Source organism: Ornithorhynchus anatinus, chromosome 1, assembly GCF_004115215.2.
Source record: "Ornithorhynchus anatinus isolate Pmale09 chromosome 1, mOrnAna1.pri.v4, whole genome shotgun sequence".
NCBI lineage: Eukaryota > Metazoa > Chordata > Mammalia > Monotremata > Ornithorhynchidae > Ornithorhynchus > Ornithorhynchus anatinus.
In genome coordinates this window covers 140438654-141592086 of record NC_041728.1, presented here as the reverse complement: position 1 = coordinate 141592086, position 1153433 = coordinate 140438654, and the positions used below count along the sequence as shown (strand labels likewise).

The 1153433-nt window shown below is 40.3% G+C and overlaps 1 protein-coding gene, 1 non-coding gene and 1 pseudogene across 4 annotated transcripts; 1 reads left to right on the top strand and 2 right to left on the bottom strand.

The window, feature by feature from the left end:
* Nucleotides 1-182622: 182622 nt before the first annotated feature.
* On the bottom strand, nucleotides 182623-1149307 carry NAALADL2 (N-acetylated alpha-linked acidic dipeptidase like 2). Of its 3 annotated transcripts, none has more exons than XM_029067290.2 (15): nucleotides 1149225-1149307; nucleotides 1103037-1103115; nucleotides 833267-833768; nucleotides 719516-719789; nucleotides 691138-691257; nucleotides 632096-632246; nucleotides 500830-500973; nucleotides 486845-486937; nucleotides 485324-485529; nucleotides 481899-482018; nucleotides 379061-379207; nucleotides 330036-330131; nucleotides 246999-247092; nucleotides 218622-218820; nucleotides 182623-183699 (listed from the first exon to the last, which is right to left on the bottom strand). In XM_029067290.2, exons 3-15 carry the CDS (start codon nucleotides 833758-833760, stop codon nucleotides 183501-183503), a joined length of 2337 nt encoding a protein of 778 aa, XP_028923123.1. In that variant the 5' UTR covers nucleotides 833761-833768; nucleotides 1103037-1103115; nucleotides 1149225-1149307; the 3' UTR covers nucleotides 182623-183500. The 3 variants fall into 3 exon arrangements, with proteins under 3 accessions (XP_028923123.1, XP_039769061.1, XP_039769062.1); XM_039913128.1 differs by lacking the exon at nucleotides 182623-183699 and adding an exon at nucleotides 213368-214011; XM_039913127.1 differs by lacking the exons at nucleotides 1103037-1103115; nucleotides 1149225-1149307 and adding an exon at nucleotides 882096-882221.
* LOC114816964 lies at nucleotides 295474-295592 on the top strand (annotated as a pseudogene).
* Nucleotides 588757-588894, bottom strand: LOC114816974. The gene has a single exon (XR_003764791.1). It is a non-coding gene; the product is annotated as a small nucleolar RNA SNORA7 (small nucleolar RNA).
* Nucleotides 1149308-1153433: the final 4126 nt, after the last annotated feature.

Genomic DNA, 1153433 nt, shown 5'->3' with positions numbered 1-1153433 from the left:
GCATTACTAAGGAGGTTTTTGAAGGTGGGGAGAGTGGTCATTTGTTAGATAGGGAGAGGAAGAGTGTTCCAGGCCAGAGGCAGGAAGTGGACGAGATAGCGGCAGTAACATAGATGAGGTTGAGGTATAGTGAGCAGGTTGGCATTAGAGGAACAGAATGTGAAAACTGAGTTTTAGTTGGAAAGGAGCAAGGTAAGGTTGGAGTTGGCTAGGTAATTGATATCGTTAGTCTAGAATATCTACTCATTTTGGTATTAGTATAGGGAAATAAATCAATCAGTGTGACTGAGTGCTTACTGTGCACAGAGTACTGTACTAAGTGCTATGTACTAAGTACTAAGAAAATACAATAGAGTTAGTAAACATAAGGATGTCCCTCAGGGTTATGTTCTGGGCCCCCTTCTATTCTCCATTTACACCTACTTCCTTGGAGAACTCATTAGCTCACATGCCTTCAGCTACCAACTCTATGTGGATGATATCCAAGTCTATATCTTCAGCCCTGATCTCACTCCCTCTCTGCAGTTTCTCCTTTCCTCCTGCCTTCAAGACATCTCTATTTGGTTGTCCTCCCATTACCTCAAACTTAATATGTCTAAAACAGAATTCTTTATCTTTCCACTCAATCCTTGCTCTTTCCCTGAGTTTCCCATCACTGTAGTTGGCACCACCAACCTTCCTATCTCAAAAGCCCATAACCTTGTCATTATCCTTGACTCCTCTCTCTCATTCAACACATATATTCAATCCATCATTAATTCTGTCAGCAACATCGCTAACATCCACCTTTTCTTCTCCATCCAAACAACTACAACATTAATCCAATTCCTTATCCTCTCCCACCTTAATTACTGTACCAGACCCCTTGCTGACTTCCCAGCCTCCTATCTCTCTCCACTCTAGTCCATACATCACTTTGCTGCCCAGATCATTTTTGTTCAGAAATGTTCAGACCATGTTTCCCTTCTCCTCAAGGAACTTTAGTGGTTGCCCATTCTCCTCGGCATAAAACAAAAGCTCCTCACCATTGCCTTTAAAGCCTCAATCACCCTGCCCCCTCCTACCTCGCCTCACTACTTTCTTACTACAAACAAGCTCACTCATTTTGTTCCTCTAATGCTAACCTTTTCACTATACCTCTATCTCGTCTATTTCGCTGCTGACCTCCCGCCCACTTCCTGTCTCTGGCCTAGAATGCTTTCCCTCCTCATATCCATCAGACAATTACTCTTTCTGCCTTCAAAGCTTTATTAAAGGCACATTTCCTCCAAGAGGCCTTTCCTGACCAAGCCTTTCCTTTTCTCTTATTCCCTTCTGTGTCACCCTGACTTGCTCCTTTTACACATCCCTCGTCCCAGCCCCACAGCACTTATGTACATACCTGTAATTTACTTGTTTATATCAATGTCTGTCTCTGTCTCTGAACTGTAAGCTTGCTATAGGCAGGGAATGTGTTCATTGTTATACTGTACTCTCCCAAGTGCTGAGTACAGTGCTCTGTACACAGTAAGTGCACAATAAATACAATTGAATGAATGAATGAATAATCTCTGCCTTCATCCTCTTCAGAAATACTCTGGACCAATTGTTGCCCAAGGTTTCTTAAGATGTAACTCACTTTGCACACCTTTCCAGAGACAGGGTAGAGTGGGCTTGGGGAATCACTAAACTAGATGATTTTGAGGTTGTACTAACCTTTTGTTATAGAATCCACACCACAACTACGCCACACCAGTTTCCTCGTGAATTGCTCTAATAAGGCCAGGTTGGGAATGTCAGGTCAAATAGACTCCCTTGCAAGCTCTATTTTTTCCTCTAGAAATGCATGATAATATTCTTACGAAGCAGAATAGAATTAATCCCTAAAATGGGACCGAGGCAACATAAGAAAAAGAAAGTGTCTATTTCATACTCAGAGTTATTTCAACCTCTCATCAGCAAAAGAGACTACATTTTCTTGATTTAACAGTTAATTACATTCAAGATAATTATTAAACCTTGTGAAAAATGATGCAGCATAAAATACTGTATGTACCCTCTCAAAATTCAGATAAGCAGTAAACAGTTTCCTCTAATTTACTTCTATTTTTAATTTCCAGATGAGGGCATGATTGTCTATTCTCTCTCCATTATCCATATTTACATTTTTCCAAACTTCAATTAGAACTGAAGTCTGTTTTGATTTGCTGATTAACCATCATGAGTAGCCTAAAAAGAAATGTTCATCTTATTAAGTATGATGGAAACCAGGCTGAACTGTTCCTATCACGGTATAAAATCCAATCCATTTTCTTAAATAGGGTTCTGATCCTTTCCAAGTATATATTAATTCTCTACATTGCTGGTGAAATTTTGAGATGTTCTTGAAAAACAAATCCAGGGAAAATAGAGGGTGATTTAATTTGCAGTCAAAACTGATCACACCCTCATGTGCTCAAGTCAGTGCATAATAGATTAAATAACAATTTGCTCTAGTAAATGAGTTGGGGCCATGTCTTAGTTACTAAAATCTTGACTCCTAGTGGCTATTATATTCTTGTCTGCTTACAAATTTCATTATTGCTTTTAGTAAATGTTCCACTTTCTCTGTTTAATATTAAAGAACAGGACTGTTGTCAAAATCATTTTTTCCAAGATGTGCTGTATATAACACAATTCAAGTATTATAAGCATTTATGCATTTAATTCAGTTGTATTTATTGAGCATTTATTGTGTGCAGAACACTGTACTAAGAGCTTGGGAGAGTACAATACAACAATAAACTGACCCATTCCCTGCCCCCATCAAGTAGTCTTGAAAGCGTAAGAACTTCATAAGTGGTGAAGTACTTACGAACTTGAATGAGTGAGTCCAGCTGTAGAAAAGCCATTCTCAAGCAACTTTTTCAAGGTTAAGAACCCAACTGGAGTCTTATCGAAAACACTGTTTCTCTGAGCGCATTTTTAAAAATTCTGAAATTTCTTCCCACAAGAAGCAGTAAGACAGTTTGGGGGCAGTTTTTATAACTTATTAATGATAGTCTTCCCAGACCCAAATGGGGTCAAGATGAGGACCTGACTTCTAATCCTGGTTCTGCCACTTACCTGCTCTGTAACGTTGGGCAAGCTTCCCTGCCTCGGATTCCTCATCTATAAAATGGCCATTGAAGTTGTGAGCCCCATGTGGGTCATGAACTGTCTACATCCTAATTAACTTTTATCTACTCCAGTGCTTAGTATAGCTCCAGGCACATAGTAAGCATTTAATAAATACCTTTGAAACAACAACAACAACAAAAAAAAATCTGTCCCCAGTTTGGAGGACAACTTGTCCTTTCTGCTGAGTCAAAGGGTGGGAGAAAAAGGTGAGCCTGCACACTGCCACAGGCAAGGGCTTCTTAGACAGAAACTGCCACAGCCAACTCCAACCTAGATCCACCACTTGTCTGCTGTGTGACCTTGGGCAAGTTACTTAACTTCTCTGTGCTTGGTACCTCATCTGTAAAATGAGAATTAAAACTGTAGGAAAAAAAATCCTTTTTTTTTCTTTTTTTACCCAAAATAAGGTCTTCAGAATTTTTGGTACAAGGCTAGTTTTGGAATGTATTGCTTACTATGTGTTAAGCACTAGGATAGATACCAGATACCCACATGGAGCTCTGAATTGAAGAAGTAGGGAGATTAGCCTGTGGCTATTATGAGAAGCAGTGTGGCTCAGTGGAAAGAGCCCAGGCTTGGGGGTCAGAGGTCATGGGTTCTAATCCCAGCTCTGCCACTTATCAGCTGTGTGACTTTGGGCAAGTCACTTAACTTCTCTGTGTCTCAGTTACCTCATCTGGAAAATGGGGATTAAGTTTGGGACCCCCACGTGAAACAACCTGATCACCTTGTTTCCTGGCACCCCAGTGCTTAGAACAGTGTTTTGCACATAGCAAGTGCTTAACAAATGCCATCATTATTACATCAGAACATTTGCCCTCAAACTTCTTCACTCCCTGAACACCATCTTCAGCAGTTCACTATCCAATGGCTTCCTCCCCACTGCTTTCAAATATGTGCATATATCCTTTATCATAAAAAAAACACCTTCACTTGACCTCACAATTCCTTCCAGTTATTGCTCATCTCCCTCTTACCATCCCTCTCCAAATGTTGTCTACAACAGCTGGTACCAGGTATTTCTTTGGCCCCTCCAGTCTGGCCTCCACCCACTTCATTCAATGGAAACTGCCTTGTCACCAGTGATTTCCTTCTTTCCAAATGCAAAAACCTCCACTCTATCTTAATCCTCCTTGACAAATCAGATGCCTTTGACACTGTGGACCAACTCCTTCTCCTGGAAATATTATCTAACCTTGGCAGATTCATTGACATTGCCTTCTCCTGGTCTCTTCCTCTCTCTTCCAATCTGGCTTCACTCCACAGGAACCACCCTCTCAGAGCTCACTAATCATCTCCCTCTTGCCAAATCCATCAACTTCTACTTCAACCTAATTCTTCTTGACCTCTCAGCTTACTTACTCACTGTTGACCATCCCCTTCTCCTGGAAATTTTATCCAACCTTGGCTTCACTGATACTATCCTCTCTTGGTTCTCCTCTTATCTCTCTGACCACTCATTTTCAGTTTCTTTTGCTAATTTCTTCTCTGTCTCCCACCTTCTGACAGTTGGCGGCGGGGGGGGGGGCGGTCCCTGATTGTTGAGTTTTGTGTCCCTCTCTATTCTTCGTTTACTCCCACAGCTTCGACTACCACTTCTATGCAGATAATTCCCAAATCTACATCTCCAGCCCTGATCTCTCACCCTCTCTGGTGAAATTTCCTTCAAGACATTTCTACTGGGATGTTCTGCCATCACCTCAAACCTAACATGTCCAAAACAGAACTCCTTACCTTCCCACCCAAACACTGTCTTCTCCATGACTTTCCCATCACTGTAGACAACACCACCATCCTTCCTGTCTCATAAGCCTCTAACCTTGCTGTTATCCTGACTCATCCCTGACATTCAACCCACATTTTCAGTCTAGCCTGTCAGTTCATACTTCACAGCATTGCTAAAATCAGCCCTTTCCTTTCTGTCCAAACTGTTACCATGTTAATCTAAGCACTTACCTTATCCTGCCTTGATTACTGTATTGGCCTCTTTGGTGACCTCCCTACATCCTGTTTCTTCCCACTCCAGTTTATATTTTACTCGGCTGCAAAAACATCCGGTTCAGTTTTCCCTATTCCTCAAGAACTTCGAGTGGTTGCTCATTCAGCTTCCCATTAATCACAAACTCCACACCATCAGCTTTAAAGCACTCAATCACCTTGCCTCCTCCTACCTCACCTCACTACTCTCCTACTACAACCCAGCCCTCAACTTCACTCTGTTTCCAACCTACTCACTGTACCTCAATATCTTCTATCTCTCTCTTGACCTCTTGCCCACATCCTGCCACTGGCCTGGAATCCTCTCTTTTTTCCTAACCAACAGACTATTACTCTCCCCTCCTTCAAAGCCTTATCGAAGGCACATCTCCTCCAGGAGACTTTTCCTAAGTAAGCCCTCATTTCCTTTTCTCCCACTTCCTTCTGCATCACCCTGCTTTGCTTCCTTTATTCCCCCTCACCCCACCCCTGGACCTACAGCATTTATGTACAAACCTGAAATTCATTCTTATATGTGTTTCTCTAGGTCTATTTTCATGAAAGGACAAAGATCCATTTAAGGATTCATAAAGGAAACACTTTACCTTCGGTAGGTGCCACAGTTTTGATAAGTATTAGAGCGACAAAATTTAGAAACACGTTCACTTCCCAAAAGTACCTTATATTCTAATGGGGGAAAAGGCATAAATATTTACAGATAGAATCATCAGAAGTAATGATTGAACTTACATGGGAAAAAACAAATGGACCAATGATGTGGGTGGGTATAAAAAGTGTTTAAACGCTAGAAAAGTTTGATACCTCATTGCGGATATGCCTTGCTTAGGACAAAGACTTCATTCTTCTGTTACACTCTTCTAAACACTTAGGATAGTACCTCACAGTCAGTAAGCACTTAATACATACCACTGATGGTTGATGATGTCCATCCTGATTATCTTATTTCTAACCAGTAGTTAATAATGCCACAATAGAGATTCTGGAAATGGTAGGCAAATTTTATTTTTCTTTTTTATGTTGTTGCTTTCTCTCTCAAGGCCCATGGAATGAAAACCCATCAGAAAGTCTCAAAAAACATTGACTGTAGCCCAACAGCACTCTTCAAGCACCACAGAACTTTTGTGCATAGCCTTAAACTCTGTCACTTCACCTTTCAGCAATATATCTCAATGTCTGCCTCTCCCACTCTAAGCTTCTTGAGGGCAGGGATCTTGTCTACCAACTCCATTTTTACTTCTCTAAGTGCTTAGTTCAATGGTCTGTGCACAGTACAGAGAGGCAATATGGCCTAGTGGAAAGAGTATGGGCCTGGGAGTCAGAGACCATGAGTTCTAATTTAGCTCTGTCATGTACGTGCTATGTGCCCTTGGGCAAGTCACTTCTCCGTATCTCAGTTTGCTCATCTGCAAAAAGGGATTCAATTCCTTTTCTCCCTCCTACTTATAACATGAGCCCTAAGTAGGACTTGATTATATTGCATCTACCCCAGCACTTAATACAGTGCTTGACACATAATGAGTGCTTAACAAATACTACAAATTTTTATTATTATTACAGTATGTACTCAATAAATACTATTGATTAATTAAATGATTGCTTAAATCAATCTCCTTAAATCAATTGATTAAATTAATCATTTGTTGTTACACTGTACTCTCCCAAGAGCTTAGAACAGTACTCTGAACACAGAAAGTACTCGATAAATATGATTGAATGAACAAACCACCTTAGATTACTATCAAATCAGGTGACAAGAAAGCATCTTTTTGTACCATCTCTACAACATGTCTATAATGAATTTCTCTCTTATGAGAGTGGGTCAGTATTATTATTTTCATTTGAACTGAAAGTATATGGAAATAGATTCATAAAAATGAATAGAATAAATGAAACAATATTGTAATTTATTCTTCTGAATTTATATGGAAGCTGAAATTTCTGATTTTCACAAAACTAGAAAAAACTATATTTTTTGAAATCCAGAAATCACTGATTTTAACAAAAAGCAGGAATTGTGCATGATTTCCTGCTTATCCACAAATAATTATGTATTTAAGGATCAAAAAATATTTTACATGCATTTTTAAATTCCATATCAATTCTGTTGTGAGAATTCCCCTTAAAGTAAAAATATTCAACAGATCCTAAGGCTTCAAAAAAAGGAAAATTGGGAAGTGTGTTAAGTATCATTTGACTACTGAAGGTAATGAATCTTACTTTGTCGCTTAATTTATTAGAATTCTTTCCTTCCATTCAGCAATTGCCCTTACTTTCAGAGTTCAAATATACTGGTAATCTATCTCTAGTAGAGTGCAATATGCTTTCTGGCATTTTTAACCTCTTTGCTCTATCTTGACAGTAAAGAACCATTAACATTATTGGTTAGTAATTACTGAAGAGCTCCCGGTTGCATTACACTATTTTGGACATTTTGTGGAACACAGAGAAAATGCAAAAAAACCAACAAATTTATACCAGATATAAAATGTCAGATAGTCCCACCTTCCCCGGCCCCCACCCACAGCAGTTATGTGTAAATATATATATATATATATATATATATATATATATAATTAGAAAATCTGTCTCCCCATCTACCGATCAATCAATCCATTGTATTTATCGAGCACTTACTATGGGTAGAGCACTGTTCTCAGCACTTGGGAGAGTACAACTGAACTAGCAGATTCCTTTCTTAATCATATTGAAACTCTACGTTCCCTGAGGGCAGGGAACAGATCTACCAATTCAGTTGTATTGTTCTCTCCCAAATATACTGTACAGTGATTTGCACAGAGTAAGTGCTCAGTAAATACAGTTGAATGAATGAATGCTCCAAGCACAGTAACTGGACAATAGATATCAATGACAGACTGAGAAGGCTATACCTGTAAATACATCTAAACTCTTGTTCTTTTTTTGCATTTTGGTAGTAAGGGTGAGAGTTGTAAACAGTATTGCACTTGCTGAGTGTTCTTTTACTAATAGATACTTTTCCTTCCATCTGTGAACTAGGAATAATAATTTAACAGATGTAGAGTAGGAATTTTTGTCTAAGTTAAGGGAATGGAGGGTTAGATAATTCTGAATCACAAGAGGAAGTTCATAACAGGGATTTGGATAAGGCTTACTTAGCTGATATATTTACAGCCCAATTTCTTCAGTAGGGAATTTATCATATTTCAAAATCTTCTTCATTCATCAGCTAGGCATTCAAATGTTTAGATAGCTATTTGAGCAAAACCCCTCAGCCTTCGAGGACATTTCCATCACAAGTGCCTAATCCTCACAGATCATCCCAAAATATGAACTTTAATTTTATATCTGCATAAAATAAAGATGTTATTAGATTAGCAAAGCTCAAAGAAGATGGCCACAATCATATTTAAGCTGTTTGAAAGGAGGTTTACAGTCCCTGATAGAATCACTTAATTACAACACATCATTTTCTTTTGATCTGCATATAAGAGTTAGTTTGCTTAAGTATGCACTGGGGAGACTAAAGGATAAAGGTTTTTATTAAAGATATGCTGAATAGTACCTTAAAAATCTGAACACTTTTGAGACCATTTGTATATATGTATATATATTTTTTACGAGATATCTTCCCCTTGACTCTATTTATTGCCATTGTTCTTGTCTGTCTGTCTCCCCCGATTAGACTGTAAGCCCATCAAACGGCAGGGACTGTCTCTATCTGTTGCCGACTTGTTCATTCCAAGCGCTTAGTACAGTGCTCTGCACATAGTAAGCGCTCAATAAATACTACTGAATGAATGAATGAATATATCACTGTTGCTCACAATATTCAATTAATGCATTTATTTTCTTCTTGAATATTCACTGAAAATTTCTAGGCTATTCAAATGCTATCCTTCAGTAGCTCTCTGGAGTCAGATATCAGGTGTATCTTATTGCATACATTAGGTTTTTCTCTATATGGAACATTTTATCCAGGAAGGGTATGACTTTGGAAAACACTACATCACTAATCATTCACAATGTGGCAGTTATTATTTTCCTTATTAGCTAAAAATGGACTGTACTATAAAGTGATTTACCAAAGGTCATCTAAAAACCCCTTTCTCCTCATCTGCCCTTCCCTTCCGCGTCACTTCCACTCATGACCATTGCTTTTCACCATACCCCCTGCCTCAAGCACTTAGTTATACATGTATATATCTATAATTATATTTACTTATATATGCCTGCTAACCTGTTTTGATGTCTGTCTCCCCACCCCACCCCACCCCAGACTGTAAACCCATGGGCAGGGATTGTCTTTATTGCTGAACTGTACTGTCAACAATTCTGCAACAAAGACAATCCCTGACCAACAGCAGGCTCTCAGTCTAAAAGGGGGAGACAGCAAAACAAAACAAGTAGTCAGTCATCAATACCATCAAAATAAATGAACAGAATCATATATATTTGCACATCATTAATAAATGGAAAAATAAATAGCATATATAAATATACACAAGTGCTGTGGGGAGGGGGTAGAGAAACAGTTTTGCCTAGTGGAAAAAGCATGGGCCTGGAAATCAGAGGATGTAGGTTCTAATCCCACTTCCACAACATGTCTCCTGTGTGACCTTGGGCAAGTCACTTCAGTTCTCTGTGCCTCAGTTACTTCACTGTAAATTGAGAATTAAGAATGTGAGCCCAATGTGGGATGGAGAGTCTGTCTGACTTGATTACCTTTTATCTACCCCAGTGCTTGGAATAGTGCTTGACACATAGTAAGCACTTAAGAAATATCACAATTATTATTATTATTATGTTCCAGTTATTCATGTTCTAATATACCTCCTGAATGCCCCAGTGCTCCTACATCCTCCCTCTCTTTCTCCAAATGACTAAACCAACTACTTTAATCACACATTTAAAACAAGCTCCTCCAGATCTCTCCCACATTTCTGGAATTCCCTAAACAATTCATCAGTGGTATTTAGTGAGCATTTACTGTGTGCAAAGGACGGTACTAAGCACTTGGATGAATACAACAGAATTGGTAGACACGTTCCCTGACCATCAAGAACTTAAAGACTAAAGGGACTGTATTCAAGTATCCATATCCACTCTCTCACCTGACTCAGCTATCTCTCAAGAGGCGCTCTCCCAGCCACTTTGAAAATATTTCCCTTCTACTGGGTCTCCAACCTTATCCCTTCTCACCATCTAAAGCCCTTGATCTTGTGCTTCATTTCTCCCTTGCTGCCTTCTTGGACCACTTAATGATGTCTCTGTCCCCTGTTCTTTCACACATGTATCCCTACCCATAAACTCCTCCTTGTCCAGTCTAATCGACTCTACCTTACTTAAGTACTTGGGGATGGCTTTAACACTGTGGGCCAATCCCTTCCCCTGAAAACAGAGTGTATCTTTCATTTCACTGACAGCCCTTCTCACCTAGGGTGTTTTTATGATATTTATTAAATGCTTACTATGTGCCAGACACTGTACTAAGTGCTAGGATAGATACAAGCTAGTTGGGTTGGACACAGTCTATATCCCAAATGGGGCTCACAATATCGCTCTCTATTTTACAGATGAGGAAACAGGCACAGAGAAGTGAAGTGATTTGCCTAAGGTCATACAACAGACAAGTGATGGACCTGGGATTAGAACCCAGGCTCTCTGGCTCGCAGGTCCTACTCTATCCATTGGACCACACTATTTTTCCTCTTAGTTTTCTTCTCACCTCTCTGGCTAATTCTTCTCAAGCTTTATGGCTGGCTTCTCGTCTGTCTATGAATCCCTAATTGTGGGTGGCCCTCAACACCCTGCTTTAGGTTTCATTCTCTTCTCAATCTGCATTCACTCCCTTGGTGACCTCAACTACTCATGTGGTTTCATCTATGGGTTCTAGGATGGATTGGTGGATTTTACTAAATGAAGGTTTTCAGCACTGAAATAAGGGCTTGGGAGAATACAACAATTGGCAGATAGAGTCCCTGCTCATTTTGAGTTTACAGTCTAGAGGTCAAGACATACATTCATGAATGTACTGAATGAATGTATTAATAAATGTATTAATAAATGAATAAGTAATTCAAAATATGTAATTTAAAGATATATACTTGTGATATAAAGCATCCTCAGCATCTCTCTTCAAACACTGAATTACAAAGCAGAGAAGCGGCATGGCCTAGTGGAAAGAGCACATAACTGAAAGTCAGAAGACTTGGGTTCTAATACTGGCTCCATCATTTTCCTACTGTTTGATCTTGGGCAAGTCACTTAACTTCTCCGTACTTCAGTTACCTCATCTGTAAAATGAGGAATCAATGCTGTTTTCCCTCCTACTTAGATTGTGAAAACTGTGTGGAACAGGGACTGTGTCTGATATGATTATTTTGTATCTTCCCCAGTACTTAGAATAGTGCTAGATATGTAGTAAACAATAAATACCTCAATCATTATCATCATTATTATCATTATTATTGTCTGCTGTGTGACTTTAAGCAAGTCACTTCAAATCTCTATGCCTCAGTTAACTTATCTATAAAATGGGCATTAAAACTGTGACCCCAGTGAGGAATATGGACTGTCTAACCCAGTTATCTTCTATCTGTCCCAATGCTTTTTTGGTCCCTGGAGCAGAGTAAGTGCTGAACAAATACCATTAAAAAAACCACCCACCTCTCTAACACCAATCTCTTGACCTGCCTTCTCTCCCACACATCTTCCTTCACAGATTGGATTTATTTCCCCATAGAGATCTCTGATCTTTTGTTCCCCTCCAATTTTTCAAAGCTATCTTGCTCTATTTGGGCTCCTTGCCCAAACTACGTTCTCTTGAACCACTCCAAACATTACCCTCTCCACTAAACTCAACTCTCTTGCTTCCCTGTCCTTCTGCTTATCTCTTACCATCAGCCCACAGCCCTTAATCATCACCTCAGCACACTTCCTCTGCCCTTGTGCATAAATTGCAGAACACGGTTGGTGGAAATTCAGACACCAGGTAAACCTTATCTATCTCAAACTCATCTTTTCATGCTTTAATTCTGTCTTTGCCTCCACCTGGCAACAATTTTTCCTAATAACAATGATAATAATAACAATGATGGCATTTACTATGTGCAAAGCACTGTTCTAAGCACTGGGGAGGATACAAGTTAATCAGGTTGTCCTACGCGGGGCTCACATTCTTAATCTCCATTTTACAAATGAGGTAACTGAGGTACAGAGAAGTTAAGTGACTCGCCTAAAGTCACACAGCAGACAAGCAGCAGAGCTGGGATTAGAACCCATGACCTCTGACTCCCAAGCCCATGTTCTTTCCACTGAGCACTCTGCTTCCCTTACCTTATCTTTATAGACTCCCATGGCCATTATTCATACCGTTTCAGATTTTAATTCCCTATTCAAAGTCCCTGTGCTGTCCCTATTGTTTTTCCCTAGTGACCTTGCCACACACTTCATTAATAAAATTGAAGCAATCAAGGATGATCACCCTAAAATATCCCCCCTTCCTCTTCAGTCCCTCCCTCTTTTGTCTACTCTTTGACTCTCCCGTCCTTCCCAGCGATCAATTAATTAATAAATCACTGAGCACTTGCTTTGTGTAGACCATTTTACTAAATCTATAAGAAGAGACAGATATTGATGTAAGTGAATTATTTACAGATATGTGCATAAGTCCTGTGGATCTGAGGGTGGAATGAATGCCAAATGCCAAAAGGTACAGATCCAAGTGCATAGATGATATAGAAGGGAGAAAGAGTCTGGAAAAAGAGGGCTTACTCAGGGAAGGGTTCTTGGAGGTGATTTGACTTTACTAAGCCTTTGAAGGTGGGGTGAGTGATGGACTGGCTTATATGGAGGGAGAGAGTGTTACATACCAGAGGCAGGATGGGGGAAAGGGGTCAACACTGAAATAGATGTGATAGAGGCATAACAATTAAGCTGGCACAAATTAGTGAGATAATGAAGGAGAGAGAGAGATGACTGTGTGCTTAAAAGTCACTGGTAAGGAGGTTCTGTTTTATTTTGAAGTGGATAGGCCACCACTGGAGTTTTTTGAGGAGTGAGGAGACATGGGGAGGAGATGTATCTAATCAAGTCTCCCTGCAGTAAAATCTGACAGCTTTTCATTTATAATTTCTCTCCTTCTGTTTTGCAATCATTAAGTTGACTTTTATTTCCAACTCAAGCCAAAATGCAGAACATTGTTCTGGCAACAAATTCCAACACTTTTGAATGTCTAAGGAAGATAAATGGGTTTCCTTCTCCATCTGGCCCCACCCTCATTATCTCTCATAAAGCAGTGGGAGATATCTTTATTTGTTTCTTGATGCAGTTTGTGAGGTTTGGAAAATTACTCTGTTGGGAATAGCAATATATTTTGATTTGAATAAAAAGCTATTGACAAACTATTAGTGAAAATAGCTGAGGCACTTCTAGAGAAAGAATAATCCAGCTTGTTCATGAAAGGTCTTCTAGGAAGAGTCTCTGAACAGGGATAGAATAATTTAAGGATTGTCGTTATTTTCTTGTCTAAAGGTTTGAAGATCGATCCTTCAACCCAAGAATGAAATACAAACAACAGGAGAGTAATTGCCAAAAAAAAGAGCATATCAAATATAAAACTCATCAAGGTAAAACACTATCATAAGTTGGATGCCTGACACCTCCAAAATTGAAGTATCAGTAATTTCTGGAGATCAGTCACTCAATCTATCAATGGAACACCAGAGTGAAATAGGGGCAGAACTTTCTTAGGTGACCAAAGACTCCTAAATAGCCTCTCCTTTGTCCTATCCTACTTAACCCCTCATTGCCTTTGACACTGTTGACCACTCCCTCTTCTTTAAAATGCTGTCGATCCTCAATATTACACACATTCTCTTCTTACCTTTTCTATTAGTCCTTCTCAGTTTCACTTCTAGATCATTTCCTTCCTTTTATTTATTATCTCTCATTTTATCCTTTATGCAGGTGATTCCCAAATCTACCTTTTCATTCTGGATAAATCTGCTCTGCAATAATGTGAGGCTCTCCACCAAACTCCCCATTTTACCCAGTACTGCACAGTTTATGCTCTTTGTTCTTATCAAACCAACCTTCTAGCTGTACCTCTTTCTTAACTCGTGCCTCCTCTACCCATCCTGTTGCACCAGCCTGGACTGCTCCTCCTTTCCCAACCCAAAGTAACAAACTGCAGGTCTCCCCAACTACAAACCCCTTTCAAAATCTCATCTCATTGTGGCTTAGTGGAAAGAGCACAGAGCTGGGCATCAAGGATGTAATTTCTAAATCCACCTCTGTCATTTGTCTTCAATATTGCTACATATAAATTTTCCCATTCTGAAGTGACCTAAAAAAAATATATATTTAAGCATTTTTTTTTGTTCCAGGTTTTTGTGTAACATTTCTCTTTTCTGTTCAGTCCATTTACATTTAGTTTTCTTCCTCTGCTTTCTTCCAACAGGATTCCACATTTTCTCATCTATTTAATAATATTCTCTTCCCAGCTTCCACTCAAATAGTCCATTTCCTTTCTTCATTGATACCAGCACTTGACACTAAACACATTTTACTTTGATGGAGGCTCTTTTGCATTACCCTTGTTGAACCTTGCAAATTTCCAAGTTCCTGCTATACATTATGAAGTCATGATTTCTCCCTGCCCCTAAAAAAAGAGCATCATTAACAAAACGAGATCAACTGTTTCCTATTTCTGATATACATTTGTTAAGCATCTCTTTAGTCTTCCTCCACTCCTAGCTCTGAGAAGAGAACTTAATGTTTCATGTGTTTAATTTTAATTGAATGTCCTACTAGAACAAAATACCTTTCTGTTTAGATTGGGTAAGAATTGATGTCCCAGTTCCAAGCCAAGGCATGGTAATAAAATAGCTCTTCTCAGCTGAGATTTATTGCATTTGTATCTCCATTTGGAGGAATATTGCAGTCATTGCTTCTTGGAAAATTTAGCCAGTGAACTCTTTTACTGTCTGTTGCTTTGTTCATTAGGCTCCTGAGAAAATTAAACTGATTCTATCAGTCTCTCTCCTAATACACTAGTGACACATTATGCACTTTTGGCCGAGGGTGAAGAAATTTAACTGTGACTCTTGTCCACACTCTTCCCATTAGGATAACACAACATTATATCTTCCTACTACAGTTGATGTAGTGGTCTTAGTCAGAAGCCTCTTCTGCAATTTTCCGAGTGCCTGGGAAATAAACTCACATTGCCACATGTGGTTAGCTTCTAAAATTAAAAAAAAAACAAAACACTAAACTAAAAACCAGGCATTCAAAAATTCAAGATTAATTTGAGGAAATCATTTCTCTTTAAATTGAATTCATGAATTGGATTAGCAGGTTCATCTTGAGCCCGAGGATTTGCATATATTCAATGAACACCTATGCATATGCAAATTATCACTTTCAAGGCACTCTAACCTGTGCTCAAACTGATGCCCTTGCACATTTCATCTGCTCATTTGCTGATATGAGAAACTCTGACCCTTTGATTTAATTTGACCTACTAAGAATTGCGAGATTATAATACATTTAATATGATGCATCCATGTGTCATTCTTTTTACCAATGTTGTGATTTCTTTTATTGTTAATATTGACCAGGAGTAACTTGAAATTAAGTTATCTGGAAGGATGCTTTAGTGCTTCTATAATAGTTTAAGAAATAATGTTATGCATGAAATGGCGTGGTGAAGCATCATTGACTTATAATATGTTCTCTTCACTGTGTACATTTTTCTTCCCTTAAAATTTGGAAACTCTGAGGAATAGATAAGAACCCTTAAATGATCCTCTTCAAATCTTGTCTTGTTTCCCACTGGATTTTGTTAACTAAAATTTTCCAAAGCAAATCTCAGAAGGAATCATTTGCAAAGATAGAAGCCCAAAATAATGAATGCTCATTCAACAAAAAAGGTGTAACTGACTTCTCACTCTTCCCCTACTCAACCTCTGCTTGGATTAAGCCATATATGATCCATGCATTTCCAAGGTTGTGGGAAAAAGAGAAAATGGTGAAACCCAAAAGAGAGCTTCTCATAAATGAAATGGGTCACTTTATCAACCTAACATTTTCCAATGTTACTGTTTGTAAAAGAAACACAATCAGCAAATATCACTACTGACCTGAGAAGAAGCATTGGCGTACTGGATAGAGCATGGCTCTGGGACTCAAAAGGTCATGGTTCTAATGCTTGCTCTACTAAGTATCTGCTATGTGACCCTGGGCAAGTCACTTCACTTCTCTGTGCCTCAGTTACCTCATCTGTAAAATGGGGATTAAGACTGTGAGCCCCAAGTGGGACAATCTGATTACCTTGTATCTACCCCAGCATTTAGAACACTGCTTGATACATAGTAAGGGCTTAACAAATACCATAATCTTCCTAGACTGCGAGCCCGTCACTCGGTAAGGATTGTCTCTGTTGTTGAATTGTACTTTCCAAGCACTTAGTACATTAAAATAAATGACAGCTATGTACGTAAGTGCTACAGGACTGAGGGTGAGGTGAATGCCATGTGCTTAAAGAATCGGAGTCCAAATGCAAGTCTTAGGATCAATATGCTGTCCAAGTCTCATTACCTTGAATTTACCCCAGCAAAAGGCACAAATTAAGCAGCTAACAAGTACCATTATTATGATTATTATCATAATTATTATGAATACTGAAGTCACTTGTAACATCAAAATCAGGAGTTAATGTGAGTCCGAAAAGAAGGAGACATGGCTTTTTCTAAAATGGGACATGCTTGGTCAAATAGCATTCAAAATTTCTACTTCTACTCACTTAGCTACTTTTTTGCCACCAATATTCATTGATTGTCTTGGGCTCTACTTTGTGCATATGTTTAGCCAAGATAGCATTTTTTCAATGATTCCCAGACAGTACAAGCATAATCATTCATATCTAATAACCAATGAATGAAAATTATGCTACTTTAAAAAAAATGCTCTTATTTCAGTGGGTTCCAGGATTCTTCAAAATCTTAACTTTCAACTCAAAACTTTCCATGTTTTCCAAATGTGTGTACCAAGCTCTCCTTACTACATGCTTAATCACTTTCCAACATCTGCACTCAGACATACATGATTTTTCTGAAGTAAATCTCTATTCCATTTTAAAATGTGCCTATGTTTTCTGAGCCTTATAGCTGATGGGAAACTCAGCAAAACTAATGTCAATTTTAGTGGCAATTGCTGTTGAATACAGAAATAATTTTAAAAAAGGGATTTTCATAGAAAGTTAATCATTTTTCTCAAGGTGACCCTGAGCTTAAGTTAGAGACAGGAGATGGGTAGGATTTGGCTCCAGCAGTAAAGGAAGGCCATGATAATGGGTAGAGCTGCACTTTTCCCAAGTCTCCCTGGATTTGGGAAAGAACTAATGAATCTAGAAACAATTTATATCAGTTTAGATAGGGAAAAGAGGTTGATAACTCTGTAATGAATGTAATTTTCCACATTTGTTCTATACCTGGCACAGAACTCTTGCATTTATATGAATTCATATGAGTGGAGTGGCAAATGAAAAGGGAAATTTCAAATATAAATGAAAGCACTGAGTTCTTAATCTTATAAAATATAAAATGTATGCTTGTTTCAATTTGGAAAATTCTATTCTACCTACCTAAACATTTTCCTATTCACTTTGAGTTGGATCTTGCAATAATCTGCATTTCCTACCTCAATTTACTGAACCATTTTCACATCTTTATAGAAAAACTGAAGCTGTTAGACCTAGAAAGAAAATGGTTGAGTAAGCAAATTAAAAAAAAAACATAAGATAAACATAACCACTCTAAGGATAAAAAAATACAATGTCTCAGAAGAGTGCATGGCACCATGTACCCAGTGGAAATGTCATAACTTCAATGACATGTAAATATAAGGGGAATAAATTTCAACTGTGGTTCTTCAGTGGCATGGGCAGAGAATGTCGCAGAATAATCTCCAATGCCTAAAAACTAATATTCTTCTTGAGTGAATACATTTTAAAACCCTAATGATTAAAGGTTTCAAATCTGAAATTCTGTTACGGTTTTATCAATCCATTAATCAAGCTTATTGAGCACTTACTCTGTTCATTCATACATTCAGTAGTATTTATTGAGAGCTTACTATGTGCAGAGCACTGTACTAAGTGCTTGGAATGTACATTTCGGCAATAGAGGCAATCCCTGCCCAATGACTAGCTCACAGTCACTGACAGGCTACAGTTTTCAGAGCAGTATACCAAGCATTTGGACAGTACAGCTTAACAGAATTGGTAGACAGGCTCCCTGACCACAGATAGCTTACAGTCTATATGGGGAGACAGACATTAAAATAAATAACAGCTATGTACATGAGTGCTATAAGACTGAGTGTGAGGTGAATGTCATGTTCTTAAAGAGTACAAGTCCAAGTGCAAGTCATGATAAATAAGCTGTCAAAGTCTCATTGTCTTCCGACACGTCCTCCTAGGAAAGAAAAACGTGTATCCCCTACGTCTTGTCATTATATTTTTTTTCTGGAATACAGCCTCAAATGACTGAAGCCAGTGTAGCATTATTTGCCAAGTTCCATACCATATTACAACTTCCGGATTATTCATTCATTCAATCACATTTATTAAGGGCTTACTATGTGCCAAGAATATAAAATACAAAATGCATTCCTACAGTTTGCCCAGGGTTCTGCTTAAGGGCACTAGAGAGGAGAGGTCTTTTAATTTCACTTCTGCATTTATATTTTTTGTCTTTGTTTTGTGATATTCCTCAAGGCATTTCATTTTCATCAAACAATTTACTTGTACTTATAAAATAGGAATTAGGTAGGAGCAATCATTCCGGAACAATCATAGTAACATTAAAACCTATCATTATAACTTCAAGGCATCTTAATAGAATGTCATCAACTCAAAAGGAGGTTCAAAAATGTGTCTGCTTCTTGTCAATGTCTTATGAGTTTGGATTAATCTCATTTCTCAACTCCCTGATTTTTTTCTGCCTCATCTTCTGTCTCCAGAGGTTGTGAAACTTTACAAAAGATTTAAAATAATGTCTCAAATGAAAGTGACAGGCCATATAAAAATAAACTATTATGTACAAATAAAATGCTATACCAGCTAAGTAGCTGAAATTAATTCATTAGCTAATTAATTCATTAGAGAAGCAGCATGGCTCAGTGGAAAGAGCCCAGGCTTTGGAGTCAGAGGTCATGGGTTCGAATTCTGGCTCCGCCACTTGTCAGCTGTGTGACTGTGGGCAAGTCACTTCACTTCTCTGGGCCTCAGTTCCCTCATCTGTCAAATGGGGATGAAGACTGTGAGCCCCACGTGGGACAACCTGATTCTTTTGGGTCTACCCCAGTGCTTAGAACAGTGCTCTGCACGTAGTAAGCGCTTAACAAATACCAACATTATTAGCTATGCAATCTATGGGAAAAACAATGAATGAGGTTATATGGCAGATAATTGTCCGATTTTGCCCAAAGAGGATCAAATAAGAAAACTTGGCAGCAAAGTGAGAATACAAACGTTAAAAAAAAAAGATATAAATCATGAACCATGATGTAATCCATCATTTAGGAAACCTGTTATGCTGCTTGAATAGGGTCATTTTAGCTTAGTATTATGACAAAAGGTAAACAGGAAAATAATAGCAACACACTGAACCAATTCAGAGTGTTCTAGGAAGGAGTCAGAGATAATTTTTTAAAAACAGACTTGATAACAGGAAAGATGAAAGCAACTGGAAACCTTCATTCATTCATTCATTCAATTGTATTTATTAAGCGCTTACTGTGTGCAGAGCATTGTACTAAGGACTTGGAAAGTACAATTAGGCAACAGAGACAATCCCTACCCAACAGTGTGCTCACAGTCTAGAAGGGGGAGAGAGACAACAAAACAAGTAGATAGGCATCAAAAACATGAAAATAGATAAATAGAACTATATATACCCATCGTTAATAAAATAAATAGAATGATAAATATGTGCAAATGTACACAGGTGTTATGGGGCAGGGGGAGGGGAAAGGAGGAGGAGCAGAGGAACAGGAGGGCTCAGTCTGGGAAGGTTTCCTAGAGGAGGTGAGCTCTCAGTAGGGCTTTGAAGAGGGGAAGAGAGGCGGATGTGAGGAGGAAGGGCATTTCAGGACAGCGATAGGACATGGGCCAGGGGTCGATGGCGGGAGGCACAGGGAAGTTAGCTGCAGAGGAGCAGAGTGTACAGGCTGGGCTGTAGGAGGAGAGAAGGGAGGTGAGGTAGGAGGAGGCAAGGTGATGGAGAAGCTTTGAAGTATGAAAATAAGAGTAAATAACAAGGTTGCAGTAGAATTTTCTCTAGTCATTGGTGAGAATGACTGAAGAGTTGTGGTCTGAAGACTTCAGGACTGAGAATCTGAGCAGATCCATTGATTAATAATAATGTTGGTATTTGTTAAGTGTTTACTATGTGCAGAGCACTGTTCTAAGAACTGGGTAGATACAGGGTAATCAGGTTGTCCTACGTGAGGCTCACAGTCTTAATCCCCATTTTACAGATGAGGGAACTGAGGCACAGAGAAGTTAAGTGACTTGCCCACAGTCACACAGCAGACAAGTGGCAGAGTGGGGATTTGAACCCATGATCTCTGACTCCCAAGCCCGGAATCTTTCCACTGAGCCATGCTGCTCTCTGATTAGAAGCCTACTCCATACCAGCAAAAATGAGGATTGTTGTATATAACTATCACTGAGTAATCACTTTTTTCCATAGATCTACTTACCATTTGATAGGTTCCATTATAGAAGAAGCCCTGACATGATGTCCAGGCCATATAGGCAATTAAACATTAATGACAAATCCTACCTGACACTCTTCTATCCCTCACTTATTTCCCTCCTTTTTTCCTGGAGATATTTTTCTGCTCCTCTCTACCCCCCATCTGGCTCTTTCCTCCCTGTATTCCTATACTTATCCTCCTGTACTTGTCAGCTGGTTGGACATAGTCCAGGTTCCAAATTGTGTTCATAACTTAATCCTTGATTTACAGTTGAGGTAACTGAGGCAAAGAGAAATAAAGTGACTTATCCAAGATCACATTCATTCATCCATTCATTCAATCATATTTATTGAGCACACACTGTGTGCAGAATACTGTACTATGTGCTTGGGAAGTACAATTCAGCAACAAAGAGAGACAATACCTGCCCACAACGGGCTCACAGTCTAGAAGGGGGTACACAGACATTAAAAATGTAAACCGGAATCAATAGTATCATTATAAATAATTAGAATCATAAATATATGCACATCATTAATTAAAATGAATAGAGTTTTAATTATGTACATATAAACAAATGTTGTGGGGCAGGGAGGAGGTAGAACAAGGGAAGAGAGTTCAGGGCAATGGGGAGGGGAGGGGGAGCAGAGGAAAAGGGGGGCTTAATATCAGAAGACTTCCTGGAGGAGGTGAACTTTCAGTAGGGCTTTGAAGGGGGGCAGTGTGATTGTTTGGTAGATTTGAGGAGGGAAGATATTCCAGGCCAGAGATAGGACGTGGGCCAGGAGTTGACAGTGTGACAGGAAAGAACAAAGGACAATGAGAAGGTTAGTAGCCGAGTAGTGGAGTGTGTGGGCTGGGATGTAGAAGAAAAAAAGGGAGGTGAAGTAAGAGGGGGAAAGGACATGGAGAGCTACATTAGGCAAGATTGGAACCCAGCTCTTTCTGGTTCCCAGGCCTGTGCTCTATTCACTACGCTATGTTGCTTCTTGCCAGCAGTGTTCAGGTTGACTAACAAGGTAGAATGAGTGAGTAGAGGGCGTGAGTGCAAATTATCGCAAAGTGCATGCAAAGGATTTTTATATTCATGCTTCATTTAGGCCACATCCTAGTGTTCATGCTGTGCAATAACAACAAGACCCAACAGCCACTTTCCTTAGTTGTCATGTCTTTCTTCATTGTAACTCTACTTTGCTGAAGCTCTTCACTTCATGGAAAGTCCTGGATGGTTCATTCATTCAATAGTATTTAAAGAAGCAGTATGACAGTGCAAAGAGAACAGGATTGGGGTCAGAGGAGGTGGTTTCTAATCCCGGCTCTGCCACTTGTCTGCTCTGTGACCTTGGACAAGACACTTAACTTCTCTGTGCCTCAATTACCTCATCTATAAAATGGGAATTAAGACTGTGAGCCCCACGTGGGTCAACCTGACTACCTTGTTTCTACCCCTGTTCTTAGAACAATGCTTGGCATGTAGTAAGCACTTAACAAATATCATAATAATAATAATTATTTTTATTACTGAGTGCTTAGTGTGTGCAGAGCACTGTACTAAGCACTTGGGAGAGTACAATACTACAATAAACAGACACATTCCCTGTCCGCAACAAGCTGGTTCTTTGATCAGACATCGTCATCTCCAATGGCATAGCCTCAACTGACAAAATCAGGACTTGAACTCAGGATTGCTGATTCACAAAGCAGTGTTCTTTCCTCTAGACTAACAACAGATGGTATCCAGGAAAAAATTGAACCAGAACTCTAAGGATTTTTTTTCCCATCATTGGAGAAAACATCATCATCCTTTCTGTCTCAAGAGCCCATAACCTTGGCATTGTCCTCAGTCAATCAATCAATGGCATTTATTGAGTGCTTGCTATATTCAGACCACTGTCCTAAGCACTTAGGAGAGAATACTACAACAGAATTAGCGGACATGTTCCAAGCCCATAATGAGCTTAAAATCTAGACCCATCTCTCTCATTCAACAAACACATTCTGTCACAAAATCTTGTTGGTTCAATCTTAAAAACATCACTAAAACCTGCCCTTTTCTCTCCATCCAAACTGCTACCATATTAATCCAAGCATTTATCTTATCCTGCCTTGATCATTTGCTCCTCCTCCCTTCCCCATCACCCCAACTCCCTCCCTCTGCTCTACTCCCCTCCCCACCCCACAGCACTTGTGTATATATATGTACATATTTATTATTCCATTTATTTTATTAATGAAGTGTATATATCTATAATTCTATTTCTATTGATGCTATTGATGTCTGTTTTCTCATTTTGTTTTGTTGTCTGTCTCCCCCATTCTAAACTCTGAGCCTGTTGTTGGGAAGGGATTGTCTTTATTTGTTCGTGAATTATATTTTCCAAGCACTTAGTAGGGTGCTCTGCACACAGTAAGTGCTCAGTAAGTATGATTGAATGTATTAACGAATGAATTACTGTATAAGGCTTCTTGTTGAACTCTTTGCCTCCTGTCTCTCATTCATCCAGTCATTCTTTGCTCTGCTGCCTGGGTCATTTTTCTACAAAAACGTTCAGGCCATGTATCTCCACTCCTCAGGAACCTTCAGTGGTTGCCCATATACATTGTCATCAAACAGAAACTCCTTACCATTAGTTTTAAAGCACAGTCACCTAGCTCCCTCCTACCTTACCTTGTTGCTCTCCTACAATGACCCATCCTGAAGATTTCACTCCTCTAATGCTAACTACTCACTGTACTTCTCATCTGGTGTATCTCACTGCCGACCTCTTGCACATATCCTGTCTCTGGCCTGGAACACCTTTCATTCATTCATTCATTCAATAGTATTTATTGAGCGCTTACTATGTGCAGAGCACTGTACTAAGCGCTTGGGATGAACAAGTCGGCAACAGATAGAGACAGTCCCTGCCGTTTGACGGGCTTACAGTCTAATCGGGGGAGACAGACAGACAAGAACAATGGCAATAAATAGAGTCAAGGGGAAGAACATCTCGTAAAAACAATGGCAACTAAATAGAATCAAGGCGATGTACAATTCATTAACAAAATAAATAGGGTAACGCAAATATATACAGTTGAGCAGACGAGTACAGTGCTGTGGGGATGGGAAGGGAGAGATGAAGGAGCAGAGGGAAAAGGGGAAAAAGAGGGTTAAGCTGCAGAGAGGTAAAGGGGGGATGGCAGAGGGAGTAGAGGGAGAAGAGGAGCTCAGTCTGGGAACGCCTCTTGGAGGAGGTGAGTTTTAAGTAGGATTTTGAAGAGGGAAAGAGAATCAGTTTGGCGGAGGTGAGGAGGGAGGGCGTTCCAGGACCGTGGGAGGACGTGACCCAGGGGTCGACAGTGGGATAGGCGAGACCGAGGGACGGTGAGGAGGTGGGCGGCAGAGGAGCGGAGCGTGCGGGGTGGGCGGTAGAAAGAGAGAAGGGAGGAGAGGTAGGAAGGGGCAAGGTGATGGAGAGCCTCGAAGCCTAGAGTGAGGAGTTTTTGTTTGGAGCGGAGGTTGATAGGCAACCACTGGAGTTGTTTAAGAAGGGGAGTGACATGCCCAGATCGTTTCTGCAGGAAGATGAGCCGGGCAGCGGAGTGAAGAATAGACTGGAGCGGGGCGAGAGAGGAGGAAGGGAGGTCAGAGAGAAGGCTGACACAGTAGTCTAGCCGGGATATAACGAGAGCCCGTAACAGTAAGGTAGCCGTTTGGGTGGAGAGGAAAGGGCGGATCTTGGCGATATTGTAGAGGTGAAACCGACAGGTCTTGGTAACGGATAGGATGTGTGGGGTGAACGAGAGAGACGAGTCAAGGATGACACCGAGATTGCGGGCCTGAGAGACGGGAAGGATGGTCGTGCCATCCATGGTGATAGAGAAGTCTGGGAGAGGACCGGGTTTGGGAGGGAAGATGAGGAGCTCAGTCTTGCTCATGTTGAGTTTTAGGTGGCGGGCCGACATCCAGGTGGAGACGTCCCAGAGGCAGGAGGAGATGCGAGCCTGAAGGGAGGGGGAGAGGACGGGGCGGAGATGTAGATCTGCGTGTCATCTGCGTAGAGATGGTAGTCAAAGCCGTGAGAGCGAATGAGGTCACCGAGGGAGTGAGTGTAAATGGAGAACAGAAGAGGGCCAAGAACTGACCCTTGAGGAACTCCGACAGTTAAAGGATGGGAGGGGGAGGAGGCTCCAGCGAAGGAAACCGAGAATGACCGGCCAGAGAGGTAAGAGGAGAACCAGGAGAGGACAGAGTCCGTGAAGCCAAGGTGAGATAAGGTATGGAGGAGGAGGGGATGGTCGACAGTGTCAAAGGCAGCAGAGAGGTCAAGGAGGATTAGAATGGAGTAGGAGCCATTGGATTTGGCAAGAAGGAGGTCACGGGTGACCTTAGAGAGAGCAGTCTCGGTAGAGTGGAGGGGACGGAAGCCAGATTGGAGGGGGTCTAGGAGAGAATGGGAGTTAAGGAATTCTAAGCATCGATTGTAGACGACTCGTTCTAGGATTTTGGAAAGGAAGGGTAGTAGGGAGATAGGGCGATAACTGGAGGGGGAAGTGGGGTCAAGAGCGGGTTTTTTTAGGATGGGGGAGACGTGGGCATGTTTGAAGGCAGAGGGGAAGGAGCCCTTGGAGATTGAGTGGTTAAAAATAGAAGTTAAGGAAGGTAGGAGGGCAGGGGCGATGGTTTCACCTTCCCTCTTCCTATCTAACAGACAATTACTGTCCCCACATTTAAAGCCCTATTGCAGACACATCTCCTCCCAGAAGCTTTTCCTGAATAGACCCTCGTTTTCTCTTTTCCCACTCCCTTTGGGTGAGAGTGAGAGTATTTGGGTTTGCTCCCTTTATTCACCCATCCCTGAGCCCCACAGCACCTATTTACATAGCTGTAATTTATTTGTACATACTTATGACTGTCTCTTGGATTATCTTGCTATAGAAACATTCGGGGCATGTCAATCCCCTCCTCAGAAATTTCCAGTGGTTGCCTATCCACCTCTATAAAAAAAAACACAATTCCTTACTACTGGCATTAAAGCTCTCCACCATCTTGCCCCTTCCTACCTCATCTCCCTTCTCTCCTTCCACATCCCAACCCACACACTTCACTCCTCTTCTGCTAAGCTTTCACTTTTCCTTGACCTTGCCTGTCTCTCTGCGCACCCTTGGCCCACATCTTACCTCTGGCCTGGAATACCCAACCTCTTCAAATCCACCAATCATTCTCCCCTGCTTCAAAGCCCTACTATAGCCTCACCTCCTCTAGGAGTCCTTCCCAGACTTAGCCCCTCTTTTCCTCATCTCTCACTCCCTTCCACATCACCCTGACTTGCTCCCATTGCTCTTCCCCCTGCAGTGCCCCATAACACTTATGTATATATCTATAATCCTATTTATTCATATTGATGCCTGTTTACTTGCATTGATGTCTGTCTCCCTACCCTAGACTGAGAGCCCTGGGTGGGCAGGGATTGTCTCTCTTTATTTGCTGTATTGTACTTACCAAGAGATTAGTACAGTGCTCTCCATACAGTAAGTGCCCAATAAATACTAATGAATGAATGAATGAATGAATGAATGAACTCTAGACTCTTAAATTGTGCACAGGGAAACATATCTACCAGCTCTGATATAATGAATTGTCCCAAGCACTTAGTAAAGTGCTCTGCACTCAGTAAGCACTTAATAAATAAAATTGATTGAATGATTGATGAATGAACAAATCCATTACCTTGCCCCCTCCTACCTCACCTCCCTTCTCTCCTTCTACATCCCAGCCCTCACACTCTGCTCCTCTCCTGCTAATCTCCTCACTGTGCCTCGTTCTCACCTGTCCCTCCGTTGACCCCTGGTTAACATCCTACCTCTGGCCCGGAATGCCCACCCTCCTCACATCTGCAAAATAATCACTCTTTGCCCCTTCAAAGCCATACTGAAGGCTCACCTCCTCCAAGAGGCCTTCCTAGACTAAACCCCAATTTTCCTCAGCTCCCTGTCCCCTCCACATCATTTCAACTCACTCCCTTTGCTCTACCCCCTTCTCCCTGCCCACAGCACTTGTGCATGTATGTACATATGTATAATTCTATTTATTTATATTGATGCTTGTTTGTTTTGATGTGCATATATCTATATTTCCATTTATTTACATTTATCCCTCTTTACTTGTTTTGATGTCTGTCTCCCTCCTTTTAGACTGTAAGCCCGGTGCAGGCAGGGATTGTCTCTCTTTATTGCGGAATTGTACATTCCAAGCACTTAGTACAGGACTCTATATACAGTAAGTGCTCAATAAATATGAATGAATTGCATCTGTGGTTTCCTCAGGTATCACTGATCTTCAGTCAGAAGGAGGAAATTATGTAATTCATTGTTTTAAAGAGAATACTATGGCTACTTTAGTTTTACAAATGTGGTTAACATTAGAGTTGAAGTACACTATAATCCGCAGGTATAATAACGTATTAATGGTAGCAATCAAGAGGTATTTGAAGGCACAGAAAAGTTATAAGCTTAAATCATTGCATTCTGATGATGGACACTAAAGTAAAAACTAAAGGAGAAACTTAATAAATTAAGAATCCAAGGACTATTACCTCAGGCAACCTAAAAACTGAATAGATTCATCAGTGATACTGAAAGAGATCTATCTCGAGGATTGTTTTCAGAATCCCAGGCACATTTTTTTACTGCAAGAAAAGAAAATATTTTTGGTCAAGTGGCAGCTATACTTTGCCTCCACCTCCAGGCTTACAGCTTACCCCATTAGGAAAATCTAATAATAGTAATAATAAAGATTATGGCATTTGTTAAATGCTTACTATGGGTCTAGCACCGTACTAAGCACTAGGGTAGATTCAAGATAATCAGGTTCCACACAGGGCTTACATGGAGGAGGAAGAACTGGTATTGAATCTTCATTTGCATTTGAGGGAAATGAGGCCTAGAGAAGTCAAATGATTTGCCCAAGTTTACACAGCAGAAAAATGGCAGAGCTGATATTAGAGCCCAGATCCTCTGACCCCCAGGCCCATACTCTTTCCACTTAAGCCATGTTATTTTTCAGCAGAGCAATTTTGTGCATCACTTTTGGAAGATACTATTTTACTACCATGTTCATTCAATAGTATTTATTGAGCGCTTACTATGTGCAGAGCACTGTACTAAGTGCTTGGAATGTACTATTCGGCAACAGATAGAGACAATCCCTGCCCAATGACGGGCTCACAGTCTAATCGGGGGAGAGAGACAAAAACAAGACAACATAATCACGATAAATAGAATCAAGGGGATGTATACCTCATTAACAAAATAAATAGGGTAATAAAAATATAAACAAATGAGCCATGTGAGTTGCTTCCAATTGTTTTCCAATGAAACATTGGAAAATAAGAAGTTACAAGATTGTCCATTGTTCATATCTGAATATGGAGAAATTCTGAATATTTGGAGAAAAAGTCTCTAGGAAAATTGAAAAGAAACATCCCCTTCATATGTGACAGACATCACTCTCCCTATCTTCCAAATCCTACTAAAGTCATATCTCATTCATGAAGCCTAGCTTGAGTTCTTCCCCCCAACTAATTTTCCCACACACTTAGTGCCACCCTCACCTAGTGTACTTTCCAAGTGCTTAGTACAATGCTCTGCACGCAGTAAGCGCTTAATAAATACAATTGAATGAATGACACCCCTTCCAATGGTGCACTCTCACAACACTTATGTCCATTTTCTTGCACTCTAGTTGCTTCCTCCACCTGTAATTTATTTTAGTGTCTGTCTACCTTCTAAACTGTAAACTCTTTGAGAGCCAGAATTAAGTCTATTTACCTTATATATTATCTCAGGATTTAGTAACATGCCCTGTGCAGAATAAGCACAAAATAAATGCCATTGATTGATAATGAAAATGTATGTAGTGGGAACAAAACCGAATAAAAATAAATGTAAGATTAAATTTAAAGAAATTTCATAAAGGGAAAACTGTTAACAGTAGATTAAGAAATTGATAAAAACACAATGCAGGCAATTATAAAGATGATGTTTTCTAAATGAACAAGAATGATGACAAAATGCACTGGGTATATTTCACTTTGTTGGAATAGAGCATAAACAAGAAGACATTTGAGGCCTTTACTGCAGTAACAAGAAGGGTAAGGAAGACTAGAGTCAGAAAGTTTTTGGGTTTTTTGATATTGTTTTATTATTTATTAAAAGTGACGAGGTGTTCTGTACACTGCAGGTGTACAGTAGTACTCATGTAGAAAAATGGTTCATAAGAGACTCTAATAGTAAGTACATTCTCAGGATCTGGGACTGGGGTGTGTTTTAATAGGCATTTGGTTTACTTAAAAATTTTCTTGGGATCTTATCAGTTCTACCAGTCCTGAGGTGCAAGGATTAAATTACAACCCAAAATGGCACCACCTCCCATCTACCAGTCTTATGACACGCTCTGGGGCCATCCTGGGGCACACCTCCAGGGTGCATGCCTGGTAGTGGTGGAGACAGGAAGAAGCAGAGGAAATATCAAAGTGGCTCTGTCATGGCTCTCTCTGCTGGGAGAACGGCAACTGCCACTGCCACTATCTCCATCACAGTGGCAACTCTCTTCACGTTCATTTATTCATTCATTCAATTGTATTTATTGAGTGCCACTATGTGCAGAGCACTGTACTATGCACTTGGAAAGTACAGTTCAGCAATAGATACAATCCCTGTCCACACCGGGTTTATAGTCTAGAAGTGGGGAGACTGACATCAAAATGAGTAAACAGGGATAAATATAAATAAATGGAATTATAGACATATACACTTTAGAACAAGTAAAAACACATCAATATAAATAAATAGAATTATAGATATGTACATATACACACAAATGCTCTGAGCTGTGAGGGGGGTTAGAGGAAAGGGAGCAGGTCGAGGAGATGTAGAGGGAAAGGGGGGGCCCTGTGGAAAAGATGGGCTTAAAAGAGGTCTGGGAAGGCCTCTTGGAGGAGGTGAGCCTTCCGTAGGGCTTTTAAGGCGGGGGAAGAGTGATTGGCAGATTTGAAGAAGGAGGGCATTCCAGGCCAGATATAAGACATGGGCCAGGGGTTGAAGATGAGAAAGCAGTCTAAATTGAAGTTGAAGGCAAGAAAGAGGCATAGTCAAAAGGTTAGCACCAGTGGAGCTGAGTGTGCAGGCTGGGATGTAGGAAAGAAGGGAGGTGAGGTAAGAAGGATCAAGGTGATGGAGAGCTTTGAAGCAAGTAATGAGAAGTTTTTGCTTGATAGGGACATTGATACGCAACTACTGGAGATTTTTGAAGAAGGATGTGGTACACCCAGAACATTTCTTTTGAAAGATAATCCAGGCAGTAGAGTCCAGTATGAACTGAAGCAGGGAGAGACAAGAGGTTGGGAGGTCAGAAAGGAGGATGATGTAGTAATCCAACTGGTATAGGATGAGTGATTGTGATAACATGGTAGTGGTTTGGATGAAGAGGAAAGGGCAGATTTTAGCGATGTCGTGAAGGTGAGACCACCAGGTTTTGATGACAGATTGGATACGTGGAGTCAGTAAGAGAGTGGAATCAAGGATGACACCAAGGTTGCGGGCTTGTGAAATGGGAAGGATGTTTGTGCTGTCCACAGTGACGAGAGAGCTGTCATAAGCTGGTTATGAGCTGGTGCATGCACTTTAGTTTTTCCTCTGCTTCATTTGTGTTTGGAGTGGCTACAGAAGCCCAGACAGGGGACTATAAGTAGGGCACATGCCCCCAGCCCACTCCCTGCCCCTGCAATACACTCAACATCCCCAGAAAGACTTTGTCTTCCCTTCCTCTGCCATGGGGATCAGCTGCAGAGGAAAGTCCCGCTCCCCAGTGCTGCTCCCTCTCAGATGAATCTGTAATTTAAAGTATGCAGACACCAAAGCAGTAGGTGTTATAAACTACTACTTTCTGGGAATCATCTTGAAGGAGTACACCTGATTAGGTTTCATAGCTCAAAATGCACCAAACCATCATGGAACTCATTCTGGTATAAAAATTAATAATAACAATTATGGATCTTGTTAAGCACTTACCATGTGTTAAGCGCTCTACTAAGTTGTTGGAGTAGATATAATAATAATAATAATAATAATGTTGGTATTTGTTAAGCGCTTACTATGTGCCGAGCACTGTTCTAAGCGCTGGGGTAGACATAGGGGAATCAGGTTGTCCCACGTGGGGCTCACAGTCTTGATCCCCATTTTACAGATGAGGGAACTGAGGCACAGAGAAGTTAAGTGACTTGCCCACAGTCACACAGCTGACAAGTGGCAGAGCTGGGATTCGAACTCATGAGCCCTGACTCCAAAGCCCATGCTCTTTCCACTGAGCCACGCTGCTTCTCCTCGTGCTGGGACGAACAAGTCAATCAGGTTGGACACAATCCTTGTCTCACATGGGGCTCACACTCTTATGTCCTATTTTTACAGATGAGGGAAGTGAGGCCTAGAGAAGTTAAGTGACTTGTCCAAGGTGACACAGCAGACATGTGGCAGTGTCAGGATTAGAACTGAGGTCCTTCTGACTCCTGAACCCTTGCTCTCCCCATCGAGCCAGGCTGCTTCTGGTCTACTGAGATTCATGCTATTCAGAAAGGGAGACTTTCATGCCAAGGAATAAGGGGGTAGGAGGGGGTGCAGTGACTTCTAAGAAAGAAATTCAAGCATAGGAAGAACAATTGTAAAATCGAAAGGTAAGCAGAAAATAAAAGCTCTGATAAATGAAGTAAAATATTTCACCTAATTAACGAATTTTACAACTAAGTTAAATATAGGGCAAAAAGTGGAACCTTAAAATTAGAAATTAGTGATATATGAAATACTACTTTCCTCCAAATTTAAGAATGCGCTGTTAGAATTTTCCCATAATAAATATATTCCGAGGGATAAACCCATGAGAACATCTTTCTTTCTGACCTCCCAAACTCTTCCCACTTCAGTCTATCCTTCACTCTGCTGCCTGGATTATTATTACAGAAATGTTCTGAGCATGTCACCCTCTTCCTCAAAAATCTCAAGTGGTTGCCCATCAACTGTCATATCAAACAAAAACTCCTTACAATTGGCTTCAAAGCTCTCCAACACCTTGCGCCCTCCTACCTCACCTCCCTTCTCTCCTTCTACAGCCCAACCCACACACTCCGCTCCTCTGCTGCCTCTAACCTCCTCACTGTGCCTCGTTCTCCTGTCCCGCTGTCAACCCCTGGCCTATGTCCTACCTCTGGCCTGGAATGCTCTCCTTAAATCCACCAATCACACTTTCTCCCTTTCAAGCCCTACTGAAGGCTCACCTCCTCCAAGAGGCCTTCCCAGATTAAACCCTCCATTTCTCACATCCCCTTACCCTCCCCATTGCCCAACTCTCTCCCTTTGCTCTACCCTCCTCTCCCTGCCACACAGCACTTGTGTATATATGTACATATCTATAATTCTATTCATTGATATTGATGCTTGTTTACTTGTTTTGATGTATATATATCCATAATTATATCCATTTATATTGATGCTACTGATGTCAGTTTACTCCATGATGTCTGTCTCCCTGCCTCTAGACTATAAGCCTGGTGTGGGCAGGGATTGTCTCTATTGCTGAACTGTACTTTCCAAGTGCTTCGTACTGTGCTCTACACACAGTAAGTGCTCAATAAATACTATCGAATGAATGATTGAACTAATTAATCTAAAAGGTTAAGAATTGCTGTTAGTTTTTTGATAAAGCAAAAAGAAGGAATTTATGTGGAAGGAAGGTAGGAATAGACATGTGAACATAGACTTGTAAAAAACAATATCACTTCGTCTTCCATAAAGTTTATGTGTTTCACCTCCTTAGAAGGACATTTCTCTCAATCCATCAACCAATCGTATTTACTGAGTGCTATTGAGCAGTATTAAATACTTTGGAGAGTAAAATACAATAGGGTTGGTAGACACATTCTCTGCCCAGAACAAGCTCACAATCCAGAATGTGTCTATTTCTAAGTCCAGTTGTCTATTTTTTATTCCAGAAGGATCAAATGTGACTGATAATATTTTAAAGGGACTTCCTTTCTGAAAATGAATTGTAGTACTGGGCGAACCTCCCTGTTATGAGAATTATTATTTCAGTCATTTTTCCAAAGAGGCTTAATACATTCGTCTTATAAGTTTCTAAACATACTTAAAAAATCAATCTTTCCCAAAGGGAAGAATTAGAGTGATGGACATTTTTTTTTCCAGAAGTCATATCATATCTGGAGGACAGTCTATGGACAGAGAAATAAAAATTGATCAAACTGCTGTTTCCAAGTGTTCAAGATTCATCAGATTCTTTTGTTAGTCTAGGTTCCTAAGAATGGAGATCCCTATTCCTAGTGAATGTTTGCAGGAAGGGTTGTTAGGACCAGAGTTCCCCTGGAGTCAAAAATCCAAAGGCTGTGCCTAGAGAAGAAAGGGAGCTGTGAGTTCTCCTCATATTTTTCCTAGAAGACCTGGATTTTTGAGCTATAACCCACTTCTGTGGAGGGCAGGGTGACCTGGGCTTTCTTTAGCCTGGGCCACCGGGTCCTTCTCCATTCAATTAATGAGATCGGCATGTGTTAGGTAATGAAATAGGTTTATAGGATCTTGTCCTAGTGTGTGATTTTGATACCACTTTATTGTTCTTTTCTAATATTGTAGCTACTGTCTCAATTTCTGCATCCTTACCCTGTTGCTGATAGATACTCAGTTGCCCAACACATGGCAGATCTCACTTGCATTATTTTTGTCAGCTAAATTATAATGAAAAGCAAGGCAGTGTAAGTAGGACTCATCCAGAAGACTGTGTTCCTGATACTTTTTTAACACAATTTAATATTGCGATTTAGGGCCAGACTGTAGGAGTCAATGCCTTCTGTTGTTTTGTGAATCTGTTGATTATTTCCTTAAGGATGCTGTGTCAAACATTTGCTTCTCAGTTGAAAGGACAGCAAGGTCTTTCAATCTGTTCTGGCTCATTGTGCTTCTTAGCCATACTTGCAAATGTTGAAGAACATTAAATAGAACAATAAATCTAACAACAACAATAAGACAGAATGCTGCTGGGGAGAGTCTTATTTGACACCAGAGATTATATTATTCACAAATGAAAAGTCCCCATTTAATTATGAATCTCAATTTAAATAGACTGATTATTTTTGGCTTTTTAGAATCTTTTATACAAAGCTAGTAAATATATGCTTTGTAGAACTTACCAGTAGTCTTCCACATAAATTTAAATTTCATTGCAGCCTTATGATTAACTTCAGTTTCCAAATGTGCAGAGACACAGACCTAAAGCTATTAGGCAAATCAGAAGTATAATGGGAATTAAAAAAAATAAACTTCCATAATGACAAATTCTACTTAAAGTCTCAACTAGTGTCAGAGTGGCTAAAGGAATATTTCATCACTAGAGAAAGCCATACACACTTTCCAAACCCATCATTTGTTTCATTTATTATACCGGTTTACTTAAACGGATGGATTTTTGTTTGGGGGCTTAAGGGAAGAACTTCTATTTCAGATTATGTCACCCCAGAATAAGAATCATGACAAAGAAATTCAGCATACTGAGCGATGATTATTTCATTTTCAGTAACAAATGTCTTCCATATTGAAATGCTGTAAGCAAAACTCCATATTCTGGAAGTAAATCCAAATAATTCAAATACCCTCCTTATGTGTGCCTCAGTATTTGGAATATTAAGACTGTAATTCATGGGAAGAAGATATACAGGATTTATGATAGCTTCTTGAAAGAAAAAAATTAAAATCTGATCTATAGTACAATTTTGTTCTTCACAGGGCAAATCTGATGGCAGGAAGAAAAATGTTCATGGATCTTGACAGTTTCTTACTGGTAGTATCATGATGTTACTACTAGAAGAGATCTGGACAACAATGACTTTTATTTCCAGTTCATTCATTCATTCATATTTATTGAGCACTTACTATGTGCAGAACACTGTACGAAGTGTTTAGAATGTACAATTTAGTTCTGTCATTCTGAGGAAGGATTAGCACTGCTTTATATTATATTGTACTCTCCCAGGTGCTTAATACAGTGCTCTGCACACAGGAAGCACTCAATAAATAGCATTAAGGGAGGCAAAACAGGATTCCTACAGCCTTATGTCTCACCTTACTTAGCATACCTATAATAATAATAATAATAATAATAATGAAAATAACAATAATGGTATTCATTTGGTGCTTATTTTGTGCCAGGCAGTATACTAAAAAGTAGAGTGGATTCAAGTAAATTGAGTTGGACATAGTCCCTGTCTCACATGGGACTCACAATATCAATTTCCATTTTACAGATGAGGTAACCGAGGCACAGAGAATTGAAGTGATTTAACCAAGGTCACACAGCGGAGAAGTGGTGGTACAGGGATTAGAACCCTTGCCCTTCTGACTCCCAGGCCTGTGCTCTATCCACTAAGTCATGCTGTTTCTTCCTGTTCTCCTTACACTGTCTTTGTACTTCCCAGGGTGATAATTTTGTGGAGCAACACCAAAGAAAGATGGAAAATTTAGAAAAGTCAAACCACTTGGGCAAGCATAATGATCTGATGATGTTCCCTATGGAAGACTCAGGGGCAGGAGAAAAAGTTAATGACTTTGCTAATGTTGGTTCAATTATCAATAATGTTAGGAAAGTGCTTACAGTGAATGAAGTTTGCCCAGTGGATAAACAAAACCAAGACATTTTCTTCTGGAAAGTTCTCTCCATGTCTTTCCAAAACACCTCCTGTTGGATATTTTTTTGGGTTATTTCTGAACTTCATATTTATCTTTGTAGCACATAAATTAAAAAGCCCTAGTGTCACATACTATCATCACCTCACTTATGTTCTTCCTAGTAACATATGAGAATGACAGAAAAGAAGCTTGGGACAAGAGTAGCTCACAATCTAAATAAGATTCAGAATTGCAGTTCAACTGCGGTAGAAAAAAGTATTATCCTGGGAACTGTGAATCAGTTAATTGTATGATTCTTGGTGTTGGGCATACTTGGAAAAGAATGCAGCTTAATTTGGGGGCACAGAAATGTCAGGATTGTTGAAATAGTTGGCATAGGAAACATTATTCATTTTAAATCAATCATATATTAAACGCTTACTCTGTACAGAGCACTCTACTAAGAGTTTAGAGCATACAATCTAAGAGCTGGTAGGCATGTTCCTTGCTCATAAGAACGTTGAAATTAGCAAAAGTTTAATTTCCTCTGGATGCCAACCCTGAAAATAGCATAATTTTCTGAATAGTCTTCTTTTTTTTTCCATTTAGCTTCTAATTCTCTGGGTTGAATAGATCATCATTTCTTACTCAAAGCAGGACTTTTTCAGCTGGCAGAAAAGTGGCCATGTGCAACGAAAGGGGTGATTCTTCTGTTTTTTGAGTAGCTATTTTTCCCTTCAAACATTATCATTTTGTGTCTACGCAGATCTTGATCCTTAAACTGCACATATACATAGGCAAATATTGATATATATGTTCACAAATGTACACTTTCATAGAGTCTCATATTTGTGTATGTTTTAGTTCACAAATCATGTTACTAACCAGACATAACACAAATGACGCAGCCATGACAAGAAAATGATATGTGACTGACAATCCTAACCAGAATGTACCGTGCCATTTGTATTCCCCGCCATGTTCCTGCAGCCATTTTTTGCTTCTTCCTCTTTGTTTCACAATCTTCTCAAAATAGCTGTTCACCACATTTCTAATTTCTGTCTCAAAAGACTTTCAATGATGCTAACAGTCTGCAGATGGAAAAGGTTTCTGGCCAGTGGGGAACATATTTTGACTCCAATTTTCAGGTGCTCTGTTGCATCCTGCAGCATGGCAGCATAAAACTGTTTATCAGAAGTGGATCAATCTCACAGCTCTGCTTCTCTACAACTGTAATTCTGAAAACCAAAAGCAAGGAGCGTAGAGGTAACAGCTTAAGGAACCGGAAAAACAAGAGTCTCTGACAATGATGTATCCCAGCTGAAAACTAAGTCAGCTCAGTCTGACATCCAGTCATATTTACTGAATGCTTACTGTGTGCAGAACACTGAACTAAGCACTTGGGAGCATATAATATAGCAATAAACAGATACATTCCCTTCCCACAAAGAGTTTACAGACTAGAGGGAGAGAGTTGCTGAGGATAAACCTCCATGGTGCCCTGTTGTCAAGAAAGAAGTGGCTTGTTTTTAGGCAAAGTTTTGTGAAGAATGAGAGATGAAGAGGAAACAGAATATAGCACGTTGTGTTGTAAACGTTAAACGTGACAGCACAAGACATAAAATTTTATATGCACAGTTTGACTGTGACAGTGGCCTTTTCAACCACACATATTCTTATAGATGAATTTTACTGTCAGTGGTACCGTCTTACAATAGGAAAGGCAATTGTTTATATGTAGCATATAGTGAAATAGTCATGCAGTGCACCTTAAACTATGCCTTGGTCAACCATAATATTGTGACATAGTCAGTATGTAGATGAACTACTATGGGCAACAAAATTGCCACCAAAGTACCCTATCAGTATTTATTGGAAGTAACAAGGCATAGTGGAAGGATCTAGGAATCAATAAATCAATCATATTTATTGAACACTTACTGTGTGTGAACTGTACTAAGCACTTGGGAGCGCACAGCACAACAATATACATGCACAGTCACTGACCACAAGGAATTTACAATCTAAAGGAATGTAAGGGATATAATAATATTTGTATAGGCATTAGAAAGTAACATTTATGCTTCCTTGCTTTTTTTCTTAGTTTATATGAATTAACTGAATTAATTGACTGAAGTCATAAATGTGAGATTTTTAGTTCCTATGACCTAGGAGATACCTAGATTTCAGGGGTAACAACTGACTGTCTTCCAGAAAGAGGCACATCCCTACATTTTATCATCATTTACTCTAAAAATATCAAATAGTTGTCAAGAAGAGAAGCAGCATGGCTTAGTGGAAAGAGTATGAGCTTGGGAGTTAGTGGTCATGGGTTCTAATCCTGACACATCAGCTGTGTGACTGGGCAAGTCACAACTTCTCTGTGCCTCATTTACCTCATCTGTAAAATGGCAATTAAGACTGTGACCCCCACATGGGGCAACCTGATTACCTTGTATTAGCCCAGTGCTAGGAACAGTGCTTGGCTCATAGTAAGCACTTAACAAATATGATTATTATGTGCCAAGCACCACACTAGGTTCTGGGGTAGTTACAAGATAAATGGTCCCACATGGGGCTCTCATTCAAAATAAGAGAGAGACCAGGTTTTGAATCCCTATTTTGCAGATGAGATAACTGAGGTACAGAGAAGTTAAATGACTTGCCCAAGATCACATACCACTGTATAGGAGAGCTGGATTTCAAATCCAGGTCCTCTGACTCCCCATCCTGGAATCTTCCCACTAGGCCACACTGCTCTGCTCATGGAAAGTTTAATGGCAAGAAATACAATTTTGCTTGGGCTGTGTGGGGATATAAGCTTCAGTTAAGCACCCCTCACACCACGGAACAGCCATGGAAATTGGCACCGGCTCGCCTTCTGCTTTCCACAACTCTACGGTGGAAGAGACCAGCACCCACAGCAGGAAGAATGTTGTTATGGTAGCTGGCCCTCTAGTTATGGGTGTGTCAGACTCAAACTTTAGGAGCCTGAAATTCTTCCCCTCTCTCTACCCACAACATCTTTGATTTTAAGTTTTGTTTTATGTAGCAGTAGAAATAACATTAAGTGTTTGCACTGTGCAGAGTACTGTACTGTGAGAGAACACACAGGTGGGAAGTCTTTGTCTTTTATTTTGTTTTAGTGTTTCATGGTTTCATTATCACTCCTTATGTGGCTGTCTCCAGTCTCTTTTTCCTCCTTATAGTCTTAAAATGCTAGCCTCCTGGGGACCCTGGACAATGTATGATTAAACATTTAATAAATACTATTACTACTTGAGGGGATCCTTTTCTGAATGGCTTCCCATTTAGTCAAAGAGTAATACTAGTTTTTATTTATTTTTAAGAAAAAGCTGGACAATAGTCCATGAACCTTACATTGTTTTAAGTTAAAATTGTTGTGATTAAGTCAGTTGTTCCAAAATAGATTAGTAACAATCTTTTTACTGTAATAATGATGTTCATATTATCAGTGGATTACAACTGTCAGTCATTTTGCCTTCCCTAAATTATCCAAGGAAGTGTATGTGATAAATCTAGACTAATCTGACATATATCTATATCTATATATATTCTATTATATAGTACATGTATTGTTCCAAGACTAGTTTGATTATATATAATATATGTTAAGATAAATACTAGTTACATTTCCTCTACTTGTCTTATAGTGTCTTTGGGGAAAATTGTGTGATTTTTGAGCATCCAGTCAAAAGTCCTGATGGAACCTGGTAAGCAAACTACAGAGACAGAATGGAGAAATTACATTTCTGGGAAGAAAAGTCTCAGGTTGTGAACTCTTTATGGTCAGGGAATGTGTCTGCTAATTCTGTTGTAATTGTACTCTCCCAAGCACTTAGTTCAGTGCTTTGCACATAGTAAGCACTCCATGAATACCACTGATTGATTCACTCATTCTTTGCCCCTTGCAGCAATGAAGGATGGTGCTGGACAGAACTAGCAAAGTAGCATCTTATTGATTGAAAAGAGGTGGAAGCAAAATATTTTTCCCTTTACTTGTGATGTGCCACTCTTAGAAGTGACTCTATCTCCTTCAGTCAAGCTATCTGTGGTATTTAGACCTCGAATGTTTACTATTTGCACAGCATTATACTAACTGTTTGGAAAGGTACTATAGCAGGGTTGGTAGATGCTATCTCTGCTCACAAGGACTTTACAGTCTACAGGGGAAACAGACATTAAAGTAAATTATTGATAGTATGGGAAATTAGGTTAGGGAAATGGGCATTGGTTACATATCTTCGAGTTCTTTGATTTAAATCTTAAGGTTGAAGAAGGTTGTGGTTTTAAATCACATTTAATATATTTATTGCATTCTTTGTATCTGATTAAAATATGACTTGTTGGTGACAGGTGTAATCAGATTTTTACAATCTTTCAGAGGACCCAAGATGAGTTCTATGCTTTGTATTTGAGTGTTTGTGTTTTGGGTTCTTTTTTTTTCTTTAATTCTGGCCAGATTTCACATCTCTTTCATTCCTTTGAGTGGTTAGATTGGTGAAGGCTCCTTTTGCTTCTCCTAGGTACTTAAGCAAGGTGGATGGACTCTGTCTCACAAAAATGAGTCAGTCTAAGAAAGAGGCAACTGGTGGACCCTAACATGCAGATGTTATTTGATTATAATAAAATTTCTAATACTACAATAATTTGTACATGCAAGCAATCAGTTAACATTCATATTCTCCTTATCACAACCAGAATTGCCAAGTGATCTATAAAATCTAAATTAAAGTAAAACAGAAATCAACACATAGCTTGTGGGTGATTGGAATCCAGTGATGAGACATATGATGGAAGTTAGAAATCATCTGTCATTGATGTATCTTTGCTGTATTGTACTTTCCAAGCACTTAATACAGTGTCCTCCACACAGTAAATGCTCAATAAATATAATTGAATGAATTAATGAATTAATCTGTCATTGTATGCCAAAAGATGATGTTTTAACAAAACGTTTAAATTCAGTTTTACAAATAATTGGAAAAAATTATGAGGAGTGGTGTTGCCTGAGGGAAAGAGCATGAGTCTGAGATCCAGGAGATGGGGGTTTAATACTGGCCCCACTGTAGGCAAGTCACTTAATTTATCTGTGACTCAATTTCCTTAAATCTAAAATGGAATAAAATACTATAATTCCTCCCTTATAAATTATGAGCCCCATATAGTACAGGGACATTGTCAGATCTGCTTATATTGTATCTAATCTAGCACTTAATACAGAACTTATCAGAAAGTATTTAATTATTATTATTACCATTATCATCATTAGCATCGTTATTAACAGAATTAATCCCACCAAACGTTCAGTGGGCCCCAAAACCTGCCTTATGACCCAACTTCTCATTTGCTTTTGTCATCTCATTATCATAGTTCACAGGTAACACACCACCTCCTCACACACTTCCTAAAAGGGAGTCTTCATTAAGGTATATAGGATAAGTTAAACTTTTAATTTCTTATGCTTTACTTCCTTAAATTATATTTTCCCCAAGGTCAATGTTCCTGTAACTGGAATGAAAAAAACATAACAAAAACAAAAACAAAAAACAGTTTGTTCCCAGATCTTCCAGTCATTAGCTTATGCTTATTTTAAAGACTGATCTTTTCCTAGTTAATTGGGTGTAAATACTTGGTTTACTAAGAATTTGAATTCATTTTGAGCAAGTCATAGTCATTTGTGATTTGACTAGTAAGTTTGTTAGATCAAGGTATGGAAAGTACATAAGCAATGACAGAGTAAAAATTAAAGGGATCAATGTGGTCCAATTAATAGTACTGGATACTAAAATCCTAAGTCTTATTTCCAGTTTTGCACTAATTTCCTACTGCCTTAGTGCAATCAGATTATCCCTTGTGGATCTCACCTTTCCTCTTGTGTAATAATGATTTGCAATCATTATTGAAGTTTTGAAAAAAATGACTCCAAGTACTATTTGATCTAAGGGAGATTGATAGGATCCTTCATCAGGTGTGCAAATCAGAGTTCAGAACCTGTATAACAAGTAGTGGCATATTGAAGTTGTAGTGATTTAAAACTATGGAGTCTATCACAAATTCAAAAATTACTAGATACTACTAAAGATGCTATCTGGACCTGTTTATGTCCTAGCACCACTAAAGCAGGAAAATGATTCCACCATCATAGAAGGGAAAGAAGGAACCAAAGAAACAGAATTGCCTAGTGGAATGAGCACAGGCCTGGGAGTCAATGGAGCTGGGATCTAATCCTGGCTCTGCCACTTGTGTTCTGTGTAACCTTGGGCAATTTACTTTAACTCTGTGCCTCAGTTACCTCATCTGCAAATGAGGATTAAGACTGTGAGCCCTGTGTGGGACAGGGACTGTGTACAACCAGATTATCTTGTATCTACCCCAGCACTTAGTAGAGTGCTTGGCAAATGTAAGCACTTAACTACTACAAAAAAATGAGAGCAATACATCAACATTCCCTTGAATATTATCTTCTTACATAGAAGACAAGGCTTTACAAGGAGAGTCTTGGAACATGGGAAGTATGGCAGTCATTTCAAACATAGTAATGATCCAGGTTACAGTCACCCAAAGATACATACAACTGGGAGACCTATCCATAATAGTTTAACACCTCAGCCCTGGTAACAGTCAACCCCATGATAAAAATGACCATTTTCATTTGATATCTTAACAATCCAATGAATCAATGCAAAATATCAAAATAAATGAAGTGGTTATGGTCTAATCTCTATATACTAAAGTTTTGAGATTAAGAAATTTTGCATCAATCTCAATAAAAGCAGATGGAAATTTTAAGAAGACCCTTATGATAAACGACTTAAAGGCATGCCTTTTCAGCCATGAATCCAACTATAGGTGAATATTATAGATAATGGTGTCTTCTTGGTGCATGAACAACAGTTACATACATCATGTATAGAAATGTACATATGCATATATACACACATTAATACATGTGTATTTATATCTATAGCAATCAACCCATGGAATTTAAATGCTTACTATGGGCAGAGAGTTGTACTAAGCAGTCGGTATCATATTAACATGTAGCATGATATATACCATGGTGTGCATATAGGGACAGGCAGTAAATCTAAAGAAAACTAATATTTGATTGCTGGCTGCAGGGGAACTCCATATCTAAAAATCTTCATTGTCAACACAGATTAATTGTTGTCTAGTAATGCAGTGATAGACAAGGAAGCAGAAAAAACAGTGCAACCTTTGGGAGCCCATCAGACCAAGCTTCTGCAGCTTGATTTCAGGTTTCAGACCCAATTGGTGTCCGCAGAGCTGTAGTGCAGTTTGACCTAGACCTCAGACAAATACCATTTCAAATGGTCTGAGTCTTCCAAAGTCCCAAGGAGAACACTTGATTTATTCCTTGGTTTTCTTATGAAACTGTTGACTGGAGATCTGTATTGTAACTTAACCCTTTGGCTAAGTTGATGCAAAGGCAGAGTAAGGCCAAACTCTCCCACGATTGAACTCTATTGTGGGGCTGAGGAATAGACTAGTTTTTATTTTAGACATAAAGACAATTAAAGTGAACTTGGGTGGGAGGGGAGGAGTGGCAGAAATATTTCAGATAAATGACAGAGTAGGGTTAGATTCACTTGACTCATATCGATCAAATTTCACAATGAGATAATGGGATAATTGGGAAAGTGATAGTCTCATGAAATGAAAAGCACCACCTAGCCAAAATAAATTGGCAAAACAAAATCAATTTGGTTTCAATCAGAAAGCTCTCATCAAAACTTAATAGGTATAAAGTGTTAAACATCTGATAGACATTTTCCTGGACCAAAATCAGATTTAGATATAAAATTCAAAAGTCAATAAGCATTAATGACTATATTGCTATAAAGATAATATGAGGTTGTCCTGTCTTATGCTGTGGAGTCATCTTTCACCCTTAGACTCCCTGGACACATCTCTCCCAAAACGCCCCACCTCCACCTGCAATTGTTCTGGTAGAGTATATGTAGAGTTTTCTTGGTAAAAATACAGAAGGGGTTTACCATTGCCTTCTTCCGTGAGGTAAACTTGAGTTTCCTCCCTTGGCTCTCACCCAAGTTGCTGCTGCTTCCCAGCTCAAGTTAGGTTTGACTTGTAGCAGATTGCCTTCCACTCACTAGATGCTGCTCAGCTAAGAATGGAATGGGCATGCCTCTGTTTGATTCTCCCTACCGTAGCCGAGACTGGTAGAGTACTGGAAACTCTCTGGGGTGATCCTGAGAGGGGAATATGAAGTTCCTGTTGTGAAATTCAGCAACTAAAATTTCAGTGCTAAGGAGGATGATAAAAATGTGAGGACTTGTACCTCTGAGTCAACAAGTCTTGTTGCAAACCAGTGCTGCTTCTTGGAGCATACAGATCCAATGCCCCACAGGTAGTGCTTCTCTCCTGCCAATTTCTGACCTGATAAATGCCTCAGCTGTACTTGACCTAGTTCAATAACATACGAGTAAGGAAAAAAAAAACCTCAAGAAGGTTCTGTGTGGAAAACATTGTTCTTATTATTGCTACATAAGCTTTGCTCTTGCCACAAATATTCCAATGATTTCATTTGGAATTCATTAGAGAGGATTGTTGAACTATAACATTTGGAAATGTCACTGGAAACAAAAGCAGGACTCTTCCAAAGGTAAATATACAACATAACAGAATGTCAGTCACTCTTAACATCTCAGTGTAGTTTAAGGATTCAACAGAATCATCACTGAAGATCTATTCAGTTCATAATATGAATAATCATTCTTCTGAGCCTTTATCTACAGAAGGTAATTACTGCTAAAACTGAATTTGCAGTCTTCTCACAACCTAAAATTCATTACACCCACCATAATCATATTTGATTAATACCTGAAACTAAGGAGAATACATTCCTAAATGATACCAAAAGTATTTTGGGAATTATATATTCTTCTTGACATTGACAATAATGTAAATAATCTGTCATTTAGATAATGTAGAAATTGTAACAAAAGTGTACTGACAATCTCAGGAAAGCACTGGTCAAGTTTGTAGAGGAACAGACTCATGTTATTTGGAATAAAGATGTCAATCTAAATTTTTCTCTAGGATCCTAATGTATTCTTCTTCACTGACCTGCATAACCCCGAATTCCTCCATGAAGTCTTTCCAACTGGTTCCATGTGGCTCCACTTATACATTACACTGTTATGAACTTACTGGGTTCAGAGTCCTATATGAAGCACTGGGGAAGTGAATCAGGATGATTTGGATATGGCCCTGTCCCTAAGGGGACTCACAGCCTAAGTGGAGGAAGAGAATTAAATAGCAAACAGAAATAGGTGAGAGCAACAAATGATAGATTTCCACCAGCAGTTCTCAAATGCTCACTTTGGGGAGCCGACAAATGTATGGTTGATCATGGTTGGGACTTGTTAGGGAGAGAGCGCATGGCAAGGGGGCAAAGAAGTCAAATGTCATAGAGAGGATGATGTTAAGTAATAACAATAATAATAATAATGGCATTTGTTAAGCACTTTCTATGTAAAAGGCACTGTATACAATGGGGCTATACAAGGTGATCAGGTTGTCCCACGTGGGCCTCACAGTCTTCATCCCCATTTTACAGATGAGGTAACAGGCACAGAGAAGTTAAGTGACTTGCCCAAAGTCACACAACTAACAAGCAGCAGAGCAGGGATTAGAGCCCATGACCTCTGACTCCCAAACCCAGGGTCTTTCCACTGAACCATGCTGCTTCTCTAAAATCATAGAGGTCTGCATCTGGGAAGAGGAATAATGATAGTAGTTGAAGAGAATCCTGATAGTTTAGCAAAAGTGGAAAGAGGCTCTTTTTCACCCATTTCCTCTGTTGACTAAACTCCCTATAGTCAGGAGATGTGTCTATCAACTCTTTTGCTCTATATTCTAGTAAGCACCCAATAAAGCATAACAGTAAAAATTCAGCAAATACCACTGATTGACTGGTATCCTCCTTTCACATTAATATTGCTGCTCCCATCCCCCAGCCCATTTTTACCCATCTGTTGATTGTGTCCCATCTTAGTTGGATCACAGGGATGGTGATAGAGATAGCAAATAGGGAGTGATGGGGAGAAGGTGTTGGTGATGACTGTTTTCCCAACCTATCCCTCTATTGTGGTCTATCCGTCTGGCGTTTGATAGGGTGGGGAAGTGGAACTACAAGTAAATTAGTAAGAGTGACAGTGGAGGTTGCCGTGGTACTGCTAAGGTACATTTAAAGTTAAAAGGAAAAAATAAAACCAACTTTGATTTATTCTGATTCTACACAGATCAGGAATGACTCTTCTGTCTTCCCCCCCATTTGAGTGCTAGCTTCTTGTGGGCAGGGAGAGCACCTTGCCCCTTGTAATTGATCTGTCCGGGCTATTAATTGAGCACTTACATTTTGCAGAACACTGTACTAAATGCTTGGGAGAGTACAAGATGGTTATTAGACAAGATAGAGAAGCAGCGTGGCTCAGTAGAAAGAGCACGGGCTTTGGAGTCAGAAGTCATGGGTTCGAATCCCAGCTCGGCCACTTGTCAGCTGTGTGGCTTTGGGCAAGTCACTTAACTTCTAGGTACCTCAGTTACCTCATCTGTAAAATGGGGATTACGACTGTGAGCCCCACGTGGGACAACCTGATTCCCCTGTGTCTACCCCAGCGCTTAGAACAGTGCTCGGCATATAGTAAGCGCTTAACAAATACCAACATTATTATTATTATTATCTTTCAGACTAGTCGGGGAGACAGACACTAAAATTAATTATAGGTAGCTCGGGAGAATCACAGTGTAAGGATAGGTGCGGTGGGGCAGTACTTCAGTGTTTAAGGAAGAGTGCTCTTCTAGGATTTGCATAAACTCTCAAGAGGGTCTAAATCACAGGCTGAAAAGTGTTGCCCCACCACCATCCAGATATTGAAGAGAATCTCTGGGAAAGATGGAGAGGGAGTGGAAGGATTTTTAAATCCTTCTTAAATCCTGTGAGGGTTTGAGTCTTGGTGGTAAGTGCTTGAAGCAGCATGGCTTAGTGGCAGGAGCCTGGGCTTGGGAGTCAGAGGTTGTGAGTTATAATGCCGACTCTGCCACTTATCAGCTATGTGATTTTGGGCAAGTCACTTAACTTCTCTATGCCTCAGTTACCTCATCTATAAAATGGGGATTAAGACTGTGACAACCTGATTATCTTACATCTACCCCAGTGCTTAGAAGAGTGCTTGGCACATAATAAGAGCTTAACAAATACCCTGCCCATTGTAGGTGCTCAATAAACATCATCTTCCACTACTACCATCTCTATCTCCACTCCTTGCCACGGTCTCTGGGTCATTTGCAGCCTTGAGTTCTCTCGCTGCTATGCCTCATTTCACCTGGCCTTTCCTCCGGTGCCTAGATTGATGAATTATATTGAGGAGTTGGAGTCTCAGTTCCTGCTGCAGAAAATTCAGGGAAGCTACTGATATGGCCAAGTTTCAGGGTCTGCAGTGTATTGCAGATGCATCAGTGGCCATTGCCAACTAGAGCTGACCCAATCCTCAGTGATAAAATGAAGTGAGAATTCTCCAATTCTCCAATCCAGGCCTTAATCTCCTCCCAAATGGCCCTAGAGGACAACTGATTACCCAGGACATCTCCATCACCCTTCTTCAAAGAAGGAAACTCACCCTTTCTACATTTCCTGGTTCTGATATGGGTGGATTTCATGGACCAGGAAAGAGGCAGGGGACCACCATTGGTGTGAGGACTAAACCACAGTAGGGACCAAGGTATGGGAGAAGATCAAGGGAAAACTTGAGGAAGGAGGAGGGAGGAAGAGGTGGTGGTGGGGACAGAGGAAGGCTGAGGAGAAGGAACCGGTGGAGGTACAGGAGGAGGGAAAGGAGGTGTGAGGATCAAGTGCTTAGTACATTGCTCTGTACTATGTACTAGCACATAGTAAGCACTCAAGAAATATGATTGAATAAATGAATGTAAGGAAGAAAGAGGGAAGGCAGGAGGAGAAGTACATGTAGGTGGGTTTCATGGCCCCATATCACAGTCCTTCTGGAGCAAAGCGACACAGACAGTTGTAGGGGGATGGGGAGAGAGAGGGGTTATATCCAATCTTTTCATTAGATATAAAGAGTTCAAGGAAATCTGGGAATGAGATCCAGTCCAAAAGAAATTATTCTTTTAGACTGTGAACCCAATTAGGCCATTGAACATGTTTAATTCCCAACTATGCATTTGCTCCCAGAGCTTACTTCAGTGCTCTGCACACGATAATTTCTTAATAAGTACTATTTCCAATACTTAACCACACAGAGTGCTTCAATGCAAAGTAGGGGTAGGGTTAGGAGGAGGAAAGGTTGAAAGTAGGTTGGAGGAAGTTAGTGATTATTGTCATTTTAGTTTGGGATATGGCATCTCTTGTTTTGTAAAATGCTTTGTTTTTTAATCTCCAAAATGGTAAGAGCCTTGTGCGCAGGGAACATATCTACAAATTCTATTGTATTGTACTTTCCATGTGCTTAGTAAAGTGTTCTGCACATGATGAAGACTCAACAAATACCACTGATTGATTAGTAATTTGAGTGGATTTCTTTTTAGGATTACTGATAAAACAATGTGATGGAATGTTTTGAATTACTTTTGCAAAGATTAAACAATAGTTTGAAAATATTTAATGTTATCTGAATATAACATAAAAAGGAATTTTATGTTATATTTTCAGAACTTCTGGAAGATATCTTAAATTATAATTTCAAAGTTTATGGAGCAATGTAACCCATAATTCAACTATTATAAAACTACATTTTCAAGGAGTGTAAAACCAACATAGTGTGGGCTTTACCTATAGTTTAATCTGATAGCATTAATTTTTACAAAGTATGTTAAATTTTACTCAGTTGTCTGTATTCAGAATACCATTCAAAAAAACATTGGCATCGGATAGATTAGTTAATCACCACCTGAAAGGCATGGACTAGACCAGATGATCTTTGTAATGGCCCCTGCAGGCTCTATTATTCCATGTAATTGTATATTGGTACAAAATTCAAGGCAAAACTTGATCAATATTTTTAAGCACAAATGTGAGAATATTTTGGAGTACCCAGAGATTGCTTCAAGTAGAACCTGAATTCCCATGAAACAGTTGAAATGTGTTACTTGTCTACTTGGGGTTCACTGTAAAGTAGTATCGAACACTGCTGATACTAGCCATCTGAGTAAATCTGATTAAGCATGACCTTGATTGAAATTGTCTGTGCAAGCAATTTTAGCTACTAGGAATGTAGCCAAACCAAGTCATCACAGGTATGAGGGTGAGACAGAGAAAAGTGAACTATCAGCATTCCTTCAAGTCTAGCTATTTAAGAAAGAGGTCAAATTTGTTTTCCCTTGGAGGGAAGAAACAAAATAATAAAATTCATTGTTTCTCCTTTTTTTTTGCTACTTTTAATTCCAGTAACTTTTTTCATGAGTTAAACTTACAAAACTGGAACAGTTTTACTGCATGCAAAGCACTGTACTAAGTGCTTGGAAGAGTATGAAACAACATCAAATACATTCCCTACCCACAACCAATTCACAGTCTACAATAAAGTTATCAGACCAAGAGCCAAAAGATTAATTCATCCAGTTTTTGATCTTGTTACTCTGAGTATGCAAACAAAAACAAAATTTCATTCCACTTTAGTGATTTACAAATTGCTATAATTTCAGGGATCCATTTTAAGCAGATACATACATATACATACACACACACATATATATATACATACACACACATGCATGCATATATATTTTCTTTAGGACAATGGTTTTGAATTGAAATACTACAAACATATGTAAGAAGTAATTATTTTCCCAAATTATTAATATTGCTGAATGGGGTACATCAATTACTGACTTAAGATTGCATTTTATCACATTTTGAGTAATAAACATGAAAAAGATATAAATACACTCCCTGTCTGCCCACTATCATACTCAACACATATAAAGTGCAAATGAGTGGGAAGGTAAGTGATAAAATCATCATTTGCTCAATCATATTTATCAACTGCTTACCTTGTTCAGAGCACTGACCAGAGTGACTCGAGACCTGCGGATGAACCCAGTGAAATCGTCGAGGACTACAATCCCTACTTTAGCTTTAACTGCTGCCCTAGTGGCTACTCAGGTAAGGTGACAGCCCTGACCTGCCCCATCCGTCACTTTGCCACCAACTACCACCTTTGTGAAGTTTCACATGGGAGGGTTTTTTTTAACTGTATTTGTTAGAGGCTTACTATGTGTCAAGCAGAGAATGTGTGTTGTATTGTATTTTCCCAAGTGTTTAGTACAGTGTGTTGCTCACAGTGCTCAATAAATACGATTGATTGACTGACAAGCACTCTTGAAGTGCTGGGGTAGATATGATGCCGGTCTCCCCCCCCAGACTTAAAGCTCATTGTGGAAAGAGAATGTCACTGTTTATTGTTGTACTTTTCCAAGCACTTAGTACAGCATTTTGCACACAATAAGCACTAATAAACACAACTGAATAAATAAGTGCTTGGGAGAGAACAACAATAAGCAGACATATTCCCTGTCCCCAACTAGCTTACAGTATAAAATGGACATTAATATAAATAGATAAATAAATCACAGATAAGTATATAAGTGCTGAGGGGCTGGGAGGGGGAGACGAATAAAGGGAGCATGTCAGTGGGAGGCAGAAGGGCTTAGGAAGAGGAGAAGAGGAAAGAAGGGCTTAGTCAAGGTAGGTCATAAATATTTTCCTGCCCTTGCCCAAGGTTTGGCCTGGAAGAGTGAGTCTGAACTGAGTCAAGCTCTCAGGATCCAAGACATTGTCCCATCTTGCTTCCTCTCCATGCCCTGCCCCCTCCTCACTAGAAATGCCAAAATGAAGCCTAATTAGAGCAGAGAAAGGGAATGACTGTTCTGTAAGGCAACTTCTAAAACAATGAATCTTGGGGAATTTCCCAAAACAAGGTATCTATACATAAATTCAGATCAGCTTCAAGACAACTCTTCACTTCTCAAAAATCTACAATTGTTGCCCATTTTTCTCAGCATCAAATAAACTGTTGACCATAGGTTTAAAGAACTAGTCATCATCTCTCTCCCTCATCTCCCACTGCATCCTACCTTGCATTCTTCACTTCTTTCAAGTCAACCTGCTAATTCTTGTCTCTGTCACCACTGACCGCTTGCTCACCATTTCCTTTCCACCTGAAACTCCCTCCCCCTTTACACTTTGCAGAACACTGTTCTCCCTATCTTTCTGAAAGTCTTTCTGAAATCACATCTCCTCCAGGGGACCTTACCAGATTAATCTTTAAATACCCCACATTTCCTCCAATAATGCCATTTCAGCACTTCCATTTCACTCAAGCACTTGGATAATAATCACATTTTATATAAATATCTAACTTTTTAGTATCTGTATCCCTCTGCTCAATTCTAAGGTCCTTGAGAACAGGCATCACGTCCATTAACTCTACTGAACAGTGCATTACTGTAGCATTAATTCTACTGTACAGGGTTTGCATGCAATAAATACTACTGATTGATAAAAACAAATACAAAAAAAACCCTTCTAATCTGGGCTAAATGGGGAATATATTAGCAATAATTTTGGATTGGATATAACCTATAAAATGGTGTTTCTTAAACTTTGTTTTTTCGCACAGTTTATGGTGTTGTAAATTGATTTTGATATGAAAGGAAATAAATTCAGTCAATCTAATATATATCGATATAGAATACTAAAGACCCGAGACTAGGAGCTTGATAAAAAATGATTTCTAGAAATGGTTTAACCACCGCCAGTTTGGTTTTAAAATATTCACTATATTAAATGTCTAGACATCCCATCTTGTAAACATTTTAAAACGGCTACATTTTTCAAAGGATTCCTCATACGTCTCTAATTTAACATGTCCCTCATTACAGAATATGAGTTTGCATGTGGTAAAGATTACTCTATAGTCTTAATTTTATTTAAAAAAAATTAGGTCAGATTGGTTAATGTTCCCACAATTTATAAGATCATATGTCAATAAGCAGTAAAGAAAAAACTTCTGTGACTATTCATTAATGAGTTTGAGCATTCATTTATTGTGGTGAATATGGAGCACTGTAACATACAGGAAATTTACCATTTTATACACTGTTTCCTGGAATTGATATTATAAAAATCACAAGACAAAACCATCATCCTTATTATTGTGAGGGAGTTTTCCCAAAGTTGACCACATTAGGATCAAGCCCTGCATATTTTCTGTCACAGTAATATGAAAATATGCTCATATTCATACCCATATAATAGTGCAATTTGAAAACGAACATGTATCCAACATGCATTTTTCAACCTGACAAGTGGCTGAGGGGGAAAAAAAATAAATGACCCAGATTTTTCACTGAAATTTTCTTCTCTCTAAACAAGTCAAACAGAACAAGGACATAGTAAAGATGAAATAAATACTACTAGTTAAAAATCCCAAGATTTTTTTAATGTCCCAGGTTAATTTTTTAGTTGCTGAGATGCAAAGTTTTCATAAATGTGAAGATGGGCCTGAAAAATTATTTCAGTTAAAATGTAGGTGGGAAGCTGTGTTTCAGATAAAGACATTTAATAATAATGTTGGTATTTGTTAAGCACTTACTATGTGCTGAGCACTGTTCTAAGCGCTGGGGGAGACACAGGGGAATCAGGTTGTCCCACGTGGGGCTCACAGTCTTAATCCCCATTTTACAGATGAGGTAACTGAGGCACTGAGAAGTTAAGTGACTTGCCCAAAGTCACACAGCTGGCAAGTGGCAGAGCTGGGGTTCGAACCCATGACCTCTGACTCCAAAGCCCTTGCTCTTTCCAGTGAGCCACGCTGCTTCTCCAAGCGTCCCATCTAACTTAAATAAATGCTTCAAGATATTTGCTTAATATTAATAATAATAATGATGTTAGTATTTGTTGAGCACTTACTATGTGCCAAGTACTGTTCTAAGTGCTGGGGTAGATACAAGGTCATCAGTTGCCCCCATGGGGCTCACAGTCTTCATCTCCATTTTACAGATGAGGTAACTGAGGCACAGGGAAGTGAAGTGACTTGCCTAAAGTCACTCAGCTGACAAGCGGCAGAGTCAGGATTAGAACACATGACCTCTGACTCCCAAGCCCAGACTCTTTCCACTGAGCCACGCTGCTTCTATTAATAAACACCTTTATAAAATGTAGCACATTCATGGACAGATTTGGGGTTATAGCTCAATCAGTGGTATTATTTGAGCACTTAATGTGTCCAGAGCACTACATTAAGCACTTGGGAGACTAGAATAGAGTTAGACACGCTCCCTGCCCACACAAGCTTACAGTCTAGCGGCGGGCACAGATATATGCATAAGTTAATAATAATAATAATGTTGGTATTTGTTAAGCGCTTACTATGTGCAGAGCACTGTTCTAAGCGCTGGGGTAAACACAGGGGAATCAGGTTGTCCCACGTGGGGCTCACAGTCTTAATCCCCATTTTACAGATGAGGGAACTGAGGCACAGAGAAGTTAAGTGACTTGCCCACAGTCACACAGCTGACAAGTGGCAGAGCTGGGATTCAAACTCATGAGCCCTGACTCCAAAGCCCGTGCTCTTTCCACTGCGCCACGAAGGGTTGAGTGAGGAGCACATTGTGGGAAAGGAACATGTCTTTTAACTCTGTTATTGTACTCTCCTGAGCACTTCCACTCAGTCTAGTACTCTGCACACAATAAGCACTCAATAAATTTGATTGATTAATTTACTGATGCAAATATCAAGTGCCCAAAGGTCACAAATCTAAGTGTGTAGATGATATCAGAAAGGGCAGGAAGCCAGGAAAAAGAGGGCTTAATGGGGGAAGGCCTATTGTACATGTGACATTAATGAAGCATTGAAGATGGGGAGAGTGATGGTCTGATGTAAATGGTTGGGGAGGGAGTTCCAGAATAGACCGATAAAGTAGAAAAGGGGTCGGCAGTAAGATAGATGAGATCCAGGCCCATTGAGTAAGCTGGAGTTAGAAGAGTGAAGTATGTGGACTGAGGTGTAGTAGGAGATAATGGAGAACATGTGATATGTGATAAGATCAAACCCTGATCAACATGATTAAGCTAAATTGACTTTAGGAAAGGGTGATTGGGTTCCCTTCTTGAAATCCAAATTGGAGACTAGTAATATAACTTACATATCCCTATCATTCCTAATGTAGACTGAGTTGTTACCTATCCATTTTATGAAGAGCTTCCTTTCAAGAGCTTTGAACTCCCCAATTTTTCAGGGGATGCCTCCTAATCCTGATGCTATGGATTTAGTGAATAACCCTTCCAATGTTCAGATTATCATCTTTCAGGATTATATAGAGTTCAATTGTATCCTATAACTGCATGTGTTTTAACAGATTGGATGGTCTGCCTTTGCTAGTGGAATCCAGGAGGACTTTGGGATGTTGGAGGTGGTAAAACGGGTTGTGGGGGATAGGGTCCTTTGCTCAATTCTGCTATGCAGGTCAGAGACTACTTGGATAGGAGGCCACTGTGGGATGACCCAAGATCACATCTCCTCCGAGAGGCCTTCCCAGACTAAGCTCTTTACTTCCATTAGGGCCATGCTGCTTTGGAGAACCAACATAGCCTAGTAGAAAGAACCTGTGCCTGAGAGTCAGAGGACCTTGGTTCTAAATCCTGGCTCCTCCCATTTTTTGTGGTTTTTTTTGGTAATGATACTTGTTAAGCACTTACTTTGTGCCAGGTGCTGCACTAAGCACTGGAGTAGATACAACCTAATCAGATTGGACACAGTTCCTGTCCTTGTCCTGTCTAGTAGTAACTTAATAGAAAAAGTTAAGTAACTTCCCTATGCCTCAGTTCACTCATCTGTAAAATGGTGATTCAATACCTCTTCTCCCTCCTACTTAGACTGAGTCCCATGTGGGGCCCTATTATCTTGTATCTACCCCAGCACTTTGTACCATGCTTGGCACAAAGTAAGAGCTTAATAAATATCATGATTACTATTACTGCTCTTTCCCTTATCTATCCTCCCCTCTGCACCAATTATGCACTGAAGCACTTTGATACTCACTCCAGCCCCTTCTCTCTTTTAATATCTATCTCCCCTAGTGGGGCCAAAAACTCCTTGTGGAAAAAGATGGCATATCCCAACTCTGTTGTATTGTACTTCTCAAGCTCTTTAGTACGATGCTCAGAACACACTCAGTCCTCAATAAATACCAATGATTGGTTGACTGATTGTCATGTAAGTCTGTGTCCAGTAAACTACATGGCTTTGGACTGCCTTCATATCTCTTGATTCATTGGCTTATTCTTTGGGTTACTATGCTGGGATTCTGGTGTCAAAGGATAATGGCTTTTGTAGGCTCTCTTGCAGGAAACTAGATAGGATGTCAGTGGTCTACAACACTGATTTCCTCAAAAGCTGTCAACCTTTTCTGTCCTTGCTTTCATTCATTTATTCAGTCATCTTTATTGAGTGCTTACTGTGTGCAGAGCACTGTACTAAGCACTTGGAAAGTAAAATTTAGCAGTAGAGACAATCCTTGCGCACAGTGGGCTCACAGACTAGAAGGGAGGAGACAGACATCAAAACAAGTAAACAGGCATCGGTAGGTAGCATTATTATAAATAATTGTAACACATCATTGAGAAGCAGCGTGGCTCAGTGGAAGAGTCCGGGCTTGGGAGTCAGAGGTCATGAGTTCAAATCCCGGCTCTGCCACATGTCAGCTGTGTGACTGTGGGCACATCACTTCACTTCTCTGTGCCTCAGTCACCTCATCTGTAAAATGGGGATTAACTGTGAGCCTCACGTGGGACAACCTGATCACCGTATCCACCCCAGCGCTTAGAACAGTGCTCTGCACATAGTAAGTGCTTAACAAATACCCAAATTATTAACAATAGAGTTATTATATGTACATATATATACACACACAAGTGCTGGGTGGCGAGGAGGAAGGTAGAGCAAAGGGAGCGAGTCGGGGCAATGGGTAAAGGAGAAGCAGAGGAAAAGGGGGTAGTCTAGGAAGACCTCCTGGTGGAAGAGAGCTTTCAGTAGGGTTTATCTTTGCTCTACCATGGTTCACAGATGACAGATCAAGTTCTTCACTAGCAGCCAAGTGTTTCAATTCACCCATGCATTGTTCAGTCAGTTTAAGAAACCATGATCAAAATTACCAGTTTCCATAGTGTCATCAATCAGAAACCCTAGAGTTCTCTTCTACATGGGGCAACTTCAGTGTTGTTGGACCACTAAACTTAAATGCTGACGAAGTAAAGAATGACATTCCTTCTGTCTTCCCCACTGCACAGCTTAGGCCCACCCTTCAGTCAATCAATTAATGGTATCAATAAATCAGTGCCTGCTGATTCCATAGTACTGTGATTGCCCTTTGCATGTTAGAACATAATAGAAGCAACACATTTCCTGTCTCAAAACTCTTACAAACTAATAGAATTGACAGACAGAAATTATTTAAGAATTCTGGGAGCAGAAAGACTAACACGGTTTTAACTATAGTGATACAAATACATCAGGATCAAATAACTGAATAATTGATCATATGCCCTAGTAGAAAGAACATGGGCCTGGGAGTCATAGGACCAGGGTTCTAATCCCCACTCTGCTTTTTGTCTGTTACGTGATCTTGGGAGTCACTTATCTGTGTCTCAGTTTCCTCAACTGTAAAATGTGGATTTATTCCTACTCCTTTCTACTAATATTGTTAACCTCAAATGGGACGAAGACTGTCTGACCAGATTATCTTTTACCTACCTCCCACTGCTTAGTACAGTGCTTGGCACAGAGTAAGAACTTAATTAGTATAATTAGCATTATTAATATCATCCATGTATACATAAGTGTTAGAGTAATTGTTGGGTTGACAAGTAGAATTTTGTAAATTAAGTGGGGAATGATTTTGGTGGAGGTAACATTTTAAGCTTTGAAGAAGTGAACAATTGTCGTCTGGTGGATTGAAGTGTGGGAAGGGAGTTATGGACCCAGGAAACTGGATGACAAAGACATCAGAGGCAGGAGAATTTGAGTGAGCTTGAGAGTTAGGAAAACATGGAAAATATAAGCTGTCAGGTGAAGAGAGTCAGTATTAGAAATGAAATACAAGCTGTCAGGTGAAGAGAGTCAGTATTAGAAAGGAAATACACTGGAGAACCTGGAAGCCACTTCTGAAAACTTTTTACTGGATGTGGAAGGAGATGGATGTGAAGAGTGGAAAGATGTCTCCTCAGTCACGTTTCAAGAATATGACCCAGGGGTCTGAGTGTAATATATATTAAAGCAAAGTGAGGCTGCATGCAGGAAGGCTGGTGAGAAATCTTATACAGAAGTCTAACCATTTTAAGATGAGCATTTGGATCAGAGTAGGAATTGCTTGGTTGGAGAGATATTGGCAGAACCTAGAAATCTTGTAGAGAAAGGCCCAATGGGAAGACTCATTGATCGAATATAAGAGCTGCAAGACTGTGAGGAATTGAGGGGGACATCTAGATTGTACTTATCTGGGACAGAGAAGATGGTTGTGCTATTGACAGTGATGAGAAAGTTAGGAGGAATGAATTTAGCAGGGAAGATGAGAAGTATAGTTTAAGGTATATTGACAAGCCATCAGAATGTCCAGCTTTTGTAATTTTCACCCACATAACTTGTAAATCATTTGTTTACATTCTTTGTGACCGACAATATGGGGAATAGAGAGTTGTTTTACAAGTCCAAACACTGTCTCTGAATAAGAAATGAGGATGCATGCATCTGAAATATGCATTACATGGAAATGTGTGTAAAGGCTTCACATTTCCCATAGTGCATGCTACATTTGACTATGCAGATAAGAATTTACATGTATACCAAAGCCTTCAAAAGTTTGATGAAAATTTTTAAACTGCAACCTTTTTTTTTTTTTTGCCTTTTAACAGAATATAAAATGAGGTATCTTTTCCTATCCAACAGAATGATATCAGCCAGAAAGGAATGATAAGCCTCAAGCAGGTTGCTAATCCATTAGTAAATCACTTTTCTACAAATCAGCGGCCAGAATTTGCCTTTTTCAGGAAGAATGTTCGCAGTTGAACAAACCACAAGGCAAAGGATTTCTTTTAACATCTCAAACACACCAAACATAAAACCCCAATCTAAAATGTGCTCATTTAGATAAATGGAAAGAGTTGTTCCAAGTTAATCCTCTCTGGAGAATTAGTTACCGAAACAATTCTTTAATACTATACTTGAAATTTTCAAAATGCTAACTTTTTAGGAAGTGCAAAAAATAAAAAACCCAATGAAAATGCTCAGTGAATGAAAATTCAGCACTTATACTAGAATAATCTGCAGGTAAATGGAAAGGGCCAAGTCACCAATCACCTAACTTAATTTGCAAGATTTTATTTTCTGGCAAGGAACCTTAACAAATTAAGCTAGTCATTGTGAAACCACAGATTAGCTTTCTCTCAACATCTTAGTGATTCTTTCATCAGGACAGGCATTTTTACTCGGGCCACCCAGGCTACTATTAGGCTTAGTCAAGGGAGCCTATTTAGAAGTGGCTTGCAAGATAAAAAGCTTGCCTCCACTAATGTCACAGGTAAGTAAAATGTCAAATATGGGTTTATCAAGCATTCTGCCCATTTGTTGAATGTTTGTTCCACAGAATATTTGCCCATTTCTTCAGTAGTCTGGTGACCGTGCTGCATGATTTGCACTTTTCCACAAAGAGAAAGACATAAATAGCCACTGTGCCCGCCATCCCCTGAGGGGAAAAGTCAGAATACAGGTCAAAGACATCAGAGGCAGGAGAATTTGAGTAAGCTTGAGAGTTAGGAAGACATGGAAATATAAACTGTCAGGTGAAGGGAGTCAATATTAAAAAGGAAATAAGCTGGAGAACCCAAAATCCACGTTTCTGAAAGCCTCATCCCATGGCCTGGCAAACAAACTTTGCTGACTCAACAGGAGGATGGCCTCACATTCATTGGGTAGCAGATATTTAAGTGTTGGAAGAACGCTAATTTAGATTTAAGAAAATAAAACCCACTTTAGAACCAGCTACACTAACAAAAACAAATAGGAGAAAAATGTAGCCACAGAAATATAATTTCTAAACCTTTACTAGCTTGGTAGCCCTATGTCCTATTAGATATCTCTGGAATTTCTATGTCTTTCCAAATCTGAAATTTAACATGACAAAGATTGAATGTATCAGCTACATTCTGAAGCCTTTTCAAAATGTCAACTTGTGTATCATTTCCTAATACACCATCATCTCCTCTAAATAACCATCTACCTCATTCTTAGGTTCATAGAGTCCAAGCTCTTGAATTAATTTTCAGTTATAGCTACTAGGTTGTAAACTAGGTTGAGGACAAGGATTGTATCCACCAATTCATATTGTATTCTCACAAGCACTTAATAAAGTGTTCTGCATTCAGTAAGCATTCAATGAATTCCATTAATTGATTTAGTTTTGTAATTATAGCCAATACAGCAGGTTCATAAGCAGATGAACTGTGGCTGGGAGAAATCCTTAGTTATACTCCCATTTGATCAAACAATACCATTAGAATGACAACCATTTAAAGGTTTCCCTTTTAGTTGGGATATGGAAAAAGCCCAGCTGGAATTTTTTGAGATAGTTCTCTAAATTTCCTGAGTAAAGGCTTAGGCTCGGCTCTGTTTCTCTGGGGTTTTCCCCAATATAGAGATCCTGGATTCAACTCTTTCTGGATGCAGTTTCTCATGTTTTCTTTACATCAGTGATTAGAGGCAGAATGCTACTTCTTAGCACTGAAATCTTCTTGAAGTCTCTGCTCTAAGACAGGTTCTTTAGCTCTAATAGCTGTGCCCCATGCTGATTTTTCTCCTATTGCAGTCCCCAGGCCCAACACTTAGAACTTGTTAATGAGGTGTACATCCCCTTAATTCTATTTATCGTGATTATGTTGTCTTGTTTTTGTCCATCTTCTCCGTTTAGACTGTAAGCCCGTCTTTGGGCAGGGATTGTCTATGTGTTGCTGAATTGTTTATTCCAAGCGCTTAGTACAACGCTCTGCACATAGTAAATGCGGAATAAATACTATTGAATGAATGAACAGTGCTTGGCACATAGTAAGCATTTAAATACCATCATTATTATTACTATTATGCCCATCATCTGAGAGTTTGCTTCAGTGGATCTTTCCAACTTCCATCCTCTTAACAGTTTCATTTCAGCTAACCACAGAATGACGTTTTGATATCCTACATCATCCAACCTCTTTCAACCAGGAAAATTGTGATGCTAAGAACAATGCTTCAATACTAATGAACCCCTGGCCTTTAAAATAAATAGTTTCAGACTGTGGCATTCTCATTACTGAAATCATATAGCAGTCTATAATGATATTTTCATATCTCCATGTAGATATAATACTATTATACATATATTGGAAACTTAGGAAACCTTGAAAACTGCAATATAGAAAAGTAATGTAGACAGCTTTATTAGTTAAAATTATTACACAACTTTAAGTAAATATTCCTGTTCTGATGGATACTTTTAATTTTTGCTTCAATGATTTGAAAAAAAACCAAACATACAGAGATTTGATGTGGACAGTTCCTCATGGACTTCTGAGATAGATAGAAACTTATTAAAAATTCATTCAGTCCAGAATACAAGGTCAGAAAACGCCTCTGAAATTCTGCCAGTGATCTTTTGGATTATTCATCCAGGTTTTAAATAGGAAATTTCTCATTAAAAAGAACCTAATGCTTTTTAATTTACAGTCCTAAAGTAGGTCTGAATATTAAGTAAAGGATTTTGTAAATCTATTTATTAAATATCAAAGACCATATGCTTTTGTCCTGTGTCCTTATAGATTATCTTCAACCAGTGCAATTGAAAGACAAAAAAATTTTATTCATCTTTAGTCCCATATAATATTTTCATATTGTTCCTGGCCAGATGAAAATTGATTCATCTTCTGATTCTAGTCTTGACACCAAGAAGCAGGTTTAAAAATAGTCAAGCCTAGCATAGGTAGTAATAGTCAATTTTTGCACTTAATAGTTAATATCTAATAGTTAAATAAGTACTAATAGTACTTATCTAATATCTAATAGTTAAATAAGTATGTAACCCTTAAAGCATGGGGTAGATATAAAGCAATGAGGTCAGAAACTGTAATTGTCCTACAGGGGGCTCACAGGCCAATTGAGGGAGAACAGGTACTGAATTCCCATTTTACAGATGAGGAAATTGAGGTGCAGATAAGTTAAGTGACTTGTCCAAGGTCACACAATAGGCAAGTAGAGACGATAGGATAAGAACTCAAGTCACCTGACTCTAAAGCCTATGCTCTTTCCACTAAACCTTGCTGCTTCTCAATGTGAGTAAACTCTTCTAGACTGTAGTAAGCTCAATGTGATTAGGGACTATGTCTACCATCTGTTATATTGTACTACCCAGTACTCTGCACACAGTAAGAGCTCAGTAAATGCAATAGATTGATTGTCATTCACCTCCCACACACGCTCACAACTCTGGACAGAATCTTACCTTCACCAGTGTCACCAATGTGTGTGTGTGTATGTCATTTAAAAATAGTGTTTATTTTTGAGTGCGTACATGTTTCAAAACAGAGAGTCTGGTATAAGAGCCATAAGTAGTAGCATGCCCTAGTAGACTCTGCCCTTGTCAGCTGTGTGACCGTGGGCAAGTCACTTAACTTCTCAGTGCCTCAGTTACCTCATCTGTAAAATGGGGATTAACTGTGAGCCTCACGTGGGACAACCTGATTACCCTGTATCTACCCCAGCACTTAGAACAGTGCTCTGCACATAGTAAGCAAATACCAACATTATGATTATCATTATATGGGCTGGAAGTCAGAGGACCTGGGTTTTAACCCTAGCTTTGCCACTTGTCTGTTGTGTGACTTTGGGCTAGTCACTTTACTTTTCTGTGCCTCAGGTCCCTCATCTGCAAAATGGGGTTGCAAAAATTGTTCACTCTCCTACTTAGACTGACGGTCAGATGTGAGACCCAATTATCTTGCATCTATCCCAGTGTTTAGTAAAGTGCTTAACACATAGTAAGCATTTACTATGGAGAAGCAGCGTGGCTCAGTGGAAAGAGCACGGGCTTTGGAGTCAGAGTTCATGGGTTCGAATCCCGGCTCGGCCACTTGTCAGCTGTGTGACTTTGGCAAGTCACTTAACTTCTCTGTGCCTCAGTTACCTCATCTGTAAAATGGGGATTAAGACTGTGAGCCCCACGTGGGACAACCTGATTCCCCTGTGTCTACCCCAGCGCTTAGAACAGTGCTCGGCACATAGTAAGTGCTTAACAAATACCAACATTATTATTATTATTATTATTTAACAAATACCACAATTATTTCCCAAAAATCCCATATTTAACTATTAGAGGAATTGCTCCAAAGCTGGAAAAGATAAAGAAAGGACTTGGTTAGAATGAAGTCAATGACCACAAGATCCTACTGTCTAAATACTTAGACTCTATAAAGGAAATTTTATCATTTGATCCACTTACCATGTCTTTTGGGCCAGATTTTTTGAGAGTTTTTTTCCATTTTAAAACATCTCATTAATGATAATTATTATGGTATTTGTTATGCACTTATGTACCAAGCACTGCTCTAAGCACTGGAGGTACACACAGGTTTAACAGGTTGGACACAGCCTGTCCCACATGGGATTGACAATCTTAATCCCCATTTTATGGATGAGGTAACTGAGGCCCAGAGAAGTTAAATGACTTGTCCAAGGTCACACAGCAGACATGTGGTGGAGTCAAAATTAGAATCCAGGTTCTTCTTACTGACAGGCTCATGCTCTTACAGAAGTCACATTTGGAACCTAGTGAAATCAACCCACTGTTTCTAGAGATGTCACTGAGCAGAAAGGTCAAAGGGAATCCATACCACCATTTCAAACTAATATCACTTCAGGAATTCCAACAAAGGTGTGTAAAACAATGAAATAAAAATGTTATGGCTAGGTAGTTCCCCCAACTCAGATTCCTGATGTATTAGGAAATAAATGAATGATTAGGCAAGGTGCTGAAAAGTGGAGATGTGTCTAACAGTGCTTTAGGATAATGACTGATTTTGCTAGTCTGTTAATCAGTGGTATTTATCAAGCACTTGTGTTCAGAACACTGTATAAAGTACTTGGTAGAATATAATACCTCATAGTTGATAGTCATACTTGTTGTCTACAAGAGATTGTAGTCTAAAGGGAGCTAAAGCATTAAAAAAAATTATGGATATGTACACAAGGGCTGTAGGGCTGATGGATGGTTGAATATCAAGTGTTTAAAGGGTCTAGATCCAAATGCATTTCTAATCAATAAATGAATCAGTCATAATTATTGAGCACTTAGTAAGTGTAGAGCACTGTACTAATCAATTAGGCAAATACAATTCAACAGAACTAGTGGACACATTTCCAAAATGAATTGCAGTCTAGAAGGGGAGATAGACATTGACATTAACAAAATAGACATTTTGTTAATGAGATGTACATCACCTTGATTCTATTTATTGCTATTGTTGTAATGAGATGTTCATCCCCTTGATTCTGTTTATTACTATTGTTTTTGTCTGTCTCCCCCAATTAGACTGTAAGCCTGTCAATGGGCAGGGACTGTCTCTATCTGTTGCCGATTTGTACATTCCAAGTGCTTAGTACAGTGCTCTGCACGTAGTAAGCGCTCAATAGATGCTATTGAATGAATGAATTGACAAATAATTTATAGCATAGTTTAAATATAGAAATCTATAAGTGTTGTGGGGTTTGGAGTCAGGTGAATATTAAAAGTCCAAAGGTCACAGATCCAAGTACATTGACATGACAGAAAGGAGAGCAAACCAGGGGAAAAAAAATGAAAGGCTTAATTAGGGAAGGCTTCTTAGAGGAGAGGTGTCCTTAACAAGGCTTTGAAGGTAGAGAAAGTGGTGGTCTGACATATATAGAGGAGGAAAGAGTTCCACGCTAGGGGGAGGACATGGGAAAACAGTCAGCTGAGTGATAATTGAGTTCAGGAATACCGTGAGTAAGCTAGAGCTAGAGGAGTGGAGTGTGTCTTAGGAAATTAGTGAGTAGGATAGGGTGAGCTGATTGAGTTCTGTAAAGCAAATAGTAAGGAATTTCTTTTTGATGTGGAGGTTGATGTGTAATTATTGGAGGTTCTTGAGGAGAGACATGGACTGAACATTTTTGTTGAAAAATGATCCTTGAAGCAGAGTGAACTATTGACTGGAGTGGGAAGAGACAGGAGGCCAACCAGGAGAAAGATGCAGTCAAGATGGGAGAGCATAAATGCTTGGATCAGCACAATAGCAGTTTGGATGGAGCGGGCAGGGAAGATTTTAGCAATTTTGTGAAGGTGGAACCTACAGAATCTGGTGACAGATTGAATATGTGGGTAGAATAAAAGAGATGAGTCAAGGAAAACACTAAGGTTATGGACTTGTGATAAAGGAAGGATAATGGTATTGTCTACAGTGATGGAAAAGATGGAGGGAGGACAGGTGTGGATGGGAAGATAAGGAGTTCAGTTTTGGACATGTTTAGTAAGAGGGGGTCAGCAAACAACAAGGTAGAGATTAGCTGAAGGCAGGTGGAAATGTAAGGTTGCATAGTGGATAGAGGATGGGCCTGGGAGTCAGAAGGTCATGTATTCTAATTCCAGCTCTGTCACATGTCTGCTGAGTCACCTTGGACAAATTACTTTACTTTTCTGTGACTTAGATACTTCATCTGTAAAATGGAGATTGAGACTGGGAGCATCATATTGGACAGAGACTGTGAACAATCCAATTTGCTTGTATCCACCCCAGCTCTTAGTGTGGTTCCTGGCACATGGTAAGTGTTTAACAAATACCATAATAATAATGATAATCATTATTATTAAGATTGCAGGGAAATCTTCAGGGTTGAAGATGAAGATTTCAGAATCATCTGCAGAGAGATGGGAGTAAATGAGTTCTCCAAAAGAGTAGGTATAGATGGACAATAGAAGGGGACCTGGAACTGAACCTTGAGAGAACATTACTGTCTGAGGATGGGAAGTACAGAAGAAGGAAATAAGCAAACAAATAAAAAAACCAGAATGAGCAGTCAGAGAGATGAGAGGAAAACTAAGGCAAGACAATCCCAGTGAAGGCAAGGCTGTAGAAGCAGTGTGGCTTAGTGGAAAGAGCTCAGGCTTGTGAGTCAGAGGGCATGGGTTCAAAACCCACTCTGCCACCTGTCAGCTGTTTGACTGTGGGCAAGTCACTTAACTTCTCTGTGCATCAGTTACCTCATCTGTAAAATGGGGATTAAGACTGTGAGCCTCACATGGGACAACCTGATTACCCTGTACCTACCCCAGCTCTGAGAAGCAGCGTGGCTCACTGGAAAGAGCACGGGCTTTGGAGTCAGAGGTCATGGGTTCGAACCCTGGCTCTGCCACTTGCCAGCTGTGTGACTTTGGGCAAGTCACTTAACTTCTCGGTGCCTCAGTTCCCTCATCTGTAAAATGGGGATTAAGACTGTGAGCCCCACGTGGGACAACCTGATTCCCCTATGTCTACCCCAGCGCTTAGAACAGTGCTCGGCACATAGTAAGCGCTTAACAAATACCAACATTATTATTATTATTAGAACAGTGCTCTACACATAGTAAGCACTTAACAAATACCAACATTATTATTATTATAAAGTTTCAAGGAGAAGGAGGTGGTCTGTGTTAAAGTCAGCTAAGAGGTCTAGGATAAAGTACAGGCCATCAGATTTGTCAAGAAAAAGGTCATTGGTTTCCTTAGTAAGGGCTGTTTCTGTGGAGTGAAGGGACAGAAACCAGAGAGTAGGGGATCTAAGAGAAATTTGGAAGAAAAGAAAGGGAGACAGTGGGGGGTAAAAAATTATCTCAAGAAGTTTGGACATAAATGATAGAAAAAGTGTCAGGAGGCCATGGTTCATACCAACCAGAATCTTCCTGGACTGAGGAAGCCTCAGCAACATGTAGGAGAAAACAAACCACACCTCCGATCACCAAAGTTACTCTGAAAAGTTTTTTACTTAGTTTTACCAAAGTGCAAGGAAGTGCCATATACTCACTCAATCAAGAGTCCAACACCAGTCTGTGGTCAAAATCCATTCTGCCAATGTTTCTTCATTCAAGTGTTGCTTTCAGGTGCTGCCCTCCTACTCCTTATACTTCTCCAATGTTTGCACCTAAATGCATCTTGCAATTCAAAATGAGGCCTTTTATGTGCCTTCGACATCAGAGCTGTGGTTATACGAGGCAGTCAATTGATTGGTTCAGACCCATTACTGGGTAGAACAGAGAGAGAAAGCTATGCCTCCCTCCCCCACAAGCCAGCAATCACCTGCCTCAGGTAAAACCAATCAATGGTTTGTAAAGTCTCTTCCTTGTTGTTCACAGGATCATAAATGGCCATTAATAAGGCAGCTTGTTGTAGGCTCATCACAGCAAGAAGATGGGGTGATAACTGGAGGGAGCTGTGGGGTCAAAGGAGGGTCGTTTTGATTTTTTTTTTAGATAGGGGTAACAGAAGGATGTCTGAAAGCAATTGGGAAGAGGCTGTTGTAAAGTGAATAGTTGAAGATGGAAGCCAAAGAGGGAAGAAAGGTAGGGGTGAGTGGGTGCTTTAAAAAGAGATATGAAGTGATGGAGTCAAAAGCACAGGTGGAGGAAGGTAGATTTACAGAGGAGGCAGTTCATTGCTGGCAGAAAATGTGACTGCTAACTGTTATATTGTATTCTCCAAAGTGCTTAGTAAAGTGATCTGCACATAGTAAACACTTAATAAATACCACTGAGTGATTGAGGTAAGTGATCTCATCTTGAGATACTGCAGAGAACACAGGGAGATTAAAAGAGGTGGAGGCCCCGGAGGGGAGTGGAGAGGAGTAGGATAGGTTTTTTTCAGGGATCATGCCTGAAGGTTTCAATTTTGTGGATGAAGTATATAGCCAACTGAATGGGGAAAGAGATGGTGGAGGCAGCGGAACAGGAGGTTTGAGGAGGGAGTTAAAGATCTAGAGCTGCTAGCTGGGGCAATTGTTGTGGCAGTGAATTAGAAAAGAAAAATATTGTTGTCAGACAGTAGAAAGAATAGATTTGAAGCAAGATAAGAATGAAGTTACTGTATGCAGAGCACTGTACTAAGCGCTTGGAAAGTACAATTCCACAACAGATAGAGAGAATCCCTACCCAACAACAGGCTCACAGTCAAGAAGCAGGAGACAGACACACAAAACAAAATAAGTAGGCATCAATAGCATCAATATAGATGAATAGAATTATAGATATATACACATAATAAAATAAATAGAATAACATGTATAAATATACACAAGTGATGTGGGGTGGGGTGGGGGATAGAGCAGAGAGAAGGAGTAGGGGTGGAGGGGAAGAATAGCAAAGGAAAAGAGGAGCTCAGTTTGGGAAGGTCTTTTAGGGGAGGTGAGCTTTCAGTAGGGCTTTGAAGTGGGAAAGTGGGCTAGTTTGGCAGATGTGAGGAGCAAGGGCATTCCAGCCCAGAGGTAGGATATGGGCCAGGGGCCGATGGTAGGACAGGAGAGAATGAGGCACAGTGAGGATGTTAGTGGCAGAGGAGCAGATAATGTGGGCTGGGCTGTAGAAGGAGGGAAGGGAGCTGAGGTAAGTGAGGACAAGGTGATGGAGAACTTTGAAGTCAATAGTGAGGAACTTTTCTTGATACAGAGGTTGATAGGCAACCACTGGAGGTTTTTGAGGAGGGGAGTGACATGCACAGAGTGTTTCTGTAGAAAGATAATATGTGTGGCAGAGTGAAGTATAGACTGAAGTGGGGAGAGACAGGAGGTTGAGAGACCAGAAAGGCGGCTGATGCAGTAATCCAGTCAGGATATGATAAGTGATTTACTAACAAGGTAGCAGTTTGGATTGAGAGGAAAGGGTGGATCTTGGTGATGTTGTGAAGGTGAGACTGGCATATTTTGGTGACGGATTGGATATGTTGAGGGTGAAAAAGAGATCAGATCAGATGATCGGATGTGGTGTCCTTGTTCAGAAGAATCTAGGAAAATAAAAGAATATCAAGCAAAACCTAAATTAAAGCCCATAAAGGGGCTAATGGAAGTGAATCTTAAAGTAATTCTCAAATATTCTAAGAACATATTTCTAAAGGAACTCTTTCAAATGGAAATGCTTGAAATTAATACTACCTTTTATGTGGGTGGCTTGACTACAAGGTTTCTTAGAATGAAATTCTAGCTGAGACAAAAAACATTAACTTTTTAAGAGTTAGTGAGTGTAATTTTCAGTATATACTTTGCATAGTGGATTTATCACCATTCATATCAATCACTGATAATAATTGAACATGTATGTGCACAGAGTGCTGCGCTACACACTTGGGAGAGTGCAGTGCAACAGAGTTGGTAAATATGTTTCCTGTTCACATGCAGCTTGCAAAGCTATATGAAAGAGACACTCCATTAAGGATTAAGATTAATTCATTTTCAATTTAAATCTCAATCTATCCAAGAGGGCATAAATAATAAGTATAATAATTATGGTATTTGTTAAGCACTTACGATTTGCAAATCAGGAATAGCATAGAGGTCTTTGGTGGATTCAATTTTAGAGTGGTCAGAAAATACTGAACTACTGAAGTTTGCCTCTATTTTCTGTACAGCTTATAAAGGGAACATATGTAGGTCCCCTCTTCAAAGCCCTACTGAAAGGTCACCTCCTCCAGGAGGCCTTTCCAGACTGAGTCTCCCTTTTCCTCTGCTCCTCCTCTCCTCCCCATCACTGACTCCCTCCCTCTGCTCTACTCCCCTCCCTTCCCCAAAGCACTTGTGTATATCTGTACATATTTATTGTTCTATTCATTTCATTAATGATATGTATATATCTAAAATTCTATTTATTCTTATTGATACTATTGATGCCTGGCTACTTGGTTTTTTTCTTTGGTTTGTTGTCTGTCCCCCCCTTCTAGACTGAGAACCCATTGTTGGGTAGGGATTGTCTGTATTTGTTGCCAAATTGTACTTTCCAAGCAGTTAGTACAGTGCTCTGGATTTAGGAGGCACTCAATAAATACGACTGAATGAATGAAATATCGTCTCTTTCAATAAATTCTTCAAATTATAGAAAGGACCAATTCTAATTTTTCTTTCTCACAGCATGTTTACAAGTTACTGAAATGTATGGCAGCATGCATAATAGAGCATGAGGCTGGGAGTCAGAAAATTGTAATCCCAGCTCTGTCACTGGTCTACTGTGTAAAGTTGGGCACTTTTCATTCAATAGTCTTTATTGAGCGCTTCCTATGTGCAGAGCACTGTACTAAGCGCTTGGAATGAACAAGTCAGCAACAGATAGAGACAGTCCCTGCCGTTTGATGGGCTTACAGTCTAATCGGGGGAGATGGACAGACAAGAACAATGGCAATAAATAGAGTCGAGGGGAAGAACACCTCGTAAAAACAATGGCAACTAAATAGAATCAAGGCAATGTACATTTCATTAACAAAATAAATAGGGTAATGAAAATATATACAGTTGAGCGGACGAGTACAGTGCTGTGGGGATGGGAAGGGAGAGGTGGAGGAGCAGAGGGAAAAGGGGAAAATGAGGCTTTAGCTGCGGAGAGGTAAAGGGGGGATGGCAGAGGGAGTGGAGGGGGAAGAGGAGCCCCTTCTAGGCACTGGGGAAGATACAAGGCAATTAAGTTGTCCCACATGGGGCTCACAGTCTTAATCCCCATTTTACAGATGAGGGAATTTAGGCACAGAGAAGTTAAGTGACTTGCCCAAGGTCACCCAGCAGACAAGTGGTGGAGTTGGGATTAGAACCCATGACCTCTGACTCCCAAGTCCATGCTCTTTCCACTGAGCCACGCTGCTTCTCTAAATAGGACCTGTCTGTCTAGATCCTTAAAGAAGTAAACATCTTTTTTCCCTTAAAATATAAAAATTTAGGTCCGGTTTGGGGAACAACAAACTTTTTTCTCAATATTCCTAAGTGGAGCACAAGCCCCTCCATGATTGTGCTATCAACATTTTGAAATGGTCCCTTGCTGTCTGTTTGCCTATTCTGCTAACAGTGCCACCCTCCAGAAGCATAAATGATTTAAAGCCCAGATGCTGAGTAATTTGAGATGCAGAAGCTCCCTATGGTGAAACAATTATTGCTTTGGAAGGACTTATTATCCTCATCATGTCATGAATTCATTGCAAAGTTAAATGGGCTTTTTACTGTGATGTATTTATTAAACTACAGCACCAAAAGTTAACAGATATAAATATAACAGTAAATATTGCATGCCTCTTATTTCAGATTTCAAATATTGGGTGTTTCCATCCCACAAAAGCACACAGGCTCCCAAAGTGTAGCGCTAGGAATTCTTAAGGTTGAAAAGTAAAGAACTGATTCACACCCACATGAACCTGCTTATCAGCCAAGACTCCATCTGCCAACCCTTCTTTCTCCCTTACCTATTTCTCCTCCCATCCCTTCTTTCTCTTCCATTGAAAAGGAACACTAGCAAATCTCCCCACAAATGGAATCACAGACAATTTAATCTCTCCTTTGCAATGTTTCTTGATCATAGTCATGGTGTCCAATGTAAGGAATTGAGAAACTGCCCCTTTAAGAGTAAAAGAGTAGTAATATGATTTTGTATTCAATTTTTTGGTTATAGAAGACATTGAAAAGATGTCAAGTGGAAAAATAATGCTTTCTACTGAAGGAGAAAAATGAAACAACAGAGAAAACTGGAAGTTTATATTGAAGTGTTACAACTGGTTTGGTCAGTACAGTAACATATTTGTGAATGCATTGCATTGGTTGTTTTTTTTTCATCTCTGTGATTTATTCATGCTGATTAGGAGAGTGGGAGCAGCTGCTGTTGAATGAGTGTGGTTTGTTTCCCAAAATTTATTTTTAAAAACAATAAAACCATGCCATAAATTCACATGCCTAGACCTTTCCTTTTTATGTAAACAGCAAAGCAAATAAATCTTCACATATAATCTTAAACTCAAATTAATAAAATTACAAGGATATGTTTTGATGTTAGAAATAGTTCAGAATCATGTGAAATGCAAAGTAGTATCAGCCATGTCAAATTTTCTTTGAATCATAAAAATGAATCAAGTCCCATATAAAACGAATGAGGCAAAGTTCTGTGTGATAATCATTCTTTGAAGGTGGGCAAGGGAAGTAAAATGAGTAGAGAAATGATAAGGAAAATATTTCCAACAATTTCTATTACCCAGCCATAAAACTTCCTGCTGATAAGCTGAACAATATAAATGCTTAATGAGAATAAAATGAGGCCTGAAATAATAGAGTTCTTTCGTTGTTGAGTTTCCTTTCTTCTTTCTGTCAGCATCAGGAACTCAAGAACAGAAGAGAATTCATTTTTAATGACTTATTTGCTTCATATAACAAGAATTAGCATCATAAAGCAGTAAAGAAGGGTGAGTCATATTGTGGGCGTGACTTAAAATTAAATTTGATCCAAGAGAAATAAGTAAAGACACTGACACTCCAATCAGGCTGCATCGATATTAATCTTTCTTCTTTGTGTATGGAATCTCTCCTAAGAGTGATAAAAAACTGGAAGTGTAACCAATTTCAGATGCCGACTGCATGATTCACAGTGGAGACAGAGAGTTGCAAATAATAAAAGGTCCTGCAAATAGTGGCTCCAGGAAAGCTGTAGTTCTTCTATGAAAAAAAAAAAGAGAGATTGTGGATCACTTTCTCTTTGTAGCCTCCTACACAAGGATAGTGACATATCATGGCAACATCATCTTTGTATTGTATATTTGCAGTATCTTCAGGAGAGCTGGCTTGATTTGATTCACAGATTATGGGAGGGAGAACACAATTCTTGGATTCCGTTTTATTGGCTCTGCTCAATAGGATGCTTTAATGAAGATCCTTGAAGGTAACAACTTTAATAGGCAAAATAAATGACCACCAGGGATAATTGAACACACTATCCATTGTTTAGTATCAAACTCAACTAGTCTCATTCCAAAAAGAATTCAGTACGAGAAACATCCCCATCCCAATATAAAAGAATGATTTTTAACAAAAGTTGTGTGCTAAGCACTAAACGCTGGGGTAGATTTAATCAGTTAATTAATCGGACACCCAGTCCCTATCCTAAATGGGACTCATAATCTCAATATGAGGGAGGACAGATCTTGATTCCCCATTTTGCAGGTGGGGAACTGAGGCCCAGAGAAGTTAAATGACTTGCTCAAGGTCACACATCCAAGGAAGTTCCAGAGCTGGGCTAACAACTCAGGTCTTCTGACTCCGAGGCACAGTTTCTTCCAACTGAGTCGTGCTGTTTACTGTACTTTTCATATATGGAGATAGTGTTATATTTCTCCTCTGTATTTTAAGAAGCTACTAATCATGAACTATATGATTGAAAATAACAAGGCATTACTAACAAACCCCTACCATACTGTGCACACACAGTAGTTCTTGCTGGGCTGTTGAATGGAGCAAACAAATATTGCACATAGCAAATACACTTTGAGGAATATTCTCTTGTTAGGTCACCAAAATGGCATTTTTATGCCCACAAAAAATGTGCCAAATGGAACATTGGTGACTGCCGTTCCTTCATTTACCTCTATCTTTACCAAGAACCCAGCTTTATCCTCAAAGTATGGCTATTATTTCCTTTAAATGCCTCTCAATTGTCCTGAATTCCTCATTCAGTCTGGCTCTAATTAAGCTCTGATCTCTTCAGCTCTGATATTTGCCCATGGATGTTTGTGGTTGACTTTCCCAAAGTGCATAATGTCAAGAACCATTGTCCACTTAACACCTCAAGCAGAACTATGAATGGCAAGAGCTGAAATTTAACTTGTCACCTGTGAACTTTCATTAAGGAAATCCTGAGATTAATGGAGTTTTTAAACAAATAATTTTTTGCTCAGCTATAAAATCAGGATTTTTCTTTAGTAAGGAAATAAAAAGAAGCATATTATTGCTAAAAATTCCCAGTTCTTCCTTTCTCCCATCCCTTCTTTGTCTTCCCATCATCAACAGCAGTATCTGGAGATACATCTGAGAAAAGATCTCCTCCCTCCACCTGTGCCTCCAACCCTAACCAATTGCACTTTCCTCCTTCCTTATTGCCCTCTGACCACTGTTAGAAAATATACCAAGTATTGAGTCAGATTAGGCCAGCCTTTTATTCATTTCGTGGCAACAAAAGGTCAATTGCCGTTTGGTGGCCAAAGACAAAGAACTGAATATGAGCCGAGCCTTATATTTCCCTCTCGTCCCGCTTCCCTGGGTGACTCAGCACCACTTCCCTCCCTCTAGTCTGACCCTTCCCCTAAAGTTCTATTGGTTCGTGTGCTGGACTGGTATATCATGTGCCTCTCTGTCCCTGTTTGTTGTCTTCATTATCTCCTCATTCATTATATGCCAAGCTCCTTTGTTACCGGCTCTGGATCATCCAGAGGACACTCTGGCTGGAGAAGTCTAGGCAAGTGCAGGTGTTGGGTTTCAATGCTACAGGTGGTGGTCAATGATTTGTTGCTGCAAAGGTTGCTGATAAGGTGGATCCTGGCCTTGCCAGTCGCAGTTTTACTGGGTGGGGACTCAATGCAAACTAATCAGTATACATATTCAGTAACAGTAATGCATATACACAAGCAAGGTTAAGGCTTGACCACACCACCATCTTCAACTGTTCACTTTCCAATGCCTTCTTCCCCATAGTTTTCAAACAGGTTAATGTACCCCCTATTCTAAAATATAAAAATACAATATCCGTGGAATCCAGGTCAACAATGACCTCCTTCTTGAAAAATCCAGCCACCTCTATTCCATCCTAATCCTGCTTGAACTTTCCACTGGCTTCAACACTAGAAACAGCATGGCCTAGTGAATAGAGCACGGTTCTGGGACTCAGAAGATCTAGGCTTGAGACTAGGCCCTCATTGTTAGAGCACAGACCTGGGAGTCAAAAGGACCTGAGTTCTAATCTCAGCTCTACCATGTGTCTTCTGTATGACCTTGGGCAAGTCACAACTTTTCTGTGCTTCACTTTCCCCATCTGCAAAATGGGGAATAAGACTGTGAGCCCCATGTGGGATAGAGACTGTGTCCAATCTGATTAGCTTGTATCCACCACAACACTTACTACCGTGGCTGGCATATAGTAAGTGCTTAACAAATACCACAGTTATTATTATTATTTTTATTAACATCACTGAAAATATTACCTAACCTTGGATTCACTGACATTGTTGTCTCTTGATTCTCCTCCTATTTCTATGGCTTTTCCTTCTAATCTCACCTATAGACTCCTCATCTTCCTCCCACCTCCTAACTGTTGGAGTCCCTCAAGGCTCAGTTCATTCATTCATTCATATTTATTGAGTGCTTACTGTGTGCAGAGCACTGTACCAAGTGCTTGGAAAGTACAATTCAGCCACAAATAGAGACAATTCCTTTCCACAATTGGCTCACAGTCTAGAAGGGGAGAGACAGACAATAAAACAAGTTAACAGGCATCAGTGGCATCAATATAAATAGAATTATGCATACATACACATCATTAATGAAATAAACAGAATTATAAATATGTACATATATACACACAGGTGTTGTGAGATGGGAATGGGGGTAGAGCAGAGAGAGGGAGTGGGGAGGTCAACTCTATTGGGGAGGGTTCTGGGTCCCACTTCTGGGTTCTCAGTCTCAGTTCTGGGTTTCCAGTGCCAGTTCTCAGTTCTGGGTCCCCTTCTATAACCATTCCCTTGGCAAATTCATTTGCTCCCATGGCTTCAGCTATCATCTCTAGACAGATAATTTCTAAATTTACCTATCTGTTTCTTCAGTTTTACATTTCCTCCTGCCTTGAGGTCAACTCTACTTGGATGTTCCACCAATATTTCAAATTTAATATATCCCAAACAGAACTTCTTACCTTCACACCCAGACCCAGATATGATCACCACAGATCATACACATCTTCTCACAATCCCATAACATAGATTTATCCTTCTTATTCAACCAACTTACCTATCCGTTACCAAATCCTGTTAGTTTTACGTTCACATTATCATGAAAATCCATCCCTTACTCTCCACCCAAACTGCTACTGTGCTTATCCAAGCCCTTATCCTACTCTGCCTTGACTTGAAATCAACCCTCTTGCTTACCTCCCTGCCTCCTTTCTCTCTCCACTTCAGACCACTCTGCTGCCTGGATCACTGGAAAAAAAACAAACCAAAAAAAAACCCCACAAAACATTCAGTTCATTTCTCCACAATCATCAAGGACCTCCAGAGGTTGCCCATTCACTTCTTCATTAAACAGAAAGTTCTTATCACAGGGTTAAAAGCACAAGATAAGATCACCCACTCCTATTTTACCAGTGATCAAGCTTGCTTTTGCCCTACTCCCTCTCGCTTCTCCATTACCTGTTCTTTTAATGCTTGTTCCACCCTTTAGACTATATTCTCTTGTGGAGAGCAAATATGACTGCCAATTCTGACATATTGTACTCGCCCAAGTGTTAATTACAGTGCTCTGCACTTAGTAAAAGCTCAGTGAATATGATCTTAAACTGAATGATTTTTTTCAAAAATAAAAATATGAGAGCATTAGTCGATTTTGTTGTTTTAATTCTACAAATTAATCAAGTGATTCTCTTTCCCACAGAGGACTCACAGTCAGAGAGATATCTCTTTTACTCATTTTTAACAGATGTGGAAACTGAGGCATAGATAAATTAAGTGACTTTTAGGCAAGTGGTGCAGCTGGGGTTAGAATAAATGCTTATTCTATTCTGGTGGAGAATTTCTCTTTCCTGTTAAAATGCATTTTTCAAAATGCTAACATTTTGTTCTGCACAGGGTTGAACTAGTGACATGGGAAACAGTCTTGCCTAATGTATAGAGCATGGTCCTGGGAGTCAGAGAACCTGGGTTCTAATACCAGATCTGCCACTTGTCTCCTGAATGACCTTGGACAAGTCACTTAGTTTCTCACCCATAAAATCAGCGTGGTGTGGTGGATAGAGATCATTATTCCCATTATCTCCTTTCCTCTCCATCTAAACTGGTACCATCCTAAGAAAATCACTCATCCTATCCCACCTTGATTACTGCATCAGTCTCTTTGCAATTCTTCTTGGCTCCTGTCTCTCCATACTCTGGTCCATACTCACCCTATTGCTAGGATGTTTTTTCTATAAAAATGTTCAGGGATTGTTCCCCACTCTTCAAGAAACTTCAGTGGTTGCCCATCCACCTCTGCATCAGACAAAAGTTCCTCACCATTGACTTTAAAACACTAAATCACCTTGCCCCCTCCTACCTCATCTTGCTACTCTCCTACTACAACCCAGCCTGTACACTTCACTCATCTAATGCCAACTTTCTCACTGTATCTCAATCTTGTCCATCTCGCCACCAACCCCTCACCCACCTGCCTCTGGGTTGAAATGCCCTCTTTCCTCAAATCCAAAGACTCTCCCCAACTTCAAAGCCTTTTTGAAAGCACATCTCCTCCAAGAGGCCTTCCCTGACTAAGTCTTTCTTTCCTCTTTGCTCACTCTCTTCTATATTGCCCTGACTTGCTCCCTTTATTCACCCACCTCCCAGCCCCACAGCACTTATGTAAATATCTGTAATTTATTTATGTTAATTTTCCACCTCCCCTCCTAGACTATTAGGTCTTTGTGGGCAGGGAATGTGTCAATTTACTGTTGTGTTGTACTCTCCCAAGTGGCTAGTACAGTGCTCTGCACACAGTAAGGACTCAAATACAACTGAGTGAATTGAATGAAAGGATGGATGAACAGAGCATGGGCCTGGGAGTCAGATGGACTTGTGTTCTCATCCCAGCTGTGACACTTGCCTGCAGTGACCTCAGGTAAGTCACTTAACTTCTCTGTACCTCAGTTACTTTATCAGTAAAATGGGGATTAAGACTGTTAGCCCCATGTGGGATGAAACCCTGTCCTCTTCTTGACTTCCTTGTCACTGTGGATGGTACGAGCATCCTTCCCATCTCACAAGCCCACAACCTTGGTGTTGTCCTTGACTCAGCTCTCTCATTCATCCCACATGTCCAATCCATCACCAACGCCTGCCAGTCTCACCTTTACCATATCGTCAAGATCCTCCCCCCCTTTCCTCTCCATCCAAATGGCTATTGTGGTGGTACAAGCTCTTATAATATCCCGACTGGATTATTGTGTCAGCCTTCTCTCGGATCTTAGAGAAGCAGCGTGGCGCAGTGGAAAGAGCACGGGCTTTGGAGTCAGGGCTCATGAGTTCGAATCCCGGCTCTGCCACGTGGCAGCTGTGTGACTGTGGGCAAGTCACTTAACTTCTCTGTGCCTCAGTTCCCTCATCTGTAAAATGGGGATTAAGACTGTGAACCCCACGTGGGACAACCTGATTCCCCTGTGTCTACCCCAGCGCTTAGAACAGTGCTCTGCACATAGTAAACGCTTAACAAAATACCAACATTATTATCTACCTTCCTCCTGTCTCTCCCTGCTTGAGTCTATTCTTCATTCCGCTGCCCAGATCGTGCTCTGGGCATGTCACCCCCCCTCCTCAAAAACCTCCAGTGGTCGCCTATCAACCTGCACATGAAACAAAAACTCCTCACTCTTGGCTTCAGAACTTTCCATCACCTTGCCCCCTTCTACCTCACCTCCCTTCTCTCTTTCTACGGCTCACCCTGCACACTCCTCTCCTCTGCTGCTCACCTCCTCACCATCCCCCATTCATGTCTATCCGCCGTTGACCTCTGGTGCATGTCCTGCCGCTGCCCTGGAATGCCCTCCCTCCTCACCTCTGTCAAACTAACTCTCTTCCCCTCTTAAAAGCCCATTGAGAGCTCACCTCCTCCAAGAGGCCTTCCCGGACTGAGCTTCCCCTTTTCCCTCTGCTCCCTCTCTGCTCCCCCTCCACCCTCTGCTCCCTCTCCCTTCCCCTCCCTTCAGCACTGTGTTCATTTATATATATTTATTACCCTACTTATTTTGTTAATGAGGTGTACATCCCCTTGATTCTATTTATCATGATTATGTAGTCTTGTTTTTGTCCATCTATCTCCCCTCAAGTAGACTGTAAGCCCATCATTGGGCAGAGATTGTCTCTATCTGTTCCCAAACTGCATATTTCAAGCACTTAGTACAGTGTTCTGCACATAGTAAGCACTCAATAAATACTATTGAATGAATGAATGAGGACTGTTTCCAATGTGATCAGTGCTTAGAGCATTGCTTGACACAAATTAAGCACTTAAATACCGAAATTGTTATTATTATTGTAAAATGGAGGTTAAAATGGTAAGTCCCATTTGGGACATACAAAATAATCAGGTTACACACAGTCTATCTACCCCAGAACTTAGTACAGGGCCTGGCAAATAGTATGTGTTTAATAAATGCCCTTTAAGAAATGGATTAAATCAGATTTTTTGTTGGGAGACTGTATCATTTTCAGGCTCATTTTTTTTCATTCCAGGAACAGAGTGTCTTTTAATCAACTTTAAAACCTAGCTCTCTGATCTCCTTCTTTGAAGCTAATATTATAGGTAGGCTTTCTGGTTCTGCATTTTAAAAAAGAAAACAAATCAACACATTACCAATCTAATATTAGGAAGTACAAAAAAACAAATTTTACCTCCCTTCTCTATCTCTTACTTCTCTTGTTCTATCTCCTTTTGTCCTTTTTCCCTTCATATCCTGATGAATATCTAATGATTCGGTCTACAACTTCGCCCCTCTAACGCCAACCTTCCCTCTCTACCTCAGTGTCATCTGTCTCACTGCTGGTACTTTTCTCATTGTCTCCTTCAGGCCTGCAATTCTGTTCGTCTTCATATCTTATAGAATACCACCCTCCCCTCTTCAAAGCCCTACTAAGATCACCTCTAATCCAAGAGGTCTTTCCTCACTTCTCCTGTTCACCTTCCCTTCTAAATCATGTAGGTACTTGAGTCCGTTCCCTTTAGACAAGTTGATTTTCTTCCCACCTCCATAGGACACTGTAAATACTCAGTAAATACCACTGACTGATTGATATAGATGCTGCCCCTCAATTTCTCTTTTAACCATTTCTTCCTGGTTCATTCATCCAACAAAGTTCAGTATCATGGTCAAAAGGATCAACTTAGTATATGAAAATGCAATTGTACAAATTGACACCTAAGAAATATAAAATCATTCTGAGGTTGTTCCTTTGCCTTTAAAACAATGCTACTAGAAATCTACTTATTCTAATTAAGTGAAAATCAGAAATTACTACAGGCATTCACTACTACATGTTGGAAAGATATTCAAATCCTTTCACTAGTGCCTCATGAAAATATCTTAAATCTCTTAGAGTTGAAGAACAGCATGACCTAGTGGAAAGAAGATAGGCCTGAGAGTCAGAGAAACTGGGTTCTAATCCCAGCTCTTCCAACTGCTTTCTATGTGGCCTTGGGCAAGTCATTTCACTTCCCTGTGCTTCAGTTTCTTCAAGTCTAAACTAGCTAGTAAATACCTGTTCTCCCTCCTACTGTGACTGTGAGCCTCTAGTAGAACACTGACTGTGTCCAACTTGATTAAGTCATGTCTACCCCCTGCACTTGGAACAGTGATTGACACATTGTATATACTTAATAAATAGCATGATAATAATAATGATAATAAAAATGATAATGACAATATTACAATTCAAAATGAAATGGCTAATGCTTTTATTTAAAAAGAAATGGTAAGCGTTTCCCTAATATTTGGTTAGAATTTCAAAGTACAGTGAAATGTATAGATTTGCATATGTTGCAAATAGGAAGAATGAAAATCATAGTATCAAAAGATATATTCAAAAATATTATAATGGCTTCAGAGGTAACTTTAAGTTAATAATGTTGGTATTTGTTAAGCGCTTACTATGTGCAGAGCACTGTTCTAAGTGCTGGGGTAGACACAAGGGAATCAGGTTGTCCCACGTGGGGCTCACAGTCTTAATCCCCATTTTACAGAGGAGGTAACTGAGGCACAGAGAAGTGAAGTGACTTGCCCACAGTCACACAGCTGACAAGTGGTAGATCTGGGATTCGAACCCATGACCTCTGACTCCAAAGCCCGTGCTCTTTCCACTGAGCCATGCTGCTTCTCTAAGTTCAATCATGCCCATACATATATGCTGAATACATTAATGTGCTTTTATGGAAGGGTATTTAATTATTATAGACTGTACTGGCTTCTCTGCATCAATAATCAAGTCAATAATCTGAGTTTTTTAAACTATCTAAATATTCATGTACATGATAAATGAAAACAGCTCAAAGTCCTTTTGGTCAATTTGATAAAGCCATTAAGTATGTATTTACATGATAGGCTGGAAAAGCTCTGCTGCAGATCAGTGATCTTATCTTCAGAATGCTTAAGCACACATTTACATGATAAACCATCTTTTGAATAGTCCTAAATGCCTATTTATGTAAGAGCAGTGATCTTTCAGATTTTTCTGTCAACGATGTGTGATACAGGAAATATTTTCCCAATAAACTGCAGTGGTTCCACAGGAGATATTACCCTCTTAGTGGGCTAATATGTCATCTTTAAACTCAATCAAATACATCTAATATTCATAAAGTTCATAATGGCTCTAAATTGGATCAGGAAAGCCATTTTTCATTTTCTTACAAATATTTTCATAACATAATCATTAATTTATGTTTTAAAATGTGATTATGTGAAAAAATACTTATATTTAGTGCATTTTCATTTTGTCTGTGAAGTATTATTTCCAAAGATTTACAACAGAAGGCCAAGATTTCTGAATTTTGCTTTTGTAATATGTTTTCTTTTGTTCTATCATTTTAATTGTTCAGGATGAAGTTCAACACAGAAGCAGATGATCACTAAAATTATAAAGCTTATATTATATTCATAATTTGCATTTTAATGTGAACAGATAAACACAACATTGAATTTAGATGGCATAATTTATTCCAGGTCACCAAAGGGCTTTCCTAATTAATATTAGCTAAATCACAGCCAGTTAATGTGAGATTTTAAAAAAAAATATGACATTCATTTTATGGATTGAAAAAAGAGCAGGTCGGAGAGGTTTAAGAGACTTCTAATATTGAGCTGATGTTGCAGCCCAGTTTCCTGACTTTGAATTCTAGAATATAATCCACTGCTTGAATCTCAGGAAAGTGTTGAAAACCAATTGCCATATCAAAGGTGAATGAGACTATTATTCACGCATCCTGTAGAATTGATTGAGCTCTCACTGTGTGCATAACACTGTACTAAACACTTGGGCAAATACAAAATGCAAAATTTATGGTTCATATTAAATATATAAATATAAAATATAAAGTATTCCAATCCATTAGATTCTTCTTTCTTTACTGTTGGCTTATTACATGATAAATTCAAGCATATTTTAAAGTGGGTTTTCACTGAGCAAGTATGTCAAGGATATTATAGTTATTTGGTCCCAAATAATAGTAATAATATTGATGGTATTTGTTAAGTGTTTACTATGTGCCAAGCACTGTTCTAAGCTCTGGGGTAGATACAGGGTAATCAGGTTGTTCCACTTGGGACTCACGTCTTAAACCCCATTTTTCAGATGAGGAAACTGAGGCACAGAGAAGTTGAGTGACTTGCCCAAAGTTACACAGCTGAAAAGTGGTGGAGCCGGGATTAGAACCCATAACTTCTGACTCCCAAGCCCATGCTCCTTCGACTAAGCCATGCTGCTTCTCTGCATATAATTGACATTTCTTGTGAAACTCTTTAAAGTGGAACAGGATAATGAGCAAACAAAGGAGGTGAATGATTTTGTAGGCATAAGCAGGGACTAATTGATTCATTTGAAATAAGGTGGGGCTAAACCTTTATTTATGATTCCCTTATGACCTTTACATTTCTACTCCACTGGGAAACTCTTCTAGATCAATAGGCTGTGACCATCATCAAAAGTTATTCATGTACCACCGTTTGCTAGTTAGTGTGGTCTTGACAGTATACTCATGAATAGCACAAATAATTAAGGATTATTTGTATGAATTTGTCACAGGGAGATGGACAGATAATAAATCTGTAGAAAATCAGTGTTACCCACAATCCTACATTCAGGGGTTGCTATCAGGATTAGAAAGGACCAAATCCCAAATGAACAGGGTGCATCTAGATAGTTTAACCTACTTCTTGGGAAGAATTATTAGATTTCATTTAGCTTTAAAATTTCTGAAATCCTATTTCACTAAACTGAATCCATAGAATTTTTAAATGCTCTGAATCATCTTGATGTAAGCTAAATTCTGCCCCATAATGATTTGGCAATATTCCATTAAATGCATTTTGGATAAGAAAAATATTGATTATTTTAGGATGATAGTAAAACCCATAACATTTGAGAAATATGTGGTTTTTATGCCTACTAGAGACCATATATAAAAATCTTAACAGAAGAGTAGATTGGGCCACTGTATTTGAAACTAAAATTATACTGAGCATCAAAATGGCTAGCACAAATCCTTTGAGTCTTCTGATTTGTTCCATTTTTAGTTTCTAGTTTTCAATTGTGTTGTTTTACTGGAATTACCAGGAAAATTAATCAAACCTAGAGGAGAATAAGTTGTGTCCCATCTGACCTTAGGCAAGTCCCCTAGCTTATCCAACCCTCAGTTTCCTTTTCTGTAACATGGGGAGTAAGATTGCAAGACCCATGTGGCACTTAACTAATCTATACTTACTCCCTTGGTGAACTCATTCACTCCCATGGCTTCAACTATCATCCCTATGCAGATGACACCCAAATCTACATCTCCTTCCCTGTTCTCCCTCCCTCCCTCCAGGCTCGTATCTCCTCCTGTCTCCAGGGTGTCTCCACCTGGATGTCTGCCGTCACCTAAAATTCAACATGTCCAAGATTGAGCTCCTTATCTTCCTTCCCAAACCTGTCCTTCCCATGACTTTCCCATCACTGTGGACCTCACTACCATCCTTTCTGTCTCACAGGCCTGCATCCTCGGTGTCATTCTTGACTCTGCTGCATTCACCCCACACATCCAATCCATCACCAAAACCTGCCGGTCTCACCTTCACAACATCGCTGTGATCCACCCTTTCCTCTCCACCCAAACTGCTACCTTGCTGGTAAAATCTCTCAGCATATCCCGACTGTATTATTGCATCAGCCACCTCTCTGATCTCCCATCCTACTGTCTCTCCCCACTCCAGTCTGTACTTCATTCCGTTGCCCAGATTATCTTTCTACAGAAATGCTCTGGGCATGTCACTGCCCTCCTCAAAAACCTCCAGTGGTTGCCTATCAACCTTTGCATGAAACAAAAACTCCTCACTCTTGGCTTCAAACCTCTCCATCACCTTGGCCCCTCCTACTTCACCTCCCTTCTCTCCTTCTACAATCCACCCCGTACACTGCGCTCCTCTGCCACTAACCTCCTCACGGTGCCTCATTCTCACCTGTCCCATCCTCGACCCCTGGCCCTTGTCCTACCACTGCCCTGGAATGGCCTCCCTCCCACACCCACCAAACTAACTCTCTTCCTCTCTTTAAAGCCCTACTGAGAGCTCAACTCCTCCAGGAGGCCTTACCAGATTGAGCCCTCCCTTCCCCTCTGCTCCTCCTCCCCTCCCCTTTCTCCCAACTCCCTCCCTCTGCTCCACCCCTTCCCCTCCCAAAAGGACTCATGTATATTTGTATATATTATTTATTACTCTTTTTTATTAATGATGTTTATATCTCTATGATTCTATTTATCTTGATGGTATTGATGCCTGACTACTTCTTTTGTTTTGTTGTCTGTCTCCCCCTTTTAGACTGTGAGCCCATTGTTGGGCAGCGATTGTCTCTCTCTTGCCGAATTGTACATTCCAAGCACTTAGTAGAGTGCTCTGCACACAGTAAGCGTTCAATAAATACAACTGAATGAATGAATTAAAAAGTAGCAACAACAACATCAACAAAAAAAACACTTTTGTCCCTGACAGCATTAAACTATGGCTTCTCAGTACTCAGCGTTCACTTCTCATGTATTAAATAAAATTTACAGTCCTGAGTTGATTAAGCATATGCCTACTTTGTCATTATCATGCTATAAGGGAAAACAAAAGTCACACGATATTGTGCACATCTGTATTTAGACAATACACAGTACACAAAGAAATATTCTGACGAATATTTGGGATGAGGCAAATTCCTTTGTTTTAGGATTTTTAAAAGTAATAATAGTAAAGCTTTTTGTTAAGTGCTTACTATGTGCTGGGGTAGTTGCAAGGTAATCATGTTGTACACAGTCCCTGTCCCAAATTTGACTCACACTCTTAATCCCCATTTTACAGATGAAGTAACTGAAGCACAGAGCAGTTAAGTGAATTGCCCAAGGTCAGACAGCAGGCAAGTGGCAGAGCTAGGATTAGAATCCATAACCTCTGATCCCGAAGCCCATGATAACCTTTCGCTAATAATCTGCTTCAGGAACTATTAATACTACCAAGAAAGAAGCAAGGCAATTTTGCCTTTTTGAATAATAATTTCCTTAGTTTCTCTTTTACTTAGAATGAAAGATATTTATAAAATAAAATGCACAATATAGAATATATTTTAATGACCTGAAACTAAATCTGGGCATGGAAATTCATGAATGCTTCTCAATCTTTTGACACAGATATTTTGAACTACTGAAATTTAGATTCTCATTGGATCTACAATAGCAAATTATATGGATTATTATGTTCACTTGGATAATCTAAATATTGAGGTCCCAGAATGCTTTTGGTTTAAAATTATATACCTATTTAACTTGTATCCATTAATCTTTTAGATATATAGCACTAATTCCACATAGAAAGACTGGGAAAATTAATACTTGCTCCTAGATAGTGTAGAAAAACTTATTTAATGATAGGCATTAATGCCTTAAGACTTTCAAATAAAAGGTGATTTTAAAAAGACATTTTACTTATGTAGTATATATATATATATATATATATATAAGTTATAATGTGTTCCCCAGATCATTGTTCTAAAAAAAGTTAATTCCATGTTTTCCCATTCCTCAAGAACCTCCATTTGTTTCCATCCAGCTATGGATCAAATGGAAAATTTCACCATTGGCTTTAAAGCACCTGATCACCTCTCTGACTCCTCTCCTACCTCACTGATTTCCTAGAGGAAGTAAAATCTAAGTCTCCTGACTCACAAGTTAAGGTTCTTTGAACTAGGCCATGCTGCTTCTCCACAATATAGGGTTGCATTTGAAATGGATTCATTTAAAGTTTAAAGATTCCAATCAACAAAATCATAGCGCTTTTTACTTCCTTTTCTAGTTTTAATTGCCAATGTTGTCCGTATCCTTTTCTTCCTTAGCAGCTCACCAAAACTGCAGAGAGAAAAGCCTCATCCTTTTCCTCGCCCATATTCACTGCTCTGAGTAAGAGAGATGAAATCCTCTCCAGGTGCTGTCAGGAAGGATGACCTATTGTTGAGGAGCCCATCTGGAGAAAGATTCTGGCCCTGATTAGGAGCAGAATTGAAGAAATAAGCAGGGCTTGCAGTGTGGGAGGTACCAGAGGCTGGAGGCTACATTTCCCAGAATGTGCTGGGAGTATAGTTATATAGGCAAGCAGGGGGAGAGAGCTAAGGACATTTTTCTGACTTCAAAGTGTAGGTGGAGAACCAGCTCTGTTTGGTGATTTGTAAGTATCAGAGAGTAGGTGCCCAAAGTACTTTATATAGATATGCTGGGGGGTTTGCACCTTTATGACCATCTGTGTATGTCTAGATGTTTGTAATTAGTGGTTTGCCTTTCCCATTTGAGTTTCCTCTTTTCCACTTAACTCAACTTTCCTTCCTTTACCCAAATTCCTGTAATTTCACATCTCACTGCTCCAATCAATTTTTCTGTCTTCTGATTTCTGCTTTAAAGCTATGCAGGAAAGGACTATTAAAAATATGTTAAAGTTTTCTTATTAATGTGGATATTGTGGGAAGTAAGGGGGATAGATAAGTGAAGTGATAGTGAAGGGGTGTGGCAAAGTGCATAGAGAACAGGCTTGGGAGTTACAAGGTCATGACTTCTAATCCTGGCTCTACCACTTGTCTGCTTTGTGACCATGGGCAAGTCACTTCAATTCTCTGGGCCTCAGTTACCTCATCTATAAGATGGGGATTGAGACTGTGAGACCCATGTAGGGCAAAGAGTGTGTCCAACTTGATTTGCTTGTATCCACCCCAGAACTTAGTACAGTGCCTGACAAGTAGTAAGTGCTTAACAAATACCTTTATTCTTACAGAGAAGGAATTTAATATGGAAGCATGAGATTGAAAAGGATTTCCAAGGAAAGCTGTAAAATGTTAAGAAATTAATGCTGTACATGTCCTAATAAAACCTGATTATTTTTGACTGACAGCATGTTGAACTGATTATTTTAATGCATTTGTATGATACAAATTAGGTACAGTAGGGGGTTGATGGTGCAATAGTATAATCTTCTGCTTCATTTCTATTAAAACTCTACAATTCAAAGCCCTGTCTGAATATTTTGGCATGAAGCATAATTTTTTTTGTTACAGGACACTCCTATCCACATATGCATCATTTACAATCTGAAATTAGAACAATGTGTCACTTCTGATTTATATCCTTTCACTTGCATATATTAGAATCTTCATGCATTATATGGGAAATATTTGCTTCAAAATAAAAATTTCCATCTTTCAATAGTGATAAAAGGTTAATTGGTAAAGTTTGATAATACCACAATGATTTTGAGGCTTCCAAGTGTAAATATCTAAAAATGATATAAGCAATTGAAGCATAAAGAAAGTCTCAGTTTAGTGTGTGAAGATGAGTAGTGAAGACTGAGAAGTTAAGTGAACTACAAAATATAAAGTTGCCATTTTAAATGAACTGATCAATACGATAACAGAAATGTCATAATTATAGAATGGTCGATTTTACTGAAGCTAGATGAAGATCCTTCAAAAAATAATGGTACTCTGTATGGAATGGCGGCACAAAAAATTGCTTCAGTTCCCATTCTCCCTGGGAGAAGTGAGATGCTTTCCTACTCCTCTCTTGCATCTGTATGAACCCTGGGAAAACTGGGGCAAGAGCCTCCTTTGTACCTTTAAAGAGTGACTTGGGATGCTTTGTTCCAGTTTTGAGAAAATGATAGAAGAGGATGCAACTTTATTTCCACTGTCCAGAATCACATGAATGTGTAAAGAGCTCCCTCCCTACAGGAGCCAATGCATATTGTAGTAACAGTATTAACTGGCTATCCACTAGGTGCTCTGTACATAGTAAGCACTTGGAAGTTAAAAAATCAATTAATTGTATTTACTGAGCACTTATTGCATGCAGAGCATTGCACTAAGCACTTAGTCCTCTAGACTATAACCTTGTAAGGAGGGAGTGTGTCTACAATGCTCTTGATTTTGTATACTCCCAAGTACGTAGTACCTTGTTCTGTACATAGTAAGGGCTCAAATGTCATTAATTGAATGGGAGAGTACAATATAATGCAGTTGGTAGACACTCTCCCTGACCACAAGGATCTTAAAGTCCAAGCAGGAAGCCAGACATTAAGGTAAATTAAAACTAGGAACATAAGTGTTGTTGGAGGAGCTGTGATTTTTTAATAAGATTTTAAAGGTGGGCTGAGTGATTGTGGGCTATGAAAGAAGAGGGAGTTTCAACACATAGGCAGTGAAGTAAAGGAAATGTAGGCACAGAGTAAGGTTGACATTAGCAAGTTAGCATATTGGTTGATAGGAAAACATTGAGTTCAAGTTCCCACAATTTATAATAGGAAGGCAAGCCATCAAAGCTAGCAAAAGATAGGTTACTTATGTCAGCAAAAATGTAGATGACAACCAGTAGTCATTGTAGAGGTGGATGATATAGTATTCAAAGCAAGAGAAGAAAAGTTTGGGGTAGAGTAAAAGAAACACTGGAAGGAGAGTAGTGGAACAATTTTTTCACCCGTTTCTTGATTTCTTCAGCCTCTCTAAAATCCACCCTTTTGCTATCCAACTACCACCACATTATTACAATTGCTCATCCTATACCACATGGATTATTGCATTAGTAATAATGATGGTATTTGTTAAATGCTTACTATATGTCAAGCACTGTTCTAAATCCTGGAAATATGAACATATGGGGCTAACAGTCATGATCCCCCTTTTACAGATGCGCTAACTGAGGCACAGTGAAGTGACTTGCTCAAGGTCATGTAGCAGACAAGTGGCAGAATCAGGATTAAAACCCATGACCTTCTGACTTCCAGGCCTGTGCTTTATCCACTACGCCACTCAACTTCTTATCTCTCCCTATTCCAGTCCATACTTCGCTCTTCTGCCTGGACCTACCTTAGGGTTTGGCACAGAGTAAATGCTTAACAGCTAGTACAATGCCTCCCTTTTTAGCCACTGAGTTTGGATGAATGAGTCCCCATTGGCCACAGCGGCAGTAGTATAATCAGTATAATCAGACATGGGCCAAATCTCAGCTGATGAAGGAGAGGTGTCTTGCCCATAATGGATAAGTGTTCTCACAGTTCATGGTCAAATTATGTAGTGGAAACCTTGAGTTGGGACAAATTGAATAGTGGGAGGCTTGGGTTGCGAGGAGGATTATAGGTGAGGAAGCAAAGGGATAAGGTGAGGTCCTGGAAGATGTAGAGAAGGGATGAGATCTTGGCAGGGCTATGGGTTACTGTAACAAGAATTGTCATATGGGATTAGTATGATTATTAGTAGTAGTAGTATTAGTAGTAGTACTAATAATCACTGTGATATTTAAGCACCTACTATGTGCCAGGTTCTGTACTAAATTCCTGTCCCACATGGGGCTCAAAGTCTTAATCCCCATTTTACAGAGAAGGTAACTGAGCCACAGAGATGTTGCCTCATCTGTAAAATGGGGTTGAAATACCTGTCCTCCCTTCTGCTTGGACTGTGAGTTCCTTATGGGACTTGAACTATGTCCCACCTGATTGATGTATATCCACCCTAGCACTTATAACAGTGTTTGGCACGTAGTAAGTGTTCAACAAGTATCATTTAAAATACCAGGGCAGTGTCAGAGAAGCAGCATGGTGAAGTGGATAAAGCATGGGCCTGGGAGTCAGAAAGTTATGGTTCTAATCCTAGCTCTACCACTTGTCTGCTGAGTGACCGATGATCTTGTTTCAGTGACTTCTCCGTGCCTCCAAAATGAGGACTGAAACTGTGAGCCCCAGATGGGACAAAGTCTGTGTCCAAGGTCATTTTCTTGTATCCACTCCAATGCTTGGTACAGTGACTGGCACACAGTAAGCACTAAACAAATACCACAATTATTATTAATATATAGAACTGGCCTGGATGACATCAACTTTGGAGATGTTCAGTCTACCTGGCAATTTCATTTTTTCCCTGCTGTGGAAAAACCACCACTAGACTGTAAAAAAAACCCAGGACAATGGAATAACTTCAATTACTGCCTAAAAAAGTGGAACATTAAGATCTTCTGTCTCCGAAAACCCAGTGCTTTATGTCTCTGTACAGTATGAACTGAGATGTTGTTCCAAGCTTTCTCGTGAATTGTGAATAACGTTCCAGCACACATTCACATGAGAAGCAGCATGGCCTAGTGGCAAGAGCATGGATTTAGGATTCAGAGGACATGTGTTCTAATTCTGCTCCGTGACTTGTCTGCTGTTTAACCTTGGGCAATTCACTTAACTTATCTGTGCCTCAGTTACCTCATCTGTAGAATGGGGATTAAGACTGTGGGCACTATGTGGGATAACCTGATTTGCTTGTATCTACCCCAGCACTTAGAACAGTGCTTGGCATATAGTAAGTACTTAATAAATATCATCATTATTATCATTATTATTTGATTCTCCTTCAGTCTACAAAAGAGAATCTATTGCTTTATCTGAACTGTCTGGCAGAAGTCTTCTATCTATACTTTTAAATTGATGTTATCATTGTATATTGGTTCTTTACAGGTAACAATTTTTGCTTAAATGTTTTCTTTCCAGTGTTTCCAATACTTCATATTTTATTCCATATGATAGCTGCTGCAGTTTGAACCAGTTTGTTCACTTCAGAGAACTTTCATTCATTCATTTACTAGTATTTATTGAGCGCTTACTATGTGCAGAGCACTGTACTTAAACACTTGGAATGAACAAGTCGGCAACAGATAGAGACAGTCCCTCCTGTTTGATGGGCTTACTGTCTAATCGGGGGAGACAGACAAGAACACTGGCAATAAATAGAGTCAAGGGGAAGAACATCTCATAAAAACAATGGCAACTAAATAGAATCAAGGCGATGTACATTTCATTAACAAAATAAATAGGGTAATGAAAATATATACAGTTGACCGGACGAGTACAGTGCTGAGGAGATGGGAAGGGAGAGGGAGAGGAGCAGAGGGAAATGGGGGGAAAAGAGGGTTAAGCTGCGGAGAGGTAAGGGGGGGGCGGTAGAGGGAGTAGAGGGAGAAGGGGAACTCAGTCTGGGAAGGTCTCTTGGAGGAGGTGAGTTTTAAGTAGGGTTTTGAAGAGGAGAAGAGAATTAGTTTGGCGGAGGTGAGGAGGGAGACCATTCCAGGACCGCGGGAGGACGTGTCCCAGGGGTCGACGGCGGGATAGGCGAGACTGAGGGACGGTGAGGAGGTGGGCGGCAGAGGAGCGGAGCGTGTGGGGTGGGTGGTAGAAAGAGAGAAGGGAGGAGAGGTAGGAAGGGGCAAGGTGATGTAGAGCCTTGAAGCCTAGAGTGAGGAGTTTTTGTTTGGAGCGGAGGTTGATAGGCAACCACTGGAGGTGTTTAAGAAGGGGAGTGACATGCCCAGATCATTTCTGCAGGAAGATGAGCTGGGCAGCGGAGTGAAGAATAGACTGGAGCAGGGCAAGAGAGAAGGAAGGGAGAGCAGAGAGAAGGCTGACAAAGTAGTCTAGCCAGGATATAACAAGAGCCCATAGCATTAAGGTAGCCATTTGGGTGGAGAGGAAAGGGCGGATCTTGGCGATATTGTAAAGGTGAAATCGGCAGGTCTTGATAACGGATAGGATGTGTGGGGTGAACGAGAGAGATGAGTCAAAGATGACACCGAGATTGCGGGCCTGAGAGACGGGAAGGATGGTCGTGCCATCCATGGTGATAGGGAAGTCTGGGAGAGGACCGGGCTTGGGAGGGAAGATGAGGAACTCAGTCTTGCTCATGTTGAGTTTTAGGTGGCGGGCCGACATCTAGGTGGAGACGTCCTGGAGGCAGGAGGAGATGTGAGCCTGAAGGGAGGGGGAGAGGACGGGGCAGAGATGTAGATCTGCATGTCATCTGCATAGAGATGGTAGTCAAAGCTGTGAGAGCGAATGAGTTCACCAAGGGAGTGAGTGTAAATGGAGAACAGAAGAGGGCCAAGAACTGACCCTTGAGGAATTCCAACAGTTAAAGGATGGGAGGGGGAGGAGGCGCCTGCGAAGGAGACCGAGAATGACCGGCCAGAGAGATAAGAGGAGAACCGGGAGAGGATGGAGTCCGTGAAGCCAAGGTGAGATAAGGTGTGGAGGAGGAGGGGATGGTCGACAGTGTCAAAGGCAGCAGAGAGGTCGAGGAGGATTAGAATGGAGTAGGAGCCATTGGATTTGGCAAGAAGGAGGTCATGGGTGACCTTAGAGAGAGCAGTCTCGGTAGAGTGGAGGGGACGGAAGCCAGATTGGAGGGGGTCCAGGAGAGAATGGGAGTTAAGGAATTCTAAGCAGCGATTGTAGACAACTCGTTCTAGGATTTTGGAAAGCAATGGTGGTAGGGAGATAGGGCGATAACTGAAAGGGGAAGTGGGGTCGAGAGCGGGTTTTTTTAGGATGGGGGAGACGTGGGCTTCTTTGAAGGCAGAGGGGAAGGAGCCAATGGAGTTCTCAGTTCTCAACCTAAAGTTCTCAGAAGTTATGTATCATGCCCTAGTGACTTTGCCACCGATTGATAAACAAATCAGAAGCCTCCAAGAAAAGAATCAGAATATGCTTTTTGTTAGTCTTTTGGCTTCACCTAAATACTTTCCTATACTGTACATTTTCTGGAAGAGATTTTCTCCCTTAGAATTTTAGTTTATGCAAAGGATAGGAGCAGCAGATGAACATCAAGAAACCTGTAGTTTATTTAATCCTATTAAGAAATGATTGGTGTGGATCGAATGGTTAACAAATGTTCTAAAATAGATTTCATTCAATCCCAAATGTGTATCTCTCAAAGGCAAGCAAAAATCAATTTGGATGTCTGACTCTTTAAGCTTGTGATTAAAAGTGTATAGTATAAAACAAAATTGAGAAGGGAAGATAATAGGGAATACACCTGAGGGTATAAAATATGCAGTGCTCTGCACACAGTAAGTGCTCAATAAATACGATTGAATTGAATTGAATAAATAATAAGCCACTGAAATATACAACTTAAGATGAACTAAGATCTGATTGATTCACTGACTACTCAAAAGGGAAATCTGACTTGCAAAGTTGTGGGGACTGCTGACAGATGAGTGAATTTTTTTTTTAATAACTAAAGAATGAAAGACTCTGGTTTGTATGTTAAGTAACTGAAGCCTAAATTGAAAACACTGAAACTTCGGTAAAGGATTTCTCACTATGGTAGATGCTATGTATAGCCATGACATGAGTAGGACAGAACGAATTCATGGTCTTATGGCTAATGTGAGAGAGATAAAATAAGTCATTGGTTAAGTTGTCTATTGTACCTTTCATTTATTTATTTAAATGACATGATGTGGAGGCATTTAAATGAATAATAATAATATTGGTATTTGTTAAGTGCTTACTATGTGCAGAGTACTGTTCTAAGTGCTGGGGTAGTTACAGGGTAATTAGGTTGTCCCACGTGGGATTCACAGTCTTCATCCCCATTTTACAGATAAGGTAACTGAGGCACAGAGAAGTGAAGTGACTTGCCTACAGTCACAGCTGACAAGTGGCAGAGCCAGAATTCGAACCATGACCTCTGACTCCCAAGCCTAGGCTCTTTCCACTGAGCCACGCTGCTTCTCTATAACCTTCCCTTGACCCCACTTCTCCCTCCACTTATTGTCCCATCTCCATCCTACCATTCCTTTCCAAACTCCTTGAGTGAGTTGTCTAATCCCGTAATCTCAAATCCTCTCCTCCAACTTTCTTCTTTATCCTTCTCCCACTCCCATCCCCTCCAATCTGGCTCTGTCCCTTTCAGTCCACAGAAATCACCCTCTCAAAGTCACTAATGATCTTTCTTGCCAAAGCCAAGGACCTCTACTCCATCCTAATCCTCCTCGACCTCTCACCTGCCTTTGATATTGTCGACCACTTTCTTCTCCTGGAAACATTATCCAACTTTGGCTTCACTGACTCTGTCCTCTCCTGGTTGTCCTCATCTCTCTGGTCATTCATTCTCAGTCTCTTCATGGGCTTCTTCTCTGCCTCCCACTCCCCAGCTGAAGGGATCCCTCAAGGTCAGTTCTGGGTCCCCTTCTGTTCTTCACTACACCCAACCCCTTGGAGAACTCATTCACTCCCATGGCTTCAAATACCACCTCTATGTGGATGATATCCAAATCTACATCTCCAGCCCTGATCTCTCTCCCTCTCACGTTTCCCTTTGCCAACAAGACATCTCTACTTGAATGTTCTCCTCTTACCACAAGCTTAACATGTCTGAAACAGAGCTCCTTTTCTTCCCACCTAAGGCCTGTCCTTACCTTTACCCTGAATCACTGTAGATGGCAACACCAACCTTTTTGTCTCACAAGTATTGGCGTTATCCTTGACTCCTCTCTCTGATTCAACCCACATACTCAATCATTAGATTCTGTTCATCCCACCTTCACAGTGTCTCTAAAATCCACCCTTTCCTCTCCATCCAAACTGCTGCAGTATTAATACAACCATTTATCTTAACCCACCTGGATTATTGCATTAACCTCCTTGCTGACCTCCCAGCCTCCTATTTATCCCCACTCCAGTCCATACTTTACTCTGCAGCCTGGATCATTTTCCTTCAAAAATGTTCAGGACATGTTTCCCCACTCCTCAAAAAATTTCAGTGGTTCCCGATTCACCTCCGCATCAAACAAAAATTGCTCACCATTGGCTTTAAAGCAATCAATCACCCTCCATCTCAACTTGCTACTTTCCTACTACAACCGAGGCTGCACACTTCATTCCTCTAAAGCTAACCTTTTTGTTGTGCTTTAATCTCGTCTATCTTACTGCCAACCCTTCACCTACATCCTGCTTCTGTCCTGGAACACCCTCCCTCCTCAAATCTGATACACTGTTATTCTCCCCTGCTTCAAAGCCTTAATGAAGACACATTTCCTCCAAGAGACCTTCTCTGACTAAGCCCCTCTTTCCTTTTCTCCTAGTCCCTTCTGCATTACCCTGACTTGCTCCCTTTGTTCATCCCCTCTCCCAGTCCCACAGCAAATTATATACATATCTGTAATTCAATTATGTTAATGTCTATCTCCCCTACTCTAGGCTATAAGCTCACTGCGGACTGAGAATATGTTTGTTTATTGTATCATACCCTCCGAAGTGCTTAGTAAAGTGGCTCTGCACACGATAAGTGCTCAATAAATACAATTGGATGAATGAAAGCTAAGGAATGTTGAGACTGTTGTATAATTCTTACTCAAATCAGAGTATTTACACAGTTGTAAAGGCAACAAAACCTTGAGGTTTTATTAGATTTGATTTTCCCAAAATTTGATTTAGGAAAAACATAGTAATAACCATCCTGATTCTCATGCTTACATTCAGGTGACACCAGCCATAACAGAGGCCATGTCCATAAAATCATGCTGTGAGAGAATGAGCATTCTGCCACTATCTCAAATTCTACCCCACTCTTCTGAGAAAACACTTTTGGACCCAATCAATTATATTTATTGAGTACTTACTCTGTACAAGGTATTGACTAAGTGCTTGGGGAAAACACTATCACAGAGTTGGTCCCACCCCACAACAAGTTTACAGTCTAGATAGTTACAGTCTAGATAGTATTCATTGTATGCACATGCAAAGTTACTGAGACTGGTTTTATGAATTTTTGCTGGTCTTCCTCAGGACTGTTAGGAAAGCAGAACAAATTCCACCCTTGCATTTGGATTTGCATCCTTCCTGCAACAACCCTCAGTCTCACAGTAGTTACTGATATTCATATCTGTTTTGCCCTCTAGACTTTAAGCTCCTTGTGGGCAGGAAACGTGTTTACCAATACCTTTATACTGCACTCTACCAAGTGCTTAGTACCATGTTTGGTTCACAGTAAGCAGTCTAAATATATGAATGATGCAAAATAAATGTGGCTATGTATACTGAGAAAATCACTGTTGTTGACAATTTTAAGTGGTGTTAATCATAGTAAGCATGTTGTAACTGAAGAGACCCATGAAGAACGGTTGATGAAATAAGAGCAAAATTGAAAACAATGCTAGGTGAGGGGTAGCTTTTTAATCACAGGTAAATGGGGAATACTAAATTTGAGGACAGGTGAAATGTTTAAAGAGATACAGGAGGAGAGGAAATGGTAGGGGAGCGTGGCAAAGAATGGGAAGAGGGAATTTTCACGCAGAATTGCTCTGGATCTGATTCTATTGCTTTCTCTCAGATCTTTGTCCATAGTAATTGTTTAATAAATACCAAGGTGGCAACAACAAAATTATTTTATTTTTCCTGAAGTAAAAGCCCTGCTTCTCACTGAAGCTGGAAAATTGGTTTTTCTATAAACGTGGTTAAGGGGTTGTCCTAATCCTCTAGACTTTGGGCCACGATCATATCTACCAACTATGTTTTGTACAGTGCTCTGCAAACAGTAAGCACACAGTCAATACCATTGATTTAAAGAATGCGAGATGATGAAAACGCATATGCATGTGGCTTCAGATTCTGGAGAGATAAACGGGTGGCTGCCAGTCTCCTGGGCTGTCTGTTGGCTTTGGGACTCTATAATTTTATGACAGTTGCATCCAAGAGGAAGATGAGGAATGAACATAATGGGTGAGTCAAGTATCTCTCATCTGCTCTAAGGATTTTCTAAAAATAAATCTATTAAAAGAAATGTATTGCAAACCTGCCCCTTCAGTTTCCATAACCATAATGAAACTCATTTAAATGAGTATTTGATAAATGCATCAATGAATAAATGAATGGGAAAGGAATATAAATACTAAACGATGACTGAAATGAGTAATCCTCTCAATTCATTTCAGTTAACATTGCACATGGTAGAAAAGTCATTTAAATGATAGTTTAGAATGAAATCTGGTCAAGAATGTACTCTACACTAAGAATATATACTATGGTTCTAATCCTTGTGATCTAAGTACAAATTAATCAGTTTTGCATCTTTTATAATAGTTTAAAGCAAACTGGGTTTCTCGAACAGGTGTCAAATATTTACATACTCTGTTCCAAGCCCTGTACTAAATGCTGATGTAGATACAAGGTAATCAGATCAGACATCGTTCCTATCCCTCAGGGGACTCATGGTCTAAGTAGCAGGGAGAACAGTTATTGAATCCCTATTTTACAAATGAGGGCACAGAGAAGTTAGGGAATTGCGGAAGCTCACACATGAGCAACAGGTTTAGAACCTGGGCCCCATGCTCCCACCAGACCTCTATGAAAACCCCTTTCATGGGTATTCATTCATTCAATAGTATTTATTGAGCGCTTACTATGTGTAGAGCACTGTACTAAGCGCTTGGAATGTACAAATCGGCAACCGATAGAGACAGTCCCTGCCCTTTGACGGGCTTACAGTCTAATCGGGGGAGACGGGCAGACAAGAACAATGGCAATAAATAGAGTCAAGGGGAAGAACATCTCATAAAGACAATGGCAAATAGAATCAGGGTGATGTACATCTCATTAAACAAAATAAAAAAAATAAATAGGGTAATGAAGTTGAGCAGACGAGTACAGTGCTGAGGGGGTGGAATGGGAGAGGGGGAGGAGGAGAGGGAAAGGGCGGAGAAGAGGGTTTAGCTGTGGAGAGATGAAGGGGGGGTAGAGGGAGCAGAGGGTAAAAGGAGGGAGCACAGTCTGGGAAGGCCTCTTGGAGGAGGTGAGCTTTAAGTAGGGTTATGAAGAGGGGAAGAGAATTAGATTGACAGAGGTGAGGAGGGGGGGCATTCCAGGACCGTGGGAGGACGTAGCCCAAGGGTCGACGGCGGCATAGACGAAACTGAGTCAACAATGCCAGTAGCTTTGCTCCTATATTTTATTGTAACATTACGTCCACCAGATCTAGGGCAATTGTGATTTGTGTGATTCTCAGAGGCGAGACCCGGACTTTGTTTTTTTCCTTCATTCTATGTCTGGGAGAACTGAAGCTCTGTTGCAAATCCAGTACTTTCAGGACAATGATAATAGATTGAAACTTCTCATTGCTAGTATGTCTTAAAAATGTGTCTAAGGTACCCTGATGCCAGCATATCAGCCTCAGTTACAAAATTAATTTCAGACTGTTCATTCAATCATATTTATTGAGTGCTTACTATGTGCAGAGCACTGTATTAAGCACTTGGAATGTACAATTTGGCAACAGATAGAGACAATCCCTGCCCAACAATGGGCTCACAGGCTGTTCTGCTCTTCCTCTTTTTCCTTCCAAGCCTCTCATTCCTCCTTCTACTACTTTAACACAACTCATAATGATCTTATCTGCTTGGCTTTGTAATCAGTGATATTTGAGAGTTTACTGGGTGCAGTACTTTTGTATTAAACACTTGGGGAATTACAAAACAATAGAGTTGGTAGACATGTTCCCTACCCATGAGACATTTACAGCCTGCAGTTCTCCTTATTTTCATTTCTTTACTCCATTGGATTTGTAATCTAGGCATTTTTTTCTAACTTGAAATAGGGCAGCTCAGGTTGAAATCTGACCCATTAACTTGTAAGTTATATCTTGAGGAAGTCATCAGTCCAGACTAGGGTAGAATGGAATATGGTCAGATCAGACAGTGTTTGGATGGTTTCTTGAGGATTTTAGGCTTATATAGAGGAAGAAGGGTTAGGTGCTACCTAGTGCTCATGCATGGCCCTCTACACAGCCACAGTTTTTACATATGGCCAACCAGAACAATGACACCATTGTCTTGTACCCCCTTTGGCCTGTGTGGAAATCTTATCACTGTGCCTCGACTTCGCCTGTCTCGCCATCGACCATGCCTCTGGCATGGAATGCCCTCCCTCCTCTAATCCTACTGATAACCACTTTCTCCCACTCTCTTCTATGTTGCCCAGACTTACTCCCTTTGCTCTTCCCCTTGTGCCAGCCCCAAAGCACTTACATACATATCTGTACTTCATTTGTATTGATGTCTGTCTACCCCACTCTAGACTGTGAGCTCATTGTGGGCAGAGAATGTCATTTTTTATTGTTGTATTGTACTTTCCCAAGCATATTTAGTACATGCTCTGCACACAGAAAGTGCTTATTAAATACTATTGAATGAATGAATGAATAGAAAATCCATTTAGGATTGGATAAGGTTCACTCAAGGTTCACATTCTAGAACTTGCAGACCAATAGAATAATGGGTTGAGGTTGGAGTGTACCAAGCAATCCAGATTCCCAGTCCATTCAATCTCCTTCAGGAGATTCTATTTCTCTTGGAAGTGTCTAGAGCAGTTTTCTTTACTGAGGAAGTATTCATGTCTGCCTGAGTCTCCCAGATAGCAACTCTAAGACAGGATATAGTATGGTCTAGTGGAAAGAACAAGGACTTGTGTTCTAATCCAGGTTCTACCACTATGTTATGTGACCGTGGGCAAGTTACAATTCCTCTGTGTCTCAGTTACCTAATCTGTAAAATAGGTATTAAGATTGCAAGCCCTATGTGGGACATTGACTGTGTCCAACCTGATTAACTTGTATCTATCCTAGCACTTAGAACACTGCCTGATAACTAGTAAGCACTTAACAAACACCATGGAAAAATAAAAAATCTTAGACAAATCAAGAATTACTTTCTTGGATAGAGATCCACAGGGGAAAACCTTGCTTAAACATAAACAAATAAGATTTCAGCTTATTCTGTATTAAGGAGCTACCTTATAAATTGTCCATTTGTTGCCATAAGACTGAGGTAGCTATTATGAACTAATACTGATTTTTTGTTGTTGATGTTCAGGCTTTATTTTTCCTCTAGGCAGCGTGGCCATAAAATATCTTATTGAAATTGTATAATATCACTTTCCCTCCCACTGCTTTCCACACTTACTGTGGATTCAAGTAGTAGAAATAGCACAATTGTGCATTACAGCGCTTTGATTTCCTTCAAAGTCATTTGACTATTTTTCCTTTTAAAGGGATACTTTAAAGAGATGTATCAGGTGAGCAGTGGAGCAAGGAGCTCAAACCTGGTAATAGGCCTTGGAAACAACACCACAAAAGTATTTGGAGTCAGGAGGGGGTGGAAGTGCCACACTAGAGAACAACTAGAAAGTTTGTTTTTAAAGCTTTCCACATTTTTTGTCCAGTTGGCAGGAAATGAGTACCACTTGGGTAGTATGGAAACTCTTGTGAGTATGCAGCAGAAGCACACAGCATATTAAATTAAGGTGAAAGAGAGCTACCTTGTGTCTCCTTAGAAGATATGGGTCCATCATATCCATCATAGGCAGACTGCATTATATTTGAGATATTAACAATATAGGAAAATGGCTCAATCAGTGGTATTCACTGAGCACTTATTGTGTGATATGCACTGTACTCAGCACTCAGTGGTATTCACTGACTTCTTGGGAGATCATTCATTCAAACATTTATTTAGCACTTACCGAATGCCAAACACTGTATTAAACTTTTCAGAGAGTACACTATAACAATAAACAGACACATTTTCTGCCCACAGTGAAGTTACAATCTAGAGGGATGATGGAAGTATGTCCTCCTTTATCCAAATGGAATGATGGGGCTAATATTAATTAAATTAAAAAATATTCCTCCTCTTTCTTGCTAAGTTGCTGGGGAACATAATTTCCAAAACTCTGCAGCATCTGATGGGCTCTGAGCCAGGACTTTTTCTTGGCAACAAAAGCTTGATTGCTCCAGAGACTAATGGACTACATTCTAATGTCAGTGGCCCAAGATGAGTGCCCAGAAGTCTTTCTTTAATTCAGTTTTTTTTTAATGGTATTTAAGTGCTTACTATGTGCCAGGCACTGTGCTAAGTGCTGGGGTAGATACAAGGTAATCATGTTGGACACAGTCCATGTCCCACTTCAGTTTTGAAAGCAGGTCTTACCCCTATCTAACCCCATCTAAGAATGCTACCAGATAGTCTCTTAACAGAATTAATCTTAAATTACTGAGAATTGGGAAAATTTCCTTTAGGAGTGCAGAGAGACTTATCCACGCTTAGTTGGGTGATTCCTCTATTTTTCTGTCACAAAATTACTGAATACTATGCACTTAGTACAATGCTCTGCACATAGTAAATACTCAATAAATACAATTGTACGAATGAATGAATGAATGAATGAAGTGATTCATTCCTTGACCTCTTTAATGCAAAAACTGGAACTAATGGCATAAGCAAAATATTTTTGCAACAATCTTACCTGATGCTCCTATGCCTTATTAGATTTTTTTTAATGCTATTTAACCACTGGGGCTGGTACAAATTAATTAGGTTGGACATATTCCCTATCCCTCATGGGTCTCAAAGTCCAAGTAGGAGGGGAAAACAGGTACCCTTACTGATCAATTAATGATATTTATTGAACACTGTACTACACATTTGGGAAAGAATAACAGAAATTGCTAGGCAAGATCCCTGCCCACAATAATTTTACAATCCAGAGAATAATAACAGTGGTATTTGTTATGTAGTTACATAAAGTGAGGAGAATTGGGTTGATATCCAAGGGGCTAAGTGTTTTGGAGGAGGGGGGATCATCTACTAATGGGTGCTCCAGGAAAGCCAGGATTCAACTCTTATCATGAGAAACATAAGGAGACATGGTGTAATGCCATTCTAATTGCATGTCTGGGTTTAACTTCCACTGCACATTACTAAGCAGGATTTCATTTAGAAAACTAGAATAAGCCATTCAAGTTTAATTAGGTAGGTATAAAACATGTACTTGTTTCAAAAATAGAAATCCTCATTTTTGAGTGTGTTTAAACATTTCTCAGGAGAATACTCACTAATCCTGCTGAGTGCTCTGCTAACAATGTTCTTGGAATAGGAGTGCTCCAGTAAAGTGTTTCAATATATAAGCATTACATACCTACTGCCTTCTTCAAAATAAGGTTCAAATTTCATCTCCTATAGTTAATGGGAGAAGGAAAGTCATTATGTTTCTAGTGGGCATGAGCTCAAGAGAAACACTTGGACCTGGATTGTCAGGCGATTCTCTAGTCTATACTTCTGTGCTCTCAACACAGCCTGGAATGCTCAGTGAATACTTGTTGACTAACCTGAATATTGCCTTATTTTTTCTTACACTATAGAACTGCTCTCAGTAAAGAGTTTTAGATAGACTAGGCCACTTCTAAAAGTAGATTCCAGTTTAATTTTCATTGGAAGAATACTTATAAACAAAATTCATTTCTAACTTGAATAAGTATAGATAATTTTCATCTATAACCATCTCCTGAAACTTAAAGGGTACTATTATTTTCACTGTGTTCTGAGTGGAGTTTACAAATGTCCCCATTTGGATGGAAAACAAAATCTTTCCAGTTTAATTAAAATATTCCTTACTAGTCCCTTAGCCGTAATTAGTTACATTAAATACAGCAAGAGAAAGACCTGGTCAAGGTGACTGTTTAAATCAAACTGTATGTTTGATTATACATAGCTTTTATTATTTACCAAGCCCTGAGGTAGATACAAGATAATCAGATTAGGCTGACACAACATAAGGGGAGGGAGAACAATGTTCTCTATTTTAAAGATGAGAAAACCGAGGTCCAGGGAAGTTAAGAGACTTGTCCAAGGTCACAAAGCAGGGAACTTGCAGAGTGGTCATGACAACCCAGGTCCTCTGACTCCAGAGCACACATCCTCTCTACTAGGCCATACTACTTCTCTGCTATGGTACCTTATTAAATAAAGCATGACTTGCAACATATGCAGCTTCATTTCCTGAAAAGAAAAATCAGTTACAAAAGAAAAAGCCGTGCCAATTTCTCATTTTGACTAATAATAATAATAACGTTGGTATTTGTTAAGCGCTTACTATGTGCCAAGCACTGTTCTAAGTGCTGGACTAGTGATGGTGAGGCTAGAGGGGGCAGGAAGGAGTGTAAGGAAAAAGGGAGACATAGGTAAGAAAAAGATGGTTTTCCTTCACCTCTTGGATCCTTGCTAGGGGTGGGCAGCTCCCCCAACCCTGGGCCCTGCTTGAATCCCAGTTATTTTGCCCAGATAGCTAGGGAGGTTGGCCTCTATTGGGACAGGACCCACATCTCTATGGCCACAGTTTATGTTTCTGTCTACTTATATCAGTTTCCCAGCATCTTGAATCATATTATCCCTTCAGCCAACTCTAGTGCTTATGAATTTTACCCTTTACTGAGTATGTGTAGTGTGTTTGTGTGTGTGTGTGTGTTACATGTATACTATTTTGACCTCTCAGTACTCTACCAGTTTTGACTATGGAAGGGAGAGAGTCAAGCAGAGGCATAGTCAAGCAGAGGCATACCCCATTCTATTCCTAGCTTGGGCAGTGGCTAGTGAGTGGAAGGCAATCTGCTATAAGTCAAAACTCAATCATGCTGGGCAGCAGCAGCTTGGGAGAGGGTTGAGGGTGGAGATTCGAATTTACTACGCAGAAGACGTCAATAGTAAACCACTTCTGCATTTTTACCAAGAAAATTCTATAGATACACTACCAGAATGATTGCAGATGGAGAGTGGTGCATTCTGGGAGAGATGTGTTCATAGTGTCGTTATGGGTAGGGAAACGCCTTGACAGCATGAGACAAGACAACCATAAATAGTTGTGTCTCCCATTAAAGTGTAAGCTTCTCATGGACATGGACTTTGTCATTATGATATTCTGTACTTTCCAAGACCCACTGTCTGATGCAGAAGGGAGTGGTAGAAGAGGGAATGAATGCTTAGTTGGGGAAGCTTCCTCCAGGAGATGTGATTTTTAATAAGACTTTTGAGGGGGGTAGAGTGACTGTCAGATATGAAGGGAAAATGTTCCAGGCCAGATGCAGTCATCTGAGGTGACATAGATGTCATGGATGAGGTAGAGTGAGTAGGTTGGCATTAGAGGAGCATAATGTGTGGGTTGGGTTGTAGCAATAAATTAGAGAGTGAAGTAGGAAGGGGAAAGGTGACTAAGGATTTTAAAGCCAAAAGTAAGGATTTCCTGTTATGGAGGTGGATGGGCAGCCACTGGAGGTTCTTGGGCAGTGGGGAAATATGGACTGAATGCTTATGTAGAAAAATGATCTGGGCGCTTTCAAAGTAAGGTTTGAAATTGGAAGAGACAGGAGGCAGGGAGGTCAGCAAGAAGACTGATGTCAGTAATCAAGGCAGATAGGGTAAGTGCTTTGCAGACAGGATAAATGATTGGATCAGTGTGGTAGCTGTGGGAAGCAGTGTGGCCTAGTGGAAAGACCGTGGGTCTGGGAATCAGAGGACCTGGGCTCTAATCCAGGCTCCATCACTTGTCTGCTGTGTGACCTTGGGCAAATTACTTCATTTCTTCGTTCCTCAGTTACCTCATCTGAAAAATGGGAATTAACTCCCTCGTACTTAAACTGTTAGCCCAATGTGATACAGGGACTGTATCCCACCTGATTAAGTTGTATCTATCCCAGTACATAGAACAGTGTTTGGCACCCAGTATGCACTGAACAAGCATCATAGAATTAGCAGTATGGATGGTGAGGAAATGGTGAATTTTAGAGACACTGGGATGGTTGAACTAACAGGTTTTGGTGACAAATTGAATATGGGGACTGAATGAGAGAGATGAGTTAATAATTGTGGTATTTGTTAAGCTCTTACTTTGTACCAGGCACTGTATTAAGCACTGGGTTAGATACAAGTTAATCACTTTGGACAAAGTCCCTGTCCCACATGGGGCTCACAGTCTCAATCCCCATTTTACAGATAAGGTAACTGAGACATAGAGAACTGAAGTGACTTGCCCAGCAGATAAGTGCTGGAGCCATAATTAGAACCCAAAACCTCTGACTCCCAGGTCCATACTCTATCCTCTATGCCATGCTGTGGATAATGCCAAGTTATATGCTTAGATTACAGGGAGGATGGTGGAACTGTCTACAGAGATGGGGAAGACAGGATTTGGGTGGGAAGATAAGAACTTCAGTTTTGGACATGTTTAGTCTGAGGTGTCAGTGGGAAATCTAAGGCAGGAGGTAATAGGAGACTGCAGAGAAGAAGAAAGGTTTTGGGAATCATTCACACTGAGATTCACCTGTGAATGCATATATTAACCTTTACTCCCTGCTCTGCCTCTTCAACCGGCGTGTCTCAAGAGTCACCTGTGGCTGGGATTTTCTGATATACTTGCGGGAAATGGGCAAGTTCTGACTTGTGGATCAAACTCTTTTGGTCAGTTAGGAATACCTCAAAGGACAGCACGATGTATTGTCCCACAGGTCATTAAGACTTTGAAGGAGAAGGTGATGAATGTTGCAGCTGGACTGAGGCAAGCGTTGGCCGCTACAAACAGGGGCTTGGTTTTGCAGTGGGATACTGACATGGCATCACAGGCAAAGCGAGCTTCTCCTAGCGCATCTATTCCCTCCATTTTTGATACCCAGAGAGCCTTGCAGAGTGACAGGTCTAGACAATACAAAAGTAATCAAGAGTTAATGCTGGTTCATGTCATTCTGTGGCCCTAACAGATATAGGAAAGTTCTATGTATGGGGTAGCAGCAAACATGGATGGTTAGTGAAAAAAGACACCTTTCTTCCTTCACCCAGAAAATGGAAGAGCATCAGTTTTTGAGAGAAAACATCGTCATGGTGTGGAGTGGATAGGCACATATGGTAGCACAAACAGATGAAGTAACTGAGGCAGAGAGAAAGTGTCTTGCCCAAGGTCACACAGCAGACAAGTGGAGGAGCTGGCTTTAGAACCCATGACCTTCTGACTCCCAGGCCCAGACTCTATCAGATTCTCTATGCTGCTTTCATGCTGCTTCTCTAGCGCCAGCTAACTCTCTGTGCCCTGATCTCGTCTACCTCACCGCCGACCCCTTTCCCATACCCTTCCCCTACCCTGCAACTCCCTCCCCCTCCATATACACGTTTTTCCCACCTTCAATTAAGTCCTCTTTTCCTCTGCTCCCTCTCCCTTCTGTGTCATCCATGCCCCTCTAATCTGTGACCTTTGGCCCCTTGATAGTCTTCCCACCCTCCACCCCACCCCACAGCACTTATGTAAACATCTTTAAATTATACATTCTAAATTATTAATTCATATTAATGTCCATCTCCCCCTCTAGACTGTGAGCTCAGTATGGGCAGGGAACGTGTCTGCTGATTCTCCTAAGTGCTTAGGACAGTGTGCTGCATCTAATAAGAGTTCAGTAAATGTGATTGATTGATTGACTGTTTGAGAGAAAGAGTGATGACTAGTGGATGGAGCCTGGGCCTGGGAGTTAGAAGGTCCTGGATTCTATTCTCAGCTCTCCCACTCGTCTGCTGTGTTACTGTGGCCAAGTCACTTCCCCTCCTACCTCACCTTCCTTCTCTCCTTCGACACTCAGTTCCTCTGCCGCTAACCTCCTCACTGTGACTCATTCTCGCCTGTCCCACCGTTGACTCCTGGCCCACGTCCTTCCACTGACCTGGACTACCCTCCCTCTTCACAACCATTATTGGAGAAGCAGCATGGCTCAGTGGAAAGAGCCCGGGCTTTGTAGTCAGAGGTCATTGGTTCGAACCCCGGCTCTGCCACTTGTCAGCTGTGTAACTGTGGGCAAGTCACTTCACTTCTCTGGGCCTCAGTTACCTCATCTGTAAAATGGGGATTAAGACTGTGAGCCCCATGTGGGACAACCTGATTCCCCTGTGTCTCCCCCAGCGCTTAGAACAGTGCTCTGCACATAGTAAGTGCTTAACAAATACCAACCAACAACTAGCTCTCTTACCCCCTTCAAACTCTTACTGAGAGGTCACCTCTTCCCGGAGGCCTTCTCAGACTGAGGCTCCATTTCCCTCTGCCCCTCCTCCCCTCCCCATTGTCCTTACTTCCTCCTTCTGCTCTATCCCCTTCCCCTCCCCACAGCATTTGTGCATATTTGTATATATTATTTATTACTCTAATGATGTGTATATATCTTTGATTCTATTTATCTATTTTGATGGTACTGATGCCTACTTGTTTTGTTTTGCTGTATCTACCTTTTAGACTGTGAGCCCGTTATTGGGCAAGGATTGTCTCTATCTTTTGCCGAATTGTACATTCCAAGCACGTAGTATAGTGCTCTGCACAGAGTAAGCGCTCAATAAATATGATTGAATGAATAAATGAGCATATTCAATACTGTTCTCTATTCTACTCACACTGTGAACCTCATTTGGGACCTGATTATCATTTATTCTATCATATTTATTGAGCGCTTACTCTGTGCAAAGCAGTATCTAGTATAGTGCTTGGAATGAGAGAAGTGCTTAACACACCACAGTTTATTAAAGAAGAGAAACCAAGAGAAGAGTGAAGAAGGTTCTTCTGTCCTCCATCCCACTGAATTGGGAAATCACCAGGGCAAAGAGAAGAACTGATCTAGACATAGGTAGAACTATACCTTTAGGTGGTAAGGCACATGATTGATACATTTTGTAAATGCACATGGCTTTTTGGCTGCTCTTAAAATACAAGAAGTCAGAATTTTATGAGCTTTTTTTTAATCATCTGTGAGTCTCATGGGAATCTTAACTCATCTCAAAGTGATGTTCTCTCCTTCTTTTTTTTAATGATATACCTGTGTTGGCTTCTTTTAAATTATGCATATTACATGAAAGAAAGTGAAGAGAATAGGAAAATTTTAAAAATATTAGTGTTTTGATCTTCAGTACTTGGTTAGAAAATGGAATCCTATGCAGCAGTGCTTTTTGGGACCTGTCATTTGGCAGCCTGACCTGCCAAAGGATAAGTAGAAAATAAAAATGCTTATAATGCAAATGAGCTTTAGGATGATATTTATCTTAACCACTGACTAGGTCTCATGGGGGTTATTTTTTTTCTGAAATGAGAAGAGATTTTGCTGCAAACAACATTATGATCATAATAGTAGTTGCAGGATTTGTTTATACATTTTGAGGGAAAGATTAAAATTGGAGCAGGGGCAAAATTGAATTAATCTTTACCTTTTACATCCTGGAAGTTTAAAACTTTAGATCAAGTTAAAATGACATAAATAGATCTACCCATCAGGATCTTTTTTAAAGAAATTAATTTACCAGAACACTACTCTTCAAGAATTCCCACCCTCTTAACAAATAGTCAAATGATCTGGGGACAGCCTGGGGAAAAAAACAAAAGCAAAAACATTTATTTCCCTCCAAATTCTCTTCAATTTCCTGAAAGGGTCCAGTAACAAAGTGTTCCCTTACAGCATGCAGGAGCTGGGGGTGATGCAAAAAGCTGGGAAGCAAGGTGGAATAATCAATAAATTGTATTTATTGAGCATTTACTGTGTGCACAGTACTGTACTAAGTGCTCAGGAAAGTACAATATAAAGACACATTCCCTGCCCAATGGCTTCTGCACAATGAACAAAAGAATCTACAGTCGCTTGTATACATTATCCCTGCCATGAATGCTCTGCAGAAAGGATGGCATATATTGACCTCTTTTGCTTTGTGCAGAGCATGATATTAAGTACTTTGGAGTGTATAATAGAATAGCTGGACATGATCCTTGCCCTCAAGGAGTTTGGAATCCAGTGGGGAAAACAAACGTTTAACTACATTCCAAATAGGGAAGCAACAGAGTCCAAGGTTATGTAAATTAATTTTGTGAGGGTGAGGTGAGAACAAAAATGCTTAAAGGGTACAGACTCAGGTGATAGATGATTCAGAAGGGAAGGAGAATAGGGTGGAGAGGTTAATTCTGATTCCTTGCTATTTGGCTGAGCATTGCTCAGGCACCCGTAGTTCAAAAGCAAGAGGTAAGTAAAGCATGGGCTTTGGAGTCACAAGACCTGGATATTCTGTCTCTACCACTTCTGTGTGACCTTGGACAAATCACTTAACTTCTCTGGGCCTCGGTTACCTCATCCGGAAAATGGAGATTACGGCTGTGATCCCATGTGGGACATGGACTGTGTCCAACCTTATTAGCTTAGATCTACCTCAGCACTTAGTACATTGTTTGGCACATAGCATTCAATAAATACCATTATTTTTTTTTTAAGTGCTCTTGAGTTGGCCAAGCCTGAGAGACCCCAGGACTGTTTTCATTAAGGCTAATTATTAAGTAACTACTCTAGACAGAGCATTGCTCTAAGCATCAGGAAATACATCTGAAGCAAAACATGTTTTGTGCCCTCCAGGATCCTATACTATCAGAGGCAGATAGATGTGAAATTATTTGTAAATAGTTATAGCAAGAGGAAAATGTAGTGTTGAGACCACATGGTACAATGGATTATACTAGGATCTTAACATATTGAATACTATAAAGGCAGTGCCCAAATAATAATAATAATGATGTTGGTATTTATTAAGCACTTACTATGTGTAGAGCACTGTTCTAAGCACTGGGGTAGATTTACAGGATAATCAGGTTGTCCCACGTGGGGCTCACAGTCTTCATCCCCATTTTACAGATGAGGTAACTGAGGCACAGAGAAGTTAAGAGACTTAGCCATAGTCACACAGCTGACCACCTAAAACTCAACATGAGCAAGACTGAGCTCCTCATCTTCCCTCCCAAACCCGGTCCTCTCCCAGTCTTCCCTATCACCATGGATGGCACGACCGTCCTTCCCGTCTCTCAGGCCCGCAATCTCGGTGTCATCTTTGACTCGTCTCTCTCGTTCACCCCACACATCCTATCCGTTTCCGAGACCTGCCGGTTTCACCTTTACAATATCGCCAAGATCCGCCCTTTCCTCTCCACCTAAACGGTCACCTTACTGCTACGGGCTCTCGTTATATCCCGGCTAGACTACTGTATCAGCCTTCTCTCTGATCTCCCTTCCTCCTCTCTCTCCCCGCTCCAGTCTATTCTTCACTCCGCTGCCCGGCTCATCTTCCTGCAGAAACGATCTGGGCATGTTACTCCCCTTTTTAAACACCTCCGGTGGTTGCCTATCAACCTCCGCTCCAAACAAAAACTCCTCACTCTAGGCTTCAAGGCTCTACATCACCTTGCCCCTATCTCTCCTCCCTTCTCTCTTTCTACCGCCCACCCCGCACGCTCCGCTCCTCGGCCGCCCACCTCCTCACCGTCCCTCGGTCTCGCCTATCCCGCCGTTGACCCCTGGGACACGTCCTCCCGCGGTCCTGAAACGCCCTCCCTCCTCACCTCCACCAAACTAATTTTCTTCCCCTCTTCAAAACCCTACTTAAAACTCACCTCCTCCAAGAGGCCTTCCCAGACTGAGCTCCTCTTCTCCCTCTACTCCCTATACCACCCCCCCTTCACCTCTCCACAGCTTAACCCTCTTTTCCCCCCATTTCCCTCTGCTCCACCCCCTCTCCCTTCCCATCCCCTCAGCACTGTACTTGTCTGCTCAACTGTATATATTTTCATTACCCTATTTATTTTGTTAATGAAATGTACATCGCCTTGATTCTATTTAGCTGCCATTGTTTTTATGAGATGTTCTTCCCCTTGACTCTATTTATTGCCATTGTTCTTGTCTGTCTGTCTCCCCCGATTAGACTGTAAGCCCGTCAACCGGGAGGGACTGTCTCTATCTGTTGCCAACTTGTTCATTCCAAGTGCTTAGTACAGTGCTCTGCACATAGTAAGTGCTCAATAAATACTATTGAATGACCACTGGCAGAGCTGGGATTAGAACCCATGACCTCTGACTCCCAAGCCCAGGCTCTTTCCACTGAGCCATGTTGCTGCTCTAAATCCACAAGAACCTTACACTCTAATTGAAGATAAAAGTATTTACAATTAGAGAGGTCAAAATAGTATGTGTCTGTTACACGTACTAAGGAAAGTGAAAAGTTCTTATATTAGACTTAAGCCCTATATGGGCAGAGAATGTATCTATCATCTTACCGCTTATCTCATATTCTCCTAAGAGAGTACATGGTAAGCTCTCAATATATATGATTTGCTAAGTGCTATATTTGGCAGATGGGATGATATAAAAATGTTGGTATTTGTTAAGAGCTTACTATGTGCAGAGCACTGTTCTAAGTGCTGGGGGGGTACAAGGGAATCAGGTTGTCCCACGTGAGGTTCACGGTCTTCATCCCCATTTTACAGATGAGGGAACTGAGGCACAGATAATTTAAGTGACTTGCCCACAGTCACAGACCTCACAAGTGGCAGGGCTGGATTCGAACCCATGACCTATGACTCCCAAGCCTGTGCTCTTTCCACTGAGCCATGCTGCTTATGGCTCAGGATACTGGGAAATCAATACAATTCAAGGTAACAAAAGCATGAAAAAGTACTATCCTTTAGTCCAAAGATCACACTGCCAACAGTGAGACTGCATCCACAATCACTAGCATTTGTGTGGGAGAGAAAATGTTGTATGTTTCATTGAAATATGGGTGTTTCTTTTCTTAGCCTTTGCTATTAGGCTGAGCATTTAAAAAAAAGGCAAGTCTTACCGATATTACAGGATAAGCAGTTAAGCTGTTGTCATAGCAATGGTGCCAGTTTACTATAAGTAGTCCATAAACTCCCACTTTGTCCCCATGAGTCCAGTGCAAACTGTGAGCTAGATGGAAGGTCAAAAAAGTTGCATCCTCTGGCCTCCACACAAAACATCTGAGACCTCAGCTGCAAACTCTACTGTGTCCTCACTGGAAATCTTACTTTAAGTGGCACAGTAAGGTAGGAGGGATGGCATGGAGGTCTTTTCACTTGCAACAGTGGAAAGATGAAATGGATGATTGAATTAATAATTATCTTATGCAGACTTACCACTAATCTATCTGTAAAGTGCTCAGAATGCATATATATATTAAGTAATAAGTGTGACTTGTAGGAGGAGATAACTGGGAACAGCTTCAAGGAAGAAATAGGATTTCAGGAAAGCTTTGGAGATGGAGAGACCTATAGTCTGGCAGACTTCAAAAGAGAAGGTGTCCAAAGCAGTGGAAATAACATGAGTAAATGGTCAAAAGCAAGAGTTGGGATTGCAGTAAAATTAAAACTAAGCTAGGGATAAGGGTAGAGGTTAATTTGGACAATGGTGGTTCAATAGAATAGAAGTTCAAGTGCATAGTATGGTGCTCTGCACATAGTAAGCACTGGATAAATACGATTGAATGAATGAATGAATGAATGAATGAATGAATGAATGAATGAATGAATGAATGAACAGAAGCAAGATGGAGAAGTTTAGTCAGCAGTAAGGAATGTTTTTATTGTGCAGGGAAATTGAAGATTTTAGCAGATTGGGAAAAGAAGTGTATCCATTATTTTAAGAAAATGATCCAGGATGTTTCATAGAAATATAGAGTGAAGGCCAGTGGCAAGAAGCTGATAGAATAGTTTAACCATGAGCTGGAAAGAGCTTGAACCAGAGTTTGGGTGGAGAGGAAGAAGTAGCAAGATGTAGTTACTTGAGTATAAGGATTTAAGACAAAAACATTGCCTACACACTTGTGAAGGAGAGGAATTATCTTCCCATGCATTTATCCTATTCTGCTTCTTTTTCCCACCTATTCTGCTGTGAGAATTATATTGTGTATTATTAATAAAAACACTCTAACCTGCAACTGGTTTCCAAAATTTTAATCTAGCCTGAATCTTCATTCTAAATACAATCTAAATGCTAGTTATATTTGACTAGACTTGCTTCCAGTTCAAACAATTTCAATTCAAACAATTTGTTACATAGTTTTATGCTATTTAGTGATGTTTAACTACAGGAGTTATAATTACACTGCCAGCACATTCATTACAATTTAAGTTCATTTTTGTTCCTGTAACTTATTCTGTAATTATTTCCAGATTAAAATATTCAGCAAGGAGCCAATGAACTGTTAGTGTCCAACAAATCATCAAATCATGAGTGATTGTGTACTTTAGGTTGATTCCTTCATGAAATTACTGGACTATCTCATGTGAACTCATTTATCAGTCAATCAACAGTATTTAGTGAACTAAGCACTTGGATGAGTACAATAGTTAGAAAACATATCTGGTCTCAGGTAGCTTACATCCTACTAGTTTTGGAGATGGAAAGACCTATAATCTGGCAGACATCAAGAGAGAAGGTATCCAAAGTAGTGGAAGTAACATGGGTAAATGGTCAAAAGAAAGAGTTGGGTCTGCACTAAAATTAAAATTTTAAGATTAGAGTTTCAGTACATTAAATGAAGCATCTTGGCATCAATTCAACCAATTTTCTTTTCCCATGATAGAAAATGGCTATACTAGCCCCACCGACCCTTACTATTATCTACTTTTCCCTAGCAGTATAACTTCCTCCTTACCACTAATTTATCATGGGCCTCTTTTTAAATTAGGCCCATTGAGTTCTTCCATAATATACAAAGGCCAGGGGCACTATGCTAACTTCAGATAATTTGTGATTTGTTTTCTTTATTTACAAAGACACTGGATAATCTCTTACTGACATTTATCCACCTAGGTATTGATATGTGTCAGATCTTAACTATTGTCACTTTAAACTAAGTTTCACAGGGGATGTATTTATTACTCTTTCTGTAAAACACTCAGCCCTCAGGAACCCATCAATAGTTTTCCTTTGTGCCTGACAAAAAAATTGACTAAGGAGGATGTGTGGTACAGAGGTCAAAGGCAGGTCACACTCCTGCACAGACACTGTCTCTAGTTATGTTCATTCCGTCCATTCATATATCTCTTGTCTCACAGCTCTGTGAAGGTGAGCAGTGCTCTGATTGAGCCTGGTTAGTACTTAGACTGTGAGCCCCATGTGAGACAGGAACCGTATCCAAACTGATTTCCTTGTATCTATCTCAGTGCTTAGCATGGTACCTGCAACATAGTAAGAGCTTAACAAATGCCACAATTATTATTATTATTTGTATGGGAGACTGGCTGGGCATACCAGTGCTGTTGGCTTCCCTCCAGACTGTAAGCTTGTTGTGGGCAGAATATGTCAATCAACTCTGTTATATTGTACTCTCCCAAGTGCTTAGTAGTAATAATAAGTGATAATAATAATGGTACTCAATTAGTGTTTACTAAGTGCCAAGCACTATTCTAAATGCTGGACACAGTCCCTGTCCCACATGAGGCTCATCCTCTTAATCTCCATTTTCCAGATGAGGTAACCGAGGTCCAGAGAAGTTGTGACTTGACCAAGGTTACACAGATCTCCCTTCCTCCTGTCTCTCCCCGCTCCAGTCTATTCTTTATTCCACTGCCCAGCTCATCTTCCTGCAGAAATGCTCTGGGCATGTCACTCCCCTTCTTAAAAACCTCCAGTGGTTGCCTATCAACCTCCGCACGAAATGAAAACTTCGCACTCTAGGCTTCAAGGCTCTCCATCATCATGCCCTCTCCTACCTCTCCTCCCTTCTCTCTTTCTACTGCCCACTTGTAGGCTCCGCTCCTCTGCCGCCCACCTCCTCACCGTCCCCCATTCTCGCCTATTCCGCCGTCGACCCCTGGCCCACATCCTCCCGCTGTCCTGGAATGCCCTCCCTCCTCACCTCTGCCAAACTAATTCTCTTCCCCTTTTCAAAGCCCTACTAAGAGCTCACCCTCCAAAAGGCCTTCCCAGACTGAGCTTCCCCTTTTCCCTCTGCTCTCTCTGCTGCCTCTCTACCTCCCCCTTCACCTCCTCTCAGCTAAGCCCCCTTTTCCACCCCTTTCCCTCTGCTCCTCCCCCTTTCCCTTCTCCTCCCCTCAGCACTGTGCTCGTCCGCTCATTTGTATATATATATATTTATTACCCCATTTATTTTATGAGAGGTGCATCCCCTTGATTCTATTTAATACTATTGTTTTTGCCCATCTGTCTCCCCCGATTAGACTGTAAGTCCGTCAATGGGCACGGATTGTCTCTATCTGTTGCCGAATCGTACAATTCCAAGCGCTTAGTACAGTGCTCTGCACATAGTAAGTGCTCAATAAACATTATTGAATGAATGAATGAATGTGGCAGATCCAGGATTAGAATCCAGGTCCTTCTGATTCCCAGGTGCGTGCTCTACCCACTATGGTATGCTGCAAAAGGTAAGCCCTCAATAAATTGTTGGAATGTTGGTTGCTTTTGGACTTCCCTATTTATTGAGCATAGCCCATAAATGACCATCAGAGGGAGTCAAGTACATCCAGATAGAGTAAGACATCATTACATTCTCAAGTCATAGTTTGGTTGGGGTCTTCCTGGTTACCTGCTTACCCTGTATCTACCCCAGCACTTAGAACAGTGCTATGCACATAGTAAGAACTTAGCAAATACCAACATTATTATTATTATTATTATTATTATTATTATTATTGATGATTCAGGCTATGCTACCTGAATCATGATCACAGGTACTGTCCACCAATAAATTCATGGTATCTATTGGCTAGTGTTTTAAGCACTTGGGAGAATAAAGTATAGTTGGTAAACTAGAACTCTGCCCAAAGGGAACTTATAGAGAATAGAAATACATTAAAATTACGGATAACACATAATTATGGTATTTATTAAATGCTTACTATGTGCCAGGCATTGTTCTAAGCTCTGGGCTGGATACAAGGAAATTGGACTGGATACAGTTTCTATCCCATTTGGGAATCACAGTCTCAATCCCCATTATACAGATGAGGTAACTGAGGCCTAGAGAAGTGGAGTGACTTGGCCAAGGTCACACAGCAGACAGGAGGTGGATCTAGGATTAGAACCCATGATCTTCTGATTCCCAGGCCTGTGCTCTATCCACTATGCCATGCTGCTTCTTATAAGTGCTGTGGAATTGGGGTGACTATCAAAATGCTTAAGTGGTACAGATCCAAGTAAGAGATGCAGAGGGAGGCTGAATAAGGTGGGGAAAATGAGGCTATTCAGGTTAGGCTCATTAGAGGAATTAGAGGAAATGTGGCTTTAAAAAGACTTTTAATATGGAAAGAGTGATCATTTGTCAGGAATGAAGGGGGAAGTATTCCAGGCCTTTGGGAGGATATAAGCAAGGAGTCAGTGGTGAGACAGATGGGATTGAGGTACACTGATTAGATTGACTTTAGCTGAGCAAATTGTATGGGCTGGGATAAGTGAGAGACCATATTGAGTACCTTTAAGCTGATAAGGTTTCTTACAGTGTTTTTTGGTTGGAGGTATGGGGTTTTTGTTGTTGTTGTTTGTGTTTTGATTTTCTTTAAAAATGATCTAGGCAGCGAAGTGATGTGGCAAGAAACAGGAGCAGGAAGGTCAGTGAGGAAACTGATGCAGTAGTAAAGGCAGGATATGATAAGTGTTTGCATGAGCATAATAACAGTTTGAATGATCTGAGAGTAAAACTGACAGGATGGGATGACAGATTATGTGGGTGAATGAGACAGTCAAAGATAATGCCAAAGTTATGGTTGCATTGTCAGTAGTGAGGGGAAGGACTCACTGGTAAGCAGTGTTCTTTCTGTCTTATATATGTTAAAGGTGTCAAGAGGAAATCCCAGTAGGGATGTCTTGAAGGCAGGAGGAAATGCAGTGCTGCAAAGAAGGAGAGAGATCTGGTCTGGAGAGGTAGATATGGGAGTCTCCAAATACAGATGGCAGTTGAACCTGTGGACATGAATAAATTCTCTGAGGGAGTGGGTGTAGATGAGAAGAGAGACACAAGACAGAGCCTTGAGACACCCCTGGTTAGAAAGGCAGAGGCAAAGAAGGGCTGGTTAAAGACTGAGCAGTACCAGATAGCAAAATTTAAGCATAGATAGAAGGGAGATAGTGTTTCCAGGAGGAAGAAGATGGGCCAATGTAGAGTGAGGATTAGGACTCCTCCTACTCCCTTCTATACTGTATGTGGATTTGCACCCATTTTTCAACCCACAGCACTGAATTATATACCCATAATTTAGTTATATGAATTTCCCTCACCATTTAGACTATAAGCTCACTGTGGGTAGGGATTGTCTCCATTAGTTGTTGAATTGTACTTTCCAAGTGCTTAGTACAGAGTTCTGCACAGAGTAAGTACTCAAAAAATTATTGATTAGGATGGACTAGACAATATTGGAAACCAGTTTGTAAGGTCAACAGTGCAATTCCAGAATTCAGGGAATGATGGAGAGAATTGGTGGCAAGAAACCTTTCTCAGGTTGCATGAAGGAGAGAAGTGTTCTAAACTTACTTGAGTCTTGCGGCCACAAAAATCGTTCTTCCCTGCCAGCACTTGTTACAACTGGCAGTGCTAGCTTCTGAAGGGGAAGAATCCAGGTTTTGGGGATTTAAAAAAAAAAAGTGGAGACTTTAAACATAGCACATATGCTAGTTGCAATACATTTTCCTCATTAGAAGTCTTTTATTATGGATCCTCCCACTGTAACTAGGTAATAACCATTCCAGCTAAGTGTAGAAGTGTCACATTATTTCTCTATTGTGAGGAGCTATGAGTAAGCTTTAGAGAAAAGTCCTGGCTCAGTTTCAAGCTGCCTATCCAATTTTCTTGAAACAAACACATTTTTCCTACCTAAGTATTACTGCCAAATCCAATTTAGAAGGTTCCAGTAAAGGCTTCCAGCCTGTGGAGGGGATTAACACCCATCTTCAGCTTCTTTGAGAAGACCAGTGAACACTCAGTATGATGCTTTCCTGGCTTAAAAGGCAGACTGCAGTGTGGGCAGTCATAGGGCTTCCTTCTACTCTAGAGTCTCATCCTTCTGCCTAGATCCCACCTTACTCCCACACAGTAAGTGTTCAATAAATATGATTGAATGAATAAATTAGAGTGCAATTACATTTCTGACTCTGCAGCAACTGAAAAATGGTTCTCTGCATGTTGGAAATCAGAAGGTTGGATCTAGGCCACCACAGGGATAAGAAAGCAGCATTTCATAATGGATAGAGCAGGGGCCTGGGACTCAGAAGGACCTGGATTCTAATCCCAGTTCTGCCAAGTGTCTGTTGTGTGTACTTGGGAAAGTCACCTAACTTCTTGGGCATTAGTTACCTCATCTGTAAAATGGGGATTAAGACTGTGAGCCCCTTGTGGAATAGGGATTGTGTCCAACCTGATTTACTTGTATCTACCCAAGGCCTTTGTGCTTAACAAGTGTTATAATTATTATTAAATCATGGGTATGCTAATGCCCCATCTTTGGTAGAAAACCAGTGCTTGTGGACTTCTCTCCATGTGTGACAACAAAAGGCACTTTCCAGGTATAGGAATGTCTGATCTTACTACAAGCAGGGGGAGAATCAGACACCCATGTAAACTGATTGGACAAGTTATATGAGAATGCAAATAACAATATATAAAATATATAAAAATTTGACAATAGGATTTGAGGAAACTTTTAAGAAAAATTAGAATATGTTATATTATTAGACTGCTATATTAAGTTAATATACAAGAGTTTATCTTCCACAGAACTCAATAGCACTGAGAGCTTACTCTCTGCAGAGAACTGTAGTAAGCACTCAGCAAAATAGAATAGAATTAACAGATCCAAGCTGTGTTCCCAAGGAACTTAGTTTAGCAGAAGAGGCAGGCTCATGAGTTCGAATCCCAGCTCTGCCACTTGTCGGCTGTGTGACTGTGGGCAAGTCACTTAACTTCTCTGTGCCTCATTTCCCTCATCTGTAAAATGGGGATTAAGACTGTGAGCCCCACGTGGGACAACCTGATTCTCCTGTGTCTACCCCAGCGCTTAGAACAGTGCTCGGCACATAGTAAGCGCTTAACAAATACCAACATTATTATTATTATTACATGCATGCCTTTATACTTCTTTGCTTCCACTACCTATTTATTTTTATAAATCCTCTAGGGGTGGGGTTAAATAATAAAGCCATTAGGAAGCAAGGACTGCATATCTCACTTAAAAGTTGCCTGATGGTCGGTGGCTTCCTGAGTGTGTGAAATCTTTATCCTACTCCCCCCCTCTTCTCCTCCCCTCCTCACCCTGTTGCTGGGCTTTCTGAAACTTTGAGGTCTCCATCCACCTAAACTTACCACATACACTGCTCTAGAAATAACGTTAATGTATAAAGAGGGCCTCCCTAGGAACCCACTCTGTTGTGCCTCTACTGGCTTATGACATAGCAATCGATCAGTGATATTTATTAAGTGCTTATTGTGTGCAGACTACTTGCAGAAAGCATGATACAACAAAGTTGGTAGATGTGATTCCTTCCCACAAGGAACATACAGTCTACAGGTGAAAACAGAAATTCAAATAGATTACATATTGGAGAAATAATGAGTATAACATTTACTTAAATATTGTGGGCCTAGGATGAGTATAAAAGGGCTTAAAAGGTGGTGCACAGCCAATTTTATTGTCAAAACAAGGAGGTGAGAGGATAGATTTTGTATGAGAAGGCTTTTTGGTGGAGGTGTGGGTTTTCGTTTGCTATTTTATTATTTTTGGGGGGTTTTCAAGGTGAGGAGAGTAGACTGTTGAATGTGAATAGCTAGAGAAAACATGGGTAAGGGGTCAGTGGCTGGATAAATGAGCTCAAGGTACAGAGTTGGTTGGTATAAGAAGAGAAGAGATGCAAGTTGGGCTGTAGTAGGAAACAGTAAGGTTTGTTGAGAGCTAATTGAATGCCTTAAAACCAATAGTGAGGAGTTTGTTTGTTTGAGGAGGTGGATGGGCAATGTTTGGAGGTTTTGAGAAGCAGGGAAATATGGACTGAATTTTTTTTCTTGTTTTTTTTTTAATTTCAGTAAAATGATCTAGGTGGCAGAATAAAATATGGACTGGAGAAGAAAGAGGCAAGAGGCAGGGAGGAAGCATGGAGTCAGGGTGGGAAATGAGTGCTTAGATCAACACAGTAATAGTTTGGATGGTGAAGAAGGGTGAAGTTTAGAGATGTTGTGAAGGTAGAATTGGCATCTCAGTAGAAAGAGCTTGGGCTTGGGAGTCAGAGGTCATGGGTTCGAATCCCGGCTCTGCCACTTGTCAGCTGTGTGACTGTGGGCAAGTCACTTCACTTCTCTGTGCCTCAGTTACCTCATCTGTAAAATGGGAATTAACTGTGAGCCTCACATGGGACAACCTGATGACCCTGAGTCTCCCCCAGCGCTTAGAACAGTGCTCTGCACTTAGTAAGTGCTTAACAAATACCAACATTATTATTATTATCTAAAAGAGGGTCATTTATGTAGAGTGAAGGTGACAGAAGACAGAGTCCATTAAAGGAAACTGTAGACAGCAAGTGCAGACCTCTCACTTAAGGAGTTGAGAGGAATGGTAGAAAAGAGATGAGGTGTTGTAGTCAGTCAGTTGTATTTACTGAGTGCTTACTGTACAGAGCACTGTCATGAGCACTTGGGAGAGTACAATATAACAGAAACATTCCCTGCACACGGTGAGCTTATAGTCTACAGAGGAAGACAAACATTAATATAAATGTTACTGATATGTACATAAGTGCTGTGGTTGGGGGTGAATAAAGGGAGTAAGTCAGTGAGACACAGAAGGGAGAGGGAGAAGAGGAAAGTAGGTAGGACTTGGTCAGGGAAGGCCTCTTGGAAGAGTTGTGCCTTCAATAAGACTTTGAAGCTGGATAGAGTAATGGTCTGTTGGATTTGAAGAAGGAGGGCATTCCAGGCTAGAGGCAGAATGTGGGTGAGACGGTAGCGGTGAGATAGATGAAATCAAAGTACATTGAGAAGGTTAGCATTAGAGGAGTGAAGTGTGCCAGCTGGGTTGCAGCAGGAGAGTAGTGAGGTGAGGTAGGAGGGGCAAGGTGATTGGATGTTTTAAACCAGTGGTGAGGAGTTTCTACTTGATGTGGAGGTGGATGGGTAACCACTGGAGGCTCTTGAGTGGGGAAACATGCCCTGAACGTTTTTGTAGAAAAATGGTCCAGTCAGCGGAGTGATATATGCCCTGGAGTGCGGCGAGACAGGAGGCTGGAAGGTCAGCAAGGAGTCTGTTACAGTAATGAAGTAGGGATAGGACAAATGAATGGATAAATGTGCTAGGAATTAGGAAAGGGCAGAATTTAGTGATGTTGTGAAGGTTGAACCAATAGGATTTAGTGATGGATTGAATGTGTGGGTTAAACGAGAAAGTTGAATTAAAGATAATGCCAAGGTTATGGGCTATGGGGTCAAGGGAGGTTTTTTTGGTTAAGGATAGGGGATATTGCTTGAAAGCCATGGTGGTGAATGAGTCATTTGAAAGTGAGCATTTGAACATGTTAATCGGGGAGGGGAGAAGGGATGAAGTTACACACGTTGTGCAGGGCAGGCAGAATCAGCGTGGTGCAGTGGAAAGAGCACGGGCTTTGGAGTCAGGGCTCATGAGTTCGAATCCCAGCTCTGCCACCTGTCAGCTGTGTGACTGTGGGCAAGTCACTTAACTTCTCTGTGCCTCAGTTCCCTCATCTGTAAAATGGGGATTAAGACTGTGAGCCCCACGTGGGACAACCTGCTTCCCTTGTGTCTACCCCAGCGCTTAGAACAGTGCTCGGCACATAGTAAGCGCTTAACAAATACCAACATTATAGAATTGCCATGTTATGAAGTTACCTTTGAATTGGCCTTGACTACCTTTGAGAAGCAGCATGGTTTAGTGGAAAGAGCACGGGTTTGGGAGTCAGAGAACATGGGTTCTAATCCTGGATCCACCACTTGCCTGCTGTGTGACCCTGAACAAGCCACTTAACTTCTCTGTGCTTCAGTAGCCTCATCTGTAAAATGGGGATTAAGACTGTGAGCCCCACGTGGGACACCCTGATTACCTTCTATCTACCTCAGTGCTTAGAACAGTGCTTGGCACATAGTAAGTGCTTAACAAATACCATTATTATTATTTAATGCAATCTGGCTGCCAATGCTTACTAGTGACTCTTGCAGTTGATTTAACCCTATGTCTACCACCTCTGAAGTCTTTTCTGGCCCAAGCTGAGCCCCTGCTTCTATTATCACCTTGTTCCATGGGTGCAAGAATCACCCGACTCTGAAATGAACACAGCATTCACCACAGCCACCCCCACATTCCTGCCTATTCTAGATATTTTCAAAGGCCAAAGTGAACTTCCAATTCAATTTTATTCTACTAACATTGATTTTTAAACATATTTTTTTTTTTTACACAAACACTCGCCATGTTGGCATGGACCAAATGACTGTGTTAAAGGATTTTTTGCCAGAAAGCTATTCTAAACTAGCATTCACGTTGAATTAAGCATACCATGTAGACACAAATTAAGTTCATGCAACCTCTTGGAAATAAATCTGATTCAGAGTTGACCTCAGGAACCCTGATGTTGGAATTCTTACCCTGGTGGGCAAGTCAACATTTTAGGCTCTTGCAGTCTATGGGGTCTGTCCCTACTATACCTTCACCATTCATTTAAATTAATGTCTGTCTCCCCTATAGACTGTAAACTTGTTGTGGGCAGGGGATGGATTTGTTATATTGTTATATCAAACTCTCTGAAGCACTTAGTGTTCTGCACACAGTAAGCGCTCAATAGACATTACTGACTTTCTGACAGACTTCACCTAACAGCAGTTTTCAGTTTGTCTATCCTCAGTCCTGTAGAATCTTATTACTGGATTTTTCTGCGACCTTATACGCCCATCCTCCTTTCGCACTTCAGCTTGGAAGTGAACTCTCTGGCTAGAGAAGCATGAGAGGGAAATTCTTAGGTTGTGGAGCAAGCCAGAAGAAGCTAAGGGTCAGGTAACTTATATTTTTCATCTAGCCTGGAAGCTTTTCCCCAGCCAAATATATCCAACTTCTCTTGAAAAGCCCATCCCATCACATCAACCAAAATATTTTGTTCCTGTCCTCAGCATTTATGTATATAATCAATTGTTCACCAATTTTCATCATAACAGAAATATATGATTTCTCACTAGAGCCTTGTTCTTCAATTTGTTGCCACACTGAGGCACAGGGAAATTAAGTGACTTGCTCAAGGTAACAGCAGGCAATTAGCAGAGCTGGGATTAGAATACAAGTTGTCTGATGCCCAAGCCTGTGCTCTTTCTTACAGAATATGCTGCTTCTATAAAATTGTCTGTTTTCAAATCTGATATACTGAGTTAGCCTTAAACAAAGCTTCCTAAATGGAATGCAAGTTAAGGGAAACAAGTTGGTGAATGCATGTCTTAAAAGAGCAGTCTTTAAGAAAAAAATTGACTTCCAATTTGGAATTAATAGATTCAATAATTAAACCATAGTTGTTTGATCTTTAGAGACTCTGGTTATAATTTTATTCCTCTACTCTCCTCTCTCCCTCACAGATTTTTTACTTAGACTTCTATACTTACTCATTGCAGACTTATCATCTGACTGGGTATAAAAGAGCCAAATTCATAACCTATAATCTCTTGGAAAATAGTCATCGCCCAGGCCACTGCCTCTTCATCCTATGCTCAAAAATGGTACCTCAAGCACTCACACTAACATTTTCTTAGATCTACCATGCTAGCCTTGATTGAAACTTTTTGGGGGTTCTATATGTGGAGGAGACCAGAGCCTCTAAAAATGTTCAAAACACTTTGTATTTTTTGTATATTTTAAATATATTACAAGCTGTTCAAGTTGCACTTAAAAAGAATCAAACAAAAAAAAATACCTTAGGTGGTTTCCCAAACAAAAATGTTCAAAGGAAATAATATATTTTGACAAAATCTGAACAATTATGAAGCAGGAAACATAATTTAGGAGCTCCCAGAAATTGGGAGCGGAGCATGAGTTCCTCTGGCACCTCTTCAATCCTCCTCTTTTGCAGAGAAGTATGCCTAATCTGGTTGAAAGAGATATGTTATCACACCTTTCATGAGGCAGAGATAATAGTGTGTACTTTATACCTTGGCCAGTAGCTGGACCTTAGAAATTCATTTGTATATAATGAAATTTAAGGATTTGCTTAGTATAGCGCTCTCTCTCTCTCTCTCTCTCTCTCTCTCTCTCTCTCTCTCTCTTTTTAATGTGTATTTTTAATTACTTGAAAAGTTACCTATACAAGCTCCTGTGTCTTTTTGTAGAGCTTATTAGTCATTATCAAACTCCAGTTGAGTAACAGAGTCTTCTTTTATTATTTTTAATAATAATAACAATTGTGGTATTTAAGTGCTCATTATGTGATAGGCACTGTACTAAGCACTGGGGTGGCAAAAGTAAGTTGGTTTAGACACCGGCCCTATCCCACATGGGGCTCACAGTCCTAAGCCTCATTTTACAGATGAGGAAACTGAGGCACAGAGAAGTGAAGTGATTTCCCCAAGGCCCCACAGTAGATAAGTGGCAGAGCCAGGATTAGAATACAGGTCCTTCTGACTTGCAGTCCCATACTGTATTCACAAGGCCATACTGTTCCTTTACCCATCGCCAATGGAATGCTGGTAAACTTCAGTGTGCACTCCTCTGTGCCGGCTACCTCACACTGCTGAGCTCCCTGGACACTGATTGGCCATTCTTTACATCCATTATTTCTCCTCATGTGTCTTGCTCATTTTTCTTTCCTGTTTAGTGACTCCCTCCTCATTGATATTACCCAAAACCCAGCTCCCCACCATCTTCAAACCCACCAACTCCAGGAAGTTTTTTCCTGTTCTCAGTACTTTTGCATCCCTTGCCATGCACTACTCCCAGTTGCTCTTTCATTCATAACATTTTTATATGCATACAATTTGGAATGCTTCTGTGTATACAATTTGGAATGCTTCTGACTCTTCATAAATTATTTTGCTTGCTTTCCTCACTAGACTGCAAGCTTCTTGTGTGAACAGAGCATGCCAACTAGTCTATTCCAATTGTTTAGTACAGTGCTCTGCAGACTATTGATTCACTGGTTTAGTTATGCACTTATTTCCCTATCCATTCAATTTTATTCCTTCAACTACTATTTGGTGGCCGTTTACTACCATTTGTCAAACCTCATGAGGGAAGTGATTGTCTTCTCTCTATTGCATTATCCCAGGTGTCTAGAATACAGTGTTCAGTGCACAGGAGGGGCTCGATAAATAGAATTGATTTCTTAAACAATTGGCTAAGAAAAATTAAAATTATGGAAGAGATTTAGTAGTGTCAATAGTTCTAACCAGTTAGAATTCCTACCAAAGTTTGTAAAATCACAAGATTTAAAACTTGGAGCAGTTTAGACAAATGGATTTCTACTGATCTGGGACTATCAGGCCAAAGAAGATTTAGATGCAAATTCCTTTTCTGTTTAATGACAAAAATCCTGTATAATTTTGAAATTGTCTTTCAAGGCACTGTTGGTTTCTGGAGCAAAATATTATCTTCACACTACCTGCGGTAATAATCTTCATGGGTTTTCCTTGCCCAGGTTTCCCTGAGGACAAGGAATTTTATTCAAGAATGGGCAGCACAGAATGCCTTGTTTGAAAGAAGGCTCTTTGCACTGGGATGGCTAAATTATGATATAGAATGTCACTCCATTTCTTCCTATCTTCAGAAAAATTATGAATTCTGTACTGAATTCAAGCTTGTAAAAAAATATTGCTGAGAATTAGAAAGCACCATCAATGAGCCCCACAGTCATAAGCTTCATTTTTTATTTACCAGTATTTAAGAAAACATGCAAAATGAATGAGGGATTTATAGTTGGGGAATAGTAAATCTTAATTTTTTTTCATAGAGAAATACATTTCATAGATAGAGAGGTTCCTAAAGTGCATCCAATATTGCCCCAAAGGTGGAAAGTCCATATTTACAACAATTGAGATAGTGACAATGAATTTGAACTTTCAGGGAATTTCTTTGATCCAGAATATCTTAAAAGAACAAGCTCATTGTTCTCACTAAATCATCTCCTTTCTGTTTTTCAAGCTAGGAATGATAAATACTAGACTTTATTCATGAGTCAAGCTAGATTACTTGAGATAAGGCTGGATGCATGAACTGGTTACCATGAAATGGAGCTCTGAAACTCAGATATGGTCTCAAAATTACCGTACAAATAAGACATTATGGTGGTGTCTCTCTTGGTGGGAATTTTCAGTTCATTAACAACCGGACACTTTTGCTTTGAGAAATATGGGTGTAAATTGCATTACGAATTTAAAAAATGTGATAGCACTCAGCACATGAATATTTTATCTAGCAGAGAGGAAGCATTATTAGATATTGAAAAAAATGTCAGCAGATAGTAAGAGTTTTCTTGCTTTGACATAGCTGCTTAAAGTTGTCAGAATCTTTATCTAAGGTTAGAATTGTTAACTTGAGATTTATAATAAAGTATTAATGGTCAAAGTCTGGCCAGAGAACCACTGGCATGAAAAAGGAATACAATAAAATGTTAAACAGAAAAAAGCATCCACATTTCTAGAAGTACTGAAGATCATCCCTCCCCATTCTTATGAAAGATGTTTGTAGATTAATGCTAGTACATAGAAGAAAAGAGCATTTCTGGGTCAGGATACCTTTCATTATTAATTACCATTTGTGACTCAGTGGATACAGCACACGCCTGGGAGTTAGGTCCTGAGTTCTAATCCCAGGTCTGCTATGTGACCTTGGGCAAGTCATTTAACTTCTCTGGGCTTCAGTTACCTTATCTGTAAAATGAGAATTAAGAGGTGAGGGACAAAGCACAATGTCCAACCTGATTAATTTGTGTCCACCCTAGCATTTAGAACAGTGCTTGGCAAATAGTAATTGCTTAACAAGTACTATCTCATTACTAAAACATGCGTTCCTGTATCATATTTTGTAAACAATGGGCCTGAGAGCAAACATAACTTCTTAGGTGGAGATAAGGGGCTATACGAAGGTTGTGGTAAGCTCATGTGAAGTGTTTCTGCAGTGGCAGATAGCCAGTATCACCTTCTATGTTATCCTTCACTTTTCCCAGACTCTCACAGGTGTAACCGCTCTATGTCTAGATGGTTTATCTTAGGAATTTTCAGGGCTAACAAATGAACGTATCCAGGTTAGCAAGTTGGGGAGCATAACCCCCTACCCTGAATGTCTGTTGACACTCCCCAAGAAAGATGGGATGTCATTGACCTCCTCAAATGTCCATCTGTATTCTTTCCAGTGCTTAGTACAGTGTTTTGCACACAAAGTCCTTAATACATATTTTACTACTGAGACTGAAGAAACATGAAATAAAATACTCTCAGACTTCCTTTGCTTTTGAGGCTATTACTGACAAAAATTCCTATCATGAGCAGTATGCAACCGAAAGTCCACATATTATTCCATGCTGCACTGATGATTTACACTATGGAAGCAGACAAAGTTAAGTATGATATTTAGTGTGGCTCAGTGGAAAGAGCATGGGCTTTGGAGCCAGGGCTCATGAGTTCGAATCCCAGCTCTACCACTTGTCAGCTGTGTGACTGTGGGCAAGTCACTTCACTTCTCTGGGCCTCAGTTCCCTCATCTGTAAAATGGGGATGAAGACTGTGAGCCCCACGTGGGACATCCTGATTCCCCTGTGTCTACCCCAGCGCTTAGAACAGTGCTCGGCACATAGTAAGCGCTTAACAAATACCAACATTATTTTTATTGTTATTATTACGAAGGTCCTAGTCCCCCATCAGTGGGCAGGAAACGTATCTCCCACTTCATTTACTGTACTCTCCCAAGCACTTAGTACAGCATTCTGCACATAGCGAGTGCATAATAAATGCCTTTACTATCCAATCTCTAACTAAATCCGGTGGGTTTTACCTTCACAACACCTCTAGAATTCACTGCTAATATATTCATCTAAGTCCTCATCTATCACAATCTGAAAACAAAATAGGAAGAGGGGAGTGGAGACTGATACATAGAGACAAAGACCGTAGGACACGGGCAAGAGGAATAGTATTTTAGACTTCTTGCCTAGCAAGCCTTGGCATCCTTGAGTCATCTTTCATTCACCCCAAATAAGCAGTCAGTCAACAAATTCTGACAGTTCTACCTTCACAGTACTTTTAGAATCTCTGTTTTGCTCCCCATCCAAATTGCCACCCTGCTGGTCCAAGCACTTACAAATCCTTAACTACTGCATCAACTTCCTCGTTAAACTTCATGTCTCCCTCTATACAGTCCACACTTCACTCTGCTACCCCTATCATTTTTCTAAAAAAAACCTGTTCAGTCCACATCTACCCCCTGCCTCCAATCTGTCTGTTCATGCCATGAGTTGACAAGAAAAATTAAAAGTGCAGATAAAGGACCCAGTCATATTTACTGAACGCTTACTGTCTACAGAGCGCAGAATAAAGTACTTGGGAGAGTACAATATAAGAGAATTGGTAAACATGTTCCTGGCCTATGAATTTACAATCTAGAGGATATCACAAGAACAAATAAGTCTCAAATATGATAATGATTTGAGGAAAAATTTACTTTGTTGTCTGTCTATCACTGCTCAAATTCCTTACCTTCAGCTTTCAAGAACTCAATCAGCTCTCCCCTCCTACGTTACCTCACTGACAATCCAATCCAAATACTTCACTCTTCTAACTCCAGCCGACTCACTGTACCTCCGTATCCTCGTTGTTACCAACAGACCATTGCCTACGTATTCCCTTGCTCTTTATATCCATCAGACCACCACTCTCCCATCTTCAAAGCCTGCTAAAATCATATGTCCTCCAGGAAATCTTCCCTTACTTCCCCTATTCTCTAACCCTTCTGCATCATCTATGCACTTGTTTGTAATCTCCAAGCACTTGTATTTTCACCACAGTACTCATGTACAAAGCCACTGGTAACTTTATTTTACTGTCTGTATTCCCCTCAGGTCTGTAAGCTCCTTGTGGTCAGAGATCATTTCTACCAAATCTATTGAACTCTCCCAAGTGCTTAGTACAGTGCTTTGCACATAGCCAATGCTCAATAAATACCATTGATTGAACTATGTCTTCTTTTCCACATCACTTATGTTTCCAAGCTCTGTTGTTTTTCATGTTTGTAACTGATTTTAATACCTGTGTCTCCAACCTTATTCTAAGCTCCTTGTCTTGCCTTATGATGTTGAGTCATCTCCAACTCAGAGCGACGCCATAGACACATCTCTCCCAGAACGCCCGGCTTCTATCTGCAATCGTTCTGGTAGGGTATAGATTTTCCTTAGTAAAAATATGTAAGTTTACCATTGCCTCCTTCTGTGCAGTGAATTTGAGCCTCCGCCTTTGACTTTATCCCACTGCCCAGCATGGGTGAGTTTTGACTTGTAGCAGATTGTGTTCCAGTCGTTAGCCACTGCCCAAGCTAGGAATGGAATGGACATGCCTCTACTTGACTCTCCCTCTCATATTTGAAACTGGTAGAGAGCAAATAAAATGTATACCAATTCTATTTCACTTATTCTCTACAGAGCACTGTACTAAATGCTTATGCTATTAGTAGCTTACAAGCAGCTCCTGAATCTAGCAATTAAATGATGCTGGATCCAATTTAAAAAATATACTACATATTTTTACTTTAGGATGGAAAGACTCTCAGGGAAAATCCAGTATTTCCAAGCAGGCCTAGCCAAAAATATTTGGGTTAAGGGTACAGCTAAGTACCCTGTCAATCCCAATTTTTTCTTACTGCCACTGAGTTGTTTGTTCTTTGCTCTTGCATATGCTGGCATTGCCTGCTAGCTTCAACCATGTGGTCAGATCTGTCTTTCTGGATATACTTGTTCCATGGTACGCTGTAATGCCATATGGTCTTATTACTACTGGAACATGTATTTGTACAGGGAGGCCCTGAGGTGAATTATGTGCACATTAGTACCCATTTGGGACCATGCCACTATCAGGGTAAATGGTTTGTGGAAAGGAGTGGGAAGGACAGAGAAGATTATGCTTTCTTTTGCCTGAATGAGTTGACAATTGCAGACTTTCAACATGAAATTTTAGCCCTACTGTCTTATACTTTCTATGTAGAAGATTGTCCTTTTACTTAACAGGTAACTTTAATTTTTGCTTAGCATATTCCTCTGAATGTGTGCTCTCCTTTTTAATTGGCACATGTTGATTTCAAAAAATATCCAACTTGGAAACACTTTGAATCTTGGGAATTCTCAGCTTTGGGTAAATTTGACACTTGCAACAGGTTTTTCAAGACTAAAACATACATCAAGAAATAGTAACTGCGTTCATTTAACAAGCATTTTGAAAGTTTGACAATTTATTACTTCAGTACTTGAGATAGAGACTCACGATGGAATTCAAGTTGCTAATGAATTTTCTTAATTTTGCCTATTGCATTTTCCAAAGTCAATAAAATGTTTCCTCAAATCATTAGCATATTTGAGATTTACTTGTTCCTGTGATATCCTTTAGATTATAAATTCCATGGTCTGGGAACATGTTTACCAATCCTCTTATACTGTACTCTCCCAAGTACATAATACAGAGCTCTGCAGACAGAAAACATTCAATAAATATGACTGTCTCTTTTGTCTGCACTTTAAAATTTTTCTTGCAAGAACTCATGACGTCTTCTTATGAGCATTTCCTCTTCTCCCACTCCCTTTTATATCTCCCTTGCATGTGGAATTACATCCTTTATTGACCCCTCTCAGCTCCACAGCACTCATGTATATACCTATTTTTTTATATATATTAATGTCTATTTCTCCCTTGGGTGGGAACGTATCTACCAACTCTATTATATTATATTCTCCCAAGTTCTTACTACAGAGCCCTGTACACAGTAAGAATTCAGTAAATTCCAATGAGTGATGGACTATGAAGGGTGTTTATCATTGTGTTCAGCATGCCCACCATTGTTGTAGTAGTGCACTATCCCTCGTCAGTTAGTCAGTGATGTTGGGGTTTAGGACTGACCAAATAATCTACTGCACTAGCCCAAATGGAGAGGTCTTCCATTAACCAGAGGGGAACCTAGGGGGATGAAAACCAAAGGAAGCATTTACAGAGAAAGGAAGCAAGAAAGAAAAAGGAACTAAGGTTGCCCAAACTAGCCTACCAACCAGTCCAATAGGCCAGAACAAGTTGTGATAATGAATGATCACAAAATGAGGAACTAAAGCAGAAATGGGATTCCACAGGAGGGGAGTAACCACAAGTGACTGAGGAGTGACTTACATGATTTTTTGTTATAAGATGAGAAGAAGCCGAAGAATAATGACACAAAAAAGAAGCACAATTCTCTCAAGTCATTATGGCTCATTAAGTCTTCAGGCCTGAACTACCTTCCCTGACGACAAAATCGACACCCTCTATTGAAATGACTGACCTCTTTCATGAGCCCCACTGGCGATCCACCTGCCCCTAATGTCAGGCACTCAATCTATGAGCTCACTGCTGGGGATTTGTCTCCTCCTCCTGTTGAATACTCACCTTTGAGAGTCCATCTTTGAGGATTACTCTCCCATGTCGGCCCCTACCATAGGGTCTAAGCCTGTCGGGGACTCAACGACAAGTTCAAAGTGAAACCAAACCACGACTGTATGGAGAAGAAAATTTTGTTCCATGCTTTGTCTCATTAAGAGGGATAAAGGCGGGCAAGTCACTTAACTTCTCTATGCCTCAGTTACCTCATCTGTAAAATGGGGATTAAGACTGTGAGCCCCACGTGGGACATCCTGATTCCCCTGTGTCTACCCCAGTGCTTAGAACAGTGCTCGGCACATAGTAAGCGCTTAACAAATACCAACATTATTATTATATACACTCATGCATGTGCACGTGCGCACACACACACACACACCCTCCTGTCTCTCCCCACTTTAGTCTATACTTCACTCTGCTGCCCCAATTATCTTTCTACAGAAACGCTCTGGGCATGTCACCCTCCTCCTCAAAAATGTCCAGTGGTTGCCTATCAACCTTCATATCAAGCAAAAGCTCCTCATCCTTGGCTTCAAAGCTCTCCATCACCTTGCCCCCTCCTACCTCACCTTCATTCTCTCCTTGTACAGCCCAGCCCTCTCACACTGCTCCTCTCTTTCCTGTCCCACTGTCAATCCTTGGCCTATGTCCTACCTCTGGCCTGGAATGCTCTCCCTCCTCACATCCACCAAGCACTACTGAAAGCCCACCTCCTCCAGGAGGCCTTCCCAGACAAGCCCTTCTTTTCCTCTGCTCCTTCTCTCCTCCCCATCGCCCCGACTCTCTCCCTCTGATCTACCCCCTTCCCTGCCCTATAGCACTTGTGTATATTTATACATATTTATTATTCTAATCATTTTATTAATGAGGTATATGTATCAATAATTCTATTTATTTGTATTGATGTTACTAATGCTCATCTACTTGTTTTGTTTAGCTGCCTGTCTCCCCTCTTCTAGATTGTGAGCCCATTGTTGGGCAGGGATTGTCTCTACTTGTTGCTGAATTGTACTTTTCAAGTACTTAGTACAGTGTTCTGTACATAGTAAGTGCTCAATAAATATTATTGAAGTAAGGGAATCAATTAGGAAGGAGATGTACTGTTTTCTATCAGAAGAGAGGGCAGAATTGAAGTAGTTGAGGATGAAATTAAGGTGGTGGTCATGTCTACAGTGAAGTAGAGGAGAGGTTTTATGTGGAGTGGTAAATTCTGAATTGGACATGTTAAGTTTGAAGTGCTAAGTATTAAGGTTGAAATGTCAGACATCCATGTAGAGATATCCTGAAGGCAGGAGGAAATGTAAGACTGCAGGGAAGTAGTAGTTGGGGTTGCAGAAGTACATTTGGAAGTTAAACTCAGTAGAAGAAAACTTCATGAACTCCATATTTGTGTCTAAGTGGATATGTCAGAGATAAGGTTATTTCTACTTCGGCAGTAGGGAGTGGTGGTTGACAGAAAGAGTTTCCTATACTAGTCAAGCCCAACTCAGTGCCAAGCAATATTGAGTTTCATAATATACAGTTGTTGAAGCATCTGAGTTTCTCATACATGAAATATACTTCAAGACAAGCTGCAGTAAATTCCAACTTGGGGTAAATGCTCACCTCTGCCTCATTCTCCTCATCATAGAGGTCAGATGGGCAAACAATACTCTCTCTTATATGGACAAACACTATGCTATTTTAGGCTAAGCCCTCCAGAAGTCCTGACCTTTCTAAGGAAGAAACAGCTCCATCCTGTTTCAAGACCTTGACATATCAAACTTCCCAATAAGATAGACATGTGGACAGGACAAACAAAGGACAAAGACTACATATTGTGTTCACTTTGAGTAAATGGTATCTTGGCCAGACAAAATGGAGTCCAGGCCTAAAAGCCAATCACATTTCACCCCTACGTATTCTACTACTCATAATAGCTCTAGTCATCAGAGTTACTCTTGTTCAGTTAAACAAAATGGTAAGAAAACAGTCAACTAGGCCTAGATGCAAAGCAGCTCTGAGGGGATGGGCTGTAGAAAAGAGACCAATGCAAAGCACAGACAACTGTACTTCCATACCTCTTAGAGATGGTAATCAAATTTATGGAAGCCAATGAGTTCTCCAGTGAGCGTAGATATAAGGTGATCCAAAATTGAGCCTTGAGGGAAGTCCACAAAGCATGAGAAGCAGAGCAGGAGCTAGTGAAAGACTAAGAAGGAATCAAGCGCTTGCACTTAGTCGAGTGCTCTGCACATAGTAAGTGCTCAATAAATACTATTGAATGAATGAATGAATGACTAGCAAAAGGGGAATCAGAGGACAGTGCCAGTGAAGCTAAAGTTTAGATAATGTTTCCAGGAAAAGGAAGTAGTTCAGCATATCAAAGTAATCAGAGATCTAGGGGTATTAGGATGGAATAGAGTACATCAGATTTAGCAGAGGACAATCCTGTTGAGATAGTTGATTTCATGGGGTCAAGGAGAGAAGTGGAGGAAGCTGGTGTGAACAGCTCACTCTAGATTTGGAAAGGAATGAAGGTAGGGAGATTGATAATTGGAGGATCTAGTGGGGTTCAAGGTTTTTCTTTTCTTTTCTTAAGAGCAATTACATGGTGAAGTCTAAAAGTAGTAGTCCAGGAAGGACCCATTCGTACAAGCCAGGGTGGGCTTCTCTCCCTTCTCTACCTGGTAATGGGCCTGAATTAGTCAACAATTGTCATATAGAGCCCCAGCTGTGATGCCTAAGGTAGATAAAAGGAGGTCATTTTGAATCATGAGGAGCTACACTGAGCAGCACAGAGGAAGACACCCGGAGTAGAAGCATGCAGAGAGAAGCAAGCATAGAAGCAGCAGGAGAGCAGCACTTGAAAGCAGCAGAAGGCAGCCACACTTGGAAGTAGAAAGAAGAAGCATCAGCAGAATAGACTCCTTTGACCTGAAGACTGGTATTGGACCCTTGGTGGAATGGGGTGAGTGAATGTGGTGTATATGTCATTCCTTTGCAGCTTGGTAAAACAAAGTAAAAAACTTTCCATAGTAACCTTGGTAGTTGGTGGTATGGTTTGACTCTACTACATGTCGTTGAGGCTCCTCTGATCCAGAAAGGTACCCTGGTTGGTATGAGCCAGTGGGGGGGAGGCTCGTGACACAAACCTGATTTCAATTTTATCAATGAAACGATGGTAATGTAAAGGGAAAACAAGTTTAAGAACAGAGTTAAAAGTCTAAAACAGCTTACTTGGGCACGGTAGTCAAGAATGGAGAAATATTGTTTCTGGACAGACTTCTAGAATTTGATTAGCTTGACAATGGGTAAGACTCGCCTTGGTAATGTCTGGATTTCCACCAGCAGAGCTCCTTGGTTGAGTGGAGGAAGAATACAGCGGAGGTGATCCAGGATTGTGGGTTGGTAGTGTGAGATGAGTAGAGCAAGAGTCCTTTCCTGGAACACAGGTTTTTTCTGGTCCGTGTTTGCTTTCTGTTTTCTGTCTCCTTACAACTGTAAAGGACTAAAAGAAGAGGGCAGGAGAGAGAAGATTATGGGATTAAGAAAGGGAGGTTTTTGAAGAGAACAAGTAACATGCCAGGCTTACTAAATAACCCTGGAGCAGCTCTTTTCTTGGCAAAATCAGTATATAAGTGGCAATTTTGAAAAGCTTGTCATCTCCTTTTGGAGCCCTTCTGTGCCTATCAGTCATTTGGCTAGGGAAAGAAGTGGATGATACTATCCTTTATTGAACAGCAGTACACATAACATTGCTATACAATTTACACAGTGCTATTGGGTTCATTCTGTGACCCTATAGTCAAAGTATAATTAAATGAATCTGAATTCTATTAACTTCGCTTGCTTATTCTGAAGGTTTGTGGACTGGCAATCGCCCCAGATAATTTGAATTTTGGCTAACTTTAACTATATGTGACTCATGCATAGTGCCACCTTGTATGGTGGCAGTGACATGAAGATGTCAAATTGTTTACATGACCCAAACATTCTTCCAACAACAGGAAAACTACATTCAATCACAGTTTCCACCATCCATGATCATTATTAAAGTACTGTTATTAGCTTCAGAGTGTGTTGTATTATGCACTTGGGAATGTACAACAAGCACAATGCATATCTTCTTCACAAGGAGTTGATCTAGTAGGAAATACAAATATTTACAAACAGTGGAATCCACATTAGGAGAATATGTAATCAAAATATACATATATTTACAGCAGGAGTCAGGTCTTGTTCTGGATTACTGGGGAAGACTTGGAGTGGAATATTAGGAATGGTTTGAAAGTGGGTAATGCTGAAATCTGATAGACTTGGTAGAGCCACAAATTTTTGGCTGTGGGGACAGTGCAAATGGTCCGAAGTGGACTAGATGAGAGCGGAGTAGTTAAATGGCAGAGGAATGTAGAAAGCTAAAGTATGAAATATGGGGCTCTTCTCTGGTAGTCAGAGGCATAGCTATGACCCTACTGGATCTTGATTCTACTGAGAGTTAGTGCCCCAGTTACTTTTCTCTCTACTTATTGAGACTGATCTTTTTGATATGAGTCCTTAAGTTTTCTGTAGCCTTTTGATTTAGAATTTCTGCTCCATTAGAGTTTGGAAAGATATAACTGGATTATTCTGTGATATTACAGTTGACCATGTCAAATTACTGGAGATGGTAGGTTCCCTTACCCATTAATCTACTTCTCCAGTCCCATACTTTCAAGCAACCCACAATCCCATATCTTCATGACTTGAGGACTCTCTGTCATTATTTCAGACTGGACATGCCAAAAAAGGATCCACCTATTTTATAAAAAGGGCATTTAAGAACTTGCTATGTGTTAAACACTGTTCTAAACTCTGGTGTAGATACTAATAAAGATGGCATTTGTTAAGCCCTTACTATGTGCCAAGCACTGTTTTAAGCACTGGGAGAAATACAAGGCTATTAGGTGTCCCAGGTGGGGCTCATGGTCTTAATCCCCATTTTACAGGTGAGGTAACTGAGGCAGAGAGAAGTTAATGACTTGCCTAGAGGCACACAGCTGACAAGTGGCAGAGCCGGGATTAGAACCCACAATTTCTGACTCCCAAGCCCATACTCTTTCCAACTAAGCCGCCCTGTTTCTCTAGTTAATCAAAATCCCTGTCCCATGTGGGGCTCACAGTCTAAAGTAGGAAGGAGAAAAGTTTAATCCCCAGTTTACAAGTGAGGCAACTGAGGTATACAGAAGTTTAGTGACTTGCCCAAGATCATATATCAGATAATGACCAGATCTGGGATTAGAAGCCAAGTCTTCTGAATCCTAGGCAAGTGCCTTTCCCACTAGGCCATGCTTCTTACTTCCTAAACCCCTCCTTCTTCTTAACTTTCTTCTCCTAACCTCAGTGTGAGCCTTGGATCTTTGCTTTCTTTGACTCAGATAAATTCTACTGATTAAAACTACCAGTTCTTTCTTACAGTATGACCAGCATCTCAAAGTTCCTCCCCAACTAAACTGCTACTTCCCTGATCCAAGCCTTTTTCATGTAAAAATTGGGTTATTGTTATCAATCTAATTTCTCTCCCTTTATCCAACACCCTCTGCTTCTCAGAGTATCTTCAAGTTCAAAATCCTACAAACCGCTTCCTCTCAACTTCTTTCTCTACAGATTTCGTTTCTGCTTTCAAAATTCATTCATTCAATAATATTTATTGAGCTCTTACTATGTTCAAAGCACTGTACTATGCACTTGAAGTGTACAGTTTGGCAACAGATAAAGACAATCCCTGCTCAATAATGGTCTCAAAGTCTAAATGGGGGCTCAAGTCTAAACACTCCATCACTTTCCACCATATTAAACTTGCAGCCACCCTTCTTCACTCCATATTCTGTTCACTTCCAGATAGTTCCTTTTTTTTTTTTTAAAAAAAAGTCCAAATATCATTAGTTGGATGATGCAGAATTTCATCAACCCATTTCTCACCTCTTATTTCTGTCCAAACTCCTTGAACATTCACTGTTTCCAAATCCTTCCTTGATGATACATTCCAGCTTTTGTCCACTACACTCAATCACTCTCTCTTTCCTAGGGGTGCACTTTACTAATCTACAACTCCCTAAACAATGAATGGCTTCTAGGAAGCATATTTTTTCAGATTTCTCCAATTCAAACATTGTTTTATGATCCACCCTTCTAATTGCTTCTCCAGGGTTGATATGAATGGTGAGCAAATATGTTGGAGTATTCTCCACAATGAGGCCAGATCTGATTAGTAGGAGAACCTGAGTTTGCTGAGCCAGAGACACAATCCACTCTGGCTAACTGGCACAGTAGGTCCTCTTGAACCTAGGAAGTGTTGAGGGTGAGGGGGTCAAAACCCCTGGAAACTCTTCTCATGTTTTTCACTCAGTATACTTGAAACCACTGGGCAAGCTTCCTTCCTCAAAATCACAGACCAGGACCTAATTTTTAGTCTGCCCTCCATAATATTTGGCACCTGTAGTTTCCAGCTTCCCATGGCTAGCAGGGGCTCTGTTTTCCAGATCTCTGCCTACAGGTTCCATGCCCTTAGTACTTCCACAAGTAAAATACTCTGGGTAAAGGGACTTCCAATTGTGGCAAGCAAGATAGAGGAACAATCTAGATGTGATTGCTAGAGACTGAGAAGAGTTGGCAGGGAATGGGCTAGGCAGGAAAGACTAAGTTTTAGGAAATACTTCTGGAGGCAAACAGGGGTGGAAGGGGAGAGAGGTGTTCCACTTAGAAGATAGTGCCAATACCTTTTGTAGAAGTGGGTAAGAGCAAAGCTCAAAATAAATTCCAAACAAATAGGAAGAAAAATGAGTATATACTCTTCAGCCAATGCCCAAGGATCAGAGCCTTTTGTTAGGTACCTATGACCAGAGAATGAGCTTCAGCCAAGTTCCACTTACTCAGAACCTAGGTCTCCAGTTTAAAGAGCAACAGGAGTAAATGGGTAGCCTCTGGGTAGGTGAATCTGCAGTAGAAAGAACAGAAACCTGTCCCACATTTCTAAGTATACTAAAATAGAGCCTTAGTTGAGAGGGAATAATTGCTTTGGCCATTTTAGAGGCAGCTTTACAATTTTAGTGGAACTGATCAAATATGAGGCTGTCTATGGTCAGATTAATTTCATAGTGCTTGTCCAAGGTCACCGATGATCTCCTTCTTGCAAAATCCAAAAGATACTACTGCATCTTAATCCTCTTCTATCTCTTGGGTGCCTTTGATTTCATGACCCACATCTTTCTCACAACCTTTCTCTGTCCTTATAATAGCACATTTCCACATGGGTAACCTACTGGAACCTAAAAAACAAATCAAAAGCTGAACACCTCATACTCCCTCCTAAATCCTCTCCTCCACCTATCTTTCCTGTCAACTTAAACATGACTGTCCTTTCCATCTCTCAAGCGTGTACTCTTGACATTATTCTTATTTCCTCTGTCTCTCAACCTTCACATTTATTCTGTCACTAAATGCTCTTTGTTCATCTTCTACCACATCCCCAGAATCTACCTACAATTCTCCATCAAAACTACCACTACGATGATACCGACATCTGTGATATCCCATCATAAGTGCTGTACTGTCCTGCTTGCATACCTAACCTTGTTTTTCTCCCATTATATCCTCGCTCACACTGCAGTTCCCCCAAGGCAGTCTACTAGCTGCCTCATTCTTGTCACTGACATTGGACCCCTATCTCATTCCATCTGCCTGGAACTTCCTGTTCCTACACATGCAGCAGATAACTTTTATTGCCATCTTCAAGTCCCTGAAATTTGAAATCACATCAGTAATCAATGGCTAATAATGATAAATAATCAATCAAAAGTTAAGGTATTGGAGGTCTTTCCATGGACCCTGCACTGAGCTCTTGGGGGAAATACAACAGAATAAATACATTTTATCATGTAGTGGGAGAGGCAGAGAAGCAGCATGGCTTAGTGTAAAGGGCATGGGCTTGGGAGTCAGAGGTCATGGGTTCGAAACCAGGCTCTGCCACTTAGCTGTGTGACTTTGGGCAAGTCACTTAACTTTTCCGTGTCTCAATTATCTCATCTGTAAAATGGGGATGAAGACTGTGAGCCCCACGTGGGACGAGCTAGTACTTTGTGTCTACCCCAGCACTTAGAACAGTGTTTGGCACATAATAAGCACTTAAGAAATACCATCATTATTATCATTATTATTATTATGGTAAAATTACAATTTGGGGAGATAGCATGACCTCCAGAAGACATTGCTTTATTTAACCCATTGCTTCAATCAATTCATTCAATTGTATTTATTAAGCACTTACTATGTGCAGAAAGAGAGACAATAAATAGAGACAATCCCTGCCCACAGGGGGGTCACAGTCTGGGGGTTAGGGAGGTGTGGCGGGGAGGAGAGAGACATCAATACAAGTAAACAGGCATCAATATAAATTGAATTATATATCTATATATATACACATAAGAGCTGTGAGGCGGGGAGAGGAGGGAAAAGAAAGGGAGAGAATCGTGGTGATGAAGAAGGGAGAGGGAGCTGAGGAAAAGTGTAGCTTAGCCTGGGAAGGCCTCTTGGAGGAGTTAGTTGTGCCTTCATTAGGACTTTGAAGGAAAGTGATTTTTTGATGGATTTAAGAAGGGAGGACGTTCTAGGCCAGGGGTAGGACATGATCCAGGGTTGGCGGTGAGACGGGAGAGATTGAGGTAAAGTGAGAAGGTTAGTACTAGAGGAGTAGAGTGTGCGGTCTGGGATATATTTACTGTATATATTTCCATTACCCTATTTATTTTGTTAATGAATTGTACATTGCCTTGATTCTATTTAGTTGCCATTGTTTTTACGAGATGTTCTTCCCCTCGACTCTATTGCTATTTATTGCCATTGTTCTTGTCTGTCCGTCTCCCCCGATTAGACTGTAAGCCCGTCAAACGGCAGGGACTGTCTCTATTTGTTGCCGACTTGTTCATTCCAAGCACTTAGTACAGTGCTCTGCACATAGTAAGCGCTCAAATACTATTGATGATGATGATGGATGCAGAAGGAGAATAGGGAGGTGAGGTAGGAGGGGGCAAGGTGATGGAGAGCTTTAAAGCCAATAGTGAAGAGGTTTTGTTTGATATGGATTCATTCATTCAATAGTATTTATTGAGCGCACATAGTAAGCGCTTAAATACCAACCTTATTATTACTAAGCTCTTGGAATGTACAATTCGGCAACAGATAGAGACAATGCCTCCCCATTGATGGGCTTACAATCTAATTGGGGGAGACAGACATAAACAATAGCAATAAATAGAATCAAGGGGATGTACACCTCTTTAACAAAATAAATAGGGTAATAAATATATACAAATGAGCAGATGAGCACAGTGCTGAGGGGAGGGGGAGGAGCACAGGGAAAGGGAGGAAAGGGGGCTTAGCTGAGGGGAGGTGAAGGAGGGGCAGAGAGGCAGCAGTGGGAGCAGAGGGAAAAGGAGAAGCTCAGTCTGGGAAAGCCTCGTGGAGGAGGTGAGCTCTCAGTAGGACTTTGAAGAGGGGAAGAGAGTTAGTTTGGCGGAGGTGAGGAGGGAGGGCATTCCAGGTCAGTGGTAGGATGTGGGCCAAGGCTCGACAGCAGGATAGGCGAGAATGAGGGACGGTGAGGAGGTGAGCAACAGAGGAGCGGAGTGTGCAGGATTGATGTGGATAGGCAACCACTGAAGATTTTTGAGGAGGTGGGTGACATGCTCTGAATGTTTCCATAGAAGGATAATAATGATGGTATTTGTTAAGCGCTTACTATGTGCCGAGCACTGTTCTAAGCACTGGGGTAGACACAGGGGAATCAGGTTGTCCCACGTGGGGCTCACAGTCTTAATCCCCATTTTACAGATGAGGGAACTGAGGCACCGAGAAGTGAAGTGACTTGCCCAAAGTCACACAGCTGGCAAGTGGCAGAGCCGGGGTTCGAACCCATGACCTCTGACTCCCAAACCCGTGCTCTTTCCAGTGAGCCACGCTGCTTCTTTATAAGCTGGGCAGAGGAGTGAAGTATAGACTGAACCTCCCAGGAGGTTGGGAGGTCAGAAGGGAGGCTGATGCAGTAATCCAGTCAGGATAGGATGAGTGATTGTACTAATGTGGGAGTGATTTGGATGGAGAGAATTCAACCTCTCATTTTCTCTCCCCTGAAACTGACACTTGGGGGATTTTGAATCTCCCTAAGCTCCCTAAATCTCCCTAAAACTCAACATGAGCAAGATTGAGCTCCTCATCTTCCCTCCCAAGCCCGGTCCTCTCCCAGACTTCCCTATCACCATGGATGGCACTACCATCCTTCCCGTCTCTCAGGCCCGCAATCTCGGTGTCATCTTTGACTCGTCTCTCTCATTCACCCCACACATCCTATCCGTTACTGAGACCTGCCGGTTTCACCTTTACAATATTGCCAAGATCCACCTTTTCCTCTCCACCCAAACGTCTCTCTTACTGCTACAGGCTCTCATAATATCCCGGCTAGACTACTGTGTCAGCCTTCTCTCTGATCTCCCTTCCTCCTCTCTCGCCCCGCTCCAGTCTATTCTTCACTCCGCTGCCCGGCTCATCTTCCTGCAGAAATGATCTGGGCATGTCACTCCCCTTCTTAAACACCTCCAGTGGTTGCCTATCAACCTCCGCTCCAAACAAAAACTCCTCACTCTAGGCTTCAAGGCTCTCCATCACCTTGCCCCTTCCTACCTCTCCTCCCTTCTCTTTTTCTACCACCCACCCCGCACGCTCCGCTCCTCTGCCGCCCAACTCCTCACCGTCCCTCAGTCTCACCTATCCCGCCGTCGACCCCTGGGACACGTCCTCCCGCGGTCCTGAAACGCCCTCCCTCCTCACCTCCACCAAACTAATTCTCTTCCCCTCTTCAAAACCCTATTTAAAACTCATCTCCTCCAAGAGGCCTTTCCAGACTGAACTCCCCTTCTCCCTCTACCACCCCCCCTTCACCTCTCCGCAGCTTAACCCTCTTTTCCCCCCATTTCCCTCTGCTCCACCCCCTCTCCCTTCCCATCCCCTCAGCACTGTACTCGTCTGTTCAACTGTATATATTTTCATTACCCTATTTATTTTGTTAATGAAATGTACATCGCCTTGATTTTATTTAGCTGCCATTGTTTTTATGAGATGTTCTTCCCCTTGACTCTATTTATTGCCATTGTTCTTGTCTGGATGTCTCCCCCGATTACACTGTGAGCCCGTCAAATGGCAGGGACTGTCTCTATCTGTTGCCAACTTGTTCATTCCAACTGCTTAGTACAGTGCTCTGCACATAGTAAGTGCTCAATAAATACTATTGAATGAATAAGCCCTTGTGTCTTTTCAAAGACTCAGATTCAATTGTTTTATTACATATCTCTATTGTCCCCTCCTACCTGTAATTTATTTTGGTGTCTGTTTCCCCCATTGCATTCTAAGTGGTTTTTGAAGCATGAGAAGGATTAGGGTGTGTAACATGCCCAGGTTTTTCCAGCCCCAAATCCCAGAGGAAATAGTCCCTGGGTTTACTATAGGAAGGCTTGGATCTGTTAGCTTCCACTGAGTCCTTAAGCACCCCAGTCTTTCCATATCTGGGACCAATGTACCCCTAATCCCTGCACACCTATCACTGACACTACCCACCTGTTTCAAACCCAGTGACCTCCCCAAAGGTGAGGGGGTTATCAGGGACTAACCTACTATCCTCCTCCTGTTGCTGGTTGCAGGAATCTCATGAAAAATGTTCCCTTATGCGTCTTCCCAGGTCTGTGTGTCTCTAACAACTGGATCTTCTCTTCCAGTCCCTACCATAGCTGGACATCAAGATCAGAGACTTCAATATCTTACGGTATTCTTGCATGCATCCTTAATCAGGTAGCAAACACAATGGTGTTTAAGTGCTTACTATGTGCCAGGCACTGTACTAAATGCTAGGGTAGATACAAGATAATCAGGTTGGACACAGTCCCTGTTCCACACAGGGCTCACAGTCTTAATCGCATCTTACAGATGAGGTAACTGAGGCACACAGAAGCTAAGTGACTTTCTCAAGGTCGCACCACAGATGAGTGGCAGGGTGAGGATTAAGACCTAGGTCCTTCTGACCCCTAGATCCATGCTTTATACACTAGACTGCGCTCAACTGCCTTTCCTTTGAGCTTATACTTGTACTCTACTCATCCCAGTCACTCCTCTCCACCTTGAACTCCATTGTCTTTCCTGTTCAGACTCATATTCCATTAGTGCTCCCCCATTTCATTCATTCAATCATATTTATTGAGCACTTGCTTGCAAAGCACTTTACTAAGCACTTGGAATGTACAATTTTGCAGCAGATAGAGAAAATTCCTGCCCAACAATGGGCACACAGTCTAAAAGACAGCAAAACAAAACAAGTAGTCAGGCATCAATACCATCAAAACAGATAAATAGAATCATATATACATCATTAATAAAATAGAGTGATAATATACAAATATACACAAGTTCTTTGGAGAGGGGAAGGGGGAAAAGCAGAGGGAGGTAGTTGGGGGAATGGGGAGGGGAGGAGGGGCAAAGGGAAAGGGAGAGCTCAGTCTGGGAAGGCCTCCTGGAGGAAGTGAGTTCTCAGTAGGGCTTCGAAGAGGGGAAGAGAGTTAGTTTGGCGGATGTGAGGAGGGAGAGCATTCCAGGTCAGTGGTAGGACGTGGGCAGGGGTCGACGGCGGGACAGGCGAGAAGGAGGCACCGTGAGGCAGTTAGCTGTGGTAACTGTGTGTGTGAGGACTTTTTGCTTCATGCAAACATTGATAGGCAACCACAGGAGGATTTTGAGGATGGAAGTGACATGGCCAGAGCATTTCTGTAGCATCTTTTTCAGGAGGAGTCCTTTAGATGATAAGGCAGCTCTGTTGTTTCTCCCTCTCAGGATCCTCACTCCTCCAGAGTCCCATCTCTGGACCCAATCTTTGGGTATATTCCAGCTCCCACCCTGAATCATTTTTGACCCTTTCCTGGCACCATCTCTAAGCGTTCTTTATGTCCTGCTCTCCCAGACACAGTGCTCTCAACCTCTTGCCTCAAAATGTCCAGGGTTTCTCCTGGCAACTAATGTTTTACATCCATTTCCAATATTCCCTTCTGTTTACAAGATAATGCCATAGAAGGCATTAATTAAACTAACCTTAAGGAACACTATGGAATGAGTCTCCTAGGTCCCTGGGTATGGGAGCTATCTGGAGTGACTATCAGAGGACAATTGAAATAATAACTTTAAAGACCCTGACAAACTCGTACAATCATTATCTCCCTCTTCCCCAACTACTTGTTCAAACCCGTCTAACTACTTGGTACTTCCTCCCCTTTCAAATCTTTCAGACCACACCTTCTCTCATCTTTAAAAATCTTTCGAAATGCACATGTTCTGGGTAGCTATCCATTTCATTTTGCTTCTCTCCGTGTGAGATCTCCCTAATGATAAACTCAGAAATTTTGTGGCTCTCTGTAACTTAACTCTTGTGTAGGTCCTCAATAACAAATGAAATAGTGCAACAATGCATAATCTTTATTCAATGAGGATTGTCTGTCATGTATTGGTTTTATCAGCAATACCAGCAACATTAACAAACCATTATATATGACCTCATGTAAGATTTGGCCATTAAACTATATATAAGTTGAAGGCACTGAAATGTGGAAAATAGGAGTCGGCTTCCTTCACTCTCCCAGTGATGCTTTCTCACCTCCTCACCTTCCCCATCCCTCTATTTCCCTCCCTTTGAAGCCCATATCATCCACCTTTACTGTCATTTACTGGCCCACCTCCAACTTTTTGAACCATTTTGATCCCTTTCTCACATTCCTTCTTTTAATCTCCATCCCTACATTTGTATTAGGGGACTTCAATGTCGAGGTGTACCCAATTATCCTTCCACTGTCCACCTCCTCTCACTCCTCTGCTCCAGGGACCACCTGCTTCACCCCACCTCATATCCTTACCAACCTGGGCACCCACTTCAGTAACAATCTCTATCCTCATCAATTCTGAAATTCCTCTGACTGTAACCTCCTCACCTGTTCTCTTTTCCCATAACCCCCGACAAATCTGTTCTCTCCCCCCACCCACCCCCCAAAAGAAGTGTGTACTTTTGATACCCTCCATTATTCTGAAGGCATCGTATCCCATTTGGTCTCCATACCAAACTACCTTCTCCTAGTGCACAGACTGACACACTCATCCCCACTCTGTCCGCTGAGCTGAACTCCCTTGATTCCCTGTCCAACAGTCTCATAGCACTAACCCATAACCTTGGATCACTTCCATAGTATGCTTCCTCTGTTTCTGTTCCTGAGTTGTGGAGCATTACTGGAGGAAATCCAGATATCCCTCTGACCTTGTCCACCTTAAATTCATTCTTAAACTTTGCCTTCTCCACTGCTTGACAACGTTATTTCTCCTTTCTAATTCATTACCATACCCTCTGTCCTTGCCAGCTGTTCTAGATATTAAAGTCCTTTCCCAAAATTCCTGTCCCCCCCACCCCCACCATGGTTTTTTTCCCTGATGCGGTCACATAATTCATCAACAAATTGCAACCATCAATTGTGATCTCCCCAAAATCTTCCCTGCTCCTCTTCAATACCTCTTTTCTCCTCCACCATCTTTGACTTTCCCCATATCCCCTGCAGTTACTCAAGATGAAACCTCTCACCTCCTCTGTAAATAATAATAATAATAATGATGTTGGTATTTGTTAAGCGCTTACTATGTGCAGAGCACTGTTCTAAGCGCTGGGGTAAACACAGGGGAATCAGGTTGTCCCACGTGGGGCTCACAGTCTTAATCCCCATTTTACAGATGAGGGAACTGAGGCACAGAGAAGTTAAGTGACTTGCCCACAGTCACACAGCTGACAAGTGGCAGAGCTGGGATTCGAACTCATGAGCCCTGACTCCAAAGGCCGTGCTCTGGAAGAGTACACTACAACAATAAACACATTCCTGCTCACAACAAGCTTACAGTCTAGAAGGGGGAAGACAGACATTAATAGAAATAAAGGAAATACAAATATGTACAGAAGTGCTGTAGGGCTGGGACTGGGCAAGAATAAAGGGAGCAAGTCAGGGAGATGCAAAAGGGAATGGGAAAAGAGGAAAGGGGGCTTAGAGAAGGCCTCTTGAAGGAGATGTGCCTTTGATGGGAGAGTAAATGTCTGTCGGTTTTGAGGAGGGAGGGTATTCCAGGCCAGAGGCAGAACTTGGGCAAGGAATTGGCAGAGAGAGAAATGAGATTGAGGAACAGTGAGAATGTTAGCATTAGAGGAGTGAAGTCTGTGGGTTGGGTTGTAGTAGGAGAGCAGAGAGGTGAGGGAGGGGGAAAGGTGACTGAGTGTTATAAAGCCAATGGTAAGGAGCTTTTGTTTGACTAAGAGGGAGAGTTTTCTGAAGAGTGGGAACATATGTCCTGAACATTTTTGTTGAAAAATGATCTGGGACAGCAGAGTGAACTATGAACTAAGGATGTATGAAGAGGGGAGAGACAGGAGGCTGGGGGGTCAGCAAGGAGGCTGATGCAGTAATCCAGGCAGGATAGGATATGTGACTGTATTAACATGGTAGCAGTTTGGATGGAGAAGAATGGGTGAATTTAGGCAATGTTGTGAAGGTGGGGCCAACAAGATTTAGTGACTGAATAAGAGAGAGGGGTTGAGGATAATGTCAAGGTTACTGTCTTTGAGAGTCAGGAAGGGTGGTGATGCTATGTACAGTGATGGGGAGGTCATGGTTTCTGGTGGGCAGCTAAGGAGTTCTGTTTTGGACATATTAAGCTTGAGGTGACATGATGACAACCAAGTCTCTTCCCTACTGGTTTCAAACATGCTTGTTTCCTCTATCCTAAAACAACAAAACCAAAAAAACCCAAAAACTTCCTTGGACCCAATGGCTCCCCCAGTTTTTGCCCCATTACCCTCCTACTATTTCTCTCCAAATTTCTTGAAAGTTGTTCACACCCTCTGTTTCCATTCCTCTTCTCCAATTATCTGCTATACACTCTCCAACCTTGTTCCCACCCCTTTTACTTCAGAGAAACAGCCCACTCTAAGGTAAACAATGACCTTCTTGCCAACTCAGATGCTTCTACTCCAACCTAATCATCCTAGACCTCTCACCCACATTTGTTACAGTAAGCCACCCACTTCTCCTTGAAATATTATCAAAATTTAGTTTTAATGACACTGTTCTCTCCTGGTTCTCTTCCTATCTGTTGTATCTTTTGTTGGTTCTTCTTCTGTCTCCTACCCTCTGTGAGTAGGGGTCCCTCAAGCCTGAGTTCTAGATCCCCTTCTTTTCTCTCTCAATACCCATTCCCTTGGAGAACTCATTCACTACCATGGCTTCAATTATAATGTCTATGCAGATGATTCCCAAATCTACATCTCCAGCCCTTACCTGTGTCCTTTCCTGCAATCTTGCATTTCTTCTTGCCTTCAAGACATATCTACCTGAATGTCCCACCGACACATCAATTTAAAACATGTCCCAAACTCAACTCCTCATCTTTTCATCACTGTAGACAACACCATCATCCTCCATATGTCAGGATTCCGTACCTTTGGCGTTGTCCTCGGCTCATATCTTTCATTCCAACCACATAGTCAAACTATCACCAAATCCTATTGGTTCTATATACACAACATTGCCAAAATCCACCCTTTCTTCTCCATCCAAACTGTATGCTACATGGTGATCCAAGCACTTGTGCTATCCCACCTTGACTACTGCATCTGCCTCCTAGCTGCCCTTTCATCTTCCTTTCTCTTCCCACTCCAATCCGTACTCCACTCTGTTACATGGATCATTTATCAACCAAAATGTTCAGTTCATGTCTCCCCACTCTTTAAGAAGCTCCAATGGCTGTCTACCTCAAAGCTTTATTAAGATCACATCTTCTCCAAGAGGCATTCCCTGATTAAACACTCTTTTTGTCAGCTTACTCTCCCTTTTGCGTCATCAATGCACTTGAATCTGTGACCAGTGGATGTAAAATATTCATCCCACCTCCAACCCCACAACACCTATGTACATATCTTTAAATTATATATTTGACATTTACTCATATTAATGCCTGTCTCCCCTTCTAGACTTTAAGCTTGTTAAGTGTAGGGAACACTTTACCTAGTTCTGTTGTATTGTATTCAGCCAAGCACTTAGAATCAGAGCTCTGTACATAGTAAGTATTCAATAATTACCTTTGATAAAAGGGTCTCTGTATTATGCTAAATCATTTAGGATATAGCTGAAAATTTTTATTTCAGGGTAATCTTAACCAAAGCCAAATAATTTTGTAACTGTAATTGCATACTTCTGTATCCTAAGTAAAAGGCCTTTCCACCTACATGCTGTCACTTAAATGAGTAAAAAAGTTGAAGTATGTTTTACTCATTGCAGAATGAATCATATGGATTATGCAAAACTTTGGAAACATTTCTATTTCCAAAAGCATTCCAAATATTTCTAAAGGTTTTGTATGTTTTTCAGTAGGAAAAAAATACTTCAATTCCCTCATTATAAATACAGATTGAAAAATATTGGCAACAATTTTTAGCCATCTAAGTGTTGTATGTCTTAATTTTTTTTATCCCAAAATGAAAAGCCTGAAAAATGTTCATATGAGGGAACAGTTTGTGTTTAAGGAAAAAAAAAACAGATGGTTGCTTTGTTAGCTTTATTGAACTTACCATAGGGAATGCAAACAGCAAGCAGAAAATACAAACTCCAAATTATGCATAGAAGACTTTGTTATTTTATTCAGGTATGAATATATCACAGTAATTGCAGTGTTTGGGAAAACCTGGGAAGCTGTTATATTACCTTCTAATGAAGACAAACCACACTGTCCACTTTGGGTACGTGGAAGCATCTTGTATTCATCAGAAGACTGCCTAATGGGTGTTAAAATAGAAATAGAGTGGAAAGATGACTATTTTGTTGAGCTTAAAAGTAAACACTACTGTACCACCCAGTATCTAAAAAACATTTGTTGAATCCAATAAAGATGAATACACACTGTCATCCTGAAGAACAGCAGTATGAATATGCAGTGGGCTCTGTACACTCTAAGCATTTGATAGTCATCCTGATCTCGACCCACTGCACTTATGTACATAGTGACTTATTTTAATATCTGTCTTCCCCTCATCATCATCATTGTCATCAATGATATTATTGAGAACTTGCTACTTATAGAACACTATACTAAGCACTTGGGAGAATACAACAGAGTTGGAAGTCATGTTATTTACCCACAAAAAACTCCCAGTGTTGAGGGATCATAAGCTCTTTGTGGGCAAGGAACCTGTCTACCAACTCTTTTGAACTCTCTCCAGTGCTTAGTCTAGCTATCAGCATTTATAAATGCCACTGATTTTAAATGAGTTGAAGAATGAATTGACCAATTCAGTGTTTGATAATCTATCAATGGTATTCGAGTGCTTACCCAAGGACTGTGCTAGGCATTCAGCAATGAATGATAGAGTAGAGTTGGTAAACATGTTCCCTGCCCTCAAGAAGCTCATAGTTTACAGGGGAAGGTTGACATTAAAATAAATTACTGATAGGGGAATAGAAGACTATAAGCATATGCTAATAAGTGCTATGGAATGAATATCAAGTGCTTAAGGGACACAGATCTAAGCAAAATGGTAATATAGAATAGACGGTGAATGGGAGAAAGGAGAATAAGTTAGGGATAGTCTCTTGGAAGAAGTGTGATTTTTGTAGTGTTTTAAGGGAACTGTCACATATGAAGGGAGAATGAGTTCCAGGCCAGCAGAAAGCTATGGGCAAAGTGTGTCCCCTGTGGTGAGACATAAGGACAAAGTGCAAGAAATAGGTAGGTGTTGGAGCAATATGTGTGGATTAGGCTGTAGCAGGAAATCAATGTGATAAGGTAGGAACGTTTTGGTTGATTTCAGGGTCTTAAAGGCAATGGTAAGGAGTTTGATGCTGAAGTAGATAGGCAACCATTGGAGGTCTTTGAGTCAGGAGATGAGGAATGAGAACTCTGCTGCATGAATTTTCCTAGAGAACTGGAGAGAGAGAGTTGGTGCCATAGTCAAGGGGACATTAGCATAGTTGCAGTGTGATTGGAGAAGAGGTAGATTCTAGAGATGTTATGATCATAGAACCAGTAGGATATTGTCACAGGTTGAATATGTAAGTAGAATGAGAGAAGTGTCTGAGGATAATGCCAAAGGCTGAGATGGGGAGGATGGTGGTACTGCCAATAGTGATAGGGAAAATCTTGGGCACTATAGGATTTGGGTAGAAAGATGAGGAGTTCTGTTTTGGACATATTACTTTTGAGATGATGGTGGGACTGCCAAATAGCAACGTCCTGAGGACAGGAAGAAATTCAATACTGCAGAGGAGAGGTCAGGGCTGGTGATCTACTTTGGGAATCCTCTACATGACAGTCATAGCTGAACCTGTGGGAGGGAATTAATTTTCTCAGTGGGTGTAGATGGAGAATAGAAGGGGGCCCAATGCAGATGACACACGGATCTAACATCTCTGCCCCTGTCTTCTCCCCCTCCCTTCAGGCTCGTATCTCCTCGTGCCTCTAAGACATCTCTACCTGGATGTCTGCCCGCCACCTAAAATTCAACATGTCCAAAACTGAGCTCCTTATCTTCCCTCCCAAGCCCTGTCCTCTTCCTGACTTCCCTATCACTGTGGATGGTATGACCATCCTTCCCATCTCTCAAGCCCCCAACCTCGGTGTCATCTTTGACTCAGCTCTCTCATTCACCCCACACATCCAATCTGTCACCAAGACCGGCCGGTCTCACCTTTACAATATCGCCGAGATCCACCCTTTCCTCTCCACCCAAATGGCTATCTTACTGGTACAGGCTCTCATAATATCCCAGCTGGATTACTGTGTCAGCCTTCTCTCTGATCTCCCTTCCTCCTGTCTCTCCCCGCTCCAGTCTATTCTTCATTCTGCTGCCCAGCTCATCTTCCTGCAGAAAGGCTCTGGGACTGTCACTCTCCTTCTTAAAAATCATCAGTGGTTGCCTATCAACCTCTGCACGAAACAAAAACTTCTCACTCTAGGCTTCAAGGCTCTCCATCACCTTGTCCCCTCCTACCTCTCCTCCCTTCTCTCTTTCTACTGCCCACCCCGCATGTTCTGCTCCTCTGCCACCCACCTCCTCAGCGTCCCTCGGTCTCGCCTATCCCACCGTCGTCCCTTGGGCCACGTCCTCCTGCTGTCCTGGAATGCCCTTCCTCCTCACCTCTGCCAAACTAATTCTCTTCCCCTCTTCAAAGACCTACTGAGAGCTCACCTCCTCCAAGAGGCCTTCCCAGACTGACCTTCCCCTTTTCCCTCTGCTCCCTCTGCTGCCCCTCTACCCCCACCCCAACTCACCTCACCTAAGCCCCCTTTTCTCCCGCTTTCCCTCTGCTCCTCCCCCTCTCCCTTCCCCTCCCCTCAGCACTGTGCTCATCCGCTCAATTGTATATATTTTTTATTACCCTATTTATTTTGTTAATGAGATGTACATCCCTTGATTCTATTTATTGCTATTGTTTTTGTCTGTTTGTCTCCCCTGATTAGACTGTAAGCCCGTCAGTGGGCAGGGACTGTCTCTATCTGTTGCCGATTTGCACATTCCAAGCACTTAGTACAGTGCTCTGCACATAGTAAGTGCTCAATAAATACTATTGAATGAATGAATGAATCCTTGAGGGGCTCCCACACTTAAAGGGTAGATGGTGAGGAGTTGCTGGCAAAAGTGTGAGAAGGAGTAGTCAGAGATATAGGAGGAGGAATCAGAAGACCATATCAATAAAGTCAAGGTTAGATAATATTTCCAGAAAAAGGGAGTGGTGCACAATGATGAAGGCAGCTGAGAAGTCAAGGAGATTAGGATGCAGTAAAGGCTACTGGATTTGGAAAGGAAGTCTTTGGTGACCTTAGAGGATTATTTCAATGAAAGGGGCAAAAGCCAGATTGCAGGTATTAAAGTAGAGAACTGAGGCAGCAAGTTTTAAGCAACTGACTTGAGGACTTTGGAAAAGAATGGTAGGAGGGAGGGACTGTCTAATCGATGGCTTCAATTATATCTTCAAAATAGATGATAAGGTAACCAAGGGAAAAGATGATCATGAGAGTGGGGCAGGTGGTTTGGGGAGAGCGTTAGAGTAACTGAAATACCTGGCATGGTTGTTAAAGATGGAGAAGTATCATTGCCAGGAGGAGGACAGTGCAGAGTGAGGACAGTGCAGAGTTAAAGTAGAAAAGCATGGGTTTGAGAGGAATGATGTTAGCCTGCTGTCAGACGTTTGGCCACCAGCACTCTGTAGCTCATGCAGAAGAATGGAGGAAGTGTACTGTGGAGGTGATTCAGGACTGTAGTTCAAATGATATGAGAATGGAGGTGCAGGGGAATGGCAGGGTTTAGAGAATAGAGCAGAGCTTAAGGCATGGGTTTATGCATCCAGTGAAGGAAGGGATGGTATGGAGTCCAAATGAGGCTTGATGGTCTGGAAAGAAGAGGAGAATGAGAAATTGGAAGTATCTGTTGAACAGGACAGATTTGAGGCAGGAGAGAAAACAGTGAGGAAGTGGTGGTCCAGATGGAATTTCAGAGTTCATTATTAATAATAATAATAATTGTGATACTTGTTAAGTACTTGTAATGTGCCAGGCAGTGTATTCAACTCTGGGACAGATACAAGAAAATCAGGTTGGGCATAGTCCCTGTTCCACTTAGGGACCCCAGTCTTAATCCCACTTTACAGATGAGGTAACTGAAGCACAGAAAAGTTAAGTGACTTGCCCAAGGCCACAAAACAGACAAGTGGCAGAGCCAGGATTAGAACCCATGACCTGCTGACTCCCAGGCCCATGACCCATCCATTACATCATGTTTGCTCAGTGACCAAAGATGAAGAGAGTGTTTCCAAATTGGTCAGTGGGTGAGGTAGAATGTAGCAGGAGTTGAGAAGTGAGAGGAATCAGGAAACAGGATGGTCATCTAATAACCATGTAGATACTCTGGTCCCCAGGAGTCTGTGTGGGGATGAGAAAGAAGGATTGTGTGAGAGAGATCAAAATGGTTTAGAAAGTTAGAGGTAGGGACTGGGGCTTGGGGTGTGTTGGGGGCAAGTAGATGACTGTGACAAGTAGTCTGAGAGCAGTACAAGCAGCTATGGGTGTTTGGGATGGTGCAAAGCCATACTGAAGGCACCCTTTTCCCAGTGAGCCTTAGGATAGGAGAAGATAAATCCTCCTTGGGAGAGAGTAGCAGGGTAGACAGTGTTATTTTGGGGGTGATGGATTTCAGAGGTGACAAGATAGCGATTGGATCAGGAACAGATCCAGGATGAAGAGAAGCTTTTATATAATGGAGCAGGTGTTCCACAGGCCACACTTGGCTGGGGCTGTGAGGCAGGGAGAGAGAAGAGAATAGTGTAAGATGTGGGGAGGAAATAGATCAATCGATCAATGCCATTTATTGAACATTTCATATAAGCATAGCACTGTGATAAGCATTTGGGAGAATACAACACAGTTGGTAGACATGCTCCCTTCCTACAAAGGGCTTACGGTCTAGAGGGGGAGACATTAATATAAATTATAGATATGCACATAAGTGCTGTGGAGAACAGGGTGACTAGTGCTTAAAGGATACAGACCTTAGTGCATAGGCAACACAGAAAGGAGAGGGAGTTATGGTAAAGAGGGCTTAATCAAGGAAGGCTTCTTAGAGGAGATGTGACTTTAATGAGACATTCATCTAGAACTCCTTCCCCCTTCATAGCACTAGACCTCAACTCCACCTACCTTCAGAGTGGAGATGTGGGAAAAGGATCTCTTGTGAACCAGAAGAGATCAAGGTACAGTTAATGAGCTGGCACTTGGAGGAGCAAAATATGCAGACTGTGTTAGGAAATCAGCAAGGGAGAATGAGGGGGTGAGCTGATTGAATATTTTAAAGCTGAGGTAAGGAGTTTGATGCCAGAGGTGGATGGGCAATCACTGAAGGTTCTTGAGGAGTGGAGAGATGTGACTGAAACTGTTTTTTTTTTTAAATGACCTGGGCAGTAGCATGAAGCATAGACTGAAGTGGGGAAAGACAAGAGGCAGGGATGTTATCAAGGAGGCTGGTGCATCCGTCAAGGCGGGATATAAGTGCTTGGATTAGTTTAATAGTTTAAATGGAGATGAAGTGGTCAAACATTTAGCAATGTGAAGGTTAAACTGACAGGATGTGATGGATCAATCAATTTTATTTATTGAGTACTTCCTGTGTGCAGAGCATTGTATTAAGTGCTTGGGAGAGTACAATTTAACAGTTGGTAGACACGTTCATATTAGACAATGAATTTACAATCTAGAGGTGGAAACAGAAATTAATATGAATTACAGATATGTACATAAATGCTATGGGGCTGAGGGAAATACATATGTAAGGAACAAATTCAAGTGTAAGGTTGACGCAGAAGGGAGGGCAGAAGAGGAAATGAGGGCTTCGTGAGGAAAGGCCTTTTGGAGATATGCCTTCAATAAGGCTTTGAAGGTGGAGAGTGATTGTCTGTCACATATTAAGTGGGAAGGTGTTCCAGGCCAGAAGCAGGGTGTGGGCAAGAGGTTAGCAGTAAGATAGTGAGTACGTTCACATTTGATGGCCTAAATGTACGGGCTGGCTTGGGGTATGAGAGAAGCTATCAAATAGGTGGGTTGAATGAAAGAGGAGTTGAGGACAATGCCAAGGTTTTGGGCTTGTGAGGTTATTTAGACTCTGAGCCTGTTATTGGGCAAGGATTGTCTATCTGTTGCCGAATTGTATATTCCAAATGTTTAGTAGAGTGCTCTGCACAAAGTAAGTACTCAATAAATACTGTTGAATGAAAGTAGGAAGGATAGTGGTATTGTCTACAGTGATGGGAGGGGGAACTAGGCTTAGGTGGGAAGATGCGTTCTCTTTTGGACATATTTAATTGAAATGATGGTGGGACATCCAGGTAGAAATGCAAGACGACAGAGAAGGAGAGGTCAGGGCTGGAGATGTAGATATAGGACTCAAACAGGCAAAGATAGTAGTGAAAGCAAATTATGGAAATGAGTGTAGATGGAGTATAGAAGGAGACCCAGAACTGAGCCTTGAAGGTCCCCCACTGTTGAAGGGAGGCAGGCAGAGAAGGAACCTCCAAAGCAGCCTGAGAATGAGCAGCCAGAGAGATAGGAGGTGAACTGGGAGAGGACAGTGTCAAGGAAGCCAAGGTTAGATGGTGTTTCAAGATGAAGGGCGTGGTCCATTGTGTTGAAAACAACTGAGAGGTTGAAGAGGATTAGAATGGATTAGAGACCATCAGATATGTCAAGAAGGAGATCATTAGCGACCTTCCGGAGGGCAGTTTCTGAGGAATGAAGGGAACAGAAACCAGATTGGAGTGAACTGAGAGGCAGTGGAGACAATGGGTGTAATAATAATAATGTTGGTATTTAAGTGCTCCCTCTGTGCCAAGCACTGTTCTAAGTGCTGGGGTAGATACAGGGTAATCAGGTTGTCCCATGTGAGGCTCACAGTCTTAATCCCCATTTTACAGATGAGGTAACTGAGGCACCAAGAAGTGAAGTGACTTGCCAAAGTCACATAGCTGACATGTGGTGGAGCCGCAATTAGAACTCATAACCTCTGACTCCTAAGCCCATGCTCTTTCCTCTGAGCTATGCTGCTTCTCTAATAATTAGATAATTAATAATAATTCATTAATAAAATAGAGTAATAAGGTATACAAATATACACAAGTGCTGTTGGGAGGGGAAGGGGGAAGAGCAGAGTGAGGGAGTAGGAGGAATGGGGAGGGGAGAAGGTGCAGCAGGAAAGGGAGGGCTCAGTCTGGGAAGGTCTCCTGGAGGAGGTGAGCTCTCAGTAGGACTTTGAAGAAGGGAAGAGAGTTAGTTTGGTAGATGTGAGGAGGTACAATATTCCAGGTTAGTGGTAGGATGTGCACCGGGGTTGACGGTGGGACAGGAGACAAGGAGGCATAGGGAGGAGGTTAGCGGCAGAGGAGCGGAGTGTTGTGCTTAATATATGCCAAGCACTGTTCTAAGCGCTGGGGTAAATACAAGGTAATCAGATTCTCCCGTGAGGAGCTCACAGGGAGGGTGATACCTATAATGGTGTATGAGATCTTCCAAGTAATAGGTAAGACCTGAGCATCTTGGAAGGCAGAAGGGAAGAGTCATTTGAAAAAAAGAGAGATTGAAGAGAGGATCCATTATAATTTAAGTTTACTCTTTTAATTCAACCATGAAACTGATTTTTCTCCCAGAAAAGTCATAGGAAAGAGTTTGGCATTTTGAGCTTAGCGTGCCCTCACATTTCCCCCTCCCAAATTAGATAATCATTTTGAATTTTGGACTTTGGACTTTCCTCTTAATGCAAACTGCAGACTTTAAATTTTTTTTCTCAAAGAGCAAATTTGTCTGATCTGCATCTCAAGTTGATTGTGTGCCATGCTGACCTTTATTACATATTCCTGGTGAGGTTATTTCATTGACATCAATAGCAACTTTTTATTGTAGAACAAGCTCAGAATGTACAATAAAGATTCTGCACTGTGGAATGAAGAAGCATTGCCTTTTCTGTTTTTGGCGTTCAAATAAAAAAATGTGGTATTTGTTAAGCGCTTACTATGTGCAAAGCACTGTTCTAAGCACTGGGAGATACAAGGTGATCAGGTTGTCCCACATGGGGCTCACAGCTTTTTAATCCCCATTTGACAGATGCAATAACTGAGGCACAGAGAAGTTGTGACTTGCCCAAGGTCACACAGTGACTAGCAGTGGAGCCGGGATTAGAACCCATGACATCTGACTCCCAAGCCCACGCTCTTTCCACTGAGCCACGCTACGGTGGCTACGTACTTATCACGCTACGCTCTGATAAGGCATTCCAAGTCGGGTAGGAAGAAGAGACCTCTCAAAGTATTTACAAAATTTAATAGCATCAGGAATTTTCATAGATAAAATGTTCTAGAGCACTGTTTTACTTACCATACCTAAGAACTATGATTGCCATTAATTTATCCCTGCTTAACATTTGTTACATTTTTATGGATTTCTCTGTTTCCATCTTAGGTCTGAAATATATTTTGTAGATTTGATTTGCCTGCTTATTGTCGCACTGATTTTAATATACGAAAAATGGTGTAGGCCACACTTCTCAACTTTTGGTAGTGCTCTGCACAAAGTAATTGCTTAATAAAAACCATTGATTGTATCATGGTCCAAGACTTCAGCAGTCATCAGAATTTGAGTGCTCACCCTGTGCAGACCACTGTACTAAGCACTTTCAATTGTGGTGACTGTAAACTGAAAGGCTCAGCTGATGATGATGATAATAATAATAATGTTGGTATTTGTTAAGCGCTTACTATGTGCCAAACACTGTTCTAAGCGCTGGGGTAGACATAGGGGAATCGGGTTGTCCCACGTGGGGCTCACAGTCTTAATCCCCATTTTACAGATGAGGGAACTGAGGCACAGAGAAGTTAAGTGACTTGCCCACAGTCACACAGCCAACAAGTGGCAGAGCTGGGATTTGAACTCATGAGCCCTGACTCCAAAGCCCGTGCTCTTTCCACTGAGCCACACTGATGAGAATGGAGTGGTTATTCTGACCACTGACAGAAGAGACTGACCTCATCCACTGACCTGACTTCAGTTACTATCTCTATGCAGATGATCCACAAATAAATTCAATAGTATTTATTGAGTGCTTACTATGTGCAGAGCACTGTACTAAGTGCTTGGAATGTACAGTTCAGCAACAGATAGAGATCATCCCTGCCCAATAATGGGCTCACACTGTAAAAGGGTGAGACAGACAGCAAAGCAAATCTACCTCTCCAACCTTGCTCGCTCTTGTGACTGGCTTCACTGTGTCTTTTGCAACACACCATGGTCTATTAAATTATCTGCATAAAATGCAAGTCAAAATTCAGTTTAACATCAAGTATCTGAATAGATTCAGTAAAGAAACATTTTGTTGGACTGAATTATGCCAACCTTTGGCAAGACATTACTGGACAAGGGGAAATTTCACAGCGGCTTACAGGACCTGACTTCATAATCACTGGGGAAAGGATATCAGGACTAGTCATGCATGGCAATGCCCCCTTTACAATCAGACTAACGTAATTATGTAACCCTCAGAGACAGGTTCATTGAGTCACTAAGCACTTGGGAGAGTCTAACTCAACAGAGTTGGTAGACACGTTCCCTGGCCACAAAAGCTTACCCTCTAGAAGGAGGAGACATCAGTGGAGTCATCTCCATCTAGATCATCCTAATTGCTACATCTGAAAACCAGAGAAACCTACCAAACTTTTTGATATAAAGGAATGCTCATACTAATTCCATACGTGTTCATAAACCAGTATACTCTATGGACTGGGAGTGGAGGGTAGGTGATGGCTTGGACTTCAAAAGGATGAAGACATGGTGATCACTGCTGTTCTGAGTTGTTTTGCTGAGTTTAACATAAATATCTAAAATGAAATAATTTCTATTTGGGTCATCTCATTTTCCTCCCTACTCCTGTAACTATGAGATTGGTGTAGTGGATAGAGCACGGGACTGGGAGTCAGAAGGCCATGGGTTCTAATCCCAGATTTGCCACTTGTCTGCTCTGTGACCTTGGGCAAGTAAATTCACTTTTCTGGGCCTCAGTTACCTCAGCTATAAAATGGGTTTCGAGATTGTAAGTCCCACGTGGGACAGGGACTGTGTCCAACCTGATTTGCTTATATCCACGGCAGCGCTTAGTACAGTGCCTGGCACAGAGTATGTGCTTAATAAATAGCATTATTATTATTATTGTTATTTTACTTGAACTGACTCATTTAATTTTGCTTTGCCTATTTCCAAGTACCCACTGCAGTTTTTTGTATACTTTTGCTCTCCATCTCTTTCCCATGGACTTAATATATTTATACCAAATATGTGCTCAAATAATTCTACCATTATTATTATTTTTGTAGTTAAGAGCTTGCTGTTCAAAGTGCTAGGGTAGATAGAAATTCATACCCCCGACCCTGGTCATCGCCCCCTTATTAACACTACTGTATTGTATCATACTGTATCATGTTGCTATATTACCAATTTCGTTTGTTACTGTTTATTGTTGTCAGTGCTGCCACTCACCTTTCTGGCCTCGCCATGTCCCTCCTCCCCCCCTCCCCCCTCCCGCCCCTTCCTAGCCTCCCGTTCCCCTTCCCCTCTCTCGCTCAGCTCTTTCCCGCTCTCTCCTCTGCCTCCTGCCCCCCTCCCCTCCCCCGCCCTAGAACCCCACTTTACCAGTGCTACCCCTCTTCCCCCTCCCCCCTTCTCTCTTCCCCACCCACGCTCCATCCCAATCCTCCTGTCCCACCGCTACCCCTCATCCCCCTCTCCCCGTCCAGGGCCCCGCCACCTCCTTCCCATCCCCTCCCCCCCTTGCACCCACAGCTACTTTCAAGTGTGGCCTCTGGAACCCCCGCTCTATTACAGGCAAGCTACCTTTCGTCCATGACCTTTTCCTCTCCCGCTCTCTCCTCCTCCTCGCCCTTTGGAAACGTGGCTCTCTCCCGAAGACACGGTCTCCGCCGCTGCTCTCTCCGGCGGAGGCCTCTCCTTCTCCCACTCCCCCAGACTCACCGTTAAGGGAGGAGGCGTCGGCTTCCTCCTCTCACCCCATTGCCGCATCCGCACTATCCCTCCTCCCCACTCCCTCTCCTTCCCCACCTTCGAAGCCCATATCATTCACCTCTACTACCCCCTCCAGATACTTGTGGCTGTCATCTACCGCCCTCCTGGTCCCAGCTCCGACTTCTTCAACCACCTAGACCCCTTTCTCACCTTCCTTCTCTCCTTCTCTCTGCCCACTCTGATCCTCGGAGACTTCAACATCCATATGGATGTACCCGATGACTCCTCTGCCGCCCGCCTGGTATCCCTCCTCGACTCTGCCGACCTCCTCCTCCACCATACCGCGCCCACTCAGCGACTCGGTCACACCCTCGATCTCGTCATCTCCTACCGCTGCACTATCTCCTCCCTCACCAACTCTGAAATCCCTCTCTCTGACCATAACCTTCTCACCTGCCTCATCTCTCACACTCCCTCCGCCTGCAAATCTTCTCTACTGCCCCACAGAGACCTCCGCTCTCTCGATCCCATCCGTCTTTCCAATAGCATCTCTCCTCACCTTGCCGCCCTGTCCTCACTTTCCACTCTCGGTGATCAGGTCTCCGCTCTCAACTCCACCCTCTCTACTCATCTCGAATCTCTCGCCCCCCTTTCCCTCCGCCACTCTCGCTCTACTAACCCACAGCCCTGGATCACCTCCTCTTTCCTCCTCCTACGCTCCTATGCTCGAGCTGCTGAGCGCTCCTGGCGAAAGTCCAAACACCAAGCCGACCTCACACACTTCAATTTTATCCTTTCCTGCCTTAACTCTGCCCTCTCCTCCGCCAGGCAAAACTTCTTCTCCTCCCTCATCGACACCCGTGCCCGTCACCCCCGCCAATTGTTCCGGAACTTTAACTCTCTCCTTAGGCCCCCTGTTCCTCCCCCTCCCCCATCTCTCACCCCCAATGATCTGGCCTCCTATTTCATCACAAAAATCAACACGATCAGGTCTGAGCTCCCCAAAGTCACCCCTCCGCCTCTCCTCTCCCCCCCACCGACCCCCTCCCCTACTTTTCCATCCTTCCCTGCAGTACCTCAGAGGAGATCTCCTCCCTCCTCGCAAGTGCCACCCCCTCCACCTGCGCCTCGGACCCCATTCCCTCTCACCTTCTTAAAACCATCGCCCCTGCCCTCCTCCCTTCCTTAACTTCTATTTTTAACCACTCAATCTCCAGTGGCTCCTTCCACTCTGCCTTCAAACATGCCCACATCTCCCCTATCCTAAAAAACCCACTCTTGACCCCACTTCCCCCTCCAGTTATCAACCTATCTCCCTACTACCCTTTCTTTCCAAAATCCTAGAACAAGTCGTCTACAATCGCTGCTTAGAATTCCTTAACTCCCATTCTCTCCTAGACCCCCTCCAATCTGGCTTCCGTCCCCTCCACTCTACCGAGACTGCTCTCTCTAAGGTCACCCATGACCTCCTTCTTGCCAAATCCAATGGCTCCTACTCCATTCTGATCCTCCTTGACCTCTCTGCTGCCTTTGACACTGTCGACCATTCCCTCCTCCTCCATACCTTATCTCACCTTGGCTTCACGGACTCCGTCCTCTCCTGGTTCTCCTCTTACCTCTCTGGCCGGTCATTCTCGGTCTCCTTCGCTGGTGCCTCCTCCCCCTCCCATCCTTTAACTGTTGGAGTTCCTCAAGGGTCAGTTCTTGGCCCTCTTCTGTTCTCCATTTACACTCACTCCCTCGGTGAACTCACTCGCGATCACGGCTTTGACTACCATCTCTACGCAGATGACACGCAGATCTATATCTCCGCCCCTGACCTCTCCCCCTCCCTTCAGGCTCGCATCTCCTCCTACCTCCAGGATGTCTCCACCTGGATGTCGGCCCGCCACCTAAAACTCAACATGAGCAAGACTGAGCTCCTCATCTTCCCTCCCAAGCCCGGTCCTCTCCCAGACTTCCCTATCACCGTGGATGGCACGACCATCCTTCCCGTCTCTCAGGCCCATAATCTCGGTGTCATCCTTGACTCGTCTCTCTCGTTCACCCCACACATCCTATCCATTACCAAGACCTGCCGGTTTCACCTTTACAATATTGCCAAGATCCGCCCTTTCCTCTCCACCCAAACGGCTACCTTAATGCTACGGGCTCTCGTTATATCCCGGCTAGACTACTTTGTCAGCCTTCTCTCTGACCTCCCTTCCTCCTCTCTCGCCCCGCTCCAGTCTATTCTTCACTACGCTGCCCGGCTCATCTTCCTGCAGAAACGATCTGGGCATGTCACTCCCCTTCTTAAACACCTCCAGTGGTTGCCTATCAACCTCCGCTCCAAACAAAAACTCCTCACTCTAGGCTTCAAGGCTCTCCATCACCTTGCCCCTTCCTACCTCTCCTCCCTTCTCTCTTTCTACCGCCCACCCCGCACGCTCCACTCCTCTGCCGCCCACCTCCTCACCATCCCTCGGTCTCGCCTATCCCGCCGTCGACCCCTGGGCCACGTCCTCCCGCGGTCCTGGAACGCCCTCCCTCCTCACCTCCGCCAAACTAATTCTCTTCCCCTCTTCAAAACACTACTTAAAACTCACCTCCTCCAAGAGGCCTTTCCAGAATGAGCTCCCCTTCTCCCTCTACTCCCTCTACCACCCCCCCTTCACCTCTCCGCAGCTAAACCCTCTTTTCCCCCCATTTCCCTCTGCTCCTCCCCCTCTCTCTTCCCATCCCCTCAGCACTGTACTCGTCTGCTCAACTGTATATATTTTCATTACCCTATTTATTTTGTTAACGAAATGTACATCACTTTGATTCTATTTAGTTGCCATTGTTTTTATGAGATGTTCTTCCCCTTAACTCTATTTATTGCCATTGTTCTTGTCTGTCTGTCTCCCCCGATTAGACTGTAAACCCGTCAACGGCAGGGGCTGTCTCTATCTGTTGCCGACTTGTTCATTCCAAGCGCTTAGTACAGTGCGCTGCACATAGTAAGCGCTCAGTAAAAATACTATTGAACCCAGCCTCTATTCTACATATATAGCTCACAGTCTAAGTTGGAGAGAACAGAAACTGAGATAGAGAGAAGTTAAGTGACTCACCCAAGCTCACACAGCAGAGCTCACACAGACAATTTAGGTGACTTGTCCAAGGTCAAAGCAGGCAACTGGAAGACCTGGGATTAGAACCCAGGTCTGACTCCTGGGCACCTGATATTCCCTCTAGGCCATACTGTCCCTTAATTACTACTGGTGATAGTGCAAATTCAAGTGCAAGAGCATCTCAGAATGGAGAGGAAGAAGAGGAAATGAGGGCTTACTTAATCAAGGTCTCCTGGAGATGTGATTTTTAATAAGGCTTTGAAGGTAGGGAGAGCAAAGGGGGAAGGAGTTGCAGGATGTGAGCAAGGGTTAGGGGCTGACAGACAAGGAACTGTGAGTAGGTTGGTGTTAGAGGAGTGAAGTACGTGGGTTTGGGTTGTAGTAGGAAATGTTCCTAAATGGTACAGATGAAATACTTTTGATTTTAAATGTCTAACTATGTCAAGTCTAGGTGTCAGATACATAAAACGTTAGACTTAGCGTTTACATTTCAGACTCTGGCCTCAATCTTGGCTCTGAGGCAGTATGTATCTACACATCATCATTCTAGAGAACACTCTAACCTTTTTGATTTGGAAGATTCACCGTGGCCTAGAGGAAAGAACACAGGACAGGAGGTCAGGCGACCTGTGTTCTGATTCCAAGTCTTCCAGTTGCCTGTTTTGACCCTGGGCAAGTCACTTAAATATTCTGTGTCTGTCACCTCATCTGTAAAATGGGGATTAATGCTGCGAGTTCCCATGTGGGACATCGACTGTTTCCAACCTAATTATCTTGTAACTATCCCAGGTATAATGCAGTGCCTGGCACATAGTGAGCACTTTAACAAATAAAGGAGTTCCAGGCCTGCAGCAGATATTGATGAGGGGTTGGCAGAGAGATAGATGAGAGTGAGGTACAGTGAGTAGGTGGGCATTAGAGAGACAAAATGCATGGGCTGGATTTCAGAGTAGGAAATAAAGGTTAGATAGAAGGGGTCAGGGGACTGCATGATTTAAAGCCAATGGTAAAGAGTTTCTGTTTGATACAGAGGTGGATGGGAAATCACTGGAGATTCTTGAGGAGTAGGAAATACAGACTGAATACTTCTGTAGAAAAATTATCTGTGCAGCAGAGTGAAATATGGAGTGAAGTGGGGAAAGACTGGAGATTGACACAGCAATCAAGGCAAGATAGGCTAAGTGTTCAGATTTGTTTGCTTAAGCAGAAAGATATGTTAATAGATGAAGAATATATCTTGTTTTGTAGGTATAGTAAACAAAGGATAGTGTTATGATGTTATGAGGCACTATAGAAAAGACAGCCAACTCTCCTTCCCTGGGGCTCAGAATGTCTGCAGGAATACAGGGGTTTTCCTACAATACCTTACTAAACTCCTTCTTGATCCAGAGACGGCAAGGCTCTAGCATCATTTCATCCATGACAGAGCTTTGCTCAGATTACTATGGTAGAGCCACAAACAGGTGGTGAATTTCAATTTTAGGCCAAACCAATTTTTTGTGCTATCCTCTTCCCTCCACCTATTGACTAGATCTGCTCAACTCTTTTACCACCACTCCACTTTGTCCGTGATGCTGACACTTCCATTCTCTCTGGTTCCCACCTGCACCGCTTGCACACGGGTCATGCCTCTCACTAGAACTGGCCACACAAATGAGCCACACTCCTGGCTCCCTCCTTTTCCTTCCTTACATTAATAATGATAATAATGATTGTGGTATTTGTTAAGCACTGATTATGTGTCTGGCATTGTTCTAAGCACTGGAGTAGATACAAGATAATTGGGTTGGGTTGGGCCCCCTCCAATCTGGTTTCTGCCTCCTTCAGTCCACTGAAACTGCCCTTTAAAAGTCTCCAATGAAGTGTCGTGACTTAGTGGATAACCACAGGTGTGGGAGTCAGAAGGACCTGGGTTCTAATTCTGTTCTGTCACTTGTCTGGGCGACCTTGGGCAAGTCACATCACTTCTCTGGGCCTCAGTTCCCTCATCTGCAAAATTTAGATTCAATATCTGTGCTCCTTCTACTTAGCATGTGAGACCCTATCTTGTATCCACCCCAGCTCTTACTATAGTACTTGGCATATAGTAGCACTTAACATACCATTATTGTTGTTGTGGTTGCTATGGTGGTGGTATTTTCTTGCACAGTCTAACAGCTTCTACTCCATCTAATCCTTATTGAGCTCTCAGCTGCCTTCAGCACTGTAGACCACTCATTTCTCCTGTAAACATTATCTAACCTCGGCTTCTTTGACACTGTATTCTCCCAGTTCTCCTATCTCTCTAGAGGCTCATTTTCAGTCTTTTGAAAGCTCCTCCTGCATCCCCCATCCCTTAACTGTGGAAGTTGCTCAAGGATCAGTTCTGAGCATCCCACCTTTTCTCCATCTACACCCACTTCCTTAGAGAACTCATTTTATTCCCATGGCTTCATCAGTCATCTCTATGAGGATAGCTCCCAAATCTACATCTCCAGCTCTGATCTCTCTTCTCCTCTGCAAACTCATATTTCCTCCTGCCTTCAGGATCTCTCTACTTGTATGTCTAGCCAACATCTCAAACTTAACATGTCCCACCCAAACCCTGTCTTTGCCATCACTGTAGACAGCACCACCATCCTCTCCATATCACAAACCTCTAACCATTCATTCAGTCATATTTATTTAGTGCTTACTGTGTACAGAGTACTTGGCATTGCCCTCCACTCATCTCTTGCATTCAACTCACATATTCAATCTGTCACCAAATCCTGTTGTTACTACCATCAGGACATCGCTACAGTTCACCCATCCCTCTCCATAAAACATCTACCATGTTGATCCAAGCACTTATCCCTCTTGCTTTAACTACTGCATCAGTCTCCTTCTGACCTCACTAGCTTCTGCCTCTCTTCATTCTGCTACCCAGATTATTTTTCTAAAAAAAATTAAAATCATGCCATGTTTCTCCACTTCTCTAGAAGCTCTACATCAAACAGAAATTCTTTAATGTTGATTTTTAAGCATTCAGTCATCTTGACCCCTCTTATCTGGCTGATTTTCTACTAAGCCTAGCACGCTCACTTTACTCCTCTAATGACTATTTGCTCATTGTATCTCGATTTCATCTATCTTACTGCCAACCTCTTACCCATGTCCTGTCTCCGGCATGGAACTCCATCATTATATCTGACAGATCATATGTATCTCCACTTTCAAGGCTTTATTAAAATCATATCTCCTCCATGGGGCCTTCCCTGACTAAGCCTTCATTGTTAACACTCTGTTTCCCTTATGTGTCATTCTTGTACTTGGATCTGCCTCCATTATTCACCCCATCCTCAGCCCCTCAGCATGTATGTACATATCTAACTTATTTCAATATTTGTCTCCGTTTCTAAACTGTAAACTCCTTGTGGGTAGGGAGCATATTTACCAACTCTACTATATTGTACCGCCCAAGTTTTTAGTACAATGTTCTGCATTCAATAAATACAACTGATGGTAGTTTTCAAGAGCTGTGCGGTGGGAAGAAGGGAAGAGGTTGGGGAAAATAAGGCCAATATGCAGAATATGAGCTGGACATCAGCCCAAATCTCTCAGGTACCCACACCTCCTGACTTCCCTGACTCAACCCTCTTTTCCTCTTCTCCCACTCCCTTCTACATCACCCTGACTTGCTCCATTTATTCATCCCCCCACTCCCAGCCCCATAGCATAGAGAAACAGAGTGGCTTAGTGGAAAGAGCACGAGCTTGGGAGTCAGAGGTCATGAGTTCTCATCCCGGCTCTGCCACTTCTCAGCTGTGTGACTTTGGGCAAGTCACTTAACTTCTCTGTGCTTGTTACCTCATCTGTAAAATGAGGATTATGACTAAGCCCCACGCAGGACACCCGGATTACCTTATATCTACCCGAGCGCTTAGAACAGTGCTTGGCACAGAGTAAGCACTTTACAAATATCACCATTATTATTATTACTATTAGCACTTATGAACGTATCTGTAATTTATTTGTTTTAATGTCTGTCTCCCATTCTAGACGATAAGCTTATTGTGGGAAGTTAATATGTCTGTTCATTGTTATATTGTACTCTCCCAAGCACTTAGTTCAGTTCTCTGCATATAGTAAGTGCTCAAATACACTTGACTGACTGACAGTGATGTGGGAGCAGTGTGCTGCTTTCCATGTAGTGTTCTCTGAGATTTTCACTTTTTGGCAGCATGAACTGGGAGTTGTATTGGGGTTCAGTGCCCAGAATCCTTTCTTGGGGAGGTCTAGAAGTCACTACAACCATCCTAGAGTTGGCAGATCTTATGGGAACGCAAATCGGGCCATGACTATAAAGCAAGAAAGAAATGGGTATCACTAGGTCTCTGGGGTGAAGCATGGAAGATCCCCTTTGGCCTCTCAGAATGTTCCAGGAAGCATTAGGTGCCTCTGTAGCATCCGAATTCTCCATCTCTATGTTTTTGCTCATTCCCATCAATCAGGCCACAAACCCTGAGAGCACTCGATAAACATTGATTGATGATGATGCTGCCATTGCTTTTTAAAGCATCCAGCCCCTGACATAGCCCTCTCAGGAGAGAGCATTATTCTTCATTTCCAACCTACCAGCAGGAGTCATCTTTCTTAGCTGCACACCGTAATGTTGAGTGACAGGCTGAATCACTGGCCTCTGAACATGTCAAACTGAACTCCTTGTCCTGCCCAAACCTTCCTCCACTTAACTGTCCCAAAACAGTGGACGACACCACCAACCTACCAGATTATAAAGACTGTAAATTTGGCATGATCCTAAAGTCTTGTCTTTAACTCTTATATTCAATCCATTACTAAATCTTGTCAGTCTTTCATTTGCATTGTTTCCCGCATATAGCATTTCCTCTCCATCCAGATAAGGATAGCCCAAATCAGGCTATTGATAAATCTAAACTAAACAGAATTTAGCAAACTCCTTGCCAATTTAACTGCCTTAAGTCTAATCTTATTGTTCTGCACACCTCTGTCTTTCCCCCTCACCAAACCTCCAACTGTTATTTATTATAATAATTCTAATAATTGTACTGCACTGTGCTAAGCACTAGGGTACATACAAGTAAATCAGGTTGAACATAGTCCCTGTCCCACAATAGGCTCACAGTCTTAATCTGCATTTTACAGATGAGGAACTGAGGCACAGAGAAGTGAAGTGACTTGCCAAGGTCACATAACAGACATGTGGCAGACACAGTAAGCTCTCAATAAATGCGACTGATTTCTGTAAAACAGCTAGACACATTGCTAAACCTCTTGAGCTTTTTCTTTCTCTTGCTTATACTTTACATATATAATACACACATACATCCATTCATATTTGTTGAGTCCTTAACTGTGGGCAGAGCACTGTACTAAGTGATTGGGAGAGTACAGTACAGCAATAAACAGACCCATTCCCTGTCCACAGGGATATATATTTGAGTGCTTATTTGCAGAGCACTGAACTAAACACTGGTCAGAGAAAATCTCTTAGAGATGTGGAGGAGACTTTGTAGGTGTGGAGAGGGATCCAGGCCAGAGGCAGGAAGTGGGCGACAGGTTGGTGGTGACATGAGTTTGAGATTATATTGTATTCTCCCAAGCACTTAGTATAATGTTTTGCACACACAGTAAACACTCAAATATGATTGAATGAATTAGAGGATAGGTTGACACTGGAGGAGTAAAGTATGTGGGTGGGGTTGTAGCAGGAGATCATGAAGGTAAGGTGTGAAGGGAGTTAAAGTGAGAGTGCTTTAAAGCCAAAATATTTTGTGCATTCTTCTGTATTAATGACCAATCTAATATCCCCATTCAAAAAATTGTTGTTATACTGGCAGGAAGCTCCTACTGCTTCTGAATTTAGGAATGGTCACAATCTATTTATATTCCCAGATGAGTTTATTCATTCATTCATTCATTCAATAGTATTTATTGAGTGCTTACTATGTGCAGAACACTGTACTCAGTGCTTGGAATGTACAAATCGGTAACAGATAGAGACAGTCCCTGCCCTTTGAGGGGCTTACAGTAGAAGCAGCGTGGCTCACTGGAAAGAGCACGGGCTTTGGAGTCAGAGGTCATGGGTTCGAACCCCGGCTCTGCCACTTGCCAGCTGTGTGACTTTGGGCAAGTCACTTAACTTCTCGGTGCCTCAGTTCCCTCATCTGTAAAATGGGGATTAAGACTGTGAGCCCCACGTGGGACAACCTGATTCCCCTATGTCTACCCCAGCGCTTAGAACAGTGCTCGGCACATAGTAAGCGCTTAACAAATACCAACATTATTAATCGGGGGAGACAGACAAAAACAATAGCAATAAATAGAATCAAGGGGATGAACATCTCATTAAAATGATAGCAAATAAATAGAATCAAGGTGATGTACATCTCATTAACAAAATAAATAGGGTAATGAAAATATATACAGTTGAGCGAACAAGTACAGTGTTGAGGGGAGGGGAAGATAGAGGAGGAGGAGCAGAGGGAAAGGGGGGAAAAGAGGGCTTAGCTGAGGAGAGGTGAAGGGGGGGTAGAGGCTGAGCAGAGGGAGCAGAAGGAAAAAGGGGAGGCCTCTTGGAGGAGGTGAGCTTTAAGTAGGGTTTTGAAGAGGGGAAGAGAATTAGTTTGGCAGAGGTGAGGAGGGAGGGGATTCCAGGACTGTGGGAGGATGTGGCCCAGGGGTCAATGGCGGGATAGGCGAGAACAGGGGATGGTGAGGTGGGCAGCAGAGGAGTGGAGTGTACGGGGTGGGCAGTAGAAAGAGAAAAGGGAGGAGAGGTGGGAGGGGGCAAGGTGATGGACAGCCTTGAAGCCTAGAGTGAGAAGTTTTTGTTTCATGTGGAGGTTGATAGGCAACCACTGGAGGTTTTTAAGAAGGGGAGTGACATGCCCAGAGTGTTTCTGCAGGAAGATGAGCCAGGCAGCGGAATGAAGAATAGACTGGAGTGGGGAGAGACAGGAGGAAGGGAGATCAGAGAGCAGGCTCACACAGTAATCTAGCCGGGATATTGTGAGAGCCTGTAACAGTAAGATAGCCGTTTGGGTGGAGAGGAAAGGGCGGATCTTGGTGATATTAAAAAGTTGAAACTGGCGGGATTTGGTGACAGATTGGATGTGTGGGGTGAATGAAAGAGCCGAGTCAAAGATGACACCAAGGTTGCAGGCCTGAGAGACGGGAAGGATGGTCGTACCATCCACAGTGCTGATGAAGGAAATCAATGGTACTGAGGGCTAACTTAGTGCAGAGCACTGTACTAAGTACTTGAAAATACAAGAAACAAAGTTGGTATACATGCTCCTTGCTCACAAAGAGCTTACTGTCTAGAGGTGAAAGAAAAAGCACTAGACAAAATTTAAGGAGAAGTTTTCAATGCTGGGTTGGGAAGGGGGCCAAAACTGATGTTTTCATAGGGTTATTGCTTTGTGGCAATAAGTTCTTAAAGCTGAGAAGGGGCTTTGCCTGGAAAAACACCCATGTGACTTCAGACTCGGAGAAATGTGTTGGTATTTTTGCCTTTTGGAAAATGCAATGAGGAGACTATGCATCAAGCTCCTTGCATTTCCTAAATACCCCAGGATCCTTGAAGGGGGTTTAGAGATATGTGTATTCCCATAATAGCTGGTATATAGTGGTAGGAAGGGAGAAAGTGTTTCAACTTTTGTGAGAAGTCCATGCCTAACTTGGGACTTTTATCGAAAGGGATAGTGAAAATTACTCGAGGTGCTTTTCTGGATGAAATATATCTGACTTAGGTATGTGTTTAGGTTTTTTTTTTACATTCTTTTGGAAATACATTTCAGAAGTTGAGACGTTCATTACCCATTCACAATTTAAAACAGAAATTTCCATTTGAAAGATATTCTGCATGGTCTATTTCTAGTCTCCCAATACCTTCTGTGTCGTTTCATGAGGTCAGATGTGAAGATGAATCTGTTGGCTAAGCTGCTCTCTCCTAAGGGCAAGGCACTTCATCATTTTTGGGGACTGACCTTGTCTTGTCTGGAGATGAATCAATGAATCAAGTTACGAATGGTAAATCATGAAGAAATGATTTATGCCTGTCTGACTCAGGTGTGATAGATTACTAGGCTCTTGACTAATACTGTATATAAAGATTTATATACTAAATGGAGCCAATGGTTTGGCGATGCCATTTCTGTTTTCTTTAGAGAAATATTTTCTTATCACAACAAGCTATTATCCCTGGGAAGCTCCTTCAAAGGGATGTCTGCATGTGCTTAACTCAACAGTAGTGAAAAAATAGATGACTCATTTTCTCTCTGAACCCAGCAGTGTGGCATAATGGATAGTCAGGGCCTGGGACTCAGAATGATCTGGGTTCTAATCCCAGATCCACCACTTGTCTCCTGAGTGACCTTGGGCAAGATGCTTTACTTCTCTGTGTATTAGTTATCTCATCTGTGAAAAGGGCATTGACTGAGACCCCCATGTGGGAAATGGATGATGTCAAATGAGATTATCTTTTATCTTCCCCAGTGTTTAATACAGTGCTGGGAACAGAGTAAGTGCTTAACAAACTCCATTAAAATAATAATTTTTTTTTAAATCCCTTTTTCTCCCCCCTGGGCAATTCTTAAAACTCTACTGAGCTTTTCTTTGTGCTAGAGGATCTGGCAAGTTGTCTTGAGCATGACCATCAGTGATCCAAGAATGTATGGTCTCTAATTGGAGATGCAAAATAACTTCAAAGGAATACAAACTGAATTTCTCCTAGAGCGGGACTTGTTTGTGCACAGGTCTTCAAGGCTGCATAGGGTGGGAAAGCCAGCTCTATGAAGTCAAGCTACTTATAAATTACAGAAAGTTCCTTTTCTAGTATTCCCACTAGACCTTAACATTCAGTAGAATTTTTCTAGGTGATAGTTTTTAAAGAGAATAAATTGTGAATAGAGGGATACAGACATTTTTAGAACTGGTAATATGCTACAGAAACACTGTTTACCAGAGCCTGAAGTTTCAGATGAAAATGCACTGTCACCTCTGGACAGTCAATGACTATAATATTACTCCAGAAATGTCACTCTAAATCAGTCACAGGTTGCTTTGATCAAGAAAGCAGGTGCTAAATTTTCGAGGGCCTTAGTGTGTGCAATTTTACCTCTAAAACCTTGTAAACAACCAGGTAGAAACTTAAAATGATATTTATATACATTTATGGATAGATTTTATTCTTTCATTTACTACTTTAATATACTAGAGCACAGTCAAATAAGGTGACAGTGACTGCAGATTGAGAATCAGCATGCTTTAGTGGAAAGAGCAGGGGTTTGGGAATCAGAGGTCGTGGGTTCTAATCCCAGCTCCGCCACTTATCAGCTGTGTAACGTTGGGCAAACTAACTCTCTTCCCTTCTTCAAAGCCCTATTGAGAGCTCACGTCCTCCAGGAGGCCTTCCCAAACTGAGCCCCCCTTTCCCTCTGCTCCACCTCTCCTCCCCCCACTTCCTGCCCTCTGCTCTTCCCCCTTACTCCCCTCAGCACTGTGCATATTTGTATATATCATTTATTACCCTATTTAATTTGTTAATGAGGTGTATATCTCCATGATTCTATTTATCTTGAGGATGTTTTGTTTGGTTTTTGTTCTGTTTTCTTCTGTTTTGCTTTGTCTGTCTCCCCCATTTAGACTGTGAGCCCGTAATTGGGCAGGGATTGTCTCTGTGTTGCCGAAATGTACATTCCAAGTGCTTAGTACAGAGCTCTGCACATAGTAAGCACTCAATAAATTCTATTGAATGAATGAATGAATGAACTCTAACTTATCTGTGCCTCCGTTACCTCATCTGTAAAATGGGGATGAAGACCGTCAGCCCCACGTTGTATTACCTGATACTTTTATCTACCCTAGCATTTAGAACAGTGCTTGGCACATAGTCAGCGCTTAACAAATGTCATCATTATTATTGTTGTTGTTAAAAGGATGGAGCACACAGTGCCCTGGCAATCAAGTCAGGTTATGTGGTAACCCCTTTCCATGAAATCCAAAAGAAGAAAGTAAATCACCCGATTTATATTGAGTTTATACTTCAATTGTCCTATTTTGTCAGTAACATTTGGGCAGAAAAATCTGCAGGGGGAGGATGAACCCAAAGCCCATATTCAGTATTACCAGTGATGACACCACATAAATAAGATTCATGATTTTGCAGATGTTTACTTCTAGTCCTGTCTCCAGATGCACTCCAAGAATCCTGGTGGTGCTCTCGATATCTGATCCAGAAGTAATAATCATAATGATTATGGTATTTGTCAAGCACTTCCTATGTGTCAGGCACCATAATAAGTTCTGGGGTGGATACAAGCAAATTAGGTTGACACCATCCCTTGTCCCTTGAGGATCTCACAGTCTCAATCCCCATTTTACAGATGAAGTGAGGCACAGAGAAGTGCTTGCCCAAAGTCACACAGCAGACAACTGGCAGAACTGGGACTAGAACTCATGGCCTTCTGACTCCCAGACCCATGCTCTATCCCCTATGCCAAACTCCTTCCAGTCTCTGAGTTTCCTGAGGGCACTGCCTAAAATGCAACAGGCTAGTGAGGTAGAAGGCTGCATGACATCACAAAAAGTAACTGTGAATTAGAGCGCATGTGAGACTTCAACCATTAGTCAGTCATTTTATTGGCAGAGGCCTAACCTATTTTGTCTTAGTGCTTTGGTACCAAATTGCAACTTTAAAAAACGTTTACATTGGGCCTTTAATTGTCAACAAAAGTATTTATTTAGCATATACTGGATATTGCACAGTATTATAGGCAATTTTAAGTGCATTCAGACATAGTCTTCTGAAAAGTGATTTCCCTCTGCCTCCCAAACTCCTCAAATTGCCTCCAGATTTGTTTCACCACTACTTTCTGCAATGGTTACCATGGTTACCACAAGGTTGCTCTTTTCTTTTATTTTTAATTTTTTTGCACTGCAGTGAGGTGGCACATGCCTGATGGAATTCGTACCCACTTGTTAAATCAGTGGCATTTATTTAGTGTTTACTATGCGCAGAGCACTGTACTGTGCTTGACAGCATGTTTTAGCTGAAGCTTGCTTAGAGGAAGAAAATGGACAGTATAGCATTGAAGAGTCACCCTATGCCTATCTTTCTACAGTTTTCTCTGTCTTAGTTGACACAACAGGTTATGTTTCACATTGGACTGTATTAAACTGCATAAGATTTGAAGAGACTCCTTTGTTGCATAGACATGGTGGGCTTGTGTGAGTGGGGAATATGTTTTTTGTTCTATTGTACTCTTCCAAGTGCTTAACACAGTTCTTTGCACACAATAACTGCTAAATATAGTTGAATGAATGACTGAATGAATTTGAGATATATAATCTAAACTTCCTCAGTAGTTCTTAAGACCATGAGGAGGAGTTGCAAATGGACTCTAAATATGTTCTGGGGTTAGTTAAAGAATCTCATGCCAAAGGCCAGTACATTACTACTTCAGCTAAAGGGATTTTGAGGGTAAAGAATGATTTGGAAAATTTATTGTGAAAATTTTGTCTATTTGAAAATCATACTTATATTATTTCCAAAGAGCAATTTGAAGTCACTCTAAAGCCTTAACATTTATTCATTCAATCATATTTAATGAACACTTACTGTGTGCAGAGCACTGTACTAAGTACTTGGGAGAGTACAATATGACTAACATATATTTGAGCTTCCAGAATGGTTCTCATTGGCTATTCCATTCTGCAATGCTTATTTATGGTTTTGGAAACAAATTTTTAAAAATAATCTATATAAATACTGGTCCCATAGCCCTCTAGCCTCAAGTGCCATTCAACATGGAACTGATAGGGGCTATTGGGATATCTGATGCTAGTCTCTAATGTTAAGCTTATATACATTCCACCAAACCAAATGCAAGTCCACATGTGTAAGGAGAAAATTTTCTTCCCTGAAAAATTGCAAATTAGTGTGCCCATATCTTCATAAGGAAACCTACTCTCCCTCACTTGTGGGAGAGGGGAAATAATTGTTTGGTTCTAAGATGACTTACAAAAACAATGAAGCCAATATGACTTCTCTGTGTAATCTATTGATTTGTATTTTTAACTTACAAAAGTGGAAGACCCACAAGGAAATAATACAACAAGCAGAGGGAGAGAAAATTATAATACAGAAGGAAAGAGAATAGGAGATTGAGGTGGTTTGAAAGGAAAGGCAGAAACTAACCAAAATGAAGTGGAAAAAACATCAGAGGCAGTACAAAATGGATACTTAACTAAAGATCACTGGGAAAGACCTTTGGGCCAAAAAACTAACTGAAAAATTCAGTTACATGTAGTCACAAAACTGGTAGAAAAGAGGCAGTCATACTTATTAAAGAAAGACGAGGAGTGGAGACAGAAGAACAAGACATGAAGGCTGAAATAGATCCAAGCAACAAAGCCTACGACCCACACATAAACATATACATGCACACATGCAATGGTAGAGAAAAACAGAGCTTGACATAGGCAATACTAAGTAGGAAAAAAGGAACAAAGTTTAGGGGAGAATAATAAGGAGAGAGAGAAGAGGATCAGTGGATAGTAGGCAAAAGGAGGCTGAAGAGCAGTGTAGGGGCATATGAGAAAATTTCAGTGGTACTTAAAGATGATGCTGCCAGTAGTGAAATTCACCTATGAACATGCAGGTCGCCAGAAAAGTCAATACAGGAATTAATTGTGGGAACACTATGCATATCTTCTTGAGAAAACTGTTCCTACATTGATCCCATCCCCCCTTAACTAGTGCATCAGCCTCCTTGCTGACCTCCCTGCTGCTTGTGTCTCCCTACCTCAGTTTTTACTTTGCTCTTCTGCCCAGACCACTCTTTTTTCCCTCAAAACTACTCAGTCCATGATTCTCTACTCTTAAATGGTTCTCCATCCACCACCACATCAAAGAGAAATTCCTGTCCTTTTGACTTTAAAGCACTCAGTCACTACACTACCTCTTATCTGATCTCAGTTGATTTCCTACTGCAACTCAGCATTCATTCATTCAATCATTTATTAAATGCTTACTGTGTGTACCAAGTGCTTGGGAAAGTTCAGTACAACAACAAACATTGACATTCCCTGCCTACACCAAGTTCAGAGTCTAGTGGGGGAGAAACATACATCAATACAAGCAAATAAAATCATATAAGTAAGTGCTGTGGGGTTGTGTTTGGGAGAGAGCAAAGGGAACAAGTCAGGGTGAACCAGAAGGGAGTGAGAAATGAGAAAATGTGGGTCTTAGTTTCTGAAGGTCTCTGGAGATGTGCCTTCAATAAGGCTTTGAAGTGGGGGGAGAGTAATTGTCAGATTTGAGGAGGGAGAGAGGGTGTTGTAGGATGTGGGCCAGGGGTGGGTGGCAAGACAGGTGAGATAGAGGCACAGTGAGATGGTTAGCACTAGAGGAGAAAGGTGTTCAGGCTGCGTTGTAGCAGGAGAAAAGAGAGCTGAGGTAGGAGGGGACAGTGTGAAGGAGAACTTAAAAGCCAATGGTGACGAATTTTTCTTCGCTATTTGGCTCCTCTAGCCAACTCATTCTCTATCTCAAACATGTCTATCTCACTGCTGATCCCTCAGGTTTCCTGCATCTGGCCTGGAAATCCCTCTCTCTTCATATCTGACACATCATCACTTGTCCAACATTCAAAGTCTTACTAAAATCACATCTTCTACAAGAGGCCTTCCCCAACTAAGCCCTCTTTTCTCTTCCTCCCTCTCTCTTTTGTGTCTGTATGTCCTTCAATCTTTATACTTTAGGCATGTGATATTCACCTCAGCCTCACAGCATTTATTATTAATATCTGTTTCTCCCTAAACCATATGCTGCCTGTGGGCTGTAATTGTGTCTACTGTGCTGTACTCTGTCCAGCACTTACTACAGTGTTGTGCATACTGTAAGTGTGCAATACCACAGATTCTCTTTTCTTTCATAGGTTTTTTGTTAATTCAGAGCCTCTCTTTTTTGATGATGCCATACATTTGTTGACTTAACTTTGGAAATTGACTTCCAGTTTTCTGCTAGGTTGGAGCATTGTATAAAACTCTGATTTCTAGGTACTAGTATCCCAGCATAGCCATGTTGAGGTGAACATAATTTAGGGCCTAAGACACTAATTACTTTACAGATTTTCATGGTTTGTGACCTTGTCAAGCCTTTAGATATTGAACATGGCCTGAAAATGACAACAGTGGAACTAAGTTGTCAGAGCCAGCAGTGCTCCCATGTCAGGTTCAGGTATCATGGCTATAGATAGGCCAGGTGGCATGGCCATTCTGCAGACCCTTAGTTTGGTCAGGGGCCCAAAACCAAGCTACCAACACTAACCTTGACAGACAATGAAGTAGAAAACTGAATCAAGAGGGCCAGCACAGCCTTTGGGAACTGTCATAATAATAATGATGGCATTTGGTAAGTGCTTACTACGTCAAGCATTTTTCTAAGTGCTGGGGGAGATGCAAGCTAATCAAGTTGGGCACAGTCCATGTTCCACATGGGACTCACAACATTAATCCCCACTGAGGTAATCGAGCCACAGAGAAGTTGTGACTTGCCCAAAGTCACATAGAAGACATGTGACAGAGCTGGGATTAGAACACAGGTCCTTTTGACTCCCAGGCCTGTGCTCTATTCACTACACCATGCTGCTTCTCACTGTGATGTTGGTCAATGTGCTTCCTATGTAACAGAACTTTCATACCTTCTAGCTCTGTAGTGCTAATATGAATTTTTGGCTGTTTATATCCTGGTCTAAACTGAAACATTACCTATTTTTTTTTTTTATCAACCCATATCACTTCTCTGGTTGGAAAGTGTAGAAGATCCCTTGAATAGTCATGCTTGAATGGGTGTTTCTAGGACTTTGATGCTTGCATCCTATTAATAATAATAATAACTGTGGTATTAAGGGCTTATTATATGGCAAGCACTGTACTAAACTCTGGGATGGATACAAGCATATGAGGTTAGACACAGTCTCCATTCTAGAGGGGGCTCATAGTCTCAATTCCCATTTTACAGATGAATTAACTCAGGCACTGAGAAGTGAAGTGACTTGCCCAAGGTCACACAGCAGACAAATGGTGGAGCTGGGATTAGAACCTGCTGACTCCCATGCCTGCGCTCTTTTGACTAATTTGGAAATGGTGCAGAAGGGTACTCTGACAGCAACTTCTGGGTCTCTCTTTGTATTTTCTAGAATGGCTGTACAGAATACATTGATCAGGAATGAGGAGTGAGATATGAAGGACTCTCCTTTTCAGAAACGGAATGACTTACAATCATACCAAAGTTTTTAATTATTCCAACTTTATTAACAAAAATAACATACAGAAATTTCACAGGTGAATATCATAAGCAGAAATAACCACAGTAGTTAATTTGTTGTTGATCATTTTTTTAATAGTGGAAATGATTATTTGGGTATAACTTATGTATTCTTAAGGAAATACACCAGCTTGGAGTTGGCATGCTTTCATTTTAGCTTTTGAGTTTCACACTTCTTGGAATGTTTAAAATATGGTACAAAATATGGTTAATCTGAATTCTTCAAGCAAAACAAATTGAGGGTTGCTTCTTAGATTTTTGGTATTCTGCTGAGATAAATGTTGTATGATTTCTGATTCTGATGATATTCAGTTCTCAAATGAATTTAGACACAAATTTCATAAAGTTAATAAGGATGGTGATTTAGATTAACATACACACATAGATATTCAGATTTTGCACAACAGTAATAGTCTTGGGTACATTTTATTCGCTACCTACCGAGCTCCTGCAAATATACCCACCCACAAACTAAAGGAGAAAGGAACTCCATTTGAATAGGATTATTTTCTACTGGGCAACCTATAAGAACATTATTCTTGACTTTGATTCCAGTTCACAATTTGGTGATATTGTGTATTCCAGAGATCAGGTTGTTGGTGATATTTGTATAGAAAATAATTCACATCTGGTAATAAAGAAAAATGCTTTCTAGAATTAGAATATGCAACTGATCCTTTCTAATGAAAGAATGAAAAGGTAAGCTACAGTTATGCCATGAGACTCATTAGAAATAAAACATTTAACTTCCCCACCAAACCTTTTTTTTTTTTTACCAAAGCTCCTAATGATAGTAATATAATATTTGGTGTGACTCCAACAGGAAAGCAATTTGTGGACCTCGATGCTTCCAATTAAATTAATGTGTGGTAGAATACATGAAGCCAACAAAATGCTAAGAGTGAAGACTTGGCTTTACTGCCCTATAAAACCCTACCTAGCTTTCCTTCACTGGAAATGCTGGAGACAATTCTGGTTATTGCACTTTCACCATAACTGAATAGAACCAGAGAAGGTACTAAAATGATCAATTAAGTTTAGTGCAATGAACTAGCTTCTTTTTCAGTAAACTTCAATCGCAGCACTCTTGAAGCTTGGATTGGTAAAGGTTGAGTGGAAAAATAATCAAACATGACATATTCACAAAGGGACCAGATGATGTAAACTCAGATTGTTAGTCATTCAATAGGAGACAGCAGAGGAAAACATACTGAGGCTTGTATGTTGTAATTTTCAAATTTAAGAAGTCTCTTTTTACCCATAAGTGAGGAGCACATATTTGGTAATAAAAGAAATTGCATAAGCTTGAGAAGATCAGCAGATTCAAATGGGACCTGGAAATTTTGTGAATAGGATGTCCTTAATGAGTTGCTAGCAAAAAAATAAATTAGGGATCCCTAAATATTGGATTGTTGCCCTCCTTGGCATCGAATCACACATCCTATTGTATCAAAGACAGCAGACTGTTCCCTGACTACTGGTTTATCTTTCTCTTTTCCTCTTCTCCTTCTGCCCACTCAGGTAGACAAACTAACGAATGGATAATAGGCCAAAGCAGGCAGCCAGAGAAAAAATAGAGACCTTGGATAATGCTCAAACTAAAACATCAGTTGACTGAGAAGCTCCTGTTTGTATTTAAAAAAATGCTTGTTAAATCCTTGAATCAATTTTCAGACTTGGTCAGTTACATAATATTGATCTCTACTGTCCCCCCTGCATTCTGGAGGCTGCAGCTCTTTCCCAGACAGAGAGGGCAGGTGATGGGTATCAGCTGACCTTAGCTGTTTGAGGGTAAATTTCTCTTCTAATTTCTGCTTCTGAATGACTGGGAGCAGAATGCTAGAGCACCTGGAGCTTTCACAGAGCAAGTGGTTCTAGTGGGAAATACAACTCTCTCACCTTGAAGTGAACATGCTAACTTTTTTCTCAGAGAAGCCAACTGAGGAATGAGTACAGAATGAGCAGGCTGGGTCATAAGGCTGAATTTCTCAAATTTGAGCACCGCTGAAGGCAGCATGTGTCCCCTTGATGAGGCCACCTGAGCCATCTGTCTACCCAGACCCAGGAGATTAATGATTCTCTCAAGCCCATCCTGGCATACATTCACTCTCAGGTCATCCCTGTACCCATCTGAGAGCCCAGGTGTGTGGAAAGACTTGGACTGATTAATTAAAGCTTGATCAATTAAATGATCATTAGGATGAAAAAGGCAGGCTGAAAGATGTGGAATTTCTATAACTTTACATTCAAATGATGCATCAATGATGGACTACTTTTCTTAACCTCCAGTGAATTCTTAGCATCATCACCTCTTGCTTAAAAATGGATACATTTTATACTTTATCCAAAATCAAACTCCTTCTTAAAAATTACCACTTTAATATCCAAAAAATGTATCATTGTAAAAGAATCCTTGGCAAAAATTATAATCATATGTTGGATAGATACTCTTCCATCAGGTGTATATATCTAAGTGATTGAAGCATGCAAGGGTCACTCTCTGGGCTAGCTGCTAATAAAAGCACTATGGCAAACTGGTCAGCTATCCTCCTACTGAAATGTAGAGTGCTCATTATGGCTTGAAAACACTTGTCCTATCTATATCATGTCGGTGTTTGCACATGCTGCAATTTCCAGTTTTGAAGGTGAATACTTCACAAACATGATGGCAATGTGTAATTTTCCCTCTAGATTCCAAATGCAACTATTCCCCAGAACACTTATCAAAATGACTTGCTGAGATGCTTCATTGTCTGTGCTACCTTTAAAATATTTGGATACTTCCTCCAAACTGTCACTGATTAAGAAATGAAAAGTTTTCAAACAGACCTGCAGTTCAACTCAACTGTAGCAGACTTGAAATCTTGATAAATTTCCCCAGATTTCAGTCTAAACAGATTAAAACTTGAAACATTTTTCTTATGCTTCTGAAAGAATGAGATGAGAAACACTTAACTATCCTCTATGAACCTTGAAATAGTAGTCTACAATACACTAAGGCACCCAAAGTTACTTGAGGTTATTTTTCCAAAACAGAGTGCTTTAACTTTATGATGTCTTGCTTTGGATTCCCACAGCTAAGTAATATGTTTGTAGGAATGTAAGCATTACAATTAGCAGGTACTTATTTTTAAACCAAACAGGTTACCTGTCAAAGCCCCAGTTGCCTTTTTTTAAAAAAAAAAGCAGAGAAGAATTTAGAAGTGATATTCCCAAATAGACAACACAATTAAATAATTACATTCTTCTAATTGAAAAATATGCAGTTCCTCAACTCTAGGACCACCTACATTATTCAAACTAAGGTTCCATCAATGTGCCAAGTCTGTACTTTAATTAGAATAAAAGACTTACATTAACACAATGCTGCAGAATAATTCATAATAATGACTACATTCATCTTCTGAGCTTGATGGAATAAAACACGTGGCAGATGGCAAGACACAGAGCACCTGCCTGGGCTTTTAGGCCTTCAGTTGATGCATCTCAATCAGCCCCAAGAAATACATTTTCTCCCCTCTTAGACATAGTAGTTTGACTTGTGTAAGTCACCGATGGCACTGGGCTTTTGTCCACAAGGAGCTCCTCCAGGAAAGACATCAACACAAGAGTAGATGTTCTGGAGTCTTTAGACAGAGTGAGACCCATGTAAGTAAAGCACCAGGAGTAACAACCGTGTCTTTTGTTTAGTGCTCACTTTGTGCCAAGCACCAAGGTGGATAAAAGATAATCAGGTTCACATAGACTGTTAGCCCTACGTGGGGCAAATGAAGTGGGAGGGAGGAGAACTATTTAATCTCCATTTGACAGATGATGAAACAAACACAAAAGACTTGTTTATGGTCCCAGAGTGGGTGGATAGCAAAGCAGGGATTAGAACACAGGTCCCCTGACTCTCAAGCCTGAGTTGTTCCTTCTAGGCCAAGATGCATCTCAATAGAAGAGGATTAAGAAAAAAATCCCTTACACTGGAGAACTGAGATAAAGATGTTAATATTGCTTCTCTCTCCCATAAGACTACTGAAATTTTGTGGCATTTTAAATGGGATAAACAGGAGTCTTACCTAGGGAAAAGGTGAGGATGGTTGGTTAGTGAAAATACAATTGTGGGGATGCTCTCATCCCATTTGAATTAATGTTAATTGTAACCATATTAATTTTTTTCAAAGTTAATTCAAAAACACTATTTAATGGACACATTAGGATCTTGTGACCAGGACAGTAGACTGAGCTGGACTTTTTGCAATTCAAATTTACACAAATGGGATCAATTCGCTATCCAACTGATCTCTGCCTCAGATTTTTCCTCTCTGTCCAAGGTTAAAAGTAATTACGATTTCTGCTGCCACACTTACTAAAATTTAGAGAGTTCAGCTGTCTTTATATAACTGTGGTCTTTCATGGGCATAATGGAGGTGAGAAAAGCAAGTTTCGTGGCTCAGTGGAAAGAGCCTGGGCTTGGGAGTCAGAGGTCATGGGTTCAACTCCCAGGCTCTGCTACTTGGCAGCTGCGTGACTGTGGGCAAGTCACTTAACTTCTCTGTGCCTCAGTTATCTCATCTGGAAAATGGGGATTAACTGTGAGCCTCATGTGGGACAATCTGATTACCCTGTATCTACCCCAGTGCTTAGAACAGTGCTCTGCACATAGTAAGCGCTTAACAAATACCAACATTATTATTAAGTTTAAAGAGTGGGGTCTATGGCGGATGTACTACATACGAGTGCATATTTGGAAGTTGTCTCCAGTCTGCATCTCATAGCAGGATAAAAGTTGCTCTTTCAGGGTGTTCACCTCAGGTACCCCCTAAGGAAGTCTCATCTTCAAAACTGAAGCTGCATATAGCTACCTATCCTGCAGGCTTAAGGATGGTTCCACTGATGAGAATTTACCATGTGTGGACATCTGTTTGATTCCTTAACCTCACTGTATAAGGTATGTGTGCATTTAGGCAAAAATTGAGTCTGTTACCATTAAGGAGAATACACACACTTCCCCACATGGAGTAGTCTAAAGATAAAGGACCTGGGAATCAGACAATCTGGGTTCCAATCCCAGCTCCACCACGTGCCTGCTGTGTGAGCTTGTGCCCACAGGCTAAGCCACTTATATCTATGCCTCAGTTCTCTCATCTGCAAAATGGGGTTTCAATACCTTTCTCGCTCCTACTTAGTCTGTGAGCCCTGTGTGGGACCTGATTATCTTGTTTCTACCCCATGCTTAGAACAGTGTTTGACACACAGGTAAGTGCTTAACAAATACCACAATATTATCATTATTTTGAAAATTAAAAAAAAAATCCCATCAACTTTAAGGTTTTACAAAATAGGGGTTTATTTTAGGTGAAGAAGCTGTGTTTTGAGATGGCCATTTTCAGGCTTGAATACTTTTTTTCTGCTAATTTAAAAGCCAAGGAGTATCCACCTCAGTTCTTCCTAAAGTGGATGTAAGGAAGACTAAGGATTCAAAACTACCAAACTTTAAACTTTTTCAGAGAACTCTGGTATGTGAATTGCTTGGGGCAGAAAGCTAAAATTTAATGATTCCTTGGAATGTTTCTCGATCTTAGTTGTAACATGTATAACTCTCATATCCTGTCGCGTTTAGTTTAGGAACTTGATTTAAAAACAATTCAAAACGTCTGTCAAAGGAGTACTTGTTTGAATGTTTATAATTGCTTTGTATAAACCATCTATCATCAAAGTTATACTCTAACACTGTTCATTCTCCGCTTCATTGTAGAAAAGGAGCTGATTAGTGTTGGTGTATAAGCAATGGTCCTACATGTATATCTGCAGGAGCAAAGATGGTCCAGAAATTGTAGGGATCTAACACTTCATTTCCACACCCATCCCAAACATGTTATTAGATATAAAAATACAGCAGATTTTATTATGAATGATTAAGTATTACTTCTCTATCTGCTTTTATATATTTAGAATCATAGACATTTGCAAAATATTGAATGTGCAAAAGACTCTTTTAAACATTTTAAACTCAACATGGTACCTTTTTAAGACACCAGTAGAAAGGCCATTGCAAAGTGGCTGTAACCTCACAAAAATTCTTGTCAGACTAGAGCATCCACTGGGTGCATTGTAAACAAACTTTAAAAATGCCAAGAGGTTTTATCAGTTCTTTCCAACTAAGACATTCTCAAATACTTCAAGTCCCACTCTGAAGTGAACCTGAGCTGAATTGATGCTGTTCAACACCTCTGTCAGGGCCTCTTGAAGGGTCTCGTTGAATGGATAGAACCTGTAGCGCTCCCAAGCTTCGGTGAGTATTGAAAATTGGTTTGTCTTCTCATCCAATCTGTACAAGATGTTTCTAAAGAGAAAAGGGGGGGGTGGAAAAAAAGTAAAGACCATTGCTTTCTGTAACCATAAATCAACAGAAATGTGAGTGAATCTGCTTACTAATCATGCATTTAAAAGGACAAGACAATGGCAAAACAATTATAGAAAAGCAATCTACTTCTATTTTGTTATGCTCGTAAATGTAAAACTGTCTGTGGAAAAGTAGAAAAAATGTAAAAATGCAGCCACGGTCCCCCAGGGAGCTTAGCATTTTACAAATGAAAGTCTGCCTGACATATTTCACATGGCACTGCCTGTAAATGGATTCTGTATGTTAGTAAAACAAAATAAACAACAAAAAATCACTTCTGTGGGTCCACTGTGGTGTACGGAATTCAGGTTGCACAATGTTATTCTAAGGGTTTCATTTAGGGAGAACTTATTGCGTGCAGAGCATTATAGAGGAGTTAGTCATGATCCCCGCCCTCAAGGAGCTTACAACCTAGCAGAATGCATTTCTGATTTCCTCAGCAGGTTATCAGCCTCATCAAAGATCCTAGAAACAATATGAGTCGCTCTTTGTGTAGGAGATGTCCAATATGAATGATTGCCGCAGAGGGACACAGGCATGACTAACATGGCTGAAAATCACATAGCATAGTCTACTCTGGACAGGGGATTGTGATAAACATGGAGAAAGTAGACTTCAAGGAGATGGGGGAATTCTATGCACACCCAATGTTCTTCATCACCTGCACTGAACTGAATGCTATCATATTGTCCAACAAGGTGCTGATAGAAAAGGATAGAATTTCCCTCTACAGAATGACAGAGGGTGATGTCCAAATAGAATCAGCAAGCTGACCAAAACCATTGTCTAAAGAGCTGTCATATTATTCAGTCATCTCATTGGTTCTGAGAACCAAGGTGCCACATGAAGCTTTCTTCAGTGGTTTCCAAACGAGCCTTCCTATTCCTTACAACAGCAAAGAATGGAAAGGTCACAAATAACATAGTGGCAGAGAAGTCAGTTTACTAGCACTGAAGTTATGCTTCCCTCAACATAATAAGCTCAGGGAGTCAGGTGTGCTCAGCATGGATTATGGGAGAAAACCAAAGAGGTGTGCTAGGGATCAGGGACTGGCATCAGGGAAGGATGGAGAAATGCTTTAAATGTAGCTTGGGTTAATTCTGCTCCACAGCCAAATACGAAGAAATTGCAGTAGGAATCCCAGCTTAGTGTATTGAAACCAGAAAAGGAATGAAAGCTTCCTGGGTTTTGGATGCCTCAAGAGGATTGTGCAAATAAGGCAAGATAGAAAACAGTGCAAGATTTTTCAAGGAAATGGTATGGCAAGAAAGAGACAAATGCCATTACTAGGATACAGGGTAAGACTACTAAACTCCCAGTTCTATATATTGTCTCTCATAGGGGTACAGGGTTCTTGGAGGAACAGAACAATGGTCACCTTCCTTAATGTGGAGCTAAGTGCTGGTTGCTTAACTTCACTTTCTATAGCCTTAATTTCACCTGCAGTAAACTGTTCTGGTCCACTCCATCACAACTGGAGGGATAGAAGCAGGCAGCCTAGGCTGAACCTACTTCTTCCTGACCTGCATCATTTCATTTCTGGTGGAAAACATCAAGGTCATAATGATTGGTTTACTGCACATTTATCAGTTTGGCTTAGAACATACAGTGTATTCACCATACTGTTATCCAGTTCTGTGAAACTGTTAACTGCAAAAAACACCTTGGGTGAAACGAGCTTTCTGGAGGAATAATTTTTATGTGTGTGTGATGTCCTAGGGGCGTCTGCATTTACTTATTTGGTCACATTTGCCGCTGTTGCTAAAATAAATGTCAATCAATCGCAGATTTATTGCATACTTACTGTCTGCTGAGCACTACACTAACCTCTTGGGAAAGTACAATACAAGAGTTGGTAGACACAATTCTTGCCCACAGTCTACAGTGGTAGACGGAGATTAAATACATTACAGATGGGGTTGTGGCAGAGTGTAAGGGCAATGTAAATGACAACTGTGGGCCTGGATGTGGGGTTAATAGTTTAAGGGGTGAATGCAGAGAGAACACCCAAGTGCATAGGGAATGCATATGGGAAGGCGAATAGGGCAAATGAGGATTTAGGTCTCTTGGAGGAGAAATGATTTTAGTATAATGGCATCATCCTTCAGTATACTACAACATGCAACTCTGTGCTCATGGGAAGACACATGTGGATATCACCACCCAGATAATCCCACCTATAAACAACCACACCCAACATATGCCTTATAATGAAAGAGACACTGGGATGAATTAAGAGATTAATTGAAATATTTTCCAAAGATAATATGCACACACACACAGAGGCTACTAAAAGAAAAGCAAAATTCATAATTGATGACACTAATTAAATTACAACATACATCATTCATTTTAATAGGCCTGTTTCAACAATACATCACAGTCATCTTAAAAGAGCAGCACCAAACCAGGAAATCTAATTAATAAATCCAGGCAGCAGCACATCTTTGTATAATGACCGATCTTTCTTACAGTGCTGAAGCAAAGGAAAGGGATAGAATGACTTTTAAAAGAAAAGGCATCTATAGGGTTTAAGATGTTGCCAGGTCTGTAAATGTATTGATTTAAATAATGACTTTCTTTGAAATGTTGCCTTTTATCATCATAGATGAGTATGAGATGCCACCTGTTCAAAATCTAAATTAATGGGATTTATACCTCATGCAGAGGAATTTCCAGATGAAATCACACCAAAAAATAACTCCTACCTTCAAGCAGAAACAGGATGTGCACCTTGAATTCTAATGGAAAAAGTTGTTTCTGACAATTATGACTATTTTAGAGCTTAGACTAACTGCATTATACACAGAATAGTACATTACTATGTTTACCCAGAAATCAATCAATTGTATTTATTGAGCTCTTACTATGTGCATAGCACTGTACTAACGGCTTGGGAGAGTACAATATAAGAGAATTATCAGATGTTCCCTGTCCATAACGAGCTTACAGAAATGATGAAATCTCTTGGCTTGGAAAACTAGCTTGAATGCAAGCACAAGAAGCAGACCTCTTCAGTTTACAGATGATCACTAAATAAGACTTTGGGGCAGGTTTCTGAATTTAAAAAAAAAACAAAAACAAACTAAACTTGAGCATTACTTAGCAAGTAACAGATCTAAATGTAAGGTGCCTTGATCAGGGTCTCTGTGAGAATGGGCAATTCAACACCATTCTCTAACGTAGATACAATCTAACGAGTTACAACCCCTGACCACAGATTCCAGCTGTTGCCACTGCCTCTCAGATGCTGAGGTTGGCATCTGGCTCAAACGTTTAAAGTGCTTGAAGTGCATGAAGTGCTCAACAAATATCAATGATTGATTGGTTCTAACCTGTACCATACCTGCCTCAAGCTTAGGCTATATGGTTTGGGGCCTTGGTAAGTGGGATCCATTAAAATCATTCTCAGTGTAGGCCAGGTGGGGACAGAAAGCATCCGGGTAGCCTGAATGATAAGCCTGCACTATGGACTCTTCCAGACCTCCTTTAAGAGCTCCCCCACCTGAAACACCTCCATGGTCAGAACTGTGGCCAAGGGGATCTAGATGGGGAGGGAGCTGCCTGCAAGACTCCACTCCATGCAAAATGGCTATCAGTTGATAGCGTGAATTCCTGGAAGGAGAGAGGGACTGGGACCCAGGATACCTAGATCTAGTCTCACTCTGCCACCACTGACTTATTGGAAAAACCTGGAAAGGTTTCTTAAAAGCAAAGGAAATAGTATCCACATAATCCTTCTGTGTGCAAGGCTGCTGTTCTAATTGTTAAGAAAAACTGGAGGGTGAGAATGAGACATGGTCCCTGGCCCTTAAGGGACCAGGGTCGGTTTCAGTTTCCACCTTTTTAAAATGGAAGTGAGATATCTGCATTCCCTATCTCTTAGATTGGACAGGGGCTCTTCCGATCTGATTTACGTATCTATACCAGTACTTAACATAGAAGCCTTCATGTTAAATGATGATTTATCACAATGGCAGTGGGGATAAAGTCCAGACTACTGCCATTCATTCACTGGTCAACAGAGTTGGATGTTGTGACATCTTAGCCACAGCCAATGCCGATTCAGTTCACAAAATACACTTTAGCTTAAGTCTAATTACTATATCACTTCTACCATTGAAAATAGTTTTTTCTAGATTTCCTGTATTTGTATGTTCATTAAAGATCAAAATCACTAGCATGCAAAGCACCTTCATGCCTCTTATCCCAATATGCCTCTGTAACTCACTGATGCTGTGCAAATGAGCTGGACAGAGATGGGATTTGGAAGGAGTCACAAGGAAAATGCTCAGATGAAAGCAAACTGGATGCACTCTGGAAATCCTAGAGTTTTACACAAGACAGGTTCTACCGTAAAGACCCTAAAGGTCTTGAACTCCCCATCCTAACCTGTCGTTGCCTACAGTGGCCATGGGAATCCTCATTTGGGAGGCCAATGGCCTCTCTCCATCCTTCTGTCAGCCAAAGGAATGGCTTTTCACTGTCAGCTGGGGTGACATCTGCACTTGACACCCTTCATGAAGCCATCTATCATTTATCATTCCTTTGCAGAGAGAGTTTGGTGCGTAGGAGCTACAATAGAAATCCTTGGATTCGAAAATTACATTCTACAAGGAAACCATTTCCTGGCAATTTTCTGTGTTGACAAGTTAGGGAATTTAGGGATGACTACCAAAGGCTATTTCCTGGGTGACTTGGAGTCATTAAGGCAGAGATGAGATGCAATCTGGGAAGATCCCTAGAAAAGGGCTCCAAGATGTGGAAGATGAGAATTCACACTTTTACTTTCCTTGTCCCCTGGATTAAACCATCCTGTGGCTCCCCACCAGCCACAGACTTATGGATCAAAAAGCATTTCCCTTTCATTCTTTTTGCTGATAGAGTTAGGCAATCCAAGCAGATGCAGGAGGTGACTTGAATCATGACATCTGAAAATGGGTGGCAGGGGGTGGCGGGGATCAGAAAAACATTGCAAATAAAGGCATGATTACAATATTTGGCTGCAGAATTGATTACTGGAAGATCATGGTGGCAGGCAGATCAGACCAGAGAGATGTTTTCATGAAGCAGAGACTTCAGAAAGATTGTGAAATTAGGAAGAAAAATTAAACACAACATCAAGTGCTTCAGAGAGCAAATACAACTCAGAACCCAGTTTTTACATACAAATTCAGTCTTTTCAGTGACAGTCTTTTCAGATAATCCAGTTACTTAGCTAAGCACCAGTAGCATGATCTTCAAATGCACAGGACAAATACATGTGTATCATGAGTCCTAATCAAAAAGAGATGCCTCATTAATTTTAAAATTTTTATTCCTGATCCCAAAAAGTGCACAATGCATTAGAGTATGAAGAATAAAAGTAATTTGTATATAGATACAGTGCATACCCCCATTCCATTAGAATTTGTGTGGAATGGAGCCTACCCAATTACAAACTGTAAGAACATTTTAGATAAGAATAAATCTACTTGTGAGCTTGTCTCCAAGTGGCCACAGAGGCTGGATATACATTTCAAGAGACCATTAATCTGCCACCTCAATCCCAGACCTTCTCTGGCCAAAAAGATTCCATCTTGCAGTAGTCTGGCTCGTTTTGCTATCATTTCAATTGTTGCCTGGCCCTCCTGGCCCCAAACTCAGTTTAGGGGGATGGGAAACTAAGTGCCCATGTTGCTGGGAGATCTAATCTCCAAGGTGACCCTAATGGTCTGGAAGTGGCAAATTTATAGTTCTGCTACCTTGTCCCATTTGAGCCCTTAAATGCAAATAAGTAGATAATTAAGGACCTTGAATTGCCACCTATTCTTATTTTCCAGATCCAGTTACTCCCATTGTTTCACCTGAGGCCTTTCTGACAAAGCAAAACCCTTTTTTCTGTCCCAGACTTGACAGAAATGGATGACCACTGCTCACGAGCACTGGTAATATATTTCTTTTTTCTTATGTATTTGTTAATTCCTTATTATGTGCCAGACACTGTACCAAGCACTGGGGTAATAGAGTTTCTGAAACTATAATGCTTTAAATTTTCTCTAGCCCTGTAAGAATAGGAAACTATTACTGCAACTTCTAAGATATACAACAAATAGTCATTTCTCTGGCACATGACTGGGCAGCCACTCAGATGTGGGAGAAATAAATTAAGACTGCTCTAATGCATGTGACTTGGATGCTAAGTCTACTTGCAACAAATTAATTACCGCGCAAAAACCCTTTAGTGCCGCTTGACTCAGACACAAGTGAGGCTTTCAGAAATGGGCTACTCCACATGCACATCCAGTTACAGACTGGATCTGATAGATGGTGGGATGCCTAAGCAGAAGAGCAGCTGTGCAGACCACTACAAAAGTAAGGACTTGTCCCCAGCACTAAAGACATCATAGGACCCTAAACCTGCTATCACAGCACCTCAGAAGACTGAAAATGGTTGTAGAGAAGCAGCGTGGCTAAGTAGAAAGAGCCCGGGCTTGGGAGTCAGAGGTCATGGTTTCGAATCCCGGGTCTGCCACTTGTCAGCTGTATGACTGTGAGCAAGTCACTTCACTTCTCGGTGCCTCAGTGACCTCACCTGTAAAATGGGGATTAAGACTGTGAGCCTCATGTGAGACAATCTCATTAACCTGTATCTAACCCAGCACTTAGAACAGTGCTCTGCACATAGTAAGTGCTTAACAAATACCAACATTATTATTATTATCATGGCAATACGGGAAGAGATACTAAAGTGCCATTATTTCACAGATCTCCTCAACTCTTCCCCTTTTAAAAGATCAGTTCCATGAGATTAGAGAAAAGTTACCACCTTGCAAAACATGGCACTTGCAACAACTAATCTGGAGATAACCAAAGCAAAGCACCTGAACCTAGTGCCCTGGTTGTTTAATCATATTTACTGAGAACTTACTGAGTACTGAGCACTTGGGAGAGTACAATATAACAATAAAGAGACATATGCCCTTCCTAAAACAAGCTTACATTTGTTGAGAACTACTGAAGTCTTGCAAGTGTTTCAAGTGCATCGATCTGCCCATAGAAGCTACCTAATAAAAATTACTCTTTGATAGATCTACAAGTAAGGAGAAAGTACTCTGCTTACATACTGAACATGCAATCATCCATGACACTTGGGCTACTAAAATACCAAAAACAATGTGGCCTAATGGTAAGATCATGGGCCTTGGAGTCACAGAACCTGACTTAGTCCTCAGCTCTGCCACTTGCCTGCCATGTGATCTTAGGCAGTTCACTTAACTCCTTTGGGTCTTACTTTCCTCATATTTATAATGAGGATTCAATACCTTTCTTCCTCCTACTTAGACCGTGAACCCCATATGGGACAGGAACTATGTCTGACCTAATTGTGTTATATATACCCCAGTGCTTAGTTCAGTGCTTGACATAAAGTAATCCCTTAACAAATACGACAATCATTACTTTTTATTATTACTGATGAGATGATGCAGAATCCCAAGGATTCTATCTTTGATACTGTCCTTAAGAGGAGAGATGAGGGACCAGGTCTTGTACTTAACAAGTCACCTCATCACTCACCACTCCTGGGAAGATCCTCGCCAGAGGACTCCTGGATCAGTAATAAATACTGGCGACCAAATGTTACCAAAATAATAGTGTGACTTCTGATCAAATCTTTGTGGCCCATCAGGCTCAGAGATCCCTGTGTGAGACAAGACCCGAATTGATTACTTTCATTCCAACCCTGAGTTAGCATGGTGTTTGGCACACAGTTAAGTGCTTAATAAACCCAATCATTACATCAGATGCATAGAAGGTTTAGGGAGTGGCCCAGAGACCTCTCTGGGGTTTTCCTATAAAACATGTGATACCACTGGTTGTACTGAACTCTGAAAATTATTCTGTAGATTTGACTGCCTTGAAAAATTCATTGAGACTCTGATATTACTTTAAGATGGCATGAATGATGAGGTCATCATGGTGAGGGATGTCCTGTCATCTATCGCCCATGGTCAGAGCAAGGATATTTGGTGGACCTGGAGCCAGTCTATTTATTTGATGAAATCATGCAAGTGGTTGAAACAAGAGAACTGGATATGGGCATTAGAATACACTTCTGAGCCTCTGGAAAATTCTTTCCATGCCTCAGATTTAAAGCACCTTCCTAGAAGCAGGATTGCTGCACACAGATGACTTTTCTCTAAAAGTACACATCCAAGAAGACATGTAACCATCGTAAACCACTTCATCAAATCAGCCTGGATTAACATCTGATAATAAATGTAAAGGAAATCTAAGTTGCTGTATCACCTTGGATCAGAGAAGCCAACCTCCTAGCAAAATCCTCAACAGATTGTAAGCTCTTTAGGGCAGGGACAGTGTCTACCAACTCTATTGCATTGCACTGTCCTAAACTCTTAGCACAGTGCTCTGAACACAGTAAGTGCTCAGCAATAATCATAATAGTAATGATATTTGTTAAGCATTTACCATTTGCCAGGTACTGTACTAAGTGCTGGGGGAAATTAAAATATATCAGATTGGACACAGTCCCTGTCCCACAGCAAGCTCACAGCTTTAACCCCCATTTTATAGATGAGGCAACTGAGGTAAAGAGATGTGAAGTGATTTGCCCCAGGCTACACAACAGAGAAGTGTTTACTGATTCTTCAAAAATTATATTGGCAAGAAATAAACACAGGCCATGAGCTGATTAATGATGCCACAATAGACAAGGAAGTGTAAAGTCAAATCAGGCAGAGTGGCACCTCCTCTGAGAGGGGGTAAAACAGAGTGTGGTGTTGGCATGGTGTCAGATTCCAGGCTAACAGAGCTGAAATTCTGCCCATTTTCTCCGCAGCTGTGAGATCTATAGTCCTGGCAGATGCTCTGACTTACTGCCAGGGCAGTTCTATCAGCATCACCTATGGGCTTTATGCAATATCAAATAGCAAGGCAGTATCGCAGACTACAAACAACTCAGTCTCCTAGCATTGGTGCTGTGTTCTTCTCAAATTGATGCCAATGTAAGTGACATTTAGGGTGAATGGATGACGGCTGCTATACATTGAGCTGAAATTGGGGAAGCTGAAACAGAGAGGATTGAGGAATTCGTTTAAGAATACAACAGAATAGTCAATCAGATAATGCTCCATCTCTGTTAAAAACCAGGAGTCAATGGTCATAATAATTGTGGTATTTTCTTAACGCTTATTGTATGTCAGTCACTTTAGTAAGTGCTGAAGTGGGTATAAGCAAATCAGGTTGGACACAGTCCCTTTCCCATGTGGAGCCCACAGTCTCACTTTCTATTTTACAGATGAGCTAATTGAGGCCCAGAGAGGTTAGGTGACTTGCCCAAGGCCACACAGCAGACAAGTGGCAGAGCCAGGATTAATAATGTTGGTATTTGTTAAGCGCTTACTATGTGCAGAGCACTGTTCTAAGCACTGGGGTAGATACAGGGTAATCAGGGTGTCCCACATGAGGCTCACAGCCTTAATCCCCATTTTACAGATGAGGGAACTGAGGCACAGAGACTTGCTCAAGCTCACACAGCTGACAAGTGGGGGAGCCGTGATTCGAACCCATGACCTCTGACTCCCAAGCCCGTGCTCTTTCCACTGAGCCACGCTGCTTCTCTAAGTAGGGGCAAAGGTTTGGCTGGGGGAAAGTTTAGGCCAGGGGAAAACATTAGGACAGGGGAAAACATTAGGCTAGGGACAAAGTTTACAGTAGGGGAAAAGGTTAGGCCAGGGGAAAAGGTCAGGCCAGGGGAAAAGGTTAGGCCAAGGGGAAATGTTACGTCAGGGAAAAGCTTTGGCCTGGGGAAAAGGTTAGACTGGTGGAAAAGGTTAGGCCAGGGAAAAAAGGCAGACGGGGAGAAAAGCTAAGTCTAGGGGAAAAGGTTTGGCCTGGGGAAAAAGGGATGCCAGGGAAAGAGGGTAGGATGAGGAAAAACCTAGGCCTGGGGAAAAGGCTAGGCCAGGGGAAAAGGTTAGCCTAGGGGAAAATGTTAGGCTAGGGGAAAGGTTAGGCCAAGGGAAAACATTAGGCTAGGGGAGAAGGTTATGGTAGGGGAAAAGGTTTGCCTAGGGGAAGAGTTTAGGCTATGGGAAAAGATTAGGCTGCCGGAAAAGGTTAGGTCAGGGAAAAATGTTAGGCTAGGGCAAAAGGTTAGACCGGGGAAAAGGTTAGACCAGAGGAAAAGGTTAGACCAGGGGAAAAGGTTAGGCCAGGGGAAAAGGTTAGGCCAAGGGGAAAAGGTTAGGCCAAGGGAAAAGGTTAGGCCAAGGGAAAAGGTTAGGCTAGTGGAAAACATTATGGTAGGGGAAAAGGTTACAGTAGGGGAAAAGGTTCACCTGGTGCACAGGTTTAGGCCATGGGAAAAGGTTAAGGCAGGGGAACAGGTTAGCCAGGGGAACAGGTTAGGCCAGGGGAACAGGTTAGGCCAGGGGAACAGGTTAGGCCAGGGGAACAGGTTAGGCCAAGGGAACAGGTTAGGCCAAGGGAAAATGGTAGGCCAAAGGAAACAGTTCGGCCTAGGGAAAAGGTTCGGCCAGGGGAAACGGTTAGGCCAGGGGAAAGGATTAGACCAAGGGAAAACATTAGGCCAGGGGAGAAGGTTACAGTAGGGGAAAAGGTTGGGCAAGGGGAAAAGCTTAGGCCAGGCGAAAAGGTTAGACTGGGAGAAGAGCTAAGGCTAGGGGAAAAGGTTTGGCTTGGTGAAAAGGGGAGGCCAGGGGAAGTAGGCATGACGAGGAAAAGCTTAGGCCAGGGAAAAGGCTAGGCCAGGGTTAAAGGTTAGCCTAGGGGAAAATGCTAGGCTAGGGGAAAGGTTAGGCTAAGGGAAAGGTTAGGCTAAGGGAAAGGTTAGGCTAAGGGAAAAGGTTAGGCTAGAGGAGACGGTTACAGTAGGGGAAAAGGTTTGCCTAAGGGAAAAGTTTAGACTATTGGAAAAGATTAGGCTGGGGTAAAGGTAAGGCTCAGGGGAAAGGTTAGGCCAGCGGAAAAGGTTAGGCAAGGGGAAATGTTTAGGCCAGGGGAAAAGGTTAGGTGAGGGGAAAGGTTAGGTGAGGGGAAAATACTAGGTAAGGGGAAAAGGTTAGACCAAGGGATAAGTTTAGACCTGAGAAAGGTTAGCCCAGGGGTAAAAGGTTAAACCAGGGGAAAAGGTTAGGCCAGGGGAGAAGTTTGGGCCAGGGGAAAAGGTTAGGCCAGGGGAAAAGGTTAGCCCAGGGGTAAAGGTTAGACCAGGGGAAATGGTTAGGTCAGGGGAAACAGTTAGGCCAGGGGAAACAGTTAGGCCAGGGGAAACGGTTTGGCTAGGGGAAATGGTTAGGTCAGGAGAAGATGTTAGGCCAGGGGAAAAGGTTAGGTCAGGGGAAAAGGTTAGGCCAAGGGTGAAGGTTACAGTAGGGGACAAGGTTTGGCTAGGGGAAAAATTTAGGCCAGGGGTTAAGCTTAGGCCAGGGGAAAAGCTTAGGCCAAGGGGAAACATTAGGCTAGGGGTGAAGGTTACAGTAGGGGACAAGGTTTGGCTAGGGGAAAAGGTTAGGCCAGGGGAAAAGGTTAAACTGGGAGAAAAGCTAAGGCTAGGGGAAAAGGTTTGGCCTGGGGAAAAGGCTACACCAAGGGAAAAGGTTAGGGAAAAATAGGGGAAAATTAGGGTGACCCCTCTTTCCTCTACTTAATGATAATGATCATAATCATAATAATGGTACTTGTTAAGGGAGGAGGAGGGCTTTTCCTCAAGGGACTGGAGGATGTCCAGCAGCTAGGGAAGGGAACATTCACTTTCTACTCCAAGGGCTACTCGGTCCTCCCCACACTCCCCCCTCATGACTCATGTGGAGTTGTGGATTAGAACCCACAAACTTCTGACTTACAGGCTCATGCTCTATCACTACACCACAGAGCCACAGAGACACCAGAATGGTGCATTGCAATCAAGAAAAGAGTGGCTCTTTTCAAGGAGAAACTTTGTCAGGAAAGGAGGTAAATCAATCCATCTTAGTATTTATTGAGTGCTTTCTGTATCCAGGGCACAGTACTAAGTGCTTGGAAAAGGGAAGCAGTGTGGCCTGGGAGAAAGAGAATGGGCCTGGGATACAGAGGACCTGGCTTCTAATCCTGGCTCTGCCATCTATCTACTGTGTGATCTTGGGTGACAACTTCTCAGTTAGCTCATCTGTCAAATGGAGATTCAATGTCTGGACTCCTCCATTTAGACTGTGAGCCCCATGTGGGACCTATCTTGCATCTAATCCAATGCTTAATAAAGTGCTGGGGATGTACAGCAGTGTGGCCTACTGGATAGAACATGCGGCTGGGACTCAGAAGGACCTGGGTTCTAATTCCTCTTCTGCCACTTGTCTGCTATATGATGTTGGGCAAGTCACTTCACTTCTGTGCCTCAGTTCTCTCATCTGTCAAATACGGATTAAGATTGTGAGCCCTCTGTGGAACAGGGACTGGGTCCAACCCGGTTATCTTGTATCTAACCCAGAACTTAGAACAGTGCTTGGCACATAGTAAATGCTTTACAAATTCATTTAATCATAATTATTGAGTGTTTTCTCTGTGCAAAGCACTGTATTAAGAGCTTGAGAGAGTACAATAAACAAAAAAGAGACATATTCCCTGCCAACAATGAGCTTACAGTCTATAGTTGGGGAGAGAGATATCAATATAAATGAATAAATTACAGATATGAACATAAGGGCTTGGAGGGGGGAAGAACAAAGGGAGCAAGTCAGGTTGAAACAGAAGGGAATGGGAGTAGAGGAATGGCGGACTTAGTCAGGGAAGGTCTCTTGGAGGTGCCTTCAATAAGGTTTTGAACGGGGGGAGAGTAATTGCCTATCAGATTTGAGGAAGGAGGGTATTCATTCATTCACTTATTCATTCAATCGTATTTATGGAGCACTTATTGTGTGCAGAGCACTGTACTAAGTACTTGGAAGGTACAATTCAGCTGTTCCAGGACTGAGCCAGAACATGTGTGAGGGATTGGCAGTGAGACAGATGAGATCAAAGCACAGTGAGAAGTCTAGCATCGGAGAAGCCAAGTGTGCAGGCTTGGTGGAAGTATAGAATAACAAGATGAGGTAGGAGGGGACAAGGTGATTGAGTGCTTTAAAGCCAATGGTGAGGAGCTTTTGTCTGATGCAGAGGAGGATGGACAACCACTGGAGTTTTTTGAGAAGAGGGAAGACAGGTCCTGAATGTTTTTGTAGAAAAATGAACCAAGCAGCAAAGTGAAGTATTGACTGGAGTGGGGAGAGGCAGGAGGCTGAGAGGTCAGCAAAGAGACTGATGCAGTAATCCAGGAGGGATAGGATAAGCAATTGTATTAATGTGGTATCAGTTGGGACGGAGAAGAAAGGGTGGATTTTAGTGCTCTAGTGAAGGTGGGACTGGCAGGATTTAGTGATGGACTGAATATGTGGCTTGAATCAAAGAGAGGATTCAAGGATAACGCCTTGGTTAAAGACTTGAGAGTCAGGAAGGATGGTGGTGCCATCTACAGTGATGGAAAAGTCAGGAGGAGGACAAGGTGTGAGTGGGAAGATAAGGAGCTCTGTTTTGGACATGTTAAGCTTGAGATAATGGGAGGACATCCAAGTAGAGACGTCTTGAAGACAAGAGAAATTGTGAGGCTGCTGAGAGGGAAAGAGATTAGGGCTGGAGATGTAGATTTAGGAATCATCCACATAGAGGTGATAGTTGAAGCCTGGGAGCAAATGAGTTCTCCAAGGGAGTGGGTGTGGATGGAGAATAGAAGGGGTCCCAGAACTGAACCTTGAGGAACCCCACAGTTAGGGGGTGGGAGGCAGAGGAGGAGCCTGCGAAGCAGACTGAGAATGAAGAAGTGCTACTTAATAAGTTGCTTAACAAATACAATTTATATGAAAATATATAGATGTGCCTAAATAACATGACAAGTACAGTCTTTGTGTGCAATACTACTACTATTAATAATAATAATGATAACAATGGCATTTGTTAAGCACTTACTTTGTGCCAGGCACTGTACTAAGCACTGGGGTTTAGAACAGTGCTTGGCACATAGTAAGTGCTTAACAAATACCATAATTACAATAATTATTGTTATTACAAGCAAACTGGGTTGGACACAGTCCCTTGTCCTACACGGGGCTCACTGTCTCAATCCCAATTTTACCGATGAGGTAACTTAGGCACAGACAAGTTAAATGACTTGCCCAGGTCACACAGCAGACAAGTAGCAGAGCTGGGATTCAAACCCATTACCTTCTGATTCCCAGGTCTGTGCTCTATTATGCCATACTGTTCATGTGGCTAGTATACTTTGGGTCCTGAAAGAGACCTTTTCAATCAACACATGGATCTGTAGATGCATTTCAACATAAATGGCTTCTTTGGGTAAAAAGAGACTCTATATCTCTTTTCCTCTATTTTTGAAAATTTCATTTAGAAAGAAATATTTTTGTAAGAATATTTTATGTTTGGCTGAAGATTTTGGAACTCAATTTGAGGTATTATTCTATAAAGAAATGGAGCATTTGGAAGGGAAAATTAGCTAATTATAGAGAAGAGAGTTAAACTAAAAGAGGTATTGGGGTACTGGAGAAATGCTTAAGGAAGTATGCAAAGTTCACATCCAACTTAGAGGAGAGAAAGTGAACATGATGATTAGAGTCAGCAGATGTCATCAGTGAATATATGCTTCTAGATCTAATGGGACACGTTCTGTTCTTTCAAAGGATACCACCACCTCTGATTGCCTTTTCTCACTGTCTCACTGGCAAATTGGAAACACAAAACTGAAATGGCTGTAAATTATTCTGAATCCCTTTTGGACTAATTGGGTAACTCAAATATTCAAGCTTTTTAATGGGACACTTTAACTAGCACTAAATTCTCATTTTCAAGGTGAAGTTGGCTAATCTTTCAAAAGATACCTTCATGCCTCTAAAACTGTAGTTTTCCAACTGATTAAATGAATGAGAGAGAATTCCCAACAGATACTGGAATAGAAAACATATTATAGGTACATAATAGGAGGGTTTTAAAAGTACTTTTCCAGCCCATTTTTGCCCTTGCAAAGCTAAGTTCAACCATATTAAACTCCCCTTAATTCTTACATTTAAAAATGAGAGAGTATTGTCAGTCATTTGCCACTGGAATTTGAATTTATCTAAGATGGGTACCATGGTGGAATGCAGACTACTGTTAAAATAATTGTGACTTTGTATTAAGTTCCAGCCTGTCCTTATATTGACCCTCCTTTCTTACTGTTAGATTTATCATCCTTTATAAACAAATCAAATTCAGAAGTGCAATATGCATTTGGAATAACTTTCATCCCATTGGCAAATGAAAATGTCATGGAAGATAGAAAGAATAGTAGGGGGGCGGGGGTGGACTTGAGCAAAATGGAGAAGTGTAGAATTGCATGTTTGAACTTGACAAGACTATGCTTTATTCAATTTGGACATGGGAAAATGATCTATAATTGCCATTTGGGGAAAGAATGAACAGATGATTTAGGCAGAGGCAGATGCTATTCTCTTTCTGAGAGGAGGATGCACTAGCTAGTAAAGGAAAGCGAACATTTTAGAAATAGACTCCTTTCCAGTTCCTAGTTACTACCCCTAGCTCTAACCCATGCTGGGACAAGGATGAACAAAGCACTGGGCCATGAAAGATGTAGCCAATGATATATTGATTCTTTTGTTCTTTGTTTATGTGATCTATTTTCTAATCTTCACTAGACTGTAAACTCCTGTGGGTAGGGATTGATTGATTACCACGCAGACATAAATAAGAGGGACTAAATGAAATGTTTAGAGCTAAATGGTATAGTGCATTAGGAAAGCCTCTGCTTTATGAAGACTTGGAAATACTATAGGTAGCGCTGGTTGCTTTGAGCAATTGAAGAAACCATAAAATAAGCATGATGAGCACAATGAAAACATTCACCACAAAACAAATTTTGTAAGTCCCTAGAAAATATCTGTGTTGGGCAAGTTTCTCATAGAAGACCAGGAAAACATAGCATTTAGAAACCACTACATTCAGATTTAAGAGCTGCAGATTTAAGGGCTCCCTGCTGAAGTTTTCTAGGAAACCATCCAAATTTAGATTTCATGATTTTGAATGAAAAACAACCGACATTTCTGGAAAAATTCAGCAATAATAATTAAAGTCTTGAAAATATGACCATAAAACGTAATTTTAAGGGGACCCCTCCTGAGGTCCATTTTTTCCAAGGCATATAATTCTGGCCCATTAAATTGATGCTGCATAACTAATTGCAACTATATTTGCCTGCAAAAAGTGGAAGAAATGCTGTGGTTGCTAAGTGTAGAAGTGATTGGCTGGACAACCAACTTTGTATTCAAAAATAGAACATCCTCACAACAACTAACATTTGTGTTGCTATTAATTATGTCAAGAGAGAACATGAGCTGGATGGTCAAAGTGTTGACAATTAATTTTAATCATTAGGACTAAAATATTTGGATTGCTCCTAATTGAATTTTGACATCAAATTGGTTACAGGGCTTTTGCTTTGTTTAAAAGTAAAATCTGGTTATGTGCAATTCACCAAAGTGGAAGTAACTCTTAAAAATGTTCTCAAAATTATAAGGGAAAATCTGGATGAGATTAACAAGGATATGATGTCAACTATTAGCCTGGGTCATTTCCACTGCCCAGTGAAAGGGCAGAAGCTTCATGGCCTAGGGGAAAAAGCATAGGCCTGGTGGGTGTTAAAAAGTCACAGATTCTAATCCCAGCTCCTCTACTTGTCTTTTGTGTGACCTTGGGCAAGTCAATTCACTTCTCTTTGTCTCAGTTGCCTTATCTGTAAAATGAGGATTGAGACTGTGAACCCCACGTGGGACAGGGACTGCATCCAACTCAATTTTCTTGTATCCACCCCAGTGTTTAATGCAGTGCCTGGCACATTGTAAGCACTTAACAAATGCCATCATTATTATTATTGTCTAAACAACTGTACTAAGTGCTTGGGAGAGTACAATACAACAGAGTTGGTAGGCACATTCACTTCCCACAACGAGCTTGCAGTCTAGATGGGGAGATGGACATTAATATAAGCAAAGTATGGATAAGTAAATCTGCGCTGTAGAGCTGAAGGAGAGGTCCAGGTAATGGATAGAACAGAAAGTATGACTGAATATAATAATAATATTAATAATAATGATAGTAATGATCACAGTGGTTTTTATTAGGTGTTTGACTATGAGGTAAGAACTATGAGGTATACACAGGATATCAGATCTAACATACTCCTCAATCTAAATGGAGCTCACAGCTTAGGGGAAGGAGAATAGATATTCAATCTCCATTCCACAACTGAGGAAACAGAGGCACAGATTAGTGAAGTGATCCATCCCAGATCAGAGAACAGACAAGTGATATAACTGGGATTAGAACTTGAATTTCCTGACTACTAGTCTGTATTCTTGCCACTTGGCTCTGTTGCTGAAGTCAGTGGTTATAGATCTCTCTTGGGCAGCCCTGGAGGGCTTAGATGGGCACAGGGAAGGAGGATTGGGAGAGAGGGTTCGTTATGGTCTCCTACCACTTGGGCATGCATCTCACGGAGCTGCATGCCACACCCCTCACTCCCTGCTTTAAAGCAAGTCTCTGACTAATCAATCAGGCCTATTGTTGAAATGAGCATCTTAGATCCAGGGTGATTATATTTTGCCTTTAATGCATCAGCATTTCCTTGGCATTTATTTAACTACATTGTTTAATGGAAAAATATTGGTCACTGAAACAGGATATTTACTGCAAACTAGTTTTTAAAAAATAATTGGCTTACATGAATATCACCTTTATCTTAGGATTTTGGTATAATTTATAGTATATCAATTTTCTCTCCAGTTACCTAAATTTTAATATCTGATCAAAACCAGGCATGCAGTTGAACTCCTACTCAATTAGACCTTTTGGAAATGCATTCCTAAATGGAAAGGAAGGACTGTAATGGATTCTTTGCATTGGACATCTGGATTCAAGTCACCTTGACATTTTGTTCCAGCCATAATGAATGCTCTGGCAGACACATTAATCCAATGTCCACAAAGTAACTTCCCTAAGTGGATTCTGAACCATAGAAAAGGCAGGAACTCAGCAAATTGAGTCTGCTTACAGTGTAAATCCCATAAGTGTTGAATAATTACTGTGAAATAATTTAAGTTGCAGAACCAATGACAATACAAACACAGTCTGAAATCTAAATGTTATTTAACCTGGGTTTATGTCTAACCATAAAATAAATCCTAACATAGAACTGTATACTCAATCTTTCCTTGAGGGTTTTAATACCTTTTACTTTAGTGGAATGAATTAAAAAAAATAAAAAGGAAATCTACACAGCCATAAGAGTACAGCATAAGCTAAAGTTACAAAGAAAATAACTCCTTCCCAAGAAGCTCATACAAATTGCAACAACAGCTGGAATTTGTAGATCTCATATTTTATAAAGACCATTGACATCAATGACCTCACTTGGTTTTCCAGACAGACTGTGTCAGGGCAAAGAAGTTCTTTCCAAATTTTACATATGAAAAAACTAAGGGCCAGAAAAACCTTTGAGACTTGGTGAATATCAGCCCATTGCAGAACGTCAGCGAGGTTCTCATTTTTTTTCAAGAGCAACACTTCCATCCTGGAGAATAGATATGATTTAATCAACCAGTTAATAGTGGGCAGGGGACATGTCTACCAACTTGGTTATATTGTACTCTCCCAAGCACTCAGTACAGTGCTCTGCACACAGTAAGTGCTCAATAAATGCCACTGATTAATATAATAGAGGAAGAATCAGTGGAGGTTGGAAATGAGAGAAGACTAGCTAGCTGTCAGAAAAGATTTGGTAAACCTGTGCCCAACAACTCTGAAAAGTAAAGCAGATAGGTGATCGACCATGAATTGTTATAATTACTCACCATTATTATTTCAAAGTATTAATTTATTATAATGTACTCCTGCTTAACTAACTATAATTATATCATGTAACTATATTGGATATGAATTATAAGTGATAATCAAAACAAAAATTAATATGGCAATATTAATAATAATGATTGTTTTTTTAACCACTTATGTACCAAACACTGTCCTAAGACACTGGAGTAAGCACAGTATATCCAGATTGGAGATACCCACTATCTTGAATTGGACTTGAAATCTAAATTGGATGGAGAACAGGAATTGAGTTCCCATTTTACAGATGAGGAAATTGAGGGACATGGAAGCTAAGTGATTTGCCCAAGGACACACAGCAGGCAGATGGAAGAACTGGGTTTAGAACCCAGCTCCTCTGACTCCCAGGTTCATGTTCTACAGTAAGCAGTTAACAAATACCATAATTATTATTTCAACTATGCCACACTGCTTTCACAAAGAACCAAACTGAAGTTGGAAATTCATTCCAAATAATTCTATAGAAAAGTTTCAGGTTTTTTTTGGGTTTCATTCAAAGATAATTTTATGCTGGGTAATTTTTCCTTTAAAAAAAATAGAAACCTATACAGACAAATTTGAAATTGATGACAGATTATATTTTACCAATCTTTACAAAGAAGTGGAAAAAAATAATGATAGTATTTACACAGAAACATGAAATCATGGCTCTAGGTATTTATTTCTTCTAAGAGTTTCTTATTTATAAAAACTGTCATTCACTGCAAGTTCTAGTGAATCATTTCGAACGTTCAAAAAAACAATCTAAAATTGTGAAAACTGATGAATGGGGCAGAGCTTTGAGGGGACAGAGAAATAAACAGCATATTAAACCATGGACAAATGGAAAGAGTACCAGTGGCAGTCAGCAGAGCAGGGTTCTCATCTTAGTTCCACAACTAACCTGCTGTGTGACCTTGGGCAAGTCATTTAACTTCTCTGTATTTCAGTTTATTAATAGGCAAAATAGGGATTAAATACCTGTTCTCCCTCTTTCTTAGACTCCAAACCCTGTGTAGGACAAAGACCATTCGTGGCTCAGTGGAAAAAGCCCAGGCTGGGGAGTCAGAGGTCATGGGTTCGAATCCTGGCTCTGCCACTTGGCAGCTGTGTGACTGTGGGCAAGACACTTCACTTCTCCGGGCCTCAGTTCCCTCATCTGTAAAATGGGGATGAAGACTGTGACCCTCATGTGGGAAAACCTGATTATCCTGCATCTACCCCAGTGCTTAGAACAGTGCTCTGCACATTGTAAGCACTTAACAAATACCAACATTATTATTATTATTATTATTACTCTCTGTCCCTCAGTCTCATCTATGGTGCTGCTGACCTCTTTTCCACATTCTCCCAGGGGTCTGGAACTACCTTCTACTTCATATCTGATAATCTACCACTTTCCAGACCTTCAAAACCCTCCTAAAATCACATTTCCCTGAGCAAGCCCTCAGTTCTCCTAACCACCCTTCCATCTGAATCGACTATTCACTTGCCTGTGTAACATCTGAAGCACTTTGAAACCACAACCCTACAGCACTTGTGCTCATATCCTTATCCTCTACTATTTCCCCTATCTGTGATTTATTTTATTGTGGTTTTTTCATGGTATTTGTTAAGAGCTTACTATGTGTCAAACACTGTTCTAAGCACAGAGGAAGGTACAGGTTAATTAGCTCAGACAGAGCCCCGGTCCCACTTGTGGCTCAGGCTCAGTAGGAGGGATTCCAGGTATTCCCATTTTACAGTTGAGAACACTGAGGCACAAAACAGTGAAGTGGCTTGCCCAAGGTCATACAGCAGACAAGTTGTAGAGGCAGGATTAGAACTCAGGTCTCTCCACTAGGCCACACTGCTTCTCAATGTCTCTATCTCATAAGTTGCAAGCTCCTCATTGGCAGGGATTGCCTCTAATAATAATAAGAAGAAGAACGATGATGGCATTTGTTAAGTGCTTACTTTGTGCCGAGCGCTGTTCTAAATGCTGGGGGCAGAGAGATACAAGGACATCAAGTTTTCCCACATGGGGCTCACATTCTTAATCCCCATTTTACAGATGAGATAGCTGAGGCACAGAAAAGTTAAGTGACTTGCCCAAAGTCACACAGCTGACAAGTGGTGGAGCCAGGATTAGAATCCATGACCTCTGACTCCCAAGCCCATTCTCTTTCCACTGAGCCACACTGCTCTATTATATTTTACTTTGAGAAGCAGCATTGCCTAGTGCCACTTGTCAGCTGTGTGACTGTGGGCAAGTCACTTAACTTCTCTGTGCCTCAGTTCCCTCATCTGTAAAATGGGGATTAAGACTGTGAGCCCCACGTGGGACAACCTGATTCCCCTGTGTTTACCCCAGCGCTTAGAACAGTGCTCTGCACATAGTAAGCGCTTAACAAATACCAACATTATTATTATTATTAGTGGATAGAGCACAAATCTGGGAGTCAAAAGGACCTGAGTTCTAATCCCAGTTTTGCCACTTGCCTGCTATGTGACGTTGGGAAATTCACTTAACATCTCTGCATCTCAGCTACCTCATCTGTAAAATGGGGATTGGGACTATGAGACTATGAGCCCTGTGTGGGACAGGGACTGTGTCCATTCCAATGACATCGACTCTACCCCAGCATTTAGTACAGTGTCTGGCACATAGTAGGCACTTTAACAAATATCACAAATATTATCATTATTACTACTTTTTCAATTGTTTAGTACAGTGCTCTTTAGAATGAAGAAGTAAGAAGAATGAATTTTTAAATTCAATAAATACCACTGATTTATTGATCTATTTTGTATTTATTCTAGCACTTGGTACAATAGTTGGCCCAGCAGAAGCACTTAAACACTAAAATTATCGTATTTGAACAAAAGAAAGAGGGAGATAGAAAAGTAGTGGGGCAAAGGAGGAGGGAAGTGGGGAATAAAAGGTGTTGAGAGGTAAAAGGAGGAAATGGATAGGAAGAAATAATAATAATAATGAAGGTATTTGTTAAGCTCTTACTATGTGCAAAGCACTGTTCTAATCACTGGGAGGGATATATGGTTATCAAGTTTTCCCACATGGGGCTCACAGTCTTAACCCCCATTTTACAGATGAGGTAACTGAGGCACAGAGAAGTTAAGTGACTTGCCCAAAGTCACCCAGCTGAGAAGTGGCAGAGCCAGGATTAGAACCAATGACCTCTGACTCCCAAGCCCATGCTCTTTCCACTGATCCATGCTGCTTCTCCATTATATCTCTATAAGAAAGAGAAAGAAAGGAGAGAGAAAGAAGAAGGAAGAAGTGCATGAGTCAGAGCATCTCCCAACTGAGCAGCCGAATGCGATACTAATGGCTTCCTTCACCACTCCTGCCTTGGAGTTCTCCTCCTACCGCCTCATCCCACGCAGTCAATCACATTATTGAGCGATTTCAGTTTGCAGTAAAAATATAAATATGAGAATAGAGAAATAGCACTGCTTAGTGAATATAGCAGGGGCCTGCAGTCAGAGAAGCAGTGTGGCTCAGTGGAAAGAGCACAGGCTTTGGAGTCAGAGGTCATGAGTTCAAATCCCAGCTCTGCCACTTGTCAGCTGTGTGACTGTGGGCAAGTCACTTCACTTCTCTATGTCTCAGTTACCTCATCTGTAAAATGGGGATTAAGACTGTGAGCCCCACGTGGGACAACCTGATTCCCCTGTGACTACGCCAGAGCTTAGAACAGTGCTCTGCACATAGTAAGCACTTAACAAATATCAACATTATTATTATTCCAATCTTGGATCTGCCGGTGTTCTGCTTTGTGACCTTGGGCAAAGTCACTTAACTTCTCCATGTCCCAGTTACCTCACCTCTAAAAGGACAATAAAGACTTTGAGCATCATGTGGGACATAGACTATGACCAATCTGATTAGTTTATATCTATGCCAGTGCCTGGCACATAGTAAGTCATGAAGAAATACCAAAAAAGAAAATATAGATCCTAAGTGATAGCAGGAAGGGATTCTGACTGATGCTTCTCAATATCTTTCACCAGCTCAACCCTGGCCTCCCATACCCTGAGAGACGGTGCCCCTAAAGACTCTGTTTAGCAGCTCTGACTCTTTTCAGTTTACACTCCCTCTCTTGGGGAGCTCATCTACTTGGACTGCTTCAGTTACTACCTCTAGATCTTATCTCCTATCTCACCAGCCCCATCCTTTCTGCTTCGCTGCTCTCTCACATTTCTTCAGTTTCCAGGATGTCTCTACATGGACGTCCCACTAACACCTCAAGCTCAATAAGTTCCACACTGTGTGCCTCATCTTCTCTCCCAAATCTTCTCCTCCCCCTATTATTCCCATTTCAGTCAACAAAACTGCTATCCTCCCCTTCTCTCAAGCCCATAACCTGGAAATTATTCCTGACTCCTTCTCTTTCATCCCCCATATTCAGTCTCACCCCAAATCCCACTGGCTCTTCCTCAATGTCTCTAGATTCTACCCTTTCCTCTCCATTCAAACTTAAATATCCCAGATTGACAACTGTCAGCTTCTCTGCTGACCTCCCTCTATCCAGGCTCTCTCCTCTCCAGTCCATACTTCACTCTGCTCACTCGATTAAACATTAAAACACAACACAAAGTCTCAACAGGGATCAAAGCATGAGGAACCAGCTTTTATCCCCATCCTAGAGTGCACAGAGCATGCCAGCAGCAGGGACACACTGTGGTGGGAGAGAAATGAAGTCAATCAGTATTTATTGAGCACTTACTCTATGCAGAATACTGTACTAAGCACTTGGGAGAGTACAATATAACAGATACAAGAACAGTGCTTGGCACATAGTGAGCCCTTAACAAATACCCTAATTATTAATTATTGTTATTACTCCCTGCCCCCAGTGAGTTTAGAGTGAGGGAGAGACAGAGACTGTGAGCCCACTGTTGATTAGGGATTGTCTCTAACTGTTGCTGAATTGTACTATCCAAGTGCTTAGTAAAGTGCTCTGCGCACAGTAAGCTCTCAATATATATGATTGAATGAATGAATATTGATATAAATAAGTCAAATAAAAGTGGCTGTTATCAGTGTTTTTCTTATTTATAGTAGTTTAAGTTCCCCTCTCAGGGTCATACCAGGAGAATTTCCAGAAATCTACCAGTCTTGGCTACGGGAGGGAGAGTCAAGCAGAGGCATACACACATTCCTAGCTTGGGCCATGGCTACCAAGTGGCAGGCAATCTGATACAAGTCTAAACTCACCCATGCTGGGCAGCAGCGGCAGGGGAGAGAGTCAAGGGTGGAGAGTCAGGTTTACTACATGGAAGGGGGCAATGGTAAACCACTTCCATATTTTTACAAAAAAAACGCTATGGATACACTCCCGGAACAATTGCAGATGGATAACGGGTGTTCTGGAAGAGATGTGTCTGTGGTGTCACTATGGGTTGGAAACGACTCGACGACATAAGACAAGTAATGTAAGTAGTGGCATATGGATAGAGCATGAGCTTGGAAGTCAGAATATCATGGGTTCTAAATCCGGCTCTGCCACTTGTCTGCTATTTGGCCTTGGGCAAGTCACTTGAATTCTCTGTGCCTCAGTTACCTCATCTGTAAAATGGGGATTAAGACTGTGAGCCCCATACGGGACAGGGACTGTGTCCAACTCAATTTGCTTGAATTCATTCACCTCAGGACTTAGCACAGTGCCTGGCACATAGTAAGTACTTAAATACCACAATTATTAGTAGGAGTAGTAGATGTAGTAATACACTATATTCCACTTCATAAACAATCCTTGTAAAGGTTTACTCACTACACATCTCTCTATTCTTCATACATCTCCTTTGACTACTTATCTCCTTTCCCATCAAGTAGAAACTTATCAGTGGCTTCACCTACTCACTGTGGCTCACTCTCATTTCTCTCACCATTTTTCCTTTGTTTACAGACTAATGCCATCTTGGAACTTCTTCCAGAACTTAGAACAGTGCTTGGCACATAGTAAGTGCTTAACAAATACCAAGATTATTATTATTATTCTTTCACATCCAATAGACATTACTATCCCCATCTTTAGAGTCCTACCAAAATTACATGTCCTCCAGGAAACCTACCCTGACTATTCTCTCATCTCCTCATCCTATTTTCCTTTCTTACTGCATCACTTATATGTTTGAGTTCACATCTCCTATGGCCCTAGCAGTTCTGTAAATATCTTAATATACAGTCACTTAAACTGCTTGTAATTTATTTCAATGTCTGACTCTCCAGCTAGATCCTACGCTTCTTGAGACCACGTCTAATACTCCATTGTCCTCTCCCCATCTCTTAGTATAGAACTCTGCAGAGTAAACTCTTAATAAGTACTAATGATCGACTGGTTCGTACCAGTTTGCTCTTTATGAAATATCAACTCACCTAAATTTTTACTCTCTGATCACTGTTCTTTGCAAACTCATCTATCAATGCACCAGGCTATCAACTCTCACAACTCCAACCTTTCCAGCAGCATGGCCTAGTGGATAGAGCAGGAGCCTGTGAGTTAGGAGGACTTGGGTTCTAATTCCAGCTTCACCACTTGTCTGCTGTGTGACCTAGAGCAAGTCATTTCACTTATTTGTGACACTGTTACCTTATATTTAAAATGGGGAATAAGACTGTGATTTCCAAGTGGAACAGCAACTCTGTCCAACCTGATTTACTTGTATCCACCATAGTGCTTGGCTGTGCACCTAACAAATACCACTATCATTATTATTATGGTTCTTCAGGCTCTTCCTTATGCACCAAAATTATGAGACAACAGTTTTCCACATCTTCAAAGCACTCCTAAATTCCATTTCCTCCAGGAAGGCTTATTTGTTTTATTCTAAACCTTCAATCCATTTAATTCAATACTAATGGTAAGACATATATTTCATTCTATTCAGAGTGTTTATAATACTAACAAGTGCTGGGGTCGTTACAAGGTAATCAGGTTGCTCCACGTGGTGTTTACAGTCTTAATCCCCATTTTACAGATGAGGTAACTGAAGCACAGAAAATTTAAGTGACTTACCCAAGATCACACAGCAAAGTGGAAGAGCCAGGATTAGAATCCACAACCTCTGACTCCCAAGCCAGCTATTAAGAATAGCTGTCAGCTATTAAGAATCCATGCATGTTTTTATTTGTATATTAAATTACTTATTTACCTATTTAAATCCTGATATTCATCCTACCTCCTGTTACATCTTTATTCAACTTTCCTTTTTTATTTTAGTTGCATCTTTGAGTTCATGATCTTAAATGCCAGACAAAGGCGAGCAAAAAATATACAGGGTATCAACTGCTATTTTCCTACTTTTGCTAAAGCTCCTTTTCAGCTTTTATTTATTCCTTGAAATCAGACTTGATTTAAATGCAAGAATGCCCCTCAATTTGCTTCCTAATAAATAATCTACAGATAAATTTGAGAACATCCTAAAATTATACAATCTCAAGTTTCTTAAAAAAGTCTTATTGGAATTTTAATGCATAAAAATGATCAGGTGATCATATCCCTAATATTAATAAAAAATAAAATTTGGGTCACAGTTTTCAAATAATAATGTTGGTATTTGTTAAGCGCTTACTATGTGCCAAGCACTGTTCTAAGTGCTAGGGTAGATACGGGGTAATCAGTTTGTCCCACCTGAGTCTCACAGACTTAATCCCCATTTTACAGAATGAGGTAACTGAGACACCGAGAAGTTAAGTGACTTGCCCAAAGTCACACAGCTGACATGTGGCGGAGCTGGGATTAGAACCCATGTTCTCTGACTCCTAAACCTGGGCTCTTTCCACTGAGCCACACTGCTTCTCTGAAAAATTTATTTATATTAATGTCTGTCTCCCCCCTCTAGACTGTAAGCTTATTTTGGGCAGGAATGTGTCTGTTCATTGTTATACTGTACCTAGTACACTATAGCCCTTTGTACAGTGCTTTGCACAAAGTAAGAACTCAATAAATACAATTGAAGTAAAATCTCAATTTTTTATTTTACCTATATATAATACAGAAAACTTAAAATGAAAGGATCAGCTTGATGTCACTTTTAGTTTTTCAAGAATTTCCAAAAGCAGTCTTCATGTATAGTCAGTCTGCTTACATAGTAGAATCTGCAAGTTTCTTTTAATAATAATAATTATGGTATTTATTAAGCACTTACTATGTGCCAAGCACTGTACTTAGTGCTGGGGTGGATACAAGCAATTCTGGTTGGACACATTGCCTGTCCCACGTGGGGCTCACAATCTCAACCCCCATTTTACAGATGGGGTAATTGAGGGTCAGAGAATTGAAGTGACTTGCCCAAGGTCACACAGCAGACAAGTGGCATAGTAGGGATTAGAACTCATGATCCTCTGACTTTCAGGCCCCTGCTCTATCCATTATGTCATACTTATGAGGGTGACATGCTCACAGATCAATAATCACCTACATTGAACAACTTAAACTGAATTACATGAAAATTTGGTTGGAAAACAAGATTAATTTCTACAGGTAAGAACTATATGACCCCAGCCTGATATATGTCCACAGTCAACTTGACTAGAGTGAACCAAACCAACTCCAGTTTGGGGAGGTCTGCCATCTTATGCTTTCCGGGAATTGTTATAAGCTCTTAGTTAAGTGTGGGGAAATGTTTTTACAACAAAGGACTTTTGTTGTCCCCAATAAAAGCCATGTGCAAGTGGGTAAGCTGCTGTTCCTTGCAACCCAAAGGGCAGGGTACGATAGCCCAGAGTGTGCTTGGGTTGCCCAAGGACGCCCCTTCTGATGCTCTGTGAAGGACCTGCCAAGTACTAGAGAGGAAAGAGATTCAAGAACCTGCCCATGCTCACCGCTCCACGGTTGGGCGAGACTTTGGGACCCTAATGGATGTAATAACTTCTTCTGTGGGACTCTAGGGGATACAATAACTTTTGTAGGAGTTTGTCAATATGTTGTGCATTGGAGCCATAGCTTTTGTAGGTTTATGCATTAAAGCCATAGCTTTCGTAGGAAGACTCGGCATGTCCGCTTGTTTCATTCTTCCATGCCTGGATCTAAGTGCCAATGGACAAACTCCCTCCTCCGTGGTATAGATCTTGCACGGGAAAATTCAGCCCTGAGTGACAGTAATCGTAATGATACTGGTTTTTGTTAAGCACTTACTGTGTGTCAATCACTGCACTATGTGCTGGAGTATCTGTACCAAATGGAGTTCATAGTCTAACTAGAAGAAAGCAAGATTAACACCTATTTTACAGATTAGGAAACTGAGGTACAGGTAAATTGAAAAGCCCAAGGTCACACAGCAGGCAAGTAGTGGAAACATGATCAGAATCCTTACTCTCAGGCCCATGTTCTTTCCAGGAGACCAATCATTTTTTTGCAGTCATTGGATTACTGGTTGCATTATGCAGCCTTGAATAGCAATTAATACTGGAAATAGCAAACCCAACCACACTAAATGTTTCAATATATTCCATACTTCATTATTAAACTGAAATTTGGGATGCAGTGTATAGCTCTGACCTTCACTCTTCAACTATGATTTGGTCAATAAAAGATGATAAATACTGTAGTTTACTATATGAGAAGGAAGACTGTGGGCACAATAATTTTCACATTATTCATATTTACTTTTATATTTTATTTCTTTGTTTGGCGGACATGTAATTCTTGGAACAAATCCTGATCCTATTTGTGTATTCGTCATGGAAAAAAATATTATTTCTTGCATATTCATGTGGCCTCATTTTTAAAAAAAACCAGCCATTCCAGTTGATAAAATTGATTAAATTTCAGACATTGCATGTTCTATCACTGCTAACAGACTAATGTTTATCTTCAATTCTTTTATTTATAGTTTTGAAAAATGGGACACTTAATAGGACATGAGCTACAACCTAGTAAGATGAAAATATTTAGGTACTTAAGGTAACCAACAACACATTTTTTCGCTGTCTACAGAAGCATGGAGAACCAAAAAACAGGTAGGTGGGAACAGCAATAAAGAGGGACACAGTCATTAACTTGAAGGAGTTTAAAATAGAATGGACTTTCTGAAATCAGATTTTTGCTCATCTTTTTAACACATATAATTATTATTAATAATACAAGTATTAACACTTACTAATGCTAAATACAGGAGTAGACACAAGGATTTTCAGACTGATCACTGCTCCAGGTCAATATAGGTCTCACAATCTATATTATCTCCATTTTACAAATGAGAACATTGAGGCCCAATGAGGACTAGTGACTTGTAGCCCAATGAGTGAGTGGCAGAGTGAGGACTTGAAACAACTTCCTATCTCTTAGTCCCATGCTGTTTCTACTAGGCCACTTTACCTCTTTATCCATGAGATCTTGCAGACTCCATTCAAGCATTAAAATGTGTTTTTATCTTTTGGGTATGAATTTTCAAAAATGAGCACAAATCCTAGAAGCATAATGTTTTCAATAGAATTCACTACTTCCTAGTTCCCAAAAGTACAGATGAAAAAGAAAATAACCAAGTAGATTATTTTATTTCTAGAAGCAGCAGTATGGTTTAGAGGAAAGAAGACAAGCCTGGAGTCAGAGGACTTGGATTTTAATTCCAGTTCCACCACTTGTCTGCCGTATAACTTCATTTCTTCATCTGTGAAATGGGGGTTCAATAACTGTTCTCCCTCCCCCTTAGACTGTAAGTTCCATGTGGGACAGGGAGTGTGTCCTACAGGATTACCTTTTATTCTCTTTAATGGAACATGTTAAACACTCATTATGTATCAGCCACTGGGGTTAATACAAGATAATCATGTTGGACTCTGTCCCTGTCCCACACCAGGCTCACTGTTTAACTTAGAAGGAATCGGATTTTATCTCTATTTTACAAGAGGCCACTGAGACACAGTGAAATGCCTTACCCAATATCACACGGCACAGAAGTGGCAGAGCCAGGAGTAAAACCCAGGTCCTCTAACTCCCAAGCCTGTGCTCTTTCCACTATCATGCTGCTTATCTTGTGCCTTGTGTCTACCCAATTGTTTAATATAATTCTTGGAATAGAGTTAGTGTTTAGTACAGTTCTTGGAATTGAGTTAGGACTTCACAAATTCCACAACTATTATTTTTAGAATGGAATAAAAGTGTGTTTCAATTGGTTGTGGTTGTCACTGTAATTCTTATTATCCTGAATGCTGTTTCAGTCAGTCTTTTTGTAATCTTCACTGAAGGATGCTGGCAGTGAATATTAGTTGTTGGCAGTTTTCCGCTAATTTTCCACATTCAGTTTCATAATTACTGTGGATGGCGAAGAGGGAAAGAGAAACTGGAAAGGAGAAAAGCAAAGGATAGGATGCAGACTAAATAATCATCTATGATGGAAACCTGATATGATATGTACATATAACTTTTTTTAACCTTGATACATAAGTATGAATTTTTATTTGTAATTGAAAGTGACGGTAAATAGTCATTTGGGGATAGCAAAAATGATGATCTCTCTAATAGACATACACATGAGTCAGTGTAGGCTTAGCTCTACAGAATTTGAGATGTTCTAAATGGCTCATTTGAAGGCAATCACCTTCAAATTATTTGGCTGTGTTCCCATCCACTTCAGATTATGGTGTAAAGGGGGTTACTAATCACATGAAATTCCTTATAGATTAGCCAATGGTGACATCTCTACTAGGCATACATCTATATTTGCATGAAGCCACTAAGATCGGGTAAATAGGATTAGGATTTGTTCCAAGAAATACTGGCCTACCCAAACTAAATATAAATTCCTCCTGGCTGAAACTAGAAGTCTCTTTTAAAGGAATGAAGAGGCTTACTCTGAGCACATTAACTCCAGTCTTTATGCTGAGTCACAGAAAGGTGGAAAGTGTAGATAAGTAGCCTGAAAATGGGGGTCCTCAGCTTCTACATTAGGCATTTTAAAAATATCAAAGCTCTCCATCAGCTCTCCATCACCTTGCCCCCTCCTACCTCACCTCCCTTCTCTCCTACTGCCCACCCCATACACTCCGCTCCTTTGCCGCTCACCTCCTCACTGACCCCAGTTCACGCCTATCCTGCCATCGACCTCTGGCCCACATCCTACCGCTGTCCTGGAATGCCCTTCCTCCTCACGTCCACCAAACTAACTCTCTTCCCCTCTTCAAAGCCCTACTGAGAGCTCACCTCCTCCAATAGGCCTTCTTGACTGAACTCCCCCCTTTTCCCTCTACTCCCCCTCCACTCTCGGCTCCTCTCCCTTTCCCCTTCACCTCCCCTCAGCTGAGCCCCCTTTCTCTTTGCTCCCTCCCCTCCCTGCTTCCTCTCCCCTCAGCACTGTGCTCATTTGTATATATTTTTATTACCCTATTTATTTTGTTAATGAGGTGTACATCCCCTTGATTCTATTTATCGTGATAATTCTGTCTTGTTTTTGTTTCATTCTGTTTTGCTCTGCCATCTGTCTCCCCCGATTAAACTTTGAGCCCATCAGTGGGCAGGATTGTCTCTATCTGTTGCCGAATTGTACATTCCAAGCGCTTAGTACAGTGCTCTGCACATAGTAAGTGCTCAATAAATACTATTGAATGAATGAATGAAGAGGATGCTGCAGTGCTGAAAATAGTCAAAGTGTCACCCTGGGACCAATACCCACGTATGCCAATACCCAATACCATGTATTACCACACACCCCAATAGTCCTCTTAAATATTTATGGAAATTGTAAAAAAACACACCTTTTGTTTCTTACAGAAGGTAAAATCTGACATGAGTTATTTTGTAGTTCCATCAAAAGTGATTATTATCAGTACAAATAACATTATTATCAGTTATGTACCAGTCTACATGCAAGAAACCCCCTCATCCAACCAATGCAGACTTTACTACAGTTACTGCACTCTGCTACGTCGGCAGTATACTATCTGACAATCCATAGACAGACAAGGAAACTGCCAAACTGCCATACAAGACAAGCATGGATTTTTGGGAATGTATTACCTACATGAGCCCTTATCCAGATATTAGAGTATGGTTGAACAAATATATGGCTGACAGTCTCTTCCATATTTTTCAATCAATCAATAAATCAATCAATAGCATTTATTGAGTACTACTGTGAGATTGGGAGCAGGCCAAAAAATGCCTTGCTTGCTTGTTCCATACAGAGCCAGAATTTGTTTTCAAACCTAACTCTTTGTATGCTGCTCTTCTCATATCCTTTGTTCAACGTTAGCCTTATTGAATTTCATCTGATTTTGGAAAATGACTTTCCCAGTTTTATTGTATTAAATTCCTTGTTATTCCTGTCTTCCAAAATGTTATCAAACCCACACAATTTAATTTTCTCAAAAATGAATGGCATACACCTGATTAGATTTCATTTGAATATCATCCTATATGAAGACATAGAACTGCTCCTTTGCTTATTATTAGGGAAATAAACACTTGAAAATTCAGATCTGAATTGTAGATTATTAGGTTGGTTACTGCTCTTGAAATTCCTGCATCACTTTTTTTCTCAGAACCAATAATTCATAATGCTAATGTGGGCTGTTCTTTTCAGGGAAAAAGTATGCCAAAATGAACAGGGTTTTCACTATTAAAATGAGTCTATTAGCTTTGACCTTTTCTTAGAAATTATGGGGTATAGGAATTCTAAAATGCCGAAATCATATAGTTTTTTTCAGTTATTTCTGTTAAATATTAAAAAAGCATTATGACATTCTTAATTACTAGTTTGTCTTTTCATAGCCTAAGGAAACAAAGTTTATGCAGATAGATTTAATAGTAAGTCAAAAAATTATGGGATTATTAGCTCTATTCAAACCACCCACATCTCATAAAAAAATAAAAATACAAGTAACACAAAGTAATCATTATCCCAATCAAATATTGAACATGAAGTTCTTTTAGAGTTTGGAGAACAAACTGCAAATGTAAGAAAATTGCAAAACTTATTTAAAACATTTTAATGTACAAAATCATATACTAAATGTTAATACAGTGCAAAAGTTATGTTTAGATGCATGAACCAGGATATATCCACAATATTGTCCTCATCAGTGCTGCCTGCAGGGTGAATGAGTGTATTATGGGGTATTTTTTGCAATTATTCATTCATTCATTCAATCGTATTTATTGAGTAGTTACTGTGTCCAGAGCACTGTACTAAGCACTTATTAAGTACAATTTGGCAACAAATAGAGACAATCCCTAGCCAACAACAAGTGCTCAGTCTAGAAGGGGCAGACAGACAACAGAACAAAACAAAACAAGTAGACAGGCATCAATAGCATCAATATGAATAAATAGAATTATAGATATATACACATCTGTTCCAGAACCAACCCTGGCAGGAAAAAGTAATAATGATAATGGTATTTGTTAAGCTCTTACTATGTGCCAAGCACTGTTCTAAGCGCTAGGGTAGATACAAGATTATCAGCTTGTCCCACGTGGTGCTCATAGTCTTAATTTCCATTTTACAGATGAGGTAACTGAGGCAGAGAGAAGTTAAGTGACTTGCCCAAAGTCACACAACTGGCAAGCAGCAGAGTTGGGATCAGAACCCATGACCTCTGACTCCCTAGCCCATGCTCTTTCCACTAAGACATGCTGCTTCTCATGGATTCATAAAGCATATAGGTAAGCAATAATTACATGGTAGTTTACCCAGTGCAGCTCTCTCCAACCTTGTCTCTTCCCCTCGACTATTCCTAGGTACATTCTTGACCCTTTTGCTCCCCAAGCAAAACACCCTCTTCCCTAGTTCCTCCAGTCCCTTTCCACTTAGTATTTTTGTTGTTGCTGTTGTTGCTATCTAGGAAGTTGTGTGATCCCTGTATAGGCCAAGAGCAGTCACTGCTACTGGTATATAGGGGAGGGTGTAGAATGATGTTCCAGCATCCCACCAAAGAGCCCAGTCAGTGAGATACATGACCCAAATGTTAGGGAGATCAATCAGTGTGACCTGGCTACCCATTTGGTCTATCCAGGTCAGGGCTCCAATCCCTCAGAAATTGCCCCCAATGCCCAACCCCCGCATCCCTCTCCCAGTGTCACCTGGAGAGTTTCCAGTACTCTACCACTCTTGGCTATGGGAGGGAGAGTCGCACAGAGGCATACTCATTCCATTCCTAGCTTGGCCAGTGGCTAGCGAGTGGAAGGCAATCTGCTATAAGTCAAAACACCCGTACTGGGCAGCAGCAGCATGGGAGATAGTCAATGGCGGAGACTCGAGTTTACTGTGTGGAAGGTGGCAATGTTAAACCACCTCCATATTTTTATCAAGGAAACTCAGTGTATACACTACCAGAATGATTGCAGATGGAGAGCCAGGCGTTCTGAGAGAGATGTGTCTGTGGTGTCCGTGGTGTCATTTTGAGTTGGAAACGACTCAATGGCAATAAGACGAGAACCCCCTATTCTGGCCTCTGAGACTGTTTCCAGATCCTTGGATCCCCAGGAACTCCAAACCCATGTAATTCTGATCAGAGTCTTCCTCCTAGGTCCTCTCTGCCATTATGAAGCTTGTTTTGACTTGTTTTCTCATCAGCTTCTGTAGAAAAGGGCCCAGCTTTTCTGAGAAAGGCTCAGCTGTCTTTCTGATCTCGCTCCAATGGAGCATTCAACTCTGTCATCACAGTCATTGTAAAGAGAGTCCATGGAGGGAGAGGATTAGGCAGTGGTGAGTGATGGCAGCCAGCTGCACTAGAAGCTGGGATTCCTGGAGGAACTGGGGATATGGGAGCAGCTGGCAAAGCCTAAGAAGTAGCTACTGAGAAGGTGGAAGTAGTGGGAGTCGGACCAGCTTCCAACTTATTCACTGCACCTCGATCTCATCTCTTTCATTGCTGTCCCCTTCCCCACATACTTCCTCTTTTTAATAATTATATCTTTCCCAACATAATTCAGAGAATGAAATCAACATCCTACCTGGAATAACCTGGGGGAGCTTTTCGCACCAAGAAGTTTTTCTCCAGATCTTGAAGAACGTCATTCAGCATTCTGACACGGATAGGGGCTCTCTCCTTGGGATCATTAGCTGGGCGCATCTCATCGGACTGAAACAGCTCTGCACTTTCCCTCAAACTTGAAGCCATAGCCATCAGCTTCGGATGATTGAGTAGATCACCTAATAAAACAAACAAGATAATTCACCACCAGTCTCACAACAGTAAAAAACAAATTTTCCAATTAACTTTCTTGTATTATTAATAAGTCCATTATGAATATACAGCCTATTATGATAGAAGGTGAATGAGAAGATAGTATGATGCTTATTTCTAAACATTTTCAGATGACTTATGAAATCAGAACCTAAAGACAACTCATACTCTATTCGTGCACCATCTTTGGACTGGTTGTTTTCACTTGTTTATACCATTCTCTCATCAGAAGTGACAGCACACACTTCTGGCTCTGCTCATTTGACTGCGGAGCCTTGTCAGTAACCTGAGTCTCCTCCACACTCTGTGTTTTCTTTTTTTCTTTTTTGATGGTATTTGTTTAGTTCTTACTATGTGTCAAACACTACTCTATGATCTGTAGATTTCTAGGCCTGTGCTCTTTCCACTAGGCCATGTTGGAGTGTAGCTGTGTCTGGAGGACTCTGAGCCATGAGGAAGCAGTACCCTACTTTTCTACCAGTAGCAGCCTCTGTGGATCATTTTGTTGTCATTTTTTTTTTTTACATTTCTATCTGAACTTGTCTTTTATGTGATTTATGTGTTAGTCTTTTATCTCTGCTTTTGGTCAGCTGTCCCTTCCCCTCACCTTTACTCTTAAATTGTGAGCCCCCTGAGGGCCAGAGAAAGCATCTAATTTTCACCAGTTTTTCTCAGTGCTTGGTATGGTGCTTTGCACACAATAGGAGCTTAATAAACAGTACTCAAAGTTATATTTTTTCTCCCTGCTGGCCAAATGGATACTCAACAACATATTAATTCTCAAAGGCAATATGTACTCACACTAGAGACATACATAATGAACAATTTGAACCCTGTTGAATATGGCATTGTAATGACATGACTGCAAAGGGTAAATCGATGTATGAGCATGTCTATATCAAAATTAACAGAAATTACACACATGCATGATTACTTCAAATGGGCATATGAATTGTAAAATGTTTAATTTACAATCTCTGACTACAGTGAAATCAATCAATCACATATACTGATCACTTACTATGTGCAGAACACTTTACTAAGCACTTGGGAGAGTGCAATGTAACAGAATTGGTGGATACATTTCCTGCCTACAATGAGCTTACAGTCTATAGAGGGAGACAGACATTAATGTAAATAAATTATGGCTATGGACATAAGTTCTGTCAAGTTGAGTAAAAGTGACTCAACAGGTATTTTGAGTATAACTATGTGGATCAGTTAATAATAATAATAATGATATTTGTTAAGTGCTTACTGTATACCAGACACTTTTCTAAGCACTGGACTGAATACTAGCAAATCGGGTGGACACAGTCCCTGTCCCACGTGGGGCTCACAGTCTCAATCCCCATTTTACAGATGAGGTAACTGAGGCAAAGAGTAGTGAAGAGTAGTGAAGTGATTTGCCCCAAGTCACACAGTTGACAAGTGGCAGAGCCAGGATTAGAATCCATGACCTTCTGACTCCCAGGTCTGTGCTCTATCCACTATGCCATGCTGCATCAGCTGTATTCAGTAGTCATGTTAGTTTCAATTTATACGGAGAAAGAGGAAAAGAAAATGAAAAGCAGAGAAGGTGAAGCGCCCAGACCAAACTATAGCAATAAACTAACCCTGGATACATATTCATGCTCAAATAGTAGTGCTTTGCTAAAAGTGGAGCTATAATTTTCCTATTGAAAAGGAAATATTCTCCTAAATTTTGTAGTTCTTTTTCATAAGTCCCTTTTCTAGGTTAACCTCATTCACTTTAACTGGGTTCTCGTCTCCTCTCCGAGTCTACAATACCTGGTCCCTACTTCCCACAAGACTTCTCTCTATTTTTCTTTCTCTTTTTCTCCTTGTTCACTCCCTGTCCAATAAATCAAGCAATCATATTTCTTGAATGCTTACTAGGTGCAGAGCACTATACTAAGTGCTGGGGAAAGTACAGTATAACAGAGTTGGTAGACACATTTCCTACCCTTAAAAAGTTGACAGACTAGAGGGGGACACAGATATCAATATATAAATGAATGAAACTATGGATATGTAAATGAGAGCTTCAGCTACGGGACTGAGAGGACTGAATACAGGGTGCAAATTCTAATGCAAGAACAAGGCAGAAAGGGCTGGGAGAAGAGGTAATTGAGGGTTTAATAAGAGAAGTCCGCTTGGAGGACAAGTGCTTTTCACAAGGATCTGAAGGAGGGAAAGTGAGGTCTGTTGAATATGAATTAGGAGGACATTACAGGTGAGAGACAGGAAGTGGGTGAAGCACTGATGGTGAGATTGATAAGACTGAAGTACAGCGAGTAGGTTGGCATTGGAGGAACAAAGTGTGCAGGCTGTTTTGTAGCAAAAAAACAGGGAGTTAAGGTACGAATGGGTGAGGTGATTGAGTGTTTTAAAGCCTATGGTAAGAAGTTTCTAGTTGACATAGGGATGGATGGGCAACCACAGGAGGTTCTTGAAGAGTGGGGAAACATGGACTGAACAGTTGTAAAAAAGTGATCAGGGCAGAAGAGTGAAGTATGGACTGGAGTGGGGAGAGACAAGAGGCAGACAGGACAGTGATTAGACTGGTGTAGTAAAAAAACAGGATAGGATGGATATGTCCTCAGAATAATGTGGTAGTTTGGATGGAGTGGAAAAGGAAGATTTTAGCAATGTTGTGAAGAGTGGTGTAGGTGTTGTGTATAGAAGCTGTATGGTCTAGTGGATAGAGCATGGGCATGGGAGTCCCTCCAGACTGTGCTCCCACTGTTGGGTAGGGATTGTCTCTACCTGTTGCCAAATTGTACTATCCAAGCACTTAGTACAGTGCTCTGCATATAGTAAGCACTCAATAAATATGATTGAATGGGAGTCAGAACCTGGGTTCTAATCCCAGCTCCACCATTTGTCTGCTGGGTGACCTTGGGGAAGTCACCTCACTGCTCTCTGCCTCAGTTCCCTCATCTGTAAAATGGGGGTTAAGACTGTAAGCCTTTTGTGTGACAGGGTGTGTCCAACCTGATTAGCTTGTATCTGTCCCAGTGCTTAGTACACTGCCTGGCAAATAGTAACTGCTTAAAAAAAGTTGAACAGGATTTGGTGACATACTGAATGTGTGTTGAATGAGAGAGATGAGTTGAAGGTAATGCCAAGATATACCTCTCCATCTCCTGATTCCCTTCACCTCTCAATTGTTCTATGCCTTACCTTCTTTTCTGTCTGTCCCCATCACCAACTTTTCTCCTCCTGAAACTCTTTAGGTCTCTCTCCTTGTGTTATTCTTCCATCCTCTCCTTCAAGTCTCATTCCCCGTAGACCACACTCTTTTTCTAGGCAGCATTTCCCCTTAGCTTACAGGATTTTATGTGTATAGATACAATGCTACTAATGGGTGTGAACAAACACATTATACATTTTTATTGAACTGTAGACAAGTAATTTGTGAATTACTTGAAATCAAGAATCCTTCATATATCCATGCTAGATTTATTAGATATGTGAGCTCATAATTTCAATGTAATTTAAATATAGAATTGAAAGAAAGAGAAACAATATTGTAATGTGGTTACCTACCAGGAATGGATCTAAATATTTTTTTCTCAAATTATCTTATTCCTAATTAGAATATTCTACCAGTGGGAATCATATGTTCAACTTTCTACTATGGCCCTGAAAACTAAAGAAAATATATGTCTGACACAGATCCCCATTACAACCACTTGCAGAAAACCATGTAAATCATTTGGTTTCTGGCCTTTAGATTTTTTTTCCGCAAATAGCCCACCAATAATTTTCATTGGAGAGCTGTAGAACTGAATTTTTCCTTCATAATGAATATAAATGCTGCATTCAGTGACCATACTTTGAAAGTAGCAGGCACCATCTATCATTAAGGGAAATTACAAAAATGTTGCCTTCCAGGAAAGGCTGGCCAAATGGTAATTGGACATTTGTTTCTCTTTTTTTGGACATTTTTGTTTACTCTGTGCCTCACACTGTACTAAGTGCTGCAGTAGATACAAGACAATCAGGTTGGACACAACGCATGACCTATGTAGAGCTCACAGTCCTAAACCCCCTTTCACAGATGAGGTAACTGTGGCACAAAGAAGTTAACTAACTTGCTCAAGGTCACACAGCAGACACATGGTGGAATTGAGATTAGAACCCAGGTTCTCTGACTTCCAGACCCATGCTCTTTCCACTAAGCCACACTTTCACACCGGGAGGTAACTGCCTCTATTAGGGTGACTGAACCACATAGTTTTCTGACTACAGAATCCTGAGAGGTTGAGTTGGCTTTAAAGTGGTTTCTGGGCTCTCTTCTTTCTCTGAGGGATTTTTCATATCAAGGGGTCCCAGACTCATCTAAGCAGAATATTATGCACTATGGCTATGGCCATGGCATGGTCTGATTAGGGGTGTGGGACAGTTATCCTGCTCCCGATTAGCCCCTCAAGGGCTATTTCCTATTTATATACTCTTTCCCAGGGCTTAGTACAGTGCTCTCTGTCTTGTAGGGCTTAATGAATACTATCGCTAATCCTTAAGGTGAATTCTCCACAGGGTATCAGTTGAGTGGCTGGTATCAAATCATTCCCCATAAAAATGGTTTACAAGGAATCCAGCCACTTTCTGTTACTTATGAACTCTGCAAACTTCTAGTTCCATCCATCATATCTCACACATCAGAATGGGCACCCTAGATCTAAACATCACAAAGTACTGCTCCATCTCAAACTTCACAAACTCCACTGCAACCTTTTAACTTGCCTCCTCAGCTGTGCCTCCTTTCCCATGAAATTGGTCTTCATCCCCCACTGTGATCACCATACTGGCCCCATGCCCCTCAACTGAGGCAATCACACACTTCCTGTGTTCTCCCCCAAATCCTGTCCTATCTTGATTGGTCCTAAATCAGCTACCTCTACCATATGAAAAACGTGCCAAGTTGGTTGAGGGTCTTAAAACTGAGTATTAGGAAGTTTCCTTTGATTTGGAGGGCTATGGGAAGCCAGTGGGTCATTCTGAGGAGTGGTGGGATTTATGAGGAAGTGGAAAGGGGGAGACCAGAAGGAAGGTTGATGCAACAGACTAGCAGTATTATAAAGAGTTTCGACCAGTCTGGCACCTGAATGAAGAAAGGCTGGATTTGGGAGACATGTAACAAAACATAGTAGATCAAAAGTCAGAATTTAAGGTCAGTGAGGAATCTGGGATGAAAGCGGTTTGGGGCTTTAGTGAGAGGGAAGATGGTGGTATTAATTCATTCAATAGTATTTGTTGAGCACTTACCATGTGCAGAGCACTGTACTGTTTGGAATGTACAATTCGGCAACAAATAGAGACAATCCCTGCCCAACAACGGGCTCAAAGTCTAAACCATCTAGAGAGGTAAGTTAGGTGGAGGAGTGGGGGTTTATGGGGAAGGATGAGTAGTTCCAATTTCTGCATACAGAATGTGAAGTGCTGTAGAACATCCAGGAATCAATTAATTCTGAGTGCTTAATTAATATTTACTGAGTGCTTATTGCATGCAGAGCACTGTACTGAGTTTAGAAAGTATAATATAACAGAGACTTGATAAATATGTTCCCTGCCCACAATCTTATAGTCTAGAGGGGGAGACAGACATCAATATAAATAAATTAATTCCAGATATGTACTTAAGTGCTGTGGGGATGAGGAAGGGGTGAATAAAAGTAGCAAATCCAACTGGAAGGGTGACATAGAAGGTAATGGGAAGAGAGGAAATGAGTTCTTAAATAGTGTGGATTTGTTGAAGGAAATGTGCCTTCAATAAGGATTTGAAGGTGGGAGAGTATGATAGATATGAAGACGGAGGGCATTCCAAGCTAGAGGCCAGACATGAATGGAAAGGCAGCAGTGAGATACATTCAGTAGGTTTGGTATAAAAGTAGTGAAGTTTGTGGGGTGCATGGCAGTAGGAGCACAACAAGGTCAGGTAGGAGGGGACAAGGAAATTGAAGCCTTTAAGTCAATGGTAAGAAGTTTCTGTTTCATGCAAAGGTGGATGGGCAACCACTGAGATTCTTGATGAAAGATGTCAAAGAGGCAGCAGGACATGAGAGATGTCTTCTTGAGGAAGAGATGTCAAAGAGGCAAGAGGGCATGTGGTGTTTTAGACTGGATGAGAGATAAGGCTAAAGAGGTAGATTTAGGATGCATCTTAAAAGATATGGTAGCTGAAACTACAGGTGTGAATAAACTCCATGAGGAAGTGAGTGTCCAGACAAATAAGTAGGAAATATAGAACAGAGCCTTTCAGAATAAGAGCATGAAAGGCAGAAGTGAAGCCAGTGGATGAAACTAAAAAAGTAGCAGAGAAGGAAAAGAACCAAGTTAGCAAAACCAACTCCTTAATTTTTAAGGAGGGAGTGGCCCATAGTGTCAAAAGTTGGACTTGGCTAAAGGCAGGTCAGGGTCATCTTAGTGCAGTCTCATTGGAAAGAAGGTGTCTGCTGTGGGTTGAGAAGAGAGTTGGTGCAGAGGAAATTAAGACAGGGGTGTATGAACTTCATTCCAAGATTTTGGATATTAATAAAAACAGGAAAATGGGCCAATAGCTGGACATATAATCAAGAGGGCTTTTAATCATCCGGATGTGCCAAGCATATATGAAGACATAGGTGAACAGGGCATCAGTGAGTGAGATGTCAGACTTGGAGGAGGAGAATGGGAGCCACTCAATTTAAGAGGTGGAAGGAAACAGACCACATTTGATCTGCTGATATGATATTAGCCCTGGTGTCGAGCACAATATTTGGGATATAGTAAGAATGTGACAACATTATTATTGTTACTATTATGATTATTATTATTATAGGCACATAAAGGGAATAGATATGGAGAGAAGGTGGAAGATGATTTCTTGAAAAAAAACTGGGAAACAGGAGAAAGATTTGGAAGTGGAGTTGTAATGGGGCACTTTGGGGAGTTTATGGGTTTTTTTTTAAATTTTATCAACAAAGTAGTTGGAAAGATCTTCCAGAATTAGGGAGGATAGGTGGGAGGGACTGAGGCCTAAGGAGGGAAATTATTCAGTCAATCAGTGGTATTCATAAACCACTGATTTGTGCAGGACACTGTACTAATTGCTTGGGTGAGTATAATACATCAGAATTAAAGAAAGTGCTTCCTATTCACAGTGAGCTTAAGTTTAATAGAAAGATAGACATTTATATAGACTGAAAATTTATAACATATAATTTAAAGATATGTACATAAGTTATGTGGGGTTGGGGTGGGGAATACCAAATACCCAAAGATCACAGATCCAAGTTCATAGGTGAAACAGATGGGAAAGAGAGCTGGTGAAAAGACATCTTAATTGGGGAAAGCCTCTTGGAGGTGATTTGACATCAATGTTTTGAGATGGAAATCAAGGTGATCTGGAGTATATGGAGCAGGGGGGAGTTCCAGGATAGAGAGAGGGCATGGGATAGCAGTACGCAGCAAGATAGATGAGATCAGGGCACAGTGAGTAAGCTGGCTTGAGGAGCAAAATGTGTGATATAACAGAGTTGTTAGACACATTCCCTGCCCACATTGAGGCTTAAAAGAGCTAAAGGGTGGTAGGCATGAGAATCGATGAGGCCGGCATGGTAGAGTTCTTGACTTGTAGAGATAACTCAGTTACAGAGTGAATTCACAGTGGCAGAAGTCAGTCCTAGAATGAGCTATGAGAGAAAGAAGAAGACTGTGGGAGTGAACCAGAGGTTTGTGATTGTTGGAGAGAAAAGAGCTGAGCATGTATGCTTACATATCCAGAGATAGAATAATAATAATAATTGTGGTATTTTTTAAGCGCTTACTATGTGCCAAGCACTGTACTAAGCGCTGGGGTGGATACAAGTAAGTTGGGCTGGACACAGTCCCTGTCCCTCTAGAGGCTTAGTCTTAATCCCCATTTTACAGATGGGTAACTGAGGCCCAGAGAAGCATCGTGGCTCTTTGGAAAGAGCCTGGGCTTCGGAAACAGTGGTCATGGGTTCGACTCCCAGCTCTGCCACTTGTCAGCTGTGTGACTGTGGGCAAGTCACTTAACTTCTCTGTGCCTCAGTTACCTCATCTGTAAAATGGGGATTAACTGTGAGCCTCAGGTGGGACAATCTGATTACCCTGTATCTACCCCAGCGCTTAGAACAGTGCTCTGCACATAGTAAGCACTTAATGAATACCAACATTATTAAGTGACTTCCCCAAGGCCAAACAGCAGACAAGTGGTGGAGCCGGGATTAGAATTCATGACCTTCTGTCTCCTGGACCTGTGTTCTAACCATATGGAAGTGCTGAAATAGTCCAGGGAAGTGAAAGGCCTGGGAAAGGTGGATTGAATATAGGGTACAGATGTCATAAGAATGAGTCTGTGTCAAATTCGCAGGAGATGGGGTGTGGATGAAAGGAGAGATTCTAAGGTTGTAGTCAGAAATTGTGAGTCAGAGCTGGTCAGGATAAAGAAGAGACATTGCTTCGAAATGACTGGGATGAAGCTGATAGTCAGCTTAGATAGGGTGAAGTAGGAGGTGAGTGGAATTGAACAGAGAAGGGAAAGAGATGGTTAGGGATTCAGCCGGATCATTGAAATAGAGGTTGAAAACCCATGGATCAGAGTACAAAGCATCAAAGTCAGCAAGAAATGTGGAGGAAATATCAGAAGTTGGTGAATGACAGCTATCAGTTGCTGTCGGGATGGCAGAGGCAAATGATGTTTGTGATTCAAATAAAAAAGAGAACATAGATGCAAGAGAGAGTGAAGGCTACTTTAGTAACAGGCTAACTCCTCTCTTTCCTTGGGAGTTCAGGGAAGTGAGAGAAGATGAAGCCCTCAGAGAGATGAGCGGGATAGACAGTGCCTTGGGTGAGAGTTGTGTCAATGAAGTTCATGGGCACGAGTGAGCCTGGATGAAGGAGAGCCTGTGATGAGTTCACAGGCCAGCATGGCATGATGTGAAGCAAGTGGAGCCAGGAAGAGTCAAAAAAGAGGGATACCAGAGGAAGGGATGGATGAGATAGTGGTGAGATTATGGAAGGTTTGTTTGGGGGCTAGGGACACAGAGAGGCAGAAGAGAAACAAAACATGAATGGGGAGGAAGGGTTTGAAGAAAAAAGGGAACACAGACGGTCAGACAACCTGAAGCAGGATCATCCCTGGAGGTATGAAGTGTTCAGCTATAGAAACCTTCCCAACATTTGTGAAGGATAGTTTCAGCAAATCGGACTCCATCTAAGCAACTGAAGTCAGCAAATTCTGATCTATGAATCGTACACAGTTCCTAGTCTTCCAGAGTTGGGGTGAAGGATGAAGTGTTGCTGGGAGTCCAGCTAAATAGGATGATGTAGTGGTCAAACAGTGTTTCTAGATGATTGAAATAAAAAGAATTAGGATTTTCAGGGGTCAGGACGAGTGAGTGAATAGGATATAATAGCATTTAGACTTTGGAGCAGACGTGCATTAATGTTTTGTGTAAAGGTTAGGACACTATGGGTTCCATTGCTATTAATCCCGCAAGGCAATCCCAGATCACATCTCTTTCAATAAAGTCAGCCTAGTCCATCCACATTTCTTTCCTCATAACTGAAGACATGATCACTGTTAATAACGGAGAGTAGAAAAATGAATCAAAGAAATAAATATATACACAAATGTTAAGGACATCTCAAGAGCTCATCAGGTCTTCTGGACCAGGGAGGTAGTGAGGAAATTTCTTTTTAGATGGGATTTGAGTGAAGGTGGGGAGGGAATTCTGACTAGGGGTAAGAGGTGTGAAAATAGGATTGGGAAGGGAGACTCAAGAAAAGTGAAGTATAGCAGCAGTTTAGCTTGGTAGGAGGTAAGCGTCTGAGCTGAGGTCTAGAGGGAAAAAAGAACATAAAGTTAAGAAGACAAAAGATGGTGGAAAAACTTAAAACCAATGAAGTGGAGTCCTAGAGACGGTGGAAGGTTTTGAGGAGGGAAGTGAACGTTCTGAGAAGCATTAGTTTTTAGACATGGAAAATAATGGCCTACTCTGGATCTTGCCATAAACTTTATTCATTCCTTCAGGTGTAAAGTTAAAAAAAAAGACTTTTTACCCACTGCCAGGTATGTAGTTCCATCCTTGCATTTCAAATTCAGTCACTGTTGCCATCTTTAGAGAGTGCAGAAGAAATTCCCAAATCCAGTCATAGAATTATGCCTACCAAGTAATTACCAATTGATGATTCTACTAGTAAGCATTTAATAATTGATCTCTCTATTCCAGTTCCTGTAACCTATTCACCTCAAGTATTTTTAAAAGCCCCTGCCAATATCCTGGGAATTTGAATGGCTAGGGTGATGAATGTGAAAAGCAGACAAGTTTTTCCAAAAGGCACATTTTTGTAGATTTTTCCCTTTTATTACTTTCACTTCATCTACTGACTTTGGGATACAGACCTAAGGTAATTACTTTACTATAAGACAGTGATATAAAAAATGCATTTTAATAGTAATTTTCATTCAAAACACTTTTAGAATGTAAGCCTTTGGCTTTCTGTAAACCAGAGGCCACAGTGTGTTAAACAGAAGGAAGGCTATTTTCCCTAGTGTCCCAACAAACTTCCTTTCTCAGATGAAATGCTATAAGACTATCCATGCTTAAATAGAATTGATGGGTTCTTCAAAAAGCTACTGAAAAGATTTGACAAAATGGTAATACATCACCAAGTTTATTCAAGGTGCAGCTGGAGAGCATAATATGATAGTTCTGAACATCTTTTTTCTTCCAGAATCTCTGAGACTTCTTGCATCTAACTCATACTATTTTTCTATAAAAAACAGTGAGGGAAGGCCCTCATAAGTCAGGAAAAATCTTTGAATGGAGTGTAATGGCAGAACTTATTTGTTCACTCAGGAGAAAAAAAAAATCACTGAGAAACATGAAGTGGCAGTCTCATTTCATGAATTGGGATGTATAAATATTGTTAATGAAAAGTAGCAGCTAAAAAGGGGAGAAAGGCTGAAAAAGAGGTCTTCCAATGCTGCAGCTAACACCACTATCAGTCATTTTGAGTTTTGCATCTCAAGCATCAGCAATATCCCTGTATTATCTATGAGGAACACTGGTTAGAGGGGTACTGAAGTAAGTTACGACATTTTAGTCCTGAGTCCATAATTCTCTCTACCTTTTGAAGATATATGCCAGTTACTCCATCTGGAGGTTAGAGGAAGCCAGCATGGTGTAGTGGATGGGGCACGGACCTGGAAGTCAGAAGGTCATGGGTTCTAATCCAGGCTGCTCCACTTGTCTGCTGTGTGGCCTTAGGAAAGTCATTTCACTTCTCTGGGCCTTAGCTACTCATCTTTAAAATGAGGATTGACACTGTGAGCCCCACGTGGGCAGGGACTGTCTCTCACCCTATTTGCTTGGATCCACCCCAGTGCTTAGTAGAGGGCCTGGCACAAACTCAGCAACTTAACAAATGCCACAATAATTAATTACTTTTATTAATTTCACCCTATAACATGGAAATAATTTTTTTTGTGTTTTTCCTACCTTCCAAGGATGAATATATGTTAATTGTTGGGAAAGACAGAATTCTTGGGAAGAAAGACCCTATACAAACAATGATGTATAGGATGCAATAATTTTAAAAACGTTACTCTAAATTACTATATGACATTAATTGATTCAAAATGTATCACTGAGGAGAGTTCACATCTAATAATTCCACTCCAATAATAAGAGTTGAAGATTGCAGTTAATTTGATAGAAAGAATAATTTCTAGTGCAAATAAAAGTTCCAGAGTCCAGATCCTAGAGAGTGAAGAAAATCTGTATAAAGTCTAGAACAATATTTATAGCAGCCACATTAAATTAAGGAATCCCTTGCAGAAGTCCAAACATATACAGCCAACAGATGCTCCTCTGTGATCCAGCGTACCAGACGACCATCAAGACAATTAGCAATTGCCTCCATGACAGCCCAATAGAACAGCCCAGAGTTTCAGATGCTTCAGATGCCAAATAATTGGCCCAGATTTCAGTCCTGAAGAGCAGACTGTGCACATGAAGATCTAAAACAATATTTGCAGCATCCCTTTCAAATTAAGAATCCCATTAGAAGTTCCACTGTAAACAGCCAAGGGATGCTTTTACATGACATGGTGTAATTAGCAATTGCCTCCCCGGCAGCCCAGTGAAGGAGTTCAGAAATGAAAGAACTACTTGTGATGTAAAAGTATTGCATTAACAGAGACCGGAAAACACTCACATTCATAACTATTTAAGGAACAACAACAGTCAGTGGAAAGAGGATTCTGTGACTCTAAAAGCTTAATTTCTAGAAGCTGCAACCAAACTAATTCATCATAAAGAAGGCTAAATGTCCCCACACACTACAGCACTGTTAAAAGAAGGCAGGACAGCTTCAGTACAGGCAGAAGTAGCGACACAATTTCAACAATCATTTGAACATACCTTCTTTTGAGGATGAACTCCTAAAGAGACTAGATAATCAGTCAACGTGTGAAGATCCAGCAGTCCCAATTCTCATGTTGTCAGGGAGGTGTCAGACAGCAAACAGGAGACTTTTCATAGAAAGATGAAGGGGTAGAAGAAAGAGAGAAGAAAAGGGAGAGGAGATCAGCAAGGAAAAGAACAACAGAGAAAAGGATGAGGAGGAAATGGAAGGAGAGGAAAAAGAGGAAGGGAGGGGCAAGGTGGATCACTGAGGACCCAAACTGGGCATTCCAAGACCTGGGAGATTCTCATTTTATTCCTGGGGACCAACATCTAGGAACCACCTTGAACTGAGAAGCCAGGAGTTAAATAACCTTGGTTGTTATTTAAAGGCAGCTGCCTGTGACCCTGCATAAGGGTAATTTCAGTTTTTATTAAGTAGTTTCTCTGGCCTATTCGTGCTTTGAGTCCAGTGAAAAGATGAGTACCAGTCCTAGCACTAAAATAGGGAAAAAAAGCATGGCCTGGTGGAAGAACATGGCTTGAGAGTCAGAGGACTCAAGTCCTAGTCATCACTCCATCTCTTCACTACCGTGTTGCCTTGGGAAAAATCACTCAACTTCTCTGGGCCTCAGTTTCTTCATCTGCACTTGTTCTTCCTACTTACACTGTGAGCTCTGTTGTGGACAGAGGGTGTTTCTGACATGATTATCTTGTATCTACCCTGGTGATTATTCTTATTATTACTATGCTTCCTGGGGCCCTATCAGTGATGAAAGTTTCTGACCAAAGAGAAATCTAGGGCATTTTTGTAAAGGGGACAGACCCAGCAGGAATCCTGGAAAATAGTGGGAGACAAAGACTGCTGAGGCTATCAAAGTGACCACCTGCTGGGTAATACTGGGTAACAGCACAGCTTAAGTTCTATACTGCCTTCACCTTTCTTGTACATAGGTCCTGCATGTAAAATAAAAAAATACCTGTTTTTCACCCTTTACAATGTGGTACTAAACCCACAAAACTCCTGCTAATTGCACTCTGGGCCCAAAGGAACATAGCTGTCAGGGGCAAGAGAATGGGAATAATGTAAATTACTTCACCACAATCAATTACTTCAGGCAGGTTTTTGTCCTGAAGCTTTAGGGCCAGAGTTCTTATATCAGCAAGGACAGGCGACTCTACAGTGTGTCTTGCAGTAGGTGGATATAAGTGAATCATCTAAAACATAGTTTCTGTCTGACACAGGACTCATAGTTCAAGAGGTAGGAAGACAGATGAGGAAACTGTGGCACAAAATAGGTAAAGGGACTGGTCCAAGATCCCAGCAGGACTGGAGGTGGGATCAGAACAGGTGTATTATGACATTATAGTCTCATGCTCTTTCTACCAGACCATGCTTTAAAAGGTAAAGCAATCGATGGTGTACAGTGAACAGGACTGTTTCCACACTAGTTGGCTGTGGAAGGTACTACCATTTATTTAGATTATTTATTTAAATTATTTTAAGCTATTTAGAAGGAAACTAATAATAATAATGATAATAATAATGTTGGTATTTGTTAAGCGCTTACTATGTGCCGAGCACCGTTCTAAGCGCTGGGGTAGACACAGGGGAATCAGGTTGTCCCACGTGGGGCTCACAGTCTTAATCCCCATTTTACAGATGAGGTAACTGAGGCACCGAGAAGTTAAGTGACTTGCCCAAAGTCACACAGCTGACAAGTGGTAGAGCCGGGGTTCGAACCCATGACCTCTGACTCCAAAGCCCGTGCTCTTTCCAGTGAGCCACGCTGCTTCTCACTAGACTGCAAACTAGATAGTTTAGATCAGTAAAGATCAGTTTAAATACAATGCTCTGCACTTAGTGAGTGCTAAATAAAATAGCATTGATAGTCAACTTGATACCTCAAAAGGGGACTAGGTAGGCAGATGATATGTGGGTCTTCTGAGTTAAATTTATAAGCTCCTTGAGGGCAGAGATTGGGTTTACTTTATTTTACCTTATACAATAAGTGCCCAATAAATACCAATGATTGACTTGATAAAACTTCTGAAATCTGAGAATATTAGCAGTATGGCTTAGTGGAAAGAGATCAGTATGAGCAGTATGGCTTGGGAGTCAGAGATCGTGAGTTCTAATCCCAGCTCTGCCACTTGTCAGCTGTGTGACTCTGTGCCTCAGTTACCTCATCTGCAAAATGGGGATTGAGACTGTGAGCCCCACTTGGGACAACCTGATTGCCTTGTATCTACCTTAGCACTTAGAACAGCACTTGGCATATAGTAAATGCTGAACAAGTACCATCATTACTATTAGTAGCAGTACTAAACAAACTGGAATTTGGAATAAAGGAAGAAGCAAAAATGTAGAGGTTCACTGAATAGGCTTTAAAAGACATTTTATAGCAGCCCTATCTATTCAATTACATTCCTCTGGGTGCCAGCTGGTAGAGAGACAGAAACCTCAAGACAGAAGCTTTTCCTACAATTTAGAAACAGAGTGCCTCCTTTCTTTGAGGTCACCAAACAATCAATCAATCAATGGTATTTATAGCGAAGATGAGGCTTCCCCCAGGTGGACAAGTAGCAGGGACCTCAGACAAGGGTTCAATCTGTAAACACACAGTGAACAACTCCCTGCTATCCTTTCTTGTCTTGAAACAGCCTGGTTCGGGTTGCTGCCTTTGATCCTTTTAGGCAAGTCACTATGAGGACATTTGGGGATGGAAGTAACTAGGCCAGTTGTGATGGTGGGCTCCACTTGCTGATATTAGAAAATATAAAAGTTTATAGAAAAACTAGTTTATAGAAAGACTAAAACTATAGCAAAACTAGAATGGGAAACCAGTGTGGTTATATGGTAGCTTGACTTCATTCCAGTTAGGGCAAAGGTAGCTGATATTGAGAGGAGGAAAAGAGCTAGCAGAGCACTCCAACCCTGAATACAAAGGAATCTAAGCAGTAATGCCACAAGCCATGCTCTTCACCATCCTCATTAACTGCAGCTGGTCAAAGGTTTAGTTAGGGTCAATCCATCACTAAATCCTGTCCATCTCACCTTCACAATATCGCCAAAATCCACACTTTCCTCTCCATCCAAACCGCTATCATGTCAATCCCATCATTTATCCTATCATGCCTTGATTACTGTATCAGTCTCCTTGCTGACCTTCCAGCCTACTGTCTCTCCACACTCCAACCCATACTTCACTCTGCTGCCCAGATTATTTTCTCCCAAAATGTTCAGGCCATGTTTTCCCACTCCTCAAGAACTTTCTGTGGTTGCCTATCCCTCTCCACATCACACAAAAACTCCTCACCATTGGATTTAAAGCAATCACCTTAGCCCTCCTACTTCACCTAGCAACTCTCCTACCACAACCCAGCATGTGCTCTTCGCTCCACTAATGCTAACTTTCTCACTGTACCTGGATCTCATCTACCTCACCGCTGATCTCTTCCCCACATCCTGCTTCTGGCTTGGAATTCCTTCCTTCCTCACATCAGAGAGAAAATACTTTCCTCCACAACGAAACCTTACTGAAGCTCTATAAACTTCATAACCTTATTGGTATATCTCCTCCAAGAGGCCTTTCCTGACTAAGCCTTCCTTTCCCCTTGTCCCACTCCCTTCTGCATCACTCTGACTTGCCCCCTTTATTCATCCCCCTTCTGAACCCCACCAAACCTATACACATTTCTGTAATTTATTTTCTATTGTATGTCTTCCCGTATAGACTGTAAGCTCATTGTGGACAGGGAATATGTCCGTTTGTTGCTGTAGAGTACTCTCCTAAGTGCTTAGTACAGTGCTCTGCACTCAGTAAGTGCTCATTCATTCATTCAATAGTATTTGTTGAGCATTTACTATGTGCAGAGCAATGTACTAAGTGCTTGGAATGTACAATTCAGCAACAGATAGAGACAATCCCTAACCAGTGACGGGCTCACAGTCTAAACAGGGGAGACAGACAGCAAAGCAAAACAGAACAAAACAAAACAACATCAACAAGATAAATAGAATCAAGGAGATATTACACCTCATTAACAAAATAAATAGGGTAATAAATAATACATACAAATGAGCAGAGTGCTGAGGGGAGGGGAAGGGGGAAGAACAGAGGGTGGGGGGGAAGGGGGAGGGAGGGGGAGCAGAGGGAAAGGGGGGCTCAGTCTGGGAAGGCCTCCTGGAGGAGGTGAGCTTTCAGGAGGGCTTTGAAGAGGGGAAAAGAGTTAGTTTGGCCGAAGTGAGGAGGGAGGGCATTCCTGGCCAGATCCCACTCCACCACTTGGCTGTTGTGTGACCTTAGGCAAGTCATTTAACATCTCCGTGCCTCAGTTCCCTCATCTGTAAAACGGGATTAAGACTGTGAGCCCTATGTGGGACAGGGCCTATGGCAAACCTGTTTATCTTGTATTTACCCCAGCATTTAGAACAGTGTCTGGCAAAGAATATGTGCTTAACAAATACCATTAGAGGTAGTAATAATGATAGGAGTAATAGTAATAATAATGAGTAGTAGTAGTAAAGTAGTAATAGTGAGAAGCTGCATGGCTCAGTGGAAAAAGCACGGGCTTAGGAGTCAGACGTCATGGGTTCTAATTCCGGCTCAGCCACCTGTCAGCTGTGTGACTTTGGGCAAGTCCTTGACTTCTCGGTACCTCAGCTACCTCATCTTCAAATTGGGATTAGGATTGTGAACCTCAAGTGGGACTACCTAATTACCCTGTATCTACACCAGTGCTTAGAACAGTGCTTGGGTCATAGTAATTACTTAACAAATACCAACATTATTATTATTGGTAGTAAACTCCTCCTCTAGAGTATAAACTCCCTGGGGTAAGGGAACATATTTACCAGATATGTTATATTGTACTTTCCCTAGAGTTTGGTAAAGTGCTCCACATATGGTCAGTGCTTAATAAGTATGATTGTCTGATTAGTAGTAGCATGACAGAAGTCAGAACTGGGAGTCAGGGGACCTTAGTTTTAATCCCACCTCCACCATTAGCTTACTGTGTGATCTGGAGAAAGCCACTTACCTTTCTGTGCCTCTGTTAACTTATCTGTTAAACGAGGATAAAACACCTGTTTTCCCTCTCTTTTAGGCTGTAAGCACAAGTCCAGGGGATGATGTGAAGGATGAACTGTCAGGATTTAACAGCAGCCTGAATGTCCTTGCTGGGAGAACTGACTAAGCAAAAAGACAGTTTCAGCCTTTTTTTTTGCCCATCTGCGAGGGCAGTGATTACACCTGATCTCTTAGGGATTAATAATAATTACAAAAATAATAATAATAACAACAATAATAATGGTATTTGTTAAGCACTTACTATGTGCCAAGAATATTATGTTCTAAACTCTGCCCCTTGTCTGCTGTGTGACCGTGATCAAGTCACTTCACTTCTCTGTTCCTCAGTTACCTCATCTGTAAAATGGGGATCTAGACTGTGAGCACCTTGTTAGACAGGAATTAAGTTCATTCATTCAATAGTATTTATTGAGTGCTTACTATGTGCAGAGCACTGTACTAAGCGCTTGGGATGAACAAGTCGGCAACAGATAGAGACAGTCCCTGCCGTTTGACGGGCTTACAGTCTAATCGGGGGAGACGGACAGACAAGAACAATGGCACTAAACAGCGTCAAGGGGAAGAACATCTCGTAAAAACAATGGCAACTAAATAGAATCAAGGCGATGTACAATTCATTAACAAAATAAATAGGGTAACGAAAATATATACAGTCGAGCGGACGGGTACAGTGCTGTGGGGATGGGAAGGGAGAGGTGGAGGAGCAGAGGGAAAAGGGGAAAATGAGGCTTTAGCTGCGGAGAGGTAAAGGGGGGATGGCAGAGGGAGTAGAGGGGGAAGAGGAGCTCAGTCTGGGAAGGCCTCTTGGAGGAGGTGATTTTTAAGTAAGGTTTTGAAGAGGGAAAGAGAATCAGTTTGGCGGAGGTGAGGAGGGAGGGCGTTCCAGGACCGCGGGAGGACGTGACCCAGGGGTCGACGGCGGGATAGGCGAGACCGAGGGACGGCGAGGAGGTGGGCGGCGGAGGAGCGGAGCGTGCGGGGTGGGCGGTAGAAAGAGAGAAGGGAGGAGAGGTAGGAAGGGGCAAGGTGATGGAGAGCCTTGAAGCCTAGAGTGAGGAGTTTTTGTTTGGAGCGGAGGTCAATAGGCAACCACTGGAGTTGTTTAAGAAGGGGAGTGACATGCCCAGATCGTTTCTGCAGGAAGATGAGCCGGGCAGCGGAGTGAAGAATAGACCGGAGCGGGGCGAGAGAGGAGGAAGGGAGGTCAGAGAGAAGGCTGACACAGTAGTCTAGCCGGGATATAACGAGAGGGATATAAGTTCAAAACGATTTGCTTATATCCATTCCAGCACTTAGCATAGTGCTGGCATATAGTAAGAACTTGACAAATATCATTATTACTATTATTATTATATAAATTAATCAGGTTAGACATAGTCCATCTCACAAGGGCCTCACAGTTTTAATTCCCATTTTAAAGAGTATGTAACTGAGGACCAGAAAAGTTAAGTGATTTATCCAAGGTCCCACAGCAACATGTGGTGGAGTTGGAATTAGAACCCATTATCTACTGACTCCCATGTTGTCTCTACTAGTCATGCTTCTTTCTAGCAAGAAGGCTTCAAACAGCACCTCTTCCTAGCAAGAAACCCCAAACCAAAATGGAGTTATTTTAACTCCATGTGGTACACATGTGGTACACATTTAGAATTAATTTCAGTGGACTACCTGTACAAATGCTGAAGGGTGACCTGAAACTGAACCCAATGCATCAGGGACAGAAGAACTGCTATAAGAATGCTGTAAAAATCAAAGCCAATGCAGCATCTTGACAAAATATAGGCAGACTACATCATTGTGCTACAATCATTAATAATGATGGTATTTAATGAACCCTTACTCTACGTCAGGCTGGACAATATACAAGGTAATCAGATTGGATGCCTCATTGGGCTCTTGGTCTACGAGATAGAAGAGGTGCTCTATCCCTATTTTACAGGTGAGAAAATTGAGGCACAATGGTCTAGTGAATTGCCCAGGGTCACACATCAGTCAAGTTGCAGAGGTTGGACTCAAACTCCAAGAAAGGAGTAGCTCTTTTTTAGCCAAATCATAGGGGATCATTAGAATAAAATAAAACACTAAAAGAACACCAGGCACTGAAAACTGCAAATAAGTTAAATAGCTGCAGTCACTGTGTGTATGTGGTGTATGTGTGCGCTTGCACATGCACACAAAAGGTAAAGCTCATGATAAGAGGCAATAACTTCAAATGCACACACAAATTATTTTGGGAAAAGATAGAATGTAAAAGCTATCCCTGGTTTCTGAAATCACTGCTTCTGATGTGAAATTTTTAGCAACATACATTATCAATCAATACGAGGAAGATTAAAAAAAATAGCCAGAGATGTCAAATTCTGAGACATGGGTAGATTTTTTTTCCTAAAATTGCCAGGCACTCTTTATGAAAATTCAAAAGTCCAGTCAAACCAGGACATATTGTTAGCTTAATCCTATAGGACTTGAAAGTTTGATTGGCATTTTACAGTCCAGCTCTTTATTCACCTTTATTCTGCACATTAGTTCTGATTAATGAAAGAAAATGTAATGAAAACAGCAGAAGTCAACATTTTTAAGTGATACTTTTAGATCTAGTGAAAAGTCATGAATTTGCAACTATTTACAGAATTGAAAGAACACATTTTTAAATACTGAAAACAACTCTTATAACAACATGATCATTGAGAATGCCAATGTGAAACATTTTGCCCAATCCACAGGCAACTGAATATATTTTCACACTGAAAAAGTGAGTTTCTATGTTTCTAAAAACCAGGGTGGGACTTCAAAAGTCATATAATCTGTCTTTTCCTCTCATAGGTAAATTACCACTAAACTAAACCTGCCTACACAGATAGATCAAGGCTACAAAAAGGATCACCAGATTTGAGATTTTCAACTCCGTCGGAAATCTCAAAATCTTTCCTTTATATTTAAATTATAACATCCTTGTGGGCAGGAAATCACTTTTACTCTGTTGCATTTTACTTTCCAAAGCACTTAGTGCAGCATTCATCCCACAGTAAACAATCAATAAATATAAATGACTGATTGATGGAGAATAAGCACTCAAAACATAACATTGATTGATTAAATCACTTTTATGACAATTTGTTCAATTTCTGTCATTTTTGTGCCTGTTGCTCACTATTAAGCATTTTCAGAGCTATTTAAATTTAATTTGAAAAGAGGATAGAAATAAACTGTCATATACAAAAGCACTTTTTATCAAATAAAAATATAGGTCTTTCTTTAATAGTATCCCATAGAACTCTATCCTCTAGATTGTAAGCTTGTTGTGGGCCAGGAATATGTCTAGCAACTCTGTTATATTGTACTCTGTCAAGAGCTTAGTATAATGCTCTGCACATAGAAGCGCTCAATAAATATAAGGATTAAATATTCATTCATTAAATCATGTTTACTGAGTACTTACTATATTCAGAGCACTGTACTAAGTGATTGGGAAGCACAATTCAGCAACATAGACAATCCCTGCCCACAATGGGTTTACAGTCTAGAAGCGGGGAGACAGACATCAAAACAAGTAAACAGCATCAGTAGCATCATTACAGAGCTCTGTCCTTGATATGATTGATTATAAATATCATATCCAGTCAGTAGCATTTGTATTACTGTGGCTTGGTTTTAACTGATTCATCTGACAAGTAAAGGCAGGACATAGGTGTTAGAAAAAATTCAGTGATTAAAATCAGTAGAACATTAGATTTTAAGAGCACAATATGCCATTTTAAAATCTCTTGGCTATCACTCAAGGGAGTGGAAAAGAACCAGCAAATGTATTTTCAATCAAAAGAAACAAAAGTGCTTTATGAGATTTTCTATTCTTCATGTTCATCCATCACAGTGGGATAAAAACAAACATGCAAATAGAAAAAGAAACAAGAGAGTGATCCTCCTGACACTAAACTCCTTGTGGGCAAGGGTCAAGTCTACCGTCTCTATTATGGGGTATTCTCTTAAGTAAACACTCAAGGATTTATTGATCCTTGAATGACATAGATAAGCAATATCAAGGACCCAGTATTCCACATGCACCTTCATTACTTGTACTATACCTATGCAGTTAGATGCTTTTCTTAATGATGTTCTTTATGGATTATTATTGGATGTTTATCACCTATAACACCTGTTTCTTCTCTTTCAACTGGGTAGCATAAGGGCAAATCAAGATCCCATTGGTCAAAGATGAGCCAACTGATCATATTAGAACTTTGAGTATGAGGCCTGTAAACAACATGCTAATCCCTCCTTTCTTCTTCTTAATAATTACAGTATTTGTTAAGCACTTACTATGTACCAAGCACTTTTCTGAGCACTGGGGTATATACAAGGTTATCAGGTTGTCCCACGTGGGGCTCACAGTCTTAATCCCCATTTTCAGATGAGGTAACTGAGGGCACAGAGAAGTGAAGTGACTTTCCCAAAGTCACACAGCTGAAAAGTGGTGGAGTCGGGATTAGAACCTACTATCTCTGACTCCCAAGCCTGTGCTCTTTCCACTAAGCCACACTGCTCCTCTTCTTCCACTCCCTTCTGTGTCACCCTGACTTGCTCCTTTTATTCATCCTCCCTCCCAGTCCTGAAGCACTTACACACATATCTGTAATTTATTTTTTTATTTACATTATTTACATTAATGTTTGTCTCCGTCTAGACTGTAAGCTCATTGTGGGCAGGGAATGTGTTCATTCATATTGTATTTATTGAGCACTTACTGTGTTTCCCAGAGCACAAACACTTGAGAAAATATAATATGGTTGTACTATATTCTGCCTAGCACTTAGTACAGTACTCTGCATACAGTAAGTGCTTTACAAATACAATTGACAGACTAACTAGATCCATCCATTTGGCAAGGGGACTGATGAGAACCTTGCCCACAAGGAGCTTATATTGAGAAATCTGGTTGCCCCACAGGGTTTACCCGCCTCAGGATCACACCTGGAGAGTTTCCAGGACTCTATGACTCTCGACTATGGGAGGGAGAGTTAAGCAGAGGCCTGTCCATTCCATTCCTAGCTTCGGCAGTGGAGAGTGAGTGGAAGGCAATCTGCTACAAGCCGAAAGTCACCTGTGCTGGGCAACAGCAGCATGAGAGAGAGTCGAGGGTGGAGACTCAAGTTTACAGCATGGAAGAAGGCAATGGCAAACCACTTCTGTATTTTTACCAACACTCTATGGATACACTACCAGAACGGTTGAAGGTGGGGCGGGGCCTCCTGGGAGAGATGTGTTCATGGAGGTGCTATGGGTCAGACAACATAAGACAAGACAGGGTTAAGACCCTGATTGCCCCAGATGCAAAGTAGATATAATGGAAGAGACAGAATCTGCATTGGATCATAGTTATTTGAATTTGTAGGAGAATTTGGAGGGAGTTTGCTTGGCTGGAAGCGATTTCTTGCAATTTTTTTATGGTCTTTGTTAAGCATTTACTGTGTACCGGACACTGCACTAAACTCTGGGTTATATACAAGATAATCAGGTTGGACATAGTCCATATCCCACATGGTGCTCACATTCTTAATCTTAATCCCCATTTTACAGATAAGCTAACTGAAGCACAGAAAAGTTATATGAGTTTTCCAAGATCACACAGTAGAAAGTGGCAGAGCTGGGATTACAACCCAGGTCCGCTGACTCCCAAGCCCATGCTCTATCCACTAGACCACACTGCTTCCAGATTTTATTGTGCTTGCGTACCGAGGTGTGATTGGGCCAGGGGGATGCTTCAATATTGGAACTGTGTGTGTGTAATGAAAAGATGCTTTATTGAACTAAATTCTCCTAATTTAGAAGGCAACATATATTTGCACTATGTAAAAAGTTAAGGGGTAGGTAGAAACTTCACCTTCACAACATTGTCAAGATCTGCCCTTTCCTCTCCATTCAAACCGCTACCTTGTTGATACAATCTCTCATCATATCCCGACTGGATTACTGCATCAGCCTACTTTCTGATCTTCCAACCTCTTGTCTCTCCCTGCTTCAGTCTATACTTGCCTCTGCTGCCCAGATTATCTTTCTACAGAAACACTCTGGGCATGTCAGTCCCCTTCTCAAACACTTCCAGTGGTTGCCTATTAACCTTTACATAAAACAAAAACTCCATCAAAGCTCTCCATCACCTTGCCCCCTCCTACCTCATCTCCTGATCTCCTTCTACAGCCCACCCCGCACACTCTGCCACCACAAACCTCCTCACTGTGCCTTGTTCTCACCTGTCCCACCATCAACCTCTGACCTGGAATGCCCTCCCTCCTCACAACTGCCAAACTAGCTCTCTTCCGGTCTTCAAAGCCCTACTGAGAGCTCACCTCCTCCAGGAGGCCTTCCCAGACTGAGCCCCCCTTTTCCTCTGCTCCTCCTCTCCCATTGCCCCTACTCCCTCCCTCTTCTCTAACATCTTCTCTGCCCCATATCACTTGTGTATAGTTTTACATATTTATTGCTTTATTCATTTTATTAATGATGTGTATATATCTATAATTCTATTTATCTATTTTGATACTATATATGCCTGTCTACTTGTTTTGTTTTGTTGTCTATCTCTCCCCTTTTAGACTGTGATCCCACTGTTGGGTAGGGATTGTCTCTATCTGTTGCCCGAATTGTACTTTCCAAGTGTTTAGTACAGTGCTATGCACACAGTAAGCACTCAATAAATACGATTGAATGAATGAATGAAACTTCAAAATCATAAATTTTCCCCTGGGCTTAGGCTGAACTAAACAAATTCATATACTGCTAGATCAGTACAGTGCCTTAGTACAGTATCTGGCACACAATAAGTGCTTAACAAATGTTATTATTATTATTTATCATCAAACCAAAATGACCTTTATTTTTCTTGTACATTCCAAAAGCAATATTAACTAGCTAATTTTTGCTACACTGAAAAAGGCAAATAATAGATATTGAACAAAAAGAACCATATTTATATGGTCAAACAATCTACCTAAAATGGTCTCTGTGCCTACCTGTCTCTACCCATTAGATTACTAGCTCCAAGATGGGGGGGACCCCTCTCAGAATCGTACCTGAAGAGTCTCCAGTCCGCTACTAGTCTAGGCTACAGGAGGGAGAGTCAAGCAGAGGAATACCCACTCCGTTCCTAGCTTGGGCATTCATTCATTCAATAGTATCTATTGAGCACTTACTATGTGCAGAGCACTGTACTAAGTGCTTGGAATGTACAATTAGGCAACAGATAGAGACAATCCCTACCCATTGACGGGCTTACAGTCTAATGCGGTGGCTAGCGAGTGGAAGGCAATATGCTACAAGTTAAAACTCATCTGTGCTGAGCAACAGCGGCATGGGAAAGAGTCAAGGGTGGAGTACTGAGTTTACTGCACTGTAGGAGGCAATGGTAAACCACCATCGGATTTTTATCAGGAAAACTCTATGGACACATTACCTGAACGATGGCCAATGGAGGTGGGGTATTCTGGGAGAGACATGTCCATGGCATCGCTATGAGTCAGAGCGACTCCAACAGCATAAGACTAGACTAGTTGGCAGGAAGCATGCCTTCTTTTATCATATGCTTCCAGGTGCCTAATACAGTGGTCTGCATGACTGATTGATTGATTGATTGATTTGATTTCTCTGCCTGCAATAGATGGCCAATACCAATGATTGCCTGAATAACAGTTTCAAATCTGGTGGTGAGGAAGGGTTGGGTTAGACTCTTTATTCATTCATTCGATAGTATTTGTTGAGTGGTAACTATGTGCACAGCACTGTACTAAGGGCTTGCACTATACAATTAGGCAACATAATAATAATGTTGGTATTTGTTAAGTGCTTACTATTTGCAGAGCACTGTTCTAAGCGCTGGGGTAGACACAGGGGAATCAGATTGTCCCACATGGGGCTCACAGTGTTAATCCCCATTTTACAGATGAGGTAACTGAGGCACAGAGAAGTTAAGTGACTTGCCCACAGTCACACAGCTGACAAGTGGTAAAGCCGAGATTCAAACCCATGACCTCTGACTCCAAAGCCCGTGCTCTTTCCACTGAGCCACGCTGCTTTTCTACATATAGACATATAGACTCAATCCCTGACCAGTAACGGGCTCACAGTCTAAATGGGGGAGACAGACAGCAAAGCAAAACAGAACAAATATTGGCCCTAGAGAATGGATCTCGAAGTTCCAGCAGCTGTGTAAACTGGTGTCCAGGGCATAGTTGTTTTTGAAATGATCTTTCCCTTCTAACTGTCCTTTTTCCTGATCCCCTCTTTGTTACTGACAGTTTATCCAGCACTTTCTGTAAACATGTAACCTTCACCATTAAGAGAGGTGCCAGTTTGGAGTCTCAGCACCTTCCTAAAGGACAGGAAAAGCGGCTATAAATAATGGAAAATTGCTTTTTCATATGTCAAAAGTTACTGAAACAAGAAGCTACATCTGAGAAAAAGAAAAATGTGTAAGCTCCTCATGCCCCTTTCCCTGTTCAATTCCATTCACTGTTTTTGTTCATATTGTGCAGGGACTTACTTCAACCTGTCCCGCAGGTAACAATGATTGATAAAGCCCTGGATTTGGCTGAAATTTCAAACATAGTTTTATTTAACAAAAATGGGACTTTTTTGTTGGTCATTTTGACTATCTTACACTGTATATACTAGGTTTAGTTTACAAAAAAGAAAATGACGTGCTCAGTTTTGACCAAACGTAAGCACCAAGGTCATTTAGTTTTCCAGCCGACTTTAAAGAACTGATCAATAAATCAACTCAAACAAATTATTCAAGAGTAAATTATTCTATTTTTTCCCCAGGGGGTTATTGAGAATGAAAGAAGGCTGGATTGATATGCTGCCAGAAAGCACTAGCGTAATAAACAAACAAAATGGTCATTGTCAAAGAGAAAATTAGAGCTAAAAGCACAACTGGGTTTCGGGGACCATACTTATATGAATAGCACTGTATAGATACACATTTTCACTGCTCAGTCAAGAAGTGTTTACCTTTGATTGTACACAAGAACCTGAGCCTAATTATTGCTTAACTGTCATAATAAACTCAGCAGAAGTATAAACAATGGCCTGCATGAATTAAACAGCTAAATATGTTTAACACTGTACAGGAACACTGTTTGACTAATAAAATCAATTGGCAATGAAACTGAAATATTTATCTTACTATTAATAATAGTCTGCTTTTGAATTCCATATTTTTAGAAAGGCAAAAACCTACAAAGCACTTTTACTGGGAGCAGGGTAGATAACCAAGGCAGTTATTGGGCTAAGTGTGCCTTGGGGCTATCATTTACTTGCAGAACAATTGAAAGAACACAAAAGAAAAGAAAGTCTCTCAAAAGTAATACAAATTGGACAAATATTTAGCAGAGTTGAACAATACTTTTGAGATTGAACCGTCTGAACCGTGTTGGATCAATATGGGTGAAAATCATCAATTTAGTTCTTTGAAAAAGAGAATCTCCACATTGATGTGGTCTATTTTTCAGGGTAAAAACTTGTATCCAATAATCAGGGAATAAAAAAGAAGAAAAAAATCACCATATGTAGAATCATAAAGCTGAAACATCCATTAACTATATATACATATCTATCTATATATACACACATATATCTACCCTCAAACCCTGAGAGGATACTTTTCTGACAATTGTGTTAGCCTAGAGTAATGGTCCTGCTCCAAATAAGTGCTCATTCTTCCCCCCGCCACACACACACACACACACACACTCCCTCTCTCTGTTTCTGTTTCTCTCTCTCTCTCTCTCTCTCTTTCTCTCTCTCTCTCTCTCACACACACACACACACACACATATTTGGGGAGATATGGTATACACAATTAATAGCCTGTGGAGTGGACTACCCCATAGAGAACAAAGCAAACTGTTCAAACTTTATTTATGAATCCATCAGAAAGCTACCTAAAAGAAAAGGTGAACCCCTTCTGCAATCGATAACTTCTTTCAGTGTACGTCAGCATCTCTTTATGTAATTACCCACTATGGGCGAATACCACTTAATTGTTTATATGATTCAATCTTAGAAAGCCAGAGAGACAGATGGCAGAGGCAGATACAGAATGATTGTGCATTTCAGAGGAGGCTCCCCACAGTTAAGCGATGAAAATTCAGAAGCCTGAATACATCGTAAACACATATTTCAAAATGTCTAATAGTGAGACTAGTGTTCAGCACTGCCCCGTTAAAAATTAGTTATCAGGATCCTTAAGGCAAGTTTTCCATCAAATGGAAAGACCCCAAAATCAACTCCATCATTGATTTAATGCAAATAAAATGAAAAAAAAAGATTTTTGATCCACTGTTAACCCATGGAAATATAGGAGCAGCCAAAATGAACAAAGATTACAAATTCCTTTGTTGAAAAAAGGGGTGGAGATGGAACTCCTTCAAAATTCACCTTCCTTGGCAAAAAAAAAAAAAAATCCAAAACGAAACCAAAAACTCCTGAATATGCTTACACTGGTCACATTCTGGAAGGTGTTAAAAGAACTGCATTGCTGGTATTAATACAATGAGAGATGAAGATCTGGAAGTCATTAGCAAAGAGATTAAATAGATAATGTTTGCTGAAATTACTGCAATTTTACAAAATTACCTTTAAGGTTGTTTTGAACTTCCAGTGCTATATCCAGAGCATTAAAGGGCAGAACTGGTTCACTGGCAATTTGCAAAATCATTTCTCCTGAGAGCTGAAAGAAAAAAATTGCAAGTATGTTTAATAATTAAGATATAAGTTGATATATCATATAATACCATATTTAAACTGCAGGGATAAAGCAAAAACTATGTGAAATAGCTGGTGTTGTCATTTTAGTTTAAAAAATCAGATTACTGCTTATTTATTTCATGCTTTATGGCAGAATTTTTTTAAAAAACCAATACATTTCTCATGCCTCAAGGAGTTAGAGATAGAATTTGCTTTCCTTAAGACAGTTTGTGTTCCTTAAGATACGGATTCATTCAGTCGTATTTATTGAGCACTTACTGTGTGCAGAATACTGTATTAGGAATTGTTTTCTTTATAAATGGGATTTGTAGCATTTAAACTTTTACTCTATCTGAAATCTCAAAATAGCACATGAATGAATACCATAAATCAATCAAATGTATTTACTGAGCTTATCATATACAGAGCACCATAATAGGCGCTTTAGAGGGTACTATAATTATAAATTAAACTGCTATACAACAGATAAAATCTCTTCTCTGAAAGAGCAACTCAAATTGCTTTAGAAATGACAATTTGTAATTATTATGAGGAAGATGAAGGTTTATGGTTCCCTTGCAAACTAAATACCAGTTTTATTCAGACCACAACTGAACCTGGAAAATTCACAGTAAGGCAAGTAAAAAATGTGTATGATCTTCTGAATATGTGATGTCATTATTGTCTCACTCTGCCCACTGATTTGATCCCTTAAATTTTAGTGCACCAATGAATTTGTTCATTCATTCACAAATGCAATTGCATTTATTGAGCGCTTACTCTATGCAGAACACTGTACTAAATGCTTGGAAAGTAGAATTCGTCAACAGAGACAATCCCTACCCAATGAATTATCTCATCTGCCTCACTCTTTTCCACTGACAGATGATCTTGAGATATGAATGTCTGCTCTCTTCTCCATTCACCCTCAAAGTACACCTTATTCCTAGAGGTGGGTCTCTCAAACATTTCTCAGAATTCCTCTACAAACTCTCCTTTTTCATTCAGTAATATTTGTCAAATGCAGGACTCAGTACTGTTTATGTTGAAAAATCAAAATTTTGGATACTATCCTAATTTATGTAATCATGAGTAGAGGGCACTCAATAAATGCCAATGAATAGATGAAGGAATTAGAATATGGAAATATTAGGGGTATAGTAAGGGATAGCTCTGAATGCTTTGGGACCTGATTGAATATGTGGATTGAATGATGGAAAAGATGGGCTCGTTGTGAGCAGGGAATGTGTCTGTTTGTTATACAATAGTCTTCTGAACCCTTAGTACAGTGCTTTGCACATAGCAAGTCCTCAATTGAATACAATTAAATGAATTAATGGATAAGGCCAAGTTTTGGGGCTTGTGAGACTTGGAGGATTGTGGTACTGACTACAGCAATGGGAAAGTCATAGGGAGAACAAGGTTTGGGTGGGAAGATAAAGAATTCTGCTTTGGGCAAATTAAGTTTGAGCTGACAGCAGAACTAAGTAGAGATGTACGGAAAGCAGGAAGAAATGCAAGACTGCAGAGAAGGAGAAAAATCAGGCCTGGAAATGGAGATTTTCTTGGATAGGCAGGGGTTAAATTCCCATTTCAATTCTTATCATTTAGCTTCATCTTCCACTTAATGTATGAGACAGCAGAATGTGAATTCACTCTGGTGCCACAGGTCTACGATCATACTTATATACTGCGCTGCAGGACCCATCCAGAGTCCCTAACAGATTTTCAGAATCATCCAAGAAACATTTGGAAATAGTTTGGGGTCAAGGATCTCTGATATCATGAATTTTTAGCTTCATGCTAGTTCAGGTACATTGAGGTCAGTTTATGAAAACACAGTCGTGAAGGAATCTTTTACTTCATCAACTCTGTCCTCTCCAAAGGGAGAACTAGCACAACCAATTACTACAGAAAAGAAGATTTCTAAGAAAAAGGAGCCCAGAAAGTGGTGGGAAATAGAATAAAGCACTTAAATTGTCAGTCCTGTGGTGAGCAGTAGTATCAAGCCTAACCGGTTGCATGATGTTGCTGAGAAAAAGACACACACACACACACACACACACACACACAGAGGTTTGTCTCTGTTGGAAAGAACAATGTGATCAGAATCAGACTTTAAAGGAAAAAACAAGGTGAGGTACAACTTAAATTTTATTCATTAAACTATAATTTTAACCATTCATTCCCTAGATTTAGCTCCATTTTGTCCAGGTAAAAGTTCTCTTGAATTTATAACGATTGTATCTTATGATAGAATTTCAACGTAATACCTCAAGACTTCATTCTACAGGGAATGAGGCTGGAGTGAGCCACCAACTCCATTATCCAGCCATCTTTTCCAGAGACAAAAAATAAAGCATAGGTTGAGTTATCACAGCCAATAGCATGGCTTAGGAAAAGTCTCCAGATGGCTGAGGTTCCTTCCCTTTCGTATCCAACAGCCTAACATTCTCCCTATTTTGAGAGCCTTACTAAAATCATATCTCTTCCAGGAAACCTCTCCTCTCTTAATAACAATGATTATAATTCTGGTATTTGTTAAGCACTTACTATATGCCAGGCAATATATTAAGCACAATGGTGGATACAACCAAATAGATATGGCCCCAGTCCTTGTCTCAAATGGGGTTCACAGTCTCAATCCCCACTGTACAGATGAGGTAACTGGGACACAGAGTAGTAAAGTGAGTTGTTCAAGGTCACACAGCAAGTATGTGGCAGAGATGGGATAAGAACCCATGATCTTCTGACTCCCAAGCCCATGCTCTATTACTCCATGCTGCTTCTCTTCATTTCTCCCATAATTTTCCCTCTTTTCTGCCTCTCCCATGCACATATTCCACTTCCTAAAGAACCCACACCCATGTCATTTATGTACATATTTATGATCTCAGTTTCTTTCCTTAACTGTAATTTATTTTAAAATTTGTCTCCTCCATTAGACTATACGTTCCTTGTGGGTAGGTACTGTGTCTACCAACTCTGTTAAATAATAATAATAATAATTATGGAATTTGTTAAGCACTTATTATATGTTGAGACTGTTCTAACTGCTGGGGTAGATACAGGGTAATCAATCTGTCCCATGTGGTACAATCTTAATCCCCATTTTACAGATGAGGTAACTAAGTGACTTGTCCAAGGTCACACAACAGACAAGTGGTGGAGCTGGGATTAGAACCCACATCCTCTGTCTCCCAAGATGGTACGATGCTCTGAACAAAGTGCTCAATAAATATCACCGATTGATTGCTAGTATATGGTACTGCAAAGAGTAACGCATTCAGTCTTGTCTTTTGCCATCGAGTTGTTTCCAACCCATAGCAACACCATGGACACATCTCTCCCAGAACACCCTGCTCTCCATCTGCAATCATTCATTTATTCTTTTATTCATTCAATCATATTTATTGAGCTCTTACTATGTGCAGAGCATGGTGCTAAGCCCTTGGAATGCACAATTCAGCAACAGAGACAATCCCTGCCCAACAACAGGCTCACAGTCTAAAAGGACAAGACAGACAACAAAACAAAACAAGTAGTCAGGCATCACTACCATCAAGATAAACAGAATCATAGATATATACACATCATTAATAAAATAGAGTAATAAATAATATATACAAATCATTCTGGTAGTGTATCCATAGAGTTTTCTTGGTAAAAATCCAGAAATGGTTTACCATGCATGCAGCAAATCTGAGTCTCTGCCCTCTACTCTCTCCCATGCCGCTGTCACCCAGCACAGGTGAATTTTCATTCACTCATTCAATCATATTTATTGAATGCTTACTGTGTGCAGAGCGCTATACTAATTGCTTGGAAAGTACAATTCAGTGACAAATAGAGACAATTCTTGCCCACAACGGGCTCACAGTCTAGAAGTGGGGGTGACAGACATTAAAACAAGTAAACAGGCAACAGAAGCATCAATATAAATAAGCCTTCCACTCGCTAGCCACTGCCCAAGCTAGGAATGGAATAGGTAGGCCTCCGCTTGACTCTCCCTCCCATAGCCAAGATGGGTAGAGGACTGGAAGTTCTCTAGGTGCAACCCTGAAAGGGGAGAGCATTCAGTAAATATCACTTATTTTTCAATTGATGTTTTTATAGTCTGATTCTTCTTCCACTCCCTGCTGCATCACTCTTACATTTGGATTTGCACCATTCACCCTCTATTTATCCTTCTTTTAACCATACAAAACTTATGTACAGATACATAATTTATTTATAGCAATGTCTGTCTCCCACTCTAGACTGTATGCTCATTGTGGGCAGGGAATGTGGAAACCAATTCTGTTTCACTGTATTCTCCCAAGTGCTTAGTGCAGTTTTTTCCTTAGCTATAATTTATTTGAAATAATGTTGGTATTTGTTAAGTGCTTACTATGTGCAGAGCACTGTTCTAAGCACTGGGGTAGGTACAGGGTAATCAGGTTGTCCCACGTGAGGCTCACAGTTAATCCCCATTTTACAGATGAGGGAACTGAGGCACAGAGAAGTTAAGTGACTTGCCCACAGTCACACAGCTGACAAGTGGCAGAACCGGGTGTCGAACCCATGACCTCTGACTCCAAAGCCCAGGCTCTTTCCACTGACCCACACTGCTTCAACACTTCAACATGCTGCTTTTAACATTTCACTCCCCCTTAGACTGTGAGTTCCTTGTGGGTAGGGATTGTGTCTACCAACTCTATTGTACTTTCCCAAGTGCACATAGTAAAGCATTACATAAATACAATTGACTGAGTATATAATCTGTGTCCCAGGCTTGAATAGAACACTTTTAGCAAATATGAAAATGACCTCTAACAGTTCGTTTTGGTTACTTGCTTCTTTATTTCTTCACTTCTATGAGGCGACCAGGGCAGGGAACATGTCTACCAACTCCATTATATTGTAGTCTCCCAAGCACTTAGTACAGTGATCTGCACATCATAAGTGCTCCATAAATATGATTGCTTGATTGATGCTAGTAAGGTCTCAAGATCCCAAACATCTGAACAGCTCTGTGTAGGCTGTGAAGGCAGACTTTAATTTTTGAGGGTATTCTACAATGTTTGGTCATATTTTCAATCAGGCTACTGCAGAGGCAGCATGCTTGAGTGTATTTATTTAAAAAAGGGTAACTGTAGTGTTTATTAAATCATGTGTTTGGAAAGTTAATCCAAAGAAATGAATCACAAAGAGGAAAGATTGGAGCATTGATTTGAGGAGAGAATAATAATGCTGAAGAAACATACATCAAGTTCACCTAATGCAGCAAGACATAAAAAGCCACTGATTTCTTATATGCACTCTTATTTTTGGATATTCCATCCCAGAGAACAATGCTGAATATACATGTTAAATAAAGAGGAATTATTCATAGATATGACTCCCTTATGAATTATTAAATGAAAGAACGCTCTTGGAGAGGATAAAGAAGGCATTTCTTCAAATTTGTTAAACATTAAATAAAAGAAAATAATTATTACAATAATCACAATTTAATTGTTACGCACAAACCCAAGTATCCAAGTGAAATAGAAAGACCTTAGTTGGGATACTGACTGATAATATGCTACTTTTTGTGATAATAATAATAATGTTAGTATTTGTTAAGCACTTACTATGTGCCAAGCACTGTTCTAAGCGCTGGGGTAGATACAGGGGAATCAGGTTGTCCCACATGGGGCTCACAGTCTTAATCCCCATTTTACAGATGAGGTAACTGAGGCACTGAGAAGTTAAGTGACTTGCCCAAAGTCATACAGCTGACAAGTGGCTGAGCTGGTATTTGAACCCATGATCTCTGACTCCAAAGCCCGTGCTCTTTCCACTGAGACACACTGCTTCTCTGTAATATAACTTAAAAGAAATAAAATCCACGTTAAAATGATCAATCACTCAATTGTATTTATTGAGCACTTACTGAGGGCAGAGCACTGTACTAAGTGTACTAAAGTAGGATATAACAATATAACAGAATATTCCTTCCCCTCAGTGGGTTTACAGTCTAGAGAGGGACACAGACATTAATATAAATAAATTACACATAGGCATAGAAATGCTGTGGAGCTAGGAGGGGAAGTGAATATATACAGAGCAAATTAGGGTAATGCAGAGGAAATGGAAGAAAGGAAAAGAGAGGGCTAGACAGGGAAGGCCTCTTGAGGTGTACCTTCAATAAGGCTTTGAAGGTGTGGAGAGTAATTGCTGTAAGCTCACTGTAGGCAGGGAAAAGTCTGTTTATTATTATACTGTACTCTCCCAAGCACTTGGTACAGTGTTCGGCACATAGTAAGCCCTCGATAAATACGATTGAATGAATGAATGAATACAAAGAGGGAGGGGCATACTAGGCCAGAGCAGGACATGGGCTAGTTGTGGGTGGTTAGATGGGTTTGAGATTCAGTGAGTTGGGTGGCATTAGAGAAGTGAAGTGTGTGGACTGGGTTGTAGTAGGAGAGTAGTGAGGTGAGAGAGGAGGGGGCAAGGTGACTGAGTGCTTTAAAGCCAATGGTGAGGAGATTCTGTTTGATGTAGAGGTGGATGGGCAACCACTGGAGGTTCTTGAGGAGTAGGGAGACATGGCCTGAATGCTTTTGTAGAAAATCGATGCAGGCAGCCAAGTATGGACTGGAGTGGGGAGAGAACCTGTCTAATGGATAAACTGTCATCCCAAACCAGTGAGTGTGGGTTCAGGCCCATCTGTGGTGATATCGATATGTTTTATCTGACAATTATTGTCCCCCGCTTCAAAGCTTTATTAAAGGCACATCTCTTCCAAGAGGACTACCCTGACTAAACCCTCCTTTCCTCTTCTCCGACTCCCTTCTGCGTAACCCTGACTTGCTCCTTCTGTTTCTCCCCCCTCCCAACCCCACAACACTTATGTACATATCTGTAATTTATTTACTCATATTAATGTCTATCACTCCCTCCAGACTGAAAGCTTATTGTGGGAAGGGAATGTGACTGTTTATTGTTATATTGTACTTTCCCAAGCATAGGATGCAGGGAGGTTAGCAAGAAGGCTGATACAGTAATCAGGGTGGAATAGGACAAGTGCCTGGATTATGTGGAAGCAGTTTGGTTGGAGAGAAAAGGGTGGACTTTAGCTATGTTGTGATGGTGCAACTGACAGGATTAAGTGATATATTGAATATTTGGGTTGAATGAGAGAGAGTCAAGGGTGATGCCTAGGTTACTAGCTTGTGAGATAGGAAGGATATTAGTGCTGTCTACAGTGATGGAAAAGTCAGGGGAAGGACAGAGTTTGAGTGGGAAGATGAGTTCTGTTTCTAACATCTTAAGTCTGAGAAGAAGGCAGAACATCCAAGTAACTTTGGATATGCCCTGAAATTGAATTTTCCTAAAAAAAAAATAACCTTTCACCACTTTTACAATTATTTTAAAGGGAAATACTAATATGAGATGATTATAACATGTTACAAAAGGATATTGCAAATGCAATGAAGAGGAAGCAAGGAAAGAAAGGTTGTTTGCTTTTTTTTCCCTTTAACCTGCTGCTTCTACCCTGGAATGTTATGAATAAAATTCTAAATACATTTGACACTTACTGCAGGCAATTAGATTTTTAATGCAGTTTCAACTTTAGGTTATAAATGTAATAATAGTTTTTGTAGACACTTTCATTTAGACCTAGTCATGCTATTTTTTTTAAAAAAGTATGATAAAAGAAGAAACTGACCTCTATGTCTTTGATGTATGATTATATTTATGACAAATATTTGGGAAGAATTTTTCAAAAATATATGCTGGTGTTAAGGTAATTTTTTCAGGTGTGCATATGCATAAATGCTTGCATGGCAAAGTATGGGGTTTAAAATCCCTTAGCCAATTACAATTAACTAATTTCCAGGAGGTTTATGAATAAAATGTAGAGTGAAGTATTTGGGATAATATAAAAATTCAGATAGAGTGAAATGCATCTTCTGGAAATTATTCTAGGCATTTTAAAGGAGAATATCTTTCTGTTCTTAAGACTCCCAACAGTCCCAGCTCCAGCTTGGCTCAGACTCACCCGTCAGCAGCATAAGACATCCTCAGCGTTTAGAACTGGGACTTCTGCGGCTGCTGGTCTGAGACTTGAGGAGTATGAAATCCCCTCGCTCCTTTTGTGTTGTCATACTTTTATTTTATCATCTTAACCATCTTTTTAATTGTGCCTTTTATTTCTCCATCTTATTCTTGGATTGTGAGTCCTTAGGGTGCCAGGCCCACATCTATATCTCATCGGTATACTTCTTCCCCAGTCTTAGTAGAGTGGAGCAGCATGGCCTAGTGGAAAGAGCATGGGGCCTGATAGTCCTTCTGACCTGGGTTCTAAACCCGGCTCTGTTACTTATTTGCTGTGTGACCTTGGGCAAGTCACTTCACTTCTCTGGGACTCTGTTCCTTCCTCTATAAAATAGAGATTAAGGTTTTGAGCCCTAAGTATCATGATAATCATGTATCATGTATCAAACAAATGTCTGTCACATAGTAAGCACTTAATAAATACCACAATGATTAGTAGTAGTATTTTACATATCATGTTTAATACTACTATTACACTGCCTCATTAGGCAGCTCCTTCTTTGCCTCCACACCCTGCTACTTTCCAGTTTACACTATTTGCTCTTCCATAGCTCACATTTTAATTCTTGATGGTCAAACCTCCAGCTCCATGTTCATTTCTACTCAACTGCTTCCCAATAAACCATAACTCGCTTCATATCCACACCACCCCTAAACCCTGCCACCTCCATGTTTTGGCTCTCCTGACCTCTCTAAGGAAAGCCTGACTTCTGGCCTACTCTCTGTGTCTGTGGTTTGGACAGAAGCATCTGCAGTATTGCAAAATGACGGAACTGTCCAAGGCAGCTGCTGTGGCTGTGACTATTGAACCCCAAGCCATGGAAAGTCTGAAACTCTGCTCCTCCAGGCAGTGTACCCTATTGCTTAATTTGGGGTTTTTGGGTTTTTTGGTTTTTTGGGGTTTTTTAGTATTTTTCTTTGTCCTTTCATTTTATGGGGTTTTATATATATATTTTTATTGTTTTATTTTTCCTTTTGTGTCTGTCGCCAACTCCCCCTGCTCCCATTATTTTTCGATTATGGGCCCTTTGTGGGCTGGGGATCCTGTCTACTTTTCACGGATGCATTTTATTCCAAGCCCATAGGACATTGCTTTGTATGTAATAATGAATTTGGCTGATCTGTGGATACACTCAAATCACCATCACCACAGTGCTGCCATCGCTAAGCTCAAAGTGTAATCATTATTAAAGAAAAGCAACATAATTTTGACAGTAAAGGTTCACCCCATTTCAATTTTAATTTCTGAAGCAGCAATGAAAATAGTATGACCACTCATGGCCTAATAGAGATTGCCAGAAGCTAGTAATTGCCAGATGCAAACATGCATTATGACCTAGAGGAAAGAGCAAGGGCCTGTAAGTAAGAGGACCTGGGCTTTAATCCTGGCTTTGCTACTTGCCTGCTGTGTGACCTTGGTCAAGTGGCTTAAATTCTCTGTGACTCAGTTTCCCCATCTAAAAAATGGGGATTCAATTCCAGTTCTTATTCCTACTTGGACTGTGAGCCCCACATGGAACCGGATCATTTTGTATCTGCTCAGAACTCAATACAATGCCTTGCACATAATAAGTGTTTAACAAGTATCATTATTATTATTAAATAAGATCTCCATATATATCTGTCATTCAATCATTTGTATTGATGTCTATCTCCACCCCCTAGACTGTAAGATCATTGTGGGTAGGGAATATGTCTGTTTATTGTTGCATTGTACTCGTCCAAGTGCTCTACATACAGTAAGTGCTCAATGAATATGACTGACTGAATGAATGAATCACAAACAGCACTGACTTTGGACACCATCAAAGAGTCACTATTGAATGGAACTGAAGGCTGTCAATTTTTTTGCAACACAATAATGTTTTGAGAATCAAGTTTCAAAGGGTGGAAAAAGATGGAATATCACTAGATAGGAAAATTCAAAGTAGTATGAATAGTATTTATTGATTGCTGTGTGCAGATTCCTGTACTAAGCATTGGGAAAGAATATACAGGTGGGAATTAGGTTTCCATCCTTTGGGGGCATACAATCTAAAATTATAATACCTGCATTACACAAGTACTCACTTTCTATTCATAATCTCACAGACTTTAGTTTTTAAAACTCTTGGGTATGAGGTTACTGGTTATTTCTAACACTACATCATTGTGTTGTCCTTACTGTTTGAAGTTGCAATTCTGTTACATTTACAAGTGGGTCTAAATAGATAGCTGCAGTCCCCTTCACAGTGAATAGATGGGTATTTTATTTTATTGTTATTCAACTTTTACTGTGCCACATCTTGCAAATGTGCATACAAATGAGATGCCATAATGTGTTTTATAGCAAGATATATATGATAAGATGAAACATCAGAGTGCATTCAATAGAGTTGGGAAAAAAATGCAATAACTATGTTCCAGAAGATCTTAGAGATTCAATTAAAGTTACTTTTTTTCCCCAACAAAAGCAAGCATTTTAAATGCAGGCATGCCCAGTGTTGCTGCTTCCCTACAAAAAAATTGCCATCCAGATATACAGCCTATACTATTTTCTGTTGGATCCCAAGGTCTGCAAGTCCCACCTATTTCTTTCAAACATTACAGGTAACAATTCATTCTATGTGTCACTCATTCCCTGATCCACTCCCTATCTACTCTCTCTGGCTCCAAGCTGACTTCTCTGTTTCCAGAAGTTGAATTTTTTTTATTGGTATTTGTTAAGTGCTTACTATGTGCCAAATATTGTTCTAATACTTGGGTAGAAACAAGTTAATGGGGTTGAATACAATCCCTATCCCACATGGGGCTTACAGCTTAGGTAGGAAGGAGTAGAATTTAATCCCTATTTTACAGATGAGGTAACTGAGGCACAGAGAAATGACTTATCCAAGGTGTCACAGCAGACATGTGGCAGAGCTAGGATCAGAATCCAGGTCCACTGACTCCTAGGTCATTCTCTTTCCACTAGGTGACATTACTTCTCATCCCCTTTCCCCACCCTGGATTCATCTCCACTTTATGTCTCTTTTCCTTTTCCTTTTTGGGAGTTAGTGACCCATATAGGAATGAGAGTATCTTGGGAGTCAGAGGACCAGGGTTCCAATCCCTGCTCTGCCACTTGCTTATTGTGTGACCTTGGGCAAATCACTTCACTTCTCTGTGCTTTGGTTTCATCTTCTGTAAAATGGGGATTTAATACTCATTCTCCCTCCTACCCAGACTTAAAGACTCATGCAGGGCAGGGACTGTGTCCAACAAGATTATATTGGATCTACGTGAGCTCTTGGTGAAATGCTTGGCACACAGTAGACACTTAACAAGTAGTAAGTAGTAAGAGTTTGAGAAATACCAAAATTATTAAATCAGTAATTATTCAATCAGTAATTATTAAATCAGTATTATGATGTCCCTGCTCCACCTATACATGAAGCAGGTGCTGCCAATTACACTCTGGGAACAGGAAGAGAAAGAAAGGGGTTTGTGTGGGGGTGTGTGCCATGAGACGGCAGGATGAGGGGAATGGGAAAATCCAATGAGCGTTTTTGAGGCCCAGGTGATAACCTCAAAGTCTGGATCAAGCCCTACCTCCTGGCCCTAAGTGGATGGGGGCCAGCTTGGTTTGTCATGATGTTCCCCCCTCACGGATCACTCTCTGGCTGGTTCTGACCTCCAATCTCCTGGTCTCAAGGCCAGATTCTGCAGGCTTTCACTCCCTCAATCTGAAGCCCCATTTAGCTTACTGTGGCTGCTCTCAGCCTCCAAGTTCCCCTGGACTGTGGCAGTGGTGGAGACATTCACGTGCTCTTCTGATCACCTCACCATATGCTTCCCATTGTTCTGAGTTTGGTGCCACATTAATGGGGTAAAAAAAAAAATGTGTTTTCAATTCAAATCGGATTAAAATCTGATTTATTCATCCAGTAGTATTTATTGAGTTCTTACTATTTGGAGAGTACTGTACTAATCACTTGGGGGAGCACAAGACAGCAATAGACACATTCTTTGCCCACAATGAGCTGACAGTCTAGAGGCAGGCAGGGAGACATATTAATATAAAGGAAATAAATTACGGATATGTACATAAGTTCTGTGGGGAGGGGAGCGGGGAAGGACAAAGAGTGCAAGTCAGGGTAACACAGAAGGAAGTGGCAGAAGAGGAAGGGGGGGGGCTTAGTCAGGGAAGGCCTCTTGGAGGAGATATGCCTTCATTACGGATTTGAAGGAGGGGTGAGTAATTATCTAAATTATCGAATTAAGAAAGTAGCTTTGTCCCGTGATTCCTAGCCCAGCAGTTCCTATTCTTGGAAGTCTTCTGGACTTTTCCCAGAAGTGGGGTTTTGGGAAGAAAAGAGCTCTTTGTCATGTTCCTTCTAAGCCACTTTCTGTCACTCTTTTCTGCTCCTGCCCAAAATCCTCTGTGAGCCAAGGTACGGAGGTTGCAGACAAAGCTACAGACCTTTTTAAACCAGCACAGTCTATCTTTTGACTTTAACCCTGGGCTTGTTAGCTTCTAGGAGCAGGAGCCACCAGTATTCCACGGTGATGGGGCCGGCCACTTTACAAGAGACAGAGATGTCAGGACCCAGTAAGCGAGGGAGAGGGGTGTGCATGGAAAGAGGGGAGAAGGTCAGAACCACTCGGAGAGCAGCTTGAGATAAACCCAGAACCATTTGCAGCAGCTGGACAGCACATGGGGGAGATCTAGGGGGTATTCAGAGGTGGTGATGGTGTCACATGGGAATTGGAAGGGCTGGATAATCTGGGGGCTGTGATCTGCTGCTAGAGCCCACTAGGGTTCTGGGGTCATGTTCAAAATAGGGGAGCATATAGGAAGAGCGAGGAGAGGAGGAGGAAAGTGGATAGAATTAGGGGACTGAAATGGATGAGGGGATGTCAAAAGCAATTTGTGCTAACTTGTAGCATTCAGCTATGTTGGTGCTGTTTCTGGTAATGGAATCTAATTCTGACCCTAAGATGCAACCACATTGTCAAGGAATATAAACCTGGCAATATTTTGTGGTTGCCTGAAAGGAAGGAAAATGGAGGTCATGGGAAAATGGAGTTGAAGAACCTCCCTCTGTGAAGTATAAAACTCTTGGTGGGGTGAAGTCTGTTCCCTGACTTAGGGAACTCAGGTCTTCACTCCTGCCAGCCCAGTCTGGGGTTCTGGAGTAAGAAAATACAATTCCTCTTTCACTGTTCAAAAGGACAAAAGTCAGTACTCACTCTTTTGGTTTACATTGCCTTGATAAACTACAATTTCCTTTTTCTTTTTAAATCATGAAACCTGAGGTAGATTAGGTATTTATTATTTCATAAAGCATGCTCCTTCTCAGTGAAGATGCAAATCATGAGGCCAGGAATGAATTCAATATAAATTAAGGATTGGAGAGTGAAAAAAGTATACCCACTCATATATGTAACCATTTAAAACACCTTGCAATTGAAAATTTACAGTGAATGGTGACACTTTTGCAATGGAACTTTCTGTTAGACCACTTATTTTAGCCCATAGTGTTTCATAATTCACACCCTTAGTTACCCAAACACATGGTTAAACAGATAAAACATTGAGAGCTTAAGACAGACATTTCCTGTTTGGTACTTTTTGCTTTTCTTGTTAACATAAGTGTCTATCAGTTAAAGTGCAGTGAGGGCCTAGAATTGCCCAACAACTTTTCCCCATGGATACAGTATGAGCCTGGGATTCAGAAGGTCAGAGATTCTAATTCCAGCTCCACCACTTGTCTACTGTGTGACTTTGGGCAAATTAATAATAATGATAATAATAATAATAATGTTGGTATTTGTTAAGTGCTTACTATGTGCCGAGCATTGTTCTAAGCGCTGGGGTACACACAAGGGAATCAGGTTGTCCCACGTGGGGCTCACAGTCTTAATCCCCATTTTACAGATGAGGTAACTGAGGCACCGGGAAGTTAAGTGACTTGCCCAAAGTCACACAGCTGACAAGTGGCCAAGCCGGGATTCGAACCCATGACCTCTGACTCCAAAGCCCGTGCTCTTTCCACTGAGCCACGCTGCTTCTCTATTACTATTCTGTGCCTCAGTTACCTCATTTGTAAAATAGGGGTTAAGACTGTGATCCCATATGGATCTCCGCTCCAAACAAAAACTCCTCCCTCTAGGCTTCAAGGCTCTCCATCACCTTGCCCCTTGCTACCTCTCCTCCCTTCTCTCTTCTACTCTTCTCTCTTTCTACTGCCCCCCCCCCTCCACGCGCCGCTCCTCTGCCGCCCACCTCCTCACCATCCCTCAGTCTCGCCTAGCCTGCCGTCGACCCCTGGGCACGTCCTCCCGCGGTCCTGGAATGCCCTCCCTCCTCACCTCACACAATCTAATTCTCTTCCCCTCTTCAAATCCCTACTTAAAACTCACCTCCTCCAAGAGGCCTTCCCAGACTGAGCTCCCCCCTTTTTCCCTCTACTCCCTCTTCCCCCCCTTCACCTCTCTGCAGCTAAACCCTCTTCTCCCTGCTTTCCCTCTCCTCCTCCCCCTCTCCTGACCCACCCCCTCAGTCCTGTACTCATCCACTCGACTGTATATATCTTTATCACCCTATTTATTTTGTTTAATGAGATGTACATCACCCTGATTCTATTTATTTGACATTGTTTTTATGAGATGTTCTTCCCCTTGACTCTATTTATTGCCATTGTTCTTGTCTGCCTGTCTCCCCTGATTAGAGTGTAAGCCTGTCAAATGGCAGGGACTCTATCTGTTGCCGACTTGTACATTCCAGGTGCTTAGTACAGTGCTCTGCACATAGTAAACGTTCAATAAATACTATTGAATGAATGAATATGGAATAGGGACTGTGTCCAACCTGATTTGCGTGTATTTACCCCCGAGCTTAGTATAGTGTCTTGCACATAGTAAGCACTTAAATACCATAATAATAATTGCTATTAATATTAACAGCTTTATGGGCCATATAGCATCCATGGCCCACTTACTCTGCCTTTGGGAGTCCTTTGGGCCTAGCCAGAAATGAAAGGTCCAAGGAGTGGCTTCTACTTCCTATATGGCCCTCTCAACATGTGCCTCACCCCACAGAAGCCTCTGTGTTCCAAGAAAAAATGTAAGCAATCACAATGCAGATAAGGGTAAAGAGCATCATTCTACATACACAGGGACAGGGAAAAAGCAGTGAAGGTCACTACCCCCTCCAGATTCCGGAATGCCTGAGTCCACTATCCTTGCCCAGTTCATCCCCAGTCCCAGAATAGAGGAAAGTTCCAGAAAATATCAAGAAAGAAAAGTAGAAGTAAACTAGCTCGCCTTGTAGCAAGAGCACGGGCCTGGAAGTCTGAGGTTGTGGGTTCTAATCCAGTCTCTGCATTTTTTCTACAGGGTGTCTTTGGGCAGTCAGCTAACTTCTCTGTGCCTCAGTTACCTCATCAGTAAAATGGGGATTGAGACTGTGAGCCCTATGTGGGACAGGGACTATGTCCAACCTGATCACCTGGTATCTACTTCAGCACTTAGAACAGGTCTTGGCACATAGTAAGTGCTTAACGAATACCATAATAATAATAATATTTTTTATTATTATGTGGACACAGCCTCAGCGGGGCAGGGGCAAGGATGGGCCCATGATCGGGGTCCATCTCCAAATGTTTGTCCTGAAAACCATGTCCCTGTGCTCTCACCTCACAGGTCCCTCCCAATCCCCTATTGAACATTTCATTCTCTCAGTCACTCTTCTGTGGCTGTGAGAGTGAGAAAGAGAGAGAGAGATATGCAGATAGTTTGGATTTCTCTCCAGATTGACCCTATTCCTTATCCATCCTGGAGAGTGGGCATTATCCAGGATCTCCTGGACCTCCCTCCCAACCCTCAACAAATTATCCCAGTAGCCTGGCTTCCAAAGACGTCCAGATTCCTTTGGTTCAAGCCAGACATGAGCCCCTTGAAGGGGAGGCACACCTCTAAGAGTCAGCCACAATGGGGCTTGAGAAGAGAGCTGACAGCTCAGCAGTGGGCCGACCAGCGGCCTATTCCTTGGGTCTGTGCTCAGCTCGGGACAGGAGCAGCACTTTCAGAAGAACCAAGAGAGTTCTGTGGCAGAACTAGATGGCCAAGCAGAGCAGTCCCTGGAGGCTGAAGCTGAGCAGGAGATATGAAACATGACTGCCATGACTGCACAGTGTTTGAAGGATTGAGAGAGGGAAGGCAGTTGGTGAGGGACTGCATGTCAGCTCCAGGGCTGCCCTATCCCATCTGACATGAGGCATGTCCATCAGCCATCTTAGCTTGGCTGCTCCATAAGAGAATCCCAAGTGGCAGCCATTATTTAGGGGCAAGAGGGGTTTGGTGTGATGGTGGCCCAAATTAGACCTCTGGGTTGCAGATGATAGCTCCCTTCCCAGATCCCCTGTGCTATTTCAGCCCTGTTCCTTCAGGCCTGTTCGCAGCCCTGGGAGTCAGAAGGTTCTAATCCCAGCTCTACCACTTGTCTGTTGTGTGACCTTGGGCAAGTTGCTTCACTTCTATGTTCCTCAGTTGCCTCATCTGTAAAATGGGAATCTTGACTGTGAGCCCCACGTGGGACAGGGACTGTATCCAAGCCAATTTCCTGGCATCCACCCCAGCACTTAGTACAGTGCCTGGTACATAGTAAGTGCTTGACAAATACCATCATTATCATTAAAGGAGGAAATTACATAGTCAAAGCAAGTTTATGGTAACTGAAAATATTCTTGTTGTTTACAATAGCATGAGAGCACAAAAAAAGGATATTTTTATGATTAGAACAACTCTATAGAATCCCAAACTTTCTATTTTTAATTTGGCTGGTAATTATGAAGCAGAAAAAAATTCTGTATATTTTCCCTATTCCCATTATTTTAATGTCTAACTCCCCGACTAGACACACCTTCAGGGCAGGAATTATGTCTCCCCAATCTATAGTATTTTATTCTCCCAAGTGCTTAGTACTCTGTTCTGCACAGAATAAACTCTCAATCAATATAGTTGATTAATTGATTGTCATTTGGACATTTGAATCTGTTTAAAACAAAAACTACCAGAGTATTTCAGGAGCTTCTTTATCAGTACTTAAATAGATCCATATGTACTCTATGTTCTGTCTATTTTCATCTTCTTCTCCAGAAGACCATATATTGGCAGGAAGGATAAGTACCAGACAGATTTGTATTATTTAGCAGCCAATTCAACAACATGCTATCTGACAGCTTGCATTTCAAGGGAGCAGAGGGCCCTCTGAGTGGAGTAAAATAATTTAAGGCCATACTAGATGAACTGGAGCATAATAATTTACAACAGATAGCTGTTTGTGAACAGAATAACATATTAATCATATCACAGAATGTCATGAGTGTTCTATTCATTTCGGAAAACAAAAACAATTCATGCATTTTCAATTGATTGAGTTCAAAATCATTTGAAGAACTCAGTATTCAGTGGACCAGCAAAACCTTGCAAGGCCAGCTATCAGTAAATAGCACTAATCACTATCAAGCAATACTATTTCAGTGGACATTACATTTTCCTTTTTTTAAAAAAAAATAGCATTAAGCAGCATGACCTAGTGGCAATGGCACAGGCTTGTGAGTCAGAGGACATGAGTTCTAATCCCATCTCTGCAACTTGTCTGCTGTGACTTGTGCACTTGTGCATATTTGTATATATTATTTCTCTATTTATTTTGTTAATGATGTGTATATATCTATGATTCTATTTGTCTTGATGGTATTGATGCCTGACTACTTGACTTGTTTTGTTGTTTGTCTCCCCGGTTTAGACTGTGAATCCGTTGTTGGGCAGGGATTGTCTCTGTTGATGAATTGTACATTCCAAGCACTTAGTACAGTGCTCTGCACATAGTAAGCGCTCAATAAATATGATTTAATTAATGAATGACCTTGGGCAAGTCACATAACTTCTCTGGGTCTCAGTTACCTCATGTGTAAAATGAGGATTAAGATTGTGAGCCACAAGTGGGATAACCTGATTGCCTTGTATCTACCCTGCAGCTTGGAACAGTGTTTGGCAATATGATAAGCACTTAAATACCAAAAATATTATTAAAATTACGTTTTCCTTTTATGTTTTTAAAAAAATTTCTTCATACAATCTCAGAAGATGTGCCCTATACTTTACCGTCATTCTTTCTCCAGATTTCATTATGTATTAATCATTTCTCTCTGTCTTTCCTATTGAACTGTAGGCTTCATATGGTCAGGGAATGTGGGCCTTGTTATTACCGTATCCCCTATGAGCCTATTGAAGTGTCTAGCAGTCGGTAAGTGCATCATTGATCATTTCATAGGTGAAATGTTTGCACATATAATAAAGAAAAGTCAAAGAGGGTGCATTTCTAATGATACTGTAGCAATGAGGAGATTTAAATATCTTTTAAAGTCCTTGCACGTTATTTTTGTACTGAGTGACGATCACTTGGTTTCTTTAATCAGCACATTAGCCAACAGCAATTAATGGGCAGTCATGATGGACAGAGCAACAAACAAGATGCTCAAAATATTACAGGTGCTGCTTTAACTTCTGTCTCCTTGTCCCTTGATCTTAATGAAGGTTCAGAGTAATAGCCGTAGAAGTAACAGTCATATTTATTTAGTGTCCACCTGGTACAGTGCATTGCATTCTATCTTGGGAGGAACCACTTTTTTCGTAATTGGAGTTCATTCATTCAATAGTATTTATTGAGCGCTTACTATGTGCAGAGCACTGTACTAAGCGCTTGGGATGAACAAGTCGGCAACAGATAGAGACAGTCCCTGCCGTTTGACGGGCTTACAGTCTAATCGGGGGAGACGGACAGACAAGAACAATGGCAGTAAACAGCGTCAAGGGGAAGAACATCTCGTAAAAACAATGGCAACTAAATAGAATCAAGGCGATGTACAATTCATTAAAATAAATAGGGTAACGAAAATATATACAGTTGAGCGGACGGGTACAGTGCTGTGGGGATGGGAAGGGAGAGGTGGAGGAGCAGAGGGAAAAGGGGAAAATGAGGCTTTAGCTGCGGAGAGGTAAAGGGGGGATGGCAGAGGGAGTAGAGGGGGAAGAGGAGCTCAGTCTGGGAAGGCCTCTTGGAGGAGGTGATTTTTAAGTAAGGTTTTGAAGAGGGAAAGAGAATCAGTTTGGCGGAGGTGAGGAGGGAGGGCGTTCCAGGACCGCGGGAGGACGTGACCCAGGGGTCGACGGCGGGATAGGCGAGACCGAGGGACGGCGAGGAGGTGGGCGGCAGAGGAGCGGAGCGTGCGGGGTGGGCGGTAGAAAGAGAGAAGGGAGGAGAGGTAGGAAGGGGCAAGGTGATGGAGAGCCTTGAAGCCTAGAGTGAGGAGTTTTTGTTTGGAGCGGAGGTCGATAGGCAACCACTGGAGTTGTTTAAGAAGGGGAGTGACATGCCCAGATCGTTTCTGCAGGAAGATGAGCCGGGCAGCGGAGTGAAGAATAGACCGGAGTGGGGCGAGAGAGGAGGAAGGGAGGTCAGAGAGAAGGCTGACACAGTAGTCTAGCCGGGATATGACGAGAGCCCGTAATAGTAAGGTAGCCGTTTGGGTGGAGAGGAAAGGGCGGATCTTGGCGATATTGTAGAGGTGAAACCGGCAGGTCTTGGTAACGGATAGGATGTGTGGGGTGAACGAGAGGGACGAGTCAAGGATGACACCGAGATTGCGGGCCTGCGGGACGGGAAGGATGGTCGTGCCATCCACGGTGATGGAGAAGTCTGGGAGCGGACCGGGCTTGGGAGGGAAGATGAGGAGCTCAGTCTTGCTCATGTTGAGTTTTAGGTGGCGGGCAGACATCCAGGTGGAGACGTCCCGGAGGCAGGAGGAGATGCGAGCCTGAAGGGAGGGGGAGAGGACAGGGGCGGAGATGTAGATCTGCGTGTCATCTGCGTAGAGATGGTAGTCAAAGCCGTGAGAGCGAATGAGTTCACCGAGGGAGTGAGTGTAAATGGAGAACAGAAGAGGGCCAAGAACTGACCCTTGAGGAACTCCAACAGTTAAAGGATGGGAGGGGGAGGAGGCTCCAGCGTAGGAGACCGAGAATGATCGGCCAGAGAGGTAAGAGGAGAACCAGGAGAGGACAGAGTCCGTGAAGCCAAGGTGAGATAAGGTATGGAGGAGGAGGGGATGGTCGACAGTGTCAAAGGCAGCAGAGAGGTCAAGGAGGATCAGAATGGAGTAGGAGCCATTGGATTTGGCAAGAAGGAGGTCATGGGTGACCTTAGAGAGAGCAGTCTCGGTAGAGTGGAGGGGACGGAAGCCAGATTGGAGGGGGTCTAGGAGAGAATGGGAGTTAAGGAATTCTAGGCATCGATTGTAGACGACTCGTTCTAAGATTTTGGAAAGGAAGGGTAGTAGGGAGATAGGACGATAACTGGAGGGGGAAGTGGGGTCAAGAGCGGGTTTTTTTAGGATGGGGGAGACGAGGGCGTGTTTGAAGGCAGAGGGGAAGGAGCCCTTGGAGATTGAGTGGTTAAAAATAGAAGTTAAGGAAGGGAGGAGGGCAGGGGCGATGGTTTTAAGAAGGTGAGAGGGAATGGGGTCCGAGGCGCAGGTGGAGGGGGTGGCACTTGCGAGGAGGGAGGAGATCTCCTCTGAGGATACTGCAGGGAAGGATGGGAAAGTAGGGGAGGGGGTTGTTGAGGGGGAGGGGAGAGGCGGAGGGGTGACTTTGGGGAGCTCAGACCTGATCGTGTTGATTTTCGTGAGGAAATAGGTGGCCAGATCATTAGGGGTGAGAGATGGGGGAGGGGGAGGAACAGGGGGCCTAAGGAGAGAGTTAAAGGTCCGGAACAATCGGCGGGGGTGACGGGCATGGGTGTCGATGAGGGAGGAGAAGAAGCTTTGCCTGGCGGAGGAGAGGGCAGAGTTAAGGCAGGAAAGGATAAATTTGAAGTGTGTGAGGTCGGCTTGGTGCTTGAACTTTCGCCAGCGGCGCTCAGCAGCTCGAGCATAGGAGCGTAGGAGGCGGACGGAGGAGGTGCTGTGCTGCTCTATCTCATAGATGCATTTGCATATGAGATTCAAAAAATTACATTTCATAGTTTTGTTTTACATTTTTCAGAGTGCCTACACATCAGAGCAAGTGTAATAGTCAATCAATCATATTTATCAAGGGCTTACTGTGTACAGAGCACTGTACCAAACCCTTGAGAGAGTACAATACAACAATAAACATTCACTTTCCCTGCCCACAACAAACTTACAGTCTAGAGGAAAAGCTTACGCATTCCTCCCCTTACTAAAATGATTTTGAAACAATTATTTCCTTGCCATTTCAATATACATGGAAGGAAATGATCAATTCAAATGGAAAATATTTTGAAAAGTTAGTACTTTCAGGGATTTGACACTGTATATATTGCTTTGATTATTTTGAAACTTGCATTGTTGCAGATTCAATGCATTTTCTGATATTATTTCTACCCAGCCATAAAATTTTATCTAAGGTTTCAACAGCTCTTATTTAACAGCAGACAATATGTTTTATCTTTCTCCTTGTTAAAAAAAAATGCACAGTATACATGATGCTCCTTAAAAGTAAATCTCTGGAAGTGTACTTTGAATGCATTATTTGTATGTAATGGAGTATACCTGAGGGAGGTTTAATATATAACTTAGCTGCCTTAAAATAAATGCAGTTTGAAATTGCTTTTGAAATTGATTTGACAAGAAATGCTGACCTGAGCTTTCTTCAAAACATGAAGCAAAGAGAAAGCCACATTTTTTGCTGATTAAAAAGACATAATGATATTCCCCATGATATCTGTATCTTGTAACTCACAAACCTTTGTCTAAAACAAGCACAAATAAAACCACATTAAAGGCAACATCTGGTTTAATGATTAAATTTTTAAAAATAATTTAAACTTCTAGCACCTATTTTTGAGGTATTTAGTTTTGAGTAATCATATTGCAGAGTGGAGAAAATAAATTATTTGAATTACCAAATAAATTCATAATCTGGTAACTTTTGCTTGATCACTCGTCATATAAACAAATAGAGTTAGTTTAAGTAAACCTGTAAAGAAACCTCATCTGTGCATATTTATCATTAATCAATGATATTTACTGAGCACTGACTGTGGGGACAGTACTGTTCTGAGACATGCAAAAATACAAGCCTGCTTAATTAAAAAGGTACCATAGTTGTCCTTAGTACCTAATTGTATCTTTCTCTGCCTTGATAATATTCTGGAGTAACTCTTTTCCTTCCATCACCTATGTTTTCGCTCTATTTGGTGATGCTTAACAGACTGCCCTCTTTTTACAACACTCATCATAAAATCTCTTAAAAAATATTTATATTCTGACCAGAAAGGAATTAAAGATTCCATTTCTGGCCCCGACATAGTAGTATTTCTCTCTAACCTTGAGGGAATCACTAAACATTTTTGTATCTCACTTCCTATATCTCTAAAGGGCAGAATAGATCACATTCCACACTCCTCCTTCATATCCAGCTGACCACTAGGTCTCCCTATTCTTAAGGCCCTCCCAAAATCACATCTCCTCCTCCTTCCCTAATTAATGCCTCATCTCTATACCCCATTTTACCCCAAACTGGCACTTCAGCATGTCCTAACCCCTTGGATAGTCAACTCTCACCCATTACAGTTATGCATAAAAATTAAATGTTTTTTTCCTCCTAATTTATTCAAGAATAATAATAATAATAATAATGATATTTGTTAAGTACTTACTATGTGCCAGGCTCTGTACTAAGCAGGTTCTCCTCTTATCTTTCTGGTCGCTCATTCTCGGTCTCATTCGCAGGCTCCTCCTCCCCCTCCCATCCTCTAACTGTAGGGGTTCCTCAAGGGTCAGTTCTTGGCCCTCTTCTGTTCTCCACCTACACTCACTCCCTTGGTGAACTCATTCGCTCCCATGGCTTCAACTATCATCTCTTTAAAGATGACATACAGATCTACATCTCCTCCCCTGTTCTCTCGCCCTCCCTTCAGGCTCGTATCTTCTCCTGCCTCCAGGACTTCTCCACCTGGATGTCTGCCCACCACCTAAAACTCAACATGTCCAAAATTGAGCTCCTTATCTTCCCTTCCAAGCCCTGTCCTCTTCCTGACTTCCTTGTCACTGTGGATGGTACGACCATCTTTCCCGTCTCTCAAGCCCGCAACCTTGGTGTCATCCTTGACTCAGCTCTCTCATTCACTCTACACATCCAATCCGTCACCAAGGCCTGCTGGTCTCACCTTTACAATATCGCCAAGATCCGTCCTTTCCTCTCCATCCAAACGGCTATCTTACTGGTACAAGCTCTCATAATATCCTGGCTGGATTATTCTGTCAGCCTTCTCTCTGATCTCCTTCCTCTTGTCTCTCCCCGCTCCAGTCTATTCTTCATTCTGCTGCCCAGATCATCTTCTGCAGAAACAGTCTGGGCATGTCACTCCCCTTCTTAAAAACCTCCAGTGGTTGCTTATCAACCTCCGCACGAAACAAAAACCCCTCACTCTTGGCTTCAATGTTCTCCATCACCTTGACCCCTCCTACCTCTCCTCCCTTCTCTCTTTCTACTGCCCACCCCGCACTCTCTGCTCCTCTGCCACTCACCTCCTCACCATCCCCCGTTCACACCTAACCTGCCATCGACCCCTGGCCCACGTCCTCCCGCTATCCTGGAATGCCCTCCCTCCTCACCTCTGCCAAAGTAACTCTCTTCCCCTCTTCAAAGCCCTACTGAGAGCTCACCTCCTCCAAGAGGCCTTCCCAGACTGAGCTTCCCTTTTTCCCTCTGCTCCCTCTGCTGCCTCTCTGCCTCCCCTTCACCTGCCCTCAGCTAAGCCCCCTTTTCCCCCCTTTCTTTCTGCTCCCCCCACCCTTCCCCTCCCCTCAGCACTATGCTCATTTGTATATATTTTTATTACCCTATTTATTTTGTTAATGAGGTGTACATCCCCTTGATTCTATTTATTGTGATTAATTTGTCTTGTTTTTGTCCGTCTGTCTCCCCTGATTAGACTGTAAGCCTGTAAATGGGCAGGGATTGTCTCTATCTGTTGCCAAATTGTACATTCCAGGTGCTTAATACAGTGCTCTGCACATAGTAAGCGCTACATAAATACTATTGAATGAATTAATTAATAAAAGCTAATCAGGTTGAACATAGTCTCTGTTCCATGTGGGGCTGACAGTCTTAATCCCCATTTTACAGATGAGGAAACTGAGGCCCAGAGAAGTGAAGTGACTTGCCCAAGGTCACACAACAAACAAGTGGCAGAGTATCTGTTACCCATAGTAGGTGGTAAACTCTTAGCAGGCTGGGATCATGCCCTAGAAGGCTGGGTTTAGTAGGTGGGAAATTCCTAGATATATTGTGCTCTCCAGAGCACTTAGAGCACTTGAAAAGCAGCATGGCTGATTGGATAGAACACGGGCCTGGGAATCGGAAGGTCATGGGTTCTAATCCTTGCTCTGCCACTTGTCCGCTGTGTGACCTTGGACAAGTCACTTTGCTTCTCTGGGCTTCCATTACCTCATCTGTAAAATTGGGATTGAGATTGTGAGGCCCATGTGGGACAGGGACTGTGTCCAACCCAACTCCATTTGCTTGTATCCCCCCTAGTGCTTGGTACAGTGTGTGGCACAAAGTAAGTGCTTAACAAATACCATAATAATAAGCATTTAGTACAGTGCTCTGCACATAGGAAGCTCTCAATTAATACGAGTGAATGAACTTAGTACAGTGCAATGTACAGTGCTCTTCACAGAGAAAGAATCAATAAATACCACTGATTTATTGAGTGAAAGTAGTCTATGACTTCTGCTACCGTGCTGCAGAAGGGCTCTCTATCCAGCTCCCTGTGGTAGCTGGGATTGGACTTTCTTTCGTTATGTCTCCCAATTATGTTATATTGTACTCTCCCAAGTGCTTAGTACAGTATTCCACAGACAGTACGCCCTAAATAAATAACATGGTTTGAGTGACTGATTCTATTCCCTTGGCTTTATCAGGAAACATGAATCCAAAGGTACAATCTGACTGGCCGTAGCAGAAAGGTAGGGGAAGTTTGGCAAGGAATAAATCTATGCACACATGTAATTTCTCAACACATAAACAGATCAGACTGACAAAAAATATTTGTTTTGAGCCTGCATCTATTCTCTCATAGGAAAATAACACAAATAATTTAGTAAATAATTGACAGTACAATGTATAGACCTAAGCTTTCTCCCATGCCTGATGTCTAACATGACTGACAGCTGTCAAATCTTAAGTTTCAGTAGTGAGGAATATGGTTGTGTGACTCCATTAATGAATCATATTTAATATGAATGAAGTGACAGACTTACCCTAAGCTTTTGTTACCAATGATAAACATTTTCCTACTATGAGTAAAACAAGCTATACAGATACACTGAAGTAGCAAATTATCACAGGAAAATCAAAACAAGTGTTGAATATATACCTTATTAATTTATTACTATTTATACTTAAGATAGATGTATTTAAGAGAAGTCCTTCTTGAACAACAATTTGATGACTGTCTCCTATACTACTGCATGCTATCTATCTATCTACATATGCAGCAAAACTGAATGAGGAAAGATATTTCCAATGTTCAGTTGACTAGACTTGCCTTACATAAACAAAGCCCCATCTAACAAACCCTAATTAATGTTGTTGTTAATGGCATTTGTTAAGCACTTATGTGCCAGGCACTATACTAAGTGATAGGGTAGATACATGTTAGTCAGGTTGGACAGAGTTCTTGTCCCACATGGGACTCATAGTCTTAATCCCCATTGTACAGATGAGGGAATTGAAGCAAAGAGAAGTTGAGGGATTAACCTAAGGTAACACAGCATACAAGGATTAGAACCCAGGTCTTTCTGACTTCCAGGTCAATGCTCTATCCATTAAACTACTTTAAAGTATCCTATTGGGGAAGGTAAATGAATGCAAAATATAATTAGAAGGCTGTGAGAATTATAGTTCGTGGAAGCTGTTCTAAATAAAATTTGTTTAGATCAGCAGAATTTAATTTGTGTTCAGTGGATATAGAACGAACCCATTTCAAGAATCAAGTTTGGATGCAAAATCACAATTTCTTGTTTCATGGGAGGAAGAATGGGAATTAATCAAGGTGACTTATTTTGGCACATGGAGTTGGGTTGAATGATACCTAAAGGAGGGTGGCTAAAGAAAACATTAAAGCTACATGTATTTGGACCTTGTCAGTCTTCTATATTTCTGACAAAAAATACCTGGAATGCTTTATGGAGCCCAAGGGAATCCCTAGTTAAGTTGATGGACTTTAAGTAGTAATTTATAATTACTTGGCTTCTTCTGAAGGTCCCATGATTTTTCTGCAAACTAAATCTCTCTCTTTTTCTGGGACATAAAAATTCAGACATTTTCCCATTTTGAAGAGTATAGAAAAGAACTGCATGAGAATCATTTGACTGAATCTGTGTTCCACATAGGCCAGGTGAACTAGAGATCTGAGGTAGTTAACTAGATCATTCAAGTGGCAAAACTTGCTAAAGATAGGGGTGAAAAGTTTATGGCCTGAATCAACCTGATTGCCCATATGGTATATATATGGTACTAGGTTATAATCAATATATCCAAATTGCTTAACTTTCCACTTCCACTGCCTGGTTAGAGCCACCCTGAACATTACACCAAAACACTCTATCACCAACTCTCCTTTTACTCAACCACACTCAGCTTTTTCATAGCATTCACTCTACTGAGACAGCCCTCCCTAAAATCACCAGTGAATCTCTTCATAACCAAATCTAATGGGCTCCAATGCATCCTAATCATCTCTGACTGCCTATGACATATCTGATGTGCCTTGAAATAGTATATTTTAAGTTTGCTGGCATGGAATATCCCTGGGTTTCTTCCTATACCTCTCTTCCTTCTTAGTCTTATTTTCTTTATTATCTACTTCTTATCCCATAACTCTGGGTTTCTCATAATGGTTGCATGTGTCTGTTCCAGGTCTTCCACCTCTCTCGCTTCCTACTCATTATTCCAGGAAGTTTATCCACTCACCCCATCTCGGTATAGATGACTCCCAAAATTACCTCTATGAAACTATGTAATCTCTCATCTCTACTAGCATATCCTCTTGGCATTTCAAACTCCAAAAAAGTCCACCTCTTCCCTCTTAAAATTTCAAGGTTTATGGATACTGATTATCTGATTTATGTCATTGGACATACATATTCACAGATATCTCACCATACAATATTCAAAACATTCAATATTCAAAATATTCAATATTCAAAGGAATCGGTATATATGATAGATTTCAGTGAGTGAATGCATGTGTGTGTATGGAGATTTATATATTCAATAGTATTTATTTATTGAGTGATTACTATGTGCAGAACACTGTACTAAGCGCTTGGGATGAACAAGTCGGCAACAGATAGAGACAGTCCCTGCCGTTTGACGGGCTTACAGTCTAATCGGGGGAGACAGACAGACAAGAGCAATGGCAATAAATTATATATATATATTATATATATATTCAATGAATACATTTATTATTTCTAAACATGACAGGCAACATGCTTACCAATTCTGTTCTACTTTACTCTCCCAAGTGTTTAGTACAGTGCTCTAAACACCATAAAAACTCAATTAACACCATTGATTGACTGATTCTGGATTGTGAAATTACCTTCAATTACCAAATGGAACTGCAAGGCTGCCTGAGCTTTTAAGCAATGATTCTTTGACACAAGTTCCCTAATGGAGCTGATTCATATCTCAAATGTAATACTGACTACCACCTAAGCCAGTACACAGTAGAGAAGCAGCGTGGCTTAATGGCAATAGCCCAGGCTTGGAAGTCAGAGGTCATGGGTTTGAATTCCGGCTCTGTCACTTGTCAGCTGTGTGACTGTGGCCAAGTCACGTTACTTCTCTGTGCCTCAGTTACCTCATCTGGAAAATGGGGATTAAGACTGTGAGCCTCACATGGGACAACCTGATGACCCTGTATCTACCCCAGTGCTTAGAACAGTGCTCTGCACATAGTAAGCACATAGCAAATACCAACATTATTATTATTACTAAATTTTTCCAAATAGTAATATTGGCATCCATCAACTTAAGATTTATCGGTCTGAGCTGTTCTTGAGATATGTGGTTTAATTTTAAATAAAAATATAATGTGAATATTTCAAGATTAAATGTAAACATTCATAATGGTAAAATACGTTGCTTAGGTGGTAGCTAATGTGATTCTCTGGGGCATGATAAATGCATAATAGATTTAAGGTAGGAAGAAAAATCTTGATTTTTTTCTGTCTTTACTAGGAGTCTTGGGTGATTTTTGAAAGTTTTTTAAAATTTATGATTAATGTGTTTTCATTAATTTTCTCAGGGGAAAAAGTTCAGTAAGAAATATAAACAATGTAGAATCAGAATTGGGTAAACTTGCTAAGGCAAGTAAATAGCCATTTATCACGGGAGTGTACTTACTTCTAATTTGCTATATTTAAGAACTGTGATTGATATCACTATTAGTACAAATTAGGGATAAATATACATATAAAATAAATTGAAAGTGGAGTAAAAAAGTACATACTTTGAGACAGAGGTAGAACAACCCAAATGTGTGGTTGTCATTACTCAAGTTGAGAAGTTTGTTTTAATATTATGGTGAGTATTATAACAGTCAGTGGAGAACTATTTAAGAACATCCTACCCTAGTTTGGAATCTCATGTTCTCTGGAATTGTAACCTTAACATTGCTCAAAATTAACCTTTTGATCTGAGTTTGAATGTCTTTGGTATCTATCAATTATTTTTTTAAAAAAACAACACCTTACGGCAATAATGGCCATGCTAGAAAAACGCCTGGAAACATAGGGTATAAGAGACATTAAATAATCTCTTTTAAATTGTCAGTTTCAATGACATTAAATATCTATCACTAAAAAGGGAGAACTTTCATTTTTATATTCTATGGTGTTCATGCTGAGTTCTATTTGACTAGTTAGTACTAAACACCCAAAGCAAAGATGAAGTCTGCATAAAATAAATTTGGAAATGATTTGTCAGACTAAAAGGTTCTGGAAAAAATAAAACTTTTGGCCTGAATGATCATTATAATTGCCCAGCCTTCTACTTTACTTCAAATGCAAAAGCCACAAAAATGTTGGTCTAAATTGTACTCAATTGGTGTGAAAACACAATATTTTAATCTGAAAATAATGATATAATGTTCCTTGGATCATAATCCAGCATCTTGAGACAATCATCCAAGAACTTCCATATGCCAATGCCTGTGCTGTAGAGGCAGATGCCTCAGAAGACGTATAAATGATTATAAAATACTTCACCGAATTAGCCAGCTGATCATAATTCTACAGAAAACTGAGGAGATGAATCAGCCTGCAACTAGGAAGTCATACATATAAACAACCATAAATTCATATTGGCAATGTAGAGTTAAGCGGATGCAGAATTTTGTTACTTAAGCAGCATACTTACGGATCAACAATTTAATCAAAGAAATAATAATGATAATAATAGCTGCTAAAAATTATGCTTCAATCACCATAATAATATTTGGAGAATATCTGATGGTGGACAAGGAAGAAGAAAACTAAATCAAGAAAGCCCCACATTTTTAGGTTTAAAAAGAAATCTATCTTGTCACCTTCCATCTTACCTCACTGATTTCCTACTACAACCCAGCCTGCACATTTTGCTCCTCTAAAGTCAACCTACTCACTGTACCTTGATCTCATCTATTTCATTGCCCACATCTTGCTTGTGACTCGAAATGCCCACCTTCTTTATATGCAAACGGTGACCACTCTCCCCACCTACAAAGACTTATTAAAACCAAATCCCCTCCAAGAGGCCTTCCCTATTATGCCCTCATTCCCTGTTCCCCAACTCCTTTCTGTGTCACCCACATACTTGGATTTGCACCCTTTATTCATCCCTCCATCTGCCCCACAGCACATTTGTACATAACTGCAATGTATTCATTTACATTAATGTCTGCCTCCCCTCTAGTGAGTAAGTTCACTATGGACTGGGAGCATGTCTACCAACTCTATCTTTTACTCTCCCAAACTCAATATAGTGCTCTGCACACAGTAAGTGCTCAATAAACGAGTGCTCAACAAATACAATTGAATAATTTAATAGACTCTCAGAGTGTGGCATCAGCATGGTATCAAACTCTCAACAGAGTCTACAGAAATGTATTGCTGCCTAACTTTCTTTACTACTTATAGACCTGGACCTCAAACAGGAATGATATCTGACTCTGGTTCCATTAGTGTCACGTAGGACCATCTTCAATTACAAGTGGCAAGAGAAAGTCAAAAGCATTCAGGTTCTCTAACATGGTTTACTTTGTACTGGAGCTATGCTGTCCAACATAGCTACACAGGAAAATACTCTAGCAGCTCTTGAAGGGAGAGTTGAAATTGGAAAACCAATATTGGTGGATACAGGAATCATCTTAAGAACACAGTAAAACAAAGACTCATATCATGGTTTACCTCAACTGAAAACTGGGAGTAGAAACCTTGGTAAGGAAAAGATCCAAGGAGACAAAAGATAAAACAATACCAGGGGTTGCAAACTTCATGGATGATAACACAGGAAAGAGCAACCTTTTTAGTTGCACAATATTGTTAAGTGACAAACTGGTGTTCTTAGTCCTACACTCACTCCAGTATGAATTTCACAGTCACTAGTGTGGTCTTTGAATTGGAACAATAACTATATCATTTAAAGGATTTGAATTTAACTGCATTGCACTGACAAATATCACCATATATTTGCCAAAGGAACTTGATATAAAAGTTACTGTCAAAATGCACTGAATTCCTTCCATTATACAGGGAACATTCAGCTACAAAGTGCACACTTATACATGGGAAAAGAAAATCTCCATTCAGTTTAGATGAGTTCAGTTCAGATCCAGTTCCGATACAGATCATGAGTTCAGATTCAGTAAGTTTTACTGGTGATGACTGGCATTGGAAAAAATGGAACATGCTAAAAAATCCAATGGATATTTTAGAGATTCCCATTCCAATTTAGAGTTAATAGATATCTGCCTTCAAAGTGGCAGCCACTACACATATATTGTAAACTGAACTTCTGGAACCTGGCTCTGAAAACAGCAATGTGGAGACTTCAATTTTCTCTGATATTTTCATAGGGAGATGGAATGGGAAAATGGGAAATCACTATTTAAAGCCTGGGGGGATCTTCTTGGAAACAGAAGTTAATGTATAATTGAAAAATCACTCCACACAAAATTGCAAGTGTATAACAGAAAATGCCCAATTATCCCAAGTATTGAATTTTTGGACATCTCCAAGGATCATTCACTCACCAACAGCATATCAAGTTAGGCAATGCAAAATGTCAAAAAAAAATCCAACCGAAAGATGAAGTTCATTTACTCATTAACAACATTGGACTTATTTGCTACTTGTATTCCTGAAAGTATAAAATGATTCTGAGCTCTCAAGAATATTTTGCCATTGGTTTGAAAGACTTGTCTTAATTGGCATTAAATAATGGAGCCTGTATTTGTTGAGTCCATGTTTTCTCACTCCTCAAGAACCTCCAGTGGTTGCTCATCTTCCTCCTCCTCAAACAGACACTCCCCAACATTGGCTTTAAAGCATTCAATCACCTTGCCCCCTCCTACCTTACCTTGCTACTCTCCTTCAACCCAGCCCACACATTTTGATCTTCTTACGCTAAGCTACTCAATGTACCTTGATCTTGTCTATCTTGCCACCAACCCCTCACCCACCTCCTGCCTCTGTCCTGGAATGCCCTCTCTTTTCAGACATTTTACTCTCTTCACATTCTAAGCCTTACTGAAGGAACATCTTTTCAAAGAGGCTCAGCCCTCAGTTCCTTTTTTCTCACTCACTTCTGCGTCACTCTGATTTGCTCCCTTCATTCACAACCCCCACTTCTGCCCCCGGCACTTAGGAACATACCCATAATTTATTTGTTTATATTAATGTCTGTTTCCTCCTCTAGACTCTGAGCTTGTTGTGGGCAGGAAATGAATCTACCAACTTTCCCAAGAGGTTAGTACAGTGCTCTGCATACTCTAAGTGCTCAATAAATACATTTGAATGATTGCCCACAGCAAGCTTCACCCACTCCTCCTACTCTTGTTTCCTGCCATCTTTCTCATAGAAACAAACCACACTTTTTTTTCCATAATGATACATTCAAGAAAGATCTTTCTCTCATTCAGGGTATAATGCATCAGTCTAGAATACCTGTGGCAAATGAACATGTTTTAGCTGATAGAAACATAGGCATTTAATAACAAAATATCCTTATTTTAAAAACTTGTAAATGTTAAAAAAAGAAAGCATCATTTTGCTTCCAAGGTAATTTTGTAACATTATAAAAAGCTAGGTGACATACAAGAAGTGGGTGTTTCAATAAAGATTTACAATTTATTTCTGTTTAAATCATTTTCTTTGAAATACAGATTTTTTTTTACCTCCCCCATACATAAAAGCTATTTAAGAGTTCTGTGTCTTTCCACCTCATGAAAAGGACAATAGAACTATTTGCTATTAGACTTACTTACATTTATTACTATTACTTCTACTAATGCAAATATCATGACTTTAATCACCCAATCAATTAATCACATTTAATGGGTGCTTACTGTATGCAGAGCACTTTAATAAGCACTTGGAGAGTACAATAGAACAGAATGAGCAGATTCATTTCCTGACCTTAACGAGCTTACAGATAAGAGATACTTAAGTGCTGTATATATATATATATATATATATATAAATATATGTCAGAAACATCACTGCTAGGATTATAACCTTTCACCTCTAGGCCTTACCTTTTCCTATTCAGAATTGGCATTGGGCAATTTTGCAAATAAATACAGTAGTACTGAAAGTAGGATATAGGAAAACTGCATCCAGTTTGACCCAGAAATGAGTGAAAAATGAGTGAGAAATGATTGAGAAAATGTTGGGGACTGAGGGTGTAGCGAGCCTTTTTCTTCTTCTGGTTGTTGGGTTGTTTTTTTTTCCCTTCCCCTCTAGACTCTAAGCTCACTGTGGGCAGGGAAAATGCCTACCAACTCTGTTACAGTGTACTTTCCCAAGCACTTCATATGATGCTCTGCACACAGTAAATGTTCAAAAAATACAATTGACTGAGCTTGGACGGAAGGAAGGTTTAGAGCCTAGATGAGATGCCCTCCCTCCCTGACTTAAGGCATGTGCCCTATCAGCCAGTTCTACCCTCAGGCAGAGTGGAGTAGGGGACTGGTGAAAGGCCTAATGATCTAGAATTTCAGTTTCCATGGAGCAGCATGGGACTTCCAAAACTTGTCCCTTGTGACCTATGGCACCCATCAAAGTTCTGTATGTGGAGTTCAGTTCCCCTGCATGTCTCCTTCTAGGATCAGGGAGAGGATGGGAAGAGAAACTGACAAATCTCTGGCATGCCCAATGTAAGTAACCAATCAGCTGAGGAAAATTTTTAGGCCTGAAAGCTTATTGTTCATTATGCTTGTTTTCCTAATGCTGGGCCAAATATAGAGACACCCTAAGGGTAATTCTTTCGACCTCAGAGGGTAAATATTCCTTAGACCCAATAGAGGATGTCACTACATTTCAAATACATGGCTTGTTTAGAACTCAGACCTTTGAATCACAGTTTTTGAAGTATTAAAATTTTTAAATTCATTGAACTCAATATATAATTCACAAAAAATTCACAAGCTTACACATCTTTGAAACAGTTTAACATATGTCCAATTAATGACTACAGCTAAGAGTTTCTCTTGCATTTAAAGCACACCTGTGGTGTCCTTTATAATAATTTCTGTTTGAAGTTCAAAATCAAAGGTGAGAAAAATAGGTGATAACAGGAAATAACATTTCCATATTACAAAACCTGACATCATTTGACATTCATATTTTTATCTTAGATTGGTTTGAGTCAGATGTTATTTTAGAACACATGTACTTCATTCGTGGATCTCACTGAATTCACTGATAAAAGACTTTCCCAGAGTTTGCTGTATTTTTTTTTTCCTGGTAAAGTCCTATCTACATAGAATAAGCCTGGGATCAGAAGAACAAGGTTCTAGGCCCAGGTTTGCTACTGGTCTCTTGTAGGGTTTTGAGAAAGTCACTTCACTTTTTTATGCCTCAATTTCCTCAGCCATAAAATGGGGATAGGATTCTTGCTCTCCCTTCTTAAACTGTGTGCTCTTGGTTGGATAATTGTTAGCATTATCATCTATCCAGCTCAGAATTTAGTTCACAATAAGTGCTTAATAAATTCTATGAATAATGCCCTAGAAAACAGCCTACCCCAAATAATCAGATATATATTTTTCTGGCTTCTTGAAGATGGAATGTGTCCCTGTTGTATATTTAAAAAACTCCAAATTTATGGAAATCAGTTCTGTACTTGTAAAGAGAATAATCAGTTTTCATTTAGTCATCATCAGCATGTCATTCAGTGAAGGACAACTTAAAAAAAAATCATCCGCAAGCATTTGAAAGCTAGAGTGAATCATTTTTCACCAGTACTACCCCTAAAAATAGAACTGTCAACAATGGGTTGTGCCAGGGGATATTTAGACAAAGAGGCAGTGTGGTCTAGACAGGTAGTATGGCCTGGAGCTCAGGCTTGGGAGTCAGAAGGACCTGAATTCTAATCCCTGCTTTGCCACTTCTCTGTTGTGTGGTTTTGGACAAGTCAATTCACTTCTCTTCATCTGTAAAATGGGGATTAAGGCTGTGAGCCCTATGTGGAACAGGATCTGTCTCTAATCCAATTATCCTGTATGTGCTGAGAACAGTGTTTGGCATATAGTAAGTGTTTAACAAATACCACAATTATTATCATTATTACTATTATTATTATTAGACATGAGCAATGGCCTGAGAGAATGATGCACCATTTCCTCCTCTAGCTATATTAAAAAGGTGTTTGCCACCACTCATGTTGAAAGCCACCATTTAGCCTGTTTCCCTGCAGGAAGTGATGAAGATGGAGAAAGTTTCACTACTGATGAGGAACTCTTCACCATCTCTCCCCTGACAACTCCACCCTTAAACAGGGATTAAAACTGTGAGTCATGTGGGACATGGACTATCTCCGGTCTGATTGGCTTGTATCTATACCAGTGCTTAGTATATTAAATGGCACACAGTAAGTGCTTAACAAATACCATACACAAAAATAGGTGCCATGCCTATCATTTTGGTGTTCCAATGGGTACTACATATTGTATTAAAGTTTTTGTCTGAAAATCTGATTAAGGTTTTATTTTTCCCATGTTAAGCATATCTTCTCAGGCAATCCCAAGTGCAGTGCCTGACTTCTCCTTTCTTTCCCTCCTAGGGAAGGGGTAAGTGTGTGTGTATAAGAGAGAGAGTACTGCACCTGAGCCTGTTAGCTCTTTTCTGGACTGCACTGGCAGCTACTGTGGAGTCAGACTACAGTATGGAATCCCCGGGCTTCTGTTTCAGTTGGGGAGTTGAGATGGAGCTCCCAGGACCCTCACCTGAAAGGAGAGTGGGGGTACTGTGGACATAGATCAGTCCTAGAGTATGATAAGCATTTACCAGTTTCTCTCTCCACTCTACCTAGTCTGGCTGGAAGAGTGTAGGGAAGAGCGATTTAGTAATTTCAGTTGTCTGGATAGGTGGGGAAGTCGTCTCAGATGGTATGCTTGCCTGTGGGCTTTTAAGGAAGGGCCTCCTTCAAAGGCATTAGGATGGGAGGTCGGGTCAATTTTTCCCCTTTCCCTGGCTGGAGGTAAAATGGGGGGGGGGGGGTGTCTGCGCACGCGTGTGTGTACATGAGAGAGAGAGAGAGAGAGATTTGTCCAGATAGCCCTGCTTTCCTAGGAGAGAAATCCAGCTCCAACTCCCAGACCTAGAAGAGAAATCTGGAAGATCTGGAAAAGTCATGACTATCTGGGAAGTAAGAAAGCAAAAAATCCAGGACCCAAGGAGGTGAGTCTGAAATAACAAATAGCTTGTAGTAATTTACTGATAATAATAATGTTGGTATTTGTTAAGCGCTTACTATGTGCAGAGCACTGTTCTAAGCGCTGGGGTAGACACAGGGGAATCAGGTCGTCCCACGTGGGGCTCACAGTCTTCATCCCCATTTTACAGATGAGGGAACTGAGGCACCGAGAAGTGAAGTGACTTGCCCACAATCACACAGCTGACCAGTGGCAGAGCTGGGATTCAAACTCATGACCTCTGACTCCAAAGCCCATGCTCTTTCCACTGAGCCACGCTGCTTACTGCTCTCTGGAAGGAGTTGGAGCAGAAAGGGCAAGAGGTACATGATCTCCCTTTGAGGGAGCAAAGAAAAAATGGGCAGGGGGGTTGGGTTTAGAGGAAATAGGTAAGGTGGGAGGAGGACAGGGGTGGAAGAAATCTTGCAGTCTTTCTAGAGATGCTCAGTCCTTTCTGGGCAGCCCTGTCCCCTGTTCACTAGTAGGGTGAAAATAATAATAATAATGACAATGGTATTTGTTAAGCACTTACTATGTGCCAAGCACTGTTCTAAGTACTGTGGGTAGATATAAGGTAATCAGGTTCTCCTGCGTGGGGCTCACAATCTTAGTCTCCATTTTACAGATGAGGTGACTGAGGCCCAGAGAAATTAAGTGACTCGCTCAAAGTCACCCAGCTGATAAGTAGCAGAGCCAGGAATATAACCCATGACCTCTGACTCCCAAGCCCATGCTCTTGTCACTAAGTCATGCTGCTTCTCATCAAATTAAATAAAATTTGATCAATCTCATCAAATTTCATAAAATCAAATCTCATCAAATCAAACTGATGCAGATTTGAAAAATGTAATAATCAGTTCTAAGGGCACTTGGAAGTCAGTCTAATTGTGAAAATAGCCCAACTTGGTGATCTCTTTTGAGAAAGTAGGATCAAAGGTGGTGGTACCTACAGGATCTGTTGAATGGCTTCAGAGCAGGGTCAGAAGAGGAACTAGGAATAGAATAGGAATATCCAACAATGAAAGGTTTTCTTATGATCTTGCTTTCTTGACATGACAACATTTCTAATCATAGCATGCTCCTTTAAGAATATAATTCAAAAATGTCATCACCTTATCGGTAGCATTTTTATGGAGTTATGGACATTAGCAAGTGGAGGATAAGATCGTGATATCACTGTGCCTATTTTACCCACAGATTGGATGCTCAATATAAACTTCTTGAAAACCAAATTACAGTGTTAGTCTTTCACCTATCTTTGAATAGTAAATTAAAACCTTATAGCATATTTCCATGATTAATGGGAATGGCAAAAAGAACTTCTTCCTAGCATGGCCTAGTGGATAGAGCACTGCCTAGAAGAAAGAGATCTGGGTTCTAATCCATTCTGTCCAAACTGATTACTTTGTATCTACCCCAGCACATGGTATAGTGTCTGGTACTTAGTAAGTGCTTAACACATACAGCGCTTAGAACAGTGCTCGGCACATAGTAAGCACTTAACAAATACCAACATTATTACATACAAAAAAAGGAACAAAAAAAACCCCAAAAACCCAAATTTGTACTTTCTATCATTTTGGTGTTTCAATGAGTGCTACAGAGTATATTCAGTTTATCATCTGAAAATCTCATAAGGCTTTGTTTTTTCCCATCTGTTAACTCCTCTACTCAGACAATCCCAGTAGGCTCTGAATTAAGGTCTATGTATGCAACATTTATGAATATACAACTGAAAACAAAGAACAGGGGAGACAGCATGGGAGATTTCTAGGAAAAAAAGGAGATCAGAAAAAATGAAGTCAGGGAAAGCAGGAAACAGCATAATTCAATAATATGCAATTGAAGTCATTAAAATTACTATATGATGGAATGTGAATAAAGACAAGGGATAGCATTTCCTCTGCTTCATCCCTGGGTGCTATTGATAATATTTACAGTATTGAGGATGGACCATATGACATGAAATACGATCATCTTAATTAGGGTCATCCCAGAGACTCAGTTTCATTTCTGTGAGTACTGGTGTAAGACAGAGAGAGGGCCAGATGACTGAAAGGGTCTCCTTCTATGCCAATCTCCATATATCTGTCTGTGGCCATTTCCCGGGCCCACTGAGGCAATGTCATTTCACTGGACTTCTGGTCAATCTGGCTATGTTCCACAAAAGCACACTATATTTTGATATCTATATCAAACCTTTGCAGCTTCAATTTCAACATTTAATTTCCCAAAAGTACTGCTCTAAACTGTAGATTTTAGCTCATTTGCTAATGACATGGAAAGGTCAAATAAATTATGCTATCTGCAGAGAGAAGGCGAAGGACATGATTATTGGAATATTGGTGAGAATTGAAATGACTGAAGAATATCAGCCTATGAATTATTAGTCACTATGTTTCATCTTAAGCTTTACACAATGATGAAACTAGTGGAATCAGAATTTCTAAACTGTCCTTGATAACTTGAATTCCAGTTTTTTGGATGGCATAACATGTTGGAAATGGAGTCAGTACAAAGGTTTCAACTAAATCTTTAGGAGATGAAGCAGTGTATAGGGTATTTGGGTACACCTAAACAGTAGACAGGTCTTAGTCCTCAAGGATTTATACTATAATAGATATTAGTAAGAAAACGCCAATAAAATATGTCCAAACCTAATCTCTTAATTTTCCCTCCCAAAACCTCTTCTCTCCCGTCACTGAACCAGGCAACCTTCACATTATTCTTGACTTACCTCCCTCTCTCCTTCAACCCACATATTTAGACAGTTACCAAGTCCTTTCATCTTTATCTTCTTAACATCCTCAGAATCAACCCTATCCTCTCCAGCCAAACTGCTACAGGATTGATTCAAGCATTTGTCATATCTTGCTGCATCAGCCTTCTTGCTATTCTCCTGCTTCCAGTCACCCTGATGCCTGGAATACTTTTCTAAAGCAGCATTACACTCACATCCTTCCAATCTCAAAAGCTTTAAATGATTATCCTTCTCCCCACTGAGGATGAAAAACTCCTCACCTTTGGTTTTAAGGCACTCCATCAGCATTTTCCATCATACTTATCCACTTTCTACTCCCATCACATCCCAGCTCTCATTCTTTGTTCTTCTCACTGTTGATTTTCTTGTCTCCTGCCAATGATCTCTCTATCACTCTCTCTCTCTCCTCCCTCAAAGACAAAAGACATCTCTCCCCATTTTCAAAGTTTTTTTTGTTTTTTTAGTGAATAGAGAATGGGCCTGGGAGTTATAAGGTCTTGGTTCTAATATCGGCTCTGCCACTTGTCTGTTGTGTAACCTTGGGCGAGACATTTCAATTCTCTATGCTTCAGTTAGCTCATCTGTAAAATGGGGATTGAGACTGTGAGTCCCACGTGGGATAGGGACTGTGTCCAACCTGATTTACTTGTATCTACCCTAGTTCTTCGTAAAGTGCCTAGGGCACAGTAAGCACTTAAAAAATACCATAATTATTATTTTTATGAAGAGGGAAGATGTTCCAGGCCAGAAACAGGAGTGTGATACACTAGAATGAGGTACAGTGAGTAGGTTAGCATTAGATGATAATGATCATCATCATCATCAATGGAAATTATTGAGTGCTTACTATGTGAAGAACAATGTACTAAGCACTTGGGAGAGTACAATACAGCAGTATTAGCAGACATGTTCCCTGCTCACAAAGAGCTACTGTGGGGAGTGAGGGGGACAGACACTAATATGAATAATTTAAGATACAGAATTTAAAGATATGCTCTTAAGTGCTGAGGGGTTGAGGTCGGTGCAAATAGCAAATGCAACTTGTTACAGATCCAGGTAAGGAGAGGAAAGGAGAGGGACCTTGGGAACAGCATCTGATAAAGAGGGGACATGTGAACTTAATATGATGCTGTGAAGATGGGGAGCCAAATCTGTAGACTGAGTTGCACTGGAAATCAGGGAGGTAAGGGAGGACAGAGCAAGGGGATTGAATTCTTTAAAGCCTATAGAAAGGAGTTTCTGTTTGATATGGCGGTGGATTGGCAACCACTGGAGGTTCTTGAGGAGTGGGGAAATAGATTGGTTTTGTAGAACAGTGAACCAGGCAGCAGAGTGAAATAAGAATTTTGGTATTTGTTACACACTTATGTGTGAGGCACTGTGACTGAAGTGGGGAGAGATGGGCAAGGAAGTCAGCGTAGAAGCTGATGTAGTAATCAAGGTGAGATTTGGATAATGCTTGGATAACATAGCAGCAGTTTGGATGAAGAGGGAAGGATAGATTTTATCAATCTTGTGAAGGTAGAACAGACAGATTTGGTGGTAGATTGAATAGGTGGTCTGAATGAGATATGAGTTGAGGTTAATAACAAGGCTTATGCAACAGAGAGAAGGGTGGTGCTGTCTACAGTGATGGGAAAGTCAGGGGAATGACAGGATTTGGATGGGAAGATGAAGAGTTCTGTTTTGTACTCAAGTTGGGGGTTTCACTGGGGCATCCAAGTAGAGATGTCCTCCAGGCAGGAGGAAATAGGAGACTACAGAGAAGGAGGAGGATCAGGGCTGCAGATGTAGATTTGGGAATCATCTGCATAGAGCTGGTAGTTGAGTCCATGGGAGGGAATGAGTTCTCCAAGGGAGTGGGTGTAGATGGAAAATAGAGGGGGATCCAGAACTAAGCCTTGAGGAACTTCTGATGTTAGGGGGTGAGACATGAAAGAGACAAATGAATAGGAGCGGAACCAGCGAGGGGAGGCAGTGTCAGTGAAGCCAAGGTTAGATAATGTTTTCCCAGAGAAAGGGGCATTTGACAGTGTTGAAGGCAGCTGATGATAGGTGAGGAGGATTAGGATGGATTTGGAAAGAATGAGATCATTGGTGACCTTTGAGAGGTTGGTTTGGGTGGAATGAAGGGGATAGTAGCCAGATTAGAAGGGATCAAGGAAAGAATTGGAGAAGAGGAGGTGGTGGGCACAGGTGTAGACAACTCACTTAAGGATTTGGAGAGGAATGGTGGGAAGGAGACGAAAGGTATCTGGAGGGAGTGTGGGGTCAAGGGAGGGTTTTTTTAGGATAAGGAAGAGAGAAACATGTTTGAAAACAGTGGCGAAGAAGTCATTGGAGAGTGAATGATTGAAGATAACAGTCAGGGAGGGATAAAGGGAGGAGCAATCATTTTGATAAGGTGTGAAAGGATGGGTTGGAGGTACAAGTAGAGGCTGCTGGATTTTGAGATGAAACAGAAGATTTTCTCTTTAGATTCTGTTGGGAAAGATGGGAGAGTTGCAGAAAGGGAATGAGGACTAGGATTGGAGAGGAGCAGGGGAAACTTTAGGGATATCACACCATTTGAATGGATCTTTTTTCATGAGGGTCCTGAAAGTGGGGGTAACAGAGAACTGTTGGATATGAAGGGAGACATAGTTCCAGGCCCGAGGGAAGATTGAGGCAAAGGACTGAAAGTGAGAAAAAGGAACTCAAGGTACAGAAAGTTGATTCATTTTAAGAGTTTGCAGGTTGGGTTGCAATGGAAGATGAGCAAGGTAAACTTGGAGGAAAAGAGCTGATTGAATGACAAAGCCACTGGTAAGCTGTTTCTGTCTGACGTGAAGGTGTATGGGCAACTAATGGGCTCCTCAAGACCAGGGACGATGTCTAACCAACTCTTTTACATTGCATTCAGTACGGTGCTTCACGCACAGTAAGTGTTCAATAAATACTGACTCTTCAATTGAACTCTCAGGCCTTAGAGCAGTACATAGAATTAAGGCAGCTAGACTGCAGCTAGGCAGCACAAGTATAGGACAATATAGAGACAACAATCTATCAATTAATCATATTTACTGAGCATTCATTTTGTAGAGAGCACTGTACTGAATACTTGGGAAAGTATAATATAACAGAGTAGGAAGCCATGTTCTCCAATAGCATTGCCTAACAGTAACTTCCAACTCAGGAGTATGACCTGTCGGAATGATGCAAATTAAATGGACATCAGGTGGTCCCCACAGTGATAAATGATTACACCATTAGGAAATATGTGGTTTCAGGAAATCTGAGAAAGTGTGCTTTTTCCAGACAAGATCCTCTTTAATAAGAGCAATATTATATGACCAATTAATGTAATGATTATTTTACATAAGGAAATCCACTTATTCTTGCTATTCCTCTTTTTAAAGCACAAGTCTCTGTAGAAATAAGAGTGCTCTGTACAGCTGCTAATAGTAGTGACCACTACTACTAGTAATAACAGTGAAAACTGTGGTTTTTATTAAGAGTTTCTAATGTGCCAAGACTGATCTAACCCCTGGAGAACAATACAATATAATTAAACACAGTCTCTATCTCACATGGAATTCACAGTCTAAGAAGGAGGAAGAGCAGGTATTGAATTCCCATTTTTCATATGAGGAAAGTAAAGACTAGAGAAGAGAACTGATGTGCCAACATCATAAAGCAGGCAAGAAACAGAAACAGAATCAAAATCCAGGTGTTGTATCTACCCCAGTGCTTACCACATGAAGTGCCAAACATATAATAGGCACTTAAATTTCATAAGAAAAAAACACCAAAATAAACAGTCTTCTGACTTCCATGCACAATCATTCTCCACCAACTCATGCTGCTTCCTACTGGAAAAAAAATCCAGAAATTTTGTAAGACAATTTTCTTTGGAATTATGTTATAAAATACTAAGAAAATATCAACCAGGTTGGGATTGTAGAGATGCACAGTGGCTTAGTGGAAAGACCATGGGTTTGGGAGTCAGAGGATGGGGGTTCTAATCCTGCCCCACCACTTGTCAGCTTGCAACCTTGGGCAAGTCATTCACTGCTCTGTGCCTCAGTTATCTCATCTGTAATATGGGTATTAAGAGTGTGAGCCCCACGAGGGACAACCTGATTAACCTGTAACTATCTCATTACTTACAACAGTGCTTGGCACATAATGTTTAACAAATACCATAATTATTATTATTATTATTAAATGCATCAGATTCAGATATTATATTCCTGAGCTAATGATCAGATCTAATCACCTAAAATAAGGTGAATCTTGGAACATTTTATTTGAAGCAACCATAATATTTTTTTAGAGAATAAATGACATTAATGGCAGGACCTACTCTAACAGGGCAAGTTGGGGAGTTATGTGAAATTATTTTCAATTTAAGTTTCTACAATTTCTATCAAGGAAATAAATAACTCCCAGATTTTCTGTCATTGAAAATGATCCAACCTTGCTTGCTCCAGTCAACATAAATTCATACTGAGAGGATGAAAAATCTTTGCTCCTTATCCTTCACTTTAGCCCTTTCAGACAAGTGAAAATCTGTGTGAAGATATCCCATTTCCTCACCTTTTCTCCCCCATTAACTTCAGGCTACAGTGGGCTGTCTTGAATTGTTCAGTCACAAGCTCCAAATTGTATTTCTACTTATTTGTTATATTCTTCACTGAAAAGGGTTTGTTTAAATTGAGTCTCTGAAATGCATGACACAGGTAATTCTCATGGTAAGAAAATCACTAGAGAATAGCCTTCCTTCAATTCTCAGGCAATAGTAGCTACTGATTTAAAAAGGACTAGCCATGTCCTTATTAGGATGGACTGGATTTCCTATTGATTGACTTGACTCAGGAATGATAGTCAAGACTCTTAATCAGTTAAGATTCCTAAAATGGATTAGTGAATTAAAACTTGATTTGACCTGATATGCAATGGAATTCAGAGGTCAACATTCTACTTGATGCTCCACATTAGATATTTCAATGTTAAGGCATCATGGCATTTGTTACGCAGGGTACTAACTGCTTGGACAGATACAAAATAATCATGTTGGACTCAGCCCTGTTGGACTCAGCCCTGACTCACATGGGGTTCACAGACCGATGAGAAGAGAGAATAGATACTAAATCTCCATTTTACAGCCAAAGGCACTGTGTCTACCCCTTTGCTAGTGACCTCTGTGTCATTAGATGCTTAGTAGCAGCACAAGGGACTATTGTGAAGCTATATCAATGTGGGGTATCTATTAAGAGTCTTAGCTACTACTTAGCATTTTTGTAGCAACAAAGAAGATGTTTTTGATTTCCAATTTTACAATTATAGTGATCTCTCAGTAAACAGGAAACTGAGTGTACTGTGAGATTTCTTTAGTGTTCCATATATTGATAAAGCTCCTATAGATGTTTGAACATTCAGTCTTCACCTTGCTTGTGGTTTTCTGGAAAGGTATCATCAGATACAGACACTGCACAAGCTTCCACAAAAGTTAGAACTAAGGCCATTCCCTCATGTGCTGACAAATTTCCCATGCTTCAAAGACTTTCATTACTGATGGAAGGCATTCTTCTCTACTGGCACAAGAGTTCTTCTTTATTTGTAAAGGACATGATTTACTTTGTATCCTTCAGTGGTACTACACTGACAGACATGAAGCCACTTAGCTAAAATATGGAGCAAACAAATCCTAACTTTTAGTAAGCAGCGTATCTCAAATACCACTGGTTTTGTTCATTTCTTCTCTTAATCCCCTTCTGACTGTTAATTCCTTGTAGGCAGGGAACATGCCTACCAAATTTGTTATATTATACACACACAAGAACTTGGGACAGTGCTCCATACACAGAAAACACTCAATAAGTGGGATTGATTGAATCTGCATGCCATGTCACAGGTTTTAGTCATCAGGAAATGCTTTAAGTTTCTTTTTCTTGCTTGGTAGAAGGTATAATTTAAATCTGAGTCATTTTCAACACACCAGTCTTGGTAATGTGTCATGGACATAACAGAGTCCTGCCTGTTAGCATTTTCAGAGAAGGGCCTATTTTCTCCTTCATGTTAGGACTTGTAGCTCACTGTTCCAATAGAGCTGCTGGGGTTTCGTGGCAGAATGCCTTGTGGTATTCTTTGTTCTACAGGAGCTTGATATTTAGCCAGATTTAGTAATGAGCTCCATAAAAGGTTATACAATATACTTTCTCTGCATTTCCTTCCATAGCTCAGTAAGACACTTTATAGGCTTTGTTTTGGTGCCAGTAGAAAGCATTCTTGTTCAGAGACATTTTTATTCAAAAGGCTCATCAGGATTACCTCTCTACAATGGATCAAAGGATACCAGGTATGATTTTGTTTGCCATGGATGAGACATCTCAGGAAAAACAGAAAAGTGATATGTAATTTGCATTTTATATGTACTTGATTACTTCTCTTTGATTTAGTTAGGTTAAATAGGAAGATTTTTACTAGAAATTTTGTGAAACACTGTACCATACTGCTACTCCTTGAAGTAAGAATTTTAAAATAAAATGGGAGACTACTCTTGTATTCTTGATTTCTGGTATCAGAAAGAGCAAAAAATAACTCAGAAGACTGTTTTGGGGTTAAATATGGATGGATGTAACTATGAACCCTAAATAAAGTGTAAACATTATAAGTATATTGAAAATGGATAGAGTTTTTCCTCAATCAGATACATTTATTACATTAAATCCAGCAGGCTAGCAGGAACATAGGGACAATGGACTAGCTTTAAAGAAAGAACAATATAAAACATCTCTTATTTTTAGTTTTTACAACTAGGGGTCACTCATTGCTCACAAGATCTTAACCAGTAGCATAAATATGAATTAGACACATTCAAAATAATATTATGATTATGCAAGACATCTCTGGTGGCCTGAAAATTGCTATTTGGCTTTTGATGCTATATATTTGAATCGAGGGACAAATATTTTTCCTATTGATTACATTCTTTCAAGTGTGATACACAGTGATGCTTCCAAATAACAAAGCAATAAGAAGATATGCCTTGTGAGCCAGTTCTGAGCAAAAGAAGAATGATTAATATATGTCTGCAAAGTTCAAAGGGCATCGTTTTGAGTATTTCCCTTTACCCTACATGAACCTAAAGTTTAAATGCATCTTAAAAGCCCCTTCAGCTATTTCTCTTAAGGGATAAAGTGATTACATGAATATAGATCACATCATTAGTACATTAAGCATTTTCTACTCTGATTTTGATTGAAAACTACCTCACAATCAATCAAAAAACCAGTCTAATGAAGATCATTAAATCATCTGATGGTTGCACTTCATACCACCAAAAAGCCTGCTGGCCTTTATTTTATCCTGAAACACAGCATTAGGTGATTCCTAAAAGGAATTTCTTCATTCTCTTGTCTAATTGTACATTCCAAGCACTTAGTACAGTGCTCTGTACATAGTAAGTGCTCAATAAATAGTGAATGAATCTTTAACATTGCCAGGGGTATAGTTTATTAATAAAATGAAAACTATCCCAAGCACCTCTGCTAAGTTTTACACACAATAGGTCCTCAGTAAATACGTCTGCAAACCCAAGTTCTACTTCCCCAACACATGTGCAACTATGAAGGAATAACAAAAGATTCAGGAGGCTTCTACAATCTTTGTTTATATGGGAGTATATTATGTCTTGGTGGTTTTAACTCTCACTCACTCTCCCAAATTGTTGTGGGCCTGGAGAAGAATGTCAGTTTCCACAGACCCTTCACTATTTTTCTGGTGTTTAAGGGATGGAGGCGAAGCGAGTTTCTGACAGTGGGGTAATGTACTTGGCTGTCTCCCCATAGAACGATGTCAGTAGGGATTCAGCTTGCCTTATAATAATGATGGCATTTGTTTAGCGCTTACTATGTGCGAAGCACTGTTATAAGTGCTAAGGGGGATACAAGGTAATCAGGTTGTCTCACATGGGGCTCACAGTCTTAATCCCCATTTTCCAGATGAGGTAACTAAGGCACAGAGAGGTTAAGTGACTTGACCAAAGTCACACAGCTAAGTGGTGGAGGCGGGATTAGAATCCATGACCTTTGACTCCCAAGCCTGTGCTCTTTCCACTGAGCCACGCTGCTTACATGTTTGTCATTAAAGTGTGAGTACCTTAATTAGCATTAGAGAGTGATGCATTGAAACTACTACGGACTGGCCTAGGGTTTTTTAATTCTTGGGAATTAACTTTCATAATCAGTCTTCTGGTCTTTGGCTGGGAGCAAGAACATTTAGAGACTTCACCCAATCCTGCTGTAGTCTCAAAGAGAATGTTAATGGTTTCCAAATAGGTGTAAATCTTACTGAGATTTCCCCCTGAAAACCCTGTTCACTAGAATTAGTTGTTGCTCCAGAAGAATGCAATGAAATTTATAACAATCTTATTATAGTTCTGATAAAGAAGCAAATATTGTGTAGTCAGAGCAAAGGATTATAAAAAACCAAACAAAACCAACCAAAAAAAACCAAAAAATTTCCCTTCCATTCATTGCTTGTTTTCCTCAAAGTATTACTGCTATTGAGTCTGTGATCATTTTAACCAGACAAAATACCTTTGAAGGTACAAATCTTGACAACTCTAGAAGTAAGAAGGATATATTGTATCACTTTATTTGTGAGTTTTAGCCTTCCAAATTTGGGAGACGGCCTGGTGTAATGGGGACTTTTTGTCAGCCCTCTTCACTGCTGGAAAAATGAAAATATCTGAAAAGGTAATGAAAGCAGCATGCTAGTTCAATCCCAGCACCATTTTTAAAGTTATCGCACAATAATAATGGGCCAAATGAAATACATCTGTAGTTTTATCACAATAAGCATTAGAACAGTTATGGCTCCCTTCCAATAACTACATAAACCATACTCAAGGAATACAATGACATTTTAGTGACTTTAACTTCCAGAAAAGCTCATTGCAGACAATGGAGTTTTGGAAGACAAAGCCACCTTTCTGTTCATGCTCTTTCTTAGGAACTTACTGTAGTGATAAATTATCTAATAAACTCCAACATCATATTTAAGAAAATAGCTCTTGAGAAAAGGAGGTTTTTTTCTGCTATTCAAAAAAAAGGTTTCAGTAATACAGATGGTGCATTTTCAGTGGCTGCAGCCCTTTAGCCCCAAATGATAAATATCCATCCCACAATTCCAACTGGATAGAATGAAAAGGTCATGATGGAGTGGATATCAAGAATTGAGATCTGAATTCACTTTGGACATGCCAGATAGGATATTTTTGTATTTTATTTGTTTTTCACCACTCTGTGAATACAAATAACTATCTCCCACTACACTTTCCTATCGGTATAGACAGCACCACCATCATCCCTGTCTCAAGGCAGTAACTTTGGCATCATCATCAACTCATCTCTCTGATTCAACCCACATATTCAGTCTGTCATCAAATCCTTCACATTATACCCAAAATTCATGCCTTCTTATCCAACTAGACTGTGACTATGCTTGTCTACGGCCTTATCACCCTGAACATGCCTGATCTCATCTGATCTAGGAAGTTTAGCAGGGTTGGGCCTGGTTAGTACTTGGATGGGAGACTGCCTGGGAATACCGGGTGCTGTAGGCTTTCCCCATTTAGACTGTGAGCCCATCATTGGCCAAGGATTGTCTCTAACTGTTGCCAAATTGTACATTCCAAGCGCTTAGTACAGTACTCTGTACATAGTAAGCACTCAATAAATACTATTGAATGAATATTCCAAGCCTTGACTACTTCTTTAGCTTCCTCACTGACCTCCCAATATGATGCCCATCTCTTCCTCCCCAGTCCATATTTCACTCTATTTGGATCATTTTTATAAAAATTAAAATTAAAAAAAGTCCACCCAAAATTTCCAGTGTTTGCCCATCTATTTCTATATCAAACAGAAATTCTTTAAAAACACTTTTGGCAATCAATTAGCTATCTCCCTCTACCTTATCATATTGATCTACTACAATCCAGCAAATTCATTTAACTCCTTCAGTGACAACCTACTCACTGTACCTTAATCTCATTTGTCTTGCAGCTAATCCCTTGCTTATTGTGAAGACCACTTCTACCAGTCCTTATATTTTCAATAGAGAGGAAGAAACCGGAGGATATAGCTGAACCAATCAGAACAAGGTATTGGGGAAGAAGTAATAATAATAATGGCATTTGTTAAGCACATACTATGTGTCAAACACTGTTCTAAGCGCTGGGGTAATACAGGGTAATCAGATTGTCCCACATGAGGCTCAGTGTCTTACTCCCCATTTTACAGATGAGGAAACTGAGGCACAGAGAAGTCTAGTGAGTTGCCCAAGGTCACACAACAGACAAGTGGCAAAGCAGGGATTATTCATTCATTCGTGTCATCTGACTTCCAAACCCGTGCTCTTTCCACTAAACCACACTGCTTCTCAGGAGACTCTCAGCCATCTTGAGTGAGAATAAGCATCCTGTGTGCCTGGGACAGTAGGACACAAGGGCAGCTCAAGGTGTGGAACCTTGAGGGCAGAGTGCACAGGGGGAGAGTTCAGCATCCAGAGCTCATTATCAGTGGTATTTATTGAACATTTATTGTTTGCAGAGCACTGTACTAAGTGCTTGGGAGAATAAAATATACCGAGTTGGTAGACACATTCCCTGCCCACAACAAGCTTAAAAGACTCCTGTCCCTCTTGGGGAGAAAAATGTGATGTCTGGAATTCCTAAAAAGAATTGTAGAGGGTTCAAGAGGAAGAACTAGTAAATCCAGGGGAAGACAGCTTGAACTGGATCTGCCTTTGTTTGTACCTGTTTAAGAACTTATTAAATATTGTTAAGATAAAAAAATCTTGGTGTCTTCCTGGTAAAGAGAAGCTCTAGGTGCTGCAAAGCCACATGGACTTGGAAGCCTAGGGTACAAGAAAGAAACCTTTGCCTGGGAGCTTCCCACAGACTGCCCTGGGAAGCAGGTGCTAGGCTAGCTGCTAATGACTTCTACAACTTCAGGAAGATGCCTGGGATACAGCAGTAGAGTTGGCAGCAACAGAGTTTCAGGGACTTGGTGGGTAGTGAGTAGAATGCTTCAAAACCTGCAATTGAAGAGTGGGAGAAATGGAGGGATTTTAGCACCTAGCAAAGGCTAAACCGGATCCAAGTGCTCCTAGAGTGACTCCAGGGACTTTTTCACTATGAATTTAAGGTTGAAAATATCACACATATCTTCCTTATGGTCTCAAAATTTGCTCCTTTCATAATCACAGACTATTAATTTCCCCAATTTCAAAGCACTATTAAAATCATTCCTCCTCTAAAAGGCCTTCCCTGACTAATAATAATGATGGTATTTGTTAAGCATTTCCTATGTGCCAAACACTGTTCTAAACTCTGGGGTAGATGCAAGTTAATCAGGTTGTAGCACATGGGCTCAGTCTTAAACCCAACTTTACTTACAGATGAGGTAACAGAAGCACAGAGAAGTTAAGTGACTTGTCCAAAGTCACACTGCTGACAAGTAGCAGAGCCAGGATTAGAACTCTCAACCTCTGACTCCCAAAGCCCTCGCTCTTTCCACTAAGCCATACTACTTCTCTGAATGACTAAGCCCTCATTTCCCTCATACACCTCTGCATTTTGATCGGTACCCCTTAAGCACTTGGTACTCAACCCACTCAAGCCCCAAGGCACTAAAATATAATATCCTTTTAGTCTACTGCTTCCCTATCTGTAATTTTTTTTGGATGTTTGTCCCTCTAAACTGTAAACTCCATGAGGGCATGGTGTCTACTAAGTCTACTGCAATACACTCTCACAAGAACCTAATAGAGTGCTAAGCAAAGAGTAAAGGCTTAATGAATATTGTTTTGATTCACTGAAATAATGGTATTTGCCAAATGTCTACTATGTGCCAAACACTGAACTAAACACTGGGTAAGATACAAATTGATAAGCTTGAATACATTCCCCCCTCCATGGGGACGCACAAAGAAGGAGGGATAAAGTGTATTAGATCCTTATTTGACAAATGGGGAAACTGAGGCACAAAAAAGATGAATGACTTGCCCAAGGTCACACAACAGGCAAGTGGTAGAGCTAGATTTAGAACCCAGTTCCTCTGATCCCTGGCCCACACGACTTGTATTAGGTCTCACTGCCTGGGAAGATTGAAGTTGCATGTTTCACTGAGCCCCTGTAAGGTAATCAGGGAATCGTCTTCCAACAATTCAACAATTTCATTCAGCTTGGAGCTTGGACTCAATGTTCACCATTATCAGATGAAAAGGTGGGCATGTCCAAGTGCATATGCATGAGCATTCATAGTTAAAGAATAGTGTTCGTTTTCCTTGAGGTTCCTTGCAAGAACACAACCCTAGAATTTCAGGATAAATATGCACAGCTAAGCCTGAGGAGTCAACCCATCTGAGATACGTTACCCCGGGGAAGAAAATTATATCAGGTACTATCAGGTATCTAGCTGGCAAATTGGTGCTTATTTCCCTTGCAGGTGAGAATTGCTAACAATGGGTACCTTCTGACTTTAGCCTCTTAACTCATCTTGACTCCTTTCTCTGCAAAGTAGGCACAATATCTTCTTTCTCTGAGGCTATGACCCCTAACTCTTGACCTCAGCATTTTAGGTGTGGAATATGCTGGGGTCATAATAATATTTTATTTTCAGGTCTATGTGCCAAGCACTGTACTGAACAATTGGGTCAAACAGTCCCTAACCCACATGGAGTTCACAGTCTAAGAGGGAAAAAAAAACAGGGATTATTTCCATTTTACTCATGAGGCAAGAGAAGTCAAGTGACTTGTTCAAGGTCAAAGAGCGGGCAAGTAGACAATCAACGGTTTTCTAAATGCCAGGCAGGTGCTCCTCTCACTAGGCCATGCTGCTTGTCATCTGCCAATTTCCTCCCTTCATGGCTGTCCGACTCACTTCTCCCTGTCTATTTTGACCCTAGTTACCCTTTGAAGGCTTCTGATGCTTCTGACCCAAGAAATCTTTATTCTAACAGAATCTTGAAGGATAAAGGGACTGATTTCAAGTGCTAGTAGCTGTCACCAGAGAACGTTACAGGCATCTTAAACAATCATTATGTCAACCTTTGGCAGTCTCTCCTCTGCAGGCCACCCCACATTGTATGTGCATGTATAGTTTATCCTGAAGGGAATAAGGACATAAGAACTTCATTTCAAATGAAAGCATGGTTCAATGGCCTTATTTAGAAATTCTTAGGTTTCTTCTGCTTAGAACAAAAGCAAAACAGAGAAAAATGAAGTTGAAGCCATCCCTAAATGTATCCTAGGAAAAGGGGCTGATGTGAATCCGGTATTTGGTTTTATGCCAGTGAGTTCTCATACATTAGGATGGCTACATTGATAGGCTCCAGTTATAGAAAGAAGTTTTTCTCTGACATCTTTTGCCAATAATGATAGAAATAATGAAATGATGATGATAATAATATTTATTAAACACTTATATGCCAAACACTGTACTGAGCACTGGGGCAAATATCTGATAATCAGGTGCCACATGGGGCTCACAGTCTAAGTAGAAGGGAAAACAGGTAATGTGTTCCCATTTTGCAGATGGGGGAATTGAGGCACAGAAAAGTTAGGTGAATTGGCCAAGGTCACCCAGCAGGGAAGTAATGAAACCTGGATTAGATCCCATGTCATCTGATTCCCAAGCCCATACTCTTTCCTCTAGGCCATGCAGCTTCAAAAATCCTATTGATGCCAATATTCTCAGTAGTCATCTTTGTAACAAAAGGAACAGCATGTGTATCCTTATGATATCTATTATATCTGGCCATACAGTTCTATCAAGTCATGTTGAAGGAAATGTCCTTTTAAGTTGCAAAGGAATCATATGAACATAAGTTTGCTTTAGGGAGGGAACCAATTTTGTTGTACTGTACTTTTCTATATTCTTAGTATAATGTTCCACACACTTTAAAGTGCTCAATAAATACCACTGATGATGATAATGAGAAAGTTATCGGGTCTGCTTTGCTTGAACCACACATTTCTGTTTTGTACTTAGAGTGAATTTCTGTCAGGGATAATGCAATAGAGAAGCCTTTATCAAGATCTTACAGGAGTTTTCAGAATCCAATTTCTGTGGTTTCTTCAAAAGTTTCAAGTTTTGAGATTTGCACTGGATTTGAAATCTCCGAAATTTCATTAATCTCCAAATCCAAAGGGAAGATGGGAAATTATTTCTGAGAAATTCTGATTAAACTCAGCTTTACTCTATGTCACCTAGCTTATCTTGATTACACACTCTCAGCTTTTTATTGTAGGTTTCAAAATTCTGCTGAGCTTAATTCATGAATTTTGATGGATGAACTAGGCTTCTCTGTATATTTGGGCAGGTGTGAAATAAATTGCTGGGCAGGCTATGATCTTTGAGTAAATTACTCTCCTTGACTACAATATATATTGATGAGATGTGTCAGTATTCATATTCATACTTGTCAATTGCATTACCCTGGTGATGAAAATACAAGTTAGGGGGCCAACAAAATGAAGAGGGAGAATTTTGTAATGTCATAGGAAATTAGATAAAGAACACTTACCAGAAGCTTATAAATCTTAAGAGACAAAATTTATTGGCAATTCAGAAATTCACTCTTAACTGAAACTAATCTGAAACTCAAACACAATTAGAGATGCAAAACTACTCTTTTTACTAAAAATTAAAGAGAACATAATTATAATAATTTAATTTTTTATCATGTGACCAAGTGCACATGATATCTATTAGATCAACTCAATGCTTCATTCTCAGTCTTTTAGACACTCTATTCTGGAAAGTAGTGCTATCTCCTGAAAAATGGCAACATTTCTATTTATTTGAAGGGAGGCATAAAACTTAAAATAGACCTGGGAAATTCTACATTAAAGGATAAACTTCTTTTAATATTTTGTTAAGTGACTACTATGTGCCCAGCACTTCATACAGTGCTGAGGTAGATATAAGCTAATCAGTCCCTATTCGTCATGGGACTCACAGTCTTAATCCCCATTTTACAGATGAGGTAACTGAAGCCCAGATAAATTAAATGACTTGCCCAAGTTCACACAGCAGACAAGTGGCAGAGCTGGGATTCAAAACCAGATCCTTCTGACAGAGCTATGCTCTGTTGAAAATATATTTGGATAAAATATCAGATAGAATACATCACTGGAACAAGGAGAAAAGCACCAAATGTAGAAGATTTCACATCACTTTCATAGATCTCAGACTTCCTGATTTGGCTACCAAGACTTCACAGACAAAATTACTGGGAGGAATTCACTTCAAGGATGGAGATTGCAAAGACACAGAAAAATAATGGAAAGTTTTAGAAATATCCCAAGCTATTTTCCAATTTCAGCATTGAAGGAGGAAGTAAGGAAAGAGACTTTCCAGTCTTCATACCTGTAGTGAACAGTCAACAAGCTGCCCTTTTAGTGACTGTTTGTGATCCTCTGAACAACAACAGCAAGAATGAGATTGATGAAGTCCTGACAGACTCTCTTTGAGGCAGGTGATTGCAAGCCTATGGGGGCAGAGCATGGAGAGAGGTGGGGCTTTCTCTCCCTGTTCTACCCAGTAATGGGCCTGGAACAATCAGTGGCTGCCACATAGGGCCCAGCTGCTATGCCTAAGGCAGATAAAAGACAGTTGCTTTGAATCATGTGGGGGAATGCAAATGTATGAGGAGAAACAAGCATGATGAGAGCAGCACTTGGAAGCAGAAAGATGAAGTACTGGCAGAACAGACTTCTTTGATCACAGACTGGTATTGGACCCTTCCTTGGTGGGGTGAAGTGAGTGAGTGTCAATGTATGTATGTGTGACTCCCTTGCATGCTGGTAGAACAAAGTAAAAAAATTTTTCACAGTAACCTTGGTGAACAGAGGTGTGGTTTGACCTCTACGTGTCACTGAGGCTCCCCTCGTCCAGGAAAGTTCCAGTTTGTACAAAGGAGAGGCTTATGATGCTACCTAAAGTTGTCTCTGCATGAATGCAGGTGCATAATTGTGGTAGGAATTGTAATCAAACAGTCTCATTTATTGAACACTTACTGTATGGCATTAGTGAATGCTTCTTATATTCTCTGCACTTCAATTTTCTAACTTGTGAAATAGGGATTAAATCTCTGACCCCCACACAAGACAGGAATTGCATTTAGCCTGATTTTTATTTTTCCCCAGTGGTATATGTTAAGAGTCTATTACATGCCAGGCACTATACTAAGAGCTGAGGTAGATACAAGGTAATTAGGTTGGACACAGTCTTAATTCCCATTTTCCAGACAAGATAATAGAGGGACAGAGAATTTAAGTGACTTGCCCAAGGTCACACAGGAAAAAAAGGAGCAGATCGAGGTTTAGAACTCTAACCCAGAATTTAATATAGGGCTTGGTACATAGCAAAGAACTTAAAATATAACACAATTACAAAAGTAAATATTCCACTAAGGGAACCTGTAGGTGCCTTCTAAAGATTTGTAGAAACTAACATACTGATGGTACAACCCTAGTAGCAGAAAGCAAAGAAGTCTTGAAGGGCTTATTAAAAGTTAAAGAACAGAGCAAAAAGATGGGCCTATATTTGAACATTAAGAAAAAGATCAAGACAACTGTAGGTTTTAACACATTTGTAGTGGATGGATAGACTGAAATAGTTGACAAATTTTCTCCCCTGGAATCGATAATCAATAATAAAGTTAATACTAGCCAAGAAATACACAGAAGATTAACGTTAGGAAGGCGAGTTATAAGACCCTGGAAGAAGTGATGAAATGTGCTGATGTAACATTTGCCACAAAAATACAAATCATCAACTCTGTGGTATTTCCAGTGACAATGTATGGTTCCCAAAAGCTGGACAGTGAAAAATCAGGATAGAAAAAGCATTGATTCTTTTGAAATGTGGTGTTGGAGAAGGCTTTTGAGAATACCATGGACTGTCCCAAAAATGAGCAAATAGATTTTAGAGAAAATTAAACCAAAGTGGTCTTTGGAGGGCCAAATGACAACTCTGATTAGCATATTTTGGATGTACAATCAGGAGGACTAATTCTCTGGAGAAGAGACTAATGCTAGGAAAAGTCCAGGGAAAACATGGAAGAGTCAAATCAGAAGCTAGATGAGACCATAACAATGATAATGGAAGAACCATTAGAAAAGATGCAAATTATGGCAGAGGACAGAATGTTCTGGAGAAAGTATATCCATGGAGTTGCTATGAATCAGAAATGACTCAACAGCACTTAATAATAATAATAAACCTCACCACTGCTTAAATGACATGTATTAGAATACTGCTATGCTTGTAATAAAGGATTATCACTGGAGGCATGATGGCAGAAGGTCTTCCTATCTGGATGCTTGGGCCATTTTATCTCTCCTACCTATGAGGGCTGTTCGAGCAGCACACAAAATGCATATAAAATTATCACAATTTGGTTCCTGCCACAAAGAGACAAAGTTCTATTCACTTTCAGGAGAGTAGGTTACTAGCAAGGTTTCAATGATTAGGGGTGGACTGTTGCCATTATTTTTTTATGAGATGCAAGAAGAATGTAAAATGAGATTCATTTCCTGTGTAAAGAAGTTACTTTTTCTATTAGGCCATGTAAGGTCCTGGAAGAAACCCAGTTCTGCCACTTGGCTGCTGTGTGACCTTGGGAAAGTCACTAAATTCTTTCTGTTTCCTCATCTGTAAAATTAGGATTTAATACCTGTTCTTCACCTCTAAATAATGAGCCCCATGTGGGACAGAGACTATATCCAACCTGATTAACTTGTAACTACCTCAGCACTGACTACAGGGCTTGTCACACAGTAAGTGCTTAGCAAATGCCATCATGATAATGATGATGATACATAATTTTTCATTTGTTCCAAAATGAAAAGGACACCAAGGCAACTCTCCAGAGTTGATCACAGGATAAGAGAGCTGGGAAAGGTCCTCAGGAGTCATCTAATCAAGCCATCCAGAAGATCTATGTCTATTTTCTATCTCAAAGCAAGCTAGAATTTGGACACCACAATTATGTTTGTTCACTTTTTCTAGTATTATATCATCCTGATAGAAAAGAATTTCACAAAATGTACTATGGGAGAATTTCTTCCCGGTTTTGAAAGTCATTCTCCTGGGTATATATCCTAAGACTATCATTGCTATTTCACCACTCTCCTGGCTCCTATTCAATTTGGGGGTCTTCTCTGATCCTCTGGCTCAATTTCTATTGTATTTGTACATATCTAGTCTATTTGTATTTTTGCTTTTGCTTGCCTATTTTTCCTAAGTGAAGTACCTTATCTTCCCCCAGTAAATTTTACATTGTGTAGGACTGCTTTCCAATTTGGCTAAGTGACTTTGAATTCTATTAATACCTCCTAGAGGGTTCTGATAAAGAATCATTTGCAAATTTAATGAGTGTGTTCTTGGCTGCTAGGCTGCTTTGCCTTGGTAATCAATAAAGAACTAGTCCTCGGACACCTTCTTGACCCATTTGACAACTCCCCAAAGTTGACAGCATACCATTAATGACTTCCATTTTGTAGGAGCCTCACAGTAATGTTGTAAACCAAAAATATGGTCACTTCACTATCTGCAAGCCAAGCAATGAATCAATAGTATTTATTGAACGATTGCTTCATGCAGAATGCTGAAATGTACCCCTTGCATTCTTTGATACTCCTGATATACCCTTCACATGGTATTGCATCAAAACTGTTGCATCTTCGAGGAATTTCCTGATTTAACTTCCATCCCCCCCCCAACTCATGACAATGCAACTGCCAGTCTTGGATGTATGTTCATAAACCAATCCATCAATGGTATAAATTGAGCTTTTATTATGCAATATGGCTTAGTGGATAGAGCACAGGCCTGGTAGTCAGGACTTGGTTTCTAATCGCGCATCCACCACTTGTCTGCTGCGTGACTTTGGGCAAATCACTTCACTTTTCTATGCCTCAGTTTCCTTATTTGTAAAAGGAGGATTGGGAGTGTGAGCCCCATGTGGAGCAGGGACTGTGTCCAACCTGAATAATTTGTATCTACCCCAGCACTTAGAACAGTGCTTGGTACCTAGTAAGCACTTAACAATACCATAATATGTGCAAAGCACTGTATTAAGTTCTGGGGAGAGTACAATACAACAGAACTAGCATTCACATTCCCTGCCCATAAAGAGTTTACAGTATAAAGGGAGAGGCAGGCATTATAAATTGATAATTTATAATATATAATTTAAAATATGCACATCAAGTACTGTAGGGTTGAAGGTGGGGCAAATACCAAATGCCCAAGAGTCAATTGGAAAGATGACACAGAAAGAAGAGCAAGCCAGGGAAAAGAGGGATTAACTGAGGAAAGACTCTTCTAAGAAATGTGACTTTAATAATGCTTTGAATATCACAATCCTTCATACTTATGCATAATATTGATTTGCTTAAACTATTACTTCTATGTTTTCTTATCTAAAGACTACTATATAATACTGTAATATACATATATATATGAATATAATTTTTCAACTTTTTCATCTACTCATTTTTCCATACACGTTTTCCCCAGTTAGTTTATCTCTCCTGATCTCAGTATTGGTAATTACTTTGTGTCATTCCCTTAACTAGTAAACACCTCTCTAGTTTTGTCCCATTTTTGTTTCCCTTTCCCAAGTGCTTAGTACAGCACTCTGTATAGGCATTTAATTAAAATAATTGATAGGTCAAGACCTTTCAATCAATAAGGATCCTTCTTTCCAAACTTTCTGTGAGAATGTCATGAAGGACAGATCAAATGATTTATAGGTTGGGTGCATTTCTGCTTCTTTGTCTACTCAGACTACCATTTGACTTTGGAGTAAAGCGCAGTAGGTATATGTTAGCAGTTCAGAAAACGATGGAGGTGTCTATTATAGTGTATCAAGCTGGTGAATAAGACAAACCAAATCATTTGACCAAATGGACATGATTTCTTTGCTATCTCACTTTTAGAATAATAGGTGACCAGCATTTATTCAGTGAAATTTTACAACTCCCTATCTCATTGTTCCATTTTAAAATTTCATATTGATATTGCCTATAGCCTAAAAATATTAAAAATCTCAACATAATAAAGTATCTTTAGTCTCTTTTCATAGGAGGAAAAGAAATCTCATGGAGGCATTAAGAGTTGGTGATTTGGGGGTCAAATCTAAGTTAACTTCATTGTCAATTTTCAGTCTGAAGTGGACCAAATATTCTGAAGCTTTTATCAGTCTCAGACTCTGGCAGCAGTCAGAAGATTTAGCTGACAAATCAAGATTACCAGTATTTCAAATGATATTATTTCAATGTAAATTGAAAAACAATTTATCACCAATGAACTGATTTTAATTTAATCAATATATTTGACCACCCTCGAGCTCACTGTGGGCAGAGAATGTGTCTAACAACTGTGTTGGATAGTACTCTTCCAAGTACTTAGTACGGTGCTCTGAACACAGTAAGCTTTCAATAAATATTATTGATTGACTGATTGGTCCCCTGGGTAACTACTCTTCTAAACAGATTTTGAGGTATTACCAAAGTTATTTAACCTAACATTCAGGAAATATATGCTAATTTTAATCAACCTCACAAGTTGCTATGCTACATCTTCACATATATATATAGCTAAAAATGCAGCTAAAAATCATTCAAAATAAAAGCAAAATTGTATATCATCTTGTAACAGATAAACCGTAGACATAAAATAAAATTTTCATTGGCAATAAAGGACTTGAGATCTGCCACTGAATCCTGTTACCTTGGTAACAGTCAAACACTGCATTAACTGGTGAACAACAAATATCTTTTGAAAAAATCAGCATATCCTTTGGTTTGCTGGTACACAAATCTGGTGTGAACATGTCCTGAAGCTCAAGTTCAAAATACAGCACTGATTCTAATTTTCCCTATGGGTACATGTCATTCCCCAAATACAGCTTCATTTTAAAAAAATCCATTAACCAGTGGCAAGTGTGTGTAAGATAAGAGCATTAGTTAAGTATCCATTTTATCTACAATAACTGGAGCCATTATTGTGGATTGTAAATTTCACTGATCTGAGCATACAGGAAAGGATAACTAGATGCTAACCTGATAAATATTTAAAGGGAAGCATTTATAAGTCAAGAATGCAGAAACAAATTATTAGGATTCTCTGAAATACAACTTGAAGAGCTATAGGACATGAATAAGTGTTGGCAAAAAAAAAAGCAGTAAATTGATTATTTGTAGCAAAATTATTCCATCCTATCATTCATTGCTCCCTAGAGGCATTTTCTAGTGTCATAATCAAATGTATACACCAGAAGTGGTCAACTTGATATCACTCCTCTTTTCCCAATCAAACAATTAATGTTATTTATTGAGTTCTTCCTGTAAGAAGGGCACAGTATTTAGCTCTTGAGAAAGTAAAATACAACAGAGTTCATAGACACATTTCCTGCCCACCACTACAAATTTTAAGCTTGCATAACTAATATGATACATATAGAATTAGACATTACAAACCATGTGAGCCCACTGTTGGGCAGGGATTGTCTATATCTGTTGCCTAATTGTACATTCCAAGCACTTAGTATGTTCTGCACATAGTAAGTGCTCAATAAATACAATTGAATGAATATAACTAGAGAGTTGGTTGCGGTGGAGCATAGACTCGCTGTTGAGTTGTAGTGAGACAAAACCTTAGTTTGGTTAAAGGGAAGTGGCTAGTTGATAGTTTGCATCCAATAATTAGGACTTCTGCCATTAAAGATAAGAATGGTGATGACGAAACAATGATAATTAAAATTATTAATTGAGCCCCTACAATGCACATGACATGGAACTAGAATTACAGTGCAGGATGAATATACAGACATTGCAATATTCTCAAAAAGCACCATTTTGTAATTATTCTCACAGTTCTCAACTTGCATTTGCTGTTTTGCAATTATTTATTTTCCATTTAACTGTATGAGTAAAGATTAAAATGTTTGCCATTGGTAGCCGGAGAGGGCATTTAGCAAAGCAGCATGTCTCAGTGGAAAGAGCATGGGCTTGGGAGTCAGAGGTCATGGGTTCGAATCCCAGCTCCGCTGCTTGTCAGCTGTGTGACTATGGGCAAGTCACTTAACTTCTCTGTGCCTCAGTTACCTCATCTGTACAATGGGGATGAAGACTGTGAGCCTCATGTGGGACAACCTGATTACTCTGTATCTACCACAGTGCTTAGAACAGTGTTCTACACATATTTAGCGCTTAACAAATACCAACATTATTATTAATTAATCTTTAATAATAATAATAATAATGTTGGTATTTGTTAAGCGCTTACTATGTGCCGAGCACTGTTCTAAGCGCTGGGGTAGACACAGGGGAATCAGGTTGTCCCACGTGGGGCTCACAGTCTTAATCCCCATTTTACAGATGGGGTAACTGAGGCACCGAGAAGTTAAGTGACTTGCCCAAAGTCACACAGCTGACAAGTGGTAGAGCCGGGGTTCGAACCCATGACCTCTGACTCCAAAGCCCGTGCTTTTTCCAGTGAGCCACGCTGCTTCTCGTAATGCATCTTTAAAGATGCATTAAAATTCAGTATGTATTACGTAAAATCTAGAGGTCACAAAAGTGTTCATTCTTTCATTCAGTGGTATTTCTTGAGCACTTACTATGTGCAAATCGCTGTTCTAAGTGTTTGGGAGAGAACAGTGCTATGCACACAGTAAGTACTTAACAAATACCAACATTATTATTATTCTCCAAAAGACAACCTGTAGCGGTTGTCAAGTAGGCATCAAAAGACATGATGCAAAATGTATCTTTTTTCATTTCCTTTTTATCTTTTAGTTTTCTTTCACAGAAAATATATGAATTAGAATATCTTCTCATCAATTCTTTGGACTGTTAGTGTACTTTGAGGAGGAAAAAGACTGTGGAGCATTTCTGGAAGCAGAAATTAAAGTTATTACTAATAAAATACATATACCTTTGGAGAGTCTGTAGATTTTAAACAATCTTGTTTTCACAGGCAACCACACTAATTTTGTAATAATAATGTTGGTATTTGTTAAGTGCTTACTATGTGCAGAGCACTGTTCTAAGCACTGGGGTAGATACAGGATAATCAGGTTGACCCATGTGAGGCTCACAGTTAATCCCCATTTTACAGATGAGGTAACTGAGGCACAGAGAAGTTAAGTGACTTGCCCACAGTCACACAGCTGACAGGTAGCAGAGCTGGGAGTTGAACTCATGACCTCTGACTCCGAAGCCCAGGCTCTTTCCCCTGAGCCACACTGCTTCCCCTTTGACTTATGCCAAAAGTCAAAATCAATTACTCGTCAAAAGAATAAATTCTGTAGCCAACAAAATATTTTGGCAAGATTGATGTTTTAAATAATTTATTCAGCAATATTAACCACACTTAGCTTCCCTAATTTTTGTTTCATTAATTAAATGTGTGACTAGTTTTCAGATGTGACAGCTGAAGATGTGAAGCAAGAGGATGACAAAGAACCCTAGGCAAATCATTTGATCCTTTCTGCTATAACAGCTAGTTGCAATCATGCCCTTTTAGGGATAGATTTCAGGCAGAAAATGGAAAAAAAAAATTGTACTATTTTGCTTTGTAAAAATGAACACAGCATGGCATGGGCTAGATTTGAAATCTCCCTGTGGATCTAAAGGAAGTTTTCTGTGGATGTGTTAGGAGGGATGAAGAGAGCAATCCAACATATTTCAAAGCAATAATGGAAGCTAACATTTCCAGAAAATATTTCCTATTATCACTCAATCAATCAATGATACTTACTGAGTGCTTACTATGTGCAGAGCATTATATTAAGAGTATACAAGAGTATAAATATGACAGAGTCTGTAGACACCTTATCTGTCCAAAGAAAGCTTTGAGTCTAGAGGAGAAGACAGATATTAATATAATGAAATTGCATCTATAAATATAGGTGCTGTGGGGCTGAGGGTAGGTTGAATACCAGATACTTAAAGGGTACAGAAATAAAAGCATAGGTGATGTAGAAAAAAGGCCTCTTGGAAAAGATATAATTTTAATAAGGTTTTGAAGGGTGGTAGAGTGTTGGTCTGTTGTAAATGAAGGAGAAATTAGTTCCAGGTCAAAGAGAGGATATGGGTAAGGGATCAGCTGCAAAAGAGATGAGAATGAGGTATAGTGAGTAAGTTGGAATTAGAGAAGCAAATTCTGTGGACTGAGTTAAAGTAGAAAAGCAGGAAGGTAAGGTAGGGGGGGAGAACTGATTGCTTTAAAGCAAATGATAGGGAGGTGATTAGGTAACCACTGGATTTCATGATGCATGGATTAGTGGCAAGAGCACGGTTTTGGGATTCAGAGGGCATAGATTCTAATCCCAGCTTTACCACTTGTCTGCTGTGTGACCTTGGGCAAGCCACTTAACTTCTCTGTGCCTGTTACCTCATCTGTAAAATGGGGATTAAGATTGTGAGCCCCACATGGGACAACCCGATTACCTTGTATCTACTCCAGTGCTAGAAACAGTGCTTGGCACATAATAAGCACTTAAATACCATAATCATTATCATTACTGATGGGTAGGGAGACATTGACTTTTTTTTTTTTTCAGAAAAATGGTCCAGACAGCAAAGTGATTTATGGATGGGAGTGGAGAGAGGCAGGAGGCCAGCAAAAAGACTGATACAGTAGTCAAGGTGACATTTGGTAAGTGCATAGATCAGCATAGTAGCGATTAGGATGGAGAAGGAAATAGTAGATTTACACATTGCTGTGAAGGTAAAAATAAAAGGATTTGGTGACATATTGACTATGTAGGTTGAATGAAAGAGTTGAGTCAAGGATGTTTGGGAACTTGTGCTTATGGGCTTGTGAGAGGAATAATGGTGTTTTTGTTTACAGTGATGGGAAAGGCAGGGGAAGGACAGGATTTTAGTAAAAAGATGAGTTCTGGTTTGGAGATGTTAAGTTTTATGTGTCAGTGAGGCATCCAAATAGAAATGTCCTGAAGGCAGAAGGAAATAAAAAAACTGAAGTGAAGGAGAGACGTCAGGACTGTTGGGAATAATCCTTGTAGAAATGGTAGTCATGGGAGTGAATGAGTGGGTGTAGATATAGAATAGAGGGGGACCAAGAATTTAGCCTGGAGGGACTTCCACAGTTAGAGGGTGGGAGGTAAAGAAGGAACCTGTGTAAAAGCTTAAGTAGGAGCAGCCAGAGAAGTAGAAGTAATAATCATGAGAGAACAGTATCACTGAAGCAACGGTTGGATAGGGTTTCAAGGAGAAGTTGGTGGTTTACAGTGTCAAAGGCAGCCGAGAGATTGAGAAAGAGTAGAGATCAGATAGGATTTGGCCAGAAGGTCATTTGTAAACTTGGAGAGGGCAGTTTCCATGGAGTGAATGGGGCAGGAACTAGATTGGAGTGGGTCAAGGAGAGAGTTGGAGGAGAGGAAGTGGATACAGCAGGTGTAGACAAATCACTGGAGTTTGGAAAGGAATGGAAGGAGGGAAATGGGCAGTAAAATGAGGGAACAATTATGGTAAAGGGAAGGTACTTCTAGCATAGGGTATACATGAGTATGTTTGAAAGCAGTGGGGAAGAAACATTTGGAAATGGGATAGTTGAAGATGGTGGTCAGAGAGGGAGGGAGAGGACAAGTATTTTGGATAAGATGCAAAGAGATGGAGCCAGAGGTGCAAGTAAATAGGATAGATTTTGACAGAGGGTGAGAAATTGCCTTGAGATGTTGTGGGGAAATATGGGAGACTTGAAGAGGGTGAAGGAGGAGATTTTAGGGAAAGGATTCCTGATGGCTAAAATTTTATTGACTAGATTATCAAAAAGAGATGAGGAAGGCAGTGGAACAGAATACTTGAGGAAGGGGTTAAACATCTGAGATAGCTGGCAAGGACAGTGGGTATAGGACTCAATAAGACTGGAGAAGCATTGTTGTTGGGTGGAGAAGGCCAAATTAAAGTACGTCAGGATGAATTTTAATTCTTAAAAAAATCATGGTTGATATTTTTCCATGTTTTTCAACAATTTAACAAGGTGGGATTTCAAACTTCCAACTTCTTAATTTTTGCTCAAATTTGGGAAAGGTGGAGGCAGCTATTTCATTAAAAAGTTTAGCTCTTCCTTCAGACTTTTCTTTCACCTCCTCTGTCTTCCACCTGAAAGGGACTTGGAGGATAGGAGAAAGGATTATATGAAACCAGATACTAGGCAGATTTAGAACATCTAAAAAATCAGTCAGTAGTATTTGATGATGGTATTTGTTAAATCCTTACTATGTGCCAAGCATTGTTCTAAGCTCTGGTGAGCTGTACTACATGCAGAAGACACAGTCCTTTCCTTCAGTGAATGTATAATATAGTGGAGAACACTGAAAACACAATTTATATATAAATGTTGTGGCACGTTTAAAGGAGAAAGACCTATAGGCAGGATGAATATCACGAGTGGATTTGGAGCAGGCATGAAGCCAACACTGTACATTTTGCATAAGAATAGTTACTAATATAATATTCATCAGCAATAATTTACTCAGAGGAGGATTGAAATTCATAGAGGAAAAAAAAATCACACAAAAAAATCCTTATTTTCCTGTCCTAAAATTTCCCACAAACCATTTAGCAAGCTAAGCTCATCATGCAGATGGGTTTATTGAGAGCTATTCCCCAAGACAATCAATAAATCAAGAGCACTTAACTAAGTGCTTGGGAGAGTATAGTAGGGTTGGTAGAGATTATTCCTGTCTTCTAGGAGCTTAAATGCCTTTTCATTTCCTCCAATCTTATCAGCCTATTGTAGTGTTGGTAGCTTTTAAAATTGAAGCTTGTATATGTACATAACAAAGGATGCATGCTCAATCAGGCCAGGTAACAAGCATCAGGCAGAAGAAGAAAAACATGGTTTCCTGTTCCCCAGTCTGTCCAGGTTGTCATTACAAAGTATGGCTTGACCAAGGGTACAGTAAACAAATCTAGATCAATTCAAAGCTGTGAAGTAATTGCTTTACCTCCAATTGTTCTAAGGGAAATACAGTGATAATAAATACAGGGTACTAACAAGCAGAAGAAATGAGAATTTTTGGCTAGAGACCTTGTTTTCAGTTGTGATTCCATAATAACTGTCAAAGTAGTTCTTTGCGAATGGTAATCTTAGTGATGGTCAGGCTTAGATTTCTCAGATAGATCTTACCTTTATCGTGCTAAAACCCACGTACTTAACAAACTTTATTGAGTATGATAAACACTAAAGTAATGTGGCTTACCAATAAAGTGTGACTTACTTGTGAAGCAAGATTTTAATACTGCAGAAACAAAATAAAATATCAGCTATCCTCTACTATCAGTCAATACTGTATTTCCCAGTTTCAACCTATTCATTTCCCAAAACCTAAAACCAAAGTATGTGACAAATGTGATACCTATCAGGGACCAAGGTAGTCCTATCATCCAGGAGGAGACTGGAGTCACCTCCATTGCTTTATCCTGACAAAAAATGTCAAGCTTTTATTACTTCCAATTGTTTGCTTGTTTTATGGCATTTATTAAATTCTGGAATCAATACATATCAAACGCTGTTCTATGTGCTGGGGTAGATATAAGTTAATTAGGTTGGACACAGCCTTTGTCCCACATGGGGCTCACAGTCTAAGTATCAAGGAGAACAGGAGAAATGAGGCACAGAGAAGATGTGACTTGCCCAAGGTCACACAGCAAACAATAGGGGGAGCTGGGATTAGAACTCAAGTCCTCTGACTCCCAGGTCCATTCTCTTTCCACTACACATGGTGCTTCTTTCCATCTGTTCTATGTTCTTGAAAGAAAAAGGAACCAGCAGGAAGTAGAAGAGGAGGAGGGAGAGTAAAGGGAAATGGAAGAAAGATGATATTGATTTTCCCTATGTCAAATTTCCCAGTGATTTTTAAATAAGCAGCATTGTTGAGAATCTGTAAGAATATTGTCAATTTGAGCCTTGAATAAAACCTGTTTTAGGATTCAATGTGACATTGGTCATTTTAAGCCATTTTTATTGGACTTCTTTCCTCAGAAATGCTACAAACTTATTGTTGTTGCTGAAAGTGATTTGCAGAGATTATACAATTCACAATCAGTACTTGAAGGACAGAAAAAAATGTTAGGGTATACTTATGTCATATATTTATGTCCAAATTTGAAATTACTACAATAAACTGATCGTAGAGAGCAGCTGAAGGCCAGGGAAATCTAGAGTTAATAATAACTGTCATCATTTATTAAGTGTTCACTATGCACTAAATGCTGGGGTAGACACAGGATAACCCAATCAGACAGAGTCTGTGATGGACCAGAATCTCCCAATCTAATAGGAAGGCAGAGCACATATTTCATCCCCATTTTACATGTGAGTGAACTGAGGCACACTGATATTGAGAGATTCATTTGAGATAACTCAGAACAAGAATGGCAAAGATGGGACTAGAACTCAGGACTCCTGACTCCCAGACTTTTGTTTTTTCCACTAGACTACCTTGCCTCTTATCCTCATGAAATAAGCAATTAGCCAAAATGATTCAACCAAGGTTTCCCAACCTCTTCCATCAAAGAGATTTCTGGATACAGGAGATCATTTGTGAGTACTAATGATTTCATATATACAAACTATACCTGAACCACTGGTTCAAAACTATTATGCAAAGACCCTATGCCCTGGGGCCCTATATTCAATAAAACATTTTAATGGCATAAATCACTCTCTAGATGCAGCACAGTGTTAAGGTTGGAATGTAGGTTTGCAGAAAATGGGGTGGCCTACATTTGGGAAACCTCGCTTGACCTGTTTCATTAGTGACAAAGAATTCAAAGCAGCCACCAAATTATGCTGTCTACACAGTATACTGTCTAAATATGACAAGATAAAGATAACTGGATAAAGATAAGAAAACAGTTGGGCAACTGTGGAGGTGGTTGGGCAACCACTGGAGATTCTTGAGAAGAGGGGAAATATGGACTGCACTTTAAAAAAAAAAAAAAAAGATTCAGGCAGTGAAGTATGGATTGGAGTGGGGAGAGAGGGAGGGAGGGAGGGAGGGAGGGAGGTCAGTATAGTAGCAGTTTGGATGGAGAAAAAAGGGTGGATTTTAGTGATGTGAGAAGGGTGGATTTTAGTGATATGTGAAGATAGAGCCTACACGATTTTTGACAGATTGAATTCATTCAATCATATTTATTGAGTGCTTACTGTGTGCAGAGCATTGTACTAAGCACTTGGAAAGTACAGTTCAGCAACAAATGTGTGAGTTGAATCAGAGAAATGAGTTAAGGATATGCCAAGATTATGGATTTATGAGAGAGGACAGTGGTGTTTTCTACAATGAATTCCAGGGCAAAGGAGTGGTCCACAATGTCATAGGCATTTGAGAGGTTGAGCAAATTAGGATGGAGTAGATGTCCCATTGGATTTGGCAAGAAGAAGTTCATTGGTGAACTTTGAGAGGGCACTTTCATGAATCTCCATTGTTTTTGAAACAGTTAAAATCCATCTCACTCAGTTTATCTTCTAAAAGGAGACTACTATCAGCTACGTCTGACTACTGAGGAGGTTTCTGGCCCTAGACTAGGTGACACTAGGGTGGGTGGAATGACTACTCTACCTTCTGGGAACAATCATGTACCTGGAAGCTTCGGTCAGGTTGACCTGCTTCAACATCTTTGTTACTACAGATCAATCAGAGTTTGAGAAAAGGAAGGCTGCTCAGATCTTCCTTCTCAGTTGTTCATTTAATGGGGATAAAAAGGTAGATAAAATAAGCCTTTAATTCAATTAAAATAATTGATGTGTGGAATTCAATCGAGGGTGATAATAGCCCAATGACTGCCAAAATACAGATTTAACTAAATTTAATGCTAACTGAATGCATACATTAATCAGTGGTACTTATTGATAGCTTTCTAAATGATGCTTTATCTTTAATGTGTCATAACATATTTAAACTTAGAATCCAGAAGATATAAAAATAATCTGCTTCAAACATGACCACTTTATCAACCATGACCAAACTATAAATGTCAATCACTGGTATTTAACATTTGTTGTACTAAGCTCTCAGGAGAGCACACTACAATGGAGTTGGTAAGCCTGACCCCCTAACCACAAAGAGCTTAAAATAGAGTGGGGTGACAAATTACTCCCTATCCTTTTTTAGTCTCACCAGAATAAAAGCGTGAAGCTATTTCCTAAATTAATCAGGGATTCACAAAGCATGGCTGTTACTAAACTGGAAACTTTCATTTTGACTGCAATTTCTTGGTTTAGTTTCCCCAAAACTGACACATAATTTTCAAAAAATCTCTGATTGGCCCATTAAACAAATACCTATGTAATCCACTGTACATGTACAGTTTTTCCTAGTTGATACATACCATGACTGACATCTTAGACCTTCGAGTCGTCTCCGACCCAAAGTGACACCATGTACACTTCTCGCCCAGAATGCCCCCAACTCCATCTGCAATCATTTTGGTCATGTATCCATAGAGTTTTCTTGGTAAAAATATGGAAGTGGTTTACCATTATCTCCTTCTGGCCAGTAAACCTGAGTCTCTGCTCTCGACTCTCTCCTATGCCGCTGCTGCCCAGCACAGGTGAGTTTTGACTTGTAGCAGATTGCCTTCCACTCTCTAGTCACTGCCCAAGCTGGGAATGGAATGGTAGGACTCTGCTTGAGTCTCCCTCCTGTAAGCCCCAACTGGTAGAGGACTGGAAACTCTCCAGTTGTGACTGAGTGGGGATATCAGGATTAGAGCTGTATTATTATCAAGCAACCTGATATGCTTGTGCCCACCCCAGTGCTTAGTACAGCTCCTGGCACATAGCAAGTGTTTAACAAATAAAAGTGCTATTTTTATCATGTATTATTATAAGTCCCCAGGACATATAGTTCACAATAACTGTGTTACTGATGGGAAGTTCAGCAAGGGAACAGGTTTATATGTCTCACATCAAAGCAGTGTGTCCTCAATAGCCTCTTTTCAAATAAAATTGATATGCATTCATTGGCTGGCATGGTTTGAATAATTAACTGGATTTCCCAAATCTTCAACTTAATACAGTGTTACATTATAGGTGCCAAGCATGTCTCAATGTGGGGTCATTTTCAGAATTGTAATCATCTGAAATAATCTTCAACATTGAAATACACTCGGAGAAGCAGCGTAGCTTAGTGGAAAGAACATGGGCTTGGGATTCAGAGAACATACGTTCTAATCCCAGCTCTGCAACTTGTCTGCTGTGTGATCTTGGGGAAACTATTCAACTTCTCTGTACCTCAGTTACCTCATCTGAAAAATGGAGACTAAAATTGTGAGCCCCACATGGAACAACCTGATTACCCTCTATTTACCCCAGTACTTAGAATAGTGTTCAGTACATAGTAAGAATTTAACAAATACTATCATAGTAATAATAATACTCTAGCTGGATTTCCTTTATCACTTCTTTGCTTGATCATAATTATCAACTTAAAGTATTTATAGGATGTCTACAGAGAACATAATGCTGAACTGGCACTTGTAGGTATTCAGAGAAAGCTGCATTAAATAGTCTCTGCCTATAAGGAGCTCACACTCTAGGGGAAAGACAAACATAGAAACAATTAGCTATTCAGCATTAAAGAGAACAAGTCTAAATTGAACAAGTGTTGCTTGTAAAGACTAGCCAGAGCACCATGGTAATTCCCCTTCTTCTTTCCTATCGTCACATCAGGAAACAGAAAAAAGCAGTAAAATCCTACCAAGCTTTTAAAATGTGAGTCATTCATTTTGGTAGATTTTCATATTATAAATGTTTTACTGAATAAAATTAAAAATAAATAAGACATGCTGGAATTGCAGGCCTGGCAGGGAGATGGAAGGATAGGTTAATATTTCCTCATTTTACATCTAGACCAACCACTCTGGTGGCCAGCTTTTGGTAGGATAGACATACAGCTTCTCCTCTTGCTCCCGTTTTTTCCAGATCTCCCTCCTCTTCACGTTCAACAGACCACCTACTTCCCTTACCTTCACAGCCCTACTGAAATGTGCATTCGCTTCTAAAGGAAAGAGCACAGCCCTGGGAGTCAGAGGCCCTGAGTTTTAATCCTAGCTCTGCCACTTTGCCTGCTGTGTGATGTTGGGTAGGTCCCTTAACTGTATGCCTCTGTTTCCTAATTCATCCATTTATTTAATTGTATTTATTAAGCACTTACTGTGTGAAGAGCTCTGTACTAAGTGCTTGGAAAGTACAATTCAGAAATAGAAACAATCCCTGCCCACACCAGGCTCACAGTCTAAAAGCGGGGAGACAGATATCAAAACAAGTAAACAGTCAATCTGTATAATGGGGATTAAATCCTACTTCCTTCTACTTAGACTGTGATCCCCATGTGTCTAAACTGCTATTCTTGTATCTATTCCAGCACTTAGTACAATGGTTGGCACATACTGAGCACTTTAAGTATCATTCTTATGATTCTTATTTCATCTCCTCCAAGACGTCTTCCCTAACTAATCTTTCAATGTCTTATCCAATGTTTCCCCACTTAAACACATGAATCCATACCCCCTAAACATTTGCATACTCCTCCCACTCTCTCTCTCATTCTCCCACAGCAATTATTTTTTATTTTTGCTTAATTTCTCTGCCTGTAATTTATTTTACTGCCTGTCTCCTCCCCCATTAAACTGTAAACACCTTGAAAGGAGGGATCAAGTTTACTAATTCTATTGTGCTCCCCCGTCTGGCGAGAAGCAGCGTGGCTCAGTGGAAAGAGCATGGGCTTTGGAGTCAGGGCTCATGAATTCGAATCCCAGCTCTGCCACTTGTCGGCTGTGTGACTGTGGGCAAGTCACTTAACTTCTCTGTGCCTCAGTTCCCTCATCTGTAAAATGGGGATTAAGACTGTGAGCCCCACGTGGGACAACCTGATTCCCCTATGTCTACCCCAGCGCTTAGAACAGTGCTCGGCACATAGTAAGCGTTTAACAAATACCAACATTATTATTATTATTCACCTATTCTAAAGGTAGGACCCAGTCACATTAGTAATGATGAAGGAAGAACAGGAGCATTTCTCCTTTTCCTGTCTATGACTATCAACACGACTGTGACTTGTTCCTACTTTTAGGTGGCCATTTCTCACTCCTCCTGCAAAGTCTTTTTAATATCACATCTTCCCCAAATGTCTTCCCTGACTAAGCCTTCATTTCCATGTTTCCATCTTCCTTCTGCATCACCCTTGAATTTGAATATGTACCCTTTATTCACCCCACCATATTTATGAAAATATCCTTTATTTATTTTAGTGTCTGCCCCCACCAGCTCCTTGTGAGTAAGGAATGTGTCTACCAATGCTGTTATATTGCACTCCCAAGGCACTTAGTCCAGTCCTCTGCATATATTAGTGTTCAATAAATATGACTGATAGATTGCATGATTGATTCATTCCTCCCTCTCCTCCTCCCAGGTAGCAACTGTAGAAGTGGTGCGATAACAGCTGTAACTTTGCTTATTCCCTATTCCTAATGTTGCTGCCACATTGACATGTTGTGTGTGTGTGTGGATGAGTAAATGGTGTGTGTCTATGTGAAGTTCAATCTATAGTAGGTCTAATCTAAGTCTCACTCTCACCATTTTCTCCATCCCTGCCTCAACCCATCTATTTTTTTTTTTAACTCTGGGATGAACATGAATAATTGAGCTGAGTTAAAAATAATGTTTTACAATGGAAAAGGAAGCACCAGATGGACAGAGAAGTCAGCAGAGCCAATGGAATATGTTAATCAGGAGAACAAAATTGGATTGAAGAAAGCAAGTAATGGATTGAGAAGTTTCCTTTGAACAATGACTAAAATATGCATGCATTACAAACAAAATTAAAAGCACAAATTTAAATGTTAATGAAAACCAAGGGCAGGAATTGAAACAAGAGAGAATTCAGTTTACTTTAGAAATTTTTTCAAGACAGCCATTTATTCATCCTAGAAGTAGCATGGCCTCAATGAAAGAGTGTGGGCAGTGAGAAGCCAGTGTACTAGCTCTAGCTTTGTCAATGACAGGGATTTGAAACTAGGCTTCAATTTCCCTATTTATTAAATGAGCATGACATGGACTGATCTGATAATTTTCTACCCTAGTGCACAGCACCAAATTATATGATCAACATCCCAGCATCCAATAATCAAAATGGAGAGACTTAAGATAGCTATGTAGAGAAACTATCATAATGAATGTTATTGTATCATGGAACTAATTTCCAGTTATTTTGATAGTTTTTTTTACAACAAATCAAAATGCATATAAAATTTTATTTCAAATATCCAGAGCTTGATTGGAATTTTCTCAGTAGCAGCAATAATATTTAAATAAATGATGAAAAAATAATATTAATGATGGTATATATTAAGCACTTACTATGTGCCAGGCACTGTTCTATGCTCTGGGGCAGATACAAGGTAATCAGGTTGTCCCATTTGGGGCTACAGCCTTAATGCCCATTTTACAGATGAGGTGACTGAGGAACAGAGAAATTAAGTGACTTGCCCAAGGTCACAGAGAAGACAAGTGGAGGAACCAACATTAGAAACCACATCCTTCCGACTCCCAAGCCCATCTATCCACTAAGCCATGCTGCTTAAGAAGACTGGCTAATGGACAGATATTCTTGGTACTGACATTTCTGGGGAGATTGCTTTGATATTTTGTACTTTTTAAACTCCCAGTCTATGCCTCCACACTGCTATTTCCTTTTTCTCTCTTAGGAACTTGAAGCTGCTTATGGGACTCACAGTCTAGCAAACCAAAACTTAGTGTGTATTGCCCAGAGGTGGTTTAGGGCAAATCTTGAATTGCTATTTCAGTAGCTACCCAGACTTCATTAAAATGTAAAGGATTTGCTTTGTTTTTTTCCTCAATTTAATACCCTTAGAATTTACTTTGTGCAAAGTTTTCAATCGTATACTATCTTCACAGCTGGAAATGAATAAATAAATCCTGGTTTAGGAAAAGTAAATATTGGTTTTATGATAATGAGTAACACACACAAGTGTGTCTTATGGTTGAAAATTGAACATTTTCTCAGTTCCTAAATCTCAATTTAATATGATAAAGCTACTTCAGTTTCAAGGAATATATTCATTCTATTTTAAAATACCAATTACTCTGAATCTTTCAAGAGAGACATTGCATAATTTAAATGTAGTCTAAGCTGTTAAAAGAAGCATGTTTGTAATTTAAAATGTATTTTCTAAGTCACAACAATAAAATATACTTGGTAATTTTTTTTTGTAAAACAGTATAGCAGTCAGGGTCAGTGTCTCTCTTGGAAGAATAATTGTGCTATTCTTTAAAAGAATGTCATTAAATATTTTATCAAGACAAAAACATGCAGGTCTTATGATACCTAGATAATACTGTTTCTTCCAGATCCATAGTACTCACTACACTCTAACCTGCATTTTTTGCTCTTTCCAACCTAGATACCAAACTGAACTTGGCTCACAACTCTGATACACTGTTTATATCTTCCCCTGCATAGATCTCCATCCTTCACAAATCCCCCAACCATATCCCTTCTAACATCAAAGCCCTGATATAAAAGCCACTTCCTTCAGGAGATGCTTTCTAAACTAATCCTTCAATCTCCCTGCATGTCACCCACATCTCCACAGTCCACCATTCTTTGGGGCTAGATTCCAAACTGTTGGTTAGATCAAAGTATACTTCTTCTTGATTTTATGGGTTGTGTTTTTATCTTTCGACTGCATTATGACACAAAGATCGAGTTATGTAAAAAGCACAGCCAATCAATGGTATTTATTGAACATTTATTGAGTATAGAGCACTGTGTTAAATGTTTATGAGATTACAATGTGATTGAGTTGATAGTCACATTGCCCTTCCCATAAGGATCCAATGTAAACCCAAGAAACAAACAATGAAAACCTCAGAGTTTTATCCTGATTGGTAGTAAATGAAGATTTGTACTCATCATTATACAGTATCACCATAGCAATGAAGACTACATATCCTACTACCAGCTACCAGAAAGGCATATCTGAAGACATGAATTATTTCATCTGGGTAGCTCACAAGTCATACTTACTATGTGCCAGGCCCTATACTAAGCACGGACTTCAAATGTCAGGTCAAGATCATCAGTAAGGAGTTCTTGAAACATAATCAATTCACCAAAACATAGCTTTACTGGACGGTCACAGCTCACTTCCCAATTAAACTGTGCCTATCAGTTCTGTTATGTTGCATTCTCCTAAGCACTAATTAAAGTGCTCCACACACAGTAAGTACTCAGTAAATTCCACTGACTGAATTATCATTTGATAAGAATAAATGGTAGCATACCTATTGAACTGTTGTTTGGTAAACTGAAGCAGCATTACCTAGTGGATAGAGCACAGGCCTGGGAATCAGTAAGACCAGGATTCTAATCTTGGGTCTGCCACTTGTTCATTGTGTGGCCTTCGGGCAAGTCACTTAATTTCTCTGTGCCTCAGTTAGTTACCTTGATTGTAAAATGGGGATTAAGACTTTGAGCCCAATGTGGGACATCGACTATGTCCAACCTGATTAGTTTTTCTACACCAGTGATTAATGCAGTGCCTGTCAGATAGTAACCACTTAACAAATAAATACCATAAAAAAGACATACTGAAGCTTGACCTCACACAGTATGGCGGAGTAGTAGAATTCTTGATGACAACAGTGGAAAGCAGAGCATCGAGGTTTTATTTGTTCTCCACGAACAGGTATGTTTGGAACACTGGTAGCATAAAATGAAATTTAATAAACTACTAAAGGTATAACACGGTGGAAGAGAAACATTTCTAGACACATAAGTGTAGCAATATTTATTATTATTATTTATCAAGCACTTACTAAGTGCCAAGTATACTTCTAAAAGCTGTGTAAATACAAAATAATCAAGTAGGTCAGAGTCCCTGTTCTACATGAGCTCACAGTCTAATTAGGAGGGAAAATTAATTGTCATTTTGAGTATACACACCCACATGCATGTAAAGGAAATCACAAGAGAACTTGACAGCCTATTATCTCTGTCTAAATATCAGATTCTAATTATTATCTTCTACCAGAACATTTATTATTTCAAATAGAAAATTTTAACTAGTATTTTAAAGGCAATGCCTTATTTTCACTCTCCTAATAAAACCTTTCTAGAAAGGGGGATGTTCCACCAGATTTCCATCTTTTTGGATTCACAAGCACAATTTCCTGCATCTTTACTAAAAGAAGTTACCATAGATTGAATGAAGTTTACTGAACTCAGAGGGAGACCTGATGCGTGGTAAAATGAATTTACAGGTACCTGTGCTTTCGGTTTGAAAGACTGTCATATTGAAGATCAAGATTTCTTGGTGAAGAATGGCCCAGTGGAAAAAAGTACGGGGCTGGGAGTCAGAGGAACCCAGCTCTGCTAAATTCCCTATACGTGACCTTGGGTAAGTCAAGTGACAAATGAAACTGTGTTTCAGTTTCCTAAATTGTAAAAGTAGGATTCAATTCCTGTTCTCCCTCATACTTAGGCTGTGAGTCCCACATAGGCAGGGACTGTGTTTGATCTTATTTTGTTGTACATATCCCAGTCCTTAATGTGGTGCTTGGCACAAAGCAAGCACTTAGCAACCTTTTTATCATTAGAAACCAAGTCATTGCCTTCCTGAATTTTTTGCTCTGTCAGTTATGCCTATGTTTTCATGTAAACACATTTGTGCAGGTGTTTATTCATATACATACATACTGTGATCACCCTAGTAATTTATAATTTTATAGTAAGTCATACTTTTGATACACATTTGTAGAATTTGGGAAAAATGGTTCACTAATCCATTTGAAGTAGAAACAATCTGTCTTAAAATCTGAAATAACACTGTATTAAGTAAAAAAAAAAAAAAAGAAAACTTTTTTGTGGTCCATAATGAAAAACAATGAACTAAATCCCTAAAGACAATGAAAAAAGACAATGGAAGTGAATTATCCATAGTTGGATGTTATTAATTATAAATTTTTGAAGGACACACAGGTCCATAAAATACCTTCCTCAAAAACAGAAAAAGGAGTTAATATTCTGTCAATTGCCTTGAGCAGATACAATCCAGAATTTCTTGTATTATAAAGAATCTCTGAATTTAAAAGTGCATTTTTCTGGCTTAGGTCTTGACAAGAGTATATAGTGCAGTGCTCTGTGGAGACATTTTGCATCTAGGAAAAGTAATGTGACAACAGAAAATAAATTGATCCTTGAATGTTTTCAATAATAAAAGTAAAAGCATGAGGATAATAGTGAGATAAGTATAACACATCTACTTAGGATGAAGCAACATTATCAAACAAATTCAAATAAACCAGTTTAGATAAAACCTGCTGAAATGGTATTATTTTACATAACCCTAATGGTGTATTCCCATTAGAATGTACTAGAGGGAACTCTGAACTAATCACTCAAATTTGCAAATCACACCCAAGCTTCCTTTGTGTTTATAGTGCTGCATCAGAAATTTTATTAGCATCACAAATACGACTTGCCTTTGAAACTCATAAGACTGAATATTGGCTTCTTTCTTTTTTTCTTACTTCATATAAAGGCTTTTGTAAAGGTTACAGGATGAATGACATCCCTGGGAGAGATCAAACTATTCCATATTCTGCCTGATTCCTCTGTTTCATTGTTTTTTTAAAGGAATTCAGAGTTTTCTTATTCTTGCTTAGTGTATTTGGAATAATGTTATCTTCCATGAAAGCTAGTAAACTCAGCCATACTTTTAAAGTGAGTTTAATAAAGTTAAATATTAGGTTCCTCAACCTCATATTTTATGCCTCATTTAAAATAGACTAGTCATTTTCAAACTGATTCTAGATAATCGATCAAACATATTAAGGGACATGCAGGAATAGTTAAAACAAAATCTGGTACAAAGTATATTATCTTATGGAGATATTCATATTTAATGAACTGAGTTTTTTTTAACAATGCTTATACATTTTCTTATTAAAAATTGTGTTGGCCAGTCAGTACATTTTATGGAACACTTTTGACTTCAATATACTGATGGATAGGAAAAAAGATGACTTCTCATACAAAGAGTACGGAAGGGATATTCTCACCATCTCTTTCACAGAGGGTGTAAGGGAGGATAGTGCATAGACAGAGAATTTGTAATAATGGTCCCGGCTTGAATGTGATCATCAAAAGCTTTTTTCTAAAGAAAGAGTTCAGTATGAATGAAAGGGCTTTTAATATTTTGGAGTAAATGCCAAAAGATCACTGTGACCTAAAGAAAAGAATGAGTAGGAGTTAAAGCCTGGATTCAACTCCTAGCTCTGCCACTGCTCTAATAATAATAGTAGTAGTAATAATTTTGGTATTGGTTAAGTGCTTTCTATATGCAAAGCTCTGTTCTAAGCCCTGATGTACATACAGGGTTGGGCACAGTTCCTATCCCACATGGGACTCAGTTTTAATCCCCATTTTACAGATGAGGTGATGGAGGAACAGAGAATAACAATAATAATAATAATGATAATGCTGTTTAAGTGCTTACTATGTGCCAAGCACTTTTCTAAGTGCTGGGATAGATATAAGGTAATCAGGTTGCCCCAGGTGGGGCTCACAGTCTTAATCCCCATTTTACAGATGAGGTGAGTGAGGCACAGAGAAGTGAAGTGACTTGCCCAAAGTCAGACAGTTGACTACAGCTCTCCATCACCTTGCCCCCTCCTACCTCACCTCCCTTCTCTCTTTCTACTTCCCACCCATACACTCTGCTCCTCTGTCGCTAACCTCCTCACCGCCCCCCGTTCATGCCTATCCCTCCGTCGACCCCTGGCCCACATCCTACCGCTGTCCTGGAATGCCCTCCCTCCTCACCTCTGCCAAACTAACTCTCTTCCCCTCTTCAAAACCCTATTGAGAGATCACCTCCTCCAAGAGGCCTTCCCAGACTGAGCTGTCCCCTCTTCCCTCTGTTTCCCCTCCACCTTCTGCTCCTCCTTCCCCCTTCACCTCCCCCCAACTGAGCCCTCTTGCCCTCTGCTCCTCCCCCCCTTCTCCTCCCTTCAGCACTGTGCTCATTTGTATATATTTAATACCCTATTTATTTTGTTAATGAGGTGTACATACCCTTGATTCTACTTATAATAATGTTGTATTGTTTTTGTTTCATTCTGTTTTGCTCTGTCATCTGTCTCCCCCGAAGTAGACTGTGAACCCATCATTGGGCAGGGATTGTCCCTATCTGTTGCTGAATTGTACATTCCAAGTGCTTAGTACAGTGCTCTGCACATAGTAAATGCTCAATAAATACTATTGAATGAATGAATGACTAGTGGCAGAGCTGGGATTAGAACCCATGACCTCTGACTCCCAAGCCCAAGCTCTATCCACTAGGCCATCTTGCTTCTCACCTCCCGTGACCTTCCATGTGACCTTGGACAAGTCACAAACCAATCTGGGCTTCTGTTTCTTCAGCTGTTACAAGGGGATAAAATAGAACTGGAACAGGGACTGGGTCCATTTTAATAGCTTGTATCTTTCTCAAACTCCAAACATATAAAAGCCATAATAATAATAATGATGGTGGTATTTGTTAAGCACTTACTATGTGCACAGCTCTGTTCTAAGCACTGGGATAGATACAGGGTAATCAGGTTGTCCCACGTTAGGCTCAGTATTAATCCTCATTTTACAGATGAGGTAACTGAGGCACAGAGAAGTTAAGTGACTTGCCCACAGTCACACAGCTGACAAGTGGCAGAGCTGGAATTCAAACCCATGACCTCTAACTCCCAAGCCCATGCTCTTTCCACTGAGCCACACTGCTTCAATAGCATATATTGCTTAGCAAATGCCATTATCAGTATGTTCAGTCTGTTCATGTTTTAGTGAAATATCACCGTATCTGCAACCAACTTAAGTAAACACTTAAAAATCTCATTTCGAACAAACAAAAAAACTGTTTTTGTTCTTCTTTCAGTCTCTTTCTTATCTGGATCATACCGGGACTAGCACATTTCTCTTTCTTCTCAATTCTATTTTTCTATTGTACCAAACCTTCCAGAATTCTACTTTGGCAGTTTTTCTTACATTTCTGTCTGCATTTCTCATTCTGTCTATCCTGATGCTTAAAACCTTCACCTAATTATCACCTTTAGAGAACATGTCTTATTTCTTCAAATTCTTCCTGCCCATAAAATGCGATATTGCTCTTTGCTGCACTTCATTTGTCATTCTGAATCTACAATCAATATGTAAGACAAGCAAAGATTTTATAGGAATTATGAAAAAAAGTTTTTTAAAAATAAGACTAAATGGTTAAATAATTAAGTAGTAAATAGTAACAATAATAATAACAACATTAGTAGTGGTAGTAATATTTATTAAACATTATGTGCTAAGCATTTTACTAAGTGCTGGTGTAGGTTCATGACAATTAGGACCCTATGCCACATGGGGCTCAAAGTCTAAAGAGGAGGGAAAATGGAATTTAATTCCCATTTTACAAATAGGAAACTGAGGCACGAAATCAAGTGACATGCCCAAGGTCATGCACCAGGTATGTGGTAGAGCCAAGTTTCTATCCAACCTAAGAAGCATGAAATAACAATGCATACACACACTCATACACACAAACTACATGTAACCTTATTTTGACCAGTTTCAAAAAGCCACTTCCTAGTGAGTCTAATTCTAAATCATTTCACGATATTGGAGTCAATAAGATGCTTATATGTGGGCTAGATTTTACTGCATTTTGCAAAACTCATGAATCTTTGATAATGACGTGCAAGATTAGCAGCTAATAAATGCTAATTCAAAAAAGTTAGTTGGGACATAATTATGGGGACTAGAAGATCAAGTGCAAGTGTTTCTAAACCACTCAATCAATCCTCACTGCTTTTTAATAATAATTATTATGGTATTTGTTAAGCACTTACTATGTGTGAAGCACTGTTTTAAGCGCTGGGGTAGATACAAGGTAGTCAGGTTGTCCCACATGGGACTCAGTCTTAATTCCCATTTTACAGATGAAGTAACTGGCACAGAGATGTTAAATGGCTTGCCCAAGTTCACACAGCAGACAAGTGGATGAGCCAGGATTAGAACCCACAACTTCGGACTCCCAAGCCTGTGACTTTCCACCAAGCTATGCTGCTTCTCTTTCACCTATTCACTTATTTATTCACCTATCTGAAATAGTGGGTTGGTAGTCTTACTGGTCTTTCATTTGTTCATCTTCCTTGATGGAACTGGGTTGCCAACATGTACAGAAGGGATGAGTGGAATTACTTTTTAAAAAAGGAAATGGACAGAGGAATAACAACTTCAGAATAAATGCAGTATGTGCTGTACTTCAGCAGCTTTTCAAAGTGCCTCCCAATTGTTATCAGAGTTATTATGAATTACACCTTTAGGCATCAATACTAAGATTCATTCATTACTTTTTGGGATTCCAATCACTGAATTACAAAGACAAATGCCAAGATAAATTTCAGCTTCAGAAGAAATGTCCTAAGAAAAAGAAGTGCAAGATAGCATTCAAGAGAAAAGAACAGGTTATTACAGTTTAAATTTAAGGGGCAAGTGAACATCCAAGCTCGTGGGTGGCAGGGAATGTGTCTGTTTATTGTTGTACTTTACTCTCCCAAGTGCTTAATACAATGATCTGAACACAGTAAGCAGCCAATAAATACTATTGAATGAACAAATCCTTAAAACAGCCACTTTCTTCTGGTCATTAAATTAGTGGACATTTGTAATAGATGAAAAAAATACACACAAAACTCTCAGCGTGTCTAACATGACAGATATAATTTTACATTTTTATGAGATTATATTTTTTGTGAAACCATCCCCATCTCTGGACCAAACCAAGCAGAATACCACAGGACCAAAAAAAAAAATCTGAGGAATAATTGAGGATTAAAGAGGAAGTAGCGGAGACTCATCAAAAGAGACTACTTGTTTTGTTTTGTTCTGTTTTGTTTCATTGTCTGTCTCTCCTGACTGTGAGCTGTTTGTTGGGCAGGAATTGTCCCTATCTGTTGCCTAATTGCACATTCCAAGCGCTTACAGTGTTCTGCCCATAGTAAGCACTCAATAAATTAAATTGAATGAGTGAATGAAATGAGAACCCACATGTACCAGAAACCAGGGGGAGGGGAAAAGCATGACAGGGTACATTCAAAAACTCCTAGTAATGTCTTGAAAACAGTGTCTGTTCCACCAGACCAATCTTTCAGGTTCTTAGGAAGTTTATGGTATTGGCTATTTCTACATATGACACAACTATTCACAATTACCTAGTCTTTAGCTCCCTGAATATCTTCCCTTCTTTTAACTCCTTTTTTAGGGCACATCTCTCTTTGCTCAAGGGCAGAAGAGGGATACCTCTTTTTCCGGCCCCAAAACCTTGGCCACTACAAAACTCACTGCAACAAGTATGAGTACCTTGAACTCTTACTCTATGCAGAACTCTTTACTAAACCTTTCAGAGAGTAAAGCACAATAGAATTCAAAGACAAAGCAAACTTATGGATCACTGAAGTGTGGGGAAGGATGAAGTCAGGAAAGTTACCTACTCTACGTCAATTTCACAATCAATTTTCAGTATATTGCTGTGCACAGAATACATCCTCCATAAATAATATTGATTGATTTTGTAATTGATTTAGGATAGGTAACATTCCTAATCTTCTGTCTCCAAACTTCAGAACAAGTATTTATTGGAATGAAAAGGATTTGCTTCAGAGATGCTAAGATTTAGAACGGGATTGTTTCTGTGATATATCCTGTTATCTGACTTCCAGAAATCCATCTGGGCCAATGCTCATCTACTCAGAAATGTACTCTGAGCTTGTCATTTCTCTTTAGAAATAGCATTCCCAATTCAAAAGAAACTAGTCAATAAATCTCCTTAAAAATCAAGCATGTATGAATTGATTAACTGACAGGCTTTTCTTTTCTTCCTTACCTTGGTAATGATCTCATGAAGAGTGAAGGAGGGATCCAATTCTTCAATTATTGGTGTTTCTGCAGGAAAAAGGGCCTCAGAGAGAAAGCTTGGACCCTGCAACAAATCAAGAAGAAAACCTTTAAGACTATTGATTTCTTCTTCAAATGCTTATTGAATTTTGTTTAAAGATTCAAAAGGATGATAAACAATTTTAAAGTTTTGTTCAATTACACACATTTTACTGATCAAATTAAATCATATTCAACTTCAATAAGGTGTGATTTTCAGGATCTAAATAATTATTACTATTTTTGAAATAGAACAGAATTAGAAGAAACATTCCCCTACCATAATAAGTTTACAGTCTGGCGATGCAGCTAAATTCCACTGTTGTGGCCCTCCATGAATAAGGATTAATTCATTCATTCATACATTCATTCAGTTGTATTTATTGAGCCCTTACCGTGTGCAGAACACTGTACTAAGCTCTTGGAAAGCCTTAGCCAGGAGAATCCCAGCTCTCACTTCTCTCCCCTCCCCCAGTGAGACCTCTCCAGCCATCCTACTCCTTGGCTCCGCTCCTGAAGAGCTGGGATGAAGCTATTGCAATTTTTTTCCTACCTCCTCCTGCTGCCATAAATGCTTACAGTGGGGTGGGTCCTAGGCCAGCATCAAATTTGATCATACGACAGGCACGTGGAAGGGAGCAATTCAAATCCTGGTCTAGGGATTTTTAGAACAGGTAGGATGTCCAGACAAATTTGAAGCTAACCTAATGTCCCTTATGCCAATCACACCCCAGTTGTGGACCCCAGCTAGGGAATGGTCATTTGAGGATAATTGTGGACCCCAGCTAGGGAATGGCCATTTGAGGATAATTATGCAGTTTGTAGAATAAGCCCTCATTTTCCGAATTTGTCCTCCCTTCTGCAATGCATAGGCATGTGGATCTGTGCTCCTTAATCACTTCATGCTCATTCATTTGTTCATTCAATCATTTATTGAGAGCTTACTGTGTGCAGAGCACTGTACTAAGGTCTTAGAAAGTAAAATTTGGCACAGAGACAATTCCTACTCCACAAAGGGCTCACAATCTAGAAGGTGGGAGACAGACAACAAAACAAATAGGCATCAATAGCATCAAAATAAATGGAATTATAAATATATACACAGCATTAGTAAAGTAAATAGAATAATATGTACATATATACACAAGTGCTGTGGGATGGGGAGGGGAGTAGACAAGAGGGAGGGAGTAGAGGCAATAGAGAGGCGAGGAGGAGCAGAGGAAAAGGGGGCTCAGTTTGGGAAGACTTCCTGGAGGAGGTGAGCTTTCTACCACCATCCCCAGAACATTTTATGTACATACACCTCTGCTCTTTTCCTTCCCCTATCTGTAGCTTATTTCAATCTCTGTCTTCCCTTCTAGACAGTAAGCTCCTTGTGGGATTGGGTCTACCAACTCCATTATAGTATGTTCTACCAAGTGCCTAGAACAGTGCTCTGCAAAACAGTAAGCACTCAATAATTAACATTAACTGACACTGAGCCAATTTTTCTCCTCCCTATTCAGACTGTCTTTTATTTCACCACATCTCAATAATGGGAAAGAAATTAAATGAGAAATTTCCACTCACTGAATTTTGCTATCTACGAGCAGACCTGGTTAAACAAGTCTAGAAGAGAAGGGTTAAACAGTTGACCATAACAGTATATTGAATAATTTATGGATTCCATGTATATATTATAGCTTTATTTCCTATTACCTTTAAATATTTTCCAATGGCATTTTCTGAAAAAAACCTGGGTTAAAGCCTCACTTTTCAAAATGCTTCTACAACTAGAGTGTCCAGGTCAGCGGGGTTTATACTTGGACAATCTGTGTTTTAGGTGGTCTGTCCCCTGCTGGAAACAGATTTAACACTGACCACCTTTATGACTGGTTTCGTATTTTCTGAGCTAAGCCTCCCTCCTCCATGGCTCCTGTCACTGAATGCTGTGGCCCAGAAGTGTAGGCTTTATTTCAGGGACCTGGAAGAACGCAATGGCTCTGAAGCAGTTCAGGTTGTCAGCTGCCCTGGAGAAAAGCCATTCATTTGGGTGGAATTTTTTTTTTCTAAATGGCATTTAGAAAAGAAAACACTATGTGTCAAGCAGTGTTCTAGATACAAGCTGATCAGGTTGGACACAATTCCTGTCCCACAACAAGCAAGAATCAGAGGCAGGATTAGAACCCAGGTCTTCTGACTTCAGGCCCACACTTCTTGATGTAGGCCATGCTGCTTTAACTATAATTGGAGGGTCTACATCAAAAATGACATCATCATATTATGCTATTTGCCAGTATATTACTTGTGACATCACAGGTGCCTCAGTATCCATTTTGAGTGTTACTTCTCAAAATTCTATTTATTAAGGTATTTTCCCATCTTAGATCTTTTAGCTGTGTCACTGTACTTTGAAATTACCTTTTCCCTAAGTCACAGGCCTACTCTGACTCAAATATTTTGTGATTGTGACCTTTCCCATAATTTTTCAGGTCAAATGCTCAGTTTTAGATGCCAGGATCCTAAGTTCCACACCTAATTACATTTGGGATATGGGCTTTTTCAGGATTTCACACAAGTGCACCCATAAATGCGTCAGTAGTTTTCTTTCACCATCCAATTACTCTTATATTGGAACACCCAGAAGGTGAGGTAAGTACCTGGCATTCATTCATTCAATAGTATTTATTGAGTGCTTACTATGTGCAGAGCACTGTACTAAGCGCTTGGAATGTACAATTCGGCAACAGATACTAGCTACCCCTGTAGTCAGCAGTCCTGCTACCAAGGTTTATAGGAATGCCAAATGTCCACTCTCCTCTGGGATTGGAGATCTCTGATTATTAAGGTTTCCAATCATGGCCTACACAAGCCCATTCTTTTTTCATATACAGATGACTTGTCAAGAATTTTCATGGTGGTTGTAGTACAAAATATTTTTAAACTGGATCTGGTAATAACTGCCTATCCCTAATTCCTAATTTAAAATAAGGGGAGAGATTCTTTCCCTAACTTACACTGCCCTATATTCACAGTGTAGCCAACTTTTCCCAGGTAAACCCACCTTCCCGAACACAGGTACACACTTCCTTGCATATTACAAGCGTGGAAGAAACTTCCTGTTCTTACTGGTGAAAGAGAAATTCCCCCTCAGACTTCTGGTATATCTCACATAACTAGCTCCAGCCTTCTTGCCCAAATGCTGTCCAACATTTGGTGGCGGTCCAGCTGATGTTATTAAGTGTGTGCTAAACAGAGCAAAACAGCTTTCCCTCTGGGAAAAGTCCTGAGGAGAGAGCAGTTCTATTCCTCTAGATGTTTCCTGGCTTTTCCTTTTTAAACTATTATAGCCTGCTTGATCCCCACTCAGGGATGCACCTGGAGAGTTGCACCAGTTACAACTACAGGAGGGAGAGTCAGGCAGAGGCATATCCATTCTATTCCTAGCTTGGGAAGTGGCTAGTGAGTGGAAGGCAATCTGCTACAAGTCAAAACTCACCTATGCTAGGAAGGAGGCAATGGTAAACCACTTCCGTATTTTTCCAAGAAAACTCTAAGGATACACTACCAGACAATTGCAGATGGAAGTGGGGCATTTTGGGAGAGATGTGTCTATGGCTTCGGTATAGTTGGACACGACTCAACAGCATAAGACCACAACAAGAAGCCCCTTTGGACCATCACAAGTAGGTTTCAAAGCCAAAGGTAGCCTGGCTCATTGCCTTCAATCGTATTCATTGAATAATTACTGGGCACAGAGCACTGTATTAAATGCTTGGAGAGAGTATAATATGACTGAGTTGAAAGACATACATTCCCTGCCCTCAAGGTACATACAGTCTAGAGGAAAGACATTCATGAAAATGCATTATGCATATTTTCATATGTGTTGTGGGACTGAGGGTGGGGTGACTATCAAATGCTTAAATGGTATAGATCCAAGCAGATAGGCAACACAGAAGGTAGAAGAAGCATATGTGTAGGATATGACTCCTTTGTATAGCAGATAGTTATTAAGACCTGAAGGAAAAGGTACAATACTAAATAAAGATCTCAGCACTTTGAGCAAACTCTTAGGGAATGTCATCATTAGAACATTTACTGTTTGAAGAATACTGTACAAAGCATTTGGAAGGATGCAATATAAGAGATGGGAGACATGTTTCCTGACCATAATTTCAAATGCATTGCCTGATTCCAGCTAAGGCCTAACTTATTCCTTAGCCCCTTCTTCAGTGGACACGTTAAGTGGTCATGATCTCTGGTGTTGGATAATGATGAAAGTTCAAAATGCCGACATTCTGTCCCCTTCTCCTGACTTTTCTCTGACTCAGCCCCATTTACAGCAGCAGGGTATGTGTAGACTTGTGTTTCATTATCAAACACAGTTTGTACAATTTACCCCCCCCGCACCTTTGGTTTTGAAGCTTAGGCAATTCAGTAAGGGTTATGGGTGTGGAAGTCAGGAGAGGTGCAAAAATTAGATCTAATTCTACCAGCTAAAAAAAAATAACAATTTGCTCAAAACCAGGGGCAAGTAGACTTAGCTCTACACTCTTTGTGTACAAGTCGTATTAATTCTCCTGCTGTTACCCAAACTTTTTCACTTGTGATGTTTCAACAATTTAATTGAATTATTAATAATAATAATTATTATGGCATTTGCTAAGTGTTTGCTATGTGTCAGGCACTGTACTAAGCGCTGGGGTGGACACAAGCAAATCAGGTTGGACACAGTCCCTGCCCCACATGGGGCTCACAGTCTCTAACTCCATTTTGCAGAAGAGGTAAATGAGGCACAGGGAAGTTAAATGACTTGCCCAATGGCACACAGCAGACAAGTGGCAGAGCTGACATTAGAACCCATGACCTTCTGACTCCTAGGCCTGTGCTTTATCCATGTCATCTGGCTGCTTCCCGGGGGAAGAGGGGAAGGTAGTTAGCCTAGTGGTTAAAGCATGAGTCTGAGGGTCAGAAGGACCTGGATTCTAATTCCTGTTCCACCATCTGTCTGTGTGAACTTGGGCAAGTCATTTCACTTCTCTGTGCCTCAGTCTTCTCAGCTGTTAAATGGGGAATAAGACTGTGAGCCTCTGTGGGACAGGGACTGTGTCCAACCTGATTTCCTTGTATCTCCCCAGCACTAAGAACAGTGCCTGGCATATACTAAGCACTTGAGAAATTACAATAAAAAACTTGAATGAATTTTCCAAATTTCCCTATATATGATTATGTGTTATGCTCTTCTTTCCTATATGTTCACATGCTTTATTACACACCTCTTCTAGACTGTAAGCCCATTGTTGGGTAGGGATTGTCTCTAGCTGTTGCCAAATTATACCTTCCAAGCTCTTTAGTACAGTGCTCTGCACACACTAAGCACTCAATAAATATGATTGAATAAATATGATTGAATGAATGTCTTTTGAATTACCCATTTCACTTATCCACGTTAGTGTACTGACCACAGATACAGACTTGGTCATGACATTTTAACAATAATAGATGATGTATGGAATTTCCTGTCACTAATAGTCTCATGAATACCAGGCCATCTTTACAGTATATTTCCTTTAGTATCTTATAAAATAACTCATATGGAGTCATTTCAAAAGAGATAGTAGAGATGGGAATTGATTCATAGCATCCATTCATCTTTGTTATTTCCTTATTTTTTCAAAAGACTTAACACAGTATCATTTATTGGAAGAAGAGGGCATTTTACTGATGCCATCCCTTGTCAGTGGAAACATCAGCAAAGTCATTTATCAATTTCTAAACAGTTATTAACTTGTGTTTCCTAGTTTAGGAAAAAAAACCACAACTCAATAAAAAAATTGAATGAATGAAAATCTATTACAGTGCCATTGAGCTCAATGATGCAATAAATCAACAGAGTAAATACTTCAGTGATTTTTTTTTAATGTTCTCTTTAGATTTTCCCTTTGGCATCATCTTAATAAAAGTTATCTATTAAGTATAAGTGCTGAGTAATATACCCTGGAAGTTAGTAGACACGATTTCTGGCCTCAAGTATTTTTCAGCCCAATAGGGAGTGGAAAAACATATAGAAAATATAACTTTCAGAGAAACAAAAAGAGTCAGGTAGAGTATCAGAGACATTCACAATAAATAAGAAACAGCATGACTTACTGGAAAGAGTCAGAGGGCCTGGTTTATAATCCCAGATCTTCCATTTGTCTGTTCTATGACTTTGGTCATATCACAACTTCTCTGTGCTTCACTTTCCTCATCTGTCAAATGGATCTCTCCATCCAAACTGTTGCCATGCTTATCCAACTATTTATTTTCCACCTTGACTACTGCCTCAACCTCCTTGCTCATCTTCCCTGCCTCATGTCTCGCCTCTCTCCACTCTATACTTTGATGTACACATCATTTTTCTGAGAAGACACTGAGTCCATATACCCCAACTCTTCAAAAAAAAATCCCAATGCTTGTCCATTCCTCTTCATCAGATAGAAACTCCATACTATCAACTTTACGGCACTTAGCTCTCCAATCTGCCTTTCTTCACCAGTCTCATACTACAACCAAATCAACACATTCCTCTCCTCTAATATCAATTTGCTCTCCATACCTTGATTTAATCTATCCCACAGCTGGCCCCTCACATGCATCCTCCCTCAGGCCAAGAACTCCCTCCCATCTGATATCTAAGAGTACACCACTCTCCTCACCTTCCAAACTTTCCTAAAATCATATCTCCTCTGAGAGGCTTTGTTTGACTGATCCCTCATTTCTCCTTCCCACTGTATCACCTATACACTCGGATCTGCACCCCTTAACAATTTTATTTTTACCCTATCTTCAGTCCACAACACTTCTGTTAATTGTCTTGCTTTATGTTGTCAAGTCATCTCTGACCAATCTCCGACCATCAACACATCTTTCCCAGAACGCCCATCTCCATCTGTAATTGTTCTGGTAGTGTATCCATATGGTTTTCTTGGTAAAAATATGGAAACAGTTTACTACCATCTCCTTCCACACAGTAAAACTAAGTCTCCACCCTAAACTGTCTCCAAAGTCACTGCTGCCCAGGACTGGTGAGCTTTACTTCTTGCAATGTATTTTAGTGTTTTTCTACCCTCTAGACTGTATTTTGTGTGGGCAGTGATGTGCTTACCAACTCTATTCTACTGCACCTTTCCACAAGTGCTTAATACTACTCAATAATAAGTCCTCAATAAATACTATTCACAATCAATACCATACTCAGTTCAGTATAGTGCTTGGCACATAGAAAGCACTTTACTAATGACATTATTCTAATAATAATGAGAAGAATGATGTTGATGAGGTGGTAGAAGGGTTGATGTCAGCTACAGTGACCGTTTTTTCAAGTTCTTGACATGCTGAAGTTGCCGCTGAGGGGGAACAGAAGGGTTAGAGGGCTGGCAAAGGGGACTAGATATATATGGCAGAGTGGCCATTCAATAATAATGGTATTTGTTAAGTACTTACTAATTGCTAAGATCTGGGACAGATTTAAGAGACCATACACATTGCTGGCCCACATGGAGCTCACAGTCACTTTTATTTACATTTTACAGCTGAGGAAACTAAGGCCAAGAATGTTAGTGTCTTGTTCAAGATCCTTCATAGGCGAGTAACAGAGCTGGGACTCAAATTTGGGCCTTCTTACTACCAGTGACTAAAACAACCACATGAAGGTAGACTTCTGGTTAGATGTACTTCCACAGTCCTGGGGAAATACTGTAGCAGCCGCTGAACACACACCCATTTTGTGTCAGTTAAAATTAATGATAATAATAATGACGATAATTATAACTAAGCATTGAGGTAAACAAAGATAATCTGATCAGACACAATCCATGCCCCATAATTACTGAATTCCTATTTTACAGATAGGGAAATTGAGGCATAGAAAAGTGACTTACCCAAGGTCACATAGCAGACAAGTGGCAGAGTTGGGATTACAACCCAAATCCTGCCTCCAAGAACTGTACTCATTCCATTAGGTCATGCTGCTTCCCAATGCAGTAAAAAAGGATGAAATAATTCATCTGTTCAAATACCCTTTCTTGGGTGAGTTGAACATGCTGTGATTTATTCCTTATTTCTTTGTTCAATATATTCTTTTTTCCACTCCAGATAATTCTTCAAAAGAATTCCCCATGAAGCCAGTCCTTTCAAAGACTACAACTACTTGTGCATGACTTAAAGATTATAATCAGTGACTCCTGGTTTGAACAAACTAGAATTGAATTTTAGATTATTTGATACTTTTCCCTTAGCAATGTTTTCCTTTCTGTCACTATTGGGGTAATTCTGTGCATAGGTACCAAATACTACATTAAATTAAAATGCTCACAATTTTCAATTTGCTTTTTTAAAGAGCATAATCCTGACAGGCTAATATGGCAATTGGAATCATTCTTTGAGAACATTATTTTCCTAACACTAACTCAAACTGAGGCCCATTATAAGCAATACGGTATGGGCACAGAAACACACATCAAAAAACAATAAAATAATATTGTGTTGAGTTATCATTTTCCCAATTCACAGCCTTTCTTTATATTTAAAATATATATGCTTGGCAAAGCTCAAAGTAAAGCTCATAAAGATGCATCTAAATCTAGCTGCTGAAAGGATCCACGATAAATAAACAATATTGCCAACATTTGCTCCAGTTATTTATAAATCCCTTAGATACAATTTTAAACATATAATTTGTTTGAATTGAAATGGTATTCTTGTTTCTTTTACTTATTTGATCATACATTTTACACAGTATACAAATTATTTCTTCTGTAGGAAAACAATTTGAAATAACATTCTTGTTTCTTTTATAAATATGATAATACATTTATATGAAAAAACAAAGAGATATACTGCAACTTTTGGACTTGGATTTTTTCATCCTCTTCCTCATTAACATGGTCTTAATCATTATGATGTTTGTTAAGTGTGGATAAGCTCTTTGCTCATCACTGGGATAGATACATAACATTGGCATTAGAAAACCTAAGTGACTGGGCTGGGTTGTAGTGGGAAATCACTGAGATAAAATAGCAGGGGACAAGGTGATTTAGTACTTGAAAGCCGATGACAAAGTGTCTCTGATGTTTCTGTTTGATGCAAGGTGGCTGGACAACCACAGAGAATTATTGAGCAGTAAGGAAATATGTACTTAATTTATTTTTATTTTTTTAGAAAAATGACTTGGACATAAGAGTGAAGTATGGATTGGAATGGGGAGAAACAGGAAACAGAATGTCAGCAAGGAGGCTGATGCTATAGTCAAGGTGGGATATAATAAGTGCTTGGATCAACATAGTAGCAGTTTAGAAGGAGAAGAAAGGGAGAAACTTAGCAATTTTGTGAAAGTAGAACCATTTCAAAGTAGAAGGATTTGGTGACCATCTAACTATATGGTTTGAAGGAGAGTTAAAGATGAGTCGAGGATAATGCTAGGGTTACAGGCTTGTTAGACAGAGAGGATGGTGGTGCTGTCTACAGTGGTGGGACTGTCAGGAAGAGGGCAGGATTTTGGTGCAAAGATGAAGAATTCTGTTTTGGACTTGTTAAGTGGGTGTGGGTGTGACATCCAAAGAGAAATGTCCTGAAAGTAGGAGGAAATGTGAGCCCGTGGAGGAGAGAATTTTGGGCTGGAGATGTAGATTTGGGAATTATGTTTATAGCGATGGTAGCTTTAGCCTTGGGAATAAACAAATTCTCCAAGGGAGTGAGTGTAGATGAAGAATAGGAGGAGAACCTTGAGTGGGTGAGAGGGAGAGCCTGCGAAAGAGACTAAGAATGAGTGGCAATGGAGATAGGAGAATAACCAGGAGAGGACGGTCTTAGTGAAACCAAGGTTAGATCATGTTTCCAGGAGAAGGGGATAGTTTGAAGGCAGGTCAGAAGTTAAGGTGGGTTAGGATGGAGTATAGGCCATCAGATGTGACATGAAAGAGCCCATTGGTGATTTTAGAGAAAGCCATTTCTATGGAGTGAAGGGGACCAGATTGGAGGGAGCCAAAGAAAGAATTGGAGGAGAGGACTTAGAGACAGCAAGTGTATACAACTCTCAACTAGTTTGGAATGTAGAGGGAGAAGGGAGCTAGTGTGATAACTGGAGGGAACCATGGGGTCCAAGAGTCCTTTTAAAGGCCAGTTGGAAGGTAGTAGGTAAGAAGCTATGGGAATGTGAACAGTTGAAGAAGGCTGTCAGGGAGGGAAAATGGGAAGGGGCAAGTATTTTGATAAGGTGAGAAGGGATGAGGTTGGAAGCGCAGGTGGAAGGAGATACTTCTGGGAAAGATGGGAGTGTCGAAGAGGGGGAAGGAAAAGGGAGGGCCTGGAGAGGAACAGAGGTGATTTTAAGGAGATGATGCCTTATGGCTTTGATTTTCTCAATAAAGTAAAAGTCATTAGAGGCAAGAAATGGGAAGGGATTGGAGACAGGGTGCTTGAGGAGGAAATTCAAATGTCTGGAACAGCTGGTGAGGGTAACAGTCATGGGAGTCATAAGATGGAGAAATAATGTTAAGCAGAGACTCTAAGCTCATTGGGGCAAGGAACATGTCTACCAATTCTATTATATTGTATTCTCCCAAGCACTTAGTATGGTGCTCTGCCCACATTAAGTGCTAAGTAAACAGGATTAATTGATTAAAAGGAGAGGGCAGAGTTAAAGTGAGGAATTTCCCTTTCTTCCCAAAGAAACAGGGCATTGAGAGGCAGGCAGCATCAGGAGAGGTCGGGTGTTTCTCCAGCTCCTCTACTGATCATTGTCCTCTCTGTGGGATGCACACTGCCTGGTCTCAACTGGTTTCAACTAGAGGCTTGTGATGCACACTTTTTCTGTACCTTCTGAGTCAATTCCTTGCTTTCTTCTGGTAGTCAGTATCCTTCTGTACCTTCTGAGTCAATTCCTTGCTTTCTTCTGGTAGTCAGTATCTTTTCCACAGCAGTTGGCCTTTTACCTGTTTTTGCAAGACTGGTTTTTCATCTTACACGTGGTCTGCCTTAAATCCTTAAGTAAGCCTGATATTCTGCCTTAAATTTTTTAAGACATTTTTTACCACTTACTCTTTGCCAGGCACTGTACTAAGCGGTGGGATAAAAGCTAATCACGTTGGACAGTGCCTGTTCTACAAGGGTCTCAGAGTCTTAATCCCCATTTTTCAGGATAAAGGAACTGAGAAATTAAGTGATTTGCCCAAGGTCACATAGCAGGTAAGTGGCAGAGCCAGAATTAGAACCCAGTTCCTTCTGACTCCCATGTCCACCATGTTGTATTCATTAAGCCATACTTCTTCTTACATCCCAAAGCCCTATTGGGGTCACACAGGACCTAGTTTCATGATTCCATCTTCCTTGGGGTCATTACGTATGGTGACACCAATATAAAACAAAAACTGAATGCATGGCCTAGTAGATAGAACACAGTCCTGAAAGTCAGAAGGACCTGGCTCCTAATGCTGGCTCCAACCCTTGTCTGTTGTGTGACCTTAGGCAAATCACTTTGGTTTTCTGTGTCTCAATTACCTCATCTGTAAAACAGGGATTAAAACTGTGAGCCGCGTATGGGATGGGGACTATGTCACACCTGACTAGCTTTTATCTACACCAGCACTTAGAACTGTGGCTGGCACATTTTAAGTGCTTAAAAATACCATTTAAAAAAGAAATTCTACTGGAGAGAAATTGTTATTCATAAAATTTCAGTGATAGAAAAAATAGAATCAGCAACAATGTCAGCATAAGTACAAAGAAAGAGATTTTGCCTTTTTTCATCTAGAGTCAGCTTTTCTTTGATTCATAAATCAATTAATTACTTTGAAGAGTCCTATTGGACAGCAGGAAATTGAGTCCAAATTAAAAAGAAAGAGGAGGCAATTTGTTTTTAAGGCTGAAAGTTATACATTCAATCAAAGTTTAATAAAAAGTGACCCATTGGCATAAAAATAGAACATCAATATCTTTCTAATTTTACTAAATAAAAAGTAGGGATGATGAGGAGAACTGAATAATTCTAAAGTTGAAATTGAATCAAATATGCTATAGGTATCCAAATTAAAATATATTTATGTTCATTTATTCTTTTATCAAGATACCTTTTTAAGGTAACAAGTATACACACATGATGGCTTGGAGATGCTCTTTGAAATTGAAATTAGCCTTGGCTCTAGAGGCTGCTAGGGAGAAGCAAAAAATATGAATTTCACTCTCCTAGGCTAACTTCATGGCTCTTTTCCCCTTCATTTATTTACTTAATTAAATGGCATTTTTGCCTAATGAAAGGCTATGTGGATTCAGCCTTTTAATTGCTTTCAAAATGAATAAAAATAGTGTTTCAGCCTCTCACTTGGCAGAAAATATTGTTCTGTAGAGAGGATGTTCTAGAAATAGTTCAAATCCATGTATGCTCCCTGGAATAAGCAGAGCACTCTAGAAGTTCATGGAACTTTCTGTAAGCAGTTGTGGGAATGGAAATGATTTGGTCAGGGACCCCAAACTCTATTAATATGAAAACATTCATTCATTCAATATTAAATGTTTTCCTTATTGGTTGGTCTGGGAGGTTCAGAACTGGGCCTCTGTGAATTTTATTCCACCATACATGATCAGTTAAAGGATAGCAATAAAATAAATGTTACTATTTCAGTCTAGCCAATGTACCACTTTCATTTTCTGCAGTGTTTCCAGGCAGTTTTCTGAGCTTTAGTTTCCGCATTTTCAGGAACACTTAAGTATAACAGAAAGCACTTCGTGGCTGAGAATGCCCATGCCAAGTAGATAGGGATATAGTTGAAGGATTTAGTCATCCCTGCCAGTATTTGAATAATAGATTTGTCTCTTCTTGACCTGGTGTCTTAACCTTAAAGATCCTGAAGTCCCTCATCATTTATTTCATGGTTGAAGTAAACCTTGAGGAGAAGACATATTGAAGGTCAATGCTTTGAGGTATTAGAGAAAAAAATTTGGAACCTAACATACTCTGACAAAAAACAAAAAACAAAACTGCTATCATTGAAGAATTTTCATTCAGTTTCAATTTGAGTAAAGGTCATAAATATGCAAAGTCATCCAATTTTTTAAAGGATTTTTTTTATGCTCAGTGTCCCTAAACAGTAACAAATGAAATAGAATTTTGGAGGGTTGGTTGGGATTGATGGAATATTTAACACTGACACTGCATATTTTATATTCAAACTTTTGTATGTTTTCTAGTGTCCAGGAGGAATAATGTAAATAATACAACAAATTTATTAAATTCTCAGGTGAGCAAATTAGGGACTTTTTAGTGCTTGTGGAAAAAGTTCTAATGGAGGCAGGATATGTTGACTATTGTCTTACAGCATCTTATGAATGATTGTTTTCTTTTGATCTGATTCTTGATTGCAGAGGAAAGAAGGAATTGAGAACTGACTCTTCCTTATGGTCTAGACATTGATTTCAATTCAGTTGTAACTAAACTTACTAAATTACTAATAATATTTCCCAGGAACAAGAGGTATCAAAGATGAGATCATGGACTCTTCTGGCTACAACTTTTAAGATGCTCTCTGTCTCTAGTGTAGCAGCACTGTCATTAAAATCAGAACACACCAGTGCTGATATATGCCACACAGACCAGAATTAATTCTCTTTTTTCATATAGTCATATGAAATCAGTACATCATCCACCATCTTACCTCTTTGCTTCCTCTCTTTCCATTCATCTGTCTCTACCACCCACTCCAGCTACTAGGCACGTCATTGAGCATCATAAGCCCTATCTCCAACTTTCTGAAACATTTTGATACCTTTCTCACAATCCTTCTCTCTTTCTATATCTCTATATTTATTCTTGTGAACTTCAGTTTCCACTTCCTATCACTTCTCAACTTCACTGATCTCCTGATCCTCCCCACTTCACCCACTCACCAACTTGGATACATGCTCTATCTCATTGTTTCAAGTCACTGTACAATCTCTATCCTCACCAACCCTCAAGTCCCTTTATCTGACCTTAGCCCCTTTACCTACATTCTCCCCTCCCCCCCACACACCCATTCCTGCAAACCTGTCCTTTTCCCAAATAGCCCCCTCCATTCTTTTGACCCACTCCAACTTTCTGAAGTCATAATACCCATTTGTCCTCCACTCCCAAAGTACCTTCTCTTGATGCACAAATGACAAACGACACCATCTCAAATGAACTCAACTTACTCTCTCCCGTATCTCTCTGCCAATCTTATACCACTAATTGACCCCTAGATTCCCTCCACAATATGCTCTACTCCTGGATTCCCTCTACTCCTGTGCACCAGATGTGGAGTGCTGCTGGTGGAAATCACTTAGAACAATGTCTTGCCCATCTTAATCATTTAAAATATACCATTAAAAGAAAAGATATCAGGCCAATTCATCCATCTCAACTTTGTTTTCAACAAATCCATGACACGCCACTCTGCCATGTAAGGGGTGGCCTGAGGGTTAGGAATGTTTTAAAAACTAAATCATTAAACCTGCATTGAGTCTTCTTACCTATGGGTCAAGTTGAGAGGCTCCTTTTGGAGGGTACCACAAGAAGGAGACTACAGAAATAAAACCTTTGCTCACTTAAACGGCATGACCTAGGTTCTTGTTTCTGCCACTGAGGTGCAGGAGGTATTACAGATGGGACATTATGGGAGCACGAGACCTTACCATCAAGAAAACTGTCATTTTCCTCACAACAGTTTGTACTTCCATTTTTGCAGGTAAAACTTTGCCCTTGAACAAGTACTTCAGTTTATTACCATGATGATTATGAATAATAATAACAATAAGTAGCTATGTTTTAAAACTGATTATGTGCTAAACAATTTCCTAAGTACTGGATAGGTTTAATGACAACAGATTAGACACAGTCCCTGTCCCACATGGTGCTAATAATTTAAAGGGGAGGAATAGGTATTTAATCCTAATTTCACAGATGAGGAAACTGAGGTACAGTGAAGTTAAGTGACTTATCCAAGGTCTCACAGCAGGCATGTGGCAAAGCCAAAATTAGAACCCAGGTCTTCTGACAAACTGGTCTAGGCTCTCTCCACTAGTGCATGGTACTTCTCTGCTTATATAATGCTGTCAGTTTATTTTTTAAATAATTTCCAAAAAGATAAAGAATTGTCACAACCATGTAGCTCTATCTCCCTGAACCGTTTAAGTTCAGGTTCTAGTTTGCAGTTGGTAAAGAGAGGTAATCAGAGGAAAAGACTGGAAGCAAAAGGCTAAACCAAGACAGACCCTGAGGGGTGGGTTATATGAGAAGGTAATGAGGAAAGATATTCTACAATACCTTTGAAAGGTTCAGCTAATTTATTCTTTCCTTATTCAAGGAGAATTTTATATTCTACATAGTCAAGGGATGTGCTATCAGTTTATGGCATACCTGGTTCCAACATGAATTTTGAGAAGATATGGTGGTGTGATCTACTGGAAAGAGCACAGGCCTGGGAGTGAGAGGGTTTGGGTTCTAATCGCAGCTCTGCCATTTGCCCGCTGTGTGACCTTCAGCAAGTCACATAACTTCTCTGTGTTTTACCTTTCTTACAGATATAAAATGTCAACAAAATAACTGTACTTTATCCCTCTTAGACTATGAGCTACTAGTGGGACAAGGACTGTTTCAAACCTGATTATCTTGTGCCTACCCAAATATCTAAAAGAGTATGTATCAAATATCCTCATACAGACTATAATTAGAGGGTAAACATGTATTGAAGGCAAATTGTTGAATTTATTGCCATTCACAACGAAGTCATTAAAAAAACACGTTATTTCTAATCATAAAACAGAGTCTAAAAATCTAGGTTAAGTTTATTGGAATGATAAAGATGAATTACAAGTGCTCATGAACTCTATCCCATAGAAACCAAAGAATATGAAACTAAGCCTGCTTATACCTAAAGGAGGCGTGCCAGACCATACATTTTATTATTTCAAATGACTGATTATCTATTATTGTCTCATCTGCATTCATCACAGGCATCCAAATCTGTCCTAGCATGGAGGAGACAGGACACTGGGAAGGAGATGAAGGGAATCATCAAACAGAAGAATACCTCTTATACCTGCACTTCCAACTCCCATCTTTCCTCTCTGTGAGACTTCTCTTCCAATTTACTTAAAATCAACCAGTGAATAGGTGACATTTTACTGATGATTTGTAGCAATGAATACACAACTGCCTAGATTCATTCAATCATATTTATTGAGCTCTTACTGTGTGCAGAGCACTGTACTAAGAACACTTGGGAAAGTACAATACAGCAATAAAGAGAGACAATCCCTGCCCACAACGAGCTCACAGTCTAGATAATAATAATAATGTTGGTATTTGTTAAGCGCTTACTATGTGCAGAGCACTGTTCTAAGCGCTGGGGTAGACACAGGGGAATCAGGTTGTCCCACGTAGGGCTCACAGTCTTCATCCCCATTTTACAGATGAGGTAACTGAGGCAAAGAGAAGTGAAGTGACTTGCCCAAGGTCACACAGCAGACAAGTGGCAGAGCTGGGATTCGAACTCTCTATTCTACATCTACATTAGAGCTGCAAAGGTTCATCTCAGCTATGAGACCACCTCTACCTTTTCCTATGGTACAAAGGAGGAGAAACATTTTCTAGAAAGATAAGTGCCACGGCCTAGTGAAAAGAATATAGGCCCTGTTAGTTGAAGGACCTAGGTTCTGATCCCTCTAGGCCGTGCTGCTTGATACAGGATACTATATCAACCTGCCTTTCCCTAGACTTAGTGACTCCAGTTTCTTCCACTTCTAGTTCATTTCTAGTCTTTGAAGCCTGGACAACTTTTCTCAGATATTCTGTGATGATTCTCCTACCTTCCAAAACCTCCAATTCCTCTCCACATTAAGCAGAAACTCTTGACCATCGACTTTAAGGCACTGAATGGAAGTTTCCATCCTACTTGTGCACTCTGTTCACCCAACACAGCCAAGATTGCATGCTTTCACTCTCAAGCCAACCCTCACTGGGTGTCTTGTTCTAGTCCTCACCACCAGTGATCATTTCCTCATAGCTTCTATCATCCTGAGACCCACTTCATCATCTCATCTATCAGAACAATTCCTTTCATGTCTTCAAACTTCTCTGAAACTCCCTGAAGATGTTTACCATGATTATGGTGTTTTTTTCTTCTTCCCAACCCATATTCTTTGCATTACCATTCTGGCCTTATACACTCAGAACTAGCCATTACTGTCTGGTAAACGTCTCTAGTCACATTCTATTTCTTAAGCATTTACTCATCCAGAGCCTTTCTATTCTCTTGTGATAAGCAATTATTAATATGTATACCAAACACTTGATACAGTACAATAATTGTCCCTGCTTTCAATCTAATGGGAGAGATGGAAAAACAATAATTTGTTGAATGGAGAAATAGTTGTTTAACGAGATGGATTTGGTGTAACCGTAACATTCTGGTCTCATCTGGGAGACAGAGGGTAGTGTTAGTGATGATAGGATTAGATTCCTTAGAGTGTAGCTCCATGTGGGAAAGAGACTGTGTCCAACAAAAATTAAAATATCTATTATCTACCTCACACTTAGTGCAGTGCTTAGCATATAAAAGGCACTTTAACAATCATTATTGTTATTGCTATTATTTTTATGTATTTTTAAAAAATTCATAAAAACAATCCTTCCCTTTAGCCACCTGTTTTATACTAATCTTTTAGTATACTGCAAAGTATCATCTGTGCAAATTATGATCATTAGAAAAATCTCATGGAATCTTAGGAAGGGAAAGAAGTTACACAATACCATTTGGACAAAATTCAAATTTTGGAGATGAAATAAGATACATTCACAGGTAAACTTAATGGAAAGCAATAGACTGGACTAAAGTGGAAATGGCCTGCAAAGATGACTTTTGGTAAGGACAAAAATTAATGGTGAAAGGACACTAATAAAAGATGTTTGGGAAAATAAATAAAGAATAACCACTTCTCCCCTACATGCACTCCTAGTTCTAAAATGATCATAATATGAAAAAAATTTAAGGATACATCATGTATTAAATGTTAAATGCTGAATCAGATCTGTAAGTGCCGCCATGTGTAAGTGTTGCCTCTGGCATAATGGGCAGGAAATCTGTACATTTATTTTTGTATTGTACTTTCCCAAGCGCTTAGTACAGTGTTCTGCATACAGAAAACACTCAGTAAATATGATTGACTAATGGACTAATATCCAGTTGCTACAGGGAATCCATTTATTCCCTGTATTACTTGCATCCAGTTTCTGCCATACTACTCCTGCCCTCTCAATGCCATCCAATCAGTGACCTGAAAGCTGAGTTCTCTCTGATTTGGGGTGTGTCTGAAAAGACCATTGGAGAGTATTGTTTGTTGTTTTTGAATCCACCTCTTAGTACCTCATCTTTCAGAGCTTCTGCTAAGAGCAAGTATCCTGTTGATATGTTCCCATATGTCTGATGACTGCTAGTGTTTCTCAGAAATTCCCAGCCAAAAAAGCATGATTGAGACTATTTCTTTACACCTTTAAAATATGTGTTCTTCCTTCACTGTTCACATGTATGACACATCGGTTCATTGTACAGCTGCTGCTTCAGAATCCTGCTCCCATCCCTGCTCCATATCCTGCCTAACAGGGTTGTGATGTTATGATGTTATTTTGATCACTGAAGCAGAACCTTAGTAGTAATACCTAAATGGAACCTGAATTTCAAGAATAGCTGTCCTGCAAATGAAGCTGTCTCAATGAAGTTTCTTCAATTGTTCCTCAAAAGATTTTTTCTTAGCATAGCTTTATGGTATCAAAGGACTGGCAACATCCAGTTGAACAGTAATTGTACAACTTTCTTAAAACATGGGAATTTATTTTTGGTATAAATTCACTTTAAATAAAGCATGCTTTGGAAAAATAATACATAGGGAAATACTTTACGTGATAGTAGTAGGGAAAATTAGAAATGATGGGCCATAATAAATTTCCAGGCTCCTTTTCCCAGCAAGCACGTAGAGCTCTATTTTATGCAAATAAACTAATAGTAATATAATCAATATTCTCAGAGTAAATACTACTATTCCCTGAATCAATCAGAAGTAACATCATCCTTATTACTTTTTCCCTGAGAGAATTGTAGTTTTTCTTTTCCCCATTTAAAATAAATCAGACTCAAGAGTACATTTTTATCTTAATGGACTTGGCTTAATATCACCAAAGATGTTACAATAGGAGAGAAATGTCTTTCTATTTCTATCATGTCAAAAGGTGAGGTCAGTTGAGTACATTTCCGTTCAGTTATATTTTAGTGGGAATTAAAAAGTCTATTGAAATGAATGTTGGCAGGTTCATTCAAACTGAATTTTTAAAATGTACATTTACTTTTAAAAGCTTTGCTCAAAAGTAAAAGAATTTATGGTATATTATTTTTACATTATACGACTAATACCAACCCTACTCTTCCCATTCTGTATTGTGTTCCTTTTATCTTCATTGTGAAGCAGAGGATATCTAGGTTAATATACGCAATATTAATTGGAGAGGAACATTTCAACTTGGAGTCTGGTAAATATTTGTTCTCTGGGTTGCTTGAAATGCAATGAAAGCATCATTTTTAACTACTTCTTTGTTGGGTTGATTAGAAAATTGGTTAGTTCACCTTTATAACTATAGAATTTGGTAATTCCCTTCAGTACAACAGCTTTTCTTAAAAAGTGAACATATATTGAAAATAAAGCAACATTGGAGATGTGTGTTGCAAAGAAATCAGCCAATCACATCAATACGCTATAGCCTTATTAATAAATTATTCTTGAGTCACAGTCCTCAAGGAGAGAGTGGCTTTACGCTCATGAAAAGTAGCAAATTTCCAATAAAATTACCACCTTGCTTTTCACATTTGATATCACTACATCATTTTAAAGAATATGCATTTAATTGGATTTCCCTGTAAACTGGTCAGTTAAAAAAAAAACAAAAAACTCAATGAATTGTTAAATTCTGTAGCAAAATTTGACTGTGGATGGACTCCACAGGTTCTTTCCTGATAGGGACCAAAAAAATCTTTATCCTGCCTTTCAATGCACACATACTTGTATTTTAAATGTTACCTAATATAAGGTTGGATCTATCATACACAATGTCCATACTGCAACTTTTTTCCCAGCTTATTGTTTTAGTAGTTGTGAATCAATTCAGATAAAATATCTACATAGAATAGTAATGTTCAGTCACTACTTCATTTGCTTCTGAATTCTGATTATTACTGTAAGCTCACTGTGGACAGGGAATGTTTCTGTTTATCGCTGCATTATACTCTCTCTCAAGTTCTTCATACAGTGCTCTAAACACAGTGAGTGCTCAATAAATTTGACTGAATGAATCAATCAGTGAATGAATTATACCGTGTTCTTGTCCATCTCATTGCCAACCTTTAGTCCACATCCTCTCTTTGGCCTGGAATGCCTTCCCTCTTCATATCCAATGGACAATTACTCTCCCTGCCTTCAAAGCCTTATTGAAGGCACATCTCCTCCAAGAGGCCTTCCCTGACTAAGCCCTCTTTTCCTTTTCTTCCTTGCCCTTCTGCATCATTCTGACTTGCTCCCTTTGCCCCCAGCATCCCCACTCCCATCCCCACAGCACTTACATACATACCTGTAATTTCACTTATTCATATTAATTTCCATCTCCCTTCTAGAGAGTGAGTTCATTGTGAGCAGGGAATGTGTTTGCTCTATTGGACTCTCCCAAGAACTTAGTTCAGTGCTCTATAGACAGTAAGCACTAAATATCAATGATCAATGATTTTTTGAGCATCTACTAAGTACAGAGTTCATATGGGAAAGTATGTCAGAAGTATAAGACACATACCCATAGGATATTACAGTGATGGAGAAAATGGATATAAACAATATTTACAAGTACAATAATCATGTCATTGACTGTACAATGCTACACAAGAGCTGAAGAAGAATATGGAAGTGCAGGAGGTGGTTGATATGACTCAGGAGGTTGGAAGTTAATTGGGCAAGTCTTGCTGGAAGTGGGAATTTAGGAGGACTTTTAACACAGTGAGACTTAGTATGTTGCCACTTAAAACACCATACTCAAAACTATCCACATTTGCCAATAAAACAATGCATACAATCAATTTAATCAAATGTATTTGTCCTTATAAAACATTGTGGATTTTTACAGTTTACTCTCACTACCAAATTCAACTAAATTATTGTCCAGGGGAATAGAAAAGAGTACAATTCATATGGGAAAGTGTCTTGATGCTTTATTTGCTTCTATTAACTTGAATGCACTAAAAAGGATTTAGGGATGTAAAGAGATGACAAAAAATGAGAAGTAAACAAATAAAAAGCTAGACAGAGTAAAGTAATCATGATGACTAAAAATAGAACGTTTGTATTTGGAAGCATGTCTAAAATATAAAGTACAAAGTGATGCCTAGGTTAGTTTAAAATTTTCAGACAATTCCCGATTTAAAATGCTCATAGTTATGAGAAATACAGTGAAGAAAAGTATTAGAAATCAACTACTATATCGTGTCCCCAAATGTTGGCTAACACTGTCAATAAAATGGAGGGCAAATTTTCTTGAGTAAAGCTAATGGACAAAATTTAGATAAAATAGCAAATCAAGTGGTCATTTTCAATTCCTGACAATTATTCAGAGGTAGGTCATGGATTTTATAGATTTTCCAGTACTACAGGTTGTCCAGACTATCATATTCTCGGCATCTCACTGTAAGTAGTTGTGAGACTCTACCCCCTGCTATAATAATAATAATAATGATTATGGTATTTGTTAAGCACTTACTATGTGCCAGGCACTGTACTTAGCACAGGGTAGATACAAGCACATCGAGTTGGACACAGTCCCTATCCCATGTGGGGTTCACAGTCTCAATCCCCATTTTACAGATGAGTGAACTGAGGCCCAGAGAAGGAAAGTGATTTGCCCAAGTTCACACAGCAGAAAAGCGGTGGAGTAGGAAATAGAACCCATGACCTTCTATCAGGCCCATGCTCTATCCACTATGCCATGCTGCTTCTTAAAGTCTCTCCTTTTCCTGTGTCTTCCCACTCACCCTACACAGATTGTGAGTTAGGTTGTGAGACTTCATATTGTCCCCCAAGGTACAGGGACCTTGGCTAATACCCACCTGTGTATTTTCTCCCAGAGCTTAGCAGTCAATCAGTCACATTTATTAAGCCCTTACTGTATGAAGCAGATTCAACTAAGTATTTGGGATAGTGTAATATAAAAGAATTGGTAGACACATTCCTTACCCACAACAAGCTTGCGGTCTAGGAAGGGAAACAGATGTTAATATGAATAAATTACAGATATACACATAAGTACCAAGGGGCTTAGGGAAGGGTAAAAAAAAGGGTTCAAATCCAATTGCAAAGGTAACACAGGAGGAAATGGGAGAAGAGGAAATGAGGGCTTAGTGGGTTAAGACCTCTTGGAGAAGGTGTGCTTTTAATAAGGTTCTATAGCTGGGAAGAGTGATTGTCAGATAATGACATAGCGATGGCATTTGTTAAGCGCTTACTATGTGCTGAGCACTGTTCTAAGCGCTGGGGTAGATATAAGGTAATCAGGTTGTCCCACGTGGGGCTCACAGTCTTTATCCCCATTTTATGGAGAAAGAAACTCAGGTTCAGAGAAGTGAAGTGACTTGACCAAGGTCACACAGTTTCTAAGTGGGGAGTTGGGATTACAACCCATGACCTCTGACTTCCAAGCCTGTGTTCTTTCCACTAAGCCAAGCTGCTTTTCAGATATGAAGAGGGAGAGTGATTCAGGCCAGAAGCAGAATAATACTAATGATGGTATTTGTTAAGAACTTACTATGTGCCAAGCACTGTTATAAGCACTGGGGGGAGATACAAGTTTATCAGGTTGTCCCGCATAGGGTTCCAGTCTTAATCTCCATTTTATATACAAGGTAACTGAGTCACAGAGAAGTTAAGTAACTTTCCCAAAGTCACTCAGCTGACAAGTGGCAGAGCAGGGATTAGAACCCACGACCTCTGACTCCCAAGCCCATGCCCTTTCCACTAAGCCACATTGCTTCTTAAAATGTTGGAGACAAGATAGGCGAGGTCAAGATATATTTGCGTAGGACGGCATTAGAGGGAGTGATATGTGTGAGCTGGGTTGCAGTAGGAAATCAAGGACATAAGGTAGGAAGGAGGGAGCAAGGTGATTGAGCAAAGCTGATGATAAGAAGTTTCTGTGATAGAAGGGCAACCACTGGAGGTTCTTGAGGAGTGGGCAAAAATGACTGATCTGAGTTCCAGAGTGAAGTAAGGACTGCAGTGGGGAGAGACAGGAGACAGGGATATCTGCAAGGGGGCTACTGTGGTAATCACAAAAACTCCTCACTACTGGCTTTAAACCTCTCCATCACCTTGCCCCTTCCTACCTCACCTCCCTTCTCTCCTTCTACATCCTGGCCTGCACTCTCGGCTCCTCTGCTGCTAACCTTCTCACTGTGCCTCAATCTCACCTCAATCTCAATCTCAATCTCATTTAGAATAATGCTTAGCACACAGTACATGATTAATAAATACTATTATTTTTATTCTTCATTATCATCATTATCATGATGAGGAAGTTCAGGGGCTGTTAGTGGGTTGTATCTATAGGTTCATATGTGGCCTAGTGGAAAGAGGACCTGGGTTTTTATCTTGCCTCTGCCACATATGACCCGGGGCAAATAATTTCTCTGCCCATAAATGGGGATTAAATACTCATCTCCTTTCCACTTAGACCGTGAACCCCAGGAGAAACAGGGGTTGTACCCAACCTTTTTACCTTGTCTCTACCTTAGAGCAGTTATGCTTGGCACATAGTACTTATCAAGTACTCCTATTATTATTATTAGACATCAATCATATCCTGTGCTTTCCTTCTCATGGTCTTTCTGTGGGTCTGCATACATTAATGAAAGCTAGGATATCTTTTGAAAGAGAATTTGGAATGAAGTCTAGTTTGAACAGAGAGTACAACTTTAGCCTGGTCCAGCATTAAGTATGATTAACCTAATTCATACAGTTAAAAAGCAGCAGTAAGAAATGCAGCAGAAATACAGAAAATTGAAGGGATAAAGAGAGCACGCTCCTCTTTATCTCTCTCAGATTATCACAATTTGAATTTCAGGAAACATTTAGTCACTGTCTTGAAGAAGCAGCATGGCCTAGTAGATAGAGCACAGGCACAGGAATCAGAAGATCATGGGTTCTAATCCCAGATCCAGTGTCTGTGTGTCCTGTGTGACTTTGGACAAGTCACTTCACTTCTCTGTGCCTTAGATACCTCATCTATAAAATGGGAATTGAAACTGTGAGCCCTCCGTGGCAAAGGGAATATGTCCAACCAAATTTGTATCAACCCCATGGCTTAGCACAGTGCCTGGCACATAGTAAGCACTTTAGCAATACTACAGTTATTATTACTGAAAAGAAGATTCTGAGAGGTTGAAGATGACTCAGAGATTCCTTGGCTGACACTCCATGAAATTAAGTGTTAGCTAAAGACCATTAAATGACAGCATTTACCAGAGGAAACAACACAAAGTGCATTTATCTGTTCCCAATAAACAAAAAGTGACCCAATTGATATAAATGTATCAAAAAACTTTTAAAATCTTAATGAATATATTTATATCAAATAGCAGTAACAATGTATACTGATGATAAATTGTCTTGAATTAAATGAGCTAATATATATACCTATCAATGTTTCATTTTGAAAGAGTTATCTTTCACAACCTATATAGTCAAAAGACACTTTGGCCTAATATACTAAATGTCTGTCATAAACTTAAGACTAAACAGACAAGAAATGATTGTTGAAATGGGCTTTTAATCTCATTATTTAAGTTAAAACTTGAAGGTTTCAAGAAGGAGACCAACATATGAAAGGAGGAAGATATTTGAACCAAAGTAAACTTTGCTCTAAAACCAGAGCATTACTGTGAAACGAGCAAGTGCTTCAAATGTAATAAATCTATTGCAAAAAAGTATTAACCAAAACGCATTAGAGCAGGAGGTCCCTGAACTGAGACCACTATGAGTGCAGTAAAACACAGTGCTAATCATAGGAAACATTTCTTCAATTAGCCAGTTGTAAGAATCTACAAGTCATTTCTGCAGGATAAAATTGATCCTATTGAGTGCTTTCAGTGTGCAGAGCATTGTACTAAGCACTTAGTAGAGTATAACATAAACAGAGTTGGTAGACGTGTTCCCTGTCCACAACAAAGTTACAGTCTAGAAGAGTAGACAGACATTAAAAGGAATTACAGATATATAAATAAATACTGTGGGTCTGAAGGTGAGGTTCAGGATAAAAAAATATGAGAGTTAATGAGGTGTTTGGACCATTTCATGGACAACATGCATGAGGGTGAGTTAGGTGTGCAGAAAAGAAACTTCAGGTTGTTTAGACAGCTCTTCCCCTAAAACTTGAAGAAGGAACTTTGGCAATTACCCTTCTTGATAGCCTCCCTAAAGCGTGGCAGTCTTGGCATTTCTATGTTTCTTGTAGTCCAATTTAGGAATATAATGTTTAGGAACGTAACATTTCATCCTACTCTACTCAATTCCCTGACTCTCATTGGAGTTCTCGTCTCCAAAGTCAAAAGGAAAGTGTTGGACTTGGAGATCCTTCATAAGTCAGAAAACAAACTCCAAACGGAAAACTACCAAAAACTGAGTAATGGTTATTTTATAAAAGAATTAAAGATTTAGAATAAAATAGCCTCTGGAAGAGAAGGTTGAGCAATCACTTACTAATGACCTTCAAATAGATGAATACTGATAAATCCTGAAAAATGTTTCTGGGTGTTTTCTATTTCTTCTGAGACTAAAGTAAGTGGAAAAAGATTTAGATTTCTGCAGGAAGGATTTAGTTAACAAAGACAAATATCAAGATTGCAAAGGTGCTAAGAATTGCAACTGGTTCATCGAGAGATGGGGGTATTCCATGAATCTAACACAAATTAACATAGTTCTGAATTCAAAACAAAAGAGAAAAGCAGTTGTGACTTCTCTGCTGTGCCGGACAAAGATATAAGAAATGTCATTCAAACTAATAGTTGACTCATTTCACTGTTCAGTTTGAGAGTGGTACTAAAGATATGTGGGACTAAGATATGTGCCTAACTGTGATAGGCAAATCACCATTTGGAACCACAACAAATCAAGATTCTGTTTTAAATTATGCTCAAATAGGCCCATCTTGTTGCCCTGCCTATGATTAGGGCTGCTCATTTTAAAATGCTTTTCATAGACTTCCTGCCTTCAGAGAATTTTAATGAAAGTTGAAAGTTACCTTCAAAGAGTTGTGCATATTTCCTGAGAAATAAAAATCATTATGTATTCTCTCTAAAGAGAATGCAATCTCAAAGTGTCAAAAGTTCTAAATTCCTCTACATATATAACTTATGAATGCCATTTCCTTAAAAAAAAACCTTCCTTTTTCCTTCTAAATTAGTTCAGTGGGCCACGGTATTGTAGGTATCTTGGTCTGGCTTGTGCATAATATGACAGGTAATTTTTATGCTTCTTTTTGCCTGTAGTTAAATTTGACTGAAGTTATGGAAAACAACTTTTATGGTTTAGGTGGTAAAATAAATGTTCTGTAAGACTTCAGAGCCAAGTTGAGACAGTTAGCATAAAATATTTCTTGCTAAATATATACATGCCAATAAATAATAAAACTAGGTAGATTTTCTAATGATATGTAGTACATCATTTTCTCAAAGCATACTGATATTACTAGTAATAATGGTGATGTTCTGCCATTTTATTGCAGGTAGTGTTGTTACAATGGAATAAGATTAGGATTCTATGCAATCTATTTCTTCCTCTTACTTGTAATGTCTTTTTTATCTGTCTCTTAAGCTGAAATGCAAAGTCCTTGAGAACAGGGATCATGTTTTCTTAATCTATTTTATTCTCCCAAATGCTTAATGCAGTACCCTTCATAGATTAAGTGTTTAATTATACTGCTAATGTTTGTTAAGCACTTACTATGTGCCAAGCACTGTACTAAAAACTGAGAGAAATACAAAATAATGAGTTACTATGCAGGGTCTGTTCTACAGGGAGCTCAATCAGGTGGCAGATGAGGAAACTGAGGGAAAAAGAAATTAAGTCATTTGCCCAAGGTCACATAGCAGGTTAGCAGAGAAACATCATCCTCTGACTTCCAGGCCTATGCTCCTTCACCTATTCATATTACCTATTTATACTATTCAAGATTGATATTTATAATAAATGTTCTAAGGGAATAACAAACAGCAAATAGATCACATTCAAACTGATTTTAGGGACTGTATTCTCCAGAAGAATGTTAAAATATAGTGAGTATCATAAAGGTAAATTGACAGGCCAATAGATGTAATGAATTAAGGCATTACTCTGGTATATATCTAAGGTCACAAATATTTAAAAAATAACAAAATTTTATTTGTTCTGTAATGATCATTAATCTAAACTGTGATAGGCAAATCACCATTTAGAACCACAACAAATCAAGATTCTGTTTTAAATTATGCTCAAATAATTAGCAGAGTTCTAATTTTCAATACTTGATAATAAATTTATTAAAAAATCCTGCAGTCCAATAGGCCTAGGTAGTGGGAACTAAAATCTTATGTAAAACTTTTTCCTGGTGAATAATGATCACTGGATAATTAAGTTTTGAAGTAGTGGGTTAGACGAACAATTGGTCTAGACCAATAAGGTGGAGCTTATCGTCTAAAGCTTCCTGATACAATCCAATCAACTCATTTCTAAAAGAACTGATCTAAAAATCACAATCACAGTTATTGATAAATGAGAAAAATGAAAATGAACCAACATGGGGAAAAAATCCAGGGAAAAATAGGAGAAGCAGCAAATACAAGAAGAAGGTATATAAGAGAAAGGGGGAAAAGAACAAATATGAGGAATGTGCTTTAGAAAAAAAGGAAATAGAAAAAAATAGGAAAATCAAAATATGAAACAAAGCATAATAGAATGAAAAATATGTACAAAGGTGAATAGGGGAACACAAGCATTTCCCAGTAGGATACACACTTGCTGTCTCCCATGAAAATAAAAAGAATAATAACTATAATAATAATAAGTTGTTAAGCATTTACTATGTGCTTAACACTGTACTATGTACTGGGGTAGATACAAGATAATCAGTTCAGAATCATTCCTGTACCACAGAAGGCTCAGAATCTAAGTAGGAGGGAATAATAATGCTGGTACTTGTTAAGCGCTACATGCCAAGCACTCTTCTAAGTGCTGGAGTAGATACAAGGTTCTCAGGTTGTCCCAGGTGGGGCTCACAGTTTTAATCCCCATTTTACAGATGAGGTAACTGAGGCAGAGCAAAGTTAAGTAACTTACCCAAAGTCACACAACTGACAAGTGGTGGAGTTGGGATTAGAATGCATGACCTCTGACTCCCAAGCCCGTGCTCTTTCCACTAAGCCACGCTGCTTCCTCCATGGAATGGGAAAACATGCAATGCCCATTTTACAGATGAGTAAACCAAGGCACAGAAAAGTTACATGACTTGACCAAGGGCATACAATAGGAAGGTGGTGGTGAAGTGCTTGGAATTCAGCTGCTTTGACTTCCAGCCTTGTGCTCTTTTCAGTTTCTTTATTTCAATTTCCCTGTCTCATGACTGTGGCTCAGTGGAGAGATCACAGGTTTGGGAGTCAGAGGTCATGGGTTCTAATCCCAGCTTTAATAATTATGATAATAATAATAATGTTGATATTTGTTAAGCACTTACTAGATACAGAGCACTGTTCTAAGAGCTGGGGGAGATACAGGGTAATCAGGTTGTCCCAAATGAGGTTCACATTTAATCCCCATTTTACATATGAGGTAATTGAGGCACAGAGAAGTTAAGTGACTTGCCCACAATCACACAGCTGACAAGTGGAAGAGTCAGAATTAGAACCCATGACCTCTGACTCCCAAGCCCGGGCTCTTTCCACTGAGCCATGCTGCTTCTCATAAAAAAATGTTGGTATTTGTTAAGCGCTTACTATGTGCAGAGCACTGTTCTAAGCGCTGGGGTAGATACGGGGTGATTAGGTTGTCCCACGCAAGGCTCACAGTCTTAATCCCCATTTTACAGATGAGGGAACTGAGAGAAGTTAACTTACTTGCCCACAGTCACACAGTTAAGTGGCAGAGCTCAGATTCGAACCCATTCCCTTTGACACTGTCGACCATCCCCTCCTCCTCCATACCTTATCTCACCTTGGCTTCACGGACACAGTCCTCTCCTGGTTCTCCTCTTATCTCTCTGGCCAGTCATTCTCGGTCTCCTTCGCTGGCACCTCCTCCCCCTCCCATCCTTTAACTGTTGGAGTTCCTCAAGGGTCAGTTCTTGGCCCTCTTCTGTTCTACATTTACACTCACTCCCTCGGTGACCTCATTCGCTCTCACGGCTTCGACTACCATCTCTACGCAGATGACACGCAGATCTACATCTCCGCCCCGTCCTCTCCCCCTCCCTTCAGGCTCGCATCTCCTCCTGCCTCCAGGATGTCTCCACCTGGATGTCAGCCCGCCACCTAAGATTGAGCTCCTCATCTTCCCTCCCAAACCCGGTCCTCTCCCAGACTTCCCTATCACCGTGGATGGCACGACCATCCTTCCCGTCTCTCAGGCCCGCAATCTCGGTGTCATCCTTGACTCGTCTCTCTCGTTCACCCCACACATCCTATCCGTTACCAAGACCTGCCGGTTTCACCTTTACAATATCGCCAAGATCCGCTCTTTCCTCTCCACCCAAACGGCTACCTTACTGCTACAGGCTCTCGTTATATCCCGGATAGACTACTGTGTCAGCCTTCTCTCTGACCTCCCTTCCTCCTCTCTCGCCCCGCTCCAGTCTATTCTTCACTCCGCTGCCCGGCTCATCTTCCTGCAGAAATGATCTCGGCATGTCACTCCCCTTCTTAAACAACTCCAGTGGTTGCCTATCAACCTCCACTCCAAACAAAAACTCCTCACTCTAGGCTTCAAGGCTCTCCATCACCTTGCCCCTTCCTACCTCTCCTCCCTTCTCTCTTTCTACCGCCCACCCCGCACGCTCCGCTCTTCTGCCGCCCACCTCCTCACTGTCCCTCGGTCTCGCCTATCCCGCCGTCGACCCCTGGGCCACGTCCTCCCGCGGTTCTGGAACGCCCTCCCTCTTCACCTCCGCCAAACTCATTCTCTTACCCTCTTCAAAACCCTACTTAAAACTCACCTCCTCCAAGACGCCTTCCCAGACTGAGCTCCCCTTCTCCCTCTACTCCCTCTACCACCCCCCCCCCACCTCTCCGCAGCTAAACCCTCTTTTCCCCCCATTTCCCTCTGCTCCTCCCCATTTCCCTTCCCATCCCCTCAGCACTGTACTTGTCTGCTCAACTGTATATATTTTCATTACCCTATTTATTCTGCTAATGAATTGTACATCGCCTTGATTCTATTTAGTTGCCATTGTTTTTACGAGATGTTCTTCCCCTTGACTCTATTTATTGCCATTGTTCTTGTCTGTCTGTTTCCCCTGATTAGACTGTAAGCCCGTCAAACGGCAGGGACTGTCTCTATCTGTTGTCAATTTGTTCATTCCAAGCTCTTAGTACAGTGCTCTGCACATAGTAAGCACTCAATAAATACTACTGAATGAATGAATGACTCCCAAGCCCGTGCTCTATTCCACTGAGCCACGCTGCTTCTTTGCCACTTGTCAGCTGTGTGACTTTGGGCAAGTTACTTCACTTCTCTGGGCCTCAGTTCCATCATCTGTAAAATGGAGATTAAGATAGTGAGCCTCACTTGGGATAACCTGATTACCTTGCATCGCCCCCAGTGCTTAGAATGGTGCTTGGCATATAGTAAGCATTAACAAATACCATCATTATCATGCACCTATACATGAGTTAAACATAAACCTGTAATATTAGACTGTAAGCCCATCAAAGGGCAGGGACTGTCCCTATCTGTTGCAGATTTGTACATACCAAGTGCTTAGTACAGTGCTCTGCACATAGTAAGCACTCAATAAATACTATTGAATAAACCTGTCTGCCTTTCCATATGAAAATATAGTAGGTAGGAGGGGACAACAGGAGGAAGCAGGGTGTGAGCCCTTTGTAGGGCAGGGATTGTCTCTTTCTGTTGCCCAATTGTACATTCCAAGCGCTTAGTCCAGTGCTCTGCACATAGTAAGCATCAATAAATAATATTGAATGAATGAATGAGTGAATCTAGGTGGTGTAGGGGTTGGTTACTGTAGCCAGGACTAAGTCTAACTCCTGACTCAAGCTTTTGGTCATGGAGGACATAAGAGTGGCTTGGGATAATAATAATGATGTGGGTATTTGCTAAGTGCTTACTATGTGCAGAGCACTGTTCTAAGCGCTGGGGTAGATAAAGGTTAATCAGGTTGTCCCACGTGAGGCTCACAGTTAATGCCCATTTTACAGATGAGGTAACTGAGGCACAGAGAAGTTAAGTGACTTGCCCACAGTCACACAGCTGACAAGTGGTGGAGCTGGGATTCGAACCCATGACCTCTGACTCCCAAGCCCGGGCTCTTTCCACTGAGCCACGCTGCTTCTCAAGTACACACCTGGGATGTGTACTCTGACCTGCTCCTGAATATAAGAAGCTACAAGAAAATTAGGAATATCATTACAGGTTTAGAATGATGGTCGATTCAGCCCACAGTTAGTTCTCCGATACATTTACATTCTTTACTTTTCCTAATTCATGAAGGATCTCTCCCTCGTTATTTGATCCAAAGCTTTATTCTATCTGTTTAGCACTCAGCTTTGATGAGGGCAAATGAGTGAGTGGGAGGTTCTGAGTGTATGAAGCCACATGGCATAGTGGACTGAGCACTGGCCTAGGAATTAGCTCTGCCGTGTGACCTTGGGCAAGTTACTTCACTTCTCTGGGCCTCAGTGACCTCATCTGTAAAATGGGGGATTGAGACTGTGAGTCCCACGTGGGACAGGGACTGTGTCCAACCCAATTAGACTGTAAGCCCATCGATGGGCACGGACTGTCTCTATCCATTGCCGATTTGTACATTCCAAGTGCTTAGTACAGTGCTCTGCCCATAGTAAGCGCTCAATAAATACTATTGAATGAATGAATGTATCCACCCCATTGCTTAGTACAGTGCCTGGCACATAGTTAAGCGCTTAACAAATATTATATTATTATTGTTATTAATACATAATACATAAGTACATATATTGATTTATTACACATATATATTTATTGAGAAGCTGCATGGCCTAGGGGAAAGAGCCCTTGCCTCTGCCTGGGAGATCCTGGGATCAGATTTTGTGGGTTCTAATCTAACTTTGTTAAGTGGTTGTTGTGTGACCTTGGGGCAGGCATTTAACTTCTCGGTGCCTAAGCTACCTCATCTATATAGTGGGATTTAAATCCTCTCCCTCCAATTTAGACTATGAGCCCCAAGTGGGCTTGTATCTACTCCAGTGCTTTAAACAGTGCTTAACAAATACTATAAAAAACTATGTATATGCAAATCTTTGAGTTATATATACAGTACAACAGAGGTTGACCTCTTTTGCCTATAACACTCATTCATATGGAACAAAACTAGGACACCAACAGCAATAGCCGTCATCTTTTTTGGATTTCACTTATTAATTTGGTAAATGCTATCAAATGCCCTTTCAGGGGATATTTAAGAAAAGGTTAGACATCATTCTTACTACTGCAGTCAAAGTTTATATCTACAGAGAGATGAATTACTTAACTCATAGTTTATTCCAAAGTTCTAATTCTAATATTACTATGTTTAGGTGCTCCTGGTACTTCATTTAAGCTACAGCTTCACTTGTCTAAGAATTTTCTCCATATTCCAGATATTGGCAGCTGTAACTCCAGACATGTCCTCTAAACATCTAAAATCAAAGGTAGATCCTTGATATCTCAAGTGAGCATTTATCTCTACAGAGAAGGGTTTTAAAGACAATTAATAAAGCAACTCTAAAGCACTTGACCAAAGTAATATAACATCAAGAATAATAAAAATAAAAAAAAAACACTTCTGGTATGTATTAAGTGCTTACTACATGCCAAATAATATGTTTGAGTAGATATGATACAATCAGATCAAAGTCCAGATATCATTTTACCAATGTATTTTTACAGAAACAAAAATATCTTTTCCTTTTTTGATCTGTTTCAAAATGGCTATACTTGCCAATTAGAAAATAGACCTTGATGAGGATCTAACGATGTACTGTACAAGTCAGCAAAGTCCCAGTGTCAGATTTATTTATTTTTGTCCTCTCAAGTTGAAAATATTTTTGTTTATCTCTCTGATATCCCTATAAGTAAGCACTTTGTGGGCAATGAAAGAGACTTCATTATCCTGACTCCATAAATTCCTAGTATAATGGACTTCATCAAGTGGAAACTCAAATGCTAATACCACTACTTGGTAAGGAGCTAAAGCACTTCACTCTGAGGGGTTATTATTTTCTCTGTGTCCTCAAATACAACAGGATGACAAGACTGAAAGCTCACAGTGTCTACACTTGCAAAATGATTGTACCTAGATAAATGTTCATTATCATAAACAGTTTTATTTACTTCCATTAGATCATTTCTCTTTCCCTTAACTCTGTGCTTCACTACTCTCTTATTTACTATAAATTGCTGTGACCTTGCTGAAGGGTGCCTACATATATTTTTTTCTGTGGTTTGAAACAATGTACAGAGACTTTCATAAGACAATCACTGACAACTGTCAACCTAGCTTTTTCACACTTTGCTATTTTCTAGCTTCATGAAATTCTAATAATACACAGTCCACAAAAGTAGATGCTTCAGCAGATATACATGTTGATTTGCAGAAAGATTTGAACTTTTAAACAAGGCCACATCTTCCTATCAGAACTTGATTCTTACTATTCATGATCTTCAAATGAGTTTTAAAGATATGACTTAACCAGGATCCAGCAGGGAAGGTGGATTTAAAGTTGGCATCTGTACAAGAGTACTACATTCAAAACTGGTAAAGCACAGAAATGTTTTTGGGGGTACAATGCTGAGATATCTAGGGGTATTATAAATATCATCTCCTCAATTTCCAAAACTCGGGCTTAAGGGAAAGGGGAAGGCATTTGGTTCTTTCCTGCTTCCCAGTACTATTCACTTCCACTCTAGCCCTCTCTTTTTCTTCCTTTGGGGTCTGTGGTAGAGGTGGATGGTTTGGGCTTCAATTACTCATCACCATCATATTCCATCACCCTTTTCCTATCTACTACTTTCTGAACCATTTCAATACCTCTCATGCTCCTCTTTCTCCATCCATACATCATTTTTAATGTATATATTAAGCACTTTATTATGTTCCATTCATGATAGTAAGTTCTGAGGTAGATACAAGATAATCAGGTTGAACACAGTCTCACGTGGCTCAGTTTCAGTTATGGATGAGCTATCTGAGGCACAGAGAAGTTAAGTGATACCCAAGATCACACAGCAGGCAAGTGGCGTAGCTGGGATTAGAACCCAGGCCGACCTTGTCCACTTCAAGTTTCTCCTTTTTGCCTTAACTCTGCCCTCTCCTCTGCCGGACAAGAATATTTTTCTTCCCTTATTGATACTCTTGCCCATCACCATCATCAGTTGTTCCAGACATTTAACTCCCAATTCAGGTCCCCTGTAACCCCCACCCCCGTCCCCCATCCCTTGCTCCCAAAGATCTGGACATCTACTTCATTAAGAAAATTAACACCATCAGTTATAAGCTCCCCCAAACCACCTCTCCCTCTCCATGCCCCCTCTTCTCAGTTCCCTTTTCACCTTTCTCATTTTTCTCAGCAGTATCTTCAGAGGAGATCTCCTGACTCCTCTCAAGAGCCACCCACTTCAAATGTGCATCAGACTCCATTCCTTCACACCTTACAAAAACTTTCTCCCTTTCCTCCTTATTTTATTACTTTATGATGGTATTCATTAAGCTCTTTCTATGTGCCAAGCACTGGAGCAGATAGAAGGCAATCAGATTGTCCCAGGTGGGGCTCACAGTCTTAATCCCCATTTTGCAAATAAGGTAACTCAGGCACAGAGAAGGTAAGTGACTTTCCCAAAGTCACAGAGTTGACAAGCGGTGGAGCCGGGATTAGAACCCATGACCTCTGACTCCCAAGCCTGTTCTCTTTCCATTAAGCCATTCTGCTTCCCTCCTTAACTACTATTTTCAACCTCTCACTCTCCAATGCCTTCTTCACCACTGCCTTAAAACATGCCCACATCTCCCCACAGCCCACAGCCCTTGACCCCACAGCCCCCTCCAGTTATTACCCCATATACTTCTTACCCTTTTTTTCCAAACTTCTTAAGCGCTGCCTCAAATTCCTCTGCTCCAAACTCTCTCCTGGACCCCCTCCAATCTGGCTACCTCCCCCTTCACTGAAACCATCCTCTCAAAGGTCACAAATGACTACTTCCTTGCCAAATCCAACGGCTCCTACTCCATCCTAATCCTCCTCGGCCACTCAGCTGTCTGACACTGTGGACTATTCTCCTCCTCAATACATTATCCAATCTTGGCTTCACTGACTCTGTCTTCTCCTGGTTCTCCTCTTATCTATCTGACCATTCATTCTTTGGCTCCTTTGCATGCTCCTCCCCCTCCCATCCCCTAACTGTAGGGGTTCCTTAAGATTCAGTTCTTGGTCTCCTTCTATTCTCCATCTAAACTCACTCCCTTGGAGAACTCATTCACTCCCATGGCTTCACTATCATATCTATGCAGATGTCACGCAAATCTTTATCTCTGCCTCTGTTCTCTCTCCCTCTCTCTAGAGTCACATCTCCTCCTGCCTTCAGGACATCTCTACTTGGATGTCCTCCTGCCACCTCAAACTCTACATGTCCTAAACAGAGCTCCTTATCTTCCCTCCCAAACTCTGTCCTCTCTTGAACTTTCTTATCACTGTGGATGGTACAACCATCCTTCTCATCTCACAACAGCTCCCTCATCTGTAAAATGAGGATTAAGAATCCCCCATGGGGATTAAGACTGTGAGCCCCACGTGGGATAACCTGATAACCTTGTATCTACCTCAGGGCTTAGAACAGTGCTTGGCACATAATAAGCACTTAACAAGTACCATCATCATCATCATCATCATCATTATTATTATTACAATCCTGCAACCTTGGTGTTATCCTTGATTCTGCTCTCTCATTCACCCCACATATCCAGTCTGTTACCAAATCCTCCTAGTCTCACCTTCACAACATCACCAAGATCCGCCCTTTTCTCTCCATCCAAATTGCTACCACATTAGTAAAATCACTTATCCTATCCCTAACTGGATTACTGAATCAGTCTTTCTGACCTCCCAACCTCCTGCCTCTCTCCACTTTATACTTCACTCTGCTGCCTGGATTATCTTTCTACAGAAATGTTCAGGGAATGTCACCCCCTTCCTCAAAATTATCCAGTAGTTGCCTATCAACCTCCATATCAAAAAAAAGTCCTCATTATTGGCTTCAAAGCTCTCCATCGCCTTGCCCCTTCTTACCTCACCTCCCTTCTCTTCTTCTACATCCCAGCCTGTGACACTCCATTCCTCCGATGCTAACCTTCTCACTGTGCCTCAATCTCAGCTGGTTTGCTCCTGACCCATGGCCCATATCCTACATCTGGCCTGAAATGCCCTCTCTCTTCAAATCTACCAAACAATCACTCTTCCCCACTTCAAAGCCCTACTGAAGTTGCACTTCCTTCAAGAGGCCTTCCCAGATTAAGCCCCCTTTTTCTCAGCTCCCCCTCCCTCCGCGTCACCTTAATTCCCTCCCTTTGCTCTTCCCCTCTTCTCCCTGCCCCACAGCACTTATATATACATGTATATATCTATAATTCTATTTATATAGATGCCTGTCTTCGTATTTTAATGTCTGTCTCTCCCCAAACCCTCCCAACTGTAAGATCATTATGGGCAGGGACTGTCTCTCTTTTTTGCTGTATTGTACTTTCCAAGAGCTTAGTAGAGTGGTCTGCACACAGTAAGTGCTCAATAAATAAACTGAATGAATTGAATGACTGAACCTGGGTCCTTCTGTATCCCAGGGCCATTGTCTATCCCTAGGCCATGGTGCTTCTCTGAGATACTGATGCTCAGGAATTTCAACATCCACATCAATACCTTCCCCCCCACGCATCCTTTCCTTTGACCACTTCCTCTCACTCAACACCTCCACTGACTTCTTGCTCTCTCCCATCTCATCCACTTGTCAATCTGAATCCACACTCAATCTCATCATTAATACTCACTGTACAATTTCCAAACTCACCACTCCCTTAAAAAGTAACAGAAATTCCACTCCCTAACCATGATCTCCTGACTTGCATTATCTCTTACATACCTCTTCTCCACAAATAAGAAGCATGAGCCTGAAAGTCAGAAGAGCAGGGTTCTGATTCTGCTCCTGACACTTGTCTGCTGTGTGGTCTTGGGCAAGTCACAACTCTTTGGGTCTCAGCTTCCCTATCTTTAAAATGGGGGTACTACACCTGCTCTCCCTCCTAGAGTGTAAGCCCCATGTGGGACCTGATGATTTGTATCTACCAAAAAACTTAGTACAGTGCTTGGCGCATAGCATTGCTTAAAAATACAATTATTATTATTATTAGCAATTAATAATATATATATGTACCATTCCCCCTCTCCAATTTTCTAAAATCATCATGCCCCATTTGGTCCCTATACCAAACCTGCCTGTCCAACTACCCTCACCACCACCCTTTCAACTGAACACAAGTCCCTTGCTTCCCTGTACCACAAGCGATCTTGTACCACTAACCCTCAGCCCTGGATTATTGACAGTATGCTCTCTCCACTCTGGGGTAGGAACTGGGAAGCACCGCTGGCAAAAATCTGCCTGACATCTCTACCACTGGTCCTGCTGGGCTCTGAACTTTGACTTTTACACTATTTTTGTATTTACATTATTTTGCCTTTCCTTTTGTGTTTTTCCCCACCTTATTTTTAGAATGTGAGTCACTGAATGGCTCTGCTGTCACAGTTGCTAACTTTTTATTGTAAGTGTGGGCAAGGATTGATTGATAGGTTAGGGCTGAGAAGGGACAGGTTTTAAAGAGCGAATAGGCTTCAAAGTTTCGATTTTAGGTCTTTTCTGCTCTGATTGTAAGCTCCCAGGTCTTGTCAAAGATCTATAAAGAGCTAATGAAAAGTTAGTCTTGTACTTAGCTGTCAGTCCCTAGACCAAAGCTCTAACTCCCCTGTGAGCCATAACCATTTACACACCCAGGCTAACCAATGCATCAAGTCCCAGAAGATATTAGATTAGACCTAAAGAGGATCTTCACTTAAGGAAGCTTGAACACTGCACAAAATTGATACAATTCCAGGCAAAAATTGTTTAATGAATCTCTGTTTTCATTTCAACTTACATCGTCTGCATAATCCATTTTCTGCATTATCAATTAGATAGTGAAAGCCCATAGAGGTCTCCCAGCAGGATCAAACACAGGTATGAATTGGCTAAGATACTTTCAATTGGAGTATGGAAGTCCTTGGGTGCTTATATCGACCGTCCTGCACATGGTTTTATTTATTGATTTATGACATGCCTTTGAGCTGTGTCCTGACTGGACAGGATATGATTCAGTGAAATACGTGCCAAATCTTCCAATGCAGTGGAATAAAGTGGAACTCAGAGACAGAAAGGGACAACAGAGGGAGATAATGTTTCTGAAAAAAAATCAAATCGTTAACTTTCCCCATGAGCTGCATAATACCACCTCAGCTCCAAGGGGTGAGTGTGAGCATTTGCTTCCACTGGCATTCCTCATGAGCCTCAGAATGCTGTATCCTTGATCCTCAAGCAGAGAGTGAATACTCAATGGTCTGTGTCCTGGGTCTTTAGAAGGAGTTATGCCTGTCTTGGGCATTCCTCTCCATAATCCCCAGTCCTTACTGCTGCCACTCAGTGGGACATTGAGGAAGCAGAATGGGGCTCCAGGAAGGGCTATATGAATTGGCCCAACTCCCTCTCCCCTGACTCTGACCCTTTGTAGCAGCATGGCCTAATGGATAGAGCATGAGCCTGAGAGTCAGAATAATAATAATATTAATAATAATGTTGGTATTTAAGCACTTACTATGCGCTGGGGTAGATTCAAGTTAATCAGGTTGTCCCACGTGGGGCTCACAGTCTTCATCCCCATTTTTCACATGAGGTAAATGAGGCCCAGAGAAGTGAAGTGACTTGCCCAAGGTCACAGAGCTGACAAGTGACAGAGTAGGGATTAGAAAATCATGGGTTCTAATCCCAGCTCTGCCAAACGTCTGCTGTGTGACCTTGGGGAAGTCACTTCATTTCTCTGGGCCTCAGTTACATCATCTGTAAAATGGGGATTGAGACTGAGTCTCCCATGGGACAGGGACTGTGTCCAACCTGATTTGCTTGTATCCATCCCAGTGCTTAGTACAGTGCCTGGCATGTAGTAAGCACTTAACAAATACCATAATTATTATTTGTAGCTAGACCATAAACTAATGTAATTCCAACCACTTAAACAATGGATAGGCCAAGGAGATTCCACAGCAATCTTTATGCTCATCTTCAAGGACTTTGAAAGACAAATGTGTTATATTTTAAAATGCTGATAATCCTTCAAGGAACTCTCCAAGCACTTTCATTCCCCTTCTTGCTTTTCATTTTTTCCAATCGTATTTATTGAGTACTTACTGTGTGCAGAGCACTGTAATAAGAGCTTGGAAAGTATAATTTGGCAACAGAGACAATCCCTACCCAGCAATGGGTTCACAGTCTAGAAGGGGGAGCTTGACAACAAAACAAGTAGACAGGCATCAATAGCATCAAAATAGATAAATAGAATTATAAATATATCAGTAGAATCATAAATAAGTACAAATGTTTACATATATCTTGCATACATACATCTTGCTTCTCACCCCCATCTTACTGCACACCACAAAATTTGCGATTTTCCAGGGACAGAGGAGTACAAGTTGCCCTTCTCTATATAATAAAATTCTAGGAGTCCCTCTTGCTTTTGCTGAATCTTCCTTTATCATTTGGGGAGTTCCAGGAGTACTTCTGGGAAACACTACACAAACCTATAAAACTATGAACAGTCACAAAAGAATAAAAATCACATAAAAACCCACCATTATCTTTTTTTGCATAATGAGGGATGCCAAAGTTAAATTTAAAAAGATATTTTACAACATTGCATTTTAATTAGAAAGTCTAGTAATTTAAGAAAAATAAAGTTCTGCGTCCTGATCTGACCTATAAGTAATCAATTTATCAACCAGATATAAAACATACAATTTATCCACATAGATTACTCACTTTCCCTATTCAGTATTTACTTTCTAATCATGTTTTCCTAAACTTCAAACTTTTTTTTTTAAGTAAAGTTGAACAACATGAGAATCTAAGTATTAATTTCGAAGGCTCATAATCAGTAATTAATGGAATTACCAAACTGCATTTGGATGATTACAAGTTGACAGGCAGTTCTTCAAAGCTACTTATGATTCTTACATTATATGATTTGTTAATCTGATAATTTCATCTGAATCTAACCAAATTAGGAATGTTTCTGGCAACAATAAAATTCAATTGAGGATGAACATGATTTTACATGGAGGCGTGCTGTTATCAACAGTTCCTTTGAGATAACAGAATTGCAATGGTAATAGAAATTAGGGTCTCCGACCAGAAAACCACACTGTCTCTCGGGTACTGCTCTGACCCTCCTCCACAGCACCCAGTGGTTTACATTCCAACCTGTGGTCCACGAGTCTGGCAGGACAAAGAAAAGCAGCTCCAGATTGATGCCACTTCCACAGACACTTGGGAGTATTGTGGGGACTGCCCCTTAGCAGTCACTCTGGCAAGGTTGTGACTGTGGACACTAAGACAAGGAACCTGAAATTCTGCTCCCCTAGCCACAGTACCTTTCTGATCTTTGTTTTTGTCTTCATGTTGTCTTAATGCTTTATTTCATCTCCCCTCTGGGTCTGTCACCAGTCCCATCTCCCATTTTGATTTTTAGGCGGTGACCTTCCCCTACCCACTCAGGGACAGGGACTACAATTCTCATCTGTATATACTCTTTCAGCACTTCTTAAAGTGGTCAACACATAGTAAACAGTTAATAAATATTACTACTACTACTGTTATTATGAATCAGATATTGATGGGGCCTTGCAGAAATGGGACTTTATGGAACACTAAAAATTTGAAGATTAAACCTTCACTCTAATGTTTTGAGGAAATCTCTATTGCTATCAAAACTGAGAAAAAATGGTAGAACCTCAGGATCTGACAGCATTTCAGAAGAAATACACTGCCCAGACCATTTTGAGATTTTTTTCACATATGGAACACTAAAAGGCTTAATTAATCACAGTATCAATCATTGATCAATAGTATTTATTAATATTTATTCTTTGCAGATCATTGAACTCAGCACTTCAGGGAGTATGCTAGAGTTAGTAGACACAATTTTTCCACAAGGCCACACAGCTTCTGGGATCAGAGCGAATATGTCCACCAACTCTGTGACTTTGCACTCTTCCAAGCACTTAGTACAGTGCTCTGCACACAGTAAGAGATCAGTACATAACTGATTGATTCTGATCACAGAGCTTTTATTTAGCACTTTTCCATTCCTGAGGATGCCTAAAACTACCAGTACTGAGATAAATCCAATGATCTACTTTGATCTTAATTTTTCCCCAATTCTTTGTTTTTCCTGTATTTTTCACTTTTTGTTTCCACTTAATTACTCCTTGAGTTACTGCACAAGATTTAGTGTGGCCCAGTGGAAAGGGAATGTGCCTGCATGTCAGAGAACCTGGATTGTGATCCCTGCTCTCCTACTTGCCTTCTGCTACTTGCCTGGGCAGGTCATTTTACTATGCTTTAGTTTCCTCATCTGTAAAAATGGGGATTAAATACCTATTCCCCCTCTGGCTCCATTTAGGACCATCGTAATTTTGAATTATTTTCTGTTTTTGTGACAAGTCCTCCAAAATGAATAGAAAAGCTTAGCAGTAATAATAATGTTGGTGTTTGTTAAGTGCTTACTATGTGCACTGTTCTAAGCGCTGGGGTAGACACAAGGTAATCAGGTTGTCCCACGTGGGACTCACAATCTTAATCCCCATTTTACAGATGAGGTAACTGAGGCACAGAGAAGTTAAGTGACTTGCCCACAGCCACACAGCTGACAAGCGGGGGAGCCAGAATTCGAACCCATGACCTCTGACTCCCAAGCCAGGACTCTTTCCACTGAGCCACGCTGCTTCTCGGGTCACTGCCTCATCCATTGTCCAAGTGGTTTAAACTAAAATAGTTGCCAGATTAGCAGCAGGGAACTGGAGTTGGGGAAGAGGAAGGTGGGACATTCAGCAATCCCTGTTCCCATTTACCTCTAGCATTTACCTCTCTATTCCCCTCCACTGACATGACACACCTGAGTCCCTCTGCCCCTCCACTGCATCCTCCAGATGAGCAGCAGCAGTGGCTTAACTCCCCCAAAGTCCCCTCTGCACCTCCTCTCCTTTCTGGCTATGAGGACATGTGTGGCATGGTGGTAAGAAAAGGAAGGATATTGATTTTGTTTTTTCAGAAACATTCTCTCTGTCTTGTGTATTCTGTGTCTCACTACAATTTCAATGCATCAGAAGACTGACAGACCTTCTGATAAATCAGATTCTGCCTAAAGAACCAAAGGAAGTTGCTCATGAACATGTCATAAATTAAACTCTTCACCTGTATGGAGATAGATCAAACAAGATACCTAAAAAATGACTGTAATCTAATCAAACTCAGTTTAGGCAATTCACACCCAAATTTTGTGTGGCCCTCCCTTCCACACCTACCCACTTTACTCAGACTGTGAATTCCTTGTGGGACAGGGACTGTGATCTGGTTTTTTTTTAACCTATCCCAGGGCTTAGTATAGTGCTTGACATATAGCAAGCTTAATAAATACCATAATTATTATTGTAAGTATTAGTAGTAGGAACATACAACACTTTACCAGTATCACATCTGAAGATAAGAGTTCCTACTTAATTGACCAAAGCTTTTCAATTCTAATCTCCAACTGTGGATTCATGTAACTGAGTCACATGTTACATGGGGTTATGGTTTCCACAGAATGCTATGGAACAGATGAAGGGTAAAAGTCTTATTTTAAGATGGGGGGAAAAACAGCCATGTTTATAAAACATGTCAGTTCCACTACTTTGTCATATGAAAAAAAAAAGAGAGAAAAGTGCAAGACCACATCAGATGTTGTAAAGTATGAAAATTGAATTGTTCACACAAGACTGTCTCCAAATAAAATAGCAGGAAGAAAAAAAGAAAAAGATCAGATTCTGTCCACAGGCCAAATAATGCTCTTCCAGCTATTTCCAAAGAAGAGGAATCAAAAAGACCTGGATGGATAATTGGTAAATGCATCAATTCCCAATTTTCTTCTCTTTGAACATTTTTGCCTCGAGATTTAAAGGGCTCACTCTAAAGTGATAAATTTGAAAGTTCCTTTTAACCCCTACTAGGAGCCATTAGTGGCTTAAAGATTTCATGTCTATGGATTTTTTTTTTCCTTGACAGAGAAAGACATTCAAACACAAGTTCAATTCAAAATTGTACTGAATTTAACTTCCTGCTTCTCCCATTAAAGCATTTGAAATTAACCATTCACATCTCATGAAATATTTTCAACTGAGCAGGTTTGGAGGAGAAACATGAATGGTTTGTGACATATACCAGTTGTCCTTTAAACGTGAACATTGCATTCTTGTGAGACCTGACAATAAAGAAAACTCAAGGTAGAGAACTAATCCCTTTCTACCCTGCTCACCTGCATGCAAGCAGTTTACTAGATGATGATGCACTGAAATCAAAAAGGTGTGCATTTTTGGAAGTTTGTTCTCTAAAGTCCTAATCACAGTCTATACAAAGCATTTATTGAAAACCCAACTTATGGCAGAATTAAGTGCATTTTTATTTCTTATAGAACAACTACTTTGAAGACCATTATGAATTTGCCAGGTACTGCTATTTATCACCTTCAACATCAGAGTTAATACTAAAGATATGTTATCCCACTAGATTCTAAGGTCCTTGTGAAAGGTATTGTAGTCTATTATGAGCAGGTATTGTACTCTTAAGTGCTCTGCACAAAACATGTACACTCAATGAATACCATTTATTGATTGATTCTATAAAAATGAAGATTAAGCAGCTAGTGTTTCTATGTCATTACATATTTAAATTATATGAGTAATACTAATGATTCAAACAGTGATGATGGAAAAGCAGTATGATCTAGTGGAAGGAGCACAGGCCTGGGAGTCTGAAGATCTGAGTTCTCATCCCAGCTCCACAACTTGTTCCCTCCTCTGCATAACAAGGTCCATAACAATGGAAATCACATTGCCCCTGGGGATCAGGGGGAGGGGATATGACATGGGGTGGACACTTCCCTTCACCTACCAAACAATGTTTTAGAAAGATGACCTGGACAGCAGAGTGGAGTGTGGACTGGAGGGCAAAAAGACTGGTGGCAATTACCATTGCAGAAACTGACTCCTTCCCTCTGCTCTCCCCGCATCCCCACCGTACCTGTGTATATATGTACATATTAACCATTACATTTATTTTATTAGCAATGTGTATATCTCTATAATTCTATTTATATTGACATTATTGATGCTTGTCTACTTGTTTTGCTTCATTTTCTCATTTGTCTCCCCCCTTCTAGACCGAGCCCATTGTGGGATAGGATTTTATCTCTATTTGTTGCTGAATTGTACTTTCCAAGTGCCTAGTACAGTGCTCTGCACACAATAAGTGCTCAATAAATATGATTGATTGAATGAATGAATGAATAACAGTTGCCAAGCCAGGATATAACAAGTGCATAGACCGAGATAGTGGTCGTAGGGATGAAAAAGAAGGGTGAATTCCAAGAAACGTTTTAGAGGAAAAAAAAACAACTTCATGTTTAAAAAGGTAATGAACAAGATATGGCTACTTTGATATACTTAAGGATGCAGATCCCCTGACACACTCTACAGATAGTGACTACACTTATCTGGAACAGACACTATCTGAAACAGCTGTTAAGTGACAGAAGAAATGTTCATTGGACCACAATCCAGTAATAAATATTGCACTTCTAGTCAGGGAGCATCTGCTTTTTCACTCCATTTACAGCAACCTCTGCATTGTATTTAATCTGAAGCAGGCTGCTTTCCTAACAGGTGCAATAGTGTTTACAAATTGAAAACCTTCTTATTAAAATGAAGCGTGTGACAAGAGATTTTCAATTAACAGTGCAATATCTTTTGAGGAGGAATCATTCTAACATTTGGCAAATACATAGATTGCTTTGCGTTTGTTAAACTTAATTATTGGAAAATTAGCAGTACAGATGCCAAAAACTAAAGAGGAAAATGGTTCCAAATTCTCTCACTCAGTTTCAGTAGAAGTGGAAGGGGATTGCAGGAAGGTGATTAGTAGCAAATATGCAGAGAAAGTAATCTATCAATAACATTCTCTAAATGCCTACTGTGTGTAGAACATAAAAGTTGGAAGAGTAAAATCTGCCCTTACAGATCTGGCAATCTCATTGGAGAAGACAAGCAATTAATAGAAAGAAATAGAGAATATATGATATGTACATAGGGCTACAGGGATTAAATAAACAAGGGTTATGTGAAAGGGCTATATATTCGACAGGATTTACACTGCGGAGGTTTTAAGATCAAATGGAGAGGTCTCCTTGAAGATACGTGATTTCAAAAAAGATTTGAAGATAGGAGGGAGTTCCAGGCAGGACTGAGGATATGAATAAGAGGTGGGAGGGACAAGAAATAATTTGGAGAAGTGAAGAGTGGGGACTGGGGAATAGTGGAAGAAGTGAGTAAAAAGGAGACAGTTGACTGATTGCCTTGAAGCCAATGATCAATCATATTTATTGAGCACTTATTATGTGCCGAACACTGTATAAAGTGCTTGGAAGAGTACAGTATAACACAATTAGCAGAGACGATCATTTTTACTTAATGCAGATATGAACAGGCAAACTTTAGCAATACAGTGAAATATGGAGTGGAAGGGGAGAGACTGAAGGCAAGAAGATTAGTGAAGTAATAATAATAATTACAGTATCTGTTAAGCATTTACTAGGTGCCAAGCACTGTTCTAAGTGCTGGGGCAGATACAAGGTAATTAGGTTATCCCACATAGGGCTTTTAATCCCCATTTTACAGATGAAGTAACTGAAGCACAGAGAAGTTAAGTGGCTTGCCCAAGGATACCCAGCAGACAAGTGGCAGAGACAGGATTAGAACCCACATCCTCCAACACCCAAACTCGGGCCTTTTCCACTAAACCAAGCTGCTTCTCCAGCAGGAAATGTCACCCAAGAGGTTGGCACATTTTGAGTTGTCCAGACATGGAATTTTCCATGAAGCGCAATAGGAAGAAGGGACTCATGTGGATTGTGGACCGCCCACTAGTGCCATATGAGTGTGGTTTCCTCCACAGACAAGACATGTGTGGGTGAAAAGGGATATTAATGCCAGGCTCTGGAGCACCATGCAATGTGGGGAAAGAAAAAAGCTCATTTTGCCAGCCCCCTTGTTTTTGTTCTCTATTTAAAGAAACAGTGAAAAATAAATCGAGGTTCAACATTTACATCTCCCAAACTCGTCCACCGCTATACTGGGCCTGCATGGAAGTGAGCACCAGGCCACTCTTAGATCACATTCCAAGGCAGGAGGAGGCAGTGCCATATTGGGTCATAATTCAAGTCCTTTGACTTTGAGTTGAAAGAACAATTAGGATTCCTAGCCAAATTTGTAAGCCAATCAAACACCTCTTATGCCTATCATACCTCTGCTGTGGACCTCTGAGGAAGCCTATGCAGTAGTCAAACTGCAGGTATTTCAATACTTCAAGTGATTGATCCAATGAGGGGGTCACTTGGGTGGTGAAAGAGAGCTGGATGTTGGAAATGTTCTGGAGGGAGAATTAACAGGACTTGATAACATATAATGTGAGGGTTGAAAGAGAGGGAGAAGAACAGTGTGGCCTACTAGATAGAACACAGGTCTGGGGTCTAAAGGTCCTGGGTTCTAATCTGGATCCCCCACTTATCTGTTGCGGGACCTTACAAAGTCACTTAACTTCTCTGTGTCTCAGGTTCCTCATCTGTAGAATGGGGATTAAGATGTGAGGCCCATTTGGGACATGGACCATGTCCAACATGATAAGCCTGTATCTACCCCAGTTCTTAGTACAATGCCTGGAACATAGTAAACACTTGAATACCATAATTATTATTAGCAGGAGATGAGAGATTAAGAGTGTGTGATAAATCAAGGCAAGTGAGATAAATTTGGGAGGCATGTGCAGAGAGATGTGTAGTTGAAATCATGGGAGGCAATGGGTTCCTCTAGGGACAACCTTGAGTACCAGCCCACATTTCACTGGTGGAAGTAAGAGGAAAAAAAGAAATTAGCAACTTCAAATCCACTGGCAAAGAAGTTTTTTTGTGTTGCTTCAAAAGAATCACCAGTTCTGTGCTGCTTTTGGTCCCAACTCAGCATGAGTCTTTGGGGTACAATTATTAGGGAAATGCACAGGAGGAGCAGTTCCCCTGTTGCTTCAAAAAGTCACCCTACTGGATGCACAAGAAACAGAGTGGAGTAAACCCTCTTTCAATTATGCAAGGACACAAATAGCTAAAAGATATAACAATATTATAAATATTAAAATAATCATTATGATTACTGTGATAGGTGTTAAGCCTTACTGTGGTATGTGTTAAGCCTTTAATATGTGCCAAACATTATACTAAAGGCTGGGGTATATGCAAGGTAACTATTTTTGACACACTTCCTACCCCACATGGGGATCACAGTCAGCATGGCCTATTTGATAGACTCAGCCCTGGGAGCTAGAAGGACCTGAGTTCTAATCCTGACTCTGCCACTTGTCTATGTGACCTTGGGCAAATCACTTGACTTCTCTGTGCCTCATCTCCAAAATGGGGACAGTGACTGTAACCCAATTACATTGTGTCTTCTCTGGTGTTTAATACAGTGCCTGGCACATAGTAAGCACTTAAATACCATAAATATATATTATTAAGGGAGAAGAGAGAACACCTGTACCTAATACCCATTTTGCAGAAGAATAAGTGAACAAGAGTTGTGGCCTGCTGTGTGACCTTGTTGTTTCACACAGCAGGCAAGTGATAGACCTGGGATTAGAACCCAGATCTCCTAACTCTCAGGCTTGTGCTATTTCTGTTAGGCCATGCAGTTTCTACACATTCATAACCTTGCTGGTTTAGGTGATACCAATGCATCATTGCAGAGGAGACAAATGAATTAGACATTCTGTCAGTTATAAGTCCAATCAGATAAAAGCACATTTCTGATCAGCTCTTTTAGAAAAGAATCTCTCTTTCATAAACAAAGATATCTTTTTAGCTGTAAGTCCTATACAATCTTTCTTGGGCAAAAGAATATGCTAGACATTTTCTCAGTTTCCGAGAATACTAAAGATTACTCTGATACTGTGATGTTAATACAATTACCCCCCCCCCCACAATTTTTTCAGAGCATTTCTATGAAAATGTGTTCCATCAGTGTAAAAGCTTTAAATTGCACATAACACCAGTGGAAAGAGCTTATACTTTCAAAAACAGTTAAAAGCAGTTGAATGACTGGATAATTCTCTAAATGAGGTCATTTTCTACAATGACTTATTTGGCAAGAAAGCAAGAATATTCAGGCAAAAATATTTTATGAATGCTTGCTATTTTGGCATTTGTGCATTTTCTGTAATAATTACCTCTAACGTTTTGATGTCCTCATAAACAAGCTGTGCAGCAGGGACTCCAAGGTGGCTGATGAAATAATCGGCATCACCTTGCATCTGAACAGAACTGACATTGGCTTTGGGACATTTTGCTCTTCCAGGGCAAGTGAAGTTATTTTTCTGGGGAAAGGAAAAAAAAAAGTCAAAATTATAGTTACACATGAATTGCTGACCCATAAAGTTTATATAGACCAATTATATTGACGAAGCATTTCCCAATGAAAAGTTTTTATAAACTTCATTTAATTTAATTGCTTCATTCAACAAGAAAGAATCATCTCTCAGAGTTGGGAAGCAGCGTACCCTAATGGTAAAAGCACAGACCTAGGTTCTAATTCTGAGTCTGTCAATTGCTTATTGTGTAACCTTGTGCAAGTCTCTTACCTTTCCTGTGCCTCAGTTCCTCAAATGTCAACTGAGGATTAAATACCACCTCTCCCTCCATAGTAAGTGCTTAAATACCATAAAAAAGCAACATACTAACAATTTCATTAGGCAGATCAATTATAGATTCAGAGTTGAATTTGAGCAAATCAGGATAGTCTACTGAAATAGTGTGATTTGAGTATTGAAGAATGAGATAAGTCATGATATAGGATTCTATTTAGAATCCTATTTGGACAGGACAAACAACCCAAGTGTTAGACTGTAAGTGATTTGAGAGTAGGAATCATGTCTACAAAATAGATTTTACTCTTCTAAGGAGTTAATACAGCATTCAACACAAAGTAAGTGCTCAATAAATATTACTGATTGACCTTAGGGGAACTGTTTGGGTAAATTTTTGAATGAACTAATTAGAACTTTATTTTTATCTGATCTGATCCTCAACCACAGACTCGAGACCTCTGAATCAGCATTTAGTTGCCCTAAATCAAAATCCATGATTACTTGGATTTGAGGTCACAACATAATAGGTTAGAAAAACTATTACTGAAACAAGAAAGAAAAATCACTGAAAATACAAAATAACTCCAATGATGATGATGATGATGGTATTTGTTAAGTGCTTACTATGTGCCAACCACTGTCTTAAGCTCTGGGGGGATACAAGATAAACAAGTTGCCCCAAATGGGACTCAGTCTTAATTCCCATTTTATAGATGAGGTCACAGGCACAGTGACCTGCCTAAAATCACACAGCTGACAAGTGGCAGAGCCAGGATTAGAACTCATGACTCTTAAGCCTATGCTCTTTCCCCTGAGAACACTGCTACTCTAATGCTAAAATTCTCCATTTTCCCATTGCTATGGAAGTGAAGATACATTCGTTTGGAAACAGTTAAGTAGATTTGACCTTGATCCTTCACCATTTCTAAGATGGAGTCCAAGAATTCTTTGAAGTAGCCCTTGATGTTGAAGCTTTGTTAGACTGACACCCTGTGTTCTCAATGCTATTTAGAAGGGAAATCATCTTTCCAAGTGAAGAGGCAGCTTGACCCTACAAAATCCCATTCCTCTCCATAATCTCCAGTCCTTACTGCTACCACTCAGTGGGACAGGGAGGAAGCAGAATGGGCCTCCAGGAAGGGCTATATGAAGTGTCCCAACTCACTCTTCCCTGACTCTGACCCTTTGTAGCAGCATGGCCTAATGGATGATAGAGCTAGGGATTTAAAGTCAGAATAATAATAATAATAGTGTTGGTATTTGTTAACCACTTACTATGTGCCAAGAACTGTTCTAAGTGCTGGGGTAGATACAAGGTAATCAGGTTGTCCCACGTGGGGCTCACAGTCTTCATCCCCATTTTACAGATGAGGCAACTGAGGCCCAGTGACATGAAGTGATTTGCCCAAGGTCATACAGCTGACATGTGACAGAGTCGGGATTAGAAAGTCATGGTCTGAATTGGTTAGAATTCAGACTCTTGGGCTTTCAAATTTTCAGTGCATCAGCTGAGTCACAGGGACAGCCAGCAGTGTGGCTAAACAGATAAACAACATATTAAAAATGTAGAGACTATGGATTCTCTCTTTGAAGCCTATGGAATGGCCTGGGGATTCCATGTGGTGGAAAATTCTATAAATAAAAGGAAAGTGGGGAATCTCCCACTACTTGCTATTCAGCTAGGGCCAATACTGTGGGGAGATTCCAAAGGGTGGAAGAAAAATGAATTATCCTGACTCAAACTGGGAGAAGAAACCATCAAGGAATGAGAAGAGTGACTAATGGATGTAGATTAAAATTCATATAATGTTAATTTAAGCACAGGACTTCACATTCAGAGTGGTACTATTGAATGATTGGTTAATTACTAGATCAGAGCATGAAGAAATATTAAGGAATGTGTGACATTTTTCTGACAGTGTGGCCTAGGAGAAAGAGTATGAAGGTGGGAGTTAGATAACCTGTTCTAAACCTGCCCCTGCCCCTTGCCTATTATGTGACCTTGGACAAGGCACTGAGCTCTTCTGTGCTCAGTTTCATCCTCTGTAAAATGGTGATTTCAATACCCACTTTGATGTTCCTGATGATCTCATGGCACCTACTTCCTCCACTGCACTGACCCTGTGACCCATCTCAGTCACTCAATAACTTGGATATAATTGATATCATCTATTCAGTACAGTACAGCAATAAAGATAGACAATCCCTGCCCACACCGGGAATATTTCCTCCTTCATATGTTACAGACCACCATGCTTCCATCTTCAAAGCACTACTAAAATCATATTTTCTCCAGGAAGGCTTCCCTGACTAATCATTCTCCTTATTCAGCTTCCCTTTTGCATCACCTGTACACTTGAGTAACTGAGCACTTTGGTACTCTCCCCACCCCTAAAGCACTTATACTTAGGTGTTCCTCTTATATTAATTTATTTTATATATCTGTCTCCAACAAGATTACAAGTTACTTGAGGGCAGGGATCATGTTTACCAACTTTACTATATTCTCCCAAGTACACTGTCCTACACAGTGTAAGCACTTAATTTTAATCCACTGACTTTACACAATGAATTGATTCAAGATATTTGATATAAAATATTCAAAGTATTGTTTCAAATGCCTGACTACAAGCATGGTTACTTCATCTTGTTGGAAAAGATTATCAAGACAAAGACACTAATAATGGGATTTGTCCCAATTCAGAGACAAAGTTGTAATCAATCATATTTATTGAGCTCATACTGTGTGCCGAGCACAACATTAAGTTTTGAGTGTGTACAAGATAAAGTTGGTAGACATTCTGTGCCTCCAACAAGCTTAGCAGCCTTCTAAATTGTAAACTCCCTGTGGCCAAGGAATATGTCTACCAAATCTGTTATATTGTACATTCCCAAGTTCTTAATACAGTCTTCTGTTCACAATAAGTGCTAAACAAATGATTGCTTCACTAGAAAATGAACCTCTGCTGACTCCTAAGAATATGCACACGTTCCTGATAAGCAAAAGCTCCAGAGAAAAGACCACCCCAACTACACAAGAAAATTATGAAATAGAGGTACCAAGTATGCATATCTGAATGTTTTCCCATCCTCTTTAAAAATGATTTTAAATGAATTTAAATAGTTTAATATAAGGGGTCATGCATATAAAATGGAGTCATTCCTTTGCCATGTATATATGTGCATGTCACAATGGTTTTTCATTATAGGAAAATTCATTTAAAAAAAACCCTTCCCTTCACCTCATCAGGTCAACTCAGTGAGATAGAAAACAAAGGAAGACACCCTCCAGCATCAGTGATCTCAAATTAAAATGAATACACATATATTATTTTCATTCTGAAAGAATCTAGTTAAGATAGTCCCCTCACAAGCTGTACAGAAGTAAAATAACACCAAAGCCATAAAAAGGAATTACAAAATATGCCTTCTGGTTTATGGACCCAGTAAGGCAGCTTGTATTTTATTCCAATCAATGAGAGATGATTTTATTCATCGTGTTATGATCTTAAATTCCAAAGTCTCAGCAATCTAAAGCCAGTGGCAGTGGGAAGGACAGAATAGAGAGACAAAGCATACAAATGATTTTACAGTATGAACAGAAATGAATGGCAACATCAGCAGAATTTCTAGAGTCCAGAATAAGCTACTTTCAGTTATAACACTGAAAATTCTTGCCAAATTCATACTTTCTTAAAAATAGTCTCCTTTTAGTTTTCTTCTATTTTTTATATAGCCTCTATTCTAATTTGTATTATTATAAAATGTCATGGAATATATCCTCAAAACTAATAAGGGAATAAAAGCAGGTGAAGTCATTTTTGATTAAAGAAATAAAAACCACTATCCTACTAGGGTATTAATGCTTATAAATCTACAGATCTGAAATAGTATTAGCAAACCCCATCTAAATATATATATGCATTATTAACTTCATGCTCAGGACCACAGTCTTCTCTTTCCCAAACATGAAAAATAAAATTACAAATCATAACCACTAATGTGACCTTGAGAGACTTTCAGTTAATTGAACTCTTTTCATCTACAAAATCTTTCATTTGAAAAGGAACCAAAGGGAGTGTATTGTACAGTGTGTATATGTACTGGGGTCAAAGAAAGAAGCTGACATATGGCTAGTACATTGCTCAAAATTTTAATAGTATATCATTACACCATAAATAATATTTTTATGTATTTTACCTTTTCTTAGCTTTCTGAAAAATTAAACTCAGACTCCACAAATTTTTGAGCACACATCTCAAATCTTTAGATCTTTGGTATAGCTATGTCAGTGGCTGTTGTGAAGACTTATAAATATCTAGTCAACCCACTAAGGATGCAGCATGGTGGAGGGGCCAGAAGGTGCCTGATAGGTTTGCATCTTCGATAATGTACAAGTGAATCTCAACTAATCTAAATCTTCTGGGAAGGCTTGACAGCTCTTCTCCCACTCGCCCACGAGCCCCTGCAAAAAATAGGGCATGAACCTGATCAGCCCTGCCTCTCCTCCCACACACCCCTGCTCTTCACTAGCAATGGTGAAACTCCTCTTTATAACCTTGAGAAAAAGGCCAGTCACTCTGTACAGCCAACTCCAAAATGCTCAGGGATTTTCCAAATATGAGGATCTCTGACCATAGTGGCAGCCATAAACACTGAAAATTTTGATCAAACTCACTTTTCTTAGAAAAAGTTAGCTCCTTTTGGTTTCTTCCATTTTGATCTAGCCTTAATTCTAATTTGTATTATTAGAAAGCTATAAAATACATCTTCAAAACTAATAACGGAATAAAAGCAGGTAAAGTCATTTTCGATTAAAGAAACGCAGCCTTCAGCCGTCACGTAATGTGCTATGACAATAATTTAACTGAACCATAATAACAGTCACAGGTTTTCAGGTTTGGAACCTTATTTAAGTAGACGGATGGAGATCAGTCTGAGAAATGCAAATCTAAGGGTAAGTAAGAAGGGAGATAATATGTATATTACATGTTACATTTATGAATGCTTCCCACTTTAGACTGTAAGCTCCTTTTGGACAGGGAATGTGCGTGCCTACCAACTCTGTTGCATTATACTCTTTCTATCACTTAGTACGGTGCTCTGCATATAGTAAGATTTCAATAAATATCACTGGTAGATTTATTGATAGATAAGTGACCATGGAAGACTCAGATTTCTGACCCTGGAAAAATTTAAAGGGGAAAAAAAAAATCCTAACTGATGGTTTTGGGCAATAAAGAACGTTTCTACTGGTCACATAGAATGATCACTGAATAATCCAGTATATTTTCTGAATCTCCCTATGCATAAGTGACCATAATGATTATGTTTATTAAATACTAGCTTCTGAATGAGTCATTTATTAAGCTTACTATATGCCAAAAATCTGTGTTAAGCACTAGAACATAAACAAGATGATCAGATCAGATCAGATCAGATCAAAAGTGCTTTTTCTCTGATTCATCATAACTGGGCTAACTCTTGGGCTATAACACATAGCCTTGTAATAATTTACTTTTAACTAGCCCTCCTTTCCTCTTTATCATCATTTGCTCTTCCTCAGCATGTATTTTTCAACCAGTCATCCAATTCAAACATCATTAATGTTGACACTGAGTAGAAAGGTTATCTTTTCTTCTTCAGGACCAGTTTATCAATCTTTTTTTTTTAAATGGTATTTGTTTTGTATTTTCTGTGTCAGGCACTGTACTAAGCACTGGGTAGGATAAAAGATTTGACACAGTCTATTTCCCACATGGGGCTCACGTTCTTAATCCCCATTATACAGATGAAGTAAATGATGCAGATAAGGGAAGTGACTTGTCCAAGATCACACAGCAGACAAGTGGGGAAGCTGTGATTAAAATCCAGGTCCTTCTGAGTCTCAAGCCATGCTCCAATTTTACTGAAACAGATACATTCTCCTTTCCTCTGCTCTGTTTTTGGTCAACATTTATCCTGGCATATTTCTTGCCCAAATTATTTGTAGCTTTTTGCTCCATGTATTTATTTAAAGGAATGTCTTTTTACAGGTATCATTCACTGTAGTCACTTGCTCTTTAAATATACTGCTAAATTTTATATACCCACACCTTAATTCTTGCATTTCCTTTCCAATCTTGTAGTATCCTTACAATATAAAACACAGTCTTTAAATGAAAGGAACTATGCCAATTATTTGCCATCAATACTATGTCTATCTAGCCAGCTGAATTTGCTAAATAGCAATATCAGTATGACAAATGGCTTTGGTAAGATTGTTTCCATATGCTCCTGTTGCGAGCCCCTCTGGTTCATACCAACCGGGACCCTCCTGGACCAGGGAAGCCTCAGTGACCTGTAGTAAAGTCAAACCATGCCCCTGATCACTAAGATTACTGTGGAAAGATTTTTACTTAGTCTTTATCAACGTGCAAGGGAGTGGCACATACATACTCTCTTACTCACTCCACCAAGGGTCTAAAACCAGTCTGTTTGCCAAAGGAGTCTGTTCTGCTGATCCTTCTTCTTTCTGCTTTCAAGTGCTGCTGCTTTCTGCTATTTTTGAGTTCCACTCTCCTGCTGCTTCTGTTGCTCTCAACCTGCTTACTTCTCCTCTGCATGATTCAGCGTACCTCCTCAGGATTTAAAACAATCCCCTTTTATCTGCCTTAGGCATCACAGCTGTGGCTCTACCTGGCAGACATTGATTGGTCCACGCCCATTACCAGGTAGAACAGGAGAGAAGGCCACAACTCCCTGCATGCTCCCCCACAACAGGCCCACAATCACCTGTCTCAGGTAGAGCCCATCAGTTCCTTTGTGAGTCACTTCCTTCTGGTTACTCACAGGATCACAAATGGTCACTAATAAGGCAGCTTGTTCTGGGCTTAACATAGTTCCTTCTCTATGAATGTTTATTTAGTATGGTCTAGTGACCACCATATTTCCTGATATGCGATTGTAAATTGTCTCTTCCAGTTCTAAACTGCAAAGTAGTTTACATTTACATTGAGTGTGCTTAAAATGGTTCTCTTTTAACATATGATCTATGTGGCCATAGTGAGACTCCATTTGGACTCTATTTCCAAAGACATCACAGTTCCTTTTGGTAGGTCATGTTTAAGAAGCACAGATTCAGTTCAATCATATTTAATCATATTTATCAACCACTTACTGTGTGCAGAGCAATATATTAAATGCTTGGAAGGTACAGTTCAGCAATACAATTTAGATGACCTCAGCAAAGTGACTATCAGGTTCCTTACTCACCCTTATGTCCATTTTCAAACCTATCAGGAAACATCCTTAGTTATTTCTTTCTCACAATGATATCATTTTCTCTTTCCCCATTTAATTCCTTAGTTTCCTTGCCTTTCAAGGGATTTTCTACCTCTTGTGGTATTTGTTATGCTCTTCCTACTGGTTGTATACCTGATATTTATGCATATGTTATGAGGCAGGATGCACTGCACACAAACTGTTCTTTTCACCTAGGCAAAAATAGTTTCCTTAATAAATTTTTCCAGTCCCTTTGTTCTCTTTCCTTAGTGTTATTCCTTAGTCATCCTCAACTCCTGTTTCTCCCCATATGATTATGACAAGAGAACACAACCATCAGCTGCACCAATTATTCTCAGAATTTACTCTTGCTCATTATAGATTTCCATCACAAAGAGAGCAGAAAGAAGAGGTGAGGTAAAATATATTACATTTTGGTGAAGCCCATTTGCTATATATTCCTGTTGTCTGATTTCTTTTAAACTTTAGTCAAATGGTTACATTCTTTTTCACTGTTCTGCTGGAGGCAGTGAGAATAAATGAATAAAAGCCTAGAGGAAATATTAATATATCCAGATATACTATTGACACTATTGTAATAAGAAAACATCTAGATGTAGGAATAACATTTTATATTTAGATGTGATTTCAGACAGCATCAATGCAAGTAGCAACAAATCAAAAGGTGGAATTTGAGGATCAAGTCTGAATCAGCTTAACATAAATATTCATAGTACCAAATTTTATTGAATAGATAAAAATTACTAAGAACCAATGTCAGTTTTCAAAATTCAAGACAAAACCTATCAATATAACCTGAGCTCCTTTTTGGCAAGGAGCATATTTATTGACTCATTTATTGCCCAAGCACTTAGTACAGTGTTCTGTACACAGTACACAAAAAATACCATTGGTTGATTTAGTGAGAATATTTTCATTTTCTTTTGAAACCATTCCTCTTTATTAATCCTCTATCCCTTTATTCTTTCTGTTGGGATTTCCAGAACTATGGGGCGCTGATTATTAAGTTAAAGGCTTTGAGACTTTTTCCAAAATAAAGGAACAAAACATCCTGAATGTAAGTAATCGTGATTAATCCAAAAATTAATAAGCATTAAACAGATTAGAGAAAACAATAAAGGTACTAGCATCCTCAAAATGTCATAATTTAAAGCATGTGCTTACACAAGTAAATCTACTTTCAAGCCCTCAATGACATTAAGGTTAATTAAATAATTTATGCATACATGTATGTAAGAATATATAATACATATGTTCATGTGTGATAATATGAACACTCAAACCACATTCCAGTGTCTTTTATTTGAACAATGGTCATACACTGGATTGGCCCTAGAACTCAGAAGCTCAATTAATTAGTCTAATAAGACTATTTCTCCTATACAGCCTACGGTGTAGATAACTCTGAGAAAGCCCACCAACATTCCAGTTGCCTTCAAGACCTTCGGCTGAGTGAACAAAGATGACCTAAAGCTTACAAAAACTGAGAGTCAGTTGTTTAGGTCCCTCTGTCTCTGGAGATTTCACTGAGTCCAAATCTCAGAATATTCAGGGAGAAAGGAAAAGGACGCTATTTTTATGCTTCCCACCATCCGGCTCCCTGGAACTAAGTATGTGTTCAAGTGGAAATAATAATAATGGAAACAGGAAAGAACAGAGTGTTCCCTAGAATAATAGAATAATTACTTTTAATATTTATTGACCCATCTTAAAAATCCATGCCTACTTATGGCCCATTATCCATTGGAGAAACTTGTCATGTGCTATTATTTTTATCACTATGCACCCAATACTGTAAGTACAGTTTTTATTTGGAAGAAAATGAATTTTCCAGAGGAATACACACATGATAGACTGTAAATTCATTCTGGGCAGGGAACGTGTTTACCTGCTCTCTCATACTGTACACTCCCAAATGCTTAGTTGAGGGTTCTGCACATAGTAAGTGCTTAATATGGATTGATTTATTGACATGATACACACACATAAACATATGCATATAGACTTTGTCAATTACATATTCAATTCCATTTTGATTATGTTGTGAATATTTTTATGTCTGTTCTCCCATTTAGGGCGTAATCATCTTGTGGACAGTGGATGTGTCATTTGCTTGGGTTATACTTCCCCAGGGCTCACTTCAGGACATTTAGCTCAGTGGGCATGCAATAAATGCTATCATACTACTACTAGCATGACATATTATCCAGATGATATGAGGAAGGGTAGTTTATTTCCTAGAAAGGTTTTGCAATAAAATATATTTGCTTGACTTTTTGGCTTATTCGTTCAGGACATACCTCGTGAAGCTACTAACATAATGATTTAGACATCAAAGCTCAGGGTATTCCTGCTTGTTTTCCAAGAGCAAGAGGGCCTAAATGAATATAAATGAATATATCACCATAAAAGCTAAGTACATTATTTAGTCTAAAGTGTGCATATTACATTTGAATGGTGAGGGACTCGTTTCCATATGAACATAGGTAATGGATTTAAAGGTTAAAAAGCATATTGTATCATTTTACACTCAACTTTGTGTAAATTCAGATTGTTCTATTTTGTATTCAGGAGACATTATTGGACTCTTGCTTTGTTTTGTGGCTGAAAGGGTGTGCAGTGTTAATATTGTAGGGTTAGTTTAAAGCAATTAAATTTAAAATCAAAATCATAGTGTTGTGAAGGGATAATTCAAGTCTGGATATTTCTACAAAGCAAATATGTGGCCACTTCTTCCTTTACCTATAGTAAATGTTGAAATGTATATGCTTCTAAATATGAGTTTATAAGCCAATTAAGCAAGGTAAAATGCAGCACATAGGGAGGGAATTGTTTTCAATAAACTTGAGACCAACATCATATTTCTGGTAATATTTGGAAAAAAGATTCAACTGCTTGTGTACTTATTGTTAGCCTTTGAAATAAGCAGCTAAATATTCCAGGTACATTCCTTCCAAAAGGCACAAACAAGACACAAAGATACTGACAAGAACATAATAACGTGATTCAGTAATTTGGGAGAATCTCTATTTCAGAATAAGATGGTTGTTCAATGGTTTAAAATACCAATAGTAGGGGATAAAATAATTTAATAGGCAGAATTGCCTCAAGTCACTTTCAAACTGCTGACAATTTGCATGTATAATTTACTAGTCTTTTTCATCTGCTAGAGGCATGAATACTGAAAAAGGAGATGATATGGGGCAGTCTAACACTAGTAAATTGTTCTTTTAGGCACTTTTTCTACTATCATTTATAGATTGACTTAAATATTTAGAAAAAAAGAGTAATCACCTTTTGTTACTCTACAGACGACTCTGAAAGTCTGCATTTAGGACATACTCAAATGACCAAAGGTCATGGAATGTTCTCTTCAAATTTTTACCGGAAAATTAGTTCCTTTCATTCATTAGGATGTTGGTTCATAATCTGATTTCCAGGCAGAGGTCATTAATACTTACCTGTCTTGCCTGGATATATCACCTAAATCAAGGAATTCATGAGCTATAATAGAAACTAAGAGGGAAAGCATGATGAAATTATGAAGGTAATCAAATATGACTTTCTATTTCTTGATGTGATAAACAGCATCATGCCGAAAATCTGATGAGAGGATTACTGCCCAGTCACCAATAATTTGGAAGACACTGGATAGTCCTCAAAAGGACATGGCAATTGGTGATGATAGTAATAATGGTAATAATGAGACAAGCACTGTACTAAACACTGGGGTAGATGTATAATAATCATGCCCGACCCAATTTCTGTCCCGCAGAGGGCTCACAGCCTTATTAGAAGGGAGTAGGATTTAATAATCATTTTTATAGACAAAGTAACTAAAGAACAGAGTGGTTAAATGGCTGGCCCAAAGTCACACAACTGGTAAAGTCAGGATTAGAACTCAGGTCCTCGGACTCTGTCCCAGGTGACCCTGGGGTACTGACCATCTCAAGGTCAAATGCTATCTCGAGACCTACTGAGCCAGCAGGCGGAACTCGGAAGTGAGGGTGGGGCTCCACCCCCACAACCCAAACTGCCAGATTGACAGCCCAAGCTGGGAATACAGAAGGTGCCCCTCACCCCCGTGCCAATCAGATTAGGAATGGAGGAGGGGGGAGGGCAAAGATTGGACAAACTGAGGCCGGAATCTGGAATGGCCTAAGGGCAAAGGTGATAAATACCTGCCGCCTCTAACCTTATGGGCAGAGGAATGGGACTTGCAGCAGCCGGCTGCAGGTCGCCTCTGTCCAGAGCGTGAGAAGGCCGCTCTGCCTGCACCATGAGAGGAGCTGTGGGATGGGTGAGTGTCCTGTCCTGCTGAGAGCTCGTGGGGTTGGAAGCTAGATGCTTCACATGGGTATGTAACGTTAAAAATGGATTTGATGTCTACGTGGGTGCCTCCCGAGTGGGATGTGAATATGGTGGGAGCTAGCCGCCTCACCAAGCGTGAGTAACCATAAGTGGGTAATGCATTACGGGGTTTAACGCATAAGTGTATGTAACACATAAGGTTATGTAACTCATAAGTGTATGTAACTCATAAGTGTATGTAACTCATTAATAATAATAATGTTGGTATTTAAGTGCTTACTATGTGCCGAGCACTGTTCTAAGCGCTGGGGTAGACACAGGGGAATCAGGATGTCCCACGTGGGGCTCACAGTCTTAATCCCCATTTTACAGATGAGGTAACTGAGGCACAGAGAAGTTAAGTGACTTGCCCACAGTCACACAGCTGACAAGTGGCAGAGCTGGGATTCAAACTCATGACCTCTGACTCCAAAGCCCGTGCTCTTTCCACTGAGCTACATTAGTTTTTAATGCATAAGTGTATTTAATGCAAAGATGGATTCCTCCTGGATGGGGGCGAGCACATGGTGGGAGCCAGCCGCCTCACCACGTTGTGAGAAAATCCCAAGTGGGCTCTGGTGTCTGGCCACAGGCAAGTAACATATCAGTGTATTCCTCCCATTAGGGAAGCTCTAACACCATATTCCTCCCAAAGGGGAAGCTTTAACACCATGTTTCCCCCAAAAGGGAAGGCCGATTGTCACGTCTAAATAATTAATTAATTCAATTCGCCCCGCGAAATAAATTCTATACAAAACTCAGGTTTTCCATCCCCGTCTCTCTCTCTCTCTTTCTCGCCGCGCCGATTCCAAAAGAACTTGTCCCTGGCGACGGGTGACAGACTCCCAGGCCCATTCATCCCTAGACCATACTGTTTCCTGGAACAATCGCAGGGTTTTTGATTTTTCCTGTTCCAAGCTATAGGGATCCCAGAAAACCCTAAGGTTCTGTAGGTGCTGGTGTCAGGCCAAAGACTCCTGCGTAGCCTGAAAAGCTGTTTCTCTGGGGAAACATATAGGACCAAAGGGCTTCTGTGGGGATGATTTGCAGTCACGTATTTATCAAAGTTCTTCAATCAAGGAATTGGCATTCACCCAACATTTGCCAGTCCTCCAACTGATAAAACTAAATTTGCAAGTGAATCATGATAAGTTACAATATAGAATCACCTACTGAGTTTGAAATTTCAGAATATTTTACTAGCAAGCTAGATGGTTATGCAGCATTCTAATCAACTGGGTGCCTGTTCCTCCCCAGTTAGTGGGCTAGTCAGGAGATAACACAGTTTGTACCCCTGGGCAAGTGAAGGTATTGCTGTGTCTCCCAGAAATCAATCTATGGTATTTATTGAGCACTTACAATGTGCAGAGCACTGTAACCAAGCACTTGGGATAGTACATTACAACAGAGTTAATAGACATATGCCATGCTCATAATGAGTTATATTCTAGAGTGGGGAGTCAGATATTAATATAAATGAAAGACTAGAAAATGATGAAATGATGAAACTAACCTTACCATATTAACATTGCACAATCTTTCAGGGCACAAAACATTGCAAAGAGTCCAATAATAATAATAATAATAAATAATAATGTTGGTATTTGTTAAGCACTTACTATACGCAGAGCACTGTTCTAAGCTCAGGGGTAGATACAGGTTAATCAGATATCCCACGTGAGGGCTCACAATTAATCCCCATTTTACAGTGAGGTAACTGAGGCACAGAGAAGTTAAGTGACTTGCCCACATTCACACAGCTGACAAGTGGCAGAGCCATGATTCGAACCCATGACCTCTGACTCCCAAGCCTGGGCTCTTTCCATTGAACCACACTGCTTCTTGTTGTCTCCTGACTACAAAGTAGAACAATCTGAATTTATATAAAGTCAAGTGTAAAATGCTAACAATATGCTTTTTAACTTTAAATCCATTACATATGTTCATACCGAAAGAGTCAACAGAATTGAAGAGACAAGTCAATAAACAAAGGATCTAGCCAAAGGAGGAGAAAGTGGAATAGGAAAAAGGTTCAGAGAAATGAAGGCCAGTGGCCTTTTAAATGGCACACTATGAAAAGCACATTATGTAACTTTCATTAAAAACAAGAACTCTGCATCACCATACCAAACTGTATACACCTTTCCCTTACCTAGAAGTACCTGTTGAGTGTTAGATAAGGAGAGTGACTGTGTGAGGTTAAAATTCCCTACTATTCTGGGTTGGTCCTTATCACAGGTCTTTTGTTTTCAGAGCATTTTACAGGTCAGTTGTGAGAATCAAAGCTAGTACAGTGTTCTCCATGTAGTAGTTACTGAATAAATACTATTCATGGATTGTATAGCTCTTCTCAAGACTGTCAGCCCCTGTAGATAGGGAATGTGACTACCAAGTCTGTTGTTCATTGTATTCTACCAAATACTTAGTACAGTGTTCTGCACACAGTAAGTACTCAATAGTATTAGTATTATTTACTAATTGAATGATTAAAATTGGCAAGCACTGGCAAAAAGCTAAAACATCCAGTCTAATTTACCCATGACAATCCCAATTCTGGAACTTAATATTTTAAATAGCCGGAGACCACCTACAAAAATCTGCATCTGACTGAGCTAAATTAAGACATAAGGTAAGGTCGATACATAGGTAGCACTCATTGTGCAGCATTTGTAAATGCACAATCTGAGATTATTTGCTGTTGTAATGAAGCTGTGACCAAATGAGGCATAAAAGGGAGTGGAAATGAGTCCAAATAGCAATTGTTCTTACTAGTGGCCCAAAGAGAATCAACTCAAGGAAATCAGGGAGGAAAGAAGCAGGTGGTGACAGTGCCAGGTTCCTAACATTAACCTATTCTCGGGAAAGATGACTGTATGAGCATCGAATTATCTTGGGTAATTAGTCAATCTTTCATCAGGGTGAAATTTTCAGCCTGACAAAAGTACACATAAAAGTAAGATAAGAGAGAGATAGAGAAGAGTATAGAATAAGAGAAGCAGCATGATTTATTTGGACACAGCATGGACTTGGGAGTCAGAAGGACCTGGGTTTTAATCCTGCCTCTGCCACTCTCTGCTGTGTGAGCCTTGGAAAAGTCACTTACTTCTCTGGGCATCAGTTACCTCATCAGTAAAATGGATATTGAGACTGTGAGCCTCATACGGGCTAGGGTCTATGTCCAACCCAATATGCTTGTATCCAACCTAGTGCTTAGTACAGGTGTCTGGCACATAGTAAGTGCTTGACAGATTACCACAATTATTATTATTATTACAAGAGACGCATAGGAATGTATAAAATAAGCAACAGATAGAATAAAATGGTCCACGTGATATGGGAAGGTGTAGGAGGGGTTGGGGACAAAGCCACCCAGCTCTTCCAAATCCAGAAGTGAAAGCCCTTCAGATTCTCAGCTCTGTTCCCTTGGTATAATCATACCAGCCCTTTCCTCTCTTTGGTTATCTAAGAGTCGCACAGTGGTGAGGAAGGGGATAAAGGCTGGGACGAGACACATATTTTAGTGGGACGCAAAAGCTTATGGCTGGGCCATCTTCAAAGTATGATTGATCTGTAAATAAGACGCAGAATTAATTCCTGTCAATGAGAAATAATAAATGATAAGCTTTAAAAATGGTCCTGCCTATCAACACTGAACATCAACTAGATAGATGCATGTTTTCGCGATATTGTACATCAAATGTTTTGATGTTAGAGATGACTGCTTTTTTTTTTTTCCTCCAGCAACTGCAGGGCATTTTCTAAAATATCAAGTAGATTTAAACAGCATGAAAAGTCGGTTATTAATATATTTAAGATGTACCAAAAAGGCCTAAATCACTTTTTCAAAAGGAAATGCCATAGCTTTTTGCTATTAGGAAAAAATATATATTCCTGACCAATTAGTAGTATTTTAGAAACTTATTATTTTTTTAAATATTCACCTATTAGGAACTCTGAACCAACAGCATAATAACCCTATTGGAAGAAACCTGAGTTATAAGCATCTACCATGAGGACACTGGGGGCTTCTCTAATACTACATAGCAAGCCATTGTCTAGACCATGGGTGAGGAAGAGGAACACCACCACCTTTGGATCAATGAAACTCAGATTCATTCAATGGTATTTATTGAGTACTTACTTATGTGCAGTAGGCACTGTACTAAGCGTTTGGAATGAACAAGTCGGCAACAGATAGAGACAGTCCCTGCCATTGACGGGCTTACAGTCTAATCGATAAAAACCATATTGAGACCAAAGAAATAAAGATGTCATCGACACCATTCTCCTTTATCTAATGAGGGGATGTTTCCAAAATCTTATAACCTGAGGATCAGTTTTGTAAAGTCAAACCTGATGACCCCCAAACTAACATGTCCTTGGGGGAAGCAGTGTATTGAGCTGGGAATGACAGTTAAGAAGGTTCTAGTCCCGTTGTTTGCACGCTGTGTGACCTGGGGGCAAGTGACAAACTCTCTGGGCCTCAATTTTCCCATCTGTAAAATGAAAGAAAAAATATCTGTTCTCCCTCCCTTTTAGACTGTGAACCTCATGTAGGACAAGAAACTATGTCGCATCTGGGTTATCTTATACCTACTCCATTGACACTGTCATCTCCTGATTCTCCTCCCACCTTTCTGGCTGCTTCTTCTATTTTACAGACTCTCCCACTCCCTAACTGAGGGGATCCCTCAAGTCTCTGTTTTGGGTGCCCTTCTTTTCTCCATCTATACTCACTCCCTTCGGGACTCATATGGCTTCAACTATCTCTAACTATATATGAATGATTCCTAAATCTATATCTTCATCCCTGATATCATTCCTCCTCTGCAGCCTTGCTTTCTCCTGGCGTCAGGACATCTCATCTTGGATATCCCACTGACATCTCAAGCTTAACAAGCACAAAACTCCACTCCTATCTTCACACCCAAACCCTGCCCTTCTACTAAATTTCCCATCACTGTAGACAGCAACACCATCCTCTCTGTCCGACAAGCCTGTAACCTTAATAACTACCCTCTACTCACCTCTCAATCTGTCACCAAATCCTGTCAGTTCAACCTTCATTCCATCACTAAAATCCACCCTTTCCTCTCCTTCCAAACTACTGCAATGTTAATCCAAGCACTTACTTTATCCTGCTTTAGTTATTGCAACATCGGCCTTGGTGACTTCTTTGCCTCCTCCTACCTCTTCCCACTCTACTCCATACTTCACTCTGCTGACCAAATGATTTTTTTTCTACAAAAATGCTCAGTCTATAGTTCCCCACTCCTCAAGAACCTCTTGTGGTTGTCCATCCACCTCTGCGTCAAACAGAACTCCTTACCATAGGTTTTAATGCACACAATCACTTTACCACACTGCTTTTCTCCCAACCCAGTCTGCACACTCATTCCTCTAATGTCAACTGACCCCTGTATCTTGATCTCATCTATCTTGCCACCGACCTTTCACCCATGTCACGCTCTGGTCTGGAACCCCCTCGCCCTTCATATCTGACAACCATCCACTCTTCCCACTTTCAAAAAAACATGTCCTCTACGAGGCCTTCCTCTGACTAAGCCCTCATTTCCCCATCTCCCACTCCCTTTTGTGTCATGCTTGCACTTAGATTTGCACCCTTTATTCACCCTCAGCCACATACCACTCACAAACATATCTATACTTTATTAATTTATATTAATGCCTGTCTCCTCACCTAGACTGTAAGCTCAGTGTGGGCAGTGAACTTGTTTACCATCTCTGTTATGTTGTAGTCTCCCAAGAAATTAGTACAGTGTTTTCTGCCCACACTAAGCATTCAAATATGATTGAGAACTAATTTGCTGAAACAATTATCAGCTCATTAATATAGGCTGGATGTTGATAAAAACATTAATTACACTGAGGCACACATATACCTGATGCAAAAATTGAGGCACTCAACACCACTCTCTCCACTTAACTCCCTTGCTCTCCTGATCCCTCTGTCAGTCTCGTTCCATTAACCTGCAACCCTGGATTACTTCTACAGTATGCTTCCTCTTATCATATGCCTAAGGTGCAAAATGCTGTTGGGGGAATCTAAACATCTTTCTGACCGTGTCCTCCTAAAAGTCATTTGCATTTACTTCCTTTTGGCCTTCTCCACTCTCCAAAAATATATCTCCTTCCTAATCCCTCACATACCCATTGCCCGCTGCCAGCTGTTCCAGATGTTTAACTCCCTCCTCAAACACCCCACTGCCACCACCTCTTTCCCCTAATGAGCTTACCACATACTTCAGCAACAAAATTAAAACAATCAGGAGTGATCTTCCTAAAATCTCTCCTGCTCATCTCCAATCCCTCCCTCCTCCTTCACCTTCTTCGACTCTATATTCCCTGTGGCAACTCAAGATGAGATCTCTCATCTCCTCTCAAAATATCCTTCTTCTACCTGTGCTGCACCCATGCTATAATACCTTTTTAAAACACTTGTCCATCCATCCCTTCTTCCCTCCTTGACTGCCACCTCCAACTAACTGTTCACTTTGCAACAGCTTCTTCCCCACTAGTTTCAAACATGATATTTTCTCTTTCTTTAAAAAAAATACGTTCCTTGACCCCATGGCTCCCTCCTACCATTTTTCTCCAAACTTCTTGGGAGAGTTGCTTACACCCGTTCTCTCTACTTGCTCTCCAATAAGTCTCTCCTTGATATCCTCCACTCATGCTTCTGCTCCCTTCACTTCAGAGAAACAGGTTTCCTAAAGTAACTAATGATTTTCTTCTCACCTGATCTGATGGCTCTACCATATTCTAATCCTTATAGATCTCTCAGCTGTTTTGGGCACTGTATATACCCTCTTCATCTTGAAACTTTATCCAACCTTGTATTCATTGACACTATCCTTTCTTCATTCTCCTCCTCTTATGCTGATAACTTCTTTTCAGTTTCTTTTGCTGGCTCCTCCTCTGCCTCCCACCCTCTCACAGAGGGGGTCCCTGAAGACTTAATTCTGCATTCCCTTCTATTCTCCATCTCACTCACTCCCTTATAGAACTCATTTGCTCCCACAGCTTCAAATGTCATCTATATGCAGGTGATTCCCAAATTTACATCTCCAGACGGGACCTCTGTTCTTCCTTGCAATGTTGCATTTCATCCTGCCATCAGGACAGTTCTATTTGAGTATACCACAAACTAAACATGTCCCAAACTGACACCTTCCTAACTAAATCCCATTCTCACTTGTCTTTCCAATCATAAGCCCAAATATTTGGCATTGCCTTTGACTCATCATTCTCATTCCACCCACATATTCAATGTCACCAAATCTGATTGATTCTACCTTCACATTGTTGCTAAAACCCACCCTTTTCTCTTCATCCAAACTATCACACTGATCTAAGCGCTTATTCTATTTCACCTTGACTACTGCATCTGTCTCCTAGCTGAGCACCCTGCCTTTCCCCAGTCCAGTCCATACTTCACTCAGCTACATGGATCATTTTTCTAAAAAAAAGTCGGTCCATATCTTTCTACTTCTCAAGAACCTCTAATGAATGCCCATCCTACCCTGCATCAAACAAAAAATCTTCCATCGGCCTTAGTAGTAATAATTATGGTATTTCCTAAGCACTTACTATGTGCCAGGCACTGTAGTAATAATAATGTTGCTATTTGTTAAGCGCTTACTATTTGCAGAGCACTGTTCTAAGCGCTGGGGTAGATACAGGGTAATCAGGTTGTCCCACATGAGGCTCACAGTTAATCCCCATTTTACAGATGAGGTAACTGAGGCACAGAGAAGTTGTGACTTGCCCAGTCACACAGCTGACAAGTGGCAGAATCTGGATTTGAACCCATGACCTCTGACTCCCAAGTCCAGGCTCTTTCCATTGAGCCATGCTGCTTTTCTATGTACTGTACTAAGTGCTGGGGTGGATACAAGCAAATTGGGTTGGACATATTCCCTTGTCCTACATGGGGCTCACGGTCTTAATCCCCATTTTACAGATGACATAACAGGCACAGAGAAGTGAAGTGACTTACCCAAGGTCACACAGGAGACAAGTAGAAGAGCTATGATTAGAACCTATGACCTTCTGACTCCCAGGCCCATGCTCTACCCACTATGCCATGCTACTCCTTCATCAGTTTGCCCCATCTTTCTTTACCTCATCCTTACTCTCTGTATCCCAATCTTGTCTCTCTTGCTGTGGACCCCTTTTCCATATCCTCCCCCTAACCTGGAACTCCCTCCCATTCCATATATGCCAGACCACCACTCTCCCACCTTCAAATCATTATTTAGGTCACATTTCCTCCAAGAGGCCTTCCCCAGTTAGGCTCTTTTTCCTTACTATGTCACGATTGGATTTGAATCCATGACCTTTGGGCATTCGATATTCACGCCATCTCAGCCACACATGATTTATTCACATATCCTCGGGGTATATATAATAAATTATTTATTTATATTAATGTCTGTCTCTTCTTAACAATAAGGTTGTTATGGGCAGGTACTGGGTCCACTAATCTGTTGTGATGTAGTCTCCCAAGTTCTTAATGCAGAGCTCATCACACAATAAGCACTCAAATGCCATTTATTGATAACAGACTAGTACTGCCCACCAATACCATCACCTTGATCTCTATGAATTATAGAAATGTGTGTCCTGAATCCTGTGTGTAGGGAGGCTGTTCTGCTCCTTGTTTTAGCCCATTCACGTCTGAAACAACAACATTTGCTCATCAAAGGGATGACAACTATGGCTAGTTGGATATTTGTATGATTTGGTACTTGAATTTCTAACAGAATCTTTGTTTACTTCAAAACAACTATATGAATATACATGCATTTTCATTTAAATATTACTTCTTTAATATTGAGTTACATATCTATGCACTTTTAGTTGTTATGAAAGCTTCATTTCTGTTTGGAAAAAAATGTGTTTAACTTGTCCTCTAGCTTTCCAACCATGGTGCAAATGTAGTTGAGGGCTATACTGGATTTGATATTTTAAACTCACTCTGACACAATGACATTTATGAAAATTTTAAAATTTTATGATTTTAGAAATAGAAAAATGCATTCATGACCAAATTATTATTTGGGAACTCAAAGAATGTGGAATCACGATCCATTCCATACAATAATGTAAGGCTCAAAATCAATGATATAGTTTCCTTGTTAGAAAAAGTACTAACTAAACTGCAGTTTATTTTTATTTAGTTTTCATTTATGCTCTACTCTCAGAATCCCAAATTATATTAACTCATTTAAACCCATCAGCCACCTTTAGCAGTGACAAACCTATTCATATTCATCTCACAAGCATCATGGCTTCTATTCCAATTCTACTAAAGTATTCTGAAATGAAATCTGTGCATATATATATATATATATATATATATATATATATATATATATACTTTAGTACCCCAAATCAGTACATTCTTAGGGACAAGCAGACATTGTTACAGAGATTCTGGCAACACAAGACAGATTCACTATCCTCTCCAGCCCCAGCACATTAGTACTTTATCATATTCACAATTGGATTTTTTAAACATTCTTTTTACTGGTCTTCCTACCTCTACACTCTTCAGCCTCTAGGTATCCTTCCATTACCAGCAAAATCATCTCTCTTAAATTAGTTACAGTACTCTCCAACTCAAAAAATGTTCTGTGATGCCCAACTGCCACACTGTTGAAAATATTAACCATTAGCTTTAAATGCTCTCTGCCTACTGGCTCCTAAGTAACTCCCCTCTTTTCCTGCTACATACCATAACTCATTCATTTCACTCCAGTCAAGTACATCTTGTTATATTCCCCTCACTTGACTCTTCTGGTTTTTGGCCCATTACACCTTTCATTACATCCACCTGCAGTGCCCTCTCCTCTCTACTTCACCAATCCACAACTTTCCCTTTCTTCTAAATTCCTGTATAAAGTGCAGTCTGGAATGAGCTATTCATAGATTAACTCTCTCTCCCACCCTGATCACACTATTTACTTCAGATTTCCAGCTACCTATGTCTGTACAATTTTGTATGCTTTTCTGTATGTTACTGGGTGTAGCAGAAATACTAGTATTTATTAAGCAATACTGTGTGAAACATACTACACAAGCTTGTTTAAACTAGCCAGTTTATAACTATTTTTGATGGTCTTTGTGATGATGGAAACAAGAATAATGATGGAGTGACTAGGTGCTTGAGAAAGGAAAAAAAGTTGATTATAATGCCTGCTTTAAAAATGAGGCAGGAAAAAAATTGGAAACAATAACGTAATAGTAATGGCATTCATTTAGTGCTTATTGTGTGCTAAATATTATACTAAACAGTAGGATAGATATGATATAATGAGACCAGATTGACTCCCTTCTGTAATGTGCTGTTAGAATTAGGGTATAGAAATTTAGGTGGAAATCCTGATGATAATAATTGTTGTTGTATTTGTGAAGAGCTTACTGAGTGTCAAGCACCGTACTAAGTTCTGGGGTAGATATAAGATAATTTCTATGCAAGGATCACACTCTAAGTAGAAGGAAGAACAGATATTAAATACCCATTCTGCAGATGAGGGAACTGAAGCACAAAGAAGTAAAGTGGTTTGCCCAAGGTCACACAGCAGGTAAGTAATGAAGCTGGAGAAGCAGTATGGCTCAATGGAAAAAGCACAGGCTTGGGAGTCAGAGGTCATGGGTTCAAAACCCAATATGCCACTTGTCAGCTGTGTGACTGTGGGCAAGTCACCTCTATGCCTTCTCTATGCCTCAGTTCCCTCATCTGTAAAATGGGGATTAAGACAGTGAGCCTCAAGTGGGACAACCTGATTACCCTGTATCTACCCTAGTGCTTAGAACAGTGCTGTGCACATAATAAGCGCTTAGCAAATACCAACATTATTATTATTATTAGAACCCAGGGCTTATGAGTCAGTCTTCTGACTCATAGGCCTGTACTTTATCAACTAAGCCACACCACTAGGGATCCAGAAAATCATACCCTATTCTCTAGACCTTCCAGAGTAGGTTAATATTTAGAAATAATGAAGACTCAGCTCATCTCACCTCTGGGCGGTTAGTGGAAAGGTAAAATTGTCTTTAATCAGTTTACTGGGAAAGGAAGCCAGACACAACCCATTTACAATGGCTTTTAATGTGGTGCTCATTCACTAGATAGAGAGAATTCTTATATCTGCCTACTGCATAGATATGGGAGAGCTGTAATTATAACTGGACACTGGTTAATTATCAACTTGGCTTTGGAAAGAAAAAAAAAACCTGGATTTTTTTTTTTTAAATGGTATTTAAGTGCTTACTATGTGCCAGGCCCTGGGATGCACCAGTGAGTACATACTATGTGTACTATGTACCCTGCATTAGGAGAAGCAGCGTGGCTCAGCGGAAAGAGCATGGGCTTTGGAGTCAGAGGGCGTGAGTTCGAATCCCAGCTCTGCCACTTGTCAGCTGTGTGACTGTGGGCGAGTCACTTAACTTCTCTGTGCCTCAGTTACCTCATCTGCAAAATGGGGATTAAGACTGTGAGCCCCACGTGGGACAACCTGATTCCCCTGTGTCTCCCCCAGCGCTTAGAACAGTGCTCTGCACATAGTAAGCGCTTAACAAATACCAACATTACTAACCTCTGGGATGGATACAAGATAATCAGGTTGGACTCAGTCCATGTGCCACTTGGAGCTCACAGTCTTAATCCCCATTTTCCAGATTAGGTAACTGAGGCACCGAGAAGTTAAGGTCATTCATATATTCAATTCATTCAATCATATTTAGTGAACACTTACTGTGTGCAGAGCTCTAAGCACTTGGGAGAGTGCAATATAACAATAAACGGAAGCATTCCCTGCCCACAAAGAGCTTAGAGGTCACTCGGGGAGACAGAGATTGATAGAAATAAATAAATTACAAATATTTACATAAGTGCTGTGGGGATGGGAGAGGGGATAAATAAAGGGAGCAAGTCAGGGTGATGCAGAAGAGAGTGGGAGAAGAGGAAAGGGGGGCTTAGTGAGATAAGACTTCTTGGAGGAGATGTGTCCTCATTAAGGCTTTGAAGCAGGTGGTGTCTATCAGATTTGAGGGGATTGGGCTTCCAGGACAGAAGGAGGACATGGGCCAGGGGTCAGCAGCAAGATAGACAAGAATGAGGTATAGTGAGAAGGTTGGCATGAGAGGAGAGAAGTGGGCAGGCTGGGTTGTAGAAGGAGAGGAGCGAGCTGAGGTAGGAAGAGGCAAGGTGATGGAGTGCTGACAAAAGTCAATGGTGATGAGTTTTTTCTTGACATGGAGGTAGATGGGCAACCACTGAAGTTTCTTAAGCAGTGGGGAAGATGTTCCAAACGTTTTTGTAGAAAAATGATCTGGTCAACTGAGTGAAGAATGGACTGGAGTGGGGAGAGACAGGAGCCTGGGAGACCAGCAAGGAGGCTGATACAGTAATTAAGGCAGGATAGAATGAGTGACTGTATCAGTGTGGTAATAAGTGACTTAAGTAATATGGTAATAAGTGACTTGTCCAAGTTCCCCAGCAGACAAGGGGTTAGAGCCAGAATTAGAACCCAGGACCCAGGCCCATGCTCTATCTATGGGAGGTGCAGCGTGGCAAAGTGGAAAACGCAGGGGCTTGGGAGTCAGAGGCTGTGGGTTCTAATGCCAGCTCTGCCCCTTATCAGCTGTGGGAGTTTGGGCAAGTCACTTCACTTCTCTGTGCCTCAGTTACCACATCTGCAAAATGGGGATGAAGACTGTGAGCCCCACGTGGACAACCTGATCACCTTGTATCCTTTCCAGCACTTAAACAGTGCTTTGCACATAGTAAGTGCTTAACAAATGCCATCATTATTATTATTATCCACTAGGAACACTTCTTCCAGGCTTATCAATAAAATTGACTCTGTATTAGAATGGATGAGTTTAAGTAAATTGCCTGGAAAAAAATGAACAATAGTCTCAATAAATCTTGACATTAAAAAACACTTGATCATCTTTTTACCATCAATAAATAAAAAAAAAAATACATTACTGCTGTACACATAGCAATTAGACATTGGTACATTTTTGGGTTATTATCACTGGTTTACTGTTGCCTGGTGGAGAGATTCATTAAATATAATTTCACAGATGGTAGTCTTAGAACTGTTACAGTCATCATCAACAGTATTTATCAAGTCCCTTCTGCGTGAAAACCTTACTTGGCGTGTGAGAACATTCAGATACATCAAAAGTAAAAGCTACGTCTTAGAAAATAGTAGAGAACCAACTTCCTTAATTGTTATGTGACACCTTAATTGATGGAATTTTAAACTGCAAACACACTTCAGAGGTTAGATAAAAGATCAGCACACAGAAAATTATAAAGAAAATGAAACAAAAGGTATAGTTTAGACCCTTCCAAACTATAACTGTGTACAACATTCAGAGAAGCAGTGTACCTCAGTGGAAAGAACCCAGGCTTGGGAGTCAGAGGTCATGGGTTTGAATCCCAGCTCTGCCACTTGTCAGTTGCCTGACTGTGGGCAAGTCATTTAACTTTTCTGTGCCTCAGTTACCTCATCTGCAAAATAGGGATGAAGACTTTGAGTCTCATATGGGACAACCTGATAACCCTTTAACTACCCCAGTGCTTAGAACAATGCTCTGCACATAGTAAGCACTTAACAAATACCAACATTCTTATTACTATATTATTTTATTTGTTTTATAATGATGTATATATATATATAATTCTATTTATTCATAATGATGCTATTGATAACTGTCTACTTGTTTTGTTTGCTTTGTCTGTCTCCCGCCTTCTACACTGTGAGCCTATTGTTTGGGTAGGGATTGTCTCTATTTGTCACAGAATTGTACTTTCTAAGCACTTAGTACAGTGTTCTGCACATAGTAAGCACTCAATAAATATGAATGAATGAATGAATAGCCCTACTGAAAGCTCACCTTCTCCAGGACGTCTTCCCAGACTGAGCCCCCCATTTCCCTCTGCTCCTTCTCCCCTTCTCATTCCCCCTTCTCCCACCCTCTGCTCTTCCCCCTTCCCCTGCCCTCAGCACTGTGCATATTTGTACATATTATTTATTACTCTATTTATTTTGCTAATGATGTGTATATATCTAAGATTTTATTTATTTTGATGATATCTATGGCAGACTTCTTGTCTTGTTTTGTTTTGTTCTGTTTTGTTTTGCTGTCTGTTTCCCCCATTGAGACTGTGAGCCCGTTATTGGGCAGGGATTGTCTCTATCTGTTGCCAAATTGTACATTCCAAGTACAGTGCTCTGCACATAGTAAGCACTCAATAAATACTATTAATAATAATAGTAATAATAATGTTGGTATTTGTTAAGCGCTTACTATGTGCAGAACACTGTTCTAAGTGCTGGGGTAGATACAGGGTAATCAGATTGTCCCACATGAGGCTCACAGTCTTAGTCCCCATTTTAATAATAATAATAATAATAATGTTGGTATTTGTTAAGTGCTTACTATGTGCAGAGCACTGTTCTAAGTGCTGGGGTAGATACAGGGTAATCAGGTTGCCCAAGTTAGGCTCACAATTAATCCCCATTTGACAGATGAGGTAACAGATGAGGTAACTGAGTCACAGAGAAGTGAAGTGACTTGCTCGCAGTCACACATCTGACAAGTGGCAGATCCAGGATTTGAACCCATGACGCCTGACTCTCAAGCCCGGGCTCTTTCCACTGAACCACTTTGCTTGAATGAATGAATGAATGAAAGTATATGTCAAGGACACATGGAATTCTGGTTGCCATATCTTTAGGGAGTTTGTAATGCCATGGAAAATATAAAGCATATGCCCTGGTGGAAGAGTCGGGGGATCTGGATTCTAATCCCAAATACTATATATATTATATCATTATTCGGCACTGCTGAGTGACTTGGGCAATAAATTTGTGTCTCTGATTCCTCATCTGGAAAATGGACGATCAACACCAGTTCTAACTCCCCCTTAGATTGGGAGCTCCATGAGGGAAAATGACTCTGTCTGATCTGATTTTCTTGTATTTACTCCAGTGTTATGTACAATGCTTGGCACAGAGAAGCACTTAAAAAATACCACAGTTATCATTATTATGACTATTATTACAATTAGTTGTAATATCTTAAAGAGATGAGGTTCCTTTATGCATCTGTTATGTAACTTTACAAGTGCTGCTTGAGGATGCTGCTGCTTCAAGAAAAGTTCAATACACCAACCATATTTATTGAGCACTATCTGGGTGCAGAACATTATGCAAAACCCTGGGAGAGTACAATATAAGAGATTTGGATGGCACATTCCTTCATCCACAAGGAGCTTACTGTCTAGATTGGGAAAAGACAGGAGGCAGGGTGCAGGTTGATGTGGTAATCAAGGCAAGATAGGATAAATGCTTGGATTAATTTGGTAGCAGTTTGGATGGAGAAGAAAGGACAGATTTTAGAAAAGTTCTGAAGGTTGAATCAACAGGATTCGATGACCCTGAATATGTTGGTTGAATGAAAGATATGAGTCAAGGATACTGCAAGGGCAAGGCTTTGTGAGACAAGGAGAATGGTGGTGCTGTCTACAGTGATGGCAAAGTCAGGGAGAGGGCAAAAAGTTCAGGAAGTATCCTGTTATTTTATCTTGTTTTTTTTCTTTTTTCCCAATGAACTATAATCAATGCAAATGATCAATTAATAAGATTTGCTGAGCTCCATTTGTGTGCAGACGACTGTACTTAGTGTTTTGAGAGAACAGTAGAATAAATAGATATACTCAAGACGGCTTAGTGGAAAGAGATTACTGGGAATCAGGGGTCATGGGTTCTAATCCCAGCTCTGCCACTCCTCAAGTGTGCGATGGGGTAAGTCACTTCATCATTCATTCATCGTATTTATTGAGCACTTACTGTGTGAGAGCACTGTACTAGGTGCTTGAAAGTACAATTCGGCAACATATAGAGACAATCCCTACCCAACAACAGGTTCCACTGTCTAGAAGGGGGACTTCACTTCTCTGTGCCTCATTACCTCATCAGTAAAAATGGGGATTAAGACAGTGAGCCCCACATGAGACAACCTAATTATCTTGTATCTACCCCAGTGCTTAAAGCAGTGCTTGGAACATGGTAAGTGCTTAACAAATACCATTGTTATTATCATTATTTTTATTACCCTTAAAATATCTACATTTTAGAGGGCAACCAAAAGTTAAGTCTCAGCCTTTCTCTGCCACTTATCCACTCAGTCTCACTGGAGATCAGAAGCTGTCCAAAATGCCAAATGCATCCATGGGCAAAGTCAGAAGTGGCCCATGTGGAATTCTAGCCCCAGAATTTCATCGGTTCAGAGATATCAGGAATGTACAGATTACATTGGGGTGCAGAGAAAAGCAAGTGAAGTCATTCAGACTGTGGACGACTCATTGTATCTAACACATTTTATGTCCGGGACTTTCCCCAGCAATTAGTACAGTGCTTTGCAAGCAGTAAGCGCTTAACAAATATCACTGATTGATTGATTGAAACTCCAGATACTTTCAACTATAAGAAGACCTGATATATTTTTCCTCTCCCAGGATATTCAATCAAGAGTTTTTAAAATCTCTACATTGTCTTGACTTGTAGCACTATGAGAAACAGAAAATATTCTTAAGAAAGATGGTTGAATATTTTTCCCTGGAGATTTTTAACAAAGAACCAGTGTGGCCTAGTGAAAAGAACATGGGTCTGGGTTCTAATCCTGGATCCACCACATATCTGCATTATGACCTTGGGCAAATCACTTCTTTCCTCCATGTCTCAATTACCTCATCTCTAAAATGGGGATTAAGACTTGGAGCCCCACGTGGGACATGGACTGTGTCCAACCTGATTAGCTTGTATCTACCCCAGAACTTAATACAGCACCTAGTACATAGTAAGTGCTTAACAAATACATATTTAAAAAAAGTATCTATGAGAAAATAGGAACACATTTTTGAATGGAGGTAAGTTATGAGACTCTGGATGCCCCTTCCAGACTTTTGCTTCTTTGAAACAGCAGTGACAGGAGGCAGGCAAAATACACATAAAATGAGTACAAACTGAGTAGAAAAATTAAAAACCTATATTCCATGTCTAAATGCCGGGATGCAATTTTATCTTTCCTATCTTTCACAGACCCAGTGTTAAAGTATTCACTGCACTTATATTCCCATTCAGTAAAGCTTGTATAAATTAACATTTAACCGCTAGGTTCAATTTTTAGTGCACTAACAAGCACCAGAATGCAAAACACCCCTTTGAACATGAAACTGTGAGGCTTGTGATCGTAAGAACATGAGGACAATAAATACTTAAGACTCGTTAATATGAGAATGCTATCATGATTTTTGCGGCATCTCTCTATTACTGTGCATACTAGGAACAATCAATACTTTTAAAGCTTAAAAGACTGTGTAAGCTCTACTGGTGAAATCATCTGTGTGCGAAACATAACAGGAAAACAAACAGAAACAGTAATTATGCCGTTAGCATATTGGAATCCTAGGGACAAATTATCGTATTTAGAGTCAACAATGCAACAGCAACAGGACTCCACTCATCAATCGTAATTACTGAGCACTTGGGAGAGTACAATATAACAGAATTGGTAGATATGTTTTCTGCTCAGAGTGAGTTTACAGTCTAGAGGGGCAAATAAGACATTATTATATAGAAATACAACTTGGATAGCTCCATAAGTCCTGTGGGACTGAGGGTAGGGTGAAAAAATGGTGCAAATCCAAGTGCTAGAGTGATGCAGAAGGGAGTGGGAGAAGAGGAAATGAAGGTTTAGAAGGGGGAAAGCCTCTTTTGGAAATAAGATTTCGATTAGATTTTGCAGGTGCGGAGAGTTATAGATAGTCTGTCAGATATGAAGATGGAGTTCCAGATCAAAAGCAGGATGTTGCAAGACAGCTGAAATTTAGGTATAATGACTAGGTCGAAATTAAGAAGCCACATGTGTGGGCTTAATTGTAGGAAATCAATAAGCTAAGGTAGGAGGGGACAAGGGGCTGAGGGTTTAGAAGTCAAAGTTAAGGACTTTCTGTTAGATGCAGAGTTGGGGTTGACAACCACTGGAGGTTCTTGAGTAGTAGGGAAACACTGACTTAACTTTTTTGTAGAAATATTACTCAGACAAGAGAATGTACATCACCTTGATTCTATTTAGTTGTCATTGTTTTTACGAGATGTTCTTCCCCTTGACTCTATTTATTGCCATGTTCTTGTCTGTCCGTCTCCCCCCATTAGACTGTAAGCCCGGTCAAACGGCAGGGACTGTCTCTATCTGTTGCCGACTTGTTCATCCCAAGTGCTTAGTACAGTGCTCTGCACATAGTAAGCGCTCAATAATACTATTGAATGAATGAATGAATGAATAATGTTAATAATAATAATGTTGGTATTTGTTAAGCACTTACTATGTGCAGAGCACTGTTCTAAGTGCTGGGGTCGATACAGAGTAATCAGGTTGTCCCACATGAGGCTCATAGTCTTCATCCCCATTTTACTGATGAGGGAAGTGAGACACAGAGAGGTGAAGTGACTTGCCCATAGTCACACAGCTGACAAATGGAAGAGCCGGCAATCAAACCCATTACCTCTGGCTCCCAAGCCCGTACTCTTTCTACTGAGCCACGCAGGTGGGGAGAGGCGAGAAGCAGGGAGGTCAACAAGAAATCAGCTACAGTAATCAAGGCAGGATAGGATAAGTGCTTGGATCAATGTAATAGTTTGGATAGAGAATAAAAGACAGATTTTTAGCAATGCTGTTAAGTTAGAACTGACAGGATTTGGTGATATTGAATATGTGGGTTGAATGACAAAAATAATGAATTTATAATGTGCCAAATACTGTGTTCTTCACAGGCATGACTTAATCAGATCACAGACATTGTCCCTGTGTCACATGTGGCTCAAAATCTAAATTAACACCAATTTGAAAGATGAGGAAGCTGAAGCTCAGCACAAGAAATTATGGAGTTATTTTTTATTCTCTGAGATCCGTTAACTTTCCAAACAGTAGGATATTAATACACTGGAGGGGATTTTGAAGTTCACAATCACACCCAGAGCAGTGATGATTCTATACAGAGACTTACTGGAAAAAAAAAAAAAAATTGCAGTCGCCTCTGAGGGTACACAGATCCACAGAATTACCCTTTACACATCCAAAACAATGATGATTCTATATACAGTCTCTCTGGAGGAAAGAAAAACACTTGCAGTCACCTCTGGGAACACAAAGATCCACAAAATTACCCTTTACATATCCCTATAGGAACTTTTTTTCTTTAATTTTAGTTCAGGGGTATTCATTTGCCAAAGGAAAGATTAAATGGCAGATATCTTCTGAAACATTTAACATCCCTTTCATGGCATAATAATGAAAGGTTTTATTTCCAACCACACCCACTAGTCTCCCATTAATGCTTGCTCTGCATTCCACAAATCCACTCTTCTTCAATTACTTTATAAATTATTCATTTTCATTCGGGTAGAATTAATTTGAGCATTTGTAAACTCCTTGAGGGTAGGAATATTATCTCTATTGTATTTATTTCTGTAGTTCAATAAATACCATTGACTAAATTACTGGTATTTTGAAAATAAATCAACAAAAGCCTATAAAATCTTATTTGCGATTGTGAGTGATTAGATAATGCTTGATAAATGCCACTTTATAGAGGACTATTGGAACGCATTATTTTTCTCAACCAAGGAATAGATGATAAGAAAGCATTTCAGAACTTAAAAAATGTAGTCCCACTTCAGTAGTTTTTTAAATGAGATCCTGTTGTTGATTTAATGGATTATATTCTTTTTTTTCTTATTCTTTACCCACATTAGTCACTGGTATAACTGTAAATTATTTATAATGAGAACATTTATAAAATATAAATATTCATCTGTCAAAAATAAGCTCGTGCTCTAGTCTGTGAGCAGGGAACATGTCTACCAATTCTGGTATATTCTATAATATAGTCTGACACACGTGCTTAGTATGGTATTCTGCACATGGTAAATGTTCCATAAATACCCTTGATTATACATTGTTTGGGAGTAACTCAGTAGGGTCTTAATTAATTATTGGTATTTAGTGAGTGCTTACTGCTTGCAGAGCCCTGTACTAAGAAGTTTGCAGAATACAATACTGTTTTTAGAGATATTCCCTGACCACAAGGTGCTGACAATCTTGTGAGGAAGACAAACAATAAAGTCAATTACTGGTAGGGGAAGCAACAGAGTATTAAGATATGTTCATAAAGCCTTTAGAGGCAGAGATCAATCAGTGAGTCAATGGTATGGTATTTATTGAGTGCGCCAAGCAGTGTACTAAGAGTTTAGGAAAATAAAAAAAAAGGGTTGGGGTATGCAATCCCTGCTCACGGGGAGTTTAGAATCTAGGGGGCTGAGCATCAGAGTTCTGGCGGGTATGAATAAATTAGAGTGAATGAATGAATAGGGTGAAACGACAAGAGAGATGAGATCAAGGTAAAATAAGTAGCATGGTATTTGAGGATTGAAGTATGTGGAGTGGGTTGTAGGTGGAGAGGACAGATGTTTGGTAGGAGGTGAAGAACTGATTGGGTGCTTTTTAAAGCAGACAATGAGTAGCTTTCCCTTGATGCAGAGATAAATGGGCAATCATCAGAGGTTTCTATGAAGAGCGGAAGACATGTACAGAGTGCTATAGTCAGGGCATCAGCCAACTTGCTGACTTGCCAGCTCTCGTCTTTCCCCATTCCATTCCATACTTCATTCTGCTGCAGTGATCACTTTTTTACAGAAATGCTCTGGATATGTCACCCTGCTCCTCAAAAACTCCAGTGGTTATCCAACCACCTCTGTATTAAACAAAAACTTCTCTCCATTAGCTTTAAAGCTCTAACTCACCTCACTTCTCTCCTTCTACAACACAGCCCACACACTTTGCTCTTCTTGTGTTAACCTTCTCACTGCGCCTTGATCTCATTTGTCTCACCGCCAACCCCTAGCCCATGTCCTGCCTCGGTCCTGGAACACTCACACTCCTCTAATCTGACAGACAACTTCTGTCCACCGCTTCAAAGCCTTATTGAAGGCACATCTCCTCCAAGAGGCCTTCCTAAGTCCCACAAAAGTCTAAGCCTCACTTTTCCTCATCTCCTACTCCCTTCTGCAAAGTCCTAACTTGGTGTCTTTGCTCTTTCCCCCTCCCAGCCCCAGAGCACTTATGTACATATCTGTGATTGTATTTTTATTTGTATTGATGTCTGTCTCCCCAACCCTAGACTGTGAATTACTGTATTGTACTTTCCCAAGCACTCAGTAGAGTACTCTGCATACAGTAAGCACTCAATAAATACCATTGAATGAATGAATGAAAGAATGATATGACAAGTGCTCAGACAGTGTGGTGGGCAGTTTAGAGGGATAGAAAGCATCAGATTCTAGTGATATTGTCAAGTAAGAACCAGAAGGACTTGATGTCTAACTGAATATGCAGGCTGAATGAAAAGGATGAGACAATAATAATAATGATTATGACATTTGTTAAGTGCTTACTATGTGACAGGCACAGTACTAAGTGCTGGGGTAGATACAAGCAAATTGGGTTGGGCACAGTCCCTGTCCCACATAGGGGTCACAGTCTTCATCCCCATTTTACACATGAGGTAACTGTGGTACAGAGAATTGAAGTGGCTTGCCCAAGGCCACAAAGCAGACAAGTGGTAGATCCAGGATTAAAACTCATGACCTTCTGACTCCCAGGCCTGTGCTTTATCCACTGGGATGGGAATACCAAGTTTGTGAACTTGGGACATAGATCGGTGTGCAGTCAATAGTGACAGGAAGGTTATGGGGAGGAGAGGATTTGGATGGGAAGTTGAGGAGTACTGTTTTGATAATGCTAAATTTGAGGTGTCAGCAGGATATCCAAGTAGCAATGTCCTGAAGGTAAGAGGAAATGTAAGATTGACTAAAACAAGAGGTCAGGACTGGAGAAGTATTATGGGAATCATCTGCATAGAGGTGGTAGATAATAATAATGATAATAATTGTGATATCTGTTAAATACTTTTTAAGTGCCAGGCATTGTACTAAAGGCTGGGGTGGATACAAGTAAATCAAGTTGGACAGAGTCCCTGTCCCACCTGGGGCTCATAGTCTCAATCCCCATTTTACAGATGAGGTAACTGAGCACAGAGAAGTAAAGTGTCTTGCCTGTGGTCACACAGCAGACAAGTGGCAGAGCTGGGATTAGAACCCATGACCTTCTGACTTCCAGGCCCATGCTCTATCCACTATGACATGCTGCTTCTCCAGTAGATAAAGCTGACTGGGTTCTCCAAGAAAGAGGGAGTGAATGGAAAATAGAAAGGGGCATAAAACTGAGCCTCAAGGAAGACACCACTACAAAGGGGTAGGGCGCAAAAGAGGAGCTGATGAAATCTGTTCTGAGGAGGAGTGGTTAGAAATATAGGGGAAGAAACAGGAGAGAATAGTGTCAGTGAAATCAAGGGTAGTTAAGCTTTCTAGAAAAAGGCAGTGGTTCACAAGGTTAAAAGTAGATGAGACATTAAGAGGATTAGGACGGTAGAGGGCACTTGATTTAGCAATAAGGTGATCCTGGATAAGGCATTTTCAGGGAAGTGGAGAGATAATAATGTTGGTATTTGTTAAGCGCTTACTATGTGCAGAGCACTGTTCTAAGTGCTGGGATAGATACAGAGTAATCAGGTTGTCCCACGTGAGGCTAAGAGTTAATCCCCATTTTACAGATGAGGTAACTGAGGCACAGAGAAGTGAAGTGACTTGCCCACAGTCACACAGCTGACAAGTGGCAGAGCCAGGATTTGAACCCATGACCGCTGACTACCAAGCCCAGGCTCTTTCCACTGAGCCATGCAGCTTCATGAGATTGCAAGGGATCAAGGAGAAAACTGAAGAAGTGGAATTGGAAGCAGTGGGTGTAAACAACTTTCTCGAGGGTTTGGAAAAGGTAGATGGGAATGGGAATATAACTGGAGGGAGCAATGGAGTCAAAGGAAGTTTTTAGGTTTTTTTAGGACAGGAGATACAATGGCATGTTTAAAAGCAGAGGAGATGAAGCCATTTGAGAATGAGCATTTGAAGATGGTGGGGAGGGAAGGAAGCAAAGTAAGAGTGTTCGTTTTAATAAGGTATGAAGGGATGGAGTTAGACACATTGACTTTAGTCATCTCTACAGTTATCAGCACCTTTATTCCTCTGTTTCTCACTCTCACAACAGTTAAGATTAGACAATGAATTGTAGCTCACTGTTTCTCAACTGACATCTCAAGAATATGGAAGATCACACATTTTCCATGAACGGTTACTAAATCTGGACCTCCTTATATTCCTCAGCCAATTCACCTCTAGCATATTGTGATTTGGGGGACAGAGTTTAACTCACAGAGGTTTAATGTGGTTCAAATCATGGGCTATTGTTTTAAAGTGGTGTTCACCTTAAAACACGTGAGTAGAATGAGCAACGGCAAGATGTCCAAACAGTTCCTATATGTGAGCTGAAAATGAGAAACTGAAAGCAGGGAGGGCAGAAGTGTTCTATGAACATCTTAAAAAATAAAGCCTCACACAATGCTGATACCAGCTGAAAACTGGGAGTTGATTGTTGAGGACAAGGCAACTTAATGTACTGCCATTAAGAAGGCAGTAGCTCTCTTTTAGCAAAACTTTAGCACAGAAAGAGACAGTAGGAGTCAAAGGAGAAAGCATCAGGCACAGCAACACAACAGAGGATGGCCTTTTTGTGTGTACAGTGTGTCTAGAAATATGGATTCTACATTGGCCTTTTCAGTCACACACTCACAACCACTTTGGTGAACTTCAGGGGTGTCCCCTTTGAATTTGGCAAACTAATATATACTTAGTAGTATAATAATACTTATAGATACTCAAAATGAATCATCCCATTATCTTTCAATTAGCCCTCCCTTTCCCTGTGCCCCTCCTGCCCTCCCCATTCGCCCTACTCCCTCCCTCTGTTCTACCACCTTCCCCTCCCCAAAGCACCTGTCTATATTTGCATATATTATTTATTACTCTATTTCATTAATGATGTGTATATAGATATGATTCTATTTATCTATTTTGATGGTATTGATGCCTGACTGCCTGTTTTATTTTTGCTGTCTGTCTCCCCCTTTTAGACTGTGAGCCCATTGTTGGGCAGGGATTGTCTCTATCTGTTCCTGAATTGTGCATTCCAAGCACTTAGCACAATGCTCTGCACAAAGTAAGTGCTCAATAAATATGATTGACAGATGGAATGAATTAAATAACATTATTTTTAAGGCTACAGATATATAAAAAGAACAGTTATAACAACTTATGTCCAATTTTTATTTTGAAATAAACACCAGTTCCTTTCTAAAGAATATTTCTAACTGATTTTTGATTTCTAGAAATACTTTCCTCCCACCTCCCAGGGCTGTTCTGAAGGCAAAAAAACAATGTATTATTACCTTCAATTTAAAACCCAATCCATCACCAACACCTGCCGGTCTCAACCTCACAATATCTACAAGATCCACCCTTTCCTCTACATCCAAACTGCTACCATGCTGATACAAGCTCTCATAATATCCCCATTGGATTACTGTGTCAACCTCCTCTCTGATCTACCTTCCTCCTGTCTCTTCCCATTCCAGTCTATTTTTCATTCCGCTGCCCAGATCATCTTCTTACAGAAACATTCTGGGCATGTCTCTCTATTCCTCAAAAACCTCCAGTGGTTGCCTATCAACCTTTGCATGAAACAAAAACTCCTCACTCTTGGCTTCAAAGCTCTCCAACACCTTGCCCCCTCCTACCTCATCTCCCTTCTCTCTTTCTAGAGCTCAACTCATATACTCCGCTCCTCTGCTGCTCACCTCCTCATGGTCTCTCATTTGTATCTGTCCCACCGTCGACAACCTGGCCCATGTTCTTCCACTGATCTGGAATGCCCTCCTTCCTCACATCTGTCAAACTAACTTTCTTCTCCTCTTCAAAGCCCTACTGAGAGCTCACCTCCTCCAGGAGGCCTTCCCAAACTGAGCCCCCCGTCCCTCTGCTCCTTCTCCCCTCCCCATTCCCCTTTCTCCTGCCCTCTGCTCTTTCCCCTTCCCCTCCCCACAGCACTGTGCATATTTGTATATATTATTTATTACTCTATTTTGTTAATGATACGTTTATATCTATGTTTCTATTTATCTTGATGATATCTATACCAGACTACTTGTTTTATTCTGTTTTGTTTTGCTTTGCTCTCTGTCTCCCCTGTTTAGACTGTGAGACTGTTACTGGGCAGGGATTATCTCTATCTGTTGCTGAATTGTGCATTCCAAGGGTTTAGTACAGTGCTCTGCACATAATATGCATTCAATGAATACTACCGAATGCATGAATGAATGAAAAACACAGGACTCTCTCGGCCGCTAGCCGCTTGACTTTTGAGTCTGATCGGGTCGGGTAGGGTCGACCCCCGACGCTGGTCATCGCCTGCTTATTAACACAATTGTATTTTATCATACTGTATCATGTTGCTATATTACCGATTTCGTTTGTTACTGTTTATTGTTGTCAGTGCTGCCACTCACCTCTCTGGCCTCATCATGTCCCTCCTCCCCCCCCCCCACTCCGCCCTTCCTATCCTCCCCTTCCCCTTCCCCTCTCTCGCTCAGCTCTTTTCCGCTCTCTCCTCTGCCTCCTCCCCCCATCCCCTCCCCCGCCCTAGAACCCCACTTTACCAGTGTTACCCCTCTTCCCCCTCCCCCTACTCTCCCCCCCACCAAACCCCCTCCTCAGCCCCTCCCCCCTTCTCTCTTCCCCACCCACATCCCATCCCAGTCCTCCTGTCCCACCGCTACCCCTCATCCCCCTCTCCCCGTCCAGGGCCCCGCCACTTCCATTCCATCCAAACCTTCCCCTCCCCCTTGCACCCACAGCTACTTTCAAGTGTGGCCTCTGGAACCCCCGCTCCATTACAGGTAAACTACCTTTCGTCCATGACCTATTCCTTTCCCACTCTCTCCTCCTCCTCGCCCTTTCGGAAACGTGGCTCACTCCCAAAGACACGGTCTCCGCCGCTGCTCTCTCCGGCAGAGGCCTCTCCTTCTCCCACTCCCCTAGACTCACCGGTAAGGGAGGAGGCGTCAGCTTCCTCCTCTGACCCCGTTGCCGCTTCCGCACTATCCCTCCTCCCCCCTCCTTCTCCTTCCCCTCCTTCGAAGCCCATATCATTCGCTTCTACCACCCCCTCCAGTTACTTGTCGCTGTCATCTTCCGCCCTCCTGGTCGCACCTCCGACTTCTTCAACCACCTAGACCCCTTTCTCACCTTCCTTTTCTCCCTCCTCTGCCCACTCTGATCCTTGGAGACTTCAATATCCATATGGATGTACCCGACGACTCATCTGCCGCCCGCCTGCTATCCCTCCTCGACTCTGCCGACCTCCTGCTCCACCATACCGCGCCCACTCACCGACTCGGTCAAACCCTCGATCTCGTCATCTCCTACCGCTGCACTATCTCCTCCCTCACCAACTCTGAAATCCCTCTCTCTGACCATAACCTTCTCACCTGCCTCATCTCTCACATTCCCTCCCCCTGCAAATCTTTGCTACTGCCCCACAGAGACCTCCGCTCTCTTGATCCCATCCGTCTTTCCAAAAGCATCTCTCCTCACCTTGCCCCCCGTCCTCACTTCCCACTCTCGATGATCAGATCTCCACTCTCAACTCCACCCTCTCTACTCATCTCAACTTTCTCGCCCCCCTTTGCCTCCGCCACTCTCGCTCCACTAACCTCAGCTCCTCTGTCCGACTACTACGCTCCTATGCTTGAGCTGCCGAGCACTGCTGGCAAAAGTCCAAGCACCAAGCCAACCTCACACACTTCAAATTTATCCTTTCCTGCCTTAACTCTGCCCTCTCCTCTGCCAGGCAAAACTTCTTCTCCTCCCTCATCGACACCCATGCCCGTCACCCCCGCCAATTGTCCCAGACCTTTAACTCTCTCCTTAGGCCCCCTGTTCCTCCCCCTCCCCCATCTCTCACCCTCAATGATCTGGCCACCTACTTCATCATAAAAATCAACACAATCAGGTCTGAGCTCCCCAAAGCCACCCCTCCGCCTCTCCCCTCCCCCCCACCAACCCTCTCCCCTACTTTTCCTCCTTCCCTGCAGTATCCTCAGAGGAGATCTCCTCCCTCCTCACAAGTGCCACCCCCTCTACCTGTGCCTCGGACCCCATTCCCTCTCACCTTATTAAAAACATCGCCCCTGCCCTACTCCCTTCCTTAACTTATATTTTTAACCACGCAATCTCCAACGGCTCCTTCCCCTCTGCCTTCAAACATGCCCACGTCTCCCCCATCCTAAAAAAACCCGCTCTTGACCCCACTTCCTCTTCCAGCTATCGTCCTATCTCCCTACTACCCTTCCTTTCCAAAATCCTAGAACGAGTCGGCTACAATCGCTGCTTAGAATTCCTTAACTCCCATTCTCTCCTGGATCCCCTCCAATCTGGCTTCTATCCCCTCCACTCTACTGAGACTGCTCTCTCTAAGGTCACCCATGACCTCCTTCTTGCCAAATCCAAAGGCTCCTACTCCAGTCTAATCCTCCTTGACCTCTCTGCTGCCTTTGACACTGTCGACCATCCCCTCCTCCTCCATACCTTATCTCACCTTGGCTTCACGGACTCAGTCCTCTCCCGGTTCTCCTCTTATCTCTCTGGACGGTCATTCTTGGTCTCCTTCGCAGGCGCCTCCTACCCCTCCCATCCTTTAACTGTTGGAGTTCCTCAAGGGTCAGCTCTTGGCCCTCTTCTGTTCTCCATTTACAATCACTCCCTCGGTGAACTCATTCGCTCTCACAGCTTTGACTAGCATCTCTACGCAGATGACACGCAGATCTACATCTCCGCCTCTGTCCTCTCCCCCTCCCTTCATTCATTCATTCAATAGTATTTATTGAGCGCTTACTATGTGCAGAGCACTGTACTAAGCGCTTGGGATGAACAAGTCGGCAACAGATAGAGACAGTCCCTGCCCTTTGACGGGCTTACAGTCTAATCGGGGGAGACGGACAGACAAGAACAATGGCAATAAACAGCGTCAAGGGGAAGAACATCTGGTAAAAACAATGGCGACTAAATAGAATCAAGGCGATGTACATTTCATTAACAAAATAAATAGGGTAACGAAAATATATACAGTTGAGCGGACGAGTACAGTGCTGTGGGGATGGAAAGGGAGAGGTGGAGGAGCAGAGGGAAAAGGGGAAAATGAGGCTTTAGCTGCGGAGAGGTAAAGGGGGGATGGCAGAGGGAGTAGAGGGGGAAGAGGAGCTCAGTCTGGGAACGCCTCTTGGAGGAGGTGATTTTTAAGTAGGGTTTTGAAGAGGGAAAGAGAATCAGTTTGGCGGAAGTGAGGAGGGAGGGCGTTCCAGGACCGTGGGAGGACGTGACCCAGGGGTCGACGGCGGGATAGGCGAGACCGAGGGACGGTGAGGAGGTGGGCGGCGGAGGAGCGGAGCGTGCGGGGTGGGCAGTAGAAAGAGAGAAGGGAGGAGAGGTAGGAAGGGGCAAGGTGATGGAGAGCCTTGAAGCCTAGAGTGAGGAGTTTTTGTTTGGAGCCGAGGTCGATAGGCAACCACTGGAGTTGTTTAAGAAGGGGAGTGACATGCCCAGATCGTTTCTGCAGGAAGATGAGCCGGGCAGCGGAGTGAAGAATAGACTGGAGCGGGGCGAGAGAGGAGGAAGGGAGGTCAGAGAGAAGGCTGACACAGTAGTCTAGCCGGGATATAACGAGAGCCCGTAATAGTAAGGTAGCCGTTTGGGTGGAGAGGAAAGGGTGGATCTTGGCGATATTGTAGAGGTGAAACCGGCAGGTCTTGGTAACAGATAGGATGTGTGGGGTGAACGAGAGGGACGAGTCAAGGATGACACCGAGATTGCGGGCCTGAGAGACGGGAAGGATGGTCTTGCCATCCACGGTGATAGAGAAGTCTGGGAGAGGACCGGGTTTGGGAGGGAAGATGAGGAGCTCAGTCTTGCTCATGTTGAGTTTTAGGTGGCGGGCCAACATCCAGGTGGAGACGTCCCGGAGGCAGGAGGAGATGCGAGCCTGAAGGGAGGGGGAGAGGACAGGGGCGGAGATGTAGATCTGCGTGTCATCTGCGTAGAGATGGTAGTCAAAGCCGTGAGAGCGGATGAGTTCACCGAGGGAGTGAGTATAAATGGAGAACAGAAGAGGGCCAAGAACTGACCCTTGAGGAACTCCAACAGTTAAAGGATGGGAGGGGGAGGAGGCTCCAGCGAAGGAGACCGAGAATGATCGGCCAGAGAGGTAAGAGGAGAACCGGGAGAGGACAGAGTCCGTGAAGCCAAGGTGAGATAAGGTATGGAGGAGGAGGGGATGGTCGACAGTGTCAAAGGCAGCAGAGAGGTCAAGGAGGATCAGAATGGAGTAGGAGCCATTGGATTTGGCAAGAAGGAGGTCATGGGTGACCTTAGAGAGAGCAGTCTCGGTAGAGTGGAGGGGACGGAAGCCAGATTGGAGGGGGTCTAGGAGACAATGGGAGTTAAGGAATTCTAGGCATCGATTGTAGATGACTCGTTCTAGGATTTTGGAAAGGAAGGGTAGTAGGGAGATAGGACGATAACTGGAGGGGGAAGTGGGGTCAAGAGCGGGCTTTTTTAGGATGGGGGAGACGTGGGCATGTTTGAAGGCAGAGGGGAAGGAGCCCTTGGAGATTGAGTGGTTAAAAATAGAAGTTAAGGAAGGGAGGAGGGCAGGGGCGATGGTTTTAAGAAGGTGAGAGGGAATGGGGTCCGAGGCGCAGGTGGAGGGGGTGGCACTTGCAAGGAGGGAGGAGATCTCCTCTGAGGATACTGCAGGGAAGGATGGGAAAGTAGGGGAGGGGGTCGGTGGGGGGGAGGGGAGAGGCGGAGGAGTGACTTTGGGGAGCTCAGACCTGATCATGTTGATTTTCGTGAGGAAATAGGTGGCCAGATCATTGGGGGTGAGAGATGGGGGGAGGGGAGGAACAGGGGGCCTAAGGAGAGAGTTAAAGGTCCAGAACAATCGGCGGGGGTGACGGGCATGGGTGTCGATGAGGGAGGAGAAGAAGCTTTGCCTGGCGGAGGAGAGGGCAGAGTTAAGGCAGGAAAGGATAAATTTGAAGTGTGTGAGGTCGGCTTGGTGCTTGGACTTGCGCCAGCAGCGCTCAGCAGCTCGAGCATAGGAGCGTAGGAGGCGGACGGAGGAGGTGATCCAGGGCTGTGGGTTAGTGGAGCGAGAGCAGCGGAGGGAAAGGGGGGCGAGAGAGTCGAGATGAGTAGAGAGGGTGGAGTTGAGAGCGGAGACCTGATCGTCGAGAGTGGGAAGAGAGGACAGGGCGGCAAGGTGAGGAGAGATGCTATTGGAAAGACGGATGGGATCGAGAGAGTGGAGATCTCTGTGGGGCAGTAGCGAAGATTTGCAGGGGGAGAGAGTGTGAGAGATGAGGCAGGTGAGAAGGTTATGGTCAGAGAGAGGGATTTCAGAGTCGGTGAGGGAGGAGATAGTGCAGCGGTAGGAGATGACGAGATCGAGGGTGTGACCGAGTCGGTGAGTGGGCGCGGTATGGTGGAGGAGGAGGTCGGCAGAGTCGAGGAGGGATAGCAGGCGGGCGGCAGAGGAGTCGTCGGGTACATCCGTATGGATGTTGAAGTCTCCAAGGATCAGAATGGGCAGAGAGAAGGAGAGAAGGAAGGTGAGAAAGGGGTCAAGGTGGTTGAAGAAGTCGGAGGTGGGACCGGGAGGGCAGTAGATGACGGCGACAAGTAACTGGAGTGGGTGGTAGAGGCGAATGATATGGGCTTCGAAGGAGGGGAAGGAGAGGGAGGGGGGAGGAGGGATAGTGTGGTAGCGGCATCGGGGCGAGAGGAGGAAGCCGACGTCTCCTCCCTTACCGGTGAGTCTGGGGGAGTGGGAGAAGGAGAGGCCTCCGCTGGAGAGAGCGGCGGCGGAGACCGTGTCTTCGGGAGAGAGCCACGTTTCCGAAAGGGCGAGGAGGAGGAGAGAGCGGGAGAGGAAAAGGTCATGGATGAAAGGTAGCTTGCCTGTAATACAGCGGGGGTTCCAGAGGCCACACTTGAAAGTAGCTGTGGGTGCAAGGGGAGGAGGGGGGGAAGGGCGGGGGGAGGGGAGGGTTTGGATGGGAAGGAGGTGGCGGGGCCCTGGACGGGGAGAGGGGGATGAGGGGTGGCGGTGGGACAAGAGGACTGGGATGGGGCATGGGTGGGGAAGAGAGAAGGGGGGAGGGGGTGAAGAGGGGTTTTGGTGGGGGGAAGAGTAGGGGGAGGGGGAAGAGGGGTAGCGCTGGTAAAGTGGGGTTCTAGGGCGGGAGAGGGGAGGGGGGGAGGAGACAGAGGAGAGAGCGGGAAAGAGCTGAGTGAGAGAGGGGAAGGGGAAGGGGAGGATAGGAAGGGGCGGGGGGGGGGGAGGAGGGACATGGCGAGGCATGTCCTTCAGGCTCGCATCTCCTCCTGCCTCCAGGATGTCTCCACCTGGATGTCGGCCTGCCTCCTAAAACTCAACATGAGCAAGACTGAGCTCCTCATCTGACCTCCCAAGCCCGCTCCTCTCCCAGACTTCTCTATCACCGTGGATGGCACGACCATCCTTCCCGTCTCTCAGGCCCGCAATCTCGGTGTCATCCTTGACTCGTCTTTCTCATTCACCCCACACATCCTATCCGTTACCAAGACCTGCCGGTCTCACCTTTACAATATCGCCAAGATCCGCCCTTTCCTCTCCACCCAAACGGCTATCTTACTGCTACAGGCTCTTGTTATATCCTGGCTAGACTACTGTGTCAGCCTTCTCTCTGATCTCCCTTCCTCCTCTCTCGCCCCGCTCCGGTCTATTCTTCACTCCGCTGCCTGGCTCATCTTGCTGCAGAAACGATCCGCGTCTGTCACTCCCCTTCTTAAACACCTCCAGTGGTTGCCTATCAACCTCCACTCCAAACAAAAACTCCTCACTCTAGGCTTCAAGGCTCTCCATCACCTTGCCCCTTCCTACCTCTCCTCCCTTCTCTCTTCCCACTGCCCACCCTGCACCCTCCGCTCCTCTGCCACCCACTTCCTCACCATCCCTCGGTCTCGCCTATCCTGTTGTCGACCCCTGGGCCACCTCCTCCCACGGTCCTGGAATGCCCTCCCTCCTCACCTCCTGCAAACTAATTATCTTCCCCTCTTCAAAACCCTACTTAAAACTCACCTCCTCCAAGAGGCCTTTCCAGACTGAGCTCCTCTTCTCCCTCTACTCCCTCTACCACCCCCCTTCACCTCTCCGCAGCTTAACCCTCTTTTCCCCCCATTTCCCTCTGCTCCTCCCCCTCTCCCTTCCCATCCCCTCAGCACTGTACTTGTCTGCTCAACTATATATATTTTCATTACCCTATTTATTTTGTTAATGAATTTTACATCGCCTTGATTCTATTTAGTTGCCATTGTTTTTACCAGATGTTCTTCCCCTTGACTATATTTATTGCCATTGTTCTTGTCTGTCTGTCTCCCCTGATTAGACTGTAAGGCCATCAAACAGCAGGGACTGTCTCTATCTGTTGCCAACTTGTTCATTCCAAGCACTTAGTACAGTGCTCTGCACATAGTAAGTGCTCAATAAATACTATTGAATGAATGAATGAAGGAATGAATTCATTCAGATTTCAACATAACTTTTTTAATACATTTTGTTCTGCTACCCTTGGTAAGAAAGCATTCCACTCCTGTGCCCCAGTGGTTGACAGAAGCTGGAATCTCTATCTGAGCATATAAAAAAGTAATAGTAGTGGTAGGAGGAGGTGGTAGAAGGGAAACAGCATGGCGTAGTGGATAAGACATGGGTTCTAATCCCAGTTCCACCAAATGTCTGCTCTGTGACCTTGGATTTGTCACTTCACTTCTCTGAGACTCAGTTCCCTCATCTGTAAAATGAGGATTGAGTCTGTGAGCCCCACATAGGACAGGAACTATGTCCAACCCAATTTGCTTGTATCCACCCCAGAATTTAGTATAGTAAGTACTTAACAAATACCACTAAAATTATCATTACTATTAGTAGCAGCAGCTTTTATTGGCACCTATTTGGTGCAGTGCAGTGTACTGTACTAGACTCTTAGGAAATATAGAATAAAGAAGTGACATTTTGGTTGTCACAGAGAGATTAAACTCTAATGGCAGACCCCCACAGACCCCACGGTCCTGACAGCATAGAGTCTTAGGGCTGTGTGTTACAGGCTGCTCCCCAAACACTGCTTTCATCTGAGGCTTTGAGAAAACTTAAGAACAATAGTCATAAAGTAGGAAAAGTCATTGCAGGTATTGAACTCAAGGGTACAGCAGTCTTTGATATCTATATAGTACAATGTAGAAGAATGCCATGCTCTTTCCCCTGATTCACTGGGGAGCTAACACCTCTTTCACAAAGTTATTTTCTATTTCATTTTCCAATTGTTGGTTTATTTGGTTCTGATGACCAACTCTAATGTTATTTTTCAGGTAGGCTCCAACCCTCTCTCGGACTGAATCAAGCTAACCAAGAACCCAAAGTGCTAGAATTTATGGAAATCTACTATGTAAACAGAAATACTAATAAATAGCTGATTGGTTGATTTTTGAAAAAAAGAATGTTGCATCTTCAATGCTATTGATTTTATTGCATGGGATATAAAAAATTCAAGGGTTTGGAGAGAAGCACTAGGACTGAGATTTTTGATTATGATTATGCAAAATACAACTGACAAGTATAAACTGAGTTGGCAATTATTTTTAGCAATCAGTTTTATGCTGAATTTTTTGAGAACTAAATAATACTTGAATGCTTATTTTTCATTATGAGAGTGGTTCCCAAAGTTAAAAAAATCAGTTTTGATAATTTTTTCAAATATTTCATTTAGGAGAATTCATTAGGAGTACAAAATAATCTGTTAAAAATCAAAAATGGGAATTGTTAAAACTATTAATGCATCTTAGATTTTAAGCTCACTGTGGGCAGGTTACCCATATACCAACTCTGTTATGCTGTACTATACTATACTTAGTACATTGCTCTGAGTAGAGTAGGTGCTCAATAAATACAACTGTTCGGTTAATTCACACCAGAGTTCTTTTTCCATAGTCCTCTGGTTGAAAAAAAAGTGTGAAACAATTTTTCTCTTAAATTTCATATTTGAAATATTCATGGATAGGCTGTTTAGACTCATACCGAAGGAGTGTGTGTGTTTTGTGTGTGTGTGTGTGTGTGTGTGATTGTGTGTGTGCATGTCTATGTTATAAAGAGATAAAGATGATAGTAAAAAGATGACGGGCATAGAGTTTTACTTTTGTCAGTTAAAGGGGCTTTATGACTCTTGGGGTATATCAGCAACCATGGTGTACACATTTTTTTCTATACATTTTTTTAATGGTATTTGTTAAGGGCTAACTTTATGCCAGGCACCATATTCATGCTAAGGTACAACATTCTGGTATCTACAAGGTAATCAGATTGGACAAAGTCCATGTCTGATTTGGGGCTCATAGTCTTAATCCCTATTTTACAGATGACATATTGAGGCAGAGATAAATTAAGTAACTTGTCCAAGGTCACACAGCAGACAAGTGACAGAACCAGGATTTGAATCCAGGTCCTCTGATTAAGGTCTTTAGAAATTATTTGCAAGACTGGGATTCACTAATTGAATACCTAAATGTGTTTCTCATTATAATAAAGATGACCAGTGTTTGTTTTATTGCAAACAGTGCTTAAATTTGGGGTCTTTCATTCAATCATATTTTTTGAGTACTTACTGTGCGCAAAACACTATACTAAGCACTTAGAAAATGCAATACAGCAATAATGAGAGACAATCCCTGCCCACAGTGGGCTTACAGTCTAGAAAGTATACAGTCATACCTTGACTTTATGTGGTGAAGAGGTACAAAGATGATGTCTATCAGAGGATAGTGAATTGGTATATACAGTGTGAGCACCAGTGGACTTGAAGTCCTACTCAGACCACTTATGTATGAACACTTAATCATACATCAATCATGGGGATTTCACATTGGCTTTCTGATGCATCTTTAACATGATGATGCATGTAAACACTGAACAAATTATAAGATGATCTCAGAGAGATCATAAAACAGTTCACCTTAGCTAACTGTTCAATTACTAAGACATTACAATCTGATACATTTAAGAACATTTATTTTGCACCATTAGCAATTTGGTTTCCAGGTTTCACAATCCTAATCACCTCAGCGTCATCATCATCATCAATGGTATTTATTGGATGCTTACTGTGGGTAGAGCACCATACTCAGCACTTGGAAAAGTACAACATAACTGAGTTGGTAGACCTGTTCCTTACCCACAACAAGCTTACAGTCTAGAGGGCGAAAAAGATACCAATATAAACAAATAATTAAAATATATCATTTAGAGGCATGTTAATAAATGCTTTGGGAATAATATCAAATGCCCCAAAGTCACAGATCTAAGTGCATAGGTGAATCAAAAGGGAAATAACTTAATCAAGGACATCCTCTTGGAAGAGATGTGATGTCAATAAGTCTTTGAAGGTGGAGAAAGCAGTGATCTGGTGTATTTGGAGGAAGAGGGAGTTCCAGATCAGAAGGAGAATATGAGAAATGGGTGGGTGGCAAGTTAAAGAATAGAGTACAGGGAGCATGCAGATGCTAGAGGACTGAAAAGTGCGGGCTGCACTGTAGAAGGTAAGATAGGAAGCAGCAAGCTGAAAGCTGCTGCAGCAACAGCCTATTTTAGAGTGCAGAGAAAATAATTTCGGTTGGCAGGGTTTAAGATCTGAAATCATGAAGAATCAGAAAGACCTAAAATATCAGACGCCTTAAACATTTACACTTAGATTTCAATTAACACATTCTTAAGAAAATTAATGTATAGAAACCTAGTAAGCATTAATAAATATTTTGGAGAGTGTGCTACTGCTTAACTGAATCCTGGCAGATCTCCTTTTCCATCTACCTAGTTGCAAAAATTGAGGTTAGTTGTAACTGTCATATAAACCTAGCTATGATGTAAAAACACACAGCTGTGAGAAATGTAAATGAAGTGGAGTGTTTTTTCCTTTTGTTCTTGTTTTTTTTAGTACAAGACCCTTTAGATGCAGTGGGACTTACTAAAAATGCATGCATCCCTTTTATGTTTTTTCTCCCCAATACTAACCATTGTTGTCAATGTAAAAATGGTAAAGTAGGCCCAAGATAAGTATTTGATAAGTATCTTCATTTTCAAAAAGACTTATACTTTACATAAAGTATATGTGAGTTACAGATGACTAGATGCCTTCCCAGACTGAGCCTTCCCTTTTCATTCATTCCTTCATTCAATAGTATTTATTGAGCGCTTACTATGTGCAGAGCACTGTACTAAGCGCTTGGAATGTACAAGTCAGCAACAGATAGAGACAGTCCCTGCCCTTTGACGGGCTTACAGTCTAATCGGGGGAGACAGGCAGACATGAACAATGGCAATAAATAGAATCAAGGGGAAGAACATCTCATAAAAACAATGGCAAATAAATAGAATCAGGGTGATGTACATTCATTAAACAAAATAAATAGGGTGATGAAGATATACACAGTTGAGCGGACGGGTTCAGTGCTGAGGGGGTGGGACAGGAGTTGGGGGAGGAGTTGAGGGAAAGGGGGGGTGAAGAGGGTTTAGCTGCCAAGAGGTGAAGGGGGAGGTAGAGGGCGCAGAGGGAAAAAAAAGGGGGGAGCTCAGTCTGGGAAGGCCTCTTGGAGGAGGTGAGCTTTAAGTAGGGATTTGAAGAGGAGAAGAGAATTAGATTGACGGAGGTGAGGAGGGAGGGCAATTCCAGGACCGTGGGAGGACGTGGCCCGGGGGTCGATGGCGGGATAGGTGAGAGCGAGGGACGGTGAGGAGGTGGGCGGCAGAGGAGCGGAGCGTGCGGGGTGGGCAGTAGAAAGAGAGAAGGGAGGAGAGGTAGGAAGGGGCAAGGTGATGGAGAGCCTTGATGGAGAGGTGAGGAGTTTTTATTTTGAGCGGAGGTTGATAGGCAACCACTGGAGGTTTTTAAGAAGGGGAGTGACGTGCCCAGAGCATTTCTGCAGGAAGATGAGCCGGGCAGCGGAGTGAAGAATAGACTGGAGCGGGGCGAGAAAGGAGGAAGGGAGATCAGAGAGAAGGCTGACACAGTAGTCTAGCCAGGATATAACAAGAGCCTGTAGCAGTAAGATAGCCATTTGGGTGGAGAGGAAAGGGCGGATCTTGGCGATATTGTAGAGGTGAAACCGACAGGTCTTGGTAACGGATAGGATGTGTGGGGTGAACGAGAGAGACGAGTCAAGGATGAGACCGAGATTGCGGGCCTGAGAGACGGGAAGGATGGTCGTGCCATCCACGGTGATAGAGAAGTCTGGGAGAGGAGCGGGCCTGGGAGGGAAGATGAGGAGCTCAGTCTTGCTCATGTTGAGTTTTAGGTGGCAGGCCTTTTCCTCTGCCCCTCCTCCCCTCCCCACTGACCCTACTCCCTCCCTCTGCTCTTACCCCCTTCCCCTCCCCACAGCACTTGTGCATGTTTGTATATATTATTTATTACTCTATTCATTTTATTAATGATGTGTATATATCTATGATTCTATTTATCTATTTTCATGGTTTTGATATCTGTCTACTTGCTTTGTTTTGCTGTCTCTTCCCCTTTTAGACTGTGAGCCCGTTGTTGGGCAGGGATTGTCTCTATCTGTTGCTGAATTGTACATGCCAAGTGCTTAGTACAGTGCTCTGCACACAGTAAGCGCTCAATCAATACAACTGAATGAATGAATGAATGATTAGAATAAAGGTTTAAGGCAGTCTTGTTCTATAACAAATGAAGCTGTTGGGCTGTTGGAAATATAACCAGGACCTCCAATAGGACCTGGGTTCAGGCTGATATTGAAATTTTTCTAGAGAAGTACTGTTCTCAGTAGGTAATTGTAAAAAAAAAAAGCAATTATAACAAAGGAATAGGATATTCCCTGAACATTAATGTCCAGTAGGGTAGGTGATGTCTTGAGGTTCTTTCCAGCAGAAGAATTCTCTGATTCCACAGAATGCATTCCTTTATACATGCTGATTCAAAGTTCCAAAATTAAATAGATTGATCCACGATTCCATTTTAGAAAGCATCATGAAATACATTTATTTCAGGATTTTTGCTAATTGAAATGCTATGCATTTTTTATAATAACCTTGAAAAGGTACCCTAAAGGAAAATAATACAGAGCATGTCATTATTAAATAATGATCTGTCTTAACAACTGGGAAAGAACTTTATCGCTTTTTCTGCTAATCTCTGTCATGTTGGTTCTCTTATTTAATAAAATTTACAGCCAATTACCTCTCCCCATAGATGTTTAAACATTTAGTGACAATAATAGAATGCTATAGTATTAACTTTCCTGAACACAAAATTAGAATTTCAAGCAATTACATTGTAGATTTTTTCAAAACAATAGAAGGCTTTATTCTGAGAATAATAAAATTCGTAAATGAATGGTTGCCTGTACCAGGCACACACAATATATTCTGGATAAAACAGAGCAGTAAATGGAGTTCTTTAAATGAAATGAAAATTAAAGACTGCTTTTCATTGACCTTCAACTTCCATTGCTCTTATAAAGTCTAAAATGTCTCTCAAAGTTTCCTAGGAGTCTGAGTTCTTTATCTTAATAAGATTTAACACCTTTGTAGGATTAAGGTCATTCTTCCCACCTTTCTCTGCTGTTCTTCTGCTAGTGACTCTGTGATGTGACTGCAATTTGCAAAAGGCACATCTGTTTATCTTATGAAGTTTCCTGGGTTTCCTATCAATTCTTTCAATCTGAAATGTAGGAGCTGAACTGCGGTCCAACATGCCACCACCTCTCTCAGCGAATCATATAATGCCACCTGACACCAACTAGCAACTGCTGATGTTACCTCCACCACCACTGCCAGGCTGTGTGGGTGAAGGAAGACGGGTGAACGCAGACTGGAGGATCTTTTTCCCTCCCCTCAAAGCAGGAAAGTGACACGAACTGAAGCGGCTCTTTACTAGCTTTTTGGAAGGGTTCATGCTGCCTGAGGTCACACTGAATTTCAGATTTCAGGAAATCTGCTGACCTTCTTGGGAATGTTCCTGCTACTCAAGGTTATTCTGCACTTCAGGCAGCACGAACACTTCTGAGGAGCTAGTACGAAGCTGTTTTGGTTTGTTCCACTTCACTGTTTTGAGGAGAGCTACACATTTCTCTCTCTCCCTCTATATATATAAAGAAGAATATAAAGAATTTATAGGTATAAATTTTTTACATATACATATATATATATGTAAAAAAATTTAAAAATGGTTAAATGCTAACGAATGTGCCCTGAAGACCCACACATTCACATCCTGTAAGGAGATATACAGATCATTATGAATCATTTTTTAGTCAGAACAGGAGTATGGCCTAACAAATAAGATATTGTTGCTAGTCTGAATAAATCTTCTTTCCCTTATTACTTCTCTCTTCATTGCTGCTAATTCCCTGAAGCCCTCTGTCCTTTTGGGACACACCTCTATCGTTCTTACAACATCCCAAAATTCTTGCTCTTTTTTGGGGTAGAATATTTTACTATTCTAAACAAGATGAAAAACAGGTATTTAATCCCCTATTTTACAAGTGAGGACACTGAGGCACAGAGGATTTAACTGACTTGTTGAAGGTTGAGTAGCAGGTAAGTGGCAGGACCAGAATTAGAATACAGATCTACTGACTCATTGTTATTTTTATCATCATTGTGGTGCTCCCACAACAAGCTGCCTTTTTAGTAACTGTTTGTAATACTGTAAATAACAACACAAGGAAGAAACTTGTGATTAACTGACGGTGTCTACTTGAGGCAGGTGATTGCAGGCATGTAGGGGTGGAACATGGAGGGAGGCAGGGTTTTCTCTCCCTGTTCTACCTGGTAATGGGTCTGGAGCAATTAATGACTGGCATGTAGAGCCACAGCTATGATGCCTAAGGCAGGGAAAAGGTGGTTGCTTTGCATGGACGGGGGCATCTGGAGGAGGCGCCCAGAAATGCAAGAAGGAAGCATGCTGAGAGCAGCAGAAGAGCAGCACTTGAAAGTAAAAAGAAGCAGCACTGGCAGAACAGGCCCCCTTTGTCCAAAGACTGATATTGGACCCTTGGTGCAAATGAGTGAGTGATTGTGTGTAAGTGTCACCCCCGTACATGCTGGTAAAACTAACTAAATACTTTCCACAGTAACCTTGGTGATCAGAGATGTGGTTTGAACTCTACGACATGTCACCAAAGCACCCTGGGTCCAGGAGGGTCATAGATGGTATGAACTGGGGTTTTGTGACAATATCTGAAAGCAAGAACCTAATCTAAGAATAATAATTATGGTATTTAAGTGCTTGTTATGTGCCATTATGTATTATGTGTTCTAAGTACTGCGGTAGATACAAGGTAATCAGGTTGTCCCACGTGGGGCTCACAGTCTTAATCCCCATTTTACAGATGAGGTAACTGAGGCACAGAGAAGTTAAATGACTTGCCTAAAGTCACACAGCAGGCAGACAAGTGGCAGAGCTGGGATTAGAACCCATGTCCTCTGGCTCCCTAACCCGTGCTCTTTCCACTAAGCCATGCTGCTTCTCTGAGAAGCCACCCTATTCACTAAAGGACCTATCATGTTCAGAAGGGAATAGTGAAGAATGCTGAAAATGGCAAAATTAAAGGAAAAGGAGTGAAACAGCAGGGTTTAACCTGACCCTGAGAAAAGCCCTTTCCTCTCCACCCAAACGGCTACCTTACTGCTACAGGCTCTTGTTATATCCCGGCTAGACTACTGTGTCAGCCTTCTCTCTGATCTCCCCTCCTCCTCTCTCGCCCCACTCCAGTCTATTCTTCACTCCGCTGCCCAGCTCATCTTCCTGCAGAAATGAACTGGGCATGTCACTCCCCTTCTTAGACACCTCCAGTGGTTGCCTATCAACCTCCGCTCCAAACAAAAACTCCTCACTCTAGGCTTCAAGGCTCTCCATCACCTTGCCCCTTCCTACCTCTCCTCCCTTCTCTCTTTCTACTGCCCACCCCGCATGCTCTGCTCCTCTGCCACCCACCTCCTCACCGTCCCCCGTTCTCGCCTATCCCGCCATCGACCCCTGGCCCATGTCGTTAGCTTGACTGTATATATCTTTATCACCCTATTTATTTTATTTTGTTTAATGAGATGTACATCACCCTGATTCTATTTAGTTGCCATTGTTTTTATGTTCTTCCCCTTGACTCTATTTATTGCCATTGTTCTTGTCTGTCTGTCTCCCCCGATTAGACTGTAAGCCCTCAATGGGCAGGGACTCTCTCCATCTGTTGCCGACTTGTTCATTCCAAGCGCTTAGTACAGTGCTCTGCACATAGTAAGCGCTCAATAAATACTACTGAATGAATGAATGAAAAGTAGACCAGCAGGCTACAGAGAGAAACCAATCCCTTGAGGTATAATTCTAGGACAGTCTTGAACAAGGAGGGAGCTCCTCTCAGGGGCAGTGGGAGGGAGAATCTGACAACCCTACTGAATCATTTTCCTGGAACAACGAGGCAGTAAACAAGTCAGTTCATCAACTGAGAGTCTATCTACTTGATGAACCCTACATTAAGGATAACTCAACTGGTAGCAAGCACTCCTTGACACTGCATAAATATTTCTTTCAACACCACCACAACCTGAATTCAGAGAGATGGGCAGTGTTGGAAGAATATGTCCTGATTCTCCATGTGTATATACAAGAACTGACTACTTTCCAAAACAAACATTTCCTTTCATATACCATTTATTCTTTATAACCATAGTAATGGTGATCAAAGATATAATAGATAATATAAGATATGATTGGTATAGGTAGGCTACAGGAAAAAAAAGAAAAAAAATAAAACTTCAATTGCCTCCTGAGATGTTGTGAGGGAATGGGGCTGGGGGGAACAAAGTAGAGGTTTATAAGCCCCCAGGACACCTATGGAGAAATATGAGTCCTGGAGGGGAAAGCATTTGTCTAGGGAATGGTGGTTTGAACCAGAATTATTTTCACTGTTACTGGATTAAGAATTCACTTAACATTCTCACTGCCGACCTCTTGCCCATGTCCTGACATGGACCTGGAACATCCAACATATATCCAACATTTGCAAAACCAGGCACTATTATGAGTGGCAGCTCCTTTCATTCCTCTTCCTAATTTTTGGAGAAAGAGCCAAGGCAGATAGCCTGAAGGAAATGAAGAAGGATCTGGAGATTTGCCACCTAAATAATCAGTACTTGATGATAATAATGAACAGGTGCAAACCTTCAAGGGATTAATGGCAAGAGGAGGAAGACAAGGGCTTGGAAGTCGGAGGACATGGGTTCTAATCCCTGCTCTGCCACTTGTTTGCTCTGTGACCTTGGGCAAGCTGCTTAACTTTAATGTGCCTTCAGTTACATCATTTGGAAAATGGGGATGAAGTCTGTGAGCCCATAGTAAGACAACCTGATTCCCTTATATCTATCCAGGCGCTTAGAACAGGGCTTGGCACACCATCAGCATGTAACAAATAACAGTATTATTATCTTCTAGACTGTTAGCCCGTTGGTGGGTAGGGATTGTCTCTATCTGTTGCCGAATTATATTTTCCAAGCACTTAGTACATTGCTCTGCATATAGTATGCGCTCAATAAGTACGTTTGAATGAATGTATCTAAAAAGAGACAACTCCTGTTGCCTGAGCAGGATATGGCCAAAAAATTCAAATCCTTAAAATTTTCCAGTGCTCAATAAGGTCTCATTCCTACCAGGACCATGATGTTACAATGTCTCAAAATAACAGGCCTATTTTTAAGATCAATCCTGCCTGCTTATCATCTAGTGAAATATCACCAAACATGCTGCTGAATGAATTCATTGCTTTAAAATACAGATGATGATAATGGTGGTGTTTCCTGGTGAGAATGACAACCGGGTCTCATACCTGGGACTTTAGGATAGAGACCTTTCATGAGGAATTAATGATAGAATATTTTGGTTTATGTTTCTTTGAATCAGCATGGCTTAGTGAATAGACCTGGGAGTCAGAAGTACTTGGTTTCTAATCCCGCCTCTGTCATTGGTCTCTTGTGTGACCTGGGGCAAGACATTTAAAGTCTCTATGAAAAGCCCAATTATGGCTGTTAATGCAGTGTAGTTCCATGGCTGTGCCCAAAGGGTGATTGCCTGGTTAACAGCTGTGATCTTCATTGCCCAAATTAGCTGGCTAATTTTCAGGATTCTTGCTGGGCCTGTTCACATTGCAGATTATCCTAGCTTTCTCTTCTGTTGGAGAACCTTTCTCACAGGATGTACAGCCCTGAAAGTCACCTCCCCTACTTGAAGAGCTGGAATTAAGATTTATTTCTTGTGGTTTGCAGCATAGTACCCTTTCTTCTGGACACAAAGCTATACCTCTTTTAGAGCAGCATGGCCTAGAGGAAAGAGGATGGGCTGGGAGAAAGATGACTTGTGTTTCAACCCCAGTTCTGCTGCTTTCCTGCTGTGTTACTTTAGGCAAGTCACTTAACATTTTTGCCTCAGTTTCCCCATCTGTAAAATATGGATTCAATACTGTTCTTCCTTCTATGGAATTTGAGTCTGTGATGGCCTGTAGGGCTGGCCCCAAACTCAAGAGGGGAAAGAGGAAGTTAGGAGAGTCATTCTACAGTGTCCTTCCTTGCAGGAACTGTAAATACTTAGCTGAGCCAATCAGAGATGGACTGGGTAGAAAGTATCGGGTGCAGGAGCAGGTTATGGAAGAAGAAAGACCAGTGGCCATCTTGAGATGAACTCAATTTCTGAGAGAGCAGGACACATGGAAACCTTGTGTGCTGTGACCTTGGGTGGACCATAGAACACAGGAATCAGAGAGGGTCCTAGATTAGGGTTAGGATAACCTGGAGATTCAGGATCCAGCAGCTGGGACTCAAGGAGGAACAAGATTCCTGCCCTCAGTAGTGAGAACAATTCAGAAAGAGTAAGATTGGAAACTGAGATGCACTGAGGGAAAGAGGGTGAAAGGAAGGAAGTGGAGGAATTTGAGCCCAAGTATACCTATAATTATAAAGGGTCCTCGGGGAAAGGTATTAGATCTAGGGAATAGTGGTTTGAACCAGAATTGTTTTCACTGTTACTAGATTAAGAACCCATTTACCATTATCTCACTGCCAGCCTCTTGCCCATGTCCTGCCACTGGCCTGGAAACCTTCGTCTCTTCATATCCAATAGACAATTACTACCCCCACCTTTAATTCCTTGTTGAATCTGTCTACCAATTCTGTTATAACATTCTATTATATTCTCCCAAGCATTTAGTACAATGCTCTGTATACAGTAAGTGTTCAATAAATGCAATTGTTGATTAAAGGAACATAACCTACAAGAGACCTTCCCTGACTAAGCCCTCATTTCCTCTTCTCCCACTCCCTTCTGCACTGTCCTTGAACTTGGATTTGTTCCCCTTTATAACTCTTTCTTCAGCCTGAAAGTATTCTATAATGGATTTATAGTAATGTCTGTTTCCCTTTCTAGACTGCAAATTTGTTGTGGGCCAGGAACGTGTCTACCAACTCTGTTATAATGTATTATCCCAAGTGCTCTGTGCTCTGCAAATGATTACTGCTTAATAAATTCAATCGTATTTATTGAGTGCTTACTGTGTGTAGAGCACTGTACTAAAGCACTTGGAAAGTGCAAATAAATACGATTGATTGTGATCTCAGATCTCTGTGTCTGCCCCTAGTAGGAGCGGGAGGAGAAACTCTAGGTGGCAGGGAGATGTAAACCTGGGAAGTGGTGGGAGGGGGAGGAAGGGAGCCCTTTATTCATGAGCTAGACCTGGGAGAGGAATAATAGTCTATTAGTTCTTTGGGAGTTATGCCTGGACTTCAGTTGATGGGTGATGGTAGCAGCATGGCTCATTGGAAAGAGCCTGGGCTTCGGAGTCAGAGGTCATGGGTTCGACTCCCGGCTCTGCCACTTGTCAGCTGTGTGACTGTGGGCAAGTCACTTCATTTCTCTGTGCCTCAGTTACCTCATCTGTAAAATGGGGATTAACTGTGAGCCTCACGTGGGATGACCTGATTACCCTGTATCTCCCTCAGCGCTTAGAACAGTGCTCTGCACATAGTAAGCGCTTAACAAATACCAACATTACTATTATTAGGTACAAGAATCATTAAGCACAACAATCCCAAACTTGCATGAAAAGAATGTAGTAGCTGGATGGCCTTAGGATACCGTGAAAACTGACCAACCAGGTCCAGGCACTCCTAAAGAGCTTCTAGGGGCTCTTTTAGCCAGAATTTAGGACCAAGAACCTCCAATAACATTACAGTCCCACTTAGGACAGGGACTTCGTACAGAAGATAGTCCAGCTTGATTATCTTGTAATTATTTCAGGGCTCAATACAGTGCTTGGCACAGAGAAAGGGCTTAATGAATATTGGTTATTATTTTTATTATTATATTATTATCCTCATTATATCTACCATAGCACTTTTTACAATGCTTGGTACAAAATGCACTCATTGTGGGCAGGGGTTGTCTCTCTATTGCTGTCTTGTACTTTCCCTAGCACTTAGTAGAGAGCTCTGCACACAGTAAGTGCTCAATAAATGATTGAATGAATTAATAAGTACTCATTCAGTACTCACCTTTCAATACTTACCTTTCAACTACATAATATTTGGGAAAGAATGGATATGGTGATAAGACCTAACAGTTTTATTTATTTTGAAATCTGAATCCCATTTTATTTGCTGCCCTTTTACATCAAAATCTAGGTTGGAAAGTGAAGGGAGAATTTACTCCTTCTTCCTCTAATAAACACTTCCTATAAATCAGCCTTTAAAAACATGTTATTAAATAGGTAAATCTCCAGAAAAAATGAGGAAAGAAGAGGTAAAGTCAGTGTTCTCTTCGCAAATCTGTCCTACCGTTCTAAATTTAGAGGTGTCATGTGGCCTAATTGATTGGGCAATAAATGAGGAACATGAAGCTCATTAATTCTAGTCATAGATCTGCCACTAAACATGCACCTTCAGATAAGTCATTCAATTTTTTCTACCCCTCAGTCTCGGTCTTCTCATTTGTAAAATGGAAATCATATTTCATCTCTACCACACAGGATGTTAATAGGAAAAGTTGATGCTTAAAATAATACAATTATAAGCACAAAAAGAACAAAAAAACAATCAAAATGCTAAATGTTTAAATGCCACATTGGTATAATAGAAACAGTTTGGATGAAATATGCCATCATATGCTGATTATGGTATTACATTACTAATACACTACAGAATTTGGGATTTGACTAACACAATACAAATCCTGAGGTATCTCAGCTCAGTTGGCTAAATGGGAAGCAGCCAAAAAGAGGACAAAACCTTTCCTTATGGCTTTGTGACTCATTTGCTGTGACCTATAGTTTCACAGAAATGACAAGGAAGGATGGAAGGGGAAACTCATTACTATTTAACATTTTCTAAGACCCTACTGCAGACATAGAACCAAAAAGTGCAAATAAAAGATGTGATACCTGAAGAGTCTCTTGAGATTTGCTAGACATTTTTATTGGACAAAGACATATTTGGGGGATGGCTTTTAATGCCCAAACACAAGAAATAACGATTTTTTTCTGTGTACTGGATAAGGCAAGACACATCTAAGCTTCTCTTCCCTGTGTTCATCTACTGAACAGAGTCTAACTAAAATGACATTCATTTTCGGGAATTTTAATTTTTTTTTTTTTCAGAAAACTTGAGGTCTTGAAGATCTTACGGATGATGGTATACTCTTGTATAGGTGGGAGATATGGCAGATAATTAAGAAATTTTACCAAGTAATGGATGAGTAAAATTGCACTGCCTGCAAAATGTGGAGCTGACTGTAAGAAGAGATTTGCAGTAGTACTGTGGTAAACAAATTGGGGATAATAATGTTAAATTGGGGTGCTAAAGAATTGCTTTGTGGAGAGAAAGACATGGGACAGAGATTCTCATGGGTACAGGGACTGTCTCCAATGTGGCTAACTTGTATTTACCCCAGTGCTTAGAACAGTGTTTGACACATAGTGAGCACATAAGTCATACCATCATTATTTTAAGGACCAAAGAAAGGAAATGGACAGGCTACATTTTGGGGTTTGCCATTTAAATTTGCAGCAGCAACAAGGCAACCAAAAGGGAAACATGCCTAAGTATTGTCATGTTACAGCTTCTTCCACAGCAACAACAAGAACAATAACTACTACTATTATTAGTAATAATAATAATATTTGTTAAGCATTATGTGCCAGATCTTTAAAAGTGCTGGAGTAGACCAAAGATAATCAGGTTGGACAAAATCTCCATACTCATGTGGGGCTCATAGTCTCAGAAGGAGGAAGATGAGTATTCAATCTTCATTTTACAGACAAGAAAACTAAGCCATGGAGAATTTAAGTGACTTGTCCAAGGTACCACAGCAGGCAAGTGAAAAGCCAAGATTAGAACTCAAGTGCCTAACTCCCAGGCCCATGCTTTTTCACTAGGCCACCTACATATTTGAGGTATAAAATAAGACTTCAATGTCTTTTTTTAAAAAAATTAAAAGCAAAAGAGTTGATGAAATTTCACTGATCGTGCTTCCTAGAAAAAGCATATGCACCGAGAAATAGAGTTTGAAAAGCATCCTCCCAAAGAACACTAAAACATCACCATTTCAATTTTTCCTTTCTCTTTACCTCACACCTGTGTATTCTGCATAAATAAATGCATGCTAAATACTGTTACTACTATTAACTGATTTTAAAACAGTCATAAATTTAAACCTTTCATGTAACTTTTGCTGTTGGGAGTTTGTATAGCAAAAATTATTTCCCGTGTGGGGAAAATAAGGTAAAAGGTCAAAAAACACTCATCATGTTTTAGAACTAGGAATATTCATAAAATATTACCATAATACTCTATACTGAAACATAATACAGTAATAACCCTGGGGAACACTGTTGTGATAAAAGGAAAAGAGAAAAAAAGACAATTCCTAATGAAATGCCTCTCATTCTGGGATGGAACAAAGACATTTATTCTTTCTAACTACTTAATGTGAGATGTATTATGAATGAAGGTATACAACATTTCATTTTCCCATCCTTAGAGATAATGGTCCTACCTTTACTCTAGTGGTCTTAAAGTTATGATTTAAAATCATGAATTAATGGATGCCCCAATGGAACAAGGATACTAATGACTAATTTATATTACACTATTAACAAAGTTGCCTTACAGTTGGGGAATTCCAGAGATATTCAATACCTCATGTACCCCTGATTATCCATCATTATTTTCATTGGAATGAAGACTGGAATTGCAAATTCTTATAATGAATGATAATTAGCCTTCATCTCTACTAGTAACTTAACTTTTTCATATTTTACATTTAAAATACTCCCACACTTGGAAAAATAACAATGGGCTAATTACAAATGTGCTTAATGGCTGAATCTCACCTACTGAAAATGCATGTGACTAAGATAATAATTATAATAATTATTGTGGTATTTGTTAAGCTTTACCTAAGTACCCAGCACTGCTCTAAGCACTGGAGTATCTACAGAACGATCACATTGGACACAGTTCCTGCCCATATGAGGAACTCAGTTCAAAAGGGAGTGAGAATAGATATGTAATATTTACTTTACATATTTACATATCTATGTGACTTTCCAAGGTCACATAGCTGCCAAGTGGTGGAGTTCAGATTAGAAAGTAAGCCCTCTGCCTGTCAGGACTATCCTATTTTTACTGGGTGATCCTGTTTTCTAGGAGTTAGATACCAGAGTTTTGGGTTTAGCTTTGCCACTCACTGCTACCATCTTTTTTTTAAAAAATGGTATTTGGCCTGACATTGTTTTCTAAGTACTATGGAGAAGCAGCGTGGCTCAGTGGAAAGAGCACGGGCTGGGGACTCAGAGGTCATGGGTTTAAACCCCAGATCTGCTGCTTGTCAGCTGTGTGACTTTAGGCAAGTCACTTAACTTCTCTGTGCCTCAGTTCCCTCAACTGTAAAACTGGGATGAAGACTGTGAGCCCCACGTGGGACAACCTGATTATCTTGTACCCTCTCCAGTGCTTAGAACAGTGCTTTGCATATAGTAAGCGCTTAACAAATGCCATCATTATCATTATTATTATTACTATACAGGTTAATCAGGTTCACCACAGTCCATGTCCCACATTGTGCTTCAGGTTTCTTCACAGTAAAGACCTGTCTCTTTCTACTTCAAAGGGCTATTTTGAGGGTAAAAGCAAAATTGATATGTGGAAAAGAAGACTTGTCTTTGACCATATCCCTTTCTCATTTGAGTGGACTGCTGATCTTCACTTTCCTGGGGCCAAGGATGACCCAACACTAGGCCATCCTCCTCTTTGGACCCATTAAATCAAGGATAAGTGATTTTTTTTTTTCTATCCCTGGGCCTCTGTCTTTTGGTTTTCTCTTTTCTCTCCTCTCTGATCCTGTTTCCTTGAGTCCAGGATCATCATTTCTCTCCTCTTTTCACATGGTCTTCTAGGCTTTGGTCTTTGTCTCTTTTAGTTCACCTTTTAGGGACTTTGTCAGGCAGGAGCTTCTGGGTCTCTCTACCTCTGGGATAGTTATGCCTATGGAGCTTGGGTACATCATTTCTTAGTTAGTCCTTTGGCGCTCTGGGTGCCTTTCTGACCAAGTGTATCATTCACCACTTGCCCTCTTTGGGGCAACTCTCATTCCTGACTTTTTGTCCTGAAACCAGAATGTGGTGAGCCCACAACAGCTGTCTTATTAGTGACTGTTTGTGATACCGCTTGTCTGTCTCTCCCTTTTAGACTGTGAGTCTGTTGTTGAGTAGATATTGTCTCTGTTGCCGAATTGTACTTTCTAAGTTCTTAGTACAGCCCTCTGCACACAGCAAGTGCTCAATAAATACGAATGAATGAATGAATGAATGAATGAATGAATGAACAAGAAGAAAGAGATTCAGGAAGGCACTAATGGGTTCCACCTGAGATTGCTGATTAGTGATGATGATGATGGCATTTGTTAACAGCTTATTATGTGCCAAGCACTGTTCCAAGTGCTGGGGTAGATACAAAATAATCAGCTTGTCCCACTTGGGGCTCACATTCTTAATCCCCATTTTACAGATGAGGTAACAGGCACATAGAAGTCAAGTGGCTTTCCCAAGGTCATACAGCAGACAAGTGGCAGAGCGGGGATTAGAACACATGTTCTCTGACTTCCAAGCCCATCCTCTTGCCACTAAGCCACACTGCTTCTCTGACTGCTGGCCGGCGGAGCATGGAGGAAGGCATGGCTTTTTCTCCCTTTTCTACCCAGTAAACAGGCCTGGGCTAATCAATTACTGTCATGTAGAGCCACAGCTGTGCACCTAAGGTAGATTAAAAAGCAGGCGCTTTGAATCACAAGGAGGCACAAACAGAGGAAGCAGCATGGGCATGTAAAACACAGAGCAGCAGAAGCAAGAAAGAAGCACAGAGAAGCAGCAAGAGAAGGAGCAGAGAGGGAAGCACCTGGAGCAGAAGAAGCAGCAGGAGAGTGGCACTCAAAAGTAGCAGAAGGCAGCAGCACTTGGAAGCAGAAAGAATATTAGACTGTAAGCCCGTCAAACGGCAGGGACTGTCTCTGTTGCCGACTTGTTCATTCCAAGCGCTTAGTACAGTGCTCTGCACATAGTAAGCACTCAATAAATACTATTGAATAAAACTATTGAATGAAAGAAGCATCGGCAGAATGGGCTCCTTTGACCACAGACTGGTATTGGACCCTTGGGGAAGTGGAGTGAGTAACCTTGGTGATCAGAGGTGTTATTCGACTGTACTACGAGTCACCAAGGCTTTCCCAGTCCAGGAAAGTCCTGGTTGGCATGAACCGGGGTGAGCTCGTGACACAGAAGATTTAACCTCACCACCTGCTCATCTGCTCCCATTCTCAAGATGAAAAGTGGCATCTATTCATGACCACTCTGAAAACTTCTAATTTATTTTGCATCCTTTTATAAACTTTGGCAAATGACTGCACAGAGTAGGATGGGTTTTTTTTTGTTTGTTTGTTTCTGCCTGAAGTCCAGTGAAGTGTGATTGAAATGAATTAAAGTGTGTTTAAGTGAAATGCCACAGTTTACATATTAAAGGCACATTTAAACACAATTTTTCATAGCATAGGTGTATCCACAAAGACAGTATGTTTATCTTAAAAATGTATTAGATCAAACTTTAACAAATGAAAGTTGATCATTTCTAAATCTTGTACAATGTAATCTAGGAAGAACATAAATTATACAATCCTTCAAGTTTTTATCAGGCGTAAGATGACCTTCGGAAATTACTTCCCCAGCAATAAAACTGAACTTTCAGAATGATGCATGCCTGGTGCATTAAAGATAGAAGTGTTTACGTGGCACATACTAGACAAGATGAATTGGCAGATCTGCCGAAGGATGACTACATATCTACTTGCTCATTCCACTTAAGATAAAGGTAATGCAAACTTTGAGTGTTGGGATATGATTTCAGGGCCCTGGAGTATGAAAAAGGAGACTGAAATATCTTATATCAAGTTAGAGGTCTTGCAGAACCTAAAGTCTCACTTGGATTTGAAGATTTCAGATGAGTTCCAATCAGCAGTGTTCAGAAGAAGGAAGTAGCAGCCCTATGGATGCATTCTCTATAAAAGCAAAGGACTCTCTTTAACTGCTTCTAACAGTTGCCCTGTTTTGTCACTGCAGTGGCTTTGAGTTTGTTGGCAAAAACATTTACACATCTGCTGCAAAATTACACATCTGTGGCAAACAAAAATCATTCTGTGTTCATTTAGGGTAGAACTACGTGACCAAATTTTGATTTCTTCTAGATGCAATGCCTCTTGGGCTATAAAATTACTCTCAGCATGGTTTAGAGAAGCCGTGTGGCTTGGTGGAAAGAACATGGGCTTGGGAGTCAGAGGAGGTGGGTTCTAATCCCAGCTCTGCCACTTGTCAGCTGTATGACCTTGGGCAAGTCTGGCTCAGTGGAAAGAGCGTGGGCTTGGGAGTCAGAGGTCACGGGTTCTAATCCCGGCTCTGCCGCTAGTCAGCTGTGTGACCTTGGGCAAGTCACTTAACTTTTCTGTGCCTCAGTTACCTCATCTGTCAAATGGGGATTAAAACTATGAGGCCCACATGGGACAACCTGTTCACCTTGTATCCCCCAGCACTTAGAACAGTGCTTTGCACATAGTAAGAGCTTAACAAATACCACAGTTTATTTTAACTTCTCTGGGCCTCAATTACCTCATCTGTAAAATGAGGATTAAAAGTGTGAGCCCCATGTGGGATAACTTGATTACCCTGTATCTACCCCAGCACTTAGAACAATGCTTGGCACATAGTAAATACTTAAATACCATTATTATTATGAACTGGGAAGAAGTTCTCAATAGACTGGAGAGGGCATTCGGTTATCAATTTTCAGATTCTTTGCTGTATCCTTGGGAATCACCAGTGGAATTTTGTATTCAGGCATCAGTTTCCAGACTCTGTTAAAGCTTTAAATAGTACCAATATAACAGAACCTAGCATACAGCTTGCTTTACTACATTAGTAATGGGAAAAGGATGAGACAAACCCATTCAATTCTTCACTGGTCAATCATAAATTTGAGGATTAATTTTAGGACACTGACCAACTTCTCAGAATAGTCAACTTTTTAAGTAGTTGCCAGGGTCTGATCTGCCTGCCCTTTCAGATATACATTCATGATTGGTGAACACAATGTACCACACCTTTACAATTGTTCCGTACTCTTCTCCAGTGTCTGAAGTACAGTTCAGAACCTGTTCATGTAATGCCCCAATCTAGTCTGCAGCTACACTGATTTCCTTCTACCACATAGTTGAAACTATTCTCCACTAGTTGATTCATGGGGCTGGGGCTTGATGTGTTGAGAAGGACGTGATTTCATGATAGGTTTTACAGTCAGTTCTCTCTCCTTGGATTTAATGATAAGCATGGTCAGATTTTATAGTATTCCTCTCCTGAAAAAGAACCCAAGTAGGTGTTGAGTAGAATATGTGTTTCCTGATGGTGCATTCTGGGGCAATATGCCATCAGGTTCATGAATTTAGCTAGTCTTCATGACTCTGTAGAGTTACATGCTGGGCAGTTTTTTTCTGTGGAGCATCACCCTCATTGGTGGAATGTGTTTAGGAATTATTTGAAGTTTTGTATGTGGGGCCATCTAGATCACTAGTGATTTTGAAAGGTGATGTTTGAAACCAGATACACTTTACAGTCAGGAGAGAAGTTCTTAATTTAGCTTTAGTCTGCATAGCCTTGTATTTCTTCAGCTCGATATCTCTCCACTTGTCACATATGTACCTTAGCTTGTTCTGCTTTCCATTTCACAGGCTTCGTTAAGCATTACTGCTGTCAGGATCATGAGGATCAGAGTTGTCATAGTGGCATGCAGATCTTGGGAGGACTGACAGTGCATTCCCCCTGCACCTACCTCCTGCCCCAGCTCTCTCCCCTGCCACAATCCCTTTTTCTATGAACCACATTAAATTATGAATAGGAAAACTGTGGCCCTCTGAATAAAACTGCCAAAGAAAAATGATTATATATGACCCAAACATTTGACCTTTGCATTCTGCTTAGTCATGACAATAGGTTTGTATTTGCTGAAAACTACTTCTAGTTAGTGATGAAGAAAGGTTTTGTAAGGCAAAAGAGATTTCACTCATTTTCATGAAAGGAACAAACTTCCAGTCACAGCTGATTTCAGTGGTCAGCCCAGATTGGGAAGAGACCCATCTACACACTTGTGAAAGAACACAGAGACTGGGATTTCTCCGAATTTCAAATATTCAATCATATTTATTGAGCGCTTACTGTGTGCAGAGCATTGTACTGCTACACTTAACAAATTATCCTTCAATGAATTCTATATATCCCTTACATTTTGGCAGGCATAAGTGGGCTGTAAAGACTGCTGCAAAATTGTAACTGAGGTGCAGAAAAAGTGGTACAGTTCATATTGCTCATAATAATAATCTGAATTTATTCATTTTTTATGGTATTTGTTAATTGTTTACTATCAGCTAGGGACTGTACTAAACTCTGGGGTAGATACAAGGTAATTAGTTTGGACACAGTCCCTGTCCCACATGAGACTCTCGCTCTTAATCTCCGTTTTACAGAGGAGATAACTAAGGACCAAAGAAGTTAAGTGATTTGCCCAAGGTCACACATCAGACAAGTGGAGGACCTGGGATTAAAACCTAGATCCTTCTGACTCCCAGGCCCATGTCCTTTTCAGTAGGCCACACAAACATATCCTTAACTAGCTTTTACCTCTTTAAATATTTAAAATATTTTTAGTCTTTAAATGTTGCAGTTAGAGAAGAAAATGAAGAACAGACATACTGTTTCAGATTTTGTGACACATTTGTTTCATTCATTCAGTTGCATTTACTGAGTGCGTACTGTGTGCAGAGCACTGTACTAAGCACTTGGGTAGTACAATTCAGCAACAAATAGAAACAATCCCTGACCACAATGGGCTCACAGTCTACTAGAAGCAGGGAGATAGACATTGAAACAAGTCAATAGCCATCAGTAGCATCATTATAAATAAATAGAATTGTAGAACACTGTACTAAGCGATGGGGAGGGTTCATTAGAGTTAAAAAGCACAATTTCTGTCATTTATACAATATCATTGGCATTTATTGAGCACATACTGTACTGTACTGTTTGGGGGAATACAATTGGTATACACAATCCTTGCCCTCAAAGAGTTTTCAGTAAAGGTAGGCTAGTAAATATGGATTCAAGCCAGACTCCTTTCTCAACCTGTTTTGTTTTGTTGTCTGTCTCCCCTTTTAGACTGTGAGCCCATTGTTGGGCAGGGATCATCTCTATCTGTTGCTGAATTGTACATTACAAGTGCTTAACACAGTGCTCTGCACACGGTAAGCGCTCAGTAAATATGATTGAATGAATGAATCAACTGATATATCAAGCCAGCAGAATGAAAGCTGAAGGAACTGGACTTACACCTGTGATGGCCCCCAGCTAGGTATGAGGCTGCTGCAAATGCAGTCTGAAATGCAAAAGTCCCCATATACCTCATCCCCTAGAGCTGCTGGACACAAAAAAGGGTTGCTGAGGGATGGAGTTGCTACTGCCTCTTGATGCCCCAACCCTATCTCTGTTATCCTATCCCAGAGCAGTCCCTAGTCCCCCTCCTTCCTTCCCATCCCAGTCAGCTCACTGACATCCAACCCCTCAGTACTCCTGTTCCATCCCCTCCTTTATACCATCTCACAGTCCCTTCCGTGTGTGGCCTGTGGAATCCCCAGCTCCATTTTGGTAAGGCTTCCTTTTATCATTGACTTTCTCCTCACCCAATCACTGCTCTTTCTCGTCATCACCAGGATCTGGCTCTCCTCAGATGTTACTGTCTCCCCTGCCATTCTCTGCAGGGGGAGGGGAAGAATGTTTATCTTCTTCCACTCCTGATGACTCACTAGGAAAGGGGAAGAAGTGGGCTTCCTTCTCACTCCCTAAAACTGCTTTCACACCAGTCCACCTCCCCCATCCTTCTCTTTCATCCTTTAGAAGCCCATATCATCCACCTCCACCACTTACTAGGCACAGTCATCTACCACCACCCAGGCCCCACCTCCAATTTTCTGAACCAGTTGTTTCAGTCTTTTAACTCCATGTCTTTTAATTCCTTCTTCAAGCCTCCCATCCTCCTGCCTCCCCCATTTCTTGGCCCTAATGACCTGGCCATGTACTTTTACTGAGAATGAAACTAAAACGTCACCTTCTCTCTCCAGTTCCACCCTCATCCTGCTACTTCCAAAACTCTCCCATTTTACCCATGAGCATCTCAAGAGGAAATCTCCCACCTCCTCTCAAAATCTACTCCTTCCACCCACAAGCTCAAGCCTATCAATTCACACCTTATTAATTCACTTGCCCCCTTCCTTTTTCCCTCCTTAATTGCCATCTTCAACTGTTCACTCTCCAATAGCTTCTTTCCCATTGCTTTCAAACATGTTCGTCTCCCCTCTGCTTAAAAAAAAAAAAGACCACCCTTGACCCCAGTTCCTTCCAGTTATTCCCCCATCACCCTCCCGTCACTGTAGATAGCACCACTATCCTTCCTGTCTCACAAACCATGGTGTTATCCCTGACTCCACTCTCTCATTCACCCTACATATCCAATCCGTCACCAAATCCTGTTGATCTCACCTTCACAACATCACTGAAATCTGCCCTTTCCTCTCCAGCCAAACTGTTACCATGTCAGTACAATCACTCATCCTACAATGCCTAGATTACTGCATCAACCTCCTTGCTGACCTGCCAATCTCCTGCCTCTCCCCAGTCCAATCCATGTTTCACTCTGCTGCCTGGATTTTCTTTCTACAGAAACAATCAGGGCATGTAACCTCGCTCCTCAAAAATCTCCAGCAGTTGACTATCCAACACTGTATCAAAAGAAACGTCACCATTGACTTTAAAGTATTTATCTCCTTTCTCCCTCCTACCTCACCTCCCTTTTCTCCTACAACCCAGCCCACATGTTTCGCTCTGCTGGGGCTAAACTCACTGTGCCTCATTGTCGGCTGTCTCATTGCCAACTCCGGCCCACATTGTATCACTGTCCTGGAATGCTCTCCCTCCTTAAATCTGCCAGACAATTACTCTTCCCTCTTTCAAAGCCTTACTGAAAGCACATCTCCTCCAAGAGGCCTTCCCAGAATAAGCCCCACTTTTCCTCAACTTCCACTCCTTTATGCATCACCTTGACTTACTCCCTTTGCTCTTCCCCCCTCTCCTGCCCCACAGCACTTATGTATATATCTGTAGTTTTATTTATTTATATTGATGTCTGTCTCCCCCCTCTCTAGACTTTGAGCTCATTGTGGGCTGGGATTGTCTCTCTTTATTGCTGTACTGTACTTTTCCAAGCATTTAGTACAGTGCTCTGAACACAGTAAATGCTCAATAAATACGACTGAATGAATGAATTCTTCTCCAAGCCCCTGGAGTGAGCTGTTTACAACCATTTCCTCCACTTCCTCTCCTTCAATTTTCTCCTTGACCCTCTCCATCTTGCTTCTGTACGCTTCACTCCACAGAAGCTGCCCTCTCAAAGGTCAACAATGATTTCCTTCTTGACATGCCCAGTGGCCTCTATTCCATCCTAATCCTCCTTGACCTCTCAGCTGCCTTTGACACTGATCAGCAACCCCTTCTCTTGGAAACATTATCCAAGTTTGTCTTCACTGGACAGGTCTTTCCTGGTTCTCCTACTATATCTCTGGCCCCTCATCTCATTCTCTTTCATGGTGTCCACCTCTGTCTCCCGCCCACTAACTGTAGGAGTCACTCAAGGCTCAGTTCTGGGTCCCCTTCTATTCTCCATTTACACTCACTCGCTTAGGAAATTGATTCATTTTCATGGTTTCAACTGCCATCTCTATGGAGATGATTCCTAAATCTACATCTGTAGCCTGATAACTCTTATTCTCTGCAGTCTCATATTTCCTCCTGCCTTCAGGACATGACTACTTGATGTCCCACCAACACCTCAAAGTTAACTTGTCCAAAACAGAACTACTCATATTCCCATCCAAATTCTCTTCTCCCCCTAACTTTCCCATCATTGTAGACAGCATCACCAATCTCTCTATCTCACAAGCCCTTAACCTAGGAGGTATTCTTGACTCATCTCTGTCATTTTTTATGGTATTTATTATTTACTCTATTCCAAACAAATGCACAGATGTATTTTAGAGCAAATTAAACCAAAGTGGTCTTTGGAAGGCCACAGGACTAATTCTCTGGAGAAGACACGAATGCTAGGAAAATTCCAGGGAAAACGTGAAAGTGGCAGACCAGCAGGTAGATGGATAGCGACCATAACAACAATAATGGAAGAACCATTAGAAAGGTTGTGGATTACAGCAGAGGGAAGGACGTTCAGGAGAAAGTATATCCATGGAGTTGCTATGAATTGTAAATGACTCGACAACACAATAATAATAATTACTCTATTCCAGGCACTGTTCTGATCACTGAAGTTAATCAACTTAGACATATCCCACATCACATGGGGCTCACAGTATTAATCTCCATTTTACAGATGAGACAACTGAGGCACAGAGACATGTAATGACTTGTTTAAGGCCATATAGACAAATGGCCGACCCATAATTGGAACTCAGGTCCTTCTGACTCACAGACCCCTCTATCCACTAGGACATGCTGCTTCACATGGTAATAATAGGTTAATAAAAGGTATTATAAAATAATAATAATAAAATAATAAAAGTTAGGGACAGCTAAGACAGAGCCAGGCCTAGGTTGAGTGAGATATATCCAGTGATTTAAACCATATGGACTACACAGTCTAAGTGGGAAGAACAGGCATTTAATCCTATTTTTTAAAGATGAGGAAACTAGGCTGGTATCAGATTGAATTTTTTTGTGTATAAAGAGTAACAAATGGAAAGTTTTCTTCAGAAAATTTGTATATTATTTGCTATTATGAAATAGCTATATAACTTGGAGGAAGATGAGATATGGAAGATTTCTAGGGAGCCATGCATAATAGCTGTGGCAATCTTAAAGTGAGTCTTATTTTTCCAATAGAATAAAAACGGGTCTATTTTTAGAAATTCTGAGCTCATAGAATTAAAGAACTGGAAGAGACCTCAAGAGATCAACTGGTCTAGACTCCTACCTCCAGGCACATGAATTACTAAATCATCTAGAGCAATCATGGTCTATTCTGTGGTTAAAAAGAGAGAGACTGTACAACCTCTTTTCAAAACCTTTTCCCATGCTTTTTATCCTGATAATAATCAAGTTGTTCTTATTCACTATGTTCAATTGACATTACTCCCTTCTCAATTTGAGTCCATTGCCTTTGGTTCACTTGCCCAGTGCCTATCTCCTCATAATACATTTCATACATTTAAAGACAAGTGATTATTAAATCCTTCACTTCTCTTTTACCAGAAGGCAACTCCAAATCCTTTAACCCTTTTTCTCAGCTTGGTCTATTGATAAGAACATGAGAGTGGGGAGTCAGAAGCCCTGCCTCTGTCCCTTCCCTCTCACTTGACCTTGACTCAGTTGCATCATTTGTAAAACAGAAATGAAATGCCCATTCTCCCACCCTCTTAGACTGAGAGCTCCAAGAGGGATATGGACTCTAAGTAGTAAGTACTGTATGAGTACAATCATCACAATTACTATTATTTTTACAGAGCAAATTTACTACATTTTTAATAATCCATCTTCACCCTCACTGGTTCCTCCACATTCGATTAATGGGGGTCAGGGGTGACCAGGATCTAGTCTTCCAATGCTCTAACAAGTGCAGAGGAGAGTGGATGATCTTCTGGCATGGGAAGCAATGTGTTTAGTGGAAAGGGCACAGGCCTTGGAGTCAGTGGACCTGTGTTATAATTCTGACCCCACCACTTGTATGCTGTGTGACCTGGAGCAAGACACTTCTTTGTGCTTCGGTTTCCTCATCTTTAAAATGGCAGTTAAATCCTATTCCCTAAGCTTTACACTGCGAGCCCTATGTGGGACAGGGATGGTGTCCAACCTTATTACCCCATCATTAAGTACAGTGATTGGCACCTAGTAAATGCTTATCTTTGGTTTTTTAATAATGGCTATACATTGCTGACTCATTCAGTCTCTGGATGACTAATAATAATGTTGGTATTTGTTAAGCGTTTACTATGTGCAGAGCACTGTTCTAAGCGCTGGGGTAGACACAAGGGAATCAGGTAGTCCCACGTGGGGCTCACAGTCTTAATCCCCATTTTACAGTTGAGGTAACTGAGGCACAGAGAAGTTAAGTGACTTGCCCACAGTCACAGAGCTGACAAATGGCAGAGCCGGGATTCAAACCCACGACCTCTGACTCCAAAGCCCGTGCTCTTTCCACTGAGCCACGCTGACTACAATCCCCAGGTAACTGTTTTCTATATTTATGAATATCTAAGTTCCAAATTTAGCATTCAACAATTCCAAAAATACCACTGGACTACAGGTCAAATGTGGTCACATAGTTGTTCATTCTATTGAGCCTGAAAGAAAGGAAATGACTGGGAAAAAAACACTGCCAGACACATTTTTGCCCCCAGGGTTTCATAGCCTGTTCCTGAAAGCATTCCTTTTGAAAAACGTTCACTGAATATAAAATCCCTTTCAAAGGGGCATATTCAGCCCTGAGCTTGGGGAGTCATGGAATAAGCTAGTTGCACTCCTAAATGCCCCCTTTGAAAAAGGCAAATTTTTCCTTCTAGGGTTGTTCAGTGATAACATGAATTGAAATGAAATAATACATCAAATATATATTCACAACACGTTATATGTCTGAAATTTACTTATACACTTATTTTAAGGTACATCGAACCTTGGAAAAAGAGGAAGGAATTGCTCAATTGTTTTCTCTCAGGAACAAAAATAGTTTCAAAAGAGAAGAAGTAATACCATGGTAAAAACAGGTTTATCTAGTTCAGTTAGTCCATAAAACCAGTAGCTTTATTTCATTTTGCACATGGACAAAATTAACAATATTCTATCCTCCATTTGCCGGAACCATTAATGTGAAATTATTGCTATCATCAGGCAAGTTTCCTTTCTGCCTGATTTTAACTAATTTGTACACAGTTTGCAGGGGCTATAGAAATAAACTGTCATCAGTTAATGGGACATCATAATGATCATGATCGCATAGTTAAGCACTTACTATGCTCCAAGCACTCTAATATGCTCTAGGGTAGATGCAAGATAATCAGGTTGGACTCAATCCCTGTCCCTCTTTGGGATAACAGTCTAAATCTATTCCCTAAATAGCCCCTGTAAGCAAAAGAGTAAAGTTACATTTCCCTGTCCATTTCCCAAGAGCATTGCATATTTTCCAATGAGTACTGCATACACAAAAATCTAAATTTGAAAAGGTTTTACCAGACAGATCTTCTACATACAACATAACTGAACATTTCCTAGGTAAAAATAAAGCATGTTCAGGAAATCAATACATTTAAATTGGGCCAGAGTTTAATGACCTTGAATAAGAGAGGAACAGATCTTGGGATTAAGGAGGTTGGTTTTATGGTTTTCATCAGTAACTTCTAGAAGTAAAAAATGTATTTGAGATTTATGAGCCTCTTCTCATTAGAAATGTCTCTAATCAATCCAACCAGCTACTCTGGTTCAGTGGCCAATGACCAGCCATACATGAAAAGGTGAAAATGCAAAAACCCTACATTTCTTGATCATTTTCATATTAATAAAAGGCTACAATACACCTGCAGTTTTTCATCTGACGGAACTGTGGTGAAATCATGCCCTGGAAGAGAACTGAAAGCAGGTTATCCTAGACTCTGCCTAATTCATTCAAAAGTGAATGGGCATGAAAGCAGGACCATTTTTGAGAACATCTGAACCATGATTCTTCCAGCATAAGCTTAAGGCCTGTACAATTATTGACTTGAAGATGATATGACACTATTCTGCTTTACTGAATATCAAAATAATCAAGCAAGCCAACACTCATGTTGACTGAGCATTTACTGTACGCAGAGCATTATACTAAATTCTTGGGAGAGTACAAATGTAACAGAGTTGTAGAAACGTTCTCTGTCCACAGTGAGCTCACAGTCTAGAGTTGGAGACAGATGTTGAAATAAATTACAGATAGGTATATAAGTGCTGTGGACCTGAGGGTGGGGTGAGCAGAGGTTACAAATTCAAGAGCAAAGGATGAGAGAGGGAGTAGGCAATGAGATTAAATAAGGAGTAGTAAGAGTGAAATGTTAAAGATAATTTATTAGATTATTAGCATTTCAAGATTCCACATCCCTTCTCTGCCAACTTTTGGATAATTTCCTATCATGGAAAACTTCAATATGGAAAACTTCAATATGATAAATTCAAAACCAAAAAAAAAAGTATTCTTTGCACTTGGAAATCAGTCCATCTGCTTTGCTGCATTTCATAGAATTCATAATGACTTGTTTTTGGATATAATGTAAGGTTTCAAGGGAACATATTTGATTTCCCCTAACTACTGCTCTCATGCAATTTAAATGTGAATAAAAAAGAACAGTACTTTTTAATGTCACCTCATCTCAGTGACAGACTGTAATGTCATGCCTGATAAAAAAAGTATTTAAAAATAAATACAATTTTAACCTTTATCTTGGTAATGTGATAGACCTTTTGGTGAACTGAAAATAATATTATATTAGGTAACAATGCCTGCCCAGTTTGACTTGAAGCACTTTTAACTTGAGAATCTTGGAATCTCTTGGATAAGGATAGCTTGACTGGCAAGCATTACTTGGAAAAATAAAATCAGGGCATTGGAACAGCATATGAAACATGAATATTTTTCAACTCCACATCAGCAAGCCAGAAATCAGAGATATTGATTTGTCTCAGCTCTAGCATCTCACTCTATCCCGAACCAGCCATCCTGGACCAGCCCTTCCGACATTTTCCTGAACTGCACGTTCTCTTGGGCTCATCTTCCTCTTGCCTCGATGCTCCTATCAGACCTCCTCACTCTGTTATATTCTCCTCACCTCCCAGCCCAAGGCACTTTAGTACAAATCTGTATTTATTTATTTATATTAATGTCTGTCTCTCCCTCTAGATTCTAAGCTCATTGTGGACAGGGAATGTGTCTGCTTATTGGTATATTGTACTCTCCCAAGCACTTAGTACAGTGCTTTGCACAGAATAAGCACTCAATAAATATTATTGAATGAATGAAGCTATGCATTTTTTTTCTGCAGCTCCATCACAGAGAATCTCATCAGTGTTATTACTACTGTCACCAACTCATTCCATTCTACACATAGCAGTCCCCAGGGGTCAGCAGACTATGGCTAGAGCTGGATGGTGAGGAATAAGATGGTGACACAAAAGGGAGGAGGGAAGTGAATCTCAAAGAAAAAAGAGGTCCGAGACTTCGCTACCAACCCTGATCTCCTATTCATCATCCTCTGCCACTACATGGTTTCCCCAGGCCCACCCTGAGTCATTTTTGATCCCAGGCCCTCACCTTTGCAATTACTGGTGAGCATCGGGGCAGTGGTGGTAGTGAGATGCATGTTAGACATGGCATCTTCTGAGCTGGAGCTGTGCAGGGAGGAATGGAAGTTATAGGACTAGATTTGCGGTAGAGTTGGTCACAGAGAAGTGTGGGAAAAGAGACTGAATAGAAAAAAGCTTGAAAGCCATGGAATTCCCAATCAACCAATCAATCAATCATATTTAATGAGTACTTACTGTATGCAGAGCACTCTAATAAAAATTTTGTATACTAAAACACCCAATGATGTTGGGGGTGTGAGAATGGTTCTGGGGTTACATATAGGGTTAGGTCCTATAGCAGAAGGATAACTCATTTTCCACTTCAGTTACCCTGGGAGTGAAGAGGGTGGGAAACATAGCATTGCATTAATATCCTTCTGAGTTTAGTGAGATTAATACCAAAATTTCCACAATTTTGTGGGATGCAATTGAGCTTCCTTCAAAACCAACGGAATGTTCCGTGATGGCTGCATTGTGTTACAAAACTGAAAAGAAATGGATATTGCCTTACCAAAAAAAATTTGTATTTCTCTAATGACCTCTCAGATTCAAATGTCCACACATATTTTTCTTATGTACTTTGGCCATAGATTCTGATCAAACTATTCTAGTATCTGATTTTTGTAGATATTATAAGGAAATTGTAGAAATGTTCAAAAAGTGCTGAGGTTGAGAAAAATCTTACTAGTCAATCTACTTTGCATCAACCCCTTGTTGTTCTTGCTTGAACATTAATAATAATAATGTTGGTATTTGTTAAGCGCTTACTATGTGCAGAGCACTGTTCTAAGCACTGGGGTAGACACAGGGGAATCAGGTTGTCCCACGTGGGACTCACAGTCTTAATCCCCATTTTACAGATGAGGTAACTGAGGCACAGAGAAGTTAAGTGACTTGCCCACAATCACACAGCTGACAAGTGGCAGAGCTGAACCCAGGTCCTTCTTACTCCCAGGACCGGGGCCCTATCTAGTAGGTCATGCTGCTTCTCAATGACCCACCATGGCACTGCCTCCCCCTGCCAGTTATTTGTGGCAGTCTGATGCTGTCCTGGCACTCACCCCACACACCAGCTGCAATGGAGATATGGCCACAGCCCTGCTGGACTGGAGAGTAGTCCCAGTGCTCCCTGGCTTGGGGGTCACCCGTGCCCAAGACTGCTGCACAGGGATTTATTATTTGGTGTTTAAATAAAAAGGAAAGAATCACAAAGCTTCTTGTTTTATCTCATCCTCCCACTGCAGAACTCCCAAGGAGGAGATAGAGAGCCGCTTCAGTTTGCCCACTTTCTTGTTTTTAGAAGAGAAGAAATCAAAGCTTCCCTCCTTCAGCTGCCACTCCAGACAACAAAGTGATGAGGGAAAGACAGACTTCAGTTCTGCCAGTTCCTGCTGAAGTAGCCTCTGTATCCCGGGGGGTGATGCAAACTCTCCCAAGGAGCTGGGAGAGGAGAGGAAAACATACATTCATATATTCCAGGTGGATAGTCCACATTTCCCCACCTGTATGCCCATGTTCAGCCTGGATCCCTCCTTCTGGAGCTTCACAGAAAGTCCTGTTTCCCTCTTCCCTTTTAGAATATTAGGAGAATTTGTAATTTAAACTATGAAGATTAATGACCAGGAATTACTATAAACTGTTTGTTTAGTGGATCATCTTGAAGTATTTCACCTGATTTACAACCCAAATCCCCAAAATCACCAATTTATTATGGAATCCATCCAGTTATATCTCTTGACGATGCTTCTTAAAGGATAAGACTCTCTCCTATCAATAAAATTCTTTCAGGCTGAGGTTCTCACAGGGATCTTTTGCTGGAGACTTAGAAAAGGGCAAAATGGAAGATTCATTCATTCATTCAACTGTTTTTATTGAGCACTTGCTGTGTGCAGAGCACCGTACTAAAGGCTTGGAAATTACAGCTCCCCTTCTCCCTCTACTCCCTCTACCCATCACCCCCCTTCACCTCTCCGCAGATTAACCCTCTTTTCCTCCCATTTCCCTCTGCTCCTCCCCTTCTCCCTTGCCATCCCCTCAGCACTGTACTCGTCTGCTCAACTGTATATATTTACATTACCCTATTTATTTTGTTAATGAAATGTTCATCGCCTTGATTCTATTTAGTTGCCATTGTTTTTACCAGATGTTCTTCCCCTTGACTCTATTTATTGCCATTGTTCTTGTCTGTCTGTCGCCCCTGATTAGACTGTAAGCCCATCAAATGGCAGGGACTGTATCTGTTGCCGACTTGTTCATTCCAAGCGCCTAGTACAGTGCTCTGCACATAGTAAAGCGCTCAATAAATACTATTGAATGAATGAAATGAACAATACAGAAATAAAGACAGTCATTGCCCACACCAGGCTTACAGTCTAGAAGGAGGGAGACAGACATCAAAACAAGTAGTCATGAATAGAAACAGAATTATAGATATACTCATGTCAAAACAAGCAAATAGTCATTAATATAAATAAATAGAATTATAGATATGTACATATATACACAAGCGCTTTGGGGAGGAGGGGAATAGAGCAAAGGGAGTAAGTCAGGGCGATGTGGAGGGGAGGAGGGGCTGAGGAAAAATGGGGGCTTAGTCTGGGAAGGTCTCTCGCAGGAGGTGAGTCTTCAGTAGGGCTTTGAAGGTGGGAAGAGGGATTGGGAGATTTGAGGAGCGAGGGTGTTCCAGACCACAGGTAGGACTTGGGCCAGGAGTCGAAGGCAGGACAGGCAAAATGAAGCAGAGTTTGGAGAGACTGTTCTTGTGTGTCTAAATGTGAGATGGCAATTTGTAATTAATTACCTGTTTTTCCCACTTTGACAGTGACTGCCATGTGCCACGGGGGACTGTTTGTGACTGTTCGTATGAGGCCTACAGGTCCAGCAGTTTTCAAACTGGTAACCAATTTTGTTTGATTGTGTTGTCTTACAGTCCCAAAGTCACAGAGTAGGCAAGTAATAGAGCCTGGATTATAACCCAGGTCTCTAGTCTTTCCATTAGCACACTGTTTCTCTACTTCACTACATTTCACAATAGCAACGGGCTGCGTCAGGGCAGGACCAAGCCCTGGATCGGTTTTAATCTGACTTTGTTGAGAGCAGGCTTAGTGCCCAACATTTGGTAGGCCTTGATTCTAAAGCGGGGGAAATTTTACTCTAAAGGTTTAGCTTGGATAAAGGATGCAAAATGGAATACTAAGATTTAAATTACGAAAATTCAAAGTCCCCACCAGAGCTCATCTGCCTATCTCTTACTGTTCCCTCACCTCTAGTGTCCTTGTCTTTGCCATAGCTGTCACTGTCTTCATGATGAGCTATGTTATTTCACTGGCTACATCACTAATCAATGGTATTTTCTAAGCACCTCTTGCCGGTGTGCAGAGCACTGAACTCACCTCATTAGATAAAATTTTAAAATCTTTAAGAAAGCAAGGTTAGATTAGTGATTTTTCTACAGTGAGGGTGGAATTTTATTGTGGGATTCTAGGGTCTGTTATTAAATTCTAAATGTAATAATTATTCAAATGCACTAAGTGGCACTCTAGGGACCTAAAAGAACTAATATGCTTCCCAGGAGAAAGCCATCTATTCCTCTCTTGCTGGTAGTTCCAAATCAAGTATAATTACAGCTGTTTTAAACCTGCTCAAATGTTATACATGGGTTCAAGACTGCTGTTTTTTTCATTTGTTATGCTTTGTAATAAGCTTCATAATAAACTGTTTGACCTTTTGCAAAAGCTCTAGCTTAAAAAACTATTCTATAGGGTAGTTTTTCATTTTATTAGACCACAATGTATGAGATCACTCCAAAAAATGCAGTTATTATTCTAAAATATTTTTCAAAAAACTTGTCCCCAGACTAATCTCTAGAGAAATATTCCTTGATGGTGTCTGGCATGGGGTTTGCCTACTTTGACCTCTCTGATAATTAGTCAGATATATACAAGTAGAGTAGGTTCAGTGGTAAAATGGGAAGTGTTACTCACTACTAGTTACTAATCCTCATTAACCTAGAGTCTTCATGTAGTTGTTCTCTACCACTTGTATTCATTCATTCATTCAATAGTATTTATTGAGCACTTACTATGTGCAGAGCACTGTACTACGCGCTTGGAATGAACAAGTCGGCAACAGATAGAGACAGTCCCTGCCGTTTGATGGGCTTACAGTCTAATAGGGGGAGACGGACAGACAAGAACAATGGCAATAAATAGAGTCAAGGGGAAGAACATCTCGTAAAAACAATGGCAACTACGTCACCTCACCCTCTTCCCTTCTGTATCTCTCCCTTAGTTTGGAAGAAATACAGCCTCGTATCCCCTACAGTTGTTTTTTGTCTCTTTGAACACTGTCTCTTCCACATGATTAATTGATTTTTCGAGTCAAGAAGGCTTTATGCAGCCTTCAGAGAAGCTGAGTCACCTAGTGGAAAGAGCATGGACTAGAGTGAGAGGATCTGGGATCTAATCCCGGATCCAACCCTAGTCTTCCGTGTGACTTTGGGCAAGTCACTTAACTTCTCTGTGCCTCAGTTCCCTCATCTGCAAAAGTAGGATTGAATGCCTTTTCTACCTCCCACTTAGACTGTGAGCCTCATGTGGGACCTTATTATCTTGTATCTACCACAAAGCTTAGTACACCTCTTTGCACATAGTAAGTGCTAAATAAATACAGTGACAAATAACAATGATTATTTATTAATAATAATAATAATAATAATGTTGGTATTTGTTAAGCGCTTACTATGTGCCGAGCACTGTTCTAAGTGCTGGGGTAGACACAGGGGAATCAGGATGTCCCACGTGGGGCTCACAGTCTTCATCCCCATTTTACAGATGAGGTAACTGAGGCACAGAGAAGTTAAGTGACTCGCCCACGGTCACACAGCTGACAAGTGGCAGAGCTGGGATTCGAACTCATGCTATTAAAACTAGATTTACCCATAAAACTGCGTTCTCAAAAGCTTAATTCAGCAGGTAGTAGTCCAAGAGGAGATGATGTAAGATATATAATTTGTTGGGACATTTAAGAGAAGATATTGTCCCTTTCCCCTGGCTAGTATAAAATTTCATTCAAGAAAAGAGGCATTCAGAATTAAAATGGTTGAAAGATCTGACCAAGGTGCCCGCCAAAACTCCAATAATTGTTAGGTAGGGTATAAATAAATTGATAGAAAGGATGGTAGCCACAGTGATAGCTATCTTTACAAGATAACAATAATAATAATAATGTATTTGTTAAGCGCTTACTATGTGCCAGGCACTGTACTAAGCACTGGGGTGGAAACAAGCAAATCAGATTGGACACAGTCTTTTGTCTCATGTGGGGCTCACAGTCTCGATCGCCATTTTACAGATGAGAGAACTAAGGACCAAAGAAATGAAGTGGACTTTGTTGTATCCACTATGCCATTATCATGGTGCATTGATGGGTTAGGATAAGGAAGGTAGGAGGAAGGACAGGAGAAGGAAAGTTAGCAGAAGAGAAAGAGGAAAATTAAAGGGAGGCAGGTATGTGCTAAACACTATCTCTCCCTCCAAGATTTAAGCCATGGAAAACCTTAACCTATATATCAAGGTTTATTAATCCTAGATTATCTGGCTCATAAGAACAACCCACCACATCAAAAATGCACTGGGACCTCAGGGATTTGCCAAAACGTCTAAATGGCCAGTGTAATCCAGAGCTGGGGGGCCCAGCCTCAGGAGCTGGATATTCTATGGAAAATAAACCTTAATCTGTAGGTCAGTGGTTTTTTATATGATAAAATCTGGAGGAAGTGGCATCCATACTAAAGAAAGATAGTTGATTAGTTGAAAGGAGTCCTCAAGTTTCACTGGGCAACTGACACCATCTATAATAAAGAAAAAGAAGGCAATTCTACCTTAAAAACCCTGCAAACCTGATGCCATTTCCCAAAGATATAATTTTTATTTAATAAATGTTTCTAAAATTATTATTAATCAATCCCAAGAGTAACGTAATTGTTCATTTTGTTCTGTTTCTTCAAATTGATTAATTTTTAAAAAAACAGGTTATCAGCACCTATGGATTGCTGAAATTATTTGTAACTTCAGGGGTGAAACTCATTAGCTAAATGTTTTCCCTCCCTAATCTTTACACTACAAATCATTCCTCACTACTGAGGTTATGCAGCCAATTCAGAGTCTTTTTGTTTATTTCCTTACCTTAGACTCTGGTACAAAACCATACAATTCAAGGAGTTAAATAAATATTTCACGTCAAATTTACAGTGAAGGATTTCCCTTTCACAACTTTAGTAAAGGAAAGGAAGTTAATGTGGCTATGTGTCTGTCTATTAATCCAAACAACAAATGTAATCTATATCCAATTAACATTATGTCTTGTAATTGGATAACAGAGCACATTATTGAAAAGGTATGCATGAATACAAGATAACATCCTTATCAACGAGCAATGTAGGACAGAGCTTCAAGGGCAAAGATTGTTCTGGGGTCCATGAGGAGCTAAACTATAAAGGTGGAATCTGGATCAATGGCAACTCAATCATGAAGCTGTAGAAACAGGCAGAAAACACTTCAATTCCTGTGGATTAAGTGTCTAGAAGGCACAAAACTCAATAAGCCTTTTCAGAATGTAAAAAGTCAATCTTGTCATTAAACCAAGCACTACAAACCCACACACATGCACGTGCACAAACACACAGACATACAAACTCATGCACACACACAACCACATTTCCTTTCATCACTCTGAACTATTCATTTGCAGAACTAAGTTACCAAAAGTTTAAAAAGTCTACTAATCCCAGAATAACTTGAATTTGAGACTTAATAATATTTAAGATATTTGTTAAGTGCTTACTATGTGCCAGCTCTGTTCTAAGAGCTGAGGTGGATACAAGCAAATTGGGTTGGACATAGTCCCTTGTCTCTAGAGGTGGCTCAAAGTCTCAATACTCATTTTACAACTGAGGGGTAACTGAGGCACAGAAAAGTGAAGTGATTTAACCAAGGACACACACCAGACGTGGCAGAGCTGGGATTAAAACCCATGACCTTCTGACTCCCAGACCTATGCTCTATCCACTGCACACCTGCTTCTCCACTGAATTAGGAATAAGGAATTAGTTTTCTAATACTCCAGTAAGATAGGCTTGATTAATACCATTATCTTCATTTGCCATCATACAACTAGGAGCAAAAAATGTTTACCTCATTCAAAGTTATATTTATGGGCATATTCTTATTTTATTTTTCAGTTTTGAGTCAGCAAATGAAACTAGTATCTATTTCCATGAGTGCAAACTACAAACAAGAGGTGCATTAGAAAATGTATTTACAACTGAAAGGTATTTCTATACTCTGACTTTGTTTTTATTTTTTGTACTAATCTGTTTAACTTTTCATTAATCTTGATGTGTCTGTCTCTAGTCCCTTCTCCGCACTTAAACTCTTGGTTTGGGAGCCCCATAGGGACAGGAATCAAGTATGTGTATTTTCTCCTAGCACTTAGTAGAGTGTTTTGCACACAGTAAGTGACTATTACTACTACTAATACTACTAATTTTGTAAGTTGACATAACTATTAAATACTGATGATTATCAGCTGTTACATTTACATTATCTTCCCATCAGTTTGACTCTGTCTAGCATATTTCTGAAAACTTAGTTCTTGTGTTGCAAATATTTATTTTCCTTTTTAAGACATTTTAAAAACAAGTGTTTAAAAAGTAAGGCATAGGTAAATGCTACCCTCTCCCTCAGAGCTGCAAATTCCATTCTGGGTGCTTCCTATTAGGATATTTCATGGCCAACCGAAAAATAACCTGCAATTTTGAAACAAATCATGCTAAACTAAGTGAAGTATAAAACAGTATCTAGTATTGAGTCCCCTGCTAAGAAATAAACATTCTACATTAGGGAATATTACTGTGAACATGCTTCCTGTACTGTACATATTAAACAGGTGTTGAAAATACATTTTTCTATTCACATTCTTACAGCCTCTTTAGGCTGTAAGTTCCTCTGTAGATTGTAAACTCCTTGTGAACAGGGAATGTGTTGACCAAATGTATAGTATTCTCCTAAGATCTTTGTACAGGACTCTGAACACATAAACCAATTAATAAATGCAATTGACTGATTGATTTTATGTTACATAGATTTTTTTTCAGGCACAGTTGCAATTTCTTTCAAAATTCACTACTACTTTGTGGTAGCCTTTGGGTTGGCAGCAAATGTCAAATCAGGGAAAATAGAGACATGGTCTTCTTGCTGGCATAGGATTCTGCTATTCGGTGTAATTTAGAATGCAAGGTATGTGTCTACCAATTCTCTTATATTGTATTCTCTTAATCAGCAGCAGCATGGGAGTAAGTCGAGGGCGGAGACTCAAGTTTACTGAGCGGAAGGCGGCAATGGGAAACCACTTCCGTATTTTTACCAAGAAACCTCAATGGATTCACTACCAGAAATATTGCAGATGGAGAACGGGGTGTTCTGGGAGAGATGTGTCCATGGTGTCGCTATGGGTCGGAAATGACTCGACGGCATAAGACAAGACGTGTTAGAACAGTGCACTGTACATGGTAAGTGCTCAATAAATGTGATTGATTGATTAAGTACAAATTATAGTGCTCTGAACACAGTAAGCATTCAGTAAATATCATCCATTGATTTAGATTTATGTGCTTCATTGAATAGTGTTTGGCCAATATCTCTGAGAAAGTCACACCATTGTATAATCTTTCCAGGCGCAATTTGTCTTTTTTTTTTCTTATATAGATCTACAACCTGAATTTATACCATTATGAACAGGTTTTTTTTTTAAATGCCCTCTCTATAATTAACCCTCTGGGCATGTCACTCCCCTTATTAAAAACCTCCAGGGGTTGCCTATCAACCTCCACACAAAACAAAAACTTCTCACTCTAGGCCTTGCCTCCTCCTACCTCTCCTCCCTTCTCTCTTTCTACTGCCCACCCCGCACACTCCACTCCTCTGCTGCTCACCTCCTCACTGTTCTCGCCTATCCTGCCGTCAATCCCTGGGCCACGTCCTCCCGCGGTCCTGGAATGCCTTCCCTCCTCACCTCTGCCAAACTAATTCTCCTCCTCTCTTCAAAACCCTACTTAAAGCTCACCTCCTCCAAGAGGCCCTCCCAGTCTGAGCTCCCCCCTTTTCCCGCTGCTCCCTCTCCTCCCCCTCTACCCGCCCTTTCACCTCCCCTCAGCTAAGCCCTCTTTTCCCCCCTTTCCCTCTGCTCCTCCCCCTCTCCCTTCCAGTCCCCTCAGCACTGTACTCATCCACTCAACTGTATATATTTTCATTACCCTATTTATTTTGTTAATGAGATGAACATCACCTTGATTCTATTTATTTGCTATTGTTTTAATGAGATGTTCATCCCCTTGATTCTATTTATTGCTATTGTTTTTGTCTGTCTGTCTCCCCCGATTAGACTCTAAGCTCGTCAAACTTCAGGGACTGCCTCTGTTACCGATTTGTACATTTCAAGTGCTTAGTACAGTGCTCTGCACATTGTAAGTGCTCAATAAATACTATTGAATGAATTAATTAATTAATTAACCCTCATTAAAATGTGAAAATCTATAATTTTTTCCATAAATATTTTGATCATTCTAAGTGAATCCCTCCAAACCAAACCCAATCTCCCATTGTTTCAATACCATATTGCTACATTTTTTTATCACATTTATTCACTTGTTCCATGTTAAAATGATCAAAATCCATTGTTTCACAGTGGCAGACATGATTCTGTAACTTGACTATCCTGCCTAGATTACTGCATCAGCATCATTCATTCATTCATTCATTCATTCATTCATTCATTCATTAAATCGTGGCTCAGTGGAAAGAGCACGGGGTTTGGAGTCAGACATCAAGGGTTCGAATCCCAGCTCTGCCACTTGTCAGCTGTGTGACTGTGGGCAAGTCACTTAACTTCTTTGTGCCTCAGTTACCTCATCTGTAAAATGGGGATTAAGACTGTGAGCCCCACGTGGGGCAACCTGATTCCCCTGTGTCTACCCCAGCACTTAGAAAAGTGCTCTGCACATAGTAAGCGCTTAACAAATACCAACATTATTATTATTATTATTATTAAATCGTCTTTATTGAGTGCTTACTGTGTGCAGAGCACTGTGAACAATCCTTGCCCACAGTGGGCTCACAGTCCAGAAGTGGGGAGTAATAATTATGGCATTTTTTAAGTGCTTACTCTGTGACAAACACTCCTGTAATTTGGGTTGTCCCATGTGGGGCTCACAGTCTTTATCCCTGTTTTACAGATAAGGTAACCAAGGCAGAGAGAACTGAAGTGGGCTTGCCCAAGGTCAAACAGCAGACAAGTGTGGAGCCAGAAATAGAACCCACGTCCTCTGCCCCCCAAACCTGTGATCTTGCCACTAAGCCATGCTGCTTCTCGCTAACTTCCTTGCTGACCACCCAGCCTCCTGACTCTCCACACTCCCGTCCATACTTCACTCTGCTGCCTGGATCATTTTTCTACAGAAATGTTCAGGACATGTCACTCTATTCCTCAAAAACCTCCAGTGGTTTCCCATCCACCTCCACACCAAACAAAAACTCCTCACCATTGGCTTTAAAACACTCCATCACCTCGCCCCCTCCTACCTCTCCTTGCTTCTCTCCTACTACAACCCAGCATGCACACTTCACTCCTTTAGTACTAACCTTCTCACTGTTTCCTCAGGCTCACCTATCTTGCCATCAACCCCTCCCCCGTATCCTACCTCTGGCCTGGAAAGCTCTCCCTCCTCAAATCCCACAGACAGTTACTTTCGCCCACTTCAAAGTCTTACTAAAGGCACATCTCTTTCAGGAGGCCTTCTCTGATTAAGCCTGATTAAGTCCTCCCATTTTCTCTTCTCCCACTCCCTTCTGTGTGGCCATGACTTGCTCCCTCTGTTTATCCCTCCTCCCTGCCCACAACACTTATGTACATATCTATAATTTATTTTTTATATTAATGTCTATTTACCCCCTCACCTTCCCAGCTCATTGTGGGCAGGGAATATGTCCGTTTATTATGGTATTGTACTCTTCAAAAGACTTAGTATAGTGCTCTGTACACAGTAAGAACTCAATAAATTATACCAAATGAATGAATGAATGAATATAACCTTGACTATTCAATTTAGTTTTACTTTCTTAATCATTAAGAATCAGCATGGGCTAGTGAAAGAGCATGGGTTTGCCAGGGGCCCTAAGATCTAACCCCAGTTTGACCATTTACCTGTTGTTTGACCTTAGACAAGTCTTGATTCTATTTAGTTGCCATTGTTTTTACGAGATGTTCTTCCCCTTGACTCTATTTATTGCCACTGTTCTTGTCTGTCCGTCTCCCCCGATTAGACTGTAAGCCCGTCAAACGGCAGGGACTGTCTCTATCTGTTGCCGACTTGTTCATTCCAAGCACTTAGTACAGTGCTCTGCACTTAGTAAGTGCTCAATAAATACTATTGAATGAATGAACAAGTCATTTTTCTTCTCTAGACTTCAGTTTTCTGATTTGTAAAATGGGGATTCAGTATCTGTTTTCCCTCTTAACTGGACTATGAGCTCCATGTGGGACAGGGACCGTGTCCAACCTGATTATTTTGCATCTACTCCAGAACTTAGTAAGGTACTTGGCATATAGTTAAGCTTAATGGTTATTATTATTATCATCATCATCATCATCATTATCATTAATAGATTAAGGTCCACTTTTTTAACACTTTCAAGATGCTCTGTTTCAATTGAAAATTTCTATTCCCTTCTTCCAATTCATAAAAATTGTAATCTCCTCTCTTTAACCTATTATCCAACCTTCTGACTACAACTTTTTCTAAAGTGACTCCCTTGAAAGATGACTTCATACAGAACAGAGATCCTTAATATATTGGGCAAACCCAAGAACTCACTCCATAAATACAGTTAACTCTTCACTGGCTTCCAATTTACTTTTGAATACAATTTCCAATTTATTAGTCCTACCTGTAGGATTAATGTGTCTTTTGTTCCTGATTGGATTAGGAAGGGGAAGAAACGGGTAGAACAAAGGCACAGAGCTGCTGCATCTGTCCGGCAGGGGCAGGATGTGTGCTGATTGTAACAGAGCAGGTATGAAGGGAAGGGCCAATAGGAGTAGGGAAGAGAGCAAATGAGGAAGGGGCTGTTGATAACTCAAAATAAGGCAAATCTAATACTTTCAATACAAGTCGCATCTTAGATTCACAAGAAGACTCTATTGTAATGACTTTTGGTCTCTAGCCACTCCAGCTTGTTTTAAACCAATTATCAATGCATGAACAGCTCACTTCTCTTATTACGGTACTTCAGTTTCCAAAGCCATTTACCTTCTGGGCATTATTTTTAATATACAAGCAAACAAACAATCATATTTATTGAGCACTGTACTAAGCAGTTAGGAGAGTACAATATAATGGAATTCGTAGATATGTTCCTTAACCACAACAAGGTTACAGTCTAGAGGTGGATTTGATTTTGTCCATCATCTCTGCACTCTTTTCCTGTTGGTTTTATTTATTTATTTATTTATTTATTTATTTATTTATTTATTTATTTATTTTATTTCAGTGTCTGCCTCCCTTGACTAGACAATAAGCTCCTTGATGGGATAGATCATGTCTACCGATTCTATTACATTGTACTCTCTCAAGCATTTAGTACAGGGTATGGCACACAGTAAGAACTCACTAAATATTACAGGTTAATTGAAAACTGTGACAATAAAAAATAATCAATTTATATGAACCAAAATTTGAAACACTATTGCAGATACACATCCCAGGAGGGGAGTGTGATCTGGTTATAAAACTATTAGAGGCAGATTACCCATCCTTCCACCAGAACGCTAATACCCACAAATTTACAGATTTCTGGGTGCTGTTGCCATCACTCCCTGAGACTCAGATGAAAAAGATCCTAAGGTTTAAGGATTCTGGCCACACTAAGATCCTCCTATTTACTACATCACAAGGAAGTAGGGAAATGTGGCTGGATCTGCAGCATATGATCATTTAACCACTACAACAAAGAAGCAATATGTGAAGAGTGAAAAGCTGGATTATCCTCTATGAGCCCCTGAAGTAAATTCCTGTTCCGTATTGGAAGCATGTTGCAAATTTGTTTCTTTATGTGCAATGGTGTATTACTAAAATTTTAACCCCAATTTTCCCGAAAACACACACATACACACACACACAGAGTAATGAGTTACGATTCTTGACAACGATTCTGAGGAAGTTGAAACAGCACATACATACCAGTCTAATACATCTTAGGCCTAGGATGGCTAACATCTTCTAAGAACTCAAAAGTCTTCACCGCAGTCAGTAGTACACAGAGGTTTGTTTTGAAAGACAAGCTTCCAAGTACCTAGTAAACTCACTTAATGCAGTAGGCACGCAGTAAGTACTCATGAATGGTAGTGGCTGTAATGGTGGAAATGTCTCTTTCTTTCTGAACGCTGCTCAGAGAAGCAGCGTGGCTTAGTGGAGAAAGCATGTGCTTGGGAGTCAGAGAATGTGGGTTCTAATCCCAACTCCGCCACTTGTCTGCTGTGTGACATTAGACAAGTCTCTTCTCTGTGCCTTAGTTACCTCATCGATACAATGAGGATTAAGAACTGTGAGCCCCACATGGGACAACCTGATTACTCTGTATCTACCCCAGCGCTTAGAACAGTGCTTGGCTCATAGTAAGCACTTAACAAATACCATAATCATTTTTATCGTTATTATTATTTTCCTATCATGTGCACTGAGCAAGTGAGAAATGCTATTTCAGACAAGAGCAACACTTCTGGACCTACATGCTATCAGTCATAGCAGTACATGCACTTGATGGTCTAGCACTTCAGGCTTTCCCATAGCCTAGGTTAATCTTCTCAGCCTATTGCTACATTGAGAGGCCCTTATGATTGACTTCAAAGTCCAGGAAATTAAGGCATGGGGTATACATGTGGGTTGAGTATATTTCTTAAATGTCCATAATAATTATAATGGGATTCAGTAAGTATTTACCATGTACTAAGTACAAGGTAATCAGGATAGATACAGTGTCTGACTGACTGAGTCTGCCTGAATGAGTGTGGGCAAGGGAATGTGCCTGTTTACTGTGGTATTGTCCTTTCCCAAGCTCTTAGTACAGTGTTCTGCATAAAGTAAGTGCTCGATAAATACGATTGAATGAATGATTGTCATGAGTTACTTCTTTGGTTCTATAGATTGTTTGTTGGTGAATTCAGTGCTTGGCACATAGTAAGTACTTAACAAATACCATCATTATTAATTCAAATGAATAATCACATTTTTAAGTAACATCACTATGTTTATTAACTCCAAAAACATTCCTGGCACCAATTACTAGACAGTTATATTCTAAAGGAGCCCAGGATTATAGGTATCACATAATAAAGGACATTTACTGCATTCTTAATATGTGCTAAAGCAGTGAGATAAATGCTGGGGTAGATACAATGTAATCAGAACAGACACAGACTTTCCCAAACAGGTGCCACAATCTATTACATTTTAATTAAGTCCTCAAAATCACCAACGTCACCCCTCCCCGTTCCGCCTTCCCCTGCCCCCCCCCCCAACCCTCTCCCCTACTTTCCCATCCTTCCCTGCAGTATCCTCAGAGGAGATCTCTTCCCTCCTCGCAAGTGCCACCCCCTCCACCTGTGCTTCAGACCCCTTTCCCTCTCACCTTATAAAAACCATAGCCCCTTCCCTCCTCCCCTCCTTAACTTCTTTCACCTCTCACTCTCCAATGGCTTCTTCCCATCTATCTTCAAACATGTCCATGTCTCCCCTATCCTAAAAAAACCCTCTCTTGACCCCACTTCCCCTTCCAGTTTTTGCCCTATCTCCCTACTACCCTTCCTTTCCAATCACCTAGAATGAGTCGTCTACACTCCCTGCCTAGAATTCCTTAACTCCAATTTTCTCCTGGACCTCCTCCAATCTGGCTTCCATCCCCTCCACCCTACAGAGACTACTCTCTCAAATGTCACCCATGACCCCCTCTTGACAAATCCAATGGCTCCTACTCTATCCTAATCTTCCTTGACCTCTCAGCTGCCTTTCACACTGTAGACCATCCCCTTCTCCTCCACACCGTATCTCACCTTGGCTTCACGGACTCCATCCTCTCTTGGTTCTCCTCTTATCTTTCTGGCCGTTCATTCTCGGTCTCCTTCGCAGGCTCCTCCTCCCCCAACCATCCTGTAACTGTAGGAGTTCCTCAAGGGTCAGTTCTTGGCCCTCTTCTGTTCTCCATCTAAACTCACTCCCTTGGTGAACCCATTCGCTCTCATGGCTTCAACTACCATCTCTATGCAGATGACACTCAAATGTACATCTCCTCCCCTGTCCTCTCCCCCTCCCTTCAGGCTGGTATCTCCTCCTGCCTCCAGGACGTCTCTACCTGGATGTCTGCCCACCACCTAAAACTCAACATGTCCAAAAATGAGCTCCTTATCTTCCCTCCCAAGCCCTGTCCTCTTTCTGACTTCCCTATCACTGGATGGTATGACCATCCTTTCCGTCTCTCAAGCCCGCAACCTTGGGTGTCATCCTTGACTCAGCTCTCTCATTCACCCCACACATCCAATCCATCACCAAGACCTGCCGGTCTCACCTTTATAATATTGCCAAGATCTGCCCCTTCCTCTTCACCCAAATGGCTATCTTACTGGTACAGGCTCTCATAATATCCCGGCTGGATTATTGTGTCAGCCTTCTCTCTGATCTCCCTTCTTCCTGTGTCTCTCTGCTCCAGTCTATTCTTCATTCCGCTGCTTATCTTCCTGCAGAAACGCTCTGGGTATGTCACTCCCCTTGTTAAAAACTTCCAGTGGTTGCCTATCAACCTCCACACGAAACAAAAACTTCTCACTCTAGGCTTCAAGGTATCCAATGTCTTGCCCCCTCCTACCTCTCGTCCCTTCTTTCTTTCTACTTCCCACCCCGGAGGCTCCGCTCCTCTGCCGCCCACCTCCTCACTGTCCCCCGTTCTCGCCTATCCCGCCGTTGACCCTTGGCCCACGTCCTACCGCTGTCCTGGAATGTCCTCCCTCCTCACCTCTGCCAAACTAACTCTCTTCCCCTCTTCAAAGCCCTAGTGAGAACTCACCTCCTCCAAGAGGCCATCCCAGAATGAGTTTCCCCTTTTCCCTCTGCTCCCTCTGCTAACTCTCTGCCCCCCTTCACCTCCCCTCAGCTAAGCTCCCTTTCCCCCCCTTTCCCTCTGCTCCTCCTCCCTCCCTTCCCCTCAGCACTGTGCTTGTCTGCTTATTTGCATATATATTTATTACCCTATTTATTTTGTTAATGAGATGTACATCCCCTTGATTCTATTTATCACTATAGTTTTTGTCTGCCTGTCTCCCCTGATTAGACTGTAAGCCCATCAATGGGCAGGAATTGTCTCTATCTGTTGCTGAATTGTACATTCCAAGCGCTTAAGTGCAGTGCTCTGCACATAGTAAGCGCTCAATAAATACTATTGAATGAATGAATGAATGAATGAATTATATTTCCTTTTCATTTCCTCCAGCAACTATATGAATGGGGAAAAAGAAGAGATATTTTTGTAGAGTACAAGTTACTGAAGGACAAAATAAATTAACTCAATAGTTGTCATTTTTTTAACCACCAAATATAGAGAGCAAAATATATTTTCCACCAAATAGCTAAGTAGAAGGGAACAGTATTTGATAAATGTGGTGACTCAAGTAATCATCTCCTGCAAAACTGTAGTTAATGAAGCATGGTTACTGACTGTGTTACCTGCCTTGGATTAATCCAGTGCATGTGTTCAATGTCACCTTAACTTCTATGAACATGTATGGATTCATTACTAACTTAAATGTATAAAATATGATTGAACTTTAGGGATGTGTGGAAATTTATTCTCCAAAAATAGTGCTAGTTCTATTTACCACCCTAAATTTCCTGAGCTACCACTTTACTAATAAAACTATTTCATTTATGACACATCTAAATATTCACTGTTCATCATTTAAATACATTTTCTGATAAGAAAAATTACCTAATGTAAACAGAAGATAATCTCCTCATGTACTTGTCTACCTATTATTCACTCACTCACTCACTCACTCACTCACTCACTCACTCACTCACTCACTCATTCATTCATTCATTCATTCATTCATTCATTCATTCAATTACACAGGCAAGCAGACAGGCAGGTTGTTGGACTGACAAATGTGATGAGGACCTGATATTACCAAAGTAGCTCAAGTATTACTGTACATAGGAACATTTTCAGAAAATTTGAATATAACTTTAAAATTATTGCAGTAACATTATTCTCAAGCAACCCTTCCATTGAGGCTTTGGAATTCAAGGGTCAGGGCTTTTTTTATTAGATTCTACCATCGAGTGAAGCCCTTCATATACCTTCACATTTTTTAGAATGTTTGGATGAGTGTGCCTCTTGGATGCAGGGGATGGTGAAAAAATCTTAGGACTTTTCCCTCACCATTCTGCTGCATTTGTGGAATTATTGGTTTTGCTTCACTTATTCCATCATTTCTTTCTTAGCATTAATGGTCAGTTCCCGACAACCTCATTTAATTTCAAGTTCCCTTTAGAACAGCCACTATTCCTTAACTCATCTCCAGGAACATTTGCCCATTTCTTAGTAACATGGTCTGCACAGAAGAAGTACTTAACAAATATACAAAATATTAACACATCTATATTCTTAATGTCAAGTGACCGGAGAAAAATCCGAAATAAGTTATGCATTAATTGTTAACAGGGCCTGGTATCCATAAGCGCAGCTGGATGTTGCATCTAATCACTGCAGGGAAGTCAGTTTTCAATGGATTGCTTCCTCCCCTTGCCCCATCTCCACCTCGCTACTTCTCAAACAGCCACTTTTCAAGAAGATTCGAACTTCTACCAGAGGTAGAGGGGACACCAGAAACAGCTGGGCTGCATTTGATAAGAAATAAATGAGGAAGGGAGTTGCAGTGTTGAGGACATGGAGGGTGGAAGCAGGGTCATATTTAGCTGGCAGAGAGTCACTGCCCTTCCAACCCATTTCAATCTATTCTGCCTCTAGCTAAAGTGGAGAAACCCCCTTCTCTTCTACTCAGCCACTTCTTCCTCCCACTTTTTCTGTTGTCCCATCTCTTTGCTGCTACTTTCCAATCTCACTGTAAAAACTCTCCAGGGTATTTTAAAACCTTTGCAAACAGGCCTGACTACAACAATGACAAGATAATTACAAGGGAAGGAAAGGAACAGAAAACAACTATCAAATTCAGGGGGAAAGAAGTTTGATTTCCCTAAAAAATCAAAGCAATTATTGAAGCAATCTGCCTCCCTAGCTAATAGGCTAGGGCTGCCTTTCTCATCATCATTATCATAATCATCATTATCATCAGTGATATTTACTGAGCACTTACTGTCTACAGACTACTGTGCTAAGCACTTTGCAAATTCTCAAAGAGTATCTTGGGAAAACCTTGGCTTTTATTCACTGCTCTATTCCCATGCTGGCTGCTTTAGATCCTTTCACCAGAAGAAGAGTTATCCACGGTGAATTTATTTTCTTTCAGCTTGAATTATAGTTGGAATAAAGGGTGGCTTGAAAGAGCCAATTTGGGGTTATTTGAAAGCCTAAATTTTTTTTTCTCACCTTTCCCCCCAAAAAGCCATGGCTTTCGGTAATCAGACCATCAAGCTTGGCTTCTCTAACCCTCTTTTGGTACAATGACTTTTGTCATTATTCTGTTTGGGAAACTGTTTCAGCCAGGATTCCTGGGGCCACATCAGCGTTAGCCTATGAGTCTTGACCAACATCTGTGCTGCCCCATTTTTTTCTAGATTGCTCTGAATTACCAGGCTTAGTCTTTGCTTGGTGTGATCCCATCGATCTGTCAAGGCAAATTGTGTCTGATTCTAATATACAGGAACACCAGCTGTCCCAGCCTCTGTGGAGGTTTTCTGACACATTTTGTGCTTTAGGTAAAAAAATTTTAGACTATATTGAAAATATTTAACATAGGATGTATTAAATTATCTAATTTTTTCTCCTTCAAGTATCCTAAAATAACTATTTTAATTGATTCCTGAGACCTTTAATTATTATTATTAGTAGTAGTAATAATGATAATGGTATTTCTTAAACATTTACTATGTGCCAAGCACATTATTAAGCACTGAGTCTCCCAAGCATTTACTATAGTGCCCTGCATGTAGCAGGTGCTCAACGAATATGATCGATTGATTGTTACAAGAAAATCAGCCCCACATGGGCTTCACAGTATAAGTAGGAAGGGTAACAGATATTGAATCTCCATTTTGTAGATGAGAGATTTGACGCACAGAGAAGTTAACTGACTTGCCGAGATCAGCAGACAAGTGGTAGAGATGGGATTAGATCCCAGATCCTCTGACTTCCAGGACTCTGTTCTTTCCATTCATTCATTAATTGAATGGTATTCATTGAGCACTTACTGTGTGCAAAGCACTGTACTAAGTGCTTAGCACTGTTCTCGGCCATGCTGCTTCTATTGTTTCATTGGTACAATCTTTAGTACCCAATGGCATTTAACTCCATTGGTATTACAAAACGGTGCTACAAATCTTTTAAATATCACAGGATATTTTTATGGTTTTTTCCAAAGAGTTTAAAAATTGTACCAAACAACCCCTTCTGAAAATAGATTAAAATGCTTTTATAGGGAAATGTGTCAGGTAGATCAGAACCAATGCAAATTGCTTTCAAAATTAATATATTTAAACAGGGGCAGATTAATACTTTATTTTTAGCATCTTTTATGTTTATGCTATTTTCCTGGCAGTTGAACTTTTCAAATGGCAAGAAACATTTTATGATTTGGCTACTTGCCTGTCACTTATAACAGTGAGCCAGTGTTCAATGAGCCTTTTCATTCAGCTTTAATATACATTGTTCATTTTTCTATTCAGGCATTAAAGATCTCGCAGTAAGTACTGTGTTTGCTAGTCTCTATCTTATCTCAATTTTTATAAAGTTAATAGAAAAGCATAGCCATATCCTTTCTTATAGGTGTTTTCTGCCATCCCTAATACCACAGCCACTTTAGATAGTGAGAGTATGTTGAATCCAATTCCCTCCAAGCAGAGGGAGAGTGAAAAGAATTCTATAGAAGTCTTTTACAGAAGTCTACAAAAAATGTGGATGTGCTATTTTACATATTAAAAAGGTAGTAGGGAAATAACTCAGGGTAAGGATTATAGTTGTATCTTTATTCATTCATTCAATAGTATTTATTGAGCACTTACTATGTGCAGAGCACTGTACTAAGCACTTGGAATGTACATTTCAGCCATATTTATGCTTGTGTGCATTGGCTATGTGTGATTGGAGAGGATAGGAGCTGTTAATCTTTTTAGAGTTATTCTTCTAAAGAAAAGTAGAAGCCCAAGCAGGTAGCTAACCTATTGATAGGACTTGGATAGGTCCCAGAATACCGTTATTCCTACTAAAGTCACAATGGCATTACGTGAAGTAAATCTCTGCTGGACCCATATAAGACTTCTCAAGTGCTTAGTACAGTGTTGTGCAAACAGTAAGCGCTCAATAAATATGACTGAATGAATGAACCTGGGTAGCTTATATTTACCCCAGCACTTAGAACAGTGATTGACACATAGTAAGCACTTACTGAATACCATCATTATCATTACTATTATTATTAGAGAAGCATCATGGCTCAGTGGAAAGAGCACGGGCTTGGGAGTCAGAGGTCAGGGGTTCAAATCCCAGCTCCACCACTTGTCAGCTCTGTGACTGTGGGCAAGTTACTGAACTTCTCTGTGCCTCAGTTACCTCATCTGTAAAATGCAGATTAAGACTGTGAGCCCCAAATGGGACAACCTGATTACTCTGTATCTACCCCAGTGCTTAGAACAGTGCTCTTCACATAGTAAGTGCTTAACAAATACCAACATTATTATTCCACCCAAAGATGTGTGATAGTTGGGATTTTCTCCTTTCTTCACATCAAGAGTGCACACTGTTGAATCTCATGGAATGGCAGCGAAGAATTCAACATATTTGGTTTTAACCAAGCTGTAAATCATTTTCATTTATGTAGGGAACAGAAGTATCACTGTGAATATTGATATTTCTACTTTTGCAGCATGTAATTGTCAATATTCATATTCTGAATCTATTGTGATTTGAATATATTTTCTTAGAATGAGGAAAAAGAGCTTCCTGTTTTTTTAATGAAAATTAATTATCTGTTTTGCATGAAAGATTTCAGGGCTACATGTGCATTTATTTAAATTTAACAATGCATTATTTGTGTTTCTGCAAAGTCTCTGGCAGGAGTAATTAAATTTGCACTAATTTCATTAATACTTCTCATGAAAGTGACAGAGCAAAAGGCTGAAAACACGCCATGGTATATGATCTTATCTACTGACTGAACATACTTCTCGGGTCATTTAGTATTAGACTAAATATAGGTCTTGTTCACATGCAACTGTCACTCATTTTAAGTGATCAGGTTTTATTTCTTCTGTTGAGATACAATTGGAAATATGAGATTTATTACAGGATAGCAGACTCTTCATTACTGCATATTTAAGTGGTCTCCTGGGCTTTCTGAAAAAGTTGCAGTGAATGCAAAAATTTACTGTCATCTCATTCAAGAAGCTAATGACTGCTTTAGTTTCCAGGATGAAATTTCTAGATACAGCTAATACAGTTTCCTTTGGCAAGAGTTGATTAGTTCTACTGCTAATTTAAACACGTTTCCATAACATTCTGGTTCAAGTCGTGGGACTACTGTATCTGAAGCACTTTTTTTTCTGGATAAACCTTCTTAAAATGAAATTGTTTGATTAATATTCAAATAAGTGTTTACAATGTTATTATTGACATTTAATTGGGGCATTTTTGGAAGTGTTCTCTGGACAAACTGTTTAGAAATTAATTATTATGCACCATAAATACTTAACATTCAACAATGTTTGAAATCTAGGCCAATATTTACACTTTCAATTCTGCCTCTCTGAAACCACAAATTTGTGGTCCTAGAGTTTCTGGTACAGGAAAACTGAAACCTGAATTTAAGATCCTAGTCTTCAATGATCAGATGGTGCAGCATTACCTTCTCTATGTTTCACACTGTAGAATTTATCCCTTCCTTATTTTAACAGGGATATAAGCTTGGGATACAGAACTCATGCTTCTGTAGGTGATGGACTAAGTTTTCCACTGCTCTACCTTCTCCATTATAAATGATTTCATATCAAATATAAGGCATATTCATTTGAAGATTAAAACCTCAAGGGCCACTATGAAATCATTGGATTTTTGACAATACACCCAACTACTGAGAATAAAAGCTACTCAAAAGCAAAAGTCTTCGATCCTCTTTGAACTAAACAACAATTCAAATGTTCACCAGCAGTGAATTTCAGACTACAATAGCTTTTGCTGGTGCTCATTTCATTAGTTATAACTTGCCTCTTGATTTGCACTAGTGCATATAATAATAATAATAATGTCGGTATTTGTTAAGCGCTTACCATGTGCAGAGCACTGATCTAAGCACTGGGGTAGATACATATAATCAGGTTGTCCCACGTAAGGCTCACAGTCTTCATCCCCATTTTACAGATAAGGTAACTGAGGTACAGAGAAGCGAAGTGACTTGCCCACAGCCACACAGCTGACAAGTGGTAGGGCTGGGATTTGAACCCATGACCTCTGACTCCCAAGCCCGAGTTCTTTTCACTGAGCCACGCTGCTTCTAACAGTACACTATTATAATGTTATATAAATGAGCACCTAGTACAGCATGGTGTACAGTATAAGTGCACAATCAATAATACTGATGATGATGTCTACAATTTACAATATAGGTTATTTTTAAGCAAAATTCTACAAGTCCTGATAGAACTACTGATAGCAATTAATGAAACGTGAAAGTTTATGCTCCTGAAGAGTCAAATTTAGCCAACTGCTTTAGGATCACCCATCCCTCAAGCCCCCAACTGCTCACCTTTGCCCCTAGAATGGAGGGAAGGAGTGTTGCCTGATGGAAAGAGCATGGGTCTGGGAGTGGAGGTTGTGCATTCTAATGCCTTAATTATGGTCATTATGGACAGAGAGCATGTCTGCTAACTGTGTACATTCAATAGTATTTATTGAGCACTTACTATGTGCAGAGCACTGTACTAAGCAGTTGGAATGTACAATTCAGCAACAGATAGAGACAATCCCTGCCCAATAACTGGCTCACAGTGCACTGAACTCTCCTAAGGTCTTGGTTCAGTGCTCTCAACAGAGTAAAAGGTCAATCAAAAGCATTGATTGACTGACTAAAAACTCCCTTATGATCAACTTCAAGGGTGCCTATGCCTTTAGCCCTACCTTACCTATCTGCTCTCTTCTTCAAACACTTCCCAATTCTCTGCCTTCTTTCCACCCAACACAATCATCAAACTATACCTCACGTTCAACTCTCCCAGTTCCATTCCCTAATTCACACTGTTCTGCTGGCTTGGAATTCCTCCCCTCCCCTCATCAGACATACGAAGGCTTTCCCTACATTCAAATCTCCCCAAAAATCTCACCTCCATAAACTAGAGTTTCCTGATAAACTTCTCAATACCTTGAGTCATAGCCATCCATTCAGCCAACCCTAACATTATGAACTATCTCATTTACAATCTCCTTGGCATTTACGTATTTGTGGCTTTTTATTTCTTTATTTCTGACCTCTCAGTTCTGAATACTTTCGTGTTTGTCTCTCCTGTTAGAATGCAGGATTTTTGTGTCATTTTGTACTTCCAAGTGTACTATGTCAAGTGGACTCTAAATGCATTCTGTTTTACTACTATTACTTCTCCTTTTTGGATGAAGGACCAGTAATTTTTTGGCCAATGATGATTCATTAACATCCCAGCATAGAAAAAATGATCATTTGCATACCGGTCATGCTGTCTTCGCACAGTGCTTTAAACAGAAGCACTTAATACATTTTACCACTAATTCTACCACTACACTATTACAGTTATTATTAATAATAATAATTATGGTATTTGTTAAGTACTTACGATGTGCCAAGCACTGTTTCAAGTGCTGGAGCAGATACAAGGTAATCAGGTTATCCCAACAAAGAAGAACTCTACAGTGTGCCCCTTCAGTGAATATGGATAGTAGTTACCACAGCTATCACGAATGAGGTCAAACTAAATTTGTTAAAATCTCACATTGTTTAACTTGTTCTTTAGCTACAAAATGCAAATATTTAAATCAGCAGTCTTATTAAACTCATTCTTTCATCCAGAATCCTCTTACTGAGATAAAAATAGGACTAACAAAATGTCAGGATATGCAGAAATAAAACTCCTCCTCTAAAGAGAAAATCATTTGGAAGGAACCCCCAGCACCATCATTTGGATGGTGCTTCCAAATCATTTGGAAGCAACTTATTAGCTAATAGACTAATTAGCAACTGGAAATCCCAACCCCCTACAGTCGAAAAAAAAAAAAAAAACCAACAAACAAAAAAAAACCCAAAAACACAGCTGGGAAATTAAGAAGTCCAGAGTTGTGGAATCCCTAATTTAGTTTCCATCAATATGGTAAAAATAGATCTTTAGCTGTGGCTTCTCAGTACTTGTCACACTTGTTTCTTTGGTTGTTGTGATGTAAAAGGCTACACACTTGCAGGTGCAAATGCACACACACAAAACCCACTAAAGTATAAACTGGCTGGAATTAATAAAGGTGGTGTATGTCCTAGCAATGTGGGAGCTCCTTATGGTCAAGGAATGTGTCATTTATATTGTTGTACAGTACTTTTCCTAGTGCTGGTACTGTGTTGTGTATGTATGACAATAAGTATGATTAGCTGACTGATGGGCATGAGATGCAGGCAGACGGAGTTGCGTTCGAGAGGAGAAATAGGAGAGCCAAGCCCTTAGTACAGTGCTCTGCACATTGAAAGCGTTCAATAAATACAATTGAATGAATGAGAGCCTGTGAAAGCCAGCTTCCCTCCAAATCCCTGGGCCCAGATTTCTCACCTCTTCAATAGGGAGATTCTTATTGCTGTACTTCTTCAAAGGAACTCAAGCAGGACTTCTCCCCAATCTATTTCTATTCCTTTTGGGGAGCATCAGGATAGCCATTGAAAAGAGAATAGTAAGAAGCTCCTGACTCCGAGGCACAAAGCAACAGTCTTTAAGGATATAGAGGCACTTCAGGTAACCTCAGAATTTTAAAGAATGATTATACAAATGTCCATTATCTAAACAAAGTATTAACCAAATTGAGTTTAGCTTGAGAAATAAAATTAAAAAGGGAAACTTGCATAACTGAGCAAATTCCTATAGAAGACAGACATCCTCGATTTGGCTCAGTTATCCATACTTTCAATTATCTGAACTTGCCTTGGTCCCAATTATCTTGGATAATTGGGTTTTTATATAAGTAATCATTCTGATGTGTGCTCACAAGGTTGGCTATTCTAGCATTATTTAGAAATGCATCACTAACCAATCCACCACTGTACGTTAAATTGATTCCCATATCTACAAACCATGCTTAGACTATTTAAGCTAATGTACTCCTGAGATAAGCCAATAAGTAACTGGCCTTTACAGCAACTCCTGAAAGTTTTATTAATGTTCTCTAAAAAGATATCAATCTTCTCTATAAAGTAAGCAGTGAAAGTGTCCTAGCCAAAGAATAGGATAAGGCACCCCTGGGAACTGAAGCAAGATTCATGTATGGTGTAATTCTAATTTCAAATATATTCAGAGTGAACTTTCAACCTGAGCTGAATTTTGCAAGCAAAATATTACAACTTTTTTTTATTTTGCTAACAGTCACATTTTTATTTTGAAATGTCTCAACTACCATGGCATTTATGTTCATTAAAAATAATAACACTCCCATAACAGTACAGATTTCCTTTAGTAGCTTGATATTTTGTCTTTTTCTATATGGGTATTTGGTGATTTAAATTTAAGGAAATGGAAAAAAATCAGGCTTAAAGCAAAAATGTGTAAGACTGAATTTACAGTATTTCCATTGAAATATTATTAAATTGAAATCATGTATACCCAACTCGATTGCACTGTACTCCCAAGCACTTAATACTGTGCTCGGCACTCAGTGATCACAGAATAAATATCACCGATTGATTGATGGATTAATCAGGCATCTAATAAGTATTATTGGTAATAGAGTACTCACTTAAATTTCAGATTGACTTAAAAGACCAACATTTGTATTAAATGATTTCCCTTTAATGTTCAAAGTTTTAGTGTAAGCCTTTTTAATTTAAATTTGTATTTAATTTTTAAAAAGGTGAAAGTCTTGAGATTTCAAAATTGTTCATATTGTCAGTTAAATTACAAATATAAATGGTTTAAAGTTTCATATAAAAAACTCCATGGTGCTTGTAAACAAATCTTTAATGCTAAAGGCTTTAGAAGGCCCAATTTCAAAAAGCCCCATCACTCATAGAATTTTATGCTTCATTCAAATATTTATATTTTACCGGCTTTTCTCTATTTCCAGGCGCTAATTTAAAAATGCTTCAATTCTTGAGACGATCCATCCCTAAAACATATTTCTAACATCAGAAAATCAAATATAGGGGTTTACATATTCCCATTGTTTCCAGGAAGATAAATGAAAGTCAGTGTAATTAAAACAGTACACATGATAAGCAGATTCATCTTAAAAGCATAAGGTTAAATTTAGGACATACATATTGCCATCTATTTATCTGAGCTCAAATGTTCAGATGTTCCCATTTCATTGATGCCAATGTCCTTGCTATTAAATTATCTTTGGAAATGCCAGTGAAAACTATCTATTTAGAAAATATTTTAAATGCAATTTATCTCAATCAATACTTTTAATTTATAGAATTTCAGCATATTCTCTGTCACCTAGCCCAGATTTTTGTGACACCAACTCTATTCTTGGAATTCTGAAAAAGTTGTTTCCTTAAATACCTAAATTTTCCCACTGGTCATCAAAGCAGAGATGATTTTCATCTTGGGTAGCAACATGTCATGTACAAATATATCACAACTTGAAATGTCACTTGATGAAAAGCCAGTGTTCTTAAAGTAAAATTCCAGATAATTAAGGAAAATCTTAGTGTAAAGTCAACAGAAAGTCAATAAGATAAATAATCAGAATGGCAATGAAACGTTGTATCATGGATACTAATGCCTTCACTTCTTAACTTCTAGGAAGATGTTCCCTTTCTGAAAAATATTTCTTCACACAGTTTTAAATACTTTAAGGATTGCTAAATGTTAATTTGTATCAGCATTTTAACATCAGCATGGAATGTATAATTAATATACATCAGGGAGGAATAATAGGGGGAAGACTGTGCTTAAGAAATTACAGTAAAATTGCATATTTTACCTCAGACACAAGCTGCTGCAGAGAAGGAGATGCCACAGGATGTAGACTGGAGTTCCCTCTAATAGGATTATGGAGACTAATATATGCCACGACATTTCTTCGGAGAACTTTCTTGAAATCCTACCAACCGAAATAAAAGTATCAAGTGTTAATACATTTAACTGTAGGTAAATGTTGTTCTCTGGTGAAGAATAAATATTAAAGAGCAAGTTGTACCTCAAATTATCTGATAATTCTAAGTCCCACAATACATTTTTTATTTGTCTGAGATTAACAGCCCCTTTAAAATATTTGCTTGAAATATTCATGCAATCCTGACTAAAATATATTTTGGCAGGATAAATTATTAATTAAATCAGCTACTGTTTAACTTGCATGGTCCTGAAATCAGAGATTTGCCTGGAGTCCAGAAAAACCACGTTAAGTTAAGAAAATAGTGTCCCATTTCCAGGATTTCCCAGTCTATCTGGTCTGTACCTGTATAGAGATAATACATTCACATATTTACAAAACTCAACGGTGTAAGAAAAGACAAGACTAAATAGTAGTCTGTTTTCAAAGACACCACCTGTGACTGCATCTGTGGCTGAAAGACTGACACGGGACCCACAGTCTCAGCCATATTGTGCCAAACCAACCAATCAATACTACTTATTGAGTGCTTTCTATTTGCAGATCATCTCCTCCTGCCTTCAGGACATCTCCACTTGCATGTCTTCCTTGCCACTTAAAACTCAACATGTCCAAGACAGAGCTCCTTATCTTCCCTCCCATAACCTGTCCTCGCCCTGACTTTACCATCACTGTGGACTGCACTACCATCCTTCCCATCTCACAAGCCCACAATCTTGGTGCCATACTTGACTCCACTCTCTCATTCTCCCCACACATCCAATCTGTCACCAAAACTGCCAGTTTCACCATTATAACATCACCCAGATCCACCCTCTCCTCTCCATCCAAACCACTATCACTTTAGTACAATCATTCATCCTACCCCGACTGAATTACGGCATCAGCATCCTTTCTGACTTCCTAACCTCCTGTCTCTCCCCACTTCAATATATTTCACTCTGATGCCCAGCTTATCTTTCTACAGAAACACTCTGGGCATGTCACCCGCCTCCTGAAAAATCTCCAGTATTTGCCTATCAACCTGCGTATCAAGCAAAAACTTCACACTATTGGCTTCAAAGGTCTCCATCACTTTACCCCCTCCTAACTCACTAGCCTTCTCTCCTTCTACAGCCCAGCCCGCACATTGCACTCCTCTGGTACTAACCTTCTCACTGTGCCTCATTCTTGCCTGTCCCGCCATCGACTCCTGGCCCACATCCTACCCCTGGCCTAGAACGCTCTTCTCCTCAAATATGCCAATCACACTTCCCCCTTTCAAAGCCCTACTGAAGACTCACCTCCTCCAAGAGGCCTTCCTAGAGTAAGTCCCCCTTTTTCTCAGCTCCTCCTGCCCTCCCCATCACCCCGACTAGCTCTCTTTGCTCCGCCTTACCTCCCCATCCCACAGTACTTGTGCATACATGTACATATCTATAGTTCTATTTATTTACATTAATGCCTTTTACTGTTTCGATGTGTATATATTTAAAATTCTATTTATTTATATTGATGCTAGTGATGCCTGTTTACTTGTTTTGATATCTTTCTCCCCCCTTCCAGTCTGTAAGCCCACTGTGGGCAGGGAGTGTCTCTCTTTATTGCTGAAGTGTCCTTTCAAAGCACTTAGTACAGTGGTCTGCACACAGTAAGCGCTCAAGAAATAGAATTGAATGAATGAATAATAAGCTCTTGGGAGAGTACGACAAGGTCACAGTCTAAAGGTGGTCCCTCTATTACAACCAACAAATGGTTGCCCCATTATGTTGTTTTACTTACTGTTTGTAGTACCGGTGCTGTTTTCCCTTTAGTCTCCTTTCCCTCTTTCTATATGATGTTTATATTTAAAGACAGTCACTCTGTTTCATGGCCATGCAATATTCAGGTCTGTAATCCTCAAATGACTCCAGTTTTCAGCTGGGATGCAGCATTATCAAAATTACCATCTGGGGTAATTTAAGGAACTAAAATTCTCTCTCCCAGCTCTCCTGACCCACAGTAGATCTTACTCTCAAGCCCCTGATTCAGGGAGGCCTCAAAAATGTGGGAGAGATGTGAAGTTTTAGGGAATGGCACATGGATCTAAATTCCTGTGCTCAGAAGGAGAGCAGACACCAATGAACCCAATAGACTCTAGGTGTGGAGAAATGATGGAAGCTTCTTGGCTGAAAATTCAAGTGTCCCAAATAACCAATCGAATCTAGTTTCTCTTCCAATCATTTTTGTTAAACTAACTACTGACTGCAATCTCTCAATTAAAATGAATGCCTTATTGTAAATTATGAAAACTTTACTAATAAAGCCATATAAAAAATTGACTACAAATGACATAATACATGTATATGTATGTACATAATACATACATATATGGCCAGCAGGCATAGTTACTAATGCATTCTATCACTATATGCAGAATATGAGATTATCCCACATTTTTCCATTAGTCTTTATAGACCTGAACTAGTGACTCATTTTAAGTAACCTGGGAAAGAATATTGTGCATATGAAATGTTTTTCTAAATTTGGAGTTTTTTGAAGAAAAGGAATGTTTCAGTAGAACAAACTTTACTGCAACATTTTCAGCAGAGTGTATAACCTATCATAAAAACGATGCCATTTTTTCCTCATTTTTGCATTTCTGCTTTGATCTGTAATCATGAATTTCACAGTACTGCTGAAGTGAAAAGTATATTTTAAAAAGGAGGCTAAACCTTCGGAATATCAAAGGATGTTTTCATACAGGAAAGTCTGAATAGTTGATGGAAATATACATTTGCCTTTCACTGGAAAGCATTTGGTACTATAATATTCTACTGGAATTGATATTTGTGAAATATATACATTTATCTTCAATTCACTCACATAATTCCTAGCATTCAATCTGGAATAAGTAAATTTAGATTAATTTCAGAATTAATTAAAATTGTGTATTTTCTTCAAGATACGTTATTTTTCCTTCAATTAAAAATGTATATTGTCTGAAAATATCCCACATCCTCAATCTTTTAATTTTCTTAAATCAAAGCATCCCTTCTCATTTGGGATCCTTTTCAAAAGAAAATAAAAACAAGGAAAACTTTTTCAGCTCTTTGAGAGTGCTATTCTTATAAAAAAGACAAAGCAGTTTGTTAAAATAATATCCCATCAAGAGTGACCATGACAACTCCTTTTCTGGAGTTTTGGAAAAGAGAGAGGTTTCTGAAGATAAGTCTGGCCTCAATAACTTTAGTTCTCTCTGACTATAGGATCCTACTTTTTTTCTTAAGAGAGCACAAGCCACTAATGCCGTTTTGTGATGTTTATTTCTTTACCTCTGCCCATTCATATGAGCCAATATTTCCAAACGCTGATCCACCCCATGAGCAGAAAATGATGGTACGGTCTGGTCTCCAGCCCCTCTTCACTTTTAACATCAAGGCCTGGATAAAAGCGGTGATTATGGCACTATTACTAGCCTGCTCCTGTCGATGGTGAGGATATGAACTCTGGTGTGGGCTACCAACTATGATATACCTGTCTGGAGAAAGGAAGAAATAATTTCCACATTGAACCTCAGCAACAAATGCATTTAGTGTTATTTCTACATTTTCATTCATTCAATAGTATTTATTGAGCACTTACTATGTGCAGAGCATTTCATTCATTCATTCATTCAATCATATTTATTGAGTGCTTACTATGTTCAGAGCACTGTACTAAGAGCTTGGAATGTACGATTAGGCAACAGATAGAGACAATCCCTGACCAAAACGGGATCACAGTCTAGTCAATAACAAACAATACTAAGACTATTTCAGGGAGAAATAAAAAAGTCATAATAATATAGTGATGGTATTTGTTATGCGCTTATTATGTGCCAAGCTCTGCTCTGAGCGCTGGGGTAGATACAAAATCATTAAGTGGTACCATGTGGGGCTCATGGTCTTCATCCCCATTTCACAGATGAGGGAACTGAGGAACAGAGAAGTGAAGTGACTTGCCCAAAGTCACACAGCTGACAAGTGGCAGAGCCGGGATTATAACCCGTGATCTTTGACTCCCAAGCCTGGGCTCTTTCCACTAAGCCACTTTGCTACTAATCTCGTCTGTGATGGTATGCATGTCATTTCAGATTTGACAGACAACTTTACGGTTGGCATAATCTGCCATTTTGAAAAACTTATATTGCTCCTATAAACATTATTTAGGTAGGGAATTCTTAGAAGCCAATGCTCTGAACTTTTCAACATTTGAAAATGTAAGTGAAAGGGCTCAGAACCAATAACCTTCCCTGTTAATTGGGAGGTTGCTTTAGACTTTATAATTGACTATGATTGATTTTACTCTAAATCATCTTCAATCAATCCAACATTCAGTGGTTATTTATTGAATACTTACTCTCTGTAGAATACCACAGTAAACACTTGGGAAAACAGCACAGAATTAGTAGATGTGATCCCTGCCCTTAAAGAGCTTACAATCTGAATCTCATGAACACAGTAAATAATTGTTTTTGAGTATCAAAATGATTTTCAAAAAAATACATTGTAGTATCTGTAAATGTTCTACCTTTGTTTCGTAATATTGCACAAGTAACGATTTCCCCTTCCAAAATCAATACCATTTTCTATTTTCAATATCCATTTTTCAGCATTATCTTTGAAATTTAGCAAAAATACCATATCAAGAATTTCAATTACCCATAGTTAAAATTAAATAATTCACACATGAAGAACATTTCTTATTTGCATTCCCAGAGATTAAAAATACTCACTTGCTACTAAATCACAGGGTGGTAAGTCTGTTATTCACTCATTATATATGCAATCTACATACTTTAAACATCAACTTACCAGGAAATGTAGCTCCCTTTAAATATCCAACAACATTAGTGAGAGTCTTGTATGCCGTCACTGTCTGAATTTTCAAATTTACAATTCTTATTTCTAGAAAAATATGGAAAACATATTAAGACCATTCTAGCCTACTGATTATCTCTTCCCACAGCTTTATTGTACATTCAGTTGTTTTTACCCTAGAACTGGAAGGCATAGTCTTGCGTGTTTCTCATGTCAGCTAGCTACACCAATTATTACCATTATCATAGGCTCCTGCATCCTGCTCTACCCTCTAATGTATCCCGTCTAGGGAAGAATCTTTCAGCTTCCCAAGGGCCCCACAAGCCATGGGGAATGAGCGAGTGTCATGCGACGAATAACTCCAAACTCACTTGAAGTATAATAGCAGTGAGAAATAGCAGGGCATAGTGAATAGTGCATGGGCCTGGGAGTTAGAAGGACCAGGGTTCTCACCCTGAATCCGCAAACTTCTCTGCTGTGTGACCTTGGCAAGTCACTTAATTTATCTGTGCCCCAATTACCTCATCTGTAAAATGGGGATAAAGATTATGAGTACCATGTGGGACATGTATTGTGTCTAACTTGATTAACTTGCATTTACCCCAGCACTTTGAACAGTGGCTGGCAAAAGAGTAAGTGTAAAAGCCAAAATTCAAAACTCCAAACCCAATTTAAGCACCAAATGTCATCATCATCATATCATCATAATGAACAGTTCTTTATTTAGCAGTTAGTATGTGATGTGATTGCTGCCATAGTGGATTCTTAGTGGAATCCTTCCCTGCAGTATCCTCAGAAGAGATCTCCTCCCTCCTCGCAAGTGCCATCCCCTCCACCTGCGCCTCGGACCCCATTCCCGCTCACCTTATAAAAACCATCGCCCCTTCCCTCCTCCCCTTCTTAACTTCTGTCTTTAATCGCTCACTCTCTAATAGCTTCTTCCCTTCTGCCTTCAAACATGCCGACGTCTCACCCATCCTAAAAAAACCCTCTCTCGACCCCACTTCCCCTTCCAGTTATCGCCCTATCTCCCTACTACCCTTCCTTTCCAAGATCCTAGAACGGGTCGTCTACACTCGCTGCCTAGAATTCCTTAACTCCAATTCTCTCTTGGACCCCCTCCAATCTGGCTTCCATCCCCTCCATTCTACAGAGACTGCTCTCTCTAAGGTCACCCACGACCTCCTTCTTGCCAAATCCAATGGCTCCTACTCTATCCTAATCCTCTTTGACCTCTCAGCTGCCTTTCACACTGTTTACCATCCCCTTCTTCTCCACACCTTATCTCACCTTGGCTTCACGGACTCTGTCCCCTCCTGGTTCTCCTCTTATCTCTCTGGCCGTTCATTCTCAGTCTCCTTCGCAGGCTCCTCCTCCACCGACCATCCTCTGTTAGGGGTCCTCAAGGGTCAGTTCTTGGCCCTCTTCTGTTCTCCATCTACACTCACTCCCTTGGTGAACTCATCCGTTCTCACGGCTTCAACTATCATCTCTATGCAGATGACACCCAGATCTACATCTCTGCCCCATCATCTCCCCCTCCCTTCAGGCTCGTATCTCCTCCTGCCTCCAAGACGTCTCTACCTGGATGTCTGCCTGCCACCTAAAACTCAACATGAGCAAGACTGAGCTAATCATCCCTCCCAAGCCCGGTCCTCTCCCAGACTTCCCTATCACCGTGGATGGTACGACCATCCTTCCCATCTCTCTGGCCCGCAACCTCGGTGTCATCTTTGACTCGGCTCTCTCATTCACCCCACACATCCAATCCATCATCAAAACCTGCCAGTCTCATCTTTATAATATTGGCAAGATCCGCCCTTTCCTCTCCACCCAAACAGCTACCTTACTGCTACGGGTTCTCGTAATATCCCGGCTAGATTACTGTATCAGCCTTCTCTCTGATCTCCCTTCCTCCTGTCTTTCCCCTCTCCAGTCTATTCTTCATTCCACTGCCCGGCTCATCTTCCTGGACATGTCACTCCCCTTCTTAAAAACCTCCAGTGGCTGCCTATAAACCTCTGCATGAAACAAAAACTTCTCACTCTAGGCTTCAAGGCTCTCCATCACCTTGCCCCTTCCTACCTCTCCTCCCTTCTCTTTCTACTCCCCACATCACACGCTCCGCTTCTCTGCCGCCCACCTCCTCATCATCCCCCATTCTCGCCTATCCCGCCATCACCCCCTGGGCCACGTCCTCCCGCGGTCCTGGAATGCCCTCCCTCCTCACCTCCGCCAAACTCTTCCCCTCTTCAAAGCCCTACTGAGAGCTCACCTCCTCCAAGAGGCTTTCCCAGACTGAGCTTCCCCTTTTCCCTCTGCTCCCTCTGCTGTCTCTTTGCCCTCCCCTTCACCTCTCCTCAGCTAAGCCCTCTTTTCCCCTCTTTCCCTCTGCTCCTCCCCCTCTCCCCATCCCCTCATCACGGTGCTCATTTGCTCAATTGTATACATTTTCATTACCCTATTTATTTTGTTAATGAAATGTACATCACCTTGATTCTATTTATTGCTATTGTTTTAATGAGATGTTCATCCCCTTGATTCTATTTATTGCTATTTTTTTGGTCTGTCTGTCTCCACCGATTAGTCTGTAAGCCCGTCAATCAGCAGGGACCGTCTCTATCTGTTACCAATTTGTACATTCCAAGTGCTTAGTACAGTGCTCTGCACATAGTAAGCACTCAATAAATACTATTGAATGAATGAATGAATGAATTTGTAACCTAACTGGAAGCTGATCCAATAAGTGGGAAATAGTATGGTTTACTGGAAAGAGCAATGGCCTGAAAGTAGAAGGACTTAGGTTCTAACACCGGCTCTGCCATATGCCTGTTGTGTGACTTTGGTCAAGTCTTTTCACTTTTCTGGGCCTCAGTTTCCTCAATTGTAAAACTGTTCTCCCTTGTACTTAGACTGTGATCCCCATATGGTACAGGGATTGTCTGACCTGATTAACTTGTAAAATATCTAACAAATACAATTATTATTATTATAAACTCAGTTAAATATTTCTCTGGATCTTGTCCTTGGCCACTTTCCTATGCTTCTTCTACAAACCAATTTAATCCACAACCACAATTGCTACCTAGACCCAACACATGTTTCCTTCCATCTCATATGCTCCGCACCAACCTTAACCCCTTTTCTCTCTCATGCCAACTCAGCCGTTAAACTACTTCTGGTTGTCATGGCAAAGAAATATAAGAAGGTGAGGGAACCAATGTGGCTACTTACTGCTCTCTCTAACCTTGCCCTTTCTCTTGATTTCCTGAGTCTCAATTCTTCTGTTAAAACTTGAGTTCACTGGTTACATTATTCTACGAATTTACTATAAAGACTGGTTATAAGACAGTGCTAATCTTGACTCTACCCTCTTTCAATGCAGCATAATCACTAGTTGTTTTCATTTCAAGTATTAGCTTTTATAGATTTATAAATCTATAAAAGCTAATATAGCTATATGGAAATTTTTTAGAAGCATTACAGAATTTCGGTAAGAAAACAAGCAAGCTGGAATAATATTCAAAGGAACTATTTCTGTGGTTCTTTAAACAGAAACGCTACACTTACAGTGTTTAAGTGAGAAGGTTTTATTACAATTTGAATATGATTGTGAGGGTCAAGATACTGCATGTTTATGACTTGTTTTGTGTACTCCTCTTGAAAGACCCTAATGTTCTAGAATGATGGTGGCAGTAGGTGTTGGATGCTGTCAAGGCCCAGAGGTGGGCATTCTTCCATTTCCATTCTAACTTCTAATAGTTTACACAGATCTCTGAATTTACCTGACAAAATTTTACACTGTCAAACATGACTAGCGATCAACTAACAAAATGGCGTTCTACTTTACAATATGACTTACTGGATAGAGCATGGGCCTGGGATTCAGGAGGACCTGGATTCTAATCCCTTCTCTGCCACTTGTTTGCTGTGTAACCTTGGGCAAGTCACTTCACCTATCTGCACCCCAGTTATCTCATCTGTAAAACAGAGATTAAGACTGCGAGCTCCATGTGGGACTGGGACTGTGTGTCAAATCTGATTAACTCATATCTACTCAGGACCTGGAACAGTGCTTGGCACATATAGTAAGTGTTTAACAAACACCATCATTATTATTATTATTATTATCATTATTACTATTTTAGGTTCAATATAAATTTACAGGATGATGGCACTTGATCCTGGTTCAACACTCAAGTAGTGTTTTAGAGGAGAGAAGAAACCAATGAGCTGGGAGGAGAGGATTTGTATTAGGTCAGTGCTATTTGCAGTTTTCATCACCCAAATGACAAATGAATTATATATCCTGTGCTCTTTGGATATTAGGGCTGTAGTCAATATGGGTTTATTAAGTCATGGAGCCTTTATCATATGGTTTCTGAGTGGGGACTTTTGAAGTATATGTGACCATAAATTACCTGTATTTCTCTTTCATCTGACATACAGAAAAGAGACTGTAAGCTCGTTGTGGGCAAGGAATGTGTCTGTTCATTGTTGTACTCTCCCAAGTGATCAGTACTGCGCTCTGCACACAGTAAGCACTTCATAAATGATTGAATGAATAAATCATATAGGCTGTATCTATTGTGTCTGTGTCTATTGACTATTATGTCTATTGCTTAAAACTTACTATGACTTTGGGAACACATGATTAATAATGTTTTTTGCTAACTCTTTCAAGAAGAATTTTACTAGCTAGGTTCTTGCCACCTAGTTGGCTGACAAAAAAGTTTCCACAGTTGACTACCAATAAATCATTTAACCATACGATTTTTTTTAGTGTTTACTATGGGAAGAGCACTGTACAATAGAGTGAGTAGATGTGACCCTTGATCTCAAGGAGCTTACAGTCTAGCGGGGGATCCAGACACTAAAATTACTTAAAAGTATGGATATGCAACAGAGTTGAAAGAATGCATGCAAGTGCTACGGGAAGCAGCATGGCACAGTAGATAGAGCATGGTCCTGAGAGTCAGTAGGTCCTGGATTCTTGTCCAGGCTCCAACACGTGTCTGCTTCATGACCTTGGACAAGTCACTTATATTCTCTGGTCCTCAATTACTTCATCTGTAAAACGGAGATTAAGTCTGTGAGCCCTACGTGTGACAAGTACTGTGTCCACTCGATTATCTTGTATCTACCCCAGTGCTTAGTACAGTGTCAGGCACATAGTAAGCATGTAACAAATTATATCATTATTATTATTACCCAAATGCTATGAAAATGCAGAGTTACTAAAAGGACTATCACTGGAGCAAAGGGTAGGGATTTGAGAGATTAGACAGGAATGGTCTCCTGAAGGAGATATGATTTCAGAAGGGCTTTGAAGATAGGAAGAGGAGTGGACTGCCAGATGTGAAGGAGGAGAAAGTTTCTGGCATGAGGGAGGGTGTGAACAAGGGATTGGTGGCATGAGAGATAAAACTGAGGCACAGTGAATAGGTTGGTTTGGGAATAGCAAAGAGTCTGAGCTGGGGTGTAGTGAGAGAGGACAAGAATAGGTATGATCTTCCTTTCTCTATTTTATTCCTTTGGGATAGTAGCATGGGCAAACTCTGTCATCTTTTTATCTCCTATTCAACCATTGTTAGCTTAAATCTGTTTATGTCATATCCCATTGACTAGGGCTTTCACACTTTCAACTAACTAAGCAGGATGCATTAATGGATAGAGTGCAGGTCTGGACTCAGAAAGTCATGGGTTCTAATCCCACTCCTCCACTTATCTGCTGTGTGACCTCGAGCAAGTCATTTCACTTCTCTTTGCCTCAGTTAACTTACCTGTAAAATGGGTATTGAGACTGTGAGCACTCTGTGGGACAGTGACTGTATTCAACCCAACTTGCTAGTATCCACTCCAGCACTTAGAACAGTGCCTGGCTCATAGTAACTGCTTAACAAATACCATAATAATTATTATTTTTATTGTTATTATTATTGTTCTTAATTATTAACTCTATATCCCATTTAGAGAATCAGTGTGGACTAGTGGGAAGAGCATGGACCTGGGAATAAGAGGACCTGAGTTCTAGTCCACTTGTCTTCTATGTGACCTTGGGCAAGTTTCTTAACTTTTCTCTGCCTCAGTTACCTCATCTGTAAAATGGAGATTAAGACTGTGAGTCTTATGTGAGACAGGGACTGTGTACAACCCAATTATCTCATACCTTACCCCAGGGCTTAGTACAGTGCCTGGCACATGGTAAGAACCTAAAAATATCGTTAAAATATATAGTTTTCTAGTTGACATATTTAATCAGAATTGTACAACTTTTCAAATGGTTTACACAGACTATTCCCCTGAGTCTTGCTCTGATGTACTATCTCTTTTACCACTTATGCAAGCTCTGCCTGTAGGACGATTGGTCATCTCCTCCACACTCAGAGGAGCTCTGCAAGCAGATTCCAGTCTCTCATATGACACCTATCCCCAGTCCTTCTTCCAGCATTTGACAGGACACTTTAGCAATCCAGCGGCAGGTATTTCCATTGCCTAATGATAATGCAGTCAGTTCTTCTGTAAATGTTTTATTAACACATGTTTCAATACACATTTTGAAAAGTCATAAATTTCAGAGAGAGTATGTGGAAGAAGATGGTGGTGATGCAGCTAAACTAGAGCATAAGACTAAGGAAAGGACTATTTGACACCTACTAATGTGTCTCCTTTGCTGGCGCTTCCTCCTCCTCCCATCCTGTAATTGTTGGAGTTCCTCAAGGGTCAGTTCTTGGCCCTCTTCTGTTCTCCATTTACACTCACTCCCTCGGTGAACTCATCCGCTCTCACGGCTTTGACTACCATCTCTACGCAGATGACACGCAGATCTACATCTCCGCCCCTCTCCTCTCCCCTTCCCTTCAGGCTCGCATCTCCTCCTGCCTCCAGGACGTCTCCACCTGGATGTCGGCCCGCCACCTAAAACTCAACATGAGCAAGACTGAGCTCCTCATCTTCCCTCCCAAAGCTGGTCCTCTTCCAGACTTCCCTATCACCATGGATGGCACGACCATCCTTCCCGTCTCTCAGGCCCGCAATCTCGGTGTCATCCTTGACTCGTCTCTCTCGTTCATCCCACACATCCTATCTGTTACCAAGACCTGCCGGTTTCACCTTTACAATATCGCCAAGATCTGCCCTTTCCTCTCCACCCAAACGGCTACCTTACTGCTACGGGCTCTCGGTATATCTCGGCTAGACTACTGTGTCAGCCTTCTCTCTGACCTCCCTTCCTCCTCTCTCGCCCCGCTCCAGTCTATTCTTCACTCCGCTGCCCGGCTCATCTTCCTGCAGAAACGATCTGGGCATGTCACTGCCCTTCTTAAACACCTCCAGTGGTTGCCTATCAACCTCCACTCCAAACAAAAACTCCTCACTCTAGGCGTCAAGGCTCTACATCACCTTGCCCCTTACTACCTCTCCTCCCTTCTCTATTTCTACTGCCCACCCCGCACGCTCCACTCCTCTGCCGCCCACCTCCTCACTGTCCCTCGGTCTCGCCTATCCAGCCGTCGACCCCTGGGCCACGTCCTCCCGCGGTCCTGGAACGCCCTCCCTCCTCCCCTCCGCCAAACTGATTCTCTTCCCCTCTTCAAAACCCTACTTAAAATTCACCTTCTCCAAGAGGCCTTCCCAGACTGAGCTCCCCTTCTCCCTCTACTCCCTCTACCACCCCCACCTTCACCGCTCCACAGCTTAACCCTCTTTTCCCCCCATTTCCCTCTGCTCCTCCCCCTCTCCCTTCCCATCCCCTCAGCACTGTACTTGTCCGCTCAACTGTATATATTTTCATTACCCTATTTATTTTGTTAATGAAATGTACATCACCTTGATTCTATTTAGTTGCCATTGTTTTTACGAGATATTCTTCCCCTTGACTCTATTTATTGCCATTGTTCTTGTCTGTCCGTCTCCCCCAATTAGACTGTAAACCCGTCAAAAGGCAGGGACTGTCTCTATCTGTTGCCAACTTGTTCATTCCAAGCGCTTAGTACAGTGCTCTGCACATAGTAAGCGCTCAATAAATGCTATTGAATAATGTAGTCTACCAATGAATACGTACATGTTGACTGTGGCATGTTCCTGGATATATACCCAGAGAAGGGGTTTGGAAAACAGAATGACCTGGATAGCTGTCCCAGTAATTAATAGTGGTATTTGTTAAGCGCTTACTATGTGCAAAGCACTGTTCTAAGTGCTGGGGAATACAAGGTAATCAGGTTGTCCCAAGTGGGGCTCACAGTTTTTTAATCCCCATTTTACAGATGAGGTAACAGAGGCACAGATAAGCTAAGTGACTTGCCCAAAGTCAGACAGTTGGCAAGCGGGGGCGCTGGGATTTGAACCCATGACCTCGGAATCCCAAGCCCGGGCTCTTTCCACTTAGCCACGCTGCTTCTCTAGGCACGCTGCTTCTCTGCAGTAGAATTGGTGTTATCTGAACATCAGCATAAACTATGCTAATCAGTCCAGAGAAAGTTAAGATAAGAATAAAGACTGATATATGAGGCATAAGTCACCCATCATCTGAAGTACCAGTCACCTTGCCCTTACACTGGCCAGCTAAGGCCACTAGGATAGAGCATGGACTGAGGTATCAGAATGTCCTGGGTACTAATCCAGATCCACCACCTGTCTGCTATGTGATCTTGGGCAAATTATTTAATTTCTCAGCATCTCAGTTATCTCATCTGTAAAATGGGGATTAGGTCTTTGAGCCTTATGTGGGACAGGAGTCGCGTCCAAACTGATTAGTTAGTGAATTGTATTTATGGAGCACTTGCCATGTGCAGAACACTATACTAAGCCCTTTGGAAAATACATTATAACAGACATATTCTCTGCCTAAAATGACCTTACAATGTAGAGGGGGGAGACAGACATTAATATATATCAATTACAGATATGTAAGTAACTGCTATGTGGTTGTGTGTCGCGGGGGGAGGGGTGATGAATAAAAAGAGCAAGTCAGGGTGATGCACAAGGGAGTAGGAGAATAGGAGAAGAGGCTTAGTCAGGGAAGGCCTCTTGGAGGAGATGTGCCTTCAATAAGGCTTTAAAGGGATGGAGAAAAATTGGTGGATTACCTTGTATCTACTCCAGTGCTTAGCACAGTGCCTTGCACACAGTATGTGTTTAATAAATACCATAAAACAAGGAATATGTTTGCATGACTATGTGTATGTTGTTTGTATGAAAGCACGCATCGGCATGAGATTGAGGAGATAAGTATGTTTATGAGTGCAAGGAAGTATTTATGTGTGGGTGAGTGTGTGTGGGAAAGGTACGTGAGTACATAAGAATGAAGAATAAAATTGTGATTTACTTATAAAATAAAATAAGTAAGTTGTGGTGTTTGTTAAGCGCTTTCTATGTGGAAAGCACTGTTCTAAGCGCTGGGGGATATACAAGGTGACCAGGTTGTCCCACGTGGGGCTCACAGTTTTAATCCCCATTTTACAAATGAGGGAACTGAGGCACAGAGAAGTTAAATGAGTTGTCCAAAGTCACACAGCTGGCAAGTGGCGGAGACGGGATTAGAACCCACGATCTATGACTCCCCACATCAGTGTGTTCCTTGACTCTTTTGGATGAATTTAACTGATTCTGGATATATCTGGGAATGCCATAAGATCCAAATCTCAGTACTAGGAAACTCTGACAACATATGTTTGATTAACATGGAAAAGAATTCACAATTTTGCAGTGTTAAAAGAAACTGGTGTATACATGTGCACGGTATCATTCACAGCTTGTGAGCTATAATGCAAGTTTTCCTTTATATGTGGTTCTTCAAGAAGACAATCCTCCATTATATGAAAACTGATAGAACTTCAGTTTCTGTGACAACATATAAAAATAATTGTCCTATTTCTGAATCATCTTTATGTTCCACTGATATTCAAAGTTAATGGCTATTGGAATAGTACTTGAATTTTTGAAAATGTGCCAGGAGTCTACTTCCAATTAGTTTCAGATTCACCACTGCCTTGTCATTTTACGTGGCATCACTTTCCATTTTGTGTTTCCTGAATTGATTTTTAAAAAATGCAGATTTCTCAAGAGTAGCCAACTGGGCCGATGGTCTCAAAGACACTGTTTTGAAGAATAATTTATATTCTGCCATCCATCTTCCCCAAGCCATTCCTTGCCTAATAGTATATCAAATGGTGAATGGATAGAAAATTAATAGGTAAGCAATGACTGAGTATGAGTTGAGGCTACACCGTAAGCTTAATTGTATAACAACTTGTCATCTCCGATGAATAAATGGAGAGCTCTACAACAGGGTGCCTGGCCTGTCTCTCTTTCGTCCAACAGGAGATTGATTATCCCCACTCAGATTCTTCCTTTAATTTGATTTATTCTAATTTTTTCCCCAAGAAGACATTGATGGATGAAGGACCTGATGCTTTCCAATAACAAAACTGTTTTCAGTTTTTAACAGAATACCTAGAAATCAGATTGACTGGTACTGAAAATACATTTTTTTCCACTTCTTAATATAGCTGTGTCAATCTAAACTAGCAATAAATTAATAAATAGATAAATCTTAGACTAGAAAGGCTGTTTCTAAATAAGCAATGTGATTTGGACAGTAGAAGCAATCATTCATAGATATCAAACCCAAAATCCTGCTACTGAGGAAATGGAGGGTGAAGAGAGTTAGCCTGAAGATTCCAGATTGATCATCTACATTAAAGTCCCCAGACCATTGCTCACCTGTTCAATAAAAGCTCATGTAAACACCATGTAAGTGAAATATTTTAGAACTTTCTACATACTTTTCCTGAGAGGTTTTATATTTTACTGTTTTATTTTATTTCGATAAGTAGAATTTTATATTATAAATTGTGTTTGTGTCTGTTAGAGTGTGTATGTGTGTACTTAAAAACTATTAACTATGTCCCAAATTGCCTCTGGAACTTAAGTATTTTTTTATTTTCATCCTCAGCACAGTTACACAATTATATGTATATATGTACATTATATGTATCTATAGATATGTATATAGATAGGCATATATATCTATAAATACATTTATAATTTCACTTTTGATTCTTCTATCTGTAAATATATCCCTATTTGTAAATATTTCAAAGTCTCTCTTACCCAGTAAAAGGCAAGGTCTTTATGGGCAACAAACATGCCTTGTGCTTCTGATGAATATTGCCAAGTGCTTAATAAGGAGTATTTTTGTCAGTGGGTGCTAGCTAAATACAATTAAAACCATTCTCACTAATTGAGAAAAATCTGTTTTTAAAACACATAATTAGAGCTTGCTTTGTTTCTAAATTTCAAGGAAGGTTTTCTTTTAAATCTAGGATTCTCTTTAAGAAGAAATTTTATCAACTTGACTTACTGGTTCCAATTTTTTTTTTCTTTGTAATCATACATTCATGATCAAATCCAAAATATCTCTCAATATTACTGAGAATCATTTGACATTTGGAGCACCCTGCTTTGGTATACTGATGAAGCATGCCTTTCTAATCGACAGCAGGATTTTAACTTTTATTGTTCATCATATATCTAAAATGTCCTGGAAAAAAAATAACCAAATACAAGTGGAATGTGCCCAGGGACCACAGTTACAAATTACATTTGTTTCAACCTATGGCCCATTTTACTTTTTACTTGGAAATGACATGGCAATCAAGAAATTTCTTCTCTTAGAGCAGGATTGGCAGTCTATGACTAAGCAGTGTGGCTCAGTGGCAAGAGCCTGGGTTTAGGAGTCAGAGGTCATGGGTTCTAATCCCAGCTCCGCCACTTATCAGCTGGGTGACCTTGGGCAAATCACTTAACTTCTCCATGCCTCAGTTACTTTATCTGTAAAATGGGGATTAAGTCTGTGAGCCCTATGGTGGGATAATCTGATGGCTTTGTAACTATCTCAGCGCTTAGAACAGTGCTTGGCACATAATAGGAACTTAACAAATGCCGCCATCATCATCTGGCTCCTGTGAGAACCAAATCAGGCTCTCAAGTATCAGTGCCTAAGCAGTGGTAATGATGGCCTACATGGACTCAACACTGTGAGGGAAACACCATTATTTTCATGCCTCCCTTCCCCCACCCAGCTCAGCATTTTTTGACAGGAATTAACTTGCCTCCCCAGGTCTTTGACCTGGAAAGGGGTCAAGATACAGTCAAGATGGCACTGGCCCTCTATCAGTGGAATGGACCCCGCCTGATCCAGGGACTGGTGGCTTTCCCACCAACCTCACTGGACAACAGGCTATTTTGGTCTTTCTCTTGCCTATCTCCTGGCATGTGCAAGTACTGTAACCAGTCATGTGTGATAACCAAACCAGGTAGAAAAGAGGACCACCCTTTCTCTCCAGAAGCACTTGGGTAAGAGGCAGGAGGAGTCACCTAGCTGGGCCCCAAGAGCTGGGCACTGAATAAAGGGGATACATCCTCATGGTCATGAAATGCACTTCCAATATGGGCCAGGTCAAGCTAAGTGGTTGCAGCAGTGATATAAAAGAAACATAGCATGGAATTTGCTTGGCAACTCTGGCATCACCAATAATAACAACAATCATAAAAATGATAAAAATCATTAATGATAATAATACTTTTTAAGCATTTATAATGTGCCAAGTACTGGGGCAAATGCATGATAATCAGGTCAGGCACAGTTCCTTCCATACTTGGGACTCACAGAGCAGGGACAACAAGCATTTTATGCCCATTTTACATACAAGGAATCTGATAAATAGCAAGGTTAAAAGACTTGCCCAAGGTCTGAGAGCAGGCAAGAGGAGAACAAAGATTAGAATGTGGGTTTCCTGATTCCCAGTCACATGATCTTTTAACTTGTCCATGCTGCTAGGCCACCCTTTGCCTTCACAAATGAAAGTAACCATTAATTATCTCTCTTTTCCCCATACTATTTCTTCTCTACTCATTTTCCACTTTTCTCAGACTCTCACTTTTTCATATCTCTCCCTTCCTCTAAGCCCTATTAGGAAATGACACTTGCACAAATAATTAAGCTGTTATTGTGTGTTCAAACTGTTTGAGTGGCTCTCCAACTGCTATAAGATTTCATTTGGTTTGGTTCTTCTGCAAAAAATGGTTGCCAAACCCTGACTTCGAGGCTCCTCAATGCTTGTCCTGAATTGGATCTTTGTACACTGTTTACTGGTGTTCTGTGTTCCCATGTTTTTCCTAAATCAATAATCAGTTTGTAAAGTTAAGTATCTACACAGGTGTTCACTGGATTGAATGCTTAGCAATGCATTCTTTACATTGATGCCTTTCATAAGCTTTTTCATTATTTTTGTTGTCAATGCGAAACAGCTCAGATGAAACATAAAAATAAAAGTATCACCAGGATTTGGCACAAAACCATATTCCCATCACTCTATTTTTCAGGCAACTAATAGCAACTTAAAAATATTTTAGAAAGAACTCTTTTTCAGAACTATCATGCAGACACTGGACAATGACATACTTTGGCTTTTCCATTTACACATGTGACTGAAATATTTCAGTGATATCCTTAGTTGTCCAGTAAGGCCTGATAAACTGTTCTGCAGTGTCAGCACAATTTCCTAGTGATGATGCATACAGGTAAAAAATGATTTTTCATTCAATTGTAGGAAGCAAATTTTAAAATGCTGCATAGCAAAAGACTTCACACCCCAGAAATCTGACTTCTATCCATGTAATTTGGCAGAGTTGAAACTTGGAAGCTCAGTAGCACCATGAAAATGATCACATGAAAGGTGGTATTTGTAAATTTGCTCAGCATTTATGTTTCTCTAAGCTAAGTCTACTCTGAAGTGTTTGTCAATCTTATTTTCCTAATTTGCCAATTAATGAACCATGGGGGGAGATGGTCACTCTAATCAGAATAAATCTGTTTGTCATAGGAAAATGATTGAACTTTTTTTATAGAATTTAGACTGAGTATGATAATTGCCAAAATGATAGGGTAGCCAGGAATAGCATTTAAAATACTTTACCCGACTCTGGAAGTTCCAGGTGGTGGCATACATCTTTTGTGTTTCTCTTCTCAGGTAAAGTAAATAGTTTGGCAGCAAGAGATGCAGAGATGGGTTGTACAAGCAAAGAAGTGACATTTGATCGGTTTTCTCTTGAGCTTCCATCTGCAGAAGGAGTAGAATGAGAAGAATGAGGAAGTGGGAAAACAGCTTACTTCAGGATGCCCTATATCAGACATAATCAACTGATGACACTTGTTCATTTTTCATGAACTACAATCCTTCTTTCCTCAAAAAAACAAGCAAAAAAAATTACCACACCAAAAAAACCCTTCACCCTGTACTAAATAAGCTTCTGAGTCATGCCATTCCGTTAGATGAAAGAGAAAAAACAAAGAATGACATATAGGATGGAAATTTGAAAGATATCACCAGAAAACCCAAGAGGAGACTTTAAATATTAGGGTGGCCAGCCAGAACTGACCCCAAAATGTCCTTAAGGAAACAAACAAATCAGGAAAGGATTAGGGAAACTGCACTGTTGAGTCACTGGCAAAAAATGCATTATCCAACTCAGAGCTATATTTCAGGGCATTGTAAGTACCAGACTTTTATAGAGGATAAATAGTGCTAAGACTTTCCAAAAATTTAATTTCTAAGGACAGCAGGGTTGCAAGGTTTTAACACAATTGCGATCTCTACTTCCGAAGACTGGCTGTAAATGAGGAAAGACAATGGACTGGCTTCCTAATTCATCACACCTGGAAAATCACAAGTTTCTAAAAAGATATTAGAAACTAGACTTATAGTTTACAGAAGAAGATCTGTGGGCTTTCCCTCCTCCATCCCATTCCCTAACCCTTAACCCCCACCCCACCCCCATGTACACATTAAGAAATAACAAGATAAACTCTCTTCCTTGTCCCCTCTTGGCTAGTTCTTCTGGGAAAGAAGGGAGGTATTTACGCTCACGCATTTCAATCTCAATAAAGAAGGCCCAGCAGTGGGCAGGCCCCCAACCAGAAAGCAGAGCCACAGGGAGGCAGATCCTTTAGAATACCTGCCGCTGTGGCCATTTTTCTTGCTTAGCTATGGCCTCTGGCAACACAGCTGTCATTGGCTCTGTGGCCCCAATTAAGCCAAACAACCAAATAAAAAAAGCTATCCCTATCCATTACTACCTCTAAAGGCAGAGCTCAGGCTTGCTGCCCATCCCCTGCTGCTTGCCACATTAGTAACAAGCAGAGAAGAGAGATTACCTGTCCCATCCTCTCTCCTTCTTCATCTCTCCCAGAACAAGCAGATGATAGTGAACATGGTCATTCCAGGGACTAAAAGGGAAGGATTTCTGAGAGCTAATTTGGCTCTAGAGTGGCTGAATTGAAAACCCATTTGTTTGGACTAAACAGCACATTTTGCCAGAAATAGATGTACAATGATAAAGGGATTGTTGTTTTAAACATAACCACTGTCAGGAGGGGGAGTTTTTCCATGTGCTAGTAGTGTAAAAAAGGCAGGGATAGGATGGGCTCTGAGAGCACTCAAGAACAATGCTTCGCCAATCTATCCTTGCCACACCCCACATCCTCTAGACTGTAAATTCCCTGTGGGCAGGGAATGTCACAGATTAGTGTTGCATTGTACTTTCCCAAGCACTTAGTACAGTGCTCTGCATTGAGTAAGCATTCAATAAATATTACTGCATGAATAAATAAATTCCAAGAAAGTGACAGACAACATGGAAACTGGTCTGTTTAGGATAAAACCAGGAAAAATGACACTCTAGGTAGAGATGATGTGCTTTGATGAAATCCCACCTCCTGGAACCTCCAGGGCTGATGGCAGGGTGCAGTGGCCAATTACTTAGTGGAAAGAGAAATGATTAGAGAGGCAGTCAATCTTGTTTCTAATCCCGGCTCTCCACCCACATCTTCAATCTAACACTAAATCCCATTGGTTCGACCTACAGAACACCACTAAAGTCTGACCTTTCCTCTCCATCAAAACTACTATCCTGCTAAACCAAGCACTTATTCTATCTTGATTTTATTACTGTATTACCCTCTTTGCTGACCTCTCAGCCTCTTGTGTCTCCCCACTCCAGTCCATACTTCACTCTGCTGCCTGGATCATTTTTCTACCAAAATGTTTAGGCCATGTTATACCTCTCCTCAAGAACCCCCAGTACTTCCCATCCACCTCAGCATCAAAAAGAAACTCTGCACCATTACCTTTATTAATTATAATAATTCATTCATTCATTCAATCATATTTATTAAGCACTTACAATGTCCAGAGCACTGTGCTAAGTGCTTGGAAAGTAATAATGATAATGATGGTATTTGTTAAGCACTTATTATGTACCAAGTACAGTTCTAAGGACGGGGAGATACAAGGTTATCAATTTGTCCCATATTGGGCTCATATTCTTAATTCCCATTCTTTTACAGATTAGGTAACTGAGGCACAGAGAAGTTAAGTGACTTGTCCAAAGTCACAAAGCAGACAAGTGGCAGAGCCAGGACTAAAACCCACAACCTCAGACTCCCAAGCCTGTGCTCTTTCCTCTAAGCCACGGTCTTTCTCTTTAAAGCCCTCAACCACCTTGTCCCCTCCTACCTCACCTCACTACTTCCTACTACAACTCAGCCCACACACTCCATTCGACTGCTAACCTTCTTACTGTACCTCATTCCCATCGATTTCATCACCGACCTCTTGCCAACATGTTGCCTCTGGCTTAGAACCCTGTTTCTGTTCATATCTAATAGACAGTTACTCTCCTCCTGTTCAAAGTCTTAGTGAAGACACATCTCCTCCAAGAGGCCTTCCCTGACTGAGCCCTCTTTTCATTTTCTTCCAGGCCCTTCTGTGTCACCCTGACTTACTCCCTTTATTCATCCCTCTTGCCCACAGCACTTTTGTATATATTTGTAATTTATTTATTTACATTAAAGTCTGTCTCCCCCTCTAGAATGTACGCTCTTTCAATAGTATTTATTGAGCGCTTACTATGTGCAGAGCACCGTACTAAGTGCTTGGAATGTACAATTCGGCAACAGATAGAGACAATCTCTGCCCATTGACGGCTTTGTGGGCAGGGAATGTGTCTGTTATATTGTATTCTTCAAGGAACATAGTACAGTGCTCTGCACACAGTAAGCACTAAATAAATAAGATTGATTTACCGACTGTCTTTGCTGTGTGACCTTGGCTAAGTCACTTGACTTCTCTGTGCTTCAGTTACCTTATCTGTAACATGATTAGCTTGTATCTACCTCAGCACTTAGTTCAGTGCCTGGAACACTGAAGATGCTTAATAAATTCCATAAACAAAAACAAAACCCAAACCAAACAAAAAAATCTTCACCCACTGTCCTAAGCCCCATTCTTGCAGTCATGAGTGGTGGGCAGAAGCCAGGCCTCACTATTTAGAATATTATGATGAAATTATAAACTTCAGATCCTATGACCAGAAGAGTTCTAGTTTATTTACATGTGGCCTTTTTGATTCCTGGGAATGTTCAAATGGCTTGGTGTTCCTGTTTTCATATTATTTATTATTTTGCAGCTTTCCCTCTATTCATTCTTAAGAATAGAAATTTTCTACATTTATTGATTCCCCCTATGCAAACTGTAAACTCTTGGAAGAGAAGGAAAATAAGGCAAGAAAAGGAAATTAAGCAAGAGGGAGGCTAGAAAAGGTGAAAAACAATGATCAATCAGTGGTCATTCAATCAAGCTATTTATTGAGTGCTTACAATGGGCAGAACATGAAACTAAACTTGGGAAAATACTATACAATAGAGTTGCTAGCCATGATCCCTGTCCTCAAGGAGTTTACAGTCTAGTGGGAGAAGCCGAAATTTAAAGGAATTAGAGATAGGTAAAAAACATAGTACAAAGATATAAACATAAGGACTATGAGACAGAGGGCGGGGTGAATATCAAAGTGTTTAAGGGGCACAGGCCCAAGATCTTGGAAGATCAGGCAACCTAGTAATTTAAATTATGATCCAATTGACTAGTAGTCATTTTAAAGCACTGACTTGTCATGACGTCTTAAAAGATTTCACCCAAATCATGTGGCAGACCCTAGAAAAATGCAAGTGCTGAGTATACAAAACTTATTACCACAGGAAGGTGTAGAGGCAGAAAATATCAGTAGGTTTATGATTTATTTTGATAATCATGATACAAGTTATAGCATATGTAAAGGTAGTGCAGATGGGAGAGCAAAGCAGTGAATGTGTGAAATGAGGACATTTGGGAATAGGTTTTTGCTGATTTGAAGGTGCGCTGGAACTTTGAAGCCTGATAAATTTCTAACTAAAAAGACAATATTTCAGAGCTAAATTGCAGAGCGGGTATATAACTGCTTCTCTTATTCAAAGTTATAGTGTTTTTAAAATCCAGTGGGAACCATCACAGTAATGACCTCTAGGTTATACATGCAGCACTTTCAATTCTCAGATTTAAAATTCAAAAACCATACCAAAGTCAAAACTCATGCTAAAAGATGACAATAATAATGAAGGAATGATGACAAGCATGGATGGCAAGGATGAGGGGTGATGAAGGAGAGAGGAGAGAGAAAGGAGTGAGAAGGACAGGCGAGAGGAGAAGGATGTTCATTCTTCATACGTCAGAACCGACACCTGCACTGAATGATCAACTAGAAGGCCAGTGTTTTGGCATTTTCCTCTTAAACCTTCTCTTCCCTGGCAATCATGTTCCCACTTGTTTGGAGTAAAATAAGCAAGTAAGTGAGCAGGGGGGTACAATATATCACAAAGTGCAAGCACAGGTAATTTAAGTATCACATTTGTTCATCTTGTACCCAGCACAGCACAGCACAGCACCTGGTAAATAGTAAGCATTTGCTAAATATCATGATTATTATTTTCCAGAAATCATTATGGCTAATGTAAAGACAGCCTAATTCTATGCTGTGCTACAGTGTCCCAATAATAATAAAAATAATAATAATGGTATTTGTTAAGCGCTTACTATGTGCAAAACACTGTTCTAAGCACTGGGGTTGATACAAGGTAACACAGGTTGTCCCTCGTGGGCCTCACAATCTTAATCCCCATTTTACAGATGAGGTATCTGAGGCACAGAGAAGTTAAGTGACTTGCCCAAAGTCACACAGCTGATAAGTGGCAGAGCCTGGATTAGAACCCATGACCTATGACTTCCAAGCCCGTGCTCTTTCCACTAAACTACACACTGCTTCTATAGGACAACAGTTGGTTGTCCTATATGATCTTGGACTTTGTCATCTACATAAACCAGCCATTTTTCAGGATTATTGATGGGTCTGCCCAAATTAGGCATTTTCTAAATGGTTCTTTGGTCAGAAACTTTTGTCACTGATGGCATAGTCCTAGCAACAATTCCCAATTTGCATAGCTGGAAGCACCTCTTAACTTCCTTAATTCCTGGAACTGTGCTCTTTCCAAGGAATCTCTTTCACTCCTATTGATTTAACTACCACCCCTATGTGGAAGACACCCAAATCTATATCTCCAGCCCTGATCTCTCTCCTTCTCTGCAGCCTCGCATGTCCTCTTGCCTTCAAGACATCTCTACTTGGATGTCCTCCCATCATCTCAAGCTTAACATGTCCAAAACAGAACTCCTTATCTTCCCACCCAAACCCTATCCTCCCCATCGATTTAGAAGGCACCATCATTTTTTCTGTCTCATGAGCCTGTAATCTTGGCATTACCCTTGACTCCTCTCTCTCTCATTCAATTCCCACATTCAATCCATCACCAAATCCTGTTGGTCCTACCTTCACATAGCTAAAATCCATCCTTTCTTCTCCATCCACACTGCTACCATGCAAATACAATCACTCATCCTAGCCCACTTGATTTATAGCAGCAGCCTCCTTATTGATCTCCCATCCTCCTGTCACGCCCCACTCCAGTCCATACTTCACTCTGTTGCCCAGATGATTTTTCTAGAAAAACATTCAGAACATGTCACCCCACTCCTCAAAAAATTCCTCCACATCAACTCTGCATCAAACAAAAACTCCTCAGCATTGGCTTTGAAGCATTCAACCACTTTGCCCCCTCATAATTCACATACTCCTACTCTCACCTACACCTCTCCTACTACAAACCAGCCTGCAGGTTAATACTAATGTTTCCACTGTACCTCAATCTCATCTATCTCACCACTGACCCCTCACCCATGTCCTATCTAGCCTGGAACACCCTCCCTCCTCAAATCTTACAGATAATTACTAGTCTCTCCCACTTCAAAGCCTTCTTGAAGGCACATCTACCCCAAGAGGCCTTCCCTGACTAAGCCCTCATTTCCCCTTCTCCAACTCCTTTCTGTGTCACCCTGACTTGCTTGCTCCTTCTGTCCTTCCCTCCTCCAAATCCCATTCCAATTTATGTATGTATCTGTAATTTTTTTTAATATTAATATCTGTCTCCCCTCCTCTAGACTCTAAGCTTGTTGTGGGCAGGGAATGTGTCTGTTTATTGTTGTACTGTACTCTCCCAAGCACTTAGTACAGTGCTCTGCACACAGTATATGCTCAAAAAAATCATTCATTCATTCATTCAATCATATTTATTAAGCGCTTACTGTGTGCAGAGCACTGTACTAAGCGCTTGGAAAGTACAATTCAGCAACAGATAGAGACAATCCCTGCCCAACAATGGGCTCACTGTCTAAAAGGGAGAGACAGACAGAAAAATAAAACAAGTAGTCAGACATCCATACCATCAAAATAGATAAATAGAATCATAGATATATACACATCATTAATAAAATGAATAGAGTAATAAATAATATATACAAATATACACAAGTGCTGTGGGGAGGGGAAGGGTGTAGAGCAAAGGGAGGGAGTAGGGGCAATGAGGAGGGGAAGAGGGGTAGAGGGAAAGGGAGGGTTTAGTGTTTAGAACAGTGCTTGGCACATAGTAAGTGCTTAATAAATACCATTATTATTATATTATCATTATTATTATTATAAGTATAAATAAGTCTATAAAATATGTATATAGGGATATAACGATATGGAAGTGCTACATGGGACTAAACAAATATGACTGAATCAACATCTGGCACCTAAGACTAAGAGTCATTTTTTTGTAAAACTATTAAACAATAAATTCAAAATGAAAATAATATATTTTAGAACTTTAATCCATATTCTGCTGATGAAATACATCAAAATATTCCCTTTATAACTGGGTTTCTCTGTTAATGGTGTGAAATACTAATTAGAAGTTTCAATATTTGACCTGGTTTGTTGGTTAAGAGGCAGCATACCCTTCCTTTAATTTGTAAACTCCTTAAAAGGATCAATAAATACCAGTGATTGGAAAAAGAAGGAAATCAGGTAGCAGAAGACCTGGATTACAATCCATCCCTGCAACTGGCCTGTTATGTGACCTTAAGAAAGTCACTTAAAATCTCTGGCCCTCAGTGTCCTCGTCTGTAGTATAACGATAAATTGTCTGTTTTCCCAACCTTTTAATGATGGGGTCCTTGAATCTGATTTGTACCTGATCCATCCCTTAATGTATCAATTAATCAATCAGTGATATTTATTGAACACATTATTTGCTTGACTACTGTACCAAGTATTTGGGAAAGTACATTACAACAGAAGTAGAAGACGTTCCCTGACCATAACAATTTTACATTACACACAGAAAGCTGTTAATAACTACCACAACTAACACTAAAACATAACTGCGCTGTTATTACTTTTTTAATATGAGTTTTGAATGAGTGGAGCACTCATTTTGAACTCAAGGTAAATGAATATTTCTTTAATAGTGCAATACTGAAATTTAAAAAATGAAGAAATATGTAACACAATTATAAGAAGATTCAATTTTGGCAAAAATTTTAGATGACAGTACATCAAATCAAATCATTGGAAGGAAAACAAATTATTTTTCTGGTGAATGGCAGCTAAACATTTATATTATAAAGACCAGCACTCTCCTTGCCTCTTTCTCTCTATGTACTCCAATAGTCAAAAGTATTTATTGAGCACCTAAAGGCTTGAGCATCTATTGAGTATCTAAATGCTAGGATAAGCACAAAAAAAGTTAGTAAAGTAACAGTAGGCTTAGTACAGTACATCAAATCAAATCATTGGAAGGAAAACAAATTATTTTTCTGGTGAATGGCAGCTAAACATTTATATTATAAAGACCAGCACTCTCCTTGCCTCTTTCTCTCTATGTACTCCAATAGTCAAAAGTATTTATTGAGCACCTAAAGGCTTGAGCATCTATTGAGTATCTAAATGCTAGGATAAGCACAAAAAAAGTTAGTAAAGTAACAGTAGGCTTAGTAGACTTTCCTTAAGGACTTAACAATTTAGTTCCAAGCAAGGGGAATGGCATGAGCAAAAGTCAAGAATGGAAGAGGAGAGAAGAAGGCACAATGGTTAGGTGAGTCTGAGAAAGAAGATTGCAATCTGGAGAGAAGAGAGACAGGGAAGAGAACAACGAACTTAAGAGAGATGAGGGGATCTGGGTCTCCCAAAGTGCTCAGGTGATGCAGAAGTGCTGAAGTGGCAGAAGTGGGGAAACAGAGTGGAGAGATGAGAAATTAATCAGGGAAGTGTTCTCCAGGAACTCTGCTCTTAATAGGGCCTTAATAGGTGGGAAGAACAGTGATCTTCCAGATATGTAGTGGGAGTTTCAATCAATAAATCACCAATATTTATTGAGCGCTTTCTGTGTGCAAATCAATATACTTAGCGCTTGAGATAGATAATTCAACAGATTTTTAGACATATTCTTTTACCACAAGTAGTTTACAGTCTAGAGGGCAAAACAGACATTAAAATAAATTACAGATATGGGCAAAAGTGTTGTAGTGCTGATGGTGAGTGAATAACAAGTGCTTAAAGGGTATGGAGCCAAGCGAAGGCATAGGTATGTTGCAAGGAGAGGGAACAGAGCGGCCTCATTGTGTATGCTGGCTTGAAAGGAGTGGCACGTGCAAAATGGACTGCGTGGAAGGATAATTAATGAGGAAGAGAGCAGATTGAGGGCCTTACAGTTTCTATCAGATGTTAGTTACAGAGGAATGGACAATCATTGGAGGTTTTTAATGAAAGAGGATAAATGAAGAGAACAATATATTATGAAATGATACCTGCAATAGAGTGAAATATGGCCTGAGAAGGAAGAATCTGAGGCAGGGATGTCTGTGTGAAGGCTGGTGCAGAAATTGATTTGGGAAGGGACCAATGCATGGATCAGTCTGGTGACATTTCGATGGAGAGGAAGGTCTTTCAAGAAAGAACTGACAGGCTTTGGTGACAGACTGAATATGTCAGTTTAAAGAGAGAAATGAGTCAAGGATGACAATATTTTTTGCAAAGTTCCTGTTCTAAAATTATCCTGTGTGGAAGATGGGGTTGTGTATCTTCTGTTGCACTTTACTAAATTCTTAATCCAATGCTGTGCACTCTGTAGGCTATGAATTGGCAAAATTAATTGATTGATTGCTGCAGACTAATCTGCCCTAGAGCTACTTCTAAAACCTTTATTGCTGTGCCATTTCTCTGCTCAGCTTTTATATGATGACCTGTGTCAGTCATCGTAGAACTGTTGTTTGGGTATTCTGCTCACGTGCTCCTAAAAAGCAGTGTGGTTCAGGGAAAAGGGCACAGAATGGGAATCAGAATGAATTGGGTTCTAATCCCTGCTCTGCCACTTGCCTGCTGTTTAACTTTGGTTATATCATTTAAACTCTCTGTGCCTCAATTTCCTCATCTGTAAAAGTGGGATTAATTATCCATTCTCCCATCCTTCCTATTTTGTCTTTTTTTCCTCCCTTCCTTTCTCCCTCTTAGATTGAAGGTTTCATGATGGCCAGAAACTTTATCATCTGACTGTATTGTTTCTACCCTTAGAGAAACAGCATAGTCTGGTGGACAGAGCATGGGCCTGGGACTGAGAAGGTCCTAAATTCTAATTCTGGCTCCACCACGTATCTACCCCACAGTAGTGTGACCTTGGGGAAGTCACTTCACTTCTTTGGGCCTCAGTTACCTCATTTTTAAATTGGGGATTAAGACTGTGAGACCTTGAGGGACAGGGTCTGTGTCCAAAACAATTTGCTTGCTTCAATCCTAGCATTTAGTACAGTGCCTGGCACATAATAAGTGCTCAACAATTATTTTCTTGGCACATAGTACTGACTTAAATACCACAGTAATTGTTTTTATTAGTAGAGAAGGCAAAATGCTACATCTATACCTGCAGCCTAAATGCACTCTATAGTCCCAAGTGCTTACTATATGACTCTACACACAGTCAATGCTCAATAAATATCACGGATCAGTTCTATTATGTCATTGTTTGTAGTCCTGCCAGCCATCTTAATGTGTTCACCTGAATTTTATTTTCCCTACCTATTGCTGTTAGGAACCCCTCAACTAAGAGGACACATAGGATGTCCAAACACATCCCATGCACATAGAAGTATTAAGGCAGAATGGGATTTACTTGAGGAGTCATAAAATGTCCTGTAATCTACTACCACATGTATATATATTTTCAGGAATTTCCATCTTCAAACAGGAAAAACAGAATCATTCATTTATTAGCTCTTTGTCTTTTAAAAGTATTATTTCCCCAGTAATGATAGTAAAATAATTGCATGAAATGTAATAATCTTGTCTGACAATATTTTTTAAGACCTATTGGGTCCTTCTTAACAAGGCACAATACATGACTGAAACCCATGTCATTCAAGAAAAAAAAAAGATTTTCCCCTTGGTTATAGTCACTCAACTCATTTCTCCTCCTTTAAGCAAAAGTATACTTCCCTGTCTGCTACAGAAATTCACTTGATCTTAATGCCCACTTAATGTACTGTAAAAGCACTGTCAGTCTTGTTTTCTTCTATGTTAAATGGAATAGAAATGAACACATTTATTTTGTTCAGGAAAAACTACTTTGACACATTTTGATGCCAAAACAGACGTTAACCTACTGCTGAGGACAACTGAATAAAACAAGAGTTACAGAGAAAAATATTTCAGAAAGTATCAAGCTGGGTCTTCTTTTCTACTAAGAATTTTATCTGCATACAATGAATATAATATGGATTTAAAAGAATTAGGTAACATTTTGTGGGTTCTATAGACACTTGACCATGTCTTTAATGGCAAAGTGAGGTCAGAATCCAAGCAAATAGCAAAATAAATTAGGGCAAATATACTCTGCTATAAAGTGGTTCTTAGACCTAAATGATCTAGACTCAAAGGGCAGGTATAATTTACCATGTGCACTAACAAATTTGTGAGGAACTCCCTGAGACAGGGCGGAGGAGACTTACCCTGGAGCCCCACCGACAAGCCAATCAATCAATGACACACTTAATGAGGGCTTTCTATGTTAGTGCCATGCCATGATCAGTCAATCACTGGTATTTATTGAAAGCTGACTGTATGCAGACTATACTAAGAGCTTGGATAAGTACAGTACAACAGACTTGTTAGACATTTTCCCTATCCACAAGGAGCAGACATAAGCAAGCATCTAGATGTGAGCAAACAGCAAACTCTAATCAAACCCACCAAACTAACTGGGAGCTTTTCACTTCCGGACAGTCTAATAGATCTCAGTGTTAATTGCACTGCCAAAGAACTCCAGTGCCCTAGAAATGTACCTATAAAATCCATGGGATCGCAAGCCTGAACCCACCTACTAAATCAGATAGCTGGACTCTGACACAGAGATAGGCAATTATTTTGTCTAGAGAACTGCAATCACAGGGAAGCCTCAAATGAGGATCCTGAGAGGAATGACTCCTTGCAACAGTGGTTTTTGGGGTTTCTGGCTGAATCACTAGCTGGCTCTGAAACAGAAGTTGGCTTTCTGATCACATCTACAGCTGGCTTGTTGCCAGAGGAGTAACTGCAGACAGAAGTGCTGTTAACATTCACACATTTAAAGGTGATCTAGATTTGGCCCTGCAAAGTGATTTTCAGATTAGATTTGATTTTTGGACCATATTTAACCTAGTAAATTATAAGAACATTTGCAGAGATCTGATTCCAAAGTTGATTCTCTATACGGTTAATATTTCCTCTAGACCATAATCTCGTTGGTGGCATAATAATAATAATGTTGGTATTTGTTAAGCACATACTCTGTTCTGAGCACTGTTACCAAGTGTTGGGGTAGAGACAGGGTAATCAGGTTGTCCCACGTGAGACTCACAGTCTTAATCCCCATTTTACAGATGAGGTACCTGAGGCATTGAGAAGTTAAGTGACTTGCTCAAAGTCACACAGCTGACAGGTGGTGGAGCCAGGATGAGAACACATGACCTTTGACTCCTAAGCCCGTGCTCTTTCCACTGAGCCATGCTGTGTGACTGCTATTTTGGTTGTATTGTACTCTCCCATGGGCTTAGTATAGGGCTCAGCACTCGATAAATAAGATTGATGGATTGATTGACTGAAATTGATATCTCTGCCTTTTAATCAAAAAATATCCCTTCTACTTTGAAGTTTAACTGGGCTCTAAGAGGGACATTTTACAGTCCCTCTCCTGCTGGCAACAACAATTGTGAAGTATGGCGTGAGTGGGTCAAATGCACATTTTGATTTTAACAAAAGAGAAAAATACTCTGGATTTGAGAAGCATTGGGGTTTAGAAAAATCCTTAGAAAGAGCAGAAGGGAAGGAATGATGGTAGGAGAGCAATGCAGAGACATCTATAGTATATATTTTTATTTAACTACTGAGCCCCATCTTTGTCTAGAACAAAGCCTGATATATTGCATTTAAATCTGGGGGATACAGCCTTTCATAATTCCTTTGGGTCTTTGATCAAATCATGGTTGAATTGTGAGGGATCCTTATAAAGTTAATTGTTAACATAATTACCAAGGTAATTTTGACTGAATTAGAAAATAGAGAAGATACTGTTATATTCCTCTCTCTTGTTTTATGTAGTTATAGTCATAGCATCATTCTAGGTGCTTGGAGAGTAAAGAATAACAAAAGAGTCATTGCCTAGGGGGTAAAAGAGTCCTCCCCTGTCTTTCCCATCACTGTAGACAGTATCACTATTCTCCCTATCTCTCAGGCCCGTAACATTGGTGATGTCCTTGACTCATCTGTCATCAAAACTTGTCACTTCACATCACTAAAATACACCACTTTCTCTCCATTCAAACTGCTATATGTTGATCCAAATATTTATCCTATTCTGCCTTGATTACTTCATCTGTCTCCTTGCAGATACCTCCGTTTCACGTCTCTCCCCCTCCAGTCCATACTTCACTTCACTCTGGTGCCCACATCATTTTACTACAAAAACATTCAGTCTACGCCTTCCCTCTCCTCAACAATTTCCAGTGGTTGCTCATCCACCACCACATCAACAGAAATTCTTTACCATCTGTTTTAAAGCAGTCGATCAATTTGCATTCCTACTACCTTACCTCACTGATATGAGTCCAGCCTGACCACTTCACTCTTCTACCATCAGCTCTACCACTGTGCCCCAATCTCACTTACCTCACCACTGACTCTTTCCCATGTTGTCTTTCTCACCTGGAACTCCCTTCCCCCCAACCATATACCAGACCACTACTCTCCCCACTTCAAAACCTTATTTAGGTGACATTTTCCTCCAAGAGGCCTTACCCAATTGAGACATCTTTTCACCGACTCCCTCTCCCTACTTCATTGTCGATGCAGTTCGATCCATATCCTTTGGGAATTTGGTACTCACCCCACCCTCAAACTCCTAGCACTTACGTACATATACATAAATTATTTTTTTTTATATTAGTGTCTGTCTCCTCCTCTAGGCTGTAAACTCGCTGTGGGTTAGGAATGTGTCCACCAACTCCTTTGCATTGTACTCTCCTAAGCGCTTAATACAGTGCTCTGCACATGAAAAGTGTTCAATAATACCATGAATTGATTGATTAAAAACCTTTACAACATTGTCAAAATATATAAACTGAGCATACATATCCTCTTTATCACCCATGGATATGTTCATAAATGCTAGAGTTGGCTGAAAGGATGATCTGGCTCAGGGTGCTGGGAAATTAACTGTGGAAAATCTTTTCGGGCAGGCAGAAATTGGGGACAAATTTGACTGTGGTGAGAGCTGTGGTCTGATGTGGGAAAGGAAGGAGTGACAAGATGGGGAAACAGCAGAAATGAGGTGACTGAAAAGGGAGAGTGGAGAGAGAGTTGCAACTAGATGTTTGGCTTAGGAAGAAATGACAGCAAATTGGCAGAAAGCAGATGAGAAGAGTAGAAGCCCATTGTGATTAATATATGATATTGATATTGAGATGAGCCTGACTTAGTGGAAATAGCATGGGCTTGGGAGTCAGAGGTCATGAGTTCTAATCCCTGCTCTGCTACATATGAGCTGTGTGACTTTGGGCAAGTCACTTAACTTCTCTGAGCCTCAGTTTCCTCATCTGTAAAATGAGGATTCAAGCAACCTGATTACCTTGAATCTATCCCAGCACTTAGAACAGTGTTTAGCACATAGGAAGCACTTAACAAATACTATCATTTTTATTATTATTTTTGATGTGAAAAAATTAAGGGATCAGGTTGTCAGTTTTGAGGAGACAAGTGGGCCAAGCTATGCTTCAGGAAGGTGATCTGTGCAGCAGAGGATAGTAGAGATTAGAAATGGATATGCAGCTCTAGGCTGGGAAGACACCATTATCATAATCATTGATATTTATTGAATGTTTATTATGTACAAAGCACTGTACGAAGTGCTTGGGAGAGTACAATACAACAGAGTTTGCAGTCACATTGCCTGTCCACTACGATCATTATCTAATAACTTTAATAAATGCCCTTCTATGTATGTTATTCCTGGATACCAGCCATTAAATACATATATGCAATAAACATGCTAATTCATTTTTATTCAAATTATTTTTAATTTTGTGCATGATAAAAATGCATTGATATTATTCATGCTTGCAGTCTTATTTATATTCAACTTCTATATTCATATTAAACTACTATTATCTATATTCAACTGATAAAATTTAAAGTTTCCTCTGAATGCACAATTAGCTATATGTAAACTTCTACATACTCAATTCACTCCAGACATTTCCAGTGGATCTGATTTCTGAATTAGCATTTGTTCCATTCCTTTTGTTAAGCCAATTAATTTAAATATTTCAGAATAAAGTTTGCTTAAACCAAATTGGACATTAAAAAATGATATATTTAATTAAAATAGAGACACAACTATGCTTATAGGCAGATTCCTTTAGCCGATTTGACAACACTTTAGTTGTCCTATATCTGTTTTTAAACATTCAAGCATATTGGATCCATTACCCCTCTCTTTCACATTTTGATCAAGCCCTATGGCATTATATGGGTATTCACATTTTTAATACTTAGGCTACACTGTAAGAATGAGAAAACTAACGAATGGATAAAAACAAATTTACTTTACAGTTTAATCCTACCGGGGTAATCTTAGAGTAATAAAAAAGAAATGATTGGCCATCTGCAAGTTATAGCCCTCTACAAACTAAACGTTATGTAGTTATGAGCAGCACAAACTTCTTCAAATGCTTTTTACTGAGAAGATTCCCTTTCAAAATTTGAAGGTTGAGTGTGTTTGAAATGATTTGTAAAGTATCTTGTTTTAGGAAATGAGTCATTTGCATTTTTTAAAGATAAGAAAAATAAACTCCTTAAAGATTCATCTTTTTAATGGAGAAATGTGCAGCCATTAATTTTATAGCAAAATCTCTTATCCCTGAAAGAATGCAAATGTGATGAGCATTAGGGATTTGTGTCATCTGGAGGAAGAAAAACATTGGACTACATACTAGTCACGGTTTTACCTCACACTCATCCTATATGTTATGGTTTTTTATGGAGTAATTATTTCAGCAGTAACAGTAGCAATAGCAATTATTTAGCACTCACTTGAAGCAGTTCCTGTCTGCAGTGTGACCTTGGGCAAGACTCTGAACTTCTCTGTGCCTCACTTACCTCATCTGGAAAATGGGCATTAAGACTGTGAACTACAAATGGGACAGGGACTGTGTCCAACCTGATTAACTTGTAATAATGTTGATCGCATTTGTTAGGTGCTTACTATGTACCGAGCAATGTTCTAAGTGCTGGAGTAGGGAATGATAATAATAATAATGATGGCATTTGTTAAGCGCTTACTATGTGTAAAGTACTGTGCTAAGTGCTGGAGAGGATATAAGGTGATCAGGTTGTCCCACATGAGGCTCACTGTCTTAATCCCATTTTTCAGATGAGGCAACTGAGGCACAGAGAAGTGAAGTGGCTTGCCCAAGACCACACAGCAGACAAGTGGCAGAGCCAGAATTAGAACCACATTCTCTGCCCCCAAGCCCCTGCTCTTTCCACTAAGCCATGCTGCTTCTAGCTAATTGGCCTTGATTTTGGATACTCAGTGTAATCAGAAATTTTTCCCAGGAACCTAGAACCAAAGTCAACAGTGAATTGGGAACACCTAGCAATATAGAAATAAAGAAAAATAAAAATAAGGACAAAAGGGTCAGCATAGCTTCTGGGAAATTGACAGATATAGGGACAATAGATATACAACTTCATTCCAAAATAAAGATCTCTTCATTCATTCATTCATTCATTCAATTCATTCAATTGTATTTATTGAGTGCTTACTGTGTGCAGAGTACTGTACTAAGTGCTTGGAAAGTACAATTCAGCAATAAAGAGAGATGATAGTCAGCTATTGCATGGTTGTGAGCTCAACAATATATGTACATATGTACAGTGCTTGCAACTTCACGGACTCCGTCCTCTCCTGGTTCTCCTCTTATCTCTCTGGCCAGTCATTCTTGGTCTCCTTCGCAGGCTCCTCCTCCCCCTCCCATCCTCTAACTGTTGCAGTTCCTCAAGGGTCAGTTCTTGGCCCTCTTCTGTTTTCCATATACACTCACTCCCTCGGTGAACTCATCCGCTCTCACGGCTTCAACTATCATCTCTATGCCGATGACACACAGATCTACATCTCTGCTCCTATCCTCTTCCTCTCCCTTCAGGCTTGTATCTCCTCCTGCCTCCAAGACGTCTCTACCTGGATATCTGCCCGCCACCTAAACTCAACACGACCAAAACTGAGCTCCTCATCTTTCCTCCCAAGCCCTGTCCTCTTCCTGACTTCCCTATCACCGTGGATGGCACGACCATCCTTCCCGTCTCTCAGGCCCACAACCTCGGTGTCATCTTTGACTCGGCTCTCTCCTTCACCCCACACATCCGATCCGTTACCAAGACCTGCCGGTCTCACCTTTATAATATCGCCAAGATCCGCCCTTTCCTCTCCACCCAAATGGCTCTCTTACTGCTACAGGCTCTCGTAATATCCCAGCTAGAATACTGTGTCAGCCTTCTCTCTGATCTCCCTTCCTCCTCTCTCTCCCCACTCCAGTCTATTCTTCATTCCGCTGCCTGGCTCATCTTCCTGCAGAAACGCTCTGGGCATGTCACTCCCCTTCTTAAAAACCTCCAGTGGTTGCCTATCAACCTCCGTTCAAAACAAAAACTCCTCACTCTAGGCTTCAAGGCTCTCCAACACCTTGCCCCTTCCTACCTCTCCTCCCTTATCTCTTTCCACTGCCCACCCTGTAGGCTCCGCTCCTCTGCCACCCACCTCCTCACCGTCCCCCGTTCTCGCCTATCCCGCTGTCGATCCCTGGTCCACATTCTCCTGCGGTCCTGGAACGCCCTCCCTCCTCACCTCTACCAAACTAATTCTCTTCCCCCTTCAAAACCCTACTTAAAGCTCACCTCCTCAAGGAGGCCTTCCCAGACTGAGATCCCATTTTCCCTCTGCTCCCTCTCCCTGCCTCCTTCACCTCTTGGCAGCTAAACCCTCTTCTCCCCCCTTTCCCTCTGCTCCTCCCCCCTCCCGTCCCATCCCCTTAGCACTGTACCTGTCCACTCAACTGTATATATCTTCGTTACCCTATTTATTTTGTTAATAAGATATACATCATCCTGATTCTATTGATTTGCTATAGTTTTAATGAGATGTTCTTCCCCTTGATTCTATTTATTGCCATTATTCTTGTCTGTCTGTTTCCCCCGATTAGACTGTAAGCCCATCAAAGGGTGGGGGACTGTCTCTATCTGTTACCGATTTGTACATTCCAAGCTCCTAGTACAGTGCTCTGCACATAGTAAGCGTTCAATAAGTACTATTGAATGAATGAATAAAGAAAGTTGTTTTTTTTTATTCTGAAATTTGATTAATCTATTGTGCATTATTTATGCAAAGGGGGAAAACAGACATAAAAATACATAAAACTGACATGATCAATATAAATAATCGAATGTGCCATTGAATAAACATATATGACACATGTTGATGTTGGCCTAGACAAGTTCATACACACCAGACATGGCTGGAGTGTGTTTATATGATTTGGAGTTCTAGAAATTAATCAGGCCTACCAGAAAAACACAGAAGAAAACACTAACTCCCAGAGTGATAAAACAGTCACCTTAATGGGAAAACTATTTTAAGGAAAAAAAAGAAAGCAAATATTCATATTCATTAAGGAGAGGTACTGCTTAATGCAATGGTTCAATAGGTACTGTGAATAATCTGAAACACTGATTTCAAAGTAATTATTCCAGATGTGCAGTGGTACTTTTCTGCAACTCACTTCTGAAATATTACACGTGCATTTTCTATCATCTAATTGGCAATATATCTTTCCTTATTGCTTTTTGAGAAAATGTAGAAGTTAGAAGTTGCAAAGTATTGAGTCCTTAAGAAATTATGTTTATTTTCCTTAACTGGAGGTATTTGAAGGAAAGAGCCCAAGCCTGGGAATCAAGAACTCAGGGTTCAAGTCCAGCTGCCTCGCTGGACTACTGTGTGACTTTGTCCAAGTCATAACCTCTCTAGATATCTGTTTCCTGATATGTAAAATGGGAATAGGATAGATTGTGGCAGAGGGACCGTATCAGAAAAGTACTACCTTGTCTCTACACTTCCTCATGGTGTTTAAAAAATGTCACAATAAGAATTATTATTATTATTAAATTATTATTAAATGTTTAATTCTTAGTTTTTTTACTTTCATATGTTTTGCTTCTTCCAGATAGATTAAACAATAACCACTGGGGGAATTATGACTTGCACATGTGCTGTTCCAAGCAAACATTATGGAAACATCCTACTCAAAAGAATATTACTCTCATCTGTAGAAATGAATTATATAAAGCCACAGTGGGAATCATGGTATTTTGGTCACTATTTACCCAGAACAATCAAGCAGTAGTATATATTGAGAATTTTTTGCAGGGCATTGTACTAAGCAAGTTCAGTAGAGATGGGAGACACAGATCCCACAAAAAGTATATGAATAATTTTAAATAATTTGCAAAAATGATGGAGAATGCTCCAGTAGTTAGGTAGATATTTCAATATGTATAAGAATGCAGTGGGGGATTATGACCACATAAGTGCTGAGATAATGTGACTTGGGAAATACATAAATACATTGTGGAAAGACTCCTGGAGCAGATTAAATTTCAGAAGGGTCATGAATAAAGGAAAAAACTGAGATTTGCTGGATTTGCAAGGGTGAGGGAGTTCTAGGGACAAAAAAGAGCATAAGCCAGTGTTCAGGGATGAATCATTGAAGAGGCACAATGGCAAGGTAAACTTGGTAGAATAAGAAGTGCAAATTCAGATGAAATACAAGCGAGAGGATGGGTCAGAGGGACAGAGTTGACAGAGTGCCTGAAAGTCGAGTTCAAAAATTCCTGTGACTCTCAATAGGGGAAATGATAGCTTAGTTGGAAATGGCCTCTCAGAGGAGATGTGACTTGAATAAGGCTTTGAAGGTGGAGAGAATGTCTCTCTGTCTGTCAGACATTTAGAGGGAGTTCCAGGCGAATCATGGACTGGAGTTGGCAGTAGAATAGACAACATTGAAGTACAGTGGGTAAACGTTGGTGTTTAAGAAATGAAATGAATGTGATAGGTTGCAGTAAAACACAGAGAGGTAAAGTAGGAGGGGGGAAAATGATTATGTACCAATAGAAAGTTTCTCTTTGACGTGAAGGTGGATGGGGAAACCCTGGAAGTTTTTGTGGGGAAACCTAGACTGAACCTTTTTGAGATCAATGATGTGGGCAGCAGAGTGAAGTATGGACTAGAGTGGGGGAGAGACAGGAGGCAGGGAGGTCAACAAGGAGGCTAATTCAGTAGTCTTACTCAGATTGTGTCCCCCATGTGGGACAAGGACTGTGTCCAACCTGAATTTCTTTTACCTATCCTAGTACTTATTACAGTTCTTGGCACATAGTAAGTACTTAACAAATAATATTTATTATTATCATTATTATTATTCTTAGCCAACAGTAATCAAACAGTCATGTTTATTGAGCACTTACTGTGTGTGTAGAACACAATGAAATGCTTGAGAAAGTACAGTACAATAGAGTTGATAGACATGATACCAGCCTATAAGGAGTTCATAATCTGGAGGAGAGCTAGATATCAAAATAAATTGAAATAGGGTAAATGGCAAGGTGTATGGATATGTACATAAGTGCTCTGGGACTGAGGTTTGGGAACTAAAGAGGGAATATCTAACTTCAAGAGAAAAAGGTCTGATTTTATAGGCAATGTAGAGGGGTGGGGGGATAGAAAATGAGGGTGCTTAGTAGGGAAGGCTTCTTGGAGGAGATGTAATTTTAGGAGGGTTTAGAATGATCTGTTTGGATAATTAATTATTGACAGAACCCAGGGAATGTCTGCTTTTTGACCATTCTTGCAAGGGTTATAGTACAGCTGTCATCAGGACAAAATAAATATATGACTATCATTTTTTTATCTAAATAAAACAAAGAGTGACCTTTTCTTTTCTACAGCATTACTTGAAACCCCAGGAATTTGTATTGGAATTAACTTTTAACAGGTAGAGTTCATAGAAACTAATGTTCAAAAGGCTGTAGAATTAGAGAGAAATATTTCAAGATAACAACATCAGCAAAGATATTTTACTGCTCTTATTTATGTTTTTCTATCTTAACAGCATTCAGTTACCAAGACAAGCATTACCACAACAAGCACATTAAGGTAAATAAAGTATGTAAGAGAGAGAAGAGAAAAACTTTAATTTCGGTTCTCAAAGTACTTCTTGTTCACTTTCAGAACAAGTAAATACAATTTAAAGACTCTGACATTCTATTATTGTATCCCTTAAATGAAAGATTAATCATACTTGATTATGTAAATTAAAGAAATGAAAGGTACACCATATTTTATCCTTAAGTACTACTTCTTAACATGTAGGACACAATGCATTAATTATAAATAAACATGAGGCTTGCAAAATGTGTTAATCATAGAAATTAAATTTACTTTGATTCTCTTAAATTTTATGAAATGAGGCTTTTATGTAAGATAGCAGAAAGTTGAAATGCATATAAATGACTCAGATAATTTGAATAACTGCCCACATAAGAAGAAGAAATATATAGAATGTCTCTGTTACATTCTGCTACTGAATTTGAAGACTAAGGAGTACCTCAAGAAAAGTCTGGAGTATATGAAGGGCTTGTATTTGGAGAATGCTAAGCAATTTCTTTCCAGGTCCACCATGGCCCTGACAAAAGGAAATTGGAGTAAATTAAAGAAAAAAATTACATTTACTTCAGAATACCTCTGGGTTTTTGGTGACAAAATACTGGTTGGCTACCAAGAGAACTTGTGGTCTCTATTCCTAAGAAGTTTAAAAACAGATATTCATTTTTCCTGGGTGGCTTATTTATTTAAATTTTAGGAACCAGAGGCCTGAACTAAATAATTTCTGAAGATTTATTTTTGAGCTTCCCTCTATCACTATGAGTGATTGATTGAGACGGAGATGTAATGGAGCAGTGCTGTGGGATAGAATGATGCAGGGATGGCAGGGAGGAAGTCTAAATTATTTCTCCTCCAGGAAGCCTTCCCTGACTCTCTCACCTACCCACCTTATCATTCCTTCCCCCAGTGTTGTCTAAGCACTTGGATCTGTACGCCGTATTTTAACATTTACCTCATCCCTCTTCCTACACACTTATGTACATTTCCTCATACTCTACTGCTTTCCCTATACACAATTTAACATCTGTCTCCCAGACTAGATTCCAAACTCCTTGAGAGAAGGAATACCCGTTTCTATCAAATCTTTTGTACTTCCCCAAAAGTATAGTACCCTTCTCTGCACACAATAGGCTCTAATTAAATATTACTGATAGACTGAGTGAATAAGACAGAAAGCTGGTGAGAGACTCATCTAAATGGAAATTCTACCAACCAGTATCCCATTCCTTAGGTCTCTCACTGATCTCTCAGCTGCATACCCGACCTACATGCTTCTCGGTGAGTGAACAGCTAAACAAATGATGATTTGTCAGGAACTTCTTAGGCACTTGAAGGTTTCTGATAACCAACCATAATTCTTGCTACATTATAGCAGATTCTATAATTCTATAATCATCCAATTGAATTATCCAGAGCTTCATATAGCATTCTATTAGTCTGCTGAAGGAAACATTGATCCTCACTTTTAGATCTATTGAGAGTTATGTCTTTTTAAATCAAATGGCCCACAGGGCCATAGCATAAACAAGCCAGACAGACTCCTTTTGAGCCAGAAAATTAATCCAAAAGTAAACATGACACACTGAGAAGGATCAGGCCCATCTACCATCTTCTAGTTCTCTGAAGGAAGGAAATCTTCCTTCACCCCTCCGCCTCTCCACTCCCCCCCACCAACCCTCACCCCTACTTTCCCATCCTTCCCTGCAGTATCCTCAGAGGAGATCTCCTCCCTCCTCGCAAGTGCCACCCCCTCCACCTGCGCCTCGGACCCCATTCCCTCTCACCTTATTAAAACCATCGCCCCTGCCCTCCTCCCTTCCTTAACTTCTATTTTTAACCACTCAATCTCCAATGGCTCCTTCCCCGCTGCCTTCAAACATGCCCACGTCTCCCCCATCCTAAAAAACCCCACTCTTGACCCCACTTCCCCCTCCAGTTATCGCCCTATCTCCCTACTACCCTTCCTTTCCAAAATCCTAGAACGAGTCATCTACAATCGCTGCTTAGAATTCCTTAACTCCCATTCTCATAGACCCCCTCCAATCTGGCTTCCATCCCCTCCACTCTACCGAGACTGCTCTCTCTAAGGTCACCCATGACCTCCTTCTTGCCAAATCCAATGGCTCCTACTCCATTCTGATCCTCCTTGACCTCTCTGCTGCCTTTGACACTGTCGACCATCCCCTCCTCCTCCATACCTTATCTCACCTTGGCTTCACGGACTCCGTCCACTCCTGGTTCTCCTCTTACCTCTCTGGCCGGTCATTCTCGGTCTCCTTCGCTGGCGCCTCCTCCTCCTCCCATCCTGTAATTGTTGGAGTTCCTCAAGGGTCAGTTCTTGGCCCTCTTCTGTTCTCCATTTACACTCACTCCCTCGGTGACCTCATTCGCTCTCACGGCTTCAACTACCATCTCTACGCAGATGACACGCAGATCTACATCTCCGCCCCTGTCCTCTCCCCCTCCCTTCAGGCTCGCATCTCCTCCTGCCTCCAGGACGTCTCCACCTGGATGTCGGCCCGCCACCTAAAACTCAACATGAGCAAGACTGAGCTCCTCATCTTCCCTCCCAAACCCGGTCCTCTCCCAGACTTCCCTATCACTGTGGATGGCACGACCATCCTTCCCGTCTCTCAGGCCCGCAATCTCGGTGTCATCCTTGACTCGTCTCTCTTGTTCACCCCACTCATCCTATCCGTTACCAAAACCTGCCAGTTTCACCTTTTCAGTATCACCAAGATCCCCTCTTTCCTCTCCACCCAAACGGCTACCTTACTGCTACAGGCTCTCGTTATATCCCGGCTAGACTACTGTGTCAGCCTTCTCTCTGACCTCCCTTTCTCCTCTCTCGACCCGCTCCAGTCTATTCTTCACTCCGCTGCCCGGCTCATCTTCCTGCAGAAACGCTCTGGGCATGTCACTCCCCTTCTTCAACAACTCCAGTGGTTGCCTATCAACCTCCACTCCAAACAAAAACTCCTTACTCTAGGCTTCAAGGCTCTACATCACCTTGCCCCTTCCTACCTCTCCTCCCTTCTCTCTTTCTACCGCCCACCCCGCACGCTCTGCTCCTCTGCCGCCCACCTCCTCACCGTCCCTCGGTCTCGCCTATCCCACCGTCGACCCCCGGGCCACGTCCTCCCGCGGTCCTGGAACGCCCTCCCTCCTCAGCTCCGCCAAACTGATTCTCTTCCCCTCTTCAAAACCCTACTTAAAACTCACCTCCTCCAAGAGGCTTTCCCAGACTGAGCTCCTCTTCTCCCTCTACTCCCTCTGCCACCCCCCCTTCACCTCTCCGCAGCTAAACCCTCTTTTCCCCCTTTCCCTCTGCTCCTCCCCCTCTCTCTTCCCATCCCCTCAGCACTGTACTCGTCCACTCAACTGTATATATTTCCATTACCCTATTTATTTTGTTAATGAAATGTACATTGCCTTGATTCTATTTAGTTGCCATTGTTTTTACGAGATTTTCTTCCCCTTGACTCTAATTTTTGCCATTGTTCTTCTCTGTCCATCTCCCCCGATTAGACTGTAGGCCCGCCAAACGGCAGGGACTGTCTCTATCTGTTGCCGACTTGTTCATTCCAAGCGCTTAGTACAGTGCTATGCACATAGTAAGCGCTCAATAAATACTATTGAATGAATGAAATCTTAAAAAAGATACAAACTCGTTGCCCAAGCAGGGTACTTAATCCACATTTCTCTGGCTCCAGTTAAACCAATCCTTTCGAGAGCTGTACAAGGCATTTGGGCGGGGTGGGGCGGTTAGAGACAGAATGCTCAGTGCACTGTAAAGGTCTGTACACCTAATCTACTAAACACTGTATCTCCACAAACCCAAAATTTTAACACAACAAATGCAGATTACCAATCTAAAGATTTATTGATAGGAAAAGATATCCAAGAAACAAACCAAAAAAACCCTTTCATTGTTTCTCTCCCCATCATAAGAGCTGAAGAAAAGTAATTACTAATAGTGATTTTCAATTTCCATCTTGAAAAATGTGATTGGATTTAAAAGGGGTGGAGTTAATGGGAGTGGAGATCACCCACACAATTTAATTTATAGTACTCCTGATGTCTATGTAATTCTGCAATCAGCTATTTTTCCCAATCTTGTGAAAATGTTAGACAATGTTGCACTCATCTGAAAACTGGAAGTTAACTGCAGAGAAGAGGCTATCTTTGCTCTTGGGAAGAAAAGCTCCATGAGGAATGAGAAACAAGGAGACAAAATGGAAAACAATCAATCAGTGGTATTTATTGAGTACTTCCTATGTACAGAACACTGCACTAAGCACTTGGGAGAGTACAATACATCAGAATTAGAGGACATATTCCCTGCTCAGTCAAGAGGTCTGTAAGTGTCACTATTAGGCACTGCAAATATTAAACATGACAGCACAATAAGGGTCAAAAAAGTGGCCAAGACTATAAAGACCACAATCGCATTTACAACCACACATAAGCTTTGAGCTGAGTTCCAGTGTTTCGTGCCTTCTTCAAATATAAAAACAACTCTGTATGCTTCCCCATGATCCCCCATTGAGAAGCAGCATGGCCTAGTGGATAAAGCACAGGCCTGGGAGTCAGATGTTTTAATTCCAGCTCCACCACTTGACTGCATGTAATCTTGGGGATGTCACTTACCTTCTCTGTGCCTCAGTTGCCTCAATTGTAAAACACGGATTAAGACTGTGAGCCAAACATGAGACATGAGCTTTGTTCAACCTGACAAGCTCATATCTACCCCAGCACAGGCTGGCACATAGTAAGCACTTAACAAATACCATTATTATTAAATATGGTCATTATCACTAATAACTACGATTACTATTATTGTTATGATATTTGGTATGCACTTATTATTTGCCAAGCACTGTTCTAAGATCTGGGGTAGATACAAGGTAATCAGATTGTAATAATAATAATAATAATAATCCCACATGGGGCTCAGCCTTAATCTCCATTTTACAGATGAGGTAACTGAGGCACAGATAAATTAAGTCACTTGCGCAGGGTCACATAGCAGACAAGTGGCGGAACCGGAACCACGTCCTCTGATTCCCAAGCCCATGCCCTTTCCACTAAACCACATTGTTTCTCATTATTATTCAATGACTTGGAGAAAGACCATACATTTAATTTTGATGAAAGTGTCCCATTGTTTCCAAGGAGGGAGAGAGATAGCTTTACAGACTACATTTAGATATAGGGTTGGCCAGACCCTTCTGTTTTCAAAGGCAGAATTTAGGCATGTAACTTATTGGACTAGTAAATTGAGAGCTCCAGTGTGTGAACTTATAAAAGTGAATTCCCTAAAACTAAGTGTGTTTTCAGATTGTTTTCTTTATTATTATAGATATCCAACCCATCACTTCCTTTGTTGTTGTTACTGAGTTCATTCTCCAGAATAGGTAATTTATTAATGTAAAAGCTAAGTGCCCACAAGCAATAGCCTGTCAATGGAGTTTTGGCAACTAAAGATCATAATGCATAAACTGAGCTCACAAATAAACAGAAAAGACTATGCTGCATAGACAATTGCAGCCAGGGGACAAAAAGAAAAAAAGATAATTCAGACTCGAAAAGAAAATATGAGAAGTTGATATGAGCAAGAGAAAACGAAGGAAAGAATGTAAAAAAGAGTAAAATGCAAACCTTACATTTGGGAAGGTTAGCAGTCATTCCTTCATCTTCCCTCTCCTTGTAACCCAGGCTGAACCCAAAATGGAGAGCATTGAAAAAGTGTGGCTGTCTGATTTGGCTGTCTGATTCCTTGTTGACAAGGACTTGGCTTTTTACATATCAACAGCTTTCTGCCTTCATATAATAATAATAATAATGCTATTTGTTAAGCTCTATGTGACAAGCATTGTTCTAAGTGCTTAGATAGATACAAGGTGATCAGGTTGCTTGTATCCACCCCAGAACTTAGTATTGTGCCTGGCAAATAGTAAGTGCTTAACAAATATCATTATCATTATTAGTATTGCTAGTATTATTGCTATGAGGAGGTATCCCTTCACCACTGACCTGTTCCGGACCAGGTCACTGCTCTTCCTCACCCTCACTTGGTTCTCCTCAGAGAATACCGTCTCCTCTGCAGCTCTTTCTAGAAGGGCCCTCATCTGCTTCCACTCTTTGGGAAATTCATTCAATTCATTCATTCAATAGTATTTATTGAGCGCTTACTATGTGCAGAGCACTGTACTAAGCACTTGGAATGTACAATTCAGCAACAGAGACAATCCCTGACATCTTCTCACTTCCCAATGCCACTCTCACACTATTCAACCTCATACATTCCTCCCTTTCTCTTCCTTTGAAGCACACATCATCCATCTCTATCACCCACTCCAGAAACTAGTCACAGTCACCTATTGCTCCTCAGGCGCCACCTCCAATTTGTTGAAACATTTTGATTCCTTTATCATGTTGCTTCTCTTTTTCCATCCCTACACTGATCCTTGGACACTTCAATATCTATGTGGATGTGCCTGATGTCCCTTCTGCTTTCTGTCACTCCTCAACTCCCCTGACCACCTGCTCCACTGCATCTCACCACTTAGACACACACTCCATTTCATAATCTCTAGTCACTATACAATCTCTACCCTTACCAACTCTGATATCCTTCTATCTGACCAAAACCTCCTCACCTGACTTCTCTCCCATTGCCCCCACTCTACAAATCTGTCCTGTGCCCCCATAGAGACCTCCAATCTTTTGAGCTGCACCAATATTCTTTAGTAACAGGTCCTATTTAGTCTCCATAATCAAACTAGATTAGACTGTTAGCCGTCATTGGGCAGGGATTATCTCTATCTGTTGCCGAATTGTACATTCCAAGTGTTTAGTATAGTGCTCTGCACATAGTAAGCACTCAATAAATACTATTGAATGAAACTACTTCCCCTTGATGACCAAACTGCTTCCCTCAACACCACCCTTTCATTAATTCTTTCACTCATTCAATCGTATTTATTAAATGCTTACTGTGTGCAGAGCACTGTATTAAGCACTTGGAAAGTACAATTCAGCAATAAAGAAAGACAATCCCTGACCATACCAGGCTTACAGTCTAGAAGGGGGGAGACAGATAACAAAACAAGTATACAGGCATTAATATAAACAGAATTATAGATTTGTATATTTATACACAAGTGCCGTGGAGGGGTAGGTAGAGCAAAGGGAGCGAGACAGGCAACGTGGAGGGAAGGGGTAGCTGAGGAAAACTGGAGGGCTTAGTCTGGGAAGGCCACCCTCTCTACCGAACTGAATTAACTCTCTCCTTTGCTGATATGTACCACTAATCCAGAACACTGGATCACCTCCATCACATGCTTCCTTCATGCCAGTGCTCAAGCTACAGAAGCCTGCTGGTAGAAATCCAGATATCAGGTTAACCTTATTCTTTTCAACTTCATCCTTACGTGCTTTAACTCTGCTTCTTATCTACCCAATTCCTATCTGGCTCCGATGTCCATTGTCCTCTTTAGCTGTTCCATATATTTAACTCCCTTTTCAAACCCCTCGTCCCCATGCATCTTCCTCCCTCCGCCATCTCTTGCCCCTAATGAACTGGTCACTTTATTGAGAAAATTGAAACTACCAGGTGTGATTGAAGTCTTCCCACCATTTCTTCAGTCCCTCCCTCTATGTCTTTCCCATCTTTCATAGGAGTATGAAAGGAGATCTCCTGCCTCTTCTCAAAATCCACTCTTTGAACCTTCACTGCCAATTCTATCCTTTTGCACAATATAAAAACACTCATTCCCTCTCTTCTTCCTTCCATGTCCACCATATATAACTGTTGATTCTCCAATGCCTCTTCCCCACTGCTTTCAAATAGGTTCATATATCCCCAATCATAAAAACCCACCCTTGATCCATGACTCCCTCCAGTTTTCACCCCATGTTATAATAATAATAATGATAACAATGAGATTTGTTAAACTTTTACTATGTGTCAAGCACTGTTCTAAGCACTGAGGTAGATTCAGGGTCACTAGTTTCTCCCACATGGAGCTCACAGTTTTAATCCCTACTTTACAGATGAGGTAACTGAGGCACAGAGAAGTTAGGAGGCTAGTCCATGGCTACACAGTAAACAAGTGGTGGAGTTGGGTTTAGAACACACATTCCCTGACTTCCAAGCCTATGCGCTTTCCACTAAGCATATCCCTCATGTCATTCTTTTCCAAACTCCTTGAGCAAGTTTTCCACACCCACTTTCTCTACCTCCTCTCCCCAGATTCTCTCCTTAGCCCCTCCAATCCATCACTTCACTCCACCGAAACTGCTCTCTCAAATGTCACCAATGATCTTTTTTGCCAAAACGAATGGCCTCTATTCCATCCTAATCTTCTTCTGCCATAAGGCCGCCTTCAACCACATCCTTATCTTGGACACATCTCTAATCTTGGCTTCACTAACACTGTCCTCACCATGTCCTCATCCTAGGTTTCTGACCTGATGCTGCTCAGCCTCTTTCACAGGCTCCTCTTCAAAATGGGAATAGCTCAAGGCTCAGTTCTGGGCTCCATTCTATTATCCATTTACACCCACCCATTGAAGGTGTTAATTAATTTACCTATTATCTCTATGTGGATATTGACAAATCTATATTTCCAACCCTGATCTTTCTCCTGCTCAGCAGTCTCATATTACCTCTTTGTCTTCAGGATATCTCTACTTGGCTGTTCCACCAGTATCTCAAACTTAACAGGTCCAAAGCAGAATTCCTCATCTTCTGATGCAAACTCTAGATTCCTTGTGACTTTCTCATCCCTTTAGACAGCACACCATCCTCCCTTTCTCACAAGCCCATAATTTTGGCATTATCCTCGACTCATCCTTTTCATTCAGCATACACATTCAATTATTCCTCTCCATCCAAACTGAAAACACGTTAATCCAAGCACTAATCCTAACCCACTCTGACAACTGCATCAACCTCCTTGCTCACCTCCCTGCCTCCTGTCTCTCCCACTTCAGTCCATACTTAACTCTTCTGTCCAGATCATTTTTCTACAAAACAATTCAGTCCATGTCTCCCCCACTCCTCAAGAACCTCTTGTTGTCACCCAGCCAATCAATGGCATTTATTGAATACTTATATGTGTAGAGCACTGTACTAAGCACCACTGCATCAAACAGGACATCTGTACCATTGACTTTAAAGCACTCAAACATCTTGCCCCTTCTGCTGTATCTCTCTGATTGTCTACTACAACCCACCCTGCAAACTTCATATGTATTTCACTGCCAATTTCTCGCCCATATCTTGATTTTGACGAAGAACTCCCTCCCTCTCTAGGTCTGAGAGACAATCACTCTTCCCACCTTCAAAGCCTCATTAATAGCACATCTTCTCTAAGAGGTCTTCCTTGACTGTGCCCTCATTTCCTCTACTCCCATTCCATTCTGTGTCATCCTGGAACTTGGATTTGCACCATTCTTCCATTCATTCAACTATATTGATTGTGTGCTTACTGTGTGCAGAACAATTTACTAAGTGCTTGGAAGAGTACAATATAAAAGTAAACTGATACATTTCCTGCCTTTAACAAACTTACAATCTACTGGGGGAGACAGACATTAATATAAATACATAAATTGCAGATATGTACACAAGTGCTGTGTGGGGATGGAAGGGGAGATAAAGAAAGGGAGCAAGTCAGGGCAACATTATGTACCACACCCTAAGCCCCACAGAACTTCTCTATATAACCAGAAAAAATTATTTATATTAATGTTTTTCTCTCCCTCTAGACAGTAAACTCCTTGTGGGCAGGGAACTTTCTACCAACTCTTTTATAGGGTACTCTCCCAAGTGTTTAGCACAGTGCTCAGTGCTCTGCACACTGTAAGCATTCAATAAGTAGAATTGACTGATCAATGAAAAACAGCACTGAAAAAATGAAATAGTTCCATACAACAAAATTTAATTTCCCCATAGAACTCATATTTTCTCAAAAGCACATTTCTGGTTTTACTTCTCCTTTAACTCCAAAAAGAAGTGAAAAAAACTGAGTGTGTTCATCTAACAAATAATACTGTGACGGTTGTTCATTTTATGTCGATAACAATCACCCTGTCCTGTGACCTATCTTAAAATTGGCAAACGTGGGGACTAATCTGCTTTTTACTTCTTTTCTGGAGATTAGATCACTTTTTGTTCGGTTTTGGGATATTCACCAGAGACATTTACTTTTAAACTTTTCAAAAAAGAACAATTATAGTGAAGATCAAGGGGAGACTCCAACTGATGGATTTAATGAAATGTATAATACCAAGGTATGTGACAGAAAGTGATTTTTAAAGGTCTATGTTCTCTTCCTGCTTTATAGAAATGGCAAATCAATCAGACACAGAAACATACATCTCTGGCTGTTATTTCTCCATCAAGGCAGGATGTTGCCTGTAGTAGAACTTGTCCTAGGTAAGGTCCAAGCCCTGAGGAGAGATGGGATTGCCAACTTTTCTTTCTCATTCTGTTTCCATTTCTCAATCCTGGTGTCACAGTCTTCTGAAGCTTTTGTTCCAAGACAGCTATTCTTATTACTGATTACCAAGTGAAAGGGCAACACAGAAGGGAGTAAGAGAAGAAATAATAATAATAATGTTGGTATTTGTTAAGCGCTTACTGTGTGTAGAGCACTGTTCTAAGCGCTGGGGTAGATACAAGGTCATCAGGTTGTCCCACGTGGGGCTCACCATCTTAATCCCCATTTTACAGATGAAGTAACTGAGGCACAGAGAAGTGAAGTGACTTGCCCACAGTCATACAGCTGCCAAGTGGCAGAGCTGGGATTCAAACCCATGACCTCTGACTCCCAAGCCCGGACTCTTTACCCTGAGCCACGCTGCTTAGTATCCACTCTGATACTTGTATCTACCCCAGCCCTTAGAACAGTGCTTCATACATAGCAAGTGCTTAATACATATTGGAATATATATATATATATATATATATATATATATATATATATATATATATATATACACATCAATGCACACATTTTTCAGGTACATGAAGTGCCCTGAAACCAAAGGGGCATCCAAACCCCTTGGGTTTGGATGAGGAAGACTGACGGAAATTGTAAACTCCTTGTGGTTAGGCAACATGCTTTTTTGTTTTTAGAGCACTTTACCAAGCACAAAGTCCTCCGTAGATGTTTAATGAATACCATTTCTATAGACTTGCCTCATGAAGGTCTGTAACATGGGGTAACTTTTCCCATAGTCTTACATGCAATTTCTTAGTTTCCATTCCAGGACCAAAGGGTCAGCCCTAAGGTAAACAGCAATTACACTGTAAATATCTCCCTACATCTTCTCTTCATTTATTCCCTTCCCATGTTCATAGAAGCTTTCTCGTTTACTGTATCCCCCAAATCAGCTTCCTTCTCCTTAACCCCCTGCTATAATAATGCCTGTATTCCCCTATAGAGTGTAAGGTCATTGTGAGCGAGGATCATGTCTAGCAACTCTGTTATATTATACTCACCCAAGGGCTTAGTATACTACTCTGCACACAGTAAGCACTCAATAAATAGCACTGATTAACTGGTAGAAACTGGCAGAACTCCTGTACTGTGCTCCCTAACAAAAATTCAAAATCACTATGCTGTGGACTAGGGCAAGGGAGAGAGAGAGAGAGAGAGCAAGAGAGAGAGAGAGGGATTCACCAGTCACATGGCCTACAGGAATTTTAATGATTGGCTGAATGTTTAATAAAATACTTTAAGATGATTTGATTCAGATGTTCAAACTTTGTTGACAATGTATCACAGTGAACCCTAATTAACCCAAAGCTGGCAATGGTAATTGGCATAACAGGATAATAATAATAATAATCTTGGTATTTGTTAAGTGCTTACTATGTGCCAAGCACTGTTCTAAGCACTGGAGTAGATACAAGGTTATCAGGTTGTCCCACATGGGGCTCACAGTCTTCATCCCCATTTTATAGATGAGGTAACTGAGGCATCGAGAAGATAAGTGACTTGCCCAAAGTCACACAGCTGACAAGTAGTGGAGCTGGGATTAAAACCCATTACCTCTGACTCCTAAGGCTGTGCTCTCTCCATTGAGCCATGCTGCTTCTCTAAAAAAAATCTAAAGACTTAAAGAGCTGCATGCTGATAAGGCAATAAACAACACTTGTTTAGAAAACACAAAATATTTCACTTAGATCACAAGGTCATGACCTAGGGCTGAAGAAACAAGAAGACTACAAAGTATGGAATTTGCAAGAATGCTTTTGTAGAGTTGAACAAATAAAATCTCTGGGAGAGAAGAACTGAAGGAGATAAAGCATATAAAATGCGCTTTCTTTTATGATTGAGGTCCTCTCCAAAAATGTAGTGCAGTATGAAATTATAAATTTTGCAAACTAAGAGGCAATGGAAAAATTAACATTGGATTACCTAGTGTGATCTTTAAGGATATAAGAAAAGGGCAATAACACTATTTCCACTGGGCCAAACAAGAATCATGAGGTCTGATGAGTCTCTGGGCAAACTACTATCACGGTGTGATTTTAGTTATTTATGGAAGTTATGGGATCTATTAATTTACAGTTTTGCATATTTTAATTTAGAATTCATAGTCTACATCCCCTTGTTATTGGACATTTGGACAGCATATTGTTACTTTCACTATGGTACCTGTGATATTTTTCTTATTCTGCACACTTTGCCACTTGAATTTTTGAGAGTACTGCCCTACCACCTACATATATTATAAGCTCTATATAATTTTTTTCAGCTCTATGGAGTCCATGGGTAATTGAACATCATAGACTTTCATCAAAACCTTAGCAGTCTTCTATCTGTAGTGACATTTTCATTCTTGAGTAAATGTCTGTTGCACACATGGATCTCCTTGGTACACAGGACATAACCAAGCATATTTTTGTATCTAAACCACTATTACCTGAATTCTCAGAGGCCAGTAATTATGATGATCATATCTGCTGTGCTGCAATTTGGTCTGAAATCACAATGTGACTCAGGTCTCCCTCTAGGCTGTAAGATCTTTGTGGACAGGGAACATGTCAATGAACTCTGTTGTATCATTCTCCTTCAAGTGCTCAGTATAATACTCCTCACAAAGCACAAGTTCAATAAATACTACTGAGTGACTGACTGGTGGATTGAAATAAACTCCCATCAAGAAAAACAGAAGATCCTTGTAAAAGAATTGATTTTAATGACAGAGGATTTTGCAGAGCTATTCACTTTGTCTCATCCCTTTTGATTCCATTTGCACTAGGATAAAAAAATGTAACAAGTAAGTAGGTGGATAGGGATTGGGCAAATATAAAGCTCACGCAAAGGAGCTTTAGATGCAAGGACCAATTATGATAAAAGTGACTGTGGCTAGGTATCAGTGGTGTAATTCCTTAGACTACATCAGTCGCCTATTCCAAGAATATTGTCAGAAATACAAAGCAGTGGGATTCTCCAGTAGTGGCAACAATCACCTCTTCCAATTTCTTCTTGAAGTTGGTGTTACTAATGTCATATCAAAAAGGTCTTGTGATTGATTGGTTAAGCGCTTCCTAACGACCAGACCCTGTACTAAGGGCAGGGGTAGATACAAACTAATCAAGTTGGACATAGTTCATGGCCCACACGGGCTCACAGTCTTTTACATTTTACAGTTGAGATCACTGAAGCACAGAGAAGTGAAATGCCTTGCCCAAGGTCACACAGCAGACTCAGATCCTTCTGACTCCCAGGGAATGCTCTAACCAGTAGGCCATACTGCTTGCTATTTTCTCCAGTTCCCAACAAGTCATGCAGACACCTGAGGTTTAGGAGCCTCCTTCCATGGAGATTCTTCCAAAATTTCATCAAATCTAGGTGATTTCCATTCTTCATGGCTTTGATTATAGAGGGTTTGCTCTCAAAGTTGGAGCTAATGTCATGCTTTAATAACTGTGATATGTGTCCTCCCTACCCTCCCTGTGACTTTTCCATCACTGTAGACAGCACTCCATCCTCCTTTTCTCACAAGACTGTAAATTTGTCATTATCCTCAACTCATCTCTCTCACGCAACCAACATATTCTACCTGGCATTAAATCCTGTCAGTTCTTCCTCACCATCTAAATTGCCACTACATTGACCCAAACATTTATCCTACCCTGCCTTGACTTCTGAATCTGGCTTCTAGATGACCTCTCTTTCTTCCTGTCTCTTCCCAGTTAGGTTTATACTTTACTCTGTTGCCTGGATCGTTTTTCCTAAAAAAAATGTTCAAAGTTTTCCCACTCCTTAAGAACTCCACTGCTTGCCCGTCCACCTTTGCATCAAACAGAAAATCCGTACCACACTCTATTACCTTGCTCCCTCCTATCTTACTGCACTAATTTCCTATTCCATTCCAAGATGCTAATTTCTCTCCTCTAAATCCAACCATCCTAATGTACTTTGATCACATCTATTTCACCACTGACCCCTCAAGCATAATTCTCCTTCTTTTCTGGAACTCTCTCCCGTTTCATATCTGTTGACCAGCACTCTCCCCACCTTCAAAGCCTTGTTAAAAATCAAATATCTTCCAAGCGGTCTTCTTCAACTCAGCCCTCATTTTGCCTATTCCCTCTTCTTTCTGTACCAGCCTTACACTTGGATTTTTACCCTTTATTCACCCCACTCTCAGTCTGCAGCACTTAGGTACACAAATCTATAACTGATTTTAATGCTTATCTCACCCTCTAGACTGTAAGCTCCTTATAGACAGGAAACATGTCTACCAATTCCGTAATATTGTACTCTTCCAAATGCTCAGGGCTCTGCACACAGTAAGTGTTCTGTGAATATGACTGTTTGATTTAAGTATTTAGTATGAACCAGGCACTCACTAAGCAGTGTCAACTGTAAACTTCTTGTGGGCTAGGGTCACATTTGACAACTCCTTTGTATTGTACCTTCCCAAATGCTTAGTACAGTGCTCTGCACACAGTAAACACTCAAAATATATCATCAATGATTGATGGATTACATGGTAATCAGGTCAGACATGGTCCCTATCCCACATGGGGCTCACAGTCGGTGGGAGGGAAAACAGTTGTTTAATTCCCATTTTACAGATGAAAAAAATGAGGCGGAGATAGATGAAACTGCATAACTGGTTAGAGGCAGGACAGGGATTAGATCCCAGTTCTTCTGAATCTCACTTTCCACTTTCCACTAAATCATACTACTTCTCAGCACACACTCCCTCTCTCCAGTCTTGCATCTCCTCTTCCCTTCAAGATATCTCTATTGGGACATCCTCCTATCACCTCAACTATAACATATCCAAAACAGAGCTCCTTATCTTCCCACCCAAATCCTGTCCTCCCCCTGATTTCCCATCACTATAGACGACACCACTGTCCTCCCTGTCTCAGAAGCCCATAACCTTGATATTATCCTTGGCTCCTCTCTCTCATTCAACCCACATATTCAATCCATCACTAAATCCTGTCAGTTCCACCTTAACAACATAGCTAACCAAACTTTCCTTTCTAACCAAACTGCTACCATGTTAATACAATCACTCATCTTATCCTGACTGGATTACTGCATCAGCCTCCTTGCTGACCTCCTAGACTCCTGTCTCTTCCCACTCCAGTCGATATGTCATTCTGCCACCCAGATCATTTTTCTACAAAAACATTCAGGACATGCTACCCTGCTCCTCAAACAACTCCAGTGGTTGCCCATCCACCTCCACATCAAACAAAGACTCCTCACCATTGGCTTTAAAGCACTCCTCCACCTTGCCTCCTTCTACTTCACTTCACTTGTCTCATTCTACAACCCAGTCCTCATACTTCCCTCCTCCATTCATTCAATAGTGTTTATTGAGCGCTTACTATGTGCAGAGCACTGTACTAAGCGCTTGGAATGAACAAGTCGGCAACAGATAGAGACAGTCCCTGCCGTTTGACAGGCTTACAGTCTAATCGGGGGAGACAGACAAGAACAATGGCCAGAAATAGAGTCAAGGGGAAGAACATCTCGTAAAAAAAATGGCAACTAAATGGCACTCCTCTAGTGCTAACCTTCACTGTGCCTCAATCACGTCTGTCTTGCCGCCTACCCCTAATCACGTCCTGCATCTGGCCTAGAACGCTCTCCCTCCTTAACTCCGACAATTACTCTCCCGCCACCTCCAAAGTTTTATTTTAGGCCCATTTCATCCAAGAGGCCTTCCCAGACTAAGCCCCCTTTTTCTTATCTCCCACTCCCTTCTGTGTCTCCCTAACTTGCTCCCTTTTCTCTTCCCTCCTCCCAGCCCCACAGCACCTAGGTACATACCTATAATTTTATTTATATGTATTGATGGCTGTCTCTCCCACTCTATACTGTAAGCCAGTTGTGGGCAGGGAATGTGACTGCTTACTGCTGTGTCATACTCTCCCAAGTGCTTAGTATAGTGCTCTGGGCACTGTAAGCGCCCGATAAATATGATTGAATGAATGAACATCTTGGCCTATTTTCTTGGCCTCTAAAGGTTTCCTCTTCCATGGTTCAGGAGTTCATCATCCAGGCATACCCCATGTTACTATAATCCTTTGATGATTCATTCATTCAATAGTATTTATTAAGTGCTTACTATGTGCAGAGCACTGTACTAAGCGCTTGGGATGAACAAGTAGGCAACAGAGACAGTCCCTGCCGTTTGACGGGCTTACAGTCTAATCGGGGGAGATGGACAGACAAGAACAATGGCAATAATGATGGCAATAATGATGGCAATAATAATAATAATAACAATAATAATGATGGCAATAATGATGGCAATAATAATGACAATAATAACAATGGCAAGAACAATGATGATGATGATGATGATAGTAATTGTGTTGTTTATTAAGCACTCACCATGTGCCAGGCACTTATACTAATTGATGGGGTATATGCAAGCTAATCAGGCTGAACACAGTCCCTGTCCCACATAAGACTCATCTAAATCCCCATTTTACAGATGAGGTAACTGAGACACATATAAGGGCAATCATCAGAGGAGTGGCAGAGTCAGAATTAGAACTTGTGTCCTCTGACTCCCAGGGCCGTGACCTTTCCACTGGCCTCGCTGCTTCTCAACCTGAGTATATCACCAGTAGTACAGTGCCTGGCACATAGTTAAGCACTTAACAAATACAATCATTATTATTATTAGTGCTTGAATCCTTACCCAGAGTACAGCTATCTTGCTGTTTTACTACAGCCTGGCCCACATTCGATTTACCAATGCTTACCTTCTCAATGTACCTCGATCTCATCTATCTCGCCATCAAACTCTCGTCCACATCATGCCTCTGGCCTGCAATGACCTCACTCCCAATATCCAGTAGACCATTACTTTCTCCTCCTTCAAAGCACATATCGTCCAAGAGGCTTTCCCTTACTAAGCTTTCTTTTCCTTCTCTTCTACTCCCTTTGGAGTCATCCTGACTCTCCTTTTATTCATCTCCTCTCCCAACCCCACTGCACTTATTCATTCAATTCATATTTACTGAGTGCTTACTGTGTGTTACAGTTAGACAGTGACCATCATTATTTCAAGAAATACATTTCACATGCATCTGTGAATTAATATAAAGTTCATAATTCTTGTCTGTGAGGCCTATTACAAACTTTTGTTCTCCCAACAAACGAAAAAAAGAAAAACCCAGCAAAAGATTCAGAGGAAAACTGAGAGGCAATCTGAAAGATTTAATTTCTGCAAATATGAAATGTTTGACAGCATTTGACAGAGATTAGCCCTAATAAATACCATTACTTTTTAGAGTTATAAAGATTTAACTGACTTTTGAGCTCAAACATATGTTACAAAGGCATAACAACTTCTAGCTGATACTGGAGGCTAAACGTCTATAGCAAACTTAGAATTTTCAATAAAATCAAGTTAAAAGGAGTTCTTTATTCTTATGATCTGCACTGCCTCTTTCCAAACTGGTAATCTGTTCCTTCCACTGTGAATGACTCTCACATTCACATCCTTGTTTTTTTCCAAACAGCCAACATCAATTAGGCTATTATATCACTTGCCTATTGAAAATGCCATCTTTAACTTGTAATGAAATACTGGTAGACGAAAGAAACATTATGCATTATATAAATATTCATTTTATGGGGTGCTGCTGAAGCTCAGTGGAAAAAAGATGGTTTGTCAAGCTAACATATAAAGCTGGTACTTCTGGGAAAGATGCAATATTGTAGCTGTTGAAGTGAGGAATGTGAACAGTATAAGGTTTGAGGGGCTTTTTTCATACAATTTAACTACATAATTTCTCTTCTCTTGTAGACCTTAAAAGAGATAACATATATCTAGTGATGGTAACTTTATTTCTGCAATTCACGAAATAAAACTACAGGCAAATTAAAATTTATAGAGAAACAGTTCATATTAACAGGTGAAGAAGCAACAAAATAAGATATTGGGCAATTGCTATTCTCATTCCTTCAAATGAGCAAAGACTGAATGGTAACATTCTTCCATCCAAGAATGAGAGCATCTACTGTTGAATTCTGTCAGGTGCTTCATAAATTGATGCTTTCACATTTGAAGCAGGGTAAGAAAGCATGGTGACAGTTTGGAAGGAAAGGAAAGGGCGGATCTGAGAATTGTTGTGGAGGAAAAACTGACAGTATTTAGTGACAGACTGTGAGAATTGAAAGAGAATGAGTGATTGAAGACAGCAGTTAGGAAGGGAAGAGTGCTGGGAACAAGCAATTTTAGAAGATGAAAGGAATGGGGTCAGAGGCACAGAGAGAGGGGTTAGAGTTTTAAAACTGGCAGGAGAGATCCTCTGGAGAGATGGCTGGGAAGGATGAGAGTATATGAGTGGGTGGGAGGGAGTTGGAAACGTGAGGGAAAGACTTCAGAAAACTCACACCATATGGTTTCAATTTTGTCAGCTAAGCAGTAGGCAGGGGCACCAGGGCAAAAGAGGAAAACAAAACCCTGAGTTATAAACTCAACATTTCAGAATCAGAGTGTAAATCAAAGAAGCTAGATCAATCTGTCAATCATATTTATCGAACACTTACCATGTGCAGAGCACTGTACTAAGCATTTGGGAGAGTACAACAAAATAATATAACAGACCCTTCCCTGCCCACATTGAGCTTTACAATCTAGAGGGCTAAAAAGCCTAGGTAGAGCTAAACAATTAGTGCTATCCATCAGTCAATCCCAGATGCATCCATCCATCTCTACTTCCTATAGTGTTCTGTCTGGCAGAGCTATAGTTCATTGGTTTCCTTTCCTCTGCCAAGTTTCAGATATGCCAGTTATATCTAAGACCTCACTAGCTGGCAAGCTTTTCCATTTCCACCCATTTTATTTTTTAGCACTTTCAGCATTCATGTAGAAACATTTGTATATTTTGACTTTGGGTTTTTGACAGTTTTCCTGTTTGACAAGCAGTTTATTTTCCCTCCTTCTTGGCTTCAAATGCCGTAACGGACTCCCCCAGGAATCCCTCAGCACATCTATCCTCTCAAAAAGCTTCCCTCCTGGGGATTGTGTCAGAGGGACTCGTGTGTGTTTCTGCCCTCACTAGGTTTCCCCCACATCTCTTTGAAAATTGCTATGTCAAAAATTTATTTTTTAGTGTCAAGAGCCTGGGATCCTGATTGTCTCTGCACTATACCTAGTAAAGTGGTTCAACGCAGATTTTTCTCTTGCTATACGTCGTCTACAGGAGAGATAAGGTAATGTGCCAGGTAGTCAGATCAAAGTATGGTACTTCCATACACACTCCATATCCATCACCCGGTGATCAATAACTTTCAACAGATTATGCTCTGAACTGTAAATTAAAGTGTCCAAATTTATGTACATCTAAAAGACTCACTTGGCAGTCTTAAAAAAATTCCCAGAGGATACAGATTTTATTTTCAAATAAACCACATTTGAATAGCATTTGTCATCACTCACATAGTTTTCACTCATATGCAATTCAAATTTGAAACCTTCAACTAAAAGAACCAAACTATAATATATTTAACTCCAATACAATCTCAGAAAATTAAATCAACTAGCAAACACAAGGAAGCCATCTTTACTGAAGATTCACTTAACTGGAGAATTACTTGAGATAAAGTGATGAGATTTTTGCAAGCAAAGTGTTTTGAAGACAGCATTTACAAATCAATGCCATCCTGGGCTAAATTTCCAAGCTATGGGTTGACATAATTCGATCCATGAGCCCCTCCCACCTCCATCCCACCCTCAACTAAGTACCTTACAGAGCTATAGAAGTGAAAAGAGTCAACTCCCTAATGACTTTTGGCAATTTCTCCATCAGTATCTCCACAACTACAGGTCTTTAAATTCAATACAATCCCACCTTTAAAATTAAATACCTAAAATTAATTAATTCAATAGTATTTTTTGAGTGCTTACTATGTACAGAGCACTATACTAAGCACTTGGAATGTACAATTCAGCAACAGATAGAGACAATACCTGCCCAATGGCGGGGTTCACAGTCTAAATGGGAGAGACAGACAGCAAAGCAAAACTGAACAAAACTGAAACAAGACAAAATTACAAAAACAAGACCAAAAAAAAAAAAGTCCCATGCCCAAGGTCATTCATTCAATAGTATTTATTGAGCGCTTACTATGTGCAGAGCACTGTACTAAGCGCTTGGGATGAACAAGTCGGCAACAGATAGAGACAGTCCCTGCCGTTTGACGGGCTTACAGTCTAATCGACGGGCTTACACACAGCAAGCAATTGGCAGAGCCAGAATAAGAAGTTGGGTCCTCTGATTCCTAGATCCCTGATCTTTTCACTAAGTGAGGAAGGTATTTGGACAAGGAGATACCTGATGATTTGGTTTCCCACCAAGAGCACCCCATGGCATGAGTTCAATAACAGACGAAGCAGATCAGGGAAGTGATTCAGGCTGGGAGTAGATGATGTGAGATGGATGGAGGACAAGGGGCAAAGGACTGAATAACATTATTTATTAGAAATTGATATCAGATTGCTTTATTTTCTCAATCAAGTAATCAATTATATTTATTCATTCATTCAATCATATTTACTGAGCATTTACTGTGTGCATAGCATTGTACTAGATGCTTGGAAAGTACAATTCGGTGACAGACAGGGACAGATAGAGATAAAACCTACCCAATAAAGGGCTCAAAGTCTAGAAATCTATTTATGGGGCGCTTACCATTTGCAGAGTAACTTTACTAAGCACTTGGGAGAGTACTACGTAACTGAGTTGGTAGATATGTTCTCTGCCCACAGGAAGCTTAGAGGGGGGAGACAGACATTAAAATAAATTAAAGATTCATACATAAGTGCTGTAGGGGTGGGGAGGTGAATAATGGGTACAAACCCACCAAAGGGCAAAGGTGACTTTCTGTTTGATACAGAGGCAGATGGGCAACCATTGGAGTTCTGAGGAATGAAGAAACATGGCCTGGAAGGTTTTTAGAAAAAATGATCCAGGCAGAAGAGTGAAGTATGGACTGGGATGGGGAGAGACAGAAAGCAAGGAGGTCAACAAGGAGGCTGAGGCTGTAGTCAAGATGGGATAGGATAAGTGCTTGGATGGAGAGGAAAAGGCAAATTTTAGCAATGTTGTGAAGGTAAAACCAACAGGATTTGGTGAGTTTGAATATGTGGGTTCAGTGAGAGAGATGAGTCCAGGATCACACCATGGTTATGGGTTTGTGAGATTGGAAGGGTGGTAGTGCTATCTACAGTGATGGGAAATGCTGGGAGAGGGCAGAGTTTCAGTAGAAAGATTAGGAATTCTGTCTTATTTTCTTTACAATTTCTTGGGATTAAGTGAATATATGTCCTATTATGAAAATGTATACATCAAATTTATTGAGTAACCTTCCATGGTAGAAAAAAACTAGTTATTTTGAAGTAAATCTTTAATCGATGCACAGCTACAAAATCTTCCCAGTTTCTGGTTTAGATTTATAAGAAATAATGTACTTTGGGGATAAATATAAATGGACTCTTTAAAGAAGAATTACCACCAAGCAATGGAAATTATCTTAAAATGCACAAAACTGCTTGGGATTGGACACTTATTTTGAACTTATCTCTTCAGCATTTTGCTTTGCAATGGGCAAAGTATGGTATGTCTGCTAATGGCTTTAAATAAACAGAATGTAGTCATTTTCTAGCTTAACCAAGCCTCATTAAGCATGCACATCACTTTGGTAGTTTGAGCTTGTAACTATGCCCGAACACTATCAGTTAATGGCCATTCTTTCTACTGAAAGGTAAAAAGGGCTTCTGAAAACCCCTAGTCAGTGAGACGGGGAGATATATCAAAGCACAGGAAATGATCAGGGAAAAAGAAGGATTTCACATTGAAATTTATCAAAGGGATATTTGAAGCCATGTGTTAAATCTGAAAGAATGCTACTTGCCCTGTTAATAAAGACATGCCATATATTCCTTGAGGTGCTGCACAGGATTGATGGCAGAACACTAGAATTACATTAAAGTACAGGCTGCATAAGAGATAAATATGTATGACAGACACTCTGTCCACCTTCAAAGTCTTATTAAAATCATGTCTCCTGCAAGAGGCCCTTCCCAACAATGTCCTCATTTCTCCTACTTTCTTTCCCTTTTGCATTAATGTTGCATGCGGATTCTAACTCTTTGAGCAACTGATATTCCTCCCATGCTCAGTCCCAAAGTATTTATGTTTATAGCCATAATTTATTTTAATGTCTGTCTGTCTCTCTAGACTGTAAGCTCCTTGTGGGCAGGGAACTTATCTAGCAACATGTATTGTACTCTCCCAAGCACCCTACTCTCTTTTATTGTACTCTATACATAGAAATCACTAAATTAATACACTTAATTTTTATCATACTTGTTTAGCTCTTACTACATGCCACTGTACTAAGGACTGGGGTAGGGACAAGCTAATCAGTCCATGTCCCCCACGGGGCTCACAGTCTTAATCTTCATTTAACGGATGAGGTAACTGAGGCACCGAAAAGTTAAATGAGAGTCCAAGATCATACAGCAGACAAGTTAAAGAGCCATGATTAGAAAACAGATCCTTATAACTCCCAGGCCCTTGCTCTATACACTAGACTATGCTGCTTCTCTAATTGATTACTTAATAGAGTGCACAGATTGACATCACAAAAAATTACATAAAAATCAGAACCCCTAAATTCAACTTGTTACAATTATAAGAAGTTCAATGTTGTTAAAAGTTTATTGCTGAAAGCATTTAGTATTTTCATCTACAAGCAACTCCACCACAGGTTGGTAGCTGCATCCCCCAAATTATCTTGTGTTCAAGAAGGATATGAGAGTAGAAAAAGTCCTATGAAGATTTTCCCTTCACTCTTTATAAAGCTTCATGCCTTACAGAGCTTGTCCTATTATATTTTCACTTGATTCTCTGACATCAAGTTCATTAGTACTTCAGAAGAAACCCACACGCACTAAAATCTGTTTCTTGTAAATGAAGAATTATAAATGCTTGCAGTTTGTTCCCTTTGAAGTGTTACCGAAGGCCTGATTACAGGGCTTCCCAACAACTTCCAGAAAAACAGCATGCCAGGCAAAACTGGAAATCTTACTACAAAATTGAAGCCAAGGAGCAGTAGCACAATGGTAACTCTGTTCCCCTTTTTGCTAGGGCTCCACCTGAAGTGCATTAATCAACAGTAATTACTGATTTCTTACTATATGCAGAGAACGGTACTAAGCATTTGGGAGACTGCATTGCAACAGAATTAGCAAATATGTTCCCTTTCCATAACGATCTTATAGTCTCCCACTCTAAATTTATGAATAATTTATAATGTATAGTTTAAAGATCCGTACATAAGTGTTATGGGGTTGGTTGTATGGTGAATACAAATGCCCAGAGGTCACAGAGCCAGGTCACAGACAATACAGAAGGAAGAGCAAGCTGGGAAAAGAGGAATTAGTTGGGGAAGCCTCTTAGAGGAGAAGTGACCTTAATAATGTTTTGAAGGTGGGGAGAGTGGTGGTCTGGGGAGTATGGATGGGGAGGGAGTTCCAGGCTATGGGGAATACATAGGAAATGGGTCAGTGGCAGATAGACGAGATCAGGGCACAGATAGAGGCTCTAGGGAAGTGGAATGTGCAGGATGGGCTGCAGTAGAAGATCAGTGAGGTAGGATGGGCTGAGCTAATTGAGTGCTTTAAAGCCGATGGTGACAAGTTTCTCCTTGATGTGGAGGTGAATGGGCAACTACTGGAAGTTCTTGAGAAGTGGGGACACATAGAGCGAGTGTTTTTTTTAATTGAGAAATGATACTGAAAGCAGAGTGAAGTATGGATTGGAGTGGGGAGAGACAAGAGGCTGGGAGGTAGACTAGGAGGCAAATTGCACAGTAAAAATGGAGGTCATAGTAGGACGAACGTTTATTCCACTCACTGACAAACTGTTCTATACTATAAAGAGGATTTTCCTAGAAAATCAATTTTTCAGGGAAGTTTTTATTCCAATTTGAGACAAACTATAATGAAAGAGGATACCAAAGAGCCAGATGGTAAGACAGGTCTACATTTCTCTGGTAAATTCAAAATTCTCTGCTTTCTTGGATTCAGCCAACACCATTTAAGATGAGATTTCAGTTTAAAATGTTAAGGAAAAAAAAAGCTGCCAAATGGTGGGTCTTTTTTACTTTTTCCTCCCTGGGAAGCTATCCTGAAAATGTCATTGGAAAAATGGTGAAATTGACTGAAGCAGCTCAGTAAGGTCACTGACACATGGAACAAACTAAAAACAGGAAGTTTCTAAACTTTGTCCCCGGGGTCGGTGACTGACTAGGATAGGTTTGTGATCTACATCAGGCAAAGGGGAGGCAGAAAGGCCAGAATAAACATGGAGATGACACTGCTGGGCTCAGTGTGTGGGGCAACCAGCTTGTCTAGGCATGAGTCCACCCAGCCTTGCACAATGAACTTGGGCAGTAGCACCTGCTTGGGCGGAAGGAATGGGAGGACATCCATTTCCTTCCTCCATGGTGGGGAGGGGAAAGTCAAGAAGCAAGGTAAGAGGGGGAGAAAGGAAGATGAGAAACTTGTCCTGCTGCTCAAGGCTTTGTCCTTGCTTGAATCTCTCTAGTAATCTCAGCTCCACTCTAAATTTTCAGAAGGCATCTTTTCCAGGAAGAAATGATGATTGATCTCCACCTCCCTGGTCATAACACTCTCTTAGTCACCTCCTCCAGATGGCTTTCACTGATTAATCCCTACCTCTCTAGAAATGCCATCGCAATAACACTCATGTGAACATAGTTTTACTTTCCTCTGTTTCTATTACTTATGCCTTTGCCTTACTCTCATCCAGTGGTATATGTGTTACTCATGTCTAGCTATGAGAAAAAGCATGGACTTGGGAGTCAGAGGACCTGGGGTCTAATTCCAGGTATACTGTTATATTGTATATTGCATATATTGTTATATTTTTATAGTGTACTCTCCTGAGTGCTTAGTACAGTGCTCTTTAGACAGTAAGTGCTCAATAAATATGATTGACTGACTGGCTGCTGATTGGTTGCTGTGTGACCTTGGGTGAGTCACTTAATTTCCCTGTGATTCAGTTTCCTCAACTGTAAAAGGGATTAAATGTGTATCACCCCTCTTACTTAGATTATGAACCCCATGTGGGGCAGGGACTGTGTCCAACCTGATTAACTTTTATTTATTGCAGAGCTTAGAATGACACAAAGTAAGTGCTTAACAAATATTCTAATGATAATAATAACAATTTTAAATATAAAGAGAATCATATGTGTAATTAGAACACAGACTTGTACACTCTTTATTCCCATTTTAATTTTGAAGATCCTTAATTCCTACTTAATATTCATGGTAAATATCTAAATCACCATTGCTACTAAAACAATACATCAAATACTTACCTTTGGCATTCATTTCCCACTCATGATATGTTTACTCAGGCAATTTGCCTAGTCCCAAATGACATCTATACAACTAATGAAAGCTGAAGTATTTGTGCCAAGCAACATACTATGTGCCGGAGTAGGTACAATAAAGTTGGTAGACATAAGTGATCCCTGTAGTCAAGGAGCTTAGAAATGAATCTGATCCTTCCCGACAATTTTGTGATTAAAGATGATGTAATTGGGTGTGGTATAAGGGGAGAAACAGGGAAAAAGAGCAGGTGGAGGGTGGCCTGGTTCAATCAATCAATTGATAATATCAATTAATTGATGTATGACTGACAGATTAGGGGTCCTTGGCCAATGTAGTCAGTACAGTTGCTTTGAAAATACTGTAGATGAAGAATGCCAGCAAGTAACCAGTTCCTTGAAAGAAACTGAGGAAGGAAGAAAAGGAAATTTTTTTTCTCTTCACATCAAGCAATGTGGGCTTTCATGTCATTCATTCATTCATTCATTCAATAGTATTTATTAAGCACTTACTATGTGCAGAGCACTGTACTAAGCGCTTGGAATGAACAAGTCGGCAACAGATAGAGACAGTCCCTGCCCTTTGACGGGCTTACAGTCTAATCGGGGGAGACAGACAAAAACAATGGCAATAAACAGAGTCAAGGGGAAGAACATCTCGTAAAAACAATGGCAACAAAATAGAATCAAGGCGATGTACATTTCATTACCGAAATAAATAGGGTGATGAAAATATATACAGTGGAGCAGACGAGTACAGTGCTGAGGGGATGGGAAGGGAGAGGGGGAGGAGCAGAGGGAAATGGGGGGAAAAGAGGGTTAAGCTGCAGAGAGGTGAAGGGGGGGTAATAGAGGGAGTAGAGGGAGAAGAGGAGCTCAGTCTGGGAAGGCCTCTTGGAGGAGGGGAGTTTTAAGTAGGGTTTTGAAGAGGGAAAGAGAATCAGTTTGGCGGAGGTGAGGAGGGAGGGGGTTCCAGGACTGCGGGAGGACATGGCCCAGGGGTCGATGGTGGGATAGGCGAGACCAAGGGACGGTGAGGAGGTGGGCGGCAGAGGAGCGGAGCGTGCGGGGTGGGCAGTAGAAAGAGAGAAGGGAGGAGAGGTAGGAAGGGGCAAGGTAATGGAGAGCCTTGACACCTAGAGTGAGGAGTTTTTGTTTGGAGCGGAGGTTGATAGGCAACCACTGGAGGTGTTTAAGAAGGGGAGTAACATGCCCAGATCGTTTCTGCAGGAAGATGAGCCAGGCAGCGGAGTGAAGAATAGACTGGAGCGGGGCGAGAGAGGAGGAAGGGAGGTCAGAGAGAAGGCTGACACAGTAGTCTAGCCGGGATATAACGAGAGCCTGTAACAGTAAGGTAGCCGTTTGGGTGGAGAGGAAAGGGCGGATCTTGGCGATATTGTAAAGGTGAAACCGGCAGGTCTTGGTAACGGATAGGATGTGTGGGATGAACGAGAGAGACGAGTCAAGGATGGCACCGAGATTGCGGGCCCGATAGACGGGAAGGATGGTCATGCCATTCACGGTGATAGGGAAGTCTGGGAGAGGACCGGGTTTGGGAGGGAAGATGAGGAGCTCAGTCTTGCTCATGTTGAGTTTTAGGTGGGCGGGCCGACATCCAGGTGGAGACATCCTGGAGGCAGGAGGAGATGCGAGCCTGCAGGGAGGGGGAGAAGACAGGGGCGGAGATGTAGATCTACGTGTCATCTGCGTAGAGATGGTAGTCAAAGCCGTGAGAGCGAATGAGTTCACCGAGGGAGTGAGTGTAAATGGATAACAGAAGAGGGCCAAGAACCGACCCTTGAGGAACTCCAACAGTTAAAGGATGGAAGGGGGAGGAGGCACCAGCGAAGGAGACCGAGAATGAACGGCCAGAGAGGTAAGAGGAGAACCAGGAGAGGACGGAGTCCGTGAAGCCAAGGTGACATAAGGTATGGAGGAGGAGGGGATGGTCGACAGTGTCAAAGGCAGCAGAGAGGTCAAGGAGGATTAGAATGGAGTAGGAGCCATTGGATTTGGCAAGAAGGAGGTCATGAGTGACCTTAGAGACAGCAGTCTCGGTAGAGTGGAGGGGACGGAAGCCAAATTGGAGGGGGTCCAGGAGAGAATGGGAGTTAAGGAATTCTAAGCAGCGATTGTAGATGACTCGTTCTAGGATTTTGGAAAGGAAGGGTAGTAGGGAGATAGGGCGATAACTGGAGGGGGAAGTGGGGTCAAGAGCAGGTTTTTTTAGGATGGGGGAGACGTGGGCATGTTTGAAGGCAGAGGGGAAGGAGCCATTGGAGATTGAGTGGTTAAAAATATAAGTTAAGGAAGGGAGGAGGACAGGGGCGATGTTTTTAATAAGGTGAGAGGGAATGGGGTCCGAGGCGCAGGTGGAGGGGGTGGCACTTGCGAGGAGGGAGGAGATCTCCTCTGAGGATACTACAGGGAAGGATGGGAAAGTAGGGGAGAGGGTTGGTAGTGGGGAGGGGAGATGTGGAGGGGTGACTTTGGGGACCTCAGTCCTGATTGTGTTGATTTTTGTGAGAAAATAGGTGGCCAGATCATTGGGGGTGAAAGATGGGGGAGGGGGAGGAACAGGGGGCCTAAGGAGAGAGTTAAAGGTCCAGAACAATTGGCGGGGGTGACGGGCATGGGTGTCAATGAGGGAGGATAAGAAGTTTTGTCCACAATTGAATAAAAGAATGATAATAATAACAATGATGATATTTGTTAAGGGCTTACTATGTGCAAAGCACTGTTCTAAGAGCTGGGGGGATACAAGGTGATCAGGTTGTCCCACATGGGGCTCACAATCTTAGTCCCCATTTTGCAGAATGAGGTTGGTTGAATAAAAAAGGTAATCAATACCATTTCAGTAAGAATGTTGAATAAGTGGTATTTATTGAAAGCTTACTATGCACAAAGCACTATATGAAGTAATAATAATAATAATAATGTTGGTATTTGTTAAGTGCTTACTATGTGCAGGGCACTGTTCTAAGCGCTGGGGGAGGTACAGGGTAATCAGGTCGTCCCACGTGAGGCTCACAGTTAATTCCCATTTTACAGATGAGGTAACTGAGGCACAGAGAAGTTAAGTGACTTGCCCACAGTCACACAGCTGACAAGTGGCAGAGCCGGGAGTCAAACCCATGACCTATGACTCCGAAGCCCAGGCTCTTTCCACTGAGCCACACTAAGTACTTTGGAGAGTTCAATGTAACAGAACTAGCAAACCTGCTTACTGCCTATAATGAGCTTTCCAGTGTAGAGGGAAAACCAGACATTGATATAAATAAGTAATTCATAAAACATAATTGAAGGATATTTACATAAGTGGTGAAGGGTTGAAGGTGGACTTAATATCAAATGTATAAATGTCACAGATCTAAGTGCATAGAAGATCCTGTTAAGACCCTATGGTGCATCAAAGGGAAGAACACTTAATTTCACATTTTCTTTATTCTCTATTAAATCAGATATACATCCTCACTTCCATCCCCTTAACAACTTAATTTTATTATCATGACATTTCCTAAATCAATCAGTGGTATTTTTTGAGCACTTATAGACCATAGAGCATGGACTAACTCTTCCTTAATTCCAGTGCTCCTTCCAGCTATTGTCTCATCTCCCTCATACCATTCCTGTCTAAACATTTTGAATGAATTCTTTACTCCTACTCCCCCCACTTCTTCTCTTCCATTCTAGGCGATCTAGGTTCTGATCCCACATTTAATTGAAACTGCTCTTGTTGGTTAAGTCACCAATCTTGTTGCCAAATCCAACAGATTCTATTTTAATTCTCTTTGAAACTCCATACTCCTTCAGCTAAAAACTCTATCAAACCTTAGTTTCAATGACATTGAAATAATAATAATAATAATTTTAAGTCCATACTATGTGTCAGACACTCTATGTGTTGTGATAGGTAAAAGTTAACTAAGTTGGACACAGTCCAGATCCAATATAGGGCTCACAGTTTAAGTAGGAGAGAGAACAAGTATTGAATATGAAACAAGTATTGAATACACATTTTATAGATGAGGAAACTGTGGCACAGGTACTTGCCTAAAGTCACCCAGGAGGCAAATGGCAGAACCAGAATTTGAGCCCTCTGAATTCCAGGCCATACTTTGTCCACCAAGCCACTACAACTCTGGGCCACTCCTCTACAGCTTCTTCTGCCAGGCCCTTTCAATAATAATAATAATTATTATTATTACTATGGTATTTGTTAAGAGCTTACTATGTGCCAAGCACTGTTCTAAGTGCTCAGGTATTTATAAGGTAATCAGGTTGTTCCAAGTGGGGCTCACACTCTTCATCCCCTTTTTACAGATAACTGAGGCACAGAGAAGTGAAGTGTTGCTTCCAAGGTCACACAACAAAGTGGCAGAGTTGGGATTAGAACTCACATCTTCTGACTCCCAAGCCTGTGCTCGTAAGTATGGGGTCCTTCAAGAATTTGTTCTGTGTCCCTTATTTATCCCCATCATCCTATTTTTCCTTACTACTACCTCACCTCATCCTAATCACTTATTTTCCATTCTTTAGGCACTGAATTATTCACCTCAGCCCAATAGCACTTATATACCTATCTTTATGCTTGGCTGGTTCTTCTATGTTTAATTTGCTTTTATTGTCTGTTTCCCACTAGAATGTATGCTGTCTGTGGGCTGGCAAGATGTTCTTTACTCTATCAACAGTTCTTTACTCCACCAAGCACTTAATAGAGTGCTCTGCATAAAATCAGTACTTAGTTTTATTTGATTAAATTGTTTGCAGATACCATTTGTATCACAGATGGTTTGTATACATGGGCTCTGTGAAGAACTATTGAATTTCCTTCCACAGGTTTTTCACTTTTTTAACTTTTGCATTTTAGTAAAAATGAGTGAACACAGTTAAGAAAATATAACATTCTAAAGCTAAAATAAGGGAGGCAAAATTGTTAGTCTATATAATAATGTTGGTATTTGTTAAGCGCTTACTATGTGCAGAACACTAAGTGCTGGGATAGATACAGGGTAATCAGGTTGTCCCACATGAGGCTCACAGTCTTCATCCCCATTTTACAGATGAGGGAACTGAGGCACAGAGAAGTAAAGTGACTTGCCCACAGTCACACAGCTGACAGGTGGCAGAGCCGGGATTCAAACCCATGACCTCTGGCTCCCAAGCCTGGCTTTTTTCCACTGACCCATGCTGCTTCTCTAAGTCTATTAGTCTGTTAGTCTATATAGCACAATTGGATCTCTAAGAGGTTCACGTAGCTCTTCTCAGCTTCCCGGTTCAACTACCTGCTCTGTTTCCTTAACTCCTTAATTTCCCACCCTCTTTCTCTCCATCTCCAAGTCAGAATTCAGTGGAGGCAGGTAGCTGTAACAGCAACCATGAGAGGAATGTATGAAGAACTTCCCCAGAGAACAAATTGCTACTTGGCCATCTCATATCTAATAACTACTATATTAAAGGCACATCAAATATTAAAATCACATTGGATACAAAGCATTAATGTCAAAGGTACAGGACAGGTCTCAATTGGAACAATAAATGTAATCACAGACTGAATTGCTAGCAGCTTCAGAGCATGACTACAGTAGCTCTGGGATTGAGAAGGAGAGAAAAAAAATCTATTTGGTGATGCTGGCTTCAATCTACCCGTTCTAATAACTGCTGGTCCCAGTGGAAATTCATACAGAAGGAGCATTATCTAGAAGAAGAGAAGGTAATAAAAGGTTAGTGATGTATCATCTTTATAACAAGATAAAGATGAAAAGTTTGTTTTTTAGAAAAGGAACAAAAAGTTTGTGACAATAATGGCCCTTTTTTATAAAAATCTGAACCTTCTTAAAAAAATCAGCAAATCACAAAGTATACAATGTAAACATATCTATTTTGAACTTATGAAATCAGGAATAAAGTTACTGAAAATTTATTCACAGCCTAGGTTAGAAAATTAAGTGATATGGATTGCCCTATATGCAATATTTAGTTAGGCTATACAAGCTATTATTAACTTTACCAAATAATAATTGCAAAATCAAAAATGACCTACCTGTCTTCACTGATCAAATGTAATGAGTGTCATAAGATTTGAGGAAAATGCAAGTTTTAAGGTTCTGAAATAGGGAATGTGGATTTTTTTTAATAACCCACTTCTGAGCCCAAATTCAAAATTCTACATAGTTTAGAATCTAGATGAGTTCAATCTTGGATAAGGATAAAAAATGGGCCGTCAATCTTAGGGATTTCTTTCCATGGTAAGAATTGTAGTGCTAAAATTATTGTAATAGTCAAGTAAAATTCTGGAAAATAAGACTGCTTTAATACTATCTTTTTTTCTCCTGGATGTATGTCTATCAAGTTGAAATGATTTTCAAACTTGGTTACCTTCAGCCAGTTCTTAAAGTGAGACACTTTTTGATACTTATCTGAAGATGCTAGGTTTCTAGGGCCATTCAGTAGCACTTACTGATAAGCAGAACCCTAAACTCCTCAGGGACACCCAACAGAGCTTCTAGACAATTTTTGATTTTTAGATTCCTCCAATCAATCAATGGTATTTATTGAGTGTTTTCTGTGTACAGAGCACTATACTAAATACTTGGGTAAGTAAAATATAATAGAACTGGTAGATTTGGTCCCTGTGCACAAGGAGCTTTCAGTCTTTAGGGAGAGATGAACATTAACATTAATTTCATATAGGGAAAGTGATAGGTTATATATCCTTATATAGATGCCATGGAGCTGAGAGTGGGGTGTTATGTAGTACTTAAAAAGTACAGATCCAAGTGCACAGCTGATGCAGAAGGGAGAGGAAAACAGGGAAAAGAGGGCTTAATAGGGGAAGGTCTCTTGAAGGAGAGGTGATTTTTAGGATGGCTTTGTAGGTGGGGAAAATTTAAACATTAGCTATATGCCTCATGCCCACTCCTCTGAGTTGTTCCCCCAGGCAGGATCTGATTGGTGGGAAAATCTACCTGTTGAGTCCCTTGCACCAGTGACACAATCCCCTCTAACTAAGCAGAGGAGGTGTGTTGATGTGGAGAAGGGGTAAATTGACCCACTTATATCAGATTCATGGCAGTTCCTTCTCTCATGTCCATTCTCCCAGAGTGTCCCTCAGACAAACACCCAAGCCCCCTCCCTCAAACACACAGGCCACGACATTATTCCCAGTCTGTCATCCATCAAACTTGACATCTATTTTATCCTGCTTCTCAGGGCAGCAGGGTCTCTCAGTTAATCAAACAGTCAATCATTTTTATTGAGTGTTCACTGCATGCAGGGTACTAAGCATTTGGGAGAATACAACACAACAATAGATGCATCGTGGCTCAGTGGAAAGAGCATGGGCTTGGGAGCCAGAGGTCATGGGTTCGAATCCTGGCTCTGCCACTTGTCAGCTGTGTGACTGTGGGCAAGTCACTTCACTTCTCTGGGCCTCAGTTCCCTCATCTGTAAAATGGGATGAAGACTGTGAACCTCACGTGGGACAACCTGATGACCCTGTCACTCCCCAGCGCTTAGAACAGTGCTCTGCACATAGTAAGCGCTTAACAAATACCAACATTATTATTATTATGCATGCCCTGCCCACAACAAGCTTACAGTCTAGAGTTTCTTGTGCTCTTTCCTTAGGATTTCCAAAAGCAAAACTCTAGGAACAAGTTTATTAGAAACTGTGGGAGGCAAGGGGAAGCAAACACCCTGAATGTGATTGCTGGAATTTAGGGCATGGGCAGGGGAAGGTAAGGTGACCAGGAGGGTTAGTCTGAAAGCACACTTGCTCAAAACCTTGGCTTCCATTCTGCCCCATACTCTGCCTCCTCCACTCACCTCATACCCTCTTGGTAATAATACCAAAGTCTAACCTTAGTAGAGATGAGACAGGGAATAATAGGGACAGTGTCATATCCCAAGAAATGTGGTTAAACTTGAGTGGTTATGGTTGTTATCTTACCATAATGAATATGGTAGAGACCCAGGATTCTGGTATCTGCCTGTGGTGGGGACCGGGGAAGAAGTTCCTGAGGCTGGGAAGGCATGAGATACGGGGAGCTGTGGCCAGGAATGCTTTATTGACCTAGACATTTCAGCTACCTTTGACAATGTCGACCACTTGCTTCTCCTGGACACATGATCCAACCTTAGCTTCAGTGACCCTGTCCTCTCCTGGTTCTCCTCATATCTCTGCTCTTTCTCAGTACCTTTTGTGGCCTCTTCCTCTGATTCCCACCCCGTAAATTGGAGTCCCATGAGGTTCAGTTCTGGATCCCATTTGCTCCCCTCTTTTGGAGAACTTATTTACTCCCATGGCTTCTACTACTATCCCTGTGTGGATGATTCCCAAATCTTTATCTTCAGGCCTGGTCTCTTTCCTTCTCTATAGTCCCTCCTGCTTTCAGGGCATCTCTACTGACACCTCAAACTTAACATGCCCAAAACAGAATTCCTTATCTTCCCACCCACTGTCCTCTTCCTGACTTTCCCATAGTTGTAGAAAGAACCACCATCCACCCTGTCTCACAAGCCCATAACCTCATCCTTCATTCATCTCTCTCATTCAACTCACATATGCAATCTTTCACCAAATACTGTTAGTTCACTCTTCACAACATTGCTAAAATCTGTCCTTTCCCCTGCAAACTGCAACCATGTTAATCCAACCACTTACCTTATCCTGCTTTGTTTACTGCATCAACTTCCTTGATAACCTCCCTGCCTCCTGCCTCTTCCCAATCCGGTCCATATTTAACTCTGTTGCCTGGATCACTTTTCTATGAAACCATTTAGACCATGTTTACTCTCTCTTCAAGAACTTCCAGTGTTTGCCATCCACCTCTGTATCAAACTAAAACTCTTTATCAGCCATTTCAAAATTCAGATGGGCAACTCAATATTAACCTGGGATTTGAACTCATGACCTCTGACTCCAAAGCCCGTGCTCTTTCCCCTGAACCACGCTGCCATGTGGGACAGGTACTGTGTTTAACCTGACATGCTTATGTCTACCAAAGTGCTTAGAAAAGTGCCTGTCACATAGTAAGGGCTTAATAAATACCACAATTACATTATTATTATATCTTACAGACTACCACTCTCCTCATCTTTAAAGCCTCACTAAAATCACATCTCCTGAGAGAGGGCTTCCTTGACTAACCCTCATTTCTGCATCACTTAGCCCTCCCTTTTGTTTCTCTATACTCAGGGCTTGTACTCCTTAATCACCTTGATTCTTTCTCATCACTGTAGACAATACCACTATCCTCCCTATATCACAAGCCTGTAAGTTTTGCATTATCCTCAAGTCATTTTTCTTATTCAACCAGATAGTCAATTTTTCACCAAATCCTTTCAGGTCTACCCTGACACATCATTAAAATCCTCCCTTTCGTCTCCATCCAAAATGTTATCAAACTGATCCAAGCATTAATCCTATACGCCTCCTCACTGACTTCCCTACCTCCCATCTCTCCTCAGTCCAATTCATACTTCACTCTGCTGCACAGATCATTTATCTAAAAAGAGTTCAGTACACATCTTCCCACTCCTCAAGAGCCACCAAGGCACTATCCATCTACCTCCACATCAAACAGAAACTCCTACCATCGGCTTTAAAGCAATACGCATGCCTCCTCCTAGCTTTCCTCCCTGACTTCTTACTATAACTCATCCCACACATAGACTCCTCTAGCATCAGCTAGCTCATGTTGCCTCAACCTTGCTGCTGTCCCTTTTCCCAAGTCCCCCTCTGAGCTTAACTCCCTCCTCTACCACATATGCCAGACCATGACTGTCTCCACCTTATTATAATCACATCACCTCCTAGAGACTTTCCCTAATTAAGTCCTCTTTTCTTCTAATAATGTTGGTATTTGTTAAGCGCTTACTATGTGCCGAGCACTGTTCTAAGCGCTGGGGTAGACATAGGGGAATCAGGTTGTCCCACGTGGGGCTCACAGTCTTAATCCCCATTTTACAGATGAGGGAACTGAGGCACAGAGAAGTTAAGTGACTTGCCCACAGTCACACAGCCGACAAGTGGCAGAGCTGGGATTCGAACTCATGAGCCCTGACTCCAAAGCCCGTGCTCTTTCCACTGAGCCACGCTGACTCCCTCTCCCTTCTATGCCACATATGCACTTGAATATGTAAGCTTTAAGCACTTGATATTCACTCCTTCTTCAGTCCCACAGCACTTATATAGGTATCTGTACTTTATATTATTTTCTGTCTTCCCCTCTAGATAGTAAACCTCTTGTGGGCAGGAAATGTCTCTACCAACTCTATTGTATCGTTTAGACTGTGAGCCCATCACTGGGCAGGGATTGTCTCTGTTGCCCAATTGTACATTCCAAGTGCTTAGTACAATGTACTGCACATAGTAAGCGCTCAATAAATACCATTAATGAATGAATTAATACTGTACTCTTGCAAGTGCTTAGGACAGTGCTCTGCATTCACTATGTGCTCAATAAAGTGATTTCCCCACCTCACTTCACCCTGAAGCACATTGATATTCATTCATTCATTCATTCATTCATTTAATGAATCATATTTATTGAGCGCTTACTGTGTGCAGAGCACTGTGCTAAGTGCATGGGAAATACAATACAGCAATAAAGAGAGACAATGCCTGCCCACAATGGGCATCTCCACAGTATTGATATAGATATCCTTGTACTCTGCTGTCTACCTGCAACTCATTTTAATATCTGTCTCACCCAACTAGACTGTAAATTCCTTGAGGGCAGGAAGTGTGTTTTCCATTTTTTTTAATTGTAGTTTTCCAAGTCCTTACTAGTGTGCTCTTTACACAGTAAGCATTCGATTAGACTGTAAGCCCGTCAAACGGCAGGGACTGTATCTGTTGCTGACTTGTTCATTCCAAGCGCTTAGTACAGTGCTCTGCACATAGTAAGCGCTCAATAAATACTATTGAATGAAATTAAATGCCACTGAATGATTGATTTCTCCTAATTTGGAAATGATCAGATCTTCTAAATAATCAGTGCACTGAATTATACAGTATTAAGTTCCAAGTGAATCAGAAAACACCTTTGGGAACATCACAGGAAAAACACATTTCCTCCATTCAGTCTGCTTCACTAGAAGCATAGCATATTCCTAATTCAAGGAGACACGCTTGCCATCCAATCCCCTTCTCCTTTGCCAAAGTGTCACTAAGATAGCCACAGGGAGCAGAGCAGTGGGAGGTGCCCTAAAGATAAAATTTCTAGGAGCTGGAACCTGAACAACTCCCCTTCCCTTCACATGAAAAACAACTAAATACTTCCCATAGCACATCACAGTCAAGACTGTCACATAGCTGTCTATCTCTAGGAGCATGGGGAAGAGGAAATACTTCTCCCTAATCCCATTCCCTGTGCTGACATGCACACAAGGGATGGAATTGTTTACAGTGGTTTTTCCAGTGGGCTTCCAAGTAATTTATGCCACGGGAGACTAAGTCACAAACAAATATGATTCTTAGGTAAAACTACTCAAAAATATTCCCAAAAGGAACCTCCACATCTAACAGCTACTTTAACTCTCCTCAGTCAAGTGATATGATTAGTTTCTTTAATAAAAAAACAATGACCTTATAGGTCTGGTAAGATTTAATCTAAAGTGAAAGATAACCTATTAATGAAAACCTTCTACTATACCTTACAGGGGGGAAAAATGGTCCTATTAAAAGACAGGCTTGTCCAGCTGGCACACACCTGTAAAAATGAGAAAAATTCTTTTCTCTCATCATATTTGACATCTCTTTTTCCCATTTTGGAGAGTAAGACTTTATTGGAGTGAATGATCTGATACAACCCTGCTCATATTTTAAGATCCAACTGAAAAGTCCAATGCCATAGCTCAACTAATAAAATTTTGTCACCTAGTTCACAAAAGAGTTGTTTATAGGAGACAGAGTGATTTCTGCCACCTTGGCAGGTGAAAATTAAAACTGTGTTTTTCTTGTCCCAGTCCTTGAAAATGTGCAGCGGCAGAGGCATCAAACCACAACACACACAATTGGCAGATGTCACAGAGGATGCATCAAGGATTGGGTTGTGGAGCCACATTTTTTTTTCCTCAGCAAATGTAGCATGACCTAAAGTATTGATTTCATTCAAGGACTTCTAGTATCACTGGGAATTTCCTACATTCTTGAGATTAGCAACCTTATTTATTCTGTGAACAATTAACTGCTACTTTATCCCATGTAACCTAAGACAATTTAATAACTGGTAATTTGTGATTAACTGGACCAAAAGACAAAAATCAAAACAATGGATTATTCTCCAGAGCTTTAGAAAAATCATTAATTACTATTTCAAAAATAGCAGCTGCAGCTACTCTGTGCTGTTTCTTGCTCAAGAGGCATTTGTAAATACAACATTTAGTAAAGCTACTCCCCCAAATTCCAACTTTGGAGACATAATCAGCATAGATTTAAATCACAATTAACAGGAAAACTTTATATTTTGAGTAGCATGTGACTTACTGGTATTTGATGAGGTAACAAATAAATAGAAGAAAAATCTCTCTGTCTATGCACAGGCCTTTAGAGATATTTGAAGAAGCAGACGAAGAAAAATGAGCAGATCATATTTCACCTCTTCACCTCTCTCTAAAACCTCCTGTTTTAAACTGAAGTTCAATTTGGTAGTTTGGCTTGAGAAGAAAGAGATGGGAACTCTTAGGAAAAGTGGCCAAAGACACTAGGAGGGTAGCAAAGTCATTACTGAGAGTGGATCAGAGGTTCAGAAATGCTTGAAACAAGAGTGTGATTAGGTTGGAATAAGGATAAAGAAGTACTTAGCACAGTACTCTGCACACTGAAAGTGTTTAATAAATACTATTGATTGAAGAGGATGTAAGAGTAGGTCCGAAGGTACGAGCTGGTCAAGGATATGTGGAGTCTGACAGAGATGACTAAATCAGATCATTGGAAATCCTAATGTGCTGTTGTCCTTTGGCTTCTTGCTCTTCTACCTCTTCTTTCTCTTTACCAAGTATCCCACAGAGGGGAAAAAAACACAAAACTATAATAAGCACAGCAACTCTCTGTTATGCTACCCATAAATTTCTATCCATAAACCCACAGAACCAAACTTCTGAGAAAATGTGATAGATGTGAACACAGAGAAGCAGGATGGCCTAGTAAATAGAACACAGACCTGAGAGGCCTGTCTGCTGTGTGATCTTGGGCAGGTCAATTAATTTATCTGAGCCTTAGTTACCTATTCTGCAAAATGGGGATTAAAACTGTGAGCCCCATGTGGGACAGTGACCGTGCCCAACCCAATTACCTTGTATCAACCCTAGTGTTAAGAGCAGTCAGTGCCTGGAACATAGTAAGCACTTAAGTTCCATTAACAATATAAATGGAAGGGAAAGTGAACATTAGGAATAAGACTGGATTAAAATATAGAAATTTAAATTCTGGAATACAACTAGAATTGAGGCAGAGGGATGACTGCTGTGATTGTCTCTATCTATGGCACACAATAAGCACGCAATGAATATGATTGAATGAAAGCCTCCTCTGCTGAATCCTGAGAGATTTTTATATATTTAAGGGCCCACTTACAGAGCAGGCACAAACTAGATAATTTTCTGATTAGCATTGGTTTTCTTTTGACCAACAAGTGTGGTTCCTAAGAAAAGACCATATCTACCATCAGCAGGCAGGCTTCCTTATGCTCCCCTACAGAATATAGGAACTATCTATATGTAAATTTTAGCAATTAAGCTGATGGAACTGACAAGTATTAAAGCTAAGTTAAATTAACAGGGACAGCTTCAGACATTTGGCCATTGGTGACAGAAAAATTTGACACGATCTCTCATCCACCTGAAGTTATCATGTTATCCTCTAGACTCTAATCTCCTTGTGGGCAGAAAAACGTGTCAATAAACTTTATGTTATTGTAATAATTGATAATAATAATGATGGTATTTAAGCACTTATCATGTGCCAGGCACTATACTAAGCGCTGGGGTGAATACAAGCAAATTGGGTAGGGCACAGTCCCCGTTCCACATGGAGCTCACTATCTCAATCCCCATTTTACAGATGAGGGAACTGAGGCCCACAGAAGTGAAGTGACTTGCCTAAGGTCACACAGCAGACTAGTGACGGAGACAGAATTAGAACTCATGACCTTCTGACTACCAGGCCTATGTTCTATCCCCCTACACCATGCCGCTTCTCATACTCACCCACGCACTTTATACAATTCTCTGCATACAATAAGGCTCAATAAATTCCACCTGTTTATTACTATGTGGGCACACAACATTCAACACATTATGCTGTGTATCCATGCAGTGATCTTTAGAACTTAACATATAGTGAACTGAGAATCATCATTCAGAAAGGTAGTTGAGTGAGAGAAGGAGGAGGTTCATTCATTCAATCATATTTATTGAGTACTTACTGTGTGCAGAGCACTGTACTAAGCAATTGTCAAGTACAATTCAGCAATAAAGAGAGACAATTCCTGATCACAGTGGGCTCATAGTCTAGAAGGAGGGATACAGACATCAAAACAAATAAACAGGCATCAATAGCATCAATATAACTAAATAGAATTAGAGCTCTATACACACATCAGAACAAGTAAAACAGGTTGGATAGAAGAAGTAGGAAATTGGGTTGTGGGAAGGAAAAATTGGCAAGAAGGAGGAAGACTTTGGGCAAGGGGAGGATGAAGTTGGGCAAAGAGGGAGGGAGGAATTTGAGATAAGGAGAAAGTTGTGGGGGAAGTAAGTTGGAGGAAGAAGGAAGTTGGGAAGAAGAGAAGGAGAAAGTTGGCAGGGAGGAAGACTTGTAGAAGCAGAAGCTCTCTGCTGGATATCCTCCATGTGAAACATTACAGCTAAGATTCTGCATTCATTCATTCAATCTTATTGATTGAGTGCTTACTATGTGCAGACCACTGTACTAAGTGCTTGGAATGTACAATTTGGCAACAGATAGAGACAATCCCTGCCCAGTAATGAACTTACAGTATAAACTGGGGAGACAGACAGCAAAGCAAAACAGAACAAAACAAGTAGTCTGGCCTAGATATCAAGATAAATAGAATCATAGATACATATACATCATTAAGAAATTAGAGTAATAAATAATGTATACAAATATGCACAATGCTGTGGGGAGGGGAAGGGGGAAGAGCGGAGGGCAGGATAAGGGGGAATTAGGAGGGGAGGAGCAGAGGGAAACGGGGCTCAGGATGGGAAGGCCTTGTGGAGGAGGTGAGCTCTCAGTAGGGCTTTGAAGAGAGGAAGAGAGTTAGTTTGGCAGACGTGAGGAGGGAGGGCATTCCAGGACAGCGGTAGGACGTGAGCCAGGCGTCCATGGTGGGTCAGGTGCTAATGAGGGACCGTGAGGAGGTGAGCAGAAGAAGAGTAGAGTGTATTGGGTGGGCAGTAGAAAGAGAGAAGGGAGGTGAGGTAGGAGAGGTTAAGATGATGGAGACCTTTGAAGCCAAGAGTGAGGAGTTTTTCTTTCATGTGAAGGTTGATAGGCAAAGACTGGGGGTTTTTGAGGAGGGAAGTGACATGCCCAGAGCATTTCTGTAGGAAGATTATCTGGGCAGAGGAATGAAGAATAGCCGGAGCGGGGAGAGACAGGAGGAAGGAAGATCAGAGAGGAGGTTGACAAAAAAAATCCAGCCGGGATTTTATGAGAGCTGGTACCAGCAAGGTAGCAGTTTGGATGGTGAGGAAAGGGCAAATCATGGCGATATTTATTGTAAAGGTGAGACCAGCAGGTGTTGATGACAGATTGGATGTGGGGGGGTGAATGAGAGAGAGGAATCAAGGATGACACTATGGTTGCAAGTCTGTGAGGCAGGATGGATCGTAGTGTCGTCCACAGTGACAGGGAAGTCAGGGAGAGGACAGGGTTTGGGAGGGAAGATAAGGAGCTCAGTCTTAGACATGTTGAGTTTTAGAATGAGGGCAGACATCCAGATTTTTGTCTTCTTTGATGCTGTCGAGTTGTCTCATAGCAACTCCACAGACACATCTCTCCAAGAATGCCCTGCTTCCACCTGTAGTCATTCTGGTAGTGTATCCACAGAGTTTTTTTTTGGTAAAATTAAAGAAGTGGTTTATCATTACCTTCTTCCATGCAGAAAATTCTGCACTTGACTCTCCCCCATGCCACTGTTACCCAGCACAGATTAGTTTTGACTTGTAGCAGATTACTTTCCACTCGCTAGCCACTGCCCAGTCTAGAAATGGAATGGGTACAACTCTGCTTGATTCTCCTTACTATATCTGAGACTGGTAGAGCACTGGAAACTCTCCAGGAACAATCTTGAGAGGGGAGCTGAGATTCTAATTTAGATCTAAAAAAGCTCTTTGTATAAGACTAGAGGATGTTTGGGATTTATCTTTTGTCAGGGAATACTGGCTGGGGAAATGGGATCCAACTCGAGTTGTAGAGTGGAGTCCTGGTCCAGAAAGTAAAGGCGAGCTCCAGAATTATAAAAGAGGCTTTTCTGTGGGAGACAAAAAAATTGGGTTAAGATTAGAGAAGGGATAATAAAATGCTAAACTAAACCTTAAAGTCACAGGACAGCTAATGGAGGATTATGGCTTTTTGCTCAGAACCTGAAAGAAGCAGCATTAAATTTTAGATGGGGGAAAGTGAGTAATGGAGTAATAAGGATATTTTAGGGCTGGAATGTGGGGAAGATAGGCTTGCTCAAGGAGTCTGTACAGGAACGGTCGGAGTAAGGTAGGGAATAGCTGAAGGAAGCCATGGGTCAAGCAAGGTTTTGTTTTTATAAGATGGGGATACATGAGCCTGTTTGAAAGTAATGGGGAAGAAGCAATTGGAGGGAGAAAACCTGAAGATCAAGGTAAGGGAGGGAAAAAAGGATGGGGCAAATGTTTTCATAGGTTGTGAAGGGATAATAAAAATAATAATTTTGGTATTTGTTAAGCGCTTACTATGTGCCGAGCACTGTTCTAAGCACTGGGGTAGACACAGGGGAATCAGGATGTCCCACGTGGGGCTCACAGTCAATCCCCATTTTCCAGATGAGGTAACAGGCACAGAGAAGTGAAGTGACTTGCCCACAGTCACACAGCTGACAAGTGACAGAGCTGGGATTCGAACTCATGACCTCTGACTCCAAAGCCCGTGTTCTTTCCACTGAGCCACGCTGCTTCTCTATGATCAGGGATATGATCAGAGGCCTCATTTCTAATCTCCCTTTCCCTTCTGCATCACTCTTGCATTGGGATTTGTGCTCTTTACTTATTACCCTTCTCTCAGCCCCAAAGCATCTCTCTCAGGGTCACACCTAGAGAGTTTCCCGTACTCTACCAGTCTCGACTAAGGGAAGGAGAGTCAAGCAGAGGCATTTCCATTACTAGCTTGGCAGTGGCTAGTCAGTGTAAGGCAATCTGCTACAAGTAAAAACTCACCTGTGCTGGGCAACAGTGGAATGGGAGAGAATACAGAGTGAATACTCAAGCTTACTGCATGGAAGGAGGCAATGGTAAATCACTTCCATCTTTTTACCAAAAAAAAATCTATGGCTACATTACCAGAATAATTGCAGATGGAGGTGGGGCATTCTGGGAGAGATGTATCCAAGGCATCGATATGGGTTGGAGACTACTCAATAGCACAAGACAAGAAAGCCCCATAGCACTTTTGCACATATCTATAATTTATTTGTATTAATATCTGTCTCCCTCTCTAGACTGTAAGCTCATTTGGGCAGGGAACATGTCTACCAACATTGTACTATCCCAAATGCTTAGTTCAGTGCTCTGAGCACAGTAAGAGCTCAATAAATATGAATGATTGATTGACTAATTGAGGCACAGGTAGAGAGGAAAGATGGGAGAGTTGAAGAGGGACCCGGAGGAGAGAGGAACTAGACAGAAGTATGGGAAATTTTAGGGAAATCATGCCTGAGGGATTCAATTTTATCAATAAAGTAATGGAATGGTCATTAGGGGCAAACGATGGGAGGCAGGAGGGAAGGGGGTTTGAGGACTTATTTAAAAGTGTGAAACATCTGGCGTGGGCAAAGAGCAAGGGAATCCTAAGGTTCGAGAAATACTGTGGAGGAAAGGGCATAGTTAAAGTAGATGAAAATAGGTTTGAGATAGACATGTTCGGCCTGGTGTCTGGATTTCCTCTAGCAGAACTCCACAACTTGTGCACAAAAGTGGAGAAAGCATGTCATGGTGGTGATCCATGGCTGCATCTTAGTGGTTTGACACTGTTGGAGGGATGGGAGCAAGGGAGTCTAGTTCAGGGATGATGATCACGATGAGGTCATTAACTTATGCATCAAGAGAAGATATGCTGGGTGGGGAAAGCAATGGGGCCTGATGACTTTAGATAATTGGAGGGAATCTCAGTGGGGGAACAGAACAGATTTGAGGAGCGTGGATGTGTGGGAGAGAAGGTTGGTGATGAGGTTGTGGCCAGAGAGAAGAATTCCAGAGTGGGTGAAGGTGGAGATTAGAGACTAGAAATGATGAGATCGAGAGTTTGTGCAAGTTGGTGATTGGGCAAAATGGGGTCGAGCATGAGGTCAATGGAATTGAGGAGTGAAAGGAAGCAGACAGCAAAAGCTTAGTCAGGGACATCCAAGTGGATATTGAAGTCCCCTAGAATCAATGTATAGATAGGTAAAGATAGAGAAGGTAAGTGAGAAAAGGATCAAAATGGTTTGGAACATTAGTAGAAGCAGTGTGGCTAAGTGGGAAGAGCACAGGTTTGGCAGTTAGAGGTCATGGATTCTAATTCTGACTCTGCCACTTGTCAGCTGTGTGTGACTTTGGGCAAGTCACTTCACTTCTCTGTGCCTCAGTTACCTCAACTGTAAAATGGGGATGAAGCTGTGAGCCCCCCGTGGAACAACCTGATTACCTTGTATCTACCCCAGAACAGTGCTTGGCACATAGTAAGTGCTTAACAAATACCATCATTATTATTATTATTATTATTGGAAGAGGACCTTGGGAACAGTAGATGAGTGTGACTAGTAACTGGATTAGGTGGAAGAGGACAATGATGTGGGCTTCTAAACAGCATGGGTGAAGTCTCATACACACACTATTTGGATCACTTCATAAGAACATACATAACTATGCACATTTCATCTTCTTTCTGCCTTCCATCTTCAGATTTTTACTTTTCCACCCATTTAGTCCCTACAAAACATAACTCACCAACTCAAAATCTGCCAGTTTGCCATGCCAGCTGATCTCATCTCCTTTTCCCTTACTTGTTAATAGTCAAAACAGCTGTTGTGCCTTCCTAGACCTTTTCTTCTATTCCATCTATCAATCAATCAGTCATATTTATTGAGCGCTTACTATGTGTGGGGCACTGAACTAAGCCTTTGGGAAAGGACAACACAACAATATAACAGACAAATTCCAGGACCACAGTGATCCTGGCTGCTATCACAGCAGTCTGGGGCTGGAGTTGGTAGTAAGTGAACATTTCAAGGACATTTTAAATATCATTCCCTGTTTTGAGTTTTGAGGTTACTGGTGTTCCCTGCTGTCAGATGAATAGCCAATATGACTTTTTCTGAGGAGAGGTAGGACAGGTGAAAAATTCTGTGTTTTTTAAAAATGATTTATAGGTAGAAGGGTTAGATAAAAGTTATCTACAAAGTGAGTGTAAGAAAAAATGAAAGTAGATTCTGATAATATCACTGAAATTCACTCTACAACCTTTGGGCAAAACTCATTGTGAACTGTTTAAATTCAGGGATCACAAATTTATCTCAGCATTCCACACTGGGCCAAATACAATAGCTGTTGTCACTGGATGCTATATAAGTTCATTGAAGTGATGAAGGCATCAATCCCTATAATATCTTAGAAACATACAATCAGGACTTTAACTTGCTGATCATGTCCTAAAAACACAGTAAGATTTCCATACATTTAAAACACTTTTGCTTCTTTCATCTTAAGTCAATAATGAGTATTATAAGCAACACGGGAATTCTTTTCGAAAAAGCTATGATTTATCAATTCAGAACTTTTTCCACAGCTGATAATTTATTCATTCATTCATTCAATAGTATTTATTGAGAGCTTACTATGTGCAGAGCACTGTAATAAGCGCTTGGAATGAACAAGTCGGCAACAGATAGAGACAGTCCCTGCTGTTTGACGGGCTTACAGTCTAATCGGGGGAGACGGACAGACAAGAACAATGGCAATAAACAGCGTCAAGGGGAAGAACATCTCGTAAAAATAATGGCAACTAAATAGAATCAAGGCGATGTACAATTCATTAACAAAATGAATAGGGTAATGAAAATGTATACAGTTGAGCGGACGAGTACAATGCTGTGGGGATGGGAAGGGAGAGGGGGAGGAGCAGAGGGAAATGGGGGGAAAAGAGGGTTAAGCTGCGGAGAGGTGAAGGGGGGGTAGTAGAGGGAGTAGAGGGAGAAGAGGAGCTCAGTCTGGGAAGGCCTCTTGGAGGAGGTGAGTTTTAAGTAGGGTTTTGAAGAGGGGAACAGAATTAGTTTGGTGGAGGTGAGGAGGGAGAGTGTTCCAGGACCGCGGGAGGACGTGGCCCAGGGGTCGATGGCGGGATAGGCAAGACTGAGGGATGGTGAGGAGGTGGGCGGCAGAGGAGCGGAGCGTGCGGGGTGGGCAGTAGAAAGAGAGAAGGGAGGAGAGGTAGGAAGGGGCAAGGTGATGGAGAGCCTTGACACCTAGAGTGAGGAGTTTTTGTTTGGAGCGGAGGTTGATAGGCAACCACTGGAGGTGTTTAAGAAGGGGAGTGACCTGCCCAGAACGTTTCTGCAGGAAGATGAGCCGGGCAGCGGAGTGAAGAATAGACTGGAGCAGGGCAAGAGAGGAGGAAGGGAGATCAGAGAGAAGGCTGACACAGTAGTCTAGCCGAGATATACCGAGAGCCCGTAGCAGTAAGGTAGCCGTTTGGGTGGAGAGGAAAGGGCGGATCTTGGCAATATTGTAAAGGTGAAACCGGCAGGTCTTGGTAACAGATAGAATGTGTGGGGTGAACGAGAGAGACAAGTCAAGGATGACACCGAGATTGCGGGCCTGAGAGAAGGGAAGGATGGTCGTGCCATCCACAGTGATAGGGAAGTTTGGGAGAGGAGCGGGTTTGGGAGGGAAGATGAGGAGCTCAGTCTTGCTCATGTTGAGTTTTAGGTGGCAGGCCGACATCCAGGTGGAGACGTCCTGGAGGCAGGAGGAGATGCGAGCCTGAAGGGAGGGGAGAGGACAGGGGTGAAGATGTAGATCTGCGTGTCATCTGTGTAGAGATGGTAGTCAAAGCCATGAGAGTAAATGAGTTCACCAAGGAAGTGAGTGTAAATGGATAACAGAAGAGGGCCAAGAACTGACCCTTGAGGAACTCCAACAGTTAAAGGATGGGAGGGGGAGAGCGCCAGCGAAGGAGACCGAGAAAGACCGGCCAGAGAGATAAGAGGAGAACCAGGAGAGGACGGAATCCGTGAAGCCAAGGTGAGATAAGGTATGGAGGAGGAGGGGATGGTCGACAGTGGCAAAGGCAGCAGAGAGGTCAAGAAGGATTAGACTGGAGTAGGAGCCTTTGGATTTGGGAAGAAGGAGGTCATGGGTGACCTTAGAGAGAGCAGTCTCGGTAGAGTGGAGGGGATAGAAGCCAGATTGGAGGGGATCCAGGAGAGAATGGGAGTTAAGGAATTCTAAGCAGCGATTGTAGACGACTCGTTCTAGGATTTTGGAAAGGAAGGGTAGTAGGGAGATAGGGCGATAACTGGAGGGGGAAGTGGGGTCAAGAGCGGGTTTTTTTAGGATGGGGGAGACGTGGGCATGTTTGAAGGCAGAGGGGAAGGAGCCATTGGAGATTGAGTGGTTAAAAATAGAAGTTAAGGAAGGGAGGAGGACAGGGGCGATGTTTTTAATAAGGTGAGAGGGAATGGGGTCCGAGGCGCAGGTGGAGGGGGTGGCACTTGCGAGGAGGGAGGAGATCTCCTCTGAGGATACTGCAGGGAAGGATGGAAAAGTAGGGGAGAGGGTTGGTGGGGGGGAGGGGAGAGGTGGAGGGGTGACTTTGGAGAGCTCAGACCTGATTGTGTTGATTGTCAAAGCTACCAAACTCACTGTTTTTCAGCAACAAGTCATTTCTTGTTGGATTTATTTGGAACTCTCCTCTTCCTTCATATCTGACAGACAACCACTGCCACTACCTTCAAAGGTAATTAAAATCATCACTAAAATCATATCTCCCCAAGAGGCCTTCCCCAAGTCCTCAGCAGCGTGGCTCAGTGAAAGAACCTGGGCTTCAGTGTCAGAGGTCATGAGTTCGACTCCCGGCTCTGCCACTTGTCAGCTGTGTGACTGTGGGCAAGTCACTTCACTTCTCTGTGCCTCAGTTACCTCATCTATAAAATGGGGATTAACTGTGAACCTCACGTGGGACAACCTGATTACCCTGTATCTACCCCAGCGCTTAGAACAGTGCTCTGCACATTAATAATACCAGCATTAATCTCCCCTACTCCCTCTCTCTTCTGCATCACCTATGCAATTGGATCAGTACTCTTAGAGCACTTGAAACCCCTCTTCCCTGCCCAGCACTTGTGTACATATCCGTAATTTATTTTATTGCCTGTCCTCCCCTCTAGGCTGTAAGTTCCTTATGGGTACAGAACTTGTCTACCAATTTTGTTAAATTGTATTTTCCCAAGTGGTTTGATACAACATCCTGCACACAGTCAGTAAGCACTAAATACCATTGATTAATAGACTGAGCAATTTCTTAAAGATTTTGTAGGATCCAGTTTTTCCTTTCCTATAGACAGGCATCACATTGATCTTTACTTGACTATGCATTTTCATTTAAAACATCTAGCAGTTTAATCAAAACTGACCACTTACATTTTAGTTCTTTGTTGAAAATCAATAGTACTTAAGATTACTAATCAAGTACATGTAGGGAAAGAATAACACTATTAAAAAATAGCAGCTTTAATTGATTAACTTGTTTTCTCAACATAAGACATTTTGCAATCCTTAATAGCAGAAAATATCCATCAACTATTTTGGAATAGTATGTTTCCTTCCAGAGCTCCATATGATGTTCAAGGCAGAGAACATTTAGCAGATATGCCCTGGTTTGGAGGTTTCCTTGGAAAAAGTAACCATAAAAGAATGAAGGGGGATAAGTAAAACAAAGATTAAAGTCTAGGTCTGATACTTAAAAAAAAATTTATGTTGGCATATTTAACATCCTAGTTTCTATATGGTGGTGATTGTGAATGCTTAGTAGTCTTCTAAAAGTAAGAAGGGAACAGTTGAGAATAACACCATAAAACTGAAACAATTAACAGTGGGTCTATTTTGTGAGGATGCCTCATTTTCATTGGTACTCCATCTCCACTGAGTGAATAATACTCAGTAAGTCAAGTTCTTCCAGGCAGTAGCTATTTTCTGGGTGTCCACTGGGCATTTTGAAAGTGCTTTAATTCTTGCAGACCACTAGAGTACTATTTACCAATTACTGATTCAAGACACTAAAGACACCCTAGAGGCCTGAAACCAGTTAATGTAGAAATGAGTTCATGTAGCTGCTAAAAGGTCCAACAGACTTCTAGGGAGTGATTTCCACACTTGGAGGATATGACAATGACTGCTAAGTAGCACCCCCGCCACCTGATTTTGATTTTGTGACTCATCCAAACTCCCAAAATGCATAGTAGTGAAGCCAAATAATAACTGGGGCAACACATGTGTACATAAAATGAAGTGAATACTTAACTTTCAGGTATTAACTCATTCAAAACCTTCATTAATCTCACTTATTAAGAAAGAAGTGTAAAACACACAGACACTCTGACTGCTAAAAGATAGCATTTGCTCCTAATAGTCCCAACATACTGCGATGAGCTCACAACAAGCTGCCTTATTGACTGTTTATGATACCATGAACAACAACAAGGAAGAGATTTTGCGAAGCCAATGATGGGCTCTACCTGAGACAGGTGATTGCAGGCCTGTGGGGGGAGGAGCATGGAGTGAGGTGTGGCTTTTTCTCCCTGTTCTACCTGGTAACAGGACTGGACCAATCAATTGTTGTCACGTAGAGCCCCAGCTGTGACGCCTAAGGCAGATAAAAGACCTTTGTTTTGAATCATGGGGGCAACTGGAGGCAGTGCAGAGGCATGCTGAGATGCAGAGAGAAGTAAGCACTGAAGGCAGCAGCACTTGGAAGCAGAAAGAAGAAGCATTGGCAGAATGGTCTCTAACCACAGACTGATATCGGACCCATGGTAGAGTGGAGTGAGTGAGAGTGTGTGTGTGTGTGCGTATATGTGTCACTCCCTTGCACATTGGTAAAACTAAGCAAAAAATTTACAAATTAACCTTGGTGATCAGAGGTGTGGTTTGACTTCTACTCTGTGTCACCCAGGCTCCCCCAGTCCACAATGGTCCTGGTTGGTACGAAGGCAGGGGGAGCTCAATACGCATATGGTATAAAATTGAGTAAGAATCTGCTATTGAACAAAGCTTCTACCAGATATCTAACATCTTCTTTGGGGGGAACATGAAGATTCAGTCATTATGTCTCTGAATTTAGAGATTGCATCACAATAACATAAAAAAAGTTAGTAGATTTCAAAAAAGATTCAGCTACTTAAAAGCCAGCTTCTGGCAAGTCATCTTTTTAAAGCTGCACAATCTTTTTAACAGGAAAAAGGTTCACTGGAATAAAGGCAAACAAAAATACTGATTCCTTTTCCCTGCCTCTGATTAGAGGGTAGATATCTGACTCATTTCTTCCACATCAATGAGAAAGGATTAGATCTTTAATCCTGAGAGTTGGTGTCCTAGCCAAGGCTACAATGCAGTAAATATCTCTTTTCTTAAGTTGGGAAAAGTATGTCAATCACTTACAAGACCTGCTCTCAAGAAACTTATAATCTAGTGGAGGAATTTATGAATTGAGTTCATTGGCACAACTCAGGGACACAAGATTGCCATTCTCTCTCCATCCCAGATTGCAGTTGAAAGAGTGGTAATGCTCACTCTCTCTGTTTCTCTCTCTGCCTCTCTCTCTGTCTGTCTCTCTTTTTCTCCCCAGCCCCCCGGTGACCTCTTGAAAGCCCTTCTCAAAAATTACTCCATCATATAAAATGAAAAATTGCCACCTATTCCTGAGAAAGAAAATGAAACAATTGGAAATGATTCTCCATTTCATATATCAGTTCTCTTCACCCTCCACTCTCTATATCATTTGCTCTTCCCAAGCTAGCTTTTGCTCACTTTTACTTTGTTCTTGACTCTCCTGCCTCCAGAAGGTGATAACTAAATCTAAACAAAGTTAATATTTCATCACACAGTTGCAAGCAAATGTAAATTTTTGTGTGGCAGAAACTTATGAAAATACACTTTTCCATTCTGAAGAAGGCCACTTATACCTACCTTTTGCTTCCAGTCTTTTAGCCAATTTGGAAGTCATGAGAGAATGTTACTCAATTTTTTCAAGAGGCAATGTTATAGTTACAAGTCCAGGCCTTTAGGCAATCCAAAAACACATGCAGTTCTAGTATGACCTGTGTTTCTATTATATGACTTGGAGAGGATTGATGGTACTTGAGCATTTACTGTGTACAGAGCACTCCACTAAACACTAAGGACAACATAATAGAGTTAGGAGACATGCTCCCCACCCATGAGGAAATTACCAGGTGAGAAAGACATTAAGTAAATTATAGACGGGAAATGGTAGAATATAAGGACATTTACATAAGAGCTGTGAAACTTAAGTGAGAATCAAACTGCTTAAGGGGTAAACGGCCCAGTGCAGAGTCAACACATAGGAAAGAGTGGGTAGGGAAATCAATCAGTCATTTATTGAGTGTTTGCTGTGTATAGAATACAATACTAAGCACTTGGGGGAGTACAGTGTAACAATACAACAGAGTTGTTAGATACATTTCCTGCTCACAACAAGCTTACATTCTAGAGGGGGAGACAGGAATTGATATAAATAAATGAGACCTTAAATTCATTCATTCATTCATTCAATAGTATTTATTGAGCGCTTACTATGTGCAGAGCACTGTACTAAGCGCTTGGGATGAACAAGTCGGCAACAGATAGAGACAGTCCCTGCCGTTTGACGGGCTTACAGTCTAATCGGGGGAGACGGACAGACAAGAACAATGGCACTAAACAGCGTCAAGGGGAAGAACATCTCGTAAAAACAATGGCAACTAAATAGAATCGAGGCGATGTACAATTCATTAACAAAATAAATAGGGTAACGAAAATATATACAGTTGAGCAGACGAATACAGTGCTGTGGGGATGGGAAGGGAGAGGGGGAGGAGCAGAGGGAAAAGGGGAAAATGAGGCTTTAGCTGCGGAGAAGTAAAGGGGGGATGGCAGAGGGAGTAGAGGGGGAAGAGGAGCTCAGTCTGGGAACGCCTCTTGGAGGAGGTGATTTTTAAGTAAGGTTTTGAAGAGGGAAAGAGAATCAGTTTGGCGGAGGTGAGGAGGGAGGGCGTTCCAGGACCGTGGGAGGACGTGACCCAGGGGTCGACGGCGGGATAGGCAAGACCGAGGGACGGTGAGGAGGTGGGCGGCGGAGGAGCGGAGCATGCGGGGTGGGCGGTAGAAAGAGAGAAGGGAGGAGAGGTAGGAAGGGGCAAGGTGATGGAGAGCCTTGAAGCCTAGAGTGAGGAGTTTTTGTTTGGAGCGGAGGTCAATAGGCAACCACTGGAGTTGTTTAAGAAGGGGAGTGACATGCCCAGATCGTTTCTGCAGGAAGATGAGCCGGGCAGCGGAGTGAAGAATAGACTGGAGAGGGGCGAGAGAGGAGGAAGGGAGGTCAGAGAGAAGGCTGACACAGTAGTCTAGCCGGGATATAACGAGAGCCCGTAATAGTAAGGTAGCCATTTGGGTGGAGAGGAAAGGGCGGATCTTGGCAATATTGTAAAGGTGAAACCGGCAGGTCTTGGTAACGGATAGGATGTGTGGGGTGAACGAGAGGGACGAGTCAAGGATGACACCGAGATTGCGGGCCTGCGGGACGGGAAGGATGGTCGTGCCATCCACGGTGATAGAGAAGTCTGGGAGCGGACCGGGTTTGGGAGGGAAGATGAGGAGCTCAGTCTTGTTCATGTTGAGTTTTAGGTGGCGGGCCGACATCCAGGTGGAGACGTCCCGGAGGCAGGAGGAGATGCGAGCCTGAAGGGAGGGGGAGAGGACAGGGGCGGAGATGTAGATCTGCGTAGAGATGGTAGTCAAAGCCGTGAGAGCGGATGAGTTCACCGAGGGAGTGAGTGTAAATGGAGAACAGAAGAGGGCCAAGAACTGACCCTTGAGGAACTCCAACAGTTAAAGGATGGGAGGGGGAGGAGGCTCCAGCGTAGGAGACCGAGAATGATCGGCCAGAGAGGTAAGAGGAGAACCAGGAGAGGACAGAGTCCGTGAAGCCAAGGTGAGATAAGGTATGGAGGAGGAGGGGATAGTCGACAGTGTCAAAGGCAGCAGAGAGGTCAAGGAGGATCAGAATGGAGTAGGAGCCATTGGATTTGGCAAGAAGGAAGTCATGGGTGACCTTAGAGAGAGCAGTCTCGGTAGAGTGGAGGGGACGGAAGCCAGATTGGAGGGGGTCTAGGAGAGAATGGGAGTTAAGGAATTCTAGGCATCGATTGTAGACGACTTGTTCTAGGATTTTGGAAAGGAAGGGTAGTAGGGAGATAGGACAATAACTGGAGGGGGAAGTGTGGTCAAGAGTGGGTTTTTTTAGGATGGGGGAGATGTGGGCATGTTTGAAGGCAGAGGGGAAGGAGCCCTTGGAGATTGAGTGGTTAAAAATAGAAGTTAAGGAAGGGAGGAGGGCAGGGGCGATGGTTTTAAGAAGGTGAGAGGGAATGGGGTCCGAGGCGCAGGTGGAGAAGGTGGCACTTGCGAGGAGGGAGGAGATCTCCTCTGAGGATACTGCAGGGAAGGATGGGAAAGTAGGGGAGAGGGTTGTTGGGGATTTGAGTTCCGAATAGGGGGATAGTGGTGGACTGTCACATATGAACAGGGTGAGAGTTCTACACTTGAAGGAAGACGTAGATAAGAGATTGACAATGACAATTACAGAGGCTGAGGCATGAGGGACAAAGTCGAGCATGATGACAGAATTTGGGAGTATGCTTCCAACAATGTGTGTCTGGTATAATATGAATCAAAGGTAGGAAATGTCAATCATGGCATTTCCTTGAAACAAATATCTGTCTCCTCATCTAGAATGTAAGACAGAGAATGTTTGTTTCTACCAACTCTGTTATATTGTACTCTCCCAAGTTCTTAGTACAGTGCAGTCTCTGCACACAGTAAGCAATCAATAAATGATTGATTAACTGATTGATAATCTACCCCTACTTCATAATTCCCACTGAATGAATTCTTCTTAAAATATGATTTTTCTACAACATAATATTGTCTAAGAACATGACTGTGCATTATCAGAGAAGTCCTTGCAGTCTATCTACAAATCTCTCAGTATCTTGAAGCAGCATGGCCTAAGAGTCAGAACACGGGCCTAGGAGTCAGAGATCCTAAATTTTAATCCTGGTTCTGCCATGTGTCTACCTATGTGACACTATACCTCGATCTCATCTATCTCACTGCCAAAATCTTGCACCCATGTCCTACCTCAAGTCTCCTCAGGAACATCCTTCCTCCTTGTAGCTGACAGACAATTACTCTCTCCGCCAAAAAAGTCTTTTTGAAGGAACATCTCTTCCAAGAGGCAGGGCACTGAGCTAAGTGCTTGGGAGAGAGTTCCCTGACTAAGCCCTCCTTTCTCTTCTCCCTGTTCTTCCTGCAACACTCTGACTTGCTCCCTTCATTGATTTCCCCACCCAGTCCCACAGAACCTATGGACATATCTGTAATTTATTCATATTATTAATGTTTGTCTGTCCCTCTAGACTGTAAGCTCATTGTTGGCAGGGAATGTGTTTGTTTATTGTATTGTACTCTCCCAAGTGCTTAGTAGAGTGCTCTGCACACAGTAAGCACTTAATAAATACAATTAAATGAATACACTTAGGCAAGTCATATAATTTTCTGTTCCTCAATTACCTCATATATAAAATGATGATTAAAACTCTAAGCTCCATGTAGGACATGGACTTTGTCCAATCTGATTAGTTTAGTACTTTGCCTACCACATAATGAATGCTTAAGAAATATCATAAAAACTTACATATTTTTGACTCCTTTCAAGAACTCCAGCTGATTAGTGAGGAATGGGATATACTCCTCACTCCCTTTAGACTGTATATCCACTGTGGAGCTGGATCCTAATTCACTAAGTTATTGTGACAGTTACTGTTACAAACCAACCCACACACTTCGTTATTCTAATGTCAACTGTTTTACCCCCATCTCATCTCTCACCATAGACTCCTTTGCTCATGTCCTCCCTCACACCTGGAACTTTCTCTCCTTCACATCTTACAGACCACAGGACTCCCCAGATCCAAAGTCTTACAAAAATCACATTTCCTCCAAGGCTCCTTCCCTTATTAATCTCTTATCACCTTATCTTAATTTCCCTCACTACTGTGTTACCTATTCAGTTGAGACCAAACCTTTAAATAAGGAGATACGCATCACACCTTCTCCCCACATAGTACTTATGTTGCCATCCCCCTGTAATTTATTTTACTGCCTAACTTCCCACTAGAACTTAAATTCTTTAAGGGTAGGAATTTTGTCTACTGTTTCTATTGTACAGTTGACTGATCATATTTACTGAGCGTTTACATGTGCAGAGCCCTGTACTAAGCCCTGGAGAGAGTACAATATAACAGATTTGGTAGGCATGTTGCCATGTTCCCTGACCACAAGGAGCTTAGGGTCTAGAGGGGAAGACAGACATTAGTACAATTACATAAATTATGGATATGTATATTTTTTCTGGGGTCAGTGGTGTGTCAAAGAAGATGTAAATCCAAGCACAAGGGTGATGCAGAAGGTAGTGGGAGAAGACAAAGTGAGGATTGTGTTTCCAAGCATTTAGTATTATGTTCTGCACAGAGTAGGTGCCCTGCAAATACCACTGATAATGACAAGGGTGATTATGATAATGATGCTATTTGTTAAATTCAATAATGAAAAATAATGGATTCAATTGTATTTGAGCATCTACTGTGTGCAGAGCACTGAACCTGATCCTAGAGAAATAGGGAACAACAGAGAACAAGGAACAATTAAAATAACAGCCCTCAAAGGACTCACCAGTTAAGAATGGAAGGAGCCCTGTGGAACACATTGATGACAGATACATAAGGGAAGATTGAAATAATAGAAAATAGCAAAACAATCTGAGAAGTCAAAGAAAGTAATGAATGATATGAATACTGTTAAACTTTGGAGCTAAAGAGCAGAGTGTCAGATTCCTGACTAATGAATAAACAGGAATTTTAATTCCAAAATTGCTGTTAAGAAGCAGTTGAAACAAAAACCTAGGATAATGGACAGTAACAGTTTCAGGAGAACAGCTGCAGCAGAACAAGAAAAGAAGACAAGATGAGGAGAATGTAAAAAAGTTCAGAGCCAACTCTACCAGTTGGAGCCAATTTTATGCTAACAATTAGTATTCCCACAACTTTCCTAAATGTTCTAAAAGATGGCAACTCATGCTGCCACTCCAGCTTCAACCTCTACTGCTCCACCTGAGCACAAGGCAGGTTGGGGATCCCTTAGAGGGATGGGGGTGGGTAGTACAGGTGACATCAGTATGGGCAGCTTACTGTGGCACTATGGGAGTAGCTAAAGTCACACAGTACATTTGAAACAATAGGAAAAGTACCAGAAACTTAATGACCTACTTTGTTTTCCAGGGGTCCCTATCATTGATGAGAAAAGAGACGCCTGTTGAAAACAATGGAGAGACCTCAATCCAGTCATAAAGTCCCTAAGACCAGAAAATTGCAAAAGGAAATTGATTATAGTACAAGTGGGTTATTTAGTCAACTTGTGTTCTCCTGCCCGTCATGTCTCCCCTCTACATTGTTAGCGCTTCAGGGGAAGGAATCATGTCTACCAACTCTACTGCACACTCTCAAGAACTTAGTAGTGTTCTCAGCACAGAATAAGCATGGAATCAAAAATATAGGTTCACTGATAGATTGATATTTCTATTGGGGCAGAGGGTTGAACAAGGGTATAGGAAAGTTGAGGTGAATCAAGAATACTTGAATTGGTCAAGTTCAGGCACCCCAATTAAATCGTAACATGAGAAATGAAAAAGAAATTCAAAATGGTTTAGACATCCAGATAAATGGTGGCATAAACAAATGGCAAGATGCTATTTCATGCACCAGGGGAAGAAAATATTAAAGGATAAAAATAACTTAGTTTTCCCGGTTATACCCATTTAGGACTATGAAATATAGTTCTTACGTTTCAATATTTTTGATTGCCTTTTGCTTTTACATTTTTCTAGTGCTTTGAAATATAATTCCACAATACATTTATACCACTACAAATTCTGCCTATAACAGTCACCCAGTCAAATAATCCACACATTAAATCTCTTGAGAATCCTTTCCAGCCCTCTCTGGATTCAGAAACTACATATGAAACATTCTTTAAATTGGCTTGAAAATTATATTCGCCCTTTCCTTAAGAACCTTTAATTAAGTGTAGTACATGGAGAACCTCAATTTTCTCCATGTATAACATGAAATTTATAAGTGTAAAATTGGATTCTAAAGTGTGACATGTGATTTATAAAGTCCAATACAGTTTAAAATCTCAAGGTGACTGAAAATATTAAACATTATATATAAGCCTAAATAACAGAAGTCATTTTTACAGTCTGATGAACTTTCTGAATGATATGAATTCACTACAAATGACATTTTATTTTTGACTTGATTCACCTTCATGTGTACAACTGACAGCTATTTGAAAACGCAGGGCTGACACTAAAACAGCCATTAACTGATAAATGCTGAATTTCTTGAATGATTGAGAGACTGAAACACTGATTTATCCAACATTATAAAATAAGTGAATGGAGGGTACAGAAATAGAATATTCACAGATATTTCAAAACCTCTGAGTTCTACTCCCTTGCGATTCCTCTAAAAAACACATAAAGAAGCTATAGCCTAATGTGTTTGTCATGTGAGCTAATTTCTATTACATACTGTGACATTAGTTGGGGTTTTCAGACATAAATCCTGGCCAAATAGCCCACAGAATCACTTTAGGAGAGCCCGGACTTTGGTCAGCCTCCACTGGATCCTGCAGCCCTCCAGCTTTCCCAATCATAAAGAAGCCGCATGGACTACTGGATAGAGTATGGGCCAGGGAGTCCAATCTTGGTTCTGACTTGGGTTACAATCCTGGCTCTGCCATTTGTCTGCTGTGTAACGTGGATGAGTCTCTTCACCTCTCTGTGCCTCAGTTACTTCATCTCAAAATGGGGATTAAGACTGTGACCCCCATGTGGGACAGGACCTATGTCCCAAACAATTTGCTTGTTATCCATCCAGCACTTAATTCAGTGCCTGGCACATAGTAAGCACTTAGCAAATTCCAAATTTATTCTCACACAGGTTTTGGGGGTGTTCTCTCTATTGTTGTCACCATGCTGTGGCGGAAACCCAGCATCTCACCAAGATGTAGAGGTCATTGGGAAGTAACCTCGTGACCCCCTCCAGGTTCTGGGTGCCAGACACACCCATCAACAAAGTGTACCTTCCCACAAATCCAGTTGCCCATTTACATGAGTCTTCCCAGATTCTGAAGTTTCTAGTCCAACCACAATCCAGGCAGACATTGACATCTGAGATCTCAGTAATATTTAATTAGTCCTTAAGAAGGTAACAAACGAAAATGAATCCAGTTTTCCCTAGATCTACAACTTCCCCATCACCATAACCCTTGGTAGGGCTCAAATTATTCTTCTTCTCAGAGGCAAGAGTCTCACTCATCCAGACTCCTAGCCACTGGACTCTGAATCTCTAGGGATCCTATTTGATCTGTCTTACACAGGATTCCATGTGGATATGTGAGGTTTGAGGTGTTGGTGGGACATCCAGGTAGAGATGTCTTGAAGGCTGGAGGAAATGTGAGAGTGCAGAGGAGGAGAAAGATCAGGATTGGAGAGGTAGATTTTGGAATCATATATATAGAGATGGTGGTTGAAGTCACGGGAGTGAATGGGTTCTTCAAGGGAGTAAGTGTAAATGGAGAATAGAAGATACCCAGAACCAAACCTTGAGGGACTCCCACAGCTAGGGGGTGGGAGGCAGTGAAGAAGCCAGTGAAAGAGACTGAGAAAGAATAGCCAGAGATACAGGAAGAGAATAGGAGAGGACAGGGTCAGTGAAGCCAAGGCTGGATAATGTCTCCAGAAGAGGTGGTTGACAGTGACTAAGGAAGCTGAAAGGCTGACGAGGATTAGGAAGCAATAGAGGTCATCGGATTTGGCAAGCAGGTGATCATTTGAAAGCTTTGACAGGGTGGTTTCTGTGGAGTGAAGGGGGGCAGAAGCCAGATTATAGGGCGTCAAGGATACTATCAATTTGGTTGGCAAGGATAAGAAGTTAAGGTATGGAGACTAAATGGGGCATGGTGACTTGAGAAAATTGGATGGGGTCAAAAGATTGGAGGTCTCTATGGGGGAACAGTACAGATTTATGGGGAGGGAATGAGTGGGAGAGAAAGGCAGGTGAGAGATTGTATTTGGATAGAGAGATTTTTAATGAGATGTTCATCCCCTTGATTCTATTTATTGCTATTGTTCTTGTCTGTCCGTCTCCCCCGATTAGACTGTAAGCCCATCTTATCTGTTACCGATTTGTACATTCCAAGCGCTTAGTACAGCGCTTAGTACAGTACTATTGAATGAATATTGGATGAATGAATTTCAGAGTTGATGAGGGTAGAGATTGTACAATGACTAGGATTGATGATATCGCGTGTCCAAGTTGATGTATGGGCAGTGGGTGGAATAGGAGGCAGTGGAATTGAGGAGTGATAGAAAGTGGGCAGTGGAAGGGTCATCAGGAGCATCCAATATGGCTATTGAAGTCCCCAAAGATCAATATAAGGATGGAGCAAAAGAGAAGGAATGTAAGGAAGGGTTGGAAAATGTTAAAAATTTGGAGATGGGGACTTGGGGGTGGCAGGTGACTGTGACTAGTATCAGTAATGGGTATTGAAGGAAGATGATACATGCTTTAGAAGAAGGGTAAGAGGGATGGGGGAGATGGAATGGTATTGATACCTGTCTACTTGTTTGGTTTTGTTGTCCGTCTCCCTCTTCTAGACTGTGAACCCATTGTTGGGTAGGGATTGTCTCTATCTATTGCTGAATTGTACTTTCCAAGTGCTTAGAACAGTGTTCTACACACAGTAAGTGCTCAATAAATTCTGCTGAATGAATAAATGGAATGGTTGCCTATCAACCTTCATATGAAGCAAAAATTCCTCTCTATTGGCCTCAAAGCTCTCCATCACCTTGGCCCCTCCTACCTCACCTCCCTTCTCTCCCATAGCCTAGCCCTCACACGCTTCTCCTCTGCTGCTAACCTCCTCACTGTGCCTCAATCTCACCTGTCCTGCTGTCAACCACTGGCCCACGTCCTACCTAAGGCCTGGAATGTCCTCCCTCCTCACATATGCCAAACTAGCTCCCTTCCTCCTTTCAAAGACCTACTGAGAGCTCACATCCTCCAGGAGGCCTTCCCAGACTGAGCCCTCCCGTTTCCTCTGCTTCTCCTCCCCCCCCCCCCAATCACCCCTACTTCTTCCCTCTGCTCTACCCGCTTCCCTACCACACAACACTGGTGTATATGGGTACATTTTTATTATTCTGTTTATTTTATTATGTGTATATATCTATAATTCTATTTATCTATTTTGGTGCTATTGATGTCTATCTACTTGTTTGGCTTTGTTGTCTGTCTCTCCTTTCTAGTCTGTGAGCCCGTTGTTGGGCAGGGATTGTCTCTATCTGTTGCCAAATTCTACTTTCCAAGAGCTTAGCACAGTGCTCTACAGATTGTAAACGCTCAATAAATATGATTGAATGAATGAATGAATAAATGGGAGGAGGATGAGGTGTGGCACTGGGACAGGATCACAGGGACAGGATGGGAGGAGGGGTAGCAAGGGGTGGTAGGAATTGGATGGAGAGGGAACCAGGGTTTCTGGGAAGAGAGGACAGGGATGGGTTGATTAGAGAGAGGCAATTGACGGGACATTGAGGGGTAAGAGAAGTTTAAGCATTGTAGGTGAGGCAATAACTGCTCAATCCAGTGGTTCCATGATTAAATTGCTAAATTGTATGTTGGCCATTGGGCCCTGGAGAGTGAAGAGAGGGCTCAGTTGAGGTGAAAGCAGGAAGTTGCTGATATGTAAAAATCCGGGTCTAGTCACCAGGATGTCAGACAGATACACCTTTTCTGGGTTCTCCACTGTGGATTCAGGCCAGGCTACAAGGAGAGTGAAGAAGAAGAAATGGCTGCTCCTTGGCCACCACATTTTGGGAGTGAAAACTATGTGTTGCCCACCCCCTCCACCCCCACCCCAGCCCCCTTCCCCTCTCCACAGCACTTGTGCTTATTTGCATACATTATTTATTACTCTATTAATTTTATTGATGATGTGTATCTATCTATGATTCTATTTATCTTGATAATATTGACTCCAGACTACTTGTTTTGTTTTGTTGTCTCTCTTCCCGATTTAGATTGTGAGCCCATTGTTGGGTAGGGATCATCTCTGTTGCAGAATTGTACATTCCAAGCATTTAGTACAGTACTCTGCACACAGAACGCACTCAATATATATGAATGAATGAATGAATGAATGAATGAATGAATGTGTCTTGGTGGGCAAATGGTAGGCAGTGCTTCTCACGCTTGATGCTCAAGGCCAGGTGCGGCCGCTTGGCATAGAGACAGAGAGCTCTGTGTCCACAGACACTGTTAAAAACATGCCATTAAAATGTTAAAAACATTTTACAGATGACGTAACTGAAACAGAGAAATTTAATGACTTGCCCAAATTTACAATGAAGACAGGTGGAGGAGGCACAATTAGAACTCAGGTCCACTTTGTTATGGGCATGGAATATGTGTATCTACTATGTTATGTTGTACTCCCCAAGCACTTAGTGCTCAATAAATATTTCTGATAGATGATGAAATATAATGAATCAAATTGAAGTTCTTAATGATCCTTTTAATAGTGGATCCTAGTCATAAACATGGAAAACATCCATTTTGCTATTTGTTTTGCTGAAACATATTCTCCTTTATAATTTCTAACTCTACCTATTAGATCCTGGCCACAATGACAGAAAATTATTGTGGCTAGAACTTGAGAAATATTACTGAAGAGCCTTAATTTTGATTATGAAATATTCACCTTTTTATCCCTCAAGTGCCCTGGGTGTGCTATTTCATTTTGGTCTAATAATAATTCTCATCCTTTTGTTCTCATTAGAATAGTCAATCTAGATCCATAAACCTACAAAATGAAATACTGTTGGAGAAAAACTATCCATATTTCTAACTAAATTTGCTCTTGACCACTAGTTAATTAATATCAGCAGTAAAGTTTTCAGCATCATGTAAAAAACAGAAACCAAAAATCCAAACTGCTAAACCTGAAAGTATCAATTACATTGAACCAGAGTCAATTCTGAATATTTACTTCAAAGTCTATTAAGTATTTTCTGGGGCACACAACTACTTTTTTAGTCTAAGAATGACCATGCTCAAATCAATGTCCCATAAGTCATTACAAGGCAATCAAGTTGAAAATGTGTACATTTTTTCTTAGAAAGCATCTAGTTTTGTTTTCAGTACATGAAAAATACTGTGCATTCTGTGCACAGTGCTGCATGAGGTGCATGAGGATACACAAAAAAGTAAAAAAAAAAAAAAAGTGACTCCCCCACCCCGGCTCTTGAAGAATTTGTAGTCTCATGAGAGAAAGAGTAAGAATTCATTGACTTTGCAAATTAATATCAGGAGTTATTCATTTTTATTTTCAAAAATACCTAAATAGTTTGGGCAACAGAAACAACTAACTCAGTAGAATATCCTTAACAGAATTAAGTAGTCATTCTACAAATGTGACCTAGTGACACTGTGAACTAGAGGAAAGAGCACAGCATGGGTTAGTGGAGAGACCATGGGCCTGGGAGTCAGAAGGACCTTTAGTCTAATCCCAGCTCTACCATTTGTCTGCCATATGACCTTGAGCAAATTCACTTCTCCATGCATCAGTTACCTCATCTGTAAAATGGGGATTAAGACTGTGAGGCCCATGAGAGACAGGGACTGTGTACAACACAATTTGCTGGCCTCCACCTCAGCACTTAGTACAGTACCTGGCTTATAATAAGAATTTAACAAATACCACAATCATCATTATTATTATTATTATTATTATTATGCCTCTGAGAAACAGAGGACCTGGGTTATAATCCATTCTCCACCACTTACCTGTTGTGTGACCTAGGCAAGTCACTTAATTTATCAGTGCCTCCATTCTCTTATAATTGCTCCTTTATCTGATAAATGAGGATAAAATACCCTTATCCTTCCTACTTATACTGTGAGAGAGGAACTGTGCCCAGCCTGATTATCTTGCATCTACCCCAGCACTTAGTACAGTGCTTGGCATATAATAAGTGCTTGGCACATAGTAACTGCATAGGAAATAATTTTTTTGTTATCATTATAAAATCAGGAGCTTCAAACCACTATTTTAACCACTGCTACCCTCCTGATGAGGTACTTGACTTATTATTTGAGGCTGGCTCTATTCTGAGTCATATCTAGTCAGAATACTGTGGCTCAGTGGAAAAAGTGTGGGCTTGGGAGTCAGAGATCATGGGTTCAAATGCCGGCTTTGCCACTTGTCAGCTGTGTGACTGTGGGCAAGTCATTTCACTTCTCTGTGCCTCAGTTGCCTCATCTGGAAAATGGGGATGAAGACTTTGAGCCTCATGTGGGACAACCTGATTACCCTGTATCTACTCCAGCACTTAGAACAGTGCTCTGCACATAGTAAGCGCTTAACAAATACCAACATTATTATTCCCTAGAGACATAATCCAAGAGATGTTAAGTGATCTAAATTGGGAAATCTTTGGAGATCTCCACTACCTAGAGATCAGCCGTTGAGTTGCCATTTTCGGGCCTTTAGTTTCATTTTCCTTTTTTTATGTGTACACAATCCTCCAGAACAATATCTATGGCCATGGGCAAATAGAGAACTGACTTGCCAAAACTTAGTAAATGCAGTAGACTCTCCTCTAAAAACAATCCTGATTGAAAACAATGGGAACAGCATGCCATAGTGGACAGTGCACGGGCTTGGAAGTCAGAGGACATGGGTTCTAATTCTGACTCCTTCACTTGTCCGCTGTGTGACCTTGGGCAAGTCACTTCATTTCTCTGTGCCTCAGTTACCTCAACTGTAAAACACAGATTGAGACTGTGAGCCCCACATTGGACAAGGGACTAGGTCCAATGCAATTTGCTTGTATCCACCCCAGCACTTAATAAAATGCCTGGCACATAGTAAGCAATTAACAAATACCCAAATCATCATTAATTATTGTTATTAATATTATTATTAATACCAGTCAAAATCACTAGGAGTGGAGGAAGGAGATGTGTAAGGAATTGCTCCTTCCCACATGCATCATCATCATCATCGTCATACTAAATGCTGCGGTAGAAAAAAATGTAGTATTCAATTGTATATTCAATTATTTATTTTGATTACTCTGCAAATTCTTTAGTATTTATCTCCTCCATTGGAGTGTAGACTACTTGTTCATTCATTCATTTAATCGTATTTATTGAGCGCTTACTGTGTGCAGAGCACTGTACTCAGCGCTTAGAAAATACAATTTGACAACCAATAGAGACAATCGGGCTCACAGTTTAGAAATGGGGAGACAGACAACAAAACAAAACTAAGCAAGTAGACAGGCTATGTGTCACTTGCTTGCTTTGTACTTCTGAAGAGGGGAGTCTCTTTTTTGTTTTGTATACTAAGATACAGGGCATTCCACTTGGTGGACACTCAATGAATACTGCTTAGTAGTTCAAGATCTTAGGATCAAATACAGTCCCTGTCCCGCACGAGGTCACAGTATTAGAAGGAGGATGAACCAGAACCAGGCAATTCCACTGCTGTTCAGCCCTGACACTCATTCTTCAAAAGTGGGGTGACTGGGATTCTCAAGTGTGGTTCTAATAGCTACAAATGACTATATTTTTCCTGAAATAGAGCTGCTGAAACCTATCCATTTCTTTAAGTTATCTTCTAGTGCCGTTTTTGAAGATGCCTAAGAAAGCTGTATGAATTTCCAGCACCGGGAGACAATGGGAAAGAAGAAAAGGGGTTTAACATTTCCACTTGACATCTCTTTGGGCATATATCCAGTAGCTACTAAGATGAGATTGTTGAGTTGAAACTCTTAGACCCAAATTTTGGCATGAATCTCATCAAATATTTTAACATTTTGCTACATTGGTCTTCTCCTTTGGTTAAAATATATAACAACATATCCACAGTGCAGAACAACTGAGCAATTATAAAGCACTTAGGAAAAGTACAAAGAGCTAAATGAAGGCTAAATATTTTGGTTATAAAATGTCTTGGGTGCAGCTGAAAATTGAGATGGCAGACTACATCTGATGAATATTAAATATCACATAAAATTTAATTGCTTATTCACAAGTATTCACAAGTGTGAGTTTTTAAATACTTCTTACCGTGTAAATTTTTTGAATTTTGAAAGTTGTTGGGTATATTAAAAATACGATATTGAATATAGTATTTGCATTTTATATAGTATAGAATATAACATTGCATTTTACTTGATTCTTGTACAAAAAGCTAGTAGTTTGTATGCTAAAGTGTTCAGCTCTATTTCCCAGCTCAAAAACACTTGTATAAAGCCCAACAAGACCATTTCCTCTAAATACTACTTTTGAATGCGAACACCACAATAATCTCTTTTCCCATAAATGGAGAAACATAACAACAGCAATAGCCCAAAGAAATATTAATTCTCTAGTTTGAAAATACAGGGTTATCATCTGGAGTCTACACAACTGTCATAAACAAAAGGACCAATTTCATAGCATTTTTAAAATTCACGCTGTTACTTGGTGAGTCACAGAAATGGAATTAAGATTGGGAGAATTACATATCTGTAGAAGAGTTTCAGATGTGTAAATTGAACAGAGACTATAGTTAACAGAAATTGGCCGAGTGAAAATGAGTATTTTATCGTTGTAGATTGATACTTTCTAGAGTTTATCAGATTCAGAAACAACGTAGGCCATAACTTTACCCATTGTTCTTGTGTATATATTTTAACAATAAAATAAACATTATTATAAATCCAATTAATTCAATTTATAAATTGTGAGAAGAAACAGTGAAGTCATTAAAATAAAGTGAAATCCTGAGGTTAAATAAAAGCCCACCTCGATTATCTGCCTAAGCAAGTATGCATCACCTCTAAGACTACGAATCATTTCCTAGGAGTAACAACTACTTGCTATCTTCACAGACATTAGTGCATCCATCTCATAATCAGTATGTAGCTTGTCTTGTTTTATATGTTGTTGAGTCGTCTCTGACCCATAGCGACGTCACAGACACATCTCTCCCAGAACACCCTGCCTCCATCTGCAATCATTCTGGTAGTGGATCCATAGAGTTTTCTTGGTAAAAATACAGAATTGGTTTACTATTGCCACCTTCCATGCAGTTAACTCGAGTTTCTGCTCTTGACTCTCTCCCATGCTGCTGTTGCCCAGCACAGGTGTGTTTTGAATTGTAGCAGATTGCCTTCCACTCGCTAGCCAATGTCCAAGCCAAAAATGGAATGGGTGTGCCTCTGCTTGATTCTCCCTCCCTTAGCCAAGACTGGTAGAGTACTGGAAACTCTCCAGGTGCGACCCTGAGAGGGAAGTATGTAGCTAGGGTTCCGTAAACATCCCACCAAAAGTAATTATGACACTGATCAATTTAGTGTTCTAAACTGAGAAAAAAACTGTTCTAGGATTCTGTCTTATGCTGTTGAGTTGTCTCCTACCCATAACGACTCCATGGACACATCTCTTCTAGAACAACCCACCTCCACGTTCTGGTTATATGTATGTATATACATACACACACACACATGTACACACACACACAGGCACACATACATATTCTACAGATATATATTACTGTGTATATAAACATAATAATATTAATGATAATGTTGGTATTTGTTAAACGCTTACTATGTGCAGAGCACTGGTTTAAGCGCTGGGGTAGACACAGGGGAATCAGGTTGTCTTAATTCCCATTTTACAGATGAGGTAACTGAGGCACAGAGAAGTTAAGTGACTTGCCCACAGTCACACAGCTGACAAGTGGTAGAGCCTGGATTCGAGCCCATGACCTCTGACTCCAAAGCCCGTGCTCTTACCACTGAGCCACGCTGCTTTTTCTTCTATCTTCTGCACATATAAGTATATATGTGCACATATCTTTTGCATATATAAGTATGTGTGTGTGTGTGTGTGTGTATGTACACATGCATATATATGTATATGTATATATGTGTACACACACACACACACATATATAATACATGCACACTCATCAAATATTTATCCAGAAACGAGGGGTGAATTAATGTCAATCTTTTTTCATATACATTTACATATATATATATATATAAAAGACTGTGAGGTAACCTGATTACCTTGCAGCTACCCCAGTGCTTAGAACAGTGCTTGGCACATAGTAAGTGCTTAAATACCATCATCATCATCATCATACACACACACCCCACACACCCTTGCGATTCATATAGAATTGAATTTGGCCTTAAATACATTCTCCTTTATATTGGCAATGGATTCATATCAATGTGAGAAGCAGCATAGCTTAGTGGATAGAGCACAGATAGGGTCAGAAGGACTTGGGTTCTAATCCCAACTCTGCCACTGTTATGCTATGTTACCTTGTGCAAGTTACTCAACTTCTCTGGGCCTCGGTTTCCTCAGTTGTGAAGTGAGGATTAATACAGTGAGCCCTAGATGTGGGACATGGACTGTGTCCAACTTGATTACCCCTATCTACCCCATTGCTTACTACAGTGCCTGGAACATTGTAAGTGCTTAACCAACAAACAAACTAACAAAAAGAATACTTTATACTTCAGACCATCTCTACCTCTCAGCAGGCTCACACAAGAAATTTGGCTGGGGGCACTGCCTGGTTTTACATCAGTTCATTCTTGGATTTTGGAGGGTTTTAGTTTGCTAAACAAAAAATGTGCTTCAGGTATATATGTTTTTAAGGAATATCAGAGGAAAACCTTCCCTACTGACATGTAAAATATCCCCTTTTCAATGCAGAAACTCTAAAATATTCTCAAGATAATCCAGGTGCCAAAGAATATTACTGTCCAACCATAATATTGACCAGCACTAGTTAGGGTAGAGTTGTGGGGTTTTTTTGTTGTTTTTTGGGATTTTTTTACCTCAGACCACCTGGGAAATGTTTACCCTTCAAAAAATCTTATTCTGGAAGGAGTGATGCATTAAAGCCACCCTATATTGTTTCATAAAACATTTCAAAAGCTTTCCTGGGGCTGACATATTTTTATTTTATTTTTATCGAGGAGTTTTTCTTGGTCTGCTTTTAGCTCTTGTCAAAACAACATGCTTTTATCCCAGAAGGTGGAAAATATTGCTGCACTTCAATTCTCTAAATTGCTCCCCTCCTGTGGCACTCATATCCCAAATTAAAATCCTCACTTTGAAAAGTATTTAAGAGTCTATAGCAGATGCAGGGCAAGACACAGCAGTAAGTCAAAGCAGGGGGCAGGTGGGCAATCTGATAGTAAGTGGACTTATAAGAAAACCAGAGCATTGAAGGGAATGCATCCAAATTGGACAAATCTTATCAATAACAGACAGGTGGTATCAAAATTAATCTATTTGGGACATCCTCTATCAGCAGCTGCTGTTCTTCTCTCACTATTATGTGTGTTCTGGTTCTTCAGTCATTATTGCTCCAGATAAATAAGATATCATTAGGGGAATTTTATGTTACTGGTTTTTCAGCAATCATTTTTACTTCAACAAACTTTTTTCTTGGTTTGGGGGAAGGTATTTAATTTCCTATGTTGTATAAGATGATATAGAGGTTCTGTTTTCATTTCAGAATTCAAGTATTTTCCTTATACTTTTGTGAACACGGGTTTCTTGTTGAATCACAGGATTAAATCCCTGTTTAAATTCATTAAAACAAATTTAGAACTCTGCTAAGAAAGTCAATTTGAAAATCAAAAAGGGAGAAAAGACCACTAGAGAAATTTAAAAGTGGCCTTCCCTAGCAGAATGCACTTTCCTTTTTTGCTAACCAAAAACATCCCTGAAAGGAATATACTTAAAAATAAATCATCTCCAATGTTTGGTAAAGTACTAAAGTTCATACTTTCCTATGAGGAATTCATTAAATATCAAACTCAATACACTTTTTTGTCTGCAACCTCTAAAACAAACAGTCATGTTTGGGAAAACTTTCTTATGCAGATAATACCATGAGAAAATGAAAGAAAGATAAACTTTCTACTCATTTTACATTTATGAGAGAATAAGCTTCTTTTAGAGGTCTTTCCCCTGACCAGTCCATAACTTGAAATATGCAACATAAATAGCACTGTGTTTTATAAGTAACCATTGAAACAGTTAAAATCAACATTACCTAAAATAAACTAGAACTGTAATATAGAAAGAGATCTTTGATATATTGTACAGAACACTGCTAATAATTAAAGGCTATTGTAAAATAAAACATGATTCAATTACCTAATTCAGGTTAGCAATTTTTTTTCATTTATTTCTGCTTCTGAAAAATCAGAAGTAATTAACATAATGGATAATACAAAGACAATAGCTCGAATTGTTAAATCCTAAATTACAGGTTTTTGGAGTACTTTTATTAGGCAATACATTGGTTTATCAGTGTGTTAAATCAAAATGCCCATACCAAAATGAGTATCATTTTCATTTGTTAAGAAAAATTGAATTAGAAGCACTGACCGATTTATAGAGAACATACTGATCCTGTGGATATGCCTAAGGACTTTTCAATACCATTTCTGTTTACTTCCAAATGCATATCTGAGTAATACAGATGCCAGTAATTCATCCAAATGAAGATGTTTTCATCTTTCTGAAAATGTGCACTTTAAATCTCCAGCGTCATGGTAGTTTGACACGGAGTGCTCAATTGTTCTGCTTTATCCCGGATAGCTTGGTTTTTTGGCACATCTGTCCTCTGTAAGGCATATTCATTTAATCATATTTACTGAACACTCACTGTACCAAGCTCTTGGGGATGTACAATATAAAAATAAACAGACGTGATCATTGCCAATCACAAGCTTACAGTGGAGAGTCATCTTCCTGCAGAAACGATCTGGGCATGTCACTCCCCTTCTTAAACAACTCCAGTGGTTGCCCATCAACCTCCGCTCCAAACAAAAACTCCTCACTCTAGGCTTCAAGGCTCTCCATCACCTTGCCCCTTCCTACCTCTCCTCCCTTCTCTCTTTCTACCACCCACCCCGCACACTCCGCTCCTCTGCCGCCCACCTCCTCACCGTCCCTCGGTCTCGCCCATCCCGCCGTCGACCCCTGGGCCACGTCTTCCCGCGGTCCTGGAACGCCCTCCCTCCTCACCTCCGCCAAACTGATTCTCTTCCCCTCTTCAAAACCCTACTTAAAACTCACCTCCTCCAAGAGGCCTTCCCAGACTGAGCTCCTCTTCTCCCTCTACTCCCTCTGCCACCCCCCCTTTACCTCTCCACAGCTAAACCCTCTTTTTCCCCTTTTCCCTCTGCTCTTCCATCTCTCCCTTCCCATCCCCACAGCACTGTACTCGTCCGCTCAACTGTATATATTTCCATTACCCTATTTATTTTGTTAATGAATTGTACATCGCCTTGATTCTATTTAGTTGCCATTGTTTTTACGAGATGTTCTTCCCCTTGTCTCTATTTATTGCCATCGTTCTTGTCTGTCCATCTCCCCCGATTAGACTGTAAGCCCGTCAAACAGCAGGGACTGTCTCTATCTGTTGCCGACTTGTTCATCCCAAGCACTTAGTACAGTGTTCTGCACATAGTAAGCGCTCAATAAATACTATTGAATGAATGAATGAATGGAGTATATGGATTATAGAGCATGTGGCGTTGCCCCTGTATAACTTTATGTCTGCTGTCTTAATTTAATAATAATAATAATGTTGGTATTTGTTAAGTGCTTACTATGTGCAGAGCACTATTCTAAGCACTGGGGTAGATACAGGGTAATCAGGTTGTCCCATGAGAGGCTCTCAGTTAATCCCCATTTTACAGATGAGGGAAATGAGGCACAGAGAAGTTAAGTGGACTCTCCCACAGTCACACAGCTGACAAGTGGCAGACCTGGGAGTCAAACCCATGACCTCTGACTTCAAAGCCCAGGCTCTTTCCACAGAGCCACGCTGCTTCCCCTAATTAATTTGCCACACCTTGCCTCCCTCTCCAACAAATCCTGAAACCCAGCCTCATGGTTTGGACATAAAGTCCAGGTTCACCAGATTCTGAGCAGTAAAGTGATCATTCTGGAGCAATCAGTGTAGGTAGGGTCGAGTCAGAACTCCCCTGGAGAATCGTTCAAGATTCACATGCACTCAGCATATTTCAACAAAATGGTACGTGTGATGTCTGGCGTAATGAATGGGACCCTATATACAATTGGCTGACCAACTGACTGTACTAAGCACTTGGGAGAGTACAAAATAACTGAGTTGTTTGGTATGTTCTCTGTCCTCAAGAACCTCTGAGTGCCATCAGTGGCTACCACACTCCTACTTTGACATTTTGAAGCACCTTTTCCCACGTTTTTCAAATAAATGTAGCCTTGGGCAGAGGTAGGAATGATAATAGAGAAGCAGCGTGGCTCAGTGGAAAGAAACCGGGCTTGGGAGTCAGAGGTCATGGGTTCGATTCCTGACTCCGCCACTTGTCAGCTAAGGGGCAAGTCACTTAACTTCTCTGTGCCTCAGTTACCTCATCTGTAAAATGGGGATTAAAAGTGTGAGCCCCACGTGGGACAACCTGATTACCCTGTATCTAGTCCAGCACTTAGAACAGTTCTCTGCACATAGTAAGCGCTTAACAAATACCAATATTATCATTACTATTGATATTATATTTTCATTTCTTAATGATGTGATATTATATTTTCATTTCTTAAAAACAGTAGTTCCATTTTCTCAGTCCTGAAACACTCACGTATCCAACATTTTGCTTTCAACTAAACAGATGCATGTATCAAAGATTATGAATTAAAAGAGAAACACCACTGTTTTCTTGGATAGGCACTTGAAGTATGGTTGCTTAAATTTATTTCTTTTGGGAGAAATAGTAGAAGAAATATGCACAACTGAAGATAAATTCTAAAGTATACTTGAATTTATGAAGAAGGCATTGGGAATCTTCAAGGAATGGAGAATCTGAAAAGATGATAAAGTTCCATTTCAGCAGTAAAAAATTGTATATTCCCTAAGGCCTGGCAGGCACTTTTATTATCCTTTCTTTTATTATCCTTTACCAAGTTCCTAGCACAGTTCTTCGGAAAGAACTCAGTAAATATTACTGAATGTCTGAATTATTTTAAAGGGTTTGTAACATTCATTAAGGATCAATGTCTATGGAAACCTTCTACATAATATTACTCAGGCATTTTATTTGAGACTAAGCTTTGCTACTATAAAAGAACATTTCAAAGTAGTTCTAACGAGAGAAAAGTTCCCATTTAATACTAACATTCTAAAAATTGAAATTAAGAAAGTAGAAATTAATACGGGGCTATACAATTACTTCTGGACTGACAAACATTAGGCAACTGTATACCTGTGTTGTATTGTCTCATCCTCAATTGCAATTAAATAGCACGGTAGATTATGCCCATTTTACTCTAGAAAATAATGAAGTATCTTTCCTAACCATTTAACCTAACAATTCTAACCACTTGTTTTGTTTTGTTTTGTTCTGTTTTGCTTTGTTGTCTACCTCCCCCGTTTAGACTGTGAGCCTGTTATTGGGCAGGGATTGTCTCTGTTGCCGAACTGTACATTCCAAGTGCTTAGTACAGTGCTCTGCACATAGTAGGTGCTCAATAAATATGATTGAATGAATGAATGAATGAATTTAAAATGAGACTTCTGTGAAATAGTGAAATAGCTCTTGACTATGTATTGTTCACATTTAACAGTTTTTGGTGTAAGAGCCAGCAATTTGGCCACTAATTTGAATGGCAAAACTCAATTGATCAAAAATGAGGTAGTCCTTGCATCACAGATATACACAAAGCTAGAGGGAGTATCAAACCAAACCCAATTGGCAGGTCTTCAGTAGCTGCCTTTAGCAGGAAGACCTTAGGCAGTCTTTATCCCTACATTTTGACAACTGTTTGAGCCTGAACCTTTATTTTCATTGCCCTTTCAACAGAATCATCTCAAAGAAAATGAAACAAGTGATTGGTACTGTTGTCATTCTGACAATATTGCATTTTCTTCCCCAGAATGATAGTTATTTTAAGCTAACACCCCAATATATTTCAGTCACCAGTCCTGAATTCCAGAGGGACTACCACATTCTAATCTTCTTCCTCGTAACACAATTCGGGCTGTAAAAGACTGAATTTCCAATAATTTATTCTCACCTAAAAGGACTTTCTTTAAAGACTTAACAACAATAAAAACATGTCTATTTATTTTGGCAAAATTTCATAAAATATTTGGTAGGTAAGACTTTCAGAGGAATGCTGATATTGCTGGTTGCCTGGTAACCTTGAACAGCAATTAAATGACTATCCAGAGAAACTGACAGGATCACACAGAATGAAACTGGCTTGAAAATATCTTTAGCACCTTCACTGTTTTGGGATTTAGCCCGAGCCATCTGTAACCCCAATCTGTGCCCTGAGATGTACATTCTTTTATTCTACGGTGCCAGATTTGCCCTTTTAAAGTGATTACATGATCGGGCAGGCATCTCTTTAGCAACATAATAGTATATATTTTTAATAAAACAGCTTTTAGTCAGACACATCCATTATATTGAAATTAAAATGTGTAGATTTTAATGAACATTTACATCTTCAAGAAAAAAACATATAATTTAAATGGAAATAGAACTTGGGAGACTTCTAAGAATGCTCTGAAATGAAATGCCTCTACCCTCTTCAGTTTCTCCTAGGCATTGCCCAGAACACTTCACAATCCTGGATAATCTCTATTTAACACTTTATAGATAAATAATGATAGTAATAATGATAACAAAAGTCTCCTCACCATTGGCTTTAAAGCACTCAATCACCTTGTCCCCACTCCCTTACTTACTACAACTCAGCCCACATACTTGGCTCCTCTGGTGCTAACCATCTTCCTATAACTTGATCTCACCTATTTTGCCACCGACCCCTTGCCCAGGTCCTGCCTCTGGCCTGGAATGTCCTCCCTCGTCAGATCTGACAAACATTTACTCTCCCCCACATCAGAACCTTATTGAAAGCACATGTCCTCCAGAGGATTTCCCTAAGCCTCCCCCTTTCTTCTTCTCCCACTCCCTTCTGCCTTGCCCGGACTTGCACCCTTTGTTCACAGATTTGGGGTTGGAGGGTGTTGTTCCAGGTAGGGAGAAGGGCATGATAAAGGGTCAACACTACTTTTGGAAAAAGACAAGAATGAGGTACAGAAAGTGATCTTGGGAGGAATGGAAAGTGTGAGGATGGGGAGTGGTAGAAGAAGAGAGTGGATACCTAAGAGAAAGAGAACTGAAGTTTCAACTCCTCCAGGAGGCATTCCATACCTAACACCCTCTTCCCAATCAGATTATACAATCAATTATATATATTATAATTATATAATTATGAAAATATCAATTAGTTTATTGTATTCATTTATTTTTGGCTGCATTTTTTATCATTTGCAATGTTTCACCCATGTCCTCATGTCCTCACTGCATGATGAGCAGTGTGGTCTAGTGGAGAGAGCACAGTCCTGGGAGTCAGAGGATTTTAATCCCGGCTCTTGTTTGCTGTGTGACCTTGGGCTAGTCACTTAACTCTTCTGTGCCTCAGTTAACTCACCAGTAAAATGGTGGTTAAGTCTGTGAACCACATAGGGAACATGGACTATAATAATAATGTTGGTATTTGTTAAGCACTTACTATGTGCAGAGCACTGTTCTAAGCGCTGGGGTAGATATAGGGTCATCAGGTTGCACCACGTGAAGCTCACAGTTAATCCCCATTTTACTGATGAGGTAATTGAGGCACAGAGAAGTGAAGTGACTTGCCCACAGTCACACAGCTGACAAGAGGCAGAGCCAGGAGTCGAACCCATCACCTCTGACTCCAAAGCCCGGTCTCTTTCCACTGAGCCACGCTGCTTCCCCTATGTCCAACCTGATTAGCTTATAAAAAACCCAGAACTTAGAACTGTCCTTGATAAACAAAAAGCACTTAACAATTACCGTCATTATAAAGAAACTGTGTCTGACTCTCTCATTAGACTAGGGCATAGATCGGGCATAGACCAAACCCGTGCTCTTGCCACTAAGCCACACTGCTTCTCTATGAGACTCAGTAGTCAGTTTTACAGTAGAGGGCCAGGTTTGTATCACTGCATGACTCAGTGGAAAGGGACTGGGCTTGGAAGTCAAAGGAGTCCAATCCCGGCTACACCACTTGTCTGCTGTGGCCAAGCCACTTAACTTCTCTGTGCCTCAGTTACCTCATCTGAAAAATGGGGATTAAGACTGTGAGCCCCACGTGGGACAACCTGACTTCCCTGTATCTACCACAGCACTTAGAACAGTATTTGGCACATATTAAGTGCTTAACAAATACCATTATCATTTTATTATTATTATCATAGATGAGAACTCTGAAAACCTACAGTGAAATTCAGTTGGGACCAGTCCAATCAGTAGGGACCATTTGTTCTCAGAGTAGTAGTGGCACTGTCTCTAGACAATGGTGAATTCAGAGCTGGGATATGAATTCTACGATGTTTTTATTTCTTCGGGGCTTTACCTGTGGTGGAGTACCACAAAGAACATCCAAGAGAAAGGGCTTTAACTTTACAAGAAGAATGCAAAAAGCCTCTCTCTACCCTTGAGTTTCCGACTTCCTGGGGATGATTGAAAATCAGATGCCCCTGCCCAGGCATACCATGGTTATGGATCCATTCTATAAAATCTGCCACATTCCTCTGGCCAGTGACCACGTAGTCTGGATGATGCTGCCAAGAGCAGCATTAGAAACGCACAGGATTCAACAGAGGCAATTGGCTACTTGTCAGTGATGAGTAAAATAATCAGAGTTGACAAGCAGGTAAGCCTTTGAGCAATTAGGAAACTCGGAGTGTTCAGCAGAATAAGATTATTGATATAGATGACATAAACAAAATAGAAGCACTCTGGCAGACAGTCCTTTGTAGGACTGATTAAATCCATAGTTTTTGATTCCTCAAAACTTCATACCAGCACCATTAGGTGATTTTAGCTTTGACTAAGAGCATTTCAAAAACATGAAACAGTGACAGTAAACTGAAAAAATAGAAGGGGATACTGGGAATAAAGTTGTGGCAAGAGAGATGGGATAGTGCAGAGAGGGAGAAGCCAGGTGGGAGAATGAGGAAGTCAGGTTTACAGCCTCTGTACCACTAAAGAACTGGAGATTTATAGAGAGATAAATTGGGAATTGAGTCAGAAACCCTTAATTCATGTGCAGGTTCCATGAAAACAACCTTGGAACACTAATGAAATAGAAAGTAGCACTTGAAGTGTTTATAGGCTTAATGCACCTCAATCCTGGCCCAAGGTTCTATTTCAACACTTTGTCTTTCTGCAAGTAAGAAAATATACCACACCTTGTGGCTTTTTGATAATGGGCTTAAAGGAAATACACACAGCTTGAATTTCCACATGAGACTCAATCAGATTGGAATAAGGGCTTTGGAGGTTTGACATCCTAACCACTGACTTCAGTACACAACAAACCACTAATGCACTAAGTCCTGTAGCTAACTCTCAAATAAAATCCTTTTGTAAAACGCTACATAATCACATCACACCAAAATTCACTCTATATGCCAGATTTCACTTTTCTCTTTTTAACTGTGGCAATAAAATCAAATTTGTGTTCCATCCTCTTCCCTTCTCACTATTTAAAGGTTATGAAGAGAGTAGAGCACGTTGAGAACTAGTGTCTATTCAGTATGAATTCTCCATTTGCACTTCAGTTATAGAAATCAATCTTTTGCAATGCAATCCAGTTAAGAAGATCAAGTCATAAAGATGAAGATGCTGAAAGGCACTCAAAATTTCCTCCTTTTGAAGCCCAACTATATATTTAAATAAGGAGTTGTTGAGAATGCAAATAATAAATAATGAAATAGCTGCATAATGATATTGGGTGAAATTTTTTCCCCTCTTGAAATAAAATGAAGTTTCCTAACCCAAGCTGGCAAGAGTCTTTTTTTAATGAAAAGTCTCACAATGGCAGTGGACAAATATAAGTACAATGATAATGTGTATTATGCTCTATAAGAGCCATAGCCATCACATATAACCAATTATTTGTATGACTTATAAGATTCTCCTTGTTTACTTTAATGAAGAAAGCTATTTACAACCAACTGGTAACATGATATATTAAAAATCTGTCTTTTTTTCAATATTCATCCCACAGCTATCTGTCTTTCTATAAAGTGGTGAAAGTGGTATAAGGGTGAAAGTGCCCTCATGTATATGAAGGACCAGAAATACCTTGTAAAAAAAAGGAAATTTTTTAAAATTTGGAAACAGTGTTTTGTCATGCATTTTACATGCTGGGCTTTGCTCTTATTTTTTTCAATGGATACATTCAATGGGAACAAGCCATTCTAGACCATGAGCCCATTTCTAGACTGTGAACCTGTTGTTGGTTAGGGATTGTCTGTATTTGTTGTAGAATTGTACTTTCCAAGAGCTTAGTACAGTGCTCTGCACACAGTAAGCACTTAATAAACATGATTGAATGAATTTCTATCATTGCACCACAAAGAATAGCAGCAATAACCCAGTTTTATTGAGAGTTCTTGACAATCATGTTGGGAAACTCTAGTAGCAATTGTGAACACTGTTATTGCTTTGGCAACCAATAATTTACTCTTTTCTCCACATCCTCTGAATGAAAAGATTCAGATTGACAAAAGAACAACCATTACAACAAACCAAAATTACATATGTGCTTTTCGAAGAAACATCACCCAGAGAATTGTAAAATGCAAACTGCCTTATTCTATTAAGAGGTTTGTGATTTATGAATAGGTAAAACACATTACTTGAAAGGAACTCCTGATTTTGTTCCATAAAGTATAGGAACAACAATCAATAGCATTTATTGAACTCTTACTGTGTATAAAGCACTGTACTGAGCACATGAGAGGGTTCAATATAACAGAGGTGGGAGACATGTTCTTCCATAAGGCCTCTCCCTTGCACATGGATTTGCACCATTTACTCACCCCTCCCTAAGACCCACAGCAGTTATATATATGTCCATAATTCATTTATTTATATTAATGTCTGTGTCCCCCTCTAGATTGTAAGCTTGTTGTGGACAGGGAACATGTCTAATAAATCTGTCTCATACTGTGCTCTCCCAAGTGCTTAGTACAATGTTCTGCACAGAGTAAGCATTTAATAAATATGCTCAATTGTTTGGAGACAGGTAATAATATAAATAAATACTAATAATGGTACTTGTTAAGCACTTATTAGTTGCCAAGCACTGTTTTATGTGCTGGGGTAGATACAGGTAATCTTAATCTTAATCCCCATTTTACAGATAAGGGAACTGAGGCAAAGAGAAGTTAAGTGGCTTGTCCAAGGTAAACAGCAGACAAATGGCAGAGCCAGGAATAGACTCCACATGCTCTGACTCCCAAGCCCGGGCTCTTGCCACTAAACCATGATGTTTCTTCTAATAAATTGTATCTTCATTCTAAATAAATTGTAGCTCTTTACATAAGTGCTGTGGGGTTGAGGGAGGAGTGAATAATAACAATGTTGGTATTTGTTAAGTGCTTCCTATGTGCCAAGCACTGTTCTCCCATGTGGGGCTCACAGTCTTCATCCCATTTTACAGATGAGATAACTGAGGCCCAGAGAAGTTACGTGACTTGCCCAAGGTCAGACAGACAAGTGGCGGGGCCGGGATTAGAACCCACATGCTCTGACTCCCAAGTCCATGTTCTTTCCACTAAGCCACGCTGCTTATTCTGAATAACCAGTGCAAATCTAAGGGATACACAGAGAGAGAGGGATAAGAGGAAATGAGTTAGGAGAAATCTTTAAATCTTTAGGAGAAAGCATGTTTTTAATAAGCCTTTGAAGGTAGGTCCTCTGTTGGATATAAAGAGGGACGGCATTCCAAATGAGAGGCAGGATATGGGCAAGGTGTTGGTGGTGAGATAGACATGACTGACGTACAGTGAGTATGTTGGCATTAAAGAAGTACAGAATAACATGCTGGGTTGTAGAAGGAAACAAGGTAAGATAGAGAAGGTAAGATAATTGAAGGCAAGGTAATTGAGTGCTTTAAAGCCTATGATGAGGATGTCTGTTGGATGCATAAGTGGATGAGCAACCGCTGGAGGTTCTTGAGGAGTTGGGAAACATGGACTGAATAGTTTTGTAGAAAAATGATCTAGGCAGCAAACTAAAGTATGAACTGAAGTGGGAAGAAACAGGAGAGTAGGATATCGGCAAGGACACTGAGACAGTAACCAGTGTGAGATAGGATAAGTGCATGGATTAACATTTGGATGGAGAGGAAAGGGTGGATTTTAGGAATTTTGTAAAGGTTGAACTCTCAGGATTTAGTGATAGATTGGCTGTGTGGGTCGAGTGAGAGAGAGGAGTTGAGGATAATACCAAGCTTAGAGGCCTGTGAGATAATAATAATAATAATAATAATAATGTTGGTATTTGTTAAGAGCTTACTATGTGCAGAGCACTGTTTTAAGTGCTGGGGTAGACACAGGGGAATCAGGTTGTCCCACGTGGGGCTCACATTCTTCACCCCCATTTTACAGATGAGGGAACTGAGGCACAGAGAAGTTAAGTGACTTGCCCACAGTCACACAGCTGACAAGTGGCAGAGCTGGGATTCCACCTCATGACCTCTGACTCCAAAGCACAGGCTTTTTTCACTGAACCACGCTGCTTCTCTCACAGGGAGGGCAGGGTTTGGATGTAAGATGAGGAATTCTGTTTTGGACATGTTAAGTTTGATGTATCAGGGAGACATCCAATTAGAGGTGACCTGAAGGCAGGAGAAAATATGAGACTTCCGAGGAGAGAGATCAGAGCTAGAAATTGGGAATTTAGGAATCATCTTCATTGAGATGGTAGCTGAGGTCATGGAAGTAAATGAGTTCCCCAAGGAAGTCAAGGAGTTCCCCAAGGGAGTAGATGGAGAATAGCCAGTTAGCAGATAGGAGGCAAGAAGAGGAGCCCATGAAAAAGACTGAGAAGGAGCGGCCATAAAGACAGAAGGAGGACCAGGAGAGGACAGTATACGTGAAACCAAGTTGGATAATGTTTCCAGAAGGATGGGGTCATTGACAGTGTCGAAGGCAGCTGAAGGTTTGAGGAGGTCGAGTGAGATTGGAGGGGGTCAAGGAGAGAACTGGAGGGGAGGAACTGGAGACAGAGTGTATAGACAACTTGCTTGAGGAGTTTAGAGAGGAATGGTAAGAGGGTGATAGGGTGATAACTGGAGGAAACTGTGGGGTCAAGGGAAGCTTTTTGGGCTTTTTTTTGTTTTTTTCAGGAGATATGAGCATGTTTGAAAGCAGTTGGGAAGAATTCATTGGAGAGTAAACAGTTGAAGATAGAGTTTAGAGATGGAAGAAGGGAGGGGCCAAGTACTTTGATAAGGTACAAAGGAATATGTTGGCGGTGTAGGTGGAGGGAAAAGATTTTGAGAGGAAGTGGGAATCTCCTCTTGAGATACCCTGAGAATGATTGGAGAGTTGAAAAAGGGGCAAGAGGAGGTAGTGACTGGAGAGGAATGGGGGAAATTTTAGAGAGATCATGCCTGATGGTTTCACTTTTCTCAATAAAGCATGAGGCCTAGTCATTAAGAGCAAGTCATTAGGGGAACAAGGGGGTTGAGGAGGGAGTTAAACATCGGAAACAACTGATGAGGGCAATGGACATGTGAGTTAGTAAGGATGGTGAAATAACTTTGCCAGGCACAGGAAAAGACAAGAGTTAAAGCATGCAAGGATGAATTTGAGTACTCTTGGTCGGTTGGAAATCTTGATTTCCACAAATACCACTCTGCGGTTCATAACCAGGAGTGAAAGAGGACTGTGGGGGTGATCCAAGGTTGTGGGTTAGTGGTACAAGTTCAGCAAGAGATAGGGAAGTTAGTGAGTTGACAGCAGTAGAGAGGGTGGTTTGGGGGGTGTCAGTTCGATCATCAAGGATGATCGATGTAGTTTGGGTACAGACACTAAATGGACCATGATGACCTGAGGAAATTGGGGACAAAAGATCGGAGGTCTCTCTTGGGGGGCATAGAACAAGATTCACAGGTTTGGTGAATTGTTTTAAATGAAACATTTCCTTTCTCCATTTTGAATGAAAGACCTATGAATAGACTGATAAAGATTCAAAAACACTGTCTAAAACAGAATTTAATGATGAAAATGAATTTTAAACTATAAATTACATGCTAAATACTTTGCAAAGCTGGTTATAATACCACAAAGAGCTGGGAATGTCATCAGTGGATGACGTGGTGGGTGGGGGGCAGTATAGGCCTGGAATATAAATTGATTTTGGATTTTGTATTGTCAAAACCATAGGATATCCAATTTTACTAACAAGTCAAATCAATATCAGACGGATTCTGAAGATGGGATAAGGACAGGAGAAGCAATGGATTGGGAAAGATTTATTGTTTCATTCAGAAGTAGAAGTAGAGAAGCAGCATGACCTAGGGTCAGAAAACCTGGGGTATCTAATGCTGACTCACCAATTGCTTGCTGTGTGACTTTGGGAAAATCATTAACTTTCTTTGTGCCTCAGTTTCCTCAAAAATTAAATGGGGAATAAATATCTGTTCTTGCTCCTATTCAGTCTATGAGCCCCATGTAGGAAAAGGACTGTGTCCAACCTGATTTATTTATATCTACAACAGTGCTGAGGAAAGAAGAAGAAGGAGAAGAATAAAATAAAAAAAAAAGACACAGAAAATTTATGGAGTAGAATGTTGCCTATAAAAATAAATACACTGTGGTATTTGTTAAGCACTTACTATGTGCAAAGCACTGTTCTAAGCGCTGGGAGATACAAGGTGATCAGGTTGTCCCACGTGGGGCTCACAGTTTTAATCCCCATTTTACAGATGAGTTAATTGAGGCACAGAGAAGTTAAGTGACTTGCCCAAAGTCCCACAGCTGGCAACTGGTGGAGCCGGTATTGGAACCCATGACCTCTGACTCCAAACCCAGGATCTTTCCACTGAGCCATGCTGCTTCTCTATAGACACAAATTCTGATTTTTTCTGTGTTCACCATCTTTAACCAATTTTTATTGTGATAAAATAAAAATCTTTCCTCCTCTCATGGAATAGCACCAAATAGTTTCATAAGAATTTTAACACATTTTTTTTGTCAGTGGCAAATAAATTTTTCCACAATGTTTCATGCACTTACTTCTCCCCAGTAACCTTAAAGTTTCAACATTAAAATTCATTCATTTCTTCAATCTGTTAGAATGCTAATATTATCTTTCACTCATACCACTAAGTTGTAACTGGCACCTAACATCTGGGTGGGAGGTGAAAGAAAGGGTGCTGTAATTTGGAATTCTTTTCTATGTCTGTCATTGATTTTGTGATTTCTGTTTCATATTCTTTATTCCTAAACAAAGGCATCTTTCCCTTTTTACCTGATGTAAATGTCCGAAGAGTCTGGTAGCAGGGCTGACATACCCCTTCCCCAAACTCTGGGAGTGAATCTTAATGCCACCCTATATTTTGGGGGTCTTTTTATTTCAGATGATGATTCGGTATTTTTCATGGTGACTGACCACTGTTGATTAGGTGAGTGGCTTTGGCTTTCCGTCCTTATTTATGCATTGAAAGAGATATGTCACTAGTGTCTAATTGCATTATTTGTTTGTTGCTTGGTTATTATAAGACTGTTCAGAACATTGACTGACGTATTCATTCTTTACGTATTTGCATGCTGATGGTGTTATTGCTGGATCAGCCTGGAGTGTTCTTATTTAATCTTGAAAAACTAGGGGATCTTGCCTTAAACTGGTTGCTCTACAAAAACAAGACAGGAAATGAAAATATAAAAGGTTAAAATACATTTTCTTCCCTAAGCTATTGCTTTTTCAGGCCCTTGGAAAAATTTCATACTTTATAGAGGGTCATTGTCTGTCTTGTCAATCAGGAATCTCTGAGATGACCAGAAATCTTTGGTTTTAATTTAGCCTTTGCAATGTAAGAAAAATAACATTTGCTAAGATTCTGCTAGACCTGATGGGCTTATGTCTCATCACCAGTTTCCCTTCCATATCACTATACATTTGCACCCAACCCCCTAAGCACTTTGATAAACACTCCACTCCAACCCCATAGCATTTAGGTGCATATCACATCCTCCAGGAGGCCTTCCCAGATTGAACCCTCCTTTCCCGCTGCTCCCCCTCCCCTCCCCATTGCCCCTTATTCCCTCCTTCTGCTCTACCCCCTTCCCCTCCCCAAAGCACTTGTGTATATTTGTACATATTTATTACTCTATTTTATTCATGATATGTATATATCTATGATTCTATTTATCTTCTTTGATGGTGTTGATGCCTGTGTACTTGTTTTGTTTTGTTGTCTGTCTCCCCCTTCTAGACTCTGAGTCCATTGTTGTGTAAGGGTTGTCTCTATCTGTTGCTGAATTGTACTTTCCAAGCACTTAGTACAGTGCTCTGAACACAGTGAGTGCTCAATAAATATGATTGAATGAATGGATGTTGCTTCCCCTCCCTGTAATTTACCTATATAAGTGTATGTCTCACTATAGAGTAAGCTCCTTGGGGGCAGGGATCTTGTATACCAACTCTACCGTGTTCTCCTAAGCACTTGGGAGAGTACTCTGCAAATTGTAAATGTTCAATAAATACTACTGATACATTGATAGATTTTATCACCATTCTTAATGTTCCTTTGGGTGGGAATGCTACAACAACTTCTGCTTTCCAGATTTCAGGTGCTACAAAGGGTTTAATACATTGTGCTCATGATGTGATGTTTCTGTTTCACCCAGATGAAAATTCATTTACTTCTAAGGTAAACTCTCAAATACAAGAGAAGTGGTGTGGCTCATTGGAAAGAGCCTGGGTTTGGGAGTCAGAGGTCATGGGTTCAAATCCTGGATCCGCCACTTGTCAGCTGTGTGACTTTGGGCAAGTCACTTAACTTATCCATGTCTCAGTTACCCCATCTGTAAAAATGGGGATTAAGATTGTGAGCCCCATGTGGGACAACCTGATCATCTTGTATCTTCCCCAGCGCTTAGAACACTGCATTGCATGTAGTAATCACTTAACAAACACCATCATTATTATCATTATATTGATGGTGACAAGGACAGCAACCAGCGGAGGTTCCTGAGGAAGTAGGAAGTGTGGACTGGATGGTTTTATAGATAATTGGAGTGGCAGAGTGAAGTATGGACTGAAGTGAGAAGTAGGCAGAGGCAGGTAGGTCAGCAAGGGGGCTGCTGCAGTAATGATGATAATGATTCATTATTTATTATTTGTATTTAAGAGCTTACTATGTGGCAGGCACTCTATGAAGCGCTGGGAAAAATGCCAGCAAATTGAGTTGGACACAGTCCCTTATCCCATGTAGGACTCACAGTCTCAAGTTTCACTGTACAGATGAGGTAACTGAGGCACAGAGAAATGACTTGCCAAAGGTCACAAAGTAGACTAGTGGCAGATCTGGGAAGAGAACCCACGACCTTCTGACTCCCTGGTAGGTGTTCTACTACTATGTCATGCTATTTCACCACATGAAGATGAGGTAAGTGCTTGGATTAATGTAATAGCAGTATGAATGGAGAGGAAAGCATGGATTTTAGTGATATGAAGGTTGAACCAGCAGGTTTTGGTGACAGACTGAATGGGTGGGTTAAGTTGTGTTTATGATATAAAAGCAACATTATAATAGTTTAAGTGTCAATACATAGACTAAATTTTCCATTAGTATGGAATCCTGAGGTTAAGGTTTAAGGACAAAAATAACTTCCAAATACAATTTATGTTTCAAAACTATATTTAGAGCCTTCCTTAAGTTTATTAAGAAAAGGGGTTCATTGCATCAAAGATAGTCCAAGTCAAATCTTCGAAGAACACATGATCTCAAAATTGGATATCCCATGAGGGACTCAGAGTCTCAAGTTCCACTTTACAGATGAGGTAACTGAGGCACAGCAAAATGACTTGCCCAAGATCACAAAGCAGATTAGTGGCAGATCTGGGAAGAGAGCCCATGACCTTCTGACCCCCAGGTCGGTCAGAAATAGACACAGGCAATTAGAGTCTCACCCCTGGAAGGGTGAGAAAACACTGGCAGACTGAGGTTCCTGTTATTCCCCTTCTTTACTAGACCCCTGAGGTCTACAATCCAGGAGAAAATTACCACTACCTTCTGAACTTCCCAACATTTCCTGCTTAGCCTGGGAAGGATGACCAACCCCCCATCCTGCTTCCCTGCAAAAAACCCAAAAAAAACAACAATATGAGGCCTTCTCATTCTTTAGACCATTGATAACCTGTAGCTGTAGCTACAGCTTTGCTGGAATTAGTCATCAGCAATCAGAAACTCTCTATCATTTCCCTTCTTTTATGTTGCTTTTGTATTTTATTATTTTATCTTTCCTCAAGCAACTGTTCTAAATTCCACATTCTCTTTTACTTTGAGATTTTGAGCTCCCTAAGGGCCAAAGACCATGTTTAAGTGTTACCTGTATGGCTTTCCCCACACTCAGTACTGTGCACTGTACAAACTAGGATCTTAATAAATGGTATTACCACTAGTACTAGTGATTGTGTTTGTTGATTATTTAAGTGTTTCAGGTCACTAAGGGACTATTTAATACAGCAAAAGAAAAACTCATAATATCACCTTATTGGTCTAAAGCATTATTGTGGATTTATTATAAAAAAACAAATGGGCACCTAAGTATTTTCAGTTTACCAGTCATATATGAGGAAAATGCACAAAATAACAAAATTGAGTAAGATAATGCTTTGAGCACCAGGAGAACAGAATTAGATGCTTAATGTCTTCTAATTTCAATGTACAGGTGTCCTGTATATTCATAAAAATACATGCATGGATATGTACCCTCACCCATATACAGGATCTCTGAAGTCAATGGCCTAATGGATACAGCACCGACCTGGGAGTCAGAAACTCCTGGGTTCTAATCCTGACTCTGCCACTTGTCTGCTCTGTGACCTTGGGCATATCACTTAACTTCTCTGTGACTCAACTACCTCATCTGTAAAATGGGGATTAAGACTGTAAACCCCATGTGGGACAGGGACCCTGTGCAACCCAATTTGCTTGTATCACCTCCAGCCTTAGTATAGTGCCTGGCAATTAGAAAGCACTTAAGTTCCACTTTTTTCTGTGCTGTTTTCCTGGCAAAAGGAGTAGTATAATTCACAGCCTGATATAAATACCTTTGGTTAAGGGAATCAAATTTTTTTGATTGTAGTCACCTGTGTAGTAATACAGCTTCAACTACTACCCCATGCTGATGACACCCAAATCTACATTATCTACATCTTCAGCCCTGATCTCTCTCCCTCCTTACAGTCTTACACATCCCCTTGCCTTTAAGACACCTCTACTTGGATGTGGTCCCATCACCTCAAACTTAATATAATTAAAACTGAACTTCTTATCTTACCATCCAAACCCTTTCCTCCTGCTCCCTTTCCCATCACTATTGACTGCACCACCATCCTTCCTGTCTCACAAGCCCATAACCTTGGTATTATCCTTGACTTCTCTCACTTATTCAACCCACATATTTGTCATCACTAAATCCTGTCAATTCTACCTTGACAACGTCGCTAAAATATGCCCCTTCCTGTCAATCCAAACTGCTAACACATTGATGTAAGCACTTATCCCACCTTGAATATTGCATCAACTGCTCCTTGCTGACCTCCCTGCCTCCTCTCTCTCCCCACTCCAGTCCATACTTCACTCTGCTGTCCAGATCATTTTCCTTCAAAACCACTGAGACCATGTTTCCCCATTCCTCAAGAAACTCCAGTGGTTGCTTATCCAACACTAGATGAAACAAAAACTCCTCATCATTGGCTTTAAAACACTTAATCACCTTGTCCCCTCCAGCCTCACTTCCCTACTCTTCTACTAGAACCCAGCCTGCACATTTTGTTCCTCTAATGCTAACCTTCTCATTGTACCTCAATCTCATCTATCTGGCCACTGACCTCTCACCCACACCCTACCTTTGGCCTGGAACACCCATCCTCCTCATATCAGATAAATAATTGCTCTTCCCCTCTTCAAAGCGTTATTGAAGGCACAACTCCTCCAAGAAGCCTTCTTTGACTAAGCCCTCATCTATTCTTCTCCCAGTCCCTTCTACATCATTCTGACTTGCTCCCTTCATTCATCCTCCTTCCCATACAACAGTACATATGTCTATAGCTGTAATTTATTTATATTTATTTAGGCATATTAATATCTGTCTCTCCCACTAGACTGTGAGCTCATTGTGGGCAGGGAATGTGTCTGTTTTTGGTAATGTATGCTGCCGAATGCTTAGTTCAGTGCTTTGCACACAGAAAGCTTTCAATAAATACAATTGAATGAATAAGTGAAGAGAGACAGTAAAGGCCAGAGAGAGTCTCACTGGTCCTGCTAAAAGACTATTTGTCATGGAAACAGGCAAGGAGACATGCTTCAGTTACAGGACTGGGGAGAGGATGAAGCGGTGCTGTGCAACTTCAAAGGGTGTGAAGCCCATGGAGACACAACTAGAGAAATGGGCTGAATAATTTATATCAGGAATAATAAGAATTTACAGTCCTACACATAAAACTAGTCATTTCTTTGCCATCAGTTGTTGTGATATTTTCAATGCAATTGGGTTATTATATTTTTAAGCCTCATTCAAATAGATTTCCAGATTTTGGAGCAATTAGAAATTCCAACTAAATCTAGTTGCAAAGTAATCTGTAAATCATAGTTTCTGATTAAGATTTCCTAGCCAACAGTATAAATCACTGAAGTGAAACCAATTCTCGAACACGTACATGTTTAGATAGCTCTAACAAGGAAAGAGCTAGGAAAGTAATTTAGAACAGAAGTCTTGCATTCTTGATGAAGCTCACATTAAAGAAAATTTCTGTTATATCTGATTTGTCTTGGTCAATGTTGCATGCATGTGCACAACCATTTCTTCCAATATCACATCATATTCTTCCCAAATTGGGTGTAATATCAAAATAACATTCCCTAACCTTCTAGTACAGTCTATCAAAATAGGTGGGAAAACATGCATTCTGGAAGGACTGAGCCTATTTAAGGAATACTTTATGATTTATCATGTCTCACAATGTCCACAACAAATTGCAATACCCTAACACTATGACTCCTTGGACAAATCAGATGAAAATCCCAGTTAGTCATTCACCCTGGCATGGTCGACAGAGTTTAGATTTCTGGAGAAGAACCAGAGTATTTTATTATTGTGAGGAGGAAAGGGATGTTCTCATGATTCTTAGGAAGAGAACAGTGGGGTCCTTCTACTAATAGATAGGAGGAAGGGAACTGGGAATTATTATTCTGGGTACAGAATAAATTATAGTTCTCATTTCAGATCAGACTGTGCCTATTTGTATTGTACCCCATCACTTATTATATTGCTTTGCACATATAGTAAGCACTTAACAAAAACCACAGTCACTATTATTAATAATAACATTGCAAGTGTGGTTTTCTTTCAATATGGTATAGTTCCACCTGATTTCAATATATAAATGAAAAGACATAATGTGAATTGACTTTTGCAGTCTGCGAGGGGACTATTGCGCAAGAATGGTGAGGAGGGCTATTAGGAGAAGCAGCGTGGCTCAGTGGAAAGAGCATGGGCTTTGGAGTCAGGGCTCATGAGTTCGAATCCCAGCTCTGCCACTTGTCGGCTGTGTGACTGTGGGCAAGTCACTTAACTTCTCTGTGCCTCAGTTCCCTCATCTGTAAAATGGGGATTAAGACTGTGAGCCCCACGTGGGACAACCTGATTCCCCTATGTCTACCCCAGCGCTTCGAACAGTGCTCGGCACATAGTAAGCGCTTAACAAATACCAACATTATTATTAATAATAATGACAGTATTCGTGGTGATTAAACGACCGCATGGTGGCCAAGAAGCCCAATCAGTCAACCCAAACTCCCTGTAAGTGCAGACTGGGGGTGTAGCACGACCCATAATGGAAGGTGGTAGTGGAGCCGGCCCACCTGGGATTATGGTCTCACCACATAACTGGACCTATGCATCATAGACCACAAGAATTCATTGCCTCGAGGGGAGTAGCATATACCAAGGATGGAAGATAACTGAAATGCAATGAGGAGGCCCCTTGATGTTGACTGTCTGAGCATAACTGGACTTCATCAATTGTGGGCTGGGGGCAGAATGACTCATTGCATGATTCGGGCAGTTGGGGTACTGGATGGGGTTGTTCAGTTGGCTGATGGTTAGGCTTACCTCCAAGACTCACCATGGGTGGGCAAGTGGCCCTGGACATCCGCTGTGGTTTCCCCTTATAGCACCTCTTTCTCCCTTCACTGTCTGGGGTGAGAGTTTTCCTTCTCTGTGAAAATACCTGATTAGCACTTGCTGATTTCATTAAATTGTCTGATTAGCACTTGCCAGCTGAGGGTGTTATTTGTGCCGCTGGGATCTTTTCTAACCTGCCAGAGCAGGATCACGGCTGGCTCTGCATCAGTTCGCGCCTCGGTTTGTTCCTTGCTCTCATTACACTGTCCCCATTTTTCCTCCATCTTCTGCATGTTATAGTGGCAGGAAATGAAGAAGCACTGAAGTCTGATTGCTGAGATCCTGACATCTGGTGAGAAACAGACCGTTTAACTTCCTGCTAGATAGCAGACATTAGTTCATTAAACTTGGTGTGTGATCCCTATAGATCGTCATTTCAAGTAAACGCAAATCATTAGATATTTATTCTGAAGCATCTCATTCTAACAAAATTTCCAGATGGCTCAGGAGAATATGGTTTTCTTTTTTTCTGCTGAATAGACCCACCTGTCAGTAGCCTAGAACTAATGGGAAAGAGGTATTTGAAGTCATACAGACTTTTGTATTCCTACTTACACTAATTGAAAATGAAATAATTGCTAACATTTCAAAGGCTTATTAAAGTTATCCCCATGGCCTAGTTTTGTGCACAGAATCCATGCCAGGAGAGGAAAAAAAAAATCAAGATACTGAATGCTTCTGATTTTCCTTCTAAAGATGCTTGTAGCACATAACCCAAGTGGCACTGATTGATACCATGTTACACTGAAGTTCTTTAGAGGTCTATATCAAAAGAAGAGAGCATGGCCTTCCTCAACTGAATCACCTACCTTGACATAGGCTGCCACATTGTATCTGAGGGAAATGTATTTCAAAGTTTGAAGTAATTTCATAAATTGTAACCTTAGGAAAGAAACAGAGATGCAGGAACAGGAAAAAAATGATAGCACCGGGGGCTATAGCAATGAAAACCTTCTACTGGGGATATCATGAAACACAAAGAATGATGAATCTATTCTCATAAAGCTGACCTTCACCTTGCATAATGATACTAACGACAGTAAGATATTTTATGGAAGTAACTGGCACAGACTCATGAAAAAATGGAAAAGCATCAACATCTGATGGCAACTTGCAGAGGTCTACAATGAGAAGTGAAACAAGCAGTGAGGCCTAATGGAGAGAGTATGGGCGTGGAAGTCAGAAGGACCTGGCCTCTAGTATCAGCTCTGTTACTTGTCTTCTGTATGACCTTGGGTAAGTCACTTAACTTCTCTGAGCCTCAGTTACCTCATCTGTAAAATGGGGATTAAGATTGTGAGCCCTCTATGGAACATGGACTGTGTCCAAATTGAATAGATTCTATCTACCCCAGTGCTTACTGCAGTGTCTGGCACATAGTAAACACTTAAATACCATAAAAACGAATGAACTAACAAACTTACCCTTGGATATTTGTATGAGATTGTCCTTAAACTTTAACTTAGAAGAAATGTTTCCAAATGACAAAAATGCCATTGTTATAGCTACATTTGAGAAGAAAGGTTGAAGGTGACTCACTATAAAAATTATTAGAGCTTCTAACTGCTTCCAACTACCAGCAAGGTTCCAGCCATGATCTTTCTGACCAGAACAGTGAAGCACTAAGTCAGCTGGGCGATATCTGAAGTACAATATGCCCACAAACCCAAAGACAGTGCAAGATATAAGATCTTTGCTGCACAACAAATACACAAAAAATGTAGAAGATGGCACTGGCATTTTTATACTACCTCTGTAGACCCTACAAAAACATTTGACACCAATCAGTGAATCAATTACTTGTGTTTATTGGGCATCTAGTATGTGCAGAATATTAAATATACTTGGGTGACTGCAACGGAATTAGTAGAAATGAGTCCCTGCCCACGTGGATTTTATGAGGTATCAGGTGAGACACAGAGTAAAACCTAACTATAGATAGATGACAAAGAAAAGGGGAACAAGAACATGAGATAGTGCTTAAGTAATAGGGTATCTACTAATGGAAGGCCAAATGACTCGAATTATATTAGCATATTTTGGACATATAATCAGAAGGTCTAATTCTCTGAAGACACTAATGCTAGGAAACATCCAGGGAAAACGTGAAAGAGGCAGACCAGCAGCTAGATGGATAGAGACCATAACAACGGTAACAGAAGAACCGTTAGAAAGTCTTCAGATCATGGCAGAACACAGGACATTCTGGAGAAAATATATCCATAGAGTCATTTTGTATCAGAAAACAACTCGATGGCACTGCATAATGATAATAATGAGATATAGAAGAGACACACAGAAACGTTGCAGGAGTTGGTGAGAACTTAAGTGTTCAAGTGGCCAAGAAATGCTAAAAAGGAAGCAGAGGGGATATAATATATCTGTAATGAACTTATGTATTTATTTATTTATATTAATGTCTGTCTCCCCCTCTAAACTGTGAGCACAAACTGGGCAGGGAACGGGTCTGTTTGTTGTTGCCTTGTACTCTCCCAAGTGCTTAGTACAAGGATTTGCACACAGTAAATGCTCAATAAATATGAATGAATTGAAATGAATTGAATAAAAAAGGGAAATAAGAAAACAAGAGGGCAAGGCCTCTGGGAAGAGATGTTTTCAGTGGGGCTCTATAAAGGAGAATATCTGTGGTCTATTGAATTTGAAAGTTCAGAGAGGATGACAATCAAGAGGTTTGTAGCAGGTGAAATGAAAACAAGTTTCATCTGTGAACATTCATGTGGGAAAGCAACATGTCTAATCTGAGGTGCTTTGCACAATGTACCCATTTTATCACAGTGCTTTGCACATTGTACCCATTTAATACCCAGGCATACCATTTGTCATCATTATAATTATTATTTCTGCCTCAGCTACTGCTACTTGGAGGGGGCACTCTATGGTTCCACTCTAGGAAAACAATTCTTGCCGACCTCACACACTTCAAATTTATCCTTTCCTGCCTTAACTCTGCCCTCTCCTCCGCCAGGCAAAGCTTCTTCTCCTCCCTCATCGACACCCATGCCCGTCACCCCCGCCGATTATTCCGGACCTTTAACTCTCTCCTTAGGCCCCCTGTTCCTCCCCCTCCCCCATCTTTCACCCCCAATGATCTGGCCACCTATTTTCTCACAAAAATCAACACAATCAGGACTGAGGTCCCCAAAGTCACCCCTCCACATCTCCCCTCCCCACTACCAACCCTCTCCCCTACTTTCCCATCCTTCCCTGTAGTATCCTCAGAGGAGATCTCCTCCCTCCTCGCAAGTGCCACCCCCTCCACCTGCGCCTCGGACCCCATTCCCTCTCACCTTATTAAAAACATCGCCCCTGTCCTCCTCCCTTCCTTAACTTATATTTTTAACCACTCAATCTCCAATGGCTCCTTCCCCTCTGCCTTCAAACATGCCCACGTCTCCCCCATCCTAAAAAAACCTGCTCTTGACCCCACTTCCCCCTCCAGTTATCGCCCTATCTCCCTACTACCCTTCCTTTCCAAAATCCTAGAACGAGTCATCTACAATCGCTGCTTAGAATTCCTTAACTCCCATTCTCTCCTAGACCCCCTCCAATCTGGCTTCCGTCCCCTCCACTCTACCGAGACTGCTCTCTCTAAGCTCACCCATGACCTCCTTCTTGCCAAATCCAATGGCTCCTACTCCATTCTAATCCTCCTTGACCTCTCTGCTGCCTTTGACACTGTCGACCATCCCCTCCTCCTCCATACCTTATGTCACCTTGGCTTCACGGACTCTGTCCTCTCCTGGTTCTCCTCTTACCTCTCTGGCCGATCATTCTCGGTCTCCTACGCTGGAGCCTCCTCCCCCTCCCATCCTTTAACTGTTGGAGTTCCTCAAGGGTCAGTTCTTGGCCCTCTTCTGTTCTCCATTTACACTCACTCCCTCGGTGAACTCATCCGCTCTCACGGCTTTGACTACCATCTCTACGCAGATGACATGCAGATCTACATCTCCGCCCCTGTCCTCTCCCCCTCCCTTCAGGCTCGCATCTCCTCCTGCCTCCGGGACGTCTCCACCTGGATGTCGGCCCGCCACCTAAAACTCAACATGAGCAAGACTGAGCTCCTCATCTTCCCTCCCAAACCCGGTCCGCTCCCAGACTTCCCTATCACCGTGGATGGCACGACCATCCTTCCCGTCTCTCAGGCCCGCAATCTCGGTTTCATCCTTGACTCGTCCCTCTCGTTCACCCCACACATCCTATCCGTTACCAAGACCTGCCGGTTTCACCTCTACAATATCGCCAAGATCCGCCCTTTCCTCTCCACCCAAACGGCTACCTTACTATTACGGGCTCTCGTTATATCCTGGCTAGACTACTGTGTCAGCCTTCTCTCTGACCTCCCTTCCTCCTCTCTCGCCCCACTCCAGTCTATTCTTCACTCCGCTGCCCGGCTCATCTTCCTGCAGAAACGACCTGGGCATGTCACTCCCCTTCTTAAACACCTCCAGTGGTTGCCTATCGACCTCCGCTCCAAACAAAAACTCCTCACTCTAGGCGTCAAGGCTCTACATCACCTTGCCCCTTCCTACCTCTCCTCCCTTCTCTCTTTCTACCGCCCACCCCGCACGCTCCGCTCCTCTGCTACCCACCTCCTCACCGTCCCTCGGTCTCTCCCATCCCGCCGTCGACCCCTGGGCCACGTCCTCCCATGGTCCTGGAATGCCCTCCCTCCTCACCTCCGCCAAACTGATTCTCTTTCCCTCTTCAAAACCTTACTTAAAACTCACCTCCTCCAAGAGGCCTTCCCAGACTGAGCTCCCCTTCTCCCTCTACTCACTATACCACCCCCCCTTCACCTCTCTGCAGCTTAACCCTCTTTTCCCCCCATTTCCCTCTGCTCCTCCCCCTCTCCCTTCCCATCCCCTCAGCACTGTACTTGTCTGCTCAACTGTATATATTTTCTTTACCCTATTTATTTTGTTAATGAATTGTACATCGCCTTGATTCTATTTAGTTGTCATTGTTTTTACGTCATGTTCTTCCCCTTGACTCTATTTATTGCCATTGTTCTTGTCTGTCTGTCTCCCCCCATTAGACTGTAAGCCTGTCAAACAGCAGGGACTGTATCTATCTGTTGCCCACTTGTTCATTCCAAGTGCTTAGTACAGTGCTCTGTACATAGTAAGCGCTCAATAAATACTATTGAATGAATGAATGAATGAATTAGAACCCAAGTCTTCTGACTCCCAGGCCCATGCTCTTTCACTAGGCCACACTACTTCTCTATCCCATTTCTCTCCCATTTCTACTTATGTAATCATTTCAATATCTGCTTCCCCATCTAGAATGTGCCCTTCTTGTGGCCAGGGATACTGTCTACCAACTCTATTGTACTGAACTCTCCCAAGTGATTAGTACAGTGCTCTGCATTCAATAAACAGCACTGATTGATTGATCAATCAATCAGTGGTATTTACTGGAAGCAGCATGGCATAATGAATACAGCATAGGCCTGGGAGTCAGAAAATCATGGGTTCTAATCTCAACTCTGCCTTGTGTCTGCTGTGTGTCCCTGGGCAAGTCACTTCACTTCTCTGAGCATCAGTTCTCTCATTTATAAAATGGGGATTAAGACTGTGAGCCCCATGTGGGACATGGATTGTGTCCAACCTGATTTGCTTGCATCCATCCCGGTGTTTAGTACAGTGCCTGGAACATAGTAAGTGCTTAACAAATACCCCAAATTATTATTATTATTATTGAGCAGTTACTGTGTGCAGAGCATTTTACTAAGTACTTGGCATTATGTGCATGATTTAACTACTCAGGTGCTTAGCTCAGGACTTGGCACATAGTAATTGCTTGATAAATCCTGTCATTAGTAATATAAAAGTGCTCCCAAAACCACTGAAAAATGATTTCCTGAAACAATACAAATCCCCTCTGGCATACTCCAGGATAAGTAGATGACTTTACAAATGTTTTTGGAAAAATTCATTATGTGGCAACCAAACTGTTTTCTTTGATACATATTTTAATTGATTTCCCTTTTAAATTTTTTTTTTCCAGCTGTATTTATAGTCATTCACTAGGATAGTGTTTTGTATACTCTTTCAATGAGATGAGCAAATTCACATGGGGAAGAGTGCGGAGGAAGATGGTTAAGAATTGTGGGTTTTGTTGTTTTTTTGTGTGTTTTTTTTTAATTAAACCACCCACAGTTTTGGAGTACAGTTACCAATGGACTGGAACAGAGATCATGCTGAGTTAAAGATTAGTTGGTTTATCCTGATTTGCCAGACTCTAAAATACACCAGACAAAATTTCAATTATAAATCTAATTACATTTTTAATTGTTCAAAAATCAGCCAGTTTACTATTCGATGCATGGTTCATAATCTTTCCTGGTGATTCATAAGCAGGTGAATTGACAGGTCTTAACTTTGCCACGTCTTCCAGAAAGGTACAATATTCAGACATCCCTTCCACTCTATAATTTAATAGAATATATTCAGCTATAAAGCTGAAAGATTAATTGATTTCTTCAAATGTGTCACTATGTTCTCTGAAATCTCAATATGTGACCTCATGCAAAAAATACTTCTATTATAGATTGTCTTTCCATTTTTCAAAATCAACATTTCTTTATGAACCATGGACAAGTATCAATTGTGAAAAAGAAAGGATTAATCATATCAACTAATTCTCCAATTCTTTTACCTAACACAGTAGATGCAAACTTTTATTTCCAACAATCTAAGCAATATCCAATATACGTTAAATTATTTTAACTTTGAAAATATCTGGGAAGTCCTGGAAAATACATAGTTCAAAATATGTCAAATATGGTCTACACTTAGGGACTTTGGTAAGAATATGTGACATTTACTTCTACGTTAAAAGGAGCTTACAGCAGGCTCTTGAAATTTTAAAATGCCTCAAAAGAGTCTTGTCAAATTTTTAAAAAGGCTAAAATTGGATCATCAAAAAAATAAAATACAATGCTTAATATGGCTGATGACATGCCAAATGAAAATTGATCCAATTAAAATCACTGAAAGATGAAAATTCGCTTCATTGCCATTTGGGAATTTTGATTTCTTTTAATTTCATACTCAGATTTCATACTCAAATACTCAAACTGTCAAATCCATTGCCATGATTATTTTTTGCAAATCTGATACTCCACTTTCCAAGTAAAGATGTTTCCATTTGTTCATTTGTTCCATCTTATTTATTGAGTACTTACTGTGTGTAGGGCACTGCACTAAGCACTTGGGAGAGTACAACATAACAATAAACAGACACATTCTCTGTCCACAGTGAGTTTACAGTCTAGAGGGGGAGATGGAGATTAATATAAATAAATTATGGATACGTGCATAAGTCCTGTGGGGCTGTGCAGGGAAGGGGTGGGGAGTGAATAAAGGGAGCAAGTCAGAGTGACACAGAAGGGAGTGGGAGAAAAGGAAAGGGGGGTTTACTCAGAGAAAACCTCTTGGAGGAGATGGACCTTCAATAAGGTTTTAAGGGTGGGGAGAGTAATTGTGGGATTTGAGGAGGAAGGGGATTCTAGGCCAAAGGGAAGACATGGGTGAGGGGTCCGGAGCAATACATACAATACTGAGGTACAGAGAAAAGGTTAGCATTAGAGGAGTGAAATGTGTGGTCTGGGTTATAGTAGGAGAGTAGCGAGATGAGGTAATATGGAACAAGATGATTGAGTGCTTTAAAGCCAATGGTGAGGAGTTTTTGTGCGATGCAGAGGTGGATGAGCAAACACTGGAATTTCTTACGCAGTAGGGAAACATGTCCTGAATGTTTTTCTAGAAAAATGATCTGGGTAATTGTGTTATGGTGTGCCGTTAGGGAGAGGAAGCTCCTTTCCTCTTAGACCTCTCTCTTCTGAGTCATGCTGAATGGCTCCCTTTATTCAACCCCCTTCCAACACCATAACACTTATATACATACAGGTAATTTATTTATATTAATGTCTTCCTCCCCATCTAGACTGTAAGCTCACTGTGGACTGGGAATCTGCTTAGTGTTATATTGTACTCTCCCAAGTGTTTACTACAGTGCTCTGCACCCAGGAAGTGCTCAAATACAAATGAATGAATAAGCATAATAATCCCTCCCCATTCTCACTTTTCCATTTAGACTGTGAGCCCATCATTAGGCAGGGATTGTCTCTATCTTTTGCCAAATTGTGCATTTCAAGTGCTTAGTATAGTGCTCTGCACATAGTAAGCACTCAATAAATACTATTGAATGAATGAATTGACCACATAAGTGGAGGCCAAGAGTTCAACCTGCATCCTCAGGAAAATGCATTTCCATTTCAACCCTCTCCCTGACCCCAGACAAGGACTGGGCCCTGAGGTCTCCCTTTTACTCTTTGCTGTTCTGATTTTACTCCCTCTCCCCATTTCAATAGCACAAGTCCTGGGGTATTGAGAGGTCTAACTGGTTGGCTGATTGACTAGAGTTTATATGCTCATCTGGCTTCAATTATCACTACCAATGTAATTTTGGATTTCCTCTTATTTTCATGATATTTCCAACTCAAAGATAATAAGAACCCATATTGTTTTCTCCTCAAAACTCTTCAGTGACTCCCCACTCCTATTTGCCTAAAATCAGTCAGTCAGTCAGTCAGTTGCATTTATTGAGTGCTTAATGTGTGCAGAGCACTGTTCTAGCTGTTTGAGAGAGTATAATAAGCAGACACATTCCCTGCCCACAATGAGCCTACAGTGAGGGAAGAGCCAACTGACTTTGATATAAATAAATTACATATATGAAACATGAACTCCTAACCTCAAAACTTAGAATCGTTCACTTTATGGCTCATCATCAGCTGCTTCCCTCTTATCTTCTCCCTCCTGCTCTATCCCAGATTATGCTCCCAAATTAACTTCCTAAAACTTTCTCATTCACAACTTTGCCACTGATCGTGTCTTTTCCCACCTAAAATTTTTCCCCTCCTTCATTTTCACCAAACAATTTCTCAGAGGCACAGAACCACGCAGGGAAGCAAGAAGGAAGCATGCCGATAGCAGCAAGAGAGCAGCACTCAGAAGCAGCAGAAGACAGCAGCACTTGGAAGCAGAAAGAAGGAGGCTTGGCAGAAGGGGCTACTTTGACCACAGACTGGTATTGGACCCTTGGTGGAGTGGAGGGGAGTAAGTGAGTGAGTGAGTGTATGTATGTGTCACTCCCTTGCACGCTGGTAAAACTAAGTAAAAAACTTTCCACAGTAACCTTGGTGATAAAAGGTGTGCTTTGAACTCTACTACGTGTTGCTGAGGCTCCCCTGGTCCAGGAAGGTCCTGGTTGGTACAAACTGGGAGCTTACAACAAGGCACAGAGAAGTCAAGTGACTTGCACAAGGTAACACAGCAGACGTGGTGGGGCCAGGATTAGAACCTAGGTCCATCTGACTCCCAGGCCCATGTTCTAACACCTAAGCCATGCTGCTTGTCAATAAATAAGTTTGGTCCTGCCTGTTATTTAACAGGGATCTATATAGGTCATTAGAGGCTTATGTCATCTTAATTACAAGGTACATTTTTCATAAGAATTTGGTTTACCATCCCAGCTGTGCCACTTGCCATCCATGTGACCTTGGGCAAGTCAATTCACTTCTCTGAGCATCAGTTGGCTCATCTACAAAATAGGATTAAGTCAATGAGCCCAACATGGGACATGGGCTGTGTCAAATCCTATTATCCTGTATCTACCTGGCACATACTATGTGCTTAACAAATACCATATATAAATAAATGGTCTCTTTCCCAATCATATTTATGTTTGTTATACAAGCCCTGATTTTATGTGTGTTAATGAACAGATTATTTTCAAACTACCATTAAAAATAAACAAGCAGAGTGCAAAAAACAGTCTTCCAACCCTAAAATTGTGAACGCATTTTTATTATCTCTAGTATAGCATACCTAGATTTCTTTAAAATAAAATCATGCTGAAAATTCTGGATGACTGAGGAAGTTTTTATTGCACTGTGCACCTCTGGCTTCACATTATAAAACCAACAGTAGTTTCTATTAGTGTTTCCCAGAAAATTTGTCATGATTCTAAATTCTGTTCCTCCCCTACACAGATATGAATCCCATTACCAAGTGACTTATCTGTGGTAACGGGCCTTGCAGCTCACTACAAAGACACTCTGCTATTTACATATGAAAATTGACAAACAGGTTACTCCATATCTCAGTTTACTTAGCTATTTTTTCAGACTGAAGAAAGGTTTGCTTATAAATGTTTCTGAAGGACAGCAATAGTGAAACTGAATGTGCCTTTCCCATAAGGGATCTATTAGCAAAGGAGCATGATGCAGAAAAGTCACACAAAATGTATGTCAAAGAAGAGCATTAAAGCATGGATTGGAAGACTTTTTCACTCTTGGAATTTTCATGTTTAATGCAACAGTCCAGAAGTTTGACTTTATCAAAAAGAAAATACAAGTTTTGGAAGGCAATTGGTTTCTGATTCAGTATAAAGGAAGCTCCATCTCCCTGGAATAATAATATGGGGTTTTATGGAGACAGCTGAAGATGTGAAATAAGGCAAACTCAGGTTTGGGATTTCCGACAGGTTTGATAATAAAGGCTGCAGCTTGTCACTTTCAGGTCATTAGTTTAAATCTTGACAGGCAATTTTATAAAGCAATTATGCACATCTATAAGCAAATTCAAATTCATTCCTATATTCAAAGATGTCACTTCTAACGGTGAGATCATATCCAGTCAAGCAGTTGTGGATGAAAAGTCCTACGCAACACTGAACATTCATTTCAACTTATGCGCATGTAAAAAGAGAATCTTGTGGCACTGATGTCTTTGAGATTTACAGTACCTGTTTTCAAATCCACATCTTCTAACAATTTTTGCGATGGCTTTTTTCAGAGAGGGCAGCTACTTGACTGACATACATCAGGATATATAGATGGCCGTTACCAATTCTCTTCTCAACAAAACCCTGCCATCCCCTTACTCCAGATAGCACCACCATCCTCTCCATCTCACAAGCCTGTAAACTCGGGGTTATCCTCGACTCATCTGTCCCACATATGAATTGTACATTCCAAGCGCTTAGTACACTGCTCTGCACACAGTAAATGTTCAATAAATACGATTGAATGAATATTCATTGTCATCAAATCATGTAAATTCTACCTTCACGCATTACTCAAATCCACCCATCCTTCTCCATCCAAACTGCTACTATGCTGATCTAAGCATTTATCTTATCCTGCCTTGACTACCGCATCAGCTGCTTTGCTGACCTCCCTTCCTCCTGCTGTTCCAGTCTATACTTCACTCAGCTGCCTGAATCAGTCCATGTTTCCCTTCTCCTTACAAACAACCAATGGTTGCCTGTCTACCAGCACATCTAACAGAAATCCTTTGCCATTGGCTTTAAAGCACACAATCCACCACGTCCCCTCGTATGTTACCTCTTCGATTTTCTACTACAAAATAGCATGCCAACTTTGCTCCTCTGATACTAAGTTACTCATTGTACCTCGATCTCACTTATTTCACCACCAACCCTTCACCCAGTTCCTGCATCTGACCGGGAACTCTCTATCTCTCTATCTCTCTAACTCTCTATCTAGAGAAGCAGTGTGGCTCAGTGGAAAGAGCATGGGCTTTGGAGTCAGAGGTCATGAGTTTGAATCCCAGCTCTGCCACTTGTCAGCTGTGTGACTGTGGGCAAGTCACTTAACTTCTCTGTGCCTCAGTTACCTCATCTGTAAAATGGGGATTAAGACTGTGAGCCTCACGTGGGACATCTTGATTCCCCTGTGTCTACCCCAGCGCTTAGAACAGTGCTCGGCACATAGTAAGCGCTTAACAAATACCAACATTATTATTATTATTATCTCTCTATAAGTGACAGAAACCTCTCTCTCCACCTCCAAAGCATTACTGAAATCACATCTCCAAGAGGGTCCTTGACAGATCTCTTATTTTCCCAACCCTTTCTGCATCGTCCCTGAAGTTGGATTTGTACCTTTTGTTCATCCTGCCATCAGTCACATAGCACTTTTATACATATCTGTGATTTATGTCTGCTTCCCCCTCTACCAATTCTGTTATACTGTATTCTCCCAAGTGCTTAGTGCTGTGTTCTGCACAGTAAGTGCTCAGTGAATATGATAAATTGATTGATTAAAATCTGCCTCTGTTCTTTTTCCAAGATTATGCTTCTGTATATCTCTAAAGAACTTGTGTTACCTTCTGGATTGAGTACGCCTCGTTTTAGCTCAACATATCAAACAATGATATTTATTGAGTGCTTACTGCATGCAAAGCACTTTACTAAGCACCTAGGAGAGAACAATTCAGTAGAATTTGTACACATAATTCATGCACTGAAGGAAGCAGAATGACCTGGTGGAAAGAGTGAATCAGAAGACCTGGGTTCTAATCTTGGCTCTGCTGGTTGCCTACTGTGTGATCTTGGTCAAGTCACTTAACTTCCCTGTGTCTCACTCATCAGTAAAATGTGGATTAAGACTCAGAGTCCTATGTGGGACATGGACTGGGTCCAACCTGATGATCTTTCTTTTCCCCCAGCGCTTAGCACAGTGCCTGGTGCATAGTTAGCACTTCACAAATACCATAAAAAAGTCTGTATTCCCCTCTAGGATGTCTAGGAACAGGCCTGAAAGCAGGAATGATCCTGAAAGACGGCCTCATTTTAACAATTTAGTCTAGCATTGCCAATATTTTCAAGTTTGTATAATGATTGTTGCCAAGTAAAAACACTTCAGAAACAAAATATTTCTCAACAAACTCTGTCACACCCCAGCACTACTGTCCTATATTCACTGGGAGAATTGGGCAAGAACTTTTAGCCTCACAACATTATGCAGATTTCACACAACACCACAGACTGAAATAAATCTGAAGAAAAAGAAAGTTATGGAATAATTCCCAGGAAACACTATGAAGTGGCAAAACTTCCATTGATGATCCACAAGTTAATGCTGAACCTAATTATGATTATTAGACTGTCCACTCTCAACAATGAATGGGCAAAGAAAAAGAGATCAAACAGAAAAAATACCAAGTATAGCAGCTGACAAAATGACAGGTTTCAACTCCAAAGCAGATTAAAGGTCAGTAAAACTGTGCGGTGACTAACTTCTGGAATGTCTGAGAGATCTGGAACCATTACACAAGACAAATATAACTTCTTGAAGAAATTTTATCCATCATATTTATTGAGCACCTTCTGAGTGCAGGGAACAGTCTTAAGCATTTGCGAGAGTGTATTACCTATTCCCTGCCAACAGTGAATTTGCAGTCTAGAGTGGATAAATTAGGGTTAACAATCAACGGTATTTATTGAGCATTTACTGGGTGCAAAGCACTCTACCAAATGCTTGGGAGAGTAGTATACTACAGAGTTGATAGACATATTCCTTGCCCACAGTGAGTTTACAGCCTAAATGGGGAAATAGACATTAATATAAATAAATTATGGGCATATACATAAGTGATGTGGGTCTGAAGGCAGGATAATATCAAATGCTTAAAGGGAACAGATTAAAGTGCAAGGGTAACACAGAATGGAAAGGGAGAAGAGAAAGAGTTTCTTACAAACCATTCACCCCCCTCAGGCTCACACCTGGAGCATTTCCAGTACTCTACCAGTCTTGGCTTCAGGAGGGGGAGTCAAGGAGAGGCATATCCATTCCATTCCTAGCTTGTGCAGTGGTGAGTGAGTGGAAGGCAATCTGCTACAAATCAAAATTCATGTGTGCTGGGAATGGTGTCATGAGAGAGAGTCGAGGGTGGAGACTCAAGTTTACTGTGTGGAAGAAGGCAATGGTACACAATTTCCATATTTTTATCAAGAAAACTCAATGGATATATTACCAGAACAATTGCAGATGAAGGTAGGGCGTTCTGGGAGAGATGTGTACATGGTGTCACTATGGGTCTGAGATGGATTGACAGCATAAGACAAGATAAATCATTCTCCACACCAGTTGGGGGGACAAACTACCAAGAATAAGGTTTGAAATGCAATTGGCTATCTGGCACTGAAGAAGAACTAAGACCAACACAGCTTCACTGATTGCTACATTTGAGGAATATGGATGATAGAGGGATACCTAAGCAGTTGTTGCACAGTGAATTGAAATGAAGCATTTCCAAGCCAGAAGTGCAGAATAAACAGTTTAACGACATAGTGAAGCCGCGATTAGCTATCAAACCATCAAAACATAGCTGTGGACTGTTGACAGATCACTGGAGCACATGTACCAAATTGGTGCATGACAAAAAAAAGTGGCTTCTCTTAATACTACTACTACTAATAATAATTGTGGTATTTGTTAAGCACTTACTATAGGAGTACACTGTACTAAGACCAGGGGTGAACACTAGTAAATTGGGTTGGACACAGTCCTTTTCCCACAAGGGGCTCACAGGATTAATCATCATTTTACAGATCAGATAACAAGTATCAGGTAACAGGCCCAGAGAAGTGATTGACTTGCCAAAGGTCCCACAGTAGACAAGTTGCTGAGCTGAGATTAGAACCCAGGTCCTGCTAGCTCCCAGGTCTGTGATCTATCCACTAGGTCATGATTCTTCTCTAGCAATGAATTTTTGAAGAGGGGGAAACTGAGACAACCTCAGAACAGAGACAATTTCTCTAGAGGATAAGGACCTAGCTTTTTAAACACATAGGGCATAGGGGAGTGTTAATTGGAGAAGCAGCGTGGCTCAGTGGAAAGAGCACGGGCTTTGGAGTCGGAGGTCATGGGTTCAAATCCCAGCTCGGCCACTTGTCAGCTGTGTGACTGTGGGCAAGTCACTTAACTTCTCTGCGCCTCAGTTACCTCATCTTTAAAATGGGGATTAAGACTGTGAGCCCCACGTGGGACAACCTGATTCCCCTGTGTCTACCCCAGCGCTTAGAACAGTGCTCTGCACTGAGTAAGCGCTTAGCCAATACCAACATTATTATTAATTCCAAATCAGTTTTTAAAGCCACACTTCCACTCATGAATGGGATCCTATGATCTGTGTCACTGTCTTGTAAATGAAGAATGGCTGTGAGATTCTGTTTTTTCCCCTTTCCTTGTAATAGTTCCCATCATCAACTTCTTAATGAGGCTTAAACAAAGTATGTCCAAAATCCAAAAAGTTTTTGAGCTATTGAAATAGTCTCAAGTACAACAATCTAATTTACATTCTCATTAATGGTATTAGAGGACAGTTGAGAACTGTTTTGACTCCAATCATTTTTAATGATTCTTGAGTCTAGATTTCCCCCTAGAGGAAGACAATTATAATTCATGTGACTTTTAAAAAAAAATTAAATAGGGTTCATTAAACAGTTACTATGTGCTAGGCTCTGTACTAACCCTGGAGTTAGTCGAGCTAGTCAGGTTGGACACAGTCCATGACCCATGTGGACTCAAAGTCTTAATACATATATTAGGGATGGTTTCTGAGAAATGGGGAAGGAAAGTGATTCATCCATGGTCTCATAGCACAACAGTAGCAAACCAGGATTAGAACCTAGATCCTCTGTTTCATAGTCCAATGTCCTTTCCACTATGCAACTCTTTAATTCTGGGAAAGTTATTCTGTATCAGAGTTAATGTTGGAGAAATGAGGGGGAACTTCATAGTTTTGCCACTACTGGCAAAATCACCACAGCAACATGGATTTCATCTTTAATTCCAGAGAGAGAAAAGAGAAAGCCAGACCAGATCCAAATGCTCAAACTTAACTAAACAGACTTCAATAAATACACAACCCCATAACACAAAATTTCCATAAATACACAATGTTCTATAAACACATTAGCTTTCATGGATAAATCACTCACAATTTCCCAAGTGGTCAGAGGAAACTGCAAGTGAAAGGGCCACACCTCAGAGGAGCTGAGTGAGTCAGCAAGAAGACAAGAGGACGCAGCTGCAGCACTGAATTAAGAGCTCTGCTCTGTTATTTCATTGACCGGTCTTATTATCTTCCTAGAGGATGCCTATCTCCCAGAGGATTCTAGGAATGCTATTTCCAGGAAGAAAGGACTACCTGAATATTTTCCCAATGATTTTGGTATTCTTTTCAAAAAGGGTCTTACCTTTTCCATAACTAGGCTCTGACAATAGACATGGGGTAAATAATCCCTTAAAGAGAGTAGGAATTAGAAGGTATCAAAACACTGCAGGTGATGTTCTGCCTTCTCTGAAGGAACAGGAAGTTCAAACTGAATTGACAGTACAGGACAAGTGAAGAGTATGGCTATATCTCAAAATAAGACACTTGGTAATGTTTCATCACTATAGGAAACATTCACTTAAGGTTTCATAAAACTGTTACTATCAAATCAGAAACACAAATGTATTTGTTTTCTTATCATTGTTTCAACATGCTGGGATTGAACACCTCTGCATACTCATCATAATGGAAAATTGTTGATATAGTATTGCAAATGAAAAAATGTTTTAACTCAGCCTAGGGACTTATCTTTCTTATATGAACTACATGGAAGTTTCTTTTTAATCTGAGAATTCACATTCTTTTTTTAAGGTGATGTAATTAATGAACTTATCCAATTTTTACAAAACACATATGAAAACATGGAGCAAGGGACACCATCTTCTAATTACCACATGTTAAAAACAGTCAGCAGCAAAATGTATACATTTTAAACCAAGATTTAACAATATTAAAAGTATTTTCCTAATCAGAATAAAGATTATATGGTTCTTTTCTCCATTTTAATCATTCTAGTTTATGACATGTGATTAAAATATTGCTCAAAAATGCCACATAAACCATTCTTCAAAATGTTCCATGGAATAAGCAAGAATACAGAAGTGTGAAGCCCCAGAGCCTCAAGGCCTAGTGGAAAGAGCACATCCTAGAGTCAGATGACCTTGGTTCTAATCCCAACTCTGAAATTTATCTGCTGTGTGACCTTGGGCAAGTCATTTAACTTCCCTGTGCCTCAGTTATCTCAGCTGTGAAAAGGGAATTTAGACTGTGAGTCCTATGTGGGACAGGGACTGTGAATAGAGAAGCAGCGTGGCTCAGTGGAAAGAGCCCGGGCTGGGGAGTCAGAGGTCATGGGTTCAAATCCCAGCTCCACTGCTTGTCAGCTGTGTGACTTTGGGCAAGTCATTTAACTTCTCTGTGCCTCAGTTACCTTATCTGTAAAGTGGGGATGAAGACTGTGAACCTCACATGGGACAACCTGATTACCCTGCATCTACCCCAGCACTTAGAACAGTGCTCTGCACATAGTAAGCACTTAACAAATACCAACATTATTATTATTATTATACAAAGCACTGGGTGCGAAACAAGAAAATCAGGTTGGGCACAGTCCCTATCCCACATGGGGCTCACATTCTTAATACCCATTTTACATCTGAGATAACTAAGGCACATAGAAGTTAAGTGACTTGCCCAAGGTCACACAGTAGACAAGTGGAGGAGCCAGGAATAGAGGCCAGGTCCTTCTCACTCCCAGGTCTGTATACTATTCACTAGGCCATGATGCTCTGGGGTTTCACACTTCTGTATTTTTGTTCTAAACAAGGATATTTTGGGGATGGAGAAACCCACCCAGGCAGTGGTGGGATCTGAACCCATGCCTCCGGGGTGACTGGAGTAGTAGTAATAATAAAAGCAATAATAATCATTATTATCCAGCATCTTACCAACTGGAAACTTGTCCTCTTTGGCACATTGGATAGCACCAATACATGGACAAAGTTGGTTAGCTATTTATCATGATAATGTTGTCTTGTTTTTGTTTTGTTCTGTTTTGCTTTGGGGTCTGTCTCCCCTGATTAGACTGTGAGCTCGTCATTTGGCAGGGATTGTCTATCTGTTGCTGAATTGTACATTCCAAGCACTTAGTACAGTGCTCTGCACATAGTAAGCACTCAATAAATACGAATGAATGAATGAATGAATGAATGAATGAATGAATGAATGAATGAAAAGGTGCTATATGTCAGCAATCCTTGATAAATGTCCAGTTTTACTTGTATGACCTCTATGCTAATCGAATGATCAAACAGCATTTTAACATTTAGAGAGCAGGCTCCTTTTCCCTATTGATGTTTCTCTGTCTGGCTCCCAGGTACATAAGTCCTTTTCCAGTAATAGCTTTAGACTACGAACTCTTCCTCTTCGAGGGCAGGAGTCATGTTGAGTAACTCTATTACAGCATATTCTCTGGGCTTGTTTGGAGGAGCTATATTAGACACATCCATGGATTTTAGTCAATGTAAATATTAGCTAGGCACATAAGTAACAAAACAAAGCACTGTGCTTTGAACAGTGTTAGTAAGTGCTCAACAAATGCTATTGATTACCTGAATAAGAGGTCATCTACTACTCTGATTAGCAAATACTCCTTTGGCAAATGATGTGGGTCAGCAGCCAAGTTTCACTGTGGCTCCTTATAAATTCTGTTGCAGCTCTGGAGGGACTTTAGTCTGGCCCATGGCGAAAATCTCCAAAATCTCCTAAGTCTTTGCAGGTGGTCAGTAAACAGTACTCTCCAGCCATGTGGCCATTTGGAGAACTTAAAGGCCTTTACTTGGAACTTGTGTAATGGTGCAAGGCCCCTGTTGGACAGTCCTGACATTTGAATGTATTCATACTAAATAAACTTTTATTGAAGTAGGTGATACTTCAAAAATTAATGGTAGATTAATGGTAATCAGAGGTCAGCATTGGGATATTAGCCAATCATATGGATTTAAATGTTTCAATTGCAACAGAATGCTCATACCAATTCTGCTATCTAAACAGCGCCTTACTCATCACCCATATAAACAAAGTAGAATATTAATAATAATGTTGGTATTTGTTAAGTGCTTACTATGTGCAGAGCACTGTTCTAAGCGCTGGGGTTGACACAGGGGAATCAGGTTGTCCCACGTGGGGCTTACAGTCAATCTCCATTTTACAGATAAGGTAACTGAGGCACAGAGAAGTGAAGTGACTTGCCCACAGTCACACAGCTGACAAGTGGCAGATCTGGGATTTGAACTCAAGACCTCTGACTCCAAAGCCCATTCTCTTTCCACTCAGCCACGCTGCTTCTCTAAGGAACAAAAGCTTTTGACAGACTGGCAGGGACTGGGGAAACAACAGGGTTTCAGGCTCCATTTTTAATTGAATTTAATTCATTCATTCAATAGTATTTATTTATTTAATAGTATTTACTGAGCGCTTACTATGTGTAGAGCACTGTACTAAGTGCTTGGAATGTACAACTCAGCAACAGATAGAGACAATCCCTGCCCAGTAAGAGGTTCACAGTCTGGTATCCAATCTTCTGTATGGTTGTGAAATCTGGAATTAATAAAGAAGACACAATATAGAGTTCTTGAACAGTTTTAATGCCATCACCTAGAAACTATACTCATGTAAGCCCAGTGTGGACAGAGATTGTCTCTATTTGTTGCTGAACTGTACTTAAGAAGCACTTAGTATAGTGCCCTGCATACAGTAAGTGTTCAATAAATATGACTTAATGAATGAATGAACCACATGGCTGGATACTGGACTTCAAACTTCAAACTTCAATCAAGTCTCAAATACTGAAGCAATCCTCACAGTGATACGGCTCAGTTACCTCATCTGTTAAATGAGGATTAAGACTGTGAGCCTCATGTGGGACAACCTGACTACCCTGTATCCACCCCAGCACTTAGAACAGTGCTCTGCACATAGTAAGCGCTTAACAAATACCAACATTATTTACTTGGCTTAGCTTAGAGAAACAGCATGGCATGGATAGAACATGGGTCTGGGAGTCAGAAGATCATGGGTTTTAAACCCAGTTCCTCTATTTGCCTGCTGTGTGACCTTGGGCAAATCACTTCATTTCTCCCGGCCTCAGTTACCTTATCTGTGAAATGGGGATTGAGACTATGAGCCCCATGTGGGATGGGGACTCTGTGCAACCCGATTTGCTTGTATTCAACCCAGTGTTTCGTACAGTGCCTGGCACATAGAGCTCAACAATACCATCATTATCATCATCATCATCATCATCAAGAATATGAAGGAGGAAGAGACAATAGTAGGATGTCTAAGCAACTCCTGTCACCTAGAAGGGGAAACATGAAGTACCACACTCACATTCATATATATTTATTAAAGGTTAACTTACCAATACTAGGATAACCAGGTGTGGATGGGTCTCCTCCTGCATTCAGAGAAACGAAGAATGGTTGGTGGCTAAGATTTGTCGTCTTTGGTAAATCACAAGGATCAATATAAAGAAGAACTCCTCCAAACCCAGCCTCTTCCAATAGGGAAAGCTACAAAGAAAATTAGAAGTATACATAACTCTGGCCACTCATATACTTTTGAAAGGGAATGAAAAGGGAAAGATAGGTGACCAGAAGGTTGTAAAATCAATCTTTGTAATATTCTGAGCACTTAGTAAAGATCCCAGTATTAAGTGTTTAGGAGAGTACAAAAAAGTAAGTAGACATAATCCCTGTCCCAAGGAGCTTACAATCTATTTTTTGAAAATTAATAAAAATTCAGAGAAGTCTTTTTTCAGCCTTAAATTTATATTTGAAAATAAAGGACTTTGGTTTTCTATCCTGCAACTAAATGAAGGCATTCTTACTTTCGAAGTTTAACTTACATCTACCCAAACACAAAAAAACAGTGTTTGGCACATAGTAAGAGTTTAACATGTATAAAAATTATCATCATTATTAATAATCATAACTGCAATAATAAAATTTAAAATATATCCAATAGTGTCCAGACAAGTTTTAATTTCAACTTTCAAATCAAGTTCAGATTCTGGGCCCAATACTAAACAAATCTTTATCCCTCTCATTAATATTCTACTGGAAAGGCTCTTTCTTTACTGATGCTTCATTTTGGCAAGATTCCATGCTTTGCAGAGTATTAAACATCAGCTATGTAAATTTATTTGAGACATTATCATATTCCTGCAGAGAGAAACATGACTTATGACAAAACCCTGGTCATGAGAAGAATCAGGGCTAGCATCTTGTAAGTATGGATACAACTTTTCCCCAATCACTGAACTTGGTGGTCCACAGGGAGATGCTGGTTGTTCCCTTTTAGTTCCCCCTTCCCCAGCCACATGCTTTTTTAAAGCTTTACCTCCTAGTGGGTGGAAAGTACACTACTTGGATAAGGGAGGTAGAGAGGAGAACCTGAGATGAGGACCATCCATATCTAGAAAACGGGATAAAGAGCTAGTACCTCAGGAGCCAATGGGGTTAATCTGAGACTACGTGCTATTCCAAACCTACATGCCACTCTCTGAGCACGGCTACTGTTTCAGCAGCAACAACAACAACAAAAAACCATCCTGGGCTTGTTTGGAGGAGCTATATTAGACACATCCATGGATTTTAGTCAATGTAAATATTAGCTAGGCACATAAGTAACAAAACACCGGGGACAAAGCTGCATTCCTTACTGCCTTACCTTCCGTAACCTATTTTCTTTAATGCTGGTATTTGTTAGCACTTACTTTGTGTCAGGCACTGTACTAAACACTGAGGTAGATACAAGATAATCTGATTGGACACAGTCCATGTACCATATGGGGCTCAAGTCTTAATCCCCATTTTTACAGGTGAGATAACTGAAGCAAAAGAAGTTAGCTGACTTGCCCAAGGTCATTTCAAATGAGCCAAAATTAATGGCTTTGAAAACTAACTTTCTAATTGAACAAAGTATACTTTATTATGAGTATATTTTCATGTGGTCAATTTCATGTAGGAATCCCAATTAATCCAAGAGAATGTAGAAATAGCTTTGTTTCTTATTTTCCAAATTGTTATAGCTCAATATTGCTAAATAGAAGGAAAATGCTTATTAGGTAGCTGTCATAATTCTATGTAATCCAAGTCTCTCTTAGTATCTTTATGGGAAAAGGAAATAGCCTATGTCTAGCACAAAGGCTATAGACATCCTCCACCTTATTTTTATTTCAGGTAGACTTCTTTTTTGATAGACAGTCATCATTTACTTTGGGGTACAGAGACCTAGACAGCTACATTTTTATAGAGATCTTCCAGATAGGATGGCAAAGGTTGATTTTGGCTCTGGTTTAATTTCTGAACACTTCATTAGACATTTAATCATCCTGCTAAATTTCTCATCACAGATGTCTGGGAGCGGAGTTCATGTACTCTTCATGGTAAAATGGTATTCGAGGAGGCTGATGCAGTCACTGATGTACCCAGAGGGTGTTGCATTAAGATAGGCTGCTAGACTGAGGGCATATCCAGTCTGATGCTTAAGTGCATCCAAGTGATGGAACGGAGGAAACTTGTGCTTCAAACTGACTACTCTTATTTTATGATTGGTAATACAGCCATATTGAATGACCAAGAATGCAAAATGAACCCATGTGTGAAAAATTGAAATGGTCAAAAACAACAGAACAAATGATCCTATGATTGACAGTTTGTTTGCATAAGGGTTCCACAAGGTGAAAATTTATTTAATTTTTATGTCATAAGGTAGGAATTGAACTTATCATGGAAGCACATATATATCACTTGAATGTTTTTTATACTTTGTGCAGTAATATAAACCAAATATTCTAACCTTCCTGGGGGTTTATTGGAACTTATCAATGATAGTGAATATATAAAGAAGGTATAATTGTTCATTTACTTCCCCTTATTTTTATTGAGTTTGCTTGCGATGATATTGGAGTGTTATATGAAATATAAAACAATGTATAAAAGAACAGCAATGTTTAGCACAGTATGGGATGCTTAAATATTAAACACCTGCAAGATCCATTTATACAATGGATTTAGGAAACCTTAAGTCTATTATAATATCCCAGCAGAAATACTGAGTGGTTACCAGAAACTCCTGTATATCTATTAGGATTATTGACAGTCAACAATCACTATCACCCTAACCTCTGAAAACCAAGTGTAGCAGAAGGGCTGGTGAGAGACATGGCCCAATTAATTAGTCAATCAATCAAGGGTATTTATTAAGCTCTTTGTCAATGCAAAGCCTTGTACAAAAGAGTTGGGAGAGTCCAGTGGAGTTTAGACATCATCCCTACCATCAACCAATCAATCCAACATAGTTATTGAGCATTTATTGTGTGTTTGGGTGAGTACGATATAACAGTATAACAGATGCGTTCCTTGCCCAAAATTAGAAACTCATTTCTAGCAGGGGAGATGGACAATAAAATAATTACAGGTAGGGGAAAGCATTAGATTTTAAAAGTTTGTACACTAGTGCTACTTGGGTAGGGGGTGTTGGGGAGAGGCAGTGAGCTGGAGATGGCTGAGAAAGTGATTAGGTGATTAGGGAGTAAGGAGTCAAGTGCACAGGTGATGTGGGGGAAGCGGTGGGAGGCCAATAGAGCCTCTTACCAACTTGACAGAGGGCCAGTGAGGTGCTAGATTCTCCACAGCTGAGGCTTTTACCAGTATGTCATATATCTGAGTCCTCATATTTCCTATAGTAGACTTTTTGACAGTTTACTGACATTTTCCTAGATTTCCTGTCACTGCCTCACCATTATGGCTCCTATTCACAGCTAGACTCCCATTTCTCATCATTTGACTGGACCTAGTGGGAATTAAATGTGTACTTTATTATTATATCTGCTTACCAGTGTTAAGACATCTACAGTGCTCCATTCTAATTAAAAATAAAATGGAATTGCAATTCCCCAGAAAGAAGGCTGATCAGACTCCATAAGCTTTACTTAATTTATTTCAGAAACAAAATAATGGAATAGCTTAAAGTCAAGGACAAAAAGTGCTTATGTTATTAAATGAGAATATGCCTCTAAAGTTGTATACATTTCAATTGTTTTTTAAGTCTTCTGATGTTACGGAAAAGTGATTTCAAGGCCAAAATGGAAATTTTAAGCGGCTAGAGAGCAAATGATTAATATACATGGATGGAGCATAATTTAAATGTTCATATTTTGTATTCATGTGCATAATAATAATTCTAAATATTTTAATACATATACCAAGATGAAATGTATGGTCTGGAAAGGACTTATAAGGACAAAAAGGGCACAATAATGAAATGAATTGTGCACATGAATGGTGGCCCCCACCCCCATCCATGGTCAATTTGGTTCTAGATGTGACCAAGTTGTGTCTTCATGGATGATATGAAATGATATTGATATAAAGATCTGGCTCTATCTCAGATAGATACCAAGGGCTTCCACTTGGTCCCTAATCATTCACATCCTGATGGTATCTTGTAGAGCTAGACTTACTTGGGTATCCTAGAATGTTGGGTATCCAACATTCAGCCCTACCTTGGAGTGGGCTTTGAGTAATTTAAAACTGTCTTAGTTTGCTGAGGGTTCTAACACCTGAAGATGAGTCTGGAATGGGCTGAATGACCTGAAGGTCATTCTGAGACAGGAAGCACTGAAATTTTGTCTACTGATGAACGCAGGTGTTGCAATTCACCACAAAGTTAACTTTTCTAGAGAAGGCATGAGGTTATCATGTCAAACCAGCTGCTGGTCATTGCAGATAGTTATACTCCAAAAGCAGAGGCCCACACGAAAGGTCTTTCAGGGCTAGAGCCAGAGTGAGCACTGGCTCTAATTCTGCATGTAATATTACCACAATTACTTGAACTGTTAGTGTCCCTTCATATAAAATCAGATACTGGTGAAAGCCTTTTAAAGAAAGAGATTTCATATGTTTGCTTACTTGGGTCTCATTTGTTAATGCATTCAGTTGTATTTCCTGAGCACTTACTGTGTGCAGAGTACTGTACTAAGTAAGCTCTTGGCAGAGAACAATGTAACAATAAACACACACTTTTTGCTCACAACGAGCTTATGGTCCAGAGGGAGAGACAGACATTAATATAAATACATAAATTACAGACATGTACATAAGTACTGTGGGGCTGGGAGGGGAGATGAATAAAGAGAGCAAGTCAGGGCAATACAGAAGGGAATGGGAGAAGAGAAAATGAGGGCTTAGTCAGGGAAGGCCTCTCGGATGAGATTTGCCTTCAATAAGGCTTTGAAGGTAGGGACAGTACTTGTCCATCAGATTTGATGAGGGAGGGCATTCCAGGCTAGTGGCAGGATGTGGGCAAGGGGTCGGTGACCAGATGCACAAGATTAAGGTACAGAGAGAAGGTTAGCATTAGAGGAGCAAAGTGTTTGGGCTGGATTCTAGAAGGAGAGTAGCGAAGTGAGGTATTAAGGGGCAAGGTGATTGAGTGATTTGAAGCCAATAGTGAGGGTTTTTTGCTTGATGCAGAAGTGGATGGAGTTTCTTGGGGAATGGGGAAATGTCTTCTGAATGTTTTTGTAGAAAAATGATCTGGGAAGCAGATTGTAGTATGGACTGGTTTGGGGAGAGAAAGGAGGCTGGGAGGTCAGCAAGGAGGCTGATACAGTGGCCAAGGTGGGAGAGGATCGTGAGTCTAATAATGTAGTAGCAGTTTGGATGGAGAGGAAAGGGTGGATTTTAGTGATGTTGTGAAGGTAAAACCGTCAGGATTTAGTGATGGATTGGCTATGTGGGTTGAATAAGAGAGAGACTTTATGCTAAGTAGTATGTTCCTGTTAAATTTAGAATGTCCTTGCAAGTAATTTTTGGCTCTTTGTTCTTGGTCTTCCAACTCCTGCTGATTCTGTTGTCCCAGATTAGGAGTGAAGGGATGGGGAGGGAACAGCAGGGATACTGAAGGACTTTCACTTGATTAGTACTTGCTAAACATATCTAGGCAGATCTTAACGCCTTCAAAACAGGCTCATTAAAGAACCTAGTGGATGTTACCCTAGCACGGTCAGTAGAAAACAAATGTTAAAAAAAAAACATTGTTTCAAAAAAAATCAGAAAATTCAGGACAGGGATAACATCATTCAGTGAGAAATAGTTTTTTTAACGGTATTTGTTATGTGTTTATTATGTGCCAAGCACTGTACTAAGCATGTTGTAGTAGACCATGAGCCCATTGTTGGGTAGTGATTGTCTTTATCTGTTGCTGAATTGTACTTTCCAAGTGCTTAGTACAGTGTTCTGCACACAGTAAGTGCTCAATACTATTGAATGAATGAATGGACAGAACATGGTCCTTGGAGTCAGAAGGTCATGGGTTCTAATCCTTGCTCCACCACTTGTCTGCTGTGTCACCTTGGGCAAATCACTTTACTTCTCTGTGCCTCGATTACCTCATCTATAAAAAATGGGGATTAAGAGTGTGAGCCCAATGTTGGACAGGGACTGTGCCCAACTTGAATAACTTGTATCTACTCCAGGGCTTAGAATAGTGCTTGGCACATAGAAAGTGCTAAACAAGTACCATAATTATTATGATTATCATTATTTTTTATTAGCAAGATAATCAGATTGGACACAGTCCATGTCCCACATTTTTAATACCCATTTTACAGATGAGGGAACTGAGGCTCTGAGAAGTGAGGTGACTTGCCCAAGGTCACACAGCAGAGAAGTAGTGAAGCTGGGATTAGAGACCCAGGTCTTTCTGACTTCCAGGTTTATACTCTATCCACAAGGTCATGCTGCTTGCTGCTACTGGCCAGATAAGAAGTTTACATGAGAATAATAATGCTGGTATTTGTTAAGCACTTACTATGTGCAGAGCACTGTTCTACATGCTGGAGTAGATACAGGGCAATAGGTTGCCCCACGTGAGGCTCAAAGTCTTCATCCCCATTTAACAGATGAGGTAACTGAGGCACAGAGAAGTGAAGTGATTTGCCCACAGTCACACAGCTGACAAGTGGCAGAGCCGGAATTCAAACCCATGACCTCTGACTCCCAAGCCCGGGCTCTTTCCACTGAGCCATGCTGCTTCCCTAGAACACTGCAGCGTGGCACAGTGGAAAGAGCATGGGCTTTGGAGTCAGGGCTCATGAGTTCAAATCCCAGCTCTGCCACTTGTCAGCTGTGTGACTGTGGGCAAGTCACTTAACGTCTCTGTGCCTCAGTTCCCTCATCTGTAAAATGGGGATTAAGACTGTGAGCCCCACGTGGGACAACCTGATTCCCCTGTGTTTACCCCAGCGCTTAGAACAGTGCTCTGCACATAGTAAGCGCTTAACAAATACCAACATTATTAACACTGAGAACACTGCTTCCCTGGAACTCAGTGTTCCATGACAACACTGGGTGAAACCAGGTTCTTGATACACAGTTTTGGGAAAGGACTCTCTTCAAGTGAAATCTAGCAGGTATCAGATTTTCAGTAAAATGGCCTTTAATTTTTGGCCTTTTAAATTGACCCCAGGACTTAAATACATAGCGGGTAACCCTTTACCTTTCTCTAAATTAAAAATATTGTGCCACCATTATTAGCCCATGTGTGCTGACACTGAAGAATAATGACATAGAGAAAATTCTGTAAATATTTGTAAGGACTTTTCCCTTGACAAGCTGATCATCATCAAAAATTCCAAAACTCAGGTGGGAAGCAAGGCAGAAACAAGGAAAAAAGTAATAGTAGCACCTAAGATTAGCACGTGAAATGCCAAAGTCTTTAATTCATTCAATTGTATTTATTTAGCACATACTGTGTGCAGAGCACTGTACTAAGCATTTGGGAGAGTTCAGTAATAGTTATTCCATTTCCAGATAGGATCCAAACTCATGCAAACTCATGGTCTTCCACAGTACTGAAAATTGGCATCCAAATCCATCAAGATAGAGTGATTAGAGAGTAACACAAAATTGTGTACCTATCATTATATGATGCCATTTCTTGTAGCACTAACTTATTTTAATCTCTGGCTCTCTAACTAGCCTACAGGTTCCTTGTGAAAAGGGATTGTGTCTACCAGCTCTATAATACTGTACTCTCCCAAGCATTTCATTTGGTTCTCTGAACACAGTGATCACTCGATAAATACTTTTGATTAACTGATTCAAGAGAGTATAGGGTATGTACATAAATGCACCCTGTGATGAAGGGATAAGGTGAGTTTATATGTGCTTAGGGATTTATATAATTCCAACAAGATACTAAGGATGCTCAATGATACTCAGTTATGAAGATATCCCATCTGATAATTTGCCTATCAGAGGTCTTCCCCAACTAATCCCTTGCTTCCTTGTCTAAACGTTCCCTTCTGCATTTGGGTCTGTTTCCATTAGATATATTTATACTCACACCCTCCCCCAACCTCATGACACTTATGTACATACATAAAAGTAAACTGCAGTAAACTGCAAACTCCTTGTGGGGTGGATCATCTGTACCTATTCTACTGTACTGAACTAGACTAAGAGTTTAGTGTATGCTCTGACACTATCAGGTGTGATCTCCCTAAAATCTCCCCTGCCCCTCATTCATTCATTCATTCAATAGTATTTATTGAGCACTTACTATGTGCAGAGCACTGTACTAAGCGCTTGGGATGAACAAGTCGGCAAAAGATAGAGACAGTCCCTGCCGTTTGACGGGCTTACAGTCTAATCGGGGGAGATGGACAGACAAGAACAATGGCAATAAATAGAGTCGAGGGGAAGAACATCTCGTAAAAGCAATGGCAACTAAATAGAATCAAGGCGATGTACAATTCATTAACAAAATAAATAGGGTAATGAAAATATATACAGTTGAGCGGACGAGTACAGTGTTGTGGGGATGGGAAGGGAGAGGTGGAGGAGCAGAGGGAAAAGGGGAAAAAGGGGGTTTAGCTGCGGAGAGGTAAAGGGGGGGTGGCAGAGGGAGTAGAGGGAGAAGAGGAGCTCAGTCTGGGAAGGCCTCTTGGAGGAGGTGAGTTTTAAGTAGGGTTTTGAAGAGGGGAAGAGAATCAGTTTGGCGGAGGTGAGGAGGGAGGGCGTTCCAGGACCGCGGGAGGACGTGGCCCAGGGGTCGACGGCAGGATAGGCGAGACTGAGGGACGGTGAGGAGGTGGGCGGCAGAGGAGCGGAGCGGGCGGGGTGGGTGGTAGAAAGAGAGAAGGGAGGAGAGGTAGGAAGGGGCAAGGTGATGTAGAGCCTTGAAGCCTAGAGTGAGGAGTTTTTGTTTGGAGAGGAGGTCGATAGGCAACCACTGGAGTTGTTTAAGAAGGGGAGTGACATGCCCAGATCGTTTCTGCAGGAAGATGAGCCGGGCAGCGGAGTGAAGAATAGACTGGAGCGGGGCGAGAGAGGAGGAAGGGAGGTCAGAGAGAAGGCTGACAGAGTAGTCTAGCCGGGATATAGTCCCATAGTCTCTCCCCTCCTCCTGCTCCCACTTCAATTCTCCCATCTTTCCCAGCAGTATCCCTAGAGGACATCTCTTGCCTTCTCTCAAAATCCACCCCTCCATCTGTGCATCCATACACATTCCTTTGCACCTTATCAAACATTTGCTCCCTCCCTTCTTCCCTCCTTAACAGTCATCTTCAGCTGTTCACTCTCCAATGGCTCCAACCCCACTGCTTTCAAATATGTCCTTGTCTCCCCTAACCAAAAAAACCCACAAAAAACAAAAAACCCTCCCTGGACTCCATGGCTGCCTCCAGTTATCATCAACATTATTGTTATTATTATTTCATCTCACTCCTACCATTCCTCTACAAACTCTTTGAACAAGTTGTCTACATCCGATGTCTCAAATTCCTTTCCTCAGATTATCTCCTTGAACCCCTCCAATCTGGCTGCCATCTCCTTCACTCCACAAAAGCCATTCTCTCAAAGGTCATCAATGATCTTCTCAAATCCAATAGCCTCTACTCCATTCTAGTCCTCCTTAACCTCTCAGCTACCATCAATACTGTTGACCACCCGCTTCTTCTGGAAACATTATCCCCTTGTCTCCTTGTCTTCACTGACTCTGTCCTCTCCTTGTTCTCCTCTTATCTTTCTGGCCACTCATTCTCAGTCTCACTCATGGGGTCCTCCTCCCTTCCCACCCTCTAACTGTGGGACTCCCTCAAGTTTCAGTTCTGGGTTCTTTTCTATTCTCCATCTACACTGACTCTCATGGAGAACTCATTCACTCCCATGGCTTCAACTACCACTTCTAGGTGGATGACAATTTATATCTCCAGCCCTGATCTCTCTCCCTCTCCTCAGTCTCACAATTCCTCCTGCCTTCAAGACATCTCTACTTGGATGTCCTCTGGTCACATCAAGCTTAACATGTCTAAAACAGAAAACCTCATCTTCCCTTCCAAACCTGTCCTCCCACTGACATCCCCATCACTGTAGACAGCATCCTTCTTGTCTCACAAATGCTTTGAAGGCACTTAGTACAATGCTTTTCACACAATAAGCACTCAATAAATACTCCTGAATGAATGAACAAGCTGTTAACCTTGCCATTATCCTTGACTTCCCTCTCTCTTATTCAACCCACATATATTCCATCACTAAATCCTTTCAGTTCCACCTTCACAACACTGCAAAAATCCACCCTTTCCTCTCTTTCCAAAGCGCTATCAAGTTAATACAACCACTTATCCTCTCCCACCTTTATTACTGAATCAGACTGTTGCTGACCTCCCAGTCTCCTATCTCTCCCCTCTCAAGAAGATACTTCACTCTGCTACCCGGATTATTGTTCTACAAAAACATTCAGTTCATGTTTCCCCACTTTTCAAGAATCTCCAATGGTTGCCCTCCCACCACTGCATCAAACAAAATCTCTTCACGATTGGCTTTAAAACATCAATCACCTTACTCAATTACTCCTACCTCACCTCACTATTCTACTACAATCTAGCCCATTCACTTTACTCCTCTAATGCTAACCTTCACTGTATCTTGATCTTGACTGTCTTGATGGCGGCCCCTTGCCAATGTCCTCCCTCTAGCCTGGAACACCCTCCCTCCTCAAATCCGATAGAAAATTACTCTCCCCGCCTTCAAAGCCTCACTGAAGGCACATCTTTACCAAAATATTTTTCCTAAGTCCCCCTTTCCTCTTCTCCCACTCCCTCCTGCATCATCCTGACTTGCTCCCCACCCAACCCCTCAGCACTTATGTACATTTTCATAATTTCTTTATTCATATTAATGCCTCTCTCCATCTAGACTGTAAGCTCCCTGTGGGCAGGGAATGTGTCTGTTATATTGTTATACTCTGAGACCAGCTCAGTGCCTGCCTCTGACCTGTGGTGGATGCCTAATTGCAGGCCTGTCCTTGCTGGAAGCAGACCCCTCAGGCACATTTGGGAAAGAGGAAAGTAGTCAAACATGGATTTAATTGTTTTATCATTTTTAAATAAAAAGAAAACAAACACAAGGGGGTGGACAAACACAGCTTTCCTGCTTTGCCTGCACCAGAGCCTGGCACAAAGAGTGGGAAAATGGCCTTCAGATGGCACAAACCCTCAGGATCTGAGCCCTGGGGTCTGGTGAGAAGCTGCAGGCCTTGTTTTGCTTTCCCTGCTCCAGCTGTTGCTCTGGGGCCCAGGCTGATGAGCCTGAACAGCAGAGGAAAACATCATGTGTGTCCCTTTTGGACAGTCCAAATGATCATGGTTAGCCTTGGTTCTCCTTCTGAGCTACTTAGAAAGTCCCACCTCTCTCTCCCCAGTGTTGCCCCAACTCAGAAGATCAGCTGACCTACTAATTTAAACCCATTTAAATGGCTATAATCATAAGCATCATGGCCCAGTGGCAAGAGCACAGGCCTGGGAGTCAGAGGACGTGGGTTCTAATCCTGGTTCTGACACTTGTCTATTGTGTGACCTTGGGAAAGTCACAACTTTTCTGGGTCTCAGTTTGGTCATCTATATCATGGAGATTAACAGTGTGAGCCCCACGTGGGACAGGGACTATGTCCAACTTGATTACCTTGTATCTACTGGTTAAAACAGTGCTTGGAACATAGTAAGCACTTAAAAAATAACATAATTATGATTATAATTATTATTATTGTAGCTATTATAAACTGATAGTTTTTCCAATCATTTTGAAGGATTTCACCTGATTAATATTTCATAATTCAAAATACAGCAACCCACAATGGAACCATCCCTTGCAGGCTACTGGCGCAAATAATCAATTCCTTGGCACAAGTTCTTGGTCTTGAAGGGTTCGTGACTGGACAGGAGACTCCATCACCAAAACTCAGGCCTTCTTTAACCTATTCTGAGCTCTGAAATATTAAAAGCATTTGTGATTCTCATTTTATTTTTGCATCTGAAAACTAAAATTTACAAAATGAAATAAAAATATTACTTCACAAAATATACTTACCAATATAGTTGCAAATGAGCCATATACAGCTCATTTCTATCAAAAAGAAACTGAATGATTCCAATAGGTGTTTAATGACCATATCTGTGTTATTTTGACTTAATAATAATAATAATAATAATAATGTTGGTATTTGTTAAGTGCTTACTATGTGCAGAGCACTGTTCTAAGCGCTGGGGTAGACACAGGGGAATCAGGCTGTCCCACATGGGGCTCACAGTCTTAATCCCCATTTTACAGATGAGGGAACTGAGGCACAGAGAAGTTAAGTGACTTGCCCACAGTCACACAGCTGACAAGTGGCAGAGCTGGGATTCGAACTCATGAGCCTTGACTCCAAAGCGCGTGCTCTTTCCACTGCGCCATGCTGCTTCTCTTAAGCAGGAAGCTAACTCCTTGGAAGCTAACTCCTGAGTTTTCCATTTTGACTATCATTATGTGTGGGTGAGGGACTTAATTCTGATGAGTGCCATTTTCCCAGTCATTTCGAATACATATTAGGGGTTCTTCATTTTCAAAAGTGATTTATCTGACAATAAGATCATCTCCATGTGTGTGAGTGTGGTTTAAACAGCAGATGAAGGACCAACTATCTTGCATTGTTTACAAATACTGACCATTTCTTGCTGCACTAACTAATATGTTTTTCCCTTAAAAAGCCTTTCACGATTTTCCAGTCTGACTCTTAATAGCCCATATTTTTAGGAAACCTTTGCTCAAGAAACACAACTCCTCTTCTGATGCTGCTTTCCAGGCTGGTCCATCTGCTGTAATGATTACCCAACTGTCCACTCCTTGTTAGCATGTTTGAGACTGTGCTTCACTATATTTTCAATTCTTCATTCTTTCTTATTTATTTTAATTATTCTTCTGTCTGGATTGTCTCTCTTTCAGTGTACCATTCAGCTTTTTCTACAACAACCCAGCGTCTCGTGCTACAACCCACCCAGCACACTTCTCTCTTCTAGTATTAACCTTCTCACTATGCCTCCTTCTTGTTTATCTCACCACCGACCTCTCACCTATGTCCTGTCTCAAACCTGGAGCGCCTCCCTCCTCACATCCAATGGACAATTATCCTGCCCCACGTCAAAGTGTTATTGAAGGTATATATTCTCGAGGGGGTTTTCCTTGACTAAGTCCTCTTTTCCTTTTCTACAACTCTCTTCTGCATTGCCATGACTTGCTCCTTTTATTCACCCCCCCCATTTATGTATATATCCATAATTCATTTATTTATATTTATGTCTGTCTCCCCCTCTATCCTGTAAGCTCCCTTTGGGCATGGAATGTATCTGTTTATTGTTATACTGTACTCTCCCAAATGCTTAGTACAGTGCTCTGCAGACAATAAGCACTCAATAAATACATTTGTCTGACTCACTTGGGTGTCATGTTCTCCTCCAGGTTCCTCACATGTTCCACCCAGAAAAACTGCCTTCCTGCTTCAATGCTGGTGAACTAACTTTCTTCCAGGATCTTGTTCTGGATCTAGTCACACTCAAAATATGAATACCAACAAACGAATGACACATCCAAAAGAATCACACAAACCAAAGCTTTGCTCATCAAAGATACCCAATTATGATAAGGATGCTAGGTTATTTATAGCAAAGTCACATCTGTTCATTGGAAGAGCTGCGGACACATGAGAATGCAACAAATTCATCACCAGCGATAGAAGTCAAAAGACTGTGGCATCTGGATAAATGAGACGTTTCCAAAACAGCCTGACCACATCCCTAGACTGAAATTAGACAAAGTACCCAGCCTTGGAGCATCTGGCCCTGCAACTGCCAAGCAGTTGGGAATAAATGTTGGCTTTCATTTTAGAACCTAAAAAGTTGACCGCCAAAGGGAAGGGACTTGAATAATACCAGCAACAGGAAGAAACAATGCCAAATTAATACAGAAATTACTAGAGACATTTGCCATTTTGTCTCAATTATAAAAAAACAAATTGTGAAGAAGAAAGATAAAGACATTTGCATTGCGGTGCCTAGTGCAGTGTTCTACATCAAAGGCAGGCAATAAACACTGTTATTGGTGATGATGATTTGCAATTACTGGATATTTAGATTTCTATAGCGTTCATTCACTTGTGCAGCTGAAACCTCACATGGCAAAGTAACAAAAAACAGTGGCCAGTTTTCTTTCCATGTAAGTAGAATAGATAACTAACAAAAATGCATTAAATGAATCAGGCATGACTTTGTTACCTTCAAGTGTGAGAGTGTCATAAAAGAAAACAAATGCCTACTGAGGAAGAAGCTGCTGCTCATTTTTAACGGGCCCTCAGGTACTTGTTGATGAAACAGCTGATAAATCAATTTCATCCTTGGCTTTCCAATAATTCCACAAATGAGGTTTGGTAAAAGCCACCAAGGCATAACCAAAAGCAGCAAATGAATTCTGTCTTCACCAGAAGAATTTTCCTACATTGTTAATTAAAGCCTGCCAAGACTGAAATATGACACTATTATCTGCACATAAGACTTCGTAAGATAAGTAAATGGTTGGTTTATAGCCACAATTATCCCTGTGCACCCGATGCACCCAAAACTGTACTAGGTCTTCTTTATCTGAAACCAAAATCCTATTGTTTATACCGACTACAGATATCAGATTTTTCCTTAGATTCCATGACAAGAAAATTGTATTAAATTTGTGTCATAGTTTGGTGCCTGGAAAAACTGGTAAAAGCATGGATACTTTTATTAAATACTATATATAAACTACTTATCTCTAAATGGAAACTGCATAATAGCTTTCGGGAAATAAATTCATGCTGAAACTACGGAAATGATCTCTGGGATTCTCTATACTATATGTATGATATGTTGGGTGCCATGATATTAAAAAAATGATTATATGTATTAATAATTATAGGAACTACTTATCTCTAAATAGAGTGATAGATATCACACAATAGCTTTCTGGAAATAGATTCATTTTACAACTACAAAAGCAGTATCAAACTATTTGCATTTAGATATCTTTTTATCCTGTGGTAGAAATCTGGCTTATTTTCTTTAGTATAGTACTAAACGAGGGAATAACATTTAAATGCTTTAAACTTCAGGAGAATGGTGAAAATTTCTCATGCAAACAAGTTGTTCGATTTGTTTTTGAAAGAAAGTTTTCAGTTTCATGGAAGTGAACTAGTCACTGCAGTTCAAGTATAATCAAGATAAAGGTCACTTATTTTTATGAGAATTTACTGATTTTGCATTTACTGATTTTGTTACCTGACATGTTTCATTCCAAATTCACTAGAACACATTTCCATTTCAGATAGTGTAAACTTATTCTGAGACATTTAGTAAATGGTAATTTCATTCTGTGATCTGAGTGGGTGGCTATGAGAAGAATGCTACTGAATTATGGAGTTTGGGAAGGATGGATGACTATTGGTTTAGGGAGACCATGGAGAATATGATGGTGAATAAATTCCACTGGATCAAAGGCTCCATGACCATTTGGTGCATTTCAGACAAAACCTTTCAAGATGATGTGATAAATGAGCGGTTTATATTAGCTCCCAATTGACTGTCTTCACATTTTAAATTATGAGGCCACCCGATCTTGCGATCAGGAGGCAGCACCAGGGAAGAGTAAGGTGGGGCTTTCCATGGCCCTGGTCATTCCCCAGGCTTCCCTTTCCACAGGGGTGTTTGTGAGCCCACCTCCCACAGTCCTGGAAGCCTACCCAGCGTAGCCTCTCCCCAAGCCCTGTGGTGGGATCAACCTCAGAGGAGGACCCTGGGTGGTCTTTGCCCTCTGCCTCTGCTACGGGTCGTATCTGGAAGAAGGGACCCAGGGTGACTAGGAGACCTCCATCCACAAAAAGTATATACATTGGAGTGAATTGAAGATTGGAAGGGAGGGTGTGGAAGATAATATAACAATTTAAGCTCTTGTCCGATTTTCAGTTATTTAGGAATTAATGAATAGGAAGCACTCCTATTGATAACGTTTTTCATATCTTTCCCAGAACTACATCTCTGCCCTATTCCCAGGGCAAGTTGCAGGCTGGGGTATTTTTTGTGAGCCTCCTGGAGGATTATTGGGTCCCTTCTTCTTGAGTTTCCCCTGCAATGGGGTCAAGGGCAAAAGCTGCCCAGGGTCCTTCAGGAAGACAGAGAGCCCGGCTTCCTAATGCCCAACCAAGCTGCCCAGGGTCCTTCTTCAGGAAGAGAGAGAGAATTCGGCTTCCTAATGCCCAACCAAGAAACCTCTTCCCTGGATCCCTTCCTGCAGAGCTGACACCCAAAGTGGGGGCAGGGGGTGGGGGTCTGCCTCAGGCCCTTCCTCTGAAGCTGACCCTCATGACATAGACTCAGGAAAAGGTGTGCAGTTTCCTCTGAGATGTGGGCCAGATTGGTTATAAGACTGGCAGATGTCAATCATAGGGGATTGTGATTGGGTTGTGATTCAACCCTTCTACTGACTAGGCGTTGGCATATCTGATAGAGCACCCAGACACATTCATTGTCCAAACAAACGTCTGTTATGCAAATCAAACCCTTGTTGTGTACCTGACCAAAATAAACTTCTTCCCAAGTATTGCTAAACTAGGCAATGACAGACATATAATAACTGCCCTATAATGTTTATGCTTTTGTAGTCTGAGGGTCTCATACAAGAGGTGAAATTCAAGAGAACTGTGCTCATATAGCAAATCCAGACATATAGCCTGTTGGGGACACTATTAATTGATTGCATCTACTATGATTGGCCAACAATAAAATGGGGACATGAGGAATGGTCTAATTTATTTTAAAATGATAAAACATAGAATGAATTCGATCATGGGCATGCCGAAGGCAGTGATCCATCTTAAGGTGAAGAAGAGCAAGAAGGTATTTCTGAATTTTTAACATGAGCAATTATTTAGGTGCTCTGATATAACCCAACTATAATTTCCCTTCATAAACAAAGAGCTTTTGTAAATACAAACTATTAATTTTTGCAGTGTTAACTTCAAAATCATAGAGTGTGCATTACAATATTCTTTAGAATAGAATGAAAAAAGAAATTATTGGTTTGTTGGATTTTATTTTCAGTTGAATGTCTGTCAACCTAGAATTGAAGCCAAACAATGGTAGCTGATATATGTTTCAGTGGATTAACACAGAGGTTATCACTATTTACTCTACCTACATAACCTCAGTTTTCTTCAGACTTACATCAGCCCATAATGTCTAGATGATTCAGTTAATGGCTTACAGTGGTTTCTTAAGTGTGGACCTCTAGAATGCAGTCATTTGCAAACAGTAATTTTTGAATGTCTTTTTTTGTTTGTTTCAAGTAGTATTTGTTAAGCATTTACTCTGTGACAGGCATTGTACTAAGTACTGGGATAGATGAGAGCTAATTAGGTATATACAGTTCATATCCCATGGGACTCACAATCTTAATCCTCATTGTACAGATGAGGTAACTAAGGCACAGAGAAGTTAAGTGACTTGCCAAATGTCACACAACAGACACGTGGTGAAGCTGGGTTTAGATTCTAAATTCTTCTGACTCCCAAATCCCTGCTTTGCCCATTTTGCAACACTGCCCATTAAGCCAGACTTCTTCTCTAGGTAAATGTTCTCATTGGAAAGGTACACAAGCCCTCAATATCTTCCCAGGTCTCTGGATGTTTTATGGAGTCTCTCTTGTTGCATCTTCCAGTATGTTTGCATAGAATGAATTGAACAGGACTGGACCCACTCCACAACTCTGTTTTATTCCATTGGCAAGGGAGAATGGATCAGATTGGTACTTTTGGCTTGATAAAGCCAATGTGGAATATCTTAGATGGTGTTTACCACACCTTTATTAGTGTGCTATTTTGGTGCTATTTTCTAATCATCCCCTACCATGTTATGTAGTTTGATGTTTTCCTTCACCCATTAAATTTGTTTCTGTAATCTCCCAAGCACTCAGTCAGTGCTTAATAAATAACTCATTGACAGGAAGTAGTGGAAAATTCTAGTGCCACCTCTCCTCACAGTGAATCTCAACAATGAAATAAGGAAGGAGTCACACAACAAAGGAATTTGATTTTCATTAATGAAATCTGAGAAAGATGCCCAAAGAATTGACTGTTCTTTACATGGGTGGGCTTCCAAAGATTTTTTTTTCAAGGAATGAATAAAAACTTTGTTTAACAAATAGAAGCACTGACCTATTCTTAATGTAGGTGAAGCCAAAGCGTTAATGCCTTAAGTCTTGAAAAGTTAAAAGGCACTAAGTACATCAGTGCTTGCTAGATGATTTCTTTCTTACTTTTTTCATACTTGCTCTCAGTACAACTATAAATCAAAGGTTTCTCTCCCCTCGACCTCTTAAACAGCCTGCTTCACCAAAATGAAATAGCAGAATGTGCTCCTTGGAGGACATCCAAAGTTCAAATGCTTCATGAGGACAGCAGCAGCAGTTATATTAGTTTGGAAAAACACTGGTCTAGAATCACTCTTTGGCTAATCAGTAAGACAGTGTTCTACAGTTAAACTTGTACATCGTGAGTTTAGAATCTCTGTTACAGCAGCCCCAAACTATGTTGCCTAGGCCCTGGTTGATATGGAGTATGCAAATGATCTTACTGGTTTTCCTCAAAATTGAATTTACCAGGGAGAAATGAAGGCTCACTGGCAGAAAGCAATCAGGCTATTGATGATGATGAGAAAATTTTTCTAGTTGTTAGAGACCACAGGTATTAATGAAAATTATACAGGCTAAATTGAGTCAGGAAGATTTTAGGCTAAAAATAATAATAATAATGATTATGGTATTTGTTAAGTGGCTTATTGGAAACAGCATGGGCTTGGGAGTCAGAGATCATGGGTTCTAGTCCTGACTCTGCCACTTGTCAGCTATGCGACTTTGGCCAAGGTACTTAATGGGGATTAAAACTGTGAGCCCCACGTGGGAAACCTGATTGCCTTGTATCAAGCCCATTGCTTAGAACGGTGCTTTGCACATAGTAAGCACTTAACAAATACCATAATTTTTATTATTAGTGCCAGATACTGTATTTAGAGCTGGGATGGAAACAAGCAAAGCAGGTTGGACACAGTTCCTGTCCCATATGGGGTTTGCAGTCTTAATCCTCATTTTACAGATGAGGTCCTTGAGGCCCCGTGTGACCAAGGTCACATAGAAAACAAGTTTTGGAGTGGGGATTAAAACCCATGACCTTCTGACTCCCAGGCCAGTGCTCTATCAATTAAGCCATGCTGCTTCCAACTCCAGCTCCAAAATATTATATATCCAAGCCTTTGTAGGTGAAAAGCAAAATGCAATTGTGCTTAAATGCCCATTACTGAAGATTGCATGTCATGCAATCTGTTAAAAACTGGCACATTGACTTCAGACTGCCATAAACATATTAGAGCGGCAGTTTCAGAGATGCAAGATGATGGAAAAAAGAAGGTGACTCTAGTGAAGAAAGAATTTCCACTACACTAGATACAGACTGGTACAGACTAGTTTCTGGGTTTCTTAAAACATAAATGATCTATTTTTATGAACACAATGGCTGTTATTCCTGGGTGAGAGATAAATGGTTCAATTAGCCAAACTTGTGTCCCTGACAGTGGCAACAGGATGCTCTGAGAAAATGTCTCCTGAGTCTTTTATGGCCTTGAATACCATTAGGTCAGCTTCCTCAGGCTCCCAGACAATCCCCTTTAGAATCTTTCTTGGACTGTTAAATAGTTTACTAGCAGGGACTCTTCCCACTCATGCCAAATTCATCCAATGTTGGGTTAAATTTCTTTCTCCTACTATTTCTCCCCCTATTCATATAACTTGGATTGTAGAGCAATTTTCTGGTTGCACCCCTTTCGCTAGGAAATGAAAGATTTCCATTAGTTTTCAATCGACATGATTGGGAGAGTACAGTATAACAGAGTTGGTAGACATATTTTCTGTTTTGACCCAAATCCCCTTTTTTTAATAACACTGTGATCTTAGTAAATACAAAGCTTTTCTGCAGTGAACTATACAATATATATTATAAATTATTTATGTATTCCTTATTTACTGTTATTAATGTCTGTCTCCCCAACTAGACTATGAGTTGGTGATGGACCATGTCTGCTAACTCTGTTGTACTGTACTCTCCCAAGTACTTAGTACAGTGTTCTGCACATAGTAAGTGCTCAATAAATATCATTGATTATTTCTATATGCATTTTCTCACTAATGCTCCAAGTAAAAAAAAAAGTACATTTCATAGTGCCACTGGGATAATGACAGCAGTGGTATTTGCTAAGCGCATACTGTGTGCAAAGCCCATTGTGGGCAGGGATTGCCTCTTTTTCCAAGCACTTAGTACAGTTCTCTGCACACAGTAAGTGCTCAATAAATACAATTGAATGAATGAATCTTTGTAGCTCTATTGTACCTTCCAAGCACTCATACAGTGCTCTGCACAAAGTAAGCGTTCAGTAAAAAAGACTGAATGAATTAATGTAAAGCAGAAGATGGAAAGCAAAAGCACTGAAGAAGCACTGGGGTAGGTATCGTACACAGTGCCTGTTCCATATGGCGCTCACTATGTAAGACAGAGGGAGAGCAGGTATTTTATTTCCATTCTACTGGGGAGATACAGTGTTTAGTATAGTGCCTGGGAAATTAATACAGTGTCCCAGTGCTTAGTACTGTGCCCCAGTGCTTAGTACCATGCCTGGCACAAAGTACTTAACAGTGTGGCATAGTGGCAAGAGCATGGGCCTGGGAGCCAGGGATCATGAGTTTTTATCCCAGCTCCGCCACTGATCAGCTTAGTGACTTTGGGCAAGTCACTTGGCCTCTCTGTGCTTCCATTACCTCATCTGTAAAATGGGGATTAAGACTGTGAGCCACATGTGGGACAACTTGATTACCTGATCTCCTTGTATCTACCCCAGTGCTTAGAACAGTGCTCGACACATAGTAAGCGCTTAAATGCCATTATCATCATCAACAAATCCCACAATTATTAATTATTATTATTAGAAAAGTTGTGACTTGCCCAATATCACACAGCTAGGATTAGCAACTAGATCATCTGACTCGCCGGCCAGTGTTCTATGCTTTGGACCATGCTGCTTCCCTGAGGGTCTGGCTCTACCTTGCCTGGCCTACTTTGCTGGATGTTTGCACCTGAACAATAACTACTGACCAGATACTCATGCATTGAGAATACTTCGATGCAGGTTGTATTTGCACACTAAGAATGGAACAATTAGGGGAATAGACTATAAACCAGGTGTGGGCAGGGAGTTTCTCTCTTTATTACTGAATTGTACTTTCCAATAATAATAATGATGATGGTATTTGTTAAGCGCTTACTATGCGCCAAGCACTGTTCTAAGGGCTGGGGTAGATACAAGGAGATCAAGTTGTCCTATATGGGACTCCCAGTCTTAATCCCCATTTTACAGATGAGGTAACTGAGACACAGAGAAGTTAAGTGACTTGCCCAAAGTCACATAGCTGATTAGTGGTGGAGCCGGAATTCGAACCCATGACCTCTGACTCCCAAGCCAGTGCTCTTTCTACTAAGCCACACTGCTTCCAAGCACTTAGTACAGTGCTCTGCACACAGTAAATAGTCAATACATATGACTGAATGACAACGAAAATCCTGGTCTTCCACTCTATTCATTGATAGGTTGTTCTCTCTGGATCACTTTCCATCATTCCCTAACACACTAGCTACAGGTTTGGACAGTGATTTACTGAGAAGCAGCTACATTTCCAATCTTAAAAGATTCCTCAGATTATTTTTCTTTAAGACAATACTGATGATGATAATGACTGTGGTATGAGATGAAGTGCTTACTATGTGATAGGCATTGTAGTAGGCACTAAACTGGCATATACAAGATTATCAGGTTAAACACAGTCCTGCAAGGTCTCACAATCTATATCTAAGTGAGGTGAGAATTGAATCCAATTCAGAGATGAGGAAACTGAGGCACAAGAAGTTAAGTGACATGCCCAGTGTAACAGCAGGCAAGAGGGACTGGGAGAATTAGAACTCAGGTTCTCTGATCCCAGACCCAATGCCACCCTTCTAGACTGCAAGCCCGTTGTTGGGCAGCGAGTGTCTCTATCTGTTGCTGAACTGTCCTTTCCAAGCATTTAGTACAGTGCTCTGCACAGAGTAAGAGCTCAATAAATGTGATTGATTGATTGATTACTATGTCAGTCTTCTGTCCAAGATCATTACACACTGACTTATCCTGTGGGGAAAGGATTGCCTGCCTTTGAGACAAGAATGCTTTTGAGAACAACGTGGCATACTGGATAGACCCCAATCCTGGGAATAAGAAGGACCTGAAGCAGCATGGCTTAGTGGCAAGAGCAGAGGCCTGGGAGTCAGATGTCGTGGGTTCTAATCCTGGCTCTGCCACTTGTTGCTCTGTTACCTTGGGGGCAAGCTACTTAACTTCTCTGTGCCTCAGTGACCTCATCTGTAAAATGGGGATCAAGACTGTGAGCCCCACATGAGACAACCTGATTACCTTTTACCTTCTCCAGTGCTTAGAACAGTGCTTGACACATAGTATGCATAAAATACCATAATTATTATTTATTAATCCCAGCCTCCCCACTTGTCCACTGTATGACCTTGGGCAAGGCACTTCACTTTTCTGTGCCTCAATTACCTCAGGTATAAAATGGGGATTAAGACTGTGAGCTCCATGCGGGACAGGGACCAGGTCCAACCTGATTGTCTTGTATCCACCTCAGAGTTTGGAACATTAGTAAATTCAGGGAAAGTATCTATCAACTTTGTTATATTGTACTGTCCCAAACACTTAATACAGTGCTCTGAACACAGAAGGTGCTCAATAAATATAATCTTTTGATTCAAGCATTGATCATTTATTAAAAACCCTTCCATGAATGAGTTGTGGGGGTTGCCTAAGAGTGCATGAATTAGGCTCTGTGTGGATTTTGTAGAGAAGATGCATAAAGGGACTAGATTTCCAAATGCCAGCATGGCTTAGTGGCAAGAGCACAGGCTTAAGAGTCGGAGGACGTTGATTCAAATCCCAGATCTGTCATTTATCAACTATGTGATTTTGGACAAGTCGCTTAACGTCTCTGTGACTCAGTTACCTCATCTGTAAAATGGATACCAAGACTGTGAGCCCCACATGGGATAGCCTGATTAGCTTGTATCTACCCCAGTACTTAGAACTGTGCTTGTTACATAATAAGCACTTAACAAATACCATTATTAATATTATCATTATTCTAAAGATATAGGGGCTCAACTGTCTTTCCCACTGGTTCTTCATATAAGTGAGAATTACCTATTTACATACCCTTTAGTTTCTGGAGAGGCTTCTTGGCACCAGAGTGTTCAGTGACCAGATTTTAACAAATACGGACACTGTATCAAGTATTCTTTATATGACTAAAGGGGATAAGGGCAGGAGTGATTTCTTTTATTTAAGTATTTGTTAAGCACTTACCATGTGCCAGGCATTGTACAAGTGCTGAGGTAGATAAAAAGTTGGACACAGTCCATGCCCCACATGGGGCTCACATTCTTAATACCCATTTTACAGATGAGGTAAAATTGAGGCACAGAGAAGTTAAGTGACTTGTCCAAGGTCATACAGCAGATAGGTGGTGGAGCCACCATTAGAGCCTAGGTCTTTCTAACACTCAGGCCCATGCTCTATCTATTAGGCCACACTGCTTCTCCAACTGGCTGGGGACTGTGCAGTCCACATCATTTAAAGGGGAATCTGAGAGCTTAATCCTTTTATCCAGGTGTCAGGCCACCTTGCTCCAATCAGTGGTACCTTTGGAGTGCTTACTCTGTGCACTAAGTCCTTATGAGAGTACAATACAGTAGAGTTTGTAGACAATACCCCTGCCCTCAGGGAGCTTACAATCTACTTGGGGAGACAGCGAAATAAATGATTGGGGAAATGGAAGAGCATAAGGAGATGTATGTATATAAATGCTATGGGGGGTGGAAGATGGGGTGAATATCAAAATGCCTAAGGAGAACAGACCCACTGTGCTCCTCTGCCGCTCACCTCCTCACTGTCCCCCATTCACACCTATCCCGCCATCGACCCCTGACCCACGTCCTACTGCTGTCCTGGAATGCCCTCCTTCCTCACCTCCACCAAACTAACTCTCTTCCCCTCTTCAAAGCCCTACTGAGAGCTCACCTCCTCCAGTCAGCCTTCCCAGACTGAGGCCCTGCTTTCCCTCTGCTCCCGGTCCCCTCTCCTCGCCTCCACCCTCTGCTCTTCCCCCTCCCACTCCCCTCAGCACTGTGCTCATTTGTATATATTATTTATTACCCTATTTATTTTGTTAATGAGGTGTACCTCCCCTTGATTCTATTTATCTTGATGATGTTGTCTTGCTTTTGTTTTGTTCTGTTTAGCTTTGTTGTCTGTCTCCCCGGTCTAGACTGTGAGCCTATCATTGGGCAGGGATTGTCTCTATCTGTTGTCAAATTGTACATTCCAAGCACTTAGTACAGTGCCATGCACATAGTAAGCGCTCAATAAATACTATTGAACGAATGAAAATGAATGAATGAATGAATGAATGAATGAATGAATGAAAAGAGGGAGAACAGTATGGTGAGGTGAGAGATTCGTCCAGGACGAGTGCATCCCTTAACATTTGAATAGTTAGCAGCCAAATCCAACCAAATCCATTTTTATAATATGAAGAAACTGGATTTCTACAGTCATGAAATTGTCAGAATTGGGGCTAGGACTCTCACCTCCTGATTCTTTGCACTATTCTTACTGTTCTGTCTTCCTACTCAAACTCAGTTTATTGTCTACCCAAAATGGGAAGAAAAGAGATTAACTAGATTTTAAAAGCACAGCAAAGAGCCCTGTGTGTTCGAACGTGGTTAGAACATTTACAACCCCAAATGGGTTTCTTTTCCTCCACTAAGTTCCTACTTTTTCCAGAAGGAAGTGATTCATTTTCAATCACTGACTCTTGGGCTAAGTAAGTTCAGGATGACTCCATTAAAGGAGGGCACTAGTTCAGTGCCATGCACTCCACGAGTGCTTAATAAATACTTGCTGAGTGACTGGTTCTAGAATGGGATTCAAAATCCTAGAATTTCATTCCTAGGTCTACCAATGACCTGCTATAACTCCTTAAGAGAATCATAAAATCTTTCTGGGCCTGGATTCATCTATCTGTAAAGCAGATAATAAATCTTTCCAACAATTTCTCCCAGCGAGACAAGTGCATGAGATCATAGAGAAGGTCCTATCAGGCAGGTAAAAGTTCCTGGGAGAGATAAGGGCAGTTATGTTGTGGATTTCCAAATGAGTTTACCAAGGGCATAATATTAAATCTTTTCTGAACCCCCCTGAGTATGCGGCATTGTGCTAACATAGAATTTACAAACCCATGGGAAATACTGTTGCCAATCACGAAATGTCACACTCTGTACATCTGGTAAACATCTCTGTCCATCAAAATCACTTTGCAAAAACTGAAGATGGTTTTATGATAATTCATCTAGGTAATAGATAGCCTTACCCAAATTTGTGAGGAATTAAAATTCAAATTGGACCATGCACAACCTGATACTCATCCAGACTGAATTATGTACCAAAAATGAATCAACATTTCTAATTTTATGCTCAGAGACTCATTCTTTCTTTTGTGCATTTGATTGGCAGCCAACAATGCCAGCATCTTTATTTAGCCTTCAAAGATTAAGCATATATGTATGTATCCAAATAAACATGCTTCAGTCCCAGGAAGCCTAGAAACTTTTCAAGGATCAAATATAGTGTAAATACATGACATGCTAACTCTACACTAAGCTGCATTTTTTTTTTCATGGAGAAGCAGCAGCATTTGCACATTTGTTATGGTTCAAAAACTTTCACTGAATCCTTCAGATAGAGAAAAAATGTTTACCTGAAGAATCAATGCTGAAAAGAAGAAGTGATGAGTAAATATGTTGGTTGAGCTATGGATGACTGAATAGATAAACTCAAATAAATGCTTCCTTTTTCAAAAAGTAAATGCCTTTTATCTACAATAGGCATCATCTGACAACACTTTCTTTTCTAACTGACCAAGTTCTCAGCTTCCAGATGCCGAATGTATATGTACCACCTGCCATCTTCCTGAGATAAAAACAGTGAGAGGTGACTTGTCAGTCATCCAGAAGCTAAACGTTGACATCAACGGACAGAAATCTGAGCAGGATATAAGAAGGGGCGAGAGAGGGAAAATACAATATTAAACTAAACCACACATTGTTATATTCCCAGGACATGCCCTTTTCACTGTAGTTATAGAACATAGCTGGACTATAGCATTTAAAGAAGAAGAGCACCTGTTAATTCAGGGGTTTGAATTTTCTTTCTTAATGGATCAATTATTTTGCCTAATCAATTGCATTTATTGACAGGATACTGTGGGCATAGTACTGTACTAAGCACCTGGGAGAGTAAAATACAGTAGATTTAGAAAACCCTATCCCTACAGAGAAGCAGCATAGCTCAGTGGAAAGAGCCCGGGCTTGGGAGTCAGAGGTCATGGATTTGAATCCCAGCTCAGCCACTTGTCAGCTGTGTGACTATGGGCAAGTCACTTAACTTCTCTGTGCCTCAGTTACAGATGAGGTAACATATGGGGATGAAGACTGTGAACCTGATTACCCTGTATCTACCCCAGTGCTTAGAACAGTGCTCTGCACATAGTAAGCACTTAACAAATACCAACATTATTATTATTATCATTACCTTCTTAGGAGCACTGTGTGAGTCCCCTTCAGGAAAGGGGCTGTGTCCACCCTGATTATCTTGTATCCGCCTCAGTGCTTAGAACAGTGCTTAATACGGAGAAAGTCCTTAACAAGTTTTATAATTCATTATTATTTATTTCTCATCAATTTGAGCCATATCATTCTTTCACCAACCCTAGTACATACATAATTGTCATCAATTATTTATTAGACCTTTTTTTGTAAATATATTTATATGTCTTTTCCCCATTAGACAGTGATCACCTTGTGGGCAGCAAGTATGTCATTTATGTATTTTGTATTTCCCAAACATTCAGTTTAATTCCTGTCTGAACTGTAAGCAATGAAAAATAAATTTTATTCCTTCTCTACATCTCTGGGCCTCAGCCTTCACCTACATTTCGAGCCCTGTAAAGGATGGATACAGCATCCAATTAGATTAACTTGTATCCACGCCATTGTGCAGCACAGAATTTAGCACTTAGTAAATACTAAATGAATACTATAATCACCATTTCATGTCTTTTATTTACCAAGCCTGGGACAGGATTCTTTAGCTGTTCTTTTCATGGTTGAGGTGGTTGTAAAAATGGCATCATGGTGGCAATGACAAAGATTGACAAAGCTACTTCAGAGATGGCTGTTACTGTCATTGAAGAGGCAACAGCAGCCTTATGCATCATTGTTGATATTGCTTCCATTGCCATTACTGCTAAATATTACCACACCAACCTTGATTAAACAGTGACCAGGAGTTCCCTGTCAGGCAGAAGTAAACTCTTATTTCTGTCTCAGTCATCATAACCCCATATACATCAATATACACTTGGGTACATTCATTTTTAACCACTGTAGTCTCTCCATCAACTTCTGCACTCTTTCTTTTTCTCTCTCTGCCTTGCTTCTCCATTTATCTCCTTATGCTCTGATTCTCTGTGCCCTTTGTTTCCTCCTTCTTCTGTTCTTTTTCTCCATATTCCTTTTTCTATTTGTCTATTTTTTACTCCATCATTTTACCTCTTTTTTTTCTTCCCTGCTCTTCAATTTGTTTATAATCAGCTTTAGTCCAAAATGTGTGTTGCAATGCAAAAGGTCCCAATCCACCATGGAAATCTTTGAAGCTGGAGAGAGTGGTGGCCTGTGGGATAAGAAGTGGGAAGAAATTCCAGGCAGAAGGGAAGGTGTGCGTAAGGGGTCAATGGACAGAGATGAGAGCCAGACACAGTGAGTATGATGGTATTTGAAGAGCAAAGGTCTGCATTGTAGTGAAACATGACAGAGGATAGGTAAGGAGGAGATTGCTGAATGAGATCTTTTTTCTGGAATTTGTTTAGAGCTTACTCTGTATCAAACACTATTCTAAGAGCTGGGGTAGGTCCAAGTTACTTAGGTTAGACAGTTTTAAACAGGGCTCACAGTGTTAAAGCTGATTTATGATGAGGACTTTCTCTGTGATGTGAAGATGTACCAATATACATGTCCCAGTCCACATCAGTGCTTTCTTGAGGCAGGTCTCTTTCCAGCTCTCTGCCTTTTCTCAGAGGAGCAGAAGTTGCATTGTTGATTGATGAGAAATTCTTATTGTGCTAATAGAGACATTTTTCTTCATTCATTTCGATAGCAGACTGAACAAGGAACAATCTGTCTAGCCACAAACTACATAAATGGCCTAAAACAACAGCCAGTCCAATTAAAAATGAAATTATGTAAATACTATTAATAGCAGATGGAATAATAATCTATTCTCCAGTGATAACATCTAAATTCATGTCCAATTACTTAACCGTTAATTTGATCCATAGTATGAAAGATGGAAAATTGATGGTCTCACCGAAGTTTTCCTATACAGTTTAAATACTAAGGGAAAGCCTTTACAGTCATTCCAAAAAATTATAGTTAAACTCTATATGAACAATGTTTCACAATGAAGGGTATCCTTTGGGAATACGTTGATTAATACGTGATAAACACATATGAAAAATAAAGTGCCTTACAAAATTTGATCTAAATGCTAAATGGTTCATTTTTACCAACTGATTCTTTTTTTATTTTAAGTAAACATTACCTGAGTTCCCAGAATACGAAGCACTGAAATAGGCACTTACAAGGAAGAGATATAATTTTTAATTAAGTCCTTCTGTAGTCAAATAAAACTTTTGCCTAGCCAAATGTGGGTATATTACAAAATATTTCTGGCACCATTGCCTTTAGAACAAAAAAACAATGTTTCTTTGCATGCTAAGTCAGAAATTAACTGCATTGACACGTTAATGAGGTCATTAAAAGAAAACAAAATTTAACAATCACTCTATTGCTTTATTATATTCAAAGCTATGTATAAATTCATAGCAAAGGGGCCATGTTACGGGTGCTCACTACAGTATTGTTCTTGTCTGTCTCCCCCGATTAGACTGTAAGCCCGTCAAACGGCAGGGATTGTCTCTATCTGTTGCCGACTTGTTCATTCCAAGCGCTTAGTACAGTGCTCTGTACATAGTAAGTGCTCAATAAATACTATTGAATGAATGAATGAATAGATTTTTTTTCAGAAATATTTCTTCCTGAAAAATCTAGCTTAATGCATGCCCTTAAGAAGCAGTTTTTAGCCTAGTAGATAGAGCATGGGCCTGGGAGTCAGAAGGATCTGGATTCTAATCCTGGTTCTGCAATTTATCTGCTGTGTGACCTTGAGCAAGTCTCTCACTTCTCTGTGCCTCAGTTACCTCATCTGTAAAAAGTGTATTAAAACTGTGAGCCCTTCAATCAATTCGATATTTGGTATTTTTTGAGAGCTGATTATGTGAAGAGCATTGTACTAAGCACTTGGAAGAGTTCAATACAACAGAATTAGAAGTCACATTCCCTGTCCATAATGAGTTTACAGTCTACAGGGGGATATATGGGACATGGACTGCGACCAACCTTGTACATATTCCAGTGCTCAGTACAGTGCCTGGCATGTACTTCATTCATTCATTCATATTCTTTTAGCACTTACTATGAGCAGAGCACTGTACTAATGCTTGGAATGTACAATTCAGCAACAGATAGAGACAATCCCTGCCCAACAACGGGCTCACAGTCTAAACGGGGGGTAGTAATTACTTTTCGAATACCATGAAAAGAAATTACCATAAGAAAATTCCCAGTTTACAATATGGGAAAGCTCATTCTCCTAATAGCCAAAGGAAGGAAGGATTTATCATAAATCCATAGGGGGCTCCTTTCATGGGTTTACTGTAAGATGATAGAACACTTCCTATCCTAATGTGGCCCTCTGACCAATGTATCTGCATGGTGGCAGTGTGGAAAGATGTGCAATTGGGAATCAAGAATCCCAAGTTGGAGGGCCTGCTCTGGCAATCAGTCAATCAATCAATCATTTATTGAACACTCACTGTATGCAGAGTACTGTACCTGTACAACACATTTGGGACAATACAACAGAGTTGGTTGACTTTTTAAGGTATTTGTTGGGTATGTGTCACTGTACTAAGTGCTGGAGTAGAAATAAAGATAATCAGGTTAGACACAGTTCACATAGACCCCATAGGGGTCAAAGCTTCAATCACCATTTTACAGATAAGGGAACTCAGGCATAGAGACTTGCCCAGGTTTCCAAGGTGGATAAGTGATGGAACCAGAATTAGAACCTAGCTCCTCTAATTCCCAGACCAGTTCACTATCACTAGACCTTGTTACTTCTCATATCCCTGTCTATAAGTAGCTTCTGATCTTGGGAAAGAAACTTAACTTTTTTTTTATGGTATTTGTTTTGTTAAGTCCTTAAGTGCTGTTCTAAGCCCTGTACAAATACTTGATGACGCCAGATACGGTCCCCTTTCTTATTGACAACCCACGCCCTCTGCCCTCATCAACTGTTCCAAAAGTTTAACCTCCTCCTCAAACCCCCGTTCCACCGCCTCTCCAATCCCTGATCCCAATTGACCTGGCCACCTACTTTACTGAGAAAATTGACATTATTAGGAATGATCTCCCTAAATTCTCCTCTGTACCTCCCCAATCCTTCCCCCTTCCTGCCCCTTCTTCAAGTCTCACATCTTTTCCAGCAGTCTCTTTAGGGGAGAAGGTCTGCAATCTCCACCCCTCCACCCGATCTGATCTCATTATCAAAATACTTATCAAAATACTTTCCTCCACCTTTCCTCCCTCTCTAAATTCCCTCCTCAAATATTTGCTCTCCAATGGTTTTTTCCCACTTCTTTCAAACCTGCCCATATCTCACCTATCCTAAAAAAACCCTCCCTTATCTCCATGGCTCCCTCCAGTATTGCCCTATCTTCCTTCTACCATTCCTTTCCAAAATCCCTGAATGAGTTGTCTACATGAAGAAACAGTACAGCAGAGTGCATAGAGCTATGGGTATGGGAGTCAGAAGGCCATGTGTTCTAATCTCAGCTGCACCACTTGTCTGCTTTGTGACCTTGGGCAAGGCACTTCACTTCTCTGGGCCTCAGTTACCTCATATCTCAAATGGGGATTGAGACTGTGAGCCCTACAAGGGACAGGACTGTGTCCAACTTGATTAAGATGTATCTACCCCAGTGCTAAGCACAAATACCGTGCTAAGCATGGTGCTTAACTACTGCCCGAATTATCATTATTATTGTTGTTTTAATTATATCAGTTCTCTCAACTTCCTCTCTTCTAATTCTCTCCTCAAACTCTTCTAATCTGGTTTCTTCCCCTTCACTCCACAGGATCTGCTCTCTCAAAGGTCACAAATGATCTCCTTGTTGCCAGTGCAAAGGCATCTACTCCATCTTAATCATCCTCGATCATTCAGCTGCCTCTGACACTTTCAACTATCTCCTTCTCTTGGAAACACCTCTATGCAGATGATACCCTAATCTACATCTCCAGTGAAACAGCATGGCTTAGTGGAAAGAGCTAGGGCTTGGGATTCAGAGGTCATGGCTTCTAATCCTGGGTTCGCTACTTGTCTGCTGTGTGACCTTGGGCAGGTCGCTTAACTTCTCTGTGCCTCAGTTTTGTAAAATCTGTAAAATGGGGATTAAGACCATGAGCTCCCTGTGGGACTACCTGATTACCTTGTATCTACCCCACCTTTACAATATCACCCTTACAATATCGCCAAGATCCGCCCTTTCCTCTCCACCCAAACAGCTATCTTACTGCTACAGGCTTTTGTTATATCCCGGCTAGACTACTCTGTCAGCCTTCTCTCTGACCTCCCTTCCTCCTCTCTCGCCCCGCTCCTGTCTATTCTTCACTCCGCTGCCCGGCTCATCTTCCTGCAGAAACGCTCTGGGCATGTCACTCCCCTTCTTAAGACACCTTCAGTGGTTGCCTATCAACCTCCGCTCCAAACAAAAACTCCTCACTCTGGGCTTCAAGGCTCTCCGTCACCTTGCCCCTTCCTACCTCTCCTCCCTTCTCTCTTTCTACTGCCCACCCTGCATGCTCCGCTCCTCTGCCACCCACCTCCTCACCGTCCCTCGGTCTCACCTATCTCGCCATCAACCCCTGGGCCACGTCCTCCCGCGGTCCTGGAATGCCCTCCCTCCTCACTTCCGCCAAACTGATTCTCTTCCCCTCTTCAAAACCCTACTTAAAACTCACCTCCTCCAAGAGGCCTTCCCAGACTGAGCTCCTCTTCTCCGTCTACTCCCTCTACCACCCCCCCTTCACCTCTCCGCAGCTTCCTCTTTTCCCCCCATTTCCCTCTGCTCCTCCCCCTCTCCCTTCCCATCCCCTCAGTACTATACTCGTCTGCTCAACTGTATATATTTTCATTACCCTATTTATTTTGTTAATGAAATGTACATCGCGATGCTTCTATTTAGTTGCCATTGTTTTTACGAGATGTTCTTCCCCTTGACTCTATTCATTGCCATTGTTCTTGTCTGTCCGTCTCCCCCGATTAGACTGTAAGCCCGTCAAACGGCAGGGACTGTCTCTATCTGTTGCCAACTTGTTCATTCCAAGCGCTTAGTACAGTGCTCTGCACATAGTAAGTGCTCAATAAATACTATTGAATGAATGAATACCCCAGTGCTTAGAACAAAAACTTCTCACTCTAGGCTTCAAGGCTCTGCATCACCTTGCCCCTTCCTACCTCTCCTCCCTTCTCTCTTTCTACTGCCCACCCCGCATGCTCTGCTCTTCTGCTGCCCACCTCCTCACCGTACCCCGTTCTCTCCTATCCCGCCGTTGAACCCTGGGCCACGTCCTCCCGCGGTCCTGGAATGCTCTCCTTCGTCACCTCTGCCAAACTAATTCCCTTCCCCTCTTCAAAACCCTACTTAAAGCTCACCTCCTCCAAGAGGGCTTTCCAGACTGAGCTCCCCCTTTTTTTCCCTCTGCTCCCTCTATCCGCCCCCTTCACCTCTCCTCAGCTAAACTCTCTTCTCCCCCCTTTCCCTCTGCTCCTCCCCCTCTCCCATCCCATCCCCTCAGCACTGTACTCATCCGCTCAACTGTATATATCTTCATTACCATATTTATTTGGTTAATGAGATGTACATCACCTTGATTCAATTTATTTGCTATTGTTTTAATGAGATGTTCTTCCCCTTGATTCTATTTATTGACCATGTTCTTGTCCATCTCCCCATGTTAGACTGTAAGCCTGTCAAAGGGCAGGGACTGTCTCTCTCTGTTAACGATCTGTACATTCCAAGCGATTAGTACAGTGCTCTGCACATAGTAAGAGCTCAATAAATACTACTGAATGAATGAATGAACACTGCTTGGCATATGGTAAGTACTTAACAAATATTTTTTTAGAGAAGCAGCATGGCTTAGTGGAAAGACCCCAGGCCTGGGAGTCAGAGTTGTGGGTTCTAATCCTTGCTCAGCCTGGATTATCTTTCTACAGAAATGTTCAGGGCATGTCACCCCCCTCCTCAAAAATCTCCAGTGGTTGCCTATCAACCACCATATCAAACAAGAACACCTCACTATTGGCTTACAAGCTCCTTATCACCTTGCCCCTTCTACCTCACCTCCATTCTTTCCTTCTATGTTCCAGCCCACACACTCCCCTCTTCTGGTGCTAAACTTCTCATGGTGTCTCAATCTCTCCTGTCTCTCTGTGGAACACAGGTTCATGTCCTACCTATAGTCTGGAATGCCCTCCCTCCTCAAATCTGCCAAACAATCACTTTTCCCCTCTTCAAAGCCCTAATGAATATGCACCTCCTCCAAGAAGCCTTCCCAGACTAAGCTCCCTTTTCATCAGCTCCCCCTCCCTTCCATGTCTCCTCAATTCGCTTCCTTTGCTCTTCCCCACCACCCCACAACACTTAGATATATATGTATATATCTAAAATTCTATTAATTTATATGTATATATCTATAATTAGAGAAGCAGTGTGGCTCAGTGGAAAGAGCCCGGGCTTGGGAGTCAGAGGTCATGGGTTCGAATCCCAGCTCTGCCACTTGTCAGCTGTGTGACTGTGGGCAAGTCACTTCACTTCTCTGTGCCTCAGTTACCTCATCTGTAAAATGGGGATTAACTGTTAGCCTCATGTGGGACAACCTGATTACCCTCTATCTACCCCAGTGCTTAGAACAGTGCTCTGCACATAGTAAATGCTTAACAAATACCAACATTATTATTATTATTATTCTATTTATTCATATTTATGGCTGTTTACTTGTTTTGCCGCCTGTCTCCCCTCCTCTAGACTGTAAGCCTATTGCGGGCAGGGATTGTTTCTCTTTATTGTTATGTTGTATTTTCCAAGTGCTTAATACAGTGCTCTGCACAGAGCAAGCACTCAATAAATAAATACAATTGAATTAATTAATCTTATTGTCTATAGATTTTCAGCAAAATCCCATTAATTGATTTTAATGTTCTAGACCAAAATTCATTTTCTCTAATACAGAAGGAACTATTTAATCAACCTCCAAATTTTCATGCTTTCCAGAGCCGTTTGATTCATTAGGTACATTTCTGATGTGTAGAGCCTTCAAGACATTGAGAGCATACAATAAAAGTAAAACAGACCTACAGTGAAACTCCTTTTTCCAGTGTTACATTATCATTCTAGCTCACCATTTTATATCCGACAAAACAGTCTTAATCTTGGGCAATCAGTTTATGCTTACAGAAAGTTGTCGAGATTCTAGACAGTATATATACTAAAATGCCCTCTAAAAAGGGGACTTTGACGCCATTGCCTATGAAATGGTAGCCAAAAGTAAGAGTGAAGTTCGGGGGTTGATGAGGCCACAAAACAACCACAAGAAACATTTTGAGACAGGAAAGATAGCCGAGTCTATGTCCTGTGGAGAAGTAGCTAAAGAGGAAAATCCACAATGGTTCAAATTCTAATAAACTCAGATGTTCCCCCAAATATCACAGAACAATATGCTTTTCCAAAAGTATTGCTTCCAAATCCAGTAGTTAATATTAAGTTAGAGAAGAAAATAGAAAGTAAGTGTAACTTTCTATCCCGGCTCTGCCACTTGTCAGCTGTGTGACTAAACTCATCTGTACCTCGGTTACCTCATCTGTAAAATGGGGATTGAGACTGTGAGCTTCATGAGGGACAACCTGATCACCCTGTATACCCCAGCGCTTAAAATAGTGCTCTACACATAGTAAGCGCTTAACAAATACCAGCATTATTATTATTATTATTATTATTATTATTTGGTCTATAAGAATTGCTGCTACAAAAGCATGAAAACTTCTGGTCCCACTAGTTTTTTAAAATGTTAATTGTTAAGTACTTACTATGTGCCAAGCACTGTACTAAATGCTGGGGTAGATAGAAGATCATCAGAGTGGACAAAGTCCATGTACCACAGTGGAAAGAGCCCGGGCTTGGGAGTCAGAGGTCATGGGTTCGAATCCCAGCTCTGCCACTTGTCGGCTTTGTGACTGTGGGCAAGTCATTCAACTTCTCTGGGCCTCAGTGACCTCATCTGTAAAATGGGGATGAAGACTGTGAGCCTCACATGGGACAACCTGATTACCCTGAATTTACCCCAGTGCTTAGAACAGTGCTCTGCACATAGTAAGCGCTTACCAAATACCAAAATTATTATTACCACATGAGGCTCACAGCTTTAATCACAGATGAGGTAACTGAGGCATAGGAAAGTAAAGTGACTTGCCCAAGGTCACACAGCAGACATGTAGCACAGCCGGATTATAATTTAGAACCTCTGACTCCCAGACCAGTGCTCTTTCCATGAGGCTACACTGTGTCTCCAGTGTGGCCTCATTTATGTTTTCTGAACATAAATTTATATACCTAACTGCTATTAAAACACAAAAATCTTGGTTATGTGTTCAGTGATTAATTTCCACGACCATATGTTTTTGATGTCTGTATTCAAACTGTGATGTTCATCTTTATTTATAATACATAAATCTACTAATATGTAAAAGGAAGGAGATTGTAGTAACACTTAGGGTCATATTTCATCATCCCAGCACTTGTGACATTTTCACTCTAGATCATCCTTTCCTCTCTAAATTTCCAGATGTAATAAAATACCTGGCAATATGCTTTGACATAAAGATCCCAGATGGTTTGAACTGACTAAAAAAATACATGCATCTGAAGGGGCATAATATATAACTCTACTTAACAATAACCCAAGACACAGATTTCCTACATGTTCTAATTCAACTGGAAATATTTTCAACTGAAGTATCCGATTTTCCATTATCAGAATATTTTAAATCGAAAGGACCAACATTTTGCATGTGAATCTGAAACAGGCATTAAAGTCCGTATTACAAGGAGTAAATTATTTCCAAGAGAGGATGTGTTCTTTTCCTAGAACAGGAGCCATAATATTTCCATAATTGCAAACGGCAAATTCAGTGAGGATATGAGTCCAGTTAGTGTAGATCAAAGATCAGTTTTACCCTTACTGCTTATGAAAGTTCACTTTGAATTTGAGTTGATTTAGGTTGCCATTGTTACTACTGCATCATTTGTAAAATGTGTTTGTATCTCCATATGTGTGGGTAGGTAGGTATCTGACCATATGAGCATTAATCTCTTCATGGTTCTTCAGCAAAAAATAAGCACTGCCAAAATGCCAGCCATTTGGGCTACAATCATTGGATGTCACACCATTTCCAATAGCCAAACTGTCCAGAGTACCTCAGAATTTTCCAGAGGTACTCTGGAAAGTTAAATACCTCAACCATCAAATGTAAATAACAATAAACTTCTTGTGGGTAAGTAAACATGTCTACCAACTCTCCTATACTGTACAGTGCCGTGCATGCAGTAAATGCTCAATAAATATGTTTGATTGATTCATGATCAAGTGTTATAAAGACCCATGACAATTATGATGATGATGATGAGGAACTATTATGAAGGGAGTCAGGCCATGAATCCTCAATCTACTGTTTCTCTCATGTTCTGTATGATATCACTACAATACACAGTGCATATAGGTGTGGTCTAGTGGAAAGAACAGAAGCTTGGGAGTCCAGAGTCCTGGGTTCTAACTCCAGCTCTGCTACATATGCTCTGTGGTACTGGGCAAGTCATATAACTGCTCTGTGACTCAAATATAGCATCTGTGAAATGGGGATTAAATCATCCTCTCTCCAATTTAGACTATCAATCCATGCACAACTGGGACTGTATCTGACCCGATTTTCTTGTATCTCACCCCAGCATTGTATACAGTGCCTGGTACATAGCAAGTGCTTAACAAGCCCATCAAAATAGTCATCTTAGCTGCCATCCTTGATATGTATCACCCACCGCTGGACAGACTTGATCTGACAGAAGCAGCACCTTCACTCCGGGGAAGCCATTTCTGCTTAAAGCCAGCTAAGGCCATCAGATGGGGACTGGGGATGAGCATGGTTCTTATTAGGTCCATACCGTTGGAGGCTGATTTGGCCCCAAATGGGCTCAAGTCACATCTGCCAGTTATAGTTATGGCTGCAAACACTGTAGAAGCAATATCATCATCTTAGGTCCATATAGTGTGAGGAAAAGAAATGTCAAAGCCACTATCCCTGTTCCAAATTATTACAGGAAATGGGGTAGAGGAGATGCACAGTTCCTCTCCATGGGGCCCCAGAGGATCCATTCCATTTGACCAGGAAGAAACATGGCCTAGTGGAAAGAGCAAGGCCCTGGGAGTCACAAAATCTGGGTTCTAATCGTGACTCCACCACTTACCCTCTGTGTGACCTTCAGTGTGTCACTTGACTACTCCATGTCTAGGTTTCATCTTCTGGAAAATGAGGTTTCAATACCTGACCTCTCTTCTATGTAACCTGTGACCCTCAGGTGGGACAGGGACCTTGTATGACTTGAGATCTTGTATCTGCCTTTTCTGCACTATTACAGTGTATGGCATGATAAGAAAGGTGAAGTAATGATTCCCAGTCAACTTTACAGACTCCTCCTGAACATGTGGAACACTGAGCAAATGCCAGGTTTTCATGCTTTCATCACCATCTTGAAGAAGATAGGGAAAAGCATGACAGAAAAAACTGTCAGCATGTCTCATTGTTCTCTACTGATGGTAAAGGTCTAGTGAACAGACCTTTATATCTCCTTGACTTTTTATAAAAATTCCCTCATGTTCATACCTTGGAATATCCAGTTTACTATAGGAAAAAGGGAATTTTTGTTTCCTGGGATCCCTTGAAATAATTAATCCTCAGACAAAGTAAAACATGGGTCCAAAGTTCATACCAGATTATAGTAAGATAATAATAATTATTATGGTATTCGTTAAGCACTTACTATGTGCCAAGCACTGTTCTAAGCACTAGGGTACATACAAGGTAATTAGGCTGGACACAGTCCCTCTCCCATATAGGGCTCACAGTCTTAATCTCCATTGTACAGATGAGGTAACTGAGGCAAAGAGAAGTGAAGTGACTTACCCAAGGTAACACAGCAGACTTGTGGCAGAGCTGAAATTAGAGCCCAGATTTTCTGACTCCCAGGCCTGTGAGCTATCCACTAAGCCATGCTGTGGGAACAGCACTGTAGATCCCAGATTTGGGAGTCAGAGGTCATGGGTTCTAATCCCGGCTCTGCTACTTGTCAGTTGTGTGACTTTGGGCAAGTCACTTCACTTCTCTGGACCTCAGTTACCTCATCTGTAAAATGGGGATTAAGACTGTGAGCCCCACATGGGACAACCTGATCACCATGTATCCCCCCAGCACTTGGAACAGTGCTTTGCATGTAATAAGTGCTTAACAAATACCATCATTATTATTATTATTACTAATAATTTGGAAGAGTACATTATGGAGGGGGAGGAGGAGGAAAGGAGGCAGTGGCCTGTCTCCCTGAACCCATCAGATGGAAAATTAGCATTTCCGACTCTTCCTTGACCACCACCCCACCCATATCTCCTAGGCAGGGCCCCTTTCGCCCCCGGACCCTGCCAGATTATCTGCATCCATGGCTGACCTTGACTCTGCTGCCTCTCCCCCCATAGGCTCCAGACTGACCAACATTAAGATGGAGTTGGCAGAGGTCAAGATGGACGCTGGCTTCAGGCACAACTCCGGCTATGAGGTGCATCACTAAAGGTTCCTTGAGAATAATTATCACGTGTACTAATTGGACTGAGGAAGCAGCTTGGCCAAGTGGAAAGAGTATGCACCTGGGAGTTGGGGTACCTGTGTTCTAATCCTGGGTCCACCGTTTGCCTGCTGTGTGATTTGAGGCAAGTCACTTAATTTCTCTGTGTCTGCGTCCTCATTTATAAAATATCTAACCTGTTCTCCCTCTCCCTTAGACTGCGAGTCCTATGTGAGACAGGGACTTTGTCCAACCTGATTATCTTGTATCTACTCCAGCACTTAGAACAGTGCCTGGCTCGTAGTAAGCAAAATGAATACCACAGTTATTATTATTATAAAACTCTCTCAAGCAAGAGTGTCCTGCACAAAATACTATTAATTGCTTGAATCATGAATGAAAAATTTATTTGCATTTTTTAATTAATCATTAAAAGCATAGCCTCCACACATACAAATCCTTACTATTTCATGTAATATGTATAAAACATGTCATATACTTTTTCCTTAAAATTTTTAATATTCAAGAGATGGATAATACATTCATACCAATAGAACGATTTTGTCATACTTCCTTTTGCAATATTATTTATTTTCCGTTACCAATGGAAAGGTGCATTTTAGAGACAATTATATATTCATGTCTCTAAGAAACCTACGTTTATAATACCTTGTAAATAACAAACTTATACACTCTTGGGAATGAGATAAAGATGTGGCTTCCCTGCAAATCCACAACTACTGGAAGTCATACCCCATTCAAACCATAAAACAGAATGTACAGGTTATATTTTCAAGCTGCCCATATATCTTTCATATATTTTAAAAAAGAACCAAACTATATTTTCACCAGAGGTGACATATTGCAGATCCCTGAAAAAGTCAATAGATTCTTTGTAAACATCAAAATTTATCTTATGTCAAACACAACAGGTCCAATATTTCACACATTTATGTGATCATCTAAATTGCTGGAAGCAAATTTGACATTAAGATGATAAACATGGTTATTAACAGAAAGTTGGGCCTAGAGCAGTAGAATGCATTACGAGAATGAATCTGTCAAGAAGATTCCTAGAGATTGGAGGCCTAAGACAAAGCACAAATGGAACATTTTCCATATCCTGACATTCTATCTAATGTACATATGGTCAATGATAGTAAGATAAAAAACAGGTTTTAAGTGGATTAAATGTTATCTTTTCTTCTTAAAACTCATACTGGGAGTTATGCTGGAATAAGATTGTTAGGTCAGTTCCCTACTGAACAGCCTGTATCATAAAATCACCAGATATGACTGAATATATTGACAAAAGACAATGCAATCTAGTTGGATTTGGGGTAAACACAGGATTGAGTAAAACCAGAAAAGAAAAAGAGGTTGCTTTACAATAAAAAGGTGGGTCTCACCAGTTGGATTATCACAGAGTCATTCAGGCATAGATCGATCACACATCTGTTTTTGAATAGAATAAATACAAAACTGAAACTATAGCACCTTTACAAATTCAAAAGCTTGATGGTCCTTCAATTTTTAAAAAGGCACTTTCCAAAAGACACGTTTTTTATAAACCAATCAATCCTATTTATTGAACGCTTACTATGTGCAGAGCCCTGAACAAATTACTTGGGAGAGTATAATACAACAAAATTAGCAGATATGGTCCCTGCTCACAATAAGCTTAGATGAAGTCTAAAGTATATACCTAACAATGCGTACTGTAAACAGCAATAAGCAAAATACTAAAATGAATTTCCTAGGAATAAAGTATACTTATATAGAGCTACCTTTAGATACCTGCACAAAGTTTGGAGTGTGTCTGCTGAAAAACAGTATAATGGAAGGGTTAGGAGTGAAAGTAATAATGATAATGATGATAATAATAGTGGTATTTGGTCAGCACTACTGTGTACTAGGCACTATACGAAACACTGACTTATATACAAGGAATCGGGTTGGACACATCTCTGTCCCAGATGGGGCTCTCAGTCTTAATCCCCATTTTACAGATGAGGTAAATGAGGGCCTAAGAAGTGAAGTGATTCACCCAAGGTCATATAGAAGACAAATGGCAGAGCTAGGATTAGAACCCAGTCCCTTCTGCTCCCTTGCCTGTGCTCTATCCACTAGGCCATGCTGCTTCTCAACCCATACAGGAATATGTCTCCACACAAGGTCAATGTCCAATAAATACACCGATTGGAGGACTAATTGATGTGGTAGGGAGCAAGGTTTTTTCTATGAAAGCAGGCGGTGTTTAAGTGAGTGAAGTAAGGTATTTAAAACCATGGTGGCAAGCCGGGTAAGAATGCACCACCAGACCTGACATCCCTGCGGGGATGAGGACAAGAGGACCCCGGAGCACTCAGGCTGAACCAGAGGAAGTATCCTGCAGAGCAAAAGAGCTGGAACAGTGCAAGACGGTAAGTTTACCCACTCACCTGGGAACATTCATTCAATTCATTCAATCATATTTATTGAGTGCTTACTGTGTACAAAGCACTGTACTAAGCACACGGGAGAGTACAATATAACAATGAATAGATACATTCCCTGCCCACAACGAGTTCACAGTCTAGAGACAAGGTCACAGATTGGAAACCTCTCCTGTGCCGTGCCCAGAGCCATTCCAGTTCCTTGTGGGGGGCAGGTGGTGCCACTTATGACCTGTAGTTTGGTTCCGGCCTGCAGATTTGGGCATGGGTGGGAAGGAACTGGTGCTGTGTTGGGTAAAGGCTTCTCCTTGACCCATCCTCCATCTCCCCACTCCATAAAGAGCAGGCCAGCTCCAGCCCAACTGGTGTCCACGAGGGCAGGTCAGCATCCCCAAAGTATAATAACTGAAACCAAAATGGTCACCCCAGCAATTATTGTTGTACCAGTGCCATGTTTGGGACATTTCTTGCTGACTTCCGCCGGTAGGCAGGAGCGTTAGTGAGGCTTCCAGGTGCACACCATAAAGCAGGAGGAAACAAGGAGAACTACAGCGACAGAGAGATTTTGTTCCCCATTATTAATGAAAAGGTTCCATCGAGTTTGATTGGCTCTGAATTTCAGATAAATTTGGGATATCTAATAATAATAATAACGTTGGTATTTCTTAAGCCCTTACTATATGCACAGCACTGTTTTAAGCACTGGGGCAGATAAAGGGTAATCAGGTTGTCCCTTGTGAGGCTCACAGTCTTAATCCCCATTTTACAGATGAGGTAACTGAGGCACAGAGAAGTTAACTGACTGCCCACAGTCACATAGCTGACAAGCAGAGCTGGGATTCGAAATCATGACTTCTGACTCCCAAGCCTGAGCTCTGGCACAGAGAAGTTAACTGACTGCCCACAGTCACAAGCTGACAAGCAGAGCTGGGATTCGAAATCATGACTTCTGACTCCCAAGCCTGAGCTCTTTCCACTGAGCCACACTGCTTCTAGGCCTTTGCCTCCTGGGAAATTTGGTTCCAAGGCAGTGTGAACTGAGAGATTAATTGTTCTTATTTCTCTTGAATCCCTTGACTTCATTTCTTCCTCCATTCGAAATCTGAACGTTATCATATCTGAGTTTGCCAAAAGATAGAAATAATTGTGGACCCTTGTTTCTGTTGCTATGGCCTTCCTGATGTGATTTAAATATCTCAGTTGCCCATCAGAGAAAAAGGTGCTTTCTTTCAAGTAATTAAATCTAGTTTGTAAGAAAACTTTGCTAATTAAAGTTATTTAAAAACCCATTATTTAACAAACAAATCACTGACTCTTCACTCTCAAAAAAATGCATTTTCTCAAATGAGCATGTCTTGCCAAATATTCCCACTCCTCCCGTCAACTGGTTAACCGGCCTCTGTTCCTCTTTGCATTCATCCTACTAACATTTCCCTAAAATCAGTAGACTACTAAAGAATGTTCATAGCAGCCTGGAAGGCATGTACTTTACCACTGAATATTCCTCGTACATCCATCAAGTCATTACACCACCATACATATCTGCCAACACTTGCCAGGTTATCACGTGCACCCTCACATACGCTGACACCCTGAGAAGTTTCTCATGAAAAATTCATGAACATTTTCAAGCTACAAATTCTTTTTCTGCAAGATAAGATTTAACGGCACTACTTTTCTGAAGAAGTTAATGAGAATTCTTCTTTAATGAATGAATTCATGTACACAGAGTATCCAATGATTTCATGAGACACTCCATTTGGGAAGCAAATTCGTTTATAATTCAAAGAATGAGTTTTATAACTTATTTTTCTATTTTCCAAATAAGTTTCAAATGGACTATCTTCAACCCTGGACGATAGTCTTAGGGCCAGGTTGGGAGGCAGTTGGAATAAAAACACTTTGTCAGGGTAAGCAGCCCTGATGTGGATACTTTTTCTGTGAAGTTTAATGTACTTCCAAAATATCTATTTAGATAGAAATGCTTTAAATTTCCATTGATCCTGTGGGCTCAAAAGTGGGTTTGATGGTTCTAGGATGCAGCCTTTTATGTTTTTGAAATATTCTAACTGTTAATAATGAAACACTTAGTGATCATTTTTTACAAATGGTAGTTTTGCCATAACTAAAGAAAAAAAAAAACAGCAGCGAGATCATTTGAAAAGCATGAATAACAAATACACATAAATATATTGGGTCAATTAAACCCTAATCCAGGTATTTGCTCTAATGAGGTTGCTATTCTGTTATTGCAAAATGAATGAATAAATCAATCAACGGAATTGAGTGCCTACTGTGTACAGAACACTGTACTAAACCCTGAGAAAGTCCAGTATAACAGAGTTGGTAGACGTGAACCCTGGTCACATGGAGCTTATAGTTGTATTAAAACTTGACAATTTATTTAATTCCCCAAATAATTACTATGACCAATGAAATATTTGGAACTCCTGTTGTGGTACATGCAGTGATACATTTTGCTTTGTCTGAGGAGACAAGTAGACAAGTTGAGTATTAAAGATCACTTGTTGGCAGAATAGTCCATTATAGTTCAACTATATTCATTCATTCATTCATTCAGTAGTATTTATTGAGCGCTTACTATGTGCAGAGCACTGTACTAAGCACTTGGGATGAACAAGTCGGCAACAGATAGAGACAGTCCCTGCCGTTTGACGGGCTTAACTATATCCAACAGCAACCCCACCAACTGCCTAGTTAATGTTAGCTGACCATCTCCCCACACAACTACCACTACTACTAATAATAGTAATAAATGATAATTGTGATATTTGTTAAGTGTTTACTATGTGCCAAGCACTGAACTAAGCTCTGGGGTAGATACAATGCATAGTCCCTGTCCAACATAGGGCTCACCGTTTAAAGGGGTGAAAGAGTAGGGATTTAATCCCTGTTTTACAGATGACAAAATTGCACTCTAGGGAAGTTAAATGATGTGCTCAAGGTTACCCACAGGCAAGTTACAGAATTTCCCAATAGGCCATACTGCACTGCTGACATCATAGGAATAGTTTGGTTTTTTTAAATGTTATTTAAAAATGCAATTGTTCAGAGTGCTTACTATATGACTGGCACTGTATTCATTAAGTGTTGGGGTAAATGGAGAAGCAAAATGACCTAGTGGCAAGAGCAGGGGCTTGGAAGTCAGAGGTCATGGGTTCCAATCCAGGTTCTGCCACTTGTCTGCTGTGTGACCTTGGCAAGTCACTTAACTTCTCTGTGCCTCGGTTACCTCATCTGGAAAATGGCGATTAAGACTGTGAGCCCCACTTGGGACAACCTGATTACCTTGTATCCGCTCCAGCAATTAGAACAGTGCTTGGCACATAGTAAGCACTTAACAAATACCATTATGATAATTATGATGATGATTATTATTATTATTATATGCAAGCTAATCAGACTGGACACAGTCCAAATCCCAAAATGGGTTCACGATCTTAATCCTATTTTACAGAGATGGTAACTAAGGCACAGATACTAGCCCAGGGTCATGCAGCAGGCAAATATAGGAGTTAGGATTAGAAACCACATCCTTTGACTCCCAGACCTGTATCTAAGAGTAGTTCTTGACCCAAGCATGCAGGTGAGAAAGATAGGAGTAAATGGGATCTTCAGTATCACAAGAAATCTCAATTGATCAGTTGGGAAAAGAAGGCTTTTGGAAAAATATGGAGACCCACAACAGGAAATAATCTTCTGTCCAGATGGCCTGTCAGCATTAACATCAAGTCCTTTGGGATGTATATATGGCCACAATTATTTCACAAGGGTGAGTCTCCGCGGTTGACTCCCAATTTCTACCTCACCAACCCAAACTTCTCTCTGCTATTAAATCTGTCATTTCCACATGCCTCTCTATATTTCCACAAGAATGTCCCAGGAGCCCCTTAAACCATCCATTTCTAAAACAAAACTCCCTCTCTTCATTTTAAATTCCCTAACCTTAATTCCCCATCTCCATGGACAACTACACCATGTTTCTTGTTTCAGAAGTCTGCAGTCTTGATGTCATATTTATGAATTGGCACATCAATCACTAAATTCAGCCAGATGCCTCTCCACAATATTTCTCAAATTTGTCCTTTCCTTTCCACTCATGCTGGTTCAACCCTACATAATGTCTTCATAGATTAATTGTATAAACCTCCTCACTATTCTCCTGACCTCCAAACCCTCCCCTCTTCAGTCTACACTATTTTCTTCTGACAGCAATATTTTCCTAAAATAGTATTCTCATATATCTTCCTTCAAGAAAACCTACAATGTTGACCCATTTCTTACTTCATTAATAAAGAAAAATACTAATCTTTGGGTCCCACTTCACCATCATGGCTGAGTGAAAAAATATTAAGTAATTACAGCCCTTCCTCCCTGCATACTCTAGAGCCTACCACCATGGCTGATCGAACAAGAACTACCTGCCACCAGAATGCTGCAAGAAAGAGAACAACATATAATAATAATAACTGTGGTATTTGTTAAGCACTTAATATGTACCAAGCACTGTTCTAACCACTAAGGCAGATGCAAGGAAATTGGATTGGACAGTCCTGTCCCACATAGGGCTCACTATCTCAATCCCTATTTTACAAATGAGGGAACAGTGGCTCAGAGAAGTTAAGCGACTTGCCCAAGGTCATAATCAGCAGACAAGTGGCAGAGCCAGGTTTAGAACCCAGGTCCTTCTGGCTCTCACACCCACCCTCTATCCACTAGACCATGCTTCACTCCAGGGGTTGCCCATCCACCTCAGCATCAAACAGAAACTACTTACCATTGCTTGTTTCCTCCTATCTCACTTTGATGATTTCCTATTGCAACATCGTACACTCCTCTAGTGCCAACTTCCTCACTACACCTTGATTTCACCTATCTTGCCATCAATCCATTACTCACATACTGCCTCTGAGCTGGAACTTCCCCAGCCCACCTCCAGAGCATCATTTTCCCGCCTTCAAAGCTTCATTAAAATCACATCTCCTCCAAGAGGCCATCCCCCAACTATGCCCTTATTTATTCTATTCCTTTCCCCTTCTATGTTGCCTTTGCACTTAGATTTATATCCTTCATTCACCTCAACCTTAGTCCCACAGCCCTTATGTACATCGTTGTAATATATTTATATTAAAGTTTGTCTCCCTGCTCCTTTTGACAGGAATGTGTCTATTGACTCTTTAATGTTGTACTTTCCCAAGCACTTAGTAGAGAGGTCTGAGCACAGTAAGCATTCAAGAAATACAAATGATTGATGAATTGAAGTAAGAGGCCTCATATAACCTTGAGAAAGCCAGGGGTCAAAGTAGCAGTTGTTGTGACTACTGGTATACCACGGACCCTGAGTCATTAGAACCCTTAAATTCTGTTCCTCCAGGTGCAGTTACTGACTTTTTTTTGTGTGTGTGCATATTGTGTATTTGTCCTGTCCCTTATGCTGCTTAAATATTTGGAAGGTGTATACCAACTCTGTTGCATTGTATTCTTCCAAGCCTTTAGTACGGTGCTCTGCACACAGCAAGCACTTAACACGTAAGTTGATAATAATAATAATAATAATAATAATAATGGCATTTGTTAAGCACTTACTAAGTGCAAGCACTGTTCTAAGTATTGGGGTAGATACAAGGTAATTGGGTTGTCCCACGTGGGCTCATTTGACAGATGAGGGAACTGAGGTACAGAGAAGTTAAGTGACTTGCCCAAGGTCACACAGCTGATAAGCGGCAGAGGAGTGATTAGAACCCACACCCTCTGACTCCCAAGCCCAGACTCTTTCCACTAAGCCATGTTGCTTCTAATCAACTGAGTGATTATTTTCCTTTATTGCTTTTGATGTGTCTGGCTCCAGTGCTCTCCCCAACCTCCATTCATAAACTGTGAGCCTCTCCAGGGACAGGATTCATGTCTAATTCTCACCTTTATTCTATTTGTCTTCACTTACTAAAGTGTGCCACACAAAGCAAATATAGTAAGTAAATTACTACTACCTTTTTCCTCCACCTCCTCCTCCACCTCCTTCTCATTCTGCTCATCCTTGTTCTCTTCCTCCTCCTCCTCCTCCACTTCCTTCTCATTCTGCTCATCCTCCTTGTTCTCTTCCTCCTCCACCACCACCTCCTTCTCATTCTGCTCATCCTTCTTGTTCTCTTCCTCCTCCTCTTCCTTCTCCTCCTCCTCCTACTTTCCAGCAGGTCTCTCCTTCTTGTTTATCTGTCCTCTTCACTCATTTCAACCCATCCCAAGCTCTATAATTCTCCACAGCAAATCTGTCCCTCTCTCTTTCTTACCTTCCTCACCTATTGAATTTTTTTTGCATTCCTATCTCCTTCAAATCAATTGACCAGAACTCTCCCCATGTTCAACAAATACCATTGATCAACTGAGTGACTATTTTGCTTTATTGCTTATTTATTTATTTATTCATTCATGCAATCAATCGTATTTATTAAGCACTTACTGTGTGCAGAGCTCTGTACTAAGCACTTGAGATGAATATACAATACAACAATATATGCTTATATATAGTTACGTACTCTTCCATAATAATAATAAATGATTATGGTATTTGTTAAGCACTTGCTTTGGGTCAAGTATTGCATTAAGCACCTCTTAAGAGCCTCTTGTATCACATGGGCCTAACAATACAAGGAAGAAGGAGATCAGGTATCTCATTACCAATTTACAGATGAGGAATCTGAGACAAAGACAAGTTAAGTCATTTCCCAAACTCACACAGCAGGACAGGGGCAGTGCCAGGATTAGAATTCAGGTCTCTAAACATTCAGGCCCAAGCTCTTTCTACTAGGCCATAGTGCGTCTCTTATTTATTTAATCTATCTATCTATCCATCTTTTCATTTATATTAATGTCAATCTCCCCCTCTAGACCATGAGCTCATTGTGGCAGTAATGTGTCTGTTGCTATATTGTACTCCCCCAAGTGCTTAGTACAGTGCTTTGCACACAGTAAGTGCTCAATAAATGCAATTAAATGAATGAATTATTTTTTCAATAGGATTTACTAAGAACCTGCTGTGTGTAGAGCTTACAATAAACTCATGGGAGGGTAAAACATTATTAGTGAACTTAATCTCTCTCCTTAATGAGTTTAGTTGGTACAGAAATGCTGGACAGAGGAGAGATTTAAGAAGGATGGATCAGAAACTAATCAGAGAAAGTCTCTTGGAGATGTAATTTCAGAAGGTCTCTGCAAACAAGGAGAGCTGAGGTTGGCTAAAAATTAAGGGAGAGAATTGTGAGCAGAGGGGAGGGTATGAGTAACAGGTCACAAGTGGGAGATGAGAATAATAAGAGAACAATAATAATAATCACAGTATTTTTAAGCACTTACTACGTTCCAGGCACTGTATTAAGTGCTGGGGTGGATACAAGGAAATCGGGTTGGATCAGTCCCTGTCCCATGAGGGGCTCACAGTCTCAATCCTCATTTTACAGATGAGGCAACTGAGGCACTGAGAAATCAAGTGACTTGCCCACGATCACACAATAAATAAATGACGGAGTCAGAAGGTCATGGGTTCTGATTCTGGCTCCCAGGCCTGTGCTCTACCCACTATGTCATGCCTGAATTATGGACAGGGACTGCCTTGTATTCTTGTTTTTTTGTGTATTCCCAATTTCCTAGTTCAGTACATTATTCAAGTAGGCACTCAAATGCTAAAAATAATAATAATAATAATTATGGTATTTGTTAAGAACGACCTGTGTGCCAGATACTGTACTAAGGGCTGGGGAGGATACAAGCAAATCAGGTCTTGCTCTCTACACATTGCACCATGCTGAGAAGAGTGAAAAATGTAATTTTTCAAATCAATCAATGTTATTTACTGAGTTCTTACTGTGTACAGAGCACTCTACTAAGCACTCCTTTTTGGTGCAGTGTATTCAAGCAGGCTAATTCCATCTTGCAAATTCCCTAATTATATGGTCAAAATACATGTGATGGAAGAACTTGCTCCCTTTCCTTGACCCAAAGCTCTTCTCAGTGGAAGGCACTTGGACACTCTCTGCCCATTATTCATTCAATAGTCTTTATTGAGCGCTTACTATGTGCAGAGCACTGTACTGAGCATTTGGAATGAACAAGTTGGCAACAGATAGAGACAGTCCCTGCCATTTGACGGGCTTACGGTCTAATCGGGGGAGACGGACAGACAAGAACAATGGCAATAAATAGAGTCAAGGGGAAGAACATCTCGTAAAAACAATGGCACTAAATAGAATCAAGGCAATGTACAATTCATTAACAAAATAAATAGGGTAATGGAAATATATACAGTTGAGCGGACGAGTACAGTGCTGAGGGGATGGGAAGGGAGAGGGGGAGGAGCAGAGGGAAAAGGGGAAAAGAGGGTTTAGCTGCGGAGAGGTGAAGGGGGGGTGGTAGAGGGAGTAGAGGGAGAAGAGGAGCTCAGTCTGGGAAGGCCTCTTGGAGGAGGTGAGTTTTAAGTAGGGTTTTGAAGAGGGGAAGAGAATCAGTTTGGCGGAGGTGAGGAGGAAGGGCGTTCCAGGACCGCGGGAGGATGTGGCCCAGGGGTGGACAGCGGGATAGGCGAGACCGAGGGACGGTGAGGAGGTGGGCGGCAGAGGAGCGGAGCATGCGTGGTGGGTGGTAGAAAGAGAGAAGGGAGGAGAAGTAGGAAGGGGCAAGGTGATGTAGAGCCTTGAAGCCTAGAGTGAGGAGTTTTTGTTTGGAGCGGAGGTTGATAGGCAACCACTGGAGTTGTTTAAGAAGGGGAGTGACAGGCCCAGATCGTTTCTGCAGGAAGATGAGCCGGGCAGCGGAGTGAAGAATAGACTGGAGCGGGGCGAGAGAGGAGGAAGGGAGGTCAGAGAGAAGGCTGACACAGTAGTCTAGCCAGGATATAACGAGAGCCCGTAGCAGTAAGGTAGCCGTCTGGGTGGAGAGGGCGGATCTTGGCGATATTGTAGAGGTGAAACCGGCAGGTCTTGGTAACGGATAGGATGTGTGGGGTGAACAAGAGAGACGAGTCAAGGATGACACCGAGATTGCGGGCCTGAGAGGCGGGAAGGAGGGTCGTGCCATCCACGGTGATAGGGAAGTCTGGGAGAGGACCGGGTTTGGGAGGGAAGATGAGGAGCTCAGTCTTCCTCATGTTGAGTTTTAGGTGGTGGGCCGACATCCAGGTGGAGACATCCCAGAGGCAGGAGGAGATGCGAGCCTGAAGGGAGGGGGAGAGGACGGGGCGGAGATGTAGATCTGCGTGTCATCTGCATAGAGATGGTAGTCAAAGCTGTGAGAGCGAATGAGTTCACCGAGGGAGTGAGTGTAAATGGAAAACAGAAGAGGGCCAAGAACTGACCCTTGAGGAACTCCAACAGTTAAAGGATGGGAGGGGGAGGAGGCTCCAGCGAAGGAGACCGAGAATGACCGGCCAGAGAGGTAAGAGGAGAACCAGGAGAGGACAGAGTCCGTGAAGCCAAGGTGAGATAAGATTAAAAACCCATGCTTTGCTCTTTTCACTCCCCTTAAGGTAACCTACTTAAGGTGCTTCATTCTTATCTCTCCCATCACTAAACCCCTGACCAAGCCCTTACTCCTGACTTGGAATCCCCTCACCCTTCATATGCAACAATGCTTGGCATGTAATAGGCGCTTAACAAATACCATTACTATTATTATTATTATTATTAACTGAGGGTGTGTTGTATTATGTCTTGGACAAATTATTCTATTGTAGAAATAGAAATTCATATGATAAATCATTGAAGGACATAAATATTCCCATAGAACTCCCAAGTTAGTACTTATGAAGGTAGTCAGCTGCACTGTTTTAGAAAGAGGTATTTTTTTAAAAGTTTATTGTTGTAAATTTTTTCTATTAAGTCTACTAATGCTCAAGCTGCCAGTATTTCTAATAAAATTTGTTCAATTAAAGTGATCATTTGAAACTGCACTTGTGGTAAAATTTTCATATTTCCAAATATAAACGTATACATATGAAGAAAACATTTTGGACTTTTATGGCTCTCGCCCAATTTTTGTATTCAGGGACTTCCACCAAGGCATAATTTTAACAAATATGAATGCTTAGTTACACATATGTTATGCATAAATATTGTGAATGTTCAATCTTTGTCATAAAAAATTTCATAAACCCTTATATATTCAATAAATGCATATTTATGTGCTAAAATACAATTTAATTTGATGGATTTTTATGAAGGGCAATTGAGAAAAAAAAAATCTGCAGAAGTTGCATCATTAGGACTTTTATTTATTAAATCTTAATTTGGGATAAAAGTTAAATAATTTATTTAGTCCTAAATTTAAATGCTAGAGAGTGATATTTAATAATGAAATGACAGAGTTGATGAGACTGAATTTTTAATGAATAGCCAAGAAAAAGAAAAAAATGTACATCACACATCCTTAATACCTGAAGAAAAATAGAATTCTTAATATTCTATTGAGCTTACATGTAAATTATTAAAATATATAGACACAGTATAGCCTAGTAGAAAGAGTTTAGGCCTAAGAATTAGGAAACTAAGGCTTTAATCCTCATTCTGACACTTTCCTGCTGAATGATGTTGGGTAAATTTGTTTCAACTTCTTATATCCCAGCTAGACTACTGTGTCAGCCTTCTCTCTGATCTCCCTTCCTCCTCTCTCGCTCCGCTCCAGTCTATTCTTCACTCCACTGCCCGGCTTATCTTCCTGCAAAAACGTTCTGGGCATGTCACTCCCCTTCTTAAACACCTCCAGTGGTTGCCTATCAACCTCCGCTCAAAACAAAAACTCCTCACTCTAGGCTTCAAGGCTCCCTATCACCTTGCCCCTTCCTACCTCTCCTCCCTTCTCTTTCTACTGCCCACCCCTCACGCTCCGCTCCTCTGCCGCCCACCTCCTCACTGTCCCTCGGTCTCGCCTATCCCGCCATCGACCCCTGGGTCACGTCCTCCCGCGGTCCTGGAATGCCCTCCCTCCTCACCTCCTTCAATCTAATTCTCTTTCTTAATGAGATGTACAGCACCCTGATTCTATTTATTTGCCATTGTTTTTATGAGATGTTCTTCCCCTTGACTCTATTTATTGCCATTGTTCTTGTCTGCCTGTCTCCTCCGATTAGACTGTAAGCCCGTCAAATGGCAGGGACTGTCTCTATCTGTTGCCCATTTGTACATTCCAAGCGCTTAGTACAGTGCTCTGCACATAGTAAGCGTTCAATAAATACTATTGAATGAATATGTGGTAATCATGATAAAACTATCTTTTGCAGTAGTTCAAATATGTGTGTACTAAAATGTCCTTCTGTGTTCACCCTTGTCTTAGGCTGTTGAGCGGTCTCCAACCCACAGCGATGCCATGGACACATCTCTCCCAGAACACCCCAACTCCATATGCAATCCTTCTGGTAGTGGATTCAAAGAGTTTTCTTGGTAAAAATATACAAGTGGTTTACCATTGCCTCCTTCCACACAGTAAACTTAAGTCTCTGACCTCGACTCTCTCCTGTGTCGTTGCTGCCCCGCATAGGTGAGTTTTGACTTGGAGCAGATTGACTTCCACTTGTTAGCCATTGCCCAAGCTAGGAATGGAATGGACAGGCTTCTGCTTGACTCTCTCTCCCATAATTAAGTCTGGTAGAGAATTGGAAAGTATCTAGGTAAGACCCCAAGCAGGGAATGTTCAGCCTAGAATTACATGTAAGTAAATTGTTTTGTTACTCATTTTATATAGTCTCCAGAAAAGAAAACTAATCACAAATAGTAGGTGATTTGGACATTATCCCCTAGATGCCCAACTCGGCCATTTGCCTGCCGTGAGACCTTGGACAAGTCACTTAACTTCTCTTGGCCTCAGTTTCCTCAACTGTAAAATGTATATTCATTATATGTTTTCCTTCCCCCTTAGACTGGGAGGCCCCTGGGAGACAGAGACTATGTCCAACCTGATTAACTTGTATCTACTCCAGTAATTAGAAAAGTGTTATACATACGAACGCTTAACCAACACCAGAATTATTATCTAAAATCACTGATATATTTGGGAACAAGATAGTTAATCTGATTTTCAAAAGTAATGGGCAAGAGTGAATATTACAAACAACTTTTTCATCACCCAAAAGTGAAAAAAATAGCTTTTTCTTATTAACATTTAAGAACATTTTACAATATGTGGTTCATTATAAAATCAAAGTCAAAGAAAGTGAGAATATTATTTAATGTTTCTACAAACCAGTCTCCCCTTTGTTCTTACTGAAATCATCTCACTATGTAATTTAACATATTCATTGTGGATGCCTGTAATACTTTTCCTAGCTGTCTATGTTGACTCCCACAATAAATAAAATTGAAAAAAATGCTGAATGCTAAAACAGTATCAGGACAAAAAATAAAGGGGAAAAATATGGTAAGCAAGTTACTTTTTTGTCTTAAGCCAGTCTCATTTGGATTGATATGCAATAACAATAATAATAATAATAATAATAATAATAATAATAATAATGATAATGTTGTTCGCAATGGTATATGTTTAGCACTTATTATATGCTAAAATTTGGCATAGGTATGCAGGCCCTGTCTGACATGGGGCTCACATCGAAGAAGTTGAAAGAACAGATAATTAATCCCCATTTTACAGATGAAGGAACTGAGGCACAAATAAATTAATCATTCAAAAGTATTTATTGAGCGCTTACTATGTGCAGAGCACTGTACTAAGCGCTTGGAATGTACAAATTGGCAACAGATAGAGACAGTCCCTGCCCTTTGACGGGCTCACAGTCTAAACGGGGGAGACAGGCAGACAAGAACAATGGCAATAAATAGAGACAAGGGGAAGAACATCTCATAAAAACAATGGCAAATAAATAGAATCAGGGTGATGTACATCTCATTAAACAAAATAAACAAAATAAATAGGGTGATGAAGATATATACAGTTGAGCGGACGAGTACAGTGTTGAGGGGGTGGGACGGGAGGGTGGAGGAGGAGAGGGAAAGGGGGGAGAAGAGGGTTTAGCTGTGGAGAGGTGAAGAGGGGGTCGAGGGAGGAGAGGGAAAAAAGGGGGGAGCTCAGTCTGGGAAGGCCTCTTGGAGGAGGTGAGTTTTAAGTAGGGATGTGAAGGGGGGAAGAGAATTAGATTGAAGGAGGTGAGGAGGGAGGATATTCCAGGACCGCGGGAGGACGTGGCCCAGGGGTCGACGGCGGGATAGGCGAGACCGAGGGACGGTGAGGAGGTGGGTGGCAGAGGAGCGGAACGTGCGGGGTGGGCAGTAGAAAGAGAGAAGGGAGGAGAGGTAGGTAGGGGCAAGGTGATGGAGAGCCTTGAAGCCTAGAGTGAGGAGTTTTTGTTTGGAGCGGAGGTTGATAGGAAACCACTGGAGGTGTTTAAGAAGGGGAGTGACATGCCCAGAACGTTTGTGCAGGAAGATAAGCCGGGCAGCGGAGTGAAGAAGAGACTGGAGTGGGGCGAGAGAGGAGGAAGGGAGATCAGAGAGAAGGCTGACACAGTAGTCTAGCCGGGATATAAGAAGTTGAAACAAATTTACCCAACATCATTCAGCAGGAAAGTGTCAGAATGAGGATTAAAGCCTTGGTTTCCTAATTCTTAGGCCTAAACTCTTTCTACTAGGCTATACTGTGTCTATATATTTTAATAATTTACAGGTAAGCTCAATAGAATATTAAGAATTCTATTTTTCTTCAGGTATTAAGGATGTGTGATGTACATTTTTTTCTTTTACTTGGTTATTCATTAAAAATTCAGTCTCATCAACTCTGTCACTTCATTATTCTGTCATTTTAAAAGGATATGTTTTCTTTATGACATGAAATAAAGTTGAATGTGTAAAAAGATTGTTCCTCTTTGTAATACATCACAAGATAGGAATTAAATACTTTAGAAAAAATAATAGGCTATTTACTTTTGTTTTTCAAATGGTAATTGTTAAGTGCTATGTGCCAGACATTATACCAAGAGTTGAGCTAAATAAATGATAATTAGGTTGGACGGAGTCCCTATCACACATGGGACTCAAAGTCTTAATCCCCATTTATCACACACAAAAAAAATAATATGGCCAAGGCGCTTTTCTAGAAATTATAAGTATTCTGGTTAAGTTAAAGATAGTTTACACCTAAACTAGCTATTATTTTCAGATCCCATGTTCAGGTATTTACTGTGCTCTGTGTGGCCAAAGGAGTGACTCTGGGTTCTTGTAATTACAAATTCTGAAGGAACTGGGCTTTCATAATTACTTCTGAGAATTGGACATAAAATGCCTTGTTAAATTTTTCAGTGGCAAGCATTCTCTATCTAAATAGAGAAATTGTGAAATTTTTATTTACAAAACAACTCTGTATACTATTTCATATCAGATGTTTGGTAAACTTTTACTGGATTTTTATTTCCAGTTCCAGAAATGTAATTCTATCAATAAGGTAATTCTATCATTCTTTTACGATCTATCTCGGAACTCTTCCCACATTCTTCCACAGCGTACATCAGTCTGGATACAGTACAATGTGATGTAGTCAGAAATGTCTTTGTGTGTGTTCCGTAAGTCACTTGGCATAGGTCTCACCACATAAGTTCTCTGTAACACAAGAGTCTCCAGAAAGACAATCCCTGTGTTTGAAGGAGTACTACCTACAAAAAGTTTTCCTTATTTTGATTGCAAGAGCAAATTAAAGTTACTATATCTGTTTTTTTATATATATAAATATTTGTAAATATATATGTATATAATATTCTGATTAAGTTAATAATAATAATAATAATAATAATAATAATAATAATGTTGGTATCTGTTAAGCGCTTACTATGTGCCAAGCACTGTTCTAAGTGCTGGGGTAGATACAGGGTCATCAGGTTGTCCCAGCTGAGGCTCACAATCTTCATCCCCATTTTATAGATGAGGTCACGGAGGCCCAGAGAAATGAAGAAGTCACCCAGCTGACAAGTGGCAGAGTCGGCATTCGAACCCACGACCTCGGACTCCCCAGCCCGGGCTCTTTCCATTGAGCCACACCGATAGCTTACACTAAAACTAGCCAATTATTATTTTCAGATACTGTGTTCTGGTATTTACTGTGTTTTGTGTGGCCAAAGGAGTGACTCTAGGTTCTTATAATTAGAAATTCTAAAGGGAATGGGCTTTTATAATTGCTTTATATTATTTTATAATTCATTAAACTATAAATTATTCTTAATTACTTTTACTTTTTATTATTTTATAATTGCTAGATACATATATATCTAAAGCTGTCTGCTGACATCATTCTGGCTTACTTTGTTATTGCTTTACATATTAGGACATATTTCTGAAAGACATGAATTTTTTAACCTATCAACTTTGAGAACAAAAATGATCATAGACACCCACACACACACACACAAACTCACACAGGAACACACTGTATTTATGATTAAACTAAAGAACTTTCCTCCCTCTTGCTACAAGATCACTTACTGTTCATTTTTAAGACATGTCTAAATATCACAATTCCATTTTCCCCTTTGCCCTCCCTATCACAGATGCAGTTATTCCCTTCCCAATTTATTTGAATCTGTGATTTAGTAACTACCACAACACTAAAATATGATTAACATTTCTCTGCACTCATCCAGATGCAGAATCCTAGTCCAGATGCTCATCTAGGCCAAGATTAATGGACATGTTTAACCCAAGTCATTTGGTCTGCTGCCCTCTTTTTCACAGCTGTAGATTCTCACCCTCTAATTTCAGACCAAATTCCCATAGGAATATTTCATGAGAGTTGTGAGGCAATGGATGTTGAAGTGCCTTCAGTGTCCTCATCACACTCATTTTTGTGTCTCATTTTCCTCAAGCTGGGTTTTTTTTTAACAGAAATAGCAGCACAGATTCAAACAACTTGGCAATAGAATAGATCCAGACAACATGGAGTCAAAGCTAGGACTACTTATACTCCATGTGGGACAGAAACTGTGTCCAATCTGATTATCTTATAGCTTCCCCATTGCTTAGTACAGCACCTAGTAAGCACTTAACAAATACTTTATCATTATTATTATTGATATTGAAGATGAAAAGAGAGAGCATTTCCTTTCTAGGAGTTAATGACAAAGAATTCCATGAGTATTCTTAGGCAGCACTTTACAAGCCAAGGCATTATTATCATTACCTTCTTTGTGATCATTTTCAAGTATTAATCCTTCCAGAGGCTATTTTATTTAGTTCAGCATTTGGGGGTCAGGATATTGTAAATGTTACTTTCAAAACTGAATATCAGTACTACTTCACAACTGAAGAATAGTAATAAAAACAGTTGTGGTATTTGTAGGCACTTACTATGTCCCACCACTGTAACTAAGGCATGGGGTTAAATACAAGATAGCTTGGACATAGTCATTTTTCCATATGGGGCTCACAAATTTTAAATCTTGACTTTACAGATGAGAAAAGCATGGCCCAGAGAAGTTAAATGACTTACCCAATGTCACACAGCAGGCAAGAGGAGGAGCTGGGTTTAAAACCCAGATGCTCTGAGTCCCAGGCCCATGTTCTTTCAATGAGGCCATGCTGCTTCTCATATTGCTAGAAAGTTATTTTGCTAAACTTTGGAGGAGCTCACAGAAGCCTCTCCAGGTATCCCTGCTTGCTGTAACATCAACTTAGTTAAATTCTTTAAAATCTCTGTTGAAAAGATTTGTTAAAATGTATAGTAGGTGATGCTGCATGCATTAACAGATACTTAATTTGAACTGTTTCAATTATGAACCTAGGGGATGTGGTGTTAATGAAATCCAATGCAAACAAAATACATCAAAATTCAGCTTCTTTGAGAGCACACCATATCTTAATTACATTCTTGAAAGCAGTCACAATATAGAACATTTTACCCATCTCGTCAAGATGGTAAAGCAGTAAATCTAAACTGGTTCTAGCCAAACAGATTTTGTAGAGATTGTAAGTTCCAGAGAGTAAGGATCATGTCTACCTATGAACTCAATTGTATCATACTCTCCAAGCTCTTAGTCACTGTGGTGTACACTGTAAGTTTTCAGTGAATACCACTGGTTGATTGATTGATTGATTGATTGGTATTAGATCAAGAAGGATGGCATGGTTCCAGTTTACAAGTATCTATCCCAACGCCAATCTAAAACTCAAAATTCAATGAACTACTAGCCCCTGAAAATACTACGATACTGCACCAAAAGCTAAAATAGAAGACATAAGTCCCAATTAGATATTTTGATACTTAGAATGAAAATGCAGTTAAACATGTAGCTCAGCTCCATAACCTACCTTGTAAAGTAAAGGAGATTGTCCCAGTTTCAGTAGTGCAATTTTGTTGGTCATATTTTTAATTCCCCGAATCCTGTTTAAATCCTCCAGTGTTCCGTACCTCACATCAATGACTTCAGCCTGGAAACATGAAAAGAATCGAAAAGATCAAGTTTTATAACAAATGATCAACCATCTGTCCTTCAGTTTGTGATTTCCCATTTAAAGAAATGTACATAAGCCCCAAAGTCCTTGATTAAGAGCCTATGATTGCCTTGTCATCAGGTCACAATCACCACTTGAAAAATGAGTTATCCCTTTCCAATACTGTTCAGAGGAAACTTAACATTTACAGATATGTTCAACACAGCTTTCCAACCCATTTTCCTCCTTCATAATTAGAATGAATTTACTCTCCTACAATAATACTTGAGTCAATGAAATATTCTACTTTACAAATCAGTTTAAATCTATATTAAAAACTAAATGATTGTATATCAAATACTGTTTTTCAAATGAAAACTGTTTTTCATTTGCAATTTCTAAGCCACTAACTGGGAAATGAGTGATAGCAACTTTCAACGGTCTGTTTCCTGGTACAACTGATCCTATCCATTCACTGAAATTGCCAAAATCTTCACTTTTCTGATTTGGGAACCAGAAACACAGAATGTGAAAACATGAGGCAGAGGCCCTCTCCATCTTCTAGGCATGCTATAAAACTTTCAAAACCAACATGCATTTTTTATTCAGAACATTTCCACATGACAAGAATGCCTCTGATGGATCGAAAAATGTCTTCATTTGATTATAGCATGTCTTCAATCAAATCAAACATTCAATCCATCCTGCTGGAGATGTTTTCAATGTCTCTTTGTGACTCAGTTTGATCAAAAACTTCTCTGACAGGAGACAGATCCTGTCTGTCCACTGGCAATTTCAGATGGTGGTCTGGGAAGCTTCAATATGAAAGGAATATCCAAGACAGATTTAGACATCTGCTCCCTTGCAAAACTGGGGGAGGATGTGAAGGATAAGATGTCTAATATTGATAAACAGGGAATCAAATGGCTTTGCTCTTCTCTATTCTACAAGGCTCCGTATTTTTGAATGAAGTCCATTTCTGATCTCCATCAGCAGAAATGGCTCACAGTTAGTTGCAGACTCACTTCTTTGGAATGATGCTTGACTATACACCCCAATCACTCAAAGCACATCTTCATTTCAAACTCATCACTCAGCAACAAAAGAAAAAAAGATTTATACTTTCCACTTTTTTCTCTGAAGTCTATAGAGATTCAACATATTGCTGATAGAAAATAACGAACAATGACAAGGATGCTAAATGCACAAAAACCAGCTAAAATAGATATAAAATAACAACAACATTAATAATAATAATTATGATTACTGTGGCATTTGTTAAGTGTTTACTATGTTCCAAGCGCTGTACTAAATGCCGGATAGAAACAGGATCATCCAGATGGACACAGTGGCTATTCCATTCAGGGCTCAGAGTCTAAGGGGGATGGTAGAACAGGAATTTACTCACCATTTTATGGATGAGAAGACTGAGACTGAAGGAAATTAAGTGATTTGCCCAAGTTCACAGAATGGGTAGCAGAGCTGGGATTGAAACTCAGGCTCTCCAATTCCCTGGTCTGTGCTTTCTCTACTATACCATGCTGCTTTTTGTTGACAAGAGCAACAAAAAATATACATACAAGTGTTTCACAAACTCCCACTCCAAGAATCTCCTGAATATTCAAGTATTCACTAACTTTCAGGCCCATGGCTCCCCTCATGGAAACGATCCATGATAGGAAGACCCTGTGTAAACTATAAAGAGTAATATAAAGTATTAAAGAATTCCAGATATGATTTCACTTAAGCCACAATGGAAAAGTAAAAGAAATAAGAATTGATAATACATTATGTCAGTAATGTTGTCAATTTACTCATTAGAAATCACAAAAATGAATCACCCACAGTTATTTTAATGAAAAGGAATCAACAGGAACCTCACTTTGTTCATCCTATTTCCAGTCTGGAAACACATCGAAATAGATATTACACACTACGTCTTGTTTACTAAAGACGGAAGAAAATGTGAATACAAATGAACTCATTTTTACCAGATTTTTTGCAACCAACTAACTCTTCTTTCAGCAGGAATAAAGAGCCCTGATTAAGTTCTAAGGAACAACATTAGGAGTCTGACATGTTTAATTGATAAAGCACAATCCTGGCTGTTAAGAGTAAAAGCAATCCGTCGTGGTGCTCTATACATTAGAAATTTCCTTGCTAGTCAATCTCTAATGTGTTCTTATAGGCTTTTTCAGTATCTTTTAAGGGCTGGAATATCTAAAGTTTCAAACAACATGGAGCTTGGCAAAGCATCCTTGGGTTCATCAAACCATTGTCCTCAAGGTAAATTTCACTGCCAATACCTTACAATCAGTCCAAACCAGAAAAGGACTGTCTCAACTCTGATCACAAAAGGTGCCAGCCAATGTTGAAGAGAAGTAGGAGTCCCCTGCAAAGGAACTTTGCATAATAATAATATATAATATATGAATAATATATTCATAATAATAATAATGTTGGTATTTGTTAAGCGCTTACTATGTGCCGAGCACTGTTCTAAGCATTGGGGTAGACACAGGGGAATCAGGTTGTCCCACATGGGGCTCACAGTCTTAATCCCCATTTTACAGATGAGGGAACTGAGGCACCGAGAAATTAAGTGACTTGCCTCATACAGTGCTCTGCACATAGTAAGTGCTCAATAAATATTATTGAATGAAGGGATTAATTGATGATGGAGTCTCCCATCAGGAATGACAGATAGATGGCTTTTGGTTCCTTTTATTTATGGTATTTGTTAAGCACTTATTATATGTCAGTACTAAGTACTGGGGTAGACACAAACTAGTCAGGTTGGACACTGTCCATGTCCTTCATGGGGCTCACAGTCTTAATCCTCACTCTACAGATAAGGTAACTCAGGCACAGAAAAAGTTCAGAGCCTTGCCTATGGTCACATAGCAAACAAGTGGTGGAGCCAGGATTAGAACCCTGGTCCTTTTGACTCCCAGGTCCATGCTTTATCTACTAGGCTATGTTGGTCCCCAGTCCTAAGACTGCATGATTAAGAACCTGAACACAGGGTTTGGTTCTAGTGCTAGAGATCTGTGAGATCACTCAAGCTCTCCCTTTCCTGCTAATCATATTTCCTCTGGGGCACAACTGGAACAAGAGAGTGCAGAAGTTAGTGTTATAACATTATTATTCTCATTACTGTGAAATTCATTAAGCACTTGCTAAGAGTCAAGTACTGTTCTAAGCACTGAGGTAGATACAAGCTACCACAAGTTGTACATAGTCCCTGACCCATATGGTGCTCACAGTCTAAGTAAGAGGGGGAAGGCACTTAGTCTGAATCTTGACAGATAAGAAACTGAGACACATGGAAGTCGTGACATTCCCAAGGTCACCCAGCAAGCAATCAGTAGAGCACATGTGATCTTTGTCCACAGGAGCCAAATAGAGGAGGAACAAGGACTAAAACACAGATATTCTGATTCCATGAGAAGTGCAGCAGATCTGGTTCAATAAATAGTGTTGTGCCTGCAGCAGAGTGAATGTAGCAGAAGACAACTTTTGCTTCCTTCACACATCAACAATACTCAGAGTTGAAACCACTCTAAATCTCTGGGAAAGAAGACACCAAAGAATAATAATAATGATAATAATAATGATGATGGTATTTGTTAAGTGCATTCTATGTGCTAAGCACTATTCTAAACACTGGGGTAGATACAAGAGATACAAGGTAATCAGTTTGTCCCACTTGGGGCTCACAGTCCTCACCCCCATTTTACAGATGAGGTAACTGAGGCATAGAGAAATTAAGTGACTTGCCCAAAGTCACACAGCTGACAAGTGGCAGAGCCAGGATTAGAACCCACGACCTCTGACTAACAAATCCCTGTTTTAGCCCCTAACCTTAAGGCCGCAAAGTGAATGTAAATGGAAAGATTTGTATGAGTCAATGAGTAGTGATAATAATAATAATAATGTTGGTATTTGTTAAGGGCTTACTATGTGCAGAGAACTGTTCTAAGCGCTGGGGGAGATACAGGGAAATCAGGTTGTCCCACGTGAGGCTCACAGTTAATCCCCATTTTACAGATAAGGTAAATGAGGCACCAACAAGTGAAGTGACTTGCCCACAGTCACACAGCTGACAAGTGGCAGAGCCGGGATTCAAACCCATGATCTCTGATTTCCAAGCCCGGGCTCTTTCCAGTGAGCCATGGAATTCTTTACTAAGACCTCCTCTCCAAGAGCCCATCCCTGACTAAGCCCCGCTTTCGTCTTCTCCTACTCCCTTTTGCACTACCCTGACTTTCTGCCTTTATTCATCCTCCATCCCAGCCCCCAGCACTTATGTACATATTCATTCATTCATTTAATCACATTTATTGAGCACTTTCCGAGTGCAGAGCACTATACTAAGCACTAGGTAGAGTATAATACAATAATAAATAGACACATTCCCTGCCCACAATGATCTTACACTCTAGAGGCAGACATTACTATAAAAATACAAATTATAGATATGTACATAAATGCTGTGGGACTGGGAGTCCGGGAAGAGCAAAGGAAGCAAGTCTGGGCGATAAAGAGAGTGGGAGAAGAGGAAAGGGAGGGCTTAGTCAGGGAAGACCTCCTGGAGGAGACAAAATATAACAATAATAATAATGATAATAATAATAATGTTGGTATTTGTTAAGTGCTTACTATGTGCAGAGAACTGTTCTAAGCGCTGGGGGAGATACAGGGTAATCAGGTTGTCCCATGTGAGACTCATAGTCTTAGTCCCCATTTTACAGATGAGATAACTGAGACACAGAGAAGTTAACTGACTTGCCCACAGTCACACAGCTGACAAAATAACAGAGTTGGCATTCGAACCCATGACCTCTGTCTCCCAAGCCCATGGATTGGAAGAGTGAGGGCATTCTAGGCCAGAAGCAGGACTGGGGCCAGTGGTCAGTGGCAAGATGGGTGGGGTGGAGGCATAATGAGAAGGTTAGCATTAAAAGAGTGAAGTATGCAGGCTGTGTAGTAATAAGAGATAAACAAGGTGAGGTGGGAGGGTGCAAGGTAATGGAGCGCTTTGAAGCCCATGGTGAGGAGTTTTTGTTTGAAGTGGAGATGGATGGGCAACCACTGGAGTTTTCAAAAGAGTGGAGTGAACATATCCTGAATGTTTTTGTGGAAAAAATGATCCAGGGAGCAGAGTTGGGAGGTCAGCAAGGAAGCTGATGCAGTAATCCAGGTGGAATAGGATGAGTGATTGTATTAACATGGTAGCAGTTTGGATGGGTAGCAAAGGATGGATTTTAGCGACGTTGTGAAGGTGGAACCGACAGGATTTAGTGATGGATTAGATGTGTGGGTTGCATGAGAAAGAGTCAGGAATAATGCCAAATATCTGTAATTTATGTATTTATGTTAATATTTGTCTTACCCTCTAGACTGTAAGCTCACTGTGGGCAGGGAATGTTTCTGTTTATTTTTATACTGTACTCTCCCAAACTCTTAATACAGTGCTCTCCACACAGTTTGCACTCAATAAATACGCCTGAATAAGTGCAGATCACTGTAATAAGCCCCTGAGATAATACAATAGAGTAACGGTATTTGTTTGAATGTATCTACCAACTATTTTGTATTGTACTCTCCCAAGAACTGCACACAATAAGTGGTCAGTAAACACCACTGAGGAGAATGAATGATGATGGAGTAAGAAGTACCTATAATCTCTTCTCAAGAGCTTCAATTCTCAACTCCAAATTATTCAAATGATCAATAACCCTTTTAGTCTATTTCTGCATTTTCCCATTTCTCTGGAGTACTTAATTTAGTGTTTTTCACATGCTGTAATTACTTAATAAATGGCATTACATCACTGCTGAGGTGGACAGCATAATACCTCTTTTTTGAGTTTTGTTTTTGAGCTGGGTAGTAAGAGAAGGAACCCTCTGATAATGGTCTAGTGAGGAAAGCACTAGTCTGTGATTCAGAGGACCTGAGTTCTAATCCTGTTTCTGTCATTTGGCCGCTGTGTGACCTTGGCCAAATCACTTTCCTCATATGTAAAATGGGGATTCAATACTTGGACTGTGAGTTTCTTGTGGACCAGGGACTGTGTCTGACCTGATTATCATGTATCTACCTAAGGCCTTAGCACATAGTAAGCTCTTAACAAATATATACCATTATTTCATTATTATTATTATTGTTACTCCATTGATAAGGTAAGAGTCTGGATGCTAAAATGGAGACTGTAAAGAGATAGGGAAGGGATGTAGGATGAGAGTGGTTTTGGCAGAAAAAAAATACATCTCATACATCGGGAAGTTAAAAGTTTGAAAAAGACTAAGTACCATAACCGCTACCAAGTCGGCAGTGGAGATACGGTGAAAAGATATCACCAGATCATATTAAAACTCAAAAGAGTTCGTTAGTTATCAATTCATTAAATTGGAAAAAATCTAATTCCTTCGGTGAAGGACTTTTCAAAGAGAGAGTTAAACTTTGACATTTGCTGTAACTAAGGCAGCTATACCAGTCACTCTGGATGAAATGAAAGGTTTGTCTGAGCTTTGGATTTCCAAAGTAAGATGACCTTTCCTGTTTAATTCTGCCTTATTTAAACATATTATTGGAAATACAAAATGTTCATGCCTCATAATAGCATCCAAACGTTTTTCTTTGACTCCATTCAAGAGCTTTTCATTAGTTGAAATCTCTTGAAGAGCATAACTCTGAAGAACACTGTATAAAATTGGAATCTCTCTAATTATTTGCCCTGAATTGGCAGTGTAATTTACAATTTGCTGCAGTGATAGATTATACCTAATGCTTTGTCACTAAGATCATACCTTCCTAATCAGAAAAAATAGTAACACAGAATTCCACCTGTCACTTCAAAGTAATTATTCAATAAAAATGCAAATAACATTTCCAATTATAAGAACTGATACAAGTCCACTTTAAAATAATAAAGAAGGAATGATCTGAGTTTTAGAATATTTAGCCTTTTTTATTACTTGAAGGACATAATAAAAAAGGAAAAAACCCTAATAAGACCACAATACATTGTAGAGTATATAAAATATTTTTTCTGCTTCTAGAGAAAAAAATAACAGCTTACATAGTTCAAAAGATAAGGTGACATACTTCCTAAGGCTACATCTTTCATTATTAGAATAGTTATGATGAAGTTTGCCAAAATATAATTTAATAAACCTTTAAAATTTATTTATAGACACTGCCTGATGACACATGAATTTGAATACACTAAACAAGAAAATACATGCAGCTCTCTAAATACAAATCTAAGAATTTAAGCAGTTTCTTATCAATTTCTTTGAGCATCATTGAAGTTTTGAAAACTACGATAACATCTTTGAACATTAACATGAATTTACTTGTTCAAATAAATGTGTTTAAAATGATTTCAGGAACAGATAGGAGTTGAAAATGCTATTTGGTTAACACCAGTTGTAACTATCAGATCATGGAACAAAAAAAAAAAGGTATTTTTTTCCACACTAAATTTGTGTAAAATTGATAATGTCTTTAATTGGGCAGATTCTCCTGTAAAACTAATTGTAATATAATTTGTACAGTCAACAGTTTCCTTTAGCATATGCAAGAATTAGAGATAATCCTGCGAAAGATAATCCTTCCACATTTAGACTCAGCTGTATTGTACGTGCTCTTTTTTTTAAACTCTTTTTAATTTTTTTAATGGAATCTGTTTAGTGCTTTCTATACACCAGGCACTGTTTCAGGGTAATTAGATTGTAACTACAGGGTAATTAGATTGGACACAGTCCCTGCCCTGCATGAGGCTCACTGTCTTAATCCCCATTCTAAACTGGCTTTATAATCTTATAAAATTTTATGAAAATCTTATAAAAGCCTCAGTGCTTGGAACACAGTAAGTGCTTAACAAATACCATAATTTTAAGCATTACTATTATAATTGCCCTATTAATAAACCACTGATGTCTCCCCTATTACTGTTTGGATAACATAAAACCTACTGTTTGTTTCCTGGCTCTCTATCAGTTGTCTCCCTTTACTATGTTCCTGTCCTCTTTGCTTTTGATTCTCCCCACTCTGACCTGGTGCTCACACTTTTCATCGTGTCTGGAACTCACAAATAATACTTGCAAAGAATTCCGAGATAGCGATGAGATGTAATGACTAGGAAGAAAGATGTTTTTTACCAAATTTTCAGAGAAGTAACACCTTTTAATTAATTATACTGATTTTCATATGACAAGAGATTTCGTGTGACAAGAGAACGCAAATTAAGTAAAGGCTTAAAGGAATCAGAGTATTGGAAATTAGAGGTATGGTTTAACATATTTCTGGTCTTATAATTTCATTGCTCTTTAAATTGCAGATATCAATTAAAATTTTGCAGTAATAGAGGGCCTTACTAAGATTCACCAAACTGTGTTTCCCTCACTTGTTCCCTTTGTACTTCCACCCCTCCCAGGCACTCTGTACTTACATATATGTCTGTACTTTTTTTTTATATATTAACCTCAGTCTCTCCCCCTCTAGACTGTAAACTCATTGTAGGCAGGGAATATGTCTTTTTCATTTTTCATTGTACTCTCTAAAGCATTTAGGACAGTACTCTGCAGACATGTCCAAAACTGAGCTCCTTATCTTCCCTCCCAAACCCCATGCTCTCCCTGACTTCCCTGTCACCGTGGATGGCACGACAATCCTTCCCATCTCAAAGACCCGCAACCTTGTTGTCATCCTTGACACAGCTCTCTCATTCTTCCCACACATCCAATCCGTCACCAACGCTGGCCGATCTCACCTTTACAGTATTGCCAAGATCCGCCCTTCTCTCCATACAAATGGCTATCCTACTGGTACAAGCTCTCATAATAGCCTGGCTGGATTATTGTGTCAGCCTTCTCTCTGATCTCCCTCCCTCCTGTCTCTCCTCACTCCAGTCTATTCTTAATTCCTCTGCCCGGCTCATCTTCCTGCAGAAACGCTCTGGGCTTGTCACTCCCCTCCTTAAAAACCTCCAGTGGTTGCCTTTCAATCTCTGCATGAAACAAAAACTCCTCACTCTTGGCTTCAAAGCTCTCCATCACCTTGGCCCCTCCACCTCACCTCTCTTCTCTCTTTCTTCTGCCCACACTGCCCACTCCGCTTCTCTGCCGCTCACCTCCTCACAGTCCTCCGTTCACACCTGTCCTGCTGTCGACCTCTGGCCTACATCCTCCGGCTGTCCTGGAATGTCCTCCCTCCTCATGCCTGCCAAACTAACTCTCTTCCCCTCTTCAAGCCCTACTGAGAGCTCACCTCCTCCAAGTGGCCTTCCCAGACTGAGCTCCCCCCTCTTTTCCCTCTGCTCCCCCTCCACCCTCTGTTCCTTCCCCTTCCCCTCCCCTCAGCACTGTGCTCATTTGTATATATTATTTATTACCCTATTTATTTTGTTAATGAGGTGTACATCCCCTTGATTCTATTTATCATGATAATGTTGTCTTGCTTTTGTTTCATTCTGTTTTGCTTTGCAGTCTGTCTCCCCTGATTAGACTGTGAGCCCGTCATTGGGCAGGGATTGTCTCTATCTGTTGCCGAATTGTACATTCCAAGCACTTAATACAGTGCTTTGCACATAGTAAGCGCTCAATAAATACTACTGAATTAAAGAATAAACAGTAAGCACTCAATAAATATGATTGAATCAATCAATCACTCAATCAGTGGCATTTATTGACCTCTCAATGTGTGCAGTGCGCATTATTAAGCATTTGGGAGTTCTCCTCAGAGTTAGGCACAATTTTGTACTCAAGGAGTTTACAATCTAGTGGAGATGGCAGACAATAAAATTAATTACACGGAGTGGAAGCATCAGGAAATAAGGATATGTACATGAGTGTTGTGGGGTCCTGGTGGGATGATGTCAAAGTCCTAATGAGGGGACTGCAAAGAGAGGGAGAAAAGGGTGGGGATATAAGAGATTAATCAGGGAAGGCTTGGTGGAGGAGATATTATTTTAGTAGAGATTTGAAGATGGGGAAATGGTGGACTGTCTACTATGTAACTTGCAAATAAGGATGGGCCATTTGTGCATGAATAGCATAATAACTTGGTTTCACTCTTACATCACTTATTTCGTTTTTGCTTTCACAACAACTTGAGATTTTAGGTAGAAATGCAAGTACTAGTATGCCCATTTTGAAGATGAGGAAAGTGATGAATGGAAAGTTTAAATGGATTTCTTCTGACCGCCTAGTAGGCCGATGGCAAAGTATGGATTCAAGCTAGTTCCTCTGGTTTCCAGACCAGTGCTCTTCCACTACACTTTCGTGAAGGAAGGAGGAAAGAGAGATTGACTAAAGAAGGAGATGGAATGTTCCTTGAGAATGGATACTGGGTGTACCAAATCTATTGTATTTGTACTCTTAGTACCATGCTCTACACACAGTAAGCACACAATAAATAGGATTGAATGAATAAATGAATGATGATAGAACCCAAAACAAACATGCATGCACCTGGAAACCTGTCCCCAGATGGCTTTAGAGCAGGGTAAAAGTGGATAAGTGGAGAAAAGTGTCCTCCAGCCATTGTCCTGACCATTAAATCGCCTCTGTTGCTATCCTTAACACCACTGCCAATCCTTCTTTATTTCTTGCCCATTACCTACATGCTACACCATCCTGACAACATGACCTTTTCCTTACAGGTTCATACAGTAAGCGAGTAAAGCCCCAGGATGGCTGGGATCAATGGTGGATTAAAAATCTGAATTCACAGGAAAGGGAATGCAATGATCTGGAGCAAGGTAGGGCCATCAAAAGGGTCTTACAGAGAGAGAAGCAGCATGACTCAATGGAAAGGGCATGGGCTTGGGGTTCTAATCCCAGCTCTGCCGCTTGTCAGCTGTGTCACTTTGGGCAAGTCACTTCACTTCCCTGTGCCTCAGTTACCTCATTTGTAAAATGGGGATTAAGACTGTGAACCCCATGTGGGACAACCTGATCACCTTGTATTCCCCCCCAGTGCTTAGAACAGTGCTTTGCACATAGTAAGTACTTAACAAATACCATCATTATTATTATTATATGCTCTCTGGGCTTTAGTGATGATAATCATAACTGTATTTATTACGCATTTACTCTATGCCAATGACTGTGTTATTATTATAACTATTATGGTATCTGTTAAGCATTTACTCTGTGCAAGGATGAATACAAACAAATTGGGTTGGACACAGTCACTGTCCCATGTGGGGCTCACAGTCTCAATTCCCATTTTACAGATAAGGTAACTGAGGCCAAGAGAAATGAAGTAACCTGACCAAGGTCACAGAGCATACATGTGTTGAGAAGCAGCGTGGCTTAGCAGAAAAGCCATGGGTTTGGGAGTCAAAGGTCATGGGTTTTAATCCCGGCTCTGCCGCTTGTCAGCTGTGTGACTTTGGGCAAGTCACTTAAATTATCTGTGTCTCAGTTACCCATCTGTAAAATGGGGATTAAGGATGTGAGCCCCAAATGGGACAACCTGATTACCTTGCATCTACCCCAGAACTTAGGACAGTGCTTGGCACATAGTAAGCACTTAACAAATACCATAATTATCATTATTATTAAGTGGCAGAGCCAGGATTAGAACCCATAATCTTCTGACTCCCAGACGTGTGTGCTCTCCACTGGGCCATGCAGCTTCTCACTGTTGGGGTAGATAAAAGATTATCAGATTGGATATAGTCCCCTAGTGGGCGTCAGTCTAAATTGGAGGGAGGGGGATTTAATCCCCATTTTACAGATGAGGAAACTGAGGCACAGGTAATTTAAGTGACTTGCTGAGGTAACACAGCAGGCCAGGATTATGAACTGGGAACCTCTGTCTCCCATGATCATACCTTTTCCACTAGGCTACATGGTTCCTAGGAATTAAAGCACTTCTTTATGACTTCATTACAACAAACTGCCAGTCCACAGAGCACATAATGGCATAACCAGAGCCTGATTAACGAAGAGGCTATCAGGGCTTAAGTCAAAGCTTCGTCCAACCACTAAAATCACATCTGTTCTTGACCTTATCATTTTAGCTGCTCTTTGGAAAATTATTAAGACGCTGTTGTTCTCAAAAGAGCTCCTGCAAGTCAGTCTGTGCTGCTATTTCAGTTTTTTAGAGGGAAGGTGTGCTGTCTTGTAAACTGAAAAGAATGTGGCAGCATGAGAGAGAAGCCTGAATGTTCCAGGAGCTCCTTTAAAACCCTACCTGCCTCAGTCTCCTACCCCTTCTCACTTTGCCTACACTCAGAGATAGAAGCAGCATGGTCTGCTGGAAAGAGCATGGGCCTGGGACTTAGAGGACCTGGGTAATAATCCCTGCTCTGCCAATTGCTTGCTGCATTATCTTGACCACATCATTTAACTTCTCTGCTCCTTAGTTTTCCTATTATCCCTCCTCCCCTCCCAAATCTGACAATTACTCTCCTCCACTTGAAAACCTTACTGAAGGCACATCTCTTCCAAGAGGCCTTCTCAGACTAAGCCCCACTTTTCCTCATCTTCCACTCCCTTCTGCATTGCCTTCACTTGCACCCTTTATTCTTCCCTATTCCCAGCCCCACAGCACTTTTGTACATATCTGTCATTTTATTTATTTGTATTCATGTATGTCTCCCCCTCTCTAAACTGTAAGTGCATTATGGACATGGAAGATAACTGTTTATTGTTGAATTGAACTCTCCCAAGAGCTTAGTACAGTGCTCAGCACACAGTAAGAGCTCAATAAATATGATTGAAAGAATGAATGAATGAATAACTAGAATATGAGCTCCATGAAGGATGGGGACCGTGTTCAACCTAAATCACTTCTATCTACCCTAGTGCTTAGAACAGTATTTGATATATAGCAAGCACCTGTACACTCTCTTTAGACTGTAAATCCTGGTAGAAAGAGAACTATATTGAACTTTCCCAAATGGTTAGTACGGTGCTCTGTATACAATAAGTGCTCAATAGATACCATTGATTGATGATTAATTAACACACATCGGTGACAAATGGTACTAATCAGTAAATAATTATGATTTTTTTTAAGCACTTACTATGCCAAGCACTGTTCTAAGCGCTGGGGTAGATAGAAAGTAATCAGGTGTCCGACATGGGGCTCACAGTCTTAATCCCCATTTTGCAGATGAGATAACTCAGAAACAGGGAAGTTAAGTGTCTTGCCCAAGCTCACACAGCAGGCAAGTGGCAGAGCCGGAATTAGAACCCGTGTCCTCTGACTTCCAAGCCTGTGCTCTTTCCACTAAGCCATGCTGCTTCTCTAATCACCATTCGCATCTCCCTCTTTATCTCAATGTCTCCAGGAGGAATAGTGTTTATTCTCTGAGTTGAGGAGTTAGTGAACAGAGGCAGAAGTGCCCACAAAGTAGAGATGCCTTATGCGTGCCACACTGTGTATGTATTTAGTCACTGGGGTGTTACTCCACTGCGTTGTGGGACGCTACTATGGTTGGGAGAAGGGGCACTCTCCCCCATTCCTCTCCATCCCACAGGCACTGCAGTGCCTTTGCAATCAGAACAAATCAGAGGCAGAGACACAGAGAGAGAGAAAAGGGAGAGCCACACACATCAGGAAATGTCACTGGTTTCCAGCCGGTTTTCTCTTACCCCGCTTTCCTCCCTCCCTTTTCTCATCCCATGACATAAGACGTCTTGAGATTGGCTGCTGAAGCCATTCACAGCTTCCCTACATCTGTGCTGCCACTCTGACTGGTGGCTGTAATGATGCCATCGAAGATCACGGGACAGAGGCCCTCCCACTAAATTATCAGACTTCTGTTAATGAGGTCCTAGACATTACATGGAATGGGGAGGTGGAGGTTTCCCTGACTCAGAAAAAGCAAATATTTAAAATTGACCTGGGTTCTCTGGAGTTTTCAGCTACTTATAAGCAGTTCTGAGCATGGCATAAACCTCTAAGGAATACAGCAAGGCCTGGTTGATTGAACACAGGCCTGGGCATCAAAAGGGCCTGGGTTCTAATCTCTGCTCTGCAACTTGTCTGTTATGTGACACTGGGCAAATCACTTCATTTCTCTGAGCTTCAGTTGCCTCATCTGTAAAATGGGGGCCAATACTGTGAGCCCTAAGTGAGACTGGGATAGTAACCAACCTGTTTAGCTTGTATATTCCTGAGCATTGCCTGGCACATGGTAAGTGCTTAATAAATACCATTTTAAAAAAGAATAGCCTGCACTAACAGCCAGCATAGTCCTGATAGCCATGGAAAGTGTCAATGGTGAAGATGGGTGAGTTAGATGATTTTCCTTTCCTGACATTACCTGTCACTGCACATTTTGTTTCTGGTATTGACATAACCATCCCTGCTATCCTGGCTCAAAGTAAAATTTTAAGAAGTCCCACTAGACATTTTTCAGGGGGCAGAACATAAGGCTGAATTTTGTAAACACCATGCAACTAATGCAAAATGTTGGTCCAGTTTTCTCAATTTTGCTGATGTATGTATTAATGTCCCTCACAGGGTCACACCTGGAGAGTCTCCAGTCCTCTAACAGTCTCAGCTATGGGAGGGAGATTCAAGAAGAGGCTTGTCCATTCCATTCTTAGCTTGGCCAGTGGCTAGCGATAGAAAGGCAATCTGCTACAAGTCAAAATTCACCTGTGCTGGGCAGCAGCGGCATGGGAGAAAATTGAGGTTGAAGACTCAAGTTTACTGCATGGAAGGAGGCAATGGTAAACCACTTCTGTATTTTTACCAAGGAAACTCTATGAATATACTACCAGAATGATTGCAGATGGAGGTAAGGCGTTCTGGAAGAGATGTGTCCATGGTGTTGCTATGGGTCAGAGATGACTCGACAGCATAAGACAAGACAATGTATTAATGATCTAAGACCACCTAGTAAATTAATGACACTATTCAATAATGTGAGACTAGGGAGGGACATGCGACTTAAGAATTCCTTCATTCACTCATTCCTGAATTAGGAATCTCAACTGGTGTCATGTAATTACATTGATGCTTCCAAGTACATAAATATTGCTTCTTCAGTGATAATGAATAAAACACAGACATAGAGAAGAGATTCAAGAGAAGGAAGTTTTCACTGATCCATTTGAGATGACTAAAAGGCTAAAAAAGTCAATGCTTTGTAACATATCTTTTAGTGGCAATTAATTCATATATTCAATAGTAAGGTTTAAGTACCAGGCAATAACATTAATAAAGCCAGAAAATAAAGTTGCTTTTATAATTCCGTCTCCATTTCCATGTTTTTAAAAAATCAGAAAAATAATTCAGTTCTCAATTTCTGTTTTTCTTTTAAATAAGACTTTGTTCTGGTTGAGTATTGTAAAATGTATCTTTCAAAATAAACAACGAAATGAAGTCTTTAATGTTGTTTTTTTTTCTATCAAAGCAGTCAGTGCTCTAAATTAAGGCATTTTGGTAAAATTTATAGCACAATATTTCAGCTACCTCAGTGAATGTAGTCACCTCTGCTAAAATCTATTTTTATCCAATCAATAAGGCAGAGATAGAAGTTGGGAAGTGCCACCAAAGTGGGAAGTGTAGAAGCATCACAACTTGATATATCAAAGAGCATGTATGCAGCCATTTTTTCTTATACTGATCAACCTGGGCAACCTTGTGAATTCTGCTCTAGCACAACAAACTTAGGTTGTGGGAAAATCCTATCCTAACACTTCCACTGAACTGCATCCAAATTGTATAATTAAACCACAAGTTATAGCAGAACTGACCATATATTATCAAAGTACCCAAATGTAACTAGTTACATTAAAACCAACTTTTCTCCTCTTACCTTTATATATCTGCTCATGAACTATCTGCTCATGAATAAGATGTGAAAAAGTAGAACTAAAGCAAATACTAAACCTCAATTTTCAAAGCTCACTAACAGTCTTTATCCTTTCCATGAGAGTATAGCGGATATTAACTTTTAGTTAAAAAACATAATTTTAATTCCTCAAGTCAACCTAACTCATGGTATTTTTTATTATCCATTATAATATGAATTTTACAACTAACAAGAAAACACTCTTTATACTGACCCACCTGTCATTATGATGGGGTAAACAATGTCACCTTTCCAATGAACAATGAATTACAAAGAAGTTGCAAAGTACATCATCTATCATACTGGCACTAAGTAGGTTTTCGAAGTAGATCTGAGATATCACAAATGCTATTTAGACTGTTACCAGAAAGTAAAAATTGGGTATCTCATACGAAGTGGCCAAATGATGAATGGACATGAAGTCTTCAAAGAAAAGGAGAACTACTATTCTCCAAATAACCTTGTCAAAACACAAAGTAGCTGTGCAACTCTAAGGAGGGCCAGATAACCATAATTTAAAGAATTCTTTAATAGTTCTATTAGATAGAAATTTAAGCAGCTAATATGCACTTGAAGTAAAGTACCCTAGATTAATTATTGGTGAAAAGAACTCCGTGTGTTTTAAATAAAGATATGAAAAACTTAAAGAAATCAAAGCTCTTAAAAAATGCTTATTGTTATAATAGATATAAAAAAATCCTTGAGTGAAATTATTTTGAAAAAAAAATTGTGAGAAACCTAATATCAATACTTTATTTTACCTAGAAATACATTAACCATGTGGGTAGATGCACTAAAGGTTAATTAAATATTAGCTACAAAATCCTCTTTTCAAGATATCTTTGAAAACCTTGTTATGAATTCATATATATGTTCTTTAAAGTATATAACATATACCTTACAATGGTTGTAGTCTCACTTCAAGTAAAATATTCAAAAACTGAGATCACAAATTTAGATTTTGATTCAGGGGCAACACTGTAATCTCAAAAAAAGGGCAAGGAACTGGGAATCATGAGACCTGTATTCAAGTCCCAGCTGTACCCATAGTTTGCTGTGTGATATTCATTAAGTCACTTATCCTCTCTGTTTCTGAACTTCCTCACTGCAAAATGCAGATAATATCCCTGCTCTTCTGATATCTTTGATTGTGTTCCACAGGTGGGGCAGGAATTATGTCCAATCTGAATGACGTGTACCTAACTCAGAACTCGGTGAAGTGTTTGACACACAGTGTGTATTACATGTCAAAACCTTTTTTTATGGTACTTATTAAGCACCTAAGGGCCAGGCATTGTCCTAAGTACTGTGGAAGATACAAAATAATAAGATTGGATATAGTTCTTGTCCCAAATGGTAGGATTTAATCTCCATTTTACAGATGAGGTACCTGAAGTACAGAGAAACTTCCTAAAGTCACAGAGCAGGTAAGTGGTGGAGCTAGGATTAAAACCCAGGTCTTCTGACTCCCAGATCTGTGCTTTTTCATGCTACATCCCAAATTTTATTTTTTTTTTCAGATTTTTCTGCTAGCCACACATTTTTCCAGTTTGGAGATTGGTTATAAAATTAATCTTTTACTAGGTATGTGGTAGTTAACCTACTATTCTCTAAACTATTAGAAAATGGGATATAAAGTTACAAACTCTGATTTCCTATGGACTAATTTAGTATTTTTTATTTATTGAGCACTAACTTTGTGCAAAGCACTTTAATAAGTGCTTGGGAGACTACATTACAACTGTGTTGGTAGGTAGGTTTCCTTCCCAGAAGGAACCCATATTGACAGAGGGAAACAGATATTAAAAGAAATTACAGACATCTTACATAAATGCCATTCGGTTAAGGGTAAGCTGGTTGTGGGAAAGGGAATGTGTCTGCTTATTGCTGCATTGTACTCTCCCAAGTGCTTAGTTCAGTGCTCTGCACACAGTAAGTGCTTAATAAATATGAATACATGAATGAGTGAATGAATGAATATCAAGTGTTTAAAGAATAGAAATCTTAGTCCTAAGGTAACACAGAAAAGACAACGAGTAGTGGAAATGAGGATTTAGTTTAGAGAGACATTTTGGAGCAGATGTGATTTTTGTAATTCTCTAAAGGTGGGGAAATTGGTGGCCTACTGTATATGGAGGGGGAATGAGTTCCTCAACAGAGGGAGAAACATAGGCAAGGAATCAGCATGATGATAGACAAGATCGATGTACAGAGCATAGGACGATGTAGGAGTGAAGTGTGTGGGCTGGACTGTTGTAGAAAATTAGTGAGTTAAAATAGGAGAAGGTGAGCTGATTGACTGCTTTAAAGCCAATGGTAAATTATTTCTATTTGATGCAGAGGTGGATAGGAAACTACTGCAGATTCTTGAGGAATAGAGAGATGTGGATTGAACTTTTCTTAGAAAAACTATCTGAGCATTGGAATGGCAAGAAATAGAAGGCAGGGAAGTCAGCAAGGAGGTTGATAGAGGAGTCAAGGAGGGAAAAGTTAAACCAGTGTGGTAGCAGTGTGGATATAGAGAAGAAGGTGGATTTTAGAGATATTGTCAAAGTAGAATTGACAATATTTGGTAATAGATTGAATATATGGGTTGAATAAACCGATAAGTCAAGTAAAAAATCACAGTTTGGGCCTTGTAAGATAGGGAGGATGGCGGTAGTGTCTACAGAGGTGGGAAAGCCAAGAGGAGGACAGGGTTGGGTGGGGAAGATGATGAGTTCTGTTTTGGACATATTTAGTTTGAGAAGTAGGTAAAACATTTAAGGAGAGATGTCCTGAAGACAGGAGAAAATACAGATTGCAGAGAATCTTAGATTTCTTTGACTTTCATAGTCTGTAACAAATGTTATTCACAGATTCAGCAATTTCATTCCAACACCACTAACCTGTGGGGTGAGCAAGCAACAAACTTAATCAAAATTCAACCTGTGTGTCAAGCTAATTGGGAGGAACAAATCCTGAACTTATAACACTAAAATGGTGAAGGGAAGGAAGGGAAGGAGGATGGGAGTTTTGGAAGAATCCAAATTCAAAAAAGAGCTCAGGGGAATAGGGAAAGACTGGAAGGTGGAGGCAATTAACAAAATAGGAGATGCACGAACAAGATTGAATTTCTGTCTCTCAGTTGATTGGGGTAAGTTCCTTGTGGGCAGGGAAAACATCTATCTCTGGTGTACTTTCTCAAGCACTTAGTACAGAGTTCTGCACATATAAGCACTCAATAAATACTTTTCATTATCATTATTAATATTGTTGATAAGTGCTTACTATGGGTCAAGTGCAGGTCTAAGTGCTGGGGTAGATATAAGGTAATCAGGTCAGAGGCAGTCCCTGACTTACATAGGACTCACAGTCTAAATAAGTATTGATTAATTGACTGATTTAGGTCCAATGTCCTATAAATATCCTATCCTTTTTTCTTCCTTCCTCTCCTTTCTCCTCTGCCTTCCACCCAGAAAGTTCCTTTTAAGTCCATGGTTGTAAAGCTGCTGACCTAAAACCTTCTCTGTAGGATCATTCATGGCAATGGACCTAATTAGAAGATCTCTGACTAAGGGAGAAACTGCATTCATGCAATTTGGCTCTTGTCTCCTGGCTCTATTTTTTTAAGGGTGAGGAGGTATGCACAGAAGGCAGAGAAGCAATGAACCCAGAACTGAGAACAGATTGAACAAGACTAATATGCTAGGCTTCCTTCCTCTATGTAAACCCACTGGCTTTATAGATGAGATAGATCAATATGGTATGGGAGTCATGGGAAAGGTTGTTCTCCTTGAACTGAGGCCTTGGTATGACCAGTAAATCAAACATCTGATCTGAAAACTGTAAAAGGCACTAAAATTGACCTACATATTAGAAGCCACAACAGATGCTTATCATAGAAATCAATGGTATTTATGGAACCCTACTGAGAGCTCACCTCCTCCAAGAGGCCTTCCCAGACAGCCTTTTCCCTCTGCTCCCTCTGCTGCCTCTCTGCTCCCCCTTCACCTCCCCTCAGCTAAGCCCCCTTCCCCCCACTCCCTCTGCTCCTCCCCCTCTCCCTTCCCCTCCCCTCAGCACTGTGCTCATCTGCTCATTTGTATATATCTTTATTATCCTATTTATTTTGTTAATGAGGTGTATTATAAATCCTATTTATTGCTATTGTTTTTGTCTGTCTGTCTCCCCTGATTAGCCTGTAAGCCTGTCAATGGGCAGGGATTGTCTCTATCTGTTGCTGAATTGTACATTCCAAGTGCTTAGTACAGTGCTCTGCACATAGTAAGTGCTCAATAAATAGTATTGAATTGAATAGAGTGCTACTTTATAGGGGATACTGTAATAAGCACTTATTATATGCACACTCACAGCTCCCAAGGACTTACATACATATCTGTAATTTTATTTATCCCTTTGTTCTTCCCCCTCCCAGCCCCAAATGCTCTTATGTATATATCTGTAATCTGATTTATTGATAATGATGTTTGTTTCCCCCACCTTGGTCTGTGAGCTCACTGTGGGCAAGGAATGCCACTGTTTATTGTTATATTCTACTTTCCTAAGTGCTTGGTACAGCACTTAGTACAGCACACTGCTGAAAAGCAGCATGGCTTAGTTGTAAGAGCAGGGGCTTGGGAGTCAGAGGTCGAGGGTTCTAATCTCGGCTCTGCCACTTCTCAGCTGTGTGACTTTGGGCAAGTCACTTTGCTTCTCTGTGGCTTAGTTACCTCACCTGTAAAATAGGGATTATGATTGTGACCCCCACCTGAGACAACCTGAGAACCTTGTATCTCTCCTAGCACTTAGAACAGTGCTTGGCATATAGTAAGCAATTAACAAATACCATCAGCATCATTATTATTACAGAGCTATGCACACAGTAAGTGCTCAATAAATATGACTGAATGAATGAATGAATAGACTATCAGTAATATATTTGACTTCCGGCTACACTGGCATATTTTGGGGGCGTCTAACTTTCAGTAGGGTTGAATTGCAATTTGAAGACTCTCTCTCTCTTTCTATATATATAATTTATATATAATACATTTATACATATGTATATAAATGAGTGCTGTGGGGTGTGGGGGAGAGCAAAGGGAGAGTCAAGGTGAAATGGAAGGGGGGGGGAGCTGAGGAATAGGGGGTTTAGTCTGGGAAGACTTCTTGGAAGACGTGGGCCTTCAGAAGGGTTTTGAAGGGGGGAAGAGTAATTGTTTGGCAGATTTAGGGAGGGAGGATGTTCCACATCAGAGTTAGGATGTGGTCCAGGGGTCGGTGGTCGGTGGTGAAACAAGAGAGATTGAGGCATAGTGAGAAGGTTAGCACCAGAGGAGGGGAGTGTGCAAGGTAGAATTTAAAAGGAGGCGGAGATGAGGTAAGAAGGGGCAAGGTGATGGGGAACTTTGAAGCCAATAGTGAAGTGTTTTTGTTTGATACAGAGGTTGATAGGCAACCATTGGAGATTTTTGAGGACAAGGGTGACATACCCTCAACATTTCTATAGAAAGATAATCTGGGCAGCAGAGTGAGTATGGACTTATGTGGAGAGATACAGGAGGTTGGGAGTTCAGAAAGGAAGCTGATGCAGTAATCCAGCTGAGATAAGATGAGTGATTGTACTAACATGGTAATGGTTTAGATGGAGAGGAAAGGGCAGATCTTGGCAATGTTGTGAAGGTGAGACCAGCAGAATTTGATGACAGATTGGATATGTGGGGTGAAAGAGAGAATGGAGTTACGGATGACACCAAAGTTGCGAGCTTGTGATAAGGGAAGGTGGTTATGCCCTCCACAGTGGAAAGAAAGTTAGGGAGAGGACAGGGTTTGGGAGGGAAGATAAGGAGGTCTGTCTTCGACATGCTGAGTATTGGGTGGCAGGAGGACATCCAGGAAGATATGTCCTGAAGACAGGAGGAGATGCGCTTAGTATAGTGCTCTGCACACAGTAAATGCTCAATAAATACCATTGAATGAATGTTCATTCATTCATTCAATAGTATTTATTGAGCGCTTACTATGTGCAGAGCACTGTACTAAGCGCTTGGGATGAACAAGTCGGCAACAGATAGAGACGGTCCCTGCCGTTTGACGGGCTTACAGTCTAATCGGGGGAGATGGACAGACAAGAACAATGGCACTAAACAGCGTCAAGGGGAAGAACATCTCGTAAAAACAATGGCAACTAAATAGAATCAAGGCGATGTACAATTCATTAACAAAATAAATAGGGTAATGAAAATATATACAGTTGAGCAGACAAGTACAGTGCTGTGGGGATGGGAAGGGAGAGGTGGAGGAGCAGAGGGAAAAGGGGAAAATGAGGCTTTAGCTGCGGAGAGGTAAAGGGGGGATGGCAGAGGGAGTAGAGGGGGATGAGGAGCTCAGTCTGGGAACGCCTCTTGGAGGAGGTGATTTTTAAGTAGGGTTTTGAAGAGGGAAAGAGAATCGGTTTGGCGGAGGTGAGGAGGGAGGGCGTTCCAGGACCGCGGGAGGACGTGACCCAGGGGTCGACGGCGGGATAGGCGAGACCGAGGGACGGTGAGGAGGTGGGTGGCAGAGGAGCGGAGCGTGCGGGGTGGGCGGTAGAAAGAGAGAAGGGAGGAGAGGTAGGAAGGGGCAAGGTGATGGAGAGCCTTGAGCCAAGAGCCAAGGTGAATGTGATCCCAGAGGGAGGGAGAGAGAGCAGTGGAGGAGATACAGATGAAGCAGAATTCAGTACTCCTGAGAACAAAGGGGACAGCTCTTAGAAACTTTAATCAATCAATCAATGGCAATTATTATGGTACTGTTAGGCACTTACTAAGTGTCAAGCACTGTTCTAATTGCTGGGATAGATATAGGTTAATCAGCTTGGACACAGTCCCCGGTCTCAAGGTTTAAGTAGGATGGAGAACAGGTGATTATTGAATGCTTACTGTGCAGAGCTCTGTACTAAGCATTTGGGAAAGCACAATGTAACAGAGGTAGTAGATGTGATCCCTGTTAACATTTTTGACCTGGTTCTCTCTAGTCATTGAGAAAAAAACTTTGGATTGCACAGTAAGCAGCTAAAGGGAAGACCCTGTGTCTCTTACTTCTCTTGGATGTTCTTAAGCATTTAAATCAAGGATGGAGTAACCCACTGGGATGATCAATCAATCAATCATATTCATTGAGTGCTTACAGTGTGCGGAACACTCTACTAAGCACTTGGGAGAGTACAATATAACAGACTTGGTAGACACATTTCCTTTCTAATGGATAAATTTTAGAGAGCCTGCATTATAATAGAGGTAACGGTTGGCAAATGGGACTCTCCTCTTTTTCCTAACTTTGCTCCATTACCTCATCTGTTAAATGGGGACTAAAACTGTGAGCCTCATGTGGGAAAGGGACGATGTCCAACCAGATTACCTTGTATAAATCCCAGCGCTTAGAACAGTGCTGGACACATAGTATGCACTTAACAAATACTATATTATTATTATTATTACTATTATTATTATTATTATCCATTGGGACCAATAGCATTGTTAAACCTAGTACATTAGTACTCTGAACAGAATAGGTACTCAATAAAGACGTTGGTCCCCTCAAGCACTTAGTATTCTACACACTTTAGGCACTCAATACCGACTATCATTGATATATTTATGTCCAAGATGAAGCTCTTTGTGGGCAGGAAATGTGTCTACCAATTCTGCTGTATTGAACTCCACCAAGTGCTAAGTACAGTGCTCTGCTCATGGTAAGGCTCAATAAATTCTATGGATTGACAGGTGAAGAACATAAACACTCTAGGAGTGATTTAGAAAGGTATATACTGGGAACATTCTCTAACCTAGCAAATTGAGGTGATGTAGGGTGCTTAGAGTAGATGAGTTCATTTCTCACCATCTGATTGCCCACTAAACATCATCTAAAAGGGTAGGATCATTTTGAAGCAACATGTGGGAGTACACAGTAAAATGACAAGTGATTGTTCTCATTCCTCAGTGAGAATCCAATTCAAACTGGTTACATTAATTACCTCCCAACCACCGCATGTTGGCATCCAGTGGACAAAAACATGCTATTATGCAGGATTCAGTCCACATTCACTTATTTTAATATTTTTCATTACAGATTAAGGTTTCATGTTTTCTTAAAATTTCCACGTATATGGCTGCTTCTTAAACTAAAAATTTCCCCACACTGAAAGTAGAACTCAATCCCTATTGACTGAAACAAATGCTGAACAACCAGTAATCACTTTCATTAATATTCCTGCAAAATGGTAATTTAGAATTATTTTAGTAATAACCTACATTAGTGCTATGTCCTATTCACCTGAAAACTCCCCAGACTATGGGGCATGGGACCAATTTGGGGACTAAACTAGGACATGGGCCTGAATGGGATATATTTCTATTGCCTTCCCAGCCCCTTTCAGAAAAGGCATTTACATGTGATTCAGCAGTTCAGCAAGTTGTGCTATCCTTACTAGATAGTTCTGGGTTTAGTCACTTTGTTTCCTGCCATAAGATTTCCACACATTTCTGCTAGCAGATTCTATATAAACCAGATCCTGACTCAAAGGCAAGATTAAAGAAGACATCATAGGTTTTTATTTTAATTATATTTATTTAGTACCTCCTGTGTGCACAGCACAAATACCGAACAGTGGAGAAAGGCATAAAGATGGAAATTCAAATCTAGTACATGGAACATAAGGGACTCACAGTCTGCAAAGAAATTTGGGAAGGACAGGATTTCTACATTTTACTTCTTTATTGCAGGCTAATATGCGGTTAATATTAACCCAAGCTATTAATAAAGTTATAGCCTTATACTCAAGATTGAAATTTCAGTATTTCTGTTAATGAAGGAAATGAAAAACATACCTTTCAATAAATGTCAGCAAATAGTAGAAGGGAAGTTAAAGGTATGTGTAGTTAAGAAGTTGTGAGATGAGCTTCTCCTTGTGCCACTCAACAGCCATTCAGAGTCTCTAGTTTTAGTCTTTGGGAGTCTTAAGGAATCTTGCCCTGTCTTGGTCCCCTGTCCTCGGTCTCACAAACAGACTTATACCTGGCAATTAATCATAGAGAAGCAGCGAGGCTCATGGAAAGAGCACGGGCTTTGGAGTCAGAGGTCATGAGTTCGAATCCCGGCTCTGCCACTTGTCAGATGTGTGACTGGGCAAGTGACTTAACTTCTCCGTGCCTCAGTTACCTCATCTGTAAAATCGGGATTACAACTGTGAGCCCCACGTGGGACAACCTGATTTCCCTGTGTCTACCCCAGAGCTTAGAACAGTGCTATATGTTAAGCACATAGTAAGTGCTTAACAAATACCAACATTATTATTATTATTATTATTATATCAAAGCTACTCTTTCATTCATTCATTCATTCAATCATATTTATTGGTGTTTGCTGTGTGCAGAGCACTGTACTAGGCACTTGGGAGAGTACAATACAACAATAAACAGACACATTCCCTGCCCACAACCAGCTTAGAGTCTATAGGGGGAGAGAAAGACATCAATACAAATAAATAAATTACAGATATGTACATAAGTGCTGTGGGGCTGGGAGTGGGGGAGAAAAAAGGAATCAAGTTAGGGCAACACAGAAGGGATTGGGAGAAGAGGAAAGGAGGGATTTAGTCTGGAAAGGTCTCTAGGAGGATATGTGCCTTCATTAAGGCTTTCAAGATGGGGGATAGAGTAATTGTCTGTCGGGTTTGAGCAGGGCGGGCATTTCAGGCCAGAGGCAGGAGGAGGGCTAGGGGTTGGTGGCAAGAGAGGCGAGACTGAGGGACAATGAGAAGGTTAACATTAGAGGAGTGAAGTGTGCAGGCAGGCTAGAAGGAGGGTAGTGAGTTGAGGTAGGATGGGGCAAGGTGGTGGTACTCTTCTAACTACTCTTCTAATAGAGAATTACTGATTAGGATTATACTTCTAATTTTTCTCAGAGCCGATATAGTTTCCAATTTTCCAACATTTATACATAAAACTTCACTGCAGTACTGTCAGAAGAAATGCATAACAGAAATATTCACAAGAAGCATGGACTTTCCTACCTTGAAGCTGACAACAAAAGAATGACAGCAAAAAACATTGAGTAAACCAGGGATAAAAACAATTTGTTTTGGTGAAATTGGCAGTGAAAGCATGTTGCAATTTTGAATTTGTGAAATAATTACTGAGGTGAATTTACATACAGAAGGTAAGAATAGACCTTGGAAGCAGATTTTAGAAAGGAACAGATTACTTATTAGAAATTTAGATGCATATATCTCCAGGTATGGAAATTCGTAGCCTGGAAGTTTCAAGTGTCCATAGGGACCACCCAATATCCAGACCAATCTCTGCTTCTTTCTTGAAATAGTAATAATAATAATAATAATAATAATAATGGTATTTTTTAAGCACTTACTATGTGACAGACACTATACTAAGCACAGGAATAGATACAAGTTAATCGGATTGAACACAATCTCTATCCCACATAGGGTTCATAGTCCCCATTTTACAGATGAAGGAACTGAGGCACCGAGAAGTGAACTGATTTGTCCAAGATCACAGAGAATACAAATGGTAGACCTGGGATGAGAACCCAGGTCCTTCTTAGTCCCAGACCTGAGCTCTTTCCACTAGGCCACACAAAGAAAGGATCTCCAGCCTCTGTGACAGTGGACCATGGGCCAGAAAGCCCAGGAGCTCCATGATGTGTTGGGGTTACTTGCCAATGTCTTCCTACTCAGGATCAAAGGACAAGAGCCCCATCCTTTACAGGAACACATAGAGACTGAGTGACCCAGAGCCTCCTTAACACATTCCAATCAAATGTAAGCTCCGTTTCAGCAGGGAATATGCCCTACTCTCCCTTCCCCAGAACTTAAGTACAGTGCATTTGTAATCGGTAAGTGCTCAATAAATACTATCAAATCTACTAGTATTTAATATCAGGAGCTCTAAGTTCTGGGAGGATGGCCCAATGACCAGAAGAGCCTCTCTACCTTAAGAAGGCAAGATGGATATCTTCCTTACTTTTATAATGCTGGCAAGGCTGTCGTAGTTTGAAACTAAAAACTGTTGATCAGCTTCCCCCATGAAGCACTGTTGCAGACTGTAAGCTCGATGTGGGCAGGGAATGTGTCTGTTATATTCTCATATTGTACCCTCCCAAGTGTTCAGTACAGTGCTCTGCACACAGTAAGGGCTCAATACCTATGATTGACTGACTATTGTGCTCTCCTACGCGTTTGGTTTTGCTCTGCACCTAGTAAGCACTCAATAAATATCATTGATTATGTTATTTTGGACTGAGGCATGTATCCATTATTGTTGTTTGAAATTCATTCCTATTGTTCTATATGTACTGCCTTCCCACAAAAGAACTGTGATTCCCTTGAGAGCCTCATGTGGGAACTGTTTTTCTTATTATTTAGCACAGTGCTTGGCACGTAGTATGCACTTAATAATCACCACAGCTATCCACATTAATATAGGAAAAAATGTTTTCTTCTCATGGATTTCAGTTCCTTTTTTAGTGGTATTTTTAAGTGCTTCCTCTGTGCCATGCACTGAACTAAGCATTGGGATACCTACAAGTTAATAAGGTTGGATACTTTCCATGTCCCATATGGGGTTCATGCTCTTTACCCTTATTTTTCAGATGAGGTGACTGAGGCACAGATAAGGTAAGTGACTTGCCCAAGGATACACATCACACAAGTGATAGAGCAACATTAGAACCCAGTCCCTTCTAATTTCTACACCCAGAATTTAACCACTAGGCCATGCTGCTTCTCATTCACTTCCTATCATTTGAATTCACATTTTTCTTCAGTCCCTCTAGATTTTCATTCTATTCCAGTTACAACCCTAATTATGATTTTACCTCAGGACAGTTTTACTACTTTTTTCCTAAACCTTTCCTAAGCCAAGACTTAACCTCAACCTGGTACATATAGCAATGTAATTAATAAGATTCTTAAAATTTACCTTCTTCATCTCTTGGCCCTCTTACTATCCCTATTACTTTCACCATTTGAAAACTTCATGAACACGTGGAATTGTGCCTTCCATGCAACTGTAATATATTAAAATTCAAGGCTGTAATCTTGAGCCCGTCATTGGGCAGGGATCGTCTCCATCTGTTGCCAGAATTGTACATTCCAAGTGCTTAGTACAGTGCTCTGCACATAGTAAGTACTCAATAAATACTATTGAATGAATGAATGAAAAGAGTTACTGGTGAATCTTACTTTGTCACTTTATATAGGCAATAGCTTTCAAAACATTTAAACAAAACCCAGTCTTTTGATCTAAATCTTTCCATCTCTTCCCTCCCAGAACATTTCACTGGCATTTCCATAACTTGTGTCTTGCCAATTAGTTCAATTTAGATGAAAGGTGCTGCTTTCTAATTTCATTTCACAATAAATGACAGAGACAAATGGCATATTACCTCGAGAATTCCTTTGGCAGAATAGGCAGCATAGGCATACAGAAGATCTTGGCTGAGGTCCTTCTTGGTCTCTTTGTTACATGGCTGGCCATTAGGATAAAAGCATTCGCTGCTGTTTTTTAGAGTCACCGTGTTTGGAGAAGTGCCTGGCAGGTTAAGCAGAACAGAGTAATTTACAAGTTGCACTTCTTCTAGGCCCCAAGAAGTCCACTGATACTTAAGCTGCTTTGTAACTTCTGTGTCATCTTCACTTCTGGGCAATTGAACAAAATATCTGAAAGACAAAATAGGAAGTCTTCAAGATCTTCCTTAGATTTTAAGATTATAAAAATTCTGACTTTAAACATGTTTTAAAATATAAGTCAAATGGGTAATACTATATTTTCCTAATTCCCTCTTTTTTTTTTCTTGTATAATTTTCTTCATCTATGGTAGACCACTGATAGTTACTTTCCTGGAAAAAAAAAATCTCCACTTGAATTATTACTTATTCTCATAAGAATAATTCACCTAATTTTAATACCTTCCAGGGCAATCCATTTCTTTAGTAGGGGCAGAATCTTAAGGGTTCTCTAAATGAAGAAATAATTGAGCACATCAAAGGGGTATTGAGACTAGAAAGAGCATAACACTTGCATTTTTAATATCTTTTTATAATTAACTCAAAATTATTTTTATTATCTTATCCATCCCACAAAACTCCAGAAAGATTTGCTATTAGTGAATTATTCTATTAGTGAGCTAAATAGTATTCCAATGTTTTGTAGGTGCCACATACAAACTAATTATAACAGTAATTAATTCCTGGGGTACTGCCTACTTACAAAGTATCCATAAAATACAAGCCTTTAAAAATATTCTGAAAAAGAAACTATTTTCTTTTCCATTACTGTTGAGCTATCAAAGAATAAGAGTAATTCTTTATGGGCAATGGTGTCTATTAAATTCTGCTACATAGACAAATAATCAATCAGTGGTATTTACTGAGCACTCACTATGTGCCAAGAACTGTACTGTGCGGGAGGGCCAAAGTGAATAGATTGGGCAGTAGGGAGGGAAAATAAACTAGGAGTTGAGTTTCCTTGATATCTTTAGATGCAGGATGGCTCATCTTGATCCAGGTTTATAGTTATCAATCAGTGGCATTTGTTGAGCACTTACTGTGTGCAAAACACTGCCTTCAGCACTTGGGAGAGTACAGTGAAACCAAGTTGGTAGACATGGTTCCTGCCCACAGTAACTTTACTAACATTAATATAAATATAATTATAGATACATATAACTTCTACATTTATATATATTATATATTTTGTCTACACATACATATATTTGTTATAAATACTTTATATATTCTATATGATAATATAATTATAAATACATATAAAATATACAGATAACTTGTGTGGTGCTAAGGGAAAGGTGACTATGAAGTTCTTAAAGGGTACAGATCCTAGTGCATAGACAATACGGTAGGGAGATGGAGATTGACTAAAGAGCAATGTGGATGCAAATCCAATCCAGAAAGGGAAAAATGCCCTTGGAATCTAACAGGCAGCAACCATAGTCCAAGTTCAATATAAAATGGCAGGATGATATTGCCAATAGTGAAGTAGTGGAATTCACTCACTTCTGCTGGGCAAGATATATCAATCTATTGATGATATATTTTGAGTGCTTACTTTGTGCAGAGCAGCCATACTAAGCATTTGTGAGAGTGGAAAATAAAAAAGTTGGTACACACATTCCATGTCCACAAGAAAATTACTGTCTAGCTGAGGATATTGGCATTACTGTAATTGAGAAGCAGTGTGGCCTAGTTGGCACAGCATCGACCTGGGAGTCAGAAGGACTGGCTTCTAATTCTGGCTCTGCCACTCTTCTGCTGTGTGACCTTAGGCAAGTCATTTAACTTTCCTTTGCCTCAGTTAGCTCTTCTGTAGAATGGAGATTGAGACCATGAATCCCAAGACTGATTACCTTTTATCTACCCAAGCACTTAGTACAGTGTCTGCACACAGTAAGAGCTTAATGAATCCCATAAAATAAAACAAAAAAATATACATAAGTGTTGTGGGGATGAGAATGGATCCCCACTTGGGAGGGTACAATATGAGAATATAACAGACACATTCCCTGCCCACATCGAGCTTACAGTCTGCAACAGTGCTTCATGGGGGAAGCTGATCAAGAGGATTCCCTAAGCAGCCTTTGCATTGTACACTAAAATGGGCATTTACAAGTCAGGAAATGTGAATAATTTATAGAAAGATTTAGTGAAGCACAATCTCAAAGATATAGCAGGGCACTGTTGGGTGACCTCTGCAATGAAGAGACAGCTGGTTGTCAGAGCAGTGGGGAGTGGGCTTTCTCTACTTGATTAAAGGAAGATAGAGATCCCAAGAAGCAGGTTTGAAATCAGATACAGGCTGATTTTTTGTAAATCCATTAATGTAACAGGGATTCATTCATTCATTCATTCAATTGCATTTATTGAGCGCTTACTGTGTGCAGGTTACTATACTAAGTGCTTGGGAAGTACAATTCGGCAACACATAGAGACAGTCCCTACCCATCAACGGACTCACAGTCTGGAAGGGGGAGACAGACAACAAAACAAAACAAGTAGACAGGCATCACCACAATCAAAATAGATAAATAGAACCATAGACAAATGCACATCATCAATACTAAGCACTTGGGACAATACAGCAGTAAACAGACACTTTTCCTGCTTACAGTGAGCTTACAGTCTAGAGGGAGAGAGACAATAATATATGTAAATAAATTACAGATATGCACATAGGTGCAGTAATGCTGGGAAGGGGGATGAATAAAGGGAGCAATTCAGTGTGATACAGAAGAGAGTGGGAGAAGAGGAAAGGAAGGCTTAGTCAGGTAAGGTCTCTTGGAGGAGATGTGACTTCCTTAAGGCTTTGACGGGGAAGGAGAGTTATTGCCTTTTTTTTCATAAGTTTAGACAATGTGAATAGGAGTGATGATCATGTATCATATACGTATGTATGATTTTGTGTGTGTGTATGTCTTGTGCTTGCAAACATTTATAGCATTTCTTAAGACAACCTTCTTATTATCCTGTGTTCTTGATTCTCCCTCCTTTGCACCTTTGCTCACACTCTTCTGCCTGTCTGCAGCTTCCTCCCCCTTAAAATGTGCCAGAATAAAGTCCTACCAATCTTCAAAACCCAATGATATTTCATCTTCTCTGGGTGACTTCCTGAAATTAGGCTTTCTTTACCCTAGGTTATAGTCCCCCAACTGCTACAACATCACTTCAGTACTGCAGCGTGACTTAGTGGAAAGAGCCCGGGCTTGGGAGTCAGAGGTCGTGGGTTCCAATCCCAGCTCTGCCACTTGTCAGCTGTGTGACTGTGGTCAAGTCACTTAACTTCTCTGTGCCTCAGTTACCTCATCTGTAAAATGGGGGTGAAGACTGTGAGCCTCACGTGGGACAACCTGATTACCCTGGATCTACCCCAGCGTTTAGAACAGTGCTCTGCACATAGTAAGCACTTAACAAATACCAACATTATCATTGTTATTATTATTATCTACTTATCAATTATCTACCTGATTACCTAATAGAATCTCAGGAGAAAAGATGGAGCTTCCTAGATGTGCCCCGGCTAGCAGAACAACTTTGTAACCTTAGATTTGCCATTTTTCTATACATATCTCAGTTTCATTGTTGGCTAAATTTGACTAAATCATAATAATGCCTGCCTTCTACAATAATGTTGGAAGAATTCAATAAAAAGCATGAAGCATTTTGAGATAATTAGCAAGGTATTAATTATACTGATGTAAAATAGGAATTATGCTTTCAAGAAGATGGTGATAACAAGTTTCTCTTATCTAGGAAAAAAAACTGTCACTGGGCAAGAGAAAAAATACCAAATAGTCTGGACTGCTTTTATTTTTCCAGTTGCTTTCATATAAAATACAGATGTTCCAAAAATAAATAGTATATCAAGGAAACATTTCTCCTTTAGACTCTTTGGGTAGATTATTTATTAGTCTTTCAGGATGCAATTGCCAAACTTTCCCCTGAAGTCTAATAGATTCTAAATTTTGAGTACTCAGTACAAGTGACTCCACAAAAAACACAGCTCTTTCCTCTAAAATCTCAAATCTTTTAATTAGAGAAGCAGCATGGCTTAGTGGAAAGAGCATGGGTTTGGGAATCAGAGGTCGTGGGTTCTAAACCTGGCTCTGCCACTTGTCAGCTGTGTGACTAAGTCACTTCACTTCTCTTTGCCTCAGTTCCCTCATCTGCAAAATGGGGAATAAGACTGTTAGCCCCACGTGGGACAACCTGCTAACCTTGCATCTATTCTGGTGCTTAGAACAGTCCTTGACACCCAGTAAGTGCTTAAAAAATACCATCATTATTATTAATTGTCAAATGCAAATACATTCATATACCCTTGAATACTACAACGCTTTAATTTCCATTGGGAACTTTCCCTTCTTTCCTTCATTTTTTCTGCAAATGTTTTGGGTTTTTGTAGATTTCTACTTTGCTAGTTAAGTGTTTTCCTTTGAATTCCTCAGAGACCTTACTAGACATATTGATATGCAGCAAGAGGGGCAATGCTTAAGAATTAGATACAATTTAATCTTTGGCCTCAATTTACAGAAGTTAAAGCAATTTTTGAAGCTGGGAAGAACTATGTCAGCTAACACTGTAACACATTTATTTGACAGAAAGTTTTAACCTGCCTTCATATTTAAAATCAGGGCTTTTATGGGCGAGTAGCTTGGCAGAAAGCATAATGAACTGTCATGCCTGAGACCTGATTTGGAAATAAGGTTGGCATTAGTGTTCCATTGCCCAATGGAGATTGGAAATGGGATGATTTTGGCTTTGGGAGACAAAATGCAGCTTATATCACAGCTCAACACCTGCTACTAGATGATCCACCGAGCAACACTGATGTCAGAATTGGAGGAAGCCACGCATATAGCCTTCCTGTTACCAGGGTGAGTGCCAAAAGCACATTAGTACTCAACAGTGGAGGAGGGTGGCTGAAAATTATCAAAGAAAACAAAGACTAAAAGTATAAAAGGAAAATCTAAGAACATAGAAATAGTGTTGCTTAGTGAATAGAGCCTGGGAGTCGAAGGGCCTGGATTCTAATCCCAGATCTCTACTTGTCTGCTGTGTGACCTTGGGCAAGTCATTTAACTTCTCCGTTAACTCACCTACAAAATGGGGATTAAGACTGTGAGCCCTATGTGGGTCATGGACTGTGTCCAACATGATTAGCTTGTATATACTCCAGAGCTTAGTGCATGGTCTTATGCTTAACAAATACCACTAAAAACAACATTGACAACAATAAAAAACTATTTTTCCCATCTTGACATTAGATGGTTAATTATTTCCTAATTAATCTGACACTTTGACAGGTTATAGGTCTTTCATTAGACATCCAGGGAATTTAGCATTGGTGTCTCCATCACACAAATATCTTAAAAAACTAATTTAAGAAATATATTGACATTAACTCAGTTCTCTTGTTCTCTCTTTTTTTTTTTTTTCAAATATCAAGAATTGGACCTAATTTAGTCCTTTAAAGACTAAAAAAAGCCCTTCCCTGAATCCCATTGCACATTAGCTAAATATATTGTCATTGTTATTGTTGTAGTTGTTTTCATTATTATTATTCATTCATTCAATAGTATTCATTGAGTGCTTACTTTGTGCAGAGCACTGTACTAAGCGCTTGGAATGTACAATTTGGCAACAGTTAGAGACAATCCCTGCCCAATGAAGGGCTCACAGTCTAAATGGGGAGATAGATAGCAAAGCAAAACAGGAGAAAACAAAAACAGGACAACATCATTAAGATAAATAAAATCAAGTAGATATACACCTCATTAACAAAATAAATAGGGTAATGAATAATATATACAAATGAGCACAGGTCTGAGGGGAAGGGAAGGGGGAAGAGCAGAGGGTGGGGGGGTGGGGGAGCAGAGGGAAAGGGGGGCTCTGTCTGGGAAGGCCACCTGGAGGTGGTGAGCTCTCGGTAGGGCTTTGAATGAGGGAAAAGAGTTAGTTTGACAGTTGTGAGGAGAGAGGGCATTCCAGGACAGCGGTAGGATGTGGGCCAGGGGTCGACGGTGGGATAGGAGTGAACAGGGGACTGCGAGGAGGTGAGCGGCAGAGGAGCGGAGTGTACGGGATGGGCAGTAGATAGAAGGGAGGTGAGGTAGGAGGGGGCAAGGGGATGGAGAGCTTTGAAGCCAAGAGTGAGGAGCTTTTGTTTTGTGTGGAGGTTGACAGGCAACCAATGGAGGTTTTTGAGGAGGGGAGTGACATGCCCAGAGTGTTTCTGTAGGAAGATGATCCAGGAAGCGGAATGAAGAATAGACTGGAGTGGGGAGAGACAGGAGGAAGGGAGATCAGAGAGAAGGCTGACACAATAATCCAGCCTCGGATATTATGAGAGCTTGTACCAGCACGATAGCCATTTGGATTGAGAGGAAAGGGCGTATCTTGGCGATATTGTAAAGGTGAGACCGGCAGGTCTTGGTAACGGATCGGATGTGTGGGGTGAACGAGAGAGCTGAGTCAAGGATGACACCAAGTTTGTGGGCCTTTGAGATGGAAAGGATGGTTGTGCCGTCCACAGTGACAGGGAAGTCAGGGAGAGGACAGGGTTTGGGAGGGAGGATAAGGAGCTCAGTTTTAGACATGTGGAGCTTTAGGTGGCGGGCAGACATCCAGGTGGAGATGCCCTGGAGGCAGGAGGAGATACGAGCCTGATGGGAGGGGGAGAGGACAGGGGCAGAGATTTAGATTTGAGTGTCATCTGCATAGAGATGGTAGTTGAAGCAGTGACAGCGAATGAGTTCACCAAGGGAATGAGTGTGGATGGAGAACAGAAGAGGGCCGAGAACTGACCCTTGAGGAACCCCTACAGTTAGTGGATGAGAGGGGGAGGAGGAGCCCGTGAAGGAGGCCGAGAATTAACAGCCAGAAAGATAAGAGGAAAACCAGGAGAGGATGGAGTCAGTGAAGCCAAGGTGAGATAAGATATGGAGGAGAAAGGGATGGTCGACAATGTCAAAGGCAGCTGAGAGGTCGAGGAGGATTAGGATAGAATAGGAGCCATTGGATTTGGCAAGAAGGAGGTCATGGGTGACCTTTGAGAGAGCAGTCTCAGTAGAGTGGAGGGGAGAGAAGCCAGATTGGAGGGGCTCCAGGAGAGAGGTGGATTTAGAATCTAGAATTTAGAAACAGAAAGGGCTACAGGTCAGAGCCCCAGTAGAAAGCAACAAAATGGAACTGGGAATTGGGAAATATCTTAAGAAAGGTAAAAGAAAGAATCCTTTCGTTAAGCTTGAAAGATACAAGATTGAGTTGGAGTATGATTTAGTATCAGTTTTCATGATTATGAAGGCATATTACGTAAAGGTTTTAGATCATCTACATTGACTCTCCACTGAAAAAAAGAAAAGAAAAAGTAATGGCTTATACTGTGGCAGGAGAGTTAATCAGTGATAATTTAGAAACATGTTTGCTGTCAGCAGAGTACTATACTAAACACTTGGGAAAGTACAATGCAACAGTGGTGGGAGACAGAATCCCTGCCCACAAGGAGTTCACAGTCTACAGGGGAGACAGACATTAACATAGATTATAGAGTGTATGGTAGTGTACAAAAATATTTACATAAGTATTGTGGGCTGATGTGAATATCTAAGTGCTTTGGTGTATAGCCAAGTTCAGGGTTGACACAAAGGGGAGAGGAGTTGGGGGAAATAAAGAGATTAAGCTAAAAAGGCCTCTTGGAAGGAACAGGATTATTTTGAAGGTGGGGAGAGTGTTGGACTGTCAGATATAGTGGGGTATAGGGGAGTTTCAAGCTTGAAGGAGAATGTTGGTATGGAGTCAGTGGCAGGATAGATGGAGGTAAAGGTGTCAGAGGATAATAATGTTAGAGCTGAGTTTGTAGAAGGGAGAAAGGTTAGGTAGGATGGAGAAAGCTGATTGAATACCTTAGAGTTGATAATACTGAGATTCTGTTTGTTGAAGAGGTGGACAGGCAGCAATTGAAGTTTTTGATGAATGGGGATATATGGACTGATTTTTTTTTTCAGAAAAGTGATCTGAAGAGCAGAGTGAAGCATGAACTGCAGAAAGTAAAGATACGGTATAAGGAGGTCAGCAAGGAGGCTGATAGAGTAGTAAAGGCAGGAAATGATGAGTGCTTGGATCTGGAGAAATGTGGCTTAGTTATTTAGATGAGCAACCCAGCATAAACAATGATAAAATATGGAAGTATTTCCCAGGTGGGATTATAGGATTTCTTCCCGTGGCAAGGAAATAATAGACTGGATATGTATTTGCTTGGAATAGTTTGAGTGAAGTTTATCTAGAATTACCATAGCAGACTAGAAAAACATTGCTAGACTATAAACTCCATGTGGGCAAGGTATACCAACTCTGTAATATTATGCAGTCCCAAGTGCTTAGCTCAATGCTCTGCACAGCACTCATTAAATGTCATTCATTTATTAGTATTATTATTAGTAGTAATAATAATAACAGTAGTATTTATTAAGCACTGGGGTAGATACAAGGTAATCGGGTTGGACAACATCCCTGTCCCACAAAGGCCTCACAGTCTTAATCCCCATTTTACAGATGAGGGAATTGAGGCACAGAGAATTAAGTGATTTGCCCAAGGTCACACAGGAGATACGTGGAAGAGCCAGAATTAGAACTCAAGTACTTCTGACTCCCAGTGCTCTATCTACCAGGCCATGCTCTTCTCTTACTTATTAGACAAGCCTTCCAGTTTCAGGCTTCTATTGCTCTAAAACACACCGCTTAATTTAAAAGTTGATCAAAAAACAGCACTGTCATCATTTCAGTACAAATGTATAACGCACATATGTGAATGATTGACTTTTTATATTTTTTGCACTAATTTAAGTACTTAGTACACACACTCATAGGGAGATAGAATTTATAGAGATGTAGCTCAACATCGACCATCATCATACCTCATAGGCCAAATTTCTGCTCACTCTGAAGAAAATTCGTTTTGCATTTGGTATCTTGACTTCAAGAAAATTTAAGCGTATTTCCACAGTGAAATATTGAAAAAAAGTAGTATCTTATTAAAATAGACAACTATTAGAGTGAGAATAACTGCCAAAGGTCATTTTTCAGATTTAATCTTCTTCATTTATCTAAAATTAGTCTTCATGTAGACTACATAAATGAACATGTTAACACAATCAGTAGTGTATTATAAGTCTCAAATTTTATCTACTCCACCTTCTCATCCAGTGACATAAAATGTACAAAAATATATAATGTCTTCCTACTAACACAGTTGCTAATTGAATATTCACAATCCCATAGGTACTAAGCTATGAAATAAAAATTCATTCAACTGTTCTTCAACATAAATAAATTGGGATAAAAAATACAAAAAAAAAAAAAAGATGCACTGTATTTTTTTTTACAAAATACATATTGATGCCTTTTCCTCGATTTAAATGATCAGTTTAAAATTTTTGACAAAATGAACTTGTTATATCTTTCTGATTTTAGCAGAAATGTATTAAATCAAGGAATAGATTATATTTCAAGCCATTATTAAAGCGACAGAAATGACTGAGAGCTTTTGAGCAATCCATAATTATTTTCTATCATTTTCTTATCTTTGTTTCTGCAGCACATTGCAAGAATTCCCTTCAATATCTCCAGGCTGGTACTATGCCTATTAAAATGATTTAAGAATGTTTCTATTGATTTCCATTACTGCTAAATATAATAGTCACCCCCTGACCAAGACCACCTGTCTTTTTGGTCAGAAAATTTCCAGTGCTCAAGAGAAGCCTCCTCTTTATCAAATCACACTTCATTACAAAGCTATTTGCATAAAGCATTAGATGGCCATCTGCTGACCCTCCCAGATTTATAAAATGCACTCGAATCAATCTGCTCATATGGCTGAAAACTGGAAACAGACAAAGATGAAAAATACAGAATTTTAAATAGAAAGTGAGAAGAAAGGTGGTGAGAAGCAAAGCATACTGTAGGAATTAAGCAGAGTGTCATTTGAAGGTCTTGTTGTGATTGTTGATTTGGAAAGAGAAACAGAGGGACTTCAGATGGGCAAAGAGAAACTACATATCTGATTTTTTACAGGCTTAATTCATTGAACATTTTTATGAGGAAGGATATGAGCTGCCAGAGTTGATGCTGGATAAGTAATAAGAACGAGTGTTATAGAGGCAGATAGTTTCTGCCTGGGTGACACAATGTCCAGTGGAGCGATTGGTGGTGACCATCCACCTGAATTGGCCTGACCCAAATGACCAGGCAGAGCCCAGGATCGCAGCCTTGGGCATACTGACTGAGTGCACTGCTCTGTATTAAGTGCTTGGGAAGGTACAACAGAGTTATAGCTCCTCATTAATTGTTTACTGAATTGCTTTCTTTTTTTATCATTTGTGTCTAGGTTCTCTTAGTCTTAGACTAAAAACTCCTTGAGATCTGGGTCCTTATTATTTTTTTTATTCTTTTTAATGGTATTTACTCAGTGTTTACTATGTTCCAGGCACTGTACCAAGTGCTGGGGTAAGGCAATGATGAAGATTTAGACTATGAGTTCCCCACAGGACCATGACTATGTCTGACCTAATTATTTTGTGCTTAGTAGAGTACTTGACTCATAATTGTTTGTTCTTTTGAGTGATTAATCGATTGACTATGTCACAGTTATTATGATGAACAAATGATCATTTTTGCAGATGGATCAACTAAATTTCCCTTCGTCATTCTATGAGTTCATACCAGAGTGGTATCAGATAACTGACTGTCCAAACCTCAGCTATGGCTCTTTTCGCATTTGTCTTCACTACTTCTGTGGTGAGCAAGAGTGACTCCATCTTGTCATGTAGAAGCCATTTCCTACAAGACTATTCTTTGACCTTTGACCCCATAAGCAACAAGGACAGAGGAGGAATTTGAGGAGAAACTGAATTATCTTGCTGAAAAGTGCTGCAGAGGACTTGAATGACTGGGGAGAAATGGAATTGTTTAGCAGAGGGGCTTGAGGAGTGGCTAAATTGCACTACTGGGCAGGAAAGTCTGGATGGAGCTATACCAGCGGGGGGGGGTGGGTAAGCACGGGGAGTGGGGGGTTGGAGTTACCCTTCCCCCACCCAGCTTACCTGGGAATGAGAAGAAGACAGCCGGCAATACTGAGCAGTCCCCTGCCTCAACCCTCCTGAAATAAGAGATAAAGAGGGCGGAAAAGATCTGGTCCCGGACCCCCTGTCTCTCACCTAAGCCAAGACACTTACAGAGAGGCTGCAGCGACACCACCCAAGCTATGCACTGCGGCTGCAGTCAAACCACTGAAGATTTGAACCAGGGCCACGTGCTATAGGTGGCTGCAATTCTTGAATTGGAATTCATGTCTCCAACATGAGATCTTCTTCATGAAAATCTTGGAAAAAATCAGTTGGATTGATACTATAGGTGTTGCAGTTTGGGTGTTTGAGTATGTGAGTGTGTACGCATCTACCCCCTATTTTTAGTATGTTAAGTATGAAATAAAGCTTTCTACTGTACATAGTGGTGGTTTGGTTTCACTTTTGGAACTTGTCATTGAGCACCTGAATTTAGAGAGGAGACAATCCCCAGGGAAGTGTTCATAAACTGAGAGCCTAAATTTAGAGGGAATCAAATCCCTGGTGAAGGGCTTGTAGGTCAAGTGCCTGAAATTAAAGGGAGAGCAAGCCTCGGTAACAGCTCATGACAACTTTTCCCAGATTAATTCATCTTTGTGAATGCTAATGCTAATAATTACAACAATAATAAAATTTTTTGAAGCATCTACTATGTGCCAAGCACTGTACAAACCGTTGGGATAGATACAAGATAAAAAGATTGGAAAGAGTCCCTGGTCCACCCTAGGACTCACAGTTTAAGTGGGGTGGAGAAAGGTATTGAATGTTCATTTTACAGATGGGAAAACTGAGGCACTGAGAAGTGAAGTGACTTGCCTAAGGTCTCACAACAGAAAAGTGGAAGAGACCTGTGCTGGAAATAATCATCTTCTATTAATTCCTTCCCTGTAAGGCAATATTAGGCTTCTAGTACCACTAAGCAGACAATTTTGACTGCTCAGACATCCATGAATGCATATTATTACATGAGGCTTGAGATTACTCAAGATGATACCTCCAGATGCTATGAGTGAGTCACTCTGTAAGCTAAATAAGTAGTTCAAAGGAAAAACAGTTAGGACAATTCCTTGGTAACCAAACAGCACAACCAGAATTGCTCTTTCCTGCTATTTCTGGAGAATTAACTGACTTGTAAAACCTTTGTGAGTGATGTAACTGCAAAAGACCAGGCATACTGGGGCACCTGCTGGGTAAGCTCTCTTACATGCCTCTGCCAGTGAGATGAAATATGCCTGTTTTCACAGATTCAAACACCCCCTGAGTCAAACTGCATAGAGGTTTTTCAGATGTGCCCTATTGGGAACTCAGCCCAGATCTAGCTTAATACCTTTCAACCTGAAATTTCAAAGGAAAATATTCCCATTTTCTCTGAATCCATTTTTGTTTCAAATCATTTTATTTCAGCAGAGGGGGAGGAGAAGTAGCAGAGGCAATTTTCAATGTGATGCATATAAAGTGTGAATTGATAAAATCACAAAGAAATCTTCTTAACTTTTTGGGAAAAAAACATTAGTAGATTAAGTTTGCTTTACTTGGCTATTGTTTCAGGGAAGGCAGAGTTTTATTGCAACCTTTACCTTAAAGTGCAAAACATTTCACCAGTTTTCCACAGGCTGTAAAATCAATAGAAGCCATAAGACTGCTAAAAACAGTTAAGCTGTAGTTTAACCCATTCTTTCTGGCAGGCTTGCTCTCCTGGCACGATGACATGCTGTCACTAAAAATGCTCAAATTTATCTTGGGTAGGGGATGATCCCCTCTCAAATTTAATGTGTTGTTTTTAAAACTGATGCTTGTCTGGGGAAACAGGCATAAAGTGCAGCCAACATGCTTATTTGTGTTAGAGTACCTCCCACAATATATTGCTTTCAGAAGTCAGAAATAGGTCAGATACTATTCTTACAAATCAAATAATAAATCAGGCAGAGCATTACCGACAGACTATTGGCAGACTTGAAACTACATTTGAGTTATCTTGAGTTAAAAGGATGACTGTAAAGTGGCATTGGAATTACCCATCCATTAAGGAGCTACTGAAATGTCACAGAAATTAATGGGAAAATTCATTCGATTTAAAAGCAATCCCATTCTTTCTTTCCTATATTTTTTTCACTAATGCTTAGGGCGGATTAACTCAGGAGCTTAAGGGGCTAAAATCCAGGGGACCTAAATTAAGTGGGGATGGAGGAGCATGGAATACTTCACTATGTAGTCTCCAGCCACTGAGACCCCTATTCCTGACAAAAGTTTACTTTAGGCCAGACATAGAATGATTCCCATCCCTTCCAATTACTCCTTCTCCTGTGGGAGAATTCTCTCCCTTCCCTACAGATAATAGTAATAATAATTTTTAAAAAAACTTTTTTTCTACATTGTATTGAAATAATATTGCATTAAACTCTGGGATAATCAGATAATTAAAATTAGCAAGTTAGACATAGTGCCTGTCCCATTTGGGGTTCACAGCCTAAGTAGGAGGTAGAACAAGAATTGAATCCCCGTTTTACAGATAAGGAAACTGAGGTCAACAGAAATTAAGTGACTTGCCCAAGGTCACACGGTGGGCAAGTGTCAGAGCTGGGTTTAGAACCTAGGTCCTCTAACTCTAAGGCCCTAACACACCAATCTGGCCTTCGCTGGAGATACAGTAGAGTAGGGATGCAAGAACTGAAGAATCCAACTGTGCGGGAGTTGTGGCCTCTAACCAGAGGCACTGAAGCAAGTCTCCAGTGTATTCAGCTCAGAAGCATCTTTACTCAGCTATCCTCAATCAGTCAAGAAGGGGAGAGAAGCCCCAGACCTGCAGGGTGATAAGTGCGAGTGGAAAGTCACCCCCTCACATGTCTTCTCCTCCCCTTCTCTTTCCTCCAAATGGTTAGGCTGTGAGGAAGCTGACCCAGAAGATGCCACATCATCAGTGGCCATGAGAAATCCCCACTCCCCAACATGCTAATAAGCACTTGCTAATTGTTGGGAATTAGCAAATGTTAATTGGAGTAACACCCATCAATGAGGGAGCCAGCATGGGGATGGAGGAGTCTCTATGTTGATTGCTAAACGATTAAGCTAGAGAGTTGGCTCCAAATGTGATCAAACACAGCATGTCATAATGCCATCACACATCTCACAGGGTCCCTGCAAAATCTATTAGCCCCACATTCTCAAGGGAATTTCTACAACCCTGCTAATACCACGCACAGTAATTAGTAAGGGGCTTAACTTGACCGCACAGACTTCACTTGTTTAGTGCATAACTGGAGATCCTTTCAGACTACGAGGTCTTTAAAAAATTGGAGATTAATTTCTAATTCCTGCCACAAAATGAGATAGTTTACCTTTATAGTTGTTTTCCTATCCCTCCAAGAGTGGATAAAATTTAAGACACTAATGCTTTTTCAAACCTAGTGCATTAATAACAAATACATTTTTTCACTTGTTATAGCTCTTTATGACTGGAGTTTTAACTAAAACTGTAATTTTCATTAGTGACTACTGAAATATGATATATTAGGAAAAGAATATTTGAATAAAGGTTTAAAATAAAAAATGAGCAGGTATGGGTCCTAATGAAAAAAAGTACTGTTAAACTTAACAGCTTTAACAGTTTTTTATTGCAAGAGAGTATTGGGAAAATTTGAGATTCTTTCAACCCAGAATTGAAATTACATAAAACCCAAAATTTATAAAATCTCAGAATATTTAACTCGCTCTTCCTCTATATATGTCCGACCATGACCCTCCTCATCTTTAAAGCCTTAAAGTCACACCTTCTCTCTGATTAAGCCCTCTTTCCCCTGGCTCTCTCTCTCTTCTGCATCATCTATGCACTTGGGTCTGTGACCTCTGGACATTTGCTATCCACTAGCACCCTCAGTCTTGCAATACTTCTGTACATATATCAACATTATATTGCCCATTGTTGGGTACGGATTGTCTCTATTTGTGGCTGAATTATACTGTCAAAGCACTTAGTAAAGTGCTCTGCACACAATAATCACCCAATAAATACAATTGAATGATTTAATGAGTTATATTTTATAAATCATTTATATTAACATATGTTCCCCCTCTAGACTGTAAGTTTGTCGTTGTCAGGGTGTCTAACAACTCTGTTGTATTCTACTCTCCTAAGCACTTAGTAAAGTTCTTTACACACAGTAAGCACTTAATAAATAAATACCATATCTAAACTACTTTCCTAAGGCATTATAAGACTAGAATTAATGCAGTCGGATAATTAATAATCCCAGTATCTGTATCCTAACCTAGCAAGTCATCTCTCAACATGTACTTTTGGCCACAGGAAACAGGGAAAGACCAAGACTGATCAATTTGGTGCTCTTTATTGATCACTTACAGTGGGCAGAGCACCTTCCTAAGCACTTGGGAGAGAATATGACAGGGTTGGTAATCATGTTATCTTCCCACCAGGAGCTTACAGTTTAGAGGGGAAGACAAACCTTAATATAAATAAATAAATTACAGATATGATTTAATGTAATCTACTATCACAGCTCAACTGGCCATACTAATAATGATGTATTTAACTAAAATCATGGAAATCAGGAGACCTTGGTCTAGTCCTCTAGTCCCTCCAGCATGTAAGCTCATTTTGGACAGGGGACGTGTCTGTTTATTGTTACATTTTACTCTCCCAAGGGCTTAGTATAGCTCTCTGCACACATTAAATGCTCAAAAAATTCTATTGACTGACTGACTGACTGATTAGTCCTGTCATTGCATATGGACAAATGCTAGCTGAGGCTTTATGATCAGTGGTTTAGGACTCTGACTGATGAACAAACTAGGTTGTCTTGTGAAGTAACAGTCCAACAAGGATCCCAGATAGTGATGGATAATGTGGAGAACTAATTGTTATGTCATGGTGCTATGGCTAGATTGTAGCTCCTAGAGACAGGGATCACTACTAATAGTAATATACTCTCGTAGTCACATAGTACAATGCTCTGCATATGGTAACAACTCAATAAATACCAGTGATGACAGCAAAATATTAGCACTGGACTACTGTCATATGGCTTAAAAGTGTCCTGTGCATATAAAACCTTGTGCATTTTGCAATTTTTTGCACCTCTACCAGCCTATTCTGGTCTGTATCTCCACAAGAATGTAAGACTTTGGCAAGCAGGTGTTGGGAGGTGGGAAAAATAGCTAGAGGCCAGTGAGGAAGTAACAAGATAAAACAGGCTGGATAAAACTGCAAGAATAGGTAAAGGAGGGTAGACAGGGTTAACCCATAAGAACTATAGCTTACACCTGTATATTCCAAGAAGGTGACATGAGTGAGAGCAAATTCACTAAGGAAATTAGGACAAAAGTCACCCTCAGCTATATTTATAAAAGGTAACCTTGACAGAACATAGAACATCGTCCAACATCTGAGTCATAAAAAGGATGTCCAGAGGAGGGGTGGCAGTAGAGGACCTGATTTGATGTCAAAGGGGCCTCCAAGAATGACAACGACCAGGCTAGGCCAAGATAGATATGTAAGGGGTAGAAGAGGTTGTAAAACTTTTCTACAGTGTTATTTTTATGTTCTTTGTTATAATCTGAGTAATAAATCCTGGATACTGAGTGGTGCCTGCTGAGGTGTGGACCTTGAGCAGGGCCAGTGGGAAGCTGGGAATTACCAGAATGAGAAGCAGTGTGGCCTGGTGGAATAACATGGGCCTGGGAATCATAAGCCCTAAGGTTCGAATCCCAGGTCTGCTAGTTTTTTTGCAGATTGTCACACATGGGGTTCACAGTCTTAATCCCCATTTTACAGATGAGGTAACTGAGGCCCAGAGAAGTGAAGTGACTTGCCCAAGGTCAGACAGCAGACCAGTGGTGGAGCTGGGATTCTAACCCACATCCGTTTGACTCTCAAGACTGTGCTCTTGCCACAATAAGCGATCTATAAATTCATTCATTCAATCATATTTATTGAGCACTTACTGAGTACAGAGCAGTGTACTAAGCACTTGGGAGAGTACAATATATCAATGAACAGATACATTCCCAGCCCACAATGAGCTTACAGTCTAGAGGTGGGGCGGGGAGGCAGACATTAATATAAATAAATAAATTAGAGATATGTAAATAAATGCTGTGGGGCTGGGTGGAGGTAGTGAATAAAGGAAGCAAGTCAGGGTGATGCAGGGAGAGTGGGAGAAGAGGAAAGGAGGGCTTAATCAAGGAAGGCTTGTTGGAGGAGATGTGTCTTCAATAAGGCTTTTAAGTGGGAGAGAGTAATTGTTAGATTTAATAATGTTAATAATAATAATGTTGGTATTTGTTAAGCGCTTACTATGTGCAGAGCACTGTTCTAAGCACTGGGGTAGATACAGGGTAATCAGGTTGTCCCACGTGAGGCTCACAGTTAATCCCCATTTTACAGATGAGGGAACTGAGGCACAGAGAAGTGAAGTGACTTGCCCACAGTCACACAGCTGACAAGTGACAGAGCCGGGAGTCGAACTCATTACCTCTGACTCCTAAATCCAGGCTGTTTTCCACTGAGCCACGGGGAGGGCCAGAGGTAGGCCAGAGGTAGGATGTGGGCGAGGGGTCAGCATCAAAATGGATGAGATCGAGGCAGAGTGAGAAGATTAGCATTAGAGGAGCGAAGTATGTGGAATGGGTTGTAGAAGGAGAGTAGTGAGGTGAGGAAGGAGGGGCAAGTAGATTGAGTGCTTTAAAGTCAAAGGTGAGGAGTTTTTGTTTGATGCAGAGATGGATGAGTAAACACTGGAATTTTTTGAGGAATGGGGAGACGTATCCTGAATGTTTTTGTAGAAAAATGATCCAAGCAGAAGAGTGAAATATTGTCTGGAGCATTGAGAGACAGAAGGCTGGGAGGTCAGCAAGGAGGCTGATATAGTGATCCAGGCAGGATAGGATGAGTGACTATTAACGTGGAAGCGGTTTGGATGGAGCAGAAAGGGTGGATTTTAGAGAAGTTGTGAAGGTGGGAGTGGCGGGATTTAGTGATGGATTGAATATGTGGGTTGAATGAGAGAGAGGAGTCAAGGATAATGTCAAGGTTATCAATATGATTGATTGGTTGATCTGACCTTTAATTTCAGATTCTATCATGTAGCAATAGTGCATTATTCACCTACTCCATATGCTCAGGTCTTCGATGGCATTAGACCAAATCGACCAATTGACCAATGGTAATTTTTGAGGACTTAAGGTATGAAGAGTATTATAGAAGGGGTTTCAGAGAGTACAATATAACAGAATTGACAGTAGTAATAGCATTTATTAAACACCTATTACGTATAGTGCACTCTACTAAGAGCTGAGAAAGGAAGAAACAATCTCTGGACACATGGAGCTTAGAGATTTGAGGGAAAGACAGATATTAATATGAATAAATTACAGATAGGTGGGTTGAGGGTGGGATGAATATCAGGTGCTTAAATGGTACAGATCCAAATGCATCAGCAATACAGAAGGGAAAGGGAGTAGGGGAAATAAGGGCTTAAACTGAAAAAGCCCCTTGGAAGAGATGAGATTTAAATGAATAAACTGATGATATTTGTTAAATGCTCACCTTGTGCCAGGCACTGTATGAGTGTTAGGGAGAACCCAAACAAATCAAGTTGGACAGAATCTCTGCCCCATGTGGAGCTCACAGTCTCAAACCTCATTTTATACATGAGGTAACTGAAGTCAGAGAAGTGAAGTGATTTGCTCAAGGTCACACAGCAGAGCTGGAATTTGAACCCATGACCTTCTGACTCCTAGGCTTGTGCTCTATACAATAATATTAATAAATATTTTATTTGTTAAGTGCTTACTATGTGCCAGGTGCTGTACTAAGTGCTGAGATGTATACAAGCAAACAGGGCTGGACACAGCTCCTGTCCTACGTGGGGATCATAATCTCAATCCCTATTTTACAGATGAGTTAACTGAGGCACAGAGAAGTTAGGTTACTTGCCCAAGGCCACACAGCAGACAAGTGGCGAAGCTAAGATTAGAACCCATGATCTTCTGCATCTATTATGCCATGCTGCTTAATATTAATACTAGAAATATCAAATATCAGAATGGTTTTTCCATTAGATCATGATGGCACAAAACACTATTTTTCACAAGATCTTACTCATACTTCTGAGGTTTCAGACACAGAAGACTGATGATAAGCAATATCTTAACTCTCTTAAAGCACTGACAGAACATAGATAGATCCATCAAAAATAAATCAGTTCCTGGCATTTGTACAAAACATAAAATTAATCCAAAGCCTTATACTCCAAGAGATAAATAACTGTCAGCAAGGAATCCTACACTAAAAGAATGAACTATTTGAAATAGGTGAAGTTGAATCATTCTGAAATGGCAATGGATATGAACCAGCTAGTTATCATTTTGCATTTATTCCTACTTCCAAAACTATACCTTAGAAGCCTCTTTTGCATTAATGCACTACTCTATATTGTTGTACTTTGTACTTTAAACATGACAATCCTGATATCCCTATACAAAGGAGTAATACACTCATTCTAATGTGGCTGGAAAAGTGATGTAGGGTGGTCATATATTGTTCACCTGTCCATGGCTATTAATTTATTATTAATGGTAGTCATAATAATAATAATTGTGGTATTTCTTAAGCATTTACTATGTGCCAAATACCATTCTAAGCACTGGGTTAGATATAAGTTAATCAGGTTGTTCTCAGTTCCTGACCAAATGGGCCCACAGTCTATGTAGAATTGAGAACAGGTACTGAACTGCCATTTTACATATGAGAAAACTGAGCCTCAAAGCATTCAAGTGGCTTGTCCAAGGTCACAGAGTAAACAAGTGGCAGAGCCGGGATTAGAGCTCAGATTCTCTGATTCTCAGTCCTTTGTTCTTTCCCCTACAACAAGCTGCTTTGCCACAAAATTAAACTTCACCAGACTAGATCCCTTGTGAGACAGGCAGTGACTGAGGGTCAGCAGCCCTGCCCCTATGGGGGTCAGCAGTGATTCCCCAAATAGAGCTGTTCAGATACCCAGTGTATCCACTGTGAATATCTACTCCCTCTAGACTGTAAGTCCGTTGTGGATAGGGATTGTCTCTCTTTATTGCTCTATTGTTCTTTCCCAGGGCTTAGTACAATGCTCTGCACACGGTAACCACTTAATAAATACAATTGAATGAATGAATGAAGGAGTTGCTGCTGCCTGCGATCCAAAGACCCACATCATCTATTTGCCTAAGCAAAAGAGGTAGCCTGTTGTCATTAAGACAGGCATTAGTGTTGTTACTTCATAGCTATGATGAATTGTGCAGAATCATCCACATTCTGTCACTCAGTCCCCCGTAGCAGCAGCAGACATTGCAAGACAGTAGAATGGTAAGTTAGAGGTGGCCATGGGACCAAATATCTCTGTATGTTTTAACAAGAAAGAATTTAGCAACAAGCATCATTTGGCATGTCTCTCAAGTTACAGGCAAAAAGAGATAGAAGGAATGTTACAGGTTATGGAGACCCATAGAAATTCAGACATCCTCCCACATGCAGTCTTTAGCTTTCCATTCTGAGAAGCAAATTCCACTCTGCTCCCAGGACTCCCAAGGCAGATTTCCTTCTTGGGGAAATGGCATATAGATAAAATGATAGTGAGCTCAATTTTCTCTTATTTGTAGACCAGTTCAGTTTCATGGGTTTATATTTGGTAGAAAATGAAAATATAAAGCAGCTAGAAACACCTTGGCTCCATGTAATCCAACAGAATTGAATTCATTCATCCTGTTGCTTGCACATTCTTCCTCTGACTATTTGTCCCCTTGTGGAACATTATCCATCTTAAAGGTACAGGCTCACTAAACCAACCATTCAATTTCCAGAATTTCCACTCTGAATTGCAATGGAAAAAAACTAGCATTAACTAGACATAGCCAGCCTAACCTCATATATTTTAGTACAGTGCTCCAAACAGTAAGCACTCAATTTAATACCATTGATTAACTGATTGATTAACTACCACTTCACTCCAGGTTTAATTAGTATTTTATGTGTGGCCCATGTTAATTTTAAAGCTCAAAGATGACAGAAGATGTATTTTCCAAACTAAATAATTTAGTTTAACTCAAAATTAAAATATCCTATGTTATATGGGAAGATACGATGGGTGTAACAATGAAGTTGAAATATACAATGTTACTGAAATCTTTGAAAAGCAAAGAGACATAATTATACATAAATTCATTATTTGGCACAAAATACATTAATCCATTGTTAAAACAAACTTATGACCTAATAGCCCATCCCTCTACTTCATCCTGACTGTAAATGTGTTCTACATATTTGCCTACAAAAATGACTGAGTGCATATGTGTAAAAAAGAGGATATAACTCTATGTTGAGTATGGGAAATGGGAAAATACTTTTTTTTTTACCTTTTTCATTTCTTTTCCAGGTAGCATTCCTAACTTCTTAACCTGCAGTACTTTTATATTTTTTTTTCAATTAGAGTTTTATTGTTCTCCTTCAATTTATTCCTCAGTCTAAATCTCCACTTTAAGTAATTTATTCACCGATTTCAAGTTGCATGTGTTCTCCCCCATTTTTTCTTTCTCTGGAGTCCTAAAACGTTTCATTCATTCATCAAATAAAAAAAAAAAAGAAGCATCTTCTATGTTAATGTTCTTTCCCTTTGTATCTCCCTGGAACACTTTTCAAACACTTTATAAACTTTCAAGTTCTAAACATTGGATAAGGATAAGTTTTTGGTAAATGTAACTTAAATGTAATGTGTCTCTTCCTCCCAGCATTAAAACATTAAGGAATGGAATGATCCAGCAAGGGAGAATGCTAGTAGGGAAGGCACCGGTATACAACTAAGAGATGCAGATGTTGAGGAATTAGAATTAGGCTGAAAGATGCCCTCTAGTATTAAATGTGCTTTAATGTGCAATCACCTGAATTGCTTACCAGAAATAAATATGGACCATTGTAGTATGAGAATGTTTTATCTTGTGAACCAGATGGGTGTAGCTGTTGCTAGGCAATAAAGTGAAAAAGCATGTTATTCTAAAACAGCAGAATCAATTAAATCTTCGGAAGTGCAGCAAGAATCATTGTGCGTCAGCATTAAATTTAGGTCTACTTCCTTTAAAAAAAGAAAGACACATTTGATTTGGGGCTCAGATTATTCTCAGGACAACTTTCAAAACTGAGACTCTCTCGCCATCATTGAATTTATCATGTTACCGGGTTTTAATCCCCACTTTCACAGTCACCATCATCTCCTTTTTCAATGCCCTCCCAGTGCCTGGTATTTAATTTTGGGCTGCTGTAACGTTATGTGAAAAGAGATTTACCATTTACTCACTTATGTAGGAAAAGCCCTGTGCAAACTGGAGGCACAAAATACTGAATACTTGGATTGCTGATGAAATTGCAGCATTCAACAATACTGTGAATATCAGCATTATCATCTAAATCCCATTGGTTCGGTCTTCACAACAATGCAAAAACCCACCCTTTCCTCTCTATCCAAACTGCTATCATGTTAATCCAGCATTTATCTTATCCCACCTTGAATACTGTTATGAACCTCGTTGCTGACCTCCCTCCCTCCTGCCTCTCCCACTCCAGTCCCTACTTCACTTTGCTGCCCAGATCATTTTTCCACAGAAATGTTCAGCCCATGTTTCCTGACTTCTCAAGAACCTCCAGTGGTTGCCCATCCACGTTCACAACAAACAGAAACTCCTTACCAACAGAGTTAAAGCACTCAATCACCATTCTACCTCACCCGGCTATTCTCCTACTATAAGCCAGCCTGTATGCTTTGCACCTCTATTGCCAGCCTACTCACTGTACCTTGATTTTGTCTATCTTGCTGTCAAACTCTTGCCATATTCCACCTTTAACTTGGAATTCCCTTACTTTTCATATGCAACAGACTCTACCCCTTTCAAAGCCTTATTGAAGGCACAACTCCTCCAAGAGTTCTTCCATGACTAAGCCCTCTTTTCAACTCCTTTCTTCATTACTGTGACTTACACCCTTTATTCATCCTCCCTCCCCGGATGACTATTTGGTAGATATAAAAAATATCTACCAAAGTTGGTAGATATGTTCCTTTCAAATGTTTTAAGGTATTTATTAAGTGCTTACTATGTGTAAAATACTTCTCTAATTACTGGAGTAATTGCGAGTCAATTAGGTAGGACACAGTCCCTGTTTCATATGGGAATCACAGTCTAAGTGGGAGGGAGGACAGGAAAATGGAGGCACAGAAAAGTGAAGTGACTTGCCCAAGGTCAAGGGACAAACAATTGGCAGAGGCTGGATTAGAACCCAGGTCCTTTGATTCCAAGTCTGTGCTCTTTCCACTAGACCATACTGCTTCTGAGTGTCTAATATGTGCAAAACAGTACAAGCACTAGGGAGCATAGAAAACAACAGAATTAGTGGACACATTCCCTGACCATAAAGGGTTCAGAGTCTGAAGTATGCTGATAAACTGCCACGAGGAACTCACACTCTAATCCACATTGGGTTAATGCACTCTGCACATTCACCCCTTCTTACCATCAGCTTGGTTGAACTCCAAGGCCTGCCCTGAAGATCCTCAAGCAATCAGTCAATCACCAGTATTTACTGAACACTTACTATGTGTGGGGCACACATGGGAAACACTTGGGAAAGTACAATTCAATAGAGTTGGTAGATGTGATCCTGGTCCAGATACTTCTGTTGGCTTACAGTCAACAGGAAGAAACAGACATTAAAATCAATTACAGATAATGGAAAATGGCAGGTCACAAGGACATGCACATACGTGTTTGTGGGGCTGGAGTCAGCACCAAAAATGCTCAAGAGAAGAATGAGGTGGTGAGCAAAAGTGGAGATGAAGGAAATGAAAAATTCTTACATGTCCACTGCCTAACTGTCCGATATACTTCCTGGGAATTTGAGAGTCAAAAGCACTCCTGAAGGCCTTCCAAGTGTTTGTCTAATCCCGGCTCAATCACTTGTCTGCTGTTTGACCTTCAGCAAGTTACTTCACTTCTCTGGGCCTCAATCCCCTTATCTGTAAAATGGCGATTGAGAATGTGAGCCCCATATAGGAAAGGGACTGTGTCCAACCTGATTTGATTGTATCCACCCCAGTGCTTAGTACAGGGCCTGGTACATAACAAGCACTTAGCAAATACCAAAATTATTATTATCATTATTATTATACTTTGTCAAATGCATGGTACTTGACATCAGACTTACTCTATTCTGAAATGTAGAAATAGCCACTTGTTTCAAAATTTCATCCTCCCAAACAAGCATGACTACTGATGCCTCAGAGATTTTTATATGTAGATTATTCATTCAATGATTCAATCATATTTATTGAGTGCTTACTGTATGCAGAGCACTGTACTAAGGACTTTGAATGTACAGTTCAGTAATAAAGAGAGACAGTCCCTGCCCACAACGCCTTACAATCTAGAAGGGGGGAGACAGACACCAAAACAAGTAAACAAGCATCCATATAAATAAATATGATTATAGACATATACCCAACAAAACAAGCAAACAGGCTCAATATCAATAAATAGAATTATAGATATGTACATATATACACAAACGCTCAGGGGCGAGGGGTGGGGGTAGAGCAAAGGGAGCAGGTTGGGGCAATGCAGAAGGGAGGGGGAGCTGAGGAAAAAGGGTGCTTAGTCTGGGAAGTTCTCTAGGAGGAGGGAACCTTCAGTAGGGCTTTACTGAGTGGAAGTGTGATTACTTGGCAGATTTGAGAAGGAAGGGTGTTCAGGCCAGAGGTAGGACATGGGCCAGGGGTCAACGGTGGGACAAGCAAGAACGAGGCACAGTGAGACGGTCAGCACCAGAGGAGTGTAGTGTGAAGGCTGGGATGTAGGAGAAAACAGAGGTGAGGTGGGAAGGGGCAAAGTGATGGAGAGCTTTAAAGCTAAGAATGAGGAGGTTTTGTTTGATAAAAGAGGTGGATAGGCAACCACTGGAGATTTTTGAGGAGGGCAGGACATGGTGCACCATTTCAAAGGCAGCTGAGAGGTCAAGGAGGACTAGGATGGAGTAGTAGTCGTTGTATTTGGCAAGAAGGAGGTCATTGGTGACCTCTGAAAGGATGATTTCAGGGAATTAGATGGGGCGGAAGCCAGATTGGAGGGGTCCAGGAGAGAGCTGGAGGCGAGAAATTCAAGGCAGATAGTGTAGATGACTTGCTTCAGGAGTTTGGAAAGTAAGGGCAGGAGGGAAATGGAGCGATAACTGGAGCAGGCTGTGGGGTCAAGGGAGGGTTTTTCAAGATGGGGGAGATGGCATATTTGAAGGTAAAGAGGAAGAAGCCATTGGAAAGTGAGTGGTTGAAGATGGATTAAGGAGTAGAGGAAGGAAGGGGTGGGAGTTTTTATAAGATGAGTGGGAATGGGGTCGGAAGCACAGGTGGAGGGGGTGGCACTTGAGAGGAGGCAGATCTCCTCTGAAGATACTGCTGGGAAGGATGAGAAAGTTGAAAGTTGAAAAGTTGCAAATTATATTTGTTAGGCTTTATAGATTTAGGTTTTCTCAGGATGAGGAGCTGTGGGAAAGCGGGAGTTAAAAGGAGAAAGAAAAGTGTTAGTAATATTTGGACTAGAATTATACAAGAAAGGAACTTAATGCATGGAAAATGTAGCAACACTACATTCAAATGACTGAAATGTTGAAGACCAAATGTGAGATAGAGGTGAGACCCCCAGGAGCAAATAACCTCACACACACACACACACACACTGAAACAAACCCATCACTGCCTCTGCCACATGCTCCAGTAATGATTCTTTCATTTCACCTATCCTAACTAGGACTGCTCCAGAGGCTGTTTATGTGGCCAAAAGACTCCATAATGTGCTACCATCCCACCTAATGAAGGATGCCTGACCACTTTACATGAAATAGCTCTGGCCTAGTTTGTCTGTGCAAACAATAAGAAAGAGACCTTAACAGCTAACAGATGGAATTGAAGAAAAAAACCAAAATCAAAGATGGGAGGGGAAAATTTGTGAAAATTTACCATCTGTGAAAGATTTTTCTCCCCTAAACACAAAATGTTCAATGAAATTCTTGCATATATCCTCACCGGGAAACCCAAAGAAATCAGTACTGTAACTTTATTTCAAAAAGTCTAGCAATATTAATTTCAATTTTGCTACTCCAGAAAATCACCATTCAAAATCTGGGCCAATATATAATACCCTAGAATCCATCCAAAGATATCTACCTAAATACCCATTTTCTGTCTCTCCTGCTAGACTGTGAGCTTGTTGTGGTCAGGGAATGTGTCTGTTTGTTGTTGTATTGTACTCTCCCAAGGGTTTAGTACTCAATAAATGCAACTGAATGAATGAAAATTGTAAGAAAGGCAAATGTTGGGGTTGAAAATATGCTGAATCACCCATGAAAATTCCCAGGGCCTCTGATATCTGAGAAACAATTCTCTTGTTTCCCTTTCTCTCCAAATAGCCCTCATGACAGCAGGATACTAAAGCAGGGAGGAAAAGTAGTAGATCTTCCAAGCATTATTTGTTCACTCTACCCATTAGATTGCATCTTCCAAGGCAGTCTTTTATTGTACTTTCCCAAGGGCCTGGTATGGTGTTCTAAATACAGCCAAAAAAAAAAAAATGTAGTTCCTTTGGAATACAAAATGAAAAAGGGAACCAGATTCTTCTCTAACCTGAAGGTATATTTGGAGAAATAATATTACATATAAGCATTTTACACTACTCAGAAGGAGATTCTAATTACTAATTTCAAGACTATAATTTTTTGGAGGTTCAGTCAGGAGATTAATAATCAAAGGATCTAAACAGCATTTTTGGGGTGGACACTGATCTACTGTTTAGAATAAACTGGTTGTCCCAAGCATGCTGACAAAGCTAACCTCCACTATTTCTATTCAACAGTACCAGCAACCACTGCAATTAAAATATTTCTCAGGATCCTTTGTAAACAATCACCCCAAGAAGAAGAAAAAGGAGGAAGGGTTTTTGGGTTTTTTTTACCCCTGACAGAGAAGTATAACTAAAAGTCTTCATTATCTACCCAATGTATCTCCATTATTTTCAGTTAATACTGATAGCAAAAAGCCCCTGCAAGAGTTAAATGAAACTCCCCATGACAGTGAACAAACAAGATGTTTGGAACACAACCCACTTTCTCTTCTCTCGGACATGTCTAGCTACAGTTCAACTTGTCTCCTGCTAGATGAAGCATGAATCCCAGGAGACATGGTTACATTGGTGTTGCTCTTTGAGCTAGGAAGTATTCTGCACTCAATGTCATTCAAAAATAACCCTAGAGAATGCTCCACAGTGCATTCTGCCACTACTAGCTTTTGTATTAAGCAGAAAACACACACACTGTGCTGTCCTGCTGGCTGCATGTGTGCATACACACACACGGATACACAATTTTCTATAGATTGCCAAAGAAAAGCCTTTGGACTTTAGATTTTACAACTACCAAAATACAAAAGCACTGAATAACACTGGGTCAGATCAGACAGCATGCTTATATTGACAGGGATCTCTTGGATTCATTCTGTAAATCACAGGTATTAACCAATCCCAAATATGTCACTGCAATTATTTCATTTAAAGCTTATCACAGAGCCATTTCTTGATTTTTTTCCCAAAATATATTTTCATTTTATTTTGTAAAAATATTGTTCCTCTTTGGAAAGGAATATAAAACATGAATTTAGAAAAAAAAATATGACTGCAGTGAAGTCAAAATTTAAGAATGGGAAAAATAAATGATATAATCAAGAATTATGCTTCAATTAATCAAACAATTGTATGAATTGAGCATTAAATGTGTGCTGAACACTACACTAAGTGTTTGGAAGAGCAGAGTACAACAGAGTTGGTAGAGAAGTTCCCTCCCCATTAAGGAGCTTACAGTCTACAGAGTGAGACAGACATGAAAATAAATCATGGATGCATACATAAGTGCTGTGCAACTGAGACTGAGGTGAATATTAGGTACTTAGAAGGTACCGATCCAAGAGCATAGGTAATGAAGAAAGGAAAGGGATTAAGGACAATGAGGACTTAGTTGGCAAAGACATCTTGGAGGAGATGCAATTTTTAATAAGGTCTTGAAGATGGGAAGTTTGGCAGTCTGTCATATATGAAAAGGTAGGGCGCTCCAGGCCAGAGAGGATATGGACATGGTGAGAAGATAGACAAGGTCGAGGTACAAGGATAAGTTGGTATCAGAGGAGCTAACTTTGCAGGTTGGGTTGTAGTAGGAAATCATCAACATAAGATAGCAGGGGATAAGTTGATTAAATGCTTTAAAGTCAATGATGAAAAGTTTTTGTTTGATGTGAAGGTGGATGAGCAACCACTCGTGATTCTTGAGGAGTGGAGAAGCAAGAATTGAAGTTTTTTTAGACAAAATGATCTGGACAGCAAACTGAATTAAGAACTGGAATGGAGTAGGACAGGAGAGAGAAGGTTAGCAAGGGGACTGATGCAGTAATGATGGTGGGATAAGTGTTTGGAGCATCTTAGTAGTAGTTTCAATGGGAGAAAACGGTGGATTTTAGCAATGTTATGAAGCCTAATCTGATAGGATCTAGTGAAAGTATAAATATGCTGGTTGAATCTTAATAATAGTAATATTTGAGTGTTTAATCATATTTATTGATTCAATTATATTTATTTAATAAATAAATATTATTCCATCAGTTGAATCAATAAATACTATTACTATGTGTCCTATATGGTCTAAGCACTGGGGTAGATACAAGTTAATCAGGATGGACATAGTACAGGCTAGGATTCACAGCCTACCTCAGAGGGAGAACAGATACTGAATCACAAATTTACATTGAGGAAACTGAGGCCTAGAGAATTAAGCAACTTGCCTATGGTTGCAGGCAAATGGTGGAGCAGGGATTAAAACTGAGGTCCTCTGACTCTCAGGCCCATCTCTTTCTACTAGGCCACACTGCTTCCCTTGAGAGAGATAAGTCAAGATAATACCTAGGTTACAAGCTTGGGAGGCATGAAGGATAGTGATGTTGTCAACAGTACTGGGAAAGAAAGGGCAATGTTTGAATGGAAAGATGAGGAATTCTGTTTTGGACATGTCATGTTTGACGTATTGGGAGGATATCCAAATACAGATGTCCTGAAGGCAAGAGGAAATGTGAGACTTAATCATAATAATAATTATTATAGTACTTGTTGAGCACTTATTATGTGCCAAGCACTGTTTTAAGCACAGGGGTAGATTAAAGTTACTCAGGTTGGACACTCTCTCTCACATCGGCTCAGTCTTAATCCCCATATTGCAGGTGAAGTAACTGAGGCCCAGAGAAGTGAAGTGACTTGCTCAAGGTCACACAGCAGACATGTGGCAGAGCCAGGATTAGACCTCATGACTTTCTGACTCCCAGGCCTATACTCTATTCATTAAGCCACTTCATTTTTAATATTTTCATAAATTAATATTGATAAAAATAAAAAATGTTTAGGATGAGCTTCTGCAAATGCATAATCAAACTAATAATAGTAGTTAAAAACAGTGAATATGAATTTGATATGAAATGTCACAGAAAGATATAAAAACCTGCCTATGGGCCACTAAACATCACTACTGAACATTAAGCAAGCAGTTATTTAAATTAATGCATAGGTCTGGAATTGTGAATACGGATAATATCATAGGTTGAAACACTGATAACCAATTGATCAAGTCACACATACCTTTCTCCATAGAGACAATAACTGCCTTAAGGCTGGGCTCTTTAAAGTTTTCATAATAATAATAATAATAATGATGGCATTTCTTAAGTGCTTACTACGTGCAAAGCACTATTCTAAGCGCTGGGGAGGATACAAGGTGATCAGGTTGTCCCACATGGGGCTCACAGTCTTAATGCCCATTTTACAGAAGAGGTAACAGAAAAGTGAAGTGACTTGCCCAAAGCCACACAGCTGACAAGAGGCGGAGCTGGGATTTGAACCCATGATCTCTGACTCGCCAGCCTGTGCTCTTTCCATGGAGCCATGCTGCTTTACTAGACCTAGACAATGTCACTAAAATATGTGCCCTATAAAACAATGAAGAACCGACCAAAAACAAGTACAAGTTTTTCAGAACAAATATAACCGATCAAATTATTTACTATGTAAATATATAAAACTATTGAAACTAAGAAAACATGAATGCTAAAGGCTGACTTGTATTTATGTAAGTCAAGTGATATAGATTATTCCAGAGAAACAGAATCTTTAGGACATTTGTGAAGATGGGGATATTGTGGTCTGGTGGATTTCAGAAAGGATATTAATAATAATAATAATGATAATGGTATTTGTTAAGCATTTACTATGGCCAAGCACTGTTCTAAGCACTGGGGTTGAAATAAGGGGCTCTCAGACTGAATTCCCATTTTACAGATGAGGTAACTGAGGCACAGAGAAGTGAACTGACTTGCTCAAAGTCACACAGCAGACCAGTGGCAGAGCTGGAATTAGAACCCATGACCTCTGACTCTCAAATCTGTGCTCTTTCCACTAAGCCACGCTCCTTCTCTGAAGGATGAAGTCATAGGCCAGAGGAATGTTTTGATTGACGTGGGAAAGCTGAGAAAGTAGTACTGAAAATAGGTGAATTTGGAATCAGAGGTGATACATAAAAGATGAAAAGATAAAGCCAGGAGTTTCTTCTTGATAGAGAAGAACATGAGTGCCAATTAGATGTTGTTTGGGCTTCAGTTATCTCATCTGTAAAATGAGGATTAAGACTGTGAGCTCAGTGTGGGAAAGGGACTGTGTCCAACCCGAGAAAAATAAGCTAACAATGAATGAAAGATGATCTTTGCAACAGCAAGTAGAAGAGATTAAAATATGGAGTGATGATACCAGGGATTCTCTGATCCCAGGCAAAATAGCCCCTGGATTCACTTTAGGAGCACCCAGATACCTGTGAGCTTCTGCTTTCCAGTTCCTCCCTTCCAGTTCAAATCACGCTTATTATTATTATTTGCCATCGAGTCATTTCTGATTTATAGCAACTCCATGGATATACTTTCCTAAGAATATCCTGTCCTCTGCCATAATCCTCAATCTTTCTAATGGTTCTTCTGTTATCGTTGTTATGGTCTCTATCCATCTAGCTGCTGCCTCTTCTATGTTTTCCCTGGAGTCTTCCTCAGAGAATCAGGACAACTGATTCTGTGTCCAAAATATGCTACACTAAGTCAAGTCATTTGGCCTTCCAAAGACCACTTTGGTTTAATTTTCTCCAAAATCTATTTATTTGTATTTTGGGTAGTATATGGTATTTGCAAAAGCCTTCTCCAACACCACATTTCAAAAGAATTGACGTTCTTTCTATCCCATTTTTTCATTGTCCAGCTTTCAGGTTCCATACATTGTCACTGGAAATACCATAGAGTTGACAATTTGTATTTTTCTGGCAATTGTTACATCAAATCACCTTTACCTAAATCTAATTGTTTTCCTTCATGGACCCATCGCACACATTTATGATCCTTAACCTCTCTTTTCTTGAAGATCTTCAGGTTCCAGTCTTACCCCCTTGGAGTCCTTCGGATGCCAAGGCAGTGGTGTGCCATTTCTTCCCAGCAGGGGCAAGAACCTTGCTCTTATGGAGTACTAACACTGAACCTCAAAACTTCCAAGTATTCTATCTCCCTGGGGTTATCAGCGTGGCTCAGTGGAAAGAGCCCAGGCTTGGGAGTCAGAGGTCATGGGTTCGAATCCAAGCTCTGCCACTTGTCAGCTGTGTGACTGTGGGCAAGTCACTTAACTTCTCTGTGCCTCAGTCCCTCATCTGTAAAATGGGGATTAAGACTGTGAGCCCCACGTGGGACAACCTGATCACCTTGTATCCCCCCCAGCGCTTAGAAGAGTACTTTGCACATAGTAAGCGCTTAACAAATACCATCATTATTATTACTGCCAAGCTCTTGCAATCATCCTACCTTTATCCTGGATTCCCTCCATCCTCATATCTGACAGACAATTACTCTCCCCGACTCTTTCAAAGCCTTATTAAAGGCACATCTCCTCAGAGAGACCTTCCCTGACTTAGCACTCCTTTCCTCTTCTCCCACTCCCTCTGCTTCACCCTAACTTGTTCCCTTTATTCATCTCCCCTCCCAGAGCCATAGCACTTGTGTACATATCTGTAATTTATTTATATTAATGCCTGTTTCCCTCCTAGACTGTAAACTCATTATGGGCAGGGAATGTGTCCGTTTATTGTTTTATTGTACTCTCCCTGAATATGATCAAATGAATGAATGAATCTCTAGTATAGCAGCTCTGCCTCTTCCTTGTGCCCTGACCTCTCAGGAACAAGGCTCCATCCTATCCAGTCAATATGGAAACAGGCCTCCCTCAGGATTTCTTTTTCAACACTTCCTTCTGATGGGATACAAGTTAATATAAGGCATCCCTCAGTGATGACTACTTAGTTGTGAATCTGGAGTGTTCATTACTGGGAGGGTCTGGAGGCCAGAGGTCAACAGGGAGCTCACCCCAATACACCTGTGATACCAGTGGTATAGGGGACCACTGGGCATATGGCATGGCAGCAGCAGAATAATAATAATAAAATATGCACACTGAGCCTGCCTCAGTCCAAGATGAACAATCTAGTCATGACTGGAACTGCTTGAGGAGGAGATATTAGCATCAAAACATATTAGCATCACACACATTACCATCAAAACAAAGATCTTTCAAGTCCTGCTTGCTTTATAAGGATAGAATTTCATTTGAGATTCCTGGAGGAATTTCTTCTGAGAAGAGATTACCTCATGCTCCCAGCCTATTACCAGCAAACGAAAGGAAGAACTTGCTCAACCTGAAGGACTCTTTGTTGGATTGGGAAAGAAGGAGACGGAGTCCAAGAAGGACTGGGGACTTTGGATTTCCTGGAGTTTGGACTATGAAAGGCACAAGCACATAGAAGGAGTGTGGCCAACTGGTTAGAGCATAGGCCTGGGAGTCAGAAGGTTATGGTCTCTAATCCCAGCTGCATCACTTGTCTGTTGTGTGACGTTGTGGGCAAGTCATTTCACTTCTCTGGGCCTCAGATACCTTGTCTGTAAAATGGGGATGAAGACTGTGAGCCCTGTGCCTGCCACACAGTAGCCATTTAACAAATACCACCATTATTATTATTATTATCATTATTATTATTACAAGTCTTTGCTGTAAAGATGCCCATCTACCAGATTATACTGGGATGGTGCACCCTGGAATGTGGTTCTAGTGGCTCACTTTAAAAAACAGGATCTGTCAAAAGCCATGATCCTGGTGTCCCTTTGGTAATGGTTAGCTGGGGGAAGATTCAGTAGTATTTATTGAGTGCTTACTGTGTGCAAAGCACTGTACTAAGCACTTGGGAAAGTACAATGCAACAATAAACAATTACATTCCCTGCCCACAGTGATCTCACAGTCTTGAGGAGGGGAGGCAGATATCAATACAAATAAGTAAAATTACATATTTGTACATAAGTGCTTTAAGGCTAGGAGGAGTGAAGAGTAAACGAAGCTAGTCAGAGTAATGCCGAAGGGAGTGGGAGATGAGGAAAAGTGGGGCTTAGTCTGAGAAGGTCTCTTGGAGGAGCTGTCCCTTCAGTAAGGCTTTGATGCAGGGGACAGTGGTTGTCTGTTGGATTAGAGGAGTCAGGGCATTCCAGGACAGAGGCAGGAATGTGGGATAGGGGCTGGCAAGGAGAAAGGCAAGATTGAGGCACAGTGATAAGGTTAGCATTAGAGGAGTGAAGCATGAGGGCTGGGTTTTAGGAGCAAAGTGGTGAGTTGAGGTAGGAGGGGGCAAAGGGATGGAGTACTTTAGAGCCAATAGAGAGGAGGGTTGTTGTTGTTGTTGTTTTTAATAAGGAGGTGGATGAGCAACCACTGGAGTTTTTTAAGTAGTGAGGTGATAGGTCCAGAATGTTTCCATAGCAAAATGATCCAGGCAGCAAAGTGAAGTATAGAGTGGGGAAAGACAGGAGGCTGGAAGGTCAGCAAGGCGTCTAATGCAGTAATCCAGGTGGGATAGGATGAGTGATTGTACTAACATGGTAGCAGTATGGATGGAGAAGAAAGGGCAACTTTAGTGATGTTGTGAAGGTGAAAGCGACAGCATTTGGTGATGGATTGAATATGTGGTTTGAATGAGAGGGATAACGCCACAGTTTTGGGCTTGTGAGACAGGAAGGATGGTGGTGCTATCTACAGTGATGAGAAAGTCAGGGGAGGACAGGGTTTAGATAGGAAGATAAGGAGTTCTGTTTTGGACTTGTTAAGCTTGAGGTGATGGGGGGACAATCAAGTAGAGATGTCTTGAAGGCAAGAGGAGATGCGAGACTGAAGAAAGTAGGAGAGATCAGGGCTGGAGATGAAGATTTGGGTTTCATCTACCTAGAAATGGAAGTTGAAGCCATGGGAGTGAATGAGCTCTCCCAGCGAGTGGGTATAATTGAAGAATAGAAGAGGACCCAGAACTGAACCTTGAGGGACCCTCACAGTTAGGGAATGGGAGACAGAGAAGAAGTCCGCAAAGGAGAGAGAATGAACAGCCAGGGAGACAAGAGGAAAACCAGGAGAAGACAGAGTCAGGGAAGCCAAGGTTGGATAATGTTTCCAGGAGAAAGGAGTGGTCTACAGTGTCGAAGGCAGCTGAGAGGTCGAGGAGGATTAGGATGGAGTAGAGGTCATTGGATTTGTCAAGAAGGTGATCACTGGGGACCTAGAGAAGCAACATGGCTTAGTGGAAAGAGCACAGGCTTAGGAGTCAGAAGTCGTGGGTTCTAATACTGGCTCTGCCATTTGTCAGCATTGTGACTCTGGGCAAGCAACTTTTCTGTGCCTCAGTTACCTCATCTGTAAAATGGGAATTAACACTGTGACTCCCCACGTGGGACAACCTGATTACCTTGTATCTGCCCCAGTGCTTAGAACAGTGCTTGGCACATAGTGACTGCTTAACAAACACCATTATTATTATTATTATTATTATTATTATTATCATTATCTTTTAGAGGGCGGTTTCTGTGGAGTGAAGTGGACAGAAGCCAGACTGGAAGTGGTCAAGGAGAGAATTGGAAGAGAGTCATTTGCTTGTTACCTGACCAGATCAGTGGTAATAACCTGATAATTCACATTCACCATCACTATAGCATCTATATCTCTAAAAGACATATAGTAAGAAGACAATGATAACTACCAAAATTTCTACAAAAAACATGAAACTTACAAAGCGAACTGGTCGTTCTGCAATATTTTCCAAAAGAGCTAGCCTAGTTTCAGATGCCTAAAGGCTAGAATGAGCAAAAATATTTAGAGAGGCAGAGTTATTAATTTTGTCATGGTCGAAGGACTCTCATTCTTGCTACCTCTTTTCTAGTCTGGGAAAGAACACCTTTCATTATTGTTATTATTATTAATAATGATAATGATTATGATGATGATATTTGTTAAGTGTTTACTACATGCCAAGCACTGTTCTGAGAGCTGAGGTAGATAGAAGGTAATTAGGTTGTCTCACATAGGGCTCATAGTCTTAATCCCCATTTTACAGATGAGGCACAGGGAAGTTAAATGGCATGCCCATGGTCACACAGCAGACAAGTGGTAGAGCTGGGATTAGAACCATGTCCTCTGACTCCCAAGACCATGCTCTTGCCACCAGACCATGATATAATACACTGCAACAATTTTCAGTTTCTCAATTTCTGTGCATTTTTCTAACTTTATTCTTGGATTTCTAGGGACACATTGTTAGGCTATACTTTTTCTTGACTATCAGGTAACAGCATGAAACTGTGATTCATTCCAATTTGAGTTTTTGTCAGAATTTTTTTTTTAAATGAGTAATCTTTTTCTAAAAATGGCACAGATGTCGCTTTTCAGTTTAAGACACTATGCGAGACAATCATTAAAGTCAAGAAGACAGTCTGGATTTAAATTTTTCTTTGTAAAGCCTTAGATCCATGATGGCTTGAGATACTTTTATGCATATTTTAGGAAGAACTTTTTTAAAGCTCAGATTGTGAAGGTTTGGGAGACAGTCTGACATAGCTCCTCCTTATTCCAGGGGGTGTGTCTGAAATGCTTACAGGTGCCTAAATTTTCTGCTAAAACGGTGGCAGAACCAGGAATGATGGTGGCTGATAATGGCAGTGGAGGAGGAGAGGCTGAAGTGCTGAAGTACCCCTTGATGTTGCTGCACCTCCCTGTTGTGCTGTTTTCTAGACTGCAAGACTGTAAACTCCTTAAGGGCAGGGATTGTGTCTACAGAACTCTATTGCATGCACCCAAATACTTAGTACAGTGCTCTGACAGTGAGAAATTAGCATTAGAGGAACGAAGTGTGTGGGCTGGGTTGTAGTAGAATAGTGAGGTTAGGTAGGAGGAGGCAAGGTGATTGAATGCTTTAAAGCTGATGGTGCAGAGTTTCTGTTTGATATGGAGGTAGATTGAGAAACACTAGAGGTTCTTGAGGAGTGGGGAAATATAAACTAAACGTTTTTGTGGCAACCTGATCTGGGCAGCAGAATGAAGTATGGACTAGAATGGGGAGAGACAGTAATCCAGGAAGTCAACAAGAAGGCTGATAAATTTATCATGGTTGGACAGGATAAATACTTGGACTAACGTGGTAGCAGTTTGGATGGAGAGGAAAGCTTTTGGACTAAGTGCTTGGGAAAATACAATATAACAGAGTTGGTAGATACATTCCCTGCCCACAAACAAGCTTACTGTCTATATCACACATTTTAGAAATAAGTGATCAGAACAAATTTTGAGTTCTGGCAGTGGAGTGACTATGTTCCCCAAAAGCCAAATATATGTTTCATACTAGAGCATATATGAATTGTCTATTTTTTTTAAATATCATCTTGCCAGCAGATGGAGTATAACTCTTAAAAATTTCCAGCAAAAATGGAATAAAATCAGTTACTTTTAAAATAGGTTTAAACAGGTTATTTCCAGGATCTGATGAAATTAAATTAACCACAGTAAAATGAGAGGCGGTACACGGTACACTTTCAAAAAAAAAAAAACCAGGTACAGGTGTCATCCTGATTCTTTTATATCTCAACTTGCCATGAAATAACTACATTTTAAGTAGGATAAATTGATTCACTTAGAATTGCTCTAGTTCCACAACTAATTCTTTCAATTAACTACATAGGAATATACCTGCCAGAGAAAAACACCTTCTTTTCAGATGCAATTTCAAATGCAAATGTAATGGGTCCTTAGAAGTAGAAAACAATAGGTACAATGCAAAAGCAATTCTGAGAAGTGGAAACCAAATAGCTTTGTCCTTTATGTACTCTTTTGTAAAAGGAGCCAGTGAGCCTTTTTAAAATGGAAGGGATATTATGTCAGATTAATCCATTATAACCAATTGACCATCCAGTCATAATTGATAGTCTGTAGACAAGCTTATTTCCCCCTCCTAACCGATCTAGCTAACCTCCTACTACAATCCAGACCAAACACTTTGCTCTCCAATGCTAAACCATTCAATGTACCTCAATTTCACCGACCCGCTGATCTTTTTTTATGGTATTTATTAAGCACTTACTATGTTCCATGCACTCTTCTAAGAGCTGGAGGCTTGTATTGTCTTGTGCCACCAAGTCGCTTCTGACCCATAGCAACACCATGGAAACATCTCTCCCAGAACGCCCCACTCTCCTTCTGTAATCCTTCTACGCCCCACTTCCATCTGCAATCCTTCTGGTAGCGTATCCACAGAGTTTTCTTGTTAAAAATACGGAAGTGGTTTATTATTACCTCCTTTTGGCCAGTAAACTTGAGTCTCCGTCCTTGACTCTTTCCCATAATAATGTTGGTATTTGTTAAGCGCTTACTATGTGCCGAGCACTGTTCTAAGCTCCGGGGCAGACACAGGGGAATCAGGTTGTCCCACGTGGGGCTCATAGTCTTAATCCCCATTTTACAGATGAGATAACTGAAGCACCAAGAAGTTGAGTGACTTGCCCAAAGTCACACAGCTGACAAGTGCTAAACCCTCTTTTTCCCCTTTTCCCTCTGCTCCTCCACCTCTCCCTTCCCATCCCCACAGCACTGTACTCGTCCACTCAACTGTATATATTTCCATTATCCTATTTTGTTAATGAATTGTACATCGCCTTGATTCTATTTAGTTGCCATTGTTTTTATGAGATGTTCTTCCCCTTGACTCTATTTATTGCCATTGTTCTTGCCTGTCCGTCTCCCCCGATTAGACTGTAAGACCGTCAAACGGCAGGGACTGTCTCTATCTGTTGCCGACTTGTTCATTCCAAGCGCTTAGTACAGTGCTCTGCACATAGTAAGCGCTCAATAAATACTATTGAATGAAAAGTGGCCAAGCCGGCATTTGAACCCATGACCTCTGACTCCAAAGCCCGTGCTCTTTCCACTGAGCCACGCTGCTTCTCTTGCTGATGATGCCCAGCATGGGTGAGCTTTGACTTGTAGCCGATTGCCTTCCTCTTGCTAGGCACTGGCCAAGCTAGGAATGGAATGGGTAGACCTCTGCTTGACTCTCCTTCCGAATAGCCGAGACTGGTCAAGTACTGGAAACTCTCCAGGTGCACCCTGAGGGGGGTAGCGCTGGGGTAAATACAAGATGATCAGGTTGGACACAGTCCCTGTCCCTCATGGGCTTACAGCCTTAATTCCCATTTTACAGATGAGGTAACTGAGGCCCAGAGAAGTGAAGTGAATTATCCAAGGTCATACAGCAGACAAGTGGAGGAGGCGTGATTAGAGCCCTTTACCTTCTGACTATCCACTGCAACATTGCTCACACCCTCCCTCTGGCCTGGAAATACCTCTTCCTTCTCATCAGACTCTCCCCATCTTCAAAGGCACATTATATTCATATCTCCTCAAAGAAATATCTCCTCCTCATGACTTACACTTATTTCCTCATGCTACACATCTTCCTATTTCATAACCTAAGCACTTAGATCTGTATCCCAACTCACACCATGGAAATAGAAATTTATTATTAAACAATCAATTAAGACACATCAGCCACTATTGAATGTAGGTGTGAACTTACACCAGGACAGCAGTGAAATATCACAGTCTCATTTTTGGGTAAGGTAAACTGAACCTAGAACATTTCTCTGATGGCACCTCCAATTTCACCAGCAGACTAGGCACAAACTAATCAGATCAGACACACAGTCCAGGAGGGGAGGATAACAGGTATTAAATACTCAACTTACAGGTGAAAAAACTGAGGCACAAAGAAGTTAAGTGACTTACCTAAGATCACTGAGTAGGCATGTGGCAGATTCAGAATCAGAACACAGAGCAGTATGGCACAGTGGATAGAGCATAGGCCTGGGAATCTGAAGGTCATGGGTTCTAATCCCAGCCCTGCCACAGCCACAGCCTCTGCTGTGTGACCATGTTGAGTGTTGGTCATTTCACTTCTCAGTGACTCAGTTACTTTATCTGTAAAATGGGGATTGAGACTGAGCACCCTGAGTGGGTCAGGGACTGTGTCCAACCCAATTTGCTTGTAATAATAATAGTAATCATGGTATTTTTGTTAAGCACTATGTGCCAGGCACTCTACTAAGCTCTGGTGTAGATACAAGGAAATTAGGTATCCTTGTATGCACCCCAGCACTTATTACAGTCCTTGGCACATAGTAAGCACTTAACAAAATACCTTTATCACTATTATTATCTGTACTCTTTGTTTCCATCATGTCATACTATTTGCAGGACTTTGCAGCAGGAATTGAGGTGGAATCCTAACAAAAAGGTAGAAAAATATACAACTGACAGGTCCTATTGTGCCTAAAGTCAATCAGTCAAAGGTATTAACTGAGCACTTACAATATGCAGAGCACTGTACAAAGCCAATCAGGAGAGTACAGTAAAAAAGAATCGGCAGACACATAGCCTGTCCACAAAAAGCTTACAGTCTAGTCTTCTTCCATAAAATCTCCCCTGCTTCTCTCCTCTTGCCCCTTCTTCAACTCTCCCATCTTTCACAGCATTATCTCAAAAGATCTGCTGGCTTTTCCAAAAATCCACCCCTCCATCTGCACATCTGACCCCATCCCTTCACACCTTATCAAGACACTTGCCCCCACCATTCTTTCCTCCCTGACAGCCATCTTCACTCTTGGCTCTCCAATGACTTCTTTCCCACTGCTTTCAAACATACCCCTGTATCTCCTATCCTAAAAAAAAACCTCTCCCTTGACCCCACAGCTCCCTCCAGTTATCTCCCCCCCCCATCTCCCTCATACCACTGTTCTCCAAACTCTTTGAGCAAGTTGTCTACACCTGCTGTTTCAAGTTTCTCTCTGCCATTTCTCTTGCCTTTTTAAATTTGGTTTCTGTCCCCTTCACTCCACAGAAACTTCCCTCTCAAAGGTCACAAATTGCTTTTTGCCAAATCATTCATTCATTCAATAGTATTTATTGAGCGCTTACTATGTGCAGAGCACTGTACTAAGCGCTTGGGATGAACAAGTCGGCAACAGATAGGGACAGTCCCTGCCGTTTGACGGGCTTACAGTCTAATTGGGGGAGATGGACAGACAAGAACAATGGCAATAAACGGCGTCAAGGGGAAGAACATCTGCGTAGAGATGGTAGTCAAAGCCGTGAGAGCGAATGAGTTCACCAAGGGAGTGAAGGTAAATGGAGAACAGAAGAGGGCCAAGAACTGACCCTTGAGGAACTCCAACAATTAAAGGATAGGAGAGGGAGGAGGTGTCTGCGAAGGAGACCAAGAATGATAGGCCAGAGAGATAAGAGGAGAACCAGGAGAGGATGGAGTCCGTGAAGCCAAGGTGACATAAGGTATGGAGAAGGAGGGGATGGTCGACAGTGTCAAAGGCAGCAGAGAGGTCAAGGAGGATTAGAATGGAGTAGGACCCATTGGATTTGGCAAGAAGGAGGTCATGGGTGACCTTAGAGAGAGCAGTCTCGGTAGAGTGGAGGGGAAGGAAGCCAGATTGGAGGGGGTCCAGGAGAGAATGGGAGTTAAGGAATTCTAAGCAGCAAGTGTAGATGACTGGTTCTAGGATTTTGGAAAGGAAGGGTAGTAGGGAGATAGGGTGATAAGCAGCGTGGCTCAGTGGCAAGAGCCCGGGCTTGGGAGTCAAAGGTCAGGGGTTCGAATCCTGGCTCTCCCACTTGTCAGCTGTGTGATTGTGGGCAAGACACTTAACTTCTCGGTGCCTCAGATACCTCATCTGTAAAATCCAACAGCCTCAACTCCACCTTAATCCTCCTTGACTTCTCAGCTGCCTTCAACACTGTCGACCAGCCCCTTCTCCTGGAAACATTACCTAATCATGCATGACCTGACTGACAGTGTCCTTTCCTGACTCTCCTCTTATCCCTCTGGTCACTCTTTCTCAGTCTTATTCTCAGTTTCATGGGTTCCTCCTCTGCCTTCCATCTTCTAACTGTGGATGTCTCCAAAGGATCAGCTCCAGCTCTACTTCTAGTCTCCATCTATACTCACTACCTTGGGCAACTCATTTCATTCACTCCCAAGGCTTCAATTACACCCTCTATGAGCATGATGCACAAATCTACATCTCCAGCCTGATCGATCTGCCTTTCTACAGCTTCACATTTTCTCCTGCCTTCAAGACAATTCTACACTGATATCCCATGGGCACCTCTAACTCGACATGTCCAAAACAGAACTCCTTATCTTCCCTTCCAAACCAGTCCTCCCCCTGATTTTCCTCTCGCTGTAGAAAACACCAGCATCCATCCTGTTTTGTAACCTTGGCATTATCACTAACTCATCTCTCTCATTCAACCCACATATTCATTCTACCACTAAATTCTATCAGTTCAACCTTCACAACATCACTAAAATCTGCCCTATGCTCTCCAATAAATCAATAAATCAATCATATCATAGAGGGTTCACTTTGTGCAGAGCATTGTACAAAGCTACAATGTGTTAGGGATTGTCTCTCTTTATTGCTGCATTGCACTTTCCAAGCACGTAGTACATTCATTCAATCATATTTATTGAATATTTACTGTGTGCAGAGCACTGTACTAAGTGCTTGGAAAGTACAAGTCCAGTGCTGTGCACACAGTATGTGCTCAATAAATCCGACTGAATGAATGAAAAAGCACTCGGGAGAATACAATACAATGAAGTCAGTAGACACAGTTCCCCTCATTGAACTTACAGTCTAGTATGGGAGTCAGATATTAAAAGAAGCCTGGCCTATGTGACAGAGCACAGGCTTGGGAGTCAGAAGGACCTGGATTGTAATCCTGGCTCCATCACTTCTTTGCTTTGTGACCTTGGGCAAGTCACTTAACTTCTCTGTGCCTCAGTTACCTCATTTATCAAATGGAGAATAAGAATGTGAGCCCCAAATGGAACAGGGACTGTGTCCAACCCAATTTGCTTTAATTGACCTCAGCACTTAATACAATGCTTGGCACATTTATTAATTTGTTCAGTCATTCATTCAGTTTCATTTATCAAGAACTTACTGTATGCAGAGCACTGTACTAAGCACTTGGGAAAGTACATATAGTATATTATTATTATTCTCATTCATTCAATAGTATTTATTGAGCGCTTACTATGTGCAGAGCACTGTACTAAGTGCTTGGAATGTACAAATCGGCAACATAGACAGTCCCTGCCCATTCTCAGATTATTATTGTTACATTAATATAAATAAATGACAGATATGTGCATAAGTGCTGTGGGGCCGGGAGAGGGAATGAATAAGGAAATGAGGGCAAAGGCCTTTTAGAGGAGATGTTACTTCAACAAGGCTTTGAAGGTGGATAGAGTAATTGGCTGTCAGTATGAAGAGGTAAGGCATTAAAAGTCAGAGGTGAGATGTGTAAAAGAGGTCACAAGTAAGGTAGATGAGATCTAGGTACAATGAATAGGTTAGCATTAGAGGAGCCAAGTGTGCAGGCCGGAGGCTTGTGAGACAGGAAGGATGATGGTGTTGTCTATAGTAGCATTCAAACTGTTACCACAGCAGACAAGTGCTGGAATCAGAATAAGAACCCAGGTCTTCTGATTCCCAGGACTGTGCTCTTTCCACTAGGCAACACTGCTTCCCAGGATTTTCTCCCTCTAACAAAAACTTCACTTAAATAAGATAAACCACCAAGCCACCCCCTTTAAGCACAGAGGTCAGCAAAAAGCAAAACAGAATGAAGAATATGCTTTAATCTAGGCATTGCATACTAACTAGAGCCTAAATATTTCAATTTTGTAAAAAACCACTAACACTACCTAATAGTGATTTCACATCAGCATCCATAAATCAACACCTTATGGCCTCTTAAAAGTGTTATAGAAACTAGTGTGAACAATCAACACAATTGTGGAATTGGAATGTGTGTAAAATCTGAGTTACTGATGTCAGTGAATGTGATGAGATTTAAATGAAAATCTATGCATATTAAGAGTGTGCTGACATAATGGACTGTCAGAAATAGGTTCACAAAATCCAGTCTAATCTAAAATGTGTTGCTTGAGACACTGAGCCAATATAAATCAGGCTCAAGTAGCTGATAAACCGTCCCATAAAGTATCACTATAAATCAAGGTAAATATAAAATAAAAATGAAGTTTGTGTGCTTTCAAGTCCAGCTAATTCATGTTCGTAAGTGCCTTGGCTTGGTTTTTTTTGGAATATCTACATCTGTGCTCCATATAATATAGTGTTGGCTCTCCCTGTCAATATCTCAATGATTTAGTAAAAGGATGCCACACACACACACACACACACAAAAAAAAAAAAAACAAAGAAAAAAAATACAGAATCATCAAGAAGGCCCTATTTTAGCCTAAAGGGAAACACCTTGTATATATTAGTTTTCTGATGGGTATCTATGGATGATAGGGCATCTATAGTCTCTTAGAATACTTGAACAACCCCACACTAGTGGAAAATATATTGCAAGCTTTTTGACAGAAAATATCATATCTTCTGGTTTTATTCTATGTCACAAACTCCAAGTACAGTACTTTGCACATTCAATAAATAATGATGATTGATAGTCACCAACTGCATATGCTAAGTGAAAACATTATTGTCTTGCTAAACTGGACAGGATCTCTATCAGTAGTTATTTATTCTCTTCATAGGATCCTAATAGTTTACTTAGGAACCACTCCTAAAGATTCAAACCTTATCATCTTTGTTTCATAAAAAAATGAATCACTTGAAAGACTTATGCAAATGAAGAATGACTTATTGTTATTTTACAGCTTGCCCCTAAACAAGTGAAAAAGTAGAAAGTTTCTATGATGCTGTTCAGGCCAACTGATGTGTGTGTGTGTGTGTGTGTGCACACGCGCGCATGTGTGAACACCCTGAAATATGAACACTATAAGCATCTGGGATAAAAAGTGGCATTATTATCCACCTTCTGTCAATTTAATGTAATATTTATAATATGGGTTCAGAAAATAGTTGCAGTACCATTGCTGTAAAGTATGCGTTCATTCATTTATTCAATTGTATTCATGGAGTGCTTACTGTGTGCACAGCACTGTACTAGCACTTGGGAGAGTACAATATAACAATAAACAGACACATTCCCTGCCCACAATGAACTTAAATATAGAGGGGAGACAGACGTTAATATAAATAAATACAGATGTGTACATAAGTGCTGTGGTGCTGGATGGCAAGTGTGAATAAAGGGAGCAGGTCAGGGTGATGCAGAAAGCAGTGGGAGAAGAGTAAAGGGAGGGGCATACTCAGGTAAGGCCTCTTGGAGATGTGCATTCAATAAGGCTTTGAAGGCAGGGAGAGTATTTGTCTGTCAGACTTGAGGAGGGAGGTGATCCAGGCCAGAGGGAGGATGTATGAGGGGTTGGCAACGAGATACATGAGATGGAGCAAGGTACAGCAAGAAGGTTAGCACTAGAAAAACAAAGTGTCTGGGTTATGTTGTAGTAGGAGAGTTGAGAGGTGAAGTAGGAGGGGGCAAGGTGATGGTGAGCTTGAAAGCCAATGATGATGAGTATTTCTCTGATGCAAAGGCAGATGGGCAATCAGTGGAATTTCTTGAGGAGTGGGGAAAAATGTCCTCAATGTTTCTGTAGAAAAACGATCTGGACAGGAGAATGAAGTATGGACTGGAGAGGGGAGAGATAAGAGGCTGAGAGGTCAGCAAGGAGGTTGATACAGTAATCAAGTTGGGATACGATACGTGATCGCATTACGTGGCAGCAGTTTGGATGGAGAGGAAAGGATGCATATTTGCAGTGTTGTGAAGGTGGAACTGAAAGGCTTTAGTGATGGACTGAATATATGGGCTGAATGAGAGAGAGGTTAATGCCAAGGATAGGGGCTTGAGAGAAAGATAGCATCGTGATGCCATGTACAGTGATGGGAAAGTTAGGGGGAGAACAGGGTTTGGGTGGCAAGATAAGGAGTACTCTTTTGGACATGTTAAGTTTGAAGTGACGGGAGAATATCCAAGTAGAGGTGTATTGAAGGCAGGAAGAAATGTGAAACTGCATAGAAGATATGTAGATTTGAGTGTCATCTGCATAGAGGTGGGAGTTGAAACATGGGAGTAAATCCGTTTTCACAGGGAGTGAGTGTAGATGCAGAATAAAAGGGGAGTCAGAACTGAATCTTGAGGGGCCCCTTCAGTTACGGGTGGGAGGTGGAGAAGAAGACTACAGAAATGCTCTGGGCATGTCACTCCCTCTTCAAAAACCTCCAGTGGTTGCCTATAAACCTTGCATGAAACAAAAACTCCTCACTCTTGGCTTCAAAGCTCTCCATTACCTTGCTCCCTCCTACCTCATCTTCCTTCTTTCTTTCTACTGCCCACCCTGTGCACTCTGCTTCTCTGCCACTAACCTCCTCACTGGGTCTTGTTCTCGCCCGCCGTCGATCCCTGGCCCACATCCTACCACTGACCTGGAATGCCCTCCCTCTTCACATCCGCCAAACTAACTCTCTTCCCCTCTTCAAAGACCTATTGAGAGCTCACCTCTTCCAAGAGGTCTTCCCAGACTGAGCCCCCCTTTCCCTCTGTTCCCCCCCACCCTCTGCTCCTCCCCCCTCCCCTTAGAACTGTGCTCATTTGTAAATATCATTTATTACCTTATTTATTTTCTTTATGAGGTGTACATCTCCTTGATTCTATTTATCTTGATGATGTCTCGTTTTTGTTTTGTTCTGTTTTGCTTCACTGTCTGTCTCCCCCATTTAGATTGTGAGCCCGTCATTGGGCAGGGATTGTCTCTATCTGTTGCCGAATTGTACATTCCAAGTGCTTAGTACAGTGCTCTGCACGTAGTAAGCGCTCAATAAATACTATTGAATGAATGAATGAAAGGCTGAGTTTGAGTTGCCAGAGAAATAAGGATAACCAGGAGAGAAAAGTGTCAGTGAAGCCAATATTGGATAGTGTTTCCAGGATAAGGGGGTGCTCAACAGTGTCGAAAGTCAAGGAGGATTAGAATGGGGTAGAGGCCATTGGATTTGACAAAGATGAAATCATTGCTGACCTTTGAGAGGACAGGTTTCTGGGCAGTGAACGGAACAGAGCCAAATTGGAAAGTGATCAAAGAAAGATTTGGAGGAGAGATATGTGAGACAGCAGGTGTAAACAACTTGCTAAAAGAGTTTGGAAAGGAATGGTAGGAAGGGGAGGGGGCATTAACTGGAGGAAGCTGTGGGATCAAGGAAGAGGTTTTTTTTCCAAGATACGGGAGACATGGTCATATTTGAAAGCAGTGGGGAAGAAGCCATTGGAGAGCAAATAGTTGAAGATGATTGACCTCCCTGCCTCTTGTTCATACTCCACTCTGCTCTTCGGATCATTTGTCTAAAAATATATTCAGTCCATATTATCCCACTTCTCAAGAACTTCTAATGGTTGCCCATCCACCTCTACATCAAACAGAAACTCCTTACCACTGTCTTAAAAAGCAGTCACCTGGCCCCCTCATAATTCACCTCACTGATCTACTACAGCCCAGTCCTCACACTTCACTTTTCTAGCCCCAGCTTTCTTACTGTGCCCCAGTCTCATGTATATCTCTGCTGGCCCATTTTCCATGCTTCCTTCTGGCCTGGAACTCCCTCCCCTTCCTTACACACCAGACCACCAATATCCCCACTTCAAAGCCTTACTAAGGTTACATCTTTTCCACGATACCTATTTAGGCCCTCTTTTCTCTGGTTCCCTCTCTCTCATGCATTCTCTATATACTTGGATCTATGCCCCTGGAGCATTTGGTATCAGCCCCACCCTCAGTCCCATGGCAGCTATATACGTATCTATAAATTTTATACTATAAATTATTTATTTTTTGTTTATTTCCCACCCTGGACTGTAAATTCACTGTGGGCAGGGAATGTATTCACCATTTCTGTTGTACTCTACTCTATCAAGTGCTTAGTACAATGCTCTGCACACTGTAAGTGCTTAATAAATACCATTGGTTAGTTGATTGATTGATCAATCTATGTCTGCAGACATCATCTACTTGCAGGTAAAATATCCACAGTTGTTTATTCAATCAAAATTCAGGTCAGTCATATAACCACATAATTCTGGAATGACAACACATTAACTTTGACAGTGAGTTTACCCACCTATAGGTAGGAGTGAGCCAATTACTTTCTAAGAGTTCAGAGCTCACCCGTATTAAATAAATTGAGACTCGCAAGTAAGTTCTCAGGAAAATGAGCCCTAGCTGGGTCATAGCCTTGGCTATGACTTTCTTAAGTAAGCTTCTATCATTCTACTCAATTTTGAAAGAAAATAAACTCAAGGTTCTGAGTTTCGTTAATGGCCTCTTCATGAGTCAGTGAAAAAACCTGCTGGAAAATTCTAACTTCTGAGACTTTAGTTCATTTCCTGGACAACAAATCACATTACCTCGATGACATTTGCAGCAGATAACATTTGCTAATGAACTACGTTTTCAACTCTATATTCATTAATCCATTAGTAATATTTATTAAGTGCCTCTTATGTGCAGTGGTACCATATCAGGATAATTTTTGCAGCTTACTTTCATTCGTTCAATCGTATTTATTGCGCACTCACTCTGTGCACAGCACTGTACTAAGTGCTTGGAAAGTACTTGGTTATCTACAGAAAACTATCCTACTAATTTCTAGAACCACCAGCTCTGCTATAAAATCTTGCAAACATTATTGCACATAGCTAGAAGATGATTTAACCAACTGCAACTTTATTTCGGAATCACCAATTTATCACAGAAAAACAACAGAAAGGTACCATACTGTAGACTGTAAGCTTGCGGTGGGCAGGCAGTATGTCTGTTTATTGTTATATTGTACTCTCCCAATAATTTAGTACAGTGATTTGCACACAGTTGGCACTCAACAAATTCAATTGAATGAATGAATATTCTAATGTCTTTTTCCAAGTATGCCCATCTAATCCATCTTCCATGGAGCTGTTTCAAATTTAGATGTCCTGAGTCCAGCTCATTAAGTTTTAGCATCAGCAAATTCCTCATCATCCAGTTCTTCTTGAAAAATTCTAGGATGTCTGTTTTTGTCTTTTTTTGTTGTTTTTCCAAGTGATGCAAAAATGAATTCATTCAATCATATTGGGCATCCTCATCTAAAAGGATTTTTAGCAAATTATTGAAAATCTCCAAGGCATAAGCCAGTACTGTAAAACAATGTCAAAGTACTACAGTCACAAAGAACATTCACAAAACTACTTAAAAGATACAGTACAGGAGCTCTTCAATTAGGCTAAATTAGAGTAACTATATTTGTTAACCATGGGATATAAAAAGGGATAAAATAAAAGTGAAATGTATTATAAATGTATATATGCTTTTTTATGTATGGTTTGACACTCACAATAAGCTAGGACTGAGGACATACCTTGTGTGTCGAAGAATGGGAAACTAATTAAGCACTTAGGTATGCATTCCATCCTCTCATGCCCACAGCACTTCTTTCTCCTTGCTTGTAATTTATCTTAGTGTCTGTCTCCCACAACTTGATTGTTAAATCCTTAGGGGGGGATGGATCATGTCTATTTATCCTATTGTACTCTCCCAAGTGCTTTATACAGTGCTATGCACACAGTAAATGATGAATGAGTATCTATTTAGACCTAATTGAAATAAAGAAAATGGGGTGCATATTATAATGTGGTCTGAGATTTCTTTCTTTCTCTTGGGTACTCACTTCCACTCCCTACCCCTATCATCTTATAACACTGTAAGTGCATTATAGACAGGGAACGTGTCTACTCATTCTCTTGTATTACATTCTCCCAAGCACTTAGAAAAGTGTTCTGCATATGGTAAGTGCTCAATAAATGCCATTGATTGACTGATTATGTACATAATCTGTCACTTCCCGGACCTGTAATTTACTTTGTTGTCCATAACCCCCACCGGTCTGTTAGTTCCTTCAGAGAAGGAATCATGTCTACCAACTGTATTGTACTGTATTGTAACTGTATTGTAGAAGCAGCATGGCTCAACAAAAAGAGCACAGGCTTGGGAGGCAGTGGTCATGGGTTCTAATCTCAGCTCCGCCACTGGTCAGCTGGGTGACTTTGGGCAAGTCACTTAACTTCTCTGGGACTCAGTTAATTTCATCTGTGAAATGGGGATTAAGACTGAGAGCCCCATGTGGGATAACCTGATCACCTTGAATCCCCCTCAGCACTTAGAACAGTGTTTTGCACATAGTAAGCACTTAACAAATACCATTATTATCATTATTATTATTACTATCCCCACGGGTCCTGACCCAGCAAAGTGCTTAATATAGTTTCCTGCAAAACATAAGGACTTAGTACAGTTGCCTAGCAGTTAGTACAGTGCCTAGCACTTAGTACAGTGACTGGCACATAGTAAGTACTTAGGAACTACCGCAGAAAAATAATAAATGGATTGATTGATACTCTTTTTTCCAATTTTTCTCCTCCTAAAAAAACCAACTCTGGATGATTCCTCACCATCAAGAATCTGAGTATCCTTCTGAAGCAGTTGTGAGAGTGATGTGGAGTTCTATAAGAAAGAGGATCATTAATTAAAAAAATCAATCAATCTTATTTTTTGAGTCCTTACTGTGTGCACTGCACTATGCTGACCACTTGGAAGGTTACAATGTAAAAGAGTTGGTAGACACATTCCCTGCCCACAAAGAGTTTACATTATGAAGGGGAATACAGACATAGTATAAATTAATGAATTACAGATATGTACATAAGTGCTGTGAGGCTGAGTGGAGGGAGAGGGGAAACCGCATACAAAGGTGATTCAGAAGGGAGGGGGAAAAGAGGAAGCGAGGGCTTACTAGGGGAAGGCCTCCTAGAGGAGAGGTGCTTTTAATAAGATTTTGAAGATGGGAAGAGTGCTTGTCTACCAGATATGAAGAGGAAGGGCACTTTCAGGCCAGAAGCAGGATGTGGGAGAGAGGTCAGTGGTGAAATAATTGAGATTGAGTTACAATGAGTAGGTTGGCATTGGCTGAGAGGAGTGTGCGAGTTGGCTTGTAGTAAGAAATCAGTGAGTTAGGAGGGACCAAGGTGATTGAGTCATTAAAAGCCTACAATATTAATTATGGTATCTGTTAAGCACTTACTATCTGACAGGCACTGTACTAAGCACTGGAGCAAATAGGATTGGACACAGTTCCTGTCCCACATGGGGCTCAAAGTCTCAATCTCCATTTTACAAATGAGGTAACCAAGGCACAGAGGAGTGAAGTGTCTTGCCCAAAATCACACAGTAGACTAGTGGCGGAGTGAGACTAGAACCCATGACCTTCTGATTCCTAGGCCCATGCTCTATCTACTACATCATGCTGCTAGGTAGGGAGTTTCTGTTTGATGCAAAGGAGGGTGGACAACCACTGGAAGTTCTAGAAGAGTGAGGAAACATGCACTGAAAGATTTAGTAGAAAAATGATCTGGGCAGCTGACTGAAGTATGGGCTGGAGTGGGTGGAGACAGGAAGCAGGGAGGTCAGCAAGGAGGCCGACGCAATAATCAAGGCGGATAGAATAAATGCTTACAGTGCTTTCAGTACATTACAGTGCTTCATAATCAATCAGTGGCATTTACTGAGCACTTACTGTGTGCACAGCACTTGAAAGAGCTCAGTACAACAGAGTCAGTAGATATTTTCCCTGTCCACAAGGAGCTTTCACTCTATAGAGGGAGACAGACATTAAAATAAATTATGCTTATGGACATAAGTCCAATATTGAGGAAGAGGTCAATATTAAGTGCAAAGGTGATGAAGAAGGGAGAGGGAGTAGGGAAAATGATAGTTTAGTCAAGGAAGTCCTCTTGAAGAAGTTGTGATGTTAATAAGATTTTGAAGATGAGAGAGTTGTCATCTGTAGTAAATGAAGGGGAAGGAAGTTCCAGGGGAGAGAGACAATGTGGGCTAGGGCCATCGGTTATTTAGACGAGATCAAGGTACAGTAAGCAGATTAGTGTTAGAGGAGTGAAAACAGCCGGCTGGATTGCAATAGTAAAACAGAAAGGTAAGATAGAAGGGGGACAGCTGATTAAGTTCATGGTAAGGAGATTCTTTTTGATGTGGAGGTGGATTAACAACGACTGGAGGTTCTTGAGAAATGGGAAGATGTGAACTGAATATACCCAGTAAGCCCTCAATAAATTTACGGATGGTTCAATTCATTATCATAGGCTAAGAAAGGCACAAATGAGATATATGTGTGTGGTTAGGGCTGGTTTCAGAGAAGCGTGACAACACCTCAGGGTTTAACCTCTGACAGGGTGATAATGCCAACCGGTGAGAATAATGGCAGAATGGGGAGGAATTGGAGATGGCAGTGGATTGAAGTAGCTATAAATTTTAAAATTCCCAGTTTGAGTCAGAAGCAGTGCCAGGGGGACAGGGGCAGCCACCCAATGGATTCAGAGAAATTGGTCCCCCTGGAGAGATGTTCTAGGTTGGAGGATGGACAGCATCACCTAATGGAAATAGCAAAGGCCTGGGCGTTAGAGGAGCTGAGTTCTGATCCCAGCCATGCCACTCTTCTGCTGTGTGACTTTGGCAAGTTACTGAACTTCTCGGTGCCTCAGTCCTCTCACCAGCAAAATACGCCATACTTGTTCTCCCTCCTACTTAGACTGAGCCCCATGTGGGAACTGATTATCTTACCTACGTATCACAATGCTTAGTATAGTGCTTGGCACATAGTAAGCACTTACCATGATTACATAATTATTTTGCTCTGATGGCACATGCAGAGTCTTGCAAGTGGATGCATTGTGCTCAAAGTCTAGTACAATGACATCACATGGAAGTGGGTGGGTTTATGAGGAGGGTGGCAGACTTTTCCTTTCCTCAGAAGGCCAGATGTTGAGACCGGGCTCCGGTCCAGTGAGGGGCACTTAGCTGCTTTCTGTAGTTGTTTCTCTAATAAAGGAAATAGAGTACATATCAGAAATAGAATACATATCTATTATTCTATTTATTTACATTAATGTTTGTTTACTTGTTTTGATATGCACATATCTATAATTCTATTTATTTATATTGATGCTATTGATGCCTATTTACTGTATTGATATCTGTCTCCCCTGTTCTAGAATGTAAGCCTGTTTCTCTTTATTGCTGAATTGTACTGTCCAAGATTTGGTACAGCGATCTGCAAACAGTAAGTGTTCACTTGTTTTGTTGTCTATCTCCCCCATTTAGATGTGAGCCCATTGTTGGGCAGGGATTGTCTCTATCTGTTGCCAAACTGTACCTTCCAAGCATTTAGTACAGTGCTCTGCATACAGCAAACACTCAATCAATGCAAATGAATGAATGAATTAATTAATTAATTAATTAATAGTATCCTCTCATACAAAGACAGGTTGGCCTTTCAGATGTCACTTAGACTAAAGTCAGAAAAATCATCAAGGGACATCACTAACCTAAACTTTCCTTCTATATAATGAAATTTCACTGACTCCTGTGGAAGCTTGCAGCATTTTATTCTACTCGCAGGAAAGAAAAAGAGCAGCTATTTACTGAACTCTCTGAAATAGCCCTCTACAAGTTTGGAAATATGAATGATGAATCAATCAATCAAAGATATTTACTGAACATTTACTGTGTGTAGAACACTCTTCTAAGCACTTGGGAGAGTACAGTACAATATAATTGGTAGACAAGATTCTTGGGAAAGTACAATACAATATAAATGGTAATAATAATAACAATAATAATAATAGTATTTGTTAAGCACTTACTATGTGTCAAGCATTGTTCTAAGCACTGGGGTAGATACAAGGTAATCAGGTTGTCCCACATGGGGCTCACAGTCTTTATCCAGATTTTACAAATAAGGTAACTGAGGCTCAGAGGAGTTAAATGACTTGCCCAAAGTCACACAGCTGACAAGTGGCAGAGCTGGGATTAGAACCCACAACCTCCTACTCCCAAGCCCGTGCTCTTTCCACTGAAGCATGCTGCTTCTTCGACATGGTAGACATGATTCCTGTCCTTAAGGAGCTTATAATTTACTTTGATGGATATTAAAATAAATTCCAGATAGAAGTGGTGAAGTATAGGAATATATAAACATGTCTACCAATGCTGTGATACTGTATTCCACCAAGGACTTAGTACAGTGCTCTGCACGCAGTAAGCAGTCAATAAATATGATAGATTGATTGAAGTTCTGTGTAGCTGAGGGTGAGGTATCAAAGTACTTAAGCAGTTTGGACTCAAAAGTGCTGAGATAGCACTGACTCTCCCATACTCAACTTTCTTTTTTCAAGGTACCCAAATATCAACCGTCAGAGTCTCCTAAAGCTTTTCTGCTGTCATCACTTAGGTTCCCAACTTCCCAGACAGCAGCCAGGAAATAATAATACATCTGTTTCAGAGCTTGTTGCCAATAGCGTTGTCAGAGGTCCCTGCGGGTCTTGAGTCCTGACCCAGAGTTGGGACAAAGTCAAAGTAAAATTAATGGTAAAGGTTTGAATAATTGAAACTTAATTATTGATTTTAAAAATATTGATTGCCAAAAAACCTTTGGGAAAGCATGGGTTACGCAGAGTAGAGATTGATTCCAGGTCTCTGAGGGGAGAGAAAGAACATCACAACACTCTTCTCATATTTCACTCTTCCACCATGAGCACAATAGAGGACAAAACTGCATTCTCTAAAGAACTAGAATCACATTAGGTAAATATCAATCAATCAATCAGTGGCATTTATTGAGCACTGTTGTGTGCTAAATTACTCTATTACCTCAAATAACTGTTGTCTTGTACTCTCTCAAGTGCTTAGTACACTTCACTCCACCTATGAAGTGCTCAATAAATACCATTTATTAATTAGTTGACTGTCCACAGAGACAAATGCCTGGACGTTTGCTTGTTGACAATTCCTAACCTGCTTCTGTCCCCAGTAAAGGTAAAAAATAACACTTTTAATTTTACATCATAGCTGTATCACCTAGTAACTGTTAGATGATAAATCTGCTTTCTTTTTCCTCTTCTTCCTCTTCATGTATCAATCTGACACTCTTTCAAGAGAGTTTATTAATGTGAAATGAAAGTTTTCCAAAGACAAGAGTAAGGTAGCAGAAAAATAAGAGTTTTGACTTCATGACCACCAAAGACAGTATTTCCAATTATTTCATTCCACATGAAAAGAAAAGAAGGAAAGAAATAAGAGGATGAAAATGAGTTTGATAAAAAATGATCTCCCATTAAATGAGAATTTTGATTTTTCAACACAATTTCCAGATGACTAGTATATCAAATCACTAGTATAATTATCAGTATGTTCTTTAGTAAATAAATATCTACCTGGAAACAAAACTGGTAACAGAATTAAAAAGCAAATGTAGGGTCCATAAATATATTTTATATTCTATTGTTTCATCTAATTTGTGTCCATTTACATCTCATTCTCTGAATGTCATCTGAGTATCAAGCTTCTATCAATTTTACCGTGGGATGTTAATGTATAGTTCCTAAATCTTCCTGATTGAGTGGACATATGAAAACAATATAATCCTGGCTGAAAATCAGAGAAGACAGACCAAGTCCATTGGGAAAGCTGAAAAGAAGGCCATTTAAATTTTTCCATATCAGTGAATTAATTATGACTATAGCAATAAGGCCAGCTGGACCTGTGTGAAGGACCACCTGGAATAGTGTGGTGGTGTGAATTCCAAAATGCTAAATGCTAAAAATAAACTTTTTTTCAACCAATGTCACATAAGGTAATTTTAAATGAGTGAACATTAATTTAAAAGATTTGGCTGAAGGAATGCACTACCACAAACTATAAGAAAGCATTGAAGATTACAATCAATAAGGAAAATTACAGTTAGCTGCATGGTTGAGGACTAAGACCTAGAAGTTGATTAGAACAGGCAGCGCAATGATAATGTTGACTGCTGTATTAGCATATGTATAGAACAATCTGTATTTCCAGGTTTATGTACAGTAGAGAGGGCAATACAGTAGCAATGATTAAAATACATAGCACAAAGGTAAGGCAAATTTTTTGGAAAACTTCCTATATCACGGGAGGTTTAGCTTAAGATACTTAAATGAGCTAATTATTGAAATTAGAGATGGTGGTGACAACTCTGATTGATTTTTTCAGTTCAATACTGTTTGGGAGCAGCAGTAAATATTCAGTGTTCTTTTGCCTCAGTGATGAATTGATTAATCAACATCAATGCCCTTCCACAGGTAATGTTTGATTAAAAACAAGTTTTATGAGTTCTGCACAAGGTTGCTTTTGCATAGGAATTTTGCACGGTTATTTCTGCAATTCAGACTCCCGTAATAAGGCATGAGTAAAGTAAGAGTATAAAAAAAAAATATACAGTCTAATGAAGGGAAACAAAAATTCCTAAGGAGTCTTACATATGATAAAGATATAGAAATATGATTACCAATTGTCTCATGTCAAGTTGAATGAAATAACTGTATTTTTTTCCCAGTATTTGAGAAAATGAAACACCATTTTACATTTGATTTTTGTATTTCATAGGAGCAAACTATACCTTCAAAATACTTGTACCCTATGGACTTTTAAAATCATCAATACATTTAGTAATTTTTGGTCACGTCTTCATGGGGCAAACCTAATGAAAAAACTTCAAGGACTATCCCAAAATTATAACACCTGTTTTTAACCAGCAAATATTAAAGAGATCGGGTACTTTTAATTGCAATTCAGCATAGCAGAGTTTAAAATCTATTTTGCTGACACCATGCAGTCAGGAATGATTCCATGGGGATCAGTAATTCATGGGGAAAATTACCTTCTCATTTTGAGCATGGGGCCAAAATGGGGACTGGAACATGGAGGAAGCAGGCTTTGTGGATGAAGGGACTTTGGGCGGATAGGGTATGGAAGGACAGTACTAAGCCAAAAAGAGATAGTACTGTAGAAGAGGATAGTGGGAAAGGGATGGATAGGTTCAAAGAGGGGAACCCATTCAATCTCACTGCTTCAGCTATTCATCCCTGTAGATGATTCCTAAATCTACATCTCCAGCCCTGATTACTCTTCTTCTCTTCGGTCTAGTATTTTTTCCTCCCTTCAAGATACCTCTCCTTGGATGTCCCATAGACAACTCAAAAACAACATGTCCAAAACACAGCTTCTCATCATCCCACTCAAACCCAGTCCTTCCCATCACTGTAGACAACACCACTATCCTCCATCTCACAAGCCTGTAACCTTGGTGTTTTCCTCAGGTCATCTCTCTCATTCAACCCACACATTCAATCTGTCATCAAATTCTGTTAGTTCAATCTTCACAATATCTCTAGAATATGCCCTTTCCTCTGTATCCAAACTGCTATCATGATGATCCAAGCTCTGATCATTTAATAATGATAATAATAATAATGTTGGTATTTGTTAAGCACTTTCTATGTGCAGAGCACTGTTCTAAGCACTGGGGGAGATACAGGGTAATCAGGTTGTCCCACATGAGGCTCACAGTTAATCCCCATTTTATATATGAGGTAACTGAGGCACAGAGTAGTTAAGTGACTTGCCCACAGTCACACACCTAAGTGGTAGATCCGGGATTTGAATCCATGACCTCTGACTCCCAAGCCCGGGCTCTTTCCACTCGATGACAGAATCAGCTTCCTTGCTGATCTCCCTTCCTCCTTTTTCATTCATTCAATAATATTCAATAATATTTATTAAGTGCTTATGGTGTGCAGAGCACTGTACTAAGTGCTTGGGAAAGTACAATGCAGGAATGAGGAGAAACAATCCTCGCCCACAACAAGCTCACATTCTAGAGGTGGGGAGACAGACATCAATTCGAGTAAACAGTCATCAATAAAAATAAATGAAATTACAGATGTATACATAGGGGCTGTGGAGTGGGGCAGGGGGAGAGCAAAGGGAGCAGGTCAGGGTGATGTGGAAACGAGGGGAAGATGAGGAAAAGTGGGGCTTAGTCTGGGAAGGCCTCTCAGGGGACATGTAGACTTCAGTAAGCTTTGAAGCGAGGGGAGTGTCTGGAGAATTTTAGGAGAGAGGCTATTCCAGGCCAGAGGTAGGGCGTGGGCCAGGGGTCGGCGGTGAGACAGGTGAGAACAAAGCACTGTGAGAAGGTTAGCAACAGAGGAGCAGAGTATGCGGGCTGATTTGTAGGAGAGAAGCAAGGTGAGGTAGGAGGGGACAAGGTGATGGAGAGCTTTAAAGCCAATGATGATGAGTTTTTGTTTGATACTGAAGTAAATAGGCAACTACTGGAGACTTTTACGGAAGGGGTAGTGACATGCCCTGAATGTTTTTGTAGAAAGATAATTCAGGCAGCGGAATGAAGTATGGACTGGAGTAGAGAGAGGCAGGAAGTTGATGGTGTCAGAAAAGAGGCTGATGCAGTAATCTAGGCGGGATAGGATGTGTACTACCATGGTAGCGGTTTGGATGGAGAGGAAACGGTGGATTTTAGCTATGTTGGGATGTTGTGATGTTCACCCACTCCAGTTCTTATTTCACTTTACTGTCTGGATCATTTTTCTAACCTAATGATGCCCAGCCACCTCTGTATCAAACAAAAATTCCTCACCATTAGATTTAAAGCACTCAAACATCTCTGCACACAGGCAGCTTTCAATAATTACGGCTGACTGAATGAATGTGACAAGAAGTGTTTCTGTTCCTCTTTCTCTCCTACCACATTTTGGGACCTCATTAAGCACTGGGGCTTGGCACAAGAGGTCCGCCACTTGTGAGCTGTGTGACTTTGGGCAAGTCATTTAACTTCTCTATGCCTCAGTTCCCTCATCTGTAAAATGGGGATGAAGACTGTGAGCCTCATGTGGGACATCCTGATGACCTTGTATCTACAAAGCACTTAGAACAGTGCTTGGCACATAGTGAGCATTTGACAAATACCAAAATTATTATTATTATTAACATTTTTACCACCTCTCTCCCAGGGCCATGGGGAAGAACCATTCATCCACGCGTCTCCACTCCTGTAGTGCTAATCTTCTCACTGTGCCTCAATCTCGCCTGTCTCACTGCCAACCCCTCATCCACATCCTATCTCTGGCCTGGAACACACTTCCTCCTCAAATCCAACAATTACACTCCCCCACTTCAAAGTCTTATTGAAGGCACATCCCCTCCAAGAGGCCTTCCAAGACTAAGACCCTTTTCCTCATTTCCACTCCCTTCTTCGTTGCCCTGACTACTTTCCTTTGTCCCTCATCCCTTCCAACTCCACAACACTTAGGTACACAGCTGTAATTTTATTTATTTGAATTGATTTCTGTTTCCCCAGTTCCCTCCCACCCCCATAGACTTCTAAAAGCTCACTGCGGGCAGGGGATGTCACTGTTTATTGCTGTATTTTCTCAAGTGAAAGAAGCAGCATGGCTCAGTGGAAAGAGCACGGGCTTTGGAGTCAGAGATCATGAGTTCAAATCCCAGCTCTGCCACTCGTCAGCTGTGTGACTGTGGGCAAGTCACTTCACTTCTCTGGGCCTCAGTTACCCCATCTGTAAAATGGGGATGAAGACTGTGAGCCCCATGAGGGACAGCCTGATCACCTTGTATCCCCCCCAGCGCTTAGAACAGTGCTCTGCACATAGTAAGCGCTTAACAAATACCAACATTAAGTGCTAAGTACAGTGCTCTGCCTTCAATAAATACAATTGAATGTATGAATGAATGAATCTGGGCCATGCAAAGTTCAGTAAATCAGCCAAGAAGGCTCAGGAAACCCACCAGGAATGGGGGGCAGCGACCTGAGCTTCGAGGCTGCTGCTCTCAACCTATAGCTGGTGGATCAGTCAACCCCACCCTGAATTCAATTAATGGTGTTTATGGAGTATTTACTGTGGGCAGAGCACAGTAAAAAGTGCTGGGGAGAGAACAATACATTTAGGAGACACAATCCCTGGCCTCAGGAGCCTACAGTCTATTTGGGGAGAATGACAAGATCCCCTGTCATTGCCCTTACCCAGGATAGTTTTCCCAGGTGAGGTAGAACATCATGGGTCAAGCTTTAGGATTTGCCTGTGATTTTCAATTTAGCACCGTGTGTCTGAGGCAGTGCAGAATCTGGGTCCACAAATTTCCAAGTTCTGCTCCAACTGAATTACACTGAGCAGGAGTCAGCCACGCAACTAACACAAGTAATCTTCCCCATGTAACCCGTGAGGCCCAACAGAGGCTGATGTCCCAGAACCACTCTAGTGCAGGCCCTCATTGTCAGTTTTCCTTCACCATGGATTCTGCATACTTGAAGAACTGCGCATTACTGATAAATCGTGTAGAAGTTGCTTACATCTTGACCAACAGCAGGTGCATGTGCACAACCGTTTCTCCCAACATCACACCACCTTCTAGTGAGATGGATGCAAGTGGTCTACAACAGTGTTCCCTAATTCCTCAACAGTATTCTAGCGAAGACTCTGATGAAATCTGACCTGACGGCAAAAATCAACAGTACAGTTCAGTAAACTTAAAAAATGCATAGCCCAGTTTCTTGGGATTTAGTCACTGCTTTGATGAGTGGAGACATGCTCTGATGAGATGGCAAGTTTAACTGTCATCACTCCCCTTATTCGATTCCTTCTCTATAGGACAGGAGGAAGAGGGAAGCTGGGACAGGAGGGTGGAGAGTGAAAAGATCATGATAATAGTATTTGCTAAGAGCTTTCTCTCTGTCAAACACTTTAGTATGCACTGGGGTAGAGACAAGATAATCAGATTGGACACAGTCCCTGCCCTACACAGAGTTTCCAGTCAAATATTTGTCCTTGTGCACTGTCAGAATATGTCGTCTCATCAGGGCAGACCAGGACTTTAGCTCAATGCTTAGAGATGCAACGTATTGTGTGTCTTCTCCATCCTCTAACCTTGAGTACGGGTAGCTTTGGATTGTAGCAAGATTCTCCAGCTGAGGCTGCTCTTTATTTTTTGCTAGCCTCAAGCCAGTTGTGATGCCGAGTTGGAGCAGGTTTGGACTCTATTCCAAGCAAATTTGTTTCTCCCTATCCTCCTATTCTCCAGCAGGGGATGACTTGTACTCCTGAGGATCACAATGGGCAATTTCTGCCCAAACTGTATTTTAAGGAAATTATGTCTTTTTCCTTTCACTGTCAATGTGTGGTCCCCTAGAGCCAGTGATCCACTACCTCACTTATGTCCTTATCTGTAAATTATTTATTTATATTAATGTTCATTCAATAGTATTTATTGAGCACTTACTATATGCAGGGCACTGTACTAAGCGCTTGGAATGTGCAATTGGGCAACAGATAGAGACAAGCCCTGCCCATCGAAGGGTTTACAGTCTGTCAGTCTCTCTCTTTAGACTGTAAGCTCCTTATGGGCAAGGCATGTGTTCACTATTTCTGTTGTATTGTACTCATCTAAGTGCATAGTATAATGCTCTGCAAAGACTAAGCACTCAATAAACACCATTATTGATTGATTGGTGAAATTTTGTGAACAAGTTCAGCCCATCTCTGCCACTGAAGCACAGTCCACAATCATTAGGGCACTGCTTGCTGTTCATCCCTGGAAGATACTTGTATTGCTATGGATCAAGGATGCTGGCCTCACCGCACCCTGGTGGATTCACCAGATGGGCCATATATAGGCAAAATGGGTGGAACAGCCCTCTCCCAGAACTCTGAGGGCTCTGAGGTGGGGAGACACAAGAAGCAGCAATAGCAATCTCTTCCTTCAGCCTTTGGTATGGGACAAAAGATGGCGTGGCCATCTTGACTTCACCTATGGATATATGGATATGATGGCCCTCCAAGGGAGACATCTATAGCTGCTTTCCCTATCTAGATATCATGTTAGTTGAGTTAGTGGCTACTGACTCTTCACCACTGTGGAGCTGACATCTATGTTCACCCTATCTAGATATCATGTTAGTTGAGTTAGTGGCTACTGACTCTTCACCACTGTGGAGCTGACATCTATGTTCATGCCTTCCTCTTAATTGGGCTGAGTATTTTCCCAATTGATAGATGCTGATCGGGTAGCCAGGGAAGTAGTGTGGCATAATGAAAAGAGCATGGACCTGGGAGACAGAGGATCTGTGTTCTAATCCTGGCTCCACCACTTCTCTGATGGCTGACCTTGGATGACTCACTTTAACTTTTCTGTACCTCAGTTCTCTCATATGCTAAATGGGTATTCATTAACTGTTCTCCTTCCTACTCAGATTGTGAGCTCCTTGTATCTGCTCCAGTGCCTAGTAAAGTGTCTGGCATACAGTAAGAACTTAAATATTATTATTATTATCATCAACATCACCAACATCATCATCATTGTTATTTTATGTTTTCTTTGTTCCTTAAGGAGGCCAGGAGTGGAGGGTGGGAATAAATTGTGTGCCCATTGTTGGGCAAGGATTGTCTCTGCTGCCGAATTGTAAATTCCAAGTGCTTAGTACAGTGTTCTGCACATAGTAAGCACTCAATAAATACAATTGAATGAATGAATGAATGAATGAATGAATAGGATTACAGTTTGTATGGCGGTTCTAATCCTGGCTCCACCATTTGTCTGCTGTGTGAACTTGGGCAAGTCATTTAACTTCTCTGTGCCTCAGTTACCTCAACTGTGTAATGGAGATAAGATTGTGAGCCTCAAGTGGGCGAGGGACTGTGTCCAACCTGATTAACTTCTATCTACCCCAGTGCTTGGAACAGTGCTTAGCAGATAGTATGAGCTCAACATGTACTTCAATTATTATTGTTATTATTACAATTACCTTTCCAAAAGGCCTTCTATAATTGGTTCAGAGAAAGGATACTGGTTCATGATTCCAACAGTGTTTCTCCTGCCTTGGCAGAGCAATCTCTGTCCTGATCAGCTTCATGCCAAAATGAAGTGTTTTAAAGGAGAAATCTTCTCAGAAATTGTGCCTGGGCCAGGCAGTTACAGCACTTATGACATCTAGTAATGCCTTGGAGGCTGTAGAATGTTATTTAAAAGGACTACACAACGGAAGTGATGACCTTTATAAAGGAGGGAGCGAATGTCAAAATGGCAGCGTGGGCAGAGTACATTTTTTAAAATACTAATTACTGTCAAAAAATGTATGGTATGAAGATAATGGGAGAGAAAGCATCATCAGGAGGCTGGTGTTCACTTGATGACTTTCTCATTAAGAAATTGAAAATGATCTTGAAACAAGCTAGCAGGAAAGAGAATTTATATTAATTACCTTGATGAAATTTGCAGGTATAAACACCCATATCCCCATATCCGATGTATATATTTTGACACTCTATACACTGACTATTTCTGTTGGTTAAGAATGATGAGGAGCAACAACTATGAATAGCAAATAATAAAGTGAACAATAGGCGTTATAAAAAAGTGAACAACTTTTTCCAAAGAAAATTTAATTCATCTATAATGGACTGGCTAATGAGCACGTAAACTACACTACCTTAACATTACCACCAGATTTTATATTATAATGAATGAATATTAACATAAAAATAGACCATTCAAATGATCAGGTTGAGTTCACTTAGCAGAGCCAAGAGAGGATAATTCCTTTGGATCCTCTCAGTGAATATGTTTCATTCTAACTGGAATTTTGCCAGAGGTCAAATACCTTGAATAAGAAAATATTGAAAATAAAAGAGTGGTCATATAGCCTTAGTTCTCATCTTATTCCCAAAGTCATAGATCTGTTGCTGAGAAACCATTTCTGCATTATTTTTTTTTTGGTAGCATAAAGAAATTGAACCAATTTTGGTGAACAGTAGTACTTAAAGAGCTTCACTGCCCTTCAGGACTAGGGTTCAGCACAAGTAGAGCCTTCATAAGAGTGTAAGCTCCCCCTCTAGACTGTAAGGTCGTTGTAGGCAGGAAATGTGTCTATTTTTATACTGTACACTCTCAAGTACTTAGTACAATGCTCTGCACACAGTAAGCACTCAAAAAATAATACTGAATGATGAACGAATCAAGAGCTTGCCTTCAGAGTTGTCAGAACACTGGGAAGGCTGTAAGGGTAAGATCATCAAAACAGTGTGGCTAGTGGAAAGAGCATAGGCCTGGGGGTTACAGGTCTTGGGTCCTAATCCTGGCTTTGCCACTTGCCTCTTGTGTGCCCTTGGGCGAGTCACTTCACTTCTCCCATGCCTTGGTTTCCTTATCTGTGAAATGGGGATTCGATACTCAATTTTCCTTCCTACTTGGATAGTTAGCCCCATGTGAGACAGGGATTAAGTCCAACCTATTTTGGGTCTGTTTTAGCACTTACTACAATGCATGGCACATAGTGAGTTCTTACCACATCCCCTCTCGATCATATTCATTGAGTGCTTACTATGTTCAGAGCACTGAACTAAGCACTTGGGAAAGTCCAATACAACAGAATTAGCAGACACATTCCCTGTCCATAAGAAAACACATATTGCAGATTTTTTAAGTCTGTGCTTGAAGTTATGAACACTGTGTAGCTTCTCCCTCCAATAAATCTGTGGAACTTTGTTTTACATTATTTTCTTAGTTTGTTGATTTTATAATTTATTGCAGTTTTTCTATTATTATTTCCTAACCTCCCCGCATTCTATCGCTCCCCTTTCCAGTATTTACTTCACTCTGTGGCCCTGGTTATTTTTTCTGAAAAACTGTTCAATCTATAGCTCTCCACTCCTCTAAAACCTCCAATGGTTGCCTATCCATCTCTGCATTAAACAGAACTCATTAACATAGGCTTTAAGGCACTCAATAAGCTCCCTCCTTCCCACTAACCTACTACTACTCCTACTACAACCCAACCCACATACATACCCACTCACCTTTTTAAAACAAATCAGTGTCTTAATCTCATCTATCCTTCCACCGACCCTTTGCCCACATTCTCCCGGGGCTTGGAATTCCCTTCCCCTTCTTATATGACCATGCATCTCCTCTCTCTACCTTCAAAACTCTCCTAAAATCACATCTTCTCCAAGAGGCCTTCCTATTTATAAGTATTTTCTTTATTTTATAGTATTTGTAAAGTCCTTCCTATGAGCCAGTACCCCATAGTCCCTGTCCCTTATGGGCCTCACAGTCTTCATCATCATCGAACAGATGAGGCAACTGAGGTACAGAGAAGTTAAGGGATTAACTTGACCAGGGTCACACAGCAGACAGATATCAGAGCTGGGATTAGAAATCAGATCCTCTGACTCCTAGGTCTTTGCTTTTTCCCATGGGACACAATGTTTCCCTAGACTAACCTCTTTATTTCCCCCCACCATCCTCCCCTCTATGTTGACCCTGAACATGTCTGGTTACCCCTTAAGCACTTGCTATTCATCCCAGACCCATAATACTCATATAAATATTTTTATACTCTACTATTACCCTATCCTTAAACAGAATGCTATAGAATGGCAACGTGTCTGCAGAAAACCAAATCATATTCTAGTCATTCTACACCAGGAAAACTCTATACCCAACTACAGCTCCTTATTAATGTAAACAGAACTTAATGCAGTCACTTAATTCTGCTACCTAGATGATTCACTATCCAATGACATATAAATAATAATAATAATAATAATAATAATAATGTTGGTATTTGTTAAGTGCTTACTATGTGCTGAGCACTGCTCTAAGCACTGGGGTAGAAACAGGGTAATCAGATTGTCCCACGTGCGGATCACAGTCTTAATCTCCATTTTACAGATAAGGTAACTGAAGCTCCAAGAAGTCAATTAACGTGCCCAAAGTCACACATCTGACACGTAGCGGAGCCGGGATTATAACCCATGACCTCTGACTCCTAATCCCATGCTCTTTCCACTGAGCCACGCTGCTTCTCATATGTATAGACATTTAGGGAAATTGACAGGTTGTTGGGATGTGGGTCATCAATTCCTAATTCCATAGTGAAAATTCATAAAGCTGTTCTGGAGTACAGGAAACCTGCAGTTCTAGGAGACAGAAGACACATTCAGCTTCCTGAACAGTTTCACAGTATCACTTAAGGACCACATTCAACATCAAATGCATACTGACATTATTAGCAAGGAAGGATGCCAAAAAAGAGGTCTTAGAACTCAGTGGGTAATCATTTTAAGAAAAATAAAATCAACAATTATTATTAAGGAGAATAAAAATTATTTTCAGTTTCCTTTCAGGTTCAAGAGGAAATGTGAAAAATAGGTTTGGAAAGTGTATAAGCATTTCACTATAACTATTTAACTGAAACCACCTATCACTTTCTTAAAATAGTTTAACAACAATGCATGAAATTCAAATGGAACTAAATGATGCCAACCAAGTAGAATACTGTCCTACCTGTAATGGGATTAAAATGATAAATATAAGTGTATGTAACAAGCAAAATTCCTTCATGCAATGGAAATCCAATGAAGAACTCTCACCTAGAGAATGATGTTTAAAAATTGAATAAATCACCACTTGCACTAATATACTTGAATACATCGATAAAAACTACATCTCTGAATATTGACTCCCATGTGACATGTAATAAGATATCAATGGACCTCATTAAATGAAATGGTTATTATCAAAGTCAGGTTTAATTTATGCAGTGATCTGTTTGGGATTTGGGTTAACAGATAGGAAACTGACAAGAGTAAATTCATGTAAAGAAAGTGAACAATTTGAAAGCAAAATAAGAGAAAGTCCAAAAGTGGAGAATATCTGAGAACTCTGAACACATGAAGAGAGACAACCTTTAAATTATAATGCCAGAGAACTATGGAACAAAGCCCAAATGAGTCATTATCTAATAAACTGAATTTTACAACTTCCCTTCATGTTGTAGAGTGGAATCTTGTCTGTCCGTCTCCCCCGATTAGACTGTAAGCCCATCAAAGGGCAGGGACTGTCTCTATCTGTTACCGATTTGTACATTCCAAGCGCTTAGTACAGTGCTCTACACATAGTAAGCACTCAATAAATACTATTGAATGAACGATAAACCAACTGGCAGGTAGTTGTTACTGTAGCACAAATAGAGTGACTTTGTGAAAAGAGCACAGGACTAAGAAGTTTAACCCCATGTCCACCACTTGCCTGCTATGTTACTATGGGCCAGTCACTTAACTTCTCTATGTCTTAGTTTCTTCATCTACAAAATGTGCATTAAATATTTATCCTCCCTAGCCCTTGGACTGTGAATCCCCTAAGAAAAACAGGCATTCAGTCTAACTGATTAGAAATCGCATAATAGAAATTGTATGTATTAGGTCCTTACTGTGTGCAATAAATTGTACTGTATCATACACTGGGCTTTGCACAATCCTTGGCATATAGTAAGTGCTTAACAAATATCACTATCATCATCATCTTCTGGTTAAAGTGTAAAGATGATGTTGTCGATAGAATTTTACTGGTGAGTGGTACTGTGACTGTTACGACTAATTATACATGGGGTGAAGGTAAAGACTGTCACTTTAGTATGACCTATATTATCCACAGTATCTGGCATCCCTGAGTCCCATACCATAACTTAGGAGGGAAGGAAAGGATTCATGACAATTCCAGAGTCCAAGCAGTCTGGTCATTGAGAAAGACCATGCTCAACTATAAACATTCTTGGGCAACAGCTTTCAACTGGGAACATATGCAAACTAAGAGGAGGCACCCATAAGGATTTAGTTTCAGAGCAAATCTATTTCAATTGAAAAGAACCTTTACTTAATGCGGTTGAAAAACGACCAGGCTGAACTACTGGGACAAAAAGTACAGATTAGTATCAAATCCTCATGTGAGCTAGGCAATGAATGTGAAATACTCTCCCAAGGGCACCGAGAAAGCAGTATTTAGTAAATAATGTTGATTGACTGATCATGTTTTAAAATACACTCAGATTTCATGCTTTGTTTTCAACTGGGTTTTTGACGTGCCCCATAAAAACGTAGATAGTGCGTTGAAAATGTCCTTCCTCTTGATAGGACTGCATAAAACTGTGCAATCATCTTCCCAATTGTTCCTACTTGGACCTTAGCAATCAATTATAACAAACATTTTGGACTATCAGTATGAAGGAGCTAGCTATACAACTGGTTAAGGATGGTCAAAGTCAGAAAAAAAATTCAAAGAAATGCCTATGCCTGGAGGCTAGGTGCTAAAACTCTATGAATAATTTTACATTTGTTTCAAATTATAGTTTTTTTATATTGGTTTCCATTTTGTTCATTTTATCACTGGACAGCATAGTAAACTAAAGCAATACAAGAGTGTGTTCCATATATTCTTATGACATATTTTTACAAGAACTAGTGGCAAAAATTATCCCAAATGAAAGAAGTGTTTTTGGTATGTAAGTGTTATTAAAATATATGAAAGAAAGGTGTCTGGGAACCAGATTGCACTGCAAATAGTAAATGTAATCACATATAGTGCAAAATGTCTCCTTCTGTGGAGTCTAAAACATACAGTTACCTTTCAGTTTCCATTTATTTTTAGTAAATAGGTATCATTCCTGTGTGGTTTGTGTATGTAATTTGCAGAATGCAATGAGATTGGCGGTTTCTGGCAGGATATCAAAGCCATAACCTGACTGTAGTAAAAGTTCTGCATCATTTCCCTTGGAGCTGTGCATACTGTTTTGAGGAACAAATTCAGTTCTCACTGCATCCCAATAATATACTGTCAAGTACATTCATGATCCCTTTAAGTGGCTCCTCTGGTTACACACTCAGGATTTGTGCAAGCCATAAGATAAGATCAAACAAAAGCAATCAATTAATCAATGATATTTAATGAGCATTACTGTGCAAAAAACAATGTACTTAAAGCTTGGAAAACTGGTAGATATGTTCCCTTCCCACAAGGAGCTTACAGTTTAGGGAGAGAGAGAGACAAACCTTAATATAAAGAAATAAATTGCAGATATGTGCAAAAGATATGTGCTGTGGGACTGAGAGTGGGGTGAATATCAAGTGCTAAAAGTGAACAGATCTAAGTGCCCAGGCAATGCAGAAAAGAGGAAAAGGTGAGTTAATTAGGGAAGACCTCTTGGAGGAGATGGTAATACAGCAAACTTCCCCATAATTTTTAATAAATGACTTGGAAATCTGTGAGAACTCTGAGTAATACTGAAAAGAGTCTCCACTTATTAAACAACGCAAGTTAATTATCCTACCAATCATACAAGGAAATACAGAATATTATTGACATGTCACAACAAAAGAAACACTTAACCAAGCAAAACATCTGAAAAAATCATTTGTAGAATAACTCTTTAAAGACACTAGCACATCTAAAACTAAAATTATAGAGGAGCAGTGTGACTACTGAACAGAGAAGGGACCTAGGAGTCAGAAGGGCCTGGGTTCTTATCCCAACAACCTTATTTTTCTGCTGTGTCCTTGGGCAAGTCACTTCACTTCTCTGGGCCTCGGTTCCCTAATCCGTATAATGGGGATTAAGACTGTGATCTTGGGACAAGTACTGTGTCCAACCTGATTACTTTGTACCTACTCCAGAGCTGAGAAGAGCGCTTGACACATAATAAGCACTTAGCAAATAAAATCATCATTCAGTAGGATGCACCATTCTTCACTTGAAGGGAATGCATGAGCTTCCTGCTGAGTGTTGATCCACCGAAAGAAAGGCATTCTGGAATTGCTTGTTCCTATTTTTCCTATCTCCTGTATAAACTTCTTAAAGCTGAAAACATTGCTACATCTTCATAAATCTATATCCATTCTGTTGATTCTCAAGCAAATCTTTAAACTTTGCTCCTCTTGAAATTGAATCCTCAACATATGCTAATTAACAGTCATTTGACAATGTCAGTGGGAAACAGGCAAATTTATTGTAGATACCTTCTAAATGCCATAATGTGGCAGAAGAGACAGGGTCATAATCATGTCAAATATATTTTATTTTTGAATCCCTTTCTCCTTCTAGAAAAAACAGAAATAGTAGCCCCTTACTGTTTACCCATTACAATAACTATTAATACTTTCTGGTGAGAATTAGATGACTTAAAACAGATTTTTTAAAAATTTTAATCTTAGTTATTCATTGTATGATTAAAAAACTGAGGTAAGGGATGATAAATGATTCAAAGTCACTAGACATTAGCTTAGTTTACTACCTAGTTTTCTTAACTTGAGAAGCAGCATGGCTTAGTGGAAAGAACACAGGCTTGGAAGTCAGAGGTCATGGGCTCCAATCCCGACTCCACCATTTGTCAGCTGTGTGACTTTGGGCAAGTTACTTAACTTCTCTGTGCCTCAGTTACCTCATCTGTAAAATGGGGATTAAGACCATGAGCCCCACGTGGGACAACCTGATTACCTTGTATACTCCAGTGCTTAGAACAGTGCTTGGCACATAGTAAGAGCTTAACAAATACCACCATTATTATTAACTTCCTAGCCTGCATTCTTCAGGAGACTACCTTACCTCCTGATATGCTTGACAGAAACATACTGAATGCTCAGTTGGTAATAAATATGTTTGATGATAGTGACAATGATGTTATTCAGCACTTATCAATTAATCAATCTATCATATTTATTGATCACTCACTGTATGCAGAGCACTGTACTGAATGCTTGGGAGAGAACAACATATCCAAACTGGTAGGTATGTTCCCTACTCACAGTGAGCTTATAGTCTAGAAGAGGAAATAGACATTACTATTAATGAATAAATTAAATTACAGATATGCACATAAGTACAGTGGAAGCAGCACTGACTAGTGGAAAAGCATGGGCCTAGGAGTCAGAGGACCCGAGTTCTAATCCGAGCTCTGCTGCTTGTCTGCTGTGTGACCTTGAGCAAGTCACTCAATTTCTAAGTACCTCAGTTTCCTCATCTGTAAAATAGGGATTAAATCCTGTTTCCTCCTGCTTAGATTGTGAGCAGGATAGGGACTGTCCAAACTGATACCATAGAACTTAGAATAATTCTTGGCACACAGTGAGCACTTAAATACCATAATAATGCCCTAATAGTAATAAGTACTTAGGGTCTGAGGGAAGGGTGAATAAAGGGGATAATTCCTAGTGCAAGGGTGACACAGAAGGGAGTGGAAGAAGAGGAGATGAGAAATTGGTCAGGAAAGACAGGAGATGAGCTTTTAATAAGGTTTTGAAGGTGAGGAGAGTGGATGTTTGGTGAATATGAAGAAGGTAGGAGTTTCAGTACAGAGTCATGACAGGGGCAAGGGGACATCAGTGGAATGAACTGTAAATGTAAAATAAGCTCATGTATCTATGTCTATACGTACTGTAAACATATGGTGAGCTCTTCTCAAATTATAAATACTATTACTGTGACTGCTGTTAGTGAGATAGAAGATCCTAGGGATGATAAAGTATTTCATATTTTATACCTCGACATTACTCAGACTATCCAGATGCTTATACAATATGAAATGCTTTATTATCCCTAGAATATTTTATCTCACTAACAGCAATCATAGTAATAGCATTTATAATTTGATAAGCCTTCACATCTAAACAAGAAGTTCTACCTGTAGAATTAACCACAACCAACATTGAATGATTCCACGGGTGTCCACCACACTCTATCATACATTTGAACAACCAGTACAGATTAAAGTTTAATCAAGGAAGGAAGGAACTGAACCTCCTAACACTGGTTTCAAGCCAATCTCATCACCATTATGATTCTTTTTTTATGACGGGTTAGTTAATTTATAACATAACCTTGCCATGGCTAAATCATAGGTCTAAACCTGTACACTTCAATGCCTACCCCCTCCAATTAGGATTCCAAGACACACCCTCACTTATCATAAAAGAACTCTTACATTTTCATGATCGTACCCTAATAAACATTTTCCTTCTTAGCTCCCTAGTCCTTTATATAATCTCGACAATGTTGACTACAAAATTAACCCATACAAATACCATGGATGCTCAGGAAGAAGAAACTGTCTCAACCATTTTATCAGCAATTAACCTATTCTAATTGCTCTCCCTTCATTGCATTTTTTGTATATAATAGACAAAATTAATAATCAAAATTTAACTACTAAAATGTTAGGTCATCAATGATACTGAAGATTTATCATTTGAATCCTATATAATCCCTACCCAGGATTTACCCACAGGATAAATATGCTTATTAGAAGTAGATAACCACTTAGTCCTTCCCATTGAACTTTCAATCCAAATATTGATTTCATCCCAAGATGTACTGCATTCATGAGCCCTCCCTTCAATAGGGCTAAAAACTAATGCAATTCCAGGTTGCCTTAAACAGGCGACAATTACATCAACCCACCCAGGTTTATTCTACAGACAGTGTTCAGAAATTTGTGGTTCAAATTACAGCTTTATACCAATTATACTTCAAACAGTTCCACTAAAATATATCGAGAACTGAACTTCCTCAATGACGTCATCCTCATAAAGAAGCTACTGTAGTGGTAACTTTTCAAGTTAATGATTGAGATAGATTTTCTCCTTTATGACACGCTTCAACTAAATACATCTATCTGATACATGACTATCCTACTTAAAATAAACATCTTTATATTCATTCATCTTCAATTCTAACCCAAGACACACCTATTAAACAACCAGTCCCATGAAACTCTAAATGAACGAAAATCTATTTTGCCCCCTTTTATTACTCCTACAATCCCTGGTATTTTCATTTTACCCCTTATCATAATTTTCCCATGTTAACTATTTTCCCCTTCCAATCATTGGATCCCGAATCACCTAATTGCCTCCAATTCTGACTGGTCCATCTTATTAGTGAACAGATAATGGTAATGCATAATAAACATGGTCCAATATAAACATCGATATTAGTTACACCAATTATATTTATTGCCTCAACTAATCGCCTAGGACTACTTAATAATAATAGTGTTGGTATTTGTTAAGTGCTTACGATGTGCAGAGCACTGTTCTAAGCACTGGGGTATACAGGGTAATCAAGCTGTCCCCCATGGGACTCACAGTCTTAATCCCCATTTTACAGATGAGATACTGAGGCACAGAGAAGTGAAGTGACTTGCCCACAGTCACACAGCTGACAAGTGGCAGAGCCGGGATTTGAACCCATGAGCTCTGACTCCCAAGCCCAGGCTCTTCCCACTGAGCCATGCTGCTTCTCCCTTATACACTTACCCCCACCATACAATTATCTATAAATATGTGAATGTCCATCCCCCTATGATTGGAAACAGTCCTTATAGGATTACATAATAAACCTAAAACCTCTTTAGCCCATTTTCTTCCCCAAGTTATAGGAGTACCCCACTAATCCCTATACTTATTATTCCCAAAACTATTTATTCAGCCATTGGCACTTGCAATACAACTTACTGCTAATATCATGGTGGGTCACCTTCTAATTCACCTTACTGGGTCTGCTACCCTAGCCCTATCTTCTATTAGTCTCACCATTATCAGCAATTTCATGTACTATTTTCTTTCTTCTCACAATTCTAGAATTTGCAGTAGCCCTAATCCAAGCATACATCTTTATATTACTATTAAGTTTATATCTACACCACAGTAGTTCATGACCCACCAGACTCATGCCTACCTAGTCCATGACCTTTGAGCAGGAGCAGTGTCTGCTCTATTATTAACATCAGGACTTATTATCAGATTTCATTTTAACATTCCTATCCTATTAATCTTAGGTTTAGTAACTAACAATTTCATTTTACCAATGATGATGAGATGTTGTCCAAAACAGCACTTACCAAGGCCATCATACTAAAATCGTCCAGAAAGGTCTACACTATGGTATAGTTTTATTTATTTCATAAATTTTCTTCTTTTTAGGATTTTTCTGAGCTTTTTATCACTCTAGATTAGCTCCAACTCCAGAATTTGATGAATGCTGGCCTCCTATTGGAATTTCACCCTTAAACCCACTTGAGGTCCCTCTACTTAATACCTCAATTCTGTAAGCTTCAGGAGATTGAGGTAGAGTTAGTAGACTGACATTATGCAAACAAAGTGTGCAGGTGGGGTTGTAGTAAGGAATCAGGGAGGTAAGGTGGGAGAGTTAATTGAGTGCTTTAAAGCCTAGGTTATGGAGTTTCCATTTGATGTGTAGGGGAATGGGCAACCATTGGAGGTCTCTGAAAGGTTGGGAAATCTGGTCTTGAATGGGTTTATAGAAAAATGATCTTGGCAACAGAATGAAGTATGGACTGAAGTGGTGAGAAGTATGCTCTGCATACAGTAAGTACTTAATATATGGGATTGAATGAATGAAAGACAGGTGGTGGTGAGGTCAACAAATCTTCAGGACTATGTCCAGCAGAGTCTAACAGACAAGACAGCGATGGAAAACCTGTCTTTAGACAAAGATAGGAGCAGCATGAATTAATGGAAAAAACATGGGCCTAGGAGTCAGAGGGCTGGTTTTCTAATACTGCCCATTCACATATCTGCTGTGTGAACTTGGACAGACAATTTAACTACCCTGAGCTTCAGCTACCTCATCTGTATACTAGAGATATGACTCTTAGACCCAAGTGGGATGTGGACTGTGTCTAACCTGATTATCTTGCATTTACCCCAGTGCTAAGTATGGTGTCTGGCACTTGGTAAGCCCTAACAAATGCCAATAAAAGTATATAAAAAAAAGTGATAGACTTGCTGAGGAGTACAAATCAATTAGGTGTTCTGAGAAGAGGCTAAGAGAAAGCATATCATTTGAAAAGAAGAAAGTTCCATTTTCAGATAAATGAAAGTATGATGTATGGTAATGGTTTTTAGTTATTCTTTATGGCATAGTAGAATCTATAATAAAAAATAAAAATAAAAAATAAATCAAAAATAAAATCAAAGCAAAAGGAATTCAGGAAATATTTGGAAGGGTTTTTATCCTTTAGAATTGTTGATCTTTGTTCACCATAACCAAAAGAGGAGCTAGATCTTCTCTACAGGTTTCTAATAATATATGTTTTGCAGATTTATTTAAAGACAGGGCTGCCTGGGGACAGTAACTTGGGTGGATATCACGTTAACATAAGGTCTCTTCTTTCTTTATGATGCTGTGTTTCAGTGTTTAATGGCTAGAAGAAATGAACGTGCTTTGGCATTTTAACCAATAATAAAATGAATCATAAATTTTAAATGAGATGATAATTAACAATGTAGGGTCAGGCTCATATATTCTGAGTCCTGTAACATTTTAATTATAGTCCTATCAACCTGGTGAAGATAATGTTATTATTATTCCTGCAAGGATGAAGTTTATTTACAAAGATGGGCTTTATTTATTACTTTATTGTGAATAGTGTATAATGTGACCAAAATGGTTTGTAATTATTATTTTAAATATCCTTAGGCAAGTCTCTTAACTTCTCTGTGCCTCGATTTCCTCATATATAAAATGAGTATGAAGCACCTGGTCTCCCTCCCTCTAAAATGTGAGTCCCATGTGGAACAGCGACTGACTTGATTATAATAATAATTATTATGGTACTTAAGTGCTTAATAAGTGCCAAGCACTGTTCTAAGCACTGGAGATCAAGGTAATCAGTTGGACATAGTCCCTGTCCTACACTGTGCTGGCATTCTTAATCTCCATTTTACAGTTGAGGTAACTGAAGTCCAGAGAAGTTAAGTGACTTGCCTAAAGTCAAACAGCAGGAATGTGGAATAGCCAGGATTAGAATACGGGTCTTTCTGATTCTCGGCCCATGCTCTATCCACCAAGCCACATTGCTTTTCTTGTATCTACTCCAGAATCTTGGCACATAGTTAACACATACTACAATTATTATTACTATCATCACTATTATTATTAGCATTTTTGAAACCTTACTTCTCAATGGAAAATGGCAAATGGGGTTTTTAATTGTTTCTTAATAATGTTGGTATTTGTTAAGCACTCACTATGTGCCGAGCACTGTTCTAAGCGCTGGGGTAGACACAAGGGAATCAGGATGTCCCATGTGGGGCTCACAGTCTTAATCCCCATTTTACAGATGACTGATACAATACATACATAATTTTGATTACACTTCAGCACCATGTTTAATTTTAACACATCTGTAGTGGATGGAGAGAAGATTTAAATAGTTGACACTTTTTCTCTGCTGGGATTAATAATTAGTAATAAAGAAACTTGTAGTCAAGAAATATGCCAAAGATTAATTTTAGAAAGACTTGTTATAAAGAGCCTGGAAAATTCTGGAGTGTGCAGATATAACAATTGCCACAAAAATACAAATTGTTAATTCTATGGTATTTCCACTGACAGTGTATGGATCTGAAAGCTGGGTAGAGAAAAAACAGAATAGAAAGAACACTGATCCTCTTGAAATGTGGTGTTGGAAAAGGCTTTTGTGAATACCATGGACTACCCAAAAAGCAAACAAAGGGATTTTGGAGCAAATTAAGCCAAAGTGGTCTTTGGAAGGCCAAATGACTCGATTTAGATTAGTATATTTTGGACACATAATCAGGAGGACTAATTCTCTGGAGAAAACACTAATGATAAGAAAAGTCCAGGGAAAACTTGGAAGAGGCACATAGATGAATAGAGACCATAACAATGATTACAGAAGAACCATTAGAACGTTTGTAGATTTTGGCAGAGGACAGAACATTCTGGAGAAAGCATAACCATGGAGTCGCAATGAATTGGAATATGACTCTATGGCACTCAAGAATAATAACCATGTTTAAAGTATTTAAAATGAATTGACCAATATCACAAATTTTGAAAACTATTAGGCAGGTAATGGATTTTACAATAAAGTTCAAATAGTACTCTTTTTTTAAAAAAAAAATTAGAGCTTCTTTGAATATTCTAAAACTAAAATCTTCCTGTCGTTATTTGGGATCATCAATCTGCAGCTCAACATTATCAAAACTTCATTTCAAAACATACATCTAAAAAGTATAATTAGGATGCCTTCCTAATTATAAAACTACAGTGAAATTTTAAATTTGAAAAATCTTAAAGTGTAATGTGTAAATACATATTTTCTATGTTAATCTTTGCTCTCAAATTACCTTGCTATCATTGTCCTTCACTATTGCCAACAACTTTGTTCTGCTCACTTCTCTGTCTGATCATCTATGTGGCCCTGGCCTTGTTCAATTACCTTACAAGAGAAACCTTCCAATGTGTGACATATGCAGAATTTCACAAAACTCGTTTTACGTTTCTCAGTTATTTTCCTCCTTGTCCTTTTACCTTCTTGCACTAGCATTTTAACTATTTCTAATATTTTGTGCAGATGTTCAAATTCTATGAACATCCACTTCATTTTTAGTAGTTACCATAGCAGTGCAAAGAAATTAAATCCAACCACTGAAATCTCAGTGACGCCTTAGAAATCAAGCTAGCTTGCTCAGAGACAAGATAGAGCCCATTTCTGGATTTTCTTAGAGACTCACATGGACAAGGCTAAGAACAGCAAATTTTAATTGGTGGATCTGTTCAGTTATTTAGTCAAAGCCACATTTTCCCAATTTACTGAATAGTATATGCTATGGAATCAAATCAAAAGGTTTCACAGAGATCTAACATTGTATATGAAAATTATATCAGTCTGACCTCATCTGTTTTCTTTAAACATATCACAAATCTATACAAGCAGATGTTCCATGCGTTAGGATAATACACTTAATAGAAATTCTGGTTGAAAAGCACTTTGTGAAAGAATGAAGGATGAAAAATAACTAATATTAAAATAATGCACCAAGCTATCTAAATTTTGTGTAACTGTAATGACTAGAAGTTGTATGTGCAAATCAACTGGTATAAAGCAAGCTGATGACATGTTACCAGAGGTGAATAATTTTGTTCTTCCTAGTTATTAGTACCTAGCCAATTAAAGTTCATTCATTGCTAGATATTTCTGGATGTTTGGTCACATCAACCCCAAGGATCACTTAATCAGGGCAAAAGAGTGGTTAATGATTGGTCTTCCTTGAAGAAAATTTATTCATGAAAATAAAAAGTTCAGCTTCTCTTTCTTAGCTTTTCCTGGAAAAGATGTCCTCATTAGTCATCCCAGATGGTTAACTTATGAACGAGACCAATCTCAGAAATTCTGGGGCCTATGTAAAATGTTAAATATTTGGTAAGCGTAGGTATCTTGGACTTATAAACTGTATCTAACCTATTGAGAAGTAATTGTGGCCTTTGTCTTGTATGCTCAATGATAGAAAATAATGTGAAATGTTGAATCAAACTATGGACATGATTCAATAAATTGACATCAGAATAGCTTTTATAAATTCTAAGTCAAAATTGCATTCATGTAAGATGATGATGAGGATGAAGTAAAATGTCCCTCTGGCTTGGTATTAAAACTACTTTTTGCCTAGACTGGAAACTCCTTGTCAGCAGGTACTATGTCTACCAACTCTGTCAATCAGAAACTCCTTACTATCGGGTTTAAAGTACTCATTCCCCTTGTCCCCTCCTACCTTAACTAGCATGGCTTAGTGGAAAGAGCACAGGTTTGGGAGTCAGAGGTTGTGGGTTCTAATTCCGGCTCCACCACTTGTCAGCTGTATGACTTTGGGCAAGTCACTTAACTTCTCTGTCCCTCAGTTACCTCATCTGTAAAAGGGGGATTAAGATTGTGAACCACATGTGGGACAACCTGATAACCTTGTCTCTCCCCTGGTGCTTAGAACATTACTAGGCACACAATAAGTGCTTAAAAACTACCATGAGAAGCATTGTGGCTCAGTAGGAGAAGCAGCATGGCTCAGTGGCAAGAGCCCAGACTTGGGAGTCAGAGGTCGTGGGTTCTTATCCCGGCTACCCTACTTGTCTGCTGTGTGACCTTTAAGTCATTAACTTCTCTATGCCTCAGTTACCTCATCTGTAAAAGGGGGATTAAGACTGTGAACCCATGTGGGACAACTCTGACCTCCCTTCCTCCTTCCTCCTCTCTCGCCCCGCTCCAGTCTATTCTTTACTCCGCTGCCCGGCTCATCTTCCTGCAGAAACGATCTGGGCATGTCACTCCCCTTCTTAAACAACTCCAGTGGTTGCCCATCAACCTCCACTCCAAACAAAAACTCCTCACTCTAGGCTATAAGGCTCTACATCACTTTGCCCCTTCCTACCTCTCCTCCCTTCTCTCTTTCTACCACCCACCCCGCACGCTCCGCTCCTCTGCCGCCCACCTCCTCACCGTCCCTCGGTCTCGCCTATCCTGCCGTCGACCCCTGGGCTACGTCCTCCCGCGGTCCTGGAACGCCCTCCCTCCTCACCTCCGCCAAACTGATTCTCTTCCCCTCTTCAAAACCCTACCTAAAACTCACCTCCTCCAAGAGGCTTTCCCAGACTGAGCTCCTCTTCTCCCTCTACTCCCTCTGCCACCCCCCTTTACCTCTCCGCAGCTAAACCCTCTTTTTCCCCTTTTCCCTCTGCTCCTCCACCTCTCCCTTCCCATCCCCACAGCACTGTATTCGTCCGCTCAACTGTATATATTTCCATTACCCTATTTATTTTGTTAATGAATTGTACATCGCATGGATTCTATTTAGTTGCCATTGTTTTTACGAGATGTTCTTCTCCTTGACTCTATTTATTGCCATTGTTCTTGTCTGTCCGTCTCCCCCGATTAGACTGTAAGACTGTAAAACGGCAGGGACTGTCTCTATCTGTTACCGACTTGTTCATTCCAAGCGCTTAGTACAGTGCTCTGCACATAGTAAGCGCTCAATAAATACTATTAAATGAATGAATGAATGAATGAACCTGATTATCTGGTATCTACCCCAGTGCTTAGAACAATGCTTGACACATAGTAAGCGCTTAAAAATACCATCATTATTATTATTATTAATTCCCTGATTTCCTACTACAACCCAAACTGCACACATCACTCCTCTTTTGCCAACCTACTCACTGTGCTTTGAGCTCATCTATCTCACCGCAGACCCTTCTTCGTCATCATCAATAGTATTTACAGAGTACTTACTATGTACAAAGCACTATACTAAGCACTTGGGAGAATGTGATGCAAAAGAGTCACTAGACACATTCCCTGCCTACAACAAGCTTACTCTCTCCCAAGTCCTGTCTCTGGCTTGGAACTCCCTCCTTCTTCTTATTTGAAAGAGGTTCACTTCCCCACTTTCAAAGCTTATTCAAAACACATTTATTCCACGAGTCCCTTCAAGTCCTTTCTCATTTTCCTCTTCCACTCACCTCTCTGCTACCCTTGCTCTAGGATGTGCACCTTTAATTCAACCCTCCATCTGTCCCATTGCAGTACATATCTCTAATTTAATTTATTTATTTATATTTCTTGTTTGTCCCTCTTGTAGACATGGAACGTGCCAACTAACTATGTAATATTGGGCTCTCACAAGTACTTAGTACAGAGTTCTGCACACAGTAAGTTTTCAATAAATACTAAAGATTGACTGATGAATGACTGATGATAGAGGGAGAAGGAGTGTGCAATTGTAAAAACCTAAACGCTGTCAATGTTGGTCACTATGAAAGGAAACCACTACCATGTGACTGATCAATCATATTTATTGAGCTTCTACTGTGTGCAGAATAATAACAATAATTCACCCATTCAATCGTATTTATTGAGCACTTACTATGTGCAGAACTCTGTACTAAGCACTTGGAATGTACAATTCAGCAAAAGATAGAGACAATCCCTGCCCAACAACAGGCTCACAGTCTAATAATTATGGTATTTGTTAAGCACTTACTATGTGCCAAACACTGTTCTAAGCACTGAGCACCTTTCTAAGAGCTGAACACTGTTCTAAGCACTGAGATAATTGGGTTGGACACAGTCCTGTCCCACATATGGCTCACAGTCTTAATCCCCATTTTACAGATGAGGGAACTGAGGCACAGAGAAGTGAAGTGACTTGCCACGGTCACATAGACACATGATGGAGCCAGGGTTAGAACCCATGACCTCTGTCCCAGGCAGAATTCTATCTGCTACTGCACCAACAGCTTAGGAGAGTACACTATAACTGAGTTGGCAGGCATGTCCCTGCCCACAATGAGCTTATGTCTAAATGGGGAGACAGACATAAGTAAATTACAGATATGTACATAAAAGGATGTGGAGCTGAGAGAAGGGTTAATATGAGTGCATATCCAAGTACAAGGGTGAAGGGAGTGAGAAGAGGAAATGAGGGGATTAGTTGGGGAGGACTTCCTGGAAGAGGTGTGAGTTTATTAAGGCTTTGAAGGTGGGGAGAGTGATTGCCAGATAAGAAGAGGGAGGGAACTGCAGGCCTGGGGCAGAACGTGGGTAAGAGGTTGGTAACAAGATAGACGAGATCCAGATAGAGTGGCTGGCATTAGAGAAGTGAAGTGTATGGGCTGGGTTGTAATATGAAATCAGGGAGTTAAGACAGAAGGAGGCTAGATGACTGAATGCTTTAAAGACAAAAGTAATGTGCAAAGGTGGATAGGCAACAACTGGAGGTTCCTGAGGAATGGGGAAAAGAGGCTGAAATATGTAGAAAATTGATCTGGGAAGCAGAGGACAGGACATGGACAGGAGTGGGGAGAGAGACAGTAGTGATTCTGACTATTCTGCTTCTTAAGGGCTGTTTACAGTACAGCTACTAAAGAGGAGAGTTGTCACTGCTGTACCATAGCAGACTGTAGTACGCCAATTCTGAATGAAGGTGAGAGTAAGGTAAATCTTCCCCCCACTTACTGTTCTTGTGTGCTCATAAGGTAGCCTCTCCCTGCCTCACATTGAAGTAGGGCTAGGGGTAGGGAAGAAGGTATGAGCTGAGAAGAGGCTGACTTTCCTTAATGAGATATTTCCCAGTGTCCTAGGAAAATAATCCTTGTTTACGCACCAAAATGCAGCTGATTTTACTTACTGAGGATGCATTCTAAATATGTCACATATATCGAATACATCAGAAAACACACACCCCACACTGACACACACACACACACACACCTGTCATTCCTTCAAACACTAATTTTTCTGTGAGCGAGAAAGGACAAAAAGAATTCTGAACTGCCGAGATAAACAAAGCTGAGGCAAACTCCTTTCACTGATACAAAATCTGACAGTCTTATTTATGAGTGGCTTCAGGACATAGTGTGAAGCCAAGAGAGACTGTTGTCATCAGCTTTGCTTGAAACAGACTACTCTACATATTTTGGCAGCCAGCTCAATAGCTTTTGAACTGGTACTTGGAGAAAACAAAACAATTTAATTCACATTTTCCATGCTTTTTAAAACCTTCCTATCACTTAAAAACACGTAACGACTCTTAATCTCGGAGTTATACATGATCCAGAAATCTCCAGCTCCAACGCTGAGAAAACATATGCTGTCAGTGAACTACAAAATGATTTCCTCTTTCTAATACCTGTGATAGTAGCAGGATAATAACTGTGTGAAGCAACTTCTCTTTCCTCTCAAAATAATTATGGCTCTCTAGAATTCAGCATCTGTGTACCAGATGTTACTGTCAAACACATAAGCAGTGGGCTTAAACGTTGCATAAATTTGGCAAGAACCCAAGATATTTTATCTGAACACCTCCAGTGATGCAGGTGATTTTCGAGGTTGAATATTTGAAATATCATACATACCATGCTAATCTAGTTATAAAAGAGGGAATGGCTTTCAGTAATAATGGGGTGTGATGGTAACGGGTAGTGTAAAGCTTTGATTATTACCAGCTTTATGACTAAATTACAAGGTCAAGGCAAGGGAACTTTAAATTTAATATTATTGAAAATGATCAAAATGAAATAATTTTATGAACAAACTATGTGTCACCAAATTATCCCCTAATAAAGTGTGCCTGGTTTCTATGGAAACTAACCATTTATCCCTTTGTAAAATTTGGGAAACGTTTTAAAGAACAGATGTAATGTTAATTTTGTAGGTGGAATGCAAACTGACTGATTAGGGTAAAGATACTTCAGAAGGAGTCTAAAGTGCTTCAAGCAAATAAACGTGGGTTTAATCCTACCTCCGCTGATGGCCTGCTGTGTGAGCCTCAGCAAGTCACTTAACTACTCTGTGTCTTAGTTGCCTCATCTGCATGGGGATTCAATACCTGCTCCTCCCACTTAGACTATTAGCCCCATGTGCAAAGAAACTGTATTCAATCCGATTAACCTGTGTGCTTAGTATAGTGCTTGGAACATAATAAGTGCTTAACAAATGACAGTGATTTTACTATACAAGCTGGATTTTCTTTTAAACATTGCATAAATTATATCCCAGAGTGTTCATGGAGGACTGCTATAATTAATATTGTAATTAATTATCAAGCTGGGGTTAGGTATGTATTTCTGTACCAACAAGTGTAATCAAAATGTTAAAAGATCACTGAGATTTTTCAACATAGAATATTGCATGCAGTACACATTCTACTTTTTTCAACTACTTGGGCCATCTGCTGCTTTCCTCCTTCTGGAAAGCAAAGTAATTTGGATCATAAAAGTAAAACACTGCTATGGGGGTGTCCCTCTCTCCTTAAGATATTTGATTCCATTTAATTTGTTATTTCTTGCTGATTGGTTCTAAATTTAACCCATCCAGGTGGTATGGCTTTATTACATGACCTACCCCATGTATTATAGTTGATCCAAACACAATCAGCTCTCTATTAGTCAGAAGCTGGTGATTTATTCTTTTGCTTCCCTTTCTCCTACTTAAATTTCAGCTTCTCCATTGCTCCATAATAATTGAGTAAGGAAGGGGAAAAGGAAGGGGGAAAGGAAGGGGGAAAGGAAGGGGGAAAGGAAGGGGGAAAGGAAGGGGGAAAGGAAGGGGTAGTTAAATGTCGGGTAAGTTATAACAACTAATAGCTAAAATGAGGTTTTGAAATGATCTGCGATTTTCTTTTCCATTAGCGTCTATTTGTATGAATCCTATTCCTGATTTCTTTCTATTCTCATTTTGTGGATGTTTACTTTTCATTTGGTTTCAGAAAGCTCCTCATTTGTGTATGCTCTGTGCTCATTAGATTTAAGCTTTCAAAAGGCACACCAAAGCCTAATCTTCAGCCTGAATGAGTGCATAATGAAAATCAACAGTGCGATTTTAATATTGGTGAAAGTTTTTCTTATCCCTTGGGAACCACAAGTCGGACATATTCCCACAAGACATATGTGCTATAATACTACCAGTGTGGATGGTGAAAAAGGTGCAATTATAGAATTACTTGATTCCAATCTGTTCTGTCAAAGACTTTCTAATAAATCTTTCCAAATCCACAGAAGTCAGGCAAGATTTATTAAAAAAAAGTCAGAAAGGTTTCATTGGGGTCCTTGGTAAATTTTTGGAAAGGGAAGTGAAAGCTTGATTCCCTTTTCATATCTGAAGAGGGGTTAAAAAATCAAACTTTTTAGATTACCAAAGAAAGTCTAAAAGTCAGATTTCAATTAGACAGCAAAACTTTTAACTGATAAAACAAAATAGTAGATCTTCAGCTGTGCCTTATGTAAAATTAGAAACTAAATTACAATTCTTAGTAGTAGCCAATTGAAATTTCACCTGCTAAAAATATTAGCCCAATTCCTATCATTCCAGTGCCTGTAAAGATGAAAAAAAAAAGTATTGCTATTTCCCTTACGGTACATTTTTTTACATTCAATATTATTTTCCACTTAGTAACTCTTTTTATATTTTCTTCTCCAGAATACGTCATGGTGTTCATCGGAAGAAGAAGTTTAGGTAGAATCCTGGCTTCCCAGAGTTTGTGATGGTACAGTCAAGGGGAAGAGAAGGCTGATAGGATGAAGGTATCACTAGAAAAAAAATGATTCTTTGCCTCTGTGTTTTCAAAGAAACCTGAGAAACTAAGGACTGAAACTGAACAGATGCCTCTGTTCCAGAATGATGCTGCCGTAGTCAACATTCACATGGAACAAGATGCTGCAACATCCATACGACATAATCACCTTTGCTGTATACTACTTTTTTTTTCCTCACAGGAGCCATTTTCTGATACTTTAACCATTTCTGTTGTTTTTGAATGTATTTTCCTGAAAACCTTCATATCCTTTATAAATATGGAGGTCACAACTTGTCCCTAATAGTGTGATTCATCTGGGACATTATAATTTACTATTCACCTCCTTTTCCATTAATGGTTATTTATCATTGGAATATTAATAATACAGATGATTTTCAGATGAAAGTAAGGGTGAAATGAAGTTGTGAGGGAATTTTACTGATGTAATCAACAAAATAAAACAGTATGACATCACTGGAACTCCAAATTACTGGACATGGAGACATACATGCATAAAATTTGGCATACAGAGTAACATAATGATGTCATACATCAATACTAAATACACTATCAGTTCTTCCCCTACTATCTATCCTCATTCCTCTCCAACTACAATCCAACCCTCACACTTCACTCGTCAAACACCATCCTACTTACTGTTCCTCAATTTCATTTCTAGAAATGAAATTCTTCAAGTCCTCACCAGCCTGCAACTCCCTCCCCATTAATAACAGATCACCATTCTCCCAATTTTAAAAACCTCACAAGAATCATATCGCCTCAAAAATCCTTTCTCTGACTAACCTCTCACTTTCCTTCCATTCTATGTCACCTAGGTTTCTACCCCCTAAAAACTTTATATGCACCCCTTCCCAGCCCTGTAACATATATATATATATTTCACTCTGCTGATTTTCCCCTTTGTATTCAATTGCAATGTCAAGATTTCCCCACTAAATTGTAAGTGCTTTAAGAAACAGGCATTGTATCTAGTAACTCTATTATACTGTATTCTCTATTTTAGTACAGCGTTCTGCACATGTTAGGCACTTAATAAATAGAAGTGATTGATTGATATGTACCACTGGGTAAAAGAATGATGTGCTTTCCCACATCTGGATGGCTGATGACTACTTTTTCTATAGTATCTACGTTTTTAGAAATGGTGTTATAAACTTAACCAAAGCTAAGTGTCTAAGATCTGGACTCTGGAAACGAGGAGGTAAATTTGGCTTCTCAGAAAAGCTCATCAAAGTTCTAATTCTGTTTCATGGAGGAATGATTTGGTAGGTCACAGCTGAGGGAGCCCTCTCTGAACTTTTCCCTATTATCAATGGAGCTTCTTCCTCTAGAGCATTTGATAATTGCCCTACTCTCAACTACACAATACTTATGGACATATCTTGAAATTACATATTAGAAATTATTCATTTATACCAATATCTGTCTTTCCCTCCTAAACTGTAAATTCACTGTGGGCAGGGAACATGTTTAGCAACTCCATAATGTATTGTACAAGCATTTAGTACAGTGCTCTGCACATAGTAAAAGCTCAATAAACACTGATTATGGCATTGATTAAAGAGTGTAAGCTCCTCCTTCTAAGACTATAAGATCCTTGCGGGCAGGGAACATGTCTATCAAGTCTGATCTCCTGTACTTTTCCAAATGCTTAGTACATGCTCTGTACCCAGTAAAGTGTTCAATAAAAGTGATTGATTGATCAATTGAGTGAAGTAGAGATGTAAGCTTTTGGTGTAGAGGAAATGTGTACTGTATTTCCCCCAAGACCTTAGTATAGTGTTCTGAACGCAGTAAGCACTCAATAAATACCATTAATTGATCTGAAGTGTAATAGCCCCATTCTTGTTCTATGCTAGAGGATGCACCAAGACAAGTTAGAACATGCTTTCTTATCCCTTGAAAACTCTTCGCCTCAACAGACTTACTGCATCATCTACAATCTTGGAAAAAAGTTAATCAAGAATTACTGTATGTAGATGACCGTTCTCACATCCAGGAAGCATTGCACTCAATTGTAAATCAGCTAGGCTCTAGAGGCTGATAATAAGTCCAGTGAAAACTAAGGAGATGTATCAGCCTGCACCAGGGAAGCCATAAGCAAAACCAAAAATTCACACAGAAGTAAAATCTGTCACAGAATTATGTTACCTAGGAAACACATCGACCAACGGATTACAATGATGCAAAATAAAATGGAAAACAGAATCAAGAAAGCTAGCATATTCTTTGGGAAACTGTCAGATTGAGTTGGTGGTATGGTATTAGGCTGCAGACAAAACTTCAGGTCTACTGAGCTGTAGTGCTGTACTACAACCTTTCTACAGCTGCGGAATGTGGATGACACATGAGTAGCACATCTGCAACCTTGAGCATTTTCACTAGCATCGTTTAAGGGCCATATTTGATGACAAGTGCCAGGCAAGACCACACACAGTGAACCTCTGGAATGTACTCATCTACAGTGTACATATCACGGATTGTGAAATTATTTCAATATTTTTATATTGTTTATTCTTCCCTCTATGCTCGAAGGCACCCATTTGGAGTTCACTTCAAAATTTCTTCAGGCTTTAGTGTCTCCACACAAGAAGAAATGCAATTGATTATGAATCACTCTGTGTTCTATAGGATAAGGCTTGGGCCTCAGAATCAGAGAACTGGGATTCTAATCCCAGCTCATCTACTTGCTTGCTTTCTGACCATGGGCAAGTCACTTGATGAATCTGTGCTTCAGTTATCTAAATTGTAAAATGGGATAAAAGGCCTGTTTCCCCTCCCTATTAGACTACGAGCCCCAGGTGAGACAGGCACTGGGTCCGATCTGCTTATAGTAAATCAATCCCAGTGCTTAGTTCAGTGCTTTGCACATAGTAAGCACTTAATAAATACCATGGTTTATTAGAGAGTTGGCACAAGACGTTTGAAAGTGACAGCTGCTTTTCTGGCAAATACAGAAATAGGCTAGATGACTTCTCATGGTCTTTTCCAAGCAGGTGATTTTAGGGTCCTACCTTTTTCTAATGGATATAAATTAGGTTTTAGTGGAGCAAAATACAGGTTTCTGAGAGGAGATCAAGATAGATATTTGCCAGGAAAAAAAGACACAACCACAAGATAAATTACAGGGTACAGCCAGTTTTCCTAAAACCCAGGGTTAAGGAAAACCCACGCAGTAATCCCACGTTCAATGCCACACCTGTGGTGTCTTCTAACTCCATAGCATCTTTTTACCAAATAGGACCATGTTGTCAGACACACATTCCCTAATTTTCTAACAATTTTTAAAGTGAAAACACATATTTTGGCAGAAATAGGTACACTGAGAAAACTAGGATAATTTTGGCAAATTCTTCAAAATAATATCATTCAGATCACAGAAGCAAACCAAAATGGTTGTCTACTCATGAAAACTGTAATTTTTAAAAATATTATGAAAAAAAGGAATTAAAAAGAAATCAAAGTCAAGAACACTTGTAAGTGAAGACCAAAGAAATACTTTGCAGAAATTTTCTCTTCTTTTTGACAAGTCAAACATCTTTGATTGAAGATGTTCTTTTTCTAATGTATTTAAAACTAGGAAATTGTAAGACTAAAACTCTTACTCATCAAGGACCAATTCTATGCCCACTTAGCTGCAATCATGGATTTCAACTTCACTGAGGTCCCCCATGATGATCTGACAACAAGGCCTAAACTGGGAATTGAATGAAGAAATTATACCATTACTCTACTTAAACTAAATCAAGAAGGATATAAACTTATTGACCCTTGTTTTAAAATAAAAAAAGTTAGAATTATTTTAGCTGAAAATAATTTCCATCAATATGAGATTATTCATAGTCAAAATGATCCCTTAACCCTTGAAGCCAGCTTAGCAACCAGCTCTTCTAAAATAATTCAATAGTATTTATTCATTCAATAGTATTTATTGAGCGCTTACTATGTGCAGAGCACTGTACTAAGTGCTTGGAATGAACAAGTAGGCAACAGATAGAGACAGTCCCTGCCGTTTGACGGGCTTACAACCTAATCGGGGGAGACAGACTGACAAGAACAATGGCAATAAATAGAGTCAAGGGGAAGAACATCTCATAAAAACAATGGCAACTAAATAGAATCAAGATAAAATATACTCCAAAAGAAATTGAGAGTAGCATGGTCTAGTGGAAACAAGCATGGGCCTGGGAGTCAGAGGATCTAGTTTCTAATCCTGTCTCTTGTCCTGTGTGACCTTGGGCAAGTCGCTTAATATCTCTGCTCCTCAGTTACCGCATCTGCTAAATGGAGAATAAAATGATATTTCCTCCAACTTGTCCGGGACTCCCCTCTCAGCTAAGCCTCCTTTCTCCCCTTTCCCTCTGCTCCTCCCCCCTCTTCCTTTCCCTCCCCTCAGCACTGTGCTCATTTGCTCATTTGTACATATCTTTATTACCTTATTTATTTTGTTAATGAGGTGTACATCCCCTTGATTCTATTTATTGCTATTGTTTTTGCCTCTCTCCCCTGATTAGACTGTAAGTCCATCAGTGGGCAGGGACTGTCTCTATCTGTTGCCGAATTGTACATTCCAGGTGCTTAATACAGTGCTCTGCACATAGAAAGCGCTCAATGAAAACTATTGAATGAATGAATGAATGATAGAGCACAGAGCTGGGAGTCAACAGGATCTGAGTTGTAATCCTAGCTCTACCACTTGTCTGCTGTGTGACCTTGGGCAAGACACTTCACTTCTCACCTGTGAAATGGGGATTAAGACTGTGAGCCCAATGGGGGACAGGGACTGTGTCCAACCTAACAACCATGTCTATACCCCTGCACTTAGAACATGGCACATAATAAGCGTTTGGATTTGTTAAGTGCTTACTATGTGCCAAGCCTTGTTCTAAGCACTAGGATAGATACAAGGCAATCAGGTTGTCCTATGAGGGCTCACAGTCTTCATCCCCATTTTACATATGAGGTGACTAAGGCACAGAAAGGATAAGTGACTTGCCCAAAGTCACACAGCTGACACATGGCAGAAGGGATTAGAACCCATGACCTCTAACCCCCAAACCCAGGCTCTTTCCACTAAGCCACGCTGCCTCTCTAAGATTATCTTGTATCTACTCCAGATTTTAGTATATACAGTGCTTGGCACCTACTGGGATCTTAACAAATTAACAAAAAACACAATTATTACTGTGAAGAATTCTCATTCAATGTGTATGATTGCAGTTTGATTTTCTTCTAATTGGTACCAGGAGTTTCAAATGCAAGGTCATTTTTGAATAACAGCCATTACTGCTGTGAAAAGTCCTGTTGAGAAATTTCAGTGCAGTAGGGGATTTCTAAATGGTAGAAATTACTTTTCACTTTGAAACTTACACTTGAAATATGGACTTAAAAATAAAGTCATGCTTCAAAATAGCAATCATTACTGTTACATGATAGCTAGGTATTGTCCTTTGTGCTCAAACAAGATACCACTAATAGTGACATTCACTTATTCCTGTGTACGTGGCTGAAATGAATGTAGTAAATTTATTTTGAGAACGTAGTCAACCAAAGAGACAATTTTACATACATTACTTCTGATCATGCTTCTCTCTCTAGACTTTAAGCTCATTGTGGATAGGGAATGTGTCTGTTATTTTGTTATATTGTACTTTCCCAAGCATTTAGTACAGTGTTTTGCATGCAGTAAGCCCTCAATAAATACAACTGATTGATTACTCTTTATCATGCTTTTCCAGTGATTGAGACATTTTTCCTCCCACCAATATTTAGGCGATGGTCTCAGTAAAACTATCACCTCATTCATAAGTGATTTAGGTAAAAGTTGTGACTTGCCTAATGCATATCTTTAAGTAAACATTGGCAGTATCACCTTTTGGATCACCATACCTGAGCACTCTGACTGGATCAGAGATGATTCCAGACAGTGATTGGTTCAGAGGGCTATCAAAAAGGTCTCACAACCAGCAACCCCTGTGGCCCCAACTCTGTCCTCAGCTCATCTGTGAAATGGGGATTAAGACTGTGAGCTCCAAGTGGGACAGGGACTTTGTCCAACCCCATTAATTTGTAGATACCCCAGTGCTTACAACAGTGTTTGACACATAGTAAGTTCTTAACAAACATCACCATCATCATCATCATGCCTTCATATAATGGAGAAGGTTGAAATGGCTGTAGCTGCTGGTGAGACCAAGATTATGGCTGTGGTTGGAGTGTTGTCTGTACCGCTAGCCACACACTGCCTTACTGCTCTTTTGGTTTTCATATTTTTGGTATTTATCTTTGATCTTTCCTTTTATATTGATTTTATTTTTATGGTTTCATCTTTCCTTATGTTTTCATCACCTCATTTAATTCTCCTCTGAGTATTTCTCCCTAGCGATTGTAACAGTGATCCGTACAGAGAAAGTGGCTAAAAAGTAATATAATATTATTCGTAGGTGAAATGGGCTCAGCCATGTCACCGTGGTCACGACCATCCTTAAGACTTACATAGCTATACTCAGCCTCATTACATGTGTACAAATCTATCTCTCTATATTCTGTTGCCAAATTGTACGTTCCAAGCGCTTAATACAGTGCTCTGCACATAGTAAGCACTCAATAAATACTACTGAATGAATGAATGAATGAAATGACTGAATATGTACAATATTGAATGTTTCATTCTTATTTTGGTATTTCATCACAACATATTCATTTTACTACCTATTTTGTCCTTGCTTGTCCTCCTGTTCCCATTATTTTAAATATTTTTTTGTTGGGTTTTATGTCTACATTATTGAAGTAGCTTATTGTATGCTTGTATGTATTACCTCAGAACAGATAATTACTACACATGAGCATTCTTAAATGTGATCTGTCACAAAAACATAATCTTAACATTGAGACCATTGGCTGTGTACATAATAGTGTTGTGTGTGTGTGTATTTGTGTGCATGCTTAATTGATGAAACTGTACAAGAATCTGGACAGGTCATCTCCCAGAAATATAGTAGGCTGAAGACTACTCCAGTCTGTAAACTTTAGTATAATATAAAGTTTGATGACCCTTCATGGCAAACTCTATCTCCCAAAAAATACACTTCCTACATTCACTTGCTTTCCACTTCTTTTTAATGGTACGCATACATCAACAGACAGTGTACTGCTTATGTGGCAATATTCTTTCAGAGCACTTAGGTCTGTGTTGCTGAAGTAAATATTTTGTTGTGCTTAGGATACACATGGTGCTACATGAGATTCCATAGCCCCTCTGTTTTTCTTCAGATTTATTATCAGTCCATACAAGTCTGCAGTGCAGATTTTGCAAATTGATTTGTAATAATCATTATTATGCCTGAATAGCTCTCTCAAAGACCGATGGACATGCTAATAGGCTGTTCATTTGGGAAAACTTTCCAGAAAATCTGAAGCATATTCTAGTACTGCCTTCTTCTAAATCCCTTGGTGCTTCTTCACAGCAAAGTTCAACAAGACTGGATCTACAATACATTTTTGGCAGATGTGTCAGTGAAGAACAAAGGATGAATCTTAGTCTGGATATTTTCAGACTGAAAACCTGGGTGGAGGCAATTAATTGTAGTCTCTTTGACTCTGTTCAGTGCCATGTGTAGTCTTTCTTCCCTGCCAGTCAGGTGCTCACTTAGGCATGGAGTGAAAAGATACATGTGTAGACAAGAGTGCAGCACATGAGAAAGCGCACATGAAAGATTGACTTTTACATGGAAGATTGCAAATTAGTGCCAGTGCCATGAGGTAACAACAAAACCCTGAAGGCAGTTGTCTTGAGAGCCACCACAAATTCTGCCTGGAGGATTTCAGGATACCTGTGGGCCTTGTGTATCACATGAAATGTGATGGTGGTGCTTAATCAATGAATCAAGGGTATTTTTTTAGTGTTTACTGTGGACAGAGTGTTTGAGAGAGTGCAATATAGCAGAGTTATTCCCTGCTGACAAGGAGCTTACTGTCTAAGCTTATTACTATTATTATTAGCAATAACGATAATAATAATATTTGTTAAGCACTTACTACGTGCCAGGCACTCTACTAAGTGCAGGGGTGGATACAAGCAAACTGGGTTGGACAAAGTCACTGTACCACATGGGACTCAAAGTTTCAATCCCCATTTTAGATATGAGGTAACTGAGGCAAAGAGAAGTGAAGTGATTGCCCTGGGTCACACAGCACCGTAGTGGCAGAGTTGGGATTAGAACCTTCTGACTCCCAGGCCTAAGCTCTATCCACTATGCCATGCTGTTTAAAGTGAGGGGGAGACAGACATTAAAATAAATTATGGATAAATTATGGATCTATATATAAATGATGTGGGACTGAGAACAGGTTGGAAAAAGGGGACAAATCCAAGTGCAAAGGTGGCATGGAAGGGATAGGGAGTAGGGGAAAACTGAGGACTTAGGGAAGCCTTCTTGTATCTATAGCAATTTGCACATTAAAGCAAATTGGAAATGATTATTCATATTTTGTGGTTGGGTCCACTTGAAGAGCTTTAAATAATCCAAATAAGAAGGAAGACATAAATTATTGGTGTCTTGTTCTCTGATTTCTAAGAAGAAATGATAAGCTCTGTAATACTTTCAACCATCAATTGCAGGTTTGAAAGGCAGTGTAAATTAGAATATGAGAAAAGAAAGTAACAGGTCACAGCAAGAAAGCAGCTGGAGGAACATCAGCCTTCTCCCACCCTTATTTGTGCAATCCATCTGTATCCATATCTTGATAGTGAAACTATATTTCTTCTATATTCCTCCCACACCTGCTGTTTAACTTCCAAATGAATTCCTGAAAAACTGAGCATCAGGCTCTTTTTCAATTTTATATGCTAAGATAAGGACATAGAATTGAAGCTAAGATAGATATTTGACAACCCTGAGTATCTCCTGCCAATAATTGGGGGGGAAAAAAGGAGGAAAACTAGTGGAGATTATACAAAACAAATGAAATTGTGGTTGCTAAATTATTTATCATGCTGGCATGTGCACAGTCCTGGAAGGTACTCACCAGAATATTTAAAAATATGCAGGAAATGTATTAATAGAACCAAATATAACATGAAGTCCCTTGACTAAATTCAATTTAATTTAAAAGGACTTAGTATAAGTTTTCTCCTAAGCTGAATATATACAGGCACCAAGGGAGAATATAATTTTCAATCAATCAGTAGCATGTACTGAGCATTTTTTTTTCTGTGCAGAGAACCAATAATGACACTTGGAAGAATGCCATAGGGTTAGTAATAATAATAATAATAATAATGTTGGTACTTGTTAAGTGCTTACTATGTGCAGAGCACTGTTCTAAGCTCTGGGGTAGATACAGGGTAATCAGGTTGTCCCACGTGAGGCTCACAGTTATGCCCCATTTTACAGATGAGGTAACTGAGGCACAGAGAAGTTAAGTGACCTGCCCACAGTCACACAGCTGACAAGTGGCAGATATGGGATTTGCACCCCTGACCTCTGACTCCCAAGCCCGGGCTCTTTCCACTGAACCATGCCGCTTCTCTAGTAGACACGATCCCTTCCCTCAGGGAGCTTACAATTACTGGCGGCTATTCATATTGAAAATATATAATAGCTTGTAATTCAAAAATACTAATCAATTAACATGAGAATTACTAAGATGAATTCAGTATCTCAAACATTTGAACTAACATATATATGTTTGATTATGTGGACCCTCTTTTAAAGCATAATCGATCATTAGAAAGCCATATGATCATTTTCCATTGTGGAAAACTCTTTGGATACTTTTATTTAGATGGCCATCACTAAAGTCTTGCAAATAGGATCACACTTGTACTGTAGAGGGCTCACATGCTTTTGGGAAAATAACTCCTGTGAGAAATGTCATCTTAATTATTTACAGGCAAGACTTAAATCTCCACACTAGACAGCATAGTCACCCTGATGACAGATGCAATGATTAGATTGCCTAGAAAAACAAATTTGAGCCTCAGTTTTTCAAAATGCAGAGGCAGATAAAATGAACACAATTCACTATGACTGTCTTTTAGATGACCCTAAAAAAGCAGCTTGCTATATGGAAGTGATGGACATGATATTTCCAGTGCAAGGTTTAGAATAGCAAGTCTGAATGGGCTTTGAGCCAAGCATAGGTATCCAGTGGACAACCTGATCACCTTAAATTCCGGATAGTGTGGGTTCTACTTTCAAATACAGCTTCAAATTAGACACTTCTAATGGCATTTGGTAAATATTTTCACTCTTTAAAACACTTAACATGTGGTTGATATACTGTTATCCATTTAAGAAAGCAAACACACTGATTTTTGAACAGTTTTACAACAGCACTATTCTATCAGTACGTATTACATGCAAGGGTTTTCTCAGCATCATATTGCTGTACTATTTTCCGCTCTAACAATGGCCTCCTGGCTCTCTCCATGAGCTGTACCTGCAATTACTTTGTGATTGTCACTCTGCAAAGAAAGTGTTCATTACACAAACATGATCTGCTATTTCTAATGGTTTGCACAATGGTACCCTTACTAAAGGTTTTTTTTTTCTTTAAAAATTCAGTGAAAAACTAGTAACACTGAAATGTAATGTGATGCTACTGGATGCTTGGGTCTTGAACTTTTTTTTTTAAGAAAAACTGCATGTCTAACTGCATCCTTACTCATAGTAAGATATTGATTCTCCTCCCATGGAATTTATATAATGGAAGAGAATATCTACAGTGCATTCATTCATTTATCAAATTGAATTTATTGAGCATGTACTGTGTGCAGAGCACTGTACCATAAGTACTTGGGAGAGTACAATACAACAATAAACAGACACATTCCCTTACCACAACAAGCTTACAGTATAGAAGGGGAGACAGTGCAATGAGAGGTAGTCCTAGATGGACCACATCTTCAGAGTCTAGTGTTAAGGTCATATGACACATAACCTCCTAAAGATATAAGGATGATATTAATTGTGTTTTGCACTAGACACTTACTATATGCCATTGAACTAAGGGTACTGGAGTAGATACCAAATAATGTGCTGGGCACAATCCCTATCTCACATAGGGACAAACAGTGTAGTGGAGGGGAAAGGAAACAGATATTCCCATTTTGTCCATTAATGTCCATTTTACAGATGACAAAACTGAGGTACAGATAATTTAGATGACTTGTCCATGGTCACACTCTAGGTTAAGTGGTAAAGTCAGGATTGGAACCCAGGTCCTCTGACTTTCAGAGACATGTTCTTTTTATCCTGAGGGTGTTGCTACTATCCTAATTCAGCTCAGCAAGGAGTCTAAGGGACAGGAGCCATGGAAATGTGTTAGTGACATCTGGGCAGGTTTCCCCTACAGATGAAATGAGAGAAAGGGCAGTATCAGATTATTTAGCACTATCAGCCAGTTAATCCATCAATGATATTTAATGAATGCTTGTTATGCTTACGATGCCACTAGACTTACTCTGTCACAATGTCACTATGCTTACTATCATCATCATCATCATCATCACTATCAGTGGCATTTATTGAGCTCATAGTAGGTGCAGAACATTGTACTATTTCTTTGGGAGAGTACAAAACAATATGTCACTATTCTTGCTATGCCACTATGCCAAGGACTAGTGAAAGTACAATACAGCAAGAGTTGCTAGACATAATCTCTGCCCAAAAGGAGGTTTAGTCTAGATGGGGAGACAGACATTGTAATAAATTACAGATATGTACAGAACTGCTGTAGCACTGAGGATGAGTTGACTACCAAATGCTTGAAGGATATATATCCAACTGCATAGGCAACCCAGAAAAAAGGTAAGTAGGGGAAATGAGTGCTTAGTTAGGGAAGGAAACTTGGAGGGTAGGTATATATCTTTACTAAGACTTTCAAGCTGAAGTGAAGAAGTGGGAAGGAGTTACCAGCCAGAGAGGAAGTGGAAAAGAAGTCAATGCCAAGATAGGTGAGACTGAGTTACGATCAGTAGATTCGTGTTAGAGGAGTGCAGTGTGCAGGCTAGGCTGTAGGAGGAAATCACTGAGGTAAACTAGGAGGGAAAGATTTGATTGCATGCTTTAAGGCCAATGGTAAAGCATTTCTCATTTATATAGAGCTGGATAAGCAACCACTAGAGCAACCACTGAACATTTTCCAGAAAAGAATTTTTTTTTTTTTTTTTAGAAAAATGATCTGGACAGCAGAGTGGAGTAAAGACTGGATTGGGGAGGTCAGCATGGAGGCAGATGCAAATTTAGATGGGATATGATCAGTACTTGAATCAACATGGTGGCAGTTTGGATGGTGAGGAAAGGGAAAATTTTAGAGATGTTATGAAGGTCGAGAGACAGGATTAGGTGATACACTGAAAATGAGAATTGATTGGAGAGAGAAGTCTAGGATAATGCCAGGGTTATAGGCTTGTGAGACAGGGAAGATGGTGGCATTATTTACGGTGATAGGAATACCAGGGGGAAGGCAGGGTTTGGGTGGAAATATGAGGAATTCTGTTTGGGATATATTAAGTTTGAAGGGTAAGAGGATCATCCAGAGATGTACCAGAATCAGAAGGAAATATAACACTGCAGAAGAGAGAGAGGTCAAGACTTGAGAGGTAGATTTGGGAATCATCAGTTTACACTGAAGCCACAACAGAGTCACTGAAGCCACAGCAGAGAATGGGTTCTCCAAGGCAGTAGGTATGGATGGAGAATAGGAGACACAGATCTGATCTTGAGGGACTCACACTGTTAGGGACAGGAATCAGAATAGAGTCCTGGGAAAGAAACTGAGAAGGGGAATCCAGAGAACTAGGAAGAGACACAGAAGAACCAGTGCCGAAAGACGATGACTCTCCCCTTATTAAAATCTCCAAGCCTGACTAAGCCCTCATTATCCCAACTAATTATCCCTTCTGCATCGACTTTGTAGTTGGATTTGTATCCTTTATTCAGCACATCCTCAAGCCTTTAAACAATTATGTACTTATCTGTATTGCATTTTAAAGTCTGTCTCCCCCACTAGACTACAAGCTCCTTGGGGGCAGGGAACTTGTCTATTTACTGTTATATTGTACTCTCCTGAGCAGTTATTACAGTATTCTGCACATGGTAAATGCTCAATAAATACAGTTGATTGATTAGGTTAGAAATGTTTGCAGGAGAGATGGAGAGGTCCACAGTGTTCAAGGTAGTTGAGAGGATGAGGAGTATTAGAATGGAGTAGAGGTCATTGGATTTGACAAGAAAGATGCCATTAGTAACCTTAATAATGTTGGTATTTGTTAAGCGCTTACTATGTGCCGAGCACTGTTCTAAGCGCTGGGTAGACATAGGGGAAGCAGGTTGTCCCACGTGGGGCTCACAGTCTTAATCCCCATTTTACAGATGAGGGAACTGAGGCACAGAGAAGTTAAGTGACTTGCCCACAGTCACACAGCCGACAAGTGGCAGAGCTGGGATTTGAACTCATGAGTCCTGATTCCAGGGCCCGTGCTCTTTCCACTGAGCCACACTGCTTCTCTAACCTCAGAGCAGTTTCATGGAGTGAAGGGGTTGGAAGCCATCTTGGGGAAGAGTAAAGGGAAAATTGAAGGAAAGGAAGTGGAGGAAGATAATGTTGACAGCTCATTTAAGGACCTTGGAGAGGAATGATAGGATTGGGCAATTACTGGACCAAGCCATGGGGACAAGGTAAGGTTCTTTTTTAAAGGATAGGGAATACATTTGAACTTGATTGAAAGTGTGCAAAATAAACCACTGGGCAGTGAACAGTTGCGGATGGGGATGATATGGGCTTCAAAGGAAGGGAAAGTGATGGATGAGAGAGGTAGGATTGTGCAAAAGGGTACTGGGGAGCCAGAAGAAATCCAACTCCTCCTTGTTTCTCTGGGAGTCCTGAGAAGCAGAAGAACATGAAGCCCCCTTAGGAGAGAGCAGCTGGAGAGACAGTGTCAATGGGGAAAGCCAGATTTCAGTGATGATGAGGATGAGCAATGACTATGCCAGGAACAAGTAAAGGATGTAGAGAAGCTTTTCCTTAAGGGAGCAATAATTTCCCAAGCCACACTTGGCTGGAGTTGTGGGGCAGAGGTGGGCTAGGAGTTATATAGAAATGAGGTGATGAGGGTCGGTATTCCTTCCCCAGGTCTGCCCTGCCTTGACCAATAGCACCCTCCTTTCCCTTTATCACATCAAATGGGTTCAGAAATCGGTGTTCTGCCGGAGGTCTGTCAGAAGGGAGCTACAAACTGACTGAGTGCTGATGAGCCTCAGGAGGTTAGGTTTTCCTGTTCAGAATAGAGGTCCTTCAGCCACTTTAGAGTCAAGGGCAGTGCTTGGATCAGGAAGTCAATGGGCTATCACCACTGCTGGGCAGGAAACAAGCCTCAATTTTTCCTTTTCCTCCTTTCAAAACACAGATCACAGATTCAGCATTAGTTCTTGCAGTTCCCATTTCTCTCCATCTGGTCCCAGCCCTCTTCCAAAAATTACTTTCCTGATTAAAGATCAGTTATCCAGCTAGAAAACATCTCCCCACATACAACGCCCTCCCCCCTCCCCCCCCACCCCCAGCCCACTTTATATTTGGCAGGTGGCTGCATAATATAAAAAGTGAAGTATAAACATGCCTAAACCCAAATATGCACAGGTAAGTAGAGAAGAAATGAGAAGTGTCCAAACATTTAGAAGAATGAAAAAAAATATATAGAAGATTGAAGAAGAGAAACAATAATAATTACTATTATTATTATTGCATTTGTTAAGCACTTACTATGTGTCAGGCACTGTATTAAGCACTGGAGTAGATATAAGCAAATCTGGTTGGACACAATCCCTTGACCCACGTGGGGCTCACAATTAAATCCCCATTTTCAGATGAGGGAACTGAGGCACAGAGAAGTTAAGTGAGTTGCCCAAGGTCACACAGCAGACAAGTGGAAAAGCTGGGATTAGAACTCATGGTCTTCTCACTCCCAGCCCCATGCACTATCCATTACACCAAAACATTGCAGAATTTGTTGAGGCAATGGTTCAATGGAGATTATCCATGATACCCTGGAGTTGATTGACTCCAAGTTGACTCTGCTAGTATTATCCTATTCGTGCACGGGTATGGGATGAATGTCCATGTGGCTGAATGCAGTGTCATAATGGGTTGCACCAAGACACCGATGTCACCCTTTCACTGATTATGGGGGCAAAGATGGGGTAAGGATATTAAGGGTGATGAGGACAGACTGGGAAAGGATAGACTTCAAGTAAGCCAGAAAGTCAACATTGTAGGTCTTTTCAGTCCTGACTGGAGACTTCTAGGTCTTGTCAGAAACTTGGGGTGAGTAAGAAGGGAAATCCAGCTTGAAAAGCAGTGATGGTGATCAACGCTCTCACCCTTGCAAAGTAGGTAGGTGCTCATATCTTACATGCCTTGCACACTACTGGAGGGTGGAAATTTAGAGCTTCGTTGATAGTTTCTTTTCATGGCAAAAAAACTAATGTTTTGGCCCAAAGCTTTGTCTAAGTAACCGCAAACACTTCAATTAAAGGTTTCATCAGGCACACTCAATTCTACAGTTAAGAAACTCTTGTCCATATGCCTGTACTCCTGTTTATTCTTGCCATCGTATAGATGCTGACTACATGATTGGTTGGCCCAGGGCAAGAATGACAAATCACCATAAGATGATGTTTAAGGGAGAATACTCCACAGCAATTTTTTACTATGTGCAAATGCACCAAGAGTAACTGAACAATAAACAGTAGAATCATAAACTCAAAGACTGACAGAATTGGAACGGCAGTTAGGAGCCATCTGGCTCAGTCCCATATCATGATGATAGATGTTTGCTCATTTCTTAAAATTTTCAGGGATGGAAATTCTACAAGTTTCCCCTCAAAGCCATTTTCAATACTTCATTATTAATGACGACTGTACTACCTTACCAACTAATTCTGGAAATTTCAGCAATTAGAATTATTTGTTCTTTTTCAATTTTTAATATTAAAACAGAATTTTTAATGTTTGCTTCTGAAACTTTCACACGTTTCATTTATATATTTCAGCAAATCTGATGCATTTTGGAATGTAAATGGTCAGAAAATATCCTTACTGAAACAACCTTAAAACAAAAAAGAATAGTCTTGATATTGAAGATTCAAAGCAACAACAGAGGAAGCACATTTTTCATTAGCATGAATGTAGATTAAGAATTAATATAAATAATGGATTTGGTGATTGGTAGGTCTAATATCACTTTGATAGCACAATGAAGTTAACAAGGAAGTTCTAAATCAGCTAGGTAGCTATTATAGTGTATAATACATTAGACACCCAGACTAATCCAAAGACCAATAAAGGAAGTTCTTGGGTTGAAAGTTGACTTTTTTTTTCACTTTCTCCAAGTGGAAAAAAATCACTATTCTTTGTCCATAAACAACTTTATGTGTCCAGGAAACATGAAGAGCGGTCATAATTTGCCATCAATATCAAGGAAAATATGCAATCAAACAATAGAAGTACTAATTTTTAAAAGTAACATTTGAGGATCAAGTTGTGGAACAACTCTTTAAAATAATGAACTCGTTAGTTTTCCATTCATAAAGGAGTGGGTTGTTTAAAACCTGAAAATGATGACTGTAAGTTTGTCTCTTTAGACTGTAAATGGGTGGGCAGGGAACGTGGCTGTTTATTGTTGTACTGCACTCTCCTAAGCACTTAGTACAGTGTTTTACACATAGTAAGTGCTCAATAAATATGATTGAATGAAGAAATGAATGCTTATGTTGAAGTCTTAAGGAAGAAGAACCAGAGGAAAATGCATTTCATTATCATCCTCATTAACTCTATTAACATCTAAATATTTAGTGTTCATTGCATCCATTTTAGGATATCAAGACCAGACCATGGGGGCAGAGATGCATACTCAGTGAATTTGCTGAAAATGTGATGACAACCCTTTTATTTTGCTGCTGACATCTTCTCATTGAGTCTGAAAGAGATGCATGAAGTAACTGGAAAATACAAAGTACAGAGAGCGATGGCAGCTTTACCCTGGGAAACAGACTGGCCTAGTTCTAGTTCTAAAGTTCTTATTTCATCTCTGGAACTTATCTGCTATGTGACCTTGAGCAACTCATTTAACTTCTCTAGGCCTCAGTTTCCTTATCTGTTCAATGACATTCTCTATCCTCTAGACTCTGACCTCCATGGGACAAGGATTGAATCCACTCTAATTATTTTGTATCTACTCCAGGGCTTAGTATAATGCTTGGAACATAAAAATCTTATAAATAATTTTGCAAAGTTTAAAAATTAACTTACTCAGATAATTGATTTTTTCAGGTGATCTGAAAATACCTTTTTTATTGTGAGACTACTGTAGCATGCAATTACCAAAATTGATGGGAAAATATCAGTTTCACTGTCACTGCTTGATTTTCTAGAAATGCTCACTCTTGTGATTTCAGTTGGGAAAACTGCATGAACTGTAGCTTGGTTTTAAAATAAACTGTCACCCTGCTGACTAAATGGAAGTAAATCTTCACTTTATAAATATGAGATTTCAAATGAATACCCCGTCACACACTAAAGGAAACCATTCTACAGTCAACCATAAATTCAACTCACAAAGTTCTGTTTCCTGGAGAATTGGATTAAGCAATCTGATTTGACTAAAGCTGGAAAATATTATCATTCAACAATCAGCCAATCAGTGGGATTTAGAGGACGCAAAGCACTCTACTAAGCGCTTGGGAGAGTACAATAGGATAAGGTTGATAGACATGATTTCCACCCTCATGGGAATCTAGTTGAGGAGACAGACATTAAAATAAATTACAAATAGGAAAAATGACAGCATATAGGAATACCACAATACAAATCACCATAAACGCTGTGGTAAATTGAGTATCAAAGTGCTTAAGGGACACAGCCTAAGTTCATAGATGAGGCAGAAGGAAGGGCAATAACATGAGGAGTAAGGGATTGGCCAGGAAGGCCTTTTGGGAAAAATATGATTCGTTAAGGTCTTTGAAGATGAGAAGTGTGCAAGTCTGTCAGATAAAAAGTGGAAGGGACTTTCAGGCCAGTGAGAGGAACTGAGCAAGGGGTCAGAGGCAAGACGGGCAAGACTGAGGAACAGTAAAAGAAGTAAAGTGAGTAGGGAGACTAGCAAAGTCAGGTAGAAGTGGAACAGTGGATTGAGTGTCAAAGCCAGTGATGTGGAGTTTACGCATTTTACTTTAATGTCCATCTTCCCCATAGAGTGTAAACTCCCTGTGAGCAGGGAAAGTGTCTACTGACTCTAGTATACTGTATTTTCCCAAGTGATTATTATAGTGTTCTGCATTCATTCAAATGTATTTATTGCAGAGCACACTTCTGCACAAAGTAAGAATTTAATAGTTACCCTTGATTGACTGATTTATTGATTTCTGTTCGATGTGGAAAGGGATGAACAACGAGTGAAGGTTTCTGAGTAAAAGGAAGCATGATGAGGAGTTCCATTAGTCGTTTCACTTAGAAGAGAGAGGAGGGTGCCAGAAGAGTCACTTCATGGTAATCTTTCCTAGACCAAAGTGTAAACTAAAAGAATCAGAGTAGGGAGAGTGACCAGGTTGGGAGAAGGGGAAGACACTGAGCTTTCTTGAGGTGAGTCGTAGTTTGCTGTGTGCCTGGGAGTGCCGGGCAGGACACAGGTGAATGTGTCTGTTTATTATTATAATGTACACTCCCAAAAACTTAGTATAGTGCTCTGCACAGGGTACGCACTCAGTAAAAATGATGATTGAATGCTCATGCTGTGAACCCTGGACACACTAGGGTACTGGGATGGATCAGATAATATCCGCAGAGGGTCAGAGTCCAGTGGCCGGGACACCAGAGAAGTTATACTCCTTCCTCCAAGGGGGAGAAGAATTTTAGGGGGAAGAACATGAGACCCAGGAACAGAAGATCCTGGAGGGGGGGAAGTAGCAGATACATGGAAAAACAGTTTGAACTGGATTTTATCTTAAGAATTTATTAATTTGTTTTCTTGAAATCTAAGATCTTGGTGTCTGACTGCAGTGGTGCTTGGGAGAAACTCTATGTCCTAGGGAGACAAATAGGACCCTGAGGCTGTGGGAGTGAGAGCTTTTTTCTGGGAGCTCCCTGGGGCCAGCTCTGGGAGGAGGATGTTAGGCTGATTCCCAATGACTTCTACATCCTTGAGGAGATGCCTGGACTTCATCAATGGAGTGGTAACAGTGATGAGGTGGTGGAGTGAATAGGATGGTCCAAAACCTACAGTATAAAAATAGGAGACCTGGAGAACTTAAGGAAACGGCAGAGGCTGACAGGGGTGCAGGTGCCCCTAAAGTGACTCTGGGGGCTTTTTTTGGCTCAGATTCAGGGCTGAAAACTCTCAGTAATGTACATAACCTTTTTTAAGAAAAATAATCAGGGTAGTAGAGTGAAGTATGGACTGGTGTTGGGAGAAACTGAAGGCAGGGAGTTGAACAAGAAGAATAATGCAGTAGTCAAGAAGGATATGATAAGTGCTTGGACCAGCATCATAGCAGTTTGTAAGAAAAAGAAAGGTTGGACACTAGTAATGTTTTTAAGGAAAAACTGACAGGATTCAGTAACAGACTGAATAAGCAGTTTTAATGAGGGAAAAAAGTCAAGAATAGTGCCTAGACTACAGGCTTGGAAAACAGAGAATGGTCGTGTCTTCTACACTGTTGGGAAAATCGGGGGTGGAACAGGTTGGGGGTGGGGAGAACTTTAGACATGGTTGATGTCTATAAAGTACATGTTCTATTTGCAACAACCTATATCACCTCAGTATTGCCTTAAATAGGTAAAAGGAATTTTAAAATCAGGTCTGGCTTCTTAATAGTGGCAAGAGCCTGGGCTTTGGAATCAGAGGTCATGGGTTCGAATCCCAGCTCTGCCACTTGTCAGCTGTGTGACTGTAGGCAAGTCACTTCACTTCTCTGTGCCTCAGTTACCTCATCTGTAAAATAGGGATTAAGACTGTGAACCTCACGTGGGACAACCTGATTCCCCTGTGTCTACCCCAGCACTTAGAACAGTGCTCTGCACATAGTAAGCGCTTAACAAATACCAACATTATTATTATTATTACTGTTATAAATGAGAGATACTGATTCATTACAAACTTTGGGTGTGCAATTTAAACCATGGATTAACAAGACAAAAGAAAACTTTTGGAATGAAAAAATGACCACAGATCAGAGAGGAAGAGAGAGGAAGGAAAAACACTGAGGACCAGTTGCATTGATGTATATTGGGATTCTTTTGTTCTTATCTCCTTGAAGGAAGGATAAGGCAAGGCCAAATAGAAAGTGGAAAACCCCAAGCATACAAAAAAGCAGGAAGAATTAAAAAGGGCTATGATTTTCATACATATTACCAGAACACCCAGAAGGTTCAAACTAGTTCAAAGATCCACAGCATAAATGGAGGAGTGAGAAGACAGAACGCAAGTTATCCCCAAATGATTACCATCTAGTTAATATACACTAAGTAGTGTCTTCCAAAAGTGAATGACAAATATGGAATAAATACCTATATTTATAGAAATATGGAATAAAAATGAGAGGAAAAGGGAGAAAAGTGAAGAAAGAGTGAGAGACAGAGAAATATCAACACACATGAAAAGGAAATACGCTCTGGAGTCACTAACTCTAAAAATACACAGAAAAGAAAGGAAAGTGGAGAAAAATCAATACCATTCACTTGAATATCTTGGAAGATACAAGGCCAGCTGCTGGCCATTTACCATTTATCAGGATATTGCTGCACTGGAGACAGTGTTCACTGATCCTGAACTCCATTTTGGATGTTATAATTGCATTTAAAATACATTCTAGAACTCGGATTAAGACATTGAAGTACAATGTATTTAAAAAAGGCCCTCCACTGAACTAGTATAGATGACAGTAGCTCTGTCATAAATCTCTCTGAAGAGATTTTGATGCAAGCTGAGTGTTAGGTTCCTGGATCTAAGTTAAAGGGCACCTACAAAAAAACATGCAGGCTCTCAAGAGAAATGTAAGCAAAGCAGATTGGCACTCTATTGATATCCTGCCTTGGGAAGACATAAATGGTTTGAGGCTATCCTCATTCAGTGTGCTATTAATACTAAGACAATCAAATGATTACAGTATTTAGTATGATTTCTCATGTACTTTCTTAAGCTTTTTTTGTTTTTACACTGAAAAACAAAATTCACTCTAGGATGAGGCAGAGCTCAGGAAATTGAGAAATTATTAGAGAGGCTACTTAGTAGCTACAACAAAAGAAAATAATTGCTATCAACTAAATAGATTTATTCCATTGTCCATTAAATACTGAAAACACTAAAAAAAAACCATGTCATGACTAGTTATCCTTCAGGAATTCAAAAGATGCAGCATATGCTTAGAAAGAAGCAGTGAGGCTCAATGGAAAGAATATGGACTTGGGAGTCAGAGGTCATGGGTTCTAATACTGAGTGTGCCACTTGCCTGCTGGGTGACCTTGGGCAAATCATTTCACTTAAGGAAGCAGCGTGCTTTAGTGGAAAGAGCACGGGCTTGGGAGGCAGAGATCATGGGTTCTAATCCTGGGACTGCCACTTGTCTGCTGGGTGACTTTGGGCAAATCATTTCACTTAAGGAAGCAGTGTGGCTTAGTGGAAAGAGCATGGGCTTGGGAGTAAGGGGTCCGGTTCTAATTCCAGCTCTGCCACTTCTCAGCTATGTGACTTTGGGCAAGTCACTTAACTTCTCTGTGCCTCAGTTACCTCATCTGTAAAATAGGAATTAAGATGGTGAGCCCCCTGTGGGACAACCTGATTAGCTTGTATTGCCCCCCCCAGTTCTTAGAACAGTGCATGGCATATAGTAAGCGCTGAACAAATACAATTATTATAATTATTATTGCTTATTATTATTAAGATGACCTAACTTTAAACTTTCAAAGGGTATTGGCACTTTGTATTTAAATGAGGTCTCCAGTTGGACACTTTGGTTCAGTGCAACAATTCTGTAACACTCTTCTTGTAGTAATTTTGCACGATAGGGCTCCTGAATTCTAATGCTGGTCTTTCTTACACAGCTAACATGTTTGACTATGACATCAACCTCTTTGCCGAACTCCCAGCCTCTAAGGCTCTCCCTCTTTGTGTGAAACTCCAGTTTTACACATAAAGGGTCTAAAAAGCATATAGTAATTGGGATGTTGGGCACATACAGTCCTATGGTTTTGCACTATCACCCAGATACTGACATAGAAATGAATTACTCCTCCAATGGGCACAATTGCTTGAACATAGTAAACACTTAAATACCATAAAAAACATACAGGATCCTCAATACAAGTAGTAATAGGGCTATAGATCTGCCCCATGTGCTCCTCTAAAACAGCTAACAGCTACCTCTGATAGAAGCTCCTTTGTTCATATCATGGCTGGCCATATCATTTTTCAAAAAAAAAAAAAAGGACATTCTGCATATCTATTCACTCTTGAAAAACCTCTCAGGTTTGTCCATCCTTCTCTGCATCATGCAGAGAACTCTTTACCAACAGCTTTAAACCATGAAATCAGCTCTCAACCCACTATCCTTGCTCCTCTCCCACTATCACCCACACACCTCACTCTAACACCAGCCTGCTCAAAGTGCCTTGATCTCATCTCTCTGGTTGTTAATCCCTTGCTCAGACATTGCCTCCTCCTCCTGCTTGAAATTCCCCTCACCCCCACTTTCACATCTGATAAACTACCAGTCTCCCATTCTTCAAAGCCCTCTTAAAATTATACTTCCTCCATGAAGCCTTCGCTGACTTCATGCATCTCCCATCCCTACTGTCTTTCCCTACTGTATGTACTTGAGTCATTATGCTCTAAGCAGGTAGGTAAGCAGTTAGCAGTTAGCAGTAACCAGTTAGGTATCCCACCCCTTTCTTCAGCATTTATGCACCTACCCTTATACTCTTATCCTCTTGTTTATTCACCTATCTGTAATTTGTTTTAATTTCTGCACCTACCCTTCTGCTGCTAGATTTAGACTCCTTAGAGAAGCAGCATGGCTTAGTGGAAAGAGCATGGGTTGAGAGTCAGAGGTCATGGGTTCTAATCCCAGCTCTGCCACTTGCCATCTGTGTCACTTTGGGCAAGTCACTTTACTTTTCTGTCCCTCATCTGTAAATCTGCGTTTAAGACTGTGAGCCCCACGTGGGACAACCTGATTACCCCAGTGCTTAGAATAGTGCTTGGCACATAGTATGTGCTTAACAAATACCATCATAATCATCCTCATCATTTAAGGTAAGGTTTATGTCTAACTGCTGTACTGTACTGCATTCTCCCAAGCAATTAACACAGTGCTGTACAATCAGCACTTCATCATCTCGCTGATTGCCCATCTCCCTGTTCCCACCCTCTCTTCTCCAATTCATTCATTCATTCAATGGTATTTATTGAGCGCTTACCGTGTGCAGAACACTCTACTAAGAGCTTGGAAAGTAAAATTCGGCAACAGATAGAGACAATCCTTACCCAACACACACTGCTATTTGGACCATATTCCTGAAGTCAGTGGGCACAAATCTCTTTGATCTTAAAAACTTCTATTAACTTCACATTTTCCTTCCCGTCAGGCAATAAAGTCACAGTTGGCTTCAAAAGCCTCCATCAAACTACTTATCTGTTCTCTTCACCCGTTACCCCCCAACCCATTTTCTTCTCTACTCCCCAGCTGACCTTCTAGCTGTACCTCGTTCTCAGCTTTATCAATCCATTCATTTACTCATGCTATTCCCTAGGCTTGACTCTCTCTCCCTCCCCAGTATTATAGACCACAGTCCATTCAAAGTCCTAAAATCCCACCTTTTTCAGTAAGTCTTCACCAATTGATTTCCAGCTCCCCAAAACATTCAACCATTCATTCATTCATTCATTCAATAGTATTTATTCAGCACTTACTATGTCCAGAGCACTGTAATAAGTGCTTGGAATGTACAATTCAGCAACCGATAGAGACAATCCCTGTCCAGTGATAAACCATGTTAGACATCTCCAGCACTTATATATTCATTCATCCAATCTTATTTATTGAGCGCTTACTGTGAGCAGAGCACTTGGAAAGGACAATTCAGCAATAAATATGTTGATTCATGCCTACCATCAGCACTTATGCATACATATTTATTCAATGTACAATCCATTGTTTATTTTGATTACTCTGTACATTATTTCTTGATTGTCCTCCCTGTTAGCACATTGTTTGCAGGAAATATGTCTAGTACTTCCCAAGTTCTTAGTACAATGTATATGGTATCCAGTGGCCCCTCTATTGCAACTATTACTTATGACATAGTTCACATTATTTAAATGACATAACTGGAGAATAGAGTAATAGATGCAGAATTTTAGAATGCTGTTGGCTTTATAGGAACTCCTTAGCATTAGATGCTATCCTTATCACTTTCTATATCTCCCAGTCCCATCTTCTCCATCTTCTCACAACTGCACCCAAGTGACTAACTAGAAAAGCATCAGGAGGTCCATTTTTCCCTCATTTTTGTTATCATCCCATTAGGGGATTTTAAAAAATCAGTTTAAATATATTTGGTAGGTTTACATTTTACTGCAAGACAGTACACTCAATACGCTCCTGACTGCAGTCTAAGAAGTCTGCCCGCACCGTTGGTGGGATTGAAGAACTGGATTCTTCTAAAAGTTTGCAGCTCAGTAAATAAAAACTAAAAAGTGCAAATACTAAACGAATGTATCATCATTTTACTGGTTTGTTCAGAACAGCACTGAGCGATTACCAGGAACAGTGTTTGCTCATTCTGTACCAGAACCCTACATGAAAGAGTGGCTCATAGGAAATTTTGAAATTATACAGATTGTAACCACCACCCTCAGAGAAGTCCCTTTATTTGGAAAATTTTAAGACAGAGTAGAAGTGTTCCAGCCTGATTAATGGAATCAAACAGAAATATAATGATCATACTTGTTTGCTCATCAAAGCTTGGGGTAGCTGCCTTCCTGCCCACTGTTTCCTGCTACATTATTCAGGGTGGAGGGGAGAGGCAGAGGCAATTTTAGCATCTCAAATATGCTTAAGCATCCCCCTCTCTGCGGTCTGTTTGGAAGGAAGGACCTGCAAAACTCCGAGACCTTTGGAAATCTGACAGGAATGCATGAAAAAAACAGAATGTGTGAATTCCATCTGCCACATAGACCTACATTAGTCTCCATTTGACTCCCTCAAATTCTGTACCCAATTTAAATAGATTTCATTTTGACCCATACCTGGATATGAAGGAAAAATAATTGACTCTACATGTGGAAACCAGATCTGATCAAATCTTTTTCAGCTATGTGAAATGTTCAGCTAAGGATGAGAGATTGGAGGTGACTTAAAGTGATAATTTAGACATATTTGAGCCCCCTCAGATTGACTTTCTACTTGGAGAAACCAGATCTGAACAAATCAACAAGTGGAAAAAAAACCAAAACATTGCTATTTATTTGCTCCCCCCAAATAGGTTACTAAATTAGTAGTTTTTAAATATTTGAAACAGCTTGTACTACAATATCGGGACAGATTGATTTCACAAGTTTTCCCTAGAGAATGGATTTATGCGGTGATGCATAGTAAAGCAACTAAGAAACAGTCTCATTTATTGTATTTTTTTATTGATGGGAAAAACCACCTTGTAAATTCCAGTAAGTGGTGTGTGTTTGTGTTTGTGTGTGTTCTCGTGGAGAGGGGGATGGTTTAATCAAGAATAACTTTACTCAGTAGATTTGGAAATTCTTTTTTTTCTCTATCAACATTTGTTTTGCATTTCAGGATCATATAAATTAATGTGCTTTCTGTAATTTCATGGGTAAGAATAAAGTAAGAATTTCAAATATTTTCTTTCTCCAGTTAAGATAGGTGTGTACCCCTGTGAGAAGCAAGTCACAGGAGAAAGGCATTAGATTGTGTAGTAGTAAATAATGTAAAAGTTGCAAGGGGAATAGTTTCATATTTTAACATTATAAATATAAGAAGCTTCATTTGGATTTATTTCATTACTGAATCATGCTTCACAAGAAAGCAATTTTTAAGCAATAAAAGTGTGTTTCACTTAAAAGACACAGCTATAACACACTATCCATTACTGAAGACAGAAAGTGATTTCCCAAATCAGATATATAAAATCCAATATGTTTTCTATACTTATAATGGGTGGGAGGGAGAACTCAAAGCTATTTTTTTAATCCATTAATCATATTTTCTACCTTTGATATTCTGAATGTGCTATTTGCCTTGCACCATACCATAAATCAGCTGTTCTTTTTTGCCCTCACAGGCAGACTGGATACTAAATCTCAGAGTCTCTGCAGTAGCTAAAAAGGATTTCCAAGCACTGTGCTGGGGAAGGCATGAATTTATACTAAAAAACGATTCTGGGGTTCCTTTTGGAAAAATGAAGTCCAGTGTTCTACATAATGCTAGTGACACAATATTTTTTTAATGAATTAGCAACAGATTCTAAAAATGGAAATAGAAAGCATTTCATCATTTTGCAGTTGTCCTAAAGCCTAATGTTATTTTCATTATGCAGAATGCAATCTCAACCAACTCAATTTTCACTTGATTCAATTACAAATGCATACTCAGAATCTCTGCCCCTTATAGCAAACAAACAAAAAATATGATCTTAAAGTCCAGAGTCATTTTATCCTTTTAAGAATGGTTATGCATTTATGTAGCACTTCTAATTCCAACTTGCTATCACCTTGTTCTTTTTTTAAGAACAAAGACTATGAATATTTCAGACTTTTAATTCCCCTCACAGTAACATGTCTGTCACCTGAGCTCCCTTTTCATTGGCAATAACAGGAAAACAAGGAACCTAAAATGAGGGAAAATATAAATCCATTTTCAACTTTCCAGGTGATACATTTGATAACTAAAAGTCTATATTACCAAAGTTATGGTCAAGTTTTCAGGGAACTCAGATAAAATCATATAAAAGTGACACACGTGACACCCCATGAAAAAAATGTTGTTCTCCACTTTACGACATCTGCCTAACTGTGCTCCCCTTTGCACTGAGCAAGATCAAGAACTATAATGATATCTATATCAATATCAATGGAGAAAAGGACAGGAGAAAAAATTCAAGCCCTGAGGATATGCTGCCAGAAATAGAGGAAGTGTACAGTTCTGTCTGTGGGAAAAAATGGTGTCATAGAATGAAATTTGTTAATTAAAAATGCAATTTGTTGATTAAAAACAACAACAAAAGAACTTGTAGACTGTCACATGAGAACACAGAGACTCTATTAGCCTTTCTCCCTCATACATTTCCTATGTTTCATAACCCTTCCCCAACTATCTAGTTTTGTGTTAGAAAGGTGTTGGGAAGGAAAATGGTTTCATATTTTCTGAATGCTTAGTGAGTGTGAAGCACTGTACTACACATATGAGAGAGTGAAATAAAGGAAATACACATGCTCATTGCTCTCCATTCACTTACAGCCTGTCTACAGCAATACCTCTCTCTCTGTTCAACCAGTGGTTAATTGGCTGGCAAAGGGCCAACTCCAAAAAAACCTTCATTTAGAGCTAAGCTAATGAAGGATACTATACAGATAATATGTTTAACAAAGGGGTATGGGTTATCAGATATCCGTAAGTTGTGCAAGTTTCAACGGCTAGTGGGGAATCGTTAAGAAAAATGCATCTGATTTTTTTGCTTTCCAAATTGTAAACTGTTCTCTCTAAAGGAGTCACCTTTGTGTTAATTTTAAAAGGGCAAAATGAACATCATGACTCAGGGCCAAGAGTTATGGTATATGAAAGTCCATCAACAAAGGGAAAAATGGGCCAGAATTACATTAGTGCACACTACCTAGCAATGAACTTAGATAAAGCAATTTATACTTAGCATAAAGCATTTGAAGGAAGCACTATCAAATATGAGCTGCATAAATGAATGTCCCAGAATGGAGATTCCAGTTTCTATTTAAGGCAACAAAAAGATATCACAGTGCAGTCAAAGAAGCCACATATTCCATCTACCACCAGTCTAATTAGATAATCCAATTGCAATGTGTTATCTTTGCTGCTAATGGAATGGAGAGACAAATGGGCCTAATTGTGCAGATGGAATTAAATCTGGAAAGAATAAAATCTGAAAAAATGGAAGTGGATCAGAAACAAGGTCAACATTTGGCTATGATGCAGTTTTCCCAGAATACAAATCTCTCCTGTACATTTGGGTGTACAGGAGAAAACAGTGCCTCCTTTAACCAAGAGCAACATAATTACTATATTTATTCTCCAGTTTCTGGAATTATTACAGTACTAAAAATACCATGTGAAATAGTGTACTGAGCACTGCATAAAATATTCCCACCTACCCATTTATGTTAAATTGAACTAGAGAATATTGATACATAGGTTTTGAAATTTTTGGAAAGTGATATTTTAATGACTGTTTTTTAATGACAGGGGAGCAAAATAAATATTTAGGACACCTTAGGTTTCTTTAAAATGATTAAATTTGAAATTGATTGCAATAACTGCAGCAATTAATAAGATTAAATAACGATAACCATAAGTCATTTTTTAAAGGATAAAATTACTAATTGTGTATTCTATGAGAGTGGCAGTACGGGCTAATGGTTAAAGCATGGGCCTAGGAATCAGAAGGATCTAGGTTCTAATCCCAGCTCCGTCACTTGTCAGCAGATCACAACAGTCATTTAACTTCTCTGTATCTCAGTTCCCTCATCTGTAAAATGGGAATTAAGACAGTAAGCCCCATGTGGGACATGGACTGTATCCAACCTAAAGTAGTTACCTTGTATCTACCCCATCCTGGCACATAATATGCACTTCACAAATACCATTAAAAAAATAAATTATATTTCTTGTTTCTGGTATCTCTTCCATTCATATAAATCACCGCCATTCAAAATATATAGTGGGGGTCCATTGGGGTCACTGTCCTCACACATCTACTATCTATCAATCATTTTTATGGGGAAAGTATACAATATGTTCATTAAGCTTGCCGATGACCTTGTATATCACTGCTGAATGACTTTCAAAAGGGTTGGGGAAGAATTGAGAAATTTCAGTCAAGAGAGGATTAGACTTAAAGACCACATAATATATCATTTTCCTAAATGTTCAGGTAGGTGATAGGACAATCTTTAAAATATGACCACATATCTACAAACAATATGAGGCAAAGAAGAAGGGAACTTCAAGAGACTTACCTGAAAAAGTTCTTAATATCATCTGCTTTGATCACCTTCAGAATGTCTTGGTAGAGCTGAGGATCAGTTGTTCTTGAAGATGAAGTGTGTGAAGGACATTTTGAATGTGCATAATAACCTATCAAAATGCCGAAAATAAATAAAATTGTTGCAGTGCAAAATATTTTAAATAGCCGACATAAGTTGCAGCGGTTGTTCTTCGGTGCAGAGCGTGTGTAACGTGTCATGTATTCTGAATCCTCTTGAAGGCGCTGGAATCTCCCTTTTGGTGACGTTGATGGTTGAATAGCATCAAGGCCGAGGTCTGCATTTTGCGAATTCCCAAGGTTTTGGTTCTCTTCACTATCTAACCGGAAATGGTCAAAACCAGGTTCCTCTAACTCCTTCTCCATGTCCCATTCGAGGTCAAGAGCAGTGGCTTGGAGGTCATCATTGTCTAAGTACTGTGAGTTTCCTGGAGCTCTCTGATCTGCATTCACCTTTTGATATGCCATCCTGTTACCTATGGGTAAAACCATATGAAAACAGATCAACAGTTTCTTCTGCAAGAGATCTAAACACAAAGGTCACTACAATTTTCTTACCACTTCAGTACTTACGGTCATCTTCATGAAGTCACTCTGGCTGTTTATAAATTACCACTCTGTCGGGGGTAAAGGGGGACAAATTTCTATCAGAAAAGTGGGCCATGATGAAAAAGAGTATTTAAAACTAGACTCAGAAAGAAACAAAATGAGAATGAGGAGATACCAGAATATGAGATTTAGAAAATAATAAAAATAATGATGACTGTGGGAATTTGCTAGTTGCTTCTTATGTACCAAGCCTTGTATTAAATGATGGGATAGATACAAGGAAAATGAAAATAACTTTCACAATATTTATTACATGCAATAAAAAGTGATGATTTATGATGGGGATGAGGAAATTACAAAATTTCACAATACTATACTGTCCAAAATATTGTTTTAATGAGGAAAATAAAAACAATGGAAAAATACAGTTGGAAATTAGGAAGTAAGGATAAAGGACATTGCAGTGATATGCAGTAGTTACCTGTAGGAACACAAAGCCAAGGAGAAAATAAACAGAATTAGAGATTACAAAAGGCAGAGTAAGAAACTCAAAATATTACACTTTTCAGAGATTAAGGAAAATTTAACTAATGCATTTCACAGAATCATGTGTGATTTCCTGATTTCAGTCTGAAAAAATCAACAGTAGTCCTTCACTAAGAAACAGCATGGCCTAGTTGAAAGAGCCAGGTGTTGTAAATCAGAAAACCTGGGGTCTCATCTTGACACCACCAATCATCCATCTTGCGAACATGGGTAAGAGATTTAAAGTCTTTATGTCTCCGTTTCCTCACCTGTAAAATGTGGATTCAATATTTGTTCTCCCTCATACTTAGACTGTATGTGTGTCTCATGTGGGACAGGAATTGTTTCTGACCTGATTATCTCGTATCTACCAGGGGCTTAGTAGAGAGAGTTTGGAATATAGTTAGCACTTAACTAATAATGATAACTACCAGGCACTTTACTAAGCACTGGGGTAGATATGAGATAGGTGAATTAGATACAGTCCCTGTCCCACATGGAGCTCACAACCTTAATTTACATAAACTAAACTATCACAATATTAACTATGATAATAATAATAATGATAATAATAATTGGAAACATAAGATTTTCATTGGAGGTGTACTACAATAGTTCAAAAGATTGAGAAGAGAGTATATGGGAGAAATAGTCTGGGATCTGGGAGCATCCTTTCTCATCTCCCAAATTCCTGTCTCTCCCCACTTCAGTCTAGGCCTTACTCTGCTGCCCAAATTATCTTTCTACATAAACGTTCTGGCCATGTCACCCCGTCCTAAAAAATCTCCAGTGGTTGCCTATCAACCTCCACATCAAGCAAAAACTCCTAATGGCTTCAAAGATCTCCCTCACCTTGCCCCCTACTACCTCACCTCCCTTCTCTCCTTCTACGTCCCAGCCCACACACTCAGCTCCTCTAGTGCCGCTAACCTTCTCACTATGCCTTGGTTTCGGCTTTCACACCTTCAACTCCTGGCCCACGTCCTACCTCTGGCCTGAAATGCCCTCCCTCTTCAAATCTGACAATCAAATTTTTCCCCCTTCAAAGCCCTACTGAAGGATCATCTCCTGTGAGCCCATCTTTGGGCAGGGATTGTCTCTATTTGTTGCTGAATTGTACATTCCAAGTGCTTATTATAGTGCTCTGTACATAGTAAGTGCTCAATAAATACTACTGAAGTGAAGTGAGGCCTGCCCAAGCTAAGCCCCTTTGTTCATCAGGTCCCCCTGCCCCCTACATCATCCCGACTTGCTCCCTTTGTTCTACCGCCCTCCCCTCCCCATAGCACTTGTGTATATATGTACATATCTATAATTCTATTTATATTAATGTCTGATTATTTCTCATGTGTGTATACATATATGTATAATATAATTCTATTTATTTATATTGATGCTATTGATGCCTGTTTACTTGTTTTTGATGTCTGCCTCCTCGTTTCTCATCTGTGAGCCCGTTGCAGGCAGGGATTGTCTCTTTATTGCTGAACTGTACTTTCCAAGCGCTTAGTACAGTGCTCTGCACACAGTAAGCTCTCAGTAAATACAATTGAATGAATGGTGATGCCTGGTTTTTGAGTTCCATCTGTATTAGTATCAATAAGATTTCCTTGGTATCTATGTTCTCTCCACAAAGGATGTGGGTAGCAATGTGTCTGGTAATGCATGATAGATGAGCCTTGGTCTTGGAAAATCAGGATCAAGTCTTGTCCATTATTCTCAGGATTGAGAACCTGAATGAAGGAATTTACTCTGGTGATAGTGATTTGTATATAATCCCTCACACTCTCTCCTCCCTGTTAGTGATGTTTCTTTTGAGACACAGAGTGAAACTGTGTAGTTTCGCAAGTAGGCGGGCAGAGGTGCAGGTGATTGTGAAATACACACAGAGTTTTCTTTCATGCAGGACCCATTTACGGTCAAAGCGATGACACCAAATACCAGTGATGTGGTGTAACACCACAACTTAACAGGCAGTTACCTCGTCATGTTCAGCGTTCACATTAACCAGTTTGGCCAGTCACCTTGTATAACCCTCTAAGAGGTTCTTAAGTCAGAGAATATTATTCAATCCATCAAATTGATGATATTTATTCTGTGTTTACTGCACTCTGCTTAGTGTTTGGGAGAGTACATTAGATGAAATAAACATGCAAGATCCCTGCCCTCCAGGAGTCTACAAACTAGTTGGGGAGACAGACATTTAAATCAGTTACTGAGAGGGTAAGCAGCATTTTATAGCTTTATGTATGGAAGTTCTGGGGGTTACAGTGGAGTGAATAACAAACAGTTCTCAAAGGGTACAAAGATACAGATAAAGTTCATAGCTGACACAAAAGGGAAAGAAAGGGTGGGAAATGGAGTGGATATTGAAGGAGGCATGATTTTACCGAGGATTTGAAGATAGGAAGCAAGGTGGTGTTCTGTCAAATCTGAAGGAGTCACAGGCCAGTGGAATGACGTGGGCAAGGAGTTGACAAAGAAAGGATTGAGACTAAGGTTCAGTAGTATAGGGTGGTGTACGAGGAGCAATGTGTTTGTGTCTCGGGTTGTACTGGGAAATGAGCTAAATTAATGTAGGGGGGAAAGCATATTGAACATTACCCTTCTGTAATACTTCTATACCCTCACATCCCCTACTTTTTAAGCATGTAGCCATCTACACACACATTTTTCTTTTCTTCTTTCAATAAAACAATTTTGCTTCTGTCTGCCCCAACAAATGGTAAATTCCTCGAGGGCTGGGATCAATCAGAGGTATTTATTGAGCACTTACTCTGTGCAGAGCACTGTACTAAGCACATGCTCCCTCTTCTCAAGGAGATTAAATTCTTACTCTATTGAACTCTTCCAAGTGCTTAGGATAATAATGTTGGTATTTGTTAAGCATTTACTATATGTCCTAAGCGCTAGGGTAGATGCAGGGTAATCAGGTTGTCCTACGTGGGGCTCACAGTCTTTATCCCCATTTTAAAGATGAGGTAACTGAGGCACAGAGAAGCGAAGTGACTTGCCCATAGTCACACAGCGGACAAGTGGTGGAGCGGGGATTCGAACCCATGACCTCTGACTCCCAGGCCCGTGCTCTTTCCACTGAGCCACGCTGCTGATAGTTCTCTATACCCGGGAGGGGTTCAATAAAAACCACCAATTGATGAGCCGATTTTAGAAAGTGGAAATATATGCAGGAACAAGTGAAAAATACATCTGCTTCACACCAGTAAGATCATTTAGTCGAGGCCTAAGTTGGGTAAGACCTGGCTCCCCTTCCCTGATTCTCTCCAGTTCCTCTCTCCTCCTGCCCTTTCTTCCACTCCCTCATCTTCCCAGCATATCTCAAGAGGCGATATCCCATCTCCTCTGGAAATACACTGCCTCCACCTGTGCCTCTGACCCCATCCTTTTGCACTTTATCAAAACACTTGCTCCCTCCTTTTTTCCTTATCTGACCATCTTCAGTGTTTCATTTTCCAATGGCTTTTTCCTCACTGCTTTCAAATATGCTCATGCATCCCCTATCCTAAAATCCCCTCCTTTTAATCTTTCTGGACTGTAATCTCACTGTGGGTAGGCAATGTTATATGGTTATATTTTGCTCTCCCAGGTGCTTAGTACAGTGCTCTAAACACAGTAAGCACTCAATAAATATGATTGACTGACTGATAAAGTTAATGAGATCAACAAAAATACCAGATCAAGCCTGAGTAATTATATAGAACTAATTGGACTACGTGATACAATCCCAAGCCTCATGTTCCTTTTTGAAAGTCCATACAACTATTAAAGTACCTAGTAGAAAATGAAAATTATAAAAATAATATGTAGAAGTTTAAAAGGATACAGCAGGAAACTTGCAATGAAGTTAGAATGTGATTAAAATGAGGTTTAATCAAAAACATGTCACTTTTAATGCTATAATTAAGAAACTATTAAAAGGAAACTCTGTAGGAGATGTCAGGATCACCGAGACCAACAACTTCCTGCAGAGAGTAATTCAAATTAGCCCCATCAATTTCTACATAGAACCATATAGCCAGAAGCTCAAAATGACCTCGAGTGAACATCTCCCTGTTTCCAGGTAAAATTACACTTAAACTGGCAGAAACAGAAGTGTCTCTACTTTAAATTTTATTAAGATATTTCCAGTTCTTTCATTAACCTATGTATATATGTCTAAGAAATATGATGTAGTATTGTGTAAAGTAACTATGTGTCCTGAAGCTCAAAGTAGAATTGGAGGAGTGGGCTTGAATTATGCAAAAATGTGGAAAAGTACAAAAGAGAGGGTGAAAGGAAAAGAGAAGATGTGCAAGAGCAGAAGTGATAAGCAAACCTACAGGCAAACAAACAGAAACACACATCTAAAGTATCAGACATTGTAGAAGATGGTAAATGAAAAGAAAAAGCAACCAACGCTTTTGCTCCCTCATTACCTCCACTGTCATTACTACTGCTTTTCTTTTTTTCACTATGTGGTCTGCTCCCACAGGACTGTAGTTACAGATGCCCCGTGTGTTCAATTCTATTCATGGTGAACCCTCTGGAGAGAATCCCATAACACTAGCGGCAGTGGGGAAAAAAGCAGGAAGGGGTAACCAGTTGTGATGATGAAAGATAAGCAAAGCTTTGACTACCTATTTTTGGCTATTATCTGCTGCATCAAAGTCTCCATAGTTTAACTTCCATTTACATCCAGCCACTTCCTCCCTGCTTTTAAAAAAGCTAACATACATATATAAAATATAACAATAAAAAGACACATTCCCTGCCCACAGTGAACTTAAAGTCTAGAGACAGACATTAATATGAATAAATAAATAAATTACGGATATATCCATAAGTGCTGTGGGGCTGGTGGGAGGGGATGGAATTAGGAAGCAAGTCAGGGTGATGCAGAGGAGAGTGGGAGAAGAGGAAAGGGGTGCTTAGTCAGGGAAGGCCTCTTGGAGGAGATGTAACTTCAATATGGCTTTAAAGGTAGGGAGAGTAATTGTCTGTCGGACTTGAGGAAGGAAGGTGTTCCAAGCCAGAGAGAGGACAAGGGTGAGGGGTCAGTGGGGAGATAGATGAGATCAAGGCATAGTGAGAAGGTTACTATTAGAGAGTGAACTGTGCAGGCTGGGTTGTAGCAGGAGTGTCGGGATATTATGAGAGCTTGTACCAGCATGATAGCAGTTTGGATGGAGAGGAAAGGCCAGATCTTGGCAATATTGTGAAGGTGGGACCGGCAGGTGTTGCTAACTCCTGCTCCTCACCAGTAAATGGGAGGGCAGCATCCTTCAATGACAAGAAAAGGATTGGTCATGAGGGGTAGGCAGGCATACCTAGTCTGTCCCAAACAGTCAGTCAGTCATATTTATTGAGCACTAACTGTGTGTGCAGAGCACTGTACTAAGAGCTAGGGAGAGTACAAAATAATAATAAACAGACACACTCGCTGCCCACAATGAAGAGAAGAGAATTTTGTCTCAATTGCCATCTGACTAGGCAACCATAAGGGTAGCAGAAGAAAGAAGCAGGCAGGGATACTGCCAGCCTCTTGGTGGTCTTGGATTCTTTCCATTAGGGAATTACTGTGGTTTCTTCCTCTTTCATATGTACACCCTTCCTATGGTGGAAAACATCTAACCTTATCTACGCAACATATACCAGATATGGCCTTCCTCTCCTAACCAAACAAATATCACTCTAGAAGAAGCTCTGATCATATCCGATCAGATCAAACTATTGCATCAACTTCTCTTCTGGTCTCTCTGCCAACCAGTTCTCCATCCTGTATTACATGCTGCTTATTGGATCATCTTCTTGATGTGTCTCTAGGGCCACTAATCTCTTATTTCCCAGAAGTCTCTACTGGATTTCCATGTGTTTCTATCTCAAACATAAGACCACCTCCAATCAGCTTTAGGCTCTCCAGCATCTAGTCCCAACCATACCTGTCATGTCTCTTCACCCACTCTTTCCCAGATTGCCTTCTTCATCTCTCCCAAGTCATGCTTTGTACCTCCCTATTGACTTTCTCACATCCACTCCCTGCTCACACTGCTCCCCTGTCAAGAACTCTCTCTTCTCTCACAGCCAAGACCCTTTTAAAGTCCCACCTCCTCCAATAGCCTTTACCAATGGATTTTCCAGCAGTCTAAGGCATCTAAATGCATCAGACAAATCTAGTACTTATGTACTTATGTACATCTATCCTAAGCATTCCTATACGTTTATTCAAGTGTACCCTTAATTACTTTTCTTGACTAGTTAGTTGTATGTTTTCATGTTTATCTTCCCTATTAGAGGGTAAACTCATTAAGGGAGGAGAACACATTACTTTTAGTAGTAGTAAATATTACTACTACTATGCAATGGCATAAAATATTGGTGTGAGCACAGCTTATAGTTGATGCGGCAGAGGATATTCATTCAATTAAATCATATTAATTGAGTGCTTACTGTGTGCAAAGCACTGTACTAAGTGCTTGGGAGCATATGATACAACAACAAACTGACATATTCCCTGACCACAATGAGCTCACAGTCTAGAGGGGGAGACAGACATTAATATAAACAAATATATAAATTACAGATATATACATATGTGCTCTGGGGATGGGAGAGAGGATGAATGAAGGGAGAAAGTCAGTGTGATGCAGAAAGGAGTGAGAGAAGAGCAGAAATGGGCTTAGTCAGGAAGACTTCTTGAAGGAGATGTGTTTTAAAGTGGGGGAGAGAAATCATCTGTCTGATAGGAAACAGAGTAATTCTGGATAACTCTAGGTCAATTTCCCAATCCCAAACTGACATCTTATAGTATCTGCTACTGGTCACAAAGTAGTTGGTGATGATCCATATTTCTTGTGTATTTTGTATCAAATTTGGAGGACAATTTGTACAAAGTGAAGGATATTCCCGAACTATCTAGTTATTTTTTCAGAATGATTCTCTATGTAGAACTCTGACTTCTAATGCACATATTCAGTCACTGTTGGACAATTATTTTAAAACTAACTAAAATAAAGTGGAGTTTTTATCCCTGTCTGACAATAGACATTCCATCATATGAGAATCAGCAATTTAGCTGTTTTCAAACATCAGGCAGAGCTCTCAATTAGAATGAAATCTAGATACAAATATTAATGCTTCGTAATGAAAGATAACTGGCTGACACCCAAGCCACCATTTTTGAACCAATTCAACATTAATTCACCTTGTGTGAGCTAGCACCCATCTTCCAAATAAGAATTATAAAATAGGAATCTTATAATATTCTAACACTCTAAAACAATATTCTGGTATTTGCCCTCTCCATAATCTATTTTAATGTCTGTATCCTGTTATAAACTATAAGCTTCTTGTGCACAGGATCACATCTATTATATAGGGTAGCATTGTATTCTGCACACAGGAAGCACTCAGTATATGCCATCAATTGACTGACTGACTGAATTTTTAGGTCACATATTGACGGATCCACTTTATGAAGGAAAAGTCAAAGCATTTCCAAAAATACTAAAAGATTGCAAAACACACTTGTAGTTGAGAACAATTTAACTTACAAAACAAACTACTGGTACATGATTTTAAAATTAACTCAATTATTCAATTCAATTGTATTTAAGGAGCTCTTACTATGTGCAGAGCACTGTACCACATAGCAATGAAGAGAGACAATCCCAGCCCACAGTAAGCTCACAGTCTGGGGTTGGGGAGGGGGGGAGGCAGACATCAATACAAGTAAACAGGCATCAATATAAATAAAGAAAATTATAGATAAATACATAAGTGCAGTGGGGTGAGAGGAGAGGAAGATCAAAGGGAGTGAATCTGGGTGATGCGAGAAGGAGTGGGAGATGAGGAAAAATCCTATAGAAACATAACAGAAAACTGTAAAAATAAGGGAATAAGGAAACATTTCTTTTAATGTAATAATTCATAAACTGCACCTGAAGTTAGTTTTAGGGATATAAGGTATTGCCCACATCATTGTAGTAAAATGAAAAAAATGTAGTCAAAAAAAAAATCGCTAGCTATTTAAAGTGAAAAAATGCAAGACAACTTCAAAACCAAAACCAAAAAAGTTTGTGTTCTCAAAATGGGAAATCAAAAATCTGTATAAGTGGAGAAGTGGAAAAACATTAGCTATCCAGAAAGACGACACTTTTACCGAAGGCAGTAATACAGATGATTTGCTCTTCCCTTGTTTAATTTTTCACTCTAATGAGATTTTCCCTTTCTGACTTTTGTGAAATGGCCTTCACAATTGTTATAGTGACTGCAAATATATTTAGTCTCCAATTTAATTGTCATTCTATAAGTCAACTGTATAAAGCAAATAACAATAATTATTTGTTTCTCATGCTTCACCGACTGAAAAAACTCTGAATATAAAATATGGGGAAAACCATTAACCTTTAGAATACAATACATGAAAGTAATTCATTTTTCTTCATATAACTGAAAATACTCCTGGGCCCGAATTGTGAAGCATGAAATGAAGGAAGTTTGACAGTTGCATAGTGAATTTTGGCAAGGTAGACAGCCAAACTTTATGAAAAGGATAAAGAAAAAAATACTTTATGGTCTGAATTTTATAGATTAAGAAAGAATACATTGTATCCCCTAGCTACCTGATTAAATACTCAGTGCCCAATTTAGCAAGATATAGAAAGGAACTGAACTGTCTAATCAAACCTGAATGACAACTGAAGCAACACAACAAAAAAAACCACACTTGTTGCCTAGTGGATAGAGCAGGAGTCTGGGAGTAAGGACTTGGGTTCTAATTCTTCTAATTCTGGCTGTGCACCTTGTCTGCTGAGAGACCATCAGCAAGTCACTTAACTTCTCTGTGCCTCAGTTGCCTCATCTGCAAAATGGCCATTAAGACTGTGGGCAGTGTATGGAACACTGACTCTGCCAACCTGATTATTTTGTATCTATCCCAGTGCTTAGAACAGTGCCTGGTGTTGAAAAAAAAAAGACATTCCCTTCAGTGTTTGGACACTAGTATCACAGGTAAAGTATGAAGTGAACCCATGCCTGAGCAAACTCACATTATGCTCAGATTTGGATAGGTGTCCTATCACTAAATCCCTCCTCAAAGTCACCCAAGAAAGACATCATATATGGACATATATAGTTGCTAAATCAATGCTTATATGTTCAAATCTCAATTAAAATTGACCAATGTATTGCGTATTTAAAAATGCAAATGAATGACATCTCAGATCCTTCACCTTATATATACTAAATCTAGCATGTGCCAGAACACTGATAGCCAAACTATTAAAGTGGTAATGTTCAATAAAAATTAATAAAGCATAAAAAGCAGATAGAACAAGGCTCTGAAAACAGAAATATTCCAAAGTATTGGTTGCAGCATATTCAATATAAATATATGTATGTTTAGGATTTTATAAATAAAAAAATATAGTTTAGATTATTAGAGCTTTTAGACTTCATAATGTGCATAAAGGTTATTAAAACAAAAGATCTCTGTCATAAAAACACAATAGTTAATATGATGAAATTGAATGTCAATTGGATGTCTGAAAATAATATTTACTAAATTATAAAGTAGAAAACATTATAAAACTTTCACACAAATGATTTCATTTGACCGTTTATTATAATGTCTGGTGCATCATATAAACGAGTCAGGGCAATTGACTGTAAACTGTTCATTTCGATCAAGGGTTTTAAGCCCTTTTGTTAGGGCAATGTACTAAACATTTGGGAGAATGTGATAGAATTAGGAGTTATGATACCTGTCCTCAGGGATCTACAATGTAGTGGGGTAGAGGAATACTAAAATAAATTCACAAAGAGAAGAAAGTAATGGTGCCTAAAGTTATTTACCTAAGTGCTACCTCTCCAGGAGAGAAGGTTTGAATACCTAAGTGCTGAATTAGTAGCAGTGGCTATATTAGATGAAAGGATTCAAAATTAATTGAGGAAATAGCATGTCTTAGTAGAAAGAATACAGATCTTGGAATCAGATGACCTGAGCTTTAATCCTGGTTCTACTACTTGCCTGATGTAGTAGCTTAGCTTCTTGGGCCCTTAGCTTCTCTGTACCTCAGTTACCTCATCTGTAAAATAGGAATTCAATACCTAGTCTCCTCCCTACTCAGATTCTAAGCTCCATGTGGTACAGGAACTGTGCCTGGCCTGATTTTCTTGTATCTGCCCCCAGCACACAGTGAGTGCTGAACACATACCACAGTTCTTATTCTTAATTTAAGACATTCTGGAGATGTATTAGAAGAACTGTAAAGATGAGGGGAGAACAATGATTTATCAGATGGGGAGGAGGAGAGAATTTCAGACAGGATGTGGAGTGTATGAACAGGAGGTCAGTGTGAGGAAAGAGAGCAGAGCAAAGTGCGTTAGTTTGAGAGGAATGAAACATGCAATTGAAGTGGGAGAATAGTGGATACAGAAGGAGAAAGCTGCTTGAATGACTTAAAGCTGATCAGGAGTTTCTGCTGGGTTCACAGAGAAATGAGCAATATAGCACCCAGCTCCCAGAGGTCATCCCTTCAAGGAGGCACGGATAGTTTCAAACCTGGGGCAAGGCAGAGCATGAGGAAACACTCTCTTGAACCTCTGCTCCACGCTGTATAATCGAGAACTCCTATTTGCTCATAAAGACTGTAAATTGCCTTAGGGCTTAGTTACAGCTTGCAATGTTTTCTTTGAGACACTAGTGATCACAGAATCTCAAGGGGGTTTTTGGTTTTTGTTTTTTTTTTACCAAAGGTAACATGACCTCTGTGGAAAAAGGAGGTGGAGAATTGTTTCAGATGGTCTTGTGAAACTTAAATAGGTTTATAGCATGTAAGGTGAAAAATCCAGGAATTCAGATGTCAGTCAATCGTATTTGCTGAGGGTTTTCTGTGTAGAAAGCACTGTACTAAATGCTTGGGAGCATATAATGTAACAATATAACAGACACATTCCCTGCTCTCAATGGTCTTGCAGTCTAGATGGGGAAGATGTAACAGGAAGTCTGAGTATATGATAATAGTAATAATAATAATAATTATTATGGTATGTGTTTAGTGCTTGCTACGTTCCAACTGTTCTAAGCTCTGGGGTAGATACAAAGTCATCAGGTTGTCCCACTTAGGGCTCACAGTCTTAATTCCCATTTTCCAGATGAGGTAACTGAGGCACAGAGAAGTTAAGTGATTTGCCCAAGGCCACACAGCAAACAAGTGGCAGATCAGGATTCGAACCCACAACCTCTGACTCCCAAGTCTGTGCTCTTTCAACTAAACCACGCTGCTTCTTATACAAAAGTACTGGAGTGTGAAATAGGTAGATGACCAGCTGTGGAAGAAAAAATACTGATCACCGAAAGAAGTTGCTGAATTACAAGGAATGGAAGAAAGAATGCTTCACAAGCCTCTAGTTGAAACTGATGGATACCAAGTAGCAGGGGTCCCAGGTGGAGGATAAAGGATTATACTGGTAGGGGGTGGAGGAGGCTACCCTACAACCCTTTAGGTTATAAATAATAGAATCTTTCAACCTGTATCATCTCCTGATGATCAGGTTGAGAAGCTCCTTTTGAAGTGCATCCAAAGTAAAGGGTGGCCCAGTGGAAACAAAGCATAAGCTTCATTCACCAGTGGATTAACTAGGTGAACAGTTAGTTCCCTTTGGAGTACACCCAAGGTAAATGAATGAATGTAGCCATAAAAGCTATTCTTGTGGCAACCAGGGGACTCAGGAGAATATCTACACTGTGAGCTCCCTCTCTCTAGGTTATCTTTTTGTGCACAGGGAATGTGGCTACCAATTCTGTTGTATTATGTTTAATTTAATACATTGTCTGCACACAGTAAGCACTCAATAAATACATTTGATTGATTCATAGGATCTCATGGCCACCATGGATATATTTTCCTGTTCAGGTTTGATATTAATTAAGAAACATTGTGTAACTCGGAAGACTGGATAGCACAACAAAGTTCCTAAGTAGAAATCAACATGGAAATGAAGGAAACTCTATGATAATGACTAAATGCAAGAATGATAAAAATATCAGGGAACTAATAAAGATTTTGTCATGTTCAAAGATTTACTTCAACATAAGCAATTTCAATTCCACTTTATGTTGAAAACTTTCCATAAAATCTATGGAATTCAATTTTCATGTATTTAATAATAAAAAATCATGGATTTTTTTAAGCACTTACTATGTGCCCAGCACTGTCATAATCAGGTCAGACAAGGTCCTTGTCTCACATGGTGTTTAAAGTTTTAAGTCAGAGAGATAAAGATTTAATTCCCATTTTAAAGATGAGATAACACAGGCACAATGAAGTAATTTGCCCAAGGTCATATGGCAGATGAGTGGCAAAGCACAAATTAGAACCCAAATCCTTTGCCTCTCAAGCCTGTGGTCTTTCTACTGGCCCATACTGCTTATGGCAATAAACAAAAAAAATTACATAGCTTGGGGTCCCCCAACCCTTGATCAATGTTTCAAAGTCTTTGGGGCAGTGCCTACCTACCCTCGTAATAAGCTTAATGTCCATTTGGGCAGCAAATTAATAAATTTCCTCCCAGTGGTGATTCAGTTATAAAGTGATTGTGTGAATCTGATCTATCTTCCAGCTGAAGTTGTGCTCATAAAAGGGCAGGTTCCCTGCTTTCCCCTTCACAGCTGGGTTGTTTTAGAAGGAGTTAAAGATAATTGAGTGGAAAGTGCCATGCTGTGTCTAGAGAGCAGGTCAAATGCATTCTCATGCCTAGGTACTTGTGCCTATAAAATCAACGCAGACACATAATTCTGAGCAGATAATGAATGGTTTATGGAAAATAAAAACTGGGTGGATCTTTACTCCACCCATGATTTAGGAATGCCAGCTTCCTTGCTCAGGGAGCTAATCAGGGACTAGAGATGTTTTCCAAGTGCCTACCTAGAATTTAGGGTGTTCTCATTTAGGTTTTTTGTCCTCATTATGTGTTTTGCAAAACAGCTAAGATGAGGCAATACATATGGCTAGATATAAATGAATGAAATATGTTTAGCAAAGAGATCACCAAAAGGCTTAGGGAAACCGACTTGCTTCCTACTTTGTAAGAGCCAAATTAACTTTGACTGGGAATAGGAGGAAGAACATGGAGAAACATGTAGAAAATTGAAAAGGGGGAGTGGGAAAAAGCCCTTGATGAGGTAGGTATCAAAAATACTAATTATTACTTTCAGCATAATATATTTAAATACAGCATATCTTAAATATAACATATATACCAATAAATATAATAATACTATTAAATAATAGTAGTGTAACTATAATTTATATCATTACTATATTTAAGTGCTTACTATGTGCTGAGCAGATAGTACACTCCCTGACCAAGTAGCAGGGGTCCCAGGAGTTACATGGGGCTCACAGTCTAAGTAGGAGGAAGAACGATTGTTGAATTCCAACTTAACAAATGAGGAAACTGAAGCCCAGAGAAATGAAAGGACTTGCCCAAGATCATATTGCAGACCAGTGTCAGAGCTGAAATTAGAACTCAGATTGCCCAATTGAAGGCCCATCTTCAAGAGGCCTTCCCAGACTAAGACCCACTTTTCCTCAACTCCCACTGTCCTCTGCATTGCCCTGAGTTGCTCCCTTTATTCTTCCCCTGTCCCCAAATCAAAGCACTGATGTACATGTCAGTAATTTTATTTATCCCTTTGCTCTTTCCGCCTCCTATGCCCAAAGCACTTATTTACATATCTGTAATTGTTTTTCTTATTTTTTATTGATATCTGTCTCCCCCCTTCTAGACTGTGAGGTTACTGTGGGTAGAAAATGTCATTTTATTGTTATATTGTACTTTCCCAAGCACTTAGGACAGTGCTCTGCACACAGTAAGTGCTCAATAAATATGATTGAATGAATGAAGATCCTCTGATTCCCAGACCCCTGCTCTTTCCACAGGATCACAGTGGATCTAAAGGGAAAAAAAGTTGATATTTTTCAGAGGGAGGAACCCATCGATCTATCCTAGATGTAAAAGCAGAAAAGAGCTGAGAGCTGACACCCAAAATAAGAATTAACAAGAAATGAAACACAAAGAAGCATCACTTTAGGATCAGCTTGCATTTCTACTGGAAATCCCTAGCTTAGAGTGTTAACCTTTAAACCATTTATAAAAGTGACATTAGCCCACAGCCTGGCAGCCCTTGTCTAGCCTACCTGTTTAGCCTCTCCAGCCTTAAGACTTTTGATCTGAGAGATAAACAGAAATGTCAGCTGGCTTTGGAGAGAAGTGTGGTTTGCCAGCAATCCATACTCAGTGGTATATATGACCCTGACAGAAACCCAAAGACCAATAGGGCTGATTGGCTTTCAGATTGAAAGCACCTGGGAGGCAGGGCCCTATCCTGTGTTCTTACTCTGGTATCCCTTGCAGTGCCTAATACAAGTCTGTACAAATAACCACTCAACAAACACTGTTGTTGATGATCTCTTTCCAAAGCTCATCGCTGGTCCAGGGCATATACCTGCTTATTCCACCCCCCCATCACACACACATCCTCATCTGCCTTCCTTGTTTGGAATCAGAGTTGACTCAGGTGCTAGATTCAGGTGCCCTATCTCCCCAGCCTTTCTCCATCTTGCTAACAAATTCACATGTGAGTAGATTATTTAAGGCCCAAACCAAAATTGTCATCCATTTGACAGTATGAGAGGAGGGAATGTACCTAGCCCCCACTTGGGAACATATAAGTTGCCAGGGCAGTTTGAATAGTGATGGTCTGCAGTAGGCCTGTCTCACTGACTTGCACAGAGGGGAATGTTGCATCACTGTGTTCCATGCAAATTTTTGTCCCAAAGAAGGAAGAGATGAGCTCTGGTGACTCACCCAGTGTTCTAAGGGTCATAAGGGCAGTAATTTAACTCTGTCACTTCGGCAGATCAGCCTTCCACTCTTTCTCCTTTGGAAAGCCAGCTGAAAGTGCAGCAAAGTGCTTACTGTAAAAGTTTTCCTGTGATTAAAATTCAGGATCTCATTTATGAGGAAGGGGAAGATAGTGAAGATTTTTACTTGAGGATCTTGGGGATGGGCCAGTTCCCTTCCTAGGATAATGCAAGTCAGGTCACAGGGAAACACATCCGATTTCCCCATAGCTGTGGAGTGTCTACTTTCAGATTTTTTTTTTTAAGTGGAAAATGAGTTTGAGTGGCATTGGATCAAACTGTACTTTCAGGGAATGTGTATTAAGTCCACTGAAGTGAACATTTAATCAATATAAGACTTGAAACAGCTTGTCCTCTCCTTGTGTTGCTTCAGGGAAGAGATATATCTCAACAGCACAGCTGTGGACAACAGAGCCTGTGATAGCATCCATTTAGGAAGAATCTGCAATCCTAACTACAGCTGACATCATCCCATATGTGATTCACTGGCACAGAAGTCATGTGATGATAAAGTGGATTTAAAAATGATCCATAGGGTTTGGGAAAACCTACCTGGGAAATGAGTTTGGGGTTTGTCCAGACTCTAGTAGCAAGTGTGCTGGGAAAGCAGTACAGTCATGTTCTGAGTTTTAATTTGGACTCTTGCCCTGAATATTCTGAAGCTTGATATAAATACATTAAATGCTAGTGGTAGTTACTCCAGTTCTTGACACACAATAATGATTTATTTATTTCTTTACGTATATTAATCTCTGTCTCCCCCACTAGATTGTGAGCTCACTGTGGGCAGGAATGTGTCTACCTGTTGTTATCTTGTACTCTCCCAAGGGCTTAGTACAGTGCTTTGCACACAGTAAACACACAATAAATATAACTGAATGAATATTATGTTATTATTGTTACATGACTTGACTGCTGGAAAGTAATCCGGGATAGCTTCTTGGAGGAGGAGGGATTTTAGAAGTACTTTGAACCTAGGGAGAGCTGGAATGGGGAATTGGAAAAATGAGAAGAAAAAGGCAGGAGAGTCAATAGCAAAAATAGCAATAAAACAAGGAGGTGGGTCAGATCGTTCTTTTGTTGCAACTTTAAATATTGCAATTAATTTAGGAAAATGCATTTAAACATAAAGTATAGTATTCACCTTAAAATGAAAGTCCTAACACTTGAACAAAACCTCATTTACCTTAATTTCGATGGTCTCATAAACGTGGGTATCTCATGCATTATACCCACAGCCGATGCTGAAATGTCTGCTTTTATAAGATATTTGAAAAGAAACCTCCTAGTCCAGGCTGAGTTTACTTATATAGTTCACCCATCCAAATTTTCATAAGCTATGACCTTTACAACCAGTTTCAGCTGGAGAATCATATTGCTTAATAAAAATAAAATAGAAAAACAGATTTTGCTGCTCATTGACAGGGCAGAGGATTAAACACGGGTTAAGATCAAACAGTGAGCTCTGTAGAGGTTTCTGGAATTCATTAAATAGCTGATAAGTATGTATGAAATGCATTATGCCTATTTTCCTGTCACTATTTAATAATTAGTCTGCAATTGAGGAAATGAGTTGTAACGCTATCTCTACATCTTGATTCCCCAGCATAATTATTTGTACTGCAAGTAAAAGAACTGAATAAATACTTAAAAACATTTATGCTGTCCGGTTTAGATTTCTCTTAGAAAAAAAGGCCTTTTCTCAACTTGGATATTTTGTCATCACTGTGTAGAAACAGAATGCATAGACATTGTGTGCATGTGACATAGGGTATGAAGTGCATGTGAGTGGTAGCTGTCCATTTTCAAAGATGGTATTTCTGTCTAGGAGAGCCTGCAAATGCAAAGGAAAATTCTAGAGAAAGTCTTGAAGCAAACTGCAAGCCTATTTAAACCTTGTATTAGTCATGTACCTTTTTCTAGAATATAATTGCCTAGGCAGTTAAAGAAAAGAGCAGCAAATAATTTAACCAATTAGTATGAAAGCCACTGGTAATAGCTCTGCTCACACACAGGGCTCCAAAATGGCCAGACCAGTTAACTAGAAGTGACTGCTGCCTGGAGCAGCTTTTAGAGAACTCCACAGATTGCCTTGTTGGTAGTGAATAGAGGAGGTAGAAAAAAATCACACTGTTTTCCCAAAGATAGAATAATAATAGTGGCATTTGTATGTGCTTACTATGTGCCAAACACTGAGGATACGAGGTAATCACGTTGTCCCATGTGGGGCTCACAGTCTTAATCCCCATTTTACAAAATAACTGAGGCATGGAGAAAAAGCAGATGATATTTAAGTGCCTACTATATACCAAACACTGTTCAAAGCACTGGGGTAGATACAAGGTAATCAGGTTGTCCCACGTGGGGCTCACAGTCTTAATCCCCATTTTACTGATAAGGGAACTGAGGCACAGAGAAGTTAAGTGACTTGCTGAAAGTCACACAGCAGAAAAGGACAGAGCTGGGATTAGACCCCAAGACCTCTGACTCCCAAGTCCGTCCTCTTTCCACTAAGCTACGCTGCTTCCTTAAGTGAAATAACTTGTCCAAGGTCAGTCACACAGCAGACAAGTGGCAGAGCTGGGATTAGAACACGGGTACTCTGACTCCCTGGTCTGGGCTGTTGCCATTGCTGCTTCTCAATACACAGGAGCCATAGAAGCCATAGGTGAAGGAGTCATAGAAACCTATCTCTGATTTACTTGCGGAAATGGAACTCATTCACTTTAGGCGGATAAATGATGAAGGGCTGTGCATTATTTGTTGTGAATCGAGCACTGTAAATTATGATGAGACCTGGAAAGATATTTCGTTAATTTTCCCTTGTTTTCCCTATAGGATAACAAGCATTATAAGCGGAACTAAAAATACTTTTACTCTCCCTTCAAATTTTTCAATATATGTATGATTGATTATATGATGATGATAATAATAATAATAATAATGTTGGTATTTGTTAAGTGCTTACTATGTGCAGAGCACTGTTCTAAGCACTGGGGTAGATACAGGGTAATCAGGTTGTCCCTTGTGAGGCTCACAGTCTTAATCCCCATTTTACAGATGAGGGAACTGAGGCCCAGAGAAGTTAAGTGCCTTGCCCACAGTCACACAGCTGACAAGTGGCAGATCCGGGATTCGAAACATGACCTCTGACTCCCAAGCCTGCGCTCTTTCCACTGAGCCACGCTGCTTGTAGCCAATCTGTTTATTCTAAAGACCACATTAGTCAATACTTGTATACCTGTCTCCACCATTAGATTGTAAGTGCCTTATGAGCAGGGAATGTTGTGTCATTATTCAGTTGCATTTTCCCAGGTGTTTAGTACACTGCTCCCAATGGGTAGTTAATAAATAACTTTTTACTACTATTTCTAGATAAAGAATTACAAGATCACATGCAAGCTCAGAAGAAAATGCTGTGAAAATATTTTGAGAACTGCAAAATCTCTGATTGAATAAGGCTCAGTGAATGTATTTCAAAAAAAAAAAAGATTCCCAGAAAATACAATTTAACTAAAGGGATTTCACTTAAATCAAGGATTTAAAAGGAAATCAAGGATTTAAATGTTTCCACAAAAGATTATTGTTAATTTGAACTATGACCTGTTTATGTGGAGAACTCTGCCAAGATGAGCAGATAAGCTGCTGCAGTATCTTCATTAAGCCATGTACTTTTGTATATTTGCACATATTCATTACTCTATTTTATTAATGATGCGTATATATCTATAATTCTATTTATCTATTTTGATGGTATTGATGCCTGTCTGTTTTGTTTTGTTCTGTTGCCTGTCTACTCCTTCTAGACGTGAGCCCATTGTTGGGTAGGGATTGTCTCTATCTGTTGCTGAACTGTACTTTCCAAGCACTTAGTACAGTGCTCTGCACACAGTAAGCGCTCAATAAATATGATTGAATGAATGAATGAATTTAAACAATGACAGTTGCCAACCTAATGATCAAGGGGCAGACATGGAAAGGGGAAGGTGGGACATTCCAGTGATCCCAGCTTCTACCCCAACTAGAGCAGTCTGTCCGACCTCCTCCACCAACACCGTCCCGCCAGAAGCCCCCCTTCTCTTCTCTTCTCTGTCCCCTGAGCTCTCCTGCACCGCCTGTCTGTCCTCAGCCCTACAGAGAGGCTTAAGCAGCAGAGGACAGGTTATTTGTGTTTGGGTTGTTGTTTTTGGGTTTTTTTTTTGTAATGGTATTTGTTAAGCACTTACTATGTGTCAGTACCTGTTACAAACGCTGGAGTTGATATAAGACACTCAGTTTAGACACAGTCCATTATGGTGTTCATAGTTCAGGTTGGAGAGAGTAGGATTTAATCCCCAATCTATCGATGAGGTAATGAGGCACAGAGGAAATGTCTGCCCAAGTTCACACAGCAGACAAGTGGCAGAGCTGGGAATAGAACCCGGCTACTCTGACTCCCAGGCCTGGGCTCTTTCCACTAGGCCATGGGTTATGAAGAGGGATGCTGCAGGCAGCAACAGCAAGACACCCCCTAAACACTCCCCAAGATTACTGGGATGCAGTATGATAAAGCTCATGGTTTTGTGCAATAGAAAATAAAAATTGCTCGTCTAAAATGTATTGTAGTCAGTCTCAATGACCAGCAGCAATGGGAGTGAAACATTTTGTGTGAGTGGCTAATGTTACAATCAATCAGATCCTATCTTCAGGAACCATTCAGAAGATGCAGCTAATTAGGAGGTCATAAATCACCCCTTAATCTTGGCACACAAGAAATCTAAAGTATTTTAGGAAATTCACACCTGTATTACATGCCCATTTAAACCTCAAAATGAAAGAAAATGGTTGAAAGCTGGGCACCTCTGTGCTTGACTCACCTTTCCAACCTAGACTGACTGAGGAGAGGATTTACTCCATAACTCAAATCTGAATCATCACAGCATAGGAACCATCTTCCACTAGCAATGTTAGGAGGACAAAGAAGCAGTGTTTTCTACCCAGTGTTGCAAGCAAACTCGAGAGCTTGACTAGATAAACCCCTTACTACTGCTGTGAAATATGGTAAATCTGCCACTGTGCCTACAGGAAAAGGGAGTTCCTCCTTCATTTTTCTACAATTTCCTGCCAGGCTCCTCTGTTTAGATGTTTTAAAATCACATAGCATCTACTCAAACCTGACTGTGTTACATCACCATCTCACAGGTTTCAAGTTATTGATAATAATAATAATTCTCATAGTACAGCAGATGCATATAGATACACAGATACACTGAAAGATACTGTCATAGCAAGTATTCAATAAATACCACTGGTGATGATATACTCATGTTATTAAACTCTATAGTTATGTATTTTACTTGGAAAACTCAATTTAGCAGCGATCAACACAATAAGGCTCCTTTGCGAATGAAGTTCTTTGATCCATCTGGTAAGTGTATTTATTGCTTTTTTGCACTATATACATATTTATCGATTAAATCAGAGTGCTATGCCTCCTATTTCTAAGTCAAAAACAGATGGTGGTAAAGCAGGTAATAATTTAATTAAATAGCTCCTAAAGCATGAAGAAAATTTCCCAACGAAAAGTAAACACTATTACTTATCTCCATAAAAAGGGAAGTAGGGAGAACAAATCAATTCAACTTTGATTACTTAATTGCAATGAAATTAGTGATTCTACATTCTCCCTTTCTTAAGCAGAATGTTTTTTCTCTATGTAACACTGCCATGAATGAAAAGGAAATTTTGCATTAGAATTCATTTTTAAACTTCGAGCAAAATTAAATTCATTCATTCAACTGTAATGTGCTTACTGTGTGCAGAGAACTGTACTGTGTTCGTGGGAGAGTACAACAACAAAAGGACCCATTCCCTGCCCAAATGTGACAAAATAATTACCTCAAAAAACTTGCACAATGGAATTTCACTTCACAGAATGAAATGATTACTGCTTCAGTGATGAAATAAACCTTTGACACACAAGTGAGGCTATTTTGGCTAAGCCCTTAAGCAATTTGAGCTCAAGGGCAGTGTGGCCTATTGAATGGAGCCCATGCCTCGGAGTCAGAGGGTCCAGGTTCTAATCTGGGCTCTGGCACCTGTATGCTGTGTGACCTTGGGCAAATCACTCAACTTCTCTGTGCCTCAATTACCTCATCTATAAAATGGAGATTAAGACTGTGAGCTCTGTAGGTGATATGAACTGTGTCCAGCCTGATTAGTTTTTAGTACAGTGTCTGGCACATAGGTCTGACAAATACCATTAAAAAAAAGGAAACTAGCAGGAAAAATAAAATATGCAGTGCTTCCTGGAAAATATTTCATGTGACTTTGAAGCACTCAGATATTTGGAATAAATGGACTTAGTAAATTTTAAATAACTACTATAATTAATAACATTAATGACTATCAATTATATTAGTATTCATTTTAATTGTGTTGCTCGACAATGACAGCCACACAACCTTGTAAATTGAGTGGGAATTGTACTTCATACGAAGATTCATCAAGTTTTCAGGAAATATAAGCAACTGAAAGCAATCTCGATACATTAAATAAATGGCTCATTATTAATTCAGATGATTCTGACTTCAAAATAGTTTTATGTCATGAACCATAAAGTTTGGCTACGTGAGTTTCATCAAAAGCCTGAATCAAATTCAATTAAATATACAGGACATATAGCTACATAAAGTTATGAGGAACAAAATTAAATCACAAAATAAGGATAGAAAGAAACTGACCAGACGTAAGTACAAAGGGAAGCATTTTAAGGACATAAACTAGTCAAAAACGGGACATGAAGTATCAGTAAAATATGAAAAGCTATGTGACTTTGAGCCACTAATGTTGCTTACTGAGTACCTACTGTACGCAGAAAACTGTTCTAAGAGCATCAAATAGTACAAATATAATTACTAGGCATGATCCCTCACCTCGAGTAGTTACAATCTAGCGAAGTTTATAATCTAGGTGACATAAATACGATTTAATGAATGAATATACTCATGAGAAAGCAACCATTTTACTGTAGTCAACATGGATAAGATTTTTTTAAGCTTAATTTCAGGAGAAACAGACAGGGTACAGAAAAGACCACAAAATTTACTGAAAAGATGTGAAAAAAAATAGGTCTAAGTAGAAATCATAGGATATATTGATCATCCACTGGGGGGAAATGTACTATATTAAGTAAGGAAGGATAAAACAGTAAAGTGACATATTTCCCACAGGAGCTGATAAGACTGGTGTGCCTATTTGGATATTTACTAGCTGACTGCGAGACATTACGATAAAATGAGATTGGCCCATGGGCGTGGAAATTGAAATGGGCTCACTTGGGAAAGCATCTTAGATTTTGATCCCCTTCAGTTTTCAAACCTACCACTGGATGTGGGAGCCTTGTTTTCCTTTGCTGCAGAGTTAGGTCAAGGAGAAATCCTAAATTAGAACACTGTGTTGCATTTCTAAACACTGTGTGGACCAGTGATGCCAATGATGGCCTTGCCTGAAGAGTTGGAAATCTGAAGATTATTCTCTTCCACCAATTAGACGTTTAGGTGTGAGACTAAGTGCATAGCTAAAGCCATTGAAAGGAAAAATGGGATGGGGGAAGGGGAGCTGACTATTACTTTTGATGTTCTTCAATTACTGTTTTTGACAAATTAATGGGTCTGTGACCGGGTTGCGATTTGCCTAAGACGGGTTTGATTGCTTCTAAATTTGTCTGGATGTCTTCTCAGTTCTACCAGACCCGGGGCAAAGGGGTTGAAAACACATTCTAACATGGTACTATCTCATTCTGCCAATCATATGACATAATATGACACAGTATGGTGCCAGTACTAGTAATGGACAAGTGTGGACATCAGGTGGAGAGTTGAAAGCCCACTCAGGAAAGGGAAAATAAAAGTCAAACCTAGATTTTCTTTTTGTCATTTTTTTTTAATAAAAAGAAAAACTTGAGGGCACAGTGAACCTAGCTTTCTTGATTTCCCCACTCTGGAAGCTGATCCAGAGCCAGCACGACTAGTGGGGAAACAGATCTCAGCAACATAAATCCTCAGGGTCCCAGAGCTGGTTAGGAGCCACAGGTGATTTCCTGCCTTTCCCACTTTGGCTTTTCCCTCTTTGGCTAAAGCTGCAATGGAAACCACATGTGCATGTACCCTTTCACCCCCTCAGCCTTTCATCTCTTCTCTGTTCTCTTGTCTAGCCATGGAAAGCACATGCTGTCTTCCCACAGAAAATCCCTCCTTCCTCTCCCACGGAGTTCTTCCTGCTAATAAGATTGGATGATTTAGTAATTTAAACTATGAAATAGTCAATCAGTAGCCATTAAAACCGGTCACTGGTCATACCATTTTTCACCTCGTTAACATTTTGCAATGCATAATGTGTCACATATAATGGAACCAAATAATTGGGAAATTTTACTGTAGTCTTTCTCTGTGAGCGCCCATCTTCTTCCACACTCCAGCCTATGCAAGTAATTAAGAAATAGAAAATCAAGGAAGCGAGGACAGAAGCCTGGGAATAGGGAAAAATCCATATAATCTGCATCTTAAACTGAGATTTATGTTACAGGATTGGCATCAATTTATCATAAGGCGATAAGGAGGAGAGTATACCACACCCAATCCATCACCAAAACCTGCCAGTCTCACATTCACAACATTGCCAAGATCCACCCTCTCCTCTCCAACCAAACTGCTACCACGTTAGTACAATCACTCAACATATCCCAAGTGGATTACTGCATCATTCATTCATTCATTCATTCATTCATTCATTCATTCATTAGTATTTATTGAGCGATTACTACGTGCAGAGCACTGTACTAAGCACCTGGAATGTACAAGTCGTCAACAGATAGAGACAGTCTCTGCCCTTTGATGGGTTTACAGTCTAATCGGGGGAAGGATGCATCAGCATCCTTTCTGATCTCCCAATCTCCTGTCTCTCCCTCAGTCTATACTTCACTCTGCTGCCCAGATCATCTTTCTATAGAAACGCTTTGGGCATGTAACCCACCCTCTTCAAAAATCTCCAGTGGTTACCTATCAACCTTCATATCAAGCAAAAACTCCTCACTCTTGGCTTCAAAGCTGTCCATCAGCTTGCCCCCTCCAACCTCACATTTCTTCTCTCCTCTTCCAGCCCAGTCCGCACACCCAGCTCCTCTGCTGCTAACCTCCTCACTATGCCTCATTCTTGCCTGTCCCGCCATCGACTCCTGGACCACATCCTACCTCCGGCTTGGATTTCCCTTACTCCTCAAATTCGCCCTTCAAATCCCTCCTGCAAGCTCAGCTCTTCCAGGAGGCCTTCCCAGACTGAGCCCCCCTTTTCCTCTGCTCCTCCTCCCCTTCCCATCACCCCGATTCCCTCCCTCTGCTCTACCTCCCTACCCGCACCACAGCACTTGTGCACATATGTACATATTTATTATTCTATTGATTTTTTAATGTGTACATACCTATAAGTCTATTTATTAATATTAATGCTATTTATGCTTAACTACTTGTTTTGCTTTGTTTTCTTGTCTGTCTCCCCCCTTCTAGACTGCAAGCCCGTTGTTGGGTAGGGATTGTCTCTATTTGTTGCCAAATTGTATTTTCCAAGCACTTAGTACAGAGCTCTGTACACAGTAAGAGCTCAATAAATACAACTGAATGAATGAATGAATTAATGAAATTGCAATTCCAAGAACCTATTGGGAACCCTACGATTACTGCTAGCAAGGTTGAGGTATACTCTAGTTAAAGTGCTCAGCACAGAGTAAGCTTTCGAAAAATATCACTGATTGACTGATTGATTAGTTGATTTCCAATCACTAGAAAAAAAAATACAGTCAGTTCTGCTACTATGTGGGGGTTACTTTCCTTGATTAATGCTGATTTGTAATGTAAATTGTGCTTTAGTATTCACTGAATATCACTCAATTTGCACACAATGAGGAGACTCAGGGAGGAGCAGGAAAAGTGGGAAGCTCTTGTTCATTTTCTTTTGGCTAGTATCAAAATTCCTACTTACAAAAAGACATTCAGAAGAAAATATGCAATTTAAGAAATCTTACCAAGGCTGAGAGAGAATATCTGCCTAATTCTTATGAAAAACTGCAAAGCTCTCCTTAAAAGGTCTGAGAGAATATTTTAAAACATAATTGTCAGTAAATAATACTTTACTCAATAGATTTTTTTGACAAAAAAACAACAACACAAGAAGAAAGTGAGATTTAAACTGTAACCATTAACTTCAGCACAGAGTCTTTCTTAGAAAAGCAGCATGGAAAGAATATGGGCCTGGGGAAGTCAGAGGACCTGGGTTCTAAGGCTGTCTCCACGACTTGTTGGCTGTGTCACTTAACTTCTCTGTTTTTCAGTCACTAAGGCGTAAAACAGGGATTCAATTCCTGTTCTTGCTCCTACTTAGAATGTGGCCCCCAAGTTTGTCCTGTATCTACCCCAGTGCTTAGACCAGGGCTTGGCACAGAGTGCTTACTGTGTGCAATGCTTCTAGAAGTCTACAAAGCAGAGTTGATGAACACATTCCCTGCTCAAAACAAGCCTACAGTCTAGAGAGGAAGACAGACATTAATATAAATAAATAAATAAATAAATAAATAAATAAATAAATAAATAAATAAATAAATAAATAAATAAAGGTTTTCTAGAGAAGTGCTGTGGAGTTAAGGCAGAGGTGAATAAAGGGAGCAAACCCAAGTTCAAGAGGGACTCAGAAGGGAGTGTTCATTCAATAGTATTTCATTCATTCAATAGTATTTATTGAGCACTTACTATGTGCAGAGCACTGTACTAAGCGCTTGGAATGAACAAGTCGGCAACAGATAGAGACAGTCCCTGCCGTTTGACGGGGTTACAGTCTAATCGGGGGAGACAGGCAGACAAGAACAATGGCAATAAATAGAGTCAAGGGGAAGAACATCTCGTAAAAACAATGGCAACTAAATAGAATCAAGGCGATGTACATTTCATTAACAAAATAAATAGGGTAATGAAAATATATACAGTTGAGCAGACAAGTACAGTGCTGAGGGGATGGGAAGAGAGAGGGGGAGGAGCAGAGGGAAATGGGGGGAAAAGAGGGTTAAGTTGTGGAGAGGTGAAGGGGGGGCGGTAGAGTGAGTAGAGGGAGAAGGGGAGCTCAGTCTGGGAAGGCCTCTTGGAGGAGGTGAGTTTTAAGTAGGGTTTTGAAGAGGGCAAGAGAATTAGTTTGGCAGAGGTGAGGAGGGAGGGCGTTCCAGGACCGCGGGAAGACGTGGCCCAGGGGTCGATGGTGGGATAGGCAAGACCGAGGGACGGTGAGGAGGTGGGCGGCAGAGGAGCGGAGCGTGTGGGTTGGGCAGTAGAAAGAGAGAAGGGAGGCGAGGTAGGAAGGGGCAAGGTGATGGAGAGCCTTGAAGCCTAGAGTGAGGAGTTTTTGTTTTGAGCGGAGGTTGATAGGTAACCACTGGAGGTGTTTAAGAAGGGGAGTGACATGCCCAGATCGTTTCTGCAGGAAGATGAGCCGGGCAGCGGAGTGAAGAATAGATTGGAGCGGGGCGAGAGAGGAGGCAGGGAGATCAGAGAGAAGGCTGACACAGTAGTCTAGCCGGGATATAATAAGAGCCTGTAGCAGTAAGGTAGCCATTTGGGTGGAGAGGAAAGGGCGGATCTTGGCGATATTGTAAAGGTGAAACCGGCAGGTCTAGGTAACGGATAGGATGTGTGGGGTGAACGAGAGAGACGAGTCAAGGATGACACCGAGATTGCGGGCCTGAGAGACGGGAAGGATGGTCATGCCATCAACCGTGATAGGGAAGTCTGGGAGAGGACCGGGTTTGGGAGGGAAGATGAGGAGCTCAGTCTTGCTCATGTTGAGTTTGAGGTGGCGGGCTGACATCCAGGTGGAGACATCCTGGAGGCAGGAGGAGATGCGAGCCTGAAGGGAGGGGGAGAGGACAGGGGCGGAGATGTAGATCTGCGTGTCATCTGCGTAGAGATGGTAGCCAAAGCCGTGAGAGCGAATGAGTTCACCGAGGGAGTGAGTGTAAATGGAGAACAGAAGAGGGCCAAGAACTGACCCTTGAGGAACTCCAACAGTTAAAGGATGGGAGGGGGAGGAGGCTCCAGCGAAGGAGACCGAGAATGATCGGCCAGAGAGGTAAGAGGAGAACCGGGAGAGGATGGAGTCCGTGAAGCCAAGGTGAGATAAGGTATGGAGGAGGAGGGGATGGTCGACAGTGTCAAAGGTAGCAGAGAGGTCAAGGAGGATCAGAATGGAGTAGGAGCCATTGGATCTGGCAAGAAGGAGGTCATAGGTGACCTTAGAGAGAGCAGTCTCGGTAGAGTGGAGGGGACGGAAGCCAGATTGGAGGGGGTCCAGGAGAGAATGGGAGTTAAGGAATTCTAAGCAGCGATTGAGACGACTCATTCTAGGATTTTGGAAAGGAAGGGTAGTAGGGAGATAGGGCGATATCTGGAGGGGGAAGTGGGGTCAAGAGTGGGTTTTTTTAGGATGGGGGAGACGTGGGCATGTTTGAACGGAGAGGGGAAGGAGTCATTGGAGATTGAGTGGTTAAAAATAGAAGTTAAAGAAGGGAGGAGGGCAGGGGCGATGGTTTTAATAAGGTGAGAGGGAATGGGGTCCGAGGCGCAGGTGGAGGGGGTGGCACTTGCGAGGAGGGAGGAGATCTCCTCTGAGGATACTGCAGGGAAGGATGGAAAAGTAAGGGAGAGGGTTGGGGGGGGGGGAGGCGGAGGGGTGACTTTGGGGAGCTCAGACCTGATTGTGTTGATTTTTGTGATGAAGTAGGTGGCCAGATCATTGGGGGTGAGAGATGGGGGAGGGGGTGGAACAGGGGGCCTAAGGAGAGAGTTAAAGGTCCGGAACAATCGGCGGGGGTGTGGGGCATGGGTGTCGATGAGGGAGGAGAAGAGGTTTTGCCTGGCGGAGGAGAGGGCAGAGTTAAGGCAGGAAAGGATAAATTTGAAGTGTGTGAGGTCGGCTTGGTGCTTGGACTTTCGCCAGCAGCGCTCGGCAGCTCGAGCATAGGAGCGTAGGAGGAGGAAAGAGGAGGTGACCCAGGGCTGTGGGTTAGTGGAGCGAGAGCGGCGGAGGGAAAGGGGGGTGAGAGAGTCGAGATGAGTAGAGAGGGTGGAGTTGAGAGTGGAGATCTGATCATCGAGAGTGGGAAGTGAGGACAGGGCGGCAAGGTGAGGAGAGATGCTTTTGGAAAGATGGATGGGATCGAGAGAGCGGAGGTCTCTGTGGGGCAGTAGCAAAGATTTGCAGGGGTAGGGAGTGTGAGAGATGAGGCAGGTGAGAAGGTTATGGTCAAAGAGAGGGATTTCAGAGTTGGTGAGGGAGGAGATAGTGCAGCGGTAGGAGATGACGAGATCGAGGGTGTGACCGAGTCGCTGAGTGGGCATGGTATGGTGGAGCAGGAGGTCGGCAGAGTCGAGGAGGGATAGCAGGCAGGAGTCAGAGGAGTCATCGGGTACATCCATATGGACGTGGAAGTCTCCGAGGATCAGAGTGGGCAGACAGAAGGAGAGAAGGAAGGTGAGAAAGGGGTCTAGGTGGTTGAAGAAGTCGGAGATGGGACCAGGGGGGCGGTAGATGACAGAGACAAGTATCTGGAGGGGGTGGTAGAGGCGAATGATATGGGCTTCGAAGGAGGGGAAGGAGAGGGAGGGGGGAGGAGGGATAGTGCGGAAGCGGCAACGGGGTGAGACGAGGAAACCGACACCTCCTCCCTTACCGGTGAGTCTGGGGGAGTGGGAGAAGGAGAGGCCTCCGGTGGAGAGAGCGGCGGCAGAGACCGTGTCTTCGGGAGTGAGCCACGTTTCCGAAAGGGCGAGGAGGAGGAGAGAGCGGGAGAGGAAAAGGTCATGGACGAAAGGTAGTTTGCCTGTAATGGAGCAGGGGTTCCAGAGGCCACACTTGAAAGTAGCTGTGGGTGCAAGGCGGGGAGGGGGGGAGAGCGGCGGGACGGGAGGGTTTGGATGGGAAGGAGGTGGCGGGGCCCTGGACGGGGAGAGGGTGATGAGGGGTAGCGGTGGGAAAGGAGTTGTCTACACCTGCTGCCTCAAATTCATCTCCTCCAATATTCTCCTTCACCCTTTCCAATCTGGCTTCCATCCCCTTCATGATTAAGTAGCATGGTGCAGTGTACAGAGCATGGGCCTAAGAGTCAGAAGGTCATGGATTCTAATCCTGGCTCTGCTGTGTGACCTTAACTTGGACAAGTCGCTTCACTTCTCTGTGCCTCAGTCACCTCATCTGTAAAATGGAGATCGAGACTGTGAGCTTCACATGGAGCAGGGACTGTGACCAACTCGATTGGCTTGTATCTATCCCAGTGCTTAGTACAGTGCCTGGCACATAGTAAGTGCTTAATAAATACCATTATTAATTTATTATTATTATTTCTCTTACTTAACTTTCTTCAAATTTCAGTTGGTGGTAAGAGGGCTTCTTGCCTTTTTGTCACGAGGGCAGGAATAAAAACTCAGGAGATACTGCCCTTGGCCAGATCAAGGCCCCTTTCAAAAAGAGAGCCAGCATGACATGGAAAAAGCACGATCTAGGAGTCAGAGGAAATGGGTTCCAATCCCGGCTCCCACTATTTGTCTGCTTTGTAACCTTGGGCAAGCCACTTAACTTCTCTCTGTGTCTCAGTTACCTCATCTATAAAATGGGTATTAAGTCTGTAAGCCCCACATTGGACAACTGATTACCTTGTATCTACCCCAGAGCTTAAAATAGTTCTTGGCACATAGTAAGCACTTTACAAATACGATCATCATCATTATTATTATTATTATTATTAAAAAGGGCGAGGGTAAGCTTTGGATCTGCCCCTGCAAAATAATTCTGGGAGCTTAATTCTTCTCCCAGAAAGAATAGCCCTTCTTTCTCTGAAATATAATGAATGGGAAGCTTTTTCTATTGGCCAATATAGGTTTCCTCTCTTCTTATCTACAATTATATTGAAATTATCCCAACTTTTAGTACAGTTCTTGGTGGCAACCAGAAAGCATTTAACACAATGGCATTAAAAAAAAAAAATCAGGTCAGGCACAGTCCTTGTGCCACATAGGTTTCACAGTCTAAGGGGGAAGGAGAACAGGAGAAAAGTCATTTAACCCCTATTTTACAGATGAGCAAACTAAGGCACAGAGAAGTTAACAACCTGCACAAGGGTCAAGTTGTAGGGTCAAATTAGAACTCAGATCTTCAAAGAGGTAAAAGAAAAAAAAAAAAGTGCCAGGCACTGGAACTTTAAACACAAAAATACAACAACTAATAATAATAATGTTGGTATTTGTTAAGCGCTTACAATGTGCAGAGCACTGTTCTAAGCGCTGGGGGAGATACAAGGTAATCGGGTTGTCCCATGGGAGGCTCACAGTCTTCATCCCCCTTTTACAGATGAGGGAACTGAGGGCCAGAGAAGTGAAGTGACTTGCCCACAGTCACCCAGCTGACAAGTGGCAGAGCCAGCATTTGAACCCATGACCTCTGACTCCCAAGCCCAGGTTCTTTCCACTGAGCCACGCTGCTTCTCTGATTGTGTGCCCAGTATGATAAGAACTGTGTGTATACCCTATTGGCCTTTTCAGCCACAGATGGACTCCCTAGCAAAATTCAACATCAGTGATGTTTCCTACTACATTTGTATTTGATGGTCATGTTTTCATGCCAAAGTTTAAGGACCATACAATATCCTGAGTTTTGACGTTATTGTGCTTAATTTCACTGCATATATAGTTTCAGTTTTCTGCTTTGGTTTCTGTTTCTGATAAAGTAACATAAAACAGAACCATCAGTAAAGGTCACTTTGATCTAGAAACTTCAAACTGCCCAAATGCTTTTTCTAAATTGGATTACCCATTTGTAGCTTTAAATGTTAAACACAGTATACAAATGAATGTTCTTTGTACTTTAAAAAAATTACTACTTGGAAACATTGCACATCAATATTTTGTGCTAGATTTTTTATTTGGAAAAAAAGTATCAAAAATCAGACCTTAATCCATTCCATATTGTCTGAAAATATTTTTCCCAAGAAGAGAGCTCAGTGAACTTTTAATTCACTTTTCACTCAATCCACTGAGAGCTATTAAAATTTAAAATCTTAAGTCAATGTTTTAATTGCAGTCATAATGTGCTATCATTTACTGTTAAATACCACCATCTGCCAATTATCATGGGACTATAATAGATACTGACTAACTATGCATCTTCTATGAGTAAATCATCTATGCATATGATCATGTATAATTTCTTTAGAGATAACTACTGTAAATATCTCTGTATGATTAATTATTCACCAATATTTTCTTTTTCAATCATCTTTCTTTATAGTATTCATTTTTAAATGATTTAAATGCTTTGAAGTGTGAATTGTTAAGTTTTTAATTTTAATTTTTAATTCTTTCTTTAAAATTTTAAATCTAAACCCTCTTTGTCCACATCTACTTCTAGAACTATTCTTAGTGAGTTTCACTCCTTTATTCATTATATTTTCAGTTATTGGCAGATATCAGAAATAAATACACTCCAACTTCACTTGGGAAATTAACTGCTCATTTCTATATAATCCAATTTATTTGTGCAATAATCTAGCCACACATTATTTTGGCATAAAATTTTACATATGATCTATTAGGCTTTACTGCCAATGACTATGAAATACTGTTGGCAGTGATTAAAATTAGATTAACAAAGAACATTTTGTAATACACCCCAAACCACATGCTTCATTCATTATTAAAGTATTCTGCTTACAATGAAATACACAAACCTAAAGCTTCAAACAAAAAATATTCATATAAAGTAAAACTACTGACTACAAATTATTCTTTACCAAAACAATATAGAACATACAATGAAAAGGACAGCCTGACATGGTCATTAAAGTCACTTTATAATTGTAGTATATTGTTAGACTACTAAAATGAGTTAGATCATATGTTTCAAATCTCATGCATTCAGAATTATTTTGGTAATAGGTGTAATTGGTACTTCATAAAAGATTACTAAAAAACAACAGTTAAATCAATAGTATTTATTGAGCACACACTGTTTGCAGAGCCCTGTGTAAATGTAATAATGTGTAAGTATTTAAGAGGGCATATTTTACTCTGTCTTTACAAAGCTGATTACTAAAGTCCTTAGCGTATGGTCAGATAGATAGAGATATATAGTATATATAGATACTATATATATATAATATATATGTATATATATGTATATATGCAAATATATATGCATATATTTTAAATTTTCCTACTCTAGTTTTAATATTTTTATGTTTGTTTCTTATATCAGAGTTTAAGCTCCTTGTGAGCAGGGTGGCTACTACTATTATCACCGCTAATTACTTTCCTATCACATTCTTAGACTTTATTCTCAGTTTCTCCACACCTACATATTGATTCACATCCCATAATAAGTTAAGAGCATTTATTTCTACACTTCTGGTGTCTACAACCCACTAACACAAAAAAAGAAAAAGAAAAAAAAAGAAAATAATCCAATCAAAGCAAAAGTTCCCCAGACCAAAATTCTACATTAGCAGTAAAAATTTAATCTCCAAAGTTGGCTTTTTGACACCACTGCTCTATTCTTCAATTTACCCTTCTGAGGCTAATAAAGCACTCTCCCGCTTCCACTTGCTTGGTTGTACAATAATTACATGAAACACAAATATTAGCTTTCTTGTTCAAATAGTCATATCCTGACAGCAATCCCCAGTGTGTTACCCATTACTTTCCTGGCAGACAGCTTTGGGAGAATTTCCAAGGACAGCAGAAAACACATGAAACTGAGTCATCAATGCAGTCTTTGACAATGAGTCCCATGGTCAGAGTAGAATATAAAAGTGGACATGGCCTGCACTAAGACTGCATCTGTCTGAAAGCCTGGAATAAGCCAATTTTCAAACTAAAAGATCTCATGAGTCATTCATGAATAAGCCTAACTGCTACTTTTCTTCTTGCCCTCAATAAATTGTAGAGTTCCTCTTTCTCTCACAAAAACCTCTCAGAAGCCTAGGTTCTTGGAGCTAAACTTGACTCTTCATTATCATTCCACTTTGCTATTCAACTAACTGAAATTCTGATAGTACTTTCCTACATTTCTCCAATCCCCAACTTATACTGGCTTTCTCCAATTAATTGATGGTATTTATTGAGAGCTTATATGTGAACTAAGCACTTGCGAGAGGACAAAGTGATAGAATTGGTAGTTTCCTTGAGGGTAGGTATCATGTCTTCCAAATCTATTGTGCTCCTCCAAGAACCTTAATTCAGTGCCCTGAACATAGTGAGTTCTCGATAAATACCATCAGTTGTTTGGAAAAAGTTGGGGAAGACAGATATTAAAACACATTACAGATAGGGGAAGTGGCAGATAACAGGGATATGTACACAGCTGCTATGGAGTTAGGGTTTGGAGGAGTATCAAAGTGCTTAAGAAGTAAAGACTCAAGTACATAGGTGATGTCTGTACTACTTTTTAAATATCTTTGTTCTTTCCTCTGGTTCTTACTTTTTATAATTTTTTTTTGTCTAGCTGCCCCATGAGATTGTAAACTACTTGAGGACAGGCAATATGGTTTTTACTTGTTTCATATTCTTCCAATAATTTACTGTTGTACACTGTATTTTGTTGGCACTTAATGTAATTGATCAGTTTGCTAGATATGCAGGTATCATACAATCATGCACTTTCAGTTTTATAGTAGCAAAAATTAGCCTTCATTTACAAGCTATCACCTGTGAAGCAAATGATAAGCCCATTGTGCTTCCAAAATTTGACATACAGAAGCCCATAATATCTAATGATAATATTTTAGAAACATTACCCAAGCGACTTCAAACAATTGAGAATGAAACTAAGTATATTCTGTGATAATAAGATACTTCTAGACTGTGAGCCCGTTGGTGGGTAGGGATGGTCTCTATCTGTTGCCGAACCGTACTTTCCAAGTGCCCTGCACACAGTAAGCGTTCAATAAATATGATTGAATGAATGAATGAATGAATAAATTAATGAATGAATGAAGCACATTTATTTTTTCAGGACACTAAGGGACTACTCTGTGTTTCACTGAAACAACACACTAAACAAGGAATCTATGATCTCAAGGGAGTCATGAATTTTAAAAAGAAATTGAAGGAGTAATTTAAGCACTAGGAGAATTTGGTTCAATAACTAACACTGTGCCCATGATCTTAAAATCCAATTGGTTTTAATATGAATTATCTGATGCATAACTCTCACAGACCTTTCTCATGGTCCAACAATTGTAGGAATGAGAGTCAAACACACAGGAGAATACTGTTTCTTCAAGAGAATTAGTTGTACAGGGAAGATGTTGAGAATACATTCATGTCCATTATTAGAAGCAGACCATATGTTGTAAAAGCTGTTGGCTTTGCTTCATTAGTGAACTATGGCAATATTTTAATATAAGAAGTCTCAGCAGTTTAGACAACTTTAAATATGAGTCCAGTGGTTATGAAATGAATTTTTAATTATTCCCACACCATAGGCATTTCTCCTAATGTGCTATAAAGCTCAACTGAAATAACAAGGGGATAGGTTTCATCTAGTCATTTCAATGGTTTAATAATTTGCATTTAAGTTCTAATAATTTATAAGTTGGAATAAAATTAATGAACTTTAAAAAAGATACTGGGATGGCTCTTTTGTATTCAAATTATTGAGCCACTTTCACCACACAGGGCACTTTCAGGCTAAATCTATAGAACAAATTGACTGGTGAATTTCTCAACTGTCTTGAAAATCTGTGCATGGTTTACAAGCCCTATGGAATAATTGTTTTGTGGCCAGAAGGTGAAATCATCTGCCGAATACTTAGGCCACTGGCCAGAAAATAATTATTTGGGCATTCATTTCCTGTTAGGCAAAATTGAAACAGGTTCTAACACAATTACTTGTACATTCAATTCTAGACTGTTGGGCTCCTCCCTCTCCCAGTCCAATTAACTCGTGCAATCACAGTCTACACTAATGTATTACACCAGAGGAAGATTCAACCCTACAATGGGAGGAGTCACTAATATTAATTACCCAACTGGGGAAAGAATTGTCCTTTACACTAGTCTGTCAAACAATGGTATTTAGTGATATGGACAAAGTGTGAACTAAGTGCTTGGGAAATTACAATAGTAGAGTTAATTAACATGGGGTGTCTTTGTGTGTGAGTAATCTAGGTATTCAAGTGAAGTGGAAATGCTACAACAGGTAGTAAGCGGCAGAAATAGTATCAGAAATAAGAGATTAATCAGGGAAGTTCTACAAGGATGTCTCTTCAGAAAAGCTTTGAAAACGGTAAAAATGGTAGTCGGCAGAGAAGGGGAGGGGTCAGGGCTGGAGATGTAGATTTGGGATGATAGTTGATAACCACCCAAACGGCTACCTTACTGCTACAGGCTCTTGTTACATCCCTGCTAGACTACTGTGTCAGCCTTCTCTCTGATCTCCCTTCCTCCTCTCTCTCCCCGCTCCAGTCTATTCTTCACTCCGCTGCCCGGCTCATCTTCCTGCAGAAACGATCTGGGCATGTCACTCCCCTTCTTAAACACCTCCAGTGGTTGCCTATCAACCTCCGCTCCAAACAAAAACTCCTCACTCTAGGCGTCAAGACTCCCCATCCCCTTGCCCCCTCCTATCTCTCCTCCCTTCTCTCTTTTTACCGCCCACCCCACACGCTTTGCTCCTCTGCCGCCCACCTCCTCACCGTCCCTCGGTCTCACCTATCCCGCCGTCGACCCCTGGGCCACGTCCTCCCGCGGTCCTGGAACGCCCTCCCTCCTCACCTCCGCCAAACTAATTCTCTTCCCCCCTTCAAAACCCTACTTAAAACTCACCTCCTCCAACAGGCCTTCCGAGACTGAGCTGAATGGAGTACGGGCCATTGGATTTGGCAAGAAGAAAATCATGGTGACCTTTGAGAGAGCAGTTTCTGCGGAGTTAAGCAGGCGGAAGCCAGATTGGATGGGGTAAAGAAGAGAATTGAGCCCCTGATCAATCAACTCTTGCTTGATCTGCCCTCGCTAGAGAATCTATTGAACTGGTCATCATCTCTGAAATCTTCTTGCTCTTCAGATCCATTCTTCATTGTTCTCTTCAATCAATCACTAGTATTTATTGAGCACTTAATATATACAAGGCACTGAAAACTGTTGGCTGTTCATTCTACATCTCCTTGTATCATGGCATTTAACAGTGGTTGACAGTGCTCTTGTTTTGCTACCTCCTCTATTTGGCATTAGATTAGGAGACCATTTTTTGTTCTTAAATCAATATTCCTAGACTCCTAATGCTTTTAGCAATCTCCATTTGGTGACTTTAATTAATCAGCTGCATTTAATTATTGCATATCTAGTGGTTTCAGTATTGGGTTTGAATAGGTCCCTAAGAAGAGTATCGACTAATTTTGACAGGGAAAATGAACTGTACACAGGTTTGACAATCCAGCGTTTAAACCCCATCAAAAGCTGCCTCTCACGACAACAATCTCTGCTCTGAGGTGCAGTGGATTATAGTTTAGATTTATATTACCATGGAAACCTCATTTAGACGTTAAATTATGGAGAATTCTGTTTAACATAATCAAATAAAATAGATTCCTCATCAGATATTGGCTATCTGGGTATAGTGGTGACCTTGACACCTGAATGTATGGATGAGGTATTTGTTTTACAGCCACCTGAGGCTCTAGCTAGTAGAATCCTGCAGACAGCCTAATTACACAGCAAGAGCTCCTGGAGGGGAATGCTAATGAGTGTACTTGGCAGCCAACAATCTGTGTCCCAAATAAAGGGGGGAATGTAAGCTCTCAACAGGGTAAGAGTAGTGAAAGAAGTCAGGAGAAGAACAGAGAGCCCTCCTATCTCACTGGGTAAATTTCACGAGCTAAAAGTTGTACTGTTTGGCTATTTTATTTTTACCCGGAGAGCCTTTAACACTTGTTCTTTTAGGTTAAAATGAAGGTCCAAAAAGAAGCATCTGGACTTCTGTTGATGGAAGCCAGAAATAAATGGACACCAATAAAAACAAACACTAAGTGAAAAATATGTTGGAGAAATTCAAATGTCTCCCAACTAACTAAGGATCATCAACCCTCGGACATCTTTCATGACCAAGTTCATCAGATCAGTTTGCTGTTAGTCAGTCAACCCAGATTTATTGAGTATCCATGGCACACAGACCACTATCCTCCTCGTCTTCTGTGCTCTCTAGTAGGAGACAGGAAAAAGAATTGGAAACATGCCAAGTTTTATGTTCAGTATTTCACCAAGTGCATTCTAAGTTATTAAAATAGATAATTCAGGAGAGGAGCTTTAATTACTAAAAAAAAGGGCAAAGGAAGCTCCATATTACACCTGCTGCTCTCCTCCAGTGAAGATTTAAGGAATCTTGATCTCTTTATCTTATTCAAAAAGAAACATCATAAATCTTAGACATGTGAAATAAAAAATAAGTCCTAAAAGATAATACATATAGGAGAAATGAATAATAGATACAGGAGCAAAGTTAATCCATAAAAAGAAGTTTGGGAAACAAGCAAATGCATTTTGACAGAACCAGTACTTTCTTATCTCAATAGATACATATAAAGATAAATCAGGTTGAGGTCATTTATTGGAATCCAGGAGATTATATGAGTAATGGAGCTCTGTATGGAAATCACCCACACATTTTACAAAGAACAGGGTCAATTGGAAAACACCTTTTAAAATTATTTAAAATTTGGGGTGTAATTGGAAATAAAATCTTCCAGTGAGAAACTTGGTTACAATTCCAAGTATCAGAATTCAAATTTTTAATTTCATGGTGTTCTTGGGGACAAACAGGAAAATTTCATTTCAAATACATCCCCCGAAGAGTGGTAGTAACATAGTTGACAATAAATATGGTATACACACTTCGGTATCTCCACTATGCTTATTTTGTCCATCCAAAACAATGAAATAATTTTTGGCACCAGACACTGTGAAAGCTTTTCAGTTCCTCAAATAAAAAGCCTTGATTGTGAGAATCAAGTCCTGTGCTATATATCAGATGACACAGACATGGGCTGTTGAGAAGTACCGTGTTTTCTAGGCTAACACACATTCACTACTTCTTCTATTCTGGCATTGTATTAAACTACAAATGTTCACTTTTCAAAGAGAACAACTGTGGGTAGGAGGATGATTCCCTGCAAACAATGTGAGGATTTCTTCCAGAGCCAGAGTAGTTTTAGGTTAGTTTAGCAGATGCAGTGATAAACACATTTCTCCACTATCACCAGCAACCAAAAGAAAATATTTTCTAAACATTTAGGTTTTCTTATAAATGGACTGCACAAAGAAAGGCTATTGCTCTTTGTTCCATAAATACTTTCTCTCTTCCTTATTTATCCCTACAAAGGGAAGAGTATATATTTTTCCCCATTTTTTATTTCAAATCTTAACAGAATCATCAAAAGATGTGCCAAGATAATACATCATTTATTTTTTGCTCCATTTTAGAGGTAAAAGAATAATGGATAGTTCCTTTGATCCCATGGCAACCTACAGTTGTCACTCCAACTTGCTCCTACCATCACTCCAACTCGCTCCTACCACTGCTTTCCTAACTCTTCACCTGAGTAGTTTACAATCATTGCCTCCATGTTCTCTTCAATTCTTTCCAGAGCGGCTCAGGGGAAAGAGCACGGGCTTGGAAGTCAGAGGTCATAGGTTCGAATCCCAGCTCGGCCACATGTCAGCTGTGTCACTTTGGGCAAGTCACTTAACTTCTCTGGGCCTCAGTGACCTCATCTGTAAAATGGGGATGAAAATTGTGAGCCTCACGTGGGACAACCTGATTACCCTGTATCTACCCCAGTGCTTAGAACAGCACTCTGCACATAGTAAGCGCTTAACAAATACCAACATTATTAATATTATTATTTCCTCAACCCTCTGCAATTTGGTATCTGTCCACTTCAATCCATGAATTCCATTTAAAATCAACAAATGACCTTCTTTTTGCCAAGTCCAGTGGCTTCTACTCCATTACTCTATCTTCATCCTTCTTGTTCTTTCAGGTTCCTCTGACACTGTGGACCACCCCTTCACATGGAAATATTAACTAACCTTGGCTTTCCTGAAACTGTCCTCTTTTGGTTCTCTTCCTATCTCTATAACTGTTCCCTCTTAGTCTCTTTTGTAGGCTGCTTCTCAGCCTTCTACCTACTAAGTGTGGGAGTCCCTCTATGTTCAGTTAGTTCTGGGTTCCTTCCTATTCTCCATCTAGAGAAGCAGTGTGGCTCAGTGGAAAGAGAATGGACTTGGGAGTCAGAGATCATGGGTTCAAATCCCAGATCCGCCACTTGCCAGCTGTATGACTTTGGGCAAATCACTTAACTTCTCTGGGCCTCAGTTACCTCATCTGTAAAATGGGGATTAAGACAGTGAGCCCCATGTGGGACAACCTGATTACCTTGTATCTTCCCCAGCGCTTAGAACAGTGTTTTGCATATAGTAGGCAATTAACAAATGCCAACATGATCATTATTATTAATATCTACCACCCCTATCTTGGAGAGCTAATGTACTCTCATGGTTTCTACTACCATCTCTACACAGATGATTACCAAATCTGCCTCTATAATCCTGACCTCTGTCTTTCTCTGCAGTCTCATATTTCCTGCTGAGCTCAGGACAGTTATATTTGAATGACCTATCAACACAGAAAACTCAATATGTCCAAAACAGAACTGCATCTTCCCACCCAAACCTTATATTCCCCTTGACTTTCCCATCGCTGCAGACATGACCACTACCTTACTGGTCTCACAAGCTTCTAGTCATGGCATTATCCTCGAATCATTTTTATCGTTTAACCTGAACACTCAGTCTGTGGTTAAATTCTGTCAGTTCAGAACATCTACAAAATCACCCCCTTCATTTCCTTGCAAACTGATTCAAACTAACATCATATCCCACCTTACCTATTAAAACAGCATCTTGTCTGACATTTCTGCCTCCTGTCTCTCCTCTCTCCAGTCCATATTTCACTCTGCTGGCTAGATCATTTTTCTAAAAAAAAGTTGAGCCGCCATACCCCACGTCCCACAAATCCCCAATAGTTTCCCATCTGTTCATATCAAACAGAAATACTTACCTGACTATAGGGCATTCAGTAAGATTTCCCCCTCCTAATTTTCCTCAACAATGTCTTACTACAACCCAACCAACACACTTCACTCCTCTAACATCAAACTTCTTAATGTACTTCAGTCATCTGTCCTGCTGACAATTACTTTCTCATGTTCTTCCTCTGATCTGAAAATCCCTCCCCTTCATATCTGACAGATGACCACTCTCCCCACCTTGAAAGCCCTAATTAATTTATATCTCCTCCAAGAGTCCTTTTAAACTCTCATCTGCCATCCCTTCTGCTATCAACTATTATGAAGAGTGAACCTGTACTCTTTGTACTCATCCCAGCCCCAGAACATTTATGAATATAGACAAACTCAACTATTTTTCTTATCTGTGATTTATTTCAATGTTTGTCTCTGAGTAAAAACTTCAAACACCTTGTGGACAAGGATCATGTCTATCTACTCCATTGTACTATAATCTATCTATCTATCTATCTATCTATCTATCTATCTATCTATCTATCTATATCTATATCTATCTATCTATTTATATCTATCTATCTATCTATCTATCTATCTATCTATCTATCTATCTATCTATCTATCTATCTATCTATCTATCTATCTATCTCTATCATGTATCTATCTATCTATCTATCTATCTATCTATCTATCTATCTATCTATCTATCTATCTATCTATCTATCATCTATCTATTTTGTATTTGTTAAGCACTTTCAATGTGTCAGGCACTATTCTAAGCAAGGGGGTAGAGACAAGCTATTCACGTTAGAAACAGTCACTGTCCCTCATGGGACTCACAAATTTAACCCTTATTTTATGGATGAGGTAACTTCTCTGTGTCAGAGAAGTTAAGTGATCTACCTAAAATCACACAGAAAACAAGTGCAGAGTTGAGAGTAAAACCCAGGTCCTTCTGACTGCCAGACTCATGCTCTATCCATTAGATCACACTGTTTCTCTACATGCTTAGTACGCTTCTAAGTGCTTAGTATAATCCTTTGCCCACGGTAAGCACTTAACAAACATTATTGATGATCAATTGAAAATAATGAATCTAGCCTTCAATTAAATTAACTTCTATCTTATCGAAGAGCTACAGGAATTAATCCCCAAATTCATGCCAAAGACAGAATAAAAGAACAGAAAAGTATTCTAAAGGTCACATTATCTTAATGAAGTGTCATGTTTTGACAACATGGCAATGATATTGGAATAATATATTTCATTTACTAGGAAATGCTCATTGAAATCCATGTCCTAATCACTCTAAACAAAGACATTGGTAATTTTCTTCAAAGGTCATTCACAGATGCACTACTTAAAAATGAGGCTTTTGCCAATTCTGAATATATGATCTGTGAATTTCAGGAACACAAATTAGGAAAAGCCTTTTATATAATATGCCAGTTTTTTTACCCTCCATTTCCTAATATTCACTTGGATTTCCATATTTTACTCACTCCTCTTCAGGTCCATAGTACTTATGAGCATATCTATAATTCATTTATTTATATTCATTCATTTATATAAGTTCTTGTATCTTCCTCTAGACTGTAAGCTCATTGTGTGGAGAGAACATGTCTACCAACTCTGTTATTGTATTCTCCCAAGCACTGAGTACAGTGATCGGGACACAGTAAGCACTGAATAAATATGATTGATTGATCGATTGATTAATAGGATCATCTATTCTTCGTTCTACACCTTTCTTCAAATGCAAATTACAACCTCAGTTTTATGAGGGGCCCTGTGAAATTAAATTTTTAATAAAACATTTAACATTTTGTGAAACAGTAAGATAGTTTATTTTCATCAGACTAACAACTACGGTAGTTGTTAAGCACTCACTATGTGACACACACTTTATTAAGCACTGGGGCAAATACAAGATAATATAGTCCCACATGGGACTCACAGTCTATGTAGGAGGGAGAACAGGTATTGAATCCTCATTTTGTAGAGTCACAGAGAAGTTAAGTGACATGACCAAGGTCACATAACAGGGAGGAGAAGGAGCCACAATTAGAACCAAGGTCCTTCCAGGCCCATTAAGTTTCATCACACAACTGTATAGGCTGACGAGGTATGGGGGGCAAAATAAGCCTGACTTTACTTTGAGTTTTTCACAATAAGACTCTAATATCAATTATTTAAGAACTAAACCTTGATGTCTGTTTTATATTTGAATGAGAAATTCAACACACAGTGATGAAATAGACATGCTTTTAGGTCCACAGGGCTGGAAGGCAACATTCCAGCATTGGAAATATTTCAGGAATAGATGACAATCTACTGTGTCCCTTATAAGGAACAAAGAAAATTACATGGAATATGCAACACTTCAAAATAAATGCATTTGATGCAAAATAAACAAGTGACTTGTTTCAGTAGTTGGATTATATTTAAAGGTTATTAAGTGCTTACCACAGCACTTTGCACCTACTACACACTCAATAAATATTGTGGATTGATATTGAGGTAAATGCCCCTAGAAATAATGCTGTGCCAAAAAAGGTACTTGACTTATTTAGTAGAAATCTGAAAATATATAGGAAGTTTAAAATGACAACTCTAAAATTTCATATTGCATTTGTTTATATGTGCAGTGCAATAGAATGTGCTGGACATGAATCATACAACATTAGGACATAAGGGAAATAACATATACAAAGAAGATGTATCAATATAACAAATATTCTTGCAAGTTAAGAATTATTTTCTCCTGAAGAACTTCAGTGGAAAATATGAATTTTACTGCATGTGTGTGTTCGAGTGATTGTGTTTGTATGAACAAAGAATTCAATATGAATTCAGTAAACACTTCTGAAGGGTTTGTTTTTGTTTTGGGGGCATTTTAATTCTGAGAAATATGTTATTTTGGTAAACATTAGTCATAATTACAAATGTGCAATTTATTATAATGAATATGAAAGATCAGTGTTCTCAGGCAAGAAAGTATTTATGGAAACCAAATAATAAAATTTAGAATAATCTTATAAGCCTACTTAAATTTGAAATAGAGAGAAAAACTGTTAAATTGGCAAGAATCAATCCTATGCCTATTAAAAAATAATTATTCTGCTAACATAACCTTCTTAATTTCTTTCAGGAAGAATATTTTAATTTCATGCTTCCTTACTACTGTTAATTATACTATTAGATACACCCAATTTTCAAGAATTTCCTATAACAATAAAACTATTTAAAAATGATTATTTTAAAGACATTATATATCTGAAATTATGGTAAATCACATGTATTCACTGATTCTAAATCATTAAGGTCATCAGTGACCTTCTTGCCAAATCCAATAGCCTTTACTCCAATCCAATCCTCCTCGATTTTTCTCCTGCCTTCGACACTGTAGACCAACCCTTCCTCCTGGAAATATTATTTAAATAACTTGATGACAACACTGTCCTCTCCTGGTTGTCCTCTTATGTCTCTAACCTCTCTTTCTCATTCTCTTTTCCTCACTCTTCGTCTACCTCCCACCCTCTAACGGCGGAAGTCCCTCAAGGCTCAGTTCTGGGTCCCCCGCTACTCTCCAGCTACACTCAACTCCCTTGAAAAACTCATTCGCTCCCACATCTTCAACTATCATCTCTAAACTGATGATTTCATCCCCTGACACCTCTCTTTCTCCCCAGCCTCACATTTCCTTCTGCCTTCAGGAAAGCTCTATTGTATGACCCACCAACACCTTTAACTTAACATGACAGAAATTCTTCCCCTGATTTTCCTACTGCTAAAGACAAGACCACCGTTAACCCTGTGTAACCAGCCCAGAGTTTTGGCATTATCCTTGACTCATCTCTCTCTCACCGCCCACATATTTAAACTCCTCCCTTCCACATCACCTCAATTTGCTCCTTTTGCCCTTCCTCCCTCTTCCTGCCCGACATCACTCATGTATATATGTATACATGTACATATCTATAATTCTATTTATTTATATTGATCTCTGTTTACTTGTTTTGATGTCTGTCTCCGCCCTTGTAGAATGCAAGCCCAGTGTGGGCATACTGTCTCTCTTTATTGCTGAATTGTACTTTCTAAGAGCTTAGTACAGTGCTCTGCTCATGGTAAGTGCTTAATAAATATGATTGAATGAATGAATTATTAATTGATTGGTTCATAAAAAGCAAGATAGATTGGAGCTCAGTCAGTTGGAGGGTTGCAGTGGATGGTTGGTGGGGAAGGCGGTGGTTGGCAGTGGGGTGAAATGTAGCTGGGGGAAACTGTTGTGAGGAGCCGAGGCGGAGGCAGCAGAGGGTTAATAAAAATAGTATAAATAATGTTGGTATTTGTTAAGCCCTTACTATGTGCAGAGCACTGTTCTAAGAGCTGGGGTAGATACAGGGTAATCAGATTGTCCCACACGAGGCTCACAGTCTTAATCCCCATTTTATAGATGAGGTAACTGAGGCACAGAGAAGTTAAGTGACTTGCCCACAATCAGCTGACAAGTGGCAGAGCTGGGATACAAACCCATGACCTCTGACTCCCAAGCCCGGCTTTTTCCACTGAGCCACGCTTGTTATTGGGTGAGGCAGTGGAGGGTTGGTGAGGCAAGCAGTGGTGGGGTGGCAGAGACAGTGGAGGTATGCTGGAAGAGTCAGTAGTGGGGCAGTCGGAAGATGGGAGAGTGGAGGGTGGGTGGAGGTGCAGCGACAGGGTGGCCAGGAGAACAATGATCCTACTACTCAACGGAGCCAGGCTGGGAAGGTACTAAATGTCCAGGTCCCACTCCCAAATTCCAGCTGTCCACTGACTCCTTAGATGCCATCTCAGAAGCCTTGTTTTTCCTCTTTTACCTGCCATGAGGTCCTGAAGTGTATGCTGAGAATCTTATTCTAAGGCCTGGAGTGACGCCTGCTGGTTCAGGACCACAGATATCATAGGGACCATCCTTGCAAAGAGAAGGCATGACCGAGGAGGTGGTGGGAGGCCTGGCAATAGTGAGAGAAGCCCACTGTGGGCAGGGATTGTCTCTCTCTATTTGCTGTATTGAGCTTTCCATGCATTTAGTACACAGTCAGCTCTCAATAAATACGACTGAATGAATGGATGGATGAAGATGTTCACATTCCTGTGTTTATTTTTTTTACTTTTGGCACTGCTGAATCCACAGGGAAGACATCTCAGCAGCTAAATTAGCAAAGGTTTTCAGACAAAACAGAAGCCTGACGCAACTGTTTGATAACCCATTTGTCACTCAGCCCAAGGGGAAAATTAAAATTGGATACCAATTCATCCACGGTTTTATGGAATAGCAATCTATCCATATTTTGAAGAGTACTACCCTAACAAATTTTTCATGCCTTAATCTTTGCCACTTTTATAACATGGGTCTTTAAAAAAATAACTCACAATCTACAAGAGCCATCGAAACCTATAATTAATAAGCTAACAGAATGAAGTGTGAACAATATCCTTATTTATGGGAAAGTTGAGACACCATGACTCTTTTATGTCTTTTGCAAACAATAAACTCGACAATACAATTAAAGGCAGTCTGTGTATATATACTCATTGCGGTTGGGTGTGTGAGTCTCACATCAGAGTTTTTGGGCCACACATGTACCTCATCAATGAATTTCATCATCTGAAGTGTCTCTGAACAAAGAGGAAACATACACTCTCAACTCATCTAAATACGAGCACCTATAAAGTATATAATATGTATGTGTGTGGGGGTGTGCATGTGAGCATGTGCATGTGTATGCATGTGTACATGTAGCTTCAAATAATTGAGTCCAAATATGATTCCGATCTAGTGAGTTTTTTATGGGATCTTCAATCCGATCACAGAATATGCACAGAAGTAAAGACGATTATTTTTTATGTCACAAGAGACTCGTTTGCAAGGTCACACAAAATGTATGTAACATACAACTGCATGTTAAGCCATTGCAGTAGACTGTTCAGGTGGGAAGGCAAATGACCAACATCACTCCTCCTGTGGATGATACTCATTCATGCCGTTAATGTGCAAGTCTTTGAGGCTGGGCATTTGAGCCAGGTCGGGCGGGCGGTGATAAGTGGATATGCAGAGGGTGGACCGCAGAAGGGCCCCTCCAGAGAGGTTCATGCAAAGTAGTTCGGCTTGGTTCACACAGTGGATTTCTCTTGCTGTCAGGAGACTGGGGGATAACAAACTAACTTTATCCACTCTAATATTCCTGCAGGTGTCACTTGTTCATTTGTTTGATGGAACTAGTTAAGTGATACTAAGTGTCAAACAATGTTCTAAATGCTGGGTTAGGTGCAACTTAATTAGGCTGGACACAGCTTCCGTTTCACATTGGGCTTACAGTCTTAAGTGGGAATGACAACAGGTATGAATGCCCATTTTACAGTTGATGAAACTGAGGCACAGAGACGCCCCAGGTCACATAGCTAGCAATTGGAAGAGTAATTGGCAAAGTCAGGATTAGAACCCAGGTCTTCTGACTCCCAGGTCTATGCTTTTTCCACTAGGCCATGCTGCTTCCCTGCTGCTTCATTCTAGCTAACATCAGACTATAGCCAAAGAAGTGGATCAAACACAACAACTGGGAGAAATGTTGGATTCTGACCTGGCCTACAGTCATCTCATCAGTGCTTGCAATTTAGAAACACAGCTGATTGAAGGTTTTTTCCAGTGATGAAGATGCCTGCTTATTGTGAGGATAAAAAGGAGTTAATTATAGTAACATACTTCGGGAAAAAAAGTGTGTCATATAAATTTGAGTCATTACTTTTTGCCATACTGACTTAAGTAATCTCCTTTTGTAAGTATTCATTGCTTACAGAGATAGGAACCATTTTTAAAGTGACATTTATGGTAATACAAGCAAAATCAATCAATCGTATTATTAAGTGCTTACTATGTGTGGAGCACTGTGCTAAGCCACTAGGAGAGTACAATACAACAGAAGTAGCAGACATTTCCCTGCCCATAATGAGGGTACAGTCTAAGGGGAGACAAATATTAATATGAATAAATAAGTAATTTATAATATATAATTTAAAGATACGTACATAAGTGCTGTGGGGTTGGGGGTGGTGAGAAAATCAAGTGTCCAAAGGTCACAGAATGAGGAGCACAGATGGTGCAGAAGGGAGAGTGAGTCAGGGAAAAGAGAGCTTAATAGGGGAAGGCCTCTTGGGGAAGGCCTATTTGTAGCAGATAGACTTTTGCTGGAACTGGGCTTCAGCAAGGGAAGCAGCATGGCTCAGTGGAAAGAGCACGGGTTTGGGAGTCAGAGGTCATGGGTTCGAATCCCAGATCCGACAATTGTCAGCTGTGTGACTGTGGACAAGTCACTTCACTTCTCTGTGCCTCAGTTCCCTCATCTGTAAAATGGGGATTAAGACTGTGAGCCTCACGTGGGACCAACATTATAAATCTCTAGGGCCAGCAATTAATCCTGAGGTTACATTTTCTTGCTGTTATCCTGGCAGTCATTGGTGTCTCAAAGCCTCAATGTTTACTTTATAAAATGGAAAGAGAGAGCAAAAGTACCGATGCAGCACATTACTGTTCTTAGGTAAACAAATGATGTGCAGCTAAAATACTTAAATCAAGTCTTATTTCCTGTACCCGCAATATGTAAAGTGCAGATTCTACTACTTACCTATGTCACAGAAGTGTTAAGAATATAATTATAGATGATAGTTTTGAAGTAGTTTGAAGATGAAAAATGTCAAATGAAGTAAAGAAGTAATCCAAGTGTTGTTAATAATAATATGTTCCGCACACTAGACCTAGAAAACAAAGGATCAGGATGAAGAGTGACTGTTCAGACTGAAAAGTTCTGCATCCAATATATGCAAAATATCATTAATAATAATGTATTCCAGACAGGAGGCCCAGAAAATAGAGGTTCAGCATGAATAAAGAGTTACTTTTCAGCCTGACAGGAAGATTAAGGTCATAAAGGGAGTATGAATAAAATATACTGTGAATATAAAGTGGCATGCAAAACAGAGCATTTATAGTTACTTTTGTATGCCTACGCATGAGCAATCTTGGGGTCCAACATAGATGCCTGTTTTTAATATGGGGTATTTTATGTCAAGGTGCAGCAATAACACCAGGGATATTCTTTTAAAATATACAGAAGCACCTTTCATAAACCAATAAATTACAAACCTGTCTATAGATCTTGAGATAGGACTCACCTTAACTGAATAATCTTATGCCAAGGGAGTTATATTGGGAAAGATTAAAGAAGGAAAAATTCCAAATCAACCAAGGACTGCACCATCACCCACACTGGGAATGTGGAAGATTTTCCAAGTTCTAAAAGCTCAACTAATCTACTTTCCTTAGCAAATTTTAGACCAAACTATACACCTCCAAAAGATAAACAAAAGACAATCATACGACCTTCACAACATCACCTAGATCTGCTGTTTCCACTCCATCCAAACCACTACCGTGCTAGTACAATCACTCATCATATCCCGAATGGATTACTGCATCAGCATCCGTTCTGATCTCCAACCTCCTGTCTCTATACTTGCATCTATACTTCACTCTGCTGCCCCGTTCGATTAGACTGTAAGCCCATCAAAGGGCAGGGACTGTCTCTATCCGTTACCGATTTGTACATTCCAAGTACTTAATACAGTGCTCTGCACAGATTAAGCGCTCAATAAATACTACGGAATGAATGAATTCTACAAAACTGCATGTCACCCTCCCTCCTCAAAAATCTCCAGTGGTTGCCTATCAACCTTCATATCAAGCAAAAACCTCTAAGCTCTCCATCCTCTTGCCCCCTCCTACCTCATCTCCCTTCTCTCCTTCTACAGCCCAGCCTGCACACTCTACTCCTCTGCTGCTAACCTCCTCCCTGTGCCTCATTCTCACCTGCCCCACAGTCGGTCCCTGGCCCAAGACCTACCTCTGGCCTTGCATGCCCTCCCTGCTTTACTCCAACAAACTAGCACACTTTCCCCCTTCAAAGCCCTACGGAAAGCTCACCTCCTCAGGAGGCCTTCCCAGACTAAGTCTCCCTTTTCCTCCACTCCTCCTCCCCTCCTCATTGCCCTGACTCCCTCCCTTTGCTCTACCCACCCACCCCACATTACTTGTATACTTATTTATTATTCTATTCATTTTATTAATGATGTGCATATATCTATAATTCTATTCATTTATATTGATGCTATTGATGCCTGTCTACTTGTTTTGTTGTCTCTCTCCCCCCTTCTACACTGTGAGCCTGTTGTTGTGTAGGGACTGTCACTGTTACCAAATTGTTCTTTACAAGCGCTTAAGACAGTGCTCTGCACACAGTGAGTGCTCAATAAATATGATTGAATGAACTGAATGAATGAATGAATGTACTGAAAGTCAGGGGTGAGTGAACTGATTTTCAGTGGAGGAAGTTCAACTTGGGAAGAAAGAAAAGCAGCAGATTGATGGCATGGTTTACAAATGCAACATCCTGCAAGACATCAAACAAACAAAAAAAGTTCTGTGGTCTTTAACAGGTTTAATAATAGACCACAAAGAAGTTTCTCCCCCAAATTATATAGAAAGATGGCATGTAATTCTCCCATCAAAATGATAGAATCGAAAGAAATGGAAAGCATCCAGATTAAATTATGTTTTCTCTCTTTTTTTAAGTTTAAACTATGTTGTTTAGTTCCTTTCATCTCCCAAAGCATCGTCAATTAGCTCACATTCAGAAAACATTTTTGGGAAAGGAAATACTTTTTTTTTTCTTTTTTACAAAAAAGAAAATAGTAACTTGCTCAAAGCTTCAATAAAGAAATTGAGGCAAATTGAAGAAATGTTTGTTCCTGACCCTCAGCTGTGTACTTACACCAGATGCTTCATTTGCTTACTCTTTAGAATAGCACAAAGAACCATAAAGGGCATGATCATGCTTTTCATTGCAAATAAATATGTGCTAAGAACACAAGAACACTAACTAAACACCATGTGCCTGACATTTTGGTGGTACAATTTTAAAGAAATGTTCTGAGGCTGTGGAGAAGAAGTTGGTCTGAAAACAATATCTGAAATTATCCTATCAGAAATGGCTTAGTGGATTTCATGTTTCTTTTTTGCCTTTTCCATTCCCTATTATCTCTCCACAACTTCTTTTGTTTGCCAGTAAATCAATCAAAGGTATATATTGAACACCTATTGGGTGTAAAATGCTTTACTTGACACACAGAAGAGCAAAATGAAGGTAAAGGGCACAAATCTTGCCCTCAGACAATTACTGTCCCTTTAGGCCAATTTATATGGAAATATGTGTAAGTTCCTTCAGGCTGCAAAATGATTCCTGTACTCCCCAAGTATGGCCTCAAGCCTTCCCCTTGCCAGGGCATACATCATTCTGCTGCTCATATCATTTTTCAAAAATACCATTGCATACCGGTCTCCTCACTATAATCCTCTTGTCATTGCCCATCCCACTCTGCATCAAGCAGAAACTCCTCACCATCAGTTTATAAGCATGCCATCTTTACAGGCAGATTTTAAGTTCACTATGGGTAGGGAACATGTCTACCAGCTCTGTTGTACTGCATAGTAAGTGCTCAGTAAATACCATTGGTTAATTTAATACCATTGATTAAATGATTGTCTCCTCTCTCTTATGCTTGCTCCTTTGTCACTACAACCCAGTCCACTCATTTTGTCCCTCTCCTGCAAACATACTCTGCCTCATTCACACCTCTCTCATCATCAATCCCTTAGTCATACCTTCTCTCATTCATTCATTCAATTGCATTTATTGAGCACTTACTCTGCTCAGAGCACTGTACTAAGTGCTTGGAAAGTACAATTCAGCAATAAAGAAAGACAATCCCTCTCCACAACGGGCTCACAGTCTAAAGTGGTGAGACAGACATGAATACAAGTAAATAGACATAGATATAAATGAATAGAATTATAGATATATACATATATATAGAGAGAGAGGATGGAAGAGCAAAGAGAGCAAGTCGAGGTGACACGAAAGGGAGGAGGAGCTGAAGAAATGGGAGCTTAGTCTGGGAAGGCCTCTTGGAGGAGGTGCACCTTCAGTAGGGCTTTAAAAGGGGAAGACTGATTTGCGTATTTAAGGAGGGATGGAGTTCCATGTCAGAGGTAGGAAGTGGGCCAGGGGTCGGGGTCAAGAGAGGCGAGATCGAGTCACAGTGAGAAGGTTAGCACCAGAGGAGAGGAGTGTGTGGGTTGGAATGTAGAAGGAGAGAAGGGAGGTGAGGTAGGAAGGGGCAATGTGATGGACATCTTTGAGGCAAGCAAGAGTGAAGAGTTTTTGTTTGATAAGGAGGCTGATAGGCAACCACTGAGATCTCTCTCACTATATACATGATAGACCAGGACCATCCCCATCTTCAAAGCCTTACTAAAATCATATCTCTTCCTGGAGACTTTCCAGGAGGCATCACCCCTCTCTACTCCTTTCCCTGCTGCCACTTCAATACTTCTTGCATCAACTATGCACTTGAGTACGCCTCCCTAAACACTTAAGGTACTCACTGCACTTATGGATATTTTTAAATCACATTGCTTTTTCCACCTTTAATTTATTTTGGTGTCGGTGTACCCCACTAGATTGTAAGTTCCTTGAAGACCAGAATCTATATACCACCTTCATTATATTATTTTAAATGCTTAGTCCAGTGCTCTGCAAATAAGTGCTTAATAAATAATTTTGCATTCTTGGCCATTTTTTAAGACTTAGTTGAGTTTTAAAGAGCTGCCACAGTCTCCGTGTTACTTTTTAACCTTCTGATTTTTACCAAATCCTTTGTGGTCGACAGGGAGAGCCACTGATGTTGACCTGACAGCAGTGCCATTCCCTCCTCCTCACCCCAACTCTGGCTCCCCTCCCCAGCCCTGTCTGTCCATAGTAAAACAGGACTGGGGATGAAAGGGCTGTCCAACCAGATAGGGGCTGAATTTAGACTGGACTGTAAGCTCATTTATAGGCAGGGAATGTCTCTATTATATTGTTATATTGTACTCTCCTAAGCACTTAGTACAGTAATAATAATAATAATAATAATGTTGGTATTTGTTAAGCGCTTACTATGTGCCGAGAACTGTTCTAAGCACTGGGGTAGGTACAAGGTAATCAGGTTGTCCCCTGTAGGACTCACAGTCTTCATCTCCATTTTATTACAGATGAGGGAACTGAGGAACAGAGAAGTTAAGTGACTTGCCCAACGTCACAGAGCTGACAAGTGGTGGAGCCGGGATCGACTTCCAAGCCCATGCTCTTTCCACTAAACCATGCAGTAACAGTAAGTGCAAACAGTAAGTGCTCAATAAATATAACTGATTGATTTTGACTGACATTTATAGAGTAGGATTGGACTCAAAACCAACCTTACCCACTACTAGAAAAATAATTCAAGAGCATATCCTTGTACTGCCTACCCACCCACACTATGTCTGATTGTCACAACATTATCAATAAGAAATCCAACTTCATAGTCATAAAAAAATCCACAAAATGTACCAATTTGCAATTTCTATTTCATACTTTACATATAGATCAGTACAAAAGTTCATCTTTAAAATAAATTAGCTTTTTTAAACAACAATTTTAAAATTCATTCATTGTCACAGTTTTAAAAACCACCACCATAGATGTTTTATAAAAGTAAAATGAAATCGTGAAAAAAAATACTTTACATTTCAAAGTTTAAGATTTTTTTATAAAGCTATATGACACTTAGGGGGTTGGACATTTCCTTCATTAAAATGAGTCTGCATATGGGAATGGAGAATTTGAAATATGCCTTGGAATTTGCAATAGAATCTTATGAGCATAAAAGGCAGATATGAAATCCATACACTGATCTTGGACCCAATGTAAGTAACTTATTGTTTTAAACTTTTAGTTTTGCCTCTGGGAATGGAACTACTAAAATTCCATCAAATCTGCCCGGAGGTTTTTTAAGCTAAATTTTTATTTCTGCCTGCAATTTTGATCATTTACCAGTCTATGCTTATCGTAATTCGACCGTGAAAGAAGCTGCAGGTAAACCAAGAATATCTTTTGCCTGATTGTAAAAGGTGTACCTAGAAATGAAAACTGAAGATTAAAAAGACAGCATGTTGAATGTGATATTTTAATTTTCCAGAAAGTAGAGAAATTAACATACTTCAGGGTATTACCTATTACAACAAACTGGGATGGAATTGAAGGAAGTGTTTCCCCTAAGGTACATTGTTAAATCAGAGACAAGCATAACAGCAAACATCTTATTAAACAACAAGTGTGCAAGGCAAAAGGCAGAAGCCTCCAGGGCCATGTTAATTATCTCAGGGTCGAAGTCAGTAAGAAGGCTGTCTGGCAGTTTCTAAAGCAGTCAGATGGTTATGCCAACGTAGAAATGTCCCCAAGGTCCTGTGGTTACAGCCCCATCATATTTCAAATGACAGGTAATACTTATGAACACGCCGACACTAACCTCCTCAATTATATTCAATGTCAAGGTTTTACAACTGAAGGAACTGCTAATTTCTAACATATATATTCCCTGACAAAAATCACTTAATCAAAAAAATAGATGTTCACAGGATCTCCAGGGGAATGCTAAAGAAGCTGTTGAATACACAATGGGATAAAAGTTCTTTGGTTAGGTTTCCTGGAGAATGCACATTATAAGATGCTTTATTTTAATGAAGTTTTCTGCTTATCTTTACAGGGTAGAGATTTTGCTAGCCTATGTTCCAGGATGTTTTGCTAAGAAAAAAAAAATAAAGGATCTCCCTAAAGTAAATAGAAAATCACATGGTACATCTTTCTGGGTATTTCATCTCAAATTACATCTCATTTCACTTTATATCTCATTATTGGATTGCTTGATCATTTGGGGTCCTGCTGTGGATACAATGGAAAGAAGAACACTGCTCAAGCTTTTGGAAAACCTAAGTTGTTGTCCGGGTTCTTCCCGTTGCTGGCTAAATGTGGGTAAAGACTACATGCACCCATTGTCCTTCATGCCTCAATAAACATGACAGGCAGGGTACAAAGAAGGTAAATAGTTCAGCATAGTTCATTAGCACCTACAATCAATTCCTCTACATAAATTCTCAGTCATGAGGTCTCCAACAATACTCATCCACTATTCCTGAATGGAGTGCCTATCGTGGTTTAGGGGAAAGAGCATGGGATTGGGAGTCAGAGGTCATGGGTTCTTATCCAGTCTCTGACACTTATCAGCTGTGTGACTGTGGGCAAGCCACTCAACTTCTCTGTGCCTCAGTAACCTCATCTGTAAAATAGGGATTAAGACTGTGAGCCCCATGTGGGACAATCTGATTATCTTGTATCTACCCCAGTTCTTAGAACAGTACTTGGCACAAAGTAAGTGCTTAACAAATACCATCATTGGTATTATTATTATTAAATTACTGCCATTCAGTTCTTCCTAGGGCAAACAGCTTAGAGCTGAGGGTTCAAATTTGAAAGAATCCAACCATTCAATTTTAAAGTTTTCAATGTTGAAATGGGAAAAGGAAGAAGGAAGATTCCCAGCTTTATTATTGACCACTGATGGGCAAGTGACTTAATTATCTGGGCCTCAATTTTTCCTCTATAAAATGGGGTTAGACTGTGAGCCCCAGAAGGGACAGGGGCTATGTTTGCTTGCATAACTTTAACTCTACCTCTACCTTACCAATCAAACGATCAATCAATGATATTTACTGAGTGTTTACGGTGTACAGAATATCATACTAAGTGCTTGGGATAAAATAACAATATAACAAAGTTGGCAGACACATTCCCCTCCCACAAGTAGCTTATAGTCTAGAGGAGGAGGCAGAGGTTAATATGAATTAATTACAGATATGTAAGAGCTTTGGGGCTTTGGGTGGTTGCTTAAAGGATACAGAGCTGAGAGTACAGGTGATGAAGAAGGGAGAGGAAGTAGATAAAAAGAGGGTTTTAACAGGGAAGTCCACCACTTGGAGGACCCTATCCTTGCCCTCTCCCCACCTGCAGGGGGTCGAGAACCTCACCGGAAGAAAGGTAAATGGAGGCCTAATATCATGACTGAGAGAAGAGCCACGCCCAACCAGGACCCACACTGCAAACCAGGAGCCAAGAAAGTGAATCAAGGGGAGGGTCTCCTCCACCCCCAATGGAGACCTGGAGAGGGGGCCCTGAGCCCCCCAGCCTTTCCCCTCACACCAGAAGCCCAAGCCAGAGAGGAGGACCCCAGAGCCCTCTCGGCAAGACAGGCAGGCTGGAGGCCTGGGATCATGCTCGAGGGAAGGGTCGCCCTCTGCACATGAGTGCCTGAGGCCCGAGAAGGGACTACCAATATAGAAGAGGGAAGGCACACTTCCTCCAAGAGGCCTTCCCAGACTAAGCCCCACTCTTCTTCAGCTCCCACTACCTTCCGCATCACCCTGACTCACTCCTCTTGCTCTTCTCCCTACTCCCCTCTCCACAGCACTTATGTATATGTGTATATATTAAGCAGCATGACACAGTGGGTAGAGCACGGGCCTGGGAGTCAGAAGGTCATAGTTCTAATCTCAGCTCTGCCACTTTTCTGCTGTGTGACCTTGGGCAATTCATTTCACTTCTCTGGGCCTCAGTTACTTCATCTGTAAAATAGGGATTGAGACTGGGAGCCCCACAAGGGACAGGAACCATATCCAAACTGATTTGCTTGTATTCACCTCAGTGCTTAGTTCAGTGTCTGGCACAGAGTAAGCGCTTAACAAATGCCAGCATTACTATTAGTATTATTATTATTCTAATTACATTGAGGCCTCTTTACTTGTATTGATATCTGTCTCTCTCCTATGATAATAATGATAGTATTTGTTAAGCGCTTACTATGTGCCAAGTACTGTTCTAAGTGCTGGGGTAGATACAAGGTTATCAGGTTGTCACAGGGGTCACAGTCTTAATCCCCATTTTACATTTGAGGTATCTGAGGTATAGAGAAGATAAGTGACCTGCCCAATGTCACACAAGAGACAAATGGTGGAGCTAGGATTAGAACCCACGATCTCTGACTCCCAAGCCTGTGCTCTTTCCACTAAGCCACTCTGCTTCTCCTAAAATGGGAATTAAATAGCTGTTAATCATTATTGATTATTAATTGTTCTCGTGGTATTTGTTAAGTGTTTACTCTGCCTGACTACTTGTTTTGCTTTGCTGTCTCCCCCTTTTAGACTGTGAGCCCACTGTTGGGCAGGGATTGTCTCTATCTGTTGCCGAACTGTACATTCCAAGTGCTTAGTACAATGCTCTGCACACAGTAAGTGCCCAATACATATGATTAAATGAATGAATATGTACCAAGCACATTTCTAAGCCCTGGGGTAGATTCAAGGTAATCAGGTTGTTTCACGTGGGCCTCACACTCTTAATCCCCATTTTACAGACGAGGTTACTGAGGTACAGAGAAGTCAAGTGGCTTGCCCAAGGTCACACAGCTGACAAGTGGCAGATCTGGGATTAGAACCCATGACCTCTGACTCCCAAGCCCTTGCTCATTCCATTAAGCCATGCTGCTTCTCTAGACTGTGAGCCCACTGTGGGCAGGGATTGTCTCTCTTTACTGCAGTATTGTACTTTCCAAGTGCTTATTACAGTGCTCTGCACACAGTAAGCACTCAATAAATACTATTTATAAATAACAAATAGAACCCTACCACCCCCGTGCATTGGGTCCCTAGAACTGTCCCGAGGGAGGGGACCCTGGCACCTCATTACCCTCCCTCCCTCACTACTTCCATCTGTGCACAGAGGACTTGGGCCTGCATGAGGAAGGAATCGCCAATCCCCCACCCCACGATCCCCACCCCTGAGCACACCAGGACCCAGAGAACCTGCCAAAAAAAGCAGGACAACAACTCACTAAGGAGTTAACAACGTTCAACTGTCACCCATCAACAAATGAGGACGTGATAGCTCTGACCCCTTCATTCCAGACAGACACTTTAATAACTCCTAATCATAGCTCAGAACTTGTGGACTTCTCCCCGAGCTGGGAGTTGCTGAATTCCCCTCTACTAGAGGAATTCCCCATGGGCCACTGGGTATGCAGATAAGCTGCTGCAGCTCAGGATTTTCTTTCTCTTCTGTCCCAGCCCCACAGTATAACTTCAGACCTCTTCTTCTGGACTCTCCTCCCCTGACCCTGTGCCCAGCACCCCTTTTCATCCCTCTATTCATAGGCCAGGCTTCCTTAGTGCACCCCCATCCAACCCCTTCACACCCCTTGTGCGGCCCTCACCCTTCTCTACTTCCCCAATCCTGTCATCCTGACCCAATGCCACCCTATATTTCCCTCCATCTGCATTCCCATCAGCTCACCCCCATTTAACCCCTTCCCCATCCCCACCCCCCCACAGCCACCCCACAGCCTCAGGGAAGTGTGATCTGTGGAATCCTCACTCCATCATAATAATAGTGATGGTATTTGTTAAGCGCTTACTATGTGCCGAGCACAAGGTAATGAGGTTGTCCCATGAGGGGCTCACAGTCTTAATCCCCATTTGACAGATGAGGGAAATGAGGCACAGAAAAATGAAGTGACTTCCCCAAGGTCACACACCTGGTAAGTGGCAGAGGTGATATTAGAACCCAGGACCTCCGACTCTCAAGCCTGGTCTCTTCCCATTGAGCCATGCTGCTTCCCTCCTTTTATGGCATTTGTTAAGCACTATGTGCCAGGCACTGTGCTATGTGCTGAGATGGGTGCAAGACAATGGCGTTGGACACCATCCCAGTCGCACACGGTACTCATGGTCTTCAGCCGCAGTTAACAGATGAGGCAAGTGAGGCCCAGATGGGTGAAGTGAGTTGCCCGAGGCCCTGCAGGGAAGCTTCTCTTTATCCTTGACCTTTTCCTGACCCAATCACTGCCCTTCCTGGACATCACTGAAATTTGGCTCTCATTCATTCATTCACTCATTCATTCATTCATTCATTCATTCATTCATTCATTCAATCTTATTTATTGAGAGTTTACTGTGTGCAGAGCACTGTACTAAGGGCATGGAAAGTACAATTCAGCAACAAAGAGAGACATTCCCTGCCCAAAACGCTCTCACAGTCTAGAAGGGGGGAGAGAGACAGACATCAAAATGATTTAACAGGCATCAATAGCATCAATATAAATTAATAGAATTATATAAATATATACATGCACATATATACATATATACATCTGAACAAGTAAAAAGGCATCAATATAAATGATGAATTATATATATGCACATATATACACAAGTGCTGTGGAGTGGGGATGGGGGTAGAGTAAAGGGGGCCAATTGTGGTGATGGAGGGAGGGGGAGCTGAAGAAAAGGGGCTTTAGTCCGGGAAGGCCTCCTGGAGGAGGTGAGCCTTCAGTAGGGCTTTGAAGGAGGGAAGTGTGATTGGTAGATTTGAGGAGGGAGGGCATTCCAGGTCAGTGATAGGATGTGGACTAGGGATCAATGGTGGGACAGGCGAGAACAAGGCACAATGAGGAGGTTCATTCATTCATTCAGTAGCATTTATTAAGTGCTTACTATGTGCAGAGCACTGTACTAAGGGCTTGGAATGTACAATTCGGCAACAGTTAGAGACAATCTCTGCCCAATGACAGGGTCACAGTCTGAACGGGGGAGACAGACAGCAAAGCAAAACAGAACAAAACAAAAACAATATAACATCATTAAGATAAATAGAATCAAGGGGATGTACACCTCATTAACAAAATGAATAGGGTAATGAATAATATATACAAATAATATATACACATGAGCACAGTGCAGAGGGGAGGGGAATGGGGAAGAGTTGGGGGGGGAAGAGGAGGGGATTGGAAGCAGAGGAAAAGGGGGGCTCAGTCTGGGAAGGCCTCTGGGAGGAAGTGAGCTCTTAGGAGGGCTTTGAAGAGGGAGAGTTAGTTTGGTGGATGAGAGGAGGGAGGGAATTCCAGGACAGCAGGAGGACGTGCCCCAGGGGTCGATGGCAGGATAGGTGTGAACGGGGTCGGTGAGGAGGTGGGCGGCAGAGGAGCGGAGCATATGGGGTGGGCAGTAGAAAGAGAGAGGGAGGTGAGATAGGAGGGGGCAAGGTGATGGAGAACTTTGAAGCCAATAGTGAGAAGTTTTGGTTTGATATGAGGTTGATAGGAAACCACTGGAGGCTTTTGAGAGGGAGGTGATATGCCCAGAGTGTTTCTGTAGAAAGATAATTCGGGCAACAGAATGAAGACTAGACTGGAGTGGGGAGAGACAGGAGGATGGGAGATCAGAGTGGAGGTTGAGGCAATAATCCAGTCGGGATATTATGAGAGATTGTATGAGCACGTTATCAGTTTGGATAGAGAGGAAAGGGTGGATCTTGGCGATATTATGAAGGTGAGACTGGCAGGTGTTGGTGACAGATTGGATGTATGGGGTGAATGAGAGAGCAGAGTCAAGGATGACACCAAGGCTGTGGGCTTGTGAGACGGGAAGGATGGTAGTGCCATCCACAATATTATTATTATTGTGTCTCCCTAAAATCTCTGCCCCTCCTCAGTCCCTCTCCTGTCCTGTCCCTTCTTGACTCTGCCACCTTTCCCAGCAGTATCTCTAGAGGAGATCTCCTTCTTTCTCTCAAAATCCATCACCTCCACTTGTGCATAATAATAATAATGGTATTCATGCAATTATTATGTGGCAAGAACTGTTATAAACACTGGGGTAGATACAAGGCAATCAGGTTGGCCCATGTGGAGCTCACAGTCTCAATCCCCATTTTACAGATGAGGTAACTGAGGCACAGAGACATTAAGTGACTTGCCCACAGTCACATAGCTGATGTGGCAGAGACGGGATTAGAATCCATGTTCTGTGACTCCTAAATCTGTGCTCTCTCCACTAAGCCATGTTGCTTCACTGAATGAAGGAGCAAGTCAGAGTGACCCAGAAGGGAATGGGAGAAGAAGAGAGGAGAGTGTTCCCCTTACGCTCCCAGCACTGACCCTTCTGGGCCTCAACCTCAGCCAAGCTTTCCTGCCTTGCCAGGGCCGTGAGCGGTGAGGGAGAGAGGAACCCTGCATGCATGTTTACTCCAACTCCTACTGCATTGCACCTCATCAAAACACTTTCCCTCTCCCTTCTTCCCTCCCTGAGATCTTCAACTGTTTGCTCTCCAGTGGCTTCTTCCCCACTGCTTTTAAATATGCCCACAACTCCCCTACCCTAAAAAACCTTCCTCTGACCCCAGGATTCCCTCCAATTATCACCCCATCTCCCTCCCACCATTCCTCTCCAAAGTCCTTGAGTGAGTGGTCCGCATCCGCTGTCTCAAGTTCCTCTCCTACGCTTCTCTCCTTGACCTCCTTCAATCTGGCTTCCATCCCCTTCATTCTACAGAAACTGCCCTCTCAAACGTAACCAGTGATCTCCATCTTGCCACATCCAACAGCGTCTGCTCCATCCTAATCCTCCTCTACCACTCAGCTGCCTTCGACACTGTCGACCATCACCTTTGCCTGAAAGCATTATTCAACCTTGGCTTCACTGACACTGTCCTTTCCTGGTTCTCCTCCGATCTCTCTGACCACTCATTCTCAGTCTCTTTCAAAGGCTCCTTCTCTGCCTCCTCCCTGCTAACTGTGGAAGTCCCTCACGGTTCAGTTCTGTGTCCCCTTCTATTCTCCATCTACACCTATTCTCTTGAAGAATTTATTTGCTTTCATGGCTTCAACCACCATCTCTATGCGGATGAAACCCAAATCTACATGATACCCAAATCTACATCTCCAGCCCTGATCTCTCTCCTTCTCTGCAGTTTCACATTTCCTCCTCCCTTCAACATATCTCTACTTGGATGTCTTCCTATCACCTGAAGCTTAACACATCCAGAACTGAACTCCTTATTTTCCCACCCACACCCTGTGCTCCCAGTGACTTTCCCATCACTGTGGATGGCACCACCATTTACAGAGTTGGTAGAAACATTCACTGTCCATGGTAGAAATGGGAGATCTGATTATTAGACATGTAGATAGCTGAGTTTGGTACATCTGAGAGGAAACCTAGCTCTATAAGATGGGCAGGAAGTAGTTTCTTGATGAGCAGTTAGTTTATACTGGCTTTGGGAAGTCCCCATATGGGCACTTGTCTGGAAGATCCAAAGTTAGCAGGCCTTGGTCAATCAAACAATGTTTACTGAGTGCTTACAGTGTGCAGCATACTCTACTAAGTGCTTGAGAGAGTTCAATACAACAGATTTGGCAGACATGTTCTATGTCTGCTCCTGAGACATATTGCTTGGCTGCTAGAAAGGAAAGGGGTACAAGTTTTTGCCAGTCGCATTGGAAAAAAAAAGAGGAATGAGATCATGGAAACCAAATTAAGCTTTGCAAGTGGGAAACTTCAATAACCTTCTAGGGTAGCAGTCTCTGAAGTGATGTCAGTTCCATAAACAGGAGGCAGGCACTGCCTGGAATCTCAATGTGTGAATGAGATGGTGTGCTAAGAGGAATGGTTTAGGCACATCAAGAACCGTGAACCTCTCAGGCAAAGAAATTTCAAAAGAGGAGTTGGATAACATCTGAACAAAATGACACCAAGCAAAAACTGGTAAGGAGCCAGCAAGTACAGAAAAGCAAGAGGGCCAAATTTGTAGAAGTTCCCAGAGGGAGATACCAAAATTACCTCTGGAATGCTTGGAACAGGAAGGAAATTCTGTAGGAGACAATGAGGAGGACAAACAATTCACTTATGTCACCACCAAATGGAGAAACAAGATTTGTGAATTTCAGTAAAGTGAATAAAAACAAAAAGCAAAAATAGTTTTTCTCCAAAGCTAGAAGTTCAGGAATAAAATAAGTGAATTGAAATCCTCAGCACTTAGGGAGTTCCTTGACATAACTGGGATCTCTAAGAGCTAGAAAAAAGAAGGAAATCAATGGGATGTAATAATAACATGCAATAAATCAAATGACAGACAGGTGAAGGAGAGTATGTTTGAAGGTGCAAATAAATTTTAATAGCACAAAAATTTTCACTAGAAATAGGATCATAATAGAATCTCTTTGAGCAGAGAGTCCATGCTTACACATCCAAAATGCTGTATTAGAACGGTATTAATGACCATCTGAAGAATATGAGGAAAGTGAATTACAAGCATTTTTCAAAACTGGAATCTTTAAAACTAGGATGGGCAGAAATAATGGAAAACTTCTATAATTCCCACCTAAACTGGTTCAGTAACTCATCAAGACTAGAATTGGAAGTAAGGTGTTGGTGTAGAATGAATGCCTGTTTCTGGAACAAACTTGTCCTGAAATCTACAAGGAACGATAATGTCCAGATTTAAATCCTGGTGTTGGAGGTGTATATGAGAGAGCCTCCCTGCAATAGTGAGAACAAAGCAGTTCAATTTGACATTCTCACTAAAGAGAAAGACTGAAAATTAATAATGATACAACACACACAAGGAAATTAAATTTCAGAAAAATTTACTATGATAGAATGTTAAGCATCATTAGGAAAAAGATAGTGGCTGCCAAACTACCCTGGAAACTTCTTTAAAATACTATATGTCAATACCATTTATTCATTCACTCATTCATTCATTAGTATTTACTGAGCTCTTACTATGTGCAGAGCACTGTACTAAACGATTGGAATGTACAAATCGGCAACAGATAGAGACAGTCCCTGCCCTTTGACGGGCTTACAGTCTAATCAGGGGAGACAGACAAGAACAATGGCAATAAATAGAGTCAAGGGGAAGAACATCTCATAAAAATAATGGCAAATAAATAGAATCAGGGTGATGTACATCTCATTAAACAAAATAAATAGGGTGAGGAAGATATATACAGTTGAACGGATGAGTACAGTACTGAGGGGGTGGGACGGGAGATGGGGAGGAGGAGAGGGAAAGGGGGGAGAAGAGGGTTTAGCTGCAGGGAGGTGAAGGGGCGGGTAGAGGGAGCAGAGGGAAAAAAGTGGGGAGCTCAGTCTGGGAAGGCCTCTTGGAGGAGGTGAGCTTTAAGTAGGGATTTGAAGAGGGGAAGAGAATTAGATTGTTGGAGGTGAGGAGGGAGGGCATTCGAGGACCGCGGGAGGACATGGCCCAGAGGTCAATGGCGGGATAGGCGAGACCAAGGGACGGTGAGGAGGTGGGCGGCAGAGGAGCGGAGCGTGCGGGGTGGGCGGTAGAAAGAGAGAAGGGAGGAGAGGTAGGAAGGGGCAAGGTGATGTAGAGCCTTGAAGCCTAGAGCGAGGAGTTTTTGTTTGGAGCGGAGGTTGATAGGCAACCACTGGAGGTGTTTAAGAAGGGGAGTGACATGCCCAGAGAGCTTCTGCAGGAAGATGAGCCGGGCAGCGGTGTGAAGAATAGACTGGAGCGGGGAGAGACAGAAGGAAGGGAGATCAGAGAGAAGGCTGACACAGTAGTCTAGCCGGGATATAACGAGAGTCCGTAGCAGTAGGTAGCCGTTTGGGTGGAGAGGAAAGGGCAGATCTTGGCACTATTGTAAAGGTGAAACCGGCAGGTCTTGGTAACGGATAGGATGTATGGGATGAACCAGAGAGACGAGTCAAGGATGACACTGAGATTGCGGGCCTGAGAGATGGGAAGGATGGTCGTGCCATCAACGGTGATAGGGAAGTCTGGGAGAGGACCGGGTTTGGGAGGGAAGATGAGGAGCTCAGTCTTGCTCATGTTGAGTTTTAGGTGGCGGGCAGACATCCAGGTGGAGACATCCCGGAGGCAGGAGGAGATGCGAGCCTGAAGGGAGGGGGAGAGGACAGGGGCGGAGATGTAGATCTGCGTGTCATTCATTCATTCAATAGTATTTATTGAGCGCTTACTATGTACAGAGCACTGTACTAAGCGCTTGGGATGAACAAGTCGGCAACAGATAGAGACAGTCCCTGCCGTTTGACGGGCTTACAGTCTAATCGGGGGAGACGGACAGACAAGAACAATGGCAATAAACAGCGTCAAGGGGAAGAACATCCGCGTAGAGATGGTAGTCAAAGCCGTGAGAGCGAATGAGTTCACCAAGGGAGTGAAGGTAAATGGAGAACAGAAGAGGGCCAAGAATTGACCCTTGAGGAACTCCAACAATTAAAGGATAGGAGAGGGAGGAGGTGTCTGCGAAGGAGACCAAGAATGATAGGCCAGAGAGATAAGAGGAGAACCAGGAGAGGACGGAGTCCGTGAAGCCAAGGTGACATAAGGTATGGAGAAGGAGGGGATGGTCGACAGTGTCAAAGGCAGCAGAGAGGTCAAGGAGGATTAGAATGGAGTAGGACCCATTGGATTTGGCAAGAAGGAGGTCATGGGTGACCTTAGAGAGAGCAGTCTCGGTAGAGTGGAGGGGAAGGAAGCCAGATTGGAGGGGGTCCAGGAGAGAATGGGAGTTAAGGAATTCTAAGGAGCAAGTGTAGATGACTGGTTCTAGGATTTTGGAAAGGAAGGGTAGTAGGGAGATAGGGTGATAAGCAGCGTGGCTCAGTGGCAAGAGCCCGGGCTTGGGAGTCAAAGGTCAGGGGTTCGAATCCCGGCTCTCCCACTTGTCAGCTGTGTGATTGTGGGCAAGACACTTAACTTCTCGGTGCCTCAGATACCTCATCTGTAAAATGGGGATTAACTGTGAGCCTCGCGTGGGACAACCTGATTCCCCTGTATCTCCCCCAGTGCTCAGAACAGTGCTCTGCACCTAGTAACCACTTAACAAATACCAACATTATTATAACTGGAAGGGGAAATGGGGTCGAGAGAGGGTTTTTTTTAGGATGGGGGAGACATGGGCATGTTTGAAGGCAGAAGGGAAGGAGCCATTGGAGATTGAGTGGTTAAAGATAGAAGTTAAGGACGGGAAGAGGGCAGGGGCGATGCTTTTTATAAGGTGAGCGGGAATGGGGTCCGAGGCACAAGTGGAGGGGGTGGCACTTGAGAGGAGGGAGGAGATCTCCTCTGAGGATACTGCAGGGAATCATATTTATTGACCTCTTACTGTGTGCAGACAGCATTGTGCTAAGTGCTTGGGAGAGTACAATATAACAATATAACAATAAAGTGGTTTAGTGGAAAGAGCATGGGAGTCAGAGGACATGGCTTCTAATCCCAGCTCTTCCATTTATCAGCTGTGTGACAATGGTGTAAGCCGCTTAACTTCTTTGTGCCTCAGTTACTTCATCTGTAAAATGGGGATTAAGACTGTGAGCCTCCTGGGACAATGTGATTACCTTGAATGTACCCCCATGCTAAGAACAATACTTGGCCCATAGTAAATGTTTAACAAATACCATTCTTATTATTATTGTTATTATTATTACTCCCTGCCTACAATGAGCTTACCAGGTGTAAGTATACCAGATTTTTAAAAATTAGCATTACAAATGCCTTGTCTTTTGTGCTGTACTCTCCCAGGAACTTTCCATGGAGCTCTGCATAGTAATCAGTCACTCAGTTGTATTTATTGAGTACTTACTGTGTGGAAAAGCAGGGTATTAAATGTTTTGGAGAGTAAAATATAATGATATATCAGACACATTCCCTGCCCACAATGAGCTTACAGTCTAGGAGGGGAGACAGACATTAATATAAATATATAAAATTACAGATCTATACATAAGTCCTGTAGGGCTGGGATGGAGGATAATTAAAGGAGCAAGTCAAGGTGATGCAAAAGGGAATGGGAGAAGAGGAAAGGGGTCTTAGTCATGGAAGGCCTCTTGGAGGAGATATCCTCCAATAAGCCTTTAGGGAGCGAAGAGTAATTGCCTGTTGGATATGATGAGAGAGGACATTCCAGGCCAGAGGCAGGGTGTGAGCGAGAGGAGGGGGCGAGATAGATCAGTTTGAGGTAAAGTGAGCCAAGGCTGACATTCCAGAAGTGAGGTATGCAGGTTGGGTTGTAGTAGGAGAGCAACGAGGTGAGGTAGGAGGAAGCAAGGTGATAGAGTGCTTTGAAACCAATGGTGAGAAGTTTCTGTTTGACGTACAGGTGGCTGAACTTCCACTGGAGGTTTTTGAGGAGTGGGGAGACATGTCCTGAACGTTTTTGTAGAAAAATGCTCCGGGCAGCAAGGTGAAGTATGGACTGGATTGGGGAAAGATAGGAAGCAGAGAGTTCAGTTAGCAAGGAGACTGATACGCTAATCAAGGTGGGATAGTGCTTGGATTAATGTGGTAGCAGTTTGGATGAAGAGGAAAGTATTGATTGAGGAAACAAAATTAAAAAGTGAAAAGAAAATTCTCCTGGTGAACTGGCAAAAAAAAAAAGATTCAGGAGGAAAAAAATCCTTTAAAAACCAGATTATTCACTCAAGAGGGGGCACAAAATTTCCTAATAAAAGTAGCAGGTAAAGCATAAAAAATTATTTAGCCACATCAAAAATGGATTTGAGGAATTCGACCTTGCAAAGGACTCCAAAGTTAACATAAGCTTCTTCAATCATCTGCAAAGCATAAAGTTGGCTAAGGATTTAGTGGGACCGGTTGTGGTTCATAGCATAGCAAATCAACTTGGGGATGAAAAGTAAGAGGTGACGAGTTCAGTGAATTTTTGAGTTCCATCTTTCCTGAAGAGAATGTTAGAAGGTCACCACACTCACATATTTCATCAGTGATAACTTGGAAAAGAGCAGTGAGTCATTGCTTTACATCCCGTCAAATAAACTGTCCCAATTAGCAATGGCACCCAAAAGGTCAATAACATTCTGGGCCACAACAGCAAAAGCATTGAAAATAAAAGCCTGGAATACTATACACAGATTTTGCCTTCCCATCTTACAAAGGACTGAGGCAAAAAGTGGAAAGGATTCTAAAATCATCAAGGGTATTGAGTAGCTTCCATGTGGAGAACAATCAAAACATTTACAAAATTAATGAGTGATATTTACAAATTCACGAAGGACAGAGATGAATTTGTTGCTTATGAAATCTTACAAAAACAGAGCCAAGAAAACTCGATATTTATAGAAAGCAAGTCAAAACAAATAATAAGAATCATTTCTACCACTAGATAATGTCATGTCTCTATTTGTTGCTGAATTGTACTTTCCAAGCTCTTAGTACAGGGCTCTGCACACAGTAAGCACTCAATAAATACGATTGAATGAATGAATGAATGAATGAATGAATGAATGAATCTGAGATTTGCTACTAAAGAAAGTTTTGCAAACACAAAACTATATGTATATGTACAATATGAATTGGTTTAAGTAAAGTTTGGAAAAAAACTTAAGGATGATAGGTGATTAGAATGGAAGACTAGGTATATTAGATAGATCCAAACAGTACAGGAATATTCAAAGAAATAATGTGTTAGAAAATATGAAGCTCTCCATAGGTACAGATATGTCAAAGATAATGATCATTACACTGTTTCCCATATGTCGTTTGGTGTCACAACTAGATGAAGAATATTGTGTATGCGCGTATGTGTGTGTGTGGCCTAATGGCTAAAGCGTGGGTCTGGGAATCAGAAAGACTAGGGTTTTAATACCAGATCCACACCTTGTCTGTTGTGTGACCATGATCAAATCACTTAACTCCTCTGTGCCTCAGTTACCTCATCTGTAAAATCTGAATAAAAACAGGGAATTCTACGTGGGACCTGGACTATATCCAACCTGAATAGCTTGTATCTATCTCAGTGCTTAATAGTGCTTAACAAATATCATTAAAGCAGATGTACACACACACAAACCTAAAGTGTTGTAGGTCCAGGTAAGCATTAAACAGATATACCTTTCAATTTTCTCTTGTACACGGTAAACTGGAAATTCTACCAAATTACGATTCTAAAATACTTCAGTAGTTCCCTGAAATACAATATCTACAAGATTCACACTCTATTCCTGCATTGTCTTATCGTATGATTCTGTTAAGTAATAGATCACTCAATTGTAATAATAATAATGGTATTTGTTAAGTACGTACCATGTGCCAAGCACTGTTCTAAGTGCTGGAGCTGATACAAGGTAATCAGGTTGTCCCACTTGGGGCTCACAATCTTTATCCCCATTTTATAGATGAGGTAACTGAGGCACAGAGAAGTTCAAGTGGCTTGCCCAAGGTCACACAGCAGACAAGTGGCAGAGGCGGGATTAGAACACACTTCCTCTGACTCCCAAGCGCATGCTCTTACCACTAAGCCGCACTGCTTCTCATTCATCATCTTTCCCTCTAGACTGTAAGTCACTGTGGGCAGGGAATGTATGTACTGTCTCTGTTATAGTGCAGTGCATTGCACACAGTAAACTCTCAAAAAATATGATTGATCTGATGAATTGGTTATTTATTGTCATTATGTTATCAAGGTGGTAGAAATGTGGGGATTCAGGAAGTGAAATTCAGGACTTTCCAGACAGACCAGGACCATTCAGGTGAAACCCAGTAATTTATGCAATTTATATAACTCAGATACTCCTCAAGGATCTGTCCTCTATTTCTGTTCCAAACAGAGATATAGATATACATAGATTTAGATAGATATCTTGATTCAGGGCCTCACCATTTAGATATAATTTCCAGTTGCAACATTGTGGTGATTATTTTTTATTCATAGTCTTAACAAAACATTTTACTACGATGGATGAGTATCTCCTATGCCCTCCTCCTGGCAAAAACAGCTCTGGAGTCATCAAATTAGACTCTCAATAGTATACCAAGGTCATAAAGCCTTGTGATTTTTCTCCTGGGGACAAGTGAAAATTGAGATCTTCCACTTAACAAACCACAAGTCCCCCATTCCTTAGGTTGCTCCCTGCACCTCTTGCCTTTCAGATAAAACCCCAAACAGCAAGAGGATCACGGCATCCCATCACCTAATCCCGGCTCCACCACTTGTCTGCTGTGTGACCTTGGTTAAATCATTTCACTTCTCTCCTCATCTACGAAATGGGGATTGAGACTGTGAGCCCCATAGGGGACGGGGACTGTGTCCAATCCTATTTGTTTGTATGCACTCCAGCGCTTACTACAGTGCATGTCACATAGTAAGTCCTTAACAAATAACATTATTATTATTATTATAATGGCAACAGTCATTCATTCTTTCTCCTTAGGGTGGCTGCAGGAATCTTGGAGGACACTCATGTCTTTCTCCCTCTCCCATCTGTACAGGGAAAGAATCCTACAGATATCCAGGAGCCACCCAGGCCCCATTTCCAACACTAAAAACTAAGAATTCACATAGGTAAAAAATATAAAAGAATATTGACAAAAAATATCTTTCCAATTGCCCTAATATGGTCCCCTCCCTAGGACCTTTCCAACTTTCCTGCAAACATCCTGGCTTCCAAAGTCACCTGCAAGTCGCCCCTTATACACCTGCTCTAGTCACCTGCTGCCCCTTAACACTCTCTATTTTTTCTTTCCTAGCACACCTAATCGTAAATGGCTCCTGACTGTCCCACCTCCAACTCAATATTAGGGTGAAAAAAATAAATACAAAATATGAAGACTTCACAAACTCTTGAGATGAAGGTAGAATTTTAAACTTTATTAAAGTTAAGAAATGTTATTAGCATTTAAATATACAAATCAAAGTAAAAAGGCAACATACATAGGAAATAAAAGCAATCAATTCTATGAGGTAAAATGAAAAAGCAAAATAATTTTATGCCAATACAATTTTTGAAATTCTATTTTTAAAGCTCTCAAACTTAAGTGATCACAGAAAATGTTGCTTTTGGGACCATTACTTTCTCCTCTTTTTTCCTTTTTTTTATAAACATTATTTATTCAAAATCCATTTGTATGTTTAGTGTGGGAGACAATTCAAGCCAAATTTTCATCTCTCTGATTATTGTATATTTCCTAGAATATTGAGCATTTTCCATTATTCTAAGATATAAAGGGAGTAAATATAATGGGGATAAGTGTAATTATACCACTGTTATATTTATGTACACACAAATATATGTATATCATGTATTTTTTATATATAACTATATTCCATCATGTATACATTTATGATTTCAACACCTTACATTGTCTCTTCTAATGATATAATTAATAATAATAATGATGATATTTGTTAAGCCCTTACTATGTTCCAAGCACTGTTCTAAGCACTGGGGTAGATACAAGGTAATCAGGTTGTCCCACATGGGGTTCACAGACTTAATCCCCATAGTACAGATGAGGTAACTGAGGCACAGAGAAGTTAAGTGACTTGCCCATAGTCATATAATTGATAAATGACGGAGCCAGGATTAGAACCCATGACCTCTGACTCCCAAGGCTGTGCTCTTTTCACTAAGCCATGCTGTTTCTCATTGCATCATTCATCATAATGTTTTGAGAAAAAGTTTAAAGAGAATTTATTTCAGAGGTTTTGACACCTTTCTTGCAATCCAGTACTTTTATTTCAATATTGAATATGAAGTCTTAAAATTGAATAGAGCCTTTTTATGAGCCTTTATGAAATTAAAGGTACTGAGACAAATTTTTATCTTACATATTATGCAATTTTCATTTATGCCATTTTTAACCTTGTCTTTCATACTGTTTTTTTTTTTTCATTTTGTATTTTAACCTACTGATCAATCAGTTGTATTGCATGAGCACCTACTGTGAAGAAAGCACTATCCCCATCACTTGAGAAAATATAATAGGAATAAAACAAAATCAGTGCCCTGAAGGTGTTTACAATCTAGCAGCAGAGACAGAACTAAATTCCAGATAAGGAGAATAGAGTTTTAAGGTTGCAAATAATAGAGTTTTAAGATATGTTCATCAACGCAAAAGGAGGTTGAGAGTACTTTAGTTCTTTGCTGTTGAAGTTGCACTGTATATATAAACAGATGATCAATTATTTGAGGGATGTTTCATAGAGGAGGTATTTCAGGAAGGGTTGGGGAATAGGGAAACCTGTGGTTTGCTGGATATGAAGAGTGAGGAAGTGCTAGATGAGGAAACAGGTGTGAGCAAGAAGTCAATAGTACATGGGATGAGAATTAGACAAAAGGAGCTTGTTAGTTGGAGGAGGAAGATGTGGGCAGGGATATAGTAGAAGAGAGTGAATATGAGAGAGAGAGACAGAGACAGAGAGAGAACTGATTGAGTGCTAAATCCCACTGCCAGGAATTTTTACTTGAAGCTGGAAGGAATGGAAAACCAATAGAGGTTATCGACATATGCGCAATATGACATTAGAAAAATGATCAAGGAGGCAGAATAAAAAATGGATTGGAGATGGGAGAGACTATAGAACAGACCCTCACTCCCTTGCAGAACAAATTCACTCCCATGGCTTCAACTACCATCTCTAGGCATATGACACCCAAATCAACATTTCCTCCCTGATCTCTCTCCCTGTCTGCAGTTTCACATCTCCTCCTGCCTCCTAGTCATCTCTACTTGGATATCCTTCTGTCACCTCAAACTTAACATGTCTAAAACAGAGGTCCTTATTTCCCATCTAAACCCTGTTCTCTTCCTGACTGTCATTCATTCATTCATTCATTCCATCAGTCAGTCATATTTATTGAGCGCTTACTATGTGCACAGCGTTGTACTAAGTGCTTGGAAGGTACAATCTCTGCCCAACAATGGGCTCACAGTATAAACAGGGGACACAGACAACAAAACAAAGCAAGTAGTCAGGCATCAATACCATCAAGATGAATAGAATTATAGGCACATACACATCATTAATAAAATAAATGGAGTAATGAATAATATATGCAAATATGCACATGTGCTGTGTGGAAGGGAAGGGGGAAGAGCAGAGGGTGAGAGTTGGGGGAATGGGGAGGGCTCACTCTGGGAAGGCTTCCTGGAGGAGGTGAACTCTCAGGAGGGCTTTGTAGAGGATAAGAGCATTAGTTTGGTGGACATGAAGAGGGAGGGCATTCCAGGACAGTGGTAGGATGTGGGCCAGAGGTCAATGGCGGGATAGGCGTGAATTGGGGACAGTGAGGAGGGGAGCAGCAGATGAGCGGAGTGTAAGGGATGGGCTGCAGAAGGAGAGAAGGGAGGTGAGGTAGGAGGGGGCAGGGTGATGGAGAGCTTTGAAGCCAAGAGTGAGGAGTTTTTGTTTCATGCGGAGGTTGATAGGCAACCACGGAAGGTTTTTGAGGAGGAGAGTGACATGCCCAGAGCATTTCTGTAGAAAGATAATCTGGGCAGCAGAGTGAAGTATAGATTGGAGCGGGGAGAGACAGGATGATGGGAGATCAGAGAAGAGGCTGATGCAATAATCCAGTCGGGATATTACGAGAGATTTTATGAGCACGGTAGCAGTTTGGATGGAGAGAAAAGGGCAGATCTTGGCGATATTGTGAAGGTGAAACTGGCAGGTGTTGATGATGGATTGGATGTGTGGGGTGAATGAGAGAGCTGAGTCAAGGATGACACCACGGTTGCAGGCCTGTGAGACGGGAAGGATGGTCGTGCCTCCACAGTGACAGGCAAGTCAGGGAGAGGACAAGGTTTGGGAGGGAAGATAATGAGCTAAGTCGTGGATTATTCTCTAACTGTAGATGGCCCCACCATCCTTCTCGTCTCACAAGCCTGTAACCTTGGTGTTATCCTTGACTCTTTTCTCTCAGTCAACCCATATATAATAATAATTATAATAATAATAATTATGGTATTTGTTAAGTGCTTACTATGTGCAGAGTACTGTTCTAAGCACTAGGATAGATACAGGGTAATCAGATTGTCCCATGTGCAGCTCACATTTTTTAATCCCCATTTTCACACAGAGGCACAGAGAAGTTAAGTGACTTGCCCAAGGTCACACCTGATTCCCCTGTATCTACCCCAGCGCTTAGAACAGTGCTCGGCACATAGTAAGCGCTTAACAAATACCAGCATTATTATTATTATTATTACTGCAGACAAGTGTCAGAGACTGGATTAGAACCCATGTCCTCCGACTCCCAAGCCCATGATTTTTCCACTATAAGCCATGCTGCTTCTCTGCTGTCACCAAATCCTGTCCATTCCACCTTCACAACATCGCTAAAATCAGCCCTTTCCTCTCCTTTCAACTGCTGCCATGTCAGTACAATCACTCACCCTATCCTGCCTAGATTACTGCATCAGCTTCCTTGCTGACCTCAAACTTCCTGTCTTTCTCCACTCCAATCTCTACTTCACACTGCTGCCCGGATCATCCTTCTACAAAACTGTTCAGGGTATGTCATGCCTCCTCCTCAAAAATCTCCAGTGCTTACCAATTCAACTCCGTATCAAACATAAGCTCCACACAACTGACTTTAAAGCTTTCTATCAACTTGCCACCTCCTACCTCATCTTGCTTCTCTTCTTCTACAAGCCACCCTTCATACTTCACTCCTCTGGTGCTAAACTTCTCACTGTGCCTCCAACTCTCCTGTTTCACCCCTGACCCCTCACCCATATCCTGCCTCTGGCCTGGAATGCCCTCCCTTCTCAAATCTGACAATTACTCCCCCTACTTCAAAGCCTTATTGAAGGTACATTTCTTTCAAGAGGCCTTCCCAGACGAAGCCTGACTTTTTCTCATCTCCCATTCATTCATTCATTCATTCATTCATTCATTCATTCATCCATTCAATCATATTTATTGAGCACTTACTGTGTGCAGAGCACTGTACGAAGTGTTTTGAAAGTATAATTCAGCAACAAATAAGAACAATCCCTGCCCATAACGGGCTCACAGTCTAGAGTTGGGGAGACAGACATCAAAACAAGTAAACAGGCATCAATAGCACAAAATGAAATAGAATTATAGATATATATACATCATTGGTAAAATAAATAGAATAATAAATATGTATATATATACACAAGTGCTGTGGGGCAGGGAGGAGGGTAGAGGAGAGGGAGGGAGTTGGGGTGATGGGGAGGGGAGGAGGAGCAGAGGAAAAGGGGGGCTCAGTCTGGGAAGGCCTCCTGGAGGAGGTGAGGTCCCAGTAGGGCTTTGTAGGGGGGGAAGAGAGCTAGTTTGGCAGATGTGAGGAGGGAGGGCATTGCAGGCCAGAAGTCGAACATGGGCCAGGGGTTGATGTGGGGACAGGTAATAATGAGGCACAACAAGGAGATTAGTGGCAGAGGAATGGACTGTGAGGGCTAGGCTGTAGCAGTAGAGAAGGGAGGTCCCTTTTGCATCACCCCAACTTGCTCCCTTTCCTCCCTATGCCCCAATCCCAGCCCCACAGCATTTACATATATGTCTATAATTTGATTTATCTGTATTGACGTCTCTCTCCCCGCACCCCCCCATACTGTGAGCTCATTGTTCTTTCCCAAGGGCTTAGTATAGTGCTCTGCACACATTAAAAGCTTAATAAATACGATTTAATGAATGAATTAATGAATGAATGAATCCTGAAATGACTGTGGACAAAGATCAACAGATTTGCAGAGAGACAAATTGGTTGAAAGAGTAAATTATGAGCATAAAGTTCACTTGTTCATTTAATTTTATTGCTACTCAATAATGGGTGGGTGATTAATTTGCTACATGATGTTTGGTAAATTTATTTACCCAAACAGCCAATTGCTGTTGAGTTTGCCTCCAAAGAGACCTGATGACTTTCCTCCATGCATGGGATCAGTTCTAACTTAGGCATTTAAATCTCAGTAATGTCAACATACCCTTCAGGATCGACCTAAAAACATATATAATTTCTAGCTCCAAATGCAAAAATAGCCAGCTAATGAAGATGGTGAAGAGTACAGCGAGGACCAAGAAGATGGTTACCTTGCCAATAACTTGGGTACATCATTCCAACTATACTGTAGCGTCATTTTGGCTGTAAACAGTTTTACAATAAAACAGGTGCCTACACTTTGCAGTGTCCTGCAAGAACTCTTGTAAGAAGAGGATGCAAATGGTACTGTGCAATTCACTGTAGTCAATCACAACACGCAGATTCTTGATCCTGAAATCTTCATGAGTGAACTGAGGCTTGACCTTCATTTATGACGGGAGAAGCTATCGTTACTGTCTTCACTATAATAAAAATAATGATAATAATAATAATAATAATAATGTTGGTATTTGTTAAGTGCTTACTATGTGCAGAGCACTGTTCTAAGTGCTGGGGTAGATACAGGGTAATCAGGTCGTCCCACATGAGGCTCACAGTAAATCTCCACTTTACAGATGAGGGAACTGAGGCCCAGAGAAGTGAAGTGACTTGCCCAAAGTCACACAGCTGACAAATGGTGGCACCTGGATTAGAACTCATGATCTCTGACACCTAAGCCCATGCTCTTTCCACTGAGCCACGCTGCCCTACTTCAAGATTCAAGATACCAGTGTGTCAGGAGCATCAACTAAATCTCAGGATATGTGTGATGCAAAGGTTAACTGAAAATACTTTTATGGGGTTATAATGTTTCAGCCTGATTTAATTAATAGTATTCTGCTGTGATGAATATTGTTTCCTATAATTGAGTACCATCGTCAGGTAGCTGGTTTCTAAAATAGAAATCCTTACAGAGGAATTCCCTGAAATTCAAAAAATAAATATGGTCAAGGGAGCCAGAAGGGCAAATCATTTTATTGTGTTATGACAAAATTGACATCTTTCAGGAAAATACTATCTGATTTTCTCTTTTTCTTTCCTGAATTTAACTGAATTGATGTGAACAACTGCAAAGAGAGTTAACTGCCTTTTAATAAATACATTATTGGAGGATGGTGAGAGGAGAATACTTTAGATAAATATTATGTAACAACTACGCTGGTCTTTCCTTTTTGCTTTTCTGATCTACTATTACAAGCTGTTAGCTTCACCAAGCTTGAAGAGCTGTTCCCTTTGAAAGATCTTGTGATTTTCTGACACTTTAGCTGCTCACAAATATTTCTGAGAATTTTCATAATAAAGGGAATACATAAAACCCAGTGCTTAGACCCCACCCTTGAAATTAGTTGTTAAAACATCTGTTCACAGTTCCACTGTCCTTGATATTCTTTTTGAAAACCTACTTTCAAGTCAGCTGACATTTCACTACTATATATTTGCTGCCCTAATTTTTAACTGCCTTTATATTTCCCACTGGCTTTAATTAGAGTCACCTTGGCAAATCAGCTTGATGAGCTCTTTGAAATAAATAAAAGAAAAGGTGAACTTATTTTATTTTTTCCCAAACGGGTTGGAATGTGATTCAAAGAACACTTTTACATAGTAAGGAGATAATACTTTTGCCCTCTTGCTTTTTTAACACTTGCATAGAAAAGCTAAACTAAATTTTAGAGAAAATAAAAACTTTTAAGTGACTAAAAGAGTTTATAAGGCATTTTTCAGATAGAAACATTGAATTTCTATTAAAATGCATGCCTTACTACTTAAATAATAAATGGTATTTGTTACACGCTTACTATGTGCCAAGTATTGTTCTAAGCACAGAGCACTACTTTGTGTCTCTGCCTCCAATCCCCCAAACTCTGCCCTGGTTGATTGATTCATTAATTCATTAATTCAATCGTATTTACGGAGCACTTCCTGTGTGCATAGCACTCTACTAAGCTCTTGGTTCAGCACAGTTCAGCAATAAAGAGAGACAATCCCTGCCCACACCGGGCTTAAAGTCTAGAAGAGGGGAGACAGACATCAAAACAAGTCAACAGGAATCAACAGAAATAAATAGAAATTTACACATAAAAACAAGTAAACAGGCATCAATGTAAATAAATAGAATTATAGATATGTATATACATACACAAGTGCTGTGGGGAAGGGAGAAGTAGATAGAGCAAGGGGAGTGAGTTGGGGTGCCGCAGAAGGGAGGGGGGAGCTGAGAGGAAAAGGGGGACTTAGTCTGGGAAGGCCTCTTGGAGGAGGTGAGCATTCAGTAGGGCTTTAAAATGGGAAAGTGTGATTGGCGGATTTGAGGAATCAATCCATACTACACAACAATGCACAGATCGTCTTCTGGATTTGCTACTAATAGACATCACTCAACAAAACCCTGTAATGGCTTTCCATTTCACTCTGCATCAGGCAAACACTGCTCATGATTGGCTTAAAGCTTCCATCCTTTTATTCATGCTGTTTTCCTGGCATAGACCATTTTCTCCCAAAATCTGTGAGACAACATGCTTTCCCCCTTCAAGTTTTTCCTAAAATCCCACCTCCTTCTACGAGATTTCCCCATTTACTCAACATCCCAAACTGTACAAACAACATCAGTGATTTCCAGCACTTATAAATGAATTGATACCCATCCTAATCACTAAGGCATTTTTGTTTGTTCAAATATATATTAGATTATTAATTCTAATTACAGCAGATATAAATATTTGTACATATATGTGTCTTCTATTAGCATGTAAGCTCCTATGTATCAAGGAGCACATCATTTCTCTGTGCTGCATTTCTGCATGTCCTTAGTGTTTAGGACAATGCATTGGACCTATAGGTGTCCAATAATCATTACTATTACTGTTACCTTAAAACCATAGAAATTCCAGAGGATAAGATGCTATATCTAATGTATGAATTTCAGATTCATATGTAAATTGTAAAATCAGTCAATGTAGCTTGTAAGCATTAAACATTTTAGTATATATTATATCTACTCTTCTAATTACATCACTAAAAACTGTTTTTAGAAATAGTAAAGCAAATAGGTTTCACATCCCACTTGAAATAAACACTAAAAGAAAAATATTGAATGAGATTAATTTGCAAGTAGAAGGTGGGTATCTAAAACTTTTACTTTCATAATTTTACTATCAAGGTTTAAATCTAGAAGACTAAGTATCAAATTAGATTTACCCTGGGCTTCCAAAAGTTCACTAATTTATTGTATGTGTGTGTTTGTTCATATATTTTTTAGAAGAACAACAAGGCAAAAATTGAATATAGTAAATGGATCACAAACATTAGATCTTATATGTAAGCATTTTTAATGTTCTTTCCGGTTTGGGATCAATAAGGCAACATGAATATTGCCACTTCCTAGGAAAAGCTTTCCTTGCTACTCAAGTTGTTTTATTTTGAATTTGCATCTCATATCTCTTCAGAGATTTTCAAAGAGGTTTTCACACATATACACACATCAATTAACTAAAAACCTGGAATAATGCTTTTAAATATTGTTGTCATGGTTTCATTTCCCATAGAAAATGGCAAGCATGTGGCTAATATTGAAATGTTAAATTCATAAAATGTTACAGATTTTATAATCCTATCAAAAAGGTTCATTATTGGAAATTTATAACTCATTATTTATAAAATAAACTGTGACCTTTTTATCATATTAGTTTAGTGGTTACTAGGTTTCAAGCACATTCTAAGGGCTGAGAAAGATGTAGTTAATCAGGCTGGACGCAGTTCATTTCTGACATAGGTCTCACAGTTGAGAGAAGGGAGAACAGGTAATGCCTCCCCATTTTGTAGCTGAGGAAACTGAAAGACAGAGAACTGAAATAACCTGTCCATGGTTACATAGTAGGCAAGTCGTGGAGCCAGAATTAGAGAAGAGGTCAATTTGCTCCACTGGGTCATGCTGCTTCCCCTTTGACTTTTAAAAGTATCACTCTAAAAATTATAGAGCGACCATCTTTGAATTACCTGAGATTTATTTAATTGAAACTCAAAGTTTTTAAATAAGCAATAAATACATCAATGGTATTTATTGACCATTTACTATAATAATGTTGGCATTTGTTAAATGCTTACTATGTGCCAAGAACTGTTCTAAGCGCTGGGGTAGATACAAAGTAATCAGGTTGTCCCACGTAGGGCTCACAGTCTTCATTCCCATTTTACAGATGAGGTAACTGAGGCACAGATAAGTTAAATGACTTGCCTAAGGTCACACAGCTGACAAGTGGCAGAGTCAGGATTAGAACCTATGACCTCTAACTCCCAAGCCTGTGCTCTTTCCACTAAGCCATCCTGCTTCCAATAATGTAGGCACATAAGCAACTATGTGCCTATCACTGTACTAAGAGCTTTGGAGAGTAAGCACTTGAAATAGGGAGGGTAATGGTGTTGTCTACAGTGAAGAGGAAATATGTGGGAAGGGAGGGTTTGGGTCGGTATGTGAGCACTTTGTTTTGTACATGTTAAAGACATTTGAGGTGTCAGAAGGACATCCACATAGAGATGCCCATAATCCTGCTTTTTCTAATAGACGATTTACATAAACAGTGTGATCTACATCTGAAACATGGCAGTAACAAGGACAGTAATGAGAAGGATATATTCTGGTTTTAAGGCAGTTTTATCATCTTTTTTCTATATGCAAAGAAGATAAAAAGGAAAGTTTTTGAAAAAAATATGAGAGATTCTTTGGAGATATGGAGATAGTATTTTACATCACCCATTTGTATTTTCCTAATAATTTGTTTACATCATTCCTATAGGAGGGAAAACATTTTGGCGGGTTATGCTATAGATCAAAAACTCCATGACTGGAATTTGTATACTTTGCTTTGCTAAAGAGATACTGGATACTTATTAAAAGGAAACAGGAAGAAAGCAGAGAATTTATTTAAAGTTTTCCACTGAGATGTCAACATATGTGTTTGAATTAGGGTGTGTGTGAGTATATGTGTGGATGTGTATATGCAATATACAACTAAATCTATAGATACAATTATCTACATATATACCTATAGACATCTATCTATCTATCTATCTATCTATCTATCTATCTATCTATCTATCTATCTATCTATCTATCTATCTATCTATCAAGTCTCCCCCATCCTAAAAAAACCCGCTCTTGACCTCACTTCCCCTTCCAGTTATTGCCCTATCTCCCTACTACCCTTCCTTTCCAAAATCCTAGAACGAGTCGTCTACAATCGCTGCTTAGAATTCCTTAACTCCCATTCTCTCCTGGACCCCCTCCAATCTGGCTTCCGTCCCCTCCGCTCTACCGAGACTGCTCTCTCTAAGGTCACCCACTACCTCCTTCTTGCCAAATCCAATGGCTCCTACTCCATTCTGATCCTCCTTGACCTCTCTGCTGCCTTTGACACTGTCGACCATCCCCTCCTCCTCCGTACCTTATCTCACCTTGGCTTCACGGACTCCGTCCTCTCCCGGTTCTCCTCTTACCTCTCTGGCCGGTCATTCTCGGTCTTCTTCGCTGGCGCCACCTCCCCCTCCCATCCTTTAACTGTTGGAGTTCCTCAAGGGTCAGTTCTTGGCCCTCTTCTATTCTCCATTTACACTCACTCCCTCGGTGAACTCATTCGCTCTCACGGCTTTGACTATACCATCTCTACGCAGATGACACGCAGATCTACATCTCCGCCCCTGTCCTCTCCCCCTCCCTTCAGGCTCGCATCTCCTCCCGCCTCCGGGACGTCTCCACCTGGATGTCTGCCCGCCACCTAAAACTCAACATGAGCAAGACTGAGCTCCTCATCTTCCCTCCCAAACCCGGTCCTCTCCCAGACTTCCCTATCACCGTGGATGGCACGACCATCCTTCCCATCTCACAGGCCCGCAATCTCAGTGTCATCCTTGACTCGTCTCTCTCGTTCACCCCACACATCCTATCCATTACCGAGACCTGCCGGTTTCACCTTTACAATATCGTCAAGATCCGCCCTTTCCTCTCCACCCAAACGGCTACCTTACTGCTACGGGCTCTCGTTATATCCCGGCTAGACTACTGTGTCAGCCTTCTCTCTGACCTCCCTTCCTCCTCTCTCGCCCCGCTCCAGTCTATTCTTCACTCCGCTGCCCGGCTCATCTTCCTGCAGAAACGATCTGGGCATGTCACTCCCCTTCTTAAACAACTCCAGTGGTTGCCTATTAACCTCCGCTCCAAACAAAAACTCCTCACTCTAGGCTTCAAGCTCTACATCACCTTGCCCCCTCTTACCTCTCCTCCCTTATCTGTTTCCACTGACTACCTCGCACGCTCCGCTCATCTGCCGCCCACCTCCTCACCGTCCCTCGGTCTCGCCTATCCCTCCATCGACCCCTGGGCCATGTCCTCCCGCAGTCCTGGAGCGCCCTCCCTCCTCACCTCCGCCAAACTGATTCTCTTCCCCTCTTCAAAATCCTACTTAAAACTCACCTCCTCCAAGAGGCTTTCCCAGACTGAGCTCCTCTTCTCCCTCTATTCCATCTGCCACCCCCCCTTCACCTCTCCGCAGCTAAACCCTCTTTTCCCCCTTTCCCTCTGCTCCTCCCCCTCTCCCTTCCCATCCTCTCAGCACTGTACTCGTCCGCTCAACAGTATATATTTCCATTACCCTATTTATTTTGTTAATGAAATGTACATCGCCTTGACTCTATTTAGTTGCCATTGTTTTTACGAGATGTTCTTCCCCTTGACTCTATTTATTGCCATTGTTTTTGTCTGTCCGTCTCCCCGATTAGACTGTAAGCCCGTCAAACGGCAGGGACTGTCTCTATCTGTTGCCGACTTGCTCATTCCAAGCGCTTAGTACAGTGCTCTGCACATAGTAAGCGCTCAATAAATACTATTGAATGAATGAATGAATATATATATATATATATTCCTAAGTATACGGTAGTAGAGAATTAAATAATTTAACACAATTAGGTGAATAAAGACTATTTTTCTCAGCAGCAGGCTTGATTTCTTGCCATAATTATCTGGCTAATTGTATCAGTGTCCCACTTCTATTGCTTGATTAGATGCAACCTACATTCTCCTAAGTGGAGGAAAGTGGATTGTTCGCAGCTAACTGTCCCAGCTGTATAAAGATTTAGGTAAATCTAATTCTTCTCAGCCTTAAAAGCATAAAGAGCCATAATTTATTAGCAGCTCATGTTTATTTCATTCATTGGAAATATGGAGAGGGCTTGGTCAAATATTGGATGGGAATTAAAAAAAGGTATATGAAAGTTTCACCATGATTGGTTAAGGATTGACTTAGCAAAAATAAAAATATAATAAAATAAATATAGGCGGTAAAGTTTGCTTTTGGGGCAAATGATAGACTTGTCTAATAGGGAATAAAGAAAAAATTATCACCGACCAGATAACATCTGTGGGCTTTATGAGATTAGTTTAAACTAATGTTTCACATCAGGTTAATCAAGACCTCAGTCTTCTAGAATGTAAGTGCCTTGATTCTAATCACTCTCCCTATACCATCTAATGCTAAAGGTCTATCAATTACAACATGCTTCACACCAATGTGATTAAACTCTGAATCAGCTAAGAAAACATTGTTAGCAAGTAAATCAATTTTCCTTAATTCTTCTAAGCTCCCTTTCAAGCGCATTTATGAGTTCACTTTCTTCTCATCAAAAAAAAAAAAAAAAAAAAAAGCAAAGCCAGAAGGGGATAATAAATGTTACCTTATTTCATTTTGTAATATTTTACCATTTTTATACAGTTCAGTCATTATTTCTTAGGATAAAAAGGGCAACTTAAATTTAGCCCTTATTCAGATTTACAAGCAGTGCACATTACACTGAGGTGATTTAAACACAGGAGCAACATAGCACTTGCAAAAAATAAAATGGGTTACCTCATTAACTTTGTAGTAAATTTTCTTATAACATATTTTGAATATTCTGGCCATTAAACCTGTGGGTGGATTAATGACTGGTTTTTTTTTTCCCTAATTCATCTTCTTTCACATCTGAAAGAGTATCAGATTCAGATATAGTCATAATATTCATTAGAAATGCAAACCCTATTACAATCTCCTAAAAGGTTGGAACTCCAATTGCTGGGACAGTATAAAACAAAAAGTTCAACTAGAGTGATCTATCTTTAATGAAGCCTTCAAGCAATATGACTTATCAAGGTTAAGACACATTGTCAATAATTTACCTTCACTTTACTTGTTAAAAGTACCACAGTGTAGGTGTCTGATGCACGCAAGTCTTTCTGATTAACAGATAATGGAATCTCAGAAAAAAATGTTCTTCCTTTATCTGCATGTGAAAGTCAGTCACCATCTTTTAACAATAGAACTTCAAAATCTTCCTCACCATTTTTCATTTTAAAAGTTTACTAAAGGACAAAAATATCAGTTAAAGAATAAAATCATTCTTGTATTCTAACATGGGAATAGTTATAGTTGAATCATTTTAAATCTATGTTTTATAGGGGTGTAGGGAGGAGTGTGCTTCAGAAAAATTCTAAACTACTTAAGTATCCTTGCCCATTACTTAAAATCTGCCAGATAACACAAAGACAACTTCTCTCCAAGCTTCCAAAGACAAAGCACATTACAGCAACAGAACAAGCAGGTTCAAACAGAAGGATTAACAAATCCTTAACCCCTATACTTTCCAAACATTAATGAGATGCAGGACATCTATGAGCAGCAGAATCCATTACCATTAAATAACAACTGCTGCTTCTAGGAGCTTCTCATCAATTCCTTGACATTCTGTAGCTTGGTTTGGCCTCTCTTGTTTAATGATGCTCTTGACCATAGTTTTTTCACTCTTGTGTGGAGATGTATTCTAACACTAATTTTTCTCACAACATCCCAGAGTCATTTAATGCTGAAAAATAGGTGTGCAAAACAGGAGCAGCCAATTTTCTCTACTTTAAATTCAAATCGATATCTTGAGTTCTTACTATGTTGTTTGGAAAATGTCTGCAAAAAATGGCCAGAAGTAAAAAGAGTAGTCCAGTTTCAGGGCATCAAACAAAGGCCTACTTTATGTTTATGTGAGACCTTCCTCCTATATTTGGATAGTAGGGGATCCAAGAAACTCGGTAGCAAAACTCTGCCTCACTGGCCTGTACCTCCTTTGGGGACTGGGCAAGTAGGTAATCATTTACAGTGGAGAGCAATGCAAAAGGCAAGTGATTTTCTTGACTGCGCCACTCACAGTCTGGCTATGGCATTCACCTATGTGTAACAGGTGAATCACCTATGTGATAGGAGAAAAAAAGAGATCTAGTCTAATAATGAACCATTTCCTGGAAACTATTAAAAGAAATCAATCACTTGATGCCATTTATTGAGTGCTTATTTTATGTGCTGCTCAGGCATTTAGAAAAGAACAATATGACAGGGTTGATAGGTACATTGCCTGTCCATCAGGAACCTAAAGTCTAGATGGGGAGACAGGCAATAAAATGAAATACAGATATGTACCTAAATTATGTGGGTTGAAGGTGGATGAATATACAGTACTCAAAGGGTACATACAGATCCAAGTGCATAGGTGATGCAGAAGGGAGTGGGCGTTGGGGAAGGTTTTCTGGAGGAGCTGTGATTCAGTAAGGGTTTATTGGGGAGAGTGTGGTAGTCCGTCATACATTTAGTCTTAAGGAGTTCCAGGTTAGTGAGAGGCTATAGAGACAAAGGATCTCATTGGCATCGGAGGGACCAACTGTGCAGGCTGCATAGTAGTAGGAAATCATTGAGATAAAGTAAGAGAGGGCAGGCTGATTGAGTGCTTTAAAGCCAGTAACAAGGAATTTCAGATGAGGAGGTTGATGGCCAACCACTGGAGATTCTTGAGAACTAAGGAGATGTGAAATGAAAGTCATTTTAAGAAAAATGATCTGGGCAGCAGAGTTATGAATGGACTGGAGTAAGAAGAGAAAGAAGGCCAGGAAGTGAACGAGGAAGCTAATGCAAAGTCAAGGCTGGATAGGATAAATGCTTGGATCAGTGTATTAGAAATTCCTATGGAGAAGAAAGGACATATTTTAGCAGTGATGTGAAGGTAAGACTGATGGGACTTGGTGACATAATGAATATGTGGGTTGAATTAGAGAGATGAGTTGGGGATAATGCCAAGGTTACAGGCTTGTGAGAAAGGAAGATGAAGAATTCTGATTTGGATGTGTTATATTTGAATTGTCAGTGGAACATCCAAGTAGAGATATCCTAAAGGCAGGAAGAAATCTGAGACTCAATAGGAGGACAGAAATTAGGGATGGAGAAGTAGTTTTGGGAATCATCTGCATAGAGATGGTAGCTGAAGTTATGAGAGCATATGATTCCTTCAAGAGAATGTATTGATGGAGAAACTGAGCTCTGAAGGATTCACACAGGAAGAAGGTGAAGGAGGACTCTTTGGAAGAAACTGAGAAGGAGCATCCAGAGACCTAGGAGAAGTACGAGATGAGGGAAAGGCCAGTGAAAACAAGGTTAGTTAATGTTTCCAGGATAAGTGGGTGGGTCATTGTGTCAGAGACAGCTGAGAAGCCTAGGAGTATTAAGATGGAGTAGAGGTCAGTTGATTTGGAAAGAAGGAGATCACTGATAACCTAGGATGGAAGCCAGATTGGAGGAAGGCAAGGAGAGAACTGGAGGAGAGGAAATGGAGGCAGCAGGTGTAGAGAACCTGTCCAAGGAGTTTGGAAAAGAATGGTCAGAAAGAGATAGGGCGATAACTGGAGGGAGACAGTAAATCAAGGGAGGTTTTTTTTTTTGTTTGGTTTTTTTTTTGGATGGGGCTATATGAACATGTTTGAAAGTGCTAGGGAAGAAGCCATGGGAAAGTGAACAGTTGAACTGTTGAACAGTCAGAGAAGGAAGAAGAGAGGAGGCAAGTGTTATGATAAGCTTGAAGGAATGGGGTCAGCTGGGGAGGGTGAAGAGAGCAGATTTTGACACAAGAAGAAATACTGTTGGGAAAGATGTGAGAGTTGAAAATAGGGCAAGAGGAGGAAAGGACTGGAGAGAAGCAGGGGAGACTGGGGAAATCATATCAGATGGTTTAAATTTTATCAATAGAGTATGTGTCCAGGCCATTGGTAGGAAGAGAAAGCGGGACAAGAGGACAGAAGGTATTGAGAAACAAGTTATAATAAACTATCATATACCTAATGAAAGATACCCATATAAAGGACAAATGATTAACATGAATTTATAACATAGGTACCATTTGAAAGCCAATTTTCTCAATTACCTTTTGAATAAAATTGCTGGTTAACAAATATCTGGAGATTTGTCTTTATTAAGCACAAAGATTCCTTATTCTGTAATATATTCTTTACTTTTGGCTGTCTAGCCCATTCCTTCACATATAACCCCTTTTATTTAAAATATAAAAGATATTGAAACTCTACTGATAAATTTTAACAAAGATCTGTGCCAAACATCCAGGGTGTATATCCTAATTTATCGGTTCTCTATAACAGTATGAATTTGGCACATGTTAAAATCCTAAAATCTCCTCAAAGACTTGAAGCATGTCTTTTATTCTCATTATATGCTCCAAAGCCACTAGTAAAGAGCTTTGCACACAGTAGGTCTGGAATGAATGCTTTAAAAAATTCTGCAGACCTAAAAATGTTTCAATGCTAAAAAAAACCCAATTAAATCACTTTCATTCAGCATATCATTTCTACAGATACAACTGTATGGAGGGCTGAAAAATAGAAGGATTTAGGGTAGAAAGTGGTCTATGTTTTTAGATTAATTTTATTGAAGGGATTTATGACATGGAATAGGAATAGAAATAAGCAATCTTAGAGATGGGTAAAAGTAGCAATCGACCTGGACTTTTCAAAATCTTACACTAAGTAACAAAAGGTATCAAATATAAGCAAGTAGGATTGAGAAAATACAATCACATTCTTTTTTCTTTAAGGATTTCTCCTTGGGTTGCTTTAATGCTCTTCTATTTATTTTGTTCTCTAAGAACTCACAGTAACTAATTTCTAAGACAGTGCTAAAGTGGTAAGCATTTTATTTTTAAACCTACATATAGAGTTGCAGATCGATATCTCATTAATGGTAATAATAATAATGATAATATTATTGTGGCATTTGTTAAGCCCTTACTTTGTGTCAGGCATTGTATTAAGCGCTGGGGTAGACACGAGATAATTGTGTTGGACAAATTCCTTGTCCCACATAGGTCTCACTGTTTCAATCCCCATTTTACAGGCAAGGGAACTTAGGCCCAAAGAAATGAAGAAACACCCATTGAACACAGTAGACAGGTGGAGGGGGTCAGAATTAGAACTCAGACCTTCTAAATTCTGACTTCTAAACACATGGTCTTTGCACTAAGCCACGCTTGCTTCTCAGGTAGACCTATGGGCACATAATCACACACAACCTACATACAAGCACATATTTTATCAGTCTTAACAGAAAATTATGCATAGCTTCTAAGCTTCCTCCCTGTTTCTTTTACATGAATAAATATACAATGTTGTTAATAATACTGAGGATAATGATTAGTGATATTTTCTAAGAGTTCAAGAAATGCCAAACACTGAGCTAAGCATGGGGCAACTTGCTGTTATCAAAATAACCAGTTTATAGAGTTAGCACTTTTTAATAAGCAATAGACCAGGAAAAGTTCCTGATAGAAAAAAAACGATTAACTGCATTCATTCACTCAAATGTATTTATTGAGTGCTTACTGTGTGCACAATAGTATAATAAACAAACACGTTCCTCACCCACAACAACCTTGCAGTCTGGAGGGGGCTGGGGGGTGGGATATAATTTAATATAAATAAATAAATATATTAAAGCAGCTTATTATTGAAGGCTCGCTATGTGCAGAGTACTGAACTAAACTTTTGGGAGAGTATAACATAACCAAGTTGGTAGACAGAATCCCTGCCCACAATGAACGACATAGCTGATCATTCTTATCAGAAATGTTTCATTCGGTTGTGTTACAGGGCATCTGGTTACTGTCCTCGTTTTTAACAGTAACTAATGACATAGTGGATAAAGCATGGGCCTGGGAGTCAGAAGGTCATGGGTTCCAATCCCGGCTCTACTACTTGTCAGCTGCATGGCCTTAGGCAAGTCACTTCACTTTTCTGTGGCTCAGTTATCTCTTCTGTAAAATGGGGATTGAGACTGTGAGCCCCAAGTAGAGAAGTAGTGTGACTCAGTGAAAAAAGTCCAGATTTAGGAGTTGGGGTCATGGGTTCTAATCCCGGTTCCGCCACCTGTCAGCTGTATGATTTTAGGCAAGTCACTTAATTTCTCGGTGTCTCAGTTACCTTATCTGTAAAATGGAGATTAAGACTGTGAGCCTCATGTGGGACAACCTGACTACCCTGTATCTATCCCAGCGCTTACAACAGTGCTCGGGCACATAGTAAGTGCTTAACAAATACCAACATTATTATTCTTATTAAGTAGGGCAGAGATTGTATCCAACCCTATTTTGCTTGTATCCACCTGAGTGCTTGTACACTTCCTTACATATAGTTAGTGCTTAACAAATCCCACACTTGTTATTTCTTCTTTAAAGGGATTACTATTTCATGATGATTTCCCTGCCTTGATTGCTTTCATCCTTTTTAATGTAGTAATTAATAACAGTAATAAAGTAGTGACTCATCCCCTGTATCTTTTCATTTCTAAGGCTGTCATATTTGTTTCATCTCTGAATGGTTGGCCACCTTCAAAACCTTTTCTTTTATTTGGGCTGGCCACCTTTTAATAAATTTAGTGAAAGCAACAAACTAATATGGCTTTATTCAGAAGTAATGTTTTCATTGCCAAATACTAATGGAAAAATACCAACTGGTTTTACATATGGGTTTTAAATACTGGAAACCTACACTATTCTCACTAAAGTATGCTATTGCCAGGTGAGGTTTTATCAATAACAATGGGATCAAACTTGGACCATTCAGTTGACTCTAGATTCTGGAGAAGTCAGCAGAATTTGGTTGAAATGGGAAATTTTGACCTTGGAAAAATATGATAAACTATATTATTAGATATACGATAGATTATATGATAGACTATGTTGTTTCAGAGGTATGCCATATATATGCAAGATGTCCTAACCAAAAGGGCAAAAACTGCAAAAATCGATGAGTGATTGATCTTCACTTGATAACTTCAATTATTTTAAGGATCTGAGAGCAATATGTGCTAATAAACAAAGGCAGTCACTTGAGGGATTCTTCCAGTTTTCAAATGTTACAAATACTACTATACAGAATTCAGGCAACATCCAACATGCTAAATTGAAAATGGATATTAGAAACCTCTGCGACTGTATAGCATTAGAGAGTGGGGCACACTTTGGTATCTCCTCTAGAAGAAAATATATTTGGGTAAGCTGGAGAAGGAAGGAGCTCAAGAGGCCTTCTGTTTATTTTGATTACAAAAGTCCTGGTGGTGTATTTGTTCTGTTTGTGCAAACTAGGTTATGGAGTGCCTTGTAATCTTGTAAGGAAGCAGTGATAATAATAATAATAATGTTGGTATTTGTTAAGCGCTGACTATGTTCCGAGCACTGTTCTAAGTGCTGGGGTAGACATAGGGGAATCAGGTTGTCCCACGTGGGGCTCACAGTCTTAATCCCCATTTTACAGATGAGGGAACTGAGGCACAGAGAAGTTAAGTGACTTGCCCACAGTCACACAGCCGACAAGTGGCAGAGCTGGGATTCGAACTCATGAGCCCTGACTCCAAAGCCCATGCTCTCAGAGCAAGGGCCTGGGACTCAGGGAACATGGGTTATACTCCCATCATTTTTTTAATGGTACTTTTTAACCACTTACTATGTGCCAGTCACTGTACTAAGCTCTGGGGTAAAGATACAAAATAATCGTTTTGGACACAGTTCATTTCCGACATGGGATTTCCAGTCTTAATACCCATTTTACAGGTAGATCAAAAGAGAAGTGAAGTGACTTGCCCAAGCCCTCTCCCACAAAGGGCTCACAGTGAACGAGTGAGAGAGGAAATGTATAACAGAGAAGTGAAGTGACTCATCTAAGGCCACAGAGCAATAGCAGGGCCTGAAATAGAACCCAGGTCCTTCTGTCTCTCCAGCTCATGCTCTGTCCACTAGGTCATCCTGCTTTTGTTATATGACCTTTTTGTTGACTTGTTGTGTGACCTCACACAAGTCAGTTAACTTCTCTGTTAATACATTTCCTCTCTCACTTTTGCCCTGTGAGCTCTTTGTGGGAGGGACTGAGTTTGACTTGTTTATCTTGTATCTACCCTAGCATTTAAGTACACTATACAGTAAATGCTTAACAAATACCACAATACTATTAGATATCCACTGCCTTGGGTGGTTCAGCCATTCTCCTAGTGCAAGGTAATCTCTAAAGATCTCTTGCAACTTTACGATTTTAAAGTAACAGTAATGACATTTAAGTAAAACTGGGCTTGATTAGCATTAGAATCCAAGTTGGTGAGCCATAGTTCTCATCTTCTCCCAAAGGTCAAGTGCCATAACTGCTGTAAAAGTTTGAAGCCATCTTCAAAACTAATTTCCAAACCAGGATTTCCAAAGTCCCATAGTTACTTATAGTGACAATATAATTTCCCTAGCAACAAATGTACTTTAAGAAAAGACAGAGAAAAACAAAAAGTGTGTGTGAGAGAAATAAAAAAATAAAACAAGAATACAGATGCTTTTTATTAGAGATGTACTTCCTAATTCACTGGGCCCTGATACCTATGGTGCTATCAAATTCAAAACATTACAATCATCTAAAATTATTTAAATTTAGATTTAAATTTAAATCTGTATGCATTCTGGGTATATATGTGCACCCATTTTCTATGGGTTTACTAATGGATATGAAAAGAGACCAGCTGTCAGAGTAGCAAAGAGGGGAACCACCCACTCCACATTGACCTATACTGACCATACACGATGGCTTTTCAGTGTAATCGCCCCAAGATTCATCTTTGAGAGGATATGGGATTAACTAGGGTCCAAAATCCCTACTATCACCAATCTTGGTCCTTGAATCCGTGAGGGCGTTCAGGAACAGAATGGGTGCTTTTTTCCTCCTGAGATTCTAGCAATGAATCAATCACTGGCATTAAGTACTTACTTTATGCAGAGCACTGAATATTTGGAAGAATACAAAATAGTTGGTAGACGCAATCTCTGCCCTCCAATATCTTTCAGTTTAGCAGGGGAGACAACCAATGAAAATAATTTACAGGTAAGGGAATCAACTGAGTATATAATATGTACATAGGTACTGGGGAGGAGTGGGCGGGGTTAGTACCGAGGGGATAGAAGTAAGTGCATGGGTGAGATGGGAAAAGAATAGGGTTGTGGGAGAGGAGCACCTAATTAGGGAATGCTTCCTGGAGGAGATATTATTTTAGTAGGGCTTTGACAATGGAGAGAATACTAGTTTGTCAGATATAAAGGAAGAGGGAGTTGATGGTGGATGAGAAGGGAGCAAGAAACAGTGAGTTGGCTAGTATAAGGAGGAACAAAGTGTGAGACCTGGGTGGAATGTCAGAGAGGAGAGAGGATCACTGTGTAGGAGAGACCTGGTAAAGTACCTTTAACCCAATGTTGACAGGTTCTGCTTGTTACAGAGATGGAAACCAATTTGATGCACTTGAGGAGAGGGGAGAGATGTAGATTTGGAATTCATCGACACAGACACTGACATTTATTGGTTGTAGACAGTGAGGGAGTGAATGAAGCCCTCGAGAGAGCGGGAGTATGAAGAATAAAATGGGATCCAAAATGGAGTCTTTTGGGTTCTCTGAAGTAAGGTGGTGGGAATCAGAAGAGGAGAGGATGAAATAGATTAAAAAAAAATTGAGGCCACTGAGGCAGGAGGAGAACCAGAAGATGACATTGTCACTGAAACCATGGTTTGATAATTTCAAGAGTAAGGGGTGTTCCCCTGTGAGAAAAGCAGCTGAGAGGTGAAACATGTTTAGAATGGAGTATATATAGTACATGAGATTTGTCAACGAGGTGGTTCTCTTCATCACTCTCCATTCACTGTAGGCAGACCCTATGGGCTTTCTACCACCTAGAAAAATGATGGCATTTCCCTGAAATGCCTCTTATTAAACAGTATTCCCTTTTAAATTGTGGTATCACAGAAAAACAGAGTGGAAATTGGCCTAGAGGTTAGAGAAGCATAGAAAGTAGATTTCTAGTGATGATGATGATGATGATGATGATGTCCCCAACCCCACAAATGACCTTCCATTCATCTGGAAGGAGACAAATCAAGAAAATTTGATACACCTTCGCCCATATCTTATAGCAGAAACTGGGTTTTGTAATTGGGATTGCCTAGGGGAGCAGATGGGGAAAAATACATTAGAGCTAAATGATGGGAGAAGAAACGACGTTAGCAAGAGATGATAAGGTACGTATGAGTAGGTATAGACATAAAAGTGGCAGCTTTCTTACAATTAACCTTAATCCTAACCCATTAATAGAGCATAGTAAAGTAGGAGCAGTAGCTAATGCCTATAAATATTTCAAGGGTATGACTGGTATTGCTCTAGTAAAAAAAATATATTTACTATTTCCAGTATATCAATGTACTAATGTGCTAAATTTAAAAGATGGAATAATTTTGATGTGTGGAAACACATTCTAGTACAACCTATGAAGAAAAAAACTCTAAATGTAGGAATAACAATTATTATAATTGAATATTGAAAAATGCTTGTGTCAGAAAGTTTAATAACCTCAGATAACATAAACAAGTTCACTGCCTAATTAACTAATAATAATCTGGATTTTCGTAAGGTATGACTCAAGTGCCTTCCTTTCGAATGTGTTTAGCATTCTATGAATAAATTTTCACAGCAATTAAATTCCTTGTTATTTTGATAATGTTACCATACTCTTATAATAACAGGGGATATAATAACCAGTACTTCTTTAATAAAGAGGTTATTCTTTGAATAATTGCAGGATTTATGAGTAACTATCACTAGACAGTCTGAAAGATGGTACACAGATCTGGACTCTTGTGAGTCATCCTTTTTAATGGTATCTGTTAAGCGATTACTATGCGTCAAACACTATTCTAAAGGCTGGTGTAGACACTAGGTAATTAGGTTGGACAGAGTCTAACATTCAAAAAAATTAGGTTCCTTATGTTTACAAATTGCTCACCAATTAAGATGTATGCTTTCCCATCTCCAGCAAATCTACTTTAATTTTGAAGGTAAACCCAAATTAAATTGCATTGTTCATTAAAAAAATAGATTAGTGAGATATTTTATATTTCTGAAATATTCTCAAATATCATTATTTATGGAGCAGAAAATATTTTAGTGATGCAAAATTAATCATGATCTCTCTTCCAGTACTAATCTGAACTGGAGACAGGAGAATGCCAAATCAAAGAAGAGGTTTTTTTTCTAATGCTCTTCCTAACTTCTTCTTATGGAATTCATGTCCATTTCTGCCTTGACCCTTTTAAAATTAGTGCTTCATTTTAAAAATAAGGGAACTCATAATCTAGGCAGGAACCTGTACTAGTTCTCATCTCTCTCTTTGTTGAAATAAGGCACAGAAATTATGCTTGCTCACAAATCATAATATTGTCCATTTTCAATACTGTGAATTACAAAGTCTCACATTTTCTGCCGCCTTCAGGACATCTCTACTTTGATGTTCCCAACACCTTAATAATAATAATAATAATAATAATAATGTTGGTATTTGTTAAGTGCTACTATGTTCCAAGCACTGTTCTAAGAGGTGGAGGCGATACAAGGTAAATCAGGTTGTCCCAGGTGGGGCTCATAGTCTTAATCCCCATTTTACAGATGAGGTAACTGAGGCACAGAGAAGTTAAGTGGCTTGACCAACGTCACAGAGCTGACAAGTGGTAGAGCTGGGATTAGAACCCGTGACCTTTGACTTCCAAGCCTGTGCTCTTGCCACTGAGCAGTGCTGTTTTTCATTAATCAATCAATCAGTCATATTTATTCAGCACTTCTTGTTTGTAGGGAACTGTACTAAGAACTTGGGAGAATACAACAACAATATAACAGACACATTCCCTGCCCATAGTGAGTTTACAGCTTAGAGAGGGAGACAGACATTAATAGAAATAAATAAATTATGGAGATGTACATAGGTTCTCTGGCACTGGGGGCAGGGATGGTGAATAAAGGGAGCATGGCTCAGTGGAAAGAGCACAGGCTTGGGAGTCAGAGGTAATGGGTTCTAATCCCAGCTCTGCCATTTGTCAGTTGTGTGACTTTGGGCAAGTCACTTAACTTCTCTGTGCCTCAGTTCCCTCATCTGTAAAATGGGATTAAGACTATGAGCCCCACTTGTGTCCACTTGATCACCTGGAATACCGCCCCCCCCCCCAGCTCTTTGAACAGTGCTTTGCACATAGTAAGAGCTTAACAAATACCATCATCATCATCATCAGTCTGCATAATTCAGTGATGCAGAAAGTTGCTGGAAAAGAGGAAATAAGGGAAGGCCTCTTTAGAGAAGATGTGCCTTCAATAAGTCTTTGTTGGCAGGGAGAGTACTTGTCTGTCAGATATGAAAAGGGAGAGAATTCCAGACTAGAGGCAGGATATGAGCAAGAAGTTGCTGGCAAGACAGATTAGATCAAAACACAGTGAGTAGGTTGGCACTAGAGGAGCAACGTATGTGGGCTGGGTTGTAGTAGGAGAGTAATGAGTTGCAGTAGGAGGGGGCAAGGTGATGGAGTGTTTTCACCTTAACATCTCCAAAACAGTACTCTTCAACTTCCCACCCAAACTCTGTAGTCTCCACATCTTTCCTATCAGTGTAGGAAATACCACTCTCTTTCCTCTGTAACATGCCTATGACCTTGGACTCGTCCTTGATTAGTCTCTCAGTCAATCCACATATTCAGTGTGTCACCAGATGCTGTCAGTTCTACCTTCACAACATCACTAAAATCTGTCTTTTCCTTTTCATCCAAACGACTACCATGCTGATCCAAGTACTTACCATATCTTACCTTGACTACTGCATTAGCTAACTCCCTGACCTTCCTGCTTCCTCTCTTTCCCCACTCTATTCCTTACTTCACCGGTGCCTGGATCATTTTGCAGTTCACGTCCCATGTTCCCATTTCTCAGAAACCTCCAAAGTTTGCCCATCCACCTTCACAAATCAGCTCATTGTCTCCTATCAGTCAATCAATCAGTGGCACTTATTGAGTGCTTACTGTATGAAGAGTACTATATTGTATTTGGGAGAATACATAATAATAGAGTTGGTAGACAAGGAACTTAAATTCTAGAGGAAGAGACAAACATTAATATATATGATTGAATTAATGATATGCAAGGATATATGCGGTTGAGGAGGGGGAGGACAAAGGGTAGAAGGGTTAACCTCTCTGACCCTTCTCCTTTCATTTTCCTTTCTTGGTTCTCTACAAGTGTGCAGCATCCCTGATCAGCATTATAAGATCCCAGTGACTAAGTATGTAAAATTAAAGCTTAAACATCAGTGAAAACCCAAAGTGTCTCCTTTTCAGTTATGACATACAGTAGCAAGGATTTTGATGAAGTATTTGAAGCTTATCCTTAAAAAATATTAAATTAGTTTTCATTTATAATGGAAGTGTAATTGAGGGAATCATTTTTGTGCTGAAGTTTGAAAACTACAAAAAACATGCATTCTATTTTCTTATGTTCCCTCTTTGAATTCCTACAATTTTTGAGTCTGCACGAGATTTTCAAGCTTATATATACACCATATTTTACATCTTTACATTCTGGGAAGACTCGGGGATAATTCACATATGGGTAAATCAGTGAGTCTGATATTTTATTTGCTTTCAAGTTCTAATTCCACATGTTATTCTATGAGTCAATGAAGCAGTGGATTCATGACACCAAGTAGATTACCTGCATCAATCTTCTTGATGCATTGTAAGGTTTTAAAAGGTGAATGAATATTAATATTATGCAAACAAACTTGGTGACATATACAGCTCAGAATCTCTAGTGTTATTATAAAATCTTCCAACCTTGACCTGTGACTGCGAACTAAATCTTAATCCTATTTAATATCAAAACTTATATTGTGAAGAAATTGGTTGTTGTAAATTTCAATTGTATTTATCCCAGGCTGGATAAGTCTTCCTACTGTTGAAACACTGTGAATAGTTTATGAGTAAAGATACTAAAACAAGGAATAAGGATTCCTATTGACCTTTTCTTCTGGAGGATCTGGAGCACTGTATTTCCTAGAGAACATCCAAAGGAAATTAACTTCACTCTGCTTCATCACATTTTCTCTATTTACTCACTCATTCAGTCATATTCATTGAGTGCTTACTGTGTGCAGAGCGCTGCACTAAGCTCTTGGAAGAGTACAATACAACAACATAGTGGATAGAGCACAGGCCTGGGAGTCAGAAGGTCATGGGTTCTAATACTCTGCTGTGTGACCTTGGGCAAGTCATTTCACTTCTCTGTGCCTCAGTTCCCTCTTCTGTGAAATGGGGATTTAGAATGTGAGCCCCATATAGGACGGGCAAGAGGACCAGAAGATTATGTGTTCTAATCCTGACTCAGCCAGTTGCCTGCTATGTGACCTTGGGTAAGTCATTTTATTTCTCTGGGCCTCAGTGACCTCATCTGGAAAATGGGAATGGAGACTGTGAGCTCCATGGGGGACAGGGACTGTGTCCAACCCAATTTGCTTATACCCACCACAGAGCTTAGAACAGTGCTGGCACATAGTAAGCACTTAACAAATACCATCGTTATTAATATTATAGTTTGATTGCCCTCCCCATATAGGTCAAGCAAACTTGATTTGCTTGTATCCACCCCAGATAGTTTACCATGTTAACATACATAATAAGTGCTAAACAAATATCATTATTATTATTATTATTATTATTCCCTGCCCAACAATGAGCTGTATGGGATTGCCTGCTTCATTAAAAAGCATTGTTTTTCAGATAGCAAAAAACTGCTTACATACCAGTGTAATCCTGCTCCTTCCTTCATATCCAATATGGACATTTAAAAATGGAAGGAATAGAGAAAAATCACTGTTGTGCAATTTCTACAGCTCTCAACAACTGTCCCACAGCAAAAGAGACACATATTTAATAAAAGAACAAGAAGATAACCTGAGTAATATTACCTCTTTTAAAAACTCAGCATCAGAAAACTCAAAACATAACTGATGGTTTTCCTAAGAGCAGGTATTTTGTAAGCTGTTTACACTTCATTTTCAGGGTTGAGTTAGAATATCATTCCACCCCATTAAGCACTGTTAACTTCCACTTTCTGGAACATGCTATTTGTTAAACACATAGGATGTGTCAAGCATAGTTCGAAACACTAGGGTAGAAATAAGTGAATCAGGTTGGACATCATCTCTCTACCACTGGGCTCAGCATTCAGGAGTATGTACTGTTCTTTCGTCTCCGTTCTGTATGAAAGAGTGTAAAGACATCTAAACCTCTTCTTGAACATATCAACACACACATACTGTTGGCCCCTAACCTTTCAGGGGTTATCAATCTAATGGGGAAAACCAGCAGTCACACACTGAATACACAAATGAGAAGAACAGTAATGGCTGAAAGAGAAAAACAAGCCAAAACTTAAAAAAAAAATGCTGTAATGCTCTTTTCTTATACCTTCTCTCATAAATTCTACTGAGAATTGGGGGATGGCACATTTTTTGCTTCTCCATATCACTGGCATAGTGGATAGAGCACGGGCCTGAGAATCAGAAGATTATGTGTTCTAATCCTGGCTCAGCCAGTTGTCTGCTATGTGACCTTGGGTAAGTCATTTTACTTCTCTGGGCCTCAGTGACCTCACCTGGAAAATGGGAATGGAGACTGTGAGCTCCATGGGGGACAGGGACTGTGTCCAACCCAATTTGCTTATACCCATCACAGAGCTTAGAACAGTGCTGGCATATAGTAAGCACTTAACAAATACCATCGTTATTAATATTATAGTTTGATTGCCCTCCCCACACTTTTATTCATTCATTCATTCAATACTGTTTACTGAGTGCTTACTATGTGCAGAGCACTGTACTAAGTGCTTGGAATGGACAATTCTGCAACAGATAGAGACAATCCCTGCCCAATGACGAGCTCACAGTCTAATCGGGGGAGACAGATGGCAGAGCAAAACAGAACGAAACGAAAGACAACATTATCATTATAAATAGAATCAAGGGGATGCACACCTCATTAGCAAAATAAATGGGGTAATAAATAATATATACAAATGAGCACAGTGCTGAGGGAAGAAGGGAGGGGGAGGAGCAAAGTGTGGGGTGGGGACGGGAGGGGGAGCAGAGGGAAAGGAGACTCAGCTGAGGGGAGGTGAAGGGGGAAGGAAGCGGAGCAGAGGGTGGAGGGGGACAGAGGGAAAAGTGGGGAGCTAAGTCTGGGAAAGCCTCTTGGAGGAGGTGAGCTCTCAGTAGGGCTTTGAAGAGGCGAAGAGAATTTTATAAGTCCTCTACTCCATTCCCACTGTGTAAATGAAACAAATTACTCAATCAATACTACTGATTGAAGGGGAGAGATGGGCCTTTTAAAACTACTACACGTATATAAATATAGAGGTAGAGATAAGATTTCACTGTTGTTTTTTTCACTTTATAATACAAAGATTGCTAAATTATTTTTGCAGATAATATAATACATTATATTGGACTGTGAACTCCAACTGGTATAGAGACTACATCCAACCTGATTTACTTATATCTACCCTACTGCTTCGAACTATGCTTGACACATTGCAAGTGTTTAACAAACAGCATATTCCTGGAAATGGAAGTTAACAAAGCTTAGTGGGATAAAATGGTATTCTAACACAATGCTGAAAGTTAAGTGTAAACCTGCTTTCAAAAAATCTGCTTTTAAGAAAACCATAAGTGATGTTTTAATTGAGTTTTCTGATGCAGATTTTTTAAAAAGAGGTAATATTATTCAGGTTTATCCCGCTGTTCTTCTCTTAAAGATATGTCTCCTTTTCCAAAAGAGTGGATTAAAAATTCCTTGGGAGTTGAACATTAGGTTAACTGTTGTTTCTGGTTTCTTGCCCAGGAAATTATTTTTTTCTTTTTTCTATGAGAAATGTTACCATCACTATGCCAATCATTAATACACATGTCTGGAATCAATGTTTCACTAAGAAAGTATTATTTCATGGATAAACACTTGGCCATTTTTGTGGTCATCTTCTCATTTACTCTACTTTCTACCACTACAATTTCATGTTCTCAGACCTTTGCATGGGCACATGTTTGCTCACTGTAATCATACTTTAAATCTTTTCCCTTATTTTAAATATGCAACTATATATATAAAAAATCTAACATAAATATCTTAAACATCTATATAAATACATTTCCCCTAATGTTAGCTGTGGGATACAAAGTATATATCATGACATATATGAATATATACATGCATGTGTATATATATATATATATACACACATATATATTCCTATTCTATAGATAACTTTACAGATACATACATATCTGTACATATCTGTATGTATCTGTAAATTACAATATAGCTATATATAGTGCCATTTTATGGTCTCATGATTACTATTCAGGTTTACAGTTAAGTTCATAAAGTATTTTAAAGATTTAAAAACTTTCATATAATTATGTTCGATTTTTGAACATGAACGCAGCTATTTAACCATTCAATCCCCTTAGGTGTTGGGAATAGGTTAAATCATGGGTTACTGCCACAAAATAACTCTTTGCCCTTTTCCAAATTAGGAAGTAATCCATGCACTTGTTTTATTTTTAAGGAAGAATTACAATCATCAGTATTTATTATCTCCTGTGTGCAGAACAGATCCTACAATTTTAGGATCATACAATAAAAAAAGAAGATACCATATATTGTTCTCAAACACCTTTTTCAAAAATTCAGGAATTTAAATTTATGAATCTAATATTTACTTCCTTTATTTAGTGAGATGGCCACCAAAGCTTTCAAGAAACAAGACAGCAAGGCAACTGTACCTTTTTTCTTCCTAATGTGTCTATCTGTAAGAAGTTGCTAAACCATAAATACGGCATTAGTCCAATAAAATTGGACTCCTCTGTGCTACCATTTATAATGAGATTTTGTGAGATTTATCTCCCCCCATACTACCAACAGGCATGCATGACTGCATTCGATATATTTCTCTCTATCACCTCTCCAAAGTTGACTAATATGTTTTAGCTTTTTATTCATAGCAATTTATTTGGTTTCTAAATATCAAATGAAAATATATTCTCACAATCTAGATTTACATGTCTTTTCTAATAAGAGAAACATTTTTAAGTTCCTGTTCACTGTTTAGTTTCATCAGCAGATTGAAGAACCTGCTTGGTTAATAAACAGAACCTGGGAAAAATGAAACTGCAATGGCAGAGAAAGGGATATATCCTAACTTTACAAAGTCTTTAAATGGATGAAAAAAGTACATTGTTAAAGCAAGTGGTAATGTCATCAAAAGATAAACATAAGTAATTAATGTACGAATATACACACACACACACATATATATATATATATATATATATATATATATATATATATATATATATATATACACACATACACACACATATACACACACAACACACACACACATATATATATATATATATATATATATATATATATTTTTTTTTACACACACACACACACACATATACACACACAACACAAACACACATATATGTGTGTGTATATATATATACAATATATATATGTAGTCAATAATTCAATATGTAAAAAGGTTATGGAAAAATACACAATGACATATATTCATTTCTTACTATGTGTTAAGGGCTGGGGAAGAATCGATAAGCACTGTGGCCTAGTGGAAAGAGCACAGGAGAGCTCTAGTCCCAGCTCAGCCTCTAGCTTGCTGTAATATTGGGTGCCAATCACTTAACCTCTCTGGACCTCAGTAAAATATAACAATATTATTCCTATTGTTATTATTATTTGCTCGGAAAACAGTGCCCATAAGAAATATTAATGATATTAAAATCATTTAACTAGAAATTTGGATTTCTTTCAGTGATGTGAGAGTTACTGCATATAAAATTCTGATCAGTTTTTCTTCATTTCTATTGAAAATCAAGTAATAATTAATAATAATTATGGCATTTGTTTACCACTTACTATGTGTCCAGTACTGTTCGAAGTGCTGGGATAGATACAAGTTAATTAGGTCTGACACAGACTCTGTCTCATACGGGGTTCACAATCTAATTAGGAGGGAGACAGGTATTGAATCTCCATTTTACAGTTGAGGAAGCTGAGGGCCTGAGAAGTTTAAGGACTTGCCTAAGGTCACATAGCAGGCAAAGTGCAGAGTAGGAAACAGAACCCAGATCATCTGAATCCAAAGTTTGTGCTCTTCCCATTAGACCACACTGCTTCTCATAGAATAGAAGTTTTGCCTTGGAAAGAAGGAAGATTTTATAAGATATTATGGGACATCATGATGGCATGAAAGCCATCAGGAAAGTGGTGAAATTTACATTTCTATATATTTTTACGAATGAAGTCGTCACCTCTTTATATGAATTAGTTTCACTGCTATCCTCTCCAAGAGAGTGTAGAATGTTGAGGATTGATCCTCCTGTCAAAAACAAAGAAGTGCTTCGATATTAAACCTTGAGGAGGCATAGATGTTCTCAAGTGATCTTCCACCCCTCAAATTTTACAATTCTCCATTCATTAGGTAATATAAAATGTGGATCTGCATTCACTAATATTGTACTACAATCACTTTTTCAAACTTTCCTAAAAAAACCTCAGAAAATATAAACATAAAATATAGTTACTAGAAAACATAAAAACAAGTACTTGAATTAAAAATCTAAAGTTGGTTTACTTTTGTTTTTAAGAACCACTCATAATTATATTGGACATGAATAATTTATAATCCCAGCTTTCAAATTTTGCTGTTTTGGATTTGTCTGCTTCTTGGTACAGTTGTGAGGAGGAAATAAACTAATGAGGTCCTTCAATTTGCAATGTCAGTTCTATTTTTATGAATTCATAACCAAACCAAAGGTTGCTTTTAAATAAAAAGCTTAAGTACAAGAAATTCAGGTGACATGCTTTCAACAACCACGTTATTTTGCTTTGATAACCTAAGAAAACCCTTTTACTCAAGTCCTTCAACTATGACAATATAATTAAAAGTTGTGAATAACATGTCAAATGTCTTTTGCAAAGATGAACTGACAGGAATGATTTTTACTACTCAGAAGCTTTCAGCTTCATGCATCATAATATTCATCTAAATAAGATTACTGACAGCCAATTGAATGTTAAAGCAAAAGCTAGAAATAAGCATTGCATTTTCCTGCAAAATAGCATTGATTAACAGCTTAACACATAGGTCTTTTCAAAATTAAACCATCACTTGGAAGGTTTAAGGAAGCAGGGTATGATAGAAATAGAAACAGTGATTTATCCCAGTAATAATGATAATGATAATACTTGTTAAGCTCTTACTATGTGATAAACACTGGACTGGGGAGACACAAGACAATTAAGTGCCAAAATGGGGCTCACAATCTAAGGAGGAGGGAGAACAGGTACTGAATCCCCATTTTGCAGATGAGGGAATTGAGGTAAAGAGAAGTTAAGTGATTTGCCCAAGATCAAAGTGGAGGGACCAGAATTTGAACCCAAGTTCTTGGGAAAACTATATTGACTGAATTATGTGATGTATGTTATTTGTATTATGTATTTGGTGATGTATGCGGCACAAACTAGTTCATTCTGTCTCAACTGAGGAGAAAACTAGCTGTAAGCAATGAAACGGGGATACTCTATTCTCTGTGAACCAATCCCAATTTTAACTCAGAAATTCTACGGATTAAGACATCCCCCATTAATGCCTTTTGCATTATTTTTGTATTTAACTTTTGTGTTTTCAGTTATTTTTGTGTTTCATTATTTTATTACTTTACTATAAATTATTTTTATTTTCATTTTTACTCTTGGATGTGTGCTACCAGCACCCACTTCTCCCTTTATTTTTAGGCTTTGACCCTGGACCCAAAGGGGCTATATAACTCACTCTCACCATATATATTAAGTGTTTAGTACAGTTCTTTGCAAGTGGTTACTACACTCATACTATTACTTCATAAGGGAATTTTTCTGGGAGGATGTGAATCAGAAGGGGTAAAAGGATGAATCAATAAATCACTCAGATGGCATTTATTTATTGAGCACTTACTGTCTTGAACACTGTATTAAATTCTTGGGAGAATACAATAAACAACATAATTTCAAGATTTGATCCATGTACTCAATGATGACTATTATGAGAATGTTAATTGAGGATGCAAAATTTACTTGAGATTTAGAAAACAGTAGCAATTTTTGACTCTAAAAGAGGTCCAAGGAAACTCTGTAATTAGTATAATGTACATTATCCAAGTCATGGTTTTCATTTAATAGCGTTATATGTACCTAAATGCATGCATAATGATCATTATACAGGTTACAATTTTTGTTTTTGTATAGTTTTATATACATATTTACATAAACATGTACATATACACATATAATAAGCAAATGAATGCATGTACAAATGTTTAGGATTACTTACTCGTAATTTTGAATGTACACTCAGTTCCCCCGAAGTCATTTAATGGTATTTATCAAGCACTTACTGTGTGCAGTGCACTGAACTAAGATCTTGGAAAAGTACAATACAACAGAGTCGGTAGACATGTTCCCTGCCCACAACAAGCTTACAGTTTTAAAGAGCATATCTTCACTACACATTTTGGTGAAAGTGGAAGAACAGAAAAAGAGTTTCTAGGAACACATATCTCTGTGGATTCAGAGTGGCACAGTGTTAGAAGAAAGAAGTGTCAGAAGAAGAAGCTTGGTTCTATAATGTAGTTTTCCTGAACATGGGGAATTGCATGAATCTAAGCCCTGTATTACAGGAATAATGAGATGTATAGTATAACATGCATGCATCTACTTGATATAGTGCTAATGCTTTTATTGCATTATCTCCCATTCAAAATGTTATGTTCTTCAAATGAGTTACAAAAGACTTTCTTGGCTTCCAAGTATACTTGGGCCAAACCATATTCCACATTAGATCCTCGTCAAAATTTACTCCTCTGAAAAGTCTTCTGTTTTTTTTACCATCTAAGACTTCAAAATGGCTTTCCCAATGGTAAAGGAGCATTCTTTCTCATACACCTTTTCTGGAAGAAATTTCATCATGAAAACAATTATGAACCTATACTGGTCTTTGCCTTTTCATTTCCTTTGAGATTTACATGCTGTGAATAAGGTCTCAGCTGTTTAATGAAAAATCAGCAATGCCTCTATGTACACAGAGTCTTAATGTTGGGGCTTCTTAACAAATTATTTCTTATTTTAATCCAAAATAGAGTACCAAGTATTTATGGTAAAGTATCAACAAAATATTTCCCTTAACAATACTACTTATAAGCTTGGTATACGTAGTCAGCTTCACTTTGCATTTCTGCTAAATTAGGTAAATTTCTCCATACAAAATAATTGTCCTTTTCTATATATACTGTTAAGTAATCTATATGTGCGGTTCTTAGTTGACTGCCTTTCACATTGGAAAAATTGTACTCATGTAGTTATGGCAATACTTATGTCATGTATGGAATTTTTTCACATGTAGCATAATGCCCGTATATGCATTCAATCAATCTTATTTATTGAGAACTTACTATATGCAGAGCACTGTACTAAGCACTTTGAAAGTAATACAGCATAGCCTTTGACCTTTAAGCAATAGCAGCATTAAAATTCACCATTAGGTAGTGTCTAGAGTTGTCATGTCTGTGCTCAAACCTGTTTGCTTTCCTATTTTCAGTAGTTTTGTAGTTTAATCTCAATGCTTTTATTTTTTTCCAGCCAAAGTTTATACAATACTATGTTGATTTATCTTCTAGCACTGTATTCCTTTGAAATCACATTCTACTGGATCTGATACCTGCGAAAATCTAAGATTTGCAGCCAAATAAACTGTAAAATTGCATTTGGGTTGGGCCATGGTACTATAATGGCACCATATTCTCTGGTTAGCCTTCCCAAAATATCTCCAAATTCAGTTTCTTATTCATTTGAAAGTACAGACAGAGTAAGAACATACAGAAACAATACTCCAAGAGTCTCTGCCAGTCTCTTTTCCACCAGATTGGTGCTCCACAGCCTGGAACAAATCAGGCTGGACCCAAACCACTGGGACATCACATCAACGCTTGCTCTGTTTCACTACAGTGGGAAAAATTAGCAGAAAAAGACCCTTTTCTATCTTTGCCTTAGAAAAGCAGCTTGGCCTAGAGGAAAGAGAACAGCACTGTGTAAATACAAGGTAATTAGGTAGGACTCAGTTCCTTTCCCACTTTGGGCTCACAGTCTTAATCCTCATTTTACAGATGAGGTAACTGAGGCACAGAGAAGTAACATGACTTGCCCAAGGTCACACAATAGACACATGGTAGAGCCAGGATTAGATTACAGGTCCTTCTGACTTCCAGGCCTGTGCTCTATCCACTAGGCCACTCTGTTCTTCTATTTAGGAATGCTCTGATCATCTTAAATGAGGAAGAATACAGAGATACTATGTCAACATACTGCTAAATACTAAAATACTGCTATGTCAACATAATTAATCAGTCATATCTATTGAGAGCTCACTGTGTACAGTACTAGGCACTTGGGAGAGTACAATATAATCGAGTTGGTAGAAATGCTCCTTGCCCACAACATGATTACATTCTAGAAGGAGGGGCAGACATTAACTTAAATTCATATAAAGTGTGCAGGCTGGTATGCAGGAAATCGGGGGGGAAGGTAGGAGGGACTTTAAGACCTTTAATCCATATGGTAAGGAGTTTCTGTTTGATGTGGAAGTGAATGGGCAACCACTGAAGGTTGTTGATGAGTGAGGAAACATGGACTGAAAGGTTTCGTCAAAAAATGACCTGGGCAGCAGAGTGAACTATAGACTGAAGTGAGGAGAGACAGAAGGCAAGCAAACTGATGCTGTAACAAAGGTGAGATAATATGAATGCTTGGATTAGCATAGCTCAAACTAGATTCAACAGGGTGAAGAGCAAATCTAAACAAAACCCCAAAGACAAAATAACATGAGCCATGAAAGATCTGAACACTATAGGATGATTAGAACTGCAGTCATCCAGTAAGAGACCAGCACTTGCATGTGAGCAAGCTGGATAGACTAAATATCACTGCACTGAATGAAATAAGATTTTCTATAAAGAGGCAGTTCAGATAAATAGGTGGTAAATACTTCTTTTTTTGGAGTAATCTTTCCTCTTTTGAACATTATTATTATTATTATCATCATTATTATTATTATCAAGAGCCACTGAGCCATTTCCGATTCACAGTGACTCTATGGACATACTTTCTCTAGAATGTCCTATACTCTGACATAACCCACAACTTTACTAACGGTTCTTCCGTTATCGTTATGGTCTGAACTTAGGTCATGAAAATAAACAACTGCTTCTCCTAAACCTTACAAGTCTGCCCAGAAGCATTATTAAATGCTGTCTACTAGATTGGAAGTTATAAGCTAAAAATAATCAAGACATGCTTTCATAAAGCCTGACACTAATGAGATTTTGAAAAGATCCTATAGGAACCAGACAGAAATGACATGACATGGGGATTTCAATGCATATGTAGACAAGGACGTGGAAATTTGAAGAAAAATAGATTAGGTAACCCAGGATAGGTAAACACTGCAAAACCTATCTTTCAGTTAATGTATGAAATATAAACTGGTAATCACCAATAGAGTTTTAGCTTAACAAATAAGAGAATGATATCTTGGATGAGCATAATAATGATAATAGTAATAATAATAATGGTATTTGTTAAGCGCTTATTATATGCCAAGCACTGTTCTAAGTGCTGGGGTAAATACAAAGTAATCAGGTTATCTCATGTGAGGTGCCCAGTCTTAATCCCCATTTTACAGAGGAGGTAACTGAGGCACAGTGAAGTAAAGTGACTTGGCCAAGGTCACACAGCAGTCAAGTGGCTGAGCCAGGATTAGAATCCACGTCCTCTGACTCCCAAGCCCAGCCTCTTTCTAAGCAGTGGCATCTTTTATATGTATGAAGGCAGAGAGACCCACTGGAAGGAACAGGGGATTGGTAATCAGGTGACCTGGACTTTTGGAAAATCCCAGATCTGCCACTGGCCTGTTGTGTGACTTAACAGCTTGGTATTTCAACTTTCTCATTTGAAAAATGGGGTGAAGATAACTGAACTCTAGATGTGTTGGAATGGGATATGGGCCAGACTAACCGGTTATTCTGCATCTAGTTCAGTGTATAGCACAGACTAATAAAAATACCCTACATATCACCACCAATAACAAGATCTGAATGATATGCAAATAGTTCTGCAGCCAAGCTCAAAGTGGTGGCTTGATCATCGCCTGCTACTTTCAAGCTTTCAATACAGAAAATGTTTTGAAGAATGCCATCAATCTTCCTAGTGATCTAACGGTCAAAGTACTGGAAGACTAGTGGTAGTTAGTAACAGCATGAATGCAGCTCTCTGAGGGCATCCACCTCTATTCTAAAATTACAGGACACCTGCTGTGAAGCTGAAGCATAGCACTATGAAAGTTTAAAATTTTCCTATATACTCTGAATTATAATGATTATGGTATTTCTTAAGCACTTCCTCACCCCCATTGTCTCCTCCCCCACATCTCTCTCCTTCCCACAATTTCTCTCCTCACCCGCCATTGCCTCCTCACCCCCATTGCCTTCTCACCTCCACCTCTCATTAGTAGGTGCCACGCACCATTCTAAGATCTGGGGAGGATATAAGATAATCAGGTTGAACAGAGTTCCAGTCCCACATGGGGCTTAGAGTCTAAGCAGAAGAAAATAGGATTTAATCCCCATTTTACAGATGAGGAAATTGAGACACAGAAAAGTTCAGTAAATTGTCCAAGGTCACACAGCAGGCAAGTGGCACATCCAGTATTAGAAGCCAGGTCTTCTGACTTCCAGGACCATGCTCTTTCCAGTAGACCATGTTGTTTCCCAATTCTTTTCTGCTCAAAGTCACAAAACAAATGAGGGAATGTCCCTTAGACAAAAAATGCAGAATAAGTGGTCCTGAAGGAAAGACTGGTCATGAAACTTTTATGTGCCTCAGTTACCTCATCTGCAAAATGGAATTAAGACTGAGTGTTTGTTTCCAACCTGATAGTTTTATCTACCCCAGTGGTTAGTAGAGTGCATGGTACATAGTAAGAGCTTAACAAATACCATTTAAAAAATAAAGAAAAGACTTTAACCAAGATTCTAACTGCTGTTTAAATCAGTGAACTGTTATTCTAATGAGGGCAGATAGTTTCCTTGGTTTTTGCTGGGCTATACTATTGAAATTAAGTGCATGGGACTGGGAATCAAAAGATCCATTGTCCCATTGAGTGATTGTGGGGAAGCCATGTAACTTCTTTGGACCCCAGGTTCTTTATCTGTGAAATGGGGATAAAATAGATCATGAGCCCCGTGTTGGACAATGACTCTGTCCAGTTGCATAAACTTGGAATTAGTCTTCTGTTTAATAAAGTAAGTACTTATTAAATGTCCTAATTATTATTCCTGGCATTACTAACAATAAACATGAATGCACTTAACCCCATAATGAAAGACAAAATGTCTAACAATTCTGCTATATTCTACTCTCTCAGGAGGTTAGTAGAGTGCTCTGCACTCAGTAATCACTCAGTAAATATGATTGATTGTCCAATGACTATTAATAGTGTTAAGCTGTACTTTTATTTTTTTCTGTTTCATTGCTTATGTACCTTCAATAATGGTAGGTCTAAAAAAATATAGATAAGGACAGGATCAAATTTAAATCACTTTAACTGAAGATGTTACCTTTCTTTTAACATCTTAGAGCACTTCACAGATGATTATTCTCCTGTCATTCTTGTAGTGACAGATAATTGGCAGGTATTGCTACTCCTGTTGAAAATATCAGGAAGTTGAAGTGCTAAGAGTAAAGGAGCTGAAAGTCATTCCGTCAGTGGGAGAAAGAATTAGGAAATTAACTTCCTCACTCACAGTTAATGTTCTATTTATTATTACACCAACCAAATATATTAACTAAAGCCAGATGGTAAACTGATCCTGGAGCAGCCGTTCTAAAGAGAACTGGCAGTCTCTTCTTCTTTAAAGGGCAATTTATTCATTAAATCAAATTGAGTGAAAAACAGTTGTGATAATTCCCAATTTAACAGAATTTCAAAAAAAAAAATAATTGATTTGAAACATCTTCTTAATATAAAGTGGAAGATCACTGAAACCTATAATATCTTTGACACTGATCCCCACCATGCCAGTCAAGGTGCAATCACACTACTGGATTTCAGCTTCTTTTCCTTTCAATTTACCAGGTTGATCAACTAATGTATGGATCAGGAGAAAAACACCAGGAGAGAATTAAAGAAATATTCTATCACAGAACAGTCAAGTATGCTGAATGGACTATTTACAGTTTCTAAAGTAAAACACCATCCTTTTAATCAGCGTTTAACTCGTTAAAAAAACTGAAACTACAGGCTTCAGTTTAGTCCAAGAGCAGTTATCATTTTGAAATTTATGCATATAAAAGGGAAAATATTCCAAATGCCCGCTCCTACTTTTAGAATTAATTACTAACCATCCATCATTTGGTTTGAATCTGAATTTGTCTTTTGGGAATATTATTTTATACAAGTGAGCCTATTCACTGAAGTGCATGGAACTCAAGCCATCTTTCATTTAGATGGAAGGAAATGCCCAAAAGGGAAAAAAAAGTCTCACAATATGTTTTGTAAAGGTAATGTTTTAAAATGCTGAGTGTTTAAATGGAGGTTAAAAAGCTGAAAATTTCAACCAGGCTTCACATTTTGAATTAAACACAGAATAGCAAAATATCATATGTAAAAAGCATCAAATTAGTTGACACGACATTTAGCAGTCACTGCTCTGCTCTCAAAGCAATGCTTCAGCAAACAGGCTATGAAATAAGAATCTACCTTCTTTCAGACACCTCATTTTCTTCTACATGAAAGCAATCAGTTCAGAAAAACCTGTGAAAAATTTTTTTCTAAAAAAGTTTAACTGGTAAGGAATAAATGATTTTCAAACATCCAAAGTAAGATATTGGAAAATGTATTTCATAAATATAACTTGAACACTCCACATTATCCAATTACAGATATCCATCAATTGTAATTGAGTTTACCTGGACCTGAAATTGAAGAGGTTAGGAATAAAAGATTATTTTCCTACAGTGCAGTTATTTTCTTGGAAAATGAAGGAAGAATGCAAGTGAGGTATCATCAGAGATTGAAAAATTATGTGTGTACATATATGTACGTATGTATGTACTTGCCCATATACAAAAATCACAATATACCAGTACCTGGTATATTAATCAATAGTATGTTCTGAGTGCTTACTCTGTGCCGAGCATTGTGTGCACTCATGTTTGTCTCACAATACTTACATAATAGAGCTAGAGATGGTACAGAGCAGGGAAACCAAGGTCAGAAGGATGAAAAGGCCTCCATTAGAGCAGGTATTAGGAGCCTATGGCTCGTAAACTCCAGTGGCTGCCCATTCATCTTTGGATCAAAGAGAAACTTCTTATCATAGGATTTAAGATACTCAATCAGCTCTCCCCATCCTACCTGGCCTCCCTCACCTCCCACTACAAGCTTGTCTACAATCTAGTCTACAATCTGGAAGCAGTGTGGCTCAGTGGAAAGAGCACGGGCTTGGGAGTCAGAGGTCATGGGTTTGAATCCCAGCTCTGCCACTTAGCTGTGTGACTGTGGGCAAGTCACTTAACTTCTCTGGGCCTCAGTTACCTCATCTGTAAAATGGGGATTAAGACTGTGAGCCTCACGTGGGACAACCTGATTACCCTGTATCTACCCCAGTGCTTAAAACAGTGCTCTGCACATAGTAAGCACTTAACAAATACCAACATTGTTATTATTAGTCCCAACACTTCCCTCCTCTAACACCAACCTACTCAGTAGTGCTTCAATCTTGTCTTTCTTACAATTGAATCCTTGCCCACACCTTCCCTCTGACCTGGAATTTCCTCCTCCTTTATATCTGACAGACCCTCATCCACTCTTCCCATCTTTAAAGCCCTATTAAAATCACATCCCTTCAAGAAACCTTACTTGACTATCCTCTCATATCCCAATCTATTTGCCTTTCATTCTGCATTGTTTATACATGGGAGTCTGTATTTCTTAAGCATTTTGTTACTTTTTCTGGCCCATCCCCACAGTACTTACATACATATAAGGATACCCTGTCATTTCCTCTATTTATAATGTATATATGTATATAATAATGTTGGTATTTGTTAAGCGCTTACTATGTGCCAAGCACTGTTCTAAGCACTGGGATATATACAAGGTCATCAGGTTTTCCCACGTGGGGCTCACAGTCTTCATCCCCATTTTACAGATGAGGTCACTGAGGCACAGAGAGGTTAAGTGACTTCCCCCAGGTCACATGACTGACAAGTGGCAGAGACAGGATTCAAACCCATGATCTTTGACTCCCAAGACCGTGCTCTTTCCACTAAGTCATGCTGTTTGTGTATATATATCTATATCTATAGATATAGATATAGATATGATGCCTGTCCCCATTAGACTGCAAGCTCCTTGAGAACACAGATCATGTCTAGCAATTATTAGCAATCATATCTCGCATGTCTACCAATGTCTAGCAACTAGAAGCAGCATAGCTCAGTGGAAAGAACATGGGCTTGGGAGTCAGAGGTCATGGGTTCTAATCCCGGCTCCGCCATTTGTCATCTGTGCGACTTTGGGCAAGTCACTTCACTTCTCTGTGCCTCAGTTCCCTCATCTGTAAAATGGGGTTAAGACTGTGAGCCCCATGTGGGACAACCCGATCACTTTGTATTCCCCCCCAGCGCTTAGAACAGTGATTTGCACATCATAGTATGCACTTAACAAATACCATCATTATTATTTTGTGCTTGCCCAAATGCTTGGTAAGGTGCTCTGCATACTGTGAGCACTCAATAAATTCCATTGATTGCTTGACTGATGAAATTAGATCTGACTCTTCATGATATCACATCTGAGCCTTGAGCATAATTGCTTTCTCTGTAGGCAGACTCAGTAGTATAAGATTGATCCCATTACCTTTTCCCTCACAGTATTCTTGACAGGTTGCAATTTGAGGATGGCCAGGCATACTGGATCTGCTCTGACACTCCCCCTCTTTCCAACAGACCGCGATGCAAGCAGCAGAGGTGCAGAACTGACCATGCTGAGCAGCAGTATCTTTATGCCCTGCCAACTGGCAGCAGCAGGGATTAGCTAAAAGTTCACTGGGATGGTGCAGGAGAAGGGTGAGATCAGCCTCTACACCACATGTATGTTCCCATTGGACTTTCTATCCTCCAAATAGACACGTGACTTCACAAACAATGTAGTTTTCTTCAAGCCCAGGGAACAACTGTATATCTCTTCCACTGCTGACTATACACATTAGACTTGTTTTAAAGCAATATTAAACTTGGGTTTAGATTTACTATGTTTCCTCTTATAAATAATTTTAAGGTTTATAGCGTCACGGTCTGATTGTTGTCTCCTGTGAAGATGCTTTTCAAAACCCACTAAATATTAGCTGACAAACACACCAATAAACACTTTCTTTCCACATTAACTGCTCAGGCATCAACTTTTTCACTCCTGTCTGAAAGGGTAGTTACATTCTTTCAAATTCCTGACTCTTCTTTCCTCTGAAGCCCATATCGTCCTTCTTGACCACCCTCTCCAGCTACCTCTGTCACCTTCCTACCTCCTCCTCCAACTTTCTGAACATTTTGATCCCCTTCTCACATTCCTTCTCTCTTTCTCCATCCTTACATTGATCCATGGGGAGTTCAGTATACATGCATATAGTCCCTACAACCCTTCCGCTGCTTGTTTTATTTCAACCTTCATCTCCACTGACCTCCTCCTCCTCCAACCCACCTCACCCACTCACCAGCTTGTGCACAAGCTCTATGTCATCATCTCTGGTTATATTGCAATTTCTACCCTCACCAACTCTGAAATTCTTCTGCATCCTCTTTATCTGCTTGAATCTGTACCCTTTAAGCACTTGAAACTCACCTTCTCTTCAGTCCCACAGAACTTATGTACATATCCATAATTTATTTTAATTTCTAACTCCTGGTCTAGATTGAATGCTCCTGGAGGTCAGTAAACACCAACTCTACTGTATTAGACACTCCTAAAAACAGTGCTAAACACTGTCAATAGCATGATTCATCATGAAATTGATGAGTCCTTCCCTAGGATTTTATGCTAACTGATAGCACCCCAAAAACATGAGTCCAGGAAAACAATAATCATGTTGGCATTTGTTAAGCACTTACTATGTGCAGATCACTGTTCTAAGCACTGGGGTAGATACAGGGTAATCAGTTTGTCCCACGTGAAGCTCACATTCTTAATCCCCATTTTACAGATGAGGTAACTGAGGCCCAGAGAAGTTAAGTGACTTGCCTACAGTCTCACAGCTGACAAATGGCAGAGTGGGATTCGAACCCATGACCTCTGACTCCCAAGCCCGGGCTCTTTCCACTGAGCCACGGTGTAGTACTAATAATATTAGCATTTATTGAGAGCTTACTCGATGCTATACATTCTACTAAGCTCCTGAGAAGTACAAAACAAAGAAGTGATGCTACATTTCCTGCCCGGCACTTACATGCTAAGTGACCTAAAGATATTTACAAATAGGAGTAGTTAAAATAAATAATTGAATACACAATTCCCTTCTTCCCTCCCTACCTAAACTTATGTACAAAAGTGATGAGCTATTGTAAAATTAATTTCTTAAGGGTAAGAGATGGCTGATAGGTTTATACACTCTTGAAGCCAGGGATTCCCAACCTACATGGTTAGAGCCCCAGGCAATGTTATCTAGGCTGCTCTCCCAATAATGGTTCCACATCCATCTCAGCCCTAACCAATTAGTCTGCTATTTATATTCCATTAATTTTGTCCTTTTTTGTATGTATCATTTGTTCTTATTCACTCACTCTTAATTACAAAGCAGCAGAGAAGCAGCGTGGCTCAGTGGAAAGAGCATGGGCTTGGGAGTCAGAGGTCATGGGTTCTAATCCCGCCTCTGCCATTTGTCAGCTGTGTGACTTTGGGCAAGTCACTTAACTTCTCTGAGCCTCAGTTACCTCATCTGTAAAGTGGGAATAAGGGCTGTGAGTCCCATGTGGGACAACCTGATCACCTTGTATCACACCCTAGTGCTTAGAACAGTGCTTCACACATAGTAAGCACTTAACAAAATGCCATCATTATTATTATTATTACTAGATATTGAGCAATTTTTGTCTGCCCTACTCTCCTACTGAACTGTACGCAACTCGAGGGTGTGGATTTGGGAATCAGGAAACCTGAACCTCTCATTAAGTTCTGCTTCTAGCTGATTAACACAGGGCAATATTGAAAATGTAGCTTTCAATGTGCTATATGTACACCTGCCCACTTATTCCTTCTTTGCACTGAGTCCCAGTGGTAATGAGAATGCATATATAATCATTCAACTGTATCAATTGTATTTATTGCGTGCTTACTGTTCCTTGAATGCTTACTGTGCACAGAGCACTATACTAAGCACTTGGGAGAGTACAGTATTATGGCATTGGATAGACAAGTTCTCTGCCCATAAAGAGCTTACAGTCTAGATGAGACTGGTTTTAAAATACAGTACATAATAAGTGCTATGGAGCCGAACGTGGAGTAAATCGAGGGTAGAAATCCAGGTGCAAAAGCAATACAGAAGGGCAAGGTAGAAAGGAAAATGAGGGCTTAGTCAGGAGATGTGACCTTAATAATTCTTTGAAGGAAGGGTGAGTGTTTATCTCTTGATTATCAAGGGGAGGAAGTTCCAGGAGAGAGGCTGGTGTAGGGATCGATGGGTTCTGGGTACATTGAGTAGGTTGGTGTTAGAGGAAGTGAACATTTTGGGTTGTTGTAGGAAGTCATCAAGGCAAGGTAGGATCCAGCAAGGTGCAAGTGCTCTAAAGACAAAGCTATGGAGTTTCTGTTTGACGTGGAAATTGATGGGCAACCAACCACTGGAAGTTCTTGAGGAATGGGGAAACATGGCCTGAAGAGTGTTAGAAAAATGAACCAGGCAGCAGAGTGAAAAATGGGTTAGAATGGAGAGCTTTTTGTGGGCAGGGAATATATCGGTCTACTGCTGTATTGTACTCTCCCAAGTGCTTAGTACAGGGCTTTGCATACAGTAAGCACTCAATAAATATGATAGAAAGAAAGAATGAATGACTGAATGTTGCATTGTACTCTCCCCTGCACTTAGTACAGTGATCTGCACACAGTAAGTGTTCAATAAATGTGATTGAATGATTGAATGAATGACCATAAGAGGCAGGGAAGTCGGCAAGAAGGAATCAAAGTGGATAGGATAAGTGATTTTATTAACGTGGTAGCAGTTTGGATGGAGAGGAAACAGGTGAATTTTAGCCCTGCTGTGAAGGCATAATTGACAGGCTTTGGTGACAGACCGAATTTGAGGGTTGAATGAGAGAGATGAGTCAAGGGTATGCCATGTTACAGATTTGTGAGATAGGAAAGATGGATGGTGCCATCTGCAGCGATGAAAAAGTCTTGGGACAGGGTTTGGGTGGAAAGATGAGGAGTACAGTTTTATTTAGACATGTTCAGTTTGAAGGGATGGCAGTATATCCAAGTAGAGATGTCCTGAAGGCAGGAGGAAATACAAGCCTATGGAGTAGGAGAAGGCTCAGGGCTGGAAATAATAGATTTGGGAATCATCTGTATAGACAGGGTAGTTGAAGCCATATGAGTGAATGAGTTCTCGAAGGGAGTGTGTGTAGATGTGAATACATGTGGGCCCAGAACTGAGGCCTTGAGGGACTCCCACAGTTAATGGGTGAAAGGCAGAGGATGAGCCCATGAAAGAGACTGAGAATGAGCCACTGGAGAGACAAGAGATGAACAAGAGAATGTCAGTGAAGCCAAGGTTAGATAATGTTTCCAGAAGAATACAGTGGCCCATAGTGTCAAATGCAGCTGAGAGGTCAAGGCAGATTAACATGGAGTATGGCATAGTGAATAAAGCCCGGGCCTGAGGGTGAGAAGGTCATGATTTCTAATCCCAGCTCTTCCACTTGTCTGCTGTGTAACCTTGGGCAAGTCACTTGACTTCTCTGTGCCTCAGTTGCCTCATCTATAAAATGGGAATTGAAACTGTGAGCTCCATGGAGGACAGGGACTGTGTCCAAGCTGAATTACTTGTACCCAGCCCAGCACTTAGTACAGTGCCTGGCACAGAGTAAGTATTTAATGAAAATACATAATTATTATGGAGTAGAGGCTGTAGAATCTAATAAGAATATCACTGGTCACCTTCGGGGGTGGGGCAATTTCAGTGGAGTGAAGGGGATGGAAGCCAGGTGGAGGGGTCAAGGAGTGAACTGGAGGAAAGGAAGTTGAGGCAAATGATATTCCACTCACCACTAAACTTACCATGTCTAACTAAACCATGTCTAACTAATTCCTCTGCTTAGATTTGCAGTCTTGAGACTTCAGTCCTGAGGCTCCTCTACCAGTCATCACTGATGAAAGGCTCTATCATCATCACTAGAGTGACGAGAAGCAGCGTGGCTCAGTGGAAAGAGCCCGGGATTGGGAGTCAGAGGTCATGGGTTCTAATCCCAACTCTGCCACTTGTCAGCTGTGTGACTGTGGGCAAGTCACTTCACTTCTCTGTGCCTCAGTTACCTCATCTGTAAAATGGGGATGAAGACTATGAGCTTCACGTGGGACAACCTGATTACCCTGTATCTACCCCAGCGCTTAGAACAGTGCTCTGCATGTAGTAAGTACTTAACAAATACCGACATTATTAGAGTGCTCTAATTACAATGGGTACATAAGTAATACCACTGCTATTACTGTTGATGATGAGGATGATGACTGGGTAGAAGGAAATGTACTGAATAATCTCACAGATCTTGCTATCAACTGTGATTTGAATATGAAATATTTTTCTACTTGAACTTAATTCCTTTTTTTAAATGAATGTGCTGGACACTAGGATATGTTGTGACAACTGCATTTAGGGATTTTAAGTGAGTTATTTTGGATCATCCCCAAATCCTCCTAATTTATGTTAAAGTACAGTCTCCTAATTCCACTTTTAATGTTAGAGTTCAGGTAGGTGTAAATGCCTGAAGCCAAGGTAAAATGTCATCACCTAGTCTCTAGACAATTATGCTAGCATGCCCTAATTTAAGGAGATTACAAAAAATATGTTTCCTAACAAGAAGTGATATGTTTCTTTATTGGCTTAATATATTCAAAGAAGAATGGGTAGTGAGAAAGGGGGCATTTTACTTCTGGATAAGTAACAAACTGCTCCCTGGAATTTGCAATACTAACCGCTGCAATGACCCAGTCATCAACTCCTAATAAAAATAAAAAAAGGGTTAACGGTGACTACAGGCCAAGACAGGTATGACACTCCTGTGACAGCATTTTAAATTATGAGGTTAGAATACTTATTAACTACTTTGAAGAATGGCCAAAAATAAAAAAAAATTGAGTGAAAATAAGGTATTGTGTGAAAAAAAAACATAATTGATTTAATAGGATTTGGGGAGCATCCTTAGACATTCTTCCAGTTTCCGTCTCTTCTTTATAATGCCATGATTCTAATTTACCTCATTTGTATTAATGAACAGTGGATTACACAACTATTAGCATGATTGAAAATTACACTAATGCTCAGTAAATCTGCCTCTAATTATTATGATTAATTAGAAGTTGATCATCTTGGACCAGATTAACACCCGAAAGCAACTGAAATAGAGCAGAAGAGATTTTTTCTTGTTAAACCAGGTCTTTAGTCTTTTTTATTTATTGAAACTCATAGCAATCCACTAAGCAATGTTACATACTAATTCGCCATACCATCCATTTTCATAGATTACACCTTTTGCATCTCCAAATTTATCTGAAATTCATTATTTTAAAAATACATTAAAGCCAGGGCTTATGAATGACTGTTCTGTTTAGCTTTATTATACGCTAATGGTCCAATATGTGGCTGAATAATAGCATCAATATTATTATTCTTTTTCTCTCCACCTGGCTCCTTAACAGTTGAATGAAGGTTGTTTCCTCCAGTGATTTTCCCAATTATTTGGCCTGGCATTTATCATATTTGAGGCTGGGAGAAGGGCAAGAGCGTGGGCCTGGGAGTCAGAGGACCTGAGTTCTAATGCCAGCTCCACCACAAAATCTGCTGTATGGCCTTGAACACATCACTTATCTGTGCCTCAGTTACGTCATCTGTAAAATGGCGATTACATTTTACTGGGAGCCCAATGTGGGACAGGGACTATGTCCAACCTGATTATCTTGTATCTACTGCAGCACCCAATAAGTGTTTACCAAATAGTATACGAAAAATTCCCTTAAGTAAATTTGGGCTGGGAAGTTAGCCTACCTGAACCTATTCACCCAAAATGAAATATCAGAGTTTTATTTAGATCCAGAGATGATTTCCAGCTGAGCTATAATGGCATCTACATCCATGTGCCTTGTCAGTTTTACTGCTCCCTCCATGTCAGGTAGTCTAAGTACTGAGCTCTTGCTGCATATTTTATGAATCTTCTGTCTCTTTGGATAGGAAAAGAACTGGCATGAGAGACAGTCATGGATCTCTTGCCTCATTGCCTTTCGGCATGCACATGTTGAATTTGGGGACAAGAAACACAGAATCATCTTCACTGTGTTTCAGCATAGTTAATTGCTTAACAACAGAGAAATCGTTATCGTTCTGCTCAAGCATCTTTCAAACTACATATCAATGCCCCAAAACATTCTGCTCCCACCCACTACAGCTGCTTTGTTTTAAAAGAATGGGGCTGTAAATGTTATCCAAATCAATGTTCTTAAGAATTTTAGAAGAAAATCAACACACTCTATTATTCCTATTTGAAAACAACAAATAATAGGCAGACACCAGAAACCACACTCTTCAGGATGCAATTTATAATGGGCCCTATTAAAAATGGCATGGGATTAATTTGGATCTACTTAAAATGGAAAAATCTATATAACAAGATTGGATTACAACTCTCAAAGTGGCCCAGCGCCACCTATTAAAGAAGACGACGAAGTCACACTCTCAGCTCAAATTTTATAATGGCATAATTGAGGTAAAGCTTCGGGCAGAATTGGTCAGGATGACTTGGAGAACTCATGACACAATTCGAGACATTTCAGCACTTGAACAGCCCAGAGTATTTTCATTTTTTCTGTATTTTATTCAGATGGCCCTAAACAAAGTCAATATTCTTGATCCAAATGTTCCATATAGCCCTTTCATTCATTATGATTTCTCATAGCAATGTTGAGCTTTGGTCTTCCTACCACTTTGACAAGAAAGGTTTAAAAACACTATTTTGAGAAAAAGGACACTTTTCATATCAACTCCACCACGAAAAACAGTTCAGTGATCAAAAGGGAGTTAAGACTTCTTAATGAGCTGCTGGGTAGTGAACTGAAAGAGAGAGATTGGAGGCAGGCAGAACAGAGGAGTTGCTGGAAGGACGTTCTTAAGAGCATGTTCAGAAAATGCAGTGTAACAGTTGAACATTGGGAGATAACTGTGGCACATAGGCCAGTCTAGTGAGCTGCGCCCAAAAAGAAATCGTTCATTCTGAGCTGAAGAATCATACATATGGTGAGGCTAGAGCCAAATGCTGCAAGAAGTGAGAATGTTAGTACACTCAAAGTACAGTAGGGTTTGCCAGTAAACATAGAGAAGCAGCGTGGCTCAGTGGAAAGAGCCTGCGCTTGGGAGTCAGAGGTCATGGGTTCTAATCCTGGTTCCACCGCTTGCCAGCTTTGTGGCTTTGGGCAAGTCACTTCCGTGGCTCAGTGAAATGAGCACGGGCTTTGGAGTCAGGGCTCATGAGTTCAAATCCCAGCTCTGCCACTTGTCAGCTGTGTGACTGTGGGCGAGTCACTTAACTTCTCTGTGCCTCAGTTTCCTCATCTGTAAAATGGGGATTAAGACTGTGAGCCCCACGTGGGACAACCTGATTCCCCTGTATCTACCCCAGCGCTTAGAACAGTGCTCTGCACATAGTAAGCGCTTAACAAATACCAACATCTATCTATCTTTCTCTGTGCCTCAGTTACCTCATCTGAAAAATGGGGATTAAAACTGTGAGCCCCATGTGGGACATCCTGATCAGCTTGTATCCCCCCCAGTGCTTAGAACAGTGCTTTGCACATAGTAAGTGCTCTAAAAATACCACTATTATTATTATCTTTTTGCTCACAACCACATACATGGGTAGAATCTATATCAGTTCTATCAACTTCAAATACAAAGGAAAATCCATATAATAATAATAATAACAATAATAATAATAATTATGGCATTTGTTAAGCGCTTACTATGTTGGTATTTGTTAAGCGCTTACTATGTGCAGAGCACTGTTCTAAGCGCTGGGGTAAACACAGGGGAATCAGGTTGTCCCACGTGGGGCTCACAGTCTTAATCCCCATTTTACAGATGAGGGAACTGAGGCACAGAGAAGTTAAGTGACTTGCCCACAGTCACACAGCTGACAAGTGGCAGAGCTGGGATTTGAACTCATGAGCCCTGACTCCAAAGCCCGTGCTCTTTCCACTGCACCACGCTACTATGTGCCAAGCACTGTTCTAAACACTGGGGTAGATACAAGGTAATCAGGTTGTCCCAAGTGGGGCTTACAGTCTTCATCCCCACTTTACAGATGAGGCAACTGAGGCATAGAGAAGTAAGGGGCTTGTCCAAGGTCACACAGCAGACAAGTGGCAGAGCCGGGGTTAGATCCCATGAACTTCTGATTCCCAGGCCCAACCACTACATCATGGTGTGGAGTTTTTGTTTGATGCTGAGGTGTGGGGCAACCACTAGAGTTTCTTGAAGAGAGGGGAAACATGTCCTGAATGTTTTTTGTAGAAAAATGAACCAGCAGCAGAGTGAAGTATTGACTGGAGTGTGGAGAAACAGGAGACTGGGAGGCCAGCATGGAAGCTGATGCAGTAATCCAGGTGGAATAGGATGAGTGACTGTATTAACATGATAGCAGTTCGGGTGGAAAGGAAAGGGTGGGTTTTAGCAACGTCGTGAAGATGGGACCGACTTTATTTAGTGATGGATTGAATATGTGGGTTGAATGACAGGGAGAAGTCAAGGCTTTTGCACTATCTCCATTTCAGAAAGCACTGTTTTGTAAAAAATGAGTTTCTCAATATTGTTTATGTTGCTGGGTAAAAGCTAGCAACCCAGTGACCATGTGTTGTTGCTAGGGAGGAATGATAACAGACTTGACAGAACTATGGGGAGAAGACATTAATAGATAGGAAAAAAAAACAAAAACACTGATCAGACAGAGACTCAGAAGACAACTCGGTGGATTGAATTTACAGAGATGGCTCTCTGATGGAAAGCTGAGAGGGTAAATAGAGCATTCATTCATTCAACAGTATTTATTGAGCGCTTACTATGTGCAGACCACTGTACTAAGCGCTTGGAATGAACAAGTCGGCAACAGATAGAGACAGTCCCTGCCCTTTGACGGGCTTACAGTCTAATCGGGGGAGACAGACAGACAAGAACAATGGCAATAAATAGAGTCAAGGGGAGGAACATCTCGTAAAAACAATTGCAACTAAATAGAATCAAGAATAGAGCAGGCACCACAGATGCAGATGTAGATACACAGGACACCCACTAGAGAGGCAATGTGACTAAGTGGCTTAGAGCAGAGTCCTGGGAGTCAGGACACCTGGGTTCCAATCCTGACCAACCCATTTTTCTTTAATTATAATGACGGTATTTGTTCATTCCTTCAATCTTACTGATTGAGAGCTTACTGTGTGCAGAGCTTTGCACCAAACACTGTTCTAAGCACTGAGGTAGATACAAGGTCATCAGATTGTCCCACATGGGGCTTACAGTCTTAATCCTCATTTTACAGATGAGGTAACTGAGAAACAGTGAAGTGACTTGCCCAAAGTTACACAGCTGTCAAGTGGCGTAGTCTGGATTAGAACCCAGAACCCACGACCTCTGACTTCCAAGCCTGTGCTCTTTCCATTAAGCCATGCTGCTTTAACGTGACCTTCGGCAAATCATTTAACTTTTCCTGGGCCTCAGTTTCATCATTTATAAAATTAAGATAAAAAATGTCCTGGATGGTCTGGATGCTATCACTCTTTTGTGTTGTACTCTTCCAAGGGTTTAGTACATTGCTTGGCACCCAGCTCTGCACACAGCTCAATAAATACCACCGACATATTCATACCTATTTTCCATGCACACTGGACTGTAAGTCACATGAGACACAGGGACTGTGTCCTAACGACTTATATTGTATCAACTGCTTAGTTTTACGTTGTAACATTAACTTCAGGGGAGACTCCCCTGATGGAGACGTTCACTCACCAGCATCTTTGTGTTCTAGTATTGGCCAATCAGGATTTCTTCTAGGATATTAGAAAGAATATCCTCTCAGCCTCACACCTGGAGAGTCCCCAGTACTCTTCCAGTACTCTTCCAGGTTTGACTATGGGAAGAAGTGTCAGGAAGAGGCATACCCATTCCATTCATAGCATGGGTGGTGGCTAACAAGTGGAAGGTAATATGTTACAAGGCAAAAATCATCTGTGCTGGGCAGGAGCGGCATGGGAGAGAATCAAGAGCAAAGACTCAAATTTACTGTGTGGAAGGAGGCAATGGTAAGCCACTTCCATATTTTTACCAAGAAAACTATGGATATACTACCAGAAGGATTGCAGATGGAGGCAGGGCATTCTGGGAAAAATGTGCCCGTGGTGTTGCTATGGATCCAAGACGACTTGACGACATAAGACAAGATAAGAGGGGACAAAATATATGCCAGAGGACAGAATATTTTGTGCCGAATCAATCCATCAAATAAATGGTATTTATTGAGCACTTACTATGGGCAGAGCACTGTACTAAGCATTTGGGAGAGTAATAATAATTATGGTATTTGCTAAATGCTTATAATGTGCCAAGTACTGTTCTAAGCACTGGGGTAGATACAAGTTAATCAGTTTGGACACTGTCCCCGTCCCACATGGAGCTCACAATCTTAATCCCCATTTTACAAATGAGGTAACTGAGGCACAGAGAAGTTAAGTGACTTAACCAAGACCACACATCATATCATATAATCCCTGGTAGAGCAGGGATTAGAACGCACACACCATGCTGCTGAACAGGATCCCTGTCCATAATGACCTAGTGGGGAAGATAGATATTAATATAAATAAATAACGATGTGAGAAGCAACATGGAGTAGTGGATAAAGCATGGACCTGGGAGTCAGAAGTCATGGGTTCTCATCCCAGCTCCACTACTTGTTTGCTGTGTAATTGTTGGCAAGTCACTTCACTTTTCTGTGCCTCTGTTACCTCACCTGTAAAATGGGGACTGAGACTGTAAGCCCCACGTGGGACAGTAACTGTGTCCAACTCGAGTGCTTAGTACAGTGTTTGCAACATATTAAGTGGCTAACAAATACCTCAATCATTATTATTAATATGTAATTTAAAGATATATACAAGAGATAACATCCATGGCCAGATAGTTCCAAGATAGGTTGATGGTATATTTTGCTCTACAAAATGTTATTCAGAAGGTTAAATCCTTCAAGATGACATGGCCAAAGGCTTTTTTTTTTTTTAATGGCTACTCAATGATCCATCTCATAGTTGGAATTACTGGGTCACCGATCTTCCAAGCAGAGGGTGGTTCCAGGGAAGAGAAAGGTGAGAGACATTCTGCAGAGCTCAGGAGGAAGAAGCCCATGTCAACCACATACACATTTTCCTCTACTGTCTCTGCTCATTTTCCCAGGCTCGGAGTAAAGGAAGCAGGAAAGCCCATTTTCCTCTGTTATCCTGGCTCATTTTCTTGGGCTCCAGAATGGCAGCGGGGCTGGTGAAGCAAGAAAGCATGTTTTTCTCCTGGTTCATTTTCCCTAGCTGATCACCACAGCAGGGTGAAGAGTGCAGTTTGCACCTTGCGTAAACAAGGTGTTAAATTTAATGCCCTTTGGCATATTGCTTCTTGTAATTGCAGCCAAACAGAAAGGTTCCAAGCAAAGACTAAATGTTGACACACCCGCAGAGACCCAGACTAGATATTTTTTAAGAACAGAAGGCAATGGAATTATAATTGGCAGATTAGGGCCATTATGTGGAAGAAGCTCAATGTAATGGTCAACGAGCATAGTATAAAGGCTGGGAAAAACACCTGTTGGTGCTGCTTGCTGTTATCCAAAGAAATGACTGAGACAGCCCGGGCTGGTGGGGACATTTTAGCTAGGGATACCTGTGCTGGTCTTGGCACCTACTTGACCCAGGCAGCTCGCTGTTTTCCAAAGGGATGTCAGAAAACGGTGGGCAGGAGAAGACCTTTTTGCCAGGGACACTCACGCTGGCCTCGGCCCAAACGCTGATGGTGCAGTAAGGGAAATTCTCAATGTTGTAGGACTTAAATGGTGTCAGAATTCTCATCACCCCTGGGCTGAAGAGCTTAACAGAACTAGGTGCTGTCATGATTAATGTTTTGTGCATGCTAATAAATGTTTCCCTGAGAAGCAGTATGTGGTTTAGTGGAAAGAGCATGGGCTTGGGAGTCAGATGTCATGGGTTCTAATTCCAGCTCCGCCAGTTACCTGCTGTGTGACCTTGGGCAAGCCACTTAACTTCTCTGTGACTCAGTTACCTCATCTATAAGATGGAGATCAAGACTGTGAGCCCCAAGTGGGGCAACCTCATTACCTGTATCTACCCCAGTGTTTAGAACAATGCTTGGCACAAAGTAAGGGCTCAACAAATACCATATTTATCATTATTATTAATACTGAATATCATGGTCTGGTCATTCATTCACTCCATAGTATTTATTGAGCCCTTACTATGTGCAGAGCACTGTACTAAGCACTTGGAATGTACAATTCGGCAACAAATAGAGACAATCCCTGTCCAATGACGGGTCACAGTCTAAACGGGGGAGATAGACAGCAGAGCAAAACAGAACAAAACAAAAACAAGGTAACGTTATCACGATAAATAGAATCAAGGGGATAAACACATTATTAACAACATAAATAGGGTAATAGTTCTGTCAGCAAAGCTGAGTCACGAGCCTTCCCAACCCCATCCCTAATTGGCTTTACTGGGACATAATACGGAGGCAGGGTGACTCTAGTCTGGGCCAACTCTGGCCTGTCACAGAAAGCTGCTGCTATCACCATCAACACACTCAGGATTGGGGAAACTGTGTGGCTGAAGTGAAATGTGTGCATGTGTGGTTTCCACTGCTGGACCAGGGGACAGAGAAGCCACTCCAGTGGGCGAAAGTGGAGAGGGGTCTGCTTCCCCATTCACAAGTCAGTTTCCCTCACATCAAAGCAGAAATGTGTAAACCGAAAAAGTTCTGTCCCAGACCTTTCGGAGGGACTGTGCTGCCTGAGGTCCGTCTCTCCACGGCAGGAAGGAGGAGAAGATGCAAGGACCTCATATTTACTTTCTTTTCATATAAAAGATGGGGCCAGCAGAGGTCTGAAGCACCATCAACCCTAGAGCAGAGAGCTCTATGGCCAATGTGTGTGTGACCCAGTAGGGCCAGATGTTGGGAGCAGGCACCAGGCCAATGTCATTTTACATCATATAATAATAATAATTTTGGTATTTGTTAAGCACTTACTATTTGCTGAGCACTGTTCTAAGAGCTGGAGTAGAACCAGGGTAATCAGGTTGTCCCACATGAGTCTCACAGTCTTAATCCCCATTTTACAGATGAGGGAACTGAGGCACCAAGAAGTGAAGTGACTTGCCCAAGGTCATACAGCTGACAAGTGGCAGAGCCGGGATTAGAACACACGACCTCTGACTCCTAAGCCCGGATGGGCAAGGAGAGATGGTGCCATTTTGGATTGCAATTCAACCTCTTCACTTTGGGCTTAGTACAAGGAGAAGTAGCATGGTTAAGTGGAGGGAGCACAGACCTGGGAGGCAGAAGGACCTGGGTTCTAATCTTAGCTCTGTCACTCTTCTGTTGTGAGAGCTTGGGCAAGTCACTTCACATCTCTGCACCTCAGTTCTCTCAACTGAAAAACAGGGATTAAACTCTCCACTCTCTGAGTCCCATATGGGACAGGGATTATGTCCAACCTGATTAATCTGTACATGCTCCAGGGTTTAGAACAGTGCTCGACACATAATAAATGCTTAACAATTACTATAAAACCGATACTATTCTAAGCGCTTGGGTAGATACAAGTAGAGCTAGTCAGACACAGGACGTTATCTTTATGGGACTTGTATAGTTTCTTTTTGTGATTCTTGCTTTAAACTATTAGGCCAAAATAAAATTTAGTGTGAGTGTGTGGGTTCCAGTATTCTCTCTCACTAAGGAAAAGCTAATTCTGGTTGTTTAGGAAACGGGGCCAAAATTGGGCTTCAGAAAATGTGTTTGTTCACTTGCTCCCTCCATCCTACCCAATTTGCTCTTTCAATGCCATCCTGCTCGCTACCACATCAGAGTAACTGCTTATCCTTCACTCAGGTCCTGCTCCTGGCCTGGAATGCTCTCTCTCTTCATATCCAATAGGCAATCACTCTCCTCACCTAGAGCGTTATTGAAGGCACATCTCTTTCAAGAAGCCTTCCCTACATTTCCCACTCTTTTCTAAGTCATACCAATTTGTTCCCTTTACTCATCCTTTCCTCACCCCCACAGCTCTTAGTTGTATAAAAATAAGTAATTATTTACTTATATTAATGTCTGTCTTCTCCTCTAGACTGTAAGCTCATTGTGGCCAGGGAATGTGTCTACCATCTCTGTTGTATGGTACTCTCCCAAACCCTTAGTACAATACTCTGCACCCAGTAAGTGCTCAATAAATATGATTGATTGATTTCTTGACAGATACAATTCTTCATATTCCCTTCCAAGCCCCCTCCTACACTTAACTTGGCCATCACTTTTGACCAAACGACCGCTTCCCTTGTCTCACAAGCCCAAAACCATGCCATTATCCTCGACTCATCTCGCTCATTCAGAACTGCATATTTAGTCAGTCACCAAATCCTGGTGGTTCCAACTTCACAAATCTCAGGTGTCTTCTCCATCTGCTTCAAGGAAACTCACACCATGTGGGTCCAAGCAATTGTCATCATAACCCATTTCAACTACTACATCAGCCTCCTCCCTGCTTCCATCTAGCCTCTCTCTTCTTCAGTCTTCCTCACTCTGCTTGATGAGATCATTTGTCTTAAAAATAATATTCAATCAGCTCTCTCCCTCTCACGGTCCTACCTCATGCTCTTCTAGAACTGCAACCTAGTCTACATACTTTGCTCCTTTAATTGATCTCATTGTTCTCACCATCAAACTCTTGTTTATGGTTCCTCCTGGCCTGGAATTCCCTCCACTTCATATCTGATAGATCACCATCTTCCACACCTTCAAAGCCCGACTAAAGTTACATCTTCTCTAAGAAGCATTCCTTGAAAGATCTCTCTCATCATCATCATATATTGTATTTATTGAGTGTTTATTGTGTCAGAGCACTTTTCTAAGTGCTTGGAAGAGTAATGTGTGACCTTGGAATAGTCGCTTTACTTCTCTGTATCTCAATTACCTCATCTGTAAAATGGGGTTAGAAACTGTGACCCCATGAGGAACAGGGATAGTGTCCAACCTAATTTGCTTGTATCCACTAAGGCCCGACACATAATAATAATAATAATAATAATAATAATAATAGTCTTATTTGTTGAGCATTTACTATGTGACAAGCACTGTTCTAAGTGCTGGGGTAGATAGAAGGCTATCAGGCTGTCCCACGTAGGGCTGAGAGCCTTAATACCCATTTTACAGGAAAGGTAACTGAGGCACAGAGAAGTTAAGTGACTTGTCCAAAGTCAAACAGCTGACAAGTCGCAGATCCGGGGTTAGAACTCATGACCTCTGACTTCCAAGCCTGTGCTATTTCCACTAAGTCACGAGCATGTAACAAATACCACTATTATTATTATATTATTATTACTATTACAATACAAGAATTGGTAGACTTGTTCCCTCCATGCAATGAGCTTAAAGTCTAGAGGGGGAGACAGACAGTAATACAAATAAATTATTTATGATATATAATTTACAAGTACATACATAAGTACTTATCACCCCACACTATTTTCTCTGTCTTCTGCATCACCTATGCATGTTCAACCATATCAACTAAGCATTTTGATCCCCACCCAACTCAAGTCCCACTATACATATATACAAATCCTGGTACTCTGTCATTTCCCTATTTCATATTTATTTTAATGTCTGTCTCATTCATCCATTTATTCATTCATTCAGTCATATTAATTGAGTGCTTATACCTCAACAAGACAGTAGGCTCTTTGTGGGGAAGACTCATGTTTACCAACTCTAATGTATTTTACATTTCCAAGTGCTCAGTACAGAGCCTGTACACACAGGCTCTGTATTCAAAGTACAATGTATACACAGTAAGAATTCAATAAATTGCATGACTGATTGATGGTAACAAACATCATAATTGATATTATGATGGTTATTAACATTGTTATTATTAATAATAATAGTAGTGGAGGATGAAAAGTAGGTGAGGGGAGAGAGACTAGGCAGAGCCATGCTCTTGAACCATAGCTTCGACCCTGGGGACTGCTCAGCTAGGCAACCCAGCCCTGCTTTGATGGGACCCTGGCTCTACCACCCATGACACTCCCAACACACAAACTTCCAGACAAGCAGAGCCCACAAGAAAAGACTGAATGTCCAGTCTGAATGGGGAAGCCTTCTGTCTGTCTGAGTCCCGGTATCTGACAGGGCTGACTCTTAATGGGGATGCCATTTCTGTAAATGGCTCAGCACAAATGGTCACATTCACCTTCTCTACAGCATCTTCCATTTCCTCTCCAGCACTGCCTGAACTGATTTTTAAATGCATAAAATCAGCCTTAATAAAAGCAAGGGTAAAACGTGGTATCAAGTGGAAAGGTATGTGTGAGGTCATGGCTGCTGCTCTGGGCTATTCATCCTCTGGAGGGGTCCTGGGCTGCAGCAGCTTCAGTCCATGCTTTAAATCTGTTTCTGGCAGAAAGTGGCGTTGGTGCCAAAAGAATATGCCAAAGTGGTTCTATGAATTTTCATCTCATAGGGCATTAACCAACCATAGACACTATAAACATAGCACAAAAAAATCAATCATTCAATCGATCAATGATTTTTATTGAGGTGCAGAACCCTAGTGTTTTGGAAAATACAGTACAATAGAGCTGGTAAAAACGATCCTGTCCACAGTGAGCCAGCAGTCCATAAGGGGAGACAAATATTAAAATCAATTATGAATAATGGAAAATAGTAGAGTATAAGGATAAGTGTAGGTAAGTGCTGTGGACCTGAGTGGAATATATTCAAATCCATTAGAATGATCTACTGCTTCCTCATTTACTTTTAAATCAGTTTGGTTTGTAGAATGGAATCATCCAAAAGAAAGCGGGAACATGAAGGAAAATGTACCTCAGGAAATCTCTTTGTGGAAAGGGAAAAATGTAGTTCTTAAATATCAGAATCTGGGGCAGGATGACCCATGAGAACAGCCTAAAAAAAGCTTTTATAATCTGACTCCAGATGGAAGTTGCCTGAACCTCATGGAAAAATAGGCTTGTGCTGAACACTGGTCTATCTGCAACTGAGGTTCAGAAATTAAAGCTGATTCAGACATTCCTCCGACTCACACATTTTTCATGGGTTCTGGAGGGGTCAACCCACTGGAGATAACCATATTGAATTATTTGGTTTGGAACATCAGTAATGACAAATCTGATCATGGGCAGTGAATATCCATTGAAGAAAAACATCTGCTTTATACTATGGAGAGATTAAGTAGAGTACTTAAATATTTTATTTAATTAACTTTCTTTACTGAAGGCATTGCCTTTGGCCATGCAGCCATGAAATTTAGAAGCTGTCTATCAATATTTATGCAATTTTAATTTGACTCAAGGTGATTAAAGAAAAAAAAAATCCACTGACCATGGATTTGCTTCAGAACTGCTTTAGTTTTCTTTCTTTCCCCAGAGACTCATCATTTGATGAGAGTAATCAGGACAGCATACTTTGAAATCTCTACCATTGACACTTGCTAAATCAAATAGCAGGGGGTTTTGCAGTGAAATAGGCCCAGCAATCCAGTTTAAGACTGGGCAAATTACACTGGGCTAGGTCTAAACATCAGTGAAATCATTCCTTGGAAAAAAGGCCAATTTCTATACCTGCTTTTCTTCTATGCAAGAGTTGACACAATGGAATAAATATTACCTGCTGAACAAAGATTTTCTTCAAACAAAAACCCTCACAGTTTGGACTATTTTACCTAAATTTCAGAGGTTGTTACAATGTCTTTTCAGAAAGACAGTTGTCTGAAAAGTCTTATGCACTATTATCGAAGAGCTTACCAAAATTATTATGTCATCTTAGACCTAAAATCTCTGAACAAGCCTCATGTTGGAAAAATTACTTCATTGTCACATCTCCCACAATCAGTCAATTACTCAATGGTATCAATTGAGTGCTTACTATGTGCAGAGTATTGCATCAAGCTCTTGAACACTACCTTCCCCAAACCTCCTCTGCCCATGGAACTCCTTCTATGTAAGTAATATTTCCCCCTAAAGATGGAGAAGAGAGAGAGAAGGTATTTCTCCTTCTGCTTTAACATGTGGAAAGGTAGGGAAGATTATCAAAAGAGGCACAGTTGAAGACACTGACAGGTACTTAAGTGTTGTTGGGAATGAAAGGGTTAAGGTTGAGGTGTCTCCTCTGTAAGGTTTATAGTTTCTAAGAGGACCAGGTACCCAAGACAATGGCATTAAAGTGGATTGTGTGAAAAGGCCTAGAAATTCCTGGAGACAATGCAGAGAATGATTCCAGGAGCCACTTGAGAATTGATAATAATCATAATTATGGTATTTGTTAAGCACTTACTATGTGCCAGGTACTGTACTAGGTGCTGGGATGGATACAAGCAAATCAGATTGGACACAGTCCCTAACCCACATGGGGCTCACAGTCTTTATCCTCATTTTACAGATAGGGCAACTGAGGCACAGAGAAGTTAAATGACTGGCCCAAGGACACACAGCAGACAAGTGGGGGAGCCAGGATTAGAAGAAAATTTAAGAATGTCTGTAATTCACTCTCAATTGTACTTCTATCCTAAATGGTAACTTAAATTTTAGGTTGTAAATCATTTGAGGGCAGGGATCATGGTTACTCTGAGACTCTCAGGCCTGTGCTCTTTCCACTACATCACACTGCTTCCCCTTTGAGAATCCCTTCCCTGTTGTAGGAGGAATTGATCTCCTAAAAGCTGACCTGCTGCCTCACCCTGGTGATCAAACACACAGAGCGAGGAAGATGAAGATTTTTACACTACTCAACTTCCCAAGAAACTCATTTGAATGATCATCCCTAGAATATGTGACATATAAGCACACACAAAACCTGCACAGTAAACTGTGTGGGGATGGAGAAGATTAAAAAGAGAAAAAAAAAGAAGAAGAAGATAAAAATGTCAAGTGCATGTGAATAAATAATCTCCCGGTTTATTCATTCCAACCATGCTGCCAGGAGGTAACCTGAATGGAGCTTAGGGTATAACTGTCGATTGTGTCGACAGCTCCCATGGGACAGGCTAATCCAGCACTGAAGTTTACTTAGACTTATTGTCAGCCCATAATATGTGGATGATTGATAAAGTGATTTAAGGTTGTTGGCACGTCTTTTGCATTTAGTCCTCTAAGGCAAGTACATGTATTCAGAAATTCACGAATGACTGACTGCATCTAGGACTTTAGATAATGCTCAAAATCAGTTTAGTTAGGAGAACCCCACAGAAAAATGAGCTAATATTCCCTTGCTATAGTCTCCTGAATGGCTGAATGAAATACATTTTACAGGATCCAATCACTACCATCATGACCATCATCAAAAATAAAGTGAAACGTCAGAATGCAGCAATTACTGGAGAATCTCATTCCTGTCCATCTTAGTACTCCAGAAAAATCTTCCAAAGGATATAGTCCCCCAAACAATTCATGATTCCCAGTGTGATTTAGGCCACTGATCATCAAAGAAGACATGATGGAAGCAGCACATTGTTCCAGTGCTTAGAACAGTGCCTGGCACATAATAAGCTTTTAACAAACACTTTCACTATTTATCATTATTATTACAATAGAAATGCAGGGAGACACCAAGATCCTTCTGTGGTTTTCACAACTGTTTTAAAAGTATTAAATGCCATCAGTAGATTGGATCTTGGAAAGTGTTTGGTAAATACGGCAGTTTGAAAAATTCATTAAGAGTCTAAAACTGTGCTTCATAGAGGTTAGAGTGCTGGCTTTATGATCCATTCATCTTGGGGTAGAGCAGAGATGCAATTGATTGGTTTCCTAATGGAACAATAACTACAAAATTTAAGAATGTCTATAATTCACTCTCAATTGTACTTCTATGCTAAATGCTAACTCAAATTTTAGGATGCAAATCCTTTGAGGGCAGGGATAACATCTACCAGCTTTATTGTTTTGTAGACTCTCCAAGCACTTAGGTACAGTGCTCTCCACCCTGGAAGTGCTCAATAATGACCATTGATTGGTGAATTGATTATACTGCTGCTCCAAAATGCCCCTCTCTCATCAAAGAAGATCTTCTATAATAATACCTAAACAACAACCAATATGTGGCAATAAGACAAATAACAAAGAAAGCTCTTAAAAATTAATCGAGTAAAAGCTTGATGCCAAAATATTAAGAAGCATAAGAAGCATTGGTCTAGTTCCCTGGGACAGTAAATGTATTGTGTAGGAATCCTTCTCTTTCCTACCCTTCAAATATTTCTTTTGGCCCTGTAAACAGGAAGAATAAATCATTTTACTGGAAAAACTATAGCTGTAGAGATTGGGGGAAATCACCTGATATGGTCCAATTCCCAACTTTTACAGCATCTAGTGAATTCTATTTGTAGTTTTATTTCAAGGAAAGGTTATGTACAAATAGGCAAAATGAAATAACTGATGTCCTATAGGGGACGTCATTTTTCACTGTACCATTTTCATTACTTGAATAACCATTTCCAGCTTTTCTGGCAGGAAGAAAAAAATATTTCACACTATATTTTAGTTAGGTAATGAATTTTACCCTTTGAATTGCCTTCTAAGATTACAAAGCAGTTTTCTTAGAGGCTGCTTTTTATAGATAAATAACCTGTTATTTATGATGGATGCAAATAGTTCATATTGCTGAATTAATACTCTCGATAACTTGGAACCTTAAATGCTAATAAATAACCAGATATTACATTGTTTGGCCTTTATATTCTCCATTTTAGTTATATATATATAATTGTTTTGTGAACTTCTCTAAAAATTCCATTAGGATTTCATCTTTTCCCCACTAGTTCTCCAATAATTTGTGATTGGCATTTATAAAAAAACTTCTTAGTTCACTCCATCAAACCATCTATATTTGGTATGGGTAGCTCACTCTTCATATGTGATTTTAATGATCTCAATCTACTTTCACACACTTGTACACTTTCTTGCCTTTAAAATGCCAAGTACTTGCACCACTGAGGAAGGGATCCTCTGAATTACAGAAACTGGCTTAGGTTGTAATTATGACTTCAGCTCCTATTTTTAAGAAAGTAACCAAAACAGTTAATGGAAAAACATTTGGTGGCAGCAATTTACAAGCAAAGAGGGGACCTAATTCTCCGGCATCTTTTGGCACTACTACGAGGCAATCAATTGCATTTATTGAATGCTTACTATATGCAGACAATTTATTAAGCGCTTAGGAGAATACAACACTATAGAGTTGATAGGCAAAATTCCTTCCCTCAAGGATCTTACAAGTCTAGAGAGGATGACAGATGTTAAAATAAATTACAGAGAAGGGAAATGGCATAGTATGATCAATCAATCAATCAATGATATTTGTTGAGTGCTTACTATGTGCAGAACACTGTACTAAGCTCTTGGGAAATAACAATAAAACAGTATTAGTAGTATCTACTATAAGACATAAACTAAGGGTTGGGGATCACCTCTCAGAGTTGTACCTGGAGAGATTCCAGTACTCTACCAGTCTCGACTATAATAATAATAATGTTGGTATTTGTTAAGCGCTATGTGCCGAGCACTGTTCTAAGCACTGGGGTAGACACAGGGGAATCAGGATGTCCCACGTGGGGCTCACAGTCTTAATCCCCATTTTACAGATGAGGTAACTGAGGCACAGAGAAGTGAAGTGACTTGCCCACGGTCACACAGCTGACAAGTGGCAGAGCTGGGATTCAAACTCATGACCTCTGACTCCAAAGCCCGTGCTCTTTCCACTGAGCCACGCTGCTTCTCCCTCACTATGGGAGGGAGAGTCAAGCAGAGGCATACCTATTCCATTTCCAGCTTGGACAGTGGCTAGCAAGTGGAAGGCAATCTGCTACAAGTCAAAACTCACCTGGACTGGGCAGCAGCGGCATGGGAGAGAGTTGAGGGTGGAGATGCAGGCTTAATGCGTGGAAGGATGCAATTAAAAGGAGGCAAATACAAACCGCTTCTGTATTTTTACCAAGAAAACTCAATGGATCCACTACCAGAACGATTGCAGATGGAGGTGGGGCGTTCTGGGAGAGGCGTGTCCATGGCGTCACTATGGGTCAGACACTACTCGACAGCATAAGACTACAACAACAAGGGTTGGGACTGGGGCAATTACCAGAGTCTTTAAGGGGTGGTCAAGTACAAGAAGGAAGATCAAATTTAGGAAATAAGGCCTTAGACAGGGAAAACCTTTTTGAGGAGTTGAATTTTTGGAGCGATTTGCTTAGGTAGCCCAAAAGAAGCTGCCTTACTAGTGATTGTTTTTGTTCCCACGAACTACAGCAAGGAAGAGGCTCATGAACGCATTGATGTGCTCTACTTAAGGACAGGTGGTTGCTGGCCCATGGGGGCAGAGCATGGAAGAAAGTATGGCCTTCTCTCCTTGTTCTACTCAGTAAAGGACCTGGATCAATCAATGACTGCTATGAAGAGCCATGGCTGTGATGACTAAGGCAGATAAAAGGCAGTCGTTTTGAATGGTGAGGAAGCAGGAGAAGCAGAGAGCAAGCAGCATTGGAAATGAGAGAGGCAACTGAGAGGAAGCAGCATTCAGAGGGAAGCAGCGTTGAGAGAAGCAGCATTTGGAGGTTCTCAGCGTAAGGGAAGCAGCGTTTGGGGGCTGGGGTGTGCAGAGGAGACTTGCAGTGTCAGCAGTCCATGTCGGCAGGAACTTCTCCCAACCTTCCGCTTTGGGATCAGCAGCACGGGATCCCTTGACCAGTATACTGGTCCTGGAACCTTAGTGAAGTGGAATGAGTGTGTGTATGTATCACTCCCTTACATGTTGGTCAAACTAAGTAAAAAACTTTCCACAGCAACCTTGGTGGTTGGTGGTGTGGTTTGACCCTCTACATGTCACTGAGGCTACCCTGCTCCAGAAAAGTCCTGGGTGGTAAGAGCCTAGGGTTCATGACAATTTGAAGTGGGGGAGAGTGGCAGTCTGTCAAATACGAATGGAAAGGGAGTTCCAGGGAAGTGGGTGGATGTGGGCAAAGTGTTGAGACAGACAAAATCAAGGTACAGTGAATATTGGCATTAAAGGTGTGAAGTATGGAGGTTGGGAGGTAGGAGGAGATAAGCAGGGTATAGTATGTATGAGGGGGAGATATAATTGAGTGACTTAAAGTTGAGAGTATGAAGATTCTGTTTGATGTGGAGGTGGATAGCCGGGCCTTAGAGGGTTCTGAAGAGTGAGGAGACATGAACTCAATCTTATATTTAAAAAAGTGATCGGGGCAGCCGCTTGAATTATGGGCTGGAGTGGGAGAGACAAGAGGCAGGGAGGTCTGAGAGGGGCCTGATGCAGTAGTCAGTCGGGATATGTGAAGTATTTGGAACAGCATGATAGATGTTTACAAGGATAAGTAGGGTCATATTCTAGAGAGATTGTGAAGATAGGATACGAAGGAAATTCCACAAGACTTCGACCATACCATTATGAAGAAAGAGGACAGAAAGAGAAGCAGTTTGGCCTAGTGGAAAGAGCACTGGCTTGGGCTTACAGTCTTATTACTATCAAGTGGCACTGAGTCTTTTCTGATTCATAGTGACTCTATGGTTAAATTTTTCTCCAGCACATCTCATCTTCTGTCATAATCCGTAACTTTCCTAACAGTTCTTCTGTTATCATTGCTATGGTTTCTATCCATCTAACTTCTGGTCTGCCTCTTCCATGTTTTCCCTGGACTTTTTCTAGCATCAGTGTCATCTCCAGAGAATTAGTCCTCTGGATGATGTGTCCAAAATATGCTAAACTAATTCAAGTTATTTAATCTTCCAAAGACAACACTGGCTTACAGTCTAGAGGAATACTAAGTGGGAGGAAGTTCTAAGCAGAACTCAGGGACCGAGCAAAGAAGAGGTCAAAGAAGACATAGATGAGACTGAGGCACGGTAAGTACATTTGTATAAAAGGAGCAAAGGGTAATAGGCTGGGTTCGAGTGAGAGAAATGTGAGGATAGGTAGAAAGGATAGAGCTGATTGAGTGCCTTAAAGTCTATGGTGTCCAGGTCTCTGAGGTTTTTTTGCTTTGCAAATTGGCTGTGTTTATCAATGTGGTCCTTAAGCTTTCAGAGGGCATCTTTGTTCAAGTCATAGATTATGGAGCCCCTGCCTGAGCGATTAGCGTCAAAGGGAAGCAGTTATGTGAGGTAGGTCCAGCCAACCCTGTTCCATCTATCCCATGCTGCTATGCTTGAGGATGCAAAATGAGATGTGGAAGCTAGAGTTAAAATATGCTTTAGATTCATCAGACAACTTTTCCAGCTCAAAAGACTACAAAGCATTATTAAAAGTCTCTGAGATAGTGATTCAAGGGTGATTACAAATTATTTTTCAGTTTGGCAGAGTGTTAGAAACTGACATTAAGCATGAAAAAACTGACGTCATGTACTAGCTTATTCCAAGGAAAGACTTCTCTCAACCACTGATTTTCATTCACGACAGAGAACTTGTTGCTGTTGCCAAAGTCAATCTCATAGACAATATGCTATCCAATAATGCATTATAGAAAAAAATGTAGAAAGCAATCAAAAAATTTAGCATGCTTTCAGCACACTGCACATCAGAGTATAGTAATAATGGGGCATCGATCTCCATAATAAATCAAATGTCTACAAAACTACTGTCCTGTCCAGCTTTCTATGTTTCTGTGAAACCTGAATTTAACTACAGAAGACACATCCAGAGTCTTGTCCTGAAAACCAAATTTACCCATGAGTCATATACTGTATCAAATGGGAGGGCAAGACAACTGAAAAGAAGTCCTGTGTTCCATGCAACCAATTTGCCAGCACTGACACAACTCCCACAGAACCATGGTGTTGCTGGTCAGAACACACAAGGAAAACAGATGACAGCAGATACCAAAACAGACTCATTATAGTAACTGTATGTAAACCAGCAGAAAAGAATAAAGACATGATTTGAAGGAAAAGGTAAAGATATAGTGAAACACAGTCTCACGGTCTTACCTAAGAAAAAAAGATAAGTGTCTTGTATTCAAAAATTGTTTCTTATGCGAAGACAAAGGAGTATTAACAAAATTTTTATTTATTTTACAAGCTCCAAAAGATAATAACCTCTTTGAATAGTTTTGTCATGAACTGAGGAGAAGAAAGACTTAGTTGAGCTAGTTCACTTAGTTGAGCCCATGAAATTCCTTGGCCTCTGCATGAATCATCCTTTCAGGCACAGTCACCCTTTTCTCCAGAGAGGAATTAAATTAAATCAGTTGTCATTTCTTTTTAGCCATCCCGGTTGGGTCATATATCTCAGTACAACAGTTCATAATATAAGCTTTGAGGTTGATCCCTTCTGAGGCCATTTAGAAGGCAGTTTCAATCCCGCTGTTATAGTTGAGAAACCTAATCATTACCTCTTTGATCTATAGTAACTTCAGTCCTGCCTATTGAAAATCTTATTCACACCTTTTAACTTCAGATGACTCAGGCAGAAACCTTCACCTTGCCCAGTTCCTTGCTGGCTGCAATTAATCATTCTGCTTTTCACTCTAGGGGAAGTTTATACATATACACAGTTCTCCTATACTATGGTAGCTATATTCTTGATGAACTCGCATTGAGGAAAATTCATGCTAAGGCTTGTGTACCTTGACCAATGCAAGACACATGTTCTATCCAGATAGATGAGCATTGCTGGAAGAATGCTGCCCAATTCCCAAATAGGGTTCTATTCAGGATGAGTAGAGGAAGCTGAGGAAGAATTAAACCTATGTCCACTTATAAGGGATCCAAGAGTAAAATGATTGGATTTTTAAATTTTTTTCAATAAAATTCTATGAAGCATCAAGATAACCATCCTGTAGCTTTTGAAAAAGTGTTCCTATATCAAACACATTTCCAAAAGTAACATGCGCATTTGTGCACATTTCTCAATTAACCTGCAGATGCTTGCCCAAGAAATTGATAACGGAACATGAGCTTTCTTGATTCTACCTCCTCAGTCTTCCAGAAGAAAGTAAAAACTATTTTTCCACAATACTGAGATGAAATAATCCTTAAATTATATCTAAGTAGGGAGTTTAAACTCTTCTCTCTATTCAAAATTAGCCTAATTAGCCAAGTCAAATAAGCTCCAGAAAATAATTTACAAAACTGCCTGTAAATTCTTAAATCTTTAAATACAAGTAGGCCTAGAAGGATATAGAAGGGCCTCCTGTATCTTCCGATTCCAATCCACCCTTAACTGTGCTACACAAATAATTCATCAACAAAAATGTTCAGTCCATGTTCACCACTCCTCAACAACCTCCAATGTCTGCTCATATGCCTCTGCCTCAAAAAGAAACTCCTTACCATTGGCTTTAAAACATTCAATCATCTTGACCCATCCAGCCTCACCTCCCTAATCTACTACAGCCCAGCCCACACACTCCACTTGTCTAGTGTGAGTTTACTCACTGTGCACCAATCTCATCTATCTTGCTGCTGACCCTTTTCCACATCCTTCCCCTAAGGTTGGAACTCCCTCCCTATCCATATATGCCAGATGACCATTCTCTCCACCTTCAAAGCATTATTTAGGTCACAGTGTCTCCAAGAGACTTTCCCCAATTAAGCCTTCTTTCCCTGACTCACTCGCCCTTCTGCATTATCAACGTATTTGGATCTGTGACCTTTGGAATTTTGACATTTACCCAAGCCCCAACCCCATAGCAATTATATACATATCTTTAAATTATATACTATAAATTACTTATTTATTCATGTCTTTCTCCATCTGTAGACTGTAAGCTCATTATGGGAAGGGAATGCATCTGCTAATTCTGTTGTACTGTACTGTCCCAAGCACTTAGTATAGTGCTCTGCACATAGTAAGCACTCAATCAATCAAACAATTCCTTTGATATCCTGGTGGATGGGTGAAAGCCAAAGATAGTTTTCTTTATTTTCTTTGCAAGAACTCCTAAGGGACTGGACAAACTAAACAATAGACAAAGAATGAACAAGCTTGAATGAAACACTTCTTCATGCTGAGCTGCAGGCCCCATGTCTGTCCTTGTGACTGAGTGATAGGCAACCATTATAATGTGCAAGCATGCCGTAGCCCAGTCTTTCCATTGCAAACAAGAAGTCTCATCTATTTCATATTTATTGTACTTTCCTCCTAATAGTAAACAATTCAAATCTCATTGATTTTCTTTGGTTCAGAATGGTTTTCCCTTCAATATGGTTTGTATAGCCCAAGCAAAAGTGGGAGGTGGATGTAGCACTCTGATATATTTACATCCAGTACTAAAGCAGAAGGAATTCAGAATTCATGTCCAGTTAGAAAGAGTCTGGAAAATACCCTTTATTATAAGACAAATAAATATATGGAATTGCCTTTATCAATCATATTAAGTGCTTACTTCAAGTGAAACACTGTAATAATAATAATGGCACTTGTTAAGTGCTTATTATGTGCCAGACACTGTTCTAAATTCCTGGGGTAGATACAGGGTAATCAGGTTGTCCCACATGGGGCTCACACTTTTAATCCCCACTTTACAGATGAGGTAACTGAGGCACAGAGAAATTAAGTGATTTGCCCAAGATCACACAGCAGACAAGTGGCGGAGCTGGGATTAGAACACATGTCCTCTGACTCCCAATATCATGCTCTTTCCACTAAGCCATGCTGTTGTACTAAAGAGTATAGCAGACTTGCAAGACAGGTTCCCTGCCCAAAATGAATTTACAGTCTAGAGTCTAGAAACTCTTTGTTTCTACCTCTATCAAAGAGTAGAATGTTTCTCACCTTAAGAAACTATAGCATCCATATTTTTACTAGCTAGAAAGAAAAGTAGGTTGAGACTGACTGTAGCCATACTTACCTGAGTCTCCAAATAGGTGCTTCAAAAATATCATTACTAATATAACTACTTTCTTACTATTAGAATAACCACTACTAAATGCCGATATTCACCAGATAACCTCTGCCTAATGGTTCATATGACGTCATGTAGCTACTATCTTAAGATAGCAAAATTAACAGAAAATTTAGCCTTGCCTCTGTATTAGTTCACTTTATTCTCCAGCTCCCAAAATGGCTACAACAAATTCTCTGAAATATTTATCTGGAAGAATGAGCCCTCTCCAAAAAGCCATGAGTCCAAATTCCATGTTGATATGAAATGTGAAATCCTTAAAGAAAGACATAACTGTAATTTACTCGAGGGTGTTTTGGTATCCACCTGATAAAGGTGCATCAGCATGCTACATCCAGTTAGTGAAACCTGGAGTTCCCAGATTTATGTTAACACTGAATAAATTAATAGTATTCATTAAGTGCTTGCTGTGTACATAGTGTTTTACTTAGCACTTGGGAAAGTAAAATATAATGATAGAGTTGCTGGATGTGTTCTCTGCTCACAGAAAATTTACAATCTGAAAGCAGAGACAGAATTTCAAATATATTACAGATAGGAACAATAGTAGACTATAGGGAGATATTTACGTGGGACTGGGGTACGTCAAAGTGTTTAAGAGGTGCACAGCCCTAGAATATAGGTTATAAAGCTCAAGTACACAGGTGACACAGAGGGATAGGAGAACAGGAGAAACAAGGGCTTAGTCAGGGACAGCCTCTTGGAGAAATTGTGATTTTAGGAGGGTCTTGAAAGTGAGGAGAGTGGTGGATTGTCAGATATGAAGGGAGGAGTTCCAAGCCAGAAGTGAGGATGTGGGCAAGGGGTCAGCAGCAGGATAGATGAGACTAAATAACAGAAAATGGTGGGTGAAGCAACATGGCATTGTGGAAGGAGCACCAGTTTGGGAAGCAGAGGTCATGAGTTCTAATCCCAGCTCTACCAATTATCAGCTATTTGACTTTGGGCAAGTCACTTTACTTCCTTGTGTGTCAGTTACCTCATCTGTTAAAATGGGGATTATGACTGTGAGCCCCATGTGGGACAACCTGCTTACCTTGTTTCTACCCCAGTGCTTAGATCAGTGCTTGGCACATAGTAAGCACTTAACCAATACCATCATTATTATTAGAGGAGCGAAGTGTGCAGATAAGGTCATTCATAGGGGAAGATCAGTGAGGTAAGGATGAGGGAGAGAGCTCATTGAGTTCCTCAAAGCCAGAGAAAAGAAGTTTCTGCTTGATGTGGAAGTGGATGAACAACCACTGGAGCTTTAGAGGAGTGGAAAGATAAGATATGGTCTAGACGTTTTTTCAGGAAAAAAATATTTGGCAGCCAAATGAAGTATGGACTGGAGAGCGAAGAGAAGAGAGGCAGGGATGTCAGCAAGAAAGAAGTCATCAAGGAGGAAAATGTTAAGTGCTTGGCTCAGCATAGTAATTGTTTTGGCTAGAGAGGAGAGAGAAGACTCTAGAGATATTGTGAAAGAACTGACAAACTGAAAATGTGTATTAATTGAGAGAGATGAGTCAAGGATAGTGCCATGATTATGGGTTTTAGAGGCAAGGAGAATGGTGGTGTTCTCTAAGGTGCTAGGGAAATCAGGGGAGGATAAAGTTTTGGTATAAAGATGAGGAATTTTGTTTTGTACATGTTAGGTTTGAGGCTGATTTACTGAAATCTAAGTAGAAGTGTTCTGAAAGCAGGAGAAAATACAAAACTTCAGAGAAAGACAGATGTCAGGCCTGGAGAGATAGATTGAGGCATCATCCATTTAGAGGCTGTAGTTGAAGTTGTGGGAACAAATGAATTCTCCAAGTGTGAGAATAGGAGAATAGGAGGGAACCTATTCATCTTCCCATTCACTATCATGGGAGATAATGGGAGAAACAGCAAGGCCTAGTGGGTAGAGCACAGGCCTTGGAGTCAGAAGGTCATGGGGTTTAATCCCATCTCTACCACTTGTCTGCTGTGTGACTTTAGGCAAATCACTTCTCTGTGCCTCAGTTTCCTCATCTGTAAAATGGGGATAAGATTTTGAGTCCAACCTGATTATTTTGAGTCTACCCCAGTGCTTAGAACAGTGTCTAGCACATAGTAAGTGCTTAACAAATACTATAATTATCATTAATTTAGTGTTGGGATGCTTGGGAAGGAACAGTGAAGGGCCCCATGAGTTGAAGAATAAACTGTAAAATTCTTTATTTTTCTGACCTGCTGAACTGGACCTGTTGAATGTTTTTCCCCATTTCACTATTTGTCTGCCTTCCCAGTTCTTAGATCGTAACCCAACGTGGGCGAAGGTCAGGGTCTTCTTAGTCAATATAGATGAATTCTTCCTAGCATTTAGAACAGGATATCACACAATGCAACTGTTTAATTAAAGTTATCACTGATTGATTTACCAATGAATCAAATTAACTGGGAAAACAAAACTTAAACCTTGCAGGACACAGATTAGGGTTTTTGGATGGTCAATACCGACTGACCACCAGGGAGGTATTTTTTCAATTGGCTATATAGGTTCAGTTTATTTCAATGAAATGGAAGTATGGATCATTTTCTTTTCGGCAGTGAAATTCTATATCACTGTTTTGACTCAAGACTGATTTCAGAAGCAAAATCTCTTCATGGAAGAACTTGGGTAAGCAGCGTGGCCTAGTGGAGAGAGTCAGGCCTTGGAGTCAAAAGAGCTAGGTTCTAATCCCAGTTATGCCACTTACTTGCTGTGTGATCTTGGGCAAATCTCTTAAAATCTCTGTGCCTCAGTCCCCACATCTGCAGAATGGGGGTTCAATACCTATTCTCTCTCCTACTTACTCTTTGAGCCCCATGTGACACCTGATAATCTTGTATCTATCAATCATTTAATACATTGCTTGCATATAGTAAGTGTTTAACAAATATTTATTATCACTATTGTCATTAATAATAATTATAACTTAATGGTGAGGAAAAATACCTTTTATGATCAGTGGGGATAGCTAACCTGTCTACGTTCCAAACAACTTTTCAATCAACAAAGCACTATTTTCTCCATACCTTAGTTCATTAATCATGGCAAAGGCATATGACATGCAACACTGCTTTGCTAGATATTGTCTTTGTAAAAGGAATAATCCACTCTCCCATTATCATTACAGAAAGTAATATAAGGAGTGGAAAGAAACAAGCAATAAGACAGAAAGCATCATTTGTCATCATTTAAAACAAGTTTCTAAAGTGGTCAGAATCACAGACTCCAGGATAATATTATCTTTCACAGGAAAGTGTATAGAGGAAATTAACATGATGAATATTTAGATAAAACCAAATGTTTCAACAAAACCATTACATTACAAAATAGGAGCATTCTTTCAGTAATTTCATATCCAACCAGTCCTTTAAAAGTCAAGAAAATCTGTGTGGATGACTTGTTAAGGTGAATTGTTTGACCACGGCAGTCATAATCAGGATAGGAAATTTCAATTTTGATGGTGACCAAATTACTTTCTAACCTCAGATAAAAAGGCATTTATGTATTTTATAAATATCAAAAAGGATACTCTTTCTTTGAAGCATAAAGCCAAATTATTCACCAACTAAAAGACTGAAGACTCCTATGAATGACGCCTTATCGCGGCAGGAGAGTTTGTGTATGCTGATGAAGGTTAAAACTATGCCATATAGGGCAAAAAGGAGGTGTGAGAAGAGTTTTTCTTCAGGGGTTATTAAAATACATTTTTTTAAAAGTGTCCTTATGAATAAAGTTATAGTAAACATTCTTAATAAGAGAAGCAAAAGATAGGAGAAGATGATGATAAAAGGGGATGGGAGGAGTATAAGAAATGTTTTAAATGAATTGAGGAGCAGCATGGACTAGGGGAAACAGCATAGGCCTGGTAGTCAGAGGACCTGGGCTCTAATCTCTGCTCTGTCACATCTGCTTGATGACTTTGGTCAAGTCAATTCACTACTCTGTGCCTGTTACCTCATCTGTAAAATGGGAATTAAGACTGTGAACCCTATTTGGGGCAGGAGCTATGTTCAACCCAGTTATATTGTATCTACTCCAGCACTTAGTACTCAATGCATAGTAAACACTTAACAGATGGCATGAAAAACAAGTTTATTTTCCCCCTAGAGTATACCAATCTGATTCCTCTTTGTCAAAAGTACATAAGGTAGGAGAAAAGATAAATTGATCAAGGAAGGTCAAGAGATGACCATAAGCTCCTAGTGGGCAGGAATCATCTCTACCAGCTCCACTGAAGTCTCCTTTCCCAAGTGTTTAGAACAGTGCTTTACACATAGAAAGCTCTCTATAAATATCATTGACTGATTATGGAAGAGCTTCACATATGGAGAGAGCAGGGAGCTCCAAGAAGAAGGAAATGAGAACACAAGAGGTCAGAAGGGAGGACAAGATGGGAGAGGACAATTTGAGGCGCAGCGAGGATTCTCTAACAGGGTAGAGGTAGCACATTTTGGACTATGTTATTCCAACAAAATCCTTCAAAATCATATTACATCTTTTGCTTTTTCATGACTTTGGAGCAATCTGTCTCATAGTTTGAATTGTTAGGTCACCCAGTTTGATGAGTAGAGGGCAGTCCCAGGGAAGAGGGAGGTGGGGATTTGGGTGAATCTGGGGAGAAAAGAACTTATGCTAATTAATGGAGCCTGAACAGTTTCCTGTCTGGCAATGGGGTTCTCCAGTCTGTGGACATGATTGATCGGGGAAGTCAACGATGGGCATTACTCTCATTTAAAAAAAACAGAAAATAGATCACCTGGACTGTGGTTATGACTAGCTAGGGAAGGGAACATCACGACCAGAGCAGTATGAGGGAGATGGGCACCAGACCAGCATCAGACTGCATTATATGACTGGATGAGGGAGGCAACAGCATGCTCAATTGTAGTTCAACACCTCTGTCTCAAGACTTTGGACTTACTTGATAGGCTACATGGACCACTTTGTTAGCCAAGAAGACTACAGTTTTCTAGTTATTGAGTCTAGGGTGTCAGCACGACAATTGAATAAAGATGCCTTGAAGGCAGAATGTAATTAGAGACTTCAGCAAAGGATAGAGTTTGGGAGAGTAGTCTCCTTTTCAAAAAAGAGAAATCTGGTGCATATCTTCCAGAGAAAGTGAAAGAGGATGAACCAGTCACTCAATTTTAACAATGACTTTTAATGCCAAAGAAAATGAAGCCTCCATTGAGAGAAACAGAATAAAGAAAACATATTCCATGGAGAATTGAATTATTACTCCATTTCCATTTGCCAATCCATCTGAAAACCAATTTTTAAAGTGAAGTGCAGCACTTCACTTAAAAAAAAACAACTTTAAAAACACTCAGAATGGGATTTTTGATTTTTTTTAACAAAATCAGCTATTCTAGTGACTAGGAGAAAATTGTATCTGTACTGAGAAACATCCCAGTGTGAATTTGAAAATCTTAACAAGAAGACTCAGATGATTAAATCTTGTCAAAGTCCAATGACATGACTCTCATGTCAACAGAAATTATCTTTGAGTTGAGGCTTGAAAATGCAAGCATAGTACATCTAAACCATGGAAATTAACTGTCAGTAGGCTGCAGTGATTCTATTCCCCAGGACCTTGATATGTATTAATAATTGAGACCCCCACAAGATCATTAAGGGAGTCTCAGAATGTAGGAAGGATCTTTTTTTAACACTTGAATAGAAAAAAAGAAGCATGAAATGAAGAAATTGTCTCATTAAGTGTTGGGAAGCAGAAAGTATCCACACATTTGAAAGAGATTTACTGTAAAATACTAGAATTTGAAGAACATAGCACAAGTCTCCAGGTGTCTGTGGAATATTAAAGATCTCTTATTATTATTTATTACATCTACCATCTTACATAATTTGCAAACCCAACCCAAGCATTAACCAGGAGCAGAAACTGCACCCATCCCTTCCTTTGCCAACCCAGATTTAATTTGGACAGGTTGGATTGAGTTGATTGAGCCTGGATTAACATTGGGCCAGAATTCTCCACTGGCTTCTGCTCTTCTTTCTCTTTCAACCAACAATTTGTATTGTCCTGGTGACCTGGCAACTCAAAACAACAAGACACAATTAATAAGGATCAAATTGATTCCTGAAACCAATGTTTCCAGGAGTTCATTCCTAGGGAAATCATTTAAGGGGAAACTACTGTGCCAATAAGTAATTCATTCTTTTACCTCACCTACACCTACCACTCAGTTCTGTAAATGTGTGTGTGTGTGTGTGTGTGTGTGTACACTTTTAGGCATTTGTTAAATGCTCACTACATGACAAGCATTATACCAAGCACTACAGTAGATAAAAGATAATTAGGTAGGGCTCACAGTCTTAATCCCCATTTTGCAGTTGAGGTAATTGTGGCCCAGAGAAGGGAAGTGACTTGTCCAAGGTCACACAGCTAATAAACAAGACAATCCAAGAAACCAGCAAAACCAAGGATGCAAGGATACTTGGGAAAGTATACTTGATGGGAATCAATTTTTGGAAGGTTTCTATCTGAGAACTTTATTTTGGCTTCTGAGTCAAAGGGAATTGCAAATGTGAGGAAAGATGCAGTTAAATGTGAAAGAGAATGAAAGTTAGATTCAACCACAATTCTGATACATGAAAACGCTGAATTTTTTCCTGGATTTTTTTTTAACAAGTTTAAAATTGTATAACCACTCCAAGAGGAGATCTCCTTCCAGTTCTTTAAAACCATTCCCTCTACCTGCATTTTGACATTATGGAGTCACACCTACAAAAATCACTAGCTCCTTCTCTCCTACACCCCCACCTATTGTCATCAAAAATAGCTTATTTCCACAATCTTCAAAACATGTAAATTTCCCCATTCTAAAAAAAAACCCAAAAAAAACACCCTCTTGAATGCATATTCCACTGTAGTCATCTCTGCTCCCTTTTTGATCCAAACTGCTTGAAGGTCATAAAGGTCCACAACATTAATTTCCACTCCACTAACTCACAACTTTCTCATTCACCCCACACATCCAATCCGTCACCAATGCCTGCCACCGGTCTCACCTTTACAATATCTCCAAGATCCGCCCATTCCTCTCCATCCAAATGGGTATCTTACTGATACAGGCTCTCATAATATCCCGGCTGGATTATTGTGTCAGCCTTCTCTCTGACCTCCCTTCCTCCTGTCTCTACCCACTCCAGTCTAGTCTTCATTCCGCTGCCCAGATCATCTTCCTACAGAAACGCTCTGGGCATGTCACTCACCTCCTCAAAAACCTCCAGTGGTTGCCTATCAACCTCCACACAAAACAAAAACTCCTCACTCTTGGCTTTAAAGTTTTTCATCACCTTGCCTCCTCCTACCTCACTTCCCTTCAATCTTTCTACTGCCCACAGTGCACACTCCGTTCCTCTACCGCTCACCTTCTCACTTTCCCCCGTTTGCGCCTGTCCCGCCGTCAACCCCTGGCCCACATCCTACTGCTGTCCTGAAATGCCCTCCCTCCTCATGTCCGCCAAATTAACTCTCTTCCCCTCTTCAAAGCCCTACTGAGTATTCACCTTCTCCAAGAGGCCTTCCCAGAATGAGCCTTTCCTTTCCTTCAGCTCCCCTTCCACCCTCTGCTCCTCCATCTTCCCCCTTCCCCTCCCCTCAGCACTGTGCTCATTTGTATATATTATTTATTACCCTATTTCTTTTCATTCATTCATTCAGTAGTATTTATTGAGAGCTTACTATGTGCAGAGCACTGTACTAAGCGCTTGGAATGAACAAGTCGGCAACAGATAGAGACAGTCCCTGCCGTTTGACGGGCTTACAGTCTAATTGGGGGAGACGGACAGACAAGAACAATGGCAATAAATAGAGTCAAGGGGAAGAGCATCGCGTAAAAACAATGGCAACTAAATAGGATGTACATCCCCTTGATTCTATTTATTTTGATAATGTTGTCTTGTTTTTGTTTTGTTCTGTTTTGCTCTGCCATCTGTTTCCCCCGATTAGACTGCGAGTCCGACATTGGGCAGGGATTGTGTCTATCTATTGCCATGTTGTACATTCCAAGCAGTTAGTACAGTGCTCTGCACATAGTAAGCACTCAATAAATACTATTGAATTAATGAATGAATGAATACTCTTTTTTGCAATGTGGCTTTCTCACCTCACAGCTGTGTTCTCTAAGGTTACCCAAGACTTCCTCATAGACAGGTTAAAAGGGTTGTACTGAATCCTGATGTATTTCAACCTCCAAACTGCTTTTGACCTCATGGACCAATCCCTTCTATTCCTTGAAACACTATGAGGACTTAGTTTTGTTGACCCAGCAGTAAACTGGTTCTACTACTACTCTGACCACTCTTCTTCAATTTTGTTCACTGATTCTTCTTCTGTCTCTCATCTTTTATTGTGGCCATTCCTCAAGGCTCAATTCTGGGTCCCTTGTTCCTTTTGTTCTCAGAGATCTCATCCACTCACATGGCTTCAGATATCTCCACTCTGATGGTAACTCCCAAACCTGTCTACCTAGACTTGATCTTTTAACTTACCTGCACTGCACCTTATCCTGCTGCTACTCCATCTATGCTTAGAGGTCCAACTGGCACTTAAAACTCAAGGTGTCTAAAACAGAACTCATCTTTCACCATAAACCCGATCTTCCCCCATCTTTCAAATCTTGCTTTCCCAGAACCTCCTTGTCATTCTCGACACTTTGTAATCTTTCATTTTCACATTCAGTCTACTGCAGGTCCTGCCTACTGGCATCTGACAGTTCTGTCCCTTTCTCTCCATTGACACTGCTACCCTACAGGGTAATAATAATGTTGGTATTTGTTAAGCACTTACTATGTGCAGAGCACTGTTCTAAGAGCCGGGGTATACAAGGTAATCAGGTTGTCCCACATGAGGCTCACAATCTTCATCCCCATTTTTCAGATGAGGTAACTGAGGCACAGAGAAGTGAAGTGACTTGCCTACAGCCACACAGCTGACAAGTGGCAGAGCTGGGATACCAACCCATTAACTCTGGATCCCAAGCCCGGGCTCTTTCCACTGAGCCACGCTGCTTGGAGACTGTGACTGTGGGCAAGTCTCTTAACTTCTCTGTGCCTCAGTTATCTCATTTGGAAAATGGGGATTAAGACTGTGAGCCTCATGTGGGACAACCTGATTACCCTGTATCTACCCCAGGGTTTAGAACAGTGCTCTGCACATAGTAAGCGCTTAACAAATACCAACATTATTATTATTATTCCAAGTTCTGATATTGCCAAAACTACACTACTGCATTATCCTCTTTATTTGTCACCTAGCCTAAAGTCCCCTCCCTACAATTTATCCTGCATGCTGCTGAACAGATCATCTTCCTATGTGTTAGTTAGTCCACCCATATCTCCTGTTCTCAAAATCTCCCTTTGATTCCTATAACTCTTTACATCAAATGAAAACTCTTAATAATTATAATGCTAATAACTTGTATTGTGTTACTGCATGCCAAGCACTGTGCTAAGTACTGGGTAGATGCAAGATAACTAGATTAGAGGCAGTCCTTCCCATCAAGTTCAAGACTAACCATCCTATCTATCTGTTGCCTTCATCCATTACTCCTGATTATGCTTTTCTGTTTCCTCCAAAGCGATTCTTTAGCTGTACTTTGATTTTGTATCTCTCCTCTCCAGCCCCTCATGCTGTCCTCTAAATTTGGAATGCCTTCCCTTCACAAATCCAACAGATCATACTCATTAACCACCTCTAGCATGTATAAACCTATTTACACCCATCATCAACAATCAGAAAGATATTTGTTCGATTATTCATTTTGATGGCCATAACTGTAAATGTTTTCAAATTATCTCTCCCATTAGAGGGTAAGCACAGAGAATGTAACACTTTTTTATTTGTAATCCTAATTGCCTTGTGTAGTGTACTGCACCAAATGGGTTCTCAATGCATACAAACACCTACTTGGCAAGTGCCACAGCTGTGTGATTTGAGGAAGTCATTTAGCTTTGCTGTGCCTCAGTTTCCTGATCTGTAAAATGGAGATAAAATACCTCTTCTTTCCCCATCTTAGACTATGAACCCCATGTGGTACAGTTACTTTGTCCAATCTGCTTATATTACTACTTAGAACAGTGATGGAAATATAGTAAGGATTAACAAGTATTTCATTATTATTATTATCGGTGGAAACCCAATTTGACTTGAGTAGTTTTATCAAAGTTCAATATCTGGTCACCTCTTATGGGTTAAATACCAAATTATTATACAGTTCTTCCATGGTGGAAGCAATGAAATATAATACATGCAGTTTTAGCTAAAAAGATTCTGCAAACAGCAACCCAGACCATCTGGTATGGAAATTAAATTTCCATTAAAATCTTATATTTTAATTTTATTCAGAATTTGAAAGGCAACACTACTTCTAAATGATAATTAAAAAAATTATAGATTAAATTTTGATATGCCTTCTGCATGGAAAGTAAAACTAGGTGGCTTGGGTTTTCTATTGTTGGCTCTTGAATTTATTACTCAAACTATTATTCTCTTCTATTCAAAAATATTGAGATTGATAGTCGATCAATTTCCAATTAGTTAATATAGACAGCTAAATTGAATAATTCAGGACCAAAGGTTTGCCTTCTTCCTAATAGAAATGAAATAAAACTAGGTTTATTTAGGCAATCATCCCAATGGAATATTTAAGTTGCCCAACAACTGTCTCTTCATTCTCCTACCCCCCGTCCTTGACACACACAATGACCATAAGCTTTAAGATGCTCAATTACTTCTCCCCACACTGCCCACTGCCTGCTCCCCACTCTTCTTCCACTACATGTAGTCTGCATGCTTCATCCTTCAAGCTAACTACTCATCAAGTCTTGGTTTTGTCTTTCCCAACACTGATTCAGTGGCTCTATCTGTCCCCTACATGGCATCTCCTCACCCTTCACAATGGTCAGACCACTGCTCTCCCCATCTTCAAAGCTATTCTGAAGTTCACTCCTCTAGGAGGCCTTTCAGATCAATTTCCAATCTCTTCACCTTATATCACTCTAGTGCCATGTTAAAACCTTTGCAGCCCTTAATCTCTTGTGTATTCAGCCCCACTCTCTATGGTATATATAACAGTAATAGTAATGTGTGGGCAGAGAACATATCTACCAACTGTTACATTGTACTCTCCCAAGCACTTCATACAATGCTCTGCACGCAATAAGTGCTCATGAATATAATTGATTGATTCATTGTGGCATTTCCTGGGGACTGTAAGCCCGTCAAACGGCAGGGATTGTCTCTATCTGTTGCCGACTTGTTCATTCCAAGCGCTTAGTACAGTGCTCTGCACATAGTAAGCGCTCAATGAATACTATTGAATGTTGTGAGCTTATTATGTGGCAAGAACTGTTCTAAGCAGTGGAATAGATACAAGTTAATTAGGTGGTCTCCACCAAACTCAGTACAGTGCTCTGCACCCAATCAGTGTTCAAAAAACTACCACTGATTTACTTCCCTGTTGAATATGATTGATGCCAAATCCCAAGATATGGCCACACTGCCTAACATGATGCAAAGTTAAGCCTTATAATGAGAGGCTGTGCTTTCTAATAAACTGATGCTTGGCCATGGAGGTTCTCCTCCATTTGAGGTCTGGGGAGGGGTGCTGCCTGGCAGAGAAGCCCTCAACACCCCACCAAACAAGTAAGGGGGGATCCCGGCCTGACCTGTTCTTTCTCACTCTACGGTGGTAGGCAGAAAGACAAGCAGTAGCACAGGCTGCAAACGTTTAATTCTGGACTAGTCTTCCAGACTGCTAATCAGCCTGGAAATGGCTTCTTTAGACATAAGGCAATGGAACAGCTCTAAATGTTCTTTCTCATATTGTTTTGCTGTTTTCATCACTTCAATCTTTCCTCGCCTTTTTGATTTCTCCTCATTCTTACATTGTTGGCCAGGGATCCAGGAGCACCTTTTTCCAGGGCTCAGTACCGTGTCGTGCATCTGGCAGGCATTCCTGATATACCCTTCAATGAATGAATAGTCCTGCCACAAAGGCAAATGTTTGGAGGCAGACTGAACCGTGAAATATCTGCGTCTGTCATCCTTCTGTTTGGTAATGGCTGGAGAGGCCAGATTAGGTCGAGATAGAGCCCCGTGTGGTGTGGATTGCTGGAGCCCAACACACTATTTGGCTCACTAGAAAGAAATGAAAAAGGGCATTTATAGTCATCATATCAGAACTAGTAATATCACAGTGGTTCTTGTTTGAGCACTATTACTCCAAGCTATTACCTACCCTTGGGAAAATTATTTTGTTTCCAGCTACTTGTGATCAATGTAAGCATTCTATATTCTGTAGCCAGTTATTTAGGAATAGCAGCACATCCAGAATTTAATCAGATTTACTCTAGGTGATGGGAAGGTTGTCAAAATTAATAACAAAGCAATTTCATCCTTCTGGCTTCTAATTCTTTCTGCTGGCAAATAAGAACTTGAAGACAGATCCTAGTGGTAGGCTTTAAGCAAGCATCAAGTTTTCTGATTTAATAATTTACTTTGTGGCTGCACAATAGGTGAATTCAGTCACGGCTAGTGACCTTACATTAGTTTCTAAAATCATAGTGTTTACTTTACCCTTAAAAATATTAGGAAAATTATTTTGGAAGATTTTTTATTATTCTTTACAAAATAATTGAGGGGGTTATAAAATGATAAAAATGGTAAAATAAGCTTTTTTGTGTTTTTTTTTATCATTTTAAAGAAGCTAGTTTCAGGCCTCAATTCTACACTCAGTTGGTTGGGTTCATGAATAGTGTTATAGCATGTGTTCCAATAATCTTGTCAGAGGAGGAGGAGGAGGAGGAGGAGACTTTACCAAACTGTTGAACCTTTTGAAGGATAACTCAAATGGGTGCTTTAATAACTGCTCATGCAGTGTTTAAATAACCCAACTGAAAAAGGTATTGAAAAAGAAACACTCAGAAAACCTGTATTTGCTGTCCTGCTACTGTGGGACTAGACTCATAGCTTCCAAAGGGAAGGATATTTCAGCTATTAATAATAATGATTAATAATTATGGTATTTGTTAAGCACTCACTATATGCGAAGCACTGTTCTCAGTGCTCGGGTGGATACAAGCTAATCAGTTTGTCCCACGTTGGGCTCATGGTCTTAATCCCCATTTTACAGATGAAGTAACTGAGGCACAAATAAGTTAAGTGGCTTGCTCAAGGTCACACAGCAGACAAGTGGCAGAGCCGGATTAGAACCCACCTCATCTGACTCCCAAGCCCGTGCTCTTGCCACTATGCCAAGCTGCTTCTCTAATTACTATCAGAGAAGCAATTAGAGAAGCAATAAGTGATTACCATTTACTACCTGAAAAAAATAGTACTAGAAACACAAACAAAAAAATTAATTAGAGATAGAAAAACCCTAAAATGAAGAAGACTGGAAAAGCATACGGATTTAGCAGGCTTTTGTGACTGAAAGATGGAAGGTCACCAAAATACTCATAGAGAATTGTATCCACAAAGCTTTTTTTTTAAGTCCAGGATAATTTATATGTATTTGTTTTTTTACAGAATTCTATTTTATAAAACACCTTACTTGACTAAACAATCACTACTACTCCTATATTTAGAAATATGACAACTGAAAATTTGAGTTTTTGTTTTTGAATTATCCACTTTTACAAAACATCAAAATCTTCTATCATGTTGACTGTTTGATTCTGGTTTCATGAATACAAGATAGCGTATTCAGGAAGAGTATTTAGGACATTGATTCTTCCTGTTCTGTATGCAGAAAGATTCCCCTTAAAAGTTACATTGTTTGGAAGCTATGGTGAACAGATTTGAATCTGAGCATGCTAGGCACTTAAAGAATCAATTATTCTAAGCCCCACTCAGAAAACAGAACTTTATTGATTACATCAGCTTCCTCACTGCCTTTGCTACTCCTTCATATCAAGGAATAATTCTTCACAAGCAGCTCCAAGTCTCTCCAACAACCCACCTTATATATGTGTTCTCTTCACCAGTACACTCTCTAACGTTCTCACTCTGAAATCTTCCATCTCTATTCCCACTCAAACTGTTCTCCAGTTTGATTCTACCTCCCTCTGAAAAATCTGAGTGGCCACACTTTTCCCCATATTCAAAATCACCTTGAATGCCTACCTTTTTTTAAAAAAATTCTGTTTATTGAGTGCTTATTTTGTGCAGAGCACTGTACTAACATAACAGACACATTCCCTTCCCACAATAAGTTTACAGTTTAGAGGACAAGTTTACAGTCTAGAGGAGCTTACTGTGCTTTTCCAAATGCCTTCAGTTATTGTTTTAAGAATCAGGAACTACATAAATCAGCCATCTTTAGAAAAAATATGGCCTAGTGGAAAGAGCATGGATTTGGGATCAGAGGACATAACTTCAACTCTACCATATGCCTGCTGGGTGGCCTTGATTCTACCCCAAGTCTTAGTTCAGTGCTCAATAATTTAATAATAATTTAATAATCATTAAAATTGATTGATTGATGGAAAAGATCATGTGCTTTTTAAGTCATTCTATGGATGGGACAAGGGGTGAAACACGTGTTCATAATCTAGGAATAAGGGAGGAGGGGGAAACTGGTAAAACATGTAAGGAAAGACATATCAATAGAACACAGATATAGCATAAAATCACGGATGATAAATTTGGAAAATGAAAAGAAAAAAGCAATAGGGTTCTGAGGCTTATAGGAGTGGCATTTCAAACTGTGTCAGAGATAATTATCTTATATCTGCCCCAGTGCTTAGTACAGTGCTTGGCACAGAATAAGGAATATTATTATTATTATAATTGTTATTATTGGATTCCTTATGGATGAGAATCAAACGATCACAGAGGCACAGCAACCCTCACAGCTACAGCTCCAGTAGGCCCTTCATTCATTCAATCATTCATTCAATCCCATTTATTGTGCACTTATTGTGTGCAGAGCACTGTACTAAGTGCTTGGGAGAGTACAGTATAACAATGAACAGACGCATTCTCTACTCACGACTAACTTATAGTCTAGAGGGGGAGACAGACATTAATATAAAGAACTAAATTACAGATAAGGACATAAGTGCTATGGGGTTGAGAGAGCAGGTGAATAAAGGAAGTAAGTCAGGTTGATACAGAAAGGAGTGGAAGAAGAAAGGAGGGCTAAGTCAGGGAAAGCCTCTTGGAGGAGATGACCCTTCAATAAGGTTTTGAAGGAGGGAGAGTCGTTACCTGACGCATGGCCACTGCCCATGTCTGCTTCGCCCCAGTGGCCCAGGGCAGGTTGGGAGGAAGGCCCTAGGATTACATGGGGTGAAGGGAGGTGGCTGTCCCAGGCGATATTCGCTGGTGGTTGGGTGGTTGGAGAGATTGAACATGCAGGTTGTTTGCTGCTTCTTCCTTCCCTTAAGAAAGCAGTGTGTTTGTTTAGTCTAATGTGGTTACTCTATTTCAAAATATTTCGATGTTTTCCTCCTCCTTAAGCCAGCAAGCTCCTTGGAAGCAAGGAACTGGCCTCTTATGCCATGACTAAGGCATTCAGTAAATGCTATTACTTCACAGTAATAAAAACATTTCAGAATAAAAGACAATTTAAAAACTTGACAAGGGCTAAGGAATGTATTAGTTTTCATCTTTTCACTTCGGTAGTATTCACAGTTATTCCTTTAAGTAAGTACTATTTTTTACACAAGATGTTCTCCCCAATTAATGGAAATAACTTTTTCGTGTAATAACTAAAAGCTGCTAATTAGAGAGATGTGCATTTCATATGATGCAGCTTTGTCATTTTCTATGTCAATAATACTTTTTTGGTGGTTCTCATCTCCTAGCTAAATAGCACTGGGTAGAGCATAGATTGTTTTCAAACCCTACTTCTTTGATTAAAAACGCAACCAACCCTAAAAACATGGATTAATTTTAATCTCGGTAACTCTGAGCTCAGAAATTTCAGTGATTATTTACCAGGCAACTATAAACATATCCTTAAAATATGTTTATGGAAGTGGATTGAAAGTTGTTTGTCATGGCTTTTCCAAAATCTAATGAGGCACAGTCTTAAACTGCGGTATTGGCATAACATTGTAGTCTGAAGTTTGCTACAGCAGGCAGGTCAGCTTGGCAGTTGGAAATCAGGAGGGAAGTTGCCTTGCTTGTGTGAAGGTTACACAAACTACTAAGAGGCAAGATTGAAAAGAGACACTGGCACTTGGTTATATACCAACACAGACAGGGAATTATCTGTGCATGCAAATGATGCCACAGAACATTGTGATTATTTTTTGTTGTTGTTCTTTGTTTATCTTTTAAATAGTATTTGTTGAATACTTCCTATGTGCCAGGCATTGTAATAAGCTCTAGGGTAGATATGAGATAATCGAGTCAGACACAGTCCATGTTCCACATGGGGCTCACAGTCTTAGTTTCCGTGAGGCACAGATGAGGTAACTGAGGCACAGAGAAGTGAAGTGACTTATCCAAGGTCACACAGCAGACAAGTAACAGAGCAGGGATCAGAACACAGGTTCTTCTGCCTCGCAGGCCCATGCTTGATCCACTAGGCTTGCTGCTTCTCAGTTTCTTGTTCTGTTCAGCCTATCTGCCTACAGGCTCTCTTGTCTCACAACTTCTCTTGTACTTTTTCTCCACTTCCAGTTGATCCATGGACCAATCTCTGCATGGCAGTTGGATTCTTTGTTCCCCAGCAGCATAGCCTAGTGGGTGTCTGTAATTTAATTTAATCTGCATCATCTGGTACAGAGAAACTATTCAGGCAACAGAGAAGCCTCCTTATGAATATCATAAAATAATTAGGACTCTACAGTCTAGAAAGGTCATATCTGAGTTCTGCAAAATAATGAATGGTGCTGATTAACTGAACATGGAATTATTTACCAAACTCCACAGCACTATCGTAGATGAGAAGTCACACATCAACTCCTGAAGATGCTGTGGGGTTTGGTGAATAGATGCCTGAGCAAGGGACCTCATGATTCAGCACGAGAAGGAAATGTGGACTGAAAGATGGATGGAGTCCTGAAGTACTGATTTATATAACTGACTTACCCAATCAATTAAGGACAAACACATAAACATGTCCATTTTGTAGCCCCTTCCTTCAATCTGTAATTCATTTCAGTGTCCACCTCTCCCACTCATTGAGAGCAGGAAGATATCTACTAATTCTTTTATACTCTCACGCACAATTAGTACAATGCTATGCACAAAAGAGGTTCTCAATAAATACTATTGATTGTTAAGCACTTCATTCTGTATTCCGCACACTGTAATTGCACAATAAATACCACTGATTAAGAGATAACCAACAAGAAGCACAGATTAGCTAGAAAAGAGAGTCATGGCACAGGATGGTGGACTAGTGGAAAGAGAACACACCTGGAAGTCAGGAGCCTCAGGTTCCAGACCCAGATCCACCATTTGCCTGCTGTGTGACCTTGTGTAGATTACTTAACTTCTCTGAGCCCCAGTTTCCTCATCTGTAAAATGGGAATAAAAGACCTGTTCTCCATCTGTAGACTGTTGATTCCCATCTGGGACTAGGACTGTGACCCATGTGATTATCTCATATCAACTTCAACATTTAACAATGCTTGTCACAAGTAAGTGTTCAGTTCATACTATCATTTTATTGGGATGGAGAGTAAAAGTTGGTAATAAGTTGGTCAAACGTTATTTGGAGAGTTATTTGGAAGTTGGGGAAATGGGGCTGTAGGAGGAATCTTTTCAATTCGTTCTTTACTCCTCTCCTAGATTTGATCATTCCACTCCAATGTATCTATTACCTTCCTGCAAGTCTTTCAACCATTCCCTACTGGCTCCCTGCTCAACTTTATTTTGATGTTTGCTCCAAGACTCTCAGTTTCTTGTTCTGTTAAGCCTATCTGCCTACAGGCTCTCTTGTCTCACAACTTCTCTTGTGCTTTTTCTCCACTTCCAGTTGATCCACGGATCTCTGCATGGCAGTTGGATTCTTTGTTCCCCAGCTCTTAACAAAGTTGGAGTTTCTTTTTCTTTTGACCCAACTGCCTCAATGCTGGATCTCTTTTCGCAGGTTCCTTTATTTTTGATCCTCCCTGCTTTCCTGTAAAAACCTAAGAATAGCAAATGTCATTAGGCAGTTAATGGAGTCAGATAAAGTTTCTAAAATTAAGACCTATTTTATCCAACCTGTCATTAGATTTTTCCCCCAAAGATAGGGCTAATATCTATATGAAGTGGAACACGAATAAATCAAAACCATATAATCAAATCAGACTTTATGATTTGTGTATATTGAAAACAAGCATAGCAATAACTGACAGTTTGAAAGACAGACTTGCTTTTAATAAATGGGTAGTTAGGTGATCTTCTAAATGGGAGACAGCAATATATCCTAAAGATACAACTATTTTTGTAGATAAACTTACATGATTTATTAGTGAGCAGGCCCTTGAAAAATTCATAACATAGGAATTTATAATGAAGAACCAATTGAAGAAGGTAGAAACAACCATTTTTACAGTTCATGCTAAAATTAAATCTTTCACAGTTCTCATATGGGGTGGCATTCCTGACACATATTCACACTGAAAATTGGAGGTAATTGCTGTAACTAAATTAGCTTGAATCCATAATTTTAAAAGGCTTTTTTTTCAGTACAACAAATAGAATAATAATAAGAACTGGTGCTTTAACACTATTTACCCATGTAAGGTTAGACAAAAATTCAGCTAAGAAAATTGAGCCAAGACATCCAAAATCTTGGAAGCACCCTAAGATGCTCACAGTACCATAATTTTTTGGGACTATGTGTCTTCAGAATCAATGACATATTTTCTATGCATATGAATACACTTTAAGGCCATGTGGATAACATACACAAATGTTATTCTCTTTTAATATAACTTAGGCAGCTACTTAAGCCTTCATTTTCTACTCCAGGGAATAGTTTTTCAACTCCCTTTCTCCTTTTTCAGACACCCCTAAGTCCTTCCAGCCTTTCAAGTGACCTGATTATGCTAATTAAAAGAGGAAAACATTCATTCTTTCATAACCAGAAAAACTGAAATTGATGGTATAAAACCCTCCTTGGGAACTGTATTATTTTAATGTTGTAATAATAAATCCTCTAGTCTGAATACTAGGACCTGAAATGTTTGCTAACTTTCATTTAACCTCACTAACTCTGCAATTCCTTTCCCTTTTTTATGGCATTTGTTAAGCATTTACTCTGTTTGAGGCACTGTACTAAGTTCTGGTGTAGTTTCAAGCTAATCAGGTTAAATGAAGTTAATTGACTTGCCTAAGGTCACACAAGTAGACAAGTGTTAGAGCCGTGATTAGAATCTAGATCCTTTTGATTCCCAGGTCCATGCTCTATCAGCTAGTTCATGTTGTTTATCTCTATGCACACAACCTTTTTTCCTGCCTTCTCTTCCACACATCGCTGCCCCTTAAAACTGGCTTGTTCATAGAAGCCTGATGATACCATCTAATTATACTCAACCATTATGACCATATAGTCTCCAGATCCAAACTATTTGATGCACAAATCCACACCCTTAACTCCTCCACTTCCCTCAACTCAACTGTTGCATTCCCCTATCCCTCCGTTGAACCTTAATTGTGGATCACCTCCCCACTCACTTTCTCTGCTCTGGGGAGAGATGCTGGTGGAAATCTGGATATCAGACAACCACTTCCACCTCAGATGCATCTTCATCTGTTAGAACTCTGCCCTTGCCTCTGCCCAAGAAGAATACGTCATCCTTCTCTATTCTTACTGACTTCCACATCATCGTGAGTGCCAACTGTTTCAGACTCTTAACACTGCCTTTAAATACCCTGAAATCACATCTTCCCCATAGTTTGGCCCTAATTAGTACCTTTGCCCCACTTATTATCCTGATTAAAATGGAAACAATCAGGAACAACCTTCCTAAATTCATCTCTCGACTTCACGAGCTACACTCTCCTCATATCCCTCCTACCCTCCTCATATCCATACCTCCCCCTAGACTGTAAACCCTTTGTGGGCAGGGAATGTGTCTGTTTACTATTGCACTGTACTCTCCCAAGTGCTTATAGAGTGCTCTGCACACAGTAAGCATTCCATAAATATGATCGAATAAACTCTCTTTAACTTTCAGCCTTCCCAGCTGTGTCTCAAGAGTTAATGCTTCAACTTCTCTTAAAATTAGCTGTGCTCCCCCTGACCCCACCCAAGCTCCTCAGTGATTATTTACCCAAATCTAGCTTTAAAAACCAATCAACCAATTCATTCATTGGGTGCTTACTGGGTGCCAAGGACTGTACCATGCACATGGGAGAGTACAGTACAACAGAGTTGATAGACACATTCTTTGTCCACAACACTCTCACATTTCCTATAGACTGTTAGCTCCTTGTGGGCAGAGATTGTGTCTACCAATTCTGTTGTACTTTCCCAAGGGATTAGTATGGAACTCTGCAGACATTAAATGTTCATTAAATAGCACTGATTGACTGACTGATTTTATCATGTCTTCAGGGCATCTATTCTTGGATGTCCCCACAGGACTTCAAATTTGGATTGTTGACTCATCTTCTTTCTAAAACTCTGCCTTTGAAAGGAAAGATGACAGCAAAACATACTCAATCCAGAGGCTAGTGAGAGAGCGGCAATCAAGATGATCAGATATATGAAAAAGTCTCTAGACGGAAAGCTCATTGTGGATAGGGAACATGACTGTCAACTCTATTATACTGTACTTTACCAAGTGCTTAATATACTGCTCTCCCCATAGTAAATGCTCAAAAATAGCATAGATTGATTAATTCAATCTGACTTTCCCATCACTGCAAAGAACAGCACCTTCCTCCCCATCTCACAAGCCCATATGATTGGCTGTATCTTTGAGTCACATCTCTTTCATTTGACCCACATATTGTCTGTCACCAAATCTTGTCAGTTCTTCCTCGATAACATCCCTAAAATCCATTCCTTTCTCTCCATCCAAACAGCTACTATTCTGATCCAAACTCATATTATTTCTTGCCATGACTACTGCATGACCATCCTTGCTGACAACCCTGTCTCCTATCTCTCCCAACTCCAGTGCAAATTTCATGCATTGCCTGGATACTTTTTCTGAACCAGTTCGGTCCACGTTTATCCACTCTTCAAAAGTCTCAAATGTGGCTACCCATGCATCTCTGTATCAAACAGAAACCTCTTACCATTGACTTTAAACACTTAATATGTTTTCCCTTCCTACCTAACCTGACTAATCTTCGACTATAAACCAGTCCACACACTTCTACCCTCTAACACCAATATGTTCACTATACCCGAATTTAATCTGCCTCACTGACAACCACTTGGTCCTCCCTCTAGCCTAGTGATTGTGCGATTTGTTAAGCACTTTAACAGCCAAGCACTGTTCTAAACACTTGGGTAGATACAAGGTAATCAAGTCAAACAGAGTTCCTGTCCGACATGCGGATCACAGACTTAATCCCCATTTTCAGGATGAGGTAACTGAGGCACAGAGAAGTTAAGTGATTTGCCCAACATCACACAGCAGACAAATGGCTTAGCCAGTACTCTCTTCCCCTTCATATTCAACACTCTACCCATCTTCAGAGCCTCCTAAAATCACATATCCTCCAAGAGGTCTTACCTCATTTCTGAGACTATTTATCTTCCTATCTGCATCACCCCAAGCATAAGTGCATACTACACAAATACTTTGATTCTCCCTCCACAGCAGCCCCACATCATCTCTAAGCACTCTGACCTGGACCCTACCTCAGCCCTATAGTGCTTAGGTATATATCCTTTATTTATTTAAATGTCTGTTTCCCCTATTAGATTATAAACTCCTTAAAGTCAGGAATCATTTGTACCAAATATACTGTATTGTATGTATTGTATTGTGTACTCTCCCAAGCACTTAGTTTAATGTTCAGCACTTAGTAAATGCTAAATAAAAATTATCTATTAACCAATTAATTTATTTAAGCCATATTAGAGATTTAGCCTATAATAAGTCTGTAATCTCTTTGTTTTATCTGGGTTTTAAGTCTTAGGAACAGATGTTACACATGATATTCATTTAGAACAAATCTCCTGAGATTAAAAAAACCCAGTATTTGTTGTGTTTTCCTATATTTCTAAAATGATGAAAGTCTAATACCATCTTGAACCAATATTCTGGTTATGCATATGCTACTCAAATGATGAGTTATTATTTGTAAGGGCAGCAGAGTGTGACATATTACCATAAAAATGCAGAAAACTGAGTGACTTCCATTTATTAACAATCCTAATCTAAAGGCAGCAAAAGGGGATTATTTCTGCTTCTACTTTTCTTGCAGGTGCAGGTTCTACTCTACTGGAATGAATAGAAATTCTATTGGCAGGTTGAAACAAAATTTAAAAAGTCATATTCTACAGTGGTTTTAAGTTCATATTTAGTGTAAATTTTCAAGTACCAACATATGCTACTTACTTTTTACATATCCACAAATTCATAATCATATACCTAGAAATAGATTGATAAAGATTCTGACACTTGAATTTAGACCCCCTTCAAAGCAAAAATGTTAGAGAATACTTGCAGTTTTGATATGCTAGATGAAATATATTGAGATAGGGTTGAATTAAGAATAGAAAATATACAATTTCCTATGAGCAAAAGCCATTAAGAACCTGTAGATGTACTGTGTATAAACTTTACAAAAGACAATGGAATCAACATGGAATATAACTTTTGGGGGGCCCTTCAATCAATCTTCAAGAATTCAGTGGTATTTACTGAGTACTTACTGTGTTTTCTACACCGTATTAAGCATCTGACAGAGTATAAAATAACCGTGTTGGCAGTCACATTCCCTGCTCACAAGGAGCTTATAGTTTAGAGGGGGAGACAGTCATTACTGTAAATGACATATACGTACATAAATGATGTGGGTTAGGGTGGGGTGAATATTAAGTGCTTGAAGGAACATGATCAAGTGTATAGTTGACATAGAAGAGAAGGGGAGTAGGCGAAATGAGAACTTAGATGGAGAAAGCTTCCTTTGACTTTTTCTTTCCAGTACCCTTACAACACTTTTATCTCATTTAGTTCTGGCATTCTTGTTTTATTATCAGGATGGTGTTGATTGGATTATATGTAATTTATTTGTTATATTTTAATTTTATTAATTTTATCTGTAAATTATTTACTTACATTAATGTCCTTCTCTCCCTTTAGACTGTAAGCTGCTTGTGGGCAGGGAATGTGTCTGTTTTTGTTATACTTTACTCTCTGAAGCACTTAGTACACTGCTCTGCACTCAGCAATTGATGGTATTTGTAAATCAGTAAAAAATATGGAATGGGGAGTAAACTGTTGTGCAAGAAACTATTTGAAACTAAAGGATTTGGGAAGTACAGAGGAAAAAATAATCACAGGAGGGAAGTGTAGGTAAGGAAAAGTAAAATGAGATAAATTAGTAAAATGATTCCAGATATATGAGAAAACAGGGTTATCTAATGAAATTAAATGGAAACTAAAAGCCAAAGCTGTAGTACTGAATGAAAAACAGGAGAGAGAGGCAACCTTGAGGAATCTCTGTGAAATTGCCATGGTGAAAATCAGCAAGGTTCCCATTCCTGCTTGGTAAACTTTGGAATAATGATGATAATTATGGTACAGTTAAGTGCCAAGCACTCAAATGAACACTGGGGAAGATACAAGATAAATCGGATTGGACAAAGTCCCAGTTCTGCATGAGGCTGACAAGGAGAACAGTCATTGACTCCCCACTTTACAGTGGAGGAAAATGAGGACCAGAAAAATTAAGTCACTTGCCCAAGGTCACACAGCTGGCAAGTGACAAAACTATGTTGAAAATCCAGATCTTCTGAATTCCAGGACTGTATTCATCTTTAGTATTCTCTGTTGCAATCTTTCTTGTCTTATTCTGTCAAGTCATCTCTCCGACACATAGTGACTCCATGAACATATCCCCCCTAGAACCACCAACCCCACACCTCCATCTGCAATCGTTCCACAGAGTTTTCTGGGTAAAAATACAGAAGTGGCTTACCATTACCTTCTTTCCCACAGTAAACTTGAGTCTCTGCCCTTGACTCTCTCCCTTGCAATTGCTGCCATGAACAGGTGAGTTTTGACTTGTAGTAGATTGCCTTCCACTTGCTAGCCACTGCCCAAACTAGGAATGGAATGGACAGGCCTCTGCTTGACTCTCCCTCCCATTGCCGAAACTGGTAGAGTACCGGAAACTCTCTAAGTGCCATCCTGAGGGGTACCAATCCTTCTCCATATGTGTTAATTAAAATCTGACTGATTAATCTGAATCATGAGTTTGGTTCAGAAAGGGTCAATGAAGCATGCAATGAATACTCAATTGAAATCTGGATGGAGTTCCTATCTTTTCTTCCTATCTTCCTAAATAAAGGATGTTTGATTTTGAACTTCTTTTTTGATTATAAAATAAATCTGTGGCAAAAAGCTCACTTCAGTCCCATATAAAATAATAAAAATAAAAAGCAGTAGGCAAAGCACCATGCTGAATTTATTCTTTACCTATCTGCTACTTTTCTGATTTATTCTAAATAAATTGAGTTTAGGGCTAGTGGATTCAAAGGAAAAACATATTTAGTTGACTAGAGAAATAGACAATTACTAAATGGATGAGCTCTAAAACATTCAAGATGTTAATACCCAAAAGCTGTTCTGTTAAATGTGTTTCGAGGAAAAAAAAACTAACACTATGAAAGTGAAATGCAAAAAAAGGATCATTGTATTTACGACAAGAGAAACTTCCTGGAACTGAGAACTTGGCCATCTTCCAAACAAACTGCTGACGTCCAATCATTTGGTACATTTCAAACGAGACTGGGCTGAAACCCAAAATCTGTAGTACAGGAAATGGACTAGATAATAAGTTAGGCCTTTCTACAGGCAGTGCCTAACAATTATGAGACACATGAATCCAAAATATATAATGGGATTCTTAATAAAACTAAAATGGAAGCCTGAAGTGCTTTCAATCACATAATTTGGAAACTAGAGAATCAATGTTAGCATTGAGGGGGCTTGCAAAGACATGTTAGAATTAGATTGTCACCACCTTGGCCTCCTCTGACTTCCAACTTCAATTCCACCACAACTTGCTACCCTGTAAATTGGTTTTCCCGACTATTATATGTCTGTTAAGTGGCTTATGGGGTTGAAAAAGTATATTGCACTCGTTTTATCTGATGACAAAAACATACTTTATTGGAGTCTGAAAATCTACACCTGCTCATTGGGAAGGAGCATTGAGAATATGCCTTTTCAATGTATATTCTGTAAATTGCCAAATATGATGTGGCCATGTACTTTCTTGATGAAATTAAAACATTAAGAGTGGTGTCCCCAAAATCTCCCCCTACTCCTTCACAGTCCCTTCTTTCTTCAGCCCTCTCTTCAACTCTCCTATCCTTCCTAAAGATACCTCAGATCCCCCACCTTCTCTCAAATTTTACCCCCTCTACCTGTGCTTCCAACCTCAGCTGTTCTCACCTCATCAAAGCATTTGCCTCTTGATGACGATGATGATGGTATTTGTGAAGCGCTTACCATGTGCCAAGCATGGTGTAGATACAAGGCAATCATGTTGTCCTACGTCGGCCTCACAGTTGCAATTCCCATTTTACAGATGAGGAACCTGAGGCATAGAGAAGTGAAGTGACTTGCCGAAAGTCACACAGCTGACAAGTGGCATAGCCAGGATTAGAACTCTTGACCTCTGAGTCCCAAGCCTGGGCTCTTCCACTAAGTCATGCTGCTTCTCTTCCCTTCTTTCCTTTCTCAGTACTATCTTCAGTGCTCATTTTCCAATGGCTCCTTTCCCACTATTTCAAGCATATTCACAAATCGCCTTTACCTTGACCACACCACACCTTTCAGTTAACACTTCATCTCCCTCTATGAAATATCCAAACTCCTTGAGTGAGTTGTCTACACTCACTGCCTCATCATCCTCTTCTCCAACTCCCTCACTGACCTGTACATTAGTTTCTGTAAATTAGTTTCCTTCCCCCTCAATTCCACAGAAACATCCCTCTTCAAGGTCAACAATGATATCCTTCTTGCCAAATCCAATGGCCACTTCTCTAGACTAAACCTCTTCAATCTTTTTGTGGACCATTCCTTTTTCCTTGAAAAATTTCTGACCTTGGCTTCAGTGACACTCTGCTCTCCTGGTTCTCCTCCTACACATCTGACTAATCCTACTCACTTTCTTTCAAAGCCTCTTTCTCTGCCTTCCACCTGCTAACAGTGGGAATCCCTCACAGCTCAGTTGTGGATTCCTTTCTATTCTCCATCTACACCCACTAATAATAATAATTACAATTATAGTATTTGTTAAGCGCTTACTGGGTACCAAGCACTGTTCTAAGAGCTGAGGCAGATACATGGTAATCAGGTTTCTTCATTCATTCATTCAATTATATTTATTAAGCACTTGCTGTTTGAAGAGCAGTGTACTAAGCACTCAGGAAAGGGCCATACAGCAATAAAGAGTGACAATCCCTGACCACAATGAGCTCACAGGATAGAGGTTGGACACAGTCTCTGTCCCACATGGAGCTACCAGTTTTAATCCCCATTTTACAGATGAGGTAATTGAGGCACAGAGAAGTGAAGTGACTCACCCAAGGTCAACAGAAGACAAGTGGCAGAGACAGGATTAGAACCCATGACCTTCTGGCCTACCATACCCATACTCTATCCACTAATAATAATAATAATAACAATAATGACATTTGTTAAGCGCTTACTATGTGTCAAGCACAGTTCTACATGCTGTAGAGGATACAAGGTGATCAGATTGTCCAACGTGGGGCTCAGTCTTATTCTCCATTTTCCAGATGAGGTAACTGAGGCACAGAGAAGTGAAGTGATTTGCCCAAAGTCACACAGCGGACAAGCGGCTGAGCTGGGATTAGAACCCATGACCTCTAACCCCGAAGCCTGTGCTGTTTCCACTGAGCCACACTGTTTCCCATGCTGCTTTTCATTACCTAGGAAAACTCACTCCCCTTATTTCAATGACCATCTCATGTGGATAATTCCCAAATCTTCCTTTTCAGGCCCTGCCTGACTTCTCTTTTTCTATGTTGTTTCACATTTCCTCATGCCTCCAGGACATCTCTATTTGTATATCATATAGACACCTTAAAATTAACATGCCCAATATATACCTTTCATTCATTCATTCAATTCATTCAATCATTTATTGAGCGCTTACTGTGTGCAAAGCACTATACTAAGTGCTTGGAAGGTACAATTCAGCAGCAGAGATTTGACTTCTCTCTGCCTCAGTTGCCTCATCTGTAAAATGGGGATGAAGACTGTGAGCACCACTTGGGATAGCCTGATTACCTTGTATCTACCCCAGCGCTTAGAACAGTGCTTAGCACATAATAAGTGCTTAACAAATGCCATCATTATCATTATTATTATTATTATTAATCACTACACAACAACAGGCTCACAGTCTAGAAGGGGGAAGACAGACAAGAAAACAAAACAAAACAAGTAAATAGGCATCAAAAGCATCAATATAAAGAAATAGAATGATGTCATTAATAAAATAAATAGAATTATATATATATTCTATTTATATATACAAGTGCTGTGGAGAGGGAAAGGGCCTGGAGCAAAGGGAGGGAGTTGGGACAATGGGGAGGGGAGGAGGAGCAGAGGAAAAAGGGGGCTTGGTCTCGCAAGGCATCCTGGAGGAGGTGGGATTTCAGTAGGGCTTTGAAGAGGGGAAGTGTGCTAGTTTGGGGATGTGAGGTGGGAGGGCATTCCATGCCAGAGGTAGGATGTGGGCCAGGGATCGAAGGCAGGACAGGCGAGATCGAGGCACAGATAGGAGGTGTGCAGAGGAGCAGAGTGTGCAGGTTGGGCTGTAGAAGGAGAGAAGGGGGTGAGGTAGGAGGAGGCAAGGGAATGGAAAGCTTTGAAGCCAAGAGTGAGGAGTTTTTGCATCATACAAAGTTTGATAGGCAACCACTGGAGATTTTTGAGGAGGAGGTGACATGCTCAGAGCATTTCCATAGAAATATAAACTGGGCAGCAGAGTGAAGTATTGACTGAAGCAAGGAGAGACAGGAGGTTGAAAGGTCAGAAAGGATGCTGATGCAGCAATCCAGTCAGGATATGATCAGTGATTATACTACCAGGTAGCAGTTGTGAAGGTGAGACCGGCAGGCATTGGTGATGGATTGCATATGTGGGGCAAATGACAGTGCAGAGTAAAGGATGGCACGAAGTTTACAGGCTTGTGAGATGGGAAGGAGGGTAGTGCCGTCCACAGTGATGGGAAAGTCAATGAGAGGACAGGGTTTGGGAGGGCAGATAAGGAGCTCAGTCTCTTCCCACTCAAACTCTGGCTTCCCCTTGATTTTCCTATCACTAGAAACAGCAACACAACTCTTCTGGCTTCCAGCCCCATAGCCTAGGCATTATTCTTGATTAATCTCTCTCGTTCAACCAACACATTCAATATGTCACCAAATCCTGTTGGTTCCACATCCTTGGAATCTTCCTTTCTATACAAACTGCTACATCACTGATCAAAGCACTCATCATTTCCCACCTTCATTACTTTATCAGACTCCTTGCTGACCTCCTCTCTCTACTTCACTCTGCTGCCCTGATCATTTTTCTGGAATAACATTCAGTCCATATCTTCCCACTTCTTAAGAATCTCCAACAGTTGCTCCCTCACCTCTACATTACACTGAAACTCCCCACAATCAGTTAGGTTAAGGCACTCAATCAGTTCTCTTCCTCCTAACTCACTTCCTTGATTTCCTACTACAACCAACACTTTCACTTCCACACTAAGCAACTTTCTGTAATAATAATGATGGTATTTGTTAAGGGCTTACTATGTGCCAAGCACTGTTCTAAGTGCTGGGGTAGATACAAGGTAATCAGGTTGTCCTACGTGGGGTTCACAGTCTTAATCCCTCTTTAACTGATGAGGTAACTGAGGCACAGAGAAGTTAAGTGACTTGCCCAAAATCACACAGCTGACAAGTGGAGGAGCTGGGATTAGAACCCATGATCTCTAACTGCCATGCCAGTGCTCTTTCCACTGAGCCATGCTGCTTCTCTAATCTCATCTACCTCACAATCATATCTCCCTCCCACTACTTAACCGACAGTCCACCACTCTCCTCACCCGCAAAATATTCCAGAAATCCCTCTCTTCCAAGAGAGGCCTTTCCAAACTAAATCCTTCATTTCCACTATTCCTCCCCCCTGCTCTCCCCCATGTTGACTATGAATTTGACTGTGTATCCATTAACCACCCCTCACAAATTCACAGCTGGGGCATTTCCAGTACTCTACCAGACTCGACTACAGGACGGGGAGTCAAGCAGAGGCCTATCCATTCCATTCCTAGCTTGGGCAGTGGCTAGCAAATGGAAGGCAATCTGACACAAGTCAAAATTCACCTGTGCTGGGCAGCAATGGCCTGTGAGAGAGTCGAGGGCAAACACTCAAGTTTACTACCCGGAAGGAGGTGATGGTAAGCCACTTCTGTATTTTTACTAAGAAAACTCTATGGATACACTACCAGAACGACTACAAATGGAGGTGGGCTGTTCTGGGAAAGATGAGTCCATGATGTTGCTATGGATCGGATACAACTCCACAACGTAAGACAAGACCCATTAAGCACTTTGATATTCACCTCAGTCCTACAGTACTTCTGTAAGTAACCATTTTTTAGAGGTATTTGTTCAAAGCTTACTATGTGCTGGGCACTGTACTAAACTCTGGGCTAGAAACAAGTTAATCAGGCTGGGCACGGTCCCTATCCCACTTAGAGCTCACAATCTTAATCCCCATGGCAGATCTGGGATTAGAACCCAGGTCTTTCTGATTTTCAGGCCTGTGCTCTATCCACTACGCTATGCCATTTCCCTTATACTCTACTATCTCCCTATCCTAATCTACATTAATGCCTGTTTCACCCCTGTTCAGTTTAACTCTTTTTGGTCAGGGATCACATCTACCATCTCTGTTGTACTGCACTTTTCCAAGCACTTACTATAATGCTCTGCATATTATAAGCACTCAATAAATATATTGATTGATTGTCAAGGAATAAAATCAATTTTAGGAAAATTGAAACTACCTACTTTTATTGCTATAATTTACACAGTAAATTGTCTGTTGTGTGACCCTGGTCAAGTAATTTACCGTCTCACTGTTTCAGTTTTCTCATATACAAAATGGGTATTAAATCCTTTTCCCACCAGTTAGACTGGTACTAGGTCCAACTTGAATGTCTTATATCGCCCCCAACCACTTAGTGCACTGCTTGGCAGAGAATAAGTACTTAAAAATACCATAATTATAATTACAAAACAAAGCAGTGTTCGAGACCTTCAGAAAATGATATGCTAAATTTGCTTTCAATTACATTTTTTTATACAGAATATTGTGTATTTTTTATTTGTTCTCTGCAACATATTGGTATAAATAATCAGCTCTACCACCAGTTCAGGGAATCACAAAATAATAAAGATAGACAAGCAAAAAATTTCACTGGGATATCAACAGGAAAAACTATCAACTATACAAATTATAGCCAGTTCTTATATAGTAGACAGGTTGTGTTTTTGAACTAACTTAATGCTAAGGAAAGTCAGGTATGGTATTCACTCCAAGACCTACAGAGTATATATCGACGTCTTCTGAGATTGCATAATATTCAACTCTGAGAGAAACACTGTTTCTCTAATATCATAAGATTATTTGATCCAAACACTTAAGAAAAAAAAATGATGCATTATAGACGAACTAACTGTAATTTTAAATGGTTCTATTGTTTTCCATTTATCATTACTCAACTGATTGTTTCCATTTGCTTCATCTGCCTTACATTTTTACTGCCTGTTGTTTTCCCAATTCATACAGCTGTGAATATGATGAAAAGGTTTTCCATTTAAAACTGGGGAGGGAAATAGGATTTTCAATGATAATAATAATAGTAATTGTGGTATTTATTAAGTACTTACTATGTGTAAAGCACTGTTCTATGCACTGGAGTAAGTACAAGAAAACTGGGTCAGATACAGTCCCTGTTCCACATGGGATTCACAGCTTTAATTTCCATTTCATAGATGAGGTAAATGAGACACAGAGAAGTTAAGTGATTTGTACAAGGCCACACAATACATACATGGTGGAGCCTGGAATAGAACCCACACTCTTTGACTTCCAGGCCCGTGCTCTTTCCACTAAGCTACACTGCTTTGGTCAAGGAACAAACTGGACAAATGACATGAAGCCACTTTCCCTCCATATTGGTTACCTAGGACTACTCTCAAGTATTTGACTATTATAGCTTTAGGGTATCACTATGTACTGACAGTGTAAAGAAGTTTTCCTCACATAATTTTTTTTTCTATTATTTATGAAAAACAAATCAGTAGCCCTAGTAACTGGTAGGTTACATTTTATCTTGGAGTTGCAGATTTTTTTTTTTTCATTGAAAAAGTCCACCATTACTGACATTTTACCTTTTTTTCTTTATGTAATTCTTGCAGCAGTACACACAGACAAACTTTGCCCTTTCCCCTTATGCTAACATTATACATTGTTTTTCTTTCATCCTTTTTTAAAACTTCATTTTAAAGAAGGTGATGTTGTTGTCTCCATACTTTGTGATCTGAGGAAGGGAAAGGAGAAAAGTAGTTCTAGTGAGAACTATTCATGATTGCTGACCTCTTTTATCTCAGCGAGGCAAACACAACATCTTAGGCAGTTTGGGATTTGTCATGATATGAAAGCAAACATCACCAAATGCCACAGGCTAAAAAGTCATTTTTCTGTTCTGAAGGAGGGACCGGAAAGTTAAACGAATCCACCTTTACAACACCAAGTCACCTATAGAGTCATCATTAGAGACTGAATACTGAACTAATCCAGTATGGCATTTCTTAGGTTCCAAAACAAAGACATTTACATTTAAAAACTGGATATTCAAATCACTATGCATTTTGGACAGTTTTTCAGATGACCCCCTTCCTCTGGGGCACAAGTTTGTCAACCGACTAAGAGCTCTTTCTAGATCAGATTTCTATCAGGCCATTTGTTGTCCTTTAATCAGACCCCTCACTGAGCAGGATGGTTTTAAGCATTGTAACATTGGGAGGTTTTCACAGTTTAATCAACTCAAATTGAGGAGGTCTAACAGTAGCTAAAAGGGTTCTTATAATTCAATAATGACAGATGAACAAAAAAAAGACCCCCTAAATTATGTAAAGGTAAAGTTACCTTTCTCCTTTCTGCAGTTTCACATTTCTTCCTCTTCAGAACATCTCTACCTAGATATCCCACCAACATCTCAAACTAAACATGTTCCAAACAGAACTCATCTCCCCACCCAAACTCTGCCCTCCACGTCTTTCCCAACCCTGCAGACGATATCACTATTTTCCCTGGCATTTTCCTCAATTCACTAAAATCATGTAATTCATATATTCACTATGTCAAGAAGTTCTGTCAATTCTACCTTAAGGGCATCATTAAAATCTGCCTTTTCCTCTCTTTCCAAAGTGCCATTACACTGTTCCAAGCACTTACCATTTTTCACCTTAACTACTGCATCAACCTCCTTACTGACCTTCCTGTCTATCTCACTCCACTTCATTTTGCTGCCCAGATCATTTTTCTAAAACAAGTTCAGTCCATGCTTCCCCACTCCTCAAAACTCTCCAGTGGTTGCCCATCCACCTCCACATCAATCTTACCATAGTCTTTAAATCACTCAATCAGCTCGCCCCCTCCTAGCTGATTTCCTACTTCGGCCTAGACTACATACTTTGCTCCTCCAGAGCCAGCTTGCTCACTATGCCGTGATCTGGTTTACTTTATCGCTAACCTCCTTCCCACTTCCTCCTCTAATCTACAGCAGAGAAGCAGCATGTTCTAGTGGATAGAGTATGGGCCTAGGAGTCAGAAGGAACTGGGTAATAATTCCAGCTCTGCCATTTGTCTGCTTGGGACCTTGGGCAAGTCACCTAATTTCTCTGTGCTTCAGTTATCTCATCTGTAAAACGGGGACAAGACTTGTGAAAACCATGTGGGACATGGTCTGTGTTCAGTCAGATTAGCTTGTACTTACCCCAGTACTTAGTACAGTTCCTGGTACATAATAAGTGCTTAACAAATACTTTAAAAAAGAAAAAAAAGATTACCTCTTGCTCCATATATTACAGGCCACCACTCTAGCCAACTTCATACTCAATTAAAATCACATACTCTTCAAGACCCTTCCCTGATTAAGTCTTCTTTTCCTCTATCCTCTGCCCTTTCTATGTCACCTATGCTTACACCAATAGACAGATTGTAAAACTCTATTATGGACAGAAGATTGTGTCTACCAATTCTGTTGCATTGTATCCTCCTAAGCACTCTTCTGCACACAGTAAGTGCTAATTAATACCATTAATTGACTGATCAGAGCTGGTGGACTTGTACCTGCCAAGATGTCTTCTGCTCACTCTCCAATTGGACTTCAGACACAGATAAATTAAAGGACAGTACCTAAACTAAATAGAGATAATTCCTCTAACCAACTGCCACATGCAGCTTCTTGCCTTCTGTTGGAGTCTTGGCATTTTGATTAACAGCACTGATATTTTGACAGTTCCTACTAGTGTGCTTTTCTATATGAAATTCTTAATCACCTCTTGCCCCACTATGTTCCATCCTTAAAGTATGAAATATACATTTTGATTTAGACTTCTGCAGGAAAGAAGAAAAAAGGGTGTTTAAATGAAAGATAATAAGAGCACTATTTGCTGGTACATGCCATATATATGTAAAATAGCTATGCTTTTGTGAATTGTATATATTCATGAAGTGTACACCATGATCATAACCCTATTTATGTTTGGATATGCTCCAAATAAGCAACACATTGCAATTGATTGGTCCAAACATGATCATTACTATGAAATGTGAAAAAAAAATTAAAGTTATGGATAAATCAATACCATAACTTCTAATAATATTTTGAGAAGGTAGTGGCAGCATATGTATTTTGCAACCTACTAGCAGTTTAAGGAGAACAGTTACATTCAGTTCTCTTTCTAGCACACCCTTCCAATGACAGTCTTTCTGGAGCAAGCAGTGTGGCTCAGTGGAAAGAGCCCGGGCTTGGGAGTCAGAGATCATGGGTTTGAATCCCGGCTCTGCCACTTGTCAGCTGTGTGACTGTGGGCAAGTCACTTAACTTCTCTGTGCCTCAGTTACCTCATCTGTAAAATGGGGATGAAGACTGTGAGCCCTACGTGGGACAACCTGATCACCTTGTATGCCCCCAGCTCTTACAAAATTGCTTTGCACAACAGTAAGCACATAATTTAGAGGATTGAGACACAATATTTAAATGAATAGTGACACCACAAATTAGCTGAGCAATATCAAAATTCTAAAGCATCTAAGCATCTAAGTTTCTTTTTGCTTTGAATTGATGAATGCTTAACAATCTTCTCGAGAAATCAGCTATTCTACTGATGATCATTCTTTGGCATTAGGAGCATAAGTTACATATTCTAAATCTTATATTATATATCTTAATGTCTATCTCCTCCTCTAGACTGCTAGTTTGTTGTGGGTAGGGGACAAACCTACCAACTCTGTTGTATTTTACCTTCCCAGTGCTTAGTACAGTGCTCTGCACACAGTAAGTGCTCAATAAATACGATTGAATGAATGAATGTATGAAATACCACTGATAAAGATGCACAAAATTAGGATGTTGGGTTATATTACTGATTATACTTTAATTTCACAATGACTTTCATTTTGTGTATTTCATTATACATTATAGAACCATTCATTATTTACATGTTTGTCTTTTCTCTTAGTTTGCTAACAGCACAGTTCTCTGATGTTCAATACTGCTATTCAATACATACTTCTGATGATGATGATGAAAGCGATAAAACCAGGTGATGGTGTATCTTGGGCCATGCAAATTTCTGAAATGGCCTAACCAATTCTACGTGACTAAAATCCCAGAGCAAACCAGGGCAGCTGGACAGTTGTTGTGAAACTCCCAGGACATACCAGCACTTAAATTATGAATCAATTTATCTAAACAACACATGAGTACAACACATCAGTATAACAGATGCATTCCCTGGTCACAACAAGCTTACAGTCTAGAGAGAGACATAGATATTATTATAAATAAATGAATTATAGGTATGTACATAAGTGCTGAGGGCCTGTGAGGGGGATGAACAAAGTCAGGGTGATGCAGAAGGGAGTGGAATAAAAGGATATGTGGGCTTACTCAGGAAAGGCCTTTTGGAGGAGATATGCCTTCAATAAGTCCTTGAAGGTGGGGAGAATAAGTGTATGTCAGATACTAAAATGATGGGGATTCTAAGCCAGAGGCAGGTTGTGGGCAAGAGGTTGGTGGCAAGATAGACAAAATTGCCCCTCTAGACTGTAAGCCCATTATGGGCAGGGATTTTCCCTCTTTATTGCTATATTGTACTTTTCAAGCGCTTAGTACAGTGAGTAGGCTAACTTTAGAGAAAACTAGTGTGGAGAATGGGTTACAGTAGGAGAGAAGAAAAGTGAGGTAGAAGGGGGCAAAGTGATTGAATAGTGAAGAGCAAATAGTGAATTATATATTTTATGAACATTGATAATCACAAATGAGTCCTTCACTTTACCAGCTATAGATTTTTGCCCTGAAACCTGAATGTGATTACAGGGAACCTTTGAAGTACAGCCATTATTAAAAATATGATATATTGATTATTACTTCTTTCTTCCATTCCCATTATTATGCCTCCTAAAATTTAAATGTTAGTTCTAAATTCTGTTAATCTAGGCACCCTGGTGCTAAAAAAAAAAAAAAACAACATACAAAAGTGGCAAATGATAATCTATACTTTTTAATATAAAAACAGTAATTAGGCATTTTAGGTTTTCACTTAAATATTTTGTTTCTGACATTACTAAAATTAAGATTGTGTGAAACCGAAACTAAAATTGCTTCATTCCCCTAACTCTGGAAAGCAAATGCCTAATAATTAAAACAACCGTACCAAAACCTAATATAAATATACTGAGCAGCAAAATTTGTGATGCAACTATTTCCATAAAACGAGAGACATTGCCTTAGGTTCTAAAGATCATGGGAACTAGAATATATAAAATAATGGTAGCTCCAGCTGCTAACATAAACAGAAATAGTCAGCTCTTTCATTTGAAAAGAAAATGACATTTGTGCTTTTCTTACTTGAAATGCATAGAATATCTTCACCAGAATATGCATTTATAGTTTGCTTGGAGTATGCTTCTTCAAGGCCTGACATGTTAAATTCATAGCCCATTTTTGTTTAATGTCAAATTAGAAGACTACTTTACCAATTATTGATTACAGAATTATTAGCAAGACACATAAACAAAGGTTCATTGAGGGGACCTATAGGTATATTTTGATTGCTTACGGAATTAGGAGTTTGGCATGGATTTTTGCAAATCAGCATAGCAGACTATTCAAATTAGGCTCCAATTTAAACCAAAATTCCAACTGTCAAAAAAAGCTAGATGCATGGGATAGAAATACTACATGAAATAGCAGTATAGTTCAGTGGAAAGAGCCAGGCCCTGGAGTCAGGAGATCTAGGTTCTAATCCTCACTTCACCACTTGCCTGCTCTATGATCTAAGGCAAATCACTTAATTTCTCTGTTGCCTTAGTTTCCTCAACTGTAAAATAGGGATAAAATATCTGTTCTTCCTACCCCTTAGACTCAGCTCCATATAAGAAAATAACTCTGTCTGAACTGATTCTATTGTATCTACTCAAGCATTTATCTCAGTGCTTCACACATAGTAAGCATTTAACACATTCTGCAATTATTATCATTGACAAAAATGATATACTCTGATAAATGTAGAAATATTGCAGATATACAGCCCAACTTTTGTTTTCAAATACTACAGAAAACATCCTGATTAGTGTAGAAATAAACAGAAATTCATTATATTAAAACATTACATCAACATTCAGAATGTATTCCTTAATGGGGTTTATATATTACCAACTTCCCAAACTTTATTTCTCTTTTCCTGAGTTTGATTTGCAAAAAGGTACACTCTGGAAGAAGGTTTCCACCATTCTGCTTAGCCATACTTTCTTCAGTAAATTTATAACAACAGGACTTTGACAAAACCTGAATGTCCCTAACCTCTTTTGAGCACAACATAACATAATGATAATGATAATAATAATAATAATAATGTTGGCATTTGTTAAGCGCTTACTATGTGCAGAGCACTGTTCTAAGCGCTGGGGTAGACACAGGGGAATCAGGTTGTCCCATGTGGGGCTCACAGTCTTAATCCCCATTTTACAGACGAGGGAACTGAGGCACAGAGAAGTTAAGTGACTTGCCCACAGTCACACAGCTGACAAGTGGCAGAGCTGGGATTCGAACTCATGAGCCCTGACTCCAAAGTCCGTGCTCTTTCCACTGTGCCACGCTGCTTCTCAACCATACCTTAAATCTCTTATAAGTTTTCAGAGTTGTTAGTCTTCTGTCAATTTCAATTTTTTTTTTTTACATTGGCTTAGTGGTCTAGAGTTCCAACTTGGTTATCGGCAGTATCAGTCCTAAGATAGTAAACATACAATAAGGGTAGTGTTTGTGGTGAGCCCAGAACAAACTGCCTTATTAGTAACTGTTTGTGATCCCGTGAACAACAAGAAGGAAGAGACTGGCAAAAGCACTGATGGGCTCTACCTGTGACAGGTAATTGTTGACCTGTGGGGGTGGAACATGGAGGGAGGCATGGCCTTTCTCGTCCTGCTCTTCCTGGTAATGGACTTGGACCCATCAATGCCTGTTATGTAGAGCCACGCCTGCTAAGGCATATTAAAGGTGGTCACTTTGAATTATGAGAAAGCATGTTGAAGCAGCTGCAGAAAAGCACATTCAGAGAAGCACACACAGAGAAGCATCTGGGACAGAAGCACACAGAGGAGTAGCAAGAGAGAAAGCATTTAGGAAGCAGAAGAAGGCAGCAACACTTGGAAGCAGAGAGGAAGCGGCTTGCGGAGGAGGCTTGCAGGATCAGCATTCCAAGTCGCCAAGCTCTTCTTCCTACCTTCTACTGTGGAATGACAGAAGGACAAAATGGACTCCTTTGACCAGCAGACTGGTATTGGACCCTTGGTGGAGTGGAGTGAGTGTGGGTATGCATCTCTCCCTTTCATGGTGGTAAAGCTAAGTAAAAACTTTCCACAGTAACCCTGGTGGTCAATGGTGTGGTTTGTCTTCTACTACTTGTCACTGATGCTCCTCCAGTCCAGGGAAGTCCTGGTTGGAATACTAATAATAATAATAATGTTAGTATTTGTTAAGCGCTTACTATGTGCCGAGCACTGTTCTAAGCGCTGGGGTAGACACAGGGGAATCAGGTTGTCCCACGTGGGGCTCACAGTCTTACTCCCCATTTTACAGATGAGGTAACTGAGGCACAGAGAAGTTAAGTGACTTGCCCAAAGTCACACAGCTGACAAGTGGCCAAGTCGGGATTTGAACCCATGAACTCTGACTCCAAAGCCCGTGCTCTTTCCACTGAGCCACGGGAGCTGGGGGCTCGCGACAGTATCATTCTAGGTAATTTTCATCTAAAAGACTTGCTATTTAGAACCTAATATCCTAAATTCCTTTTGGAGACAGATGGTTGCTGGGTTCATGAGTGAAGAGTAGGTAGGGGGTTGGGAAAATGGTAGGTAGACAGTGGCTACTTGGATATAGTTTAAAAATGGGATTCTCTGTCAGGAGAGAAACTCTATTCTCTAACCTGAATTGAAGAATAGTGGTTTTCAAACTTCAAAAGACAATAGAACAAACCCATTATTTTCACCTGACTGATGCTACATAAAGAGAAGTTCCATTATGTTCTGATCTTTCAAATGAGTTTTGATTGTCCCATTGTTTTTTTGCATTGATATAAATGCTTCTCATTTCCTTCTGTCAAACAAATATATATTAGCTATTACAGAAACTACCCTTGAAACAGGAAAAGATTTGCATTCCATTTAGTAAATTCACAGGTGCTTGAAGTTAAAGAAAATAATGTTGGTATTTGTTAAGCGCTTACTATATGCTGAGCACTGTTCTAAGGGCTGGGGTAGACACAGGGGAAAGAGGTTGTCCCATGTGGCGCTCACAGTCTTAATCCCCATTTTACAGATGAGGTAACTGAGGCACCAAGAGGTTAAGTGACTTGCCCAAAGTCACACAGCTGACAAGTGGCCAAGCCGGTATTTGAACCCATGACCTCTGACTCCAAAGCCCGTGCTCTTTCCACTGAGCCATATTTGACAAAGGATTAACAGTTATTCCTATTGATATCAATCTAGGTTAACTAAGGTTTTCAAGAGCAAAACAACACCCTTAATCAGAAAATGGCTTAAGGAATGCTCCCTGGATTCCTAGATGAGGACAGATTATTTGTATTGCATTGATGATCGATGGTACCTACAATTAGAAGAATAGGCAACAATTAATGCTTGGCCAGAGCAGCATATTGGATTATAAAATGAGATGCACTGCCTATAGCGGTTCCAATTTAGGTACAAAGCTTTAGAATTTTTCTTTGCCATATAACAGATGCCTTCAAGAACTCATTCTCTCCCATGGCTTCAACTAACATCTCTATTCATATGATCCCCAAATTTACATCTCAAATTCTGAATTATCCTGCTCTGCAGTCTTGCATTACATCCTGCCATCAGAACATACCTACTGGGATGTCCTGCCTACACCTCAAACTTCACATGTACAAAACAGAACTTCTCACATTCCCACCCAAACCCTGTCCCCCCATGACTTTCCCATCACTGTAGATAACACCACCTCTTCCCTGTCTCCTAAACCCATAACCTTGGTGTTAGTTCAACTTATCTCTATCAGTCAATCCACATTTTCAATCTGTGACCAAATTCTCTTGGTTCAGCCTTCACAACATTGCTAAAATCCAGCTTTCCCTTTCCATCCAAACTGCTACGACACTGATCCTATCCAGCCTTGACTAATGCACCTGTCTCCTCTCTGACCTCCTAGGCTCTTGTCTCTCTCCACTCCGCTGCATGGATCATTTTTCAACAAAAACGTTCACTCCATGTCTTCACAAATTTCAACAACCTCCAATAGCTGCCCAATCACCTCTGCATGAAATAGAAACTCCTTACCATTGGCTTTAAAGAGCTTAATCAACTAGCTTTGCCTATAATGATGTTGGTATTTGTTAAGTGCTTACTACGTGCAGAGCACTGATCTAAGCACTGGGGTAGATACAGGGTAATCAGGTTGTCCCTCGTGAGGCTCACAGTCTTCATCCCCATTTTACAGATGAGGTCACTGAGGCAAAGAAGTTAAGTGACTTGCCCACAGTCACACAGCTGACAAGTGGCATAGCTGGGATTTGAACCTATGACCTCTGACTCCCAAGCTCGGGCTCTTTCCACTGAGCCATGCTGCCCTACGTCACCTTACTGATTTCCTACTACAGCCAGCCTGAACACTCTAATTCTCTAATGCCAGCTTACTCACTGTGCCCGATCTTGCCTATCTTGCCACCAATCCCTATCTCACCTTCTACCTTAACCTAGAAGTCCCCTGCTGCCACATATGCCAGACCACCACTCTCTTCACCTGAAAAAGCATGATTAAGATCACGGCTCCTCCAAGAGGCCTTTTCCCCCTGCAATTAAGCCTTCTTTTCCCTGGCCCACTCTCCCTTCTGCTTCATCTGCACTTGAATATCTGACCTTTGGACAGTTGATATTTGTCCCTATTGTTATCTATATCAATAGTGCCCCTATTGATATTTGCCTCTAGAATGTAAGCTTGTAGGCGAGAATTATGTCTACCAACTTCATTGGTACTGTCCCAAACACTCAGTACAGTGCTTTGCACACAATAAGCACTCCATAAATACAACTGACTGACTGATCATGTTATCTAATAAAGGGTCCTCAAACTGTTAAAAATATTTCAAGCTACATAACAATTCTAAATGAGGGAAAATCTGTGGGAAATGAAACTAAAATTCATTCAATCCTATTTGTTGAGCACTTACTGTGTGCAGAGCAGTGTATTAAGTGCTTGGAATGTACAATTCGGCAACAGAAATGCCTGAAGGGTGTTCCTCTCCTCTGATAGATTCTGTAAGTTTACCATAATGTGGTTTTCCTGAAAGTTATCACTTCACAGACTTTAACATCCTTAAGTAATTATGTTCTATTGGAGAATTGCAAAGTATTATTCTATCAAAAAGATTTAGGGGGAGTTAAAGGGGTTCCACAACACAGGCATAATCTACTCTAAAATGATGCCAAAAACATAAGAGGAAATGATTAATAAAGTTTTCAGTATTTTAAGTATAAAACAAAGAGAAACAAATACCTCCCTTGTCATACAACCATTTGAAACTTAGACATGATCACAATAACTTGTGATTTGCAGTTAACCAAGCAAATAATTTGACTCACTTTATATGTTTCTGTTGATACTGTAAACACAATGCAAACACCAGCATAACAGTCTATTTTGAAATCTATTACTAACAAAACAAACCATATAATTAATGAGTTACGCTAGTTACTGCTAGACAATAGAGCATATGAACAGAATACAAATGCACCCAGAGCACAAGTGGTTTGACTAAATGCGATGAATGTCCTGAACCATAAAGAGTTCTAGCACTGAACTCTTGAGATTCTGAGGAGGCAGACATTGGACTTCTTTCACAGGCTGTAGTCCCAAGTGGAATGAGTCCATAATTTTTTCACACCATTACAATCGTTACAGTCTTGGGTAAAATGGAAGTCCTGACAGGCAGCTTTGAAATAGACTAAAAGGAAAATGTAATCACCTTTCTGTGAACTGTAAGCCTGGATACCTCTAAATCAATCACCAAGAATTTAAGTTCTCATCAAAATGTGATGGGATTTTTCAACTGCTCCACTTATTATTAGTTTGTCCTACGGTCTTTATGACTCTCATGATTTTCAGCTAAATCAATAAACCTACTTTTTTAGAAAGCTAATTTTTTAGTTGACTAATTTAGGAAAGAAAATTTCCATGATTTAGTTGAGTAAGACACTCATGTGGAAAAAGACAAAGCAAACATAAAATTATTTCCACATGTCTTTGTATTTAAATTGGAGTCAACAAAGTCTAAGGAAAAACAAATTTGAATATGTTAACTATGAGATACATCATATTTTAAAATTATGATGATGTATAAAAGTGTTAATATGATCACTTGAATTTAATAATGTAGCATATAGATACAAAGTCTTGACAGTCTCAATAAATCAGCCAGAGACCATCTAAAATGATTCATATTTGCTGTTCCATCTTCAGCAACCAAAACTCTGCTGATGTGGCAGCGCCACTGAACAGATCTAAAAACATCCAAATTACTCTTGCATGAAATTGAACTATATGAAAAGTAGGGGGTTACAGATGATCAACAAATTCTGAAGTATAATGTAAATAGTTATCTTTATGCTTATAATTTTAACATTTATATACTAGCAATTCAGAATTGTTGAAGCTCCTGATTTTTACAGCTTTCTCAAAATATCTCTGCTGTCATCTAAGGTTCAAAACTCCAGTTCCTAGAATGCATTCAGTTAAAATCAGATTTTAATTTGTTATGGGCTAATATCCTATTTTAATGGCAAATGACACATTTAGGCAAATGGACTTCTTGCTAGATTTCACCACTTTAAATATTTATGCTAGGGAAAAAGCTGTTCATATAATAATGAAGTAAATGAATTCAGTAGTCACTATTGAGATTTTAATCAGTTGTATAGGGCAGCTATATAACTGTGATTCTCAAAGGAAATCTTAAATTCAAGGGAACCTTAAATAAACTGTTCAAAATGAATATCATAACCAATTTCCAAAAGGAAATAGGAATAATGTTTTACCAAAATGAAAAAAAGGAATGCATTTGGAAGATTTATATTATTTTCCTGGAACTTTAACAACCAATGTTGAAAAATATAGAAAAAAAATGGTTACTGAAACAATAACTCACTCTTTATAATGTAACTACCTTTGGAAAATGACAAAATTGTCGTAAGTATTCACAAATCTGGAACTGCATTCTGGGTTGTAACTATTCCCTTATGCAACTTTTCACACCTAGATGTACAAACACTTCCAAAAAAGATGCATCACAATTACAAAAAACATTGCTTAACCACAGAAACATCCAAGAATCCAGAGAGACTTCAGAAGGTAAGCCAAGTAAGCAGTCACCTCAAGAAGCTGCTTTGTGGTGGCATAGATATCATAAAGATGGCATCCATGTAGCTTCTCTGATGGACTGTGGCTTGACTGTCCATCAGCGAATCAGTGGTATTTATTGAGCCCTTACTATGGACAGAACACTAAGCACTTGGGAGAGTACAATACAGCAAAATTAGCAGACCTGTTCTCAGTCCTTGACTACGACAGTTGGATGTTATTTTTTTTCTTATTAGTTGCAGTTGTAGTAATATTAATTCCATTAAGACCCTTCTGTGTGCTAGGTACTGTCCCGATTAGACTGTAAGCCCGTCAAACGGCAGGGACTGTCTCTATCTGTTGATGACTTGTTCATTCCAAGTGCTTAGTACAGTGCTCTGCACATAGTTAGCGCTCAATAAATACTATTGAATGAATGAATGAATGAATAGACAATACACAAGTGGGAATTACGTGCTACCTCAAATTGCTCCTTTTGCTTCCCCGCACCCACCCCACATCACTTATGTATTTTTTTTGTATATATCTCTAATTCTATTAATTTACATTGATGCCTGTTTACTTGTTTTGATGTCTGTCTCTCCCCTTCTGGACTGTATGCCTGTTGTGGGTAGAGGTTGTCTCTCTCTATTGCTGTATTGTACTTTCCAAGCACTTAGTACAGTGCTCTGCACATAGTAAACATTCAATAAATACAATTGAATGAATTAGACACAGTCCCTGTACCTTGTGGGGCTCACAATCGAAGACTTTATGTGGGGAGAAGAGATTGGAGAGAGATCCAAAAAGCATGATGAAGCAATAAAACACAACATAAACAATAGACAAAACAAATAAATGGAAAAAAAAATGGGTTCAATATCTCAGTAGCAATGGGGGTGTCCAAGAGAATGTGGGATTATGCTGGGAGCAGGATCCCTTGTTGGTGCATGGGGAAGACGGAGGATATCGTGATTCTACCAACTTTGTTATACTGTACTCCACCAAGCACATAGTATTAGTGCTCTGCACACAGTAAGCACTCAATAAATACTCCTGATTGACTGTTTGATTGTAAAGGAGAACATGTTAATGAATATGCCAGAACAAATTCTTCTCTCCAATATCTCTTCTTCCTCTTTATTCTAACACTTGGTAGCGGACACATTTGTGTGAATTTATGACTGGTTACCAACCTTAACCCTCAGCCTAGGCTCAATCCCTCTTCTAAATCCACCTGACCACAGCCCTCCCCAACTTGAAAGTCCTCTTAAAAATCTCCAGAGAGCATTCCCCAATTAATTCACAACTCTCCAGTTGTGTCAGTCCAGCACCTACCTTCATGTTTTCTTGTTTAGTCCTATTACTTGTGTGCATATATATATTTTTCATATATTTCATTCCTAAATATATTTATATATACATTCAATTATTTGTTCAGTTGTTTCAGCTGAAGCATTTGTACTGCCTCTTTTCTGTCTTAACCCTTCTACCTCTGGCTTTCACGATCAATAAATTATTTTGTCATTCACCCTAATTAAATGGTAAGCCCTTTGAGGGCAAGAAACATCTGTCTTGTTAGTGTTGAACTCTCCTAACTGTTTAGTATAATGTCTTGCATTCAGAGCAAATTCAATGATACTACTGAATTGATTAAGCACTCCATCACCTTGCCTCCTCCTACCTCACCTCACTTCAGTGTGGCTCAGTGGAAAGAGCACGGGCTTGGGAGTCAGAGGTGATGGGTTCGAATCCCGGCTCCTCCACTTGTCAGCTGTGTGACTGTGGGCAAGTCACTTAACTTCTCTGTGCCTCAGTTAGCTCATCTGTAAAATGGGGATTAAGACTGTGAGCCCCACATGGGACAACCTGATTCCCTTGAGCCTACCCCAGCACTTAGAACAGTGCTCTGCACATAGTAAGCGCTTAACAAATACCAACATTATTATTCTCTCTTTCTACAACCCAGCCGACATTTCACTGCTCTGGTGCTAACCTTCTCACTGTGCCTTATTTTCACCTATCTTACTGCCGACCCCTGGATCACATCCTGACTGTGGCCTGGAACCATTCCCTCTTCAAACCGCCAGACAATTACTCTCTCCCTCCTCAAAGCCTTACTGAAGGCACTTCTCCTCCAAAAGGCCTTCCCAGACTAAGGTTCACTTTTTCTCATCTCCCATTCCCTTCTGCATCATTTTGTCAAGTTCCCTTTGCTCTTCCCCCCTTCCCAGACCTATAGCTCATGTATATTTCTTTAATTTTATTTATTTGTACTTATGTCTGTTTACTTGTAATGATGTCTGTCTGCCCTCCCTCCCAGACTGTGAGCTCATGGTGGGCAGGGATTGTCACTCCTTATTGCTGCACTGTACTTTCCCAAGCACTCAATACAGTGCTCTGCACACAGTAAGTGCTTAACAAACACGACTGAAAGAATGAATTCATTTGGGCTGTTTATTTTGTAGGGGATACAAATTGTAGCTAAATAGAGTGAGATAATACTTTTGAATGAGGGGATGAGAGATAGCTCTTTTCTTCGGCTCAGGAGACATTCTCTGGCCATGCCCCATCTCCAACTCCAAAAAATGAAGGAGAGAATGGATTTTTTTGATTGATGCTAACACCATGTTCATGCTATTTCTTCACCATTTCCAAAGTCTCACTTCATTTATTTGTTATTGATTTAATAGACCACTGCTAAGTTTATTACTTATATCTAGCCCCACACTTTTCACTATTTTCCATCCCTATTCCTCGTGGTGTGTGTTAAGTATTTTCTATTTGTCAAGCACTGGGATAGATAAAGGTAATTAGGTCAGAGAAAGTCACTGTCCCACAAAGGGCTCACATTCTAGGATGGAAGGAGAAAAAATATATAAGCAACTTGCCCTAGGTCACACTTTAGGTAAGTGGCAGAGTCAGGATTAGAACCTTGGTCTTCTCACTCCGAGGCCCATGGTCTCTCCACTACACCAAGCTGCTTTTCTCATTAATTAATTGAATCTATTTGCTAATAACATTTACTGACTGCTTCTTTTGTGTATAGCAAGTGTATTAAGCTCTTGGGAGAGTATAATGGAATAAGTGCACTCAATTCCTGCAACTCCTGATTGTAGTTTACAATCTAGTAGAGATAGTAAATACAGTAGCAACTCTGCTATGCTGTACTCTCCTGAGCACTTAGTACAGTGCTTTGCATATGGTAAATGCTCAATATATACATTTAATTGATTGAGGAGAAAGACATTAAAATGAGTTACAGATAGGAGAAGCAATTGAGTGTAGAGATATGTAAAAAAGTGAAACAGGCGTGGAGAGTGGTCTCAGGAACTAACTTCTTAGGGTATGGACTCAAGAACATGGATGGTGCAGTTAGTAGGAAGAGATAATAATAATAAAATTTGTTAAGCGCTCACTATGTGCAAGGCACTGTGCTAAGCACTGGGATGGATGCAAGCAAATCAGGTCAGACACAGTCCCTGTCCCATGTGAGGCTCACAGTCTCTATCCCCATTTTCAGATGAGGTACCTGCAGCACAGAGAATTTAAGTGACTTGTCCAAGATCACACATCAGAAAAGTAGTGGAGCTGGGATTAGAACTCAGGTCCTTCAAACTTCCAGGCCCGTGCTCTATCCACTACACCATGCTGCATCTTAGAGATGATAGATTAGGCAGGGAAGGCTCCCTAAAGGAGATGTAAATTTTAGTAGGACTCTGTCAATTGGAGGAATTGTGGTTTGCTGGGTGCAATGGTGAAAGCAGCTCCCTTTAGATTGTATGTTCATCAAGGGACAGGCATTATGTCCAGCATATATTCCCTGTGTTCCCTGAAGAGTGTTGTGCACAATAGGAACCCATTAAATCCTACCAGAGATGCAGGTGGTGACAGGGAGGTTCAACGTATAGGAAAACTATCATGTGCCATTAAAGCAACACCATGCCAGTCTAACTTTTTGATTCTTGGAGTGCTATATATCCTGAATTCAAAACTATGTCTTTTTTTCTCTTTGGTATCTTTGACTTTGGCCTGGAGTCCTGCACTACAAAAGAGAATAAAGAATAGCTTTCACACCCATATACATGTCCAAACTCATGGAATGGGAGCTACAGGACACATCCAAAGAATTAATCCGATTAAATTTGTTGATCTCATTGCCAGCCCCAGGTTCACATTTCCTGCCATCCTGAGCTGCTGAGTTGTAGGGAAGAGATAAACATGTGAAAATCGAAAGCTTTTGGCAAATTTCCTTATCACTCTTAAGGATTTTGCTTCAAACCAAATGAAGGGAATATATTCCCCTTGTTTCTTCTCCCTGATGGTGATTGGCAATGAGCCCAAGTAATAGCTAATGCAGTCCCAGCAGTGTAGAAGCACAGAATGCTTACTAGATGGCATTGTGAAATAACATACTCAATCCATCAATGTCTTGTCGTATGCCTTCGAGTCATCTTCTACCCATAGCGACGCCATGGACACATCTCTCCCAGAACTCCCCACTTTAATCTGCAATTGTTCTGGTGGTGGATCCATCAATAGCACTGTATCAAAACGAGGTGAGTACAATAGATTTGGTAGACATGAACTCTGCCCAAGAGGAGTCTGACATATAGCAGGGGAGACAGACTTTCCAGGGAAAGGAATAAGAATACACAAGATATGTATATGAGAGTTTGGGAATGAAGAGGAGAAGGGAAGTTTCCAAATGAAGGGCTAAAGTAGAAATTGGGAAAATATGGTGGGGTGGTTTCAAAGTAGTCGAGGCAAGATGTTGCAATATATGAAATCCCTGAAGGGCTTTGAGGATTGAAGAGTTCTTCTGTGGTTTGTCAGATATGAAAGGGGAAGGAGTTTCAGGTGATAGGAAGGTGTAAGCAAAGGTCGGTATCAGGAGAGACAAGAATGAAGGCCAGTACTAAATTATGGAATTAGATGTGATATATAAATTCACAATTGATGAAAGTGTACAAAGAAGAAGTAGATCATGCGCTATAATAATAGGCTCAAGAGGTTTCCAACTACATAGAAATTTCTTTCTCAAATTAGGGTGCTGCTTATTAAAAAAAAAAAAAGGAACTAGCTAGTTCTGAGAGACTTTAGTGCTGACATTCATAATATACAAAGCTATTAAATGAAAATCTAAGAAGATATTTTTCATTTTACCCCTCCACACACACACACACACACACACACACACCAAAAAAACCTCCTGGAACCCCACATTCCTTATTTAATTTATCCATTTACTCTATTGAATTTTAAATGAACTGCCTCAGGGAGAAAGTGTAAAAAATAAAATATTAGTCAACCAAACAATCAAATTAAAAAAAAAAAAACTACTTAGAACCAGCCAGCACAAAAAAAGGCTAGTTGTATGCCATATCCTGAAGGCAAAATTACACAAGATTGGAACTTCTTAGTGAGGGAATTCCAAAAGTACTATTCATCGCAGAGGCCCTGACTCATTCCATGAATGGAATTTGTTGAGCTCTTACTGTGTGAAGAGCATTGTACTACGTACCTGGGAGAGTACAATAACACAAATTTAAGAATTACTATATACAGCTTTGTAAATAAAGGTTAACATTAACACTTGGATCTGTCTGCAATTCAGTGGCAGCAGTGTGTTATTTTGGAGACTGTGATTTGTGGAGAGGGATAAAATTTAATTGACTTAAAACTTAGCTTTTGAATATCTCAGAATAGCATTCCTAAAACCTCCTGTGGATCAGTATTTCCTCTTGAAATTCAAGAGACTGCAAGAAATCTACTTCATCTGTCAGTTAATAATAGGGATACTTCTTTCCTAGAACACAGAGTCCTGAAATGCAACAGCTTTTCCAGTTTAATGTACTGCAGAAGCAGATTGTTGTGAAGCTTTTATTTTCTATAAACCTCTTGATTGGAGCTCTTGATTGGTAGAAGATTTTGCTCAATTGACAGGGAGTGCTTAGGGGATGTAGATAACAATAATTGTATTTATGCCAAGCACTGTTCTAAGCACTTGGGTAGACACAATGTAATCAGGTTGGTCACAGTCCCTGTCCCACCTGGGGCTCACAGTCTTAATCCCTATTTTTTACAGATGAGGTAACTGAGACAAAGAGAAGTTGCCCAGGGATGACTCTGTACTGGTCTCTTCAATCCATTATAGCTAAGGGAAGGGGACAAGAGTAGATAGTGGAAAATATTGGACAGAAAGGTTCATGACAGGATGACCTTTTTTTCATAATGGTAAGTTATTCAGGCAAAATCCTTCAAGATCTTTTATCAGGTGGTGTTTTTAAATGTCCCTGGGACAATCTGTCTCATATCTTATAGAGAGAAGCAGGGTGGCTCAGTGGAAAGAGTCCGGGCTTGGGAGTCAGAGGTCATGGGTTCAAATGCCAACTCTGCCGCTTGTCAGCTGTGTGACTATGGGCAAGTCACTTAACTTCTCTGTGCCTCAGTTACCTCATCTGTAAAATGGGGATGAAGACTGTGAGCTTCAAGTGGGACAACCTGATTACCTTGTATCTACCCCAGCGATTAGAACAGTGCTCTGTACATAGTAAGTGCTTAACAAATACCAACATCATTATTATTATTATCAAATTACTAGGTTGCCCAATCAAGCAAGCAGGAGGAGGAGAAGAGGGGCAGGACTTTCCGTGAAGCAGGGGAGGAAGGAACCTATAATGAACAGAGGATTTCCTTCTAAACTTAAGTGTGTGGGGGTGAACCTGGAGCTGACCCCCAGAGCACAGAGACCCCAGACTGGACTGTTTCAGCTGGGACTCTCCTGGCTCCCTGTGGATCCCCTCTGGCTCCCTGTGGATCCCCTCAAGAGCACTGCTGCTCTTGAGGTTGCCAGAGGGGAGGGGAGAGATCCCGAGAGACATGATTACTGCTGCCCTAAATTTAAAAAAAAATGAATCCTTTCCACACCAGGTATGCTGTATCTGGGGCCTGGAAAGGCTATACATTTTCTCTGAAATACAGTTTTAATAAAGTTACAGATCCTGTCAGTAGGAAGGCTCATACCCTCCCAGATAATAATTATGATTTTCTTAGAAACATTCTGTCCATCTCTCTGTCTCTCATAAATTCTTAATAAAGTTTCAAATCCAGACAGCAAGTACCAATAAAATGCACAACTCATGTCACGAGTAACCAATCAGAAAAGGAATCTCATAATTGTGCCATAAATTAAACTCTTCAACTGAGTGAAGGAATATCAGATAGGTATGCCAGGGATAGCTTTAATCCCATCAGATGCAGTTTAAAGTTCTTACCCACCAACAGACCATTATGCTATCCACATTCAAAGCTATCCTAAAGTTTCATCTTCTCCAAGAGGCCTTCCCGGATTAAGACCTCATTTTCCATATTTATTCTCCCTATTCCATCACCTACCCTTTAAAAGGACTTGATATTCACCTCACCCTCAGACCCATAGCCTCCCTTACACCTGCTATTTTTCCCTATCTCTAATTAATTTCCAAGTCTGACCAACTAGACTGCAAATTCCCCATGTCAGGGATCATATCTACCAACTCTATTGTAATGTGCCTTCCAAATTCTCAATAAATATCACTGGCTGATTGATTAAGAAGGCCCAAATGGAGCTTGGTAGTCAGGCAAACATGATGAGATCAGGACCAGTTTTACGTACCTTCAAATTAACAGTCATACCTGCACAGTGTAATCACTGCTAGCATTTCCTTAGGGTCAAGTGAAAATCTTGTCCTTTTTCCTTTACAGACTTAGATCAAGAGAATAATTTTATTGTGGAAAGTTCCTTCAGAGAGTATGATTGGCCCTATAAGGACCTGGCCAACGGGTAAAGACCCTATGAGAAATGATCAAAATCAAGGTGTTTCCTTGGTGTTTCAAAGAGGGTTTTTTGGGAATAGGAAAGGGTCTGCTATCTTCATTCTATCTCAGGTTAAAGTCAGAATTACCTGCTGACAGGTAACTGGCCTCAATCCTACAAAAGGCAAGTCCCCATGGTAATTTGAAAGATAGCAGAGGAGAAGTAATTTTTTTCCACTCGGGCAAGAAAAGAGAAAACAGGTTAAGATTAAATACCAAAATTTCCCAAGTATAAAGGTTGACACAGCATTGAACTATGCTATTTTGATAGATTGTGGAATTAAATCATTTGGGGAAAATTAAGAGTAGGTAATGGTACTCTGCATGGTATTTTGGATATTTCCTTTTAGTTTTAAATTTAATTTTCCCCATGCTTTCACAAGAAAGTGGAGAATGTCTCTAACCTTATAAAATCATTAAGGGTATTATGTTCAGAGATGGACTGTGAAATTGGGGAAGACAAAGAGTGAGTGCATCTGTTGAGATCTTAGCTACTTTTGTTTCCTGTAAGCTGTTTGTGGTCAGGGAACATGTCTAAGCCAGTCTATTGTACTATAGTCTCCCAAGCACTTAACAAAGTTTGCTGAACACATTATGCTCTCAACAAATACCACTGAATGTTTAGGTGCCCCTAGAGTCTGCTAATTATTTCCATCAGCTGTCTTGCCATGCATATTGATGGATATAGGGAGACTGCTGGGTGAAAGAGAAAGTGTGGATGACTCAGTACAAACCATCATCACTACAGCAAAAACAGTTCAAGGACAACCAAACATAATGAAGTAACTTGGTCCAGTAGAAAGAGTATAGGGCTGGGAGTCAGGAAACCTGAGTTTAAATCCAGATCTGTCATCTGCCTGCTGTACAACCTTGGGCAAGTTACCTGATATCTCTGTGCCTCAGTTTTCTCAACTGTAAAATGGTGATTTAATACCCATTCTCTCTCCCCCTTGGACTGTGAGTCGTTTGGGGCAAAACCTGTGTCCTACCTGATAATCTTCTATCATTTTATCTTATATTTTCCCTTACAGTTTTATCATATGATTATATTACATATTTTATATCCCTAGCATTTGGGCTGATGCTTGGCTCAGAGTAAGTGCTTACAAAATACAATTATTACTAGAATTAATGCAATTATACACCTATTAATCTTTTATCACCCTGACATTGAGATAAACCCTTCCTCTCTTAATTAGTGTCTGAGCAATACTAATACAGTTGAATAAAAAGTTTACCAGGCAGCTTGTTCTGTTATAATGAAGTCAGCATGGCCTAATGGATAGAGCCCAGGTTTGGGATCAGAAAACATGGATTCTAATCAAGTCTAATACCTGTCGTTTGACTTAAATGACTTAATTTCTCTGTGTCTGCTTCCTCCACTATAAAATGAGAATTAAATAAATCCTGTTCTCACTCTCCCTAAACTGTGAGCCCTGGGTGGAAAGGGACTGTTCATGATCTGATTATCCTCTAACTATAAAAGTGCTTCACACATAGTAAGTGCTTGACAAATACCACTATTATTCTTGCTATAATTCTTATTGTTGAAGATAAGGAAATGATTGTTCTATCCAACCAACAGTTCAGAAAGATCACCATACCAAAGGATATATTTAATAATAATAATAATAACATTGGTATTAGATAAGCACTTACTATGAGAAGCAGCATGGCTTAGTGGAAAGAGCCTGGGCTTGGGAGTCAGAGATCATGGGTTCTAATTCCAACTCTACCACTTATCTGCTGTGTGACCTTGGGCAAATCACTTAACTTCTCTGGGCCTCAGTTACCTCATCTGCAAAATTTGGGATTAAAAAATGTGAGCCCCACGTGGGACAATCTGATTACCCTGTATCTACCCCAGCGCTTAGAACAGTGCTCTGCACATAGTAAGCACTTAACAAATACCATAATTATTATAATTATTATTATGTGCCAAGCACTGTTCCAAGCGCTGGGGTAGATACAAGGTAATCAGGTTGTCCCATGTAAGGCTCACAGTCTTCATCCCCATTTTACAGATGAGGTAACTGAGGCACAGATAAGTTAAGTGACTTGCCCAAGGTCACAGAGTTGACAAGTGGCGGAGCCGTAATTAGAACCCACAACCTCTGACTCCCAGGCCTGTGCTCTTTCCACCAATAACTGCAAATTACAAACTCATTAACCAAAATTGAATAGCCATAAACATCCACAGTAATTAATGAATGACAGTTTCACTAGCCACTAGCTAGTACAGATATATTAAGTACAATTTCAAGTGAGGAGAGGGTTTCATGACACATAGCATCATCTTCATATCCAAAAGATGGTGATTTTTTTTAATGTATACATCCTTTCCAATGGCACTGGAAGAGTCAGTTCTCCCTTAAAGTGGGGAAGCACATTCTTGAAACACTTAATGTTAAGGAGAAATCACATTACAATCCCTTGAGGCACTCTGTACATATTCATACACAGTTTCTCCCAACATCACTGTCAGAAGATCATTACCTAATGTCTCAACAGCATTGTAACCAAAAAAGGGTAATATAATCATAGCTCTGGTAGAATAGATTGTGTATGTTCAACTCTTGTTCCTTCAGACTGATTACACAGCTGGGAAATTATGCAAACCCTTCTGTGGCTTTTCTCACTTCCTTTTGCCTTATGGTTACTATATTTTTTATTACACAGATGTTGCATAATATTCAGTAAAATCCAATCAGTCAGTTTAGCTACTTAATAATAGCACTACGCTAAACCCTGAGATAGTAGGAGCTAGTACACAGTCACTGTCCCAGAAGGAGGCCGAAAGATTATTTTTAACTCAATCTTACAGATGAAGACACAGAATCACAGTACAGTTAAGTGACTTGCCCAAGAACACACAGCAAGCAAGTGGCAGAGCTGGGCTTTAGAATTTGCATCTCCCAATACCCAGTCCTGTGTCTTTTCCTCTAGACAATTACTTCTTGGAAGCTGAGACTCATGAATGGTTTGTTAGGGATGGAGCACTAAATTATTAACTAAATAAATGGACAAACGAAGGATTTTTTCATCTCTATGCTTTAATATGTAATTATCCAATAATTAATATAAAATAATAACAGAGTAGGCTGTGAACTATATTCCCATCTGATACTGTGCCTTTCTGATTTATGCTGGGTAACAGAACAAGCCAAGAACAAAATCATGACAACAGACACCTACCATTACATCTCTTCAAATAATGAGGCAAGGCACCATGATAATAGACTGCGTCGTGATTTCCTCTAAGCCTTTAAAATGGCATTGAATACCTAAATACTGACAATTAAAAAAACGTTATTTTGCAGGAGGCGTCCACTTCCCAATGCCTTGAGTCAAAGTTATAACATTCTGTATTCCGTATCATAATTCCCCCGAGGTCAAAGGCTGTCAGGAAATGTCAAATATACAAAATGCCAGAAGTCAGTTCACACATGTTTTGCCACCCTGTGCATTCTTAATCGGTTTGCTATCCACCTGCTGCAATGCAACCTGTCAATTTGGCAGAGAAAAGTGCCAGGAAATCTCATGTTTTCCTCTTGTCCACTGTGCAAGTATTTTCACTTGGCTCATTAAATATCGGTCGGAAAGACTGAGGTCAAGAGCCACTTGGCATTTAGTCTTGTAAAGGAAACTTCCTGCAGATAACCTGGCATTTACTAGGCAGCAACTCTTCTAACCTTCCCTTTGGTTGGCACCTGCGACATAATAAAATTCATGCACAATCTGGTGAAAGGGTGCAATGCCATGCCAAGGCAGGGACAAATCTACTGGAAACAAAGTAATCATTAAGGTTATTCCAATTACAATGGTGAAATTCCACCCGGCCCAGGTTTCCACTGCAATGGACAAATAACTAGGACTTATTCATTTGAAGATTCAGTAGTGGAATTCTTTATATGGTTAGATGTTTCATTTTCAGGCCTCTCAATGTTCCAGATACATATTTGTGAGTGTATGTGCAGCATAGGTAATCTGTGAGTCATCACCTGGGCTCACAGTTCTCACTTAAGGGTTGGGTAGTTGGTGTTTTTCAGGCCATTTATCCTTCTGCTTCAACCCCAAGCATGGGGGACCTTCAATCTTAGACATGCCCACGACTTTATATGGAATATGACCATCTATGCCTACGAGGTAATAAAATACTCTTTTAACAGTTGGAAAAACTGGGCCACAAATCAGGCATGACACAGTCTAAACTGGGAACAATGCATTTTATGCTTTCTCTTATCCTTAGGCAGTCTATCAACTTAAGGACAGGCTTATAAACATCCATATTTCCCTGATGTGGTTAAACCAATTCAAATTATTTACTTACAGCTAGGCAATCCCATAATCACAATAAAAGCTGACAAACCAGATGGATGGGCTTTAATGATTATGAGGAAATAATCTACAGACAACTCGTCTCTAGGTTTCCACATACCGTACTAAAATAAATTTAGTGTAATTGCATAATAGCAAGGGTCACTGACACAACTGCTCGGAAGTATTTATACACTTACTGCCTACAACTAATTTTACTTCCAAATAGAACATTTGTAGTATAAATCATTATAGAACAATGAACTCTTGATCTTGAACCACTTCTGAACCATTGCTCATGGCTACCCCCTCTATGCGGACGGCCTTTCCATATCATTTATGGCAAACGATGTCTCTCCCCTCTTTCAAAACCAATTATTAGACTCTGAAACTTTTTCCTCATGAGATTGAAATCATAGCCACTTTGCTGTACAACATCAAACTAGGACAGAGAAGCAGCTTGGCTCAGTGGAAAGAGCCCGGGCTTGGGAGTCAGAGGTCATGGGTTTGAATTCTGGTTCTGCGACTTAGCTGTGTGACTGTGGGCAAGTCACTTCACTTCTTGTGCCTCAGTTACTCATCTGTAAAATGGGGATTTAACTGTGAGCTTCACGTGGGACGACCTGATGCCCCTGTATCTACCCCAGAGCTTATAACAGTGCTTGGCACGTAGTAAGCACTTAACAAATACCAACATTATTATTATTATTAATATTGTTATTATTATTAGGACTGATCATTCTGCGTTCAGTGTGATCTCTGGAGGAGGTATGATAAAACACTCAGCAAGGACACAGTTCATAATTCTGCAAAAATCCCAGAAATCATGGCCAAAACACATTCTCGAATCAGAAAGCGGCCAAAGCTGGGATTTAATCAGTTTGTCCTCTAGTCTTTGAGCTTCCCTCTAGACGTAAGCTTGTTGTGGGCAGGGAACGTAGCTTTTTATATCGTACTAAGTACTCAGTACAGTGGTCTGCATGCAGTCAACAGTCAATAAATGACATTGATTGAGTCTACAAAAAAAAAATGGCAACAGAAATATTTCCAATCTGATCTATATAAAATGGTATTTAAAGCCAATGAAGTTTTAATCTGCAAAGACCAACCTTGACTACCAGAAACCAGGAACCAAATGGTTTGCTGCAAGGATGACAAGGACTTTTCTTGGGGAAGTGGTTGGATGAAAGGGTTTACCCTAAAAATCAGCTCAAATTAGCTCAGGCTAGCATCCTTTTGACCCCATATATTGTTGATTAAACTTAAACAGAACAACATATTTTACAACATGGAATTTCTTCGGCCTATGTCTCAGGAGAGCAGGAAGGCATTCTGATACAAAATGGCTCAAAACTGAATTTAAACTCCCTGCAATCTTTGAGGAGAGCTAGCAATAATTTAATAAGAATTATGGTGTTTGTTAAGTGCTTACTATGTGCCAAGCACTGTTCTAAGCGTTCAGGTACATACAAGGTAATCAAGTTATCTCATGAGGGGCTCACAGTCAATCTCCATTTTACAGATGAAAAATGAACATATAAATACAGCTAGCATATGTCTCTAGGTTGGATGCAGTGGAGTTTACCACTACTGGCAGGGGAGTCAGTCTCCCTTTGTACAGTGGGATTTTAGGTCCATGTTTCCTTCCCAGTGATCTTCCTGCCCATCTCAGGATCACACCTGGAAGGTCGCACTGTACTGTACCAGTCTTGGCTATGGGAGGAAGAGTCAAGCAAAGGCATACCCATTCCTTTCCTAGCTTGGGCAGTGGCTAGCGAGTGAAAGGTCTTCAAATCAAAATTCATCTGTGCTGGGCAGCAGCGGCATGGGAGAGAGTCTAAGGCAGAGACTCAAGTTCTCTTAATGACAAGAAGGCCATAACTCTAGTGGCAATCAGTCAATCGATCAGTGCTGTTCTGTATTTTTACCAAGAAAACTCTAAGGATACACTACTAGAATGATTGCAGATGGAGGGTGGGGTGTTCTGGGAGAGATGTGCCCACGGAGTCACTATGGGCCCGTGACTTGACAGCGTAAGACAATACAAGATCCTCCTGCTAGACCTACATTTTATGGCGCTGTTCTAAATGTTTGGATAGATACAACGTAATCAGGTCAGACCCAATCACCATCTAGGTAGAAGGTGGTAGGATTTAACTTTTTTTAAATTGTTTTTTACAATTAAAAACAGAAAGGTATTTTAAGGCATGCATGCTAAAATCAAGATCCGACCCTTGAACTAAAGGGGAGATAGGATGACATTCTACTACATATACATTTTGGTACCTGATATATTCAGAAGTAATTATTAATTTCTGACTCCTCTTCTGGACAGTAAGTTTCTGAGTTTCCTCAGATGAGGAAACTGAGGCAGAGAGAAGTTAAATGCTTACCCAAGTTCAGACTGCATATGAATGGTAGAACAGGGACTCAGTTCTTCTTACTCCCAGGCCCATGCTCTTTGCAATGTGGCATTCTGATTCTCTACTTGATTTAATTTTCCTCTAACACTCTCTAAGAGATTGGACCTCTTAGGAACAGTTCCTGATTTCACCCCTCTATCTTCACATCCCCATACTCATCTCTTTTAAACAATTTAACTTATCAATACATTTGTGCTTTTCATCAGTATGTATTTTCTCATTCTTGAACCTATTGTATATTCAGCAATTTTGTCTGCTTTTATCCTCCTTTACATGCTCGTTCCTTCAGGACTAGAATTACGTAGTTTACTACTTTCTTTATGTTCCCCAAAAGCCTAGCAAGTTGGCACCACAGAATAGGCACTCAATAAATACTCTCGTAAAGGTGCAAAACATTGATGAAAAATGACCTCAAAAATGTGACAACCATGTTGGCTAGGATGTCTAGTCACTGCAGCAGTCAGATCAAGTTATCAAAAGCAGACCTTCATTCTGGTTTAAAAAGTGCTAAGACATCATCACAGGACAAATTACACATAACAAGGTGTTATGTCCACGTCTCCTCGAAAGAAACCTAAAACAAAATAACATAAGACTCCCTGTCATATTCTTCATTATTTTCAATATTTTTTTAATTGGCCTAGTTCCTAGACTTTTCAATAGGACTAATTCACATTACTGGACTTTTCAAATATTTCAGATTGTGGATTAGTTGTTTTGTTTTAATTGAGTGCTTGCTGAGCAGAGCATTGCACGGAGACTTGCCTCATTTTGGAGAGGTAAGGCAGGCAACACACAAGACTTCCCTGAACCAACAATAATCCTAGTTAATAATAATAATAATAACAATAATAACAACAAGCATGCCAAGTACATGCCAAGTACTTAACTAGATGCTGGGATAATTCCTTTCGCACATGAAGTTCATAATCAAAATAGAACAGGTATTTAATCCCCATTTTGAGAGATTAGTAAACTGAGGCATATAGTAGTTAAGGGTGCCCAAGGTCACACAATAGTCCAATAGTCCAAATAGTCCAATAGCTACACTGTGCATGAATTAAAGAAAACCATCTATTTTTCTTGTGAATTCTAAAATCCATAGCTCTAGTGAAATCAGTCAATTGATCAGTGCTATTTATTATTTACTGTGCAATGAGCAATATACTAAGTACTAGGGAGGGTAAAATACAAAATTACTGGTAGATATGATACCTACCCATGAGGAGATTACAGTCCAGAGAGGGAGACCAGCACTGAAAAAAGCTATGATAGGGACAGTGGCAAGTATAAGGATATGTACATTTATTGCACGTACATTAGTACTAATGTTGTGGGCTGGAGGTGGGGAGAATATCAAGGATTTACAGACTACAGATCCAAATGCAGAAAGCAGAGCAAGTAGAGGAAACGAGGGTTTATGCCGGGAAGTCCTCTTGAAAGAAATACAAGTTTAGTAGGGTTTTTAGGGTGTGGTGACTGGTGGCAGGGAGTTCCAGGCCTGAGGGAGGAAGTGGGAAAGGGGTTGATGTGGAGATAGAAAAGGTCAGGTTACAGTGAGTAGGTCTTGATAGAAGAGAGAAGTGTGGCAATTGGGTTGTATAAGTAGATAGATGATTGAATGCCATAATACTAGTAATGATAATGATGGTGTTTATTAAGTGCTTACTGCGTGTAAGGTACTGTTCTAAGCGCTGGAGTAGATACAAGATGGTTTGGATACATTTCGTGTTCCACTTAGGACTCACAGTCTTAACCCCCATTTTACAGATGAGGGAAGTGAGGCCCAGAGAAGTTAAATGACTTGTCCAAGTGAATGACTTGTCACACAGCAGACAAGTGGCAGAGGTGGGGTTAGAACCCAGGACTTAGTGCAGTGTTCTGCACACAGTAAGCACTCAATAAATATTACTGAATTAATGAATGAACCTTCTGACTTCCAAGACCTCGATCCACTAGACTATGCTAATGGTAAAGAGTTTGAGGCAGAGGTGAATGGGAAACTATTGGAGGTTTTTGAGGAGAGGGGAAAGCATGGACTGAACATTTTTTTAAATGGTCAGTTATCAGAATAAAATATGAACCAGAGAGGAGAGGGACAGGAGGCAGAGAGGGTAGAGATGAGACTGTTGCAGTAATCAAGGTAAGGTATTTGTGCTACTATCAGCACGGTAGCAGTCTGGATGGAGAGAAAAGGGTGGATTCAGAGATACTGTGAACAAAGAATCAACAGTAACTGATGACAGATTGAGTATATGGGTCAGATAATTATCTAATCATTATCTTGGTTTCCCCAATATTTCCTTCTCCAGGTTCCCCTCTCCCTCTCCAGCCAATCCTACTCAAGATCTTTCTCAGTTTCCTGCTTTGTTTTCCAGCCTCTGTGTATATATCTATAATTCCTTTTATCTATTTTGATGCTACTGATGCCTTTCTACTTGTTTTGTTTTGTTGTCTGTCTCCCCCTTCTAGACTGTGAGCCTGTGTTGAGTAGGGATTGTCTCTATCTGTTGCCAAATTGTACTCTCCAAGCACGTAGTAAAGTGCCGTGCACACAGTAAGCAGTCAATAAATATGATTGAATGAAAATGAATGAATGAATGAACTGTGGGAGGGCCTGAAGGCTCAGTTCTGGGTCCTCTTCTATTTCCATCTATACCCATTCCATAGGAGAACTCATTTTCTCCCAAGATTTCAACTACGGTCTTCAGGTAGATGCTTCCCAAATCTACTGCCGCATTCCTGACCTCTGACCTTCTCTGTAAGCACACATTTCCTCCTACTTTCAGGACATTTCTACTTTGATGTCCCACCAAGACCTCAAACTATTCCTGTTAAAACAGACTACTCATCCTCCCACCCAAACCCTGGTTCCACTTTGAGTTATTCTATGACTGTAGACAACACCTCCACCACCTCCCAGCCTCACAATCCTGTACCCTCAGCATTGTTCTAGATTTATTTCTCTCATTCAACTCTTATATTCAATCTATTCCCAAATTCTGTCAGGTGTACCTTCAAAACATTGCTAAAATCTACCCATTCCTCTCCATCCAAACTGCTACTAGGCTGCTCCAAGCACTTATCACATTTACCAACTTGACTAATGTATCAGCCCCCTCCCTGACCTACTTGCCTCTAACTTGCCCTATTCCAGGCTTATTCCTCTCTGCTGCCTAGATCATTTTTCTAAACAATGTTCAGGTCATGCCTTCTTATTTCTCATTAACCTCCAGTGTTGTGCATCTACCTCCACATCAAACAGAAACTCCTTACCACTGGCTATAAAGCATCATCATCACTGTACTAGGTGCTTGGAAAAGTATAGTACAACAGAATTCATAGACATGTTCCCTACCCACAATCAGCTTACACAGGGGGAGAACACTCAATCAATTCACCCTCCTACCTTACCTTACTGATTAATTACTACAACCCAGTCCACATGTTTTGCTCCTCTAATGCAACTCAGTGTATCTTGATATCGTCTTTTTCCGCCAACTCCTTTACCATTGATTGATTGACTGAATCAGAGAGATGATTCAAGGATAATGCCAAGGTCATGAGCTTGTGAAATTGAGAAGATGGTTGATGGGGTCTATTGCGACTGGAAGGTTGGGGGAGTACACTACCAACCTTGATATCGCCAAGATCCGCCCTTTCCTCTCCACCCAAACGGCTACCTTCCTGCTACAGGCTCTTGTTATATCCCGGCTAGACTACTGTGTCAGCCTTCTCTCTGTTCTCCCTTCCTCCTCTCTCACCCCGCTCCAGTCTATTCTTCACTCCGCTGCCCGACTCATCTTCCTGCAGAAACGATCTGGGCATGTCACTCCCCTTCTTCAACACCTCCAGTGGTTGCCTATCAACCTCTGCTCCAAACAAAAACTCCTCACTCTAGGCTTCAAGGCTCTCCATCACCTTGCCCCTTCCTACCTCTCCTCCCTTCTCTCTTTCTACCGCCCACCACACACGCTCCGCTTCTCTGCCACCCACCTCCTCACCGTCCCTCGGTCTCGCCTATCCCACCGTCGACCCCTGGGCCACATCCTCCCGCGGTCCCGGAATGCCTTTCCTCCTCACCTCCGACAATCTAATTCTCTTCCCCTCTTCAAATCCAAGAGGCCTTCCCAGACTGAGCTCCTCCCTTTTTCCCTCTGCTCCCTCTACCCCCCCTTCACCTCTCCGCAGCTAAACCCTCTTCTCCCCCCTTCCCTCTCCTCTCCCCCCTCCCATCCCACCCCCTCAGCACTGTACTCATCTGCTCGACTGTATATATCTTTACCACCCTATTTATTTTGTTTATTTTGTTTAATGAGATGTGCATCACCCTGATTCTATTTAGTTGCCATTGTTTTTATGAGATGGTCTTCTCCTTGACTCTATTTATTGCCATTGTTCTTGTCTGCCTGTCTCCCCCGATTAGACTGTAAGCCCATCAAACGGCAGGGACTGTCTCTATCTGTTGCCGACTTGTTCATTCCAAGCGCTTAGTACAGTGCTCTGCACATAGTAAGCACTCAATAAATACTATTGAATGAATGAATCAAGATCAAATTAACATTAAAAAAAATACACTCCAATGATGCTGTTTTCAATTTCAAAACCTAGATACATACATACATACATACATTCTCACATATAGATAGCCCCATTTGATGGCCAGATTTTAATAAATTTTAGAAATATCTTTAAATTAATAGGTCCCAGGAGGCTGTAGCCCTGGGTTCTAATCCCAACTCCACTTGCCTTCTATATGATACTTAACTTCTCTGTCCCACAATTTCCTCATCTATTAAACAGAGTTTCAATATCTGTTCTCCTTCTGGTCTATCTTGTATCTATCCCAGCATTAATTAAAGTGCCTGGCATTTAGTAAGCACCTAACACACACTACAATTACTGTAGGTTTTTTATAGTATTTCTTAAGCACTTATTATGTGCCAGGCACTGTACTAAGCACTGGGGTAGATACAGAATACTATATGGCTGTTCCACAGGGGGCTCAGAGTCTAAAGTGGAGAGAGAAGATTTAATCCTCAGTTTAGAGTTAAGCTAACCGAGATACGGAGAAGTAACTTGCCCAAGTTCACACAGATGAGAGGCAAAGCCTGGACTAAACCCCTAATCCTCTCACTCCCAGGTGTGTGTTCTTTCTACTAGGCCTAGCTGTTATTAGCTGTTATAACTATTATTAGATATTTTCTAAAAATATTCATTCATTAAAACAGTGAAAGAGAATCCCCAAAACAACCAAAATATTTATCCAAATAAATATGATTAATTCATGTAATGAAAAAAGCTTTTATTATTTCCTGCCATCTTACTCTTAGCATTCACATATTAAATTCATATGTGAATAGTTTTCAATAACAGGTAACACCTTTCTACCAAGCCTTCATTTGTATTGTCTGGAAGGCAAATTTTCATTGATGGTAATACAAATGCAGTTAAAAGTCACCTTTCATCAATATAGAATTACAGTAACTAAAAACAAACCAAATCACATATGGTATATTATCAAGTCTTCTGATGCATTCAATTTTCATCTTATTTGACATATTTTCACTACCCATGTAACAAGAAAGCATTTGATGCCAGATACTGAAGATCAATAGCTATTTTCCAAAGTTTATAACACAATTAAAATGTGAAATGGGAATAATTTTCTTTCCTAACCCTCAGGCTAAGCCTGGAATTATTGATTAAGTCAAAGTTATGAAGTATAACATTTTTATTATGTTTATGGATAATATAAAGGCATTTATAGTCTTTACATGCAATTTGTTAAATTAAAAACAATGAGGAGGAAAATTCATCACCAAAGCATCAATTGCTTTGGAACCCCTTTCAGATATATTTGCTCTGAATCAATTTCACTGGACTATGGCTACCTACTCTTCTTGTGATGAATGCTAATGTAAAAAACAAAATTCCAAACTATTTCAGAGTGTTTTGACCATGGATTAAATGACCAGGGTGGTAAGCAATGCTATGCATGACATATGGAAATACAGGGAAAGAAAATTATTTATGTACCAAAGTTGTGTGGGGGATGTGGAGAGACAGGAGGGTGGGAAACTATGCATGCATAAGTAAAGGCATATAATTAGGTAAAATTAATATCTCTTGTCATATATTTATAATTAGACTATTGTTAAGAATACTAAGTTGGGAAAGCAGGTATGGATCATCTATCAATTTTATCAGTTCAAACATTCCCACAAATGTTGACATCATTGACAGAATCTTAATCAGCGGTATGTAGATTCTCTTTGCAAAATGTCAGTTTGTATTCCTGAATGCTTCGGGAATTGGAAAAATCATGGTTGGGGAGGATGAAGAGACCAGAGAGATAAAATTAAAAATGCAGTGTGGCATGGTGGAAAGACCACAGAACTTGGCGTCAGAAGACTTATAATAAAGATACTACTCATCATTGTGTTTAAGTGCTTTCTATGTGCCAAACACTGTGGTAGTAATAATAATAAAAATAATAGTGGTATTTGTTAAGGGATTATTATGTATTAAGCACTGTACTAAATGCTGGGGTGGATACAAGCAAATCGGTTTGGACACAGTCCCTGTCCCACAAGGGGCTCAGAGTCTCAATCCCCATATTACAGATGAGGTAACTAAGGCACAGAGAAATGAAGTGATTTGCCCAAGGTCACACCCCAGACATGTGGTAAAGCTGGGATTAGAACCATGACCTTCTGACCCAGGCCTGTGCTTTATTCGCTACACCAAAGTAGACAGAATCCCTGTTTCATATGGGGCTCATTCTTTAAGAGGGAGTGAGATCAATTATTTCAGCCCACTGTACTGAGTTGGAAAACTAAAGCAAACAGACCTTGACTGGGCTGCTTCTCTCTCAATTCTAGTCAGAACTTCCCCACTTGCTTGCCATAACCTGGGGCAAGCCACTGAATTTATCTGTGCCTCATTTTCCTCATCTGAAATATTTGGATTAAATTCCACTTATCCTAGATTGTAAATCCCAAAAGTACAGGAATCTTGGATGACTGGATTGTATTTTATCTACTCCAGTACACAGTTCAAGGTCAAGCTTAAGCTTCACAAATACACAAATTTTTACATTAAATCAAAATAATTGTATAACAATATTATATATTATGTATAATATGACATTTAATTACACTGTAATATTATGTATTAATATTTTGGATGCATTTGGAGCAAATTTTGATAGGATATAAAGCATCCCAAATCATAGTAAATGTAATAACAAAGGACTACTCATTCTTTAAAATAATTTAATTTACTTATTTCAATATACCTATGACAATGGGGAAATGGTTACAGGAGCTATAGCTTGTCTTTATTGACTGAGATCATACTAAAATCAAAAGTGAATAAAAATAATAAAATAAAGAATAAAAGAATAAAGCACATCATGAAACTGAGCTAGAGTGTTGACTTGGCCCAACTAAAGGACACTTACAATAGAGCTATGGGAATGAGCAGAGTCCTGTCTTCCACTAGATGGAATGAGAACAAATCCCTTCCCCGCTTTCCCCAACATCCCCACTCCCCCACCTCCCATCATACATACATGCCATAATAAATGTTTTCAGCCACACTGATTAGAAATTGTAGAATTAGGGACCATTCTTTCCACAGTGCAACCCTGTACAAGTAGATCACAAGATGGTGTGGCTCAGTGGTAAGAGCACGGGCTTGAGAGTCAGAGGTCATGGGTTCTAATCCCAGCTATGCCACTTGTCAGTTGTGTGACCTTGGGCAAGTCACTTAACTTCTCTGTACCTCAGTTCCCTCATCTGTAAAATGGGGATGAAGTCTGTGACCCCTGTGTGGGACAATCTGATTGCCTTGTATCTACCCCAGTGCTTAGAACAGTGCTCGGCACATAGTAAGCGCTTAACAAATACCAACATTATTATAGAAATGCAGCATGGCACAGTGGAAAGAGCCCAGGCTTGGGAGTCAGAGTTCATGGGCTTGAATCCCGACTCTGCCGCTTACCAGCAGTGTGACTTTGGGGAAGTCACTTCTCTGTGCCTCAGTTTCCTCATCTGTAAAATGGGGATTAACTGTGAGTCTCACGTGGTACAACCTGATTACCCTGTATCTACCCCAGCGCTTAGAACAATGCTCTGCACATAGTAAGCACTTAACAAATATCAACATTATTATTATTAATGGGTTGTCAGATACCAGTTAGTGGTATTCCTTGGCTGCTGGGGGTTAACCCTGGTCTCCTCAGGCTCTGATCTTGGGTGGGACCAGGGGACCAAGTATTAATAATAATAATAGTGGTGTTTTTTTTAAGAGCTTACTATGATGTTTCAAGCATTGCTATAAACGCTGAGGGAGATATGAGGAAATCAGGTTGCCCCATGAGGGGCTTACAGTCTTCATCCCCATTTTACAGATGATACAACTGAGGTACAGAGAAGTGAAGTGACTTGCCTAAAGTCACACAGCACACAAGTGGTCGAGCCGGGATTAGAACCCATGACCTCTGACTCCCAAGCGCGTGCTCTTTCTACTAAGCCACGCTGCTTCCCCGATCCCATTTATTCCTACCCTCAGTCCTTACGTATATATGTATAGCTAACGAAATATTCAATTTTTATTAACTCTGGTTACGGTGTTTGTGAGCACCTTGTGACAGGGAAAGTCTTTTGCTTTGTTTCACTACCCAAGCTATTAGGACACTACATTATTTCACTTAGTAGTTGCTCAATAATGACCATTATCTACTACTTCTACTGGTATTCATTAGGTCTCTGGGCCTTTTTGTTGGAGGATATGGGATTTAAGGAGGGATGTGACCTTGGAGAGAGCTGAAGTCTGTTAAATAATGGGAGGGAGCTAGTTTTAAACTGGAGAACAGTGACAAGACAGAGGGGAGCAAGATATAGTGATAAGGTTGGCTTGGGAGGAAAAAAGACAGTGAGTTGGAAAACAGCATGGGAAAAGAGCAGAGAGATAATGTGGAGGCAAATGGTAGAAAAGTAGCATAGAGGATATCTCACCATCAAAAGGACATGCACTTCTATTGTTTTTTCTACAAGTGGTCCACTAAACTAACCATATTCTCTCACCCAGTTCCCATAACCAGCAGCAAGCATTGCAAAACAGCTGGTCGAGTCTGGAATGCATTCTGGGGACAAGGAAAAGACCATCAACCTGTGCTTTGTCACAGTAGACATCATGGTGCTCTTGGCCACATTTTCACCTTATTGTTCAGTGTACTAACCACCTCACCTATAAAAACCACTGGAGACTTTTCTACCTATGGGACATATAATTTTCTGACATATAATCTATAGTTACCCATGTAAATGATCAAAATAATATTGTGTGTGCGTGTGTGTGTGTGTGTGTGTACACACAAGCTTATAAATAAATATACTTAAAATTTAGAAGGAAATCAGAGGTGAAGGAAATGGCTTCACTGACTAAAACTGAAAAACACTTCAAAGAATAGGACAGAAAACTGGGAGCCTATTCTTCTGGTTGCATATAAACAAAATTCTGGAAACAAAGTAATCTGACTACGTTTTGCAAAATGAATAGGGCTATTATATTCTTCTGCAAATGGGCCAGTTTAATATGCACTGGCAGTACTTCAGACAAACCTCAAGTGATATTTGCGAGCACACTGGTAGGGAAGTTAGAGTCGAGCCCATCTATTCAGAAGAAATCAGATACATTCGTTGAGAACACTACACTTCATGTCTTTTGGGAAAAGAAACTGATATTCAGCATATCTGCAGATGAAGCCTGCCAGATGTGGGAAAGCAAAATAGCTATAAGGACACAAAACCTCCTCTACGGCACCAAGAATAGTATATGCAATGAACTTTATAACCTGGAGCAATTTTTGTTGGTAATCTAAGATCATACAACTGCCTACTTATTTGTTATGCACATATAAAAATAAATTTGGGAATAGTAAAGTTAAGGTTGAAACTGAAGCACTGTGAGTTCTCATTCTTATCTGCCTACCAGATATTATTAAAATGCTTCATTGTTCAGGATGTATGATCAGTGTAATGAGTTTTTTTTACAATGAAAAGCACACTTGTACTTATAAGGTATTCAAATAAACACTGCACATTTTAGGGTGTCAAAACTTCTTGCTTACCCATATAATCTTTTATTAAAACAAATTTTGTTCCATTTTTGTGTTTAAAATTAAGGTTTTGGCTGACATCACAAGACTGAGTTAATGGACCCTGACATGGGATTTGAGGAAGGCAGGTGGATAGAATTCTCCAGAAGCATTTGTGAATACAGTCTGAACTGTGTTCACCTATGGAAGACTATTAAACAAATCTCTATTCGAGAAAGGAGTCTATTAAGTACTGTTAGTTATGCACAATTTTTGTAAGGATTTTAAATTCAAGGGATAAATTTGTAACATGTATTTTTTTTTTTCAACATAGACAATATGCCTTTGCAATTATATCAGGGACCATATTTCCCTTCATTTTAGGCTGTAAATTAAGTTCATTTTAGGCTTTCAAATAGTGAATCAGGTTCAGGCATGATGCCTGACAAAGCTCCAAAAACAATGAAACAAAATACCTGATTTCCTAAGCCAGAAGTATAGAAGAAAATATGAATCTAACTGTACACTTGATCATAAATGCTCTAATATGTTTGTTAAAAATTCTTGTCTTTATAAAAACCCAAAGTAGTTTTAACAGAGCTAAATGTTTCAGAGCATATGGAAATCAGTCATAATAAAAACAATACTAATATGGGATTAATATTTTTGCCACCTCAAAAATGTTGGGGAAGCCTTTTTCAAAATAATTTTATAAAACACATAACTTGCACTTGAAATATTACCATTTTATAAAAACAAATAAGAAAGTAATTGAACAATTATCCCTTCCCCTTAGATTGTTATTAGCCACAGGTTGGACAGGGACTGTGTCTGACTTGGTTATCTACACTTAATAGAGTACTTGGCCCATAGTATGCACTTATATAACACAATTATAATTGAATTCTGAACCTTTCAAAAACCCAGTGAAGCTTTATTTGAAAAACTAATCTTTCCGGTGCTCAGTGTTAACCCAAACATGCCTATCCCATCCTATTCACAGACATAATATAGCCTGCTGTCATTTCAGAAAAGAGTTAAATTCCTTCAGAACTTAATTAATACCTCTTCTATTGTCCCAGATATCTTTCCCTGCCCTCCAGGCTCTGCTGAGATCTTACTCCCTCACTCCATTAACCTACTCCAAAGCATTTTTTTTTCATTTTCCCTGGGAGTGATTCTCAAGCAACCTTCATCAATTATCCACCTGGTACTACTTAAGACAGCTTCATCTATCCCAAGACACCATTTCTCTGTATTCATTTCCATCCCTGGCTTTCTATACAGCATGAACTCTCTGTATTTCCATAGACGGTGAGCTCTCTGGGGCCCGCTTTGTCTACACTGTGACTCTGGCAGAGTGCTGTTTACCACAGCAGCAGTACATAAATAATAACTTTGCCTCAGGTAGTCTACTTTTCTTACCTGTCATTAACTACTGGTAAATGTATTCCCCACTGGCCATTAACCAAGTGGTCTCTGAATTTCTTTTAATTTAAAAGGCTGTAAAATTTCACCACTGTTCATGTCAAAAATGAAGGGGGAAGAAAGAGGGAGCTGAAACTGGTTAGTCCTCTTTACAGTTTTAAATTATTCAAAGCACTCATAGGCATGGTTTACTAGGATGGAAACAGATATTTTTTCCCACCACAGAAAGTAAACATGCACACCAAACCAGTATAACTTGTTGGATTACACATTACTCCTGGCCTACGGCTGCATCTTAGAACCACAGACATTTAGGCACCTTCCTACTTAGATGTTTTTTTCTTTATTTTTTATTATTAAGTTGTATGAGTATAATTTGCACAATGATCACTCTATTATGACATGCATTCACTGCATATGAGCCCACGGCTTTCAAGTGAATCTCCAGAGGTGGTGATGGAACTTGAATAAAAACCTCTTAAAAATTAGAGGACCTTTGATGTAGTCACTAGAAAATACAGGTCTGGGTGGGTCCGAACGCTACACCGTTCACACTGAATAGTGGAAGGTCAGATGACTCTGCCTCGAGGATCATAGGTACAAAAAGTTAAAAAAAGATGTCATTCAGGAAGGCTTTTTACAAGACATTCCTTTCTCTTTGAAGTGGGAAGTTAATCCCTCCAGAATTCCTTCTGCTGAATTCTTCCCTGAAAGTTAGTGTCTTTGCAACTAAGTATCTATAGTCTGTCACCTCCTGCCCTTCGCCAAACCTTCCTAGTCCAATTGCCCTTACAATGGTTAAACAGTCAGGCAGGTGTCTGCCTCTGCTAGCATTTATCTTTGCAATTTGGGGACTTGGACTTTTCAGGGCCTAGGGAGAGGGCATTCTGTTTGCCAATCCCAGCTGCCCTGACCATCTATTGAGACAATTAGGCTCAGCAAGTGGGGGATGGGGAAAAGCTTCTGGAATTTGACTGGAAGAGGAAGGTGCCCTATGTCAATCAATGGTATTTATTGAGCAATTACTTTGGGCAGACCATTGTATTTAGTGCTGGGGGAGTACAATACAATACTAAGTTGACAGTTCACACTACAGGGGGAAGTGTTCTGAAGAAAGGGTTACTGCTTCCCTAGGTCTGCGTGGGACAGGCCCTCCAACTTCCGCTTGGAGGGAATGACTACTGCTACCTTTTATTCAACTCACTATATGTGAAATAAGAGCCACCAAAGACATTTACTACATGGCTGTCCTAGAACTAATTTGGGTGGTGGAATTACCACAAGGGTCCTGGTCTTCACCTCACCTCCCTTCTCTCCTTGTACAGCCCAGCCCACACACTCCGTTCCTCTGGTGGTAACCTTCTCACTGTGCCTCAAATTGCCTGTCTTGATGCTGACCCTTGGTGCATGTCCTACCTCTGGCCTGGAACGCCCTCCCTCCTCAAATTCACCTAACAGTCAATCTTCCCCCTTCAAAGCCCTACTGAAGGTACACCTCCTCCAAGAGGCCTTCCCAGACTAAGCTTATTTTTCCTCAGCTCCTCCTGCCTTCCGCGTCACCTCAACTAGCTCCTTTTGCTCTTTCCCCCTCTCCCCATCCAACAGCACATAGATACATAGAATATATATATATAAAAAAAATTCTGTTTATTTACAGTGATGCCTGTTTACTTGTTTTTAGGTCTCTCATCACCCCCAGAATGTAAACCTGTTGTGGGCAGGGATTGTCTCTCTTTATTTCTGTATTGTATTTTCCAATTGCTTATTACAGTGCTCTGCAAACAGTAAGCACTCAATAAATAAGATTGAATGAATGAATGAAAAATAGCTCTCTTCACAGCATAATGCAGGGTCGCCCCCAAAGCAAGGGAAGCTAAAGCCTTGACATGCATTATTCTTTACCAAGACCATCCTTTCCCTAAACCTTCATTTCCCCTATTTGCTCTCCCTTCTGCATCACTTGTGCCAGTGGATTTTATCCCTTAAGCATTTAATATTGACCCCAATTCCAGCCCGACAGCACTCTGCCACTCTCCCTATCTGTAATTTATTTTAACCTCTGTCTGCCCCTCTGAACCACATGCCCTTCGTGGCAAGGATCATGTGTATCAACCCTATTATATTCTCCCAAGCTCTTAATTTCTGCTCTTTGCATAATAAGCACTCGATAAATAGCATTGGCTGATTGACTGTAAGCAGAGAAGCAGCGTGGCTCATTGGAAAGAGCACAGGCTTGGGAGACAGAGGTCATAGGTTCTAATCCCAACTCCACCACTTGTCAGCTGTGTGACTTTGGGCAAGTCACTTTACTTCTCTGTGCCTCAGTTACCTGATCTGTAAAATGGGGATTAGGACTGTGAGCCCCACTGGGACAACCTGATCACTCTGTATCTCTCCCCCCCCCCAATGCTTAGAACAGTGCTTTACACATAGTAAGTGCTGAACAACGACAATTACTATTATTATTATTATTAGGCTAGCCTGACCAGCAGCATTTCACTGGAAGACCAACTTCACACAGAACATCTGGACTCGGGCGGTCATTCCTACTTGTAAGTGTTACTGCCTCCCAGGGAGAGCCTGACAAACATGGAGCCAAAGTGAAATGGTTTGTGTTTGAAGCTACTGCAGTAATGGCCTAAAGCCGACAGCAGTTCCCTTGGAATCAGAGAAGGGGAGGAGGGGGAATCTGCACTGGCATGATCTCTTTGGACAGTAAGGGCTCTGCTTGGGCAGAGGCTCTGGGAACTATCCAAAATGGTCAATTCCCTTAAGGGGAAAGTAGCAGGTGGTAGGTGAAAGGAAATAGGGGATGACAAAAAAAAATCCAAGGACTATTACTAAATATTTGAGCTAATCCATACAGACAGAAGGACATAAATTATGTGAGTTGGACACATAGGGAAAAATGATCTCATTGCATTAACAGGTAAATTATATTACATAATCATTACCAGAAGACGTCTAGTATAATTTAAAATGACAATCTGAGAACACTGGTATGGAAAAAACTGATAATATGAATTAATTCTGGTGGTAATCTCATCCCTTCCATTGTATCTTCTGTCTCTGCTTTGAACAGCATAGCATATTCCTGAGGTCTCTAAGTAGATCTACACAATGCAAAATCATTTAATGTCCTACTGACTAACCTGCTCTAAAATGTTTAATCTAAACAGTCAGAAATAGGAAGAAATATCCTTTCATTCATTCATTCAGTCAGTCAATCATATTTATTGAGCACTTACTGTGTGCAGAGCTCTGTACTAAGTGCTTGGAAAGTAAAATTCAGCAACAAAGAGAGACAATCCCTGCCCATAATGGGTTCCCAGTCTAGAAGGGGAAGGGGACAGACATCAAAACAAATAAGCAGGCATCAATAGCTTTAATATAAATAAATAGAATTATAGATATATACACATCATTAATGAAATAAATTGAATTACAAATATGTACACATATATGCACAACTGAGAAGCAGCATGTCTCAGTGGAAAGAGCACAGGCTTGGGAGTCAGACGTCTTGGGTTCTAATCCCTGCTCCTCCACTTAGCTGTGTGACTTTGGGAAAGTCACTTAACTTCTCTGTATCTGAGTTACCTCATCTGTAAAATGGGGATTAAGACTATGAGCCCCACAACCTGATCGCCCAGTAACTCCTCCAGCACTTTGACGGTGCTTGGCACACAGTAAGTGCTTAAAAAATACCAAAAAAAAAAAAAAAAAGCAAAAAGTGATGTGGGGTGTGGATGGGGGTTGAGTCGAGGGAGGGAGTGGATGCAATGGGGAGGAGAGTGGAGCAGAGGATAGGAGGGGTTTAGTCCAGGAAGGTCTCTTAGAAGGACTTTGAAGGGGGGAAGTGTGCCAGTTTGGTGGATGTGAGGAATGAGGGCATTCAGGTCAGAGGTAGGATGTGGGCCAGGGGTCGACAGCGGGACAGGTGAGAACGAGGCCCCGTGAGGAGGTTAGCAGCAGAGGAGTGGAGTGTGTGGGCTGCGCTGTAGAAGCAAACAAGGGAGGCGAGGTAGGAGAGTTCAGATTCTAACCCTGAGAAATGTTAAAGTGGAGCACTTTAAACATTTTCGCATTACCTGTATGTCTACCAACTAGGTTATATTGTATGATCCCCGGCACTTAGTACAGTGATCAACACACAATACACCTTCAATAAATACAAATGATTATCTATAGAGGATATTCATAAAGAATCAGCCAAGCAGCATCAATAGATACATACTGAGAAAATACAGCTAAAATAACCAAGACATACATCATCTGTGTTATAATGGAAAACGAATATTGGAAATAATCCATGTTCCTTGAGATTTGGATTAACCATGGATAATAAAAAGGAGTCAGTGGACTCTTTGGACAAAGGGGGCAAAGTATATTATTATTATTTAATTGCTAACTTTTGCTTTGACCTTACATATCCATACTCTTACTCTTTTACTTGTTGCATTTTTCTCTATTCATGTTCAGATGTCTCTCCTACTAGATATAAAACTGTAGGGTCATGTGAGTATACCTTGTTCTGCACACAGAGGGTGCTCAATAAGTACTGTTGTTTTGTTAATCATGATAATGAAGTAATTCGCCCACTCTCAGTGCCTCTCTGTCAACATATTAGCAAAGGCATTTGAATATTTTATAACAAATGACTCCCATATACCCATAATATCTTCAGGCCCCAATAATTGACTTATTAACTTAATATGTAGTTGAAGACAACTCCTTCAGCTAGCCCCACAATGCTCAAAAAGAGACATATAAATGGCAGTGTATACATTTACTATCCAGTGTATAAATGTGTTTCAATAAACAGATACTATATAGTATATATTGTAGTTTTTAAGCAGTATTCAAAGTAATAGTTTGATTATTTTCATATTTTTTAAATTATTTTTCAAAAAAAGCCCTAGAAAATGTGCATCTACATCCTACTCTAACCTTAAGTGATGGTATTATGTGTGATTTGATCAGGTCAACTAATACCTTGGTACTCAAATGACCAATCCTGGGGGAACTGAGCACAATAGTTTTGATGATTATATAATCCAAATATTAAGTCTATTAATAATGCCTGTTATTTTTTGAAGGTGAACTGTATCAAATTTTGGAACTCAGTAATTGGAACTGATTCTCTAATTCTCATTCTCTCTCTCTCTGCCACCTCCCCAAGCCTAAAGTATTCATGCAACGTCTTGATCATGGTTACTTTATGAATTGAAAATCAGTATCAGGACACCTGCCATAACATCCATGTTCACCTAAGTTAAGGCTAAATGTACAACCTCTGCCTTCACCCAGATGGATTTAGATATTCAGTACCATGTGAAACCTCTTCTTTTGAGAGCATAAGTACTCTGGTGATGAGCACACACTTCATCAACTCCCTTGGTGTACAAGATAGAAGTCAGAAACCTAGACGACTGCAGTGAAATGAGAAATCTTTTAAACTATCCACTGATAGTGTTCTACTTTGGTGAAGAGGCCCTATCTGTCGGGAATATCGTTAAGAAAAACCTTTATTATTATTCAAGGAACAAGAAGAGGTTCCAGTGACATTTCACCAGTACTGCTTCCAAGTTCCATAATCTCCATAATTTAATAGCTTTTCTGTGGAAAACCAGCATTTTTGAAATAACGTTTTGTAAGTAATTTTTACTAAGGAACAACCATTAGCAATTGATTATGATTTACATTCTTTGAAAGTGTTTCTGACCCTTCTGGTCTATTTTATCAACATCTATTAAGAAGAGAAATTAGCATTTCAAGATATCATTTTCGTTCACTTTGATCATTTTGAAATGCACTCAGAGTGCAAAATAGCATTTTCAAATCACACTGAATTAGGCCCCAAGCAATTTTAAGATTCCCTTCAAATCACTCCTTTTAATAGATAGATGCCAGTACTAAATATCCAAGCATCATTCTTATTTTATTCAAAAGATAAAACACTTCTTCATGCTCTCTTGTACCTCACACACATGAATGCAGAAAGTTAAGGAACGCTTTCTGCAGCAGCTTTTAAAAAAATCAATCAGGAGTTTATTTAAAGTGAACAGTATAAAAGTCTCTTGTTTCTTTTTTTGTTTTGGCCTCCAACAGATAAACCCAATAATCCTACTGCAAATAGAGACAGACTGGAAGCATTTCACTATCACACCTACTCTGTACTACTCAATGAAGTTATACTGAGGGTCGCTCAACTCAGATAAGATCAGAAAAAGTAGAAAACAGAATGTTCCTACTTTCAGAAAGATATATTAAGACATGTGAAAAAGAAAATGTAGTGATATTCAAGTGTAGAACTCCTTAATATATTCAAATTCCAAACAGCTCTGGTGTCTTTTCCAAGATCATATGATAGAGCTTATGTGTGATTTTGGAAACAAATGATCTCTATACTAAAATAACAAGGACACTGCTAAATAGAATCTCCTGGGAAACATAAGGATAAGGTGTCCTTATTCTGACATATTGTAACAATACCTTGGTTGTGGCACACCCATATGTATACTCAGTTATCCCCCAAATGTTTTCAAAATGCTGAAATGGAAAAGGAGCTAGAAATAAGCAACAGTAAGTCTGCTCTTGACAGTTGGAGGGAGAATACAGTCACATAGCAGCTCAGAACTTAGTAGCAGCCCCAGACATCACAATGTGGTCGACATAACACAGCACCCTTACTAGAAGTTCCAGAAGATATCAATGTAATACCTATTTGCTCAAGTATACAAATATCTGTGTGTGCACGTATGTGTATATATGCATATGTACATGAAACGAGCACTTTAAAATGACTATATGTATTATGGCAAAGTCAGAAGATTTGAAGAGTATGAACATTAGGAACAAATGCATATTTATGGCTATCTGAAGAGGATGAAATAGAGTAATAATCTTTCTAAAAGGCACAAATGATTGTATTTCCCATTCTCCTAAGAAAAGAAACTAGCACAACTTATCCCATCATTTTCTAGAACCAAGAGTCTTTTGAATGATAAATTACTTAAAGTGGATATTCTATAATGACAGACCGCATATTTCAAGAATTCCATCTGGAAAAACATCCTATAACAGACAGGCTTTTCAAATTTACATTCTTGGAAGTAATAGATTGAAAACTAAAACTTAAATCCTGGGAAATATTTAACTCTATTCTTTGAAAACTATGTCTTATTTGAATTAAGGCCTAATGGAATAAAAAGGCAAACACAATGTTTTCAGTGTGTCTGTCTGACTTCTGACTGATAAATACACTTACAAGGAAGATTTGCAAAGGACTGAAGCAAGCTAAAGTATTGATTTTTTTTTGTTTGCTTAATTCCACATGTCTCACTCAAAGGTTTTGCTTCAGCATACAAAATCAATCACTCAAAATATCCAGAAAAGTGAAGCACTGTGAAAATCCAAATTTAACATAAGCACTTTACTAAAATTGATCAGACATTATTCTGAGAAAACAGCCCACTTGAAAAACCTGATCAATTACATGTTCTTTCTTAGTTCTAATCTTGATTAGTATTTAAGATTAGGTAAATTTCACTAGCTGTTGAACCTTCCAAAGAAAAAAGGTATGGTTTAGGTAGAAAGTGAAAGGAAATGTACCCCTCAGAACACCTGTTGTCCATGAAATCACCATGCAAACACAATTCTGATAATTGTCTAAACCCAATGATTAGGAGAAAGGAAAATCTCAATTAAAAGCAGCTACAGTTAAAACCCTTAGGCAGCTATATGGTTAATTCATCAACCCTGTCAATAATGGCTAAATTCCAACATTGCTAAAACTAGCGCATAGCTTTAGAGAAGAACCACCAATCCCCTCTGACCTGCATATTTTCTCAAAAATTATAATGAGCATAGGAGATTTATTTGGGTTTCTCATTTTTTTCTCTTTTTTTTTTTTTCATTTCATGATTGTATCCGGGTGGATTGCAACAGCTTCTCCATATGACAGGCAGTACAGGTTACCTCTGGTTGCTTCAGAAAGCAAAACGAAAGCCCCATGCATGCCTTAAAGAAATCGACACTACTAAATTCCTGATTTCAAAGACCACGGTATTTCCGAGGTCCTGGGCACTTACCTTGCACAGCTGTATTAGGTAAAGTTGCTTCCTTTTCTCCCATTTTAAAATTTCTTTTAAAGGAGGGCCAAACAGTTTCAAGTTGAGTCTGTTACTGTGCAGGCTTTGACCTTGTGACTTTCTACTGTAGTAATGAAATCGTATACTACCTACTTTCTTCTGTGAATAATTACTACGCTGCTTCCTGAGTTACCTGGGCTTGCCTGACCTGTTTCTCTGTGAAGTGAGATCACATCCTTTGATCCACTGTACTCCCATGAACATGTGCTTCAGACAACACTTCTTTTGTTTCGCGTTGAGTTTTTGTGGTCACTTTAAATGCCTTACTTTCACTTTAGCTCAAAAAGCTATTTTCACTTTTTTTCTGAAAGTTAATCAATATGCCCAATAAATTGTAGTGTTTGATGGTAGATTTTTAAAAATGTGCTCTAACCCATCTTTTAGGACAAGAAAATCTGTAGAGAAAATTTGGCAAGAGCAATGCCTAAGCACAAAGTAAGATGCCATATATGGAAACAATGATGAAATCCTCACAAAAACCTCCCTCTCTTGCAAAGATTATCTGGAAGTGATTAATTTGAAATTTTAGTTTGAAGGCTTGTTCCATGGCAGAAAAAAAATACCTCAAATAAGAAAATTAACCCTTTGCCTTACTTTCAAGGAAAAGTAAAGTAAATAATCTCTTCAGTTGTTGTGTCTAGTATAATAAAAGCTTCTGGTAGTGAATTTACCAAGTATCAAAATTTATTCGCAGAATTTTCTTCAAATGAATTCTGTACACCAAGCACCCCCACATGCACTCCACATCCAAGTACATTATGTCAGGATAAATACATTAAGAAGAGTCATTATCAAATAGTGTATTCTTCTGAGGGGCCCAATATAGTATCAGGTATGAATCATTTAATAAGGAAACAAAAGAACTGCAGTTCAGGCATTAATATTTAATCTAGATTATAACCCGTTCTGTACAGGTATAGTGGTGATAACATGCAATTTAGAAATGTCCATTCTCCAAGAAATAATTGTCTTTGTCTAAATCTATTCTTATTCAACTACTGAAATGTGGTCCCATAAATATTCAATTCTATTCTCTACTATATCAACATGTTGAACTCTAAAACTGCAAAATCTGTTTTCTTTTGTCATTTAATGTATTATTATTACATTATTAATTTACCAAATTCATTCTAGAAGTTACTTTGAAATGCCTTTCTTACAGTAATATATTTTCTTATATGAATATAAAAAGGAGACAGAGAGAAATCCAATTCTAGTTCCATTCACATGGGCCAAGATATAAATAGTAAGCATCCAAGTATAAAATATTCTCAATTTATTCTAAATGAAATCAAATTAAACATACTTGCAGTAGTGATGACAATGATACTTGAATTTTTGATATGTTCTTTAGAAAAATTTCAAGAAATTAGGGGAAAGAAAAAAAAAAGCCCTACTTTAAAAATATGAATAATCTCCTATGTACTGATTATAAATTGATCAGGTCGAATAGAATACAGAAGATTCAAGGTGTTTTCGTAAAGTTTTATTTCTATGGACTCGAATATTACTGGTAATATTTGATGAAATCATATTTGCGAAATTCCATTTTGTTTGAATCTCATTCAAGAAAATGAAGACAAACTGGAAAGCCTGCTTCATATGTCTGAGGGCTGTAGTTGATCTGATATTTTAGCAGGTGTATGCAAACAAAATATGGGCAGTTTGCTTATCTTCTAATCCTTTGTCTCAAAGTTTTTCCACTAATACTGCAGAGAAATTCATTGCAGACCTTTATGACTTCTATGTGGTTGCCATTTGTTTATTGGCTATGCTAATATATCTCAATTATTAAACTGCAAAAACAAGAGGTCTATAGAAGGGAATACTCTAAATTCTATTTTTGCCACCCCACTGGTATTCAGCCCCTTCCATGTAAAATAGGAACAAACAGTTAACTTGTGAGTATTAAAAAAGATTCCATACAGTTGATATGAGAAAGAGCATGGCAGGTTGGATAGAGCACAGGCCTGGGAGTCAGAGGACCTGTGTTCTATTCCCAGTTCCACCATTTATTTGCTGTATGGCCTTGGGCAAGTCATTTCACTTCTCTGTGCCTCAGTTACCTCATCTGTAAAAGGGTGAATGAGACTGTGAGCCCCATGTGGGACAGGGACTGTGTCCAACATGATTTGCTTGTATACTCCCCAGAGCTTAGTATCATGCCTGGCACATAGTAAGCGCTTAGCAAATACCATGACAATTATTATATTATATTGTATAATAATTACGGTATAAGCAATTACAATGTGTCAAGCACTGTTCTAATTGCCAGGGTATATACAAGTTAATTAGTTTGTCCCACGTGGGGCTCATAGTCTTAATACCCATTTTACAGATGAAATAACTGAGGCCCAGAGAGGTGAAGTGACTTGCCCAAGGTCACACAGCAGATAAGTGGCGGAGCCGGGATTAAAACCCATGTCCTCTGACTCCCAAGCCCATACTCTTTCCACTAAGCCACACTGCTTCTCTATTATTATTATCATTATTATATTACAGATATAATATAATAATATTATAGTGAGTAAGTGAGAGACAGAGATGAGAAACTCAGAGACTAGATAGTGCCATTCCAAGTAGTATATTTCCTCTCCATCTAAAATGCTGCCACATTAATACAATCACTCATCCTTTCCTGCCTGGATTACTGCATTAGCCTTCTTGCTGTCCTCCCCACCTGTTTCTCCCCATTGACTGGAATGGATCTACTGCACTAATAATTTTTCTACAAAAATGAACAGGACATGTATCCCCACTCCTCAAAAAGCCCATCCACCTCTGCTTCAAACAAAAACTCCTCCCCAATGGCTTTAAAGCACTCACTCACCTTGCCCCCTCCTGACTCACCTTCACTACTCTCTTACTACAACTCTCATGCTAAACTTCTCACTGTGTCTTGAGCTCATCTATCTCACCATCAACCCCTTGCTCACAGTCTACCTCTGGCCTGGAATACCTTCTGTTCTCAAATTGGACAGACAAGTATTCTCCCACCTTCAAAACATTATTGAAGACATCTCCTCCAAGAGTCATTCCCTGAATAAGCCCCTCCTTCCTTCTCTCCCACTTCCATATCGCCCTGACTTGCTCCCTTTGTTTTTCCCTACTCCCAGCTCCACAGAACTCATGTACATAAATGTAATTTATTTATTTATATTATTGTCTATCCTCCCCTCCCTAGACTATAATCTCATTGTGGACAAAGAATGAGTCTTGTTTATTGTTGTACTCTCCCTAGTGCTTAGTACGCTGCTCTGCACACAGGAAGCGCTCAATAAATACAACTGAATGAACTTACGGAACCAGACTATTTCCAAAGGCTATTTCTAAGAAAATTGCAAATATACATTTTGACAGTGTTTTAGAGTAAGCTATTTCTTTCAGTTGTTTCTCAGAACAGCCCAAGATTCACAGAGACCCAAAGAAACTGACTAAAAAATAAAAAAATGAGTAGAATCAAAGGGATGGCTACCACTCCATTCACTTCCCAAACATTTCTTAGGGCCAAGATCAGCAACTTAGGGCCCAATGATGGCTCCAACCAGACTGATACTTTGAAAGACAACTACTAAGAAAGTCTGCCTTTAAGCCAAATTCTTTCATCAATCAATCAGTCATTATTTATTTAGTGCTCACTATGCACAGAGCGCTGTACTAAGTACTTGGCAGACTACAATATACCAGGCACTGAGCTTACAGTCTAGAGGGGGAGACAGACAATTTAAATTAATTACATATATAAAAAAGTGCTGTGGGGCTGGGCAGGGAGATGAATAAATGGAGCAATTTAGGCTAACATAGAAATAAGTTGAAGAAATGGAAAAGAGGGTTTAGTCAGGGAAGGCCACTTGAAAGAGATGTAGATATTTGAGGAGGGAGGGAATTCCAGGCAGAGGCAGTACATGAGAAGCAGTGTGTCAGTGGAAAGAGCACAGGCTGTGGTGTCAGAGGTCATGGGTTCTAATCCAGCTCTGCCACTTGTCAGCTGTGTGACTTTGGGCAAGTCACTTAACTTCTCTTTGTCTCATTTATATCATCTGTAAAATGGAGATGGACACTGTGAGCCCCACATGGGACAACCTGATTACCTTGTATCTTCTCCAGCACTTAGAACAGTGCTTGGAACATAGTAAGCATTTAATAAATACCAACATCATCGTCATTATTATTAAGTGAGAGGTTGGTGGTGAGATAGACGAGATTGAGATACAGTGAGTAGGTTAGTTCCTGACATCACATCTCCTTAGGAGTTAAGCCATAATTTTTTGTATAGGAAAGTAGATGAGGAATTGGATCTCCATGGCAGTAATTGACAATATACTCAAAAACTTCTTTGGGCAACATTCCCTACTACTGGATGGAAGAAAGTGGGGAATGTACAGCCATGATCTTTAGTGAAAAGATAATCTGCTTTGGATGACGAACAATGGGCCACAAGTTTTTTCTCCAGCATGTAAGACTTGAACTACATTGTTTTAGCAAAACAAGAACAAACAAAAACCAACATCATGAAACTACTTAGGAGCAAATATATTCCTGCCCTATGAAGGACCAAAAAAGAAGATAACCTTCTCCAAAATCTGAAAGTAACAATTCACCAGATTTAGGCAAATATGTAAGTTCGTTGTGGGCAGGGAATGTGACTATTGTTGAAATGTACTATCTCAAGTACTTAGTATAGTGTTCTGACACAGTAAGTGCACAAAAAAATGATTGAATAAATATGCTCTATTTTGAAAATCAAGTGTATTTTTTGAAGAATACTTCTGACAGACTTTTTCTAAAATGCATATTACCTACATAAAACATGCAGTTTATGTTGTTGATTCTTCCCAGGTACAACATATGAAAAAAACCCCTCTTTTCTTTTAATCATTTTTACTACTTATATACCCCCACTCTAAATATTCCTATCTTTAACAAAGCTGTATATAACACGAAAACCACATAAAAGGCTGACAGTAGACACTTTTTAAAACACTCTGCTTATCAAAGAGACCATCCTCACTGGACAGGTTCACGAAACTGTTGAAATTACAGGAGTTGAGTAGTAACCTGAACTATGATATCCTACTCATGATACCTCTTGAGGAGAACTGCCACTAGAGAAAACTCCACTGATGTTAAAGAGAAAGAGATTATTAGATGACTTAGTAGTGTATGTTTAACATGTGATAGTGTTCTCTGATAATTAAGCTGTCTGTTCCCACATAGTGCACCAGCACACAAACACCTACACATGTCTGATTGCCCCTATTTTAATTTTAGCTAATATTTTAAAGAAAAATATTTCAAATAATGATTCATTTTAGATGCTAACCATACCCTCCTTGGCACCCAGGTCCAGTGCTTAATTCTCCTTCCCGTCAAGAGCTGCTTCGTTTTAACTAACTATACCTAACCTTGTTTTTCTTAATCCCTCCTCTGAAGAAATGGAGGACTGGCTATTGCTAACCTCATAATGAACATTCATATGCTTCCAAAGGATTTTCAAGTGATTCCCCAGCCTTCTCTTTTTGAGACTGAATATTACCGTGGCGCAGTGGAAAGAGCACGGGCTTTGGAGTCAGGGCTCATGAGTTCAAATCCCAGCTCTGCCACTTGTCAGCTGTGTGACTGTGGGCAAGTCACTTCACTTCTCTGTGCCTCAGTTCCCTCATCTGTAAAATGGGGATTAAGACTGTGAGCCCCACGTGGGACAACCTGATTCCCCTGTGTTTACCCCAGCGCTTAGAACAGTGCTCTGCACATAGTAAGCGTTTAACAAATACCAACATTATTATTATTATTATTATTATTAAAGAGTTTTGAGTTTAGCAGTTGAAAGATACTTACTTCATCCACTATAGCACAGATTTTGCATTTTTGCAAACTTTGCATTAAGGAAAATTTGAATTGGAATACTCAATATGTCCAACATGCACACAACTGAGAAGCAGCATGGCCTAGTGGCAAGAGAACAGGCCTGGGAGTCAGAGGATGTGAGTTCTAATCCCGCATCTGCCAAATGTCTGCTGTGTGACATTGAGCAAATCACTTCATTTTCTGTGCCTCAGTGTCTTCATCTGTAAAATGGTGATTAATCCTACTCCTTCCTACTTAGACTGTGAGCACCCATGTAGGACAGGGACTGTTTCCAATCTGATTAACTTGTATCTAGCTCAGCGCTTAGTAGAGTTTGTGGCACATACTAAGAGCTTAACATAATTTTTTTTTATTATTATTATTATCATTAACTGCTTCTCCTGACACCACAAGGATTTGCCAAAAGACTATTGGAAAATCAGCGTGGAAAAATAAGAGATCTGGAAGTTGGAGGATCTGGTTCTATTTCTGGTTCTCCCACTTGCCTGGTTGTGACATTAGGGAAGTCACATAAGCAATCATTCAATCAATCAATTAGTGATATTTATTGAGCTTTTAGAGTATGCAGAGCATGGTACTCAGAGCTTGGAAGAGTACAGTACTTCTCTTTGCCTCTGTTTCCTCAACTACCCCTACTTAGAGTATGAATAGAATGTATAAGGTTTCATGACATTTTTCTCTAGTACACGCTGTTCAGGTGAAACCCTTCATGATGATATATCAAGTGATATATCAAGAGAAGCAGCATCGCTCAGTGGAAAGAGCACGGGCTGGGGAGTCAGAGGTCATGGATTCTAATCCCAGCTCTTCCACTTGTCAGCTGTGTGACTATGGGCAAGTCACTTAACTTCTCTGGGCCTCAGTGACCTCATCTGTAAAATGATGATGAAGACTGTGAGCCCCATGAGGGACAATCTGATCACCTTGTATCCCCCCAGCACTTAGAACAGTACTTTGCACATAGTAAGCGCTTAACAAATACCAACACCAACAAAAAAGTGGCATTTTAAAATGTTTTGGGGTCAATCTATCTCTCAGTTTGAATTAGTAAATATCCCAACCTGGCGGGCAGAGGAAGAGGTAGGTGGGATGTTCCCTAAAGCTGGGAAGAAAGGAACCCAGAATGATGGCCAAATTTCCTCCAAAACAGCAGCACGTATGGGTGAAACTGGAACTGATCCCTGCGACAGGGGGCATCCCAGACTGGAACAATGCAGCCAGAGGTCTCCCTGACAGTTGTGAAAAGCTGCTTCTCCTGTCGCCACTGCCACCATCAACCCCAAAACTCTTGGGGCCATAGGAGATGAGGGTAGGGAGCACAACAGCTGCCATCTGAGGCCTCTCTGACCCTCTCTGCAGCTCCAAGAAACAGGGACAGCTGTAGGAGGTCCCAGCTCTGGTGAGACATTTGGTGAGTCCAGCTTCCACCTCTGCAAAGCCCTCACTTCTCTCTCCTCTCTGTTGCCCTCTGTGGCTTTGTACCCCAAAGACTTGAGGTGGCTACAGGCATGGAGAAGTGACAGTGGGGCAGGAAGGACCCAGCTCCAAGCCCCTTCCGTAGCAGAAACAACGGGGATGGAGAACCAGTTTTAAAAAAAAAAAAGTCCATTCACAACCTTGCTGTAAATTAATCCCTTCTACCAAGTGAAGGAAGATCATATAGGGGCGCCCAGGATGGCCATAATCCAATCAGACCTATCTTAGGCTGCCGGCACTCCTGTCATGTACCCACATGTAATAGAGACTGTGTTTGAACAGATTATCTTACATTTACCTCATCAGGCTTAGTACAGTGTTATGAACATAATAAGGATGTAAAAAATACCACTGTTATTATTTCCTGATTCTGGGTATCAGCCTAAACGCTTAATGAAAATACGCATGTTTGCAGCAGTGAGTGGACTATTGGTTAGCCAAAGACGTGGTTTCCTAATTTAGGAATGGTCAGTCCCCTAAGTACAGCGCTCTGCACATAGTAAGTGCTCAATAAATATGATTGAATTAATGAATGAATGATTGGCACTCATGTGAGAGGAACAGAGTTTTAGGGTCCTGGAGGCTCAGTCCAACAGTGCCAACCATCTCCAGCCTCAGGTACAGCCATGGCCTTCCCAAATTTCATTCATTCAATAGAATTTATTGAGCACTTACTATGTGCAGAGCACTGTACTAAGCACTTGGAATGTACAAATCGGCAACAGATACAGTCCCTGCCCTTTGAAGGGCTTACAGTCTAATCGGGGGAGACAGACAGACAAGAACAGTAGCAACAAATAGAATCAAGGGGAAGAACATCTCATTAAAACAATAGCAAATAAATAGAATCAAGGTGATGTACATCTCATTAACAAAATAAATAGGGTAATGAAGTTACATACAGTTGAGCAGGTCCTACGCAGCAGAAGCTTCTCCCTCCCTTACTGGGCCGGGGTGGGGGCCGTTGGGGTTCACAGTGCCCTTTGGTGCAACCTCCTTCCTCCCTGTGCTCAGGTCCCAGTAGTGGTCAAGTGTTAAAGGATTGGTTGTGGGCTCACATTTCAAGCAACGTGACTTCTGCTTCTGTTGGGCACTTCCCAAGTTCTTAGTATAATGCACTGCATGCAGTAAACACTCATTAAATACCACCACCACCTACTATTACTCATTCATTCGATCATATTTGTTGAACGCTCACTGTGTGCAGAGCACTGTACTAAGCACTTGGAAAGTACAATTTGGCAACAGATAGAGACAATCCCTACCCAACAACAGAGACTAATTCTACTATTAGGAAGCAGCATGTCTAGTGGAAAGAGCAGAGACCTGGGAGAGAGAGGACCTGTATTCTAATCCTGAATCTGCCACTTCTCTGCTGGGTGACCTTGGGCAAGTGACTTAACTTCACTGTGCCTCAGTTCCCTCATCTCTAAAATGAGGATTAAATCCTACTCCCTCCTACTTTGAGCCTCATGTGGGACAGGGAACCTGATTAACTTGTATTTACCTCAGGGCTTAGAACAGTGCTTGATACATAGTAAGAACTTGCAAGCCCCACATGGGACATGGACTGTGTCCAACTTGATTTGCTTGTATCAACCCCAGCACTTAATAAAGTGCCTGGCACTGTAACAAATACTATTTTTTAAATAAATACCATTATTATTATTAGTTAAGACAAACAGCCTCCACTGCACATATGGCATTGCACAAAATGCATAGATTCAGAGATAATCAAAGAGGACACACACTTCCTGACCCTTAGTGTGCAAATGTTTGTATGCCACAAGTCAATTTGGTGGATTCCAGGGTGGTAAATGTATAGTTTAAACTCTCCTGCACCAATTCCACTTTGGAGTTGATTGGATCTTACCAGCTCACTTTAATTGATCGATGAATGAAAATCATATTTTTTATAATAAAATAAAGCACACAGATTTATTAAAAAGAATGCCTAAAAAAACTGCATTTAAGGCTTATTGAAAAACATGCTGAATTCAGCAAATAGATGTATAAAACCAGTAATAATAGTTTTCCAACTATTAGTGCAATGCAGCTTTGATGCTTCAAAGAACTGTATTGTTTTATTAACTAATAGTCAAAGCATTCTTTGGCATAAGATTAGTGATATTAACCTCATAAAAAGTGGACAAATTCAAGCAAGTAGTTGTAGATTTGGGTAAATCCAGAAATAGAATAAAATGACATGGTGTTTGAAGCTCCAATTTTTTTCCTCTTCTCTAACCACTACAAACTTTCTTATAATTCACTTACTCTTCACCACATTTCAATTTATTTAACTCATCAATTGTTTGAGTAGAACAACTTTCTGAAATCGTGAAGAAGAAAAGTCAAGAATAATTTTCCTGACTTAATCTTGTTTCTAAAAAAGAAAAGCTATCTCTGCTAACTAATATGAAGCCACCAAATATATGAATGTGTAAATTTATTCTTCTTTAGTACTCCAAAATAATTATTTAAAAGTCATGCTGAAGGGTCCACTCTAAAGGTTGTGGGTTCTTTCCCCCTTTTTAGTGATAGCGATCAGGTATGACTTTAAAAATCAAAGATTAGTTCATTCTTATGACCTTTGAAACATTTTCTACAAGGATCTTTTGAGTTGGGATAAGCGTGACTCAAAGCCACCTAAATTTAACCTGGGATTAGTGGTAAAACTGCATTATATTTTAAAGAGAAAAGAAATACAAATTCTATAAGTATTCGCAAGAATCATTTTATGGGATTTTGGTTTTATGGCTAAAATTAGAGACCAGTTATTTTATCTCCAGGACAAACTGTGGTTCATGGAAGGGAAAGATAGGGGAAACCTGGTTTGGCTCGTGGTACTCTAAGTATTACTTATACACGATAAACAAGGATAAACAGCCTTACACAAAAGACAACTTGCTATCAAGGCCCATGTAAATAAAATAAATATAAACATTACCCCACATTGCAATGTATTCCGACAAACCTAATGGTTGGTTATAAAATGTGCACAGACTCTGTTTGTTTATCTTAATGGCCCTAAGGGTATCTAACACATTATCACAGTAATGTTCAAAATAATGTTACATTTTTGTTGTTTTCTGTAACGTATTCTATTTCACGTCTGCCTCCCCTATTAGACTGCACATTTTTCACAGACAGGGGTTGTGTCTCCCAAGTGCTTAATATAATGCTCTGTACATAGGAGCAGCTCAACTACTAAAGACAGGATACTTTTACCCTGACAACACATCCTACGAATGCCTTTTATCTGGCTTATCGGTAACAGTTCCCTGAGTGATTCTGAACTGCCCCTTCACCCAAGATATAACTTTCCTGCACTCTGGGACTGCTCTCAGCCTGCTCAGGAGAGTAACAGGAGAAGCCAACCAGTACTGACAGCTGGACTGACATCCAGATGTCAGAATTCCTGAGGTGGACTAGTAGCATGCATCTTTAGGTTTGCCCTAAGCAGAGCATTTAAAAAACTTTGTCTTAGCCACTTTGCTTTAATATTGACCTCCAAGCTCTCTAGAATTGTCAACCGCCATAAATTTCCATCGAATTTAAACAAAGATTTAAAAGTTGAAATTTAAGAAAAACTTCAAATGAATGTTGAGTAATATGTTTTTTACTTGCAATTTCCTTTTTCATTCAAATGCATCTGTTCAATGAGGAAAAAAATTAAAAACACAGGGCCCCTCAAGTGCAGTTTTCATGTCTACCAACTCTGTTGTACTGTACTTTCCCAAGACCTTAGTAAAGTGCCTTCCAGTCAGTCAGTCAAATGTATTTACTGAGCACTTACTATGTGCCGAGCACTCTACTAAGCACTTGTGAGACTATCAGTGTCACAGATGCATTCTCTGTGTACAACGAGCTTACAGTCTAGTGGGGGAACTTGCACAAAGTAAGCACTCAAATACCATTGATTGATTGATTATATGAAGGGTAAGTTATTTTAATGATTTTGTGACAACTGTTGATATAATAAAGGAGACAGGTCACACACAACAATTCAACATTAGCATAAAACTAAAATTGATGTACATTTGTGATAATTTGGAAGTTGGATCACATTATTAAGAATTTTAATGACTCACGTAGAAATAACAGCCATTCAGTGCTGCCAAGTAAGAACCAGGAAAGAATTCTATGACACAGAATTTTACACTGTTGGCAGGAACAGGACTGATGCTGTAATTTACTTTTGATGAGAGCAGCAGAGTTTTGCATGAAGACATTACAAACAAGTTTTTAATACAACTGAACAGGAACAGGGTTTTGGAAGCGTGTGAAAACTCGGTTCATCCCCCAGAACTCCATACAACAACATTCTCTGTCTCATCTATTATGAGTCACTAATGAAATCTGTTTCAGTATCACATTCTAAGATCAGAAAAGTCATCCTGCTTTAATCAGCAGTGTGGCCTAGAGAAGTAGGGTGGCCTAATGGAAAGCGCACAAGCCTGGGAGTCAGAGGGCCTGGGTTCTAATCCCAGATTTGCCCTGTACCTGCTAGGTGACTGTGGGGAAATCACTTACCTTCTTTGTGACTCTAGTGTCTCCTCTATAAAATAGGGATTAAGATTCTGAACTCTGTGAGATGGGGACCGTGTTTTACCGGATTATCTTCTTTCTACCCCAGTGCTTAGTACAGTGCCTAGTACTTAGTAAATGCTTAACAGTTATCATAAATAATAATAAGACAAAATCTGCAATTTTTAAGCCCCACCTCACACCAATAAGTGAACAAAGGAGGGAAAGGATAGGTCAGATGTGCAGTAACTCTATCGTTCAGGAAATCTCAGGAGTCAAGATATCAAAAATTATCTGACAAATAGACATTCAATAAATATTGTTTGATAGGTGTCCATTCTGTCTGTCATACTGAAAATTGCCTTAGTTTCCAACTCATTTCATTTTTTTGATGCATATCTAGGATTAGTATTAGCTACAGAGGCATCTGCCTTCTGGGTTGTGACATTATTGCACAGCTGAAGTCACTTTGGACACATATGGATTCTGAAAATACAGAATTTTTGTATGCCGTAAGCTTCCACCCACTGCCTAACTCCCTCACTGCACTATGTGCCGTAAAGGGAACAAGGGATGACCAAGGACAAGTGGCTCTGCACATTCACTGAATCGCATTTATTGAGCACTTACTATGTGCAGAGCATTGTACTAAGTGCTTGGAATGTACAATTTGGCAAGAGCTAGAGACAATCCCTGCCCAATCAATTCCTTCATGCAGGTTCTTGATCCTGTAGCATCAGGATCAAGGCCTGTTCTATCATCTCGGTGGGGGAGATTCCACCACCATTAAATTTAAGCCAAAATATGGGGCTTCCTAGCAGTATCTTCTACAGTATAATGGATATCTACAGCATGTTTTAATTTATTTTTAATCACATATGCTTAGCAATTCACTATTTTTCTTTCCTTCTCAAATCCTATTAGTTGATCACAGTCAGCATGAATCAGAATTAGCTCTATTAAAAATTACAAGTTGTTGAGTACTGACATCAGGGGGAGGTGGACCAGCTCCAGTGGTAGAAATCCAGAATGATACCTCTTTCAGGCTGGAGTTCAGGAATATCTTGATAATCAAAGGGAAAAATGGAATATGGTGCCAGGTACTGGAAACAACAGATGCATCAACATATCAAAGAACTCCCTTTCCCTACAGTTAGTGGCTTTTCAGCTAGACTCACATACTTGAATAAACTCTCAATATCAGCTCTATCAACTGACAACAAAAAAGCTATTTTTTTTGAGAGGTGAATGGGGTAAACGTTTAGCATTGAAACATCCTAAATCGGCAATTTGGGATCTCTGAAAATCCTTCCTTTTGTTGGGAGGAGAATTTCTTTAATTTTTGAAGAATGTCAAGGTGGCATAATACACTTTCAAAGGAGACTGTTCCAGGAAAACTAGTTTTCTTCAACATCACAGTGGGTTGCTGCTTTCTGGTGGGAATATTTTCTTTCTAAAAGCTCTTCTTCTGTAACCCTGCTGTCTGACTGCCAACCAGCATTGTGGCAGAAAAAGGAAAAGGATTAAAGTCTTTAACCCTCCACCTAAACATCTGGCACTTAAAATCGGTCTGTCTGCTACAGTGAATGATTGTAGACTTATGGTGACCAGATTTCTTACTGGAAAAAGCAGTCATAAATGGCACTGCTGAAGGATGCAGTCATAAATGGCATGCTGAAGGATTTTTCAAGCAAATAAATAACAGAAAGTATTAAACAATAGGATAATCTTTCTAAGGGGACAATTTAACCATGTGAATCTGGAGGGATTCATGTAAAGAGTACAATTTTAATATTTAGCATAAAAGTACATTAAAATAAACTACTGCAAGGTAAAAAAAAAAAAAAAACTCTTACAATCACTCACTGACCTAATGAGACTGAAACCTATTGAAGAATCAGAACATAAACACACATGCAAATAATAGGGTTGTTTGCAATGCTTTTCAAATGCTTTGTAATGATGTAATTCTTCCTCTTCATTCAATAACTCTACAAAACTCACATGTATCACAGCTTCTTTTATAATAAACAAATGAGAGCTAGAGCTTGGTGATATTTTCACCTTTAAAATAGGCATTTTCTTTTTATTTACAATTAAAAAAAAAAGAATTGCAAGCCAGTAAGATTGCCCTGAAATATTCAGGAATACCTAAACTGTTTCACTGTAACTTTCTGGTTTTGAATAGAAAAATTTCATAGTTCTCTTCATTTCCATTTCAATATCTCACTTAATAATTCTCACTCCAGTTTAAAGAAGACAGTTTAAGAGTACAGTACTAAGTTCACTGAACTACTAATAATTCTACTCTACAACTTACTCATTGCCAATTCATGATTTATTTGCACTTTTGCTCATTACCACCTATCTCCAGAGTTGAGATTTCCTCTGCATTCATTTATTCAATTGTATTTACTGAGTACTTACTGTATGCACAGCACTTAAATGAGTACTATTCTTGATTTTGAGTCATAGAAGAAATTAGGAAAAATTTAGTATGAATTATATTCTAAATCTCAAATCCTTTGTCAGCAGAGTATTCAGTCATTTGAAATAAACCCTGTCTGCAGTGTGATCTTGAGTGAGTCACTCAAGTTCTCTCCGCTGCTCCTGTTTCCTACTCTGTGGAAATTCAATACCTTTTATCTCTCCTGCCTACATAGACTGTGAGCCCGATGAGAAACAGGGACTATGTCCAACCTGATTATCTTTTCTCTATCCCAGAGCTTAGTAGGATTCTTAGAACATTGTAAGCACTTAACAATTATTAGTATTATTTACCATCATCATTATTGTGCCAGATCCTTCTCCATTCCCACCAGGGCATTTAATGCCAAGAACAAGTTCCCTGAAGCCACCATTAAACATCTGACAGGCCCAGGGTTGTATCAAACTGTGGTTGAGCCCACAACAAGCTGCCTGGTTACTGACTGTCACCTGTGAACAACAACAAGGAAGAGACTTTGCAAAGCCACTGATGGGCTCTACCTGAGACAGGTGATTCCAGGCCTGTTGTTAGTGGAGCAAGGAGGGAGGCGAGGTTTTCTCTCCTTGTTCTACCCAGTAATGGGCCTGGACCAATCAGTAACTGCCACTTAGGGCCACAGCTGCCATATCTAAGGCAGATAAAATGTGCTCATTTTGAATTATGAGCAAGTTCCTAGGAGGCATAGAATGGCATGCAGAGCAGAAGTGTGCAGAGGAGGAAAAGGGAAGCATGCTAAGAGCAGTAGAAACATCAGTACAGCAGCATTTGGAAGCAGAAAGAAGAAGCACTGGCAGAACAGGTTCCTTTGACCACAGACTGGTATTGGACTCTTGGTGGAATGGAGTGAGTGTGTGTATGTGTTACTTCCTTGCACACTGGTAAAACTAAATAAAAACTTTTCACAGTAACTTTGGTGATCAGAAATGTGGCTTGAATGCTGCTATGTGTCCCTGAGGCTCCCCGGGGCCAGGAAGGTCATGGTTGATACAAATAGGGGGCTCGTGACACAAACTCCAACTTTGGCATAATTTTGATAATATTCCCACTTGAGCACTGCAAATGAATACTAAGGCTAGGGCTTGTCAGGAGTAAGGACTGCTCACAGCTACCCTTACCTCTATCTATTTCAGCACTATCTTCAACACTTCAGAAAAATAAGGCTGGTTAAGACCCAAATCTTCAACAGAACTAGTCTCCTACACCTATCTAACATTATAATAATGTTGGTATTTATTAAGTGCTTAGTATATGCAGAGCACTGTTCTAAGCGCTGGGGGAGATACAGGATAATCAGGTTGTCCCACATGAGGCTCACAGTCTTAATCCCCATTTTACAGATGAGGTAACTGAGGCACAGAGAAGTGAAGTTACTTGCCCAAGGTCAGACAGCTGACAAGTGGCAGAGGTGGGATTTGAACCCATGACTTATGACTCCCAAGCCCAGGCTCCTTCCACTGAGCCATGAGAACTGTATCTGATAGATAATGTTATGATTTCAAAGCCATAGAATACTAGTCTTGCTAAATATTCCTCATGAATCCAGCTATTATCATATTTATTCAATTGTATTTATTGAGCACTTACTGTATGCACACCACTGTGCTAAGCGCTTGAAATGTACAATTCAGCAACAGAGACAATTCCTGCCCACCAACAGGCTCACAGTCTTAAAGACTGATAGTCTAAAAAGACTATGCTCTTTTCCACATTCTTAGTCCTTTCCTGCCAGGCTTCTTCTACTTTGCTGGGTCTCCAGGCAATTCTCAAAATACCTGAAGACTAAATGCTATGAAATTGGACAGACCAGACAATCAACTCCCCTTAGAAGAAGTTGTCAGTGTGGCAATTAATAAACCCTATCTGCATGGCCAAATCGAGCTGAACTCCATGCCTTCATTTTTCAGCCTTTGTGTGGTAAATTGTAACTGAAAGTACAAGAGGCATATCAGTCTTTCACTAGTATGCTAATGAGTTAGGTTTACTTGAAACCAGATTTGCCTTTTGCAGACATAAATTAGATAGCATTACTAGGATTAATATAATGATTAATAGGTTCCTCCTTTTCACTTAGGGACCACTATACCAAAACTATGATAAAAGTGAAGTGTTTTGAGAGAGATACAAAAAACAAATGGAAGAGTTTTTAAAATTGATGTGTATAAAAATGACAAAATGATTGAAAAAAATGCATGCATTTTATAGGGACATAGTCTTCTTAAAATTGTTTCATTTCTGAGAGTAATAACTGTGGCATTTGTTAAGTGCTTACTATGTGCCAGGTACAATATGAAACTCTGGGATGGATACAAGCTAATTAGTACCAACTGGGAGGCACAGAGAAGTGAAGTGACTTGCCCAGGGTCACACAAGTGGTGGAGCTGGGATTAGAAACTAGATCCTCTCGACATCCAGGCCCTTGCTCTATCCGCTAGACCATGTTGCTTTTGAGTAAGAGGATGCTAGTTAAAAATATTTTTCAAATGGTGCTAAAAAGCATGCCAAGCACTCTTTATATTCTAAAGGAAAATATTTTGTATTTCTATGTCCTAAAGAAAAGAAAGAAACCATTAAAATGCCATATCCTTAAAATGTATTGAAATTTTATTCTTACTCATGAAAACTGACATATAATTCCCACAAAATATCCATAACCAGTGAAAGTTTTCTGAAAGGCTCCATATTAGCAACATCTCTATTGGTACAAAATATGCTCCTGAATCTGGGATATAATGGCTTTTTTCACATTTTGCCCTCTAGGAATACTGCAGTTTTTAACCAATGTGAAAATTTCCAAAATAGGATAAAGCATTTGCTTAACAAGAATTCAGGTTAGCAAGAAAATCTTTCAAATGGAACATTTTAATTAGGGACTGTCACTGAGAAAAATGGAAAAAAGGTTAACAATAGAAAGAAATGGAAGGCTCTGGGGAGGGAAGGAATCCAGTTTGGAAGATTTCCATTTTTGATGGAATGAAATTTATACATATTTATTGGCATCCAGGATGGGGCATACTGTACTTTCACATATATTGATGTACATTATTTACACCTATGCATTAGAATATGTACCCCTCCAAGAAATTAATATGTACCCCATCCTCTAAACACTAGATAACCGTCTCAGACTCACAGCACTTATCTTTACATATTGTTGTGCTCTAGAATTTCCTTTATTTTTAATTTATTATCGATAATATTATTAATTAATAATATACTTTAATTTAGGTCATCCCCTCTAGGCTGTAAGCTCTTTTTGGTCAGGGTTGGTGTCTACCGACTTCACAGTAGCTTAAGTTCAGTGCTCCGCATACACTAAGTGATTGATAAATGCATTGATTGACTATTTATGCAAAAGTATTTGGGGGGAATTCTGCAGGGAAAATAATTAAATCTGCAAAATTAAAAGGGAAATATAGTAGTTCCCTTTTAGAAACACATCATTCTGCCCTAAGCTTTTTAGCAATTGAGGCTCTTTTATGAGGATTCCTTTAATATTTATAGCCATTTAAAAGCAATCAAGAAAAAAATATTTCAACTTCTTTCTAAAAGAGACTCATGATGAGCCCAAATTAAGAAGTCAGTGGAAGATAGTGACCTGGACTGGCAAAATATTGCTAGTTCCTAGTGATGGTAATGGACACTGGATTGGAAATTGGATGAACAATTGAATTGTATAGATAAATTTAAAAAAGACAAAAGTTTCAACTTCATTCTTTATCATTTTCCCACTGCTGTTTGAAAGTAGAAAAATAAGGTATTTTAATTTTTGAGGTTCTTATTTGTCCACCTATTTTCTGGTTAAGATGTAAATGAGCAATGAAAAGGCCAATATCTGAATAGTGAGATATAGAGAAGTATAAATATAGATAATGAATTAATCATTAACTGATGTATGGTTTTACTGTACTTTCCCCAGAAGCCGTATGGCCTAAGTGGAAAGATCACACACCTCGGAGTCAGAGGACCTGGATTCTAACTCAACTCTAACACTTGTATGCAGTGTGTGACCTTAAACAAGTCATTTAACTTTTCTGTGACTCAGTTCCCTCATTTGTAAAAATAAAGATAAAGACTGTGAGCCCTAAGTGGGACAGGGACTGGGTCCAACCTGATTAGCTTGTATAGTGCACTCCGAGTAAGCCCACTGGTAAGCACTCCTGTGCCTAGTACAGTGCCTGGGACATAGTGCTTAAAACCATAAAAAACAAAATTGGTATTATTGACACTGAAATCCTATCCAATTGAGCAAAGAGAGGGAAGAATGTATATTAGTGTCTACTAGCTACAGTGCAGAAAGTAAAATGGAAGCAAGAGACATTCTAATGGGGAAGCTTATTAAAAAGATATTTTCAAATAAGTTAATCAGAAAAACAATTTACTATGGATAGTAAATGGGACAGAATTGTCAATCTATTCCAAATCCCTATCCTAAAACAATCCTCCTTTGACTGCACAGTTCCCTCCAATGTTGGAGTCAAACACTGTTCAAAGTACTAGGGTAGGTACAAGTTAATTAGGTCGAACACAGTTCCTGTCCCACATGGGACTCAGTGTCTAAGGAAGGAGAAGAGCATTGAATCTCCATTTTAGAGTTGAGGGAACTGAAGCACATAGAAATTAATTGACTTGAGCAAGGTCACACAGGAAGCAATTGGCAGAGGCAGGATTAGAACCCTGGTCCCCTGAATCCCAGGCCTGTGCTCTTTCCACTCGAGTATGCTGCTTCTCTTTTATTATTCTCTATTATCAGTTATTGCCCCATCTCTATCATACCATTATTCTCTAAATTCCTTGAGCAAGTTATCTACATCCACTGCTTCCACTCCTTCCTCCAAAATTCTTCTCAGTCACTTGCAATCTGACTTCCACTCTCTATTTACTCCACAGAAATGGCCCTTTCTAAGGTTACCAAGAACCACCTTGCCAAATCCAATAGCCTCTAATCCCTCCTAGTCCTCCTCAGTGGGGGACCACCCCCAACTCCTGGAAATGTTATCTAGCCTTGGCTTACTCATTCAATAGTATTTATTTATTCAATAGTATTTATTGAGCACTTACTATGTGCATAGCACTGTACTAAGCGCTTGGGATGAACAAGTCGGCAACAGATAGAGACAGTCCCTGCCGTTTGATGGGCTTACGGTCTAATCAGGGGAGACGGACAGACAAGAACAATGGCAATAAATAGAGTCAAGGGGAAGAACATCTCGTAAAAACAATGGCAACCAAATAGAATCAAGGCGATGTACAATTCATTAACAAAATAAATAGGGTAACGAAAATATATACAGTTGAGCGGACGAGTACAGTGCTGTGGGGATGGGAAGGGAGAGGTGGAGGAACAGAGGGAAAAGGGGAAAAAGAGGGTTTAGCTGTGGAGAGGTAAAGGGGGGGTGGCAGAGGGAGTAGAGGGAGAAGAGGAGCTCAGTCTGGGAAGGCCTCTTGGAGGAGGTGAGTTTTAAGTAGGGTTTTGAAGAGGGAAAGAGAATCAGTTTGGCGGAGGCGAGGAGGGAGGGCGTTCCAGGACCGCGGAAGGATGTGGCCCAGGGGTCGACGGGATAGGCGAGACCGAGGGACGGTGAGGAGGTGGGCGGCAGAGGAGCGGAGCGTGCGGGGTGGGTGGTAGAAAGAGAGAAGGGAGGAGAGGTAGGAAGGGGCAAGGTGATGGAGAGCCTTGAAGCCTAGAGTGAGGAGTTTTTGTTTGGAGCGGAGGTTGATAGGCAACCACTGGAGTGGTTTAAGAAGGGGAGTGACATGCCCAGATCGTTTCTGCAGGAAGATGAGCCGGGCAGCGGAGTGAAGAATAGACTGGAGCGGGGTGAGAGAGGAGGAAGGGAGGTCAGAGAGAAGGCTGACACAGTAGTCTATCTGGGATATAACGAGAGCCTGTAACAGTAAGGTAGCCGTTTGGGTGGAGAGGAAAGGGCGGATCTTGGTGATATTGTAGAGGTGAAACCGGCAGGTCTTGGTAACAGATAGGATGTGTGGGATGAACGAGAGAGACGAGTCAAGGAAGACACCGAGATTGCGGGCCTGAGAGACGGGAAGGATGGTCGTGCCATCCACGGTGATAGAGAAGTCTGGGAGAGGACCGGGTTTGGGAGGGAAGATGAGGAGCTCAGTCTTGCTCATGTTGAGTTTTAGGTGGCGGGCTGACAACCAGGTGGAGACGTCCCGGAGGCAGGAGGAGATGCGAGCCTGAAGGGAGGGGGAGAGGACAGGGGCGGAGATGTAGATCTGCGTGTCATCTGCGTAGAGATGGTAGTCAAAGCCGTGAGAGCGAATGAGTTCACCGAGGGAGTGAGTGTAAATGGAGAACAGAAGAGGGCGAAGAACTGACCCTTGAGGAACTCCAACAGTTAAAGGATGGGTGGGGGAGGAGGCTCCAGCGAAGGAGACCGAGAATGACTGGCCAGAGAGGTAAGAGGAGAACCAGGAGAGGACAGAGTCCGTGAAGCCAAGGTGAGATAAGGTATGGAGGAGGAGGGGATGGTCGACAGTGTCAAAGGCAGCAGAGAGGTCAAGGAGGATTAAAATGGAGTAGGAGCCATTGGATTTGGCAAGAAGGAGGTCATGGGTGACCTTAGAGAGAGCAGTCTCGGTAGAGTGGAGGGGACGGAAGCCAGATTGGAGGGGGTCTAGGAGAGAATGGGAGTTAAGGAATTCTAAGCATCGATTGTAGACGACTTGTTCTAGGATTTTGGAAAGGAAGGGTAGCAGGGAGATAGGGCGATAACTGGAGGGGGAAGTGGGGTCAAGAGCGGGTTTTTTTTAGGATGGGGGAGACGTGGGCATGTTTGAAGGCAGAGGGGAAGGAGCCATTGGAGATTGAGTGGTTAAAAATAGAAGTTAAGGAAGGTAGGAGGGTAGGGGCAATGGTTTTAATAAGGTGAGAGGGAATGGGGTCCGAGGCTCAGGTGGAGGGGGTGGCACTTGCGAGGAGGGAGGAGATCTCCTCTGAGGATACTTCAGGGAAGGATGGAAAAGTAAGGGAGAGGGTTGGTGGCGGGGGGAGGGGAGAGGCGGAGGGGTGACTTTGGGGAGCTCAGACCTGACTGTGTTGATTTTCGTGAGGAAATAGGTGGCCAGATCATTGGGGGTGAGAGATGGGGGAGGGGGAGGAACAGGGGGCCTAAGGAGAGAGTTAAAGGTCCGGAACAGTTGGCGCGGGTGACGGGCGTGGGTGTCGATAAGGGAGGAGAAGAGGTTTTGCCTGGCAGAGGAGAGGGCAGAGTTAAGGCAGGAAAGGATAAATTTGAAGTGTGTGAGGTCGGCTTGGTGCTTGGACTTTCGCCAGCAGCGCTCAGCAGCTCGAGCATAGGAGCGTAGGAGGCGGACGGAGGAGGTGATCCAGGGCCGTGGGTTAGTGGAGCGAGAGCGGCGGAGGGAAAGGGGGGCGAGAGAGTCGAGATGAGTAGAGAGGGTGAAGTTGAGAGTGGAGACCTGATCATCGAGAGTGGGAAGAGAGGACAGGGCGGCAAGGTGAGGAGAGACGCTATTGGAAAGACGGATGGGATCGAGAGAGCGGAGGTCTCTGTGGAGCAGTAGCGAAGATTTGCAGGGGGAGGGAGTGCGAGAGATGAGGCAGGTGAGAAGGTTATGGTCAGAAAGAGGGATTTCAGAGTTGGTGAGGGAGGAGATAGTGCAGCGGTAGGAGATGACGAGATCGAGGGTGTGACCGAGTCGCTGAGTGGGCGCGGTATGGTGGAGGAGGAGGTCGGCAGAGTCGAGGAGGGATAGCAGGCGGGCGGCAGAGGAGTCGTCGGGTACATCCATATGGATGTTGAAGTCTCCAAGGATCAGAGTGGGCAGAGAGAAGGAGAGAAGGAAGGTGAGAAAGGGGTCAAGGTGGTTGAAGAAGTCGGAGGTGGGACCGGGAGGGCGGTAGATGACAGCGACAAGTAACTGGAGGGGGTGGTAGAGGCGAATGATATGGGCTTTGGAGGAGGGGAAGGAGAGGGAGGGGGGAGGAGGGATAGTGCGGAAGCGGCAACGGGGCGAGAGGAGGAAGCCGACGCCTCCTCCCTTACCGGTGAGTCTGGGGGAGTGGGAGAAGGAGAGGCCTCCGCTGGAGAGAGCGGCGGCAGAAACCGTGTCTTCGGGAGAGAACCACGTTTCCGAAAGGGCGAGGAGAAGGAGAGAGCGAGAGAGGAAAAGGTCATGGATGAAAGGTAGCTTACCTGTAATAGAGCGGGGGTTCCAGAGGCCACACTTGAAAGTAGCTGTGGGTGCAAGGGGGGGAGGAGGGGAAGGGCGGGGGGAGGGGAGGGTTTGGATGGGAAGGAGGTGGCGGGGCCCTGGACGGGGAGAGGGGGATGAGGGGTAGCGGTGGGACAGGAGGATTGGGATGGAGCGTGGGTGGGGAAGAGAGAAGGGGGGAGGGGGTGAGGAGGGGGTTTGGTGGGGGGGAGAGTAGGGGGAGGGGGAAGAGGGGTAGCGCTGGTAAAGTGGGGTTCTAGGGCGGGAGAGGGGAGGGAGGGAGGAGACAGAGGAGAGAGCGGGAAAGAGCTGAGTGAGAGAGGGGAAGGGGAAGGGGACGATAGGAAGGGGTGGGGGTGGGGGGGGAGGAGGGACATGGCGAGGCCAGAGAGGTGGGTGGCAGCACTGACAACAATAAACAGTAATAAACGAAATCGGTAATATAGCAACATGATACAGTATGATACAATACGGTAGTGCTAATATAGCAACATGATACAGTATGATACAATATAGTCGTGTTAATAAAAGGGTCGAGGGTAGACTCAATTAAGGGGCGACCTGATCAAACTCAAAGTCTGACGACAATAAACAATAACAAGAGAAATCGCTAATATACTGTCCTATCCTAGTTCTCCTCCTAATTTTTCTAGCCACTCCTACTCAGCCTCTTTCAATGGTTCCTCCTCCACCCTCCCCAACTTTTAACTGTAGGGTTCCCTCAAGGCTCAGTTCTGGATCCTCTTCTATTAGTCTACAGTCACTCACTTGGAGAATTCATTTACTCCCTAAGCTTCAACTACCATTTCTATATGCATAATTCCAAAATCTAGCTTTCCATCTCTGGCCTCTCTATTCTTCTGCACGACACTTCTACTTAGATGTCCCATCAGCATCTCAAACTTGACCTGACCAAAACGGAATTCCACATCATACCCCCCAAATCCTAACCTCCCCCTTGCTTTCCCACCATTGTAGGCAGCACTGTCATCCTCCCCATTTCACAAGGTCATAACCTTAACCTGCCTAGGCAATCTGACACCAAAAACTGTCAGTTCTAACTTGACAATATCTCATATAGTTGCCCTTTTCTCTCCATGCAAACTGCTACTATGTTGATACAAGCACTTATATCCGACCTTGACTATTACATCATCCTCCTCACTGACCTACCTGTCTCCTGTCTCTCCCTGTCCCAATTAGTACTTCACTCTGCTGCCTGGATCATTTTCCTAAAAAAAGGGTCAGCCCAAATCTTTCTTCTCCTCAAAAACCTCCAAGAATTGCCCATCCATCTCTGCATCAAATGGAAACTCCTCATTATTGGCTTTAAGGCATTCAATTAGCTAAACTCCTCTATCATTCTTTTTTGATATTCAACTATAACCTAACCCTCACATTTCAGTGCTCCAACATGTATCTACTCACTACATCTCATTCTCATCTGTCCTGCCACTGAATGCTGGCCCACAACTCCCTCCTCTTTCATATACAATTACTCTCCCCATCTTCAAAGCCTTATTGAAGGCACGTTTCCTCCAAGAGGACCTCCCTAGCTAAGCCCTCATTTCCTCTTTTCCCTCTCGCTTCTGTGTCACCCTGACTTCCCACCTTTATTCATCACACCCATCCCCAGCCCCACAGCACTTACGTATATAGTCATAATTGATTAATTTATATCGGCTGTCTCCTCTTCTAGACTATAAGCTTGCTGTGGGCAGGGAATGTGTCTCTTATAGTTGTGCTGTACTCTCTCAAAGCACTTAGTAAAGAGTCCTGCACACAGTTTGCCTCAATAAATATGATTGATTACCACTTAATTATTAAGAAATAATAATTATTCACAAAGCAGTACAGCTTCTGTAGGCTCTTGGGGGGAAGTTAATAACAAATAATCAGATCTGGAGTGTGACAATCGCAAGAAGAAAGGAAGAATACAAATGACTCCAGGCATTATTATAAGAAATATAACAGCACTGGCTAGGACAATCTTCATCTTTGGAGGGAACTGTCAGTCTCACAGTCACAACTCTCACCTAAATCATGTTCTTCACTCCTGACAGCATCATCTCCAACAGTGAACAATTTTGTGGCTATGTTTGCATTCTTTTTTTCACAAAGAATCACAGAATGTTAGTTGTTACATAGCTAAGTGGGTAACAGTAAAAAATAGAAATTGAATAGAGACATTGATGAAAAGGAGGCAATTTCTCAGGCTAACACAGGCTCAAATGTAACAAGCACATCAGCCACTACTTATGCTTTGCTTTTCCCTCTCAAACAATTTTATTCAATAACACAAATACAAATTCATTTTTCAAGGACACCTGTTTGTTTGTTACATCATATCATCCTGAGTAACCAGACCATGCAAGCTGGGAGGCACTTCGAAGGTCACAGAGTTGAGAAATGGAATGAGTGTTTGGTTGCTATAGAGGGAGATCAAAGCTGGTCAAGGCTTTTAACTGTCACGGTACAGAAAGAAATAGGTAAAATCAGAACATTTGTATATATCGCTGGGTTTCAGGAGGAAAAGGAGATGGGCTGAAAGTTCCTGCAGTGGTAAATTTTTCTAACTTTTGCTCCAATATGATAGAATCTCCATCTCGAAGCAGAAAGAAAAGTGAAAACATTGTGGAAATTACTGCCGAATCTTCCATTCTCCAATGCAGGGTGGGGTCCTTCTGAACAGATCACTGAATACATAATAAAAATCATTACTGTGGTATCTGATAAGTGTTTACTATGTGCCACTCATTGTACCAAGCCCTGGATGGGATGCAAGCAAAACGGGTTGGACATAATCCCTGTCCTGTATGCAGCTCACAGTCTCAATTCCCATTTTAGAGATGAGGTAACTGAGTCCCAGAGAAGTGAAATGATTTGCCCCAGGTCACACAGCAGACACGTGGTAGGATTTGAATCCATGACCATCTGACTCCCAGGCCTATGTTCTATCCACTATGTCATACACAAAACTGTACATAACAGGAATCATAGTCGTTAAGACCATGAGCTTTTTAGGATACTTTTGTTTTGCTTTTTAAGGATTCATCTGGGTAGAGAAAAGCCAAAATCTGTGTTGGTATTTGTTAAGCACTTACTATGTGCCGAGCACTGTTCTAAGCGCTGGGGTAGACACAGGGGAATCAGATTGTCCCACGTGGGGCTCACAGTCTTCATCCCATTTTACAGATGAGGTAACTGAGGCACCGAGAAGTTAAGTGACTTGCCCAAAGTCACACAGCTGACAAGTGGCAGAGCCGGGGTTTGAACCCATGACCTCTGACTCCAAAGCCCGTGCTCTTTCCAGGGAGCCATGCTGCTTCCCAAAATGAGATTTCTACCCATAAAGATGTCCCTCCAATCTGAACAGTGTCACTGTATCCTGGAATGTTTGAAGATCGTATTTCAATAACATTCAATCCATAGAAGAAAACCTGTTCAAACCTATCTTCAATTAATACATGTAAAAAAACCCACATTATAAAGGGGAAAAACACACAAAGACTCCAGAAAACAGCCCAAAAATATTAAATCCAAATTAAACACCACATCAGATCTAATGAGGGAGTGTCATTATTCCTAAATCACCACGTTGACACAGATCACTGAATTGCACAGGTGAGAACTGAATGGCTATGAGACAAAAAAATGTCTCATCCAGGCAATGATGGGTTTTTTTGCTTGTTTATTGTGCCAGGCCTAAAAGCGTTTTTGCTGAGTAGAAGCAATGGCTGAGTATATTAGAGAGGTTATTATGTTATTCATGAGAAAAAATTAAAATGATGAAAATGCTGATTCAAAGGATAGTTGCTTGCTCAATTAAAGAAGAGGTCCATAAAAACACACTACAACCTTTTTAGTTTTTAAAATTTCAAGTTTGCTAAACCCCAGAGATGTTCAGCCCAAATTTCTTATTACAGGGATTTCAGTATATCTAGGGACAAATCCATACATTTCTTTCTTCTTATGAAAGTACTGAGATATTCAAGGTGGTGGGATTTGTTGAACTAATTCTAATAACATTTTGATGCTTTTAATACAATGCAAAATGCTCTATTGACATTATCAAATCACTTAGCACAATACCAGACTTACACAATATCTACTAATATCTAAGCGTGGCTCAGTGGAAAGAGCATGGGCTTGGGAGTCAGAGGACATGGGTTCTAATCCTGACTCCACCATAAGTCTGCTGTGTGACCATGGGCAAGACTCTTAACTTCTCTGTGCCTCAGTTACCTCATATGTAAAATGGGGATTAAGACTGTGAGCCCCATGTGGAACAACCTGATTACCTTCTTATCTACCTCAGCCCTTAGAACAGTGCTAAGCATATAGTAAGTGCTTAACAAATACCATAATTATTTTTATACAATTCCATTCTCCCAAAGGTTGAAAGGCTTATAAATTCAATCACGGGAGGTTGGGTGAGACTATACTGTTAAAACCTAAAACCCAGTGGTGATTTGTGTATAATAACAACAGCTTTAAAATGCAATCCTTTACAACTTTGAAACCCATGAACCTGCTTACCCTAGTGGATACAGCCCGGACCTGGGAGTCAGAAAGACCTAATCCCAGCTCTGCCGCTTTTCTGCTTTGCGACCTTGGGAAAGTCACTTCACTTCTTTGTGCCTCAGTTACCTCGTCTATAAAATGGGGATGAAAACGTTAAGCCCCGTGTGGGAAGTGGACTGTGTCCAAGCTAACTTATTTCTACCCAGGTGCTTAGTACAGTGCCTGACACGCTGTAAGAACTCAATAAATACCATAAAAAAACTTACAAGGCACTGTGATACGCATCAGTAACTAGATCCTACAAATAGAACCTGTGGCTTGATCCTCTACGAATAAAGCCTGTGGCTTTAATTGCAGAATTTCTGCTAATAGATATTTTTTGTAATCCTGGGCAGCCATCCAAATCACCACCAAACCTCAGTTCATTTAAAGCAGTACTGTAAGAACAGTGCAGGTACCATCTTTTATTACTCAAACCAAACTGGAACTGCCTTAGCCACGGTAGGGAGGAGACATACACACACACACACACACACACACACACATATTTGACCTGTCCAGAACCCCCTTCCCTGATATGACTGGGGCAACAAGACTGACTTCAAAAGATAAGTGAATTAGGCAGCCAACCCAGAGCATACCATGAAATCCACAGGTAATGTGCCTAACTAACTCTCTTCCCCTCTTCAAAGCCCTACTTAGAGCTTACCTCCTCCAAGAGGCCTTCCCAGACTGAGCTTCCCCCTTTCCCTCTGCTCCCTCTGTTGCCTCTCTGCCCTGCCCCTTCACCTCCCCTCAGCTAAGCCCCCTTTCCTCCCTTTCCCTCTGCTTCTTCCCTTCTCCCTTCCCCTCTTCTTAGCACTGTGCTCGCCTGCTCATTTGTATATATTTTTATTACGTGAATTTATTTTGCTAATGAGATGTACATCCCCTTGATTCTATTTACTGCTATTGTTTTTGTCTGTCTCCCCCGATTAGACTGTAAGTCCGTCAATGGGCAGGGACTATATCTGTTGCTGAATTGTACATTCCAAGCACTTAGTACAGTGCTCTGCACATAGTAAGCGCTCAATAAATACTATTGAATAAAAACACTTGACTTAATAAGTTTCAATTGCTTTGATATCTTCCTAACAATACTTTTCTAAATTTACTAACGCATGCCAAAAAGTACAAGAGGGAGGAGGAGAAGAAATAGTAGCTGTAAAATGCCCCACTTTTCCTCATCTCCCACTCTCTTTTGTGTCTCCTTGACTTGCTCCCTTTGCTCTTCCACTCTCTCAGCCCCACAGCACTTATGTACATATCTGTAATCTTATTTATTTATATTAACATCTGTCTCCCCACCTCTGGACTGTGAGCTCACTGTGGGCAGGGAATGTCACTGTTTATTGTTGTATTATACTTTCCCAAGTGCCTAATTCAGTGTTCTGCATAAAATAAGCACTTAATATCTACGCATGAATGAATGAATGAATGAATACATGAAAAGAATAATTTCCTAATTATTCATTTTAAGTCCTATCTCAGAGCTTCAGGCTTTATCTCCTTAACAGGCAAATTTGGACATGCATGATGTTAACTGCTTGGAGCCTCGATTTAAAGAGCAGAAGTGACTTAGCAGCCAGCATCAGTGACTACTGATAACAAGAACTCCCTCCAAAAGGAGCAGTGAATCTCTGTAAAATCATTTAATTTCAAGAATGGCCTGAACATCTGCCCACCACTATGGAAAAGTTTGCATCTAAGAGAATTATTGATTAATCAATCACTTGTATGTGCAGCAATTCTTGTGAGGTAATCCATGCAATTTTGTCTACCTAGGGATTGGTTTCTGCCAAATGTGCTATGGAGATTGCCAGTAGGGGCTAGCAATAAGGTGCTGAAAGAAAACTATGTGTTCTGAGCAACCTTCACTAGTAGGTAAGAAAATAGTGAAAGCATGTTAAGCCTGGACCCTCCAGCTTTTCAGTTTGAGCATGGGGACAAACTTGAAATGGCAATCACAGGGGTGAGGCTAGGGGAAATATCAACACACACACACACACAAACACACTCCTGGGAGTGGACACAAACACAGACACAAAATGTGTGGGAGAAAGAACACACAAGAATAGGCTCACACACACATACACACACACACACACACACAGAGTAGTTTGACTTGTCCAGAACCACCTTCTCTGACTTGGCTGGGGCAGCACGACTGACTCCAACCGATAAATAAATCAGAGCACATCATCATGGGGTCAGCCACAGGATGACAGACTCAACCACAAGGTGGTCACGCTCCAACATTTGATAGAGCCTAGTTTTCACACAACATGTCAAACATAGTGTTTGTGTTAACAGGGACAGAAGAGAAAGACAATGGCTCTGAGCTGGGGGAATGGTGGGGAAAAGGGAGCTTAGCAATTTTTTCCAGAAATATTCTTTAGGTTTGATCATTCAGATAGACTTCTGCTTATCCTCATGAGAGCATAGGTCTGGGAGTCAGACACCCAGGTTTCTTTACCTGGCTACGCCACTTGTCTTCAGTGTTTCTTTGGGCAAGTTACTTAACTTCTTTGTGCATCAGTTTCCTCCTCTGTAAAATGTGGAGTCAATATCTGTTCTTCACCCTATGTGCCCCATGTGGGCCAGGGACTATATCTGATCTGATTAGCTTGTATCTCTATCCCAGAGCTTAGTACAGTTCTCTACACATAGCAAATAATAATAATAATGGTATTTGTTAAGTGCTTACTAAGTGAAAAGCACTGTTCTAAGTGCAGAGGGGATACAAGGTGATCAGGTTGACCCATGTGGGACTCACATTATTAATCTCCATTTTACAGAGAAGTTAAGTGACTTGCTTAGGTCAAATAGCTGACATAATAATAATAATAATGACGTTGGTAATTGTTAAGCACTTACTATGTGCAGAGCACTGTTCTAAGCGCTGGGGTAGGTACAGGGTAATCAGGTTGTCCCACGTGAGGCTCACAGATTTAATCCCCATTTTACAGATGAGGTAACTAAGGCACCGAGAAGTTAAGTGACTTGCCCAAAGTCACACAGCTGACGTGTGGCGGAGTCAGGATTAGAACCCATGACCTCTGACTCCCAGGCCCCGGCTCTTTCCACTGAGCCATGCTGCTTCTCAATACTGCTATTATTATTATTATTATTATTATTATTAGATGTATGGCCAGTGCCACGCATTCTATGCAACATACGGCGTCATATGGAAGGGAAGGGAGCAGCCATTTTTTTTCCACCTCAATATGGCCAAATGTCTGACTCAGATGCAGGTAAGTGTCTGGCGTGTTCATTTCTAGCTCAGGTTGGGGATGACTAGATCAGGTTTAGCAGTCCCTTACTGAATTCATGGACAGGATAGAGCCAAAGCCAGAGCCCTGCAAGTGTTTGGCATCCTGCCAGCTCCCTTCAAATACTATTCCCCACACTGTAATTCTTTGACTCTTTGAACAGGGGTTTCATTTTAGGATATGCAACATTGGTCCTCTACATACCTTGTACTAGGTAAGAGACTGAGTACTATGTGGAGAAACATCTTCACATCATCATCAACCTTTGTAATTCACAGGTATTCATGTCTGCATTTTCATTTAATTATATACATACTTTTGGTAATGATGATTTTGTACTCTCCCAAGCATTTAGTACAGTGCTCTGCACACAGCAAGTGTTCAATACATACGATCCTGCCTACATAGTTACATCTCCATTACTTCAGAAGACAACAAAGCTTTCAAAAGCCCATACTAATCAGTTCCACAGATGTCAATCTACATTTCAGAGCTTTATAGGAACAATGGGAATGGCACATTTAAAATAGTTTGACCCCGGGATACTAAATAGCTCAAATTGATGGAGATATTTTTTTTTGATGATATGTTATTGTTAGTTCCTGTAGCCAGGAACTATGTCAATTTTTTTAACAATATTCCTAAATATAACCCAAATGATTAGTACAGTTCAGGATCCCTTGGATGCTCAATGAATACATGTTAAGGGACTGGAATCAGTAAATTGCAACGTGGTACTCTTATATAAACCTCTGCAAGACAAAGGCATCACACAAAACCGCATAATTGAATGACTGTCTACAAGTCATCACCTGCTGCTTTAATGAAGCATATTAGACACAATTAATATATAATAATTGCTTAAGAGTTTCTGCCTGGGCAAGAAAAAAAAAATCCATCTAATGCCAGGTTTCTTTTAGCGGTCTGAATTACATGTGATCCCATATTTCTTCCATGAGTTCACCGCTTACTTTGGAAATCCACCCACCTACACATGTAGAAAAGACAACAAAATTAACTTATTGATAATCTCTATGTATCTCCTTTAGACATTTCTTTAGGAGATTAACAAGCATCATTAAGTATATATTTAACATAGACTAGGGACTAGAATAAACAGTACAAGTCGGTTTGCAAAATCCTCCGGATATGCTGTGGTCTGGGTTCAGCTTATGAACAGCATTCCAGAAACTTTGGAACTATTCCTTTTGCCATTCATTCATTAATGTAGTCTGGGGAGGGATTTCTAACCTCTTAATCAGGTATGCTATACTGAGGTTCAGGAAACCTGTAATGAATGGCAAACCACAGACTTTATGAGAAATCCAGAGCAATTTTTAATTGTTTGAAGGTGCTAAAATGCTACAGCTCAAGTCAAATAAACAAATCCAATGTGATGTTTCATCTACAGCTGGAAAATAGCAACGTCTTTTCAAACAAGTCTCAACTCTTAAATTGACAAAGTCAGTCGAGTATTTCACCTTCCCAATGCAACATGGAATTTGCTTTTGTTTATTCATTTGGCAATTTCTCATTGAACATTTTACAAGAGAAAGGCATTTCTTTGTGAAGTAATTGTCAAGATCCTACAGCAATATTGACTTTTCAATGAATAACAAATCAACTCTAACTGAAATGAGGATTATAGCAGTAACAACAACACTAGTCATAATGATAATGCATGTATTACTCATTATACTGCCGATTCATATGCTGTATGGAATTCTGTTATAATATATACATTAATATAGTTTACATTTCAATTTTATAAATTTATAAATGATGATGCTTTAGGTTGTGAGCCCCATGTGAGAACAGTATGGTATCTGATCTGATCATTTTGTATCTAGATGTACCTAAACAGTGTTTGACCCATAGTAAACACTTAAAAATACCACAATAATATTAACAATAATAATAATAATAATTGGCTTGGGCATGGGTTGCGGATAAAACTTAGGTGCCTTTTTTCTTCTAACCTCATAATCAGGTATGGGTTTCCAAAGGGTGGGTTTGGCTGTTTTTTAGTTTGCTTTGTATTTTATTCACTTTACAGAAGCACCATGGCCTAGTGAAGACCTGGGTTCTAATTTTGGCTCTTTTGAGACCTTGGACAAAATTTAACATCTCAGCATCTCAATTCCTCATCCGTAAAATGGGACTGTGAGCCACACATGAGACCAGGACTGTATCTGACCTAATTATCTTATGTCTACCGTAGTTCTTAGTACAGTGTTTTGCAGAAACAAAGCATTTAACAAATATCAACACTATTCTTATTAACATAATTATTATTATTATTAATAATGTTGGTATTTGTTAAGTGCTTACTATGTGCAGAGCACTGTTCTGAGAGTTGGGGTAGATACTGGGTAATCAGATTGTCCCACATGAGGCTCACAGTCTATATCCCCATTTTACAAATGAGGTAACTGAGGCACAGAGAAGTGAAGTGACTTGCCCACAGTCACACAGCTGCCAAGTGGCAGAGCCAGGAGTCGAACCCCTGACCTCTGACTCCCAAGCCTGGGCTCTTTCCACTGAGCCACGCTGCTTATCATTTTTATCGAGTCCTTTCAAAGGGAAAAGTGAGAGAAAAGAAAGACAATATGGAATGTGTTGTTATAAGTCATTTCAGCCCAATCCCTCCTATTTGAAAGGAAACATGGGAACAGGAGGTTGATTTGGCAAGTTGCTTAGTCTAGAGGTCTCTGAGTATTCAAATTTTTAACGAAAAGTTCTTCTGAAAACAAATTTAATTTACTTTAGGAGAACATCTCCAAATATATAATATATAGGGGAAGCAGCATAACCTAGTGGATAGAGAATGGGCCTGGGACTCATATGTTCTACACCTGGCGCTGCCACTTGTCCGCTATGTGACCTTGAGCAAGTCAGTTAACTTCTCTGTGCCTCAGTTACCTATCTGTAAAATGGGGATTAAGGCTGTGAACCCCATGTGGGACAGGGACTGTATACAGTCTGATTTCCTTGTGGTTGCCCCCAGCGCTTACTTAGTACAGCGCCTGGCAGGAAGTAAGCGTCTAACAAATACCACGATTATTATATAATGGAAGACCATGGAGAAATAAAGTTTAGTATATAAAATTCCATTTTGTGGTCAATTTTTCAAGTATGCATCGGTTCAATATATCCAGGAAGACCTGTAATATTTAACTAAAATAAGCATTGAAGTCATCATTTCAAAATCACAGATCACTTAAAATGTTTCTGATTGGTCAGCTTTATCCTAAGTATACTTTTCATATAATTCTAAGAAGTCAAGCTCTCCCATTACATAAAGGCTAAATATAGGATAGTCCCCTTTTATCATCTTGAGATCAGTGTGTGACCACATTCGCCAGATGAGTCTGAGAAATGTAAACTAGTGATACAATCCTCCTATAAGTTGCATTCCTTCTGCTTTCTTTCTAGTCTCCCTCCTCACATTCCATAGTTGTAGAATAACTGGGGATCAAGAAAACTTCACAAAATCACTGGCTTTGCCCTGCCTTGGAGAACAGCTTGTCTTCCACTCAACCCTCATCAAATCAATCAGTTCAATCAGTCAATTAAGCAGTCATATTTATTTGGCACTGTACGAAGCTTGGGAGAATAAAATATAACACAGTTGGTAGACATGTTCCCTGCACAAAAAGAGCTGACAGTCTGTAGCCTAATCCTAGACTCACGACTTTATCATCTATTCTGAACTTTTAGCTTGCTTCTGAAGGCACTAGAGCCCATACTTTTTCCTCCCTGACCTTCAACAACCTTGCCAAGTCCTTGATTGAAGAAACTGATATCAGGAGAAAATTTTCCATAGTTTCTCCATCATCCTCTCGTCACCATCCCACTATCCCCACCTCATCTTTCCCCTGCTTCTCTGCCTCCCATTCTAGACTCCAAATTCCTTGTGGGAATACCAACTCTATTAAATGTACTCTCCCAAGTGCTTCATATGGTGCTCTGCACACAGTAAGTGCTCAGTAAATACCATTGATTGATTCTCTAATGTGCTACAAAAGGTTGTCTTCTGCCTACTTTCTAAACCCACACCAGCCTCTACTTGTGCCACAGACCTTATGCTCTCTCAGCTCCTGGAAAGAGTCACATTCACTCTTCTACCCATCCTTGTCTCTTTAACCTTTCATTCTCAATTGGCTTCTTCCTTTCTGAATTCCAACATGTCCAAGTCTCCCCCCTTAAGTAAAAATTCCTCTGTTCCATAATTCCTTCCAGCTATTGCCCAGTTCCTGCTTCCATTTTATCCAATCTTTATACCTGCCATTTCCACTTTCTAGACACCAAATCTCTTCTTGGCTTACTATAATCAGGCTTTAGACCCCTTTATTCTACTGAGTAACTCTAAACTCTCACCAACAATCCCCTAAAAGCCAAATCCAAGGGGCTCTACTATTTCCTCAAACACCTCATGTCTCACCTACCTTTAACTCTGGTCCTCCTTCTTAAAACACTTTCAGGCCTCAGTCTTCCCAATAGTTCTAACCTCATCCTGCTCATGTCTGTATGGCCACTCCGTTTAGTTTTTCTGGCTTCTCATAAAAATCCAAAATAATAATAACATTAATGATAATAATGATAGTGATTGCTGTTAAGTGCTTACTATGTGCCAAGCACTGTACTCAGTGCTGGAATAGATACAGGATTATTCAGAGAGACACCAACTCAGTCCAATATGGCAGTCACATGTTGCCTCTCATTCCTCATCTGTGGGATCCCACAGTGCTATGTTTAGGGTTCCCTTCCCTTCTCATTTTACTTCCACTCTTTAGGGGAGCTCAACTACTCAAGTGACTTCAGCTATCATCTCTCTGCAGAATCTCACCTACAATCGTACATCTTTTACATCCAGGACATCTCCACACCAGCACTCAAATTTCATATGTCTAAAATGTAACTATTCACTCCCTCCTAAATCTAAATCCCTCCTAACTTTCCTATCACAGTCAATAGCACCACCATCCTTCATGATTCAGATGGTTGCAACCTCAGTACGATATTTTTTTCTGTTTGTTTCGCCACTGCTGACAAGTTCCGTAGCCACGGATTCCAGTTGTTTTTTTTTTTAAATCAACATAATTGCACATCCTACCTACCTCAGTAGGTGTAAAACTAGTTTTTGTTGGTACTCTCTTTTTTTTTAAGGAACTGAAATACAGGTCTCCTAAGAAAAGTTACTGTTTGGCATCTTCCACCCAGTAAATACTGGAATTATTCCAGTGGCCAGAATGTTTTCACCTTCTAAATTCAATCTGTTTGCCCTCAGACATTAAATATATTAAAATGTCTTAGCATCCAGTTCACCAGTAAGGTTCCTTTGAACAATATGAAAATGCCTCTTCTGTTTACTGACCTGGAGTTTGAACTCTTTCATGCCATCCCCAAGTTGCCTAGCAACTATAACGGTATTGCAATCTTTCCATATTAGATATTAACAGGCGTCGGCTTTATTCCTCTATAAAAAAAATATAAAAATAGTGTTGAACAGAATGATTTCCTTGAAGAGAGGACATATCCTTTTGAATTTTAATAGCTCAAGTGTTTCTGGTGACTTAAATAATTCAATTCATGCTTCACACTTAAAGAAACACACAGAGAGATTAAACATTTCTGTTTGATAAGTGGTCCAGATCAAAAGTTATATATGTCATTTACAAACAACTAAGCGTTTATTCGAATACACATTTGAGTTCCTTATAGTTGTGTGATGATGAAAAATATCACATCCTTGCTCATGTCCATCAGACATTCTCCCATTTCTAAGGGTCAATGGGATATCCTGAGAGGGGACTGGATTCTCAGTCAATACGGTGAAAGGTTCCATTCTCCTGCTGACTGGATGTGGATAGGGTCTCCTGAGGAAAGTTAAACAAATGGAATTTGACCGCAAACCTATAGTGATGCTTCTCTGCCTCCTCTCCTGATATCCAGCTAGAAAGATCTACATGTGGTAATGTATTTCTCTCCACTCAATCTGTAACTGGAATGCAACAGAAGTTACTGTAAATTGATTTGCTTCTGTGCTTAATTCAGGATTGATTTTAGTCCAAACTTATTTTCCAGTTTTTCTCCAAGTGAGGCTTTCAGGTAGCATATGTGGGATAAACCATGACCTGGTCACCAACCCTTCAACATGGCTATCAGCTGTAACCATCAGGGGCTGTAAATACTACCTAGAAAATCTCATCTCTAAAATTCTGTGTTCATATCTGTCCCCTTTAAATTCTGTGTTCTTATCTTTCCCCCTGCCTCCAACACCCTAACTGAGAGAATCCCTCAAGGCTATGTCCTGGCTCCCTTCTACAACCAACTACACCCACTCCCTTGGAGAATCCTTTCACACTCATGACCTCAGCTATCATCCCTATGCAAATTATTCCTAAATATACATCTTCAGCACTGATCTCTCTCATCTGCAATCTCCTATTTCCTCCTGCCTTCAAGACGTCTCTACATTGATGTCCTGCTGACACCTAAATTTAACATGTCCAAAACAGAACTCATATTACCACCCAAACCCTGCTCTCTCCTGACTTTTCCATCACAGCATCGCCCATCCTCCCCATCTCACAATCCCTATAACTTTGGCATTATCCTCAACTCATCTCTCTCATTCAACCCATATATCCAATCTGTCACTAAATCATCTTGGTTCAACCTTCACAACATCACTAATATATACTATTTTCCCTCCATACAAACTACTACCACTTTAATACATTATTACTGCATCAGACTCCTTAACTCACCTCCCTGCCTGTTGTCTATTCCCACTCCGGTCCACACTTCATTCTGCACCCTAGTAATTTTTCTACAAAAACATTCAGGCCATGCTTCCCATTTCTCAAGAATGGTTGCCCATTCACCTCCACATCCAAGAGGATGTGCTTTGAAGCTCTTACTCACCTTGCACCCTTCTCTCTTACCTTGATAAATTCCTCCTACAACCCAGCACTCCTCTAATGTCAACCTACTCAGTGTATCTCAATCTGTCTCATCACCAACCCCTCACCCATGTATTGCCTGTGGTCTTGAATGCCCTCCCTTTTCATATTTGACAATCATTCTCTCTACTTCAAACCCCTGTTAAGGGCACATCTCCTCCAAGAGACCTTCCTCGACAAAGCCCTCATTTCCTCTCCTCCCTCTCCCTTTTTGTGCTGCCCTGACACCTGGATTTGCACCCTTTATTCACCCCTCCCTTAGTGCTACGGCACTTATGTACATGTCTGTAATTCATTTATATGAACATTTGTCTCCCACTCAAGACTGTAGAGTTTTGGGCAGGGAACATGTCTACCAACTCCACAAGTATATACTGTACTCTCCCAAGTGCTTAGTACAGTGCTCTGCATACAGTAGGCATGCAATAAATATGATTAATTAAATCCTGACTTTGACCTTTCCTGGTTTGGGAGTTTAGTTCACTCCTGACCACTGGGACCTAAACCTAACATTTTATTGGATTCCAGATGTCATTCCTAATTATGTATCTTCCCTTAGTGACTTCAAATAATGAATCGCTATTATTGGTCTAAGATCATGTCACACAGGAAATTGGCCCTAGATTAAATTGAGCGACGGGAAAAAAATCTCAATACATTTCAATAATCAATTACAACAGGGAAATTTTTTTTTTAATCACATAAGTAAAATATTTCTACCAGAATATAATTTAAAATAACCTCACAAGATTATTCCAGAATGGCCATGGTGTAGGAAAGCAACCTCTCCAATTCTGTCTAGTATTAACATTTTTAATGTTATAATGGACAGCTTTGTAATGTAATGATCCACTGGTAAGGATAACACTATACTGTAAATATCTCAAGGGTAAAGACCAATGAAACTCCCAACAGTGTTTAATCCACCGCTTGGAACACATTTTGTGCTCAATAAACATTATCCACTAATTATGCTAGAATATGACTGGAACAAACACTTTGAATTGTCCAAAGGAGAGGCAAAATAGCCCATCCCCAAGCACCCAATGACTATGGTCATTGATCTGAATCATCAATATCAATATTTATCATTAATCTCCCTTAAGAAAATCTCTCCAACCATATCATTATGCTAGGACTACTGCCTAAATTGCTCTATTACAATTTACAATTGTAAATTACAATTACACTTACAAATAAACAGACGGAACCCACTTTTCATGGAACCTAATATAAATCTTGGGCCATAAATCAGATATTTAGGGAGGCATATTAATTATCTTAGATCTGAAGGAATTATCAGCAACGATCCTTTGAGGATCTAAGTTAATTACTCTCCTTAAAGCACTATCAGAAAAGGACTTTAGCCCTAAGAGAACTGAACTCAAGATAAGTGTCCCTTCCACACCTATTCTGATGTTCTTGCTACATTTTATAGATAGCAAGGACACAAAGGGGCAAGAAAGAAAACTAAACCAACCAATGTAAACATTAAAAATGACAGCACAATAACGAACAGACTTTAGGCACAATGGAGATGATACTGACTGCATGCCCTGGACTGCTAGGGCCAACATCGAATTGAATAACAACCTATTATAGGTTATTGAACAATTTTATCAATCTGTGTCAACAGAAAACTCAGAACATACAATTTCCAGAAGGCAAAATGTACACTTGTAGATAGCTCATGACGCTGGCTACTAACCATTCCTGAGTAGAGCAACCCATTTTACAAGATATAGTGAAACACATTCCAGGGAAGACAAATAATAATGTGCATTCTATCTATGGCACATAGATCATCACCTAATACTGATATTCTTTTATCCACAATCATGCCAGTAACCAGCTTTATTTGAATTTTTGATTTTTTTTTAAAAAACAAATAGGTATTGCATGTAAACAAAACTCCCTTTGGGAAATGAAGGTCTGCCATATGGTTGTACAGCTACACCAGTACTTAGAACAGTGTCTGGCACATAGTAAGTGCTTAACAAATAATTATTATTTGTTTATTATTAATTACTAATTAAAAATTATTATTATTATTAGGTTGTCCCCAAATTTCACAAAGGGACTATCTGCTTTCTAAAGGAAAAAAATGAAAAGCAGCAATTTAAGACAAGAACAAGCACAGTACAGGCTTCCCACTACAGTTAATTTTTTTCTGCTTCTTAACCACCCACTCTAGTTATTTAATGTTGGCTGAGCAAATTCGAAGGTTGTCATGCCCTGACTTTCAGCATCACATAACTTTAAAATAACCAGTAAAACAACCAATTCTAATATAACTTAACCTGATTCTTACCTGTTTGCCCTTTATCTACCCCAGTGCTTAGTACAATGTGTGGTGCATAGCAATAAATTATTTAAATTAATTATAAATTATACTTAACCTGAGGAATCAGTTCTGGCTCACTTCAAAGTCACGCCCAAATTTTCATAAATATTTTTTAGATTATTTCCTTTCACCAGAAAAGGGTCAACATATTTCAGAAGTCAATTCCTAAATCCAGATAGGGAACCTTCCTAGACAAAGCAGGCAAAATGCAGACTATGGCTTTCCCTAAAATCTGTCTTACAAATTCCCTTTTCTCTGGAGAACTGCAAATCTATCACATACAAAAATTGCACCCAGAAATGAAAACAAAATTTAAAACCAACCAAAAAAATTGAATATGGAATATCTATAGTTTTTATTAATATACCTATGAGCAAACAATGACCTCTATGTGGATTATACCCAAATCTACATAGCTAGCCCTGATCTCTCTCCTGCTCTACAGTCTTGCATTTTCTCCTGCCTTCAAGACATTTCTAGTTTGATGTCCTGCCATCACCTCAAACTTAACATGTCTAAAACAGAATTCCTTATCTTGCCACACAAGCCCTCTCCTCCCCCTAACTTTCCCATCACTGTAAATGGCACCACCATCCATCCTAACAAGTCCATAACTGGCTAATATCCTTGACTCCTCTCTCTCATTTAACCCACATATTCAATCCATCACTAAATTCTGTTGGTTAGACCTTTACAACTTCATTAACATTCTTCCTTTCTTCTCCATCCAAACTGCTACCGTATTAATCCAAGCACAGATCTTATCCTTCCATGATTACTGTACCAGCCTCCTTGATGAACTCCCATTCTACTGTCTCTCCCCACTCCAGCCCAAAGTTGACTCTGCTGCCCGGATCATTATTCTACAAAAAACGTTCAGTCCATTTTTCCCTACACTTCAAGTATCTCTAGTGGTTGTCCATACACCATCAAACAGAAACTCACCATTGGCTTTAAAGCACTCAATTACCTTGTTCCCTCCTACCTCATCTCATTACCCTCCTACAACAACCCAGCCCACACACTTTGCTCCTCTAAATACCAACCTATTCATTGTACCTCTCAACCTTGTCTATCTTGCTCTCATCCTCTTGCCCACATCCTGCCTCTGGCCAGGAACTTACTTCCTCCTCATCTCTGACAGACACTTACTCTCAACAATTACTTGTTGAAGGCACATCTCCTCCAAGAGGCCTTCTTTCACTAAGCCCTTCTTTCCTCTTCTCCCATTTCTTTCTGTGTCCCCCTGATTTGCTCCACTGCACTTACGTACATATTTGTATTTTTTTTTTTATATTGTCTGTCTCCCCCTCTACACTGTAAACTGGTATTGGGTAGGGAAGGTCTCTGTTTATTATCATACTGAACTCTTCCAAGCCTTAGTTCTGCACACATGAAGTGCTTAATAAATACAATTGACTGGCTGTCTCCCATATTTCTAGATCAGGGTGGAGGGTAGCTAGACTGTAAAATCCTTGTGGGCAAGAATCAGGTCTACCAACTCTGTTGTATTGTACTCTCCATTTAATAAGCACTCATAAATAGTACTTTCCATTTAATAAGCACTCATAAATATCAACTGATTGATAAATTGATGTGGGGCTAATATTGGTTTTGCAATGTCACAACCACCTGAGGTTAATCTGACCCCTAATGTAATTTCACTTGCTATTTCTTTTGCTCCTGGCAAGGGGATTAACCAGTTTTGACTTGGGATTTCTTCTAGTAGGCAGAGATGGGAGAAAGTGGACAAATAAGGTGAAAGTGTTTCTGGATAGAGCAGTTTTCATTACCTGACAAAAGCAAATAGCCAGTGACAGGTCTCGCACTTTCATCGCTTTCCAAGGGGCTGCAGTAATCTGAACTGATGTTCCTACTTTTATTATCCATCCACTAGTCTTCTAATCAAAACTGCTTTCACTAAGAAAAAAAAATCCTTCTCAAGCTAAAGTATTTTGTAGAAGACAGGACAGCACTGATCCATGGCCATGTGCTAGGGTAGATGCAAGACAATCAAGCGGGATACAGTCCCTGTTCCACATAGGACCCAAAATCTTAATCTCCCGTTTACAGATAAGGTAATGGAGGTTCAGATTAGTGAAATGACCTGCCCAAGGTCACCCAGCAGACAAGTGATGGAGCCAGTATTAGAACCCAGGTGCTTGTGATTTCCAGGCCTGTGATCTATCCACTAGGCAATGCTGCTTTTCTCACTCTGATACTTCTTCTCTCACTGACAGGAATAAAATGGTGTTACAGTGGCTCTGGATGGCAGGCTTAACCTGATATTTTGACATTTCTTTGTGAATCTGGGGAGAGGCGGGGGAAAGAATCAGGTCATAGTGAGACCACAAGTGTCTCAATGTCATTAGATGAAAGCCACACTTGGCTGATGCACACATTTAAGTACATACTAGCAATAGTATGAAAACTCACAAGTATTTAAACTTAATTTTGTTTTTTTCATCTTTCTTTTTATCAAAGAGAATAGCTATCCTAGCACTTCATAAAAGATGAAGTAAGAAAGGTTTTATTTTTAATAATCGCAACATGTAGTCTTTCAGCAAGTCAAAACCTCTGCATATAATTGTACTGTGTGGTACTTCTGAATTATTTGATCTTGAAGAAGCTGCAACCATAACCTTATTTCAAATTATTTAATAATTATTTAGTAATATACCCTTTCAACTTAATTGTAGGGATCTCCATTTCACATAAAGCACACAATTTATTTCAATGCCAATACCCTGTTTCCATAGCAATGTTTTACCTTCATAAATGTTTACATTAACATCCCTCCTGATTTTTACACTCTACCATCCCTGATATTATGCTTACCAGAATAGGTAATATTTTTCACTTTTCTCTTTTTTTTAAAACCTGATATTTAATGATTTATAACTGAAAAAGCAATCAATATTCCTCTTCCAGGTAATTTATTTCAATGAGACTTGGTTTATTATCGAAAAAGCATATTTTTAAAAAATTCAAAATGCCACATGCAAGAAATCAGGTCAACACAACGAACTCCTTTACAAATTAATCCTTCAATTTGTCCTCCTTCAAACCCACCAGGGGACAGTCCTCCTCATCTTCAAAGTCCTCCAGAAAACCTACCTCTTCCAGGAGGTCTTCCCCAATTAATCTCTACTTGGCTTGATCAAGTCAATTTCCAAACCACCTCAAAGGGTGATCCTCAGAATGCCTAAGTGCCCTGAAGTGAGAATCTTTAGTTGCCCCATTGATGAAACATTTTCAAGACGGCAGACATGTATCTCTACAGGGGTGGGAGGTCTGGGGACATGCAAAGACCACAGTAGGGGGAGTGATGGGGTAAAGGCAAAGTAGGGTCTGATGACCAAGTTTTTTTTTTAAAATAAAATTTAAAAAGTCCTTGATTAGTGATTGGGAGAGATTCAAGAGGAGGGGCATGAAAAAATCCACAGCCATAGCAGCTTTGGGCCAATCGTTTCGTTTTTTTATGATATTTGTGAAGTGCTTACTCTGTGCTAGGCCTTGTACTACTAAGTGCTGGGGTAAAATACAGGTTGGACACAGTACAAGTCCCACAAGGGGATCCCAGTTTTAATCCGCATTTTACAGAGGAGCTAACTGAAGCATTGAGAATTTGAGTTACTTGCCCAAGGTTTCCTGGAAGGGTCTGTAAAATGGGCACCCCTATGGGAAGGCGCTTATCCAGGACTGGAGGAGTCGGTGACAGGAACTAGGTGCATAAGAATCATAATGTGTCATTTATTAAACACTTACTATGTGTCAGGCACTGTTCTCTGCTGTCAAGCACAGAGAAGCAGCGTGGCTTGGCGGAAAGAGCATGGGCTTTGGAGTCAGAGGTCATGGGTTCGAATCCCGGCTCGGCCACTTGTCAGCTGTGTGACTTTGGGCAAGTCACTTCACTTCTCGGTGCCTCAGTTACCTCATCTGTAAAATGGGGATGAAGACTGTGAGTCCCACGTGGGACATCCTGATTCCCCTGTGTCTACCCCAGCGCTTAGAACAGTGCTCGGCACATAGTAGTAGAGAAGTAGAGTAGTAGAGAAGCAGCGTGGCGCAGTGGAAAGAGGACGGGCTTTGGAGTCAGGGCTCATGAGTTCGAATCCCAGCTCTGCCACTTGTCAGCTGTGTGACTGTGGGCAAGTCACTTAACTTCTCTGTGCCTCAGTTCCCTCATCTGGAAAATGGGGATTAAGACTGTGAGCCCCACGTGGGACAACCTGATTCCCCTGTGTCTACCCCAGCGCTTAGAACAGTGCTCTGCACCTAGTAAGCGCTTAACAAATACCAACATTATTATTATTATTATTATTATTGTTATAGTAAGCGCTTAACAAATACCAACATCATCGTTCTAGGTTTTGGGGTAGATACCAGGTAATCAGATTGGACAAGTCCCTGTCTCACATAGGGCTCACAGTCTTAATCCCCATTTAATAGATAAGTTAATAGGGGCACAGAGACATTAAGTGATTTCCCCCAGATCACATGGCAAAGATGGTGCAGAACCGGGATTAGAACTCACAGTTTCTGACTCCCAAGCCCTTGTTCTTTCCACTGGTGTCCTCTGTCTCTCTCTGCATGGAGAAGAGAGGATCTAGATGGAAGGATGCATAGTTGGTGGGAGTTGCTACTTCATAAATTAGACAGAGTTTACCATAGGAGAGAAAGGACTGCAAAATCAGCAGCAGGAATGCAAACACACTGTTCTCCCACACAGGTCCATGCACCTTCATCTCCTGGCTTTGCCAAAGCAGCATGGCTGGACTTTTGCTAACTACCCACTGCAGTTACCTTCCCCATTTCCCTTCACTGATCACTGCTTTCCACCTCCTCTGGCCTGCTACCACTGTACACCCCTGACCAGCTCCAAGGATGTGGAAGGGGAACTGAGGGAAAAAAAATATATAATAGTCATCGTGGGGCAGGAGGTGTTGAAGGGAGGGAAATTAGAGTCCGGAAGCCCTAATATTTAAATTAAAATATCTGTGAATAAATCATGTAGCTGAGATGTTTAATGCAGATGAAAGCAGCAGGGATGAGTAGGGAGAGCTGATTGCTGAAAAATGAAACAAAGATAGCTGACATGCATTCAAAATATCAGAGATAGCAGGTGTTCTATGTTAAGTTGTGTTAAGATCCCAAACTGTGGCCATTTTGGTTGGGTTAGGAAGCATATAATTCTGCTTAAAATTCCCCTGCTTCCACGTCTCGTAAATAATCAGTTTCTATCTCCCAATTCGACTTTATGCTCCCTGAAAGGGGCATCTGTGACTCACCAAAGTAGGTCCGGGGAGGATGTGGGCAAGGGAGTGGTGGTGCCATAATGAGATCGAGGTACAGCGAATAGAGTTGGTGTTAGAGGAGCAAATTGAGTGTGCTGGGTTGTAGAGAGAAATGAGTGAGATAAGATAGGAGAGAGCAAGGTAATTGAGTTTGTTAAAATCAATGGTAAGAGGTTTCTCTTTCATGTGGCAGCGAGTGGGTAACCACTGGAGGTTCTTGAGGAGTGGAGAAACATGGAAAATTTACTTTTCTCCTATACATTTTGGCAGAATTCAATTAGACAATTGTAGTGGGTCCCACATTAGCTTATCCTTGAAAGACATAAGAAACATCAATCAGAGAGAGATAGAATAACCCTCCCATCCTAATATTAAATTCTAATATTCCTGGAAAAAATTCAAGGCAGTGATTTTGATTCATGCTTTGGACAGGATTCAGAACCAAGTCACATGATATTCCATAAATAGCTACCTGAGAACTGTGAACACCTAATGCATTAATCATGTCAAGATTTGCAGGTCAATTATAGCCTCGGAAAACAGAGAAAGAGTCAAATGTTCTGGCTTTTAAAGCCTGAAGCCCTAATGCCCTAAAATTTTAACTTTTTGAAAATAGTCTATGGCTTATCTATTTTTTCAGGCATCGAGGAATGGGTGAGAAGCTGAAGATCATTGGAGAACACTTAAAATAGTGCGCTTTAACAACATCTCAAAACTCAACCTCTATTTTGAGTCTCTTAGGCTGAGTGATGTGCCTTCATCTCTCATATGGATTCAAGACTTCCCAACATTTTTATGTATCTAGTTAAAGCTCCTTTGCTGGAAATATTGAGAGTTCATTCATTCATTCATTCACTCATTCCTTCAATCATATTTATTGAGCGCTTATTGTGTGTAGAACACTGTATTAAGCACTTGGAAAGTACAATTCAGTAATAAGGAGAGACAATCCCTGTTCACAATGGGTTTACAGTCTAGAAGGGGGACAAAACAAGTAAAGAGGAATGAATAACATCAGTATAAATAAATAGAATTATAGATATATACACATCAAAACAAGTAAAAATTAATTAATATGAATAAATAGAATTATAGATATGTACATATATACACAAGTGCTGTAGAGTGGGGAGAGGGTGTAGAGCAAAGAAAGCGAGTTGGGGCAATGGGAAGGGGAGGAGGAGCTGAGGAAAATAGGGCTTAGTCTGGGAAGGCCTCTTGGAGGAGGGGAGCCTTCAGTAGGGCTTTGAAGGGGAGAAGTGTAATTGTTTGGCAGAAGTGAGGAGGGAGGGTGTTTCAGGCCAGAGGTAGGATGTGGGCCAGGGGTCTACAGCGGGACAGGTGAGAACGAGGCACAGAGAGAGGTTAGAACCAGAGGAGTGGAGTGTGCAGGCTGGGTTGTAGGAGAGAAGGGAGGTGAGGTAGGAGGGGTAAAGGTGATGGAGAGCTTTGAATCCAAGAGTGAAGAGTTTCTGCTTGATTCAGAGGTTGACAGGCAACCACTGGAGATTTTTGAGGCGGGGGGTGCTTTCTGTAGAAAGTTCAGGCAGCAGAGTGAAGTATAGACTGAAGTGGGGAAAGACAGGAAATCCTTACTCTGTGTTGACACTTCCTCGATTTTCCACATGCTGCATTCTTTCTAATCTAAAAATGTATATGTGAAAGTTACAGGTGGACATCATTGTTATTTCCTTCTGACACCAGTCAGAAAGTTACAGGTGGACATCATTGTTATTTCCTTCTGTCACCAGTTCCATGCATAACACACCAAGAGTATTACCAATAAACATTTTTATGTCAGCAATACCAATCTGAATTTAGGATTATTTTGTTGAAGTGACAATCATTCATTCATTCAATCATTTATTGAGCGCTTACTGTGTGCAGACCACTGTATTAAGCTCTTATGACACTGTCCAAATTTCAAAATCCTCACTAACTCATGAACTTTCTCCAAACTTAAAATGATTTCTAAGGCAGTAAATGTATTTTACTAGGTTACCGTGGAAATTATTTACTTCTCCACATGGAATGTGCTTAATGTGTATGGAATAATTATTTGAAAAAGAGCAAGTTAAGGAAAGATGACCTCTATTATTTTTCGGAGGTACTGAAACTATCTTGCTCACATTCTGCAGGATTATTCTGATGCGTTTAGGACTAAGTTGCCAAGTACGACTTGGGTTTTATTTTGGTTTCTAATCAGTTCACTGAGTGCTTGGTTTTAACCTCTTAAAGCTGTTCTCTCAGGATTCTGTATTTCATATCACTGAATGAGTTTGTATTATTTTGAAAATATCAGACAAAATCTCAAAATGAGCTCATCTGGTTTAAACATGTAGTTCAGTTGGGTTAAAACAAATCCAACTTACAATGTAAGGCTAAGGTTTTTGTTGCAGTATTAGCCAGGATGTTATATAATAAAAACTTGCATAGACTGTAGAATCTCTGTCATTCAGGGAAGTAGGATGATACAAGTTCTGTGGAACTTGTAAGTGCCTTCGGACATTACTTGGGACACCATTTTAACCCAAGAGGACCCAGTGGGTTATTAAGAGGAATGTTTTCAATCAGTGTTTGCAGAAGATGAGGCAAAATGGTGCTTACAGTGGGTCATTTTTGGAGAGACTACGGTTCTTGTCCCACTCTTTTGTAGAGGTTGAACAAAATACTAACCTTTGGGAACATCTAGGAAACCTCTTTCAGGTTTGCCAAGTATACTGAATAGTCAATAATTTATTCATTTTATACACTTGTGGAATGATTTCCTGAATGTAAAATATAATTATTGTAATAATATATAGTTCATACTTAAAGGAAATTTTAACATAGTTACAATAATTTGTTTAGACAATTTGTAATAAAATTCTTGCTCCCAAGTAGAGGCAATATTTCACTACATTATTGAACAATTTTATATCCTTGTAAAACAATTATTAAAAATTGATATGAAATAATTGGAAAACCAGTTACTTGCCTTTGGTTGTGGGAAAAAGACCTTGCCTACCTAAGAGCTGAATAGAAGAAAGCCTAGCTAAACAAATTAAATTCTAAATTGACTAAGTGACTAACATTTTTCAGACTGCCTCCCCTGAAACCTGGGATTAACCAACTGTAGCCTAGTGGGAAAAAAAAAAAACAAAAACCTAAAAACACTACCCTGGGAGTCAGAGGACCTGGGTTTTAATTCTAGCTCCACCACTTACCTGCTGGGTGACCTTGAACAATCGCTTCACTTTCCTGTGTCTGTTTCATCACCTGTAAAATGGGAATTCAATAACTCTTCTCTTTCCTACTTATGATTAATTATGGTATTTGTTAAGTGCTTACTACATGCCGACCACTGTTCTAAACGTTGGGGTAAATACAAGCTAATCAGATTGCCCTCACATGGAGCTCATAATCTCAATCCCCATTTTACAGATGAGGTAACTGAGGCACAGAGAAATTAAGTGATTTGCCCAACGTTATACAGCAGACAAGTGACAAAACCAGGATTAGAACTCATAACCTCTGACTCCCAAGCCTGTGCTCTTGCCCCTAGGCCACGCTGCTCCTCCTTATACTGTGAAGTCCCTGGGGACAAGTTCTATGTTTGACCTGATTATCTTGTGTCTACCCTAGAATTTAATACACTGCTTGGCACATTGTAAGCATGTAAATACCACCATTATTATTGTTGTGGCTGTTACTATGAGATGGTGAAAGGAGAGGTTAAATCTGTGTCTGTGGAAAACCAGGCTACTTCCTTATCTCTTAGTACAGTTCCCTGCACACAGTAAGCACTCAGTAAATGCCTTTGATTAATTGATTGATCTTTTCAACTGAAATAAACCAAAACCATGTTTTTTCATTCTTTTTTCCCATTTCAGTTATATAAGGGAACAGGTGATTAATATTCTTGTTATTGAGCACTTACTATATGCAGAGCACTGTACTAAGCATACAGTACAGTGCATGCAAATTTCCTCAACAGTTTAGTTGAGGAAGGCTTGGAGAAATTAATTAATTCCTTCATTCTATTGTATTTATTGAGTGCTTAATGTGGGCAGAGTACTGTACTAAGCACTTAGAAAGTATAATTCAATTGGTGGTACATGTTTAAATACCAGAGAGTTTTCACTATGAAATGGTCAACCTGGCCATACTAGGTAGCTGACAATGTTGGTAAAGTCACATTAAAAAGAGGCAGCATGGCCTAGCAGAGGACCTGTGTTATAATCCCGGTTCGGGCACTTGTCTGCTGTGTTACTGCAAGTCACTCAACATTTCTGTGCTTTCAATTGTATCACCTGGAACATAGTGATTTAATATTAGTTCTCCCTCTAACTCAATCACTGGTATTTATTGAGTCTTTACACTATGCAGACCAGTCTGCTAAGCAATTGGGAGTTACAGTGTCACCTGAGGAGAGCCAGGTTTCAGTGATAGCAAAGAGGAGCAGGGATTGGGTCAGGAAGAGTCAAGGGTAAAGAGAAGCTTCCCAGTGCCGGAATAGGGATTCCACAGGCCACACTTTGATGAGGCTCTGGAGTGGCGGTGGTTGGGGAGACGACTTGATAGGTAGGACTTAGTCTGTGATCCCTATGTGGAAAACAGTTGTAAGCCCGTCAAACGGCAGGGACTGTCTCTATCTGTTGCCGACTTGTTCATCCCAAGCGCTTAGTACAGTGCTCTGCACATAGTAAGCGCTCAATAAATACTATTGAATGAAAACAGGCTGTGTCCAATCTAATTATCTTGTGTCTACCCCAGAGTTTAGTATAGTGCTTGGCACATAGTAACTGCTTAACAAATACTATAATTGTTATTAAAAAGGTGAAAGCCTGCAAAAATTATAGAAAAAGCAATCAGATGACACTTTATGAGCAAGGTTGGCATGCAGTGTGTGTGTCAATGGCCACAAACAGCTACAGGCTCAGGCTCTACGTGTCACCAACCAAAGGATAATCTTCACCTACAAGTGGTGTAATAATAATAATAATAATAATAATAACAATTATAATAATGTTGGTATTTGGTAAGTGCTTACTATGTGCAGGGCACTGTTCTAAGCACTAGGGTAGATACAGGGTAATCAGGTTGTCCTACATGAGGCTCACAATCTTAATCCTTCTTTCACAGATGAGGTAACTGAAGCACAGAGAACTTAAGTGACTTGCCCACAGTCACACAGCTGGCAAGTGTCAGAGCTGGATTCGAACCCAAGACCTCTGACTCCCAAGCCCGGGGTCTTTCCACTGAGCCAAAGAACTGCAAGACACACACACACACACACACAGTGGAGAGCAAATATGCCCACCTAAAGGCAAACAAAAGAAAAAGAATTTAAAAGTGAGAGAATAAAAAGAGCAGATATATCCTTTAAATGATAAGGCACAAGTCATTGGCAGTTAAGTCAATGACAAAACTACACTAGATAACTACAAATAATCCCCAAAAGCCAACACACAGAGAAATGAGCACACTTTAAATTCTGGAGAGAATCAAAACACCCTCTGGTTTTTCTAATCCACTGTTGGTAAAAGTAATTAATAAAAAGTTTTCACATACCTTGAAGCCAAGACAGCAAAGGCCAGCTCTTGTAAACACTTTTTCATTGAGGCATATCTCTCGCCTTGCCTTTGCAGTTCTAGGCCAACAAATTGCAAGGGGAATATTATATTAGTTTTTCAGCAAGACTGTCAAAACAATGCAAAATTCAATAATTTACTATGTAACTCAGGCTTACCTCAAGCTACAGTCAGCCAATAATAGGATCAACTCAGAGATACAGTCGTTATGGTTTGACACATTACCCCAGGTTACAGACCCTTTATGATGCTTACGACCCAGGGGAACAGCTATTTTTCTTTGACATCTCTACAAGCACATGCATCACTGGAAAATGCTAAACAAATGAAGTTATCCTCTCTTCACCACCTTTGTAACTTTCAGGATTTAAAAGTCTTGCATCAATTTTGAAGAAAGCACCTGAAATTTATGAAAATAAATACCCATATAGAGAAAAGATATCAAAAGTGTAAAAGAGGTGTTCAGAAGGAGTAGACCTGCTCTAGGTCATTTTATGAATACAAGAAGAAGGTTCTTATTCAATCAAAATTGACTAAATTATTCACTAAATTTTAAAAACTTTAAAAAAAAATTTCTGCAAAGATTTCTCATTTAGTAAATGTTTATACATTATGATTTGAGTTCATTTTACTTTGATTTAAACTGTAATCTAGTGATACATAGCACTATACTAAACCACTCTAGCACAATAGAGTAATTCCATTTTTTTCCAGAGGTTTTGAAACAGATCCCACTTTATAACATGTAAGTCAGGGGAAAAAAGTACCCCATGTGTCTCAAATAAAGTAGAACATGATACAGGTGCTTGTGATGCAGGCATTTATTTAATTAAATTAGTAGTAGTAATAGTAATTATTTCTTGAGAACTGATAGCTTCCAATGCCCTGTATTAAGCACTTTGGAACATACAACAAAAGCGCAAGATAAATTATCTGCCTACAGGGAGCTCATACTCTAATGGAAGAGACAGACATAAAACGTTTACACAAAGTAGAATAACAAATACAGTTGACTGTTCAAATACATTTTAAACAAGTGCTGTGGATGAGAATACTTAAATGCAAAAGTCCGTTAGGGTTGATATAATCTGGGTAATGACAATTGGTTGGGGAAAATTGATAGATTGAGTTCCTGAAATTCTACCAGTGGGTACTGCAATCTTCCACTTGTGTATTGCATTTTTACTACACATGTTTAGCATTTCCATTCACTTGATAATTGGTCTATCATCTGATTGAATAACTTAGAAATCATTTTAACTTCCAAAGTTATCCAGGCATCTCATATATATGGTTAACATAGTTGGAATAATTAACCAGTCTGAAAAACAATAAAAATATTAGTCATAAATTTAACCAAACTTTTTTTAATGAACAACATGTTTTGTATAGTATATTGTAAAGAAATGTGAACTGAATACCGTCCATTTTTTCTGACATCATAACCAGTTATCTAATTTTATTTTGTAGGTATTAAATAATTAATCCATTTATTTCCTGAGGATTAATTTAGTGTCTTTTATTTTAGTATTCCATTTTCCATTTCAATAAATATTATTAACGTTAAAAATTCAGGTCAGTTGGGAGTTGATGACGATTTTAGCTCTATACAGTATATAATGCCCTGGGATTCAATTTCATATTTTGAATTTTACATGATTTCTTACTTCAATAATAATAATAATAATGTTGGTATTTGTTAAGCGCTTACTATGTGCCGAGCACTGTTCTAAGCGCTGGGGTAGACACAGGGGAATCAGGATGTCCCACGTGGGGCTCACAGTCTTCATCCCCACTTTACAGATGAGGTAACTGAGGCACCGAGAAGTTAAGTGACTTGCCCACAGTCACACAGCTGACAAGTGGCAGAGCCAGGATTCGAACTCATGACCTCTGACTCCAAAGCCTGTGCTCTTTCCACTGAGCCACGCTGCTTCAATCCTTTCTAAGCCCTGGGAAAGATCCCACCAAAACAGTGAAGTAACACCTATGCCCAATAGGTTCATTGTTAAGTTAAAAAGAAGAAACAGAAGCACACCTCTTCACCACATGAATTATGAATGAATCAGTTTGTTTTTCCAAAAATATTTCATGCCAAGGAAGAAGTCACAGAAAGTAAGGATGTACATTTAAAGTTTCTGAGATGGATTTCTGGTACCAGTTAAGTGACTGGAAGTTAGTATACAGATACTACCAATAATAATGTAATTCCTGTGCTGTTTCACAATCACTGGCTGCAAAATATGCATTAAATTAGAAAAAAGGATCAATATCAACTGAGAAGTGCTTACTATAATACACTGAAACACAGTAGCTCATAGGTAATGAAGAGATAGTATTGAACAGTGAAGTGCAGTTCTTCCAAAGGCCTAGACTTGAAATTCACATTGGGAATCCATAAAACTATCATAAATGCTTAGCTTTAATTTCAAAGACTTCAAATCATATCAAGCAAAATAAATAACTACTGCACCAAAATGGTATTACTAAAATCTGTGGCTATCCAGGTTCTTGCGTCTAACAGTTTAATATAAAATGTTGATATATTGTAATGCAAAGTTGTGCATAGCAGTCACAGTAAAGATTGCTAGCGCAAATGCTCTCCTATATAGAAGGAGAATATCAAAACTCACCAGATTTCCATAAAAATCATATTCCAAGTACAAAGTTTTATCAAGCTCTTGAAATACAAAACCATGTGAATGCTGCAGCAATGCATGACACAGAGACTAGCTATCTCTCAGAAAAAGATAAAAGATTTTATACATTGTTTATGAATCCATCAGTGGTATTCACTGAGTTCTTTCTGTAACTAGAGCATTGTACTAATATAACAGAGTTGGTAGATAAACTCCCTGCCCATAGTGAGTTTTCAGAGCTTCTTTTCTCCCCTGATCTGCATAAAGATAAAATGTCTATAAAGGTTTATTTTGAGATATTAAGAATAATACCAATTTACCCAATCACTCAAGTTAACAAGGAAGACAAATACTCTACAAGAAAAATACTCTACATAGAAGAGAAGTGTTCGCCAATCTTCTTTTGAAATACTCTTGATAATAATAATAACAATAATAATAATAATAATGGTATTTGCTAAGCAATTACTATGTGCCAAGCACTGTTCTAAGCTCTGGGGTAAATACAAGGAAATCAGGTTGTCCCACGTGGGGCTCACAGTCTTAATCCCCATCATACAGATGAGTGAACTGAGGCACAGAAAATTTAAGTGACTTGCCCAAGGTCACACAGCCAACAAGTGAGGTGCTGGGATTAAAAGCCCTGGCCTTTGACTCCTAAACCCCATGTTCTTGCTAATATGCCATGCTGCTTCTCATGCTTCTTGGTGATTGAAAGGTTAGAGTTTAAGGAAATTAAACATCATGGATGATACATATCTCCATGCTTTATAAAAATGAATTATATATATTCAAAATGGATATATGTGTTTTAATAACAATATTAATACTTCTTAAGTGTTTACATTATGCCAGGCAGGCACTGGGTGGATACAAGTAAATCGATTTGGACACAATCCTGTCCCACCTGGGACTCACAGTCTCAATCCCCATTTTATAGATGACATAACTGAGACACAGAAAAGTTAAGTGACTTACCCAAGAGCACACAGCAGAAAAATGGCCAAGCCAGGATTGGAACCTGTGACCTTCTGATCCTAAACCCCATGGTGCTCTATCCACTACGTCATGCTGCTTCCCTAGTGTTTGTGAAGTAATTTGGGTAGCAAGACTGGAAGATACACAAATTCATTCATTCAATAGTATTTATTGAGGGCTTACTATGTGCAGAGCACTGTACTAAGCACTTGGAATGTACAAGTCGGTAACAGAGACAGTCCCTGCCCTTTGACAGGCTTACAGTCTAATCAGGGGAGACAGACAGACAAAAACAATAGCAATAAATAGAATCAAGGGGATGAACATCTCATTAACAAAATAAATAGGGTGATGAAAATATATACAGTTGAGCAGACGAGTACAGTGCTGAGGGGATGGGTAGGCAGATGGGGAGGAGCAGAGGGAAAGGGGGGAAAAGAGGGTTTAGCTGAGGAGAGGTGAAGGCGGGGGGCAGAGGGAGCAGGGGGAAAAGGGGAGCTCAGTCTGGGAAGGCCTCTTGGAGGAGGTGAGCTTTCAGTAGGGTTTTGAAGAGGGGAAGAGAATTAGTTTGGCAGAGATGAGGAGGGAGGGCATTTCAGGACCGCGGGAGGATGTGGCCCAGTGGTTGACAGCGGGATCGGCGAGAATGGGGGATGGTGAGGAGGTGGGCAACAGAGGAGCGGAGCGTGCGGTGTGGGCAGTAGAAAGAGAGAAGGGAGGAGAGGTAGGAGGGGGCAAGGTGATGGAAAGTTTTGTAACCTAGAGTGAGAAGTTTTTGTTTCGTGCGGAGGTTGATAGGCAGCCACTGGAGGTTTTTAAGAAGGGGAGTGACATGCCCAGAGCATTTCTGCAGTAAGATGAGCAGGGCAGCGGAATGAAGAATAGACTGGAGTGGAGAGAGATGGGAGGAAGGGAGATCAGAGAGAAGGCTGACACAACAATCCAGCCAGGATATTATGAGAACCTGTAGCCGTTTGGGTGGATAGGAAAGGGCAGATCTTGGTGATATCATAAAGGTGAGACCGGCAGGTCTTGGTGTCGAATTGGATGTGTGGGGTGAACGAGAGAGCCGAGTCGAAGATGACACCGAGGTTGCGGGCCTGAGAGACGGGAAGGATGGTCGCACCATTCACAGTGATAGGGAAGTCAAGAAGAGGACAGGGCTTGGGAGGGAAGATGAGGAGCTCAGTTTTGGTCATGTTGAGTTTTAGGTGGCGGGCAGACATCCAGGTAGAGATGTCTTGGAGGCAGGAGGAGATATGAGCCTGAAGGGAGATGGAGAGGACAGGGGCAGAGATGTAGATCAGACTGTCCCCCATGGGGGTCCCAGTCTTCATACCCATTTTAATAACCATAATAATTATTTGTGAAGTGCTTGCAATGTTCCAAGCCCTGTTCTAAGTGCTGGGGAGGATACAGGGTCATGAGGCAGTCCCACGTGGGGCCTACAGTCTTCATCCCCATTTCCCAGATGAGGCAACTGAGGCCCAGAGAAGTGAAGTGACTTGCTCAAGGTCACCCAGCTGACAAGTGTAGGAGGTGGGATTAGAACCCACAACCTCTGCCTCCCCAGCCCGGGTGCTACCCACTGAACCACCCTGCTTGACCACCTTCTCCCAAATATCAAGCAGTAGCATTTCTTGAACACTTAGAGTGTGAGGAGTACTGTACTAAGCACTTAGGAGAGTGCAGTACAACAGAATTGGTAGACATGGCCCCTGCCAACAAGAAGCTTGCAATCTAAAGGGGGAGACAGACATTAAAAACAATTATGGATATGAACTATGTTGTGGGGCTGCAGGTAAGGTGGATACTATGGGATCCAATAGCCTCTGAATGGTGATAAAGAAGCAGCATGGCTTAGTGGAAAGAGCACGGGCTTGAGAGTCAGAGATCGTGGGTTCTAATCCCGGCTCCGCCACTTGTCTGCTGGGTGACCTTGGGCAAGTCACTTAACTTTTTTGTGCCTCCGTTCCCTCATCTGTAAAAATGGGGATTAAAAAATGTGAGCCCCAGGTGAGACAATATGATTACCCTGTATCTACCCCAGCGCTCAGAACAGTGCTCAGCACATAGTAAGCACTTAAAAAAAACATAACTATTATTACTATTATCTAACATGGGGCATACTTATTAAGCAGGGAGTGATTTTTAATGATCTCTTCATTTGTCAAGCAGATGACAGTTGAGAGGTAACTACACAAGAGAAGCAGCATGGCCTACTGGAAAGATTCCGGATCTGGAACGCAGAGGACCTGAGTTCTAATCCCAAGTCTGGGAATCGACTGCTGTGTGACCTTGGATACGTCACTTAAATTATATGACTCAGTTTACCCATCTGTGAAATGGAGATTCAATGCATCCTACTTAGACTGTAAGTAGACTGTCAGAATTTCTACTACCTCCCTCCTACTTAGACTATGAGAGCCATGGGAGAAAGGGACTGAGTCCAACCTAATGTACCCACCCCATTGCTTAGAACAAGCCTTAAATGCCCTAAGTGCTCTACCAGTCTCGGTTATGGGAGGGAGAGTCAGGCAGAGGCTTACTCATTCCATTCCTAGATTGGCCAGGGGTTAGCGAGTGGAAGACAACCTGCTACAGGTCAAAACTCACCCATGCTGGGCAGCAGCGGCATGGGAGAGAATCGTGGGTGGACACCCAAGTTTACTGTGTGGAAGGAGGCAGTGGTAAACCCCTTCCATATTTTTACCAAGAAAACTCTATGGATACACTACCAGAATGATTGCAGATGGAGAGCGGGATGTTCTGGGACAGATGTGTCCATAGTGTCACTATGGGTGAGAAACCATTCGACAGCATAGGACAAGAAGACTTAAATAGAATAATAGTGAAATACTAATTAAAAGACTGACCACCCTGATGTGTAGCCCTGCTCTTTTCCCAGAGTTGATATGTAAGGAAGATGGAAAAACAGAGGAAGATTTGAAAATAGGGACAGACATTAAAAGTGGTGAAAAATCAACATGGCAAAGGAAAGTCATCATGCATGTACAGTATGGAATGAAATGTTCCTTGTGTAAACGTCCTCCACCAGGACATGGATAAGTGTGGTTTCTCCGTATACAAAGGCAGTTATGTGATCCGCATGACCGACCTGTCACCTGCTGGATGTTGACAGGAGTAAGCTGTTATGTTGATTAATGGTTGGTTCACAGAAATAATATTGCTAGGTTGGTCTACTGAGAGTATGAAGCCCCCGTTGGATAAGAGTGCTTACGTATTTGAGAGAAGCCTTGATTACCATCTCTCATTTAAAAATTGAGGTAATTGTTCATTTTCAATGGCTTCTTTGATTATTCTGTCCAGTTTCATTGGAGTATTAATACTCTTTGTGCCTCGAAGAAGATTCTGTGCCTATTTCTTGTGTGCACTGTACCAATACTAATGCTAATATTATTGTCTCTACCTTCTCTGCCAAATGTCCTCCTGTCATAGAAAAGAAGTCTTCCATTCCACCTAGTATATATAATAAGAGAGGCAATGTGATGCAAAAGCATCTGAAGCACTCTGGAAGTTTCCAGCTATATTGTTGAAACAGGTTTAAACATGTACGTTTTCTATAAATCCTTGCTAATCTTTGTTAACTCAAGCAATCCATGGCATATACTGAGTGCTTACTGGGTGCAGAGCCCTATACTAAGCAGAGTGAGGACACAATAGAGTCGCTAGAGAAACACTGTGGTTCAGTGGAAGAAGCCCGGGTTTGGGAATGAGAGGTCACGGGTTCTAACTCCGGATCCGCCGCTTATCAGCTGTGTGACTTTGGGCAAGTCACATAACTTCTCTGTGCCTCAGTTACCTCATCTGTAAAATGGGGGTTAAAACTGTGAGCCCCACGTGGGACAACCTGATGACCTTGTATCCCTCCCAATGCTTAGAACTGTGCTTTGCACATAGTAAGAGCTTAACAAATGCTATCATCATCATTATTATTATTATTAACTATGATTTATCTGTAATTTATTTATTTATTCATTTTAATGTCTGTCTCCCCCTCTAGACTGTAAGCTCTCTGTGGGCAGGGAATGTGTCTGTTTACTTTTATACATTGTACTCTCCCAGTTATTTACTAAAGTGCTTCACACACTAAAAGCACTCAATAAATACTATGAAATGAATGAATGAATGAATGCCACAAAGCCTATCCTCAAGTAGCTGGCATTCTACTGAAGGGGAAGAATATTATAATGAATGTCAGATAGGGGATAGAACATAAGAACATTACTTACCATATAATGATGGTAGTTGTTTAACACTTCCTCTGTGTCAAGCACTGTTCTAAGTGCTGGGCAGTGGGGAGTGTAAGAAATGTTAAGGGCTATAGCTGGACTTGGACCTGGACTAGGACCACCCTCAGGCACCACATCAGGCTAAAAATGGAGTAGTTGTTTTTGAGCAAAAGGTTCATACGGTGAGGGAAGGAGGCACAAAAGAAAACAGTGCTACGTGTGACAAACATTTAGTACATTACCCCAATTGGTATGTGGCCATGGCTGTAAGTCCCACTTTGGCAATTGAAGCCCCAAACACACACAGAGTGGAGCTTCATCATCATGGGGCCTAATGGGAAAAGCATGAACCTGTTAGTTAGAGGATCTGGATGCTAAACCCAGCTCTGCCACATGACTTCTATGAGATCTTGAGGAAGTCACTTAACTTCTCTTGGCCTCAGTTTCCGCATCCGTAAAATGGGGATTCAATCCTCCTCTCTTCTGCCCCACGTGGCACAGGGACTGTGTCTGACATATCATGGATGCACTTTAGTTCTTAGTACAATATTTGTCACATAGTAAGTGCTTTATCATTATTATTATTATTTATTATTATTGTTATTTCTATATACTGTGGGTATGGACCTAAGTGCTTAATGTAAGGAGAATAGGATAAGAAATGATAGATTAGTCAGAGAAGACTTTTGGAAGAGATGTGAATTTAGTAAGGCTTTAGAAATGGTGGGAGTGGAGGTCTGTAAGATATGAAAGGGCAGGGATATCCCTTTATAATGGTAATATTGTACCTGTGGATTTATTGATGTTGTAGTCTGAAAAATCCTTGATCACAAACACTTCAGGGCTTTTGATTCTGGAAGTATGTAATTAACTACATTACCCAGAAATATTCTGGCTGGGATCTTGCATGAAGAGCATAAACAGCATGTATTGCTTCAATTTCTACACTCTCACTTTAGAGTGAGGTTTGGCATTTCTGAAATCCTAGGACATTTCTTCAGTGACTGTTCAGACATCTATTCATTCATGAACAATTTATAAAGTAGAAGATCAGATCTGAAAGTGATGGTGTCTGGTATTTTAGATGTTTCCACTAGACCATGATGATTTTTTTTGGTATTCTTTCCACTCGCTGCTATTTGTCGAAACACATTTTTTGTTTAAGACATAAAATAATAATAATAATGTTGGTATTTGTTAAATGCTTACTATGTGCAGAGAACTGTTCTAAGTGCTGGAGTAGATACAGAGTAATAAGGTTGTCCCACATGAGGCTCACAGTCTTAATCCCCATTTTACAGATGAGATAACTGAGGCACAGAAAAATTAAGTGACTTGCCCACAGTCACACAGCTGATAAGTGGCAGAGGTGGGGTAGGCATAGGATTATGTGTCCATCGGGACATAGAGCTGTGTCCTGGATAGCTAGCTTCCCAAAATAGCTAACTTCCCTAGTTCTAGGGAAGCATCATGGTGGAGTGGATAGAGTATGGAGCTGAGGGTCAGAAGGTCATGGGTTCTAATCCTGGATCCACCACTTATATGCTGTGTGACCTTGGGAAAATAACTTCACTTCTCTGGGCCTCAGTGACCTAATCTATAAAATGGTAATTGAGACTGTGAGCTCCACATGAGCAGGGATTTTGTCCAACAGAGTTTCCTTGTACCCACCCCAGCACATAGTACAGTGCCTGGCACATAGTAAGGGCTTAACAAATGTCATTATTATTATTATTATCATTATTTTATTATTATTATTATTACCTCCTCAAATCTCCAATGGTTCATTAATTCAATCATATTTATTGAGTGTTTACTATGTGCAGAGCACTGTACTAAGTGCTTGGAAGAGTACAATATAGCAGAGTTGATAGACATATTCCCTGCTCACAAGGAGCTGTTCCGCCACTCCATCAGCTCTCTCCAACCACTTATTGGTTCGTCTTACCTTCTACTGACTGGCTCACATTATGATAATGATGATGATCATGATGATGGTATTTGTTAAGCGCTTACTATATGCCAAGCACTACTCTAAGCACTGGGAGAGAGACAAGGCAATCACGTTGCCCACGTGAGGCTCACAGTCTTAATCCCCATTTTACAGATGAGATAACTGAGGCACAGAGAAGTTAAGTGACTTGCCCCAAGTCACACAGCAGACAAGTGGCGGAGCCAGGAGTAGAACCCACGACTCTGATTCCCAAGCCCATGCTCTTTCCACTGAGCCGTGCTGCTTCTCCATTATGATTATGTGTCAAGCACTTACTGAGTGCAAAGAACTAAATTACCCACCGGAGAAGTGTTCCATATGGGGCTCACAGTTTAAGGGAGAGAGATAATATGCACTGAGAAGTAATAGTAATGATAATATTGGTATTTGTTAGGCGTTTACTATGTGCAGAACACTGCCTAAGCACTGGGCTAGATACAGTGTAATCAGGTTATCCCAGGTGAGGCTCACAGTTAATCTCCATTTTACAGATGAGGTAACTGAGGCACAGAGAAGTGAAGTGACTTGCCCACAGTCACACAGCTGACAAGTGGGAGAGCCAGAATTCGAACTCATTACCTCTGACTTCCAAGCCCGGGCTCTTTCTACTGAGCCACACTACTTCCCAAGTACAGGGGCTGCCCAAGAACAAAACAGTACATTGAAGTGAGTAGACACAACCCTACCTTCAAGGCAATCCAGCAGAGGAATTGCTAAGGCCAAAGAGCAGAAAAGCTATGTCTGAGGAAATTATCCCTCGCAGACGATCCGCAAAGTGTAATTCTGTCTCAAAAGACAATTGCCTGTGCTGTTTCTTTATCTTGTTTCTCCTAACTCCTATATCTTGGGGGACTGTTGTCACCATACTGCTGCTGAAGATACCACTATCTCATCCTTCATTCTTTGGTTCTTCATTAAGAAAGTCTGTCTCTACCAGTTCCAGAGCTAGTTTTAGAGGTGGGGAAAATGAACAATGGCCCGAAGGGCTCTTCCAAATTAAATGACCTTTATATTTGTACTAATAATAACTCAGAGTGAGCGTCAGGGACAGAATACATTCGGGAGCACCAACTTTTTAGGGAGTAGTAGTACACGTTTGTGGGCCTTTAAATTTAACTGCAACGCCCTCGTGAATCCAGTTTATTTTCCTGGAGCTAGGATGTCAAATCCTTATATTAGAAATTCTAGTGGTTTTAACAAGCTTGAAAAATAACTTTAACTATAACCACTAAAATATAATTATATTATGTTTTTAAATCTATCAATATATTCTAAGACTACATCTGGTAGCATTATTGATTTTAAAACTTTGGAAAAGATGAACTATGTGTTTTGCTTCTTTCTAAAATGGGTATTTTCTCTGGAAGATTTTCTTTTTCTGGAAGATGAATGTGCTGAGACATTTCTAGCCAAAATATTTCAAAAAGAATGATTTTTAATAAAAGTAATTTTTAGTTCCATAATAATGATAAGGTTTCAGTGTGATTTCTGGCACATTTTATATGCTTGGAAGATGAAGCATAGTCATTCATTTTAAAGGCATTGATGCTAAGTTGGCATGATCAAAAAGATGATACTAAGCACTCATCTGCAAATATGCTGTGCTAGTCAGTGTTATAAGAAAGTTAAAGAAAGTCATTATCCACTATGACCTAGAAAACACCCTCAACAGAGGCACAGAGATAAGATAGCTTTACAAACATCAAATGCCTACTGTTAAAGAATGTACAAGTGATATTGCAAGTGCATTTTGGTATTGACTTATAATGCTTAACAGAATTTTTAACCACCATATCATCAATATGATTCATAACATATACGCAGTGATCCTCCAGATAAATTGGAGGAAGTCTTTTTCAAATTTGACAAGTAAAATCTAACAAATATATGCTGAGATTAGATCGTGTCAGTTACAATGCATCATTACAGGTTCTTCAATTATGAATATGTAGTTTTTTGAGTGGCAAATTTCATGGCTGACAGCGTACATATTGGTTTCCCAACTCATAGTGGCATGTGGAATCTGGAAAGATCTCATTTGCCTGGGGGCTGGACTGAACATATGGTTTAATGTTATTCCTAAAAATGTTTTGAGAAGAAATAGCTGTGGGTGATTTAGAGGCAGAAAAATGGACAAAGGTATGAATTATGGAAAACAAAAATTATCCACCAAAAACAGAAACTGTCATGTAAAATAGGACAGAGTGTTTATGTGAGCTGCTGGCATTTGAAGAAATTCTAAGCTCATCTCTTAAGATACTGAGAATATTTTTCTCTTCTTAAGCTATGAATGGCATTTCTTGAGAGCTTCCTGTGTGAGATCAATCAATTGGTGGTATTTATTGAATGCTTACTATCTGCAGGGCACTGTACTAAGAGCTTGAGAGAGTAGAATTAGTAGACATGTTCACCGCCCATAATGTAAGCACCTTGGGTAGAGTTCAAAAACAGAGTTGTTAGACATACTCCCTGTCCACAGTGAGCTTACAGGCTAGAGAGGAAGGCAGACTTTAATATAAATAATGGATATGTGCATAAGTGCTTTGGGGTGAATACCAAGTGCACAAAGAATAAAGATCCAAATGCATAGACAATGCAGAACAGAGAAGGAGTCAAGAAAAAACACTGAAAAAAGAAAAAAAGACCATTGAGACTGTGAGCCCGTTATTGGGCAGGGATGGCCTCTATCTGTTGCTGAATTGTACACTCCAAGCGCTTAGTACAGTGCTCTGCACATAGTAAGCGCGCAATAAGTACTATTGAATGAATGAAAAAAGGGCTTAATCAGGGCCTCTTGGAGGAGATTTGACCTTAATAAGTCTTTGAAGGTGGAAAGAGTGATATTATTATTATTATTAATAATAATAACAATGTAATTATTATTGTAATAATAATAATAACAATGGTATTTGTTAAGCCCTTACTATGTGTCAAGCACTGTTCTAAGCACTCGGGTAGATACAAGGTAATCAGGTTGCCCCACATGGGGCTCACAGACCTAATCCCCATTTTACAGACGAGGTAACTGAGGCACAGAAAATTTAAGTAACTTACCCAAAGTCACACAGCTGACAAGTGGCAGAGCCAGGATTAGAACCCATGACCTCTGACTCTGTAGCCCGGGCTCTTTCCACTAAGCCACACTTCTTCTCCATGTATATAGAATGGGAGGAAATTCCAGGTTAGATCAAGGATGAGGGATAGGGGTTGGACCAAGACAGCCAGGATCCTTCACTTTCTTTGAAACCACAAAGACTTAACAGTGATTAGTGAGATGTGAAAGTACTTGGAAGATGTGCTAAGAAAGGAGGTCAGTTCCACAATTAACTGGCTCATTTCGTGCTATGAATCTTTAGTTAGGTGAAATCCTTGAAGATGAGCCAATAGAAGAGTGGTTTATATCCCCTCCAGCTCTGCTGACTGCGTACTGCAAATTACCAAGTCGCCCAACCTTCTGACCAAGGGTTGGTGCCAGCGAAGAGGGAGAGGGGACTTTCCTCTGGTGCTGACCTCCGTGGGAGGGGTAGGCGGGGATCCCTATCCGGGCCACCGGAGCCAGATAATGAAGCAGCAGAGCGTAATGGATAGAGCAAGAGCCTGGGAGTCAGAAAGTCATTGATTCTAATCCAAGCTCCACCACTTGTCTGCTGTGTGTCTTGGGCAAGTCACTTCAGTTCTTTGTGCCTCAGTTAACTCATCTGTAACATGAAGATTGAGATCGTGAGCACTGTGTGGGACAGGGATTGTGTCCAATCTGATTTTCCATCTGATCCAATTAGACTGTAAGCCCATCAGGCAGGGATTGTCTCTATCTGTCCCCGAACTGTACATTCCAAGAGCTTAGTACAGTGCTCTGCACATAGTAAGCACTCAATAAATAAATACTATTGAATGAATGAATTTTCCTGTATCCACCCCAGAGCTTAGTACAGTATCTGGGACATAGTAAACCTTTAACAAATACCATTATCATTATTATTATCATTATTATTATTGGGAGGTGTGAGCACATGTTGGGTTTGGTTGTGGGGAGGGTGGCACCAGGACAGTGTCAGAGTGAACAGAGAAGCAGTGGCGGGTTGGATCATACTTCACTCACTTCACTTTGCTGTTCCTTGGTTTCCTGGTCTGTAAAATGGCTGTTGAATACCTATTATTTTTCCCCTTAGCCTGTGAGCCCCATGTGGAACAGGGACTGTGTCTGACTGGATTATCCTCCATCAGCCCCAGCACTTAAAACAGTGCTTGGAACAGAGTAAGTGCTTAACAAACATAATCATGCAGAAATATAAAGTCTACTTGCTGCAAAACACTGATTTCACCAACCGAGTCACGGTCTTTCATGACTCAGAGAAACGGCAAGTTTACAGAACCCTACATCACAACATGCAAATTAGTCAGTGGAATACATAGAGGAAAAGATTCAAGGTTACACAGATCATAACCAAATGAATCGCTTCTGTGCAAGGCTACAGAACTAATGTATGCTTTCAATATCTCTGAAAGCTTCAGCTCATAACAGACAAGAAGGAACCCTTAAAGGTATGCAACAACATTTCCCTAATCTCAGCAAACCTTCTATTTGAAGGTGGGACCCACACAGAACAGAAAACCTCCCAAGAGGAAAGAACAGAGCATATCTGTCGCCATAGCAGAGTCATGAAAAATGCCAAAACACCAGGACTTGAAAGCATATCAGCTGAAATCTACAAGCATAGAGGGTGATAACCTGCTTAAAACTTATACAAGATTTTTCTGCCATAATATCAAAGATGCCACAAGGATTACTAATTTGGGTGATTAAATGGGAATGATCAGAATGTGGCAACCTTTAAGGTACTGTACATGCAAATCAAGAAGCAGTGTTGCTCAGTGGAAAGAGCACGGGCTTTGGAGTCAGAGGTCATGGGTGCGAATCCCAGCTCTGCCACTTGTCAGCTGTGTGACTGTGGGCAAGTCACTTAACTTCTCTGTGCCTCAGTTACCTCATCTGTAAAATGGGGATTACAACTGTGAGCCCCACGTGGGACAACCTGATTTCCCTGTGTCTACCCCAGCACTTAGAACAGTGCTCTGCACATAGTAAGCGCTTAAAAAATACCAACTAAATCATCGTCATACAAGCAAGATCATAGACCGTCCTCCTGAAGAATAGTGAAGCTAGTGAAGAATATCATTATTCCACATTCCAGGTATCCCAATGTGATTTAAGATCGGAGTCTGGCACAGTAGACATGATCTTTGTGACGTAAGCTCATTGTGGGCAGGGAATGTGTCTGTTTATTTTTTTATTGTACTCTCCCAAGCGCTAAGTACAGTGTTCTGCATCTATTAAGTGCTCAATAAATGTGTTTTACTGACTGACAAGTGCAGGGAACAGCATGAAGACTTGGATACAGTTTTTATAGACTTTACAAAAGCATATGTTTGCATCAGTTGGTCAGGACTTTCCCCAGAACTCGGTAAATTTTGTTCTCTTGAGGACTGAGAAAGCTTCATGACAGCTTGGCTGGTCATGTCAGAGCTGGGATGCCTGGCTGATCCACCAGTAACTGTCCATATGGTGAAACCAGGATACAGAGAAAGATTGGTCCTGTTCAGTTATTCAATGCTGCCTTATAGCTAGGTGCAGGTTCTAGTACTAGAACCCATTAATTCATGACCCTGCACACCAAAATCATCTAAATTCATTCCAGAATTGTGATAAGCCGTTGTCTGAGCCTTAGAGTCATGTGCTCAAGAAAACATGAAAATGATCACAAACCACTTTGGCAAATGAGCCAGGCACTGAGGACTGAAGAAAAGGATGAGATAAAAACAAAGCAATAAAACAGCAAAGACCCAGAAAGTCATACCTAAAATCGACTATGTACCATCTTTACTCGCATTATGCCCCAGGTTTTGGCAACCCTTAACACAGGAAAGGGGCTACTACATGGTGAATTAATCCCAGCAATAAGGGGACCAGAATCAAAAATAATAACCAAAAAAAAGGAAGGATAAAAGGAGAAAGGAGGAGAGAAGGTAAAATTAAATGGCACTTGAGAATGCTTTTCTTACTTCAATTACACTCTCCCTAATGTTGCATACTCATTGACAAGTCCCCCCAACCCTGATATTTGTCTCTGCTCTCACCCTTCTTCTCTTCCCCTTCCCCTGATATGTTGCTGTTGATCAATTGCATTTATTGAGTGCTTACTGTGTGGAGAGACTGTGCTGATAGCTTGGAAGAGCACAACAGATTTGCAGACATGTTCCCTGTCCACAAGAAGCTTAGTCAAGCGGGAGAGACAACATTAAAATAAATTATGGATGTGTACATAATTACTGTGGGGCTAATGGAGGGATGGCTGTCACTGTTTACAATTTTTTAGCCCCAAAATTAATCTATTTCTTCTTCAAAATCAGAGTAGGGCAAATGTGCAACAATTATGAATGTAAATATGGTAAACTGACCATAAATAATAATGGCATTTGTTAAGCAATTATTATGTGCCAAGCATAAGCCCCATCATAGAATCATCCTTTTAACTAGGAAGCATATTTACCAACAATGCTGAAAGAGATAGGGAAGTTGAAAAGGAAATTATGGCAACATTTATTGTTGAAGATCACTCAGAGTAGGGTGGCAGTTTGGAATCAAATTCTATACCAACTGAAAGTTTATGGTAGTGTAGCATGGCCATATTTCTCTATGAAAACATCTGGTTGTTTCAGAGGTTCCATTGGCATCACTTATGGTATATTCTCAACCCCAATAGTAAGAAGGATCACATACAACAAGTCTCAGAATAAATTCCATTTCCTAGTATGGAAGCTATACTCGTCTTTACTCAGTGCAATTTGTGGAGGGAAGGAATGACAATAGGCCACCAGAACAGCTAATATAAGCTGAGCTAAAATTGTGAAATAATAAGAAGGGGACATAGAGAAAATGTTGTAGAGAGACAGTGAAGTTAAACGTTGGAAAATGATGCATTCCAGGTAGAAACTGGAAGCCAACTGAATATAAACCGTTTAGCATGATACACTGGATCATAAAGGAGCAGAAGGATCATATATTTCAGTACAATGGAGGCAAAAGCTAGAACAGCATACATGTTAGTACAGAAAAGACAGCATTTGTATGGGCACAGTATGGTTTGGTCAAGCATTCACCTTTTCAGCCTCTTTCTCTCTCCATTTCTCTCTCTCTCTCTCTTTCTCTCTCTCTCTCTCTCTCACACACACACACACACACACACACTCAAACACACATCCACAGGCAAACTTCCACATCAATAACATCACTTTTGAGCATAAAGGTCTTTTCTCTCTCTCTGTTTCTGGAAATTAAGGCACGATTGTGGATTTTAAGGTACTAATAATACATATTTAAACACATTATGGGTTCCTTTTATTAAACCAAAGCACTCAATCCAAATTTTGTCTCTTGCATTAGTAATATTAACATCCCTGACATCAAATAAAATTTTTTTAAATACATTTTTAAGCAAAACATCAATTAACCCACGGTTATTGATAATTAAAAATTGTCACATAATTAGCATCTTCTGTACTCATTTTGCAAATAAGGATAATCAACAGGAAATTGCAATGCAAACCTGGGTGGTAATAAGTTATTATTTTTCCCTAATGCAAATCCTGACAAATACTGCATACTTTTATGTTCATTCTTATTCAGTATAAGACATAGTGGCATCCCATTCTGGCAGTCCTCAAGTATACTGAAGGGGAAGATTACAGATTACAGGAAAGCGAACATAGCTCAATTAAATGTCTCATGACTGTGGGATGGGACATTGGAGCTTTCCCAATCTTCCGGAAATGATGTGATTTTGAGGGGTCAGCAACTGATACTAAGGGGCTGCAAATATTTAGTTATAAGGCAACTAAAAGTCAAAAATGAAAATGAAAACAAGAAGAATGAAGGTGTTGAATTTAGATTCTTTTCCACATTTGATTTGATGCTTATGAGTTTGGATCTGTACCTTTTGGGCTTTTGGTATTCACTCCAACCTCAGCCCATATCACTTATATATACATCCATACTTTATTTATATTAATGTCTGTTGCCCACCCTCTCCCAGCCCCAGACAGTGGGCAGGGTATATTTCTAGCAACACTACTGTATTCTACTCTCCCAAGAGCTTAGTAGAATGCTGTGCACACAGTAACACTCAATAAAACCACTGATTGATTTGATTGTTTTCTTCAAGTTGTCATTGCTTTAGAAAATGGAAACAGCCATGCTGTTTGTTTTTGAGCACACTTCATTAGAAATGAACAACTGAGTGGTAAAAGACATTAGAAAAAAAAAAAAAAAAACTTCAACAAGTCTAGATACTCCATTTGGGAACAGTGGCAGATGTCACCCATGTAAAGATGAGAGCTACACTGAATTGATCTGGTTGACAATTGGTGAGAAAAAGAAAATCTAGAAATAATGGGAAAGGTGAAAGCAGATAAGATGTAGGCAATCAATGTATACTGAAAAAGTTGCACTGAAATAACATGATGTGAAATTTTAATATAATGAATAACTCCCATCCTTCAAAAGGTTTGCAATAATGAAATATACATCCCCAAGTATTTATTAAAAAGATAGTAAAAAGAGGTCATGGTGATTATGACCTGGCCAGTTCAGTCGCCTCTGCTTCAGTGAAAAGGCCACCCTGGACCCCTATCTCCTAAATTTTTACTATAATTTTATTATATTTAAAATTTCCCTCTCCACTTATTTAAATTGCTAGTTCTAACAAGTGTATTTATTTCCCTTCCTTATGAACCACTTTTTCAAACATTTCTCTCCCTGCATTTTTTAAATCAATCTGTCGTATTTATTTCCCTTCCTTATGAACCACTTTTTCAAACATTTCTCTCCCTGCATTTTTTAAATCAATCTGTCTGAAATATAAACACATTTACCAGTTGATCAAAACCTTTATGAGCTGTTGGGACTTTGCTTTGGGTTATCTCACCAAGGGGATAATGATGGGTTGGCATTCACCAATTAACAACTAACCATTTCACTCTGTACAGGGGCTATCACCACTTGCTAATTAGCAGCTTGGGAAATGTTAACACTAGTGTCCATTTAGTCTTTGGATCCCCCAGGTGGGAGCTGCTGAGTTCCTATCAAGGGGAAACTGCATTGGTCATAGAGGTCTACAGATCAGCTACTGCAGATCTGGGCTTTCTTTCTCATATGCCTACTCCCCACCATGAGTCAGTCTGTCTGTCTGTCTGTCTCTCTCTCCCTCCCTCCCTCCACCTTCTGGTCCTCCACCCCCACCTTCCTGCACACCTCCTCACTGCATTCCCCACATGCCGACCCTGCTCAGCTCTCTTCCCTGCAACCCTTCCCCACCCTTTGGGCCGCATCCACCCCTCTCCCTTATCCTTCTCCAGTGCAATCCTTCATTCCCCCCTCCCCAGTCATCCCCATCCACAGGCACACCTCAGCCAAGTGTGACCTTTAGAATTCCCGCTCCACCAAGGGAAAGCTTTCCTTCCTTTCTTCATTCATTCAGTTGCATTTATTGAGTGCTTACTGTGTGCAGAGCACTGTACAAAGTGCTTGGAAAGTACAGTTTGGCAACAGATAGACAATCCCTACCCAACAATGGGTCTTCATCCTTGACCGGTTTCTGATCCAGTCAGTCACTGCTCCTCCTGGACATCCCTGAAATGCTCTCCAGATAACTTGACCTCTTAAACCACGGCGGAAAGGGAAAGGAAATCTTTTCACACCCCAAGATACACTGGGAAATGGGGAGAAGTCTGCTTCCTTTTTGCTCCCCAATGCTGCTTTCACACCATCGCACCTCCCCATCCCTCTCTTTCCCTTCCTTTGAAGCTCATATCACCCACCCCTACCATCCATTCTAATTACTTCTCGCTATCACCTAAAGGCCACTCCTCCAACTTTGTGAACCATTTAGATCCCTTTCTCACATTCCTTCTCTCTTTCTCCATCCCTAAATTTATCCATGGGGACTTCAATATCCACATGGATATCGCTAACAAACATTCCCCTGTTCACCTTCTCGAACAATCTTCTGCTACACCCCACATCACACACTTGATCTTACTGTACAATCGCTACCCTTATCAATTCTGAAATTTCTCTATCACACCACAACCTCCTCACCTGTTCTCTTTCCCATATACCCACCCCTCCACACACAAATCTATCCTCTTGTCCCACAAAGAACTCCGATTTTTTTGACCCACTATGATTTTCTAAAGCCATCTTACCTTATTTGGTCTCCATGACTATACTTCCTTGTCTTGATGCACAAATCATCACCCTCAACACCACCCTCTCCATTGAGCTCACTGAGCAACTCCCTTGCTCCTCTGTCCCTCCGCTTATCTTGTATCATTAACCCGCAATGCTGGATCACCTTCACAGCATGATCACTCTGCTCATGTACTCACACTGTGGAGCACTGTTCGCAGAAATCCAGACATCTGTCTGACCTTGTCCACTTTAACCTCATTCTTACCTGCTTCAAGTCAGCCCTATCCTCTGCCCAGAAAAAAATACTTCTCCTTCTTAATTGATTCCCAAACTAATTGCTTCTGCCACCTGTTCCAGACATTTAAATCCCTCCTTAAACTTCTTGTCTCCCCCACCCAACCATCTCTTTCACCTAATGACCTGGCCATATGCTTCATCTACAAAATTGAAACCATCAGGCATGATTTCCTTAAAATCCCCCGCTCCTCTCCAATCCCACCCTTCCTCCTCTGCCCTCTTTGACTCCCCCTACAGTTCCTGAGGTATCTCAAGAAGACATCTCTTGCCTCTTCTCAAAATCCAAAACCTATACTTGTGCTTCTGAGCCCATCCCTTCTTTCCTCCTTGACTAACACCTTCAACTATTCAGTGCCTTTATTCCCTACTGCTTTCAAACACATATACATATCCCCTATCCTAAGAAAATCTCTGCCTTGGAATCAGAGTTCCTTCCAGTTATCATCCATCCCTCCCTTCCACTATTTATCTCCAAACATCTTGAAAGTTGTCTACATCCACTGTCTCTACTTCCTCTCCTTTAGTTCTCTCCTTGATCCTCTCTACTACACAGAAATAACCTTCTCTAAGGTAACCAATGACATTATTCTCATGAAACCTGGTGGATTTTACTCTATCCCAATCCTAGACCTCTCACCTGCCTTCAACACTATAGACCACTATAGTTTCTTCTTGAAACTTTATATAACCTTGACTTCACAGACAGTGTCCTTCTCTTTGGTTCTCTTCCTATGTCTCTGATCGCTCCTTCTCGGTCTGTTTTGGGGGCTCCTTCTCTGCCTCCCACTCCCTGACAAAGGGGGTCCCTTAAGACTCAGATCTGGGTCTCCTTCTATTCTCCCTCTACACCCACTCCCTTGGAGAAGTAATTTGCCCGCAAGAATTCAACTACCATCTCTACAGAGATGATTTCTGAATCTGCAACTACATCCCTGACCTTTACTCTTCCTTTCAGTCTCATATTTCCTCCTTCCTTCAGGACAACTCTACCTGGATGTCCCACAAATACCTCAGACTTAAAATGTTTAAAACAGAACCCCTTATCTTCTCACCTAAACCCTATACTTCCTGATCTTCCCCATCACCGTAGACACTACCTCTATCCTCCCTATCCCACATATAATATAATCAATGTCACCAAATTGTTTTCTAGCTTTACAACATTGTTAAAATCTGTCTTTTCTTCTCCATTTGAAAGGTTACCAAATTAATTCAAGCAGTTATCCTATCTCTTCCCCCTCTATTCCTCCTCCTTCTGGTCCTCCACCCCCACACTTCTGCACACCTCCTCACTCCATTCCCCACATGCCGACCCTGCTCAGCTCTCTTCCTTGCAGCCCTTTCCCACCCTTTGGGCCACATCCACTCCCTCTCCCTTATCCTGTTCCAGTGCAGCCCTTCATTGCCCCCTTCCCAGACTTGACTGTTGTATCAGCGAGTGGAAGGCAATCTGCTACAAGTCAAAACTCACCCATTCTGCGCAGCAGCAGCATGGGAGAGTGTCAAGGGTGGAGACTCGAGATTACTGCATGGAAGGAGGCAATGGTAAATCACTTCCATATTTTTACAAAGAAAACTCTACGGATCCACTACCAGAACAATTGCAGATGGAGAGCAGGGCATTCTGGGAGAGATGTGCCCATGCTGTCGCTATGGGTAAGAAACAGCTAAATGGCAAAAGACAAGACTTATCTATAAATTATATAATAGTAATTATTTATATGAATGTCTGTCTCCCCACCACTAGAATGTTAGCACATGTAGGCAGGGAACGTGTCTGTTAATTCTGTTGTATTGTTCTCTCCCAAGCGGTTAGTGCAATGCTCTGCACATGGTAAACTCTCAATAAATATCAATGATTATGATGATGGTTACCTAGCACTTATAGGTGCTAACTTGGCATTTCGAGTTTGAGGTTAAAAGGGGGTTGGGCTTCCGAGGGAAGAAGTAATTAAATGGAGCTTCAAAGAGTCAACCAAGTTAAGAGATAATAGGTCAGATGTATGATGGCATAGTGTTAAGACCACAGGCCTGGGAGTCTGGAGATCTAGAATCTAATTTCAGCTCCACCACTTATCTTCTGTGTGAACTTAGGTAAGCCCCTTAACTGCTCTGTGACTTAGTTACCTCATCTGTCCCACTTAGACTGTGAGCCCCAAATGGGACAGGTATTCTGTGTGATCTGCATATCAACACTGTAGACTGCCCCATTTGCCTTTAAATTTTATACAGCCTTGACGTCACTTCCTCTTTTTTGCTTGTGGAGTGTTATTTGCACCAGTGCTTAGTGTCACTTAGTGCCACTGCTTGACACACAGTAAGCACTTCAGAACTTAACTATTGTTATTATTAGAAAGGCCCATTTTGTTATTTTTCATTCTCTGGAAATTCCTAGCTTTTTTCATTCTTGACTAGTAGGTCTTACAGAGGTCTAGGATGTGTGAGGCTAAGAACACAGATCAAAATTCAGGTAAGTATAGAAACAATGGCTCATCCTCAATAATGGCCTTAATTCTCCAGTCCAATAGACTACTGTCATTATAACCAATTATTTCAATTAGGTTTCTTAGTTTTGAAATGTCAGGACAAGACTTGTCTCCCATTTTCAATGGTAGAATCCCACCATCATTACCACCTGTAGTTAGTGAATGATCAATGTCAAAGTAAATTTTACATTTGCAGTCATTTTTTTCAAAGTGTTTTTAAAAATTGAATAACATTATTCAGCAGGCTTGAAAGGCTGATACATATAAATGGGAAAGAAGTTCTGGGATGGTTATGGGCAAAGTAAAAATGAATATTCAATAGCCATGCTAAAGGAGAATTTTCCAAGAATAGCATATCTGTGGGAAAACCACAAAATGTTTAAAATAGTGAAAGATTCTTAAATGGGAACTGCAGTTTGCACAGCTGTGTAACTAAATGTTGCCTCACATACAACAATCATAGCAACCTACAGCTGCCCTTGCAGATCTGGAGTGAGAGAATCATTCATGCCTGCAGTTGTAATTTTTTCACAGAGCTTGGTACATGACACCAGTGGGGCTCTCCCTCTTTCTTCTGATTATTCCTTTTTCAGTAATTCTGTTAGACAAGCCTATAACATTCATTTAGGCAGGCAGGTGTTGTGTGGTATGAAAATTCAATGTAAGAAATTCAGATAGGCTGAAGAAGGTGTGAAACTAAGTTAAAATCCCAACTTATCCACAATGAAGTCCTCAGCCCTGAGCTAAATCATGGATGAATAAACACTTATTGGTCAATTTCTCAGGAAAGGAATTTAATGCTATTACTGTTTACCGCTACCATCACCCCTTCACCTACTATCATTATGGATCTCAGGGAGGTTTCCACCCCATGAACAACACCCACTAACAAATTTGCAGAAGGTTAAAAAGTTTACTTGGTTTGTAAACTAAGGGAAAAAAATAAAATACAAGTTTGGTTTTTATAACATATTTGTCATGGACAAACTGTTGAATCTCAGTTCTTGAGGATGAGGCAAATTTAGTTTAAACTATGAAAACATTGTATTTGAATGAACTAATAATGTTGTTTCTGAATTACCAATGTTCCTGCTGTTGCTAAAACTGGTTAAAATTGGGTTTTTTTATTGGTAAGAGCAAAAATATTTTAACATTTCACGTAAAATTTGACACAGTGCAAAACAAAAACAAGAATGGAGCTATACTTTTCTACTTACATTTCCCCTTTCTTTATATTAACATTGTTGATGAGCTTAGCTGTGAAAATATTAAAAAATTTAGAGCTCTGACTAGAGGCGATTCAAAAAGTAGGAACCACTCGTGGCTCAGTGGAAAGAGCACGGGCTTTGGAGTCAGAGCTCATGGGTTCGAATCACGGCTCGGCCACTTGTCAGCTGTGTGACTTTGGGCAAGTCACTTAACTTCTCGGTGCCTCAGTTACCTCATCTGTAAAATGGGGATTAAGACTGTGAGCCCCACGTGGGACAACCTGATTCCCCTGTGTCTACCCCAGTGCTTAGAACAGTGCTCGGCATATAGTAAGCGCTTAACAAATACCTTATCTTTATAGGAGCTACATTTTGCCAAATCCTGAAAGACAACACTTCCCAGAATCCACTAGGAAATGGAATCTTAGAGGGAATTGAGGCAATCAATGTGTCAGACAGAGCTCTTAAAAATTTGAAAAGGAAGGAATTCCTTTTATTTTTCCTTTTTCCTTTCCTCTTTGTACTATCCTGAAAACAAAGTTTTAGGGATTTAAATCTCAGGGTATTACCAGATTTGCATGACCCTAAATAATTCCTTTGCCCCTGTGGTTAACCTACAGGTTATTCATAACTTGTCTGTGGGTTTCTGAAATGCCCAGAAGACATGCTGGTTGACTGTGAGCTCTCTAGCTGTTAAGATGAATTACTCAGTAACACAATTTTGAGTTTCCCCTAGTTTCCTAATGAACAAATCCACCCCATCCCAGAAGGTTCCAATTCACACTGCAATCAGTTTCAGATTTCTTCAGTCCCAATTCTGCAGACCATTCAGGTTGGAATTTTAGGCAACTGAACTGTGACAACATATCCACTCCTGATTTCATATGATTTCTCCATTTAGGCTGCAATATTATAAAATTGTTTACTTTGGAGATCTCTTTAACCAAAGAATACTTTGTGTCCATCATCACCACTTCTTCATCATCAGTCATCACTTCACAGTGCAACTGATCTGGTATTATCATGTTAAACAGACAATATGTTTACAAATTCTCCTGATGAAACATTGGGCAGTAAACTGGCATTCTTCTTATTTATTAAATCCCAAACATAAAATATTGAAGAATGATGGCAATAGTTCACATATTTTGGAAGAATGGACTAGTAGAAGGAAATGGGCTGGGAGTCAAGAGACCTGGGTTCTACCCCCGCTCTTCCACTGACTGTGTGATTTTGGACAAGACATTTAAGCTTAGTCTGCTCCAATTTCTTCCTGTGTAAAATAGACTAACATTTCTGCCTTCTTCTCTCCCTATCTCTCAGATTTTTAGGCCTGTATGGGTCCTTGCATGATCTTTTATCTAAACCCCATTCTTGTCAGATAGTATGTGCATTAAAAAATGTAAGTAAAAAAAAAAATTCAAACCTAACTTCTCTAACAGCACTTACGAAGTTCAACGCAATAAAAGTTGCCTATATAATTTGAAAAGACTAAGTCACATAGTAATAATATGTAATGGTTATAAGTCAACACAAAATCATCTGATGATTTCCTATCAATTAAGAGGACACTACCAAAGTTGAAGTAGATGAATGAAAGATAATATGCCAGTTAACTCTGGCCATAGCCAATAGAGAAAAGTGAACAGGTAGTTCACACTTTTCATATCAACCTTGATTCTGATTTCTCTTGGGATTGCCACATGTTTGAGACTTAGAGAAAGCTGATGTGGTGACAATAATAATGAATTTTCAGAAGATTATTACTTCACAGTTTTGGCAAGGAAGAGTTTTCAGAGGAAGAACTGCAAATTCCCTGACTCTTCTTTTCTGGAGTTAGTAAGCAGCAATGATCAATCCTACTTAGAAACACTGTTCTTTTCATCATTGTCAGTGCATGGAATCCAAAGAATATAAGAATGATTGCATTTCTATGCCATTGCACAGCAAGTGAGAAATTTACATTTATCCATATATTTATGTAAGAGCTTATTCTGAAGCCAAATTAATTGAGACCAAATTAATGTCCTGAATTAGTTCACAGAAGAATGAAAAGTTACTCTAAACACTAGAAAGGAAAAAAAAGCTTTAAAGCAAAGAAAACTGTTTACTATTTAATTCTACTTCAAATTACTATTGAATTTTTCTACTTAATTCAGAACCACTCTTGAGAATAACACTCCTGCTTCACTTTTATTTCTGTAGTATTTAGACATTGCAACTCATTAGATTTAACTGCTATTAAACTTGTATTATGCCATCCTAATCATGTGTATACAGCTAAATATGTACTTATAAAACTAGAGATGGTATTGATATTTTAAAATGGTTTTCTATGACATTTATTATCTTATACTGTGTCTATGTAATTGAAGGATCAAATTGATTAAATTTAAGTTCCATTTAAAGATGATAAAGCCAAAAGTTTTATACATCTATCTTAAAATATGCCAAACCGTTCCTAAACTATCTGAAAGTCTTGCGTTTGTAGTATCATGCCATTGTCAATCTATCTCATAGTCACCCAATTTTCCCAGTTCTATCTTCACAACAGCTCTAGAATCATTCTTTCCTCTTAAACCTAACTCCTACCATACTGATCCAAGGATTTCTCATATCCTGCCTTGACTACTGCATCAGCCACCTTGTTGACCTACCTTCTCTCTCTCCTCTCTACAGTCTCCGCTGCCTGAATCTTTTTTTTTCTAAGAAAATGTTCAGTACATCTCTCCACTCCTCAAAGACCTCTAATGGTTGTCCATCCACCCCCACATAAAAGAGAAACTTCTTGCCATAGGATTTAAAATATTCAATCATTTATCCTTTGTAAAATAAATTAAAAAGAGAAAGGCACTAAAATATAAGGGTATGTACTTCAGTTCTGTGGAGGTGAGAGGGCAAATGACCTATTTACTACAACCCAACCTGAACTTTCCACTCTCCTAATAACAACCACCTCTCTGTACCTCCATCTCCACTATCTCACTGTCAATCTTAACCACATCTTTCCTGTGGACTGGAATTCCTCCCCCTTCATATCCAACAGACTATCACTCTCTTCACCTTCAAAGCCCTCTTAAAAACACATCTGCTCCAAAAGGCCTTCTGCATCTAACACCTTACTTCCCCTACCCAACTCCCCTCTGCCTGAGCACTCAGATCTGTTTCCCTTAAACATGTGATAGACAGCCCATCCCAACACCACAGCACTTATGTACATATCCCTGTCTTGTCTTGTCCTGTCTTATGCTGTTGAGTTGTTTCTGAACCAAAGCCACTCCATGGACATATATCTGTAATTTATTTTAAAGTACATCTCCCCTTCTAGAATGTATGGTCCTTGTGGGCACAGACTATGTCTACCAATTCTATTGTACTGAACTTAATGCAAGTGCTTAGCACCATGCTCTGCACACAGTAAGCACTCAAATCTCATTGATCAATTATCAGAGATCACTTTATAATTTAAATTTCATAGGAAACCACTAGTAAACTTTCAACTGATCTCATTTTTCTGCACCCCTAATTACTTATAAATCCAGGAAATAGTATCCATTGACTACCTGAAGGGTAGCCCCTGAAGAGAGGCTCATTGTGTCAAATTTTGGAAATTTAATCAGGAAATTATAAATCGATGGATTATTTCTTAATAATTAAAATAACTATGTATAGTATTAAAATTATGCAAACTGATTAGAGTAACTAGTAAAAATTATAAAATGAGTATATGAACTTAAAGTATGACATTTATAAGACGTATGTTTCTTTCATTTTATTAAACCCAGGTAATGGTAGACTGATGATCTACCATTATCAAGCAAATAATAATGATGGAGCATTTACCATGTGCAGAATACTGTACTAAGCACAGTACAATAGAAAACAGACAATAGTTGGCAGACAAGATCTCTGACCTTGAGGAGGTTACAGTCTAGTGTGTGAGACAGACATTGACATGAAGTCTAAGCACTCAAGGAATACTATTATTATAATAATTTTTATTTAACTGAGTCTCTATTATCATGCTTAAGGATGCAAGAAAGAATCTGGAAGCTTGGTCAGAATATACTTCTATTATTCCAGGAGAGTTTTCACCCCAATAGGCTATAAGCATCATCAGAGATCTTTGAGACACTAAACCAAAAATTCCTGTAGGTGCATGACTGTTATTTTAAGGCACATTTATGAAAAGATACAAAAGACTATGAATAGCTTTATAGATTTGACACAGGTCTATGAACCAATGATAGTAAGTCTGAAGGTCAAAGTTATGGACTTATCTATATCTAGGAAAACTTACATACAAACTATTAAACTTAATAACCACAGAAATAAAGTGATCAATAAAGACACTTTTTCAGCAGTAAAAGTACTGCAATGCATTAAAGAACATTCAAAGTACATTAAAAGTACTGGCCAGAGGCTGAAGATGAAACCACAACATATTCTGTATTTCAAAATATTAGTTGTGTGTTTTCCCCCACAACATTATAACTATGTACCTCTATATTCACCAAAAATTGTGTTGTGTAAACAGTTATTTCAGTGGGAAATAAGGGAGTTAGAGGCAGTTTGTCAACACATGAAATAATAACAAGTCTTCCATCACACCAGATGAAGTTCAAGAAACTTGAGATCTAGATGTAAAGTGAACTATTATGCTTCATTGGTTTCTCTGACTTATCTCTTAACATTTAACTATCACTTATAGTTAAATAAGTGACTTAGCACAACACATTAGCAGAGCATAGGGAACACAATAGCCCTGTTTAAAATATTTTACTGACCTATTGGACTAGAATAGGATTCCTCGGCGAGCCATGGACTTAAATAGGAGCATGGCATACTTCCCAATCAAACATTAATAAATAGAATAGATTGTAATAAATAATGTTGTGCCCTCCATATTTCATTCCCAGTGGAATTCCGTAAGATTTCTTTTTCCTTTGTTTCAAAAGCCCTCTAGATGTTCACACTACTATTTTCCATGGTGCTTGTTAAGTGCTTATTATGTACCAATCACTATACTGAGAGCTGGAATAGAAACAAGATAATGAGGTTGGACAGAGTCCCAGTACCATAGATTCATTCTTTCATTCAATTGTATTTATTGAGTGCTTACTGTGTGCAGAGCACTGTACCATGTGCTTGGAAAGTACAATTTATCAACAAGTAGAGACAATCCCTGTCCACAACAGGCTCCCTCTAAGTAGGAGGGAACAGGATTTAATTCCCATTTTACATATAAGGAAACTGAGGCACAGAGAATGAGTGACTTGTCCAAGGTCACACAATTGAAAACTGATGGAGCTGAGATTAGAACCAGGTCTGATTCAATCAATCAATCCATCATATTTACTGAGTACTTACTATGTGCAGAGCACTTGGGAAAATGTAATGTAACAGATTTGATAGATACAATCCCTGACCACAGTGAGATTCCCAGACTCAATGGTATTTCTACTAGCTAACGCTTCTTTGTGTAAAACGTCAATTTTAAGGCTAGATTAGATAAAATAGAGAAATAAATTGTATATTTTATGGTTTAGAGCAATAGAGAATCTCATATTCCTTGTTTGGAAAAAGAGGCAAATTCATGGAGAAGTAAGAATTAGGTTAATGTACTACAATTTTAGAAATGGAAGAGAAGCAAACATGAAATGTCTTTTGCCACTTGCTTATTCACAGTTCTCTTCTGACTCTGTGAAATGATATCAGGAATGACTTTTCAGCTATTGGGCATTTATGGAAGCCGAGAAATCGTAACACTTTCATGCACTGGAAGAGTTGAACATGAAAGTGAACCTCTGAATAACGTAAGTAGTAGATTCACATTTAAGCAGATTCGAACATTTAACATAAATAGTTTAAGATTTTTATTTGTGGCTTCTATTGAGGAAAATGCAAAATTCAAAAATGAACAGATACGTGCAAACAATTACACAGGCACACACAAAACTCCTATCCAGTCAAGCTTATCTAATGCAAATTAGATAAGCATATTTTCACTTACGCTTAAATGTGTGACAATATTAATAGAGATATGTCTCTTGCATTAAAAAATGTTCCTGAAAAGATCATTGTGGCTGGGATCAGGCCATGACATTTTGTAAGTGATGGCTCATCCATCTGTCTTTTAACTAACTCGGAGGGACGGTGTCGGCCTAGGCAAAGTTCTTTCTTCCATATTCTTCACCAGACTGTCTGTCAGTCAATCATATTTCTTGAGCACTGTACTAAGCTAATGAGAGAATACAATATAACAATAAACAGATATGTCCCCTGCCCACAATGAGCTTACAGTCTAATAATAACAATAATGTTGGTATTTGTTAAGCGCTCACTACTTGCAGAGCACTGTTCTAAGTGCTGGGGGAGATACAGGGTAATCAGGTTGTCCCACGTGAGGCTCACAGTCTTCATCTCCATTTGACAGATAAGGTAACTGAGGCACAGAGAAGTGAAGTGACTTTCCCACAGTCACACAGCTGATGAGTGGCGGAGCTGGGATTCAAACCCATGACCTCTGACTCCCAAGCCTGTGCTCTTTCCACTGAGCCACGCTGCTTCTCTACAGAGGAGGGATTCAGACATTAACATAAATAAATAAATTACAGAAATGTACATAAGTCCTTTGGAGCCTGGAGGGGGGATGAATAAAGAGAGCAAGTCGGGATGACACAGAAGGGAATGGAAAAGACGAAAGGAGGACTTAGTCAGGGAAAGCATCTTGGAGGAGATATGCCTTCAATAAGCCTTTGAAACGGGGAGAGTGAAATTGTCTGTGGAATATGAAGATGGAGGGCATTGCAGGCCAGAGGCAGGATGTGGGCAAGAGGTCAGTGGTGAATAGATGAGATGATGTACAGTGTTACTACAGGGTGTACTACAGTGTAATACACTATAGTGTATACTACAGTTTGCTATACAGGTTAGCATTAGAGGATTGAAATGTAAGGGCTAGGTTGCAGTAGGAGAGTAGTGAGGTGAGGTAGGAGGGGGTAAGGTGATTGAGTGGTTTAAAGCCAATGGTGAGGAATTTCTACTTGTTGCAGAGGTGGATGGGCAACCACTGGAGGTTCTTGAGGAGTGAAAAAATATGGTCTGCATGTTTTTTGTAGAGAAATGATCTGGGCAGCAGACTGAAATGTGTATGTGAAATGTGAAATGTACTCTTCCAGGGACTTAGTTCAATGCTCTGCAAACAGTAAGCACTCAATAAATCTGATTGATTGACTGATTGACTATGGAAACATGGCCCACTCTGTCAGCTAAGTGGATTGTGTTACTGAAGACACAAGTCAGGCTGCTAATCCAGAGATTTCTGAGGCTTCCTGTAGAGAGTAGGGATCTGGAGTCCCACTCCAGCAGCATATTTAACTCGGCCTGTTAGCTGGCTAGTGGAGCATAGGCTGCTAGGAAGAGGGTGAGCAAAACTGATTCAGCACTGACCTCAACTTCTACAGAAAATGGGAGCTTGGGTGCTTCTGATGTCAATCTCCCCAACTAGTAATGATAATAATAATGTATGACATTTATTAAGTCCTTACTGAGGGCCAAGCCCCCTCACTTAGATAAGGATGGCACCTGGAGGGTTTACAGTACTCTACAGGCCTTGGCTACAGGAGGGAGAGTCAAGCAGAGGCCTACTCATTCCATTCCGAGCTTGAGCTGTGACTAGCAAGTGGAAATACATCTATACTAAATGTCAAAGCTCACCTGTGCTGGGCAGCAGCGGCACTGGAGAGAGTCGAGGGTGGAGACTCAGGTTTACTGAGAAGCAGCGTGGCTCAGTGGAAAGAGCCCGGGCTTTGGAGTCAGAGGTCATGAGTTCAAATCCCGGCTCTGCCACTTGCCAGCTGTGTGACTGTGGGCAGGTTGCTTCACTTCTCTGTGCCTCAGTTACCTCATCTGTAAAATGGGGATGAAGTCTGTGAGCCCCACGTGGGACAACCTGATTCCCCTGTGTCTACCCCAGCGCTTAGAACAGTGCTCTGCACATAGTAATCGCTTAACAAGTACCATCATCATTATTTATTATTACTGCACAGAAGTAGGCAATGGTAAAGTGCTTCAATATTTTTACCAAGAAAGTGTTATGGATACCCTACCAGAATGAATGCAGATGGAGGTGGGGCGTTCTGGGAGGATGTGTTCATGGAGTCGCTAGGGGTTGGAGGTGACTTAGCATAAAATAAGACAAGAGTGCCAAGCACTGGAGTAGATACAAGATAATCAGGTCCCACATGATAGGGCTCACAGTCTAAGTAGGAGGAAGTCATATTGAATTCCCATTTTGCAGAGGAGAGAACTGACTGAGGCACAGAGAAGTTAAGTGACTTGTCATGTCACACAGCAGTTAAGTAGGGAAGCTAGGATTAGAAACAAGGACTTCTTACTCCTAGGCCCATGATCTTTTAACCAAACTATCTGCTTCTCTGACTTCAAGCTTCTTGAGAGCAGTGCTCTATTGTATGTCTCCCAAACTATTGATATAATCTTATGTACAAAATAAGCATTCAATCAACCCCACTGATTGACTGAATGCTTCTCTGGAACCAAGATCATAGCCCAAATTCTCATTATCCACAGCACTATCAGAGAGGAAGACTGGTCCCTGCCCTCCATGTTGTGGGCTGCTCAATTGCTATCAGATAGGGAAGTGCTTAGTACAGTGCTCTGCACACAGGAAGCGCTCAATAAATATGATTGAATGAATGAATGAATGAATGAATGAAATCCCCTATTCCAAGGAACACAAGCTCTGGTGCTCTCATCAGAGTCAGGAAATAGCTCTCTATAGATTATCCATTTAAAAGCAGAAGGCTCAGTATACTATCAGACAGGCACTAAAGCACTGTAAATTTGCAATCTGACTTCTGGAGTAGCTCACCCTGACCCCAGTGAAAACAAGAGTACACAGTATTAACCCCGACACCATATATTTTTAGTCCAGAAGGGAACTTCATTCACATCAAATAATTAACAAAATTATCAAAACATCTATTTCTGATTTGCAATTAATATGCAGGTAGAGTTTGATTGTAGACTATATTCAAATTAGGTTTGATGTAGCACAATTGTACATACCAGATTTTCTGAAAATTCCTTTGACAATTCTAAATATTGATGGCAATTGACTTGAGAGAACTTGACCTGTTTAATAAGCTTTATGGTATATATATAAATGTCTGCAAAAGATTATGCCTCGCTCCATTCTTCAAAAAAAAATTATTTTTAAATTTAAATTCCATGCTCAGTCTGCACTAGAAAGAGACAAAGAGAGGCAGGTATAGATAAACTTGAGCTAATTCTTCAGTGCAGGAATGAATTCTAGTTCTCGAATTGGTTTACAGTGGATGTGAAATGAAATGCATTCCTTATGAATAACAGAGACAGAGAGATTAATTTGAATCTGGCTCTGCCAAGCAAATTGTTGCCAAAGGATCTGATCTTTACCAGAATCAAATGCAGATCAATTTAATTGAACTGAATCATTTTGTGACTAGTGACTTGACAGTAGAAGAGATCTACAGATTTATAGTACAGTTATTTTCAAGCAAGGAGCACTTAAATTACAGCAGGACATTTTATGATTTATGCATCATTTTTCTGCAGGCATAAATTTTCAATCAGGTGTGAGGAGAAGAGTGGTCTAGCAGAAAGACTTGGTTGCTAAACCCGACTCCGCCACTTGTCTGTTGCATGACCTTGGGCAAGTTACTTCTCTTCTCTGTGCTTCAGTTACCTCATCTGTGAAATGGAGATTAAAGTGAGTCCAATATGGGACATGGACTGTGTCCAACCTGATTATTTTGGTCTATACAGTGCTTAGTACAGTGCCTGGCACATAGTAAACACTTAACAAATACCATTAAAATATGATCAAGAATATTTACTCAGCACCTAATATATGGTGGACTATTGTGTTAAGCAGTTAGAAGAACACAGGAGAATTGTAGGCATGATCGCTGTCTTCAAGGAGTTTCAATCTAGCAAAGAAGATGGATCCTTAAATTATGGATCAGAGAAAGTAGTAGAATGAAAACATAAAGGTTATACGATGTCGAGTAATGAACTCAATCAATGAATGACATTTATTAATTGCTTACTGCATGCAAAGAACAGTACTCAGTGCTTGAAAGAGAACAATATAATAATGATGGTATTTGTTAAGCCCTGACTATGTGCCAAAGCACTCTTCTAAGCGCTGGATAATAGAGTTGGTAGATGTTATTCTTGTCCTTAAGGATCTTACTATTCAGTGCAGATGATGGACATTAAAATAAAACGTATTGATAAATGAATGAATAAATAGTACATAATTTGTTGGTGGGATGTTAGGATGACTAAATAAGAGATGTGAAGATAATCAGCGAAGTTTCTTAGAGGAAAAAATCATTGAAGGGGAGATGCGATCTTGCAGATTTGAGTTTCACAGATGGGAAAAAGCAGAGCAAGAGTCAGACATGGGTGATAAAATTAAAAGGTTATCTTGGAAAGAGGAAGGAATATGAGCTGGTGAATGATGGAAGAAAAAGCAAAGAGAAGGTGCAGCTCTTTAATTGTGGAATTTCTTAAGTGCTTACTATGTGCCAAATATATTAAATGCATATTGTACATATGTATATATGTATTCATTCATTCATTCAATAGTATTTATTGAGCGCTTACTATGTGCAGAGCACTGTATTAAGCGCTTGGAATGAACAAGTCGGCAACAGATAGAGACAGTCCCTGCCCTTTGACGGGCCTACAGTCTAATCGGGGGAGACGGACAGACAAGAACAATGGCAATAAATAGAGTCAAGGGGAAGAACATTTCATAAAAACAATGGCAACTAAATAGAATCAAGGCGATGTACATTTCATTAACAAAATAAATAGGGTAATGGAAATATATACAGTTGAGCGGACGAGTACAGTGCTGTGGGGATGGGAAGGGAGAGGGGGAGGAGCAGAGGGAAAGGGGGAAAAGAGGGTTTAGCTGCGGAGAGGTGAAGGGGGGGTGGTAGAGGGAGTAGAGGGAGAAGAGGAGCTCAGTCTGGGTAGGCCTCTTGGAGGAGGTGAGTTTTAAGTAGGGTTTTGAAGAGGGGAAGAGAATCAGTTTGGTGGAGGTGAGGAGGGAGGGCGTTCCAGGACCGCGGGAGGACGTGGCCCAGGGGTCGACGGCGGGATAGGCGAGACCGAGGGACGGTGAGGAGGTGGGCGGCAGAGGAGCAGAGCGTGCGGGGTGGGCGGTAGAAAGAGAGAAGGGAGGAGAGGTAGGAAGGGGCAAGGTGATGTAGAGCCTTGAAGCCTAGAGCGAGGAGTTTTTGTTTGGAGCGGAGGTTGATAGGCAACCACTGGAGTGGTTTAAGAAGGGGAGTGACATGCCCAGAGAGTTTCTGCAGGAAGATGAGCCGGGCAGCGGAGTGAAGAATAGACTGGAGCGGGGAGAGACAGAAGGAAGGGAGATCAGAGAGAAGGCTGACACAGTAGTCTAGCTGGGATATAACGAGAGTCCGTAGCAGTAAGGTAGCCATTTGGGTGGAGAGGAAAGGGCAGATCTTGGCACTATTGTAAAGGTGAAACCGGCAGGTCTTGGTAACGGATAGGATGTGTGGGATGAACGAGAGAGACGAGTCAAGGATGACACCGAGATTGCGGGCCTGAGAGATGGGAAGGATGGTCGTGCCATCAACGGTGATAGGGAAGTCTGGGAGAGGACCGGGTTTGGGAGGGAAGATGAGGAGCTCAGTCTTGCTCATGTTGAGTTTTAGGTGGCGGGCCGACATCCAGGTGGAGACGTCCCGGAGGCAGGAGGAGATGCGAGCCTGAAGGGAGGGGGAGAGGACAGGGGCGGAGATGTAGATCTGCGTGTCATCTGCGTAGAGATGGTAGTCAAAGCCGTGAGAGCGAATGAGTTCACCGAGGGAGTGAGTGTAAATGGAGAACAGAAGAGGGCCAAGAACTGACCCTTGAGGAACTCCAACAGTTAAAGGATGGGAGGGGGAGGAGGCGCCAGCGAAGGAGACCGAGAATGACCGGCCAGAGAGGTAAGAGGAGAACCAGGAGAGGACGGAGTCCATGAAGCCAAGGTGAGATATAAGCTTAAAATCACTGCATACACATTGTAGCTGTAAACATGATTTAGAAATCATGAAACCACAGAGCTGGGCATGTAAGCCCTATTTTGGAACTATTCTTGTAAAGTGAAATTATTCAAAAAATCATGGTTGAATGGCAATTAAAAAAACTTTGTCTAGAATTGACAATAGCTCTTTCTCCTCACTGCTATGCACATAGTAAGCACTCGATAAATATTATTGATAGAATTATAGGCCTTTCCCAATTATGCCCTCCAGTAAGCACTCGATAAATACTGGTGATAGACTGATAGGCCTTTCCCAATTATGCCCTCTTTTCCCTTACTCCCTCTCCATTCTGCATTATCTATGTTCTAGGATTTGTGTCCTTTGGTCATTTGGTATTCTCCCCATCTTCAGGCCCATAGCATTTACGTACATATCTGGAATGTACTTATATTAATGTCTGTTTCCCCCTCTAGACTGTAATTTGTTGTGGATGAAGAATGTATCTACCAACTCTGTCGTATTATACTTTGACAAGCCTTTAATGCAGTGCTCTGCAGACAGTAAGCTCTCAATAAATCAATCCATTGATTAACTGACGGATTGATTGATGTTATGGGTTGCAGCTCCTTCTCCTACTCAGTGGCTTTGTGCTGCCGAATTCTGTTCTCTTGGCTATCTATAACATTGCATTCCTCCCTTCTGCATGGCCATGAATAGCTATGAAGCTCCTCTCTTACCAGTTTCTCAGCTGTTCTCTGCTCAATATTGCCTGGTTTCTAGTGCATTTCTGGCCTCCTCATGTAATTAGTTGGTGGTGTTTCTATAGTTCCCCCCACCTCTCTCTCTGTCTCTGTCTGTCTCCTCTTTTCAGTGCTACTATTGAAGTTATAGTTGAGAGACTGTATGCTACGGAAAAGTAATATTCTATTCAATATTAGGCAAAACCCTTTGTTGAAATCTCTTGGGTCTAAAGTCAAAAAAGGGTGCCTTGATTTGGGAAAATTTAATGCAGCATGTTTGTAAGGCAAACAGTTTGTTCTAACAAATGTTAAGATTTTATTTTAAACATGACCTACTTGAAATGGTACTAGCAATCTAGAAAACGGGATGTAAATCCTTGCCTCATTCATTACTGTCATAACAATTTGAGACAATTACTTCAGCACTGTCTTGCAGAAGTCTATATCTTTAGACCACGAGTACCACATGGGACTGTGTCAGATCTGACTGTGTTGTATCTGTCGCAGGACTTAGTACAGGTCCTGGCATACCGCACATGCTAAACAAACGCCATAGTCATTATTACTGGGGTCCAGGAAAACAATTGGACCAGTACCCTGATAAGAGAAAGAAGTGCCGATACTGGAGAGGAATCCTACTTTAGCCTCCTGGGCCAACAGAATTCATAAATGGCCAATCCAGAAAAAAATCCTGTGCAGAATTGCTGGAAATAATGGTTCCTACTGGGACTAATAATGACAATATAATGGTAAGAATATTAATATTAATAATAACAATACTACTAATAACATCAGTGGTATTTGTTAAGTGCTTACCATATGTCAAGTACTCTACTAAGTGATGAGGTATCACAATTTAATGAGGTCAGACACAGCCCTGTTTCACATGGGGCTCACAGTCTGAGTAATGGGAGAATGGTAATCCCCATTTTACCGGTAAGGAAACCAAAATACAGAAAAGTTAAGTGACTTGCCAAGGGTCATACAGCAGACAAGTTGAAGAACCAGGATTAGAGCTCTGGTCTTCTGTTTCCCAGGCATGTGCTCTTTATACTAGGCCATATTGCTTCTTGAGTTTAGAGAATGAAATGAAATTAAATAAGAAAAGTATTGTGGCTAGTGGACAGGGCACGGGCCTGGAAGTCGGAAGGACCTGGGTTCTAATCCCAGCTCTGCCACTTTTCTGCTGTGTGACCTTGGGAAAATCACTTAGCTTTTTGCAACTCAGCTTTAAAAAGGGGATAAAGACCATGAGCCCCATGTGGGACACTGACAAGGTCTAACCAGTTTACTTTGTATCTTCCCCAGAACTTAAAACAGTGCCTGGAACATAATAAGCTCTCAATAAATACCAAAAAAGAACAACAAAAAAATGACTGCCTTGCCAGGTTGTTTCCTCCTGATGCCCCTACCTAGAAATCCCTGGAGGCAAGTGACAAGAGAATAAATTAATAAATCAGTTGTATTCATTAAGCATTTATTGTGGGCAAAGCACAATATTAAATGCTTGGAAGAGTTCAATAGACAGTAGAATGAACCCTGCCCACAAGGAGTTTACAATCTTGTGGGAAAAATCATTTGTCCAGTGCTAACCTTGTTTCGTTCCCCTGCTCCATCATAGGAGAGCTTCTGTTTTCCCTTGACCAGTTCCTGAAGCAATCACCGCTCCTCTTTACCATCTCTGAAAACTGGCTCTCCTGAGATGACAATGTCTATTCTGCTTCTCTCTCCCAAGGGTCCCTCAGCTTCTTCCACTCCCCAGGAAGGGAAAAGGACAGGAATTGGCTTCCTCCATGCTCCCTGATGGCGCTTTTGCAACATCCCTACCCTCCATTTATCTCTTTTCCTTTTCTTCGAGGCCCATACCATCCACTGCCTGCTTCCCCTCCCTCCTCAACTCTGCTGTACAGTACTTTTTTTTCTTTTCATTTTTAAGCACTTACTATGTGCCAAGCACTGTTCTAAGTGCTGGGGTAGATACAAGGTAATCAGGTTGTCCCACATAGGACTCACATTCTTCAATCCCATTTTACAGATGAGGTAAAATCACAAAGCTGATAAGCAGTGGAGCCAGGATTAGAACCCATGACCTCTGACTCCCAAGCCCATGCTCCTTCCACTGAGCCACACATTTCAGCCACTCACTTACTTGAACAGATGCTGCTGGATCTCATCATCCCTAGCCTAATTGCCCCAACTCTGAAATTCCTCTCTCTGACCACAGTCTCTTCACCTGCCTTCTCTGCCATACACCTGCTCCCTGTAAAACTGTCTTGTTCCATCAAAGAAGCCTTCTCCTATCTCGACACTTTCCGATTATCCCAAGTCATTATACCTCATTTGGTTTCCATAGCCAACCCACATTCTCTTGATGCACAAATTTGCCCTCCTAATTCTCTAATTTGTCCTCTGTGCTGATCTTGAATACTTTCTTGTTCCTCTGTCAGTGCCGTACCACTAACTCACAGCCCTGGATCACTTCCACAGTACATGGGAGTGCACAAATGGAAGACTTGCAATTAACCTGCACATTCATTGCTTCATAAAATCCTGTCAGTTCAACTTTCACAGCACCTCTAAATTCTTGGCATTATCTTCAACTCATCTCTCTTAACTTGCATCTTCTTAATATCCCCAGAATCTGTTTCTTCTCCTCCCTGAACTGCTCACTTGATGAGCCAAACATTAACATATTCCACCTTGACTACTGCAGAAGCAGCTTGGCTCAATGAAAAGAGCATGGGCTTTGGAGTCAGAGGTCATGGTTTGAATCCTGGCTCTGCCACTTGTCAGCTGTGTGACTGTGGGCAAGTCACTTAACTTCTCTGTGCCTCAGTTACCTCATCTGTAAAATGGGGATTAAGACTGTGAGCCCCACGTGGGACAACCTGATTCCCTTGTATCTACCCTAGTGCCTAGAACAGTGCTCTGCACATAGTAAGCACTTAACAAATACCAACATTATCATTATTATTACTGCTTATTGAGAGGTAAGAGTCAATCTTTCAGCCAAGAATAACACGCTTTGTGTCTAAGAAGGAAAAAATATTTTTCACAATTAAAGAAGCCACAACATTTATAATAGCTCTATTATCACTATTTTGTCTTTTAGTTTTCTCTATTTTTGATACACTAATAGAGAAAATATATTTTACATGCACTTTTCAACAAATAAAAATCTACCTTTATTCAGCATGCTTCAAAGACAACCTACGTGTTCATATCTCCAATTTAGAATAAACCCAATTTAGCTCCTTCCATCTCAGATTAGTTTTATTGGATGTTTTCTTCCATAACAGAGAACGATTTTGTACATTTGTATAGGTTTAGTGCTAGATCCTTGTGGTACACTGCTGCTTGTATGGGATTTTTTTCTTTGTAATTTTGATTGTTTCCAATGTTGTAACAAATTCCATGTCCGATCATTGTCTTTGGTGTGGACTGTCAAAATGAGATCATCAATGCCCCAGATAACTGGAAAATGCTAGTTTATTGCAGATAGCTTACTCTCAGATAGTGTTTTCCACAAATATTTATCTGCAAAGTCTATGGTTAATAAGTTACTGACCTTACCTGACTTGTGTGAAGAGATGAATCAGTGAATTCCTACTAAATGTTCTCCTGTAGGCATTTGGTAGAAAATATTCTTCTTATTTGTTGGCAGAGGTCTTGGTTTCCATAGATTTTAATCTAGGTCCAAGCCTCTATCTTTGACATGATGTAAAAGTTATAATATGTAAAAAAAACTTTATGGTTTTATTTCCAAAGTTATTTTTTCCCACATCTAATAATGTTGGTGTTAGTTCACTTAAATAGCTAACTAGCTCATTGGACTTCAGAGCAAGATGAAATGGAAATATTGCATGTGACTTTTTCATTCTGTGATATTTATTAAATACTCACTTAGCGTCACTCCAAGAAAAGTATCAGCTGGGAGCACAGAACTTAGACTCATTTAAAAAAAAAAAAACTGCTGGCAAGTTGCAGGATATGTGAAGTGGTGTTAAGCAGGACCAGCATTGACTGACTCACTAATGTGTGGTTCCTAATTACTCTTGTAGTTTGTCATCATTCAACACAATCAAATCTAATTGACCAGAACATTTTTGTTAGACTGCAGAAAGCCATGGATAAATTTTTATTGTTATTGTTCTGGTTGTTTTGGGATCATTTCAACCCTTACGGTATCATTAATTCTTAAATTGGATGTTGATAATAAGCATATTTTGTAAAAATGATCAAACTGTTATACTCACACTGAATTTAGGATTCTTTAAAATGCTCTGTTGAACCTATTTTTACATGATGCATAACTGATTTTCTGGGTTATTAAAAACAATGACTGGTTTTAATTAAACACTTCCTTTGAAAAGCATGAATAATAAATGTCAAATGCTAAAAGTTAGTTTATTCATTCATTCATTCATTCAATAGTATTTATTGAGCGCTTACTATGTGCAGAGCACTGTACTAAGAGCTTGGAATGAACAAGTCGGCAACAGATAGAGACAGTCCCTGCCATTTGACAGGCTTACAGTCTAATCGGGGGAGACGGACGGACAAGAACAATGGCAATAAATAGAGTCCAGGGGAAGAACATCTCGTAAAAACAATGGCAACTAAATATAATCAAGGCGATGTACATTTCATTAACAAAATAGATAGGTAGTTGCGGGCTTGTGAGTTGGGAAGGATGGTTGTACCATCCACAGTGATGGGAAAGTTAGGGAGAGGACAGGGTTTGGGAGGGAAGATAAGGAGCTCAGTCTTGGACAAGTGCTTGGTGCATAGTAAGTGCTTAACAAATACTATAGTAATTAGTAGTTATAGTAATTATAGTAGTTATAGTTATAATAACCAAATCTGCAGTTCTGAAAAACTGAGTTTACCACTCATATGTTTGATTTATGTGCTATTCGCATTATCTGGAAATTTAATGAACATGTGAAATTACATTCCCAAATACATGAAAATAAAAATATGTTCTCAACTGTAGTGGCAAATCACTACAAAATACATCAGTGTAAACAAGAATAACAACTGACATAAAAAAGTGCCAAATTTGTTTCTGTAAGGTCTCACACCATTGGAAATACAGACTGAGTTGCTGTTCACTGAATAAATTATATCAACTTAACTTTCTATACAGCATAACTGCTTTCATTTTCCCTACTTTTCCCTACTTTGGAGACAGGTTTGGAGACAGGAGACATGAGCATTTTCCCTACTTTGGAGACAGGTGAAAATGTAGATGACTGGAGTGGAAGAGCTAAATGTCTCACTAGGGTGCAAATTAAAAATATATTTATTCATAGTCTAGTTGTTCTAATCAGTTCTGCCTTGAACAATGAAATTCTTCAATATTTCACTATGCCTATCTAAGAAATGTTCAAAAGGAACTCAAAGTGACAGCTTCCTGGGGTTGAACTGTAACTTCTACATGAAATGTCTTTCAAATATCAATAATTCAATTTTCTGCCTCATGACAGATAACGGTAATTCACAGAAAACCACTCTAAAGATGTATCTCACTCTCATTTATTTCTCCACTGACCTCCTGCCCACATCCTGCTTCTAGCCTGGAACACCCTCCCTCTTAATTTCCAAGAGAAGATCGCTCTCCCCACCTTCAAAGCTTTATTAAAAGTACATCTCTTCTTAGAGGCCTTTCCCAACTAAACCCTTATTTCCTCTTATACTACTCTCTTTTGTGTCACCCTTGTCCTTGAATTTGCACCTTTTATTCACCCTTACCCCAGCCCCACAGCACTTAAGTACATATCTGTTTTTATTTATTTATTTGGTATTCATTAAGTGCTAACTATGTGTCAAACACCATTCTCACCATTGGGGTAGGTACATGTTAACTAGGTTACCCACAATTCTTAACTTGCATGGAGGTTAGGAAGTAGGAGGGTGAACAGGTATTTAATCCCCATTTTACAGTTAAGGAAATTGAGGCACAGAGAAGTTAAATGACTTGCCCAAATTTACACTGCAAGCAATTGGGTTGCTGGGATAAGAGCACAGGTCCTCTGACTCCCAGACCCAGGCCATGCTGCTTTACAATTTATATAAATCTATATTAATGTCTGTTCTCCCTCTAAACTGTAACCTTGTTGTGGTCAAGGACCAAGTCTACCCACTCTGTTTTCGTTATGTCGTACTCTCCCACGCACTTAGTACAATGTTCTGCAAGCAATTAGTCCTCAGGAAATATGATTGATTGTCTGACGGGCACCCCCAGGTACAGTGGCCCCGGGGCCTGGGCCTCGGTACCCCCCTCCGTATGACGGGGACCCAATAGTCTGGCCCCGCTCCGGCCCGGCCCTTGGGATGGGGCTCAGCGGAGAGGACGCGTCCAACTGATGGGCCGCACTCATCTGTCTTCTCGGCCTCGGGGAGCCGACCTTCTTCTTCTCAACGGCTCCCCGAGGAACAATTCTATTATCATTATTATTATCATTATTATCATCATTAGCTGCCAACACTATTATCATTATCATTAGCTCCACACATGTTAATAATATTAGTATTGTTTTTGTCCGTACGTCTGTCTCCCCCGATTAGACTGTAAGCCCATCAGTGGGCAGGGACTGTATCTGTTGCCGATTTGTACATTCCAAGCGCTTAGTACAGTGCTCTGCACATAGTAAGCGCTCAATAAATACTACTGAATGAATGAATGTTGTGTGACCTTGGGCAAGACACAACTTCTCTGTGCCTCCGTTGCCTCATCTGTAAAATGGGGATTAAGACTGTGAGTCCCAAGTGGGATAACCTGATTACCTTGTATCTAACCCAGTGCTTAGAACAATGCTTGGCATTTAGTAAGTGCTGGACAGATACCATAGTCATTATTACTATTAGGACTCACATCCATGTGTATAAACAGCTTCATCAATATCACCAACTACAGTACTACTTAAATGACAAGACAAACATCCTGAAATTCATCAGGCAATCAATTAATGGAATTTTTTGAGTACTAATTGTGTGTGTGGAGCACTTTATTAAACGTCTGTGAGAGTACAACAGAACAGTGCTCAGTGCTTAGAACAGTGCCTTGCACAGAGTAAGTGCTTAACAAATGTCATTATTATTATGACTTCTACACAATGGTTGCTTGTGCTGATATTTCCATTAGCAGTAGGAATATCTTATAACTGCTACTCTACTTTCATTAGACTTACTTCGAATAGCTAGTTGATTACAAGCAATCCTCATAAATCCCAGATAATTACATCAATCTTAAATGCATTAAATTAAAAAATAGATCTAAACTACTCAATGACAATTTATTACTCCGATAAACTTTTCAGAATTAATGAAGCATCATTTACCAAATCTCCACAATACAAAGTGATCTTGTTATAATAAATCCATGTGGAGGGGATTCTTGTAGATCTATACAAAGGTCACCCTTTATTAATATCACTTACTTTTTTCTATATAATAATGATGCATTTGACTGCAGAATAACAAGAACGTTTTAAAAGTGCAAATATTTAAAAGGTACTATTTCCACATATAAGATTAGTCAGTCAGTCAATCAACTATATTTATTGAGGGTTTAATCTTTGTAGAGCTCTGTACTAAGTGCTTGGTGGAGTAGAACAAAGACACATTCCCTGCCCACAACGAGCTTACAGTCTAGAGGGAACTTCAATATCCTGAATTAAAAGTAAGGGACAGGAAAGGGCAAGATAGAGAGACATATAGATAATTCCGAGATCCAGAAAAAAGCCACACAAGAGAGAGGTTCTGAAGGGTATTCTCTCACACACATACATAGAAGCACAATGCATTTAGGATAAATATGGACTGGAAGCATATTAAGCATTTACTAAGTGCTCTCAGGTTGCACCTTGAGAATTTCCAGTACTCTACCAGTCTCAACTGTGGGAGGGATATCAAGCAGAGGGCTACCCATTCCATTCCTAGCTTGGGCAGTGACGAACAAGTGGAAGGCAATCTGCTACAAGGCAAAACTCACCTGTGCTGGGCAGCAGCGACACGGGAGAGATTTGAGGGTGGAGACTCAAGTTTACTGTGTGGAAGGAGGCAATGGTAAACCACTTCTGTATTTCTACCAAGAAAACTCTATGGATCCACTACCAGAATGATTGCAGATGGAGGCGGGGCATTCTGGGGGATGTGTGTGCATGGCGACGCTCTGGGTCAGAGACGACTCGTCAGCTTAAGAGAAGACAAAATCTGGGGTAGATACAAGGTAATCTGATTGGACACAGTTCTTGGACAGCTTTATCTGAGGACCATCAACTGACGGCAACTGGGGCACACAACACTCCTTCCGCACCCTCGCTTGCTGCTCTCTACCCTCGTTTGGAATTGAGATGTCACTTTTGCTGCTGCTCTCCTTGGGTCTGAAAACTGTATGGTCTGTCACCAAGTGCCCACAAAAGGGCAAACCCTGGGTATCCTGAGAAGCAGCAGGAACACTTCCATCCTAGAACACCCCAAACCAGTCTCAGATGCCTCTAATCCCCTGTCAAACCAACGTTAGAGGAGAGGTTGCTAAGCCAGAGTCCCCTTCTGGCTTAAAATAGTGAATACAGGATTTAAGGCATTCATTTAGCTATTTAAATGCAGCATGGCTTAAGCTATACTTTTCAGTTATGCTGGGTTACAGTAACCCAGTGCATGCAGACTCCTGGCTGCCACAGTCTGATAAAGAAGGTTGACTGACATCTCCAGCTGGATGACCTGTGCTGGATCATCTGCACATCCTGATTGCGTATGCCATAGGAATATTCATGTGTGATACAAACACAAATACAGAGGCAGCGTTCAATAAACACCACTGATAGACTAATACATCCCTCCTACATACACACACGTGCACAGAAACACACACACACACACACACACCCACACGCCATGCAACAGAAATGGAAAAAAAGAGGGAAAGGAAGAGATAAAGATTCCTCGAGGGTGAGAAGATGCACTTTGAGGAAGATGTACTTTGGTTGAATGAAAACTGTAAGGGTGATATACATTAAATTGTAAATTAGAAATGCCACTCTAAACCCACTTGACTTTATAACAGGACATAGAAGAATGCGCTATGCCACTTTAATGTGATTTTACTAGTAGGTTATTTTAAATTTAAAATTAATAGCTCAGTAAATTTAAAACGCCCACAACAGAAGCCTTCTCAGTCATCTTATTAACTTATTTGATGCAAAAAATAAAATTCTTACATTACAAGTAGAGCACTTAGATCTTACTTGAATGAAATGATTCCTGTGGGAACACAGCTGTAGGCTTTCAATTCTCCTCATTCACAAACATGAAGGTAGAAATGCATTTCCTGGTCAAAAAATCAAAAAGCAAAGGATCAGGATGTCAGAAGAATGACCAAAAATAAATTTCAAATGATAATGAAATATTTTTACCTACTTTGGTAATTAATAGGATTTTTAACAGTTTGCCCTTAAATCTTCAAGGTGCTTTTCCAATCCCAGAGATGGCTTATTGTCTGACTCTTGTAGGTTTAATTATACTGTCTGTCACAGGAGGGTATTTAAGAAAATATTTAAGTAATGATATATTTGATTTTTTGGCAAGTGACCTACTTCCAAGGCAAATTACTTTGTTCACACACCAACAAATGCATCTACTTTGGTTATTTTAAAATGCTTACACTCACTTTATTCACCCCCACCCTAGAATTTCCCCAGCCAATTTCCTCTTATACTGAGCCTTAGAAAACACTGTTTTCCAAGTAGATTTCATGCAACTTTATGCTCTTGATGAAATAATTTCTTCAGCCTTTACTTCCAAACCATTATTTGCATATAGTTTTTGTTTTTCACAAGCAAACCTCTTAACTCTTCCTCACTCTCCATCTTGGTGTCCCTTATTCTCCACTCCTGTAATGACTCTCCCTTTAGGATTACAAAACTATATTTCTCCTGTCCTTCAGGGATGTGTTCTAAAATCACCTCGCCCAGGAGGCATTACCAATTAATCCCCAACCTTTCCAACAATTCCATTCCCTAGGCCACCTGAGCACTTGTTCTCACCCACCGTGTTAATTATTTATAATCACCCTCACATTATTTTTACTAGTTTGTCCTCATTAATTCATTTTCCTTGTCATTTCTATTGAATTGTGACTGCCTCATGATGGGATTGAATCTTCTAAGATGTTCCCTGAGAGCCTAATAAAAGTGATTCTCAGCTGATTTTCAAGTGATTCTACCGAAGAGGGTGATAGGTCCATGGCAAATATGGAGCTATATTGCTCTAAATACAGTAGGCCCTCAATAAATTCCACTGATTGATTGATGCCTATTTAGTCAAATGTGAAGAGAGCAGATTTTTCTCAAGTCAAAACAAAACACTTACTTGCAGACAGGGAGTTCGCTCAAACCTCCCTTATTTCAACCCCTTCCTATCCTCACATCTACTCTCTCATACATCCCAGCCATCTCTTCCACCTGCTTTCAAAATACATCCCTTCACCTGCAATCTAGCCTGTCTCGCCGCTGACCCCTGGCTGTCCTGGAAACTCCTCCCTCCTCAAATCCCACAAACAATTACTCTCTCCCCCTTCAAAGCCTTACCGAAGGCATATCTTCTCTAAGAGGTCTTCCCAGACTAAACCCCACTTTTCCTCAACTCCCACTCCCTCCTGTGTCATGCTGACTTGCTCTCTTTGCGCTTTCTCCCTCTTCTAGCCTCACAGCACTTATGCATATATCTGTAATTTTGTTCATTTGTATTGATGTCTGTTTCTTTGCATTGATATTTGTCTTCCTCCCTTCTAGACTGTGAGTTCACTGTGGGCAGGGATTGTCACTCTTTAGTGGGGTATTTATTCTACTTTCCCAAGCACTTAGTACAATGCTCTGCACAAAGTAAGTGCTTAGTAAATACGAATGAATACAGACTGAGCTCCCCTTTTCCCTCTGCTCCCTCTACCCCTCCCTTCATCTCTCCACAGCTAAACCCTCTTCTCCCCTCTCTCTCTCTACTCCTCCCTCTCTCCTGTCCCATTCCCTCAGCACTGTACTCATCCGCTCAACTGTATATATCTTCATTACCCTATTTATTTTGTTAATGAGATGTACATCACCTGATTCTATTTATTTGCTATTGTTTTAATGAGATGTTCTTCCCCTTGATTCTATTTATTGTCATTGTTCTTGTCTGTCTGTCTCCCCCGATTACACTGTAAGCCCATGAAAGGGAAGGGACTGTCTCTATCTGTTACCGATTTGTCCATTCCAAGTGCTTAGTACAGTGCTCTGCACATAGTAAGCGCTCAATAAATACTATTGAATGAATGAAGGAAGGAAGGAATGAACTCTGACCCATCCTTTCATATTTTATTAAAACTCATGATGCTCCCCTCTTTTTTCCCTATCCATCATCTTCAACTGTTCACCCTCTAAAACCTCTATCCGCTGCATTTTTTTAACAAGTCCACATACTTTCTAGCCTTAAAGAAACCCAAGAAACTCTCCCTCAACATTTACACTCCACCATCCAACTATCACCCCATCTCCCTACTACTATTCTTGTCCAAACTCCTTGAACTTTACTTCCACTTTCCTCTAAATTCATTCATTCATTCATTCATTCAATAGTATTTATTGAGCACTTACTATGTTCAGAGCACTGTACTAAGCACTTGGAATGTACAAATCGGCAACAGATAGAGACAGTCCCTGCCCTTTCATGGGCTTACAGTCTAATTGGGGGAAAGACAGACAAAAACAATAGCAATAAATAGAAACAGGGTGATGTACACCTCATTAACAAAATAAATAGGGTGATAAAAAATATATACAATGAGCAGAGGAGCACAGTGCTGAGGGGAGGGGAAGGGAGAGGGGGAGGAGCAGAGGGAAAGGGGGGGAAAAGAGGGCTTAGCTGAGGGACGGTGAAGTGGGGGTGGGGGGCAGCAGAGGGAGTAGAGGGAAAGGGGGAAGCTCAGTCTGGGAAGGCCTCTTGGAGGAGGTGAGCTCTCAGTAGGGATTTGAAGAGGGGAAGAGAATTAGTTTGGCGGAGGTGAGGAGGAATGGCATTCCAGGACAGCATGAGGACGTGGCCCAAGGTCGACGGCGGGGTAGGCGAGAACGGGGATGGTGAGGAGGTGGGCGGCAGAGGAGCGGAGCGTGTGCGGTGGCCAGTAGAAAGAGAGAAGGGAGGAGAGGTAGGAGTGGGCAAGGTGATGGAGAGCTTTGAAGTCTAGAGTGAGAAGTTTTTGTTTCGTGCGGAGGTTGATAGGCAACCACTGGAGGTTTTTAAGAAGGGGAGTGACATGCCCAGAGCGTTTCTGGAGGAAGATGAGCCGGGCAGCGGAATGAAGAATAGACTGGAGCAGGGACAGACAGGAGGAAGGGAGATCAGAGAGAAGGCTAACACAATAATCCAATTGGGATATTATGAGAGCCTGTACCAGTAAGATAGTCATTTGGGTGGAGAGGAAAAGGCGAATCTTGGCAATATTATAAAGGTGAGACCAGCAGGTCTTGGTGACAGATCGGATGTGTGGGGTGAATGAGAGAGCTGAGTTAAAGATGACACCGCGGTTGCGGGCTTGAGAGACGGGAAAGATGGTCGTACCATCCATAATAATAATAATAATAATAATGTTGGTATTTGTTAAGCGCTTACTATGTGCCGAGCACTGTTCTAAGCGCTGGGGTTGACATAGGGGAATCAGGTTGTCCCACGTGGGGCTCACAGTCTTAATCCCCATTTTACAGATGAGGGAACTGAGGCACGGAGAAGTTAAGTGACTTGCCCACAGTCACACAGCCGACAAGTGGCAGAGCTGGGATTCGAACTCATGAGCCCTGACTCCAAAGCCCGTGCTCTTTCCACTGAGCCACGCTGCTTCTAGTGAAAGGGAAGTCAGGAAGAGGACAGGGATGGGGAGGGAAGATAAGGAGCTCAGTTTTGGACATATTGAGTTTTAGGTGGCGGGCAGACATCCAGGTAGAGAGGTCTTGGAGGCAGGAGGAGATATGAGCCTGAAGGGAGGGGGAGAGGACAGAGGCAGAGATTGACCCTCCATCATTTGGCTTCTGTTCCCACTATTCCACTGAAATTGCATTCTCCCAGAGAACTCCTCCTTGTCTAATCTAACAGACTTTACTCCATTTTAATCCCTCTTACCTTCTCAGCAGACTTCAAGGTTGCGGTAATTGCCCTTTTCCTAGACATATGATCTGACCTCAGTTTCTCTTTTGGTTTTTCTCATACCTCTTTGGACACTCCTTAGTCTCTTGATTAGCTCTTTTTCCTCTTCTCAACTCCCTGCAGGGGACTTCGAGGCTCAGTTCTGGGTTGCCTTTTATTCTCAATTACACCTATGCTCCCGGAGTGTTTCTCCATTCACACAGTTTCAACTACCATTTTTAAATGTAAAAGTCCCAAACCTAACTCACCAGCCCCAATTCTTCCTCTTTGCCATCTCACAA

What these genes read in the sequence shown, in the direction of transcription:
- NAALADL2 (XM_029067290.2), bottom strand. Translation starts at nt 833,760, where the DNA reads ATGGCATATCAAAAGGTGAATGCAGATCAGAGAGCTCCAGGAAACTCA. An exon ending in TGCAGCAGCTTGTGTCTGAG is followed by an intron (nt 379,208 to 481,898) that starts GTAAAATATGCA and finishes TCCTTTCCCCAG; the next exon opens with AAAAATAACTTCACTTGCCC. An exon ending in GCTCCCCCAGGTTATTCCAG is followed by an intron (nt 183,700 to 218,621) that starts GTAGGATGTTGA and finishes TTTTCTCTTTAG; the next exon opens with AAACATCTTGTACAGATTGG.